Source organism: Stegostoma tigrinum, chromosome 4, assembly GCF_030684315.1.
Source record: "Stegostoma tigrinum isolate sSteTig4 chromosome 4, sSteTig4.hap1, whole genome shotgun sequence".
NCBI classification, from domain to species: domain Eukaryota; kingdom Metazoa; phylum Chordata; class Chondrichthyes; order Orectolobiformes; family Stegostomatidae; genus Stegostoma; species Stegostoma tigrinum.
The window spans coordinates 33,632,421-34,785,853 of NC_081357.1; the positions used below are offsets into that span (position 1 = coordinate 33,632,421).

Here is a 1,153,433-nt window from a genome sequence, read left to right on the forward strand (position 1 = left end):
AAGAGAGTTACAGTAGGAGAGAGATTCCCTGAGGTTGGACCTGAGGGAGGAGGGTAACTTCTTCAGGTTAGGCATCCCTGAAAGAGGCTTCGCAGTGGGGTTAAAACTGTATCAGTGATAATGGGAACAGCAGATGCTGGAGAATCCAAGATAACAAAGTGTGGAGCTGGATAAACACAGCAGGCCAAGCAGCATCTCAGGAGCACAAAAGCTGACGTTTCGTGCCTAGACCCTTCATCAGAGAGGGGGATGGGGAGAGGGAATTGAAATAAATAGGGAGAGAGAGTGAGGCGGACCGAAGATGCAGAGAAAAGAGATAGGTAGAGAGGAGAGTATAGGTGAGGAGGTAGGGAGGGGATAGGTCAGTCCAGGGAAGATGGACAGGTCAAGGAGGTGGGATGAGGTGGTAGGTAGGAAATGGAGGTGCAGCTTGAGGTGGGAGGAAGGGTTGGGTGAGAGGAAGAAAAGGTTAGGGAAGCAGAGACAGGCTGGGCTGGTTTTGGAATGCAGCGGGGGGAGGGGAAGAACTGGGCTGGTTTTGGGATGCAGTGGGGGAAGGGGAGATTTTGAAGCTTGTGAAGTCCACATTGATACCATTGGGCTGCAGGGTTCCCAAGCGGAATATGAGTTGCTGTTCCTGCAACCTTTGGGTGGCATCATTGTGGCACTGCAGAAGGCCCATTTTGACTGCATGTCGTCTGAGGAATGGGACGGGGAGTTAAAATGGTTCGCAACTGGGAGGTGCAGTTGTTTGTTGCAAACCAAGCAGAGGTGTTCTGCAAAGCGGTCCCAAGCCTCTGCTTGGTTTCCCCAATGTAGAGGAAGCCACACCGGGTGCAATGGATATAATATACCACATTGGCAGATGTGCAGGTGAACATCTACTTGACATGGAATGGCATCTTGGGGCCTGGGATGGGGGTGAGGGAGGAAGTGTGGGGGCAAGTGTAGCACTTCCTGTATTTGCAGGGGAAGGTGCCGGGTGTGGTGGGGTGGGAGGTGAGTGTGGAGCGGACAAGGGAGTCGCAGAGAGAGTGGTCTCTCCAGAAGACAGACAAGGGTGGGGATGGAAAAATGCCTTGGGTGGTGGGGTCGGATTGTAGATGGCAGAAGTGTCGGAGGATGATACATTGTATCCAGAGGTTGGTGGGGTGGTATGTGAGAACGAGGGAGATCCTCTGGGGGCGGTTGTGGCGGGGGCGGGGTGTGAGGGATGTGTTGCGGGAAATGCGGGAGACGTGGTCAAGGGCGTTCTCAATCACTGCGGGGGGAAAGTTGCGGTCCTTGAAGAATGTGGACATCTGGGATGTGTGGGAGTGGAATGCCTCATCCTGGGAGCAAATGCGGCGGAGGTGGAGGAATTGGGAATAGGGGATGGAATTTTTGCAGGAGGGTGGGTGGGAGGAGGTGTATTCTCGGTAGCTGCGGGAGTCAGTGGGCTTGAAATGGACATCAGTTTCTAGCTGGTTACCTGAGATGGAGACTGAGAGATCCAGGAAGGTGAGGGATGTGTTGGAGAATTGGTGAAAGCCATCTGCCAACTGTTTCAAATTGATACAACTATGTAGGCTCATTCGTCAGATCAGTACGTTGAAAGATGCAAACAACTGTCCGGTAGTTATATCCACTTTGCTCCATATTCTGATACTAGAATCTCAAGAGAGATCAATTGAAAAACAAATAGAAGTTGTCATTGAAGGTAATTGGCGTTAAGTATTTTGTAGACAAAAGACAATGTTACATTGAGAGCACTGAGATTTTAGCAATCTCAGCTACCAGTTTCCTTGACCTTGTTGCTTTTATTGTTAGGCTATTTCATTTCTAAGTGTATGTGCAAGTAGTACCAAGTTGACTGACTCAATGATAGACACACATTTAATTTCCTAGCTTCAGGTTATTATAATATTCAACATACAGTATCAACTACCTGAGTCCAAATAAGCCCCCGAACAACATCAGAGTAAAAGAGTACAGACAATAGCTACAGTTCTTGCGAGGCTTCGCAATCCACTGGTTTGTATTGTATCGGAGATAATGGGAACTGCAGATGCTGGAGAATCCGAGATAACAACGTGTGGAACTGGATGAACACAGCAGGCCAAGCAGCATCTCAGGAGCACAAAAGCTGGCCTTTTGGACCTAGACCCTTCATCAGAAAACAGGGAGAGAGAGAGAGAGGATCCTGAAATAAAAAGGGAGAGAGGGTGAGGTGAATCGAAGATGGATAGAGGAGAAGATAGGTGGAGAGGAGACAGACAAGTTAAAGGAGCGGGGATGGAGCCAGTAGAGGTGAGTGTAGGTGGGGAGCTAGGGACGGGATAGGTCAGTCCGGGGAGGATGGACAGGTCAAGGGGGCAGGATGAGGTTAGTAGGTAGGAAATGGAGGTGCGGCTTGAGGTGGGAGGAAGGGATAGGTGAGAGGAAGAACAGGTTAGGGAGGCGGGGACGAGCTGGGCTGGTTTTGGATGCAGTATAGTTTCCTTTTAATATACAGACACATTTTATTTAAAACACTCAGTTAATAAAAAAAACAAATCATAAAAGGCCAGCTACCAAGTTCAGCAAATGATAGGGAAGACAAGTGAAACCTTGGTCTGTATTTCAAAGCCATTGGAGTATAAAATTGGGGAGATTTTGATTAAACCATCCAAGGCACCCATCACACTGTAGCTGGAATATTGTGAACAGATTGGGTCCCTTATCTGATATGCTGGCATTGGAGGCAGTCCAGATCATGTTCACCAGGCTATTACCAGGTACAAAGGGACTGTCTTATGAGAAGAAGTTGAGTAGATTGAACCTGTACTTATTAGAATTTCGACGAATGAATAGCAACTTTACTGAAGCATACAAATTTCCTTGGAACCTTGATAGTGTAGCTGTGGAATTGTTATTGCCTCTTATGGGACAGTCTAGAACAAACAAGCATAATTTCAAAATAAGGGTTGTTCATTTAAGACACACGTGGAGAAATTTATTCACTCAGAGGGTAGTGAGTTGGTGGATTTTTTTTTACCACAGAGGGCTGTCGAGGTTGTGTCAGTAAATATATTCATGGCTGAAATATAAAGAAGTTTAATCATTAAAGGGAATCCAAGTTTTTTTTAGAGACAAACCAGGTAAATGGAGTTGACAATTATTAGTTGATGATCTCATTGAATATCGTGAAATTGAGGTGCCAGTATTCGACTGGGGTGGACAAGGTCAGAAGTCACACAACACCAGGTTATAGCCAACAGGTTCATTTGAAATATCAAGCATCTGGAGCATGGTCCCTTCTTCAGGTGGTGAGACAAAAGCACACAGGCTCAGAATTTACAGGCAGAGAGCTCAAGGGCTGAGAGACCAAAAGAACATACAAATGATGTGACTGGAGTGTTGAATGATAAGCCTCTGCAGGTGATCAAAAGTGTCAGACAATGTGAGTAAAGTGTCAACGGCTGAATAGCAAGTGAAGAGATGACCTGCAGTCTGAATAAATGAGGCAGAGAGATAATTAAAAAAAATAAAATTAAGGTGGTGCTGGAGACAAACCAAATGACTGGAATAACATGATAGGTATAAGAATTGCACGCTGAGGGTCTAACCAAAGTAAGTAATCCAAAACTGTACACATTGATTGAGGTAAAGAGGTCATAACAAGTTATCAAGGTAATGGTGTCAAAACAGGACAGTAACGAAGATTTTACAGATACAGAACAGTATGGTGAGCTTACATGTAGCATGACGTGACCCAAGATCATGGTTGAGGCCATCTTCATGGGAATGGAATGTGGCTATCAGTTTCTGCTTGGTGATTCTGTGTTGTGTAATTTGAAGGAGGACACTTATCCGAAGATCGGAGGCTGAATATCCTTGACCACTGAAGTGTTCCCCAACTGGGTAGGAACATTCCTGTCTGGTGATTGTTGAACAGTGTCTCTTCATCCGTTGTCATAGCACCTGCATGATCTCGCCAATATGTCAAGCATTGAATATCAGTGCAGTTACAATAGGCTCATATGTTTATTGTTCATGAATAATTAGGCCAACCACAAGCCTGACACCTGCACAATCACTGCAGGCTCATTCCAATTGTACTGGGAATACGCTGACTACTTAAAAATGAGATGTACTAGATATGAAACATTAACTCGATTTCTCTGTCTCTCTAGACGCTGCCAGACCTGCTGAATATTTCCAGCAGTTTTAAAATTCTTTATTCTAGCATGGTTGGTCATATCACTAATTGCTCAAGATAATGAGGTGATACCTGCTCTATTTGTATTTGCCACTTGTATCACAAAAATGGTTGTTAACATTATATTTAGAAATAATCTGCAATTGAGTGCATCATAAATTATGTAGCATACAATAAATAATAGTAAAAGAAGCATCACCACCATTGCTCAATCATCATTAATAGCATCTATGCTATTAGTGACCATTCTTCCTTTCCAGCTCCATTGACACATTCATATAAATCATTAACTGTGCACTCCCATGATTACTCATTCACTGCTTTCAGCAAGCTATATTTTGTTTAATTTCATTTAAATTTTATTTCTTCTTTCCTCCCCTATAGGTGTGGTGTGATTGCTAAAATATATTTCTATCTTGGACTGAACTGCAAGTGGCTGTCCAGCAACGTCTGGTTTTCTCAATTCTTGAACAGCCAACTTTACAGACAGGACAAAGAAAAATATTATAATAACACTTCCTTTGAAGTCCAGCAACATTGACATTAATGACTGGGAGGTGTACAAATCAATCAGAAAAGCAACAGTTTGTCAATCCAGGTGCATCATGCTTTTCAATCCAAACATCTTGATCTTCATGTAGACTGGTGGAAGGAAAGGGAGGGAAGAAAATCTTGATCTCTAGATTCCACTACCTTGTGGGGGTGTCCTGTATCAAATGTTAAAAGACCTCTAGGTCAGGTATTAGCCTGTTAAGACACATGGAGAGCAATGGCTGAAATACATGATTCAGGAGTAGATGGTATCCTCAAATCAAGGATGATGATTGACAGTAACATTTTCAGATGTTTTGCCTTAATGGTTCTTGCCCATATCCAAGTACCAGCAATCAGTGTCAGCAGTCAAACCTGGGATTTGTGGGGCATGTTACCAGTCACATCACATAAAATCCCAATGATTTCCACTCCCTGGGCCCTCACAACAAATTCTAAACAAGTAACTCCCCTAAATGTCCAATGTAACTCAGAGATGGTTAAGGTTAACTGTAGGGTGACAACTTCCAGTGTGTTAGTGATTGTCAAAATCAGCACAAATGGTGAACCAGCCTGGGCTGTAGGTTTTTGTTATGTGGCGGAATCATGCGCCACGCTAATAAAGTAAAAACGCTCTGCATATTTATTTTAGAAAGAACAATGGGGCACAAAGTTAATACTAAGTGTAAAGCAATTAAACTTAACTCAAGAGGAAAAAAATCCACATTTGATCCAAGGACATGATTCACACATCAAAAAAAAATTAATCCAATTCCATGTTTTATAATTCTTATTACAGGCAAAGTGCATATTAATTAGCTTATCAGATATCGTTCACACAATTGCAACTTCCTGTAAAAGATATTTTGCTCCATATAATGGTGCTTTGATGCAGGTTAATGTGCTTTGTATCTGTTTAAATGGGTCAAATAACAGACAGCACAAATTAGATGTTTCTTTCCAGAAACATTCAACCAAAAGCTCGAATCTCATTGTAATCATGACCTAAGCAGAATATTTCTTGGCACGTTAGTCATGCATTAATCAAAATTAAGCTTAATTGATTTTTGTGTACACTTCTGCACAGAATAAAACTAAAAAAAAGGCTTACTGGTAAATGAAATAGAAACACTTCAGGTCACAATGCATATATTACTTACTAAAAGTCTAAAAGACTAAATCCAATTAAATATGCCCTGGAGCCCAGAAGAGAGAAAGCAGGGATATCAAACTAACAATTTCAACTGTAACAGTTTAAGAGATAACAGCTTTCTCTGGAGTAAGGTTAATTGAAAACAGGAAAGAGAAAGTGCGTTAATTTTTACAAAAAAAATTAGACATACACAAAAACATTGCAAGACCAGAGGAAATTAACATTGAGTAACAGTACTGATAGGAAAATCATTCAGAGTCAAACTCCCATTCGAAAATGAATGGGAAAATAAATTTAACCCTAAATCTTTTAGACTTGGCTCAAAGGTATTCATGAATACTTCATTTATGTTATTCCATGGAAAGGGGAAAGGAAAGAGGTCATTAAAGAAAAGTAAATGATGCATATAGTTATACTCAACAAATCATATCTTACAAAGCATGTTACAAATACTTCCACCATCACTGTATATATCCTGCCCCACCAGCAGGACACAACCATTAGAATGGGGAGTTATTGGTATGCAGTCAGGTGGGAATTTCCCTAGGAGTTGTCAAGAATGGTGGAAGAACCTACAAACTCAAATGGTATCAGTCAAATACACTTAACGAAACCTCCTGCTTATTACCACCTACACCCCAACCCAAGTGATGTATCAATTCTGCTCTATGTTCAGCACTGTATGAAGTAAGCACTGCAGGTAGCAAAGACACAAGAATTCTCCTCTCCATCAGCAAGAGTGGCTCAGGTGCACACTAATACCCAAGTTGGCCAGGTCAAACTGGGCCTAAAGCATTGATGAGGGAACAAACAAGACAGAAAAAAAATCTTGATGTCACTTTTAATAGCCCAAATGACAACCTATAAGCTCATGACTCAGCAGTTCCTTCATTCTGCCATTATTATCAAGCCAGGAGACCAATGATGCTTCAATGAGTTGTGCCAGGAACAGTACTAAGCATATTTAAAACTTCCTTCATTCGATGAATGTGGTTTTTGCTGGATGTATCATCACTAATGGCCTTGGAAAAGATGGTGGTGGGCTCCTTTCTTGAACTTCCGCAGTGTCTGTGGAGTAAATAGGCTCTTAGAGCTGTTAGGGAGGGAATTCAAGGATTTTGACCTAATGACCATGAAGGAATGGCAATATATTTCCACGTTAAGATGGTAAGTGGATTGATGTGGTATCGTAGGTGATGATTTCCATGTATCTGCTGCCCTTGTCCTTCTAAACGTAAGTGGCTGTTGCTTTGAAAGGTGGTGTCGAAAGATCCTTAGTGATTTCCTGCAGTGCATTTTATGAATGACACAAACTTCTGCCACTGTGCATCAGTGCTAGAGGGAGTACATAGTTTTGGGCTGTTCTGTCCTTGCTTGAAAAGCTTCTTGAGTTGCTGTTGGAGATTCCATCACACACCTGACTTATGACTTGCAAATGGTGGATAGGCTTTGGGAAAATCTAGAGGTAAGTTACTCACTGGAGGATTCCTAGACTCCAACCTGCTCTTGTAGCCACAGTATTTGTATGACTGGTCCATTCTGTTCCTGGTCAATAGTAACCTCCAGGATGTTCATAGTGAGGGATTTAATGATGGTAATGCCATTCAATGTCAAGGGACTACCTTTCCAATTTACCTTCAATCTGAATTCATTTGTTCTCAATTGTCCAAACATATGGAAACAATTCTTCCTTGGCTACTTTCTCCTCAAACTGTTCATGATTTTGTATTATTGACTTAATACTACAAAAAATTTAGTAATACAGTGCAACATTATTATGATTATTATTTTTAATAACTCAGAAACCCTGACTGGAAAGGAGCATTGTTCATTGTTGAACACCAAAATCGATCCAATACTCGTGATGTAGCTAGGCTAGTTCAAGCCCAGGACAGATAGTTTTGCAGGCCCATCCTTGGGTCCGTTGTTCTTTCTTATATCTAGATGTGCTCTTATACACACTGAATGCAATTTTTCCCATCACCAAAACACCAATTCTTCTGTTAACTGCCACCAGTAAATCACTTGTATTTCCAACTGAATAATTTACATTCAAAGTTTATTAAGGACTATGCAAACCAGCAAAGATGAAAGAAAGGTAAGCAGAATGGGAATGGGCTAAATCAAAATGGAGTTGGAAGGGGAGATAATGCACTGTATCCTTGATGGGGCCCATCTCTCTCTGAAAGGTTGGTGACACCATATGCTCCCTCTCCAAGGACACCTGTGCATGAATATAGCTGGCACACAACTGTAAAGTTTTTATTTGGGTCTGCTTTGTATCATTTTTAAAATAACCTGTTTAGAGATGTTATTGCACACCTCTGGAGTAGATGGGACTTGAACCCAGGCCTCCCAGCTCAGGTGTGAGGATACTACCACAGCATCATAACAGGTCTGCTTTACTTTTCCCTTTTGTGTATTTTCCTACCCAACTGAGTGACCTTCCTATCACCAAAATCATGGTGACTGTTTTTTTTAAAAAATGACTAACCACCACTAGTAAAAACACCCATGCAGCCAATTCAATATTTACATGCAAATCCCATTAAGGTCAATGGGTCTGCTTTGTCTTAATTTAACCCATTTTTCTAATCAACCTGTTCAGAGATGTTGTTAAACACCTCTGAAGCAGGTGGGACTTGAAACCAGGCCTCTTAGTCTGGGGGCAGGGACACTACTACTGTACTATAAGAAGGGCTCAGGTGGTGAGTGTCAACTGGGCAAGCCATTGCCTCTTACCAAGGTATCACACACCTGATGTCTTCCACAGAGATATTCCCCGAGGGCCTTGTAGGGTCTATCACACTACTGGGTAAATGTCTGTGCACCAATAGAGTGTTAAATAACTTTGAGTTAGACTCATTAATAAACCTGTATTGTTTCTCATTGATTTGAGGGCATAGTTGTTCCAGGCAATGTGCTTACTGGCTCTCACAACTAAAGTGCAAGCAGAGATAGAGGTCTCTTGACGTAAGCAAGCTAGCTTGAGCACACCATATGCAAATGCGTTGCTCCAAATATCACACTTTCCAGTCTAAGATGGTGCTGGAGTTGTGTTTCCTTGCTGAGTTCATCAGCTCTGATGATTTCTCTTTCTCTTTTTTTCTCCCCATCTCTTTCCTTCTGTTTTCCCCTCTGTTTCCTTTTTTTTGAGTTTGGGCGGCATCGGCAGTGGCAAACATCTAGCGTAGACTGTTGAGTAGACCCAGGGTGCAGACTTCGAGCAGTTGCAAGCCAGGCCCGGGCATGAACCTCAAGCAGGCCCAGTGCAGAGCAGAGTGAGTCCCTACTGGTTTTTCTGGAGCAATCAAAGAATCTTGAATTAGCAACTGCTGCATTGGCAGAGGCGACATCGTTGAGGTATGTCCAGCAGCAAAGATGGACCCTGAGCATTAGCAACTTTGAGTTAGTTGGGTGCAGTATAGATGGTGGCAAGATGGTTGTGTAGGGAAGGCGGCACAGGCACCATTAATAGTAATGAGCTGGCTCAGGACAGATGGACTCTCTTCAAGCCACACCTTTTTTATTATATTATGCAAAACAGGGCCATTTTGTGGCAACTAATGAAAGCATTTCACTATATTTTGTTGTATTTTTACTGTAAAATGCACGTGACAATAAAATCAAAATAAAATCTTTCTATTAAAATTTGCAACTACTACCATATGCAGCTATAAGTTATCCAAGCGACTCAATACCCAGTCAACAAAGTATGTTAACATCATGAACAAAAGTGTGTTAATTATAATCATCAATCTCCTTTTCATTGATCTCTGCACATGAAGTACATGGAGATCTGAGAAGGGTACCCACGTACATTGTTGTTGTTGAGGATACCTCTGTGTTCCTAGAATGATGCTCCTTCTCCAAAGAGTCTCATTCCAATGATCAGTGAACACTTGTTGCTGATCCATTTCCATTGTTGAATAAAGGTGAACCTCTGGAACCAGTAGCCATTCTGTACCCTGGAGAGGTGGTGAGACCACAACGTTCGGATCAGATGCCTGCATTGAAGAAACAGCCTCCCTGGTTGTATGTTTATGCATGTGATGGTGATGGTGTAGCTGGTCATCCACATTTATTACCTACAATTGGAATGATAAAGTCCCAAGTTGCCATATGGGCTGACCTTTGTTAAAGGCATTGAATATTTGTAATTTGGCTGGTTTTAAATACTTAGCTCTGGGAAAATTGGTCAGTTTGATCAGAATGAAATTTGGCTTAATGTCATTTCACCTTGATTTTGTCACTTATAGCAATTACTACTATTGGTTTCAATAGCTTTTTCACTGTTTGAAAAGTCGTCTGGATATGGCATAGTTAACACAGTGTGGAGCTGGAGGTGAAGGGTTCTAACCTGAAACATCAACTTTCCTGCTCCTCTGATGCTGCCTGGCCTGTTGTGTTCTTCCAGCTCCAGCATCAGCAGTTCTTACTATCTCTGTGTTGGAGATGGCATGATATTCATCTTGGGATGGGGCTACTTTCTCAGTAGTTTTGTGTCTCCACGCAATTTGCTCAATTTCTCTATGATCACCTGCATGCTTTTTATTGCTACTTAGTTGACTGTGTGTAGTGTGAAGGTGATGAATGATGGTGAATTTTTAAATCATTTATGAAGTACCCGAATCCTTTACTCATGAATTGAAGGCCATTGTTAATCATAATAACACCATATTAACTGACACATACTTTCACACATTCTGCAGTCTCACCAATAGTCATTGACATCACAGATCCTAATTCCCAGTAGTCAGATTAGTTGTTGACAGTGACGGTACAATCAGTTCCTGAAAGTGTGAAGAGGTCAACTCTGTGATATCGTGAGTCACCCTTAGCTTGCCTAGCTTGGTATTCTGCACTGGTTGATGTGGCCCTTGATCTTGTTGTTCATATGTGGCAGGTTAGGCGCTTCTCTTTTCTTCCTCTGGTAAGACACAATTCCTGATGACTTGCATAGATGCACTTCAGCATCCGCCTTCTCATCTCTTTAGGGATAGCAATCTACTTCCTTTGTAAAATGTAAACTTCACAACTTTAATAAATGTTCATGAATCAAAAGGAATCTACAAAAAAAACCAAAAAGCAGCAGTGATAACTTTATGGAATAAAGATGGGAGGGACAAAGATAAGCTGTTACACAGAGATTGAAAGCAATTAGCCATGTCTTGGTGAGATTATATAAACAAAGCTCTGTTGATACCTCCTTGATAAACTGCATGTTTTACTGTCACAAAGGAAAAAGTTTGCCCTAAAAGAAGAAGTTAAAGAGTTGATTGCAGGAAAAGCTGTGTTTGAATCAGGTAGCAAACCCCAAATGTAACAAGGAACAGAAAAAAAACTGTTAATGATAAGGTGGTGAGCTATAGACTTGATGTCACCGGGAATGTAATCAATGTTGGGGATGGAAGAATCTTTTGAATCCTTAATAGTGTCACACCAACAACTTTAAAGAGAGAACACTGTATAAAAGAGTCCAACATCATAAAAAGTCAGTAGCAGAACTTCAAAGAACAAAACTGCAGAAGAACTTCATGCATTTATCTCTTGTTCAGCTTCAGTTTCATCCAACATAATCATTTGCAGTATCACTGGATTACGATAAGAGTTTGCAATGATTTCTTCCATTATGTCTCCTCATACATAGATGAGAAGATAATTCAAAATAGCTCGACATCAGGACAATTATTATCTCATGTTGTCTGTGTTGATAGCATTTCCATTGCTCCAGAAGGCTAAGTGGCCTGCTTATACATTTGTAATTCTCAAAATTTATTAAAAGTGTTGTTAGAAAACTGTTGCTTCAATTGCCAGTAACCATTCTTTGCACTGAGGTTGCAAGTTGCCGGAAAATTTCTTCAATGGTTGGCATAGTGCAGTGTTATCTCTTCAAAGTTTTATTGAGACTCTGTTTGTAAAATAGTTCTAACTGTCCTTTGGTTTGTATTTTCAGCTTTACATGTTCTTTTCATTGTGAGCATTCTGCAAGTCTAGTCTGTTGGAGGTGAATTTCTTAATTATTTCCTTCCTTTCCAGGTCTTACACCTTGACTTTGAGACTGGACTTGAGGGCAGTGGAAACCATTCCCAGCTGATGGTCCCTCACTCTCACTCACTTTAAGATGATATCAGCTAGGAAGACATCATGGATCTGTTTAACAGATATTGGCCAAGTGGCCTAAGATATGCTACAACTCTTATGGCATGTACAGGGCTACTGATTCAAGTTTTCAGTAGCTTATCTTGAACTGGGGTCTCAGCCTTCCTTGCCCTCTTAGAATGGATATTGTTCAAACATATAGCCTCAACTTTACCTTCAAGGCTTTCATTTTTAGGTCTATCTTGAGCTGCTATGCACAGATCTACATTGTCAATCAATTTAGAGAGTGGTTGTGTGGGCTTGCAGTGTGGTCTGCTTATGGGTATTGGACGCTACATATATTAATACACAGGGACCGACTCTGTGCACACTGGTTTAAAATTTTATAACTACTGGCTGTTAAAATGTCAGCCAACAATAATGAGTGCATTTTCCATGGCCAAACCTTTACCAAAGTCTGTATATCACCTAATCACTTCTTCCTCACTTGCAGTATAAATGTTTTATTGGTGAATTAGTATCCTTGAGAGATGTGCTGATAAGTGCAAGACAAAATCAGTTTTTCAGCAATATTTAGAAACCAAACACCAGGAAAATGGAGTACTGGCATTCAAAGCAACAAAAATGTTGTCAGAAGAATGAAAGGTAGAGAATGCATCTCATCAGTTGGGAACCATTGTTAATTCAGAATGGTGCCTGAAGACTTTAAACTTCAGAGGATAGTTCGAACTATTTGAGAGACATAGAGGTATGAGGGACTAGAGATGATCAGAGCAGGATGCAAACTATTAGGAGACCAGATCTTGGCCACTGTAGATCGAACATTTCTAGGGTAAACAATGATAACTGAAGTCAATGGAATCATTCATAATAAAAACAATTCTGTACAAGCTATCATCAACCCAATAACTAAGCTTCCCAAAGATATCTATGATATAACATACTTACATCAGAGAATTTATTCAGGTACCTTTTCAAGGTTAGATAACAATATTATCACTCTAGAAAATCCCACTGTTTGCAGAAACTTTGGAATAGAGATGCAGTAATAGAGAAATATGGTCCGTGGCTATTTTTCTGAAGGAACATTTATAATGGAATTCCATAGAGGCCTGTAACGTGACCCTTACTTTTCCAGATATATTAATGGTCTGGATGTTGGTGTGCAGGAGACAAATTCAAAGTTTGCAGGTAATACAAAACTTGGAAGAATTATAAACTATGAGGACAGTGCAGAGATCTAGAAGGGCATTACCAAGCTGGACGGATATGTGGCAGGTGAGGTTCAATGGAGAGAAGTGAGAGTGATGGTAGGAAAATCATGGAAAGGCAAGATCAAGTTGGGGTACAATCCCAAAGAGGTTGCAGGAGACATGTACTGAGGGGTACATCCACATAGATCATTGAAGGTGGCAGCACAGGTGGAGAGTACATTTAAGGCGGCATGTAGTGTCCTTAGCTTTATTATTACAGGCATAGATCTTCTCATTGTCTTCAGATATATTTACACTGTTTTCTTGACATATTCAGAGACCATTTATTTCAGTAATTTTAGTGGATAACAATTTGTTTTTTTCCAGCACCAGTAAAAATTGAAACATCCATGCTGTACATTGTTCCTGTTTAATAAAAATATAAAATTCTGATTACTGTTCCTAACAATTCATTGCACTGGGATTCCCACGTGCAGGCTGGCTTCATCAATATGCAAGAGTGCAGAAGTAGGATTGACATACAAATAGCAAGCTCTATCAAGCTTTGTGAATGGCTATTCCTGGCAAGCAGTAAAAAAATTGCAAGTGGCAGGCACGAGGCATGGTGGAAGCAATATTCCACAACTTTTGGGTATCTAATCAACTGAGACTGATAGCTTTAGCAACCACAGTGAGTTCAAAATTCATCTTTCTGAAACAAGCACAGGCTTGAGAGAGTTCCATCATTTGCTTTTAAATTTTTGTTTCTGTCCAGTATACATTGTTACAACATTACTCCTTCACATAATTCTACTTCCTAATACTAATTTAAATATTTTGTACATGTGTAGTAATAATAAACTGCTATCTTTTTGAAAATGAAGTATGAGGAAATTTCACACAATTTGCAATCGTCACCATGTAATTGTACATTTTTTTTTCATTCATTATTAATCCTTTCCAGATATCCTCTTTTACAATGAAGCCTTAAATCCCCTGCTTTGTGCAATATTGCTGAACTCATCTTCTTCAGAAAATTCTTGTGATCTTTCCTAACTGATCGGAAATATCATCCAATTTATGCATTATCTAATCCACAGTTGTGCAATGAAGTAGGATTCTCATATCTGTTGTTGACTTGCTAAGTCATTTCAGAGGACAGTTAAAAGTCAGATTGCTGTGGGTCTGGAGTCAACTTTAGGCCAAACCACTTAAGAGTAGCAGAAACAGCACCTCATACTTCGCTTGGGACTCTGCAGCCCAATGGTATCAATGTAGACTTCGTAAGCTTCAAAATCTCCCCTCCCCCGACCACATCCCAAAACCAGCCCAGCTCGTCCCTGCCTCCCTAGCTCATCCTTCCTCCCACCTATTACCCTCCCCGTACCTCAAGCCCCAACACCATCTCCTACCTACAAGCCTCATCATGCCCCCTTGACCTGTCCGTCCTCCCTAGGAGGACCTATCCCCACCTAACTCCACACCTACACTCACCTTTACGGCTCTGCTCTGGCCTGTTTGACCTGTCTGTCTACTCTCCTCCTATCTTCTCTTCTATCCACCTCCCCCGTCTCCCCATTTATTTCAGAATCCCCTTCCCCTCCCCCATTTCTGAAGAAGTGTCTAGACACAAAACATCAGCTTTCCTGCTCCTTTGATGCTGCTTGGCCTGCTGTGTTCATCCAGCTTCACACCTTGTTGTCTCAGCCTCCAGCATCTGCAGTTCCTACTATCTCTGAAACAAGAATAGCAGACTGCCTTTCCTAAAAGGAACGAGATGGCTTTTTTACGATAATGATAGTAGTTTTGTGGCAACATTACTAACTTCAGATCTCAAATCCAGATTTTGAAATATTTTCTAATCAACCTGTTCAGGATTTTATTACATAAGTCTGGAGTAGGTAAGACTTGAATTCAGGTCTCCTTGTTCAAAGGTAGGGACGCTACCACTGTGCAACAAGAGCCCAATTCTTGAGCATTACATGGGTCTCTGGGTTAACAGTCTAGTCAGAATACCACTAGGCCACTACCTTCCAATGTGTAAAGAAATCATTATTTACAATGCTATTGTAAAGAGATGCAATTGAGACAACTAGATTGGTGAGGACAGGGAAAGAAATACATGTAAATTACTGCTTCTCATGGAAGGAATATTTAGGGATTGAGCAGTGAGGAGAAAGCAGCATTAATGGTATATCACATGTAATCTATAAGAAATGGGAGGCAAAACTATAAAGCCTCTATAAGGAGTTCACTTTTCAGGCTCCCTTGCTTATTGAGAGAATGTTAAACTATTTTATTGATTCTTTATTTAAAGCTCCTCCATCAATCAATGGCTGGAGGTCCAGCTGAATCAATTTGGTTCAGTGCAGTTCCATATAACTGAAATAACATACTTTGAAAGTAAGTATTTGTGATTTGATGCAAATGTAAGCTCCGTCCACTATATATGCATTGACTTCATGCTTTCCTGCAAGGTCTTGCTAAAAAGTATTTCATTAAACTAAATTAAGAGCTCTACTACTTATATCCGATTTTAAATCTATTTGAATTGTGCAATCACCTAATACAGGTAAGTTTAATCAATAGATAATAAGCAAGGGTTGGGCCTAATTTACTCTTACATTTTAAATCAGAATGAGTGAAGAGTTATAATGGAGCCACGATGTAAGTTAAAAATATTCAAAGACGGGATCTGTTAGATGAAGATTATTCCTCTTGATCAAAATATCCATAATTATAAATTCCCATAGAAATCACATGGACATTAGCGGCTTGAGAATACCAGGCAATAGGAAGTATATGAGAACAAGAAAATGAAGTATATGAGAGGGCGGCACGGTGGCTCAGTGGTTGGCACTGCAGCCTCACAGCACCAGGGAACCAGGTTTGATTCCCACCTCAGGCGACTGTGTGTGGAGTTTGCGCATTCTCCCTGTGTCTGCGTCGGTTTCCTCCCACAGTCCAAAAGTGTGCAGGTTAGGTGGATTGGCTATGCTAAATTGCTTGTAGTGTTCAGGGTTGTCTGGGTTATAGAGGGATGGGTCTGGGTGGGATGCTTCAAGGGGCAGTGTGGACTTGTTGGGCCAAAGGTCCTGTTTCCACCCTGTAGGAAATCTGATATAATCAAACAAGCAAAACTAACATGAGGAATAATTGTCTACTCACAAAGTTTCAAATGCTTAAAGTGTTGAGCACAACAATTTTTTTTCACCCTGTGACTTAAAGATGATGTACGATTCAGTTAGAGCTCAATTTCAGTCCTGACATCAATTATATGATCTATAAATATAACTGGTATGATTCTGATAGAAAATTGTGATTTAGAGCAGCATGTTGCTGTCAGCTAGAATTCCACTGCGGTGAATTTTCTGTTGGTTGTTCATTTATCCCCGTTTCCACATAAAACTAGAAATGACTTCAAACTACAGCCTTAGTTCGAAGTCTGTGATGGTAGTTCTACTAACCCACAGGCAAGTCAACAAGGCTACTTGGATATAGAAAATCAAGCTACTTATAGACTCAGACGCAGCACTTGAGCACACCATTACACCAAATTGCTATCAATTTGTGATGATAAAAAATAATAAATAACCAAACTACAGTTACAATGTAATAATTCGGAAGCAGTCTAGAATTAAAATAAGCATGTTGGGCAAAATGAAACCCCAAAAGAATAAGCCACTGGTATTCCAAGTAGTAAAAATCAAGTTACAGTCAAAAGTCTTATTTACTATTTGAATCAATACAATGCTTTATTAGACATAAAGCATGAAACTATAGTTGGTAATGATGAAATTGGAAGCTTTGGTCATTTTACCCCTACTCTATTCCTTTGGTCTTGCTGTAAAAAAAATACCTTCAACTTCTTTATGTTTCATATATGACCAAACCTAATTACTTTAACAAAAAACACAAATCTCTGATCCTCAGAAGTAAAAGATAGCGTTCAACTCTGTCCACCTTCATTTATTTTACACCTGATTCAGAAGAATAGTCGCTCACCATTTCACTTTGGTACCATAAATTTTCTGTTGTGTTTGCTCTTGCAAGACTTCGTTCTCATTTCATTGGCTTAGTTTTCCATGTATTGACATTGAAATGTTCTGGATCCTTGACTTGAGTGACCTTCCAGGAAGCCTTTTGTCTTGGAAGTTTTCATTCAGTTCTAACTCAAATCCCAAATCCTTTTATTAAAGAGTGTTCTGAATTTTTTGATTTCTGACCCCAGATTCAAACTGTGCTTGCCATCTCAATCTCTTGATTCTTGCAGCCTGGAACACCAGTGTCTTATTCTTTTCATTTTTCATCTTTCCCAATCTGGTTCTAGTGTATTCTTCCACTGCTTCAGAATTATAATGTTGTGACTGTAGTTTAGCCCTTTATTATTCTGCTTTTTTCCTTGCAAACTGATGCCAGATTTGTTTGTAGCAGTTTGTAGCTTGCTGACCCTGCAAGTGGCTTAATTCTCCATACCTCAATTGCCTTCCTGACCTGCCTGTTGATTCATAGAGAAAACATTACAACATTCCAACTGAGGCTATATACAAAGTCAGTGAGTTTTATGTGGAACCAGCGATAAGTGAACAACCAATCACTCTAAAACAAAATTTGTTGCACAGAATAAACAAGTCTACATGAGGTATGGAAACTTATGGGATCTTATACCTACCTACTGAATATTAGCAAAGCACAATCTCTATCTTCCTTGTCAAGACTGACAACTGTATCTGAAATATTGGAAACAATCATTTGCATTGTTAGTGCTGGTCATTAATGCTTGAGATTGTATAAGCAGCAGCTCCCCAATCTGATCCAAGGTGCAACAAAATCTATCCCCAGTTCAAATGGGCCAATTTTTAAAAAATAATCTATGGCTGACACTGGAGAAGTTTCAGTTTACATGATAATTAGAATGATAGAATGATTACAGTATAGAGAGACCCCATTAGGTCAGCAAAACTGAATGACCCAATTCCACAGTGTATTTTCCCAATTGTCTTGAAAATGTTTTCTCCTCAGATAATCACCCAATTCCATTTTAAGCATCTCAATTGAATCTGCCTGTAGCACACTCCAAGGCAATGTATTACAGACCCTTCCCCTCACTTCATTGAAGATTTTTCCTTGATTTGCTATTGCTTCTTTTGTTAATGGTCTTAAATCTATGTTTTCTAGCCCTCAATCCTTCCACCTGTAGGAACAGCTTCTCTCTTCCTACTCAGCCCAAATGTCTTCTTGTTTTAAATATCTCCATTTACTCTCCTTTTAATCTTCTCTAAAAAGCACATCCCTAACATTTCCAATTTCCCCATGCATGTTCCTTATTCTTCAAATCATTCTCATGAATTTTTTTTCCATAGAGTTCCTTCATGACATGTGGCAGCCAGAATTTGAAACAGTGCTTTAATTTAGGCCTAGCATAGGTTTTTGACATAACAAAACTTATCACCTTCTAGAATTGCTTACCTTACTTTCACAAAAGATTTAGCCCTGAAGGGAGAATTCCAGGTTTCAAGTAGCAAGAGATTCTTCAGGTGCATAAGCAATAAATTTCCTGTGAAATGGTGTAAAGTCTTCATGCCATGGCCACACATCACCAGGATGAAGGTAGAAGATCCACTCAATGCCCCTAAAATTGTTGTTTACAGGATTTCACCAAATAAGATTAATCACAGTAGCTAAGATAACAAAGTGTGGAGCTGGATGAACACAGCAGGCCAAGCAGCATCTCAGGAGCACAAAAGCTGACATTTCAGGCCTAGACCCTTCATCAGAGAGGGGGATGGGGAGAGGGAACTGGAATAAATAGGGAGAGAAGGGGAGGCGGGCCGAAGATGGAGAGAAAAGAAGATAGGTGGAGAGGAGAGTATAGGTGGGGAGTAGGGAGGGGATAGGTCAGTCCAGGGAAGACGGACAGGTCAAGGAGGTGGGATGTGGTTAGTCGGTCGGAAATGGAGGTGTGGCTTGAGGTGGGAGGAAGGGATAGGTGAGAGGAAGAACAGGTTAGGGAGGTGGGGACAGGCTGGGCTGGTTTTGGGATGCAGTGGGGGGAGGGGAAGAGCTGGGCTGGTTTGGGATGCAGTGGGGGAAGGGGAGATTTTGAAGCTTGTGAAGTCCACATTGATACCATTGGGCTGCAGGGTTCCCAAGTGGAATATGAGTTGCTGTTCCTGCAACCTTTGGGTGGCATCATTGTGGCACTGCAGGAGGCCCATGATGGACATGTCGTCTAAGGAATGGGAGGGGGAGTTGAAATGGTTCCCGACTGGGAGGTGCAGTTGTTTATTGCAAACCGAGCGGAGGTGTTCTGCAAAGCGGTCCCCAAGCTTCTGTTTGGTTTCCCCAATTAATCACAGTAGCTGTTGTCTTCAGCTCTGAGGAAGGTTCACCAGATCTGAAACATTAAGTCTGGTTTTTTCTTCATTGATGCTGCCAGACCTGCTGAGCTTTTCCAGTAACTTCTGTTTCTGTTGTTGTTAATCTCAATAGTGTCAGAACCTATCTTAAATATAGGTGTAAATTGAATTGATGCCTCACCTAGCATTAGGTAGTCATCAGCCTACAGTACCTCTCTGCTCATTACGTGTTAAAAAAAATGTGTTTAGCAAAGTGTTCTTTGAATCTAATAACTGGAACAGTGATCAGGGTAGCAGGAGCACAAGACCATAAAATAGGCCATTCGGCCCATCGAGTCTTCTCCGCCATTCAAAAATGGCTGAAAAGCTCCTCAACACCATTCTCCTGCTTCTTCCCAGTAACCCTTGATCCCCTTGATAATCAAGAACCTATCTATCTCATTCTTAAATGCACCCAAAGACCTGGCCTCCACAGCCTTCTGTGGCAGTGAATTCCATAGATTCACCACTGTCTGGCTGAAGAAGTTTCTCCTTACCTCCAGGTCTTCCCTTTACTCTAAGATTGTATCCTCGGGTCCTAGACTATCCTACCGATGAAAGCATCTTCCCAAAATCCATTTTGTCCAGGCCATTCAATATTCTGAAAGTTTCAATTAGATCACCCCTCATCCTTCTAAACTCTAATGTGTATAGACCCAGAGTCCTCAAATGTTCCTCATATGTTAAGCTTTCCATTCCTGGGACAATTCTCATGAACTTCCTCTGAACCCGTTCCAGGGCCAGTACATCCTTCCTGAGATATGGGGCCCAAAACTGTACACAATATTCCAAATGTGGCCTGACCAGAGCCTTATAGAGCCTCAGTAGTACATCCCTACCTTTATATTCAAGTCCTCTCAAAATAAATGTCACCATTGTATTTTCCTTCCTGACTACTGACTCAACCTGTCAGTTTACCTTGAGATAATCTTCGACTACAGCTCTCGTCTCTTTGCACTTCAGATTTCTGAATTTTCTCCCCATTTAGAAATTGTCCATGCTTTTATTCTTCTCACTAAAGTGCATGACCTCGCACTTTCCCACGTTGTACTCCATCTGCTACTTCTTTGCCAACTTTCCTAACTTGTCCAAATCTCTCTGAAGCCTCGCCACCTCCTCAATACTACCTGTCCCTCCACCTATCTTTGTATTGTCTGCAAACTTAGCCAGAATGCTCACAGCTCCTTCATCGAGATCACTAATGTACAAAGTTGTGGTCCCAGTACTGACCATTGAGGTGCATATTTTACAACATTAATCACAATTTCTTTATATTAAGGCTATTAGTTGGATTACCTGCCTTCAGTAATATTGTAGCCTGCGATCTCATTTTGTGGCTGCTCCAACAGTTACTTCCTTTCTTCAAATCATTTCTAATAAACAAGGACAAAAGAAAGGTGGCAATAAAAGCCACTGAGGCCACAATGTTACATTAACAAGCATCAAATAAGTATCTGGCACCATATAAGTCCAATTATCATGCAGGGCTAAGGAAAGTAAAAGTTTTGTTTCCAAAAGAGATTGAAAATTAACTGTCAGATGTGTGGACAAGGGGCAATTTTTTTTTTTCTGATTTCATGAGTAGTTGTCCTGTGCTCAATGGCTAAACAGATTCAGACAAGTGATTGGCACAGCATAGATTGCCAGTTCCTGAAACAGGGTTTATCAACAAGCGTTCAGGGCAGTCTTTATCTGGAAGCTGCATCCTTCGGATTGGAGACAAACAAAATGAGATCGAGGGAAGACCATGGGAAGAGTTCCGTAATAATTCACATAAACAGCAGAATGTTGCTTTCCCAACTTTAATGAGATTGGCACAATCTGTGCCAACTGCTGTGTGTCTTCTGGGATCAGTTGTCATGGTTTGTATCCTAAATATGTCTGGGTAACTCATGATAAATATTTATACAGCTGTTTTTTAACAGACTTCAGAAGCTATCTGAAAGTTCATTAATATTAGGTACCAAGGTATAGACTAGAATATTGATCTTATAACGGGTAGCAAGGGCATGCATTCCTAGATTTTATTCAGGAGAACTTTCGACAGCAGTATGTGTCCAGTCCAACAAGGAAGGATGTACAGTTGGACTTGGTTCTTGAAAATAAGCTTGGCCAAGCAGATGAAGTATTAGCAAAGTAACATTTAGGAGACAGAGATCATCATATCTTAAAATATAGGTTGATGTTTGATGTTGATGTGGTCAATCCAGAGTAAGAAAAATCAGTTGATGTAGAGCCAATTTCAAAGGTGCAAGAATGGAGCTGAGCAGAATAGACTGGTTGGACAATCTGTAACTGAGCAATGGGCTGCCTTCAACAATGAGATAGCCACAGTCAAGGTGTATTCCTCAAGAGGTTATGGTAGGATAAAATAAAGTCCAAAGCTCCCTGGATGACAATGAAGATAGAAATTAAGACACAGGAAAAAAAAGTGTGCTGATGGCAAGTGTCAAGTAGAAATTATAATTGAGAACCAAGTTGAATATAAAATGTTCAGAGATGAGATGCAAATGTGTTCAGGTGAAGCAAAGAGGAATGAGGAGAAAAGACAGACAGACAAATAAAGAGGAATCTTAAAGTCTTGTGAAAACATCAGTGAAATAGAGAATTGTTATGGCTCAGGAAGAGACTGTTTAGCCCCTCTTGCCTATATCAGTGAGTTAAATGGACATGATTACCTGGAACCAATCTCCTGCTTTTTCCCATATCCTTGCACATTATTTCTCTCCAAACAATCACCTAATACCATCTCAGATGCTTCAGTTGAACCTGCCTCCAACACACTTCCAGGCAGTATATTCATTACCCTAACTATTGCTGAGTGAAAAAGCTTTTCCTCACCTTACCCTTGCTTTTTTTTTTACATATCACTTTAGATCTTTGCCCTAGGGTTCTTGTTCACTTCAAGAGAAGGAACAGTTTCTCCCTATCTACCCTAGTAAGACTAATCATGATTTTGAAAAGCTCTAACAAATCTCCTCTTTGTCTTTTCTTCAAGGAGAACAGTGCCAACTTGTTCCAATTTATTTGCATAACTGAATTTCTACATTCCCAGAACCTTCCTGTAAATTACTCCTGTACACTTTCCATGATTCCACATCCTTCCTTTAACGTGAAGCCCACAGCTATACATAATATTTTAGGTGAGACATAACAAATGTCTTATAAGAGTTAAAGTCGCCTCCTTGCTCTTGTACTCTATGCCCCTGTTAATAAAGTTGATGAGAATATATGCTTCATTTGCTGCTCTCTCTAATTGAATGATATGTACACAAAGACACCTAGATCCCCCTGCACCTGCAAACCTTAGACCTGGCCCTCGATTTTATATTGTCTTTCAAATTACACCTGACCAAAGTGCATCACCTCACATTTCTCTGTATTGAAATACATTTGCAACCTATCTACCTGCCTACGTCCTTCTTGAATTCTTCTAAATGTTGTGGTGGTTTTAGGCAGGATCTTTCTAAAGTCAGTTGGGGGAGGCTATTCTCAGGTAAAGGGATGGTTGGGAAATGGAAAGCCTTTAAGAGTGAGATAACGAGATGTCAGAGACAATGTGTTCCGGTTAGTGTGAAGGGCAAGGCTGGCAGGAGTGAGGAATGCTGGATGAGTGGAGAAATTGAAGCCCTGGTCAAAAAAAGGAGGAGGCAAATATCAAGAATAGACAGCTAGATTCAAGTGAATCCCTAGAAGGGCAGTAAGAGTAGGAATATACTTAAGAGGCAAATCAAGAAGATAAAAAGAGGATATGAGATATTTTTGGCAAATAGAGTTGAGAAGAATCCAAAGAAATTCCGTTAGCACATTAAGGACAAAAGAGGGAGAGAATAAGGGCCCTTAAAGATCAATGCGGCCATAAATAGGTGGAACGATAGGAGATGGGTGAGAGTCTTGAAAAGACGAGAAGGTGCAGGAGGTCTTAAGACACATTAAGGTAGATAGATCCCTGGGACCTGATCAGGTGTTTCCCAGACCCTTGTGGAAAAATAACGAAGAGATTGCTGGATGCTTTGCTGAGTTACTTTTATCATTGATAGCTTCAGGTGACCTGCACTCATCCAGGAAAGTGGGGAGTATTCCATCACACTGTCGACTTGTGCTTTGTCGATGGTGGATAGGCTTTGGGGAGCCAGGAGGTAAATTATTTGACACAGTATTCTTAGTGTCTGACCTGCCCTTGTATTTATACAGGTAGCCCAGTTCAGTTTCTAGTCAACAGTAACCCTCCGGGAAATTGATATGTTGGCATTCAGTGATGGGAACACAATTGAATGTCAAGGATGGTGGTAAAATTGTCTGTCATTGGAAATGATCATTGCCTGGCATTTGTGTGGTATAAATATTAGTTAACATTTTTAAGCTCACCTGGATTTTTTCCGGGTCTTGCTTCATTTGGATATGGAATGTTTCTGTATCTGAGGGTTCACGAATGGGACTGAACATTGTGCAGTCATCAGCAAACATTACCGTTTCTAACCTAATGAAGATGTATGGGTCTAGAACACTACTCTGAGGAACTCCTGCAGAGGTGTCCTGGTGCTTAGAAGACTGACCTCCAACAACTGTCTTCCTATTTGCTGGTTAAGACTCCAATCAGCAAAACATTTCCTCCTGATTCCCATTAACTGGAGTTTTGCTAGGGCTCCTTGATGCCACACATGGTCAAGTGTGGCCTTGATCTCAAAGTCTGTCAGTTTAACCCCAACTTTGCAATTCAGCTCTTTTTTCCATGTATGTACCAAGGCTGTAATGAGGTCAGGAGCTGAGTGGCCCTGGGCAAACACAAACTGGGCGTCACTGAACAGGTCATTGCTGAACAGGTGCTGCTTGATGGCACTATTGATGATATATTTGGTCACTTTATTAATGATTGAGAGTGGACTGATGGGGAAATAACTGACGGGGTTGGATTTGACCTGCTTTTAATGTATGAGGCAATTTTCCACAATGTCGGGTAGATGCCAGTGCGGGAGATGTACTGGAAGAGCTTGGCTAGGGGAACGACAAGTTCTAGAGTTCAAGTCTTCAGTTCTTTACCAAAATGTTGTCGTAGCCTTTGCAGTATCCAGTTCCTCCAGCCGTTTTTTGATATGATGTAGACTGAATCCAAATAGAACAACAAAGTGACTCTGTGATTAGCACTGCTGCCTCACAGCACCAGAGAGTCAGGATTGATTCCTCAGGTGACTGACTGTGTCGTGTTTGCACATTCTTCCCCTGTTTGCGTCAATTTCCTCCAGGTGGTCTGGTTTCCTCCCATAGTTCAAAGATGTGCAGGTTAGTTGGATTGGCCATACTAAATTTCCCATAGTGTCCAGGCTTGTTCAGGCGAGGTAGATTAGCCATGGGAAATGCAGGCTTGTCGGGATAGGATAGCGGGATGGATCTGGATGGGATGATCTTTGGAGGGTTGGTATAGACTCAATTGGCTGAATGGTCTGCTCCCACATTGTAGGGTTTCTATGATTCTCTGAATCGGCTGAAGACTGGCAGATGCTGGGGATCACAGGAACTGGCCAAGATGGATCATCCACTCAGCACTTCTGGCTGAAGATTGTTGAAAATGCTTCATCCTTGTGTTTTGCACTGATGTGTTGGGCTTATCCATCTTTGAGAATGGGGATACTTGTGAAGCTTCCTGCTCCTTCAGAGAGTTGTTTAATTGTCCACCACCATTCACAACTGAACTTGCAGGACTGCAAAGCTTAGATCTGATCTTTTGGCTGTGGGATTGCTTAGCTCTGTCTATCACTTGCTGCTTCTGCATTTTGGCATGCAGATAATCCTGTTTTGTCTCTTCCCCTGCTGCTCCTGTCATGCCCGCCTGAACCAGAGTTGATCCCCTAGCTTGTAATAGTTGAGTGGGGGTTAGGCTGGCCATGAGGTTGCAGATTGTGCTGGAGTACAATTCTGATTCTGCTGATGGCCCATTGGCCCTCATGGTTCCCAGTCTTCAACTGCTAAATCTGTTCGAAATCAGTTCCATTTAGCACGATAGTCGTGCTACATAACATGATGTATGGTATTATCAAACTGAAGGCAGGACTTCATCTCCAAAAGGACTGTGCAGTGATCACACTAATTGAAACTGTCATGGACAGATACATGTGCAAGAAGCAGTAAGGTGAGGATGTTTTGGTGGTTTGCCTCTTGTTGGTTTGCTCAATACCTGCCACAGACACTCGGACCCTGACGATGTCCTTTCAGAAATGGATAGAAGCACACTTGTATTGAAATGTAGTAATACTAAATTAGAGAGCCTAATTAACCATGAGAGAGAATCTAAGAGATACCAGGTTAGCATTCCAGTTTGACTCTTTGATAGCAGCCTCATCCATGAATCAGAGAGGCATGGGTTCAAGCACTATTACAGACTGCAGGCTCAGGCACATAACCTTAGCTAATGTTTCAACGCTCCCTTGCTCAACATCACTAAAACTCTGTTAAAGTTTAAGACTGTGCTGAACGTTTTGTTGTTACTTGTGGGAACACAGATTTTGGGCTGTGCTTCGCGATATTTTAAATGACGCACGCTGGTTGAGTTTTGGAACTTGCTGAAATTGTGAAAGGTGCAGCGTATAAAAAGGTCATTTTCTTTAGGAGTGGGACTGGTAGGTGGCAGCAACACTTAAATGTGGAAATGTAATGCAGTTTTTGTTAAAGAACAATAACAGTACATTTACATTACATTGCAAGGGGCGAATTTACACTTTTCTGGCTGCAAAGTCATCCCTGCATATATGAGGTTCTCGTCTCACATAAGTTCTGCAGCAGAGCTATGCCTGTGGGAGGAAAGAGATGTTGGGGAGTGTTGATATTTAAAAAAGCCTTAAGATCAAGCTGGGGTAGCTGGCAGCAAGTTACATTTATGGTGTGACATGTAATTTGGGTGAACCTATTTACCCAAAGAACTATTCTGCCCAGAGTCCTTTCAGTTCTATCCAAAATGCTGATTACAGTCCTACCGTTTTCTTCGTTAGAAAAAGGCTATCACCTGAAATAGGCTTCGGCCATCGGACCTTTTAAAAGTGAATCACAGATGTTAACAGTGCAAGAGAACAAACTTATTTTGAGGCTATTATAGTCTCATGAAGGGAGATAAACTACAATTCATATAATGTTGGTTGCCAGCAATGCCAACTTATTATTGGTAGATTCACTAACATCAATCCTTCATGTTAGTGTCAGTCGAGCTATTGACACCAAGTGAGGAAGGTTGCCATACAACATACAGGCAGAAGATGATCTGTATAAGCAGTAAAAGATTTATTACATAATACTTGATAGATAGATACATTACATGATCAATGATCACCTCTTGTGAGTCAACAGGCTCCAGCTTATGAGTATGTACATGCCACGACTTTATCTACATGTCATTAGCATGAAAGACAAGCACTTCAGCATTAGTTAGGACACACTACACAACACAGAGAACACTGTACAGCACAGATAACACAGCATGGAGCTGGAGGAGCGCAGCAGGCCAGGCAGCATCAGAGGAGCAGGAAAGTTGATGTTTTGGGTCAGGACCTTTCTTCCAAAATGGGGAAGGAGAAAGGGAGCTCTGAAATAAATAGAGAGAGGTGTGGTAGGGCTAAGGAAGGTAGGTGGGATGGTGATAGGTGAGTGTGGGTAGGCAGTGGTGGGGATTGGTCAGTGAGGTGGGAGGAGCAAAGGGTTTGCTCCTCCTAGGAGCATGAACAAGAAATTAGAAGCAGGAACAGACCATTCAGCCCTTCAAACCCTCTCCATCATTCAATATCATTATGGCTGATGCTGTATTTCAATGCCATGCTCCCACATACTCCTTGATGATTTAATATCAGTCCTTTAGTTCCTAATAAGTGAAGCAAATGATGTCAGTTGAGCTTTTGAAATACAAACTGTCTTATATGATAAGAATTGGAGAGAAATCTCTCCATGATTGGAGTCACAAGTAATAGGACACAGAGTATGGACAGGCTCAGGAATCCAACTTCAACATAGGACTAACAATGTTGTACTTAAGTGCAGTGAATATATGAAACAAGGTTAACAAGCTTGAAGTGCTGATTGAACTTGGCAGGTACTATGTTTGGGTATCAGAAATGTGGCCACAAAGGGATCACGTTGGGAACGAACATATCCAAGAGTACATGTCCTATCGAAAGAACAGGCCGATGGGCAAAGCAGGTGGGGTTTCCTTGTTAGTAAGAAATAAAATTAAATCCCTACCAAGAAATGATATAGAGTTGGAAGGCATAGAATCTGTGTGGGTAAAGTTGAGGAATGGAAAAGGACAAAAGGCCCTAATGGGAGTTATGTACAGGCATCCAAGCAGTAATCAGGATGTAAGCTGAAAATAACTTAGGAGACAGAAATGACGTAAGAAAAACATTATTCCAATAATCATGTGGTCTTCAACATGCAAGTGGTCTGGGAAAATCAGGTTGATAGCAGATCCAAAGAAAATGGATTTGTGGAATGTCTACAGAGATACTTTTTTTTGGAGCAGCTTGTGATAGTATCGACACTGGAATCAGCAATTCTGCATTTGATGGAGTACAGTGAAGCAGCCTTGATTAAGGAGCTGAAAATGAATGAACCCCACAGAGGCAGTCACCATTAAATGGTAGAATTCACCCTGCAGTTTGAGAGGAAGAAGCTGCAATCAGATGTAATGGTATTATAATTGAGTAAAAGTAACTGCAAAGACATGAGGGAGGAAATGGACAAAGTTGATTGGAAGGGGAGCCTAGCAGGGAAGATGGTGAAGCAGCAATGGCAGAATTTTCTGGGGCTAATTCAGGAGGCACAGCTGAAAATCATTCCAAAGAAGAAGAAACATACTAAAGGGAGGATGAGGAACCATGGCTGATGAGGGAAATCAGGGACGGGATAAAAGCCAAAATAAAAGCATACAATACGGTGAAGTATAGTGGGAATCCAGAGGATTGGAAAGCTCTTAAAAACCAGCAGAGGACAACTAACAAAGGAATGAAGTCGGGGAGGTGATATGAGTGTAAACTGGCTAGTAGTATAAAGTCAGAAATCACAAGACAACAGGTTATAGTCCAACAGGTTTATTTGAGAACACAAGCTTTCAGAGATGATTGCAAGAGTTGTTTTTTTGCTGTCTAACAGGTAGGAGAGAGGCAAGAGTGAACATTGGACCACTAGAAAATGATGCTGGAGAAGTAGTAATGGTGACAAAGAAATGGCAGGGGAACTGAATAGATACTTTGCAGCAGTCTTTACAATGGAAGACACCAGTAGCGTATCAGAACTTCAAGAAAGCTTAAGGGTGGAGGTGAGTGAGTGAGAAGGTGCTGGGGAAGATGAAAGGTCTGAAGGTAGATAAATTATCAGGAGCAAATGGACAAGACACCAGAGTTGGGAATAGATGGAGCACTCCCCGTCTGTTTCAGAAAAAGCGAACGTTGAAAACTAGAAATTATAGCCAGTTAGCCCGGCCTTGTTGTTAGCAATATTTTAGAGCTCATCATTAAGCATGAGATTGCAGAATACTTGGAAGTGCATGGCAAAATAGGGCTGAGTCAACATGGCTTCGAAAAGAGTAGGCCATGTCTGACAAATCTGTTCAAATTCTTTGAGGAAATAATGAACAAGTTAGACAAAGGAGAGTTCGTGGACATGATCTATTTTGATTTCCATATGGCCTTTGACAAGGTGCTGCACAAGAGACTGCAAAATAAGATAAAAGCCCATGGTGTTAGGGCAAGGTATTGGTCTGTATAGAGGATTAACTGACTGGAAGAAGGCAGAGAGTGGAGATAACAGCGTCCTTTTCAGGATGGCATCCTGTGACTCGTGGATTTTGGCAGGGGTCAGTATTAGGATCACAACTATTCACATTATACATTAACAATATGGACGAATGAACAGAGGGCATTATTGCTACATTTTGAGATGACTCAAAGGTAGGTAGAGGGACAGGTATTGTTGAGGAAGTGGGGAGGTTGCAGAAGAACTTGGACAGGCGAGGAGAGTGGACAAAGAAGTGGCAGTTGGAATACAATGTGGGAAAGGGTGAAGTTATGCACTTTGGTAGGAGGAATAGAGGCATAGAATATTTTCTAAATGGGGAAAGGCGTCAGAATTCTGAAGCACAAAGGAACTTAAGAGTCCTGATTCAGGATTCTCTTAAGGTTAATACGCAGGTTCAGTTGACAGGAATGCAAATGCAATGTTAGAATCCATTTCAAGAGGTTAGAATACAAGAACAGAGATGTACTACTGAGACTATATAAAGCCCTGGACAGACCACAGTTAGAATACTGTGAGCGGTTTTAGGCCCTGTATTTAAGGAAAAATGTCCTGGCATCAGATGGGATCCATTATATGTTTAAGAGAATGACCCCAGGGATGAAGGGCTTATCATATGAGGAGTAGTACAGGACTCTGGATCTGTACTCAATGGAGTTCAGATAGAGGGAGGATCCTATTGAAACCGACAGAACACTGAGAAGCCTGCACTGAATGCACGTTTAAAAGATGTTTCCAAGTAGTAGGAGAGACAAGGACACGAGCACACTGCCTCAGAATGAAGGGATGACACTTTGGGACTGAAACAAGGGGGAATTTCTTTAGCCAAAGGGTGGTGAATCTGTGGAACTCATTTCTACAAAAGGCTGTGAAGGCCAAGTGATTCAGTGTAACTAAAACAGTGACACGTTCTTGACACATAAGAGGATTAGGGGTTACATGCAGCAGGCAGGAAATTGAGGTTGAGAATCAAAGCAGCCATTATCAAATCATCGACAAAACTGGATGGACCAAATGGACTAATTCTGATCCTACATCTTCCGGTCTAAAGTGAATGGGGGCTAAGGTTTCAGAGGACATCAGACAGGAAAGTAGGGAAGTTGTATAACCTTTTGGAGGGACTCCTTCAATAAGTCCATGGCTCCATTAAGAAGGGAAATACCCATCCCCTCCACATTCCCATCACCAGACCCTGCAAACTTCCAGAGTATAAAAATGGAAATCGCTCGAAAAACTCAACAGATCTGGCAGCATCTATGGAGAGAAATCAGAATGTTTCGAGTCCAGTGACCCTTTTTCAGATCTGAGTTGACACAGTTCTGAGGGAGGATCAGTGGACCCAAAATATTAACTCTGATTTCTCTCCATAGATTAGATTCCCTACAGTGTGGAAACAGGCCCTTTGGCCCAACAAGTCCACACTGCCCCTTGAAGCATCCCACCCAGACCCAAACCCCTATAACTCACACACCCCTAAACACTACAGGCAATAGCATGGCCCATCCACCTAGCCTGCACACATTTGGACTGTGGGAGGAAACCAGAGCAAACCCACACGGACATGGGGAGAACGTGCTAACCACTAAGCCACTGTGCCGCCCCATAGATGCTGCAAGACCAGCTGAGCTTTTTCAGCAGTTTCTGTTTATGTTTCTGATTCCTGGCATCTGCAGTTCCTTCAGTTTTTATTTAAACCTTCTGTAATGGCCCATTTACAAAAGCAATTCCTGCTGCTTGCTTGAGGTCATGATGTGAAGAGGCCCTTAAAAGAGAATTAGTTGCTTTCTGATGCCACCACTGTGGACAAGTAGGTTGGGCAGGGAACCTTTAATGAGGTCCTCCCAAACCCACCTTTAGACCACTGGCAGAGGAGCACTAAATTCAGTCGTTACTGTGACTGAAATGAACAGGCTACATTAACGTTCTGTGACTATAAGCTCTGCACTTTACCTTATGGATCCAATAAAGTATACTGTGAAGATTCTCTAGAATTATGCCTGAAGTACATTGAACATAGAACATAGAACATAGAACAATACAGCACAGAACAGGCCCTTCGGCCCTCGATGTTGTGCCAACCTGTGAACGAATCTAAGCCCCTCCCTCTACACTATTCCATCATTATCCGTATGCTTATCCAAGGACTGTTTAAATGCCCCTAATGTGGCTGAGTTAACTGCATTGGCAGGCAGGGCGTTCCACGCCCTTACCACTCTCTGTGTAAAGTACCTGGCTCTGACATCCATCTTAAACCTATCACCCCTCAATTTGTAGCTATGCCCCCTTGTACAAGCTGAAGTCATCATCCTCAGTAAAAGACTCTCACTGTCCACCCTATCTAATCCTCTGATCATCTTGTATGTCTCTATTAAATCCCGTCTTAGCCTACTTCTCTCCAATGAGAACAGACCCAAGTCCCTCAGCCTTTCTTCATAGGCCTGCGCTCCAAACCAGGCAACATCCTGGTAAATCTCCTCTGCACCTTTTCCAATGCTTCCACATCCTTCCTGTAATGGGGTAACCAGAACTGCACGCAATATTCCAAATGAGTCCGCACTAGTGTTTTGTACAGTTGCAGCATGGCATCACGGCTCCGGAACTCAATCCTTCTACCAATGAAACCTAAGACACAGTAAGCCTTGTTATCAGCACTATCAACCTGGTGGCAACTTTCAGGGATCTATGTACATGGACACCAAGATCCCTCTGCATATCTACACTACCAAGAATCTTTCCATTGACCCGGTATTCTGCCTTCCTATTATTCCGCCCAAAATGAATCACCTCATATTTATTCGTATTAAACTCCATTTGCCATTCCGGCCCAATTCTGCAGTTTATCCAAGTCTCCCTGCAACCTGCAACATTCTTCCACACTGTCCACCACTCCACCGACTTTAGTGTCATCTGCAAACTTACTAACCCATCCACCTATGCCTGCGTCCAAGTCATTTATAATATAAATCCCAAGTCATTATAAGTAAAAGGTTAAACTTGTGAAAAAGCTCCAAAAATTGTGCATCTCCATTGGAATTTTAAAGGATATGAAGACCTTATTAACTTTTCCAAAATTAGAATCCCTACAGTGTGATAAAAGGCCATTTGGCCTATTGATTTTGCATGAGCCCTCTGAACAGCATCCCATCGATGCACGTTCTCCGCTCCACCTAGCACCAACCACCCCCCCACCACCCAGACCCCCACCCACTATCTCTGCAACCCTGTATTTATCTTGGCTAATCCATCTAGCCCTCGCATCTCTCAACACTATGGGCAATTTAACACAGTCAATGTACTAACCTTCACATCTTTGGAGCACTGACACAAACCGACACAGATACAAGGAAAAAGAAAACCCTGTCAGGGTGGAATTGATCCTGGCCTCCTGGTGGTGTGAAACAGCAGCGCTAATCACTGAGCTACCATGCTATCCCTGCAGCACAGATTGCTTTGACAAGGAAATAGAGGGAAAGTGATAGCTGGTTGGTAAATAGGTAACATGGGAGCATTAGCTCTGGTTTATTAACAAAACATACTTGAATTTATAAATAGAAGTATGCATTGGAACAACTAAGAGGTAATGGTTAAATTTGCAAAGCCTAGGCAACAATTTAGAACATTGCAGTTTCTGGTATCCTGTTATATAGCAAATATCAAAATCCCAAGAAAGTATAGAGGATGGATTTGATCGAATGTTACCCAGGGGTAGGAATTTCTTGAGATTCAAAGACAATTTCCATTAAATACACACTTAATAGAGGTTTTATAAATAATGTCACAACTGTGATTGGAATAGTGCACGAGAGATCAAGTCCCACTCTCCCATGAGTTGTCACAGTGTGGAAAATGAGGGTAAAACAGCCAGTAATATAAATGAGGACTGTAAGAGTTTCTTTAGATATATAAGAAGCAAAAGAGAGGCAGAAGTGGACACCGAACCACTGGAAAATGACAGTGGAGAGGTAGTAGTAGGGAACAAGGAAATGGCTGAGGAGCTGAATAATTACTTTGCATCAGTCTTCATGGTGGAAGACATGAGTAATCTCCCAAAAATTCAAGAGAGCTGGGGGCAGAGCTGAGTATGATGGCTGTCACCAAGGAAAAGGTGCCAGTAAAATTGAATGACCTAAAGGTGGATAAATCACTTGGACCAGATGGACTACACCCCAGAATTCTAAAGGAGACAGCCGAAGAGATAGTGGAAGCGTTAGTTGTGATCTTTCCGGAATCGCTCGAGTCAGGGAGGGTCCCAGAGGACTGGAAAATCGCTAAAGTGACACCCCTGTCTGAAAAGGCAGTAAGGCAAAAGGTGGAAAATTACAGGCCAATTAGCCTAACCTCAGTCATGGGTAAGATTTTGGAGTCCGTTGTAAAGGATAAGATTTGTGAATATTTGGAAGTATATGGTAAGGTAGGGCAAAGTCAGCATTGTTTCATCAAGGGGAGGTCATGCCTGACAAATCTGTGAGAATTCTTTGGGGAAGTAATGAGCAGGGTAGACCCAGGAGAGCCAACGGATGTTATCTACCTGGACTTCAAGATGGCCTTTGACAAGGTGCCGCACGGGAGGCTGCTGAGTAAGATAAGGGTCCATGTCGTTAGAGGCAAGGTACTAGCATGGATAGAAGATTGGCTGTCTGGCAGAAAGCAGAGAGTGAGGATAAAAGGGTCTTTTTCAGGATAGCAGTGGTGACAAGTGGTGTTCTGCAAGAGTCAGTATTGGGACCATAACTTTTGAATTTGTACATTAACGATCTAAATGAAGGAACTGTGGGCATTCTGGCTAGGTTTGCAGATGATACAACGATTGGGGGAGGGACACGTAGTATTGAGGAGGTGGGAAGGCCGCAGAAGGATTTGAACAGGCTAGGAGAGTTGGCAAAGAAGTGACAGATGGAGTACAACGTGGGAAACTGTGAGGTCATGCACTTTGGTAAGAAAAATAAAAGCATGGACTATTTTCTAAATGGGGAGAAAATTCAGAAATAAGAAGTGCAAAGAGAGTTGGGAGTTCTAGTCCAGGATTTTCTCAAGGTAAACTTACAGGTTGAGTCAGTCATCAGAAAGGCAAACACAATATTGACATTTATTTTGAGATGACTTGAATATAAAAGCAGGGATATACTACTGAGGCTTCATCAGGCTCTGGTCAGGCCACATATGGAGTATTGTGTGCAGTTTTGGGCACAATATCTCAGGAAGGATATACTGGCACTGGAGCGGGTTCAGAGGAGGTTCACGAGAATGGTCCCAATAATGGAAAGCTTAACATATGAGGAACATTTGAGGACTCTGGGATTGTACTCATTTGAGCTTAGAAAGATGAGGGGCGATCTAATTGAAACTTACAGAATACTGAATGTCCTGCACATAGTGGATGTTGGGAAGATGCTTTCATTGGTAGGAGAGACTAGGATCCGAGGGCACAGCCTTAGGGTAAAGGGAAGACCTTTTAGGACGGAGGTAAGGAGAAACTTCTTCAGCCAGACAGTGGTGAATCTATGGAATTCACTGCCACAGAAGACTGAGGATGCCAGGTCATTGGGTACATTTAAGATTGAGATAGATAGGTTCTTGATTATCAAAGGTATGAAGGGTTACAGGGAGAAAGTGGGAGAATGGGGTTGAGGATTATCAGCAATGATTGAATGGTGGAGCAGACTTGATGGGCCAAATGGCCTAATTTCTACTTCGATTTCTATTTCTACTTTCTATTTCTAGTCTTGTGGTGTAACGTAATCTCTATCATGATTAATGTCTGATTGTAACCATTATCTGAGCAAAAACAAATTAACAACAGGTTTCAACAATGATTAAGAAACAAACTATTTATTGTAACAATCTTATATGATGACTTGTAGCAAAAACAAATTATTAATTACTAATGTAAATTTAACCTATACCCCCTTTAAACACACACATGCTTTCACACATGATATGGAATGACGGATGAGCCAGTCTTTTTAGAAATATTGAGACTGGAAAATATAAGCAAACAAGGCACAATGTAGATGGATTAAAGTCCAAGCCATAAAGGATGAAATGAGATGACTTCATGAATCCTTTTTGTTTTTTGGCAATGCTGTCATGTTGTTGTTGATTGCGGTGATTCTCCATTGTGTAACTGACCAATACACTTCGATCTTGGGTACAATAATTAGAAATTTTCTTCGGGCAAAATCTTTTAATGTTATTTATTTTACAATTAACACAGCAGGATCTGGTTTGTTTACAATCTTTTCACAGGCCCCGGTCTCAATTTCTCTCCTTACAGCTCAGTGTCAAACTGTTACTTTAAACTAATCCAAACCATGTTGCTGGGCAGTTGCCTTTTTTTGAATTAAAAACATTTGATGCCAGTACAAAGTCCAGTTCCAGCGAAGGAAAACAATATAATTCCACTTTCCTTCAAAGGTTGATTTTCTGCCACAAAGCAGTCACATCCTCCATGTGTTTCAGTTTATGCTTCCAAATAAAATATCTCTCATCCTTACAATTCTATAAATAAATGGAAGACCTGGTATCCATGTGACATCCTTAACAACACCAATACATTCTAAAGCACGCTTTGCAGGCAATGCAAGAATGTAGAAAATGGCTTTAACGAGTTGAACATAGGAAGGCTATTTCCTTTAGTTGTGAATTAGTGACAAGGGAACATCAATTTAAAATTGTCATAAAGTGACTGAGGAGAAATTATTGGAGAATAATTCTTTTATCTGAGCTTTTGGGAGCATGGAATAATTAAGTCAAGGAAAACAGTTTAAAATTTGATAAATATTTGAATTAGTAGAAGGTACAAGGCCAAGGGCAAGGCAACAGAATTACTTTTGGATTGCTGCTCACAGGAACGTAAGGCACATAGAATGGTGGAAAAGTTATAGATTTGTATGGTTTAAAGAATAATAGGGAGTCATGAAAGAATCTTCAGTGGACAAGGAATAATACGAAAAGGTTCATTCCAAGTCATTTTTAAAATACATTCATAGGGTGTGAGTGTTGCTGACTCAGCAGCATTTTCTACCCATCCCTCATTGCCCAGAGGGCTGTTAAGAGTCAATCACATTGCTGTGGGCCTGGAGTTACATGTAGGCCAGACTAGGTAAAGACAGCAGATTTCTCTATTTAAACGACATTAGTAAACTATATGGATTTTTACAACAATTGACAATGGTTTCATTGTTATCATTTTCATTTTCATTTAATCTGCAATTTGAGAGGGAGAAGGGAGAATCGTAAGTGTCAGAATTGCAGTTAAACAAAGGGAACTATGGAGCTATGAGGGAGGAGCTGTCCAAAGTTCAATGGTTCAATACCCTATCAGGGATGGCAGTGGAACAAAAATGGCAGGTATTTCTGGATATAATGCAGAAGGTGCAGGATCAGTTCATTCCAAAGAGGAAGAAAGATCCTAAGGGGAGGCAGGGGCGGCCGTGGCTGACGAGGGAAGTTAAGGCCTATATAAAGATAAAAAAGAAGTGTAACATCACAAAGATGAGCGGGAAGCCGGAGGACTGGGAAAGTTTTAAAGAGCAACAGAAGGTAACTAAAAAGGCAATACGTGGAGAAAAAATGAGGTACGAAGTCACACTGGCCAAAAATATAAAGGAGGATAGTAAAAGCTTTTTTAGGTATGTGAAAAGAAAAAAGAATGGTTAAGACTAAAATTGGGCCCTTGAAGACAAAAACAGGTGAATTTATTATGGGGAACAAGGAAATGGCAGAAGAGTTGAATAGGTACTTTGGATCTGTTTTCACTAGGGAAGACACAAGCAATCTCCCAGATGCAATAGTGGCTGAAAGACCTAGGGTAATAGATGAACTGAAGGGAATTTATATTAGGCAGGAAATGGTGTTGGTTAGATTGTTAGGTCTGAAGGCTGATAAGTCCCCGGGACCTGATGGTTTGCATCCTAGGGTACTTAAGGAGGTGGCTGTAGAAATCGTGGACGCATTGGTGATTATTTTCCAAGGTTCTATAGATTCAGGATCAGTTCCTGCGGATTGGAGGGTGGCTAATGTTGTCCCACTTTTCAAGAAAGGAGGGAGAGAGAAAACAGGGAATTATAGACCGGTTCGCCTGACGTCAGTGGTGGGAAAGATGCTGGAGTCAATTATAAAAGATGAAATTATGAATCATTTAGATAGCAGTAATAGGATAGGTCAGAGTCAGCATGGATTTATGAAGGGAAATTGTGCTTGACTAATCTTCCGGAATTTTTTGAGGATGTAACTATAAAGATGGACAAGGGAGAGCCAATGGATGTAGTGTACCTGGACTTTCAGAAAGCCTTTGATAAAGTCCCACACAGGAGATTTGTGAGCAAAATTAGGGCACATGGTATTGGGGGCAAAATACGGGCTTGGATTGAAAATTGGCTGGCTGACAGGAAGCAAAGAGTAGTGATAAACGGGTCGCTTTCGGAATGGCAGGCAGTGACCAGTGGCGTTCCACAAGGTTCGGTGCTGGGACCGCAGCTATTTACAATATACACTAATGATATAGATGAAGGCATTAAAAGTAATATTAGCAAATTTGCTGATGACACAAAGCTGGGTGGCAGGGTAAAATGTGAGGAAAGTATTATGAGAATACAGGGTGACTTGGACAGGCTAGGTGAGTGGACGGATGCATGACAGATGCAGTTTAATCTGGATAAATGTGTGGTTATTCACTTTGGTGGCAAGAACAGGAAGGCAGATTACTATCTAAATGGAGTCAAGTTAGGTAAAGGGGAAGTTCAACGAGGTCTGGGTGCTCTTGTACATCAGTCAATGAAAGCAAGCATGCAGGTACAGCAGGCAGTGAAGAAAGCTAATGGCATGCTGGCCTTCATAACAAGAGAAATTGAGAACAGGAGCAAAGAGATCCTTCTGCAGCTGTACAGGGCCCTGGTGAGACCGCACCTGGAGTATTGTGTGCAGTTTTGGTCTCCAAATTTGAGGAAGGACATTCTGGCTATTGAGGGAGTGCAGCGTAGGTTCACGAGGTCAATTCCCAGAATGGCGGGACTATCATATGTTGAAAGATTGGAGCGACTGAGCTTGTATACGCTTGAGTTTAGCAGGATGAGAGGGGATCTGATTGAGACGTATAAGATTATTAAGGGATTGGACAATCTGGAGGCAGGAAGTGTGTTTCCGTTGATGGGGGAGTCCAGAACCAGAGGACACAGTTTAAAAATAAGAGGTAGGCCATTTAGAACAGAATTGAGGAGAAACTTCTTCACCCAGAGAGTGGTGGATATATGGAATGCTCTGCCCCAAAAGGCAGTGGAGGCCAAGTCCCTGGATACTTTCAATAAAGAGATGGATAGAGCTCTTAAAGATAGTGGGATCAAGGGTTATGGGGATAAGGCAGGAACAGGATACTGATTGTGGATGATCAGCCATGATTATAATGAATGGTGGTGCTGGCGCGAAGGGCCGAATGACCTACTCCTGCACCTATTGTCTATTGTTACCATTCAGGCTTTTAACTCCAGATTTTTTAAAAAACAATTAAATTTAAATTTCACCATCTGCCATGATAGGATTCAAACCCATGTCTCCAGAACATTTAGTCTGAGAATCTGGGTTACTAGTCCAGCGACATTACCACAACAAAATGTTCTCTCCTGGATTATTGACACAAGTGTTCCAGTTTTGAGTGAAAAGAGACGTAATAATAATGTAAGAATGAAAAATGTATGCTAGCAGTGACATACTGACAACAAGCAAGCAAATAGCAGTGAAGCAGATGCCTGAATGATTTCACTCTTCTGCTTGACTGTCTAGCATTTTCTCAGCCATTAAAATGAATGGGAAGAATATCAGAGGCAGACAATGAAGTAGCAGAAAAAAGGCCATTGCTCACTGCTGCAGCATAGCTGTGACTGGTCAAATAGTGTCCTTCTGTAAGGATTTCTAGGACTTTTAAGCTGACCTTTGGGGTTCCATTGGCAACTCCTGCAATGTTAGCCTACATATGTAATATTTTAATATTATGACTGAAAGGTGTGAGCAGTTTGCTGAAGAATAATGAGCTCAAGAAAACGTGCAATTTCTTGTTATGCGCAATTTGTCAAGCACTAAAATCAATTCCATTCTGCACAGACAAGTTAGAAAATAAACAGTTATTACAATGATTATTGCTATGTAAGTTCCATTAAATTTTTCACTGTATAAATAAATAAATAAAAGTAAAGCAGTAGATAAAAGTAAAACAAGCATTTCCTGAAGTAGAATATATGGAAATGATAATGGTCATTTCTTTGCAACCAGGTAGAATTGCTGAGATTTTGGCCCTGACTATAAGCTATGAAATGGCTCAGAAGCATGTTAAATTGATCAACGAGAAATGCCTCTCATCTGTTAATCCTGAAATGTTTGTTAACATTAAATTTTGGACAGAACAGTTGTAACATTCCTGAAGATGATAATTTGCCATGGATTATTTATAGCATAATTCAACTGGACACGACAACAAGTAGATATTAATATCATACTTGCTCCAAGGATCCTCTGTTGTGGTGTTTGAACTGTTACACTGAGTAACAAAGGGTGAATCAACTCAACTTCATTCAACTCCCGGTAACAAAGATTTTCTGTTATTTGAGCAAGCAGCCATACCTCACTCGTATTGTATGGCTTTCTTGAGTGAAAGGAAGAGCAATTTTATTACTACACAACTCTCAGAAAAATAATGAACATCTGACATCAAAAACACAAATGAACGGATAGCTATTGTGAAGTTGAAAATTAATAGTTCATTTTTTGTCACTGTTGTAATATCTTCATCACTTGATGAATAATCTTCATATTTTGCCTAGCTGAATGAAAACCACAATATGCTTCATTTGGAATTCTGTGTTCAGTTTTTGGTGACACCCACAACATTGCAAATAAACATGCAATGTGTGCAGAAAAGCTGGAGAGCATTCAGTCTTGGACTGAAAAGTTGTACTTAACATTTATACCACACAAGCAATAAACAATAACCACGCCCCAAAAGGAATCGAGCCACCTACTTTGATAGACAAGAGCAATACCATTACTGAATTCCAAGCACCAACTTGCTGCAGGTAATGATTAGTAACTTAATTTGACCAGACATACAGAAATTGTAGTTAAAAGATTATCTTGACTTGGAAAAATATCACCATTCCTTCAGTGTCTCTAGGCCAAAATCCTGAAATTTGCCCCCAATAGCATTGGGGGAGGGGGGGGTGCGGGTCAACCCACAGCAGGTGGGCTGCAGTTGTTCAAGAAGTCAGGTCACTACCACCTTCTTAGGTGCAATGAGGGACAGGCAATAAATGCTAGCCAACCAATAACACCAACATACCACAGGTGAAGTTAAAAAAAGAGCAGGCCAGAACATATACTTGGGTCCCACTCTGAACAGCCAGCTTTCCTGCTCCCCTGATGCTGCCTGACCAGCTGCATTCCTCCAGCTCCACAATGTGTTGTCTCTGACTCCAGCATCTACAGTTCTTGCTATCTCTGAGATCAGAACCTAAGTGGGTGTTCTGTGGAAAATAGCTTACCTTTCTCCAAACCCTACCTACCAGTGTTCAGGCCCAAGCCAGGAGTGATGGAATATGAACCACTTGCTGAGATGAGTGCAACTCTAAAAATACTCAAGAATATCAAAACAATTGAGGAAAAGCAGCCCTACTGATCAGCTCATTCACTGTCTCCTCATGCAACACCAGTGCTGCAGTGTGTATCATCTCCAAAATACACTGCAGCAAATCACCAAGGCTACATTAATAGCACTTTCCAAACCCATGAACTCTTCCATCTAGAATGTAAAGGAAATGAGCACCATCACAACCTACAAGATCTCCTCCAAGAGCACACCATTGTGACTTCAAAGTATATTCCTCAAAATCCTGGAAAACACTTCCTAACTGCATTTTCACAACAGTGGCTGCAGCAGTTCAATATAGCAGCTCATCAGAATCTTCTCAGGGCAATTAAGGATTACCAGTGAGACCTCCAACCTAGAAACAAAAAAGCCCTTAATTTTAGCCGGGGGTGATGCATAGGTGTTTAGAGGATGCCAGGGCTTAAAAGTGAAGTTGTGAGTTTAGGGTGTGTAATATTTTCTCAAATGGTGCCTTGTGATATTTGATACCTGTAACATTACATGTGATACAAAAACAGAAATTGCTGGAAAGCGTCAGCAGGTCTGGTAGCATCTGTGGAGAGAATGTCGAATGAACTGGGAGGCGGGGTTGCTCTGAGCCAGCATGAGGCAGTGTTGATGGAGAGAGAGGACATGTGTGTATATATGGTGACACATGGCACCAAGTGTAGATCTCAGGACATTGAGGGAACAGCTGTGTGAGGAACATTGAACATCACGGAGATACCCGTGATCCTGGGTGTTTTCAAAACACAAAGGATGAAACTTGAGTTGGAATCCATGTGGGGAGTGTTGGAGGCCATCACTGAGAAATGTGGGGTGTGGCTGTGGAATCAAGTTTTGGTAAAAAACCTTGTCAAGCAGCAGGAGTGACGACAAAATTAATGATGGTGAACAAGAGAGAAGATAGTAGTGGAAATCCTGTTGGAGACAGGAGCATAATTTCTTCAAGGTGGGTGTGCTTGGAAGAGATATAGCAGCAAAGCTCAGCAGAAGCTGAAAGAATAGCAAGTCATTTTTCACTTGGGAACACTACAGCATTCTGGGCTTAATATCGAGTTCAACAATTTTAGGATTTGAGGCAACTCCTCCCATGTCCTTAGCCCAACCTCCACACACCAGGCCTGTCATCACATGAGCTGCTAGCGCACAAAGCCCATTGTTGGCTACTAATAGCACCCATTAGGAGCTATTCATGCTGCACACTGATCTTTGCCTGCTCATTTGTCTGTTCAACATGCTTTTGTCTCTCTTTGAACTCCATCTGTACCTATTGTTTACTCTACACCCTCCACCACCCTATCTTCTGCACAGATACCAACTTTTTCCTAGCTATCATCAGTTCTGAAGAAAATGTTTATGGGGCCTCCCAGTTGGCAAACGGCACCGAAGTGTTCTATCACTGTGATTGTATGAAATGACAGGGCATGCTCAATGGACTGAATAGTCAACTCCTGATCCTATGGATGAATATTCCATCTAATTGGTCACTGTGGAATACTGACAAGGGAGGGGAGGATATGCTTCTGGTGATGTCATCCCACTGGATGTGGCAGAGAATGGTGGTTTGAGATCATTGGGATTTGGATGCTGGTGAAGTGGTAGTTGAGGATTGGGGGATCGGGCCTCAGACTGGAGGAGGTGGGAAATGTGGAAAATGGGTCAAGTACAGCTGAAGGCCCTGTCGTAACAGGCATCCTTAGTTGAGGAGAAAGGTCAACATGTTGGAAGCCCCTCTGCAACAGTTTGGAATCATCAAAACCAAAGCGATTGAAATGAAGAAACAGGGAAAATGGAATAGAGTCATTACAGAAAGCCAGGTGTGAGGATGCACAGTCAAGGTAACTGTAGGGATCTGTGGGTTTGTAATGGATATCAATTGACAACTAATCTCTGATAATAGATTTAGAAATGTCAAGGCAGTGAAGTGATATATCAGAGATGGACCAGATGGAGATGAGGGACAGATAGCAATTTGATGTAAAATTGATAAATGTTACCAATTCCACATGAGAGAGGGCTTTCAGGACCAATGATGTTATTGAAAGAGCTGTGCCGAAAGACCCAACTAGGACAGGAACAGGGAATGTTCCACATACCCCACAAAGAGACAACAATAACTAGGGCCAATGTGGATACCCTTTTTTAAAAAGATTTTGAAGATTTATTAACTCTTCAAGGCAGCTTATTACTGAAAATGATGACTCAAATCACAAATTTCTAAGTGCTTTCAGCAAAAAGTGATTCTGAGCATTGATGATATTGTAATTATGTCATTTCTTGTCACAGTTAAATTGTAAATTTTGGTCAATCTGATTGTTAGAAAATACCGCAAAACTGTAGTGAATAAATAGTCTTTCAAGAAGAGCGTGCAGTGATCTTTCACCAAACCCAGTTGTAGCTGTACTTCAAGAAACAGTATTTCTTTCTCAAAGATTTGGAGAGCGCCGCAAAATGGGCTCTCAGGCAGCAGGTAGGCTGCAGCAAATGGTTGAATTCGGTAGGCTCCTCAGTGAAACAGTAATCCCCCACATTGTTCATCAATGAAGCTCAGGTCAGACAATTATTACCTGAACACTTTGGGTGCAAATTACCCCTGCTGAGATACCTTCTGCTTCTCCTCTTCTCTCTGTTCCGGTGGCTTGTCCTATCAGATTGAAAAAAAGGCATACAATGTGGCAAAGAATCACAGTAAACCAAATGATTGGGAAAGTTATTAATGCCAATTAATGATGGCCAAGTAAAACACGGAAAAATAAACTTTGAGGGTAAATTAACAAGGAAAGTAAAAACAAGGTCAGTAAGTTAACACATCATTTTCTACCACTTCCGCCACCTGCAATCTGACCCCACTAGCAAGGATACATTTCCCTCCCCACCCTTACCTGTCTTCCGGAGGGACCGCCCTCTCCGCAACTCCCTCGTCCGCTCCACACTCCCCACCAGCCCCACCACCCAGGAAATGCTCCACCTGCCCCTACACCTCACCCCCTCACCTCTATCCAAGGCCCCAAGAAAACCATCCACATTAAACAGATGTTCACCTGCACATCTGCTAATGTGGTATACTGTATCCTCTGTTCTCAATGTGGCCTCCTCGACATCGGGGAAACCAAATGGAAGCTTGGAGACTGCATTGTGGAACACCTATGCTCAGTTCATGACAAACAACAACACCTCCCAGTTGCGAACCTTTTCAACTCCCCCTTCCACTCCTTGGACGATATGACCACTCTAGGCCTCCTGCAGTGCCACAACGATGCCACCCAAAGATTGGAGGAAAAGCGCCTCATATTCCGCCTGGGAACCCTGCAGCCCAATGGTCTCAATGTGGACTTTACAAGTTTCAAAATCTCCTCAACTCCAACCTCAACTCAAGCCTAGCCCCTCTTGTCCCCGCCTCTTTGATTGGTCTGTCTTTTCTCCCACCTATCCGCTCCTCCCACCTCACTGAACAACCCCCACCCCCACTTCCTATCTATTAACTTCATCCCTGCCCCTTTGACATGTCCGTCTTACCTCCCATCTACCCACCCCTCCCTCCTCAATGAACAACCCCCATCCTAACTCCCTACCTACACTCACCTTTACTGGCTTCATCCCCACCTCCTTGACCTGACCATCTTCTCTCCACCTATCTGCTCCTCTATCCACCTTCTATCATTTCCTCCCCCATCTGTATATTTATTTCAGAGGCCCCTTCCCCTCCCCTATTTCAGAAGAAGGGCCCAGACCCGAAACAACAGCTTTCCTGCTTCTCCGATCCTGTCTGGCCTGCTGTGTTCATCCAGCTCCATGGCTTGTTATCTCAGACTCCAGCATCAGCAGTTCCTACTATCTCTCAGTAAGTCCCTAGTTGCCCTTGTGGTGGTGAATTGCCTTCTTGAACAGCTGCAGTCCACATGCTGAAGGTTGAACCACTGTACCCTTAAGAAGAGAATTCCAGGACTTTGACCCAGTGACCGTGAAGGAGCAATGATACATTTCCAAGTCAGGATGATGAATGGCTTGGAGGGAAACATGCCGATGGTAATGTTCCCATATATCTGTTGCCCTTATCATCCTGGATGGAAGTGGTCGATAGTCTTGCAACACATTCTGCCTCTAAAATAACAGTTATTGCAGTTTCTATAATTCTTGAATACATTTGTCACCTGTGATATTGCTGTTGAATTCTAAAATATTGCGGAGTAAGTTCTTCAAATTCATACTCTCAGGTATCAAGAAAATGATTGTAGGAGTCAGCACCTTACAAGATTTATAGAAGTATTTATTAAAGAATTCTGTTTTGAGATGACAGCTAATTAAAGGGAAAACATTAATTTTATCAAATCGACTCTATATCAGAAGTGCCTTAATTCCAGAAATTATCTTCTCCTTAGTGGGGTAGAAGGTTCATATACAGTAATCCCTGAATACATTTCCAGAATGCTACTTGTATCCTCTCGAATGAAGACCGATGAAAAATATTTAATTCATATACCATCATTTTATCCTCCATTATTAATTCCCCAAACTTATTTTCTATAGACAAACACTTTATTACCTCTTTTCTCCTGCAACAGATAGCAATAACTCTTCCAACACTGTGCACATTATTGGAGGTGTGCAAAAATGTCTATAGCAAATCTCTCTGGAGTTACTTGTTTAGATGGAGAAGGAAGTCATTCAGACCCCCAGATTCATAATGGATCCCCATGGAGAAAACCTTATATTCCCATGATCTACCTCAACAGTAAATTTACTGTTGAGATGATTGGCTGAGGCATGTGATTTTGGGTTAGCACTAAATGAGATGCTGGGATTACTGACGTAACCATGCAGAAACCCCTACTAGCTGAAGGACAACGGACTTCAAACTGGCATGACAATTGGTTTTGTTATTAGAAAATGTGGCATGTGGAGCATAGGAGCTAAAGCGCATCCCAATGGAAGCCAACTCCCTCAACTGTCTGACTGAGTTTAGGGAGCAAGCTGGAGTGTAGGCAGTTGCAGAGACTAGTGCAGGGCATGTCTTGACAGAGGGGCCCTAGGCCAACCCATAGCAAGACCCCACAACAAATCTGAGCTTCATCCAAATGGTTATGCAGTTCCTCAGAATGTGGTCTGGCAAGCCACTGTAGTTGCTGCTGATGTGTGGACTCAAAACAGCAAAGGAGTTTTACAAGCCCTAACTTGAGGCAAAAAGCTCATAGACATAGGAGTGTTCCCACACTGGAAAGCTCCCCTACATGTTGGTTGGAATAATTCAATTGCTTAGTGACATCCAAACTGGAGTCAAATAACATTAAAGTTTGGTTAAATGGTCACCCAGTTCCAATGGAGGTTGATACTGGAGCAGAAGTATCTGTGGTTGCAGAATTTCGGAAGAGGTGGGCTTTGCTGAGTGTGAACTGTTTTATTTCCCTCTCCAATTCTATTTCAATTTAATCCCCAAACTCCGCTTCATCTTTTTGTTCAAATAGGCATTGACCCCGGGGGTTTTGCTTGCTACCGGTTCTTTGTTCACATGGGTGTTTTTCCTGGTGGTGAACTATCAATAAAGTTATTTACACACCTGGTCATGCTGTGTCTCGCAGCTACACACACGGGTGCTGAGGAAATAAGCACTGCAGCTATATGGCTGTAATGTGGGGTAAATTTTAAAAAACCAGGAGATTAGAATCTCCTCAGAAAAAAATGTATATAATCAGAAGATTTAGAATTTCCTCAGTTTAGCGGACTGGCTCCAAGCTGGCCACAGTCTGTGTAATTGTGCGATGGTGACTTGGTGACAGGATACTGGTCTCTGTGCAGTTATTTCAACATGTGACAATAAATCTAAATCTAATCTAAACCTAGGACTGTCCTCACGTCTGTTCTTAAATAAACATTTACCAATCTCCAATCTTGGGATACCTCTCCCATATCTAGGGCTATTGTAGTTTGTGATGAATTGGAAGATAGAACGATAGGATATTGGTGAGACTGTTAATGTGTATATAATAACGACCAGCAACAAACCTTATTTCTCAATTTGAATCCTGAATGCAAATAGCCTCAACAGATTCAAGGCCAAGATATTAAACTGAAAGCAGAATGGAAAATATACTTGTTATAACTGCTGTGGGTGTAAACCACCATTCAATATTATTATTATAACAACAAAGCATATGATTATATGATATTTTCCCTCAAATTATTCACTGATGGTCTATTATGGACATAATAATGTTTCCCTCTGATTTTTTCACAAATTTCACTCTAAATAAATCAACAAAACTTAGCCTTCAAAGTTGTATAAGTTTGGAATTTTGTCCTGCCTTGTAGTTGTAGCATTGGCAGAGGTACAAGGGATGTATTGTTTGAATGCTGTTCTTCCAGAAAAGTTAGTGTTTAAATGCAGAAAGATACATTGAGGGGAAAAAAACCACTACGGTGCTTCCAAGCTCTAAAATTAACTTACATATCGCCGAACTTGATGCCAGCTCCCACAGCAGCACTGCCAGTATTTTTGCAGCATGCAACTGTAAATTCCCTCTTATCAGTGGGAATCCTATTAAGACCTCCTTTTTCATTTCCAATCTAGCACTGTCTGCAAGAATTCTCTCCAAAGGCTGTGATCCCGAATGCAAAAACAACTCAGCAAGGCCTTATTGAATAGCTATGTCAGACGATGTTATATTAAAAGGTATATGAAACTAGCGCCACATGCTGCTGTACGCATGATGTGCAATTTAAAATCCCAAAAATGAGAACTTCAATTCTTACTGTTAAAAATTTTAATCAAATCCAATGCCGCTCAAAATCCAATTTACTGTTAAATTGATGCATGCTGTTTTGAATATCAACATCCATTCATGTTCTGGGAATTTATTTACAGAAACGTATGACTTTCCAAAACCCTATTTTAGTATTTTAATTGTTATTTACTTCAAAATATATTTTTCATACTAGGTGTGTCACATACATATGGCCTCAGTTGACTTTTTTTATGTGACTAAAGGTTTTGATCTCTAGCCATTTTGCAAAACACATGGAATATGTGTTTATCTGGGACTGAATGGATTTTCACAACTGTAACAGTGCCAGAAGCCATGAAAAATAACAAGGAATAATTAAGATAATAAAGTGTGAAGCTGGATGAACACAGCAGGCCAAGCAGCATCTCAGGAGCACAAAAGCTGACGTTTCGGGCCTAGACCCTTCATCAGAGAGGGGGATGGGGTGAGGGTTCTGGAATAAATAGGGAGAGAGGGGGAGGTGGACTGAAGATGGAGAGAAAAGAAGATAGGTGGAGAGGAGAGTATAGGTGGGGGGGTAGGGAGGGGATAGGTCAGTCCAGGGGAGACGGACAGGTCAAGGACGTGGGATGAGGTTAGTAGGTAGGAAATGGAGGTGCGGCTTGGGGTGGGAGGAAGGGATGGGTGAGAGGAAGAACAGGTTAGGGAGGCAGAGACAGGCTGGGCTGGTTTTGGGATGCAGTGGGGGGAGGGGATGAGCTTGGCTGGTTGTGTGATGCAGTGTGGGGAGGGGACGAACTGGGCTGGTTTTGGGATGTGGTGGGGAAAGGGGAGATTTTGAAGCTGGTGAAGTCCACACTGTTACCATTGGGCTGCAGGGTTCCCAAGCGGAATATGAGTTGCTGTTCCTGCAACCTTCGGGTGGCATCGTTGTGGCACTGCAGGAGGCCCATGATGGACCTGTCATCTAAAGAATGGGAGGAGGGAGTTGAAATGATTCGTGACTGGAAGGTGCAGTTATTTATTGAGAACCGAGCGGAGGTGTTCTGCAAAGCGGTCTCCAAGCCTCCGCTTGGTTTCCCCAATGTAGAGGAAGCCACACCGGGTACAATGGATACAGTAAGATTGGCAGATGTGCAGGTGAACCTCTCCTTAATATGGAAAGTCATCTTGGGGCCTGGGATAGGGGTGAGGGAGGAGGTGTGGGGGCAAGTACAGAACTTCCTGCGGTTGCAGGGGAAGGTGCCGGGTGTGGTGGGGTTGGAGGGCAGTGTGGAGCGAAAAAGGGAGTCACCGAAAGAGTGGTCTCTCCAGAAAGCAGACAAGGGTAGGGATGGAAAAATGTCTTGGATGGTGGGGTCGGATTGTGTCGGAGGATGATGCGTTGTATCCGGAGGTTGGTGGGGTGGTGTGTAATAACGAGGGGGATCCTCTTTGGGCGGTTGTGGTGGGGGCAGGGTGTGAGGAATGTGTTGTGGGAAATGTGGGAGATGCGGTCAAGGGCGTTCTCGACCACTGTGGGGGGAAAGTTGCTGTCCTTGAAGACACCACCCACGCCCTCCACCTCCTCCAAAACTTCCAATTCCCTGGCTCCCAACACCTCATTTTCACCATGGACGTCCAGCCCTATACACATGTATTCTGCATGCAGATGGCCTCAAGTCCCTCTGCTTCTTCTTGTCCCGCAGGCCTGACCAGTCCCCCTCCACCGACACCCTCATCCGCCTAGCCGAACTCGTCCTCACCCTCAACAACTTCTCTTCCGATTCCTCCCACTTCCTACAGACAAAGTGTGTGGCCATGGGCACCTGCATGGGCCCCAGCTATGCCTGCCTCTTTGTAGGTTACGTGGAACAGTCCCTCTTCAGCACCTACACAGGCCCCAAACCCTACCTCTTCCTCCGTTACATTGATGATGGTATCGGCACTGCCTCTTGCTCCGCAGAGGAGCTCGAACAGTTCATCCACTTCACCAACACCTTCCACTCCAACCTCAAATTCACCTGGGCCATCTCCAGCACATCCCTCACCTTCCTGGACCTCTCAGTCTCCATCTCAGGCAACCAGCTTGTAACTGATGTCCATTTCAAGCCCACTGACTCCCACAGCTACCTAGAAAACACCTCCTCTCACCCACCCTCCTGCAAAAATTCCATCCCCTATTCCCAAATCCTCCATCTCCGCCGCATCTGCTCCCAGGATGAGGCATTCCACTCCCGCACATCCCAGATGTCCAAGTTCTTCAAGGACCGCAACATTCCCCCCACAGTGGTCGAGAACGCCCTTGACCACGTCTCCCTCATTTCCCGCAATACATTCCTCACACCCTACCCCCGCCACAACCGCCAAAAGAGGATCCCCCTCGTTCTCACACACCACCCTAACAACCTCCGGATACAACGCATCATCCTCCAACACTTGCGCCATCTACAATCCGATCCCACCACCCAAGACATTTTTCCATCCCCACCCTTGTCTGCTTTCCAGAGAGACCACTCTCTCCATGACTCCCTCCTTCACTCCACACTGCCCTCCAACCCCACCACACCTGGCACCTTCCCCTGCAACCGCTTGCACCCTCACCTCCTCTCTCACCCCCATCCCAGGCCCCAAGATGACTTTCCATATTAAGCAGAGGTTCACCTGCACATCTGCCAATGTGGTATACTGTATCCATTGTACCCGGTGTGGCTTCCTCTACATTGGGGAAACCAAGCGGAGGCTTGGAGACCGCTTTGTAGAACACCTCCGCTCGGTTCGCAATAAACAACTGCACCTCCCAGTCGCGAACTATTTCAACTCCCCCTCCCATTCTTTAGATGACATGTCCATCATGGGCCTTCTGCAGTGCCACAATGATGCCACCCGAAGGTTGCGGGAACAGCAACTCATATTCCACCTGGGAACCCTGCAACCCGATGGTATCAATGTGGACTTCACCAGCTTCAAAATCTCCCCTTCCCCCACCGCATCCCAAAACCAGCCCAGTTCGTCCCCTCCCCCCACTGCATCCCAAAACCAGCACATGCTTGTCTCTGCCTCCCTAACATTTTCTTCCTCTCACCTATCCCTTCCTCCCACCCCAAGCCGCACCTCCATTTCCTACCTACTAACCTCATCCCACCTCCTTGACCTGTCCGTCTTCCCTGGACAGACCTATCCCCTCCCAACCTCCCCACCTATATGCTCCTCTCTACCTATCTTCTTTTCTCTCCATCATCGGTCCGCCTCCCCCTCTCTCCCTATTTATTCCACAACCCTCACCCCTTACCCCTCTATGATGAAGGGTCTAGGCCCGAAACGTCAGCTTTTGTGCTCCTGAGATGCTGCTTGGCCTGCTGTGTTCATCCAGCTCCACACTTTGTTATCTTGGATTCTCCAGCATCTGCAGTTCCCATTATCTCTGAGGGAAAATTAAGACTTCAGTCTGAAACTTTGTTGCGGACATTGACTGACAAGCGAGTTACCCAAGGTGATTTTTAGTTCAGTACATGGACCTTGTACTGATAGCTAAAGAACATGAAGTCACCGAGGCTACAACACTTTCAGAGAGACATCACCTTCACATTTAGTGAGTTTAAAATGTGTTGGTTTTTAACAAAGAAAAACTGCGCAGTAGGAACAAGCCTTTGACCTTCTGTCAAAACACCCTCATCAAAATTTGTGAATTGAAAACCCACAAAAAGACCCCATCAAGTGAAGGCGTCTTAAAATATAACACTGAAATAGAAGATGTCCTTCTTGGGCCTCCTCTAGTGTCACAACGATGCCACCCGGAAACTGAAAGAATAGCGCCTCATATTCTGCCTTGGAAGCCTGCAACCCAATGGTCTCAATGTGGACTTTACTAGCTTCAAAATCTCCCCACCCCCCGGTCTCATCCCAAGACCAACCCTCCCACTCATCCTTGCCTCTTTGGCCTGTCCGTCTTCTTTCCCACATATCCACTCGTCCCACCTCACTGACTAATTCCCATCACTACCTACCTGCTATCACCATCCCACTTACTTTTCCCAGCCAAAACCCCTCCACTCTATTTATATCAGAACCCCTTCACCGTTCCCATTTCTGAAGAAGAGTCCCGACCCAAAAAGTCAGTTTTCTGCTCCACTGATGCTGCCTGGCCTGCTGTGTTCCTTCAGCTCCAAACTATGTTAACACCGAATCTGCATCACTGTCTATAGAAAAAGAGACTTCAACCAGCTGTAACTGATCCAAAGCAAAAAGAAAACAGTACCAATAGTTTATGTGGAAAGTGACTTTGCTCCCAACCATTATTTAGACAATCTGAATTCTTTTTTGGTATTAACTGCCAAGTTTTTTACAGATAATTATTTGTGTCATTTTATAAATTTTCAGGATCCAAGATGGTTTTAGTATCTACAGATTGAGAAAGAGTGCATGCATATTATCATTTTTGGTGCGTATTAAAACCTGAATGTGTGTGCAGGAGATAAAGTGAGGTTAAAGGAGGTTAGGTAGATGGTATTTGCTGAACTACATTTTGTGTCCAGGGATGTGCAGACTAGGGGAATTAGCCGTAGGAAATACAGGTGTAGGGATAGGATAGGGGGCTTGGTCAGCATGGGATGCTCTTTGGAGGGTCAGCGTGAACTTGATGGGCCAATGACCTGTTTCCACACTGAAGGAATTCTATGACTCCAAAACATCTTTCATTAACTGCTTCCATTTGGTCCAAACTATTCATGAAATTTGAGAAACTTATAGGTGATATGCTTTGGATGCCATCAACACAGCGGAAACATTGAATCTGACAAACAGGTGTCTTGCTCACAACAAGCAAACTTCATAACAAGATGCAATTCTTCAGGTACTATGTGAAGTTTTGGTGAAAGGATGGTGTGAAATCATCGAGAATATGCCTGTTGCTAGAAGAGGGTATTTGGGAATACAGAGATGAGGTGACAGCCTAAATGTCTTTGAACACAATCTCTAAAGAAAAGAGAATAGAGATGCTGGAGTGCATCCATGCAAGCCATAAATGAATCAAGTCCAGTCTGAGAGGGCAGGAGAACTGCTGTTTGCAAAACATTGATATAAAACACCACATGAACTAGTGCAGTGTTTGAAATGAACGTATTAGAAAGTACAAACTGGATTTTTTTTTGTTTTGCATGATACTTTTCATTATAAAATATGTTGGCAGAGTCTTACCAGGCTATACAGCTGCTCTCTCATTAGAGAGAGACAAATGGCAGTGGTTTATCAAGAGAGCCATCAAACCTTAGGTGATGGAAGAGAGATTGAGAAGGCAAGTCCTTCATGACAACTTCAGCCATTGCAGGTCTTGAAACCACTTCATAGCTCAAACTAGCTTCTAGCTACCTGAAGTAAGCAGCCCCTTTAACCTTTATGGTAGACTATATGTGCTGAATGACTGGTTTATGTTTGTATAAATACCTTTGCATAGTAACTTGTTATACTCATGTATTTTTTCCCAATATAATTTGGATTTAAGTAAAGATTTTGAGCAGTAATTATTTTACACAACACATATAACAAAAACAGACCACACTTGGGAATTAAGGATAATGAACAGAACCTGTAGCAGCAACTGTAAAATAAAAGTTTGGCTCCTCTAAAACCATTTGCCTCAACTATGGTCTTGTACTATGATTTGCTGAGACTTGGAGCAGGCGTCTGTCCCATTCCCATTCCGAGTAGAAAGTACTTAGCCAATGTACAAAGAACAAAGGACAAAGAAAATTACAGCACAGGAACAGGCCCTTCGGCCCCTCCAAGCCTGCACCGATCCAGATCCTCTATTTAAACCTGTTGTCTATTTTCCAAAGATCTCTATCCCTCTGCTCCCTGCACATGCATGTATTTGTCCAGATACATCTTAAATGACGCTATCGTGCACGCCTCTACCAACTCCGCTGGCAACACGTTCTAGGCACCCACCACCCTCTACGTAAAGAACTTTCCATGCATATCTCTCTTAAACTTTTCACCACTCACCTTGAACTAGTGACCCCTAGTAACTGAGTCCCCCACTCTGGGAAAAAAAACTTCTTGCTGTCCACCCTGTCTGTACGTCAGATGATTTTGTAGACCTCAATCAGTTCCCCCCTCAACCTCCATCTTTCTAATGTAAATATTCCTAATCTACTCAACTTCATAGTTTGCACCCTCCATACCAGGCGACATCCTGGTGAACATAGTGAATATGGAAACAGACCGGATCAGAAATTGGTGTACATTATGATATTGTTACAAATAGTTCATAGATCATAGAACATAGAACAATACCGTGCAGAACAAGCCCTTCAGCCCTCAATGTTACGCCGATCTGTGAACTAATCTAAGCCCATCCCCCTATACTATCCCATATGCTTATCCAAGGACTGTTTAAATGTCCCTAATGTGGCTGAGTTAACTACATTGGCAGGCAGGATGTTCCACGCCCTCACCACTCTCTGAGTAAAGAACCTGCCTCTGACATCTGTCTTACATCTATCACCCCTCAATGTGTAGCTATGCCCCCTTGTACAAACTGACGTTATCATCCTCAGAAAAAGACTCTCACTGTCCAATCTATCTAATCCTCTAATCATCTTGTATGTACAATGTACATCAATTTCTGGACACAAGGTTGTGTACATTGTGTACAAATTCACTTTACTAGCATTAAAGATAATAGCAATCACCAGAAGGGTATCTCTAATTCTCACATGATCTCTATTATTTATCTTTGAAGTTATTGGTAAGCATTATAGTATTGCTTTGAAACCCAATTCAGGTGCCAATTTATGCAGGTCAACTGGAGGGGAAAGCTCAAAATTATTTTCAAGAATATTGAAACCGCAAGGAGCTTTGAACATAAATCTTTCAGTTATGCGAAAACAGATATTGCAAAAAAAAATTCAAACTTTCCAAAATTGCCTAATGCACTTATTCATTATTCTCATCTCACAAAAAGAATTTCACTGTAATTTATACTAAATTGCTTCTTTTATTTATATATATAGACATCAAAATAGATGAATTAAGTTGACATTAATTCATTCCATTTTATATTATTCCTTTCTGACATGATGGCATCTTCCTATGCTTCCCATATTTTTCACCATGTTTTTGTGCATTTATAAATATCCCTTAACCATGTTTTAGCGCTGTTGTTTAGTATAATACGTTTTGTTTCACGATGGATGAAATTGAATCTTGAATATGATTATGGTTACTTTATCATAATGTTATTAAAATTCCATGCCTCCATGATACATTTGATTAATAATATTTTCAAGGGCAATTCTTTTATCAACAATGAAGTTTATTCAGAAATAAAAAATGTCAAGTTGTCTGCAACGACAAGTAAAGCAATTAATTGGGATGTGAATTTTAAGTTCTTTTCAAGGCAGTCGTTATAAATTAAGCCATTCAATTTGCTTTTGAGTATTAACTATAGTTGCAGTGAGTCCACGCCTGGAAGAGGAATCAGAAATTTGAGAGTGATATGCATGATTTTCTAATCATTTGAAAATAATGATTAAGAAATTGTGTGCAGCATGAGTTTGGAATCCCCAAGGAGTGTAAAGTCAGATAATTACCTCTTAGGTGTTTAGCATTTCATTGCAAATTGTGTTCCATTTTGTCTCTTATGTGACACAGAATAGTTGACTTGCAGTGTAAAGCTTGCCATGGTTAAGTTGCCAATCTTTTCAAATCATTTCTAAACTTTTTCAAGCTGATCTAGAGTTTACATCCGCTTAGTCTATCAGATAGCCCGTTTTACCAGCAGACAGTCTTACTCTCTCTCTTTCACACAGAAACATTACATTGTCTGCTGTTTACTATGTAGACTCTCAACAACAGTTGACCTCACTGTCCAAAAGTCTTGCCATTCTCAGTCTCACCGTTCACATTTGTCTGTTTGATTGCCCCAATTTCACCAGCAGATAGTTTGACTGGCAACACGCTCACCAGACTGAATATCAACAGCCTTATTAACAGACAATTCAATGTTTTCAATCAGACTAGTGGCAGCCTTTCAGTCCCCATAATTCAATTGTCCTTATTCCCCAAATGTGTAGAAATGCAGTTCACATCTTCCTAATGTTCAGTCCTTCTGTCCCTGCTCTTAATCTGACCGACTCTGGTTTTCTCAGCATTCAACTTCTCCTGCATACTCCATGATGTTTGCTCATATTTCAGTTGACAAAAGGTTCATTTTTCAACTGAAGTTTCATCCCTCATGTTTGGAATCCTCCCAGGATCACAGATATCTCCGTGATGTTCAAAATTCCATAGACACTTACTCTCGCTGCATCCTGAGATCCACACTCAGTGCCATGTGGTCTCAAGCACACTCTCGACCTTTCTCTCCAATAACATTGCATCACGCTGGCTCAGGGTTACACCACTCTGCAGTTCCACTTCATCCCCAGGCTCATTCATTGTGCTATCAAAATAAACGTTTTCTTTTCCTTTCAGGCATCAAGGCCCACAAGATGTAACAACTCAAAGATACCCATGGCCCTCTGGAACCTTCCTCTCCTCCCCTTCCCTCTGACTCCACCCCCTCCCCCAGCCACACCTTCTGTCAGGTATTCATCATCCCTCCTAACCTTTTGCTCTCCAATGCTGAATGTTCTATACTCAGCAAAGGCCTTAGCTTTATTCCTCTGTGCCCCCAACTTAACGAATTTCGGGCATAACATGACACTGAAATCTTCTTCCACTGACTTCGTCTCTGTGCCCATTTTTTTGGACAAGAGTCCTCTCCCTGTCCCACAGAAAACTTTGCCCAGCTCCAACACTCTCCCTCCACTTGGATTCCTCCCTTTGGCCTTTTTCCTGCTGTAGGTCTGTTCATTGAGATCGTCAACGTGACATTGGTCACCTCAATCTTTCTTCCCCCCTCACCAAATCCAACTATCTCCCTCCAAACTGACTGCACTCCGTGCACTTGGGTCTAACCATAATATTGTCATTAAGCCTGCCGATAAGGGGGTGGTGCTGTGATAGTCATGCATAGTGACCCCTACATTGCAGAAGGCCAGCTCTCAGATACCTCCTCCTAACTTTCGCTGGACCATGACCCCAACATGACACATCAGGCCATTGTATCTACTGTGGTAACTGATCTCATTTCATCTGGTGATCTCCCCCCTCTGCTTCCAAACAGATTGTCCCCCAATCCTGCCCAGCTCGGTTCTACATCCTTCCAAAAATCCACAAACAGGACTGTCTGGGAAGACCCATTGTTTCAGCATGCTGCTGTCCAACAGATCTCACCTCTTCCTACTTTGACTCAGTCTCCTCTCCCCTGGTCCAATCCCTGCCCACGTACATCCATGATCCCTCTGATGCCTTATGCCAGTTTTAAAAATTCCGCTTTGCAGGTTCTAGCCATTTCCTTTTGACCATGGACCTGCAATCCCTTAAGGTCTTAGGGCTCTCCTCTTCTTCCTGGAACAAAGATCTGAGCCATCCCCACACACCACCACTTTCCTTGCTTGGCCAAGCTTGTCCTCAACATCAACAACTTTTCTTTCAACTCCTTTCATTTTCTTCAGGTAAGAAGGATGGCCATGGGCACCTGCATGTGCCCAATTATACCTGTCTCTTCATGGGGTAAGTGGAACATTTCTTGTTCCAATCCTATTTTGGCCCCTAAACCACAACTCTTTCTCTGATATATTGATTATATCATTTGTGCTGCTTCCCTCTCTCATCCGCAATTGGAAAAGTTCATCAATTTTGCTTCCAATTTCTACCCTGGCCTCACTATCACCTGGTCTATCTTTGACTCCTCCTTTCCCTTCCTCCACATCTCTGTTTCCATTTCTGGGATAGACAGGCCACTAATATCCACAATAAAACCACTGACTCCCACAGCTACCTAGACTGTACATCCAAGCATCCTGCTTCTGTAAAAACTCCATCCCTTTCTCTCAGTTACTCTGTCTCCATCGTATATGTTCAGATGACACCAACTCCGACAAAGGAGCCTCCAAAATGTCCACCTTCCTCCTCAACTGAGGATTACTGCTGGGGTGGCACGGTGGCTCAGTGGTTAGCACTGCAGCCTCACAGCGCCAGGGACCCGGGTTTGATTCCAGCCACAGGTTACTGTCTGTGTGGAGTTTGCGCATTCTCTCTGTGTCTGCGTGGGTTTCCTTCGGGTGCTCCGGTTTCCTCCCACAGTCCAAAGATGTGCAGGCTAGGTGGATCAGCCATGCTAAATTGTCCAAAGTGTTCAGGGGTATGTGGATTATAGGGGGATGGGTCTGGCTGGGATGCTTCAAGGGGTGGAGTGGACTTGTTGGGCAGAAGGGCCTGTTTCCACACTGTCGGGAATTAATCTAATCTGCTGTCGACAGCGCCCTCAACCAGGTCCGACCCATCTCCCGCACTTCCACCCCACCCCTTCTCTACCCTCCTGCAACACCAATAGGGTTCCCCTTGTCCTTAACTACCATCCCACCAGCATCCACATCTAGAAGATCATCAGATGCCATTTCCATCACCTCCAGTGAGATGCCACCACCAGATACGTATTCCCCTCTCCTTCCTTGTCTGCCTTCTGCAGGGACCATTCCCTGCGGGACACCCTGTGCCTATTCCTTTGCCCCTACAGCACCTACCACTTCAACTGCTGAAGGTGTAACACCTGCCCATTTACCTCTTCCCTCCCCAGTATCTAAGGGCCTAAACACACCTTCAAGGTGAAGCAAAGCTTCACCTGCACTTCCCAAAATCTAGTCTACTGCATTCGCTGCTCACAGTGTGGTCTCCTCTACACTGGGGAAATGAAGCATGACTACTTCGCAGAACATCTACATTCTACCTGCAAAAAAGACTCTGAGCTCCCAATTGGCTGCCACTATAATGAGCCACCCTGTTCCCTGGCCAACATCTCTTGCTGCTTGCTACAGTGTTCCAGTGAAGCTCAACATAAGCTGGAAGAACAGCACCTCATTTTCCACTTGGGAACTCTGAAGCCCTCTGGTTTCAATATTAAATTCAATAATTTTAGGGCCTAATCTCTCCCATGTCCTAGCCTGTAACCCACACACCAGGCCTTGTTATCACATAGCTTGCCATTACACACTGCCTATTGTTAGCCACTAATAGTTCCCATTAATAGCTATTCATTCTCCTAGCCAGATCATTATCAATTCCTTTGTCTTTACAATTGCTCTTTTCGACCTATCCTGTCATTTACTCCCTACCTCGTCCTCTTTCCTATTTTCTGCATATAAACCAATGTTTTCCCAGCTACCATCAGTTCTGAAAGACGAGTCACTGGACCTGAGACATTAACTTAGATTTTTCTCTTCTCAGATGCTGCTAGACCTGTTAAGCTTTTCCAACAACTTCTGTTTATGTTTTTTTAATACTTGTGTTGCTTTGATGATTGGAAAATATTCATTCTTAACAATGTTTCCTCATTTATGAGTTGGAGATTTTTCCATAGAAACTGAAGCTGAAAATAAACTATTACTAAGTGAACCATTAAGCCAGCAAAATTCAAACAGGCATGATGAATGGCAGCAACCAGGGAGAATGGATAAATTTAGAGTGTAGCTCCAGAGAAAAAGGTTCACGGCAATTTGTCTGAGTTTGGAAACTAAGGATCTGTTAACTCTCACAAAGTCCTTGTCTCTCACCCACCCCTTGAGCTTACAGATCTCCCCTGTAACACCCTCCCTCCACAAGGAGCATAGCATTTTCCAAGCACTAAAATGGGGCCACAGTGGTAAGCAGTATAATATTTTCCTGGAGAGAATATTTGAGTGGATGGTGATCACCTTGTATTAGCCCGCCTACAGAAAATTCAACAATGCCATTATAAATGAGATTATTTACAGATAATGCCCTCACAACTGGAAATTATTACTGAAGGGAGCAAGGAAATAATTTATATTTGTTGCATTTGAAAAAAACCTTGAATTTAAAAAGTATGTTTCAGGACCTTCCGACATCTTAAAGGATTTCACAGTCAATTAAGTGTTTTTGGGAGGTTTATCATTGCTATAACATAGGAAATGCAACAGTCAATTTGCACAGAGAAAGGTCCTATAAAGAACAAACTCAGAGGTACTAGTATCATCACTGAGCCAAAGATGACCACTGAATAGGTAACGTAGTAGAGGTACGAGGAAGTAATTTCTTATAGGCGAGTTTCAGTCTTCAATATATAATAATCATAGAATCATTAAATGTTTGCAGCGTGGTTTGGTGAAATGGACCTTTAAGAAGAATCTGTTCTATTCTGGTTCTCCTGAAGTGGGGTATTGTAAACCGCATACCAAGGTATCTGCTCCATGCTAACCAGAGTAAATAACTTTGCTTCTTTCTTTGAATAGACAAAAGAAGCATGACTGGGTGGAGTTAGGACCACACAGATTTTAATTTTGCTGTCAGTTGTTAAAGTTAAGGTTCTGGAGTTTAAGTTGCTGGATACGGCTTTCTTCTCTCTCTCTCTCTCTCTCTCTCTCTCTCTCTCTCTCTCTCTCTCTCTCTCTCTCTCTCCTCCCCTCCCTCTGCTGCTGTTCCAAAGGCCTGAGTATTCTTTTTACTGCTAGATTCATTTGGTTGGTATTCCTTTTCCTGGTTTGGGGAGACAGCAAGTAAGGGGAATCTATTTTAGAATTTGCCTTTGCTAATGGTGTGTTTATGAGATGCTGGAATACCGGATAAGTAGTAGTTAAATAGTATCTATTTTGTTAACTATTTTGACAGAGTTAAGGTTGTGTCAAATTCTTCTTTTTCATTTTTGTATTTTACTTGTGGTGTAAGAATAGTGTGTTTTTGCTTAAAGTGTGATAGCTTGACCAATTGAATCACATCTGGAATGCAGCACCTTACACTTGTCTTTAAATAAGGTCACAGTTAGGGTCTGGGCTATCTCCTTAATATATTTTGAGGGGGTTGGATCTGGCCCATAACAACAGAAAGTGGCCAGCTAGCCTATTGTGTTTGTGGAGATCAAAAAAAAAGTCACCTAGCTAATCTCACTTTCCAGCATTTGGCCAGTCACCCTGCAGGTTATGACGCTTATGTTGTATATTCAGACACCTTTTAAATGAATTAAGTGTTCTGCTTCTACTACTGTTTCAGGCAGTGAATTCCAGCTATCCAGCACCATCTGGGTGAAAGTGAATTTCCTTCATCTCATTTCTAATGCTTTTACCCATCAGTTTAATTCTGTGCTCCCCAGCCACTGACCTCTTTGATATAGCAAATAGCCCCTTCCCATTCCCTCTATCGTGGCCCCTCACAGTTTTGTAGATCTCAATCAACCTTCCTTTTCGGTCTCCTCTGCTCTATGGAGAACAACCTCTCCCTATCGAATATTTCTTCACAGCTGAATCTTTCTAGTCCTTGCAGTGGCCACATAATTCTCTATATGCTAATACCATTCCATCCTTTCTATAATGAAATGATCAGAACTGTTTAAAGTCTGCAAGTTGTGGGCTAACTAATGATTTTTACAGTTCAGTCATAACCTTGTTGCTCTTATATTCTTTAAAGTTGCTAATAAAAAAACATATTTCATTTGTTTACTAAGCCCCCTTTATGACTTGTCCTGCTAGCTTCAGGGATGTATAGGTATTCACTCCAAGGTCCTTTACTTTCTATTACACATTGTCTGATTATCCTTTTGTCTTGTTTCACCTCCCCAAATTCATTACCTCATATTCTCTGGATTGATTTCCATTTGTCACTTTGCTGGCCACCCGGAGAGTCCATTGATGTCTTAATACAATCTACAGCTATCCTCCTCACTCTTAACCATTTAACCATTTGTTTTAGTTGTCTATAAACTTTTCTTCTTTATTCATTCTTGGGATGACAGTATCACTGGCTAGGCAGCATTTGTTGCCCATCCCTAATTGCCTAGAGGGCAGTTAAGAGTCAAACCACATTGCTGTGAGCCTAGAGTCACATGTAGGCTATTGATCATGATGTCTATGTTTGCGTCCACCTTGTTAATATTTATGATGTGGAGGTGCCAGTGTTGGACTGGGTGGACAAAGTCAGAAGTCACATAACACCAGGTTATAGTCTAACAGGTATATTTGAAATTACAAGCTTTGAGGAGCAGTGCTTCGAAAACTTGTGATTTCAAATAAGCCTGTTGGGCTATAACGTGGTGTCGTGAAACTTTTGACTTTTATGTTAATATTTGCCAGAGTTGACAGGGGATCTTGTACTGGCCCCTGTGGATCCCCACTAAGAACAGACTTGCAGTTGCAAAAACGCTTGCCAACAATTATGCTTTGTTTCCCCCCAGTGAGTCAATTTTGTATCCAGCTCATTACAGCCCCCTCAATCCTATGGGCTATTTTGTTCAGCAAGTTGCCGTGCAGGTCTTGCTAAAATCCACATCAAATGCACTACACACATCAATCCTCCTTGTTACTTGCTCAAAAAATTCAATCAAGTTCACAATCTTCCCTTAGCAAATCCATCCTGACTACCTGGGTTAATCCATGCCCTTCTAAGTCAGAGTTTATCTTGTCTATCAGAATTGATTCCAATAAATTGCCCACTACTGAAGTTAGGTGACCATGCTGTAATTATTCAGTCTGTCTCTCAGTCCTCTTTTCAACAAAGGTACAACATTATCTTCCAGCACTCCAACAGATGTATCCAGTGAAGATTCGAAAATGATGGCTAATCCTTCCATTAATTCCTCCTTGGCTTCTTTTAACTAACAGTTTTATATTTCATTTGTCCCTGCTGATCATTCCACTTTGAATGGTCCTATTAGGGCTTCCTCCAACCCTATGTTTATCACTTCCAATATTTCTCACTTTCTTCTTCCCCAGCTAAAATATCTGTAACGTCTCCATCTTCTATAAAAGTAAACATCTTCTTGGCAATCCACACCATTGACTTAACAGAGGGAATTTAGGAAGATAATAGGCACTCCACCCTATCCCATACAATTATCCCACCACTGTCCCATCCTGCCTCCTGGTCTGTTCCCGGTGGGGGTCATTAAATTCCACCCTGATACAGTTAGGCAACATTTCTCGACTAATTAGTCAAGCTGCCTCAGTTTACTCTGGTGATGCTACATGAGTGTCAAAAAATTACAGGATCGGAAATTCTGAAAAATAATCCCGTCAAATTTGAGAGATTGTATTCACTGCTATATTGTATACAGATCTGCAATTGTTAGAAAAGAGAAAAGGCCTTTGAAATGACTGAGCGGCAAACAGATATTTTTCCATTGCAGATTGACTCATAATTGGCGAGTTTCTCAATCCATTTATAACATTATTCTGAGGAGATGAAAGGGGAATTTAAACAAGTTGGTCCACTGCCAGCCTCAAGCAATGTCCCCTGCTGTCATTTGGAGATTATGCATTGTTTTTAAGCTAATGATATAATTAAAGCTTATTTTGGATCCACTTGGGTGTTAAATCAACATAACATTATGTTTAGACTGCTGGATGTCATTGAAATGCAGCTCCCTTTGAAAGCAGTTCTGAGGACTATTGTTTAGTCCATTCTGCTGGGCTTATACTGTGAAAGGCTTATCTAGGCAGTCAAGAAAATGTACCAATTGATCATAGTGAGGGTACTTTAGATTTTTGACAATAGTGTAAAGCATGTACTACTTCTCCCAGGTCTTCATTAGAAATGAAAACCAGAAGTATTTGACAGGTTCTCGAATTAATATTGCTGCTTTTACACCATCAGCAGGAGTCAAAAAATGTCTCCAATCTTTATTATCATCGTTTAGGCCTTTGAGGGTTATCAACAGACCTTTTCTCAGGTGTGACCCCTTTTGATCTGATTCAGACAGTGGGAAGGAGGGGAAATAAGGCTTGCATCACATGGTTTCACATTTTACCTCGGTCGTATTTTATTTCCCCATTTGTTTCCTGCTTCCCATTTTGATAGGAGTTGTTTATAAAAGTAAGCCTGGTTGATCTGATGGCCAACTGGGGGAGTAGAAAACGTACTGTCAGAGACTGTTGAGAAACTCCTTTGAAGTCACACACTTGCTGTGGCAAGTAAGAATATTGATTTCACAAAATTTATAGTTTATAAAACAGTAATAAATAAGAAAGTGATAATGTGTATTTTAGTTGTTCTGCACTGATAATAACAAATCAGACTTCAATTGTCTGATCTTTCTGATTGATCAGCTTGTATTTGGAAATAGAAATGAAGTGGGAGCCAATGATAAAACTTTATTTTCATTAATGACAGAAAAATAAAATTGTACATCCTGTCAATCTAGAACAAATTCTGGTGCTGCTTAACAGACTGATCACCATCTGAAGGAGAAAGGTAATGCAGTCATTCATCATTTCGATTAGTGCCACCTTCAAATATCTCCAGAATCTCAATTCAGGAAGCTTGTGATATGTAATACATGACATTAACATGTCTTTGAAAGATTTATTCTAAATTAATATCTCGGCCCCAGAATCTTAAGACACTCTAGCTTTGCCTTATTCATTCTGGTCTATTTCCTGCCACTGAATTAATGCTTTGGCATTCGACATCAAATTTTCAAGAAATGCCTAATTCAAATCTTACCAACAGTTGTCTCATTTGACATATGGAGCAATCTGCCATGACAGAACATTTCTAGCAGTTATCAAGAGACTATGTCAGGTTATATTCCAAAGAAGGCCAATAGATTAAGGTTCTTTTTGAGTCTTTCTAAAGCTTAGTGAATTTAGTCTTCCATTCTATCGTTTTCATTGTTCTCCAGTCCCTTAAATTAAACTTGAAATAAATTTCCACTCCTATTGTTAAAGGCTTTCTGACTCTTTCCAAGCACAAATCTGAATCTTTTACAAAATTCAGAGAATTAGTTTGGGCTCATTATCATTCACTGTGTAAGTGGAGCACATACGACTGTAAAATTACTTTTACCGCACAATATCTAATGAAATATAGTATGACACAAAAGCAAAAGAGCATTTTTGAGTGACTATTTGTGGCTTAGTCAAAGTCACAATGTTGTATATTTAAGTCCCATTCAAGCACTTGAACGCTAGTGTCAGGACTGATCTTTGAGTGCAATAATGTGTGAGCACTGCACAATTGAAAGTACCATCTTTTGAATGGGATTTTAAACTGAGGTTCCACCTTGTCTTTCATACAGATACAAATGATCCTCTGTCACATTTTTTAAGAAAAGAGAACCTACCCAATTACGTATTACATTGTTGTTTGTCAAATCTTGGCTATATATGAATTGGCTTCCTTGCCTCTTATATGATAATAGTGACTATATTTGCTTACAAAATAGTTTCTTTGGTTATAGAGCAATTGGAAGCATTAAGTTGTCATGAAAAGAGCTATACAAAGGCAAATCTTTTTTCTGCTTTGATTGCCCTAATACTGCATGGAATAATATCACATGTCTAAAGCATTCTCCTGTGTTTATAGCAGATGGATTAGAAAGCTCTCCGGATAGAACAGGGCATAATTATCAACCAACAACTTTGTAGTATTATTTGACAAATGTAAACAAGTCATGTATCAGCATGCAAAATAGCTAAAAATGGCAAGTAAAGACATAATCAGGATAACTTTAATGGTTGAAGGTCATTAGATTCTAAGTGACATGGGTTTTGATGAAAATTGTGGCAGAAGCCTGGTGAGGTCCATTGCGATACGGGAAACATCTAGAGCAATTTTTTTATGTTTTTGCCAAATTGCAACGCAAGTTTGCCATTAGGCAGAGACAAGTTCCTAATTAAGGAGGTTATTGCTTGTTTGCTGCCTTATTAATGTTAGAACTCACTTCATTCATATTGTGCTTCTTATTTTGTCAACTATGCCAAACAAGCCAAATGTCAGGAAATTTCAATATGTAAGTCAGAGCAGATACCTGGTGCCTTCAGCGCACTCCTGGCCAGGAGACCCAGTGTTGCTTAGGATCAAACAGCATCTCAAGGTAATGATCCACGGACACCAGGAGCATGCACTTGCAGCTGCTTAGGTTGCACAGGCCTGCATTGCAGGCCACAGCGGAAACCAACATTGAAAGGCTGAAGCAAGGACACTTCCTGCATAAGGATGGGCACCGAGCTCATGATTTGGACCAGTTTGCATCTCAGACTGCTCATTTGCTCTCTTAACACTCACTCATTTTGTGCCTACCTACACACTCACAACATCCCTGCCTTGCCATGCCATGCTAGCTGGTGTTTTGATTCTTTAGCCAGACCACAGGCTTTTAGTACTACCTTAGTGACCGACTATTTTGCACAGGCATACACAGACAAGCTGGTTGTCATGCTTGTGAGGAACGATCCGTCAACTGGTGAGGGACATCTTTATGTACAGCGTACTGTCAGGTCAATACCTACAGATTGTGACAAGTGAACTGTACAGCAAACACACTGCCCTGTATTCAACCAAATGGCCATGGCAGAAACTGGCTAGCTGGAGCTTGTCTTCCATCTGATCAAGGGGTTGAGTAGTGCTGCCAGTCCAGGTTTCCCAAGGCTGTTAGTTAGAAGTACAGCTCCCACACCATCCAAAGGCTTAGCCACAGTCAGTCGTGAGCTTGGACATTTTCTCTCAGGGGATTTATCTGACTGCTGACCAGGCAGATGGCGATTGCTAGCTATGTAGGGCTAGAAGGGCAGCTGGGGAATTGTGGAGTAATGCAGCACAGAAAATGCTGTTTAGCCTATCAACACTATGCTGTCCGAGGGACACTAATCCCACTTTCCAGCTTTTCATCCTGAGCCTTGAGTGTTATGACATTTCAAGTGATCACCCATGTATGTTTTAATGTTAGACAACAAAATGTGAGGCTGGATGAACACAGCAGGCCAAGCAGCATCTCAGGAGCACAAAAGCTGATGTTTCGGGCCTAGACCCTTCATCAGACCCTCTGATGAAGGGTCTAGGCCCGAAACGTCAGCTTTTGTGCTCCTGAGATGCTGCTTGGCCTGCTGTGTTCATCCAGCCTCACATTTTGTTGTCTTGGATTCTCCAGCATCTGCAGTTCCCATTATCTCTGATACTATGTTTTAATGTTGTGTAGTTTCCCCCGTCTAATGTCCTTCAAGATAGTACATTCCCGATTCCCACCACCCACTAGGTGAAAATATTTTTCCTCAGATCCCCTCAAAACCTTCTGTCATTCACCTTAAAGTTGTGCCCTTCATTATTGCCTTTTCAACTAAAGAGCACAACAGTTCCTTATCCACCCTGTTTAAAAATCTTATACTCCCCTTGTAATGTTATACATTTCGATCACAACTTCTCTGCTGCAAAGAGAATAACCCAAGCTTATCCAGCCTCTCTTCATAGTCAAAATACTCCATTCCAGGCAAAATTCTGGTGAATCTCTTCTGCGTCTCCTCCAGCGTAATCATATCTTTCCAATTGGATGGTGACCAGAACTGCACGCAAGAATCCAGCTGTGAGCTAACCAAAGTTTCATACAGCTCCAACGTAGCCTCCTTGCTCTTCTAATCAATGCCATGACTGTCTAAGAGAAGTGTCCCATTTGGCTTCAAGGATGTGTGGATAAGTAGCCTTAGACCTCTCTGTTCTTCAGAGCTTCCTTGTGTCCTGCCATTCTCTGAATGTTCCCTTATCATGTTATTTATCCCAAAATACATCACATCACACAATTGTGTAATATCAGCCAGGGCAGTGCACAGATAGCAGTTAGGGTCTGGTCAGTCATGACTCGGGGCTGCTCTTTAAAATCAGTCAGGTATCTATCACAATTATGTTCATGGTACAATTATTACAGGGGGCCTGTAGGGGGAGTGGAGAATCACTGTTAAAATGGGTGCGGAATTCAAATCTGTAGTGCGGGGGATGTACATTGTGATGTGTGGAGGGTATGTAGAACAGCATCAGAAAGCACAATGGGCCACAGAAGGGTTTTTATTGGCAGTGATTATTGCCGAGGGTTCTCCATGGGGTGTGTTGAGGAGCTGGGAAAATATCACTTCTGTATAACGTTGGGATTCAGAGGGCTGAAAGGATATTTGTCGGTGAGTCAATGCGGTCAAGTTATAGAGGTGGGGCAGACCTGGTCGTGGGCTGGGAGGTAGATCCCAAACTCAACTCAGGCAGAATGGGTTCAAACCCCAGACTATTGGTTCTGATCTGATCCATAGTAGCCATCCAGCCAATTGGGACAATTGGCCCTCCAAAGAGTCTGGTTTGCTGTGGAAAAATATATTCTTGCATGAGTATTACAGATCAGAGATATGGACAGTGATGTTGGAGTCCAATTTTCTTTCCATCACATATTGGACCAATAATCCTTGCTGTTCTTAGCATCTGCTATTGGTGTATATTGAAAAGATTGAAAAGTTGATACTCAATTTCTTTGATTATGTTGCAAATGCCATCAGGATTGATCCCAGAGCTTTAGCCTCAGAGGCAGAATTGCCGTTGAGGGCAATTGATGGGTTAGTGGTGTTATCGCGAGACTATTAATCCTGAGACCCAGGTAGTGTTTTTAGGACCTGGGTTTGAATCCTGACATGGCAGACAGTGGAATTAGGTATTTAATGATGATGATGAAACTGCTGCTGATTGTCATGAAAAAGGGCCCATCGTTAGGGAAGGAGACTGCTGTCCTTACCCAGTCTAGTCTTGGTGTGATTCCAGACCCACAAGAATGTGGTTACCTCTCAACTGCCCTCTGGGCAATTAGGGATGTGCAACAAGTGCACATCCCACCCACATCCTGTGAGTGAACGAAATAAAAATGCTCTTCCACACTTACTTTTCAACACCATTGCCAGAAACAAAGTGGAGCAAGTGAATCACCTTTTCAAGGGCAAGTAGAGAATGGCAAAAAATGTTAGCCTAACCAATGACACTCATACCTCATGCAAGAATAAATTAAATAAAATGATTCAAAGAGAGAGGAATGACCAGGAGACAATGACATAATTGATTCATTATGAAAAATTAATAGGAGAAAGATCAAGTCAAGTTGCCATAGTTTTACCAGGCTAAAGGGCTACTCTCTCATTAAAGACAGATGACTGGTGCTGATTTAACCTTAGCGCCACAATTCTACAGACAAGGGGAAAGGTTGAGGAGAAGAGTCCTTCATGGTAAATTCAGTTGGCGTGGGTATTGAACCCATACAGTCAGATTTGCAAACCAACCAGCCACCCATCTGAACTAAACCTAGCCCCAAAGATGCTTGACTGGAAAAGAAGGGAAATTTCAAAAAGCTAACCTGGATAAATTGGAAATAATATCCGGAAAATAAAACAGTAAGAATACAAAGATAATATAAACTTACCATCAGAAAATGATACAACTGCAGAGTGTATTCCCATGAGAAATAAATAAGATTCAGGAAAAGCAAGAATTTCTCAGATGACTAAAGAAATTAAATTTAGAATGAATTGTTCGGAAAAGTGTGGTCCAACTGTAGGGCTAATAAGACAAAGCCAAAATCATGTGGAATGTAGAAAACAGAAAGGGGAAGGGAGAGACTGTGGGGATTTGAGAAAAGACAGGAACTGAACATAAAAGGAAACAGTGATAATAAAATGTGAGGCTGGATGAACACAGCAGGCCAAGCAGCATCTCAGGAGCACAAAAGCTGACCGGTACCGGTTAGGGAGGCAGAGACAGGTTGGACTGGCTCTCTCTCTGATGAAGGGTCTAGGCCCGAAACGTCAGCTTTTGTGCTCCTGAGATGCTGCTTGGCCTGCTGTGTTCATCCAGCCTCACATTTTATTATCTTGGAATTCTCCAGCATCTGCAGTTCCCATTATCTCTGATAAAAGGAAACAGTAATGGATCTTACAGACAAAACAATTAAGAACAATTGAAAGAAGAATTGTAATGAGAGAAATTCTGAGTAAGAAGCAGAATTTCTTGAAGTAAAGACAGACATAGTTGAAAAACAAAAGTGCTGTAAATATTCATTAGATCTGATAGCAGGTCTGACAGCATAGGTGGCAGCTGAGTATTTCCATATTTTTAAATTTCCATAATACTTTGCTCCACGCTGAAAAGAGTAATGTTTAGCACATCTAAGGCAGAGATAAGCTGTTACATTACAGCATGGTAGTCTAAATTTAAAGTTGCAAGAGGTAAAGGCAAGTTTGGCAAATTAAAAGGCAGAAGATTAGCATCAGAGGTTGGCTCAATGGGCCCAATGGGCTCTTCTGCATCAGATTAATTCTGTAATTCTTTGAAATAAACATCTTTTGAGGAAATAGTAAAGTGCATTGAAAAAGGGAATTAAGTGAATGTTGCACAAATGAATGATCAGAGCCCATTTGATTAAGTGCTGCATAAAATTCTCACTCCAAAAATTAAGGTATAATTAAAGTAAAATTAAATAAACTTAAAGAAATAAGCGAGCATAGATTAGATGTTGAGCTGAAGAACCAAGAACAAAAAGGGATAATTAATTGATGTTCTCCCAAATGGAGATGCACATAGGAGTTAGTCTGGGCTTCACTTAATAGCAAAGTTTGCATAGAAGGAATGCAACAAAGGTCAATAATAAAATAACAAGGTGTGGAGCTGGATGAACACAGCAGGCCAGGCAGCATCAGAGGAGCAGGAAAACGATGTTTTGCGCCTGGGCCCTTCTGAAGGGTCCAGGCCCAAAATGTCAGTTTTCCTGATCCTCTGATGCTGCCTGGCCTGCTGTGTTCATCCAGCTCCACACCTTGTTATCTCAGACTCCAGCATTGGCAGTTCCTACTATGTCTGAAAGGTCCATCAGACTTGTTCCTATGGTGGTGAGACTGTCTTACAAAGACAGATTGGGAAAATTTGGCCTGTATTTTCTAGAGGTTTGCGATCTCTCATTCACGTCGTCTTATGCAAACAATAATAGTTTGGTTTCAAGGCAGACAGAAGAAATTATGGTCAAGAACTGTCTTCAGACTTGGACTTCTTTATAACTCTCTTTGCTGCACATTGAGACAATGACTATAGATGATAATCTGAGATCTGCTAAGTATACGCTTACAATTGCAATATTCAAAGATTACTCTCTAATTGCGCTTCTCTCTATCAATCTCACGTACACATCTCTCCCAATCTAATTGATTCTACCCACACTCTGCTATTCATTCCCAGTGGAAGCTAGTTTCATGACATCACCAGAATGTTGTTTCACGGTCCTAACACCCTTAACAACAATCTCATTGAAACATACAAAGTGTAGTGACAGTCACCATAGTCCCAGAGGATTATAGTTTTCTCTTTCATTAGACAGAAATGACTGGACATGAGTTTAACCAAAGGGTCACTACAACTTAGACAAGATGCAATGTCGAGAAGACACAGCCTTTATGATGACCTCAACCAGTATGCGAATTGAACCCAGGCCATTTGCACCATGCTGCATCACAACCCAGCCATCAACTAGAGACAAGGTAGATGCAGGTTAGATGTTGCCCCTGACTAGGGAGTCTAGATTCAGGGGATACAATCTCAAACTAAGAGGAAGAACTTGGGACCAAAGTTTTATTTTTAATTCAGAGGCTGTGAAACTTGGGAATTTAGCTCAGTGATTGAAGAAGTCTAAAGTAGAGGTTGATAGATTTCTACATACCAATTACATAAAGGGGTATAGTGTAGGAAAAAGGCAGCAAGGTAGATGATCAAGTTTGATCTAGAATAAAGTATCAGGCTTGATAGACTGAATGGCTTATTCATGTTTCTAATCCAACATTTTCCCATGAAATGAAGTCAGGAATTGAATGGGCCTGGTGGAACCCAAATGAGTATGACTGTGTGCAAATAACTGATGAGGAAGTGCTGCTTGAAATCACTGTCAATAACATATTTACGTCAGATCATAAGAGTAGGAGTAGAACTAAGCCATTCAGTCCATCAAATCTGTACAACCATTCAATGAGGTCATGGTTGATCTGATAATCCTCAGCATTACTTTTGTCCCTTTTCCCCAGAACCCTTGATTCTTCTACCTACTAAAAATGTGACTATCTCAGCGTTGAATATATTTCAATGATCCAGACTCAACAATCTTCCATGATAAATAATTTCAAAGATTCACAATGTTTTGAGGAAAGAAATTCCTCCTTATCTCTGCCTTAGATGCGCAAATCCTTATTCTGAGATTATGCTGCCCTATCCTGAACTGTCCCATAAGGAGAAACAACCTTTCTGTATCTACCCAGTCAAGTTCTCTAGAAATCATACCACCACATTGATGATGTTTAGGAGTAGGCTGATGGTTTAGCAATTGGCTGGGTTGGAGGTTTCTTGCTTTTTATGAACAGGATATACCTGAGCAATTTTCTACATAGTTGGGTAGGTGCCAGTATTCTGGTTGTACTGGAATAACTTGGGTAGGATTACAGCTAGTTCTGAAGCACTAGTCTTCAGTGCAATTGCAAGACTGATGCCAGGGTCCATGACTTCTTCAATGTCCAGTATTTTCAGCCATTTCTTGATGGTAACTGGACAGTACAGTACAATACTGTGTGCAATATTGGTCTTCTTATTTAAGAAAGGAAGCAAATATGCTGGAAGAAGTTCAAAGGAAGCTCACTAGATTCACTTACGAGGAAATATTGGATAATCCAAGTTTGTATCCATTGAAGCAGTAGGCAATCAAACTGACACAAATGGTATTCTAAGGGGTCTGGAGAATGTGGATGCGGAAAAGATGTTTCCTCTTTATCTAGAACAAGGATTCACAGTTTAGCAATAAAAAATTATCCATTTAAAACAAGAGATCAGGAGATTTTGTTTTCTCACAGAGAGCCATGAGACTTTGGAACTCTTCCTCAAAAAGTGGTGGAAGCAAGTCTTTGAATATTTTAGGGCAGAGGTAAATAAATACCTAATTAGCAAAGTGGCTAAAAGATAACAGCGATAAACAGGATTACACAGTAATTAAATCAGTTATTAACTCATTGAATGGCAGATCAGGCACAAAGGGCTGAATAGCCTACTCCTACTCCTTGTATGCTTGTTTGTTCAAAATCCATGAAAAATTACCAACACCTTCAGAAGGGCAATTGGGTTTTTTTTATGAAGCAAGCCGTTTATTTAGAAATGTATAACAAATTGCTTTGTTTTTGCACCAATTTTTAACTTCGGCTTCAACAGTAACTAAAGTTGTCACTGATCTCTGTGCATTACACGGAAATATTAACTTATCCACATACATAACTGGTACTACAAAGTTTACAACCATTTAAATGCTTTCCAAATATTCAAAATGCACAAAAATCTTTTGGGAAGCAAATACTTAAATCCTTCGAGACTCAATCAATCTTTGTTATCCTGTGTTATTTAAACTGGCAGTATCTTACTATGTAGTTCTGAGCAATTTATCTTACATGTAAATGGCAAGAAAGCCTTTCATGTAAACATAACATTTAACATAACAAAATGTCCAACAACCTAATCAGGCAAAATTTGACAATTCTGGAAGTCCCACCACTGAAACCACCTTCACTACTTTTGGCAGCAGAGGAACATGGCAGGTTGTAGTTGATGAGCATGGAAACAGCTGCATATGCAAAAGCGTATTTGCCTTCAAAGACTTCCAAATTTCCTTCATGGGATATCTAACATGACTTGGGCTTTTAATCTTTTCTTCAAAGGTTTTGAAAGACAGAGTTATATGGGGTGATATTAAAAAAAAACACAAAAATAGTTCTAGGAATAAGTTTGGAAGAGGTATGATAATTCAATAAAAGAGATATGTTTAATTGGGGAGTGTTACTTTAAGTGACAACAGGGGCTAGCAATTGCAAACATTTAAAGAGTGCATAGAAGAAATGCAACAATTGTTCATTCCTGTCTGGCAGAAAAATAAAACTAGAAACGTGACCTGATCATAGCTAACAAGAGAACTTGGTCAAAGTATAAAATCCAAGGATGGGGCCATACAAATTGGCCAGAAACTGCAATATGGATCCAGACCTGGCTAGTATACAAGAAACTAAGAGTAGGAACAAATGGGTCTGTTTCCATGTGGCAGGCAATAACCAGTTGGGTATAGCAGGAATCAGTGCTGGAATTCCAGATACTTACAACGTACATTAATGATTTTGATGAGAAAACTAAAAGTAACATTTCCAAGTTTGCAGACAACACATAGCCAGATGGAACTAAGAAATGTGAAGAGAATGTGAAAATGGCTCAGTGTGGTTTGGACAAATGCTTGGCAGATGCAGTATAATATGCATAAATGTTGGATTACCTATTCTAGTAGCAAAAATAATAAGTCCGTTTGCTATCTTAGTGGGAACAGATCAGGAGTGGAATGAGACCTGGGTGTCCTTGTACACCTGCACTGAAAATAAGCAAAAAAAAAGTTCTGTGGAACTACCAAGCTTTCAAAACATTTGAATCTCTTGCCTTTTAAGTTCACAAAGTCTACCATTTTAAAAAGCCAATGCTTGTGATTTCACTCTTTCTGTTGGCATAAGGAAGAGAGCAATCACTGTAGGAATTGTGCTGCTTGATTGATTCCACATATTACCATTATCACAGTTTCAGTCCACAGTTCGATTGGCATTTCCAAGTGATTATTTTTCTCATGAGTTGCAGAACACCAAACCTATATCAGCACCCAAAAGCCCCTGTGGCTATTGTTCTCTCAGGCTGTTAACGTCCGAAAGGGTTAATCTTGAGGAGTGCCTGAAACACCATCCTCACTGACAATGCCATATTGAATTTTGGACAGAAGAGCATAAGACCTCGAAAGATGTAATATCCAGGTCCTCCTCAAACTCTCTGTAATAATGTCTGTCATATCAATTATTATGTTGTGGAGGTACTGATGTTGGAATGGGGTGGACAAGATTAGAAATCACAAAACAGTACGTTATAGTCCGATAGGTTTCTTTGAAAACACAAGCTTTTGGAGTCTTATAATCACAAACCAAACTGCCATCCTGCTGTTTTGAGCAGGCTAGGGACCAGTAACTTATGTATTTAAAGTCGACTGAATCTGAGATCCAGGAGACTTGATAATGGAACAAAGGTACAAAATTACACTGTTTTGAGTGAACAACAATAAATTTTACATTAGAATATCCGAACAATAATATATGCACAACTTGTTTCTTACACCCACAGATTTAACATGGTAGAAATGGATTAAAGACAGTGATCAAACACACCACTGTATGCATCAAACAGCAAATACCAGTCAAGGGAGTTCCCACAGATTTCTCAGAAATTCCCATTGCCAAGCATTAATGACATATGGTCATCAAATCTCATTAATTTCACAAGGAATCATAACTTTTCACTTCTGCATATCTGGATTGGAATCTCCCTCTAAAGAGCTATTCTATGATGAGTTACCTCAATTATGGTCATGTTTTTGTTGATCACATGCCTTTCCCAACTCAATGCCCTTCTGAATTCCAAAACAGTCCACCAATACTTTTCATGAGCATGACTCCAGCTGTTTACTGACAGTTAGCCTGACTAAACCAGTCCTGTGCCTGGGTTGTTCCACAAGCCACAATCTTGCATGTTCGCATCAAGCAAATAATATTTTTCATTTTTTTTTCCTCTCAGCTACTTTTAAGTACTAATGGTCACTGCTTCTTCCAACAGAGTCAGTGACTTCCAGCTGTCAAAGCTTTCAAGGACTTGGCCTAAGCCCTCAGTCCAATACTTTGTTGGCTTCCAATCCTAAAACTTCATGATGAGATTTGACTGCAACAGGGACACCCAACTGCATTGGCTCCTCACTGGCTTGCCTATACAGAATCTGTTTAATTCAGCTGCAATCCCAGTCAGACAACTGCTAACATCTCTCCGTCTGAATCTTTCTCCTTCTCCTACTCACAATCTGGAACCTTTGAACTCTTCTTCAATGACCCCTGAACTGTCCTGAATGACATATTGAAAACCTTGCAATAAGCTGGGCAGAATTGATCTTTACTAACATTTTTCAAGGCACAATTCAGCAATATGATGGAATGCCTGGATAAGTGCAGCCCCAACAACACTTGAGATGCTTCAAACAATCCCAAATAAAGCAGCTTATTTGGATGGCACCACATTCATAAACATCCATTTCCTCCAGTACCAATACTCAGTAGCAGCATTGTGCAAAATCTAGAAGATGCAGTCCAGAAATTCACTAACGCTCCTTCAATAGCACTTTCCAAACCAATGATCATGACCATCTAGACAAACAAGGGCAGCAGAAAAATGGGAACATCACCATCAAGCTCATGGTGCACAAAGGCACAGCTTCCCCCTTCTCCAGAGGTAGCATTCCTCAGGGATGGTTCCCTCTGTGACACTTTGATTTCGTCACTCCTAACAATTCTTCACTCCCCAGTGATATCTTCCCACGCAGTTATAGGATGTGTGGCACTTGCTCATTCATCTCCTACCTTTACACTGTCAAAAGTTCCAAACATGATCTTTTAGGTAAAACAGTCTTTCACTTGCATTACTTCCAAACTAGTCTACTGTAGTCATTTCTTAAAATATGGTCTCCTTTACATTGCTGAGATGAAACACAGAGTGGCTGACCACTTTGCAGGAAACCTCTGTCCTATCTGTAACTCTGTTGAAGAGTCTTCAGACTCAAAACATGGGCTTCTGTTCCTCTCTTCACAGAGAGCTTCCAACAAGGGTCAAAATCTAGGAACTCCGTCTGTAACAACATAGTGGGTGTGCTTACAGCAAATGGGTTACAATGGTTTAAGAAAGTGGGTCACCTCCGCCTTCTCAAAGTCAATTAGAGATGGAGAATAAATGCTGACCCAGCAGAATGAATAAAACAAATAAAAATCTTGTTCTTTGCAAAAGCTTCTTCAAGTTAGAGCACTAAATGCTTCTCTCTACCATATCAGGCCTCAGAGACTCTGAAGAACCTAGAGTTAAAGTTTCTAGTGGTAGCAAACCTATCACATGGTGAGGTACAGATGTGAACATACAACAACTGCCGTCATGTTCTTCCAGTTGGTGGTGAACCTAACCCTCATTAGCACCTATTCCCACCCCCAAGTGAAAGTTAGAAAGTCCAGGACAATTTCTCCCAAGCTCGATTTCTGGAGTCTGTACTTTCTTGAGCTCTCAGCTTTGGTCCTAAGAGCAAAAATGCAGTTTTCACCTTCTTAATACAGTCAGTTACTCTGAGCAACACCCGATTCAGCACTATTGTAGCAGTTAGAAGATGCATGATTTGTGAGGCACCCTACCCTGCATTACTAATAGCCCCCTTACAATCTGAACAATGAGTAAGGAATGAACGACATCCCAGGAGCTGTCAGAAGACATTTACAATGAAAGCTCTGTGCATGTCTACGAAATGCTGCAGCAGAAAGCAAGATGATCACAGGCCTCAATTTCTATCACTGTAGTTTCTTCCAATCATCTGCTGAAAATTCTTGCAATTTCTGCCAGAGTGCTTTGAAAGGCTGCATTTGAGAAGAAAGAGATGTCCTCTTCTGTAGGACATATGGCTTCATCAAACAAGGCATTCTCCTTTTGGAGCAAAGCAGCATTGTGCAGGGCGCTGTCACATGGTGCTGAAGGTTCCATCTGAGGAACCGATTACATTTACCTATTGGAAATGGTCTCGCTACCAAAAATGTAAGTTGCCTGCAATACCTAACTAGGGATCCTGGAAATAAATTCAGAGAATCAGAAAAGCTGTCACAATTTTTTAAACTTCATCACTTCATCCTTTATGAATTATTCAACAGGGACCCAGAGAGAAAACCAGTCTGAACCAGTTTGAAACCTGTATGAATCTAGGTCATAGGTAATATCTACTGGTGTATGATGGTTTAAATCTAGTTATTTCTTTGGAGATCCTGCTGATTTTTCATTGTTCTTATTTTGTGTTGTGAGCTGAAAAGCATGTTGGGACAGCTTGTGGTGAAAAGAAAAGAACAGACCACCCGAAATCTCAGCTTTTGTGCTCCTGAGATGCTGCTTGGCCTACTGTGTTCATCCAGCTTCACACTTTGTTATCTTGGATTCTCCAGCATCTGCAGTTCCCATTATCTCAGACCAAATCAGCTTCTTTTTCTGAAGCCAGGCCTGAGGTTAGTCACAGGCTGACTCTTGATTAAAAGGGTTCCCACAGATGCAGCAACTATGAGAAGAGCTCTGTGGTTAAACAGATAGCAGAAATTAGCTTTTAATGAGGTTAGTACCTGAGAATTAGTTCCAGCAAGTCTGGAAGAGACCCTAAATTCAAACAAATGGCAGATGTTGAATGGTAATTAGGGCCTAAAGAAAAGATGATATCAGGGTGGTATCCAGAGTTGACGTTGTCTACTTTCAAATTTTTTTCAATGGGAGAGGACTTTAGCTGCTGACAAGACTGCATGAAAATTTGTAGCCTCCCTGTCTAGTCTCCTTCATCAGCCTTTGGAAGACCAGGAAGTAGAAATCTGGGATGGAAATATTAAGACTTATACCTTAGGGAACTGAAACATTGCTAGAAAAAACAACAAAGCCGAGTGAAACAAGGCATTATGAAAACTATTAAGTATTCTGGCCAATTTTATTTGTCCCTTAACTGTGCTTGTTTGTCTCTGTCTGATTTTTACATAAATGGAGGCTGAAAACAAATGTTTTGGATTTAAAGTATTGACATTAATTTGATTACCCTGCTTTTATTCTCTGTTAAAGTCTATGGCGTGTTTAATAAATCACTTGCCTCTTTTGTTTAAGATACAAAATTGGTGTCCAGAATTAATTATTCACAAAATCTGGGATTGGTTATTCATGAGTCTGGTTAGGAAGTATTGAGATAACTAATGAGGATATTCAACTGTTTCAATTTTATTGTGTTGCAAATACAGAACTAGAAAGACTGATTTCACTTGGCTGTATGTCTCCATGTTTTACTGGAAGTGACCGTAATACCGGTCATTCTGTTGATCAGAAATTAGGCACCATTAGCTTTCAGCATAGAATCAGATTAAATCACACTAAACCCCATACTGGCACTTCGTATTATTGTGCATGCTGGCATATAAAATCCATTTCAGCATTATGTTCATTGTCTCATGTGTCTTTTCTTTTATTCTTAGACAACTCCTGTCCCTTCCTCCCCATCCTCACAGTCCTTCATCCCCAACACTCATTCAGAGCTCCCACCCACATACACACGCTCACAGCTCCTGCACCGCCCCAACTCAGTTCTCTCTTCCTTTATGATTGCAGCCTTTGAATCGAATTAGCTTTATTGTCATGGATACTCAAATATGTACAGGGAAAACTTTACAAGTCACCACTTAGAGCACCATCTCAGGTACAAGGTACCGAGGTATAGATTCTTCAGTACAATTTCTTAGGAGATAAAAGAAACAGAATGAAATAAAAAGTCCAGCCTTACAGATCATAGGAATAAATTAGAAAATAGAGAAATAAAAAGTTCTAAACAACAATGCTTTCAACCCAGTCCATGCTGGCATCTAACCTCCGGTCCAAGACAGGTCTGGACTCCAGGTTGTGCTTGACTTCACCTTGAGGCTCTTGAGGCTGAGAGACCGCTTTGGAATCATTTCAAGGCCAGATGACCACAATCAGGCCATGCCAGGCCGAAAGGCTACCACGCTGAACCAGGGGACTGCTGCCACCCTGGGAGGATGCTTCGCCAGGGCCACGCCAAGACCAAGGGTCCAACTCCGCACTGAGGCTGGGAGCTCAGGACATTGTTGAGAAGAAAGAAGAGGGAAGAGAAAAGAAAACACCAAAGAGAAAAAAGAGGAAAACAATGAAATAGATAGAGCAAATGAACTCTGGCTGAAATGTTATATTCCTAACTCAAAATGGAAACACATCTGAGCCACATGTTCAGTATTGTGTTTTTCAAGTTAATACTGAATGAAGAGTTGAGAAATTAAATGCAAATAATATGTTGTTTCCATGTATGGAGAGGAAGCACCACTTTTTTGGGGAGTGCCAGCTAAGAACATAAGAACCAGGAGCAGGAGTAGGCCATCTGGCACTTTGAGCCCATTCATTCAGTAAGATCATGGCTGATCTTTTCGTCACCTCAGCTACACTTACTCACCTTTTTAGATAACCCTTAATTCATTTACTGTTCAAAAAATTGTCTGTATTAGCTTTAAAAACATTCAATGAGAAAGCCACAACTACTTCACTGAGTGTGGACATTCAGCCTTGAGGTGATTCCAGACCAGTCTCTCAGCCTCGAGGTGAAGCCAAGCACAGTCTGGAGACAAGGCCTGTCTTGGACTGGAGGCTAGGTGCCAGCATGCACTGGGTTGGAAGGATTTTGTTCAGGACTTTTTATTTCTCTATTTTCTAATTTATTCGTTTGATCTTTAATGCTGCACTTTTCATTTCTTTATGTTTCTTTTTGCCGCTAAAAAATTGTACTGAAGAATCTACACCTCGGTACCTTGTACCTAAGATGGTGTTGTAAATGGTGGCTTTTAAGAGGTGAATTCCACAGATTCACAGCCCTTTAGGTGAAGACACTCTTCTTCAATTCAGTCCTAATTTTGTTCCTCATAATTTTGGGACAATGCCCTCTTGTTCTAATTCCACCCACCAGTGGAAACATTCTCCTTGTTTCTATCTTATCTATTCCCTTCATAATTTTATATGTTTCTGTAAGATCCCCCTCATTCTTGTAAATTCCAATGAATATAATCCCAGTTTACTCAGCCACTCCTCATAAACCAACCCTCTCAACTCTGGAATCAACCTAGTGAATCTCCTCTGTACACCCACCAGTGCCAGTGCAACCGTTCTCATGTAAGGAGACCAAAACCGCACACAGTTCTGCAAGTGTGGTCTCACCAGCACCCTATACAGCTGCATCATAACCTCCCTGCTTTTAAACTCAATCCCTCTCGCAATGAAGGACAGAATTCCATTTGCGTTCTTAATTACCTATTGTCCCTGCAAACCAACCTTCTGAAATTCACACGCAAGGACACTCAGCTCCCACTGCACAGCAGCATGCTGCAATTTTTTTTACCATTCAAGTCATTGTCCTTTTCTGTTACTCCTACCAAAATTGATGACTTCACATTTATTAACATTGTTCTCCATCCACCAGACCTATATCCCTCTATAAACTTTAGTCAATCTATATCTCACTATAAACTTTCAGAGTCCTCTGCACACTTTACTCTACCAGTCAACTTAGTGCCATCCGAAAACTTTAACACACTACATGTAGACCCCAACTCCAAATCATCAATGTAAATTGTAAACAATTGTGGTCTCAAAACTGATCCCTGAAGCACACCACTAGCCACTGATCACCCACCAGAAAGGCTCTCATTTATCCCAACTCTTTGCTTCCTGTTAGTTAACCAATCTTCTATCCATGCTAATACTTTTCCTATAACATCATACAACAGCCTTTTGAGATACACCTTGTCAAATGCATGTTGGAAATCCAGATACATCACATCTACTGGGTCCCTGTTATCCACTATGCTCATAATATCTTCACAGAATTCCAGTAAATTAGTTAATGACCTGCCCTTGATGAAACCGTGCTGCATCTGCCCAATAGATAATTTATATCTAGGTGACTTGCTATTTCTTCCTTGATGATATATTCAAGCATTTTCCTCACTACAGAAGTTAAGATAACCAGCCTATAATTCCCCATCTTTTGTCTACCTCCATTTTTCAACAGTGGCATCGCACTTGCTGTTTTCCAATCTGCTAGAACCAAGCCAGAGTCCAGCTGATTTTGGGAAACTATCACGAGCACATTTGTTATTTCTCCCAACATCTCTTTTAGTACCCTGGGATGCATTCTATCAGGGCCAGGAGACTTGTCTACTTTTAGCTCCATTAGTTTTCTCAATACTACCTCTTTTGTGATAGTAATCATTTCTAGGCCCTCATCACCTTAGTCTCCTTGTCATCAGTTAATGACATGTTACTCTTGTTCGCCACTGTGAAGACCAACACAAAATACCTGTTCAATGCCTTGGCTATTTCCTCATTTCCCATTATTGAATCCCTCTTCTCATCCTCGAGGCTTCACCTGGCTTCACCTTGAGGCTGAGAGACTGGTCTGGAATCACCTCAAGGCTGAATGTCCACACTCAGTGAAGTAGTTGTGGCTTTCTCATTGAATGTTTACTTTAGCCACTCTTTTTTGTTTAATACATTTGTAGAAACTTTCACTGTCTGTTTTTATATTCTGAACTAATTCGCTCTCATAATCTTTCTTACTTTTCTTTGTAGCTTTCATTTTGGCTTTCTGTTGACCTTCAAAGCTTTTCCAATTTTCTAGTTTCCCACTCATCTTTGCTATTTTGTAAGCCTTATCTTTCAACTTGATAACCCTCCTTATTTCATTAGACATCCACGTCTGATTATTCCTGTTTCTGCAGTTCTTCTTTTTCACTGGCATATATTTTTGCTGAAACCTTTGAAAAATAGCTTTGGAAGCCCTCCACTGCTCCTAGAGTGTTCCACCATAAAGTCTTTGCTTCCAGTCTAGTTTGGCCAACTCCTCCCTCATTCTATTGTAGTCTCCTTTGTATAAGGACAGGACCCTGCTATTGAATTTTATTTTCTCATTTCTATCTGCATTCTAAATTCAACTATACTGTGATGCTCCTTCCAAAAGGATCCCTAACTATGAAATCATTAATTATTCCTGTCTCATTATATAGGACTAGATCTAGGTTAGCTTCTTCCCTTGTCAGTTCCATTACATACTGTCCAAGAAAACTATTATGGATACATTCAATGAACTCTTCCTCAAGGGTGCCTTGACTGACCTGGTTCAACCAATCAAAATGTCGATTAAAATTCCTCCTGATAATTGCCATCAGATTTTTAAAGGCATTTGTTATTTCTTTGTATATTGACCACTCCGATGTAATGTTATTATTTGGTGGCCTACAGACAATGCCTATCAGTGGCATTTTCTTCTTGAATTTCTAATTTCCATCCAAGGGGATCCAACCTTATTCTCCATAAAACCTATATCATGTCTCATTACTGCCCTGATGTCATCCTTATATATCAGAGCTACACCAACCCCCTTACTTTCCTGTCTGTCCTTCCAAATAGACTGATATCCCTGGATATTTAATTCCCAGTGAGAAAAAAAATCATCTTTGTAGAAATCCAGCCTTTACTGTACCTTGGTAAATTGGGAAAAAATGTGGGAGAAGGCTTTGTCAACTTTCCGTTCTGCCCAGTGCAGCATTTTAATTCAGGAACAGTAATTGCAGACGCTGCTGCTGAACAGCTTGCCCTGCCTATGTTAATTTCAAAAGCCAGCACTCAGGAGGGAATTTCATTCTCTCATTTCCCCGCCACCTCTCTCTCTCTCTTTATGTTTTCTCACTTTTCGTCTTTGTTAATTTCTGTGTTAATCTTTCTCCCAGGGGATGTTTAATCTGCTGGGAGGAGAGCTGGCTGAATTCAGGGGATTTAAATCGCTTCACCAAGGTCAATTTCAAAGGCTGTTCATTGTTAGAGTTTGATCACATTGCAATCCTGAGGAGAGGTCTCAGAAACTCCAGCAGACAGGAATCTTTTCCTCTCTGACCCTTCTCCAGATTGTGCCCTGCTCAGCAGAAAGTGACAAGGGTAGAGAAGGAAGTCCTCATGCAGAAGGTGCAGGTCCTGAACTGTGAAATGTACACAGAGGTCACAATCACAATCTTTCACCATTACAAGAGTATAGACCAACTGTAGGTCCTCAACTGCCCACCCCAGGAGCACCCCTTGAGTTGCACACAGTGTAATATATTTGTTACCAATGCATAATCATATGTTTGCTTGTTTCCAATCAGAGTACAGCATCTGGTTAAGAAAGGAATGAAGAACTTTCTTTTTGTGTGTTTTGTTGCAGCATGACCTCCACAGAGGCCCAATGGATCTCATGAGAACAGAATCTTATAGATCATTGCAGATGATTGAGAGCACTGTTCCACCATCCAGTGGAATAAACGGAGAGCCTAGCATCCTTCAAAGCACCCTCCAAACTACCAACAATGCCATTGCAATTCTCACATTGTTCATTTTGGTATCTTTCATAGATTTTTTCATAGACTGTGCAATTTCACAGAATTTCTACAGTGCATAAAAAAGCCATTCAGCCCAACAACCCTGCACCGACCCTCTGAAGAGCACCTTACTCAGACCTAGGCCTCCCACCCAATTCCCATAACCCCACATTTAGCATGGACAATCCACATAACCTGCACATCTTTGGACTGTGGAAGGAAACCAGAGAACCAGGTGGAAGCTCACTCAGACACTGGGCAAACATGCAACTCCACACAGATAGTCACCCAAGGCTGGAATCGAGTCCAGGTTCCTGGTACTTTGAGTCAGTGTGCCGCCCCCTTTTTTTTAACATGTTGCATTTTGTATTTTCTACTTCCATTCTCAATTAAATACCTTCCAAATTTTTAAATGAGTGCAACAATTGATATTGCCCCAACATCCAGCGCAGCACAAACACACATCCTTACAGACTTTTATATCTAGTTTATTAAACCCCAGGAAAACATGGAGCATGCATCTGGGCAGAACCTGCATATAGCACTACAGGCAGTCAGACTTTCTGTGAACAGGCCACCTTCATGATGTGCATTTCTAGTGCACTGCATCCTGACTGACACCCTGACCAGAATGATTGACATGAAGACCAGTGGCACTGATGTCTGCATCACTTTTATCTACCGGCCCCAAAGCCATAGTACGCTGGTCTTTCAATGGTCCAGTATCACTGAGTTTTACCTCTTGGAAAAAAGCCAGTCAACTCTCGGGGGTGTTGGAAGAGTTCTACATCACAGGGATATGACTGTTTTCAGAATAGTGATTGAACCTGTCGTTGGCAAACAATGAATTGTCTCCAAAAATTCCAGGAAATCTTAACATAAATTTGCAACTGGATGAAATAGTGCAAGTTCAGGCGTGTGTTGCAGAAGGTGGCATTTCACCAATTCTGCACAATTCTTCGATGATCATTTCACTGCTTTTCGTAGGATCCCACTGTGTGTAAATTAGCCACTTCATTTGCTGCATAACAGCAGTCACTACATTTCTAAAGCAATCTGTCTGAAATGCTTTGAGACATTCCTCTAAGATGCAATAAAACATTATGGCACTGAATTTTCACAGTATTTTTCCAATCTCCTGTCAGTGGAAGATTTGCTGTATGCCTGATGTGTTATAAAAGCTCACCTATGGATTGGGGAAAATGTGTAAAGCAGTCAATTGTATTGTATATCACATTTATGATGAAATATTGCAATATTGTTTAGCAATGGCTCGACTGTTCCAAATGCAGTAGATTTTTGATCCATTTTAAAAGCAACTTTTCTTAGGCAATGTGAATACTTGAGTAGGAAAATATAAAATAGTTGCTTAATATTGGTATTTGGAATAGTAATTGGCCATTAGTCCATCAAGTCTGATTCACCATTCGATTGCTGGAAGAATCGGCTGATTAAACATAATCTAGACACCTGTAGCCCTTAATATTGATGCTAAAGAAAAATTCTATCAATCATAGTTTTAACCTTTCATTTGACCGAGTCTCAATAGCTTTTTGGGAAAGTTTGAGATTTTCATTACAGTTTAGGTAAAGACATGTTTCTAGACTTCACTCCTTAATTTAAAGTTGTACTTAGAGCAGGAGGAAGCCATTCAGCCCCTGGGCTCTGTTCCACAACTTAATGAGATCACGGCTGATCTGCGGCCTAACTTCATAAATCTGATTTCGGCCCATATCCCTTAATATCTTTGCTAAGCAAAAATTTATCTATCTCAGATTTAAGATTTCCAATTGATCTGGCATCCACTGCCATTTTGGAAGAAATTCCAAACCTCTACCTTCCCTTGCATTTATGTATGTTTCCTCATGTCTCTTCTGAATGGCCTGGCCCTAATTCTCAGGCTATGTACCCTAGTTCTAGAATCTCCAAACCATGGAATCAGTCTAGTCTTGCTGTGGAAACTCCATCAGAGAAAGCTGTTTCTCCCTAGATATTTTCACATCAACCTGTTCAGATATGTTATTACACACTTCTGAATGAGGGAGCACTTGAAACCAGATTCCCCTAGCTACTACTGCACAACAAGAACCCTTTTGTTACTGTTTAACTAATCAATCAAATCTTTCAATCAATTTAAGAACCTCCAACAGATGATCATTAATCTTCTGTTTTTAAGAGAATTCAAGCCTTGTCAATGCAAACTGTCCTTCCAATTTCCTCGTTTTAACTTCAGCATGATTCTGGTGAATCTGTGCTGTCATTCTCTTCAAGGCCAACGTGTCCTTTCTCATGTCTGGTACCCAGAACTGAATACCTGGAGTGTAACCAGACCTAGCTAGTTATCATATAGAGATATTGCATAACTTCCCATGCACATCTTCCCCTGTTCCCTGCCAAGCCCAACCCACCTTTGTCATCAAAACCTCAAATTTAATGTTGTGCATAGGTTTAGAAGCTCAAAGTTATGATTTAAAAGAACAAACAGCTTGAGGACAAAGCTGTCAATATTTTCTAATCAACCTGTTCAGAGATGCTATTATACACTCCTGATGAGGGTGGGACTCTTGGTTCAAAGATAGGGACACACCACTGCATCACAAGGGCTGTTTTCTGACAATTTTGCTAATAGGTATTTATAGGTCATTTTCATCTAAAAAATGTAATAGAGATTTTGTCATTTTCTAAGTTAACCTAGTCTTGGTACTCAGTACAAATCCAGCAGCGCACTTTAATACCCTATGGATAAGCATATGGACGTACATGGAATAGTGTAGGTTAGATGGGCTTGAGATCGGTATGACAGGTCGGCAAAACATCAAGGGCCAAAGGGCCTGTACTGTGCTGTAATGTTCTATGTTCTATGTTCCATGATCAAATCTTCCCCTCCCCAGTGTGGTGAGAATAATGACGAGTAACTTGGAATTAAAAATTGTGGTTCTTGACATAGAAAAATAAATTCCTGATTTTCCTCTCAAGCCTAAAATGACCACTTCAGAATCTAACCTTTGAGTGGTAGGGTCTTGGGTGGTGTTGTAGAGCAGAGGGGTCTTGAGATGCAAATACACAATTCTTTAAAATTTGTATCACATATAGACAGGATAGTTTAAAAGTCTTTTGGCAATCTTGCCTTCATTGCTCAGTTCTTTGAGTATAGGAGTTGGACATTATGTTGAGGTTGTACAGGACATTGGCGAGGCCTCTTCTGGAATATTGTGTCCAGTTCTGGTCGCCCAATTATAGGAAGGATATTATCAAGCCAGGGAGGGTTCAGAAGAGATTTACCTGGATGTTGCTGGCAATGGAAGGTTTGAGTTATAAGGAAAGGCTGAGACATTTTTCCACTGCGGTGTAGGAGGTTGAGAGGTGACCTGATAGATGTCTATAAAATAATGAGAGGTGCAGATAGAGTTGATGATAGTTGTCTTTTCCCCATGGTGCGGAATTTCAAGAGTAGAGGGCATATTGTTAAGGTGAGAGGAGGGAGATTTTAAAAAGTCATGAGGCAATTTTTTTACAAAGGGTGGTTCATATGTGGAATGAACTTCCCGATGAAATGGTTGATCTGGGTACAATTACAACATTTAAAAGACGTTTGGATAAGCACATGAATAGGAAAGGTTTGTAGGGATATGGGTCAGGAGCAGGCAGGTGGGGCTAGTTTAGTTTGGGATTATGTTCAGCTTGGACTGGTTCGACCGAAGTGTATGTTTCTGTGCTGTATGAATCCATGACTCTGTGACTCTATTACTAGCATGTATTCACAACTTATTAAAACCCCAAATCAATTAATACACAGTGATAATGGGAATTGCAGATGCTGGAGAATCCAAGATAATAAAATGTGAAGCTGGATGAACACAGCAGGCCAAGCAGCATCCCAGGAGCACAAAAGCTGACGTTTCGGGCCTAGACCTTTCATCAGAGAGGGGGATGGGGAGAGGGAACTGGAATAAATAGGGAGAGAGGGGGAGGCGGACTGAAGATGGAGAGGAAAGAAGATAGATGGAGAGGAGAGTGTAGGTGGGGAGGTAGGGAGGGGATAGGCCAGTCCAGGGAAGACGGACAGATCAAGGAGGTGGGATGAGGTTAATAGGTAGGAGATGGAGGTGCGGTTTGGGGTGGGAGGAAGGGATGGGTGAGAGGAAGAACAGGTTAGGGAGGCAGAGACAGGTTGGACTGGTTTTGGGATGCAGTGGAGGAGGGGACGAGCTGGGCTGGTTGTGTGATGCAGTGGGGAGAGGGGACGAACTGGGCTGGTTTTGGGATGCGGTGGGGGAAGGGGAGATTTTGAAGCTGGTGAAGTCCACATTGATACCATTGGGCTGCAGGGTTCCCAAGCGGAATATGAGTTGCTGTTCCTGCAACCTTCAGGTGGCATCATTGTGGCACTGCAGGAGACCCATGATGGACATGTCATCTAAAGAATGGGAGGGGGAGTTGAAATGGCACCCGACTCGGAGGTGCAGTTGTTTATTGTGAACCGAGCGGAGGTGTTCTGCAAAGCGGTCCCCAAGCCTCTGCTTGGTTTCCCCAATGTAGAGGAAGCCACACCGGGTACAATGGATACAGTATACCACATTGGCAGATGTGCAGGTGAACCTCTGCTTCCCTTCCCTCCCCTTCCCCCACGGCCAGTTCGTCCCCTCCCCCCACTGCACCACACAACCAGCCCAGCTCTTCCCCTCCCCCCACTGCATCCCAAAACCAGCCCAGCCTGTCTCTGCCTCCCTAACCTGTTCTTCCTCTCACCCATCCCTCCCACCCCAAGCTGAACCTCCATTTCCTACCTACTAACCTCATCCCATCTCCTTGACCTGTCCGTCTTCCCTGGACTGACCTATCCCCTCCCTACCTCCCCACCTATACTCTACTCTCCACCTATCTTCTTTTCTCTCCATCTTCAGTCCGCCTCCCCCTCTCTCCCTATTTATTCCAGAACTCTCACCCCATCCCCCTCTCTGATGAAGGGTCTAGGCCCGAAACGTCAGCTTTTGTGCTCCTGAGATGTTGCTTGGCCTGCTGCGTTCATCCAGCTTCACACTTTATTATCTTCAATTAATATACATGCCACTTTGAAGTCTCCACTCCTCCACCGAGAAACTAAACAGTTCAAATTCCCAACATGTGAATTCGAGCTAGTGCCCGGTGGCTGAAGGTCACCAAATTTTTCTCTCGCATTATGCAACAGCTTCTTCAGAACAGCATCACCTCACGATCCGTGATCACCTCCTTGACCTTTCATCCTGGTAAGTTGACATTTATCAAACTAACTGCCTCACCACAATATCATACCTGGTCTTGGTCCAATTCAGACAAAACTTCAGCCCTTCAATGTTCTTTTTTGGAGCTCAAGAACATCTCAGATTTCTACACTTTTGCCAGGCTGCTCTGCGTATAGGGACACACACAACCTATGCACCAGTACAAGATGTGGTACTTGTGGTACTTTACTGCTTTCTTAGCACTCAGTCACTTTAATGCATACTGGCAGTCAGCTGTACGTTTCACATTGTTTTCTTAGTACATGCTCACTGGCTTCAGATTGACAACTTCTGTGTGGCTCATATTGTGCCAAGGAAAGACAAGCACCTTATGATGGCTTAAAGAACTGAATTGACAATCCATCAGTCAGATAGTGGACCTGTCACACTAAGACACCATGCAAAGTTAATGTATATCCAGCAGCACGCATGAGCAATTTATATGGCAAACAAAGTACACGTACTCCAATCAAACAGTGATGTATGAAGGTCAAAGGAGAGGAGTCTTCAGTTGGGTAATGGAGGACTTGACAGGAGCAGCGGGGTATCACTATGGTCAGTCAGGAGATCATCTGATTACAATCCAGGTAGTTGGCTACAGTCAGTCAGACATTTGATCCTATCAGAATCCAAAGATCCATTGCCTTGCATTCCAGGAAGTGGCCAATGGTCCATGATTAGTCCAATAGATTAAGTGCAAGCAGTTCGGAGATTAGAGTTGAGTCGGTTTCATTAAAGTACAGGCTAGCTGCCTTTTTTTTTCTCAAATCCTTTTTGAGTACCTTGGGCCTGATTTTGAGAGAAGTATGAGTGTTGCCAAAAATGAAGAAGAAAATGGAAGCGATCAAAAAACTAAGAAATGTATTCTGAGCTTAAGTTCTGCTGTCAACTTGTCAAAGAGGAGTTTTATCTTAGCTGAAACGATTGATAAGTTGAGTTGTAAATTTCCACCTGAAATTACACAATAAAAGCATTGGCCTGCTCTGGTGAAGATTCCACTACCCAGACAGCTTTACACTATTTACCAGCCATGCAAATGTTGAATCAACATGGTTAACTGTACCTCCTGTGACAGCCACCATTAAAACTGAAGATAGCAATGATGTATTTGAAATATGAATTCCAGTCCTTTCCATAATTGCATAATGCAATGTTGCTCCATTTCAGCATCCTTACACTAGAAACCTTCCCAATGCAAAGACATATAAGTAGGTCAGTATATTAAGCTGTTACTCTGGGGATTGAGCCAATTTTCCCTGCTGTGAGGCAAAGGGAGGGGTTGACCAGATGGAAGTGGATTCAAGTGTTGTTATCAGTGAGCAGCAGAGGTGGTGAAGTGTCCCCAATGAGTGAGTACAAACTGCAGAGGGCAGAAAGGGTTACTAGTTTTGTGGGATGACTTGGTTGAGAACCATTGAGAGGACACATTATATGCAATAATGAACTGCAGTCAATGTTTGCTAAGACATGTGCAGTCCCATTCATACTGAATAGTGTGAATTAACTCCACAGAAGCTAGTATCCCGTCACCAAATCACATTTATTTACGCATGCATAGTACTGGATACTAGTTCAGATTCCTCAAGCTCTCAGAGCGAACAGAACAAATAAAACTCCTGTTTATATCTGTCAGTCAGGGCTCCTTGAGTGATCCACATTAACAGCCCCAATCAGGGAACTCGTATTCTATGAGGTCCACTTGGCTGAACTATAATCACGACAAGGTGGCCATGTGATTGTAAGGAAACAGACAAAGCATGGTGAGGTATTTACCCTTGCAGAGCACAAAAAATCATTGATTTACCTTCTGCATTGCTGGGTATCCCACTTCACCCACAACACAGCACTGACCTGCATCTATGCCCAGGATGTTTGTGTGGCTGGCATGGCCTCTGGTTGCAGTGGGTTGGAAAAGGGGCTATCTGCATCTCCAATACTCCATTTACCAACATCTCTGCATTCCTGTGTGAAAAGTAGGGAGGGAGATTATTCCTTTCCTCTGATAATGGCCAAGCACAATAGGGTGAGGACCAGTTCCTGGTTTGTGGTACCTGAAGTCATGTGCAGCAGGACATGAAATACATGAAAGCCAGAAGATCCCATTTCTCTGGCCAGAATTTCCAAAGAGAGAGGCTGAAGATTGTGTATCAACACAGGCATAGACAGCCAAATCAAATCAGTCTCCAGATCTCTACATTTGTGACACAGTAAAATTTGAAAAAACCTCAATGGCCCTCAAAATTGACTAATGGTCCCTAACCAGTATCAGAACTGAATAAACAGTATTAGACTTTGTGAATAACCAATACTCGAATCCAAGCTAATAAAATGTGAGGCTGGATGAACACAGCAGGCCAAGCAGCATCTCAGGAGCACAAAAGCTGACGTTTCGGGCCTAGACCCGATGAAGGGTCTAGACCCGAAACGTCAGCTTTTGTGCTCCTGAGATGCCGCTTGGCCTGCTGTGTTCATCCAGCCTCACATTTTATTATCTTGGAATCTCCAGCATCTGCAGTTCCCATTATCTCTGATACTATTTAAACTCGAATCCAAGCTTATTGTTTAAACAGAATAACTAACCATTTATTAATAATATATTAGCCCTAGCAGAGCAAATTTACACCACAAGATAATTAAAACAATGTCTTTGATTTAAACCCATTCTTACTTGATTTTAGCCCCAACTCATGCAAAGACAGATAGCCAAACTAATACAGTTAAAGGATAATAACTGGCCAGTTCACTTAAGCAGTCTGCACAATTGGTAATCTCCCAAGCATCTGAGATTGCATTTTGCCTGGGTTTCAAAGACACCAATGCGTGCAAATAAGTTCCAATAGGCTCCAAAGAATATTCACTTCATACTTACAACTATGATTCTATTTTCCAAAGTTTTATTAAGTTGGTAATGCAAGAACAACCTGTGAGCATTCAAACCTCCATCCTTTTGCAGGCATAGTCCTTCTGATTTTTAACAGTTCAAAACTAATTTGGAGCTTCTTTGTCAGACTAGTTGTCTCCCTATGAGGTCCCAGTCAATATTCAAAATCTGCCCTATATTTCAGCACAATGCTTTTCTCGAACCAGTTCTCTGAAGAAGAATCAACATGCAATTAACTTCCAACCCTGGCCTTATAAACAAATTTCAATTTGTTTGTTAACTTTTGTTCAAAGATGAACAACTGCTCATAGGCGAAATGTCAGCTTCAACTCTCAAGACACAGTTCACTGTTCCAAACCAAAATTGCTTTTCAAAGAATGAAAAGTCAGTGAGGGTAATAAAAATTGCATGAGAAAAGTTACTGTGATACAACGCTTTACCGACAAATGGGAAAGTTTCATCCTTAGATTGAGTCACTATTGTGACCTTATTTGAGTTTTCGTCATGTTTCTTTCTAGCTCTGATATATTAACGGGTGTTTTTAATACTCTTGTAAAAATAAAAAACTTATCAACTTGCATACAAAGTATACATGTGCATGCCAACACAGATTACAGGCAAGCAGGTGACACAAGGTGCAGTTAAATCTGCATTATTGAAATTTCTGTTATAATTTCTCTAAGTGAATCTCCTAGACCATTCCAAGGATATATAACTAAAATGAAATGTATAAATTTATATCAACGATGTGAAGAAGATTTTCTGTGAACATGCAATGATCATATCTGTAAAGTTAGCAATGGTCATGACAACCGTTTAAGTGCAGTCTATGGAAAAAACATAAATGGCTTTTACATGAATGTCATTCAACATGGTATGTGACTCAATAAAGTGTCCACAATTATCCAAGCCTTCAATGAATTAAAGAGATGCTTGAACATGTCAAGAGAAGATCATCTTGAATAAACAATATGAGCACCCAGCATCTTTGGACAGTTGAGCTCAGGCTGTACACAAGCTTTCCAAAGTGAAGGTTTTCTGCAATCATATTACTATTGGCTCAGTGGCACACTTTGAGTCTGAACTCATTCTTAATCAGCAAAATGGATTCTGTCTCAAGCTATTAACACAATTTGTCAAACAATCTAGTTTGGGAAGCTGTCAAAAGTTATATTACCATTTTCTGAACATATAAATCTTCATATCTTCTATGAAAATGATGACAATGCCTATCTTTAAAGCATGTCCAAAGAATTAACTACAACAGTCAATTGATTTTGTTTTAAGTTGTAAAGTAGAATTGTAAGAAGACAAAGAAAATTATGTGAATGTAGTTTCATTAATAAGCATCCTGAATAAACATTGATGATCTTTGAAGCAGTTTCTGCTAAAAGAAAACATCAGAATCGTTACTATTCACTGAACTACTAAAGAAGTGAACTTAAAGCAATTGGCCTAAGAATGCAATATTACAAATCCATACTAATTGGGAGGAATCCAAGACAACAAAATGTGAGGCTGGATGAACACAGCAGGCCAAGCAGCATCTCAGGAGCACAAAAGCTGACGTTTCGGGCCTAGACCCTTCATCAGAGAGGGGGATGGGGTGAGGGTTCTGGAATAAATAGGGAGAGAGGGGGAGGCGGACCGAAGATGGAGAGAAAAGAAGATAGGTGGAGAGAGTATAGGTGGGGAGGTAGGGACGGGATAGGTCAGTCCAGGGAAGACGGACAGGTCAAGGAGGTGGGATGAGGTTAGTAGGTAGATGGGGGTGCAGCTTGGGGTGGGAGGATGGGATGGGTGAGAGGAAGAACAGGTTGGACTGGTTTTGGGATGCAGTGGGTGGAGTGGAAGAGCTGGGCTGGTTGTGTGGTGCAGTGGGGGGAGGGGACGAACTGGTTTAGGGATGCAGTTGGGGAAGGGGAGATTTTGAAACTGGTGAAGCCCACATTGATACCATTAGGCTGCAGGGTTCCCAGGCGGAATATGAGTTGCTGTTCCTGCAACCTTCGGGTGGCATCATTGTGGCAGTGCAGGAGGCCCATGATGGACATGTCATCTAAAGAATGGGAGGGGGAGTGGGAATGGTTTGCGACTGGGAGGTGCAGTAGTTTGTTGCGAACTGAGCGGAGGCGTTCTGCAAAGCGACCGCAACAAACTACTGCACCTCCCAGTCGCAAACCATTCCCACTCCCCCTCCCATTCTTTAGATGACATGTCCATCATGGGCCTCCTGCAGTGCCACAATGATGCCACCCGAAGGTTGCAGGAACAGCAACTCATATTCCGCCTGGGAACCCTGCAGCCTAATGGTATCAATGTGGACTTCACCAGTTTCAAAATCTCCCCTTCCCCAACTGAATCCCTAAACCAGCCCAGTTCGTCCCCTCCCCCCACTGCACCACACAACCAGCCCAGCTCTTCTACTCCACCCACTGCATCCCAAAACCAGTCCAACCTGTTCTTCCTCTCACCCATCCCTTCCTCCCACCCCAAGCCGCACCCCCATCTACCTACTAACCTCATCCCACCTCCTTGACCTGTCTGTCTTCCCTGGACTAACCTATCCCCTCCCTACCTCCCCACCTATACTCTCTCCACCTATCTTCTTTTCTCTCCATCTTCGGTCCACCTCCCCCTCTCTCCCTATTTATTCCAGAACCCTCACCCCATCCCCCTCTCTGATGAAGGGTCTAGGCCCGAAACGTCAGCTTTTGTGCTCCTGAGATGCTGCTTGGCCTGCTGTGTTCATCCAGCCTCACATTTTGTTGTCTTGGATTCTCCAGCATCTGCAGTTCCCATTATCTCTAATTGGGAGGAATGTTTTGTCTTCCTAATTTATATTTTATGAAATTATTGTCATTAAAATAAATATGTTTTCTGTAATAAAGGAGCTTTGCTCTTCTGTTTAAAATTTGCATAATGTTTCCTGGATATGTTCTTACTCCCTTATTAAATATGGATATGATGTTAGCTGCCTCCCATTTCTTTGCATCGTATCCTTTTTCTAATGTATTCTTAAACATGTATAATGATGCCTCTACAATCTGTCCACTAGGTTCTTTAAAACAAAATCCAAGTAGACCTAGGGACTTTGTCACCTTTGGCTTTGATTAATTTAAGGAATATTTCCCCTATTTTTGTTTTAAACATCGTTTTAGAATTTCTAATCACAGTTTTAAACGTCTGCTTTTGATCTATTTCCAGGTAAATACTGAGACCAAGTCTTTTTAAAAATATTTTTGCCAGTTTTTCATCGCTGAATGAGATTTTATTTTTCCATCACACAATTATTTGAATTTCCATTCAGATATTTGTTTCATTTAACTTTTAACACAAACAAGTATTTTCCCATTTTGCTTTATGTTCCCTGGAAGTTTAGTTTCATGATCCTGCTTTGATGTCCTTATTGTTGTTATGACTCCGCTCCTAATTTATTCATAATCTCATACATTCTCATTTCACTCTGTTGACATTTATATCCCTTCCTTTGACCTTGAACTTTAATTTTTTCATGTGTCACCTCAGTGTTAGCTTTACTTTTGATTCTTATGGAATGAGTTGAGTGAGTTGGTAAATGCATGGCAGATGAAGTATAATGTGGATTACTGTGAAGTTTTGGGAGCAAACAGAAGAAAGAATAATATTATCTGAATGCAACAAAACTTAGGTGCTCTTATATACCAGTTGCTGAAAGCAAGCATGTGGGTGCAGCAGGCGGTGAAAAACGTAGATGGCTTGTGGGCTTTCATAGTGAGAGGATTCACAGGAGCAAGGATGCCTTGCTGCAATTGTACAGGGTGCTGTGTTGAGACTGTGTCTGGAGTGCTGTGTGCAATTATCATCTCCTTGCCTGAGAAAAGATGTTCTGACTGTGCTGGGAGTGCAGCGAAGTTTTACCAGACTGATTAGTTGGACGGCCGACTGTTGTGTGAAGGCCGGTTGGCTCAGTTAGGGTTATATTCACTGGAGTTTAGAAGAATGAGAGAGCATATCATAGAAGCCTATAAAATTTTAACAGAACTGCACAGCATAAAGACAGGAAGGAAATTCCCGATGACCAGGGAGTCCGGAACTACTGATCATAGCTTAAAGGTACAGGGTAAGATTGAGATGAGGAGAATTTTTTTCATCTACAACTGGTAAGTCTGTAGAATTCTCTGCCACAGAAAGTGGTTGAGGGCAAAACATTGAATGTTTTCAAGAAAATGATCGATATTAAGGGGTGGCGCGGTGGCACAGTGGTCACAACACCAGGGACCCAGGTTCGATTCCAGCCTCGGGGAAGAGTTTGTGTGGAGTCTGTGTGGAGTTTGCACATTCTCCTTGTGTCTGCATGGGTTTCCCCCCACAGTCCAAAGATGTGCAGCTTAGTTAGATTGGCCATGCTAAATTGCCCATAGTGTTCAGGGAGGTTTAGATTAGGTGGGTTATAGGGAGACGGGTCTGGGTGGGATGCTTTGAGGTTCGGTGTGGGCTTGTTGGGCCAAAGGGCCTGTTTCCACACTGTAGGGAAAAAAATTTGTTCTTAAGGTTAAAGGAGTCAAAGGGTAGAAAGCAGGAACAGGGAAATGAATCTGATAATCAGCTATAATCATATTGAATAACAAAGCAGTGTTGAAGGGCCATAAGGATGATTTCTGTTCCTATTTTCTATGCTTACCATATATTCTCTCTGGATTTTGGTTTGCCCTTTGCAGTTCCATGGCATTTATTGCCAATATTGGTATTGATTTTGCCTTCTCAAATTTTACTCTCAGCCCCTCAGTTTAATCTTTTTACCAAACAATTGGCCTGGTCATTGTCTTCCCATTTCCTTCTCAATTTTTATCCTAAGCCGTGTATAAACACAACCAGAAACACAAACAGAAGTTGCTGGAGGGACTGGACAGAACTGGCAGCATCTGCGGGAAGAGAAACAGAGTTAACACTTCGAGTCCAGTGACTATTCATTGGGGCATCTGCCAGACCTGTTGAGTTTTCCCAGCAAGGTGAGTTTCTACTTCAAATCTCCAGCATCCACAATTTTTTTTAAATTTCCCTGTTATATTGCAGTCATCATTGCCTCAATATTGCTTCACTTATCTGCTCTGGTTCTGCATTGTTAGATTCAGTAACAAATCCTCCTTTGTCAGGTTTCTTAAATCTTGGGTTAGAAAGGCTTCCTGCGCACATTGTCGAAGCTTACCCCCTCCTTATATCTCCTAGCAAATTATTTTTAGGATAGTTGAAACCCCTCGTGATTACTGTTCTTATTTTATTCATCACCCTAATTTTTTTGCACATTTCTTCCTCTACCACCAGTTCACTATCGGGAGGTGTGTACACAATCCTTATTAACATGATTTATTTTTTATTTTTGTCCATGTAGATTCTATTTCTGTCTTACTGATGGCAGCTTCACTTTTTTTTTACTACCATTATATGATACCTCATTAGTTACTCCACATTCCCTTTCTCTTTCTTCAGCTTTTCTAAATATGCTACAACTTGTATTGTTTAACACCCTGTCCTAAATTTTTTTTATCAATGTGTCATGTTTCATGTCTGAGTAATCCTTACTTTCCTTGGCTCTTCAAGATGGATTATTGCCTCCAATTTCCCTGTTTTGTTGCAACTGGTGTGGATTGCTGTAAAGCCACTTTATTAATTTTTGATGCAACTTATCTTGCTTTATTTTTAACCATCTTTTTATTCACCTGTTCTTTAATTCTGTTTACTCCCTAGGCATTTATGTCCTCCCTCTGTTTATTCTGTCTGATGTGCTGCCGTTTTATTTATGTTCAGGCTTGTTTCATTTGTTACGTATCCAATCCACCCCAAGTCTCACTATATTAAAGACTTTGCTAGTGCTCCATTACCCTTGAGGTCCTACTTTTAAATCTAGCACTTAACACTGCTATAACCCCAGCAGGATTTCCAGTTTGTTCCAATGTGGATTATGACAACTGGATTTTTTTTTACCTTCCTTTTCAGATTTCTCTTCAGTCACCTGGTACTATCCACTAAGCAATAAGCAGAATCTGTTTCAATCCTCCTGAGAATCACACAGTCCCCTTACTGAACCTATGTTTCCCTTTGGGTTGTTCTCGATAGACTAATCCAGAAATTTCTCCTTTCTCCCATGTTTTGGAATGTCTCTAAATCTCAGATGCTACTGTCCTGACACAATGCCCTCTCATCATTAGTCTTATTTATTCATGTATTTATTGATTGACAGAATTAAATTATACAGACTACTTGTGGTTAAAGATACTTACTACTTACTTCCCTAAGATCAGAAGAAGTATGCTGCTCATCAACAAATCACTAACCTGCTGTCCTTTGGAAGTCATTTACTCCCCCTGAATTGACACTACTAGAAAGTCTTCCACATTTTGTAATACTCTTTAGGTACCTTAACTCTTTCATCCTTAGTCCTTGTATCATGTTTCTTACAAAACAATAGTGACTACATTTCAAAACTATTTCCTTAGCTGTGAAGTGTTTTGCAATGTTCAGTAATAATGAGAAGCACAAAATAAGTCTAAGTCTTCCTCGTCTTAAATATTTATATACAAATGTGGACTATATTTGAGAAGATTTTTCTGGTGTTTCTGTGCTTATTTATTTTAAGAACAGAAGGGCATATGAATGAGCAGTAACAGCCATTTCGGCCTTCATGCCTCCTCCATCAATCAACAATATCATGGTTGATTTAAGCGTTCTAACTCCACTTTCCTTCCTTTGCCCCATAACCCTTATCTCCATTGTCAATCAAAACCTGTCTAACAATGAACCTCTGCAGAAAAGCCTCCTCGCCCCCATCTTAAAAGGGAGATACCTTATTGTGAAACTGTTCTCAGAGTGCTGGATACCTCCGCTAGGGGAAACAAACCTCAGAAGTCAAATGCTTCTAGGTAGGAAAGAGCCCAGTGAATCCTCTCTGAACTGTATCCAATGCAAATATGTTCTTCCTACAGTAAGGTGATAACATGGTACTTTAGGTGTAATATTGCCAGTGCCCTGTACAGTTGTAGCAAGACTTTGTTCATTTTATACTCTATTTCCCTTGTAAAAAAAAGCTGACATTCCATTTTTATTCTTATTTTCCCTTATAATTATATTAGTGATTTACATACCTTCTTAGTACACTTTTAGTGATTCAGGTTGTAACGAGGTCAGCCACATGGACCTCATAGAATAAGGGTTCCCTGTCTAGGACTGACGTATATAAACAGGAGTGCCAGAGGTTCTGTTCACCCTGATTGCTGGCTCTGAGGAAGCTGGTTCAGTGTCAAGAATTCTCCACGTGTCAATAAAGGGTGACTTGGTGAAGGGATACTGGCCTCTGTGGACGTATTTCATAAGTATCTCTGTCGGGACACCCACATTCCTACGTATTCCTGCATGCTGCAATCCCTCTCTCGCCATTTACATTATATTCTGCTTTTATAATCTTCATGAGAGAGTAGACAATCTCACATTTTTCCACATTATACCACAGCTGTCAAATTGTTGTCCATTTGCTTAACTTTTCCATAAGCCTTTAGAAATTCTTCATATGCTTCTCACAGCTTGCTCCCCACCCCTACACTCTGTATATCATCACTAACATTTTCTATAAAACAATTGGCCCCTTCATCTTCATTTTTAATATAGAACATAAATAGTTGAGGGCCTAGCTCTAATGCCTCAGGCAGTCCACTCATGACATTTATGAGACACTTCATTGAATGTCTTTTGGAAATGGAGACACACTGGGTGGAATTTTCCCAGCCAGTGAACGATATGTGCAATGATGCAATAGTTAGAAAAACATAGCAAAAATGGCAAAATGAGGTTCTCAACATCAAGAACAAAAACTCTGATTTTCCACATTTGAATGTGAAAATGAAATGAGAACCCCACCAGTGAGTGATGAGGGGTCAGTTTGCATATATTAACATCCCTTTATCACATAACCTCATTTAGATGCCATTTTTCCAGGCAAAGGAGAGAAGCTAGACAGCAGCAATTTCCAACTGAAAAGTCAGAGCAGATACTGGGTGGTTGTACCTCACCGATATCATCTCCAGGCATGCACCAGAGGGTACTGTATTATCCTAGCACACTGTGCTCTGAACAGCTGGAGTAGGTAATAAGGGTGTGTGCTGGACAATGAGGATTTGTGAGAGTCACTCATTTCTCAAGGACATTCATCAGAAGGAAAATCATCCATCACATCTTAAAGTGCAGCAGCAGTGATGCAAAAACCCAGACAGGAATTTTATACCAATTGTTTTCACTGGAACTGAGATTGGTGAACTCATTATTTGTTGATTATAAATGTACATATGCTGGAAAGGCATGTTTATTCCCAACTGCTAATTCAGTTTATTGGTTTGCTCTTTCTTTGTTTTTACTGTTATTTAATAAAAGTTAATGTTGCAAACTGATAGAAGACTTGACAGTATGTGATGCTGCCACATTCAATCATGATAATACGGTGTGCTATTATGGATGCGATGGAAAATATAGTTATCCTTCATACAGCGTTATAATATTATGTGACACTAAGGTAGGATACCATCCCTAGCGTCATTCTTGTGGCTACAGTCAATCACACAGTTGATGATGTGAAGTGAATGTTTCATTATAAATGTGACGCTCCATTTACAATTAAGGTCTAAGTGTGAATTGAGCTCCCATGTTCCCTTATAACAATTTATTTCTCCTTTGCCTCCCACTGTGTCTTGGTGCAGTCCAAGGGTCCTCAGCAGCGTGGGAGAGAGATTTCTCTGCAGTGGAACCTGTTGATGTCAGAGTTTTGGTCTAGTGACTGTTAGGGTGTTTGTCAGTACAGGGAATGATGAGGGTCTCCTTGTCAGAAGTAACTCTCCCTCCTTGACTTAAACCTCCACAGCTTTGACTCTTGCAGACAGAATGCATGATTCTGGTACCTCAGGAGTGTTCTCCGAAGAGATTCTGGGGAGACCCCTATTAGGTTCCTCCTCTGGTTTGGTGCTTACTGGCATTACCCAGTCTCCTCGTGAGGAAGAGGCATCTACGATCTGAGGTCAAATTCTCTTATCCTCCCCATTGGCCTTGCCATTGATGTTGCACGTATTACAGCAATGAGAGCAGGTCTGCTGGCACACAGTGACTATTCTGTTGGAAGTGCCTCTCCGTGGCAACTCCAATCTGCTCATGGACAGAGATGGATGCTCAGATATCAGAGTCAGCTCAGAACAGATGGCATTGGTGGATTTTCACAAAGTTTTTAAAGACAATACCATGGAGCTCTTTCCTGCCTGGGACTGGGCAGGTGTCTGGTCTCCAGCTGATTTTCCAGTAGCCTGGGGCACTTCTTCCCTTGGCCAACTTCTGAGTTATGGCATTGATGTATCCACCAGAATGTGCTTATGACGCTAATTTAGCTGATGTAACAACAAAGGTATCATTGTTTAAAATGGTGGAGAATGCAAAGGACAAACTTATCCACACTTCCTCTGAGATGCCTGCATGGACTTCCTCATTGGTGGAGGAAGAGATGTTAGCTGGAGAGGCATCTCTCTTTGTTACATGATTCGGTCCAAAACCAAAAACACAGGAAAATAAAAATATGCCATCTTGATACTAAGTGAGTAAGTGGGAAGCACAGAGGGGGTGGGGTGGTGGGTGGTAAAAACAGTTGAAGAAAGATGCTGTATGTACTAGTGGGAGCAGTAAACCACAGTGGGAGATAGATGCAGTTACAGTAAGTGTGAGATAACAGAGAGAAGATAGTGACACTTACCTTTGTGGACTGCAGAAGACCATTACCCTTCTTGCTAAATTGTTAGGCATTCTTTGGGACTGTGGGCACTGCACTGACTCAGGTGGAAACTTTAGGTCAGGCACTATGGCCTTCTTTGCTGGGGATAGGGTATGGCCCAACGAACCTTTAAGCCCCAGTCAGTGAACTGAGGTGCCAGATTGCTCCTATCAGCCATTTGGGTACAACTGTCCCAAGCTAGAACTGTGATGCCCATTTCCTGACTTACAACATTTAAACTGGCACATAGCTGACATTTAACTATGGTGAGAAACCCAGAAGATCCAAGCAAGCCTTTCCATGGTCAGTGTGAGATTATGTGAGAGAGGTGATTTGCCCCAATTAGAGAGATTAGTCAGTTTTCTCTACCATTTCTGCTTCTCATTCATCCTTCATTCTGAAGCAGTTGAGTGCAATCTTAGTCAGCAGACTTCACAATCATTTGAAACCTCATAAAACTTCAATTTCCATGTTTTAAGGCTAAATCTTGCATTGAGCTTTTGCACAAGAAGTGCATAAATCTTATTTTTGACATTTCAAGATTACTTCAAGGTTTTCATTACAATATGTACACTATTAGTACTGAATGCTGTCTTCCTGCAAAAGTTCAATAGACTTGCCAGAGCCATGTTCTTCAGCTTGCTGAGAAGGAGATCACAAGGTTATATGTAATATCATCCAATAAACTGGAGTTAGTGACAAAGGTTCTCTGCTCCTCCACTAGTTTCTTCTTACCTTGACCTAAGTTATAAATAGCAGAATGCATTCTGGTACACAAGTGTTTGGAATGGTTACCGCCATTGAATCTGAGAATGCTCTCAAGGACAATTAGGGGTGGGTGATAAATGCTGGACTTGTCAGTGACATCCACAGTCTAAAACCAAATAAAATAATTTGCGCATAAATCTCTTGTTTTTCTATGGCTAAAACCTTAATGCAATATACAAGTAAAACTGTAAATAAAAACATACTGACAAAAGGACCATAAACCGAGAAAGGCATTAATAAAGCCAGAGGAATTAACAGCCTTACAATTACTGATTGTCTCTGTGATTTAATGTGTTGCCTAATATGGTATTGAGCAATAGCTTGGAATTACAGGCTTCAGATCTGACGCTGACTGTGTGAATTAAAGTTGCTGCAGTGAAGGCCGCAATAATAAGCAATTAGGCAGGGCAAACCCATAATAGCTATTTCTGAGAGTCCAATGTGATTCTATTGCCAATAATAAATAGCTGCCTGGCACTGGGGTTCTATCATCAGAGATCGTACCACAAGGGTAGCTAGTCATACAGTGGTTCCACATTTCTGCAGTTGCAACAGCACCCATGGAAATGTTAGCCAGTGCTGGGTTTGCAATCAGGCAGGACCAGCCACACTGAACAGACCTCAACATGCAGATAGCTAAGTTGGTCACACTGGAGATACTACAACATATCCAGTGTGAGACTCCACTATCACCCCCTACCCCCAAGTATCAGCCCAGCAGAGAGGCCACTTAAGTGGGAACAAACTGGGCATAAATCAATGTCACAAAACAATCTGGATTTCAATAGTAATTGGCACTTACTGATAATTTCACGAAGAGAGGGCACAGGTATAGATCTTATTCCTGCTTTAATCACTCATGGGACATGACTGGCCTGCATTATTTGCCAACTCCTGGTTACCCTTGAGAAGGTGGTGGTTGGTAACCTTCTTGAACCAATTAAGTCCATGCGCAGTAAGTTGACCCTCAATACCCTCAGAGAGGGAATGCCAGGAGTTTGACCTCATGACAATGAAGGAATGGTGATATATTTCCAAGTCAGGAAGGTGAATGGTTTGAAGGTTGTGGTGTTTCTATGCATCTGCAGCCATTGTCATTCTATGTTGAGCTGGCTATGGGTTTGGAAAGCGTTGTCAAAGGGTTATTGGTGAGTTTCTGCAGTGTATCTTGTAGCTGGTACACACTGTTGCTATTGAAGTGGTAGAGGGAATGGACATTTGTGGATGTAGTACCAAACTAGTGTGGTGCTTTGTCCTGGATGGTGTCAAGCTTTTTGAGTGTTGTTGGAGCTGCACCCATCCAGGCAAGAGGGGAGCATTTAATCATATTCCTGATTCGTGCATTGTGATGATAGACTGTCTGTGGGGAGTCAAGAGATGAGTTAATCGCTGCAGCATTCCTGGTCTTTTACCTGCTCTTGTAGCTATCGTGTTTATGTGGGAGTCCAATTGAATTTCTGGTCAATGGCGACCCCAAGGATGTTGATAGCGAGCATTTCAGTAAGGGTGACACCATTGAATATCGAGGGGGGCTGGTTAAATTGTTTCTTTTTGGAGGTGGTCATAGTCTGGCATTTGTGTGGTGTGAATGTTACTTGTCACTTGTCGGCGTAAGCCTATATATTGTCCAGGTCTTGTGCATTTGAACATGGACTGCTTCATTATCTGTGAAGTCATGAATGGTGCTGAACATTGTACACTCATCAGTAAACATCCCCACATCTGACATTATGATGGCGGCAAGGTAATTTATGAAGCAACTGACAATGGTTGGGCTTAAGACATTACTTTGAAGAAGTTCTGCAGAAGTATCTTGGAGCTGAGATGACTGACCTGCACCAACCTCAACAATCTTCCTATGTGCGAGGTATGATTCCAGCCAGCAAAGATTTTCCCCCCAATACCCATTGATTCTAGTTTTATTAGGGCTCCTTGATGCGACACTTGGTTGAATGCAGCCTTGATGACAAGGGCTGTCACTGTCACGTCACCTTTGGAATGTGTCCATGTTTGAACCAAGGCCATAATGTGGTCTGGAGCTGAGTGCCTTTGGCAGAGCCCAGACTGAGCATGTTATTGCTGAGCTGGTGATGTTTCATAACACTGTTGATGACACCTTCCATCATGATCGAGAGTAGATAGATGGGGCAGTGACTGGCTGGGTTAGATTTGTCCCTTTTTCTTTGTCAGGACATGTCTAAGCAATTTTACACATCATCCAACAGATACCAGTGTTGCAGCTCTACTGGATCAGGTTGGCCGGGTTGGGGGGGGGGGTGGGGGGGGGGGGGTGCGGAGGGGGGCGCAAGTTCTGGAGCACAAGCCTCAGTGCAGTTGTCAGAATGTTATTAGGCCCCATAGACTTTTCATTATCCAGTGCCTTAAACCATTATTTGAAATCATGTGGACTGAATCAAATTGGCTCAAGGCTGGCATTTCTGGTGCTGGGGGCCACTGGAGGAGGCGAAGATGGATCACCCATTCGGCAATTCTGTCTAACAATTACTGTGAATGCTTTACCTTTATCTTTTGCTCTGGTGTGTTGGTTTTTGTTTATCATTGAGGATGAGGATATTTGTGAAGCCTCCTCCTCCAGTGAGTTGTTTAATTGTTCACCACCACGCACAGTAGGATGTGGCAGGGCTACAGATCTTAGATCTGATCCATTGGTTGTGTGATGGCTTAACTCTTCTATCACTTACTGCTTATGCTGTTTGTCATGCAAGTAGCCCTGAGTGGTAGCTTCACCAAGGCAACACCTCATTTTAATGTAAACCTGGTGCTTTCCCTGGCATGCCATCCTGAACTCTGTATTGAATCATTGCGGGAGATAAAATTGCTGTGCTACTATAGACAGTTCTATGCATTTTCAGGAGATTGGATGGAGTGCTTCTTTGCATTTTACCCTGTATGTAGGCTGTGATAGAGAATAAATCATTGCTCACCCCCTTCTGCTTGTGTGTTTGCAAAGCATCTCTGGAGATAAATGCCATGGATTTCATCAAGGTACATTCCAAACAGTTCCATGGTGCAGGATTATATTCTATACAAGCTAGTCACGGGGGCACACGCCGAGATAAATATCAACAGCGGCTACATGACCATAAACACTGAGGAAGGCGCACATTGGTCTATTCAAGACATGTTGGTCTTCCAGTGCAATTAGTTATCCATAACCCAATATCGCAGCTAATGCATTTCAAGATGCAAGGCTATGTGCCAAGAGATTCAAGAAAGCTAATGTGCTGGCTTAATTGGGAAATGCCATTGTCTACAATCTTTCAGTCATGATACATCTAGGGGCCAGAAGCTGAAAAATGTACTTGTCATGTGATGCAGCTGGATGTGCACTGAGATTGTCAGGGCTGCTCAATCTGAAGATGTCCCTGAAGACAACGGATCTGGACATGGGTGCCTAGGCCTATCCCTCACGATGCCTCCCATTTTCACCATTTTTCATGGTGGCATTTCCATCTGAAGTGATGGTGTCCTTCCTGCCTGTTCTCTCCTGTGGCCTGCTTCTTTTCAATACATTCTACAGTCCAAATTGCTGCCAGGTTTTATACATATGCAGATCAGAGGAAGTGGATGTTGTGATGGCAGAGCTTCACCTCCCCAACTCCACTGCAATCTTACCTCTTTCCACTACTGCTGGTGCTTTACTTGAATCAGAGGAGCGGTGAATGTGACTCCAAATGGTACACCCTGGTCTGCTGACCGATGTTTGTGGGGAGAGGTGGTTTCCGCTGTTCAGGTGCCATGTACCCCACAGAGCAATTCATCCCTCCATTCCCTGTAAATGGCCATCCACAGTTGTTCACCTCTATCCCTGGCCTCCTGATCACTGTTCTCCCACCCCAATTATAGTGTTTTTTTGTATAAAAGTTCATTCCTGCGATGTGGGCATTACTGGTTGGTCAGCATACAGTGCCCATCTCTACTTGCCCATGAGAAGGCGGTTATGAGCTGCCTTCTTGAAACGTTGCAGTCCAAATGCTGCGGTTGGGCCCACAGTGCCATTGGGAGGGAATCCCATGATTTTGACTGAGCAACAGTGAAGTAATGTCGATATATCTCCAAGTCAGGATGGTGAGTGGCTTGGAGAGGAACCTGTAGATGGTCGCACTCCCATGTATGGTGTTCCTATCCTTCCAAATGATAGCAGTTGGCAGTTTGGAAGGTGATCTCTGAGGGTCATTGATGAATTTCTGCATTTTACCTTGGGTTTACCCCTCTTACCTGTATCTGCAGCCTCTATCACTGCCCCGGGTTGTGAACTAGTTGCAGTCTCAGAAATGGCCGTTTTTCCTCAAGACCGGCAATTGCGACCCTGAAATTTGAAGAGAGGGACATTTTGAGAGAAGATAAAATGCTGGTGAAACTCAGCAAGTCTGGCAGCATCCGTGGAGAGAAAGCAGAATTGACATTTTGGATCCAGCGGCCTTTCTTCAGAAATGGACCTGAAACATTGACTGTCAGACTAGTTGCATTTCTACAGCAATTTCTGACTTTGTTTCAGATTTCTAGAATTCCCTGTTTTTATTTAATTGAGAAATTATAGCTCAGTTCATCATATTTAACCATCATTGAAGCATACTTATTAAATAGTGATATGAGGATAGAGAGAGAATTGCAAAAACAAAGCACAGAGCATTTGAGGTTTAAAAATCTAGAAAATATCTGTCAGTACCACACCTGTACAAGGGCAGTCAAACAAGAGGTTAAAAAGCATAAAGGCAACATGCTTAAAATTGAAAAAAAAATGCATAAAATAGGAAATATTCTGAATGATGACTTCCTCCAGGTAATCACAGGGGAAGAACTGAAGAACATGCCATCTCCTAGCTGGGCCATGCAGAGTATAATTAATGAGTGAAAGTCTGAAAGGCATACTTAAGATCATAAGAAATAGGTGGAATTGGTTTCCATTCTTGTCTCCATCAGCGCTGTTGAATAAAGACCACCTATTCACAGGGCTTTTACATAGACACCTGTTGTAAGAAAATAGTTCAAATATGAAACACGCTGCTTGAAAATGAAAGAAACGGCTTAGTAGCAGACAGCAATAGAAAAGACAGGAATGTCAAACAGGAATTGTCCTTTTTTTTGAGAAGGAAGTGGATATTGGAACTGCAGAACTATTAAAGAAAAATCCCCAATTCTACTTAATAAATGTAGGAATTAGGAAGCAAGGAAAATATGATGGTCATAGTGGACAATGATGAAGTAGCAGAATGGAAATAGGCTATTGTGACTGTTTATTCGAAACGAGTGATCAAACAGAGGCAAGCTGATTAATTTCAAGACTAAATAAACAGTGCATCAATACTATTGTTAATAGCATCATTGATCCAATACGGTGACAGCCTACTTGACCAATTTGCTTGACATCTTTGAGGAAGTACCCTCTCTTCTGGATGAAGCTAAACTATGTAAATATTGCACCTTTATCCCCACGAGACCAAATTTTAAATGAGGAGCTATCAATTTGATCATAAATTGGTGAATTCTCAGGAGATACCTAATTAGAGTGCGGATAGAATTGGAAGAAATAACTCGAAGATTACAGAATGAGTTTGACAAAGTATTGTAAAAGGTCAGAAAAGGCAGTTGAAATTTAAAGCAAGCGTCTGTAAAAAAAAAAGAAATTGCTGGAAAAGTTCAACAGTCTTGACAGCATCTGTGGAGAGAAATCAGAATTAACATTTCGGGTCCTGTGGCCCATCAAGCTGCTGTAAGGTGTTACTTCAGTTGTGAGGGATAGAATGACAAAGATGGGACTGCTCTCCGTGGAGAGAAAAATGTGGAGAGGAGATTTGATAGAGATTTTCAAATCATGAGTGGGCTTGGATAAAATAGATAGGGAGAAACTATTCTTGCTTGTAAAATAATATAAAAGAATGAGAGGGCATGGATTTAAAATTGTATCCAAAAGAAACAAGGGTGATGTGAAAAAATAACCTTTTCACATAGTGAATACTTAGGGAATGGAATGCACTGCCTGGAAATGTGGCTGAGGCAGATTTATCCGAGGCATAAAAGAGGGCATTTGATGATTATTCAGGTAGAAATGCTGTCCAGGTATATGAGGAAAAGTCAGAAGATTGGCACTGGGGAATAGAACCGGTACAGACATGAAGGGCCAAATGGTCTAGTTCTGTGGTTCTGTTACACCTAGAAAAGAAAAGTGGAAGAGATACATGAGCTAAGAATGGTGTAAAGGTAATTAAGGTTGAAGCAGAAAGAGATATCGGAGTTTTGATAGACTCTGATAGAGCAATCAGTAACTAGAAAAATTAATGATATTGAGCTACAAAGCCAAATCAATAGATTTGTAATTCAAAAAGTTACCAATTAAGCCCTGACTCTTGAATGTTGCATCTAGTTCTGGTCAGCATGATAGGAAAGAAACATTTAAGTGTTGAAGGAACTACACAGAAGATTAATGAGGTTAATCCTCAAAGACAGGATTCTAAGTCGATAAAATACTTGACAGAAATGAATTGTTCATGCTACAAAGAGGATATCAGAAAGGTGGAGATGGGAGTTTGCAAAGCTGCACAGTATACTAAATAGAATGAAAAGAATTGTGGAAAAGTGCTTTTAATTAAGTTATGTGAGCAGAACTGGAGGCATAGTTAAAACATCGGAATGTAGGGGCACGAAAGGACCAGTTTTACCACCAACTCTTCTTGAGAATTGAGACAAAGAGACACTCCAAAGAAATTATACTGAATTGAGAATGTAGTTTTATTTTAAAAAAATCATACTTTTTCAAATGTCCAAAGGGTTTTTTTTAGGGTGGATTTAAACACTATATAAATATAAATTAGAAGTTATGTTTTAACTGTATTTGATTGACTATCTATCATTCATTATTAAGGGAGAGCTGCCCCTTCATCATGACTTCACAAATGGATAGCTTCAGAAAGCTTGGGATTTCAAATAAATCTGTTGGACTATAGCCTGGTATCATGTGAGTTCTGATCTTGTCCACCCCAGTCCAACACCAGCACCTCCACATCATCATTATTAAGGGAATACAGCATTGAATATTTACATTTCTTACTGTAATTGTTAGCAATGTTGGCAGTGATCATGGTATTTATATGAACTAGATTTCATTATTATGAAGTAATCTTGAATTGATTTTTATAATAAATATCCATTAATTATAAAAGAGTTGTAATCTCGCATTTACATCCTCACAAGCTAATGTATGGATAATAAAAAAAATACTCAAATTAAGATTCTACTTGGTAGAATATTGGTAATTCCCTTTAAAAAGGTTGTTTTTTTTCTATGATATACGTTTCAACATATTCCAGATAATTTTGTCAGTTTGGAGGATATTGCACCTAGTTTACAGTTGGTAAAGCTGAACAAGTTCCTTGATGATCTGGAATTTCTCTTACTTGAGGTTTTAAACTGACAATAAGCTTAACTGTGTAGATTTACCTTGCTGGTGCGAAGAATGATGATAGAACCTTTCTTAAAGGTAAATGTTGGATTAACAATTGATAGAAAGTTCACTTAAATATTTTGCTATAAGAATACTTCTATTTAAATATTGGTTTGTCCAATAAATTTTGGCTTTGTGATTTGTATTTGCAGTATATTAGTTAGGACTTGGATAGAAAGTGAGCTAACAAAATGTTTTAGTTTTCAATCAGGTGATTTGTTTTAAAAAAGAAATCAATGAGTTTTGAGTGATGAACTATGTCATCGTTTTCAACTCAACATGCAACTTAAGTTAAATTACTCAATCAGTTATGTGGAAGGTAAATTGATGGTGTGGTTAAAAAAATTCTATGATATACAGAAAGACTAATGACCAAGAGCCAGTTTCAGTGGAAGTCATCCAAGAAGAGGGCAGGTTTTTAGTTTGTCCAAGTTTCAAGACTGTGAGAGTTAGTTTGTATAAGACTGAAAGCTGTGCAATTCTAGTTTGTTGACATTTCTAGGCAGTCAGATGAGACAAGCATAACCAGGCCATCAGAACTGAAAATAGATCTCAAGCTTCTTCAAGTGTCCAAAGAGAAGGACGGAAAAGAGCAATTTGAGTAAGAAGTTAGAGTTAAGATAGAAGGGGCATTTTAGGAGCATTGAGTGAATGTAAAGGATATTATTTTGAACAGGAGATAGTAAGAACTGCCGATACTGGAGTCAGAGATAACACAGTATGGAGCTGGCGGAACACAGCAGGCCAGGCAGCATCAGAGGCCAGCTCTACACTATGTTATCTTGTTTTGTGCCCTCAGTATGACTGCCATTTTCTATCTCTCTAACTTTGAGTGACTTTGCCCCTGTCTCTCCACATCCGGAGTTGATGCCCATAATGATGTCTATGTAACCTCTATACTTGACAATATCAGTACATTTCTGACTTGTTTTGTATCTTCTTTCCATTAATATTAAGATTTCTCTGAATTGTCATGTCCTTATAGCTTTGTTTTTACCTTTTGTGTCACAAGTTTGTGCTCTTTTATTAAAATAACATTTGTAATCTTGTGTAAATATATTTAATGACTGATCACATGGTAACCAAACTGTAAATATTAAAACCTATGATCAATCAAGCCACCTTTCAATCTGAGATCTGACTTGTCTAGTATTACCATCAGCTGGGATCATAACAGATTGTAATTTTACCTTTTCCAAAGACTGTTAATGTTGCAATTGACTGTCTCACCAACTGTGGACTTACCTAACTTTGCATTTTGAGTTTGTCACATAGTCTTCCATATAGTTTAGAATTTATAGTGTCTCGTAGTCTTCTTTGTCACTAACTTATAAAGCTCCTCCCTCCAAACGCTTTGGTAAAGAGACACATGACTAAAGAAAGATCACTTGACCGTTACATACCCAGGATATTATCTGTCTGTAACTTGACAAGAAGGTTCTGTGGGGAATAATGAATTCTTGGTGTGTTCCTTTCCTTTGGGGTGACTTAGGCCAGGTCTTTACATCTACTCAATGCCTTTAGAGTTTAGCTACCTTAACCTTAAGTTGACAGTGAATGGTATGAGAAGTTTGAAAGGGACGAAGATTATAATCCACAATTGAACTCTCACACTGTTGATGAGTTATTTTTAACATCTAGAGACTTCAGCGATGAAACACAGTAAACTTAATTACTACAGTGGAAAATGAAAAACATTCAGGTCAACTAGTTGTGACATAGATATTTCAATTTCAATACTATCATCAAAAAAGACGCGCAAGATCTCACTATGATTAACATAGATACTTCAATAACATGTGGTTATTAACAAAGACATGCAACATCAGGCTATCATTAATACTGACATGCTGATGCATATAGTCTAATGCAATACTGTCATTAAAATAAACACTCCAATAGGCCACTGGTATACACTCAGAAGAAAGATTGTCATTCTAATTCACTCAGCAGTACTTCAATACATAATGAAGTGTAATTCCAATTCTGTCGATAAGAGGGAGAACAAAGTTCTGGTATAGGATTGCAGAATTTATCAGTAAATATTTGTTGCATTCTCAGTTTTGTTGAAACATCTTAGAAAACACCTGTCTTTGAGTTAACTCCAGATATTTGCACTGTCATATAATGAAAATAAATTTTATAGTGCCTTTAACAACATAAAAGATCCCAAGGTGTTTTGGAGGAGCATTGTATTGCAGTGAGCCATGTCGGGTAACCAAAAACTTTGCCAAAGAGACAGGTTTTACAAAATGTCTTAAAGGAAGAAAGTGAGGCACTGTGGCATGGAGAAGGGTTTCCACACAGTGCGACCTAGGTAACTGAGGGCATTACCATAAAGATGAAGCAAGTACTATTGGAAATTGCAAAGGAATCAGAATTAAACAGGCAGTTGTGTGGTTTGAGGAGATTACAAAGCTATGGAGGGGTGAGGACATGGAGAGATTTGAAAGACGAGGATGAAAATTATAAAATCAAAACATTGCTTGAACAGGAACTAATGTAGGTCAGCAAGCACAGGTGATAGAGGAACAGAACTTCCTGTGAATCAAGAAACAGGCAGCTGAGTTTTGGATTTCCTCAAATTTATAGAGTATTAGAACATGGGAGGCCAGTCAGAAATGTACTTATATTGTCGAGTATAGAGGTTACATAGACATTGTTGTGAGTATCAACTCCAGATGAGGTGAGACAGGGGCAAAGTCACCCAATGTTGGAGAGATAGGAAAAGGCGGTCATACTGAGGGCACAAAATAAAGGTAGAGGTTCATTTCAGGATCAAATATGATACAAAGTTTACAAACAGACTGTCTTCACCTCAGGCTGTTGACAGGGAGAGGAATGGAATCAGTAACTAGGGAATGGAGTTTGGTGTAAGGGCTGAAAGTAATGGTTTCAGCCTTTTCAATATTCAATTGGAGGAAATTTCTGCTTATACTGTACTGGATGTCAGGTAGGTAGTTTGATAAACTCCACGGTGCTGGTGGTGAGATAGAGCTGTGTGCTGTCAATGTACATGTGAAAATTAATGGTGGGCCTTCAGAGGATTTCAATAAGGGACAGCATGTAGACGACAAATAGGAGGCTTCCAAATTTTGATCCTTGATGGGTACCGTAGGTAACAATGCAAGAGCTGGAAGAAACCTATTGCAAGTTTATAATGATTTAAGCATGTGGTTCCAAGAAAGATGAGATTAAATTTGGGAGGAAAAACACATTTGAAGTAGTAGAGGAAGTTGAAGAGAGGACAATATTTTTTCAAGGGCAGTGGAGTCAAGGATTGACTTTTTAAAGTGAGGGGTAATGACAACAGATTCCAAGATGAGAGGTGCAATATCGGAAGAGATTATATCTTTGTCCTGGAAGTATAGTCACCAATCCAGTTTTATTTTATGAGCCCAAAAACTGAATCTTCCTAATCCTGCATGTGATGATAGTGCTGGTGGGGCTGAGGGGTGAGAGAAGGTATGTGAATAAGTGCTTGGGAAGGACTGGAATGGGGTCAAGTCAATAATCTGAAGCTTTCCCATCTCCAGGCAATTTTCTTGGGGCAAAGCATTATCTGCATAAGCTCCCAACCTGGCAGAGGTGGCTATCACCACCCAACATAATGAATGGACAATTCATGGGCTGTTGAGGAAGATAATAAGATCTTTCTGGAAATGGATGCATCTGTAGCTAAGGTCCAAGCCTGGCATGTGTCTGGAGATGGCTTACCGGGAGCTGGTCTCAGCTCCCCATGAGGTTCTCCTATATGCACCCGTAACAGAGACCAATAATAGAGACCCACAGTTCTGGGCACCACTCTGCCTGAGGAGACGTTACCCCTCCACAGAGGTGACCTTATATTTATTGTCAGAGTATTTTTGTAAAGCAAATTGAAACCCTTCAGAGAGCTCCTCACTATGGAGGCAGCCTTACAATTCTCTTATAACAATGGCAAAATCCATCTCTGGTAATAAAGCTACATTGGTTCCAAGTCTGCAGATCCTCTGATTGAGGTTGCAGCCTCATCTACCCACCTGTTGCCCTGAAATGGAAAATTGAACCAGAGGTGGCTAGTTGTGAGGCAAACTGTCAATATCTGTGGAGATGTAAACAAAGTTAACAATTCAGAACATTGGCTAGTTTTTGACAAATATGCAGCAAAAATGCAAGGATAATGACAGTACACTACTTACTAACCATTTCAGGCAGGTACTACATTACAGAATGTAGCTTCAGTGCTATAAATGTACCATTTTTAGGAATCCTGGTCCAAACTCTACCATTGGCATTTGGCAAAGAATGATATCAATAGCTGTTCTTAAAGGGATTGTTGCAGATTTGTCTAAAAATAAATTAATGAATCATTTTCAAAATTTCTTTAGTTGAGTTAGAGGAACATGGAAGCTGCAGATCACTCTGTTCACTCTTTTTAGATACCATCCCCAACTTCCTGGGCTGTGTTTAGTGTCCCTTACATTCATTTTTATAATGCTGCAGCTGGTAGATTTTCATCACCTGATCCACTTCTTGAAATGACAATTAGCATGCACAGTTCACAGTGACAGCTCACCAAGTATATTCAAATAAGAGTGTCTGGGCTTCTTAACAATTCCATCAGCAATCCCTACTCTTTTAACATGGAGGTTGACACCCTTCTAATAACTCAAACCAAAACACTCAGATGTTCGTCTCTCCCTATAATCTGTTAACAGAAGTGTGAAAAGTGGTATAATGTACCTCCTACCCCCAAGATGTTATAAAAGAGTGGTTAAATGAAATAAACTCCTGATACTCACTCTATAATCAACAAGTAACTATTTATCTAACTCTAACAGTGAACAAATTAATTGAACTACTAACAAACCAAAAAATTCCCCTGTAACTACCAACTATTCCCTAATAAAACAAGATTCTAATCATATGTTGTGCTAATAAATACCAATCCAATTTATATAAACCAAATTAGAAAAAAATTAAAAATTAATCTCTCAAAATTACAGCCAGGTTATGTCTTTCGAAATGTTCTATGTCTTTTCCATTGATCTTCTGTCAGGCATCTTCTCTCTATGAATTGTCTGGAATATTAGCAAGTAATACCACAGTACCTTTGTTAATTAGATAATGCTTTCTTTAAATGCTGAGAGAGCTGATATCTTATCAGATAGCAATTGGTTCTCTCCCAATTTTCCAAATGCTCTCATCTTTTGTACCCTTGATGACATAACAATTTCTTGCAATAGGATTGGCCCTGAAACTATCAGATTTAAATTTAATTGGGTTTTGACATCTAAGGGCTCGGTTTAACTTAATTGGCTAAATTCAAATTTATTATCTGCTTTGCCTGTTAGCAGTATAGCCTTTTGATACAAATGTTACAATTCAGATGCTCGGTGTACCTGCAAACCCACAAGCTACCCACAGACGTTTTCTTTCTCTCCAAGCTGAGAAAAAGCACATCGACTTTTAAACAGGCCATGCACTGCTTTCCCCTATCATTTTATAAACATCAACATTTTTAAAACACCAAATTCTAATGTCCTGCCTTTCAATCAACAAGTATTCTACCCAACTTCGCAACACTACTTCCCACAAAATGGAATTGAACTCATAAAAATTCACTGCAGCAGGTGAATTCATAAATTAAAATATGGTTGACCCAAGAAGACTAGCATTCTCCAGAACTGCTGACAGCTAAAGAATGAAATGTAAGATATCAAATTAGTGAGGTTAAAGATGAACTAAATTGATGAATTTGACCCAATTTTGATGCACAAAGCATTGAATGGAAATTGTGAAGCATAATATTAACCTGCAGATACTTAAACATTTATTGACGAATTGAGGCTTTAATTAATGTATTTAAAAACTAGCAATAATACTATCACAGAATTATAGCAAGCAATCATTTGTTAACATTGTGGATACCAAATTCTCAGCTCACGTTTCATTCTCCTTCTTCTTGATTCCCTGCTGGAAGACAAATCTTTTTTGGCAATTACTGAACCATCGCAACAATTGCCACAACATTTTACAATGGATACACTGAAGTTATGAAGACTCTTCCATTATTAATATTTCTGACAACTTATATTTAAAAGATTCTGAAAATTTACTTCATTCGAAAAACTGAGGCAAAGAAGTGTCGGGTGGCACAATGGCTAGCACTTCTGTCTCACAGCGCTGGGGACCTGGGTTCAATTCCAACCTCAGGTGGCTGTTTGTGTGGAGCTTGTGCATTCTCACTGTGCCTGTGTGGGTTTCTGCTGGGTGATCTGGTTTCCTCCCTCAGCCCAAGATGTGCAGGTTAGGTGGATTGGCCATGTTAAGTTTCCCATATTGTCTAGGGATGCCTAGGTTAGGTGGATTGGCCATGGGATGTGGAGGGTTACAGGGGAACAAATAGGCAGTTGTGTCTGGGTAGGATGTTCATCAGAGATTTAGTGTGGACTTGTTGTGCTGAATGTTCCATTTCCACACTGGAGGGATTCTGTGAAGAGCTGTCTTTTTAAAAAGTCACTGAAATGATACCTTAGATACATTTTAAGATACTTAATGGAAGTGACATGTCTTCAGCTATTTTTTTAACCAGCTTTCAAGAAGGCATATGTCTGAGTTTATGGCTGTCAGTAATTGTGGCAAGTCAATATTGTTTGGAACAAAAACAGAAATTTCTGGAAAAGCTCAGCATGTCTGACAGCATCTGTGGAGAGAAGTCAGACTTACTCTTTCTAGTAGAGTGACCCTTCCTCAGAACAGATATTGCTTGGAGTTCAGTTGAGGCATAGCCTGCTGAGAGAAGCAATCCAAACTATCCCTTTGGCACCTTTCTGGCAAAAAAAAACCTTTGAGGACACAGTTTGAAATCTGAAAACAAAACAGACATGTCCGTTTTTTGAGACACTCTGGAACTCTTCTCTACATTTCATGAATTTACTGTTTCTGAAAAGATTCCAAAGCCATCCATGGGTGTCTATAATATCTTCAATGTGTGCCAAGATGCCAGTCTGAAAGTCACCTGAAACATTTCATTTTGCTCCTAAGATGCTGCTTGGCCTGCTGTGTTCATCCAGCCCCACACTTTGTTATCTTGGATTCTCCAGCATCTGCAGTTTCCATTATCTCTGAAACATTTCAGTTGTTAGCTTTTAATCTTTCAAGAATTAGCCATTGTTTGGCAAAAATATGTTTTTTTTTAATTTATCCCTGCAGAGAAAGTCATTTAACTTCTTTAAATGGTGTTTGTGTGTGTTTAGCTATTTGGAAGGACATCTATACTTACTGTTATATTTCAAAAGTATAAGTTAGTAAGTCTTGCATTGTTGTTCAATAAGTCTTGTTATAAAATAAATCAATGTGCTTGTTGTTTAGTTGGTAAATAATTTAATACAACTTGTCATATTGATAACTGGATAATATGCCTTCTCATGTATGTTGTGGCCTGTGAAGCACCGAAGCTGCAGAGAGACAATGCACACCACCTGTCTCTGTTGTAACAGCATGGAAGCTGATTCCAAACAAGGGAATCAAATTCTCTATTGTTGCTGTTAATTCAATCAAATAGCCTCCAGTAGGTATGATAACTGGGTTAGCCACAAGCCCTCTGTTTCCCTACACTTCAAAATAATCCTAATCTTTGATATCTTGAGTTCACATATAAAAGTCTTACTAAAGTCCTAAACTGCAGTGTATTTGCATTAAAATGGGAATGATGTGTGTTGGGAAGGGTTATAATAATGCGGAGAAAACACAGCAGTTGGTATAGATCAAACATCAGTGGCTTTTTAAACAGAGTTGTTACATTAGCATGTATATTGAGGCTATAAGGCATAAGACTTTAAGGAATATAAGATGTCCACACCCCTCTGGAATCTCTTGCCCCTCCTCTCCCCTTCCTTCTGACTCCATCACTTCTAACTCTCCCTCCTTTCATGCATTTACTATCTTTCTGACTATCTGCTCTTGGATGCTGAACGGTTTGTCCTCAGCAAAGGCCTTAGTTTTATCCCTTTGTGTTGCCACGGGCAAGAAATGATGTTGAGCTCTTCTTCCACTACCTTAACCTCTTTGGTTAGGGGTCCTTTCCCTGTTCCACAGATCCCTTCAACTGCCTCCAACACTCTCTCTTTACCTGGTCATGTCTCTCTGGTCTTTTTACCTGCTCTTGATCTATTAATTAAGAACTGTCCATATGACTTTGATTGCCTTAATTTCACTTCCCCCAACCCCTCCCACTTATCTATTCAAACTTATATCCCTCTGAACTGACTGCAACTCCGTGTTCTCAGATCCAATCCTGACTTAGTTATGAAGCCTGTCAGAAGGTGCTGTTGTTGTCTGACACACTGACATTTTCATTGTGGAGCCTGAGATCTAGCTCTTGGAAACCTCCCCCTATATCTCCCTGGACCATGACCCTGCCATCAAACATCAGACCACTGTGCCCATGACTGCCACCAACCTCATCTCACCTGGAGATCCCCTCACCCGACAGGCTCCCAGCTCATTGTCTCCCAACCCCATATGGCCTGCTTCTGCCTTCTCTTCATTATCCATTAACAGGACTCTGCTGGCAGACCTGTTGTTTGTGCCTGTTCCTGCACTATGAAATTTATTTCTTCCAACCGTGACTTGATTTTATCGCCCCTTGACCAGTCTCTTCCAACTTACATCAATAATTCTTCTCACACTTCATGTTAGTTTAAGAATTTCCAGTTCTTGGGCTCCAGCTGCCTCGTCTTTACTATGGACATGTCATCCCATTACATGCCCATCCCCCCATCAGGATGGTCTCAGGACCCTCTGCTTCATCCTTAAGAAAAGGTCCAAACTGTCCCCATCTACCACGTTCACCTGGCCAAGCTTGTCCTCACTTTGAACAACTCCTTCTTTAACTCCTCTCACTTCCTTTATTGGTAGCCACATGGGCGTCAGCTTTTCCTGTATCTTTGTGGAATATCTCAAATATTCCTCGTTCCACTCCTACTCAGGTCCTTTCCAACAATTATTTCTCTGGTACATTGATGACACCATTGGTGCAGTCACCTGCCACTTAAACACATCACTGTGGTCGCACACCAACATTTCTGTTGCAGGCTTCCTGTAGTGTTCCACAAAACCTTGGCGCAAGCTCAAAGAAAAATATTTCAGTTACCACTAGGGGACTGTGCAGCCTCTGGGACTCAACATTGATTTCAATGACATTAAATCTCAATTCAATCCTTCTTTGCTTTTTTTACCCACCACCATATGCAGCCCTGTCGCGACATCGGTTGCTTTTACCACAGCCAACACGTTCTCACCCACTCCCAGGCGCTCAATCACATTACATGGTTTGTTTTCAGCAAGGTCTACCCATATTCTGCTACCCTCAGCTATCATTGTCACTTCTCCTCTGCCCTGGCCTGCTATTCATAACCTCTTTTTTTATCTACCCCTTTTACATCTTTCTTTCTCTGGGCTCTGTCTCCACCTAGCTGCTCACTATCAAATCGCCCCCCACCAACTCTTCTTCAGGATAAAAGCCAATTTTTCCTAGCTGCTATCAATTTTGATGAAGAGTTACCAGACTCGAAATATTAATTCTGCTTTCTCACTACAGATACTGCCAGGCCTGCTGAATTTCTGTATATGTTTCAGATCTCCAGCATCCACGGTTCTTTGTTTAATTATTACAAAGAGATTATCTCAGTAGGGTTTTGACAGCAGGAGAGAACTACTAACTTCTCTCAATTGATATTTTTAAGTTGCATCTGGGAACTCTTTCCTTTATATCCGAGTATTTATTTGAATAAGATGAGGAGATATGAAGCATTTGAAGCCCCAGTTATGGATAATTTAGTGGTCTGTACGATTAAAATTTATAAAGCGTTGTCGGAACAGCAGAGACTTACTTTCAAGGAAAGATGTTTGACTTTTTTTGTCTGGGTAGTTGCCCACGTGTTATTTTTACTATGTGGTACACGGCACATAATTTTGGCAGAACATATGAGCATAGAAGGCTCATAAGTTGGCATGGCCATTGTAAAAAGCCATGAGTATGAGGGAGAGGATGAGTAAGTGTGACGAGTGTGGATGAGAAAACCTAAAATGTCACAATACATCAGGGACAAAGAGAATGGAAAAATCCAATTTTATGATAGGGCCTGGGGTTGTAGAGTAATAGACAATGTCCATTTTTTGAAATTGTTAAACTCAATGTTGAGCCCTGAAGTTGTAAGGTACCTGAGCTTGCATGAGCTTCACTGGAGCTGTCACCTTTTTAGCTTCTCCTTTTCCCTGGCTTACTATCAGCAGGTACTTCAGCTACAATGAGTGGGAAGACCAGGCTAGTATCAGATCAGAAAGTTGGCATAGGAGAGTGAATAATAGCTAAGGAGATGTGTTTTCATGATAGTGCAGGAAAAGACGTGAGATCTCGTAGAGAGATACTTACCATGAAACTCAACAAAAATGACACTGAGCCAAAATACCATATGATTTAGCCCAAACTTTACTTCACATATTTTTGTAGCTCTGACATTACGTCTTATGTTAGACAATATAGGTGAATGCCCATCCACGCACATCACGGAAATAAAAGTCAGGCTCCTTCTAAACATTGCTAGGTGATTGATCAGAACTTCTAGTTCTATGCCTGACTGACAATTATATTTGATCTGTACAGAGAAGGAGTAGAAATACATTGGTAATCCATTTAGACTGTTATGTGATTGATGATACATAAACCCAGGCAATCTGACACAACTCCACTATCCAGTTGACCAATGGTATGGTTTTTTTGTCCTGAGTTGGCTATCTGTAACAATTCAAGCTCTTGCCTGATCTGTGAAAGCTTCCCAAGTCAGAATAGTCAACAGGACTGTCACTGAATCGAGACTCATGTACAATATTCTTGTTGAGAACATTTGTAGAATGGCTGTACTTTGATGATAGCTATAAAGGATTCAAAATTTGGCTTTGTTTCTAATTAAAGGCTTAGGTCATGTCATTTCAAACTATATTAGCTCGGTTCACTGTTTTAAATTGCTAATGACTGCACTAATGCAAATAGGTTCTCTGTAATCTGCATAAAATACTTTTTTATCTATTCTGAACATCTTATTAAAAATGCATATATGTAGGAACCTGTTAAAGGAGTAGGTCATGCAGACAAAATGTCTTCAAGGTAATTTGATCTTGTAGGTTATTTAATTGAATTTAAGTAGGACGCCTTTGTCAGTTCAGAGAGTCATTTACTGGCAGACACAAATGCTAATCAAAAACATGAGTTGCTTTTTGATTTGTCCTGAGACAAGCAATGACTGAGATTTCCTATTTGAGGAATAAAGCATGATAAGGTACACTGGAAGCAATACAATATGCCAATGACTAGTGAAATTTATCATTAAGTGACAGTCTTTTACAGTATATGCAAAAACATTCTTTCAAGGATATTTGACACATTATGTACTTTTAACTTTGTTCACATTGTACTTTTAATAGTTTGTCAAATCTTATACATTGGTTTAGTCATAAATATGCTAATGTTTTAACCTAACTAGTGCTTAATATCCAATATCCTGAAAAATATTGGTGATGTTGCATTGAGGTAAGATGTTTTTCAAGAAATTAGCTGTATCATTAGTTCCCAGGTCACTCAACACTCAAAATCAGAATCAGAACAGAAACAATGCAACTCCTCCAAGACAAGCTGTGGATTTTCGCCAGGGAAGAATGGTCAATCTTGTCCTACTAACCTCAGCAGAATCAGTACAGCAGCAAATTTTGTGATTCTCAAAGGTTGACATTACTCAACATAATTTGCAAACCTGTGTGGAAATTACTGGGAAAGATTTCTTCATACAAATTACAAAGCCCTGAAATGCTAGCAGCACCAAACATTATGATGGAAAATGATGAAAATTCTCTACAGGTCTGGCAAAATCTGAGGAGAAATAAAGAGACTGAACATTTCAGGTCATAGAGTCTTGCAGCCGTAGAGACATATAGCATGGAAATAGACCCTTTGGTCCAACTTGTCCATGCTGACCAGATATCCCAAATTAATCTAGTCCCATTTGCCAGTATTGGGCCCATATGCCTCTAAACTCTTCCTTTTCATGTACCCATCCAGATGCCTTTTAAATGGTGTAATTGTACCAGCTTCCAACACTTCCTATGGCAGCTCATTCAATTATAAACCTTTATAATTCAATTATAAACCTCACCCCTCAGCTTCAGACACTCCAGGAAAAATAACTTGTCCAGCCTACTCTGCCTCTCCCTATATCTCAAACCATCCAACCGCAGCAAAACCCTTGTCAATCTTTTCTGTACCCTTTCAAAGTTCACAACATCTTTCTGATAGAAGAGAGCCCAGAATTGAACGTAGTATTCCAAAAGTGGCCTAAACAATTTCCTGTACAACTATAACATGGCTTCCCAACTCCTATACTCAATGCACTAACCAATAAAGGCCAGCATGCCAAATGCCTTCTTCACCAACTTGTCTACCTGTGACTCTTTCAAGGAACCATGAACCCAAACCCCAAAGTCTCTTTGTTCAGCAACACTCCCCAAGACCTTACCATTAAGTATGCAAATTGTGGCCTGATTTGCCTTTCCAAAGTGTAGCATCTCACATTTATCTAAAATAAACTCTGACTGCCACTCCTCAACCCATCTGATCAAGATCCCATTGTACTCTGAGGTATTCTTCTTCACTGTCCACAACACCTCCAATTTTGGTGTTATCTGCAAATTTACCATACCTCCTATGTTCACTTTCAAATTATTTACTTAAATGGCTGAAAGCAGTGGGTCCAATCCTTGTGTGGTATACCATTGGCTACAGGCCTCCAGACTGAAAAGCAACCCCTCGCCATTACCCTCTGTCTTCAAACTTCAAGCCTGTTCTGCATCCAAACAGCTGGATCTCCCTGTACTCCATGTGATCTAACCTCGTTAACTAGTCTATCATATGGAACCTCGTTGAACACCTTACTGAAATCATACAGATCATATCCACCGCTCTGCCTTCATCAAACCTCTTTGTAACTTCATCAAAAAACTCAATCAAGTTAGTGAGGCGTGATTTCTCTTGCACAAGGCCACGCTGACTACCCCAATCAGTCCTTGCCTTTCTGAGTAAATGTAAATCCTGTCCCTCAGGTTTCTCTCCACCATTGACATCAGGCTCAGCAGTCTATAGTTCCCTGTCCTTTCCTTACCACCTTCCTTAAATAGTGGCACCATATTAGTCAACCCTCTGTCTTCCAGCACCTTAATCGGCTGTTGGTGATACAAATATCTCAGCAAGGGGCCCAGCAATCACTTCCCCAGCTTCCCACAAAGTTCTAGGGTACACCTGATCAGGTTCCAGGGATTTATCCACTTTTATGCACTTTCAGATGTCCAGCACCTATTCCTTTTTAACATGGACATTTTTCAAAATGTCACTATTTATTTCCCCCAAGTTCTGTCATTGAAATTTCATTCGAAGAAATGTACTATTAAGAGGATCATACTTGTTCTTGTAACATGTCACTACTTTACAAGGTGCCCTTAGTCCTTGTGCAGGAGTAAATGAACAAATATTCTGTAAATCAAAACAATTTTTCCTGCAAATTAAAGTTGTTGTGAAAAGCTTTCCAAATATGCAGCCTTACTACATTTACATTGTAAATTGACAATCCAGGTTACACCACACATTGAACGCATGAATCAGAGATAATAGGAACTGCAGAGGCTAGAGAATCCAAGATAATAAAGTGTGGAGCTGGGTGAACACAGCAGGCCAAGCAGCATCTTAGGAGCAGGAAAGCTGATGTTTTGGGCCTAGACCCTTCATCAGAAAAGGGTCTAGGCTCAAAACGGCAGCTTTCCTGCTCCTAAGCTGCTTGCTTGGCCTGCTGTGTTCATCCAGCTCTACATCTTGTTATTTTGAACGCATGAATATTGTCTCAACAGTGGGACCATACCTTCCAAATCGGTGCCATCGTCCCAATGATGCCAACTGTATTTCAGTAAATTCTACAGAAGGTTAAATCTGTGTGCTGGTTTGTTAAACAGAGATGGTTCTTCTTTATTAGAGATCCTCTGAATCACAGAAAAGTTTCAACTTGCGTCAGTTCTCAGAAGGGTAAAACAAAACTAAAAAGTTTTGCAAATTAGGAAAACAATATGGAAACAAAAGAAGTTGATTTTTTAACACAATAATTAATTTTTCAGCAGATGCTGTCAGGAATTAAGGTGGAACTGATAAATATGGTGTTATTTGGATGGCACGTTACATAGATATCCTCTTTCTAAACTAGTTTGTTAGGTTAAGTAAGTGTGATCATGATCACTCAGAACAATTTGGTTAGTTAGGGGAGATTTATTGATTGTTCCTGTTCTTTGCAATGATTTTCATTGAAGTAAGTTTAACCAAAATCAGGGAAATTCAGTCCTCCAGGAACTGTAGAATGGAAAAGAAAATTTGACTTATTCAATTATAAAGCATCAACTGTCCCAGGCATATTGTAAGTTTTTAAAATAAATCTCCTCCCTATTTTACCACCATCCTGCAAGCGGAATGTGATTTAATTTTGTTTCTATTTTAAGCAGCGAGGGTATATTCATAAAATAGCTAGTGTGGAAACAGGCCCTTTGGCCAACAAGCCCATACCGACCCTCAGAGCATCCCATCCAGATCCATCCCCTTATAATCCCTGAATTTGCACATCCCGAACACTATGGGCCATTTAGCATGGCCAATCCACCTCAACGGCACATTTTTGGGCTGTGGGAGAAAACCAGAGCACCCGGAGGAAACTCACGCAGACACGGTGAAAACGTGCAAACCCCACACAAACTGCCACCTGAAGCTGGAATCAAACCTGGGCTCATGGCGTGGTGAGGCAGCAGTGCTAACCACTAAGCTAGTGTGCTGCTATCGTTCTTCCATTATAACCTATTGTTGACTCTAACTTTGCAACAAGCATAACAACACTGTGGCAAAGTTAAAGGCCAGCAGTAGAGTTTATTTCACCCACTCTGAGGTGCAGGGGTGGGAAAAGGAGGCCTATGGTAGTAAATGCTTTGCAACACAACTACACAGTAACAAACACACAGGGATGTATGGAATCAGAACAGGTTAAGATACTATTCAACTTCTAGCAACTTAAGCACAAATGAAAATAACCGAAGTGTACCAATTTAACCTTAAAATAGATCCTCATATCGCCTTAGACTCAAAACATTAACTCGATTTCTTTTTCCACAGGTGCTGCCAGATTGGTTAAGTTTCTCCAATGCTCTCTGCTTTATATAAGGATGTTGACATTCAGTAGATGTGGTCTGGAACAATGCTGACGCCTAAACTGTCTAAAAGTTATATTTTCCAAAGGTTCAGTACCATGGGAGTCATGTGGCCAAGACTCCTTTGTGGTGGGATGGTGATGAATTGAGATAAAGGCACATATTGCAGAGAGCCATTTGATTATGGTTCAATTCAGGGACTAAAGGGAAAGCCGTCACCCCATCTTGTTGTAAGATGGGTGTAACCTGTTTATGGGTTTCCCTTAGATAGGATCATTTTTGTGGCAGATTATAACGCAATGGTGTATATTTCTAACATGGAAGTAGCTATTGTTCTGGCACATAGAGTCATAGAGTCATACAGCACAGAAACAGACATTTATGTTGACTTCAGACATTGATTGAGAAGGTTATTGCCAAGTCCTTTTTCATGATCACAGAAGACATCATTGGGGACTGTGTTTTTAAACAGTCACTATATGTGAATGAATCATTGCCTTCTTCTGTTTCTATTCAACTGTAAATTATGAATGGATGGAATTTGGGAATACAAGGTTCAAAAGTCCATTAAATCCCATGTAACAATGTATCTACTTCACTTTCAGAGCAGATGATTGTGGCGGTTCCTATGGCATTGCTGAGGCCTGACCCGTCCTGATGTGCTTGAAAAGCCATCCTTCACCCAGCCAAACACATTTTGAGATCTCGTTGCTCAATCACTATAAGTAAGTGTTCTTCAATGTGACTATTTCACTTGCAGGTAATCTTGAAATTACCCTCCCATTAACTGCATAAGAATATCTTTATGCACAGCATAGTCAAAACTGTAAAAAGTATCTTATCCAACACTCAGTACATGCAATGCCTTTATGTTTATATCTAATGTTTCTGACTGATAAATGTGTGTTATGCCTCTATATTTCTACTCATGTTGAAATTGACAACTAGGGAACCTTCACAATCAGAAAATATCTGCAAAACCACAATAATTAACACAAACCCATCAAAGTCTAATTGTCTTAGTGACTAGCACTACAAATGTAGATTAATTATAATCATCAATTTGCGTTAGGAGTATCATAAAATAAAATGGCTTTAATAATTCATAACTATATTGATATTGAAGCCTACACTGATGGTAAAGTTCGTTTTGAGTTAAGTGATTCCCTATTAAACTAGAAAATTACATCCCTGTATTTCATTAACACTCACATTTTTAGTACAATTGTAAGATCAAAGTATATGCTAAACATGATAGTTGAGCCTGGCCAATGTATTCTGTGAATTGCTGAATGTTTAATTATATTTTCTTCTATTTATATTATTAACCAAGAACAACCACCAGCCAAGGCTAGGAAGAAAAGGCAGGGAGCAGGACTCCATTTTATGTAGTGGAACGGAAAAGGGTATGTAAAATCAATGTGTGGGTAACTGTGATAACTTCCTGTGAGAATTACTTATCATGCTTTGACTTAGCATTTGTATACAACCAACACCTTGGCTAAAGCATGAGGATTGAAAGTAAGGAACACCTCAGTATTATTGTTTGCAATCAAATGTAGAATGTTCTCCTTCCTGGATATGTTGAGAATAATGGCAAATCAATTGACTAAATACTACTGTTGAGATATCAGTGGAGGGAGTGGGCCAGGGTTCATCGTAGGTGTTTGGTCTCCAGTTGTCAGGGGGGCTTACCAAATGTCTGTCCTTGCATCTTGGCGAAGTGGCCACATCAAGTATAGGGATGGGGTTTATTGTACCTGGGAATGGCACTAAGGAAATGGATGCAGTAATAAGGGGCATTGGAAGTAGTAGAGTGTAAACTCATAGTAGATGGGAAAAAGCAAGGAGATTTCAAAATGTCTGTGGGTAGGTGATGAATGGGCGTTCAAACACACCAGGATGATTCGAGCCTCCTGGGGGAGGCTGTAGGATCAGCTAGGGCATATGAGCCTCCAGAATCATTGGCTCTGGAAGTAAGGTGGTATAGAGGGGCTCAACTAAAACACAGGGAAGCTAAAAGGTCTAAGAACATAGAGGAAGCAGTGCAGTAGGTTCAAAATGTGACATTTAATACTCCCCACCTACCTGGATTAGTGTAGCTTCAACAGCAGTCAGTAAGAATCATAGAATCTCTACAGTGTAAATGGAGGCCATTCAGCCCATTGACACTGTGCCTACCCATTGAAGAGCAGACCCCATAACTCTGCATTTACCAGGGCAATTCAGCATGGCAATCCACCTAACCTGTGCATCTTTGGACTGTGGGAGGAAACCAAAACATCTTGTGGTAACTCACACAGACACAGAAGAATATGCAAACTCCACACAGTCACCTAAGGCTGCAATTGAGCCCAGGTCCCTGGCACAATGAGGCAACAGTCCTAACCACTGTGCCACTGTGCCACTGTGCCATTGTACCTGTTGACAGCATCTAAGCCAAAACAGCCCATTTGATTTGCACCACATTTTTAAGCTATCTTTCCCTTCACCACTGACACACGGTAGCAGTGATGTACCATCTACAAGAATTACTGCAGAAATTCAGCAAGGCACCTGAAGCAACACTATCCAAACCCATAACCAAAACCATCCTGAAGATTGGGGGATGCAGGAATATGGCAACACCACCACTTACAAGTTCCCCACTGTGCCAAACACTATCCTGACTTAGAAATATGTTGCTGTTCTTTCATTGTAACTGGATCAAAATCCTGGAATTCCCTCCCTCACAAAGAATAAAGAACAAAGAAAATTACAGCATAGGACGGGCCCTTCGGCCCACCAAGCCCTGCACTGATCCAGATCCTCTATCTAAACATGTCACCGATTTTCCAAGGATCTGAATCCCTCTGCTCCCTGCCCATTCATGTATCTGTCTAGATACATCTTAAATGACGCTATCCTGCCTGCCTCTACCACCTCCGCTGGCAACGTGTTCCAGGCACCCACAACCCTCTGCGTAAAGAACTTTCCATGCATATCTCCCTTAAACTTTCCTCCTCTCACCTTGAAATCGTGACCCCTACTAACTGAGTGCCCCACTCTGGGAAAAAGATTTTTGCTATCCACCCTGTCTATACCCCTCATGATTTTGTAGACCTCAATCAGGTCCCCCCTCAACCTCCGTCTTTCTAATGAAAATAATCCTAATCCACTCAACCTCTCTTCATAGCAAGCACCCTCCATACCAGGCAACATCCTGGTGAACTTCCTCTACACCCTTTCCAAAGCATCCACATCCTTTTGGTAATCTGGTGACCAGAACTGTACGGAGTATTCCAAATGTGGTCGAACCAAAGTCCTATACAACTGAAACATAACCTGCCAACTCTTGTACTCAATACTCCATCCGGTGAATGAAAGCATGCTGTCTGTCTTCTTGACCACTCTATCAACCTGCGTTTCCACCCTCAGGGTACAATGGACCTGAACACCCAGATCTCTCTGTGCATTAGTTTTCCCCAGGGCTTTTCCATTTACCGAATAGTTCACTCCTGAATTGGATCTTCCAAAATGCATCACCTCGCATTTGCCTCTGGATTGAACTCCACCTGCTATTTCTCCGCCCAACTCTCCAATCTATCTCTATTCTGCTGCATTCTCCGACAGTCCCCTTCACTATCTGCTACTCCACCAATCTTAGAGTCATCCGCAAACTGGCTAATCAGACAATCTATACTTTCCTCCAGATCAATTATGTATATCATAAACAACAGTTGTCCCAACATGAATCCCTGTGGAACACCACTGGTCACAGTTCTCCATTTTAAGAAACTCCCTTCCACTACAACTCTCTGTCTCCTGTTGCCCAGTCAGTTCTCTATCCATCTAGCTAGTACACCCTGGCCCCATGCAACTTCACTTTCTCCATCAGCCTACCATGGGGAATCTTATCAAATGCCTTACTGAAGTCCATATTGTGGACAAGGTCAGAAGTCATATGTCACCAGTTTATAGTCCAATGGATTGATTTATGGAAATCACAAGCTTTCAGAGTGCTACTCCTTCATCATGGTATTGTAGGTCTACCTACACCAAATGGGCAGCAGTGTTTTGTGAAGGCAGTTCACCATTACCTTCTCAAGGGCAACCAAGGATGGGCAATAAATGCTGACTCAGCCAGTGAGACCAATATTCCTTGAACGAATAAAACAAATGGCTGGAGCTGCATGGTAACTATCCTTTGAGGACAAAGTTGAGGTTGAGCATCAGTGATTAACCTAGAGTGCCACTGAAAGATCTGGACAGAGTAATGCATCAGAAAGACCAAAAAGCCAGAGACAACCTTACTATCTCCTGTATTCGCAATGACTAAGGACTGGCCAAACACAGAGTAACAGATCGTACAGCAAGGAAAAGGACCTCCAGTCCAACATATCCGCACCAACCAGACATCCCAACCTAACCTAGTCCCATGTGCCAGCATTTGGCCCATGCCCTCTAAATCCTTCCTGTTCATATACCCACCCTGATGTCTTTTAAATATTGTAATTCAACCCACTTTCACCACTTCCTCTGGCAGCTTGTTCCATATGTGCACCACCCTCTGCATAAAAAAGTTACACCTCAGGTCATTTTAAAATCTTTCCCCTCTCAGCTTAACCTATGCCATCCAATTTTTGACTCCCCCACCACAGGAGAAAGACCTTGGTTATTCACCCTATCCATTCCCTTCAAGGTTTTATAAACCACTTTAAGGTCACCCCTCAGCCTCCAATGCTCCAGGGAGAAAAGCCCCAGCCTATTCAGCCTTTCCCCATAACTCGAACCCTGCAGTTGTTTTATAGGCAACATTTCCACTACATTAGCATTGGGTGTCGACAAATATGTTTTTCCTTGTCAATTTTAAAAATAGTTGAGAACAGTCCCTTCGATTATGTTATAGAAGTTAGCATAATATTCTACCAAGCCTTCCCAAGTGCTTCCATATTATCAGATCTTATCAGGTCAGGCACGTAAGCCCATGATGCCCTGACAACATATTGGCACGGACATGAGATTGTTCGACTAACAGAAAGCCAAGAGTAGGATAAACATAAGTTTTTTCCAAGTTGGTAAGACATAATAAGTGGTGTGCCACAGGGACCAGTGCTGAAATCTCCCAACTGTTCACAATTTATAGAAATGACTTAGCTGAAGAAATTTACTGATGACACAAAAAAAGGTCGGAAAGTAGAAAAGTAAATTATGAAAGGGATATAAGGAGGGTACGTGGAGACAAAAATAGGTTAAGTGAGTAAGTGAAGGTGTGGCAAAGATGAGAAATGTGAAATTGACAATTTTGGCAAAATGTATCAAATTAGAAGCATATTATCTGAGTAGTGAGAGATTTCAGAGTTCTAAGACACAGAGGATATGGGTGCCCTTTTATGCAAGTCACAAAAGGATGGCATGCAGGCACAGCAAGTAATTGCACAAGTCAACAAATTGTTAAAATATTTTGAGAAAGGAACTGAATCCAAAAGTAGAAAAGTTAAACTTCAGTTACACAGAACTGGACATTGGTGAGACCACACCTGGTGTTCTGAGCATTGTGTTTGGTTGCCATATTTATGGAAGAATGTATATATGCTGGAGCTAGTTCAGAGAAAATTTACTACACTAATATCTGGCATAGACGGGCTGTCAGGGAAGTAAAGTGTGGACAGGCTAGGCTTGAATCTGCTGAAGTTCAGAAGCATTTGGAAGAATGATTTATTTTAAACATGTAAGATCCTGAACAGTCTTGACTAGGTAAATGGGGAGAAGATGTTTCCTCTTATGGGAGAATCTAGATTTGAGGATCACTGTTTAAAAATCAGGGGTCACTCATTTTAAATACGAACAGGCAAGATCTTTTCTCTCAGAGGGATTTGAGTCTTTGGAATTCTCTCCATGAAAAGCTTGTGGAGTGGCATCCTTGAATATTTTTAAGCCAAAAGTGGATAGATGTTTATATAGCAAGGGGGCAAAAGCTCATCTAGAGTACGCAGAAATGTGGACTTGAAGTTACAGTCAAATCAGACATGTTTGAGGGTTGAATGGAATAGCATATTCCTAATCCTAATTCATATGCCCACATCTGTCTGAGATTTGGTTTATCAATTTCTGTTTAATCAATTTCAGGAATTCTCTTACCTGATGTCCACATATTAGTTCAAAAGGGTTGAGGTAGGTGGCTGGAAAAAGAAACGAAGTGGAGTGTTCACTTGGAGAACCGATTACAGGCACAAAGGATCAAATGGCCTCCTTCTGCATTGTAACAATTCTATGATTCTGTGCTAACATTGAGTTCAAAAGTGTGATAAACATATAAATTCTACAGAGTTCCCTCTTGATCTTTCTTTCAATCTATTATCCGTCTCCAAGCTATCCATTGTTTTACTATGACAAAACCTGATGTTAAGTCAAAAATGTCTGTGACTAGAGATGTTATCTGGATACAGTGTTAATTTGAAAATAGGAATAAAATGCAATTAATTGTAGAAACTATTCAGTCAGATGATGGGAATGATTGCACTCCTTCAAAGGTTAGAATTGTGAATATGTGATGTAACTTCTTGGTCATTTCAGCAGATTTTGGCAATGCATTAAATCATCAATGCACAAATGTAATTAGAAGCAACAGCTATGTATCACCACCAGCCGGTGTACTGGATACATCTTGACTACAGATCATGTAATATTAGCTATGGAGAGTATTTTTGAAAAGGGTGAAGGCCCATGAAATTTTAAATTGAAGATGTAGAAGGGCCAATACAAGTTGTAAGATTAATGAAGATTCTTGAGATACAATGAAGTATGGACAATTTGAAGATAAGGATTTTAAAGTCGATGCATTTGAGCCAAGCCAGCAAGGATTGTGGTTATGTGATAGTTATGGGAGACTTTATACAGGCTGCAGCATTTTGTGTGGGATATGGTGTTCCAGAGGCTTCTGAAATTGAATAAGCAATTGAATAAGCACCAGAGTGGAAGATGGGACATAAGGTTCATCTTAGCTTAACAGCGCGTTCATGTTTGTGAGTTCATTCAAAGTGAATAGTGGAAAGGGAGTTAGAATCAGCACCTGAGGCAAGCGTGAATAAATACCAGTGTTGTTCCACAGTCTGCCTAGGATGGATTGCATGTAATCAAAATGGCCTGCGAAATGAATTGATGGATTCAGGCACTGTTAAATTAGAGAAAATCCACATGGTGTCCTTTATAAATGAATTTACAGTAGAGTGAAACATAGTGTACAGCAGAGATTTTCCGACAGAGAAGCTTGGGGCTTCAAACATTTCTCAAAAAGCAATTGGCTAAAGTTAACCAGCAATGATATAGTTTACCTATCACCTGTAAAAAGAAAAAATAACTGAGACTTCAATTGACCAAGACTTTTTTCTGCTTCATAGTGCATGTGATGTTTTTTTAGAAGTGTATCTAAAGGATTGGTAAATGCATGGGCCAAAATAGATTGGATTAATGCTCCCTCTGAAAGTGAAGAGTAAAATTTTCATTCAGTCTAAAAGAAATGATCGTGCTTCAGTGGAAGTCAAAGTCAAAATGTTTCACGTACATGTAATAAATTCCATGCAGTCAGCCTCAGCAGGAAGAGCTGAATATTTGTCAGTCTATATTGGTGACTAGTTAGAGGTATATTCAAACTACTATAGATTTAATGTTACTTTGACAGAGTTATCTTGTAATTCAATCAATAATATGCAATTGTAACCTTATTGTTTGCATTTCTTTCCACACTTCATCGCAGATTACTGTCTATATAACTAATGAACATAAATCTTGTGTAACTGTTTTCATTACATGGATCATTATCTTTATAAATGTGCAAAAGAATGTTACACCATCTTGCAGAATTACTGGGTGAATTTAGTTCCGTTAAATATTACTTCTTTGGTTGTACTTGCAAAAGATGACACGATGAGAACTCAAGTTTTTGAACTTCGAAGTTAAGAAACAAAAATAAGCTGTTCAGTATACAACATTCTATTTTTATTTCATTTAACTTAATCCTGTTTTGTAGAACAAAACTTTTTTATTTCAGGTAAAATGATGAAAAAAGGGAGTGTTGGTGTTGGGGAATAAACTACATTATTGTCAAGGCCCTTTATATAAGGATCTAAAAGAAGTAATTAGTATACCTTCACAATCATTCATCACCTTTTGTAATGTTGAAATCTACTCTCTTAATTTTCAGTAACTCCAACTGAAGATACTTCAAGCATACAGTATTTTTAATACAGCATTTCCTATTTTAATGAGATGTAAAATAAAACAGAATTTTGGAAACTAGGAGCATGAGAAAGTTCTTCGGCCCTTTGAGCTCATTTCTTCATTCAATATCACCATGCTTGATCCTTTATCTCAATACCATATTACACTTTCTCCCCAGTATTACTGCAATTTCCCACACTCTTGATGTTAAAAATGTACCTATCTCTTTCTTAAATACATTCAGTGACTTGGTTATCCTTCTGTGGTCAAGAATGCCAGAAGTTCACTAACCTTTTCTACATCTCAGTCCGATATATCCCTATGTAAATACCAATGTATCCTAATACTATATCCCCTGGTCTTAGACTGCAACGAGGGAAAGCACCCTGATGCATTCAGTCTGTTGAGCCATGCTAGAATTTCATGTTTCAATCAGATAAAATTTTACTCCACTCTACAGTGGTTGTTATCCCATCACCAATTCACCCTTAATTTACATGTGCATTGTACTTGACACCGGTCCGGCTTCCCGAGAGCCAGCTCTCAGAGTGAACAGAACTTCTGACGCAACAAAGTGTGGAGCTGGATGAACACAGCAGGTCAAGCAGCATCTCAGGAGCACAAAAGCTGACGTTTTGGGCCTAGATCCTTCATCAGAAAAGGGGGATGTGGAGAGGGTGCTGAAATAAATAGGGAGAAAGGGGGAGGCAGACCGAGAATGGATAGAGGAGAATATAGGTGAAGAGGAGAGTATAGGTGGGGAGGTAGGGAGGGGATAGGTCAGTCTGGGGAGAATGGACAGTTCAAGGGGGCGAGATGAGGTTAGTAGGTAGGAAATGGAGGTGCGGCTTGAGGTGGGAGGAGGGGATAGGTGAGAGGAAGAACAGGTTAGGGAGGCGGGGATGAGCTGGGCTGGTTTTGGGATGCAGTGGGGGAAGGGGAGATTTTGAAGCTTGTGAAATCTACGTTGATACCATTGGGCTGCAGGGTCCCCAAGCCGAATATGAGTTGCTGTTCCTGCAACCTTCGAGTGGCATCATTGTGGCACTGCAGGAGGCCCATGATGGACATGTCGTCTGAGGAATGAGACGGGGGTTTAAAATGGTTCGCGACTGGGAAGTGCAGTTGTTTGTTGCGAACCGAGTAGAGGTGTTCTGCAAAGCGGTCCCCAAGCCTCCGCTTGATTTCCGCAATGTAGAGGAAGCCACGATGGGTACAGCGGATGCAGTATACCACATTGGCAGATGTGCAGGTGAAGATCTGCTTAATGTGGAAAATCATCTTGGGAGTTGGGATGGGGTTGAGGGAGGAGGTATGGGGGCAAGTGTAGCACTTCCTGTGGTTGCAGGGGAAAGTGCCAGGTGTGGTGGGGTTAGAGGGGAGTGTGGAGCGGACAAGGGAGTCCCAGAGAGTGTGGTCTCTCTGGAAGGCAGACATGGTTGGGGATGGAAAAGTACCTTTGGTGGTGAGGTCGGATTGTAGATGGCGGAAGTGTCGGAGGATGATGCGTTGGATCCGGAGGTTGGTGGGGTGGTATGTGAGGACAAGTGGGATTCTCTTTTGGTGGTTATTGCGGGGGCAGGATGTGAGGGATGAGTTGCGGGAGACAGGGTTGAGGGCATTCTTGACCACCGTGGCGGGGTAGTTGCGGTCCTTGAAGAACGCGGACATCTGGGATTTACGGGAGTGGAATGCCTCATCCTGGGAGCAGATGCAGCGGAGGCAAAGGAATTGGGAATAGGGGATGGAATTTTTGCAGGAAGGTGGGAGGGAGGAGGTGTATCCCAGGTAGCTGTGGGAGTCGGTGGGTTTGAAATGGACATTGGCTTCTAGCTGGTTGCCTGAGACGGAGACAGAGATCCAGGAAGGTGAGGGATGTGTTGGAGATGGTCCAGATGAACTTGAGGTTGGGGTGGAAGGTATTGGTGAAGTTCATGAACTGTTCAAGTTCCTCTTGGGAGCACGAGGTGGCGCCGATACAGTCATCAATGTAATTGAGGAAGAGGTGGGGTTTGGAGCCAGTGTAGGTGTGGAAGAGGGACTGTTCCACATAACCTACAAAGAGGCAGGCATAGCTTGGGTCTTAGACAACATGCCATAATGATACCACCCAAAGGTTGCAGGAACAGCAACTCATATTCTGCTTGGGAACCCTGCAGCCCAATGGTATCAATGTGGATTTCACAAGCTTCAAAATCTCCCCTTCCCCCACTGCAACCCAAAACCAGCCCAGCTTGTCCCCGCCTCCCTAACCTGTTATCCTCTCACCTATCCCCTCCCTCCACCTCAATCCGCACCTCCATTTCCAACCTAGTAACCTCATCCCACCCCCTTGACCTGTCCGTCCTCCCCGGACTGACGTATCCCTTCCCTACCTCCCCACCTATACTCTCCTCTCCACCTATCTTCTCCTCGATCCATTCTCTGTCCGTCTCCCCCTCTCTCCCTATTTATTTCGAAACCCTCTCCCCATCCTCCTTTTCTGATGAAGGGCCTAGGCTAACGTCAGCTTTTGTACTCCTAAGATGCTGCTTGACCTGCTGTGTTCATCCAGCTCCACATTTTGTTATCTGGGATTCTCCAGCATCTGCAGTTCCCATTATCTCAGAACCTCTGATACTCTTGTTTATGTCTGTCAGCCACAGCTCCCTGATTGACCAGGTTAATAGCCCCACTGACAGAACTCATACTCGATGAGGTTCACCTGGCTGACTTTGTTACAATCAATATAACCCTCACCCCTCAAAGTCCAGGAACATAGGCTTGTTCTTCCTCTTGTAGATTTTCCTGCGGAATTTTTGCACTCGGGTTCTGCTGTGGGCTGACCCAGAGTACCTCTCTTCAGGATATGCCTTTAGTGAGGCTGTGCAACTGCTAAATTCAGTCAGTCTGGGAGGGGTGACCACTTCCATCTCCATACCCTGTAACTCATATGCTCCACTTACTGAATTTTCTAATGACGAAGTCAGTTGTAGTGCCTGTTTGAAGTACACTTGGGCTGCAGCTACTAATTGTTTTTGCATGGTTTTATCATTATTCCCTGTACCAAATGGCCTCTCAGCTTCTCATTAAGAGTTCAACCAAAGTCACATGCTTCTGCCAGTTGTTCTCAAACTGCTGAGTAAAACCGAGTGTCTCAGAATTAGAGGAGTCAAGGTGTCTTTAATCAGCAGTTCCAACCCTATCTATTTTTCATTATTTTTCAAAATATTCCTCAACTACATCAGTCTACTCTTCAAAGGTTTTAGAATCAGGTACCTCACGAAATGTTATGCTCCTAAATAACCAAAAAAACTGTGGGTCCACAAGATGTCAGCAGAATTACTCGTAACATTTGATCTGCCCCAATGATGTCCTTTGCCCATAAAAAAAATGTATTCTTTCCACATACTGAGCCCAGCCTTTCACGGCAGGACCAAAAGAGTCAAGCTTCCCCAATAATTTCATGATACTAGAAACGCTTATCACTGTGAACCAATTTCTTTAGGAGTTCTTTTTACCTCTCATCACACTGAAATAGCTCCACAGAGGCTGGCATCTCATCATCAAGCCACCCCTTATTTAAGCATGCACAGCACTTGACACTTGTCTAGCTTCCTCAGAGCCAGCTCTCAAAGTCAACAGAACCTCTGACACACTTCCTGAATAATTGACACAATTACAAAACCTTAGACTTCATACTCATAATGTTAAACATTTCAAACCAGTGATGCATTGGCCAAAGTTTTCTCATATTTGCTCATAGTAGGCTGATTGTCGAATAAATTCCTAAGTATTAATTCATAGCCTATAAAATGGCCATTAATGTGTGTTATAATTAAATATTGGCCTGTTCTTTTATTATGTTGGGTTATATTGCAGGCTGCTGTCTGCAAACAAATTTGTCCTAGATGCCATTGCTATTATTGAGAAGAATATAGATGGCAATATTTGACACATAGATAAAAATACTTTTATGTGAGATTCAAACATATGGTCTACACAAGCATGTTTACAGGGATCCTTTGTTCTTCTGATATCAAATTGTTCAAAACATTAACAGAAAGGCTTAATTTAGGGAAACACACTATTTAAAATCGACGCAGAATCAGTACAGCAGATTCACCAGGAGACCAGCAAAAGGTTAACTACGGACCTCTCACAACTAGGTAGCTGTGTTGAATTGGTAAAGCTCCTGTTTCTAATCTCCTATGAACATGCACCCCAGGTTATCTTGTCCTCCTAACAAAAGGGGGGAATTTTCTCTCCTTGTGGCCGCTTGAACACAGGGATGCCATGCAGGTAATCCATCTAGGCCTTTCGCAACTATTCACCTGCCCTACTGCTGCTTCGAAGCTCTCCAGCCACTATTAGAATCCTCGGTCTTTTCTATTCATGACTGTTGCTCCTCAAAGCTGTGATTTACCAGTTTTGAACTCGTGCTCCTGCTGCTTGGCTACTGACCTGGTCTCTCTTTTGTCTCCTTGCACAAGGTAACTATCAATGATCCTTCTTTCTTTCTTCATCTTATACTGCCCCTTATATCTTGACCCCTTCCCATCTATGCATCATTCCCGGATTATTCATCCCTATTTGACTCCACTGTACTTTAGTCATTACACGTCACCATTTCATACTCAGCAATTTGTTGAGCCAGCTGCTTGCTTCCACATCATCCATCTTCAGCCTTTAAGCAACTTCAATTGGTGAACTATTTTAGAATGCTCCCATCCCAATATTTGTTCAACAGCACTGTTATGGTCAAATGCATAAAACCACTTAATGATTCTCTGGGTCTCAGGATCCAAGGTGTTCCGGATCTTATCCTTACCGCTAATATTCTTGGACCAATCAAAAGGTTGTCCTTGCCTGCCTGTGAACATGCAGTTTTTTTTCTCCTCAATGTTTCTTTCTCAGATCTCTTGCAAGTCATCTACAATGTCTGGCTTAGAATGCATAAATGCTCAGCAATTCACTCAACATTTCCATCAGAATTTGTGGTGAGCCAAAGGATACAAGCCATGCAAAGAGCTGGATCTGTTCCAAAGTAAAGACTGGGGTAATAGTCCGTGATGGAATTCTATAAGTATAGGCCAACTTTGGAAGGTTCTCAGTTTGCATGTGGTTCCAGTCAGGAACCAAGATGTGCAAACAGTCATACAGTGTACAATTCGAGCGATCACACAGTCGATTACCATCTGGCTGATTGGGATTAGAACAGTTCTTGATAATTACAGGCACTTTGAAAATACTGCGCAATCTTATTTGCAAAGTTGCGCACCGGTCACTGTGGATTTCACATGAGGCACTGAAACAGATGTACCAATCACATGCTCATGCTTGTTGAGGTGTTTCGGTCAAAGTGAGAATGGCCTGCCTAAGTTGTTAAAGATATCAAAAAGAATGTGTAACAATAAAATCTATTGTGAGGAATTCTGGGTCAAGAGATAACCGGGGATCCCATGTTGAGATAATGTCATATCCCACTTTGGTCAAAACACACCTCTCAGTTTAATCAATAGTCACTCGTATTGGTGGTAGTCATATGACAGCCACACTGCTCTCTGGTTAATGCCGTTCCAATTTGATGCTTTATGCCCCACCTGATGGTGAACAGCTGTTTATACGTGTTGTTTGAGGCTGCTGGGAGGAATGAGTTGTTTCACCTCCCTCCTGTTCTCATTGAAACAGCTGATAGAGAACTATCTGACCCTCTTCCATAACGTTGGCAGTTTCTAAGACTGTTTGAATTATATCATTAAATGGCACTGGGTTGGTGGAAATTGGGCTTCATAGGAATGGTGCATTTGTGTGGTGAATCCACGCAACTTCTCATCATCATGTATGAGTGAGCTGGACACCAGGACACCAGGATGCCAAGACGTAAGTTTGGTTTCACCTTCATCCTTTGATGTTAGAATCCTTAGGGCCTGCTCTGTCTCATGTGGCCAAGAAAATCTTCTAAGTAGTCTAATTTCTCAGGCTTTTGTCTTTTAGCAGGATGTAGCTTGCTTCTTGATAGCAATCATGCACAGGTTGTGTTAGTAATATAGACTTTGTAGCTAAGAATATAAGCAGGAATTTGGTCTTGGTTCTTTGAGGTTAAAAGCAGTTCTCACTACCGAAATCCCTATAACATCATTACACTGAGTGAAGCTTAATGTGCTCCTCAGCAAGAACTCTTTCAAAATCAAAGACTTTTCTCCAATAATTAACATTTTACTCATTCATGAATATAAATTCATTTACCACCAGCCCTTAACTATCCATCTACCAACTCAAGTCTCTGACTTTGTAAATTTCAGCAAGTTTTAGAATTTTCTGTATTCTTACAGAATGTGTTCTCCTCAGGGTTGAAAGATTGGTGGGTCTTTTGTTTGAGGAGTGTTGACTTTGATTCTGTTCTTGACCATGTGAGATCTGTAAGACTTATTAAGTTTGAAGATCTCTTATTTCTCGAAAATCTTTACTCAACTAGACAATTTGTTTAGCATGCTTGCCTTCATTGATCAGATCTTTGAGTGTAGGAGTTGGGGCATCATGTTGAGGTAGTACTGTGCATTGGTGAAGCCTCTTGTGGAGTATTGTGTGCAGTTCTAGCCACCCTATTTTAGGAAGGACATTATTGTGTTGGGAAGGGTTCACAAAAGATGTCGAGGAGTGGAGGCCTTGACTTATAAAGACAGGCTCGATAAGCTGGGCCTGTTTTCACTGGACCATGGGAGAGGTGACCTTTTATAGAGATTTATAAAATCATAAGGGGTATAGATACTATAGCATGGCAGATGTCTTTTCCCTAGGCAGGGGATTTCAAGACTAGGTGGCATATTCATAAAGTGAGAGGAGAAAGATTTTAAAAAAGACTCGAGGGGCAACTTTTTTCACAGAGGTGGTTTGTATGTGGAATGAACTTCCATAGGAAATGATGGATGCGGATGCAGTTACAATGTTTGAAGGACATTGAATAAATGCATGTATTAGAAGTACATGGAGAGATATGGGCCAAGTGCAGGCAGGTGGGACTAGTTTAGTTTGGGATTATGGACAGCATGGACTGGTTGGACTGAAGGGTCTGTTTCTGTGCTATATGACTCTATGCCTATGTCATCTTGATGGATACTAGCTTCTTTTTGAGTTCCATAACGAGTCTAGGAAGCCTTATGATAACAAAGTGTGCAGATGGATGAACACAGCAGGCCAAGCAGCATCTCAGGAGCACAAAAGCTGACGTTTCGGGTCTAGACCCTTCATCAGAAGAAGCCTTATGAAATCTTTTGGCAGTGTCTGTTGACAGTTGTTTGTGACAATTAACATTTTCTTGACTTGTGGTTCCAATTTTGTTCCAATGTCGAAACATTTATAAAATGACCGTGTGCTGCACAGCCAGTTCAACATTGATTGTAAGTTGCCACACTTCTTCCACCATTTGGATAATGTTGATGAAGACACTCATACTCAAGAGTGATAATTCTAGATTATTAAGTACATATATATTTTTTACTTTCTGACGCCCCTTGTGTTTCAGAGTTCCTGTAACATATCTTTAATCTTGAAATCTAAGCTGCCTTGGCTATATATTTTCATTGTTGGCTGTAACATCTGTTACTTCAACAATAGTATATGATCTGACAGTATAGTGACACTTGCCCTAGTAATAAGTTTCAAATTGTTATTTATTAGCCAAGTGAGTCAACATTCTGACTTGGAAATGTGTCACCATCCTTCAAAATCACTGGGTCAAAATCCTCAAATACTCTCTCTAACGAAATCATAGTTTTTTAAAAAGTAAATTCACTAGTGCTGGGCCAGTATTTATTGACGATCCATAGTTGAGAAGGTGGTGGTGAGCTGTCTTCTTGAACTGTTACAGACCACTTGCTATTGGTCAACCCACATTGCTGTTGGGGAAGGAATTCCAGGATTTTAGCCCAGCCACTTTGAAGGAAGAGACAATAAAAGTGGTTCTAACATTTTCTCCTCAGGATATTGCATGTCTTGGAGGACAACGTGCAGGTCGTGGTGTTCCCATGAATTTCTTGTCCTTTTCCTTCTAGATGGTCGTGGTTGTGCATTTGGGAAGTGCTTTCTAAGGAACATTAATGGATTTCTAGTAGTTATGTATCTTGTAGATGGTGTATACTGAGCAATTATCTGGAGGGAGTGGATGTGATGCTAATCAAGGAGGCTGCTTTGTCCTGGATGTTGTCAAGCTTCTTGAGTGTTGGAGCTACACCCACTAGGCAAGTGGAGAGTATTGCTTCACACTCCTGACTTTTGCTTTGTAAATGATGGACAGGCTTTGGGAGTCAGGAGCAGTATTATAAATATCACTATTCCTTCATTATCAAAGGGGCAAAATTCTGGAATTCCCTCCCGAAGGATATTCAGGGCCAACTTACAACTCATGGACTGCAGCAGTTCAAGAAGGCAGCTTATGATCACCTTCAGCTGGTAGTAGTAAATACAAGGATTTTTCAAAGAGCAAGTAGAAAGTACAAAAAAACTTCATGTATCGTCATGTCAAACAATTATTATTGCAAGTGTACAAGCTCCAAATGTTCAATGATTAAGTTTCAGAATTGTATGTAAATTTATAGACTCCAACCAACAGCATCCAAAACAAACATGCCCTATTTACTAATTTTAACCTCTGCCTGCATTTCGTATTTGGGGGTTATTGTGCATTTAGTCTTTGAAGTTGCAGATGTTGGAATTTGCTACTACCTATTTTCAATACAGTAGTTATGTTTAAGTTTAATTAATAGGGTTTAATTCAGTGTATTCAAGAGTGAACCAATAATTTTAGCTCTACAAATGCGTAAACAAACAATTTATTTCTTTAAAATTAAAACTTCCTCTAAGACATATACATATGCTCTGACTTTGTTGTATGAATCTGGTTCTAACATATTCCAACAAGTTTAGAGTTGATGAGGAAAAAGTAGAGATTTTGAGATGCACCTAATTAAAGGATCCATGATAATGGGAACTGCAGATGCTGGAGAATCCGAGATAACAAAGTGTGGAGCTGGATGAACACAGCAGGCCAAGCAGTATCTTAGGAGCACATGACTTGTTTTATCAAAGTTTTTAAATTATTTAATGCTTCTGCTGCTAAATGATATACAGATTGTCACATGAAAAGTGAAATTTAAGTTACTGGCAAAATAGTTCAAACTGACTAATCTGCAGTTTAATTATGATAACAACAAAAACATATTATTGTCATACTTTCCATCATTAAAATAATGATAATATCAAAATAATTATCAAAAGTGATAAATGTAAAAATCACTGTCTGCTGAAGAAGAGTTATGATTAGTGAAGATTAGCAAATATGTATTGGTCCTCTCATTCTAATATTAATTATATGAATGAAATACCAGTTACTATTAATATTAGATTTACCAATAATATCCATGTAACTAACACACATTGAATTGAGGAAATTTGAGGAAGGGGGCACAGATAAACAAAGTGGATAGACTATGAAATATCTATTCACATAATAAAGGTAAGACCACCATAGCCCAGAGGACCAAAGGCTGCTCCTTCATTGAAGAGAGACAACATGTGGTGAGTTTAATTGAGTATCACCAGGCAAAGGGCAACATTGAGAAGGCAGGACCTCCATGGTGGCATCAGCCAGTACAGGAATTACATCCACAATGTTGGTGTTACTCTGCATCACGAACCAACTATCCAGCCAATTAAGCTAACCAATAACCTGGCACAATGCAATGTTTTCCTTGGAGCAGAGAAGGCTCAGACGGAGCCTGATAAGAGGTCTATAAGATTGAGGGGCATAGATAGAATGAGTAGAAAGGCACTTTTTCTATCAGCAGAGGGGTCAATAGCTGGGGCGATTAAATTTAAGGTAAGAGGTAGAAGGCAAAAGGAAAGTTGAGGAGAAATATTTTCTCCCAAAAAATGGTGGAATTCTGGAATTCACTGCTTTTAGAGGGTGCTTGAGACAGAAGTGTTTTTACTATTTAAGCAGCATTTGGATATTCACTTGCATAGCCATAGCTTCCAGGGCTATTGGCCAAGACCTGGAAAGTGGAATGAATGTAGTCAGATCTTCATTGAGTGATAGATGTGATAGGCCAAATTCTGTGTTGCAAATGCCCATGAGTTGATGAGATCCAGAATACACTTTATGGGGTCAAATTCACATTCTTTTGTATCATAATCATTCTATGATCCAAAGTCAGTCAGGTTAATCAATAATGATTTGTCTTCAAAAACTGAGACTTTCATTAATTATAAATTTGTATTAGAATTATAATTACAAATTTAGAAGTGGCAATTATATTTTTCCCACATTACTGTCTAAAGCCATTCATGTTATGCTACAATTGTTGGGTTTAGCCCACTTCCTTTTTGTGAAAAGAAGTGTAACATTTGTAATCCTCAATTTTTAAAATGTATTTTGACTATGTTTTTAGTATTTTAAGCTTTTCAAATGGGCGAGGTGGTGATGAATCGGCTCTTCTTCAATCCCACCTTGGCAACATACAATAAATATATTTAATTCCTTTTAACGTGCAGCTAGATCACACAACAATTTTTTAAAACAGATCAAAATGAAGAGACAATTACAAGGTTTCCTTGAAAGAGGAATTTCATTATTTTTTTCAAGGTTAATAAGCCAAGTGACAGGCAGTACTCACAAACACAAATATGGAATTTTTTTTAAAGAATGAAGAGAGTCTAGAAAAAGAAGAAGATAAAGAATGGCAGATTAAAAACAGTCTTAATCTTGAATTGTTATTGTTGAACTTGAGATCATGACTGTTTATCTTGTATCCTTAGCAGTATCACAATGCTTGGAATTCTTAAATTCTTAGTGAGTGGATGCTTCCAAGTTGTTTTATCATCATTGCTGGCTTCCAAAATGTTGAAAAGAAATAGGAAGGGGCACAGTTTTCTAGCTTTTTCTGCCACTGATCCATTTCTCTTTTGCTTTCTCTACTGGCCTGGCTTCATTGTCTTTCCAAAGTCTATAGCTGCAAGCACCTCATTCATATCCGATGTTTGCAACTTCTCAGGTTAATGTAAATTATAATTGGAGCTGTGAGTTTGACAGATGTTTCCATTGGTTAATATAAATTACTTTAGACAAAGAGGTAATTTCAGTTCAGACAATTTTGTTTAAAACAATATGCATCCTTCTTGATCCCAGCCCCTCACTTCCCATGCCCAATTCGTAATACCTAATGCACGATGCCGTCTCCACGGGGCCCATGTCCTCGTTGCTAAACCATGCCCCTGTACCCAAATCCTGTTGCCCCTCATTGGATTTATACTACCCGATGGCCATGGAAACATCTCACATGGCCCCTCATCCCCCAATATCACCATATGCTATTCAAGGCCCATCTGCCTACCTTTACTGAAGAGAATCTCACTCTCTATGCCCATCAGTCATCCCCATAGCCTTCTATAGTGTCTATGCCAATGCCAACTCACTGTCAATTCATACACTGTTAATCTACCCCTTGACCTTTCATCACCAAGTGAACTCATCTAGTGACCAGCACGGGTAGATATCAGGAGGCATGTTAATAGGAAGTGATCTGTCATGATCTGCCAGTGTCATGATTGGGGGGAAAAAACACACACACTCATTTATACAAAATAAGTCAGTACATTGGAATTCCTTCTACTTGTTTATTCTGAAGACAAGCATTTCGTTTAATTGCTTAATCCCATTTGTGAACAAACATTTAAATTCTAAGAGCAGCTGAAACTATCCATTAAAATGTGTACACTCTGAAAATGATCTTTTGGAAAATCAGTAATGTGGCACAAATCCTGTAGTAGCTTACATAAAAGGGATACTTCAATACCTAGCACATGCTTTCGGGCTGTGTGCTGTAGGATTACCAATTGTAGGATCGCAAAGGATACAGGAACTTCACTTCAGCACCAGTGATTGCTGATGGATGCAGCTGCCTCCCAACCAAAAGGACAGTCTGTTTAGCCAGTACACTCATGCAGCCTATCTTTTTCTTCAGACTTTGGCAAAATTTGTCAATCATATTAAAAACAATTCTACCAATTCAACTGGTTTAACAATAATTAATTCACTGGGCAGAGTTTGGTTGTAAATGCCTGGAGGTCAGGCATCAGCCAATGACTGCTCAGGCAGTTTATCACAGTGTTTAAGAAAAAACATACATACGGCAGGCTCTGTATGAACAGTCTTTGTGTCTCAGATTGTGCTGGAACTATTCAGAAATTGACCAGGACCAAAAAGGGAATGCACAACTTGACTGGAGGATAAGTTCCTCACAAACAGTTGGTTACCAAAGTGGTCTGGAAGAGCGTACTAGTCATGGGCAGAGTCAGGAAGCCTCATTGCTACAGCCTTGGTGACGTGGCTCTGCAAGAGACTGGCTACTGAATCCGCAAGCAATACGTCTAAAATTTCAGTTCAGTACCAAGTGCAACAATGAATCTTAGAGGTGTCTGTCACCAGTAACTGATGTTACTGGACCCATTTGTGCATCTGCAAATGACCACTTTGATGGCCATCTTTCCATTTGGGCCAATTACTCTAATTTTTTCAGCTGTACACATTTTGTTTGGATAGTTCCTTAGTGGATTTAACTGTCCCAATCATTAACCTAGTCATCAGCAAAATGGTGAAAGCTTTTGTCAACAGGACAATTGAATGACATTTGTTTAATAATACATTTTTCACCAATGCTCGATTTGGATTCTACCGCAGCCATTCAGTACCTGGCCTCATTACATGGACAACAGGGCTAACCTCCGGAGGTGGTGAGGTGACTGCGACTGCTTTGTAAACCAAGGGAGTATTTTTACAAGTATGGCATCAAAGAGCCCTAGTAAAAGGGAATCAGAGGGAAAATTCTCCACTGGTTTGAGTCATACTGAGCTCCATGAATGGTTGTGGTCATTGGATGTCAACCATTTCAGTCCATGGACATCTCTGCTGGAGTTCCTAGGCCCAACAAAACTCAAAAGTGGTGATGTGCGCTCATGTGTGAACAACATGCAGCATCATTGGGGTGGCACGGTGGCTCAGTGGTTAGCACTGCCGCCCCACAGCACCAGGGACCCGGGTTCAATTCCAGCCTCAAGCAACTGTCTGTGCGGAGTTCGCACATTCTCCAGTGTCTGCGTGGGTTTCCGCTGGGTGCTCCGGTTTCCTCCCACAGTCCAAAGATGTGCAGGCTAGATGGATTGGCCATGTTGAATTGCCTTTAGTGTTCAGGGGTGTGTGGGTTATAGGGGGATGGGTCTAGGTGGGATGTTGTAAGGGGGTGGTGTGGACTTGTTCGGGCAAAGGGCCTGTTTCCACACTGTAGGGAATCTAAATCATTTCTGATGCACTTAATTCTATTGCAGGCTCTGTTCTTACACACCAAGAACTAGACAATATTCTGGTTTGGGCTGATGTGACAAGTGACATCTGTGCCACATAAGTGTCAGACCCTGATCATCTCTAACAGGTGGCAATTGAACTATCTTCCTGAGGCACTAAATGGCATTACTGTTGTCAAATGTTCCACTATCAATATTGTGGGTATTATCATGGCCAGAAACAGAACTAACAGCTGGTCAGAGGTTAGAAATTTTTTGATGAGTAAATCACCTCCTGTCTCCCCTGATTCTATCCACCATTAAAAAGGCAAAAATCAGGAATGTAGCAAATACTCTCCACGTACCACAGCTCGTTTCCATCCAGATAAAGCAGCCTATTCAATTGACACCCATCCAAAACCTTCAACATTCACCTCCTTCACAAATGGCGCACAATGTCAGCAGTATGCACCAATTACAGTGTACACCGTTGTGGTAACTTACCAAAGTTCCAACTAGTACAGCATTTTCCAAACCTACAATCACTACCAGGAAAGGGTAGCAGGTGCATGGAAATACACTACCTGCAAGTTCCCACCCAAGTCACCTACCACCGTGACTTGGAAATATCATTGTTCCTTCACTGTCACTGGGTCAAAATTCTGGAACTCTTTTCTAAGTCGCAGAATATACTGAAGAAGAAAGCTCACCATAACCTTCTTGAGGGCAATTAGGTTTGTCAGGTACCATTATACTCAATTCTTGTTTCATCATTTTTATTGATGTGAATCTATATAATGCCTGTTGTTTCTAATCAGCAATGCACCGTTTTTTAAAAAAAGTTACTAATTCACTATTAATTATATTTGCTGGCTCCTCATTTACCACATTCACTATGCTGGAAGACATCTTCCCTGAATACATCAAGCCTCAACATTTTGCACTTATGTCCTCTAGCTCGTTATGTTGATGGTCTACCTTAGCTAACCAAATTTCAGCCACACTTTCTCATATTCATATCATTGTCAAGATCGGAATCAGTGCTTATCTTTGAGATAGTAGCAACTGCAGATGCTGGAGAATCTGAGATAACATGGTATAGAGCTAGATGAGCACAGCAGGCCAAGCAGCATCAGGGGAGCAGAAAAGCTGACATTCCGGTCTAGACTCTTGTTCAGAAAAAAACAAGTCTTACTCAGAGTTTGACATCACAAATTATGGATTAAAGTTGCTCAGTCAGTTTTCTTGTTGCCGTCTGCATTCTCTGCAACACAACACGTCAGTTTGAAAGTACAGTTTCCAAAACTACTCATATCACAAAATTCCTTCGCAATATCCACAAACCTGACTGCCCTGGTTGACAAAATGTCTCTGTCTGCTCCTGCTCCAATGAACTTATCTCCACCTACCTTGATTCCATTCTTTTCCCCCTTGGTCCAGGAACTCCATACCTATGTCCGTGACACCACCCATGTACTCCATCTCCTCCAGAACTTCCAGTTCCCCAGTCTCCAACACCACCTCTTTACGATGGACATCCGGTCCCTATACACCTACATTCCCCATGCAGATGGCCTAAAGGCCCTCCGCTCCTCCCTGTCCAGCAGGCCTGACCAGTCTCCCTCCACTGACACCCTCCTCTGCTTAGCTGAACTCGTCCTCACCCTCAACAACTTCTCCTTCAACTCCTCCCACTTCCTACAGACAAAGGGGGTGGCCATGGGTACCCACATGGGCCCAAGCTATGCCTGCCTCTTTGTAGGACACGTGGAACAATCCCTCTTCCAAAGCTCCACTGGTCCTATACCCGATATAACTGTGGGGCTGGATGAACACAGCAGGCCAAGCAGCATCTTAGGAGCACAAAACCAGACGCTTCGGGCCTAGACCCTTCATCAGAAAAGGGGCCCTATCCCCTACCTCTTCCTCTGTTACATTGACGACTGTATCGGCACCGCCTCGTGCTCCCACAAGGAGCTTGAACAGTTCATCCACTTTGCTAACACCTTCCACCCAACCTTAAGCTCACCTGGACCACCTCTGGTAGTTCTCTCTCCTTCCTTGTCCTCTCTGTCTCCATCTCCATCTCTGGCATCCACCTGGAAACCGAAATCTATTTCAAACCTACTGACTCCCACAACTAGCTAGAATACACCTCGTATCAGCCACCTTCCTGCAAAAAGGCCACCCCCTATTTCCAATTCCTTTGTCTCCACCACATCTGTTCCCAAGATGAGGCATTCTACTCCTGGACATCCCAGACGTCCTCTCTCTTCAAGGACCGCAACTGTCCTTCCACAGTGGTCAAAAATGCTCTCAATCATGTCTCCCGCATTCCCCACACCTCATCCCTCACACCCCCTGCCTGCGATAATAACCAAAACAGAATCCCCCTCATCCTCACGTACCACCTCACTAACCTCCAGAACCAATGCATCATCCTCCGACATTTCCGCCATCTGCAATCTGACCCCACTACCAAAGACACTTATCCCTCCCCACCCTAATCTGCTTTCCGGAGGGACCACTGTATCCGTGACTTCCTTGTCCGCTCCACACTCCCCTCCAGCCCCATCACCCCCAGCACTTGTCCCTGCAACCGAAGCAAGTGCAACACCCTGTCCCTACATCACCCTCCTCACCACCATCCCAGGTCCTAAGAAGACCTTCCACGTCAAACAGATGTTCACCTGCACATTTGCTAATGTGGTACACTGTATCTACTGTTCCCGTTGTGGCCTCCTCTAAATCGGGGAAACTGAACGGAGACTTGGGGACCGCTTTGCGGAACACCTACACTCAGTTCGCAACAAACAACTACACCTACCAGTCGCGAACCATTTCAACTCCCCCCTCCGACTGTTTGGACAGCATGTCTATCCTGTGGCAATGCAGGATGCCCAATGATGCCACCCGAAAGCTGAAGGAACAGCATCCCATATTTCGCTTGGGAATCCTGCAGCCTTAGGGTATCAATGTGGACTTCACAAGCTCCAAAATCTCCCCTCCCTCTATCGGATCCCATAACAAGCCTAGCTACTCTCCACCTTCCTAATCATTCCTCCCACCCCTATCTCCTGTCCACAAACCTCATCCCGCCTCCTTGACCTGTCCGTCCTCCCTGGACTGACCTATCCCCTCCCTAACTCCCCACCTACATTCACCTTCACTGGCTCCAACTCCGCCTCTTTGACCTGTCTATCTCCTCTCCACCTATCTTCTCATTCTTCCATCTTCTATCCGCCTCCCCCTCTCCCGCTATTTATTTCAGAATCCCCTTCCCCTTCCCATTTCTGAAGAAGGGCCTTGACCCGAAATGTCAGCTTTGCTGCTCCGCTTTTGCTGCTTGGCCTGCAGTGTTCATCCAGCTCTATACCGTGTTAGCTCAGATTCTCCAGCATCAGCATTCCTACTATCTCTGCTCATATCACAAATTGTTTATTATCAAATGTCCTTCATGCTTATGCTTGTCCTTATTATGACTTTCTAACGATAAATTTCACATTGACATTTTTGAAAAGTCAACAATAATTACACTTTATTTTTCCTTTCTGGCTTTGCTGCAATTGTTGAGTGACCCCACTTAGTTTGAATGCAGCCTTTATATATAACTCTGCATTTATCAATATTAGAATCCTAAAGCTATTGTCACTTATGCAGTTAATCAGGCCATGTACCATTGAATAACCCTGATACTTATACTTGCTGTATGAACAGTTGTCAGAAATCCCTTACAAAATTCTAACCATATTACTGAACATTTGCGCTCCAGACTAACCTGTGCACCTAGACAAGCAGTAACTTCAGTTGAGAGAGAAAGAAATAGATTCTGGAAAGTTATCAATGAAGATTCAAAAGGATAGACTTAGGAGGGAGAAATACACCACAAACTGAACTTTAATCACCTGAGAGTTATCTCAAATAGTGAACATGAAAAGAAAATGATCTGGGTAAGGAACAGGCAGGAAAGCTGACTTTTCGTGTCAAGACCCTTCTTCAGAAATGGGGGGGAAGGGGATTCTGAAATAAATAGGGAGCGAGGGGGAGGCGGATAGAAGATGGATGAAGGAAAGGCTGTAGATGTCATTGACATGGACTTGAGTAAGGCTTTTGATAAAGTTCCCTATGGCAGGCTGTTGGAAAAAGTGAAGTCGCAAGGAGTTCAGGGTGTGCTAGCTAAATGGATAAAAATACTGGCTAGGCAACAGGAGACAGAGAGTAGTAGTGGAAGGGGGTTTCTCAAATTGGAGCCCTGTGACCAGTGGTGTTCGACAGGCATCTGTGCTGGGATCACTGTTGTTTGTGTGATGTGTAAATGATTTGGAGGAAGGTAATGGTGGTCTGATTAGCAAGTTTGCAGATGACATGAAGATGGGTGGAGTAGCAGATAGTGAAGGGGACTGTCACAGATTACAGCAGAATATAGATAGACTGGAGAGTTGGGCAGATAAATGGCAGATGGATTTCAATCTGGGCAAATGAGAGGTGATGCATTTTGGAAGATCAAATTCATGAGCAAATTATACAGTAAATGGAAAAGTCCTGGGGAAAATTGATGTTCAGAGAGATCTGGGTGTTCAAGTCCATTGTTCCCTGAAGGTGGAAACGCAGGTTGATAGAGTGGTCAGGAAGGTATACAGCATGCTTTCCTTCATCGGACGGGGTATTGAATACAAGAATTGGCAGGTTGTCTTACAGTTGTATAAGACTTTGTTTTGGCCATATTTAGAGTACTGCGTACAGTTCTGGTCACCACATTACCAAAAGGATGTGGATGCTTTGGAGAGGATGCAGAGGAGGTTCACCAGGATGTTGCCTGGTATGGAGGGCGCTAGCTATGAAGAGAGGTTGAGTAGACGAGGATTATTTTCATTAGAAAGACAGAGGTTGAGGGGGGGGTCCTGATTGAGGTCTATAAAATCATGAGGGGTATAGACAGGGTGGATAGCAAGAAGCTTTTTCCCCAGAGTGGGGGACTCAGTTACTAGGGGTCATGAGTTCAAAGTGAGAGGAGGAAAGTTTATGGGAGATATGTGTGGAAAGTTCTTTACGCAGAGGGTGGTGAATGCCTGGAACGCGTTGCCAGCGGAGGTGGTAGACCCAAACGTGATGGTGTCTTTTAAGATGTATCTGGACAGGTACATGGATGGGCAGGGAGCAAGGGATGCAGACTCTTAGAAAATAGATGACAGGTTTAGACAGAGGGTCTGGATCAGCGCAGGCTTGGTGGGCCAGGGGGCCGAAGGGCCTGTTCCTGTGATGTAATGTTCTTTGTTCTTTTGTTCTTTTCAAAATTACCATGATCTGTGTGTGCTGTACTTATGTGGAATGGGCTGAGGTACTTAAGTTTTGCAACCTTAGCTTGAGCACTGGTTTGCTACAAAGGTCATGGTCAAAGCACCACCTTGTAGCCATCTCTATGTTGAAAGTAAAGGACTTTCTGATTACTAGAAGCCTGTTAACTAGCAAACTAGTCCTAAGGAACCAGGGCAAAAGTAGGACTTTACCACTCTCTGAGCTGCTAGCCAACAGCTGCTGAAAGAAGCCAGGGCAAAAAAATTTCAACTAACCTGCAAAGCCTAGAATCCTGAAACCAAATGCTTAGTTATCGATGCTTCACTATCTATGCTAAACAAACAATCCATACAGACTGATCCCTAAATCTTTTAATATTTTTTGGACTCACATTATTTTTGATGCGTTCATCTGCACTGACTTATTTCATCTTATGTTAAATAACTAATAATCTTTCTTTTCTTGACTAAAGAAGGCTTGGTTAAATTGGTTTCTTTCAAGACAGAAATTCATTTGGTCTTGGATTAGCTGTATTGCAATCAACAAAGCGGGGTGAATCAAGAAGGGCAGCCAGTTCATTGTTCCTCATCCAGAACCTTGACAATTTGGGATATCCCATTTGAAACCATAATAATTTTGGAATCTCCCCAGGGGTCTGCTCATAAGTTACTGCTTGATACCAAGGTGGCAATTAACTGTTAATGGCATCAAGGAGCCTTAGCACATCTGGAGTCCTTGAAAATTAAAGGTGAAACCTTCTACACATTGGAGTCATTTTGAGCACAAAATAAAGTATTACTCCTTTTATTCATTTAGGGAATGTGCACATTGCTATTGCCTGATGTGGTGGAATACTTTTCACTTGTCTACATAAGTGTAGTGCCAATAGCGCTCAAGCTCAACAGTATTTCAGCCAAAGCAGTCCATTTGATCATCACCCATCCACCACCTTCAATCTTTGCTTTCTCCATCACTGACACATTTAGCAGCAATGTGTATCATCTGCAAGGTGCATTGCAGTAACCCACTAAGGATCCTTTGACAGCATCTTCCAAACCACCAGGAAGGACATGGCAGCAGATGCATGGGAAAACCATCAGGTGCAAATTCCCTCCAAGTTGCACACCATTCCAGTTTGGAACTATATCACTGTTCCTTCACTGTCAGAATGACAAAGTCCCAGAACTCCCATCTGAATAACACTGAGCTTCTCCCAGATTTAAGTGTTGTGTAAGAGGTTTAAGCCTTGGAGCCTTATGATAAAGTAATGGACTTGCTTCCTACAAAGTATAAATAGAATAGCATGGGAGAAACTAGCCACACAGATCAAACAGTCTCAATAACCTTTAATCTAGTATATCTCAGATCATATTGTATACAGTGTATATATGCAATAAAGTGTTTATTTATTTCCTCAAGATTTGTGGGGATCTGTGGCTCAGTCACCATTTTATTGTACATTCCTAATTGTCCAGAGGGTAGTTACGAGTTAATCACATTGCTGTGGGTTTGGAATCATACGTAAGACAAACCAGGTAATGATGTCAGGTTAACAAAGTGTGAAGCTGGATGAACACAGCAGGCCAAGCAGCATCTTAGGAGCACAAAAGCTGACGTTTCCGGCCTAGGCTCTTCATCAGAGAGCCCGAAATGTCAGCTTTTGTGCTCCTGAGAAGCTGCTTGGCCTGCTGTGTTTATCCAGCTTCACACTTTGTTATCTCCGATTCTCCAGCATCTGCAGTTTCCATTATCAATGATGTCAGGTTTCCTTCTTGAATGGAAATGATTGAATCAGATGAGTTTTTGCAACAATTAACAGTGGCCATTTGGTCACCATTTGTAGAACACTTTATTTCAAGTTCCAGATCTACAGAAATCTAAGCTTGAAGACATTTCTTGCCTTCTCCTTGACCAATCTTTCTTTAAGTCAAACTCTCAGATATAGCCCTGCAGAGATGGTAGCAGTAATGGGATACATTGTCTAGAAAATCATTGTCATAATGTAGAACTGAACGGAAATCATCTGGGGAAGAGAACAACTCAAAAAATCACTTTTTAAAAAAAATTATTACTGTAACTTTAAGACCAATGTTAAGCTGCCACAGAGCTGACCAGAAAGGCCTTGCAGAAAAGACTGTAAATCAATAAAGTCATTCTCTATGGCCAGCAAGAGGGGAAACAATTTTAACGGAAAAGAGAAAGCAGTAAGAAAGATTAAAGCCAATTAGCAGCCAAGGGGATGAATCTGGGTCATGCACCCTGTGAAAAGAGGCCAATCACTGGACACCCAGAGCAGATTTGATTCCTTTGAAAAATCCAAAAAAAAAGGTAGAATGGGAAGCCGAGCTCGGAATTCAGGCGGTTTCTTGCTGGTTTAGATTATTTATTCAACAGAAAATTTGTCAATAAGCAAGTTAAGGAATTTGTTTAGTTACACACTTGAGGTACATCGATTGATTGAAAAAAAAATCAGAAGAATCATTCTGGGAATGCAAAGTATAAGTATTGAGTGGTTAAAATGACATCATATACTATAAGACTAAAGCTCATGCATTTATCAATGTCATCTCAATCTTCATGTACAGTACATTCTTCAATTAATATAATCAATTGTAATAAATCAGGAAAATGTTAGTCAGAATTAGTCTAGGGTTACCAGACACACATTCTTAAGATGGAATAACAATTTCTGGCACAATTCTAACACTGCAAGATGTTTACATTTTAATAACATCATATCAGGCAGAACTGCCTCTACATCTAAAAAGACAAAGGCAAGCTACTGTGAATGATGCAGTTTAATACCAAAGTAGGCTGATTAAAAGGTCCCCTGGGAATTCTACCCAGTTTAATTTTATTCATGAGTGAGATGTGGTCATTGCTGTCTGTCCAGCATTTGTAGCCTATCCCTAGTTGCCCTTGAGAAAGTGGTGGTGAGCTGCTTTTTTGAATGGCTGCAGTCCACCTGCTGTGGTTTGATCCACAATGCCCTTAAGGGGGGAATTCCAAGATTTTGACCCAGCAACAGTGAAAGAATGGTGAATGGCTTGGAGGGGAACTTGCAGTTGATTGTGTTCATGAAATCAGCTGCCCTTGTCCTTCTAGATGGAAGTGATTGTTGATACGGAAGATGCAGAAAGAGGATCTTTGGTGAATTTCTGCCGGGCATCTTGTAGATAATACACACAGTTGATATCGAGTGTCCGTGGTGAATGAGTGGATGTTATGTCAAAAAAGTGGACTGCATTGTTGTGAATGGAATCAAGCATTGGTTGCTGGAGCTACACCTTTCTAGGCAAGCAGGGAGTATTCCATCGCATTCATGACTTGAACCTTGTAGATGATTGACACAGGGTCTGGGGAGTCAAGAGGTGATTTACTCATTGCAGCCTTCCTAACCTCTGAGCTACTCTTGGAGCCGGTGTTTATATGATAAGTCCAGTTGAGTTCCTGGTCAATGGTAACCCCAAGGATGTTGGTATTGGAGGATTCAGTGATGGTAGCACCATTGACTGTCAAGGGGAAGTGGTTAACTTTTTTTATTGGTGATGGTCAAAGTCTGGCATGTGTGTGGCACAAATGATACTTGCCACTTGACCATAAGACATAGGAGCGGAAGTAAAGCCATCGAGTCCACTCCACCATTTAATCATGGCTGATGGACATTTCAACTTCACTTTCCCGCACTCGCCCCGTAGCTCTTAATTCCTTGCGAAATCAAGAATTTATCAGTCTCTGCCTTGAAGATATTTAACATCCTGGCCTCCACTGCGCTCCATGGCAATGAATTCCACAGGCCTACCACTTTCTGGCTGAAGAAATGTCTCCTCATTTCCGTTCTAAATTGACCCCATCTAATTCTAAGTCTGTGCCCACGGGTCCTAGTTTCCCCGCCTAACGAAAACAACTTCCCAGCGTCCCTTTCTAAGCCATGCATTATCTTGTATGTTTCTATTAGATCTCCCCTCAACCTTCTAAACTCTAATGAATACAATCCCAGGATCCTCAGCCATTCATTGTATGTTAAGCCCACCATTCCAGGGATCATCCATGTGAATCTCCGCTGGACACACTCCAGTGCCAGTATGTCCTTTCTGAGGTGTGGGGCCAAAAATTGGACACGGTATTCTAAATGGGGCCTAACTAGAGCTTTATAAAGTCTCAGAAGCACATCACTGCTTTTATATTCCAACACTCTTGAGATAAACAAAAACATTACATATGCTTTCTTAATTACAGACTCAACCTGCAAGTCAACCTTTAGAGAATCCTGGACCCGCACTCCCAGATCCCTTTGTACTTCGGCTTTATGAATTTACTCACCGTTTAGAAAATAGTCCATGCCTGCATTCTTTTCTCCAAAGTGTAAGATCTCACATTTGCTCACGTTGAATTTCATCAGCCATTTCCTGGACCACTCTCCTAAACTGTCTAAATCTTTCTGCAGCCTCCCCAACTCCTCAGTACTACTTGCCTATCAGCCCAATGCTGGATATTATCCAGATCTTATTGCATTTGTAAGTGGATTTCTTCAGTATCTGAAGAGTCCCGAATAGTGGTAAATGTTGTGCAATCTGACTTTCTGACTTTATTATGGAGGAAAGGCAATCAATGAAGCAGCTGAGATGGTTGGGCAAAGGACATGACCCTTAGGGATTCGAGCAGAGATGTCCTGAAACTGAAATTACTGACCTCCAACAACCACAACAAGCTTCCTGTTTGTGAAGTATGACTCCAACCAGTGGAAAGTTTGTCCTTTGATCCCCATTAATTCCAACTTTGATAAGGCTTCTTAATGCTACTGTTAAATATGGGTTGTCACTCACACCTCATCTCTGAAATTCAGCTCTTTTGTGCACGTTTGAACCAAGAGTGTAATGAAGTCAGGAGCTAAGTGGCCATGGCAGAACCCAAACTGGGTGTCACAGAGCAGGTGCCGCTTGACAGCATTGTTGGCGGCATGTTCCATCACTTTACTGATGATTGAGAGTAGACTGATGGGATGGTAACTGGCTGGGTTGGATTTGGCCTGCTTTCATGTACAGGCCATACTTGGGCAATTTTCCACACCGTTGGATGCTAGAGTTGTAAGTATACTGGAAGGGCTTGGCTTCAGAACAACAAGTTCTGGAACACAAGTCTTCACCACTATTGCTGAATGTTTCAGGGCCCATAGCCTCTACAGTATTTAGTGCCTCCAACATTTTCTTGCTATCACACGTTGCTTGTTCCCCATTGTTGCACATTCCCCATTACAAGTCCCCTCCCATCCACAATGCCCACTCCATGCCTTACCCACTCACATTAGTCCCTCATATCTTCCATGCCAACTCATGCCTCTTAACACCTCCAGTGGCCCTCATTCCGTTCATGCCAATACAAGGCACTTGCATGCATATTTACCAATACACACTCTGTACAGGACCAATGAACTTTTTTGTAATAATATCATGTGAAACTGACTTTACAAAAATCCATAAAGAAAGAACTACGGATGCTGAAGATCTGAAACAAAAACAGAAATTGTTGGCAAAATTCAGCAGGTCTGGCAACACCTTTGGGCTGAAAAAAGGCATTTATGATGAAGAGGTTTCGGACTTGAAACACTACCTGCTTTCTTCCCACAGATTCCATCAGAATTGTTGAGCTTCACCAGCAATTTCTGCTGTGTAAACAGAAATACCCAATTTTCTTTTAAATGCGGCTGTCGCTTCAATCCCATCAAAGAGTCAATCAACTAAATTTAAAATATTATTAAAGAAGTGATAACGACTTGACACATCTTTATTCTGTGCAAATAAACATTGACAAAAGAGATCCCAGAGTAGTAGCTTATTACTAATGGCATAATGCTGTTGAACAAACAAATCTTTCATTAATCTATAGTGATGTCAAAAAAGTTAATCCTTTAATGGGAGTTTGGGTTCTCAGCCAAGCATGCAGAGGCTTTAGGACACATTTTAGGACAAAGCAATTTATAATCTATCCCTATATCTACTTTGGCAGCTCTGTATCAACTTTTGCTTGAAACTGTACCTTAGAATTGCCTCAGGACGCTTTACTGTATTAAAGGTCCTATGTAAGTGCAAGTTGTTGTTACTTAGTTTTCATATTCTTTGACTTTACTGTCAGGTTAGACAACTGTAGATAGACTTCTGTGATATCATTACATGATTTGAATCTAAATTCTGTACAACAATTGAACTGCCCATTTCAAAAACAAAAACCTGGTTATGACCTTGTATTGTATATCTTGGAATGAAGGATTATTTAATTGGAAGAAGTTTTATCAGTTGGGGCTGTATCCACTGGATTTAGAAGACAGAGATGATCTTATTGAAACATATGATCCTGAGGGTAACCGACAAGAGGATGCTGAAAGGATTTTATTCCCTTTGCAGGAGAGGCTCAAACTAGATTTCTCATTTAAAAAATAAGTGGTTTCCCTTTTAGAAAGAAATAGGAAATTCTTTTTCTCAGAGGGGTATTGACCTGTGGAACTCTCTTTCCTACACAGCAGGCCGGGTTATTAAATATTTTTAAAGTAACGTTTTATAGATTCTAGATGAGGAAGTAAAAGAATATGGGAGTAGGTAGGAAAACAGATGAAGCAACAATCACATCACCCGTGATCTTATGAAATGGTAAACAGGCTCAAGGAACAAAGAGGTCAAGCTCCAAATTTGCTCGTATGTTTATGCGTACTATTTAATGTCTGAAGTGTTTTCATTCCATGGAAATACATATTTCAAAACTTATACAAATATTTATAATCACAATCACCATATAGATGAACTGATTTACATTACAAACTAATACAGTATTTGATATGTTTTAAAATAGTATTACAACGATCTCTTCAGTATTATGATTCCACAAACGTTTAACCAACATATCACCTCCCAATTTTTACTGAAGGTGTCAGTTTACACATCCTGACCTGAGTAAGCCTTTGAATTTATGCAAAACAACAGCAAGATAAATTGTCAATGAACATCAATATGAACTTAAAAGAATTCCAAATTTGTTTCCTTTTTTCCTTCAATTTAGACAGTCTATCCATTACCAATCCTTCAATTAGAAGGTCTCTGCAACATTTCATAAGTACTTTTGTCCAACTTCACAGCATAACCCATAGTGCTACAAGGGTAAGTGCTGGGGCTTTAGCTACTTATAATCCATAGCACTGACTTCAAAGACGGGACCAGGTGTAATAAATCCAAGTAAGCTGATGATGTGAATCTTGATTAGAAAATGTGCAAAGGTCATAGTAAGCTTTATAGTCAATTCAGGTTTGTGAACTTGACATTCACTTAATTTCTGTGCCCTAAGTATACTGCTTCGCATGAGCAACACAAGTGTAATCTACAAATGTTAATGCCCTCATTAGATGGAGATAAACTTCAGTCAACTGGTGATGCCAACTCTGCAAGGAAGTGGGAGATGCTAGTATGTGCAGGACTATCAAAGGCAGTCTGCTTCAGCCTTGCATAAAACAGAAGGAAGCAATTGGTCAAACAGCTAGGCAAATGATATTGCATCCTACTTTGCTGCATAATCCCAGTGTCAAAACATCTCTTGGTTTAAAAATAATTTCAACCTCCTTGCATTAAACACATTAACTGCGCATGAACATGCACCAAACTGCTTGGTTTCGGCAATTTAATATTTAAAAATGACTTCCTGGACTGCCCTAGTTTGTTAACAAGCTCCTTAAGGAGCCCAATGGATATTGGACTCTGGGGATGCTGTTCAGGAATACAAATATAAATGGTGTCTCTGTGGGTTTCCTCCCACAGTCCAAAGATGTGCAGGCTAGGTGGATTGGCCATGCTAAATTGCCTGTTGCGTTCAGGGATGTGTAGATTGGGTGGGTTATGGGGGATGGGTTTGGGTGGGATGCCCTGAGTGTCAGTGTGGATTTGTTGGGTCGGAGGGCCTGTCTCCTCACTGTAGGGATTCCATTCTATGAATCACAGAATTATAAAGTTGTTGTAGTGCAGAAGGAGGCCATTTGGCCCATCATGCCAGTGCTGGTTCAATTATATAGTGCCAATTGCCTGCCTTTTCCCCCCACTCCTGAACACCACTTCTACCCAAATTATCAACTAAGTCTTCTTGAGTGCCTCAATTCAACCTGCCTTCACCATATTTCAAGGCTATGCATTCCATATCCTAACTACTTGCCGTGTGGGGGGGGAATAACAAACTTCTACTCACATCATCCCGGCTTCATTTGCACATACCTTTGAAATCTTTCCTTTTTTTGATGTGCAAGAACAGCTTCTCGCTTTTTGCTCTCTCCAGCCCACATTTGAAAATTGATTTGAAGACCTCTCTCAAACCTCCTTCTTCACTCATAGTAGAACAGTACCAATTTCTTCAAACTATCCCCACAGCTGAAATTTCTCATTCCTGGAACCAATCTATTAAATTACATGCCTGCACTCTCTGTCTCCCCTTGCAATTGAAAATTCAGTGTGCATAGAATGCAAAGGCATTGGATAGGATAGGCAGACAGGCAACAAGATTGCAGATGGATAGAGTGTGGGAAAAAAATTAGAGACCATTCACTTTGGTCAGAACAATAAGAAAAAAAGTATCTTTTAAATAGTGGGGTAGGTGTTCTAGAATAATATAAAAACAAAGTATTAAAGAAATTCTATAGGTCCAGTAGTAACTATGGAGAGAGAAACAAAGTTGATATCTTGTATCCAATAAGGCTCTTCAACAGAAAGTTCTGAAGAACACAGCGGATCTAGCAGCACCTATGGGGAGAAATCAGAGTTAACATTTTGAGTCCAACCATGATTCCTTTAAACTCCAGCATCAGGAGATACTTTGCCTTGGTTAGTTCATTATGTATGCTGCTACATGAAACATAGGAAGTTACTATACAAGTACAGCAGCCAATAAGAAACCTTAACATGTTGGGCACACAAGCGTCAGGAAGTCTTGGTTTAATAGTTATTGGTGAGTCTACATTTGGAGTATTATGGGCAAGTTTTGGTTTTAAGTAAGGGAAGATATACTTCCCTCACAGGGATGTAGTGTGGCTTGATTACATTGATTACTGGTATTAAAGAGTTGTCCTCTGGAGAAGTTTAGAAGAATCTACACTTGCTAGAATGTAAGACAGAAATGAACAAACTGAATGAAGCATGTAACATTCTGAGAGAATCCTCTCATAAAAAGTTATTACCCCGAAACATCGGATTTTTCAGATTATGGTACCATGATCAAATATCAGAAGAGCTCTTCTCCTGGTATTTAACATTTTGGGGAGTTAGAAGTGGGAGCAACACCACCACATTAAATCTAGCCCATCAACTCTGTTTTGATCTTCACAGATGCTGCCTGACCTGCTGAATAATTCCAGTATTTCCTTCAAAGAATTTTATGGTATAATTGGGGCAGTACAATGGCACAGTGGGTTAACACTTGTTACCTCACAGTACCAGGGACCTGGGTTCGATTCTACCCTCAGGTGTCTGTGTGTGGAGTTTGCACATTCTCCTTGTGTCTGCATGGGTTTGCTCCAGTTTCCTTCCACAGTCCAAAGATGTGCAGGTTAGGTGGATCGGCCATGCTAAATTGCCCATAATGTTCAAGGATGTATAGATTAGGTGGGTTTACAGGGGGAATAGGTCTGAGCGGGATGCTCTGAGGCTCAGTGTGGACATGTTGGGCCAAAGCCCTGTTTCTACACTGTAGGATTCTATTATAGAGGTACACACTGCATTTCTGAATTATTTTGATTACAAAAGCACTGTTGGACAACATAGAAGACACCAGAAATAAGCACAGCACTCAGCATCTGATGCCAGAAGGAGACAGATTGGGTCTCAATAATTGGGGGTTATCATTGCCTCATGAATGGAACCCAGTGCTTTAAAAATAAAAGCATTTATTGCTTTTAAATATTCATCATTGAGATTTTCCTCTTCAAATCCCTGGAGCTAATGGGCTTCATTAGCGGGAAAGAATGAGGAACTGCATGCGGCGAAAAACATTTTCCTTTTAAAAACCAAAACAGCTGCGGATGCTGTAAATCAGGAACAAAAACAAAGTAACTGAAAAAGGCCAGCAGGTCTGGCAGCATCTGAGAAGGAAAAAAAAAGTTAACGTTTCAGGTCTGGTGACTCTTCCTAATAACTTGAGAACCTGATTCGATCCTTCCATGTTTTTCCCTACCCCACACCCAATCCAGTTATGACATCTGTTGCTTTTAGCAGTCACTCATTCCCAAGTAGTTCACAGCTCATTATCACATTCTATGGGTTGCATTCAGAACAGCTAACCCATTTTCACATTTTTAGCTCTTCGAGTCAGAGGTGAGCAGCATGGAAACAGACTCTTCAGTCCAACTTATCCATGATATCCTAAACTAATCCAGTCCAACTTCATAGAATCGTAGAACTCTTACAGCGGAGAAACAGGCCAATTGGCCCAGCGAGTCCGCACCAATCCTCTGAACAGCATCCTACCCAGACCCATCACTCTTCCCTTTCCCTGTAACCCTACAGTTCCTACGGCTAATCCACCTAATTTACATACCCCTGGACACTGTGGGCAATCAATCTTTGGACTGCGGGAGGAAACAGGAGCACCCAGAGAAAACCCAAGCAGACATGCCCCGCATTGCACAAACTCCACACAAACAGTTGCCTGAGGGTATAATCGAGCCTGGGTCACTGGTGCTGTGAGGCAGCAGTGCTAATCACTGAGCCACCATGCTGCCCCTCTTTTATTCAGCTTTTTCTCTGTCACAGCTTGCTATCCATTATCTCCTTATCTACCCCTTTAATATCTCTTTCTCAAACCCAACCCCATAACTTTGGCTTCAGCGTAAGTACCAGTTTTTCCTTGCCATTAACAGTTCAGATGTAGAATCACTGGACTGGAAATGTTAACACTGCTTTCTGCCCACAGATGCTGCCAGACCTCAAGTTTATCCAACAATTTCTTTTTTCTGTTTCAGGTCTCCATCATCTGCAGTTCTTTATTCTACTTTTGCGAAATAAATAGGTGAGATTCATCTTTCAATGTATGGCTGGATTACCTGCCAGGAAGGTAGTAACAGGGAAAATGCTCAACATTTATTTTTGTATGTGTATGGAATCTCTCTTTACTTGTATTCATAACAAGAAGTTACCACAATTTTACAAGTATCAAAAGATCACAAGCAATGGTTGTGAGGAGCCGGATATCACAAATTGTTTGCATTTACTAGTTCCTTGGCTGTTTTTCCTTAAAGGCTTCAAAAACACTTCTGTAAAGAATGACTTTAAATGAACCAGTGACTCTGCCTAACCCACACTAACCAAGTAAATTGAAACAAAATTTTCTTTTGGTTTTATGCTTGATAGACTGATTTACATTACATCTCTGATAGGATTTACGAGTGGTGTACCACAAGGATCTGTCCTGAGTCCTCTTCTATTTATGATTTTTGTAAGTGCTTTGGATGAAGGAGTGAAGGGGTGGATTAACAAGTTCGCGGATGATATGAAGGTGGGTCACGTTACGGACAGTGTGGAGGGCTGTTCTAGGTTACTAAGGGACATTGATAGGGTGCAGACCTGGGCTGAGAAGTGGCAGATGGAGTTTAACCCTGAAAAGTGTGAGGTGATTCATTTTGGAAGGACAAACTCAAAAGCAGAATAGTGTTAATGGAAGGATTCTTGGCAGTGTGGAGGAGCAGAGGGATCCTGGGGTTCATGTTCATAGTTCCCTGAAAGCTGCCACCCAGGTGGATAATTGTTAAGAAGGCGTATGATGCGTTAGCTTTCATTAATAGAGGGATCGAGTTCAAGTATGGACAGTGTGGAGGGCTGTTCTAGGTTACAAAGGGACATTGATAGGGTGCAGAGCTGGGCTGAGAAGTGGCAGATGGAGTTTAACCCTGAAAAGTGTGAGGTGATTCATTTTGGAAGGACAAACTCAAAAGCAGAATAGTGTTAATGGAAGGATTCTTGGCAATGTGGAGGAGCAGAGGGATCCTGGGGTTCATGTTCATAGTTCCCTGAAAGCTGCCACCCAGGTGGATAATTGTTAAGAAGGCGTATGGTGCGTTAGCTTTCATTAATAGAGGGATCGAGTTCAAGTGTTGTGAAGTTATGTTCCAGCTATACAAAAGCCTGGTTCGGCCACATCTGGAGTATTGTGTCCAGTTCTGGTCACCTCATTACAGGAAAGATGTGGAGGCGTTGGAAAAGGTACAGAAGAGATCTATCAGGATGTTGCCTGGAATGGAGGAAAGGCCTTATAAGGTAAGGTTGAGAGTGCTAGGGCTTTTCTCTTTAGAACAATGAAGGATGAGAGGTGACTTGATAGAGGTGTACAAAATGATTGGAGGTATAGATAGACAGCCAGAAATTTTTTGCTAGGGAGGAGGTAACTATTACGAGGGGGCACAGTTTTAAAATGAATGGAGGTAGATACTGGGGAAACATCAGAGGAAGGTTCTTTACTCAGAGAGTGGTAGGGGTGTGGAACGCATTGCCAGAGAGGGTAGTGGAGTCGGCCTCATTAGGGGCATTTAGGTGGCTACTAGATAGGCATATGGACGACAGTATAAGGTAGGGGTGGAGGTTAGGCAAACCTTAGGATTAGGGTAAAAGCTCAGCACAGCATCGTGGGCTGAAGGGCCTACACTATGCTGCACTGTTCTTTGTTCTAAAACTAGCTAGCTGAATGAAAGCTCTCCCAACCATATGATAGATTTTTAAAAAATAATTTATTGTATGCAGGTATTACTGATAAGACTGACAATTGTTATCCATCTGCATTTGTCTTGACAAAGTGACAGGAATTAAATCCATGTGGAAAACATTCTCCCACAATGTGGTATGGTGGATGTTTGAGGATTGAGGCGAAGCTAAATATGTTAAAGTCAGGATGCTCTGCAATATGGAGGTGATCTGGAGAATATTCTAGTCCTTGTCTTTCTAGTTAATAGTCTAATCTTTGAGGGACATTGCCAAAGAAACTGTGCTTATTTGCTACAATGCACTCTGGAGTACTCTCTAATGTATGTAATGTGAACGATTTCACTTTTTAAATTCCTTGTATGTGAGAGAGGCAACCTGGAGAATCAGAAACCGAACCATACACTACAAGAGTAGGTCACTTGGCTGTTCAAGCCTATTCCGCTTCGTAAGGTCATGGCTGATCTGATTTTAACCTCAACACTTGTTATCTCCGCTAGGTTCTTGATCACCAAGGGGATGTTAGATTATCAAGTCCTGCCTTAATAATACTTAAAGATTCTGTATCCACTGCCTTTTGAATTCCAAAGGCTAAAAATCCCTATGAAAGGAAAAAAAAGTTTTCTCACCTCTTGTCTTAAATGGGAAACTCCTTATGTTTAAACAATGACTTCAAGTTTGCAATCTTCCCAGAAGAGGCAACATCACTGGACATCCACCCAGTAAAGTCCCTTCAGGATCTTGGATGTTTCACTCTGACTCCTCTAAACACCAGAGGACGTAGGTCTAAGCCTGTCTAGCCTTTCCTCATCAGGCAATTTGCACATTCCAAGTATTAATGTAGTGAACATTCTTTGAACTGCTTCCAATTCATGACCTTCCTTCTGTATGGTGACCAGTACTGCACACAGGTCTCCAGATGCAATTACACCAGTGCTGTACAACTAATGCACAGGCTTCCTACTTTTGCATTCAGTTACCCTTGCAAGAAAAGACTGCACTCTTTCAGCCTTCCTGATTACTTGCTGTCCCTGCATCCTCATACACTAGGATATCTAGAATCCTCTGCATCTCAGAACTCTGCAATCTTTCATCATTTAGATAACGTGTTTTATTTTTTATTCTTTCTGCCAAAATGAAAGATTTAAAACTTCTCTACATTGTACTCCATTTGCCAGACAATTGCCTACTCACTTATCCGATCTATATCACTTTATAGGCTTATGTCCTCTTCAAACTCACTTTTCTACCCATCTTTGTGTCATCAGCAAGTTTAACAACCATATCTTTGATTCGTTCATTCAACTCATTTAAATAGTCAAGACCCCAGCACTCACCCATAACACACCCTGCCAGTCTCAAAAAGACCTGAAAGTAACTTGTATTTACTGGAGGCTAGGTGCTGGTGTCGAATGGGTTGGAAAGGCTGTTATTTCGAATTTTTTACTACTTTATTTTCTAATTTATTCCTGTGATCCATAATGCTAGACTTTTTATTTCATTACTTTCATAATTTATTTTTCTAAGAATTTGTTCTTAAGTACCTTTGTACCAAAGATGGCACCATAATGTGGCAACTTGTAAACTTCACTGTACTCATGAGTACATGCAATAATGGAACCAATTCAAATTCAATTCATTTATTCCTATCTCAGCTTCCTGCAAGGCAGCCAATCAACTATCCTACATTATGGTTTCTATTTTCCACAATAACATTTAAAGTGGTACCTTATCAAATGCTTTCCAAAAATCTAAATACAATACACCCGTTGGTTCCCCTTTCTCTACAGCATCCCACGATTTCCTTTGGACAAAACCATGCTGCTCTGCCTGATTACTTGAACATATCTAAGTGTCCTGTTATAATGTAATTAATAAGAACTTCTAAAAATTTACTGACAGATGATAAGCTAACCTGCCTCCAGTTTCCAGCTGTCTGTCTCTTGCCTTTTTGAATAAAGCAGTTACATCAACTATTTTCGAATCTAAAGGAACCTTCCCCAAATCAAATAAGTTTTGCAAAATTAAAACCACTGCATCAACTATCCATATTAAAATAAAATAAAGAACTGCAGATGCTGGGCATCTGCTGCAAGCAGAAACGGAAATGCTGGAGACGCAGCAGATCTGGCAGCTTCCAGTGAAAACAGAGTTAACGCTTCCAGTCCTGTGGTCTTCTGAACTAGATGCATCAATGATTGCGACTCTTTAAAGACCCGAGGATGAAATCGGTTAGGAGGTGGGGACTTGACAACTCGCAGTTGCACCATTTCACTCAAACGGCCTTGCCAGGTAATTGTAACTTTCTGGAGTTCCTCCCTCCCTTACAATTTCCCATTCACAGCTATTTCCGGGATGCTACTTGTAACCTCCCCTGTTGTATACTTTCGTTATCCAATTGATAACCATATCCATCATATCCCGGCTGCTGCTTCTCAGGCCAACTCCAGGAATTATGAAAAAAATCTGCTCACAAATTGTCGGTGTAGGTAAGTGTCTGTGATCACTAATCCCCCACTCCCAAAGAAAACTCAGTTCAAATCGTGGAAAGTATCCGTGCAGAATTAATGGATTACATTTCCCATGAACTGAACCGGTTCAGAACAATCTGGAACACTACTCAACATCACTGCCTTCCGCCGCTGATGCCGTTTTCACTTTCGATGGGTTTCTAATATGGGGTCAGGCGCATGCGCTGACAATGAGCGCCTGGCGCTCCAAACGGTCTGCCTGGAGAATGCGGCTAACGTCACACACGTTTCTCTGAGCCCCGGCCCCTTGCACGCGGCCGCAGCGAAACCCCGCCCCCGCAGCGCATCGGTTCGCGCTTCTGCTCCTCCCCTTCTCCCTCCTTCCACCCCACCCATGCCCAAACGAAATTACACGCAAGCTTACGCAGTAACGGTAGTGGCTGCAAGAGTAGTCGGTCGCGGTGCGTCCAGCTGCGGGGAGTTCATTGCGGTAGGTATTACCTGGCTGTACAATGGGTAAGTGTGGAGGGGGATCGGTGGCGTAGACAAGCGGTGTGGTTTCCCAGCCGAGGGAACTGGAGACGGAGGATGGGAGGTGGGTAGTTGGGGGAGGCATATCAGTCAGAGCAAAGTGTTCAGCGTGTGTGGCCTAAAGAGAAACTGAGGTTGGTTGCCGGCTCGGGGAATAACTACAACTCCCGATGGACATTGCGGTTACTGCACAGAGTGCGCATACCCCCGGCTGAAAGTTGACAGCTGAGGCGGTGCACGGACGTGGCTCTCTAGCAATGAAACTGAGCCCCGTTACATTTTTCACTGTTTTACCCCCACTCCGCGTTGCTATTTGAGGATGTGGGGTAACAAAATAAACTATGAACGCTGTTTTATTTAGAGGTAATTAATTTGTCGCAGGATCTGCTTCATTTTTCATTTTCGGGACCCAGAACTGAGTAAATCCAGACTGAAATTCACCAAATGTTTTTAAGCTTGTTTTGAATGAATTTGATTGAACAAGAGGGTATTTCCTAAATTGTAACGGTTGTAAGTTTCGCTTCTGACTCTTGTTATTTCATTCCTTTAAATAAATTTCAGTGGAATGGAGATTTACGTGGCTTATTTATACAATTGATTTTTGACGCGCTTGGCTGAACTGAAAACTTTGAACTCTGAGCATAAGCTTGTTTAATCACAGGAAATGGCCAGTTTTGCTTAGAGATTTATAGGAGAATGGTGTATGATTAGATGCACTGTCAAACAAAGTTAATGAAAAATGTTGAAAGCGCTCGAAAATGTCAGCAAGTCTGGCAACATCTGTGGAGAAAGAAACCGAATTAATGTTTCCAGTTATAGGGACTTGAAATGTTAACTGTTTATCTCTCTCCAGATGCTGACAAACCTGAGTGTTTCCAGCACTTTCTTTTATTTCACGTTCCATCATCTGAAATATTTTACTTTGATCAAAAATACTTACCAACACTGTCAGTAGTGAGTTCTCTTACTCAACATTAGAAATATGGAAATTGGTTCAGGAGTGGGCCATTTGGCACCTTGAACTTGCTTCTCCATTTATTAATATCATAGCTGGTCTGATCGTGGCCTTAGCTCTACATTTCTGCCGAATGTTAAAGATCTGAAGTGGAGGAATATGCACAAATGTTGGAAGAAGGTGAGGAACCAAATATGTCAGTTGCTGCTGAGGATGACCAGCATGAATGTGAAGGTAATAAAATGTGAGGCTGGATGAACACAGCAGGCCAAGCAGCATCTCAGGAGCACAAAAGCTGACGTTTCGGGCCTAGCTTTTGTGCTCCTGAGATGCTGCTTGGCCTGCTGTGTTCATCCAGCCTCACATTTTATTATCTTGGAATTCTCCAGCATCTGCAGTTCCCATTATCTATGAATGTGAAGGTACCTTCTGCATTGTAATTATTCTATTAATTAATCCTTGGCTCCCTAGAGGACCCAAATTCTATTGAATGCATTTAAGTTTGCATTAAGCGTTTGATCTTTAGCTGTTTTCTGGAGCTTATGCCATTGAAGTAATAAAGTCATACAACATGGAAACAGGCCCTTTGGCCCTACTCCTCCATGACGACCAGGTTTCCTAAACTGAACTAGTCCCATTTGCCTGCTTTTGGCCACTTTCCCTCTAAACCTTTCCTCTCCATGTAACTGTCCAAATGCCTTTTAAATGTTCTACCTGCCTCTACCATACCTAGCTATCTTGTAAAGCTGTAACATGACCCAACTCCTGTACTCAGTGCTGTGACTGCTGAAGACAAGTGTCTCAAATGCTGTCTTAACCACCCTGGCCATGTGGTGATGCCACTTTCAAGGAATTATGTACCTGCACCTCTAGCCGCCTTTGTTCGACAACAATCCCCAAGGCACTACCATTAACTCAACCATTTGTCACTTTCCTTCCCACTGGACCAGCCCAGTGATCACTTTGTGAAGCCTTAAAGCTTTCTTCCTTGGTATCAACTTACAGCCTTCCTTTATTATTCATATGAACACGGGTAAGCGATTCAGCCTGTCAAGACTGCTCTGCTCTTGATAACATTATTCTCAAACCCTTTTCATCATTGATGATAAATGTGTTAACTTCTACTTTAAATATTGCAAAAGACTGAGCTTCCCATCTTTTGGGTATAGAACCCAAAGATTCACAACCCTCTGAGTCAAAAAGAAATACTTGTCATCTTGGTCATAAATTAATTTAGTCACTTTTGGACATGCTAAACACCCTTAATATTTTACTAAGGCAAAGAACCTTGGCTGTTGAAGATCTGAAACAAAAACAAATTACTGGAGGAGCTCATCAGGTCTGTCAGTGTTTGTGGAGAGAAAGCAGGGTTAATGTCTTGAGTCTGATGATCCTTATTTCATCCTGCATTATAGTATAGTCACCATAGTCTTATCAGATCATAGCACTGCTTTCTCATTAGAAAGTGGGATGGTAGTAGTTTAACCTGAGTGCTACAGAGGTTGTAAAGGAAAATTCTTTGTGGCAAACTCAGCTGGTGTGGGAATTGAATCCATGCTGTTGACATCACTGCATAACTAACCAGCTGACTGCCGAACTGAGTTAACTGACCCCCTTCAGTCATTATGTGGTGTCCTTGATATGGTAAAATGCCTTAAGGTGCTTCACAGGAACTTTCAAAGAAAATTTTACACTGACCCACACTAGAGATATTAGATGATGAAACCAGACTGCAGCTGCTGGTGAGAATGCTGGTAGAATGAGTATTTGGATCCTATTACCTGGAAGTGTTATGGCACCTCCTGAAGTTCTTGATCCTTTTGATGCTGTCTCCAGGCTGGAACTATCACATTTTCACAAGTCACCTTGGTCGCTTCCTGAAGCAAAAACAAAATGATGGAGTCATTCAGTGGATCTGGCAGCATAAGTTGTAAAAGAAAGTTTATGTTCGGGTGGTTTTTGCCTTTTCTGACCGGTTAGAAGATCTAGTAATGGAAAGTTGTGCTGTGCCTTGGGAAAAGAGTTGTGGCAAAGTTATTGACTAGCAGGTACTGAGTTCACATTATTCCATCATCAGTATCACAGACTACTGAGAGCAGATCACACAAGAATCTTTGGGAATCTTGTTGATTTTGGCTTTCTCCATTTCTGTGGGCACTAAGGCCATTTGTGACATTGCACCACTAACTTTTAAATTAACTAACTTGGTACAGACTGAGAATAGAACCTTGGACCTAATGTGCTTTGTCAGGTTTAATAATAGACTGTCTTTCTGCTTTAGGCCATTTGGAAAGTGAAAGAGCATTGCTGTAAATGTAAAACAAATTATTTAAAATTTTTAACGTTGTAAATATGTATGGTTTTTACACAGGATAACTGCATGGAAAATAATTTGAAGATAATTTGGAGTAATGGGTAGCCAAGGCTCTGGATGTACACTTTCATTTTGCATGTTACGTTGTTTAGGTGAATATTTCTTTTTATATCGATTAAGCAGCTGCTACTAGTCCCTTCAGGATTGAGTTTGCCATTTGTAGTAGCAAGCACTAACACTGTACTAAAATGCAGGCTGGGGGCATATGCAGCTGAATTAACAACGTTGAAAGTCAAGTCTTTTAAATATAAACAGAGCTACAATGGAACACAGATAATGCATTTCTTTAATAAAATATAAAATGAAAATTTGATGCTTTCTTCTGCAAAACGTCAACTAAAGTACAGAGAATATTTAATTCCATAATAGTAATTCAATTCTGCTCATCATTCACAGACCTAACCAGTAATGGGATTCATACACCATTTTAGAAGTGAATATGATTGGTCATTATTCTAGTTTCCATGTGTCTATCTTTATACTTCCATTATGTGGTGATATGATAGACCCAAGTGAACCTCATTCAAGGTATAATTACCAGAGTTTATATAGTCATTATTGAAAACCTCAATTGAATAATTTCATGTACTTTTCTTTTTGTTTTGCCTGCAGATTTTGCAAATCCCAGTGGCATTTTGATTACTCTTCGTATGGATCAGTGAATCAAGATTAAATGGAACTGCCTCGCCTAACAGGAGCTTTGCGCTCCTTTTCGAATGTCACAAGACAAGATGAATATATTGTGGATCCTTCAGACATGAAGGTGGGTTTTCAGTTAGTTTTTTTTATAATCCAAAGCACTTGTTAAAATCAAACAGAACCAAATGCATTCAAGACCCTGTTTCAGTGTTGAGACTGTATCCCTATGACAACAATATTTTGTGCTGGTATCTGTAACTCTCTGAAGATTTAGCAAGATTTCAATGGTAGATACTAACAGGATAGATTGTGTAACTTCAACTGTATAAAAAAAGTGGACTGGGCCAACACCACATGTACAAACTTAAAATGCATAGGATTTATACTTTTTTTGAGGCTGTTAAATCCCCACTATTATTTCCTAGGACAATGGGCTGGAATAAATGATTTGCTTACTGGCCAGTTCATGACACAACAATTGAAACAGTACAAACCTGAATGGTTTCCAAGTGTTGTTTGAATTGATATAAAATTACAATCCAGAAAATACTGCAGGCTATTTATTACATCGAAACTCTGTGGAATAGTTGGAAGGGAATGTCTATGCCCAGCTTTCCTGCTCATTTCTTGAAAAAGGTGATTTATCCTTGTGTTAAAATTCTGTAGGTACGGGCAATGTTCAGAAATCTTTACCTAGATGTTAGATCTTCATCTGCGAAACTATATGTGACTGCCTTAAAACTATGCTCCCTATTCGTTGACCAAGGGAGGAAATGTCTGTCCTTATCTATGCTTCCCTGATAATTTTGTACTATTTCAATCATGTTCCCTGCCTCTGCTTCAATGAAAATGTCCTGGGCTATCCAATCTCTCTTCATAACTAAAATTGTCCAGCCCAAACAATATCTTGGTAAATCTCCTCTGCATTTATTCCAGTGCAATCACATCTCCCCTATAATGTGGATAACTGCACTTAATATTCTATTTATGGCCCTGACCAATATTTTATACAATTCTAGCATAACCTATCTGTTATTAAACTCTGTCTTGTTTAATAAAATCAGATATCCATTATGCCTTCTTATCCACTTTTTTATGAACATGTCCCACTATAAGCAAATTACCATGTGTAGCTATTTTTTAAGCTCAAGAGGCTTGTCCACAATGAAACATCAATTAAAAGGGGAATCATAAAGGAAAATATTTTCAAAGGAGAGACTGTTCGAAAACATGCTGATTGTCCTAGGTTAACAGGCTGTGTGAATTTTCTCTGAAATCCCACACACACAAAAGCAATTTAAAATCTAGTCTATATTGACTAATGTTAACTTATCTTGGGGTTTAATATAACTAAATAAAAATCCATGACAACAAAATCATAAATCGTTACAGCCAAAAATAAATGCATAACAAGTAAAATGGTGCAATAATAGTGGGCATCATTGAATAAAAGTTATTAGAAGCCCATAAAAAATCCTTAAACATCCAGAAACAGTAAAAGAGTTACTTGCGAAATGCAGCTGGAAAAGATCTTTTAGTTTGTAATTTTCTTTTTAAAACTGTCAACGAGATGTGGTTCATATCAAACAACTTGGCCTGGGCTCCCTTCATAATGCTGAAAAACTTAATGTTTTTATTACCAAACAATTTTAGTTCGACTGGCCTCAAATGCTTGTCTTCTCCTCCCATGCTGTCTTGAGAGAGGGATCTTCGTCTTCAAAGTAGGTTGTAACATCAATCACATCAATCTCACCTGTATACATGAAGACAAGATCAGGCCTCCCCTCATTAGTTCTATTTGTGGGTTCAACCAATACATCCCATCCATGCTGTATGCCTTTCTCTTTCAATAACTTTACTATTTCATTTGTGTTGATGGATCCAAATATTTTTCATAGCCAAACTCCCCAAAATGTGAGGAAGTGTTTCTTTCCCTCACTCATACCTTATGTAAAATATACCCAGGCAGGATCTTGTGTTTAGTCAGAAAAGTATTGGTTCTAAATTACAGCATCTTGAACATTTTTTTGTAGTATCTTGAATTGAAACCAGGTATTTGATTTTGAGTTGTTATGAAAGTAAGTGATTCGATACCCTGAAAGCTGAGATATCCACTTGGCATTTGGCTCTTTAAGAGCTTGTCTATTATTAGGGGGTGTCACAATAAAATCTCCTCTGATAAATTAACAACTTTATTGTTGGTAGTCTCATGAATCATACTACCGGCACTGGCAACAACCTCACATAAAACTGAGACACATTAACTGCTGTATAAAAAGGATATCTTGATTGTGGAATCTTCAAACCTTTTCCTATTACCCAGTTTATTAATGACGATGGGAATCTGAGTTGTTGAAGACCAAGATTGCCATCCCTATTCCTACTATACAATAGTCTTAATGAATATACAGCTCACCATTAACCATTCCTTTGCTCAACTGCTGTTCTTTTTGTCTGGCAGTCCATCTCCACCTATCATTTGCAGCTACGCTCCACTCCTGTCCCGTCTTTGTATTTAGGAAAAGGTTAGCATCTATGTTAATCAGTTCTGAAATAGGACCACTGGAACTGAAATGCTAACACTCCTTTCTCTCCGCACATACTGCCAGTTGTGTTTGAGTTTCTTCAGCTATTTCTGTTTCTTTTTCAGATTTTTAACATCTATAGTTCTTCGCTGTTTTTAATGTGAAGAAAATTGTCCAGCTAAATTAAAACATGCTGAAAGACTTTGATATGAGCAAGATGATAATAGAGTTTAGGGATCATTAAAATTATTAATATTAAAATTTCAGTCTTTTGAGTTGGTTTCAATTTGTTTAGTTTTTATATTTTCTGCCATTTATTGAGGTTGTTCAACCAATTTTCTTCCTAAATCCTGGCCCAAAGGGTCAATATGGACTCCCAGGTATTTTTCAAATTTTGCAAATGCAATAAAACCTAGTTTGCTGATAATAAACTTCTATTTTGCTGCACTGTGGCATTGAAATGTTTTATTTTTGCTAGCCATAAAGAAGGTAGCTATTTTACTGATATTAAAGTTAAGACTTTTTTTACAATAATTAGAAGGTATTTTCGAATTATGCTCAGTGCTGACATTCAAATCATTAACCAAGCCAATCTCATACACGTAATGAGCTTAGTAGTGCTGTCCAATAAAATCAAACAAAGAAACAAAGAAACCTACAGCACAGGAACAGGCCCTTCGGCCCTCCAAGCCTGCACCGATCAAGATCCTCTGTCTAACCTGTCATCTATTTTCTAACGGTCTGTGTCCATTTGCTCCCTGGCCATCCATGTACCTGTCCAAATATATCTTAAAAGATGCTAACGTGTCTGCGTCTACCACCTCCACTGGCAACGAGTTCCAGGCGCCTACCACCCTCTGTGTAAAGAACTTTCCACGCATATCTCCCTTAAACTTTCCTCTTCTCACTTTGAACTCATGACCCCTAGTAATTGAGTCCCCCACTCTGGGAAAAAGCTTTTTGCTATCCACCCTGTCTATACCCCTCATGATTTTGTAGACCTCAATCAGGTCCCCCCTCAATCTCCGTCTTTCTAATGAAAATAATCCTAATCTATTCAACCTCTCTTCATAGCTAGCACCCTCCATACCAGGCAACATTCTGGTGAACCTCCTCTGCACCGTCTCCAAAGCATCCACATCCTTTTGGTAAAGTGGTGACCAGAACTGTACACAGTACTCTAAATGTGGCCAAACCAAAGTCCTAAACAACTGCAACATGACCTGCCAACTCTTGTACTCAATACCCCGCCCAGTGAAGGGAAGCATACCGTATGGCTTCTTGGCCACCCTATTGACCTGCGTTGTCACCTTCAGGGAACAATGGACCTGAACACCCAGATCTCTCTGTTCATCAATTTTCCCTAGGACTTTTCCATTTGCTGTATAGTTCGCCCTTGAATTTGATCTTCCAAAATGCATCACCTCGCATTTGCCCGGATTGAACTCCATCTGCCATTTATCTGCCCAACTCTCCAGTCTATCTATATTCTGCTGTAATTTCTGACAGTCCCCTTCACTATCAGCTACTCCACCAATCTTCGTGTCATCAGCAAACTTGCTGATCAGACCACCTACACCTTCCTCCAGATCATTTACACATATCACAAACAAGATAGCATCCTCCATACCTGTCACAGACAGACAGTCACTGGACTGGTTATATTTTTCCAGCCTCTGAGCAATGACAGCTAGTGGATCACAGTTTTAGTTGTATTGCACCAGCTTCTCAGCTACAAGGGAAAATGCTTTTTGTATGACCATCTGTTGCTGCTCCTGCCTTTGCATTTCTTGCTGAGTGCCTGTAGCCTGCAGCATTTCTCCCTCGCCCATCTGTACAACAGTTGGAGTGAAGACTTCAGCCACCTCCAATCCCACACATTTGAGTATCAGAGCTGGTAGGGTCTCCAGGATTCAGTGTTGATGCTTCCTCAAAGCCCTGGACACTGCTAGTAAAATCCTTGCACAAGCTCATGAGCATTGACGGTGGAGGCTTTTGTTGTACTGTAGTAGTGCCCCTTCCTCTCTGCTAGAAGATTTGGTTTCAAGTCCCACCTTCTGCACAGGTATGTCTGAACATCCCTGGGTGGATTTTGATTGATTGACTTTATTGTCATGTATACCAAAATACAGCGAAAAGCTTTGTTTACGAGGGGTATGGGCAGATCACAGCAAGCAAAGGATGTACAGATCAAAAACTCTTAGAGCCATACAGGTTATATTGCAGGTTAGATTATTTAAGGCTGGAGTCTGTTCAACAGTCTGATAATGACCAGAAAGTAGCTGTTCCTGAACCTGTTTGTTTGTGCTCAGGCTTCTGTATCTTCTGCCTGGTGAAAGAGGCGGTAGGAGATAATTACCAAGGTGCGATGGGTCTTTGATGATGTTGGCCACCTTTCTGTGGCAGTGAGTTGTGTAAATAGAGTCCATGGATGGAGGATTGGCCTCCATGATGGTCTGGGCTGTGCACACAACCTTTTGTAGTTTCTGACAGCCCTGGGCAGATCAGTTGCCATATCTGGCCGTTATGCACCTGGACAGTAGGCTTTCAATGGTGCATGTGTAGAAATTGGTGAGGGACCTTATGGACATGCCATATTTCCTCTGCTGCCTGAGGAAGAAGAGGTGTTGTTGTGCCTGGAATGTGCTGCAAGAGGAGGTTGTAGAAGCAGATACAATCGTAACGTTTAAGAGGCATCTGGACAGATATATGAATAGGCAGGAATTAGAGGGATATGGACTGCATAGAGTTAAAAGGTTTTTAGATGAGAAGGGTGTTATGTGTCAGCGCAGGCTTGGTGAGCTGAATGGCTTGTACCTGTGCTATACTGTTCTTTACTAACAGTGGAAAGGGACACAGAATCACGGGGACGTAAAAATCCTGGACTCCAAAGAGATTGGGAACATAAGGAATATGAATTGGCCAAAGAAACGCTTAAAGTAAAGAAAGAAGGTGGTAGTAATGTTTTGAATGATGATTCGGATTCCAGTAATAGATTCTATTTAACGAAGAATTTATGTTCAGATCCCAGACATAGAGTATAGTGTTAAAAGGTATTGTACTTCATTTGTGAAAGTAGCTAGAGACATGAAGTAGTCAAAAAATGTTGGACCTTAAAATAAAAGCAGAAATTGTTGGAGAAACTGAGCAGGTCTGGCAGCATCTGTGGAGAGAAAGCAGAATTAATGTTTTGAGCTCAGTTTCTATTCTTCAGAGAGCTGATAGTAGCCTGGAAAAGGTGGTATTTATGCTGATGATATGGGGTTGTGGCTGGGGATTGTGGTGGGGGTTGCTGGTTTGAGCAGTAGGTAGAAACAGAGCCCAGAGAGCAAGAAAGAAAGGTAGACAAAAGAGTGGTTGTTAGTAAACCTGGGAAAGGAAAAGACTAGTAATGGGTACAATGAATAAGTGAAAATGGGTTGGAAAGCAGCTCACGTCATGACAGGTCTTGGGGTGTGGTATAGGTGAAGGACAGGGAATAGGTATTCAGGCTCTGAAATGATTGAATTTGATGTTGAGTCCTGAAAGCTGTAGCTTAAGTAGCCAAAACATGTTGGACCTTGATGTTGCAGAGTGTTTTGACAGCTGTCATAAAATCCCTCACCTTTTTTCTTCAGTGTAGTCAACAAAATTTCCATCGCAACATCAATAAGTAATGGTGAGAGTAGATCTTGTGTAACAGCTTTCCTGATTAAAATTGGTTCAGTTTCTCATTGCTTCAATACCAGGTCGTAACATCCTGATATAAAATTTCAACAAAATTATTAAAATTGACAAAAAGGCCAATGCGTCTAAGGCCTTTGTTTATTAGCTTTTGTGCCTTAAGCATTCAAGGTCTTAGCAAGATCAATTTTAAAAATAAGCAGAAATTCATTTCTTTTGACAGTTTGGTCCCTTACATATTGTTAGGGAGAATAGTCCTATTTTCTTGACAGCTTGCTGTACCAACAATTAAATCTTTCTACCACACCCTAAGATTTGGTGGCTTTGGTCAATCCTTTTGCAATGTAATGCGATGTAATATGAAACCAATAGTGATCAGTCTCCCGTTACCAATGAAATTTAAGACTTCAGGATCTTCTGATTTCAGAAGTAGAGTGATCCTGCAGGCCTTAACAGTGTCAGGAATCATGTTGGTCTTCAACCAATGTTTAAAGCACTGGGCTAATATCATGGGGTTAGAATTTCTACAAGTTTTAAGTTCTGCTACCTTAATTTTTGTCAGGACCAGTAGTTGTCATTTTTGAAGGAATCAATGTCTTCACTAACTACTTCTTCTGTGACATCTTCTATAAGTCTGTAAAGTTGACATCCTACTTAGTTAGCAAACTTGACAATGTCTGCTATGTTACATGGTGTAGACTATTTTTCCTAAAATATTTCTTGAACTCCACTTTGCATGGAGAGCATTTAATTTTATCAGGGCCTCCCATAATTGTGTGGGCCAGTCTTTTCCTAGCTTTCTTAATTTCCATGTGTATAATTCAGTAAGCCAATTTCTTTTTAACATACGTTCTGCTGATGTTATTGTTTATGTTTTTTTGATTGATATGTTTATTATTCTTTCTTTTTGCAAAAATCTTACTGAGCAGTCTATGTAATGCGAAACCAATAGTAATCGGTCTCCAGTTAGCAAACTAATTTAAAATGTCAGAATCTTCAAATTTTTGGGGTAGGGTAATCTTGCAGGCCTTAACTACGTTAGGAATTATGTCAATATTAACTAATTTGGCTACCTGTTTTGTTGTAATGCTCTTGTTCACAGTTAGTTTGTGTATGCTATTAATCTTAGTATGCAAGTGATGAATATCTTTATTCATAGCTTCTAGAAGATCTTAAGTATTTTTCTTAACCCTAGTCTCACGTTTCCTGTTGCTTCAATTATGTCCTTGATATTTTACCTATATCCTTATCCAAAATATTTTCTTATTCATCACTCACGTCCTCCGTAATGTCTTCCACATATTTGGCAAGTTTTGGACTGATGTTACAGTATGCAATACTGTAAACTATACTGTACTATATTGCATAATGACATGCAATCACGTGAAAGCTACCCATTCTACGACATTTCCCAAATCTCTCAAATTTTAGTATTATTGTTATTTCTTGGCATGGTCTTTTAAGAGAATCACCCTGTTAAAACTCTCTCAGCAAAATTCGCGCGTTGGCCTTTCTGTGGATAACTAACTATATAATGGGTTTCCAGTTGGCTTTGTATGTTCTCTAAAACACCAACTTGATTTGATCCATGCTCGTGTTAATGACTTTTCATATTTTATTGTTTGATGTATTAACATTTTGGGTGGTCGCCTCTTTTGAATTGCAGAAGTTACTGCTACCAGCATCTAAATATAAGAGCAGTTTTGGTTTCTGTATGGACTCATTGAATATAATAAACATAGGTCTCAAAAATGGTGTTATATTATCTACGTTAATAAGATGGTCATTAGCTAGAGTGTTAAAAGCTCCATTAAAGTTTTGATGTTTCCAAATATCACATTAATTGAGTATGTTAGCTGAAACTCTAAAGTGGGGGACATTGGTGGGTCTGGTTTTATTAGCCCAACCATTTTTCTTTTAAACCTGTTTTGTCTCCGGAGACCTTCCATGCAAATAGTTCTGCTGTACCAGCTAAATTTGGCTAACTAAAGATTCTGCAACAGTGAAATTCTGATTGTTTGGTCACTCAGCCCATCTCACCCTCTTGTTTCCAGTTGGACTTCGGTGGGGTTGGGGGGGATGGCTCCTATGACCCAAATTGTGAAATAGTCTTAGTTACTTCTGCTAAGGGAGTGACGAACATGCACACCAAGGACCTCTGATCTACTGTGCACCCAAGATCATACCTTCATTGTGTATTCCCTTGCCTTTTTTGTCCTGATCAGGTACAAAACCTCACACTTATCCAGACTGAATTCCATTTTTCACAGATCAGTCTGTCTATATCTTACTCTTAGTCGAATGCCATCCTCATCACTATTTACCACCACACCAATTTTTGTTTTGCCTGTACTTGGATACTTTTGCATACACTGGTTTTATTTGGGTACTGGACTTGTAAGGTGAACAAAGGGTGAGTGTTGACTTGCAATTCAACACAATTTTATTCACAAAATACACTAAAGACACAAAAGGGGCCATCTGACCGAATGTTATCCAAAACCCTGCTCTTTCTTGATGATACTTCTGATTCTTAAATTAATTAATCTACCAGCATTAAGTCTTTGCAAACCATGTCTAAACTGCTACTCGCTACTCGACTAGGACCAGGTACCTGTGCAGTTAAATCTGGTCAGGCTGTGTAGTTGGCAGTGAACTTGGTTAGTTACGCATGTGGTTGCCTTCTGTCTTTACACCTGGTTGAAGATTCACTGTTGGGCCAGGTAAAGTCTTTGCTGAGGGAATGGCTGGCAGGTGTACATCCTTATTCCTCTCTTTTGTATCTTTCCTGAATGTTCTCTGGCCCTTAGCCAATTATTCTTTCAGACAAAGATCACAATGTCCAATGTGTCCAGAATACTCAAATACACAAACCAGTCTTGTTTTTCAGGGCAAGTCTAGGCTTGTCGTTTGTCACAAATGCTTCGTCCTTTGTCTGCCTTTGTCGTGACTGGATGTTTGTGCTAGACGTGCCGTGGAAGTCCCATCAGGCCTGGGTGCTCAAAAGCTGCCCATTCTGCTTTCAAGGCTAGCCATTCATGCATTTGGCTATCTGTCCACAGTGCCATATGTGAATTTACCGATCAGTGCTTCTCCATTCGAGTCTAAATCATCTGTTTGTACCACAAATAGCAAGGATTGCAACACGAATCCCATTGGACATGAGCTTCCAGTCACAGTAACACACCTTGACCGTCATCCTCTGCTTTCTACAATTTGATCCTTGAGAAGTTCTACTAACTGTTCTTATACTGAATCTTGGGGATTAAATGAGTGGAATGCCTAATCAGTGCTTGGCAGCGAGTAGCAGTAGCAATATTCTCAAGCTTGGCAGCATCCAGGACAACACATCTGGCTTGATTGGTACTCCATCTAACACCTTCGACATTCAGTCCCTCCATGGCTACATGGTGACAGCTGAGTGTACCATCGACAAGATGCACTGCAGTAACTTAGCAAGGTTCCCTTGAATGCCCCCGTGACCTCCGCTATCCAGAAGGATGTATGGCAGCAGGGTGTATGACAACAACACTGCCAGAAAATTCCCTTCCAAGCCATACACCACCCTAAGTTGGAACTATGTTGCTGTTTCAGCATCATTGGATCAAATTCCTGGGGCCCCCTTTCTGTAGGTGTTCCTACACTACATGGACTGCAGCAGTTTAAGAAGACAGCTCACAACTATCTTCTGAAGGGCTGTTAGGAATGGTAATAAATGTTGGCTTGGTTGGTGATGCCTACCTGGTATGAGCAAATTGAAAAAAAAATTCTAGGTCAGTTCTTTAAAATTCTATTTGTCAAATGCAAATTGCCTTTAGCAAATTAATTGTGACCATTGTCAATGAATACAGCATTTCTCAAATATCCACTAATATTTTGTCTTAGTGTTACCCCTAGTTGGTAGATGAGCCGGGTCATTGTTTCCTGATTTATTCATGTCTCCCATTTTGGTAGAAGTTGTTATATTGGCTCCTTCTCCAGTCAAGTGCCAAATTTTGCATTGTTGACCAGACTTCTGAACTGGTGGGCAGAATCACTTTCTCCTTTCTCACTTAAGCCTTGGTTGCATCCCATCAGGGCTGTTAACTCCTCTGCCATTAGTTCTGAATGTTTTCAATATCCTAATGAATCACAACAAGAGGTTCCTTAGGTTACTTTGTGAAAATGATAGCTGTTCTAATATAATTCATGAGATGCAACCCTTCTGTTCCATTGGCAGATTGGAAATTAAACATTTCTTCTGATTAGCATTTGCCAGTTTTTTACTCTGGCTTTGTATGATTGTTTGGCTCCCAGCAAATTCTGAAGTACCAGGCTCTGAGCGATGGTTTCTAAAAGGCCACATGGAACAGTCAAACACTGAGGCTGCTTCATGTAATGATGCACTGAAATTTGAATATTTTATTTCATTTTCTTCAGAAGGTTAGACATCAGTGCCAACAAGACCCAAAAAAGATATCATATCCTCACACAGAACCACATGAACTAAATGCAATATCTACCACCAGTGCATTCACCACTATTCATGCCGTGACCAATATTGTTCTATAGCAGTGAGTCTTTTGACAGTGTCTGGAACTTTTATCTTTTCTGTGTGTATGAGCATGTGTGTCTCTCACATTCATCACCATTCAGACCTCAGCCCATCCACTCTTGTAGCTCAGTAATGACCCCATTCCACATAGACAGTTATTCATTTCTGCGTTACTGCCACCTGTATCCTCTAGTTCCTCTTTACACCATCCAGAGTTTTGTGGCCCCGTTCACTTGTTTCCCAAAAGTTACCTTCCTTTTATCTCTTCACTGCTTATGGCACAGATGGTGCACTTGCCAAAGTCACAATATCTCCTTTTCTATAATGACATGTATGAAGTGCTTGTTTTGTCAACCATGCTATTATCTTCCAATGCCTCTTTTCATGTGTCTGACCTCATGTCATTGCTGTTATGGAGTTTCATCTTGATGCCATCAGTATCCTAGCATTTTCTCGTTTTGTGTCCCTATTGTTCTGTCCTTGACCTTTTTTTAAAACTTCCCTTGTCTCTCATATACCTCTAAGGTCAGTTCCAAATTAATGCATGGAGTGTGGTTCCCTGTGAGTTGGGCTGTGGGTGACTCCGGAATAAGATTGGAGGCTGCTGGCTACTGTATGGGTTGCACAGAAGGCATTGGCGCTGTGTGGAAGATTTTACAGAAAACAAATAAAACCAAAAACTGTCCCCAATCCAGCACTGCTCAAAATACCTCCCCACCCACTTCACATCCCATCCATCTCAACTCAGGGCCCATTGAATCCACTATTCCAATGTACTGCTCCTCTGCACCTTCCATGCCAACCTATGCCCTTCAATCTTCACACGGCCATTTATAACTCTTATGCCAACTTAGTGTCAGTGCATGAGTTTTTCCAGCAGATTTTGTTTTTATTAATCTCAATACATACCCACCAGCCTTTGTGCTTTCATTTCCCATGCCGACTCACTTAGTACCCACAATTGGCAGGCCCATGCATGGATGAGCAAAAATAATGTTTTGTTTTTAAATTAAGTGTATTATAAACTAAGACATTAATTTATCAAAACACATCTAATACATTTTATGTTCATTATTTCAAAGCCTATGTGACAGCTGTTGGAATTCATTGTCCTTCATCAAAGAGTCTAAAACCACTTGTGTCTGTCAATCAAACTGATTGATAGGCACCCCACATTGTCAATGGTTCCACTTGGTATCAGCAAGGCAGCACTAACCCAGTAATGGAAATCCTCAGGTTCTTGTTAACAGAACTTAAAATAAGTTTTTAATACTCCAGATTTATTTTTGAAGCTTAAAAGCCCTGACTTTGTAATTACCTTGATAATCTTGATGATCCATTTGACAGTTTTGACATCCTAAGTAAGTTTATGCACTTCTTTCAAGCATGCCTACTTCTAAAAATTCCAAAGGTAACTTGATCTTTCTAAAATGGACGCCTTATGAGAGGGCAGCTTGCTGCCCCCAAAGATGTCCTCTGATCAATCCGAAGGAAGGAAACTAACAACATGAGTACATGAACACCAACTGTCTACAAAAAGACACAACCAGTACTCACTCATCTCAATCCATATGGACAAGGAGAACCACCACTTTGACTGGGACAACACCAAGATCCTGGGACAGACTCAGGCAGAGACAAGCCCGAGAATTCCTGGAGGCATCGCACTCCACGAAGCATGCTATTAAAAAACACATTGTGCTCGACCCCATATACATTCCACTATGGAGGAAACCCGCTAGTGAGGCAATCCATCGCAACAGACCCCAGAGTTTAAAAACCCGGCAGGGAAAACACACCGCTTCATCAGGCTGCACTGAGGATGTTACCAAGCATGGTAATGAAACATCTGCGGAACAAGAAACCAGCTCGGCAAGGCAACCAACCGCAACAATATTTGCACTCTTACCAAAAACTGATGCAACTGAAACTAATTAACCCTCCCTTTAATCCTTTGCCAGTTCTAGACACTCTTTCTCCAACTTCATTGATGTCACCTTCCCACTGTTTACCCATCATATAGTTCCAATTTGTCTGAAATTCAGCTGTTTGTACCTTACCCTCCATTGCGTCTTGCTTGTTCATCAGACCAGAACTTGCTAAGCTACGTGACATTTTAGGGTCTTGTGGCACAGTGATAGAGTTCTTGCCTTTGGCCAGGAGTTACAGATTCAAGTGCTATCTGCCCCAGTCGTGTGTCACAACATCCTTGAATTGGTTAGTCATAAATATCTGCAATAATTTCCTGCTTCCCTGCACAAATCCTGCAGTGCTATTTCCTACTTTATCTTGACAGCCTACCCCAGCTCTTGTCCTATCCTACACCCTTTATTTTCCTTTTGAAATTCTTGTTTATCTTGATGAGTACAAGAAAAAAGATTTTGGCAATATATCTCTCTCTCTCTTTTTTTCAGCAATACTCCAATACCAAGCAACTGTAAATTACAATACATAGCAAGAGGCTGAGTAGTTCTTGAAACTGAGTACTGTTCATGACATGGTTTCAGAAATTCATTAAACATTTATCAGGGTGCATCCTTGTTTTCTTAGTAAACATATACAGCTAAGTTTTGAATCAATGATTCTTCCCGTTGAACTGTAAAATGCCTTGCCAGATAGAGTGGCTGGATGTGTTTCTTATTTGATAGAAAGTTAGTGTTTAACATCAGTAGCTTTATTTGTACTTTGTATTTTTCTGAAACAGCTGCATAGCTAATTTTATAACTAAGTTTTTCTTTTTTTTTAACCTTTTTAAGCTCTTATTTGCCTGAAGTATGTTTAAATGTGAAGCTCAATTCTTTTGAAGTCTGTTGTTTTAATTACACTGTACGAAGGCAGAGTACAACACCTACGGCCATTTTTTAAAATATCAGGGATAAAAGCACTGCAGTTAAAATCTGCACTGTTGCATGAACAATACTGTTAAAATCTTGTTTGTGTATAGTGAGTTTGTATAATTGCAGAATTGCTGACTCAAGTTATTACATTTAATTGTATTTTCAAATGAATATGAAATCTTAACTTTACACAAATAATTATTGTACTCTGCAATAGTTTATTTGTTTTGTCATAGTAGGTGTTATTGATTTCGTCTTGTCTGCTGGCTCGGTGGTTAGCACTGCTGCTTCTCAGCGCCAGGGATCAAGGTTTGATTCCACCCTCGGGCACCTGTCCTCCCTTAGTCCAAAGAAGTGCAGGTTAGGTGGATTGGCCATGGGAAATGAAAGGTTATGGGGATAGGGTAGGGAAGGTGGGTCTGGGTGAAATGCCATCTGGAGGATTGGTGCAAGCTCAATGCACTGAATGGTCTACTTTCACACTGTAGGGTTCTATAATAGAAGTTATTTAATTATCTATTATTTAACTTTGTTGTAAACATTCCATTCACAGACCAAGAGATCAAAGATGAAAGAATACTATTGCAAGACAGAGTTAACCTGGAAAGATTTAACCCAGTTTGTTGAGAATGTGGCACAGAATGAACATCAAGTTATTAGTGAAAATCTGAAAATTCTGTTGCAGGCGGCTAGACAGCTTGGTAAGTCATTTTGCAGATTTTGTTTGTTAATAAATGTTAAAGTACAACTTAACTTCAATTCTGAAACATATGTGTTCACCAGTAAAGTTTGAACTGTCAATCTCATCCCTTACACTTAGTTGTCCTGAGAAGTTTTTGGTTTCTTTGTTAACTGTTGCATCTTTCTGGCATGATGCTATTACGTCATGGAATTTTGCTCTTGTGATCTGCTGGAATGAAGGAAATATGCAGGTCTGGATCGTGTTAGATTTTGAGGACGTGATCTTGCTGCTATTTTTTCCACTGAGTGCTGAAGGAGTGCAGATTTAAAGACCTGTGAATGAAATCAAACTTGAAAATGAATAGATTTTACAGACTTTAAATTTTGTTGAATTGATCGGAATTTTCTGCATTTTCAGAGTTGTCCATGCCAAAGGAAACAGGTCCTTTTCAGTATGCATGTTACCCACTTATCAAAGGTAGCAAATTCCATTCCATTCCATGAGTGCTGTGTTTGGAGACGAGCCCTTGGCTCATTACCTGCTGATGATTTTATCCACAACTGTTTTCCTAAGCAGCTTTTGTCTACTTTTGGGTGGAAGGTAAAGAAGCTGATCTGCCTCAGTCACAATGGGAGTTGTTACTATTAACCTGAATTACATGCTAGCTGTCTAGTCAACAAGATTAAGCTGCCCTTTCCTAGTAAATTTCTGGAGACTATTTGATATAGTGACACTATAGAGTAGACTGTTTTTATTCTTAGTTGGTGTCTTGGTTTATGTGCGTACACATTCCTTTTGGGCTTGTTGAATAATAACTTGAAATGATACCCTTGTCAAATTTCTTTCCCCCTCCCCTGGTTCTCATCCTGGGTATTGAAATTGATCATGCTATTGACACTACCCTGGCTACAATCAGTTAATTTAGTGCAGATCAAGGTTTTGTCAAAAACTTCAGGTTTTTTGAAAAAAATCCTTGTAGCTACTGTGCAGGGGAAAGAGTGTTGTTATTAAAAACAATGTCTGAAGCAACAAATTGAAGAATGCATTTGATTTAATTGTAAGTGGTGAGCAAAGCAAATCATGGAACCCCTACTATGTGGAAACAGACCATTTGTTCCGTCAAGTCCACACTGCCCCTCTGAAGACCATCTGACCCCAGATCCACATCCTACCCTGACTTTGTAACCCTGCATTTCCCATTGCTAATCCACCTAACTTACACATCCTTGGACACTGTGGTCAGTTTAGCATGGCCAATCCACCTAATCTGTACATCTTTGGACTGTGGGAGGAAGCTGGAAGAAACCCACACAGCCACTGGGACAACTTTCAAACTCCACAGACTGTAAATTCAAGGCTGGAATTGAACCCCGGCCCTTGGTGCCACAAGGCAACAATTATAACCACTAAGCCACCGTGCTGCCCAATCTTCCATAAATTTCAAATCTTGTATAAATATCTTGAACAGTTAATTGCAGTGGAGCATCTAGAATTATTCTGATAATTTGTCAAATTTTAGATCATCTTTTGAATTTTCTTTTGGCGAATACCTAAATAAAAGTGTTACGTTAAGGGGAACATGTTTGTTTATATCTACAAAATTTTAACCAAATTTGATAGCCCACTTCTGGTTAGTAAGCCACAGGGTATGGATAAATTAGGACACAAATATTTAACATTTGGCTCTTTAAGCTTGGAAGAGACTGATACAGATGTGACGTTTTACAGAGTTACATAGGGTAGTAAAAGTTATGGAGAATATAAATCTGGGAAATTACTTGTGAAAGGGGAATAGAGGGAAATATGCTCAAATAAAAGGAACATTTAGAGCTAATGTAGGATGCTCTTCATAGAGATGAGTCAATAAAGGGACTCCTAAGTACAAGATAACAAAGTGTGAAGCTGGATGAGCACAGCAGGCCAAGCAGCATCTCAGGAGCACAAAAGCTGACGTTTCGGGCCTAGACCCTTCATCAGAGAGGAGGATGGGGAGAGGGTTCTGTAATAAATAGGGAGAGAGGGGGATGCAGACCAAAGATGGAGAGAAAAGAAGATAGGTGGAGAGGAGAGTATAGGTGGGGAGGTAGGGAGGGGATAGGTCAGTCCAGGGAAGATGGACAGGTCAAGGAGGTGGGATGTGGTAGTAGATAGGAAATGGAGGTGCGGCTTGAGGTGGGAGGAAGGGATGGGTGAGAGGAAGAACAGGTTAGGGAAGCAGAGACAGGCTGGGCTGGTTTTGGGATGCAGTTGGGGGAGGGGAAGAGCTGGGCTGGTTTTGGGATGCAGTGGAGGAAGGGGAGATTTTGAAGCTTGTGAAGTCCACATTGATACCATTGGGTTGCAGGGTTCCCAAGCGGAATATGAGTTGCTGTTCTTGCAACCTTCGGTTGGCATCATTGTGGCACTGCAGAAGGCCCATGATGGACATGTCGTCTGAGGAATGGGAGGGGGAGTTAAAATGGTTTGTGACTGGGAGGTGCAGTTGTTTGTTGTGAACCGAGCAGAGGTGTTCTGCAAAGCGATCCCCAAGCCTCCGCTTGGTTTCCCCAATGTAGAGGAAGCCACACCGGGTACAGTGGATACAGTGTACCACATTGGCAGATGTGCAGGTGAACATCTGCTTGATATGGAAGGTCATCTTGGGGCCTGGGATGGGGGTGAGGGAGGAGGTGTGGGGGCAAGTTTAGCACTTCCTGCAGTTGCAGGGGAAGGTGCCGGGTGTGGTGGGGTTGGAGGGGAGTGTGGAGCAGACCAGGCCTGAAATGTCAGCTTTTGTGCTCCTGAGATGCTGCTTGGCCTGCTGTGTTCATCCAGCTTCACACTTTGTTATCGTGGATTCTCCAGCATCTGCAGTTCCCATGATCACTTCTGCTAGGTACAGGGTGCAGGTTGGCTGTTGCATCTGACTACAGTACAACAATGAGGTATTCTTCCAAAAGTTAACAGCATTTTGGATATGGTAAAATGTGGGAAAGGCAATATATAACCAGATGTCATTCTTTGTAATGCATTCAGAAAGATTAACTAGAGTATGTTCAAACTTTAAACAAACCACTATTTTCCAAAATTAGCAGACATCTGGTTTGCTTCAACCCGTTCTGCTTAAAAAGAGAAGCTGCTTTGATTTCAGTAACGCCACAGCTGTATATTGGATACTGACAGATTTATGGAAATCTGATTTAGATGATTCTCTGAATCAATGGCCAGTAATTTGTATTTCCATAAAGGGGGCCAGCTAACTCACTTGGCTGGTTTGCAATGTGCTCTGACACCAATAGCGTGGGTTCATTTGCTATACTAGCTGAGATCAACACAAAGGTCACACTTCACCCCTTGCTTGAGGCATGGTGACCCTCTGGCTAAATTTACCAGAAGTCATCTTTCACTAATGAGAGAGCAGCCCTACGGTCCTCTATGATTATGATTATGGTGAGTTTATTTTCAGGTCCCATGGCTTTGGACCAGTTCTTATGTTGGAATTACTTCAGGGTGCATTGGAGGATCCCACGTTGGCTGTGTTGTTGAATGAATAAATAAGCAGGTTGTTATGATCTTGAGAGCTTTTTAGCATGTTTATAAAGGCATTAAACCACAACTGCATTTCTACAGTAAAGCAAGATGATTTCTGTGTCAATATCCAAACTATGTAAGAGATGCAGCCACTCATTAATAGTTCACATTTTAACATTGGGATATCTGACTTGACATGACATATCATGTACCATTTACTGAAATATTTTGATCTTTTATGCCATAGTTGACAATACTATGGGATCTGGAGTGATATGTTGGATTACTAAAATTCTATTCAAAGTATAACAGTGAATCAGTGTCCAATATTGTATACTGAAACAAGCAATACACTGGATGACAGTCTTCAACTATGACATCCATGCCAATACTAAAATCTTGTTTATAAGGCAGTGATCTTTCCAACTCTTCTACATTGCACTGAAACATGGACAAGACTCGTGAGAAGTAACACCAATGATGTTTGAGATGAATTCTCCACATCATCTGGGTGGACAGATGTACTAATTCCAGCATCCATGAAGCAGCTAATAGCACCAGCATCGAGGTCATAATTATCTGAAACCATCTCTGATAGGCCATTCACATGCTTAGGATGCCTGAGTTCCAATTGCCAAAGCAAATCTCCGTCATCCAGCTCAAGGAAGGCAATTGAAACACTTTATTGGCACTCCTCTTGTTCAAGGACTCCCTGAAGGCTTCCCTCACAAAATACAGCATAGATGCTAACACGTGGGAGATCCTTGATCAGAACAAACTAACTTGGAGGAAGCTCCTGTATAAAGGAACACAATTTCTTCGAGAACACCTATCAATAAGAGGAAGAATGGAAAGGGAGCCGGAGAAAGGCAAGGGCCACTTCAGCCTCCTAGAAACACCTGCCAAATGCATGGTCAGATATGTGGCTCTAGGATTGGTTTCATCAGCCTTGCAAAGACCCAATGAACTGATGACCAGTGACATGAAATTGCCGAGGAGTCAGTGATACCTATAAGTGAGTGATTGTCAACAATGAAATTATGTTTTTAAAAAAAAACTCACGCACAGAAAATTATAGGCATCTCAACATCTTTTGTGATGCTGTTTTTCAGTGATGCAAAAACATTGTTTCCCCTTGAAGCAACGAATTCTCCTTGTATTTTAATTTTCAACTATTGTCTACTATTTAAAATTGGTCCCCATAAATTGTCGTTCAAAATGACATATTGACATTTCAACAAGCACCACAAATTCTCTAGTGTGTGTGGAGAAGAGTAGATAGCTCAAAATAACTGGTTAGTGTAATCATGCTAAGACAGTTCCAAATTTGGATCTTATGTACATAGACATACAAAAACCTGTAACAAAAACAGACATTGCTTGGAAAGCTAAACAGGTCTGGCAGCTTCTGTGGAGACAAATCAGATTAAATGCTTCAGGTTGAGAGACCCTTCCTCAGAACATTGAAAATCTGTATCTTGGTTCGCAGCTTTCATTCCTGTGTGAGGTCTGAGCTCTAGGTGAGAGTTGATTGACTGACAATGTGCTATATTCAAAATGTTGTTTAACATTGAACTCTAACCAGGGCACCCTGTTGTGATCCAAATCATCAATTTACATATTCCACATTTGCGCTGCTTCAATTATTGCAAAGATGGACCAAGCAAACACTTGGCAAGATGATCATAAAATGATTCAATAAGCTGCTCTATTATATACTGGAGTGATCACATTGAATTAGTCAGGATGAAACTCTCAGTTCAAACTGGAAATTGCCTTCCTGCAATGAGACAAAATGTAGAACATGACAAACTTTCCCCACATCAGTGGATCATACTTACCTTATTTTAGGCAAATGACTTCTCATTGTTCTTTCAGTTTTTCTAAACTTGACAAGACTTTTGATTTTCTATATTATAGACCTAACTGTTCTTGTGGGTTTCCTAATGCATAAATCTTTTTTCTGTCCAGACTCTGCACTTGCCCATTGTATCCTTGTTCAAAACCAAATTAAGCAATTTCCAAAATACAAAGTGGTGGCTTTGAAATGTTTTCAATTACTGAGGCAAACAAAATACTTAGACTGCGGAGACACTAGCAAAGCCACTCACAAATATCTTAAATGATTTTATTCATATTCAAAAAAGTAAAACAAAGGACTAATGAAAAATAAATTCTGTCATTGACTTGTTTCTTAAATTTCATGTGGGAAAATGACCAATAAATACGTGACTGGCATTTCGCTCATACTATACAACCTTGACTTCAGCCACTCAGCAGTTAGATGCTCCACGTATTGTCGGCACTTTTCTGTTTGTGTTTTGTGACATGTTTTGTTACAGCGATTAAGCTCGGACCAGAGAATTGAGTGCTATTTGTAGTAGTTCTAAATTGTTTTAAGTTGAAATACCCTTGAAGACACAAGTGGCAGTGTCATATCTTCAAAGTTATTCATTATGGCTTGAGTAGATCTGCTAATTGAAATTATCATCGTGATATTTCACAACATTGTTTAATATAGTTTTCTTTAGTGCCACAAAAACCCAATCCAAAACAAAACTGTTGATGCAGACTTGTCAGTGAATGGTTTAACAAAATTTAAGCTTATTCCTATCCCATGTTTGTTCATAATTTCCTACTGTTGTGCTTCGTCCTGGATAGTGACATTCCACAGAATGAATACAGAATAGTTTTGCCTCTGGTAGCCATGGAGCATCTACTGCTTTGAGGGAAGTGAGACAAATGGTTCACCAGAATGATTGATTTGTGAAAAAAGATTGTCTTATGAAAGATTAAATTGATACAACCTTTTCTGATGTTTAGAAGAATGAGAGGTGACCTAATTGAAGTATATAAGTGACTCCATCGGGTAGATGCTTGGAGAATGGTTTGCCTGGTAGGGAATCTGAGTGGAAATTCTGTTAATGAACAGTTTCAGAGGAGGGTGTCAACTATTTCTGACAGAGGCAAGAAATGTTTTGACTTGAAGCATTGTATGTATTTGTCTTTCTGTTCCTCACAAGGTTGTAGATGCTCAGTAGAAAATATTTTAAGATAATTATAAGTCTTATAGCTGACTAAGTATTATGATCCCAGCTGGAGGTAAAACTGCATAGGTCAGATTCCATAGTGAAAACTGGCCTGACAATATATGGTCAGTTTCTGAACACGCTGACACAAGCCTGTCAATGTACTTCTAACAAAAAACTTTAAGTTCATGACACAAAAGAAAACAAAACTATATTTTTGTGTAACAATATAAAGACACAATATGGAAAGATCTCATCATATACAAAAAAATTCTTTTACCCAGCATAATCCTTCTCAGAAACTTAACCCCAGTGATATATCTCTCCTATCTTTGCTTCTAAAATTTCTTATTGAATTGATGCAGTTGGAAGTGTTTCCTTTTGGCAACTTCTGCACCATTTGCTTGATGTGTTTCTCACTATTTCTGCCTCCCTTGAAAGAGGCACAGCCACCCATACTGACTCTCCAACTGTTCTTACGAAAATCTAAGAAATAAACTCAAGGCTATGACAATTTTAACTTATGGAACATCTGTTACAGATCTTTGCTTCTGAATTGCAAGCTGCTTCTGATCCCTGGCCACCAATTAAGACCATAGGTGTGGGAGCAGAAGTAGGCCATTTGGCCCATTCTATAGGCTAATGACTGTTTTGATAATCCTCAAGCCGTCTCTCCTGTCTTATCTCCAAACCCTTACTGATTAAAAATCTGTCCGTCTCAGCTTTGAATATTGTTAACGACCCAGCCTCGATGGCTTTCTGCCATAAAGAGTTCTACAGGTTGATTGATTGATTGCCATCTGACAGAAGGAATTTCTCCTCCTCTCTGCCCCAACTGGGTTACCCTTTTACATTGCGCTTGTACTGCCTGGCCCCAAACTCTCCCACAACAGGAAATAAACTCTCCACATCTACCTTGTCAGGTATCTTAAAAATCTTTTTGTAAATTTCATTAAAGTATCCTGTCATTCTTCAAACCTCCACTGAGTACGAGCCCAACTTACTCTCATCATTTTCAGATAAAAACCTTCACACTGGAAGCAGCCTGGTGAGACTTCTCTAAGCTTAGACAAGGAGCTCGAAACAGTTGACAGTATTCCAGGTGTAGTCTAAATAGTGCCTGTGTAGTATTGGCATGACCTCCACATTTTTATACTCCGTTCCCTTTTAAGATTAAGGTTAGGTCTATTTGGCTTCTCTATATTGTCTGCTAAACGTGAATGCTAGCTTTTTGTGATTAGATTCCCGACAGTGTGGAAACAGACCCTTCGGCCCAACAAGTCCACACCACCCCTTGGAGCATCCCACCCAGACCCTTCCCCCTATAACCCACACACCCCTGAACACTACAGGCAATTTAGCATGGCTGATCCACCTAGCCTGCACATCTTTGGACTGTGGGAGGAAACCGGAGCACCCGGAGGAAACCCACGCAGACATGGGGAGAATGTGCAAACTCCACACAGTTACCTGAGGCTGGAATTGAACCTGAATCCTTGGCGCTGTGAGGCTGCAGTGCTAACCACTGTGCCACCGTGCTGCCCTAATTCATGCAGGAGGACTGCCCAATCCCCCTCTGCCATAATGTTCTGCAGTCTTTCCTCATTAATATCCTTATTCCCACCTAAGTGCGTGGCCTCAAATTTTTCCAAGTTATATTCTATGTGGCAGTTTTATTTTTGCCTACTTGGTTAACCTGTCCATATGTCTCTAGAGATAATCACCTTCGCTATTTGTTTTCTCACCTAATTTTGTGTTAGTGACATTTATATAATCATGACTTGAAGGACAATATGATAAATAATTGTGGCTCCAGTATGGATCCCTTGAGCACACCAATACACGCAGATTATCATTGCGAAAATACCTCGACTATCTGAATACTATCTTAATTCTATGCTAATGTATTTTCCTCAACACGATGGACTCATCTTATAACAAAGCTTTCAAACACCTTCTGGAAGTCTGACTGTATTACATCTTCAGCTCCCCTTTGTCTGTCCTGCTTGTTGCCACCTCAAAGAGAGGTTTGTCAGGTATGATTTCCTTTTATGAAACCACTTGATTTTATTATGCATTACATCCTTAAAAACAATCTAACATTTTTCAAACAACAAGTGTTAAGCTTACAAGTGGATTACCTGTTTTTTTTTTGTCCCACTGCTTTTTAAAGAAGGATGTTTACATTGACAATTTTCTGATACTCTGATTTCCCCCCCCCCACCCCACCAAATCCAAGGACCCTTAAATTACTACAAGTGCATCTGTTACCTCTGTATATACTTTCTTTAAAATCCTAGGTTGTCACTCATCAGGTCCAGGGGACTTGGCAGTCTTTAGATCCATTAGATTTTCTGATACAATTTCTCTAGTGATTGTTATTCTGTTTCTTCCGGCTTATCTCCACCACTCTACCCATTACGTGCTATTAATTTATTAATATTTTCTCTTTACTTCTCCTATCCCCTTATCTCCTTTTGTTTTGCTTCCTTACTTCACATGAAGCAATCCATTGAGCTTTGCCCTCCCAAGAATTTGTGCTGCTTTCTACCAGTAAACATTGCATGTTGAAATCCATGTGACAGTTTTTGCCCACGGAAATGATAAAAGGTGATTGTGAACAGATCCCTGGAATATTCAATTAGATTAGCCAGTTAATCAGGACAATCAGGGCATTCTAATTCTGGCCTATGGGTAGCAAAAAGCTGGGAAAGAGCAAAAGATTTTTGGGCCGAAAAGTTTGATATGCAGAGATAATGCGAACTGCAGATGCTGGAGAATCCAAGATAGAGTGTGAAGCTGGATGAACACAGCAGGCCAAGCAGCATCTCAGGAGCACAAAAGCTGACGTTTCGGGCCTAGACCCTTCATCAGAGAGGAGGATGGGGAGAGGGTTCTGTAATAAATAGGGAGAGAGGGGGAGGCAGACCAAAGATGGAGAGAAAAGAAGATAGGTGGAGAGGAGAGTATAGGTGGGGAGGTAGGGAGGGGATAGGTCAGTCCAGGGAAGACGGACAGGTCAAGGAGGTGGGATGAGGTTAGTAGGTAGGAAATGGAGGTGCGGCTTGAGGTGGGAGGAAGGGATGGGTGAGAGGAAGAACAGATTAGGGAGGCAGAGACAGGCTGGGCTGGTTTTGGGATGCAGTAGGGGGAGGGGACGGACTGGGCTGGTTTTGGGATGCGGTGGGGGAAGGGGAGATTTTGAAGCTGGTGAAGTCCACATTGATACCATTGGGCTGCAGGGTTCCCAAGCGGAATATGAGTTGCTGTTCCTGCAACCTTCAGGTGGCATCATTGTGGCACTGCAGGAGGCCCATGATGGACCTGCCATCTAAAGAATGGGAGGGGGAGTTGAAATGGTTTGTGACTGGGAGGTGCAGTTGTTTATTGCGAACTGAGCAGAGGTATTCTGCAAAGTGGTCCCCAAGCCTCCGCTTGGTTTCCCCAATGTAGAGGAAGCCACACCGGGTACAGTGTACCACATTGGCAGATGTGCAGGTGAACCTCTGCTTCTCTTCCCCCACCGCATCCCAAAACCAGCCCAGTTTGTCCCCTCCACGCACTGCACCACACAACCAGCCCAATTCTTCCCCTCCCCCCACTGCATCCCAAAAGCAGCCCAGCCTGTGTCTGCCTCCCTAACCTGTTCTTCCTCTCACCCATCCCTTCCTTCCACCCCAAGCCGCACCTCCATTTCCTACCTACTAGCCTCATCCCACCTCCTTGACCTGTCCGTCTTCCCTGGACTGACCTATCCCCTCCCTACCTCCCCACCTATACTCTCCTCTCCACCTATCTTCTTTTCTCTCCATCTTCGGTCCGCCTTCCCCTCTCTCCCTATTTATTCCCAAACCCTCACCCCATCCCCCTCTCTGATGAAGGGTTTAGGACCGAAACGTCAGCCTTTGTGCTCCTGAGATGCTGCTTGGCCTGCTGTGTTCATCCAGCTTCACACTTTATTATCTAAGTTTTATATGCATCATGGTTTTTAAAAAAAATACATTTGAGCATCTTGGTCAATTTTTCTTCAAAGTTTATTAACTGACTTGTTTTCTAATTTTTCTCCTGTCTACTCAATCTTCATTAGTAGGTAACAATTAAATTGTCTTTGAGAACATTTCCTTTGTTTATTTGTGCAGATATTTTGCTAATAAGCAGGTAAGTTGGTAATTCAGAGACCTGTTATTGTTTTCTGCATAGTTATGGTGCCTTTAAAAGGTGTAATGAAATAGCCTGACAACAGATTCAAAGACTTGAATTTCTAAATTAAATATGAAATAGTGTTACCTAATTGTACTGCAGTGATCAGCAAAGGCAGCCAGGTAAAACTTTTAAAATTTAAAGTTTACGGCTCTACAAGTGATTAACATGGCACATTTTCATCCAGCTAAAGTTGTGCTGCTATAGGACAGAAGACCTTTTAAGCTGTTAAACAGATAAATGGTGTGGAGTAATGGGTCAGATATGATTCTGAACCCTATAGCAACCAGAAATCAATGCACTTTGTTTGATGCACTGCCTTGTTTAAAAATTCAAGGTTATTTGTCTTTTATCAAAGATTTATAGTTTCAATTTTTATTTTGTATTTTTTTAGTAGATTCATTTACTATGCATTTCTTTCATTACATCAAGTGTACAAAGTTTAATAAGTGGCTATTTTTAGTCTTTTATAAAATGATTACTTTAGCATATTTCATCTGAGATCATGATATATCAAGGTGACACACATTTTATGTCAGTGTAACTATCAAAGCTACTTTGTCAATATTAGTCCTGAGGTCAAGCAGTAAACATCTATTTCCAGATGTGTAGAACTTGAAGTGCAGTGTTTAAAAAGTCTTTAATTATGTACTTTTATGTAGGATTGAAATTGAAGTATTCACAGACCACGTGTAGACATTAATGTGCTTTGTAAATATTTTTAAACTAATCAGTGAGACAGTTAACTTTCAACATCAGTGATTGTATTTTTAAAATAATTCTCTCATGTTAATTATTTCTTGAAAGATATCTAAGGTGTTATTAATATATGGAAAATTATTGATAATATAATCCTAAAACCCACCTTGATGTAAAGAAATTTAAAAACAACAAAATGCATTTATATAGCACCTTTTAATGAGACAAGGTAAGTAATACTGTTGAACAAGATAGGGCTGTAATACCCATAAAATCCACTATTTTGAAACCTTAGCATTAAAGAACAATGTTAGTACATAGCAGAAAAAGAAGGTATTAATAAAGAATATAAGGCCAGATTTTACAAGGAATGTGCATCTAGCGTAGATGGCCACTCTGGCTATATTTTGCAAAATTAGGGAGTTCTGCAATTTTTTGAAAAGAGAGTCCGCACAGAGCTGTCAAAAGTATTGAGCCATAATTACCTTTGTACAGTTCTTTTATAACACAAACATGTAAGAAAAGGCAGACCAGATGTGCGTGTGCACATGTGCACACCTGCTGTCATACATAAGTGCATAAAGTGTGATGTTAGCATGTTGGGAGGATAGGGTGCTGGGGTCAGATGCCTGATGGGTAGGGGATAGAGTGCCATGATGTGTGATAAGTAATAGATAACTTGGAATGGGTGGAGAAATCTGCTTTAGCAGAAGTAGGGAGGATGGTTGGGTGTCAGGTGTGGGCTTTTGGTTCCATTGGAGGTGAACCAAGTGAGGTAAGGCCCTCAAGAGTTGGATGGTGGGACCTCAGTGAGATGGTGATGGGTCACGTTGGTGGTGTGGGTACATGGTGGCTGGGGTTAGTGGGGAAGCGAAATAAGTGGCTGGATTTGGCTGCTGAATTCATGTCGTACCCAAAAAGGGGTTTGGAGACAAACTGTTGGGTTTTTTCTGCCACGGGGAAAAGTGGAGTTGAGGTGGGTTTGATGGAGGTTTGGGGAAAAAGCATCCTAATGTGGAGTGTGGAGGTGGGGATCTGTAGAGTAGGTATGGGGTCTGTTGAATAGTTACTCAGAAGTTAGTCCACATATTAATTAGAAATGAACTACTTCACTTAATTTATTTGGAGCTCTTCCCAAAGTGCCCACATTAAATGTTTGCCTTAGGAATGTTCCAAGAATAGAGAAATTACTAGTGGAAAGATTAATTTTCCTGAACAATTCCTCATGTTCTGCTAAAATGAGAATTCTGCAACATCTCCACTGGCAACTCCCATCTCTGCTGCCAGTAGAAAATTCAGGCAGTGAGTATGACTATAGATGAGATAGCAGGAACTGCAGATGCTGAGGAATCTGAGATAACAAGGTGTAGAGCTGGATGAACACAGCAGGCCAAGCAGCATCTTAGGAGTAGGAAGGCTGATGTTTCGGGCCCAAACCCTTCAGAAATGGCGGGGCGTGGGGGGGAGGGAGGAACAGGGTGCTAATATAAAAAGGGAGAGAGGGGGAGGCAGATAGAAGATGGATAGAGAAGATAGGTGAAGAGGAAACAGACAGGTCAAAGAGGTGGGGATGGAGCCAGTAGAGGTGAGTGTAGGTGGGGAGGTAGGGAAGAGATTGGTCAGTCCAAGGAGGATGGACAGGACAAGGGGGCGGGATGAGGTTAGTAGGTAGGAGATAGGGGTGGGGCTTGAGGTGGGAGGAAGGACCGGTTAGGGAGGTGGGGACGAGCTGGACTGGTTTTGGGATGTGGTAGGGGGTGGGGAGATTTTGAAGCTAGTGAAGTCCACATTGATACATTGGGCTGCAGGGTTCCCAAGTGAAATATAGATGATTTTTTTTTGAAAGAAGAATTGTTTATCTCAACATGTGTATGGCTCAGTCTTTTACCCTGGATGAATAAGGTCTTTAAACACAGACTGGTTTAAAAGCTCAGAGCCTATGAGATCCAAGGCAATTTGGCAAATTGGATCCAAAATTTGTCTCGTGGTAGAAACCAGGGGTGATGGATGAAGGGTGCTTTCGTGCCTGGAAGCCTTGCCCAGCAACAAGCTATAAGATTTGGTCTTGGTTTTCTTGCTGTTTGTCGTACATATGAATGATCTGGGCATGAATACAGGAGGTGGGGTCAGTAAATTTGCAGATGATCTGAGAATTGGTGGTATGGCATATAGTGAGAAGGAAAGCCTTAGAACCCCACCGGCTCATTTTGACAAGTTGGTTGAATGGGCTAAACAATGGCAAGTAGAACTTGTTCCTGAAAAGTGAGGCGATGTATTTTGGAAGGAATAACAAGACAAGGGAGTAAATGCTAAATCTTACGACCCTAGGAGGCAAATTGAATCAGAGGCTCCTTGGTGTGCGTGACCATAGATTGTTGAAGGCAGCAGAACAGGACCAATAAGTCGGTTATTACACCACACTATAGGAATGATGTGATTGCATTAGAGAGGGTGCAGCTGAGGTTCACCAGGATAATGCGTCAGCTGGAGACAGTGAGCCATGAACCAAAACTAAAATATGCTGGGGCTGATGTGTGTAGAGCAAAGAAGGCTGAGAGGTCGAGCTGATTGCCCCTCATAACACTGTAGAGGTCATAGCCAGAATAGACAGGGACAAATGTTTCCCCTTAGAGGTGTCAGTAGCTAGGGACCAGAGTTTTAAGGTATGCAGTAGGGGATTTAGACACAATTTTGAAGAAAAGGCTGAGAAGAGACTTGATAGAAGTTTTCAAAATCATGAGGGATTTTGGACAGAGTAGATGGACAGAAACTTTCCCACTCAACCGTGAAGCCTGGAAGTCTGTTGACAGGTTCAGTTGAGGGATCAAGAGGGCATTGTTGTTGATTTCTATTCACTGTGCAGGGTTTTGTGGAAAAGGCAGGAATGGCAGTAGACTAATGGTACCTCAGAGCCAGCGCTGTTGCCGTGGGTTAAATGGCCTCTTTCAGCACTTCAAAAAATTTGGGATTCTAACATTTATTGAGCAAGGAAAACATGATGGAATACTCTCCAGTTACCTGGATTGGTGCAGCTGCACCAATGTTCAAGAAGCTTGAAACCATCCAGGACAAAACAGTTTGTTTGATTTGGTACCACATTCACAAGCTTCCATTCCCTCTATCACTGTGTTATCTGCAAGATCTTCTGCAGATATTCACCAAAGATCCTTAGACAGCACCTTTCAAACACATAACCACTTCAGACTGGGTACAGGGGAATACCACCATCTTCAAGTTTTCTTCCAAGCCACCTGCCATCCTGATTTGAAAATATACCGCCGTTCTTTCAGTGTCACTGGAACAAAGTCTTGGAACGGCCTCCCGAAGGGCATTGAGTCTGCCTGCAGTGCATGGACTTCAGCATTTCAGGAAGGCACCTCACCTCCACCACCTCAAGGGCATCTAGGAAACTGTCAATAAATGCTGACCATCTAGTGATGCCCACATCCACATGAGTGAATGAAAAAAGGAAAGATGTGAAATTCTAGTTTGCTGAAATATGCAATTGAATTGTATTGGCTGAAGATTTTAGTGAACCTGCTTGTCCAAATCTTGCATGTTAAATATACCATCATCTAACCCTGCTATTAAATATTCATGGAGTTTATGTTTGAAATTGTGATTTAGTTTTACGTTCTGATATATACGGTTTTATATCAGGTTGTCCATGCTACCACTTAGTTTGTATATAGAATAGATTAGCAATTTACTGTCACTTTAGAATCATAGAATCCCCAGAGCGTAGAAGCAGGCCATTTGGCCCATCGAGTTTACACCGACCCTTTTGAAGAACATCCAAACCAGACCCACCTTATCCCTGTAACTCTGCATTTCCCATTGGCTAATCCGCCTAGCCTGCATATCCCTGGACACGATGGGCAATTAAGCACCTTTGGAATGTGGGAGAAAAGTGGAGCAACTGGCCGAAATCCATTTCAACCTGTGGAGCACGTGCAAAATCCACGTAGACAGTCACCCGAGGGTGGATTCGAACCTGGGTCCCTGGCGCTCTGAGGCAGCAGTGCTAATCACTGAGCCACTGTATTGGCATACTACGTGTGTATAGTCACAAAAAAATACAGTGAAAAGTTTTAAAAGTCACTATACCATGCACCTAAATTAATGACAGAAGTCATAAAAAGAAAAAAAACTAAAAGTTTATAATAGCTTAATTAACAGCTCCTGCATGTGGGGTATGCTGCAAAACCATTGTGCAGGGTTAGGCTGAGACTGTCCACCAAACCAAGACGAAACCTTCATGCTAGGCCACTGCAAAGACCTGGTAGCTGCCTCTGAGTCCAGGATGAGAACTCCGTGCCAAGACGAAATCTTTGTCAGGTCAATGCTGCCATTCCGGGCTACTGGAAGCCACATTGCTGAGCCTGGGCTACGAGAAGACCCCTTCAGCTGAAGTCATTAAAAGAACATAAAGGTACAATTATAAATGGAAACTTTTTTAAAAAAAACTGCATAGAAAGACAGTTTTAAAAAAAATAGTGATGGAGTAGATGAGCTCTAGGATTCCGGGTTGAGGAGCCGACACATTGTGCTGCTGCTCTGCTGTCATCTTGCATGCAGTTTAGCTAACCTGTTGTACTGCATGATGCTCTAAGTGCTGTGATTGCTGAATAGTGCAGAGACAGAATACTTCCATTTTTAAATGTACAAAAAAATGCTAAAACTACTCCGATTTAGGATTTGTCTCATTTCCTTGTGAACCAGATTGGAATTTCTGGGGGTGGTCTTGCATTCATGCCAGTGTAGATGTTCCAATATAAGTAGATCATCTGCTGAGCTGCCCTATCTTATATCTGAACAAGTCGGAATTTTGTTTTTTAAAACTTCAGCTTGAGACAGTGAATGCAGTTGAATCTGATCGAATAAATGTTAATTAATTCATGCTATCAAATCAATGTAATGTTTGAAGACTGAATTCATAAAATGAGCATTGAATAGAGGGAACAAGAAGAAAAGTCTATTTGGGGTGTTTTGCTACTGGGTATGATCTGCAATTAGAAAACCCTTTTTCTAGTAATATGCTATTCCACATTAAATTAAGTTCTGGAAAACTGCAAAACTTAATTACTTATAAGAAAAAATATGATCAAAATTCATAGTGTTACTTGCACTGCAGTGATATAGGTTTAGGAGCTAAGATTGACTTGCTAAAAGAATGGAATCTTGCCATGCTTTTGAATAAAAGGTGATTATCACATTCCCCTTCAAAGAATGGCTATAATTAATGGCACCATAGAGATTTGTGTCCTTACTTCTCTCAGAACTTGATAAATGCCTTTCTTTAGCGATGGCTAAACAAAATAGTGCAACAATCCCATAAGTTAAATCATATTTTTATGCCCCAACTGGCAAGAGTTCCATGGCTAGAATTGGTCCACTGACAGTTCTTTTTGCTTTATTATCTCAACTATATACGTCCATCCTTCATCTGTTTCACTGTCGAGACATCCAGCCAAACTAGATAAAAAAACAAAATAACTGCGGATGCTGCAAATCAGAAACAGAAGTTGCTGGAAGAGTGCAGCAGGTCTGGTAGCATCTGTGAAGAGAAATTAAAATTAACGTTTCAGATCTGGTGACCCTTTTTCAGAAGTGGTAGTTGGGAAAACGTTGGTTTATCTACAGAAGCTGTGGTGGAAGGAGTAAATGATGGGTGGGGATCGAGCCCAAGGGGAGAGAAGAACAGTTGAACAACAAAGCATTGGTTTATGATCTGGCTGGGTATGTGAATGGTCTTACTCCATTTCATTTCCCAGTTCCTTCTGTCTCCCTCGCATGTGTTCCAATGAGGCCAACTTTGACTAGGGAGCCTCCAAAAGTCCACCACCTTCCCCCAGGTGAGGATCTTCCAGCACCATTGTTGACAGGGACCTCAACCAGGTCTGACCCATCTCTTGCACTTCTGCCTTTGCCCCCTGTCTTCCCTTCCACAACAGTGATAGGATCCCTCTTGTCCTTGCCTAACATCCCATCAGCAAGTACATTCAGAAGATCATCAAGTGTCATTTCCACCAGCACATATTCCCCTCCCCTCCCTTCCCTGCCTTCTGGAGGGACCATTGCCTGTGGGACACCCAGGTCTGCTCTTTCTTCACTCCCAACATTCCTCACAGCCCTATGTCACGTTACTCTGCAACCATTGAAGGAGTAATACCTGGCCATGTAGTTCCTTCATTCTGAGTATCAGTTACTCTTTGCGCCCCCCGGCACCCCCCCCCCCCCCCACTACCGCACTTCCTATCCTCTGCATATAAACTGACATTTTCCTAGTTGCCATCAATTCTGACAAAGGGTCACTGGATCTGAAACATTTACTGATTCTTCTTCACCGATGCTGCCAGACCTGCTGAGCTTTTCCAACAACTTCTGTTTCTGTCATTCTATATCTATTCCTATATTTTATATCCTAACCTACATTAAAGTTCCATGTATTAAGCAGATATGTCTTCTCTGACTTTTGTTAATTCCCCTACTTAAAAATGACACCTTACTTTGAATCCCTCGAAGAAATTGCTCTTCTCTACTGCTTTTGATTGCGGTTTACTCTGCATTTCCAATTGCCTTTCACCCCCACTAGCTGTATCTTGTTACTCTGTCAATTTCATGAGTATGTTTTCAATGATATACAATAACTTCTTGGTGGTCTGTTAAGCCTAGATAAGATATGTTGTGTCCAGCTCCTCCTGAAAAAAAACTGAAGCACGAGGAGCTTTAGTCATTCGGGACATTCTAGTCTGCACAATTTGTGCAATGACTGCTAGGTAACAGACCATCACGTTTGCCTAAGCTTAATTATGCCACTTTTCAGGGAATAAGTCAAGGTTGATATTACCGTAGGCCACAAAATGACCCCCACTGCTGTCCATAAATTTCAGCCATTCAGATATTATTGTTTGGCCTAAGTATGATATTGGGCTTTTGCCAGATTGTATGTGATTTATGAACCTGACCTTGGATGTTCCGAAATGTTCATCAGGCATTGTGCATTTTGAGTGAGGAGGTGCAATCTCCTTGAGGAATTTGAAAGAGTTTTATTTGCTTCAGACAGCTAAGTTTGAAATGGGTTATATTGTCTCCCCCAAGACTTTGCAGTCAAAGCACTGATCCAAGATTATCTGAAAAGGTATCTTGTAGACAGTTATGTAGTTCATGGCTAAAAGATCAACTCACGTATGTGAACTTGATGGATAGGATTCTCCAAGTTGAGACACTAGGAAAATAGTGTTGTTTATTAGCTGTTTGGAATGCTATTTCATTTTTTAAAAAAAATTTGACATTGGTCCACATCATATTTGATACGGCCTAACAGTGATGTTATCTGCTGATTAACCAGGGGAACTTGCTAATAGCAATGCAGTAGGTATTCTGGGAAAGATGGATGCTGCTCTCCATGACAAGAACTAATTACTGGAGGGGAAGGTTTTGCTTGTGCTGTTGGGAAGGGCTTAACCTAAAATGGAAGGAGAATGGGAACCCATACAATGAGACAGAAGAGGTGGTACCAAGGGTAAAAATAAAAGACAATATGAAATGAGACAAGGGACAGAGAATTGTGAAAGAATTCAGTGCAAAATAATGCAAACGGGCCTGAGTATTTAAAAAAAGCTAACATTAAAGCCTTGTTTAGTAATATGCAGAGCATTCATAATAAAATGCAGGAATTAATCATGCAAATACATAAAAATGGGTAATGTATAATTAAGATTATGGAGATATGCTTGCCGGGTGATGATAAGCACTGAATATCCAGAGGTTTTCAGTTTTTAGGAAGAATAGACGAAAAAGGAAAAGGAGGTAGGGTAGCATGGCTGGTTTAAAGAGGAAACTAACACACTAATGAGGAAGTATATTGGCTCCGGAGAAGTGGAATGTGTATCGTTAGAGCTTAGAAATACAAAAAGGCAGAAAACAATAGTAAGGATTGTGTATAGACCCCTCACTGTATTGGTATTGTTGGGGAAGGCATTATACAAGAAATTAGAAATGCAAGCTGTATAGATACCGTTATACTTCGGAGTGACATATGGATTGAAAAACCAAATCAGTCTCAATATAGAGGAGGAGGAATTTGTGGCGCGTGTATGGAACGGTTTTCTGCATCAACACATTGAGAAACTAACTAGAGATCAGGTAAATAAAATGAAAACAAAGAATTGGAAACATAAAACAGAAAAAAACAAATTGCCTCCACAGATGCTGCCTGCTATCTTTCTTTAGCAAAGTAGAGTTAATGTTTAGGTCCAGTGATCCTCCTTTGGAACTGACTCGGTCACTGGGCTCAAAACATTTTAACTTTGTTTTCTCTCCACAGATGCTATCATCCTACTGAGTTTTTCAGCATTTTCTGATTTTTGTTAGAGAACAGGTCATTCTAGACCGGGTATTGTAATGAGAAAGGAATAATTGTCAGTCTAGTTGTTTAAGGCTTCTTGGGGAGGAGTGACCAAAATATGACAGAATTATTCATTTAAGATGGAGAGTGATACAGTTGATCCTGAAAGCAGGATCCAGAATCTAAATACTGGGGTCGGCTAGCCGATTGGCTGGCTTGCGATTGCAGAGTGATGCAAACAGCATGGGTTCAATTCTTCTACAGGCTGCAGTTACCACAAAGGAATTTCTTTCTCTCCCCTCACGTGAGGTGTAGTGATCCTCAGGTTAAACCATGGGCAGCTGTCTCAAATGAGAGAGCAGTCCTGGGGCCTGGTAGGAGGATGGCAACTTTACCTTCACCTTGCTGAATCTAAATAATGTAAACTGCGATAGTTGCGGTGTGATCTGGCGGTGATAAATTGGGGAATATTACTTAAAGGGATGTCAGTGGCAATGGAAAACACTTAAAGCACACATGGAGAAACTACAACAATTGTTTATTTCTGTCTGGAAAATAATAATGATGTTGGAAAGTTGGCCTAATCATCAAGGGAAATTAAGGGCAGTATCAAACCCAAGGAATGGTCATGCAAATTAGCCTAAAAGAGCAGAAGATCTACGGATTGGGAGCAGTTTAGATTTCAGCGAAGGAGGACAAAGGGATTGGGGAACACGCAAACTGTGAAAGTTTCAAGTATATGATGAGAAAAAGATTAGTAAAAGAGAATGTAGAACCCTTACAGTCAGAAACAAGAGAAGTTATGGGGATCAAAGAGATGATAGGCCAATTAAGTACACACTTTTTGGTTCTATGTTCAGCGGAGAACACAAACAATGGCCCAAAATGGTGGGGAGCATCAGATCTAGTGGGAGGGAGGCACTAAAGGAAATCCATATAAGGAGAGAAATGGTCTTTAGGAAAGTGATGAGATTAACAGCTGACAAATCCCCAGGGCTGATTAATATCTATTCCAGAGTATTTAATAGTGATCCTGGAAGTAATAGATATGTTGGTGGCCACCTTTCAAGATTCTTTGACTCTGGAAAGGTTCTGTGGAATTATAGACTGATACACCTGATGTAGACTCAAATATTTTTCTTGTATCAATTATAAAATATGATAGCAGAGCACTTTGAAAACAGCAACAGGATTCAATAAACTTGGCATGGGTTTACAGAAGATAAATCATGCTTAGCCAATCTCTTGCAATTCTTCAAAGATGTGATTTGTAGAGTTGTTAAGGGAGAATCAGTGGATGTGGTTTACTTGGACTGACAGAAGGTTTTCAAAGCGACAAAGGTGAAAATTAAAGTCCGTGGCATTAGAGGTAGTGTACTGGCATGGATAGGGAACTCATTGGCAGGTAGATGGAAAGCAGAATAAAAATAATTCGGCCTTTTTACGAGTGACAGGCAGTTTTGGTTGTCGGGTACTGCAGGGATCAGTGCTTGGACCTCATTTATTCACAATATATAAATTATCTAGATGAAGTAACTAAATATAACATCTCCATGTTTGCAGATGACTCAAGGATGGATAGGAGTGAACTCTAAGGAGGGTGCAGAGGTAGAGTCATTGAGTAATTCAGCATGGAAACAGGCCCTTCAACCCAAACTGCTTCATGCTGACCCATGGCACCCACTCAGCTGGTCCCAATTCCTTGCATTTCATCCATAACCCTCTGAAACCCTTCCCATCCATGTCCTAATCCAAATGTTTCTTTACATGTTGCTATTGTACCTGCCTCAACCACTTTCTCTGGTAACCCATTCCATACACGCACGACTCTCTACATGAAGAAGTTGCCCCTCAGGTCCTTCTTAAATCATTCCCTTTCATCTTAAACCTATGCCCTTTTGTTTGGAATTCCCCACTCCTGGGAAAAGACTATCTGCATACATCCTATCAGTGTCCCTCATGATTTTATATACCTCAATTAGGTCACCCCTCATTCTCCTACATTCCAAGGAATAAAGTCCTATCCTGGCCAACCACTCCCCTGTAACTCAGTCCTACTACTACTGGCAACATACTTGTAAGTCTTGTTTGCACACTTTCCACTTTAACTATGTCTTTCCTCTAACAGGATGACCAAAACTATATACAGTACTCCAAGTGTGGATGTTTAGTGTAATTTGGACAGGTTGAAAGAGTGGGCAAATGCATGGCAGGTGATGTCCAGTGTGGATAAATGTGATTGTATCCTCTTTGGTAGCAAAAACAAGAAAGCAGTCTGTTTTCTGAATGGTAATTAGATTGGAAAGGGGGTGGTGCAGTAGGACTGCCCTTATACACCAATTGCTGATAGTAAGGATACGTATGCAGCAGGTGATGAAAATGGCAATGGTGTGTTAGCATTCATAGTGAAAGGATTTGAGGATAGGGGGCGGGGATGTCATAGAAACGTAAAAATTTGGAGCCGAAATAAGCTATTTGGTCTTTTGAACCTGGCCGTCCTCTTAACATGACCATGGTTGACTATCCAACTCAGTATCCTGTCCCTGCTTTCTCCCCCACATCCTTTAATCCCTCTTAAGCTCTAAGAACCATATCCGACGACTTCTAGGAAATACTCATCAACCACTTTCAGTGACACAGAATTTTACAGACTCACCACCGGCTGGGTGAAGAAATTTTGCTTCCTTCTCAGACTTGAATAGCCTACCTCATATCCTTAGACTGTGCCCTTGCTCTGGACTTGCTAGTCGTTGGGAATATTCTTCCTGTCTAGTCCTGTTAGAAATGTGTGGGTTCCTATGAGCACCCCTTCATTCTCCTAAACCCCAGTGAACGTGGCCCCAAATGATCCAGTATATCTTCATATGTCAATCCTGCCATTCCAGAAATCTGTCTGATAAACCTTTATTGTACTTTCCTCCATAGCCAGAACATCCATCCTCGGGGAAAATAACCAAAACTTCACACTAACACCAGCTATAGTCTCAGCATGGCCAGCATACATTTCTAATGCCCATTTTGCCCTCTTCATAGTTTGGAATGGATTTTCTACTTTGTTTGCTCTAATTTACAGATATTTAAGGAGTTCCCACATTGAGAATTGTGGGGAGGTGAATTTTATGTTAAAAATAGTAAATGTGATTTTAAGGAGTACATTCTCAGGGGAATACGTGCCTACATTATAGTAAATTGCAAACGGGAAGTATTGCATTGTAAAGCAGTATTGCAAATGCAAATAAAATCAGTTTAGTAATAGATGAATATGCTGGTGGATTGTCCAGAATGAATGCAACCTTTCCTGTATAAAGGGAATGCCATAGTACTCTTTAACAGAAATTGTGATCTAGAATAACAGACCCAGAATGAGCTGGCGAGGCTGTGTTTAGAATTTAGTTTAAAGAACAGTTTTTTATGCTTAATCGTGCAAAATACTAGGTCAGAGATGATGGGAACTGCAGATGCTGGAGAATCCAAGGAAACAAAGTGTGGCGCTGGATGAACACGGCAGGCCAAGCAGCATCTGAGGAGCACAAAGCTGATGTTTTGGGCCTAGACCCTTCATCAGGCCATCTGTTTTTGTGTTGTTAATTGAGGGATGAATGTTTCCAAGACTGGGGAAGCAGTAAGCTCTTCAAATAATACAATGGGATCTTTTATCTTCACCAGAGAAGGCAAATATCACCTTCATTTAGTATTTCATCTGAAGTGCAACATTGATCAGCAATACCCTGAAGTGAAATTGAGTATATGCTCAAGGATGGGGGGGAATGTAGATTTTCTGTGTTCTCAGTCTACGTGTGTTCACATGACTCAAACCTAATTGCCACCCCACACCCTTGAAAGACCCTCCCAAAAATCAAAGTTTGAGAATCATGGAGTGGATTTTAAAGAGCTTCTGAGTCAACACAACACTGCAAAAATCTGGCCCAATAACTCAAGCTAACATCCCAACTTTGATTTAGGGCTCACAATTGACATAGAACTTGCAAAAGAATTTTCTTTTGCCACTTTTGGGCAGCATTGTCTCTGAATGTAATGTTTTTTTTGAAGCAATTTTACATATCCTCTGAACAATTCCATCGAGGCTTGTCAAAACATGAGCACAAATTCTGTTTGCTTTGTTTGGGTTGTAATTTGTTCAGCTGTGATTCAGTTAGCTTGTGATATAGACTGTAATTTTCAATTCTTTGTAGTTAGTTTTCATGTGCTTACATGATGCTGTCATTTTAGTTATGATTTGGTGCTCGTACTGTAGTTCGCATGTTGTATAACACCCTTCTGGCTGATGGTAGTGTTGTGCCCTTCTCCATTATCTTTGTTCACAAGGTAGTGTTAGAGTGAGAGAAAGTTACTGACTTAAACATTTTCAGATAACGAATTTGAACAAGGAAACGGATATCATGTTGCTTTTAATTAATATCAACAATCATTAAATTTCTGACAAAAAAGCTTTTGCCTGAGGCTGCTGTGGTCAGCTTATAATTTGAAAGTGGTTATTATGTTTGAACTGGAAATGGAGAAGATTTTATGTTGTAGTGCATTTAAAAAAAGGCAAATATTTGTGGTTTTAATGAAATAGAGTTTGTGAAAATGATTTGTTGTAGAAAGTGTATTCATTGCCCTCTGTGCTGAACTGTGCATTATGAAAATTTATTCTAATATTGCAAGATAGACTACAGAGCATTTTGTGCTATTAACAATTTTGAGAGCTTTGTTGATTTGCTGCAACTATTTTATAATGCGAACAAATTCCGTGACAAAAGCAAGTACAGATTTGGAGCTTTAGCTTTAGGAAAAGTGGTTAAACCTGATGTGCTTTTGTTCATAATGTTTATAGAAATGACAGAGGGGGAAAAAAAAATCCTGAGGTCCTGTCCAGGGTGAAGGTGTCACTTTGAAACAGTGTGGCTTGCGAACAAAGATTTTTGTTCTTTTTGCCTCTCTGATCGTTATATAATTATCAGATCATTTGTGTCCCCAAAGAGTCTTCATCTAAGAAAATTGTTTCTCATTATGTTGCTTAACCTTTCCTTGTAATGTTGCAACAATTGGATATGTTGGAACTAGATCCCATGGTTTTGGGAGAGTTCAAGAATTGTGGAAAGTACACGTTTCTTTGGTTCCTTGATGAATATTGGAAAATGCAGCTAAATCCAACGTAAGGTAAAGATTTAAGCTCACGTATGCTAAATGCAAAAATTCAGTTGAGAACATAAATCTTGTCGAGTCACTGTAGGGAAAGTAGCAGTTCCTCTGTTCACAATTTGCTTGAGAATGCAGGGATGTGTTCACCTCATGCTTTATTAATAACAAATGGAACTGCCCTGTAACAAAAAAAACACTTCTGAAATACTCAGTATAATGGCCAAGGCATTCATAAATTGTCACCTACTGTTGACATTCATTCTTTTTCTGTTGGACTTTGAATATAACTAGTCATGATAGGGACATTTGAATGACATTATAATTTTTGTTTTGAGTTTATTTTTGCTAGGAATAAATATGTGATATTGACTACTTATAGTTATAGGCTTCCCCAACCAGTAGCTCTTAGGTACTTTCAAAAGCCAGTTGTCAATGTAGTGGACAATTAAACAACTCATTGGAGGAGAAGGCTCCATAAATATTTCTATCCACAATAATAGGGGAACCAAGACAATCAGTATGAAAGATGAGCCTGAAATATTTGCAACAGTCTTAAGACAGCACTACCCAAATGGATGATCCATTTCAACCTCCTCCAAGGTCTCGAGTATCACATATGCCAATCTTCTTCAGCCAGTTTGATTCACTCTGTGATATTAAGAAATGGTTGAATACTGGCTACTGCAAAGGCTGAGTTCTGACATGTTTTCAGCAATCGTACTGGAAACCAACGCTGCGGAACTCACTACACTCCTAGCTGAGTTGTTCCAGTTTGGGTAAAACTGTAACATTTACCTGAAAATGTGGGAAAAATAACCACCAAGAATGAAAATCGGAGCAAATTGAACCTGAACAATGACCACAAATCAGTCTACTCTCAATCATCAGTAAAGATGTGGAAGTAGTCATCAGCAGTTCAATCAAACAGCACTTGCTTAGTAGTAACCTGCTCACTGACTCTGAATTTGGGTTCGGTAAATCATGCTGTTGACCATGTCACTGTTTCCATTTTATGTGAGTAAAGTTACTGTTTTTTGTTTAATATTGCCTCATTTTCTTGTCCAGACCCTTTCACTGAATTTTTTTTTGTTCACACCTGGAACTTGGATGTCATTGGCTGGGCCAGCATTTATTGCCCTTCTGTAATTGTGCTTCAGAAGGTGGTGGTGAGCTGCCTTCTTGCACTGTTGCAGTCATTATTGTGTTGTAGGTAGCCCTGCAGTGCCATTAATGGAATACAGCATTTTGACCCGATGACAGTGAATGGAGATATAGTTGCAAGTCAGGATGGTGAGTAGTTTGGAAGGGAGTTTGCATGTGGTGTTTTTCCCGTGTACCTGCTGCTTGTGTTTGTAAGGTTCTGTCAAAGAAACATTAATTTTGTGCAGCGCCCTTGTAGATGGTGGATATGCTTTGGGAAATTAAGAGGTTAGTTAGTCACCATAGGATTCCCAGCCTCTGACCTGTTCTTGTAGCCAGTGTACTTATATGGTCAGTCCCGTTCAGTTGCTGGGAACTGGTAACACCTAGGATGTTATTATCGAGGGATTCAGTGATTGTAACACCGTTTAACGTCAAGGGACCATGGTTAGCCTCTTTCTTATCAGGATGCTCATTGCCTGGCATTCTGTACAGTGAATGTTACTTGCCATTTTTCAGCCCAAGCCTGGATATTGTTCTGGTTGTGTTGCATTTAGACATGGATTGCTTCAGTATCTTAGAAGTCAATAATTATGCTAAAAAATGTTGTGTAATCATTGATGAATATCCCCACTTCCGACCTTCTAATGTTGGGAAGGACCCTTTTGAAGCAGCTCAATATAGTTGGACTTAAGAAACTACTGAGGAACTAGGACTGTTGTGCTGCAGTGGTAGTGTCCCTGGCTCTGAGCCAGAGGCTCAGTTTCCAGTCAGACTTGCTCCAGAAGCCGTCAACAACATAACTGTACAGGTTGACTAGAAAATGTCTAACCTGAGGAACTGAAGAATCACATTGTTTAAATGTAGATTTCAATATATATTCAATTTTAAAAAAAATTGGATGCAAATTGTAGCAATGTGGCTGGAATTTGCTCTATCCTAAATTTGAATTATCTAAGATGCATTTTTTGTGCACATTGAAAGAATCTAAAATAATGTTTGCAGATCGTCAAATTCTCTCGCCTTTATGGGTATCAATGGAAAATCTGTTCTATATTGTAACATGCTACTTTATGAAATCATTTCTAATACTTTTTAAAATTCATTAACGGGGTGAGGGTGTCGTTGACCAGGCAGCATTTATTGCCCATCCCTAATTGTGCAGAGAGCATTAAGAATCCGCATATAGGCCGAACCAAGTAAGGATGGCAGTTTCTTTCCCTAAAGGACATTAGTGAACCAGACGAGTTTTTCCTGACATTCAACAATGGGTTCATGGTCATCATTAGGTTCTTAATTCCAGATTTTTTAAAAATTGCATTCATCATCTGCTGTGATGAGATTTGAACCCATGTCTCCAGAATGTTGTCTGGGTCACTGGATTAACAGTTCAGCGATAATACCACTGGGCCATCATCTCCCCATGCATAATTTAATGATTCACATCTGTTAGGACAAATTAGCAATTACTACAGTCTTTGGTCGAGATTCATCACAATTTTTGTTGATTTGTGGTAAAGTTGTAGTGTTGTGAGCAGCTGCAATTTCAACTGTTCAAATAAAAATCTAAATTTTGTTCACAGTTGGCATCGAACATGAACAAGAAACTGTTGAAAGTGCGGCTGTTTTTCTCTTCAAAACATTTCATGATAAGGACCACGTTGGACATGAAGAAACAAAAGCTGTTAAACAAATGTTTGGGCCATTTCCGCCTTCAGCTGCCACTACTGCCTGTAATGCAGTATATAGAATTGCTTCAAATATTAGTGAGGAAGAATTACAGAAATTAATTTGTGCAAATGAATCTGCAAGACAAAATTCTCATGTACACTTTGGTAAAAATATTAACTTTTCATTTGATTCATTTGTTTTGGAGCCTTCAGAAGAGTTGCCCTTGAACTGGCAGACAAAAAACCAAAAGGACTTTAGTCTGGATTACCATAAATATTTAAACAATCATCAAGGAGATTTTAAAAATGGAGCAATTGATAGTTCAGACCTGAAATCTTCAAACAAAGTGGATGGTTCATTTTTAAGGCAAGAGGTTGATAGCTATATTATTAGAACCTTACAAGACTCATCAGATAGACCAATGACTGACGACTTGTGCGGAACATTGTTTGAGATGCTGGCATCGACTAAAAGTGATGATGAACTTCAAAATGAGGTAAGCCAGCCTAGATGTTGCTAGATTGTAAACTGTGCAGTTGCAATCATTAATTTTTTGTTTACTTCTTCCTAAATCATTTTGGTAGAGCTGCTTACTGTTTTTCCTCCAAAAAAAAGTAGCAAACACAGTTATGACAGCTTAACCTCAGAGTTACTGTGAGAAGAGAAAGCCAGGAGAGTGTGGGAATACATCAGTGTATGGTTGTGTTGGTGTAAATATTCTAAAATGTACACTTAGAAATCACAATGTTACAAGTTAATTTTGAATTGCATGATAGCAGTCTATTCATGTTTCAGTCTTTAAGCTTGTCACTGTCATTTAAGGCCAAAAGTGATATTATGGCTCTTGAAGAATACTGCTACTGCTGGATTTTAATATACTTAGGTAGTTCCACATTCTGAGTAGGGTACAGTTTTGTTTTCAGTTTTCTTTTTCAGAATTACTGTTTTTGGACAGTGGACATCCATAAATTAAATTTAAGTTCTATGGAGTTGCTCATTACTTACCAATACATGATACAGTCAGTAAATGTCCTGTAGCGAAAGCAACTAAGTCATTTGTGTGGTCAGAAGGTTACATAATTGAAATACATGTTTTATGAACAAACAATTCTACATTGTAGCACAAATTGTTAATTCTTTCTTTTGACAGAAATGCAATGAACTTTATATTTGCAAAATACTTTTTTGTTTTAGCTGTTTGAACTTCTTGGACCTGAAGGATTTGAGCTAATTGAGAAGGTTCTGCAGCACAGGAGTTCAATAGTAGAAAAAGCTCTGACCCACAGTTCAGATCACAAGCTCCGAAATCTTCAAGGTAAGGACATTTCTTTTTGGCAAGAAAAAACGTGCTGATCCTGAATTTGAACAAATTTCAGAATTGTAAAAAGCTCTTGTCTAGGAGGGGGTGTTAGTGACAATTGCACGGCAGGATAACTGGCATTTATTTAGTGATTTTATAGTTGAAGAAAAAAATCCCGAAATGCTTTATAGAAGCAAAATCAAATTATGGATGCTGAAGATGTTGAACTTCTGTGACAAGGACAGAAGACAATGAATTTGGTTTTGAAGTTATTAGCTATAAACAATGTGATTCATCCAAGACTTCACATCAGCCTAACAGTCTGACAAAAGACAAAGCATAAAAAGGGTTAGGAGAGATAGTGGTATAAAAGTAAATCAGTGCAGATGTCCAATTGTATTTAAGACAGTATATGATGGCAAGGAGCAACATGTAGACAAGAAAGGAGAAAGGATTGGGACAGACGTCTAAGTCTTAGAAATATCTGTATGCAGGTGAGGGTAAGAAATCCATTGCTGGAGATACTCTAATTGAATAGCTAAAAATAGAATTGAACATGGTTTGGAAGAAGGTGATGGATTATTTCCAAGGCTGGAGAAGTGTTGCAGAGAGATAATATTCAAGACATGCAGTCATGCAGTTACATCCAATTTATAATTTTAGTTTGGATATAACAGCAACAATAACTTAGTGTTTTAAAGTGATCCATAATTACAGGAATGATGCATTTGAGAGATACCAATGAGTTTGGAGAGGAAAGGAACAGTGAATTTCCAAGGGCAGTGATTTAGGATATATTTTTAGAAGAATGGTAATAGTTGCCTTGGAAAGAAACTGTATCCAAAGAAGAGAACAATTTTCAACGTCAGAATTTGGTTTATGTGCAATCCAAGAAGAAAAGTTTTTAGATTAACAAGTGATAAAAGCTTCATGATTCTGCCATTCTTGAAAATTCTTGTTTGTAAATTAATGCCACTATGCCCATAAAATGACATAAAATTGATGTTTTGCTAGCTTGTTTTAGAATATCTGTTTTAATTTTGTAACTATCATAATTTAAAAATTTTCCGCTCTGCCATGTAATTTACATTGGTATGCAAAAATTTTTCAAATCTTTTTTAATGGTATTTCCACATACTAAGCAGAGTTCTCATGAATTTTCATTGCATGCTCTCTAAAACATCAATATCCTCCCTGTGAATGTAGCCCAATAATGCATGCTGAATGTTGTAAGTGTAATTTCCCTTAACTGAATATTACAAAAAACAAGTGTTGTATTCGATAATGGAAAAGTTTTTTTTAAAAACCCTCATGTTATAGGAGCGCTGTTGGCAAGTCCAGTATTTGTTGCTTACCCAAAGTTGTCTTTGACAATGTGGTAGTTGTGCTGTCTTCTTGAGCCACCACAACCCATATTGGGAATGCTCACAGGTATTCAGTTGGGAATTCTGGGATTTTAACATAGCGAGAGTGAAGGAACAATGATACAGTTCCATGGCAGGATAGTGTGTGTGGTTTGGAGAGCAACAAGCAAAATGTTGATGTTTCTGTATATCGACTGCCCTTGATTTTCTGAGTAGCAGAGGTTACTGATTTGTTGAAGGAGGCTTCAATGATACATTTGGCTGTCACTGAGTGTTGATGGAGAAAGCAAATGTTTAAGGTGATTGATTCAATGCTGATCAAGTGAGCTGCTTTGCTCTGGATGATGGTACAGCGAAGGTTTACCAGGCTGATTCTGGGGATGGCGGATCTAACGTATGAGGAGAGATTGACTAGATTGTGATTGTTTTTGCTGGAGTTCAGTCGAGTGAGCAGGGATTTCAGAGACTTATGAAATTATAACAGGAGCAGACAGAACTAGGGGTCACAATCTGAAGATTAGGGATAGATGATTTAGGATGGAGATGAGGAGACATTTCTTCACACAGAGTGGTGAGCCTGTGGAATTCATTACCGCAGGAAGTAGTTGATATCAAAACATTAATCCTATTCATCCCAAGTGCTATATCTAGTTGTCTCTTGAATACATTCAAAGGTCATGGAGAGAAAGCAAGATTATGCTATTGAGTTGGATGATCAGCCATGATTATGAAGAATGGTGGAGCAAGATCGAAGGGCCAAATGGCCGCCTCCTTGCTCCTATCTTCTGTTTCTATGTTTGAGTATTAGTGAAGCTGTACTTTTCTATGCAAGTGGAGAGTATTCCTTCACACCCTTGATGTCTGCTGTGTACATGCTGGATAGGCTTTGAGGAGTTAGATGAGTTACTGCAGGATTTCCAACCACTAGCCAAAATTTGTGGGGGTGACCGTCCGAAGTTTTCAGTTATTGTTAGGGAATTTATTGATGGTATTGCTGTTGAATGTCAAGGGAAGGTATTTGGATGCTCTCTTGTTGGTCACTGACATTGTCTGGCAGTTTGGCTTGAATGTTATTCGCCACTTATCAGCTCAAACCTGTGTGTGATCAGGTATTGCTGCTTGTAGGCATAGACTACTTCATTGAACAAGGAGAAGCAAACTTTAGTAATACTTTGTAGCTATGAGTGAAAATCACACTTGTGGCTATTTCCTGGAGGGATGATCGTTGATGAAACAGCTTCAGACAGTTGGGCTTGGGGCACTTTCCTGAAGAACTTTTGCAGTGATGTTTTGGGGCTGGAATGCCTGTCCTGGAACAACCACAACCATCTTACAGCCTGCAAGCTATGACTCCAACCACTTTGGAACCCCCTTCCCTATTTCCATAGGCTTCAGTTATTCTAGATTCCATAGATGGCACGCTTGTTTAAATGCTGTCATGATGTCAATTTATGACCTGCTTTTTGTGGACAGAACATATCTGGATGATCTTTCATGTTATTAGGTACAAATCAATATTGTAGCTTTATTGGAGAAGCCAGCCTAGAGGCATAGCTAGTTCTGGAACATTAAACTCCAGCACTAGCCAAGTCTTGTCAGGGAATGCCTCAGTTATTTCATCATCTACCACCATTCAGCAGCATTGCAGAGCTTTGAACTACCTAGTGGATAGGCTTTATGAAATAAAGAGATGAATTCGCAGCTGAAGAATTCCCAACCTTTTGGCTGGCTGTAGTGGCCGTAATATTTAAAGTACAACTACAATTCTGGTATCAACCCAACAATGTGGAAAATTATCCAGGTATATCCTGTACAAAAAGGCAGGGCAAATCCAAATCGGCTAAATACCGCCCCAACAGTCCTACCCTTGATCATCAGATTAGTGATGGAAGGTGTCATGGACAGTGCAGTCAAGCAGCATTTGCCAAGCAATAATTTGCTCACTGATGCTCAGTTCAGGACCCACAAAGGCCATTTAGTTCCTGACATTGTTACAGCCTTGGTTCATACATGGACATAAGAGCTGAATTCTGGAGGTGAGGTGAGAGTGACAGGCCATGGTATCAAAGCCTGATTTGATCAAGTGCAGTGTCAAGAAACTCTTGTAAAACTAGAATCACTGGCAGTCAGGGGAAAGCTCTCCAATGGTTGCAGTCATTGCTGGGACAGGAAGATGGATTGGTACTGACGGGATTTGATAACTTTTTCCTTTGTTTAGGCCTAGTGGTATTGCCCTCTTGTCACTCTCCTGAGCCTGTACTTGATTGTGCAGAGAATTATGCGAAATGTGCAACCTGGAAACTTAGGCAGGAAATTGACCAGTTCTTAAACTTGGAACTGACTTTCTGCTGCAAACATGCGTCATTGAATGCATTGCCTCAGCACAACTTAATATAAATATGTGTTTTGAAGCCACATTAGCTTCTAATTGTCATTAAGCCTGTCAGAAAAATAATTTCAATAAAATGCATTGCTTCACTGTGTCACTTTTTTATATGCAGCAATTCTACCAGTATATGGAGAAAAATTCCTGACCTGTTACTTCCCTCACTCTGTCTCTCTGTTTTGCTCTGCTCTCTTACCATCGCCTTAAGGCCCTGTCATTTTGACCAAATCTTAGACCTAACATTTTTGCATGTGACTAATTTCTGTTTGATAATGCTTATGTGTTTTGTTTTGTCAAAAATGCTGTCAATGTGCAAGTTTTATTGAGAATAAGTTAAAGCTGATTTAACTCTACCAATGCTTCAAAAAAAAGGCTTGGGAGGAAATACACAACCCATCTATGGCTGTCAAGTCACTGTTCGTTCTGAGCAAGAAAGGCAACTGTTAAAACAGTATCGTAGAGAAGAAAAACGTCAAGCCAAGCGAGAGAAAAAAGATGAGGGGGAAATTTCAGGCGATGGTCTGCAAAACTTTGATCCAAAAGTGTTACGTTTACAAAGGTAAGGTAGATTCAAAATTCTATATTTGCAACTCGTTTGAGATTTGTTTACTGTTAAAATTGTAACGAAAAGGAATTTACTTGAAATTATGCAAAATTTCAGTTGACAAAGGGAATCTAAAACATGAATTTAACTTTTGCATTCAACAATGCCTGAAAATGCAAACGGATCTAGAAAGTGTTTGGAAAACTTGGCAGCTGGGAATGTATTGTTACAGGAAGAGGATGTGTTACTTAGTCTGTAAAGCGTTGAGAATAGGTGAGGTCTGCTCGACGGCTCTGCCAAACACCGCTAGATCTGAACAACCACCTCTTTCCAAGCAACACCAGGCTTGTTAGATTAAGAAACCATTCTCCTGTGAGCTGACTTCCCTTTCCACAGTGAAATGCTAGACAGTTTATCAGTCCCCTCAATCTTGTAGACAGATTAGATTAAATTCCCTACAGGTATGGAAACAGGCTGTTCGGTCCAACAAGTCTACACCGCCCCTTGAGACAGCATCCTAAATTACCTGTTTAGTGGTCCCTTATACCAGCATCCTCTGATTTCAGGACCTGGCCCTTTGTTTCACAACTTTGTTCTGTGTTGTTTCTCGTATCCCTTTGTAGTTCCCAGATTCCCGAGATGCCTCTGCCTTCTGCTGATAAGTTGCAATTCTGGTATGCAAATCACAAGAAAAAATGCTAGGTTTATTATTCAAGTACCAAGGTCCCTGTACCCACTATCATTTTCTTGCAATGTTTGTCTCACATCAAGCAAATTCCATCGTAACAGTTAACTTCAGTTAAAATGGTAAGATTGTGCATTACTTTGAATGTCTATATTAATAGTGTGCAGTGAACAACTGGAACTAAATTAATTATCTTAAAGAGTAGGCCTTTACTTACTAAGGTGCCATCATTGGATGAATATTGTCTGTTTAATTATGGTAACAAGGTGGAGAGCTGGATGAACACAGCAGGCCAAGCAGCATCAGAGGAGCAGGAAAGCTGACATTTCGGGCCTAGACTCTAGGCCCGAAATGTCAGCTTTCCTCTCCTCTGATGCTGCTTGACCTGCTGTGCTCATCCAGCTCTACACCTTGTTATCTCATTCTCCAGCATCTGCAGTTCCTACCATCTCTGTTTGACTATGGTGTCCCTTCTTTATCTTAAGTCACTTATTTTGAGGATGTTCTAGAATCTAATTTCCCCTTTTTAATACAAGTCTTTCCACCTCACTGTCTCGTCAATCAAACAATGTGATGTGATTCCTTTCCCTCGAGTTTTGAGGTTGAAAGCAAAACTGTTCAGAGCTGGCAAACAGTATTTCCCATGCTATTGCTGATGAGTTGAGACTTCCTTTGGCAGAAATCACTGCAGTAGAAAAGGTCAACAAAAACACTTTTTTTTGAGCAAAATACAATTATGGAAAAAAGTCCGCAAGGATTGGTTGATAACTTTATATAAAGCAGCTATGTTTTAACTGGCTCCTTATGAATTGGCACTCTTGATTAAACCGGCTGAAATAATTTACCTCAAATACTGGAAGCTTACTGTGTTATCACAATCTCGGCAATGTCTAATTAGTCAGTTGAGCGGATAACTCAAGGTAAAGGTGAATTATTATTAAGTGATTTATCTTGGAAATCACTCGGTACACTCCTGGTCCCATAGGCACTAGTCAATGAAAAATGTGTTGTATTAATAATTGTGCTTCATCATGGGATCTATGAATGGCTACGGGTAAACCGTTTGAACCATTGGCATACACTCTACTAAATAAACCTTTTAACCCACTTCTAAACTGCCTGTATACACAGATGCAAACAAGACTCAAAAAAAAAGGTGTTATGTGGGAATGCAGTTCACTAGTCCCTATGTACAGAGTTTACAAGCCTCTTACTACAGCTCAACTCTAACTAGACTTCCTCTAGTTCGTGAACAAGCATTCACAATAAGTATCAGATAATTTGCATTATAAATAGTGCTGCAATCCTGCAACTTGCTTTCTAAAAATATGTTCATTTCCCATTTCTGCCCACAATTAAAAATGCAAAAAGAAACACCCTCCACAGAAGATAATAATAAAATGTGAGGCTGGATGAACACAGCAGGCCAAGCAGCATCTCAGGAGCACAAAAGCTGACGTTTCGGGCCTAGACCCTTCATCGGAGAGGGGGATGGGGAGAGGGAACTGGAATAAATAGGGAGAGAGGGGGAGGTGGACCGAAGATGGAGAGAAAAGAAGATAGGTGGAGAGAGTATAGGTGGGGAGGTAGGGAGGGGATAGGTCAGTCCAGGGAAGACGGACAGGTCAAGGAGGTGGGATGAGGTTAGTAGGTAGATGGGGGTGCGGCTTGGGGTGGGAGGAAGGGATGGGTGAGAGGAAGAACTGGTTAGAGAGGCAGAGACAGGTTGGACTGGTTTTGGGATGCAGTGGGTGGGGGGGGAAGAGCTGGGCTGGTTGTGTGGTGCAGTGGGGGGAGGGGATGAACTGGGCTGGTTTAGGGATGCAGTTGGGGAAGGGGAGATTTTGAAACTGGTGAAGTCCACATTGATACCATTAGGCTGCAGGGTTCCCAGGCGGAATATGAGTTGCTGTTCCTGCAACCTTCGGGTGGCATCATTGTGGCAGTGCAGGAGGCCCATGACAGACATGTCATCTAGAGAATGGGAGGGGGAGTGGAAATGGTTTGCAACTGGGAGGTGCAGTTGTTTGTTGCGAACTGAGCGGAGGTGTTCTGCAAAGCGGTCTCCAAGCCTCCGCTTGGTTTCCCCAATGTAGAGGAAGCCACACCGGGTACAGTGGATGCAGTATACCACATTGGCAGATGTGCAGGTGAACCTCTGCTTAATGTGGAATGTCATCTTGGGGCCTGGGATAGGGTTGAGGGAGGAGGTGTGGGGGCAAGTGTAGCATTTCCTGCGGTTGCAGGGGAAGGTGCCGGGTGTGGTGGGGTTGGAGGGCAGTGTGGAGCGAACAAGGGAGTCACAGAGAGAGTGGTCTCTCCGGAAAGCAGACAGGGGTGGGGATGGAAAAATGTCTTGGGTGGTGGGGTCCTCCTGCAGTGCCACAATGATGCCACCCGAAGGTTGCAGGAACAGCAACTCCTATTCCGCCTGGGAACCCTGCAGCCTAATGGTATCAATGGTGCCCCATTCATTATACTGTCATTTGAACTACACTTTACTTCTTAGAGAAGATTTTTCTTTGAGTGCTTCTAAAGAAACTGAAGTTTCATTAAATTTCAAGAAACATATGCAGCTGCAATTTTAAAATTACATTTTCAGTTTTGTGTTTTATAGGGAGCATGCTCTTCAGAATGCACAGACAGCACCAATTCTGACAAGACAGCCTGATTATGAACGCATCCAATATCCACATGTTTATGATTCAAAAATTGAAGTAAAACAGTCCCCAGCTTTTATTGCTGGTGCAAAGGTATGATTTTTGTTTGCTTTCTCCATTCAAGCTGTATTTATTAAATTTCAAGAATAAAGAAAAAGGTCAGAACACAGATGTAGTGATTTGGAACCAAGCTAATGTTTCAGATTGATGAGCTTTCATTAGAAAGAAGGAAAATGTAATAGGTTTTAAGCAAATTAAAAATGGAAGGGTTGAAATATATCTGTGAAGATCATATTTGGGTGCACATTAATTTTAAATTCACAATTTATGCTAAGAATGGCTCTGTGGGAAGTGAAGTTGTTTTCTGCATCTTGGAGTATGAATGTGAAATGTTAACAAGGCAGTTGTACTTGTCATTAGATCTTTGTGAGATTCTCCATGCACATAAAAATGGTTACCAGAAATGTGACCTTAAGAGTTGATTATTGAATAAATAATTGCTAATGAACATGAAGTAGATCTGTTGACCAATTTATGCAATTGTCTGCTGACTGCAAGTAATCTTAATATCTGTACATTTATGAAACCTTAACCTATTCATATGCTAAACTGTGAACTTTAATGTTGTACAGATATTTCTTTCAGAAGATGTTGAGCGAGAGAACAACAAAGTCTATGAACAAGTAGTCATTCCTGCAACACAACCTATGCCAATTGGTATTCAGGAGAAACCAGTTGATATCAAAAACTTGGATGAGGTAAATAAATTAATACTCCAGGTAAATTGATCAGAAAATTGTTCATAATAAGTTATAATCTGCATGTGGCCAGTGCAAAGATGGAATTGATTTTGGAGTTAGTTATAACATAGTTGATGTAACTTTTACATTTCAGTTCGTATTTCACGGTGCCTTATTGATACCGCAGCAGCATTTTTCCTTCAGTTAGCCATTTACTGTGTTTTCTTGATGATGGTTTTATTCTTAGTTATTTTTGTCTGTTGGAGTAGTGAGAGAACTTTAGTTTGTTCCATGGTGGTTGCCAACTTCATTTCAATCAATAAGCTTTTTAACTTGGATGGACATTTTTAAGCCACGTATTCAGATGTGTTACGACAAACCTGTGGAACAGGTTGAAGCCTGGCCTTCTGACTCAGAGGCAGGGATGCTGCTGCTCTGCCATAAGAGCACCTCATGATTTGTTTGTATATAGTAGAAGAAATCACAGTTGACCTGTTGTTTGGGAATGATCTAACACAATTAGATGGCCCATCATAATGACACAAAACCAACCTTAATGTCACATACTTTCCATAAACCTGCTCCTATTCTGTCCACAAACATGTATTTGTGATTTGCTGTATTCTGGATCCTTGAGACAGCCTGGATTAGAAAGGGTGGACAGGCTTGCTGGTGAGCCAGCTCTATTCCTCATTTTTGTAACCCACTGAAAAATGAAATATTTGATTTTTGCCAGGGTTTTCTATGGGGAACTTACAGCTGAGCCATTTAAATCCGTGAAGTGGTCTTTGATTTTTGTCATGACTGGTACATGTACTGAAAGCCATTCACTAGAAAAAGTGTGTGAAATATTTTATATTTTAAAGAGACAATATTTACTTCAGTTCTGATTTGAATAACTTTTTAAGCAGGAATGGCTTGATAATGTACTTCGGAGAACTGAATGCTTCTGATGTCAGCGTCAACAGATATCTAACTAGATTAACTTGTGTATTCTTGCAAGTTTGCATATGCAGTGTTACACAAACTGCTGTCACTACATCATTAAAGCTGGTACTGAGGTACCAAGGTTGATGGGGTTCAAAAGCTACAAAATTTGCTTTTGGCTGAGTTTTTATTTCATTTTTAATGTAGAAATGTTTTTATCAAAACGTTGCAGTTATGTTGTTGAGTATTTCCAGCATTTTATTTTTTGCACTTCTGCTAAGTGTGCAATTGGTCAGGCTGCTTTGCATTTTGAAATTTATTTAAGATTTTGCATCAATTAAATAATTGTGTGATGGGATTTATTCTTTGGATTGTATATGTTTTGCACTTCAGTGGACACGGTTGATAGCTGATTTTATGACTTAACAGAAAAATCGAGAAAACTTCAGTTCTCTTAACATTTTTGTTTTGATGCCCCTTCCGTGATCTGAGTTAATTTTTAATAAGGTTGTAAACTAATATGTTGAGCTTGTATGATAGCTTAGTTCATCTCTACTTTAGATTGTTATGGGAGTCATGGCCACCTGTTTGAATCGGTGAGGGGAGCTTTTTTAAATTTTTCACTAATTGTTGTTCTGTTTCAGTGAATTGGCAAGTTTGTACCCAAGTAAAGATCAGCTAACTCGCTTGACTGGTCAGCCGGTTTGTGATAGTGATCCCAATTGTGTGGGTCCAATTCCTGCACTGACTCAGACTATCATAAAGAACTGTATTTCTCAACTTGGCTCCTCACCTGAGGTATGGCGACTGTCAGGTGTAGCTACTGCCAGTCACCTCTCTGTAATGAGAGGACAGCAATATGGTTCAATAGGACTTTGGCAACATTACCTTTTACTCAAATGCAATTGTACAGAATGCCCACTTCACAAAATACGTTTTGAAGTATTAACCCCAGTGTAGAAGATATGCCCACATGTAACTAATTTATCTCCTTGTATAAAAGACTTGGTCTTTACTGCAATCTCTCAAATTATTTAGGTAATTTTCATCTTTGGCAGAAGTATAAATCTGGCAGTATTAGATGATCCATCTCTTTGCATTCTGCCAGGATTTGTTTTTCCATAGATGCCAAGGGAAAGAGAAATTAGATGAGGTGCACTTGGGTGACCAATCCAGTCTCCAAGTATTTTATGACCTTGTGAAAGTTGTAAGTTAACCTGTCAGGGTGAATAGAACTAATCAAATTTTGAAGTGTAAATACTCCAATGAGAGGTATTTCTTAGTTCCTACAAGCTTTCACTATTGAAGTTCAGCCTTTCACTTTAGGAGAAACCTATACAGGGACTCAGAATTTTTTTTAAAAGGACTTCTTGGTGTTATTTCTTGGTCCTTAAAGCAGACCTTAAAATGTTGGCATGTGAATGTAATTACTTTATTCAAAACTGGCAGGTAGTTATAGGCTAGTTAGTTAAATTTTTGTCACAGGGAAGATAATAGAAGTTGTTATTAGATGATGTGGCAGTGCATGTAGATGAGTTCAAGGTGTTCAGGCAAGAGCATAATTTTGTGACGTGGAAATCATTTTTAAACAGTTGATGTGCAATCAATTTTCATAAGGTATTTCAAAGTGTTACAAAGATTATTGTGGAAAATAAAAGGTCAAGGAGTAATGACTTAGCATGGATAAAAGGTTGGCTAGCCAGCAAGAAACAATAAACCTAAATGCATCATTTTCTGGTAGCCAAGGCATAATGAGTGGTGTTGTCAGGCACTTAAGCTCTGGGATTTCTTTCTTTATATGAAAGTTTTGAGAATGTGTTTTGGTATCAGGTCGCTTGGCAAGTCTCCTGTGAATTACCTTGGAACGTTTTCTATAAATAGACATTTTTGTTTGTATTTAAACATAACAGAAATTCAGTGCTTTAACATGGAATCAAGTTGGATATTGTTGTGTTTCAGGAGGCTTAGTGCGAGTGAGAAAACGAGTTAAGGATATGAATAGGCTTCTGGGATGTCAATATCATTGCCAAGAGCAGCACTTGTTGCCCATCACTACTTGGGAAAAAAACTGGTGGTCAGTGTCTTCTTGAACCACTGTTAGGACTGGAAAGATGCCTGTGTCCAAAGTGTGACATAATTTCTAAGGCATCAAAACTGAAAAGAGTTGGTTGAGTAAGAGATCTTAACGTTAAAATAGGGCTGATACTTTTTTGGGATTGAGTATCCATAAGGGATATTACTGTTATGAAGGTGTAATGAAGAATTGCCAGTTAAGTGGGTTGCTTTGTCCTGAATGGTGTCATGAATGTGGAACTGTATCTATCCAGGCAAGTGAAACTTATTCCACCACTTCTATCACCCCTGACATGACTACACGATGGTTTGAAGAGTCAGTTGTGAATCATTTACCACAAAATGTTAAGAAAGAGGCTTGACAAATTGTTACTTTTGTAGATGCCACAACTGCCCCTGTGCAGCGATGGAGGAGAGAGTAGATTTTTAGCATTCTGAATATAGCTGGCATGACCACAAACTTAACTGGATGAGCCCTATAAGTACTGTGGCCACAAGAGTAGAGTGTGTTTCTGGATGATGCACTGTGAAGCGTATTATCCTATTGATTGGTAGTGCATGATACGTAAATTACTTGTCACTTCTCACTTTCAGCTCTCTACTGACAACTAGTGTAAATTTTTCAAAAAGAGACTTTAGTGCATAAGCTTCTTGCACCAGTATAAAGCCTCTTCATCAGAAAACCCTATCTAGTGTCTCTCCATGCTGACATAAATAAACTGGTAACATAGCAGATCCAAGCTATATTACAAGGGACCTGGATGAGATCTGGCCTTGTGTCATTTCATTGGATACCCACCTGAAGATTGGCGGCCGTTTCAATGGGCGCTTGGAGTTCAAAGTAATCTCCACAAAGCTGCACGGCTAACAGATGTGTACCTGGTTTATCACCCTCAACATGAACATGCCAAATTTTGGATCACATACAAGACAAGTAAGAACAGTGTGTGCTGGTTTATTAGGCCAGCTTTTCATGCTGATGACATGCAAGCTATAATCAACAAAGAACTTGCAAGGGTCAGTGTGGCCATTGCTGTGCCGAACAAAACTAGGCATACTCAGTGATTCCCTCAAGGAGCAACACTAATTCAAAATGGGAAGTGTTGGGGAGAGATGTCAAAGGGCAGTCTGGGTGCATTGATGGAACATTGTAATGGAAGGCAGTGTTCATTGTCGGAAAATGGTGAACTCTGTGTTGAGTCCAGAAAGCTGTAGGGTGTCTAAGACGAAATGAGGTGCTGTTCCTCCAGCTTGGGTTGGACATATCTGATGGGTTAATTAAGGTTTCTATTTGAGGTCCTGTGTCAATGTGAGTGCTTCAATAGTTATTAGCAGATGGTGGTCTTTGAGAAGGACCTTTTTTACCCTGTGGCCATCAGCTGGTTCAGTAAGTGCTAATACAGAAAGTCACTTGAGCTCTGCTGGTCTTGACCAGGGTTTGTTAGTGACTGACTTACATCAAGGAGATCTTGTGACACTCTGGGCCAGAAGTTCCAGATTGAAATCCCACTCCAGCAGCTGATGGCCAAGGACGGTGTGTTCATTAACCGGCCAAACCTATAAATCCTTCTAACATACACCAATGAGTGGGTGGTAAGTGTGGTATAGATTGCTGGTCAGTCATATGATGGAAAGAACACTTGAGCCTCCACCGTCACTATTCAGAGCTCCGGGCTACAATTTGTGTGCATTTAGCCACATCAACCTGGATTTACTTTGTGAACTAAAATGCTGCATCTTATCTTTTATGACCTTTAGTTTTGGTCTCTGCTGGAAACATTTTCTTCACACCTATCATTAGCCCTTTCACTACTTTAAGGATATCCAACAGGTCTGTTCTCCATTTTCTCTTTTCAAGACCTCTACTCATTTGAGTTGCAGGTACAACAAGATTGAATATCAGCATGGGTACAGTGAATGCTAATGTACATTGATCTAACTGTGGTTAAATAGATCTGTTGAAATTTTTGATATGCCATGTGACATAAGTGTGGGGTGATGACGGGAGTGAAGTTGGTCTTTCAAAATTGTGAATTGGACTCCAGTTAGGAGGTACAGCCATTTGGCCACGAAGGACCTGACAGAAGTTTACAAAATAATGAGGCATACATAGAGTTGATGGTGGTTGTCTGTTCCCTAAAATGGGATATTTCAAGACTGGGGCACTTTTTTAAGGTGAGAGGAGAGAGATTTAAAAAAAAGACATAAGAAGCAAATTTTCTACGCAGAGGGTTGTTTGTGTGTGTAATGGACTTGCTGATGAAGTGGTGGATGCAGGCACAATTAAACATTTAAAAGACATTTGGATGGATATATGAATAGGAAAGGTTTGTAGGGATATGGGCCAGGAGCAGGCAGGTGGGACTCGTTTAGTTTTGGCTTATGTTTAGCATGGATTGGTTAGACTGTAGGGTCTGTTTCCTTGCTGTATGACTCCTTGGGAGTATTACATTCTGTATTTAGCAGCACAGTTGATCTTTATTCAGAACTCTTTTACCATGCAGCATGGGAGGTTCTGGAACAGTGTCCACTGACCACTCTGCTCCTCCCAGTCAAGATTTGTGTTACAGTAATTACATGCAACATTGTTATTGTTAGCCATGTCCCCCTGATCTATACATCCAGTTTTGCAAACACACGATCAATGATCGACATCTCTCTGGCCAATCCACCTAATTTGCACATCTTTGGACTGTGGGACGAAACTGGAGCACCCAGCAGGAACCCACGCAGGCACAGGGAGAATGTGCAAACTCCACACAGTCACCCAAGGGTGGAATCGAACCTGGGTCCCTGGTACTGTGAGGCAGCGATGCTATCTGAGCTTTCGTGTTGCCTGATAGAATCCCTAAAGTGTGGAAAGAGGCCAGTTGACCCAACAAGTCTACACTGACCCTCTGAAGAACATCCCACCGAGAACTATCCATCTACCTTATCCCTGTAGCACTGCATTTCCTATGGCTAATGCACCTAACCTCGACATCCCTGAACACTACAAAATAGAAAGGCTGTGCTCATTTGATCTCCCCAATTTGTTAGCCTTGTTACACCTAATGTTATAGTTATAATGTTGTATAACTATATAACTTTACTAACTTTATATTGGAAGATATATCTGGGGTGGCACGGTGGGTCAGTGATTAACACTGCTGCCTCACAATGCCAGGGACCTGGGTTCGATTCCACTGTTGAGTAACAGTCTATGTGGAGTTTGCATATTCTCCCAGTGTCTGCATGGTTTTCCAACCACCTAACCACCTAACTTGCACGTCTTTGGACTTTGGCAGGAAATCAGACCATCTGTCGGAAAACCATGCAGACACTGGGAGAATATGCAAACTCCACATAGACTGTTACTCAACAGTGGAATCGAACCCAGGTCCCTGGCACTGTGAGGCAGCAGTGTTAATCACTGACCCACCGTGCCATCCCAGATATATCTTCAAATATAAAGTTAGTAAAGTTATATAGTTATACAACATTATAACTATAACGTTAGGTGTAACAAGGCTAACAAATTGGGGAGATCAAATGAACACAGCCTTTCTATTTTGTAGCTGCAAGTTGGTTCAAGGCAGAAGTTTGATTCTAGGGTTCTCCTCTCCCACCCCACCTTGCTTCATATACTTTTCACACTAGTTTTCCTACCAGATAGCACATGTTCAAACTCCATTGATAAGGATGAAATTCAGTCACTTTCATAGCATTCTGTGTGCTGAGCTGCGAAGCTACAATTATTTATTTTCCATGTTTTACAGTGTCTTTTGCCCTCTTATAGGCTGTCTGTTTACACCATTTGTTGTTCCATCTTGCCTGCAAATAACGGGGCCCTTTTTACTGTCAAAGGTTGGCTGCTCATGAGTATCCAATTAAACCCCTGCAGGGAAACTTGTAGCTTTCTGTTTTTAATTTCACAATTCTCATATAGGTATGTTTAATATGTAATGACAATTACCCAGAGTCCAGATTATTGTGGGATCATACTTTTCTTTCCGTTCTTGCTAAACTACAAACTTCAGGCTGGTTGTTACTAGACATCTCTTATCTAGGCTTTTCGAGGTTGCTTTCTTATCAGAAACATCTGTGTGCTTATTGCTGTGTGTCTAGAGAAATCTATTTAACTTCCCCAATGTCTAATATACTAAAACTATAACCACCACTACTTGTGTATGAATTTATATATATTAATATATAGTGTGTGTGTGTGTGTGTGTGTGTGCTGTTTATGCAATTTACAACTACCTGGAAATGTTTTGACTAAGTGAGTCAAGTTTCCCCTTCAACTCTGTGTTAAATGGAACTTTTACGTTAGTTTGCTACCAAGGTTTTCATCTGTGCCTCCCTTTATTAGTTAGGGATGCCTCGCTGATGTCCCCTGTCTTCTCTTACTGAGATCTTTCATTACCTTATCCAGTGATCCTGCATGGAGGCTACAGATCTGTTTGTGAACATCTGCTATCAATCCCTTTTGGCTGTCTTGTGTCATTTTTAAAAAGCCCCAGGTGACCATCTTGTCAAATTTAGTAATCGGTCACTACAACAGGCAAATACTGCCTCTTTGGGATTCACAACATTCAGTCCACCCTAGATCACAGTGACTTTTTCTTATAAAGTGTACCACTCTTCACCTTTAATTATGATCTGAGCTCCATGGTGTTCTACTCATTGACTTAAGCATTTGAAGCAGAAATGTCGGCTGCTACTGGGACCATCTGACATTTATACTGCTGGTGCCATGTATAAGCTGGGAATTACCTTTCATTGTGGTGCTGGATTGCTATCACAGAGGACATGACTGGAATTCTGGGTTAGTTCCCCATTTATTCAACAGGAACTGGAAGTGTTGGTAGATAGCATAGTTGAGAGGAGGGAATTACTTTATCCTATAGATAAGTAAAACAAGTCGTACTACAAGAACCAGCCAGCCTCAACTTAGGCAAAATGGAAAATACAGAAGTGCAGAAAGGTTAATTTTTTTGCGCTCTGCCAGGGTAAGTGGCACCATCTTCTCCCTGCTTTTTTACACAACACTACCACCTACTCTAACTCTGCCATTATACATACCCTTTACCAAGACTCGTGGACTACAGCCATCATAATTCATTTTGATTGATTTATTAATGGGATCTGGGCATCTCTGGCAAGACCAACATTTGTTGCTCCTCCCTAATCACCCTTCTACTGAGTGGCTTACTTGGCCATTTCAGAGCACAGTTACGATTCATCCACATTGTGGATCTGGAGTCAAATCAAATAAGGATTTCAGATTTCTATTCCTGAACGACATTATTGAACCACTTAGATGTTCACACCATTGGTGACATGTCAGCATTAGACTAGCTTCTTAATTCTAAATATTAATTGGATTTCACTTTTTTTTGCACACAGGTCCAGTTGAACACTAATCTTCGTTTTTTTTTCTTTTAATTTGACAATATTCTCAACTTCATTGATGCAATGCAGCAGATTGTAGATCATGGAAGAGGCAGAGAATGATACATTGGATGCGGAGGTTGGTGGGATGATCATCAAGCCTCCTTTGACAATACCTTCAAAATGGGTGAACCTGTACTACCTAGAAGGGCAAGGGCAACAGATCTATTGGACACTGCCATATATTATCTTGATTAGAAAGTGAAGTATGTCAGGTCCTTCCCTGTCATTGGATCAAAAACCAAGAACTCCTTTCCACATAGTGCTGTACTATAGGGACTATAGCAGTTCAAGAAGGTGTGCACCATCAGCCTACAAAAGGCAATTGAGGTTAGGTAAGAAATGCTGGTATTGCAAATGATTCTCTCATTCCATGAAAGAAATCGCCAAATCTGCAACTAGTACCATCTAGAGCGAGAAGGGCATTAGTGCATGGGACAATACCACTTGCAAATTGCCCTCCAAGTCATTTACCTTGCTGATTTGGAGAAATATCACTGTTCCTTAACTCTTGTTTGGTTAAAGGCTTGGAACTCCTGCTGCAGCACATCATGGGTTTACCTATACCACATTGTCTGTTGTGGTTCCAAGAGGTGGCTCCCTGCCATCTTTTCTAGGGTAAATAGGGATGGGCGTAAATACTGGTCTTAACAGTGGAGCTCACATTGCTCAAACAAATAATAAAAAACCTTTGAAAACATAACGATAATTTGTATGATTACAAAATCATTTTATGGTCCCATTCCAATCAGTTTCTGGAACTTAGCTTGGTATGTTGCAATTACTGCTTTAGACTACCATATTAATTATTTTTCCACATTTTTGGTCTGAATGTGCTTCATAATACTATTAAGGTTTTGTTAAAGACTGCAAGAATTTGAATGATCCCTATTAAATTGTTTAAAATGTAATACCTTTCACTTTATGTAGTTCAGCAATCTAATCTTATTAAAGGATTTCCCTCCTCTTTCAAGAATGTTTTTACACTACAACCAGCAAGAAATGTGTTCAAGGCAGGAAATAGATTAATCATATCTAATCCCTCTCTGATGAAGGGCCTAGGCCCGAAACGTCAGCTTTTGTGCTCCTGAGATGCTGCTTGGCCTGCTGTGTATATCCAGCTCCACACTTTTTTTAATCATATCTGTAGTCTACTTTTGTTTAAAATATCTCAAAGAGCAACACAGTTAAAATTATCCAATACTGGATGGTTAAGGTGTTTGCTGACTTTGCAGGATTCTTTTCTACCAGAGACAGTAAAGCAGAGGTCATCATCTATTACCATGCTGTTATCAAAACCCAGAAACATTTTTTGCACTTGCTGGCAGTGAAAATAGTTATGCCAATCACTTACCCCAGACGTAATTTGGTTTTTTATGTTTTCTAGTTTTCTTGGATTTGCAGTACAGAAACGAAATACATTAGCTCTGTGTCACAAATTGCACACACATTTATGTATTTCTGAGCTGACGTTTGTATTAATTTTTCACGTTGTTTACTACTTCAAGAATTTGGTACTATATGTACTCTTATTTTCAGTTAACTCTCAATTTGAAGTTATTTAATTTGAATTTTGTCAATGATTTTTGGGCAAATAAAATTTTGTGCTAATTTATTTTAATTGTTACATTTGTATGACTGATTAGTGGACATTTTTTGACTTTGTATCTACATCTATCTTGTAGCTATATGACTTGGTAAAGTCTTGTCAATATGAATAAAGATCAACTGTGTAAGTTATATAGTTGAAGATAATTGTGATACAATTTAACAAGTTTGAGGAATGGCCCTTTTTGATTTTTTTCAGGAGCATGTATTCTTTACATCTTTGAGAAAGTTTAAAATTATGGAATCTGACATGCAAGGCATCCTTTTTGGCTGCCTCATATTTCTGCCTTGAATTAATTGTATGATTTAAATGCTTATTCAGTTGTCATTTTTCAATATCTTGTAGACAGAAGCTGAGTGAATTTGACATATTGTGTTTTGTATTTTACCCATTGTACATCAGCCATATTATTTATGAAATGCAGTGAAACAAGCTGCGCAGGTCAAAAGTATGGTATCAGGATCTCTTGCAATGCATTCCTTCATTGTTAATTTAAGTTCAAGTTGACATCTTTAATGATCCTAACCAAGAATGTATCTTGTTTGACACTTTAATTTTAACTTCAGTACACAGAATGTAATCACCTCCTGTACTAGTTTTGTTTTACATTGTCATTGTCATTGTCATTGTCATTTTAATTTTAACTCAAGGAAATTAGTTGTTTTATGTGAATGCAATTTTACTCCGTTTTAGATACGTGGCATTGTTTTACTGACTTCTGGTGTCAATGCTGCTTAATCTGGTATCTTTAGTTGCTGACTCTTCAATCCAGCTTTTCGCAATTGTATTGTTAAAAGAAGTCTTCTGAAATCCTACTTCATATCTTCAAACGTTTCACTCCTTGAACATATTATTCAGTCTCAAATGACCTTTCCACAGTTTGCTGTTTCAATCTACCCTGTCAGCTTTCTACCTAAAACTTATTACTGATACAATTCTACCTATCATAGAAGTAACTCCAAATTCAAGCATCACAGCACTATGAAAATGCCTGTTGTACATATCTCTCCATGTCCTTCTTGACTACAATGCAGAATTTTGATGTGAATGTGATTGACTACATTAGCCTTTACTTGTTTGTTCTGTACTGTTAGACTATTCTGATTGTAGTTTCATGCATACTCAGCTGAACGTAGCCAGAGCACCACCTGAATCTAACAGGGACCACTAAGCACGTGATTTCATTTAGGAGATTTTGCAACTCATGCTGTCTGTCATAATCCCTGCACTTTATCTGATTTCCACACCATCAGCACCCTTAATTTTAGAGCAAGATCTGGGTCTTTTTTTTCTTTCTTGATTTTCACACCTCTTTAACATCTTTGTTGAAAGAAATATCCATTTTGACATTCTGATTTGTTGTTATTGATCTTTCAATTTTTAAAAATAAAATCTTCTAGAACATAGAACAGTACAGCGCAGAGCAGGCCGTTCGGCCCTCGATGTTGCGCCGACCTGTGAACTAATCTAAACCCCTCCCCCTACACTATCCCATCATTATCCATATGCTTATCTAAGGACTGTTTAAATGTCTCTAATGTGGCTGAGTTAACTACATTGGCAGGCAGGGCATTGCACACCCTTACCACTCTGAGTAAAGAGCCTGCCTCTGACATCTGTCTTAAATCTGTCAGCCCTCAATTTGTAGCTATGCCCCCTTGTGCAAGTTGAAGTCATCCTCCTCGGAAAAAGATGTTCACTGTCCACCCTATCTAATCCTCTGATCATCTTGAATGTCTCTATTAAATCCCCTCTTAGCCTCCTTCTCTCCAATGAGAACAGACCCGAGTCCCTCAGCCTTTCTTCATAGGGCCTGTGCTCCAGACCAGGCAACATCCTGGTAAATCTCCTCTGCACCTTTTTTGCAATGAAATCTTTTTAATGTATCAGGTCTGTGAATTAGATAGATCAGTATTGCAATAAAGGTGCTGATAGGAAAGAAATTTGAGGTATTTGTAAAACACAGATTTAAGGTAGAACTATAATAGCCTTTTGGTAATGAATGATAAATTGTATCCAAAATAACTTGCTGAAATTGCTGTACATAATTCACATTGTAAGTAAACTTTTTATAAATTGGCACCTATGTAACCAGGCGTGTGCTGGTTCTGGATAATCGAGAGGTACACATTAGCAGTAAACCCTGATGAAATGTAATGCAGGGGGTATACACATAAACATTATATTCGTTTCACAGAATAAATACTCTGACATCGCAGTAGATTGCAGTATTTATGGTATGTAATTTTTGCTGGTTTATCAAGAGTGGCTTTTGATTATGGTGCCGGTTAAAACAAAGCTTGCTGTAGTTCATATGTATCTTTAATTGGTCTTATTGCTCCAAACTGTCTAAGGGAGCAACTGCATTTATTTCAGTTTTATACTTGAGTATTTGTCGACAATGTATTCTTCAAAGTATCATGCTAGGAATTATGGAAGTACTTCAGTTTTTGTTGTCTCTTTAGTTATGGTTACTTTATTGAAATTTTGATGATTAACCTTTCAGATCGGACAGCTGGTTTTTAAAGGGATGAAGCAACTGAACCGCATCCAGTCAGTGGTATTTGAGACAGCTTACAACACAAATGAGAATATGCTGATCTGTGCACCTACTGGAGCTGGAAAAACCAACATTGCCATGCTTACTGTTTTGCATGAAATCCGCCAGCATATCCAACAAGGAATGATCAGAAAGGATGAGTTCAAGGTAGGGATTTAATGTACAAAGGTAATTTTGTTTTTATTCTGTAGTATGTTTTGTTTTAAAATATGATTTGTGTTTCTGTAACAGATATGTTTACAAACCTTACCAAATATGTTGAAATGCTAGTATTTGACTGTTTAATATTAATACAATATATGCGTAATAATTTTCATACAACAGTACATTTTCATTTGAACATGATGCAGTTTTCAAGGTAATTGCTAAATAAATATATTGTAAGCAGTTACATTTTGATCTAACAAGGATAATCACTTTTCACATATCACTGTTAAAGATTTCAGTTTAACTGAACTGAAACTATTTGACAATCAAGTATCATTTATTACACTTTCAGGTTCAAACACTTCAATTTGTTAGGCATTTATTAACAGCATTTTATTTCTGTGCAGATTGTATATGTTGCGCCTATGAAGGCCTTAGCTGCTGAGATGACAAATTACTTTAGCAAGCGTCTAGAGCCATTGGGTATTCTGGTGAAGGAGCTTACTGGCGACATGCAGTTAACCAAAGGAGAAATTTTAAGGACACAGGTACGTCTGAAGGCCCATGACATCTTGAGGTTAACTTGATGTAAGATGCTGCTTAAGCTGATTGTTAGATTTGTAATCCAATCCAGTTTGTCCAAGGCTGCTTTTTATTCTTAGAAATTTAGTTTCTCTGTCAATTTCATTGTTTTTTATCCAGTACATTTCCTCTAATAGGTTATAAGCGAAATAATAAAGGCCAATTACATTGTTCATTAACTTTAGATATTTCACTATGCATGTTGAGCCTCAATTTGTTCAAAAACCAAGAGGATCTCTAGTGCTTCAGCCCTGATGCTAGGAGATCCACTCCCAAATCTGGCATCCAACATTTTCACCAAGTGCTGAAAAGGAACATCACAGAATCACCACTGAATCCTTACAGTGTGAAAACAGGCCCTTTGGCCCAACAAGCCCACACTGGCCCTCAGAGTATCCCACCCAGACCCATCCTCCTATAACCCACCTAATCTACACATTCCTGAACGCTGTGGGCAATTTAACATGGCCAATCCACGTAGCTTGCATATCTTTGGACTGTGGGAGAAAACTGGAGCACCCAGAAGAAACCCATGCAGACATGGGAAGAATGTGCAAAATCCATGAAGGACAGTTGCTTGAGAGTGGAATCGAATGCAGGTCCCTAGCACTGTGAGGCAGCAGTGCTAATCACTGAGCCACTGTGCCACCCTAATGTTGTACTGTGTGTTTCATGGAGGCACGTACACATGTTCAAGTTCAGTTGCTTTCAAAGCAAGCTAATTTTCATTTGTGAGATGTCTAAAACATGGCTTTGCAGCCTTTAAACTTGTCAGAAGAAGGTCTGACGCTGTTGGATTTATTTGCAGAGGGATGGAACATTTTTTGGACAGTTCCATGGATATTTTAAGGGAGATGAGGGTGACCTTTGGAAAAGGCAAGGTTTCTTATGAAAGATTGCAAGAGCCATCTTGGATTGTTAAAAGTTGACATGAATGTGCATAAAAAATAGATAAACTCATTGGAATTGTCAGACTGTAAAGGGAATGGCATAGTCGTTGAAGCTGTCAAACATTTAAATGTTTTGGCCACCAACTTTTGAAAAAATCTGTAGGGTAGAAAGAAAAAAAAAATCAGTGATTACTTCTTCTGATTACTTCTATTTGAGGGCTATCATTTTAGATTTGTGTTGCATGACTGATTTCACAATCCATGACTATCATCCTGGAGTTCCTGTTGTTTTTCATTTTGATTGATATCTCTAAGTCATTATAAAGCTTACAAAGTAAGATTATGAACATAAGTGATAATAGGAACTGCAGATGCTGGAGAATCCAAGATAACTAGGTGTAGAGCTAGAATAACACAGCAGGCCAAGCAGCACCTCAGGAGCAGGAAAGCTGACGTTTCGGGCCCAGACCCTTCAATGATTTCTGATGAAGGGTCTAGGCCCGAAACATCAGCTTTCCTGCTCCTAAGATGCTGCTTGGCCTGCTGTATTCATCCAGCTCTACACCTTGTTATGAATATAAATGTTTTTATGAGAGAGTAAAGTTTTTGATTATAAATAGAACACAGTACAGGCCCTTCGACTCATGGTGTTGTCCTGACCTATTATCCTAATCGAAGATCAAACTACCCTGCATACTCTACATTTTACTATCATCTATGTAAATTGTTAAACAGACATTTTGGAAACCCATTTTGTTTCATCTGAACATAGACCGCTGGTGGATTCTTGAGAGTTAAGGGCAAAGGAGGGTGGGTGGGCTGTGGGTTGGCAAGGGGTGGGCTGTGACTTTCTGGCAATGTCACTGGACAAGTCATCTAGAGTTCTGAAGAACAATCATATGATTCAAATGTTAACTTTATTTCTCAGTTCATTTGAGGCTGCCCAACCTGCTGGGTTACAATGCACTTTTTGATTTTATTTCAGACTTCCCACACCCATAGTACTTTCCTTTCATTTTAATATTCCAGAGACCCGAGCTAATGTTCTGAGGAATATGGGTTTGAATCCTAACACGGCAGCTGGTGAAATTTGAATTCAGTAAACATCTGGAATGAAAAACTGGTGTAATGGTAACTTTTGCCATTGTTGTTAAAAACTTACCAGATTCAACCGAATCATTTTAGGGAAGGAGATCCGTCATTCTTACCTGGTCTGGCCTCCATGTGACTCCAGACCAACGGCAATGTGGTTGACTCTGAACTGTCCTGTGAAACAGGCAGGTGAAGCCATCAGTTCAGGGACATCCAGGGACGGACAACAAATTTTGGCCTTACCAATAATGCCCACATTCCATTCAGTAACAGAAAGAAAAGGAATATAGATAGGCAGTTGGAGGCTTTGGTTATCATGTCTAGTATTGCAGAGTGGCAAGAGGGCATAGGTTGCAATGAGGGACCATGGGAGGTGAGTTGAGAAACATGCAAACATATGAATTAAGACCAGAGTTTACTTCTGTATTCAATAAGACCATGGCTGATCTGATTACTTTACATTCCTACCTGTGTCCGATAACCTTTCATTCCTTCGCTTATCAAGAATCTATCCACTTCTGTGTCAATGGTTGAAGACTCCATTCACTATCTTTTATGGAAGAAAATTGCAAAAATTCTCAATTCTTCGAGAACGTAAATTCTCTTCATCGCTGTCTTAAACAGATTACCTCTTACTTTTAAACTCTGACCTCGAGTTCCAGAATCTCCTACAATACAAATAACCTGTGCTAGTTTACCCTGTCACGAGCCTTCAGGATATTGTATGTTCAGTCACTTTGTCTTTTACTCTTCTAAACACCAATAGGTTCAGGCTGACTTTGTCTTATTTCCTCTTAAACTAATCCAATCTCTCTAGTGTTAGGCAAGTCACCCTCTAATGCCCTCATAGCTTTATTGAATAAGTTGACCAATGCTGTACATTGTAATCCAAACGTGGTCTCATATAAGTCCTGTGTAATTAAAGAATAATCTCCATTTTGTGTTAAAATACACTTGCAATAAAGAATTTCATTCTGTTAGCTTTAGTAATTATTGCTCACCTGCCTACTAGCCTCGTGATTCATGAATGAGAAGCCTGAAACCCTTTGCATCTCTGAGCTCTATAATCTCTCCCGTTTTAGATCATTTCCTTTTTGTTTTGTTGTTCTTCCCGATAAACTTGATAATTTCACTTTTATTTTTAACTTTTTTGCCAGATCCTTGGATCCTTGAATACTTAATTAACTATCAGTACCCCTTTGTAGCCACTTTGTCGTCTTCACAACTTACTTTCCTATGTTATCAGCAAATTTAGCTACCATACCTTCATCCCTTTATCCAAATTGTTTGTGAATTGTAAAAGGTTGAAGCTCCAACGCAGATCTCTGACCACATATTGCCAACTTGATAAAGACCTATTTATGTCTGCTTTCTGCTTTCTGTGTATGTATGTAAGAAATTGCTGGCTGTAATGTTTTTCATTGTTTTGATTTCTCAACAACGTTCTCATCTCGTACTATTAGAACATAGAACATAGAACATAGAACAGTACAGCACAGAACAGGCCCTTCAGCCCACAATGTTGTGCCGACCATTGATCCTCATGGATGCACCCTCAAATTTCTGTGACCATATGCATGTCCAGCAGTCTCTTAAATGACCCCAATGACCTTGCTTCCACAACTGCTGCTGGCAACGCATTCCATGTTCTCACAACTCTCTGCGTAAAGAACCTGCCTCTGACATCCCCTCTATACTTTCCACCAACCAGCTTAAAACTATGACCCCTCGTGCTAGCCATTTCTGCCCTGGGAAATAGTCTCTGGCTATCGACTCTATCTATGCCTCTCATTATCTTGTATACCTCAATTAGGTCCCCTCTCCTCCTCCTTTTCTCCAATGAAAAGAGACCGAGCTCAGTCAACCTCTCTTCATAAGATAAGCCCTCCAGTCCAGGCAGCATCCTGGTAAACCTCCTCTGAACCCTCTCCAAAGCATCCACATCTTTCCTATAATAGGGCGCCCAGAACTGGACGCAGTATTCCAAGTGCGGTCTAACCAAAGTTTTATAGAGCTGCAACAAGATCTCACGACTCTTAAACTCAATCCCCCTGTTAATGAAAGCCAAAACACCATTGTTATGAATTGTCTGCCACAACCCATGAACTGATCTAACGTAGGCTTAGATTTGCGAAAGGTAAACACATGGCTTAACACAACTTGTATTCAAGTCATTTCTGTTAAACATTAGCTCCAGAATCTGAGCTGTTAATGAGCCATGGGAATTGTTAAGTATATTAGATATTGCTTTTGAACTTCTACATAAGATCTAATTTTTCATCCATCCGATTAATTACATGTCAGTCAGTATAACTTTGGAAATAGGAAAATGTCACTAAATAGTAATATAGGACAATATTGATAATGAAGTGGATGAAAATTGTGTCAAGGAAAGCTAGCACATTTTGTTCCAGGGACAATTGATTTTTGAAGTGGCAGCGGAGACGGTTGATGAGGGCAGTGCTTTGATATGATGTACTTGGATATCCAAAATGTATTTGATACAATGCCATTTAAGAGTGGTGAGCCAAATTGTAGTTCCTGGAACAAAAGGACTGGTCAGAACACTTTGTGATGGTCAGCCTAGGATGTGAATGACAGGACACGCCAGAATAGTTGGTGTATTTCTTCAGGTCAGAGGATGGCTTGTAGTGGAATTTCTCTGGACTCATTGTTGGGATGTCTTCTGATATATTAATGACCTAGATATTGTTGCACAGGCTACAATTTTGACATTTGTGAATGATGTGAAATTCGGCTATATTGTGAACTGTGAGGGGGAGAAGAGGGGTGCATGAGATGGAGACCTGGCTGCATATGTTTAAAAGTTATTCAAGGTGCCAGGACAGATTGAGTGTGCATTTAGCAAAGATGTATTTTCCTAGACTTCATTAGTTGGGGCATAGAATACAAGAGTAAGGCAGGAACCTGTTTTAAATTTGTTTCAGGCACTTGTTTGACCTTAGTCAGAGTGTTGCCTGTTATGCACAACACTTTAGAATATGTTGAAAGTTTTTGAAAAATGCAGAAAAGGTTCACGAGACTGTTTCCAGTGATGAGGAACTTCAGTTATGAAGATAGACTGGGAATGTCAGGGCTGTTTTCCGAGAAGAGATGGCTGAGTGGAGACCTGGTGGAGGTATTCAAGGTTATGGTGCTCTGATCAGAGTAGAAAGGAGAAACTGTTCCCATTTGTCAACTGAGCTACATCAAGAGGTCACAGATAGGAGAAAAGACTTTCTCGCACATCAGTGGTTCACTTGAGTGTGCTGGAAGCGTTTTTAATTGAGGCATTTAAAAGGCTGCTATTTAAAAAGGAGCAATGTGCAGCTTCACAGGGATAAAGTAGGAAAACATTCTCAAATTCATAGAGTTGGGGTGCGGACATGTTGGATTGAATCTGCACTGTAGTAATTCTATGACTGAAATGTGTGATTATAAAAGCTGAGTTTAAATAATTGTGGTTCAATAAAATGTAAAAGTGTAGCAACTTTCTTGTATTGTATAAATATTATAATTTGTTAAAATGCAGCATAAAATCCATTTTAAATATTTCGGCAAGCTATAACACATCAGTCTGAGCCTCAACGTCTTTTAAAACATAGCTATTTCAGGCAGTAGAGTTGCAATGGTTTCTTTTTATTAAGAAAGAAATTGCCAATTTGAAACGGAAAACATGCCTGAAGTTATGTCAGATCTGCTCAGGATTAGCTATTGGTTTGAAAGATGACAAAATGCACATACAAGATACCACATAAGTAGTCCGGGTATTTTGAAAATTGTGGTAGTAACTCCCATTGTTTCTGCCAACGATTTTTATGATTAATCATGCACCTGCCATTTTCCAGTAAGCTGTCTAACCTATGAGGCATCTGTGCCTCAGGCCTTGGGAAAGATAGATTCTTATTTCAAAGAACAGAACACTTTTTCTGTTGCATTTTTTTTCGGTTGTTTTAGCCTATTTTTGTTCATTTAGTGCATTTTAGTGTTATTGATTAAATTGAAGTTAACTGACAGTTACATTGTGAGTTTGCCTTTTCGAACAGAGTTAAAGACATCAGTACTTCTGTTATATTAGAACATGTCAACATTTTGGGTTGATACAGCTGATGCATTTTTCAGAGCAGAGTATATTTACCCAAGTTTTGTCTCTGGCGTAAATACAATGTTTTCATTAGTTCATGGGATGTGACATCACTGTTATAGCCATCAGTTACTTAGGTGCCTTGAAAGTATAGTGATGAATGCTGTCTAGAAGTGTTGCAGACCTTGGTGTATAGGTACATCAACAGTGATATTTGGGAGTTACAGGTTTTGACCTTGTGATGTTAAAGGAACGATTTTATGATTTCTACTGAGGGTGATGTGTGATTTGGATGTGCAGGTGACTGTTTTCATGCACTGGTTGTCCATGTGCCTATCCGTTCCCCTACCCAACCCCATCCCATACAAGCATGTGATAAGGAGCAGGAAGAGGCCATTTGGCACATGAGTGTGCTATACTGTTTGATAAGATAATGGCTGTTTTGTGTGCTGTACCTTTCTGCCACCCCCTGCGCCCTTTGACTGCCTTGTCAGTCAAGAATATGTTCAACAAAGCCTCAAAGATATTTGATGATCCTATCTCCACTGTTCTATCAGAAAAATCCTTCCACAGCCTAATATGAAAAGTCTGTGTTTCTATCTTAAATGGGAGACTCCTAACATTTGAATTGTATCACCAATTTCTCGCCTCTCCCACAAGAGGAAACATCCATACAACATCCAGTTGTCTTCTGTTATGATCTTCCATATTTCAATATGATTATTCTTGCACAACCTGCTCAATTATTCCTCTTAAGCAAACCACTTCATGCCAGGAATGAAGTCAAGTGAACTTTCTGTATATTGCTTCTAATGCCGGTTCAAAGAACCTCCTAAATCTGAACCTCACTTAAGAAAAGTCGGCATGCCTTTTATTATGAAGCATTCATTTACAATAAACTATTGCCAGATGAGTGAACCCACTCCTGTCCTTGTTGCACCAGCAGATGGTGCTGTGAGAGTTATTTTTAATGTCAAATGATTCGAACCTTGTCAAAATTATTTTCATCATGTTTGGCAAAGTGGCCCAATCTATTGCCCTTTTCTGTGACTCAGCAATATAATCTTTATGTTGCACTCTGATATTATGAATAGAGCTTTAGCAGGACTCTTGAAGTATATTTTGGAATTTTCACTGTCTCCCTTGTTGAATGATTGCTCTAATAGCCTGCTTCCAGTTACTTCACAGCTGTAATAAATACAAAATTATGAGTAGGGTAACAAAAATCACCAGCTTTTGTTCCAGAAGAGACTCGAGTGGAGAGAGAGAGTCACACCTGCATTGAAGGCATATTATGCTTGACATGAAAGAGTAGTTAATGTGCACAGTAACGTTTTTTTTTCTCAAGCTAGCATTGCTATTTTTGATAAAATCAGCAAAGTTTGGCAGAATCTTTTCTCCTTATCACTGGTTTACTTCCCAGCAGAAATATGACTTTTTAAAAGTTTATTATCATTGGGAGATCAAAATTTTAAAAATTGTATAGCTGAATTAAACTTTTTCTCTGGTTGAAATTGTCAATAATTTTCTGCAGACGTCATCTTAAAAATAGGAAATGGTTCGCTTATGAGGGGCAAATCAGAGTTGTGCTGTTGACCCATAACTGGCAGGTGTTGAAATTTACAACTGCTTTGGTATAGTCTGAAAAAGGTTCACAGACCTACAGTGTCTGCTTTCTCTCAGCAGATGCTGCTGGACCTGCCAATTTTGTCTAGCGACTTTTGTTTTTGTTTGGTTTAGTTTTCCAGCATCATAGTTCCTTATTTTATTTTAATGTATAATTCCACCCATTGCCACTTTCATATCAGAACAAAACTAACAAACAAATAAAGGTGGCAAGGTTTTTGATTATTATTGTGATGGTCTCTGTCAACTAAGAGTTTCATGTCGAGCTACAGCAGGTTGTCCAATTCTTTTTAGAGCCTTGTTATCCAGCATTAAAGATATTTTTGATTTGGTTTTTCGGTTATTTTTGACAAGTAAAGGCTGTTTTCTTACTGGAAGTAATCTTTTTCATTAGGTAGTTCGAAAGAAACCAGTGTAATTGTGTTTGAACCAGGTGTTGAAGAAAGTGGGTGGTACCGGAGAAAAATCACTCTGTCCATTTATTAAATGCTATATGTAGGTGTTTGTGTATTAATTTTAGCTCTGAGGAATGGTCACCAGACCTGAAATGTTAACTCTAATTTTTCTTCACAGCTTCTGCCAGCCTGGCTGAGCTTTTCCAGCAAATTCTGTTTTTGTTCTTCAGTACCACTGCTGGATTCTTAAATCCAATGTGACTTTAATCATGAAATTCAGGTTCCTACTAAGTACGAGACCATTCCAAGTGCAACTGTGTTTAGGATAGGGATCCACCACTTTATTAAGGTATCAAAATCAGTGTACCTGACAGTGGACTCAAGCTCCACAATGGATTACCAATCCTTCCTTAGCTGGGTACCATTTCTTCAACTTTCATCTTTCTCTGCACCTAAGTATGTCGTATTAACCCTTTCCAAACCACAGTCCATAGTGTGATCAATAATGATGTTACGTTTTGATTGGCCAAGATGTGAGGTGAGACACATTTCTACTTGGGGTACATGATTAATCTCTGATTTGTTCATAATGTTGATGGATATTGTCACTTCACATTATCTGCTGACTGGTTCCATAGACTGTCAGTTTTCTACAGATCCATCCTCTTCATTATGGCCTGTTATTACCTTTATGACTGTTTGCTGAAATAAGTGGATATTTGATAATATCCTCTTTGCCTATTTATTTAGAATAGTGGAAGATATGCTATATAATTACAGAAAGGCATGCCTGTACTCGGATCATCTTGCCCTGAACGCCAACATGATACTTACCTTGTCCCCACCTGCTGCACCTGCATGTTTATTTTCAAAGTCTGGTGTACAAAAACACGCAGGTCTCATTGCGTCTCACCCTTTTATAATCAACCACCATTCAGAACTGGGGAAGGGTCACCAAACCTGAAACATTAACTCTGATTTTTTTCTTCACAGCTGCTACCAGAGCTGTTGAGTTGCCAGCAACTTCTGTTTTTGTTTTGTGATATCATTGCTGCCTGGCTGCTGGGCAGTGATTCTTGGTGATGTGTAAAAGGCTACACCGTCTTTACTCTTTTGGGACTATAAACTGAAATGGAAGTGGGGCTGTTACAAATGAAATATCAGGAAAGATTTGCAACTTGAGAATCTAGTGCTAGATATTATTTGTGCCAGGTGACAATGAGGAGAATTCAAAACTGAGTGGCAATTCAAGACCCTGAATGGTACTGAGTTCCTGATCACAGCCTTCTCTTTGAGTTGCAGGGCAGCAGCAACAAGCCTGCAAACAGAAAGTATGATACTCTTCTGTGATCTCTGTCACATTTTTATCTCTCTCATTTGCTCCCTTTCCCTCTCACTTAGTCACATGGAATCTCTCTCACACCCCCCATTCGCTCTCGTGCTTTTTCTCTTCCCCATTACTTTGTTATGCACTGTCTCTTCCTCACTTACGTACACGTGCTCTGTCTCTCCCTCTTCTCCCTGTTGCTTATTCACTCTCTTCCCTCTCTCTTGCTCACTGTTTCTCTTACTTTTACCCTTGTTCAAAAAAAGGTTATAAAGGTCATTTTATCACTAATTAAGCTTTCATCTCCACTTCGCTCTTCTCTCCTTCCGCTCCCTCCACTTCAGCTTCAACATAAAAGCCACTTTTTCCTCGTTAATAACAGTTCTGATGAAGAGTCAGACCTGACACCTTAACTCTGCTTTCTTCCCACAAATGCCACCAGACGTGCTGAGTGTCTCCAGTAATTTCTGATGTTGTTATGGAAGAACTCTTGTTCTGAAAGTGGTGCAGAAAAAAACAATAGACTAATTAGCTTGTAATTTTGATTTTGACCCACCTGAAGACACAAGCAGTTTTAGCTGATTAGAGATAATGGGAACTGCAGATACTGGAGAATCCAAGATAACAAAATGTGGAGCTGGATGAACACAGCAGGCCAAGTAGCATCTCAGGAGCACAAAAACTGACCTTTGAGAGTCTAGGCCCGAAACGTCAGCTTTTGTGCTCTTGAGATGCAGTTTTAGCTGATTCTTTTGCTTTACAATGTAGCCGTGTGGCCAGATGCAAAGGTGAATTATAGGGTGAACTAGAAGGTGAAGTCAGAGATGCAAACAAAGAGTCACCAGACAGAGACAAAAAGAGGAGGACTTTGAATTATTGTGAGAAGAAGATAAAATAAATTGCTCTCAGGAAGAGATGGCAAGAACGGCAGATGCTAAAGTCAGAGATAACACAGCATGGAGCTGGAGGAACACAGCAGGCCAGGCAGCATCAGAGGAATAGGAAAGTTGACGTTTCGGGTTGGGAAGAAAGGGTCTGACCTGAAACGCCAACTTTCCTGCTTCTCTGACGCTAAATGGCCTGCTGTGTTCCTTCAGCTCCATGCTGTGTTCCTTCAGCTCCATGCTGTGTTATTGCTTGCTCCCAGGAAGAGGTTTCTTTATCGCATGGCACAAAAGAGGTTAGTAGCTCTTGAAAGCAATATGTGAACTGGCCAAACAAAAAGAGCTCTGAGTCACTCAGATGCTAATAAACTTGATATGTCTTCATAAAAGCAGCCAGATCATGAATAATTCAGTAAATGTTATTTTGGTTTTCTCTTTCCCTGTGGGATCTTAGAAATAATCTAACAAGACAAAATGATTATTATTATTGTGACTGGGGAGGAGGCTAAAATACAATTTAGCATAACTTTGCAAATATTTGTAATGTAGCATAGTTTAATGATGACATGAAATAGATTTGTAAGACAGTAATTTCAATTTATCAATCAATTAGGGCTGATCTGATGCTATACAAAGGAAACTTGTTTCAAACACACAGTTTCAAAATGGATTAATTTAAATGTGATGTTACTTGAATAGCATTTAGTTATGTGTGTACTTTGTCTACTTAGCTTACCCTTCCATTTTTTTTAAAGTCATCTCACCACCTCAATAGATCAATTAATGAAGTTGCTTATTCGTGATACATGCATGCAATTTTGAATTTATAGCTTCTGTTTTAAGTAAACCTAGTGATCTTTTGGAATTCAGAGTTACTGTTCACAGCAGACTATTCACCTCAAAATCTGATGATGAAGTTTAGAAAACCAGATAAGAATGTCAGAAAAATAACATTTAACTGATATGGAGCCTGTGATCTTGTTGATCACTTCAGGGCAACTAAATGTGTCAAAATTTGTTTGTTTTGAGTTTCTGGATGTTATTAGTGTTTGAAATTGTGGCCCTCAATTTAATATCCTCTTCTGTGAGTACAATCCCTTTGTGATTTAGGAAAAATGCTCATAATAACAATTTAATGGGATGCAAATGCCTTGAGTGAAGGAAATATAACAACTGAAATATTAGATGGAATATCAGTAGCACCTTCGTAGCGCATAGTATTTTGATTTTACTAAGAAGGTATTTTGTTCATGACTGCTTATATTTGTATCAAGTCTGTTAGGTTAGTGTAGGTTAGATGGGCTTGAGATCGGTATGACAGGTCGGCACAACATCGAGGGCCGAAGGGCCTGTACTGTGCTGTAATGTAATGTTCTAATGTTCATGTTCTAAAGTCATTGGTTGAACAGGAAGGCTGATGTTTCGGGTCTAGGCCCGAAAAAGCCTCTCTTTTATTTTAAAATACTTTTTTTTCCTATTTATTTTATAAGCCATTTGAAAGATTTGTAAAATATACATTCAGTGATCAAATGTTTTTGAGGGAAACAAAAAGATTCGAAAAATGTATAGTAATTGAATCAATGAACTTTGGTTCAAACCAAACAGAGAATTTGAATCAGTTAAAAAAAGTTATCTATTATGTAATTAAAATCTGTCTTGCGGAATGCTGCATTTTAAAAAAAAATTAACATTTTCCTCATAAGGACTACTTTTCTCCCTCAGCCCGCTCGTAATTGAAATCCTTCATCTTGAACCCAACTGTAATTTGCAGAATCGGGCAATAAATTATCTAATGATGAACAATAAAACCTCATTTGTGGATTGAATATTCTGCCTATTACAATCTCGGTGGTGTGTGGTGAAATGTTTCCATTTAAAGGTGGGATAAATTAAAATGACTTGGGAAGCTCTCAAGCCAACAAGTTGTTTCCACTACCCCAGAGGTAGCTAACTGTGGGTTGTTGTCAGAACTGATTAACAGAATCATGGGTAGTGATTGAAATTGACAATGCTGTGCCAAGATAAAAAGTTCTTTTGATTTCATGATACAGCTGTAATTGTTACCCTATATCAAAATCACTCAAGTTCATACTTTTAAAAGTAATGTGAACTTTTCTATTAGCAATAGATTAGTACCATGCTACAGCATTTAGATTTGTGCTGGGAATTTGGTTCTTAGCCTTCACTAAAATCGCAAGATACAGTGATACCTTCAGAAGCTACAATGGCAATCAAAGGACACAATTTAACAAAAAAAAGACATTTTCTGGCCTGAATTATGTTGCAACAAGTGGGCTGGCCGGCCAGGTATGTGTAAAATTGCTCTGTCCCTTACCCACCTCAGCTGTAACTTTAAAGTTGATGGGCTACTTGTTAGGTGGTCTTCCCATCACTTGACTAATGTGACCACTTAAGGGCCTCCTCCCAATGCCACTGATGTTTTACCAACACTGATGTCTGCCCCTGCTGGTTTCCCTTTTTCGAGTCACCTACTTATTTTGGCTATGGTCGCTCCTTGGCCCATTTAGGCAGAGTCATCCCTAATTTTTCAGTCAGTACAAAGGACCATTGTGTCATGCAATGTTTGCCATTTATATAATTTTTAGGATCATTTTTGAGTTTGCATTTTTTGAATTTAAACTAGTGACATATGAGTTTCCTGTGTGTCTGAATGATCGACGTGTAATCTTACTGTAGCCATGGATATTTCTTCTGTTTGAAAAAAAATCTGAGACACAGTTCTGGAGTTCATTGAGAATTTGTTTAGATTGGGGAGTTTACACTTATTTTAAAAAATGTTATATGTTCAAGAATGTGTATGGTACTGACTGGGCCAGCACTTACTGTCTACCCCTAGTCGGCCTTGAGAAAGTGGTGGTGAGCTGCTTTCTTGAACCGGTACAATCTATATGCTGTAGGTAGACCTCCAGTGCTAGTAGAGAGGGAATTGCAGCATTTGACCCAGTGATACTGAAGGAATGGTAATACATTTCCATGTCAGGATGGTAAGAGCAGCTTGGAGTGGAAGTTATGAGTAGTAATGTTCCAATGTACCTGCTGCCCTTGTCCTTCTGGATGAAAGTGATCCTGGCTTTGGGAAATGCTGTCTAAGGAGCCTGTGTGAATTTCTGCTGTGCATCTTATAAATGACACAAACTGATGCTACAGAATGTCAGTGGTGATGGAAATGAATGTTTGTGGATGTAATACCAATTAAGCAGATTTGGATAGTCACAAGTTTTTTTTGGTGTTATTGGAACTGTATGCGTCCTGGCAAAAGTGAAGTATTATATCACGCTCTTGTGTTGTGCCAGGTAGATGTTGATCAGGTTTTGGGAGTCAGGAAGTCACTTACTTACTACAGAATTCCTAGCTTCTGACTTGCTTTTGTAGCCACTATATTTATGTGGCGAGTCTAGTTCAGTATCTGTTGACTGGGAATCCCCAAAAGTTGGATAGTGGGAGATATAGTGACAGAAGAAAGAACAAAGAAAATTACAGCATAAGAACAGGGCTTTCAGCCTTCCAAGTCTGCACTGACATGCTGCCCATCGCAACTAAAATCCCGTACCCTTCTGGGATCCGTATCCCTCTATTCCCATCCTACTCGTGTATTTCTCAAGATGCCTTTTAAAAAGCCACTATTGTATCAATTATAGACAACATGGTTTTTTGCAGGGAAGGTCATGTCTTACCAACATAATAGAATTCTTTTGAGGACGTGACAAAGTTGATTGAGGGAAAGCCTGTAGATGTTATATACATGGACTTCAGTGAGGCGTTTGATAAGGTTGCCCATGGCAGGCTGATGGAGAAAGTGAAGTCGCATGGGGTCCAGCGTGTGCTAGCTAGGTGGATAAAAAACTGGCTAGGCAACAGGAGACAGAGTAGTAGTGGAAGGGGGTTTCTCAAATTGGAGAGCTGTGACCACTGGTGTTTCACAGGGATCTGTGCTGGGACCACTGTTGGTGATATCCATAAATGATTTGGAGAAAAATATAGGTGGTCTAATTAGCAAGTTTGCAGATGACGCAAAGATTGGTGGAGTAGCAGATAGGGCAGGGGACTGTCAGAGATTACAGCAGAATATAGATAGATTAGAGAGTTGGGCAGATAAGTGGCAGATGGAGTTCAATCCCAGCAAATGTGAGGTGATGCATTTTAGAAGATCTAATTCAAGAGTAAACTATACAGTAAATGGAAAAGTCCTGGGGAAAATTGATGTTCAGAGAGATCTGGGTGTTCTGGTCCATTGTTCCCTGAAGGTGGAAACGCAGGTCGATAGGGTGGTCAAGAAGGCATATGGCATGCTTTCCTTCATCGGATGGGGTATTGAGTGCAAGAGTTGGCAGTTCATGTTACAGTTGTATAAGACTTTGTTTCGGCCACGTTTAGAGTACTGCGTACATTTCTGATCGTCACATTACCAAAAGGATGTGGATGCTTTGGAGAGGGTGCAGGGGAGGTTCATCAGGATGTTGCCTGGTATGGAGGGTGCTGGCTATGAAGAAAGGTTGAGTAGATTAGGATTTTTTCATTAGAAAGACGGAGATTGAGGGGGACCTGATTGAGGTCTACAAAATCATGAGTATAGACAAGGTGGGTAGCATGAAGCTTTTTCTCAGAGTGGGGGACTCAGTTACTAGGGGTCATGAGTTCAAAGTGAGAAGAGGAAAGTTTATGGGAGATATGCTTGGAAAGTTCTATACGCAGAGGGTGGTGGGTGCCTGGAATGCGTTTCCAGCGGAGGCGGTAGATGCAGACACGATGGTGTCTTTTATGATGTATCTGGACAGATACATGGATGGGCACGGAGCAACGGGATACAGTCCCTTAGAAAATAGATGACCGGTTTAGACAGAGGATCTGGATAGGTGCAGGCTTGGAGGGCTGAAGAGCCTGTTCCTGTACTATAATAGTCTTCGTTCTTTGCTGCCCTCCATCTTCTATGTTTGAGCCAGTTTGTTAACCATCTTGCAAGCTTATCTCTGACCCAGTGCGACTTTAGCTTCTGTATCAGTCTGCCATGAGGGACCTTGTCAAAGGGCTTACTGAAGTAAATGATGGTAGTACCATTGAATGTCAAGGGTGATCATTAGATTGTCTCTTGTTTGAGATGCATAGTGCCTGATAATTGTATGTTTTGATGTTAATTTGCCATGTTTCAGCCAAAGCCTGGATGTTGCCCAGATCTTGGTGCAGTTGAACATGGCTTCGGTACCTGAGGAGCCGTGAGTGGTGCTGTGTTTATCTTCATCAAAGCCAGGTGGTCCACCTGATTTTTGTTTTTTTTTAACCGAGACTTTCTCTTGATTATTACAACTGTGGCTTGCCTATTTCAGAGGGCAGTTAAGAGTCACTTCTGTGGATCTGGAGTCATATGTAAGCCAGACCCGATGTGAGGGAGAGAAGGTATTTTTTTTTCCGGTGTTTGAGAATTGTGCTAGGATGCCTTTGCAATTAATATGATTATATTTTTACTGTGTATTTCAAAATCTTTAGGTGCATGGGATTCAGCAAGAACTTCCAAAAGTTGATTGCAAGAGGGTATTCACAGGTAAAGGGATGGCTGGAAAGTGGGAAGCCTTCAAAAATGAGATAATGTGTTCCTGTCAGGGTGAAGGGCAAGGCTGATAGATGGGGGGGAATGCTGGATGAGTGGAGAAATTAAGGTTTTGGTCAAGTAAAAGAGGAAGCATATGTCAAGTATAGACAGCAGGAATTGAGTGAATCCCCAGAAGAGTGTAAAGACAGTGCGAATATAGTTGAGGGAAATCAGGAAGGCAAAAGGGGGACATAAGAGAGCTTTGGCAAATAGGGTTAAGGAGAATTCAACCGGATTGTGCAGGTAACTAGGAAAAAAAAGGGCCCTTTAAGGATCAGCAACGCTGCCTAAGAATGGAACTGCAGAAGATGGGGAAGGTAATAAATGCATCAGTGTTTACTGTGGAGAAGGATGTAGAAGCTAGAGAACTTTGGGAAATAAATAGTGACATCTTGAAAAATGTCTACAATACAGAGGAGGTGGTGCTGGACCTCTTAAAATGCATAAAGGTGGATAAGTCCCTTGGACCTGATCATGTGTACCCTAGAATTCTGAGCGAACTGATTGCTGGCCCTTTGCTGAGAGATTTGCATCATTGATAGCTCCAGCTGTGGTGCCGGAAGACTGAAGGTTGGCAAACATGGTGCCACTATTTAAGAAAGGTGATAAGGAAAAGACAGGGAACTGTAGACTGGTGAGCGTGACACCAGTGGTGGGCAAGTTGTTGGAGGGAGGGACCTTGAGGGACAGGATTTGCATCTATTAGATTAGAGGTAGCCTGTGTGTGTGTGTGTGAGAGGATTGAAGGCAGAGTGGTGGATGTTATCTATATGGACTTCAGGAAGGCGTTCAACAAAATTCCGCATGGTTAGGTCAATGGAATACAGGGAGAACAACAACTTAGATATGGAACTGGCTTGAAGATAGGAGACAGAGGGTGGTGGTAATGGATTGCTTTTCAAACTGGAGGCCTTTGACCAGCGGGCGTGCCTCAAAGCTCGGTGTTGGATCCATTGCCTTTTGCCATGATATAAATGGTTTGGATGTGAACGTAGGAAGTGTGGTTAGTAAGTTTGCCAATGACACCAAAATTGGAGGTGCCGTGGACAGCTAATAAGGTAACCTCAAAGTACAATGTAGCCTTAATCAGATGGGCTGGCGGGCCGAGGAGTGGCAGATGGATTTAATTTAGTTCATTTTGAGGTGTTGCATTTTCGAAAGGCAAATCAGGGCAAGATTTATACACTTAATAGTAAGGTGCTGGGGAGTGTTCCTGAACAAAAAGACCTTGGAGTGCAAGTTTGAAGTTTCTTGAAAGTGGAGTCATAGGTAAACAGGATTGTGAAGAAGGCATTTGGCATTGAGTACAGGATATTGATTTTTACCATTTTTCGAATACGGAATGCAATTGTGGGCTCCCTGTGATAGAAGGATATTGTGAAATTTGGAAGGATACAGAAAAGATTTCCGAGGATGTTACCAGGGTTGGATGGCTTGAGCAATAAGGAGGGGCTGAATAGGCTGGGGCTGTTTTCCCTAATGCATTGGAGGCTGGGGCATGACCTCATAAAGGTTTGTAAAAGTATGAGAAGTATATCTAGGGTGAATAGCCAAGGACTTTTCCCCAGGGTAGCGGAACCCAAAACTAGAGGCCTTAGGTTTAAGGTGAGAGGCGAAAGATGTGAAAGAGACCCAAGGGGCGAAACTTTCATGCAGAGCGTGCTATGTGTATGGAGTGAGCTGTCGGAGGAAGTGGTGGAGGCTGGTACAATTACAACATTTGAAAGCCATCTGGATGGGTATATGAATAGGAAGTGTTTAGAGGGTAGCAAATGGGATAGATTAATTTTATATCTGGTCAGCATGATGAGTTGGACCGATGGGTCTGTTTCCATGCTGTACAACTCTATGACTCTATTTGTTATATGTTACAGAAAACACTTTTGACATTGATTGGATAGAATGTCCACTGTCTGTGATGCTGAAACAAGAGTATTTTTTTGGTAGCATCAAGAAATACAATTATTTCCATCTTATGGAATCCAAGCTTGTTGCATTGAGGTCCACTTTAGTATATAACATCAAACGTTACTATGTTAAATATGGGCCTTAAATGAATGCTTTTGTTAACTTGTACATGTTGTCTATTGTGGATACCAAAAGAACTTGATTTTATGATTGAGAGTACAGTATCAAAAAGATCACACTTGTGCTTTAGAAAACACTGAGGCCTAGAATATTGTGGTCTGAACAGTGGGACAATAACCAACGATCATAAATTTAAAGCTTTTGACAAAGGTTATGGAGGGGTGATTAAAAGAAACATTTTCACACCATCTTCTTGGATTGGAAAATTTGAGCTGAAGAGATTTTCAAAGATATTTGCATTAAAAAGAGGGAGTCAATGGCCTTGTGTTATTATCACTGGACTGTTAATCCAGAGACCCAGAAAAAATCCAGCCTCACCAAATGGTGGAATTTGAATTCAAAAAAATATCTGTAGTTAAGTCTAAGATGAACATGAATCCATTGTTGATTGTCAGAAAAACCCATCTGGTTCACTTAAGTCCTCCCACCTCGATGGCCTACATGTGACTCTAGACCCCTAGCAATGTGGTTGACTCTGAACTGCCCTCTGGGAAATTAGGGATGGGCAAGAAATGCTGCCTGATCAGCAACATCATCCTGTTAATGAATAAAGACTAAAGGAAATAGTTTTGATGGGTACTGCAATGGTCCTTGAGCATGAGGAAGTTACGTGGTTATAGATAACAAAGGTTGATCTGGCATGAGCATGACTATTCTCACACGGCCACTACAAACTGAATCTGTCCTCCTGTGCATGTAACAGTCTATGATAATGCAACAAGCATGAAAGATTTGCTTTGAATTGACCAGAATTGGTAACATGTTTTCATTCAACATTTTTTCCTTCCCTTCAGGTTGCCCTTTTGTTGCATTGTCTCTATGTATTGCCTGTCTCACTCAACTGGCTGTTATTTGCATAGAAAACCAGATGCTGAATACTGTAGACTCTCTTCCCAGCGAGACATTCAGAGCGGAACTGTATTTTTTTGTTCACCTAATTCCCACAAATGTTCACTTGCAATACCATTCAATTCATTTAGAAGGTTGGTGATTGGGAGCAGGACTCCCAGCCTCAACCACTCTAAACTTATTTGATGTCTATTAATACATAGTTCCCCAGACAGAATCTTTTGGAATCCCAGGCTCATTTTTTTTGGCCATTATAATACTTTGGCTGCAATAAATCAGTGTGGCAAGGATCAGGAATTGAAGAAGGGATTGTCTTGCTCTTCATTGTCTGTGACTGTGCTGTGTGCTACATTTTGTCACAATGTCATTTTGAGAACCTGCTGTTAGTTTTAGTACTGTATCGTGGAGAACTTTTTATAGCCTGGTGTCTAATAAATAATTTTGACTTGAGCTGTTGTTAAGACAGCCAGAATCTGATTGGTTGCCTGCTGATTTCAGTGGAATGGAAAAAAGGGAAAGTGTATATTGGGTTGGTGACTAAATGCAGTCCAATTTATTTGCATCTGCGAGGTTCAAATCATCCTCTAGAAATGTACTTCATTGTGCAGTTCTGCAGGCATCAAAGAACACCTGAATAAGAGGCAGTAGTAGGCCAATTAGCCTATCAAGCCTGGTCCGACCTCTATAGCATCATGACTGATCTGATTGCTGCACATTCCTGACTACCCCTGTAATCTTTCACCCCCTAAATACTAGCTAAGTGCCCATTAATGTCATGATTAGCAACCCTCCTGTCTTATGAAAAATTGAAATTCAGTTCTCTGATGGGCAGATGCTTCTCCTGTCACAGTGTGAATGTTTTAGTGCAAACTCAAGGAAGTCAGAAACCTCTCGTAGAGCAGTACTTCAAAAGCTCACTTGATCTTGATTTTTTTTTCGTGTAAATTTAATACATTTTGCATTGGACAGGGTTGATTGCCGTTCATGAGATCTTTTTATGTAGAGGCTTCTATTGCAATTTGAATGCAATTTCAATGTTGATAGAGTACATTTAACAGTGACTTGTACAGCAAACAAGTTACTTTAAATGTAAGATAATAAAGTGTGGAGCTGGATGAACACAGCAGGCCAAGCAGCATCTCAGGAGCATAATGTTTCAGGCCTAGACAGTTCCCATTATCTCTGATACTACTTTAAATGTATGCTGAATTTCAATTTAACTGTATTTGCAGTGACTTTTTTCTCAATTATGAACATTGCGTGCTATTGATCAAGAGTACATGTTGGCCTTGTGTTAAATGGTTTTGAAAAAATTCTTGAACTTAGTACTCTCCTGTTTTGTAGAAATGCATGAGGCAAGCAAATTTGACTTTTTCTTTTTGATCTTGGGATGAGTGTCAATAGCAAGGCCAGTATTTTTTGACCACCCCTAATTGTACTTGGGAAGTTAGTGGTAGCTGTAGACTGGATATATTATTTCAACAAAGGCATGGTAAGCTTTCTTTTTCTTATCTCTTCCTCTGTAAAATACTTTTCAATTTGCATAGCCAGTTTGTGAAGCAACATTGTCCTTGCGAAGGTGGGCTTGTCTTATTTGGTGTTCCTGTTAATTTCTATCCCCAAAAAATCCTAAATCTGGAAAAATGTTTATGATACACAATTCATTGCCATAGAATGCCATTTACCTGATTTTGGAAAATTTGAGCTGACAATAACAATAGTGATAGTTAACCTATACCTCCTCAGCCTTTTGCCTAATATTACATAGAGATTGAAATGTCTTGCATGAGTTTCGTCATTAAACAAGTATGACACTTAATTTTCAAACTGAGGTGCTATCGAGTGGAGTAAAGTGATCAATTGAAGTAAGTAAACATGTGCCTTCCAGCACTGAAGATTGAACATTCATAAAATGCAAGTGTGGTTGTTTTTTCTTTGGCTTCATGTTTGAAAAAAAGATACTATACTGTAATATATCCTACAATTTACAGCTAAAGTAATAAATAACGGCTTAGGTGACTGTTTTACTTGGCTAGTTAACAAAGAAATGTAAGATCAGCGATCCATACTCATTGTGAAATGAGTACCAGAAGAATATTGTTCTTTTAATGATCTGGAGAGTTTGGCACAAGGCAATCAAAGATTGTACACATCACAAACAATGCAAAAGTTGAGAGTTTGACATAAATTGGAACTTAGTGCAAAGCGGAGAGGAGTTGCATTATATTTTATTGCCCTTCAGTACTTGATGCCTCATACAAGCTTGAGGCAGTATTTAAAAATTATATCCAGTGAAAAAGTGCTCGTGCAAGTTCATGTTTAGAGGGGGGGAAAAAACGTTTGCAGAATTATAAATAGATCTAAAAATATCTAGATTACGTTTTAGCAACAGTATGTGGGAAATTGTGGACAGTAAGCTTTACAAGATTTAATATGTCTTACAGAAGAAGCCTCTGAGAATTTTTCTGGTTTGTGATTTATTGAACTGTAATACTCATTGGAGATATTCTGATGCTTGGACTTCTGTTACACCTCAGAGGGAGGTATGTGTTGAAATGGGGCTGGTGTGCTTGATCACAGAAAATGTAAGTAGAACCTAGATAAAATAGAAGACAGGCTTTACTTAGCTTGTATTTTATATCAAGAGAATCATCCTATCAGAGGATGAACATGAGGACCATTTGGAAAGCTGGCACCCTAGGGCAAAAGGCAGTTCAATGAGGGTAGGAGGGAAAGTATAATGTGCTGACTGTACGGTTTCAACGATTGGAGAGTTTGGAAATGCTGTCATCTATTAAGCTCAGGGACATACCAAACTGGCTTGAAAGGATATTGGAGAGGGAGGATCCAGTTGTTGTGGTCCATGTAGGGGCCAACAAAAAGAAAAATGAAGAGAAGACAAGTGAGCCTATTTGTAATGTGTGATGAACTGGAGCTATGCTAAACAGGATCTCCATTATAACTTCTGGATAAATACCTAAACTGTATGCCGATTGTCACAAGGATAAGTATGTTAGAGAGGTAATTACACCTTGAATGAGTGGCATAGTAAAGAGGGACTCCACTTTATGTACCCACAAACACTTATATTGGCACAGAAGGAACTAAACCATTGGAAAAGTTTCCACTGCAGTGAGATTATGGCCAGATTTTCGCAAACGGGACAAATAGTGCAGAAACAGAACATTTTTATGATAGCAGTTAAGTCTGTGGGGGAGGGGTTTGTTTGGAGAGACCTGGTGGAAAAGGCCATATTCATTATAGTTAACAAAGTGTGAAAATAGAGTAGCAGTCAAAATTCGTACTCTATATACTTTGTGTAGAGGAAAAGTTTTTTTAAAAAAAGTGTAAATTGGTTAAAACAAGAGAATGAAATTTAAAAGAGCTGAGAGACAAGTTGTGAAATGTTATGGCCCTGATGAAAGAGGCCTATACACAAACCTATGTTGTAAGGAATACATTGAATTGTGAGTGCAAGTTCAACTTGGTGGGAATGACGTTATAGCTGTAACTAAGATTAGCACAACCAGGGACTAAATATGAGGTTTATAGGAAAGAAGAGTGAATTGATAGGTTTTAATTCCTGAACTGAGTAATCGCAGATGGAAATCCCTTGAGTAATGACAAGATTCAACAACATGCTCTGGACACTTCTTTTGTATTACTAATAAATCAAATGGCTTAAGACTATCTTACGGTTGTTTTGTAGGTCCTCCATGAAAGCTGCTGTGAAATGAGTCTTTAAGTATTCTGATTAGTTGTGTTTAGTGTCAGCAAAATAGTTTTAATGGAAAATGTTCATGTTCACAAGTCAGAAGAAACATATTAACATAGGTCAGAAAAGTTGTGAATTTCTTGACTATGTCCAGTGTAATTTCATGCAAATATATACAAGAACCAACAAGATGGTATGTCATACTAGATTTAGTAAGATTTGGATAAAGGCTTAATAATAAATGAACAGTCATCTAATTGTGATCCTGATAATTTGATTGAATTCTTTGCAGTGTTTGAAGGGGAGAAATAAGAAACAGGAACTAAAAATTAGAATTAGATGTGGCTGACTTTTGACATAATGAATTTTGCAGTTCACATAGAAAGTCTGCAGATACTTGAACCCCACTATTCCTGACATCATCACAAAAGTTAAGTAATCCTACTCTCAAGTCCCCAATTTTTTAAAAAAAGTTTTATTTTTCTCCCCCAATTTATTTGCATAAAAACGCAGGTTAGTAGAATACACTGACTAGGTTTCTGTATTAACAAGAGACTAATATTTATTACAAGTAAATCTGTTCCAACTACAAGCAAACAAAATATAACTTATCAACTTTTAACTTTTCAACCTAAATTCCACTCCTTCATAAACCCTTGCACATGTACTTACAGTTAGACAAACACAAAAACCTAGATGTTATGGGCGGAGAACATAATTCAGTAACAAGTAACAGTGTGTGGAGCTGGAGGAACGCAGCATCAGAGGAGCAGAAATTTTGACTTTTGTAACAATCTGTATCAATGGAGGAGTTTTTTTTTAAAAAAAAGGTTTTATTCACTCACTGGATAGGGGTGTCGCTGGCTAGGCCAGTATTTATTATCCACACCTAATTGCCCAGAGGGCAGTTCTGAATCCACCACATTGCTGTGGGTCTGGAGACACATGTAGGCCAGACCTGGTAAGGATGGCAACGTCCTTCCGTAAATGACATTTGTGAACCAGACGTGTTTTTTTTTCAACAATTGACAATGGATTCACGGTCACCATCGGATCCTTAATTCTAGACTTTTATTGTATTCAAATTCCACCATCTGCCATGGTGGGTTCGAACCCGGGTCCCCAGGATGTTATCTGGGTCTATGGATTAACAGTGCAGTGATAATACCACTAGACCATCACTTCCCCTTCAAAAAAGGTCTTATGATATTTCAGTGCTAGCAGTCTTTGAAACAAATTGAAAATATTACCACAACTGTAAGTCCCTGTATCAGACCAACTACTGCAACTTTCTTATAGGTAGGGGTTTTGAAAGTATTAGTAGAAATTTTAATAGTTTTAAATTCCACTCAGCAGTTGTCGTTCCCATGCATTTTATTACTACTAGTATTAGTAATGCACAAGAATAGAATTATGGTATCTCTCTCCACTACGTAATTCGTGTACTAGCATTATTAATACAAAAAGTAATACTTTGTGCTCCAGTACATATTTGTGCATGCATGTGGTTTGGGTGATTGCAGACGTGTTTATTAAGAGAATATCTCATGAATTTATGAAAAATCCTGGAATATTTCAATACTGAAAGACTTGTTTATAAATTAGTATTATGAATAAGTAATGCAAAAAAAGGTTATGTTATTCAGAGCTAAATGTGTATGCTGTAGGGCCTAATGATTGCAGATGATTAACTTCTAGAATGTAATTTCGTGATTTGATACATTAATGGATACTGTACACAAAATGTAAATGGAAGATTCAAAATGTATTTAATCAGTCTCCAAAACAGATTTCAAACCTGTGGGACATTGATGCATTGATTATCTTAAAATACTACGTTTTTCATACATAAACGTTAATTGTGGGTTGTATGGCTACAATGAAAGCATGTTAAAAAGCAGTCTACCTTTTTAATGCAGATGCGAGATCATTGACATTATTTCATCAGGAATCAGCATGATACTTACCTGACAAAACTGCATGAGTCTATAAATACAATGATTTGTATTAATTTGATATTTAATTAAATGGATTAACCCAAGCAATTAAACAGGAGAATTTTCTATGTGCTACTTACTTACTGCATTTGGATGGATGGATGGATGAATGAAAGAATATTTTTTTGCAGTGTGCAAGCATGGATGGTTCTTTGGTAATTAGTCACAAATGGAGTGGCACAGCGGCTCAGTGTTTAGTACTGCTGCTTCACAGCGCCATGGACCTTTGTTTGATTCCAGCCTCTGATGACTATCTCTGTGGAGTTTGCACATTCTCTCTTTGTCTGCGTGAGTTTCCTCCTGCAGTTCAGAGATGTGCAGGTTAGTGGATTGGCCATGATAAATCGCCCATTGTATCTAGGGGGTTATCCATGTCAGATGAAGGATTACAGGGATAGCATGGAGGAGGCTGGATTTGGGTGCATTGCTCTTCAGAGGGTTGGTGTGACTTGATGAGGTGAATGGCCTGCTTCCGCACTGTAGGGATTCTATTATAAATGAAAAATCTTAGAATATGACAGCACACGTTGATAAACTGGTTAAGAAAACCGATTGAATATCTGTCTTTGTTTTTATACACAAATAAAGATATCAGGCGAAACCTTAATCTGTGCTTAGACTTCAGTTAGAATATTTTATACAATGCTAGGCAACAAACTTTAGGAAGAATATTATAGCCTGGAGACAGTACAAAGAAAATTTCTGTATGATCTATATGAAACAGGAATTTCAATTATGTAATGAATTTGGAGAAGCTAGGAATGTTTTCCTCAGAGTAGTGAAGGTTGAGGGGAGACTTAATAGAGGTATTCAAATTATAAAGAATTTTGATACTGTAAGTAGGGGAAGAAACTATTCTATTGCTCCACCAAGTGACTTGGTAACCAGAGTTCGGGAAGTAAAATAATTTGCAAAATAAGCGAAGGAAAAATTATTTTCTTTCAATATCTGGAATGCAGTATGTACAAGTGGCATGAAATCAGATTTGATTTGAACCTGTAAAAGGCAAATTTATATGTGGAAGTGGAGGACTAATTTGCATGGTTAAAAGTTAAGGAATGGTTAAATCAGACAGCTTTTTCAAAAGGGTCTAGGCCCGAAACATCAGCTTTCCTGCTCCAAAGATGCTGCTTGGCCTGTGGTGTTCATCCAGCTCTACACCTTGTTACCTCAGCTTTTTCAAAAAACTGACACGGGTGTGACAGATTAAGGAAATGGAGAGAGGAACAATAATTGTTATCTCTGTGCATTACTACTTCAGCAGTAATAAAATGCTGAATAAGAAGTGAATAAAAAACTGTTTATTGGTCAGTCATCTGAAGCAGCTCTACTTGATTCAATTTTCAGTGATAACACTGAAGATTATAAGTAAAGGCCAGCACCTTTTGGAAGTTCTGTTGTGTATTTGAAACTTGCTTACTCCCTAAATCGACGGGCTTTAACTGAGACAAATAGCGATGTCATATACCAATACGCCTTTGAGTTAATCATTGTTACTTAAAAATATAGAGTGCAAAGTTTAAAATCTAACCTCCCTTGTAACCCAGTAGAGGTGATGCAGAATACAGAAATATGAATGATTTATATGTTTATTGAAACTCAGAACATAGGCTGTTGAGTTTGCTACAATCTGTATCAACAGTGTATTTCTTCTTGTTCCATTGATCTAGTGTGTTTTTACTCTGAAAAATTGGTTTTGTTTATTGGCTATATGAAAATTATATTTAATAGAAGAGCATACATTTGTAATAGCTTTCTCCATTTCATTCTACTTAACTTATTCTTGAAACATATTATGGAATCACGTGAATAATTTTGTATTCATGATTAGCTCGAAGCATTGCAAGTTAAATTTAATACGTTGTGTCTTGTCTTTTCAAGAAATGCATTCTCATCAGAGTCAAGACAAGGGTTAGTTTGTTAGTTGTCTCCATTGCATGTCAACCTGTTTGGATGAATTTTCAGATTATTTTGTTGTAACACGCCTTGAATACAAGCTGTCAAGTAGAGTGTTGTTGGATATATGGACCAAAAAAACAATTGAGGACAAATGCATTTGACAGGTAGAATGGGAATGTGATCCACAATTGCATTGGTACTCTAGTGAGATTAGTGCAAAATTAATTTAACATAACCAGGCAGCTTTGTTTGTATCATCTTTTCTTTGTGCATAAGTCAACTGTTTTGACTTCTCATTACGTTTCCTTTTTAGAGTTTAGTACTACTTTGGTATCCATGTTTTATTTTGCCCTATTACAACTTGCTATGTATATTCCAATCTGTTTCCACTTCATAGCCACTACAGTTAGCAAGTTGGCTTGCTTCAAAACCTCTGCTCTTTCAGTAAAGTTACTCTTTTAAAATGTAGAATTGAATTTCAAGTACTTTTTGCTCTTTGAGATAACTGAAATTGTGTAAAATCTCAGTCCCTTTTCTGTAGGCTTTGTTTCAAATGCTGATTTCATATCAAGTTAGGCTCACTACTAAACACTAGATCAAATAATAACCCAGGTTTGGATTGTTCATAAGAACAAACAGATAAGGAGCAGAATTTGTAAGCCATTTCCTTTTCAAGCTTGCTCTACATTCATTAAGATTATGACTGCTTTGTTTGTGTTAAAGAACTATAGAATCCCTACAGTGTGAAAATAGGCTATTTGGCCCATTTGAGTCCGCACCGACTGTGTGAAGAGAATCCCACCCAGACTCTACCCTATCTCTCGATTTCCCATAGTCAATTCATCTTGCCTGCACATCCCTGGACACTGTGGGCAATTTAGCATGACCCTTTCACTCAACTTGCACATCTTGGAACTGTGGGAGGAAACCCACCCAGACACAGGGAGACTGTGCAAGCTCCACATAGACAGTCACCCAAGAGTGGAAATAAACCTGGGTCTTTGAAGCTGTAAGTCAGGAGTGCTATGAACTCCCCTTTTCCATCCACCGCATTAACTTTAGATTCCATTGCCTAACGAGAATCTATCTACCTCTACCTTAAAAATATTTTATTTCATCTTCTGAGGCAGAGAGTTCCAAAGTTTAAGAAGCATAGAGAAAAAATTCTCCTGAACTCTCCCTAAAAAGGGTGACTTCTAATATTCAAGTCAAATGTCCTGGCTCTGGACTCACCAACAAGAGTAAATGCCCATTCCACGTCCACTTTGTCAAGACTGTTCAGCTACTAATACACTTCAATCAACTCATCTCTCTCACTTTTATAAATTGTAGTGGAAACCCTTCTATCTCCTCAAATTCTCTGTACAAGGCAATCCATTCATTCCAGGTGTCAATCTAGTAAGCTTTCTTTGAATTGTCAACAGTGAATTTTCATCCTTTCTTAATTGAGGAGAACACAACTACCAAGTTATTTGTGAAAGGATCTCAACCAATGCCCTGTATATCTGAAGAATACCATTTTTATTTGATTGTTGCCTCCTTTTTATGAGAAAAGATAGGATTCCATTAACTGCCGTGTTCTGTACCTGTACACTAGCTTTTTATGACTCATGCACAAGATCACCAAGGGGGAGGGGATGGCCTGGTGGTATTATTGCTGAATGGTTAATTCAGAGACCCAGAAAATGTTCTGGGGACCTGAGTTTGAATCCCACCACAGCAGATGGAATTTGAATTCAATAAATATCTGGAGTTAAGAATCTACTAATGACCATGAATCCATTGTCTGATTGTTGGAAAAACCTATCTGGTTCACGAATGTCCTTCAGGGAAGGAAACTGCCATCCTTACCTGGTCTGACCTACATGTGACCCTAGATCCACAGGAATGTGGTTGACTCTTCACTGCCCTCTGGGCAATTAGGGATGGGCAATAAATGCTGGCCTAGCCAGAGATGCCCACATCCCATGAATGAATAAAGAAAAAGAAAAATTGGTCTCCTTTACTTTGGTAAGACCAGATACATACTAGGTGACTGCTTTGGGGAACACATCTGCTCTTTCCTGTCTATATGAACAGCCACACTTTCTATTTGCTTGTCGTTTCAATAAATCATCTTGCTCCTATTTTAACACTATTTGCTACAACGCTCCAATAAAGTTTCATGCATGCTGAAGATACATTTTCCTCTTAGGCATGTTTATAGACTCTTGGACTCAACCTTAAAGTCAATAATTTCATTCAGTTTCATTTGTTCAATTCAAAAACTTCATTCATTGAATGAAGTTCATTTGACAACCTCTGCTCTCCATTTTGATTATAATTTTCCACCTCCACCAAAGGGGTGTATGTTTTTTTGCTCTCAGTAATGTGGACAAATGTGTTCCTGTTGGTTGAAAATGAAGACAGGAAGTCTCCGATGTAACATGGTTTGTGAAAAAAGACAAGGTGACTTGAGAGACACGTTTGTTCAGAAACACTTGCAATTGGGATCTGGAATTCATTGTAGAAGAGTGTGCTGGAGCCAGAATCATTTATGGCTTTCAAATGAGAATTGGATAATTAACTGAATGGAAAAATGTTGCAGTGTGAGGAAGTAAGACTTTTTTTTTGTATCCATATCAGCGCTCTTTGCAATGAGCTGAATGGCCTCCTTCTATGCTGTAACAGCTGCATGACTCCACATGCAACTGCCATCAAAATGGTAATACGTGAGCTACACTTCTTTTTATTTATTCACAGGATGTGGGCATTGCAGCTGTTGCTCATCCCTAATTGCTCGAGAATACCGAGAGCCGGTGAGGAGCTGCCGTTAAGCACTACAGTTTGGGGACATGGGCTGACAAGTGTCAATAAACCTATTGAGCTGTTTGGAAGAGTTCCAGGATTTTGATGCAGTGATAACAAAATCAGGGTGATACAGTCCCAAATCAGGATGCTTAGAGGCTTGGGAACTTAGTTTATGGTGTTCTAATGATTCTCTGCCCTCATTCTCCTCCAGGTTGTATCAGTGGTCACTTTTGGATAAGAAATTAACTGGGTGTGAAGTGCTTTGAGATATTTGACATCATAAAAGATGCCATGTAAATGGATAATAAAATGTGAGGCTGGATGAACACAGCAGGCCAAGCAGCATCTCAGGAGCACAAAAGCTGACATTTCGGGCCTAGACCCTTCATCAGAGACCCTTCATCTCTGATGTAGGGTCTAGGCCCGAAACGTCAGCTTTTGTGCTCCTGAGATGCTGCTTGGCCTGCTGTGTTCATCCGGCCTCACATTTTATTATCTTGGAATTCTCCAGCATCTGCAGTTCCCATTATCTCTGATGCCATGTAAATGGAGCTGCTTTCTCTTTTCCACCCAAAGCAGGAGCCTGCAAATAAGTATTTTATAGTTTTTAAGAGATAATTAAAAAAGATTGAACGGCATTTCATTAAAAATTAAAGAGCTGCTATTATTAAATAAGTACAGTAGAAAGTTCAAACCTTATAATCCTAGTACACCATTAGCACCCAGTATTCATGTTCTTGCCAATATATATAGGTCCTGGTTTTTCAAATGTGGAGGAGATGTCTTCCAATTATCAACCACAACTTCAGATAATACGTCCATAAAGATAGCATAAAATCTTTTATGCTTTTATGTAACTTGTCAACTGATGAAGGCAAGCATGCTGCATGCCTTCTTGGCCACTTATTCACCTGTGTTGCCACTTTCAGGGATCTCTAGACCTGTATGCTCCGATCTCTCTCTGTCAGTGCTCTGAAGGATTATTCTTAACTGAATTTTCGAAAATTAATACTTAATTTTTAGTTGCAATTTCTTCTTACTACAAGCTTCACTTTTCAAATGATTTTGCAAACCCTAATTCAGCTCTCTGAAACTGGATGCAGTTCATGTTGCAATATGCTGTTTATCATTGCCTTTGATTTTTTTCTATTCCACTGTTTGACTCAGACATTTTTTTAGCTTCCAAGAACCTACTTTTAATTGTTGATTTTGATCTAAATGTATCTTCTAGCATTTTTTTCAAAACAATGTATAAACACTAAATAATTAAGATTTGTGGAATGAATTAGAGTAGAATTGGAAAGAAATGAACATTGAAATTGGAGTTAGTCAGTTGAGACCTCATTAACCTGTTCTTTTTAAGGCTGTTTATTTATTTCAATAACAGATCTATTTTCATGGATCTGGACCTTAATTTGTATTGCCAATTAGTGAATTCATTGATTATTGTCATGCACTATTTAACACCTCGTATTGAGCTCTCAATTTCATGCTGGCAAAAATTATTTTTATAATGAGCAGGCAATTTAAAAGGACAGACGTCTTGCAGCGAAACACTCTCAACTCCCAATATTGATTTCAGATTCCAGTACCAGAGATGCTTCAGTACAGAAGGAGGCCATTCAGTCTGACTCCATTCAGACTCTCTGTAGAAACGTGCAGTCAATTGTATCTCCTGGCTCTATCTCTGCAAGCTTATTTCACTCAAGTGCCCATCCAATTTTCCAATGTCCCCTGCGGGCAGAGATTTCAATGTGATTTAACACTCACTGCACAAAAAATATGTTCATTTACACATTCATATGTACTTATCAAAAATGTTACATATGTGTTCTCTTAATCTTGTGCCATTAGCTAATAAAAACGGATTCTCTTTTCTGTCTTTTCTAAACCGGTCATAATCTTGCAAGAAGTTTCCGTCCAGCCCCTTGTATTTCAGAATTTGTTTGGTTAATGAAGAAAGACATTCTGTTAAGTGTTTGAGAGAATGTTATCTTATCGGAAGAGCTTTCCCTTTGAGCTGTTGTTAAATAAAGGTTCCAAATTCTTGTTTTTGTGTTTCAGGTATACAATAAGAATTTCATGGCATTTACTAAGAATAGGTAGTTTACTGCTGTATTCTGCTTGATATTCATCTTCAGTGAAAAACACATAGGCATATCTTAAAAGAAGTTTCACCACAAAATGCAGTAGGAATGAAAATAATGATTTATGAAACAAAAACAGTTAATACTGAAAATTCTCAGCTTGGCCACCAACGTTTGTGTAGAGAAAGTTTTTTGTGTGCTGAGTGAAAATGATGGCAGAGTCCAAATCTAGAATTCCCAACCTGGAATCCCACATCTGCCATTTTTGTAGCATGGTGAATGAGTGCAGTTTCTAAAATGGACATCTGGATTCCAGGGGGTAGTTACCCATAGAAATTGGCAGCTGCCTGTACTCATTAGATTTTAGTGAAGTAGGTGTTTGAAATTGGAGATTTAGACTTGGCAGGTCTGAAACTTTGGATTTGTTTGGATAGCTAGATTACTCTTTTGGATAGATAAAGTATTCCTTTGAATATGGTTCCTGTGGCATCTTTGAGAGCTGTTAGATGTGCTTGCAGCTTGTTGAAACCAGACAGTCAGGTGCATAGAATTGCAAAATCTCATTGGAGTCAATTGTTGTTTTCAACTGTTTACCTGATGGTTGTGACAACTGACATCCACCCCAAGTGAAGTGTACCAAGGTAAATAAATGCATTCTTTGTTTAACTGAAGTAATACTTTGACTTCGATGCACAATAACATAAGAAATTTGTCAAAAATCAATTTTACTTCAATGTTGGCCTTGCCAGCAATGCTCACATTCCATGAACAAATGAAATTTTTTGATCACATATAATTTTGTGTCTTACTGGCACCCAAAACTTATAAGTAGATTTGTTTTGCATAACTAAATTAGCCTAGATAGAACCCAGATAATTAAAAGAAGAATAAAACCAGTCTGTTCCTGCTGTTGTCACAAGGGAACCCTACACGTATGTGAATTCAACACCGGACTCGGACTAATCTCATTAATCATTGAGCATGCTTAGTTCTTGGAGAGTACTATGAGAATACACTTGTAACAATTGAGCGGGATTATAAGTGGGTCACAAATAAATTATGCAATATTTTGGACATGCTTGACAAAGTGGGAAACTATTTTGCAGACCAATGTCCTATACCATCAATGCTGCTGAAATTAATTTTGCATCCCTTATTAGTTCATAGAGTTCTTACTAAACTTAAAATCCAACCCAAATAGATATTGAAAACAAGACAACTACTTTGATAGAGTGGAATTTCAACAAATACTTGAAGTGCAAAGAACAATGATCAAAAGGCACACAGTATCTATTGTTAAAACTTCAGGACAGTCTTTTCTGAATTGTCACATATTGCTGAGTACCTATGAATGTGTGCTATTAAATCCAATAGTTAGCAAAACATTTTTTGCGCCCTAAGTGTAATGTATTGTTTCAGTAATTATTATGAAAGTGGCCTGAAAGTGCATTTGCACTCATGAAATGCATCACATACTCACTGCTGCTGATCAAATCTATCTTTTTTATTCCAGAGCGTAACATAATTTAAAAAAAATACGTAAATGCCGGTAAACAAATGAGAATGATGACAACATTTATCATGCCAGTCAACATTGTGCATGTTCATATTTCAGACGTAATCCTTAAAAGGTCATAAATTTTGACAAAAGTCATATGTAGAGCAGCCCTATAATTTTGCTCCTGGATCAAAAGCCCAAAGTTGGAACAACTCCTGATTCCACAAACCCAAAAATATGGCTCAGAGTTGGATTTGCATTCTGTCCTAGCAGCATTCTCAGAGCGAGAAAGGAGCTCTCTGAGTATGGAGATAGCGTATAGAAGGTCTTCCTGTGTGCCCTGATATTTTGTTGAAGTCAATTTTTAAAAAAAAGTTACATTAAAACTAGCTCTTACCCCTGAATTCTCACTACCCCATGAATCATTCATGCTGACAAGGTACCCATATCCTCCCACCCCCGCAACTATTCTTGCCCTCTGGTAACCAAGCCCCTTCCATTCATTCCTGTATTCTCAATGCTACCCTCTACTCATTCACCATAGACTGTCATATCCCATAGCTTTTTATAGTCTCTGTGCCAACTTACTACCAACTCATTCCAACCTCTACCCTCACCTATTAGCCTGACCCCATCCTTGCGACTTCACCAAGTATCCATTATGTGCAGACTTCATGGGCCATGAAGACAAAAAAACAGTCATCACTTGATCCATGCAAGTGTCATGTCTGCTGAGTGGATAATGAAATTGTTTGATTAATGACGAACAGCCTTTGATCAGTTCGCTAAGTTGAACATGTAAAGTCAGTTTGGTGACCCTTCCTCAGATCGTTGTGAGGAAGGGTTACTGGACCTGAAATGTTAACTCTGTTTTTTCCTTCACTGATGCTGCTAGACCTGCTTATCTTTTCCAGCAACTTTTGTTCCTGATTTACAGCATCCACAGTTCTTTTGGTTTTTATTAAGTGAAGTCAGTTGCTATTAATAGCTGTGCCCAGACAGTTAGGTTGAAGTATCGGCCTTGGTAGGATTAGTTCAATGAAAACAATGCTAAATTGTGACATTCTAGAATAAAATTTCATTTATTGATGCTGTAGTGTGATGGTGTTGAATCTGAACCTTGAAGTAGATATTGATTTGATTTGATATATTGTCACATGTACCCAAGCGCAGTGAGAAGCTCTGTTTATTTATGAGCAATACAGGCAGATCACTGTATTCATAGAACCTCTACAGCATGGAAACAGGCCCTTTGGCCCAACAAGTCCACACTGACTCTTGCAGCATCCCACCCGACCCATCCCTCTAGAACTCACCTAATCTACACATCCCTGAACACTATTGGCATTTTAGCATGGCCAATCCACCTAACCTACACACCTTTGGACTGTGCGAGGAAACTGGAGGAAATCCACTCAGACACTAGGTGAATGTGCCAACTCAACACAGATAGTTGCCCAAGGATGGAATTCCATGGCGCCGTGAGGCAGCAGTGCTAACCATTGAGCCACCATGCCGCAAGTAAGCAAAGACATACAGATCATAGGGTGAAAAAGAAACCTGCACAAAGGCATATAGGTTACATTGCGCAGGACATGCATTATGCAAGATCAACATCAGCAAGAGCAGCACTGCTTGAAGTTGGGGAGTCCATTCATCAGCCTAATAACGACAGGGAAGAAGTTGTTCTTGAACTTGCTAGTGTGTGTGTTCAAGCTTCTGATTCTTCTGCCTGATGGAAGAGTTTGCAGGAGAGCGTTACTGGGATAGGATATGTCTTTAATGTTGAGAACCTTTCTGTGGCAATGAACCATATAAATGATGTCTGCGGATGGAAAATTGGCTACCATGATGGCTTGGGAAGTGCACACAACTTTCTTTAGTTTCTTATGGTTCTGGGCAGAGCAGTTGTCATACCAGGCCATTATGCTTTCAGTGGTTCATCGGTAAAGGTTGGTGAGGATCCTTGTGGACATGCCAAATTTCCTGAGCCACCTGAAGAAGAAGAGATGTTTTTGTACCTTCTTGACCATCACATCTACAAACGAAGTCCAGGATAGTTTGTCAATTATTGTTACTCTGAGATACTTGATGCTCCCAACCCCCTCAAACACAGTTCCTTTGATCTAGATGAGTGTGTTCTCCTCCTCCTCCTTTCTTTCCTAAGTCAATGATCAGTTCTTTAGTTTTGCTGATATTGAGAGAGAGTTTGTTATCATTGCACCATGTCACCAAGCTCTCTCTTTCCTTTCTGTATTCTGCTTCATTGTTGTTTGATATCTGCCCTACCACGGTGGGTGATCAGCAAACTCGTAGAGGGCAGTTGTTCAGAATTTGGCAACACAGTCATGGGTGTACACTGAGTACAGTAGGGGGCTGAGAATGCATCCTTTAGGGGGTGAGGGGGCTCCAGGGTTGATTGTTACCGTGGAAGGTGTGCAGTTGTCTATCTTCACGAAGAGAAGAGTAATGTTGTTGCACTGAAGAGTAAGTATATTGAGATGAGGTTAATAAGGATTTGGAACAGCAGACCTGGGAACACAGAAGGAGCAACTTCCTCTAATGTGAATCCAAGCGTTTTGAGACTGTTGATTGGAGTTCATGGGTTTTGGTTGGTATAGGATGGAGAAGGATTTGGCTGCATGGTTTGGATTGAGGATCTTGAATGATTCCATGAGGATGATCTTGCATCGAGGAAGATAGGGAAGTCTGTGGTGTTTATGCAAGAATGGGATGAAGCAGGAAAAGGATGGAGAATCTTTTATTACATTCCTGGAGTTGCAGCTTTTCTAGATGTTTTTATAATGCTAGTTTTCCTTGTTTAAAGAAGCAACATGTGATTGCAGAGAGTTAAAGAAGAGATCATTTGTCAAGAGGCAAGTCTTTGGATCCCTCTTTTTGAATCTGCTTTGCAGCTAATCAAAAACAAGTTGGATAAATAGGTATATTTAAGCATAAGAAAAAGAACATAATACAGAAGATGAGAATACAACATCAGTTGACTAATTAGGCAGCTGCTTGATTGTTGGCTTTCGAGATGCTTTGTTTTGTAGTTTATTAAAGACAAATGTACTTTAATCTGCCATCTCTTTGACCCACTGCTTTTTGTCATTTATATAGATGATTTCAATGTGAGCATAGGAGGTCTGGTTAGTTGATTTGCAGATGACACTAAAATCGGAGGTGTCATGGAAAGCAAAGAAGGCCATCTCCGAGGACAAAAGGATCTTGATCAGCCGGGCCAATAGGCCAAACAGAGGCAGATGAACTTTAATTTAGATTAATCTAAGGTGCTGCATTTTGAAAAGGCAAATCAGGATGGGACTTGTACACTGTAAGGTCCTGGAGAGTGTTGCTGAACAAAGAGACCTTGGAGTGCAGGCTCATATTTCCTTGCAAGTGGAGTTGCAGGTAGAAAGGATAGTGAAGAAAGCATTTGGTAACCTTTCTTTATTGGTCAGTATGTTGAGTAAAGGAGTTGGGAGGTCACATTGCGACCGTACAGGAAACTGGTTAGGCTGCCCTTGGAGTATTGCATTCAGTTTTTGTCTCCCTCCAGGAAGGATGTTGTGAAACTAGAAAGGATTCAGAAAAGATTTACAAATATGTTGCCAGGTTTGGAAAGTTTGAGCTATGGGAGAGACCGGAGCCTCAGACTGAGATGTGACCTTTATAGAGGCTTATAAAATCAGGACGTGCATGGATAGGGTAAATAGGCAAGGATGGTGTGTATGTGGAATGAACTGCCAGAGGAAGCGGTGGAGGCTGGTACCATTATAACGTTTAAAAGGCAGGTAGTGGGCATATGAATAAGAAGGATTTAGAGGGATATGGGCCAAATGTTAGCAAATGGGATTAGATTTAACTAGGATATCTGGTTAGCATGGACGAGTTTGACCAAAGGGTCTGTTTCTGTGCTGTATAGCTCTCTGATCGAAGACTTATATGTGATGCTGATAGATGCCTTACTAATGTTCCATGGCGTGGACATTCAACTTTGAGCCGTCAAACAAAGGCAAGAAGCATGTTTCAGTGGTCTCTGGTAATGGCAGGCAATGTGCAAGAGGGCATTCACCATCAGCAAAAACATTAGCTTTCTGCAGTATTCATTTAGTCAGTAAAATGAATGAAAAATGTAAAACATGCTGATTCAAATGCAGCTTGTAAATAGTAAATGTGTTTCTGGCATTTTTCTTCCAAATGCATTTGTGAGATAGTTATTTAAGCATAATCTCCAAGAAACAATTTTTCTTTAATCTTTGGAATATTATCATCTGTTGAAAGTTTTTTAAAATTAATTTTGTAAACCCTAATCTTGTCGAAGAGGGACATTAATCTTCTAATGGGAATGTGCACTCAATCTCCTGCAGGATGATGTAGAGGAAACTGCACTACTCATTGCTTTAAGTGGAAACCAGCGCACTCTTCATTATGAGCCCACACAGATCCAAGTGGCATACAGTGATCATGCAGATTTATTAAACCTGTATTAGCAGATTTTCTGGCTGACTGGATACTGTTGTTATGGCAACAGATCAGTCTTCTATTTTCGCTACCCATGGTTTTCGTGTTGGAAGTTACATTTAAGACCCAGAGCGCAGTCTTTCAGTGAAATAATAAAAGTTCATCAGTTTTTTTTTGTCTTTATTTTGTGTCACTATTTGGGAGATGACCTGGTTGGCACAAGTGTTTGTGTATAAGAAAAGCTCTAGTTCAATGGAAGTTCTTTTTGATGGCACAACAAGTTGTAGCTGTGGGCAGGGATATCATGAGGAGATTCCATAATTGATCCAGTGTGTTCCTGGCAGTAAAGAAAGCTGAATTTTGAAAAAATTCTACTTCTCTCATGAGACCTAATCATTGCTGGCAGGCCTGTATTGATTGTCCATTCCCAGTTGCCCTGGAGAAGGTGGTGGACATCTGCCTTCTTGAATACTGCAATCCATGTAATTGGTTACATCTTGATTTTTGTTTTCATTTTAAATATGTAATTCAGAAAGCTATTCAGAAATTGTTCATGGTATCTAACTTCAGTTCATTTTTAAACTTTATTTATTTGATCCAGAAAGATAATGTCCTTATCTTCTATAAGTGAACAAAAAAATTGTACATTGCATCCAGCCTCCTCACCATAATATTTTCTATTTACCTGCCAGGTAGCTAGGAAGTAATACTTTGCCAATTTAAAAGTTTAGTGGCTTATTTATAATGAGGATATACACAATAATGGCTTGCTCACTTTTAGCATTGGTGTACATTATGTCATTCAAATGAAACAGTAAGTTCTTAATCGTAAGTTATGTATTACAAAGCAGTGCCACTTGGATCACTTAGCATTTCAAGAATAACAGCATAAGATTAGCGCATCTCCTCCATAAATAGTGCACAACTGTTGCATGAAATACAGACTAGTGCTAAATTATACATGGATTTTACTTGCAGTATATTTACTCATTTTAATGATAGCTGAATTCTACTGAGTAGCCCCTATGTGTGCACAATATTATTAGTATTAGTTATACTTTAATAAAAACACTAATTTTAACTTTTGACAAATGTTTTAAAATTCCACAACAGTGCATCTTTATTTTATTCATTTTTGTACTTTATGGAAACAATCGAAAATATATTACTATAAACATTGAGAAGTCGTATTACACACCATCTTAAATGCAACCGAAATGTTTGTCATAACTTCTTGAGTCGTGGACTGTGGATCATTGAATGTCTTTTTCTGTTTTTCAGATGCTTGTGACAACGCCTGAGAAGTGGGATGTTGTAACACGTAAAAGTGTTGGTGATGTTGCCCTGTCTCAGATTGTTAGGTTGTTAATTTTGGATGAGGTTCACCTATTGCATGAAGATAGAGGACCAGTTCTTGAAAGCATAGTGGCACGAACACTACGACAGGTAAATGAAGCTAGTTCTGAGAAATTGAGACTTTGATATGACTGTGCAATGCTTAACACACAGGCTGCACTAAACATTTTCTGAAAAGTGATGATGCTTAAATATTTTTGAAAATTATGAGGAAAAGGCAAAGTGTTTTTCTCTCCACATTTTTGCATGTCCTGTGCAGTTTTTTTTTCGTTTGACATTGTGTCCCTTGCATAGTTTACCTTAAAATTTGGAAGCAAATATGTGATTTGTGTAAGATGTAAAGAATATATTTCATTGAATTTGTTAAGTTAGAAATATATTGCTTTTTTCATGTTATTTAGAATTATACCTGTTGATAGTTAGTAGCTTGCAGCTAATTTAACATAGCTTATGACATCTGTTCAAGACACAAGGAAAACTGAACTTGTGCCCAAATGGTTGGGAAGTTGGTGGAGTGGCCAACTCTGAGCCTGCAGGCCAGCGGGATTCTGGCCTCATTTGAATGTAGTTGTGAACAGATTTGAAGACACAGTTGATACGGTAACGATTATAACAGTTAACGTCATGAATGTATTCAGACCAGATACAAAAGATACTACTCAGCAGATTTTAGTGAGCAGAACAAGGGAATTAGATGATAATGTTACTGGGAGAGTTATCCAGAGGTCCATATAATGTTTTGGGGACACAAGTTTATATCCGATTATAGCAGATGATGATATTTTAATTCTGTAAAATGGCAACCCTGTGACAACAGTCAGTAGTCATAAAAACTCATCTTGGTTACAAATGTCCTTTTAAGAAGGGAAATCTACCACCTTTGCCCTATCTCGTCTATGCTGTTGCTCTGGAATCATATAATGTGTTGGATTTATAACTGTCCTCTGGACAGGTAGGTCAGGTAATAAATGCTAGCTCAGCCAACAATTTCGTACATGCCTTAATAAGTAAAAGGCCAACCTGTTGTCTTGCTTCACACGTTATCTCTTGGACATCGGCACAAGAATAGGAATAGGCCATTGAGCCCATCAGCATGACTTGCCATTCATTATGATCATGACTGCTGGATGTTTCAATATCTTTTTGCCACACAATAGCCCTATAAGCCACTTGCTATTAGAACTCTATCAATCTCAAACATACTTAAAAACTGCGTTTCCACATGCTTCTGTGATATAAAATTCCAAAGGTTCGCAATCCTCTGAGTAAAAACTTCCCATCTCAGACCTAAGTGACATTCCCCTTATATTTAAATTGTGTCCCTGGGATTTCTAGACTCCATAAGTAGGAGAAATATCTTAGCTGCATCTACATTGTCTATATTTTCAAGTATGTTGAAGTTTCAATGAGATCACCTCTCATTCTTCAAAACTGTAGAAAATATAGGGTCAATTTGTGCAATATCTCTTCATAGGACAGTCCAAGATGTTGGGAACAAGTCTGGTGAAGCATTATTGTGCTCTTTCTGTAGCAATTATATATTTTGTGAAGTAAGGAGACTAAAACTGTACACTACTCTACGTGTGGTCTAACCCCCACCCAGACTTCGCAAGTCCTATACTCAAATCCTCTTGCAATAGAAGCTAACGTTCCATTATCATCATCAATAGCTTGCTGCACCTACACTTTGACTTTCAGTGACTTATCAACAAGGACACCTCAGTCCCTTTGTATGTCTACACTTTAAAACCAGTTACCATTAAGAAATGCACTGCACTTCTGTTTCTTTTACCAAATTGGATAACCTCACATTTTTTCCGCATCATATTCCATCAGTCATACTCTTGTTTATTCACTAAGCTTGCCTAAATCATCCTAAAGCTGCTTCATATTTTCTTCATAACTCATGTTTCTACTTAGTTTTGTATCATTTCCAAATTTGGAAAAATTGCATTTGGCCTCAATATTCAATTATTGTTGTATATTGCAAACAGCTGAGGGCCAAGTCTTGATCCTTGCAGAGCCCAACCAGTCACAGCCTGCCAATGGGGGAAAATGACCCATTTATTCTTAGTGTGTTTTTGGTTTGCTAGCAAATAATTAATCTATACCTGCACAATACCCCTTGTCCCTCGTGCTTTCATTTTCCTCTCCATCCTCTGCGGGAGACTATATCAAAGCCTTCTGAAAATCTGTCAATTGGCTCTCCTTTATCAAGCTTGTGAAACATGATATCCCATGCAATTTGCAAATCTATGCTGATTATGCCCAATCAGATCAATTTCAACCAGATGTATTCATCCCATTCTTTTTGATAGTTTCTTGCAATTATTCTGCTACTGATGTAACGCTAGCAGGTTTGCGGATCTTTGATGCTTAAATGGGGTTGTTAGGGGAGGGCTTGATATGGGTTCCCACCTTCCAAGGAAGAAAATAAGGTGGACAGGTGAAGGTGCCTATAGAGGAAATGCTGCATTTCAGGAAAGAGTTAACTAAAGGCATAGCTGCTCAGAGTAGAGCATTTTTAATTTAGAATGCACAGAGGTTAGAGTTAGACCAACACACACAACTCAGCAGATTTTTGTGGCTGGAGGAGTATATGCAGATAGGGACAGGCAAGGACATGGAAAATTGCAAACAATAGTAACAATTTTAAAATCCAGGAAGGTGTGAGTGATAAGGTTACAGTCTCCAATTTGAGACAGTAATTTGTTACTGCCAGTTCAACTAAGTTTAAAATCAGTAAATTTGAACTTGACTGTAAATCCTAGCAGTTTGCCGATGTCGACAACTTTGAATTAGGGAAACTGACATATGTAGAGCTGTGAAATATTTGTTTAGCAAATAAAAGTTGTCCACATTAAGAATGATATTGCTGCATTTGTTTTTAAAAGCTCTCCAAATATCTAATATTTACCGAGCCATGAAGAAATATTTGTAAAGTAACAAAATAAATTCCATACTATTAAACTCCTTCACAAGATTGCTTGTGTTGTTATTAATTTGGACATAGTGACCCAATGTCTATTGTCCTTTTTGTAGTGTCTCATGCTGTAATTATTTCCCTCAGAAGTTCAGGTCATTTACTGGACTTAAACAAATGAACTGGGGCACAGCCACATTGTACAGTTTAAAGTAAAAAGAACACCTAGAAATTCTGCTCAGCTTCTGAGGAAATTCTTTATTTCATCTGGAATAACATAGACTGAAATTAGTTAATTGATTAATTTATAATAAATTTTTATCTGTGTATCAAATTATGTTTAATTTGTGGAACTAGTGTTTTTTTGTAATTTTCTTCTGTTGGATTTTAGGACATAAATTACAATTTAAGGAAGACATCTATAAATAACTCTGAGATCATGTAAGATCTTGCTAAGAAAACATCTTACATGTCTTATTATGACTGAATTCCTGCCAATTTCATCCTATCCTTTCTGTGACCCAAATTATTTATTGGTGCATTTGAAAATATAACTTACAAAACAGAAAACAAAATAATTACTAAGCCAGCCTCCTCTCTTGCATGTTGAAGCCTGCGAACATTATTTTCTCTCCTAACCATGCCGTTTTCCTGGAGCGGTTAAAATTGAAACACCTGCAACAATTTGGAAACAGCGGGAATTTTTAAAAAATTCTAAATGAGTGAAATTTCAGGAATAAAAGCAAGTATAAATGATGGAGAACTGAAGAAAAATTAAAATGCTGGAGAAACTCACCAGCTCTGGCAGTATCTGTGGACAGAGAAACCAGCCAGCGTTTTGAGTCCAAGCTGAATCTTTGCTGACCTCAGTATTTAATATTCAGTATATTTATGGCTTTGCTGAATGTGATTTTTAGTTTATATCAAATTGTGGCTGTTTTATTTGACATCTTCAACCAGTGGGAACTGGGTACAGGTTAATCGCACCATTTGCGTAAGACCCTGATAACTACCAGAGAAAGTGACCAAACTTCTTTTAACTGCAGTGACATGGCTAAGTTTCAACTCTGATTCAGTCAAATGGAAACAGTTTGAGATGTTCTCTTTTGCTGTGATGCACATGAAATTTATCTTTCCATAGAGTCATATAGCACAAAAACTGACCCTTCGGCCCAACTTGTCCATGCCGACCAGGTCTCTGGAACTAGTCCCATTTGCCTGCATTTGGCCTGTATCCCTCTAAATCTTCCCTATCCACGTACCTGTCCAATATCTTTTAAAAGTTCAAACTGTACCTCATTTTCCACTTCATCTGGCAGCACATTCCATATTTGCACCATCCTCTGTGTGAACAGTTTGACCCTCAGGTCCCTTTATAAATCTTTCCCCTCTAATCTTAAACCTATGCCCTCTAGTTTTGAACTCCCCTACTCTACGGAAAAGACCTTGGCTAGTCCACCTCATTGTGCCCCTCATGACCTTATAAACTTCTATAAGGTCACCTCTCAGTCTCCTATGCTCAAAGGGGAAAATGTCCTGACTTATCCAGCCTCTCCAGAAAGAGCAGTTCTGCTAGAATAAGTAGTATTGGAGTATTCTAAAGATTGATAATTTTTTTCATTCAGTTGGCTGTTCAGCTATTTATTTGTATGGGGGGTTGCAACACTTGTCATTCCAGTTAAATTTAGATGGATTTTAGATTACAGTAGCAGCAACAACAACTGACATTTATAGATTGTCAAATAACCCAACTAATATTTATAAAATGCTTTCAACATTATTAATTCACCCAAGTACTCCACAGAGGTAATTATAAAACAAAGCATGACATCAAATCACACGAGGAGGTGGTAGATCAGATGACCAAAAGCTTAGCCAAAGGTCACAAAATGTGAGGCTGGATGAACACAGCAGGCCAAGCAGCATCTCAGGAGCACAAAAGCTGACGTTTCGGGCCTAGACCCTCCTTCAGAGAGCTTGCCAAAGGGACAGGTTTTTGGACTATCTTAAAAGAAGCGAGCGAGATAAAAGGATAGTTGAGGTTCAGGGTGCATATTCAAAAGCGTGAAACCAGGAAAACTGGAAGTGAACAGTGATTAAATTTAGAGACGTATTAGAATTAGAGTGGAGATATTTTGGAGGATTGTAAGGTTAATGGTGATGATAGAGATAGGGATAAGACTGTGTGGAGGGATTTGAAAACAAGGTGTGGGTGCACTGGGAGCTATTCTGAATTAGAAAGACAAAATGATTGGAAGAAGGATTTGCTGAGAGTTCAAACATAGGGCAACAGCGGTCTGAATGATATGAAGTTTAGAGGGTAGAATGAGGGTGACCAGCCAGGAGTGCTTTTTGAGGAGTAGGAAAGTAACAAAAGCATGAATATGAGCTTCAGCTGCAGATGAGCTGAAACATGTAGAAACATTGAAAAAATGTGCAGAAATAGGTCATTTGGTCCTTTGAGCCTGCCCCACCATTCACTTTACTCTGCCTTCACTTTCTCCCATACCGTAAGAATTATACCTAACTCCTCCTAGAAAACATTCAATGTTTTGGCCTAAACCGTTTTCTGTGACAGTGAATTTCACACGCTTCCCACTCTCTGGTGAAGAAATTTCTCCTCCTCTCGATCCTAAAAGGCCTGCAGCTTATCTTTAAGTTGTGACTCTCGTTTCTGGCCTCAATTTTAGGAAATATTCTTGACCTTGAGACGCCTTAGATGGGAGGCATTAATAGGATTGAATAATAGTCAAATGTTGGAAACATTGAAGCCCGTAGGGAGATTTGTAAACATGACTAAATTCAGTGATTTGCTGGAAATATTCTATATTGGATACATTACAAATTTAGAGAATGAATAATGCAAATTGGGCTTGTCCACAAATCCTGATTTTATGTTTTATCAAGTATGTTGCAAAATGAACATCTTGTTTGGTTATAAGTCACTAGGAGAGTGTAAAAGATGAAGGAGATTGTGAAAGGCCGGTCATAGAACGTAGAACATAGAAAAGTACAGCACAGTACAGGCCCTTCGGCCCATGATGTTGTGCCGTGGAATAATCCTAATCCAAAAATAAAGTAACCTAACCTACATTCCCCTCAATTCACTGCTGTCCATGTGCATGTCCAGCAGTCACCTAAATGTCACTAATGACTCTGCTTCCACGACTACCACTGGTAAACTATTCCATGCACTCTCAACTCTCTGGGTGAAGAACGTCTCTGACGTCATCCTCTGTACCTTCCTCCTAACACTTTAAGACTATGACCTCTCGTGGCTGTCAGTCTTGCCCTGGGGAAAAGTCTCTGGCTATCGACTCTCTCCATGCCTCATTACCTTGTACACCTCGATCAGGTCACACCTCTTCCTCCTTCTCTCCAGAGAGAAAAGTCTGAGCTCAGTCAACCTCTCCTCATAAGATAAGCCCTCCAGTCCAGGCAGCATCCTGGTAAACCTCCTTTGCACCCTCTCCAAAGCCTCCACATCTTTCCTCTAATAGGGCGACCAGAACTGGGCACAATATTCCAAGTGTGGTCTCACCAGGGTTTTGTAGAGCTGCAGCAAAACTTCACAGCTCTTAAACTCAATCCCCCTGTTAATGAAAGCCAAAACACCATATGCTTTCTTAACAACCTTATCCACCTGGGTGGCAACTTTGAGGGAGCTATGCACTTGAACACCAAGATCCCGCTGTTCCTCCACACTGTCGAGAATCCTGCCTTTAATCCTATATTCAGCATTTAAGTTCGACCTTCCAAAATGCATCACTTCGCATTTATCCAGGTTGGACTCCATCTGCCATTTCTCAGCCCAGCTCTGCATTCTGTCAATGTCTCGCTGAAGCCTGCAATAGCCCTCGATACTATCAACGGCACCTCTAACCTTTGTGTCAGCAGCAAACATACTAACCCACCCCTCAACCTCCTCTTCCAAGTCATTTATAAAATCTACAAAGAACAGAGGCCCAAGAACAGAGCCCTGCGGGACACCACTCAGCATTGACCTCCAGGCAGAATACTTACCATCTACAACTACTCTCTGCCTCCTGTCAGCCAACGAATTCTGAATCCAGACAGCCAAATCACCCTGTATCCCATACCTCCCTGATTTTATGACCCTGCCATGGAGAACCTTATCAAATGCCTTGCTGAAGTCCACGTACACCACATCCACTGCTTGACCCTCGTCAACCTGTCTCGTGACTTCCTCAAAGAACTCAATAAGATTTGTGAGCATGACCTGCCCCCCTCAAAGCCATGGTCAGGGTGGCAGGAGTGCAAGACAGCTTTGCAAATGATGCAGACGTCGCAAAAGAAACATTGTAAAGAAGAGCAACACAAAGTATTTTGAAATGTACAATTGTATTATTGTTAGTTATGACAGGAGGAATTCTTTGCCTTTGCTGAAGGACCTCTTAAGCTAGTGTAGAATAGCTTAACATGTCTGCTGTGGCAGGAATCTGGAAGTGGATGATTGGATTTGGAGATAACTCACAAATATTTAAGTCATAGGTATGAATATGAAGAATGAAAGCACAAAACAGTGCTACAATAGAAGTATTTCAAGGTGAATGTGTCTTTTTAGCTAAAAAGAGTGGAAGGGAAATAAAAATCATTTGAATTAACAACAAGAATGAATGCCAAAAGAAGTGCGAATACTCAAGAAAATTTGTTTTGTTTTGGGTGTAAATTATTTGTTCAGCAGTCAGTTGTGTAGTAGTTGCAGTATTTTATTTCTACATGACTTATTCAGTCTATGTACATATTTTGTTTTAAAATTTAGTGACTTGCATTTTCTGAGTTGTGGCATTGCTGAGTGCATTGTTGCTTCATGCAACGATTCTCCTAAGCTGCGCTACACTGCATTCCATCCTATCCAATTTGTCCCTGAAATGCATAGCACAGCCTTGTAAAGAGCCTCCCCACACTTCCTGAAACTCTCTTGGAGTGGAGTAAAATCTTGGGGAAGCGCAAGTCACATCCCTCTTAAAGCATTGGCTGTCCTATTCGGTATTGTAAGATGGAAAAACAGCTTCTAAAGAACATTGGGTGAATTGAGTGATTGGTGTTTCAGGTGAGTGAATGGCCATATGGATAGGAGGGGTGGTTGTGTCCTGGTGAAAAGTTGTCAGATGGTAGGCAAAGGGTGCAGTTGAGATGGGTGAGCTGAGGGTGTACTCGGGTCAGTTTGGAAAGTAATTGTGTGGCCAGGTTTGAATAGTTCAGATGTGATGAGGAAAGTTGATGGACGTGAGCCAGTTTTGGGAATGCTGAGGTGTTATAGCATGTTTTAACCTGCCCATTATTTCTGTGCAATAATCAGGGTTAAACCATGCTAAGAATTGGAGATATTTGCATGGAATTCCGAGCAGCGGCATTTGCCCATTGGAATATTAAACGTCCTGAGCAATTCATGTATCTGTCCATACATTAGGTGCCAGGACCTTGTGGAAGTCCTATCCTCAGTCATGTTCAGTCTCCAGTGTTCAAAAGGCTGAGTTCCAGTGTTTTGAATAGTTACAATAGATTGCATGGATAAATTATAATGCATCATAATTGTTTAGATTTTGATTCCCCATAAAATGACACCATAACTGATTATGAAAACATAGGAAGAATGAAGGGCTGATACTAATAGATAGTAGCTTTTGGGAAGGGGCAACCAGAAAGGTGTTTGCCTATCTGCAGGTATGGAAAATGAAGCGCTGAGAAAGGACTCAACCTAAACCAGCATAAGATAGGGGGAAGGCAAGACAACTTAGAACACTTAGAAAAGAGGAGCTTATGTGAATGCAAATGGTAAAATTAGTGAGTCTGAAGCACTGACATAAAGGAACGAAGTGGACCTTCGGGTTACTGAAAACAGTCTAAAACCAGGTGATGTTTGCATATACTTTTGTAAAACAATTTTTTGCAAGATAAAGGTAGGTAGGAAGTAGGTAACATCAATTTTTAGACAGTGACTAGTAACAAAGAGATGTAAGAAATGACTGAATATTTTTGGAAAGAGAAGAGGAGGAAAAGAAGTAATAACAATAGAACCGATTATTAAAGACTGGAATCTGTTATTCATGATGTAGTAACTACATTCTGAGAAAATCATGATTAGGCAGAATCAACGGTCCTATGAAAAAAAAACTAGACACGTTGGAATTTTTTAAAGGATGTAACAGAGTACATAAGAAGTAATAGGCGAAGTATATTTGGGTTTTTTGAGGGTTTTCAATTTGGTGCCAAGCAAGAGATTGTTGCACAGATTGTTTCACTGAAACAAAATGATTTTGAGGGGACTTCACACGGTAGATGCTAAGAAGCTAATGTTCTTGTCCTTGTTAACTTCATTAAAATAAAAATTCCCAAATCAATTAAACACTGTTGGCCTCAACAATCTGGCTTTCTTTAATTAACCTTCATTTCGCAAATGTTATCCACAATTCACCCTTCCAGAAGCTACTTCACCATTAAAGTTCAAGTAATTGGCCTGTACTGCTAGCCTTGGTTTTTGACATCCTTTTGGAAAAACAGTTTTATTTATTCTTGTCTGAGGGCATTTCTGGAAAGGCCAGCATTTGATGCCCATTCCTAATTCCTCTTCACCTGAGTGGTTTATTAGACCATTTCATAGAGTGATTCAAAGTCCACTACATTGCTGTGGATCTGAAATGATATGTCTGATGGACCAGGCAGAAATGGCAGATTTCCTTCCTTAAAGGTCATTGATAAATAAGATGGGTCTTTGTAACAATTACCATGGTCACCAGTTCTGTGACAGCTTTGCATTCCAGGTTTTGAAATTGGATTTAAATTCTACTAGTTGCAATTGTGGTATTTGAACCCATGTTACTAAAGCATTATCTGATGTTCGCAGAATGTTAACTAGTGCCTCTGGATGATGAGTCCAGTGGCATTACCACTCTCCCACTGAATTTGCAACTCTCCTATTCTCAGCCACCACATCCATGGTCTCATGAAGACTCAAAACATTATGGCCAGTACCTCTGCAATTGCCACACACACTTCCTTGAGTATTCTGTCATCAAGTCTTTGTCCCTTATCAACTTGAAGTACAGACAGCCTATCCAATACCTCTTAACAATTTAAAATCTTTCAGTTGTTTGAATTCCCTGCTTTCTCATCACGGACTGCACAACATCTTACTGTTTGGTAAAAGCTGATGCAAAACATTCTTAATACCTCAGCCTTGTCTCCTGTCTTTATTGTCTTTTTTGGTGTCAAATCAGCTTAACTCCCCTTTATATAACTCTTCAAGAGGGTGGCATCCCATTACCAATCATCCTTTATTTACAAATGCATGGCATTTGACAATAGCACTGCCTCTGAGTCAATTGTTCGGAGCTTGATACCCCTGATATTCACCCTTTTATATCAACCAGGTCTCCTTGGTTGGGTCAGATTAACAGCCCCAACCAGGAAACTCTCATTTTGAGGTCCAATTGACTGACTTCATTATAGTCACTATACAGGCCGTGGATGGGATCCAGAGAAGGTTTGGAAGAATGATTTCAGGGATGAAAGGTTTGTGATCTGAGGAGCGATTGAGGACTTGGGGTCTGTATTCGAAGGAGTTTAGAATGATGGGTGGGATCTGATTGAAATTGCTGAATACTGAGATGCCTGAATACAGTGGATGTGGAGATGGTGTTTCCACCGGTAGGAGAGACTAGCGTAAAGAGATAAAAAGATGTGGAGCTGGATGAACACAGCAGGCCAGGCAGCCTCAGAGGAGTCGAAAAGCGAACATTTTAGGTCTGGACCCTTCTTCCTAGAATTTAAGATAGGTTCTTGATTGGCAAAGAGATCAAGGGTTGTGGGAAGCTGCCGGAAAATGGGGTTTAGCAATATATCAGCCATGATTGAACAGTGGACCAGAGTGCCTGAGCTAAATGGTCCAATTATGTTCCTGTTATCTTATTGTCTTTTCATTACCAAGGCCCTGTAAAATTGCAGCAAGACATTGTTCCTTCTAGACTTAAATGTATTTTTTTATTTCCAAACTGTATTTGTGCTTTAAATAATTGCAGTTGGAGACAAGCCTGCCAGAAATTGGAAATTTTTTCATGCCCGACAGATTGTTCTTGTAATTAATAAATACTGTAATGAATCTAACGTATTTTGTTTATGAAATGAATACACACTTAATACAGATGACCAGGATTTGTTGTCTAATTTATAGAAGTGTTGATTAAACTGTGATCATTTTCTACAAGTTGAAAATAGTATTTAGCATTATTTTCCAATTTTGGAAAAATAATGTCTGGTCTGTTTTGAGTAAAAGCTTATGAGGCTTTTTATTTAAGACTAGACATTGGATTCCAAACACAGATTGCTGACATAAGAGAAAGCAACATTGGAAGAATATGCCGATTTGGAAAAGAAAAGACAAAAATATTGTTTACCTCACCTACTTTTTTACTCATGCAATCATGATTCTTCCATATAATCATAATTCAGAGACCCTTATTTCATCCAGTCTGTCCTGCCAGAAAATGTCAACATTGATATTTCGCCTTCAGTGGCTCTCGGAACAATCAGTACGTCATTGGTCATGAGTTTTGATCTCTGTAGCAGTTGTCATTTGTGGTTAAAAGTGTTCAATTATACATATTTCAACATTGACTCCTGTAATAGTAGGATCACAAAGAATGCAAGAGTGTTCAAAAACCATCACAGCTTGTTAGATTAGTGAATTTGATCATTTGCATTCAAAAGTGATCATTAGGCAATAAAAAGTGAGCCTGAGCACACCAGTAAAACTTAACATGTGTTAAGGTGGAAAAAACAAGCAACAAATCTCAGTGCCCTTTCATGTTTTTCTTCCCTCAAGAGCTTACCTCACCCATTTCATTTCACCTGACGTCACTGCTTCCTTCATATCATTTACTTCCCCATCTCCTTGTTGAATGCCTGTTTCTGCCTCTGAATGTGCTGCCCCAGCCACTGGTGTTCTCACTACCTCTGCTGTTGCTGAAATGTGGCCTGATGACCAAGCCTGGAGGGGTGGGAGGGGGAAGAAAGGAAAGCTTTGTCAGAGCAGTAGTGGGGAGGTGGTAAGACAAGAGGAACAGGTGGAGTTCATTCTTCCCCCATGAATTCCCTTCTGTCACTAGCATTCAGGACCAACCATCCGTCAAATAAGCCTGATCCCTCGAGTGGTGGGGAAGGAGTGGGGTCAAGCATGAAGGTTCTGCAGTCTTTAGGGTTGAGGGGGAGATGCTGCAATCCAGGGGTAATAGATGCAGGAAGTGGTCTGGCCAAATAAATTTGCAAAAAAACTTGAGTATAGGAATAATTAAATTTAAAAATGATTGGCATTACGAAAATTTTTTTGTTACCATTTTTGTACTATGGAGTGTTGCAAATATTTTAGTTCAGGCAATACCAAATGTATTCTTGAGTCAAGTACTTAAGCACTTGATAGAGTAAATAGTACTTAAAAAAAAAGCCATGAATGTGCCCCTGGAATGGATTTTCATTAATAGAACATGCATAATTACTAGAAGAAAAATATAAAATAGAGGTTAGAAGGCTGTAGGAGAGGGGTGGGACTCACAACGAAAGTCAGCCAATAATGGGCAGACATACAATAGATCATGAATTAATGCCTCTTTGCCTATGTTATTGGATTACCTGGATTGTGTTTGGAAAATTTACTCAAATTTGTTTAATGTACAGTTCCTCCAGACAATTACAGCCCAATATAGTAATTATAGTGATTTGTGCATAGATCCTGTGTTATGCAATCTTTACACGTCTTGGAAAATCTGATTTTCTTCAAACTCCGTCAAGTTGCAGTTAATTAATAAAAAATGTTTTTCTCCTAGGAAGCTCCTTTATTGCTTTTGATCAAAGTTGAATACACTCTGAGCACTTGTTGCTTGAACTGTGTATGATTTCATTTCATGTCAGTTGATTGCCAGTAATGTCATTTGATGTTAAATGATGACTTGAATGAATGCTTTTGAATGTAGGTGATCTGTTGCATTTTGGTAGGACAGAGCAGTTGAGGACTTTCTTAGTTAGTGGTAGGGACCTGTTGACTGTTGTTGAAGAGAGACCTGGGCTTGCACATACACGGTTCCTTGAAATTGGTGTCACAGGTACATAGGGTGGTGAAGAAGGCATTTGGCACACTTGCCTTCATTGCTCAGAGGGTTGAGTACAGGAGTTGGGATGTCATGTTGCAGTTGTAAAAACCACTGGTAAGGCCAATTCTGAGGCCAGTTCTGAGGAAGTGTCACTTGACCTGAATGTTAGCTGATTTCACCCCATAGATGCTGCCAGACCTGTTGAGCTTTTCCAGCAATTTCTATTTTTGTTACTGCTAAGGCCACGTTTGGAATACGGTGTACAGTTCTCATCCCCCTGCTACAGGAAGGATTTTATTAAACTTGAGAGGGTGAAATAAAGAATTACAAGGGTGTTACGGAGGCTAAGAGTTTGAGTTATAAGAATAGGGTGAAAAGACTGGGACATTTTCCACTGGAGTGTACGAGGCTGAGGTGTGACCTGAGAGAGATTTACAAAATAATGAGGGGCTCATTATTTTACACATCCCTAAGGTGAATGGCCAAGGTCTTTTTTCCCAGGGTAGGGGAGTCCAAAATTAGAGGACATATTTTTAAGCTGAGGGGAAAGATTTAAAGGAGACCTGAAGGGAAACATTTTCAACACAGGGTGATCCATATATGGGGAGGAAGTAGTAGAGGTGTACAATTACAACATGTAAAAATAACATTTGAACAGGTACTTGGATTGGAAAGGTTTAGAGGTATGTGAGCCAAACCCCCGCAGGCAAATGGGACCAGTTCAGTTTAGGAAACCTGTTTGGCATGGACGAGTTGGACCAAAGGGTCTGTTTCTGTGCTGTATGACTCTAAATGAGAACATACAAAAACTGTTCATGCAGAATAATGTCACAATACTCTTGAAGGAATAGTTCAGGCATAAGTTATCTTTTTAAAAAATCTCCATTTGCGAGCCACTCTGCTTGTCTTTTGACGTTTAGTCTTTTTTGATGACTGTCTCTACGTGCTTCAGCGTCCCTCTGTCAACCTGATCCTAACTGTTGACCTCCCTCCCCATCTCTGTCTCACATTCTGTCTGTTTCTCCCTCTGTGTGTATGCACTCACTGTCTCTCTTTCTGCGTCTCTCAACTGCCTGCCCATCTATCCCCATGCCTCTGCCTCTCTCTCCGTCTCTGCCCATCCCTCTACCTCTGACTTTCATCCCCCTGCCCCTGCCCCTCCCGACCCACCTTCCCTTTATCTTTGCTTCCTCTATACATTTACTATTCCAATTGTGTTTAGCAAGACAGTAACCAACGTTTTAGAAATATTCCGAGCTGGTCAATTTTTAGTTGAGAAAGAAACTTAAGAACCAGCAAAAATCCTGGGATACCTGGGATTATATCAACTGATATAGTACAGAAAATTGCTTGCGATTTATTTTTGATTACTTCTAATTTATTGTGAGTTTAATGGAGCATTAAACAGGTAATTTAATGCAATATACATAACTGTAGCCGACAGAATTTAATTTGTTTAGTTAGTACATTATCTCTAAAGGGACATAATGATGTAAATTAGGTATCAGACTTAGAAGTAAATTTTATTCTCCAGTTTATACCTTTTCGTAATACCAGTTAATCAAGACTATTCAGTGAAATGACACATTTTACACTGACCAATTCTGAGTGTTTCGAACAGGAAGGTTCAGACTTCTGTTCCCCAGACCCATATATAATTTGAACTTACACCTTACTTGCCAATAATTTGAATAGATGGAAAAGTTGAATCCCCAGTAATGGGAGACAACTTGCTCATGTTAATAGAGGGTCTGTCTGGAACTAGAGTAAGGACCTGAACAATGTCCAAAAACCACAGGATCAGATGCCAGGCTGAATTCTTGCAATTCATGGAGAGAGGAAAGTATAATGGAAGTTTGGTAGGCACAGAAATCATTAAGAGCACATCAGAGGGTTCATTTGGAAGTAAATCTTTAGGAGAGGGAGTGGAAGTGTGAAAATGCATTTGGCCTGTGTACCGGGATGGTGACTAAAATCCTTCTGTTGGTTAGGCAGAAGAACCAGAAGAATCCAAAACTTATAAACTCTTTTAAAAAAATTTTCATCTATTTGTCAAAGACTCATCAGTTGAATATGCTGTTAAAATCTTCATTATTTATTTGTGGAATGTGGGTGTAGTTGCATGGCCAGCATTTACTGCCACCCCTGGCTGCCCTTGAGAAGTTAGTGGTGAGCTACCTTCTTGAACCACTGCTGTGGGTTGACCCATGATGCACTTGGGAAGGCAGTTCCAAGATCTTGATATAACAACAGTGACAGAATGGCAATATCTTTTCAAGTCAAGATGGTGAGTGGCTTGGAGGGAAATGTGCAGGTGGTGGCCTTCCCATGTATTTGCTGCCCTTGTTCTTCCAGTTAGAAGTGGTTGTGGGTTTGGAAAGTGCTGTCTCAGGATCTTGGTGAATTTCTGCAGTGCCTCTTGCAGATGGTACACACTGCTGATACTGAGTGTCGGTGATGGAGGCACTGTGTGTTTGTGGTTGTGGTGCTAATCACGCGAGCTGTTTTCTCCCAGATGGTGTCAATGTTAATGAGAGTTGTTGGAGCTGCACCCATCCAGGCAAGTGTGGAATGTTCCATCACACTCCTGACTTGAGCCTTGTAAATGGGGAGACAGGAGGAGAGTTACTCACTGCAACATTCCTGGCCTCTGACTTACTCTTGTTGTCATGCAGGCAGCAATGCCAAGGATGATAATAGTGGGGGATTCAGTGATGCTAACACCATTATGTGTCAAGGGATGGTGGTTAGTTTGTCTATTATTGGAGATGGTTATTGTCTGGCATTTCTGTAGCATGAACGTTACTTTCCACTTGTCAGCCCAACCTTGGAGATTGTCCAGATCTTGTTGCCTCTAAACATGGACTACTTCAATATTTGAAGAGTCACAAATGGTGTTGAGCATTGTACAGCATCCCCACTTCTGACCTTATGGTAAAGGGAATGTCACTTATGAAGGACGGAAAGGTGTTTTGGCCCAGACATCTCTACAGGAAATGACCTCGGCCAGAATACCTTTTGCTGCTTCATTAGTGATCATCCCTACAGCATAATGTCAGAAGTTGGGGCACGTGTCGATGTTTACACAATGTTGCAAGATGTCCAGGAGCTGAGAAGCCTGACCTCCAATAACTGCGACCATCTTCCTATGTACCAGGTCTGACTCCAACCAGTGGAGGGTTTGTCCCCTGATACTCATGGATACCAGTTTTGCTAGGGTTTGCTGCTGCCACACTTATTTGAGTTCAGCTTTGATATCAAGAGCTGTCACTCTTACCTGACCTCTCATACAGTCATAGAGACGTAGAGCATGGAAACAGATCCTTCAATCTAATTAATCCATACTGACCAGATATCCTATATCATTCTCGTTTCATTTGCCAGCATTTGGTCCATATCCCACCAAACCCTTCCAATTCACATACCTATCCAGATGCCTTTTTTTAAATGTAATTGTATCAGCTTCCACCACTTCTGGCAGCTTATGCCATACACATGTGAACAACTTGCCTGTTAGGTCCCTTTTTAAATTTTCCCCTCTCACCTTGAACATATGCCCTCTAACTTTTGACTCCCAACCCCAAGGAAAAGACCTTGTCTACTTATTCTATCCATGCCCCTCATGATTTAAAAAACCTCTATAATGTCATCTTTCAGTACTCTCGGGAAATTAGCTCTAGCCTATTCAGTCTCTCCCTGTAGCTTAAACCCTACAACCCTGGCAACATCCTTGTAAATCTTTTTTGAATCCTCTCAAGTTTCACAATGTCTGATAGCAGGGTGACCGGAATTGCACACAGTCTTCCAAAAGTGGGTTTCCGACAACCTGTATAGCTGCAACATGATCTCCCAATTCCTTTACTCAATGCATTGTCCAATAAAGGCAAGCATACCAAATACTTTCTTCACTATCGCACTACCTGTGACTCCACTTTCAAGTAACTATGAACCTGCACTCTAAGGTCTCATTGTTCATCTTCACTCCCCAGGACTTTACCATCAAGTGTTTAAGTCCTGCCCTGATTTGCCTTTCCAAAACGCAACACCTCACGTTTATCTAAATTAAACTCCATCTGCCACTCCTTGGCCCATTGGCGTATCTGATCAATATCCCACTGTATTCAAAGGTAACATTCTTTGCTGTCCACTATATGTCCAAATTTGTAGACTACAAGTCTACTTTAAACAAAAGGCAGTTTCCATTCCAAGGTCTCCTGATTTAACAAAATTCAAGATTCCTTAAATTTGATAGAAGTTTTGAAGCTTTTATAAACACAACATGACTACGTTTCGCTAGAGTCTGTAGCCTTGCAGCTAAAGCCAAACAGTATTTATATCACTTGTTTCTATGAAAAAATGTCACAGATTTCGAATTTTTACAGAGATAATAGGAACTGCAGATGCTGGAGAATCTGAGATAACAAGCTGTGGAGCTGGATGAACACAGCAGGCCAAGCAGCAACTTAGGAGCAGGAAAGCTGACGTTTTGTTTCATCAGAAGGGTCAAGGCCCGAAACATCAGCTTTCCTGCTCCTAAGATGCTGCTTGGCCTGCTGCGTTCATCCAGCTTTACACCTTGTTATCTTAGAATTTTTACAGTGAGACCTGTCACATCTGCATCTAATCTCTATGGGAGTGATTTACTGATACTCCTTCCGATCCTTCTTTCCAAAGCCCTACACATTTTCCTTTCTCAGATAAAAATCAAATTTCTTTAGTGCCTTGATTGAACCTGCCGCAAACACACTCCCAATTTAATTCCAGATCCTAAACTGTCCCAAAGTGCCTATCAGGATCATTAGATATTGGATAACAAGTCAAACGAGGAACATTGGGGTAGATGACCAAAAGCTTCTGAAGATTATTTTGGTTCAGTAGGTCGTGCCTCTGCCTCTGGCAAGACCAGTCCCATTTGATCATTTGTATTGCCACAGGAGATATTCACAATGGCTGTCAACTTATTTGAACTACAATCTGCTCATCTTCCCAAAGCTTCTCTGCCATTTGCCAAATGGAAATATTTCCAAAAGGGGAATAGTGTGCAAAGCCCCAATGGAAACAAACTGTTGAGAAGTGGGTCAAAGAGGTAGGTTTCAAGGGGTGTCTTAAATGGTGAAGAGCAGTAGAATGGCAAAGTGGAATTCCAGAGCTTGGGGCCATGGCAGCTGAGGGCACTGCTACAAGTGGGAGGACTAATTGCATTTCAGGAGGCGAGAATTAGCGTACAAATATCAGAGGACAGCAAGGCTTGAGAAGTTTAGAGATCAGGAGGTGTTGAGGATTTTAAAACGAGGAAGAGAGTTTTGAAATTAAGATCTTGCTTAATGGCAAGCCGATGAGCACAGTGTATTGGATGAACATGACTTTTTGTGCAAGTAGTGATAAGCATAGCAGAATATGGGATGGGAGTCGTCGTGGAAATTAATGCATGTGAGGCCAGTCAAATGTGTTTTGGTATTGTAGAGTTTACGGGTTTCAGCTGCAGAGAAGCTGAGGGGGCAGGAGATTTGGGCAATATTGCAAAGGTGATAAGCTGTTTCAGTAATGGTGCAGACATGTACTCAGGAGATCAAACCTGACTTTGTGGAAGTAAAATCTTCAGCCCAGAATGTTGTGGGAAAAGAAATGGGGCTGATAGAGCTTATGATGGGGACAAAAAATAAAGGATTGGGTATTCCCAGTAGTTTATATTCATCCAAGATTCGCTGTTGGACAAGTAACCTGATGGTTTATGGACGGTGCAGTTATATTTTCTTCTAATCAACCTGTTAAAATATGCTATTACACAACTCTGGAGAACATGGGACCTTGAACTCAGGTCTTCTGATTCTGAGACAGGGCCACTAGCACTTTGCCATAAAATCTTTAATTTTATCTGGCCTCTGGATTAACCATCTCTTGTAATGCTGCTAGGCCATTACCTCCCCCAAGATGGTGGAGTTATTGATAGAGATAATAGTGCTTTGTTAACTTCTAATTTATTTGGTACTTGTTTTGCCACAGTCTATTAGAAGTGACCTACACTAGTCAACCCTTGCCCTAACCTGACAGGCCCCCAACCTGTGTTTCTTTTGTACTCATTGGAAGACAAAATCACTCATGGTGAAGGTATTTTCCTTTGTTTCCTATATTTTTCTTGTGATTAGCAGCACGTAGTACTTTATCAAATCAGGTATGGATGAAGGCCACATCAAATATGGAGCAGCTGTCCTATATCAGGCAACAATTCAACTGTGCCTGCTTCAGCTTGAGTATGTGGGTTTGTGCAGCTTTACATTGTCCCTTGTCTGGTTTTGTCGTCTTGAGTGCTTGACGCAGTGCTATACTGATGGTAGAATGGCAATCTATATATTCTGTACTTGTGAAAAAATAATTTTGGACTAGATCTGGTTTAAAGATATTGGTGGGTTAATACTGTTATCAATGTGAATGACAAGTTTGCAGTGGAGAAAATATACTCCTCAAGTTATGTATTTTCACATTGCAAGACAATTTGCACTGCTCCAACAGTAACCTCAAGAAAACAGCTGCTGCCCCTCAAACCCTGAATTTTAAGAAGTTGTATTTGCGCATTAATGCCTGTCTGCCGTAAAACTACTCCCCACGTTGGCTCAGCGTGTTTGCATTGATTGCACCTATTTCACAGTGTTCATAATAGTACACCCAGTGCACAGGTACCTATGATTACACAAAATTCATGTCAATCATCTTGGGTAGTGGTCACTTAAACCCTGAGACCTTATTATGCGTTTTTTGCTGTTACTACAAATAACTTAGTCTACGTTTATTCAGTTGCAATAAAACTGACTACACCTGTGTAGTTTCAATTGACTGACTGTTAATTACAGGTCTTCTGTACCAAAGGTGAATCAAAGGGATGAATTGAAAACAAGTGCAAAGTAAGACTAAACACATTAAATCAGACAATTAAAGAATCACCAATCTCCTGGCAATCCTGCTCCCCTGTAATGGTGGAGAATGCTGTGTTTCGTATCAAATTGATTATAATCGAGTATGCTGATTTCACTCATGAGAAGTTTTATGCTTAGTTTTGTGCCAGTGGGATGGTGCAGGATTTTGAGGATAATTCAGGGTTTATGTGAAAACTCCCTTAAGATCTTTTGCATGATATTACTGAGAGCAGCATGTAGAAGAGAAATAAGAAAGGTCCAAGAGCATGGCTTGGGGAGCATCAGAGATAATGCTGCTGGATCAGAAAGAGAAACCATAGCAAATGACATACTGGCTACAGTGCTATGTTGAATGCACAATGTAAGTATGAGATGTTGGGACAAAAGTTGGAACAGAGTACTGAGTTAAATGACCAGCCATGATCATATTAAACAGTGGAGCGGACTCGAAGGGCTGAATGGCCTACTCCTGTTCCTTTTTGTGTGTGTTTCTATTTTAGTGTGTTAAGTGTCTTTAAAGTGTTTTAGAATGCAACAAAATCAAGCTTACCGGCAAGAATTAAAACACTGTAATACCTGGCTAACTGTAAAACTGATCCCCTCCCAAACACACTCAGGGTGCTCCTCATTCACTGTCCTCATCAGGAAATTAGTTTTAATCTTGTGAGCTTCTAGTGAAAATATCTGCACCTCTGCAACCATGAATGTTTTCTGCTCCTGGCATCTCCACTACGTGCAAATCAATTTATTCATAGTGCGGATGCATATGAAAACAATTTACTTGAAGATCTCCTCATGCCCACATCTTTACAGCAGACAGTTTAAGTGCAAATAGACTACTGATAATTAACTAATTTAATTATTTACAGTGATGAATAAGATATAATTTAAAAAATGATATGATATTCCATCAGCATCAGTAGTTGAGAGCTTTCAGTCAAGTGAGTTTAGTAATTATAATGAAGCAAAATACGCTGAAGAGGCAAAGCACATTTCAAAACTATAGCCACGTTTTGCAATGCAGGTCCTTTCTTTTAATTGACTGTGACCACAGTCTTTTTGCATTTATTTCTTTTTCGGTTGGCAGCACTGACACTATATTTGAAATTCAGATATTGTAATTGCATGTCTGTGGGCATATGTCAGATTAATGTTATAATTTCTGTTCTTGAAATTTTGTTAAGGGCCTGTAGCAGCATAATTAAGTGATTCAGATTTGGTGTATGAAGAATTGAAAGTTCCAGCAATGATTTATTATGGAAAAATTAGGTATGGTAACATATTAATTAATGTGAAAGGAATCAGTACATAACATACAAAGGTTTGTCATTAAATATTAGTGAATTCTAAAGGATCCCTGCCTGCAACTTTGGAAATGAGAATTCCAAATCTTTTTGCTGGCCAGTAAGTGAAGCAGTACATATACAGCACATTTTTTTTGAAAATGTAGCATGTATGTTCTGCAGAGCAGTAACTTCATTTTAGTTTTAGAGCCCTAGAGGTCCACAGCACAGAAAATGCCCCCAAAACAGCCACCTATTTCCAGCGCAAAAACAAAGTTTCTGGAGAAGGTCAGCAGGGCTGGCAGCATCTGTGAAGGAAGAGAACAGAGTTAACATTTCGGGCCTGGTGACCCTTCTTCAGTTCACCGGACCCAAAATATTAACTCTTTTTTTTCTTCACAGATGCTGCCAGACCTGCTGAGCTTCTCCAGAAACTTTGTTTTTGTTCCTGATTACTTCTAAATACTTAGCTGGTGAGTGGCATTGTGGCACATTGGTTAGCACTGCTGCCTCACAGCACCAGGGACCAGGGTTTGATTCCAGCTTTGTGATTGTCTGTCTGTTGTTGTGGAGTTTGCATGTTTTCCCTGCATCTGTGTAAGTTTCTGCTGGGTTCTCCCATTTTCTCCCTCAAATCAAAGATGTGCAGGCAGGATTAGGCATGATAACTGCATAGTTACGGGGATAGGGTAGGGTGCTGAGTTTGGGTGAGATGTTCTTTGGAGGGATGTTGCAGACTTGATGGGCTGAATGGTCTATTTCCGCATCAAGGATCCTATAATTCTTAAATGCTATGAGGGCTTTTGCGTGTACCACATTTACAGACTGTAAGATCAAGATTCCCACCATCCAATGGATAAAAAAACCTTTTCCTCACACCCCCATACCTCCTGCCGTGTTACCTTCGATCTCCTTCTTAATTGCATCTCACCCCTCTGATACAGAGTTATGTAAAAGTATCTACTCCCAAACGATTCTGGCCAGTTCACACCTGATCTTAGGAAAACCTTTTTCCAGTTTAGAACTTTTGATGTCAGGTCCACTGTTGTCCTTTTGCCATGACAGTCTTGAATCTAATGCAATTATGATTGCTGTCTACAAAGTGCTCCCTACTGACAATTCAACCACTGAGGTCACTTTGTGACCTAAAATTAATTTATTTTTAATTACATTGTCTCATTACCTAAAGGTGAAGAATTTAGAAAGGATTGCCTAATCAATACAAGATTTAACTTCTTTTCCACACATCAGAAATCCAACATTAGTCTGTATTTGGCAAATTGGGAATTGGTAAACATAGTGGAGCACAGGGACGTTAGTGTGCCATGAATTAGGACATGATCAGAAGTTTTCAGGATGGAAAGCTAGTGAGGATATTAGTGGAATAGTTTATTCTTGAGCTAGCAAAACTATGAATGGGTTTTTCAGCGACCACAGATCATGTTACACTGTGGCCTCATGCACAGTCTGCTTGATTTTGTAGATTTGTATTTGTTTTAATACTTGTTGCATACTTTGTTCACCACAAAAGTTCTTCATTTGTTTAAATGAAAGTTTATTTCAGTCTCAGTGATGTATTGAGAAATTTGATCCTTCATGAATTCTGATTCCACAGAGGAACACAAATGAAAGATATTTCTATATCCGCAAAATGAGTGCAGAGCATCTTTTTGGTTCTGATTTATAGCTAATTGAAGCACAATTTGATTTGTTGTGCCTGATGTTATTTATGCATTAGAGGCTTTATGGATGATGCTAAACAGCCCGTCTGAGTAAATCAATTCTTCCAATCACTCGGGCAATGTCGTATAACTTTTTCAACCCTGAAAAGTTTGGGGAGTTAGCAACATTCTTGTATCTAGTTTCCTAGTACTTGCTGCTACATACTTCATAAGATTCATCTCTGAAATTTCTCAAATTTCATTTATAATTGTTTACTTTTGGTGGATGTTGAATAGAACCCATTTATAAAAGTACTTAGAAAACTATGATTCTAGATACATGGTGAAATTTTATAATTTGCACCAAGTACACCAACTGATTTTCCCATTATGCATTGGTTTATATATTGATGGAAGAGTAATATTATTAATTTGCAGAAGGTTACGTAAACTGAATAGTTACACATTTGAGTGCTGACCTGCTCTTTACAGGGAAAGAAACTATGTAAATAATATGAAGTGCACCTAAAAGATGAATATAGCTGTTATCTCAGCCACTGGCATCAGTTAAAATGGTTACAAAAGGATGATGTCCTTTTTTCTTTCTTGCAGGTGGAATCCACACAAAGCATGATCAGAATTCTAGGTTTATCAGCCACCCTGCCCAACTACATCGATGTAGCCACATTTCTTCATGTTAATCCCTATATTGGGCTTTTTTTCTTTGATGGAAGATTTCGACCTGTGCCTCTAAAACAGACTTTCATAGGAATTAAAGCATCAAACAAGGTAAATATCTATGTAACATGGAAGTAAAAATGTAAAGATATTTTGGGCTGCCCCTATTCACACATTTGGATTCAGTGGGTAACCCGTCAGTGGTTTTGGATAAAACAAATCTTATTTAGAATGAATGGAACTTGTAATTGAGGATCATCAGAACTACATTTGCATTTATGTGGCTTCTGTAATGTAAGAAAAAAGAACTTGAAGGCTATTTCAGAAATACCAGGGATAAATAAATGCACAGCCAAAACAAGTGCAGTGATTAGGTTGTATATAAAAGCTTTGTAAAATTGTGTGCAAGGAATTGTTTTCACTGTCAAGATGGCAGGAAAGGTTGGTGAATCAGTGGTCCAGATTTTATAGGCTAACCATGGATCTTTCCACCAGTATGGAAGTTGGCAGGAGCACCATTCTCTTGGCTCTTTGCCTACAATAAGGGTTTCCATTACTTTATGGGGCTGGTCCCATCATCAAGAACTGCAAACAAATGAGAGGGCTGGCGTTATTCACTGTGATGCTACCAGTTGAGCTAGTCGCTGTTAGTATTACATTTGGCCTAACCCAGCTCCATACTGAACACTCAGGAATGAATTTGAGCAAGTGACTTATGAAGCCAGACAGGCCCTGATGAGTGAAGAGGACTTCGTTCACCAGGGCCACAGGATGCCCTTTCTGGTCTTTCTGCGTGGCTAAATAGACATCTGCCAGTGGTTAAAATGCCAATGGTGACGTAAAGAGGCCTTTGAGGAGCTCTCATTCATTTAAGGGCCTTAATTGATCTGACTGAAGGAAGATTCTGTTATCCTCCCAATTGCATGCCACCCTTGACATCCCCTAATTTCCCACCAACCATAATCTGCCCATCCGTGACCCCCTGCTGCAAGTTAAAATCCTGGTGAATGTGTCACATGTTACATTTCATAATAACTTGGTTCTGTTTCTCAAGTGGTTAATATGTATTGACATTTTTGGGCACATTTCTAACTTTGGAAAGTTATTAGATACGAACATACAAAGAAGGAGCAAAACTACATTATTTTCCATTTGCCAGATCTTTCCTGACGCACTTAGCCTAACTATAAAATTTTATCACTTCCTTATGCCTGCTTCACAGTTTACTTTCCTACCTTCTTTGTGTCATTGGCAAATTTGGCATCCATACCTTCTGTACCTTCAAACCTTGATACTAAGTGTAAACAGTTGAGGTCCCAGCACAAATGCCTGTCACACACCACACTGACACCATCTTGCCAACCTGTAAAAGATCCCATTTGTGCCTACTCTTGGCTTCATGTTTGCCAGCTAGTCTTCTATCTATGCCAACATGCAATTGCACACACCATAATCATTTTTTTGCGGTTTTTGAAGTGGCAGTATGCCATGTCATTTGAAAATTAAAATGTATTACACCCACTGGTTACACTCTATTCACAGCACATGCTTCAGTTAAGTAAGTTTCTAATAGATTGTTTCAACATTATTTAAGGGTCTCAATTGATCTAATTGCAGGAAGATTGTGTATTTCCACACAGCCCATAGTTGTGCGGGTTATGTGGATTGGCTATGCTAAATTGCCTATAGTGTCTAGGGTGGGAAATACATGGATAGGGTAGGGGTGGGTCTGGGTGGGATGCTCTTTGGAGGGTCACTGTTGACACGATTGGCCGAATGGCCTGCTTTCATACTGTAGGGATTCTCTGATTCTATGAAAACAAGCCATGAGTTCTGAAGAAGTGTAACACCTGGCAGTTTCTGTCTCCTGTTTCTGTCTCCACAGACGCTGTTAGATCCACTGAGTTTCTCCAGAACTTTTTATTGTTCCATATTGACTCTGACTGATGATCTGGACTATTACCAAGAGCCCTGTTGTAACTCCTTTAATAATAGCTTTTAACATTTTCCATCTGACCAATGTTAAGCTAACTGGCCTGCAGTGTCCTGCTTTCTGTTTCCCTCCCTTCTTGAATGAAAGAGTTGCATTTGTTGTCTTCCAGCGTAAAGTGATCTTCCCTGAATCTGAGAGGTTTTGGAAAATTAAAAGCAATGTGCCAACTGTCTCACCAGCAGCTCATTTGTTGAATGACATTTTAGCTCCCTGTAAATTTAACTTCTACTTCTTCATTCTGAATATCTTAATCTTTTATCGTATCATTTGAATGCCCTTGTTTACATGGTTGGTAAATGTTTTACGGCATAAGGCACATATGTTTGGGGTGGAAAGGGGAGAGAGATTTGAGGCCATCGAGGAAAGAGACAATATTTCCTGAAAAAGATGTCTTCATTTATTCACAGGTAGTTTTTATTATGATTGTCAGACCTCAGATCTTCTGTCCAATCATAATTACATATAGGAAAACTCAGCATGAGGTTAAGGAAAGTCCTCGTAGCTGTCAGAAATCTGTCTGAACTTCACAACAGCCACCTTTCTCATACTCCTTTACCCCTTACTGCTTGGCAGAGAAATTTCTAATCGACAATGGCACCTACGATTTTGAGAATGCAGGATTTGATGTGGTGCAACCGAAGATTGTGGATGGTTTTTGTGGACTTGTTCTTGTTAGTGGTGGTCATTGCTTATTACTTATTTGAATATGATTTGAACCTGACTTTTATTGAATAAAGACTGGATGTATTTTGACCTCTCTTATAAACTGTGATAGACTCATTCATTATGGGAGGAGTTGTGACTAGAACAGAGGTTTTGTAAATAACTAGTAACGTCACTTTTTACCTTGAGATGGAACGATGATAATTGATGAAGCAGTTGAGATGACTGGGTCGTGGACACTATCTTGAGCTCCAGCATTGTTCTGTGGTGATGAGAACAGCAACACTTACCTTTCATAAACATTTGTTATGATTCTAGCCATGAACACAGAAGATCATGTTTGTCTGTTGCCAAGCTAGCCTAGCAATTATGAGGCCAGGGAACAAAATTGACACACTTTTGAGACAGAGCTTGAATGAATAGACTTCCTGGAATGAGTGGGTTATCTTATGAGGATAGGTTAGACATGCCAGGCATGTTTCTGTTAGAGTTTAGAAGTGTGAGGGGTAATTTGATTGATGTAAGATCTTGAAAGGTCTTGACAAGTGGACATAGAAAAGTTTCTTCATGTAGGTGAGCCCAGAACTGGGGGATGCTATTTTAAAATTAGGCAACATCTTTTGGAGAGGAGCTGAGGCGAATTTGTTTTCAGAGGTTTGTGCAACTTTGGAACAGTCTGCCTGAGAAGGTGGTGGAGGGACCATTGAGTTTTTTTAAGCCAGAGTTAAAGGTCAGATTTCAAATTCAAAACACTTGTGGATTGACCACTATTTTGTTGACTAGTGAAGTAACCTCAAGGGACTGGATAGCCTACTTCTGCTCCTGTGTTGTTTATTCGTATGTAGCTTCACTTTTTCTTTTATGTGAAATTGCCTAGAGTTTGCTGATAGCAACACTTGCTGTCTGGAGCCACTTCTGCTTCACAGCTCTCCCAGCTTCAAACTACAGCTGTGTTTTCTAAGAAACATTAAAGATAAAATGAAGCATCTCACCTTGTTAAATCCCACCCATTTTCATAATTATGTAGCCTGCTCTGAGCTATCCTCAACTTGAATTTTAGGTTAAGCTTCCCTTGTTTTCAACTTTTTTGGTGTGGTTACTGTGTCTTAAAGCCTTTCAGAGATCACTGAATGTTTTTAACAAATTTAGCTTTAATTTTCAAAACAAGATCTCTGAATCATTATTACTGCAAACAGTGTAGACACCACATCTCCAGCTCAGCAAGCCCACCTGGTATTTGTAATCCTATCCCCCAGTTGTCAGTATCTTATAGTAGCACAACGCCAACCTTTAATAAGAGTGAAATACTGCAGATGCTCAAGTTCAGAAAAAGGAATAAAGTACTCGAGAAATGCAGCATTTTGTTTTGATTTTTATTATGTCAATCTTTTATGTGTGAAACACTTCCATGTGATACCAACTTTTAATTTCTAAAACTAAAGATTATATTCTAACTAGAATACATGGTCGGTGAATTATATATTTGTAGCATTTGAATTCTGTTTGTATGTCATCCAAATTTATACTCTTGCAATTGGCCAAAATTCCTGATTTCTGATGTTCATTTGATTTTGCTGAATGTTTATTCACTTAGTTCATCTACTTCCTTCTGGATGATATTTAATAAAATAGTTTACACGGGAAAAACTATCTGCAGCTCTTTCTACCAAAAATGCAGACTAAAAAACATAACCTTGCATACCTGTAAGTACATGTGAAACTTCCAAAAGGCTATAAACATGTATTTTTTAAATGAATATATACTTATTTGCATTTCAGTTTGAAAAAAAAATACCAACATGTAACTTTAAAATGTTTGGCAGATGAATGAATATTCATCCTGTGAATAAATCCAGTACTTGGAAGAAAAAGGCTACAATTCATAGATTTTATTAAAAACTGGTAGACATTTTGCTTGTCTTGTCACCAGCACTGAAAACAAAATCTTTCTGTCATAGAGTCATACAGCACAGAAATAGACCCTTGGTGGAATTAATTTACAGAAACATTGTTACTGCAATTTTCTTTAAATCTTCAATCAGAATTGTGAAATAGTCAATTCTTACGGGAAATATGTGAAAATAATCAAAATCAATTTTCACTATGAAACTTGTCTGATTTCTTTGCCAACTCGCATTTTTTTGCTTCACTTTAATTCAGCCATCCATTCATTTTATCTGAGTTTACCAACAATTTATTTTTGAATGCAAATGCAAACAATTGTCTTCAATGAGAATCTGTATTTCAGTCAGCTTTTGCTGCATGTCTTTTGAGAAATTTAAGGCAGAATCCCGTAAAACTAATTTTTTTTGGATAATTATTCTTCTAAGTTTTTTCCCTTTCAAGCTCATTACAGTATTTCTGAAAATATAATGGGTATGTTTGCCAGCTAGGATCTTGGAATACTCGGTATAACCTCTGCCATTGAGGATAGCTCTATTCTGAAATCCTTTCGACTTTTTTTTCTCTTGTTTGTGAGCTGCTAGTTTGTTCAATTTGCACATTCGCATAACTCTGAGGGATGACCTTATGAAGATCTCCTTCTCTATTGTATTGAAATAGCAATGTGCTAATATGTTTAATGTTGTGAATTGGAATCGAACCCTGATCTGATAGTGTTAACCACTGGGGTAGCTTTGCAAAGTGGATGCTGAATATAAATTATAGGGGTAATCAACTCATTTGTTGGGAAACCATCAGGTGGCTTGCCTATTTTACATCACTTCCAACACTGTTGCCCATTGAATTTGTAAGCGTAAAGTCTTGTGGGTGGAAAACGAACACTGTTCTGTGGCTAACTTTGCATCCACTGGTTAAAATTGACTCCAGTTTTTATATCAGTAATTTTATTTTCCAAATGCTACTAAGAATCTCACTCCTACACTGATGACAGGGGTCAGTTGTAACTGTTTCTCCTGTAGGCTATATTAAGGATTAAAATAGTGTTTTGCTTGCAATTTAAAGTGAATTCGAGTTGTCCACTTTGTTCATGATGTTACGCCTGTGCGTGCTTACAAATAATGCATGGAACTTTTGAAATAATTAAGAGATTTAGGTGTGCTTCAAAACACTGTCAATATTTGACAAGGCTGAGAGGATTTCAGAAGCAAGAAAGTCCTGAAGTTGCTATGCAGATAGTGTGATCCAGAAACAGTGCTTTAAAAACAGATTTGGTCTTAACGTTATTCTCGCTCGACATTGTGATAGAGGCTGTGGATGCACTTTCTGCTGTGATTGACCAAATAATTCAATTCCATATGTTTAGGAAGAAAGAGTTCTAGAGAATTGGATAGGGTCAAGTAGCCCAAAGAGAAGTCCCACTCTGCAAGATACTCAAAGGAGGTGTCTGCACGTAGCTTCTGAATTGCGTCACTTGGAGTCAAAGTCATTCTGTAGACCTGCGCCACAGACTTGGGCATAGACTCTGAAGAAAATCCTCAAAAGTAATCCTCAAATTTGGCTGCCTTTGGAAATTTGTCATAGAACTTCCACCGAATGCACAATGCCGTGATCCTCCTCAGTGGATTCTTCACAGGCCTTATAAAAGTGAAAACTGTGGTCAAACAAGAGGAGTCATTGCCAACCTCCTCTTCATCCTTCTCCCCACTTGCAGTACTGCACCACACCTCCAGCAAATTGCCCTCCGCATGCAGATAATTTATTGAAAATATGGGAAACTGTTGTTCCTATATTATTTTCAATCCAGAGCTAAGATTACTCCAGCTTCAATTATGACCTCCGATATTAAGATGACACCTGCGTGCACAACACTCAACCTGGACTTTCATCATTGTTGACTTTTGCAACTCGTATGAGAAAATTTCATGTTAATTAAACACTAAGATTCTCTTTCAAACCCTTTCCAAAGCACAATACCTTCTGCATTGATTATCATCAGTGCCGACGTCCTGAATAATGTGGACTATTTTACGTACAATAGAAACTCCTTTTTGAAACAAGGATTACTTTTGAGATTTCATTCAGGCTCTGGCTAAACAGGCCAAAGCTGCAGTCTGTGGTACTTCGCTACAAAGCCAGGCACAGACATCAAATTCAACATAACTCCCAATCTGCCATTTTATCTTCAATTGACATATCAGGCTCTTGAACCCACAACTAAGGTCATGGCTTACCAGGGAGCATTGATTCTCATTCACCTGTAAGCTTCCGAGAACTCTGCAATCTACAGCAAGCACCTGAAAGCATGAGAGAAGTAACATAAGTTTAACTTTGCAAGATCGGCGAAATCTGGTGGAAAGAAAGGTGACCTAACATTGGCATCCAACTGCCCAGTGTCAATGCATTAATCACTGAAAAACAGCTGTGCGGAGCAGTATCTATCATCGATTTTCCTGATACTGGACTCCCTTTTACTTTCAACTCAGTCATGGCAGGAAACTCTGAGGTACTTCCTCAAAACATCCATGGAAAGATCTCACAATGCTGCTGAATGTTGCGAGTCCCTGGCTTGTGCCAAAATAAAATGAATGTTTATTTGAGAAGATGACAAACACATTGAAGGACTTTGTCAAAAACAGAAATGATGTCATGCATGAAAGCAAGAGCACAAAATGCCCAGCATCTCATTCTGATGCTTCAAATGTTACCTGCCTTTTGTGTTATCAATCTGAAGCTTGTGTATTGTACATATCAACCATCTCAGTGTCATTGAACTGGAATGGAATCAAATCATCATTGATGCCTAGGAGCTGCAGAAGAAATAGAGGATGGAAGAATTTTATTGATGAGGTTGAAGCAAGCAATGATGTGGAATTGGTGGTGAAGGGTCTAGGCCTGAAATGTCAGCTTTTGTGCTCCTGAGATGCTGCTTGGCCTGCTGTGTTCATCCAGCTTCGCACTTGGTTATCTTGGATTCTCCAGCATCTGCAGTTCCCATTATCTCTGTGTATTTATGCTAGTCATTTGCCTCCGGGTTTAATGGATTGTATGGTATGACTGAACTTTGACTGTGAAAAGGTTTGAACCAGTGACAAGAATAGGAGATTTGATTAAAGCCAATGGCTCCAGTCTTTAATTTCAACTACAGCATATTTTACCTTGCCTTAGTCTAGAAATCTGGCGGGCTGTATAATCACAGAAGTAGTGGAAGATTGAGCAAGGCAGTGGAGATATAGAGCAGTTGAAAACTGACTACATGCCTGTGCATGACATTACCAAGAAGTAGCATGTAAATGAAGAAGAATGAAGAATGGTTACCTGAGTTGCTCCAAAAATGTTGACGTTACAGTGTTGTTAAACATTTCTAGAGTTAACTTGGCTGCAATAAGATAGCAGTAATTGAAACTGAGTGTTGACTGCATAAAAGTTCTCAAACCTGAATAAAATAATAATGCATCAGATTGGATTTTACTGTCACCTGTATTAGAGTACAGTGAAAAGTGTACAGTCACTACTAGCCGGAGCCATGTTAGGATACAGCAGTTAGAATTAAAATCAAGGGCCAAAATTTAAGAAACAAAAAGAAAAAATATCCAGACTACCCATGCCACAGCTGCTGTCACTAGTCTTGAGTTAAGCTCACCAACACAGCCTGCACTGGACCTACTAATGCCACTGCCACTGACACTTTGCCATTGCCACTGCTACTATCTCGAGTTCTGCTCCTGATCCCCGCCTGTGCTGGACCCACCAACGTTGAAGTTGTCATGCTGTGGTGCCGTCACTCACCCCGAGTCCATCTCACTGATGTCAACGTCATCTTGGAATAGTTTCGTGAGAACTGGAAGAAATCAGTGATGTGACGTCTTTCAAACAAACCTCAATAACAATTGCTAGAAGTGAGGATTAGAATTGGGTGCTTTTCAACAACTGAAGAAAAGTCAGCTTTACTCTGGTGATTGCAGTTTTGTTTTCCTTGTGGTCAGTATCCATTCATTGTGAATCTTTGGTTTAACAGCTCTAAAACATAACACTGCATAAAAGGAGTTTTGCTTCCAAACCAATGGGGAACAAGTGCATTTCTTCCACATCTGGTATTGAAACATCACTTGGAAGAAAACTAGAAGAACAGGCTTGAATAAGGCATACCAATTGTTATTTTAAAAAGGATGAAGAATTGTTCAAGGATCGGCTGACACCAAAAAGCTGTACAGTGTGCCACTTGTTATGGTGCATAGTGAATAGAGTTCACTGTTATAGTGAATAACGCAGTACCTTCTTTTAGTTGACATTTTTATCAAAAGCATATATTGATATAGCTTAAACACATGCTGCAGACTAACATCAGTTTTCCCATGCTTGCCTTAAATATGTGTGAAGCTTATCTTAATCTTACGTGAACTTTGACTTAAAATCCAGCTTAAAATAATTGTTTTGCAGTCTAACTTTACATGTAACGGTAATCTTCTGATAGCTACAATAAATAGTTATGGTCAAATTTAAAAATTACAGTAAAACATTATTTTGTCACCTGTTTTAATTTCTAATTTTATTGAAATTTATTCCCCAATCAGCTCTGAGTTGCACATTCCTGCTCTTCCTTGATTCACTACATGAAGAGAATGAAATTGATTGGAAGCATATCCAAATGCAGCGCGATTTGGACAGGCCGAATGGGCAAATACATGGCAGATGAAGAATAGTGTGGGTAAATGCGCTACAACAATGTCTCGGACATAATTTGTGACCTTGCTTTAGCTGTTTCAGTGAAGTCACAAAAGTTCTGTCTGGAGAGATCGAAACATGGAGATGCTAGAAAGACAAGTAAAATTTTGGGAAGGAGTACTTTCAAAAGTGTTGCAAACTACTTGAGGATTGAAGGAGAGTCGTAGTGTAAAAGGATAGAGGCATTGAGAAGGAAAGTTGCATGATTTGCTGTTCTGTAAAAAGGAGAGTTGAGCAATGGAAGGAGTGGAAATCCTTCTGCTGATGGTATCTGCTGAGAGAACGGTCAGCAAAGAAAGTTGTTTTTCTGTTCAGTTGCAAAGGTAAAAGTTGGGTCCCATGGAGTGACTGTATCTGAATCTGAAAGAGAATTAGGAGATCTGGAGAGCAGGTTTTAAAAAAAAATGAGGCTAGGGGAAGAGATGCCTGAAAGGAGTATTGACCTGGTAGACAGACAAAAGTGGTGGATGATGGTTTCTGAGGGATGGAATCAACAGAGGCAGCACAGAACCTCAATGTTAACAGGGTTATGACTTCTTTGAATTTTGGAGGAGCGTGTTACAGACTAATAGTTTATGGAAATGGTGTTCAGGAATTGATTCTGGCATCATGCACACCTCTTTGGCTGGTTAAGAGCTAATTTAATCAGCTAATTCTTTACATTATCTTCTCACAACTTAAAAATGAACAAGTTAATAAATTTACTACATGCATTGCTTAAATTTGACAATGAGAGTTTCTAGTTGCCAAGGAACTGGTGACGTCTATTCAGCAGCATCATGGAAATAGAATATGCATATAAATGACAATATATATCTGGTCTTATGGCTGATGGATTCTGGGGGGTGCAAAGTGAGCAGACCTGTTCATTTTCCAACCTTGTTGCCCGCTTTGAAACAGATTTGGAAATAAATTATTTGCTTTTATTCAAGCATAATATTTTCTATTTTGCAGATGCAGCAACTGCATGACATGGAGGAAGTATGTTATGAGAAGGTTTTGGTGCAACTGAAGGAAGGATACCAGGTAAAGAGAATTTATAAAATCAGCATGAGTGTACGTTCTTAAAGTGACCAAAGGACTGGAGCCACATTGTCATATAGTCATAGGATCACTGCATAAATTTTCGTAGAATGGAGCAGAAATCAGCAATATGGATGAAAATGACCAATCGTGTCAGTAAAACATGATAAAATAGATTGTACTACAGCACCATCTTTTCATAAAGAACCGTCTTTATCGTCTTGTATTCAATGGCTGTTTTATTGTAGGTCCATTGTTGGGACTAGAGATTCGCCCCTTCTCTATTTGAGGATGTTTTATTTCTGCCATAAACTTATCTGATGTTTTTTACTGAATAAATCAGATCCCAGAATCAAGACTGGCTTTACAGATAATAAACTGTTTACTTTTGGTTTATTGAGCTGATCGCCTTCAGAAATATAAATATGTAGTGCTGCAGATCCAGTTTTAACATTAAAACTGATAAGTTTATTAAGCAAAAATATTGTGAAGTAGAACAGACAAACTACTTACACATAAGATGCCTTAAAATATTTTGAAACCTGTGGTGAAAATAAAATTCCATGAATCACAAAAATCTTTTATGATAGTAATCAAAAGCACCCTTTGTACAGTACTTATATCAGAGAAAAATCTCTTGAATAACATAATAGCCTTAAGGTAACTGTGACTAAAACTCCTGGTCTAGAAAATCTGATCAACTTCTCCTGGACCACTCATGTATGAGTTTAAACATTTTCAACTCAATTTCTTCACGATTTTCTTTTCCAAATACTTCTGGTGTGCGACTAACACTAAACACTCTAATCTAAGGTAATCTAGTTTTAATACTTTCTGTCCTTCTCAAAAGCAGTCTTTTATCTATCCATCTTCATCCAAGAACTTCTGCAGAACTGCTCCAAAACTGAAAATCGCAATAAAACCATTATCCATGTTGTGTGTTTTGCTTAAACTTAAATTTCCAGAATTTCTAGCAGAAACCTTGATGCCTTGCCATTTGTAAACACTCCAGATGTCGATACAAAAACTCAGTAGTTTTGAAAGTTACTTCTCCAACTATTTTAAAACAAATCACATGGCTACAGAAATTCCTGCATGTATGTCACTAAATCATCAGAAGCAGTAGAAAAAAATCTCATGTGTCACTCATTCACAATTCAAACATCCAAACTTAAAATGAAGGAAAAGTCACAGTGGCTGTAAGTGCTAACATTATTGTACTGAAGTCTACTTAGAATTTTTCTAGTTTGCACTGTTATGTAATGGAAGCTTGGGAGTAAAGACCAGAAATAATCAGTGTTTGTAAAAAGAATGGGGAAAAGAATGTTTCAAAAATAGAAGTTCCCACTAGTTCCTGTTTGTGCACGACTGAAGTTAAAGCTGACCATCATACTGGCTTCAGTACACAGTCAAAGTCTTAGTTCAGCAAATAAAAAATAATGTGTCATTCAGTATGTTAAAAATGTTCGAAAATTTAACATTTGTTTTTTTTTTGTTCATTTCTACACCACTGACTCCATTATGAAGCTTTGCTCTGCACCTTCAGGGGGGCTATTGATATTGTCGTAATGTCAATGGACTAGTAATCCAGGATAGCAGGCTTATGGTCTGGTACCACACTTCCAACCCCACCCATGGCAAATGGTGAAAATAGGTTTTGGTAGGGAAAACTGAAACCATGCCAATTGCCGTAAAAGCCCATGTAAGTCATTGATGTGCTTTAGAGAAGAAAATATGGGCTGTTTATTTGTTCTTACCTACATGTGACTCCAATTCCACAGCAATATGGTTGAATCAAGTGCCCTCTGAAATTGTGGAGCAAGCTACTCAATCCAACAAATTTAAGGATGGGTAGCTAGCAACGCCCAGATCCTATGAATGAATACATACATTAAAAAAAATAGCCCCTCTACTCTTGCAGTGATCCATGGTGAAATTGGGTCAAAACTTCCCAGACTCTCCGGTATGTGCTTGAAGTTGGGTCTGTGGGAAATGTCAGTGATATAAATTTCAAGTCAGCAGGCTGACTTGTTTCTGTGTGTTGGCGATCTTCCTAGAGGCAAATCTTCTATGATGTGGACAATTTGAGTAATTCCAGCATCCGTGGTTCTTTTGGCTTTTATTGAGTAATTACTAGTCCATCCATGGCTTGATTGAAGTTTCTGTGGGGATCATCCTGAAAGTGGACAAACCACAAGCACATGAGAAATTGGAGCAGAAGTAGACCACCTGGTCTCTTGGGCCTACTGCGTAATCAATACACTTATATCTGATCTTGTGCTTCATCTCCACATTTCCACCAGCACTCCACATCCCTTGTTCCTTGAAAGACCAAAAATGAGTCTTGTGTGTATTCTGCTCAACTATACTGCTCAAACATCAAAACAAAATGCACAAAGTACTTAAAACAAAAGCATAATCATATGATAATCACTGTAAGTTTCCATGTTGCTGTGGTACCAAGTTATCTTGTATCTTGATATGTACACAGCGCACAAATTCATCCTGTTAATGAGAAGGTTGTAAGTTTAAGGTATAGGAACATATGTATGTACATAGATCTTCACTCATATGAATGAATTAAGCCTCAAATGGGTAACATCTTAAATTTAAAGAGAATGCTAACCACAGATACATAGAAAAGAAGCAACAATACATTCACATAAAAATAAATGCAAAATACTGTCGATGCTGGAGAAACTCAACAGGTCTGACAGCATCTGCAGTTTGTTCTTTTGACAGAGTGATTAAAGGAATATCTCAAGACAGGCTTACTCAGGAAGTACAATCTGCAACCATGCATGACTGGTGACTTGCACAGTTCCTGGCCTCTGATTTGCTGTTGTAGCAAGCGTATATATAATATAGCTGGTCCAGTTCAGTTTCTCATCAATGGTAACACCGGCATGTTGATAGTATAAGTTTCACCTGACGATAATACCACTAAACATTAGGGGGAAGTGGCTGGATTCTCAATTGATGGAGACAAGGTTATGAGGATACTGTACATGCCAGAAGATCTGAACAACAGATCTCTAATTGTCTTTAATAAAAAAAACCCAGTTGATTTCATATTTTTGGTTTAAAGCTTGATACAGGAAAGGTATTTAATTAGTCCTATTGGTAACTGGAGAGAGCCATTTTATGTTGCGACCTGTGGTTTTGAGACTAGAGCAAGGGAGTACTCCTCCATCCTTGGTCATAGCAATTGTTACTGCCTTGTGCTTGTGTGGTGTGAATATTGTCACTTTTTAGCCAAGCCTGAATGTTGTTCAGGTCTTGCGTCTTGTACGTGCAGAATGCTTCAGCCTTGTATGTTTCAGTCAAATTGCTTCTTACTCTTCTAACCTCCAGCGGATGTAAGCCTCACCTTTCTAGCCTTTCCTCATAAGACAACTCACCCATTCCACATATTTGTTTTGTAAACCTTCTCTAACATCCTATCAGTGCATTTACGTCTTCTTACATTATATGATCAATAGTGTACACAGTACTTTGGATGTTGTCTCACTAGTGCCCTAAAGAAGTGAAGCATAACCTCATTACTTTGGTTTTTGATTCCCTTCACAATAGATTAAACTTTCTATTAGATTTTCTAATTACTTGCTGTACCTGCATACTGACCTTATCTGATTCATGCAGCAGGATAAACAGATTGTTCTGTATCTCAGCTCTGTGGTCTCTTTTTTTTTTGATCATCCTGTCAAATGGATTGTTTTTCTGGATTTTTTTATTTCCCCACACTATATTCTGTTTGCCAGAGCATTTCCCATTCACTTAAATAATGTAATGCTTTTGTAGGCTCCTTTGTAGTCTTTCCACATTTTATTTCCCTATGTATCTTCGAGTCATCTGCAAATTTGGCAGCCAGATTTTTGTCCTTCATCCAAGTCACTTGTATAAACTTGGAACAGTTGAGATCCCAGCACCAATGTGTGGCCTACCACATAACATTTTGTCAACCTGTAAACAATTTGTGCCTACTGTTTGCTTTCTATCAGCTGATCAATCTTCTTTCTCCAACCTGTAACTCTTTACACAATAAGCTTTTATCTTCTATAAAAAACTTCTGAGGTGGCACTTAGTTAACTGCGTTCGTAGAATCCCTACAGCGTGGAAACAGACTATTTGGCCCAGTAAGTCCACACTGCCCCTCCAAAAAGCATCCCACCCAGAGCCATGCCTCTACCCTTTCCCTGTAACCCAGCATTTCCCATGTCTAATCCACCTAATTTGCACACGCTGGAGACTACAGGCAATTTAGTATGGCCAGTCCACCTAGCCTGCATCCCTTTGGACTGTGGGAGGAAACTGGAGCACCTGGATGAAACCCGTGCAGACATGGGGAGAATGTGCAAACTCCACACAGACAGTCGCCCAAGGATGGAATCAAACCTGGGTTCATCGTGCTGGGAGGCAGCAGTGCTAACCACGGAGCCACCGTGCCATCCATCTGCTACTGCTGACATAACAAATAAACTTTGTTAATGGAAATAGCAAAGGATGGTTTTGATCCATTGACTTCTGGGTTATGGGCCCGGCATGCTCCGGCTCCTGCTCCCGCTTTCTGAAACCTAGGTATAGTACATCCACTGGTTCCACTCTATTCACAGTATATTACTTCCTCAAAGAACACCAACAGGCAGGTCAACCATGATCCCTTTCACAAAGCCATGCCTGATTAACTTGAACTAATCTAAGTGCTCTGCTGTAATTTCATTATGCATAGCTTCTAACATTTTCACTGTGATAATAAATTAATATGCCTGCAGTTTCCTGTTTACTGTCTTCCTTTCTTCGTGAATAAGAGAGTTATATTCTCTATCTTCCAAATAAGTTGTGAGTTTTGTAAAATTAAAACTAATGCATCAACTATCTTTCTTGCTACTTCATGTAAGATTCCAGGACAGTGTTCAGCAGTTCCAAAAATGTGCTCAATATTATTTTTCTGGTTGGTTGTAATTTTCCTTCATTCCTCCATCTCTTCCATTTCCTGATTGACCACTGCTTTTGCGTTGTTACTTATATTATATGTAGGAAAAACTGATGCAAAATTCCTGTTCTGCTACAGTGGGCAGACGGAGATGCTATTACTGAGCAATCTTTATTTTTTTATGAAAACAAAATATTGTGAATTTTGAAACAAAAAGAGACTGTGGAGAAACTTGGGAGGTCTGGAAACATGTTGGGGAAAAAAGAAACAATTAATGTTTTGAGTTCTGTATGAGGAGGGGAAAAAAGCCCATATTGATAACAGTAACTGTTTCTCCACAAAGTCTTTGTTTTGAATTTTGTTTAGGAATCCAAGAAACATTTTGTGAGAATCTTCAGTTAAGACGGGAATTTTCAATCTGAGAGGAACATTCATTCAATGTGGGGACACGGAGTTTCCCTCTTCTAGGTGTGCCTGTTGTTGTTGTTGTCATTGTTGTCGTCGTTGTTACTTGCACTTTGTGTTTTCTTAAATAATCAAATCATAGAACTCAGAAGGAGCCCGTTCTACCAAATGTAGCTGTGCCCACTCTGTGTCTGAACCGCGCATGAATACCACAAATTTTCTCATTTCGCACAAGCCCCACTTTGAAGTTGAGGTACAAAACCTTTTTTAAAGTTAGTCCGGGAACCATTTTCACCCCCACCCCCCTTGTAGCCAGTGCATTCCAGCTCATCATTGCTTATTGTGTAGAAACACTTGGTTTTCTTTGCTTTGTGTATTTTAATTCGTTGTCATTTTTAAAAAATATTTTTGTCCCTCTTGCAGCATGAAGTAAACGTTGCTTTTTTGCAGTTATAATGATAAATGGACAATAGTTTTGGACCCCTGGTTCTTTGAAGTATTTCCTTCAGGCATAAAAGTTGAAATGGATTATGTTTCTGATTGCTTTGTTGGAGGTTGCTACATTATTCGTTTAAAAAAAGCTTCAGTATGTTTCCTTTTAAAAATATAGAATGGTAGGTGACAGACGAGTTGTAGACATTTGGGATGACAGATGGCGCTTGTTTTAGTTTCATTTTTTTGTTGATTTTTCAAGTCATACTGTGAAAAGTTTTCAACTCTGTTTGGCTTTTGGGAAATTAAAACGTTGGCTATTCAGTCATTAATTCTGATCCATCTGCTTGAACTAATGAGACAGCACGGTTCAGCCTTCGGTTTGAATTAATAGTTGCATGTGCAACTTCTTCTTCTGTGCATTATCCCTATCCTCTTGAGTTGATTGCTGAGTGTCGATGTAGAATACCTAGGACAAAAATATATGAATGTGACCTACAAAGCCTTAATTTTAAAGTTCTCTTGTGGCACTTGGCTTTAAACAATTGCCAAAATTGAGATGCTAAAGTGCTAAGAATAGCTCCATCGTGTAATGTAAAGAATGCTGACTGGCTTTGATGTTATAGAAGATCTATTTTAATCAGTTGTATTTGGCAGCTACTGTAATATGAAAACCGTTTTGATAATAACATTGAAAGCTGTTTTTGCACATTTTGGGTAGCTTTTGTTAAGAAGTTACCACGTATTTTTGTTGTTCCAAATAAGCTGTTTGTTCTCTAAAAGAGAATTTGCCATCCAATCTACAGTAAAAATATTCCAAAGTAAAGCTGAATAATAAACATACATGATACTTTTAGAAAACAACTTTGAGTTGCTAGCTGCACTTTTTTTTTGTTGCCTCTCACCCTATCTTCTCCTTTATCTGTCTTCTATCCACCTCCCTGTGTCTCCCTATTTATTTCAGAATCCCCATCCCCTCTCCCACTTCTGAAGAAGGATCTTGACCCGAAACGTCAAACTTTCCTGCTCCTCTGATTCCTGCTTGGCCTGCTGTGTTCATCCGGCCTCACACCGTGTTATCTTTTGTTGGAAGGTATATTTAGGAGAATGAAATCACAAAAGCAATTTAAAGAATAGTTGATCGGGCATTGCAGACGTGAGGTTGAAGGTATGGCCGCTGATGACAGAGCAGTTAACGTTCAATGCAAGAGATCAGAATTACCGGACTGTAGTTATCGTGAACAGTGCAGGGCTCAAACTGATTTGAGAAATGAGGACCAGTGAGATTATGGAAGAAATTAAAAGCAATAGAATTTTAGTTTACAAATGGTGATGTGCTTGACTGGGCATTCGTGTAGGACAGTGAGCATAAGGGTCGATGGGTGAAGGAACTTTGGTTCATAGAACATAGAACATAGAACAGTACAGCACAGAACAGGCCCTTCAGCCCACAATGTTGTGCCGACCATTGATCCTCATGTATGCACCCTCAAATTTCTGTGACCATATGCATGTCCAGCAGTCTCTTAAATGACCCCAATGACCTTGCTTCCACAACTGCTGCTGGCAACGCATTCCATGCTCTCACAACTCTCTGCGTAAAGAACCTGCCTCTGACATCCCCTCTATACTTTCCACCAACCAGCTTAAAACTATGACCCCTCGTGCTAGCCATTTCTGCCCTGGGAAATAGTCTCTGGCTATCAACTCTATCTATGCCTCTCATTATCTTGTATACCTCAATTAGGTCCCCTCTCCTCCTCCTTTTCTCCAATGAAAAGAGACCGAGCTCAGTCAACCTCTCTTCATAAGATAAGCCCTCCAGTCCAGGCAGCATCCTGGTAAACCTCCTCTGAACCCTCTCCAAAGCATCCACATCTTTCCTATAATAGGGCGCCCAGAACTGGACGCAGTATTCCAAGTGCGGTCTAACCAAAGTTTTATAGAGCTGCAACAAGATCTCACGACTCTTAAACTCAATCCCCCTGTTAATGAAAGCCAAAACACCATATGCTTTCTTAACAACCCTGTCCACTTGGGTGGCCATTTTAAGGGATCTATGTATCTGCACACCAAGATCCCTCTGTTCTTCCACGCTGCCAAGAATCCTATCCTTAATCCTGTACTCAGCTTTCAAATTCGACCTCCCAAAATGCATCACCTCGCATTTATCCAGGTTGAACTCCATCTGCCACCTCTCAGCCCATCTCTGCATCCTGTCAATGTCGCGCTGCAGCCTACAACAGCCCTCTACACTGTCAACGACACCTCCGATCTTTGTGTCGTCTGCAAACTTGCTGACCCATCCTTCAATTCCCTCGTCCAAGTCATTAATAAAAATTACAAACAGTAGAGGCCCAAGGACAGAGCCCTGTGGAACCCCACTCACCACTGACTTCCAGGCAGAATATTTTCCTTCTACTACCACTCGCTGTCTTCTGTTGGCCAGCCAATTCTGTATCCAAGCAGCTAAGTTCCCCTGTATCCCATTCCTCCTGACCTTCTGAATGAGCCTTCCATGGGGAACCTTATCAAATGCCTTACTGAAGTCCATATACACCACATCCACAGCTCGACCCTCATCAACCTTTCTAGTCACATCCTCAAAAAACTCGATAAGGTTTGTAAGGCATGACCTACCCCTCACAAAGCTGTGTTGACTGTATTTGATCAAGCCATGCTCTTCCAGATGGTCATAAATCTTATCCCTCAGGATCCTTTCTAACACCTTGCAGACGACAGACGTGAGACTTACCGGTCTATAATTGCCGGGGATTTCCCGATTTCCTTTCTTGAAGAGAGGAATTACATTTGCCTCTCTCCCGTCCTCAGGTACGACTCCAGTGGAGAGCGAGGATGCAAAGATCTTCGCAAGTGGCGAAGCAATTGCATTTCTCGCTTCCCAAAGCAGCCGAGGACAAATCTGATCCGGGCCTGGCGACTTGTCAATCTTAATGTTTGACAAAATTTTCAGCACATCAGCTTCCTCTATCTCTATCCATTCCAGCATGCACACCTGCTCTTCAAAGGTTTCATTCACTACAAAGTTGGTTTCTTTCGTAAAGACAGAAGCAAAAAACTCATTTAGGGCTTCCCCTACCTCCTCAGGCTCCACACACAAGTTCCCTATGCTATCCCTGATCGGCCCTACTCTTTCTTTGACCATTCTCTTATTCCTCACATAAGTGTAAAATGCCTTTGTGTTTTCCCGGATTCCTTCTGCCAAGCCTTTCTCGTGCTCCCTCCTGGCTCTCCTCAGACCATTTTTGAGCTCCTTCCTTGCCTGCATGTAATCCTCTCTAGCTGAACTTGACCCTAGCTTCCTCCACCTTATGTAAGCTACCTTCTTCCTTTTCACTAGAAGCTCCACCGCCCTCGTCATCCAAGGTTCCTTAATCTTACCCCTTCTTGCCTGTCTCAGAGGGACATATTTACTCATCACTCCCAACAACTGTTCCTTAAACCATCTCCAATTTAGACATTGACTGCATAGTTTTCAATGATTAGAGTTGACATTAATTTATAAGTGGGTGATGCCAAGCAGGAAAGTATAAGAGTATTGAAACATGACCAAGGCAAGCTGGAATAAGTGGTACTGTCATTGGATGTAAGTGGTCTTAGCCCTTATATGTAATTGGAAGTTTTTTTAAACAAGTTGAATAGAATACCAAAGCTATGCAGTCAGATTTACATTATATCAGTTGCCAGGAAATTAAGTTTGTAGTTTAGAGATTGGAGACTGAGGCAGGCCAGTGACAGTGGCTTCATTCTTGCCAATATTTAGCTAGCTGATATTTCTGCTCATCGAGTGTTAGCTGTGAGACAAGCAGTGAAGCGTTCAAGAGGGGTAGTCAGGTAAAGATGAAGAAGAATAGAGTACAAATTCTCCATTGAAAAATGGCAACATTTGAATGAAACATACTATAATTCATTAACAAAATTTCCAGCAGCATGTTGAGAGGAAGAGTTATGAATTGTAAATCTATGCAAGTTGCTGCCTGGCTTCTATGTAACCAGTATGAATTTCACAAGTGTTAACTGCCTTATTACTTTCATATAGTGGAGATGCTGTTGTTTTAACAGATGATTAAGTCTAGTAATTATCCCTTTAACAATGCGCTAATTGCTAATTGCCCATTGGCCTCTCTTCCCCAGGGAGTTTTAAAAAAATGCTGTGGATTGTTTTGGGACATTGTAATAATGCCAAATTGTAAAACTTACATTTCATAGTATTTTTCCTTTTAGTCTCTTGTTCTCCCTCTCAATTAATCTTTCACTGTCATATTTTTCTGTTTGTGTACTGTGTTCTCCATCTCAGCATTTCATTTATTTCTCAGGTATAAATCTAGTTGGTTATGGATTGTAGTTCATCAAGTTCCAAGATCACCTGTTGCCCAATGCACCATTATCAGTTTAGGCATTTAGCAACCTCGTGAACAAAAATAAAATCTAAACATGAATGTGCAAGACTACTTAAGGAAGCAGGCATCAGCAAAACCCGGTCATTGACTTTCAAAATTTAAAAGGCTCAGTTTTGAAAATTAGAAGTTTTACTTTTCTTCAGATTCTGTTGGATCATTCCATTCTACGGGTTGCATCACAGTGGTGTCATTCAACTCAAGCCTACATGCTTAATTAAAACCCAGCAAGCCAGCAGCATGTGGCTCATTGGGGAATAATGAGTCTATATTCAGTGTGGCTCAGTGACATTGAATAAGTGCGTGATGCAAATTAGCTGTTTTAATGAATTTATTAAAGATGTTGATCTAATTATAATCACAGCTTACTTTCATGACATGATTATCCATTTCACTAATCTTTTGCTTGAGATTTGTAATACTTGTTTGTGATGGAATAGAGTTTTCTCCAAATATGAATTGAAAGGCAAATGTTTTGTTTGCGTTGTTACCTGGAGCTTGTGACATCTTAAATAACAAGCTTTATTGATTGTTGTTTCTTCGATATTTTGCAATTTGAGTGTGGATTCAAAACTAAAAGAATCCTTCACTTTCAAAGGATTTTTGTAAAAAAAGATAAATTATGGATTGAGAGATAATGGGAACTGCAGATGCTGGAGAATTCCAAGATAATAAAATGTGAGGCTGGATGAACACAGCAGGCCAAGCAGCATCTCAGGAGCACAAAAGCTGACGTTTCGGGCCTAGACCCTTCATCTGATGAAGGGTCTAGGCCCGAAACGTCAGCTTTTGTGCTCCTGAGATGCTGCTTGGCCTGCTGTGTTCATCCAGCCTCACATTTTATTAAATTATGGATTGAGTTCCTTACGATGCTACAATTTTGGTCTGCACTTTGTAGTCAGCAGTGAAGTGACATTGCTTTGCTGCTGGCCTTGATGAAAACTGTTCACAAAGACTGTTGATTTATGTGGAATGCTTTTCACCATTCTTAGAGTTGATTTCATTCTGGCTTTTAGTAGTGGTGACCTCTGACTAACAGTATTGATGTCATAAAACGGCTAATCACATATTTGGAAGGTTCTCAGACAAAGCAAACCACTAAGTAAGATGTGTCGATTATTCTTCACTTTTTATAAATTTCAAACAAACCAAAATAAAGAGTGGAAACATGGAATTAGAATACATGCTTAATGTATATTGAATGTTTCAAGAAATTTTATGAATCTGAAAAATCTATGAAACCTTTGTCATAATGGGGAATTCTGACTAGCAACAAATAGAATTAGGACATCAGGTTCAGAGAGATTGTTCAGCAATAACCATTTACCCTGTGAGAAACAAATGGCAGTTTCACTCAAGTAGTGATAGATTTGAAACTGTTAATGTTAAAAGAGATCAGGATGTCCTTGCATATTGAAAGCAAACATGCAGGTACATCGAGGAAGGTGAGAGGCTTTGAGTACAGGACAAGGAAGTCTTAATGTAGCTAATTAGGGCCTTGGTGAGATTAGGGTGTTGTGTGTGGTTTTGGCCTCTTTACCCAAGAAACATACCTTCGAGGGAATGCAGTAAAGGTTCACCAGACTGATTTGGAATTGTCAGGTTCGTTTTTGGACACCCTCATGGACTTGATGCAATAACAATACACTGACCTGTTTAGAAAAACACAAATCCTTTTATTACCAAGCAAGTACAAGCTGTGGAGAATCACTGTACTTAACCTGGTACAGAGTTCAGAATCTCGCAAGTAATTCTCCCCGAGCAGCGGACAGTCCCCCGCTTTTTATACTTTACAAAAGACATGATACATAAAACAGTTTCACATTTTACAATGACATGTTACATGAAACAATTACTACAACAGACAAAGACAGGATACCAAACAATTATTACTTCAAGAACATAAAAGACCAGGATAAAGTATCGATTGCTAGTGAAGTGGCTGCTAATGGCAGGAGGCGATTTCAAGTCGTTATCGGGACAGATTGTGATTTCAAGTTGCCGATGTGTCTGGCTAGAACAAAGTCAGTGCCCTGGCCTCTTTGTCAGCGACAGAAGTTACATGCTTTAGAAGTCTCACACCTTTACAAATGTTCCTCACTTAACCTTATTTGAAACAGTTTAAATTCTAGTTTTATTCAGTCAGGAAGTTTAAGACAGTGTCTGCATACCGATGTTTGGGAAGATAAGGAGTTACAAAAGTTGTACACTGACTTCCTAGCTGGGCAGGAAGCTTCAGGGTAGTGCCTGCATACCTATGTGTCGGCAGATAAAAGACTTTATAAAGTATAGAAATCAAAGGCAGATAAAAGACTTTAATTTATAAACTATAGAAATCAATGGGATGTTATCCCAATAACATCTCAGAATGACAGGTTTGTTGTATGAGGTGAAATGTATACATTTAATGCAGGTACACCCATTAGGGAGGATGAGCCAAGATTTTGGCTAAAGCCGCACAGAACAGCAATATATTACCACATCAAGTTGGTGAGTGGCTTGGAGGAAAACATGCGGGTGGTGGTATTCCCATGTATCTGCTGTCCACGTCCTTCCAGATCCTAGAGGTCATTTGTTCGGAAGGTGACGCCTAAAAATATTGGTTTGAATTTCTATAGTGCATCTGGTACATAATATACACTGCTGCTATCCAGCATTGGTAGCAGCGGGACTGTATAGTTGTATGTGTAATGCCAATCGCAAGGCTTTCTTTGTATTGGGTGGTGGCAATCTTAAATTGTTGCGGTGGCACTCAACCAGACAAGTGGGGTGTATTTCATCATACTCCTGGCTTGAGCCTTGTGAAAAGTGGGCATGTTTTGATGAGCCAGGAGATGAGTTACTCACTGCAAGATTTCTAACTGTTGACCTGCTCTTCGCACCATGCTAAATGACCACTCCAGTTTAGTTTCTCATCAGTGGTAACCCCCAGGATGTTGACAGCGGGGGATTCTGTGAAGTGATGCCATTGAATGTCATTGCCTGGCATTTGTGTGATGTGAATTGTATTTGATACTCCTCACCCCAAGCCTGTGTTTGGGCATGAACTGCCTCATTGTCTGAGGAGTTGCAAATAGTGCTGAACATGATACAATCATCAGTGAACATGTCCACTTCTGAATTTATGATTAAGGGAAGATCATTGATGAATCACCTTAAGGTTGTTGACATTGCCATAATAAACTTCCGCTGAGATGACTGACCTGCAACAACCACAACCATCTTCCTGTATGACAGGTATGACTCCAACAGCCACCCCGAGTTCCCACTGACTTCAGTTTTGCTAGGGGTTCTAGATGCTATTTTTTTCCCATCAAGTACAGCTTTCATATTAGGGCTGTCACTCTGACCTCAACTCTGCAGTTTCGCTCCTCATCATGCTTGGACCAAGACCATGTGAAGCCAAGAGCAGAGTGGTCCTGATGGAACCCAAAATGTGCATAAGTGAGTGGGCCATTGCTAAGCAGATACTGTTTGATCACTTGTTGATGACACCTTCCATCACTTTATTGATGATCAAGAATAGGCTGATCAGGCAGTAATTGGCCAGTTTGGATTTGTTCCCCTTCTGGTGGCAGGACAAAGCTGGGCAGTTTTTCAGAGATAGTAGGAACTGCAGATGCTGGAGAATCTGAGACAACAAGATGTAGAGCTGGATGAATACAGCAGGGCAAGCAGTATCAGAGGAGCAGGAAGACTGACGTTTTGGGCCTAGACCCTTCCTCATGTATATGTACTGAAATAACTTGGTTAGTGGCAGAACATGTACTGGACCACGTCTTCAATACTGTGCTGAATATTGTCAGGGCCCCTAGCCTATGCAGAATCTAGTGCCTTGAACAGTTTCTTAATATCAATTTTCTGTGTAAGTAGCATTTAGACATGGACAAAGGGAGGCTTGAAGAAAGCCAGAGAAAAAGCAAGAGGATGCTGATGGCCCTACTTAACCTATGGTAAAAAGCACCAAACAAATGAGAAGACAGTGAGGTGTTGGTTCAGAGAATTTATTTTTTCTTCCCTTAGCTTCACTTCAGAATTTATGTATAAGAAACTGGAGTGATGCACAAGGTACAGTTAACTTCTGTGGTAAACATTTAATTATCACAATTTGTATGAAAAATATCAAACACCTTCACTGTACTTTTCAAATTATAGTTTAAAGTTTTTCTGTAAAATCATCAAGGATTTCAATTACTTGAAAGCTGGGTTCTAATCGTTTACAGCTTACTGCCTTCATTATAAGCTGTAAGAGCGTATTTTGTGAAAAAATGGTACAAACGCCGAGAGGTATAGAATGGTATTTATTCAACTTCTGTACACTGGGTAAACAGACCAAATATTTTTCTCCAGTTCTGCCCATTTCCAATTTCCTGTTGGCACTAAAGGCACAATGTAGTTACATCAGAGGTTGATTACAATATGGTAATTTGGCAGATTGTAAAAACTGATCACATAAGAGAACGTAGAATACAGAACTGAACAGCACAGGAATGGGCTACTCTGCCCAGGATGTTGTGTCGAGCATGACAACAAATGAAGCTAATCTTTTTTTCCCTGCCATTAGTCCATATCCCTTCAGTCCTTGCATATTCATGAGCTCGTCTAAAAGTCCCTTAAATGCCCCTATAGTATGTGTCTCCACCACCACCCCAGGCAGTACATTCCAGACTCCTACCACTTCCCATGTTTTATAAAAGAACTTGCTCTCACGTCTCCTTTGAACTTCCCCCTTGAACCTTAACTGCATGCCTCCTAGAACATAGAACATTACAGCACAGTACAGGCCCTTTGGCCCTCGATGTTGTGCCGACCTGTCATACCGATCTCAAGCCCATCTAACCTACACTATTCCATGTATGTCCATATGCTTATCCAATGACGACTTAAATGTACCTAAAGTTGGCGAATCTACTACCGTTGCAGGCAAAGTGTTCCATTCCTTTACTATTCTGAGTAAAGAAACCACCTCTGACATCTGTCCTATATCGTTCATCCCTCAATTTAAAACTATGCCCCCTCGTGCTCGCCGTCACCATCCTAGGAAAAAGGCTCTCCCTATCCACCCTATCTAACCCTCTGATTATTTTATATGTTTCAATTAAGTCACCTCTCAAACTTCTTCTCTCTAATGAAAACAGCCTCAAGTCCCTCAGCCTTTCCTTGTAAGACCTTCCCTCTATACCAGGCAACATCCTAGTAAATCTCCTCTGCACCCTTTCCAAACCTTACACATCCTCCTCGGTGACCAGAACTATACACAATACTCCAAGTGCGGCCGCACCAGAGTTTTGTACAGCTTCACCATAACCTCTTGGTTCCGGAACTCGCTCCCTCTATTAATAAAAGCTAAAACACTGTATGCCTTCTTAACAGCCCTGTCAACCTGGGTGGCAACTTTCAAGGATCTGTGTACATGGACACCGAGATTTCTCTGCTCATCTACACTACCAAGAATCTTACCATTAGCCCAGTACTTTGCCTTCCGGTTACTCCTACCAAAGTGCATCACCTCACACTTGTCTGCATTATACTCCATTTGCCACCTCTCAGCCCAGCTCTGCAGCTTATCTATGTCTCTCTGCAACCTACAGCATCCTCCGTCACTATTCACAACTCCACCGACCTTCGTGTCATCTGCAAATTAACTAACCCATCCTTCTACACCCTCATCCAGGTCATTTATAAAAATGACAAACAGCAGTGGACCCAACACCGACCCTTGCGGCACACCACTAGTATTAGACATTCCAACTCTGAGAAAAAGATTCTGACTGTCAACCCCATTTATGCATCTCTCAATTTTATTGATTTCTATCAAGTCTCCCCTCTGCCTGCATTGCTCAAGAGAAAACAACCCAAGTTTTTCTAGTGTCTCCTTTATAATCCAGGCAGCACCCTGGTAAACCTCTTACGCACCCTGTCCAAAGCCTCCAAATCCTTACAGTAACGTGGTGATCAGAATTGAGTGCAATAATCTAAATGTGGCCTGACAAAAGTCAGACAAAGCTGCAACAATGATATCCAGACTCTTGTTCAAAATTCCCCAAACAATAAAGACAAGCATGCCATGTGCCTTCTTTACCACCCTATCTAGTTGCGTGGCTATTTTCAGGAACTATGGAATTGAGCCCCAAGATCCTCTTTACAACAATGCTGTTCAGGGCCCTGCCATTAATTTTATACTTTTCCTTAATATTTGATCTCCCGAAGTGCAGCACCTTTTACTTACCTGGATTAAGCCATTTCTCTGCTATATCTACAACTGATCTATATCCCATGGTATCCTTTGACAACTTTCTAGACTATCCACAACTCCACTAATTTTTATACCATCTGAAAACTTACCCACCCATCTACATTTTCAGCTAAGTCATTTATATATATCATAAATAGCGGAAGTGGCGTGGATTCCTGGGGAACACTGAGTCGCAGACCTCCAGCCTGAATAACACCCTTCCACCACTACCTCTGTGTTCTTTGGGCAAGCCAATTCTGAATCCGTGTGGCCAAATGACCATGTGTCTCATGCATCTTAATCTTCTGGATGAATGAACTGAATGAACTCTCCCCAGCAGGTCTTTAAACAGTTCCCATGTCAAATGTGGATTGCCTGATAATAACTCCTCCCAATTAACACTCTCTAGCTCCTCCCTAATAGTGACATAATTTGCACTCTCCCAATTTAGTACCTTACTGCAAGGCCCTGATTTATCTCTTGTTCGTTGCAATCTTAAAACTTAAGGAGTTGTGATCATTGTTACCAAATTGCTCTTCCACTGAAAGGTTGGTCACCTGGCCAGGCTTATATTATGTTGACAAAATATCTGGTGGTTTTTTGACCTCTTGTGTAAATTGAAAATGAAGAGAATTCATAACTAAAACTGTTACTTCATAAATTGAGTTTTTTTTTTCCTGAAGTTAGTGAAGCTGCTGAAAGCAAAAATTAGGTTGAAAATGGTTCATTTGAAAATGGATAATAAAATGTGAGGCTGGATGAACACAGCAGGCCAAGCAGCATCTCAGGAGCACAAAAGCTGACGTTTCGGGCCTAGACCTTTCATCAGAGAGGGGGATGGGGGGAGGGAACTGGAATAAATAGGGAGAGAGGGGGAGGCGGACCGAAGATGGAGAGTAAAGAAGATAGGTGGAGAGGGTGTAGGTGGGGAGGTAGGGAGGGGATAGGTCAGTCCAGGGAAGACGGACAGGTCAAGGAGGTGGGATGAGGTTAGTAGGTAGCTGGGGGTGCGGCTTGGGGTGGGAGGAAGGGATGGGTGAGAGGAAGAACCGGTTAGGGAGGCAGAGACAGGTTGGACTGGTTTTGGGATGCAGTGGGTGGGGGGGAAGAGCTGGGCTGGTTGTGTGGTGCAGTGGGGGGAGGGGATGAACTGGGCTGGTTGAGGGATGCAGTGGGGGAAGGGGAGATTTTGAAACTGGTGAAGTCCACATTGATACCATATGGCTGCAGGGTTCCCAGGCGGAATATGAGTTGCTGTTCCTGCAACCTTCGGGTGGCATCATTGTGGCAGTGCAGGAGGCCCATGATGGACATGTCATCAAGAGAATGGGAGGGGGAGTGGAAATGGTTTGCGACTGGGAGGTGCAGTTGTATGTTGCGAACTGAGCGGAGGTGTTCTGCAAAGCGGTCCCCAAGCCTCCGCTTGGTTTCCCCAATGTAGAGAAAGCCGCACCGGGTACAGTGGATGCAGTCCCCCTCCCCTCCCATTCTCTTGATGACATGTCCATCATGGGCCTCCTGCACTGCCACAATGATGCCACCCGAAGGTTGCAGGAACAGCAACTCATATTCCGCCTGGGAACCCTGCAGCCATATGGTATCAATGTGGACTTCACCAGTTTCAAAATCTCCCCTTCCCCCACTGCATCCCTCAACCAGCCCAGTTCATCCCCTCCCCCCACTGCACCACACAACCAGCCCAGCTCTTCCCCCCCACCCACTGCATCCCAAAACCAGTCCAACCTGTCTCTGCCTCCCTAACCGGTTCTTCCTCTCACCCATCCCTTCCTCCCACCCCAAGCCGCACCCCCAGCTACCTACTAACCTCATCCCACCTCCTTGACCTGTCCGTCTTCCCTGGACTGACCTATCCCCTCCCTACCTCCCCACCTACACCCTCTCCACCTATCTTCTTTACTCTCCATCTTCGGTCCGCCTCCCCCTCTCTCCCTATTTATTCCAGTTCCCTCCCCCCATCCCCCTCTCTGATGAAGGGTCTAGGCCCGAAACGTCAGCTTTTGTGCTCCTGAGATGCTGCTTGGCCTGCTGTGTTCATCCAGCCTCACATTTTATTATCTTGGAATCTCCAGCATCTGCAGTTCCCATTATCTCATTTGAAAATGGAACTAACTTTATACTTCAACAGAAAATCTTCAAGTGAAGTAGCGTTTCCAAAACATACACTACTTCTAAAATCAACAGAGATAAATGACTTAAAAGATACATAAAACCAAAAATTACTGCCATGTCAGATACTACAGTTATATTTGATTATCTCAGCCATACATTATACAAATAATGTAGGATAGAAAGGAAAAGAAAAAGGAGCAGGAGTAGGCTATTCAGCTCATCAATCCTAATCTGCCATTCAATATGATCGTGGCTAATCATCTAACACAGTACAATATTCCTGCTTTCTCTCCATTCCCTTTGATCCTTACAGCCCTAACAGGTATATCTAACTCATTCTCAAAACATACAGTGGCTTGGCCTGAATCACTTTTCCTAGCAGAGAATTTCACAGCTGCACCACATTCTGGATGGAGAAATTTCTCCTCATCTCATTCCTAAATGGCCTACCCCACGTCCTTAAACTGTGACCTGTGGATCTGGGCTCCACAGTCATCAGGAACATGCTTCCAGCATTTACCCTGTCTAGTCCTATTAAAATTTTATTTCAATTATTTCTTATCTCACTACACAATAGGATGGCCTGTTTTGTAGTTGGTTCCTTAAAGTGTTGATCTTGAAAACCATACCATAATACTCCTTGAACTCCTCCTCCACAGTATAGTTAGTGATTTCATTTGCCCAATCTATGTTCAGATTAAAATTGCTCATAATTGCAGCTGTACCTTTGTACAAAGCTGAAAGCTCAGAAATATTTAATACAGCAAATCTTTTGTATCCGCGAAATCATGAATAGTGAATTTGCCTATTTGCTCCAAAAAAAGGTCACAACTAAAATCAACATCCATGGGCAAAAGTTGTGTGTCTATGATTTTTACCTATTTTTAACTTACTTTTAAATAAAATTTGAGAGTGCAGAATCACTTTGTGAGGATTTTCAGGAAAGGAACCCTTGCAAATCAAAGGAATGACATCAGGAAAAGAATTGAACTTTTTTTTGTTTTATTTTCGTGCATGCTCATGTGACCTGAAAGAAGGTAAGGAAATTTGTTTTGGTTTGGGAACGTTTTAAATGATGTACCAACAGAGAACAATTCAGGTTACCTTACGGAAGGAGTGACAGCACAAACAAAATTTATATTTCCCCAAATGCCTTTAATCTAAATGACAAAACTGTAGAGATCTACTCACTGCTGTGAGGCAGCTTGCTGAAATGAAAAATCTCATTTTGCAAGTCATCTCTCTCATTCCACTAAATATGGCTGATGACAATTATAATTTTCTTACCTAATGCATTTGATCAAGATCTTTCAAAAACAAACGATCCAGAAGAGAACTTTTAATGGTGCTTCTTCAACTAATTTCACATCTTGATAGACCATCTTAACAAGTTCTGATTCATTCAGCCGATGATTGCCTAATCAACTCTAGTCAATAACAGCAAATCCATCAGGAATTAAGTCACTGCAGTTGTATAACTTCTGAGATGTATCGTTGTTTTAACTTAGAGTGCAACTCTATTACCACACTTATATCACTGGAAAGTGGATTTTACTCATGAACACAAAACTGGCAGTATAACCTTGAACTCTTGGCCTGTTTTGTTTTGAACTACAGGTGGGGTGGGAACCAGTGCACAATGTGTGAGCATTTTTGTCAAGGAGGCAAAACCCAAGCATTGAGAAATTTCCTGATTCTGCAATCCAATCTCCACTTTGTAGTCCTTTGCACCTCATCTAGACTGGAACTGGGTTGGAGTGAGGGCTGCTGAATGAGGCAGTCAGAAGGAGTTTTTTTCAGCCAAAGGAAGGTGAATCTGTGGAGATCTTCACTGCAGAATATTGTAGAGGTCAAGTCATTGAGTGTATTTAAGGCAGAGATAGTTCCTGATTAATATGGTGATGAAGGGTTAGGGGAAAAAGACAGGATAAAGGGATTGAGAAACACATCACTCAGGATCAAATGACAGAGAAGACTCAATGGGCCAAAGGACCTAATTTCAATATCTCCTCTGTCTTATCAGCAAATGGCAGTGGTGGGTGGATATCAAGATAGGCATGTCTGAAGGCCTCCTTCAGCTTGCTGTGACTCAGCCCAATTGTATTCATGATTGGCAGGCCCAGTAGGCTTTACCACCCTCCATCTCATGCTGTGTTTTCACCTTGTATGCTGCCCTCTGCTTGCTATTCTCCCCATGCATGGTGGCTACCAATATCCATGATGTACAAAATATTTTTGAGGTGTTTTTTTCAGTGTCCATTGAATAATTTGGATTAGGAAATAAAAATTTTGGAAGGATTTAAGTTTTTTTATTATTGTGGCTGTGTCTGACACTTTAATGAGGTTGCAAGAGGGGCAGTTTTTATTTTCAAAGGAGATTTTGAATGCCTGCTTGTTTGTTTCCTCATTTTCATGAGCATTAATAAAGTATTCCAGCTTTAGAAGAACTTTGGTGGTTGATTAAATCTGATTACTACATAGTTATAAAGCTAATGCAAACACTTCTTAAAAGGTATTTTGGAAGGAGTGCTGAATACAGATTCAATGATAGTTTTCAAAGGGCATTAAACAAATACTTGAATGGGATAAAAAAAAACACGGACAAGTTGAAAGAGTCAAGAAGTTTGTCTTCGCAGAATCCCTACAGTATGGAAGCAGGCACTTTGTCACATTATCAGGCCCTCTGAAGAGCATCCCACCCAGACTCACCCCATACCTATAAAGTTGCCTTTTCCATGGCCAACCCACCTAGCCTACACATCCCTGGGCACTATGGGGAATTTAGCATGGCCAATTCACCTACACGTCTTTGGATTGTGGGAAGAAACTGGAGCACCTAGAGGAAACTCACCTAGGCATGGGAAGATCGTGGAAACAACACACAGACATTTGTCTGAGGCTGGCATTGAACCCAGGTCCCTGGCACTGTGAGACAGCAGTGCTAGCCACTGTGCCACGCCTTACTGGATTTTTTTTTGGGACAATACTTGCTCAGAGCTAATGTGCTGAGAGACCACTTGTGCTTTATTATTATATGATCCAGTGGTAACCATATGGAACTTGAGATCAGCTGAAAGAATTATTTTTACATTAAAGCAGAACTGAAAAGATGCCTGCATGAATTGCCCTTATCTCCTCAGCACTTTGATTAGCAAGTAACATCTGCAATAGATGCAGAAATTAATGAGTAGAAGATCAAAACCAGTTAGGGATAGTGCTATTTCCAAAAAAATACTGAAAATTATGTACGGGCTTACTTTGCATAAGCTTATGTTCCCTTCATTCATTCATTCATTCAAAAGTTGACTTTGTTAAAAAGGTGCAAGAGCACATTTAGTGTTGGCACACAAAGAACAGATAGTGGGGAATGAGTTAATAACGACCCAAGTCTTGATAGAGTCAATTTTAGTTGTAAAACCATGGAATTGATTACAGCATATTCATTCCGTTATGTTTGCAAGAATAACTGAGCTCGCCCCTTTCCCTACCTTCCCCAATAATCCTGAAGCACCCTGTGCTCTTGAAAATCCCTATAATTGCATCCATTTTTAAATTGTTGCTCCATGTTCTCCCCTCCAAAATATATCATTTTATAATACTCTGCACTATTTTCATCTGCCACATGTCTACCCATTCCACCAGTTTGTGTCGTCCTGAAAGCCAGCTCCATTCAACACTCATACTGCTTCCAAGTTGCACATCATCCACAAATTTTAAAGATGTGCCCTGCAAGTCCAAGTCATTGATGTAACTCAACAAAACAATTTACTGTAAACTTTCCTCCAATCTGTAAAATAGCTGTTCACCACTATTCTCTGTTCCCAGTTACTAAGCCAACTTCATAACCACACGCTTGGTGTCCTTATTCTTGCACCCTTTACTTAATAGGAGTGTAACACTTGCAATTTTCTAATTGTCTGGCAGCACATCGAATCAAAGGAGTATTGAAAGATTATGGCTATTAACCTTGGACATTTTAAGTCTTATTTTTCCCAATATTCATGGATTCATTTCACCCTGTTCTTAAAATATTATGTGCAGCCAGCTACTCCTTCCAATACCTAGTTTCTTCATAATTTAAATCTGTTCTGTTCTATTCCAGTAGCCGCCTCTTTCATTAGCACAGTGAAAGCATTTTCTTTCTTGTTAATGTCACAGTGAAATGTACTCTTAGTACCACAGCTATCATCCTAACATTAATCTCTTACATGTAAAGGTTGGCATGTTGGGAAGTGTGAATGTATAAAGGGATCTCAGTGCCCTTGTACACCAGTCAATGAATCAAGATAGGCAGATACAACAAGCAGGTAGGAATGCAAATAGTATATTAGCCTTCATTACAAGATTGGATCAGAAATATACTGATCTAAAACATTCTCTTGAACACAGCTTAGAAACGTTTGGCCCTCCCTGCCTTTTACAAGATTCCTATTCTAATCTTTATTAAAGCTCTCATTTAAACTACTGTGGAGTTGATAGTTCTGTAATTTCCTTGAAAATTTTGTTCCTTTCTATCTTTCCCACTAACTGATGACCTATAGTATAATATGACAGTAACTCTAATGTCACTGGGCTGCAATCAGATAGATACTGTCTTTGACCCATGTAGGAGATTCTTTTTCTACTACAGTCGTATTCCTGATTAATACTTCATCCATCTTCCTTTTCTCCTGTCCTGTTTTCTTTGAACACCTTACAGCCAGAATTATTTAGGATCCAGACCATAAGATATAGGACTAGAAGTCGGCCATTTAGCCCACTGAATTTACTTTGCCATTCAGTGAGATCATGACACATCTGATTATCCTTCATTCTACTTTACTGCCTTTTCCCATTACCTTTAATTCCTGTATTGATTAAAAATGTGTCTCTGTCATTGTTGAATATACTTAATGACACAGCCTTGACAGCTTTCCATGGCAAAGAATTCCACAAGATATCTGTCCTCTGAGAGAAACTCCTTATTTATGTCTTAAATATGGAACACCTTCCTCTGAAATTATGCCTTTTGGCCTGATCGCCTCTTTCCGATTCTTTTATATTAAATGTTCTCAGCTTCAAGTGATCTCTTTAAAGTTATACCCAAACACTTCTGGTATGGAACAACAAATAAACTTCTTTACTCCCAGCTATTCTATATTTGAACCATTGTAAACTATTTTCTTAATTTCTTAGGAGCAACTTCTTTATCTATCTACCTTCAGCTAAGATTTCTTTCAGAACTGTCCCTTATTGAACCTAAAACTGAAAGATTTCTGTCCAATCTATAATTGTTTATTCTTAAATTCAAATTTAAAACCTCCAGATTCTTCATTTTTAAAGCTTCATGTAGTACAGTCTACTTTACTATAGACGCTGATCTATTTTGTCCAAATAATAGAATACTGATCAAAAGAAATCATGAGAAAATTCTGCAGTATTTTAATTATGTTGCACCTTAAGTACTTCTGTTGTGGATAAATTTATGTATTGGAAATAGTGTAAACATAAAACTGATTGCCTCTACTGAAATTTGAGATTGAAGAAACTTTGGTCTTTCAGCTTTGAAGAGAGATACCGATTTGTCCTTTCAGAAGTTTTAAGCAATAAGGAATAGGGAAGACTATAACATGTTTAAGGATATGGCATTTGGTCATTAAGCTCAGTCCAGTAGAAGCAAAATTTGGGTCTCATCTCAGGAAATGCTACCTTGTTCGTTGTGATTAACATATGGAATAGGCTCCCAGATATAAATTTTTAGGTAAAAGCTCTACAATTATTTGCAAACTACATAGACAAATGGCATTTGTCCCCTGTAGTTATCATATGAAAAGAGAATTTAAAAGATATGAAAGCCAAGCTTTTAAAAAGTGTGCATTAAATTTAAAAGGACAAGGATGAAAGGAATAGTTCTTCACTTTCCTGCCAAGACAGTCATCTAGCAGAGGAAATCATCCAATCTTTGAAGAACTGGCCTCACTTCCATCCTATTGATTTTCATTTATTTATTATAATACATGTCATTTTGTTTTCAAACAGATCAGGATTTACGTACTGCTCAATAACCTCTTTTGTAAATACAGAATAGTAAAAAGCAAAGTCAGGAATAGTGTCAAAAAGTTTGCTTAAGCAGGAAGATTAATATCTCCAGTGATCTTAGGTGATGGTGGCACTTGAATGCTGTGATAGTGGGTTATATACCATTTGTTTAATTGGAATAGTGAATTAAATTGCTCAATTTGGCACAGATCATTGAAACCTGGGACCACTTTTTCTTGTGTTTTACTGATCTGCTGAGTCATTGAAGGAACTTGTGAAGATAGACTCTTTTTTACTTTATTGTTACATATATGTATAATTGACTGTGAGAACACTTAACAGGTTATTGATTGAAGTCTCATTATCCGAAGCAGTATTTAAATTAAGTTCAGAGACAGTTAGAGAAGGGTAATGAATGCTGTCTTGCCAGTGCTGTCCATGTACTATGAATGCACAAATGAGAAAAAGACTTGATGGCATGAAATAAATGACATTATACAAAGTTAATAGTTTTAAAACCAAAAGTTGTATATATTCAGTCAGCATGGCGGCTTCTACGGATGCAGAAACAGACTCAGCCTTTCAAATTGATGACTTTGCCAGAGCACATTCTGATTTCTGAAATTTTGTTTCTATTCAAAGTGCAACTTGTCCTTTTAGGTTTTTTTAAAAAAAAGTCTTTACCTTGATTTCACCTTCAGTGTTTAATGTCTGTGTCTAAACACAACACTTTGAGAGAGCAAGCCCTTTGTTTTTGATAAGGTATCCAATGTTATATAATTGTGCAATGCAATGAGATGAATAGTCATTAAGTCGACCCTAAAAGGTGTTTTTTGGGATAATGTGCAAATATCGATTGCATGTGTGTGATTATTCGCAAAATGCATCAGATATTCCACTTAAGAGTGATGTACTCTCTCAATAATTTGTTGAAGCATGAGAGATGAGCAGTCAATATTTCTAGCTGCTGAATGAGTTTGGTAGATAGAAGCTAATGGTAATCTATAAAAAAAATTTAAATGGGGCTGTAATATATTAACTGCTGTGTTGAGTAGGTATCTGATGCATCAAGGTAGACCTCATAAGTTATTGACGAGCAATTTTAAAAATTAAGAGAATATGTATTTGACATTATTATGGCTGTAAAATAAACTGAGCTAAATATTCAAGAGAACTTTCAGTTTGGCTATTGTAATTAATTTACAAGTGCCTAGCAAGGCACTTTATTTTTGCATTAACCAGTTGTTGTTGTTAATGAGTGATGGAGCTCTTGCTAGTGCGCAGAACCTTAAATACACGTAATAGCTATCAGCCATTATGTACTGGAGACTTATTTTCTAAATTTAAATACCACATGGAATGACAGAGAAATTCTGAGTAGTCAAATTGAACTTTTGTAAAATGATAAGTATCCGATGTTTCATTCATTTGGAGTAATAATCCATTTCTGATATTTATTTTGATCAGAAAGTGTTAGTAATAAGTACACTCAATTGGCATTTAACAATAAAAAAATGGAATTTGTCAATTTTCAAAAGTACCGAAATCCTTTTTGTTTTCTTTTTTAAAAAAAGAGATTTTGAAGTTGCCTGTAATTGAAGATTTCAAAAGAAGATTTAAACCAGAGTTTAAAAAGTGACTGTAACAATGTAGTTCATTTTCTGTTACAGAGATAGTAGGAACTGCTGATGCTGGAGAATCTGAGAGAAGATGGTGTGAAATTGGATGAACACAGCAGGCCAAGCAGCATCAGAGGAGCAGGAAAGCTTGATGTTTTGGGTCAGGACCCTTCTTTGAAGAAGGATCCCGCTCCAAAACGTCAAGCTTTCCTGCTCCTCTGCTGCTTGGCCTGCTGTGTTCATCCAGCTTCATACCATGTGAATTCATTTTCTGTCTTGTGTTGTGAAAGGTAACAGTTTATGATAGGATTCCAAATGTATTTTTAAACATCGTGATCATAATTAATGGTTATATGACTGCAATTTCTTTCTTTCAAATGTATGATTCCTGCAAAGAATAACACAGTAGATTATTATCATAGAAACTGCTTCCCTCCCCTCTTACAAAGACCTCTTTCCAAAATTCTCTGCCAATACTTGTAATGAAAACAGCCTTTGTAAATGGGTTACATTGCCGTGCAGCTGGCTGTAGTGTCACCATTTTTTAAAAAATCTGAGCCTTAGCCTGTAATATACAAATTTTAATGCTTTCATAATCTTTACTTATTTGTTCCTGAAATCACATCCCCTGTTGCTATTAAGTGATGAATAATAATGTATAACAGAAACAAAATTATCTAAAAATATGGATATCCGTTAACCCTAAAGAAGGACTAAATGTGTGTCGGTTTTATCTTTTGTATGTTAATAAAAAACCGAACCTTCATGTGTCCTTGGTCATTTGGTGAGCTCCTGATCCACCTTCATCTGAAGACTCTGATGTTAGCTAATTAATATGTTTAATGTCCTATCTTTTACTGGTCATATCCTGCCCAAGGGTTTTGTGAATTGGAAATCATGTTTGACAAATTTGTCGGAGTTCTTTTGAGGACATAACAAGCAGAGTTGATAAAAGGGAACCAATAGATGTCATATTTTTCAATTTCCAGAAGGCATTTGATACGTGCTACGTTAAAAATAACCTTATTATACAAAATAGGAGCTCATCATAGTAGCGGTAAATATTAACAGGGATTGAAGATTGTTAAAACACAAAAGACAGAGCATGAATTAATAGCTCGTTTTCAAGTTGGAAAAATGTAACTGATGGAATGCTGTAAGGATCAGTCTGAGAACTTTAATTATATATCATCTTTATTAATGTCTTCTATTAAAAAAAGTATATTTGAAGACAGGACAGAGAGAAATGTATCCACATTTACTGACAGTACAAAATAGGTGGGAGGGTATGCTGTGGTTTAGACAGAAGGAATCTACAAGGGGACATGCGGGCTCCCTGACTTTTAAAATCATACAGTGATGTCATTTGAAAGATCCAACGTATGAATGGTTCCTGTACTTATGAATTGCTCCTTTTATATTGTCTGGCATTGTGCTCTGACTTGAGTACAAATCTACTTATGAACAGATTCCAACAGGGAACCTGTCTCAACCTGGAGACTGTCCATAGGTAGGTTGAGTGGATGGGCAAAAAACCTGGCAGATAGAGTTTAGTTTTGGGTAGTGTGGGGTCATGCACTTTGGTAGAATCAAAAGGCAGGCAATTATTTAAACATAGAGAGACGCCAAAGAAGTACAACACAGTATTCTTGTGCATGAAGCACAAGAATCAGTCTGCACATGCAGCAAGTAATTAAAATTGTAAATTAAATTTTAGCCTTGAATGATGGTGGGTTGTAGTTTAAGAATGTGAAGAATTCTTGTTACAACTGTGCAGGATGTGGGTAAGGCCTCGCTTGGAATACTGTGTTCATCTTTAGTGCCCAAATTAAAAAATAAATGATATGCTGATATTGGATTCAAAAGTGATTCACTCGTTTGATTCTTGGAATGAAGGGGTTGACTTACCAACAACAGCTAAACAGGTTAGACCTTTATTAATTATAATTTAGAAGAATGAGGGGTGATTTTATTGTAACATACAAACTTTTGTGTTAGTACGTGTGGAGGAGCTGTTTCCATTATTTTTTGGAATCTTGAATGACAGAACATATCACAGAATATACGGATACATACTTAAAAATGAGATGTGAAGGTATTTCTCCTGAAGGGAGGGATGTTTGGAATTCTGTATCCTGTGTATTTGGAATCGAGGTCTCTTGAAGACGATTTAAAAAGGAAGCAGATTGACTTAGGAAACATCAGGTGGGTGAGAGCTGAGAGTTGCTGGCATGGAAGAGGAGTCTGGGTTTGGGGCTGTAAACTGTCAGAACAGTGGGGCAGGCTTGAGTTGCTAAATGGCCACTGCCACTTCCTATTTCTTACATTCTTATGTTCTCCCCATATCCACGTTTACACTGAGAGATCACAACAATTTTTAGGCCTCAAAATGATGCCACACCGGAGGAAAAATGTTTGGAAAGCCTTGCTTTATACCCTGTTTAAAATTTTACCAAGTGCCTAATTTTCTGCTTCAATATCTCCTATTTCCAATATCGTTACCCATAGACACTCATTTGAAGAACATTGGAGCATTTTTTTATGATGGAAGCATTCAATAAAGCATGTTGATTTATTTATTAAAAATAACAACCATGATTTTAAATTACTTTTTTTGTGTTTCTGAACTGTAGCAGTCTTAGAATTCCTGCTTGAAATGGAATATTTTATGTCCCTGCCCTACAGGCTGGAACTTTGAAATGTTGAGAAGAGATCTAATTACTCAACTCAAATTAATAAATAAAGGCGTTTTAAGAGTTGCCCATCAATTTAAACTATTTTCCTGTTACCTTATTGTACATGAATATGTGCTGAACAGGTCCATCCATTCTGCACTCCATAGCCTGAATTTTTGCCCTAGCTTCTTTTTAGTCACCTGGGTTAATTTGGGAAATTTCTTAAGTTGATGTACCATAGATTATAGACTTCAGCCACTCTGATTCAGTCCATGAGATAGCAAGAAACAGTTTGAAAGCTATTAAACCAAGGCCAAAGACCCTAACAACACCCGACTGTGATACTGAAGAATTACTTGTGTCCCTGACTAATTTGTTCCAGTATAGCTACCTGAGAGTGGAAAATTACTGAGGCATATTGATGAAAAGCAGGACATGCCCAATTCAGCCAGTGACTGCCCCATCTATGCTATTAACCATCAACACAGTAATAAAAGGTGTTGTTGAGTGTCTTCGCGTAGCACTTGCTATCAGCTTACTATTATCTATTCAGAATTGCCTTAGTTTGATTTGACAGGACCATTGACTCCAAGCTTCATTTCAAATTTGCACCACACGTGGACAAAATTATGAATTTCAGAGACTGGAGTGACTGCCCTTGATTTGAAGATATTTTTTGACCGACTGAGGTACCAAAGAGTCCAAGTAACATTTAAATCAATGGAAATCAGGGCGAAATATCTTCACTGGCTGGCGTCATACCTAGCGGATAGGAGGTGGTTATGGTTGTGGTTGTTGGAGGCCAGTTATCTGAGCCTTATTTACATCACTGTTGGAGTTCCTTGGGACATTGTCCAAGGACCAACCATTTTCACTTCATTTGGTAATGATGTTCCTTTGATCATAAGGGCAGACATTGAATTGTTCACTGATGAATCCAAATTGGCTTGTTCCACTCCTAACTCCTCAGATCATGAAACAGTCCTTCCTCGTTCAGCAAGACCTGGACAGTGTTCAGGTCGAAATAGTAGTAAGTATCATTATCAAGGTTCAAAAGAATGACAGTCTGCAACATGAGAGAATTTATCCAAATCATCTTGACATTCAACAGCAATCCACATCAATATCCACTAAGTCACTTTTGAACAGAATGTATGTTAGGTGACTAATTCATTGCTGACTGCCCAAAGGCACACATCAAGGGGGTGATGGCAGTGTTCACAGCACATACTATCTACAAAATGTAATGCAACAACTTTCTTAGGGCTTTATGAAAAATTCTTTCAAACCTATAACTTCTAACACCTAACGAAAATAAGGGAGGCATTTGTTGGAGTTGTTGACCTACTGGTATTGTCACTCGGATGTTAATCCACAGACCCAGGCTAATGTTCTGGTGACACAGGTTCAAATCCCACCACGGCAGTAAAAATCTGATGTTAAAAAGCTGACCATGTTAATTTTGTAAAAATCCATCTGGTTCACTAATGTTCTTTGGAAAAGGAATTCTTACCTGGTCCGGCCTACATGTACCCACAGTAGTGTGGTTGACCCTTAACTATCCTCTGAAAGTTAGGGATGGATCGTAAATGTTGGCCCAGCCAGCAACACTGACATTCCATGAATGATTTTACCTAAAAAAAAACCCTCTCCTTCAAATTGCCTTCCAAGTACCATTGTGACTACATTGTCATTGGGTCAGAGTTCTAAAGCACTTTCTTATGGGTATATCTTGCAGGCTGCTGCAATTTAACCATGCAGCTCATTCCCACATACTCAAGGACAATGAACCGTGCCAATGTTACCCACATTGCATGGATGGAAAAAAAAACTCATCATTTTGTTAACAATTAAAATACGAGTAACTAATTACTTTTACTTAAATATTGATTTTTTTTACTGTGGAAAATTGTTCAGTAACCTGGTGTGTAACGAGCTTTCTAAAAATAGCAGCCAGTAGAGTACTGCGACTTCTAATGAATTCATGCTGTTTTAAAGTAAACATTCATATCTTCAGTCATCAAATTTGAAGAAACACAGAATCATTGAAGCAAAAACACATACTGAAAACATCAAAAAGAGATGTTTGTTTCTTGTCTTTGCAGTTTGATTTTCTTCAGAATTTTGGCACTTATTATCATTTGCCCTTCATTGTGTGTTACAGAAATGAGGGCCACAGACTCCTTGTAAAAAAAGGGGCAGAGTAGTAAAGGATTCTAGGAGTGCAAATTCACACACTATTAAAGTAGGATCTTGGATCTGTCACCTTTTATTGGTCTATCCTACACTGTTCTTCATGAAAGTAGTGCCATGCATTGGTGGAAATGCAAGCTATTACGCAATAACAATAGGCTTTTGAGCATCTTAATGAATGGAAATAAATGATAAATCTTATACAATGAGATACAGGATTTGAGAGGAACACAATCATGGAGAAGGATTAATTGGAGTTTTGTACTTTTAGAGGAGTTTAAAGTAATGTTTACATAAGGTTGATACAGTGAAGTTTTTACCATTGATTGGAGTGTGAAAAATTAAAGGCTAAGATTTAAGGTGAATGTCAAAACCACTCACAGCAACTTAAGGGGAAAAAAAATTTGACACGCAAAGAGGTTATGATCTGGAATGAGCTGTCAGGTAGCATATGGAAACCGATTCATTCTTTAGAAAAGAATTTGGATAAGCACTGAAAGGAAAGCTATTTTTATGGCTGTGGGACAATATCAAATTGCTCTTGCAAAGAACCAGCATGTGATCAACCATCTGAATGACCTCCTTTTGTTATAAACATTTGTATGATTCTATGAATTTTGATAAAGAAAGAAATAGAAGGGAACAATGGATGTAATTAGTTGAGAGAAAGAGACAGAGAAAAAGTAACAATTCAATGCAAACGTTTTTGTATCTCAAAGAATTTGTTACATGTCAGACAATTACATATTTCCTTTCAGCGTCCAAATGATTGAAATTGTATTAATAATTATCACATTATTAAGATGCAACTTACATTCTTTATTATGCGCCCTAAATTTCTGCAGCAAATTTAACAATGATTATTATGAAAATCCAGAAACCTCTTAAAGATAACAGGAGGCTAGCAATACAATGCTATTTTGTGAAGTAGTGGAATGAAGTAAATCAACCAATAAGCAGAAGAAATTTTAACTTGTGATGCATCTAGTTCTTCTGAACTCAACATTCATTTTCAAAGATGACAACCTGAAGTGTTGTGCCAAGAAACTAGTGTTTCCATTCCTGTCCAGGATACAATGTTAGAGGAACTAAATCAAAACCATTCCTGTGCATTGTGTACATGTTAAACGAGAGTCAATCTGCGACAATGTAACTTCTATAATTGTGCAATTGAATAAGTGATTTTTGTCCATAATTGCTGGTAACTGGTTATCACTATTGATCTGTTCCACAAAATTACCTTCAATGATGATTAAAGTGTGAAATAGAGTCATTAGTTTAAAGCAGTGCTGGGTTTTTTAAAAACAATTTTACTGCTACTATTGAAAAATCTCTGAAATATTTGAATTATAATCCAAAGGAATTAGTGTTCAAAAGTCTCATCAGGGAATACTTCAGTCCTTCCTAGCCAATAAGACAGAGGGGCAGAAATCGACCTTTTGGGCCATTTGTATCAGCTCCATCATTCACCTGAGATCATGGCTGAGCAGATGATCCTCAATTCTACTTTCCTGCCTTTTTCTCAAACCTTTATTCCCTTACTGATTAAAAATGTCTGTCTCAGCCTTGCTGTTTGTAATACTACACAAACAGTGACAAACATAATTGAAAATCTTAGCATATTAAAAGAAAAGTTGAATCAAATATCAGTCTGCTAAAAAATTGTCAATTTGAATATGAAGTAGATTAGACCAAGTAATGAGTGACTTGGAACTTGAAAGTTTTAGGAGTAACAAGATAATAGACTGAGATACTGAGCTTAGGAGGATGAAGATAACAAGTTATGTTGCTGAGATTCAGGCATGTCCAAAAAAAGGTAATAACCTGCACTTCTGATTTGCATTAGTTCGTGGTATTATGTTATTGCCGTATAATGAATGGCAAATGAAAGTTAAGTCAGATAAGAATGAAGTGCTTCATTTTGTAGAAAAAAAATGCAGAGAAACGTTATGAAGGATGCAGGAGCAGAGAGCAATGGATGTATATCTGTATCAGTCATTGAAGATGACAGGACAAATTTAGTGGCTAATAAAATATACAGCACACTTGTACAAAACATTGGTTTGGTCACAATCAAGTGTTACATCCAGTTCTGGGTACCAAACTTTAAGAAGGATGTGAAGACTTATACAGGTGCAGAAGAGGTAGGGAGAAACTGTTCACATTGCTAAAGATTGGAAACCTGAAAGTATGTATTTAGAGTTATTTGCAAAAGGAAAAAATGGTAACCCGAGGAAAATATTTTTCACACAGTAAATGATTTAAGGATCTGGAACACAAGGCTTCAGCGTGGTGGAGGCAGTTTAAATTGAAGCCTTCGAAAGAGAAGGATTATTATCTGAAAAGGAAGAATGTACTGTGCTCTGGGGAGAAGTTGGGAAATGGCATGATGTGAATTTCTCCTTCAGAGAGCCACTACAGCCAAAATGGGCCAAATGACTTTTACGTAAGCATTCTGTTGTGTATTAGAAAATATGTTTCTTTTCCAAACCTTCTAGAAAATCAAAGAAACAACTGAATCTGAAATTGTGTACTTGTTCATAGCATCCATAGAATCCCTACAGTCATGAAACAGGCCCATCAGCCCAACAAGTACACCAACCCTCAGATCATCCCTCTCAGACGTATTGCCCTATAACCCACATAATCTAAACATCCCTGAGCACTCTGGGTAATTTAGCATGGCCAATCCACCTAGTTTGCACATCTTTGGACTGTGGGAGGAAAACTGGAACATCTGGCGAAACACGGGGAAAATATGCAAACTCCACACAGGCATTCACTCAAGGCTGAAATCAAACCCAGGTCCCTGGTACTGTGAGGCAGCAGTGCTAACCACTGAGTCGCCATCCTGCCCAATATTTTTAATGTTCAGTCATAGAAATATTTATCTGAAAATCTCTAATATTTGCCTTCACTTAACTGTTTCATATATTTGAGTTGTTTCTAATGGTTTACATACAATCTAGTTTTCGAAGAAACTCGGGTGATTCTATATTTGGTAATTTTGACCATCTGCAAAAAGAGCAAATGATTAAAGAAGTGATATGTTCATAATTATGCCTCTCCATACTTTATTTCAACTTTCTCCACTCCTCCATTCAACTTGTGTTAAGATTAATGTAGACTTAAGATTTTGTTTTATCTATGTTGCGTATTCAGAACAGAAGGAACTTTTAGAGTTTCTTTGTGTGTTTGAGGCTGTGGTATTGAGAAGTCTGGAAGTCTTTGTGTTTGCAAGTATTTTATTGAAATTTTACACACTTGAGCTGAAGAGCAACGTGACTAATCATTCAACACATTGAACAAAATACTATTTTTGCTTAGCATCCAGAGCCCAATAATAGACCAAACAACTCAGAAGAAGTCAGCCTGGATGTGACAGAGTGTGAGGCTGGACTACTGACTTAAAGAAACTTGTGTCTTCACTCTCAACTTCAAAGTGATAATGTGGGGAAATAGGAGGAACGACTGATGCTGGCGAATCTGACCGGTGGTGTTCCGCAAGGTGGTCACCCAGTCTGCATTTGGTTTCTCCAATTTGGAATAGGCCACATGGCACACATTGAATACAATACACAAGTTTGGGGGAGGTACAGTGAAATGCTGCTTCACCTGGAAGGACTCTTGAAGCCTTTGGATAGCGAGAAGGATGGAGATAAAGGAGCTGGTGTTGCATTTTTTTGTAGTTACATCAGAAGGTGCTGTGGGAAGTGGGCAGCTGTTGGTGGTTGTGGAATGGACTAGGGTGGCTCAGAGGGAATGATCCCTGTGAAATGCAAATGAGGATTGAGGTGAAGATGTGTTTAGTGGTGTTCTGTTAGAGTTGTTTGAAATGGCAGGGAGTAATACTCTGAATGTGGAGGCTGGTGGGATGAAAAGTGAGGACAAGGGGTACCCGATCACATTGTTCTGATTGTTGGGAAGGGGCAAGGGTGGAAGCGCAGGTGATAGGTTAGATGCACTTGCGAGTCCGGGAAACCACAGTCGTGTGAAAGAAGCAATCCATGGCAGCAGCGCTGTTTCTGAACAGATCATCTGAACAGATGCGACCTAGGCAAAGGAACTGGGAGAGTGGATTGGAGTCCATGCAGGTCGTGGGGTGTGAAGAGCTGTAGTGATGGTATGTGTGGGAGTTAGTCACTTTGTAATGGATGCCAGTGGATAGTTTATTCCCCAAAATGGAGACAGAAGTCAAGGAAAGGAAGAATCAAAAATGGACAATGTGAAAGTTGTAAAGGGGTGGAAATTGGAGGCAAAACAAACAAAGGTTTCAAGGTCCTGGTGGGAGCATGAAGTGGCACCAAAGCATTTGTTGATGTACCAAATAGCGTTGTGGGAGGGGGCCAGTGTAAGGGTAGAACAATGTTTGTTCCACATACCCCATAAAGAGGCAGGCATAACTGGAATCTAGTTCTGGCAGCAAGTGTGGAGCAGAAAACAGTTAACGTCTCGCATCCGGTGACCCTTCCTTAGACACCGGACCCAAGATGTTAACTCTGTTTTCTCCTCCACAGATGCTGCCAGACCTGCTGATCTTTTCCAGCAACTTTGTTCCTGATTTACTACAACTGCAGTTCTTTTGGTTTTTATAACTGGTATCCACATGGGTACCCATAGCCACTCCTTTGACTTGGCAGAAATGAGAAGAATTAGAGGAGAAATTGCTCAATGAGTGAACAACTTCAGCCAGGCAGAGGAGAGTGCTGGTGAACGGGGTTGTTTTGGCCTCTGGTCGAGGAAGCAGTCGAGAGCTCTCAGACTATACTGATTGGGGAATATAGGGATTGGACGTCCACTGTGAGGAGACAGTTAGGGGCGGGGTGCTGGAAATTGTCAATATGGTGGAGAGCATCAGAGGAATGGCGAATGTAGGTGTGCAGGATCTGGACTAGTCGAGAGAGGATGGATTCAAGGCAGGACAAAATGAGCAGAATGGAGCAGGAACAGGCTGATGCGATGGACCTAACAGGGCAGTCTGGTTTGTGAATTTTGGGAAGGAGATAGCAGTGGCCTGCCGAGGTTTGGGAGACAACTAGATTGGAGTCAGTGGGGTGGGGAGATCTCCAGAGGTAATGAGGCCGGTGACAGTCCTGGCAACAATGGCTTGATGTTTATGGTGGGGTCATGTTCTGGGGCCAGTAGGAGGAAATGTCTGAGAGCTGATGTTGAGCCTCTGCAAAGTAAAAATCAATGTGGCTGGTGCACTGTTACTGACCTCATTATCTCTGGAGATCTCCCACCCACCACCACCACCAATCCCCTCAAAAAAAAACTGCCTTCTCAGCTTAACTGAAGCACAACTAAAAGTGATTTGCTAGGCAAGCTTTTTTTTATGCAGAGGGTGGTAGGTGCTTGGAATGGGCTGCCAGGGAGGCGATAGAGCAGATATGATGGCAATGTTTAAAAAGCTTTTAGACAGACACATGAACAGGCAGGGAATAGAGGGACACAGATCACTTGCAGGGGAGGATAGGATTAGTTTAGAATGGCATTATGGTTGGCTTGGTGGCCTAAAAGGCCTATTCCTGTGCTATACTCCTTCTATATTTTACGTTATGCAGGACTATTTCAGAGCTCATTCTTTTGTCTTCAATTTCAGTTTTTGCGTCTAAGTTTTAATTAATAACTATCTCCTTATTCTGAAGAAACCAGCAGTGGTAGCTTGTAAGAAACTAACATCTACCTTGTTTTAACAAAAGCTTACTGTTATTCTTTTTAAAGGTGAGTCATACCAATTAAAAAAGGAGCTAACAAGCCATATTAATTCACGGTTAACTGACTATGCTGCAAACGTGCCTGATAATCATGTCAGTGCTCTTGTTAAGGTCATCAATTTTCTGCTGTTCAGATAGTTTCTACATCACTTGAACATAGAATGAGAAATAATGGCTTTTTAGATTTGACAGTGGACAATTTATTCCTCCAAGTTGAGTCATTAAGATGACTTTTGTATACCTTTAGTTTTGTGTATAAATTCCATCTCGGATTTGAGCTCAAAAAGCAAGGATGATACATTATTGGAAGTCCTGGCTTTTAGATCATATTAGAAGCCTGTCTGCTGTCATTAGTAAGCCTAACTATTCATTGGCATTATTTTGAAGAAGGGCCAGAAGAATTATCCCTTGTGCTGTGGTCAATATTTATTCATCAAATGACAGTCACAAAAATAGACTATTTAGCGATTATCAATTTATTGTTCATGAAAATGTTTTTGAAAGAATTTGCTGCTACGGTCCTCACAACATGATAGTAAATACCCTTCAGAAAGTACCTCATTGTCCACAAAACCAGTTTAAGACATCCGGTGGCCATGAGAAGCATTCTGTTAATCAATGGTTTTATTTTGCAAGTTGGTCTGAACTTGTTTGCTTGCTGTTGGTGACTTGTTACAAGTTTTTTGATTTATTTTAAAGCATCCATTTAACACAGACATTAAATAATTGTTACACAACCATTTCAGCTGTGGTTTAAATGACCATTTAGTTTATCAAACACTGACATGTTTGACCAACCACCTTTGGTCATAAAATCACAAAGTAGGAACAAGAGCAGGTCATTTGGCCCCTGTAAATGGATTATTCACAAAAATATTCTGTTTTCAACCAAAGCAATCAGTAGTACTTGTGCACTGAAATTTTGTTATACTCTCTCTGCCGCCTTATCTCCCTATTAATCTGTCCTGCCACATTCAGGAACATTGGACAAGCTCCCCAAGATCCTGTTGTACCTCTGATCTACCTAGTGTGCTATGATTCATTGAGTAGCCCCTTTGTCTTGTCATCTGTTGTGTATTGTAACCTGCCAGCCCAGCCCAACTGCTGAACTGAACGTCTTCCCACACAGTGAGCTAGGATGAATTGTCTGATTTTTGTTAAAACTCTTTGGAGTTTCTAGCTTGCCTTAGTTGCCTGCTTGCTTGGATGTTTGAAGGAAGTGATGCCATTATTTAATATCTCCCAGGTATTTATTTCTTGGGCATTTCTCTGCTAGTCTACCACATTTCCAGATTCTCTTTAAGGAGTTCTTGAATCTTGATCTTAGACACTGCCTGTGATGTAGACTAAGTTAATGTTGTGAAGACATGACTAACTTTAGGGATTTTATCGTCAGGCATAAATAATCCATGCCCACTTCATCTGAGCTGGGATCTGGTGAGGAGTCTTTCAAGTACAAGCATTTTTGCACTTTGAAGTTCCTCAGTATTTAGCATTTGCCCTCCCGTTTGATGTCGAAGATGTTCTGAATGTGTCTTATGTGGAAGCTGCTAAGTATTTCTGAAGTAGTTTGTCCGTGTCTCTTAAGCATCAAAAGAGGACAGGTGTTGTTTCAAACAAAAAACAAATTTTATTTTAAGTTTGATTCCTTGGTTCCTCGGATCTCCATGGCGAATGGACAAATGTTGAGTCTACTTTGCAATTCTGTTTGCTACCTTGATGTCAATGCGAAACGTTTTCAAGATTGTGCTTCTGACAAAGCTGAAGTTCCCTGCAGTCTTAAACATTGTGCCACTGATGTCACTTCTACATGCAATGTGTCATAGATGTTTAGAACTTTCTTCAACTATGGCAGTGAATGCTGGATTAGTTCATAATTTTAAATATGAGACAGATAAATTTTTGTTTAAGCAAAGGTATTAAGGGATATGCACCAAATGCAGGTCTGTGGAGTTAAGCCACAAATCAGCCATGATCTCATTGAATAATAAAAGTCAGTAGTCATACGACACCAGGTTATAGCCGAGCAACAGGTTTATTTGAAAACATAATCTTGCAGAGTGTAGCCCCTTTGTCAGGTGAAGTGAGGAAGAGGCACACAGACACAGAAGTTGTGGGCAGAGAGATCAAAAGATCATACAAATAGTGTGAGTGGAATGTTGAATAACAAGTCCCTGCAGGTGACCAGAAGTGTCAGACAGTGTGAGTAAAGTGTCAACAGCAAGTGAAGAGATGATATATAATCCAATTTAAATCAGGCAAATAAATAATTACAGTAAATTAAAAATAAGTTGGTGCTGAAGACCAACCAAATGACTGGAATAACATGATAGGTATAAGAGTCACATGCTGAAGGTCTAACCAAAGTAATAAGTAGTCCAAAACTGTGCAAACTGATTAAGGTACAGACATCATAACAATTTATCAAGGTGATGGTATCAAAACAGGACAGTAAGGAAGATTTTACAGATACAGAACAGTGTATTGGGTTCAAATGTAGCACAACATGAACCTAAGATCACGGTTGACTATGGATCATGTAGACTCCGCCATGTTCATCGCACCTTTCAATATGTCATTGATGACGACAAGCATCTCGCCAAGATCATTCCTACGCCTCCACTTCTCACCTTCAAACCTTAAACAGACCATCATTCACAGCAAACTACCCAGTTTTCAGGACAACATCAACCACAACACCACACCACCCTGCCATTGGCAACCTCTGCAAGATTCGTCAGATCATTGACATAGATACTACTACCATCACATGTCGGAGGACTACCCGCACTACATGGTCTATCTCGTACACTACAGGCAAGGATGCCCCGAGGCATGGTATTTTGGCGAGACCATGCAGACACTACAATAACAGATGATTGGACACTGTTCAATAATCGCCAGACAGGAATGTTCCTTCCCAGTTGGGGAACACTTCTTCAGTGGTAAAGGACGTTCAGGCTCCGATCTTCAGGTAAGCACCTTCCAAGGTGGACTTTGAGATACGCAACGATGCAGAATCACCAAACAGGAACTGATTACCAAGTTCCGTATCCATGAAGACGGCCTCAATGGGTTCTTGGGTTCATGTTGCACTACATGTGACCCCATTGCACTGTTCTGTGTCAGTAAAATAGTCCTTACTGTCCTGATTTGATTTCACCACCTTGATAAATTGTTATGACCTCTCTATTTTAATTACTGTGCACAGTTTTGGATTTCTTATTACTTTGGTTAGACCCTCAGCGTGCAACTCTTATACCCATCGTGTCATTGCTGTCATTTGGTTTGTGTCCTGCACCAATTTATTTTTCACTTAAGTAATTATCTCTCTGCCTCATTTAATCAGATTATCTGTCAGTCCTCATTTGTTATTTAGTTGTTGATGCTTCATTCACACCCTCTGACACTTTTTTTGATTACCTGCAGCGACTTTTTATTTGACATTCCACTCACACCGTTTGTATGATCTTTTCATCTCTGTACCCTTGATCTCTCTGCCTATAAATTCTGTGTCTGTGTGTTCTTCTTCCCCACTTCACCTGATGAAGGGGCTCTGAAAGTTTGTGATTTGAAATAAACCTGTTGGACTATAGCCCAGTGTCGCATGATTTCTGACTTAGTCCTCCCCAGTCCAACACCAGGACCTCCACAGCATTGAATGGTTGAATGGACTTGAGGGGCTGAATGGCATACCCCTGTTCTTTTTGATGCTCATAGTAAATAGGTATAGTTAGAATTTGATAGTAGTTGGTGGAGTGTCACTGCTTAAACTAATGGTTTGCACAAAGGTGCTTTTGAAAAACAGTTCATGACCTTTTGAAGACTAGGCTTAATGTGACACAAAGACACACTGATTGGGAAAAATCAATTTCTGTTTCGTCTGTGTTGACTGGTTACTGCCCTTGACAACAATTATTGGCTGATCACATAGAGGAATCGAGTCCATATCAGCTAACCACAACCTTCATTATGTGAGATATAAAATTCACATGCTCACAATCACGGAGTCAGTGGAGACAAAGTCTTGGAAACAAGTAACTTAAGCTTTATTACGACTCTGCAGAATCAGGTGCCCCCCCACCGCTGCCTGAAGCGCACACAGGTCAGGGAGCCTCCCCTTTTTATACATCATTTATCTGGCCAGATCCTCCCCTTTTAGCTCCGTCCAATCTGAGCTCCAAGGTGCACAATCTTCCCATTACTTCCCTTGTCCCACCCTCTTCATACATCGCATGTTATGTTAATTAAGCAGCTTCGTAAGCATGGGCGTAAATGTTAATATGCATTCTCTCATTAGGCATGCGCTTCAACTATGTCTGTGGTACAAAGCTTAACCTTTTTACCCTCTGGGTATCTGCTAGCAGTTTTGAACCAGTTCATTCTGGTTTCTAACCACTTGGCCCTCACTCCCTTTTCTGATCACTCGGCTCAGTACTAGATGTCTTTTTGTTCAGAGCTAAGTAATTCTTTTCACTGCAGTTCAATCATCCTTATCTCTCACAATTAGTTTAGTGAAAAAAGACATATATTTCACACCAAGATAACAAAGTGTGAAGCTGGATGAACACAGCAGGCCAAGCAGGATCTCAGGAGCACAAAAGCTGACGTTTCGGGCCTAGACCCTTCATCAGAGAGGGGAGAGGGGGAAAGGGTTCTGAAATAAATAGGGAGAGATGGGGAGGCCGACCGAAGATGGATAGAGGAGAAGATAGGTGGAGAGGAGAGTATAGGTGGGGAGGGGATAGGTCAGTCCAGGGAGGACGAACAGGTCAAGGAGGCAGGATGAGATTGGTAGGTGGGAAATGGAGGTGCGGCTTGAGGTGGGAGGAGGGGATAGGTGAGAGGAAGAACAGGCTAGGGAGGTGGGGACGAGCTGGGCTGGTTTTGGGATGCAGTTGGGGAGGGGGAGATTTTGAAGCTTGTGAAGTCCACATTGATACCATTGGGCTGCAGGGTTCCCAAGCGGAATATGAGTTGCTGTTCCTGCAACCTTTGGGTGGCATCATTGCGGCACTGCAGGAGGCCCATGATGGACGTGTCACCTGAGGAATGGGAGGGGGAGTTAAAATGGTTTGTGACTGGGAGGCGCAGTTGTTTATTGCGAACCGAGCAGAGGTGTTCTGCAAAGCGGTCCCCAAGCCTCCGCTTGGCTTCCCATTTGAGTAGGAAAAGGTTAATAGCAGGCCTGCAAATCACACAAGACTAAAATCACTAAGTTTGATGTACTTTGAACAGTCAACAAAACTAAAGATGAATACCCATGAATAGAAGCTCACGTTGGTTAGGTAATTTCTTCTGGGTCTTAGGGCCCTTTCCACACTTCTAAGTATCGTATCCATGACTTTAGAAAGGTTGCTCACTAGTGGCACACTGAAAGCCTTCAGTTTTATACTGTTATCCCCCCCAAACTTGTCTTGTCTTGTTTCTTTTGGCTGTTAGCTCATCAGAGAAGTGGTGTCTTTCCACTATAGGCTCACTTCAAGGACACCTTTTAGGAATAATTCATTACTCTTCCTCCAAATAAGGATTTTAGCCTTATTTCATCCTCAAAGCTGATCTGCTCAAGCCAGCCAAAGCTAGTAGCTGGGCCTCAGGTAACTTTAGTTCACAAGTTTGCCTTTTTTAATGTTTGAGCAGCGCCTGGCCAATGTGATATCTTACGAATTTCAGTCATCTTTAGGTTGAAAAGATTCCACCTGTTCTGAACTGCTGTATTGTATGCAAATTCAGATCTCTTGCATCCATTTAGAGTATGAAGCAGGGATCAGGCCTTTTACCCAACAATTTGGTACCTATGATCCCTAGGGCCTTCTTCCTATTTAGTTATCCACGTTCCCCTTGAATGTGTCTCTTCTATTTGCTTCAATTACTTTTTGTGATAATGGATTCTACATTCTAACTGTTCTCTAGGTCAAGTGTATTTTGCTGGTCTAAGAGATCACAACCTTTTTTTGTGAAATGTAGAGCTGGTAATTTTCTGATGGTTGTCGTGTAAAGCAGAGAAAGCAATTCAAGCAATCCATTGTAACAATGCTGAATCTTTGAAAGAGCAACCAGATTTGTTATACATCCTGTGATAATGGGAACTGCAGATGCTGGAGAATCCAAGATAATGAAATGTGAGGCTGGATGAACACAGCAGGCCCAGCAGCATCTCAGGAGCACAAAAGCTGACGTTTCGGGCCTAGGCTCTTCTCCAGAGAGGGGGATGGGGTGAGGGTTCTGGAATAAATAGGGAGAGAGGGGGAGGCAGACCGAAGATGGAGAGAAAAGAAGATAGGTGGAGAGGAGAGTATAGGTAGGGAGGGGATAGGTCAGTCCAGGGAAGACAGACAGGTCAAGGAGGTGGGATGAGGTTAGTAAGTAGGAGATGGAGGTGCGGCTTGAGGTAGGAGGAAGGGATGGGTGAGAGGAAGAACAGGTTAGGGAGGCAGAGACAGGTTGGACTGGTTTTGGGATGCAGTGGGTGGAGCCCAGTTCGTCCCCTCCCCCCACTGCACCCCACAACCAGCCCAGCTCTTCCCCTCCACCCATTGCATCCCAAAACCAGTCCAACCTGTGTCTGCCTCCCTAACCGGTTCTTCCTCTCACCCATCCCTTCCTCCCACCCCAAGCCGCACCCCCATCTACCTACTAACCTCATCCCACCTCCTTGACCTGTCCGTCTTCCCTGGACTGACCTATCCCCTCCCTACCTCCCCACCTATACTCTCCTCTCCACCTATCTTCTTTTCTCTCCATCTTTGGTCCGCCTCCCCCTCTCTCCCTATTTATTCCAGAACCCTCACCCCATCCCTCTCTCTGATGAAGGGTCTAGGCCCGAAACGTCAGCTTTTGTGCTCCTGAGATGCTGCTGGGCCTGCTGTGTTCATCCAGCCTCACAGTTCATTATCTTGTTATACATCCTGCTTTCTTTCACCATAATGTCGTAATTCAGCTTTCTCACCAAGAATTGATATAATTCCTTTTTGAAAGTTACTGTTTCAGGCAGTGCATTTCATATTACAGTTACTTTAGTAATTAAAAAACAATAATTTTCCCATGTTGCCTCTCATTCTTTGTCAATTGGTTGAAATGTTTGTCCTTTCCAACTGTTTGTTCTGCCGGTGGAAACAGTTTCAATATTTAAACTTGTTTTAAGGTAAAATTATGGATAAGGTTTGGTACCTGTAGGGCTGAGAGGAATAGAAGGCATAGCAAAGGAAAACAAAAAAAACAGTAAGATCTGAAAAAAGCAATGCAAAGAGGAACTTGGGAAGCTATCAAGTACAAGATATTTTACAATTAGGCCATACGTAAGTTGTAATCAAAGGAGTGTTGACCCTTCAAAAAGAGCTCAAACTAATTTTGCAAATGAAAATAAGGAACTGGCAGACTTGATGGATAATGATTTTGTCTCAGTGCATCACAGACCTTTTTAGACTTCTACCTATACACGTCTTATGCAGTTGCCTATGTACATTTTAAAAAAAAAACTCGAATTGAATCCCTACCATACCATAAATAGAAATGCATACAAAAGTAGCACCTGCCTTTCCTGAGAGTTCCTGGAAGCTTGAACATTAGCAGTAGAGTAAGTTCTGACTTCTAGGAATGTTCCTGCTGGAAAGCAGAAGCAGCTCCATCATGTTAGTAATTACTCTGATGTTTATGTTTTTTTCCTCGACCACAGCAAAATAGTTTTTGTTAAAATAGAATTAAACTTTTCATAAAAATTAGCTAACCTCTGTTTTAGTGCTAGATTGAACAGTGTTACACAGAAAAAGATAAAGCTTGAAAACAATGTATTTTGTTAACATGATTTGTTATAAATTAAATAATTTAAATAATATCCTCCTGGGCAAATGTGTTTTCATATTCTGAGTGCCAAACTTAAGATTACCATACCAGACTGAAAGATGATTGCTATATTTAGATCTTTTCACATTTGCAATCCTTGTTTGGACAGTTCGAATTAATGTATTGACTATTTACAAAGGAATTTTTCAATATAAAGGAGAGGTAGTCAAGATTCACAAGAATTTATTGAAAAGGAAATGGAATATAAAAGTATGGACCTTTTAACTACAGTCCTGTAGCATGTTGGTGAGGCCGCACCTGATGTACTGTGCAGTTTTGGCATCCTTATTTAAGAAAGTATTACTTAGGAGCACGAGTAGGTCATTCAGCCCTTCTAGCCTCCTTCACCATCCAGTAAGATCACGGCTGATTTGTTTGTTCTGAATTCCATGTTCCCGTCTAACCAGCTAGTATTTGATTTATCTATCCATCAAAACTTTATTGACTTCATCTTAAAAGTATTCAATGAAATAATTCAGCAAAGGTTCATTTGTCTGCTCCCTGAGATTGGTAAGATTATCTTCTGAGGAAATGTGATCAGACTGGGTGTGTATGGAGTTCAGAAGAATGAAAGATGATCTTGTTGAAATATCCTGACGGACCTGGAAAGGTGGATCCTGAAAGGATGTTTCCATTTGTGGAGCAACAAGGAGGAGGGGGCTCAGTTTAAAAGTAACAGCCCCACACCTGAGATGGACATCAGCCTGAATTGCTGGAACATTTCTTTTGTCTAACTGGTGTAATACAGTAACTGCGACAGAACAGCAACTCATTTAGAGTAACCTATTGTGGTAAGCTTTTGGTTAAGGTTCAGCTAAATGCACAATGTTCTGACTTGCTTCTTCCTCAACACAGAGTCTGACCAAGATTTACCAATACAATTTATTTTCAGTTGCAGTATCATGTTAGTTATATCATTATGATGTTGAGTTCAAAGTGATTCTATTCTTTTTCTCTTGGATGTGGCGCATAGTTTCAAATGATTCTCCGCTGTCGCGTTCAGCTTTGCTCATTCAACAATGAAATCAATGTGGATTTTTGCTTTTCCATGTTTATGCTAAAGCACTCTTCATTAGAACATTTCTTTTTAATTATGCTGAAGTCAGCACGGAAATCCAAATTATCTTGGATCTAAGGGAATTTCAGCAGCATTTGTTTCAGTTCAGTTAGCCAGAATAGTTTGATCTTGAGACATTTACACAATGACAACTGAATGAATGACAACCGAACTGATTTTGTTTTAATGCGGTCAGATCATAGTCAATTATTATTTGAGGGTTTTGTCATACAATCAAAGAAGCTCATGATATAACTCAGGAAAACCTGTGAGGCATTGCTAGATGCAAAAATAAATGTTCAGATATTTGTTACAGAAAAGTAGAATGTTAATATACTTCTTTAGCATGGCTCATATTGTTGTTTGACCACTACATTATCGTCTCTTCCTAGGTGATGGTGTTTGTGCATGCAAGAAATTCAACTGTCAGAACAGCCATGCTGCTTCAAGAGATGGCAAAAAACCAGGGTGATATCATCTACTTTGCACCAAGCCAAAGCGCAGACTATGGCTCAGCTGAGAAACAGGTATGTCACTCGAAAGAACCTTCAACTGAAGGAATGTAGACATATATTCTTGCAGACAGCCAAAATTCATCTGGTTGCAATGCTGGAAGCACCCTCGAACACTGATCCCTCCATTAATTTGTGGGGTCAATAAGTAGGCACCTCATTAGGACCAGGTGGACAAGTTGAAGCAAATAACTGCGGATGGTGGAATCTTCACTGAAAATAACAAATGCTGGAGATCATAGTGGATCAGGCAGCATCTACGAAGAGAGAGCAAACTGACATTTTGAGTCTATATGATTCTTCATCAAAGTTTGCTGCCTATCCCACTGTGATTGTCAGCATTTGCTCTTTTCAGACAGGTAGAAGTACTGTTTTGTCTGTCTTTGGCACCTGTTCGTATCATGTCCACAGAAACTTTGGCCTTCACTTGCTCTTACACAAATCACAAACAAACATCTGTATGCAGCAGCGTAGCTAGAGTCCAGATACAGATTTTTGAAGATTGTTAAACCTCCATGCACTTTGCATATCAACTGCCACTCATTGAATCTTAGAGAGAATTAGGAGTACAGAAGTACTAACTTTGTTATTTTGTCAAAAATTTAATCAAGATGGTGAAAGAAGGAAGTGGAGCTGATGTTGGATTTAAAAGGTACACAAAATAGCAAAACCACAACGTGTGTTAACTTAGCTTTTTAAAAATGTGATTTGATTCATATTTATAAAATTTTGGAGTTTCAGAAAAAACATTCAAATAATTGTGAAGTCTTTTTTTGCTTTGCCACTACAGAATAAATTTGTTCTCCTCTCTTCGTTATTCACTTGACGCTAGAGCAGATATTACTAACTGTGAACCTCCAGCTACCATCAATTACGTGTTGTGTTGTGTATTTCAAATTCTAAGTTGGTGAAGTTTGTTCATATTCCAGTGCTGAATTATCTATAACTAATCAAATTGTAGTTTCTTTATGGTTTCTCTACAACTCCCAAAATAGACCCCAAAGCATGATAACAATTGCTGAGCTTGAACTAAGTGAAATGAATAACTCTTAATTCATTTTATGTTGCATTATATCCATTATCCATCTTGAAGCATCTTGGGAAATGGGACAGCATCCTTTGGACGTAGAAAGCATGGCTTAAGTACAAAATGAATAATTTCCATCTATCTTTATTAAAGACAGTACTCCGTCTTAGTAAGTAAAGAGGTAATAGAAAAATTGGGTGGGATAGAAATATGGAAGAGACACTTAAATGTGCCTATTTACATGCGTTTCTGGCTGTATGGCTCGTCTGCAAGGCAGAGTGATACCAACAATACAGGTTCAATTCCGAAACTGGCTGAGGTCACCATGATCCTTCTGCCTTCTTGACCTTGACCACCTTGATTGAGGCATGACAATACTCAGACGACTGGTGATGTGTTTAACCTCTTTCTAGTGAGAGAGTAATCCTATGATCCCCTGGAAATTTGGCAGCTTCATTTTTACTCGTGTTCCATCTCATTTTTAAATGTATGTTTTCATTGGACGTGGGCATCATTGGGGAGGCAACTGTGCTTTGTCCTTGAACTGGGTGGCTTGGAACACTACTTCAGAGAGCAGTTCAGAATCAACCACATTGACAAAATAGGCTGTAAAAGGTAAAAATGACAGATTTCAGACATTGCTTAAAGGACAAAGTGAACCAGATGCATTTTCATAACAATTGATTAATATTTTGTAGTTACTATTACTAATATAGTTTCATATTCTTAAATAAATATAAATTCCACCAACTACTGCAATGTGATTTTAACCCACGTCTCCAAAGTATAATCTTGGACCTTTTGAATTAATAGTCCAATGATATCACCACTGCAGCATCATCTCCCCCTGTACTACATGAAAATGGTGCTCAAAGCAAATTAATTCCTTTTAATTTAGCATTTCAGAAGCTCAAAAATCATTTCAAAGCCTTCAAAAGTTCACTTTGAATGCTTCTGGGCCCAAGTAGAATTACGTCTCGTAACTTTTTTTTCAAGTGTGCTTCTGTTCGTTGTGGCATTTTCTCCCTTTTTCAGAACATTGTGACACACAGCAACCACTGTACACTTGGAGATCACAATTGTCAAACCTTTTGGCATCCATAACCAATATTAAAATTGCATTGACTTCCAGACCATTTTTAGAACGATCTTGCAAACAAAATTAAGGTGATTGATATTTTAATCAACTTATTCATAAATGTTATTACACACCACTGGAACAGGTGAGACTCTAACCTTGGTCTCCTGGCAAAATTAGTGTGGTCCATATGTATGTAGTGCAGCCAAACACAAAGAAATGTATTTCAAAAAACTGCAGATTCTGGAAATCTGAAACAAAATCTTAAATTGCTGCAAAAACACAGCAAGTCAGATAGGATCTGTGGAGAGAAAGAAAAGTGTTAACATTTCAGGTCCACCGATCCTCCTTCAGAACGTATTTCTTTTGGTTAGGTGGGGACCTAAAGGAGTGATGAGAAACTTTTATAGCTTACTCTTAGATGTTTTCCATCAATAATATAATTGAAGCTGCCATTCCGTGGACTCACCAGTGAGCAAATAGATCAAGATTGTATAAGGGGTGCCATTCAGTTGAGCTACTCTCCTTTCAGAGGTATAAAAATCAATATTAGATGCAACATCATTCAAACAACTTGCAGCAGTAATAGTCTACCACAAGAAATTACAATAATGAATGCATTAGTTTTAAATACACTGAATTCTTAATAGATCATAAAGTCAATGATGTTACTCGATGACTATATATTAAGAAATATATACAATTTTATCATTTGTTCCTTTTTTCAGAAGCTGCATCAAGCTATAATTGATTAATTAAAATAAGTTAACTACTGGAAGCTGTTTCAATTGCTTGTAAATAGCAACCACTTAAATTTGAGCCTTTAGCTAGCTAACCAGATGTTTAACTGAAGTATATTTGAAACAATTAAAACTGACACAGTTTTAACTTTGCATTCTAATTCTATCACAAACAATAATGAGAATATATAAAACATTAGCTAAAATGGATAATACTTTTATTACTAGTACTTAGTATTGAATTAAAAAAGAGCCAAACACAATGAACAATTTCTACAACAATAATATGTATTTATATAGCACCTCTAACACAATAAATGTCCAAAAGCATTTGCAGAAGTATTACCAAACAAAAGGAAGAAAAACAGATTGGGAAACAGAATAGCATTAAGCAGGGTAATCCAGAGTTTGGGACTTGCTCAACTGAAGGCACAGCTGCCCCTGATAAAACAATTAGAATTTTGGATGCATAAGAGACCAGTATTAGAGGAGCATAGATTTCTCAGAAGAAAAGAGGCTTTGGAGGAATTTTAAACCAAGGGAAAAATTATAAAACCAGGATGTTACTTGGCTGGGAGTCAGCACAAACAAGAGGAGAATGGAGAGAGATTGAAAAGTGTGATATCAGATGTCATGTCACTGAAAATACACTCCAGAAGGCTGTGGAAGCTCAGACATCGAGTAAGGTCAAGACAAAAATTGATAAACTTCTGGTTACTAACAAACATCAAGAGATATGAAGATAGCATGGGAATTTAGCATTTGGTTGATTTGCCAATCATGATCTAGAATATTGGAGCAGGCAGAAAGGCCTGAACAGTGTGCTTCTGCTTCTGTGTTCCAAGAGTGGGACTTGCTGCAAATTAAGACGTGAGCACCGAGTTTTCAATGCCCTCAAGTTTTTGAAAGATGATATCGGAGATTAGTTGTTGAACAGAGAGACCAAGGGGTACAGTTTCATAGCTCCTTGAGAGTGACACCATAGGTAGGGTAGGGTGAAGAAAGCTTTTGGCGTGCTTGCCTTCTTTAGTCAGTGCAATGAGTATAGGAGTGTTGGGACATGGTGTTGCAACTGCACAAGACGTTGATGAGGCCATTTTTAGAATATTGTGTCTAATTCTGATTGCCCTGTTCTGGGAAGCATGCTGTTAAATTAGAAAGGATACATAAAATATTTGCAAGGATGTTGCCAGGATTGGAGGACTTGAGTTAAAGAGAGGCTGGGACATTTTTCCTTGGAGTGTTGGAGGTTGAGGGATGACCTAATAAAGGTTTAAAATCAGGAGGGGCATAGATAAGATGAATAGCAAAGGTCTTCTTCCAAGGATAATTAATTCCAAAACTAGAGGGTATAGATTTAAGGTGAATGGGGAAGATTCAAAAGGGACCTGAGCGCAATTTTTTAGCATGGAAAGTAGTGTGTATGTGGAATGAGCTGCCAGAGGAAATTGTAGAAAAGGGTATAACTATGACATGAAAAGTCATTTGGACAGATACGTGAATGGAAAAAGCTTAGTGGGATATGGACCAAATGCAGGCAAATGAGACTAGTTCAGTTCAGAATATCTAGTCGATGTGGACTGGTTGGACTAAAGGGTCTGTTTCCATGCCATATGACTGAGTGCACAGGGATAGTCATGTCTGGAGGTAACAGGTATGCATGAGGGCATCAGTGACTGAGCTGGGACAAGAGTTGGGTGGGTGATGCAATGAAGGTAAAAAGCAGACAGCCTCAGTAATGGGAGATAATGGGAACTGCAGATGCTGGAGAATCCAAAATAACAAATCGTGAAGCTGGATGAACACAGCAGGCCAAGCAGCATCTTAGGAGCATAAAAGCTGATGTTTTGGGCTTAGACCCTTCATCAGAGAGCACTGATAAAGGGTCTAGGCCTGAAACGTCAGCTTTTGTGCTCCTAAGATGCTGCTTGGCCTGCTGTGTTCATCCAGCTTCACGATTTGTTATCCTAGCCTCAGTAATGGCATGAACTTGCGCAGAATCTGGTGTGAATCTCAAACTTTTGACAGGATGAGAGATGATGTCAATAGTTCGAGAATTAACTTTGGAATGGAAAACTTGGCTTGAATCTACCCAAGATTTAATTGGAGGAAATTGCTGCTTCTGCGGAACTGGATGTCAGAAAAAGTCTGATAAATTAGTGACAGTGGTGGAGTTGAGAGGTGGTGCTGTTATCGAACCGGGTGTTACCAGAGTACATATGAAAGCTCAGGCTGTGCTTTTGTCTGATGTGACTGAGAAGGAAGACAGAGGAAGGAACCAAAGACTGATTCTCTCCATAGAACCGAGGCAATGTTTTGGGAACAGGAAGGGAGGTCATGACAAGTGCTTCTTTGGTCACAATTAGATAAGAATGGAGCATGATATCAGTCCCATCCAGCTGGGTAGCAGTCAAGGGGTTGGATGATGATGCATTCAACACTATCAAAGGCTGTAGAATTAAATGCTGGCTTTGCTAATCCGTAACATCCTGACAATTTATTAATAGGCAAATGGAACTTCTTTTTGTGAACAATTTCATTCAGTTTGATGAATGTTATGACTGGAAAATAGTTGCTAAGCTCCAAGAGCTCTATGGAGATGTCACTGTAAAGTACTCTGTTATGACTGGATAAAATCTCATGGCCAAAAAGATTTGAGTGAATAGGCTGTAATTGTCATTTTTATTTAAATATTATCTTGGTTTTGTCAATTTGGTTGCTGGCCCTTTTTAGTCTTATGGGATGTAGAATTACTTTTTTTTAAAATAGTCACTTATAGTTTTTATAATCATCTGGTTGACTGAAACAAATCAAAAATTGACTGTGTGGAAGTGTCCTCACCTAATTAGTTGACCTAACCTTTTAATTTAACACCTTCACACATTTGTCGTTATTATTTTACAAAAGTAACATATTTGTATATCATCACTCTTCTGTACTCTATTTTATGTTTCTCGATACTTGTTTGAACAATAACCCAATCATAACGCCTTTTTTTCCTTATCGTGCATTTTAAGCGCAACGGTTTACTTGCTCATTGGCTCAATACCTTGGAAGCATTCATTGTAACAAGCAGTTTAAAAAAGCCTTGTTACTGTTTTGAGAGAAATTAATTGGACTTTCACGATAAATCCAAGACATTTTAAGCTCCTAATTGATATTTTAAAATATATAATGAGTCTGAAGTACATTGATATGGTAAGCCCTTAAATGTCTAATATGGCTGTGTATTATCTCTTACTTTTCCGACTTTTCTCATTAGCTGAGTTCTTGTAATAGTCAAATGTCAAAAGCTACCAGTAAAATATGTAAAACAAAGATATTTCGGTGGAAGAAAGTTTTTTTTTAAAAAAAGCGCTTGGAATTCTTAATACTGATGCAAGTATTTGTACTCCATTTTACTATGACAGTCCCTTAAGATATTTTATTTCACAAATGAGTGCTAAACTTCATGAAACCCAAGAAGGATAAATGTATCCAACAGCATGGAACAGTGATAAGTTACAAAATGTTTTGCTGCACTGTTACAAGTGTCAAGTATATCTTGGAGGGAAATGCAATACTGTCATGCGTATGACTGTTATCTAACTGTTGCCTGCAATGCTAACAACCAGATAACAATTGGCACTGCAATTACAGATGTTTAGGAAAGACGTGGACAATTTATAGAAACCAAAAAAGTTCTGTGGACATATTCATGTTAAAAGGATGATTGAAGGAGGAATGAAGCTAAGGATCTTCAAAGAAGGAAATTTATGCATGGAGGCAAGGGCATGAAGCACTGAATGAAGTCTGTCCTTACCAATAAAGAAGATGGTGCCTGTCAGAATGAAAGAGCAGCGTGTTGGACAGGCTAAAAGCTGGCTGGACGTAAAGTTCTTACATTATGAAGATTAGCATAGATGTATCTGATGCCAGAGAGAGAAGTATGTAAAATGTAGGAATGTGGTAATAATCTTCCATTCCTCTTCAAATACAGGCAGCTCTACTTACAGAATTGCAAGTATTACGACCTTGCCATTCAGGCAAGTGGAGAGTATTCATTTTCACCTCTGAATTATGTCGTGTAGAAGGCAGACAGGCTCTAGGCTCAGTAAGTGAGTTAATCGCTGTGGGATTCCAAACTACTGGCTTCCTTTGTTAGTAACAGTATTTATACAGTTGGTCCAGTTTTGTTTCTGGGCAATGGTAACCCTCAATGTTGATGGTGGGGCCCCAACATTGTTAGTGCTGTTGACCATCAAGGGAAGATTGTTGGATTGTTACACTGAAATTAGTTATTGTCAGCTTTTTGAGATGTGAGTGCATTTGTCACTGACCTGTCCTTGTTTGAATGTTGTTTCCATCTTTCTGCTTATATATACAAGCTGCTTCAGTATCTGAGGAGTTGTAAATGTTACTAAACCATGTACAGCAAATATCCCACTTCACACCTTATTTAGGCGAACAGTTCATTGTTCAAGCAGTTGAACATGTTTTGGTCATAGTACACTGCCCTGAGCAATGTCCTTGAGCTGAAATAATTGACTTCCAACATCTAAAGCCATCTTCCTTTCACTAACCATGACTACATCCAGTAGAGAGCTTAATTCCCCCTAATTTCCATTGACTCCATTTTTCTTGGGTTGCTTGAAGCCGCAGTCAGCAAAATGCTGCTTTGATGCTCAGGGCAGTCAATCTTACCTCACTTCTGCAGCTCAGCTCTTGCAGACGATTTCTACATTTGGACCAAGAATGCAGTGACATTTGGAGTTAGTCTTGCTTGGACTTACTTTAAACTGTGAGGAGAATAGTGACAGTTCTTTAGTAGTTGAATAAGGGGACGTTATAGCCTATTGGTATTATCACTAAGGTGTTAATTCAGAGACCCTGGTAATGTTCTGGGGACTCAGATTCGAATTCTGCCATAAAGATGGTAGAATTTGAATTCAGTAAATATCTGGAATTAGGAAACAAGTGGTGCCAATGAAACCACTGTCAATTGTCGGAAAAAATTATTTGAATCACTCGTGCTCTTTAGGGAAGGAAATTGCTGTCTTTACCTAATCTGGCCCAAATGTGACTCCAGACTCATAATTGCCCACGATTAGGGATGGATAATAAATGCTGGCCTAGCCAGTGATACCTGCGTCCTGTGAATGAATTTTTAAAAAATTTTGTTGGCCGGTGGAATGAATGGACACAGTTGAAGTTGTAGTGTGGCATGAAGTAAAAACTATTTGTAGAAAAAAAACCGGAGAGTTGATGTAAAATTAAGGTTCCAATTCTAAATGGAGTTGAGGAGGAGAGGAACTTAGATATATGTTAACGAATTGCTTAGTGACAGGGCAGGTTGAAAAAGTTGTTTACAAGTCATACAAGTGCTGGGCTTTAAAATGCAATGTAATTATGATGAGCACTTGTCAGACATTGCTTCAGCCTTCAGTGGAATACTGTATCTGTTTTTGGGCCCTATACTTTAGGAAGGGTGTGAAAGCATTAGAGAAGGTACAGAAAAGGTTCATGAGTGATTCCATCAACAAGTAACAATGGTTGAATGATTAGATTGTGGAACCGGGGCATGGTCTCCTTGAGAGGAGAGGATTAAGAGGAGAGTTGATGGAGCTGTTCAAAGTCTTTAGAGGCCTATACAAAGTGTACAGGGAGAATTTGTTCCCATTATATAGAAGCTAATAATCAGACAACTTTAATATAAACTGGGTAACAAAAGAGCCAGTGCTCATATGGGGATTTTTTTAAATGCAGCGAGGAGTTTGAATTGGGAATAGATTGTTGAAATCATCAACTGAATTTCAGGCAGAGAATTGAAAAATTATCAGATGAGAAAGGAACTTACATGGCTACAGGGAAAAGCCAGAAAACCTGGACTGGCTGAGTTGCCCTTGAATGTATTCAGCATGGGCATGACAGGCTGTATTGGTTCCTTCTGTGCTGTAACCACTCTTTGATTTGATGATTACTGTGACGATTTTGAGGTGAATAAAATATTGTATCATCAGTTTCCAAATTGGATGTTACTCCACATCATTGTTTCTTTTTTATCTACATAGTATTATGATTCTATTTTAAGTACGTATCCCTTTGACTTATAAAGTCCTTCAATGACCTCCTTCAAATGAGAATGTTACGTGTGTAACAGGAAGATAGAGTCTTTGTGTTACTGTTACAAACAATTAAAGGCTAAATGATAAGCAATTGTTGGTTAGGTATTGAAGATGGATGGATTTTTTCTAATCCAAGATTAGACCCTCGTCCTTTCACTGATTTCAAGCATTCGAACATTGCTTCCAAAAGTGGCGGGCACACAGGTGCAAAGAGGTCTTAACTAAATAGGGTGCTGGCATGTCCAAGCAACCCCGACCTCTTGATCTCGGTCCCTGCTGTCACTGGGATTGATCATTCAGCATGCCTGACAGGTATACCTTTGCAGCAGCTTGTCACTTTGAGTTGAAGAGGGGTGGTCCTCAATCAAAGGCAATCAGAGTCTGATAAAGGGACTGCATATTCGACAGGAGACTGTCTGTTGAATGCCACCTTCTTCGCTAACTCATGATCCTCCAACCTTTGCCCACAACCCTCAAAATGCCCCTGAAATCTCTTACCTAATTACTTGGTCCTCTGAGATCCTCGGTCTCTGAGATGCTTTTCCAGCAGCATCCACAACTGCCTCCATGACGCTGTTGAATGGAAAAAGCTGCCAGCCTCTGATAAGCCAATAACACTCATGTGATAGTGTTCCCACTCCCAGATTCTTGATGACAAGAAAATACCCACTATTGATGCCCTTCTCTGCAATTTACTGTGTCTATCTTGCAAATTTCAGCGCAGGTTTTTCACTGGCTCTCCAGCTGATTGATGAGACTTCTTTCAATTCAACTAGATTCTGCCCCACAGTTCTATGCATTATTGTTTAAACTCCTATATCTCATTGGCTCCTGCCTCATCATAAATTACTGTACCCTGGATTAGAAAAGCTCCACACCCTGAAACCCAGTTCCTACACATTAAGTCCCCATCTTCCTCATCACCTTTAAGGCCTTCTTCCGAATCCATCATACATTTGATCTCTCTTCCCATTACTTTCTCAAATATCTCCTCCTTATTCTCAACATGCGTTCTTGACTAATTATTTATGTTTCTGTAAAAAGCATATGGATAATGTTTTCTAATTAGAGACATTTTACAAAGGATAGTTATTGTCATTAAAGCACTCTTAAGGAATTGCCCATTTAAGGAATTGCATTAGACAACATTGTGAATTGTGAGCAGCTTCTTAGACAGAGATATTCAGCTGCCTGGCGGGGAAGAAAGAAACATTAATGTCACAATCATTTATACCTGAAAAGTCAATACCTCTTACCATCTTTTTTTTCCATGTATGTTTTTGCAGCATTTTCCACAGAATAAAATCATAAAATTTTAAAAAATCCTTTTTTAAAAAACATCCTTGAACACTGGTTTAATTAATAGTTGAAACGAATAAAAGCTGAAATAGCATACAAAAGTGTTTCAGTGATAATGGGAACTGCAGATGCTGGAGAATCCAAGATAATGAAATGTGAGGCTGGATGAACACAGCAGGCCCAGCAGCATCTCAGGAGCACAAAAGCTGACGTTTCGGGCCTAGACCCTTCATCAGAGAGGGGAATGGGTTGAGGATTCTGGAATAAATAGGGAGAGAGGGGGAGGCGGACTGAAGATGGAGAGAAAAGAAGATAGGTGGAGAGGAGTGTATAGGTGGGGAGGTAGGGAGGGGATAGGCCAGTCCAGGGAAGACGGACAGGTCAAGGAGGTGGGATGAGGTTAGTAGGTAGGAGATGGAGGTGCGGCTTGAGGTGGGAGGAAGGGATGGGTGAGAGGAAGAACAGGTTAGGGAGGCAGAGACAGGTTGGACTGGTTTTGGGACGCAGTGGGTGGACGGGAAGAGCTGGGCTGGTTGTGTGATGCAGTGAGGGGAGGGGACGAACTGGGCTGGTTTTGGGATGCGGTGGGGGTAGGGGAGATCTTGAAGCTGGTGAAGTCCACATTGATAGCATTGGGCTGCAGGGCTCCCAAGCGGAATATAAGTTGCTGTTCCTGCAACCTTCGGGTGGCATCATTGTGGCACTGCAGGAGGCCCATGATGGACGTGTCATCTAAAGAATGGGAGGGGGAGTGGAAATGGTTTGCGACTGGGAGGTGCAGTTGTTTATTGCGAACCGAGCGGAGGTGTTCTGCAAAGCGGTCCCCAAGCCTCCGCTTGGTTTCCCCAATGTAGAGGAAGCCACACCGGGTACACTGGATGCAGTATACCACATTGGCAGATGTGCAGGTGAACCTCTGCTTAATGTGTAAAGTCATCTTGGGGCCTGGGATAGGGGTGAGGGACGACGTGTGGGGGCAATTGTAGCATTTCCTGCGGTTGCAGGGGAAGGTGTCGGGTGTGGTGGGGTTGGAGGGCAGTGTGGAGCAAACAAGAGAGTCACGGAGAGAGCGGTCTCTCCGGAAAGCAGACAAGGGTGGGGATGGGAAAGTGTCTTGGGTGGTGGGGTCGGATTGTAGATGGCGGAAGTGTCGGAGGATAATGCATTGTATCCGGAGGTTGGTGGGGTGGTGTGTGAGAATGAGGGGGATCCTCTTTGGGCGGTTGTGGCGGGGGCGGGATGTGAGGGATGTGTTGCGGGAAATACGGGAGACGCAGTCAAGGGCGTTCTCGACCACTGTGGGGGGAATATTGTGGTCCTTGAAGAACTTGGATATCTGGGATGTGCGGGAGTGGAATGCCTCATTGTGGGAGCAGATGCGGCGGAGGCTTGAGGAATTGGGAATAGGGGATGGAATTTTTGCAGGAGGGTGGGTGGGAGGAGGTGTATTCTAGGTAGCTGTGGGAGTCAGTGGGCTTGAAATGGACATCAGTTACAAGCAGGTTGCCTGAGATGGAGACTGAGAAGTCCAGGAAGGTGAGGGATGTGCTGGAGATGGCCCAGGTGAACTGAAGGTTGGGGTGGAAGGTATTGGTGAAGTGGATGAATTGTTAGAGCTCCTCTGGCGAGCAAGAGGCGGTGCCGATACAGTCATCAATGTAACGGAGGAAGAGGTGAGGTTTGGGGCCTGTGTAGGTGCGGAAGAGGGACTGTTCCACGTAACCTACAAAGAGGCAGGCATAGCTGGGGCCCATGTGGGTGCCCATGGCCACCCCCTTAGTCTGTAGGAAGTGGTGCCATAATGATGCCACCCGAAGGTTGCAGGAACAGCAACTCCTATTCCGCTTGGGAACCCTGCAGCCCAATGATATCAATGTGGACTTCACCAGCTTCAAAATCTCCCCTTCCCCCACCGCATCCCAAAACCAGCCCAGTTCGTCCCCTCCCCCCACTGCACCACACAACCAGCCCAGCTCTTCCCCTCCACCCACTGCATCCCAAAACCAGTCCAACCTGTCTTTGCCTCCCTCACCAGTTCTTCCTCTCACCCATCCCTTCCTCCCACCCCAAGCCGCACCTCCATCTCCTACCTACTTCCCTTATCCCACCTCCTTGACCTGTCCTTCCTCCCTGGACTGACCTATCCCCTCCCTACCTCCCCACCTATACTCTCCTCTCCACCTATCTTCTTTTCTCTCCATCTTCGGTCCACCTCCCCCTCTCTCCCTATTTATTCCAGAACCCTCACCCCATCCCCCTCTCTGATGAAGGGTCTAGGCCCGAAACGTCAGCTTTTGTGCTCCTGAGATGCTGCTGGGCCTGCTGTGTTCATCCAGCCTCACATTTCATTATCCAAAAGTGTTGTTGACTGAACCATTTCATTAACAGCTTGCATAATTTATTTACTGGGCAGAAACCAAGTATCCATCAGAACATGCAGATGTTTTTGTTTAGTGACAAAGATATAATGCCGACAACGATCTGCAAGATTCCTTGGAGTTCTGAAGTCTGACCCCGATGTATCTATTGGATAAATAATTTAAAAAACCCTATTTTATGTCGAGCCTTCCACAACTTCCCAAATTAGTTTTATTTTAATATAGGAAGTAGGCAGTAATTTGCATTGAGTAAGTTCTCACAAACAACAATATGATTATGATTGGAGAATCTAATTTAAAGATTGAGGGATAAATATAGACCAGCACACACGGGATCAAACTTCTGCTCCTCTTCACAGTGGTACTTTAGGATCTTTGACCTCCTGAGAAAGAAGACAGCGTGTCAATTTACTGTCTTGTCAAAGATGGTGTCTGCAGTAGTTCAGCTCCTCCTCAATACTGCACTGGAATGTCAGTTTAGGTTCTATTGCTTACTTCTCTGCAGTGGATTTTGTATCCACAATGTTTTGACTCTCAAATATGCACTACCGACTAAGCCACAGTTAATTCAAGTACATACAGAATATTACCAAATGCACTGAAAAGGAATCATGTTGGAAGTGGAACAATACAGAATTTGATGTTTTGTATTGCAAATATGTATTTTCAGAGTCATATAAAATGTTTCTTGAGGTAATATATTTACTAAGATTAAAGGAAGGTGTATTATATGCTTGTGTTGGGTAAACATAAATTTTAAAAAATATCTGTATATGGAATATGGATATTACTGGCTATAGGAGCATTTATTGCCTTTGAGAAGATGTTGGTGATCACAGCTGCAACTGAATGATTTCCTTACGTTTACTAGATAATTTGTATAAACTCACGTTGGATATATTTCAAATAGCACAAATGATATATTTGTCAAACTCTACATTGCTCAAAGTCACATCAGGAGAATAAATTTCAATAATCAAAATATGATGAGGCTAAGAAGGATTATGATTAACTTCAACATTGTTTTGTTATTTCTTCAAATTTTTGAAGATGGACATTTTTAATTTATGAATGCAAAATGTTCCAAATCCTGGAATTCTAAAAATGGAAGCAGAGATGCCTGAAATGTTCAATAGTTCAGAGAAAGTGAGCTGAAACATTTGGAGAGTAATTTCTGAAACCTTTCCTCAGGATTGGATGACTTGAGGTGGAACTGAATGTAGGTGCGCTAGGTATCACTATCGAAGTGTGTTAGCAAGGCCTATTATGTGAAGTTCTGGTTCAGCACCAGTGTGCCTTGCAAGAATTATAAGGTCTTGCAGGTGATGCAGCGCATTGTAAAGATTATGCGAAGAGTTGGTGAAAGTGAGTGGTTTCAAGGACGCAGGGTCAGTGATGGCAGAAATGGAAGCATTGAAGAGCTGGATTAGCTCAAGTAGGAGTGATTGGAAGAAGTGAAAGAATAAATTGGAAGACACTTGTGTTATGTAATAGAAAGGAATCACTTCAGCCTGAGTGGAAGATTCTGCAAGGCCTTTGTGATACTGGTCTCATTATATCGTGCGGATATTCAGGCAACATTCAGAAGAGAAGAACAACAACTGATTAGTGAGTGAGATGTGAATGCTAAGATGGAATTGTGGAGCGTTGTGAGAGGATAAAATCAGGAACGAGCACACAAGAGATTTGTGAAGATTGTGACTTTGAAGAGACAAGAGAAGAAATTTACAAGGTATGGACATGTGTTGCAGAGAGAGAGAGAGGAAATGTGGTAAGTAGCGGTGGAGATGAGACTGCTAGAAAGAAGAATGAAGTGTATGTACCAATGGAAAGATAGCGGGGTGAAAGACCTCCACGCAGTTTAGTACTGGAAGAAGAATGGGTGACTAAAAATGATGTAAATGATGAATGACCAGCATAGTGATGACCCCAAGTAAAATGGAAAAAGAAGAATGGTTAAAAATATGAAGCAGTATAGATTCACCAGAATTATACTGGAGCTTATAACATGATAAAATGGTGATAATAGGAACTGCAGATGCTGAAAGATCCGAGATAACAAAGTGTAGAGCTGGATGAACACAGCAGGCCAAGCAGCATCTTAGGAGCACAAAAGCTTGCATGGGCTCCCAAGATGCTGCTTGCCCTGCTGTGTTCATCCAGCTCTACAGCTTAACATGATAAAACAGGTTGCTTTAGACTATGCCTGCATTTCCTGGAGTAAGATTAAGGAAGATGTAAGTGAGACTGTGTACTGACCCACTGGAGTAGCATCCTGGAAATCGAATCCCAGTATTCCCAGAGTCGTCACAAAGTTAAAATTTTAAGAAGTGCCTAAAATTCCCTAATTTATTGACCTTCAGACCCTTGTTGATACAAAGCATGAACTAGGTTTCTGAGCTGAAAAAACAATACTACTTCTAATGAGTAATTGGACTCTAGCTACAGACAAAAAATTATAAACCATTGGCATATAGCACAACAAATTAAAACGCTCAACTTATTAACTTCCTCTTCCCCCCACCCCACCCCATCCCACCCCACCCCACCCCACCCCACCTCATCCCACCCCACCCCACCCCACCCCACCTCATCCCACCCCACCTCATCCCACCCCACCTCATCCCACCCCACCTCATCCCACCCCACCTCATCCCACCCCACCTCATCCCATCCCACCCCACCCCATCCCACCCCACCTCATCCCACCCCACCTCATCTCATACATTTGCTCGCTCGCTCGCTCGGTCTCTCTCTCGCTCGCTCGCTCGGTCTCTCTCTCTCTCGCTCGGTCTCTCTCTCTCTCGCTCGGTCTCTCTCTCTCTCGCTCGGTCTCTCTCTCTCTCGCTCGGTCTCTCTCTCTCTCGCTCGGTCTCTCGCTCTCGCTCGCTCGCTCGCTCTCTCTCGCGCTCGCTCTCTCTCTCGCGCACGCTCTCTTTCTCTCTTTTGCTCTCCCTCACACGTTCACTTTCTCCCTCTTCTCGTTCTCTCTCTCTCCCCCCCACCCCTCTCTATCTATTTATAATTTGTTTCCACCTCCTCACTGTTTAGCTACCTGAGAACCAACCACATCGTTAGCAGGCATTGTTGCTGATAACTGGCCATGAGTCCATAAACAAATCAACTTCTTGCCAACAATAGCTACATATGTCCACTCGCATGGCTCCAAATCTTCTTTACAAACTGCTTGTTCAAAAAGTTGTCTATATAATGCATGCAATGTGTGTCAATAGCATGGCACAGCCTTGTGGTATTATCACTGGACCTTTAATCCAGAGATTTAGGTAATTTTCTGGTGGAAATTGAATTCAGTAAACATCAGGAATTAGGAGTTTAAATGACAACCATGATGACAATTGCTAGTTGTTGGGAAAATGCCCTTTAGGGAAGGAAACAGCCATCCTTACTTGGTCTATCTTACATGTAACTCCAGACCCACAGCAATGTGATTGACCTTTACCCATGCAATAAATGTGGGCCTAGCAAGCAACACCCTCATGAGTGAATGAATTTTCACCCATTTTTCAAACATGCAGCCATCCTTTCAAGCAATAGTTTTAAAACAACTCTTTCTCATTTCAGTCCACATTTTTAAAAATCACATAAATAATTTTTTTTAAAAAGCAGTCCTTGCAAGCTTACAATCCTTAAAATTTGAGCTGCACTTCTCCAGCATAATGCCAGGATGTACTTCACACAGAAAATATGAAAATATGGAACTGTCCTGCTCAAACTGCTGTAGAGGACGGGGCAACTGAAATTTCTAACAGGAGTTTGTTCGACCAAAAAAAAAGCCTTCATGTAAGGGGTCAAAGGTGGGCTTTTTTTTCTGCCACCCAATCACCCTGTAGTAGGATCTAAGGTAGGTGAATGGAGTTGGGAAACAAATCACCTGTGAATTAATTAACTCGTAGAACAGATACTGGGGCTGAATGGCCTACTCCTACCATGATGAAACAAAAGAAAGGGAAGTATAATAGGAAAAGCCAAGAGCACATTAGAGCCTGAAGCAGAACACTTCACTGGAGTCATTCTAGAAATGATGGTACAACCAAATAAAAATACAGAGATGACATAAATTACAAAGCAAAAACAGAAAGAGCTACAGATAACTATTTCAGGCTATACCTGCAGAGAAACAGCAGTCAGTGAGTTGGAGGGCTGATTGCTTACTGAGGCATTCTTTGGAGCAGAATGGGAGAGATACAGAAATACACATTTTCCCATTCACTATGCAATTTTAACCACAGGGTCTCCACATTTGATGTTTTTGCAGCTGAATCTGGGAATCCTGACATGTCTTTGGATGTTCAGTAGGATTGGGAAGGTGTGTTGGTGGTTGTATAGAGATATTCTGTTGTGGGAGAGTGTGTTTCAAGTTTTAGCTTCTGAAGGAAACACTCCTGCTCCTCATTTTTGCCCTTGTAAAAAGTTATATTATGGTAGCTCCTCATTTCTTTTCAACCTGTTCTTTTTCTTGAATTTAGGGACATGCATGCCGTATTAGTTACTTATAGAAACCTTGTTAGAATGGAGGAATGCAGCCTCCTTTTTAAAAAAAATCGATACTGGCCAATCGTTTGAGATGACATGTATTCAAGTTGATTTTGTTTTATTGTTCACTTTCCATCTATACCCATGTTCATCCAACTTTGGGGTTAATATTACTCTGGACATTCCAGATCGGAGACTCTCTTTTTAGGACTGTCTGTTTGAGGAAATTTTGTAGACCTATACTGTGTACTCCCTGACTATGACTGTTTTTAGTTCTCCATTGATTTGTCATGGACCTCACATAGAGAGCTGCTGCAGAGAAGTTACTCAATCTGACAGTATAAGGGAAATAAATTAACATCAACACATACAATCATTAAATAGTTTTGTCTTCTTGACAGCGCAGGTTACTTCAGTTCCTTTGCACTGTGGATTTCAATAACAGTTGCTGACCAGTTCCTTTGGCATCACTTCTGCTGAGACATGATACAATCAAATTAACTGTACGAGTTAAGAATAAGCCTAAGAATATTAAAATCTTATTTTTTTTCTATTGGATTGTCTTAATGTACAGTAAAACAGGAAAGGGAATGCTCTTAAATTTAAAAGAAATAGAAGTTGCTGGGGGCAACACCTGTAAAGAAAAATCAGAGTTAACGTTTCTGGTCTGGTGACCCTCCCTCAGAATGAAGGGAGTGCTCTGCGCACTGTTGTTTTCACATGCAGGTTTTTCACGATTGAACATCCACTTGTATTTTTTATTTTTAATGATGTCTAGATAATAACTATAAATGTACATTGCAAAGACATGATTGAACTCATTTGCGAGAGTGAAGTGGTCTACAAAATGAAGTGGTCCATCCAACATGTTAATTTTCAGTGTTATGTTTGCATTGCTTAGTTTTGCAACAAAGGATATAGTCGTGCACAGTTGCACAAGTATATGACAGAAGCAAATAGATTAATTGTACATAGTATTACATTAAGCACAGACCAACAAATGAAAGAGGACGGAACAAAGAATAAGAGATAACAGTGTGGAACTGGAGGAACAAGACAGGCCAGGCAGCATCAGAGGAACGGGAAAGTTGGTGTTTCTGGTCGGGACCCTCCTTCAGAAATCCCGAAACATCAGCTTTCCTGTTCCGCTAATGCTGCCTGGCCTGCCGTGTTCTTCGAGGTTCACACTTTGTTATCTTTGACTCCAGCATCTGCAGTTCTTGCTGTCTCAGAACTAAGAATAGTTTGTTTGCTGTCAGCCTAGTGTTAAGTGAAGGCATTTTTTTTGTTATTATTTGTAACAACTAAGTCTTGTTGATTGCTATTAATTATTGACAGTGCTGCATGATGCACCTGTGGGTACTGAAGTTCAAAGACAGCACCATTGCCATCCTTATTAATCATTTGATTGCCTCAGTCTGCAGGGTACAGTTTAGAATAGTGAATAACTTGCACCACCCAGTGGATTATTAGAGGATAGCTCTTAGAGAGTCGGAGTCATACGGAAACAGAAACCTCGGTCTAACTTATCCATGCCAATCAAATTTTCCAAACTAAACTACACCATTTTGCCAGCATTTGCCCCATATCCCACTAAACCTTTTGTTTCATGTATCTGCTCAAAAGTCCTATCAATGTTGTAACTGTATTGCATCTCTGACTGCCTTTGACACTTCATTCCATATACAAATCACCCTCTGCGTGAAAAAGTTGCCCCTCAGGGCCTTTTTAAATTTTTCTCCTCTCGCCTTAATATGCCCCTAGTTTTGAACTCTCCCACTCTTGGGAAATAGCCTTTGCTGTTCACCTTATCTATGCCCCTCATTGTTTTTTAAACCTCCAGAAGGCCACCCCTCAACCTCCTATGCTCCAGTGGAAAAAGTCCCAGTCTGTCCATCTTCTCCTTGTAACTCAGATCCACTAATCCTGGCAACATCCTTGTAAATCTTTTCTGAACCCTGTCCACTTTAATAATATTCTTCCTATAGCAGGACAACCAGAACTGTACACACTATTCCAAAAGTGGCCGCACCAATGTACTGTACAACTGCAACAATACGTCCCAACTCCTATACTCAATGTTATGAGCAATCAAGGCAAGCATGCTAACTGTCTTCCTAACCACCTTGCGTACCTGTGATGCAACTTTCAAAGAACCATATACCTGAACCCTTAGGTGCCTGTGTTAGACAACACTACCCAGGGCCCTACCATTAACTGTGTAAGTCCTGCCATGCTCGCCTTACCAAAATTCAACACCTCCATTTATCCTAGTTGAACTCCATCTGCCACTCCTTAGCCCAATTGGCAAGCTCTTCCTGAATCTCATGTGATCTCATTTTACTAACCCGTCTACCATGTGGAATTGTGTCAAAGGCTTTACCCAAGCCCATGTAGACAACATCCACTGCTCTGTCCTTATCTATCTTTTTGGTTACATTCTTTTAAAAAAAGTCAATCAAGTTAGTGAGACACCAGATTCCCATGCACAAAGCTATGTTGACTATCCCCATTCAGTCCTTGTCTCTCCAAATACAAGTAGATCTTCTCCCTCAGAATCTCCTCCAACAACCTGCTCATCACAGATGTTAGACTCACCAGTCTATAGTTCCCAGGCTGCTGCTTACAGCCTTTTTTAAGTAAAGGCATAACATTGCCACCTTCCTGTCCTCTGGCACCTTACCCATAGCTGTGGATGATACAAATATCTCTGCTAGGGACCCTAAAATTTGTTCCCTTGGTTCCCACAACATCCTGGGTCATGCTTGATCGGGTCCTGGATATTTAACCACCTTTTGTTTTTTAAGAACTCCGTCAGCTCCTCATGTAATGTGGGCTGTTTTCAATACATCAGTATTTATTTCCCTGCATTCCTTTGCATCCATGTCTTTCTCCACAGTAAATACTGATAGGAAATATTTGTTGCATATCTCTCCCATCTCCTTGTGTTCCACACATAGACGACCTCTGACCTAATTGATCTTTAAACGGCCCTATTCTTTCCCTAATTGCTCTTGTGCTCCGAGTGTACATGTAGCTTCTGCTTGGATTATATTTCACCTCATCTGCCAAGTCTATCTCATATGCCCTTTGCTTTCTCCTGATTTCCCTCGTAAGAATACCACTACACTGTCTTCAAGACATTCTCTTGATCCCAATTATCTGTGCCTGACATGTGTCTCCTCCTTATTCTTCACCAGAGCATCAAGATCTTTATTCATCCATCTTTCCTACTCCTACTCCTTTTTACTCCTCTCTTACAAAAACATACTGCCTCTAAACTCTCGTTATCTTACTTTTGAAAGCTTTTCACATGCCAGTTATCCCTCCTAAAGCCTGTCCTTTTCCATTACTATTTTGTGTTATAAAGCAGAGGTTGAACCCCCACCCCAGGAACTAAAAAACTGAAACACCCAAAGAGGAGCACCTCACCTGATAATCTGTGAAATGAGTATGAAAAGTGGTATGACCTCCTTTTTCGGTGATTTCTAGCAGTTAAATAAAATAAATCCCTGACAGTGATTTTAAAATCAACGTGTAACAATTTATCTAACTCTTAACAGTGAACAAACTAACTAAACTATTAATAAACTGAATAAAATCCCTTCTAACTGCTAACTATTCCCAAATAAAGCAAGATTCTGATGATATGCTGTTCCAACAAATACAAGTGCCACTTATATTTTAAAAAAATTGAATTAGTCTCTCGAACTTACAGCTAGGTTATATGTCTTCTAGAATGTTCTGTGCTTTCTCTGTCAATTCTTCTGGCAGGAATATTAACTAGTTATGCCATTGGTACTATTGTTATTTAAATTGTGCTTTATCTAAGACATACAGGAGGCTTGAGAGCCAGCGATTGTCTCTTGAGAGCTGAGGGCAAATAGCTCTGGCAGATGGCAGCTAGCTATGGGGTCTTTGTCCAACTGCCCCCTTCTTTTATATCCTTGATGACATATCAGTATTTCTTGCAATAAGATTGGTCTAGTGTTGTCAAAACCATCTGGCTTAAATTTAATAGATTTTTAGTATCTATGTACCTGGTTCAAATTACTAAATTAAAAAGCCTGTTGTCATAGTAAAAGCTGCTGCTTGGACTGTTAACTGGACAGCCTTTTGATACAAATGTTTCAATTTAGGTGCTCTCTCTACTTACAAACTTTCGAGCTGCTGCTCACAGTCATTAATTTTAAATCTCTAAGCACAGAAAAATCACATGATTTTTTGAAGGGACCATGGAATTCTTTCCCCCCAGCATTTTACAAACACCAAATTTTAACTTCCTGCCTCCCAATCCTCAAGTGCTGTGCAACTTTGCAACATTTAACGCTAGTAGAATTATGATAGCTGGTTTCCAATTGCTCCCCCGCTGACGCAACTGATAAAATGCTTCTGTATATGCAAAGAAAATAGACATTTCATAAAATTATATCTGTTCTACATCTGGATGGAAAAAAAACACATTAAACTTTAAATGAAAACTAAAAGAACTGCAGATAGTGTAAATCGGCAACAAAATCAGAAGAAGCTGGAAAGGCTTAGCAGGTCTGGCAACATCTGTGAAAAAAGAAAAATCAGAGTTAATGTTTCGGGTCCGGTGACCCTTCCTCAGAACCACAGAATTTAAAATTGTTCAGATGTGGATGTGAGCTTTACTCTTGCAGTGATTAATTGTTCTAAAATAGACTGCATTTATAGCAGCATCATAAATAGTTCCCTATTGTTGTTATAGTAAAGGCAGCCTGATCATGGTTATTTAGAACTGCAGAATGCAATTGTCAGCCTTGGAATCTACCTCAAAGGCTTGAACAAGTGTGATCAGGTAGTTTGATAAAAGATGTCCCATGTCAAAATCTAATAATTCAATTCAAAGCCCCAAACTGATAATGTATTCCAGCTAACAATTACTCAGATGATTATCATTCACAGCTGCTATGAATAGACTTAGAAAGGATCCTGGCATCACTTAATAAGACTTTAACCATTACTTAGAGGAGGCATTTTAATAGTAGTAATTAATTTTAACTTTCTTTGTAATATTGGTTACCAATAATTAAAGCATAAAAAGCATTAAATGACAAATCATAAGCCAAGTCTAAATAGCCTTCAAATATGTGCAAAAGATTTGAACGGACATTGACTTCAGGCTGTTTACAAAACAAAATATCTGATTTTTTTATCCATAGAAGTCCTTTGCTTTAAGTTTGAGCCTTATTGTGAAATTCCTATATTTTTATAATAACTAAGTATGATTTCCATTAACAATTCAACTTGTCAGAACATGGAATATAGAATAGTTCATTATCAAGAAAAATTTCTTACTTGCTATTTCAATTAATATTGGGACTGTTGTCAAGAATTTCATCAAATATTGAACATTGTATGTCCCTTTACTTCTCCCTTTTGATTTTTTTTCTAATTAAATTTAACTACTCCTCAAATGTTGACAACCTGAAGAATGTAGTATAAACTAGAAATATCCTGTGCTCAGAGATAATGGGAACTGCAGATGCTGGAGAATTCCAAGATAACAAAATGTGAGGCTGGATGAACACAGCAGGCCAAGCAGCATCTCAGGAGCACAAAAGCTGACGTTTCGGGCCTAGTTTTTTTTTAGCTTTTGTGCTCCGGAGATGCTGCTTGGCCTGCTGTGTTCATCCAGCCTCACATTTTGATATCCTGTGCTCTCATGGTTTTGACATGATCTGCGCATTGTTCTTCCATTTGTGACTTCTTTTGTGGATCAGTGGGTAAATAAATGTTACAGGGTGGTCCCAATGGATTTAGTTAGACTCAGTCACAGTGCTCTGGTACCATTGATATTCGTAACCTCTTCCTCTCTATAAAGGGAGAGAAATACCTAGTGTCTTTGTACATGATTGCTTCTGAATCACAATTGCTGGAGGTGATGTAAATGTAGATGTTTCATGAGGGCAAAATCTAATTTGATTTTGTGCTGCATAATGTAAACTAGAAACATTCAGCTTTTGGGTGGCTAATATTTCAATGATATTTGAGTAAAAACAAAGTCACATATATGCAACGAAGTGAAAAATAGGCTTGATACAGAAGTTATAATGATTTCCTGAAGACAACAGTTAGATAAATGTTTGAGTTTCAGAATGCTCCCGTTAGTGTGTGGTAATTATAAACCAGGTCAACAAAATGTTTGGTTTTGGCACTTAATGTATGTCCAAAATGTTTTAACTCTGTCAGTCTACATTAATATTTCAAATTCAATTTTCATCCGCCTGCATCCAAGTAGATATTGGAGTTACTGCTAGCCCATCATTGAAACAAATTAGCAGCTGTCACTGCTAAATTAAGACAAAATTTAAGCGCAATTTGTTTGAATTTGACAAAAGAGTTACATCATGCAAGTTTTGGATGCTATCATTTCATGTTCAAAGCAAATTTAGGAATAGTTTAGTGTAAAATATGTCTCAACAGTGTGATAGGAATAGTTGTTGACTTTAAGGTTTAAAACTCATAATTGAAATGTAGGTGATTTTCTTCTGTATTCAGTCTAATATGCTATTCATGGAATGGATTGGTACTGATGTTGAGTAAGGAGAAAATGAAAACCTGTTTCATCTGCATAGGATGCCAACCTTCAACTTGATGAGCAGAAAATATTTATCTTTAAAGTGCTGGTTATCTCCAGCATTACGTGACTATATTTTGACAATGGACTTTCAGACCTTGGCCAAAAAGAAAAATCTTGTGAAAACAGTAAAAGAATGAGTTGGAATCAGCTGACCTATTCCTCATCACTTAGCAAATTGAAGATTAAATTTGAAGCAATTAACATTTCCTTGTTTGTTCATCTGTTAAATCCTCCACTAAATATTAGAACTAATGGAATGTTTATGAAAGCAAAAATGCTGCGGATACATAACAGCAAAGTTATGCTTTGCAGAACACCACTAAACCTGCAAAACATCAGTCCATGCTTCCAGTTGCTTGCAATTTTAATTCTCTACACCTTGCATTCATGCACATTCCTGCCCCTGGCCTGCTGCCATGTTTCATCAAAACTCATGCCCAACTCAAGGGAAAGCAGCTCATCTTTCATTTAGGCACTTTCCAGCTCTCCAGTCTCAAAATTGAGTTTGGTGATTTCAGACCATGAACTCTGACCTCATTCTGATTCTGAGTCTGCCTTTCATACTCATCTTGAGAAATGCACTGTTTCTTTGATAGAATCATTATAACTCTTTTGCTCCTTCCTTGGTCATGCCATAATCCCGTTGTTATCAAGCAACAGTTGCAAAGGAATAATTTGCGTACTGCCTCAGAGTTTCAGCTCTGCTGGGGTCATCTGACTCCTGCCCACAATACAGCCTTGGTCTAAACATTGATTGGCTGGAGTCAAACCTAGCGCATAGGGTTGTGGTTATTAGAGGGTAATCATTTCACCCAGAACACCTCTGCAGGGGCCCCTCAGGGTAGTGTCCTAGGCCCAATTATCTTCAATTGTTTCATCAATGACCTTGCTTCCACCAAAAGATTGTAAGTAGGAATGATGCCTGATGATTGCACAGTGTTCAGCACTGTTCGCAACTCTGCTGAAGGTGAAGTGGCTGTGTTCATGTGCAGGAATACCTGACCAACATCCAGGTAGAGCCACTAAATGGCAAGTAGCAGTCACAGCACACAAATGCCAGGCAATAATCACCTCCAACAACAGAGAATCTAACTGTCACCTCTTGATTTTCAATGGCTGCCCACAATCTGATGGTACAAGCTAGGAATATGATGATATTTTCCACTCGCATTGGTGAGTGCAACTCCAAAAGCAATCGTGAAGCTAGAAACCATCTAGGATGAGGCAGCCTACTGGATTGGTAGCCCATCTACCACTTTCAACAGCCATTCCCTTCACCATGACTGCACAGTGTGAGTAGTCTGTACTGTCCATAAGATGTACTGCAGTTACTCATCATGGCTCTTCTGACGCTATCACCTTGGATTGGCTAGGAATAAGATGGGCTACCAATCCAGTAGGCTGCCTCGTCCTAGATGGTTTCTAGCTTCACGATTGCCTTTGGAGTTGCACTAGGAATTGGAAGTGGTAGACCTGAGGAATCATTAGTAGATTTTGTTCTTGAGAGAAAGGGAGGTGCTCACCTGAGCTGGCGTGTCAGCCATTCACAACAGATTGAGATAGAGACAACTGAGTTTGGCTGTTCATGTGGCCAGAATACCTCACACTTGGTTGCCGAAGCAAATCTCCAATGGAGAACTTGAGCCTGGGGTGAACTCTACCGATGATCAAATGAAGCATGACATCCTGAATGCTCCACTTCAGAGTTTTAATGTTAACTTAAACTCCTGAGAGAATCTCAACCAGGATCGCTGCATTTGATACAACCAAATAAGAGTCAGATAAAAACAAAACAAAAATACTTATTTACAAGGAAACTGCATATGACATGCAGAGAAAATGCAATGAGAGGCAAGCACAAATGAGTGACTATAGAACCGACAATTGCCTGTGGTATCCTGCCCTATTTTCAGCAGATCATGCACAGATTGGCTTTAGCAGTCACCTGTGTAGCCAAGGAACCCAACCAAGGATAATTATTTTTACCTCAAAAGCTGAGCAAGTAATTTAAACAAAAATGAATCTGTACATTCTGCATGGTAGTAGGGCTAATTTTGGCTCTCTATAATTAGGAGCTGGCATGGACTGATCAGACAAATGGTGTCCATTTATAATTCTCTGCTTCAATGTACATGCATCATCCTGAATGACAAAGGTGACAGATAGATGGGAGTACTACCACCTGCAAGTTCCTTACCAAAACAATCATCATCCAAATGTGGAACTGCATCGCGGTTCCTTCAGTGTCACTGGGCCAAAATCCTGAGTCTGTTGTCTTATTGGCATTGTGGATGCACCTACAGTGGTTTAAGAAGACACTTCACCACCACCACCTCCTCAGTGACAGCTTGGGATAGACAATGAATGTGGGCATTGCTGGTTGGCCCAGCATTTCCTAAATAACGCAAAAAATGTAAAATGGGTGTGTTGCAACATATCAGAATTAGGACTCTGTGACAAGCCTCGTGTTTTGTAACAATATCTGTGGTATAGTGGTCGTGTGCCTGCCTGTGAACCAGGAGACGCAGGTTCAAATCCTAAAATGTCAAAAACGTGCGATGGCATTACTGAACAAGTTGATTAGAAAATATCTGCTTCACACTCCCACCTTTGGGGACTCTAGTTGCACAATGATAGTGTCCCTACTTCTCAGCCTGGAGGCCAAATTCAAGTCCCACCTGCTCCAAAAGTAAGCCTGAACAGGTTAATGAAAAGTACCATGCTCCAGGAAACTTTATCTTCAGAGATTTCCACAAGAAGTATTCACACACAATTCCTCACGTACATTTTAAACCATGATTTCCTGTTAAAGTGCCATGCAGAAAGGAGACTCAAGAACATGGCTATCTTAAATATTACAGGCATGCTTTTGCTGATTGTTAAGATGGTAGAGTGATTGCCTTAGTATACTGTGCCTTATTCAGTCTCTTCATTATCTGGATTGAGCTTTGTATCTATGCAGAGTTCTCACAATCTGAATAAACTGCAAATGGGCTAAGGGAATAAGTCATTGAGAAGTGCTCTTGTGCAACTCAGGATATATTACCCTGTGTGAGAACATGTTGCTTGCCAGACCTGATGGCGTTTTGGTGTGCCATAGAATGATTGAGGCAAAGAAAGAGCAAAATATGTTATTGACAAAAGGTTTGATTTTTAACAAAAAATCATTTCATGCTGTTTATCTCAAGAATGTGAAATATTATTGGAATATAAAAGCAGTGATGTGCTTCTGAGACCTTATAAAGCTCTAGTTAGGCCCCATTTAAAGTACTGTGTCCAATTTTGGGCCCCACACCTCAGAAAGGACATACTGGCGCTGGAGTGTGTCCAGCGGAGATTCACACGGATGATCTCTGGAATGGTAGGTTTAACGTATGATGAATGGCTGAGGATCCTGGGATTGTATTCATTAGAGTTTAGAAGGTTGAGGGGAGATCTAATAGAAACTTACAAGATAATGTATGGCTTAGAAAGGATGGACGCTGGTAAGTTGTTTCCGTTAGGCAGGAGACTATGACCCGTGGGCACAGCCTTAGAATTAGAGGGGATAAATTTAAAACAGAAATGAGACAACATTCCTTCAGCCAGAGAGTGGGGGGGTGCTGTGAAATTCATTGCCACGGAGCACAATGGAGGCCGGGACATTAAATATCTTCAAGGCAGAGATTGATAAATTCTTGATCTCACAAAGAATCAAGGGCTGGGTGGGGGGGGGGGGGGTGGTGAGTGCAGGGAAGTGGAGTTGAAATGCCCATCAGCCATGATTAAATGATGGAGTGGACATGATGGGCCGAATGGCCTTACTTCCACTCCTATGTCTTATGGTCTTATGGCCATGAAAAGACCTGTTCAAAGAATTAGATTGGTAAACATGTTATTCCAGTACTTTGGCCTATCCTATCGCAGCAACTATTGTTGAAATCAAAGAAGAGCAAGTTATTTTGTTTGTTTCATGGTACTACAGTGCTTTTAAGAGAAACTAAACATTCTCATTTAGAAGCCAGTGTTTTCTGTTTGTTACAATAGATGTATTTTCACAAAAGCCAATTCCAAAAATAAAGGTGCTATAATTGTATCCCTGCATTTCCAATTGATTTGTTACATAAAAGGTTAAACAAAATAAAGGTTATTGAACTCCGAGCAAAATAACATCAGTTCAGTTCTATTTGATTGGATATAGCCCTTTTCATCATTAAGATCCAAAAGAAACAGGTGTTGCATACTTGCTGTCCAAAAACTGCTATTAATGGAAACAATTTGTTTTTTTTATTGCTTCGGAATTTCACATCCAAGTATTCTTTATTATTTTGATAGTACTGCAGTGGGTGAAAATTGACTTTGTTTTGAATTGTTTCAGTGAAGTATGGAAAAGTCCAAAGATATGATGCTTGATGAACTTATTTTCATTTTTGAGTAAAGCCTTATTTGACTGTCAGTATCTTTGTAAGTTGCAGTTTTGATAGAAGTATGAACATATTCTTTATTCCTAAAACTACCATGTGTAAAAGTAACCTTATTAATGTTTTAAAGTAGCACTGGGTCCTAATACATTTCGTTGTGCAGATTTCAGTGCATGCCTTTCAAATCACAAAAGTTCCTTATGACCTACTGTATTTGAATTTTGGACCTGGATTTGTGGTTAGTGGTGAATTAATGGTGCTCATTGTTGGTTATATTTGCCCACATTCTGTAGAGTTTTGCACTAAAATTTGCAGTTCATAAAGAACGAACACACTGACATGTATTTGGGATCTGTGTGAACTGGGCATGCAGTAAATTGTCCTGTGAACAGTTTGGTTTAAACATTGTTAGTGAGACAAGCAGTGTACAAGATTTGACTCCTTGGTGCCACTTTATGGTACTATGAGTATTATTTTGCCTTGAAAACCTTTGAATGATTGTTCACAGGTGAGGTGCTGGAGCACTGGAGGGTGGCTAATGTGCCTGAATTAAAGGCTGTAAAGAAAAGCCTATGAATTATAAAGCCTGGTGTGTCTGACATCAATGATGGGTAAGTTGTTGATGGGGTGTAGGGTTTGACACACAGGATTTAAGTGTCTTTGAAGAGACAAGGATTGATCGAGGTAGTCAGCACGGATTTGTGTGTGGGGAATCATGTCTCACAAACTTGATTGAATTTTTTGAGAATGTGACCAAAAGGGTAGATGAGGTCAGGATGGTAGACATTGTTTACATGGATTTTTAACTGCAAGGGTTGATGCTGGGCCCACTGCTTGTTGTCATTTTATATGAACAATTTGCATGAGAATTTGGGAGGTGTGGTTAGTAAGTTTGCAGATGATACCAAACTTGGTGCAGTTGACAGTGAAGAAGGTTATTTAAAATTACAAAGGGATCTTGATCACTTGGGCCATTGGGCTGAGGAGTGTCAGGTGGAGTTCAATTCAGATAAATGTGAGGTGTTGCATTTTGGCAAGACAAACAAGGCAGGGCTTATACAGTTAATGATAGGGGCCCTGGATAGTGTTGTCGACCAGAGACCTTGGGATTCAGGTACATAGTTCTTTGAAAGTTGTGTCAAAGGTAGATAGGGTCTTTAAGAAGGTGATTTGCAAGCTTGTCTTCATTGCTCAGACCATTGAGTAGAGGAGTTGGGGCGTCATGTGGGATTGTACAGCATGTTGGTGAGGCCATTTTTGGAGTACTGTGTACGGTTTTGGTCACCCTATTACAGGAAGAATGTCATTAAATTGGATGGAGTTCAGAATTATAAGGAGAGGATGGAGTGTGAAAGATTGAGAGTTAACCTCTAAAGAGTTTTTTAAAAATTATGAGGGTCATAGATAATAGCAAAGGTTTTTTTTGCCTTAAGGTAAGGGAGTTTGAAACTACAGGGCATATTTTTAAGAAGAGAAGAGAAAGATTTACAAGGGACAAAGTTTTCACACAGGGTAGTTTGTATATGGAATGAACTGTCAGATGAAATGGTAGATGCAGGTTCAGGTACAACATTTAAAAGACATTTTGACAGTTCTAGGAATTGGAAAGGTTTAGAGGTATATGGGGCAAATGCAGGCATCTGGGGCTAGTTTAATTTGGAAAACTTGATTGACATGGATGAGTTGGACCAAAGGGCCTGTTTTCATACCTGTTTCCGCTCTTCGCCCCAGTTCCTTTGATCTCTTTAGCCACAAGTGCTATATCCAACTCCCTGATATCATTGCAAGGTTTTGGCCTCAACTGCTTCTTGTGGTAGCAGATTCCCTGGGTTCACAGAGAGAGTTTCACAGCACAACACAAACCCTTCAGTCCAACTCGTCCAGGCTGACCAGATATCCTAAATTAATCTCATCCAATTTTCCAACATTTAGTCATATCTCTCTTAACCCTTCCCATTCACATACCCATCCAGATACAATTGCAACATTTAAAAGGTACCATCCTCACCCGCTTCCTCTGGCATCTCATTCCAAACACACACCACCCTCTGCATGAAAAGATTACCCATTAGGTCCATTCCAAATCTTTCCCCTCTCACCTTAAACCACTGCCCTCCAGTCTTGGACTTCCCCACTCTAGGAAAAAAGACTTTAGCTATTCACCCTATCCACGCCCCTCATGGTTTTATAAACTTCTAGAAGGTCACCCCTCAGTCACTGACATTCCAGGGCAACTAGCCCCAGTCTATTCAGCCTCTCTCTAGCTCAAACCTTCCAACCACAGCAACATCTTTGGAAATTTTTTGCTGAATCCTTTCGAGTTTAGCAACATCTTTTCCTATAGCAGGGAATCCAGAACTGAATGCAGTTTTTCAAAACCGGCCGAAGCAGTGTCCTGTCCAGTCACAACATGACATCCCAACTCCTACACTTGAATGCATTGACCAATAAAGGCAAGTGTTCCAAATGCTGCCTTCACCACCCTGTCTATCTCCACCTTCAGGGAGCTATGAACCTGCACCCTAGGGTCTCTTTGTTCAGCGACACTCCCCAGACCCCTACCGTTAAGTATATAAGTCCTGCTCTGACTTGCCTTACCAAAATGCAATGCCGCAAATCTATGTAAACTTAAGTGCATCTGCCACACTTCAGCCAATCAGCCCAACTAATCAAGGTCCCATTGTACTCCGACATAACCTTCACTGTCCACTATGCCACCGATTTTTGACGTTATCTACAAACTTACTAACCTTGCCTCCTATATTCATGTCCAAATCATTTATATAAATGGCGAGAAGCTGTGGACCTAGCACTGATCCTCCCGGCACACAGCTGGCCACAGGCCTCCTGTCTGAAAAAGAACCCTCCACCACTACTGTCTTCTACCTTCAAGCGAATTTTGTACCCAAATGCCTAATTGTCCTGCTTCCCTTCTGATCTAACCTTGCTTAATCAGTCTATCATACGGAACTTGTCTCGAACGCTCTGCTGACATCTATATGGACAACGTCCACCACTCAACTTTCATCAGTCTTTGTTGTCATTTTTTCAAAAAACATAATCAAGTTAGTGAGACACGATTTCTCGCATATAAAGCCATGTTGACTATCTCTAATCAATCCTTGATTTTCCAATATGTGCAAATCCTGTTCCTCAGAATCCCTTCCAACAATTTGCCCACCACTTATATTAGGCTCACTGGTCGATAGTTCCCTGGCTTTTCCTTACCACATTTCTTAAATAGTGGCACCATATTAGCCACTGTCCAGTCTTCTGGCACCACATCAGTGGCTATTGATGATACAAATACCTCAGCAAGGGGCCTAGCAATCACTTCCTTAGCTTCCCACAAAGTTCTGGGATGTGCCTGATCAGGTGCCAGGGATTTATCCACCTTTATGCGTTTTAAGACCTGTAACACCTTTATCCTCTATAATATGGACACTTCTCAAAATATCACTATTTATTTCTCCAAGTTCCCTAGCTGAGTATCCTCCACAGTAAGTACTGATGTGAAATACACATTTATCATCTGATCCATCTCTTGCAGTTCCATACATAGGCGGCCTTGGCCCATGTCCTTAGATTTTGACCCTCTTATTCTGCACTCAGTGGTCATTGGGAACATCCGTCTTACATTTATCTGTCTAGGCCTGTTAGAATTTGACAACTTTTCAGGCAACCCCCCTGTCATTCTTGTGAAACCCAGCAAATATAATTGTAAGTGATTCAACCTCTCTGTGTCTCAGTCCTGCGAACCCAGGAATTGGTCTGGTAAACCTTTGTTGCACTTCCTCTGTAGCCAGAACATCCTTCCTCAGATGAGGAGACCTAAGTATTCCACACAGTATTCCAAGTGTAGTCTCACCAAGTCCCTGTACAGTTGCAGCAAGGCATCCCTACTTCTGTACTCATTCCCTTTCTATGAAGGTCAGAATACCAATTACCTCCTTCACTACCTGCATGTGCATGCATACTTTCAGCGAGTGGTGTAAAAGGACACCCACATCTCATTGCATCACAGCCTTTCCCAATCTATCACTTTTCAGATAATAATCTGCCTTCCTGTGTTAGCTATCAAAGTGGATAACCTCACATCGAGCCAAATTGTATTTCATCTGCGAAACATTTGCCCACTCACTCAAACTGTCTAAACCAATCTGAAGCTTCTCTGCATTTTTCTCACAGTTCACTATCCTACCAAGCTCTATATTGTCTATAAACTTGGAGATATTACATTTAGCTCCCTCATCTAAATCATTAATACATCTTGTAAATAGCTGGGGTCCAAACAATGATGCCTGCACAACCACTACCTCACCCCCGCAAGTCACTGGCTACCACTTAGAAAAAAATACCAGTTTATTCTTTCTTTTTGTTTCCTGTCTGCTAGCCAATCCATCCATTCTCTAACATGACCATATGCCACCCCAATCCCATGAGCTTTAACTGTAAATGTTCATGTGGAATCGGATCAAATGTCTTTTGAAAGTCCAAGTGGATCACATCAACTTGTTGACTGCTTATCAAGTTTAATAGGTGCACCTTTAAAAAATTCCAGTTGATTTGCCAAGTGTCTTTTGTAAATCCATACCGACTCTATCCAAGAGACAGTAGGAACTGCAGATGCTGGAGAATCTGAGATAACAAGGTGTAGAGCTGGATGAACACAGCCGGCCAAGCAGCATCAGAGGAGCAGGAAGGCTGATGTTTCGGGCCGAGACCCTTCTTCAGAAATGACTCTATCCAATCTGTTTTCACACAGCTCTGGTAGTAAATCTTTTATAATGGACTCTAGCATTTTCCTTACTATCAATATCAAGTTGGTATCAATTAATATATTGTTCTCTGTTTTCTCACAATATCCCCTTTTAAATTGTGTAGTTAGATTAGTTACTCTTCAGTCCGTAAGAACTTCTCCAGAATCTTGAAAGATGACCACCAAAGCAACCACTATTTCTAGAGTCATTTACTGAAGTACTCTGGGATGTAGATTATCAGGCCCTGGAGAATTTTTGCACTTTAATCCCATCAATTTCTCCAACATCATTTCCTCCAGTTTTTCCTTCTCGCTAAACCATATTTCCCCACTTTTTGGGATAGTATTTGCATCCTTTTTTGTGAAGACAGAACTAAATACTATTTTTAATTGGTCTGCCAGCTCTTTGTTCCCCATTATAACTTCACCTGGTTCAGAAAGTAAGGCAACTACATTTGTGTTCTCTAATCTGTTTTCCCTTCTCATATTGGATGTGTGGAGTTGAGTCTGTGGTCAGGTAAGCACTGACCTAAGTGAAGGACAGAGTAGAACTGAGGAGTTGAATGCTTTACTCCTGTTCCTTATTCATGTGTTTGTATGCCCTCTGCTGTCAAGGTTCTCAGATTAGCAACTCCTCTGTAAATGTCTCAACTACTTTATATCTTCCTTCCTTGTTTAAAATTATTTCTAACCAAGCTTTGATGTTGTCACCTTTCTTTAATTTACACCTATTTTTTCTCAGTGGTATGCCACAGAACTCATTTTCCATTATTAAGTGCAAGTTGTTGGAAGCTTGCTCCGTAGCACCTCCTCACATGTTTGAACTGTAATTCATTTTGCCCCACTAAGAATCTCAAACTGATTCAATAAGCAGTCGAAAATTGGCTGCTCTGTGTTACATTATTTACTAATTCATCTGTTTATGTGCCCTCAGCATTTTACATTTTGATTTTTATATTACAGCCTTCATGCAGTGCCTGAACTGTAAAAGACTAATTTGTAGCAGGAGGACGTGTGTGTGGTACTTGAACCTTGGCTAAGTAAAATCAGCTGGGAAATCCTGAGTGTATTAAATGAACTTCTATTCCTTACAACAAAGGCCACATATATTTGAGAGCCTACTTGTTAACCTCCATCCACAATTGGTTTGGATGCTGCTGCAGCTTTGTAAAATAGTGAGAGTAGCCACTTCTTGGCTCGCTTTTTCTGCTCCAAGCCAGCTCTGTTTGTATTGTCAGTATGGTCCATTATTTTGGAGAAGTTGAATAAATTTGTTCCACGATTTCTCCCTTCCATAAATCCGTGTTGCGCCTCTATGCTATACCCATCTAGTATTTCCCTGGTTGTTCTTTTTCATAACACTTTACCATAAATATCCAGAGGCACACTGAGCTGTAGATAGCAGAGATAGTCCTATTGCCCTTCTTTAATTTGTGCTAGGTTGGGTAATAGCGAGTTTTGAGAAGATTTGTAGCTCAGGTTGAGATTCTGGATGTGAGTTTGCTCGCTGAGCTGGAAGGTTAGTTTTCAGATGTTTCGTCACCATTCTAGGTAACATCATCAGTGAGCCTCCGATGAAGAGCTGGTGTTATGTCCTGCTTTCTATTTAGCTGGTTAGGTTTCCTTGGGTTGGTGATGTCATTTCCTGTTCTTTTTCTCAGGGGATGGTAGATTGGCTCCAAGTCAATGTGTTTGTTGATGGAATTCCGGTTGGAATGCCATGCTTCTAGGAATTCTCGTGCATGTCTCTGTTTGGCTTGTCCTAGGATGGATGTGTTGTCCCAATCAAAGTGGTGTCCTTCCTCATCTGTATGTAAGGATACGAGTGATAGTGGGTCATGTCGTTTTGTGGCTAGTTGATGTTCATGTATCCTGGTGGCTAGCTTCCTGCCAGTTTGTCCAATGTAGTGTTTGTCACAGTTCTTTTAAGGTATTTTGTAGATGACGTTTGCTTTGCTTGTTGTCTGTATAGGGTCTTTTAAGTTCATTAGCTGCTGTTTTAGTGTGTTGGTGGGTTTGTGGGCTACCCTGATGCCAAAGGGTCCGAGTAGTCTGGCAGTCATTTCGGAAATGTCTTTGATGTAGGGGAGAGTGGTTATGGTGACACAAGAACTGTGACAAACACTACATTGGACAAACTGGCAGGAAACTAGCCACCAGGATACATGAACATCAACTAGCCACAAAACGACATGACCCACTATCACTCGTATCCTTACATACAGATAAGGAAGGACACCACTTTGATTGGGACAACACATCCATCCCAGGACAAGCCAAACAGAGACATGCACGAGAATTCCTAGAAGCATGGCATTCCAACCGGAATTCCATCAACAAACACATTGACTTGGAGCCAATCTACCATCCTCTGAGAAAAAGAACAGGAAATGACATCACCAACCCAAGGAAACCTAACCAGATAAATAGAAAGCGGGACATAACACCAGCGCTTCGTCGGAGGCTCACTGATGATGTTACCTAGAATGGTGTCTGAAAATTAACCTTCCAGCTCAGCGGGCAAACTCTCATCCAGGTTGGGTAATTTCCAGTCCTCTACATTGGTACTCCTCCATCTAATACTTTCAGAAAGAGATGGATGATTTTGCTAGCCTCACAAGAAGCCCATTTGTTTTACTGTAGCATTTCCCTCTTTCCTCAGCAATTCAATGTTGTTAAGGTCAACTCTGAGTACTTTTTTTAAAACAGTGAAATCTTTATGGAAAAATAACTAATGTGGACTAAGTTGTAAACCTTTTAAATTGGTGGGCTAACAGTGCAAATTAGATTTAAATAATTAACTATTGCTTGTTTGATACAAGTAACATGTTGTTGCCTTGGAGTATATTTGCTATGCTTATCATTTTAAGTACATTTTGAGTCCAATTCCTCCTCAAATGTCAATACTTAGAATCAGCCTGTTCAACTGTGTTACGACACATCGCTGGAGCAGGTGGGACTTGAACTCAGGCCTTTCTTCTCAGTTATGTAGTTATTGAAATTTTGTCATGTATTAATTCTCAATTATGATTACTTAAGTTTAGACTAATTATGAACATGTAAAAATTCTAAAGTAATCAAAATTGGTTAATGAGTTATATTACTGAAATTCAATCAGATGATATTCATGCATGTCTGGTAAGCATAGCAGTTAAAACAAACAAGGGAAGGTATGTGATAGGAATATTCCAGAGAGGTAACTGAAACTAATAATTGAGAGCATTCTCCATTGTTATCTGCTACAAATGTGTAAAATATAAGTTTTACTTGACTGTGGTAAGACATATCACTTATTCACATTCTCAGATCTGTATAGATCATTAAAATCTTAGTTACTGCTATTCCTTTGTGGTTTTATGCTGAGCAACAACACATCTTTCCTGGGTGCCAGCTTTGTCTTTTTCTGACTTAGTTTTAAGGTCCAGAGCTAACAGACAGCAGTAAGTTTTTTTTTATTTCAATAACATTCTAGTCTTGATGTGCAAATTCTTTCTAGCTTTTATCTTGTGAATTCATTTCTTTGAATGTTGGATCAATGAAAAATTTAAAAACACCGTCTCCCTGAAGGCCACTAAACAGGAAAATATGAAATGTCATCGGAAGTTGATGCTGAACTCAGCATCTGGCACTGATGCACTCTTAGAGCAGAAGAGTTGAAGACATGAATTATATAGCAGCAGCAATGGCAATTGATATATTCAAACTTGAAGTGTACTGGAGGATAATTCTTATTTGTTTCCTTAGCACAGGCAGAAATCTGACCATCTTTGAAATATCACATGGTGAGCTGCATGATGTACAAAAACCTGTCACAGCATGAAAGACTCATAACTTCACAAGAACCTAAATACATTTAACAAGCAATCTGTCTGTCTGATGAATGCACTGCAGTATCGTACAGATTTTCTTAGTGATGAATAAATAACACACCTGATGCCCAACTTATAACTCATGATTTTCCAGCTTTTTTTAAATTCCTTTCCTCTTCTCATTCCTTTCAATCTGTTAGCCATTTGAAACATCTAAAATCAAGAAGAAGCACAAATAGAACATAGAAAACAGAATGGAGAAGCAAAATAGGATGTGAAAGCCCTAGCAAAGGTGAGAAAGATTGTCAGATAACTTCAAAGAAAATAGTGAATGTTTTCTTAAAATAAGTCAAGGAATAATTTTGCACTATCTCTAAACTATCTGATTGCTTACCTGGCATCCAGTACTGAATGAGCTGAACTGAAGTGTTCCCCAGCTAAATTTTGTTGAGACTGAAGCCATCGTTTTCTCCATTTCCTAGCTCCCAAATGCCACCTTCTTCCTAGCTACATTCAAGGATTCAGTCGGAACGTTGCAAATGTGGTGCAGTTTTCAACTAGGAAATAAGCATCTCAGAAGGAAGGGGGAAGAGGAGGAGAGCATTAGTCATTGGGGTCTCCATAGTTAGGGGGACAGATAGGTTCTGTGAGAGAGACTCACGGTTGGTGCGTTGCCTCCCAGGTGCCAGGGTGCGTGATGTCTCTGATCGTGTTTTTGGGATCCTTAATGGAGAGGGGGAGCAGCCCCAAGTCATGGTCCACATTGGCACCGATGACATAGGTAGGAAGAGAGAGGGAGATTTAAGGCAGAAATTCAGGGAGCTAGGATGGAAGCTGAGAGCTAGGACGAACAGAGTTGTTGTCTCTGGTTTGTTGCCCGTGCCACGTGCTAGTGAGGCGAGGAATAGGGAGAGAGAGGAGTTGAACACGTGGCTACAGGGCTGGTGTAGGAGGGAGGGTTTTGGATTCTTGGATAATTGGGGCTCTTTCTGGGGTAGGTGGGACCTCTACAAGCAAGATGGTCTTCACCTGAACCAGAGGGGTACCGATATCCTGGGGGGGAAATTTGCTAAGGCTATTTGGGTGGGTTTAAACTAATTCAGCAGGGGTATGGGCACCAAAATTGTAGTTCGACTATCGAAAAGGTTGAGAGTAGGGTGGTCCAAAATTAAAGTTTCAGGGAAGCAAGATGGCACCGGCAAGCAAGAAGTTGAATTGAAATGTGTCTACTTCAATGCCAGGAGCATCCGGAATAAGGTGGGTGAACTTGCAGCATGGGTTAGTACCTGGGACTTCGATGTTGTGGCCATTTCGGAGACATGGATAGAGCAGGGACAGGAATGGTTGTTGCAGGCTCCGGGATTTAGATGTTTCAGTAAGATCAGAGAAGATGGTAAAAGGGGCGGAGGTGTGGCATTGTTGGTCAAGGACAGTATTACCGTTGCAGAAAGGATGTTTGGGGACTCGTCAACTGAGGTAGTATGGGCTGAGGTTAGAAACAGGAAAGGAGAGGTCACCCTGTTGGGAGTTTTCTATAGGCCTCCAAATAGTTCCAGAGATATAGAAGAAAGGATAGCAAAGATGATTCTCAATAGGAGTGAGAGAGACAGGGTAGTTGTCATGGGGCCTTCAACTTTCCAAATATTGACTGGGAACACAATAGTTTGAGTACTATAGATGGGTCAGTTTTTGTCCAGTATGTGCAGGAGGGCTTCCTGATACAGTATGTACATAGGCCAACAAGGGGCGAAGCCACATTAGATTTGGTACTGATTTGGGTAATGAGCCTGGCCTGGTGTTAGATTTCGAAGTAGGTGAGCACTTTGGTATTAGCGATCACAATTCTGTTATGTTTACTTTAGTGATGGAAAGGGATAGGTGTATACCACTGGGCAAGAGTTATAGCTGGGGGAAAGGCAATTACGATGAGATTAGGCAAGATTTAGGGAGCATAGAATGGGGAAGGAAACTGCAGGGGATGGGCACATTAGAAATGTGGAGCTTATTCAAGGAAAAGCTCCTGTGTGTCCTAGATAAATATGTACCTGTCAGGCAGGGAGGAAGCTGTAGAGTGCGGGAGCCGTGGTTTACGAAGGAGGTGGAATCTCTGGTCTAGAGGAAGAAGGCGGCTTATGTTAGGATGAGATGTGAAGGCTCAGTTAGGGCACTTGAAGGCTACGAGGTAGCCAGGAAAGACCTAAAGAGAGAGCTCAGAAGAGCCAGGAGGAGACATGAGAAGTTGTTGGCGGATAGGATCTGGGTAAACCCTAAGGCTTTATAGGTATTTAAGGAATAAAAGAATGACGAAAGTAAGATTAGGCCCAATCAAGGATAGTAGTGGTAAGTTGTGTGTGGAGTCAGATGAGATAGGGGAAGCGCTAAATGAACACTTTTCAACAGTATTCACTCTAGAAAACGACAACGTTGTTGAGGAGAATACGGAGATACAGGCTACTAGACTAGGTGGGATTGAGGTTCGCAAGGAAGAGGTATTAGAAATCCTTCAGAGGGTGTAGATAGATAAGTCCCCTGGGCCGGATGGGATTTATCCTCGGATCCTCTGGGAAGCCAGGGAGGAGATTGCCGAGCCTTTGGCATTGATCTTTAACTCGTCATTGTCTACAGGAATAGTGCCAGATGACTGGAGGATAGCAAATGTGGTTCCCCTGTTCAAGAAGGGGAGTAGAGACAAGCCTGGTAATTATAGACCAGTGAGCCTTACCTCAGTTGTTGGTAAAGTGCTGGAAAAGGTTATAAGGGATAGGATTTATAATCATCTAGAAAAGAATAAATTGATTAGGGATAGTCAGCACGGTTTGGTGAAGGGAAGGTCATGCCTCACAAACCTTAGAGTTCTTTGAGAAGGTGACCAAACAGGTAGATGAGAGTAAACCGGTTGATGTGGTGTATATGGATTTCAGCAAGGCGTCCAATAAGGTTCCCCATAATAGGCTATTGTACAAAATGCGGAGGAATGGGATTGTGGGAGATATAGCAGTTTGGATTGGAAATTGGCTTGCTGGAAGAAGACAGAGGGTGGTAGTTGATGGGAAATGTTCATCCTGGAGACCAGTTACTAGTGGTGTACCGCAAGGGTCGGTGTTGGGTCCGCTGCTGTTTGTCATTTTTATAAATGACCTGGGTGAGGGTGTAGAAGGATGGGTTAGTAAATTTGTAGACGACAATAAGGTCGGTGGAGTTGTGGATAGTGACGAAGGATGCTGTAAGTTGCAGAGAGACATAGCTAAGCTGCAGAGCTGGGCTGAGAGGTGGTAAATGGAGTTTAATGCAGACAAGTGTGAGGTGATGCACTTTGGTAGGAGTAACCGGAAGGCAAAGTACAGGGCTAATGTAAGATTTTTAGCAGTGTAGATGAGCAGAGAGATCTCGGTGTCCACGTACACAGATCCTTGAAAGTTGCCACCCAGGTTGACAGGGCTGTTAAGAAGGCATACAGTGTTTTAGCTTTTATTAATCGAGGGATCGAGTTCCGGAACCAAGAGGTTATGGTGAAGCTGTACAAAACTCTGGTGCGGCTGCACTTGGAGTATTGTGTACAGTTCTGGTCACCGCATTATAAGAAGGATGTGGAGGCTTTGGAAAGGGTGCAGAGGAGATTTACTAGGATGTTGCCTGTATGGAGGGAAGGTCTTACAAGGAAAGGTTGAGGGACTTGAGGCTGTTTACATTAGAGAGAAGAAGGTTGAGAGGTGACTTAATTGAAACATATAAAATAATCAGAGGGTTAGAAAGGGTGGATAGAGAGAGCCTTTTTCCTAGGATGGTGACGGCGAGCATGAGGGGGCAAAGCTTTCAATTGAGGAGTGAAAGATATCGGGCAGATGTCGGAGGTGGTTTCTTTACTCAGGGAGTATTAAGGGAGTAGTAGATTCGCCAACTTTAGGTACCTTTTAAGTTGTCATTCGATAAGCATATGGACATACATGGAATAGTGTAGGTTAGATGGGCTTGAGATCGGTATGACAGGTCGGCACGACATCGAGGGCCGAAGGGCCTGTACTGTGCTGTAATATTCTAAGTAATCAGCTATCCTTCAGTCTCTTGTCATTGAGATTGGCAATGTTCCAAAGATGGAAAATGGCAGAGTTCCCTTCTTCAGCTGCTGAAGTTATTATTCACACCTTGTTGTTAGCTTTACAATTAACTCTTCCAACATAATCCTGAACAGCTTCCCATCTTTCAAAAGTTTTAAATTCCACTGCTCACACCATACCTTGTTGGGTATCGGCACCCCTGTGCTTGCTGACCTTGTTGATTCCTGATTCTGCGATACCTCTGTTTTAAAGTTTGTAAGTAAGGGTAAAAAAGTTAAAGCTGTCTCTGTGGTCTATCTCTATAATTTGGTATAACCATTCAACTCTCTAAAATACCTATATTGCTCCAAATCTAGCCTCTTAATTATCTCTAGTCTAATTGTTCCCACACTGGCAGCTACGCATTCAACCGTTGTCGCCCTAAGTCCCAGAATACTCTCCCTAACACTTCTCCACTTTTTTTTAAACTTCTTTTACATATTCCTTGAAGCCTACTTCTTTGATCAAACTTTTACCTATCTTCCCCACTCTTCCTTCACTGTTAGATTTCCTTGTTCCTGTGTAGAGGACATTTACGTCATTAAAGGTGAATGTAGACAGCTGTGGAAATACAGAAGGTTTATGGTGTTAAAGAAAGGCAGTAGCAGATTAGCTCTGAGGAAAGAAATTGAGTAAAGGATGAAAATATAAGAGTTTACAAAATATGTCCATTTGAATTTGTATCAGAGTTTTGGGAGCCACAGATTATGACACATAGAATAATGAGATATGGTATCAAAAGTGAATATTAACAGAATTCAAGAATACATCATAATATTACTGAATAAGTGATTCAAGAGACAAAATAGGAGCTTATCCCGGTGCTTCTCATTTTATCTTGCAAATGTGATTTTCACTCAGGATTGTAGAATTTGAATACCCTTTCTGAAAGAATGAATAGTGTTGAAGAAGAGTGGACAAGTATTTGAAAAGAAAGTAGGGTGTGTAGGGAAAAAGGAAATGAACTGTACTAAGTGAATAACTTCAGAAACCCAGGAATAATGAGTCAAATAGCCCGTCTTCTTTTCGGTAATGTTTCTGTGGGAGAATCTGACAGCAGTCTGAACTAATTAGGCCTTGGCAGGATGTGTGGCACCATCAGATGAGAAATCTGGCAAGGTCCCATTCAACTTTGAGATCCTTTCACCTTATCTTTCATCTGATCACAAGCAGCTAAAAAAACTAGCCATCAACAAAATTTGACAAGAAAAGAAGAGCAGATTCAACTTGCATCTTGCTCTCAATGATGTCCATTGTGCCTGCCACCAAACTGCAGCCTATGGCATGATCAGTGGGCACCAGGTGCTCGACATCCCTCCACCATGTGCATTAGCATCTAGCATCTAGCATCTTCTAATCTCTCATGACCATCTGGCACTTCTCTTATGTACTGGAAGTACTCTGAGTTCTTTACTCAGAGTGATAAGGGTGTGGAACACCCTGTCTGCCAATGTAGTTAACTCGGCCACATTAGGGGCATTTAAACAGTCCTTGGATAAGCATATGGATGATGATGGAATAGTGTAGGGGGAGGGGCTTAGATTAGTTCATTGGTCGGCACAACATCGAGGGCCGAAGGGCCTGTTCTGCGCTGTATTGTTCTATGTTCTATGCATTTTGGAGGCAGATACTTGTTTTGCAGTCCGCACCAGCAACTTATGATGGCCATTGAGATCTGCTACCGCTTCTCCCTCTGTACTTGGATGAGCTTCTGATTGCTGACACCACAGGATCTCCTCCTGCCCGGTCTCTGGCAGTTAGATTTAAGTTTATTTATTTATCACATGTACTAAATATAGGAATGCATAAGTATAGTGAAATGTCCACAGAGTTGCCATTCACTGGAGCCCAGTTGGTTAGAAAAACCAGCATTAAAAGAAATGGTAAACAAGAAAAATATGTCCAGATTCCCAAGTCCCATCTCCACAATGGTGCAGGCTCCACTCCAGTCGCTAGGGCACCCAGGAGGCCACCACTGCCATATGAAAGACCAGCTCTTGCCGCCACATTACCGACCCACTCTCGTCGTCGCCACGTAACCAACCTGCCCCCGCAGTTGCCGCGTTACCAACCTGTTCTCACCGTCACCATCGCATTACCGGCCTGCTTTAGTCGTCACCATCGCATTACTGGCCCGCTCTTGCCATCACTGCGTTACCGGCCCATTACCATGTTACCAGCCTGCTCTCGCTGCCACTGCTGCATTACCGGCCTGTTCTTTCTGCCACCGCCACGTTACTGGGCTGCTGTCACCACCACTGCCACATTACCGGGCTGCTCTTGCCACCTCAGTCACTGCCTCACCAGCCTGCTCCCACCATTGCTCCAGCCCACACTGATTCACTGTTACTGTACGACACGGCCCGAGCGTTCAGCTTCCGCCATGTGGTTCCCAGTCTCAACTTGATTCTTTAGGTAGGTAGTTAAAAGGGCAGGGCTTGGGTGTTGGTGGGAGATAGAATTACTGCAGAGAGGAGAGAGGAGAAGAAGAGTAAAGAAAGGAAAAGGAAAGGCAACTGGCGAGCAGAGTGGAGCTTCAAATGGAGCAACTTATCCTGCTGCCATTCTCTGAGTGCCAGTGGCCTGGGGCATTTCTCTGTCAGCCAGATGCGGAGATGTGGCAAGGAGATACTGATCCGGTTGTGTACCCACATTCTTAATCCTATGGTTCCTCATGCATCGTCGGTACTTGGGCTGATGGAGTTGCAGGAGGCAGAGGTTGAGGCATCCATTTTTAGAGAAGCTGAATTTTTCTCTGTGGTGGACATGGGAGGCCGGTGGAGCCTATAAGGGAAAGGAGAGAGAGGACGGCCAGTGATTGGTCACATTGTGCCATGATAAAGAATGATTAATGTGAGGATTGCAGTGGACTGAAGAGTGGCATTTACTTGCCTGGTGGGTCATGGATGTTCTGGTGCCCCGGCTGGTGCATTTCCGGTCATCTCCTGTGTGGGCAGGATTCTAGCCTCATAAGAAATGAGGGCACAAACGTGGAGCACCCCTGCTCCTTGACAGGCTCCCTCTCTGCCCTCTTTCGGGCTCACTTCTCCTGTATTGAGCAAAAGTGAAGGGAGTTGTGATGAGTAAGATTACAGTGGATTTCGTCGGTTTATGTGGGGAATAGGTGGTGAGATGCACCAAAGGACTGGAGGCATCACAGAAGCATGCAGGGTTCATGGTGTTGGAATTTGGAGTTGAGTTTAATGAGATTAGAGGAAGAAATCTTAATTGGACTTCACGTCAAAAATCCCTCAAAATAACTTGTCACAAGGTGGCACAGTGGTTAGCGCTGCTGCCTCTCAGTGCCGGGAACCCAGGTTTGAGTCCACCCTCAAGTGACTGTGTGGAATTTGATGTTCTCCCTGTGTCTGTGTGGGTTTCCTCCGACTGCACCAGTCCAGAGATGTGCACGCTAGGTGGATTGGCCGTGCTAGATTGCACATAGTGTTCAGGGATGTGTACATTAGGTGGTTTGTAGGGGGATGGGTCTGAGTGAGATGCTGTAAGGGTCCGTGTGGACTTGTTGGGTCGAATGGCCTATTTCTGTACTGTAGAGATTCCATGAGCTAGGAATTTTCCAAAAACAAGAAAATTCAGCCCAGATTCTAATTCCCAAGTATTAAATGGAGCAAGAAAGTCAAACATCTTTGTTATGGTTATGTAAAGGTCGTAGAGAGATAACAAATTTAAAGGTGTTGAACAATGCATTTTGTGGGCTTGTATGACAGGGTTTTAAAATCGTAAAGATTTTTAGTCATTATTTTATGCTTGAAGGTCAGATGTTTCTGTGCAGTAATGGTTTATGTGTCTGTTAAAAGGTCAGTCAATATTCTATCTGTTTTGTACTTTGTTGCCCTGCCTGACACGTGGAACCATAATACAAATCCCACTACTTGCAGTGGTTGTACAGTAACCTACCTAATTGGCATTTACCACAATAAATTACTGCTAAATATTTAAACGCGTTGCTTCTATGGCTTAAAATATCACAGGTGGTTTTAAGAAATAATTTGCCACTAAGCTAGGAAGCAATAATGAGGGCTTAAAAATATTGATTGTGTCTTGCATTTGTGGAATAAATCCAATCATAATAGAGAAGAGATTGTGGATGTTTTGAAATTTATCAAAGAGAATTAAGGTTGGAAAAGCTAGAACAATCAATCCAGTATTGGCACTCAAGGCTGAGCACAAATTCAAAGCTCAAACCATATTACAGTATGGCGAGAGTGCTGTGCTGTCAGAAATGCATAACCTTTAGATAATGTCATTAAACCTGCTGTCTCAGGTCAATGTAAAGTATCCTATGGCACAACTTGGAGGAGATAAGGCATGTTTTTCTGATCTCATCTCCAATATTTGTCAACCAACATGACTGAATAGACACACAATCTGATCGTTGTCACATTACTGTTTTGTGGAATTTTGCTGTGTGCAGCCCCTCAGGATTAAGGATGATTTTCTCCCACCTATGTGTTTTAGATTGTGAGGTGACGAAATAGTCCAATGAAAACCTTGCCATTTGCTGAAATGAGTTGGTGGAGTGCTCAGGTTTTCATCTGCTCCATTTGCGCTTTCTACCTTAATACACTTAAAATAGTTGGTACCTTCTCAGGTGCTGCTTCTCCACGTTGTCCAAGCTTGAGCTAGAGATTTCTATGGGTCAGTGGGAGTATTGCATTTTCTTAGCGAGACTTGGAGGTGTTCTTAACATATTTCTTCTGCCGTTTTGGTTACCACTTGCCATTTTGAAGCTCAGAGCTAGAGAGCATGTTTCGGAATTGTCAGGTATGCAGATGGTGTGGCCTGCCCAAAGCAGTTGCTGTATTATAATTGGTGTCTTGATGCCTAAAATGTTGACCAGACAGTGGTCACTGATACTGGAGTGCCTAGCCTGCCATTGCATTTTCAGGACATTGTCGAAGCATTGCTGGTAATATTCCTCAAAGGGTTTGAGGTGATTTAAGCAGATACAGCCAGTAATTAGGAAAGCCACTAGAATTTTATCATTTAGGGGAGTGAGGGGAATGGCATAACCAAGTAAAGAGGTTATGCTTCAGTTACAGAGGGGAGAACACTGATAAGATCTTATCCACAGTACTGTATACTGTATTGGTCATCTTATGTAATGAATCCAAATTAGTTGGAAGGAGATCGGAGAACATTTACTTGAGTAATACCTGAAATTAAGGGGTCTTGGTTGCTTTATCAGGAAAGGTTCCGCAGCCCAGGCTCATATCCGACAGAGTTTAGGGTAAGTTACCTTTCAACCTTAGAGTAAGTGGTGACTTGATTGAAACGTATGAGACGCTGTGCTGCCTTAACAGAGGATGTTTTCTTTTATGGGTGAATCTGGAACTATGTGTCTCTGTTTAGATTTAAGGATCTCCCATTTAAAACAAGATGACTGGATTTTTTTTCTCGAGATCATGAGACTTTAGAATACTATTCTTGAAATGGTGGTAGAGGTAAAATGCCTTAAATATTTTCCTGAGAAGAGGGTGAAAGATTAGCATGGGTAGGTGCGACTGCAGATTTGAGGTTATAATCAGAACAGTCATGATTTTATACAATGGTGAAGTTGGCATGAGAGGCTCAATGGCATTCTCCTGCTCCTAAATTGCATGCAACATGTTGAAGGGTGCACGGTAATGTAATTGTTTGTTTTACAATTTAAAAGACCGTGGCTTCAAGAGATATGCAGGATGAAAACAGACCATTTGATCCAACACATCCATGCTGACCAGATATCATAGAATCCCTACAGAGTGGAAACAGGCTCTTCAGCCCAACAAGTCCTCACCGGCCCTCAGAGCATCCCGCCCAAACCCATCCTCCTATAATCCACCTAATCTACACATGCTAAATAAATCTAGCCTCATTTGCCAGCATTTGGCTCATATTCCTGTAAACCCCTCCCATTCATATACGTATCCAGATGCCTTTTAAATATTGTCAGCAAATCAGCCCCCACCACTCCTTCTGGCAGCTCATTTCATACTTGCACCACCTGCTGCATGAAAATGTTGCTCCTTAGATATCTCTTAAATATTTCCCCTCTCACCTTAAACCTATGCCTGTACTTTTGGAGTTTCCCCATCCCAGGAAAAAGACCTTGTCTATTTACCCTAGCCATGCCCCTCGTGATTTTATAAACCTCTATTAGGTTAGCCCTCAGCCTCCGATGCTCCTAGGAAAAATAGCCACAGTCTTTTCAGCCGCTCCCCACAGCTCAATCCCTCCAACGCTGGCAACATCCTTCTAAATCTTTACTAAACCCTTTCAAGTTTCACAACATCCTTCCTATAGCAGGGAGACAAGAGTTGCATGCAGTATTCCAATAGTGGCCTAACCAACATCCTGTACAGGAGCAACATGACCTCCCAACTCCTATACCCAATTCACTGACCAATAAATACAAACATTCCAAATGTCATCTTCACTATCCTATCTACCTGAGGCTCCACTTTCAAGGAGCTATGAATCTGCACTCCAAGGTTTCTTTATTCAGTGACGCTCCCCAGGACCTTACCATCCAAGTATGTAAGTCCTGCCCTGATTTGCCTTTCCAAAATACAACATCCCACTTTTATCTTAATTAAACTCCATCTGTCAGCCCTCGACCCATTACCTCAACAGGTCCAGTTCCCATTGTACTCTGAGGTAACCTTCTTTGCCATCCATTACACCTCCAATTTTGGTGTCATCTGCAAACTGACTAACCATACCTTGTATGTTCACATCCAAAGTATTTATATAAATAACAAAAAGCAATGGACCAGGCACTGATCCTTGTGACAGACCGCTGGTCACAGTCCTCTAGTTTGGAAAGCAACCCTCCACCACCACCCTCTGTCTTCTATCTTTGAGGCAGTTCTATAGCCAAATAACTAATTCTCCCTGTATTCTGTGTGATCTAACATTGCTAATCATTCTACCATAAGGATCCTTGTCAAGCACCTTACTGAAATCCATGTAGATCATGTCTTCTGCTCTACCCTCAATCCTCTTTGTTACTTCTTCAAAAACTCAATCAAGTTCATGAGACATGATTTCTCATGCGCAAAGCCAAGTTGACTAACCCTAATCTGTATTTGCCTTTTCAAATACATGTAAGTCCTGTCCCTCAGGATTTCCTCCAACAACTTGCCCACAAACGATATCAGGCTCACTGCTCTGTCATTCCCTGGCTTTACTTTACAGCCTTTTTAAAATAGCGGCACCACATTACCCAGCCTCCAGGCTTCTTGCACCTCACCAATGGCTATCAATGATACAGATATCTTAGCAAGAGGCCCAGCAATCATTTCCCTAGCTTCCCACAGAGTTCGAGGGTACAGCTGATCAGGCTGTGAAGATTTAGCCACCTTCAGGCATTTTAAGATGTCCAGCACCACCACCTCTGTAATATGGACATTTTTCAAGATGTCGCTATTTATTTCCCCATGTTTTCTATCTTCCATATCCTTCCCCACAATAAACACTGATGCAAAATACTCATTTAATATACTTGTTTACTTCTCCAATCTAATGCCATTTGACATATTTTGTTGTTGTTTTCAGTTTGTAGGTGAAAACATCTGTAATATTTCACGCTATCTTGCATAGATGTCATTATGTGGCCATTTTTTTCTTTCATAATTTATTTCCTAAAACTTTTATTTTTGTAGAAATGATTTGGATGTGAATATAGGAGTTTTGGTTAGTACCTTTGTAGCTGGCACAAAAATAAGTGGTGCAATGCACAGTGAGGAAGATTATCTCAGAATATGTAACATTGATCAAATGGACCTCTGGACAGAGGAGTGGCAGATGGAGTTTAATTTATATAAATGTGAGGTTTTGCATTTTCTTCAAGTGTGACGACGCTGTCGTTTTAAGAGGTTATTTTATTGCAGTTTTGTTTTTAAGAGAGATTGAATATGAGGTGATAAGCTGATGAGTTAAGACCACTTGAGTAAGCAGTTTGGGAGGCTTTGTGTGCTTTTTAAACAGCCTCAATGGGGGTGGCCATCTCTGACAGATTAGGACTTGTGGGTTTTGGTTTCTCAGTGGTATCAGAAGCTCTTGGGGTCTCAACAGAGTTGGAAGTTTGTGAATGTCTCCTAACTGCTACTTTTTTGTTTTTTCTCTAGATGTTTTTTCCTCCTGGATCGGAGGACTACATGTGAGAATCTGTCTGAGTTTCCCTTTTTAGCAAGGGGTGTGTTTATGGGATGTTCCTATAAAGGAACAGTTAATTAATAATATTACTATATCTATTATTCTGTTAAGTTTTCCAATTGAGTTGTTATTCTAAATTCCTTTCTTTAGTTGTATTTTAACTACTGTGTTTATTTGAATTGTGTTTTACCTAATGTCAGATAGTTTTACCAGTCACATTGCGACTGGAACAGACACTTGACATTTGCTTTTAAATTTAAGAAAAGGATCAGAGCTAGGCCATCTTCTCAAAGTACTTTGAGGAGGTGTGGTCTGGTCCATCACAGTAAGGCACACCAGGGCAGTGTTTAGACAATTAATGGTAGGGCCTTGGGGCGTTTTGTTGGAGAAAGAGGCCTCCGGGTGCATGTGCATAGTTCCTTGAAAGTGGAGTTGCAGATAGAGAGAGTGGTGAAGATGCCTCCTGCACTGCCACAATGATGCCACCCGAAGGTTGCAGGAACAGCAACTCATATTCCGCCTGGGAACCCTGCAGCCATATGGTATCAATGTGGACTTCATCAGTTTCAAAATCTCCCCTTCCCCTACTGCATCCCTAAACCAGCCCAGTTCGTCCCCTCCCCCCACTGCACCACACAACCAGCCCAGCTCTTGCCCCCCACCCACTGCATCCCAAAACCAGTCCAACCTGTCTCTGCCTCCCTAACCGGTTCTTCCTTTCACCCATCCCTTCCTCCCACCCCAAGCCGCACCCCCATCTACCTACTAACCTCATCCCACCTCGTTGACCTGTCCGTCTTCCCTGGACTGACCTATCCCCTCCCTACCTCCCCACCTATACTCTCTCCACCTATCTTCTTTACTCTCCATCTTCGGTCCGCCTCCCCCTCTCTCCCTATTTATTCCAGTTCCCTCTCCCCATCCCCCTCTCTGATGAAGGGTCTAGGCCCGAAACGTCAGCTTTTGTGCTCCTGAGATGCTGCTTGGCCTGCTGTGTTCATCCAGCCTCACATTTTATTATCTTGGAATTCTCCAGCATCTGCAGTTCCCATTATATCTGTGGTGAAGATGGTGTTTAGCACACTTGCTTTCTTGGTCAGAACATTGAGCATAGTAGTTGGGATATCATCTGGTGACTGTACAGGATGTTGGTGAGACCACTTTTAGAATACTGTGTACAATTCTGATTGTCCTTCTATAAGAAGGATACTATTAAATTTGAGAGGGCTTAGAAAAGATTTACAAGGATGTTGCTAGAACTGGAGGGTTTGAGTTATAGCTAAAGGCTGAATAGGCTTTTTTTCCCTGGAATGTTGGAGTTTGAGTTGTGACCTTTTATAGATGTTTATAAAATCATGAGGGACATGGGTTAGGTGGTTAGTGAAGGTCTTTTCCCGAGGGTGAGTGTGTCCAAAATTGGAGTGTGTCTGTATATATGGAACCAGATCAAGTGGTGGAGGCTGGTATAGTTATGCACCATTTAAAGGCATCTGGTTGGGTAGATGAATAGGAATGGTCTAGAGGGAAATGGTTCAAAAGCTGGCAAATGGGACTGGGTCAGATTGGGATGTCTCAGCATGGACGAGTTGGACCAACGGATCTGTTTTCATGCTGTACGAATAGAAAGGCAGCTTATCATCTAAATGAAGGGAAACTTCAGAGTGCTTAGATGGAGAGAGGCCTGGATGTCCTCATGCATGAATTGTGGGGAGAAAAAGACTAGTCTGCAGGTACAGCAGGTAGTAAGGCAGGGAAATGGAATTTCAGCAAAACCATAGAATATAAACAGAGGGAGCTGTTGCCGCAATGGTATAAGGCAGTGGAGGGACTGTACCTGGAGTATTGCTTACAATTTTCGTCCCCTTACTTGAGGATGCATGTGATTACATTGCAGGCAGTTCAAAGGAGGTTCATTAAATTGATTCCAGAGATGAGGGGTTTAGCTCATGAAGAGCGATTGAGCAGTTTAGGCCTGTACTCTCTTGAGGTTATAAGAATGTGAGGAGATCTTAAGGTATACAAGATGCTAAAGGGAATTGACAAAGTCAATGTAGAAAGGATGTTGCCCCATGTGGGATAATCCATATTGAGAGGCCATAATTTTGGGATAAAGGGGAGCAAAATTAAAACAGACATGAGAAATTACTTCTCTCAAAGGGTGGTGAATCTGTTGAATTCTCCACCCTGGAGTATGGTGGATACTGGGACACTGATTAAATTTAAGGAGGAGCTGATTTGTTAATTGGTAACGGCTTAAAGGGTGATGGTGATGAGGCAGGAATGTGGATTTGAGGTCAATATGAGGTCAGCCATGATCGTACCAAATGGCAGAGCATGCTTGAGGGCTGAATTGCTTACTCCTGCTCCTAGTTCTTATGGTAAGTAAAACATGTCTTAGGTATAATGCATGAAGTTAACAATTAAGTAGCAACAGTTTTCCATGTTGTTTAGGTCATGTCAATAAACCTTCTGGATTGTCTATTAACAATATTTTTGTGTGAAGTTAATTTGCAGGCAGAACCAATATTCAAGTTAGGTTGTAATCACTCTGAAAATGAGATACAAAAGATGTTTTGGGAGAGAAGATCACCCAGCTTTTCCAGGATCAAGACATCTACCACTCTGAGATCAAATAAACTAAAATAAGCTTTCATCAACATTTGGCTTGTGTTATTTTGAAAGTTTCTCCCTTGACATTTAAAAAACCGACAGTGTTTGATATAATGTGAGAGAAGGCTGATGTATCTGCTCCCTGATAGATTGTAATGCAGTTCTGAAGCCAGTTTTTGTTTAAGTGCAACAGCAGGTTTGTGTCTTTTTGTTGGTAGTTTTTTTGTTGCCCCCTAGTTAGTAGCACAAGTTTATGTGCATTTTCTATTAGGAGAGCAAATAAGATTAAGATCTCTTCAAATTAAAGGTTGTGCCTGTAAATTCATGCCTCACCACTTATTGCATCATACCACTCAGGATTAAATCAATAGATCTCTTTTGAAATATAAATGATACATTGTGCTTAAATTGGAGCCAAAGCAAATGCATCTCACCTTAAACTACTTTGTTTCTCAATTAAATGTGAGGGAAGATTTAATTCCACTAGACAGCTATTGTGGCAGCTTTCATTCATGCAGACTGAATGAAAGAGCATCTCAATTTAGCACTTGAGAAAGTTGTAGTAATTTCGATATTAATTCAAATTCATTTTATAGCCTCTTCTTCCTGCTGAAATAATAGCACACTAATAACCAACTTCAGGCAATCAGCCAGGCTCATATTGTGTCTGGAGTACACTGGCTAAGAGTATTGTACTTTCATTCACGGAATCCCATTCTCTGCAACCTGAAAAAAATGTTCAAAGCTTGCATTGCTTATTTAATTATTCTGAGGTTTAGGAACCCTGTTGTTTTCTCCATGGCAACTCCTCCATCAGACGACATCAACTTCTCAATGAATTCACATCTGTTGTGATTGTTTGAAATGTGGCACTATTGTGTTTGTCCTGCTCAATGAAAGATGAAAATTTTGGCAACGCATCTCTTTCTAAGCCATATTGAATTTATGTTAGATGCTTGTTAGTTTCTTCAAGTTTTCTACTCCTCTCACATTTAAACCTTTAACTTTGAGAATTGAATGTTATATTCTAAATGATATGGATCTTGAATTGGATTTTCACAGCATATATAAAGTGTTCATGCAGAGTCGCTTTTTTTTGTTTCTTTCCACAAGCATATTTGATTCTAAGTCAAATGTTGATAATTGTGAAGAGGGTTTTTTTTTGAGTAAAAAATACCAAGTATTCAAAGTGGGAAAATCTTCCAAGAATGTAAAATCTTCCTGTCACTGGATCATCAAAGACAGAATTACAACTGAGATACACACAGGGATTCTGTGGAAATCCTATGGAAGTCTCAACTTCTGATGGGAAATTCCCCTGTTCTCTAGATCTCTTGGTAAACATGTTTTGACTCTAAGCTCGAGCCTGAGACTTTGGCGTAGTACTTCATTGGGTTGGAAATGTTGGTGCAAGCCAGGAAATGTTGGGTGGTTTGACCCATATGCTCCAGTGCACAGCAGCTGCCATCACATTGCTACTCTGCTCTTTGTTCAAACAGGACTGAGCTGCACGTTTCTGGCCAGGGCTTCTAATCCTAAATTCTTCAAAAACAAAGTGTGTGTATTAAATTGAATTCTGCCTCCTTGTGCTGGATTGTTGAGGGAAGCCAAGTCACAGACCCAATTTTCATTGCACCAAATTCTAGCAGGGGCATTGTTGCAGCTTTTCCATCTTTTGATGGCAACATTCAGGAACGTTGGATGACAGAAGATATTGAAAGTTTAGTCAAAAAGAAAAGGAAGCATATGCAAGGTTTAGGAAACAGAGGTCGGACCAAGGTCCTTCAGGAATATAAAGGAAGCAGAAAGGAACTTAAACAAGGAATTAGGAGGGCTAAAAGGGGCCTTGAAATCTCCTTGGCAAGTAGGATGAGGAAGAAATAAAAGCAGAAATTGCTGGAAAAGCTCTGCAGGTCTGACAACATTGTTGGAGAAAAAAAATCAGTTTTTGTTTCTGATTTACAGCATTTGCAGCTCTTTCAGCTTTTATTCATTATGGCGATGTCTTGACCAATCAGAATTGATTTGCCTGGTTTGACAGAATGTTGGCATTCACTGGCCCATGGCACATTTCCTATGCTACAGACTCTCTCAGCCAGCGTCCACTTGCCAGAATTCTCTTCTCATACAATGTAATTTATTGTTCCCTTTGAGATTTAGTATTCTTGCATTTTTATCCTGATGAGTGGCAGATGTAAACTTTGAACAGTGTGTCTATATTTTAACTAAGCTCTTGACTGGCAAGTGAGTAAAATAATTTACCCAGATGTTGAGTCACTGTTGTGTAAATTACAGGAAATTTTTTTAGTTTCTTTGCAAAATGTACAGCACTCTATTTGAAATATGCATAGCTCATCATCATACATCACAGAATGATTACAAAAGATTTGGAGGCAATTCTGACCATTGTATCTCTGCCAGCTCTAACTACAGGACCATAAGAACTGGGAATAGGAGTAGGCTAGTTAGCACCTTGAATCTGATCTGCTATTCGGTAGGATCATGGTTAATCTAACTTCCTCAGATCCAATCTCCTACCTTTTCTCTGTAACCCCTGATTCCTTATAATCTTAGTATTAAATATACAAAAGTCTCTACCTGCTCAGCTCTCTGTAGCAGGTAGTTCCAAAGACTGTCACCCCTCAGAAGAGCAAGAGTCATTGGATCCAAAATGTTAACTCTAATTTCTCCCCACAGATAGTGCCTGACCTGCTGTCACTGTTTTCGTTTCTGATTTTCAGCATTCACGTTTCTTTTGGTTTTCATTTATGATTAGGACCAAGAGGGTAGTTAAGGAAGGGGCAGATCCACTCAAGGACAAAGGAAGAAATTTACACATGGAGCCAGAGGATTGGGGTGAGGCGCTTAATAAGTACTTTGTATCCATTTTCAGCAGGACAAGAACATGAAATATGGTAAGGTTAGGGAGGGGAGCATTGTTATTCTCTGGCATTTTGATGTCAAGCAGGAGGTGGTCTTGCGTGTCTTGAAAAATATTAAGATAGATAAGTCCTCGGGGCCTGATCCAATCCCAGGGTACTGAGAGAGGCAAGGGAGGAGATTGTTGGAGCTTTTACAGAAACCTTATTGCCCTTTTTAGCCACAGGCATAGTCCCAGAAGACTGAAGGATAAACAATGTTCTTCCTTTGTTTAAGAAGGGCAACAGCAACAATCCAGGACATTGTAGGCTAGTGAGGCTTACTCAGTGCTAGGAAAATGATTGGAAACACTATTTATTTGCATTTAGGGAAAAAAAAGTAGTTTTCAGCATAGTCAGCATGGCTTGATGCTGAGGAAGTCTTGTCTCTCAAATTTGATTGTTTTTTGAGGAAGTAATGAAGATGATTTAGGGCATTGGATGCTGACCACACAGACTTTACTAAAGCATTTGATAAGTTCCTCGTGATAGGCTGGCCCAGAAGATTAAGTCACATGAGATTGTGGTGATTTGGATGCAAAATTGGCTTTGTCATCAAAGACAAAGGGTAGTTGTGGAGGCGTATTTCACACCCTGGAAGTTGGTGACCAGTGATGTTCCATGAGGATCAATGCTGAGACCTCTTGTTGTTTGTAATGATTTGGATAAATGATTTAGGTTGTTTGATTAGTAAGCTTGTGGACTCGTAAATCAGTCGAGTTGTGGGTAGTGAGGAAGATTACCAAAGAATACAGCGTGATATAAATCAGTCGGAAAGTTGTGTGGAAAAATGGCAGATGGTGTTCACTCCGGACAAGTGTGAGGTGATGTATTTTGGGAGATTAAATGTAAGAAGAACGTACACAGTAACTGGCAAGACTCTTCGGACAATCAATATGATTTGATAAAGTCCCATGTGGCGGAATGGTACAAAAACTGAAATCACTTGGGATTCTGGCTGGGCTGGCTAGATGGATACAAAACTGGTTTGGTCATAGAAATCAGAGGGTAGCGGTGGCAGGGTGTTTTTCAGAATGGACACCGGTGACTAGTGGTGTTCCACAGGGATTGGTCTTGGGTCCTTTGTTGTTTGTAGTTTATATAAATGATCTGGAGGACAATGTGCATGGCATGATTAGTAAATTTGCAGATGACACAAACATTGGAGTTGCTGATGATTGTGGAAGGATACACCAGGATATAGATTGGCAACTTGGCTACAGAAATGGCAGATGGAGTTTAATCCAGACAGATACGAAGTGAGAGATAATGGGAACTGCAGATGCTGGAGATTCCAAGATAATAAAATGTGAGGCTGGATGAACACAGCAGGCCAAGCAGCATCTCAGGAGCACTTGGAGGGTCAAATTTAGGTGTGAATTGTACTGTTAATGGCTGAATCCTTAGGAACATTAACATATAGACAGATCTGGGCTTGCAGGTCCATAATTCCCTAAAAGTGACAATACAGGTGGCCAAAGTGATTAAGAAGGCATATGGCATGCTTGCCTTCATTGGCCAGGGCATGGAGTACACGAGTTGGCAAAACATGTTGTACAGAATAGTACAGCACAGTACAGACCCTTCGGCCCATGATGTTGTGCCGAACTTTTACCCTAAACCTAAGGTCTATCTAACCTTCACTGCTACCTTATCCTATCATCCGTATGCCTATGTAATAGCCACTTAAATGCCCCAAATGAGGCTGACACCACTACCCTCTCCGGAAATGCATTCCACACCCCTACCACTCTCTGAATAAAGAACCTACCTCTGACTTCTCCCCGACATCTACCTCCTTTCACTTTAAAACTATGTCTCCTCGTAAAAGCTATCTCCACCCTCGGAAACAGTTTCTGGCTGTCTACTGTATCTATACCTCTGATCATTTTTGTACATCCTGTCAAGTCACCCCTCATCGTTCGTCGTTCTAAAGAGAAAAGCTGCAGTGCTCTCAACCTTTCCTCGTAAGACCTTCCCTCCATTCCAGGCAACATCCTGGTAAAACTCCTCTGCACCTTTTCTAACGCTTCCACGTCTTTCCTGTAATGTGGTAACCAGAACTGGACGCAATACTCCAGATGTGGCCGAACCAGGCTTTTGTATAGCTGGAGCATAACTTCACGGCTCTTGAACTTAATTCCTCTATTAATGAAAGCTAACACACCATATGCCTCCTTAACAATTCTATCCACCTGGGTGGCAGCTCTCAGGGAACTGTGAACATGAATCCCAAGACCCTTCTCCTCCTCCACACTGCCAAGAATCTTTCTGTTAACCCTGTATTCTGCTTTCAAGTTTATCCTTGCAAAATGAATCACCTCACACTTTTCAGGGCTAACCTCTATCTGCCACTTCTCAGCCCACCTCTGCATCCTATCAATGTCCTTTTGTAACCGAGAAAAGCCCTCCACAGTATCCACAATGTGAACCACCTTTGTATCATTGCAGCTATATAAAACCCTTGTTAGGCTGCATTTGGAGTATTGTATGCAGTTTTGCTCACCACATTACCAGAAAGATGTGAAAGCTTTGGAGACAGTTTACCAGGATGTTGCCTGGCCTCAAGGGCATTGGCTATGAGGAAAAGTTTAAAAAAAATTAGGCTTGTTTTCACTGGAAATACGGCAGCTGAGACCAGATCTGTTAGAGGTCTATAAAATTGAGAGGCATAGATAAGGTGGATAGTCAGAGTTTTTCCCAGGGTTGAAATTTCAGTTACAATGGGGCACAGGTTCAAGTTGATAGGGGGAAAGCTCAAGGGAGATGTGTGAGGAAAGTTTTCATGCAGAGGGTGGTAGGAGCCTGGAATGCACTGGCAGAGGAGGTGGTGAAGCAGGCATGTTGGCAACATTTAAGACGCGTCTAGATGGTTACATGAACAGGGAGAGAATAGAATGATACGGACCGAATAAGGGCCGAAGGTTTGATTTTGTTTATTCAGGGCATGATGATCAGCACAGACTTGGAGGGCTGAAGGTCCTGATCCTGCACCGTAATTGTACTTTGTTCTTTTTGTTTGTTCAGTGTATGGAAGGTTCATGGGTTACATGTTCAAAGCTCCCTGAAAGGGAAAACACAAGTGCATAAAGTGGTAAAAGAGTTATATGACATGTTGAACTTTGTCAGTCGGGGCACTGAGTGTAAAAGTTAGCAATTCATAATGCAGCTGTATTAAACTTTAATTCGGCCCCTTTTGGAGTATTATATGCATATCAGGATGCCACACTAGAAGGATGTGGAGACTCTGGAGAGAGTGCAGGACAAGTTTACAAGGATGTTGCTTGGATTGGAGTGTATTAGCTATAAGGAGAGATTAGACAAACTTGGATTGTTATAGCTAGAGTGTTGAAAGCTATGATGTGACCTGATGAACATATATAGAATTATGAGAGACATGGATAGCATGGAGAGTTGGAGTCTTTTTCTTTTCTCCCCCAGGGTAGAAATGTTAAATACTAAAATGCATAGGTTGAGAGGGGGAAAATGTAAAGGAGATGCATGAGACAGGTTTATTTACACAGAGGATGGTAGGTGCCTGAACGCACTTCCAGGGGAGGTGGTTGAAGCAGATGCGACAGCAACATTTAAGAAGCATTTAGACAGACACATGAACGGGCAGGAAACACAGGAATATGGATCAAGTGCAGGCAGATGGGATTAGTTTAGAATGGCATCATTGTCAATGAGGAATGTTGGGCCAAAGGGCCTGTTCCTGTGCTGTACTGTTCATTGTCGAAATTAACTCTTTGGATTTGTGAATGTGTTGGTGAGTAAATGAGTGAATAATTGTATATCGGTGTGTAAGAATGTTGGTTGAGTGATGTGGATGAAGTGAGTGTGTAAAGTGACAGTTAGGTCAGGGTAGCGTTTTCAGGCCATAGAACAGTCAAGGTGGCAGGGAGTCACGTATTCGGGGCCCAGAGTCAGTTGGTGAGAGGGTACTTGGCTGATGTGAATAAGTGAGTGAGTGGATATTGCGGATGTGGTTACAAAAGTTCCAAAGCAGATTTGATAATCCGGCCCTATGACTTGAGCTTCACCCTTTTTAGAAAATAGTATCTTTGTTAGTCGTGTCGTGATTTGTGACTTTGTGAGCATCTATCCAAACCTACAGTTGCAGCTTCCGAAAACTAAATTATATCCTTAAATTTAAAATCTACCTTCAAAAGTCTTTTGCTTATATTTTACATAAAAGTTGTTCTTAAAAGTGTTATGTTTATGTTATAAGGAAATTCTGTTCATGCAATCTTTCATTAATTGTTACGTATGCAAAATAGCAGCATAGATCTACATGAGAAAAACATGCTTTAATCTTAAATTACAGGGAACTGGGATTTGTACAGGCACTGGACGATGTGTTGATGCCTGCAAAATTGTTTATTTATTCTTCCATGGTTAAATGACTATAAATAACATTTTACAGTGCAAAAGTTAAAGGAAACTGAAAAATTCAACCTTTTGTATAGAGACTGAAAACATGCCATAGGTTTACAGAATGTAAGCCTGTCATTTCTGAATGATGATGATAACAGTACTGAAGTCCAAATCCAGTCTACTAAAAATAATTTTGATGAGCATTTCAGCATTGCTGGTAGCTGTCCTGTCAGTATTTGTAGCATTATTTTGTGTGTTTGTTTAGGTAATGATGCAAAACTGATGTCTTCTCTCTAATGCATCATTGCTATTTCTGCCTGTGGCCATCGTTATATGTGGTCATTAAACAAATTTGATCTGTGTGCATTTGTGAGAATTGATAGAGGTTTTCTTCCTATATTAGATTTAGAATGTTTTCATTTGTTTTATCTGTTTTCAGCAAGTGTTCATGTGCCATTTTTGCATTAGGGAAATTTTAAATGCTTCAATTCTACGTAGTAAAATAAATCCAGTCTCTCAAATATAAACAGTGATAAACAATGGTAAGCAGACACTGAGAAAATGTGGATTTTACTTTTGTAAATGAATTATTGACTATATCAGCATACGGTAACTCTTCCAAATTATGACACACTGAAGAATTTTTAATTCATGCAAGATAAATATCAGCAATATGAATCTGAGGCTTATTTTTAAATTTGTTAATATATGGCTTCATTTTCTAAGCCCAAATCCTATTTTCCTTTTTGAAAGAAAATCATATTTATGTCCTTATTGAGATGACATTACACACAGTAACTCAACTGTAATGCAGATTATTAATTTTCTGTCATACAGCACCATGTGATGAGCTTAAATGATATTTCTTTAACAGCCTCGTTGTTGTAACATGAGATGTTTGTGTTCTTTTTCTTCTCAGTTTGCTATTTCACGTGATGGGGAAAATTATTCTTTCTGACTTTGTTCACACAGACAAGTTTGTATAGGACTCCATGATTCTACACTTAACATCGCATTTGGGAGGGAAATACTTTTTGGGGTTTGATTTGACTTCCCTCCCCACCTTGGTCAAATAAAGTTTAGGTAAGGAACAAGATGTTTGCAACTTTTAATGGATTAGAGCACTTACATGTGGTATGGTGCAGAAAGGAACAGGATTTCCTTTTACATCATACTGTGAAAACTTATTTCACTCACTTCTGTGTAACAGAAGGTTTGATCATACTAGTCCTACAAATCACTTATTAAGCTATTGCTTTTAAAGGTGATGTAATGTTAAACCCAGATAGCAATTCTTAAAAAGCTTACAACAGGGATTCATACCACCTTCCCAACTCCCCCCAGTCAAACTCATAAAGGTAGAGGGTGAGTCTCAGTGCCTTGATTGCCATTCTAGAAAGTGCGGTGAAAAAAAGAGAGAGTGGCCAGCATTGAGGAGTTTGAGGCCAGTTGGGAAGAGTGGGAGAGAGCTGGAAGCTAGCAGGAAAGACTCTCTTTTTCAAGCCAGAGTCATAAGTGTCATACAGCACAGAAACAGATCCTTCGGTTCAACCAGTCCATGCTGAATGTAATCCCGAACTAAACTAGACCCACCTGCCTGCTTCTGGCCCATATCCCTCCACACCCTTTCTATACATGTACTTATCTAAGCATATATTAAATGTTCCAACTGTGTCCACACACACCACTTCCTCAGGAAATTCATTACATGCATGAACTTCTCTGTCTGCGAAAAAAGTTGCCCGTCTTGTACTTTTAAAATCTCTATCCTCTCACCCTAGAAATATGCCCCTTCACCTTTTAATCCCTTGTCTGAGGGAAAAGACACTTATCATTACCCCTATTGATCGGCCTCATGATTTTATAAACCTCTATAAGGTCACCTGTCAACCTCCTCTGCTCCAGTGAAGAAGTCCCAGCCCATTCAGCCTTTTCCTTCTAACTTAAACCTCCATGCCCAGCAACGTCCTAGTAAATCTCTTCTGAACCCTATCCACCTGAATAAAAATCTCCTTATAACAGAGTGACAAGAAGTGGAGAGAGTATTCCAGAAGAGGCCTCACCACTGTCCTGTCCAACCTCAGCATGACTTCCCACCTTCCATACCCAAAGGACTGAGCAATGAAGGCAAACATAATTTTTTTTAACCACCCTGTCCATTAGTGACACAAACTTCAAAGAATTATGTATCTGAGCCCCTAGATCCCTCTGTTCTACAACACTACGCAAGGTCCTACCATTAATTGTATAAGCCCTGCCCCAGTTTGTTGTACCATTTTAGCAATACCTCGCTTTTATCCAAATTGAAGTCCATCTGCCATTTTTCAGCCCATTGACCCATTAGCAGGCACTCCAGTTAATATCCAGAAGTTACTTGGAGTGATTCTAACAAGGTCAGTCAGGTAAAACTCATTTTACGAGTTCCCTGATTGGACCAGGTTAACGGCCCAATCATGGAGTCCTAGCTGACAGGTATAAACAGAAATGTTTGAGGTTCTGTTCATTTTGAGAGCTGGCTTTGAGGCAGCTGGACCAGTGTCCAGTACTATGCACATGTAAATAAAGGGTGACTTAGCAACAGGATACCGGCCTTTGTGGAGTAATTTCATTACTAGTGGTAAATTGTTGGATTTACCTGAGGCATTCATCACTCTGTGTCATTGGAGTAATTTCTAAGAGCCATTAGGTTACTGAGAGGTAATTTTGAAGGATTATTGGAAATAATTTATAGGACATCATGGGTGTAATATCATTAGAACGAGTCTGTTTCATGATATCAGGTTCAGTCAGGATCGCCAGCTCTCGGACATATTCCGGGAGATATCACATGATCTACGTTCAATTGCTTCTTCCCCAAACTCCAGCCCTTTGTCATCAAGCATACGTATCCACCTTCTCAAGGCTTTCCAAGGTGCCCCAGTATTGACTTTTTAAAAATTTGCCCATCTAACTCCAGATGAAGGCTCTTTGTAGATTTTCACTAATGTTGTTAGTTTTTAACATGTCCATTCTGCTGGGTTGACATGGGCATAGACATGTACTCTCCAACTGTATACGAGTCTCGGATCGAAACGTTTTTTTGTATATGGCATAAAGGGGAAGGCAACAAGCCATTAGAGTATCTTGGTGATAGAGATTTGGAGAAACATGCAGGGCTGGCCTTATGTGGAGGGTATTGGAAAGCACATACAAGTTTGTTATCTTCCTATCTCTCTCCATCATTTGCTTAAACAGGCGACTATGTCTTTCAGATTTCAGCCTAGCTTTTGGGACTGACTTACACTTTTGAGTCAGGTGCTTGCTTTTTTTTTCCCCAAAAACTATGTGAAAAATTGTTTTACCTACATTTGTGCAGAAACCTGGAGCTATCTTTGTCAAAATTCATTATTCCCCATAGAAAGTAAGAATCCGTGATTTAAACGGAGAAACAGAAGCTTCATCTGATTTCATCAACTGCCTTGAACTCATTGAGTGATAATCTTTCATTCACTCAACTTGATAAGGCACAAAAGTGAAGTGTACGTATCGGAGGGATGATGAATTTTGAAGTACACTGCTGCCTACATTTAAGTTATGTTGTAAAATAATAGGCATGCCACTACAGACAGCAGGAAAAAAAATGTTTCTTCAGTTTATTTCAATTAGCAGTTGTTTCATAAATCTGTTGCAATATCTGTTGTCTGCAGTCATGTGTCAAGTAGCTGCATTTTTAAAGTACTGCAAAGTTGAAATCATTTGGAATGTCACATCCTGTGTATGCCTCTTTCTTTTTGGGAAGCCAAAAATTATGTTGACACAGTATAACTTAAACTTATGTCTTAGACATTGGTGAGTCTTAGCTTTGAACGTTTATCATGATGTAAACATTTTATTATTACTTAGGTTATTAAAAATTTATGCTTTATTTTTTGAAAAACCTACTGTGCAGGATACAACTACTGTTGGAAAGAATAAGATAAGTAATATAAAATGGGAACTGATGATTAGTGAATGCTGAACTTAGTTTTTACAACTTGAAATATAATGAGGATAGAATGTAGGAGGTGAGTACCACCATAGCTATAAGGACTTGAGAGAAAGAAAGTCAGAGTCAGAAAGAGTGTCATCTAAATTTCACAATGATGATGTAGAACGGAACAGCATTGGAACATAGAAGTAAAAGAGAAAGGTTCTTTGGAGCTTTGACCATTTAAAATTGATTAACTCAGGAAGGGCAAGAAAGATTGTAACAAGTTATCAGACTATCGTTAAGATTTTGTGCATTTTCCCACACATTTCCCAAGAAACTTAGGCAGGCTTTTCAGTCCCATCAGAAATGGGAATGTTTTTCAAGCCTTGGAGTTATGCATTGTTGAGTGGGAACCATGTGCTTAACACAAAAAAATCTGTTAATTTATAAATTGTGTCTGACAATGAACAGAATGTACCACTGTTTATCAAGCTAACTAGAGTTGATATTTGCCTATATTTCGCATTCAAAATAAAGGTAATGAAAAGATTTCCTGTTTATTATCCATGATCCAGAGGATACAACAATGAATGGAGAAAAAGACAAAAGGGTCCCGACCCAAAATGTCAACTTGCTTGCTCCGCTGATGCTGCCTGGCCTGCTGTGTTCCTCAAGCTCCACACTGCATTATCTTTGACACCAGCATTGGCTGGTTCTTAGTATCTCTGAGTGATTTTGTTTTGTAGTTTATAGCAAATGATTTGGTTCTAGAATGCAATGCTTGAGGCTGTGGTAAAGCCCAATTCATTGGGACTTGAAAATGGGATTGCATAATTAACTGAAGAAAAATTTCCAGGGAAATGGAAGGGTGGGAAGATACGGGAGTGGGACTTGCTGACTTGCTCTTGTTATTAGAAGTTTTGAAGGGAGCCTGAACGAGAGCAGGTAGAAGGGAACTAGTGTTGTATTTGGGGTACCAGAAGGCATTTGACAAGGTATCACACAAAAGGTTAAATTATAAGATGAGAACCCATGGTGTTAGAATTGGTCAATGGGCAGGAAACAGCATTTGGGGATAATGAGTTCATTTTTTTAAGCTTGCAACCCGTAACCAACGGGATTCCATGGGGATCAGTGCTGGGCCTGCACCTGTTCCTATCATATATCCATGAATTGGAAGGAGGAAATGAATGTAAGGTAGCCAAATGTGCAGACAACACAAAAATGGGTGGACAAGCAGCTTACAGAGAAATTTTGATAGGCTAAGTGAGTGGGCAAAAATTTAAAAGACAGACTATATTGTGAGAAAATGTGAAGATGTCCATCTTGGAAGGGAGAACAAAAGAGTATTATGTAAAGGAGAAGAACCTATAGAAAGTTGCAACACTGCATGAAACCTGGAAAGTTAGCACACAGATGCAGCAGATAATCAGGAATTTTATTGAAATGTTGGCTGTTATTCCAAAAAGGTTGGTGTATAAAAAAAATGCAGGGAAGCCTTAGTACAACTGAATGAGGTATGAGTAAGACCAAGTGGAATACTGTGAGCAGTTTTGATTCCCTTCTTTAAAGAAAGATATCATTTCATTGGCGGCGGTTCAGAGAGGGTTCACCAGGATGTCCGTGATGTGGAGGGATTGTCTTATGAGCAAAGGTTAAACTAGTAGGGACTCTGCTCATTGGAGTCTAGGAGAATGGGAAGTGATCTAATTCTTAAAGGGCTTGACAGGGTAATGCCAAAAAGGTGTTTCCCTTCATCAGAAAGTCTAGAACCAGATGGCACAGCCTCTGAATAAAGGGGTACCTGTTTAAGATTTCCTTCACAAGGGATAAGATTATTTGGAACTCCTTGCCTCAGAGCAGGGGAGGCAGAAACCTTTGCATATTTAACACTAAGATAGGAAGGGAATGAGGAGTTACCGAGATCAGGTAGGAAATTGGATGTGAGAAATGTCGGATTAACCATGATCCGATTGATTGGCAGAGCAGGTTTGAGGGGCCGAATGGTCTACTCCTGTTCTTATTTCTAATGGCCTTTTGGTTACAGCTGGCAGATATGCAATGGTCATATTTGCCGCCAAATCTTTTGTAGCAAATCTCTGATATATGGCGCTGGGCTATGCATATTTGAAATAGTGCCGTATGTTTTTCAAAGAAACTGAACAAATTTCCTCTGATTTATGCAATAGTGATTCAAAAGCTAAGTAAAATATTTTTGTTTACTTGCTAGTCATGAACTTATTTGTTTAAAATAGAGCCATGCTTTTGAAAGTTTACATCTAACACTAACCAAGATAAAATTGCAAGAATACCAAATCTAAAGGGAGCAATGAATGACATTGTATGAGAAGAGAATGCTGATAAATGGACTGCAGTTGGGAAAGGTATTAGCATAGGAAATGTGCTAATGACCAATGAATGCCAAGATTTTGTCTCAATTTAAATCAGCCAAGTCAACTGTGGTCAAGACGTTGCATAATGAAACCACCCAAGGAAAGACGTCCACTAAGCTTTTGTTTGAGGAACATTGCATGGACATGTTCTTTCTTGTTTGCAAAAGATTATTAATATGTGAATAAATGTGGCTTCTAGCAAGTGTTAAGTGAGCCAGCCTGGCAGCATGGCTGATATTCTTACATCGATTGTTAGTGTAATTCTTGGCGCAGTCAGATTATTTAGCAAATGTTGACCAATCACAGAATTTCAATTAACGTTGGATACTTTGGTCTGAGGTTTGCAAGCATGGGATGATTTGAATATTTTCATCACTCTGCTTGTTACAAGCAACTGAAGGAGCATGCTATTCCCTAGAATTTCCACATCATAGCAATATGTGACCTACATGCCTGACATCACAACAGCGCTGAAATTTTCATGTATTACTCGTTTAAGTCTTTTACATCTTTTTGGCTTGATGGCAGAATTCCATTAGTGGGAAATATCACTCATGTTATGACGGCATAATAGTGGCATGAAATGGTCAACTTCACCTGTTGCTCAAACCTTTAAGGCTTCCTACCTTTCCATGATAATCTGAAGGATCCTTTGCACCCTGAAAAGTAGTGCCTCAGGCACATTCTTTTATTTCTTCTTTTTTCTGCGGATATATTCTATATTTTGGTTTACTTTTCTGTGTTTTAACTTGGTGCCAGAGGGTGGTGACACTATACAACAACTTCACTGTATTTTGTAACAAAATTCATATGACAATAAATAAATAAAATTCATAATTTTGCAAAATATGCAGCAAACATTGATTTGATCGGAGTTGCCATTGTCCTGCAGGATATCTTTATTGTGCCTTATTCCAGCATCAAGCCTGCTCATTCTTATTTCTAAGTTATTGATAATATCAGTCTTACAGCATGTGGAATTGTAGGAACCCCAGCACATGTATTTCCCAATGAAGGTGGGCTTACGGTAGACAATTGCAGATAACCCATTGATAGATTTGACAACTAGCATATTGAGGAACAGGAGCTCTGTTTCACAAGTAAACGTGGAGCCCATTGAAGTGCATAATGAAAATTTTACATGTGGTAGCAGATTCAAATAAAGCAAATGTATCGACTATGTATCTATACAAGGAGTGATTTCCATCAAAGACCCATTTCTCACGGAACCGAACAACAATGTTAGCGAATATGATGCCTCCTCGTGGCAGTACCATCTATTTGCGCGCACACATGGGGCTATTAAAACTGTACTCAACCACATGAGTTGTCACTTTTATAAGTTCAGTAAGAATGAATTCAGCCAGTGGAATATTGTCTGGATTCCCATGATATAATGTTGCAATGCAAATTCCTATGGCATCTTTAAGCAGCATAGTTAGTGAATAGGCTAACAATGTCAAACCAGCACAATGGATACAGTGTTGCTATTGATGTGCAAAAACTCATTCAGGACTGTTTGTCGCAACTTGCTGAATCATTTGAAAAATTAATGTTGTGCAGAAATAACCATCGACATGATATGTCTTAATGAGGCATTACTTTTATGTGTCTTTGGCAGTTCCTATATATGTGGATGCAATAAATCATAATGACAAATGCTATCATATATGTCACCATTATTCCTGTATGAGTCCAACAAATGTTGTTGCAACTTTTTGAGCAGGAATTATAAGTTGGGCTCACCATGCGACTTCCTCACACATGCTTAGCAACTGTATACATTTATGCAGAAGGCCCCACAAACCAATGGACTGATCTATTTCATTTTGTTGTGTATAGAATTTGACAACTTTGTTGTCTTGTTAGTATAAATTCTGCATCCAATCGTAGTCAGTAACCAAAAAGATTGGTTTTCTAACAACGTTTATATTGACTGTGATACATGGGTTTGTCACCAGATTTGATGTAGTCTTGCCCATAATTCATTCTGACAAAGAAAAAAAATGCAAACTGCTATCTGTCATGGCTTAGGAGAGAGGCCATTGTTTACAGAGGAAAATGCAAACGATTTTTCTTTTCTTGCTTGCTCTGGATGTCTGCAACATTTAAAAACGTAAAATGTGACCATGATTTTGGAAATGCATATTGTAGAGAAATCACAAATGGGAAATTACTCACTATCTTCGACTATCCTCTACCTAAAGAACCCAGAGCTAAGATGCAGTTTATGTACATTTGAAACTGCTCCTGAATGTAGTTAAACAAATGTTAATTGATTAATCTGCATTTTTGACGGAGAGATTTTATTGCCAATTTGTACTTTGCAGGATTTTGGTTGTAGTGGCTAACTCAAATTACAGTTAAGGGTTTGGTTACATTACTGCTCAGATTCAACATTGATCTGTCATGAAATGTTTCTAAAGTTACATCAAAAATAGATTCTCTTAAAACTTAAATCCTGCTATATATTTGAAAAATTGAAGATAAAATTACAGAACTTCTGTTGTTATGTACGTTGAGCACCGTCTAGCTGCTGCTGTTCCTGTGTTGAGAGAATATTCCAATATAGAAAATTAAGCTTCTGCTGAGCCAAAGTGATTGAAGACTTTTTCTGCCCTCTTTTGATATTTGTCTATTATAGATCTGGTTTCAAAATTGTAAGGATATTAGTATGTTGTAAAATTTGCTGAATTTGACAAAAGCTTATGCGAAAAAGCCTTTTACCCTCCAAAGAATATATGTGGAATAGGTGTGAGTGCTTTTGAAACATTTTGAGCCCTTTCTAATACAGGTGTTCTATTTATGTGATTTCCTGTGATACTTCATTTTCTTAACCAATTCTTCCAACTGCTGCCCTCTTTTAAAGAACAAACAAAGAACAAAGAAAATTACATCACAGGAACAGGCCCTTTGGCCCTCCAAGCCTGCGCCGATTGAGATCCTCTGTCTAACCTGTCATCTATTTTCTAAGGGTCTGTTTCCCTTTGCTCCCTGCCCATCCATGTACCTGTCCAGAAACATCTTAAAAGACACTATCGTGTCTGCGTCTACCACCTCCATTGGCAACGCGTTCCAGGCACTCACCACCCTCTACGTAAAGAACTTTCCACGCATATCTCCCCTAAACTTTCCTCCTCTCACTTTGAACTCATGACCCCTAGTAATTGAGTCCCCCACTCTGGGAAAAACCTTGTCTGTACCTCTCATGATTGTGTAGACCTTAATCTCCATCTTTCTCATGAAAATAACACTTATCTACTTAACCTGTCTTCATAGCTAGCACCCTCCATACCAGGCAACATCCTGGTGAACCTCCTCTGCACCCTCTCCAAAGCATTCACGTCCTTTTGGTAACGTGGCGACCAGAACTGTACGCAGTACTCTAAATGTGGCCAAACCAAAGTCTAATACAACTGTAACATGGCCTGCCAACTCTTGTACTCAATACCCCATCCAATGGAGGAAAGCATCTGTATGCCTTCTTGATCACTCTATTGACCTGTGTTGCCATCTTCAGGGAACAATGGACCTGAGCACCCAGTTCTCTCTGAACATCAATTTTCCCCAGGACTTTTCCATTTACTGTGTAGGTTGCTGTTGAATTAGATCTTCTAAAATGCATCACCTCGCATTGACCTGCATTGAACTCCATCTGCCATTTATCTGCCCACCTCTCCAATCTATCTATATTCTGCTGTAACCTCTGACAGTCCCCTGCCCTATCTGTTACTCCACCAATCTTTGTTTCATCTGCAGACTTGCTAATCAGAACACCTATACCTTCCTCCAAATCATTTACGTATATCGCAAACAATGGTGGTCCCAGCACAGAACCCTGTGGAACACCACTGGTTACAAGTCTCCAATTTGAGAAACTCCCTTCCACTACTGCTCTCTGTCTCCTGTTGCCTAGCCAGTGTTTTTATCCATCTAGCTAGCACACCCTGGACCCCATGCAACTTCACTTTCTCCATCAGCCTGCCATGGGGAACCTTATCAAACGCCTTACTGAAGCCAGTTTATAATTCCTTTCCATCTGGCAACTTTGAAGTCAAGAGAATTCATGATACAATAGTGTTATGTGATTCTTCACACCCACAAGCACGCCAGAAGAAGGCACTTCAAACTGTGTTGTAGCCTTGGTTTTTGTGCTGATGCCCTGGAATCAGACTTGAAGCTGGAGCCTTGTGACTCGGTTAAGAGCTTTAAAAATTGAGTTGCAGCTGACACTGAGTAGCTATTGCATCTGCAGTCTCATTGGATTGACCTTTTGAATTGTATGATCAGCCCAATTTATGGTGAGCTTGCAATGGACAGTTATTTTTTTCAATAAAGGGAAGCTTGGATGATGGGATAGAAAGCCATACGTCCAAACTTTGTCATTGGGGCAAAGATGTTTAGTATTTTAACGCATGAAGATGGAAGCCTAAAATAATCTACTTTGGACCTAGAAAGAACACAGTAAGGTATTTGGGTACTTTGTAAATGGGGAAAAGCTAAAAATAGTGTTTGGTTCATGTAGATAATCATTAAAATGTCATGAACGAGTACGGAAAAATGATCAAAAGGGGCAATGCCTTGCTAAGCTCTTTATCTGAACTGGAAGATAAGTCATGTTTCAGAAAACAAACAAGTTTTGATTCGGCAAGAACTGGCACAATTATATGATCCAGTTTTGGCATCACATTGTGAAGAGATTATATTGACCTTGTGAGTCTGACATAGAATGACAAAGGGACCCAAAGGGTTAAATGAAGAGGAGCAATTGCACAGACTAGGCTTGTACTCCTGAATTCAGGAAATTAAGTACTGGGTTAAATACTTTTCAAGTAGTATTCAAAACTGATAGAATAGATAGAGATAAACTTGTTTTTTGGATTGCAAGTCTAGAATAAAAGAGCAAAATCTAAACATTGGAGCCTGAGTTAGACTTTGTAAGAGTTTCTTTCTAACCCCTTAATGGGATATCTAGTTCAGTAATTATTGCCGATCCCTAACTGCCCTTGAGAAGATTGAGCTATGTCCAGAAACTGCTGCTGTACTGAGGTTGTACATAAACTAATAAGTAATGTCACCAAAGCCCTTGAGGATCATATGGCTGCTCTCTCATTAGAATAGTATCATATAGTTTCACAGAGTGCTTACAGTGTGGAAGCAGTCCATTTAGCCCATTGCGTCCATACCAACCCTGCAAAGGGCATCCCACTCAGCCACACACCCAGTACATTGAGTAGAATAGAAATTTCTGATCTCTTGTACTTTTTCAAGGAAATTACAGTGATAAGTTTTAAAAGTCACCCCACCATGGCAGCGACATCAATGACAGAAGTGATACAAATAATTTTAAAAATTGTAACAATTGAGACAAAGTTCATCACAGTTGAATTAATGACTGTTGACCTCAGGGAATGCCGATCAAAGAATAAATGGAATGCCCTGAAGACACAGCAAGGACTGGACCGCCATGCCTTGCAACATGAATACTAGGCCAGAAGCCTCTGCCAAAGACCGCCTCGCCTGGACAGGACCACCTGCCGGGATGCTGGAATACCTGGACACAGTGACAAGACCTCTGTGCCAGAACAAGACCACCACACAGGGAGACGACTACGTTGGGCCTAGATCGCTTATCTCCTCCTTTTTAAGTGCCCAGGCCTAGCTGCGGACCTCGACCTTGGGCTGAGCCCAATACTTATTCCTTGTTCACCAGGAGATCCCAGGCTGGGTGGAGCCATATGCTTTTAGTCATGGTGTTGCTGCCAGAAACCACTGCCTTCACCCACCATTCTCCAGGCTCAAAAGAATTGAAAATGGAGAAAAAAAGAAAAAGAGCAAAAGTAAAATGAAGTTTAAAAAAAATGAAAGAAAGCCAACAGGAGCAAACAAGCCCCAAGCTTAGTCCCTCTACTCTGTCGCCATCTTGAAAAGAGGAGAGATGACTAGTGGTGAGATTACCAGAAGATCACAACTGCGCAGTTGGGGGACAAGTTTGAGAAGGTAGGACCTTTTGGTGTAATTTATCAGTGCAGGATAGTGCTGTTGAAAAGGGTTTCCAGGATTTTGACGCAGTGAAATTTAAAGACCTTTCTGTACAGAAAGTGTGAAAGTTTGGAACTTGTTCCTGGTAATGGCAGTTGATACTACACTAATTGTTGAATTCATGTGTGAGATTGGTAACTTGTTATCCAAAGACGTGACTAAGTATCAGGCAAAAGCAGCAACATGGAGTTAGGTCACCGATTAGTCATGATATCATTGAGTGGTGGATTGAGTTTGGGGAGTAAAACGGCATGATTCTGTTTTAACCCTATCAAATGTTTGTACCTGCCTGTACAATATTTTACCTTTTTTTTCCAGAGTTGAATGAGCTGCCAGAGGAAGTTGTGGAGATTGGTATCGTTAACAGCATTTAAAAGACATCTTGATGGGAACATGAATAGGAAGGGCTTAGAGGGATATAGACCAAATCCTGGCAAACAGGACAAGATTAATTTAGAATGTCTGGTTGGCTAAAGGGTCTGTTTCCGGAACGTAGAATTCTGACTATCTGACTATAGTCAAGCCATTTTTTGGCTAATCTGTGAAAATGGATTGTTGGCAATGATAACTTAAAAGAACAGTGTGGAATGACAATTCTTTTACTTTCATACTTGAAGTAATGCATCAAGATAAATGAAGGTTCTCATACTTGTTGGTCTTCTGTGCTGAATTTCATTATTAAGTTAATAAAATACAGCCCATCATTATCATCTTAGGAATTACATTATATATTATTTTACGGATGCTGAGTTGTCAACACTACTAATTTGGTAACAAATAGATTCCATCATGTTGATCATTTCTTTTGCAGAAAAAGCGAGTAGGTTAAGCTGTATCTACATGTGATTTTCTTTTGAGATATTGTGATTTACTGAAGTAGTGCTGGAAGGTGCCCCTTTTCAGACCAGTCTAAACAACAATATGCAGTCTGATGTCTTCTTATGAGCTCTGCCAGCGCTTAGAATATTATTCAGGTCAAGTCTCATTTGGTTTCGCTTTATTCACTGTTGATGCATGAGTGTTCTTGTTCTATCAAATGAGTTCCAGAAAGATTGAAAGTGATTTGTATTCCTTAGATACTTCACTGTTTCATCTGAAGTATGAAAGCATAAATAAGGTTAGAGAAATAAAGTTTGCCACCACTGCGTAGTGATCATACCTAAGAAGTTAATGGGAAGGTCTGTTACAAAATCAGAAATTGAAGAAGTGTTGCAGCTTGGTCAAGAAAATATTTTTCTTCGGTTCTGATGAAGGCCAAGCTTCGATATGACCTAGTGCTATTATATTTCTTTTTGTTGGCCAATCTATGCTTAATTGCTTATTAGGAAGTGCCTAAATTCCTAAATGTTCAGGTAATATGAAACCTTTGCCTGATTTATGCAGAAGGTGACACTGTGATTCCCTATACCTGGCCTTAAATAATAATATATCCATCCCCTAGCCTAGTTTACTCTGAAAAGTGTTTATCTTTACAATGATAGACTATTTTCTAAGCTTAAGTGGGACTAGTACAATTCGTCAACTAATCTTTGTGGATTAATTCCTCTCGGACCATATATTAGATTAGATTAGATTCCCTACAATGTGGAAACGGGCCCTTCGGCCCAACAAGTCCACACCACGCCTTGGAGCATCCCACCCAGACCCAACCCCGTCCCCCAATAAGCCACACATGTCTGAACACTACGGGCAATTTAACATTGCCAATCTACCTAGCCTGCACATCTTTGGACTGAGAGGAAACCAGAGCACCTGAAGGAAACCCATGTAGACACGGGGAAAAGGTGCAAACTCCACACAGACAGTTACGCAAGGCTGGAATCGAACCCAGGTCCCTGGCGCTGTGAGGCTGCAGTGCTAACCACTGAGCCACCACCTTGAAAAGATGTTTGCTCAGCTTAACTTGGAAATACAATGGATGCACAAGAGGAGAAATAAAGACAGTTTGGTTTTGGAGAGGATTTCAAAGAAGAAATTTTAGAAGCTAATGTGATAGCAAGAACTGCAGATGCTGGAGTTAGACAATGCACTGTGGAGCTGGAGGAACACAGCAGATCAAGCAGCATCAGATGAGCAGGAAAGATGATGTTTCAGGTTGGGGCCCTTCTTCAAAAATTCTCAAATGCTCAGGTTTCTGAATTTCAAGTTGAAATTCAGAAACCTGACCATTTGAGAATTTGTGAAGCGCCCTGACCCGAAACATCAACTTTCTTGCTCTTCTGATGTTGGCTGGCCAGTCATGTTCCTCCAGCTCCACATTGTATTGTCTTAGAAGCTAATGTGTTGTGTTTTCTACTACATTAAATTCCAGGCATAAAACACTATCTAATATCTATATATGGAATCTCCAAATGACTCTAGTTGAAATCGCCTTTTAAATGGTCATATTGAGCAGGTAGAAGAATACTCTGTCCCCCTATATTTGTTTCATTCACTCATTCACTCATTTCACAACAAATACTTAGAATAGTAAAATCAGATATTGGGACTGCATACCCTATTGTACCACTGTTCATGACCAGTCGAAACAAAGACAATTATTTTCTCTCCCTTCTATTGTGACTGACTTAACAATGTAAAAGACTTCTAATTTTGAGTTTATTCTAGTCAGTCAATATCTTGGAGGCTTTACACATTTTAAAAAAGAAATTTTATATTAAATCTTGCCTCTGGGATCCGCTTCTCAATTTTTAATCCTGTTGATGTGTGGGGCTGGAAACTAATTTTAAACACTGTATATTTTTGAAGATTAGTTGAATGCCAGGTTAACATTGTTATGCTGGGTACGCAATTTTAAGAAATTATTTCCATTGCAAATTTAAGTGGCCAACAAAGGCCTAAATGTACATTTCAGCTATGAGAAAATATGGGTTTGTTTCGGGAAAACAATATTTATCAAATTAAGCAGAACTTTTCCCTGTCCTCAAGCATACTGAATAATTGTGTCCCGTGGAAATCTCTGCCACCTGTCTCTGTAATAATTACAACAATGAATTCTCACCTTAATTACTTCCATCTGTTTTATTCCTCTTAAAAATGTTACATCAGTTGTAGCATCACTATTCATATTGTTAATTGTCTATTTGACAGATCACGTGTCTCCTTCCTGGAAGCAGTCTATTGGGTCTGATTGATCTGGTGTGGGAGATACTGTTGTCTTGGACAAAATGTTGTTTATCAAATCATAGTAATCATGTACATATGACATTGATGTGATAGACATTGCTTCGGAGACAATAAAGGAAGACAAAGTGATAGGTCTTCCTTCATTGAGATTCTAAGCCATTCTCCCACTAAGACTGCATGACATTATTGTAGTAGGTGGTACTGAAGGAATTCTTAAGCATTAATCCTTGCAGCTCCTTCGACACTTCTATAGCAGCAACTATGTCACAACCTCATTTGTTTAACAAGTTGGCAAAGTCTTTTAAGATTCATTCGCAGATGGCGCTTTTCATTCTTAAGTTGCCCATTACACAAAATACTTCAAATGCATATTCACATTTAAATGTGCCTTGCAGCCTATTAATCAAGCAGGGAGATTGTGATCACCTTGTGAAATGTCACTGTTTCGACATTCTGCAATGTCCCAATAGCACTCGATGTACATACACCATTCAAATTGCGATAATTGAAGAAAGTGGCTCACCCGTACCTTCTCAACAGCACTTAGACAATGTCAATAATTGTTGGTGCTATCTTAAGGTGAACGGGCTACAAATCTAGGAATGTTTTGTCAACATTGTATAAAGCATTGTAAGGCAACATTTGGGTACTGTCTGCAGTTTCGGTCTCCCAAGATTCACTGGAGTGATAAATGGGATGCGTGGTTATCTATTAGACAGGCTAGGCTTGCACCCATTGGAGCTTAGAAGAATGAGAAGTGATCTTATCGAAACAAATAAGATCCTGAGGTGTGGTAAAAGCAAAATATTGCAGATGCTGGAAATCTGAATTAAAATTAAAAAGTGCGAGAAAAGTTCAGCATGCCTGGCAGCGTACAAAGAGAGAGAATCAGAGTTAAGATTTCGAGGGCAGTATGACTTTTCACTGGAATTTTGCGGTTCCAAAGAGGAGTTTTGCTGGACTCAAAATTTTAACTCTGTTTAATTCATTACAAAAGACTTGATTTAAAAGTAAAGAAGCTCCCAATTACAACAAAGATTAGAAGAATCTTTTCCTCTTTGGGCTGAGACTCATTGGCACTCTCTTCAGAAAGTGCTGAACATTCAGAAATATTTTTAACATAATAGATTATTAACTGTGAAGGGAATAGGTGGTAATGCGGAGCTTAAGCTACAATCATATCAACCATATGTCTAATGAATGGCGAAGCATTGTAAATAAGCTGTTGTAACTTATGCCTGCTCCTGATTGGTATGTTAATATGTTTTGCCAGCAATGCTTACATTTATTTTTTTCTTATACGTCCTGTAACTTCATTAATTTTACTTCATATTAATTTCAAACAACTAGTTATGACTTCCTATCAATGGGTCTTTTTTCAACCATCCTTTTCTGTGTGGTCTACAGAAATTTCCTAGTAAAATCAGTAACATGAGTTTAAACTATAGATTTAGCAGATATGTTCTTTCAATGTATGAGAATTCTGAGATCTCACAGATTAAATAAAATCACTGGAGTACAACAAAAATATTTGCCCATTATACGACCACTTACACACACCATATTTCATGCCCTTGATACTTGTGCTCATTAAATTGTGCTATGTCAGAGCCTGTGATCCTTTTCACTTTGGTCATATTGTTTCAAGATTGAACATTCACATGTCATGCATGATCTGGACCAAATGCAAATAAAAGATTGTACCCTAAGATGTGTTTTTAAATAACGTTCATCTTAAAAGATAAATTGCCGAGGATTTGCATCATCGGTGTTTTAGATACTGCTGGCCATCAATTTTAAGTGCAACATAGGAAGCGCTGTATTTTAATCAAACTTTTTATCTCCTTCTAGTTATCTGTTGGTAATATCCTACTGTGTGCTAATTGGCTTTCATACTTCCAAAATTACAACAATGATTCTTTGGCTGTAAAATGTTTCAGCACACATTGAGGGAACAAGACTCATGTCACTTTTTTTAGTGTTGGCCTTTTGATTTTTTTATGAATTTTTTTCACATTCATGAGACATTTCTGCACGAGACATTGATATCACTGGCATTATTATGGGCAAAATCATTCACAAGAGGAGTATAATATATTTCATAAAATATATTATGTGGTCTGGTAAATGTGTTTTAAAATGTATCCAATAGAGCTATGAATCTTTGTTTTTGATTGAATTTTTAGCTGGCATGGGAACTGAATTTAATGGTAATTAAATGGTGGTATTTCATATGAAAAGGCAGCATGACCCATTTCTCTTCTCAAAATGCAAAGAGATTCCATGTGAAAAGGCTCCAAAAGACAGTCTTAATGCATTTCATATTCAGGTATATAAGGGCAAGATAATTGAAAAGCTGAGACTTGTTGGCATAGAACGCTCAAGTAATTTGATACTATTATGCTGGTTCTTTGGAAAACTGTTGTTAATAATTGGAAATCTGCTATCTGTACTGAATTGCGATGAACTTTATATCCAGCCCTTTTTGGAATTATTATTTTATATTAAAAATAATATGTAACCTGCTTTAACAGTTTTGGTAGTATAATACCATCGTGTCTTTCAGCAGCCTTAACAGAGGTTGCCGAAGGTAAATTTGATGAATTTGCATTCCAAGCATAGGTTTTTCATTACCAAGAGGACCCATGATGAATTTAACTAGTCACTACCCTCTCACTTGCCACGTTAACCTCTCACTCAATTAACCTTCCACTCCTGCCACCCTGCCCCTTCACACCTTAAACAATTACCTACTCTCAGTCACTGGCTAAGTGACTTTGGACTATTAAATATTTGACTTACTGGAATATGGCAGCTAGTGCCATGAAAAAGGGGACATGCCCTGGCCCCCAACACTGATCCTGCAATGAGTGGGTTCCTAGCCAGTGTACTACAAAGGCAGAATCCAATACTGACACTGACAGATAATAGACAACCTTACTACTGTGATCATCAGTTAGAAGATCCAGACCAATGGGTCAGTTACACTAAATAATAATGATTGCTTCCAGTTGGATTCAAGATCCTGTTAAGTGATAAAGTCACAACAGTGTTGCAAGTAATTTATGCAGATTTGTCCTCTGAAGCGTTAAGTGCGAAGCAGTGGTATTCTGTGAAAGAGTCATAAGCTCAGAAGGAGACCATTTGGCCAGCTGGGAATTTTTCTCATGCTAAACTTCAAGAAGGCCATTCTACATGTTTGTCCTCCTTTGTAATTCAGGAATGATATTTCTGAACAGTGTCATCGAACTTAAATTAGAAACTTTTGCTTCCTACAGTTTTTCCTTTGTTCTACTTGTTACTCGAAGGCAAATTTAGGGAGGGGTCACGATTATCCCAGTACTTGGAGAAAGTTGTATATTGCAAGATTCCTGGGAAGAATAATATTTGATGAACATTTTAATTATCTTTCATTGGAATTCGACTTTACACTCTTCTTCGATTCGACCCTCAGGCGACTGTGCAAACTCCACACAGACGTTCTCCCCGTGTCTGTGTGGGTTTCCTCCAGGTGCTTCGGTTTCCTCCCACAGTCCAAAGATGTGCAGGTTAGGATTGGCCATGCTAAATTGCCCATAGTGTCCAGGGCTGTGTAGATTAGGTAGGTGAGAGGCAGATGAGTCTGGGTGGGATGTTCTGGGGGTCGGTGTGGACTTGTTGGGCCGAAAGGCCTGTTTCCACACTGTAGGGATTCTATGAAAAAAAAATCACCTTCTATTCTTCAGAACTCGAGAGAAAACAGGCCCAGTTTACCAAATCTTTCTTCATAGAACAATCCTGCCATTCTTGGACCAGGTCTGTGAACCTTTATTACACTTTCAGTGGTACTAATGTGTTTCCTGAAGGAAACACTAACATTCTATTTGCCTTCATAAATATTTGCTGCACTTGTATGTCAGCCTTCAGTGACTTAACAGCTTTCTAATTCCAAAATATATTTTCCAATCTTTTTTCATTTAAGAAACACGGTGCATATCTGTTTCTCCTACCAAAACGGATACCCTCACATTTTGCCACGTTAAGTTCCATTTGTCAGGCTCTTTCACTATGCCTATCCAAATCCCGCTGAAACTATTTTTAATGTTTTCTTCACAACACACTTTCATGCTTAATTTTATATAATCTGCAATTTTGGAAATATTACATTGCATTCACAACCAAATCATTGTCATGTATTGTGAACAGTTGGGCCCCCAGGCGCTGATCCTTGCGGTATCCAACTAACCGTGACCTGCCAATGTGAGAATGATTCATTTGTATCCATTCTGTTTTCTGTTTCTTAATCCATCCTCATCCTTGTCAGTACATTATCTACCTCCTATCCTATATGCTTTAATTTTTCTGGCTAATTTTCATGTGCATGACTTTATCAAAATCCAAATATATTAGATTCATCCTCTTTATCAATTTTATGAGTAGAATTCTCAAAAAACTCTTCCAAGTTTGTCAAGCATGTTTTCTCATTTGCAATTCAATTTTGGCTGTGCCCAACTGGATCATTTTTATGCAAGTGACTCTCTACCATGCCATTTATATTAGATTGTAGCAGTTTTCCTAATACTGTGTAAGGCAAACAGACCTGTAGTTCTGTTTTTTCCCTCGCTCCTTAATTGTTGGGGTGACATTTGCAAACTTCCAATCTGCAGGAATTAGTCCGAAATCACCAATGCATTGACTACCTGTAATCATCTCTTCTAACACTCTGGCGTGTAGACTATCTGTCCTGGTGAATTGGCGACTTTCAGCCTTCTTGCTAATAGTTTCCTTCAACTCCTCATTCTTCCTGGTTAGTTAAATTTCTAAATCTTGGAGATTTCTGGTATCTTCCTCAGTGAAAGCAGATGCCAAGTAATCATTTTGCTTTTCTGCCTTTTCTCTATTCTCCATTATAAATCCCGCTGACTGTGTTTATAATATATCCACATTCATTTCAGCCAAATATTTCCTTTTCATATGTCTTTGGAAGCTTTTGCTTTGAGTTTTTGTTTTGCTTTGACACATTGTATTCATATTCAGTTCTTTTTTTCCTTATCAGTTTCTTTGTTCTCCTTCGCTGTGTTCTGCAAACTTCTGAAATCTCTGACTCGTTACTGTTTCTGACCACATTTTATAAGCCTTTATTATAATCTTAAACATCCTTTGTCAGCTATAACCGAATTACTTGTTGTTTTTGAATGTTAAAAGAATCTATAGTTGCTGTGCATCAAGCATTACATGAATTGTCTTTGTACAATCATGCCTTTTAACATATTTTCTCAATCAATTTCAATTTGTCACTTTGTCCCTCATGCCTCCATTGTTTCCTTTTTTCAAATTTAGTACCCTTGCTTCAGAGTCAACTACTTCATTTTTAAACATTAATGCAAAATTCTGTCATATTGTAGTCACTCATCCTTAAAGTTCTTTTACAGCAAGATTGTTAATAGATCTTTATAATTGCATAATACTAGATCCAAAATAGTGTCTCTTGTCAGCTTCTCAACATTCTGCTTTAGAAAATAATCCCTGACATATTCAAACTCGTTCTCCAAGCTTTAATGCTCAGTTGGTTTACCCAATCTATATGCAGATTGAAGCAACCCATTGTTACTGTGCTACCCACACTACATGCTTCTCTCATTACCTGATTTTTACCATTCCTATTACTGTCATTATTATTTTGTGGCCTAAAAAGTAAATTCAACTACGCCTATTGTCCTTGCTGTTTTTTATCTTTACCCAACTGATTCCTCTTCCTTATGATCTGAAGTCTACCCTTGCTAATTACTGATCTCATCTCACATTATCAACCCAACTCTACCTCCTTTTCCTTCTTGCCTGTGCTGCTTAATTATCAAATATCTTTGACTATTTAGTTCTTTGTCCTAGTTACCATGCAGTTGTATATCTGCATTGGGAATTGTTCACAATCTTTTTTATCTTTTTGTGTCTTTAGATCAGGTACCTTGTTGTGAATGCAGGTTGGGTCCCGTTAACTTTTTTTTTGACTTCATTCCGTATCAAAGCACACTTGATGTGCAGCTTTGTTCTCCTATCTTCCAGTCTCGCTTTTTATTACAGCAGCTTTTATTACTTCCTTTCCCTAATTTTACTTCCTTCTAGTGTGAATCACACCTCTGTCCTATATCACTTGATACACTAGGTTAAACTCACCACAACAGCAAGCACCCCGTGACTTATATATGTCCCAGACATGTTAATTGTCCAGCTTGTACTGTCCCATCTATCCCAGATGTATCCCAATGCTTCAGAAATCTAATTCCCTCATCCCCACTCTCATTGTCCAGTCAGATATTCAATGAATTGATCCTCCAGTTTTTATGTTGACCAGCATGTGGCAGTGAGAATATTCTTGAGATTATTGCCCTTGAGCTCCTAGTTTTTTATTTCATTGCTACCTCCCTGAAATGTACCTTCAGGACTTCACTTCTCTTCCTATTTAAATTATTAATATCAATGTGGACAATGACTCCTGGCTGATTCTCCTTCCCTTGAAGAATTTCTGTGCGATTAATCAAATGCTTAAAAATAACATTATGTGAGAGATGAAAAATATTGAGTAGCTTAATGTGACCTCCAGATGTAAAATGTCAAAATAAATAGGCCTATCTCTGAACTGCTTTTCTGCAGTGCTAGCAGCACTATATCTTCTCTCAAACCTCAGGATAGTACTTGAAACTTAAAAAGGCAAAATCCATTTTTTACAGTGATAGAAGAGTGGAGTAAAACAAGCAGTATCTTTAAAATAATGCACAAAATACATATTGCATTTTCAATTAAATAATCCAGCAATGAAAGTAAACATTGCACAAATAAATAAAAACTATACAATTGTGGTGATTACAATAAAATATTGTAAATGCACCACAAGGTAGTGCCTTTCAGCTCTCATAACTGATTATTTTATGTAGTCTCTCTCTAAGCATGTAGGCATAGCATGTCACAATTCTCAAGTTGATTGTCATCTGCCCACCATACTAATATGATGGTTCCTGCTGTAGGTAGTCTCTTTTCTTTCTAAAAAAAATCACAAAAATTTAAGCATAGTACCAAGCTTTACCACCCTTTGAAAAGAAGCCCTTTCCTTTCCCAGGCAGCAAAATAATTTATCTCAGACATCAAAATTTCCTAGTTTTATGTGTGTTTATGTATATTTTATAGAATCATGGGATCATATAGCACAGAAGTTATCATTCTGTCACTGAGTCTGGAGAAGGTCTTCCAAAGAGTAATTCAGGTATATCTATTCCCCAGCTTTTCCTTATTTGCACATTTTACTTTCAAATATTTATTCAGTTCCTTTCAAAAGATGCCATTGACTTGGTTTCCAAGCCTCTACCCAGCAGTGCATTCCAAATCTTAACTTGTTAAGTAAAACAGTTTTTCTTCATGTCATGTTTGTTCTTAGGCAATTAATGTAAACCTGTACCCTCTGCTTATCAAATCTTAATCTATCAACAAAGAACAAAGAAAATTACAGCACAGGAACAGGCCCTTCGGCCCTCCAAGCCTGCGCCGATCAAGATCCTCTGTCTAACCTGTCATCTATCTTCTAATGGTCTGTGTCCATTTGCTCCCTGCCCATCCATGTACCTGTCCAAATATATCTTAAAAGACGCTAACGTGTCTGCATCTACCACTTCCGCTGGCAACGTGTTCCAGGCACCCACCAGCCTCCATTCTGAGGAAGGGCCACTGGACCCAAAATATTAACTCTGGTTTTTGTCCACAAACCTGCTGAGTTTTTCCAGCCACTTCTGTTTTTGTTCCTGGTTTACAACACCACAGTTCTTCCAGTTTTTGTTTGGTATCAGCTGTCATTACTCTAAGGCAAACAATTCCAGCCCCTCCAGTTTACCTGCAGAATTGCAAACCAGTCTAGTCAATTTATTTGATCCTAGGTCCCGAGATTCCTAGGTTCTTTCTGTCCTTCATAAAAAAAGGTGTTGTCCTTTTGGATCAGAGCTAATGTTTTATTTAGGTTAAACATAACTTCTTGACTTTTGTACTCTGTACTTCTGTTTGTGAAACTCGGATCATATATATATTTAATTAATATTTTTTCTAAAACATGAAAGATATGTGCATAAAGGCTCAGATATATAAGGGGAGGGCGAACAGCCAGAAATCGTGTTACATGTTGGCACTAATGATATAGCCAGAAATAGGATTGAGGATATAAAAAGTAATTTCAGGGAGTTAGGATGGAAGCTACAGAGCAGGATAAACAGAGTAGTGTTCTCTGGTTTACTACCAGTGCCACGAGATAGCGAGGCAAGGAACAGGGAGCGGGCGCAGCTTAACACGTGGCTACGCAGCTGGTGTAGGAGGGAGGGCTTCAGATATGTAGATAATTGGGATGCCTTCTGGGGAAGGTGGGACCTGTACAAGAAGGACGGGTTGCATCTGAACTGGAAGGGGACCAATGTCCTGGGTGGAAGGTTTGCTCGAGTAGTTCGAGAGGGTTTAAACTAGTATGGCAGTGGGGTGGGAACCTGAGCTGTATACCGGAGGTGAGAGTTGATGCAGGTGAGGCAGTAGCAAGAGGTAGACCAGCTAGTGGGAAGGATTTTCCTGGGAAGGAACCAAGGGATCAGTTAAAGTGTGTTTGCTTTAATGCAAGGAGTATCAGGAATAAAAGTGATGGACTTAGAGCATGGATCAGTACCTGGTGCTATGATGTTGTGGCCATAACAGAGACATGGGTTTCTCATGGGCAGGAATGGTTGCTGGATGTTCCAGGGTTTAGAGCATTTAAAAAGAATAGGGAGGGGGGAAAAAGAGGAGGGGGTGTAGCACTACTAATCAGAGAGGGTATCACAGCTACAGAAGCTTCCATTGTCGAGGAAGATCTGCCTACTGAGTCAGTGTGGGTGGAAATTAGGAACAGCAAGGGAGTTGTCACCTCGTTAGGGGTTTACTACAGGCCCCCCAATAGCAGCAGGGAGATTGAAGAAAGCATAGGTCGACAGATTTTGGAAAAGTGTGGACACAGTAGGGTTGTTGTAATGGGTGACTTTAACTTTCCTAATATTGATTGGAACCTCCTTCGAGCAGAAGATTTGAATGGAGCTGTTTTTGTAAGGTGTGTTCAGGAGGGTTTCCTAACGCAGTACGTTGACAGGCCGACAAGGGGAGAGGCCGTTCTAGACTTGGTGCTCGGAAATGAGCCGGGGCAGGTATCAGATCTTGTGGTGGGAGAGCATTTTGGTGATAGTGACCATAACTGCCTCACATTCTACATAGCTATGGAGAAGGAGAGGATTAGGCAAAATGGGAGGATATTTAATTGGGCAAGTGGAAACTATGACGCGATTAGACATGAGTTAGGAAGGATGGACTGGGAGCAATTGTTCCATGGTAAGGGAACTATAGACATGTGGAGACTGTTTAAGGAACAGTTGTTGCGAGTGATGAGTAAATATGTCCCTCTGAGACAGGCAAGAAGGGGTAAGATAAAGGAACCTTGGATGACGAGAGCGGTGGAGCTTCTTGTGAAAAGGAAGAAGGTAGCTTAAATAAGGTGGAGGAAGCTAGGGTCAAGTTCAGCTAGAGAGTATTACATGCAGGCAAGGAAGGAGCTCAAAAATGGTCTGAGGAGAGCCAGGAGGGGGCACGAGAAAGGCTTGGCAGAACGAATCAGGGAAAACACAAAGGCATTTTACACTTATGTGAGGAATAAGAGAATGGTCAAAGAAAGAGTAGGGCCGATCAGGGATAGCATAGGGAACTTGTGTGTGGAGTCTGAGGAGGTAGGGGAAGCACTAAATGAGTTTTTTGCTTCTGTCTTTACGAAAGAAACAAAGTTTGTAGTGAATGAAACCTTTGAAGAGCAGGTGTGCATGCTGGAATGGATAGAGATAGAGGAAGCTGATGTGATAAAAATTTTGTCAAACATTAAAATTGACAAGTCGCCAGGCCCGGACCAGATTTTTCCTCGGCTGCTTTGGGAAGCGAGAAATGCAATTGCTTCGCCACTTGCGAAGATCTTTGCATCCTCGCTCTCCACTGGAGTCGTACCTGAGGACTGGAGAGAGGCAAATGTAATTCCTCTCTTCAAGAAAGGAAATAGGGAAATCCCCGGCAATTACAGACCAGTAAGTCTCACATCTGTCGTCTGCAAAGTGTTAGAAAGGATTCTGAGGGATAGGATTTATGACCATCTGGAAGAGCGTGGCTTGATCAAATACAGTCAACACGGCTTTGTGAGGGGTAGGTCATGCCTCACAAACCTTATGGAGTTTTTTGAGGATGTGACTAGAAAAGTTGATGAGGGTCGAGCTGTGGATGTGGTGTATATGGACTTCAGTAAGGCATTTGATAAGGTTCCCCATGGTAGGCTCATTCAGAAGGTCAGGAGGAATGGGATACAGGGGAACTTAGCTGCCTGGATACAGAATTGGCTGGCCAACAGAAGACAGCGAGTGGTAGTAGAAGGAAAATATTCTGCCTGGAAGTCAGTGGTGAGTGGTGTTCCACAGGGCTCTGTCCTTGGGCCTCTACTGTTTGTAATTTTTATTAATGACTTGGATGAGGGGATTGAAGGATGGGTCAGCAAGTTTGCAGACGACACAAAGGTCAGAGGGGTCGTTGACAGTACAGAGGGCTGTTGTAGGCTGCAGCGGGACATTGACAGGATGCAGAGATGGGCTGAGAGGTGGCAGATGGAGTTCAACCTAGATAAATGCGAGGTGATGCATTTTGGAAGGTCAAATTTGGAAGCTGAGTACAGGATTAAGGATAGGATTCTTGGCAGTGTGGAGGAACAGAGGGATCTTGGTGTGCAGATACATAGCTCCGTTCAAATGGCCACCCAATTGAACAGGGTTGTTAAGAAAGCATATGGTGTTTTGGCTTTCATTAACAGGGGGATTGAGTTTAAGAGTCGCGAGATCTTGTTGCAGCTCTATAAAACTTTGGTTAGACCGCACTTGGAATACTGCGTCCAGTTCTGGTTGCCCTATTATAGGAAAGATGTGGATGCTTTGGAGAGGGTTCAGAGGAGGTTTACCAGGATGCTGCCTGGACTGGAGGGCTTATCTTATGAAGAGAGGTTGACTGAGCTCGGTCTCTTTTCATTGGAGAAAAGGAGGAGGAGAGGGGACCTAATTGAGGTATACAAGATAATGAGAGGCATAGATAGAGTTGATAGCCAGAGACTATTTCCCAGGGCAGAAACGGCTAGCACGAGGGGTCATAGTTTTAAGCTGGTTGGAGGAAAGTATAGAGGGGATGTCAGAGGCGGGTTCTTTACACAGAGAGTTGTGAGAGCATGGAATGCGTTGCCAGCAGCAGTTGTGGAAGCAAGGTCATTGGGGTCATTTAAGAGACTGCTGGACATGCATATGGTCACAGAAATTTGAGGGTGCATACATGAGGATCAATGGTCGGCACAACATCGTGGGCTGAAGGGCCTGTTCTGTGCTGTACTGTTCTATGTTCTATGTTCTATATTTCATGTCCTTATACAGTTGAAAATTTTAGTATTGAGCCTGCAGTATTATTCCTAGTTCTACCTATCATAATGCCTCACGCTTTGCAATGTTGAATATCATCTGTCATATGTACACCTATTCCCTCAGGTTTTGTATAGCCTCTTGAAGCCCATTATTCACTTTACACTTACAAAATCACAGAATCGTTACAGCACAGAAGGATACCATTTGACTTGTTATGTCTGCACCGGCTGTTCATAAGAGTAATAGTGCCGTACTTTTGTCTTTTCTGTATGGCGCTGCATATTCTGCCCTTTCACGCAACAATCTAAGTTCCTCTTGAATACATCAATTGAAACTCACTCCACCACTCACACAAGCATTTGGTTGTCTAGACCACTCCACATAACATTGTGTATGTCTTGTTCAGCAAAGAAAAATTTCTGCTCTGTTTTCAGTAATTGTACCCAAAACATTGTTTATGTTGTAGGAGTGATCCGATACAGCCTGAATTTAACACCACCGTTTCAGCTTTTTGGTTAATTCATTGGACATGTGAATTTATTCTATATGCTTTATTCAACTATGTGGACTGGATGGCCTCCTTCCTTACAGTGAATGACTCTATGGCATTTCAGGAGCAGGGTAACCAGAAAATGTTTGTTATTTTGTTAACTTATTTCTATAGTGTTTTTATTCTTTCCCGTTTGATGCTGGAGGAGAATACATGAATTCAACCATGTGTAAATATGGAAGTAACTGTGGGCAAAAGAAAATGAAAAATACGAGAGAAATATAGTAAATTCTAAGTAATGAATTCAAGTCTTTATAGTATATGGGTGCATTGTTTTCATTCATTTTCATTAATATATACAATGCAGAATTTAGTTTTAATCATTAAAATGCCACATACTAGAATTAAGAAAAACAACTCCAAACTGTTAGCTAGACATTTTTTGTGAAGGGAGTTTAATTTTTAAAGTTCATCAGGTCTGGCAGAGGGAGAAACAGCCAATGTTTCAAATTCAGTGCAGGAATAGCCACACATTTGGTTCAGAGTTGATTGTTTCTCTCCCTGCAGGCACAATGGGCTTGCTGGCTTTCTTAAACACTCTGCCATGAGCACCCACAGTACTTTACATCAACTGTAAAAACTAAAAGCAGTCACACTGTCAAAGATGACAGATCTTTAACAATTGGAAGAAGATTATTAGTTAAGTAACCGAGATTATAATAAATCTGTTCATCCAGAAAGGGTTTTTAAATCTTGTTTCACTACTGTTAGCAATCACACCATTGATTTTCAAAATGTGCTTTTAGACATTCCATACAAAATGATCAATCCATTATGCAGGGAGTGCAATTGCTGCCTTAATGGGTGAATGAGTGTTTGCAGTATAAAAACTTAGAAGCAGCTGTTCCATTCCAATTTGTAGCAATACTTCACTAGGTATGCACAGAGATTTCATGAAAATATTGCAAATGTTTAGTCAATGAAGACATTACTTTGCCTATTAAACATGGCAATGAGAAAAGCTAACTTCCCACTGCATTTCTAAATATGCCGAATGTGTTTTTAAAGGGCATAATTGATACTTACTGTCAAGTTAACTATTGTGTAAATTGCGCTTCACGTGTACATGAAGAAAGTAAATGCATAAAAGCAATGTAGTAGTAATCAGTGATAATGGGAACTGCAGATGCTGGAGTATCCAAGAAGGGTCTCGGCCCGAAACGTCAGCTTTTGTGCTCCTGGGATGCTGCTTGGCCTGCTGTGTTCATCCAGCTTCACACTTTGTTATCTAGTAGTAATCAGTACCTTTTTTTCTGTTTTTAGAGAAGAAATCATTTTTTGTTTAATTCTTCATTTTACATATTTTGGTGATTAAATAATGTATTGCAATTTGCATCACTTGGATTTTGCATGTAAAGTCCATGTTTACTCTTAACTATATAGCTCCATGTTCATAATCAACTGGAAATCTAAATAAAAAGTCTGTCATGTTTCCACATGGAATTCCTCAGAAAACATTACAGCAATAGTGTGCTCCATGTATTTTATCCTGCTGTGCTGTTGGAAGACTGTCTTTCAGTTGAGGTGTTAAATCTATCCTCACGGGTCGATGTAAAAGATCTCATCGCACTATTTCGTAAAGGAACAGCATAGTTAATTGTTCCCAGTGTTTTGGCCATTGTTCATCCCCCAATCAATACCACGAAAACAAATGATCTGGTCATTTTCACATTACTGTTGAAGGGACCTTGCTATGCCTAGATTGGCTGCTGCATCCAGTTAATTATTCGAGGGGCTTGTCATATATTGTCCAACTGAAAATTGGCGTCTTGTGATTTGAATAGAGTGCTGCCATGAATCCTCCTTTCTACTGATTAAAATAGCATTTCACTAAGTTAGTCAGTTCCTGATGTGGTCGATCCTCTTTCTTCAATATTTTTAATCAACATCTGCAGTCACACCTTTGGAGCAGGAATAATTTTCCTGGGATGTGGGCATCACTGGTTTAGCCAGTACTTATTGCGCATTCCTAATTGCCCAAAGGGCAGTTCACAGTCAACACATTGCTTTGAGTCTGGAGTCACATGTAAGCCAGACCGGGTAAGGATAGCAAATGCCTTTCCTGAACGGTCTTTAGGGAATATTGAATTCAGATTTCACCATTTCCCATGGTGGAATTTGAATCTCTGTTTTCAAAATATTCACCTGAGGTTTTGGATTATTAGCCTTGTGACCGTACCACCACACCAGTACCTCCCCAGAACTATGCCACAGTACTCTCCAGTCCTCGTTTCTAAATATTTTCTAGTCAACATGTTCTGAGATGTTATTGCACACTTCTGGAGCAGGTGGGACTTGAACCCAGGCCTCCTGGCTCAGTTTTAGAGTTATCACTGTGCCACAAGTGCCCTAATTAGCAATGCCTGTAGTAATTAAGACTCAATAGTGTCTAATGAAAAGTGGCATTAGCCTTAACAACAAGATATAGTTTATTCCGTGATAGCAATTGAAACAATTTGCATTGATTAGATAGGCATAATTACAGAAACAGTTAAAAGCCAAAGAAGATGCATCTACCTCCTTTAGGATCTTGTGTTTCTTTTCCATTCAAAGCCTATGTGACTTCCCCAAGTGGGCGGTTTCAAATCTTTCAGACCATAACTTTATACAACAGAACTGAAATTCAAAACTTACTTCTTTGACTGTAAAGTGCTTTGAGATGTCAAGTGTTCATGCAAAGCGCTTGCATATATGTATAGTGCTTTCCATGACCATATATCTCACTGTTTTCTTTTTCTTGTTCTAGAAGTGGCTCCTGCTTGTACCTGTAATTCAGTAGTTCATATTGTGATCTGTTTTGAGACATTTAAGTACAAAAAGAGACATTGCTGTTTCAAGAAAAGTTTTTTTATCTGCATGTAAAGATCCTTTGCAGATATTTTTACAGCTAGTGTTGAAATTTGAACTGCTGGTATTGGCGTTATATAAACATCTGATAATCTAGTACTGAGAAGGGTCACTGGACTCAGCATAAACTCTGCTTTCTTTCTGTAGATGCTGAAAGACCTACTGAGTTCCTGCAGTACTTTGTTTTTGTTTGCTTCAGATCTCCATCATCCATGGTTCTTTGTTTTATTTATTTGATAATCTTTGATAAGCAATATAAAATATTTAATTTCTTTTCACTAAATTTCAAGAAAGTTGAAAGCGAAATGTTTGGTTCCTTAAAAGGTGTCTTTTTTGAACAGGATTGTTTATTGCATTGTTTTACCGAACATCTGTAGCTCAGGTTGTGGTTGGAGTTATTGATTAGTTCACTGAGCTGACTAGTTTTCACACAAATGTTTTGTCTCCCTTCTAGATGATATCACCAGTGCTGTGTAGCCTCTGTTGAAATGCTGTTGTTCTGTCCTGCTCTGAATTTATGTGGTTTGATCTGTCATGGTGGGCAGTCTTGTTTCTGGTTTTGTACCATAGTTGTATGCAGATGGGGTCTATTTCAACATGTTTGTTAGTTGAAAACAAGGCTTTCAGAAATTCTCGTGCTTGTCTTTGTCTTGCTTGTCCTAGGACTGTAACTTTGTCCCAGTCAAATCGATGTCCTCCTATGTCAGAGTTTATTGAAATGAGGGAGAGTTGGTCATGCCATTCTGCTGCAAGTTGGTGTTCATGTATCCTGGTAGCGAGTTTCCTGTCCATCTGTCCTAAGTAGTGTTTCTTGCAGTTGTTGCATCGTAATTTATATATCACATTTGTCTTGCTCATTGTGGGTGTGGGGTCTCTCGTCTTTGAGAGTAACTGACAAAGTGTTCCTGTTTGGTTTGTGTGCTGTCCTTATTGCAAGAGGTCGTAGGAGTCTTGTAGTCAGTTCTGATGTGTTTTTAACATATGGTAGGGTGCCCAGCATGTTGTGGTGTACCGTGTTTTCTTGGTGTTGCTTGTTCGCTAGGCATCGGCGGATGATGCTGTTAGGATAATCACTGTTTGCAAAGGCTCTGTAGAGGTGTTACTCTTCATTTTTGCACAGCTCTAGGGTGTTGCAGCAAGTTATTGTTTGTTTAAAGGGAGTCTTGACACAGCTCCGTTTGTGGATGCAGGGGTGTTTACTGCTGTAATTCAGGATTTAGTTTGTGTTTGTAGACTTTCTGTAAACCCTTTTAAGGAATTCCCCATTGTTCATTTGTTCCACCAGTACATCTAAAAATGGGAGTTCATTGTTCTTTTTTCCCCTGGTGTACTTGATTCCAGTAAATATGCTGTTAATAAGATAGTGTGTTTCATCTAACTTAGCTTGTTTAATACCCACCTATCTACCCCATAGTTTCAGCTGAATCTGGGGTAGGGCTGTGCATTCCAGTCTTTGCATAAAAGCTTCCACTATGAGCCCCAAGATGGGTGAACCCATGGAAACCATGCGTGCTCCATTAATATGTTCATATACCTGGCCGTTGAAGACCAAGTGTGTGATAAGGCATGGGTCTAGAAATTTTGGCATGTTGTCCTTGCTGATGGTTTCATTGGAGATTTGTGTTTTTGGATTGACCAGTAATGTGGACAAACAAACAACACCAAGAAAATACTGTACGCCCCAATACACTGGCCACCCAACCCTATATTAGAAACACAACAGAACTGACTTCAAGACTCGTGGGACCTCTTAGAATAAGGATAACACACTAATCAACAGCCACACTTCACCCGTTACTCTCAAAGATGAGAGACCCCATACTCAAAATGAGCAGGACAAATGTGATGTATAAATTACAATGCAGCAAGAAACACTACATAGGACAGACGGTCAGGAAACTCGCTACCAGGATATATGAGCATGGACTTATAGCAAAACGGCACGACCAGCACACTCTCGTTTCAATACACTCCTACACAGAAGGACATCAATTTGATTGGGACAAAGCCATAGTACTACGACAAGCAAGACAAAGACAAGCACGAGAATTCCTGGAGGCCTGGTTTTCGACCACGGATGTAATTAACAAACATGTTGAAATAGACACCATCTGCATACCACAACAATACAAAACCGTAAACAAGACTGTCCACCATGACAGGCCGGGCCGTATAAATCCAGAGTGAGACAGAACAGTAGTGCATCAACAGACACTACACAGCACTAATGATGTTACCTAGAAGGGAGATAAAACATTTGCATGAAAACCTGTCAGCTCAGCAAACCAACCAACCACTCTATTGTTTATTCTGCTCCCCATCAGCCACTCATCAAATTGTGCTGCATGACACAAAGCAACTAGTACAAGATTATGATATAATCTCAGTACTCTAGCGATTTTTAGAAGCTATTGATGATTAAAATGTTGTCATGGAATTTGTCACGGAGATGCATTTTTATACAGTAATTGCAGATAGTTGGATAATTGCTAAAACTATGCCTTTATCACTTAATTTAGTTATCAGAGCACTTTCATGCAGGTTTTGTATGTCAATTAAATGTCTTTTGCTACAGTGAATATGCAGCCAGAATTCAAGGGAGAATAGCAAAGAGATGTAAACATTACTGGAAATGTGACTAGTATGTTTCAATCAAAAGAAAAATTAATATACTGAAGGGGAGTATATATAAATGCAGTGATACATTTAAATTTCTGGAAAAATGAAATGGGTCAATCAGCACCAATAGGCTAGAACCTTATACTTTATTTAAGCTACATTATTATTTGTATTTTTCATCATTTGCAGATTTTTTTCTTTAGATATACAATCACATGCAGTAAGAATTGTGTTGTGACATATTACAAGTTAGTGTTATGGACAGTTCTCAGGACAGTGAATATGGAGCTCCTTGTGAATGCAGGTTCAATTATGAGAAGGCATTGCAGCTTTTGATTTCATTCATCTCAACTCCCAGGGAAACAGGAACAGAACTAAAACAATCTCTGATTGTTTTGAATCTGACATTTTCCACTAATATCTGTCATAATGATCTTCTGTGACTGTTATTAAAAGTTGCATTAACAGTACCAGAAATTATTGTATTGTGCTGCAGGCACATGATATTTTCTAGCTCTGTAATGTTGGCATTGTCAGCTAGAAGGCTAAAGGCAGCTGATGTATGGTAGCAGTACCGTACATGAGTTCCCCTTCAAACTACACACCATCCTGATTGGAACTATGCTGTTGTTCCTTCACTGTCACTACATCAAGATCTTGGAACTCCCTTCCTTATGGAATTGTTAGTGCACTTGCACAGGATGGCCTACTACAGTTCAATAACTCAATCAATAGCTCATTTTGAGTATGGGGTCTCTCATCTTTGAGAGTAACTGGTGAAGTGTGGCTGTTGATTCGTGTGTTATCCTTATTCCAAGAGGTCTAAGGAGTCTTATAGTCAGTTCTGTTGTGTTTCTCTCATAGGATTGGGTGGCCAGTGTGTTGGGGTGTACAATATTTTCTTGGTGTTTTGTTTGTTTGTCCACATTACTGGTCAATCCAAAAACACACACATCTCCAAGGAAACCATCAGCAAGGACAACATGCCAAACTTTCTACCCCAACTTGTTAAGGGAAATTGCCAGTTGTGCCCATATCCCGCTCAATTTTAAAGAAACCGTCTGGAAGAAGAATTTTTTTCCCTATCTCTTAAATTTGGACACTCCTTATTTGTAAGCAGTTAACTGGTTCCTGACATCTACTCTACCAGCTCTCAAGAGTCCTATATGTTTCGATAATATCACCTCTCATTTTTTTCTTGGCTTCAGACAACATAGATCCACACTGTGCAACCTTCCATCTAAAGGCAGTCCCTTTATCTGAGGAACCAGCCTATTTAATTTACTCTAAACAGATCCCAATGAATACACATCTCTCCTTAAGGAGAACAAACGCTACAAAAAATCTTTGTGTGATCTCAGCAATGCACCATGTAGCAAGACATTGCTACTTATTTACTTCATCCCTTTATAATATACCTCTTGAAATGATGAAAATAAAAGCAAAGTATTGTAGCGCCAAGAATCTGAAGAAAAGCAAAGCACTTGAGATAATTGGCAGGTCTGACAGTGTGTGCAAAGACAGAGTTAATGCTCCAAGTTGACTGTGATTCTTTGTGAAATATTTAACAGCCTGTTGTTTTATAGACTAAAGTTGATAAATTACTGAATCAGTTGCTCTTTGTCATCTTGTCAGATTCAGAAATCCCGGAACAAGCAGCTACGTGAGTTGTTCCCAGATGGATTTGGCATCCATCATGCTGGAATGTTACGTCAAGATCGGACTTTGGTTGAAAACTGTTTTTCACGTGGACACATAAAAGTATTGGTGTGCACAGCTACACTAGCCTGGGGTGTCAATCTTCCTGCGCATGCTGTCATCATCAAGGTAAAGTAATTGAGAACCAATTTCTATTTGGCTTCATTAAAACATTGTCATTAACAAATCTAATACAAGTTTCTAATTTTGAATTCTCAAATTAAATGGTTTATTTCTATTATTCACCATAGAATTCTTGCCAATGATCAGCAAGATAGGTGAGGCTACACAGGTTTGGGTAGTGCCAGGCAGGATGTTCTGCTGAGAGTGCAAGTGAGTAGGCAGGCATTCACCGGATCCTCAGCGTTTTCAAACTCTCTGGTGAACGTGTGTTTTGTCTCTTGATTAGATCATCTAGCAGGTCCATTGTGCAAAATGTGGTATCATCTACCCGGGTGTGTTTCCACAATTTGTTTTTGCTGAACATTCCATGCTGGCCTCTCTCAGCTGGCTTTTTTCTTCTTTATTCATTAACGGGATGAGGGTGTTTCTGGCTAGGCAGCATTCATTGTCCATCCCTAATTGCCCAGAGGGCAGCTCAGAGTCAACCACATGGCTGCTGGTCTGGAATCACATGTAGGCCAGACCAGATAAGAATGGCAGTTTCCTTCCCTAAAGGACATTAGTGAGCCAGGTCGATTTTTCCGACAGTTGACAACTGGTTCATGGTCATCATTAGATTGTTAATTCCAGATACTTCATTGAATTCAATTTCCACCATCTGCTGTGGCAGGATTCAAATTCAGGTCCTCGGAATATTGTCTGGGTTTCTGGATTAACAGTCCAGTGATAATACCACGAGGTCATTACCTCACCCTATCTGAAAATATGAGCTTTGTCATTGAGCTGATAGGTCTCTCCTTGCTCCTCCTCATTCTGGGTTTCTTGCTGACCCCTGTTTGAAATAGCCATGGAAGAAGCAGTTGGTGATTGTGACTTCTATGACCATCTTCCATACCTTTATCACTAACCTGTGTATGTCTATCCACAAAGGTTGTAGAGATCCTCTAGGAGTTTACAGTGCAGCATGAAAACATGAGAAAGATGTTTATCTGCATTGGCAATATGACAAGCTGTCTTGAACTTTTCCAAAGGCAATAGGCTAGGCAGAAAACAATCGCTGAGGTTTTTCAGAGCTAGTGGGGAGGTGGTGGCCTAGTAATATTATCATTAGACTATTAATCTAGAAACTCAACTTGTGTTCTATGGACCCAGACATGGCTCCCAACATGGCAGGAATTTGAGTTCAGTAAAAAAAAATCATAGAATTAAGTATTGACTGATTACCATCAGACCATTGTCAATTTTCAGAAAAACCCATTTGGTTCACTAATGTCGTTCAGGGAAGGAAACCTGCCATCCTCACCTGGCCTGGCCCACATGAGACTCCAGACCAATTGCAATGTGGTTGGTCTCAGCTGTCCTCTGCCACTTAGTTGTAACAATTGCTATGAAGTCTGGACAAAGAAATAAAACTGGGCAGGCCACCAGGCATCGACTTGGGCAGCAGAAACATCAAAAGCAAACACAGCCTTGTGGACCCTGCTATGTTCTCCTTAGTAACATCTGGTGGCTGGTGACAAATTACAAGAACTGTCTAACAGACTCACTGAGCAACAGCCTGACATAGCCATGTTTATGGAATCATACATTACGGACAATGTCCTAGACACCACTATCGTTATCCTTGAAAATGTCGTGTGCTACTGACACAACAAACCCAGAGTAATTCATACTCCTCCATGTTGAACAACACAAGAAGGAGGGACTGAAGATGACAAGGATACAATGTGTGTTCTGGTTGGGGGATTTCAATTTCCACCACCATGAGTGGCTGCATTACTATGATTGTATTTTTCATATTGATTCTGCCACTGTAATATTGACATTGAGCATATTTATAGGCAAAACATGTTACACTGTGGCCACTGGTGATCTCAGCTCCAGTTAAAGCAAATTTGTGGGCAGAACCCCTGAAATTAAAGTTATCACAATTTACTGTAATAAATTTTAGCCATGTTTTGAGAAAACTGAAATAATTGAGGCTGTTTTGCTTGAAAGGAAATTGCATTCAATTCTGGTTTTGTAATCAATTCCATTCAATGATTGACATGACAAAGTCTATCCACTTCCATCCATAACAACAATCACCTTTCCCAACCTGCTACTGTGGCATTCATCATGTGTGGCTTACCCGCAGAGCCGGCTATTCATGGCAAGATCATAGGACAGGATCATATTGCAGTTTGTGACATCACTCAGCCGCTGGTCTTGCTGCAGCTTGGCCTCATAATTCCTACCTTTTATCCTCCCACTATGACGAGTTAATTTCTTACAATAAACCCGAGTTAAAGCACCTCTGCCTGCATTTCTGCACAAATATCCACCCTGAAGCAAATTTCAAATTTTAGTCTGTCGACAGTTCACTTTGGCCTTCATTGCATTCTGCTGAGGCCCCATATTAACTATGTTCCTTACTCTGGCCTACAAACGCGTAACATTTAGTTCATCCAAAAACTCTTGCGAGTTGTCAATCCCAAATCAAGCGATATTGAGCTATTATTCCTGTTTTTATAGACCTACATTCACTCCAAGGTTTCAATTTAAAATTGTCATCCTGTATTTAATTCTGTTAATAGTTCTATAGCTATTGCTGTAGCTTCATCCAGCTGTTCATGCTTCTCAGTACATACCGCCACACACAATGCTTTCTTGAACGTTTCTTGCATCTCCTTTCCTACCACTACCATCACTACCACTTACGGTCGAACTTTTATACTTCACATTTACAACTTTTCTCTCTTAAACCTGCTATCTTTCTGCTCTCCTGACTTCTTTAAGACCACATTTTTAACCAAACTTTTGAGCATCCTTACTTTGTAGCTTTTTCTTTGGCTTGGCAATTCATTTTGTCTAATTACATCTCTGAAGTACCTGGGGATGTGTTGTTGTAAGTGTTTTTTTAATAAAGCTTTAATGGGAAATTGTAGAGCGTACAGGTATCCTAAAGCCAGGGGGTATTTTATAGTACCAATGTGCGTCACCAGTAGACTAACACAGCTTTGATTATAATTACACTTTACTGCATAGCATAATGTGACACTGATAAAAGCCATATAGAGCACAAAGTTAGAAAATTTGGGTGGTGGATATCATTTGTGAATGCTCCCCACTTCCAATATTAGTTCAGACTTTTTTTTAAGATCTTTAAGGAGCTCTTGAATGATGTTTTATTGAATGATTTTTTAGAATGTTTACTGTGTTGACTTTTTTTAATTCTTCAAATGCATTTCCATCATTAGAATCAAAACGAGCTTTTTTTAAAAAAACACAGAGAAAGGACGAGTATTCAGCACAGAAACAAAATTACTGTTTCACCTATTCGGTGGCTGAACCAGCAAGCTCCATATAGTTTGAAAACGCAATAATCAGTGAGCATTCTTATGTTGTGCAAAAATTATGTGAATTATCAGCTTTTAAAAAAGTGTTACCACCAATTATTTTCTTGAATTGTGATTAATTTCAAGCATTGTTTTTCTTTATGTTCTGCTTTATTGAAGTGGCAGTTGGAAAATATTGAGAATGCTGATAAATGATTGAGTGAGTCTAACTCAAAGATATATTGATAGTGCCGTGAATCGGGATGAACGCACAAGTTGAAATGATCATTGAGACATTCCTGGTTGACATGATAAAATCTAATCATTGTAATTCATGTGTATCCATCATTACGAACCCAGTTGATTTTATTACATGACAGTCAGATCCCAGACTGAAACCCAGCCATGTTTCATTTTGGTTTCAACTAAGTGGTCTCTTACTGAGATGTAAGCACACAAGGTTGCATATTTTGTTTAAACAATAAACAGAAGTTTACTAACCAAAAGAAATGAAGATATAGTGGAATGAACAATGCAATATACTTATAATTCAAATCACAAATTTTTAAACAAACAGTAAAGTTATAGTCCCACTAACCCCAAAGTACTCCTCAATAAATTCAAAACAAGCATCCCTTGTACAATATCCAGAAGCACTCTCTTTACAGTACTCATGCTAACACTTTGACAGACATAAAGTAACTGTGAATTAACTTCTAAACTGAAAATGTTGTTGCCTTTTTCCTGGAGCTATCATATATCTGAACTTAAATGTAACTGCTTGAAATAGCCTTAATAATTCGGGTTTGGGACTACCACCTGACTCGACTGTAACCTCAGCAACACTGTTCTTTGCAACTATCTACGTCTAATGACATCACAGAACTGCTCAAAACAAAGTAAGATAATTGAACAAATCTCTGCCTCTGAGCAATTCTGTTTCCCTTTTGCTTTAAAAAATCAAAATCTAGAAATTTCTACCAAACCTTAGAGTGACTTGGTTTGGGTAAATTGTAAAATGGCTTGCATCCTAAGGAAAACACATCCATTAGTGCTGCCAAAGTAGCTCTGTCAGATTGTTGTACAAAGAAATCACCATAGTTTTGCCAATACTTATAAGTTAATTATTAACCACACAAACCCAAACTTTCAAATGAACAATGCGAAAAACGCGCAGATTACACAATAAACATCACACCACTAACCTCCATAAAATCCTAGCCAATTGCCATAAGCACCTCCTTTGCAATGTAAATTATCAAACAAATCAGAAACAAGCAGAACTCAAAAATCAAAGGATATTATAAGCCATAAAACAATACTGTTTGTCATACTTAGTTTTTCCAAGAAGTACTAATGGAAAACTAAATTATTTTACAGAAATGAAAAAGTATCAATTGTAGATATTTATCGTGCTATTTGTGTGTTTTTTTTTCCCCACAGGGTACTCAAATATATGATGCAAAGAGGGGGTCCTTTGTTGACTTGGGGATTTTAGATGTGATGCAGATTTTTGGCAGAGCTGGACGACCACAGTTTGACAGATTTGGTGAAGGCACAATCATCACTGCTCATGATAAACTGAGTCATTACTTAACTTTGCTGACTCAGCAAAATCCAATTGAAAGTCAGTTCCTTGCTCGTTTGGCAGACAATCTAAATGCAGAGGTAAGAGCCCTGACTCTTGGCCAGTTCTTCGTCTTTTGAGAAGTGTACTTTTTTTTTTCAGATTCTGATTCATAATCATGTTTTTAGTTCCAAGGTACTAGGTTCAAGTGTACTCTTTCTTAGTGAATATAAGTTACATCGATGCCATCTGTCAACTGAAGTAATTCCCTTTTTCGTCAAATTGTTTATCATTATTCTACACACCCCTTTATTATTCATTTAGCTTAACAATTGTGCTTTCACATTTATGAATGGACAGCTACACAACTTTTGTGTAGTTGTTTTGAAGGATCCTTATGACTAATTCAAATGACAAGAATTTTCAGACACCCAAAAATGAGACCGTATCATGTCATTCAACATCAGTGATGCTATGATTGTCAGAAGGAGGCCAAATGGAATATCCACTCTACATTTCTGTCTCAATGTTTCAGTCTTGTCTGATGTGCATACCATACCCCAACTGGGCCCTGGAATCTCTTCATTCCACCAGTTGTTTAATTTTCCACCATATTCATGACTAAATGTGTCATGATTGCAGAGCTTTGATCTAATCCATTTGTTGTGGAATTGGTTAGCTCTGGCCAGAGCATACTGCTTCATCTGTAGAACATGTTTGCAATCCTATGTTTTCACTCCACAAGTTTGGTAAACTAATTTTAATATAAGACTGATGCTCCATTCATGCTTTCATGGGTTTGTCCCTTGGCTTGATGGTAACTGTAGGGAAATGTCTGGCTGAGAGCTTATAGATTATGATACTGGTGTTCACAGTGTTATTTAACATGTTGATAATAGCACAGAACATGATGGAGAGTAACCTCAGTGTGAAGACTGGGATTTATCTCCACAACGAGCATGCAGTGGTCATTCGTACTTCTGTCATTGACGAATGCAAATGTGATAAGTAGATTGGAGAGGCTAGTTGGAGGAATTTTCTTCTCCTCATTTTGATTCTTTCACTTCTTGGTACAAGCTCAGTCTGGTAGGCATGTACTTCAGCATTTAGCTACTTAGCTCAGTAAGCAGCAATGATCCAGTCTTGGTCTTGGTGATGGATATTGAAGTTCCCCAACAAGAAGACATTTTGTGTCTTTGCCGCATTAAGTTCTTTTCAACGTGGAGAAGTACTGATTCATCACCTGAGGGAGTATGACCTTGTCTATTTATGATCTGATGCCATGAGATTTTGTAGCATCTAGAGTCAGTGCTGCCAGCTTTCTGAGCAACTCAATCCTGACCAAATATCACTGTGCAACCATTTCTGTTGGATCTGACTTTGCTGTTAGGACAAGATGACTATTTTAACCAAGCAGACTTGGCAGGGTTGGCTTGACGGGGCGGTCTGTTTGTTTTTGATGCCCCAGCGGATGCCTGATGGTATGTCCAGTTTTATTCTTCAGTTTCTGAGCAGCCTGCTGGGTCAATCAGACAGCCGTTAATTGCCCACTACATTACTGTGCACCTGGGTTCACATGTAGACCACTCAGGACTACTATTCCAGAATCCCCAGTTTGAATCACGATACACACACTCCCGAAAGTATTGGTAGTAGATAATGGGACTTCATTTACCTGAAGGAATTTGAACATTTCCTAAAGTTAAATGAAATTCAGTACATAAGGACGGCTGTATACCAATCATCCAATGGTCCAAACGTTGAAGGCAGGCTGAAAGAAGCAGCCCTCAGCGTCACTTGATACCAAACTATCCCAGTTCCTGTTTGATTATAAGACTACCCTGTACGTGACAACAGGGATAACTCCAACAGAGTTACTGATGGGGAGAAGACTCTGCACCTAGACCTGGGGTGAGGGTGAATTGGGAGCAAGAACGCCAATGCCAGCCACATGCTTCCTCCAAGCAAGAGAAACAGTTTAATTCAGGGGATATAATTTGATGCCAGAACCATAGAAATGGACCTGTACGGGTACAAGGGGAGGTTGATGCAAGGTCAAGTACCGTGACTTAAAGTTCGGGGAGGTGATGCAGTCCTGAACAAACATGTGTATCACCTGAAAGCTGTTACCAAGCAACAGCAAAACATACTTGGCCCCTTACATACTACAGTCAGAAATGGTAGGTTCTCCCCATCCATGCAGTGTCAAGTAGAACTCAGACTCTAAGATGGATGTAGCCTCGATACCATTCCTGCCAGAAGAAGAGGAGGAACCTCTCCCATGACTCAAGGGACTGGCTATGGTCAGGTACACGCCACCCATGTCAGAGTCTGAGTTAGGGGAATCAGACCTGGGGTGAAAATATTGTAAGAAAAACTACAAGTGAAAGGCCAAGCCTTCATTCTTGGACTTAGGGTCGAGGGGTGGATTGATTGTAACTAGGTTGACCGCAACGACCTTGATTGGGGTTGTTAACCTGGGACAATCAGGAAGCCCTGGCTGACCAATACAACCAGGAGATGAAAATAAAAGAAAGAAAATAATATATAACCAGGAGGTTTAATTCTCCTCCGCTCAGGGACTGACTCTGAGCTTGCTAGCCACAGCTTGTGTACTGTGCACATGTAAACAAAGGGTCTGTTGGTGACAGGTTACCAGCCTCTGTCCAGATAGTTGTGGTGGTATTAGGCCAGGGCAAATGTATTCTTCTTTTGTGGGCAGTTTTCCACATTGCCGGATTGAGGCCAGTGTTGTTGCTGTAATACTGTCAGAGCACTTGGCCTTTGCAATATCCAGTATCTTCAGCCATTTCTTGACAGCACATGGAGTGAATCAGATTGTTGATTTGGGAACCTCCAAAGGAGGCCACTTTGGATCACCTGCTTGGTACATCTGGCTGAAGCAAAGGTTTTAGTCTTATCTTTTACACTGATTTATTGGGATCCCCTAAAACTGAGCATCAAGCTGCTTATGGAGCCTGTGTCTCCTGTAGGTTGCCTAGTTATCCATAATCTTTCATGACTGGATATGGCAAGATTACAGAGTTTAGATTGGTTGGTTGTAAGATTACCTAGCCTTGACTTGCATGTGACTTCTGTTTGGTATGCAAATAGTCCTGTGCTTCAGCTTCATCAGGTTGGCATCTTATTATTTATGTCAGCCTGATACAACTCACAGTATGTCCTTAAGCACTCTTTGTTGTACCATGGTTGATCCTTTGGGTTAATAGTAATGGTAGATTTGGAAATATGCCAGGCCGTGAGTTTGCAGGTTTTGATTTAAGTAGAGTTCTGATCCAAATGGTAGATCACAGCACATCAAGAATGCTCAGCTTTGAGTTGCTAGGTCTGTGTGAAATCTGTCCCATTTAGCTGAATGGTAGTGCCACACAACACAATAAAGAGTATCCTTAATGTAAAGATGGGACTTCATCTCCACAAGGCCTGTGCACCAACAATGAGTGAACGTGATCACTTCTATTAATATATCAAACAAAAACAAAGCATCATAACTGTCTTCCTTTGGCATTGAATGGCACAACTATTACTTAAAGCTCTAGTTAGGCCCCATTTATAATACTGTGTCCAATTTTGGGCCCTGCACCTCAGGAAGGACATACTGGCGCTGGAACGTGTCCAGTGGAGATTCACATGGATGATCCCTGGAATGGTAGGCCTAACATATGATGAACTGCTGAGGATCCTGGGATTGTATTCATTAGAGTTGAGAAGTTTGAGGGGAGATATAATAGAAACTTACAAGATAATGTATGGTTTAGAAAGCGTGGACACTGGGAAATTGTTTCCATTAGGCGGGGAGACTAGGACCTGTGGACACAGCCTTAGAATTAGAGGGGGTCAATTTAGAATGGAAATGAGGAGACATTTCTTCAGCCAGAGAGTGGTGGGCCTGTGGAATTCATTGCCACGAAGCGCAGTGGAGGCCGGGATGTTAAATATCTTCAAGGTAGAGATTGATAAATTCTTGATCTCACAAGGAATTAAGGGCTACGGGGGGAGTGTGGGTAATTGGAGTTGAAATGCCCATCAGCTATGATTATATGGCGGAGTGGACTGGATGGGCTGAATGGCCTTACTTCCACTCCTATGCCTTTATGGTCTTATGGTCTTACTGATTCTTCCACCATCAGTACGTGAATGTTACTATTGACTAGAAACTGAACTGGACCAGCTATATAAATACTGCAGCTACAAAATCTGATTAAGACCTAGGAATTCTGCAGCAAGCATTACAACTTCCATAGTAATAGGCTCAATCACCCTTTCAGGCAATGAGTTCGACCCTCTGACTGAAAAGATTTCTTAGCATTCTGCCTTTTCCTGTGCCCTGTGGCTTTTGACTCCTCTACCTCCTATCCATCCTATCTATGCCCCTGAAATTTTTATATACCTCTCTCAGGTCTCATGTCAATGTTTGCTGCTGTAAGGAAACCCCACGGCCATTCTGACTAATTTTTCCTCTTGTCTCAGACACTGTGCCCAGGCAGCATACTGGAAAATATTTTGTGCAACTTCTCTACTGCAATCTTATCCTTCCTTTAATGCAGTCACCAGAAACTGCACACAGTATTGCAACTGTGGCCAAACCAGCATATTATACGTGTCCAGCATAAGCTCCCCACTCTTGTATTCTGTGCCTCAGTTAATAAAGCAAGTATCCCATTTGCATTTTTCACCATTTTATCTACCTATCCTGATACCTTTACTGATCTATGGAATAGCACACCCAAGGTCCTTCTGATCGACAGTAGTTTCCAAGGTCCTATTGTCTATAGTCAAATACCTTGCCTTGTGAGACCTCCCCATGTGCATTACCCCTCACTTTAATTTCATTTGCCACTGCTCTGTCCATCTGGTTAGTCTATTGATATCGTCCTTCAGGCCATCCTTCTCACTATTTACCACCCTAACCAATTTTTGTGTCTTCTGCTAACTTCTTGATCACACCTCCTACAATTAAGGCATTAATGGACACCACAAGCAACAATGGCCCCAGCATAGAGTTGTGCAGAATCCTACTGGAAATAGACTTCCAGTCAGAGAAATACTCGTGCACCTTCACCCTCATTTTCCTACCTTTTAAACCATTTTGAATCCAACATGCCACTTTGCATTGGATCTCACTGGGCCATATTTTCTTGACCAGTCTACCTTGAGGTACCGTATCAAAAGCCTTGCTGAAGTCCATGCTGACCACATCAACAACACTCCTATTTACCTCCTCAAAAATGTGTTCAAATTTCTCAAACATAACCTTCCTTTAACAAAACCATACTGACTTTCCCTGCTTTATCTTTGCCTCTCCAAGTGCAGGTATTTTCTTTTTCTCTAAATATTTTCTAACAGTTTCCCCACTGAAGTCATTGATAAGTTTCAGGGACAAACTCATAATTATTGTTTTAGACTTTTAACCACTGCTTCAAAAGCACCACTGCTTTTCTTTCAGACTGGTGTACACATTCATAACATTAAAGTCCAAGCACCTTTTAGCTACTTCAACTTCACAGATATCTTTTCAAGTGGGGTAAAATATCTTTCAACTCCATACTGTAAATTTAGGTACTATTTTGTTAAATCAGATCCCTCAGTGGAATCTGAATCATCCTGTAAACTATTAGGTTGCATTTTTTTTCCTTATTCTAAGCACTTCTATAATCAAGTAATATCTTCCCAAGTTTTGTATCTTCAGGTTAAAACTTTTTAAATTCCATTTTCTTTCTCCCTCATTTCAATATCACTTTGTTCTTTGTCTCTTGCCAGTTTAAGCTTGTTTTTTTCTATTTATTTTTCAATTTCTCCTTTTCTTTCCCTCTCTTTACATTCCATTTCTGTCATTTGTTTGCTCCTCTTCATGGTTTTTTTTTAAATTTTAAACTAATCCATAGCTAATTCTAGTGCTGACAAGTCAAATTCAAGTTAACCTCTGTTAAAACCAAAATCTCTGTAAGCTTCTTACCCTTATAGAGGCAATGGCTCAGTGGTATTATCGCTGGACTGTTAATCCAGAGACCCAGGTAATGTTTGAGGACCCTAGGTTTGAATCCTGCCACAGCAGCTAGTGGAATTTGAATTCAATCAAGAAAAAAAAATCTGGAATTAAGAATCTAATGATGACTGTGAATCCATTGTCGATTGCCAGAAAAACCCATTTGGTTCACTAATGTCCTTTAGGGAGAGAAACTGCTATCCTTACCTGATCTAGCCTATATATTATTCCAGACCTCATGGCAATGTCGTTGATGCTTAACTGCCCTCTGGGCAATTAGGGATGAGCAATAAATGCTGGTCTAGCCAGTGATGCCCTCATCCCACGATGAATGAATAAAAATGAAAAAGACATCCTGCTTTAGTTGCCAAGCCTAACATATGCACTGATTCTCTGTTTAGCTTTAATGAATGATTTCATTGTTACACTTTCTACTGCAGGAAACATCATCTTGAAATTCCAACCCATGTAATATATATCACAGCAATATTCCTGTGTCTTTGCCCAGTGCCTCCATATACTTGTTTTTAAAGATTCACAGATCCGTTTTGACTTCAAGGATTTTTAATCCTGTAAGGAATGCATACTTTATGATCTGAGCTTATCGTAGTACTGGACAAGTGCGATTCCATTGTGAAACCTAGCTTATTAGACTTTTTTTTAAACCAGGAGCTTAGTCACTGAACATATTCAGGAGAAGCTGCCAAAATACTTCTCGCAAAAGAACATAAACAAAGGAGAAATGTGAACCATAGTACTCCTGTAAGAAAAAACTAGAAAGATCTGATTGCAAAAATACAGAAATATTCATCCTTTTTATTGCAGGATATCCTTGCGAGACATTTAAATATCCATGAATTATCATGTAATCTCCACATCACAGTTAACCCAGCTATCATTGGTTTTCTTTTGACAAATTTCTATATTTTCACTAGATGCTGTTTTCTTCAGTTAATCTCTCTTGTTGAGACTCATAAAACAAACTCCTAACTCAGTTGACTTTTACTTAATAGAGGTGCCCTCAACTCGAGCCTTCAACACCCATGTAAGATGTCCTACTCCCCGACACATCCAGAGGCTTCTGCTTCTAAATTGCTCTCACTGACCTCTAAGCACCTCAGGACTTTTCTGGTAGCTTTTTCTCCTTGGAGGCTGATGATAACATCACATTTTCTGTTACGGGCCTCTTTTTTTCCCTGAATGAACCTGCTTCTGGCTTCTCTCTGGTAGACATTCATAACATAGGCTTTCTTTCTTTGTTATTGTTTTGTAAGCCTTCTCACATCCTTTGGGTTCAGATGTATCTTTTATTTCTTAATCACCTCAATCTGTGTAACAGTACTGTCATTTAATTCTATGTTGGTTATTCACCTTGTTGGTTTCCAAATCTTTTAATTTTCCATTTTGGCACTGTTTTCTGGCTGTAGTATCATTGGACCAATTATTCAGACTGACACTAATGCCCTGAGGACCTAGGTTTGAATCTCAGCATAAGTGCAATTTAAATTTGTTCAAAAATGTCTGGAATTGAAAATTAGTTTCAGTAATGGTGACCATGAAACAGTCATTATGTTTCATAAGGGCTCAAGTGTTTCACAGTTTCTTTCAGGAAAGGAAATCTGCCCTTGTTCAGGCTGACCTACATGTGATTCCAGATCCATAGTCAAGTGAGAGTAAATGCCCTCTAGTTCAAGAAGCTACCCATTTCAACGGTGATAAAGTATAGACGACAAATTCTGATCTTCTCCCGTATCCCATGGAAGAATTAGAAAAAAATCCTTAAGCTATGAATCTATGACCTCACGTTCCAACAAAGTTTCATGTTGTTCTAAATTATTAACTCTGTTCCCTCATTGTTTCCAACCTTTTGTTTTCACTTTACAATTTATACCTGTGTGTAGTTGAGTTAAACATGTAGCATTTAAACCAACTGCAGATGTTTCTGCCCTTGATAATTGGTTTACAGGGAACATTGTCTTACAGGGACAGATAATTACATTGTCTGCTGCTTTAGAATTCCTTCATTGTTAGGATCAGTCTATCAGAAGGTTACATTAAGGGAAACCCCATTTCACTGCTTTGATACCTGCAGGGTTTCTGTGTCTTTTTAAGAATATATTTCTTCATAGAAATTGAATTGAGAGGTTTAGCAGCATGGTGCGTTCTATTAATATCATCAAAGACAAGCAAGCTGGGTCACTGTCAGAGCACGTACCCATCTACCATTCAGCAGTCAAAAGGGAGAATGTGTTTTCATGTTAAGCAAAATGAAGAAAACAGTTATTGGACACGGAGTGAACTTGGGCAGTTCCAGCCACAATTGAAACCAGAATCAGTTGTCAGGCAATGGAACAAATCTAAGTAAAAGAAAATAGCTTTTGTTCCTCCAAGAGGGAATTTGAGTTCAGGAAATGATAACTATATATACGAGCTGCCGGTGAAATAACTCCATAGAGGCTGTTATGCCATCACCAAATCATCCTTCATTTACACCTGGAGAATCCTTGACACTGATCCAGCTTCCTCATAGCTGGCTCCTAGAGTGAACGGAACTTCTGACACTCCTGCTTATATTTGTCAGCCAGGGCTCCCTGATTGGGGCTGGTAATCTGGTCCAATCAGGAAACTCACAATCTGTGAGGCCCACCTGGCTGACCTCATTACAGTCACTATAGCTAGAACCAGTACAGTTATAATAATAGCTCAGCGGTTAAATGAAAGTGACTAAAGAGTCCCCTGTCCTGGATCCTTGAAACTTCTAAGTTGTCTTCAAATATCATCAATATTGGCTTGGGAGGCATTGGCAGCAGTAGGAGCTGAATGCACAGACCTCGAGCTGTTTCAAGCCAGACCCAGGTTGAGAACCTCAGGCAGACTTAGGCCAACCTTGAGCAGGCCCAGTATGAGGGTGATTAAGTACCTACTTGCTCTTCTAGAGCAAGCACAGCACCTGGAATTGGCAGCTGTTACAGCAGCAAAGGCAACATCATTGAGATAGGCCCGGGGCAAAATATGACACCTGAGGATCAGCTACTTCATTGGTTGGGCCTGGCGCCGGCGAAAACAATGCAGTGGCAGAAAGGCTTCACGGCAACACAGAAGAGAGGAAAGCAACTTTAACTTTGTTAGATCCAGCACAGAAGGCGATGAGGTAGTGGCAGAGGAATATCGGCCAATTGCAAAGACAGCCCCTGAGGATCGGCAGTGAAGTGATTGCAGAGGGATAACTGCGCAGGCATCGTTGACTCAGGACTGATGGTCTGTCCTCAAGCTATATCCTTTTTCTTCCCTTACTCTTAATTTATTCAGAAAACACTTTTGTGGTGACAAATGAAAGTTTTTCACTATATTTTATTGTTTTTTTTACTGTGACAATAAAATGAAAATTAGAGTCATTTTGTTTTTAAATAGGTGTCCAGAACATACAGGCTGAGAAATTGGTGATAGTTATGGTTGTATCCTACTAACTTATTAAAAATGCAAGGAAAATGTAATTTATATCAAGCCATTCATCTCATGATGCCCCTAAAAACTTACCATTTAAAATGGTTGTGCTTGTTGGAAATCAGTCATCTCATTTCCAAGACTCCAATCCTGAAGTTCCTCAGGAACTCTGGATAAAGTCTGAGGTGTGACCATCTTTAGCCTAATTGTCAACAACGTTCTGAAGTGTGATTATTCATTAGTTAATCATCAATGTTCAGCACCTTTCACAATTCCTCAGCTATTGAAGCAATCAGCCTCCATATTCAGCATGACCTGGATAACTTTATGCTTGGGCAAATAAGTGACAAGTAACATTCCTTGCATATATACCAGGCAATGTTCATCTCTAATCTAACCATCTCCTCTTCACATTCAGTGACATTTCCATTGCTGAACCCTGCACTGTCAATAACCAGAGGGTTGCCATTGACCAGAAACCAAACTGGGCCAGCTATGTTCATACAAGGGGAGAGGCTGGGATTTATGCTCAACATACCTCCTGATTCCGCAAAACCTGTTCAGTGTTTACAAGGCACAAGTCAAGACCACACTGGAAAACCACTTACCTGGATGTATGCCTCCAAAAATGCTCAAGAAACTTATCACCATCCAGAACATTGCACCCCATCCTCTACCTTAAACATTTAGTCGCCACCACCAATTCAAAATGGCGACAGTGTGTAACACCAAGTTGCACCACAGCATCTCACCAAGACTCCTCCTCAGCCTGCAACTTCTCCAACCTTGGAAAGACAAGCCAAAAAAGTGCCAAGCTGGGCTGGTTAGTAAGCCTGTCCCAGTTCTCAGTCACTTAATCATAGTTATTTTAGAAATTTCCAGGCTCTCTCACCCTTCCCTTTCACAGCCCTACAGCAAACCCACATGGTCACTTCTTGTCCAAGCCAATTGATTGCCCCAATTGATAGTACCCCATAATACCCAATATCCCCTTTGCCACCTCTGTGGACGCTCATTCAGTATCTACCATGAGCAGAGCTCAGGATTCATGTCTAAATGAGAAAAATAAGCCCTTAACAGAATAATGCAGCTATCACTGCTGCCAATCTAAGTGAAAGGTCTCCCATTCATAAGCCATTGAAGACTTTTAAATATCAAGCCAATTAGTTTGTTTCGTATAAAATCAAACTTGCATTCAATTGCCACGTGAAAGATGTCAACCAAACAATTGAGAAACCCCACTAATATAATTGTAACTTTGAAACACACAATTGCATTCACAATGGCGTAGGAAATCCCATGGGGAAATATCAACAAACAGTTCCATTGAAAGTGCACCGTACCACAGGATGCTCCATTTTATTTTCTAGCCTCTCCCTATCAATCAAAACCGACCAGCAGAAGTTTGCTTTCTGTGACTGACAGCTGCAGCTGGTATTTCTAAAGTTTAAAGAGCAGGGAATTTATGAAACCTCCTATCATGTCAGTTATACAGACCTTATCTACCCTTCAAGAGTGTTTAAATCTACGGTATCAATTTATAACTAAAGTCAAGGCCCTTGAATAAGCCAAATAATTGTGGATTTGCTTCCTGTGTGAATTATGCCTCACCAGTTTCCCTACTGACAAAAGTTAGATCTGTGGAGATGATGATTGGATTTCAACTTTGAGGTTGTTGTCTGTTGCCCTCTGTGGACCAGTGCCAGTGACATGCGGATTATAGTCCATACTGTTACTGCAGTCTACTTCTTTACTTATCACGCAGTCAGTTTAACATTACAGCAAAAAGTTTGAGTAGTTTCAAGCAAAGCCAACTTAGACGCACTACTGAGACTTGGATATTACCTGCAGTGGTGAGAGATAGCTGACCAGTCTTCAGCCAGTCGGCTGGGTCTCTCCTTCTCTAACTCCAAGCTAAGGATCCTGCTTTGGCAATAATTGTTCCTAGGTTACACTGTTGATGTCATAGAGCCGTACAGCATGGAAACAGTCCCCATTCCCATAATCTGAAACTTAAACCAGTCCCACCTGCCTGCTCCCAGCCCATTTCCCTCAAACTTTTTTTTATTCATGTAGTTTTCAAATGCCTTTTGAAAGTTATAATTTTACCCACATCCACCACTTCCTCAGGAAGCTCATTCCGCATATGAACCACACTCTTATGTTTAAAAAAAATCTCCAACATGTTTTTTTTTAAACCTCCCTCTTCTCACCTTAAAAAAATAATGCCCTGTAGCCTTGAAACCCCCATCCCAGGGAACATAAATCTGCCATCAACTTTGTCTGTTCCCCTCATAATTTTAAAAACCTCTGTAAGTTCACCTCTCAACCTCCTATGCTCCAGTGAAATAGTCTACACCTGACACAAATTTCAAAGAATCATGTTCCTGAACCCCTACATCCCTCTGTTCAAAGTATTACCCAAGGGCCTACCATTAACTGTCTAAGTTCTGCCCTGTGCGTCTTACAAAATGCAACATCTTGCATTTATCCAAATTGAACACCATCTGCCATTTTTCAGCCCATTGATCCCTTGATCTAGATCTTTTGTAACCTTAGAAAACCCTCACAGTCTACTACACCATCAATATAGATGTCGTCCTCAAACTTACTAACTGTGCCAGATATATTCTCATTGGAACCATTTTGTATAAATGACAAACAAAAGATACCCAGAAGCAACCCCTGTGGAATACTGCTGGTGACAGGCCTCCAGTCCTAAAAAACAGCCTTTTACCACAATCTCTGCCTCCTGCATTAAGCCGTTAATGTATCTGATCAGCAAGCTCACCCTGAATCCCCTGTGACCTAACTTTCCTACTTAGTCTACTGTGTGGCATCTTGTCAAAGGTTTTATTAAAGTCCAAATAAACAACAATTACTTCTCTGCCCCCATCAATCTTTTTGTAATTGCCTTTAAAACTTTATCAAGTTTGTGAGACTCAATTTTCCTTGCACAAAATCATGCTGACTATTCCTAATCAATTTTTGCCTTCTAAATGTTTATAAATCCTATAGTTTAGAATCACCTCCAGCATCTCACCCACAACCAACTTCAAACTCACAAGCCTATAGTTCCCCAGTTTCTTCGGACAACCCTTCTTAAACAAGGATACGACATTAGTCATCAAACACCCTACCCATAGTTATTGATGTATATATTTCTGCAAGAGGCCCTGCAAATTCTTCCCTTACTTCACACAATGTTCTGGGATACTTTAGATCAGGCTCTGGAGATTTATCCATCTTTATATTCTTTAAGACGCCCAGACCCACCTCTTCTGTATTGTGAACTGTTTTTGAAACATCAGTGTTAATTGCCCTGCATTCTCAAGCCTCCATTTCTTTCTCCACAGTAAAAACTGATGTGAAATATTCATTTAGTATCTCTCCTATCTTCCAGGGGTTCAAGACAAAAATGAGTTGTCTTAAAAACGCTAATGCACTAACGCCAGAGAGAAGAAATCAATTCTCAACTCTGTCTTAAATGTACAATGCCTTTTTCTGAGATTATATTCTCAATACTGAATTTATTTTATTGCTTTCATTTGTTCACAGTATATGTTATTCAGTGTGGCTTCTAATGAAGTGTTTCTTCATTTCTTCTTGAGTCCTTGGCTTGCTAACTTCTTAGGAGTGACCTGATAATTATTGAAACTGATTGTAATAGTTGGTATGTAATTTAAGGCAAGATTCTTATTACAACAGATGACCTCTGTAAGTGTTGATATCTCTGAAGACCTATTGATGCATGATGCCCAAATTAGAGAGAGGGTTTCAGTAATGTCGAGCCTAATAATTGCCGACCAGGAAATCACAAATTCAGCAGGTGTTCTGAACTGGATTTACAAGTCTCAACCAGGGAAGTTTTGAAATAGTTGGTAAACCATCTTGTTTATCTTGTGCTGTGAAAGATGCTGTTTTGCTAAGTTTTTAGTTTGACACAGAAATTGTAAAATATAGTCCTGGGAATCTTAAGCCCCAAAAGTGATGGTCTACAAATAGCAGTGAAAACCACTAGGTGGCACCAAAGCTGTATTAAACAGTCAGAGTTGTTGCTTGCTTTGTCAGCCGGAGTATATTTAATATTCCGTTGGTTCTTCGGTTTTGAAAGGTATCATAACAGTAACAGTTACTGCATGAAACGGTTAACTCATTGGTAAAGCAATTTTCCAGCAAGAGGACCTCAATTTTTGATTGAAGTACGAGCATTATCTTTTTATCGCAAAGAAAAATACGTGTTCTTGACGCAATTAAACTCCGGTGTTGTGGTGATCATAAAATTGTTACCAGAGGACAGGGTGTTATATATCCAAATTACCTGATTTTAATTGCACTATTCAATTTGAGAGTTCAAATGGCACTTTATGCAGTCAAAGATAAGTCTTAAATGATTTTTTTTAAAGGCTTCACGCAGCACGTAAGAGCATTAGCCACGTGTGCATATAATCTTAAACCCATTACATGATAGAAGCTTTTATGTTCTCTTTGAAAAGCAAGTGAAAGTGTGTTACTGAGAGGTCCTGCAATTGTTCAAATCATAATGCTGTGTCCTCATTATTATTGAAAAATTCGAAAGCAGTAAGTGCAATATTTCTCCATTTCTTCTTGGTATGGGCAGCACTGGCATTCTCTTCTGTGTTACTCATTCGCACTCTCCCAGGGAAGCAGGTAACCTTTCTTCCTAGCCACTTCAATCCTTGTAGTGATCCTACTTTCTCAACAGTGTCACTTGAAGGTATGTTTGAAGCAGGTTCAATTGAGCTTCCATGAGAGCATTGGAATGATTTTTCCTATTTAAATAATGTGCAGGATCATGGGGGTAAAAAGACAGGAGTTTGGCACTAAATCAAATTGCACAGATAGCCATTGCAGATACGTGAGCTAGGTTACTTCTTCCATACCATAATAATTCTGTGACTCTGATGTTGAATTGAAACATTGGCTATATATGTCCCAGTTGCAATAATATTAAATTCAGAAGGTAATTTAGAAGCAGTAGTAGACTCACAATATTGCTACTGTTGTTCTTTGGGGGCTGCATACAAGAAAGGTGCTGCCAAAACAACCTTGGCAAATTGCTGCAGTTTATCCTATAGATAGTACATATCGCACATCAACAGGACAACACAAAGGAAATCATATGGCAGGACACAGTTGCTGTATTCCAGACCATGTCATCCTGCTTGAATGAAATTACAGTTTCAGCTGCCCAGGTGAAAGTGAACTTCATAGTACACTCTGGTGTGAACTTTGTAACTGATGGAAAAGGTGTTACTAATAGAAGCAGTGCCGCATTGATGAGCACTCAGCCTGGTCTGAATAACTTATGTTGTTGTTGTATTCAGTGGTGACCCGCAAAATACTAATGTTTGGAGACTTGATGGCAGTGGTGAAGGTCTGGGTTTTCTCTTGTTGAGGTTGGTCATTTGTTCACAGTGTTACCTTAGTTGTCAATCCAGGTCTGGATGTCGTCTGTACTGTAAAGTGTCATGTGCACTCTTAAATTGTCCTGGAAGCCAACATTGCTGCCCCACCACCAACCACCAAACCAGCTCACTTTATGATGAGGGGAAGATGATTAATCTGTCAAATAAAGGTGGCTACCTGAGGTCAACTCTCTGAAGAAATCTTGCAACGATGCCTATCACAGGCACAGTTGCCGTCTTTTGGATCAGGTTCGACTGAAGCCACTAGTTCAAAATGTGTGCATTTTGATAATCTTAGATCAATTAACATTTAGCTCCAGCACAAAATTGGTCTTTATATAATAGAGATAATGGGAACTGCACTTGCTGGAGAATCCGAGACAACAAAGTGAGGAGCTGGATGAACACAGCAGGCCAAGCAGCATCTTAGAGCACAAAAGCTGATGTTTCGGGCCTAGACCCTTCATTACAAAAGGGGGAGAGGGAGAGAGTTCTGAAATAAATAGGGAGAGAGGGGGAAGCGGATCAAAGATGGATAGAGGAGAAGATAGGTGGAGAGGTTCATGTAACACTACAGTCAGCAATAAAAATGTTGTAATATGCTCACTTTATATTTCATGTGATAGCCTGAAAGAAAATCTGCATTTATGTTTTTAAAAAAGGTATATTTTGAAATTAGTGTGTTGAAAAGAATTTTCAAAAATAGGGGAGACAAATATGTGACACTAATATCAGGAAAAAATGACCCAGTGACACATTTGGTCATAACACACATTGAATATGTCTTTTAATGAAAAACATAAAAGAACATGTTGCCAAATGCTTTTCTTTTTGGGAATATTGACAAGGAATAGGAATAAACCATTCAGCTCCTTGAGTCTGATTGACCACACGGTTAGATTATGTCTGAGAACCAACCTGAAACTTGCGTTTTGTTAAATCAATGTGGTTTTAATTGTTCTATGATCAAGTCGTGTTCTATGATTCTATGGTGAAACACTTGATATAAATTAGTGTCCATTCTATTACAACATTAGCTTTCTAATGTGACACACAGAAGTGGGTGTGTGATTCTAAAATGAGACAAGGAAGGCCCACTTTGCTCGGCTCCAATTCTGAAAATGCATAGGCAGTGAGCAGTTCCTCCCCAGAAATCCTAAAATCACCCCAGACAATTTACTGAGAGAAACAGCTAATCAATGAACCGTTGTGTTCCACCACACACCACACCCCCCCCTCCCCCTGCCCCCGTAAGTATTATACAAAGATTAGGTAAGGACCTGCTCCTCCAATTATAAGCTGGTTCAATCATATGCTTGCTGTTGATAGTTTCACTATCTGTAGGCCAAGAGCTGGCCCAGGTATGGGGATGGGCAAGGTTGGGAACTGAGGTCTGAGAGCAGAAGGACAAGAGCAGAGCGAGGGATAGCTATGAAGACCTTTGAATGGGGACCCAATGGAGGGCTGGAATAGGGGAAAGAATGAGGCTGCAAAAAGAATATTTGAGGGATGAGGTGACTGCGGGAGGGGTTCCTATAAGAAAAAAAGGCTGCAAACAGATTGTAGGGGACCAGACTACAAGAATGCTTTGGACGGAGAAAAGGCTTCAAAAGGGTTAAGGGGAAAATGAAGTAAAGGTGTGAAGTAAAACAGAGATGGTGAGAATTGAAATGTAGCTTAAGCCTGGGTTTTGACTTGAGATTTTAGCTGTATTTACAGAATAAGCATATACATCTGTGCATTACATCATGCATGTATGCCTTAGTTGCAATGTAGGTATTTCTGTAATTGTTGAAAATTATAAGCTATTCACCCAAAATACTTCTAAACAGCAAACTTCGATATTTGAGACAAGGTCACCATTTTACATTCAGATTTGTTTGAGTTACTGTTCAAAACAAATGTTGGCGTCTAGTTGTTAAGAATTACTGGGGTAATTAAATATGTGTTTGGGCTTGATATCTTCTGAACAAAGTAGCATTTTATGACATGGAAAATTGGGAATAAATTTGGTTTTATGTTACCGTGTAAAACTTTATAGAGCTGCAATCCTGTGCCAAAATATATTCTACTCACAAGAGATGTAAGGAAAAATAAATCACACTTCTTTAAGTTCTAAAGCAATAGCAAGTAATGTTGAAAAGTCTTGGTTCGAAAAAAAAGTTGATATCTTTTGAACAACTTCTAATACTCATTTCATCCTTTCAAAAAATTCGCAGTATATGGTATACTGTGAAGTATGCATCGAGTTCAGTTCCAGAATACATATCTGCTATTTATTTTAGCAGTTTCAATGATACTGTGACGAGCAAGACAAAGATAAAAAGTGAAAACTGTACCCTTTTGCATCTCACAAATTAGAATGCCTCAAGCATTGTGACACTTACTTTGTGGGCAGCAAACAGGGCACAGTTTTGGCAACTAAATTCTTATGGTCCAGGGTTTCAGCCCAAAACATTGATTTCCCTGCTCTTCAGATTCTGTCTGACCTGCTGTTTTTCCAGCTTAACATTTATTGGCACTTACGGCCTAGGGCTATGTACCAATAAGGGTGGAAATTTTTTGTTTGACCTCCATGAGATAGCAAAGTCAAATAAGCATTATGTTTCTGTGCCTATATGGATCCCCTCAGAAATTGACAGTAATGCTTGAAGATATAGCTAGCTGCATGTCAGATGGATCAGTGCTGAGACCTCAACTATTTGCAGTCTAGTTCCAGGCGTTGCTAAGTAGCAATATTTTGTTCTGCCCAATGGAATTGGGAGAGGGATGCTTATTCAAAGGCTTCTAATAAGTCACTCAGGATAATTCAGAAGAGGAAAAATAGTCCTGAGGAGTTGAGGAAGTGAGATGGTCACTGGTTCTGTTAAGATAAGCTGTGAGAAGCTTAGAAGAAACTATGAGCTTTAATGCTTTTGTGCACCTGAGAAGGTGGGGTTGAAACTCTCACAAACAGTATTCTTTCGAGTCCTGAATATGTCAGTGAGCTGTATATTAATTCTTAGTCTTTTCCTGTGATGCAACAGCACAGAACAATCTAACTGTTCTTGACTCCTACTGAATACCCCTACTCAGAACCTGTATAGTTCAGCTTCCTTCCCAGCTGTACTGCAACACTCCTGACATGGAGTCTAAATCTTTTGGTCTGTCTTTCTTGAATAGACAAGTTTTGCACCGGAGTGAAGTTTGGCTTTTGGTGTGATTGGACAGTAAGCAAGACAGAGTTTGGGATTTTTGGGCCAGAGATTTTGAGGTTGACTTATACATGTGATGCATGAAGAATGAAGGATATTTCGATAGAAGCAGGGAGTGAATTTTTATACAAGTTTAACCATTGCTCGAACATATAGAGCAAGAAACCGAATGGGCTTTACAAGGAGTGGATATTTCCCCTCAGATGGAAGTCTGTAACCTGGGGATACAGTTTGAGAATAAGGGATCTCTTATTTATTATGGTGAGAACTTTTGTCTTACAACAACCTTGGAAAAACTGATGGGCGGGGCTTTGCTCTGGCATTACTGCCTAATTCCCAGCACCCCGAATTCTTGTTGCTGCATTTTAAAGGTGTTGATTGTCAGCCCGCATTCTACACTCTCTCAGCCTCGTCAACTCCATTTAAAAAGTCAACATCTCTTAGTGTCTCTCAGTTTGCATGGAATATGACCAACTTCTCCATACTGTGTGGTTTATGGCCCCTTGGTGAGATCACTAGCCATAGCTTGGATGCAGGAAAAGCACTTCAAACTTAAATTCAAAAGTTCTTACCCATACCTCCATGCCCTTTCATACTAACTGCCTGTGGCTCCTATACTATCCATGCCAATTCATGCCTGTTTCAGGGCAATTTACATACCTACTGGGCAATAAAGAAGCAATATGTATGCTTGGCTGTGAACCTTCGTCAGTGAAATCATTAATTCAAGTGTTTTTGGGCGACAAAAGTGATTTGTTGACTTTGATTAACTGCCATATTTAAGTGGCCATAGTAAATTGTTCTTTAAGTCATCCTTCTTTCAATGCATCTATTTATTTGGACAAAAGTAAGATGACCAAAGTCTCTGAACACTTTGTTATTCATAAACTAAATATCTGATACTTTTAATTAAGGGTGCAGAAGCAACAGGTTTTTTTTCCCCTAAAGTAAGATAGTTCCATGGGTGTTTTGTTACTTGCAGCAGTTTTTCACTCGTAGTTATTATGTAGCTCAGAGCATAATGAGTGAATAGGAAGAGGCATCAGTTGTCGTGCAGAATCAAAGAAGCCATGGAGATGGTTGAAAATGTGGCATGAATTGATACGGAATGTATATGAGGCCACGGGAAGGGTATGAGGGGTATGCCAGAAGGACTAGAGGCCCTAAAGTCTATGAATATAACTGGGACCCATGTCCCAGAAAGCTAAAAGTTGGCCTTCTAAGCAGATCCCCTTGGAGCTTGCCCATCCTTGCAGCTGCCAAGCACTTTACTTCCAGGGTTATTGGGCTTTACTCCATTATTTATTAATTCATGGGATGTGGGTTTTGCTGGCTGGATCAGCATTTGTTGCCAATCCTTAGTTACCTTTCAGTATACAGGGCACATTTTACCCAGACAAGTATGGTATATCGAGTTATTTCCCAACTTGAGCTTTTTGCCTTGGTCTCCAAAATCTCATTCAAAGTTTCAGTTAAGGTGTATTGAATAGCAAAACAGTGTACCATGTATGTAACCAACGCTTAAAAACAATCCCCAGGCTGGGTGAACTCGTCAAAGCAAGGCTCCAGGAAACTCACTGCATGAGCAAATACAACAGATTATATGGTTTGTCTGGGCCTCAGTGCAGGATATGGGTTGCAAAATGATAATACCTACTTATGACTATTATCCAACATTCAAAGGATGCTGACTTCCTGGATCTAGGAATATGTGATTGCAAACTTTGCTGCTTTGTTATTTTAATTAACTTGTTTGGACATGTTTTGACCCACCTCTGGGCTGATGGAGCTTGGCCCACACTCTCAGGTATGGACAGTACCACTGTGCTCTACAAGGGCCCTCTCATTATTGCAGGATAAGTTGAAGCAAAGTAGCCAATGTTACATGATTGAACAGTAACTTTTGTGAAGGGTAGGTCGTGCCTCACAAACCTTATTGAGTTCTTTGAGAAGGTGACCAAACAGGTAGATGAGAGTAAACCGGTTGATGTGGTGTATATGGATTTCAGCAAGGCATTCGATAAGGTTCCCCACAGTAGGCTATTGTACAAAATGCGGAGGAATGGGATTGTGGGAGATACAGCAGTTTGGATCGGAAATTGGCTTGCTGAAAGAAGACAGAGGGTGGCAGTTGATGGGAAATGTTCATCCTGGAGACCAGTTACTAGTGGTGTACCGCAAGGGTCGGTGTTGGGTCCACTGCTGTTTGTCATTTTTATAAATGACCTGGCTGAGGGTGTAGAAGGATGGGTTAGTAAATTTGCAGACGACACTAAGGTCGGTGGAGTTGTGGATAGTGACGAAGGAGGCTGTAGGTTGCAGAGAGACATAGATAAACTGCAGAGCTGGGCTGAGAGGTGGCAAGTGGAGTTTAATGCAGACAAGTGTGAGGTGATGCACTTTGGTAGGAGTAACCGGAAGGCAAAGTACTAGGCTAATGGTAAGATTCTTGGTAGTGTAGATGAGCAGAAAGATCTCGGTGCCCATGTACACAGATCCTTGAAAGTTGCCACCCAGGTTGACAGGGCTGTTAAGAACGCATACAGTGTTTCAGCTTTTATTAATAGAGGGATCGAGTTCTGGAACCAAGAGGTTATGGTGAAGCTGTACAAAACTCTGGTGCGGCCGCACTTGGAGTATTGTGTACAGTTCTGGTCACCGCATTATAAGAAGGATGTGGAAGGGTGCAGAGGAGAATTACTAGGATGTTGCCTGGTATGGAGGGAAGGTCTTATGAGGAAAGGCTGAGGGACTTGAGGCTGTTTTCGTTACAGAGAAAAAGGTTGAGAGGTGACTTAATTGAGACATATAAAATAATCAGAGGGTTAGATAGGGTGGATAGGAAGAGCCTTTTTCCTAGGATGGTGACGGTGAGCACGAGGGGCCATAGCTTTAAATTGAGGAGTGAAAGATATAGGACAGATGTCAGAGGTAGTTTCTTTACTCAGAGCGTAGTAAGGGAATGGAACGTTTTACCTGCAACGGTAGTAGATTCGCCAACTTTAGGTACATTTTAAGTCATCATTGGACAAGCATATGGACGTACATGGAATAGTGTAGGTTAGATGGGCTTGAGATCGGTATGACAGGTCGGCACAACTTCGAGGGCCAAAGGGCCTGTACTGTGCTGTTATGTTCTATGTTCTATAACTATTCATTACTTGTTGAGAAGACCAGAGAGCCACATGATATGGTGACTTCAAAATGGAGATAATTTTTAGCTGTCAGAATTGCACATGTTCCAAAGTTGAGCATGTAGTGGAATTTAGTGGAAAAGGTCAGATTTTAGTAGAAGGCCAAATATTGGCGTGCAGTATTTAAACCACAATACAGAGCTTCCTGGATTCAAAATATCTGAAAGCAATTAATGTTTTTGAAATGTTTGTTACGCAAGTAAATTGCTATCAAATATGCACATTAAAAAGTCATAAAATCTTTCCTGTATATTTCTGAAAACTTTTTTTTTCAATGGTCATTCATTTTGCTGTCGTGATTTGTTTTTCTAGATTGCTTTGGGAACGGTAACAAATGTTGAAGAAGCAGTGAAATGGCTGAGCTACACGTACCTTTATGTGCGGGCACGAAACAACCCAATAGCCTATGGGATCAATCACAAAACTTACCAGGTAGAATATAGATAAAGGTAGTGCATATTTGTGTTTTCTGCTCATTCATTTGTTACAAGTTGTCTATATTATTACTTTAAACATCAGAAAATTTGTATAAGTTTGTTAAGGAAACATTTTTGTCATTATAAACCCATGTAAGTACCTGAGTATACTGTCATTGTGACTGAACCCAGTGCATTTATTCTGATTGCACAGTAGTGACAATATTAGAAATACTGCAAATTAGCACTCACTGATTCACTGCTCAGTGCCTCATCAAAACAGCTGTCACGCTTTCGTTGACATGAAACCCCATTCTGTTTCATTGTAATGGAAAGAGTGATTAATCCTCAAGTGGATACAAGAAAGAAAGAAAGGAAAACACTCTCCTGTTGGGTTTAATTGCAAAGATAGAAGTACAATGGTAAAGTTTTTATTTATTCTCTGCGAAATACCTTTTTTTAATCTGACTCTACCCTGTTGTCCTAATTATGCCCCCTTATATCCTTTATTCAGAAGGACCCTGCGCTGGAAAAATACAGGCGAGATCTAGTCATAGACGCTGGTCGAAATCTAGACAAAGCCAAGATGGTTCGTTTTGAAGAGAGAACTGGTTATTTTTCTATAACAGATCTTGGTAGAACTGCCAGCCATTACTATATTCAATATAGTACTATTGAGGTATGGTTTTAACAATTTTGAAATCCAGTCGTGAAGAATTGTTCTGAAGAATACCTTGCACTGAGTTTAGTTTAAAAAATCCTTTTTCTTTTCTCCATTAGCTGTCAGTGAAATGCAGGATAAAATATACAAATGCTTTTGGTCATTAATTAGTGCAGATTCTTGGAATTATTCTGACTTATTACATTTTTTTCAAAAAACTGTCTGGTTTTACATCAGCGTTGAAGGAGTTTGATTAATTCATTCATTAATTGAGATGTTGGCACGTGCATCATGACAGCCCAATTAACAAACCTATTAACAAGCCATAATTGCCACTTTTAAATCAGATTTCTTCATTTTTTTTGAGGGGAGTTGAGATTTAATCCACCAATGCTGATTGGCTCTATTTAGCATTTAACAATTAGGTGAAGGTTAGGTTATGTCACAGATATCTCTTAGTTCAGTCATTGCCACACTGTTTATTAGAACAAATTTCTTGGAAGATCATACTTGGCTCCAAACCTCATAGTCAGACTGTTGCGTTCTGGTGACTTTATCGTAAATTTTCTCAGAAAGTTGATGAGAATGTGTAGTGAGCATTGGAGATAAATCAGAATCGCTGCTATCAATATCTAATGTTAATGTTGTGAGGCCAGACACAGAATTAAAAAGATTATTTTTCCATAAAAGTAAGATGTTTAAAAAAAATCTCTTGTACCTGAGTTGATTAATTCATGTTTTTTTTAATGTCTCATGGGATATAGGCATTTCTGGTTGGGTCCACACTTACTGCCTGTACCTAGTTTCCATTGAGTTGGTGGTGAGCTGCCACCTTGAACTGGTGCATTCAATCTGCTTTAGGCAGACCCATAATTCCATTAAGGAGGAAATTTCAGGATTTTGACACATGTCACTGAAGGAACAGTGATATATTTCCAAGTTAGCATACTGATGGCTTGATGAGGGAGATGACTTGAAAAGTGCTGTCTGAAGATCTTTGGTGAATTTCTGCAGTGCGCCTTGTAGATCGTACACACTGCTGTGAATGAATGTCTACTGTGGTTGTAATGCCAATCAAGTGGGCTTCTTGAGTGTTGTTGGAACTGCATTTAGCCAGGCATGTTGGGAGTATGCCATCACGTCCTGATAACTTGTAGATGGCGGACAGGGTTTGGGGAGTCAGACAGTGAGTTATTTTCTGCAGTATTCCTAGCCTCTCGGCTGATCTTTTAGCCACAGTATTTATATGTCTAGTCCAGTTCAGTTTCTGGTCAATGGTAATGCCCAGGATGTTGTTAGTGCAGGATTCAGTGACAATGACATCATTTAATATCAAGTGACGATGGTTACACTAGTTGAGGGCAAGACGGGACTGAAGTTGTATAGGCCTGTTTGAGGGGAATGCAGAGCTTTGCAAAGTTTCTGACACTGGAGAAAGTGAGAGAAGTAGGAAGTGCAAACCTGTAGAGACATTAACATTAGATATTAATAGCAAGGATGAGAGGTTTCATTAGAATTAGGGTGTTTTACCAACACATTTCATTTGTGCCAGCACCAGCAAGGCTACCTGAACGGTATAGGATGACTGGAATTCAGCATTCAGCAATCATTCCCTTACTGAGATACTTTATAATTGAAGTCACATGAAATTTTCCACATGTCGTAACACCAACAGAAATGAAAACATCTCACTACTGTCTTTAGCTTAAAGCTATAGAAGTTTATTGCAATAATTGGAAAAATGCAGAGACAAAAAAAGTGGCAGCGTGAAAATTAATGATAATATTGCAAAGTACAGAACATTGCCCTAAATTTGAAAATATTGTTTCCAGAATTTTTCCACACTGTATGATAATCTGCAGTACTTACTGCTACGATGTTTACGCATGGGGACAATGTTTTAATTAACATTCACAACAAATCCTGTTGACTTTTAACACCACCTGAAATAAAGCTGAAAGAATGGTCAACATCCTCCAGAATATATTCCAAAGAGTCTTTGAACCTAGAGCTGTAGGTCAAATCCGACATATACCAAATGAAATGTCATTTGAAGAAGCTCTGGGTCTTTCTGAACAATTGACATGCGGCTAGCAAGTCAGTGCTCTGGAGATGTTTGTTAACTTTGGCCTGAAAATCTTTTGGATCTTCCACCTGACTTGATTCCCTTAAGTGGTTGTCACAGTCACAGACTATCTAGTTCCATTTTAGCACAGGGTGGTTAAAAAGTGCATACTTTGCTTTTCACTGGCATAAACTAGTAGACTAAAAAACTTTGTTTTTTTATGTAATTATGTGGTGACATCTTGCAGCTACAGCTTTAATATTTGACCTTTGTAACCACTTCATTTCTGTCCATACTTTCTTTTGCTGACTACATTTATAAATGCTGTAGAGGTGCCGGTGTTGGATTCAGATGGACAAGGTCAGAAATCACTCGACAGCAGTGTATGGTCCAACGGGTTTATTTGAAGAAAGAGAGTTTCGGAGTCTCATTCTTTCTTCAGATGTAAAGAGAAGCGAGACTTGCAAAGTTTATGTCTTCAAATAAACCTGTTGGACTATAATCTGGTGTTGTGTGATTCTTGACCACATTTATAAAATCACCCCATCATGTTAAAAAAAATGCCGCGATGTATATTGACAAATCCTTATTTTTCATTTCCAGACGTTTAATGAGTTGTTCAATGCTCACAAGACTGAAGCAGACATTTTTGCTCTTGTATCTAAGGCTGAAGAATTTGAACAGATCAAGGTAAAATGATTTGTGAATCAAAATTCTAGGCACTTCACCCTGAATCGCTGAATAACTGATGAAGGCTGACAGAAGCTAGTTTATAGTCATTCTTGAATCAAGTTTATTGTCACATGTACTCACATCAGTCCTATGAAAGGTTTACAAGTTGCCTCTTACAAGTTGCCATCTTAGGTACAAAGCAGAAAAATTAAGAAAGCAAAGTTTAAAAAGTTAAATATTACAGCCCTTCTTACTAAAAAGTAGAAAAACAATGAAACACAGTTAACAGTTCAGTTCCACAGTCCATAAATGCCTGGTTGTGCTCCCCACAATGGCTTGATCTCCCCCGCTTTGGGCGCAGCCTCACTCCCACTGTACCCGGGCTACCTGCTCTCAGTGCCTCGCAGCCTGTTCCTGCTTCTGCTGCCACCTCGAGCTGCCTGCTCCCGCTCTTGCCGTTGGCTGCCCCAGGCTGCTTGCTCGCTCTCTCTCTCGCTGCCGGCCTCCTCAGGTTGCACGTTCCTGTTCTCATTGCTGCTCAGGATGATTGCCGTTGATGATGGGAACTTTTTTTGCTGCCACTTTGGCTCGACTTTCCTGCAACGGCTCAGTCTCCTGTGTGCTGCACAAACTCACAGCTTACACAAGGTAAATAAATTAAACAAAGGAAAAAAAGGTAGTGAAAGAAGAAAAATGAAAGTGGACAAAGCAGATGAGCCATGAGCGGGAGCCTGCACTTTCTATTGCTACTCTCTGTCATCTTGGAAATGTATGTATGTTTAGATGATTTGTAGGGAAATACTTTGTGCTTTAACAGTTAGGACTTTAAAAGAGTTAATAGATTGGGCACTTATGAGGTTGAAGCTCAAGATTTGCAAATTTAAAACCTCATTCAATGATAAATGAAAAAGCATCTGTTCTTACCAGGCTTAAGTATGTTGGGGACCGTTCTGGTATGAGTAAAGTCAAATGTTACAGCAGACCCCGATTTAATATAATTTAAATTTTGATAATTGTATAACCCATAAGTGATTTAGCAGGTAGAATTCAGAGATTTAATGTTTTTACAGTACATTTTTCAAAATAATTTTGAAAAGCACATAATAGTGTTAAATCTGAGAAACAAAGTACGTGTCGATTTCTGTTCTGTTGTTACCACAGAGCATTCACACAGTAAGTACGTTATCAGGTGTAAATGAAAAGACCTTTTACTTAAGCCAACATTATGCCTTAACTCCAGCCTGAGAAAAGTACTCTCATAGTTTGGATACTTACATTTATCAGTTCAACCACCCTCATAACTTTGAGTCATAGATAAGTTACTGCCAATTGAGTCCCACTGTCAAGAACCCTATGTCATCTCTTTTGGGAAGGTGTACCATAATAAATACCACTTTGGCACTTAACAGGCTGTGGCAGACCGTTCCTGGGACCAAGAACCCTAGGCGCAGAGGTCTCTTCCCCAGTGAGCTATTGGTAAATCAGAGGCTGATAATTATTCTTTGCCACCAGTGCACCACCCAGAAGCCCAGGATCAGCAAAAGACCCAGGCCACAAGTGGGGGTAGGATGAAAGGGCAGGGGATTTCTTGCAGCTATAACCTCCCACCCCACTTCCTGAAATAGCGTTCCTCAATCAGAAACAATGCCTGACATTAGATCGCTGAATGAGAGGGTTTGTTTGCCACGCTTCCTGTATGGTGACTGCCCTGCCCACTTCTGATTGAATACCAACAGCCATGGGATAAGATTAGATTAGATTCCCCACAATGTGGAAGCAGGCGCTTCGGCCCAACAAGTCCACACTGCCCCTTGAAGCATCCCACCCAGACCCATCCCCCTATAATCCATACACCCCTGAACACTATGAGCAATTTAGCATGGCCAGTCCCCCTAGCCTGCACGTCTTTTGGACTGTGGGAGGAAACCCACGCAGACACGGGGAGAATGTGCAAACTCCACACAGACACTCGCTGAGGCTGGGATTGAACACAGGTCTCTGGTGCTGTGAGGCTGCAGTGCTTACCACTGAGCCACCGTGCTGCCCCAAAGGTCCTTAAGTTTGCATTAATTGCCAACTTAAGGATTGCTTTTAGTATTGATATGAAAAAGTCATTCAGAAGGCTATCTGCCCTTAATTAAGAGCAGAGAGAGGAGTCTTTCAGTTTAATCTTCTGCACTTTGTTTTATCCATATCTCAACTGTAACTCTGGTTTACTTCTTCGAACTTCACAGCTTTTGCACATAGTAAAGCTTTAAAAAATTTTCAAATTTCTTAGTTGGTCAGAACATAGAATGGAATCCTTTGTGTCAGGCAGCAGTGAGCCCAGAGGCAGGGAGGGAATTTAAATAGGCTGCAAAGAGCCAGCCATCTGCCTTTGTTTCTGACCCCCATTTCCCAGCCCCCTTCCTCCAAGACCTCACCCCCCGGAAAAATGACACTTCCCTTTCTGTGGGTGACATTCCATCCAGGGAAGCAGGTGTTAGACCAGCAACAGCCTTGGCACTGATGGTTCTGGAGTTGCCAGCCTGATCACTCATAGCAGATGGGGCTGCCTTGTCCCAGGTACTAATCCTAATCGAAAGCTAACCAGCAACCAATTACCTGCTTGCTAGAAGATCCAACAGGCTTTCACATCTTGTCAGGCCACAAGATTTGCTCCTCCACCCTCTTCTGCCTTTGGACTGAAAGAACATGATACTGCGCGTAATGTCTATTGTAACTACTCTGATGCTTTAATATGTTGCCAACTTTTCTTTACTGAATTAGTACAATGAATATAACAAGTTTGATACATGTTATGAGTGGCACACTAAAGTTTTCCTCTAAATACAAAGCCAGAACAGTGTCTTACTATGATATCATGTGTCTCAGAATGCATAAGCTCAACTACCATGCACCCTGACCATAAAATAGTTTTACTGTGCAATAATTTGAAGGAACATAACTGCACAAATACTTCACTAGTGGTTTGAGGACTGTTGTAAATTTGTGTTCGTTATTTTGTTTAAATATGCAGTCTTGACAAATATTTTCTTTCATATAGGTCATCCTTGAATACGTGCATATTTTAATTTCAAGATTTTCTTTTCTGAAGTAAGCGTATGCAGGGAGGAAGAGAATCAATTGTTCATGTCAAGGAATTATACTGAGAAATAAAAAATTATTTTAGTTCTTCACATAAAGGAACTTTGGTCTGTCACTTCCTTTGCTTGACACACAATATATGACAGATAAATTGAATTGGAAAGGTTGAGACTAAAAGATCTTCTAATTTGAGAAGCAATGTAGTAGGTACTGTGTTCTGGTTTGGAGAAAATGTGATTTAATTTACTGTCATCTTTTAAGAGTAAACACCCAAATTATAGACCCCAACTATTTACAATTTATATTGGGGGACATCGTGGGCTCAGTGGTTCGTACTGCTGCATCATAGCACCAGGGATCTGGGTTTGATTCCATCCCTGGATGCCTGTCTGTGTGGAGTTTGCACATTCTCTCCAAGCCTGCTAGGTTTCTTCTGGGTAGTCTGTTTTCCTTGCAGAGTCCAGATATATGCAGGTTAGGTGGATTAGCCATGTTAAATTGCCTAGTGCCCAGGGATGTGCAGGATGGGTGGTTTAGCCCCAGAGAAATGCAGGGTTACAGGGACAAGGTAAGGGAGAGAGGGGCGTGGTGTGTGAAGTAGGGGAGCGGATCTGGATGGGTTGCTTTCCAAAGGGTCAGTGCAGAATCGGTGGGCTGAACAGCCTATTTTCGCACTGTAGGGATTCTATGATTCTATTAATGGCTTGGATGCAGGGATAGAAGGTAGTGTTGCCAAATTTGTAGACAACACTAAAATAAGTGAGAAAATAAACTACATTGAAAAAAAGTAAAGCAAAGATTACACGTAGTTATGGATAGTTTGTGACTGGGCCAAAATTTGGCTGATGGAGTTTAATATGGACGAATGTGAAGTTACCCATGTTGGTTGGAAGATTAGAAATGTAATTTCTTATATAAATTGAGGTAAACTTTAGAGTGTTTCAATGCAGAGGGACCTGGGTTTCTGTGTGTAAATCACAGAAAACAGGTATACAAGCACAGTGCATCATCAAGAAGGCAAATGGAATTTTGGCATTTGTGATGTGTACTGTACAAAAGTAGGGAAGTGTGGCTGCAACTGTATAAAAGATTAGTGAGACAGCATCTGGAGTATTCCATACATTTTTGTTTCCCCTTGCTGAAGGGATGCAATTGCATTGGAGGCAGTGCAGAGGAGGTTCACGAGAGTGATTCTGGAGATGAGGCGTTTATCGTATAAAGAGATATTGAGCAGTTTATGCCTATACTGTCCAGAGTTTAGAAGGATGTGTGGAGAACTGATTGAGTTACGTAAGATGTTAAAGGTGATTGACAAGGTACAAGTAGAATGGATGTTTCCCCAAATAGGGTAATATAGAAAAGAACATCAGTTCGAAGACAAACCCTTACTTGACCCCAGTTTGCAAATGTATTAGGTCTGAGGTAGGTCTGTTGATGAGGATCATTGTTTGCATGCCATCATGCAGCAGGTAGAGGGAGGTGATTAATTTTTGGGGGCAACCAGATTTGAGGACGATGCAAAATAGCCCGACCTGGTTGATTAAATGAAAGGTCAAAGAAAGCCATGTCTATAATAGGAGAATCTAGAGAGCAATAATCCAAATGCATTATTCAGTTCCTCAGTAAAGATTACTTTCCCAAAGCCTGAGAGTGAGCAGGATATTTCTTAATCATTTTCTGGATTTGTCTTTTACTATGCATCTTACTGTATGAGAAAGGGTGATTTCACTTCAAAAAAGACTTTGTTGACTATAAAGCAATTTGTGACATCTGATAGTTTTAAGAACAATAAATGTTTTCAGGATAACAAAATGCCGTTAAATCAAACAAGCTCTATCACATTTTTACAGCTCAATTCCACTTGACAAACTTCAGCGTACCTTCATTCTTCCTGCAGATGTAGTTCAAATTGTATTTTGAATCATTTTTTGCTTAGCAGGTAACAACTCAACAGATTTATTTGCTTTCGTTCAACAATTCCTCCTGGCATGCTTATTGTTAATATTTGTACCCTTGTATTTGAATATTTCGTCATAGTGAACAATTGTCTCTATTTCAAAGAAAGCTAATTTAACTTGCTTGCCCTTTTGTCATGACCTCAACTCCAGATATCGTGTATTATCTTTTCTAAAAACATCTACTTCTGAGGAAAATATGATTCCTGTTCTCATTTGGTCCTAAATCCAATAAGTATGATATGGCCTATTTTAACACTTTATTAGCAACAATGCAATGTCTCACAACTAGAGTGATATTGTTTCTCTCATGTAGCCTTGTAACTTATTTGCCATTTATTTAAATATCATCAAGTGACCACTTTTTTTAATGATTCCCTGAATTTACACACAGCTAACACAAGAACAGAGTCACAAGTCACGCAACATAAGGTTATAGTCCAATAGGTTTTTTGAAATTTCATGCTTTCACAGCGCTGCTCCTTCGTCAGGTGACTTTGTCCACCCCAGCCCAACACCAGCACCTCCAGCAATAGATTAGTGGCTATCAATCACTTCCACCTGAAGAACCATTGAAAAACACAGTGCCTGCAATGAAATCTCTTGGGAGCTGCTAAATGAACTTCTAGAATTTACAAACCAAATATTTTGAAAATTGCTTGTGCCTCTGGTTTGGTACATAATTTATATATGAAGAAATTAAATAGATGTAGTGAACTTGTATATCAGTAGAAAATCATTGGTAACTTTGAATTATCGCCTTTTAAAATCCTTTTAACTATAATTGCTGGTTTAATACATTGTGGCACATAGTGTCCAATGGTGACATGGTGGGAAGGCTACCCATAGGCCCTACTGTCATGGAAAATAATCGGCTGGAGGGTTGTGGAGTTCCTTTGCCGTTGCACCCCCCCCCCCCCCCCCCCCGCCTTGAATAAATGCCTACACAGCAGTAAAACAGCCGCAAGGGAGGACATCTAATTCTGAAAGCAGAAATTCTCCCTGGTCTCTGTCTTAAATGGGAGATTCCATGATCTGAAACTATGCTCCCCAGTTCTAGCTTCCTCTACAAGGGGAAAACATTCTCTCAGCATACACCTTGTCAAGAATCTTGTGCATTTCAATAAGATCACCTCTTATTCTTCAGAACTCTAACAATAAGAAGTTCGAGCTGCTCGACCTGTCCTCATTATTCAACACTGCTTGAGTAGGATGATTTCCTCCATAAAACAGGCTCATTGGGGTCTTTTCCAGGGCAGGAGAGGTCTGTATGAGAAGTATGGGTTGAAACCTAAACTGAATGAGCACCAATCTCCTTGCAGGGACGTTTGTTTGTGCCACTCAGCTTTAAATGAATGTTGTGGGGGTGGGACCCAGAGCAGTAGGTCAGTGATTGAGGAGAAGGTAGCTGTTAAGCTAAGGAAGTTTAATAGAAAGAACAGGCAGGGCCAGATTAACGAACACGGCTGGAGTGGTGGCCTGGACAGTATTTATTTTAATGCAAGAAGCATAAAAGGTAAGCAGAGAGCTTACAGCTTGGATTAATACTTGGAACTATGATGTTGTAGCCATTGCAGAAACTTGGTTGAGAGAAAGGTGGGACTGGAGCTCAACATTCCAATGTTCACATCTTTCAGTCAAGAATGCAAGGGGTGCTATAGGGTTGGGGGAGTTGAATTACTGATTAAGGAGAATGTCACAGCTGTATGGAGAGAGAACATCTTGGAGGGCTCATCCAACGAGGCTGTACAGGTAAAACTCAAGAATAAAAAAGGTATAATCAAAATGATAGTTTTATATTATATGCCACCCAATTGCCAGTGGGAGAGAGGACAAATAAGAAAGTGGGTAATAGAAAAGTTGTGATAGTGGGTCATTTCAACTGAAATCAGACAACGCCCATGAGTAATATAAAGGAAGCAGGAAAGCACTTAAACAAGGAAGTAGGAGGGCTAAATGGAACATGAAATATCCATAAACTATTGTTTGTATATTAGAAGCAAGAGGGTAGCTAGAAAATGTGAAGGTCCACTTAAGGACAAAGGAGGGAGTTTATGTGTGGAAGCTGACAAACTCAGATTGTTTTTGCTGGAGCATCAGAGACTGAGAGGCAACCTGATAGAAGTATATAAAATTATGAGAGGTATAGATAGAGTGGATAAATATAGTCTTTTTCCCAGGCTGGAAATGTGAAATACTCGGAGGCATAGATTTAAGGTGAGGGAAGGGAACTTTGGGGGAGATGTGCAAGGTAGATATTTTACACACATGCCTGGAAGAGGCTCCCGAAGAGCTGGTAAAAGCAGATATAATAGCAACATTTAAGAGGTATTTAGACAATCGCCATGAACTGGGAGGGAATAGAGGATACAGACCATGTGAAGAAAGATGTGATTAGTTAAGAATGCATCATGATTGGCACAGACATGGACAGTTGGGATGAAGAGCATGTTCCTGTGCAGTACTGTTCTATATTCATCCCAATAGCATGACTACTGTACCTATCTGAACTACTTCCAAACTAAGCATACTGTTTTTTAACTAAGGAAACCAAAGCTGTACAGAATACTCCAAGTGCGGTTTCATCAACAGTTATAACAAAGCTTTCCTACTTTTATGCTTTAGATCCCTAACAAAAAAAGGTCAACATTCATTTCCCTTCCAAATTACTTCCATAATAACTTCTTGTGAATTCAAGTTTGAGGACATTCAGAATTACTCAACTGCTTACATTTCACAGTCTGTTTCCAACTGAATAATATTTAGCTTTTCTTCCCTTCTTTCTACCACAGTGGATAACATCCACGTTTTCCACTTTATACTGTAACTGTCAGATTTTTTGCCTATTCATTTAACTGATCTACATCCTGGATGTGAGTTTGCTTGCTGAGCTGGAAGGTTAGTTTTCAGACGTTTCGTCACCATTCTAGGTAACATCATCAGTGAGCCTCCGACGAAGCGCTGGTGTTATGTCCCGTAGGCTCATAGAACATAGAACATAGAACATAGAACAGTACAGCACAGAACAGGCCCTTCAGCCCACAATGTTGTGCCGACCATTGATCCTCATGTATGCACCCTCAAATTTCTGTGACCATATACATGTCCAGCAGTCTCTTAAATGACCCCAATGACCTTGCTTCCACAACTGCTGCTGGCAACGCATTCCATGCTCCCACAACTCTCTGCGTAAAGAACCTGCCTCTGACATCCCCTCTATACTTTCCTCCAAACAGCTTAAAACTATGACCCCTCATGCTAGCCATTTCTGCCCTGGGAAATAGTCTCTGGCTATCAACTCTATCTATGCCTCTCATTATCTTGTATACCTCAATTAGGTCCCCTCTCCTCCTCCTTTTCTCCAATGAAAAGAGACCGAGCTCAGTCAACCTCTCTTCATAAGATAAGCCCTCCAGTCCAGGCAGCATCCTGGTAAACCTCCTCTGAACCCTCTCCAAAGCATCCACATCTTTCCTATAATAGGGCGCCCAGAACTGGATGCAGTATTCCAAGTGCGGTCTAACCAAAGTTTTATAGAGCTGCAACAAGATCTCACGACTCTTAAACTCAATCCCCCTGTTAATGAAAGCCAAAACACCATATGCTTTCTTAACAACCCTGTCCACTTGGGTGGCCATTTTAAGGGATCTATGTATCTGCACACCAAGATCCCTCTGTTCCTCCACGCTGCCAAGAATCCTATCCTTAATCCTGTACTCAGCTTTCAAATTCGACCTTCCAAAATGCATCACCTCGCATTTATCCAGGTTGAACTCCATCTGCCACCTCTCAGCCCATCTCTGCATCCTGTCAATGTCCCGCTGCAGCCTACAACAGCCCTCTACACTGTCAACGACACCTCCGACCTTTGTGTCGTCTGCAAACTTGCTGACCCATCCTTCAATTCCCTCGTCCAAGTCATTAATAAAAATTACAAACAGTAGAGGCCCAAGGACAGAGCCCTGTGGAACTCCACTCACCACTGACTTCCAGGCAGAATATTTTCCTTCTACTACCACTCGCTGTCTTCTGTTGGCCAGCCAATTCTGTATCCAAGCAGCTAAGTTCCCCTGTATCCCATTCCTCCTGACCTTCTGAATGAGCCTACCATGGGGAACCTTATCAAATGCCTTACTGAAGTCCATATACACCACATCCACAGCTCGACCCTCATCAACCTTTCTAGTCACATCCTCAAAAAACTCGATAAGGTTTGTAAGGCATGACCTACCCCTCACAAAGCCGTGTTGACTGTATTTGATCAAGCCATGCTCTTCCAGATGGTCATAAATCTTATCCCTCAGAATCCTTTCTAACACCTTGCAGACGACAGACGTGAGACTTACCGGTCTATAATTGCCGGGGATTTCCCTATTTCCTTTCTTGAAGAGAGGAATTACATTTGCCTCTCTCCAGTCCTCAGGTACGACTCCAGTGGAGAGCGAGGATGCAAAGATCTTCGCAAGTGGCGAAGCAATTGCATTTCTCGCTTCCCAAAGCAGCCGAGGACAAATCTGATCCGGGCCTGGCTCACTGATGATGTTACCTAGAATGGTGACGAAACGTCTGAAAACTAACCTTGCAGCTCAGCGAGCAAACTCACATCCAGAACCTCAACCTGAGCTACAAATGATCTACATCCCTTTGCAGACTTTTGTGATCATTTCATAACTAACTTTCCCATCTATTTTATATTGTAGCCAAATTTGCAGACAGTACAAATCGGTCCCTATGACTAAATCTTTGATATCAATTGTAAATAGTTGAAGCCCCGACATCTTCCCTGTGGCACACTACCTGAAAATACTGCATTTACTTCATCTCTCTATTTCCTGCTCAATCAATCCTCTGTTCGTGCTAATATAATCCACGAAAATCATTAGTTTTTGTCTTGTGTAGTCATCTTATGCAACAATACCAAATGCCTTTTGAAAATTTAAATATACCTGTTGGTCCTCCTTTATCCATTCGGTGTTACATTTTCAAAAAGGCCTAAAAAAATTTGCCAAACTGACTTTCCTTTTCACAAAACTGTTTCGTCCCCTTGATCATGTAATAGTTCTTTCTTTAAAATCGCCTGCTATGCCTCCTTAGTAATGGATTCCAGCATTTTTCCAATTACAGATATAAGATCAATTTCTATTGTCATCCTTTCTTAAATAGGAATATTGCATTTACAGTTTTCAAAACTGCCACAAACATCATAACCAATACTTCCATTATTTTTGCAACCACTTCTTTAAACAGACTAGGATACAGGCCATCACGTCTGGAAAACCAGCTACCTTTACTCTCATTCGTTTTCCTCAAGTCTTTTTCACCAATGACAGCTCCTCTATCCCTTTTACCAACTTATTTTCCAATATTCTTGGCTGCTTTTAGTATCTTCTGACATGATGACACTTAAAATATTTGTTCCAAATCTCTCTGCCATTTCCTGTTTCCTATTATAAATTCCCAAGCCACATCCTCTAAGGGACCAACATTTTCTTCAGCTTTTAACTCTTCCTTATTTGCAAAAGATCTTAGTAACCACGTTTTTTTTTGCGAAATTACTCTTGTATTCCATTTTCTCTCCTTTTCCCACCAAATCCTGTGTCCGTAATAGACAAATGCAATTAGTTCTCATGGCAGAATCACTTTTAAATGTTTTATTTGCCCGTATCACCTGCAGCACCAGTAAATTACACCAAATTTTGATTCACAATATAGGAGCAAATTACTGCAGATGCTGGAATCTGTACTGAAGGCAAAAAATGCTGGAAATCACAGCAGACCAGACAGCATCCATGTAGAGAAAGCAAGCAAATGTTTCAAATCTAGATGACTCTTCATCAGAGCTGATGTGAAGTATGGAGGGGGCAATGTTTATGCAATAGTGTTGGGGGTGAAGTGCTGGGGGAGAAAGGACACTGAGAATGCAATCTGAATGGAATCTGATGAAGAGTCATTTAGACTCTGTTAGTTTGTCGTCTCTCCACGGATGCTGCCTGACCTGTTGTGATTTCAAGCTTCGATTCACCACTTGTTTCCAGACTGCTGATGGTAAAATCAATAAAATCAATTTTAGTGAATCGCCAAAACATTAGAATACACGTCAGTGAAATATTTCATCAAATGACAATGTTTTGACTCCACTTTTAATTCTGTTGCCACATTTGTTACAGTTTAAACTATACAAAGGTGATATTTTTAACATCTTGAATTTCGTAAAATAACATTTTAAGCTCATTTTCCTATGTGTGTATACAGTCCTTTATTTTTATGTATTTACTACATATCCAAAAGTACTTTTTAATAGAATGATCTTTTATTATGAAAGCTTTGGTAGGGAATTGTATTAAAATCTGTAAACCCTTTTTCATTTTTACTTAGAGTAAGAGTCATACAGCCAGAAACAGACCCTTCAGTCCGTCGTGTCGGTGCCCACCAGTCATCTCAATCTGACCTAGTCCCATTTGCCAGCGTTTGGCCCATATCCCTTGAAATCCCTCCTATTCATATGCCCATGTAAATGACTTTTAAATGTTTTAATTGTACCAGGCTTCATACACCACTCTGCATAATAAAGTTAACCCTTCAGGTCTTTTTTTAAATCTTTCCCTTCTCACCTTAACCCTGTGCCTTCTAGTTTTGAACATCCCCACTGTAAGGAAAAGACCTTGGCTATTCACCCTATCCATGCCCCCCCATGATTTTATAAACATCTGTAAGGTCACCCCTCAACCTGTGACACTCCAGGGATAAAATTCCCCAGTCTATTCAGCCTATCCCTTACAGCTCAAACCCTCGAGTCCTGGCAACTTCTTTATAAATCTTGTCTGCACTCTCTCAAGTTTAACAACATGCTTCCGATAGAAAGTCAACCAGAATTGTACATAGCATTCTAAAAGTGTCCTTAACCATGGCCTGTATAACTGCAACATGATGTCCCAACTCATAAATTCAATGTTCTGATCAGTGAAGACAAGTTCTTTGAAGTGTCTTCAGAAATACCCAAGAGCGTTAGATTTTTTACCCATCTTTCAGTGGATAGAAATGTTTGCTAATACATCCAAATGTATCATTTTTTGCCTATGAACACCTTTTCTTATCGACAGTTTTTTAAAGTGTTAGGGATGTTCAAATAATATATTGTATAAATACTGAGTGTATGACCTTGCACATTTCTCATTTTATTGTTTAAGCAATGTGGTTGACTCTCAACTGCCCTCTGGACAATTAGAGATAGGCGATCAATGCTGCCTAGCCAGAGACACCCGTATCCTGTAGATGAATAAAAAATAAAGGAGCTGAATTCTGCTTTTTCTTTTCTTCTTATAATAATTTTCTCTCTCTTGATCATTGTACTTTAATTCGAAACTCTGTAATTTGCCCATAAATCATCAATAATGCAACTTCAGCAAATATTCTGCAAAAATCTAAATGCGTAACAGTTGGATTATCTAGTTGCATGAGGTGAAGGACGGTTTTTTTTGCTGTAAATGTTTGATGGGATTCATATATCCGTTATTTTTACGGAGGTCTGAGTTTTATGAGGTCTGCTTGGTATAAATCATTTAGCATTTAATGTAGTGTGTTTCTTTGTATTGATATAGGTAAGGGAGGAAGAAGTGGAGGAACTCCTTCAGCTGCTGGATGATTACTGTCAGTTACCTGTCGCAGGTGGAGCAGAGAATACCTATGGAAAAGTGAATATTCTTCTCCAAACCTACATTGGCCATGGAGAGTTGGATAGCTTTTCACTCATTTCTGACACTGCTTACGTTGCACAGGTAAGGACTTCTATCTCTCTCATTTGGCAGATGTGGCCTGAATAAACACGTTGCATTGCTGCCTGATCACATTCTTGGTAGGAGTTAAGATCTTTGTGCTTTATTCCCATTTTGCAACATCACACGACACTAACCACGTGAAGTTCAATTGTAACATTAACTGGTGAAAATGGATTCTAGTTAAACTAAGTTCCTAAATTTACACGTTCATGTAGTTACATGAACTTTGAGTCAGATTTAAGTTAAGTAAATTGACTTGGAAATGATTGTCTCTGTCTTAATTATTGCAGATTGGTACTTCAAAGGAAACCACACAGAAACTGTAAATTCAAATATTTCCAGAGCAGGTTACTTCTATAAAAATTGACATTTGAATGAATATTTTTATTGAGTTCAACTGTATCTCCACAAAAAATGTGTTTTGCAAAATAACTTCAGGCTGAATTTTACCAAAAGTCAGCTGTATCAATTTCAGAGAATTTGATGAACAATTTCTGCCTGAGCTTTCAGGAATTATTTCACAGTTCTCTCCTCCTCCCTTCATCATGTATGCACCATACCTCTACAGCATAGCCATGCTATTTTGCCCTCTCCAGCAGCGGAAGTATTTGTCACTACCGGGACTATCTGGAATTTCTATCATTGCCACATTGTTTTGAACCCAACAGTATTTCAGGCCAATTGCTGCTGAAGTCATAGATTAATCGTAAATAGCTCTTCACAATGCATGTTGTGGGAGAGAAAGAAAGATAAAAGGTTCCGAGGACACAGTAATACCTCATTGGAAATAGAAGCTTGGATTTGTAAATGTATTGCCACTTTATGAATCAAGTTGCACAAGCTGCTTGGAGTTTGTACCATACTATGTTTGAATGTTGCTAAGGGGTACTATTCTTTCCCTAATACCCAGCATAGCAAAACACCTCGTTATTGTTTTGGACTGATCACGGCCCACTCCCCCGACCAACCTGGAAGAACATCCCTGAATGACAAATGTCCATTCTCCTGAATGATCTCTGTGCAATTCTTGACTGATGTAGCCCATAACCGACAGATCTTCCCTATGGTAGGGGAGCCTGAAATTTGAGGGCATAGGTACGAGGTAAGAGGAGAGAGTCACAAAAGGATCCAGAGTGGTAATTTTTCCACACATAGCATGGTGAGTGTCTGGAATGGGCTCCCAGAGGTAGTGGTGGGAGCAAGTATAATTTTGTCATTTAAGAAACATTGTGGCAGGTACATGGATGGGATAGGTATGGAGGGATATGGACTAAACTCAGGCAAATGGGACTCGCTTAAATTGTGAAAACTGGGTGGCATGAGCAAGTTGGGCCAAAGGGCCTTTTCAATGCTACAGAACTTTATGACTGTTGATCCCTCGCCTATTTGTAGGACTGAACGTGGCCTATTCACCAGATGATAATGATACCTGACTAGTCTCGTCCAAGTCCTCAAACAATGCATTTGACTTACTGTTCAGGTACTTCCTGACTGACAATCCCCTTTGACTTGACTCAGAAATGTTCCCATCTGATTTTCACATGTTTGTTTGAAGCACGTACAATGTGTTTTCACATGGTGCAGGTGTAATATTAATGTAGCATGATGCTGTACAATTATGCATCTGTCTCCTCAATTCTTCACTGCTGGCAAACATGACAAGCTGCCTGGCCTTACGTCTGTAGAAAGAGGCATGGCTCGAATGAAGTACAGTGAGCCTGTAAATTTTAAATAATGTGCAAGGCGAGCCAGGGAGTAAATGCAAAGTGATTGCAAAGAAAGTAAACGAAGGGCCCTGATATACACCCAGCTCTAACTCTGCATAGAAATTGTAGTTGTGTGCTCAGATGATTTTTAACATCCATTTGTTTAACTTCTTTTAGTCAGGCTGTAATCAGCATATCCTTTATATAAAAACTAAATCACAGAATCTTCCTGTAACCCTGCTGTAACAATTTTCTTCCTTCAAAAAACATCAATGTACAATTATGGCACTATAATAAACATGTCTAGCTTCTGATTAGATCTCTGGAACCTCTTCCCTTTACAGCTAGAAAAATACTTGTAAGTTGACCTATTTCTTGCTTCATTCCTAATACTGCCAAGTGATCTTCGCCATTTGCCTCTATCACAGAAAAAGAATGAGAGAAAACCAGCATTTGATATTAAATCTGAAATACATCAATTTCAACAAATTATCATGATTCCGTTCGGTTAGATTTTCTGCACAAATGTTGCAGTGGCTTGAGCAAGATGTTACTTTCGAAGCAGGTTAACACTGCAGCAGCTTCAATACTGGAGAAAATGGAATTGGCTAAAACAGGAGTTCTTAATTTTTTTATTTACTTAAAGGACATGGGCATCACTGCTTGTCCCTCTCAAGTTGCCCTTGTGGGTCTACCAGAGCCTGTTACCTGCTCTGGTAGTAAGCTGCCTTCCTGAACTGCTGCAGTCCACCTGCACCTAGGTAGACCCACAATGCCCTTCGGGAAGGAATTCGAGGATTTTGACCCAGCATCCGTGAAGGAACAGCGATATATTTCCAAGTCAGGATGATGAGTGTCTTTTAGGGGAACTTGCAGCTGCTGCTGTTCCCAGGTACCTGCTGCCCTTGTCCTTCTCGATGGAAGTGGATTTGTAACGTACTTTCTAAGGATCTTTAGTGAATTTCTGTAGTGCATCTTGTAGATGGTACACACTGCTGCTACTGAACGGTTGTCATGGAGGCTGTAGATGCTTTATGAAGTAGTGCCAATCAAGCGGGCTGCTTTGGCTGGATGATGCCAAGCATCTTATGTGTTGCTGGAGCTGTAGACATTCAGACAAGTACAAGTATTCCATCACATTCCTGATTTATGCCTTAAAGAAGATGGATAGGGTTTGGGGAGTCAAGTGATGAGTTGTCATCACAGTATTCCTAGCCTGTGACCTGCTCTGGTGGCCAATGTATTTATATGGTGAGTCCAGGTGAGTTTTAGGTCAATGGTAACCTTCAGGATGTTGATAGCGGGGGATTCACTGATGTTACGTCATTGAATGTCAAAGGTCAGTGGTTAAATTATCTCTTATTGAAAATGGTCATTGCCTCACGTTTGTGTGACACAGATGTCACTTGCCAGTTTTCAGCCCAAGCCTGGGTATTGTCTAGATCTTGTTACATTTGAACATGCACTGCTTCAGTATCTGAGGAGTCTTAAATAGTGATGAACATTTTGCAATCATTGGTGAACATCCCAATGTTCTGATGTTAGAATGGAGGAAAGGTCATCAGTGAAGCAGCTGAAGATGCTTAGGCCTAGGACAGTATGTTGAGGAGCTCCTGCAGAGGTGTGTCCTAGCACTGAGATAACTGACTTCCAACAACCACAACTTTTTCCCTTTGTGCTAGGTTTGACTCCAGCCAGTGGAAAGTTTATCCTGTGTAACCTATTGGTTCCAGTATTACTCAAAATACATTGAAAGGAATGGTAATTTTGATTATCCTGTCAAGGAAACAGGTTAAAAAATAGTTTAGGTTAAGGCTTAAACACTGGACAGTTTTGTGTGTCTTATTTTGGAAGGTACACCAAACTATGGGGTTGTTGCAGAGGAGACCACTAATGAGACCAGTAGTAAGGTGGTACCAAATGCTCTTTTCATCTGGGAATTTGGGAAAGATTATTGAACCAAAGGGTGCAAATTTGAAAAATCACTTAAGGGAACAAATGGAGCAGTTGGCATCTCTTGGTTTTGACATGTCGTGAGAGAAATTGAATCTACAATGGGTTTCAATAGAAAAATAATGGCAAGTATTAGAGAAGAGAAGGAGACTATAACTCAATTTACATTTATATTTACTCTCGTGGAAGGAGAGTATCACTGGGTAGGCTGGCATTTATTGCCCATCCCCAAATCTCCAGAGACCATTTATGAGCTCTGGAATCATATAGACACGATTGGACAGAAAATACAGATCCAAAAGCAAACAACCAGAAAGACTAGAGGTTACAAAAATAATAAAATGACAAAACTTGTAGAAATATGTATGAGTGTAGAATTGAGGTTAAAATGAAATAAGCCATGATTTTGTTGAATGCTGGAGAAGACTGGAACAGCCAAGTGCCTTAATTTTGCCCCCGATTGTATGTACCAGACTCTGTGATATTGACACACTTACTTCCCCAAAATTGAAGACTTGTTTTTAATGACAATCAAAAATGGTTACAAGGATGCCATTAAACTGGCTTGTTTTAAAAATTTAACTCCAGATTCTTTCATAGCATTCAAATTTCACCACCTTTTTAGCCCAGGATTCTGGATTATTAGTCAAGTGACAAAAGTACTATGCCTCCCATAATACCTCTCCTGCGAGGTTGCACAAACCTGATGGTGTAATTTTCTGTGCTGGAACAATGAAGCTGAAGTGAGGGAATGTTTTTTGAATAAGTTCTTTACTGTGTAAGTTAAGAACATTCAAATAAGATGAAATAAATGTGAAATTGTAGAAGTAATTTTCTTTTCGCAAGATTACATATCAAATATCCCTGAATGTTCATCTTAAAATTGCAACCTTTTTGGAAGCTATAAAAATCAGAAGTAATTGAACCCAGCCTTGAACATCTGGATAACTACCTAGAAAAGAATAACTTTTATATGGATCACAAGAACTATGCACAATAATATATCAAGTTCATGTCTAAAAACTTATGTTTGTATTCTGAGCAAATTGCTACTATGGTAATTAGTGGAGCTCTCAAGCTGACAATTGGCACATAGTAACCACATCGGATACCTTCCATAACTTCTGCATTGGATGCTTTTTAATTTTGATTTTACTTTAATTAAGCATAGCACAACTTTGTTTTCTTTTCTCTGTGGGAACCTCATCAAGCCATAGCTACTTTATTACCTCCTCAGCTTTATAGTGTTGTTTAGTTTCTTGCTAGTGAGTACTGCATTTTATCATGTACGTGAAGAAAGTTGAGCTACTCGACATTTTTCTGGTCTTCAAATGACTAATATATGAGAACAACATGAGCTACCCCAACTTACAGTGTCAGAATACATTTTATTGTTTCCTATCATATATGAGAGTTAGTTTGACTAACATTATTGATAATGAGACAAATAATGTTAACTAATGTAAGGTGATTTCTTCAGAACTTTGTGAGCTTTATGCAGAGATTCCAATTTGTAGACTAATGTGAACACTCAAGTTGCAGGACTACCTCTTGTTTCTCAGCCAGTTGTTATGCCAGTGTTCCTGACTGTTAAAACAATCATTTATTTCCCCAAAAAGTGAAGAGTACTCAAGGTGAACATTGAGCAAGTCTGTTGGCCCAGCAAATAATTATTTCACTTCACAAAAGAACTCAGGGTGGCTTAGTGGTTAGCACTGCTGCATCACAGCAGCAAGGATTTGGGTTCAACTTTAGCCTCAGACAACAGTCTGTGTGGAGTTTGCACATTCTCCCAGTGTCTGCGTGGTTTCCTCTGCGTGCTCTGATTTCCTCTCATAGTCCAAAGATGTGCATGTTAGGTGGATTGACTATGCTTATTTGCCACAGTGTTCAGGGAGATGTGGGTTGGTTGGATTAGCCATGGGAAATACAGGGGTTACAGGCATAGGGTGGATCTAGATGGAATGTTCTTCAGAGGGTTGGTGTGGACTCAATGGGCTAAATGGCCTGTTTCCATAGCGCAGGGATTCTAGGATTTGCGTAAAACTGCAAAATGATACATGTATATGATCCATTCAAGAAATTTGAATTTCATGTCATGACAACCTTAGAATAAGACCATAAGACTTAGGAGCAGAAGTTAGGTCTTTCAGCCCATTGAGTCTGCTCCGCCATTCATGACTAATAAGTTTCTCCACCTCATTTTCCCACTTTTTCCCTGAAATCCTTGATCTCCCTTGACAATCAAGAACCTAGCTATCTCAGTCTTAAATATACTCAATGGCCTGGCCTCCACAGCCTTCTGTGATAGTGAATTCCACAGATTCACCACTCTATGACTGAAGAAGTCTCTCCTGATCTCTGTTCTAAAAGGCCTTCCCTTTACTATAAGGCTATGCCCTCGGATCCTAGTCTCTCCTACCAATGGAAACCTCTTCCCAACATCCACTCTGTCCAGGCCATTCGATATTCTGTAAGTTTCAATTAGATCCCCCCTCATCTTTCTAAACTCCATCAAGCATAGACCCAGAGTCATCTAACGTACCTCATATGTTAAGCTTTCCATTCATGGGACCATTCTCGTGAACAGCCTCTGAACCCATTCGAGGGCCAGTACGTCTTTCCTGAGATATGGGGCCCAAAACTGATTAGATTAGATTAGATTCCCTACAGTGTGGAAACAGGCCCTTCGGCCCAACAAGTCCACACCGCCCCACCCAGACCCATCCCCCTATAGCTCACACGCCCCTGAACACTACGGGCAATTTAGCATGGCCAATCCACCTAGCCTGCACATCTTTGGACTCTGGGAGGAAACCGGAGCACCCGGAGGAAACCACACAGACACGGGGGAATGTGCAAACTCCACCCGAGGCTGGAATCGAACCCGGGTCTCTGGCGCTGTGAGGCTCTAGTGCTAACCACTGAGCCACTGTGCTGCCCTCCAACTGCACGCAATACTCAAAATGTGGCCTGGCCAGAGACTTATAGAGCCTCAGAAGTACATCCCTGCTTTTATATTCAAGTGCTCTCAAAATAAATACTGAAGTTGCATTTGCCTTACTGATTCAACCTGCAAGTTTACGTTGAGATAATCCTGGACTAGAACTCCCAAGTCTCTTTGTACTTCAGACTTCTGGATTTTCTCCCCATTTAGACAATAGTCCATATCTCTATTCATCTTAACAAAGGGCATGTCCTCACACTTTCCCACTTTGTACTCCATCTGCCACTTCTTTGCCCATTCTCCTAGCCTGTCCAAATACTCCTGCAGCCTCTGCACATACTCATTATTACCTGTCCCTCCACCTATCTTTATATCAAACTCAAACTTAGCCAGAATGCCCTCAGTTCCTTCACTTAGATCTTTAATGTATAAAGTGAAAAATTGTTGTCCTGACACTGACCATTGTGGAACACCACTTGTCATCAGTTGCCATCCTGAGAAAGACTCTCTTAACCCCACTCTCTGCTTTCTGCCACACAGCCAATCTTCTATCCGTGCTAGTATCTTTCCTCTTAACACCAGGGATCCTTATCTTATTCAGCAGCCTTCTGTGTGCACCTTGTCAAAGGCCTTCAGGAAGTCCAGGCAGATAACATCCATTGGCTCTCCTTGGTCTAACCTGCTCATTTATTCCCTAAAGAATTCTAACAGACTTGTCAGGCATAATGTCCCCTTGATGAAGCCATGCTGACTTTGATCTATTTTACAATGCATTTTCAAGTATTCAGAAATTTCATCCAAATCATTGGACTGTAAAATCTTACCAGTGACCAAGGTTAGGCTAATCGGCCTATAATTTCAGTCTTTTGCCTTACTCCCTTTTGAAACAGGGGTGTCACGTTAGCGATTTTCCAGTCCTGTGGGACCCTCCCTGACTCAAGTATTTCCTGAAAGATCACTACTAACACCTCCACTGTCTCTTCAGCTGTCTCTTTAAGAAGTCTTGGGTATAGTCCATCTGGTCCAGGCAATTTATCCACCTTCAGGCCATTCACTTTTTCTAGCACCTTCTCCTTGGTGATAGACACCACACTTAGCTCTACTCCCTGACTGAATCGAATTTAAAATGCATCCAATGCAGAAGTTATATGAAGATATCTGATGTAGTTAGTATCTGCCAATTGTGGGCATGAGAGCTCCACTAATTACGGTAGTAGCAATTTGCTCAGAATATAGACATAATAGGGTTTTAGACATGAACTTGATATATTATTGTGCACACACCCTAGTGGAGGCAAGCTCACATCAGGCTACACCTATATTCCAACCTCAACTAGCAAAGCATTTTGGTGAACCTGTAAATTGCAGGTACAAGTAATGCAGCTCACCTTAAACCACATTCCAACCACTGACAAACTGAAAGAATTTTGCTTTGTCAGATGAACCAGGTTTTATGTGCGATGATGTACAAGGAAAGTCCTGTCTTCCTCCTTAGTGTATATTAAATATTCTAGGATAATTGAGGACTGAACCAGACTGTTTGTTTGTTTTTAAATGTGATGCCATTTATGATCCCACAACGAGTGTATGATTACATTTGTACCATTAGAAACGCTGCCGACTGCTATTTCCATATTTTGCCTCAGTTTATCTGCTGCTGAAACACTATTCATTCCCTAATTAGCTTCCAGCTTTTCATGTTCAACCCAATGCAAACTTGAATTTCTCTAAAAATCTTCTTCATTTACTAACTTCTTCACAATTGCCTGTACTGCTCGCTGAATAGAGGATACACAAGTTTGAAACACTGTGGTTAGATGAAATTTAAAATATGGTTCTTCGAATACAACGCACTACACCAGCAGAGTTGCTGACCAGTAAAGAGCATTGAGATTCATAGATTTTTCTGAATCTCTGAACACATTTGGAGTTTTATTAAATGCTGCTGAAATAATTATCAGGACTAGCATCATAAAGTTTTATTTATAATAACCTATGCCAATCTATGATGAAATAATTTGCTATGAAATGTTGTTGAAACTTAAAGTTGATAGACAAGGTAATTGGTTATGTTTGCAGTCAGAGTTTTTGCAGATAAAGTTAATTTATCAATTCCAATCATTTAATTCAATTTTTTTTCCCTTGATTCATTTGCAGAATGCAGCCCGTATTGTACGAGCACTTTTCGAAATTGCCCTGAGAAGGCGATGGCCTGCAATGACATACCGATTATTGAATTTGTGCAAGATAATTGACAGGAGATTGTGGGGATGGTGCAATCCACTGCGCCAATTCTCGGTTTTGCCAGGTCATGTGCTTGCAAAATTGGAGGAAAAGAAACTCACCATAGATAAGATGAAGGACATGCGCAAGGATGAAATAGGTAAGATTATCTTAAAAGTCCTCTAATGCCTGAAACCATTGGTAAACATTTAATGAATGCAGAATTTAATGACACCTGTACATGGATTTGGAGGGCGCATGGGACGTTTGATTGGGCAGGAGGGTGCAGTTTGGGTACTCCACCATATCCCTGCATCAACCTGATTAAGTCACTGTTATTAGAATGCTAACTGCATAGCAGTTGAAGATAACGCAACAAACAAATATTAGAAATTCATTGGGTTGATTAGAAAATACTTAAAGTGGTTAACAGATGAAAAAAAACACCATGGGCAGTTTGGTGATAGAGTTCAGTTGTGTGTAAGAACACTTCTGGATATAAAGAAAGATTAAATATTGAAACTCCACAATTGAAGGGCTCTTCTGGCACAGTGATAGTGCCCTTATGTATGGGTTCAAGTCCCGTTTTGTTTAGGTGATCTAGTTAATCTGATCAGGTAGTTTGGGGCTCTTGTGACACAGTGGTAATGTCCCTACCAGAAAATCAGGTCGAAGTCCTACCAGCCTTGGAAGTGTTGGCACAGGATGTCTGGCCAAGTTGATTTATATAAATAAATAAGAGCCAGCTCAAAGGATAAGAAGAACATATTTAAACGGAGAAGCAAACTGTGTGTGAAGAAATAAAGAAGCTGTTCTGTAGTATTTTGGTCTCTGTATGTGCTTCCAAATAATGTAAAAAATTGAAACTTTTGAAGAGGTCTATGTTTAACAATAATACTTTCTTTTTCTGTCACATGATGCTGCATCACTGACAGTGGTGTTTTTATAAGTGCCTTGCTTACTTGCAGGTTGTGAAATTTGCGTATAACAAACTGGTATATTTACAGCAATTGGTAAGAATATGGTTACAAAAATGTTAAATGGTTTTGCTAAAGCACAATTTATTTGGTGTCAGCTGAATTACAAGGTGAAAATGCAACCTTTAAACAGGTCAAATTGAATATAAAGGAGATCTCTTTTTACACTTGTGAATGCCAAGTATAGATAGCCTGCTTACCAACATACACGTACACAGTACTTGACACTTTGATACTCAATGCCCTTTGTTGTTTTTCAACACATCCCTATTTATACATTGGATGTATTTCTGTATGTAAAGGTTTTGATTGCTTGCAGAATTAGAAGTTGTTTTTAATTGCAATTAGTTGAATGCAATTTAGTTAGCCAGACTGCTATGCCATTTTGAGTTAACTGAACTCATTATAGCATGTAAGTCTAGCATCTAAAACAAAACTTATAACATCAAGTACAGTTCTTTGCAAAATTTCAGTTTAGTTGTAAGTTGGAAGTAATTGTACCTTATTGATTTGAGAAATGAATAAGATACATGAAATTCTCAATTTTGTTATTGGAGTTAGATTTTAATACATATTACAAATTAGCCTAACATGGCTAACCACTTAAGAAAAACTGTTGAAATTTAAACTTTATTTCATCATTTTTCTACTTAATATTAAGAAGAACCGAAACATTTAACTTTTACTTTGTTTCTTTATTTTTCTATTTTGTACCTGGTACCTTTGTACCTAAGATGGCACTGGGCATAGTGACCTTATACAATTCTCACTATACTCAACTACTCCCATAACTGTGCGCACATGACAATACCGTCCACTTCTAATGTGTAAACACATTGTACGGCAATGCAAATGGATTATTCTTTGACAATCCTATTGACCGGTGTGTGACATAAACGGCGAAAAGAAAGTAAAAGGACACAAATTTTCTATATGTGCAGAGATGTTAGCTAGAAGCTTGGAGTTTTTGCAGCATGGGGAGAGGTCATTAGCCTGTGATGTCTCTGCTGGCTCTTTGAAGGATCTTTCCAACTTAATGCCACACCACATTTTTTTCCTCATATCATTGAAAATTGTTCAGTTTTGAGTACAATTTAAATTATCTTCAGAAATTTCCTGTGAACATTGTCCATCATCATTTCAGGTCAGGGGAAAATGGTGCTGTAACAGTTATGTCATAATCTACAAATTCTGGTCATTCGGGTATCGAAATTCTCACTCCATGCTCCATCAAAACTACTTCCCAAATACCTCTGTCAGTCATTTCACTAAACTTCTCAGTTCCTCTAATCTCTCCACATATACATAAAAAATAATAACACAAGTGCCAAATCCCTAACAATGTTCTGCAAGCCTCTTCTGTACCTTCTCTAAGACGATGACATTCTTCCTAATTGTGTTATGCACAATTATACATAATTCGATATAGCCATGTTTTGTTACCTTTTAATCATTTATTTGTGGGGTGTGGCTGCCTCTTCATTAGGCCATCATTTATTGCCCATCCCTAGTTACCTAAGGATCCAACACGCTGCGGTGGATTTGGATCAAATGTAGGCCACAACATTTTAAGGACAGCATTTCCCCCATTAAATGACATTAATGACCCAGATGGGTTTTATGACAATTGACAGTGGTTACATTGTTGCCATTAGATTAGCTTTTAACTCCAGATTTTTTTTTGTTGAGTTCACATTTCGTTGTTTGCCATGGTGACATTCCAAGCCACCTCTCCAGAACATTGTCTTTGGATTCTGGATTATGAGTCTAATAACATTACCACTATGCCAGTTAACAAAGTGTGGAGCTGGATGAACACAGCAGGCCAAGCAGCATCTTAGGAGCACAAAAATTGACGTTTCAGGCCAAGACCCTTCATCAGAACAAGGTTTTTTTCTGATGGCTTTTTCTGATGAAGGGCGTAGGCCCGAAGCGTCAGCTTTTGTGTTCCTAAGATGCTGCTTGGCCTACTGTGTTCATCCAATTCCACACTTTGTTATCTCAGATTCTCCAGCATCTGCAGTTCCCATTGCCTCTGACCACTATGCCAATGCCTCCTCAATTATCCCGATTTTCATTTTCAAGGTAATCTTAGTTAATGAAGGTGTTCACAGCCAGAAAACACAGATTTTTGACAGGTGTTCCTACCACCCAAGCATATGATGGTTACCAGAGGGAGGAAAAGGGTAAATAAGGTAAATTACACATATTTTTAAATTTAGAGTAAAATTAAATTTAAAATTAGGTTAAGATATTTTTTAAATGGTATTTGAACTATGAGTGAGAAAGTATGAAATATATTTTGTATTCTATTATAAACACTATTATGATAGTGTTTGTTTTAGAGCCACAGTGAGAACTTGAAAAAGCCTTAAACCTGTTAGCGGTCTAGGGATTATGTGAGCATGTGTCTAATACGATTGAGAAGTACATGGAAACTTCAATACAATGAGGTTTTAGTAGATGCCAGATGCTTTTAGCTTCATGTCTGAGTTTATTTTTGCAGTGGTATGTGTCTATTTGCCTGAGTTTTTACAAGCAGTAGTTTGTTTATTTTTAATGGAAGTATATTGAGGCTGGATTTATTTGTCTCCAACCTTCCAGCTAAGCAAATATTTTGGTACAAGAATTTGTATGAAAATTTCAGAATAAAGTTTTCTTGAGAAGGAAAGTAGTGTTTTACCCTTTGAAGGAAACATGTAAAAAATTGAATATGTATCCACAGGTGGCAGAATTACTATTTTTAAATATCACCAGGGATAAGCCACATTTGAAAAGCAGAATGTTAAATAATATTAGAAGGCAGACCATAGGGAAATGTAATTTATATTGGCATATTTCAAAGAAAGTTACTTCCATTTCTGTATTTGGTTGTGGGCACTTGCCGATTGTTTGTTAAATCATATGCATTTGTTCATCCAAATTTTATTCTATCGTCTAGGCCACATGCTACATCATGTGAACATTGGGTTAAAGGTGAAGCAATGCGTTCATGAAATTCCTTCCATAGCTCTGGAAGCGAGCATCCAACCTATCACGCGCACTGTCCTTCGGGTCCGACTAACCGTTACTCCTGATTTCAAATGGCATGATCAGGTAAATATAAAAGCCATGATGATAGCAAAACATGCAAAGATTTCATTACTAATTACTACAACTCACTTTTAGTGACCTGCAGTATTGCATATACTTAAAATAAAAGTTTATTTTTGAGCGGGATTGGTAAAAGAAAGATTGTAAAAAAAAAAGCTATGTACTATGAATTTTGAGCCCTATGTTTTAATGTACTGTTAAGGCATAAAGTAGAAGCTCTTGCTTTGAAGTGCTTTTAATCATATTTTCTAACTTTTGAAGCGCTAATTTAGATGATGGCTTCCTTTTGAATGAACTGGGTAAGTTTTTGCAAGCTTTTGTGCTTTTGTAAGTTAATCACTTTGATTAAACTCACAGCTAGAGGGAGCTGAGGCATTCAGTCTGTGAGGGAAAAAAAAACTTTGTTCTTGATGACAACAGTTTGTATTTAATACATGCAAAAAGATGATAAATCCAAATAACTTGGAAATGGGCATCGACACAATCAAAATGGAGAATTGAGAAGGCTGGACAAAGATATAATTGAATAATAGGTGTCACAGCTTGCCAACTTGCAAAATATACAGTTTTTATTATTATTCTGTTTCCTGTTCTGAAACCAATCCTGTATCCAAGTTAGTATAACTCCCAACTCCACGAGCCTTTATCTTGAAATAAGCATTGTATGTGGCACTTTGTCAATTGTCTTTTGAAAATCCACATATATACATCCTTTGGGTATGTTTTACCTACACAACAAATTACATTCTCGAAATTTCTAATAAATTTGTCAAGCATAATTTCTCTTTCATAAAGCCATTTTGACTGTACCTGATTGTGCTATGATCTTTCAGTGTATTTCCAAAGTTTTCTTAAAATACCTTCAAGCATTTATTTAACAGATAAATTTGGACTAACGTACCCTAGTTCCTTGTTCCTCCTTTCTTAAAGATACATCGAAATTTAAATAATTACAAGTATGTTTGGTTTATCCTTTCTTTGAAATGTAATAGCCTACAATGTATATATGCCTTTTTGAATAACTTCTGGCAGAAAAACCAAGAAACATTTAAAGTTTGAACACAATAAAATGTGTGCTTAATTTTGGTAAGCACAAGGGTCATTTCCCTTGAACTCAAACAACAGTTAAAAATGAAGCAGTGTGTAAACATTAACTTGGTGATAGACCTTATTACACCCTGTTGATCAGTTATAGGGGTGCTGTTTACACCTTGATAGAAACTAATGCAATATAACCTGAACTAGTTTGTTTTTCCTCTTACCTTAATTTTGATACACACAAGCAATTTAAACACACCTGAGACTTCAGAAATGTTACAGTAAGTTAAGCGTTACATTCAGTTTTAACAGTGCTGTCTGTGCACCATATACATGACTTTTAACTATATGCGAAATAGTATTATGATGCACAGAATTCCACTGGGTATTCAAAGTGCTCCCTTTGAAGAGTATCCCAACTGTTTTATATTTTCAGGATCTGTTGTTTGCTGCTTTTTCACTGTTTGAGGAGATATCCGAAGTACTTGATAGAAATAAGCTATTAAAATGTTATGAAGTGCTTCACATGACAAATGACACTTTATTTTCTAGAATAGAAGCATTCTCCATGTGGCCATGTGCATTTTTAAAAACTAATTATAAAAAAAACAAGTGTCCATTTCCTTCAACATTTTAGAACTTTGACAATTAAAATAGCAATTAAAGATCATCTGGAATATGTGATTTTTGTAAAATGAGGCATAAATCAGAAACAAGACTTTCACACGACTATTCTAATTTTCTCATGCAGGCTTGCTATTAAGGAAAGTTTAAATAAACAACACGTCCTTGCTTAATTCATCTTTAATTTCACTGTATTCCACAAAAGATCATTGTTAGACTGTTAGAGCACTTCTAACAGATAAATACTTGTAATGTTTATTGGTAGATTTGAATTGTATTTATGTGCCCAAGTCCAGTCCCATATTTAGGAGTTCAGTAACTTTTAATGCATGCAGCCATATTTTGGTTTATGTTCTTATGAAATTGACAGTGTAACAAGACATGATCTTTGGATCATGTGATAGTGAAGTAGCTCAACTTGCTCCATTTAGATTTTGTGAAGGGTGCACTGTATATCAACGTGATCTATATCAAAAAAACTAACTAAGCAGTTCATTAGACCTTCACAGAATCAAACCTGGGTTTCATAGAATCCCTACAGTGTGGAAACAGGCCCTTCGGCCCAACGAGTCCACACCAACCCTCAGAGCATCCCACCCAGACCCATCCCCCTTTAACCCACCTAATCTGCACATCCCTGAACACTATGGGCAATTTAGCATGGCCAATCCGCCTAGCCTGCACATCTTTGGACTGTGGAAGGAAACCAGAGCACCCGGAGAAAACCCACGCAGACACAGGGAGAATGTGCAAACTCCGCACAGTCCCCCGCAGGTGGAATCAACGTCATGGGGATTAATAAATAGCTTAATATTGGAGAAGTCAGAACCCTTTAATTAATAGTAAAAGTTAACTGGGGGGAAACCAGAATTTATGCTAGAAGCTCACTTGTGAGCTATCTCAAAGTCAGTCACAAGAAGACCAATGAAGTTGAGTTCTGCCCATAGATCATCATTTTCCGCAGATGTGAGTCTGAGACCAGACTGTTTCTTAGAACTGTAGAATTCTACTGAAAGGTGGAGAACTTAGAGCTGGATGCTGCTCTTGACCTGGTTGCTGACTTAAATTGAGATCATTACTTTGTCCCTCTATGGAGGGATGGCTCACTTTTCGTTGCTGGTATCTCCTGAAATCATAAAGAACTGCAGAGAAAAAGAAGAGTGATTTTACTTTTCCCTGCAGTTCTATATAATTTACTGACTTTAGGTTTGTTTTGATGCCTCCAGTGTAAATAATTACTAGATGAAGATGGGGATGGTATTGCCACTTCTCATTTATTTGGATTAAAAATAATTAAACATTTAAACTTCACCAATGAAAGAAGAATCTGCGTATTGTGCATATGTTGAAAGAAGCAGATGCAACTGTGCTGATGAATTAAGGTTTGATGTTAAAACAGGTCATCAAAACTTAAATTTAAAGGGAAGAGTTTGGGGGGGAAAGGTACAATTTGCAAGTTAGAAATTACTGCATGTAAAAATAAGGTCCCTTACTGATAATACCTCTCCAATGTGTCTGTAATTGCAATTAATAGCTTCAAAAATTCACAATTAACATCATTTCAAGTGCTTACTTTTGAGTCATCAACTGCTCATCACTTTGATACATTCAATAACGACGTAAGTTAGAAAAGGCTCTGCATAATGCTTGTGTTGAAGGCTGATACCACATAACTTTTGAGGATAAGAAGGCACAGGATTTGCCATGTACTGGAGTTTTTGTTTCTTTGATGTTGCTTCCCAGCCATGCTCCTCCCGTGAGGTCATTCCTGCCTGCAAGGTTTGTTTCTGCATTATATGTCGCAGTGTAAATAAAGGAAGCCCAGGGAGTGCTAAAATAATATAAATATAACAAAAGTCAATTGGAATGGTGCATTGTTGCAGAAATCTCATGTCCCAGCTAGAAATAAACTGGGGAAAAATATATAAATTGTATTTTTGAGATGAGTGTATTGTGGTAGAACCTAGCAAACCTGAATTTTCCAAGTGGCTAAGTGTGAATTTTGAGGAGATTCTTATGGAGCACTTTCTCTGACCTCTCTAGCGAGTTATCTCATACAGTTCTCCCCGCCACCCTCATTCGGTATGCGCCATGTTGCCAGTTCACACTATCTTTGGTTCACCAGTAGCAAAGTGTTCGCCTCTGCTAAGACCTTCTGAGATTCCTGGTGCTGGTGTCATATTTACAGCCCAGCTGTGAAAGATATTAAATACTGTGAGCAGGACGAACTCCGAGTGACTTGGAAAAGCAGCCCTGACTGATGAATGACAAGACTCCTCGACTGTCTTACCGTGAATTTCTGGAGTTGTTGCACTGGTCCTGCATGACTGATCATCATCCACTCTTGGACTATAACGGTGTTGAACCCCTGGACCTAAATGCCCAAGTAGCTGACAAACCAAGCCCACAGACAGATATCACACAATGCCCTTGAACTAACTGACAGGATCCCTAACTGACAGCAATCCCTTTGACTTGACTGAGGACTTTTTCCCTCAGACATTGAAATATGGCCATTTAGTTGGAGCACATTTAGCTTGTTTGCCATTTAAGCTGCAGGCACGGCACTGTCATTGCACGGGGCCATGCAGCAACAAGTTCACATCCTTGATCATTCATCATTGGCAAACGTGACTTGCTGCCTGGCGTTGTATCTGTGGTAAAAGTCAGGGCAAGACAGATTATGCATTTAAACTGAACATGAAGCAGCCAAGCTAAGAGGTGAGACCCCTGCTCTGATGCACAAGATGGGATCCAGTTCCTGCATGCACTCTCTCCTGACTACAGAATTGTAATGTAAGGTATTGGTGAGTTCCAAGTGCAATGTTGAAGTAGTGACCTATTATAAGTGATGTGCCAAAACGATGTGGTGAGGCTGGTACATTTCCACTGTCATTGTCTGTGAACAAAAGGTACAGGTGGTTGCTGCCCACGAAGTGTGCCATGAGATGTTGGGAAATGCTGTCACAAGTGGATGACTGGAGAAACTGCTGGAGAGCTGGCACGTTGAAATTGTCATGTTAGGAATTGTCACGATCTAGTTTCACTTCACTACCTGAGTCAAGATTAGCTAATAATGAGATGTTAATGTACTGTTCTGACTAATTGGGGTATCATGCTGGAAATCATACCGTTATTCCAAGTCGTCACAAAAGTTAATTTTTATTTTTATTTTTAAAAAGATCACAAAGTTCCCTAAATTACCTGACTTCCAGACCTAGGTTGATAGAAACGTAAGCCAGACTTTTGTCTGGAACTAGAATCACTACTTATTACAAATATTAAACCAACTGCAGGTAAATAATCGTAAAGCCTCTGCATGTAGTACTACAAATAAAAACACTAATCCCGTTATAAATTCCCTTTTCCTTTCACTCTCTCACCCACTCACGCATACACAAGCTGACAGGATAAATAAACTTCTCTCTCCACAGATGCTGTCAGACCTCCTGAGTTTCTCCAAACTTTTCTACCTTTATTTCAGGTCTGAAGCACCCAAAATATTTTATTTTTATTTATCTTTCCCTGACACTGACTTCATTTCCCTCAAACTGCTTTAAATTGTGCTGCAGTCCTGAATTTAATTGATTGATTGTCTTTATTCCGTCAGACTCATGGATCTGTTGGTGAACCTTGGTGGATTTGGGTGGAAGATCCTGTGAATGACCACATATATCACTCCGAATACTTCCTCCTCCAAAAGAAGCAGGTAAGATGTAACCTAATACAGTCAAGCTATTTCCCCACACCCACCAAGTTTGTGTCTGGTGGCTACCATAGTGACGTAGAATTGATGTATTGCTACAATGCATTTCTTGCAGGAAATGTGTTTTTATTTACCAAATTGGGAAGACGAGTGAAAGTTGTTCAATTTAACCACACACAACACTGCTAAGGGTATGCCATGATTTAACAACAAATATAAGCCTGTAAAGTCAATTCTATATTCTATATGCGTGTTATCTACAATCTCCCACTGCTCCATACAGCAATACTTAATTCTGTTGATCAGCCCTTTAGGACATTCCTGTAAACAGGTGAAGTTGCTTCAGTAATCTTACTGATATATGCCTTGTTGCTCAGCCTCGAGTCAATCAGTCCTTTGCTGATTGGCTTGAATGAGAGAATTGGATTCCATTATTAGGGTAACACTCCTACTATTCATGGTTGATCCTAACAGTTTTGATAGGAGTCTTCTTAAGTAAGAATCCTGCTAACATAGTAAATAAAAAGGTAATCTGAAGGCACAACTTATAATATAGAGGAAAACGACACTTAAATTCACACCTGGCAATTTTTCCTGGATACTTTGATGATCAAGAGTCTTTGAGGTCATCAAAACAAGATGTTGAATTGCAATTCCCATGTTGATAGAAAAGTTAAACCGTAACCTGGGAAAGCTCGATGATCATAAATAGTTCATTAAGAATCTCTGTGCAGTATCATGGCTGATCTTTCCTAAACGTGTTATGTAAGTACAAGTGGTTGTTAACATAAGTCCTAGTAGCAACCAGCTGAATAGTAAAATAAACGATCACTGAATATTGTGAGTATAATTTTAAGCCATGCTTATTGTTCACTCCCCACTTATTGCTCTGTTTGATGCATCTGCACTCATTCCTTTGATCTCCTTCATACTGCCCCTGCCTTAGAATACACCTCAGCATGGCTCTAGCTGTCTGACCTACTTATTGGTTGTAAAGATTAGAACAGTTCCGTGGAAGGGTGCATGAATGCAGTTGTTCAGAGCACAGTCCGTTCTTGCTCCATGATTCCCATATCATCACTACCTTTTTTTTCAACCATGGGATGAGGGTGTCACTGGCTCGGCCATTCCTAATTGTCCAGAGGAGAATTAAGAGTCAACCACATTGCTGTGGGCCTGGATGGCATTTTCCTTCCCTAAAGGGCACTAGTGAACTTGATGGGTTTTTTCAACAGTCCACAATAGATTTATGGTCATCATTAGGCTCTTTATTCCAGATATTTATTGAATTCAAATTCCACCAACTGCCATGTCAGGATTCAAACCCGTGTCCCCAGAACATTACCTGGGTATATGGATTAACAGTCCAGAGATAATGCCATGAGGCCATTGACTCTTGGGACCTTGGGATCTGTGTTTTGCCCACCCTGTTGAAGGTCAACTCGGTGTACATCAGTGAAACTCTGCAAGCACCTTTCAACTGAGGAGCTTAGAACAATCATGGCATTGACTGAGCTTCTATTGTAGCACTTTATTTTTCTTTGGAAGTGGCAATAGTTGTAGCAAAAGCTACAGTCTCAAAAATCAGACACTGTTTGAGACCATGGCCCAGAAGGTGGAATTGACCAACCTGACGATGAAACCAACAATCGTGAAGGAAGTGAGCATTTTCAGCCCTCAAGCATCTAAACTTTCAGGCAAGCTTTCCATTGCACCAATGTTTGGATTGTCACACTCGTAATCCTTCCCCAGAATCCTAGCCTTGTGAGGTCCTTACCTAACTACATTGTAGCAGAAATCCTCTGTGCCCTGGCTTTCAATGAGGTAGCATCTGTAGTCTCACACCTGATATGGCCTTAGTACCTGTTGTGCTCCACTGTAATGATCCTTCTTCAAGCCTAATTTCTGAGTTACATGTGGTCTTGTCTCTCACTTGCAGCCCCTGGCTATTGACACAATACCTTGTCCCTTATTCCTCCTCCTTTTCCTCTGAGGGTGATGTGCCATTTACTGTTCCAATATTGTGGGAGGTTTGGATGGTGATAGGCTGGGTTCTGCTCCTGGGAGTTAGTTCCAGTGAAAAAGCTAGATGGAGTTTGATGTATTGCATTCAGCCATTGTTGGATGACGTATGTTTTTTGACCGTATGGAACTTGAGTGAGAATTGGATTGAGAGATTTGTGATTAGAAATAGTTGTTAATCTGTAAGAATACTGGAGCACCAGAGACTAGACAGGATGTTCCCTGCTCTGCTTCTGGCCATTGTGATACCTCTCTCAACTTTGGCCAGCACCGTCTTTCAGCTTGTGGTGTGTGTATAATGCCTCATGTGGTTGAAGAGCGTTGAGGATAAGAATGTCTATGAAGAATACAGAATAGTGATGGGAATTTTGGATGTCAGTGTACGGCTAGATGGTAGATGAGGTTGCGATGATAATTCTGTTATTGAGTGGCGTATTTGTGAGGCTACTCATGTCAAATAATTAAATTTCTGGTGACACTGAATCCATGTAGTCAGGGCTGATATATGCCACACCTCAGGAGATCTTCCGCATCTAAAGCCAACAGTACCATGGAGCAACCTCCTTCAATTCTGTAATCGTTCAGCCCATCTCTCTCCAATAGCAAATCAGCGAGTGCTATTTACCCAGCTTTTGCCCCAAAGCCCTGAAAGTTAATTTTCTTCAAATAAATGTCTAATTCCCTTTTGAAAATCATGACTGAATCCATCTCCACCGCACACTGAGGCAGTGCATTCTTGATCCTAACCATTTACTATGTTCAGGTCCTCGTTCCCCATGTAATCCTTTTTTCTTTGCTATTCACCTTGAATCAGGTTGGTCTGGTCATTGACCATTCTGCCAATTACTTAAATACACAGGTACCTTTTTAACTGCCTCTGCAGCTTCCTTCACATAGTGCAAGTATAGGACATCACTCCCCTTCTGGACTTCCTCCACAGGACCTCTACAGCTGAGAACCTCAATCTTGGTTTCGGCGCCATCAGGAAAATGTGCTGTTGTATACCAGCCAGAACATTTCACACCTTCATTGAAAGTCGATATAACACTTCATTAGAATTGCTCCCAATGCGCACTAAATACTGGGATGTATGTTTGAGTGTCTTCCAAAACCATTTGAATCATGGTAATCATCAGTTAACTTCAAAATGGTGGGCTACATAAATAGGCATATCTTAAGATGACAACATCTATTTTGCCCTTGCTTTCACCCTTTACCCAAAATAGCCAGAGTATCCATGTGCTGGGTCTTTCCTTCAAAGCTAGTTGGGTAACTTGGACCAAAGTGCAGTTAACAGAATGTCTGTACTCTAGATGAGAATCTATATGCACTGTACATGTGCATGATGTACTTGTTTTGTTTTGCCTTGAAAGTTTGCTTTATAGGCAATTGCAAATTAAAAGGCATTTTGGGAGTGGAAAAAGTACTTCACCTTCTGTTTTCTTTTGAATTGATTGTAGGTATTGTCCAAAGAGCCGCAGCTGCTTGTGTTTACCATTCCTATTTTTGAGCCATTGCCCTCTCAATACTACATCCGGGCTGTGTCTGATCGGTGGCTGGGAGCTGAAGCAGTGTGCATAATAAACTTTCAGCACTTGATTTTGCCAGAGAGACATCCACCTCACACCGGTAATGTAGCTATGACATGCCTATTAATGAATTATTGGTAGACTGCCGATAGTGCTCACCACTCTAGGTCGCTCAAATGGCTTAATCAATGCGAATCTGGTCCCAGATTCAATTCAGTATTATATTGTTAGTACAGTGCAATGCAGTTCTGTCAGCTGGTCACATCCAGGTAGATGATCAGTACCATCACAAGTGGTCTCAGCAAGCATCATTCAGAGATCCAAAAATCAGCCACATTTCAAACTCCAATCACTTTCTGTTGACTTTAACTGGAAATACAAATGCAGAGACATTTGGTGAGATTGCTCTCAGGTTCACGTGAACAGTGACCATAATCAATGCCATACCAAGTGAGAGCAATGTCACACCTGAGTCAAAGGGTTGTGATTTCTGCCTTATTCCAGTCCACCTCTCTTGGATCGATACATTGCAATTTAAATCTTGTCTTTTATACCCTTAGATGGGTTTTAATCTTTTGACATTATTTGCTTGGTTGTATCTTGGCAGGTTATGTGTGTATGTTCATAGATATTACATGTTTGGGCTTTTTGTCCTTTGTAGAATTGCTTGATCTGCAGCCATTGCCCATCAATGCTCTGGGAAATCGAGAGTATGAAGCACTGTACAAGTTCACCCACTTCAACCCAATCCAGACTCAGATATTTCACACCCTCTATCATTCTGACAGCAATGTACTACTTGGAGCTCCCACTGGGTCTGGAAAGACAGTCGCGGCTGAACTGGCGATATTTCGTGTTTTCAACAAATACCCAACCTCTAAGGTAACTTTGGGTTTAATTTTGTCTCTGTAGCATATTTGGTTGCTATTTAAGTTCAGCCTTTTCTAAATCCTTATAAAACTGTATCATAAAAGCCTTGTCTCCCAAAATATACACATACATCCTCTTTGAAACTTAGGCTCTGAATATTTATTACCTATCCTAACTTGTTATTTATTTGATCATTTGACTCCTGAAGCTTCATTTTGTAACCGTTGTTGAATCTTTGTATGATTTTTAGGCTGTTTATATTGCTCCTCTGAAGGCACTTGTCCGTGAGCGAATTGAAGATTGGAAAGTTAGGATTACAGAGAAGCTGGGTAAAAAGTAAGCTCCAAACTAAATGAAGATTTTTTTTCATCAAATAAGATGTTCACTGGTGAAACAAGTGAACTGCACGTTGTTGCTGTTGATTTGAGTGGAATTAAATCAAGCAAGCGTAAATGTAGGCATGTATGTGCAGGAGTTCACCTCGCTGTAGTCTTGAAGTATAATGCCAGCTAAATACCAACCTCCAAATGTCCCAAGCTTGAGAAACTTTGTCAAAGTTGAAGAAAGCATCACGCTTACAAGATTGAGAGAACTGTAATTTAATTGACAAAAGAAAGATATTCATAGTTAATGTTTCGGGTCCGGTGACCCTCAGAATCCTTCTGAGGAAGGGTCACCAGACCCGAAATGTCAAGTCTGTTTTCTCTTCCACAAATGCTACCAGACCCGCTGAGCTTTTCCAGCAACTTTGTTTTTGTTCCCGATTTACAGCATCCGCAGTTCTTTTGGTTTTTAAAACATAAGGTTGAGAGTAGGGTGGTCCGAAATAAAGTTTCAGGGAAGCAAGATGGCACCGGCAAGCAAGAAGTTGGATTGAAGTGTGTCTACTTCAATGCCAGGAGCGTCCGGAATAAGGTGGGTGAACTTGCAGCATGGGTTAGTACCTGGGACTTCGATGTTGTGGCCATTTCAGAGACATGGATAGAGCAGGGACAGGAATGGTTGTTGCAGGCTCCGGGATTTAGATGTTTCAGTAAGAACAGAGAAGATGGTAAAAGGGGCGGAGGTGTGGCATTGTTGGTCAAGGACAGTATTACAGTTGCAGTAAGGATGTTTGGGGACTCGTCAGCTGAGGTAGTATGGGCTGAGGTTAGAAACCGGAAAGGAGAGGTCACCCTGTTGGGAGTTTTCCATAGGCCTCCAAATAGTTCCAGAGATGAAGAGGAAAGGATAGCAAAGATGATTCTCGATAAGAGTGAGAGACAGGGTAGTTGTCATGGGGGACTTCAACTTTCCAAATATTGACTGGGAACACTATAGTTCGAGTACTATAGATGGGTCAGTTTTTGTCCAGTATGTGCAGGAGGGCTTCCTGATACAGTATGTAGATAGGCCAACAAGGGGCAAAGCCACAGTAGATTTGGTACTGGGTAATGAGCCTGGCCAAGTGTTAGATTTGGAAGTAGGTGAACACTTTGGTAATAGCGATCACAATTCTGTTATGTTTACTTTAGTGATGGAAAGGGATAGGTGTATACCACTGGGCAAGAGTTATAGCTGGGGGAAAGGCAATTACGATGAGATTAGGCAAGATTTAGGGAGCATAGAATGGGGAAGGAAACTGCAGGGGATGGGCACATTAGAAATGTGGAGCTTATTCAAGGAAAAGCTCCTGTGTGTCCTAGATAAATATGTACCTGTCAGGCAGGGAGGAAGCTGTAGAGTGCGGGAGCCGTGGTTTATGAAGGAGGTGGAATCTCTGGTCAAGAGGAAGAAGAAGGCTTATGTTAGGATGAGATGTGAAGGCTCAGTTAGGGCACTTGAAGGCTACGAGGTAGCCAGGAAAGACCGAAAGAGAGACCTCAGAAGAGCCAGGAGGAGACATGAGAAGTTGTTGGCGGATAGGATCAGGGTAAACCCTAAGGCTTTCTATAGGTATTTAAGGAATAAAAGAATGATGAAAGTAAGATTAGGCCCAATCAAGGATAGTAGTGGCAAGTTGTGTGTGGAGGCAGATGAGATAGGGGAAGCACTGAGTGAATATTTTTCAACAGTATTCACTCTAGAAAACGACAATGTTGTTGAGGAGAATACTGCGATACAGGCTACTAGACTAGGTGGGATTAAGGTTCACACGGAAGAGGTATTAGAAATCCTTAGGAAGGTGAAGATAGATAAGTCCCCTGGGCTGGATGGGATTTATCCTTGGATCCTCTGGGAAGCCAGGGAGGAGATTGCCGAGCCTTTGGCATTGATCTTTAACTCGTCATTGTCTACAAGAATAGTGCCAGATGACTGGAGGCTGGCAAATGTGGTTCCCCTGTTCAAGAAGGGGAGTAGAGACAAGCCTGGTAATTATAGACCAGTGAGCCTTACCTCAGTTGTTGGTAAAGTGTTGGAAAGGGTTATAAGGGATAGGATTTATAACCATCTAGAAAAGAATAAATTGATTAGGGATAGTCAGCACGGTTTTGTGAAGGGAAGGTCGTGCCTCACAAAACCTTATTGAGTTCTTTGAGAAGGTGACCAAACAGGTAGATGAGAGTAAACCGGTTGATGTGGTGTATATGGATTTCAGCAAGGCATTCAATAAGGTTCCCCACAATAGGCTATTGTACAAAATGCGGAGGAATGGGATTGTGGGAGATATAGCAGTTTGGATCGGAAATTGGCTCACTGAAAGAAGACAGAGGGTGGTAGTTGATGGGAAATGTTCATCCTGGAGACCAGTTACTAGTGGTGTACCGCAAGGGTCGGTGTTGGGTCCGCTGCTGTTTGTCATTTTTATAAATAACCTGGATGAGTGTGTAGAAGGATGGGTTAGTAAATTTGCAGACGACACTAAGGTCGGTGGAGTTGTGGATAGTGACGAAGGATGCTGTAGGTTGCAGAGAGAGATAGATAAGCTACAGAGCTGGGCTGAGAGGTGGCAAATGGAGTTTAATGCAGACAAGTGTGAGGTGATGCGCTTTGGTAGGAGTAACCAGAAAGCAAAGTACAGGGCTCATGGTAAGATTCTTAGCAGTGTAGATGAGCAGAGAGATCTCGGGTGTCCATGTACACAGATCCTTGAAAATTGCCACCCAGGTTGACAGGGCTGTTAAGAACGCATACAGTGTTTTAGCTTTTATTAATAGAGGGATCGAGTTCTGGAACCAAGAGGTTATGGTGAAGCTGTACAAAACTCTGGTGCGGCCGCACTTGGAGTATTGTGTACAGTTCTGGTCACTGCATTATAAGAAGGATGTGGAGGCTTTGGAAAGGGTGCAGAGGAGATTTACTAGGATGTTGCCTGGTATGGAGGGAAGGTCTTACAAGGAAAGGCTGAGGGACTTGAGGCTGTTTTCATTAGAGAGAAGAAGGTTGAGAGGTGACTTAATTGAAACATATAAAATAATCAGAGGGTTAGATACGGTGGATAGGGGGAGGGCCTTTTTCCTAGGATGGTGACGGCGAGCACGAGGGGGCACAGCTTTAAATTGAGGAGTGAAAGATATAGGACAGATGTCAGAGGTAGTTTCTTTACTCAGAGAGTAGTAAGGGAATGGAATGCTTTACCTGCAACGGTAGTAGATTCGCCAACTTTAGGTACATTTAAGTTGTCATTGGACAAGCATATGGACGTACATGGAATAGTGTAGGTTAGATGGGCTTGAGATCGGTATGACAGGTCGGCACAACATCGAGGGCCGAAGGGCCTGTACTGTGCTGTAATGTTCTATGTTCTATATATTCATAGTTGCTGAGAAGATAGTAGGAACTGCAGATGCTCGAGAATCTGAGATAACAAGGTGTACAGCTGGATGAACACAGCAGGCCAAGCAGCATCAGAGGAGCTGGAAAGCTGACATTTTTGGCCTAGACCCTTCTTCATATTTGCTGAACCTTTTAACTTACTAATGACAAGTCATGATATAAATTAATTATATATGAATTGTATTTAATTTTTAGCAGGTGGTAGCATTAATTCGGGGTTTAGTTGTGCTCATATGGATAGAACAAGACTAGAATTCAGGTTAGACACGGAGCTGCAAGCCTGGAATGTGTATCTCCGTAAATAGATGCCTTTAACTGTGTAATAATTGGCTCCAGAATCACCAGAATTCTTGTGGCACAGAAGGAGGCCATTTGCTCATCACACTTTCACTGGTACTGAAAGCCAGTCTCCCCCACGTGCCTGCATACCATTTCTAAATAATTCACCAATGCCCCCAAATGCCTTAATTGAAGCTGCCTCCACCACATTTCCAGGCAGTGCGCTCTGTATCCTGAGTATTCACTGTGTGAAAAAGATTTTTTTTCTCACATTATCCTTGCTTCTTTTGCTCATCAGTTTAAATCCATGCCCTCTTGTTCTTTTATGTTTCACAAACAGGAAGAGCTTCTCCCTGACTGCTCTGTCCAGCCCACTCATCATTCTATCAGATCTCTTCTCAATATCTACTCTCCGAGGAGAACAGCCCCAACTTCTTGCATCTATCCTCGTAACTGAAGCTTCTCATTTTTTAGAAGCATTCTTGTAAATCACTTCTGCACTGTGACCAATGTGTCCATATCTGTCCTATAACGTGGCACCCATTACTATGCACAATATCCTAGCTGAGATCTAACAAATGTCACGTACAATTTCAATATCGTTACCTCACTCTTGTACCATACATCTCGATTAATAAACCAAGAACACACTATGCTTTATTAACTGCTTTCTTCACCTGCCCTGCCACCTTTAATGACCTGTGTGCATTAACACAGGCCCCTCCGCTACTGCTTTCCCCTTTAGAATTGTCCTCACTATTTAATTCTGTCTCTCAATGTGCTAAAGTGCATCACCTTACACTTTTCTGTATTGAGCATCATTTGCCACCTATCCACACACTCGACTAACTTCTCAATGTTTGTTTAAATTTCCACTCTGTCCTCCTCACAGTTTACAGTTTTACCAAGTTTAGTGCCATGTGCAAAATTTGAAATGGTTCCCTGCATGCCAAGATCCAGATCATTAAGATATTCTCTTTGCTCGTGCCAGCTGTATCCCTAAGTATTTTGCAAACTTTAGTATTCTCTTCTACCAATCTTTCTTAGTTGCCTCACCCATCCAACTTCATCCAAAGCTATCCCAATAGATTTAGCAAATGCCTCGCAAGGAACTCTGCTGTCCTCCCCGTAGCCACTCCCAGTGTCTCAGGAATCCGAAGCCCTCCTTCCTGCATCATCTTTCCAGCCATGCATTTACCCTGCTTATCTTCTTATTTCTGTTCCCCAGTTCTACCCTTCTCAACCTGGCAGGTTAGCAGAGGATGCTTATAAGTGTAGGTTAGAAACTCTGAAAAAACTTCCAGATTAAAAAAAAAGTAAGATCCTAATCCCTGCTATGAAACATGGCAAAAAGCAAGTGAAAATTGTAAAGAGGTAGTAGGAATTGCCAATGCGGGAGAATCTGACATAACATGGCGTGAAGCTGAATGAACGCAGCAGGCCAAGCAGCATCAGAGGAGCAGAAAAACTTGAAAAGGGAGCCGAGGACTAGCTGGGCTGGTTTTGGCATATGGTCGGGGGAGGGGAGATTTTGAAGCTTGTGAAAAGTCCACTTTAATACCCTTCGGCTGTTGGGTTCCCAAGCGAAATATGAGATGCTGTTGCTGCATCTTTCGGGTGGCATCATTGTGGCAATGCAGGAGGCCCAGGACGGACATGTCGTCTGAGGAGTGGTGGGGGGTGAGTTGAAATGGTTCGCAACTGGCAGTTGTAGTTGTTGCGAAGTCCCCGCCTCCCTAACCATTGCTCCCACCCGGAGCGCCACCCCCATCCCCTACCCACTAACCTCATCCCGCACCCCCTGACCTGTCCATCCTCCCTGGACTGACCTATCTCCTCCCCAACACCCCACCTACATTCTCCTTCACTGGCTGTAACCCCACCTCTTTGTCCTGTCTGTCTCCTCTCACCCTATCTTCGCCTTTATCCATCTTCTATCCGCCTCACCTGTCTCCGTATATGTTTCAGAATCCCCTTCCCCTTCCCCTCCCCCATTTCTGAAGAAGGGTCCCGACCCAAAACTTCAAGCTTTCCTGCTCCTCTGATGCTGCTTGGCCTGCTGTGTTCATCCAGCTTCACACGGTGTTACCTCTGAAAATTGTAAAAGTTAGTTTCATAGAAACATAGAAATATAAAAAATAGATGCTGAAGTAATCCATTCAGCCCTTCGAGCTTGCACCACTACTTAATATGATCATGGCCAATCATGCAATCTCAGCATCCTATTCCCGCCCTCTTTCCATACCCCTTGATCCCTTTAGCCACAAGGACCACATCCAGCTCCCTCTTGAATATATCTAATGAACTGGCCCCAATAACTTCCTGTGGGAGAGCATTTCGCAACTTTGAGTGAAGAAATTCTTCCTCATCTTAGTCCTGAATGTCTTATCCCTTATTCTTAAACTGTGACTCCTAGTTCTAGACTTACCCAACATTAGGAACATTCTTCCTGCATCTAACCTGTTCAGTCCCATTAGGATTTTGTATTTCCCTCTGAGATTCTCCCTCATTCTTCTAAATTCCAGTGAATACAAGCCCAGTCAATTCAGTCTTTCCTCCTATAGCAGTGCTGCCATCCCGGACATCAATCTGGTGAACCTTCACTGGTCTCCCTCAATGGCAAGAATGTCCTTCCTCAGACTAGGAGACCAAAACTTGCATGCAATACTTAAAGTGTGGCCTCACCAAGGCCCTCTATAACTGCAGCAAGACAACCTTACTCTGGTACTCAAATCCTCTTGCAATAAAGGAGAGCATGCCATTAGGTTTCCTCACTGCCTGCTGCACCTGCATGGCAACCTTTAGTGACTATTCCACCATGACACCCTGGTCTCGTTGCACCTCACCTTTTCCTAAACTGCTGCTATTCAGATAATAATCTGCCTTCCTGTTTTTGTGACCAAAGCGGATAACCTAACATTAATCTCATTATATTGCATTTGCCGAAGTATTTCATGTCTGATGTTCTTAGAATATGAAGCAGGTTATAAGTGAAAGGATTAAGCGAATATGTGGGTACGCGTTTCTGAAAAGAAAACAAGGTATAGCTATGACATCGCTTGCCGCAAGAAGTAAAATCAGAAATGAAGTATTTTGCGACAGAGATGCTTCTCATATAGCGAGTGAAGAAGATTTGAACCTTCCCTTAGAGATCTTGGATAAAATCTGCAAGAACGGTGAAATTAATTGTGAGGACATCTGACCTCGAAACACAGTTTCAAAGTAAGGGAGCTCTCATTTAAGGCAGAGATAAGAAGGTATTTCTTCTGTCGGTGGTTAGTGTCTGAAACTTTTCTTCCTCTCAGTCCTAAATGGCCTACCATACCTTGAGACCGCACCCCTTAGTTCTCTGGCCAAGGAAAACTTCCATTTTGCATCTAGTCTATCAGGTTCTGTTAGAACTTTATATGTATGTTGTAATCAGCTAAATGTTGAAGCAGGCTTATTGAGCTGAATACTCTTGTTTCTATGTTCCTATCATAAACTTGAGAGATCATGCGAAAGATAGATTCAATTTCATTTGGGATCTTTAAGTCAGCATTTAAATTGCTGGACTGTGTTAAGGTGTCTCAAATTGACAGACAACTGATTCTAAAGTACTAAAGTGTGAAGCTGGATGAACACAGCAGGCCAAGCAGCATCTCAGGAGCACAAAAGCTGACGTTTCGGGCCTAGACCCTTCATCAGAGAGGGGGATGGGGTGAGGGTTCTGGAATAAATAGGGAGAGGGGGAGGCGGACCGAAGATGGAGAGAAAAGAAGATAGGTGGGGAGGGGATAGGTCAGTCCAGGGAAGACTGACAGGTCAAGGAGGTGGGATGAGGTTAGTAGGTGGGAGATGGAGGTGCGGCTTGGGGTGGGAGGAAGGGATGGGTGAGAGGAAGAACAGGTTAGGGAGGCAGAGACAGGCTGGACTGGTTTTGGGATGCAGTGGGCGGAGGGGAAGAGCTGGGCTGATTGTCTGGTGCAGTTGGGGGAGGGGACGAACTCGGCTGGTTTTGGGATGCGGTGGGGGAAGGGGAGATTTTGACTGTAGTCCATTGGGGAAGATCCGGTTCCGTAGGCAGGTGCTGAGGAAGGTGATGTGGCTGTGGTACCCGGTTTGCTTCAGGACATGGTCGAGTAGTTTTGCTTCAGGACATGGTCATGCCTAACCTGAAGAAGTTACCCTCCTCCCTCAGGACCAACCTCAGGGAATCACTCTCCCACTGCAACTCTCTTGTAATCTCTTCAGCCTTGAAACTACTCGACTACAGTCCATTGGACTACAGTCAAAATCTCCCCTTCCCCCACCGCATCCCAAAACCAGCCCAGTTCATCCCCTCCCCCCACTGCACCACACAACCAGCCCAGATCTTCCCCCTCCACCCACTGCATCCCAAAACCAGTCCAGCCTGTCTCTGCCTCCCTAACATGTTCTTCCTCTCACCTATCCCTTCCTCCAAGCCGCACCTCCATCTCCTACCTACTAACTTCATCCCACCTCCTTGACCTGTCCATCTTCCCTGGACTGACCTATCCCGCCCTACCTCCCCACCTATACTCTCCTCTCCACCTATCTTCTTTTCTCTCCATCTTCGGTCCGCCTCCCCCTCTCTCCCTATTTATTCCAGAACCCTCACCCCACCCCCCTCTCTGAAGGGTCTAGGCCCGAAACTTCAGCTTTTATGCTCCTGAGATGCTGCTTGGCCTGCTGTGTTCATCTAGCTTCACACTTTATTATCTTGGATTCTCCAGCATCTGCAGTTCCCATTATTACTGATTCTAAAGTAATGTTCCATTTTGGGGACAGAGACCTTCTTGGATCAGAATTCTGCTGTCTCAAAGTAAGAAATTCCAGGGGAAATTCATTTTGTTCACTCTTCATGGAACAGATGAGCATTCTGCATTGGTGTAAAGGATAGACTCAATGATTGCCATATGTCTAAATTGTCTAGAGTGTGTAAGTGTATTGAGTGTAAAAGTCGAAGTCAAGAGGATTCAAGACAGGCAAAATGAAGCTGGAAGCATCTTCAGTTGATCTATCTATTACAGCAGAAGTCACAGTAAGGTGCAAATGAATCCAGGGATTCTTAAGAATCTGTTAATGGATGCTTCAGATATATTTGGAGTATCGTGCAATGAAAAAGCTAAAAGAAAGCGAGTAGTCCTCGAAATAACATACATTGCGAAGAATACTAAGAGGATGAATGGCCTAATTCTGCTTCTATATCTTTATAGTTTTAGGAAGGTAATTAAGAATTTCAACAAATTCCCAAGGAATAGTATGGTTTATTTCTGTGATGAATATGTTTGTTTCAGACTCGTTTAGCTGTGAAATACTAGGTAATGCTTGCAGTTCTTCAGTATGTGGATAGGTTCATGAAAACGCTAACTTGCTTCATTCAGTAGTGAGGATTAATGTAAAGTGAATCACACTAAGAGATAACACAATATGTAGCTGGAGGAACACGGCAGGCTAGGCAGCGTCAGAGGAGCAGAAAAGTTGATGTTTTGGATCGGGATCTGCAGTTCTTGCTATCTCTGAATGAATCACATTAGTCGGTTTAGATGGTGCTAGAGGATCTGCAGACTGCGCAGTTTCATTCAACCAAACCTGATATTTCTCACCAGTGTTAGCAAATATAATGGCATTAGGTGATCGTAATCGGACAAAAAAAATTACAAGTTGTCCTGATTTTGCTCACCCTACTTGTCAAAATTTAAAACCCTGCTAAAAAATCACAAGTGTGGTTAAGGAAGAATATACGAGGCAAATTGAGGACATTGCTAAGAAGTTTGATAACTTTTTAAAAGGGTACCCTACATTCTATTGTAGGTTTTCCAGTTAGCGTGATAAACTAAAAACAGATCCCGCATTGCTATATTAATTTTGAAAGAGGAAAATTATCAGGAATCCTTTTGATGCACGTTGGTGGTTTACCATTGATTGGTACGGTGGAGTTTGAGAAGTATTAATATTAGAATACCTGTAAAATTTAAAACTGAGAGCCCACACTGCGATTTGTTTAGTACCAAGCTGGATCATTCTGGAAAACTTAAAACAGTGATCCAATTTAGAGTGTTTTATTGTCATCCTAGATAATTATCCTAGCTGAGAAAGATGATGTTATAATGAAAGAAGAAATGGGATAATTGCAAAGCAAAATTGTTCAATTAAAGTTGATTTGGCACTGTTTCGACAAGTAGCTAGTCTGTGTTCAAATAGAGTATAATGATGTAAACCCTGAAGTTGAGGATGTTTTAAGGGCAAATAAAGTTTGAATAAAGCTAAATTGGGAGAATGGCAGACTTACATTAGATAGGAACATAAGAACAAGAGTATTCCGTTCAGACCCTGAAGTCAGTTCTGCCATTCAGTGAGATCATGGCTAATCTGTGGCCTAACAAATTATAAAGGAACATGAAGTCAGCCACATTTAGTAATCATTCCATGCTTACTATTCTGATGCAGTTGCTTTCAAAATCATTTTAACGGGTGAGAATATAAAATGTTTTTAGTTGGAAATGCCTAGAGAATAAAAGGATTTGATAAAAACTAAACACCCTCTGCTGAAACATTAAGTTGTACAGAGGCAATTAATGTGTACTTGTTAATTTTTAAGCAAAATTTTGTTATTGGGTGTACTGAAAGTAGTTAATATTAACTAATTTATTGTTGTATAGTGCTTTTTTGATTTGGGAGAATGTGCAGTCTATGAAAACAGTTGAAAAATTTTATGGATCAATCTAGCCAATGTGAATGAAGAAACATTTCTAGAATGAAATGGGCAGTCTAGCAACTGCTTATTGTTTCACTACAAAAAGTATAGATAGAAATTAGTAGAAGCCCTGGAGAAGGGGCATCTCACAATCTCACACTTTCTTTGTACAGAAAACGGACGTCTGCTGCATCCCAAAACCAGCTCAGTTCCTCCTCCCCGCTCACTGCATCACAAAACCAGCCCAGCTCGACCCCTCCCCCCACTGCATCCCAAAACCAGCCCAGCATGCCTCTGCTTCCCTAACCTGTTCTTCCTCTCACCCATCCCTTCCTCCTACCTCAAGCCGCACCTCCATTTCCTGCCTACCACCTCATCCCACTTCTCCTTGACCTGTCCGTCTTCCCTGGACTGACCTATTGCCTCCCTACCTCCTCACCTATACTCTCCTCTCTACCTATCTTCTTTTCTCTCCATCTTCGGTCCGCCTCCCCCTCTCTCCCTATTTATCCCAGTTCCCTCTCCCCATCCCCCTTGCTGATGAAGGGTCTAGGCCCGAAACTTCAGCTTTTGTGCTCCTGAAATGCTGCTTGGCCTGCTGTGTTCATCCAGCTTCACACTTTGTTATCTTGTCTTCTGATTGAGTTTGTTTCTGTATTATATATTGAGCCTAATTTTTATTTACGGAAAGAGAACAGAATCTATTTGTTATATATCGAGTGGTTTCATTGGTGGGCATTAAGTAGGGATTCACTTGGAATCCTAGAAAACAGTAAATAGGAATGGGTTAGGAAGTGCATGTTTGAACTGTGTATCTCTGTGAATAATTGCTTACAAAATTATATGGAGATGATCGCCTCCATTTCTTCCTTTACCACTTGCGTTTCTCAGAAATAATAGCATTTATCTGTCTTTAGTGTTGTAGAACTGACAGGGGATGTGACTCCAGACATGAAAGCAATTGCAAAAGCTGACCTCATTGTCACAACCCCTGAGAAATGGGATGGCATCAGTAGAAGTTGGCAAAATAGAAGCTATGTCCAGAAAGTGTCAATCATCATCATAGATGAGATCCACTTATTAGGTAAGCATTGCAAGATATTAGTTGTGCTATTTAACTTAATTTTGTACATTCTTTTCCTCCCTTCCCTCTCAATTTTAACCCTGCCCTTTTTTATCCAAAAAGCAGGGATGGCAAGTTTTTGCTGTTTGGCAGATTTGTTTCAAATAAACATTCTAAACTTGAGGGCTCGTTCAAAATATGGGATTTCTTTTTAAAAAGCGTGAAAATGCAACTCTGCTGTCAAACCAGTAAAAGTTGACTACAGTTTTATAATTGGACAAAAGGAATGAGAGAGAGAGAGGGAGAGAGATGGAAGGAGAGAGGTAGAACTGCTCCCCCAATCAGAGATTCTGTCTTTGCCATGCTATCATCATTAATTCCTTCAATCACAGGTTCCTTTCCTGCCTGCTGTTGTTGATGTTTTGGACACTGGATCAATGATTGGAAGAGCAGCAAAGCTGGTAGGGAAGATCTGGCACTATGGAGGAGAACATTGGCTCCTTTTGATCAAATTCTTATCGATCATCACTTTATATCTTCCATTTACTCCAAAGGCAAGAAACTGAGTTCATACAGGGTGGACACGAGAAGAAGCCCAAAATCCAGAGTGGGGTTGGGGTAGAATTCTGTATCTGCGTGAGGGCTAGGATTGAGGTCTGCATCAGAATGGATGGCTGTGAGAGGGCTCTGTACTGTGTGGGATGAGAATTTGGATATGTGCTAGAAAGAGGTTTGGAGTCAGGTTCTGTACTGGGCTAGGAAGGAAGTCTTCTAGAGTTGGGTGGAAGTCTACACTGAGCTAGAACAGAACTATCTACTAGAGTGACGGCTGTAGTCCCAGCCTGTACCAGGCCAGGGTGGGAATCTGTACTGGACTATAAATTATGGTCAATAGAAGAGTGTGTGGCCGTTGGGTTCTCTTCCTGAGTGTGGATCAGTAGGGGTTAGTACAGGGGTGAGTTGAGTTGGAGTGTGTGCCAGAGTCTGGGCTGGGGTTGATGTGCATCCCAAGAACTTGGAGCTGGGTGCCTGTCTCAGAGTGGGAGTGGGTTTCTATCCCACAGCAAACATGATGGACTGTATTAAGATCCAGTGACTCTCTAACAGCCAGTCTGTTGTTCTGAAAGCTCAAAGCTTTCTGTGTTCGAGTGGAAACCCAGTGGGGGGATTTTTATAGCAACATCAGGGGACCTATCCCTCAGTTTAACAGGGTCCCGTTCACTGCAAATGAGGAATACTATATTGTTGGGGAACATTGCTACACTCACTCCCATAGCGTAGCATCAAACTAAGATTTGAGTGTGTTGGTTTTGGACTGTATCCCAGTTCCAGTCAATCAGAAACAAACGTCAATTCAACAAACGCACTTGAACCTGGGAACTAACTAACTTATGAAACAAATGGATGTATGGCTGGGCCATTGAGATATTGACCGCTGGGATTAATTAAATCAATCTGTAATGGTGGGTAGGCAATGCCAAATGAGAAGAGAAAATGATTAACATGCAGACATTCGTTTGGTGTTTTACTAGTTTATATGAACTTCATCTTATGCCTGTCTGATTCCTGTTTCATTGCATCAAACCATTGGAATTTGAGATTGTGATCTTAGTTTATTGCTGTAAATTGGAAATTGTCTTTAGAATCCAAATTTGAAAAGGACTGTCAAGGGACTAAGAAAGAATATTGTCCCATCTTGTCATTAACCGCTTTGAATAACTGGGACAAAACCACCTCATTCTGACCAGTGATGAATAGAGACTTTTACATGGCAGCCTTAGGCCATGGGTTTTGACACCTTTTACCCTGTTACTGAAGCTTCCCTGCCTATAATGTATGAAATACATCAAGATCGTATTCTTTTTGTGTGGACTTCGCCCTCACAAACACAAGTACTATCAGCTTGAAAAGCTGAAATCCTAAGGTCACATTGGTGATTTTATACAAGTACATTGATCTGCAGTCTTGATGGTAATAAAAGATAGATAAAGGGAAAACTCATGCTTCAACCTACTTGAAACTTGTTCATTTCATCCATTTGATGTGGCACAAAAAATAGTAGCTTTAATTTTCTGGATTTCAGTGACTTTGCTTTTCTTTACATTCTAACCAATCATTTGACTGGCTACTGTACAGATTTATGTGTTTTCATTAAGTTTGATGCTCTGCCTAACTACTGCAGTTGACCACAGACAATGGGTCCTCCATTTGAAATTTTTCTTTATAGCACAAAGACACCTATTCTGAGTATTCTGAAATAGCCCCTTAAATGTCTGTCACTGTCACTTATTGATCCATTTCTTAGCCTAGAATACCAGTTCACTCAACTTTCATGTCCACATAGTTACAATTATTCAGTTGAAAGTATTAGTTTTAGGCCCATTCCTCCTCCTTTCAATGTAAATTGCAATGTAAAAGTTTTGGTCACACTTACAAAGGACAGACTCTTAGGTCATTAATTAATTTTGTCACATTGCACAATGTTGACTCAAACATATCATTTTCTCTCGCTGATTCCACAACATGCTGCTCTAAGCAATTAACTCAAAAGCATTCTATGAACTTCCTATACCCTGTGGAATTCACTGCCATAGGAAGTGGTTGAGGCCAAACATTGAATGTTTTCAAGAAGGAATTAGGTATAGTTCTAAGGGCTAAATCGATGAAAGGCTATGGAATAGAATCAGGAACACAGTACTAAGTTGGATCAGCAGCAAGGATCATTTTGAATGGCAGACGAAGTGGCCTAATGCTGTTCCTCCCTTCTGTGTTTCTATGTTTCATCCAGGCTACGACTGGCAGTCTAATTTTTTTTCCAGCATATGTGTAGATTAAAGTTGCTATGATTATTGCTGTCTATGTATTACAAGCACCCAAATTGTTTCTTGTATACTTTCTCCAACATTGTGGTTGCTATTATGGGGCCTGCAGACCACACACAATCATTTTCCCTACTTTGCCTGACTTTTTCCAATATTATTCCTATCCTCAGCTATTCCTCATCTCCCCCCAAAACTGATTCTGCATTCTGATCTCCTGAACTAAGGTCGTCTCTAACTACTGTAAAATATCATCCTTAATTAACAGTCCTCCCTCCTCTATTTTTACTTACTTTTCTGTTCTTCTTCAATGTTATACACCCCTTGACCTACAGGAAGCAATGTAGGGTCAAAAGGTGCAGAGCCTGTGTCGGTAGAGTTCAGGAACTGTAAACAGAAAAAGAGTTACATACAGGCAGTAGTAAGGATGTGAGGAAGAAAATAAATCAGAAGATAGAAAAGGCATGTAAGAAAGGCACTATTATAATCATCATGGGGGGACTTCAGTATGCAGGTGGACCAGGAAAATCAGTTTAGTAACGGATCTCAAGAAAAGAAATTTGTGGAGCGTCTACAGGATGGGTTTTTTTGGAACAGCTTGTGTACAGCCCGTGAGGAAACAGGCAATTCTGAATTTGGTGATTAGGAAGCTTAAGGTCAAGAAATCCTGCGAGTATTGACTATATGGTAGATTTTCTCTTAAATTCCACCCTGTAATTTGAGAGAGAGAAGCTGGAATCAGATTAAACCACATTACAATTGAGTAAAGGTAACTACAAAGACACAAGGGAGCAGTTGGCCAGAGTTCATTGGAAGGGGAGCCTAGCAGAGAAGACAGACAGGCATTGGCAGGAGTTTGTGGGAGTAGTTGGGGAGGCACTGCAGAAATACATCCCAAAGAAGAAGAAACATACTAAGAGGAGGTTGAGGTAACAATGGCTGACAAATGAAGTCTACAAAAACAAAAGAGAAAACATTACAATGTCACGAGGATTTGTAGGAAGTGTTTAATAATCAGTGGAGGATAACTGAAAAAACAACAAAATAAGAGAAGGTGAAATGTGAAGTTAAGCTAGCTGGTAATTTAAAAGATATCAAGAATTTTTTCTTACCTTTGAGTATCTAAAAGAGAGAGGTGAGAGTAGATGTTAGACTGCTGGAAAATAAAACTGGAGAAGTAGTAATGAGCATAGAAGAGGAACTGAATAAGTTCTTTGTGTCAGACTTCACATTGGAAGATACCAGTACTATACCAGAACTTCGAGATTTGAGATGTTCATAGACTCATCAAATTCCGACAGTGCAGATAGAGGCTAATCGACCCAACAAGTCTGCACCAGTCCTCTAAAGAGCATCTCACCCAGTCCCCATAATTCCATATTTACCACAGTTAACTCATCTAGCCTGCACGTCCCTGGAGTCCACTAAACCTGAACATTTTGGGACTATGGAAGGAAACCGGAGCACCTGGTGGAAGCCCACACACACATGGGGAGAACGTGGTACTCCACACAGAACGCTGCCCAAAGCTGGATTTGAACCTTGGTTTCTGGTGCTGTGAGACAGCAGGACTAACCACTGTGCCACTATGCTGGGGAAGCTGAAAGGTTTGAACGTGGATAAATCACCAGACCAGGTAAACGGTGACTCAGGGTTCTGTAGGAAATTTTTTTTTAAAATCTATTCAAACTGTAAAGATAAAATGCTTGTCCTATGTGGATTGTATGTCTGAGTTAAAAGAATTCAAGGAAAATATAATAGAAACATTGAATGCTTTGTTGGAAAGTGGCGTAGTATACACCTAGCCATAGCCCATGTCATTCACATCCCAGTAAGATTCCATTCAAAGTTGATTTAAATGATTATTAAGATAACTAACACCCAGCAATTTTTTTGAAGACAGCCAGAATATATAGATTAACATTGGTGAAAGTAATGTTGATTAAATTATTACACATTTCACATCATTGTGGAATGATGTGGTCCTGCCACCCTTAATGAGTTTTACTTAATGATTTAATTTACTGTTCTCTTATTAACATTGCTATTTATATATTTTCTTAAGGTTAATACCAATTTGTGAAATATTTGAAACCTTAAGAATATAATAGGCTTCAACTAGTTACCAGAACTCATTAAACAACTAGCTCATTCCTCTGTAGCAGAACCAGAAACCATTCCAAGCTCTCAAGTTTGTGCTCCGCTTCGTCAACTGCATCTTTGCCTCTGGCTCCACATTATGATAGATTATAAATACAGCCCCGTGATTATTTCAACACAGTTTCTACCCCTGCTGTATTGTTCTGTTAACGATATGCTTCACATTAACTGAGGAACCAGAACTTGCCATTGCTTCTGTTGAAAGCGTGGGATTTTTTTTATCTGAGTTTTAAAATTACTGTCACTTATAAAATTGATTAATGTTTAAAAATGATGCAACAGCATAAAATCTGTTTATTTGCAGGGGATGAAAGAGGCCCTGTGCTGGAAGTAATTGTGTCCAGAACTAATTTCATCTCCTCTCACACAGATAGCCCTGTGAGGATAGTGGGGCTATCGACCGCACTGGCAAATGCCAAAGACCTGGCTGACTGGTTAGGAATCCGACAGGTAAGGATATTAGAGAAAAAAAAACATTAGACTGTGGGGAGCAGTTACAGATCATGGGCTAATGCCAAATGAATTATATGTGTCCGTGCACTTTGGGAGCCCATATCATTTAATGGTACATTGCCGAATACTTTCTATGATTTGCAAGCTACGACTGACAGTGATGGAAGAATGTGCCTGTCGTCTATATCATTGATGGCGTATTTCACTGAACAATAAAGATGCATCTTTTGACTGAGGACATGTATCTTGAACAGAGCTTGTATAACTCACTTCATATTTAACACTAAGCAGCCTTCTGTCATTTTAAAGCTTTTGCAGCCTTGATTTTATTACTTCAAAGAAAACTGATGGAATGAATGCTAAGGATTTTTGGCCCTTGTGCTAATAGTGTACTGCATTCAGTAGCAAGCAGGCATAGTTTATACAATAAATGCTTTTCAATTTAAAAATATAGTTATCGTACTGACATATTCTTGACATACAACCAGACAAATGTTCTGGGGAATGGCATCAAATCCTGTTGTAGCAGGTGATGAAATCTGAATTCAATAAAATATGGAATTAAAAATGTTAACCTAATGGTAATCATGTAACCATTATCAAAGAATATAAAAGCCCATCCAGTTCATTAATGGCCTTCAGGAAGCAAAGTCTGATAGCTTTGCTTGGTCTGGCCTTTGTGATTTGGACCCACAGCAACATGGTTGATTCCCAACTACCCTCTGAAGTGACCTGGCAAGTCAGATGGTTGTATCAAGCTAGTGCAAAGTCTAAAGAAGGGAATGAAACTGGAAGGTCAATCCAACATGGACCAAATCCAACAATGTGGAATTCAACTGTGTCAACCATGCAAAGTCCTACTCACCAATATATAAGTGCTTGTGTCAAAATTGGGACAACTGTCCTATAGACATAATCATACTCTTAGAATCATATCTTACAATGTAAGGCCAAAGATGGGCAAGGAAACTTCCTGGTAATTACCTTGTACTGCACCACCCCCTCCCAGTTGATGAATTAGTACTGATTCATGTTGAACAGCACTTGGAGACAGTATTGAGGGTGGCAAGGATGCAGAATGTAGTCCGGATGGGGGTCTTCAATGTTCATATCTAGAATGTCTCAGCAGCACCCCTACTGACAAATTGGTCAAGTTCTAAAGGACATAGCTACTGATCTGAGCCTGCTGTTGATGGTGAGGGAGCCAACAGAGGGGAAAAACAAATCTGACCTCATCATGACCAATCTACCTGCTGCAGATGCATCTGTCCATTGACCACCACAAAGTCTTTGTAGAGATAAAGCCCCACCATCACAGTTGAGATTACCCTCTATTGTGTTCTGTGGCACTATCACCGTGCTAAATTGGACAGACTTTGTACAGACCCATCAACTCAAGACTGGTCGTCCATGAGTTGCTTTGTGGTCCAACAGCTGCAGCCATTTGACCCAACATCGCTCCCAGCCAAATATTACTTTCAAGCCAAAATATGAACATGAGGTCAGTGATGACAGCAGTAGGGTATGCCAGGAGCAGAACTAGGCATAAAAATAAGGAGTCAACATGGTGAAGCTATGAAATAGAAGTACTTGTGTGCCAAGCGGCAAGTGATAGAGCGAAGTGATTCCACTATCAATAGATAGGAACTGAGCTGTGCACTTCTGCCATGTGTAGTTGTGAATGGTGTGGACAGCTCACTGGAGGAGGAGGCAATTCCACAAACATTCCCATCTTCATTAATGGGGGAGCCCAGCACATAATTGCAAAGGTAATACTGAAACATTTGCAACAAGCTGCAACCAGGCATGCCAAGTAATGCCACGGATGCCAGCCTTCACCCAATTCAGTTTATTCTACGTGATTATCAAAAAAAACACAACTTTAGTTACTGCAAAGGCTACGGGCCCTGACGACGTTCCAGCAGCAGTATTGAAGACGTCTGTTTCAAAGTTTGTCATGTTCCTGGCTAATCTGTTGCAGTACAGCTACAGCACTGCATCTACCTGACAATGTGGAAAGTTGCATGGGTATATCCAGTACACAGAACAAATTCAACCCGGCCATTTAGAATCCTATTAGCCTAGTCTCAATCATCAGTAAGGAAATGGAAAGACCCATCGAAAATTTTGCTGTCAACCTGATGAACCTGTTGAATGCCAAACAGTATTAACAGGGAACAATAGCCGGAAAAATAAAACAAAGAACTGTAGATGGTGAAGATCTGAACCAAACTAAATTGCTTTAGAAACACAGTATTTGTAGAAGCAGAACAAAATAATTCTTGAGCCCTGTGACGCTCTTCACTTATGAAGAACGGTCACAGGGTTCAAAAGATTAGTACTGTAGTTAGCTCTGTAGTCCTGCCATATCTACTGGTGAATGTGGGCAGCTCCACAAATATGCCTTGTCTCTATAATGGGGATGTCCTGCGCTCTTCGGGCAAAATACAAGGCTGAAGTGTTTGTATCCATCATCGCTAGAATTGCCAAGTGGATGATTCATCTGACTCTTTCTGAGGTTCCAATTCAACCAATTTGATTCACTTCATCTGATAGCAAGAGATGACTGATGACACTGGATGCAACAACTGCAGTGGATCCTTGCATTATTCTACCAATAGCATTGAATGTCTGTCTTCCAGAAATCACTGTGACCTAGTCAAGTTGCTTCTGTATAGCTACAATAATGGAATCTACCCGACGTTTGCAAAACTGTCCGCTAAAGCAGGGTAAATCAAAGTCAGCCAATTAAGCCCTATTAGTCTATTTTTGATCATCATTAAAGTCAGCAATGCTGTCAGTGCTGAAGTGACAACTGTGCTATCAAAGGGCATTTAAAGGAATAATCTGGTCACTGATGGTCAGTTTGGGTTTCACAAGAGTCACTCAGGTCCTGACCTAATTACAGCTCTGGTCTAACCATGGACAAAAGGGCTAAACTCTTGGGGTGATATGAAGTTGACTTCTTGATGTCAAAGCAGCATTCGACTGAGTGTGGTATAGGAGCCCGAGAGAAAACTGGAGTCAATGGGAATTAGTTTAAAACTTCCACTGGTTGGCATTTGGGAGAAGGACTAGAGAGGTGATGAGGAAAGATATTTTCACCCAGAGGGAGGTGGGTGCCTTGAATCCACTACTTGGAAACCCTCATTTCATTTAGGTGAAACCGGAAGTGCTGAAATTGGTGAGGCGATGAACCAGGTGTTGTCAAGTGGGATTAGAATGTGTGGCAGATTTATTCAGCTGGTACAGACATGACGATTGACTGACATCTTCCTGTGCTGTAACTTATCCTGTGTGTTAGCCCATAGATAATTGTTGTCGTTGTTGCTCAGTCGTAGAATTTCTCTTTAGAAATTCCACATGGTAGTGTTTTAGACCCAACCATCATCATCAAATACCTTCTCTCCTTCATAAATTGAGAAGTAGGGCTGATCAGTGACATGTAATATTCATACCATAAAAGTTCACGGCAGTGACTATCTCCAAAGGAGAAAATCAAACTGTTGCTGCTTGACATTTAGTGACGTTACCATCATACAGTCCCCTAATATCAACATATTAGGGTTTACTATTGACCAGAAACTGAACTGAACTGGCAGAATAAGTATTGGGCAACAGCAGGTCAGAGGCTGATATCCTGAGTATTACCCCTCCTCTGCCTCCAAAGCTTGTCCACCATTCATAAGGCACAGGACAGAAATGTGATGTAACATACTCCATTTGTCTGGAATAGTTCAGCTCCAACCACATTTGAGAAGCTTGACTGCAGCCAGGACAAAGCAGCCCACTTGGTTGAAACTCCATCATCACATTCATCCCCTTAACCATCTTTGCTCTTTATTCACGCCATGGCCGCAAACATTCACTCCTTCTCTACCAACACACAATTGCAGTAGTCTGTATTATCTACAAGTAACTCTCCAAGGATCCTCCAATGGCAATTTCCAAACCTAATAATTCTGCCTAAATAAAAACCGAAGGAACTGCAGGTGCTGAAAATCAAGAACAAAAACAGAAGTTGCTGGAAAAGCTCAGCAGTTGTGGCAGCAAAATCAAAGTTAACATTTCGGGTCCAGTGACCCTTCCTCAGAACCAGACCCAAGCCCTTCCTCAGAACTGGACCCAAAACATTAACTGATTTTTTTTCTTAACAGATGCTGCCAGACCTACTGAGCTTTTCCAGCAACTTCTGTTTTTCTTCCCTATTTACAGCATCTGCAGTTCTTTCAATTTTTATCAAGCTGTATTCCATCCTGACTTGAAACTGAATCAGTGCATGAACAACCTGAAACTCCGTCCCTGACAGCATTGTGTGAAACCTCAATACCCTAGGACTGCAACAATTCGGGAAGGCAGTTTACCAACACCTTCACCAGGGCAGTTGAGGATGGGCAATAAATGCCGGCCTAAACAGCAGTGGCCACATTGTATGAATGAGTAATAAAAAGCTCTCTGCCCTAGTCTAACACCTACATCTGCCAAAATCCTCCAATTTCTCAGCACTTCTAAATTTAATCTCTTCCCCCTTTCACTTTTCAGAAATTCCAACTTCTGTAAAACTGTTTACTGTATCATGCCCTGCTTGTCCGTCATGCTTGATCCCAATGATTTAGATCAGCTGCCTCTTTTCCCTAATGCATCAAACTTAAAATACTCACTCATCCGTCATTTCATTCCACTGTACTGTTATCACCTCCTACAAGTCTCATTCTAGCCAATACTTCCTTTATTGTTTCATGGAATTTGTGGTGACGTAAGAGCTACCTGCTATAAAAGTGCAATGCTGTGGATGCTGGAACTCTGAAATAAAGCAGAAAGTGCTGGAGAAAGTCAACAAACCTGGCAACATCTGTGTCAAGAGGAACAGGTAATATTTCAGAATTGTAGAAGAGACTGTTTGCTCTGTTTCTGTCTCCACAGAACATCTCCAGGCCTGCTGAGTTTCTCATGCACTCTTCTGTTTTATTTTGTTTTACATTATATGAGAATTTCTTCTTACCTGGCCGCAATTCCAAGGATGTAAATAAATGGTCAACACCTGAGCAGAGCCTACTGGTTATCCTGCTTGGGGCTAGAGTGTGTAATGAGGTCAGCTAGGTGGACTTCATAGAATATGAATTCCCTGATTGGCGGGGCTGTTAATCTGGTCCAATCAGGGAGTCCTTGCTGACAGATATAAACAGGAGTGTCAGAGGTACTGCTCACTGAGAGCTGGCTTTGAGGAAGCTGGATCAGTGTCAAGGAATGTAAATGAAGGGTGACTTGGTGACAGGATGCTAGCCAATGGAGTTAATTCAGAGCGGTTGTATCATTTAGCTGAAAAGAGGTAGGCGAGGATATCATCTTTCAGCTTGGTGTGACATGATGGAATGGAAAAGTACATGTTGGGAGAGAGCTAGTTCGTTTTTCCTTTTATTTCCTTTGTAATTTCCTTCCTATGTTTGAAACAGAAGTGAAGGGTGTGTCTCTTTTCCCCCCCCCCCGGCCGTGGCCTTTGGAAATGCAGTTGCAGTTGCACAAACTGCAAGGCTGTGTACCAAAAACTGGAAATGAAATTGTGCTGGATAATTGTATTTTTTTTGGCCAGCACAAATGTGGACACCTCCTTTTGTATCATAAAATTTCTCAATGGCTGGAGGCATGCCATTCCCAACTTGATAATCAGAACTATAAGTGACTTAAACTTTTCTCCTACCCCTACCCCCCCCCCCCTCCCATTTCCCACTACATTTCCGTTACCATAATTCTGGAGAACACAAAGATTATCCGTGGTTTCTCAACATTATACGTCAGTTAAGTGTTTTGCATTGCAGTGGGTTCACTTCATTCATGTGTGCACTATCATTGTTTGTTGAGGCAAGCTTTGACAGAGAAGTCAATCAACTTATAGCCTCATAGTTGACATGTATAATAGTAGCAGGGGAGCATAGATATTGCTAAATGAGAAGAAAAACAAAGAACTGCAGATGCCGGAAATCATGGATGCTGAAGAAGCGCCACTGGACCTGTAACATTAACTCTGCTTTCTCTCCACAGATACTGCCAACCTGCTAAATTTTCCCAACAATTTCTGATTTTGGTTTGACTTATGGATATTGCCTTTATTATGGAATTAAATAGTGTTTCATTAATTAAGTGCTATAAGGCTTTCATGTGCCACTGACCTATCTTGAAGTTAGGACATAATAAAAACAATTTTAGCGAACAGATCCTCATGGCATACAAATTTATGCCAGTGTGAAGCTCAGCATACCACAACATGCCTCTGACTTGATCGCTGTTTTTCAGTCCACTGTCAGGAAGTGGGAATTTCACATCATGCTTAATTATATCACCTTGCACGTCACATTTCCCAAACTTACAGATGCCATAAAATCTCCATTAATGTTCTCTTGCCTAATCCAAAGACATTAAGGACAAATATGGCACTTAAAACACTGCCTCATTTTAAATCAAGTAACTCAGCAATGAGGATGGATCCTGTTGATCTCACATGAGTTTGTTTATTTTAGTATGTTTTATCCTTGTAAATACACTTCAAAGGAGAGCCAGTCTGTTTATTGTTTATAACTCTGCGTACCTTAGGCTGAATGTTTAAGATCAAAGTTATGCTTTAAATCATTTTGAAATAATATGGATTAACATTATACTTCTTTTCCTGTTTAATTTAGAATGGATTGTTTAACTTCAGACCATCTGTTCGTCCAGTTCCTCTTGAAGTGCATATTCATGGCTTCCCAGGCCAGCATTACTGCCCACGCATGGCCAGTATGAACAAGCCAACATTCCAAGGTGATGTTAGGATTTTAAAAATAGGAAAACAACCTTTAAAACATTGAATCTTACTTTTTTTGCCCCTTATGTTCTCGAAACTTTCCTTTGCTATGGGATACTATGTGAGACAGTGGCATAGTTTCTGGATGTGAGTTTGCTCGCTGAGCTGGAAGGTTAGTTTTCAGACGTTTTGTCACCCTTCTAGGTAACATCATCAGTGAGCCTCCGACGAAGCCCTGGTGTTATGTCCCGCTTTCTATTTATCTGTTTAGGTTTCCTTGGGTTGGTGATGTCATTTCCTGCATTGGTGATGTCATCTCGTGTTCTTTTTCTGAGAGGATGGTAGATTGATTTGGAGCCAGTGTGTTTGTTGATGGAGTTCTGGTTGGAATGCCATGCCTCTAGGAATTCTCGTGCGTGTCTCAGTTTGGCTTGTCCTAGGATGGATGTGTTGTCCTTCCTCATCTGTATGTAAGGATACTAGTGATAGTGGGTCATGTCATTTTGTGGCTAGTTGATGTTCATGTATCCTGGTGGCTAGTTTTCTGCCTGTTTGCCCAATGTAGTGTTTGTCACAGTTCTTGCAAGGTATTTTGCAGATGACGTTCGTTTTGCTTGTTGTCTGTATAGGGTCTTTTAAGTTCATTAGCTGCTGTTTTAGTGTGTTGGTGGGTTTGTGGGCTACCCTGATGCCAAGAGGTCCGAGTAGTCTGGCAGTCATTTCGGAAATGTCTTTGATGTAGGGGAGAGTGGTTATGGTTTCTGGGCCTGTTTTGTCTGTTTGTTTGGGTTTGTCGCTGAGAAATCGGCGGACTGTGTTCATTGGGTACCCGTTCTTTTTGAATACGCTGTACAGGCGATTTTCTTCTGCTCTGCGTAGTTCTTCTGTGTTGCAGTGTGTGGTGGCTCGTTGAAATAATGTTCTAATGCAGCTTAGTTTGTGGATGTTGGGATGGTTGCTCCTGTAGTTCAGTATTTGGTCCGTATGTGTTGGTTTTTTTTCAGCGTCTACGGGAAACCAACACATACGGACCAAATACTGAACTACAGGAGCAACCATCCCAACATCCACAAACTAAGCTGCATTAGAACATTATTTCAACGAGCCACCACACACTGCAGCACAGAGGAACTACGAAGAGCAGAAGAAAATGACCTATACAGCGTATTCAAAAAGAACGGGTACCCAATGAACACAGTCCGCCGATTTCTCAGCGACAAACCCAAACAAACAGACAAAACGGGCCCAGAAACCATAACCACTCTCCCCTACATCAAAGACATTTCCGAAATGACTGCCAGACTACTCGGACCTCTTGGCATCAGGGTAGCCCACAAACCCACCAACACACTAAAACAGCAGCTAATGAACTTAAAAGACCCTATACAGACAACAAGCAAAATGAACGTCATCTACAAAATACCTTGAAAGAACTGTGACAAACACTACATTGGACAAACTGGCAGAAAGCTAGCCACCAGGCTACATGAACATCAACTAGCCACAAAACGACATGACCCACTATCACTGGTATCCTTACATACAGATGAAGAAGGACACCACTTTGATTGGGACAACACATCCATCCTGGGACAAGCCAAACAGAGTCACGCACGAGAATTCCTAGAAGCATGGCATTCCAACCGGAACTCCATCAACAAACACATTGGCTCCAAATCAATTTACCATCCTCTGAGAAAAAGAACAGGAAATGACATCACCAACCCAAGGAAACCTAGACAGATAAATAGAAAGCGGGACATAACACCAGCGCTTCATTGGAGGCTCACTGATGATGTTACCTAGAATGGTGACAAAATGTCTGAAAACTAACCTTCCAGCTCAGCGAGCAAACTCACATCCAGAAACTCAACCTCAGCTACAAATCTTCTCAAAACTCGCTAACAGTGGTATAGTAGTAATCTCACTGGACTACCAAACCAGAACCACAGGCTAATGTTCTGGACGTGGTGAAATTTGCATCCAGTGGAATAAAAAGATGGCTAATGTGAAGATGCAACCAGTGTCAATTGTGAAAAAATTCTGTTTTAGTAATCACCTTTGGCACAGGAAATCTGCCATCATTACCCATTCTGGCCTACATGTAACTCCAGACCCTTGATAATGTGGTTAATTCCTAACTGACCTCATGGCAATTACAGATGGACAATAAATGCTGGCCTTGTCAGCAACATTTACATTCCTTTGAATTAATATTTTAAAAGAATTAGTTGGCAGTCTGACCTGGTGAGTGCGGTGTCACACTGTTCTCTATTTCACTGGATGTGAATTCATTAAGTTCTGATATGTTCTTATATGTACTTCATAGATCAGGTGCAATAAGTTACGAAAGATGACATTTATTTAAATTCAATCTTTTCATTTAACAAGATAATGACATTTGTTAACAGACTTCCTACGCATGAACAAATTTACCTTTTATAAGATGAAAAATATGGGAGCAAAGCACCTGTAAACCTGCAGGATTTCAGTGTAATTGTTTCAACCATCAAAAAGTACATTAATATCATCCAGTAATAATCACTCTGCATCTGTAGCTAATAACATTTCATAATCGTTATTTTTCAAGTGCAGTAGAAACAATGAAAATAAGTTAGTTTGAACTTCAAGTTATGAAGGAATGCAGTGTATTGTAATTGTTTTGGCACTCAATGTGTCCTTCTAGGTGTGTATTTTAATTTAAAGTAATCTAAAATAGTGATTGACAAATGGCCATCATAAAATCGTAGAGTCATACAGGGTGGAAACAGACCCTTTGGTCCCACTCGTCCACGCTGGCCACGTTCCAAAACTAAACTAGTCCCACCTGCCTGCATTTAGCCCACATCCCTCCAAACCTTTTCTATTCAAGTTCTTATCCAAATGTCTTTGAAATGTTGTAACTGTACCTGCATGCACCAATTCCTCTGGCAATTCATTCCACGCACTAACCACTCTGTAAAAATGTTGGCCCTCCTGTCTTCTTTAATTCTTTAATCTCTCACTCTAAAAATACAACCCCTCATTTTGAACTCCCTGACCTTGGGGAAGATACCTTTGCTATTCATCTTATCAATGCCCCCTCATGATTTTATAAACTTCTATAAGCCTCTCAACCTCCTACCCTCTCGTAAAAGAAATTCCCAGCCTATTTTCACAACTCAAACCCTCCATTCCTGACAACATCATAGTAAATCTTTTCTAAACCCTTGCCAATTTAATAATCTCCTTCATATAGCATGGCAACTAGACTGCACACAGTACTCCAGAAGAGGCCTCACCATCGTCATGTGTCACCTCAACATGATGTCCCAACTCCTATACTCTGTGGTCTGTGCAACGAAGGCAAGTGTGCTAAATGCTTTCTTAACCATACTGTATACATAACGAAAGGACAGACTGACGAGCAGAGGGGGTGGGGTGGCCCTGTTGGTGAGGAATGATATTCAGTCCCTTGCGAGGGGCGATATAGAATCAGGAGATGTAGAGTCAGTATGGATACAGCTGAGGAATTCTAAGGGTAGAAAGACCATAATGGGAGTTATCTACAGGCCCCCAAACAATAGTCTGGATGTAGGGTGTAAGTCGAGTCAGGAGTTGAAATTGGCCTGTTGCAAAGGTCTTACTACAGTTGTAATGGGGGATTTCAACATGCAGATAGACTGGGAGAATCAGGATGGTACTAGACCCCAAGAAAGGGAGTTTGTGGAGTGCCTCCGAGATGGATTCTTGGAACAGCTGGTACTGGAGCCTACCAGGGAGAATCCAATTCCGGATCTGGTGTTGTGCAACGAACCGGATTTGATCAGGGACCTTGAAGTAAAGAAGTCATTAGGAGGTAGTGACCATAATATGATAAGTTTTAATCTGCAATTTGAGAGGGAGAAGGGAGAATCGGAAGTGTCAGTATTGCAGTTGAACAAAGGGAACTATGGAGCTATGAGGGAGGAGCTGGCCAAAGTTCAATGGTTCAATACCCTATCAGGGATGGCAGTAGAACAACGATGGCAGGTATTTCTGGATATAATGCAGAAGGTGCAGGATCAGTTCATTCCAAAGAAGAAGAAAGATCCTAAGGGGAGGCAGGGGCAGCCATGGCTGACGAGGGAAGTTAAGGACTGTATAAAGATAAAAAAGAAGTGTAACATAGCAAAGATGAGCGGGAAGGCGGAGGACTGGGAAAGTTTTAAAGATCAACAGAGAATAACTAAAAAGGCAATACGTGGAGAAAAAATGAGGTACGAAGGCAAACTGGCCAAAAATATAAAGGAGGATAGTAAAAGCTTTTTTAGGTATGTGAAAAGAAAAAACATGGTTGAGACTAAAATTGGGCCCTTGAAGACAGAAACGGGGGAATTTATTATGGGGAACAAGGAAATGGCGGAAAAGTTGAACAGGTACTTTGGATCTGTCTTCACTAGGGAAGACACAAGCAATCTCCCAGATGTTATAGTGGCTGAAGGACCTAGGGTAATGGATGAACTGAAGGGAATTTATATTAGGCAGGAAATGGTGTTGGATAGACTGTTAGGTCTGAAGGCTGATAAGTCCCTGGGACCTGATGGTCTGCATCCCAGAGTACTTAGGGAGGTGGCTGTAGAACTCGTGGATGCATTGGTAATTATTTTCCAATGTTCTATAGATTCAGGATCAGTTCCTGTGGATTGGAGGATGGCTAATGCTGTCCCACTTTTCAAGAAAGGAGGGAGAGAGAAAACAGGGAGTTGTAGACCGGTTAGCCTGACGTCAGTGGTGGGGAAGATGCTGGAGTCAATTATAAAAGATGAAATTATGAATCATTTGGATAGCAGTAACAGGATAGGTCAGAGTCAGCATGGATGTACAAAGGGGAAATTGTGCTTGACTAACCTGGAATTTTTTGAGGATGTAACTATGAAGATGGACAAGGGAGAGCCAGTGGATGTGGTATACATGGACTTTCAGAAAGCTTTTGATAAAGTCCCACATAGGAGATTAGTGAGCAAAATTAGGGCACGTGGTATTGGGGGCAAAATACTGGCTTGGATTGAAAACTGGCTGGCTGACAGGAAGCAAAGAGTAGTGATAAACGGGTCCCTTTCGGAATGGCAGGCAGTGACCAGTGGGGTTCCATGAGGTTCGGTGCTGGGAGCGCAGCTATTTACAATATACATTAATGATGTAGATGAAGGCATTAAAAGTAATATTAGAAAATTTGCTGATGACACAAAGCTGGGTGGCAGGGTAAAATGTGAGGAAAATGTTATGAGAATACAGGGTGACTTGGACAGGCTAGGTGAGTGGATGGATGCATGGCACATGCAGTTTAATCTGGATAAATGTGTGGTTATCCACTTTGGTGGCAAGAACAGGAGGGCAGATTACTGTCTAAATGGAATCAATTTAGGTAAAGGGGAAGTTCAACAAGATCTAGGTGTTCTTGTACATCAGTCAATGAAAGCAAGCATGCAGGTACAGCAGGCAGTGAAGAAAGCTAATGGCATGCTGGCCTTCATAACAAGAGGAATTGAGTACAAGAGCAAAGAATTCCTTCTGCAGCTGTACAGGGCCCTGGTGAGACCGCTCCTGGAGTATTGTGTGCAGTTTTGGTCTCCAAATTTGAGGAAGGACATTCTGGCTACTGAGGGAGTGCAGCGTAGGTTCACGAGGTCAATTCCCGGAATGTGGGGACTATCATATGTTGAAAGATTGGAGCGACTGGGCTTGTATACACTTGAGTTTAGAAGGATGAGAGGGGATCTGATTGAGACGTATAAGATAATTAAAGGAGTGGACACTCTGGAGGCAAGGAGCATGTTTCCATTGATGGGTGAGTCCAGAACCAGAGGACGCAGTTTAAAAATAAGGAGTAGGCCATTTTGAACGGTGTTGAGGAGAAACTTCTGCACCCAGAGAGTGGTGGATATATGGAATGCTCTACCCCAAAAGGCAGTGGAGGCCAAGTCTCTGGATACTTTCAAGAAAGAGATGGATAGCGCTCTTAAAGATTGTGGAATCAAGGGTTATGGGGATAAGGCAGGAACAGGATACTGATTGTGGATGATCAGCCATGAACATAATGAATGGTGGTGCTGGCTCAAAGGGCCGAATGGCCTACTCCTGCACCTATTGTCTATTGACACAAATTTCAGAGAATTATGTCCTTGAACCCCTGGGTCTCTCTGTTTTACAACATTACCCAGGACCCTAGCGTTAATTGTATAAGTCCTGCCCTTGTTCTCTTTGACCACCCTCATTCTTTGTTTTACCAAAATGCAATACTTTGTATTTATCCAAATTAATCTCCATCTGCCATTCCTCAGCCCATTGACCTGACTGATCATGATCTCTCTATGATCTGGAATAACTTTCTTTGCCATCCACAATACCATCAATTTTAATGTCATCTGCAAACATATTAACCATGCCTCCTATATTCTCATCCAAATTATCTAATTATCTAGTACCTATCCCTATGGAATACAATTGGTCACAGGCCTCTAGTCCAAAAAACAACCCTCCACCACCACCCTCTCTTCTACTGTAAAGCCAATTTTGTGTCCAAGATAATAAAATGTGAAGCTGGATGAACACAGCAGGCCAAACAGCATCTCAGGAGCACAAAAGCTGACGTTTCGGGCCTAGATCCTTATATCCAGTTGGCAAGCTCACCCTAAGTCCCATGTGATCTAATTTTACTGATTAGTCTACCATGTGAAACCTTATCAAAGAATTCACTAAAGTCGAAGTAAACAACATCTACTGGCCTACCCTCATGAATCTTTCTCATTACTTCCTCAAAAATCTCAGCCAAATTTGTGAGACACAATTTCCCTTGCAAAGAACCATGCTGACTATCCCTAATCATTCCTTGCCTCTCCAAATACATGTAAATCATATCTTTCATAATCACCCCAACAACTTACCCGGGTCTGTAGTTTGGCAGTGAGAATTACCCCATACCTGATGTTGAATAAAATAAATAGTCCAATTTAAACATTAAGATCAACATGTAACACTTGCCGAATAGCATAATTCAAGCTACATTTTCTAATAGAAAACAGCAATTTTGCTAATTGTGTTTGTCTCCAACTCGTACATCAAGTTGTCGCTAATAACATCACCAAAAGCTAACAGCAATGATAAGAGTCTTAGCCAAATGTAAACAAGGCATACCATTTTCAAGACCTATTGCTTTATATTAAAAAAAACTATCTAGATAGAATGCGTTTTGCTTCATAAAGAAACACAATATTAGACTGAAAAGAATAGAGGTTTTAATACAGAAATGTGAAATTATGCCCATCTTATTTTGCTAACTAGTGCTCACTGATTCAGTTGAAAATACATTCTGTATTGATTAGGTAATAGCTGAAAAAATAAATTCTAAAATGTAACTACTGTGTTATCAGGTTGACAGTTGCAGATCAATTTGGGTCAAGCTAATTACAGCTGTATGGCTGAGCTAATTAGCTGTGTGACATAAATGTGTGTATTGATTGTAAGTCGGAGGCCAAGCATGTCAGCTAAGATTAATTACAACCTGACTGTCACAAAGTACTAAACATTAAGGAACAATAAATCTGTCCTAGCCTATTCAGCCACACCTGTTCCTAAATCAGCAGTAAGCCATTAGATGTCAAGCATTTACAAATTGTTAAGATAGTTTATTTTTTTTAAACAGCTATTCGAAGCCATTCCCCATCCAAGCCTGTGCTGATCTTTGTGTCATCCAGACGTCAGACTCGCCTCACAGCTTTGGATTTGATAGCCTTTCTGGCAGCAGAAGATGACCCTAAACAGTGGTTACACATGGACGAGCGAGAGGTACAGTGCTCAACCTGAAAAGTGTACTGTTTTACTTAATTTACCTTTTAGAAAAAAATCATAAAAATATGATATCAATGTTTTCAGGTGATCAGAGTGGCCGCACAGGTTTTATCTTCAATTTTACCTTTTGTCACATCATCACTGTGTATGCTGTGTTGGGAGAGACACTTTTTATTAATTCAGTGCACGTGTGCTTCACTTTGTTTCCCATTCCTCAGTGCCCTTCAGAAGATGCCAGTGAGCTGTCTCCTTGTCACATTTCGTTTAGCATAGGTAAACACATAATGTGGTTCAGGAGAGAATTCCAAGATTTTGACCCAACCAGCATTGTAGTTCCAAGTTAGGATGATGTGTAACTTGGAAGTGATTCTGATCCAATGAACATACTGCCCTAGGGTTTGAATAGTTGCTGTTGAATGGTGAATTGAGTGCTTCATGTGGATGGTACATGATGTACTGTGGTACACAATGCATCAATGTATGGATGGAGTGAATGTTGAATTTGTTAGATGGAGTGCCAGTCAAGTAAGAATCCTGGATGGTGTTGAGCTTTGAGTGTTCTTGGAGCTGCTGTCCTCTTGGTAAGTGCAATGTATTCCATCATGATCTTTACTTGTGCCTTGTAGGTGTTTAAAAAGTTTTGAGCAGTTGGAAGTGAGTTACTTGTCAATGAATTGCCAAATCCTGACCTCTGATGCAAAAGTATTTATTTGGCTAGTCCAGTTCAGTTTCTGGAGAATTGTAACCCTCTCCCCATAATGTCAATCGTGTGGAATTCGGCGATAGGTAATCTCATTGAATGTTGAAGAACAATGATTTCATTCTCTCTTGTTGGAGATGGTCATTGCCTGATACTTGTGTGCCATGCATGTTACTTGCTACTTACCAGCTGAAGCCTGAATATTGTACAGATTTTGCTGTTTTCACAGACTGCCCCGGTAAGTAAGGTCATTGATAAAGCCACATGATGTGCAGTCATCCCTACTCCTAACCTTAGGATGGAGGTGCTGAAGATGGTTGCACCAATGGCACCACCTAAGAAACTGCAGCAGAGTTGTGCTGTGGCTGAAATGATTGACTTTCAACAACTACAATCATCTTTTATTGTGCTCGGTATGACTAACCAATGTTTAGTTTCCTTTCAATTCCCATTGACTCCAATTTCACACGTGCTCCTTGATGCTACATTTAATCAAATGCTGTGGCTTTAAGAGATCATTTTGTCCTTTTTTATTTGAACAGGGGTTTCAAGCAGTCTGTGATAGATAAACAACTTGAAAAGCGTTTGGGTGCTTTTTTAAAAGTTAGAACAGTAGAATCAACCTGAATCGGTGTGGACAAGCACCCAAACAACCAATGGTTTTAGGTTTAGCTTTCAACAGTTGTTGCTAAGGCCTCAGCAACATTGTAGGTAGTGAATGTCTCCTGACTGCTACACTGTCTGAGTTTTTCTGCCTGAGCTGCTGGAGTCGAATGTGAGACTATCTGTTTTCTGTATTTGCATTTTCCGAAGGATGTGTTCATTGGATGTTAAAATGTTGGAACGGTTACTGTTTAGTAATAAAATAATTTATTATTCTGTTAAGTTTGCCAGTAGAGTTGTTACTCCAAGTTCCCCTTTCTTTTGTTGTTTGAATAAATTGTGTTTTGTCTAACATTGAGTGATTTGACCAATTGAATTACATTTGGAACACAATATCTCACATTTAATTTGAAAATAAGAAGAAGTTAGGGCCTAGGCTACCTTCTTAATGAATTTTGAGGGGTTCTGGTCTGGTCCATGATGCCAAGTTCACTTGCCCTCACTTCCCTTTGTAAGTTCAACTCTTTTGGCCACTTTGCCACTCATTTTCAGTCCATTAAGCCCAGTGAACAGATTATTGCTGAGCAGGTGCCACTTGTTAGCATTGTTGATCACACTTTGATGTTTGAGAGCAGACTGATGATGCGAAAATTGGCCAGTTTGGAACAGTCCTGTTTTTTGTGAACAGTAGATACTTAGGCAACTTTCCATATTGCCAGTTTATACCAGTCTTGTAACTGTACTGAAAGAGTTGTGCTCCTAAGATGCTTCTTGGCCTGCTGCGTTCATCCAGCTCCACACTTTGTTATCTCGGATTCTCCAGCATCTGCAGTTCCCATTATCTCTGGAACAGTTTGGCCAGTAACTTAGCTGGTTCTGGAATACACGTCTTCAGTTGTACTGCCATTATATTTGTCAAGGCTCTCAACCTTTAGGGTATCAAGTGTTGTCAGCAATTTCTTGATATCGTATACAGTGAATCAATTTGGCTGAAGGCTGGTACCTCTGACTTTGCGGACCTCAGGAGGAGGAAGAGATGAATCATCCACTTGTCATTTCTGGTTCAAGATGGCAAATATTTAAGACTTGTTTATTCCAAGCTGATATACTTCACTCCCCCATCACTGAGAATGGAGATATTTGTAGAGCCTCTTTCTTCAATGAGTAATTTAATTGCCCATTATTGTTTGATGGTGGTGTGGTGGGGAAAGAGGATGGTAGTGGAGTGACAATTAGCGCAGTTCACCAGGTGGCTAGTTTGCAGTAGTGTGATACTAGTAGTGTGGATTCAATTTCCTGACCTGCTGAGGTTACTATTAAGGACTCTCCTCCAGTTCTCCTCTCGCCTGGGATATGGCAACTCTCAAGTTAAACCACCAGCAGTTGCCTCTCTGAGGGAGCAGCCCTATGGACTGGTAGGACTATGGCGACTTTAGCTTTTTCCCTTTACCACCATTGCTCACAAATGAGTGTGACATGACTGCAAAGCTTAGATCTGATTCTTTAGTTGTGTGATTGTTTTGAATATTTAATGCTACTTCTGCTGCTTTAACATTCATATTGTCCCAATAAAAATTCCTCACTTTCAGATGCAGCTCTTGGCATTTTACACTACAGTCTTCACTGGACCCAGTTGGGTCCCCTGGGTTAGTGACAATGGTTGTGTTGGAGACGTACCAGGCCATAAAGTTATAGATTGTTGTTGAATAAAGTTTTGGTTCTGCTGATTGCCCACAGCACATTGTGGATACCCAGTTTGGAGTTGCTCTGTGTATTGCACAACTGCCTTAATTAAAAACAAAATGCTTTTTTTTCCTTCTGCCATTTTGTAATGGACACAAGCATGCTTCAAATGAGATTGCTGCAGACGATCGCTCAGCAACCCAGCAAATTTTCTGTTTATAACATTAAGGAAAGAAAAGTCTAGAGACCTGTTTTACCAGCACTGCATCTTTTTTACAGTACCTAAAATTTCCACGGCTTCACCAGGATGTAAAGTTCAACCTAGAATTCCAGCAGGTGCATGTCAAACAAGCTAGTGCAATTTCATGAGGATGGGGTGCTCCCTTCAATTGATTGATCCACTAGCCTGTGCATTGAATTCCAGTTGTCACCTGTCATTTGTCTGCCGACTTAACCCAACCATTTCCTGCAATCTCCAGCATTCTTCCCCACTTTCAGCCATCAGGCCAAATTCCATCTCATCAAACCCCAACATTTAAATCTAAGTCATTGATATATGTACGCTCATTGTTTGTGAAACATGGATTGGCTACCTGTGGAGGAAACCAGTATTGTTCCTTGGCCATAATCCTTCATTATATGTCAGCTGAAGGTTAGTTGGAATCCCACTCACTTCTAAATTATTGGAACAGGGATAGGCCATTCAGTCCATCAAGTCTGCCCCACTATTCAATATCATCATGGCTGTTTTGAACACTTTAATGCCTTTTACCTGTCCCATCATCATTACCCTGTATGCCATTGATAATCACAAATCTATCAACCTCTATCTTAAACATACTCAAATAGTAGACTTGCACAATCCTCTATGATACTAAATTCTTAAGGTCTACAACCCTCAAAGAAATTTTCTTTGTCCCAAACTTTTTATTTTTAAATTGTGTCCCTTGTTCATCCGTCCCCACCCAGCCGAAATATCTTGCCTGCACCTAACCTTTAAGTATTTTATAAGTTTCAATGCGATCACCCTCATTCTTCAAAACACTAGAGAATACGGGCCCAGTTTACCCACTCTGTCTTTATGGGATAGTCCCACTATGAACCTTTTGTTGCACTGGCTCCTTGGAGATAATGCCTTCCTTAATATAAGGCCACCACAACTGTGCATATTACTCCGGGTGGTCTAACCAGGTTCTTGTACATCTTCACAACTCCTGTACTCATATTCTCAGTTTAGGGCCATTGTAGGGGTTGATCATAAAATTCAAGGTTGATGCTCTGGTGTAGTACTGAGGGAGTGCTACACTTTTGGAAATACCGTCTTTCAGAGGATACATTAAACCAAGACTTTACCTGCGTGTTCAGATGGGTGTAAAACGTTCCGTTTTACAGTTTTGAAGAGAAGGGCAGTTATCTCCATGTCATGACCAATATTTATCATAGAATGGTTTCAACACAGGAGGTTGTTCTGCCCATCATTTACCCTGTTACAGTCCTCCATCATTTCCGTGTAGTTCTGCAGATTTGCCCATTTCAAGTAATACTCAAATTGCCTCTTGATGCCTACATTGAACCTGTCTCAGCATCCCATATCTTTACTACTGGCTGCATGAAATGTTTTTCCATGTGTCATCATTACTACTTAGCATGTTACCTTAGCCTATTCCCTTCTGTTCTTCATCTTTGAACAAAAGGAACATGTCTTCTCTATTACTCTGTCAGACTCCTCTATATTTTAAATAGCTCTAGCAAATCTCCTCTTCACGTTATTTTCAGCAAGGAAAACGGCTTGCTCATTTATGTAACTAGTTCCAGGAATGAGGCTCAATCTCGTGAATCTTTTTTGCACCCTGTATAACAGTTTTGCATTCTTCCTAACATGTAATACTCAGAACTGGATGAAATACACTAGTTGAGGCCAAACAATGTTTTGGTACAAGTTGACAAAACTTCCTACCTTTTGCACTCTCTGTCTCTATTGATGAAGCCTACGTGCTGTGTGCTTTTTTTTCCCACATACTCAATGTCTTGCCACCTTCTGTGATTTACACACAAATAAGCCCAGGTTTCACTGCTCCTACCATTCCTTCAAAATTGTATCCTCTACCCCTTGAGTAAATTCCTGAACACATCTCCAGTTCAAATTTCATCTGCCACTTGTTCGCTCATTCCACCAACCTGTTTGCATCCTACTGTATTTTCCCTACAGTTCACATAACTTCAACATTTGTATTGTTCAATACTCAGGCAGTTGAACGGTCTAATCCTGTTCCTACATTCCTTTGTTCAAAGACCTGAGGTGAATACACAGATAGGAGTCAGGGGAATAAAAGGCTGTGGACCAACTTGCTTACCAGTTCTCTCCTCCAGCCAATTTTTTCCAGAGACATATTGGGTCTGATACCAGCAAGCCATGGATTCTTGTGGGGTTGCTGATTAAGGTTATTGATTAACTAATTAGCTGCGACTTCCACACTATAAACCAATTCTGCATCAAGCAGGCTTTGTAGGGAGCCTAGCAGCAAAGAGAAGATGGCTTCTGAGCCAAAGGTTGGAGTTCTGCGGAAACAAAAGTTTTAAGATGACAAGGTTGTTGTCCATTCATGTCTCAGTCTTGCTATTACATAAGGATTTCCTGAAGACCAATATCTCTAATAATGAAGAGACTAACTTTGTGGCAGCTGATGCATTTCTTCACGATGGCTCTCGTTCCTTGGGTCTCAGCAGCAGTCTGCCTCAAGAGAAAGTTAGAATCAGCCAGCTTTGTTTGCAATAGACCACACTGTGTACACCTTGTTGACTGGGACACGATGTTATCCCTAACTGGGTGGTAAACTCTTGCCACAAAATTAAGCTAGTGGGCACTTCAGCAAGGAATAGCATCAGAACTCAGACATAAGCAACCTCCCCTCCTGAATACCTTCAAAGTTGGGACAATTCAACCCAAAATACTGAAAACTTGAAGAAACGGAGGGCTGTAATGATGGTTGGGTGAAAAGTCAACTGGCCTTCTCTATCTCGTGACTGAACTGACAATAAATAATAGTATTAATATTGCGCAACGTAAAAAGTTCTGGTCACTTTTTATAACAACAGAGGTCATGCTGCCGGTTATGATCATTTGATTAGAATACAACAGATATTTCCCAAACATATGTCTGCAACTCAAAAATAGCCTACAAACATGCACTAATAAATGGCTTTAATGCAAAGAACATTAGTTTCCATATGGATATTGACTTAATTAATGAAATAAACTGTTGTAACATGCAATTATATTTAGTATTCTCATTTTGAGCAATTAAATGAGTATATTTTTATTACTATTTCATGGAACATGATCTTGTTAGCAGGCATGATGTGAAGATGCCAGTGTTGGATTGGGGTGAACAAAGTCAGAAGTCACATGATATCAGGTTACAGTCCCACAAGTTTATTTGAAATTACAAGCATTTGGAAGCATTGCTCCTTTGTCAGGCAAAACTTGTGATTCCAAATAAAATTGTTAGACTATAAGCTGGTGCCAAGTGACTTCTGACTTCATTGGCACAACAGCATTTGTTGCCCTTCCCAAGTTGCCATTAAGAATTGGTAATGAGCTGCCTTCTTGAACCGCTGCAAGTATAGGCACGCCCATAGTGCTTTTTGGGAGTGAGGCCCAGGATTTTGACCCAGCAACACTGAAGGGCATTAGTTACAAGTTGCCAGCCTGAAAATGTTGCCCTTATCCCAACTCTGCCTTTTATTAGTGAGCCAGTCTTCTGCCCATGCCAATTTGCCCCCTTAATTTAATAAGTAGCCTAATGTGCAGTACCTTATCAAATGCCTTTTGGAAATCCAAATATATTGCATCCATTGCTTCCTTTTATCTATCCCCGTGCCACTTCCTCAAATAACTCTAATTTCCCCTTCATGAAACCAAGTTCACTTAGCTTGATTTTATTCTGTTTCTAAATGCTGTGCTACTACATCCTTTATAATAGGTTCTAACCTGTTCCCATTAATTAATATTAAGCTAACTGACATATAGTTGCCTGATTTTTTTTTTTGTCTCCTCAACTCATCTCACTAGTTCAGCTCCCTTGTGCATGTTGAACCAAAGCTGTAATAGCATCAGGAGGCAAAACTCAAACTGAGTGTTAGTGAACAGGTTATTGTTACGCACATGCTGCTTGATAGCACTGTTGATGACTATTCTATAATATCTGATGACTGAGAGTAGACTGATCGGACAGTAATTGGCTGGTTTGGATTTGTTCTGATTTTTTTCCATACAGGACATACCTGGGCAATTTTCCACAGTGTCACCTAGATGCCAGTGTTTGTTTTCTGTATAGGTATGTCACAGTCCTGCTAGGCTTTGATGCAGTAAAGGTAGGTACAAGTCAGGATATGTGCAACTTGGAGGGGAACATGCAGGTGCTGGTGTTCTCAAGTGTCTACTGACTTTCAGCTACAATTAGATATGTACAGCTCAGAAACAGGCCCTTCGGTCGAACTCATCTGCACCAACCAGACATCCCAATCTGACTTCGACCCATTTGCCAGCATTTGGCTCACATCCCTCTGAACCCTTCCTATTCATGTACCCATTCAGATGGCTTTTACATGCTGTAATTGTACCCGCTTCCTCTACTTCCCCTGGCAGCTCATTCCATACATGCACAACCCTCTGCATGAAAAAGTTACCCCTCAGGTCCTTTTCTAGTCTTTCCCTTCCCAGCAACACTCCCCAGGGCCCTACGTTAAGTGTATAAGTCCTGCTTTGATTTGCCTCACCAAAATGCAACGCTTCACATTTATCTAAATTAAACTCAATCTCACACTCCTTGTCCCATTAACCCATCTGTTCAATATTCCACTGTACACTGAGGTAAACTTCTTCACTGTCCACTGCACCACCTATTGTGGTGTAATCTGCAAACTTACTAACCATACCTCCTATATTCACATCCAAATCATTTCTATAAATGACAAAAAGCAGTGGACCCAGCACCAATCCTTGTGTCATACCACTAGTCACAGGCTTCCAGTCTGAAAATCAACCCTCTGTCACCACTCTCTGTCTCCTGCTTTGATGCTAATTTTGTATCCAATTTGTTAGCTCACCCTGGATCCGATATGATTTAACCCTGCTCACCATGTCTACCATGCAGAACCTTGTCAGATGCTTTGTTGAAGTCCATATAGACAGGGCTTGCCTTCATCAGTTGTGAAAGACACTTGATAGTTACTGTACTTGCAGAATATACACAGTTCTGCCAATATGTGCAAGTGCTGGATGACATCAAGCCCCTGAGTCTTGTTGAAACTGCACTCAAAGTATTCCATCACACTCCTGACTTGCATCTTTAAGATGATGTAGAAAGACATATACATAAAACAAAGAACAATACAGCGCAGAACAGGCCCTTCAGCCCTCGATGTTGCGCCAACCTGTGAACTAATCTAAGCCCCTCCCGCTACACTATCCCATCATCATCCACATGCTCATCCCCCTAATGTGGCTGAGTTAACTACATTGGCAGGCAGGATGTTCCACCCCCTTACCACTCTCTGAGTAAAGAACCTGCCTCTGACATCTGTCTTAAATCTATCACCCCTCAATTTGTAGCTGTACCCCCTTGTACAAGCTGAAGTCAGCATCCTCGGAAAAAGACTCTCACTGTCCACCCTATCTAATCCTCTAATCATCTTGTATGCCTCTATTAAATCCCCTCTTAGCTTCCTTCTCTCCAATGAGAACAGACCCAAGTCTCTCACCCTTTTTCATAGGGCCTGCGTTCCAGACCAGGCAACATCCTGGTAAAGCTCCACTGCACCTTTCCCAATGCTTCCACATCCTTCCTGTAATGGGGCAACCCACAAGTCAGGAAGTAAGTTACTCAACACAGAATTTACACCGTCTAACCTGCTCTTCAAGCCACATTGTTTATAAGCTTGTCCAGTTGAGTTTCTAGTTAATAGTAATTCCCAGGATGTTGATGATGAGAGATACTGTCAATTTAATATATAGAATATCAAGGAAGACTTTCGAATCTTCTGTTACTGCAGATGATCTTTCTTGGAGATTTTGGCAGGTATCATTCACAAGACAGTTGTCAGTCTAAGCCTGAATATTGCACAGGTCTTGCTACATGCAGTATGAACCTTTTCAGTATCCAAGGAATTTTAGAAGTATAGCGAGGGAGGGGCGAGAGTCGGACAAGGAAGGAGAAAGGGGGAAGAAATGAGACAGGCAACGAGAGAGGGAAGAGAGGAGGTGGGAGAGAGATGTGGAAGGAGAGATGGGAGAGAGAGACGGGGGATAAGAAAAACAAGAGGGGGAGGAAGGGGAAGATATGAGAGGAAGGGGGGGTAGCCAAAGAGACTAATTGGAAGGAGAGAGACAGGGAGGAGAGGAAGACAGACATGTGTAAGGGAGTAGAAAGGAAAGGAGAGGGGAGGGGCAGAAGAAGGGGATGGAATGGCGAGGAGGGGGGAAGAAGAAAGATGGAAGAAAGAGTGTAAGAGCGAGAACAGAGAAAACTGGAGGGGAAAAAATAAGAGTTCAAAGGCTCCAAATTTTACAATTAATTGGGAATATTGTGGATAACTTTCAAAATCTGAAACCTACCCATCTAAATGCATGCTGATTTCATTCATGCAGTGTTATGAGCACCACATAATTATTGGTGCAGTTGTTAGATGATACATCCTGTATAAAGTGCAGATCACCAAAGTAATTGCGTATATCTTTCGGTCTGTAGCACTGACATCAGGACTTTGTTAAAAGACCTTTATAACAATGGGATATTGCAATAGGCCTGTTAAAATATAAAATCTGGACCCACTGTGAATTCATGCAGCAGCCCCTCAGGACTTGTTCGAAAATCAGAGCAAAAAGAAACACTAAAGCGGGTAACAATGAGTGGTGGTCAAGGCTATTCTGGTTGTGATCAATCAAGAAACCCTGTAGCACACACCAGATGGCTGTTTATTCCATGAAAACAATAAGGAAATAAGTTCACAGATGCTGTAATGGTTAGCTATAACACTTTTTAAAATGTTTGGTTTAATGGTTGACATGTAACGTTTGTTAATAAGAAATAATGGCTTTAAAATATTTATAAATGCTTTACATATGCTGCAATTATCTATTACTGAATGTTAATACTGTACTTAATCGTTGTGTGACACATTGCAATGGAGTTATCCAGATATATTTGTAAGATATTACTGCTATTATTACATTGCATAAGCAGGATTAAAATCTGTATTCCATACTTAATAAAACATTTTTTTTGGAAAGGTATTTAAATTATCAGCAGCAGTGTTGTCCTGGATAATTTTTCCATGATTGACCTGATCAGAAGTAGATTAGCAAACTCCAGTTTTGACCTTGAGTTTAAAACTTAACCCAATCCCCAAGATAGCTACAAATTTTCTTTGAGGCATTAGGAAACCTAACAAGCAATTTTTGGCTTCAATTCATGAGCACATTTTACACAACATATTGGTGAAAAGCAAAGAGTAATCTATTGATGCTTTTCCCACTCTTTTCTCTATTGTTTTTCTGATAAACTTAATTTGGGCCATGGGTTGTCAAAGTATGAGTAGAAGTCAACCATTCAGCCCCTTAAGCGTCTTCTGCCTTGCAATAATGTTGTGGCTGAATTGTTTGTGTTTCAAAATCCACATTCCCACCAATTCCCAGTAACGCCTAACAAGAATCTAACCATCTCTGTCTTTAAAATATTCAATGCTTTCACCTCCCTCACCTACTGCTGCAGTGCATTCCAAAATCTCTTAGTCCTCTCATAGAAAAATATTCTCCTTATCTTTGTCCTGAAAAGGTGACCACTAATTTTAAAACCATGCACCCTCATTCTGGACTGCTCAAGAGGAAATATCTTTTCTGTATCCGCCTTGTCAGGAGCATTCAGGATCTTCTACATTTATTCACCTTATCAATTTAAAAATGTGGTGGAATGGGGTGGAAAATGTGTTGTTGCTCCATGGCTTCCGGTATTGTTCAGCATGCTGTATACTTCTGTCTGAAATCTTCCTCCTGAACAAGTGCACTAAGCTGGTGTCTTTCGGGTCCTGCTATGGGCTGTTGCAGAACTGATGTAATGCTGTGTAAATAGCCATGTGGCAAAAATTTCCTTTCTGAAGCAGAGGAGCGAACATAATTAGATTTCTACTGTTTAATGGTCAAAGACATGCACACATTTACTGTGGATGATTTAGCTAAGGACAGTCTTGTCATATTGAATTTCAGTGATTGTTGTGTTATCACATCCTGCTACTTTAGCTGCATTGAGTTAAAGGTTTCTTGTCTTCAAATACACGTCTCGATCATTACAAAGCTGTTTTGAAATTCACAACTATAACGCTGGGGAGAAAACACGGTTGCCAATCTCCATGAAACAAGCTCATGTTTATTTACAAACATTTAATTATTACCTCCTACAAACTGGTAGATTAACCAGTGCTGACTCTAACAGCAGTTATTTTCCTCTCTCTAAATATGTACAGATGGAAATCATCACAGAAATTCTTATTCAGTAATTCACATTGAACTGGTTTGAGGATTTGTCATCAGTTATTCCTTGTAACTAGGTAAACCATTGAAGATCTGTTAGGAGATAAGATATTGCAGCAAATTTACTATCTAGCTGGCTGTTTAAGACACTTGTTAGATCTCAGCTAGATTACTGTACACAGTTTTAGGCACCACATTATAGTAAGGATGTGAATGCATTGGAGAGAGTGCAGAAGCAATTTAAAAGAATGGTTTCAGTGATGAGAAAATTCAGTTATGAGTACAGATTAAGGTAGTTGGAACTGTTCTCCTTGGAAGGAAGGAGACCAAGAGGAGACCTTATCAAGCTTTTCAAATGTGAGTGTGCTCACTAGAGTAGGGAAGGAGAAGCCATTTCCACTTATAAGAGGAAGAACAAGAGGGCATAGATTCATAGTGATTTAAAAAATAAGCAAGGGTGACATTAGAGAGAACATTTTCAGTCAGTGAGTAGTTAGCAGATGAAATGCACTGCCTAGAAATTTGTGAGGGACATGTTCAGTTGAGTTATTCAAGAGGGCAATGAATGATTATTTGCATGAATATCATGTGCAAGGGTATGGGGAAAAAGCAGGAGATTGGTAGTGAGCAATGCTCATTTGAAGAGCTGGTGCAGGCAAAGTGGGCCAAATGGCCTCTTCCTACAAGATAAAACTAATGTGATTATATGAAAAGTGCATAAATGCTTCCTGGAGAACTGTTGGCAGAGTATAATTAAAATATTTATTCACCCCACTCATACTGACAGGCTGTATTGCTCTGACCCTTGGAAGATTCCAAGGTTAAGTTGGCTCATTTGACAGCATTCTCACCAGACAGTCAGAAAGTCAGAGTTCAAGCCCACTCCGGAACATTTAGCCTGACAGTTCAATGTAATATTTATGCACTAGTAGTGAGCACATATAGATTTGGCACTTCTTGCTTACATTGACAACTTTGCAGATGCAATTTAATGCAGAGAAGTATAAGACAATTCTTAACAGCATTGAAATATTTGAAGCAACGGAAAGATACAAAACTATGAAAAGAGAACAGTGAAGTGGGTTTAGTTTTTGCTTACTTCAGCAAAAAGCCTTTGCTAAACTGAAGGTTTAAATGTCATTGGTGCTATTAAATTGTAAAGTTCAATTACAGATCTATAAACGTTCGGCAAGCTATATGGGGAGGCAGCTGCCGAACTGCATGCCAACCAAAATTTCTCACTAAATAGCAGACCAAAGAATGAAAGGTTTATGATTAAGAAAGGTGACAGACTAAGGCACTTACAAATAAGAGTCTGCATAAAACAATAATAGTAAGTAGACAAATGCGTTGGCTAACTAGGTTAACATAATGCTGATTAAGTTATTTAGAAATGTGATTAACTAACAAAAATAAGTAGAGGAAATAGATAACCAAAAAGTTCAATACAGCACAATTGCTGTGTGTGTCTGGAATCATAAAGTTAACATCTCTTGAACAGGCCAATGTTAGCAAACTTGGAGCAATGTTCTGGATTGATGCACTGATCTTTCGGAATGAAAAATTTCCCTCAATTAGAAACTCTACTTTTAGCTTTCCTGGGAGAATCAGTTGATCTCAAAAGGAATCAAGGGCTACAGGGAGAGTGCAGGGAAGTGGTGTTGAAATGCCCATCAGCCATGATTTAAATGGCGGAGTGGACTTGATGGGCCAAATGGCCTTATTTCCACTCCTATGTCTTATGTCTTATGGAGTAGATACCACAGTGGGACATGATACTGACAAAGTGGTCAATGCTGCTTATTTCACGTTGTTCTGAGGGCATTAATAGTTGCCATACAGTGTGAAACTGACTTAAAGTATAGTTCAGACCGGCTGAGAATGTTAGATCCCCTCTTTCTGAAGAACATTGTGTTTTAGAACAATTCAGCAGCTTGTGTAAGTATTTTTCTTGTGTTATCCCCTAACTGATTTATTATACACAATTTCACAATTTTCTGTTGTGGGATTTTGAACTTAACACCGACTTGCTCATCTTGTACCACGATCAGTGGTCTAATGGATTGTGTGGTTAATTTGTATTTTCCTGCAGAAAAATGGCCGTGGAGTACTGTTATTTACTCTTGGTGTTGCCTTTTGCTTCACAGGGGTCTGAAAAGCAGCTACTTAAGGAACTTTTCTCAATGATTTAATTGCTTCTTTAAGTCTCACGGTTGCGTATTAAATGAAAAAAAAGTTGTTAGTTTAAAGTATTTGCAAGAAAATGAAATGCACAAGTTGAAGTTTTGGTCAGTTATTGATGAAGTATTCTTAAAACCACTCATCAGATGTAAATACATGTGAACTGGTAACTCATGCATACACATCACTTACTCATACAGTACAACCCAATATGAATGCCTTAACTTTTGCAATAAAGCAAATATGAAACTTGAAATGTTAAAAATTTCCATATTGTAATACAAATATGCAAACTTTTATAGTAACATGAATGTTTTGGTGTCAATGTTCATAATTCTAGAATTCATACATGTCAATTCATAGTATTATTGGGTATTTGCTACTCGAAGGGATAAGCAGTTTTTTTAATATTCTGAACAGATAATGTTCTGTTGTGTGTGAATTGCCATATATTTTGAATATACACAACTTTCAATTTTCTGTAAAGCCAAACCATTTTCATTACCGGTTTGACATCTTTTTGGTAAGAAGCCAAATTAGCATTATTTCCAGACATCTGCTTCCTCATCTCAAATGCTTTGAAATCAGAATCCAATTAATTAATGTGATGTAAGCGTCAGCACACCAAGCATACACTGGACAGTTAAATATGGAGGGAATAAAACATTAGGCGTCAGCCTTTTAAAAAAAACATGGACAAAAAAACTGAGCGAAGCTGGAAATTTTTGATGAAATCAGATCATTATAACCTGTCTGAACATGACCCCCTAATCTTGCTGCTCAACACCCTCCCCACACACCACCTGATGATCCAGCCGACCAACCCAGCCAGCCCTTGTCTTTGGGACCTAAATTTTACATGAAAGCTGGAATGCTGTCAAGTCCTCAACAGGATGCATCCATATGTTGCAGCATAGCATCTGATTTACTAAGTATATCCTTGAGAAATAATCAAGTAACCATGTGTCAACTATAATAACTGAATATAAATAACGATAATGGTCCAACAAGTCTCAATTAATTTTATACATAGATTGATAATAAATTGTGTCTGTCAGGCAAAATAATTCATTCATTTTGGAAAGTTGCCAAAATATGATGCTTCAGTACTTCTAATACTTAAGCTATCACAAATAAATGATAAATTAGGCAACGTAGGATAGCTGGATCTTAAATCGGATGTAACATACTTCAGAGCTAATGATATACAGGAAATGTGGTGCATTTTTATTCATTTCTGGATGTGACCATCACTGCAACCAGTCAATTGTTGCCATGCTTCAATTCATGTGGTGTAGGTGACCATAATATGTTGAAGGGGGGAGTTCCAGAGTGTAGACCTAATGCTGTCTGACTTGAAGTGAAACCAGGAATTGAAGATGATCCTATCCACTTAGTCCATTTGAACTTTTCGCTAGTAGACATCAGAGCTTTTGAAGGTGAAGGGGAGGCGATGGTGTGGTAGTATTGTCACTGGACTGCTAATCCAGAGACACAGGTAATACTCTGAGGATTAGGGTTTGAACCCCATAGCAGATGGGGAAGTTGGAATTTTTTTAAAAAACGGAATTAGAAGTCTAATTGTGATTTATGAAGCTACTTCTGAATGTTGTGAAACCCCATTTGTACCATCAGTGGAGGAAATTTGTCATGCTTACCTAATCACCTACACCCCGTTGCACTTTCCAAACCCCGGACAACTGCCATCTAGAAGGACAGCGTGGGAACACCACCACCTGCAAGCTCCTGCCATTGCCACTCAGCTATCCTGATTTGGAAATATATCAGTATCCTTCAGTGTTGCGGGTCAGAATTCTGGAACTCCCTCCTTCACGTCATTGTGGTTCAACGCACACCAAATAATCTGCAGCAGTTCAAGAAGGCAACTCAACACCACAGTCTCGAGGGCAATTAGGGATGGGCAATAAATGCCAGCCAAACCTGTGACACATCCATGAATGAATTAAAAAACAAATCTGGCTTCCCTATGACTCCAGACCCACAACGCTGCAGTTGACTCTAAATTGACCTCTGAAAGGGTGTAGCAAACCACTCAACTGTGGAATGATCTGATGATCCATTTGGCAGTTACCAAATGTAGCTCAAAACGACACACCAGCTAGCTTGATAGTCATCAGGAATTCCTCTATTAAACCTGCTTCCAACATGTTTCCAGGTCGTGTGGAAAGAATTTCTCGCACCACCCCGGCTTCGTTTAAACATTGCTTTGGATATATGACCCCCTCATTCTTGTTTCTTTTACAACTGGAAACACCTTCTCCCTACCAACTCAACAGCCTATTCATGAATTTGAAAGTTGCAGCCAGATCTTATCTCAGCCGCCTTATCTCAGGAAGAACAGTTCCAACCCCTTCAATCTATCCTCATTACCAAAGTCTCTCATTCATGGGGCCATTCAAAATTGTTTCTGTACTGTCTTCAGTACATTCACGTTTTTCCTGTAGCACCCACAACTCTGCGCAATACTCCAACTGAGCTCTAACAAGTGTCCTGTATGAGTTCAGCATCACCACCTGCTGGATATCTCATTAAGGAAATCTTATTACAATGCATTTAGAAAATTTAATGTGGTTTGGAAGGTGGAAGTGGAGATGTTGGTGATATTGCCACTGGACTGCTAATCCATAGACACAGGTGGTACTCTGAGGATTTGGTTTGAATCCCACAGCAGATGGGGGAGTTCATTTTTTTTAATGATCAAAGTCCACATGTTTTTTTTTCAAATGGAAAGTCATGTTTGAACAAATTTGTTAAAGAATTTTGATGATATAGCTAGTAGGTAACATGAAACCAGAAAATGTAGTGTGTTTGGATTTCAAAAATGCATTCAACAGGATGTTAACACAAAAGGTGAAGGGCTTACATATTTGGTGGTGGTGTATATTAGCAAAGATTCATTAATGTACAATAGGGATGAACAGGACATTTTCAAATTGGCAGGCAGTGACTACTGGAGTGCCACAAAGATCAGTGTTGAATTCTTCGTAAGTCCCAGTTTATCAACGACTCAGATTTAAAGGTGACTTGTATAAAGACGTCTCATTCGATGATAATACGATGCAACCTAGTGATAGATGCACAATAAAACTACAGAGAGACATAGACAGGTTCGGTGAGTGAGGAAGAAGGTGGTAGACTGATTCTTGTGAGGAAATGTGAGGTTATTCACCTTGGAAGTGAGAATATTTTTAATAGGTGTTAAGTTGGTAAATCACAGAATTCTTGCAGTGTAGAAGGTGGCCATTTGGACCCTCGTCGGTGCACCAACTCTATTATTTAGTCTGCACTGTTATTTACTGCCAGGTTTCCTGCCTTTTCCGTGCATCATTAGCATTCAAAAGCCATCCAGTACCCTGTTGAATTCTGCGATTAAACCCCCCGCCCGCCCGCCCGCAATTTCCCGGCTGTGTGTAAAAGATTTTTTCTCATCACCCTGGCTGCATTTGTACATTAATTTATGTCTGTGCCCCCTCATTCTTGTTTCACAAATGGAAACATCTTTACTCTATCTACTCTGCAGCCTGTTCATGGTTTTGAAAGTCTCAATTAGATCTCAGCCTTTTCTCTCCAGGGAGAACATTCCCAACCTCCTCAGTCTATCCTCATTACTGAAGTGTCTCATTCCTGGAGCCATTCTTGTAAAATGCTTTCACACCCTCTCCAGTGCATTCATGTTTTTCCTGTGGCATCCATAACTATACACAATACTCCGGCTGAGTTCTAATAAGTGTCTTGTACAAGTTCAACATCACCACCTGCTCAATGCTTGTATTAATAAAGCTGAGAAAACAGTATGCTTTATTTACAACTCCCCACCTGTCCTTCCACCTTTATCTATACACATATAGACCCAGCTCCCTTTGCTTCTGGGCCCCCTTCGTAATATAAGGGATACAATTCTATTGTTTTTCAGCATTCTTCTAATCAAAGTATGTTCATGTTCGAAGGAGCTTAGATGTGTGCAAGGAACAAAAGTGAGCGTGTATACGACAACAATTAAGAAGGCAGATGGCATGCTTGACCTTTATTGCAGATGGGTTAGAGTAATAATAAAAGAAGTCTTGATAACCTAGAACAATCTAGGATATGTGCAATTTTGGTCTCCATATTTAATGGAAGTTATACTTGGGTTTAGAGGGGATACAGTGAAGGTTCACAAGATTGGTTCCTGCAATAAGAGCATTGTCTTATGATAAGAAACTTGCATTTTCTACATTAGAAGAATGAAAGCTCATTATCACTTGAAACATGCAGGGTTCTAAAGGAATTTAGTGGGTGGATGCCAAAGTTATTTCCTGTGGTTAAAGAATCTAGAATAAAGGAGCATTGTCTTAGGATAAGAAGGCAATTATTTAGGATAGAGATGGGGAGAAATTCCTTCATCCAAAGGTTTCTGAATCTTTAGAATTCTCACCTGTAGAGATTTGTGGATGCCTTGTTGTTGAATATGTTCAAAACTGAGACAGATTTTTGGTCTGTGCGCTAGGAATGACTCCAACCATGGAGAGATTTCTCATTATTTCCATCGGCTATAGTTTTGCGTGAGGTGTCCTTGTTAGGAGACTGCAATCAATCTTGAGGACTCCTGGATCAACTTCCTCCTCATTATATATCACAGTGCCCTCATTGTGGTTCTGTCCTGATGATGAGACGAAATAGTGGTGGTGTTATTTGGGACATGGTTGTTAAGTTAGGTTTGGTGAGTGTGACTGTTGCTTAACTAATTTGTGTCACAGCTCTCCGACATTTGGCACTAGCTAGCAAGCATTAATGATAAATGCTTACCTGAGATGATAGGCTGTTTTCCAGCTCCGAGGTCAATGCCAGATGGGTTGTCAGTTTAATTTCTTTATCTTCACTTTGTATCAGTTTGATACTACAAATGGCTTACAAAGCCATTTCAAAGGACAGTGGGTGCTATGGATCTGGAGTCACATGTAGACAAGATGTAGTAAGAATAGTAGAATTCTTTTCCTTTAGGACATTAGTGAACCAGATGGATTTTTTTTTAATGACAATCAACGATATTTCATCATTCAACTTTTGATTCCAAATTTTAAAACTTTACATTCCACCCTCTTCTATGGTGGAATTGGAATCAGGGTCTCCGCAACATTTCCTGGATGCCTGGATATTAATCCAGTGACAAGACCACTACACAACCCCTTCTGTCAACTTGCAGATTGGAGGTGTTTCCATACATCAGCATTTTAACAGCACAGCAGATGGATGTAAGCAATGACAGTGTGAAGCTGGTGAAGATGGTGGCCCATCTGATGATGGCACTTGAGAAGCAGGTTGGGGTGAATTATTGCTTTGGAGATGAGGAGGTGCTTGAGTTTTGTGGATTTTAAATACATGTTCAGTGCATGCTCTGATTTTCTTCTAATAAAAACTGAGTGAAATTGTATACTTGGTAAAATTCTTATGCAAATCTTTTGTGATGCATTTGGTAAATTTTGTGAGTAGAAATTATGCCTACCTAAAGTGGAGTATTATTTATAAATATAAATTTAATAATAATTTCACTTCTCTTCGCACTACCTTTGGAGACCAGGTTTGGGGAACTGTCTCCAGTGGGGCAGCTGCATTATTAAGATGATGAGAGTGGAATTGAACTTTTCCAAAAATATTACTCGTTTACCAGTTGAGGCCCTACTTTGTGAATAAGTATTTAATCTTGGAAACTCTATGTTTACGCGTATGTGTATATAGTATACCTGCAGTCAGTCACTGATTCAGATTGCTTGGTGCCGATCATATATTTAAACAATGCAGAGATTGGTTGGCTCGCCGAGCTGGCTTGTTGTTTTGCAGACGTTTCGTTACCACGCTTGGTAACATCCTCAGTGCAGCATCCGATGAAGTGTCGATGTATTTTCCTGCCTGGTTTTTACACTCTCTGGGCTCCGTTGAGATGGATTGCCTCACTTATGGTTTTCCTTCGTAGTGGAATGTATATGGTGTCGAATTCAATGTTTTTATTAATAGAATGCTGCGTGGAGTGCCATGCTTCCAGGAATTCTCGTGCTTATCTCTGCCTAGCCTATCCCAGGATCTTGGTGTCGTCCCAGTCGAAGCCGTGGTTCCCCTTATCCATGTGGATTGAGATGAGTGAGTATTATTCATGTCTTTTTATAGCCAGTTGGTGTTCATGTACTCTTGTTGTTAGTTTCCTTCCTATTTGTCTGATTGTAATGTTTCTCACAGTCTCTGCAGGGGATCTTGTAGATGACATTGGTCCTATCCATTGTCGGAGAGTGGGTCTTTAGTTTGGGTGAGCAGTTGTCATAGGGTTAATGTGGGATTGTGTGCCACTCTGCCCAGCAGTCGTAGGAGACTTGTGGTGAGTTCCAACTTGTTCCTGATGCAGGGCAGTGTGATGAGAGTGTCGGGGTGCATGGAATCTTTCTGATACTGTTCATGAAGGCATCAGAAGGATTCCATGCATCCTGACACCCTCATCATACTGCCCTGCATCAGGAACAAGTTGGAACTCGCCACAAGTCTCCTACGACCGCTGGGCATCAGAGTGGCACACAAGCCCACCTTAACCCTATGACAACTGCTCACCCAAACTAAAGAACCACTCCCCGCCATGGACAGGACCAATGTTATCTGCAAGATCCCCTGCAGAGACTGTGAGAAACACCGCATCGAACAAACAGGAAGGAAACTAGCAACAAGAGGACATGAACACCAACTGGCTACAAAAAGACATGACCAATACTCACTCATCTCAATCCATATGGATAAGGGGAACCACAACTTCGACTGGGACAACACCAAGATCCTGGGACAGGCTAGGCAGAGACAAGCACGAGAATTCCTGGAAGCATGGCACTCCACAAAGCATGCTATTAATAAACACATTGAACTCGACACCATATACATTCCACTATGGAGGAAACCTGTAAGTGAGACAATCCATCTCAACAGAGCCCAGAGTTTAAAAACCAGGCGGGAGAACACACCGACACTTCATTGGAGGCTGCACTGAGGATGTTACCAAGCATGGTGACAAAACGTCTGCAAAATAACAAACCAGCTCAGTGAGCTAACCAACCTCGACACCCACAACCCGAGCTACAGAAAATCTTAGATATTTAAACAGTGAAAACCACCACCAGCACCGTTACCAAATTCCCACCCCTCTTCCCCCAACTCCAATTTCAAAAAGCATCAAAGGGGTTGTGAAGCCCTCTGAAACTTCAAGAGATCATGAAAAATGGTTGAAAGTGCAAATCCTTTGTTAATTAGTATAGAATGCTTTTCAGCTTCATGCACTGCTCTCACTTTTTGAATACGTATTCTTCTAATTTTAATTCATCGCAGTTGATATTCAGTCGTCATCATCTTGATGTTCATCATAATATCTCAGTGATTAATTTGTTTATGGAACTGAACAGAAGTTGTGCAGTAATTGATGATTAATGTATTCTACAGTTTTATGCTCCGAATTTCTCATGCCCAAACCACCGCTGACAATATCGTAATTGTTCACGTACCTCTTGTATTTAAATACAAACTGTATATCTCTCCATAAAGCTTTTTTTAATCAAAATGGTGTTATTTGTGCAAGTACTTTAGCAGGACAGAATTTGGTCTTGGTAATAGTGTAGGCACTGGTTAGTTACATTTCATAGGACTGGAAACATATGTTGCAGTGAATTATGCAAACACATGACAATCTCTAAGCAGCAGCCTGGGTTTCCTGCTGTTAACAGCTCTGCAGGTTTTTAGGCAACTACCAGCCCCCTACCAGAGGCCTTCACTTTTCCAATTTACATTACATAGTCATCTTGGCTTTATAGACAGGATTCGAGGGCCACATGCTTGCCCCAATCAATGAATCGTACCCAATTATGTCTACGAAGAAAGAAGAGGATCATCTGTGTTTAAAATGTAGCGTTCGTCTGCTTTTTCTTTCTGATCCGCGCTTTTTTTTAACCAGTTCTTTAAAGCAACATTACAAAGAATATTTCAAGATTTTATTTGAACCTACTCTGTGATAACATAGCAGAATAAGTTCCTGTAGTTGAAGAAAAATCATTTGATTGTACAATTAACATTTAATTCATTTTAAATCATTTCACATCTTTGATCCAAATTGGACAAAACTATTTATTAAATAATGGAAATGACAGTACCTGGAACCGTAAATTTACATTGCAGTCTTTCAAGTCTGATATATTTGTCATTGTTTTAATCCATACTGTTTACAGCTATTTATTTAGCCAAAGTACGTTTACCGTATTGTTTCAGTTTCCAGAGAGCTGTTGAATGCCATCTTGATTTCAGTACTGCACGTTTGTCCTCTTGATGAGAACAGCTGTTTGAAGTTAGATACCATAGGCCTATATTGTCATGTCAACAGCCAGAAGATTTTTACGAGGATGCCAGTTGTACATGGCTACCTTATTTGCAACATATTATAAGCTGTTTGTATTCTCATTTTAATGGAGAGGAATGTTTGTTTTCACCATATTTGTTTTGTAATTTGATATTTATTTGAATGAAAAGGGTATGTTGTGACCTTATTCAAATATAATGTTTGCCATGCTGACGACAAGCATGAGTGTAAGGGCGATCTCTGTACTTCGGTGATAATTCTAGAAAAGATTTAATGAAACTAGATTGGTTTGCAGTTTGTATACTTGTGCAATCATAGACTGGCTGATTGTTAGTGTGTGTGCATGGCTATGAGGGTTGTAGCTAGTGTAATCTTAAGATTGTCACTAATGCACTTGTGCTGAAGTGGTACATAAACACCATCATGGATTGGTTGGGATGAATGGTCTATATATGTGCCAAATGTCTTCCACAAATGCCATTATAATTAGTGCATTTGGGAAGTCTTGGACAGCATGTAGTTTCTAGAAGTTTTATGGCAAGATTATTTTTCAAGTGAAATTTTCCTTTTCTCCTGTTTGCGTATTTACAGATGAGTGACATAATTGAGATGGTGAGAGATTCCAATCTAAAACTGACCTTAGCCTTTGGTATTGGTTTACATCATGCTGGACTCCATGAACGTGACCGGAAACACGTGGAAGAACTGTTTGTGAACTGCAAAATCCAGGTGACTGCTTTCTGTTTCTTTTTCCACATCCCCAAAACAAGTGTTTTAAAAATGCTTCATTTGAATCTTCCTTTTTGTTTATAATTGTTGAATATATCTGAATCTGTTTGTGCTCACTACTGTTGTAGATTCTTATTGCTACAAGCACTTTAGCCTGGGGAGTGAACTTCCCTGCTCATCTGGTCATTGTTAAAGGTACTGAGTTCTATGATGGAAAAACAAGACGTTACGTGGACTTTGCAATCACAGGTAAGCAGCATATTGTGTTTATCTCCCTTTTTTACCTTCCAGTGTAATGTTTTGGCATCACTGAATCTGGTTTGTGATCCCCAATACAAATCACGGTTTAATTCAAAGAACTAATTCAGTGGGCCCAAAAAGATTTTTCCTTTCAGGTGCACCAACACTACTTGTGTGTCACATCCCTCAAACCCCTCTCTCTGGAAACTCTTAATCCATTTCCTACTCACAACCTTTTGAATGTGAAAATTTGTCATCTCAGTCCTAATTACTGGGCCTTATTCAGAGACTGTGTCCCAGTATTCTGGATTCCTCAGGCAGGCAGGCAAGTAACAAAAGAAGCAAACTTGTACTCGCCAAGGTCTTCCAAACAGCAGACAAACAAATGAGAATTTTGAAATTAAGTTGCTGTTTCAATGGGAGGTGGTGTAATTCCCGGAGCACATGGGAACAATATAACAAATGGTGGGTTAAATCATTTGTGATGGTTTTCAATTATGGATAAATGTTAGATAGGACGCAGGAAATTTTCTTAGTCATCTCATTATAACCTTGAGACTCCTTGCATCCATTTGAGCTCAAAGACAGAACCTCGATTTAACATCTTATTTAAAGGCAGCATTTCTAACATTGCAACATTCCTGTGCAACATTTTTGTCAACTTTGGTTAAGTGCTAAAATCATGGAATTGTGTCTTTAACCCATAGTTCTCTGGTTCAATCAAGTAATTAGTGTAAATAGTAACTGATGGAGTGCCACAGAGATCAGTACTGGGGCCCTAAATTATTTATAATCTATATTAATGACTTGGATGAGAAAAGTGAATGTACAATAGTGAAGTTTGCATATGGCTCAAAAATAGATGCGAAAGTAAGTGGTGAGGATGACAGAAAGGGTCTGCAGAGAGATATAACACAGTGTGGAGCTGGAGGTACGCAGCAGGCCAGGCAGCATCAATGGAGCAGGAAAGATGGCATGTCGGGTCGGGACCCTTCTTCAGAAATGCCCCATCTCTGAAGAAGGACCCTGACCGGAAACATCAGCTTTGCCGTTCCTCTGATGCTGCCTGGCGTGCTATGTACCTCCAGCTCCACACTGTGTTATATCTGACTCTAGCATTGGCAGTTCTTACTGTCTCTGAAGAGAGATATAGGCAGGTTAAGTGACTGGGCACAAACTTGTCATATGGAATATGATATAGGAAAATGTGAGGTTATGCACTTTAACAGTAAGAATGGAGAAACTTCACATTATTTAAATGGAGAAACGACTGCAGGAAACTACAGAATAGGAGAGATTTAGGAGACCTCATCCATGAATCACAGAAATATCCACATTCATCAGGTAATATTGAAACAACTGCAATGTTGGCCTTCATTTCAAAGGGAATGGAGTATAAAACTTGAGATAACAAGGTGTAGAGCTGGATGAACATAGCAGATCAGGCATCATCAGAGGAGCAGGAAAGCTGAAGTTTCGGGTCTGGACTCTTCTTCAGAAATGGGGGAGGGGAAGGGGACTCTGAAATAAATAGAGAAGTGGGGGGAGGCGGATGGAAGCTGGATAATGGAGCAGATAGATGGAGAGGAGCCTCCTTCACCTGCCCATCTGAAGTATATTCAAGGCTGGGATAGACAGATTTGTAATCCATAAGGGAATCAAGAGTTGTAGGATAAAGGCAGGTTGACAATTTTTAGATCAACCATGATCTCATTGCATGGTGGAACATGCTCAATGGTGTTGAGTTCTGCTTCTGCGTCTTATGGTGCGGTGTGCTACCTTAATCCTGGGAATAAGTACTGAAATAATTCTAAAAGACAATTGAATTCTACGAAAGTAGTACATTAGGAACATTTATAGATGGATGAATGGACAAGGTAACATTCCTTCGCCTGTAATTATCTTACATTCTGGTGCCACGTTGTAGCAAAGATAGGATTTGGTTTTGAATTATGGACAAAGTATAATATGAAATTTCTCACTTGCTTCATTCCAGATGTGCTTCAGATGATGGGGCGTGCAGGCAGACCTCAGTTTGATGACCAAGGCAAAGCTGTGATATTAGTTCACGATTTGAAGAAAGACTTCTATAAAAAGTTTCTGTATGAACCCTTCCCTGTTGAATCAAGGTGAGCTATAGTTACAGAATTATTTTCTTCTGGTGTTCGCATTTGGACAATTAGCACTTTTATTTACTGTTGTTTTCCATATAGTTTGTCTATCTGCTGATCTTACACCTTGCAGTTCTGCGAAACATGGCATTTTCCAGTGTCCATCCCAAAGTCTGTGTGAACAGTTAAATGAAAACATATATGAAAGCTCCTCCAAGACCTGAGAAATATGTTTCAAATCCAGAGCATACTTGCATGTTGTTGCCTGCACTAACTACTGCCTCTGTCCCCTCTGAGGTATATTTAACAATTCACAAGTGCTTCAGTTTTAGCAACAAAATTAGGCAAAATTCAGTTCACTAAGACCAGCCACCACTCGCTAAGGAAATTTCGGCCAGCATTTTTTTTAAACCAAATCCCAAGGTAAAATGATAGAGTGCGCCTACTACCTTTTTCCTAGCACTTCTAAATTAAGTTAACTAGTCTAAGTAGTCACCAGAGTTGCATTTATGTAGGAAAAATACAAAAATCTTACTGGTTGTAATAGAGCCATGGATAGTTCTCTAACCACTCACTGTACATAAGGCAAAACTTAATTTAAAATGTGAGGCTGGATGAACACAGCAGGCCAAGCAGCATCTCAGGAGCACAAAAGCTGACGTTTCGGGCCTAGACCCTTCATCAGAGAGGGGGATGGGGAGAGGGAACTGGAATAAATAGGGAGAGAGGGGGAGGCGGACCGAAGATGGAGAGTAAAGAAGATAGGTGGAGAGAGTATAGGTGGGGAGGTAGGGAGGGGATAGGTCAGTCCAGGGAAGACTGACAGGTCAAGGAGGTGGGATGAGGTTGGTAGGTAGATGGGGGTGCGGCTTGGGGTGGGAGGAAGGGATGGGTGAGAGGAAGAACCGGTTAGGGAGGCAGAGACAGGTTGGACTGGTTTTGGGATACAGTGGGTGGGGGGGAAGAGCTGGGCTGGTTGTGTGGTGCAGTGGGGGGAGGGGACGAACTGGGCTGGTTTAGGGATGCAGTAGGGGAAGGGGAGATTTTGAAACTGGTGAAGACCTCCCAGTCGCAAACCATTTCCACTCCCCCTCCCATTCTCTAGATGACATGTCCATCATGGGCCTCCTGCACTGCCACAATGATGCCACCCGAAGGTTGCAGGAACAGCAACTCATATTCCGTCTGGGAACCCTGCAGTCATATGGTATCAATGTGGACTTCACCAGTTTCAAAATCTCCCCTTCCCCTACTGCTTCCCTAAACCAGCCCAGTTCGTCCCCTCCCCCCACTGCACCACACAACCAGCCCAGCTCTTCCCCCCCCACCCACTGCATCCCAAAACCAGTCCAACCTGCCTCTGCCTCCCTAACCGGTTCTTCCTCTCACCCATCCCTTCCTCCCACTCCAAGCCGCACCCCCATCTACCTACCAACCTCATCCCACCTCCTTGACCTGTCCGTCTTCCCTGGACTGACCTATCCCCTCCCTACCTCCCCACCTATACTCTCTCCACCTATCTTCTTTACTCTCCATCTTCAGTCCGCCTCCCCCTCTCTCCCTATTTATTCCAGTTCCCTCTCCCCATCCCCCTCTCTGATGAAGGGTCTAGGCCCGAAACGTCAGCTTTTGTGCTCCTGAGATGCTGCTTGGCTTGCTGTGTTCATCCAGCCTCACATTTTATTATCTTGGAATTCTCCAGCATCTGCAGTTCCCATTATCTCTGATACTTAATTTAAAATGCAATGTTAATAATCAGTCTTGGAATTGAGTCAGTTTAGTTACCATTTTTAGATTAGATTAGATTCCCTACAGTGTGGAAACAGGCCCTTCGGCCCAACAAGTCCACACCGCCCCTTGAAGCATCCCACCCAGACCCACCCACCTATAACCCACACACCCCTGAACACTATGGGCAATTTAGCATGGGCAATCCACCTAACCTGCACATCTTTGGACTGTGGGAGGAAACCGGAGCACCCGGAGGAAACCCTCGCAGACACGGGGAGAATGTGCAAACTCCACACAGACAGGAATCGAACCTGGGTTCCTGGCGCTGTGACGCTGCAGTGCTAACCACTGAGCCACCGTGCCACCTCATTTCAGATTCCACAATTCACAAATCTGTAAGCACATTTTCAGAGTTTATAGAAAAACACACGTAATAAACAGACTGTCCTGTCTAATGGTAAATGCAACTCTGAAGGAGAATGCAGCCCAAAATGGCTAGATAAGTTGGAGTACACCACTCTACTCATGTACAGTGAAAGAAGTGTTAAAAGGTAATGGGATAACTGACAGTATAGTTCTCAGAGAATGGTTATTTTTGAATGGATATAATTGTTGCAACCAGTTACTAGTTTAGGAAAAAAAATCAAGGCCACTTGTTTTTATCAATAATATTTGAACAGACAGTTGTAAATACAATACCTACAAGGATTACGATATGTGAAATTTCATTTTTTAAGGCTTTTACTATAACAAGCAAAGATGAACATTAATTAAACATTACTTAATTTACAACTAATACACAAAACTGCAGGAAAGGTAATCCACCTACCCCTAACTTCTTAACACTGCACATTTATACATTTTTTCACATTCTCCACAGACATGTAGTCTTCAATTTAAAGCCCAGCTCCTCTTGATATTAACAGGATCCCTTCTCTATACTTTACCAGTCTTGATCTTCCAAAGGGGCTGCCTTGTCTCTAACTTTTTCAAAATCTTTATTTATCTGAACATGAGTTCCATCCAACAATACTACTTTTAGATGGTTAAGCTGTCCTTTTCATCATCACCTACTGTGATTCTACTCCACCTTCCCCATCTCAATACACCCAATGTTAAAGTTTTAGTGTCTCTGATTCTCAGAACCTGAGTCTACTACAGTGAAGCTTATTGCTTTTTCCATTATGTCCAGGTGTTAAAGCTAACACATGACTTTAAATAAGTTTTGACCTGTGCAATTGACCCATGACAATGCAATAAAGTAACATCCAATACAAACTTCAGATGATCCCACCTCTTTGTCCTCACCACGACCATCACCATCAACTCCGAGGCATTCTGTTTTACCTTAAAAGAGACGTAAAAGCATGTAAAATACAGCAATTTCATAAAGTCTGGCATTCAAAGCTGATGCATTACTAATATGCATTCTGTACATTGCAGTTTATTGGAAGTACTTTCTGATCACATGAATGCTGAAATTTCTGCTGGAACTATTTCATCCAAGCAGGATGCCATGGATTACATTACCTGGACCTACTTTTTTCGGCGTCTTATCATGAATCCCAGGTCAGTAATGATGCTTTACTGCTTCAGATTTAGTTTGGTTCTGGCAAATTCTAATTCATATGTCTCAGTTGTATGGTTTTAAAATTTGAACTAAGCACCCGCGTCATTTTCCACAACATTTTTACCAAATTGATGAATTTTAAATTTAACTCTTGAACACCGCTCTGATGTGATTTCCTTTGAGGAATGTGCAGTGAGTCAGCATTGTTGTGAAGCAGAAATGAGAGGAGCGCACAGTGGATCAGCATTATTGTGAAGCCAACTGAAGAGGAGACAGGAAGTGCTTGTACTTCTGAATCGGCACGAGAAAACAGCATCTTCAGAAAGAGCATCTGAGAGAAGGAACAGCACCTTCATTAAAAAGCAGGAGAAGGAGCAGAGTCAGCAGCTTCGCAAACAATGTGGAATACTAGGCCACATACATAATAAAGAGGAGATCGAACCTATGTGAGAAGGGCAGTGACAATGGTAGCTTAAAAATGGCAGAGATCTTCTTCAAAGATATTGGGAACTGCAGATCCTGGAGAATCCAAGACAACAAAATGTGAGGCTGGATGAACACAGCAGGCCAAGCAGCATCTCAGGAGCACAAAAGCTGACGTTTCGGGCCTAGACCCTTCATCAGAGAGGGGGATGGGGTGAGGGAACTGGAATAAATAGGGGGAGAGGGGGAGGCGGACCAAAGATGGAGAGAAAAGAAGATAGGTGGGGAGGTAGGGAGGGGATAGGTCAGTCCAGGGAAGACGGACAGGTCAAGGAGGTGGGATGAGGTTAGTAGGTAGATGGGGGTGCGGCTTGGGGTGGGAGGAAGGGATGGGTGAGAGGAAGAACAGGTTAGGGAGGCGGAGACAGGTTGGACTGGTTTTGGGATGCAGTGGGTGGAGGGGAAGAGCTGGGCTGATTGTGTGGTGCAGTGGGGGGAGGGGACGAACTGGGCTGGTTTAGGGATGCAGTTGGGGAAGGGGAGATTTTGAAACTGGTGAAGTCCACATTGATACCGTTAGGCTGCAGGGTTCCCAGGCGGAATATGAGTTGCTGTTCCTGCAACCTTCGGGTGGCATCATTGTGGCACTGCAGGAGGCCCATGATGGACATGTCATCTAAAGAATGGGAGGGGGAGTGGAAATGGTTTGCGACTGGGAGGTGCAGTAGTTTGTTGCGAACTGAGCGGAGGTGTTCTGCAAAGCGGTCTCCAAGCCTCCGCTTGGTTTCCCCAATGTAGAGGAAGCCACACCGGGTACAGTGGATGCAGTATACCACATTGGCAGATGTGCAGGTGAACCTCTGCTTAATGTGGAATGTCATCTTGGGGCCTGGGATAGGGGTGAGGGGGGAGGTGTGGGGGCAAGTGTAGCATTTCCTGCGGTTGCAGCGGAAGGTGCTGGGTGTGGTGGGGTTGGAGGGCAGTGGAGCGAACAAGGGAGTCACGGTGAGAGTGGTCTCTCCGGAAAGCCGACAGGGGTGGGGATGGAAAAATGTCTTGGGTGGTGGCGTCGGATTGTAGATGGCGGAAGTGTCGGAGGATGATGCATTGTATCCGGAGGTTGGTGGGGTGGTGTGTGAGAATGAGGGGGATCCTCTTAGGGCGGTTGTGGCGGGGGCGGGGTGTGAGGGGCGTGTTGCGGGAAATACGGGAGACGCGGTCGAGGGCGTTCTCGATCACTGTGGAGCCCCACCACACCCGGCACCTTCCCCTGCAACCGCAGGAAATGCTACACTTGACCCCACACCTCCCCCCTCACCCCTATCCCAGGCCCCATGATGACATTCCACATTAAGCAGAGGTTCACCTGCACATCTGCCAATGTGGTATACTGCATCCAGTGTACCCGGTGTGGCTTCCTCTACATTGGGGAAACCAAGCGGAGGCTTGGAGACCGCTTTGCAGAACACCTCCGCTCAGTTCGCAACAAACTATTGCACCTCCCAGTCGCAAACCATTTCCACTCCCCCTCCCATTCTTTAGATGACGTGTCCATCATGGGCCTCCTGCAGTGCCACAATGATGCCACCCAAAGGTTGCAGGAACAGCAACTCATATTCCGCCTGGGAACCCTGCAGCCTAATGGTATCAATGTGGACTTCACCAGTTTCAAAATCTCCCCTTCCCCAACTGCATCCCTAAACCAGCCCAGTTCGTCCCCTCCCCCCACTGCACCACACAACCAGCCCAGCTCTTCCCCTCCACCCACTGTATCCCAAAACCAGTCCAACCTGTCTCCGCCTCCCTAACCTGTTCTTCCTCTCACCCATCCCTTCCTCCCACCCCAAGCCGCACCCCCCTCTACCTACTAACCTCATCCCACCTCCTTGACCTGTCCGTCTTCCCTGAACTGACCTATCCCCTCCCCACCTATACTCTCTCCACCTATCTTCTTTTCTCTCCATCTTCGGTCCGCCTCCCCCTCTCCCCCTATTTATTCCAGTTCCCTCACCCCATCCCCCTCTCTGATGAAGGGTCTAGGCCCGAAACGTCAGCTTTTGTGCTCCTGAGATGCTGCTTGGCCTGCTGTGTTCATCCAGCCTCACATTTTGTTGTCTGAGATCTTCTTCAACTTATTTCTTGCTGTAAGAGGCAGTATGGGACAGCACAGGAAAACAGCTGGGAGATTGGTGGATATTTCTCCCATGTCTTTCGATTGACAAATCAGTTTAAATCAGGAGGTGCCAATATTCAGGACGTTTCTTGTGTGCTGACAAGGAATTTTTTGAGGGAGGGGAAAGAGCCAGTTGTTGTGGTCCACATAGTTACCCACTAAATATGTGCAATAAAGTACAGTAGAAATTAGAATCAAAGTAATAATGGTAAAAAAGTTCCAAGTTTTCATGCTTTTTTAATGCATTCAGCATTTATAATAAGATAAAACTGGTCTTACAAATAGAAATAGATGAATGTTACTTGATAGATATTGCAGAGGGATGGTTCCAGAGTGGCCAAATACATCTATCATATTTCAATTTTCAGGAGGCATTTAATAAAGTGCCACACTTGACAGAGTAAATTTTGAGAAGTTAGTGCAGACATCTCGAACTAGAGAGCAGTTACAGAATAAGCAATAGTGCCTGCAGATAATATATAGGGAAGTGCAACTAGACTGACACCTCCAGTAAAAGAGGATACAGGTGATGTGGAACCACAAGATGCTAGAAGAACTCAGCAGGTCAGGCAGAATCTATGGAATGATGGAGAAATGGAGTTAATTCAGGTCAGTGGTACATGTATAGGCAGAGAGTCATGTCTGAACATTACTGTCTCAGGAGGTTCACCAATGTTCGTCAGATGAAACCAGTCCACTGCAAGTAACAACCTGATACCTACTGGATCTGATGGCCATACTTCGTCAGTAGTTGTCATGGACACCATTGCCATCAACATTTTTGCCTCCAACTTTCTCCAAGATGCAGCATACATTTACGCCAGATCTCCCAGTCAGCAATGTGTAAATATATACAGAAGTGGCTGACAGGTTGCTCGCTGCGATGTAAATTTTGTCAATAATATCAGTCAACATCTGCTTGGCTTTTTAGCTGTGGTTAGTATGCCACATAGTCATAGAGCATAGAAACAAATACTTCAGCCCAATTCATTCACACTAATCAGATATTCCAATCTGACTTAGTCCCATTTGCCAGCATTTGGTCCATATCCTTCTAAACCAGTGGAACAAATTTAAAAGCATTGAGTAAATGCACAAAGCATTTGAAACAAAATTAATCAGTTAATGGCACAAACAGAAACAAAAGGGTACGATTTGGTAGTGATTACTGAGACATGGATACAGGGAGACCAGGTCTGGGAATTGAATATCCCGGGGTACTCGGCATTTCGGAAAGATAGACTGAAAGGGAAAGGAGGTGGTGTAACTTTGCTGGTAAAGAAAGGGATCAGTGCTATAATGAGAAATGACATAAGCACAGGAGATCAAGGTATGGAATCAGTCTGTATAAAAATAGAAACTACCAAAGAGAAGAAGCACTTGGTGGTAGTAGTAGCTCCACAGTGGGGCACAGTATAAACCAGGAACTATTGGAGGCTTGCAACAAAGGTGCAGCAATAATCATGGGTGAGTTTAACATGCATGTAGATTGGATTAATCAAATTGGCGAGGGTAGCCTGGAAGAAGAGTCAATTGCATGTCTTAAAGATTTTTTCTTGGAACAAAATGTTGTGGACCCAAACAAGGAACGGGCTACTCCGGATTTGGTATTGTATAATAAAGAGAGATTGATTGATGACATCTTGGTTAAGGATCCTTTAGGGAGTAGTGACCATAATGTCATAAAATTCAAAATTCAGTTTGAGGGTAAGAAAGTAGAGTCCCACAGTAGTGTTCTGGAATTAAACAAAGGGAGTTACATCGGCATGAGGACAGATTTGGCCCAAGTAGATTGGACAGGAAGGCTAAAAGCTAAGTCAGTGGAAGAGTAGTGGCAGTTGTTTAAGAAGCAACTCAATTCCTTGAAATTAAAATATATGCTACTGAGGAAGAAAGATGATAATGAGGCTAAAAATCCATCCGTGGCTAAATAAATAGGTCAAGAATGATATAAAGTCAAAAACTAAGGCATACCATATTGTGAAGGCCAGTGGCAGGATGGAAGATTGGGAAACTTCCAAACATAAACAAAAAATACTAAAAAATATAATAAAAAGAGCTAAGATAAACTATGAAAGAAAACTAGCACAAAATATCAAAAAGGAGGTGGCACAGTGGCTCAGTGGTTAGCCCTGCTGCCTCACAGCGTCAGGGACTGTGGTTCAATACCAGCCTCAGGCGACTGTCTGTGTGGAGTTTGCACATTCTCCCTGTGTCTGGGTGGGTTTCTTTCGGATGCCCTGGTTTCATCCCACAGTACAAAGATGTGCAGATTAGGTCATTCAAAGTGATTATCAGTTCCTGATTAGCACTGGCACTGTGGAAGTGAAATGTGCTGAAAGGGTGTTTTACTGGTTGTAGGCACTGTGTTTGGCAGCAATCAGTGAAGTTTGCAATATTGCCGTTTAATGTGTCATCCAGTGCAAGAAAAGCCAAAGCCTGTATGCCACAATGTCGTCGTCTTTGGCTCTATGTCACTTGTGCTTTCTAATTACTCTTCAATGATTCCCAGTTGTTGCTGGTTTAGGCGGATGCTTTCATAAGGCACAAAGCAACACCAGGCGCTAACACCCACAGGAAAAGCAGTCTTGCTCATCACTGGTGTAAAATCTTAGGTTTTTGCTTCATCTGTCATTCTGATTACAGGTGATCTCAACTGTGAGAGATCCAGCCACCCAAATATACAAGCTAACCAGAATACCAGGTATTTTGAGCGGGGGAAAGGCGTAATATACTTCTACGTATGATTTGCAGTTACATAATTAATGAATTCCAGATGGGAGATACTAGGAAAATGTTAGCTGCTATAAGCACAATTCTCCTCATTATTTTAAAGGAAATTCCAACAGCTAAGTTTTCCCCGTAAACAAAACCTTTGCATAATTTTAAAAACAATTTCAGTGAAATCAAGACAATCCTTGAACATAAGAAAAGGAGAATTACTGAATATTAGCTGCTTTTACCCAATGTTTCCTAAAAGCTTTAGGTGAAAAAAATCTCAGGTTTAAAATGAACCTATAATCTAACATCACTTTGGGGAAGAGAGTTGGAAACTTCATTTGCTAGAAGTGTTTTCTAATTACCCTCCTTAAATTCATTTATGAACTGGTCTCCAGTCGATCAGCTTATCCTGATCAAAACTTAGATTTTGCACAAGAACACTTGCCTTGATTTGCAAATACACCAATGGCATGAATTTATATTTGTTGATATCCTTTGCTTGGTTATCAGAAAACATTGATGTGTTTCATTTGCTATCATTCTGCGTGTTATAATTCATGGGTTTACACTTAAGATAATTCTATTTGAATTTCTGTTGGGATTTTTTTTGTTTTGGTGCTTTTAGCATTAACATTTTGTTTAATATTAAAATTTAAGAAATGAGGTTCATGACATGGTATATTTAGTACATCACTCTCATTATCCGTACGTTAGCAATTTATCAATTTGCATCTCCCTTTTTTGTTCTATCTTCCGCCGTACCATTTTGAGACATGTCTTGGCCATGTCACTCCGTTCCTCTGCTCTAAACCATATTGCAGGTAAAACCACTGACCACTCAGTTTTCCTTCTTAGCCCCTTATCCTTCAGTTCTGTCATCCTCATCTTCACTTACCTCATAAAACTAATCTTTGACCCTCTATCTTTACAAACTCAGACCTACTACTTCTCCAAAATGCTTGAGTGTCACTTTCTGTCACAAATCACTCCGATTTGACTTCTGTTCCCTTCAAATATCAAATCAGGCTCTTACCAATGTCTCAAAATCACATCCTACTTGATTAGAGCAGAAGTAAATTATCCTTTCTCTTAAACTTTAACAGTTTTCAACTCCTGAGAAAGCGTAGCTCGAAGTCTACTCCAATTGCTATAATGACTGTTCAGCTAGGTTTCACTTCACTTATCAGTTTTGTTCTTTCCTCCTGTGGTAGTTGGACAATCTCCAAAAATCTGACTTTGGCTCTTGCCTTTTATTATATAGATGTTAACACTCAGCAGCATCATCTGAAATAATAGCATCACTTTGCTTAGGCACACTAACTTTAGCCAGCTGTACCTCTCTGCCTCTTGGCATCAGTGCTCTGGGCAGAATCCTATAGGATTGTGAACAGCGTGACCTGTGGTGAGATTTGTAGCAGAATTGTATGAGAATCCTGCTGAGCTGTTTCTCAACATCCGGACCAACTTGCTGAATCCTTTTTGCATCTGCTGGCTAGCAAGGCAAGTTTTTCATTATACAGCATCAAGTTGCCAGTTGAGGTGGATTATTGCTTGCTAAACACTTCGTTACTAGCACAACTCACCTTATTAATATTCAGCTTCCAATCTTACCAAACACTCCAAGCAAAGTTCTTGTCAGAAGTCTCAACATTGAGGAGCAGGCCTACATCAGTTTGCTGCCTTGTCCTAAGACCCTCCATGTCAGACACAGGGTACCAGTATCTCAGGGTAGCTGCATGGACCCTGGCCACATCCTCCCCTGTTACGGATATTGGCATCCAACATCTGCCAGCCTCCAAGAACCCTCAGCTCAGGCCCACTTTTCTGCACTTCAGTGCTGCACTCTGGGCTACACGAGCACTATCTTTGTAATATTGCTACAAGGACACTGTGTGCTCAGGGATATGCACCTAGTTCATGGACTGGACTGCATCTTCAGGCTGTAGCCTTGTAGTCATAGTGCTTACTCACTCTGAGTCTGGCAACCCTGCCTTGCATTTCCTTGCCTGGTCTTTTTGCTTCATTCCTGTTCAGCCAGACATACCAGTCTCTTGTACTGCAGTTTGCTGTGCCATTTGGCACAGTCATAAACCAGAATGTTTGTCAAGTTGTAGTATTCCTCAGTGAAGCCTCATATTTTGTATCTGTGTGGATAGCATAGAGGACAACATACTCATGAATATTTGAAAACAATGAGCAAAAAGGAGGGAGAAACTTAAAGCAAACATGATCACTAACAATAAAGTTCTAAGAAAACTAATGCAACAAAGCTTTGTGGACTAGATACCTGCATCCTAGGGTCTTAGAGGAAGTGGCTGCAAAGGTAAAGGATGTATCTTCCAAAATTCTCTAAATTGTGGAATGAGAAACCAAACATAATACCTCTGTTCAAGAAAGGATGCAGACAGAAAGCTGGAAATCTTAGCTAATTTGTCTAATCCCTCTGTTAGTGGGAAAATGCTGGAGCCTATTGTTAAAAGGCTAGCAGCAAAGCATGTGGAAAATCAACGTGCAATCAGACAGAGTCAACACAGTTTATATAAAAAAATGGTATTTGAAAAATTTACAAATTATTTGAGAATGCTTCAAACAGAATAGATAAAAGAAGCTTTAAATGTGGTACATTGAATTTGAAAAGGCCATAGGATAAAGTAGCACTTAAAAGGTGTCTGCCTAAGCAATGAGCTTATGGTATAGAGGGTGATATATTAACTAACAAAGGGCAGAAGCTTTGAGGTATATGTGCCATTTTCAGGTTAACATTCTGCAATGAGTGAAGTGTCACAGTGATCAATGCTGGAGCTTCAGCAATTTGCCTTCAATGTTAATAATTTGGGTGAAAGGACCAAATTTATTGCAGGTAAATAGCAAAGTTGTGAGGAGGACACAGAGTCTGCGTGAAGGGATGTTGATAGGTTAATTAAGTAGGCAAAATATCGTCCGTTGATCTACAGTGTTAGAAAATGTGAAGGTTATCCACTTTGGCAAGAAGAATAAAAAAAGCAGTATATTATTTAGACAGAGAGAGCATATGGAATGCTGCAGCGCATAGGGATCTGGCTCTCGTACATACACTACAAGCTATCATTCAGCTACAGCAAGTAATTCAGAAGTCAGATAGAATTTTGGTCTTTTATATTCCATTATTGTCTCCATAGAGTCAGTCCATTATTGTAGCTTTTGAAAATAACCTGAATAATAAGTTTGCAAATTGTATTTGACAAGGTATTTTGGACGTGGTGCACATCTTCACTGGTAATTAGTACACTTATATCATAAAAAGCCTTGAAGAGCTTTAAAATGAATTTAGGATCGAAATGAAATGATATTTACAACATATGGACTATTGATTCATATTATATTTAAAAAGCCCAAACTTACACTTACACACCTGGTGCAGATGTGTTTTTCTGATGAAGGGTCTAGGCCCGAAACGTCAGCCTTCCTGCTCCTGTGATGCTGCTTGGCGTGCTGTGTTCATCCAGTTCTACACCTTGTTATCCCAGATGTGTTAAACCTGTCTTTAACAATGTGCAGCAGATTTAAGATAAATTATGTGCTAATTCTAACGAGACTGCCTGATTATTGATCCCCCCCACTCCGTTGTACAAACAGACCCCACTAATTAAGGCAGTTCTGACTATTGATATTCCACAGACTTGCAAAATGTAAAAACTGTAAAATGCTAATTAATTAGAAAATTAGTGGACAATAAGATTTCCTTCACTTTCTTATTCCCTTGCATCTATTTCCTCTTTCAGCAAAAACATTTTTCTTTGAACTTTGGTCCCTACTGCCCTGCAGTCAAGTTTGTGAACACATACATTTCCCTTATTCTACCCAGTCAGTTCTTCTTTACTCCTGCTGTCCGAAGATCTTGGCTGCTGGTGTAGCACCACATAACTCTGCATCTCAAAAGTAGTCCCAAGCACAGTAAACTGCAGACCAGTCAGCAACGGTGACCTTAAAAGCTCATCACAACCTCAGGCAGGTCAAGGCTACTCTATTCCAGCCGATGAAGAACTATGTCCATTTTGAGGCGGATCGGCCAGTAGATCCCAAAAGTGAATTTGGCTTTGCTGTAGCCTATCTATTCTCTCGGGTCCAGGAGTCATCAAATGAATGCACATAGCCATCAATGAACTGAAAACCCTCCTCAACAAAGAACGGAAGTAGGAAGTAGAAATCTGTAGATCAGTTAGCTTAGTGCCTGTTGCTGGGAATTTGGTGGAATCCATTATTAAGTAAGTAATAATGGGACATTTACAATGTTAAAAAGCATCCATCCGTGCCATACAAAGGATTAATACACAAGGTAAATTCACTCAGATTTAGGGGTAATATATTAGCTTGGATAGAGACTTGGTTAATCAACAGAAAGCAGAGAGTTTAGATAAATTGATTTTTGTCTGGTATGTTTCCACAAGGTTCTACCTTTGGGCCTCAAAATTTTACAATTTATATTGATGACTTGGATGCGGTGATAGAAAGTACTATAGCCAGATTTGCAGATGACCCTAAAATAAGTGGAAACTAAGTTGTAATGAAGAAATACATTTATAAATAGATATGGATAGGTTAGATGAATGGGCCAAATTATGGTAGATAGTATCTGTAAGAATGAGGTTATCCATTTTGGCTGGAAGAATAAAAAGGAAACTTATTATCCAAATGGAAAGAAACTTCAAAAATCCTTCATTGCAGAGGGATCTGGGTGATCTCATGCACGAATTGCAGAAAACTAGTCTGCAGACAAAGCATGTAAGAAGGAGAGCACATAGAATTTTGACATTTATTGCTGAAGAAATGAAGTACCAAAGTAGAGAAGTGTTGTAGCAACTGTACAAGGCATTAGTGAGACTGCATCTTGAGTATTGCTAACAGTTTTTGTACCCTTCCTTGAGCAAAGATGTATTTTGTATGAGAGGTGGTTCAGAGACTGTTTGCTAGATCAATTCCAGAGATAAACAGTTTGTCTTATGGGGAGAGATTGAGCAGCTTAGTCTTTTACTTACTGATGTTTAGCAGAATGAGAAGAGATCTAATTGAGGTATGATAACACCAGGTTATAATCCAACAGGTTTCTAAAACAGATGAGGAGGAATTACTTCTCTGAAAGATCTGTAGAATTCACTGGCTCCAGACCACAGTGGATGTCAGAATACAGAATAAATTTAAGGAGAAGATAGACAGATTTTTAAATCATAATAGGATTCTCGGGAATGGGCAGGAAATTGGTAGTGAGGCCAGGATGAGATCAGCCATCAATATAAAATGGTGAAGGAGGCTGCATAGGCGGAACTGCATACTCCTGATCTTAGATCTTACGTTCCTATAACAAACCAGCCAGTCAGATTCCCAGATTCCACCTCATGAATGTGCAGGTGATCCGTGCCTACAATATAGGACCATAGGACATAGGAACAGGAATAGACCATTCAACCCTTCAAACCTGACCCGCCTTTAATAAGATTGCAGCCAATCTGGTTGTGGTCTCAGGAAGTGAATCTCTCGGGTCTTCACCCAATTCTCAGCTAGCTGATATGATTCCTTTGTCCTGTGAGATCCCTGGCTCCTGATGCTCATACTGAATCACAGATGCAGATAGCCACGACAAACAAAGCTAGCTATTAATGTGTGACAAAATGAAACATATCTTTGTCATCTTGCAAATACACTTTTGTTGCCTTGAACGATCAAGTAGTATTCTGATGTCAGTGGTGGGGAACCTGTTGGAGAAGATACTGAGAGACAGGATTTATTCACGTTTGGAAGCGAATAGACTTGTTAGTGATAGACAGCATGGGTTGTGGGGAAGAAGGTCATATCTTACAGACATGATTGAGTTTTTTGAGGAAGTGTCAAGAATGATTGATTGAGGAAAGAGCAGTGGACGTTGTCTGCATCCTTTGTCCATACCTTCCCGCTTAGCTGACCAGCTGCATTCTTCTTTGTTCTTTTTGTTTTGTTTCTTCATTTCTCTTTTGTATTAAAATTGTTTTCTGCAGCTGCAGTGGAGGAAGGCAGCTGTGAGGGCCTGCTGCAGTGCTGGCAACATGGTTCATCTGGATGTGAGTTCCTCATGACCATGTTGGCCATGGCTTTCTCGAATGCTTCATTGTTGGTGATTCAGTTGACCTGGTTCACTCCTGGCGGCGGTGTGGTGGTGTAACGGCGGCGGTGTGGTGCTGTAACAGTGGCGGCATTGGGCAGCCACTGAAGTCACGACTGCTTTGGCGTCAACAATTTGTTGGGTCTGGACTATTCCACCTGGCTATGGCAGCGGAGCAGCAACGTTTTTGGTGTAGTTTTCAGCAGTGACAGCTTGGTGGGTCCCCCGGTCTGGAAGTCTTGTTTGGCGGCCTCAGGCAGCTTCAGTGGCACTTCCGACAGCCACTTCAGAAACCCAGGAGCTGTGGAGGAAACAAAAGATGAACTTTGTCTTAACTTTGCTTCAATTATTTCTTTTCATGATTTCTGTAATTAAAATGGTGCTGTATTATGGTGGCTTATGCACATCTTTTCATAAATGCAAGTGACAATAAATTGCTCTACTATGCTATACAACACATTTGATAAGGTACCTCATGGCAGGCTAGCACAAAAGGTAGACTTTCGTGGGATCTAGGGTGTGCTGGCTAGATGGATACACAACTGGCTTGGTCATAGATGACAGGGAGTAAAGGTGGAAGGATGCTCTTCAGAATAGAGATCAATAACTGGTAGTATTCTGCAGGGATCAGTGCTTGGGACCTTTATCGTTTTATAATGTATATAAATGATTTGAAGAAAAATGTATGTGGTCTGATTCATATGTTTGTGGACGACACCAAAATTCGCAGAGTTATGAATAGTGAGGAGGATTAACAAAGGATATAGTGGGATATAGATAGATTATAGATTTGGACAGAGAAATTGGCAGATGGAGTTTAATCCGGACGAATGTGAGGTGATGCATTTTGAAGATCAGATTCAGGTGTCAATTATACAATAAATGACAGAACTCTTATGGGCTTTGACATACAGAGGGATCTGGGCACACAGGCCCACAGATCCCTGAAAGTGGCAACATAGGTGCATAAAATGGTCATATAGCACACTTGTCTTCATCAGCCAGGGCATTGGATATAAAACTTGGTGAATTATTTTACAGCTGTATAAAACTTTAATTAAGCCGCGTTTGGAATATGGCATGCAGTTCTAGTCGCCACACTACCAGAAGGACATGGATGCTTTGGAGAGGGTGCAGAGAAGGTTTACCAGGATGCTGCTTGGCCTGGAGGATTTTATGTGTATGGAGAGGTTGGATAAACTCAGATTTTTTTTTCACTGGAAAGAAGATGCCCAAGGGGCAATCTGATAGAGGTCTACCAAATTGAGAAACATAGATAAGGTGGATGGTCTGAGGCTTTTTCCCTGGTTCCCTCAAACTTTCAAGATTGGGGAACTTGGGCACCCTGTCTGGAGACTTGCCCATGCTCCCCCCGTGAAATGTCTTCAACAACCAGCAAGCCGAGCTAGGCTGCTTTGGATGCCACAAATTGGGGCAGAATTCACCCTGACCCCCTTTGAAAATTGCTTTTCATCATTAAAACTTTTCTATATGTGGTCAGGAAGTGGAAATTATCTGGCCATCAGTGGTCGACCTGAGATTGAAAATCAAGTTCTGGCCTTTTTTGACTTAGCACTATATTAGGCCAGAGATAACAAGGTGTAGAGCTGGATGAACACAGCAGGCCCAGCAGCATTTAGAGGAGCAGGAAGGCTTATGTTTTGGGCCTAATCCAGGCCCAAAACGTCAGCCTTCCTGCTCCTCTGATGCTGCTGGGCCTGCTGTGTTCATCCAGCTCTACACCTTGTTATCTCAGATTCTCCAGCATCTGCAGTTCCTACTATCTCTGAAACTATATTCGGCCATTATATTTATAATTACCTGCTCTGTTGAGCAATGAAAAGCCTTAATTTTTTTTATAACGGTTCTCCATGCTTTACCCCTTATCTGTGGCTGTCCTATAGCCTTACTGTAATTCAGATTAATTTTGTATTCAATTGCTGTCAAGAAACATACTTTCTGTAGCTATGTATATTTCCATGATGGCCTATCCTACTCCATATTTTGTTTTCCACGGTCGCTTAGCTGACATCTAGAACTCAATGTCAGGAATAAGGACAGAAGTTGCTTGAACTTGCAGAACTGAGGAACAGTCACTGTACCCGAAATGTTAACTCTGTTTATTTCACAGAAGCTGCCAGACCTGCTGAGCTTTTCCAGCAACTTATGTTTTTGTTCCGATTTACAGCATCCGCAGTTCTTTCGGGTTTTTGTTCAGTGTCAGGAATCATGAGTGTGAACGAGTCAGTTTCCTACTTTGCTGCAGGAACTTCAAGCTGGACATGCTATCCCCTTTTCTTCCGCCTCTCCCAGGCATTACTGTTGAGTTTCTCTCATTGCATCGACATAGCCTGTCTTTTGAATGTTTATACTTTTGTAACACTGGGAGACACCAAGGCTGTAGTTTCTTTTCAAAATGTGATTTTCATAATTCAGTTGTCGTCATGCTTCCAAACATAATTATTCTTCAAATGATATGTATTGTGATCTTAAAATTTATTACAAATCTATCTATTTCATCTAAAATAATAATGTCATCTCTGCACCACTGTTTTGATGGTTTTATAGGAATGTTTGAAATTTTGATTATACATGTTTATGATACCCGAGGGAATTGTTCTGTGTTTCTCAGAAGGCTACTAATGGAAGTTAGCCAGTCTACCCCATGTGCTAGCAGCTATTAGTATAAAACTGCCTCTGATTTTGACTCCTCTCATGGGACAAGTAATTGTTGTGTTCAAACAGGGCTATAATTCTTATCCTGCTGATTCTCTCAGTACACCCCGAGCTATTAGAATCATTTAACATCTCAGCACCTGTTAACAGCAGTGTAAATATTCAACCCTGCTTGCATGCAGGTTATGAGCCGTTCACTGAGGAACCCTGTGAGGCTAGCCTTTTAAATTGAAGCTTTTGACAACTCAATTACTTTTGTTACTAGGGTGTATAATAAAATGCGTATTTAAAGGGAATGATAAGACAAGTCAATTAGCTTGTTGCTGGGGTGTACAATGAAACAGCTGTCCAAAGGGACCGGACAGATTACTGCTGACTGAAAAACAACAGGTAAATGATCTTCACAGGCTGAGGCTGCAGATAATTTCCTATTAGTGGGTCCCTAGTTCCACGCTTTCCTAAAACAAGTGTGAAGCTCATTTCTTTAAACAAAAGAAACATGTAACTGAAAAATATTTCTATGTCACTCAGTAAGTGATAATTAACCACTTAACAGAATTGTTTTAAAAATTGATTTACTTCTTCCTGGCAGCTTCTACTTCTCTCCAGCCTTCTCTCACCTTCATCCTCCCTGACTCTTCTCTTCCTGCACATGTCCCTTTCTATTCCTGACAATAAACTGCCAATAGATATAATCTCTTTTAAACTCGCATTGCAGTTTCTCTCTAACTACAGTTCTTCACACGATTTTGAAGCACTTTGCAGCAGTCTTTATCAAGGATTTCCACTCTCTGACAATGTGTCACCCAGTGACAAAATTAAAGCAGGAATAGGCCATTTGCTCATTTGCACCTGATCCACCATTCAGTTTGACCATGGCTGATCGTAACTTGATACACGGTTCCTGCTTTCTCCTGTACCCTTTGATTCCTTAGCCCGAAGAGCTATATGTAACTCCTCCTTGAAAACGTTGAATGTTTTGACCTCAGACAAAGTAGGAATTGTCGATGCTGGAGAATCTGAGATAACAAGATATAGAGTTGGATGAACACAACAAGCCGAGGAGCAGAAAAGCTGGCATTTTGTCCTAGACCCTCCTTCAGAAAATCTTTTTATGAAGAAGGGTCTAGGCCCGAAACGTCAGCTTTCCTGCTGTTCTGATGCTGCTTGACCTGCTGTGTTCATTCAGCTCTACACCTTGTTATCTCAATGTTTTGACCTCAACCATTTTGCGAGACTTTCACACTCATTGGGGTTTGACCTCTTAGCTTAGCATCTATCTTCTCAAATACAGTGGCAGAAGCTGTCTCATAATTTTACTGCATTGTCAGTATATGTATGGACCACCACATTTGGATTCTCTTCTCTTCTAACTCCTATGTCTTCTTTTCTCTCCCCACCACCCCCCCCAACCCCCCAACCTTCATTTGAGCAAAAGTAAGCAAAATACTCACCAACCAATTGTTTACCCTTTTCTTTGCAACATTACCTTCCATTGGTCTCTGAATGTTCTTAGTGTTGGGGGGTTGAAAGAGACAAATGCCCTCTGGCTCATGCCCCTCTCGTGTATCTCTTCAACCTATCCTTTGTTGGAAGCTGACTAAAGGCGGAGCACCTTCTTGCCTGCTGACCCAACTCCCTCCCTCACCAAACTCCTAGATTTCCACTCTGCTCCACTGCACTTTCTTAGGAAGCAATGTAAAGCTTCTGTGTACCAACCTAACATTTTGAGGAATTTTAACATTAAGATTTAACTTTTAAGGCTTACATTTTGTAAGGGAACCATTGTATTTCAAGATAATGGTTTTCTTTCTAATCAATTAATCTCTAGCACAGTATAAGATTACATTCAGAATTAAGGATATATTCAATCCTTTTTTAGCCGAAAAGCAAGGTTTTGCAATTATATCTTAAAACAAAGGAGAGAGGTTTGCAGTACTGAGTGGAAGGGGAAGCAGGGGCAGGACCAAAAGGTTTAAGCTCAGAGTAGTCACTCGGGAGGGCTTAAACTAGCTTTGGGGCAGGGGTGGGGCTGGGGGTGGGGATGGCAAAGCAAAGCCAAAGTAAATTGACTGAAGGGGAGCTAGAGAAAAGGGCCAGTTAGACTCCGAGGAAGAGCAGGCAAGGTGTGGGTGCTGATCAAATTGGATCTGGTGGACTGAAGTGCGTCTGTTTCAATGCAAGAAGTGTAACTGGTAAGGCAGATAAATTTGGAGCTTGGATTAGTACTTGGAACTATGATGTTGTTGCTATTACAGAGACTTGGTTAAGGGACAGACAGGATTGGCAGCTTAATGTTCCAGGATACAAATGTTTTAGGCAGAATAGGGAGGGATATAAATGGGGCGGGGGAGTTTCTCTACTTGTTAAGGAGAATATCGCAGCTGTACTGCGGGAGCACACCTCAGAAGGCTCATGCATTGAGACAAAATGAGTAGAGCTCAGGAACAGGAAGGGTGCAGTCTCAATGTTTGGGGTTTACTACAGGCCTCCCAACAGCCTGCAGGAGATAGAAGAACAGATATGCAGGCAATTTTTGGCAAGATGTAAAAGTAACAGGGTAGTTGTCGTGGGTGATTTTAATTTCCCATATATTGACTGGGACTCAGCCAGTGCTTGGGGCAGAGTTTGTAAGGAGCATCCAGGAGGACTTCTTGAAATAGTATGTAGATAGCCCATTTAGGAAACAACAGGAACGACTGGACTGGTCGACATCTTAGTAGGGGAGCAGTTCGGTAACAGTGATCACGATTCAGTAAGCCTTAGGGTACTGATGGCTCAGGTGAAGGTGCTAATTTGGCAGAATACTAATCACAACAGTATTAGGCAGGAACTGAAGAATGTAGATTAGAAGCACATGTTTGAGGGCAAATCAATATGTATAGGCAGGCTTTCAAGTGTAAGTTGCTGGGAGTTCAGGACTAGAACATTCCTGTAAGGATGTAGGATGAGTATGGCAAGTTTGGGGAACCTTGGATAATGAGTGATATTGTAAGCCTAACCAAAAAGAACAAGGAAGCATTTGTCAAGGGTTGGAGGCTGGGAACACATGAAGCTAAGGTAGAATACAAGGGCAGTCGAAAGAAGCTTAAGCAAGGAGTCAGGAGAGCTAAAAGGGTTCATGACAAGATATTAGCCAACAGGATTAAGGAGAGTCCCAAGGCTTTTTTGTACATTTATAAAGAGCAAGAGGGTAGCCAGGGAGAGGGTCGGCCCACTCAAGGACAGTGAAAGGAATTTATGTATGGAGCCAGAGGAAATTGATGAGGTATTAAATGAGTTCTTTGCATCAGTATTCACCATACAGAAGGGCTTGGTAGATGATGAGGCTGGGGAAGGGTGTGCAGTTAGTTTGGGTCATGTTGAGATCAAACGGGAGGAGGTATTGGGGGTCTTGAAAAACATTAAGGTAGACAAGTCCCCAGGGCCTGATGGGATATACCCCAGAATACTGAGGGAGGCAAGGGAGGAAATTGCTGGGGCCTTGAGAGAAATCTTTGTATCCTCACTGGTTACAGGGAAGGCCCAAGAGGATTGGAGAATAGCCAATGTTCCTTTGTTTAAGAAGGGTGACAGGGATAATCCAGCTAATTAGAGGCTGGTGAGCCTTATGTCAGTGGTAGGGAAATTATTGGAGAGGATCCTTCAAGACAGGATTTATTACTACTTGGAAATCAGTGGGCGTATCAGCGAGAGTCAACATGGTTTTGTGAAAGGGAGGTTGTATGTCACTAACTTGATTGAGTTTTTTGAGGAAGTGATAAAGATGATCAATGAGGTTAGGACAGTAGATGTTGTCATGTTGTTCAGGAAGGCCTTTAACAACGCCCCTCATGGCAGAATGATACAGAAGGTAAAGTTACATGGGGTCAGAGTTGAGCTTGCAAGATGGATAAAAAACAGGCTAGATCATAGATGACAGATTAACAGTGGAAGGGTATGTTTCTGAATGCAGGGCTTTGACTAGTGGCGTTCCTCACGGATCAATGTGGGACCTTTGCTAGTTGTAATATATATATAAATGATTTGGAGGAAAATGTAACTGGTTTGATTAGTAAGTTTGTAGATGATACAAAGATTGGTCAAATTGTGGATAGCAATGAGGACCATCAGAGGATACAGTAGGATATAGATCGGTTGGTGACTTGGCAGAGAAATGCCAGATGGAGTTTAATCCAGAAAAATGCAAGGTAATACATTTCGGAAGGTCTAATCCAGATAGAAAATATACAGTAAATGGTAGAATCGGTAAAAGTACTGTAGGCAGAGGGATCTGGGTGTACAGGTGTACAGGTACACAGGTCACCGAAAGTGGCAACACAGGTGGAGAAGGTAGTCAACAAGGCATTGGGCTGCTTTTATTCATCGGCCGGGGCATTGAACTTAAAAATTGGCCGGTAATGTTGCTGCTTTATAGAACCTTAGTTAGGCCGCATTTGGAATATTATGTTCAATTCTGGTCACCACACTGCCAGAAGGATGTGGAGGCTTTGGAGAGGGTACGGAAAAGATTTACCAGGATGTAAGGAGGAAGAGCGATTAGCAATGGGGAGAGGTTGGAGAAACTTTAGTTGTTGTCACTGGAACGACAGAAGTTGAGGGGTGACCTGATAGAGGTCTACAAGATTATGAAGGGTACGGACTGAATGGACAGCCAGAAGCTTTTTCCTGTGATGGAAGAGTAAGTTACTAGGGGTCACAGGCTTAAGATGCCAAGGGAAAGATTTAAAGGTGATATACGAAGCAAATGTTTTACACCGAGGGCGTTGGGTGACTGAAACAGGCTGCCAGGGGAGGTGGAGGAAGCAGATACAATAGTGACTTTTAAAGCCTTCACAAATACATGAGTAGGATGGGGATAGAGGATTATGGTCCCCAGAAGGATAGGAGGCTTGTGTTGAACAGCCTGTCGGTGCAGGCTTGGAGGGCCAAAGAGCCTGCTCCTGTGCTGTAATTCTCTTTGTTGTTTGTTTTCCTGTTCTCTGAAACAAAGAGTACTAGCAATGTTACTGTTTAAAGTACAAAAGCATATTTTTGCATTGACTACAGTATCTAGGTAAGCTTGATTTTCATAAGTCGGTGGTGAAACATTCAGATATAATTTCTGAAATTATAAGCTTAGAAATTAAATCAGTGAAATCTTTGATATTTTAGTCTAAGGATTCAATGAAAATAGGAGTGGAAAATGTTCAATGCAAAGACGAAGAAGTGATATGACCGGAAATTTTGCCTTCGTTTTTAAACCATACTAACTGTGATCCAGATATCAGATGTTCTGTCAGCAGCAACAATATTGTTCTTGGCCAGATTAAACAGACCAAATCAATAGCAAGGATGTTTGGACCCTTCACAGATGTCTGTCCAGACTTGTCACTATTCTATGGAAAACTATCATGGTGAAAGAAGTTTTTAAACGATCATAATATCCAAAAATGCACAGGGACCATTTAAAAACTAAGAATGAATCACGTCCAGCTTGAACCACTGATGTTACAATCGTTAATGAAGGTGGTTTAGGAGTAGATGATTGATACACAAGAATTAACTGTTACCACACCATAGAACATTTCAGATGCTTTGCCTGTACACATGAATAATTAAAAAGCTACCTATCCGTATACTGCTTCTGGTCCTACTTCTGTTGTGAACTCCTAACATTGTGATTGCAGACAGTGTTAAAACCGAACCTGACACATTACTGTATATTGTTCCCATTATTGGCCACAGCACATCCAATGTCAGCCTTTTTGACATATTGATAGTGATTAATGTTATTTGTTTTCTTTAACCTATAATTCTGATGTTGATATAAACTATCTCTATTATGTACTACAAGAGAACTCTTCCAATTCTGGCAACTTGCAAATCCCCAATTTTTATTGGTATTTGGGGAGAGAGTTGACTAGTCTGAGTCATCGGAGTGTGCATTGGGCTGTAGAATGTCAGTTGCCTGATGTGTTTAAAATGGAATAGCATATCTTGCAGAAATAATGTGCATCGTGAGACTTCTTCAGCTAGCAAACTCATTAGTTGAGGTATTTGCCGGGTAGCAGATTTCAGATATAATCTACTGCCAGTTTTCTGACATTTCCTTAATAATACAGCCAGCAAATCAAGTACAACAATCAAATCTGAAGAAATGAGGGAGCTGTCCTCTTTTACCATAAAATTGATACTTTAGCACTTGATGTTTGTAAGTGCAAGAGATGGTGTTTCCCTTTATGGCAGTATAATTCTACTTCAAAATGTAGGTATATGACTGGCTGTTATTCTACAGACATAGGAAATAGTTGCTGTGCTATCCTAAGACATGTAATTGTTTTAGCCCTTTAACCAATGGACAAAGTGATTCAGTAAGCACACACCAAGTTGGTTAAAATTTGATTAGTATTTGATTCACATTCGAAGTCTGTCAAAGTGGATGTAAACAGCAGCCTGTATTGAACATGGTGGAACATAAACCAAGATAATAAAATGTGAGGCTGGATGAACACAGCAGGCCAAGCAGCATCTCAGGAGCACAAAAGCTGATGTTTCGGGCCTAGACCCTTCATCCCGAAACGTCAGCTTTTGTGCTCCTGAGATGCTGCTTGGCCTGCTGTGTTCATCCAGCCTCACATTTTATTATCTTGGATTCTCCAGCATCTGCAGTTCCCATTATCTCTGGAACATAAACCAACCTTTTGACTTGTAATGTTTTCTTTTTCTATCTTTTCCTTATAGCTATTACAACTTAGATGATATTAACCATGACACCATGAATAAATATCTCTCCAACCTCGTGGAGAAGTCTCTTGCGGATCTGGAATATTCCTATTGCATTTCAGTAGAGGAGGTAAAGCTGTCTTTATAAGCCTATTCATGCTTAATGCTGATATTTGTCTGCATTTTATTGTTTAAAGATCCAACTGGAGGTGTGCGTGAGTGTTTCCTGCCAGCCATTTTGGTTAAAGCCAAGCAAAAACCATCCTTTACATTTCTCCCCAACTCCATCAAATCTGAAACAAGGATTTAGTGTTTTGCCTACACAAATAAGGGAACATTAGAACATTAACCTCCACTTTCACTTCCAAAGTAAACCATTCAGCCCATCAAGCCTGCTCCATCATTCACTGAGATCATTGCTGATCTGTTAATCCTCAACTAAATTTTCCTCCTTTTCCACATGACCCTTGAAACCCTAACTGGTTTGAAGTGTCTTTCTGAGCCCATAGTACATTTAATGACTCAGCCTTGACGCATCAATGTGGTAAAAATGTCCACAAATGTACTACCATCTGGGAAAAGAAATTCCACCCCTACTCTGAGATTATGCCCTTTGATCCAAGATTCTCTTGGAAGAGGAAAAATCCCACTAAGGATCTTATTTGCTTCAATACGGCCTTTTCTTGTTGTTTAATACTCCAAAGCATATAGCCCAACCTACACAACCTCTGCTCGTGAGAAGATCCCTCCTTGCCCAGAATCAAGTGAGCAAATCAACTCTGGATTGCCTCCAATGCCAGTGTATCTTTCCTTCGGCATTGCTTAGTTCAGCCGGCTGGAAACCTAGTTTGCAATGCAGAATGACATCAACAGCATGGGTTCAGTTCTCACACCAACCAAGGTCACGTTAAAGGTTACCTCCACAATGCCCCCCACCTGAAATGTGGTGACACTCGGATTTAATCACCACAGTCATCTTTCTCTGTCTCTAGTGAGATTGCAGCCCTTTGGTCCTCTAGGACTATGACGATTTTATCTTTTCATCTTTTTGTCTTAACTGAGGGGTCCGTAGTATTCTAGGTGCAGTCTGGCTAGCGCTTTGTTAGTTTTAGCAAGACTTCCACATTTTTGTACTCCATTCCCTTTGAAATAAAGTCCGTTTGCTGAACTTGCATCCACAAGAGCCTCCAAATCTCTAGTGACTGCAGCTTTCTGCACTCTCTCTCAATTTGAGTAATGTTCACTCCTCTATCATTACTGACAAATTCATTTTCTCACATTAAATTCTGTCTGAAATAACAAGAATTGCAGATGCTGGAGTCAGAGACAACACAGCGTGGAGCTGGAGGAATACAGCAGGCCAGGCAGCATCTGAGGATCAGGAAAGTTGACATTTTGGGTTGAGACCTTTCTTCAGAAATCATTTCTGAAGAATGGTGCCAACCCAAAACATCAATTTTTCTGCTCCTCTAATGCTGCCAGTCCTGCTGTGTTCCTCCAGCTCCACACTGTTGTTTCTTAAATTCTGTCTTCCAGGTTTTTACCCTTAGTCTTTGAGGTTTCTCCCCTCCAAGATTGGTTCCCCTTAAGACTGTTATTGTTATTGTCATGATCAACCAACAGGTAATAACTGTCACAGACTTCAGTTGGGGAAACCACTCTGCCAATCAGTCCAATAAAGAAATTACCAAACTTAGGTGAAGCTGGAAGGTGTCAGAATGCTCCTCCCAGCCACGTTTTTTTCATGGATCACTGGGAACCCGGCCTCCCTCACATCACTGGTTAACTTCCTCAAGGGAGCAGATAAATACTTGCAGGAGAAAAACATTTGCACATCTCGAGCAAAGGGCAAGTTAATGTGACTACTTCAAGCCAGCACAAACACAGCAGCCCCCATCTGGGCTTCAAAATCATGGCGAGACAAAAGTCAATAACCTCATGAAAACCAAGGCATGAAATTACATGTTCTGATGCATACTGCAATATTTCAGTTTTAACATTGTGTCAGCCTTTTGAGTCCCTTTGTTTTTATGTTCTCTAGTTGACTCTCCCAATTTCTCTATTACTGAGGTTTTAGCAGCCTCCCTTCCTTCAGTGAGGACTGGTTAACAGTACTCATTTAGGTCCTTACCCATGTTCCATGCTTTCTATCTGGTCCCCAGTCAGTTCCACCCCATCCTTTGACCAGCCCTTTTATCAGCCTGGTCAGACATGTTACTACTCACCTTCTGGTCCAGAGGTAGTGAAACTATCACTGCACCAGTTGAGCCCATTTATAAAATCCAAATATCTATTCTCATACATTGACTTTGCTTTGATTGTTTACGTTTTTTGTTCTCTTTTATGCTTCTTGCAGTCAGCATGGTTCTGTACTATGAGCCTGACATTTGTCGTAATTGTCTTTCTTTTTAAATAGCTGCTACTTGTATAAATATTAGATGCCTAGTAGTAAGTTTGAATGTTCAGCTACCACTATTCTTGAGTGACAACTGTGACTCAGTGGCAGGATCTTGCTGTTGAGCCAGAAAGTCGCAGGTTTGACTGGTTTAGTTTGGGATTACATTCTACATGGACTGGTTGGTCCAAAGGGTCTGTGTCCATGCTGTATGACTCTGATTATGATATGAGCACAATATCCAACATGACACTGCACTACAGCATTGAAAGAATGTTGCACTGTCAGAGATGCAATCTTTCATGTGAGGCTTTAAACTAAGGCCCGTTCCCTTAAATGAACAAGAAAGATCTGCTGAAGTTATTTCAAGGATTTGCAGGGAACATTTTACCAATGCATTGGCCAATATTTAACCCTGCCCAACATCATAAAGAAATATGTTGTCTAATTATTATCACATTGCTACTTGTGAGATCTATCTGTACGTAGAACCTGAGGGTACCATGAAACTCCTGCCTTCTCAACCTCACCCCTCGCCTGAGACGCAGTGACCTTCAGGTTAAACATACCGCTAGTTATCTCTCTGTCTCTAATGAGAGAGCAGCCGTATGGCCCTTAGCCCTCTAGCTATTTTATGTTTACTACATGCAGATTGGCTTTACTGCATGCCAGTAAGGCACCCCATGATTTGGGACGGCCTGATTTCACAAATTTCCCTGTGTACAAAAGTATTTCATTTTCTTTTTTGGAACTCAGACTTTTTGTCCTGCTTGTACGTGTAAATCATCCAGCTAGCAGTTCCAGTTGTGCACAGAGATTAGTACCTAACAAAAGATAGGAAAAGCCCTTCTGATTTTAAAATCAAACCTTTTTGGGAAGGTCCACCTTTTTCTCGTTAAGCGAAATATGCCAATATGTGTTGATATTTCCGCAGCAAATATCTTATTTTTTTTTTGCATCAGCATGGTTTAAAAACAAATAATAAATCATTTGCATCAGTGAGATGCTGCTGGGCCTGCTGTGTTCATCCAGCCTCACATTTTATTATCTTATAATAAATCATTTGCAGATCTTTTCCTGTATTTAAGAATTTATTCAGACAGCACCAAATGTATAATTTCAGCTAAAGGTAATGCAACCTGACCTAGCTAACCTATCAAGAACCTGCTTACAATCAGAGGCTTCTATAATGAGCATGTCGTCTCTTGCAGGTTACTGCTCATGCAGGGAACACTGAAATTTGCCTCAAATATCAAGAAGTTTTTTGACATTTAATTCTAGATTCATTTTTTAACTATGCACATTTTTGTCTCATAGGATAATCGCAGCCTCCAGTCGCTGGACTTAGGCCGTATAGCCTCTTATTACTATTTGAAACACCAAACTATGAGAATGTTCAAAAGCCAGATGAAAGCAGATTGTTGTGTGGAAGACTTGCTTTCTGTTCTAACGGTGAGTACATGTTGCTGCACTGTATTTGCTGGAATCTCAAATCCATCTTGCTCAAATGTAGGAGCTGTTCATGCAATATGTGCTGAGAGATTTTGACATTTTAACCTGAAAATGTATGCATTGTATTGCGGTTGTGGTGTAATGAATATGTTAAAATGGAAGGATCTTGTATACATTATTAAGGGCTGTGAACAAACTGGGGGCTGTTGTGGTCACCATTTTGTGCCATTTGTCAGAATGTCTCTACATTGTCATTTATGCTACTTATGATTGAAGGTTTTAAAGAACAAATTTGCACTTACGATTTTTATTTTGGATCCAGCTTTATGGTAACACTAGCTTTTTGATTCCTAAGGTTGTGGAGTCGAATCCATTCAGAACTTATTCTAGGCTGACACTCCACTTCAGTGCTATGAGTGCTGCATTGCATGGCCAGCAATACTGGCAAGAATTTTTGCACCTCTTGGTCTTAGCAAAAATGAGAATGGAGACTGCAAAAAACCCAACCACCGTTTGGCCAATAGACAGCAGGTGGTGATTGGATTGAGTCAGCACAGAATGCACGCAATTCACAGAGGCAGCAGCATATGCAAAACTGCAACTACTTGCAGTCAGATTGATTTTTGTGAGGAGGGACTGGGAAGTATAATTTGTGGAGTTATACCTGGTAGTGGAAGGTCTAATCTTTGCAAAGTTGCTTGGATTGGTAAGGATACCAATTTGGACACACGCAGGGACCCATTTAAAACCGCTGAAATGCAGTGGCAACAAATAGATTACAAATGTCTGGCTTAATCAGAAGGGAGTAGGAGGGTCGGATAAGTGCAATTGGCATTCTTCTCCCCTGCCTAATTCAGGTATACAGATGGCAGGAAGAAAATGGTGTGAAAATGAAGCTTTGCACATTTTAAAAGAGACGAGACAACATGGGCAGGCACCATTGCACATAGATGTCGTAGACGGAAGGGAATTCAAACAACCAGAGACAAGAGAGATAATGGGAACTGCAGATGCTGGAGAATCCAAGATAACAAAGTGTGGAGCTGGATGAACACAGCAGGCCCAGCAGCATCTCAGGAGCATGAGAGGGAGTATACCAGGTCACAAAGTAAAGGTACCGCTCCGTGTACCAAGTGGAAGGGTTAGGGTTTTTTCCCTGAACTGTTGCAGGTTGAAGGGGAACCTTTTATAGAGGTTTATAAAATCATGAGGGGAATAGTTAAGGCGAGTACCTAAGGGCTTTTCCCAAGGGTAGGGGAGTCCAGAACTGGAGGACATTGGCTGAAGGTGAGGGGAGAAAGATTTAAAAAGGACCCGATGGGAACGTTTTCACACAGAGCATGGTACGTTATTAGAATGAGCTTCCAGAGTAAATGGTAGAGGTGGGTACAATTACAACATTCATAAGTCATTTCTACAAGTGATGGCTAGGAAAGGCTTAGAGAGATATGGGCCAATGCAGTCAAATGGGACTAGGTCTGTTCAGGAAATTTGTTCAGCATGGATATGTTGGGCCAAAAGACCTGTATCCATGCTCTGATTCTATGACTCTACAAGGAGTTTGGTGGCAACTAGTTAGGGGGAGATATACCAACCTCTAAAGTCATGACAAAACCAGTGCTGAAGGCAGCTGAGGCTTAGCTAAGATTATGGCCACTAACTTGTAACTAACAAGAAGATCTCAGACCACAGGGTCTGCCCATTCTTATGTCCTGCCAGTAGTTGTAAAGGTTACCATGCCTTTACATGTTTATATATCAGGGTCTTTCTGGGGCTCAGAAGGAGACCTATCCAGAATGTCATAGTCAGCCACACACAGTCAAATCAGGGTAGAACAAACAAAGAAGAAAATAGGAACAGGCCCTTTGGCCCTCCAAGCCTGTGCTGACACATTTTGCCCCTCCATACTAAAACAGTCTTTGCTTACGGGATCCATATCCCTCTTGACCCTTCCTATTCATGTATTCGTCCAGCTACTACTTAAGTGCTGCTCTTGTGTCTGCATCCACCACCTCCTTTAGCAGTGCATTCCAGGCACTCACCACCCTTTCTGTTGAAAATATGCTTCACACATCTCTCTCAAACTCCCCACCCTGCTGCTCCTTGAACCTGTGTCCCTTAGTAATTGCCCCTTCCATTGTGGGGAAAAAGCCTCATACTCTCCCCTCTATCTAAGCCAGTCATAATTGCTCCTCAATCTTCTGCACTCCAGTGAAAAGAAACCCAGACTATCTAACCATCCTTCGTAACTAAAATCTCCCATGCCGGGCAACATCCTGGTAAATCTTTTTTGTACCCTCTCCAAAGCATCTACATCCTTCTGGTGGTGTGGTGACCAGAACTGTATGCTGTATTCCAAATGTAGCCGAGTTAAAGTTCTATAAAGCATAACTTGCTTATTGTTATACTCAATGCCCTTTTCGATGAAGGCAAGCATTCCACAGGCCTTTTTTACTACCTTATTAAGTGCACTGCCACCTTCAGTGATCTGTAGTAGTGAAGGTAGTAACTGATACTCTGTTTGTGAGGGGAAGCATATTCAGTTCCCTGTTGATTTGGAAAACACATATCAGCTTCACTCAGATGCACAGGATTTTTGTTTGCCCCTAATATTGCCATAAAAGCTCCAAATCAGCAACTAGGCACCTTCACGAAGGGAATGTCCTTTTATTCACTCAATGTCCAGGTAGTTGGTGACATTAGCCAAGTTTTTCTTCAAGTCTTCACAAAGGTCCTAGTTAGCCGCCATGACTCCTCCCAACTACCTGAGATTTTTTATCCATTTGCAAATCTGTGTTGAACCTCTGGGAGAAAAAGGGATAACTCCTTTGCAGAAGTTGGGAAATGACGCCTCATGGGCGGGTGCAAACTGAGCATAAATGGATAAAAGCTGGGTGTTGACAGGGAGTAATATAGAACAGGCTGTTGGCAATCTTAAAATGCACATTAGGTGCCTTGAACTTCTTGTGGAGAACCGCAGTATTCCCCTGCAGTGTGCAGAATGGTAGTGATGTGCTACGGCCTCCTCAACATTGTGCAGTAAAGCAACTCACATCTGGATGAGGAAAATGCCATGCCCAGAGATCCAACATCTGAGGAGCAGAAAGGTAAGAAGAAGGTTGTTATTTCTATTCTGAAGAATATGGTACAAAGAAAGAGGAAGGCAGCAATGACAGAGCAGCTGAGAAGCATGCACACATTGTCAGGGTTAATTATGTGCAGAAGGGGTTCTCCCAGCAGTACCTAATACCAAAACAGATTCCAACTAAGATCATCAGATCTAATCTTGCCATTAGCCATTGCCTGGTGAGCAACTTACTTGAAAACCACAGTTACTCAGGGAAATGCTCACCTTAGTAAGAAAAACAACACCAGCGAGTTTGACTCTGTAGTGATTGTAACAAGGTGAGTCAGGTGGACTTCATAGAATGAGTTCTCTAATTGGTACTATTAATCTGGCCCAATCAGGAAGCCCTGGCTGAAATATATAAACAGGAGCATCAGAGGTTCTGCTCACTCTGAGAGGTGGCTCTGAGGAGGCTGAAGCAGTGTCAAGGACTTTTCACATGTAAATAAAGGGTGAATTGGTGACAGAATGCCATCCTCTGCAGAGTTATTTCTATGGTGACACGTTGGCACAGGAAGAGTTCCTCTCGACCTAAGTGGAGTTAGAAAACTCATACGCTGGAATCCAGGAGAATGCATACCCTGGAAGGTCCACCCACATCTGTTTGGAACAGTTAAATTACTTACCAATCAAAATAAACGTCTGGTTGAATGGTCACCCAGTTCTAATGGATGTTAGTACAGGCATGGCTGTTTCAGTGATCACGAAACTAGGCTTTAACAAAATTTGTTCTGGACTCCAACCCTCAAGTTTGAACAAGACCTCAACTAGACTGAGAACTTTGCTGGGGAATCTTTATAGATGAGTCAGCATGAGAAGAGCAGATGTAGAAATCTTGCAGATACCTATAGGAAAAGTAGAGTAGTAGTGGTTGGAAATTTTAGTTTTCCCCTGTATTGACTAGGCCCCACCCAGAGTGTAAATGTTTCACTGAACTTGAAACTTTAACTCTGCTTTCTCTCCACAGATGTTGCCAGATCTGCTGAGTTTCTCCAGCAATTTATGTTTTCATTTGATACAAATCTGCAGCATCAACAACTCCATAGTATATTACTGACAGGCAATCACATACTTTCAATGATGTCAAGCAGGAAGCTTGGTCAATTTTCCCTTCCCAAAACTGAAAATACTAAAGTCATTTATAGAATCCATCACTCGGGCCAAGCTCTCTAAGGCTGACTGAAGCCTTAATCCATCCTGGCTGGTTTAACTGTAGGTTTGAACATATTTGCTATGTTATTGAGATAGCTGTAGGTTCATAGTATTTACTCTTCCCTTTGCTGAAAAGAACAAAAATCTCATTTGCAAAATGTTATATATAGAAACAGAGACAAATTACTTCCTTCTCCACCATAATGGTTCAATTCTATACTGTTTTGCGGTGAAAAATTGTATATTTTCATTTAATTTACAGTCCATTAAAAACAGAAGGTTTTAGATTTTCTGAGTGGGCTAGAATGCAGCCAGAAATAAAATAGAGTGAGATGTTCACCCAGCTAACATCTGAGTGTTGACCTGGCTGTTTATTTCAGGGTCAAACTCATTGAAATATTGTCAGCAAGCTTCAGACATTAGAAATGGCTCGGGTTGGCAGATTAGCCTCAGGGGGACAAAAGGATCTGCAAGATTTAGCAGCCGGCAGAACTTATAGAGCCAAGCATCAAATCACCAGGCTATCTGTTTTATCTATGCCCAAGAAAACTCATTAGCAAATAAAAACTATGGCTGTGTGCCTCAAATTTCTCTGGCCGCAGTTTTGAAAGTGATGTCACAGGAGTTCAGGCAGAGAAGAGGCTCCTATTTGGAATGAATCTAGGCAGACTGCTAAAGAAATCTGTGCAGGTGTGGAAACATGATTAGGGCACTGACATGGGTCATGCTTCAGCAGAGAATTTATATGGGAATAGATATTTCCGTTTTCCCCCTCCTCCTCCGAAGTGACACCACTCTCGTGCCACTCAAATATCTTTTCATATTATACTTCAGGTTGATGTTAAATTGGTGTTTTGCAATCACTGAATAGATATTAGTATCCTGACGTTATCAAATTATGCATTCAGTAGAGAATTTTTGTTGTTTATTGGAATAGAAGGAAGTATTTGGAGATTTAGGAGAGGGTCAGTGGCTTACAGTTTGGCCTTTCTCAATTTTACTTTTTGGTTGTGGTAGTGATCAAACATTCTTGTATGAGCTTATGGAAAATACTGTTTTTACCTTTTCTTATTGAGATGCTTTCTGAAATTAACCCTACCGCACTAGTCTTACCTGTCGCAGTTGATCTGAGACAGGTTGAACCTTGTCACAAAGCCCAATGGCTGGTAACAATTAAATGTCTTGCATCCTGGGATGTTGATAGAATTGTTTTTTTTGGGTTGGTAATCAAAGGAGTCTTTTACAGTACAGTGTGTGTGAATAAACAGCTAAAATTCCCAGTTATCAGCGAGACAGCATTATACCATTTACTCCGTCTTCAACAATTCAGCAGCCAGGCTTCAGCCAGAATGGGCAGATGGATCCCTGACTGCTTGCTAATCCACAGCTGGAATTTTAACTTCCTCTGCCTTATCCATGGTGTTGGAGAGGCGGAGTACCTCTACTGGACACGGAGGGCAAGAAAGAAAGTGAAATCATTATTCGTAAGTATCCCAATGGGAACATTGCCAGGAGAGATTAATTTTTTCAGATGCTTATAAAACAAGCTCAGGTGGAGTCTCTAATCCTTGGGGCATGGAGGCAGATCAAGGAAGATACAACACAGCTAGTTCATTTTCTGCTTGTAAGCAAAACAAGCGACTGTTCAAAGTCTCAATACATGATTGCAAATTTAAGGAGATCTTTTCCTCAAGGGAGTTTTTCATCTTGTGCGTGTGATTTCCCAGACTTTTAATAAATGAAGTGACACTGTTGAAATTTTATTCATAACCCAATGAAGACCTTCTCTGTTAAATTGGTAATATAAAGCTCAAAGTGGCACACATATTTTGCTTAACAGATCTGTGCTTATCTGATAGTCTTCTGACAACCAGGATTTTTTTTCCTTAAAAGCCCAATGACATTTCAATATTGCAAAGTGAAAGAAACTGCTGTTTGAAATGTTGGGAATGTTTCATATTTTTCTAAGTTATGAATTTTTAACATGAAGTAAGATGTACTGTAAAACAAATAGAACAGAAAATGCTGGTGAAACTCAGTCGGTCTGGCAACATCTGCGGAGTGAAAAATATTGTTCATATTTCACGTTCAACATGAGGTCCTCAAGACTGAAGGAGAACTAGCCCATTCTGAAAGAGCCAAATCAAATTTGAAACATTTCTTTCTCCACAGATGCTGCTGCCAGTCCTGCTGTGTTTTTCCAGCAATTTTTTAAATTTCAGATTTCTAACATTCATCGTACATTGCTTTTAATATAGTATGCAACATAGAAACAATGGCCCAGAATTTTCTCGAGCAGGGCATTTCATGATATGAATCGTTTGTTAGACTTCTTTCTTCATCCTTTAACTAGAAAAATATTTGCATCTCAAATTTATGCAGTTGACAAGATTAACAAAGTATTTGGGAGTTTTTGAATAAGATATCCAACTTTTTATTTCTTTAACTGGTGAGATTGAAAGGTAGGGAAAAAGATAGGAAGGACAGAGGAAAACTATGGGATCTCAAGTTGAGATAGATACAAACAAACAACAAAAAATGGTCAAGGAGAAGTAGACTAAGGGCAGGAAACAAAGAACAAAAAGAAAGCAATGTTGATTTTAAATTTTAAAAACCTCCAGGAATAATTCACTGCCGAAAGAAGTGAGATTGTGCAGTTTCATTGGTATTCTTTAGAAAATGGATGACATTTCAGAAATTAGAATATTGCCATGAAAAAATCTTTGTCATAATGTAGCAGCTTTAACTTGCTGTACTGTACTGAGTTTGATTTGTCTTCTAGCACAGATGCAGCACATTTCTGAAGCTTGTAGTGAAATTCATACTAAGTTCACATTTTCACAAAGCTGCCAATATAAATAAATAAAAACCAAAGAACTGTGGATGAACAAAATGAGAATCAAAAGCAGAAGTTGCTGGTAAAAATCAGCATGTCTGGCAGTATCTATGTGACAAAGCAGAGTTAATGTTTTGGGCCCAGTTTTCCAGCAATTTCATTAATGTAAATTGTCCAGCATTTGAGGTTTTTTTTATGCAACCCATATCTTGTTGCCACAATTTTTTGGTTACTTATGAATTAATTTTAACATTTTTCCAGTAAATTCTGGTTCACTGATAGGTACTGGTAAAATCAGGCATGTTCACTCTTAAGGTGAATTTCTTTGCATCTATTAAATGTGGTTACATCAGACTTCATTTGAAAATTTCAGTAAAATTGAATAAGTAATTTGCCACAAATGTAGCCCTTCCGGCTTGCCACAGTCATGACTATGAGATTTTAGTAAAAATGTAGTCAGGAACCTAAAACAATGTATTTACTTCAGAATTTCATTCAAGGTTTGCGAGAGAAAAGCTCAGCTCCAAACAAAGCCACTGCTGCAGGAGAAGCTGGACTAATGATAGGGTCTCACTGTGCATTAAGTTATAAGAATTGCTTGAATACACACAGAACCAATAACTTTTCACAGTATTCTGCCACTGAGGTGAGCACTGTAGAAGCACGCCATTTGTACAAGTATCTCCTCAATTTCACAGCCATGCACACCTTTGCAGGACGATCATAGGAGGTTCTACTCTGAACAGAGTTGCATCAAGAAAAAATTTAAAACTGAGAAGTAGAAAAACCTTGAAATCCCAGATTCCTAAGGCAGATGATTCCCAAAATAAGCTATGAATTGAACATTATCCTTGATCTTCAAAGTAATAGTTTAATACCATTTAACCTATGTTTGTGTACACTATATTAAAACTGAGAGAGTGCACTTTGATTCAGAAACCCAACAGTTGAATGTGGCTCTTCCATCAAAACATAGGACTGAACATAACAGCTGTAGACCATTCAACCCCTCAAGCCTATTCCACAATCTAACCCAGATTGATGTTGTATTATAACTCAATTAATTTTTTAATCCTTAATACTCCTGTCTCGCAACAATTGTGATGTGGATAAGTAATTTTTTTTTAGCAAGTCAAAACACAGCAACTTCCTTCTGTACTCTAAATCTCTCTATGGTTTTTCCTTAAATTAGGATCTAACTGCAGAACGTTTCAAAGTAAGATCAAACATACAACATTAGTTTTTGATTTTATTTTAAATTCACAGTATTACGTATAATTATTGTTGAGGCCTAGGCATTCTAATAAACAGCTAAAATGGTTTTTGTCTTTAAGAAAGCTACTTCACTATATTTTAAAAACTGCAGTTATCTTAAAAAAAATGCAGTGAAATCACTATACCTCACCATTGCCATCTTTGTGTTGGCAAACTATTTCACATATTAATATTTCCAGAAGATGCTGAAATGAGATGTTTACCATCACCAGTCTTCCCTAGGTTACCCTGGAATGGGATGGTGTCTCAAAACTTTGGACAAATGTCTGTTGTGCTACAAAGCAGCAAATCTGAGTAGTTTTCTCCACTAACAGGATGCCGCCATCAAGTGAAAAAGGCAGTTTGTCTTCCACACAAATGTGATATTTGAATTTCCATATTGATGTGGTATCAAGTAGGTAGAACGTATGCCCCAATGACTGGCAGAGCATATCAAATAGCACATGTTGATGACCATTCACAGCCTATGCTCAACCAGCTTGTGCTAGTGAGCCTCAGAAAAGTATATCCAACATTAGATGCGATTCCACTTTGGAAATCACTTCCTAAGTAGTCCAGACTGTGCTAAGAGTTACACCAGCAACCATTTGAAGATCATCAACCTGGCATGCAGTGTGATGTGTTTGCGCCTGTTAGATAGTACACAAGTGAGTATTCAAGACCCTTTTTTTAATAAAGGAAAAAGGAATTTGAATACACATTTCCACCTTTTTCAAAAGCCAGTGTTCACAGAGACAACCAAATACTTTGCCACCACCATGGCAATGCCCTGACAAATCAAAATCTGACTGTCTTGTCTGAGAATTAAGATTGACAGTTCACAGCTCTTGCTGCATCTCCATGCCACTAATGAACCAACCAATCAGTACCCTTTCTGATTCTGTATAAAATGAAGCTTCTTTCACTATAGTCAGTTTTTTTGTGTGTCCTTGTTCTGGTGAGTACAAGACGAAAAAGTTCATTTTTTTGAAAACAGATTTTTGAACTATCAAGGAGTTGAAGGCTATGAGAAACTGGTATGTTAAAAGGAGTTGCGGCCTTGGGCCAGATCAACCATGATCTAGCAGAATGGTGAGGTAGACTTGAAGATCTGAAAGGCCTGTATCTTCTGTTTCTTCTCACAAATTTTCAAATTTTAAACCACCCCCTTCTCCCAGGTTAGCAGTGCTGCCTCAAAGCGCTGGCAGCCCACATTTGATTCCATCCTCGGGCGACTGTCTGTGTGGAGTTTTCACATTCTCCCCACATCTGTGTGGGTTTTTTACAGGTGCTCCAGTTTCCTACGCAATCCAAAAATGTGCAGGCTGGGTGGATTGGCTGTGCTAAATTGCCCGTAATGTCTAGGCATGTGTAGGCTACATAGATTTGCAATGGGAAATGCAGGGTCACAGGGATAGGCTTGAGGGGGTTGGATCTGTGTGGAATGCTGTTCAAAAGGTCTGTGTTGGCCCAGTGGCCTGTTTCCACACAGTTGGGATTCTATGGTAAGTACTGCAGTATGGGAAGATTATGGTAATACGCTCATCCATGAGTGAATTTGGGCCTTTAGATATCAACTAATGGTGATATAAGGGCCTCTTCTGACAAGTGTGATTTATATCTGTGGAATTGGAGTCCCACACCTAATGTCCAGGCCAGCCAGTAAAATCAAGTGGCAGAGCCAGGAAATGTGTCAATTAGAAATTTCCTCCGAGTATCGTCTCCCCTGCCCTGTCCACCTAGATCTCACCCACAGCTAGACCCTCATTTCACCAGTAGAAGGTTGCCATCACCATAACTGACCTAGAAAATGGCTCAGAAGTGAATAAGATGCCAATAACCAGCACACCAGCCAGCATGGGGGCATTTTGAGCCCACCAGAGGGCATCCAATATCCAGCTCAACATTTCAGGCAGCTGCATCTTCTCAGGATCTTGGTCATTTCCTACTGCGAAACCATTGACCTGAAGCATCAGTTCTGTTTCAGCCTCTACAGATACTGCCTGACTTGCTGAGTATCTGTAACATTTTCTATTTTTGTACCACACTGCACCATTTTCCCATGATGGACTAGATAAATGATCCCACCTGCTAAAAGATGCTTTGTGAATAGAAAAGACATAATTAGAAATACTCTGACACATAACCTGTCATTATTTGTAGTATCCTTGAACAAAAGTCTGAAGAATAAGCCTGTGTATGTTTATATATAGATTCAAACATCTAGTCGCTCCAAAAGATTATGTATTCTTCAGTAGTTTGATTGTTTGATAAGCTAAGTTGTTAAAAACAAATTTACCGTATATTCTGTCATTTTTAAAACAAAAGCAAATGTTATCCATAATGTGTTTTTTTTAAAGATTTTAATTAATGTTTACTGCAATCTTTGCTTTTGTGAACTTAAAGATTGCATCAAATTTTACATATCTTTGGCTGTGTGTTTATTCAAATCACTTGTTCCCACCATCACCTTTCTGTGCTGACCTCTAGCTGCTCTTTGCATAGTGGCCCAGCTCATTCAAACTCATGACCCCGGTCATCTGTAAAGCTATCAGCAATTTGCACTTTATACCTCAAACTGCAAAGTCAATGTGCAACTTGAAACTCTCTCGGGATTTAATATAGGCACTGAACTGTTTGACTCTGACCCTTGTCCCATGTTTCTCACTAGCTCTCTACAATTGATCTAAGGTGTAAGAATAATTACCACCCTTAATGTAGAAATATAACTATTAATATTTTCTTGGTTCCTTTTACAATAAGATCCTTGATAGTTGTAAATGTGTGGAATCCAGCAAACTACAGGATGTTCTTATTTAGAATTCAGCTTGTAACATTGACAGCCTTTGGTTTCATGCTTTTCAGAATAGAAAAAGCTTGAATAAAGTGAGTTGCTGCTTCCAGTAGCTCTCAGACATTTTGTATTGCATAGCATCTATTCATTTCAAGTATCTAAACGCTATTGCTGGAGCCACCTTAAGCTGACAATCTGACATACTGAGCTAATGCAGTCTGTCAATATACATTCTTCAACAGTCAGTTTCTAGCATCACTTCTCCAAGTGAAAGTAATTGACTTTTTTTAAGATAAGAAATATTGAAACCCTTAATAAATGTACGAGTTTTTAAGAAAGTAAGTTGGGTAGCTAGCCCATCACCTTACCGCCCACATCCAAGATCACTCCATGATGGAAAGGGGAGGGTCAAACACCAAAATTAGTAGACCAAATGATATATGAATAAATATTTAAAATACGTTTAGGCTTTTTAAGAGATTCAGTTGCTGGACATGCGAAAATATGGCTGACATGGACAAGGCATTTTTAAAAGCAGACATGAAGAAAGGAAAGGAGTGGTTGCTTTCAGAGTGCCTGTGGGCATCAAAAGCACAATCCCACCTCTGAAATAACCTCACCCACCCTCTGAGCCACCTGTCTGACTGAATTTGCCACCCATCCAATCCTATCCCTGACTCTAGGTTCCATTCTCACCCTAAAACTCAGCTTCTCGGGGCTGCCATGATCCTCCATGAGTCTCTTCATTCAGTTACCCCATTACCCATCTGAGAGTTTTCAGGGTGGCCAGAAGCTCCCGAGGGCAAGATATGCTCCTGATTGAGTATAAACTACCAGAGTTAGTGCAGCTTCTTTCTAGCCTGTTGGCTTGTTCCCAACTTTCCTTCCAGTGGATCAGTGACCCAGTAGAACACCCACCTCTGACACCAAGTCCCTTTGACGTTGAATTCACAGCCTCGAGTTGCTGACCTACATTGACACATGGGAAAGCCACATCTTGGTGTTGAAATTCTCATCCTTTTTTCCAAACCGGCCAAAGAGCGGACTCATTTTCCTCCCTACTAACAATCCATAATCCCACAACCATAAGCAGTGTGGCATCAAGTAGGCCTAGCAAAACTGGAATCATTTGGTATCAAGGGGGAAACTCTCTGGTGGTTAGAGTCATACCTGACACAGGGGAAGATGGTCGTAGTTGTTTGAGGTCAGTCATCTCAGCTCCAGGACATCTGTGCAGGAGTTTCTCACGCTAGTGTCCTAGGCCCAACGAACTTCAACTGCTTCATCAATGGCCTTCCCTCCATCATGAGGTCAGAAGTGAGGATGTTCGCCGATGAGTGCACAGTGTTCTGCATCATTTGTACTCCTCAGACACTGAAGCAGCCTGTGTTCAAATGCAACAAGATCTGGACAATGTACAAGCTTGGGCTGACAAGTGACGAATAACATTTGTGCCACGCAAATGCTGTGACCGTCACCAATAACAGAAAATCTAACCACTGGCCTTTGATATTCAACGGTATTAGCATCACTGAATGCCCCCACTATCAACATCCTGAGAGTTATCATTGATCAGAAACTCAACTGAACTTGCCACATAAACACAGTTGCTATAAGAACAGGTCAGAGGCTACGAATACTATGGCAAGTAACTCACCTCCTGACTCCCTAGAGCCTGTCCACCATCTACAAGGTACAAATCAGGAGTGTGATGCAATGCTCCACACTTGCCTGGATGGGTGAAGCTCCATCAACAATCAAGAAGCTTGACACCATCCATGACAAAACAGCTCGCTTGATTGACACTGCATCCACTCCCTCCACCACCAATGCTCAGCAGCAGCAGTGTGTACTATCTACAAGATGCACTGCAGAAATTCAGTACAGGTCCTCAGACAGCAGGTGGACTGTAGCAGTTCAAGAAGGCAGCTCACCACCACCGTCTCAAGGGCAACTAGGGTCAGGCAGTAAACGCTGAACAGCCAGCAATGCCCATATCCCACAAAATGAAGTCTAAAAAAGTAACTGTAATAATCTAATCTGACCTCGAGTGCTTCACTGATTTTAATGACTTTATGTCAATTTCCTTCTTTAAGACATTCCTAAAATCTAAGGATGGAATTCTTATAGAGGCTTGAATAATGTGAAATACAGCAACAAATCTGGCTGAATCACACACGAAATCCAACGAGGCTCTTCTTGGCATTGAGACCAACTCGTTGAAATATTTAGCTAAATTCTCAATATTGACCAAGATTCTCACTAGACAGCAGAGAGTTGTTTATTGAGGAGGATTATCAAAGTACAGCTTTATATCTTGTGAGCAATCTAGATGTCAACAATTCTCGACAGGGATGTGAGGGCGGGTATCTTGTTTGACTCTAATTTGCTGCTTACACCAAAGGCATTCCATGTTGGACACCATACGCCAACATCTCTGGGAAATCTCCATGGGCAGCAGACATTTCATGTCCATGGACAATGACAACTGACATGTGCCAGTCTGTAAGAACCCTCATGCTATTTTACTGGTTCACTTTCAGTGTGCTCCTGTAGTTCAGTGCTACATATCAGGGCAAACCAATGACTTCCTTTGTGCTGATGCAGCAAAGATTCTTTGCACCCATGAACACCTGCCCAGCTCATGGATGAAGTGACATCTCCAGCTTGTTTGCATTTTTTAAAATTCATTCACGGAATGAGGGCGTCGTTGGCTAGGCAGCATTTATTTCCCATTCCTAATTGCTGAGAGGGCAGTTAAAAGTCAACCACATTGCTGTCAGTCTAGAGTGACATGTAGGCCATATGATGAAAGGATGGCAGTTTCCTTCCCTAAAGGACTTTAGTAAACCGGATGGGTTTTTTCTTACAATCGACAATGGATTCATGGTCACCATTAGATTCTTAATTCCAGATATTTATTGAATTCAAATTCCACTTCTGCCATGGCAGGATTCAAACCTGGGTCCCCAGAACGTTATCTGGGTCTCTGGATTAACAGTGCAGCGATAACACCATGAGGCCATCGCCTCCCCTCCGCTTGATCCCTCGCTAACCTTGAGCCTGCTCACAATGTACTTGTCTTGCTTCATTCTGCCTTGCCTTGCCTTTTTGAGCTTTGTCACCCCAGCTCGAGATACAGGCTTACGATATTGGTACAATGTCTTTCTGTTTAGCTTAGAGATAAACTTGTCATGGTTGTTACAGTCTCAGTCAAGTCAAGCCTTTAGTCAGTGGGGCCCAGTACAGTAAGTTAAGGGAAGCTTCTGATTCTCGTGCAGGGTTTGAGTGCAATCAGTCAGCCACTTGGAGACTCTTTCCTCATAACAGCTGAGGAGCTGAATGTCAGACAGCCCACCATCTGACGAAGAGAGAGGCAGTAATTAAGGGAGATGAATGTGGGTGGTACAGCTTTTTCTGTTGATGCAATTAGATTAAAAGTGGGAAGATGTCCCAAGTGACTGGGCAGCACAAGAACATGCAGAGTTAGTGGTGTGGGAGTTTTGATGGGTGAAGGTGAAAGTAGTATGATTTTGCTTGCAGTTGTGAGTGTGATAAAGCATGAGCCTTTGTGGGCAATAGTTGCTGGAGCAGCAGCAGTGAGAGTTAGAGGCGTGGAGATATGATAGATATGGCAGGTAGACTATTATCAGAATGACAATAGATTGGGAAAGAGGGTGGTGCTTTGAGATCTGGGTGCACACTGGTCATTGAAAGTAAGCATGCAGGCGCAGCTGGCTATGTTGTCTGTTGGCCTTCATAGCAAGAGGATTTGACGTCAGGAGCTGCAACTGTATAGGACATGGGCAATACCCATATCTGGACTATTGTGTGCGGTTCTGGTCATTTTATTTGAGGAAAGATGTTCTGATTATTGGGAGAGTGCAAAGAACATTTCCCAGACTGATTCTCGCGATATGGGATTGACATGCAGGGCATGACTGAATTAGTTAGGACTATATTCAGTCTGTTTTAGACATATGGGGATGCATCTTATAGGAAAAAGATTAGATAAGGTAGCTATAGATGGGCTCAATGATCAGGGAGTCCAGAATGAGAGGTCAGAATCTACGGATATGGGGTAAGCCTTTTAGGACTAAGACGTAAAGGAATTTCTTCACTGAGTGGTAATCCTATGAAATTCTCTGCCCAAGGAATCTGTTGAGGCAAAAACATTTTGAAGACTTTCAAAAAAGATGCAGCTATAGTTCTTAGTCCTAAAAGGATGAAAGGATATGGGGCAAAACAGGGACAGGATACTGAGTTGGACGAACAGCCATGATCATATTGAATAGTAAAACAGGCCCAAAGGGCCAAATGGCCTACTCCTGCTCAAATATTCTTTATACACTCTGGGCCTTCCTCTTGACAGCTGAGACTGCAATGACTGGGGCGACGTCAAGCCAGACTGGCAGGATCTAGTGTAGTGGCCTCCTCTGGATTTCCTGAGGAAGGAGGACATGCCTCCTCAGTACATTCACCAGGACGTCAAGGTCCTTGTTCACAAAACAGGTTACCAGTTTCCCATTGTCTGCCGTGTCAGGACAAATGTCAAGAACCATGCTGTGTGATTCTGACTTGTTCGGGTGCACAATGGCCATTCAAAAATGGTCTAATGCCACAGATGCCGGTCCATTCCTAGATGTCCCAGAAGTGGCAAGTTGTTAAGGCTATGGCATATGGTAGAATAGGGACTGGACTCAGACACAAGGCGCTCCATGGGATCGGGATAGTCTGTCAAGTTTAATAAGATGTTGCAGGGAAACTGCTAGGCTCACATTGAGAGAAACACCATGAGACTTGATGAAATTGGCACCAAGCCAAAACAAATGTAAGATTCAGCTCTATCTCAGAATCTTTTGGTCATTAGACGTCATACTGTGTCTCACTCACTGGCCTGGTCTCATGTTTAGCTCTATAATTCTAATGTGAAGAGGCTTGGAATGTTTTATGACCTTAAAGTTGTTCTGTAAGTATGTACTAACCTAACCTACCTAATTAACACCACTGGTAATGTACCTTCTGTTGACAAATGCTCTCAATGAATCTTGAGGCCAGGCAGAGATTATTGTTGAAAACTTCCCCAGATTCTTGCCTGTTCTTGGTGTGACCTGGGTTACTTCAAGGCCAGAAAATGTATTAGCTAGTGGCTTTTATTACAACCTTTTTTTTTAAAGCATAGCTTTTTATTGCAATGGCTAGCATTTCTTGTCCACCATTAGGTGTCCTTGAGAAAATTCTTGTTGCCTGCATTATTGAATTGCTGCATGTCATCATGTGCATCCATGTTGTTCTTAATGGAGTTCCAGAATTTTGACCCAGCAACAGTGAAGACTGGCAATAAAGTTCCGAGTCAGAATAGTGTGTCAGTTGGTGTTGTTCCCATGCATCTGCTGCCCCTGCCCTTCGAGATGGTAGAGGTTATGTGTTGGAAGTGATGAGCTTGGTGAGATTCTGCTGTGCATCCTCTATATGGTACACACTTCTACCCCTGTGCTGGAGGGAGTCTGTACTTAAGCTGGTGGTTTCAGTTGCTGGTGAAGCGAGCTGCTTTGTTCTGAATGATGCCAACACTGTTTAATTGTTACTGGAGCTGCACTCATCCAGGTAAATGAAGAGTGTTCCATCATACTGCTGAGTCATGCCATGCCACTTGCTTTGAGTATTCAAGATTTGCAGGATATGACATCCAAATTGCAACATTGACTGTGACAGGCACTTTCTCGAATTTTCTCATCTGAAAATCTTGCATTTGTGCATATTTCCCATCATGCAATATGTTTGAGTTGTTTGTTTGCACTTGGGGCTTCCAAACTCCAAGACTGTTCTCTAGAGTCCTGACAATCTTGCAACTGCTGTCTTCCAGGATATTTGTTTATATTTCTTCACAGAGAGAATTTGAGGATTGAGTTCTATTTCTGTAATGTGAATTCACTTTGCTGTAAAACACATTGTTTTTTAAAGGTTCCACAAGCTTCAGACTCTAAAGAGGTAGTTTGCAGCTAGGTAGGCTAGTTTGTGCAATGCCACAGCAATGAACATCAGTTGTATCGTCCTCGGCACATTAGACAGGATAACAACATTCATTTTAAATAACAGGGCTGGTATTCTTGAAATCCACATTCGAAGAAAGTAGAGGTAACTTTTTAATTGTTCATCATGTTGCTGAACAAATGACAAGGGAGGAAGTTCGTGTAACAATGGTCTTGCTAGTTGGGAAGACAAGGAGCAAAGGTGCATATAGTTAGGAGTTTTCAAATATGAGGCAGCAAGTTGTACAGTAGCAAGATGAATGGAACAGAGGAATAAGAGTGTGGGAATGCTATCATTGCCTTTGGAGGGTTAAAACTAATCTAAAAGTCATGAACTAGAATGGTCATTCTGCCAAACCTTGTCTTTTCTCATTTTCTAACTCTCCCAACTTCATAATCAGCTGGATTATCTATAACTTTACAGATTTTCCAGACATTTATCAAGTTTGCATGAAGAAAGTCCTTCCAATATCTGATAAAGATTTATTTTTACTACTTTACGTTTATGACGTCTGTACACACTATCTTTGTTTGTTTTAAAGTAATATTGAGGACTTACCTTATCTAAACTATTTGACACTTTAAAATCTTCACCAGCACCCTTGTTAACAATGCAAGAAATTGAACATCTTTAAAAAGACTTTCCTGTTAATGTGGATGATTTGGTAGAGATGATGTATAAATTATGAACAATAATGCAACCTTTGCTTCTAACCAGTGTACACACTGAAATATGAGGAAATAACGTTGTCCTATTTTGTCACCTCTGTATGTTACACATTAAACAAGACTGCCGTAAAGTCTTGTGTCCATTAACCACAAACCCATTGCTCATCTCTTACCAGGCAAACAGTTTAAAGATTAAATCCTATTCACTTTCAAATAGGTACTTATTGAAGTGGTAAGGTACTCAACTTACACCCCTGCAGCATTTGGCTAACTACTTCATTGCCTCTAGCATATAACTTTAAACATTGAAGAGTTGCTCTACAAAACCAATATTCACTCTTGCACTTTAGTCATGTTCCCTAAGAAAGTTTATATGGAGTGGTGGGACACAGGAAAAGATTTGTTCTTGTGGACCTTAAATTTATCATTTCAGTACTGGAGTCAACAACTAAAAATGGGAAGTTTGCCAAATCCTGCTCATTTCAATGAGAGCCACATAGAAGTGTGTGATTTCCATCTCAGAAATGATGACTTCCAAAAGGGATGCAATTCCATTCTTTGTAATCTCTGCGAGGAAATATCACAGAAGATTTTTAAGATTTGGCACTAAATAATCATCAGGGCAGGGTGGAAATTCAGAGGAGGAAAATCTTCGTACCAGAGTTTGCCTGATTTTCCTTCCATTTAAATTAGTGAGTGTAAATTCAGACAATATCTCTTCCAAGTGTGCAATCGTCCCTAGCAAAGAGATTATATAATAGTAAAATCGAAATGCAAAGATGTATCTGATAATTTGGAAAAAGAATTTTACATGAATGTTTCTCCTGACCCCACCTTCAAAACCATAATATTTGAAATTTCTTGCAATTTTTCACTGAATAATACTGTCGCCAAGTGTTTCAACATTTTACTGATTGAAATGCCCATATTTTTAACGACTGGTATTATTTGTGCATTATGACGGCCATGGGTGAAACAGTTGCTAACATGTTAAAGTAGCACCCTTAATTTGAAACCTCATACCAAAGGAACTTAATCAGACAAAAATCAATACGAGAACAAAAGAGATATTGCAAAAGGATACTACAATCTTAATTATCAAGGTGGATTTTAAGGAGAATGTTAAATGAAAAAAGGGAAATAATAAAGATGAAAGCATGTCATTCCAGTGTTGAAAATCTGTCCACCAATGTTATACTAAACATACAAATAATGCTACATTTAACATCAGAAAGAATCTTCCTTTATCTGAGCAAAAGGGACAGGATCTTTAAATTTCCTTGTAATAGCTATCATCCTCCACCAACATACATTTTGCAATAAAAAATGATAAAATCAGAGACAGTTCATTGAGCTTATTCAGTTATACAGATCCTTATTTGGAGCATTTCCACCTAATTCTTACCTTTGCGACCAGCTCAGTTGTATTGGTCTACTCTGTTAAACCTCACATTATCTGTTCGTTTTTAAGTGTTGTTATTGAATAGACATTCACTGCACTCTGATATGCTTCACAATTCACAGTTTTATTACCTGGAATATGTTAAGTGACTTGAAATAAGCAAAAAAAATCACTTAATTTCTGGACTTGTAAAAATTTCTAACTCATCTTGTCTATTATAGATGGTTTTAAATGTGTTGTAGCTGAAATACTCGAAGCTTGTATTTCAAACTGGGCTTCTTGTGGGACAACATACGACAATACATATTCTGTACAAATTTTCTCAGTTGCATATCCAGAGAATATATACATTTTATATATAGATATGCAGAAAATAAAAGTGATAAATGCTTTGTCTAAAACTAAAACTAGTGACTGAAATTGTTCCATGAGTCAAAAACTGGGCAGCTTTGACATGGTGATATTTCTCCAAATCTAATACAGAATTATTTGCGCTATTACATGAACTGTTTGCTCCCTTATGTAATTAATTCACTTTCTTGAAGCTTTCACTGTTGATGTAACAAAGAAACCAAGAGAAAAGAAATATTCTGTTTGCTTAAAACGCATACAATCAAAGAAATAAGTACTTTTGAGATCGTATACCCGGTATTATTCATATTTTGTTTGTATTTATAACCAGTACCAGAAAATTACTTGGATGAATGATCAGGAGTTCAAAATCATAAGCTACGGTAGTATTCTTCTTCTGTCCCCAGCTAATCTAAAAATGACCTGCTGACTAGCTCCAAGGGTGCCTTGGTATAAGTCATTTGCTACACAGATTGAGATTTTTATTCGAGAAGTATGGAAGAAAATGGAAGTCACTGCAGGAATAGGAGGCCTTCTCCTTTCAGCATGAAGCATGGTTTCCTTATTCACTCCACTCTGTTGCAGACTCAAAGAACAGTAGCTGGGTTACAGCTAGTGTTCATCACACGATGTCAATCACTGTCTCTTAACATTTGTGAGAGTAGATGTCTTTATTCAAAGACAGCTGGGCAAACCAGGGATACAGAGTAGTAGTAAGCAATTTGCTTAGACTGCAGAAAACAAACAAGGGCAAGACATTGAAACCAGCCCTTCACATAAGGATATAATGGGTTATAGTGACCTTTTGCTACTCCATTGAATTCCATTCTCTGTTACACAAAAAGCTTTAGTCCCTGTTGTCAATTTACTTTAATTAGTGGCATAATGCAGATAAGAAAATGAACTTCGCTTATGTTCCAACTATAACTGTGTGCCAGCACTTAAGTATTACTTATTAAAATAACTAGGAAACAAGTGAATCTATCCTTTCTGAAAAGGCAAAAGGAATACATCCCTAACAATAGCATAACCAAGAAATGGCATTATCTCGAGACTGATGAGATTTGAGAGTCAAAGACGTCTTGGTAAATAGAAGACAGTGCACTTTGAAGAACCTTAAAAAGAGAAACAGGTCCCATAGAAAGAGATCAGAGGATAAATAAACAAGTAAATGGCTTAAAGTAAATAACTACATTCCAAGGATAGAATGACTAAACATTTCAAAAGCTGTAGAAAACCACACCGATCGAACACTTTTTACATATTCTGAATTTTAAGTAAAATTTCATCTTATGGTTTTCTATAAGTTCAAGCAGAATACTCTGAGAAATGAATAAAATAGTCTTTTGATATAAATGATCTTAAGTTTCTTTCATTTTTTCTCCCGATTCTCGCCTCTTCTTTACAGCTCTGATGCTTGCTGTGACACAAAACATTAAGTCCTTCAGAGCTGACCCAAGTACCCAGTGTGGGTCCGTGAGCATTGGCATCATAAGCTCACCTAAATCTGTCCCACCTAAAATGGGAGAAAACCAGAATTGATGTTTGAAGCCAAAGTTAGTTCCCCTCACTCCACCTTCCTAAAGTATCCCATCCCTGCCTGGCCATGCCATCGGGGCCCCCGGATGCTGCAACATCCTGGACTTAGCTGGACCTGTAGGCTCCAGCACTTAGATTGAATGGCTGCTTTTATTCCAGAAGTTACCACCACTCCTCATGGTGCAGCTGGGACTGCAGAGGAGCCCACTGAGATGGGATGTTATTTTCCCCCTGTTACTCTTGAATCTAAGGTAACTGAAGCCAATTGTAGCACCCTCGCTTCTTGGCCTAATGAATTAAATAGCCTTGCCTAGACCAGTAATCCATTTTGGTAACTTTTTAGTTCTTTATTTCTTTGGAAATTACTTTGCCCACGAGGGAACTCCGCTTATTACTTTTAAGAAAAACGCAACTCTTTCAGCACCTTATTTCGGTATGAGGTATTTAAATATAGCATTATCCTTTCTTAAAAATGCATGAATCAGTACAGCGCTCTGTTTTATGACAGATGGAACATATATTAGGAGGAAGAGTAAGTCATTTGGTCCCAAGGACCTGTTCTGCATTTTGAGAAGATCATGATTGATCCAGTGGTGGCTTCAACTCCACCCTCCTATGTATTCCTGTTGAGTCCATGTTTGTCAAGAACTTTCCTACCGCTGTTTGCAAATATTCAGTGACTCTGTCTCCACCGTTCTCTGAAAAAGTTGAACTTGATTCATTTTATTTCATGTAAAATGGTGAATTTGATCCTACTTTGCATACTTAACTGTTAAACAATTGAAATAATATAATTGACCAATAATATCTTGGATCTGTCCTGAATGCTGAGTGTGAAATATAATCGATGTACATCAGCAATAGTACCAAAAGAATAGCCTCCCTAATATCAGGCGTCATGGTCAGCTTCTCCATCTACAGTTAAATGCTGTTGAGAAGACTTCCCCAAAACAAAGAAGTATTTACCATCATAACATAGTGTGGAGCTGGATGAAGGGTCTAGGCCCGAAACGTCAGCTTTTGTGCTCCTGAGATGCTGCTTGGCCCGCTGTGTTCATTCAGCTCCACACTTTGTTATCTTGGATTCTCCAGCATCTGCAGTTCCCATTATCAGTATTTACCATCACTTTGTTCATTTTCATTTCTTTCTTTGTAGCATGCAAATTGCTGAATTTGTTCCAGTAGTTAACTTTGAGAGTTTCAGAAGCACTTTTGAGTTTGCATTCCCTCCTTGCATTTAATTTTAGAAAGCTGTTCCCAAAAGAAAGTAATTAGAACTATTTGGGACCAATTTTGGTTGTTAAAATTTTGAAGCTATTGCTTCGTTGCTCTTTTCAGAATTTGATTGAAACATCTGTATTTTTAATGCACCTTAAAAAAACACAGGTAAAGCAAGTAAACAATAACTATTTGTAAGTACATGTTAGCAGCATTATTAGTGTCATAAAAAATAGTAAGAACAGGTCAGAGTTTTGATTAAAAGTACCAGTGAATAAAAATGTATACATTTTAACAGCAACCACAAGACCATTAAAAGTCTGTTTTTCTGCTTAGATAATTGAAGTGAATGTGTAAATGCATTTAAAAGTGACCAGTAAATTCAAACAGTGTGACAGTCATGCAATAATTTGGCTAATGAGAATACTTTCTGGCTCTTTATTGTGAGTCAGCAGCTCTGATTAAAGAATATGTGCTGAACGTGTATATGCTATGAGAAACAATATCGATATCAAATTTCAAGTTTTGGATAGATGTGGAGTTGATTAGAATACCAAATCAAAATTAAAACGTAAAATTTCTTCAGCTTTCTCAGTTTGCTTCCTTTATTAATCCAGTCTGTTTTTATTCCTGTTTGTTCATTTGATATCTATATTGTTAATCATTGCAATTGAATCTTCCAAATCTAATTTCAGTTTTTTTTTCATTCATCTCAGGATGCTGCAGAATATGCAGACCTTCCAGTACGCCACAATGAAGACCAACTGAATAGTGATCTGGCTAAGCATCTTCCCATTGAAGTAAATCCACATTCGCTTGACAGTGCACACACCAAAGCCCACCTGCTGCTCCAAGCACATTTTTGCCGAGCTGCCTTGCCATGCCCTGATTATGCTACAGATACCAAATCTGTACTGGACCAGGCCATTCGAATCTGTCAGGTAGGAAAAACTAAATATTGCCAAACTATTCAAGATGTCATTCCTACCAAAAGAGAAATTGCAAGCTCAAGCCATTTCAGATCTTTTATAAATGTGTAAGGGATTGTTTTGGCTCATTAAGTTTGAAGATGGTGTGTTATTTTACACTTTGCATTTTGCCGTGCAGTGCAGATACGTTTGATCAGTTTGTCTTGTTTGCTTTTGTGACCAACACAGGTTTATTTTGTCAGGGTCGCATACAAAAGCAAGAATGCTAAATTTAGTTTACTGTCTGATTACTTGGTTTTAGGTTAGAACACAAAGTTAATGCATCTGGATGTTAGAAATGATGAAAGCACAATTAGTCAACCAGGTGGCTGATTTGTTAGAGTTTCTAGAAGAATGTCAAAGGAGAATGCAGCTCTTTTCTTTCCATGTGTTGTTATTATTAAAGTTAGATAAGTGGAGCAAACAACAATCAGACACTGATTAAGAGTGTCTGCACACAGTTTTGCAATGCTGCCTTTACATCTTTAACAAGTTCCATGTTTAAGGTGATGCCAAAGCAGTATGCTTTTTAAGTTATAGATTCTCCAACGTTTTTCTCACCTGACAGAGCTGTGTAATTTAGATTTGTAAAACAATATACTGGCGCAAGTAAGAAGGAGCAAGTCGCTTTCTTTTATTGATGTATTGAATTTACATTGTGAACTTATACTTTGATTTTAGTGGTAGTGCAACCACAGCTCCAACAGCAACTTGTGCTTGTGATGATTATTAATCCAAGGCAAATGAGATAAGATTATGAGGCAATAAACAATATCCAAGCACATGTTTTGAAAACAACTTAATGCCATGCGCTGCCTTTAACTTTGAAAAATGTCTCGAGGCACTTCACAAAAGCATAATAAGAAAACAAAATTAACTTTCCAAACATAGATTGGGACTGCATAACGTTAAGGGCTTGGATGGAGATGAATTTGTTAAGTGCGCTCAAGAAAATTTTTTGCAAGTGGTGGAGTATGTTACAATAACATTTGAAGGGCATCTGGATGTGTATGCAAATAGGAAGGGTTTAAAAAGATATGGGCTAAATGCTGGCAAATGGGACTAGATTAATTTAGGATATCTGGCTGGCATGGATGAGCTGGACTAAAGGATCTGTTTCTGTGTTGTATATCTCTATGAGCAAAGAAATCAGGACAGTAGATTTAAATGCTTGGCTAAAGAGGTCTAGTTTACAGAGAGTTGAAAAGAATAGAAGAAAATGGAGGAGAGGAAGGGTTTTGAGAAAGAATTCTGGCCTGTGGAGTCTGCTGCTTGTGTGACAACATTTGACACAGAAGAACAAAGGACATTGCTGAAGCCAGAAAATTTAAAAATCTGACACAGGAGATTTCTCTTTGAATTCCAATTCAGAGCAATCCCTAACCAGAAGCCAAATTGTTTGTCAGCATTAGCAATGTTCTTCTTGACCAAAATAACCCTACCTAGCAAATTATAAAACTTTTAAGCCTATCGCAGATATTTTGCCAGATCTGATTAGAGACAACCCAATGTAGATTTTGAACAGGTAAAATAAAGAATGCAAAACCATGTTACAGACCTTTTAATCAAGAATCCAAATGTAATTTAATGTTGTAACAGATTATGAGGTTGTAAATATTTCTAAATTGAGTTTTGTCCCAAATAACATGGTTGCAGATGCTATTTTGAGAGTTCAAAGACCAACAAATGATATTGACACCTTTAAAGCCAAGTGAAAATATTCAGTTTTAGTAGACTGTAAAATGGCAGTGTCAATGTATTGAAGTTTGGTTTGTTCTGAAATAACAATTGTTTTTACCGATGTACCATGTTGATGAAGTGGTTATGATATTGAATTTGCTATATTTTGAATACAGTTACAATCAAAACTTTAGCATAGTAAAACTTGATTTTGTGATGCTGTTTGATTTAGAAAACAGAACTGTCAGGAAAATTTGTAATTTCTTTTAAGATCTGTGTAATCTGTCATTGTTTTTAATGATGTTGGAAATGGGATTTTTAGAGTTAGGCCAGGAATGAATTGTTATTTTCTAAGACATAAGATATATTGCCAGGAAGGAAGTTGAGAAAAAAATTGTGTGACTGCTAGACACAAAGGAAAGCTACAAGTAGAAGAACTAGGTTGTGAAGATTATCAATGGACAGATGCAGACACAAAAAGAAGCAGGCATAGAGAAAGCAAAACACTGAACCCTTGTGAGTAAAGAAAGAAAATCACTGTCAAAAAGAGGTCACTTTTCTGTTTGTCAGTAAAGAAAACGGAATCACTTGAAAGTACTGTTCAAGATAAATAAAAAGGCCTGAGACCTGAAAGATATTTATCTCAGATGCGAAAGCACTGAGTACTTTTCCAAAAGCGAACTGGGGAATAGCAGTTGGTCAGTTGAAGAGGAGCTCTGGAAATCTAACACCGTTAGGACTATCATGACCCGAGAGGTAGAGGGTTCATAGAGTGTGCATTGCCCTTAACTTGAAGGTGAAAGTTGTTGGGTAGACCTTCAACCTACCCTGCGTGAAGAGTGCAGCATGTTGTGTAACAGTGTAACTACAGACTGCCACACGTTTGTCCGGGGGATGCACTTACTTCTGACTGCATAAGATGTACTTTTGTTGCATAATTTTAAATCTAGCTTTTCATTTGAGGTATAATATGCCTGTGAAAATGTTTAATTTATTTTCATTTTGAGTTTTGTTAAAATAAGTCACAATAAGTGAATATTTTTCATCTTCTTAAATTGGGGAGTGATTTGATAAATTTTGATTTACAGATTCCCCCCGTGGAAATTGTAAATATTCACAAAGCGTTAGGATTACAGGAGCAGAAGTTATGGGGATATTTTAATACTGAAGAGAACCAATCTCTTGAGAAATTTTAAAGCAAGGATTACATTTGTATTTTGAGGGACTGGGCTACTGAGGCCAGAATGATGAACAGGCGAGGTGATGAATGTTAACAGGGGTTTGGATGAAGACATTGTGGGAGGATGGACTGGTGCAGCACAATAAAGGCATTCAAGAGGCTTTCTGTCGTTGGTGGACTGACACACAGATGGGAACAGTCAATGTTACAGATGTGGTAGTGGGTGATCTTTGTGATTGTGATGGACATTGATATAGAGCTCAAAAAATATAACTTAATTTACATACATTTAATCACCCATGACATTGTCTCAAGCCAAGACCAACTTCAGCTCCGAGGTGATATTCAGTTAGAGTGTTTTGAAGAATTAGGTAAAGAAGTGCTGTATGACTCAATTGCTATTTTGAAGACAATGGTTTTACGTTTCCATTGAATAATTAAGAATAAACAATTTCAGGAAGAATATAACTTATTTTGAACTGTAATTACACCTTCCTCCCAGTGGTGGCAATGCAATGCTTCCATTTGATAAGATGTGATTATAACCTGAGAAGGTTACTTCATTTTAAATTTAGATCATTAGAATTTATTGTGGAAAGTGTTGAGAAAAAGTAAAGTCTATAAATATACATTGCTAAAAATAGACATTAAATCAAAGTTTCTTGCTTTGCATTCATCAGGATTAAAATGTAGTGAAACCAAAGTTAGAAAGGGAGCAACAGTTTAAACACCATGAGAAGAGGGTGCAGATTGTTTAGACTGTGATTGGCATAGAAAAGTAGCAGGAACTACTGACTATCAATCTTCGTTAACTGATTAAATTCAAACCAGGCAAGTCCACTTTGCCTGGTCAAGACTTGCCATGGGAATGGAGCAGGGATTGCCTGTCAGATTTAAAAGGGAATTTGTGACATAGTACATGAAACCAGATAATAAAAGCAATGTCACAATTCAGTAATATCCACACATGAAGAATGAATGAATGATGAGCATAAAAGAATGGATTTGAAATATAAATTGCAGTTGCTAGATTTACTACATACAGTGCAAACATGACTTATTCATGTATTTTGTGTTAGAGTAATCCCAAAAATATAAATGAAGAAGCTAATTTAATGAAATATTACGTTGTAGTATTCAGAAGACTTGCCACATTACACTTTCTTTTTTTGAAAAAAAGCATTAAATGATCTCAAAGTAAAATACTTAGGAAACAGGAGATCTGAGATGCTACAAAAAACAATGGATTTGTTTTATTCCTTTTGGGAATGTGCATGTCTCTAGTAAGGCAGGCATGCGCTTTCTATTGCATATTGTCTTTGAGAAGGAGGTCATGAACTATCTTCTTGAACAAGTGCACCCAGTCTGGTGCAGGTAGCTGATAAGACGGGAATTCAAGATTTTGATCCAATGACAGTAAAGTAACGTGATGGAGTTCGAAGTCAGGCTGATGTGTGATTTGCAGGTGGTAGTGTTCCCGTGTATCTACTGCCCTTCTCAATGGTAAGGGTCACATGTTTGATAGGTACTGCCAAAAGAGCCTTGCTGAGTTGTTGCAGTGCACCTAGGGGAGGCGAGGGCCTTGTGGTATTGTCATTGGACTGTTAATCCAGAGACAGAGATAATATTCTGGGCACCCAGGATCAAATCCCAACACGGCAGATGGTGGAATTTGAATTGAGTAAATATCTAGTATTAAGAGTCTAATGATGACCATGAATCCATTGTCAGAAACCCCATCTGGTTCACTGACATCCTTCAGGGAAGGAAACTGCCACCCTTAACTGGCCTGGCCTACATGTGACTCCAATCCCACAGCAATGTGCTTGATGCTGCTGTCTGGACAATAAATGCTGCCTAGCCAGCAACACTCTCATTCCGTGAACGAATAAAGGAAAAAATCTAAATGGTCAGGCAACATCTGTGAAGAAATAAAATTAATATTCCAGGTCAATGATCTTTCATTAGAAAAATAATTTATCTGGGATTCACCATGTTGCCAATTCTAAGTACTCTTTGCTATAGCCAATTTCCTAAGGGCTTTTGTGGCCGAGTGATAGTGCCCATAACACTGAGACCAGAGGTCTAGGTTTAAGTCCAATCTGATCCAGACAGGTGTAGTAACATCTCTGAACGGATTGCTTGGAAAATATTGATATCAATTTGCTATGCTGTCTGAACCACACTTGGACTTTCCAATATCTCAAAACTAAAAGTGGATTTAAATTATACTCAGTATCAGGAGAATACTGGATTCAATACAAAGTCACTACACAATATTGGAACCCCAAGAAAATGAATAATTCTGAGGAATTTCCCAAGGATGTTGTAGATATGTGGTCTAACTCAAACTCGTTTTCTCTCAATTCATCAAATCTAAGACGGTTTAGTCTTTAAAATGCAGACTGTGCATTATAACTGGTTGTAAAGTCCACATAGCTCGAACTGAGAGCATGATCCAATGCCTCAAACTACTGCCTTTTATGGCACAGTTTTATGCCACTGAGCTGTTTAATCACAGAGACTGTAGATTGGAGTGTGACTTTAGAACTGATAGTAAGAAACATCTCGTGCTTTAATTTTTAAAAAAAGCTAGTCATTAATGTTAAATGAAAATAATTTCTATGCTGGTCAAAGATGCCGTCAATGAATTTAACCATTCCAATTAGCTGAACCCTGAAGTTTGGTCATTGCTCGCAGCCTTGCCATCTTATGTAATGTCAAAACAGCTAGAGTCGGATTGCTGTGTCCCTTATCTGAATCAGTCTGCTTTGATAACGTGATTTTGACTCCTCACGTACTACTTATTGATGAAAATATAGAAGTATAATAAACCAAAAGTGGAGCAAAAGCAAAAACCAAACATAGAATTTATTTCAAATACGAAAAGTGGGAATCAGTTTAGCTTATGTTCCCCTTAACAACAACAAAAAGGTTATAGACACTACAAATACAGAAATTGTATTAATTTGGGAGATTCTAAACTAATTGAATAATTTCAGTATCTAAGAACCTAAATCTATAAAGCATCATCCCTTTCTATAAGACCTCCAAATCTTCTTGAGGCATTAAAAGCTAATGGAAATTATGCATCATTTTCCCTTTTAATCTATTACACTCAATGCTGAACTGCATTATGGTAGAAATTGGCATCTTAGGAACTAAGGAAGAGGTCTATTTTGGAATCAGAGGAAAGGCTAGAGATGTAGAATAGTTAGCATAATTTACAGCCAGCTGCAGTGACATGGAAACCAAGTACCTCATAAAAGATGTGTGTGCAGGGCTTTCGAAACTGCTGTCCAGGGAATCGCCTTGTTTATCATCACACAGAAAAGCTGAAGTGCAAGCTTACGTATCTGCTACTAATTGTCCATGCATGTCCAATGCTTATAAATGTCTCTTTTCTGTCAAACTGTGAAAATCAAGCTACTGTTGATTCATGTGGCCTTTAACTCACTTCCCAGCACCCTTTATTCCAACAAAATCCTTTGACGTTCCTAACTGTTCACCTTCATTTATCCAACACTCCTACTTCAAATATTTGCACACGTGCATAATATTTATTGTGTTTCTTACATTTCTTATTCTTAGAAACTGTACAAGTTGCCATTGTAAAAATACTGATTCAAGTCACACATTTTGAAGTTAGCATCTTGGAAACTTAGAAAGGAATTTATTTTGGAAAGGGAGAAAAGATAAAGCTTTAGAATACAGGACATAATTTACAGCCAGAAATTACTTACTTGAGGATTTGCCAGAAGAACTCAATGCAGTGGAACAATAGGGATTTCAGCAAAGAAAAATTTGCAGAAACTAGGTACTCTATGAAAGGAAGGAGGGACATATATCCTGTAACCTCAGTTTACAAATATGGTGAGCCACAGCACAAAAAACAAGCAAAAAATTATATTGTCCAGATGTATATACTACAAGACAAGCCACCCTCCTCTCACCTAATCCTTAGCTCTGCCAGTCTAGAGAGAGAGAGAGCTCTAATGCTGTCTCCTGGCCATACACCCATCAAGAAGAACACCTTAAGCATCTAGATCCTTTCATGTTATATCTTTGTTTGGCCAACACAAAGCATTTGATTAACAGTAAAACACCCACACATAATACAAAATTGAAACTTTTGGAAGTACTCAGTATACCGAGTAACATTTGGAGAAAGAGAGAGATGCAGTGTTGAACGTTTTAGACAAATGATCCATTTATCAGATCTGCACATATTTAAAAATGTAACAGTTTTCCCACAAGGCAGTGATAGAGGGAATGAACAGAAAGTACAAAAGGAAAGTTTGTGATAGGGTCAAGGACAAAACTGAAATGACAAAATAGATGATGATAAACAAAAGATGAAGGGATAAGAAAGGTTCAGTGGGTATAAATGGGAAAGCAGAATCAATGCTAACAACTGATATCATGGGCAGTTGAAACTGTGGCAGGTAGTTTAGTGATGGTGAGGGCAATAATGTTATTCACAGGCCTAGTCTCATAGATATGACCTTAGGACTCAGAAGTGATGTTGCTGAGCCTTTGTGACATACTTGAAATTTCCCATACAGGATACATTTTGTGCCATTGCTACTTTGTGTTTTCGATAAGTGGTGTTTAATATGAACACGTACTGATTCATCAGCTTTAGGAGGGCTCAGGTTATAACACCATTAAAAATAGGAGCAAGAAAGGGCCAGTGACCCCTTGAGCCTGTTCTTTCATTCAGTTAGATCATGGCTGATCCAGTTGTAGCCTTAAAACCATTTAACTGATTGTCTTCCAGAGACATTCACTCCTATGTTAATCAGTGTCTTCCCAAATCAACGCTTGATGCTGGAGCATAATTCTAAAACACAGCCTTAAATATATTCAATGACTCAGCCTCCATTGCTGCACAGAAAGGAGAATTCCAAAGTCTAACAACATTTGAAGAGAAACTCCTCCTCATCACTGTCTTAATTGGGAGTGCCTTATTTTGAAACTATCTTGCCTAGTTCTAGATTCCCCCACAAGAGGCAACACCCTCTTAGCACCTAACCTGTCAAGTCTCCCCCAAATCTTGTCAGTTTTAATTAGGTCATCTCATTCTTTTAAACTCCAATGTGAATAGCCCTGTCCTGCTCATTCCTGTTTCGTAAGTCAAACCTTCATCCTAGGAATCAGCCTGGTGAGCTTAGTCTGAATCGTTTCCAATGCAACTATATCTGTCCTTAAGCAAGTAGACCAAATTTGTACTCCAAGTACGATCTCACTAATAGCCTCAACAATTTGTAGCAAGAATTGCCAACTCTTATACTTCATCATAAAGGCTAACGTTCCGTTTGCCTCCCTAAATTTTGAATGCCAACTTTCTTGATTCATATACAAGGACACCCAGAAAGCCCTGATTTTCTATTCTTCCTACCAAAGTGGACATCCTGTCAAATTCCCACTATCCTCTTAATACCTAAAGATACCATTCATAAGTATGAAGATGCAACTTTTCCACCACTATCATCGATCCTCTTTGTTATTTCATCAGAGAATTCTATCTGGTTAGACAGATATGATTTGCCTTTTAAAAATTCCATGCTGGCTGTACCTTATTAACCTGTACTATTTGAAATGAGAATTAATTTGTACTTCACACTGATCTTTAATCGCTTTCTTGTTACTGAATTTAGAGTGACTGGAGCTATTTGGTTTATCCCTCCCTTTTTAAATTGGGAATTTAACCCTTACGAACTTGTTTGTCTTTTTAGCATTGCTGAATGCTCAAATCATTTCAAACCTATTTATCACAAACCATGCAGAGGTGAAGTTGATGAACAGATATCCTCTTGGGCTGCAATGATTTATGTTGTCCCCTCTTCTTTAAAACAAATGGAAAAATGTTACCATGCCAACCGAAAACAATATTTATTATGTACCAGGAATAGTGTTATTTTCTTTCCCAATAAACCAAGAGGCTGACTGAGTGGCAGTAGGTTCAAAACTGAGATGAGGAAAAACTACTTCTCTCGGAGGGTAGTGAATCTGTGGAACTGACTGCCCCAAAGCGCAGTGGAGGCAGAATCAATCAACTGATTCAAGAAAGAAATAGAAAAGTTTCTGATGAAAAGCAAAATAAAAGGCTATGGGGAACAGGCAGAAAAATGGAGTTGAGACCAAGATCAGATCAGCCATCATCATGTTAAATGGCAGAGCAGGCTCAAAGGGCACTCCTAATTCTTATGCTCCTACGTTCTAAGATTAACATAGGCTGCATTAATAATGCATTTTTTGTCCATGGGTAGGAAACCTGTCCCAGTAGTTCTTTAAATCTCCAAGCATTGTTTTTGCTTTACAAAATGAAATAACAAATACGTAATACCAACACTAAGCTGGAGCTGCTATTGGATTTATTCTACAGGAATATAATGAATTGTGCTGGGTTTTTACACTGGTTTGGATTAACTATGCACTGGATCTGTAAAAGTACTTTCAGGCTGATATATTTTAGCCAAGCCACAAAACAGCATTGTGATTTACTTATTTTTAATGGAATTAACTATTGTAAATTGTTGTTAAGAGTTGTCAAGAGTACATCATGTCCCTTCTTCAGAAGAATGGAGTGGTCAACAGGGTCTCTTTAGGATTAAGTTGGCTTAAAGATGACGCATGGCATTCAAAATACAGAAAACATCCACCTTCTGGCAGCGTTGATGACCTATTACCTGAGCCTGGCAATTCTGCACTGTTCTTAGGCACTGTTGTGTGCCTGTGTCATGATTATGTCTAATTTTTGTGCATTCACTCACGTATGGTCTTGCTTTTATTCACAAAAAGGGCATTTTCCATCAGTGTAGTGTTACATCATGTATTTTAGAAATGTTCACAGCCTTTCAAATATGCTCTGCAGTTGAACTAAATTGCCATTGTTATGGTAGCAAATGTGGCAATCATTATCAATCTGTGCAAGGAATTCCAATAAACAGCTTTAAGAAACCTCTTAATCTATTTTTGTAGTGTCAGTGAAAGGAAGACTGTCGTCAGAATTTAGAAAGAAGCCCCTGCTGCTGCTTAAATAGTATTATGAAATCTATGTTTTCCATCTGATCTGCCTAAACAAGTAGACAGTACTTCATTCAAAAAAACACCTCTGGTAATGCAGCACTCCGATATCTGACAGGCAATCTGTGCTCCATTCCCATGGCAAGTCTTGACCAGGCAAAGTGGACTTGCCTGGTTTGAATTTAATCAGTTAACTAAAGTTAATAGTCAGTTGTTTCTGCTACTTTTCTATGCCAATCATAGTCTAAACAATCCACACCCTCTTCTCATGGTGTTTAAACTATTGCTCCCTTTCTAACAAGCTTTAAAGATGCATTAAATAGGGAGAGGGATGAGATTGGAGGTAAACAATAGCATATAGGATAGATCCCAAAGAGAGAGAAGAGCAATTGGATCAATAAAGGAATTGGTAACAATCTGGCTAGGACAGTGAATAATTGTGAATTGGATCTGTTAGTGATTAACAGTAGGTAGTGTATAATGGCAGGTTATGTGGTAACAAGGCCTGGTGTGTGGGTTAGGGGGCTAAGACATAGAGTTTAGGCCCTAAAATTATTGAACTTGATATTGAGTCCAGAGCACTGTAGGGTCCCCAAGTGGAAATGAGGTGTTGCTCTTCCAGCTTGCATTGAGCTTCACTGGAACACTGCAGCAAGCCAGAGACATATGTTGGCCAGGGAACAGGATGGCTTGTTAAACTGGTAGGCACTGGTAGCTCAGGGTTTTTTATGCGAGCACAACATAGATGTTCTGTGAAGCTGTCACCCAGTCTACGCTTTGTTTCCCTAATGTAAAGGAAACCACACTGTGAGCAGCAAATGCAGTAGACTAGATTCTGGGAAGTATAGGTGGAGTGTTGTTTCACCTGGAAAGTTGTTTGGGCCCTTGAATAATGAGGAGGTAGGAGGTAAATGGGCAGATGTTGCACCTTCGCTAGTTGGAGGGGAAGGTGCCATGGGACTGTAGGGGTGTTGGGGGTGAAGGAAGTGTGGACCAGGGTATTGCGGAGGGAACAGCCTCTGCAGAAGGCAGACAAGGAACGGGAGAGGAATATGTGTCTAGTGGTGGCATTTCACTGAAATTAGCTGAAATGGTGCCTGATGATCTTCTGCATGTGAATACTGGTGGGATGGTAGGTAAGGACAAGGGGAACCCTACTGCTGTTGCAGGAGGGAAGAGAGGGGGGTGGGGGCAGAAGTGCAGGAGATGGATCAGACCCAGTAGAGGGCCCTGTCGACAACCGTGCTGGGGAATCCTCGGTTGAGGATGAAGGTGGACATTTTGGAAGCTGTCTTGTTGAAGTTGACCTCATCTGAACATGTGCGACAGAAATGGAGAACCGAGAGAATGGGATGGAGCCTTTACAGAAAGCACAGAGCGAGGATGTATAATCTAGGTAGCTGTGGGAGTTAGTGGGTTTTAGAGTGGATATTAGTGGTGTCTATCCCCAGGACTGGAAACAGATGTCGAGGAAGGGAAGAGAGGAGTCAGAAATAGACCAGGTGAAAGTGAGGGCTGGATGGAAATTGGAGGTGAAATTGATTAACTTTTCCAATTCCAGACAAGAGAGGAAAACTGCACCGATGATATCATCAATATATCGGAGAAAGCGTTGTGGGTGGGGGCCAGAATAGGACGGGAACAAGGAATGTTCCACATACCTAATGAAGACACGGGCATAACTGGGACCCATATGGGTACCCCTGGCCACCCCTCTGACCTGAAGAAAATGAGAGGAGTTAAAAGAGAAATTGTTGAGAGTGAGGACAAGCTCAGCCCGCGGAGGAGGGTGGTGGTATTTGGGAATGGTTGAGGTCTCTTTGTTCAAGGAAGAAGTGGAGAGCCCTCAGACCCTGCTGGTGGGAAGTAGACATGTAAAGGGATTGCAGGTCCATGGTAAAGAGGAGGAGGCTGGAACCTGCAAACTGGAAGTTTTGGAACAGGCATAAGGTATCAGAGGAATCATGGATGTATGTGGGCAGGGATTGGGCCAGGGGAGAGAAGACTAAGTCAAAGTTGGAAGAGGTGAGCTCTGTGGGGCAGGAGCAGGCTGAAACAATGGTTTTGCTCAGACAGTCCTGTTTTATGGGAAGCGAGCTATGCGAGGCTGAGGAGCTATCAGCTTGGAGGCAGTGGGGGGAATGTCACCAGATGAAATTAGATCAGTTACTGTAGTTGATCAACTGGCCTGATGGGCCATGGTTCGGGTAAGACAGGGGAAGTATCTAAGAGCTGTTGCTCAGCCTCTACAACGTAGTGTGCCAAGCTCCAACAGCTCCGTCCTTATCGGCAGCCTTAATAACAAAGTTAGATTTAATTATTTTCTTAATTTGTTTCTGTCAACATATGTGTAATAGATCATTCCTGCTGCAGAATTTTTGTGTTCTACATATAATCGAGTTCATGTTGAGAATATTTTTACTTTAAAAAGAGATGTTGATTTGCGTGCAATCATATACAGTCAATATCTTACTTGTTACACGCAGTCAAAAGTGATATGCTGTTTGATACAACCCACAAGTCTTTGGAACATACAACCTACTCGCTTACCCTCAAGAGACAATAGGTACAGGAGTAGGCCATTTGGCCCTCTGAGCCAGCACCACCATTCATTATGTTCATGGCTGAAAACCCACAATCAGTGTCCTGTTCCTGCCTTATCCCCATAACCCTTGACTCCACTATCTTTAAGAGCTCTATCCATCTCTTTCTTGAAACTATCCAGAGAGTTGGCCTCCACTGCCTTCTGGGGCAAAGCATTCCATATATCCACCACTCTCTGGGTGCAGAAGTTTTTCCTCAACTCTGTTCTAAATGGCCTACCCCTTATTTTTAAACTGTGTGCTCTGGTTCTGGACTCACCCATCATCGGAAACATACTTCCTGCCTCCAGAGTGTACAAACCCTTAATAATCTTATACGTCTCAATCAGATTCCCCTCTCATCCTTCTAAAGTCAGGTGTATACAAGCCCAGTCGCTCCAATCTTTCAACATATGATAACCCTGCCAAACACTGAAATTCATAAACCACATTTCATTTTTGTGTGAATGACAAACATTTTTTTTGGCTTGATGACAACATCCTAAATGCTACTTCTGTTGCTACTACATTGTAACAAGATGAAATAGCAAGCTTCACCTGGTGATCAAATGTTTGAGATACCTTGAGGTTAACTGGGCACTTTTCAATTTTGCAACTGAACGGCTGAAGGCTTGAGCTGGTACTAACCCTCCAGGCCACTTTTTTTTAAGGTGACCTTTCAACTTGCTATTTGAGTCTGGCAGATTAGAGATGAACCCGTGTCGTACCACTGTGCAGTTTGTAATGTAACGCCAATATTTTGTGTGTTACCTTTTTTTTTCCCCACTTTCTTACCAAATCAATTTCTTAATACAATAGCCTCACTAGTTAGGTTAGTTTCTGGGTTTAAGCAATAATTTTTGTTCATGCTTTCAGCAGACTGCTTAATGAAGACATCATTTTGTTGAACACAGTCCTTTTAAATCCAGACCTGGGAAGCAGGTTTGATTTCTCAATGGTTACAAAGAATTATCAGCATCATCATGAGCTTTTCATAATAAAAAAACTGAATGCAGATCTGTTTACTGTGAGAATCCAGAATAACAGCTGTTAAGATCAGGAAAAGGAACAGTGGAATCTCTCACAGTGTCTAAAATGCTCTGTGAGCCTTGTGACAGTTTAATGACAATACAATGCTTACGAACAATCCATCTTCAGCACATGACAAACCTTTTCCCATTTCAGTCTGGGAGGAAATGAGTAATGCGTAATCCATTTGTGTGATCAATTTGCTCAAGCAGCTACTGTGAAATGTTAATCACAACTTTAATTTGTACAGCATTAGCATTTTGATTAACTTGTAGGTTTGCTGGCATACTTAAAGCGCTTTTAAGTCATAGTTACGGCAAGGAAATGACTTTTTGATTAATTAAGTTTGTTAGACAGCAGCTGAGCTTCCTGATTGGTAACCTTTCAGGATGTAGGTTCATAAAGTAACAACAGACAATTGCACAAGTTACAACAACCAAAGGCTTTTTAATCATTTATTAATTACCACATATCCTCTAACAACACTGTTATACGAGTACACTGGTGCATTTTTTTTTTGTAAAAGAGCAAATGTCACCAGGGCCCTTTTTAAAAGTCAAATAATTACAAAAAAATCATTAACCTGAGGAAATATGACAGGGAGCAAACTATTCAACCTATTCAGGATGCTTCTGCATGAGACCTGCTCAGTTTCAGGCCACTCACTGATGAGTTGAGTGTTGGTAATATTTTGCTTTTGCACAAATCCAGACAAAAGTATTCACACTTCTTGTCTTCGTAGAATACTCGTACATGTGTCATACATCAAAGCGGACCATCTGTAAAATTTAACTTGTTTTTATTTTCAAACTTTTACTTGTGGCAGTAATGATAATACAATTAATGACAGTACAATACAATCCATCTTCAAACCTCAATTCCCAAAGGTGCCTGTAGCTTTGTGGGAGAAAACTGGGGAGGAAGAAATAAATGTGCAATTAGAAACCAAATTACTGTGACTTCATTGTTGGCTAGGCAGGACATTTAATCTGTAGTGCATTGCTTGCATATGATAGACAGCAGAGCTGTTTAGTGAGGTTATTCAGCCTTGCAGTACAGCAGAGTGCTTTTGTGATGATACTGCCTCCTCAGACAGAGTCCAATTTCAAAACTCCTTCCACGCTGAATTCTTTCAATAAAGCAAACAAGATCATTGAATTCAATTGCAGGTGGCAGTTCATAACTACTGGGGAGTCATAATTTCATTAGCTATTCAAATTACTACTACTTTTTGTCTTTTATCTTGTTCAAAAAAAGCGCTTGTCCTTGATCAAGATCATAACTGAAAACTAACTTGTTGCTGTCATCCTTCAAAACTCTTAGAACTGCTTACGAGATAATTCTGAATTGTTTTTGACTGTTCTCTGTTGTACATAAACATCAGAATTTGTGCCTCGTGTTTTACAGGAAAATTTAGCATGAAAATGACTGCCAAAATTTTTCTAGCAGAGTTGCACATAAAAGTGAAAATACATCCTTCCTTCTCTGTCACTGTTTATTGATGAGTAAAAATATTCGCTCAAAATGCTTTTTAAAAACTTGAGGCCTTTTTCTCCCCTCAGTAACTGAATGTTTTAATGTTTGAAATGAAGGTTAAAAAGTTGAAAGCAATAAATGGATAAATATGAGGTTATCCACTGTGGCAGCAAAAACCGGAAGGTAGATTATTATCTGAATGGTGATAAATTGGGAAGGGGGGTTGGTGCAACGTGACCTTGGTGTCCTTGTACACCAGAATCACAGAAATGTTACATTGTCGAAGGAGGCCATTCTGCCTATCGTGCCTTTGCGACTTCTATTCCCTGGTGCTAATCTGCTGCCTTTGTCCCATAACCTTGCAAACTATTTCTATTCAACTAATCATGCTGTGCACTCTTGAATGCCTCAAGTGGATCTGCGTCCACCATATTTTCATGTAGTGAATTCCATGCCTTAACTAATAACTAATGCGCTGCGTAAAAAAAGTTTCTCTTCATATCAGCCTTGCTTCATTTGCACATCACTTTACATCTAGCCCACTCATTCTTTTTTTTATGAGAGGAATCAGCTTCTCCCTATCTATTCTGCCCAGCCACCTCAAAATTTTGAAAACCTCTATCAACTCTCCTCTCAGCATTCTAATCTCCAGGGAGAATAATCCCCACTATTTCATTTGATCCTCATCACAGACTAACCAGTCACTGAGAGTAAGCATGCTGGTACAACGGGCAGTGAAGAAGGTAAATGGTATGTTTTGAGGAGCAGGAATATCTTGCAGCAATTGTGCGGGGCCTTGGTGAGACCACACCTGGAGTACTGTGTGTAGTTTTGGTCTCCATATCTGTGGAACAGTGTTCTAGCTATGGAGAGAGTGCACCAAGGTTTTACCAGACTGACTCTCGGGACAACAGGACTGACGTATGAAGAGACATTGGATTGGTTAAAGCGATATTCGCTGGAGTTTGGAAGAATGAAGTCGAATTTCATAGAAACCTATAAAATTCTCACAAGATGAAACAGAGTAAAATCTACTGTTTGTAATTTTTATTAATGACTTGGATGAGGGGATTGAAGGATGGGTCAGCAAGTTTGCAGACGACCCAGAGGTCGGAGGTGTCGTTGACAGTATAGAGGGCTGTTGTAGGCTGCAGCGGGACATTGACAGGATGCAGAGATGGGCTGAGAGGTGGCAGATGGAGTTCAACCTGGATAAATGCGAGGTGATGCAGTTTGGAAGATCGAATTTGAAAGCTGAGTACAGGATTAAGGAGAGGATTCTTGGCATTGTGGAGGAACAGAGGGATCTTGGTGTGCAGATAAATAGATCCCTTAAAATGGCCACCCAAGTGGACAGGGTTGTTAAAAGAAAGCATATGCTGTTTTGGCTTTCATTAACAGGGGGATTGAGTTTAAGAGTCGTGAGATCTGGTTGCAGCTCCATAAAACTTTGGTTAGACCGCACTTGGAATACTGCGTCCAGTTCTGGTCGCCCTATTAGAGGAAAGACGTGGATGCTTTGGAGAGGGTTCAGAGGAGGTTTACCAGGATGCTGCCTGGACTGGAGGGCTTATCTTATGAAGAGAGGTTGACTGAGCTCGGTCTCTTTTCATTGGAGAAAAGGAAAGGAGAGGAGAGGGGACCTAATTGAGGTATACAAGATAATGAGAGGCATAGATAGAGTTGATAGCCAGAAACTATTTCCCAGGGCAGAAATGGCTAGCACGAGGGGTCATAGTTTTAAGCTGGTTGGTGGAAAGTATAGAGGGGATGTCAGAGGCGGGTTCTTTACACAGAGAGTTGTGAGAGCATGGAATGCGTTGCCAGCAACAGTTGTGGAAGCAAGGTCATTGGGGTCATTTAAGAGACTGCTGGACATGCATATGGTCACAGAAATTTGAGGGTGCATACATGAGGATCAATGGTCAGCACAACATTGTGGGCTGAAGGGCCTGTTCTGTGTTGTACTGTTCTATGTTCTAGTATAACAAAGGGTGTAGCTGGATGAACACAGCAGGCCAAGCAGCAATTCAGGAGCACAAAAGCTGACGTTTCGGGCCTAGACCCCTCTTCAGAGAGGGGGAAGGGGAAGAGTGTTCTGAAATAAATAGGGAGAGAGGGAGAGGCGGACCAAAGATGGATAGAGGAGAAGATAGGTGGGGAGGGGATAGGTCAGTCTGGGGAGGACGGACAGGTCAAGGAGGTGGGATGAGGTTGGTAGGTGGGAAATGGAGGTGCGGCTTGGGGTGGGAGGAAGGGATGGGTGAGGGGAAGAACAGGTTAGGGAGGCGTGGACAAGCTGGGTTGGTTTTGGGATGCAGTGGGGGGAGAGGACGAACTGGGCTGGTTTTGGGATGTGGTGGGGGAGGGGGAGATTTTGAAGCTTGTGAAGTCCACATTGATACCATTGGGCTGCAGGGTTCCCAAGCAGAATATGAGTTGCTGTTCCTGCAACCTATGGGTGGCATCATTGTGGCACTGCAGGAGGCCCATGATGGACATGTCGTCTAAAGAATGGGAGGGGGAGTTAAAACGGTTCGCGACTGGGAGGTGCAGTTGTTTATTGCGAACCGAGCGTAGGTGTTCTGCAAAGCGCCCCCCAAGCCTCCGCTTGGTTTCCCCAATGTTAGGGAAGCCACATCGGGTACAGTGGATGCAGTATACTACATTGGCAGATGTGTAGGTGAACACCTGCTTAATATGGAAAGTCATCTTGGTGCCTGGGATGGGGGTGAGGGAGGAGGTATGGGGGCAAGTGTAGCACTTCCTGTGGTTGCAGGGGAAGGTGCCAGGTGTGGTGGGGTTGGAGGGGAGTGTGGAGCGGACAAGGGAGTCACGGAGAGAGTGGTCTCTCCAGAAAGCAGAAAAGGGTGGAGATGGAAAAATGTCGAGGGTGGTGGGGTCGGATTGTAGATGGCGGAAGTGTCTGAGGATGATGCATTGTGTCCGGAGGTTGGTTGGGTGGTATGTGAGGATGAGGGGGATTCTCTTAGGGCTGTTATTGCGTGGGTGGGGTGTGAGGGATGTGTTGCGGGAAATGTGGGAGACATGGTCAAGGGTGTTCTCGACCACTGCGGGGGGAAGTTGCAGTCCTTGAAGAAGGCGGACTTCTGGGATGAGCCGGAGTGGAATGCCTCATCCTGGGAGCAGATGCGGCAGAGGTGAAGGAATTGGGAATAGGGGATGGAATTTTTGCAGGGGGGTTGGTGGGAGGAGGTGTATTCTAGGTAGCTGTGGGAGTCGGTGGGCGTGAAGTGGACATCAGTTTCTAGCTGGTTGCCTGAGATGGAGACAGAGGTCCAGGAAGGTGAGGGAGGTGTTGGAGATGACCCAGGTGAACTTGAGGTTGGGGTGGAAGGTGTTGGTGAAGTGGATGAACTGCTTGAGCTCCTCTGGGGAGCAAGAGTCGCCGCCGATACAGTCATCAATGTAACGGAGGAAAAGGTGGGGATTGGGGCCAGTGTAGGTGCGGAAGAGGGACTGTTCCACGTAACCTACAAAGAGGCAGGCATAGCTTGGGCCTATGTCGGTACCCATGGCCACCCCCTTTGTCTATAGGAAGTGGGAAGAATCGAAAGAGTAAAATCTAGTACCAGGAGTCACAGTTGAAGGTCATTTAGGATTGAGATGAGGAGAAATGTCTTCACAAAGAGTGATCAGCCTGTGGAATTTTCTGCCAAAGAAATCAGTTAAGGCCAAAACAGTGAATGTTTTCGAGAAGAGATTTAAACAACTCTGGGCTAAAGGGATCAAAGGGTATTAGGGAAAGATGGGACAGGGTACTAATCAGCCATGATTGTGGCCTACTCTTCCTATGTTTCCATATAATATCTCACATTTCTCCATTGAGTTTTCATCAAAATCCTAAGCCCATCAGAACTTGGATTTTGTGTTTTTTTTCAACTTTTCCAACGGAAATGCAGTTTGGTCATACACGTGCCTTCCAGCCTGTTCTGCCATTGTTAAATTATAGCTCGTCATCTACTTCACCTGGCTAACTCATGAAGGAGTACAAGAATTTAAGACACTCCTGTACACCCACCACACCTGGCATCTTCCCCTGCAACCGCAGCAAGTGCTGGGCATATAATCACACCTTTTACAGACTCATAGCTTTCAGCAGCTGAGCTGCAAGCAGGAGTAGAGTCCTGTAAGCAAAATACTGTCACTCAGCCAGGGAAGTGGGCCTCTCCCTGCTTGGTGCTAGGTTGACCTACCTGCTGGTGGTGGCGCTGGATCAGTGGCCAATGCAGTGGGAGGCCCAGCTCAGGTAACATTCTCTGCAGAGCTGGGAGAACCTAGAAGGACTGAAACGAGGCAGCCATCAAGCTGAAGCTGCAGCTATCTAAACTGTGAGCTGCTGACCATGAGCTTCAAGGATTATCTCAGCTCTATTTTCTGCTGCTGTGGGGGCTACAGAGCTGAAACATCCTCAAGGGCTGGATTTCCTGTCCCTGAAGAGAACACATCCCACTCTGCACCAAGTAAAGCCGCCCCAAGTGTATTATTGCTGCAGGGCAGCCAGTTTTCACATCACTTAGGTACTGACTCAGTGATTCGGCACAAGATCTTTTCGAGAGGACTTACTCTCATTTCCGTGCCCCCCCAAAATATCTCCTTCAATAATGCATCCAATTTTTTGTTGCAAACTATTATTGAATCTCCACACCAGTGCATTTCAAATTCCTGCTGCTCCTTACACAAACATATTTTTCCCATGTTCCTGCCAGTTCTTTTGCATTAAATTACCTTAAATCTATACCTTCTGGTTGCTGACAGATTTTTTTAATGAAGCTGGAAATAAATTCTCCTAATTTATTCTGTAAAAATTCTTCATGGTATCCACTCTCAATTATTCTCTTCACCTTCCTTGCTGTAAGTATAGCAGGTACAGCTTTTGTAGTCTGCCCCACAATTGTAATCCCTCATCCCTGCAGCTATTCTGGAAATCTGTTATGTACCCTCTCCAAACCTTGAAGCCCTTCCGAAATGGTGATGTTCAGAATTAACATACTATTCCAGCTGGGGCAAAGTTAGGGTTTCACGTAGATTTACCATAACTTTGTGATTTTTGTACTCTCTGTCAACAATCTAAGATTTCATATGCTGAATTAACTGCATTATTAACCTCTCCCACCACCTTAAAGAATTCCTGCACAAACTGTGATAGCTTTCCCCACCCAACAACCCCAGTCTCTGTTCTTAAATCTGACTTATAATTGCTCAGTTTAGCTTATCATGTCTCTCACCATTTTTCCTACAGCATCTGTCAATATATCACCAGTTTTGTATTGAATTTAATTTGTCATATTTTTGGCCATTTCATCAGTTTGTCTATGCTGTCTTTACTGCACTTTCAAATTTCCCATCGTCTGATTTCAAAATTGTACTATTATACTTTCATCCATTAATTAATTTTAAGAAAAGAACAAAGAAAAGCACAGAAGTAAATAGTGGTAAACCACATAAGGATAGAAAGAGAATTGCAAATTTTTGTATTCCCATGAAATGTATAATTTTATGATTGCCTTTAGAACATTTTGTGGCAGGGATGTAAAATCATATGTAAAACGTAAGAGTTACCGTGTATAAGAATTTATTTAAGCGTTTGGGAAATTGCTGTAAATCCACTGGCAGAATAAGCCAAATGAAATCCAGACATCTCCAGCCACATTATATTGTGGAACTGCTTCCATTTGAATTGCTTCAGCAGTATAAATGGGGCGTTAAGTTACCAGTGACATAGCACACAGGCAGTAGGCATGGAATGACTTGTGTGTCTTGTTGGGTGTCATGTCAGTATCTTTAAGGGGAAAAAAATAATTTAATTGAAATGTCACTTGCACGTGTAAACAGTACCTCTGTTTAAAAAGGATTTTGGTGGCTTGTTTGCCTTAAGTAAATGCAGCTCTCATGCATCTCCTTCAGGTTGTGATTACATATACGGTCTAATATAAACTTCTGTACATTGAATGAGCCCTTGTATGTCTTTTGAATGAGCTGCTGTGTATAAACATTGCCAATTTTTCTGGGTGTACTAGGCAGAGAAAAAGATTGCTTCTTATCTAATCGCTGACCCTTTACACCTATAAGCTGGGACTTGCAAATAAACAGGATGATGCAGAATAAAAGGCTTATAGGGGACAGCTGAGTATTTCATTAAAATTTAAAATAGGTACTCTTCTAGCAGACAGGTCCTTTAACAAAAGCTCCAAGATCTGATTAAATACCTTGGGCGACTGAATTGTTAATACGCACAGCAATGAGTGGAGCTTGCAGTGTCTCAGATGTGTTCTTTCACATGCCACTGATCTGAGCATGCCAACAACCAGCTGCTATTTCGAAGAAACACATTAATTCCCCAATTGCCAAGCTTCTGAACTAGCCAAAGTGTGGCACGAAGTTATGTAGAAGCAAAATTCTGCAGGGGAGCATGCAGTATATTGCAGAATTTTTGTTTGAATGGCCAGAAAAATGTTTAGCTAGAAGATAGAGGGGCTGAGGAGGTATAGGGAATTAAGTGTGGACTAAGTCACCATATTTTTTATGTTGCATTATCTAGATATTATCAGTCTTGTTCTTATTAATATTGAAACAAACAAAATAAAGACATATAATTTCCCTTTCTGTGAATGCCATGAAGTTTGAACTGGAGCATGGGTTTTACCACCAAGGATGGTAGCCCATCCCCTGACAATTATTGGCATGGAGTTTAAATGTAGACTGTCACCACCCCTGAGGAAGTTCTTCATACTCTCCAATCAGTCAGAAAGCTGAATGTGTTACTTTCTTCATTTTCTTCACCACCACCCCCACTACTCCCTCTTCATTTCCTCAAAATACAAAAATTCTCATTCACAACTGTCAAGTAACTGCTATATAAATTTGTTTTACAGTAATCAATTCATAAGTTTCTACCTCCATTCTTGACTGCTGGTGACAAGTATGAAGTAAGACCATAAGGCAGAGGAGCAGAAGTTATGCCATTCGACCCATTGAGTCTGCTTCGCCATTCAATCATGGCTGATAAGTTTCTGAATCCCATTCTCCTGCTTTCTCCCCATAAGCCTTGATCCCCTTGATAATGAAGAACCTATCTATCTCAGTCTTAAATGTACTCAATGACCTGGCCTCCACAGTCTTCTGTGGCAGTAAATTCCATAAATTCACCACGCTTTGGTTGAAGAATTTTCTCCTTATTTCCATTCTAAAAGTCTAGTGCATCTTCAAAATTTTTGTTCTTGCAGGGTAATCAATTACCTTATTTCATATACATTTCAAATATAACATGCATGTGATAGAGATAACATTCCCTGTTTATCATTGGAACCAAAAGTATCAGCATTTGTATTCTTTGCTGCCACCTCAGAACAGGGTAAGCTGTTCTATCAATTGTGAGCTCAGTTTGTGGGTTGGGCTTTGTTTTGATGGTAACCCCTAAGTGGCTGATTTTCAACATGATATATTGAATCATGTGAGGTGTAACTATGATTTAGTATCACTGAGCTTTACAGTGTGGGCTCGGCATCTTTCCAATGTTTGTCTTTTCTCCAATTTAAGTAGCAGGATTGATCTTTCTGTTAAATGGACATATTAGATAACCACATGAGAACACCACTGCATTTCTACATGGGTCAATCAGACAGTGAAAGATAGAACTGCAACCTAATCTAAGCACACTTCATAAAATTTTGTTTAGAGATGTATATTGCATGCAGCACCATCCGAAACCCAGCAACCATCCATTCCTATGTGTACAGTGCAAGTGAATCCCAAGTTAAATGCTGACCACTTGTAATTAATTTCATTTGAATTAATTGTTTAATTATCACAGAAGGATACATTAATTGGGTTAGATGAAGAGGGTGGACGGAGGCTTAGATGGACCAAAAATGTCTGCAAACCTAGTTTACTAAGGGGTTGTAGCACAGTGGTAGTGCCTCTACCACTAGGAGATCTAGCTTCATGTTCCACCTGTAATAGAGGTGTGTCTGTGCCTGAACGACTTGATTTTTAAACATACATTTTTCAGATAGAAAGAGAAATGTCAACTATGTCATGACCATATGACCCTACTATTTAAGGGGTGGTGTGTGTAATTTCCCAGGTGGGAAACACAGAACTAGGAGATCCTGACAAATTTAGCAGCAGGACATCATCGAAATGCTTTGTTTCTGGTTCTTGGCTGCGATGTGAAAGGACTTTCATCATCAAGTCTCAGCCGAGGAGAGGAGAAGAGGTCACAAAGGCTACGGCAGGAAGGGAATTCAGAAGGAGGTTTGTCAGCTTGAAAAGTCAGGGCTGGGGAGATGAGTGAATGTGAGATGGTTGGCAAAATCAGATCGCGGTGTTGAGATGGGGGCAGTCAGTCAAAGGAAGAGCAAAAGGTTCACTTGGGTGTCATAGGAAACACTCCTAACTCACAAGCATTGCTAGATCTCATTGAGTCTATTGTTTGTGCCTTTGCAGTATTAAAAATAAAACTGCTAGAATTTGAAGTACGTAACTTTGTGCAAATATTTAAATAACATCTTGACAGAACAGCCTAGTCAGCAACCCCAGATTTGTTTTCACTCGAAGGGACAAGAGTGCATTCCCAGTTAGTAGCCATAAGTGATTCTTGTAGGTCACACTTTCCAACAGTCGTTTGGTACAGGGTCCTTCCTGATTGATCAAAAAGCATTAAACTTCTGCAAAATCTGAGAAGAGAAAACTTTAAACTTATTTATAATATTTTAGATCCTTCCATATCTGGTATTTTCCAATCTGATGTTTAAATCAGGCTGTTTCACCCTAAGTTTATTTTACACAGGCACGTTATGGGACTGGAGAAGCTTGCTATTTTGTTTTGTCTTTCATAAAGCCAGTTAGTTAAACTCTAATTTACCTCATCTTGCACAGTTCTGTAGTAAACAACTAATTAACCTCCGACTCAAAACTCTTTTTGCTGAATAACAAAACATTTTGTGGTAGCTGACTAATATTTTGCGTATTCATTACAAACCCTCCTTTGCTTATGAACGTGCCATCAGATTTATGATGTGAAATCTGCTGGTAATAGAAAGATCGGTGTTTATACTGCAGAATCCGTTACACAGAGTTCGGCTGTACCAGAATGTTGAATTTAGTTTTGCAGTACGTTATGCTAACATTGTCCTACTGTATTTCAATGGCTTGAAATTTTTAAGTCCTGTAGGTATTCATCTGTTTTTCTCCTAAAAGATGTAATGTGCACTGCCTCATCTAATCTCCATCATAAAGCATTTCATGTTTCTAGAACCCTGTGTACAAAGACACTTTGTGGATGAATGATCTCAACATTTTCTTTATGAACTTGAACTTGGTGAGCTCTCAGATCAATACCAGAAACAAGCACAAAATAATGAGAAAACCAGCCATGAAGAAAGAAAGTTGCTTAAGGAGTTGAAATAAGTATCCCATTTAAGTTGAACATTTTGGCTGTCTTTCTGATTCACGCAAAGCACTCTTTAAAAGACAATGCTCTTTATTCCAGCCTGCTCTTTCGAAGAGCATAGTAATACCACACATGTTCCTACTAATGGACAGTCAGTTGAACAAACTAAATGTGTTTAAATGTTATTCAATGTTCAGTGAACCCACCATTCAATTTCAAAGATGTACAAGAACAAAGAACAATACAACACAGGAACAAGCCCTTCAGCCCTCCAAGCCACCACATTTTGCTATCCCATACTAAAACTGTCTTTACTTACAGGATCCGAAATCCTCTATTCCCTTCCTATTTGTCCAGGTGTTCATGAATGATGCTATTGGGTCTTCCTCCACCGCCTCCCCTGGCAGTGCGTTCCAAGCACTCACCATCAGTTGAATGAAAAACTTGCCTCAGACATCTGTCTTAAACTACCCCTTTCCTACACCTTGGTAGCCTGTGTCCCCTAGTAATTAACCCCTTCACCCTGGGAAAACGCCTCTTTCTTACCACTCAATTTATGCCATTCATAATCTTATGAACTCCTGTCAGGCTGCTCCTAAACCCCTTGCATTCCAGTGAAAAGAAATCCAGTCTATCCAAATTTCGTCATAGCTAAAATCCCTCATACCAGGCAACAATCTGGTAAACCTTTTCTGTACCTGCTCCAAAGCATCTAAATCCTTCTGGTAGTGTAGTGACTTGAACTGTACACAGTATTCCAAGCGTGGCCCTGCTGAAGTTCTATAAAGCTGCAGCATAACTTGCCTATCGTTATACTCAATGCCCCTTGCAATAAAGTCGAGCGTGCCATAGGCCTTTTTAATTACCTTATTTACCTGCACTGCCACCTTCAGTGTTCTCTGCACACCCACATCCCTCTGCATATCAATACTGCTTAGGGTTCTGTTATTCAATGTATAATTTCCACCTGTACTTGACCTTCCAAAATGCATCACCTCACATTTTTCTGGATTAAACAACTCTGCTGCTTTTCTGACCATGTATCCAACTGATCTATATTCTGCCGTATCCTCAGACAATCCTCCTCTCTATCCACAATACCACCAATCTTTGTATCATCTGCAAGCTTACTAATTAGACTCGCCACATTTTCCTACAAATCATTTATGTAGACCACAAACAGCAGAGTTCCCAGCACTGATTCCTGTGAAACACCATTAGTTACAACCCTCCATTCTGAAAAGCACCCTTCCACCATTACCCTCTGCCTTCTATGACTAAGCCAGTTTGTATATATCTTGCCAGCTGTCCCCAATACCACGAGTTCACCTTTTGTACCAGTCTGCCGTGAAGGACCTTGTCAAAGGCTTTACTGAAGTCCATGTAGCCAACCTCAACCACTTTTCCCTCATCAATCATCTTCATCAAAAAAGTCAATCAAGTTAGTGAGGCACGACCTCCCCCACACAAAACCATGCTGTCTGTCGTTAATAAGTCCATTCGCTTCTAGGTGTGTATAGATCTTGTCCCTGAGAAACCCCCCACCAATGTGAGGCTCTCAGGCTGTAATTTCCTGGATTACCCCTGCTACCTTTCCGAACAATGGGACAACATTGGCTATTCTCCAGTCTTCTGCAACTTCACGTGTGGTCGAAGAGGATGCAAAGATATCTGTTAATGCTGCACAATTTGTTCTCTTGCCTCCCTCAGTATTCTGGGATAGATCGGATCATACTTTAAATTTCCACCAGGTGGATAAGTCCTGAGGACTTATCAATCTTAATAGTTTTTATGACGCACAACACCACTTCCTTTTTTATAGCAACTTGGCTTAGAAATTCAACACCCTCTTCCCTGAGATCAACCTCCAGCAGTTCCTTCTCTTTCATAAATACCAACACAAAGTGTTCATTTAGGACGTCACCTCCAAACAATTGCATATTAAAGCCATGCATTCTTTATAATATTACTATTCTTATAAAATAGCTAATTCTCTTACAGAAAAAGTAGACAAAGAATTCTAGAGAAACGCAGCAGGTCTGGCAGTATCTGAGGAGAGACAAACAGTTAACATTTTGAGTCTGGTTTGACTCTTCAGAACATCTTGCAGCTTGCATATTGCAAGGTGTGCCAGTGGTGAGTCATTAGCAATATATTGAACAGCTTGTGTGTACTATGTGCTATCATACACTTTGTGTAACAGCTTCCATTAATTATATATTAATTGTAGTTAATTATACAATGATGGAGGGCATTAATTGGGATTTCAGTTGAGCATATAAAGAGAGACTGAAACTGGTGTGTATGGAGGGTAGAAGGTGCATACAGTTAACATATAGCCCAGTAGATAAAAACAGAAAAAGTAAAAAGGTTACCTTCAGTTCAGTTCCTCAACATGTAACTTTCTGGTTTATAGCATTTTCTAATTCTTTTATCACATTTCATCACAGCTAAGTATTTTCAAAAAGCTTGATAGGCTATATAAGTTGTTGCTTGTTTATGAGAACTGCCACACTGCATTTGCCTTTCATCATGAAACTTCACTTCCCAGAAGCTAAAGCTCATAAAGGCTTCCTGTCAACTACTTGTAAGAATACTGTGTTGTTGCAATGGAATATTTGGTCTCAGGAATGACTTTGAGGGATGAGATTAGTTTAACTTAGCTTTGCTTTTAAGCCTTAAAAGCATTAAAAAGCATTAAACTGCAAGGAACAAAGTGTGGAGCTGGATGAACACAGCAGGCCAAGCAGCATCTCAGGAGCACAAAAGCTGATGTTTCGAGGGGTCTAGGCCCAAAACGTCAGCTTTTGTGCTCCTGAGATGCTGCTTGGCCTGCTGTGTTCATCCAGCTACACACTTTGTTATCTTGGATTCTCTGGCATCTGCAGTTCCCATTATCACTTAAACTGCAAGTTTCCTGACGATACAATACAACATGCATTTCATTCAGGTAAATATACTGATTCCATGATGACTTTTTCTCTAATAACTTTAAATAATCTAAGATAATTATCTTGTCTTGATTTATTTGTGTGACTCTTGAAGTGGATTGGCCAAACGCTCAGGATCACCAAGAAAAGATGATGACGGTTGTCATGGTCAATTTTTTTTTATGTGCACTTCTTTCATCAGCAAACAAAATATATTGTTACTTAATCATTTAATATTATTTCTCACAGGTTAAAAGCTGAAAGTAATAGCGAGACAATTCAAAAATGGGCAAAAAGAGCATAGCATGACACAAAATGTTCTAATCAGTTCTCCAGTTGGGTTGTGAGTAATCTTCCTAATCATTAAATGCCCTGACTCCTCCTCGTCACAATATTTTGGACATAAGAAATAATGCTGCTGGAATACTTGGCATAAGCCTTCAGAGCAAACTAAATTAGAAAGGAACTGACTGATCGATTGCTCCACATTCTTGCCTGATGCCCAAAAATTGTCCTGGTGGAAATTTAAGGTATGAGTTGATCTTTGAGTTGGCTTGGATTGGATTAAGAGAGGTTCAGGCACTTGGAGGAAAAGGGTTGGGTGGACAAGGGCTCTTGGCAGAGGTAGAAGCACCAACACCCATAATAGCTTGAGTCAATGCGTTAGATGCATGCATGAGAGTTGATATCATTGGTATAATTCAGCAACAACCAAGAGGCTAATAATTGAAACACCAATCAGTATTCCTCCAAGTTGAACAACACTTGGAGAAAGCACTGAGGGTAGCAAGGGACCAAAACATTCTCAGGGTAGGGGATTTCAATGTCGACCACCATGACCAACTTGGCAGCAACGCTATTGATTGAGTTAGTCAGGCCTTAAAAGACATAGCTGCTGGACTGGGCCTGTGGCAGGTGATGAGGGAACCAACAAGAAGGAAATACATACTTGATCTCATCCTTCCCAATCGGCCAGCTGCAGATGCATCTGTCCATGACTATATTGACAAGAGTGACCACCACAAAACCAGAGAATCCCTAGTGTGGAAGCAGACTGTTCAGCCCATCATGTCCACATTGATTTTTTAAACAGGACTCCACTGCATCCACGCAGTCCTGCATTTCCAATGGATAATCCACCTAACCTACACATCTTTGGACTGTGGGAGGAAACCAGAGCACCCAGTGAACACCCATTCAGATGCAGTCCTTGTAGAAACAAATTTTCATCTTCACATTGAGAATTCTCTCCATCGTGTTGTGTGGCACTATTACTGAGCTATATACATTGGTCTTTGAGCAAATCTAGCAACTCGAGACTGGGCATTCATGAGGCACTGTGGGCCATCAACAGCAGCATAATTGAATTTCAGCACAATCTGCAACCTCAAGTCTCAACATATTCCTCACTCTCTACCATTACCATCAAGCCAAGGGATCAATCCTGATTCAATGGAAAGTGCAGGAGTGCATGCTAGAAGCAACACCAGGCACACCTAAAAATAAGGGATCAACCTGATGTAATGACCAAACAGAACTACTTGCATTTCTAACAACATAACTAGTCAGCGATTTTAAAAAAAGTTAAGCAATCCCCTAACCAATGGATCACAAGCAATCACAAATAATGGTGAACAATTAGACAACTCACTGGAAGAGGAGTTTCCACAAATATCCCCATCCTCAATGATGAAAGAGACCAACACATTAGTGCAGAAGATCAGGCTGAAGCATTTGCAGTAACTTCAGCCAGAAGTGCTGAGTGGATGATCCATCTTGGCCTCCTCCATGGCTCCCAGCAATAGACACCAGTCAATTTAGTTCCGTTTATGTAATATCAAGAAATGGTTGGAGGCACTAGATGGTGCAATTGCTATGGGCCTTGACAGTATTCTGGCAAGGATACTAAAGGCTTGTGTTGTACCCCTATCTAAGCTCTTCCAGAACAGTTACAACACTGGCATCTACCTGACAATGTAGAAAATTGCCCAGTTGTGTTCTGTACATAAAAAGCAAGACAAATCCCACCTGGCCAATTATTGCCCCAACAGTCTACTCTCAATTATCAATAAAATAATGGAAGGTGTTATAAATAGTGTTGTCGAGCAAACCTGCTCAGCAGTAACCTGCTTAGTAATGCGCAGTTTGGGTTCGGCTCGGGTCACTGTTCAGTTCTGAAGAAAGATCACTGGACCCGAAGCATTACCCTGCCTTCTGTTCACAGATGCTATCAGATCTGCTGAGTTTCTCTAGCAATTTCTGTTTGTGTTTCTGATTTCCAGAATCCGCACTTTTACTGTTTTGTTTCCTTTCAGAAATGGAGATGTTTGCCAATGATGGCACAATCTTCAGCACCGTTTGTAACCCTTCAGATACTGAACCAAACTATGATCAAATGCTGTGCTGAGTTCTGAGATCTGAGGAAGGGTCAGTGGACTGAAAATGATAACTGTTTTTTTTCCTTCACAGATGCTGCCAATCCTGCTGAGCTTTTCCAGCAACATTGTTTATGTTCAAATGCAACAAGATATGGACAGTATCCAAGCTTGGGCTAAGAAGTGGCAAGTAACATCTGTGCCACACAAATATCAGGCAATGACACATGTCCAATGAAAGTCGATTTAACCATCACACCTTTACATTGAGATGTGTTACTGTCACTAATCCCCCACTATCAACAAATTTGGGGTTACCATTAACCAAAAGCTCAATCAGATTGACCACATAAATGTAGTGGCTACAAGAGCAGGTCAGAGGCTTGGAATACTGTGGCAAATAACTCATCTACTGACTCCTCAAAGCCTGTCCATCATCTACAAGGTCAGTAGCATGATGGAATACTCCCCAATTGCCTGGATGGGTGCAATTCAAACAACACTTCGAAAATTTGACACCACTTAGGAGAAAGCAGCCTGCTTGGTTAATACCACATCTACAGTCATTCATCTTCACCACCACCAACACCAGTCGCAGTGACGTCTACTATCTACAAAATGCACCTCAGAAATTCACCAAAAATCCTTAGACAGCATCTCCCAAACCCACAAACACTTCAATCTAGAAGGACAAGGGTAGTAGATAAATGGGAGTAGCACCACCTTTAAGTTCCCCTCCAACCCACTCACCATCCTGACTTGGAATGTATATCACCATTCCTTCACTGTCACTGGGTCAAAATCCTGGAATTCCCTTCCTAACGACACTGGGTCAACCCACAGCTTGTGGACTGCAGCAGTTCAAGCTCACCACCACCTCCGCAAGGGCAACTAGGGATGGGCAATAAATGATGTCCAGCCAAAAACACCTACATCCCACGAATTAATTGAAAAAAAGGATATATTAAATGAGCCCAAAGACCAATCACTGTACAGGTGGGAATGGAAGGTTTGAGTTATAAATATGGGCCGGGACATTTTGTACAGGAATGTTGAAGGTTTAAAGAGGTTTATAAAATCATAAGTAGAATAGATCAGATAAATAGCAAAGGTCTTTTTCCTAAGGTGGGAGAGTTCAAAACTATGAGGCTTATTTTTAAGGTGAGAGGAGAAAGATTTAAAAAGGACATGAGGGGCAATGTATTTTTTTAAAACAGAGCTAGGTTGATATGTAGAAAGAACTGCTAGAAGAAATAGTGGATGCAGATACAGTTACAACATTTAAAAGACAGTTAGCTAAGTACATGAATAGGAAAGATTTGGAGGAATGTGGGCCAAATGCAGGCAAGTAGGACTAGTTTAGCTTAGAAGTATGGTTGGCGTGGACTAGTTGGTCCGAGGGTCTGTTTCCATGCTGCATGCCTGTACTGAAGCTTGCAATTGATTTTTAAGTTGGGTTTCCGAATAATTCAGCATTAATGGAAATCATGGAATCAGAAAGTTACACATTGGCATGTTATCATTCTACGCAAATCCGACAATGTGCTAAATATTGTATTTTTACTCAATTGATTTCTTTCTGTCTTCTGTATTCCTTTTATTTAGGCAATGTTGGATGTAGCAGCAAACAATGGCTGGCTCGCTACAGCACTGAACATAATCAATCTGATTCAAATGGTAATTCAAGGCAGATGGGTTCACGACTCCTCTTTGCTTACCCTGCCGAACGTTGAGCAACAGCACCTCTACCTATTCAGGTATTCACTTACAGATTTTTATTGTGGCTTTTTACTCTTTTACTATCGGAACAAGTCTTATCGTCAAAAAATTTATTTTTTATTCAACACACGATTACATTAAGAATGTGCTGTAGTTAATTGATATGCGAAGAAGCAATTAACTGCTTGCCATTTCCTTGTACGCAAGGGTCCTAGCTACAAGAGCAGAAGCAGCACATTCAAGGAAACATATGCTAGAAAAATATTAAAGCAACAAGGTTAACATAACTATATCTTTTAATTCATTTTTGAGTTAGAATAGCGTAAGAAAAATGTAATATTGCACAAACAAATGAAATACTGATAACTTAAAGGGATTCTTGGAATATAATTTGCTTTGCCTAAACTCTTAAATGAATACCTTTTGTGGTGATGACTAATGATGAAAACTTTTTTAACAAATCCTATTAGAAATTGTCTGGAGATCAAGCTTTGAAGAGATTAACTGTGATTTGTTCCAAATACTTACACCTCCCACAGCCATATGTGCATTTCTTGCCGTGACTGTATAAAACTGATGCATTTGCAGGCAAGGTAAATAGATTGTCTGTTTTGCTGTGCAAAAATTGTAGGCTGCAAGAAAGTTCTTTTGAAGAGATTTTAACACTGATGTCGCTTATTGGTATGTTAAGCTATTAATATGTTGACAAAGGTTCCATGTTATTGCTTAATTCTATTCTTCAATGAACTTGCTTTAATGTTATTTATGATGTAGTTATATAATAATCCCATAAGTATTCCAAAGAGGTAAAGACAGACTAACTGAGTGAGCAAAACTGTGGCAGATGGAGTTCAATGTGAGGGAAGAATAAGAGCATCTGCTTTCAATCCACAAAAGATATCAGAATATTTTCCTAATGGTGAGAGACAAGGAGCTGTTGGGGAAACAAAAGAATTTACATGTCCATGTACACAAATCACTGAAAGCTAGTACAAGGGTGCGATAAATAATTGAAAAGGCTGTTGGAATGTTGGCTTTTATCTCAAGGGAATCAGAATTCAACATTGGGGAAGTGATACTTCACTAAGCTAGAAGCTTGGCAGACCCCACCTAGCATACTGAGTTCAGACTTGGGAATGAATAACATCCCAACTAAGACATATTGGTGAGAGATAATGGAAACTGCAGATGCTGGGAATCCAAGACAATAAAGTGTGAAGCTGTATGAACACAGCAGGCCAAGCAGCATCTCAGGAGCACAAAAGCTGACGTTTCAGGCCTAGACCCTTCATCGGAGAGGGAACTGGAACAAATAGGGAGAGAGGGCGAGGCAGACCGACGATGGAGAGAAAAGAAGACAGATGGAGAGGAGAGTGTAGGTGGGGAGATAGGGAGGGGATAGGTCAGTCCAGGGAAGATGGACAGGTCAAGGAGGTGGGATGAGGCTAGTAGGTAGGAAATGGAGGTGCGGCTTGAGGTGGGAGGAAGGGATGTGTGAGAGGAAGAACAGGTGAGGGAGGCAGAGACAGGCTGGGCTGGTTTAGTGGGGGAAGGGGATGAGCTGGGCTGGTTGTGTGATGCAGTGGGGAGAGGGGACGAACTGGGCTGGTTTTGGGATGCGGTGGGGGAAGGGGAGATTTTGAAGCTGGTGAATCCCACATTGACACCATTGGGCTGCAGGGTTCCCAAGCGTAATATGAGTTGCTTTTCCTGCAACCTTCGGGTGGCATCACTGTGGCACTGCAGGAGGCCCATGGCGGGGCATGTCATCTAAAGAATGGGAGGGGGAGTTAAAATGGTTCGTGACTGGGAGGTGCAGTTTTCACCTTGGATATGGTAGAACATGAATTCACCAAAATTATGTCAAGGCTGACAGGGTTAAATTATGAGATCAGGTAGAACGTACTTTTCTTTTATTCTTTTAAGGTTATAACCTTGTTAAATGATCTGAAAGGTATTGTTAAACTGACGAAAAAAAGGTCGGTAGGAAAGATAAAGTAGTGTTCTGTTGGAGAACCCAGAACAAGACCATACTATATTAAAGATAAAACTAAGCAATTTAGGAGTTAAATGAGGACACAAAGTCTAATGGAAATATCAGACTCCCCCAACTCCCAAAGGCCATGCCTGCTGACATTTTTATTCAATGAGGTATAAAGGGGCTTAAAATAAAAGTAGGTAAATGGAGTTGAAGTACTGATCAGCCATGATATAATTGAATGATGATCCAAACTTGAGGGGTTGAATGGCCTGTTCCTGTTCTTATGTCGAGTATAAACGTTCATTCTCTTTAAAGGACATTAACATGTTGGAAAACTTGCAATAATTCTCTTCAGTTATAAAATATAATATTGTGAATATGAATGCTTTTTACATCCTGAACGTACATTTCTTTTTCAGATGTCCAGCTTGGTACTTCACACATTGAATACGTGCTCTTGTTGTGTCATGTGCTCTTTTGTTATTTATATTTGTGGTGTATCAATGTAACATGACCAGGCAGATGACCATCACATCAACCTTGGCAAAAAACTGTTCTGAAGCAGGTTTTAGAAGTGATTTGTTAGTCACCAGAGTAAATTGTTTGATCATTCGCTTTCTTTTAGCATCACATCTTTAAGTCAGGGCTGGTATCACTACTTAGACTGACTTGTCAATTTCCCCTTTACAGTAAGCTGTATTAGAAATGCGTTGCTCTAAAGTGAAGACCTGCCTGCCCAATTCTTTAAAAAAGGAAGAACAAGATCTAGTCATTCAGCTTTCATGTTTATTTTATTATGTAGACTCCTTTGCTGTTCATAGTGTTGCAAAGTGAATAATTAACTTTTCCCTTTCCTTTGTTAATGAAATATCATGCATGGCGAATAGTAAAGGAATGAGTTCATTTAAATTGTAATAAAAATGACAGTTATAAAATGTATATGTGTCCATTATGACAAATATTAGTATTAAAGGGAACAGATTGGACTGAGAAAATATTTTGGCCAAATGGGGATACTAGGACCAGGGAAATAGCCAGGCATTTCAGTAAAGAAATTATGAAACCTTCTTATTGATAAATGTCATTAGGAATTTGGAACTTTCCTGCAAACAGCAATAGATGTTAAGGCCTCAATTATTCACAATAATCATTCATGACTTGGATAATGGCATAACAAGTCAAATATCCAAACTTGCTGAAGGCATAAAATTGGGTAACATTTTAGATAGCGTTAACAACATAAAATTACAACTGGATATTGATAGATTAGGTGAATGGGCAAAGCGATGGCAAATGGATTTTAGTATAAGCAAGTGTGAGGTTATCCATTTTGGACTGAAAAAGAATACATTAGGGTATTTTTTTTTGAAGGCGCAAGGTTAAAGACAGTGGATGCCCAATGAGATTGGAGGGCACAAGGGCATAGCTGTTTAAAATGCCAAAAACAAATGCAGAAAATAGCCAAGAAAGCTAGTGGAATGCTGGCCTTCATATTAAAAGGGCTGCAGTATAGGGAAGCAGATATTATGCTGCAGTTATACAAAATCCTAGTTAGACCCCACTTAGAGTAATGTGAACAGATCTGGGCACCACACCTTAAAAAGGATGTTTTGCCACTGGTCGGAGCTTACTGCAGATTTACAAAGTTGATACCTGGACTCCAAGGTTAGATTTTGAGACTTCTCTAGAATTTAGAATGTTAAGAGGTGATCTAATCAAAGTCTTCAGGATAATAACAGGGATAGATAAAGGTAAATTATTTCCACCAGTTGAAGATTCTAGAACCGGAGGACATGGTCTAAGAATTAGGGCCAGACCATTCAGGACAAATGTTAGAAAGCAGTTCTACATGCAGAAATTTACCAAAATGTTGCCAGGTATGGAAGGTTTGAGTTGTAAGGAAAGGTTAGATCGGCTGGGACTTTTTCACTGGAGCATAGGAGGTTAAGAGGTGACTGATGGAAGTTTATAAAATAATGAGAGGTACAGGTGGACTTGATTGTTGTTGCCTTTTCCCTAAGATGCAGAATTTCAAGCCTGGGGGGACACATTTGAGAGGAGAGAGATTTTAAGAAGTCATAACAGGCACATTTTTTTTGAAGGTGGTTTGCGTGTAGAATGAACTTCCTGATGGAATGGTGGATGCGGGTACAATTATAACATTTAAAAGACATTTAGATAGATACATGAATAGGGAAGATTTGGAGAGATATGGGTCAGAAGCAGGCAGGTGGGACTTGTTTAATTTGGGAATATGTTCGGCATGCACTTGTTGGATCAAAGGATCTGTTTCCATGCTGTGTGACTCTATGACTCTAAGAGTAGTGAAGAAAGTTCCACAAATAGCAATCAATGTTAATTCTATTGTTAAATTTAAACCTGAGATGGACAGATTTTTAGCAAGCAAGGTGTAAAGGAATATGGGCACAAGGTGGGCAAACAGAATTAGACCACAATCAGCCATGATCTTGCTAAATGGCAGAGCAGGCTTGAGGGGCTGAATGGCCTACTCCTTTTCCTGTGTCAGTTATCAATTTTTAAATCTGCAAATGTTAGATCTTTTATTAACCAAGTGTGACAACACTGTAGCCTTAAGAGGTGTATTTTGTCCTTTTTTATGAAGAAAGGTTGAAACATAAGCGACAAGCCAATAACGTAAACAGCTTGTGAGGCTTTTTTTAAAAAGTTGGAGCAATAGAAGCAACATGAATGGATGGAATCAAGCTCCTACAGAACCTGAAATTTTAGTTTTAACTTTTTCAGCAGTTGTTGCTGAGGCCTTGAAGCTGGATGTGGAAGCTCTTATTCTTCTCTCTGATAAACTAAAAGCTAGGGTTCTCTTCCTGCTACCAGAATTGTATGTAAGACAATATATTTCATTGAATTTGCCTTTGTCAAGGGTGTGTTTATGGGATGTTTCTGTACTGGAACAGTTAATTAGTGAGTTATATTTATGTTGTTTTGTTTAGCATTTCAACAGAGTTTACAGTTAAGCCAATTCTTTTCTTTTTATTTTGTCTGTATTTTAACTGTCATATAAAATTAAAGTGTATTTTGCTTAAAGTCAAAGAGTTTGACCATTAAATTGCATTTGGAATGCAACACCTTACACTTATTTTTAAAATAAGAAAAAGTTAGGACCTAGGCTATATTCTTAATATGTTTTGAGGGGATTTGATCTGCTCCAAAACACAGGTTTGCCACATATCTCTTAATAACCTGTCTGGGTTACTGATACCCACTGGGGAAATCTCCATCATCTGCCTACATATACTGCAAATCCACTGTAATATGTCTGAATGCTAACTGCCCTTTGAACTGGCCTAGCAACCCACTTGGTTCAGTTCTGATGAAAATTCCTGACCCAAAACTTAACTTTCCTGCTCCACTGATGCTGCCTGACTTGCTGTGTTCCCCCAATTCTCGTTGTGTTGACTCTGACTCCAGCATCTGTAGTTGTTGCTGTCTCTGTCGCAAGGATAATCAGGCACAGGCAAAAGTTGGCAGACTTGCTGGAGACACTGACATCTCATCAATAAAAAAGAAAAAGAAAATGGTGGTTGGTAAGTAGGTCACAGATCAGCAGTGATTACATTGAATAGTAAGACAAGACAACAACCAAATGTCTTCAGTCCATTTCAATGTATCTGGCTTAGATAATCAGGTAAGAAAAGATTGACATCACTGACTTTGTCTACAGCAACACAAGACTCAAACTAAATAAAACTAACCCCTGTGACATGGTGTACCTGTGCTAACATTTGAACCTTTTTAAAGGCTACCAAACCGATTTACCAAAGGTTTACAATTTACATGTGTCTTGATACAGGCATTTTTTATATTTTAATTGGAAACCTTCCCTTGGTAATCATTTTGCCTCATTTGTTTCAGACAATCTAAAAAAATGTATCCACCTTGGAAGGAGTGCAGTGCTGATTTAGCAGGATTTTAGCTGGTTCCAGGGGTGAGGTCACAAGGAGAAATTGCATAAACTAATGTATAAAACTTAAGTATAAAAGAGTTGGTGATAATTTATTTGAGAATTTTACAATGTTTGATTAAATATAACGAAACCTCTTCTAGGATTCCAGGACAATAGGACATAACTTGAAAATCAAATTCAAGCCTTTCAGGCAAGAAGCTAGTCAACACTTCATCATTGAAAGAGTGGCAGATGTGTAGATCTGTGTCCCGTAATAACTTTAAGCCTTGGGATAAATATTTGCAAATCAAAGCTGGAAAGAAATATGAAACCAGGTTGGCCAGATAATTTTAGGATACTGATTTGCTATGTTCTTATTAAAGAGTAATACTAGTTCAAGGTACTGAATGAGCCTGCTGCCATCCCAGTGCTCCAGTCAATTGTACTTGCTTTTTACATTTTTAACAAATTTTCACCTGGCTCAGAAAAGTTTTTTGTGAACCAGAAGCCCCAAGTTATGTGTGTGATTTTAATCTTAAGTATGTATATACCAATTTCTGTTTTTAGGAAGTGGAATGCAGGCAGAAGGAAAAGCAGTCCTAAAAGTTATAAAGGTCCAATTGAATGTCTTCCTGAATTAATAGCTGAATGTGAATGGAGAGAGGACATACTTCATTCCATTGTCGCTGATGAACTCCAGGCTGCACAGATTTCCCAGGTAAATTGCACTTTCAATCACCTCTTCTTCTTGGTTTATACACTTCCTTATTTCCCTTACTTCACAAACATTGTCACCAGTTTTTAAGGTCCATTGACAAATGTGACCATCCGTCATAGCTGTTTTGAACTGTAAAAATGCTTTAGGTATGGTTTCATTTTATAGGCTGTGTGAATCATCCTTCTTGGAGTTTGTTTAAGGAAAATGGCTTTGTTGCTGTTTTTAGCCAAGCAAAATCTATTTTTTGACAGTTTTGTTTTCCCAATTCCCAGAGGATCAGCAGATGAAAGAATGCAGAAAATGAGATTAAAGGTGGTTTTCATCCATTTAAAAAGAAAAGTAAAGCTGCACTGTTCTCTCGCAGCATTATACCTTGACATTATCTTGAGAAATACATCCCACTTCATTTTCCTGTATCAACTCTGAATGAAGTTGGGGGTATTCATGTGCTTTGGAAGCTGACTTGAGGTCACTGAGGTTTTTTGAACTTGTGTCAAAATGAAAGGAAATTCCAGGTTATCTGCCCAAACTGGGTTCAGACCTTGAGCCGGAGATAAAAGGATAATGGAAATTGCTACATAGGCCAGTCCTACCAAACACAACATCTATAAAATAAATGGAGTGAATTTCATGCCCTATGCTTTAATGGGTTTAGTGGCAGGCTGGCATTTACTTGCACCAACTAGGAAATTGTCTTGCCCCACCCCTGTTATGCCCATGACAGGAATGCCTCCTGTCCCTGTGCCGGTTTTAGATTGCAGCCATTGGAGACAATGGGCTCACCTGCAGGGCACCATGACAAGCTAACCCATGCAAGGTTAATTGAGAGTTCCCAGGGAGAATACCATGTTCAGAGATGGTCAGTACCTGATCTTGAGAACAAACATTGAGAAGGGACAGGCCTAATGAAAGCCCTGTCCTTGTTGCCACTCTCCTCCCCACTGCCTCTTGGCATACTCATCTGTGGCCTCAAATCCAGCAATGACGGTAGGCCTTTGATTGACCAGCAGTTCTTAACACACAGGAGTTAACCCCTGGAATCTTGCATCCTGGAACAGGCCCAATGCTGTCCATTTATATATTAGAGTAGCACTTAATACAGTAGGCCTTTCCTAAACTGGACTTGTCATTAGCCCTTCAGCCTATGTGTGAGTATCCTGTTGCCTCCATTAAATATCATCCATGGTTTTGGTAAAGACCACTATAATGAAGAAAAACACCACAGGCATTTCAATACTAGCTATTTAATTACTATGATATGCCTGCAATATTTAATTGCAGACTTCATCAAGGTACATAGTATCATGTTTGATATCATTACATGTGTGATCAGGAACAGAGCATCCACGTATGGTTCTTTGTTGATTCTTTGGACGTGTGAGTCATCAGTATGAGTAAGGTGAAGAGAAAAATTCAGTCGGATAAGATTTAAAGCCAATAATTACAAGTGAAATATGTGGCTTAGGGAAGAAAAGGAGAAATAGCTAGAAAGGGCAAGACTTTTTCAGTTGAATAAACACATCTCAGGAATTCTACTATTAACAAAAGGCAAACTTATTTTTCAAAATGCTATACTGTGTTGAATGTATATTTTGGATAAAGCATTCATATTTTTTGAACATGTTAATTACAAGGACCATATGAAATTTGAATGTGCATAGTGTCAATCACAGACTTTGGTACTGCACATAATTACAGGAGTTGTAGAAATTTTGATAAATAATCTTTTAGGATATTACAGATTTCCAGATGATGAAATGTTTAAAGAATAGTTTCATCAGCTAAATTAACTAATGTTCAAAAACATGGTTATTACCCAGACAAGCAGCACTTAAGAGCTTGAAGGCACTCTGGCTGGCCTACTGCCACATGGCAGGCAAGGCAAGGATCATTCTGTTGTGAAAAAATATGTGCCAGCAATAAATAACTAGTAATATGCATTGCACAGATAATGTCCCCAAGCACAATTATATTTTGTACAATAAGCAGAATCGGGGGAGAAAAACAAATTTTGCTCAAAAGGTGAGATTGTGGTCATTTCAAAAGAAAAGACCAACATTTTGAAAAACATGTTATTGTAGTCCATCCATTGTGAAAATTATTTGGATCTCCAATTTGCCACTGCCAGTTTGGCATAGCAATCACAACTAAAATACATTTTAAAAAATTATTCTGGAAATTAGTGGGTTTAAAGCATCAATTTAAGTGCTAATTGCAGTCGTAATGAGAAAAGGCAGTCATCACTGTGAGATTTGCATCTGTTCTGCCATCAGTATGCTCTGAACGGCTGGCGACAGGCAGAAGATTTGGCAGCTAATTAAATAATTGCATGCGGGGAGGTGTTCTCATCTGATTCAAATGATGAAGATTAATCCTCGGATAAATATGTTTTGCCCGTATTGAAATGTTTTAGCCTCGACTGCAATAACCTAGATTTTATTTTTAATCAAAAGGCAGCTACAATCTGAGAGCTTTGTGGTATATTTAAGCAATAAATTATCTTTTGTAGCTGCATTAGGACAATAACGCTTACGCAGGCTAGTAAACAGTGAGGTGTTATCTTGACTGTCCTCCACACTAATAGCACCAGTTGTGCCTCAATATTACAGGCAGCTAAGAGTCTTCCGAAAAGACACATGTTTTGGCAGTTCATTCAAAGGATTTTTTTTATATAAAGCTTCTGTACATGTAGCCTGATCTCCCTGGTTACCTTTGACAATGATGATGTCACCTGGATTTCTTTTATCTCCAATGTTTTTCAGGAAAAACGGTATTGTCTGGATGATTTTAATTTTTTGGTCACTTAGTTTATTGATGTGTTTTAGTATTGAAATGTTCATTATCAAATTTTTTGTAACATGTGGCAACAAACACTGCCATCTTCTGTACTGAAAGAATGAGCCAGCAGGGTGGTTAAAGCAAATAATCATCATCCTCACTAAGAGGTGGTGCAGGAGTAACTGCTTTCCTCTGCACGGAGGAGAATGTTAAGGTAGCTGCCTGTACTATCCATAGGAGGCAAGAACTTTTAGCTTATGTGGGGAGAAAAAAGAAAACAGAATAAATGTTCAAATTATCACAACACATTTCACTGCACAAGTGTATGAAAATATCAACAATTTTATCAGAATACTGAATCATCTCTGTGAGATAAGTTTAATGCCTTGAAGATCATCTTCAAGAAAGAAACATGTTACCAAAGAGGGTGTTTTAATGAAGTAGGAATTATTTTTCTAATACTTTACCATTTCAAAATAAAAAGCTAAAAGCAAGAACATCCTGGTATCATGTATCTCAAGTGCACTGTGGTAAACACTAATTCTTAGGTTTTTGTTCCAAAATTTAAAAACTGCAAATTGTCTGCTAGTTTTCTCACAATTTTGATGTAGGCTAAATGGAAACAAAACTGCTATTATATCTTTCTAATGTAAAATAATATAAAAAAAAGCTAATGAATGAATTCTGAAAGAGCCACTGACAGTATCTCTAGCAATGATCTAAAAGGATTAGAATAACATATCAAACGTTTGAGCAAAGAAGTATCGCGGAAGGTGGAAAAGTAAGATAAAAGTGCTTGGAAAGGGGGAGGATGGAATTCCAAATCTGGAGGACAAGCAACTTTAGAGCCTTATGATACAGCAAAATAGGAAACTAATGCACAACGAGATGAAGGAAGGATTGGAAAGCTAGAGACGAGAGAGAATTATAGAGCTGGAGGAGGTGACAAAGACAGTGGGACAAGGCCATACAGGAATTTTAAAACATGGATGAGAATCTTAAGTTTGAGATATTGAAGCCCTATATACGACGAAAGGCAGAGATGTGATTGCCAAATGGAAAAGGATGTCAGTAGCAGACATCTAGTTGAGTTGAAGTACACGAGTAGAAGACAACAAGATGCTGCCAAGAAAGAATTGAAATTTTCAAATCTGGTTTGGCAAAAGCATAAGGGTTTCAGCAGCAAATGGATCTGATATATTTAGGGAGGTGGAAATTTATTACAGAGGTGATAGTCAGGAATTTTTGTGACGGAGAGAATATAGACTCAAAGAATAGATCTAACAGTCCCAATGGCAAGTCCACTGCCATGGACGCATTTAATACGGAAATTGTAGGATGGGGACTCTACTGCCTACTGCCTCTAACTAATTATATCTTTGATGGGAAGATTTTTGGATGTACTTGCTACTCTGCCACTAATAGAAGGCCATAAGTGTCCACTCCAAATCCTTGTTCTCCTGCCCTTGTATTCAACCAGCAGTGAATAGAGGAATTGCCATGCAAGGAGCCCAGCAAAGCAAAGCTGTTTTCAGTTACCTTGCAGGCTTCTGGGTTGGGAGAATGCCTTCTTGTAAGGCACTATGCCTGATGAAGGAATTGAACGTCAACGAGTTGGGGGGTGGGGGATGACTGAGAGCTGACCTCTACCCTTTCTGTTGATCATAGTCCTCTGGTGGGTGCATTTCCAGCTGCTGCCGTCACTCAGTGGTACTGAGACAACAGACAGCTGCCAGTCTCTCAACAGGTAACAGCCGTCCTAGATTCTCAATCGACTCGAGTACCTGATAAGCACTTAATTTCAAGGGGCCTTCCTGATCAGACGTGATGTGGTTCTCCCATCAATTCTGCAGCTGGTGAATGAGACCCCTATCCCAAATTCACCCCATACTCAACATGACATCGGATGGAATGCTGCAGTTTAAAACAAACAGTTCAGTATCAGATAGTGGCTGTGGGTGGCACCATGTGATACACTCAGTGACAAATGTAGATAATCCTGGGAGCAATAACCTGAGTATTCAAGAAAGTCATCGTGAATAATTATGTCTCAGAAAAACAGGTTAAGCTCATAGACATATTTGAGATACTCAGAGATGTCCAAGCCTCACTGTCACCATAGGTGGGAAAGCTGTTCTGTGTCTCCACTGACATAACCAAAGGACAGCATTTGTTGAATAGAGGGTCAAGGATGAATCTTTATGCTGTTCACAAGGTCATGATGATGGGTTGGAAAGAAAAATCAACATGCGGGATACTGTAATTACGGTCAAATAGATAAGAATGAAGCTAAGCCCAGGTGGTTGCACTATGTTGGACAGAGGAGGAGAGGCATAGAAGGATAATCACATGGCCAAACCCTATGAAAGCTATATAGAGGTCACAAGAGACAAGGAAGGCTCATCTGTTCTGGCCACAGAGAATGTTATTGTCAACCATTGTAAAACAATGACAGGCATTCCAGATTGGAGGAATGCAAACAGGGAATTATAGGAAAAAAATCAAGGCTGTAGATGACAGAAACATGTTTGATTCATTGCAGAAGAAAGGGACAGATGAAGCAGAAATTAGTAAAAGCAGAGGAGTCAAAGTGGGTTCCTTGCAGAGCAAGTGACGATGACAGCAATTTTGAAACAAAGAATGTTTATACATGAGAAGAGAACAAATTGCATTATTACCTTGAATTGGAAGTGAAATTAGTTTCTTCGGAAGTTAGACAGATCAGGAGTAAATGGTGCATTGGTCATGGAAGAAAATGCAAAGAAATTGGATAAATGGGTGATTTCATTAATTTTGTATTCTATTTGCTAATATGCAAATTTAGGTTACGGTGGCCAATCTTTGCTTTTACAACATGTAATTTAGTTTGGAACATGCGTAAATACTGAAATGGAATTTTTTCTGTCAACAAAGATTACTGTAATTGCCAAAGATTGTGTAATTATTCCAATTTCTGTCACCTTCTTAGGCTTGGAATTTCCTGTCTAATCTACCCATCATTGAGGTTAATCTGCGAATCAAGGGTTGGTGGGAAAATGCTCCAAATGGGGAAAATGAGAAAGCTCTGCCGAATGTTGGAACTGGAATCCGAGATGAGAAGAACTGGACACAGGTCCATGCAGATCAGGAATACGTACTCCAGATCAATCTTCGCAGGATTAGCCTGGTGCGCAGCAAGGTATGAATCTTTGCTTAATGAGAGATAAAGTCATGGGGAAACATAAAACTCATGAACAATCCCATGCCATTACTTAATCCTCTTCCAGTCTTCAATGAGTTTATGGGTAATCTGTGCTATAACTTCATTTGTCTGTCTTAACTTTATATCCCTTAAAACCTTTGTCTAGAATTTACGATAATTTCCTGCTTTTCTTTAAAGTGACACCAAGGACAGGAACCTCCCTCAAAAGGAATTCCTGCTCCTCACACTATATTCAGTCTATCAAATAGCTGGTGATCTGAGCCAAGATTTTGAGGAGATTCCCAGCGAACATTAGACATCTCACTGTGGGAAAGAAGAATTAAGACAAGCTGACAGCTCTTTTTGGCAGGCAGCCATCTTTAATGGTGACGGTCACATCTACTACAATGGCCACTGTCCTGGAGCGGCCACTGTCCTGAAGCAGCCACTGGTCCAACTGACTGCTGAACTGGGATCATTCTTCCCTCTGTCTTGCCCGTTCCACTCCCACATACCACCACCCCACCCCGCCCCCGCCAACCAGCCCACCACCACACACCACCTGATTTCAGATTGCTGTCAACATGGCCAATCCCAATGAAGCCACAAGATCAGAAGAAGAAAAAACAAACAACAAAAGAACTACAGGTGCTGTAAATCTGAAATAAAAATAGAAATTGCTGGAGAAGCTCAGGTCTGGCAACTTGTGTGGAGAGAAATCAAGTTAATGTATAGTGTCCAGTGACCCTTCGTCAGAACAGTTCCAATGAAGGATCACTGAACCCAAAACATTGATTCTGCTTTCTGTCCACAGATGCTGCCAGACCTTCAAGAGCAGAAGAAAGATTGCATTCAGCATTTATCTTTAATTAGGATACTTGTCATGATAGACATAGTTGGACTCAGTTCTTGGCATTGATCCCTTTTTTTTCTGAGCCATGGCTAGAGGAACCATGTTGTGCAAATCTAACTGGATATGGATGTTTCTGGGTAGCTTTGAATCCAGAGCAAACATTTTCATCTACAATCACTGAAGCACAATGTTGTTTACCTTTAGAAACAATGGAAAATTCTTCAGACATATGGTTTTGTGGTTCCAGGGATAAATATTTTAAGCAATGCAGTGGTCTTGAGAAATTTAATTATTACAGGAGTATGCAGTTAATTTAGAAAAGATGAATATTGGAACATTGAAAACAGGAGCTGGAGTAGGCCATTTGGCCCTTAAAGCCTGCTCCACTATTCAGTACAATCGTGGCTGATCATCCAGTTCGATATCTGTTCCTACTTTCTCCCCATACCTTTCGATCTCTTTAACCCTAAGAACTATATCTAACTCCTTGAAAACAGCCAATGTTTTGCCCTCAACCACTTTCTGTTGCAGAGAATTCCAAAGGTTCACTTTCTGGGTGAAGAAATTTCTCCCAATCTCAATTCTAAATAGCCAACTGCTGTATCCTTAAACTGCGGCCCATGGCTTTGGATTCCCCAGCCATCAAGAACATCCATCCTGCAAATTTGAATCCTCCAGTGGTGACTTACCTAATGGATTCTGTGATATGGAAAACAAAACAAGGCAAGCTTTTCAAGAAGAAAGGGAAAATACCAGAAGTGATGGACCATGTCAGAACAGATAATATGGAATAGGAGACATCATACTATGTAAAATGACTCCTAGGAATTAGGAAGTATCTCAGAAATTAGACACTCTAAGATAATCTCAGAATTCCTGCCAGCATCTCACATTAGAATAATGAAGACTTAGTGGCCAAATCAGGCCACTATGTAGGTTGGAGGTAGACATGCACTAAAAATAGTGTTGTTGAACTGTGCACTGGTTCTTTGGCTTCATCGTGTTCCTGGGCCTTATTCCCAAAGCAGGATGAAGGAACGACAAGTCACTGCAGTAGTAAGGAGTGACAGTATCTTACCCAGCAGTTGTCTGAGGTAGAGAAAGCTAAACAGACTGTGTGTTTGTTTTAAATATATGCTACTCATTTCAAAGCCACTAGTTGAAACAGCAGACTGGGCTTTTTAAGGGAAATTCAAGGAGGTCAATTTTCCAATTGGCCTCAAAGCCCTGATAGGGACAAGTTTCATTTGGATGGGGGCAGCGTCCTCTTCACAGATAGTGGGAAGCAATACTGTAGTCTGGCTAAAGCCTCCCAGTCTCACCCACCCACCATCCTCAACACCCACCCCACACCCCCACCCAGCACACATCCTGTCGCTGCCTTCAAGTTAGAAGACTTCTGACAGGCTGTCCAGCTTTGATACTACATCCAGCTTTCTTAATTGGATAGCGAGCCCAACATCTAGTCATGAATTGGCTGTTTTCCAAACACTGCTGATTCTCTCGTGCATTTTGGCTCAATGGTTGAGTTTCCAATGTTGGAAATCCTGCCCTTTACCAATTCTGAACAAAAGTGATCTGTACCATTGGGTAGTGTGGTTAACCAGACTACGTTAATTTGGCAGAATGGCAAAAGCGAGAGAAATAAGTGTGGGAGAGCAAGAAAAAATAGTGTATGTATTTTAAAAATTAACATACAGGAATCTAGGATCATGGATTTAAGACAGAAACTCATGCCTTAATACCAACAGCAGAAAATTTAGTGTTGACTGGATCAGGATCAACAGTTTATTTTTCCAGATTTTGAGACTTCTACTGTGGTTCCTTTTTCTTCCCTTTATAATTTCTTCAAAAATTTAACTGGATAACAACAAGCTGCTTTTCATTGTCAGTGCTGCTAGTTTAAAAGTTATTTTTTTTTCTTACCCTAACTTTTAATTTATTATTTTTCTTTTATGTTTACAAACCATTGCATCAATGTATCATTCATTCAAACAGATTATTGCAGAACTTTTTGTGTAGCAGAATCACAATAACATAAAATATATTTGTGAGCAAGATTTGTCAATTTATTAATGATGGTATTTTTTAAAAATAAAGATACAGAACCTGTTTTTGCACAGAAGGAAGGATTTCACTTTAAAATCAGAAGGATTGTCATGGAACTTTTTTGCTGGAAGCTGATACATTATAAAAGTGTGGCAGAGCTTTCTAAAATAATACCCTAAACACTTTACTTAATTGTAACTGATAGTCTGGCAATAGAAATTAATCAATGTTCAGTCAGGCACTTGAACATTACAACTTTTTTGTTTATTTCGTAAGAAAACTATGACAGTTACGAGTTATCAGAGTAATCATGCACTAAAGACAAGCATACTTACATTTGGTCCAGCTATATTCAAATTTGACTTCCAATTTTCTAAGGTTCATTTTACTTATTATCCTCTGAGATGAACAGGCAGATTTATCTTGCTGCAATACATCCTTTCCAGCTGCTAGATATGGTCACACATTGCTTTACTACTACTGTGTTACATTAAACCATTATAAACCTGTGAAGCAACAACTTAGTATTGCAGAAATTGTTGAATTTGGCAACTTGTTAACTTTTGCTTCGTTTCCTAGTAATAGCTAACTGACCTTTTAACCAGTGAGGTCAGCTTCTCAGTACTTTTGCCTCTGGGTCAGGAGGCTGCAGGCTCAAGCTAATAATCTAAACATACACTTGCATTACTGAAGGAGTGCTTTGTTGCTGAAAGAGATCGTTAATCTTCCATTGCTAACGCTACAACATAAAATTAAATGGCTATTTAGCTTACTGATGCAAAATGGCTGCCACTTTTCTTAGCGATACACGTGAACCTTAAAGGTTAAAACTTTAAACCTTCAGTGGTGTCATTTAGTGGAGTGAATTTTCCTCCAGTCTTAGCCTTTTTCCTGCAATGAAATTACGAAAAATTTGACACATCAGTTATTTATCTCTCCTCTACTTGTAGAACATTTCCGGTACAGAATGACCACCGTGTTTTTCTCGATTCATGTGCTTAGTCAAAGCTATCTGTTGTGTTTCAATGTGATAGAAAATAAAACTGTACAAAATAAATGCAAGCATTATTTACAAATTCACTTACATGAACAAAAATGCCTACTCTGATTTGTTTTATATTGTTCATCAGGGAAAGTACGACAGCAAAGCCATCACACCACGCTTCCCAAAGGCCAAGGATGAGGGCTGGTTCGTCATCCTCGGTGAAGTAGACAAGAAGGAGTTAATGGCTTTAAAACGGGTGGGATACATTCGAAATCAAAGCATAATCTCTCTCGCATTCTATACTCCTGAGACCACTGGAAGGTAAGTTCCTATCACTTCTTAACTTATTTGACACCTTTAATTTTGTAAAACATTAATTAATATCTAAATATTTAATATCTAATTGACGCTTTACGAGGAGAAAAATGCTACTAAGCTAAAGGAGGCGATAGTACTAAGTATAAACAAAAGCTTAGATGCAGAGCTCGGTCTGGTGGATTTTAATGGACAGAGAGAAGTGGGAAGCTGGAGATTTTAAGGCACCTTCTTAGATCATTAGGGTCCACATACCTGAAGACGCAAGCACAAGTGGTGGTATAAAGATAGAGTGGGTGTTGGGATACATAAGAGGCCAGATTCTGAAGAACTGCAAGTTTGGAGGAAATGATAAGGTTGCAGAAGTTTAAAGATAGACAGTTCCGAGGTAGCGTAGGGATTTAAATTTAAGTTTGAGCAGTTACAAGTTAACATAACTCATAAGAACAGGACTTATGGATGACCGGAATGTGATATGGTAAAGGATGCTGAGTTTTGGATGATCTTACCATTGATTATAACATTCTCAGCAATCTGCAATGGTATGTTTTATTCAAATTCCATTATTTGATCGTCAAGAAAATAATGATGTGACAGAGTCAGTCACCATAACATTGACTGCTGCAGGGACTATGAATAAGAATTAATTCAAGCTTGACCATCCTCAAGCATAAATAGCACTACCATGCTCAATGGTTCATGCCCATTTCAAGGTCACTGTAACTATTAGTCTGAGCAAATAGGCAAACTGTTATGCCAGAGAGCAATTTTAAATAAAGTAAAATATTAACCATTTAAAAAAGGTACAAAATGCAATTCACTGTAATTTGTTTTTTCCAAAAGCAGAAAGGCTGCATTTTCTTCCCCAGTCTGACTGTCACAGCAGTTTTTACTTACTTAAAGTTCTTGTAACAAATAAATGTTCACTTAAGAAAATAACTCCAGACTCTCTTCAGATTTTTTTATTTTAAATTGACTGTGGTTTGCTAAAATTGCCTCACAGCAGCCATTTGGAGATGTGAGCATGTATCCTTGGGTAATCCTTCCTTCAGTGTTCCCTGAGGCCACTTGTGAGGAATTGCGCGAATGAATCTGTATCCATTTTGAAATGCTGTATATTAGAGATTTTAGCAGTCCTGAGTACATGTAAATGAGTGCTTTGTCACTACATATGTACTTTTATATATGGGATTATCCACAGTTTCCTATTACAATGCCCTAGAACAAAAGGAGAGTTGTATCTTCTTTTACATCTCGTCCAAATTTAAAATATTTCAGTCATAATAATTAAACCGCGTAATGCCCAATATCTTTTAAAACCATCCCAGAAGCCTGCAACATACCCTAAATCTTTCTCTTTTTCAATATTTTTGGTCACTGATAAATAGTAGTGATTATTATTGGATTAGTAAATTGAAAACATTTAGGTTCATATCCAATCACGAAAATGTGATAATTTTGAAGAAGCACAGAAAGGTTACTTGCTCCTTCAGCTCATTGTATCCATGTTGACCCAATGAAGGAGCAAATCTTCTATTGTCGCTTTGGAGTTCAATTTAAGCAGTCTTTACAGAAACTAGGATAAATAAAAGTCACCATAAAGCTGTCAAAATGTTATAAAAGTCCAACTATTTCACTTTTGGCATGGAAAGTAGTCTGCTTACAGCCCTGGTCTATATGCAATTCCAATTCCATGTCAATATAGTTGACTGTAAACTGCCATCTCATATGGCTTATGAAAGCACTCAGTTGTAAAAACTGCTTGCAGTTCAAAAGGACCACCTTCTTAAGGACTTCTCGTGATGGATAATAAATTCCAGCCTTGCCAGAAACTCCGTCATTCTGAGAATTAATTAAACCAAGGTTCTCTCTTAACCAGTGCAATGATTTCTTCCTCCCCAACCCATCCAGTCACCTTGATAAAAATTCAAGGAAGTTAATTTTTTTAATTGGTTGCCTTAGTGGGATTTGAATCCATGACCCAGGTGTTAACCTGGACCTCATTATTTCTAGTGCTGTGACATTATCACTACATTACTGTTCTCCTATTGCTTTCCTAACACTTGTCACAACAATTTAAACTAATAATACAATTAATTCTCCAACCAGTGAAAATTGTGGTTATTTATTCAAACTCTCAGTAATACTTAATGATTTTAAGACCATAAGACATAGGAGCGGAAGTAAAGCCATTCAGCCCATCGAGTCCACTCCGCCATTTAATCATGGCTGATGGGCATTTCAACTCCACTTCCCTGTGCTCTCCCCATAGCCCTTGATTCCTTGTGAGATCAAAAATGATTTAAAAACATTTCTAAAACCTCCTTCTGGCATTCTCTAATTTAGTAGAAATGGAGTGCTGATCACAAATTTTTCCTCTTAACTATAGCCTATTCTTCATATGGTGATTTACCATCTACCCTGATGCAGCATTAATGCATTACCTGTAAAATGGTACCCAAAGTTGCAGACAATGTGCTTACGAGCTAATGAACACTTTGAATGAACTCATCATTATTTTTTTATTCCTGTTTGCTTCAGCCAAGTCCTTAAGGCTCCATATGGTGTTCCGCATTTCCATTGTAATCCTAAGGGAAAAATTCAATCATGCCCGAGTCTGGAAGTAAATCAGTATCTTTGTAAAATTGCCATTCAATTAAGATTAACTCTACAATTGTGGAATGTGAAGTATCTTGCACTCAAACATAGTTTTTTTTCAAAGGAATTCTTGATAATTGAATGAAAAGGCTCAGAAATAATCTCAAAACCAAATTACTAACAAGCTTATGTAGTTCAAAATATTTCACAAAAGTTGTCATTGTAAGAAGACATAAATATGTTTAATTACCATTTAAGACATCTGTAGCATGCAACATCGTTGATATATTGTGATTGGTTTAAAAATTGTTGTATTCTAAATACATTGTTCTTGTTTAAATATTTTGTACATCAGTATTTGTGATATGAGTCAAGGTAATGTTTTTAAAAAGTGCTTTTTTTTAACATTTTAAGGTATATCTACACTCTGTATCTGATGAATGATAGCTACTTGGGGATGGACCAGCAGTATGACTTTTATTTGGATGTGATACCAGCAAGCATTGTTGCTCAGACCAACACCGAGGTCTCTGATGCCATTGAATGACCTGACAGTGGCATAACATGACAGACTTAGCATTGAACAACCCAGGAGCAATGATCTTACAATACAGACTGTGCGTGTGTGTAAGGCGCACTGAAATTGCTTGATATTTGCCTTAGTCAATGCAACTTCTAACCTCAGACTTGAAGGAAATTACAAATAGCAGCTGAGGTGACCTCTAGCATGATTCATCTGTACAGCTTGGTGGCCTTATGTAAATTTGCATTTTAGATTAAAGCTACAACCTGGATAATTTGGAATTCTTTTTATATGGTCCGCAGGTGAAGATCTATAAGTTATCTATTAAGAATCATAACTTCCTTCAATATTACTTTATGCAGGATTCACATTTGCTGTGAAAAAGTAATTAGGTACTTTTATTTTTTAGTAAATCTTACTTTTAATCATTCACTCACTTAATACAAACTTGTTTCGACTGCTGATGTACAGTCAATGTGATTACTTAGGTGACAAAGAAATTAACCTACTTGTTTCTTTATAATTAACAGAGCAGGGACTTTTTATTTAGTTCCTGTAATTTGTACTGGTATATTTAAAACCTTGTTCTGTATAGTGTAAATTATTTTGAATGTAGCTCTCAACTTGTGAGTAATATCAGCAGGGCAAAATGGATGCCTTCATGAATCGCAATCAGTACAATTTTTTGTTATGAATTTAAAGTATATTTTTTAAAAAAAAGTCTCTATCTGTATGATGGGAAAGTAAATAAGGTAATTTAAAGGCAAGTTGTGATTGAAAATTCATTCCCGTATTGACTTGGTGCAGAGGGTATTCATTTCCATGGTAACATGGAGGCTAAACTTGACACATTCATAACCATAGGGTCAGGTTATACCTAGTAACCTTTCTCTGCAGTGAGTGCTGCAACACTTCATTTGTCAATATCAATTTAGTTGTATCTGTGAAAATTAAGTTGTGCCAAAAATGCTTACATAACACAAGAAAGATTTAATAGTTGCTAAAAAAGGAGGAAATATCCTTTAAATCTGAGTTTGCTTATGTTGGTTGCAAATGTACAATAATCATTAAATTTTGTTGCAATATCCACCTTGTTATTTTTGTTATATTCATTTTTAACATTGTTATTTTTGTAGCAATTTTCATTTTTGTTTTGTTCTAAATTATTCATTACACATTTCATCGCCAACGAAGATAGCTGTTGTTTCCTGGTTTGAATTTACCAATAATTTAACAACTCAATCATCTAACCATTCAAACAAACTATTCTGCATTAGATTTATTCTGTATGTTTTATACTTTTTTAAAAAATGTAGTTATTTACCCAGTATCTGACATTGATGAACTTAATTGAGATGAAGTATGGTAAAGCATACAAGTCAGAATTCTTTCTACTATATTCTACAGTGTCGCAATGGTAAATCTAAAAGATTGGCTTGTTTTAATTTGGATAGTTGCTGATTGAATTACTTATACTAACGTTAAAAGATGTGCCAAATATTTCTTTTTCTTGAAATATCAATTGTCAGTTAAGTGAAGAGCAAAATTGCTGCTTCTGGCAACACGACTAAGCACAAAGACAAGCTGGGGAAAGTCTTGTTGTATGTTTCTTTTTGATTCCATTTTCAAAGCAGTGCTCAGTTCATTTACAGAAACAATCTCTGCTGCTTTGATTGAGCTCAAGGTAAGTGAAACTGACTGATAAAAATTTTAATTCTTCAGCAAACTAAAATCAAAATGTAAAATGTAATGTAAAATCAGTTGTGATCAAAGGGGTTAAGTTTACATGAATACTGTTTTTCCAAAAGATTGATAAGTCCCCAGGGCCAGACCATATTTATCCTAGGTTGCTCCGGTAAGCAAGAAAGGAGGTTGCTAAGCCGCTGGCGAAGATCTTTGCTTCCTCTCTCTCCACAGGAGTCATACCGGAAGATTGGAGGGAGGCAAATGTTGTTCCTCTTTTCAAGAAAGGGAATATGGAAATTACAGACCAGTCAGTCTTACGTCTGTAGTCAGCAAGGTTTTGGAAAGAATTCTGAGGGATAGGATTGATGACTATTTGGAAAAGCATCGCGTGATTAAAGGGAGTCAGCATGGTTTTGTGAGGAGCAGGTCATGCCTCATAAATCTTAGAGTTCTTTGAGGAGGTCACGAGACAGGTTGACGAGGGTCGAGCAGTGGATGTGGTGTACATGGACTTTGATAAGCAGGCTCATTCATAAAGTCAGGAGGTATGGGATACAGGTGATTTGGCTGTTTGGATTCAGAATTGGTTGGCTGACAGGAGGCAGAGAGTGGTTGTAGATGGTAAGTATTCTGCCTGGAGGTCAGTGCTGAGTGGTGCCCCGCAGGGCTCTGTTCTTGGGCCTCTGCTCTTTGTAGCTTTTATAAATGACTTGGATGAGGAGGTTGAGGGGTGGGTTAGTATGTTTGCTGATGACACAAAGGTTGGACGTGTCGTTGATAGTATCGAGGGCTATTGCAGGCTTCAGCGAGACATTGACAGTATGCAGAGCTGGGCTGAGAAATGGCAGATGGAGTTCAACCTGGATAAATGCGAAGTGATGCATTTTGGAAGGTCAAACTTAAATGCTGAATATAGGATTAAAGGCAAGATTCTCGGCAGTGTGGAGGATCTGCGGGATCTTGGTGTTCATGTGCATAGCTCCCTCAAAGTTGCCACCCAAGTGGATAAGGTTGTTAAGAAAGCATATGGTGTTTTGGCTTTCATTAACAGGGGGATTGAGTTTAAGAGCCGTGAAGTTTTGCTGCAGCTCTACAAAACCCTGGTGAGACCACACTTGGAATATTGTGTCCAGTTCTGGTCGCCCTATTATAGGAAAGATGTGGAGGCTTTGGAGAGGGTACAAAGGAGGTTTACCAGGATGCTGCCTGGACTGGAGGGCTTGTCTTACGAGGAGAGGTTGACTGAGCTCAGACTTTTCTCTCTGGAGAGAAGGAGGAAGAGAGGTGACCTGATCGAGGTGTACAAGGTAATGAGAGGCATTGATAGAGTCGATAGCCAGAGACTTCCCCACGGCAGAATTGACTGCCACGAGGGGTCATAGTTTTAAGATGTTAGGAGGAAGGTATAGAGGAGACATCAGAGGGAGGTTCTTCACCCAGAGAGTTGTGAGCGCATGGAATAACTTACCAGTGGTAGTCGTGGAAGCAGAGTCATGAGTGACATTTACGCGACTGCTGGACATACACATGGACAGCAGTGAATTGAGGGGAATGTAGGTTCGGTTATTTTATTTTTGGATTAGGATTAATCCATGGCACAACATGGTGGGCCGAAAGGCCTGTACTGTGCAGTACTTTTTATGTTATATGTTCTAAAACATGCATTGTCACATCACTTACCCGACAGGCACAATCAGACCACATGGATACTCTCTCTGCTGCATACTTCAAACAAGGTGACACTAATTCTATAATTATAGCTGTTTGTCATTTTGTAGTATTGTATTCTTCCAATGCTAATGAAAGCACATCCTTGTGAGTGTGTGTGTGTGTGTAGGGAGGCTGGGCGGGCCTGATGGTGCTTGCAGAGCATAACTTTCAAAAAAGATATATTCAATGTGATTTAAGAAAGATATATTCATCATGATCTCAATTCAATATTCACTGGTTTCAGTGTGTTCAGTGATTTAGTTGACTGCTTATTATCGGCCTGATAAACCCTTTTCTGTAAAATGCAGCTTCTCTCCCCCCTCCACTCCATACCAGTTGCATAAAAGGAAATCTTACTGAGTATGTACAGCTTGCTCTGTGGGAATTATTTGACTGAGTTTCAGTGGTGTAATGAAATGTTGACTCTGGAAGGTTTCATTTAAAACTTGAGTGAAAGTCTTGCTGTGGCATAAATTCCTCCATCACTGGTATAATCCAAATCAAGAAACATACTGAAAATATTCTCTTTCTCCATTTTAGAAATGATAATATGTATATTATACATATACCTAATCTTCCCCTAATGTTTGCATGTTTTTAATTCCTTCGTGGGATATAAACATGAATGTGTACAGCCCATCCCTAGATACCCTTGAAATGGTGATGGGGAGACACCATCTTGAACTGCTGCAGTCCATGTGAGATCGTAACCCCGGAGCGCTGATGGATAAGGAGTGAAGGATCTTCACCCAACAACAGTGAAGAAGCGGCAATCAACTGACAAGTCAGGATGGTGTATGACTTGAAGTAGATCGTACAGATGGTGGTGCTCCTATGAGTATCGGCTGCCATTGTCCTTCAAGATGCGAAAGGTCACAGGGTTGGAAGGTGCTGTTCAAAATTTTGCTGGTGGAGGGAATGAATGTTTAAGATTGTGGATGAGATGCTAAGCAAGGAGGCTGCCACGTTGTACATCACGAATGTTGTGACAGTGCACATTTCCAGGCATGTGGCGCTCTATCACACTACTGACTCAGGTCATGTAGATGTGAATGAGTTTTGGGAAGTTTGGGTGTGAATTACAGATGGTAGAATGTCCAGCCTCTGACTTGCTGTTGTAGCCATGATATTTACATTCATTTTTGGTCAGATCCAGAAGATAATGGTGGAGAGCTGTTATTAACTAACTTCAGAAACCCTTATGATTTTGCATGTAATGCCACATTTTTAAATAAACAACCATCTTTTAAATGCATAAAAGACAAATCAAGCTGAGTCAAAGAGTACAAAGAGAGTACAGCATGGAAACAGACCCTTCCTTCCAACTCGTGCATGCCGACCAGATATCTTAGATAAATCTAGTCCCAGTTGCTCTCATTTGACCAACATCCCTCTGAACCCTTCCTATTCGTATACCCGTCCAGATATCTTTTAAATCTTGTAATTGTACCAGACTTCCCCACTTCCTCTGGCAGCTCATTCCATTCATGCACCATCCTCTGCATGAAAAAGTTTCTCCTTAAGTCACTTTTATATATTTCACCTGTCACCTTAAACCTCATACCCCCAATGGGTGTGTTCTTTTTAGTGGAGAGGGAGGGGAAATAAAATAGGGTGGGTGCCCAGCCCACCCTCCCATAATATCGGGTTGTGTCAGTGCCAAAAGTGGCAGACAGCCTACCATATGTAAATAAATATTTAAGAGCCAATTGACCTTGTTAAAAGTTCAATGGACCTCATTGTTACCCTATCCACACAGTGATATGGGGCAGGCAGGCCGACGAGGGCAGTTATCCAATTAAATGGTGGGAAGAATACGGTGGTATTTTTAGGGGTTATATCCCATCAGGAGCAGCCCCTGTCCAGAAGACATTATCTCCAATTCCTTCCCACACTCAATGTTTCAAACCCATTTCGCCATCTGCCTCAATTATCCCTCACTTAGAGCCTCTTCTGTGCTGTATGACTCTATGCCTGTATATTATATATTCCATTTTCACGTAATTGCCTTTTGTGTTTTTTAACACCTTAATGTTTTTACTTCAGCATCTTGAGCTGTGTCCAATATAACATAATAACTTTATTTCAATGCATACTTGGATTTTTCAGCATGGACAGAACTTCCCAGCACAATCTGTGGATGATTCAGTATTGAGCTTCTTTAAGTTTAAGGATTTGAGATGTTCTAATGACTTTCTAATAACAGAGATTGAAATTAAACTATATGATTCAAAAAATGAGTAATCTCGTTCATTACCCATTGTGATTTTCTCTTCTGAACTGATCAAAAAAAGTATCGGTGCCGCCTCTTGCTCCCCAGAGGAGCTCGAACAGTTCATCCACTTCACCAACACCTTCCATCCCAACCTCAAGTTCACCTGGGCCATCTCCAACACATCCCTCACCTTCCTGGACCTCTCAGTATCCATCTCAGGCAACCAGCTTGTAACTGATGTCCATTTCAAGCCCACTAACTCCCACAGCTACCTAGAATACACCTCCTCCCACCCACCCTCCTGCAAAAATTCCATCCCCTATTCCCAATTCCTCCGCCACATCTGCCCCCAGGATGAGGCATTCCACTCCCGCACATCCCAGATGTCCAAGTTCTTCAAGGACCGCAACTTTCCCCTCGCAGTGGTCGAGAACGCCCTTGACCGCATTTCCCGCAACACATCCCTCACACGCCGCCCCCGCCACAACCACCCAAAGAGGATCCCCCTCGTCCTGTCACACCACCCCACCAACCTCCGGATACAACGCATCATCCTCTGACAGTTCCGCCATCTACAATCCGACCCCACCACCCAAGACATTTTTCCGTCCCCACCCTTGTCTGCTTTCTGGAGAGACCACTCTCTCCATGACTCCCTTGTTCACTCCACACTGCCCTCCAACCCCACCACACCTGGCACCTTCCCCTGCAACCACAGGAAGTGCTACACTTGCCCCCACACCACCTCCCTCACCCCCATCCCAGGCCCCAAGATGACTTTCCATATTAAGCAGAGGTTCACCTGCACATCTGCCAATGTGGTATACTGTATCCATTGTACCCAGTGTGGCTACCTCTACATTGGGGAAACCAAGCGGAGGCTTGGGGACCGCTTTGCAGAACACCTCCGCTCAGTTTGCAATAAACAACTGCACCTCCCAGTCGTGAACCATTTCAACTCCCTCCTCCCATTCTTTAGATGACAGGTCCATCATGGGCCTCCTGCAGTGCCACAATGATGCCACCCGAAGGTTGCAGGAACAGCAACTCATATTCCACTTGGGAACCCTGCAGCCCAATGGTATCAGTGTGGACTTCACCAGCTTCAAAATCTCCCCTTCCCCCACCGCATCCCAAAACCAGCCCAGTTTGTCCCCTCCCCCCACTGCATCCCAAAACAAGCCCAGCCTGTCTCTGCCTCCCTAACCTGTTCTTCCTCTCACCCATCCCTTCCTCATACCCCAAGCCGCACCTCCATTTCCTACCTACTAACCTCATCCCACCTCCTTGACCTGTCCGTCTTCCCTGGACTGACCTATCCCCTCCCTACCTCCCCACCTATACTCTCCTCTCCACCTATCTTCTCTCCATCTTCGGTCCGCCTCCCCCTTTCTCCCTATTTGTTCCAGAACCCTCTCCCCATCCCCCTCTCTGATGAAGAGTCTAGGCCCGAAACATCAGCTTTTGAGCTCCTGAGATGCTGCTTGGCCTGCTGTGTTCATCCAGCTTCACACTTTATTAGCTATGATTGAAGTGTATTTATTGATGTTAAAAAAGTAAACATTATTTATCACTGAACTATTCATTTCTATAAAATATCTCTCATCTGAACCATCAGTATTAATGTATTGATATATTTATTTATTTTGTTTGTGTTGTATTTATTTTGAAAACTGTAAATAATGGATATTTCAGGCAATGTTTGTTTATGGAAATGCGTGAGAGAGTAGTTTAGAAAACGTGTTTCTGACAAACTGACAGTTTTTTATTATTATGCAATCAATATTCAATAATAGTATTCAAGTGATGTTGGCATCACTGTCTGCCCATATGGTAGTTAAGAGTCCATAAGACCATAAGACATAGGCGTGGAAGTAAGGCCATTTGGCCCATCCAGTCCACTCCGCCATTTAAATCATGGCTGATGGGCATTTCAACACCACTTCCCTGCACTCTCCCCGTAGCCCTTGATTCCTTTTGAGATCAAGAATCTGTCGATCTCTGCCTTGAAGGCATCCAACGTCCCAGCTTCCACTGCACTCTGCGGCAATGAATTCCATAAGCCCACCACTCTCTAGCTGAAGAAATGTCATCTCATTTCCGTTTTAAATTTACCCCCTCTAATTTTAAGTCAGCCACATTGCTGAGAGTCTGGAGTCACATGTAGGCCATACCAGGCCATGGCAGCCAATTTCCTTTCCTACAAGACATTAATAAACCAGATAATCAGCAATAATTTAATGATCATCATTATTATAAATTACAACCTTTTTATTAAATTCAAATTGCATTATCTGTCATGGCGGGATTCAAACCCAGGCCTCCAGAACATAAACTAAAACAAAGAACTGCAGGTGCTGGAAATATGAAACAAAACCAGAAATTGCTGGCAAAACTCAGCTGGTCTGGCAGCATCTGTGGAGAGAAAATAGTGTTAACTTTTCAAGCCCAGTGACAAAAGTCCAGAGTTCTGAAGAAGAGTCACTGGACTCAAAACTTAATTTTGTATTTTGTCGAGATGTTGACGTTCTCCAGTCATTTGTGTTTTTAATTTATTTGAGTCTCTGAGTAATTATCAAATGGTAATGACCAGTAGTCTTTCCCATCCCCAATTTTGCTTCTATACTCCTTATAATAGAGAAAGTGCCATAGAAGAATAACTGAGTACTGAAAAGGAATGTGTCCCAGTATTGGCAGCTTCTGCCCTTGAATACTTCAGATTGCTTTCACTTGGCATACTGCAGTAAACATTCTGTTACACAGAGGTAACCAGGTGTAGAGCTAGATGAACACAGCAGGCCAAGCAGCATCAGAGGAGCAGGAAGGCTGCCATTTCGGGCGTAGACTTGCTTTCCAGGAACCTCTCCTGAGTGCTCACATGCCCCTACAGCTTGATTATGCCTTACCTCAGAAAGACTATTAGCGTTGAGAGACCAAGATCACTATCTTCATTTCTTCTCAAGTCCAAGGACCTGTCATGATCACAAAATGCATACACAAAGCCTCTGTTCACAAAGTCAACTTTCCTTCTGGCCTACACTTGGGACTACCTTGAAGAATTGTGAAACTTAAGACCTCTATCCCAGGCCCCTTTCTCATTACGTCAGTATCTTGGATGCATTCCAATTTACTAAACTGTGTCTTGAAAATGAATTTAGCATTATATACGTTTTATTTTTTAAAAAACTATCCAGACTCACCATGAACTGTGCTGTGGAAAATCTCAATAAATAATTTCACTTCCGTTAGCTCTAGCAAAAAATGCCTATTTTCTTTTGATAAATTTGATACACTTATGCACAAAATTGAGCCTTCAGACTTCATTATGCACATCAATGAGTTATGAATAAACTGTAGGATTGGCCTTCCTCTTCTGTTTTCAGTGCTGTATAACGGAATAGCTAACAACATAGTAGACAACGGAATGTAGATGATTTAGCAATCCTGATTTATGTAAAACTTAGATTTGAAGTATTGAATAATCACATTCCAGTGAGAAACTCAACACAGGCAGTAGTACAAATTACATTTGAAATTGAAATGAAAGTTAAGGTATTACTCCTGGATTCTTCACCCAGAAGAGAAAAGGATAATACTATTAATCCCATGAGCACACAGAAAAGCCCCAGATTTACAGGTGTTAAAATATAAACTCATTGTTACTACTTAGTCAAACTTTCTCTTGTATTAAATATCTCACACTGGAGAAATCTGTCTTCCTGATTCTGACACTGTGCTTTTGCTCTCCATCTGATCAGGTGACTTGACATAAAAAGCCTATTACCATTTCTAGCAATGAAGTAATCTCATTTCTAAAACATGCCTACTTTGAAGGTTGATTAATGTATGTGGATAATAAATAGGAGAGCACAAGTGGTGGTAAATTTGTGTAATACCTCAGACATGCACTTTTACAAATGAAAATTCCAGATAGATATGTACTTAAACAGACCAATGAAAACTAGAGAAGCTAATTCAGGATATTGCAAGTGAATTTATGAAAAGAGGCTTGAAACAGATGATTGAGCTCATTTATGCTTTCGACTTGGTCATTAGGTCATAGAGTATGTGCCCACTTTATCTGCTACCAGTGCAATAGTCCCATCTGTCCAAAATAAAGTTCTTTCTAAATGTAAAACATCAATTCATTGCACTGGATATTCTGCATAACTGTCTCTGAATATTTAAGAAACTTATTTGAAGAAATTAAATCATAATTGTATATTCACCTTTTTCTCCAAGCCTTGTATTTGTTTCCCCTGGGAGAGTTTATATTAGACATCTGTCTGAATTTCAGCTTATGTACACTCTTAAATCTTTTCTCCATTGGAACCTTGTTAATATCCATACTCCTTTTTAATAGCACAGTTGCCCAGTAATATTTGTCAACTGAATTGCCCTTCTCTGTATTTCCTACAGGCTCAGGGTGTTCTTCCAGCCTTTGTGGGAGTAGTTTCTTATGCAGTTCTGATCAGAGCTCCTTCAGAAATGCAGATCCATTCTTCCATTATGACAGGTTCCTCATACAATAGAACAGTTGTAGGCAGGAAGGCCACACCCCAAACTGCTGCAGAATCACAGGCAAAAGCTTTGACAGATGCTGTGAAAAGGTCGGTATATAAGGCAAGTAGGAGATAAGGATGCCAAGTTGGTAGGGAGGATACAAGTGGAGACAGTGCCAGATAAATAGGATACAAGATGGTAAGGAGGTTAGGTATATGGTGCAATTTTTAGTGTTGGGAGGAGGGTTGGGAGAGTGTGGTATGGTCAGGTCCTGTGGCAGAGCAGCTGTATCTGGTCTGGAGCGGGGATTCAGATCCGGCAAGAAGGGAAGTTTGTGTCAGATCCAGAGGTAAGCTATGGGGTACAGGTCTCTGGCACAGAGTCTGTCCCTGTTGCTCAGAAGGGAAGGGGGGAGAGGAGGAGAGCATTAGTCATTGGGGACTCCATAGTTAGGGGGACATAGGAGATTCTGTGGGAACGAAAGAGACTCACGGTTGGTGTGTTGCCTCCCAGGTGCCAGGGTCCATGACGTCTTGGATCATGTTTTCGGAATGCTTAAGGGAGAGGGGGAGCAGACCCAAGTTGTGGTCCACGTGGGGACCAATGACATAGGTAGGAAGAGGGATGGGGATGTAAGGCAGAAATTCAAGGAGCTAGGGTGGAAGCTTAGAGCTAGAACAAACAGTTGTTATCTCTGATTTGTTACCTGTGCCACATGCTAACGAGGCGAAGAATAGAGAGAGAGAGAGAGGTTGAACACGTGGCTAGAGGGATGGTGCAGGAGGGAGGGATTCAGTTACCTGGATAATTGGGGCTCATTCTGGGGTAGGTGGGACCTCTACAAATGGGATGGTTTGCACCTGAATCAGAGGGGTACCAATATATGCTAAAGCTCTTTGGGAGGGTTTAAACATATTCAGGGGGATGGGAACCTGAATTGTAGCTCCAGTGTACAGGAGGTTGAGAGTAGTGCGGTCATGAATAAGGTTTCAAGGTCGCAGGAGTGTACCGGCAGGCAGGAAGCTGGTTTGAAGTGTGTCTACTTCAACGCCAGGAGCGTCCGGAATGAGTTGGGTGAACTTGCAGCATGGGTTGGTACCTGGGACTTCGATGTGGCCATTTCGGAGACATGGATAGAGCAGGGACAGGAATGGTTGTTGCAGGCTCTGGGGTTTAAATGCTTCGGTAAAAGAGGGGGAGATATGGCATTGTTAGTCAAGGACAGCATCACGGTGGCAGAAAGGATGTTTGATGAGGATTCATCTACTGAGGTAGTATGGGCTGAGGCTAGAAATAGGAAGGGAGAGGTCACCCTGTTGGGAGTTTTCCATAGGCCTCCGACAAGCTCTAGAGATGTAGAGGAAAGGATTGCAAAGATGATTCTGGATAGGAGCAAAAGTAACAGGGTAGTTGTGGGGGACTTTAGTTTTCCAAATATTGACTGGAAATGCTATAGTTCGAGTACTTTAGATGAGTCAGTTTTTGTCCAATGTGCGCAGGAGGGTTTCGTGGCACAGTACATAGATAGGCCAACAAGAGGCGACGCCACTTCGGATTTGGTACTGAGTAATGAACCAGGCCAGGTGTTAGATTTGGATGTAGGTGAGCACTTTGGTGGTAGTGACCACAATTCAGTTACATTTACTTTAGTGATGGAAAGGCTTAGGTGTATTGCCCACAGGGCAAGAATTATATCTGGGGGAAAGGCAATTATGAGGCAATTAGGCAAGACTTAGGATGCATAAGATGGGGAAGGAAAGTGCAGGGGCTGGGCACAATTGAAATGTGGAGGTTGTTCAAGGAATAGCTACTGTATGTCCTTGATAAGTATATACCTGCCAGACAGGGAGGAAGTGGTTGAGCGAGGCAACCATGGTTTACTAAAGAAGTTGAATCTCTTGTCAAAACAAAGAAGGAGGCTTATGTAAAGATGCGGTGTGAAGGCTCAGGGTGCTAGAGAGTTAAAAGTTAGCTGGGAAGGACCTAAAGAGAGAGCTAAGAAGAGCCAGGAGGGGACATGAGAAGTCTTTGGCAGGTAGGATCAAGGAAAACCCTAAAACTTTCTGTAGGTATTGTCAGGAACAAAAGAATGAGTAGAGTAAGATTAGGGCCAGTCAAGGACAGTAGTGGGAAATTGTGCTTTGATTTTTCATCAGTATTCACAAAGGAAAAAGACAATGTAGTCAATGAGAATACTGAGGTTAGACTAGATGGGATTGACATTCATTAGGAGGACGTGTTAGCAATTCTGGAAAGTGTCAAAATAGATGAGTCCCCGAGCCAGATGGGATTTATCCTAGGATTCTCTGGGAAGCTGGGAGGAGTTTGCAGAGCCTTTGCCTTTAATGTTTATGTCGTCATTGTCTGCAGGAATAGTGCCAAAGACTGGAAGATAGCAAATGTTCAAGAAGGGGAGTAGAGACAACCCAGGTAATTATAGACGGTGAGCCTTACTTTGGTTGTGGGTAAAGTGTTGGAAAGGATTATAAGAGATAGGATTTATAATCATCTGGAGAGGAATAATTTGATTAGGGATAGCCAACACAGTTTTGTGAAGGGTAGGTCATGCCTCACAAACTTATTGAGTTCTTTGAGAAGGTGACCAAACAGGTGGATGAGGGTAAAGCGGTTGATGTAGTGTATATGCATTTCAGTAAAGCATTTGAAAAGGCTCCCCACAGGAGGCTATTGCAGAAAATACAAAGGCATGGGATTGAGGGTGATTTAGCAGTTTGGATCAGAAATTGGCTAGCTGTAAGAAGACAGAGTGGTGATTGATGGGAAATGTTCACCCTGGAGTTCAGTTACGAGTGGTGTACTGCAAGAATCTGTTTTGGGGTCACTGCTGTTTGTCATTTTCATAAATGACCTGGATGAGGGCATAGAAGAATGGGTTAGTAAATTTGCTGATGACACTAAAGTCAGTGGAGTTGTGAACAGTGTGGAATGATGTTGCAGGTTACAGAGGGACATAGATAAGCTGCAGAGCTGGGCTGAGAGGTGGCAAATGGAGTTTAATGCAGATAAGTATGAGCTGATTCACTTTGGAAGGAGTAACAGGAATGCAGAGTACTGAACTAATGTTAAGATTCTTGGTAGTGTGGATGAGCAGAGAGATCTCGGTGTCCATGTACACAGATCCCTGAAAGTTGCCACCCAGGTTGATACGGTTGTTAAAAAGGCATACAGTGTGTTAGGTTTTATTAGTATGTGGATTAGGTTTCGGTGCCATGAGGTCATGTTGCAGCTGTACAAAACTCTGGTGCGGCCACACTTGGAGTATTGTTCTGGTCACCGCATTTATGGGAAGGATGTGGAAGCATTGGAAAGGGTAGCGAGTTTTGAGAAGATTTGTAGCTCAGGTTGAGGTTCTGGATGTGAGTTTGCTCGCTGAGCTGGAAGGTTAGTTTTCAGACATTTCATCACCATTCTAGGTAACATCATCAGTGAGCCTCCAACGAAGCGCTGGTGTTATGTCCCGCTTTCTATTTATATGTTTAGGTTTCCTTGGGTTGGTGATGTCATTTCCTGCATTGGAAAGGGTGAAGAGGAGATTTACCAGTATGTCAGATAACAAGGTGTAAAGCTAGATGAACACAGCAGGCCAAGCAGCACCATAGGAGCAGGAAAGCTGACATTTTGGGCCAAGACCTTTGTTCGGAAATGGGGGAGGAGAAGGGGGTTCTGAAATAAAGGCAGTGGATCGAAGATGGGTAGAGGAGAAGATAGGTGGAGAGGAGACAAACTGGTCAACGAGGTCGGGATGGAAGCAACAAAGGTGAGTGTAGGTGGGGAGGTAGGGAGGAGATGGATCAGTCCGGGGAAGACGAATGGGTCAAAGGGACAGGATGAGGCTAGTAGGTAGGAAATGGGGGTGGGGCTTGAGGTGGAAGGAAGGGATAGGTGGGAGGAAGGAAAGGTTAGGGAGGCGGGGACGAGCTGGGCTGGTTTTGGGATGCGGTAGGGGGAGGGGAGATTTTGAAGCTTGAGTTTCACATTGATACCATTGGGCTGCAGGGTTCCCAAGCAGAAAGTTGCCTGGTATGATGTGTGATGTATGAGGTGAGGGACACCATTAGCGTCCCACCCAAATATGTCTGTAGGAAGTGCACCCAACTCTTGCTCCTCCAAGACTGCGTTAGGGAACTGGAGCGGGAGCTGGATGAACTTCGGATCATTCGGGAGACAGAGTCAGTGATAGACAAGAGTTACAGGGAAGTAGTTACTCCTAAGCATGAAGAAAGCTGGGTAACTTTTAGAAGGGGCAAAAAGCAATCAGTGCAGGGATCCCCTGTGGTTTTTCCCCTGAAAAACAAGTATACCATTTTGGATACTGTTGGGGGGACAACTTATCAGAAGCATGCGGTAGGGTCCAGGTCTCTGGCACAGAGTCTGTCCCTCTTCCATAGAGGGAAGGGGGAATAGGAAGAGAGTGATAGTCACTGGGGACTCAATAGTTAGAGGGACTGATAGAAAGTTTGCCGGGAATGAAAGAGACTCGCGGTTGGTGTGTTGCCTCCCAGGTGCCAGGGTCTGTGATGTCTCTGGTCATGTCTTTGGGTTCCTGAAGGGAGAGAGTGACCAGCCTCAAATCATGGTCCACATAGGCACCAATGACATAGGTAGAAAGAGGGATGGGGATGCCAGGAAGGATTTCAGGGAGCTAGGGTGGAAGCTGAGAGCTAGAACAAACAGAGTGGTCATCTCTGGTTTGTTACCCGTGCCATGTGATAGTGAGGCAAAGAACAGGGAGAGTTTTCAGCTGAATATGTGGCTGCAGGGATGGTGCAGGAGGGAGGGCTTCAGGTACATGGACAATTGGGGCTCATTCTGAGGAAGGTGGGACCTCTACAAACAGGACAGTCTCCACTTGAACCAGAGGGACACTAACATCCTGGGTGGGAAATTTGCTAGTGCTATTCGGGTGGATTAAAACTAGCTCAGAAGGGGTATGGGAAACTGAGGTGCAGTTCTAGTACACAGGAGGATGAGCGTAGGGAGGACATGGACAGGACCTCACTGTCACAGGAATGTGCTGGCAGACAGCAAGCTGGGTTGAAGTGTATCTACTCCAATGCCAGGAGTATCTGGAATAAGGTAGGTGAGCTTGCAGCTTGGATAGGTACCTGGGACTTCAATGTTGTGGCCTTTTCGGAGACATGGATAGAGCAGGATCAGGAATGGATGTTGCAGGTTCCAGGGTTTAAATCTTTCGTTAAGGCCAGGGGAGGTGTAGCTTTGTTAGTCAAGGACAGCATTACGGTGGCTGAAAGAACTTCTGATGAGGACTTGTCTACTGAGGTGCTATGGGCTGAGGTCAGAAACAGGAGAGGAGAGGTAACACTGCTGGGAGTTTTTATAGGCCCCCCGCAAAGTTCCAGGGATGTGGATGAGAGGATCGCAAAACTATTCTGGGCAGGAGTGAAAAGAACAGGGTGGTCATTATGGGAGACTTTAACTTCCCTAACATTGACTAGAAATGCGATAGCTCTAGTACGTTGGATGGATCAGTTTTTGCCCAATGTGTGCAGGAGGGTTTCCCGACTCAGTATGTCGAAGGGCCGACAAGAGGGGAGGCCACACTGGATCTGGTACTTGGTAATGAACCAGGCCAGGTGTTTGATTTAGTGGTAGGTGAGCATTTTGGAGACAGTGACCATAATTCGGTTGTGTTTACTTTAGCAATGGAAAAGGATAGGAACATGCCTTGGGGCAAGAGTTATAGATGAGGGAAGGGCAATTATAATGCGATTAAGCAAGACTTAGGAGGCATAGAATGGGTTAGCAAAATGCAGGGGATGGGGACAAATGAAATGTGGAGCTGGTTTAAGGAACAGATATTGCGTGTCCTTGATAGGTATGTCCCTATCAGGCAGGGAGGAAGCAATAAGGTAAGAGAACCGTGGTTTACTAAAGAAATTGTATCTCTTGTTAAGCGGAAGAGGGAGGCTTATGTGACGATGAGAAGAGATGGTTCAGATGAGGCGATGGAGAGTTACAGATTAGCTAGGAAGGATTTAAAGAGAGGGTTAAGAGGAGCAAGGAGGGGACATGAGCAGACATTGGCAGGTAGAATAAAGGAAAACCCTAAAGCTTTCTATAGGTATGTGAGGAATAAGAGGATGATGAGGGTAGGAATAGGGCCAGTCAAAGACAGAAGTTGGAAGTTGTGTGTGGACCCTGTGGAGATCGGAGAGGTGCTAAATGATTATTTCTCATCTGTTTTCACTGAGGAACAGGAGAATACTGTAGAGGAGATGACTGAGTTACGAGCTACTAGAATTGAAAGCATTAAGGTTAGTAAGGAGGAGGTGTTATCAATTCTAGACGGTGTGAAGGTAGATAAATCCCCTGGGCCAGATGGGATTTTTCTGAGGATTGTGTGGGAAGTAGGGAGGAGGTGGCAGAGCCTTTGGCCTTGATCTTTGAGTCGTCATTGTCTACTGGTTTAGTACCAGAGGACTGGAGGATTGCAAATGTTATGCCCTAGTTCAAGAAGGGCAGTAGTGATGACCCAGGCAATTAAAGACCTGTGAGCCTTACGTCTGTTCTAGGAAAAGTTTTGGAATGGATTATAAGAGTTAGGATTTATAATCATCTAGCAAGCAACAATTTGATTGGAGATAGTCAGCATGGATTCGTCAAGGGTAGGTCGTGTCTCACAAACCTCATTGAGTTTTTTGAGAAGGTGACCAAGCATATGGATGAGGGTAGGGCAGTTGACGTGGTGTAGATGGACTTCAGTAAAGCCTTTGATAAGGTTCCACATGACAGGCTTTTGGAGAAAATACAGAGGCAGGGGATTGAGGGAGATTTAGCAGTTTGGATTAGAAACTGGCTTTCTGTAAGAAGGCAACGAGTGGTGGTTGATGGAAAATATTCAGCCTGGAGTCTGGTTACTAGTGGTGTGCCTCAAGGATCTGTTTTGGGACCACTGCTGTTTGTCGTTTTTATAAATGACTTTGACACAGGCATTGGTGGATGGGTTAGTAAGTTTGCAGATGACACTAAAGTCGGCGGAGTGGTGAACAGTGTGGAAGAATGCTGCAGGTTGCAGGGAAATTTGGATAAACTGCAGAATTGGGCCGAAAGGTGGCAAATGGTGTTTAATACGGATAAATGTGAGGTGATTCACTTTGGGAGGAATAATAGGAAGGCAGAATACTGGGTCAATGGAAAGATTCTTGGTAGTGTGGATGTGCAGAGGGATCTTGGTGTCCATGTACATAGATCCCTGAAAGTTGCTACCCAGGTTGATAGTGCTGTTAAGAAGGCATACGGTGTGTTAGGTTTTATCGGTAGAGGATTGAGTTCCGGAGCCGTGACGCCATGCTGCAAATGTACAAAACGCTAATGTGGCCTCATTTGGAATATTGCATGCAGATCTGGTCGCCCCATTACAGGAAGGATGTGGAAGCATTGCAAAAGGTGCAGAGGAGATTTAGCAGGATGTTGCCTGGTCTGGAGCGCAGGCCCTTTAAAGAAAGGCTGAGGGACTTGGGTCTGTTCTCATTGGAGAGAAGGAGGCTAAGAGGGGATTTAATAGAGATATTCAAGATGATCAGAGGATTAGATAGGATGGACAGTGAGAGTCTTTTTCCAAAGTTGCTGACCTCAGCTTTGTACAAGGGGGCATAGCTACAAATTGAGGGGTGATAGATTGAAGACAGACGTCAGAGGCAGGTTCTTTACTCAGCGAGTGAGAAGGGCGTGGAACACCCTGCCTGCCAATGTAATTAACTCAGCCACATTAGGGGCATTTAAACAGTCCTTGGAAAAGCATGTGGATGATGATGGGATAGTATAGGGGGAGGGGCTTAGATTAGTTCACAGGTCAGCGCAACATCGAGAGCCAAAGGGCCTGTTCTGCGCTGTATTGTTCTATGTTCTATGGAAGGAAGGTCTTATGAGGAAAGGCTGAAGGACATGAGGCTGTTTTTGTCAGAGAGAAGAAGGTTAAGAGGTGACTTAATAGAGATATGCAAGATGATCAAAGGATTAGATAGGTGGACAGTGAGAGCCTCTTTTTCTCGGATGATGATGGTTAGCACGAGGGGACATAGCTTTTAATTGAGGGGTGTAAGACGTAGGACAGATGTCAGAGTTAGGTTCTTTACTCAGTGAGTCATGAGCGTGGAATGACCCACCTGCAACAGTAGTAGACTCACCAACTTTAAGGGCATTTAAATGGTCATTGAATAAACATATAGATGATAATGGAATAGTGTAGGTTACTTGGGTTTCAGATTGGTTTCACAGGTCAGCCTAACATCAAGGGCCAAAGGGCCTGTACTGTGCTGTAATGTTCCATGTTCTATGTTCTAACCCTCCAAATTACTTTGAGTGTTCCGGGCATAGGAGAACTGTCCAGCAGAGTCTTCCATTTCATGGACAGTCCCTTCAAAATCTGCTGCAATGGGATTCCTGTACAACTCCTATCTATGCTTCAGAAATCATTATCTAGCCATTTGAGAATCTGGGCCAAAACCTCATGAATTTGTCAAGTAATATGTATCAAATGTGAGCAGCTGATTTGAGTGGTTATCTACTTCATCAATAATGTTTAGTTGTAGCATTCCCATGTCTGAGTCCAAGAGCATAATCTTTACTGCAGTTGGTTGAGGGGCATGTCTGTGATTCAGATCCAAGTAGTGGACCAGATGGTTTTTACCTCAGACAATCGGCAACAGTTTTGTGGTCATTGTTTCACTCTTTTTCCAGATTTTTGTTGAATTCAAATTCCACCATCAGCCACTGTGGGATTCAAACCCAGATGCCCACAACAGGACCTCTCTGTCTCCATCTCTGGCATCCACCTGGAAACTGATATCCATTTTAAGCCTACCGACTCCCACAATTACCTAGAATATTCCTCCTGTCACGCAGCTTCCTGGTAAAAAGGCAATCCCCTATTCCCAATGCCTTCGCCTCCACCACATCTGCTCCCGAGATGGGGCATTCCACTCCCAAACATCCCAGATGTCGTCTTTTTCAAGAACCGTGACATCCCCCCCAACAGTGATCGACAATGCCCTTGACCGTGTGTCCCACATTTCCCACAACTCATCCCTCACACCCCCTATCTGCAATAATAACCAAAACAGAAACCCCCTCGTCCTCACGTACCACCCCACCAACTTCCAAATCCAACACATCATCCTCCGACATTTCCGCCATCTGCAATCCGACCCCACCACCAAAGACATTTTTCCCTCCACACCCTAATGTGCTTTCTGGAGAGACCACCCTCTCCGTGACTGCCTTGACGGCCCCACACTCCCCTCCGGCCCCACACTCCCCTCCAGCCGCACCACCCCCCGGCACTTTTCTCTGCAACCGAAGCAAGTGCTGCACCTGCCCCTATAACTCCCCCCTCACCCCCATCCCAGCCCCTAAGAAGACTTTTGACATCAAAGAGATGTTCACCTGCACATCTGTTAATGTGATATACTGTATTCGCTGTTCCCGTTGTGGCTTCCTCGACATCAGGGAAACCAAGCGGAGGCTTGGGGACTGCTTTACACAACACCTACGCTCAATTTGCAACAAACAACTACACCTCCCAGTCACGAACCATTTCAACTACCCCCCGCCCCCCGACTCCTTGGACAACATGTCATCCTGGGCCTCCTGCAGTGCCACAATGATGCCACCCGAAAGATGCAGGAACAGTATCTCATATTTCGCTTGGGAACCCTGCAGCCCAAAGGTATCAATGTGGACTTCACCAGCTTCAAAATCTCCCCTCCCCCCAACCACATCCCAAAACCAGCCCAGCTCGTCCCCGCCTCCCTAACCATTCCTCCCACCTCAAGCCCCACCCCATCTCCTGCCCACTAACCTCATCTTGCCTCCTTGACCTGTCCATCCTCCCTAGACTGACCTATCCCCTCCCTAACTCCGTCACCTTCATTGGCTCTAACCCTGCCTCTTTGACATGTCTGTCTCCTCTCACCCTATCTTCTCCTTTATCCATCTTCTATCTGCCATCCCCGGTCTCCCTATTTATTTCAGAATCTCTTTCCCCTCCGCCATTTCTGAAGATGTGTCTTGACTGAAACCTCAAACTTTCCTGCTCCTCTGATGCTGCTTGGCCAGCTGTGTTCATCCAGCTTCATACCATGTTATGCCCACAACATCACCGGGGCCTCAGTATTAATAGTCCAGTGATAATATCACTAGGCCATCGCCTCCTCCAAGCTACTCACCTTAAATTTTTCAGTTAGCCTCAGATGGAGTGTTCTTCCCTTAGTACCCCTGTCTTTGCTGAATATTCTGAAATATTTCCATACATATCTGCCACTGCATCTCTACTGACCTGTTCCTTAGCCTGATTTCTCAGGTATTAGCTAGCTTTGTTTTCGCACCCTCATAATTTCTGTATTTAAGTTTAGAACAGTAGCCGTAGATTCACCGTTCTCTCCCTCCAACTGAATGTGAAATTCAAACACATTTATAATCAGTGATACTGAGTGGCAACTTTGCTTCGAGATCATTGATTAATCCTGTTTTATTGCACGTTAACAGAGCTAGGAGAGATAGCAGTGTATTGGTAATCTCAAGGGATTCATAATCCAGACCCCCAGGTCAATGTTTTAGTGATTGTGGTGTTGAATCCCACCAAGAAACCATTGCTAATGGTGCTTTGGTCAAAGAAGTCTCTGGACCCATACCAATGTAGTTTATAAAAACCAAAAGAACTGTAAATCAGAAACAAAAACAGAAATTGCTGGAAAAACACAGCAGGTCTCGCAGCACCTGCAAAGAGAAATTAGAATTAACATTTTAAGTCCCGCGACCCTTCCTCATGTTGGACAGTTGCGAGGAAAATGTCAGTTTTTATGCAGAAAATAGATTGGAAGAGGGGTTAAGGAGTAAACAATAGGTACAGATATGAGCCCAAAGACGGAGAAGAACAGTTGGACAGACAAAAGAGTGGTTAGCTGTTAATGGAGACTGTTAGTGGCTAACAATGGGTTTTGTCTAATAGCAGACTGTGGGATAACAAGGCCTGGTATGTGAGGGTGGGGGCCAGGACATAGGAAAGTTCAAGCTCCAATGTTATTGATATTGAGTGCAGAAGGCTGCTGAGTCCTCGAGTGGAAAATGAGGTGTTGTTCTTCCAGCTTACGCTGAGCTTCACTGAAGCACTGCAGCTAGCCTGAGACAGGGATTTTGGGCAGAGAACAGGGTAGTATTTTGAAGTCGGAGACAACTGGGAGCTCAGGGTTATTTTTGCAGCCAGAATGTAGATGAACTGCAAAGTCGTCAACCAGTCAACACTTTGTTTCCCCAGTGTAGAGGAGATCACATTGTTAGCAGTAGACTAGATTATGTGAAGTGCATAACGTTAAACTCTTCATCTGTTGTCTTCACCTCAATGCCTATTTCTTTGGACAACAGTCCTCTCCCTGAGCCACAGACCCCTTCACCCACCTCCAACACTCTTCCTCCAGCTGGACCCCTTCCCTCTGGCCTTCTACCTGCACTTGACCTGTTCATTGAGAACTGTCAATGTGATATCGGTTGGTCATCTCAATTTCTTTTCCACCCCCATCCATTCCAACATGCCTCCTCCCGAACTGACTGTACCCCTTGCACTCAGATCCAACCCTGACATTGTTATTAGGCCTGCCAATAAGGATGGTGCTGTTGTCGGTGGCGTACTGACCTCTACATTGCAGGGGCTGAGCACCAGCTCTTAGATGCCTCCTCTTATGTACCCTTGTAACATGACACCACATGGAACCTCAGGCCACTGTATCAGCTATAGTCACTAACCTCATTTCATTTGGTCATCCCCACCACCCCACCCCATCACTGCCCCCACTGCCTCCCAGCTAATAGTATCCCAACCCAGCACACCTCACTGCTACCTGCTTCCAAAAATCCACAAACAGGACTGCTCATTGTTTCTGACTGCTCCTGCCCCAAACAACTCATTTCTTTCTACCTTAACTCAGTCTTTTCTCCCCGGTCCAGTCTCTGCCCACGTATGCCTGTGATTCCTCTGACACTTTACACCAGTTTTGGAATTTCCAATTTGCAGAGTCCAACTGCCTCCTCTTAACCATGGACATGCAGTCCCTCTACATATACATCACCCACCAGGTTGGACCCAAGGCTCTCTGCTTCTTCCTGGAGCAAAGGCCTGAACTGTCCCCAAACACTGCCACTCTCCTCTGCCTGGCTGAATGAGTACCCACCCTAAGCAACTTCTCTTTTACCTCCTGTCATTTTCCTCAGGTCAGAGGGGTGGCCATGGGTACCCAAATGGGCCCTCGTTCTGCCTGTCCCTTTGTGGGGATGTGAAATGTTGCTTGTTCCAGCCCCCACCCACAACTCTTTCTCTGATATATTGGTGCTGCTTCCCTCTCTCATCCAGAAGTGGAAAGGCTAATCAAATTATTTTCAATTTCCTCCCTTTCCTCACTTTCACCTGGTCCATCTTTGACCCCTCCCTTCCCTTCTTCAACATCTCTGTTTCTATTTCTGGGGTAGACTGGCCACCATTATCCACTATAAACCCACCAACTCCCACAGTTACCTGGACTGTACATCATTGTGTTCGGCTTCCTGGAAAGACTGTATTCCATTCTCCCTGTTCCTCAGTCTCTCGCATTTGTTCTGATGATGCCAACTTCAACAAGGAAGCCCTCTGAAATGTCCACCTTCTTCCTCAACCCAGGATTCCTCAGCACTGTTGATGGGGCCCTCAACCAGAACTGACCCATCTCCCAAACTTTGGACCTCACCCTCCCTGCCTTCTCTCAAGCAACAGCTATAGGGGTCCCCTTGTCCTTACCTACCATCCCACCAGCATCCACTTTCAGAAGGTCATTAGCCAACATTTCTGCCACCGCTAGCAAAATGTCATGTCAAGAACCATGTTCCCCTTGTCTGCCTTCTACAGGGACCGTTTCATCCAGAATATCCTGGTCCACCCTTCCTTCACTCACAACACCCCTGCCACAGCCTCATGACACCTTCCCCTGCAATCACCAAAGGTGCAACACTTGCCCATTTACTTCCTTTCTCCTCCGTATCCAAAGGCTCAAACATACCATCTAGATAATGCTTTACCTGCACTTCACGCAAACTACTCTACTGCATTCACTGCTTAACAACGTAGTCTCTTCTACATTGTGGAAACAGAGCATAGACTGGGTGACTGCTTTGCAGAACACCAACATTCTGCCTGCAAAAATGACTCTGCACTCCCAATTGCCTGCCACTTCCACACACCACCCTGTTCTCTGCCCAACATCCCTGTCTCAGGCTTGCTGCAGTGCTTCAGTGAAGCTCAGCGTAAGCTGGAAGAACAACATCTCATTTTCTGCTTGATGACCCTGCAGCCTTCTAGACTCAATACCGAGATCAGTAACTTAGGGCTTGAACTCTCCTACCTCCTAGCCCCCACGTCAAAATACCAGGCTTTGTTATCACACAGTCTGCTATTAGACACAACCCATTGTTAGCCACTAACAGTCTCCATTATCAGCTCTTCACCTTCCTAGCCAGAACATTATCCATTCCTTTATCCAATTGTTCTTCTCCATCTTTGGTTCTATCCCCGTGTATCGTTTATTCCTTACCCCCTTGCTCCACCCGTTCTTCTACGTTAAAAGGTACCATCAGTTCTGAGGAAGCATCACTGTACCTAAAACATTAATTCTGATTTCTCTTCGCAGATGCTGACAGACCTGCTGAGCTTTCGGAGCAATTTCTGGTTTTGTTTCCAATGTCATGTATTTGTGGCTGCCTTCCGGGAAATTGAGGATAGGCACTAAATGCTTGCTTAGCCAGTGACACCCACATTCCATGAATAAAAAGAAAATCTAGAGTATCCTGCTGTCTGGTTGGCTCTAAATTTCTTTTCTGAAAACTGTCTTCATGCAGACTACCTTCGCCAATCTGATTAATCCAACCTGTATGCAAAAATACATTAACCAGGAAAGGTAATTATCTCCAGTTTTAAGTGAGTTTTAACAGTCCAATCAAGAAATTCCCAAGATGTTAGTAACTTGCCAGGTTCAACCATGTGAATGCAGAAAGGGGACCATAAGACCTTAAGACATAGGAGTGGAAGTAAGGCCATTCAGCCCATCAAGTCCACTTCGCCATTTAAATCATGGCTGATGGGCATTTCAACACCACTTCCCTACACTCTCCCCGTAGCCCTTGATTTCTTTTGAGATCAAGAATTTGTCGATCTCTGCCTTGAAGGCATCCAACATCCCGGCCTCCACTGAACTCTGCGGCAATGAATTCCACAAGCCCCCCACCCTCTGGCTGAAGAAATGTCGTCTCATTTCAGTTTTAAATTTACCCCCTCTAAATTTAAGACTGTGCCCACGGGTCCTAGTCTCCCAGCCTAATGGAAACAACTTCCCAGCGTCCACCCCTTCTAAGCCATACATTATCTTGTAAGTTTCTACTAGATCTCCCCTCAAACTTCTAACCTCCAATGAGTACAATCCCAGGATCCTTAGCCGTTCATCATACGTTAAACCTACCATTCCAGGGATCATCCGTGTGAATCTCCGCTGGACATGCTCCAGGGCTAGTATGTCCTTCCTGAGGTGTGGGGCCCAAAATTGGACAGAGTATTCTAAATGGGGCCTAACTAGAGCCTTATAAAGCCTCAGAAGCACTTCGCTGCTTTTATATTCCAACCCTCTTGAGATAAACGACAACATTACATTTGCTTTCTTAATTACGGACTCTACCTGCAAGTTAACCTTTAAGAGAATCCTGGACCAACACTCCCAGATCCCTTTGCACTTCTGATTTGCAAATTTTCTCACCGTTCAGAAAATAGTCCATGCCTGTATTCTTTTTTCCAAAGTGCAAAACCTCACATTTACTCACATTGAATTTCATCAGCCATTTCCAGGACCACTCTCCTAAACTGTCTAAATCTTTCTGCAGCTTCCCCACCTCCTCAGTACTACCTGCCTGTCCACCTATCTTCGGATCATCGGCAAACTTCGCCAGAATGCCCCCAGTCTCTTCATCCAGATCATTAATATATAAGGTGAACAGCTGTGGCCCCAACACTGAACCCTGCGGGACACCGCTCGTCACTGGTTGCCATTCCGAAAAAGAGCCTTTTATCCCAACTCTCTGCCTTCTGTCAGACAGCCAATCCTCAGTCCAAGCCAGTAGCTCACCTCCAACACCATGGGCCCTCACCTTGCTCAGCAGCCTCCTGTGAGGCACTGTATCAAAGACCTTTTGGAAGTCTAGACAGATAATATCTACTGGGTTTCCCTGCTCTAACATACTCGTTACCTTTTCAAAGAATTCTAACAGGTTTGTCAGGCACGACCTCCCCTTACTAAAACCATGCTGACTTGTTTTAATCCGATCCTGCACTTCCAGGAATTTAGAAATCTCATCCTTGACAATGGATTCTAGAATTTTACCAACTACTGATGTTAGGCTAATCGGCCTATAATTTTCCATCTTTTGCCTTGATCATTTCTTAAACAAGAGAGTTACAACAGCAATTTTCCAATCATCTGAGACTTTCCCTGAAATCAGTGACTTTTGAAAGATCACGACCAAAGCCTCCATTATTTCCTCAGCCACCTCCCTCAGAACTCTAGGATGTAGCCCATCAGGGCCAGGAGATTTATCAATTTTTAGACCCTTTAGCTTTTCTAGCACTTTCTCTTTTGTAATGCCTACCATACTCAACTCTGCCCCCGGCTCTCCCTAATTGTTGGCATACTACTCACGTCTTCCACTGTGAAAACATTCGCAAAGTACTTATTAAGTTGTTCAGCTATTGCCTTATCTCCCATCACCAGCCTTCCAGCATCAATTTGGAGCGGCCCAATGTCTACTTTTGCCTCACGTTTGTTTCTTATGTATTGAAAGAAGCTTTTACTATCATTTCTAATATTACTAGCTAGCCTACCTTCATATATGATCCCCTCCTTCCTTATTGCTCTCTTTGTTATCCTCTGTCTGTTTTTGTAGCCTTCCCAATCTTCTGATTGCCCAGTGCTCTTGGCCACTTTATAGGCTGTCTCTTTTTCTTTGATATATTTCCTGACTTCCTTTGTCAGCCATGGCTGTATAATCCCACCCCGGATAATCTTTCTTTTCTTTGGGATGAATCTCTGTACTGTGTCCTCAATTACACCCAGAAACTCCTGCCATTTGGTCTACTGTCTTCCCCGCTAGGCTCTGCTTCCAGTCGATTTTCGTCAATTCCTCTCTCATGCCCCTATAATTACCTTTATTTAACTGTAACACCATTACATCCAATTTTGCCTTCTCTCTTTCAAACTGCAGACTGAACTCTACCATATTATGATGCTGCCTCCTAAGTGTTCCCTTACTTTAAGGTCTTTTATAAAGTCTGGCTCATTACATAGCACTAAATCCAGAATAGCCTGCTCCCTTGTGGGCTCCATCACAAGCTGTTCCAAAAAACACTCCATGAATTCTCTTTCTTTGGATCCACCAGCAACATTATTCACCCAATCCACCTGCATATTGAAGTCCCCCATGATCACTGTGACCTTACCTTTCTGACATGCCCTATTTATTTCTCGGTGCGTCTTGCGCCCCGGTCCTGATCACTGTTAGGAGGTCTGTACATAACTCCCATTAAAGTTTTTTTGCCTTTGTGGTTCCTCAACTCCACCCACACAGACTCCACATCTTCTGACCCTATGTCCTTTAGTGCCGTAGATTTAATTCCATTCTTAACTAACAAGGCAACCCCACCCACTCTGCCCACCTCCCTGTCTTTTCGATATGTTGTGAATCTTTGGATGTTTAACTGCCAGTCCTGAGCTCCCTGCAACCATGTCTCTGTGATGCCTACCACATCATAATCATTCAAGAGGATTTGTGCTGTTAATTCATCTACTTTGTTGCGAATACTACGAGCATTTAGATAAAGTGTCTTAATGATAGCTTTCTTATCATAATTAGAGAGGTTGGAAATCCCAAGATGTCTTAAGTTATCCTTACTTTTTGCTGTATTCCTAGCCTGCCTTGAGCTTAAATCCACCTGTACACATGCTATCCTGTTGCTTATCTTCCCATTTAACTCCATACTCCCTGTCTCTTTCACTTCCCCTTCCCCCCGACTCACTAGTTTAAAGTCCTACTGACCACCCTATTTTTCCTTTTCACTAGAACGCTGGTTCCAGATCGGTTCAGGTGGAGACCGTCCCAACGATACAGATCCTCCCGGTTCCAAAGCCTGACGCCAATGCCCCTTGAAATGGAATCCCTCTTTCCCACACCAATCCCTTAGCCAAGTGTTTACTTCCCTAACTTTCTTTTCCCTCTGCCAATTGGCACGTGGAAACCTTTGAACATTGAAACTGAACCCAGCCGTAGCAAGGTGAGTAGCCGGTACTCAGAACAATTATTCTAAGAACTTACTCCAGTACTAGTTGACGGGATGATTTACAACTTCCTAGAAGTCAGTTTGTCTATCTTGGACTTAACTCACTTTGATCTGCACATACATGCTACTAGCTACCTTTGTGGCATGGGGTCACATTATGCTATTCTACCACTAACAGAAAGCAGGAGATACTACAATGGTAGAAATACCAGCAGCAGCATCAGGTTCCTTCTCCTTGACCAGATGTCATTCTATAGGGTACAGACTATGAACCCATAATCCAGATCCTAGGCTGAGACCTATAAAAGGAGTCTATGCTAGAGAATCAGCTGTCTTGATGTATTTGTTCACCAGGCTCTCATAAGGTTCAGGCTTTTGTATCAGGTCATTGATATCTGCATCCTCCCTGAACAAGACCTCCTTCACAGTAGGCCAGGTGGATGTCAATTTCCAGCAGCAATTGATCTGTCAATTGTGGAAAAAACTTCCAGCACCCATTTGCTCCATTCGATGCTTCACGAGAGTTCTGCTTGTCTTCTATAAGGAGAGAAAGCTAAAGTTGTGGGTTAGAAATGGATCATTTGAACAGAATGAAGGATGTGCCGGGCGATTGAGGCATGAGTATGATATGCTGGAATTTTTTTTTTGTTGGGGTAATGGAGAACTGACTCCAAAATATCAGGGTAGGGTAATAAATATCCCTGAATACAAGGTGTTTGAGAAGAATATGAAAAGGAAGGAAGGAGCCCGGTAGCAATATTAATTCAGAGGATCATTAAGTGCTTGAGACACAGGAAGGATATTCGAGAAAGAATAACACAGTCAAAGGCCATTTACACTTTGAGGTGAAATATCAGGCCTACATTTCTTTTTGCCTCCTCCAGACATTTCCCTTAATGGCTCAGCAATCCACATTCATATTTAAAGTAGGTGGTTTGTGCAAATGTTGTTTTTCTTTTCATTCATGAGCAAACAGGAAAAACAACAAACACATTTTCTGAGACAGATTATTGTGAGATCAGGTCACTCCAGAAGTTTGTTAGATAATGGAATTTCACTGCAAATGTTATTGCTGTCAGTCATGATGCAGGGACAGAAGTTAAATAATGCAGAGCCTTTGGCACGGTGACTATAAAGAGCCAAGGATCAACAGTATTGTGGATCAACGAGGAGTGATGGAAGGGGATGAAGAGGAATAACTAAGAAATAGCTGGAATATACTTATCCCAAAGTGACGATGGCCTTTGACCTTTCATTTACCAACTGCTTTCTTATAGACCTGTCTCTCTTGGTGTAAGAATATTATTTATGTTTGACCTCCACCAGAATGTTGAGGAGTGTCAAGCAGGATAAAGTTGCAACCTATTTATCGTAAACAAGTTGCATTCAATAAATTTGCATTGAGCCTCTGAAACCAACATGCAAATGACTAAATGTTCATCCATTCATTAATATCTTCATCCAAAGTGTTTTTTTGCCATTTCTGTGAAATCAATTATGAATTTGAGATTTCAACAGTCTACTAATTGTGTATCCTGTCAAGCAGACTGTCATCGTTACATATCGACTCTTTTTCCCGCTTACCGTCCCCAACCCACCCCTCCGCATTATCTCTCCTCCATTCAGTTGGAGTCAGCAGGATGCAGACCAATCCCAGAAACCTTTGCAATCCCTCAACTCATTGAAAATCCCTCCAGATATGAAATGAGCACATCAAACTCCATTACACCAATGAAACATGGAGGAAAGCTTGGGTAAAAAACACTACCAGACAAACAAATACATTATGGTTCACCCAATAACTCAAAAATGAGGCCTCAAACTCACCCAGATCATATGGATGACTTTCACTAGAATACAGACTTGACATGATCAATGAAACTACCTGATGCCCATGTTGCAACTCATTCCCTTTCCAAGCTGCAACTGTGAACTAATCAAGTCATGGAGCACATCATAGCATCTTGATCTTTATTCAAATTTGTGGGTGACATCTTAAAGTATTAGCAATTTCTCCTCCTAATGCCAAACAAAATGAAAAGCGCCACCTCCTCCTATGCTGTACAGAAAACCTTGTGCAGGGAATTTCCTTCAAGACAATTCAGCTCTGTTTTTTTGTAACTTCAGCAAAAACATACAACAGAAGCTCTCTAATGAAGGGTCTAGGCCCGAAACATCAGCTTTTGTGCTCCTGAGATGCTGCTTGGCCTGCTGTGTTCATCCAGCTACACACGTTATCTTGGATTCTCCAGCATCTGCAGTTCCCATTATCTCTATTATCTAATTTGACTTCAGTTTATGTGAATTGATAAACAAAGAGATAAATATTTGCTAATCCAGTATCATAACAATTGCTCTGCCTTAACTAATCTCAGCTCTTTTACCAATCCCCTTAAATAAGTATGTTTTTAGACTTAAGCAGTTTTTTTTCTCTATCAAAGCCACTCAAAATTTTGATCATCTCTGAGGTCTCTCCATGTAACTCAAGAGTCGCAGCCCTGGTACCATTCTAGAAAATCTCCTGTGCACACTCTCTAAAACATCATAGACCGTCCATGCATATGGCCCCAGAATTGGACACAATTCACCAACAAAGAGAGAACCAGTAATTTACAGAAGGTTAAAATAATCTACAATTTTGTTTGGGCCACTGCTTAGAGAGCCAAAGTATGTTTATGAATTCCAGCAGCCTTCTCAACTTCATCTATCAAGCAACCTCTTTAAAACAGTTGCATTTGTTTGTGTTGCCTTAACAACATTTGTTTTTATAGAACACTTAATATAATAAACCATAAAAATTAGCTTCTCAGAAGTATTGTCAAATAGAGATTGACGTTGAACCACATGCTAGGACAGATGACAAAAATCTTGGCCAATACCCTTGACACTCAGAGGCAATGGCATCCTGGTATTGTCACCGGCCTCTTAATCCAGAAACCAGGGTGATGTTATGGGACCTGGGTTTGAATCCAGCCATGGCAGATGGTGGGATTGGAATTCAATACAAATCTGGAATTAAGAGTCCACTGATGAGCAGGAATCCATTGCCACTTGTTGGAAAAACCCATCTAGATCACTAATACCCTTTAGGGACGGAAACTGTCATCCTTGTGGTCAGAGATAATGGGAACTGCAGATGCTGGAGAATCCAAGATAACAAAGTGTGAAGCTGGATGAACACAGCTGTCATCCTTACCTGGTCTGGCCTACATGTGATTCCAGAACCATGGCAGTGTGCTTGACTCTTAACTACCAACTGGCCAATTCAGGGTAGGCAATATATGTTGGCCTAGCCAGTGATGCCCTTGTCTTAAATGAATGTTTTCAAAAGCATTAAAGACCACTTTAAACAATATGCAGAAATGCATAAATGTTGGCAGAGTGAATTCCAAAGTAAGACCTTGGCATCTGAAGGCACAGCTACCAATGATTCAGTAAAATAATTGACCTAATATCAGAATTGGAGGAGCACAGAGCTCTCCAATGATGTATATTACTTTGTATTAGATTTTATCTTCCACTTTTTCTATATATTTCGGCAGGCTTTCTGAGAATCCTTCTGATATCTATCTATTGTTCTCATTTTTTTGCCACATTTGAGTTTTGCACCAACTGATTTGAACTTATTCCTTGTGCACCAGTTGTTATATACATATGTCACAAAAAGCAGTGGTTCCAATGTTGACTCTTGGAGCAGGCTATTGTATACTTCTCTCGTATCAACGAAGCAAATGCCCTTTCGCCAAATGGTTCTCACCAACCTTGTACTTTTTTTCAAAAAGAAGTCTGGCCCAACATGATAACAACTGAACTCTACTTCTATTCAAAGTGTAAGTTCACATTTGCCTGTATTTTAGTATTCTATTAACCATGAATGAATTTTAAAGCACTTTAAAAACAGCAATGATTTTACTGATAATTATTTTTATTGTCAAACTATTAATTTTAATATATATAATGGTTCAGTCATTATTGGGAAGCCTGTGGTTGGATTTCATCATCAGAAATATCAACTTTGGGGTCCTACCTGGGCAACATTCGCAACCCATCAATGGGCTGCATCCTATTGCTTGAGGAAGTCTGTCCGAGCCAACTTCACACATAATGTCATTGTTCATTAAATCAATTTTCTTTAAAGGTCTGTTATGTGATTTTTAAAAAATAATAAGATTCATTGTATATGGCAACAATTGCACAATGACCTTGAATTCCAGACCAATCTGATTCAAAGTGTGAAAGCTATAGATCATAAAGAAAGTTGTATGCTTTCTGGTTCTTGTATACATGGTGACGCTAAAGTATTAATTGTTCATTTGCTTATCTAGATTTCTTCTTGCATAAAATGATAAATTGTGTGTTTAGTTTATGGATGCATTGGATATGTGAATAAAGTATCTGGAATAATCTCAAACTGTAACACCATGTTTGAAAGGAAATTTGTTCATAATGAGAAACAATACGTTAAACAAGATTCTGCTGCTGTCCATGACAGACTTTCAGAATATCTGTTGACTGTGTGATAGAAATTCTGAGTGGCCATACTAAAAGGTGCACTTCATCAGCCTATTGAAGAAAAATTGAGCTCAAGAGATTTAGAATAAAGAGACGAAACAGAGCATAATCATTCATGTATGCAAATAATCTGTTGGCTCCTGCATGCTTTTCACATTGAAGTATTGTGTGTTTCCAAAATGCTGTGTTGTAATAGCTAATGAATTTTGTTTTGTATCTCAAAATATTTTTTTCTCTTGCAGAACTGTTGCTCCTAATCATCAATTCTCCCATTTCTTGTGGTACCTCATCAGTAGCAGCCTGAAATGCAATTGCATCTCCATTATTCCTGGCTTATTTCCAGAAAATGCTTTGCTTATCAATGCTAAAAACGCTCTGTGCTTGTTGAAATATTTGTTATTTTATTAGATTTCTGCTTGCTTATGTGTATGTTCTTTTGCACTCTTATTTTACAAAGAGTTGGATTTCATTTAAGTTGCTGTTTTGACTTTGGCAATTCATGTTGATGTTGGATTACTACATGTTACTTTTGTTCAGTTATTTTATATCCAGCTGTCCTTTGTTCTTTTATGTCGCTGTTTTAGTATTTGAGTTTCCTCACCACTACTCAACGCATCTTTATCTGTGTATATAACCTATCTCAGCTATTGCAACCTTTGATGCAATGAACATCCAGATAAATGTACCAACTCTTAGGAAATATTACAAGCTAAAACGAAAATAATTATCACAAATATCTCATCAGCTGTGATGTTGTGCATGGTTTAGTGCATTATTGTTCTAACCTGGTGATGAGGAGGTCATAGCATCCCTCCAGTGTGGAAGCAGGCAATTTGGCCCAATAAGTCCACACTGACCCTCCAAGGAGCACCCACACACCTACTCAGTATGGGCTGTGGGAGGAAACCAGAGCACCCAGACACGGAGAGAATGTGCACACTCCACACAGGCAATCAGCCAAGGCTGGAATCAAACCCAGCTCCCTGGCACTGTGAGGCAGCAGTGCTAACCACTGAGCCACTGTGCTGCCCTCTTCATTCTGGGTGTTGTAATGTTGGGTAGTTCCACAGATATGAAATGTCAGGAAATGAATAGCTTACTTTATTCATAACAGTGGTGAACAAACAGCAAACCCATTTTTTGGATGGGACTACCCTCCAGGAGGGGGTGAATGATTCCATGCCATTGTTTCATTGAAGAGCTGAAGAGCTGAAGTGCTTTATGACAACCAATGGTCATTAAGGAACTATTATAAATACACAATTCTTTCTAACGAGTTAAGTGGCTATTTTTGCCCACAACTAATTTCCAATTAGAAAACTGTAATTAGATGAAACTTTGGTTTCAATCACAAACTGACATTTACCTTCGAATGAAAAATGACTTTTTAAACGAAATTATTTAAAACGTTAACTGCTAGTCAAAATCAATATCACAGTTTCATTCTTGAGAGTTTGATCTACTGTCTAGCATTGTATTAAACTAGGGGGAGGGGGAGGGGCAGGAAGCAACCACCAATAAAATATTAGCTTTTTGTTCATTTTATCAATAACTTTTCCTCTCTTGTCAAGGAGCAGAGTGTAGTCAGGCAGGCCTCTCCTGGTTAACTAAGTGTGGAGCTGGAGGAACACAGCAGACCAGGCAGCATCTTAGGAGTAGGAAAGTTGATGTTTCAGATTTCTGAAGAAGGGGCATGACCCAAAACGTCAGCTTTCCTGCTCCCCTGATGCTGCCTGGCCTGCTGTGTTCCTTTAGCTCCACACTTTGTTATCTCTGACTCCAGCAACTGCAGTTCGTGCTATATCAGCAATTTATAATCCTCTCCTGGTGCTGTTGAGTGCGACATGAGATAAGGATATTGACATTGATAGACAATGCATTGATCATCTGTTTGCTGCATCTGTGAACAACAAATTGGCTGATACTCAAGTTTTCCTTGCAAAACTTGGAAGCAGCTTTCATGTTTTGACAGTGATTGACAGTGAACTCATGATAGTGTTTTTTTTAGGGTATTGCATTGGCCTGCAAAAGTCTTTCTGTAAAATGTGAGCCTACAGGAGTCTTTTTCCAGCATGAAGTGGGAGTGCTGAAAGCAATGCTCATTCTTACAGTGCAATGGTAGAAAAAGGATTGAAGAATTAAATTTCTAACAGTCTTTTTGGTTTGCTTACCTTTAAAACCCATTTGTATTACAAGTGAAGGGTGAGAATTTGGCAATATGACATGGTCAAGAGCTAAATGAACTGTTCTTTCTTGTGAGAGGTTTATAACTAGCCATCCCAGCAAATTCATGTCAGGGAGGCAGCAGAATGACAAAAGGAATTAGAAATTTCAGGAGATTTACCATGAGACACTCTAATTTACAAATTTAAGGATTTAATGCTTATGTTAGGTAGGCATGGTAGTTTCACAAATAATTATTCTAATAAAGCAGCAACCACATGCTAAGTAGCTTTAACAGAAATTGTTCCCTGGACAGAAACAGAAATTGCTAGAGAAACTTGACAGATATGTTATCATCTGTGCAGAGAAAACAAGAGTTAAAAGTTGAGTTCTATAAAGAAGAGTTACTAGACTGGAAATATTAACTTTGAACTAGAACCTTGGGGAAGGGAAGGGTGGCTGATGAAAGATGGAGGGTCTTTTTTGAAAGAATATCGGGGTGTTCGTGTATTTATTTTGTCTTATGTTTCTTTCTGCACACCAGAAGAAAGCAAAGGGAAACTAACTCATGAATTCTTCCCCCTTGTCATATTTACCACTCTAATTGAAAACGGGAGGAACTTAGGAGCTGCTGAACTGGAAAGTACCAGCCTGAAAAATATGAACAAAATAGAGTCAGCTCTTTACTAGCATTTGAGAAATAGTTGGACGGAAGGTATTAATTTTCCAGACCGACCAAAGTGAATACGGTCTTTTCTCCACATGTACTTTTATTTTCTATTTTTGAAGGCACGCTCAGTCACACCCGATTTGTATAGGATTAAAATTCAAAACGAAATTCTTGCGCAGTGAATGCAAGATATTTTACCTCTGGTGGGCAATCAGATCAGAAATTTGTAGAAAGCACAAACAGTGGAAAGAACGTGAGCTTCTAAACTCTCAATTCACGGGATGCCAGTTGCATTATTATCAAGACAAAGACATCTTCAAACAGACAAAAATGACGTACCAAGAAAGCGTGTTCCACCAAACCTCTCGGATCTAAAGATCGTCGCCTTTGCATACGAGTAAGCGTTTCATCTCCCATCTGTGAAGTAAACCTGAACAAAAATATAAATCAATCATATGACAATTAAGAAGTGGGGTGGGTGTGGGGAACTATGGAAACCCTCCTTCGTGATTTTCCTGATTAAGTCAGCTTCAAGCCACTGCAATAAATCAGGCAAGGAAACATGATTGTCCCACCCAACTTCTCTAACTCGCCACCCATCCTGTTACTTTCCAAGGGGTAGAGAGTGCTTGCGCTGACATGTGCTTTGAGAATCTACTTCGGAAGTCTCCAATTCTCCCCTAGAAAATGACTCCTCTTCAGGTATAAACAACTTTTTGAAAGAAAAATGTCGTATTATACTTTAAATTCGTCCACGTAAACCAATAAGCTGAGTGGAATCTATCCATAGCAGGGAAAAAAAATCTTTCCAAGGAATTAGCAAGCGTACAAATTCCAAAACCATTGACAACTCGAAAAGGTAGTCAACGCCGTTCCAGTTCGATGATGTGCGCTAGTCAGTCAAATAAAACCCTTCAATCATATTTCCAAGAAATCTAGGCTTCTCCAATATAGGGGAAATTTGCAGGCTGAATGCCTCAGAGCTAAATACGCTATAAATAGATGTAATTTCGGTTGCCTTCCTTTCGTCCTTCTCCAGCATCTTTTGTTTGTTGCCAAATGTTGCGCGGGGAGTTCTATAATCAGATTTTGCACACTTCAACCTTCACAAAGAGTTAGAATTTTGGACGATATAATTAGCGTGGCATTGATGATGTTTAGTGCTGTTTCACTTTGTGCAAAACCTTCACAACTGAATTCCGAGGGAGGGGTTTTATAAGTGGGCCGCAGCCACTTTTTCTGAAGAAGGGACCCGACCTGAAACGTCAACTTTCCTGCTCCCCCGCGGCTGCCTGGCCTGCTGTGTCTCTCCAGCTCCACACTGTGTTATCCCTGACTCCAGCATCGGCAGTACTTACTCTAAACTCTTTGTTTGAATTGCTGCTTTCTGGTTGTGAGGAATCTCCATTCTCCTCTGTGAATGCTGGTGGACAACTTGTGCAGGCTTCACACCGACCCGTGAGTTGCGGATTCCCAGATATAATCCTTTTGTTTCACTTTAAAAGCGCCGACGGATTTGAAAATCCAACTCGCAGCTGATCTCTACATTGTGTGAATCAATATAAATCACATTCTTGTTCAAAATCTTGAGGCAAATCATAATTTTCATTTACAAACGCAAAAGCTTGGTTTGGATCCTTGCAGTAAAACCTCAAAGAGACGTTATTTTTGTTTTATATTATTAATGTCTTTGTATTAAAATGCATCTTTGGATGTTGCAAACTATGCTGGACAAGCGGGTAACACGCATTGTAGGCCTATATCTCCTGGTGTCGTTTTTTTTCCGCCGCTGTATTAACTCTCTCTAACTTCCCTGCTCTGCACGAGCTGTTCTAAACACCATATCTTGTTCCACTCGGGGTATTATTTAAACAGGCCCAATACGTTTAATTAGAATTTCCATGGTGCAGTTTACTAGCAGAATATTCAACTGTTACCAGTGTTTGACCGTCACATTCTTGCGAGGGTTGCAGAAAGTGAGAGGTTGCACGCAGATTATGGGAAGCAAAATCAGCTTGGTGTGCAGTTTAGAGCACCAAGACAATATTATCACGAAGGAACTTGTAAACCGATTGGATCCACGCTTGCCACAGGTATTCCAATATGAGCGGGGACGTGGTGCTTGCGGGCACTTGGCCCAATTCCGTCCTCGCTCTATTATGTCAAAAATCAGCAAAATAGTTTCCAATATGTAGTTTTTTGACCAATTCATATTTACATCTTTAAAACAAGACCTGGCAGGTGATCGGGTCCCTGCAAATAACATAAGGGAAAACATCAGAATATTGGTGAGTTGCTGAAAAGGTGTTTGCTTCATCGTGGCAAGTTCATGGCTTTGACTTGTGGTTACTATTTCACAGAATTATTACGGAGTAGAAGGAACCGTTCTGCCCATCGTTTCTGCACCGGCTCGCTGAACAGTTGACTTAATACAACTCATTTACCTTTCTCCCCCATACCATGGCGTGCTGTTTCTGTGTAAGTAATCAGCCAATGGTGTTTTGGATGCCTCGATTGAACCTACTCCACCCCACTTCCGGGCAGCACAGTCCACGCTGGAACTACTGATCGTATTTTACTTCTACCTCGCATTTGCTTCTCTTCCATAACTCCATAAGAGTGTGGCCTTAGGGTCTCCATCTTTTTACCACTGGCAACAATTTCTCCCAGTCAACCCCATCGGAATCTCTCATGATTTTGAGAATCCCTGTCAAATCTCCTCTCAGCATCCTCCAATCCGAGAAAAATAGTCTCAATTTTTCTAATCTTTCCTCTTAGCTGAATTTCCCTTTTCTCTTAATTAAAGTTTCCATCCTTGGAACCGTTCCCACTACTGTCTTCTGCACTCTCTCGTTGGTGTTCAGAGCGCTATATAATTGTCTAAGTAAGGCTTAACTGGCGTCTCAAATAAGTTCACCATAAACTCTCGGTTCATGTACTCTATATTCCCATAAATGAAGCCTAGAATTCTATGTATTTCATTAATAGCTCTCAGTACCTGTCTTACCACCTTTAATAACAACATAGATATATAACGCGGGTCGTTCTGCTTCTGCGCACATTGTGAACAGTGTCCTTTATATTACCTCTCCATATTCTTTGTACTAAACAACTCTCTGCATCAAACTTCAGCTGCCACCTCTCCACCCAGTTCAACAATTTGAAAATTTCATTTTGACCTTAATGTTTGCAATTTATCCATGTTTTCTGCCATCCACAGACCTTCCAATTGTCTCGTGGTAATTTATATATGAATCAGAAAAAGCAACAGTCCCAATTCCAATCCCTGGGGAACTTCATCATAACCCTGTCTTCACCCAAAAGTGCCAATTAACCGTTACTTTCCATTTCCTGTTATTTCACCAATTTTGTCTCCGTGTTGTTAGGTCTCTTTTACTCTATGACTTGTAAATTTCCTCACTAATCTGACATTTCAACCCAACTACCTGAAACAATAAATTGAGTATTTTATTTGGTGGTTAAGCCACAAAGCTAAATTAAATGGTATTTATTTTGGGTTGGAATACATACTGAAAGTATAATTTATTATCCGAAATGTTATATTTTAAATAAGTTGGCAAAGATCGTGGAAGACAATATCCCGGAGAAAATGTAGGTATCTTATTTTAAATATTAATCAAATCAATCTAAATGAGATTGCCCCACCCCCCAAAAAAAACACCCATGGTTCTAAACTGGAGTACAAGGCAGCATAATGCTTTGGGTTATCTTTTGTACTGACTGGAATGAATGAATGACTGAATGATTTATTTATTGCCACATATATCTTGAAGATACAGTGAAAAGTATTTGGTCACAATCTGGTGCATTTTGAAGTGCAATAAGGATAAAAAGAAATGATTTCAGTAAGACTTCATCTTCTGTTCAAATTGGGGGTCTCAAGCACGGATTCGGGGCTTCTGCAACGTGCTTTGGACCTCAAGGGGTCCCGCCCTGGGAACCGCAACGAAGACCCCGCAACAAAAACAAAAGTTGCTGGAAAAGCTCAGCAGATCTGGCAGCTTCTGTGAAGAAAAAAAAACAGAGTTAACGTTTCGGGTCTGGATTTGGTTCTGGGGAAGGGTCACCGGAACCGAAACTTTAACTGATCTTTTTTCTTCACAGACGCTGCCAGACCTGCTCAGCGTTTCCAGCGACTCTGTCCTTTCAGTCCTGGTTTAGAGCATCTGCAGTTCTTTCGGTTTGTAACGAAGGCCCCGGGTCTGCTGCCACCACAGCCAGGAGGCTCGCTCCAAGCCGCCGTAGCCGCAGCCACCCGAAGATGAAGAAAAAGGGAAGGAGAAAAGTGAAGAGGTCTGCACATTCTCCCCGTGTCTGCGCGGGTTCCCTCCCGGCCCTCCGGTTCCGTCTCACAGTCCAAAGATGTGCAGATTGGGTGGGTTGGCCATGGGGGATGCAAGACTGACAGAGATGGGGTGGATCTGGGTGAGAGGCTCTTCAGAGGGTCGGTGTGGACTCGGTGGGCCGAATGGCCTGCTGTAGGGATTCTATGAAAAGAAGAATAAAAGACGCAGAGAAAACAATGCCGTCAGCCTGGAGCATGCCGGAACCATCTTGAAAAGGGTCAGCTCCACGTTCAGCTACAAGCGGGCCCTCCCTTTCAAGGTGAATTCTGATTTAAAACCCTAGTTTGGATTCCCGCATCATCAGCGTTGTGACCAATGTTTAAAAGATCAGAGCAACATAATTAACAGTCATTTGAGGTGTGCGGTGATCACGGTAATTGCAGACTCGAACCCTCAGCGCTGGGCAGAACGCACTTCAGAATGGCAATGACCTCCCACATACAGGACACATGCAGCACAACAGGTTACATCTCACACCGCAGCCGAGGCCAGAGTGAACTGCAAAAACAAAATGCTGCTCATTTCGTCCGGTAATTCCTGTAATATCCAATGCCAGCACCTTCCGACTTAAAGACATTCCAATCTGTTCAGAGCCAAAATAGACCAGTGAGCAGCAATTTCCAATTGGACCATGAAAACTCCAGCGGACGAAGTAAAAGACGATTCTCTGCAATGTTTCGCCTCTGATTTGAACAGATTCGAATTTCCCCAGAGGAAGATTTCAAACTCCGGCCCGACAGTGCTAACATTCCTATCCAGATCCATTTCAGGTTCCCCCACTTTAGCATTCTGTAACAAACTGAAAGTGTGTAGAAGAATGCACTTGATCATCAATGAGAATTGATTACGTTTGTTGAGAGAAAAATTGCCTACATCAAATATTTACCATAGAGTTGCAGATGGATTGCCTGACTGAAAGATTGAAATGATGTGGTGCTTATGCATGTCGAGCCTTCAGTCGAGTACCAAGGTCTAGCACTTAGACCTCTTGTTAATACCCTCACGGAGCCGGATCCCCGCCACCCTGTCTCTGCCAGGCTTCAGCTACGGTCTGAGCGCAGGAATAAGAAACATGGGTCGGATCTACTGATCTGGGATGAATCGTTTTACTCTTCCACAAATCCATGACTAACCACCTCCACTACAAACCCCCCTCCCCAACCTGTGATATTTAAAAGGATGTCCAATGCCCATAACAGAAGGGGCAGTCGAATTTAAATCGCATCTTGAAAACAATGCTCGCTGCTACTCTTTCGCCCCTGACTTAATGCAAATGTAATGCTTCGTGTTTGGGGACAACTGTTCCTTCGGGAAAGATATGTGGAGTTTTTTTTTAAACAGAGGTACGGGAAAAGAGCGGGGCACTGGGTTTCATTAGGGAGCTGTCTCCACCGAAGACACTCTCACGATGGGCCGAAGGAGTGGCTTATGGGCTGCATCACTACGATTCCGTGAGATTTGGTTCAATGCTCAGCTGAGGACGATATTCATGGTCTATTCATTCAATTTAACACGTAGCTCTTGCGGTACAGTGGTAATATCCCTACCTTTGAGTCAGGTGGCCCGGGATCAAGTCCCACCTGCTCCAGGGGTATATAAAAGCATTTCTGAATAGATTGATTAGGAAGTATTTATAAGAGATAGCGTTAAGAAGGGGGGAGGGGCACAATTCCAAGGGAATATCCCGCTGCAATGTTCCCATTGCCTTTGTCACTTTAGTGTCGCTGGAATGAAATACGCGTTTGAATGAAAAACACTTGCACAGAAACAGCTGACATCCTTGAAAAAATTTGGGAAATGTCAACTGAATACAGCAGAAGGGGTAAAATGCAAAGGTCTGAAACGATAGCCCCCACTGAGGTCAATAGTTGTGGCAATCACCTGTCCACATGCTTCCTGCTGACAGCTAGCGATAAGTGTAAAGAGGAATGCTAGCCGCAGTTTATCGAACAAATTCGGCCTCAGTAGCGTTGCTCAGTAGCGTGATGGCTGACCACCTCAAGTCTTCAGAGGAAGCTGCGGCGGAGGCTAGAGCTTCTTAGGCCAGCACCAAAGGGCAGAAGCCACTTTTCGTTTTCTATATTGTGATCATATAGTCCTATTTACAACACCGCTCTGCAATTCCGTCCTGTTCCCTGGCGATGTCACTCCACCGGTGTGGCGGAGGGGTCATTGCACTATTGCAAGTTTAGGTCAGCTCCTTCAATTATTAATTTATTTTTAGACATGCAGTTAAAAGTGTTGCCGCTGCGTACAAATGTAATCTTTTGAACATCTGTAGATTAATACAAAGTTTGACTGTTGATGGAAAATGTAAGTGAATTAATTTTGAATGATCCAATCAGTTATTTATATTTTTTCGTCCTCCACTTCCCCGTGTTTCCTTACTCAATGGAAGGGTTCCAGAGCGGTTCTTTTTTCCCCATTAATTCTTAATCTTCCTGGACTAGGCAGATTCTGAGCGTGAACAAGCATTCGGGCCTCCAATAAAGCCTTGCTCTGTTCACACATGAACAAACCTACACATCCCTTTACTCTAACGCGCTTCTCTTTGAACGCCTATGAAACATTTATTCAGCTTTCGGTTTCGATGTACATTTAATGACGCGGTTCGTTGATAAGAGCAAATTACTGCAGATGCGGGAATCTGTACTGAAAACAAAAAATGCCGGAAATCACAGCGGGTCAGGCGGCTTCCAAGGAGAGAGAGCAAGCACACATTTCAAGTCTAGATGACTCTTTATCAGAGTTCGTTGATACCTGGACTGATAATGTACAGAATAACTATATGGTGGAGATTCTGGTTGCGTGTACCGCAAGCCTGTGGGCCACAACAGTCCCACTATCTGGTAACTTTCCCAACTAGTTCATGCAGAACTGCCTCCTTCTATTGTTGTACATAAGCATTTCTCGCTCACACTTTCTACTGCAGGGCGAGGCCTCTTCTCCCTTATGGACAATGACCAATGATATTGCAGGCGTTAGGCCGTCCGCGAACCTGAACAGGATCGTTTTGTTGGCCATCGTCACCCCGGTGCGGTCGGTAACACTGACTTAGAAAGTACTTCTTAATGAGCTCATTGGGTAGCAGTCAGGAGTTGGTGCCAAGCTGACAATTGTTTCTTTTGTCCATGGTGTCAATGCCTCGACAACTGCGCGGCTGACATCGGGACAAATACAACATGTACCCTTCCCACTGTACCAGGCTCTATGCCACTTCAGCTGGTGTACACGGACTGGGGGCAGTGGCGGTGCCTCGCTCAGAAACCTTGTCCAGAGACAGTGATCCACTGGCGACATCCAGAGTAATTCCAGTTGACGTAGCACAGACCAGAGTTGGAATAGGAAATGTGAGTGATAAAAGTAGCAAACGAGACATTTACCCATTGGATCGTTAGGCATCTCTTTTTTTTCTTATTGATTTAGAACGTGTATGCGTATCGATTGACAAAAATGGAGTAATGTCAAAATAAAGAACTACGGATGCTAGAAATCTCTAGAGAAACTCAGCAGGTCTGGCAGCATCTATGGAGAGAAAGCAATCTCAACATTCAGAGTCCACTGTCCCCTTTTCAGCTCTGAGTTTCTTCGGTAATTTCGGTTTTTGTTTCAGTAATAAAGGAAGGCCGCTTAGCATGGGTATCGATGCGCAGGACATGCTTAAACGTTAAAATTGATACATATTAATAATACATTCATTGAAAAATGATAACCAACTGAAAAAAGAATCAGAAAGTACTTCATAACTATTGCGCTTAATTAATACACCGCCAGGATTCGCAGCAGTGTTTGTACTGCAGTTAATCTGTCAGTCAAAAAGACCAAATAAATAATGATTTACTGCAAGCATATTTTGCCGCATTAAAGCTTCAGACTAACGGTTAATTATTGTCCAAGGTTAAACTGGATTGTAAGACTTTGTGCAAGAAATTCTACCAAGTAAATCCAAATCACTTGGGTCAAACAATTCTGCGGGATCTGTGTGAGAGCACTCTGCGCCTAGAAATGCAAAACGCGTTCTATACAAAGGCGAGTTTGTACTTCATATGGAAAATCTCCATCAGCGAACTCTCCGTCCAAACCACACTTTAGCTTGTAATGCGGGGAAGAATGTCTTCTCCCAAGTGAAAGGAATTGAGAGTGGATTTAAAAAAAAAACAAAATGTGCTTAAAATGCATCAATCCCGATTTTTCCTGCTGTGCAATCTAAACTGTAAAGTTCAATGTAATCGTGATGCAACATGGTGAATATTACAGAGATAAAACTAATCTTACACAACTGTTATTGTAGGGTTAAATTGTTCCTCGGTTTGCTTATGTTCAGATTAACGAAGACAACGTTTGAACGCATTGAAGAGTTTGAGCCTGTGATGGTGCATTGGAGGCTGATGCATTGGGCTGCCTGAGAATACAGCAGTATGCAATTTACTCTTCAACTGTACGGATCTGTTTCAATTCCTTGCCCCGTAATAGCTTGCTCCTCCTACAAAAGACGGTAACGATAAACGTTTTAACAAGTGTTTAACTCGAACTCTTTGGAATCATCCTGAGAGTCAGAAAGTGAAAAGGCAGGGTTAACATTTATAAAACGGTCCTCGTTTGCTGTAGAAGAGTGATAATGGGAACTGCAGATGCTGTAGAATCCAAGATAACAAAGTGTGGAGCTGGATGAACACAGCAGGACAAGGAGCATCTCAGGAGCGCAACTCTCTGATGAAGGGTCTCGGCCCGAAACGTCAGCTTTTGTGCTCCTGAGATGCTGCTTGGCCTGCTGTGTTCATCCAGCTTCACACTTTGTTATCCTCGTTTGCTGTATTCCGATTCGGGTGCATTTTAGTCTCGCAATTGTGACTAATTAATAGACATGTTTAGTATTTGGATGAGGTTGCAGAAATTAAACTAAAGCATGACAAGGTCCAGCAAGAACAGAGCACCGTGTCAACGTCATCGTGACCTGTTAAAAGTAATGACAAAAACTCAGTTTTCCCATTTTAAGTAAGTGGCACCATTTCATGGCACGGAATACTTTGGACACCCCAAATCGGCATGTTGTGGAAGGCTAGGAAGCAAGTCTTCCAGTGGGAGTTGGTGTGCAATGGCAGCGCAGCCAGTCGAGGCCTCGCGGTAACCGAGTGTAAAGTCAATGCCTGGGCCCAGTCACACTGATCGTTATCCCTTCATGGCCAGCTCCATGTTAGCTCCGCATTCCACTTCAGCAGGTTTCTGCTTAATTCATACAAGATCAAGGTTCACTTGGACGAGAAACCTGTTGGTTTCTGCATAAGGCATTAGCTTGTTTTAAGAAATCCACCCACAAATTAGCAGCTCATTGTAACCTTGTAATCCCTGGGTGGTGACTAAATGTCTTTTGCCTCCCTGGTCGCTCAGCTGCAACGCTTGACTGGCTGCGGGATGAATTGGATTCACAGGGCGTTTGACATTTACGAGCAAAATTGACATTTTGTTTTGAATGTCCTCACCGCTTATAAAACATTTTCTTTACAGCAGCCGGCAGCTACTCTTGTAAGTGGGAGGTGCATTACTAAAGCGCCGGCTGGAGAATTCCGTCAACAAAGAATGGCGAAACTCTCGCTTTAAGGGCCGCGCATGAAATATTTGAAAGACTCGGCGGAAAACACTAGATCGACTGCTCGGCCGAACCTATGGGAATCCCCATTTCATACCCATTCGATCGTCCGGCCAATTTCATCCATTAAATCGTTTTTTTAAAAAGAAGAAATCAAAGATTTAGGAAAGCAAGTGGTGTTCATATAGTTTATTTTGCATTTTACGACAAATGCCAATGCAGACCGGTGGATAATATATGTAAACTGCTTCCGGCTACATCATTGCTCCCCGCTCCCGAAATCCAAGGTTTAACAGAGACCTTCCTCTGCCATTAACCTTAACGCTGTACTCGGTGCGAAGTACAAAAGCATTGTGGAAAACTACAGAACGCATGTCACTTGCATTTTTAAAATTTCACAGTTGGCTCTCAACAGACTTTTTGGTGTTGAAAAACGAGTGAAAAGATTCGATTCCCAACCATTCGCCGTCATCACTTGTAAGAATGATCTGCTCACGCCTGTGAAATAATATTGCGGCAGTGATTCACAAAGTTGCAGGATCTTTCTTGTCGGGGCGTGTGCCATTTTAATAGAGTGAGCTTTGAGAATATCACATCCACTATTATAGTCCGCCTGCCTATTCACACATTCTTTCTCAACTGCCTTTGGTGATTATTAGTAATAGAGTCATTGATACAGATTCGGAATTCTTCAATTGGGAGTTAATTCATTAAAGTATGCATTGAACAAGGGAAGTAAAACTACGACGGGCTCATGCGCGATGGATCTTCTATAAAGGATCTAAATGGGGGATTAAAGAGTAGCAAAGTTTACAAATAAACCTGCAAGGCTTATTTACTCATTCAAAAAAAACAGGCAAGTTTCGCTATTACACTGATGTATTTGCAAGCAAGATCGTAGTAATTTCAACTAACATTGGCTTCTAAGTACGTTTCTGCGTGTGTGTCAGTACAATAAATAATGTCATATAATTGTTACCGTGTCTCTCACGTAGTCAATTTCATACTGCAAGTTAATATCAATGTTAACCTGGGTAAGGATGCCACTTCGTTGTGGGGAATATGCAATGTTTTGTGCATGCAGATACTTCTGTAAATCTTGGAGACGATAAGGACTGCGGATGCTGGAAGCCAGAGTGTGTAGTTGTGAGGGTCTGACCTGCTGTGCTTTTCCAGTCTCACACCGACAGGCTTCTGCAAATCTTGCCGCTTGGAACAATAACGAGAGGAAAAACATTATACTTAACTCGGCAAGAGATCCAACTAATATCATAATTAACGATTAGTGCTACGACGAACAGTGATGCTATTAAAAGGAGTTAAGAAAATAGCTTTATAAAGGGTTCAAAAGCAAATTCAATTACTCGCTTGTTACACTCATTAAGAGTTCGTGGGAAGAACATTGTATTTCAATTAAATATGGATGTCAATTCAAACTAAAATCAGTTGTAGAAAGTACTGGGATATTGAACGTTGTTGCTGCGGCTGCTGTACAGATTCATCTTTAAAAATAGTTGTTTTACACATTACATTATTACACACTTCATTGTCTAATTGTGAAGCGTTATTAAAAACCACTAAGGCATAATTAAAATTCACTAGATGAGGTCACATTAAGGACATATTTAGTATCACCTTTAAGCTACATTGTGCCAGGAACATTTGTCTATTTCCAACTTTCCAATAAAAAGAAAATCTATGAAATTAAGGCATAGGCGAATGTGAAATACAGAGTAAAGGATTAACAGCTCTATGTGTGCCAAGACTGTCGGGCACAAAACGTCTTCTTTGCATCTGTTTGTGGAGCTTATTTTCACATTCACTCAAGCATTGAATCCATGTTTAAAAATACGTGCAACAAAGCTTGAAGCACCTTCTCTCTACAATCTAATTGACTGATAACTGATGCTAGGCTGCATTATTCCCTGTCTGGTTTGAAAAGTTTAAAGTTCAGAGTGATGCGAGTTAATTACACTGAACGCAGTGAACAGCTATACTTTGTGTCCATCTTTGTATGATTTCCTGACAGAATGTACTATAAATAGTTATCAAACTGATTAGAATGATGAGCTAATTATTTTACTAACTTAATAATGTAAGAGGTCCTTTGCCATCGTACTGTAAAAGTTATAACTCGTACCCAGATTACAATTGTGACAATTTTTAATTATGGTTTTTTTTAATGTAACACCTTGACTTTAGGATGTTTAACAATTATACACTTACACGTATGCAAAGTAGGAGACTCAATATAATACATTTTATAGCAGTACAGCATAAAGACATCGGCAACGAGTTTTATTTAACTGTGTCACCCCGCTCTTCGTTAACCGAAGTTGTGGCTCATTTATACTCTTCCGTAAATGTAGAGCACAATGCAATGATGTTCAACTTCTTAGTAACACGATTTGCTTTCCATATTTCACCATTTATTGCTTCATGTAAAGGTAAGTTTAGTTCTGAGGTCACAGTACAACTCCAATTTTTAAAGTTGTAATATTTATTACATTTCCATTGCTGTGTATGCACTTTATGATTTTGCGGCACAACCGCTTTGAAATAGACATGTGATTTCCTCCCTCTATGCATTGCGATTATTAAATATGTTTAATATTTCCTGTCTTCGACAATGCCGATATTCAATGAACTCCAAATGTTTGTATGATGATGATCACATTTAAAGTACTTTGCCATATTATGCGTGCATGCAACGTGAACTCTGCATTTCTCTGTCATCCTGCACCGTTCCGACTCGTTTTAAGCGTTTACCAATCTTGGCTGCACCCGAATAACAGCTATCGGTTTCCTTCCTTACCGCCTCCTTTGACAAGTTTGGCAGGGGAGGGATGGGGAAAGAGGTCAGAGGTCATCCTCTCCCCCTCACCTCCTCGCCTCGCGCAGGCGGCAGCGACGGGGCGCGTGACCCGTCCGCGGGCGGACCAGCCAATCGGAGTCGGGCTGAAGGCGGTTGATTGACAGGTTGGGCGGGACGGCGGCGGGAAGCGCCTGTGGGGCCGGGCTGGGAAAAGACTGAAGCAGCGGCGGCGGCGGCGAGGCGCGCTGCATACACTGCTCGCCAGGCAGCCAAAGTTCAGCGCCGGGAGGAATCTGCACCTCACACCCGGCGGGCAGCGGTCGTGTCAGCAGCTGTAGGGGCGGTGGCGGCCCGCCACACAGACAGAGGAGGAGGAGTAGGAGGAAGAAGCGGGGAGGGAGGTTGGGAGCTAGGAGAGAACGACCTAAAACTCGACCAGCTGAGGATATTTCGTTACCCCTTGGCTAATTTCTGAGTATTTCCTGAAGATTGCACCAAATTTCCTTCACCCCCATTCCACTTCCATCCCATATAAAATGTAACTTGGCTTTTAATAAGACACCTAAGGTGAGCAACATAAGGCCAAAATAATACTGTCATAATAAGTGATTTGTGGGGAAAGAAACTCAAGTATATAGTAAATAACATTCCATTTAATGCAAAATATACAGAATAGTACAAGTAAAATTACGGCTAATTTGGAGATTCCAATCATGAAATCAAACCAGCCAAAAGCACAAGATGTTAGTTAGTATTAACATTTCGTCCATTCGATACTTGTAAGTGAGTTGCCAATCCAATAGTAATGCTGTCGTTAACAATCTGTTGCAGTTTCAGCACACGGTACAGCACAGTGAACATTTCGTTTTCTGCTGTCGTTCTGAATTGAAACATAGTGCTTGGTTTTTATTCCCCTTCTAATGCTTGTCTCTTTCTGCCTTCCTCTAGACACATGCCATTTGCTGGTATGAAAGCTTGAAGCACTGGCGATTGCATCTGCCGTGAGAAAGGGAACTTTGGGACTGAAACTTGGTTGGATTATGGCTCGCTCCCTACGAAAACAGTTCCCCTCCAGGTACAAAATCACAGCAGAGAGCCCTTGGCACGGTGCACCCACAGACGCGGTAATGCCAAGCCGCCTGCGAGAGTTCTGATCTGCTTTGGAGTGCTGTCAAAATCTCACACTTATACGCAGAAAAGAAACCACGGCTTCCTCTTGGCATTGATTTTAATAAGAGTTTTTGGCTTCTCGTGAATATATCGACGTTTACGTTTTCCTCCTTAATATTGCCATATTTAGTTCAGTTGAAAACGGGGGAGTTACTCCCCAACCTTCAAAAACAGTTAATTTCGACATATATGCTGGTTTTCACACGTGGTGTTAAAACCACAACCGTTTATTTTCTTGGGGGAATGAACCTATGGCAGCCACGCTGTAAGAAGAGGGAACAGAAAACGAAATGAAGGAAAAGTCTAAAAATGCTGCCCGGACTAGACGGGAGAAGGAAAACAGCGAGTTTTACGAACTGGCCAAATTACTACCGCTGCCATCTGCAATAACCTCCCAGCTCGACAAAGCCTCTATCATAAGACTGACAACCAGCTATTTAAAAATGAGAGTGGTTTTCCCTGAAGGTAGGTAACACTATTCAATTTCTCAAAATTGTTGTCGGCCCGATTACCACGCTGTAGTACGGAGGAATGATGGTCTCAGTTAAACCTGCACAGAACACACGCGGTTGTGAGAGAAACTGCCACCGACTTCAACTTTAAAACTAAGCACCGTGGGTGCAATGCATACCATGTGCAGAAATGTCATTTGGGCAATAACCGGCCTTCAAAGTTCTGAAATTATGATTGGCATTGTTTTCATGTGATCGAATATAAGTATCAAATCTTTGCTATCATATAGCAGTGCAGCATTGAGGGAAATCATAGATACGTTTAGTCTGGCAAATACATCAATTTCCTTTGAGGTCATGTTTAGTTTTATTTGCAATCATGCCTTTCTATTTTAAATATTCCATATTTAATAGAGACCAAATATAGCATTAATCGGATTCACAGACTTATAACAAGTAAATATTATAATCATTCGATGTTTAATGGGAATTACTCATGTATATTTACTATTCACGGTCCCAATATGTCGGACTTATTTTTCTTTTGTTAACGAGCTTAGAGGAACGTTTTGCAAATCGCGTGTAGGTGCCTCACTGAAAGTATCTATTTATTTTATAAAAGTTTATGACGGTAGTTGAAGTCCGATCAGTACAAAATGAGGAATGCGAACATGTTGCTATTAAAAAATAACAAAGCAACAGTTTACCCGGTACTCGGCAGAAAAAATCACTTCACTGACAACGTATGAGAAATATTGGCTGCGTGGTTTAAACTCAGCGACAAGGGAATGACTGATGCAGCACACTTGAAAGAAAAACATTAGCATTCTATAACAACATATTTAGAGGAAGAAAGCGATATTTCTGACGGGAGTATACAACGACGAGACTTAAGTTCTTGCTGTAGTGAAGGTGCATTCACACGATACTCTTCTTGGCAGGAATGAATCAAGTGAAATGTGAAGCTAACGCCACACTAACTCGTATTTATAAGTTTCCTGCGCGTGTGATTTATGCACTAATGTTGTGGCTCAGACGACGTGTCTCCACATCGTTACTGTTGACTTTTCTGAGCGTCTTCTTTGCAGCTCACATTTGGGATAATCCAGTAAATCGTGAGATTTGAAAGTGTTGACATTGAGAGCTTAACTCAATTAAAATTTTGGTTTCCGTTTTGCGCATGTTATGTCCAAAAGTGTCGACCAGTTGTCTATTGGCATTGATTGCTTTCTTGTTTGCACGCATTTCTTCCGGCAGTAACCACAAAACGTTGTCTAATCATTTGGTTTATTTATATCCTGTATACTCTACATCAAAAAACCTAAAATGTCCGCGAATCTCCCTCTCCCCCCGCCCCCCCAACTCCGTGGTGATTTGCCATCCCCAATGGGCTACTCTTCAGCGTGCTTTCAGGAGAGTCTTGTCTATTATGTTTGTGCATATCTGACGCGGTGTTTGATCAAACGAAGCATATGGCCCTCTTCGCAAGGTGATTGCTAATCTATAGGGTTTCAGAGAGAGAGGGGAACAGATCTGCTCATCAGCAACTCGCTCGAAAAAAACGTTTCAAAACCCCCAGGGAAACCGGGACAAAGTGCACCCCAGCAACAGCGGTTTGACACATACAGCACGCACACAAATTCATCTCGTCCATCCCTTTTTGCCACGTACCGCACACAATCTGGGGTCACAAAAGGATAAGAATTATCTCCCCATACTTCAAACGTAACCAGTTTAAGATAGCGAGAGCATAGGCTGAGTGTCGTGGTCATTATTTTTCTCCAATAGTGTATCCCCTCAAAAGTAAATTCTGGCAATACCCTCCCTAGAGCCCCGTTTTAATTATGCTCCTGTAAATCCAATTTAAGAAACAAACTAAGTCATTTCGTGGAACATTCCGAATGGGAGTTCTCTGAGACCTAGAATTGTCACTATAACGAGATGAGATATAACAAGGTGTGTTTCCCACCAACTCAGCTTAAAATCGTACACGGACCTGCGCTACAAACCCCCCTCTCCACCTAGCCCTCCTCCTGCCGCCCCGCTTTCCAACTGATATTTAAAAGCTCGCTGCCACTGTTATTAATAGTGCCTATAACGCCAATAATCCATCAGCATGTTGTGCATACATAATCCAAAATCCGATCAATAATTCCGGATGAGGTTGTTTCCTTGTGTTGTCTCAAGGTAAATCGTTTATATTTGAATGGATCTGTAAGCATGAATTCGTATTTAAGCCCGAGTGAACCCGCCTCTTGAAATGGTCAAAGTGCCAAGAACCGCGAGAGTTTTGCAACTGAAACTCTGGTTGCCAGCCTGATAAAGTGCCAGCCATTCTGAAAAGCGGTGGCGCGGGCTGTCATCATGTTCGATTATCCCCTTTTAATGCATCGTCGCACCTTTGTGCAACGGGCGCGTCAGGTATTAGAGAAACGGCAGAAGATGAACAATTTCCTTCCGACTCGCTGAAGAAGACGAGTAACCAAAGAGAGAGACTCTGGGACAGTTGTCTCCAGTGCCAATATTAGGCCGCTGTGGTTGGTTTGCTTTCTCGATCCCCTACGCACCTCGGATACAGTTTCATTCTGAAGGCTGCTGTTAAAACTCGTGCTCAGAGAACATTGCTTTCACTAGGAGAGAGAAGGAATGTGTTTCAAATCCACATCTTTTGCATGCACCATTTTAAAACACTTGCAACTATTTTCTGCACAAATTCGCTTCTAAATTGTGACCAGTGAAGTGCAGTGTTGAGAAATTAGTTGTTAGAAATCAAGTGTAATGACTTAAGCCAAGGTAAATCCTTGACAACCGCGGATAAGAGCATGTTTGTATGAAATATTTAAAGAAATTGGTGGTTTTGTTGCTTCGCATAAAGCTATGTCCACGTCGATTAAAGTGACGGGAGCGTTCTCTCTGCTCAATGTTTACTGTCACCGGCGCTTTGAATTAATACCTCTTTGAGTCCGGCAGTCAGGCCGTTTGTGCTGAAGCTGGGAATCCCAAGGGAGCAGGAGATTATGCTTAAGACCAATTTTCGATTTGCATCAAATTTACTCAGCGTTAAAGGGAATGTTGCCTGTGAAGAATGACGGTCTATACACCAAAATGGCTGTAACATTGTAGCTTAATATGTCAATTTGATCCCGACAGCGCTGGAAATCACTGATCTCGCGCACAAAACAAACAGACAATAAACCCGGAGCAATCCCGCTTCATAACAGGCTGTCAGTGGTTTTTGAAAGACGAAGAACGCTCTAAAATAACGCTGCCATTTTCTCTTCGTCTCGCCATGGCCTGCAAGTTTTTACGTGTGGATCTTAGACCAACACTTGTAGCTCTGCAGAGCATTTCTCACTTTAGCAGCCGAACGACTCAGTCACAGCCTCTGTGACAGCGACGCTCCCTCGTTCGCAGCCATTTAAAATTCGAAAAATGCAAAATATTTTCGTGTTTTCCAATTACTAAGGGGGAATGACAAGCTGTACGCCAACTGAAAATCAGGGAAACATTAGATTTGCAAATGTGTGTGTATGTGTATTGGGAGGAAGAGGGGGTCACGGACCTTGCTGGGAGACCGATCTCCAAACGCCCCCCTCCGGACCCCCACCACTTCACGAAGTCAAGTGTTACCCTATTAGTTGTAGTTAATGAGAAACCCCGCAACCTCTCACCTCAGACAGTACCCTGTTTTAGATTTTAATCCTTCGCTTTTGCCGACCCCCGTAGGGTCACTGATCGCTTTGAGATTTCGCAGAGCTCGGACGTGTATCAGTCCCCAAGCTAATTGCTGACAGTAGGTCCCACAGCTATGGTCACCTCTGAGCTAGGAACACAGTGAGGCCACTGGGCTGAACTCGCCGTGCCACCTTTCCTTGAGGGTTTAGAGTGGAACATAATCCGAGGCTGAGGCTGTTTTGATTTTCTGGGGATAGGTGTCAATTTTTTTTGTTTTGCAAAGCGACCGGTTATTACAACCTGCGTTACAACGGACCTCCATTTGGCAAAATTGTACACGACAATTTCGGAGAAATACGCCACGTAAATTCTTAGCGACTTTAAAAACAATAAACACTGTGCCAAACTTCCTGGCGTTTGTTAATGCCTCAAATGAGGAAGCCAGCTGTAAACATCGCCTTGGCGATTGCTGGATAGAACCTAGATCCGGGAATAACCAGAGTCTGCCGAATCCATTGAGAATAGCTCTTCAGAAAGTAGGAGTTTCGGCTTTTTTTTAAAGGGAGAAAAAGAAACGTGAAGAGTGAGGGTGAGAGGGAGCAGGTTCTCTCCCCAGGATTCCCCCCCCCCCCCCTCATTGCTGTATACATATCAGATTCCATTGCAAATCTCAAACCTTCCCGAAGCCTCTGGCAGCTGGGCCGAGAAGCTCAGAATCCATGAGCCTTGGGCCTCACTCGGTCAAAGACTGGACACTTCGGCTTCAGATGCCATCACACACTGGCTCGCACACACCGATAAGTCCCACAGACGCACACACAGGTAGAACAAACTCAGGACAAGCTGGTGCAAATACACAAATCCATTAGCCGGGTTCGTGATTTACATCCATCAGGACAAACGCGCTTCATAAATACAGTTAGAACAATTCGGCCCGAGAATCCCTGCTCCCTACATGGGCCCAGACACACAGATTGTATAAAAACGGTAGCCTCAGCTGAGATATCGCATTCCCAAAGCTCAAATTATGCCGCATCCGATTCTATGCACATTTACAAAATACAATTTTTCGTTCTTTATTTTTAAAAGAAAATTGCAAAGAGCGGTTTTATTTTTCTTGTCGGTAACTGTTACGTTCTTAACCTGTGACAGTTGATGTAATTGAATTATGTGTGTCTGGAGGAAGGAGCGGAGTGCTACATATTGGTGTGCATCTCAGTATATGTAGTTTTAAGTAGAAGTTTTATTGCCCGGTCCGTGAACTGCCTCCCGTTCTTCATGGCCCTTGCGGGCGGATGTTTGTGTGCAAGTTAATGTCGGACTTGCCCGCATTGAGGGTTGAGGTGTGTCGCAAGGATCCATCGAGCGGGCGGGCTGATAAGCTTGGCCCACCTGCGCCAGGTTTACCCTGTTGGAATGTCGCTGTGCTCCTGCAGCCTGACAACCAGTGGCAAACTGGCTGCTATCAGAAAGAAGAACAACGACAAGCGGGGGACCGAAGTCTTCCGTGAGCTGGTGTAGCCAAGTCCTAAATACAGCTTCTCCGCGGAAGAAATCTACGACGTTGAAGCATTCTCTTGTATTGTTCACAAGAGCTATGCAAATTTAATTTGTTACAATTATTTGCCCTGATTCCAGGTATAGGCCGAGGGAGTGTATTTGATACCTGCTAATCTCTTTTTAATTACCTGGTTTTTCTCCAATAAAGGTGGAGGAACTAACTGTAATCCAAAACACTCAATTCTTATACAAGATAATACTTCGAATTACCCTGACAAGAGAGCAGCATGCGGGGATATCCATCTCGGAAGATTATAGAATGAGGGCGATCCAGAGGCAAAATGATGTTGAGTTAACGGCGTAGTCAGGATCAGTCGTCACAATCGCGTTAAATCATGTTAGATCTTTAACGGCTTTCATGCGCAGTGTGCATCGCGACACGGTTAAAAGTAACGATGGTGAATTTTATTTTATTGCCAAGCAATCCAACGACGGGGACTTTGTATAAGGAGCAAGGAGAAAATGAAATTACTTTAGGAACTGTGGTGTTAACAGGTCTCCTAGGTCCAATATTAATCTCCCCCACGTTCACTGGAAACAAAGTACAATATAGGAGACACTTTAACAAATACTCAATTACCACACAATTATTTAAGGTTATTACTTGTCCCGTCCAAATTCTGAAAATCAACTTCTTAAAATGTCACCGAATAGATTCCTGTTCCTTTAATAAGCCCGAATAATGTATATTATTACTTAGGGGTCTGTAGATGCTAAATTCTTTTTAACTCCCGCTTCAAATAAGATTTGCAAAGCCATAGATGTGGAATTAGAGATTCAGCCTGGAAAACTTGGATCGGTTGCTCTACTTTTTTAGTTTGATAGCGGAAAGCTCAGCTGGAGAGTGAAACGAGCTGCAGGCTGATTAGAAACCATTGTGTGACGCGCCAAGAACTTCCTTAAATGGCACCCCTGGGATTCGCTCCATTTTACTGGATCAACTTCGCTTCATTTGGTTACTAATTGGTTTCTTGTTTTATGAATCGAAATCTCATTTTCAGGAAATTACCAAACACAAGCGTCCAGTCCATTGTGATAATCCAGGTCAGGGTGCATTTCAATGGAAGTAGTCCTCTCATATTGCTTCGGTGCCGCCGTCGAGGTGTTTCTCAGAAACTTTTCTCTCAATCCCCTCCACCACCTCCCATAACCGAGACCCTTCCCCCGGGTCTGTGTGTCCGCTTTGAGGTTTCACTTGACCTCAGAGTCATGTTAGCCACCAGCTCCCTGCAGCTTAATGTCACCTTTACCTATACAATAACTTTGCAACGTTCTTTTTTCTTTATTAAATCAAGTCTTTTAGCGCGGAAAGGCTAATTTGGAGGAGGTCGAGGAATTATATAAGGAGCTTATCCATCTTTGCATGCCTGATAGCCTCTTGGAGCTGGGAAAATCCTTCGCCTCCCAAAAGCTGCAGCTATATGTACTAAAGCACAAAAGCACCTTGTTTCATTTCAGGCCTCTTAAATTCGCAAGACTTGCGTCCATCACCCTCTCCCCCCCCCCCACCTCAAGTCCTGATTCCATTCTAACGCTAGAAAATAAAGCTCTCTCTCTCTCTGTGTCTCTGTCTCTCGATGCTAATGGACGTGCCGCTTCTCGGCGGTAGGTCAAGTGCAAAAATCACATCTTTTTTAGTCTCTAGACTAACTCCTCACTAGAGGTTCGCTGGACGTCCATCTGTTTAGGGAATGATTTACATTGGATTATTTGTCCCGAACAATTCCTAGGCGCCGTCGTCTCAGTGTTCTGGGACACTGGAACTTACTGGGCGGTTGTCAAGAAGAAAAGTAGTCAGAGTCTACAAACGACAAGCGACCTCCCACTGTCATCGAAAAGCCAGCCACACTCTTTAAAGTTGATCTCTAAACGAGATCTCAGGTTGACTCGCCTTACTCCAAATAAAGGGGTGGGACGGGTTGAATAACACTCCCTTTTCACTCATGCTTTGTAATGAAGCACATTTAAGAGCGGCGCTTTAAAAATATAGCGTTCAAATTGATGTTTGAATCGAAACCTTTAAACATTTCGCATTCGTAACAGTCTATTTTACTCTGCAAAATAACTTCTGCGCGCTTGGATCACGTTGTGAGAGTGCCCAACCATAGCAAAATGATAAAACGCCCCCGCCATTTACCTAAGTAGCGCACCGTTTGTAAAACATATACTTTCGTAGACTCTGGGCAGGAGGGGGGTGGCGGTGGTGTAGGATGGTGTCGAAGTCTTGACTTTCTCGACACATTGGGCGTTGATTTAAAATATTTCAGTGTTTCCAGGGACGCACATGTCCCTAAATGTAGTTGTTTACGACTGTTGCTCACTGACCTATCTCGGACACAGGGCACGGAGGGATTCAGACACAAGAAGAGAACGACCCCGTCTTGGATTTCTCACATTTTCGTGCAAGTTGTTTGCTGAGCCGCCCCTGTAAACTGTCCCAACTCATCACGCTCTAAACCGAAACCCAGCCAGGATCAACGTTGTGTAACTCTCTAGGCAGAGTGATGCACCAGGAACGGGTACCGTGTGGTCCCTCAGGAGTGGGTGTTATCGGTGTGCTTTCGTAGACAGAAGTCTGCAATGCAGGCTCTGTGCGGGGCTAGCAACAATAAAAGTATTTACTGGAATCTCCTGTTCAATTTGCACTGCACCAGGCTGGGCGGAGAAAGGTAGAATCCTGTCTTGCGACCGCCGAATATAACTTGGAGAGTTGTATTTCGTTTGTTCACGATGTGCGTTCACACCGCGTCGCTTCGCAAGATTTCCCCACCAAAACTATGACCCTGCCGAAGATCCCGAAAGATGGGGACTCATGGGGGCAGTGCCAGCCGTTTCCGAGGCGGGATTGGGGACTGAACCCCTTCGATGCTTTATTTTCACCTGAAAGGCCAACACATTCGGAAGGGAAATTGTATTTACAACGGCAGGCGAAACAAACACACCGAGTGCCCCCACCTCCTTCCCGCCTGGTTTTAGTTGACGACAAAGCGCTGAGGGTTGTCGGTCGGTGGGGAGTGGGTGCATGGGGAGAGGGTAAGCGGAGTCGCCTTGTGAACAAAGCAATGTGGTCGGGGGACAGGGTTACCGAGGGAATGGCCCCAAATCTGCAGAACTTCGCGTCTTCAGCAAAGAGAACGGGGTTCGGGATTTGGCGTGGCGGGGGGAGGAGGAGGTCTGGTGATGCTGATGCAGGAGTTTGGTTTTTTTCATGAAAATGATTAAATAATCCCTGGCGAATACTGTGTGCGCACACCTAACCTTCGCGTGTGAGGATTAATCCCACAGAACGAGGTTTCGGATCACCAAATGAATTGAATGAACAGAATAAATGAAACCATAATGCGCACAGAATGAGGAACTAAACGGCGCATTCTTTAATTCCGAGTTCAGATGGACATTTCAAAACCGCTTTCGATTGCTGCCTGCTTACGGTCTATCAGTTTGAATTTTATCGACCGATTGAATTCTGACTAAAATGTATGCAAGGCGGTTAAAAAATAGCTCCACTTTGTTCATACACTTGTACCGTAGCGTGTTTACAAAAAAAACAGGGACGAGCTTTTTTTAAAAAATAGGACGTTAATATCGATTCATTTCCCCGTTCTTCACAGGTTAACTCGATGGAGGAGACGCCCTGGTATTGTCCCCGCTCAATATTTTAGTTCAGGTTAAAGAATCTCGACGATTTCTCTCTCCTTCTGCTCTGTTGTAATACAGAAACCCAGCATCCAGAAATCCCGAGCAGGGCTGTTTTGAGGGCAAACGACACCTGTTCTGACACTGGACACTTTCTGTCTGCAATTGCTCGCACCATCTATTGCTGTGTGGAGCTAATTCAATAGGCGCTGTAGCACCGTCCAATTTAATGTGGGTGTCTGGTAAAGATATGAGTCTGTAATAGGCAAGCCCCCTCCCAATCCATCAGGGACCTCCCCCCCCCATCCAACCTCTGCTCCCCAGTGGTTAGTTCTGCCGCAATGTGTGGCCGACTGTTTGTCACAGTAAAACGCCAGAGATCAGTGAGAGAAAAAAAAGGCGCGCCAGTTAAGAAATGCCGAGCTCTGTTTGAATGTTTTCCTTCGATAAATGAGAGTAATGTATTTGTGAGTCCTGATTCTGATGGTGAATGAAGATTCACGCACTGCTTTCCCGTGTGTCGCAGCGAGTGGGGGCTTCTTTACATTCGACCTCGATAACCCTCGTCAAACACGAATGAAATATAATAAAAGGGATCGCTGTCAATATAAAAACAGCAAATATTTATTCAAATATCACTGAGCTCTAGACATGCACTTAGGATGTCCACTAATCCCAATTTTATACAGTTACGTTAAATATTAAACACAATTACGGCTTGCCAATTATTATTTGGAAAACTGACGCCACATTACGCTGAGCCCATGCACATGGTTACACTGGTTTTGCCGTATCTTTGTTTAAGCATCTAATCATTTCCCCACATTCGTGTAATCCCAACGAACTGATTATTCGGAAATGTACAATAAAACATTACAGCTCAGAGACTCTGCCTCAGGCTCCTCCCCGCCACCTCACACCCCAACAACAACACAAAAAAGTGTTTTCCCAACGACCCTGAAATAAAGCGGCAAAAATTATTCAGAGACAAATCTCGCCCGTGATCCGCTCCGGCGTATTTCAATGTGCAACTGCTAGGAGCTGCCGGCCTTGTCAACTTTAAGCCGTGCGTGGTGCAGTTTCTTACTGTTCTCCGTTTCCCCCTGCAGGTCTGGGAGAAGCCTGGGGCCAGACCAGTCGCACTGGCCACTTGGATAACGTCAGCCGAGAATTGGGGTCCCACCTGTTGCAGGTAAACGAAAACATTGTCCCTTGCAGAAAGCGTCATGTGTATGACAGGCAGTATTTGTATGAGTGTGTGTGTGTCATCTATTTCCAGGACTGCAAACGTCTGTGGCACCCAGATGGGGACTCTACTAAATAAGTTAACTTTAACACCGAGCAGTCAGATATCAGTGTAGGCCAAGGCCGCACGTTAGCGCCACGTCCCAGACCCCTGCTCTCGGATGATGATCAATTTTGAATTGTCAATTCCATGTTAGAAGGCGATCCACGCCAACGCCACCCCCCACCCCACCCCCAAAGTTTCCGAGCGGCCCAGGTTCCAGCCAGCGCCCAGAAAGAAAGTCCTTTCTGCCTCTTTAACATTAAAAAAGCAAATCTCAACGGGAGAAGGAACTACCGCCATCGTAATTTGTTGCTACTGGAATATGTTTAGTGCAAATTTGGCTTTAAACGAATATTTTTGATGCAAGTTAGGGGTTTGATTCGCTGTGACCCGCTAATGTGCAGAATATTGAACAGTGCATTCAAAAGCTACTGTCAAACGACCACCAGTTTCCACTTAATAATTGTAGTAAATAACTTAATTTTTAAAAAAAATACGAACAATAACTTGTTAATGCTTTTTTCCCATAAGGTAAATGACAATGATCTTTTCCCTAAGGTGGGGGAATTCAAAACTCAGGGGCATATTTTTAAGGTGAAAGGAGAAACATTTAAAAAAGGACCAGGGGCAACTTTTTTTACACAGAGAGTGGTTCGTGTGTGGAATGAACTGCCAGAGGAAGTGGTGGATCGCAGGTACAGTTACAATGTTTAAAAGACATTTGGACAAGTACATGAATAAGAAAGGTTTGGAAGGATATGGGCCAACCGCAGGCAGGTGGGACCAGTTCAGTTTGGGAACGTAGTCGGCATGGACTGGTTGGACCGAAGGGTCTGTTTCCATGCTGTGTGACTGACTCCAAGGAAGTGCAAACACAGTTACACACACAGGCGAAAGTTGCTGTGGTCTTACCAGATCAAAGGGCGGCTCTTTCATTAGAGAGACGGAGAGAAAAGAAGACTGGTGGTGAATTTAACCCGAGGGTCACCACACATTAGACGACGGGAAAGGTGGAGAATGTTAACCTCAGCTGGGAATTGATCCCACGCTGTTGCGATGCCTGTGATATCGCAAGGATGGCTGTGGCCCTTTCCAATTCGGAGCCGGAAAAGCCAATGATTTGCAGAATAAAACAGTTGTCTCCGTTACTTGTATCCGAATAACGCGTGGAGTTTTAAAGAGATACACACAACATTCAGTTATAGTGAAAAGAAACAAAGCCGGATGCACGTATAAGCTGCCACCACATGCATTCGATTCATAGTGTAAAATATACAACATTTCTGACGTGGATGAGAAATATTTGACATACAGTGTGAACAAGAGAAAACCAAACGCTCTGTTAGAAGACAAGTGCTGTATATTTTATAACTGGATTGTTCCCCCGCGTTCTGTTTTGAGGTTAAATATCTGGCTAAAGTTCAAGCAATCTTTCTGAACGTTTCACCAACAAGCCAGAGTGCGTTCAGTTTCGCGGTTCGGTAAATCACTTCTTTCATGTGCCCCGTAACTAATTACAAGATGGGGGCGCGGCGCGTTGCCACCGCAAAGTACCGATTGCCGCTGTCTCGGGAATCCACAGGCAAAGAAAGGGCAGAATATGTCTCGCGGAAATCAAACTGAACGGAATATTGTTTAGAATGGAGCCAACACGCTCAGCCAGTGATGCATTTGTGTGGTTGTTTCTGGACCTGCAGACCCTGGACGGCTTTATTTTCGTGTTGGCCCCGGATGGGAAAATTATGTACATCTCGGAGACGGCGTCAGTTCATTTGGGACTGTCACAGGTAGGTCAGGACATCTCTCCCTCCATTTCTCTTCGATGGCTTGAATATGTACGTGCAAATGTGAAGCCACCTGGCTTCACCTAATAATATCGACAAACTCGCTCACATTAAGCAGCTTTTTTTTTCCAGAAAAGATTCGTTTAGATATTTAACATATGTGGCGGAAGATCTCTATTTAAATTCAATCGCCGGCCCCTATTTACACCGGAATCATGATGAATTTCTCAGATGATCACTTCTGCTGTGAACTCACATCATTCAGAATCATTCGTAGAGATTGTTGGTTTTCAATTGATGCAGCGAGGACTGACCCACATCGATGTCAGGCCCTGCTGGCGCAATATCCAATCTCGCTGCTTCTTTGCTTTCGTTCAACATCAGATTCATTTGAAAAAATACAATGGCAGACAAGACTAACAAAGCTCACAAAAATATGCTCAGGATAAAGCAAACTGTGAAACAAACATATTCCACTGTAACATTTTGGTTGCCTTTCTCGTTGCCTTCATTAAAGCTGAGCAAATCAAATGTAAGATTGCCACATCAGATTTTGTGTGAGGTAGTGTGCGTTAATAAAACCAGAAGACCATAAGGCCATAATCTGTAGGATTATCGACAGGATCCACTGTTTAGTAGTTCTGTGTTTGAATTGTGTTCTAAATTTGTTATATATTTAAAATCCAATACAAAAATGCAAAAAATGCTCAGTTCTACATATTCATTCTTAAAAAAAATTACAGTCATGTGTTCCCAAGTAATACATCTACAGTATGTTACATCAAGACAATTATATGCCTATCCGTTATCTAAAATATAAATTCCAATTCAAGCCTTTTCAGATCCAGTGCTATTTTGTAATTGCAAAACAATGCATTAATTGCAAAACAGATGAAACTTTGACCAGGATAGAATACACAGAGGCTAACAAAATATTTGCAGATCATAAATGAATGGTCAGTCATTTAACACTTCAGGATTCACTTACTGCACTAATGACATTGGTGTAGTAACAAAATAACAGTTTTTTAGATTTCGTGAAGCTTAAATGAGTAACCAACATCAAACCAATTCTTCTAACTGTATAATTGGACAAATAAGTATCTTGTTTTGCTGAACAATTACAATTCTTATTTACAACTAGAGTCATTTTTGAAAACAGACTGACATGACATTTAGAAGACTGAAGCTGTGGCCTCATCAATTGTGCCCACCGCATTGTTTCCATAATGTTGCTGACAATCATTAATAAGATGACAATGTTATAATAATGTGGCAAATGAGTAGTAAATTGTTTGTGAATACTCAGGGCTAATATCATAGAGTTCAGCAATGGGGATGCCCATAAGCCTGGAAGGATCAATATCAATATGTATGGAAAACACTTTTAACATGTTGATTTGAAAAAAAACTTTCTTGGAATGTGGGCATCACTGCCCATTATTTATTGCCCATTGCCAGTCACCCCTGAGAAAGTTGTAAGATCCACTTTCTTGTATCTTGATTACAAATCATGGACTTTAAAATCACTAGCAGTTTTTGTCTGCAATATTTGAAATATGTAAATTTATGTGAGATCTGAGGAGAATGTACAAATGCACAATCAGACCTAGCTTTTCCGATGTTTTTGTTTTGATTTAAATTTTTGAAGTTTCCCTACTTCCTCTTTTGGCTGTTACAAAAACTTGGCAAAAAATATCAAGGCATAAAGAATCTGTAAAAGGCCATAGCTAATTAATATTCATGGATGCAAACAAGCTTAAAAAGAGTGCAAAATAAGTACATTTGAAGTGATTTCTTTAGATTGCTTAAATTTATTGGATGCAGTATAGAAGTGTATGATTTCCATTTGGAAATGTACAATTGAATACACGTATGATACATCTATTTTATTACGAAACCATTTTCAAGGACTGTTTAAAAGTGTTCATAATGTTAACAGGTGGAGCTGACTGGAAACAGTATTTATGAGTACATCCACCCTGCTGATCATGATGAAATGACTGCAGTTCTAACAGCTCACCAGCCCTACCACTCTCATTTTGTTCAAGGTACACTGAATCTATTCTCATACATTCATACTTGTGCTCATGTTTTTCATTTCTGGAGGCTTATCCCCCTATAACCCCTCAACTCTTCTCCATGCAATTCCCACCAGTCTGCTACCACAATACTATTGTAAACTCTTATGGTGTATTTTAACAGAATATGAAATTGAACGGTCCTTCTTTGTGAGGATGAAATGTGTCTTGGCAAAGAGGAATGCTGGTTTAACCTGTGGTGGTTACAAGGTGAGTTCTGCTCATTTCATATGTGGTCACATTAGAACTGTGTTTCTTTTCTTTTACTTGTTTTATTTACTTGTAAGCAATTAAAAAGAAGACATATTCAACATTACATTTGAGAATAATGTTTTATTTTGTGCCCAATATCATAATGGTGACACATATGTAGAGAAATGTTTATAGTATTTGTTTGTTTGAAACCAAAGGGCTAACAAAATAGAAAACTATATTCACATATTTGGGAAGTAGACCGTAGAAAAATAATTGTAGCGATGTGGTCTCATTTTATTTGGGGAAATTTGTTCTTAATTGTGTGTAGGATATGGGTGATGCTAGAAGCCACTTTTACCACCCATTACAACTTGCCCCAGGGCAATGTAGTGTAGGGCTCAAGCAATATGCAGGCCAGACCAAGTATGGTTGGCAGGTTCCTTTCCTTGATAGATACAAATTAACTAACTGGGATTTCAATGACAATGCAACAGTTTTCAAGGTAATGTTTTTCAGTGCATTTATTGAAGAAGTTATCATGGTGGGATTTGTATTCACAATTTCCACAAATTCATATCAGCAAACCCCATGCATTCAGTAATTTCAGGATGCATATTGAAGGATTTCACATGCATTGTTATTTTCTACTGTCAAATCTTTAAAAAAAATGCTTTGTTCCTTCCTAAGAAAATAGAGCTCCATTGCAATTGAGTCCAGCACTCTCATCCACTATGCAATATTTCTGGTGGTTTTTCCAGATAGTAGTTAAGTTGACAGATATTGGTGTTACATTGGGAACAAAAATGACTCAACTTGTGTTTTCTTAATGGAAGCATATCTCATTGCCGCTCAGAGCTGCATTAACTTGGAGCTCATGGGGAACCTTAAAGAGTATCTGCCCTGGTTGGAAATAAATGATGGCATACATTAACTGGGTGTGAAAGAATTGGAAGAGGATTAATGAAGGGAGCAAAAATATACCACAAAATTCTTTCTGCTGTACTTTTTGAGGATGTTAGCATCCATGAAAATTGAAAGACAGTCAACTATCGAAGCAGCTGCTTTGTCTCACGTAGTATTAATCGGCCATCATGAAATACTTGCAACCAAAAAAGCAGAGATGAGACTTAACATTCCCCACACTGCACCTCATAAACTGCAGTCATTCGTTTACCAAACAATCAACAAAGAACTCAAGTTTGGGATGATATGACTTTTATGATTTTGTCAATGAATCACACTAGAAAAGTCCATTGCATGTGTCTCTTGCAGGTCATCCACTGCAGTGGCTATCTAAAGATTCGTCAGTACAGCCTAGACATGTCTCCTTTTGATGGTTGTTACCAGAATGTTGGATTGGTGGCAGTTGGCCATTCATTGCCCCCAAGTGCTGTGACAGAAATCAAACTGCACAGCAATATGTTCATGTTTCGAGCTAGTCTTGACATGAAACTGATATTTCTTGACTCCAGGTAAGAGCATGATATTACCAAGCAATCTTTTCATTTCAATGAAGGTAAACAATTAATTTTCATGCAGATTTATATGTTGCAAGATCAAATTTGTTTGTTTTACTTCAGTGATTGGGTGATACAGTGTATAGCTCTCTATTAGTTAAGTAAAATCGTCTACAGTGAAGTAGGTGCATAACAATTTGAAAATTAGCCTTTGATCTGAATGCTTGTGAATTGCAAGGTATACACGTCTGACAATAGCTGGCATTAGTGCAGATCACCAAAGAATCTTAGCAGCCTCAAACTCCATTCAGAAGAAAATATGCTGCTTGGCATCAGCTGATATTTATATTGGGTAGATTGATTAGTTAGGTCTCTCAGTAGTTTGAATTAGAAATGACTTTGTGTGGTATATCAATATCTGTTGCTGAGTAGATCGACAGTGCATCCAATCATTAAAAGTTAAATTGCAAAGGTTAATGCTCAAACTGAGGCATTCAAAGTGGAAGACACTTTATCTTCATTACTCTACTTTCCTTTACAGTTTACCTTTCATCATTGTTGGAATTAATTTTGTCAAGTAGCATGATAAAGTATACAAAGTGATAGCATTTAGCATTAGTTTTATAGTTTCATGGGATGTGAGCATCACTGCAAGTGGCATTTGTTGCCCATCCTTAATTACGCTTGAGAATATGATGGTGAGGTGCCTTCCTAAATTACTGCAGTGCATCTTGATTTAGCTTGTGGAACTATGTCTACTTATACATGACTTCTGTTTACCTCATACAGGGTAGCTGAACTGACAGGCTATGAACCTCAGGATTTAATAGAAAAAACTCTTTATCATCATGTCCATGGATGTGATACATTTCACTTGCGCTGTGCTCATCACTTGTGTAAGTATTTTTGCATGTATGAAAAGATTAATTCATTACTGATTTATAGGTGAACAATACAAGGATTGCCTTGTTTCCTCATAGCTGTGACACTTCAATCCACTTCTCTTTCTTTTAAAAAGCAATTGGATATCTACAGTTGGAGTAATTTTGCATATTACAAAGGCAAAATTATGTTCTGTTAATGTGCTGACAATGTTGACTGCCAAAATTGGTTAGTCCTTCGGGAAGCAAAAAGCAAATCCACCTCAGGGCAGAATAAACACATTGGGCCTGAGTTGTCTGGCCAAAATGCCAAAGTACTTTGCTTCATTAATAAAAATATGATCTTGATTGTTCAAAAGCATAACTTGGAAGAGTTATAAATCTGTTACAGGCCATGCTTTCAATCTACAGAGCAAAGTTTTAGCGCCAGAACAGGAGGTGCATTGTGTTCTGGCATTGCAAGCTTCTTATTTTTATAAAGAGTGAATAAGGAGTAATTATCAGGGTAAAATAGTGATTATTTTTCTTTTTTGTACACAGTGCTTGTCAAAGGACAGGTAACAACAAAATATTACCGCTTCCTTGCAAAGCACGGAGGTTGGGTGTGGGTTCAGAGCTATGCAACAATAGTCCACAATAGCAGGTCATCTAGGCCCCACTGCATCGTTAGTGTCAACTACGTTCTCACGTAAGTAACCATTTACCTCCTCGTTATTTACTTAAACACAGGTGCCCTGGCAATGACGCAAACACAGTGTCACCAGAAGAAAATGTACTTTAAAAAGGACTTTAGTGGAATGATCATATTTACATCATATGCAGTGTTAAATTCATTGCCCAGGCAAATAAAAAATGGTACAATATATATTGGGCCAGCTGGGGTTATAAATGACCTTATGGGTAGGAAAAAATTAAGCATATTTATTACTTATTGTATTGCTTTTCACCATTATGTAGACATTTGGAGACACATTGAAATTATTGCAGTTTAGCCTATTATTTTGAAACAATTCTCAGACAACCAAGGTAATACTTTGTTTTATAAAGACAGCCCAAAATATATTCTTCCGCTGATAAAGTGCTCCTAGTATGCGTTGACGTGCTCCTTTAAGGCTATGAAGCCTAAATGCTGTCAATAAGGACAGTGAATTTCAGGCAGGCTTCTTTAACATACATCTGAGGTCAGTTAAATAGTGGCTGTAACCCATGGATGGGCAGTGGAAAAAGATAGCTGGCTTTCCTTTAAATTCTTTTTGTAAAGATTCTTTACTTAAGTATCAAAGTGACATTTTTGAAGTGTGATGAACTCAAACTATGTGGATGACATGCACTGTGAAGTTCGTGAGGAACTGTTTTTGCTGAGTTTTTGTCTCTGCATCATCTGTCATTAGCAGTACTGACAGGGAGTGTGCTCTGTTATTGGTGTGAATTATATTTGTGATGTAATCACTGTAGTTGTGCTGAACAGTATGGGAAATCTTCTTCAAGTGTATCACAGTATCTATAATAAAGCCTCACAGCACCAGGGACCCGGGTTCAATTCAAGGCTTGGTGACTTGTGTGGAGTCTGCACGTTCTCCCTGTGTCTGCATGACTTTTCCCAGGTGCACTGATTTCCTCCCATAGTCCAAATGATGTGTGGGTTAGGTGGATTAGCCATACTAAATGTGCAGGGATGTGCAAGTTAGGTGGATGAGCCATGGTAAATGTGGGATTCGAGGGATAGGGTGGAATGCCTTTCGGATGGTCAATGCAGATGTGATGAGCCACCTGGCCTCTATCTGCACTGTAATGATTCTATGGTTGTGTCTGTAACACTAGAAATCTTTAATTATTGATTATTTTGAAAAATGATGTGCTGAAATCATAGTAGCGTGTCACAACAAATGAGTGCAGACAATTGATTATGAGGTCACGTACACTTGCAAAGCCTAACTCAACATTAACTAAGTATCAGTTTTTTTGAAAAAAAAATTAAATCAACATGTTCAGAGAAGTATTATACACCTCCAGAGTAGGTGAGACTTGAACCCAGATTCTCCTGGCCCAGGAGGTAGGGATACAACCACTGTGTCACAAGAGAGGCCTTCAACAGATCCAACTGTCTTATACCTTTCATTGCTAATGGCACTCTATGGTACATGGTCTGGCCTTACAACATAGACCAGAGAGAAAAAGTAACAAACTGAGAACATCAGTATTCTTCAGCCTGACTTATATTGTAAGCGTGCATTCATCCAACAAGCTAGTGCCAAAGTTAAGGATACTTGCATTCCACTTGCAACTTTAATCAGAATTGGACATTTCTGGCATGGTCAGCTCAGTGTAGAATATAACATAATATTTTGGTTACTATAGGGCATACTTGAATACTTTCAACACTCCGTGCAGGAGGGATCACCAACAAAATAGAAATGTGACCCTTTCTTCTAAATTTAATTTACAGAATGAGTTTCTTAGCATTTCTATGAAAAATGTTGGCCTGGGATTTTTACTTGTGCAAGGATGGTTCAGATTCTTCTCTTGTTTCCCTTTTTTGACTCTCATTTGGAGTTCTTAATCTTCACTGCCTACCAAGTACTATGTCAAATTTCTTTCTGACACATCATCACTACTTTTCCTTCAGCATTTGCACTGATTTCAACCTCCATCTTAACCCATTATGCTCTCCTCTCTGTTCACTATCTTCCTATTCTCACTTCTCTTTGCCTCCATATAAACTCCCCAGTCCAGTTTCATGGCTCTCTCTTTACAGTTGCTATCTCAAGTAGCCTCTCTACCCCTGTGGTATAAATTACGGACAAGACCAACTTTGACAATTTCCCCAACCCAACCCAACTTCTTTGTTACCAACTATTGGAGAAAATTGCCCTCAAGTCAGTTCCAACTTCCCAATAGCCTAGTCTTTTGATGTTCAGTCAGCATAGCATTTCTGCTGCTCCGCCACACTGTCCTTGGTGCCCTTCTGTTTAAAACCAATACTGTCCCTCATTTTGGTCATTTCCTCAGGCACAGCCCCAATCAGTACTCCTTAAGGTCCAACAGATGTAGACTTGGTCGTTTATTGTGAACAATTGAGTTAGCTATTCAATATCAGATCTGGCTGGACCATATGCTGGGTCCTACATTACACTTAGAAAATTGTCACTATTCCAAGATCATCTTCTGAAGAAAGGCCACTAGACCTGAAACATTAACTCTAGTTTTCAAACCTTTCTCAACACCTACATAAACTTGCAGTCATCCAAATATCTGCTGTTTTATTCAAACTTGCATCAAATCTGTTCCCCTAGCACCCTCTGTTTACTTAAAATTAGCAATGCTGGACATTTCAAGCCAGAAATACTGGAAAGAGATCTGTATATACATCAATATAAGCATGTAAATTACAACTTATCAATAAAATCAGTGCATCAATATCATTAAGATACTTCTTGAAGTATAATTGTTTACTTACTGTCTGAGATAGTCTGTAATATCTGGATGTAAAAAGCTTCCTTGTTTTCAAGTCTTTCTGTGGATTCTACCTTCTCTTTTGCTGTAACCTCCTTCAGTCGTATATCCCTGCTACATCTCTGTACTCCCCCAGCTCTGGCTTTATGCACATCCCTCATTTTAATCACTTTAACATTGATGTCTGTGCCTTCAGCAGTCTTGGTTGTAAGCTTGAAATCCCTACTTGAACCTTTCTTCTTCCCTATGTCACTTTTCTATTTTGAAATGTTACTTAAATTCTACACCTATTTGATATCTGCCCAAATGTCTCTTATGTCCCAGGTATCAAAAATGTCCTGAATATTCCTGAGAAGTGCCTCAGCACATTCTATACAGTTAAAGATGCAACATCAGTGCAAATTATGATTGTTATTGAAGTGGCTAATTTTAAGATATTTACATGTTTGAAAGTTATTCTCTTTTTGGCCTGTCAGATGCTGGAGTAAAACATATTTTCCAATATTGTTCGTGTAACAATTATTGTACATTTGTAGAGCTTCAGATCAAATGAGAATCCATGTTTTTGGGCTGCTGGTAAGTTTCACATTACTTTAAGATTGCACCAACTTTCTCAAGCTGCAGTTTACTGAGTACTACCTCAGTCAGGCAATGAATACTTACATTTCAAAAGGTGTCTTGATAAAGATGATGCACTGATTTTATTGACAGTCATATTCTACACATTTATGTGCAGATCTCTTTCCTGCATTTCTAGCTTACCTTTGAAAAGAAAGAAAAGTAATCTTGCAATCATACCAAATAGGTCAGCCAAGTCTTTTTCCATTACTGAAGGTTACCACAGTTCCCTACATTAAAGTAGTGACTATACTGTAAAAAAAATTATTGACCATGAAATGTATTAGGATTTGCTGAGTTGTGAAAGGCTCTTTCTTCCCATTCAGTTACTCAAATAAATGCTAATAATTTTTCCAAACACATTTTGACTTTTGCAAACTTAAGTTGGATAGCCATTGATCAGTAAATGCTTTGCTGAACCTTCAGTAAATTGCTTTCACCAATGGATTCTAAGCCTAATGATTTAGAGTTATACCATTTTACCTTTTCTTTCCAACAATTCTCTGGTCTCATTTCATAATTTTCATATCTATGGAGGATTGAAAGATCGTAGCCAAAAATTCTGCCATTTCCTTTTTGACTTCTATCAATAGGACATGGTGCACAATTGGCACACCATCAACTGGCCTGGCTTGCTACAATTATCCTTAGAAATATTGCATATCATTCTCACATCCTCACATCTATCTGCACTCATAAAGAAAAAGAATACATATTAACTCTGCCCTACATCACATTCACCAATTAGGCTGATTCCTTCACTCTTGATTAATTCTAGGTTCTCTTTGATGAATCATTTACCTTTCACACTTATAAATATCATTGTAAATTGTTTTTATTTTATTTGCAAACCATTCTTATACTCCCTCTTATCCCTTTTAATCTTGCTTCTCTCTTTGTCATAACATTTTGTGTTCATCAGTGCTTTCTATGATATCCATAATGATTAATGCTTCTAACTTCCAATCATGTTTTGAATGTTGACTTTTTCCTTTTTGTTGTTTAATTTTCTTACATCCTTCATCCAAGTAGTATTAAAAATCATTTAATCAATTCTCTTTCTTTTAATACTCAAAAAATGTTTTCTCCACCTTTTAATTTCAGTCCACAAATGTTGTGGCAACTTGCTGTTAGTGTGATGCCACTTGTTGCAAGATGAATTTTTTCAATCTGGTTGCTTCATCAAGCATACAACCAGCTTTCAGAGCATTGAACTAAACTCATTCACAGCAGGCCACAAATTAAAGACACAGTAGTAAAGCAACTATAACAATTGCTGACTATTTGCACATTTCCATTAGCAATCCAGACAAATGCCAGTAATAAACAGTGACATAGAGCTAATTTGATATTGTAACTATAGATATTTTGTGGAAAGACTTTCAGTGAATGTTTGTCAGTGCCACTAATTGCATGTTGATATTGTTGTTTTTGATATGTAAATCAGTGTTGCTTTATACATTATTGGGATGTCCAGGCAGGGAGCCTCTGTGTTGCTGTGCATGCAGACTTTAGCAATTTGGAAGAAACAATAACAACTGATAGATGCTATCAAGATGAGAGTTAACATGTCTGTAAAATACTGAAAGGCTGAGATGAGGTGGCTGGAAAGTAAGTAGACTCATGTGGAACCTAAATTCCAGCAAGATGAGTTGAGTTTAACAGTCTGTTCTATTCTACTTTGTGTAATTCTCTGTAATCATAGAGATATCTGGTGGAGAGGAAGATGGGGGAAAAATTCATGAAGAAAATGAAACTAATAGTGGAATCCAACAGCTAAAAAAAGACAAGTAATCACCCCAATATCCTTTTACTGTGCAGCATAGTTAACGCAATATTTCTAGAGAATTATGCATGCTTTGTGAAAGAGCTCCTGGATAAAAAAGTTGAATAGAAAAACACTCACTTGACCACTAACCTATACTGTACACTTAATGAAGACAAATTTAGAAAGGACCAGGTTCCTGGATATGTTCCTGCAATATATACAGAAATAATTGCAGAGAATCTCTACAAGAATTCTGTGTATTAATCGCCATAACTTGGGCACAGAAACCTTGTTAGGTTTGCCAAAGTTATGGCAACTAATGTAGATTTCTATTTACATATTTGACAGACTCTTTGCATAGCAATGATGAAGTTTCAGATTTTACTGTTGTTGATTTTAGCAGGCAAATACATAAAGTGCTTGCAGGATATTACACTGTCAACATTGACACAAGATATGATATAATACAGCAATAATAAAAATGTATAAATCAGGGCCTTTGGGAATAATGTATTATTACGAGTGCAATAAGTCCTCAAAGTTCTGTTTGTGATCCTGAAACACAGGACTTTACATGAATGACTTGAAGTGAAACATTGGATGTTAAAGCTGTTGTTAGGTTTTGTACACTCTTTGTGCGAAAACAGAGTATTGTGTGGAATTTTGTAGGGGGCTGAACAGTGTGAACTGTGGTGAAAACGTGGCAGAATTGCATGAGGAGTCTAGTGAGTCCTATCTCGACATTGGCAGCAACTTAACACATGAATTCTAACTAAGTTGCAGGTATTGAGGCAAGATTGTCGCTAGGAAGCATTGAGTTATGAATTCATGGAAATTATTGCTTGTTGATAAACTTAATAATTGCACAGCTCGCCTTAATAAACTGCAACTTTCTATACTACTACCAGCTGCAAGTAAGAAAGACAGTTGGAAGTCAGAGTGGGTTCTTGGCTTCTGGAGCTTGCCACTAGTACCAACGAACCTTCATGTTGGATACTGGGTACCAACACCTCAGGGAACACAGCTTCGTCACCACCTCATTCCCATGAACATCAGTATCTGACATGTCAACCTGTAAAAACCTTCAGAGCAATCCATTTACTGAATGCTTCTGAACTTCAATGCTGTATCTGAGGCTACAATGGCAACTGTTATGATACAGCTGCATCAAGGACAGTGTACTCTCGGGGCATGTGCCCAGCTGATAGACTGGACAAGGCTGCTTGCTGTCTTAGTGCTTGCTCAATTTGAGTCTACCCGGATAATCACTGCATCCCTGCCTTGCCTGTGTATGCCTTCCCCTACCATCAGAGATACTGGGCTGACTGATGCTGGAAGTCTGAAATAAAAACAGGAAACGCTGGGGAAATTCAGCAGGTTTTGCAGCATCTGTGGAAAGAGAAACAGAGTTAACCTGGTACGCTATTGTGGTTGTCAGCAGACCTTGGCCAAGTCAGAGAGATAGTCTTAGTCTTTGTTCAGCGGATCCAGGCATAGTATGTCAAGGATAGTCTCTGGTACCAGTCCATTGGCTTGGAAACAGCCAGTCAGCCACATGGTGTGGACTGAATCAGGAACATTTCACAAAGGATGAGGAACTGAATGTTGGATAGCATATCACCTATCTTGACTTGTTGGAATTAGAGAGAGGCAAGTACTAAGGGAGATGAAAATAGGTGGCATAGCTGTTCATTTTAGTACAGCAGAAAGGTGTGCTGTCTGAGTGACTAGGTTCAGAGGACATACTATGGTCAGGTTTGGATGTTGGTAACACGGCATGAGGGAAGATCTGATAGGCAATACTGTGAGAGTTGAGGACTGAGAGCATGAGCTTTGATGGGAGGTAAGTGCAGAAGCAGAGATAGAGTGAGTGTGAGGTATCAGAGAGACGTTGGTGGCACTGACCATGGTGATATGGGGAATGTCATTAACTTCCTTCCTGCGTTGCAGTGCATTCTTCAAAACAGCTGAGGCTGTACTGACCCAAGTGGGAACCTGAAACCATAGCATGGTCTGGTGTTGTGGCCTTCTCTCCTGGTCCTGAGGGAAGACAATGTCCTGCTTGTGCGCCACCCCTTCCATCGGGAGGTCTAGGTACCTGCCCACAAAGTGAGGCACTCGTTGTTAGTCATATAATGGGCAAATGTCATGAAATGTGCAGGGCAGCTCTGGATTGAAAGTGCTTGACCAGCAACACAGCAGGCATTCAAAGATTGCACTAGCATTTGTGTTGTCTGTCAATTCTGAGATATCTCATCAGTGGCAAGTTGTTCCAGGAAACGTGTATGGTTGAATAGAGCTAGTGTCAGATGAGAGAGATACCATTGGGGTGTGTAAGGTAGTTAATGAGTTTAGTAAGATCTGTAATGTTGATCCTCCCAGAATCCCAACAAAATTGACATAGTCAAAAAATTGTAAATTTAACCTATTAAAACATCATATCTTCTACAGTCCTATCATATCCAGTCTATAAGACCATAAAATAAAGTAGCAGAATTGAGCCATTAGACCCATCGAGTCTGTTCTGCTGATTGATCATGGCTGATATATTTCTTAAATCCATTCTCCTGCCTTAAGCCCCCGTAGCCCTGACGCCCTAACTAAACAAGAACCAATATATCACTGTCTTAAATACACTCAATAACTTGGCTTCGATAGCCTTCTGTAGCAATGAGTTTCACATGGTAATGTGTTGGAAAAGATCATCAATGGTACTATCAAGCGGCACTCACTTAGCAATAGTGTGTTCACTAATGCTCAGTTTGGGTTGCCCAGGACCACTTGGCCCTTGACCTCAAGGTTGTTTCGTACATGGGCAGAAGGGCTGAATTCCAGAAGTAGGTGAGAGTGACTGCCCTTGGCACCAAGGCCAAATTTAACTGATTGTGGCATCAAAGAGTTTGAGTAGAACTGGAGCAATGGGTATCGGGGGAAAACATTTCCCTGGTTGGAGTCTTCACTGCCACAAAGAAAGATGGTTGTGGCTGTTGGAGCTCAGTCAACTCAGTTCCGGGAGATAATGGGAACTGCAGATGCTGGAGAATCCAAGATGACAAAGTGTGAAGCTGGATGAACACAGCAGGCCAAGCAGCATCTCAGGAGTACAAAAGCTGATGTTTCGGGCCTAGACCCTTCATCCAGCTTCACATTTTGTCATCTCAGTTCCAGGAGATCTCTGCAGGATTTTCTAAGGGTAGTGTCCTAGGCACAACCGTCTTCAGCTGCTTCAGCAATGATTTTCCTTCCATTAAAGGTCAGAAATAGGGATGTACACTGATTATTACACCAATGTTCAGCACCAGTCACAACTCATCAGATACTGAATCAGTCCATGCCCAAATGAAACAATCCTGGACAATATCCAGGATTTGGCCATCAAATGGCAAGCAACATTCATAACACACAAGTGTCAGGCAATTGCTATTTCAATGTATCACATCCTGGAGGTTGCCATTGACTGGAAATGGAACTCGATTCACCATGTAAATATAATGACTGTAGGAGCAGGTCAGGGGCACTTACTTGGATGCATGCAGCTCCAACAACACTTAAGAAGCTTGACACTATCCAGGACGAAGTGGCCTTGCTTGATTAGCTTACCTCCCTCAACAGTCATGGCAGTGTGTACCATCAACAAGATATACAGGAGAAGTTTACAAAGGCTTCTTAGTAAGCACCTTACAAACCTATAACCACTACCTTTTGAAGGACAAAGTAATCCAATCCCTCAAAACTACTCACCATCCCGAATTGGAAATATATCACTGTTCCTTCACTGTTGCTGGATCAAAAACTTGAACTACCCTCCCTAAGGGTATTATAGATCTACCTGCAGTGTATGGACTGCAGCAGCTCAAGAAGGCAGCTGACCACTATCTTTTCAAGGATAATTTGGGATGGATAATAAATATTAACCCAGCCAGAGACACCGTTATCCCATGATTGAAACTAACATTTAAATATTTACACCACAAAATTCCTACAGTGGTAAAAGAGCTATTTTTAAATATAAAATAAGTTTAAAAGTATGACAGAAAAATGTAACTTACTGTTAAAGGTGTCTTGGTCACTGATGTTCCTGCTCCCTGTAAAATCTGCCCTTGATCTTCCTGATCACTTCAAACCCTTACCTTTCCTCCAGCTTTCAATTTGTGGCCTCTTCTCACTCGCCACCTTCTGAACTGCATCCTATCCCTTCCTTCCTAACCACTGAATTTTGTCTTCTCCCTACCGTCTGACCTCCACATTGTGACCTTCCTCCAATTCCAAATCAACCTCCTTCCACTAACATTCCCATTCAAGGTCAAGATCCAGATTCAGATCAAAGTTAGAGCTCCAACTTTGTAGAAATGTGGAACTAGATGGCTCAGAAATGTTGTGGCATTTATAATCCATATTTTTTATAAGTGCTTCCCTCGCCAATTCCCTCACTTGAACTTTTGCTGTGAGTGTGAACTTGGGAGAAGAACATTGAAGCCAGGAGCAAATTTAAAATCACTTAATATAAACCTGGATCATGAAGTTGCCAGAATTGGAAGGTTTGATCCATAGGGAGAGGTTGAATAGGCTGGGGCTTTTTTCCCTGAGCATCAGAAGGTGAGGGGTGACCTTATAGGCCTTTGTAAAATCATGAGGGGCATGGATAGGGTGAGTAATCAAGGTTTTTTCCCCAGGGTAGGAGAGTCCAAAACTAGACGACATAGGATTAAAGTGAGAGGGCAGATTTAAAAAGGACCTGAGGGGCAACTTTTTCACTCAGATGGTGGTGTGTATATGGAACGAGTTGCAAGAGGAAGTGGTCGAGTTGGATACAAGTACAACATTTATAAGGAATCTGAATGGGTACATGAATAGGAAGGTGATATGAGTCAAATGCTGGCAAATGGGGCTAAATCAGTTTAAGATATTCGGTCGGCATGGACAAGTTGGATCGAAGGGTCTTTTTCCATCTTGTATAGCTCTATGACTCTATAAGTCCCCCAGCTCTTCTGAACATTGAGACTTGCACTTCCATGACATTAAGAGCTCTAGCTTTAGATTCAATACAGATCTTGGACAGGAACTGCAGATCAGAAGGAAGTGGCACCTAGATGGGACAGGGAGGGGGAATGTACAGTAAACTTAGGTGGAAGCTTTGGTATAATGGTAATGCCACTACGCTAGCAATACAGCTCCTGTGGCTAATGTTCTGGGTTCAAGAACTGCCATGGCTTATGGTGACATTTGGATTTGATTTCAAATCTTTGAGTTAAAAAAAGTGACATGGTTAAATAGAGGAACAAAAAAGGTCCACTAGTACACCTTAGGTTGGTATGGTGGATCAGTGGCTGGCACTGCTGCCTCACAGTGCCAGGGTCCTAGGTTCAATTCCAGCCTTGGATGACTGTTTGCATGGAGTTTGCACATTCTCCCTGTGTCTGTGTGGGTTTCCTCCCACAGTCCAAACATGTGCAAGTCGGGTGGATTGGCTATGCTAAATTGCCCGTAGTGCCTAGGGTGGGTCTAGGTGGGATGCTCTTTGGACGGCTGGTATGGACTCAATGGGCCAAATAGCCTGCTGTAGGGATTCTGTGAAATTTGCTCACCTTCCCTTGTCTGGGATACTTGTAACAAATATTAGCCTTGACAGAGATGACACCTGGGCATAAGGAGGTGATACGGTAAACCTTATTTTAAGTAATAAATATTTAACAGAATGGTAAAAATTATCTGCTTTCCTGAGCAATTTATTTTTCAAGTTTATTCTTTCTTCTGTAATGTTTGGTTTGCAATCTTTAATTTATTTTTCAACTCCTTAAAATATGTTTGCTTGTGGAAAATTACAGTCTTTTTGTTTGAAAATCTGTGCAATGTTTTTAAATTATTTATCAATCCTTCAAAATCTGAATGTGAAACAGGCCAGAATTGGAAAAGCACAGGTATTTCAGAGGTTTTGTGGAGTTGAATGAAATGACAGAGGTGGAGCAGGGCAAGGCTCTGAGGAGATTCAGAAACAAGGATGAGAATTGGAGTGAAATATTGCTGGAATGGTTGGTAGCATAGACCAACGGGCACAGTGATGATGGCTGAATGAGATTTCCTGAGAGCCTGATGTATGTCCAGTAGAGTTTTTTTAGGATCTTAAGTCTTAGAAGGTTCAAGTTGGAAGACCATCCCTACCGCACTCTGAGATCTCCGTACCTCTGACTCTGGTCTCTTGCACTACACTTCCTCAATTTCAGTTGCTCCATTATTGGTGGCTCGGTGTTTCAGTACCAAGGCCTGAAGTCTGGAATTTAATCCTCTCCACCTCTCTCACGTGATCCCCTCTCTTTTAAAATGTAACCCCTCTGGCCAAATTTCTGGTCTTTTGTCCTTATAATGTCTTGTAACTCGGATCAAGCTTTTTTTTTGCTAATGTGGAATATTTTGGATATTTTGCAATCTTAGAAATGGCCTATTAGGTCATTGTTGGCATTATTGAATGCCATTGGTTATTGGTAATTTTGTGATTTACTTTCTGAATTATTGATTTGTCTTATGTTTATATTCAATACATGATTTTTAGGTGTCTATGGGGTGGATGAAGTATCTTGGGAATTCTTTTTATGCTCAAATGTGGCTAGCTATGAAATTATCTAAAGTGCACAAAAGACCTGGCACATTGATGCCAATTGCAAGTAATCTTAGAAGCTTCGCATGTGGTTCAAAATTATACCCCAACAGCATTGGTCTAATTCCCAATCCGGCTGAGATGAACTTGACACTGGCCTTTTTCCCCTGTAATGGCAAACTGCCACTGACCGAGAAACTGCCAATGAAATGTCCCGAGGTGAGGCATCAGCCGACAATGAGTTGTGGACCTTTCTTCAGGCAGAGATTATGTGAATGAATAAATGAATGTGGACAACATTGCTGCTGCCATTTATGACAGAATCAACAAATGTTGTTTCTGAGGCTAGCCAGGGGTATCACGGAGTCTTAATGGTAATTCCCTGTCAACTATGTGACGTTAAAAGTTTGTTGCTGATACTTTTTGCTGCTATTACTGGGGATAATGTTAGGACTGGTTAACATTAGTTTCTTCTTTCGTAGATATTATTTAGCCAATCTATTCGGAGATGTTATTACACACCTCTAGAGTAGGTGAGATTTCAACTCAGGCCTTTTGGCTCAGAGGCAGGGACATTATCACAAGAACTCAAACGTCCCCATTCTCTTTTGTAGATAACAACGTGTGAAGCTGGATGAACACAGCAGGCCAAGCAGCATCTCAGGAGCACAAAAAGCAGCTTTTGTGCTCCTGAGATGCTGCTTGGCCTGCTGTGTTCATCCAGCTTCACACTTTGTTATCTTGGATTCTCCAGCATCTGCAGTTCCCATTATCACTGATACCATTCTCTTTTGTGTCCGTTTTTCTATCATTGAAGCTGACTTGTCACCTGCTTCACACAACTTATGATTCAAGTAACGGACCTTTATCCCTACCCATCTTTTAGTTTTTCCTATTACTCTGGGCAGTTTGGTTTGCCAACGTCAAATTGGGTAAGAACATTGTGTCAGAAATTTTTGCCTCAATTTTCACTTGGCCAAACACTTTTTGCTTGCAGCTGCAGTTAAATGTTTGCGGTGCCGTGGGTTTTGGGGGCGGCGGCTATTGTATTACATGACAGTAGGCACCCAATGTGGAAAACTCATTGGATGCAAAGATGTGAGGTCAGCAATGTGTCCAAGGTACCAAGTACCTGTCAAGTGGGTGCTGAGGATGAAATGACCTGACAGCTCGTGGACAAGCTCAGGATCCTGTTCAGCCAAATCCAGGATTGTATGATCCTGTTGAAGGGGGAAGGTTGATTGTGCATTTAAACTAAAACAAATTAGTTCATACACCATCTGTCCTTCATTTCATGTTTGTACTCATTATTATTACCGTGCACCCACCTCCCTCTCCATGTTCTCCCATGGAAGTTAGTGCCTCAGCATTTTAGGTCTGTCATTTCACTGACAACGTGATCGTTCGAACAAACGGTATAAGTGATCGGGATAACAAAGTGTGAGGCTGGATGAACACAGCAGGCCAAGCAGCATCTCAGGAGCACAAAAGATCGGATCTTGTTTAATTTGGAGCTGTCTTCCATTTGGATGGAGGCAGCTGTGGTGTGTTTTTCATTGCACTATTGGCTCAATTTTATTGAGCTCAACCCAGAAAGATGAAAGTTGCCGTCGGGAATGGGAACGGGAGTAGAATGGTAATACCAGTCTAATGAGTAATGCGGTCTATTCTGCAAAAAAACATAGCTATTGAGTAACAAAGGCACAGATTTCAGCACATTGAAAACAACGGAAACATTGGATGGAATGTTAAATGAGTCTGATCCACGTGGTAGAATCAGACAACAAGTGCGATAAGGCTGTCTCGATGTCGAGATCATCTTTTGTTCCAATTTCTATGCTTTCCGCAAGCGGCGTGGTGAGATTCTTACTGGGCAGAATTGATAGATATTAATGCTTGTTAAACGGCTTATTAATGCCGCAACTCACCCCATTAATATCCAGCCTGCAATTTTACGAACTTGCCAAACAAGCTGGACGTCAAAAGAAAACGGAAAGGAAACCAGAGTGAGCGCTTGTTTTGAATGACATCCATGTTTAAAACCGGGCAGCCTCCATTCTCTGATGAAGGGTCTCGGCCCGAAACGTCAGCTTTTGTGCTCCTGAGATGCTGCTTGTCCTGCTGTGTTCATCCAGCTCCACACTTTGTTATCTTGGATTCTCCAGCATCTGCAGTTCCCATTATCTCTGATACAGTTTCAGCCTCCATCGTCACCGGCCACATTAACCCACATTCACAGACACTGGCTTTTAACAAGTGCCATCCTCTAACAGCCCTCATGATACATCCCTAATTCGCTTGTAGGCCAATTTTGCGCAGATCGCTGCACTACAGTCTGCACTACTAGCCATCATTGCAATGATGCTGCAAAGTCACTGTACACTCAAGGACACACAGCCATGCTGCATCTTTAGCCTTTTCGTCAAAGAAACCACTCCATCTAAGCCCACCTGGACGCTCACAGCATCCATACCTTGTTTTGCCTTGCCTTGCCTCGTTGTACTTTGCCTCCCTCAGCCAGATATACTATGCTGAGATTACTGCTCCAGTTCTGAGGAAAGGTCACTGGACCCGAAACATTAACTCTGATGTCTCTCCACAGATCTGCTGAGCTTTTACAGCAATTTCTGCTTTTAGCTCTGGTTTAGAGCATCCGCAGTTCTTCTGTTTTTTGTTGATATCACGCCTCGCTTGCCTTGCGGTTTAACGCAAATTCAAAGTCAGAAAGCTTTATCATAGTTGTCAGCAGGCCTCTGGCAAGTCAAGGAGAGGGTGGGGGGCGCGTAGCCGTTGCTCGGAGTGTTTTGGCGCAGTTAGTCAATGGCGGTCTCCAATATCAGTCCAGCCCCTGCTTGGGGCAGCTAACGTAAAGCTGCTCTCCTCATAACGGGTGAAGAGTTAAATATCAAGCAGCACACCACTTGTCTTAACTCTTTCTGCCCCACTGGAGGCTGTTTTCCTCCTGAAATGAGAAAGGGGGATGTACTAAGGGAGATGAAAGGTGGCACCTATTACTGCTAATGCAGTTGGCGAAGTGCTCTGAGCCAGTTAGAAGGCAACACAGAGCATTCGGGGTTGGTGGTATCAGGAGTTGAAGAAGGATTGGAGTAAATGGGAAGATGTTGCAGGCAATTGTGCGAGTAGTAGAACGTGAGCGTTGGTGGGAGGTGGGTTCAGTAGCAGAGATGGAACGAGTGTGAGGCATTGGAGAGAAGAAGTGGAGAAGGAGTTTGACATCCTTCCTGCCGTGCTGGGCATTTCTCTCGACTGCTGAGACCTGGGTGCCAATCTCAGACTAGACTGGCACGATCTGATGTCATGGCCTCCACTGCTGGCCCTGTAAAGTAGAACCTCCAGCTCTCTAATTACAAAGCGGGACGCTAGTTTCTTCCTGTCTGCCATATCTGCGGGAAATTTCACGAACCATGCACAGAACGTGCGAGACTGCTTGATCGATGCACAGTGAGCTTTTAAAGCAGTTGCGAATGCAAGGGATGGTAATAGATTTTGGGGTATCCATTGAATGGTGACTTGTTCTGCGTGGTGCAAGGTCAGATGGGATAGAAATTGGACTCGAGACACATCTTGGGGCATGGCGGGTAATTAATAAATCAAGTTTGATTAGACAGCGAAAGAACTCACTAAAACTTGTGGTGCAAGCCCTCTAAAAATCTGACAGCAGCTCGGACTTCAGCTCTTTAAAACCTATATTAAAACCACTTGGTGCAATGTTCCTGTGAAGAAATTTAAATAAAATAAATTTTATGACAGAGATTCCTCCATTGAGTTAGTTTCCTTTCATAAAATATCCGGCAGAGATGTACCTGGGAATCTGAGCACAAACGTAAAACATCCTCCTCACACAACCTGCATTTCCATTGATTTGGAAATTAATTTCCGTTGATTCTGCCTATAAATGTTGGTACCATTTTTGTGTCAAGGCTGTAAGTTGAAAGATGTACCAAAATCTTAAAAAAAATTACTTGATCTTGGCGTACTAAAGATTTAACATAACAAAGACTTAGAAACTAGGAACAGTTGGCCATTCAACCCTTCAAGCATGATTTGCCATTTATGTGATAATTTCTGAGGGATAAATCTCATCATAGTATTCATCGCCTAGCCCTTTCATAGTATGTGTTACAACGAAATGGAATGTGGTGTGATTGCTTTTCTTTATACTTTTTATTGAGGACAAGTGATGCACTGAACATCTTGCACCACAGAAATCCATTCTCAAGTAATTCAGAGAATTTACATAGTTAGCACATTCATTAGATTTAGCGAAGGTAAATCTTAAAGATCATGTCACTTTCTCCGTTTTAAGGCATAAAGTTTACTTTTAATCATTGAGTTTCTGAAGGCTAGAATCCTTCTTTTGCATGGCATAATTAATGTTGTCTGAAGGCCTAATCAAGCTGCACTCTCTCCAGAGGAACCATTGACTCTGTACCTAAGAGCATGTATGAATTATTTATTAAACCTTTAATTTTTTTTGATAGATTCACAGTTTTGTATAACTGACAGACCCATTTGATAATACAGCACAAAAGCAAAATATATGCATTCTGGAAGTCTGGAATAAACACAAAATGCTGTAACACAGTAAGGCATACAAAGCTATGAGCCAAGTGCTAGACTAGATTAGAATTGATTTTGGCCAGCACAGACTCCATGGGCCGTGGAGTCTTTTTCTGTGCTGTACACCCCAATGGCTCTATGAACTTAGCCTGCAGAATTATTCTGGCCTTTTGGTGGTGAACCTGGAGTTTGGGAGAAGGGATTGGTTCTGGAAAGGTAGAAGGAGCTAATGAATCTGGCCTCATTGAAGCAGGTTGGGTAACTATTGGAGTGGAGGCTTAACACTGCATAGAGGGAGTTCAATCAACCAAAGGCTGCAATTGACTGATACAATAGAAGAATGTCTCCTTCAACTGAACCATCTGCTGGTCTGTATCCTGACTAACTAAATACTGATCTTTAGACCAACAAAGGCATCCTGTAATCTATGTCAGGCCCAACGATGTTCTGCTGGTGCACAAAACTTCTGTCCAGAAATGCAAATGATTGAAGTTTACCCTCCTGATGCTATTGCTTTTGCCATCTTCCAGATCAGTTGGATTGTTACGTATGTTAGTGACCATCATATGTCTATAATTCTTCTGTGTTGTTTCTGAAAACAGTAGTTGTGGTAGTATTGTCTTGTGATTAACCTTCTGCTTGAAACCAATTATCCTTTCAATGAAACTGGGAGAGGTTGTACAATTTTGTGACTCTGCCAACAGTGGTGGTTTCCTACAACCCATCCATTCATACCAAAGCATTCAGGCAACTGAATGACATGGTCAAACCAAATCATTCAATTTATTTTCATTAAATGTTGTGGCTTGGAGTTCCTGCTCAATCATGATGGCAAATGTTTGGAATAACCATAATGGAACTTGGAGTGCAGCTCAAAGTTTTCAATGATCTTTTGCTCTAATTTTCAAACTGCTATTAAATTGGCCACACCCTCGTTTTAATTACAGTTGAGTGTTTCCACTCACTACTTGTTTGCAACCCTTTAAGAAGGCATTAGAAATGAAGCTAGTTAGTCTAGTGCAAGGGCACTTGAGGTGTATTTTAAAAGCGTTTAAAAATGATCTTTAGTTCAATTTATAAGAAACTGACTCGTGCATCCCAATATAACTATAAAACATCCTACATGCAGCTACCTCCTGCCTTGTATTAAAATCGCCTTCTTCCAATCCAGAACATTTATTTCTGGTTCATCTTTGTATTTTTCCATGACTATGTTAAATCTTACTGAGTTGATCTTTGAAATGCGGTCCCATTGACACTTATGCCTGTTGCCTGGCTTTGTTGCCCAACATTAGGTCCAACCCCTCCCCCTGTCTTGGAGTTTCTACGCACTGATTTAAAAAGCTTTGCTAGATACATTTTAAGAATTCTGTCCCCTCTAAGCCTTTCATAATGTGTCTGTTCCAGTAAATATATATCAATTCATCTTGTGGACTACAACAATTCATGAAGGTAACCCATAGTGCTCTGTTATTTTTATTAATTCACAGAATGTGGGCATCACTGACCTTTGTATATTGCCCATCTCTAATTGCCAGAAGGCAGCTTAGAGTCAACCATATTGCTTTGAGTCTGGAGTCACATGTAGGTCAGACTGGGTAATTAGGACAAGGGCAATTAAGCCAAAAAATGCTGGATTAGCCAGGAATCCTTAGACTCCGTGAAATAAAACAAAACCAATGGCATTCACACGGCAACTTCACTCAGAATCACAACATTAATATGATGCATTTGGTATGTGGTCGCCGCAGAGTCAGCTTCCTGATTTTATTTCTGATTTACAGCATCTTTGTTTCTTTTCCTTCTATTTAATTAATAATAGAGTCATAGAGTCATACAACATGGAAATAGACACTTTGGTCCAACCAGCCCATACCGAACATAATCCCAAACTAAACTAGTCCCATCTGCCTGCTTTTGGCCCGTATCCCTCTTAACCTTTCCTATTCATGTACTTATCTAAATGTCTTTTAAACTTTGTAATTGTACTCGCATCTACCACTTCCTCTGGAAGTTCATTCCAGACATGAGCCACCCTCTGTGTAAAAAAAATTGCCCTCATGTATTTTTAAAATCTTTCTCCCCTCACCTTAAAAACATGCTCCCTAGTCTTGAAATTCTCCTATCCTAGGGAAAAGGCAACTACAGGTACTTCTTCAATAACACATTAGTTGCATTCTTGTGTGACCTCGCACTACAGAAAATCACATTACAAGGAAATTGCTATAGAAAATTGCTGTACCCATACAGTAGAAATTTTGTGTAACCAAACAGCGTCCACTATTTATCAACTGCATTACAGCCAATTTATGTTAATGAAACATGCATTATAGCAGAACTAGCTGTACCATTAGCTCTATCTTTACCCCTCATTAATTTATAACTTTTATAAGGTCACCTCACAGCCTCCTATGCTCCAGTGAGAAAAGTTCCAGACTACCCAGCCTTTCTTTGTAACTCAAAACTTCCATAACCAGCAACATCTGGTAAATCGCTTCTGAACCCTCTCCAGCTTAATAATATCCTTCCAATAACTGGGCAACCAGAGCTGGACACATATTCCAGAAAAGGCCTCACCAATGTCCTGTACAATATCAGCGTGACTTCCCAACTCCTACACTGAATGGACTGAGCAATGAAGGCAGGTGTGCCAAATGCCTTTTTAACCACCCTGTCAATAATGTGACACATACTTCAAAGAATTATGTACCTGCACCCCTGGGTCCCTCTGTTCTACAACACTACCCTAGGCTAAACCAAAAAGTTATCTAAGCCCTACCCTTGTTTATTGTACCAAAATGCAATACCTCACATTTATCCAGATTGAAATCCCTCTGCCGTTTTTCAGCCCATTGATCCATATGATCAAGATTCCTTTGTAATCTTAGAAAACCTTGTTCACTGTACTGTATCACCAATTTTAGTGTCCTTTTCAAACTTACTAACCATGTCTTCTATATTCTATTCCAAGTCATTTGTATAAATGACAAACAAGAGAGGACCCAGAACTGATACCTGTGCAACATTGCCGGTGATAAGCCTCTAGTCCAAACAACAACCCTCCACCATCACTCTCCGTCTCCTGCCATTAAGCCAATTATGTATCTAACTGGCAAGCTCTCCCTAAATCCCATGTGATCTAAGTTTACTAATTAGGCCACCGTGTGGAATCTGTCAAAAGCTTTACTGAAGTCCAAGCAAACAACTTCTCTGCTCTGCCCTCATCAATTTTTTTGGTGACTTCCTCAAAAAACTCTAGTTTATGAGACGCAATTTTCCTCATACAAAACAGTGCTGACTATCCCTATTCAATTTTTGTCTCCCCAAATGTCCATAAACCCTTTTTTTATGATCACATCCAACAATTTACCCACAACTGAAATCAGATCACACCGTGCACATGTCACAATGTAGCTGATATGCAGGGTTTGGTATTTTTCTGAGTTGGAAACTGTGGCTGAAATGAAGCACATTCCATTCTTAGAACGAACATCTCTCATCTTGACACAACATGTTTATTGAAGAAAGCATAATTAAATTTCTTTATTGTTTGACCAGATTTGCACACACTTGTTGCCAGAAAAGGTGGTTAAGGTTCAAACCTTTCCTGGCAGTGGTGTTGCATTACTAAGAACATTATATCTTACCACATTTACAAGTCAGGTTTGGTATTCGAGCCCATTCATAAGACAATCAATCAAGAGTTAACAATCGGAGAGTTGAAAATGCATGTTAAGTCAATTACTGGTGTAGCAGTAATTTAGCAGATGAAGAGAAAATATACCCAAATAATATGTAAGCCGTAGAAATGGAATGTCCAAGAAAAACAAATGAACTACACAGAAGCTGCAAGTGTATTAGGTGGCTAATTATTAACCGCTCACAGTATTCTGAATAACTCAAACCACAAGCCATTGAGTTTAGCAAATCCCATTGGCCGAGGTGCTTTTGTAAAATGCTTGTCTATTTTTTGATAATAGACTGATAATGTTTTGATAATAGCTTCTTGGGAATGATCACATGTAAGCAAAGTATCTTAACCTGTTGCCTCCCTTATGGCACAGGGACCAGACCTGAATTGGCAGATTGTTAGAGTTATGTTCCTCACTTGAGCTGAAGTTTTGGCATTTTCTAAATATTGGTGTACTTCTCGCATCAGAATTGTGCAACAGTTCTTGTGGCAGAATTGGCTCTGTTAGTATATAAAAAAAGTCTTGTATTTACACAGCACCATGAATGATCTCAGGATGTTCCAAGATGCTTTACAGACAGTGGTGAACTGTTAAAAAACATAATCAATACTGTAATATAGGAAACAGAGTAAATTACTCATCAGTTCAATCAATAATCTGAGTGACATTTGGTTGAATCTTCCTAGGATTAGCAATCACAGTTGGATTGCAACTCCTGTCCTACTTTTTATGTTAAGGAAGAATGCCACATTTCAGTCAAGAAATGCTGATCTTGCAATAGTACTCTTGCAGAACTATGTAGCATGCTTTAAATCCAACTGTGTCCTCATAGTGCAAAATAGTTAGGAAAAGGCAAATTCTGTCCTCTTCTTCACAGCAGTAGTTGTCTTATTCTCTGATTTAAATGTCCAGAAACATTTATTGCCACTTTGCCCCTTGTGGAAAGCTAAATATTTAAGATAAGGCTATGGTATGGGTGCCATGTAGGAACAACACCAAATAAAAACCAAAAGAACTGCGGATGCTGTAAATCAGGAACAAAAACAAAGTTGTTGTAAAAGCTCAGCAGGTCTGGCATCATCTGTGGAAGAGAAAACAGAGTTAATGTTTTGGGTTCGGTGACCCTTCCTCAGAACTGGGTTTTGAGCTTTCCTAAACTGGAGTTCTGAGGAAAGGTCACCGGACCCGAAACATTAAGTCTGTTTTCTCCTCTGCAGATGCTGCCAGACCTGCTGAACTTTTACAGCAACTTTGTTTTTGTTGTTGATGATGTTTTGTAGGAAGAATACCAGTTGGTTAGGGTGCTAGATGGATCTGGTGCTGGTTAAGTAGAGTATCAGGTGGGTAGGGAGCCAGATGAGTATGTGCCAAGTGGGAAAAGAGACAGGGGCATAAGGTGGGAAAAGTGCCAGGTAAATGATTAAGTGTTTGGGTAGATCATGTGGTCAGCGGGCTATGGATCCAGCACAGACAGTGCAATGTTATGCATTCTGGCAAGATGGAGGGACACATTGGGTTCCAGGGAGAGGGCCTTATGGAGTCATTGAAGCATGCAGCACAGAAACACTCCCGTTGGTCCAATTTATCCATGCAACCATGTTTCCTAAACTGCTTGAGTTCCATTTGCCTGCATTTGGCCCATAGCCTCGTAAACCTTTGCTATCCTTGCACCTCAGTAAGTGTCTTCTAAATGTTGTAATTGTGCCTGCCTCTACCACTTCCTCTGGCAGCTTATTCTACATAAGTACCACCCTCTGTGGGAAGAAATTGCCCTTCAGGTCCCTTTTAAATCTTCCTCTTCTTATCTTAAAAATATGCCCAGTAGTTTTGAATTTCCCCACCCTGGAGAAAAGGCCTTGACTATTCATCTTATCTGTTTCCTCATGATTTTATAAAGTCACCCGTCAACTTCTTATGCTCCAGGGAAACAATTTCCAGCCTATCCAGTCTCGCCTTATAACTCAAACCATCCAGCCTTGTTGGATGGCTGATGGGATGGGTGTGGGTTGGGCATGGGGGTGTTTGGGGGAGGGAATTGTCAATACCCATGGAGGAGGGGTGTTGAGTCTGGTGGCAGGGTTGGGGGGTGTTGATGGAAGAGTGCTTTCACATCCTGGTGGGGAGATGTGGTGTCAGCTCCCATAAGGAAGGAGGTATTGTGTCTTGGGTTGAGGATGTGCTGTCGGATCTTGTGGGAGGGTGGTGCTGAGTCCTGGTGCTTAATGGCATTGTTGAAAGCAGATCAGTGTTTCAGTTCCCAGTGGAAGAGGGGTTTGTCTGCCCCAGGGTGAGGGATTAGTGTTGAGTCCCAGGAAGAGAAGAGGGTGACAGGATCTAGGGTGTGAGGAGGCTGTCGGGTCCTGGAGGGAGAGTGAGTTGTTGTGTGACAGGAGAGAAGGAATTGTCAGGTCCAGAGCTGGTATTGCACTTTCAGGTCCTGAGTGGATTATCAGGCTAGAGTCTGCAGGATGGGTGCCTAGTGAGGGTGCACGTGGTCAGGAGAGGTGTCAGTTTAACAGCTACCCAGGAATTAAACAACGATGACTAGGTCCAGTTTTTCCTTAGCACCCATTAACTTAACTGTGAGCAAAACTGTTCAAACTTCATGATTTAAATGAATACTTTTAGAGAGTTCCAGGTTTAGGGGAATTGCCCATCAGACTCTTTGATCTGAATCTTTGAGTCTGTTACACAGGAAATTCCACAGGTGCCTGACACACATCTGAACTTCAGAAAAACTAGGTGGCTGTAAGAAAACATGACCCAATATGTGTTTCTCTGGTGACCAAAGACAATGCTGTCAGTGATGCATTGGAGTTCAATTACTGCAATAATTACTGCAATACTGCAATGCTATATTTTCTAGCTAATTTGACGAATAGCATTGTAACTCATTTTTGACAGCATAATATTTTTATGACTTCTTTTGCAATAGTTATGAATAAGTTACCACATAAAGTGCCGGGTGGAAACAGAAGGAGTAAGACATTCCAACATCACTTTAATTTTGAACTTGTTCTAAATTTGAAATAGGAGTCTTGTAGCCCTGCACCTCAAACACGTCATTGCTTATAACTTGACTATATTTGCATTCTTTTCCTATTCTTCCAAGTTTAAATGAGAAAAGTGGAATTTTAGTCTGTTTTTGTCTGAGAGAAACTGAACGAGATGAGAGTGAAAATTATACAGTTGTGTTTGTTATGACAGTTCTTGCCTTGTTGCATCTTTAGCCCTTCTGCTTTTGCAACATACTGAGCCAGCTGCTTGACACAGTCATTTATGTGAATATCACAGTCCATATGATGTTCAGTGAAACTTATCACGGTTGACCTAACAGTTTTAGTACTTGTCCTTGTGTGACCAAAAGGACTAAAAATGTTTTTTTCCTGGGCCCTGCAGAGAAAGTCTGGACCTCAAAATGAGATAGCAGGAACTGCAGATGCTGGAGTCAGAGACAACACAGTGTGGAGCCGAAGGAACACATCAGGCCAGGCAGCATCAGAGGAGCAGGAAAGTTGATGTTTCAGGTCAGGACTCTTCTTCAGAAATCTGAATTCTGAAGAAGCGTACTGACTGGAAATGCCAACTTTCCTGCTCCTCTGTCTTCCTCCAGCTCCACACTGTATTGTCCTAGATCTCAATAAGCTGCTTTGGGCGTTGCCGTCCCACACTCAGGAGCCTTTAGGATTTTGGCTTCTAGAGAGAGAAAAGAAATACTACCAGCTTCCTAACCAGAAATTAAAATTCCCCTTAAACTGTACAAAACAGTCAGTGCTGATACTTTGCAAGGGAAACTAGTTGGGTGAATTTATATAGGGTGAATATCATTGGGTTCACCCAAATGACCTTTCTAAGTTCAACATATATTCTGTTTACATGTGTAAATAGGCTTTCTGTCAATCTTCCTCTGACTGGGAGAATCTCTGTATTGGTGCAAGTGTTATTATGATGCCTAAATTTGATGCAGAATTCTAAAATATCAGACTTCTGCCTCACTTTAGGGAAGATTGAATGAGTTAGTAGGCAGAGGGATGAAGAAATGCATCATCTGCCTCCATTTCCATTTTGAATGAAATTAAACTGAGGCACAGTTTGCCCTGTCAGATGGATGAAAGGGAACTAATTGCATTCTTGTAGAAAAGCAAGGGAGTTATCCTCAGATTCCTAACAAATATTTATCCTTTATTCGACATCTTAGATCAAAAGGTGACCTAGTCATTATCATCGCTCTCTGCAAATTGGCTGCCACATTGTTAGATGATAGTAAAGACGGCACTACAAAAGTGCTTAATTAGCTGTAAAACACATTGAGAGGTCTGGTGGCTGGTAATATAAATTCTCATCTCTTCCTATTTCTTTTTTTCTATGTTGTAAAACAGTTTGGTGTTCATAAATCATAACTTAAAAACAAAGTATGATAAAATACTCCGTAGAGGCAATGGCCTAGTGGTATCATCACTGGACTATTAATCCGTAGACCAAGGTAATGTCCTGGGTACAAAAACAGAAATTGTTGGAAAAGGTCAGCAGGTTTGGCAGCATCTGTGGGCAGGAAGGATGACTGGACTTGAAATGTTAATTCTGATTTCTGTCCACAGAAGCTACTAGACCTGCTGAGCTTTTCCAGCAATTTTTGTTTTTGTTTCTGATTTCCAGCATCCTCAGTTCTTTTGGTTTTTCTTTAATGTACTGAGCACTTGTGTTCAAATCCTGTTTTGGCAGTTGGTGGAATTTGAATTCAATAAATATCTGGAATTAAGAGTTGAATGATGATCATGAAACCTTTGTTGATTGTCGGGAAAAGAAAAGCTTATCTTTAGCGAAGGAAACTGCCAACTTTACCTGGTCTGGCCGACATGTGACTCATGGCTCACATCAATGTAGTTGACTCTTAACTGTCCTCTGGGCAATTTGGATGGGCAATAAATGCTGACCTAGCCAGTGATGCCAACATCCTGTGACTTAAAAAGTTTTAAAAAAATACACCATTTGAAGATAAAACTGCAACTGAATGTGCAGTAACATTAAAGAAAAACTAAAAGAACTGAGGATGCTGGAAATCAGAAACAAAAACAAAAATTGTTGGAAAAGCTCAGCAGGTCTGGTAGCTTCTGTTGACAGAAATCAGAATTAACATTTCAATTTATGTGCATACCTCAGTGTGGCTCTTCACAGACTTCTAACTCAGCTTTGCTTGATGACTAGACTCCTTTTGCTCTCCATATATTAGGAAAGATCAGCTGGAATATGGTTTTCATAAAGATATTCACAATAACTCCTTTTCACTGAATGATATGATAATGATAGCATGGAGTGCTATAAACCGTAAATGAATGATAATACTGACATTGGCTTCCTCAATTCATGGTTACTGGTGAGACAGTTTTTCTGGATCATCGACCCTTCGGCTAGTTAAACTGTGGCTAATCTGCTTTGAGGCTTTGTAACTGTGGCTGATGCACACGTCTGGGAGTGAAAGGATTAAAGTTTCCCTCCTATATATTGCTCCCAAGCTAGTCTGGTTGAATGGTATCAAAGATAAGCTAGTTTAGCGAGAAATGCTGTGCAAGTACAATTTTGTGCAAATGCAGAAACTAAATAGGTAACTGGTAAATCTTTGTATCAAGATGCATTTAATCATTCACTCCACCTAAAAAACTGTCAATGATATTTTGTAATGGATAAAAGACACACGTGGATAATTGATAGATGCTTCATATTTGCACAGGATCTTGTACTTTCTTTTATACAATTTTCCACAGGACATGGGCTTTGCTGAGTAGGCCATTCTAACACTTTGATACTTAGGTGTAGATTCTGTATTCTACAGAATGGAAGTGAATTGTGAGAAAATTTAACTGATTAGAATTCTGTTTTGTTGCCTTGGGTTTCTCAGGGACCTGGCAATTGAGGTTACCGAAGTGAAGTTCCTCAGAAAGAAATCAGATAAATAACCAGTCAACAATGGGGTCAGAAGTTAAAGGGTGCAGGTATAGCTGGTGGAGACAGAAGTACCTTCCAAATTTCAAATGGGTCCTACATTTATGTAGTGTTGGGGTGGAGTGAGAGATGGAATTTGCTGAAATGGCTGCATATTTGATCAGGAAAATAGAGAATGCATGAATATTTACCCAGAGAGTTGTCAAAGTGTGCGACTTGTTTTCTGATGGAGCAGCAGAGGTGAACACTGTAAACGCATTTAAAGGAAAGCAGATTAAACATGTAATGGAGGAAAGAATAAAACAATGCGCAGATATGATTTGATGATGTAGTGCTGGTGTTGGACTGGGGTGGACAAGGTCAGACGACATCAGATTATAGTTCAGCTAGTTTATTTGAAAACATAAGCTTTCGGGGCGTTGGCCGTTCATCAGGTGAAGCGTTAATTTGATGAAGTGGAGTAGGAGGAGACTTATAGATCAGTTGAGTGAAATAACTTGCTTTCATTTTGTGAACTCGATATGACTCTATAGTTTTGCTTGTGTAGTTGTACACCAGCAGAAAACATACATGCAGAGCTATCCCTCTGGATATTCAAAGTGAGATGGACTTCATGATGTGGAATACTGGAAGTGGTCTTTAAAGGAGCAGGCTTGTTGATTGGGATGGTCTTGTTCCAATTTTCCTTAATGGTATTCTTTTGAGATTAATGTTAGTGCCAAGTGATAGGGAGGTGATCAAAAATTGTGAACTGGCTACGGTTTCAAAAACCATGAATTTGTTGGGGTTCCAAGAGGCTACTGAGTATGATGTAACAATGACTTAATAGAATGTTAGAAGAGGTGTTTATCTGAATGCATGTCCAACTGTGATATTTATGAGACTGAATCTAAGAGGATCTATGGTTTGACTGCTTCTAGGGATGCTGAATACAAGGGGTTGCAACTGTCGCTTGATCAAGTAACAGCAACAAAACCATCCTTTCCATACGCAAACTCAACCCCAACCATCACGGACTCCAGGAAGACAAGCAAGTCCCGTCTTAGCCGAACAAAATCTAAACCAAGAACATCACCTTATCCTCAGGTGAATGATGTCCAAGTGCTATTATTTTTGAGTGGGTTAGCAAAAGCCTTAGGGAAAGTGGTGGCTCATTATCACTGTCAGTGCTTCATGACAGGATACTAAAACCCATGTTTGCCTGTATTGAGAACATCACCTAATTTTGAGCGTAAAACAGTTGAAATAGGATTTTAAGTTTTAAGTCTTCATGTTAATTTCATTCTATCCTACTATTTAAGATTAGTAATGTCCCCACAGCAATTGCTTCCAGATGTGATAATGATTGTTATTTAGTTCAATGTCGTTAATACTAAAATACGTTGAGGCTGAAACTTCGTGAAGGATGGGCACTCATCCTTAGTAATGTGCAAGGATGTGCCTGCCCAGAAAGTACATTGCTAACCGCACAGTGGGTCAGGGAGAGAAAGCAGTGCTGCTAAGGATACATCTAAGGCTTTCACTCATCAAAAAACAACAAGTTGTAGGACAGCTTATTATTTGTGGGGTGGGGGTTACCACACTCTTACCTCAGAAAGCCTATAACGTGCCAAAGTCACCCTCTTTTTCTGAGGATTTCAAGTTTAAAAAAAAATCTATCGATTCCAAATATCCCAGGCATTGATTAAATCAAAGCATCAAATATTTGAAAGAGTTGTGTTCTTCTTTAAAAATGAATTATGGCTTAAAACTGCAAAAGCATAATATCATATAAGAACCATTCCCCACAGCATTGTAGTGTACTGGGTGCAAACATCTTGTATAATTGGCTGTAGAAGTTTACACAGTGCAGAGTGCAAAGTGCCCCATTGTATAGGTCCCCTGTGCCACTGGCATTGGGCATCTCCACTCAGACATAGCATACATATCATTTAACATTCCCAATTTATATGTAAATTAGGGACAAGCCACACGATACACCAGTCATGATTCCAGAAATTCCAGATGTCAGTGCCTGCTTACAGAGGACACCACAGATGTCTTTGAGGAGACTCATCGTCTGTCCTGCTGTTTGTTCTCTATTCTAAGGGATGTCACCCATTGTCACAAGTTCTCTTGTCAAACAGTGCAATGAGGCACTTTTTATACGCACAATGAAAAAAGCATGTTTCTCGATAGCCAGCAGCTCATGTCTGTGTGACATTGTCTGTGAAATGGTTAAATTAGCTGACCTTGCTTAATAGGGATAGCTCACATTGGAACTCTACTGGGTTACAAGGCTAGTAACTGATGAATGACAGCCAGAACTACTGCATTATCATGTACATAATGTGACATAATCATTTGGAATAACATAAAATTCTCTTTCATTTTTGGCAGAAACACTGATGATGGAAAATGTGTTGAGTCCAATAAAATTTATACATTGTGCAGTGAACTATCTAAATCAATTTTCGTAAAAAAATTGACAATAGAGCTACTCATGAGCCTTTGGGCTGAACAGTTTTTTCTCTGTGATCAGCAGTTTAAAGATTGTTTCATCTTGAAGTGTGAGAGCCACAGAACATTGCCAGTGTACCGTAGAACCTCCAAAATTGTGAAGCTGATTCAAAAAATAATGTAACCAGTCATCCTTGTGCTTTTAAGCTTGTGTTTATTCTTCCATGGTATGTGGATACTGGTGGCAGGACCATCATTTGTTGCCCATCTCCAGTTGTGATTGAACTGAATAGCTTGCTATACTATTGAAGTGGGCAATTAGGAGTCAATCACATTGCTATGGGTCTGAAGTCAGGCATAGGCCAGAACAGGTAAAGATGCCAGATTTCATTCCCTGAAGGATATTAGTGAATGATAGAGATTTTTATGATAATTGATGGTAGTTTCAGGGACACTGTTACTGAGATTTTTAAATCCAGATTTACTGATTCAAACTAAATTCTTACAGCTACCATAGTGGGATTTGAACTGATATCACCATAGTTTTAAGCCAGGCTTCTGGTGTACACAAACACTACTATTTCCCCCAAACTATGCTGTGCACAGTGCTTTGTGCTAGTATGAGTGAGCGTATGACTCTAGGATGCTCTTTTGTATGCTTTTGCAAATGTGCCAGCAGAAAATTAACGATTTCTTTAAGCAATTATGAACTGGCATTATTGCCTACAGTTGTAACAGTGTGTTCACATAGAACATGACATTCACCCAAATTTGTTGATTAAGTACAAATAAGGTTGTGATTAAAAACAGAAATTTCTGTAATTGCAAGGTAGATTAAGCAGAAACTGTGGAGAAAGAAGCAATTTAACATTTCAGGTCAAAGACCTCTCATCTGCAGTCAGTCTTTTCAGTTTGGATTTTCAATATTTGCAGTAATTTCCTTCTGTAAATTGTGACTTCAGTCTTTAGGCAAAACCATAACTTCAAAAAACTGTAATATGGTTACAACAGAGAATGAAACTATTTGGCCCTGCTGTGTCTACACTGGCTTTCTGCAGAACCAATTTAGTTAGTCCCACTCCCCTGACTTTCTCCATAGCCCTGCATTTTTTTTCTCAGACAGATAATTATCCAATTACCCTCTCAAGCATTGCATTCCATATCTTACCTGCTTATTTGTTAAAATTCTTTTTTCTCATGTCAGCTTTGTTTCTTTTGTCATTCACCTTATGTTGGCATCCTCTACTTCTCAATCTTTCCATCTGTGAGCATTTTCTCCCTAGCTTTTCTTTCTCTTCCCTTCTGTTGTCTTCGCTTCCCTTCCCTTCCCTTCTCTTCTCTTCTTTTCTCTTCTCTTTTGTTCTCTTTCCTCTTCTGTTTTCCTCTGTTCTCTTCTGTTCTCTTCTCTACTCTTCTCTAAAGAGAACAGCCCCAGCTTCTTCAGTCTAACTGAAGCTCTTCATATTGGAACCATTCAGTGTAAATCATTTTGTAAAGCCGTGTTCATGGGATTTGTTGGGGTGGCAGCCATCAGATGTGACCCACCTGTAAATGTCCAAAAAAGAGTTAATCACATTGCTGTGGGCTTGGAATCACTTGTCATTCAGACCCAATAAGCATGGAAGACTTCTTTCCTAAAGGACATTAGTAGGCCAGATGGGTTTGCACAATGATGAACAATAGTTACACCGTCTACGCTAGATTAGTTTTCAATTCAAGATTCTTACTGAATTCAAATTTCATTATTTGATATTGGGATTATGAGTACCAACACCCTCAGTGTTTTCCTTTTAGATTAAACCATGCCTTTTGTAACCATAACTTCACATTTGACTACAGGATGATCTTCCAATCTAACATCCATGACTTTGCTAAGATTGCCTGTTTCCATCTCTGGCATCAACTGACTTTGCACCTGTCTTGGCTCATCTACAGCTGAAATAATCATTCATTGTTTCCTCACCTCAAGAGTTGACTGGTCCAATGCATTGCTGGCCAACCGCCCACATTCTAACCTTTCTAAGTTTGAGGTCATCCAAAACTCTGCTGTCATGTCTTAACTTATTCTCCTGGTTAGTGCCTACAGTTACAATCTGGTGCAAATGTTGTGTGTGTGCTTTCCTAGTGAGATACCTTGACCAAGTCAAATAGTGCAGAGAACCATCAAGGGTTAGAAAGACAGGCGGGAAAGTGACATTTATCGTAATGTAATGGTTAGGTGGCACCATGACTGGAATGTAATCCTCCCAGGGGAGGCAGGGTGAGATACAGGTGCGTAGGGGGACCATATGTTGATGCCAAAAGGGGTGTAGTGGAGGCCTTATCACCTTCCCAACTCACCCGCTTTGCCCCCACACTTCTAGATTGAGTCCAGGGAGTTTAAATTTAAAGTCACACTTCCTGCCCAGAAGTCATTTGAGAATCTTAATAGCCTTATCCTATCACTGCAGCATTCAATAGGGGCTGGATTTGGGACAACACTCACTGGGCAGCCTGCCAGTTAAACCCTAGTGGGCATTCCTGTGTTGTGATAGTAGGGAGCTCCTACTTCCTGGGCAGCCTGTGCAGCAGGGGCTCCCCATGCCTGAAGACTCCTGCCTGCCATTTCAGCTGAAGGCCAGCTTGAAACCCCCCCCCCCCCCACCCCCACTATGACAATTAGAGAGCTTCGAGATATTGGGCATGAGGATGAAACAAAATATTTGAGCTGATTTTGATGTTTGAAAATGCAGGAAGAAGTAAGATTGTAAAGGACGGTGTAATCAGAGCAGAGCAGGAGTAAGAACTATTGAAGACATTATTTTGTTATTATTTAAGATTACTTTAAATGAAACTCAGATAAGATTTCAGATCCTTGCAATAATTTTATCCTTTCTCTCATCCTCCCCTCTCCTCCAGTATTCTGGATTTCACAAAGAAAGATCTGAATCGGACCATGAGAGCCAATGGGGAGGAAGTCCACTCACAGACAATGCTTCCCCACAACTGCTGGATCATACAGAAGGGTCACAGCCACATTCACAGCATGACATTATATCCTGCGCCTACGGACAGTTTTCTGACAGAAATTCTTTGTGCTATGGCTTTTCCCTTGAGCACTCCAGATCGGTGGAGGAAAGGCAGTCCCACTTCCACACATCGCCGTGCGAGGGTGGAAGGTGCGAGGCAGGCAGATACTTTCTTGGGGGCTCGCAATCTGGAAGAGAGAATTGGTGGAACTCCTCCCGTATGACACTTGCTCTGACTAAGTCATCTCCAGAGAGCAGGGAGGGATATGAAAACAGCATGCCACACATAGCTACTATTCCCAGTATTCATGGTAAGATCATTTTAAGGAAGAATCACCAGAAATTGGAAAATTTGCAATGTAGGAAGCAATCATTTCAATGGAAGTCTGAATTAAATTTGACAAGGAAAAGAGATAGGAAAAGTAAAAGAAAGGAAAAGAAATCCTATGAGTTGTTCAATGAGCAATACTTTTTTTTGTAACGAAATAATCTGAGTGCTAGTGTGTGGGGCTAAATTGACTTTAAATTAACAGTGACGAGCCTGAAGTTCACTCTGCTTAAGTGATTGGGTTTTGAGTAAGTTAAAATTTGGACCTTTCACAATGCAATACTCTCTGGAAATTAAGAGGAAAAACTGGCTGATGTAAGGACCACAATCATCAATCTGAGCTTCCTCCCAAATAATGCAACACGCATCTCTGCATTGAAAAGAAAGATAATTGCCTAACAGAGTTAGTCTGCTCTTGTTTGAAATGCAAGATGAAAATCTAACTTTCATACTTGGGCAGAAATCCAGTGGAAAATACTAACATCCAATTGTATAACTTGCTGAAATTTGGTTCAATTGAAATGGTGTTTTGGCCAACATTTCCTGCTCAACCAGTATGGTAAAAACAAAATAAACTAAATTAGCATTAATAAGCCACAATCATGAGTTTACCAGATAACAAAGTGTGGAGCTGGATGAACATAGCAGGCCAAGCGGCATCTTAGGAGCACTAGCTGATGCTTTGGGCCCAGACCCTTTTCTGATGAAGGGTTTAGGCCCGAAAGGTCAGCTTTTGTGCTCCTAAGATGCTGCTTGGCCTGCTGTGTTCATCCAGCTCCACACTTTGTTATCTCGGATTCTCCAGCATCTGCAGTTTCCGTTATCTCTATTCATGAGTTTACCACACAAGATTAGTTCTTATCAGACTTACATATGCATTCATTGAGGATTAGATACTAAACAGGGAACTGTGAATAGGTACAACGATCATTTCTAGGTTACATTCTATAGGGACTGGGTATCAAAATGTGCAACTCTTTGCTCTCAATTTATTTACGATTGCCATGATCCAATTGGAAAAAATGTACTGATACTCGAGCCTCACAACTCTTGATCTTTGAACTCTTGATCAGGATCTTCAGAAAAGTTACAGACTTAATCAAGTTACTCAAAATTCATAATTTTTTTGCTTGATGAACTCAAGTTAACAGGAAACACCAAACAGGTTTCTGCATTTAACAATAAAACTATTATTTATTACAAAGAAATCAGTTCCATCCACAGGCAAACAAACTATGAATTGTCAATTATAATTCTCTAACCTAAGCACTACCTCTTCTTAAAGCCCTATACACATGTGCAGATTTGCATAAATAAATACAAATCGTATTTGTTATGAGTGGAGAAAATAAATACTTTGGGAATACAGTTCAATAGTACCTACCCACCAGACTCAGTGAGGTGTCCTTTTGTTTCTTCTGATCTCTTATCTTCTTTGCACCAAGTCCCTCAAATTCTTTACTCAAGACACATTATTCAGTCTCTCAGTCACTGGTTAGAGGCAGCAGCTTATAGGTAAATGGTGAGTGAGAAAAGCCAGCCATCGTCTTACACTTTGTTAGCTCTGTGCAAGGAGAGAGAAGATGTTGTCTTTTTAGAGTTTGGAGGTTTTCTGCCATAGTATTGTCTGCCTGTCCGGAACCATTCAGAGAGCTGTTGTCATACTGAGCACTTCTGACCGCATAACTTGGCCCTCTGATTGAAAAACCAATCAATAAACTCCTCTGGTGAAAAAAGGTTGCCCTAAATACACACTCACAGTGCCAAATAAGACCAGCAATCTTCTCTCAGTACCCTTCCATGTAAATATAACTCACAGTAACTTGTTACAACACTGTAACATCTCTTTACACAGTGTCCTTAGTTTAAAGCATTATCCTTTTCACATATTAGTTCACAATCCAAAAATAACGAAAAATAAAAATCTTGCGGTTTTTACACAATTCACTTCAATGAATTACAGGTGTTGATCTATTATGTCCGAGATAGCTGAAAATACAAATCTAGGTGAGAAAGTAAGCAGTGAGAAGAATGCAAAGATATGGATTAGGTGGATCAGTAGGGGAAAAAAAATCAGATTGAATTTACTATGAGCAAGTGTGAAATTATCCACTTTTGGCAGGAATGATAGAAAAGCAGCATTTTTCAGAAACATTGTAAGAACCTGAGATATGTTGGGATTCAGAAGGACTTGGGTGTTCTTGTGCACAAAATAAAGTTGGAAGTCACACAACATAAGGTTATAGTCCAACAGCTTGATTTGAAATCACAAGCTTTATGAGCGCTGCTTCTTGGCCAGGTGAGGATCAGGGCTCCAAAAGTTTGAGATTTCAAATAAGCCTGTTGGACATTAACATGGTATCGTGTGACTTCTGATTCTGTCCACCCCAGTCCAACACTGACAGTTCCATATCATAGCTGCCGCAAAATAAACAGAATTAGCACATAGGCCCAGCAAGAAGTTAGGCAAGCAAATGGCATGCTCATCTCTAATACATGGAGATTGGAGCATGAGTGTGTCAAAGTCTTACCATAATTATGTTCAGCCCTGGTGAGACCACACCTGGCTGTTGTGTCCAGTCTTAATCTCCTTACCTAAGGAAGGATAAATTTACCTTAGAAGGTTGAGTTGAATCATTCATCGAATTGGACAAGGATTGTCTTATGATGAGGTTATGAGTAACCTATCCATACATGCCATAGTATTTAAAAGTATGAGAAATGATCTATTTCAAGATATAAAATGAATAAAGCAATTGACAGGCATGTGCCCAGAGTATGTTTGTGCTCAGAGTAGTACAAGGATCACAGTCTCAGAATAAGGCAGCAGCCAGTTAATATGGAGATTAGGAGAAATTTCTTCATTCAAACAATTGTGAATCTTCAAAATTCTCTGAGACACCATAGATACTCAGCTATTGAGTGTGTTCCAAATGGAAATTATAAGAGATGGGGAGAGTGCAGAAAGGTGGAGTCAAGGCTGACAACCAGCTGTGTTCTTATTGAAAGGTTCTGAGGGGCCAAATGGTGTGTTGGCTTTCATAACTGAGTACAAGAGCAGTGATGTCTTGCTGCAATTGTACAGAGCCTTGTTGAGAGTTGTGTGCAATTTTGGTTCCCTTATCTGAGAAAGGATGTGTATTGGACGGAGCGCAACAAACATTTACCGACTGATTCCTGGAATGGCAAGACTGGTCATATGAAAAAAGATTAGATCAGTTAGGAATATGTTCACTGGAGTTTAGAAGAACGAGGGGAGATTTCATAGAAACATAAAATTGCAACAAAACTAGACAAGGTGGCTGCAGGAAGGATGTTTACAATAACTTGGGAATCCAGAACCAGATCTCACAGTCTAAGCTTATGGGTTGGCAATTTAGGACTGGAATAAGATAAAATTTCTTACCCAGTGAGTGTTGAGCCTACAAAATTCTTTGCCACAAAATGTGGTTGAGGACAAAATATTGAATGTTTTTGCGAAAGAGGTAGATGTAATTCTTAGGGCTAGAGGGATCAAAGGGTAAGGGGAGAAAGCAAGAACTAGAGTTGGATGACCAACAATGAACATATTGAACAGAAAGCAGACTCAAAGGGCTGAATGGATTGCTCTGCTCCTATTTTCTATGAATGGCCTACTCCTGTCCTCTTGTGCTTCAGTTCAGGACATTAGTGAGACTGAGCTGCTGCATTTGCCTACAAACATAAGTGACCTAGAAATGATTAGAAATTGTGTTGAGATCTCCTGAGAATTGGTGAATTTATATGATTGCAATCTTTTTCTTAAGTAGTTCAAATCTTCTCTTTCCAATATTTTTAAACAATGGTAATATCTTCCTATTGTGATTAAATTTAAAACAGAAAATAAATGGAGTGGATCTTTGTTTACAGACCGTTCTAAAGAAAATGGAGAACGCTAATCTTTCTTGTGTTGCTTTTGGAACCAGTACAAGAAAGCAAGTCCAACTTTGCTAAGAAAACCAGATCTGCACAGCTTTTAGAAGCTGGCACAATATTTGGCTGACTTTCACACCAGCTGTATGTGACTTATTCTCATATTGATTCATTTGACGCTATCCAACACAACGAACACTTTCTGGTTCATTTCTACTTAATTAGTAATAAGGCTGGATCTCTTCCAGATCTGTGTTGCTGTGGCTGGAGGATATTTTCAAGACATTAGCAATGAAATGTTTATGTAAACATCAAGCTGAGTTGCACAATTCTTGATTAACATCTTTCCTGTCATTTATTTGAGTTGATATTTTTCATCAAAGTGGTGACCATGTCTGATATTGGAATAAACATTAGTCCACTGTTTACCTGTAGCAATATCACAATAGGTTTTTCTTTTATTTCATGTGATTTTTCTGTAAATAGTGAACAGAGGAAGTCTATAAAAATGCACTCTGCAGTGCCACTGTGCAATGTGACCAGAGATATACTTAACCTGTTTGATTATAAGCCAAGTACCCAAATCTATGTTCAATCTTAAATTTTGTGTTTACTTGGCATTAGGATCAAATGTCACTATATCTCTGTTAGTGCTTTTTGCAGAAGCTTTTCCAGGTTTACATTTGTTAAATGCTGAAAGATTTCTTTTATTTGCATTAGCTGCATTGTTGAAGCTGTCTGAGATATCTGTGAATTCAATGACACACTACTGGCAAATAAGATGAGAGCTTGGAAAGAAAAGTTAGATAATGTTCCATCTAACTGTAGAAAATTATAACGCATGGATAGGTCCTCTGTTATGCGTTAAGATCTTGCATCTAGTTTGTCAATCAGATGACCTTCAAGACTTTTTATTTTATTTGCTCATGAAATGTGGGAACTACTTGCAAGGCCAACATTTTTGCCCATCCCTAACTGATGTTGACCTTATTTAACTCTTGAATTTGGTGTGGTCTAGTGCTGTTAGGATGCGACTTCCATGATTTTGATCCAGCAATATTGAAGAAACAGTGATCTAGCTTTAAGTCAGGATACCTGTGACTTGGAGAGGAATTGGCAGTCATAGCATTTCCAGGTGCCCGTTGCCTTTGTTTTTTGAGATGGTAGAGGTTGAAAGTTTGGAAATGCTGTAAAGAAGTCTTGGTGAGTTGCTGAGGTGCATCTTTTAGATGATGCACAATAGAGCTGTGATGCCTTGGTGATGGAGGCAGTGCCTTTCAAGCAAGTTGATTTGCTTTGGATGGTGTCAAAATTCTTGAACATTTTTGAAGCTGCATTTGTTTAGCAAATGAGAGTGTTCCATCATATTCTTGACTTCTGCTTTGAAGATGATGGACGGGCCTTGCTGCATTTAACTGAATGTGGTGTCAAGGAGTGCTGTCAAAATTAGAATCAGTGGGAATCTGGGAAAAATCTTCTGTCTGGAATTATATCTGGCACAAAAAAAGATGGTTGTGGTTGATGGAGATTACTCATCTCAGTTCCAGGATATCTCAGCAGGGGTTCCCCAGGGTAGTGTCCAAAACCACGATAAAGAAGTGGAGATGTTTGCCGATTATTACACCCTAGTCATTACCATTCACGACTCCTTAGATATAGAAGCAGTCCATGTTTAAATGCATTAAGTTCTAGACAATATCCAGACTTGGGCTGAAAATGGCAAGTAACATTTATTGTGGGCAATGTCTATCTCCAACAAGAGAGAATTTAACCATTGTCCCTTGAAATTCAGAGTGGTAAGGGCATGGAACGCCCTGCCTGCCAATGTAGTTAACTTAGCCACATTAGGGGCATTTAAACAGTCCTTGGATAAGCATATGGATGATGATGGGATAGTGTAGGGGGGTGGCCTTAGGTTAGGTCACAGGTCAGCGCAACATCAAGGGCTGAAGGGCCTGTTCTGCGCTGTATTGTTCTATGTTCTATGTTCAACAGCATTACCATTGCTGAAAATACCAACTCTAAATATTGAGGGGTTTACTGTTTGCCAGACTGTATTGATCTAACCCTATAAGCACATTGGTTACAAGAACAGCTGGTGGCTAGGGATTGTACGGTGAGTAATTCATTTCCAGACTTCAAAAGCCTCTCTACTATCTACAAGGCACTAGTCAGGAGAGTGGATGAGTGCAGTTCTAACAACTCTCAAGAAGCTTTACACCATCCAGGACAAAACAGCCACTTGATTGGCACCACATCCACTAACATTTGCTCCATTCACCACTGGAGTTCAGTAGCAGCAGTGGGTACCATTTACAAGATGCACTGCAGAAATTCACCAAGGCTCCTTAGATAGGACGAGGCCTCTTCAAAACCCACAACCACTTCTATGTAGAAAGACAAAGCCAGCAACTGCAAGGTAACACCACCACTCGCAAGTTCCATACTAAGCCTCCACCATCCTTACTCAGAACCGTATCGCTGCTGATTCTTTGTCACCCTGTCAAAATTCTGGAACTCGCTTCCTTGAGGAATCCTGATCGTACCTATATCAAATGAACTACGGTGGGTCAACAAGGAAGATCGCCATTATCTTCTTAATAAACTCGAGGTTCTCAGGTCCTAGAAGAAAGAATGTACAGGGCTGTAAAGGAGTTCAAACTAATAATGTGTTGGAGTGGAATTGCTGGAAATGACAGAAACCTAATATTTGATTTGATTTATTACAGTCATGTGAAACTAGGTACAGTGAAAAGTGTTATCTTATGTGCTTTGCAGGCAGATGGTACTGTACAAGTGCATCATGGAAATACAACACTGTGCAGGGTACAGTGTTCCAGCTGCCAAGAAGGTGCGGAGAGAGATCAACATTAACATTAAAGAGATCCATTGAAAAGTCTGATAACATTGGGGAAGAAGCTTTTCTTGAATTTGTTCATACATTTATTCAAACTTTTATATCTTCTGTCTTATGGAAGAGGGTGGAAGAAAGTATAATTGGATTAAGAGGGGTCGTTGATTATGTTGATCGCTTTCCCGAGGCAGCGGGAAGTATAGATTAAGTCAGTGAATGGGAGGCCAGTTTCTGTGATGGACTAGGCTGTGTTGCAACTCTGTTGTTTCTTTCAGTTTCAGGAAGATTAATTGCCATACCATGCTGTGATGCATCCAGATAGGATGCTTTCAATGGTACACCTATAAAAGTGTGTAAGTCTTTATGGACATGCCAATTTTTTTTTGCCTTCAAAGGAAGTAGAGGCATTGGTGTGCTTTCTTGACCATAATGTCAACATGGGCAGACCAGGACAGATTGTTAGTGATTGTCACTTGCAGGAAATTGACACTATCAACCAGCTCCTTTGTTTTGCTGACATTGATGGGGTGCTAGTTGTGTTTACACCACACCACTGAACCCTCAATCCCTTTCCTGTTTTCTATCTTGTCAGATCTGAGAAATGACCTATAATGGTGTGTGCCACGAGCAAACATGTAAATGGATTTGGGGCAGAATTTAGCCACAGTCTTGAGTGTATAAAGTGTACAGTAGGGGGCTGAATATACACCCATGTGGGACACCAGTGTTAAGGACTATTGAGGAGGAGGTGTGGTCTCCTATCCTTACTGATTGCAGTCTAGAGTTGGTATTTTCAGCAATGGTAGGATGTTTAGGAAGTTGAAAATCCAGTTACAGAGGAGGGAGCAGAGACTTAGGTTCTGGAGTTTGGAGATGAATTTGTTTGGAATTATGGTGTTCAAGGCAGGGTTGTAGTCAATCAGTTGGAAACTGATTATAGGTATCTTGTTGTCGAGATATCCCAGTAATGAGGGCCCAGGAGATAGCATCTGCTAAAACAAGGTGTAGAGCTGGACGAACACAGCAGGCCAAGCAGCATCAGAGGAGCAAGAAAGCTGATGTTTTGGGTCTAGACCCTTCTTCAGAAATGGGGGAGGTAAAGGGGGTTCTGAAATAAATAGGGAGAGAGGTGGAAGCGGGTAGAAGATGAATAGAGGAGAAGATAGGTGGAGAGGAGATAGACTGGTCAGAGAGTGGGGGTGGAGCCAGTAAAGGTGAGTGCAAGTGGGGAGTTGTGGAGGAGATAGGTCAGTCCAGGGAGGATGGGCAGGTCAAGGAGGCGGGGTGAGGCTAGTAGTTAGGAGATGGGAGTGGGGCTTGAGGTGGGAGGAGGGGATTGGTGGGAAGAAGGACAGGTTAGGGAGGTGGAGATGAGTTGGGCTGGTTTTGGGATGTGGTGGGGGGAGGAGTGATTTTGAAGCTTGTGAAGTCCACATTGATACTATTGGGCTGCAGGGTTCCCAAGCGGAATATGAGTTGCTGTTCCTGCAACCTTCGGGTGGCATAGTTGTGGCACAGCAGGAGGCCCAGGATGGACGTGTCATCTGAGGAATGGGAGGGGGAGTTGAAATGGTTCACGACTGGGAGGTGCAGTTGTTTAGTGCGAACCAAGTGTAGGTGTTCTGCAAAGTAGTCTGACAGCCTCCGCTTGGTTTCCCCGATGTAGAGGAGGCCACAATAGGAACAGCAGATGCAGTGTACCACATTAGCAGATGTACAGGTGAACATCTGCTTGATGTGGAAAGTCTTCTTGGGGCCTGGGATGGGGGTGAGGGGGGAGGTATAGGGGCAGGTGTAGCACTTCTTGCGGTTGCAGGGAAAAGTGCCAGGTGTGGTGGGGCGGAGGGGAGTGTGGAGCGACAAGAGAGTCATGGAGAGAGTGGTCCCTCTGGAAAACAGATAAGATTGGGGAGGGAAAAATGCCTTTGGTGGTGGAATTGAATTGCAGATGTTGGAAGTGTTGGAGGATGATGCGTTGGATCTGGAGGTTGGTGGGGTGATACGTGAGGGCGAGGGGTATTCTGTTTTTGTTGTTATTGTGGGGACGGGGTGTGAGGGATGAGTTGTGGGAAATGCGGGAGACACGGTCAGGGGCATTCTCGACCACTGAAGGGGGGAAGTTGCGGTCCTTGAAAAATGAGGACATCTGAGATGTATGGGAGTGGAATGCCTCATCCTGGGAGCAGATGCAGCGCAGGCGAAGGAATTGGGAATAGGGGATGGCATTTCTGCAGGAAGGTGGGTGGGAGGAAATGTATTCTAGGTAGCTGTGGGAGTTGGTGGGCTTGAAATGGATATCGGTTTCTAGGTGGTTGCCAGAGATGGAGACAGAGATTTCCAAGCGTCTGCTGTGGACCTGTTGCACCAGTAAGCGAACAGCAAGGGATCAAGCCAATTTGGGAGGCTGGAGCTGATGTGGTCCATGGCCAATCTCTTGAAGTACTTCATAATTATTGATGTCAGAGCTAACCGGTTATAGTCATTGAGGCACGATGCATGATTTTTCTTCGGTACTAGGGTGATGGTGATCTCCTTGAAGTAGATGGGGACTTCAGATTGTGGTAAGGGGAGGTTAAAGATGTCTGTGAATACTTCCACCAGCTGGTCTGCACAAGATCTGAGTGCATCGCTGGGGACTCCATCTGGGCTGGTTGCTTTCCATGGGTTCACTTTTAAGGTTGAGCTAATGCCTGCAGCGGTGACCAAGGGTACAGTTGCATCAGAGGCTGTTGGGACAGATGACATTGTTTCACTGGTCTTCTGTTCAAAGAATGAGAGGAAGAATGTCAAATTAAAGGAAGAAATAAGGACAAAATGAATGGTGAGAAGTTAGATTAAGCCATAGAGCATACAATTAAAACATACTCAATGCAAAGAAAGAGGAATGATGAAAAAAAACAGTTTTTACAGCAATATGTGTGCTATTCAAAAGAAAATAGGTGAATGTGAGACAGTTATTTGTAATTACCTGCGATGTAATAGCAATAACAGAGATATGACAATGCAGAGAAAGAAATGGCAACAAATTATTTCAGATAAAGCTCATTTGGGAAAAAATTAAGAAAGGAGCAATGTTGGAATAACTGTAATAGTTAGAGATAAAATTATAGTGTTAGAAAAAATATTGTATTTCGCAAAAACATAGACACAGAATTCATATAGATTGAATTAAAAGACAATAAGGGAACCATCCCACATGACATTTAATAAGAACTAGCAAATAATGGAATGAAATCAGAAAAAGAAATATGCAGGCAAATTATTGAGTAGCAGGCAATAAAAGTCATGGGAGATGCTAACTAGTCCCAAACAAACACCTATTTAAGGTGATTGACAAAAGAATCAGACTTGACACGAGAAAAATCCTTTTTTACACAGCAAGTGATTAGAATCTGGAATGCACAGCCTGAGAGTGTGCTCGAGGCAGATTCAATCATGGTTTTCAAAATGGAGTTGGATAATTATCTGAAGAAAAAAGATTTTCAGGGCTTTGGGGTAAGGCTGGAGAATAGGACTGAAACTCACTGTCTTGCTCTTGCAGAACCCACCTGGGTAGTATTAGTCCCCTTCTGTGCTGTAACCCTTCTCTACTTCTTTTCAACTGGCTAGAAGAAATAACAATACGAGAAAGGAAAATGCAAAGGACGTGGAAGGAATGTTTTAAAAAATTAAAAATGGAAGAAAAATTACAAAACCAAATTATTAGGAAATAAGAAAATTAAGCAGAAGTGTTCTAAAAACACACAAGTAATAAAAGGGATGCTAAAATAGAGAAAGGACTGCTAAACATTAAACAAGATAGGCGCAGGCACAATGAAAGAAAAATAGCAGTGTATTGAATTACCACTTTGTTTTTTACTAAGCAAAGTAAAGAAGTAGACAGTTCACTTGGGAATGAGCTTAGAAATAATATTAATACAGTTGGGTTAGAAAAAGGAGAAAATAATTCGCAAACTAGTAAAGCTGAAAGAGGATAACTTCCTAGATCAGGATGTGCACACACATATTGAAGGAAACTAAGGGGGAGATAGGAGATATAGGTTTTTGCATGTCACAGAAAGGCAGAATTCCTATCTCCCCACTAATTTCCTTGCATATGTGTTGGTCCATCTTGATCTAGGAAATTATCCTCTTTCAGCTTTACTAGTATGTTAATTATTTTCTCCTTTTTCTATCCCAACTGGATTAACATTATTTTTAAGCTAATTTCCTAGAAAATTGTGTATTTCATTAGCTTATTTAGTGTCTGCTACCCTTGACTTTCTCGAGTATAGTTCTGTGGGTTTGGAAGCTGCTGTCAAAGGATCTTTGGAGAATTTCTGCATTTTCTAGATGGAATGCACTGCTGCTGCTGAGCATTGGGGGTGGTTTTGTTGCTCAGTGGTTAGCACTGCTGCCTCACAGCATTAGGGACCCAGGTTTGCTCCCAGTCTTGGGTGACTATCTATGTGGTGTTTGCACACTCTACCCGTGTCTGTGCAGGTTACCTCTGTGTGCTCTGGTTTGCTTCCTCAGTGCAAAGATGTGCAGATTAGGTGGATTGACCATACTAACTTGCTCGTAGTGTCAAGCATGTGCAGATTAGTTGGATTGACCATGCTAAATTGCACATAGTGTACAGGTTAGCTGGATTAGCCATGGGAAATGCAGGGTTACAGCAACAGGGTGGAGCTGGGTGTGATGTCCTTCAGGGTGTCAGTGTGGACTTGATGGGCTGAAAGGCCTGATTCTGCACTGTAGGGATTTTATGGTGGTGGAGGGAGTAAGTATTTGAGGATGTTGTACCAATTAAGTGGCTAATTGTACGTTGGAGGATTCCAAACTTCTTGAGAGTTTTTAGAGCTATACTCAACCAGGGAGGATTCTGCACTCTCCTGACTAGTTGGTGGACTGATTTTGGGGAGTCAGGAGGTGAGTTACTCACCACAGCATTCTTAGTGTCCAATTTGGTCTTGTAGCCACAGTATTTATATGGATAATGCAGTTCAATTTCTGCTCAAGGGTAACCTGAGTATGTTGATAAATGAGCATTTAGCAATATCAATATCAAGGGGCAATGGTTAGATTGTCTCTTGTTGGATGTGGTCATTGTCTGGCATTTGTGTGCCACTCATGTAACTTGCCACACGTCAGTCCGAGCCTGGATATTTTCAAGATCTTATTGTATTTGGAGATAGGCTCCTTCAGTATCTGAGGATTCATGAATGGTGCTGAACATTGTGCAATCATCAGTGAATTTTCCCACTTCTGACCTTACAATGGAGAGACAGTCATTAATGAAACAGCTGAAGATTCTAAGGCTTCGGTACCTACCTTGACGAACTTCTGTATAGATGTCTGGCAGCTGAGGTAACTGGCCTTCAGTTGCCAGAACCATCTTATATGCTAGGTAAACCTGAAATTTAATTCTGTCCCCAAATGCTGTCGGACCTGCTGAGCATTCCCAGCATTTTATTTTTATTTCACATCTCCAGCAGCATTTGCAATATTTTACTTTTGGGGAATAGTTATTCAATTTACGGAAAACTTGAAAATACTGCTGTGCAAGGATCGGTACTGGGACAAATGCATTACCGCTGTGGTCAAATCCCAACTTTATTGACAGGTCTGCCTGTGGCATTAATTGGAAAGGTGAATTTTACAGGTTATACTTTGAATTCTGCTGTGAAATTATTCTGTGTGAGTAGTAGCTTAGCAATGCTTAATGCATTTAGATAAAATTCCTTGATGCTCCTTTTAGAAAGCTATTAACCTGTTGAAATTAATTGGAAGGTTGGTTGTCAGTGTACAGGGTAACAAATTGTAACCAAGGCACTTGAGATAATGGGAACTGCAGATGCTGGAGATTCCAAGATAATAAAATGTGAGGCTGGATGAACACAGCAGGCCAAGCAGCATCTCAGGAGCACAAAAGCTGACGTTTCGGGCCTAGACCCTTCATCAGAGAGGCACTTGTTCTCTTATGCACCCAAAATAATTAAACAGCATGTTGTCTTTACACTTGAAAAGATCTCAGAATATATATTTTAAAATATGTGCTCAAGCCAAATGTAATTTTTCAATTAGTCTCAAGCAGTTTGCTTTTGCAGTGATGAAACTTAGAATTTACAGCACAATTGGGACTATAATGCATTTTGCATAGAGTCCCTCTCTTTGCATTCAGCAGTCAGATGGCAATGCACCCAATTATGCCATTATATTATCAGTTTCTTTGTTTTCATGTGCCATAGTTTGAAACCTTGAGCTATGGGGGAATCACAAAGTAAATTGAATTCATCAGACACTGAACTATTTCCCTGATGAATAATACATAGACCAGTGAATGGTTTGAATTCGTGTGTCACAACACAATTGCAGTGTATTTCCATGAATATGATAATAATCAACATAATTTAAGTGATGTGTAATGCATCATTTTTTTGTAACAAAATACAAACTAATTTATCAGAGCTGCTGTGATTGTTTGAAAGCAGCCCTCAAGAGAAACTAATCATTTTAGTTTCCAGTTTAGAATTAGACATAAAAACAGCAATGTTTACCAAACAAATTTTTATTATTATGTTCCTATTGCTATTATGAATGCAAAAATTGTCTCAACTTACAGAGTGGAAGAGATAACCCAAGTATTGTGAATTGGTACAAGTTACTAGCTTGTGATAATCATATCTTGGATTTTCATGAAGTTGTTGGATGTACTTTAGTAGCCTGGCAAATAGCACGGAAAGTTTAGTGGTGTGATAATTGTTGAGATTGGCAACCAGCATTCTTGCCCCAAGAGCAAATAACTGAAATGGGAGAGTTTCATTCCTTTAGATGGTGAATTATTTCAGGAGACTTTTAAAAATGTCAAATTTAAAATGGTCTTTCTTTCTTCCTTGTTTTTCTGTCTCATCTCTCAATCGTTCTCTGTTTAGATTGATTTTATCCATGCCTGATTTGATTTTAAATCCACACATGCTAATTCATCCTGCTCTTCAGCCCTTCCTCTCTTTTCCTGAACCCTAACAATACTTAAGGAGATACGCCAATTCAAAATCATAATATGGAAAATGCTAGCATATCTGAAATACAAATTTAAAAACAAGAAATACGCAGCAGGTCAGGCAGCATCCATGAAGGGGAAAATATCATCTCTAATCTGCAGAGTAATTTCAGAATTTTCTTTCTTCATGAAAGAGATCCAGCGTTGGTCATTTGTCAAAGTCCTTGCTGTGCCATTGCCAGCTTATACTGCCAACAACATTGTGGGCAAAGTATTTTTGAGCTCAAGGATGTAGGAAGACACACATGCCAAGTGAGTCCCTGCTTTAGCCAATTCTGAGCTACAGACTTCCTCAAGTGATATTTGGGCAGCTGACTGGCTCAGTGAAAGAAATTCCAGTTTCTTTGCTTGTTAGTTTATTTCCTTTAAGTAATAACTGCACATAGTGATTAAATTCATTTAGGCAATACAGCCGAATTCTGCTGTACGCGATATTACTGGACAGGTGTTTAATATGATATTTTAGCATTTTTTTTTTCTTTCTACTGTTGTAGAATTCGGTGTCTCAGTTAAAAGCTTGCAAAGGAAAGCCACGTGTTCCAGTAATGCTCGGTTCACAATAAAGAACTGCACCTCCCAATCGCGAACCATTTCCACTCCGCCTCCCATTCTCTAAATGACATGTCCATCATGGGCCTCCTGCAGTGCCACAATGATGCCACCCGAAAGTTGCAGGAACAGCAACTCATATTCCGCTTGGGAACCCTGCAGCCCAATGGTATCAATGTGGATTTCACAAGCTTCAAAATCTCCCCTCCCCCCACTGCATCCTAAAACCAGCCCAGCTTGTCCCCTCCCCCCACTGCATCCCAAAACCAGCCCAGCTCATCCCCGCCTCCGTAACCTGTTCTTCCTCTCACCTATCCCCTCCTCCCACCTCATGCCGCACCTCCATTTCCTACCTACTAACCTCATCCCACCCCCTTGACCTGTCTGTCCTCCCTGGACTGACTTATCCCCTCCCTACCTCCCCACCTATGCTCTCCTCTCCACCTATCTTCTCCTTTGTCCATCTTTGGTCCCCCTCCCCCTCTCTCCCTATTTATTCCAAACCCTCTCCCCATCCCCCATTTCTGATGAAGGGTCAAGGCCCGAAACGTCAGCTTTTGTGCTCCTGAGATGCTGCTTGGCCTGCTGTGTTCATCCAGCTTCACACTTTGTTATCTTGGATTCTCCAGCACCTGCAGTTTCCATCATCTCTGATCATAACGTTAAACAATTATCAGTTATTATTTCCACCGATGGTTTCTGGGCTTACACTGGGAAAATTATTTATTTTGCTGTTTTTGTCCTTCAATGCAGGAAGAGGACATTGGGATGAAGACAGTGCTGTCAGTTCACCAGACCCTTGTTCTGCCAGTGAATCGGGGGACAGGTATCACAATGAGAGGTACCAGAGTAGTCCACACGAGCCGAGCAAAATCGAAACTCTGATTAGAGCAACACAGCAAATGATCAAAGAAGAGGAAAGCAGGCTGCAACTGAGAAAAACTACATCGGATCAGATGCAGCCGATGAACGGTGTAGCCAAGCTTCATGCTGCATGTTTCAATGTGAACTACCAACAGCAACAAATGACCAGTGTTGTGTGTCGTGCTCCACCAATGTCTAACACCGCTCGCTGTGATCACCTCCAACAAAGAGATGGGAAGATCGTTAGCCCTCATGAGAATGAATACAATGGCAGCCCCATTTCACTCTCAAGAATAAGTAGCCCTAATTCAGATCGAGTTTCAAAGACAAATGTAGCCTTAAATAAAGACTACCTAACTTCAGACATGTCTCCTCATCAAACAGGGGGGAACTGTTCATCATCGCCAAACTATTATTCCGCCCATCCCCGACAGTACTTTGATAAACATGCATATGCACTGACTGGCTATGCTTTTGAGCACTTGTATGATAGTGAAGCCATTAAAAACTATTCTCTGGGCTGCAATGGCACTCACATTGACGTGACCTCTCACTTCCGCATGCAACAGGATCCAACTCATGCACATAAGGGCACCACGGTTATTATCACCAATGGAAGCTGATGTTTTACTATAGTAGAAGTTAGGGTGAAAGACAACAAGCAGGAAGAGTGCAGCAACTTGGATTTAAAGGAAACATTGAGGCTGCACTTGTATTCCCAGTGCCAGCTTGCACATAGGCACTGAACCGGGTTTACCACTCTGCTCTGTTTGACAGTTGGTCTAGTGTATGCACTATACGTTGATACACAGAGTATTTAAGGTTAATCAATAAGACCAGGTGGGGCAGGAAAGCTTTCCTCTTTTCTATTTGTAGCAAAATCATAAGTATGTGTTCTTTTGCAAGATGTTTACAATTCGCTACACCTAAGACACAAAGTTTTTCCCTTCCTTTTCCTAGCCCACCCCAGGGTATAAACTGCATTAAATGGTTAGCCAGTTACTTCAGAGTTAAATATAAACCAGGCTATAGGATCTATTTTGGTTTGTATTTTAATATGTATAATGAAAATGTTTCTAGAGCATTCTGGCAGTAGTGTTAAGACAGGGGTGAACAGTTTAACCGTTTACATTGCACCCATTTAAATGGAGTAATTCCTGACTTTTAAAACAAAGTGTTGGTTTGATAAACTGGTAGAATGGGAATTACATTTAGCTGACCAGCCTAAAGGTAATATCACAATTGATAGCTGGCTGGTTGGCAACACCTGGTATCCATAAGTTAATTCACATGAGTCGCTAACGTAGCTGAACATCGAAGGCTAAGTTATGTTGTATCAGCCACATGTTGCTTAAGAGGACACGGTTAACATGGAAAGGAAAAGATTTATGAAAGCTTTCAAGTATCAAAGAGCAGTTTGAATGTTGGCATCAAAGCCTATGTGTGTAGTAGTGAAGACTAATGGGCACTTGAGTTTAACATCCATCGGCTCAGTTCACTTTTCAGGCGTACCAAAATGCTTATTGTGGAACAGGAAACCTCTTGTTTGCAATTAGAGAAATAAATGCAGTGAACCAACAAAACAAATCAAATTAAATCAAAGTTGCTTGGCACACAGCAGGGCTTTTGTTTTTACAAGGTATTTAACACATTTTACAAGGCAGTTCTTTTGCTGAATAGTTCACACAGAAAGGATGGCAGATCGAGCAATTTAACAGAGGAAGGCTGCAGACCAACATTTATGGATATATTATACAAAAATTAGATATTTATTTCTGTTGGTTGTACTCAAAATATTGAAACACCTGTACAGATTAGGCCTATTTTTGTTCCCTTTGCAAATGCCCTTCCTTAAGAATACAAGTCTAATTTTCAAGGGTCTTGAGGTACAGTGGCAGTGTCTATCTCTTCGCCAGGTTGCCCAGGTTTAGGTCCCACCAGCCTCAGATGTACACCATAGCATTTCTGAACAGGTTAATTCAAAAGCCCAATTCTACACTTCTGAAATTGTCATTTTTAAAATAAAATTTCTATACTGTTAAGAAAAAAAGTGTTTGGTCATAAATCTAATCTTCTACCAAGTTTTCCAATCTAGACCCAGCTATGTGCAGGAATTCCAGTTTGTCAGAGTGTTAAAATCACTTACCTTGTATTTGAGCAATCTTATAATGAATTTGCAAAGCCCTTTCAATCAGGACAGATGGCCTGAACTGACAAGCCCACCCAGTCTGATTGACAAGCCTGCCTATTGGTTGGTAAGAGGACCTATTAGAATGTGGTTTTCTACTTTCAAAACTGCTTGTTCAGTTTGACATAGCAGCTAGTAAGAATGTGTTGAAAAGAAAAGTCAAACGGACTTAAAAATTGGCAAAAGCAGGCCAGAATGCTACAGAACTGTATCCTGTTTCTATGGAAATCAATTTTCAAACTAGAAAGTCATTTCTACTTAAAAGCCAGAGGGGTTATTTGGGGATTTTTAGTTAGTTTAGCAACTTTCCTCAGAAGTTCTTTCTCTGTACATGACAGAAATTATAGTGAGTTCCTATTATGAAGACAGTTGGATCATCTCCAATATTCCTTTAAACAATCAAGAATACAATTGAGAACATGGCATTTTCAGTTCAATAAGATCCTATTGAATATCTTCATTTTTGTTCTTTTAGGTTCCAATGATCAGCTACCTCCATGTTTTGGCAGGTGTCCTGCCTTAAAATTGTACAGTTCCTGGCTTGTTTCATTATTGTTTTAATAGATGAAACTGTAAATAATTGAGTGCATGACTTGAGATTACAGTTATGGTCAAAGCCCAGAAAACTTGACTTATTGACTTGCCAATAATAACAAAACAAAACTGGAACTCTGAACTGTAACTGGAACGAGATGTATGTGATTAAATTATTGTCCTATTGAGAGTTAATTTTCCTCTGCAATTAATTTCTTTCTAACTTCATAAGCTAAACAAAGACTTACCTTATCAGCCCTATACTTCAGCAGGTCACAAAATATTACATCAAAAATGACAAGAAATCACATGACAAGGAAACTGGACCATACAACAGCCCTTAAAGCACCATTTGATATTTTGAACAATACAGAGTTTCTGGTTATTCAGGAGGCTGGATACTTATATATGAATAGATGAGGGTCTGCCTTGCTTTCTCTGCCTTGGTGTCCCAATTTAATAAAACACTCTAGTGATATTCTGTTGGAAATGTTACTGTTCTGATAAAATTCTGCCTGCACCCACCACTTAACAATGTACAGTTGATGGTAGCCTTGTAGTACATGTTGATGTGAATACAATTTGTAAAATGGTGCCAAGTTCTTTTTGTGTATTCATATAGAAGACTATGATTTGTATAGTTAATCCCTAAGATCCTGTAAAGTGTTTCCTGTTAGATTTATTTATATTGTAAATAGTTCCAACATTTGAAGTACATGTGCATAAAATGTATTTATTATGTGAAGAAATAATGTTTTGGGTTTTGAAATATAGTTACAATTAAACTGTTTTTTTTGTTTCTATTTTGTTTCTACACTGGACAATGTGAGCATCGTGGTCGTAGAGTGATGCGGGTGGCCAGAATTTAGCAATGTAGAGACCTTACAGTTTTCTGTGAAGGGCTAAAAGTTATTAACTTTCTTCAGACAGTAAATTTTGTGCTCATCAATATAAAGGATGCTAGTAGTAGAAAACTGAGACTTTCATAACTTGTTTTGAAACACTCACAAGTGAAAGCAAAATACTGCAGGTGCTGGAGATCTGATATGGAAACAAAGAGCTGGGGAAACTCAAGATCTTGCAGCTCCAACAAAGTCATTGGACTCAAAACATTAACTCTGTTTCCCTCGGCCCACAATGGTGCTGGACCTGCTGATCTTCTCCAGTACTTGCTGCATTTTTTATTTTGAAATGCCCACATGGGTTACCCCATAGACTAATTGTCTTTTTACTAAGTTCCAAGTACTTTGGAACAACATTATTGCACATTCCACTTCACCAAGCAGCATGTTGCAGGATCATTGCCAAATTAGCATCAAGTTCTCAAAACTTTTGTGTTGTGGTTTATGTGCTTAAGTAACATAGTAAGGAATGCTTGGAACTTGCATTGCTCAGTGATCGTTCATCTTTGTGAGTGTTTGATCAAACGCAGTTCAGATCAATGGGATGACATTATCCTCCTTTATGCTTTTTCTTTCATTCATCAGATTTAGGCATCACTGACCAGCATTTTATTACCCATCCCTAATTTCCCAGAGAGCAGGTAAGAGTCAACCACATTGCTGGAACTATGGAGTCACATGTAGGCCAGACCAAGTAACAGTGGAGTGGAGTGAATCTGATGGGTTTTCTGGCAAGCAATAACATTTGCATGGGTCATCATTAGATATTTACTCCCACACTTTTATTGAATTCGTAACTTTACCATCTGCCATGGAAAAATTCAAACCCAGGTCTCCAGAATATTACCTGGAGCTGTGGATGAATATTACTAGGCGATCACTTGTCCTCTACTGTGTATATGGGTAGTCCATGAAATAAGTTTGACCAGACTCAATCCAATTCCAAAGATGTTTGCCCCAAAGCACACAACTGTTTGAGTTTGGTGTCAATTGTAAATCACTCTTGGGGAAACACAGTCCCACAGTCCAAAGATGTGCAGGCTAGGTGGATCACCCATGCTAAATTGCCCCTAGTGCTCAGGAGTGTGTGGGTTATAGCGGGTGGGTCTGGGTGGGATGCTTCAAGGGGTGGTGTGGACTTGTTGGTCCGAAGGGCCTGTTTCCACACTGTAGGGAATCTAATCTAAGAAAAACCACAAAGTAGCTGGAAAGGAAATAGAAGTATGTCAAAGTGGTACAGTATGCTGTGTTTTCCTGATGTCGGCACTGTGTAAAGAGAGTTTTACTTTGCATCTGGCTAACCAGTGTGTACTTATTGCATGAAATAGGAACTGTTTCATTTCACAGGAATATCATCCAATGCCTTGTTAAGCACAAAGCGAGGGTAAAGTTGGTCTGTAGTGATCACAACAGTGAATTGACCCCAAGCTTGACACCCTGAAAAGAAAGTTGGACAGCCAGCTGCAGCTTCAATACTGATTGTTTTGTATTATTAGCAAGGTTACTTTCACCATCAAAAAGACAAAGATATAAAGTTTCATTGGGATTTTTATTTAACGGCAACTCAAACTGGCAGGAGGTTATAATTTTCATTTAAAACAAAGGACAACATTTTCATCAGTCTTCTTGGTATTTATTGAGGTGGCTGAGCACACTGGTGTGGAATGGAGCATTTTTGCATTTTCCACTTGTATTGAACAATGGCAATATGTCATGTGAGGTACAACACAGACTTGTTTCCTATAGTAATTTATACTTTTGCTGCTTGGGCTATAATTTAGGAAAGACGATGAAATGTCCATTTTACATCCCATCTGATTTTCATCTCTTTGAATTCAGTGGAGATGAGGACACTGTGTGATTCTCGGTGTGGATAGAACTAAAAATTGTGCCAGAACCATGGATTTTCAACAAAAGGATTTTTTTTAACAATATCAATGGCTAACAGAGTTCTGAATACATGATGTGCAAGCTGTTTTTTGAATATCTGATATCAGTCAGCTGATGAAACAATTGGACATACCTTTGACAGGTAATAGCTTAAGCCATGTTTTACAATATAAATTCACCAACTGCATGTATAATATGCCTGTAACTCACAGCAAGCAAATGATGCAGGTCTGTTCTCACATCCCTGCAGGCAATCATAAAGCATTAATGCTGCACTAATATCTCTCTTGTATGCTCCCCACCCCTTCGCCCACCCAAGCTTCGTGGCCGTCAAGTTGATTCCTTAGAGGCAGTGGGCATCTATCCCTGGTTTAATATTCTGCCTGGTTTTACTCTCCATCAAGTGGAATCTAGCACCCATTCTCAATGTTTTCCCATCCAGTGAGCTATGTTATAATTATGCTTGCAATGGAAGTTAATGTCAGTGACCGGGGAATCACACCCATCTATTGGAGAGCATGGGAACATGTCACAAACTTTTGGTAAGGCCTGCCACATGACGTGCCAGTCAGGCACTTAACTGGGGAGCAGTGGCCTCTTCTGGCATCAAGGAGCAAATTTCCTGTCTGTTGAAATCTGCCAAACCGAAGCCTGCAGCTCTTTATTGCTCAGGAGGGAGCAACTTGTGAGGGAATGGCTTCTGGCAAAATTGGGAGAGCTGTCTCACAGTGTAGTCAAGCAACAGTCTAATATAGTCATATTCACAGAACTGTTACTTACTGACAATGGCTCAAGCCCTGGATATGTCCTGTCCCACCGGCAGGACACAGTAAGCAGTGTTGGTGGCACAGTGGTACAGAGCTAGGAGGGAGTTGCCTGGGAATCCTCAACATTGAATCTGGGCCTCATGAAGTCTCATTGCTTCTGGTTAAACAGGGGCAAGGATACCTCCTTGCCGATTATCACATGCCATCCTCTTTCGGCCGATGAATCAGTACTCCTCCATGTTGAACAACACTTGAAGGAAGCACTGAGGATGCTAAGGGTGCAGAATGTACTCTGGGTGGGAGATTTTAACGTCCACCACCATGAGTGGCTTGGAAACAGCACTACTAATCGAGCTGGTTGGGTCCTAATGCCAAACCGAAGCCTGCAGCTCTTTATTGCTCAGGAGGGAGCAACTTGTGAGGGAATGGCTTCTGGCAAAATTGGGAGAGCTGTCTCACAGTGTAGTCAAGCAATAGTCTAATATAGTCATATTCACGGAACTGTTACTTACTGACAATGGCTCAAGCCCTGGATATGTCCTGTCCCACCGGCAGGACACAGTAAGCAGTGTTGGTGGCACAGTGGTACAGAGCTAGGAGGGAGTTGCCTGGGAATCCTCAACATTGAATCTGGGCCTCATGAAGTCTCATTGCTTCTGGTTAAACAGGGGCAAGGATACCTCCTGCCGATTATCACATGCCATCCTCTTTCGGCCGATGAATCAGTACTCCTCCATGTTGAACAACACTTGAAGGAAGCACTGAGGATGCTAAGGGTGCAGAATGTACTCTGGGTGGGAGATTTTAATGTCCACCACCATGAGTGGCTTGGAAACAGCACTACTAATCGAGCTGGTTGGGTCCTAAGGGATACAGCTGCAAGACTGGGTCAACGGTAGGTGATGAAGGAACCAACAAAAGGGAAGTATATGATTAGTCTCATCCTTACCAATCTGCCAGTGCAGATGGATCTGTCCTTGACAGTATTGGTAAGACTAACCAGCCCACAGTCCTTTAGGAGGCGAAGTCTCATCTTTATATCGAGAATAACCGCTCCATTGTATTATATGGCACTATCACCATGTTAAATGGTATAGGCTTTGAACAGGTCTAGCAATTCAAAACTGGGCACCCATGTGACACTGTGGGCCATCAACAGCAGTAGAATTATACTCCAACATAATCTGCAACCTCATGGCCTGGCATATCCCTTACTTACCTGTTATCATCAAGCCAGGGATTAACCCTGGTTCAATGGTGAGAGCAGGAGGACATGTCAGGGTCTCTGCCAGGCACACTTGAAGATGAGGTGTCTACCTGGTGAAGCTACCAAACAGGACTACTTGCACACCAAACAGCATAAGCAACAAGTGATCGATAGATTAAGCAATCACACAACTAATGGATCAGATCTAAGCTCTGCAGTATTACCACATCCAGTTGTGAATGGTGATGGACAATCGAACAACTCGCTGGAGGCTCAACAAATATTCCCTCCCCAATGAGGGAAGAGATCTGCATAATAGTACAAAAGGTCAGGCTGAAGAATTCACAGCAATTTTCAGTCAGAAATGCTTAGTGGATGATCTATTTTGGCCTCCTCCAATGGTCCCCAACATCCCAGATACCAGTTTTCAGCCAATTTGATTCAGTCCTTGTGATATTAAGAAACAGTGAGGCACTGGATACTGAAAAGAATATGGGCCTTAACAACATTGAAGTAATAGTATTGAAAATGTGCGCTCCTGATTTCCTGGCAACCCAAGCCAAGCAGGTGCAGTATAGCTACAACACCCAACAATGTGGAAAATTGCCCAGGTATGCCCTGTCCATAAAAAGCAGGACTGAGTCTACCCACCAATTATACTCTATCAGCATCTTCTCAATCTTCTGTAAAGCAATGAAAGGTTATATCAATAATGGTATCGAACAGGACCTGCTCAGCAATAACCTGCTCAGTGATGCCCAGTTTGTTTACCACCAGGACACTCACCTCCTGAAATCATTACAGCCTCTGCTCAAACATGGGCAAAACAGCTGAATTCTAGAGGTGAAGCAATACAGACAAGATTAAGAGATTTTAAGATTAAGGCTGCATTTGACAGAGTGTGGCAAAGAGCCATAGCAAAACTGGAATCACTGAGAATCAGGGGCAAACTCTGTGCTGGTTGAAATCATGCTTGGCACATGGGAGATAGTAGGAACCGCAGATGCTAGAGAATCTGAGATAACAAGGTATAGAGCTGGATGAAGGAAAGCTGACGTTTCGGGCCTTCTCGCCAGCCATTTGCACCTACTTTACATCTGTTTGAGGTTGTATCTTATCTGGTCTATCATCCTACACAAATCCTTTCAGTATAGTCTTGTTCCTGTCAATCAGGTGATTGAAGGTTTGAGCATGGGCTACCATCACCACCACCATACCTGGTTGTCCTGCTGTCGGAATGCATCCTAAGCCAGCCTGATCCTCCTTGGGCTTCCTCAGCTTGGGTTATGAGGTCTTTCACAATTTCCTTGAAATTTTCCACATTCTCATTTATCCCTTTGGCCAATCCAGGAAATATTCACTGCTGGGGTCTTCATTTCTCTCTCTTTTGAAGTTTGCCCGCTATTTTACTTCGGGAAGTCTCATCTCTCAATTCTATCTTAATTGCTGAAGTTCCCAACAAATCCTTTTCATTAATAACTTTTTAGAAATTCTATATTCCTTACAAACCTTTTTACAGAATATTGGAAAGGATGTTAACTTCCATAAAGTGCAGAAGATCAGCTCTAATGTAAAGGCTACATCTAGTGCTATAATTCTTTGACAAAGCTGTTTGGGAGTAGCCTTTCTCTCACTCGACCTTACAAGGTCAAACAAAAACAGTATCTCTCAGTCTTGCAGCTGCAATTACAACTTCTTCTATTTACATCGAAGTTGGTTTAAAACAAAAATTTAGTTCCTGGATGGGCCTTTTTTTTTCTTGAAACATTTTTCATACAAGTTCTCTTTATTAAGTAAAATAACATACATATTCAAATTCCATTGATAAGGATGAAATTCAATCACTTTTACACCTTAAATAAGCCATTAAAATAAGCTTATTCGGAATCTTAAATTTTTACAAGGCATGATCTAACTTTCTCACTCATGCTTTTTTCTCTGTCTTTGAATGTGATGATCTGCTCAAATTGCCTACACTTGTGTGATTTCTCTCAGCTAACTCATTCTAAACTTCATCATCTGTAACCTCTGAATGCGACAGATTCAGATTTATGCTGCTTAATTTGGATTGTCAGAATGTTAGTCTTGATATAACTTCTTGTTATGATATGTTCAAGTGTACCCAGGCTTAATTGAAAAGCCTGATGCTCAATATATTTAATGTTTTCATAGTAGATCTCCGCTTCTGAAACACATGGTTAACAGATGGCTTGGTGGGTTAAGGATGATTCATCCATCTCCATGTTGCAACTTTGGATGTCTGCAGACAAGTTCAGAAATTCAAAGCTGTTGGAAAATATTTCTGTCTTTGCAGTTATCTGAAAGACAAAACAATATCCATCTAGAGGTAGTAGGAACTGCCGATGCTGGAGTCTGAGGTAACAAGGTGTAGAGCTGGACGAACACAGCAGGCCAAGCAGCATTAGATGAGCAGGAAAGCTATCCCACTTCATGCAGAGAGTGTTAACTCATCCAACTATCTCTGCGGATTAAAATATATAATTCTTCAAGCTGTGCAGATAGTTCACTGTTCATCTAAAGGGGTGGGATGAAGACTCTTGGGTGTAATTATGTCATCACATCCCTCTCCTCTACAGTCTGAAAGAAAGATAATAGCTATGTGTTGTATTTCTTTTCTGAACAAAGGAAAAGCATACTTGCTTGGATTTAGACATAGTAGGAACTGCAGATGCTGGAGAATCTGAGACAACAAGGTGTAGAGCTGGATGAACACAGCAGGCCAAGCAGCATCAGAGGAGCAGGAAAGCTGAAGCATCAGATCTGGACCCTTCTTTAGAACATCTTTCTCGGATTTTACTCTTTTTTCCCAACTGTTTGCTATTGGTTTTCTCATTTTAGAGCGTATGGGTGGATAATATTATTAAAATGATTTGAGTTTTCAAAATTTCGATTTTCCCTATTTATAGAGCACCATTTCACACCAATGATCATATAAGATGGGCAAATCTTATTATCCAGAATTAAAGACTCACCCAGATGTTAAAATAATATTTAGAAGTTCACTCTGGCCAGAAAATGAAATTCCAAACATGATAATTCGATCATAAAGGGTCTGAAATTAACCAGTTACCCAGGATTCTTTCGTCAAACTAAATACAGCACACACACTACGGCGTTTTACGGAAAGAAGAAAGAAATTTTCTTATTTCATTGGTTTTTATTTCTTCAGTTATGGAATCATAGAATTTCTACAGCATGGAAGCAGGCCATTTGGCCCATTGAGTTTATACTGACCCTCTGACCCACCCATCCAGACCCACCCTCCTATCCTATCACTGTAATCCTGCATTTCCCTTGGCTATTCCACCAAGACTATCCCTGGACATTATGGGCAATTTAGCATGGCCATTCCAATTAATATGCATTTCTTTGCATTGTGAGATGAAACTGAAGCACCCAGAGGAAATCCACCCAGATAGTGGAGAATGTATAAGCTCCATGCAGGCAGTCGGAATATAGTGGAATCGAATCTGGGTCCCTGGTGCTGTGAGACACATATAAACCAGACCACAAAGTTTTAATGTTTAGCTAGGGCACTTGAATTCACATCCAAACAGCAAAGACTTATGACCTCGATTGAACACAAAAAGCTAATCTCTCTCCTACAACTTTCTTGTAATCTTAGCTTTTAACTTTATGTTTGTTTTTTAATTGTAGAGAGAGTGAAATGTACAAACAGTTTCACATCCAAAGATCTACATTCCAGAACCAACAGATATGGTACACAGTCATCATGATATAGGAAGTGCCTCTGTACCACTCAGCTGTGACAAATATCCACTGCCTGAAGAATTTCCCTTTTAATTATTTAGGCTTGGTACAAAGGCTAATCATTCTGGCCCAGCCGACATTACTTTGGACATCTTTTGTTTCTCTATTGATTGATTTACACACTATATTATCTCTATGTGAGCTCAAAGTACCAATACTAAGGTCTTCTCTACCTTTCTTCTCTTCTTCCCAAGGTTCCAATTACTTTGAATCATTTGGCTAATTAGTTTCTTACATTTTTCTACGAGCAATTGTGGAAGAGATCCCTCCAGTTTCCTAAATAGTTCCTTTTCCTCCATGGCCATCCCTTGTTGTGTGCTCTCTTTGTAGGAACAGTGAGTAGGCAGTTGTGTCCTTATTTTATTTCACTGTCAATCACAACAGCATGTCTGTTTCAGTCGAATCCTATCTGTGAGGGACAACTCTCAGTGATCTGTGACTTATGACTTGTCATTGTCGTGCTTAGTTAACTTTAACTGTCCAAGAAGTCTCCCACCTCCACGGTGGCCTGTGATATTGCATTGTAGTTGCAACACTTAACTAACCCACTATCCACTGCCATTTGGTATTGAGTGGGCCTCTTTGTAGAAGGTTCGGTTAAGGGAAGACTGAACGAGCCAATATTATAGGTTACTGTGATACAGAGTACTCACTTAATCTTGTCCGTCGCTTGCCGTGGTCCATGCCAGCCATATCTTGCCAAATTGTTAGGGCAGAATGACTTAATGAATTACTCAACACCCAAGTCCATTTCCAGTATCAATGAGTTTACTGTTGTTACACCAATAGGAAGAAAACCTCTGACAGTTCAGAAGCTTCTTTACTGATCAAAGGAAAGACATACATTTTTATACATCAGTTTCTAACCCACCTTTGCATTTACAAACCAATTACTAACCAATCGTGTTACTGATTGTTTATATACATGTCCAGTCAGGTGAATTGCATGTGTACGTGATCAGTTGATGAATAGTCATAGGTCTTACCATGATCTCATGATGTTTACCAGACACTCTTATCATGTAGCCTTGGTCTTTCCCATACTGCTGACTTCTGCCATCCTTCCTGCTAACATGCTGGGGGCTTTTCGCTACTGTCCAAAGCTGTCTGTTCATAAGAATTCAAATTTTTAATGTCTGTTCCATTTAAATCTCCATTATTTATATATGTATGTGGGTGTATGTGATTACAATCACCTAAAGGGTCTTAATTAAGGTAAATCGAGCTTTCACCCTTCTATCCCAATATTAATTAGCAAGCTTAGAATTAGCTCGCTAGAGGGGCTTTGATCACTGCCTCTCATGAATGTGTCTTAACAAAACTGTCTCTGTGAAGCCGTGGTTACAGTTTTTGCTTCTTAACTGCATGATTCTTCTAAGATGCTTGATATCTTACCTGGTGACTGTGTGTACGTTCTGACTGTGTAAATGATTGCCTTAACTAACAATTTTCTTTGGCTATTTTTTGGCCAAATAAAAAACAAGGTGGCCAGTTTATATTAAGTAAGATCCATGGGCCACCCCAAGACTCAAAAAGCGGAGCGAAAATAGGAGCGTTAGTAATGAGGGAAATGTTTATGTCCGGTGAGGAATGAAACACGGCAGTTATAAACTTTCAAAATGACAGTAGCCTCATTATTAAATTTATTTCTAAGAATTTTTATTTTGTTTTTTCCATAACTTCAGAGATACTCCCATAGATGAACTAAATGAAAACACAACACATGGATGAATTAAACAAAAATGGAACATATGTGGAGGCAAGAAAGATCTCTACTGAAAAAGACAAGGAGAGGTAGTAGTTATTAGCTGAACACCGGTCTTTTAATCTAGACACCAACGCTAATGCTTTGGGGACATGGGTTTAAAAGATTAAATTTAAATTCAATGAATAAATCTAGAATTAAAAATCTCATCTAACTATGACCATGAAACCATTGTTAGCTGTTGTTAAAAACCCATTTTTACAAAAGGAAATCAGGTGTCCTTATGTAGGATCTTGACTCTGTCTCAGAAGCCTGCTTGATTCTCAACGTTCTCTGAAATGGTCTAGCAAACCACCCCGTTGTTACAAACTGCTAAAAAGTCTCAAAAGTTTGAAACTGGATGGGTAGTCAGGCATTGATCTAGACACAGGGATATAAATGGCAAATTCAGGCTGTTGACGTTGCAAAATCCTCCTCAATGATGTCTAAAGGGTACTGCTATATTTTGGAGAGCTGTCTTTCACCAGTTAAACAACAGACTGACATTGTCATATTCACACTATGCCCTCAATGACACCATGACTGTCTGTAAATATGTCCTGTCTCTCAGCAGGACAGATCCAGCAGAGATGCTGACACAGTGATATCCAGTTAGAAGAGAGTTTCCCTAGGAATCCATTGGCATTGACTTAGACACCATGAAGCCTTGAGGCAATACGTCAAACAGAGGCAAAGAGATCTTCTGCTGATTACAACATATGATTTGTCCTTGGCTGATGAATCAGTACTCTTCCACGTTGAAGACATGAAGGTAACAAGATTGGTGAGGGTCTCCACAAATGGCACAAAGATAGGTAGGAAACTATGTTGCAAAGAAGATATAAGCAGCTTGCAGAATGAGATAGATAGGTGGGGAGAATGGGCATCCTAATTTGGAACTATATCATTCAGCCTTCAATGTTGCTCAGACAAAGATCTGGAACTCCTTTCCTAGCAGTATTATGGGTGCAACAACCTACATGGACTTCCCCAGTTCAAGAAGGTAATTCACCACTACTCAACAGCAATTGGACATTGCCAATAAATGCTAGCTGAGCTTGAGCACCCATCCCTTGATGAATAGAAAAAGAAAAAAATTGCCAATGATTGCCAATCACATCATGAAAATCTCTGGTCAATGTGAAGCAGTTATCAATAAAACAAACTATGTACTGGAATTGAGTTGAATGATGAATTGGAATAATTTGACATTCTACAAATCAGTCGTAAAACTATCTCAAAAATAAAGATGCATTGAAGATCAGGACGATTTAAATTAATTATCTTAAATTATGAAGAAAGTCTCAAAGCACTACATTTAGTTTCAACGGCAAAATCAATGCATTGTTTTAATAGCATCTTTAATGTTATGTAACATCTCCTGGTTCTTCAAATGCATGTTATAAAGCAGACATTAAACCACATAAAGAAATATTTGAGCAGATGGCCAGAAGCTTGGTTGAATTGATAAGCCTTACAGAGCCCCTTAAAGGAACGTGAGTTGGATAGAAAGGGGGACTTAGCAATCTTATGTCCCAGGTACATGAAAGCATAACCCTTAAAAATGAAATAGTTATAATCAACGATGCTCAAAAGACCAGATTTAGAGGAGCCAAGATAAATTGGAGAGCTTAGAGGTGGAGGAAGAGTTTACAGAAATAAAGAGCTTAGATGGCATGGAGGGATTTGAAAATGAGGATGAGAATTTTGAATTTGAGGCTTTTTCTGAATGGGAGCCACAAAGAGTTTGCATAGAGAGGATGCTTGATTCATGGAAGAACAAAGCTGCAGGTGGGCAAAGGTATGATTGCATTTGAATAGTGTTGTCTAGACATAAAAAAAGCATGAGGGGTGAGCGCTTGGAGGGTGTTTGTTCACAAAGATTAAAGCATAAACTTTTGTAGGACACTCCTTATCCCATATCATAATGATGGCAGAGGATCAATAGCAGTTCTGAAAAAATAATCTAAAAAGCCATTCTCATTTATAACATTTTATATATTTATATAATTTCTAAGAAATTATTGCAATCTTCTGCCAAAAGGAAACCCCCAAAATTTTTAGAGACAGATTCAGAGAAGAGTACCAAAACAGTATATGTGTAATATTGCAATACATTTATTAATTAGACTATCAACAAGTCTTATCGAAAAACAAAAACCCTGACAATATTCCAAGTAGCATTCAGAGCTTCTCTGAAAAGTTCACCATCATTAAAAAACTTCATTAAGTTTTCACTTTCAGACTCCATTGAAAGACGGCAACATTTCCTATGAGCATTCATTTCCATGTGGGCATCATGAAGAAAGGCTTCACAGGCAGGATTGACTTTCACTATTACAAAATACACATTTATAATCTAAAATGTATTCATTAATCTCTTTGTGTACAATATGTTATCAGATAAAAAAAAGTTAGCACCAGGGATCCTGTCTCAGGATAAAGGGCTACGATGAGGAGAAATTTCTTCAGAGGGCTGTGAATCTTTGCTATTCTCTATCCCAGGGATCTTTGGATGCTCAGTCAATGAGTTTATTGCTTGTTTTACAGGTCAGGAGATTTTCTGGTTAATAAGCAATTTCATAGGGATAGGCCAGGCAAATAGAGTTGAGGTCAATGATCAGCCATGTACCATATATTATTAACTTGGATGATGGAAGTGAACATATGATCCAAAGTTTGAGGATAACACATAAATAAGTGGGAGGGCAAGTGGATGAAATAAGAATGAACAAAGAATTTGCAGAGGGATCTGAACCAAGTAAAGGGGCAAAAGCTTGGCAGATGGAATATAATGTGGCAAACTGTGAGGTTATGCATAGAATAGAGAATAGAAAAGCTGAATATTATTTAAACTGGGAAGGACTGCTCACTCTGCAACTCCCTCGCCTGGTCCACATTCCCCACTAACCCCCAGTAACCGCAGGAAGTGCTACACCTGCCCCTAGACCTACCGCCTCACCTCCATCCAAGGTCCAAAGCAAACCTTTCTTCTCAGACAGGTGTTCACCAGTACATCTGCCAACTTGGTCTACTGTATCCACTGCTCCTGATGTGGCCTCATCTGTATTCGTGAGACTAAGCATAGACTCGGAGTCCATTTTGTAGAGCATCTACCCACTATATATGACAAACGACAACATCTTCCGGTCGCAAAACATTTTAACTCCCCCTCCCAGGGTGACATGTCCATCCTGGGCCTCTTCTAGTGTCACAATGGCACCATATGCCAACTGGAGGAGCAGCACCTCATATTCACCTCAGGAGCTTACAGCCCGATGGCCTAAACATGGATTTCACCAGTTTTAAAATCTTCCACCCCTGGCCTCATCCCATATCCAACCCTTTCTGTCATCCCTGCCTTCTTGACCTCACACAACCTGCCCATCTTCTCTCCCGACTATCTGCCCCACCCATCCCGCTGAACCATCCCCACCATTGCCTACCTGCATTCACCTATCACTATCCCACCCACCTTCTCCAGCTCCACCCCTTCTCTCTGTATTTATTTCCCAGGTCCGTTCCCTCTCCCCATTTCTAAAGAAGGGCCCCGACTCGAAATGTCAACTTTCCTGCTGCTCGGCTGCTATCTGGTCTGCTGTGTTCCTTCAATTCCATACTGTGTTGTCTCTGACTCCAGCAGCTGCAGTTCCTGCTATCTCTGAGCAATATTATCTATTTCCATCTTTATACCCTATGTTTACACTTAGTTATATTGAACCTTTACGTTTGTAGTTTAGCAAATAACTTTATTACTTTTTAGTTAATAACTTTATGATTTTTACTTATGCAACTTTCAGCAATAGTTGGTTAATAAACATTTAATTTGTTTAATGCATAAATCTGTGCTGTCACTTTCAGCTGAAACACTTGATAACTAAAGGAGACTGCATGGAGCTTAGTTCAGGAATTACTTTGAGGAAACACACAGTATCTGGTTGTCATTTTTACAACAATCAAGTAAAATTTCTTTTTAGCTCTTGTGCCTATTGCCATTTCTTTTCACCTGACAAAGCCAAACATTCTCATCTGACTCATGGATGTCCCTGGCTTGCGAATGAACAAAATGGAAGAAGTTTGTTTCAGAAGGCAACGAACAGATCAAGGCTTTGCTGGAAACATTCAAAATTAAAGCTGAGGGATTGGAGAGCATCAATAAAACTCCAAACACCACATCTACAATCACCACTTGCCACGCAGGTCATGTATTTGGATTTATCAGCTACCTCAGAACCCATCAAAGAACAATGGAAACTGCAATCTCAAGGCGCTTAATAAAGGAGATATTTTGAGCTTCATCTCTATGCTTCTTTTCAACTAACTTCCCTATATTTGTTTCACTGAAGTCTGATGTACTCCGTCCTGTCTCTCTCACACACTGAAAAGAAAGAGAACAAATGGATCCATAGACCGCAGCTGAACTTGGAGGTTAAGAAGCCAAATGCTGAGCACATTTCCAATAGTGGATAATGCAGTACCATGGTAATACACCAGTTCTGGCCAACACATGTTACTTCTGTTTGGGATGTAATGATTTACAAGTATTTGTGTTACATAGAGGATGTGAATGGTCTAGGTTGGTGGGGGACTGGGTGAGGTGCAGGAGGAAAGGAGGCAGGTATTCTAGGTAATGATTACAATGTGGCGTTTTGAAGCAGTGCAGTTTGAACGGCCAGCCTGTGGGTCTATTAGATCTGATAAATAAAAGCCATATACTTCAATTAATTATCAAGGAAGCTAGCTCTTTCAAAGTAATATTTTAAAAATCTTACATGTGCACAAATTACAGCACAGCATTTCTTTAGAATTTCCTTTCTCTGAAATATTATGACTTCAGCATTCATTGCATCTACCACTGGCAAGAAAACACTGGTTGATTGAAATGATTATCAGTCTCAGAAAGGGTCCTGGAAGCCAGCTGATACTAATAAAACTGTCTTTAAGCTGACAAACTATTCTTCCTGCGATCAATCTTTTCAACTCTTTGTGGCTATGTTTTATTGCAGTCCACAACTTGAGGTGAACATACTTGAAGAATAATCTTGCTGATCATTGCAAGTTAGTCCAATATCCCAAAAGCACACAGCATATTGGGATGATACTGAACCAAATGTGTGTTTTATGTGAGGTTCTAGTGTGAAGCAAAGTTGAACGGTGTGATTTTCTGCTCTCATTGATGGCAAGAAAAATAGTGGGCGTGACGTCTTTATCAGATTAGAATCCGAAAGTCAGATTCTTGCTGTCACTTTAAGCTTTAGCTATTACGTTCTCACTCATCAGAAGGTGGATGAATCAAATGTCAAAAAAAATACCATCTTGGTCTTTGACTTCTAGTCTGTGTGAAAACTTTGGTTTGGCTGCCTCTAGCAAAATATTGTCAACATTCATTCTCTTCACTTCCACTGTAACCTCTACGACTGCAGCAGACACATCAAAATGGTTCACTTGAAAGATTAAAAGCATAATCAACTCTAAAGAAAAAAGTATATCATTATTAAAACACTGCTGCCATGTTAGATGATTTGACAGAATGTAGAAACAGCAAAGGATGATTTAAAATAAAAGGAAAAGTTAAATATGCAAGTAAGTTTGCCAGAAATTCAAAAATAAATATTAAGACTTTCATAAAAATAATACAAAAATAGTTAATAATATGAACATGGTCTTGTAAAGAGTGATTCCGGAAAATTAGTAATGGAAAATAAAGAAATGCAGGATGAATTGAACAGCTAAATTGCTTCAGTCTTCACATAATGGAAGCAGCTCTAAATCAGGAAACAGAGAGGAAGGAGGAATTCATGGACATTACAAATAAAAGAGAAGCAGTACTGAGTAAATTGTTTTTGTTGTGGGCTGACAAATCCTCAGGTTCTCATGGACTATATCCTAGGGACTAAAGAGAAGTGACCAGTGAGATACAGTCAGTGCTGTGATAATGCATGTTTGAGCAATGTGTATTGGCTATAATGTGACTGAAGTATAGTGGAACGCTATTTCTAAAATGCAAACTTGTGTTAGTATAATGCGATTGCATCAATTCTAACCTCTCTCATTTAACCAGGGTGCAATAGCAGCTTTTAAAGCTTATTATTTAAAGCACACATTTATGAGGCTGATTGTAGCGTCTGAGGGGGTAATGACAGTATACTTCAATTTTGGAAGAGCTTTCACATCAAGAATGCAACTGACTTTATTGTGGAGGCTTGGGGTAATGCCAGTAAGGACTACTTGCCTGCAGTTTGGTTGAAGCTTCTCCCAATTTTTTTCAAAAATGTAAAACCTTTGATCTGTCAGAGGAGCTCTCAAAAATCAACGGACATTGTGTTACCTTGCAAAGCAAGTTGGATTTGAAGAAGTGGGGAGTGAAGATGTTGAAGAGCTGCTTGAATCCAGTTATGAAGATCTCTCTACAGCTGATCTACAATAACTTGTCACTGAGAGGGAAGTGGAAGCTGGATTTGAAGAACCAAGATCAAAAAACAAAGAAAATTACAGTACAGGAACAGGACCTTTGGCCCTCCAAGCCTGCAACGATCGAGATCCTCTGTCTAAACCTGTCTTCTATTTTCTAAGGTTCTGTATCCCTTTGCTTCCTGCCCATCCATGTACCTGTCCAGGTATATCTTAAAAGACGCTAACATGTCTGCGCCTACCACCTCCGCTGGCAACGCATTCCAGGCACCCACCACCCTCTGCGTAAAGAACTTACCACGCATATCTCCCATAAACTTTCCTCCTCTCACTTTGAACTCATGAACCCTAGTAATTGAGTCCCCCACTCTGAGAAAAAGCTTCTTGCTATCCACCCTGTCTATGTCCCTCATGATTTTGTAGAAGGTGAAGGTCGGAATGCAGCGTCATGAAACTTTCCGCTTCTGTTTTTGATTCTGTCCTGAGGGAAATTGGGAAGAAGTTGCAAATATTACTGGACAAGAATTACAATGCAGAACACAACAGGATTGCAACTTGTGGAATAAGATCTTATTTGGCTCCTTATGAACAGCTTCTTCATGAAAGAAGAAAAAGGGCAGAGCAGCAAAAATAGATGTCTTTTTAAAAGTCAGCCCACAAGAAACTGTCAGAAAGCAGTGAACAACAGCCATCCACTTCTGGATTAATTATTTTTCCCTCTAACCCTGCAACCACAACTGTGCCTGAAGGTAATGATGATGATGAAGATGATGATGAAGATGATCCGCAGCATATGCATTAACAACAAAGCAACCTCAAAATGACCTCCCCCATCAAGTCATCTTTACATTTTTCAAAGATAAAGTGTTAAACTTATTTTGATTTCATTAATAGATATAAATTAAGCATTTATTCAAGCTATGCTATCCTTTGTGTAAGGTTTTTGAGTGATTTTTGAGCAAATTGAGTGATTTTTTCGACGGTCTGCCCCTAACCCTGTTTTTCCCATAGACCCCATTATATCTATAGCACAATTTTCTGTAACGTGGTGTCATGCAGGAATGAAACTTTTGTGTTAAAGCAGAATTCCCTGTAGTTGATAAATTGGTTTCAATTTTCCAAAATTCCATTGATTTGGTTAAGATAGTATTAGGTTTGTAGATAGCAATTGTAACACCTTTATTTAAAAATGGGAGGAATGCAGAAAGCAGTAAACTACAGGCTAATTAGCTTACTATTATTATAGGGAAAATTGTCGAATCAATTATTAAAGCAGCTGTAGCAGACCACTTAGAAAATTCCAAGGTAATCAAGAGAATGAATGGGGTTTAAGAAAAGGAAATCATAGGTAGCCAATCTATTGAGGTTTTTCAGGAAGCAATGTTTGCTATGGGTAAAGGGGAACTGATTTGATACAATGCACTTAGGTTTCCAAAATGCATTTGATGAAGTGCTACAACAAAGCTTATTGCTGAAAATAAAAGATTATAGTCTTGGGAGTAACATATTGACTTTGATGGAAGATTGGCTGGCTAACAGGAATCAGAGAGCAGGCATAAGTGGGCCTTTTTGTGGCTGGCAAAATGTAATGAGTCACATGCTACAGGAGTTGGTGCTGGGACTACAATCGTTTAAACTTTGCATAAATAACTTGGATGAATGGATGGAAAATACTAGCAAATTAGCAGATGACACAAACATAGGTAGGAAAGCAAATTATGATGAGGATGGATGAAAGTCACAAAAAGATATAAATAGATAAAGTGAGTGTGGCAAAATCAGGTAAATGGAGTGAAATGTGGGAAAATATGGAACTGTCCATTTAGGCAGGAAGCATTCAAAAAAAAGGAACAATCTTATCCAATGGTGATGTAGCTATTGCCAAACTCACATCATTAGCTTTTCCAGAAACAAACGGAAACAGAAATTGCTGGAGAAACTCAGCAGATTTGGCTGTATCTATGGAGAGGAAACTGACTTGGTGTCTCAAGTCCAGGGATGCTTCTTGCTTCTGACCCTGTTTCAATTTGTTTTAGATCTTCAGCATCCACAATTTTTTATTTTATGGATTTTCAGCATGGCTTTAAGAACCTCACTAATGGGACAGACATTTTCCTTTGGAGCATGTATATACTTGATAGATTCTGACATTGCTCCCTTCAAATGTCTGGGTAGGACCCACCGATTGATTATGCCAATCCTGGTTCTTTCCCTTGACCTATCATTATCATCAATGTCACAAAGAGTAATCAGGAGCACTTTGACTCCAATCACAGCAAATAGTTGTGTGTTTCTCTGACTAACAAGGTGATCTCTTGTCATTCGTTTCACTGATGATGAAAGAGATACGAAGACCGGTTAATTCGAGAACAGTGTGCCCTTCAACTGTGGAAGACATTCCACAACTTTCACTTCTAAGAATCTTCCCTGGTCCTCATGACATAATAAGGCCATACAGAAGGTAGGACAGTACAAGTGAATACATATGTTCAAATTATAGACTATCTACTATGTTTAAACAGCCATAATATGTTGCGCCAAGACTTTTTTTTCCTTCACTCTGACTCCATCTAGCTGTTGGCCTGACATCTACAGCTGGATTGGAAGAAGTCTGATAACTAGGATGCCATAGTGACTTTGACAATTTGGTAGGTGCTCTCTGGGGGCTCTGGCCTAGAATGTTCTGGCTATCTGAGAACCTCCTGCACAGGGCAACAAGGTTGCTGGTAGATGGAAGATAGAGGGGAAGGCTGCATCTGCAGTATCCTGAAATGAAGTAACTGGGGTACATATCTTAATCCCTGAGAAAAAGGGGCACCATTTGTGAGGTCAGTGTATCTGATTCCTCTTCCTGCCTTGTCATTCATGCTAAATGCAATGGATTGGATGATGGAGGGCGGATCCAAGTACAGATCCTGCAGAGTGTTCAGCTGGTTTCTAGGTGAATCTTATTTTTCAACATTACTACAGAAGGGAGAATGTAATAGTCTCCTCCTCCACCTTTCAGTCCAGTCTACTGAGGTCCTCCAGCACTGATGTTCCAATACTTTTGTTGAAGCATTTATGTACCTGTTAGAGAGGATTGTCTATGTGAAGAACTGTAAATGCAGAATTTTTATGAATTTGTTTCTATTTTTAAATAGAGCCTGCAATGGAGCACTTAGAGTTTAATTTTATCTCAGAATGGATGCCCATGATGGATACTGGGTTGGCAATGGTAGGTTTCAGGGAAAAGGATATTGGTCTGAGACATTTTTTGGCATGAGCTGGCATTAAGTTAGCAGCACAGCTATAAAGGGTCATGGTACTGGGCTTGGGGGGGATCAGTTGGCATGAGGGTGTCAGCAGTCTTGAGATTGGGTACACGGCGTGAGGTGTTACGAAGGGGAGGCGCATTGGTAGGCATTTTTTGTTAATTCGTTCATGGGCATAGGTAGCACTGACTGGTCAGCTTTAATTGCCCATATCTAGTTTCCCTTGAGAAGGTGTTGGTAGGTTGTCTTGAACTTCTCTAATCCATGTGCTGTAGGTAGAGCCACATGTCTGTTGTTCCTCTGGCCAATGCCAAATGGTCCATCTGGTTTCATTTCTCAGAAATCACAATGTTGAGTATGGAGGTATGGATTGGCATGGAAGGCATGAGAGACTTGGATGGATGAGGATGACCTCATTCTTCTAACCTCCAATGTGTATCGGCACACAGTTCAACTTTTTCTCAGAGACAACGCTTCCGTTGCATGAGTCAGCCAAGTGAATCTCCTTGAAAATGCTTCCAACGAAAGCTGCCTTAAGTAGGAGATCAAAAGTACACACAGTACTCCTGTAGGAAATTCAAATACACTACTCTATCACTTTCCCTTTCATTCACACCGCTCGTTAAATGCTCAAGGAGTTGCAGTGAAATTATCAAATCTTCCTTTCACAAAACCATATTGTTTCTGTATGATTGAATTATCCATTTTCTAACTTTTATTTCCTTGAGAATGGGTTTTAGCATTTCCCAATTATACCTTTAAGAATAATGGACATAATTTTCTGCTTGCAGTCTCCTTCCTCTCTCGAACAGAACATTTACAGTTTTCCAATTCACTGGGATACTTTCAGGAGCTGGAGAATTTTGGAACATTGTGTCCAATATCCCTAAAGTTACTTCTTTTAAGATTCTGTGCTGTTCCTCATCAGGTCCAAAGACTTATCAATCCTTAGACACAAAGGTTTTCCTAGCAGTTTTTTTTTGTGATTATTATTATTTTAAGTTTTCTTTCTGATTTCTTCCTCTTCACTTCTATTGATTCAGGGATGCTTTCTGTGTCCTCTACTGTGAAAATTGCTGCAGGATACTGGTTCTTTGCCATTTCCTTGTTTCCCATTATTCTCCTGTCTCATTCTCTAAGGTCCCAATGTTTTTCTTGGCTATGAAGTTCCTTCTTATATACTTTTAGAAATATAATTTTTATTTCTTACTAGTTTTCCCTCATACTCTTTGCCATCATTTTTTTAAATCAATGTTTGACAGTTTCTAAAATATTCCTAATCTTCTGGGAAAATCATAACCTTAGTAGCATTGTAATCCCTTTCTTTTCATTTGAGATGCTTCCTAACTTTCTTAGTCAAACACAGGTGGTGTGTGATTCATTGTATGATTCCTTCTCAATTTAATACATCTTATTGAATATAGTGAAGTGTCTACTTAAATGCTTGCCATCTAGCATCTTACCTTACAACCTATTTTCCTATTGAACTTTTGTCATCACTGCTTTCATACCCTTTATTAAACATATTAGCCAAGAATGTGAACCCGGTCAGAAGGGAGCCTTTTTCGATGGTCTCATTGGGACATGGACCAGTCTTTTTCCAGCCTGTGGCTCCATCTTTGGGGGATGGAGCCACTGGTTCCAAAGTTGCCTTTGGACTGTCAGAGGGAGTCTACTTCCATAAAGCTTACAGTTCTCACAGGCACCATGGAAGCGTCCCTCTAGACCATAAGATCATAAGACATAGGAGCAGAAATTAGGCCATTCAGCTCATTGATCTGCTCTGCCATTCAATTAAGGCTGATAGGTTCTCAACCCTATTCTCTCATTTACCCCCATAACCGTTGACCCCCTCGACAAACAAGAACCTATCAATCTCCATCTTAAATATACTCAATAACCTGGCCTTCACTGCCTTCTGTGGCAGTAAAATCTATAGATTCACTACTCTCTGGCTGAAGAAATTTCTGCTTATCTCCGTTCTCCTACTGCTAAGAAATTGTCATTGAATCAGTAAAATTGCCCCTAATTGGCATCTTAATAATTTAAATTTACTGCCAGTCTCCATGTCGCTGGCAGCTGATCTGCTTTTCTGCCCACTTCTGGGTTCCTTGCTGATCAGCGTCCTGAAAAGCATAGCTTGCCAGACTGAGGAGTTGTTAAGGTCAAGAGACTGATAAATACTTCCAGGCAAGAAGCAAATAATATTGAAAGGAATGGAAATCTGCTCTGGATCATTGAGTTCTGAGTGTCTGACACTTCTCAGAATTAATTGTATGTTTCTAGTTTATGTTAGCTATGCTTCAAATTAGCAGTATTACTCACATAACATGCATGGTACCCCTTAGTAGATTCCTTGAGACAACTAGCGATGTTACATTTTTTTGACAGTAGTGAGGGTGGTTAGGAAGTGTAAAAGCTATCCTGTTAGGAAATAGCGACATCTTCATTCGGCAATGAAACAAAAGGGCAACTGGCTGATGTGTGTAGGGTACATAAGGCATCTGGTCTTATCGAGATATGAATAAAATCAAAATGTAATGAACATTTGACAAAGATGAAACCCGTGTACGGGCAGTAGGATTTTCCTCATCACTCATTTGTAACAACACTACAATTCTGGTTCTGTCATGCAACTATGTCATCCATGAATTAATTGCATAATGGGCAGACTTGAAGTGCTGAATGGCTTGGATGACTTTATCGCAACATAAATACATTCCTGGGCCTAATTTCTTTCTCCACCCCATTCTTATTTTTAAGCGGCAACTTTAGTAAAGTTTCCATTCATATCTTCTTAATGTATGTTTTCAATGATAGATTTTGCTGCACTGACCTCACACAAGAACATAAATAATTCCTAGACAATAGGCTGGGCTGGAATTTCAAGCAAAGTATGACATCCAGCACTATAATACGAATCAACATGGCAAATGCATACACCTCATGCCAACTGGTTGAGGTTATGGAGCAGCCACAGACACACAATGAAGAAGGTAATACTGGTATGCAATTGTAAATCAGTCAAGGCTGAAAGAGAAATGCAAAATCATACATTCTAGGTTTCCCAAACGCTGGTGCCTGATTACAATTTGAACATTTTCAAAACTCAAACAGCAAATTTAGTCGGATTGAAAATGAAATGTGCTGAGTATGTAAAAATCCTTGAGTTGAAGCATCATGTAGCAGAAACAGAAAGGATGCGACCTTCCTAAAGGAAGCTAAGAGCATCATTTAAATAATATCTGAACAACTAACTGGGACTTATAAACAAGTTAAGTCTGAATTCTATCAGTAGGCTCAATACATTGACACTAGACCTACTTCTTAGACAAATGATCGTGATTTTAAACTCTAATTGAGAGAGTTGAGCATGTAATCATGGCCATCACTTCAGTGTAAGTCTGAAAAACTGCCTTGCTGCTTCAAGTTCCGTCCTTCAGATGAGATATTAAACTGAGTCCATTGTAGAGATCAGGTTTAATGAATACATAGATGAGCCCCTGAAGTAAGCTTTGATGTTATTGCGACATTAGTAACCAAGTATTAGCATTCTGTTCAGAGGCTGGTGTGATATTTGTGCGGAGAATAAACCTGTCACCAGTCCTCTTTCTTTGATTGTAGCTTCAGTTTCTTTAGCAATGGCATCCAATCTGATAAGATAGTGACACTCACTAATTAGTGAGGTATCCATTGTTGGAGACAGGCTCCGTGTCCTTTCCCTAGGAATGCACTAGGTATCTTTTCTAATTTAGTAGCACCATTACAGTGATGTCTTTGTATTAATAGGTATTCAACATTTTGTGAACTGAGTCCTCCATTCTGTACATTCTCTGGAAGTGGCCTATGATGTTGAAAATGTGGCATTTTCTCATTATAGCTGGGCACTGCTTGTGCCTGTGAAACATTTTATTCCAGTGCACTGACAGTGATTGTTAGACCAGAATTTTGAAAATGTTGGGAAAATATGGTGGGAATGAAAATACCAGATTTTGTTTTCCCCTTGTGATATAATTGGTGAATGCTAGATCTTGCTAACGAGTGATGTTTACCTTATTTCCTGCATTTAAACCAGGCCTTTAACTAATCATCCCATTCCCACACAACCCCCAATTTATCCCTGCTTCCCCGAGAACTTATGTGGTACTCCAAATCCCTGTGTGAAAATCAGAGTGGTTACCTCTGCTTGCTTCTTCTGACCTTTTTCCAATGCTCTGACCACAATCATTTCCCTACTTGCTCCATGGATGCACACTTTGTCCACATAACTGGGCATCCAAACTACCAACCCCATATCATCATTGTAACTGCTTGTGACTAGCCCAATTCGGTTCTTCAGGATTTAGGACACATGTGCCTTTCATGCTTCTGCCAGCTCCCAGGTTACTTTGAGCATAGGTATATATTTGCATCTTATGCATCTCAAGATCCTTCTTATGATTCTCCGTTAACTTTCTTATGGCTCACTCACTTTGTGCTGACTTGATACTACCAGCTCTCTGGCTTGCATTTCTTTTGAATCAACTCTTCAGTGCTAACTAACAGTCTATTAGACCCTAGAGCTTGTATTAGCTTTTAACACAGAAGGTAGCCAGCATGTCATGATTCAGAGTATTAAACAGTCAAGACGGTGGATGAAGGAGAAAGTTTCCTGCTATTAACTTCTCAATATGTAATGCACATTCTTCTCCACAACTTTTTAAATAAAGCTTTGTGCCTGTGATCTTAATAAATATTCCGGCCAAAATTACATTTAAACTACTGATCTTGTCACCAAGCTTCAAAGCTTGGGATCTATCTCCTTTCTTTGGATAACACAGGGGCAGGAATGGTTGTTGGTTGTTCCAGGGTATAGATATTTCAAAAGCAATAGGGAGGGAGGTAAAAGAGGCAGGGGTGTGGCATTGCTAATCAGGGATGGTATCACAGCTGCAGAGAGGGAGATCATGGAGGATAGTTTCTCTACTAAGCCAGTACGGATGGAAGTCAGAAACAGGAAAGGAGCAGTCACTCTGTGGGGAGTTATCAATAGACCCCCCATTAGCAACAGAGACACCTAGGAGCAGATTGGGAGACAAATTTTGGAAAGGTGCAGAAGTAATAGTGTTGTTGTCATGGGCGACTTCAACTTTCCAAATATAGACTGGAACCTCCGAAGTGCAAATAGTTTGGATGGAGCAGATTTTGTCAGGTGTGTCCAGGAAGGATTTCTAACTCAGTATGTAAACAGGCAGATGAGAGGGGGGACCATTTTGGATTTGGTACTTGACAACGAACCAGGTCAGGTGTCAGATCTCTCAGTGGGAGAACATTTCAGTGATAGTGATCACAACTCCCTGACTTTTACTATAGTCATGGAGAGGGATAGGAGCAGATGGTATGGGAAAGTATTTAATTGGGGGAGGGGGATTTATGATGCTATTAGGCAAGAACTACGGAGCACCAACTGGGATCAGATGCTCTCAGGGAAATGCATGACAGAAATGTGGAGGTTGTTGAGGGAGCAGTTGCAATAGGTACTGAATGGATTTGTCCCAATGAGGCAAGGAAAGGACGGTAAGATGATGGAATCTTGGATGACAAGACATGTGGAACATTGAGTCTAGAGGAATAAGGAAGCTTACTTAAGGTTGAGGAAGCAAGGATCAGACAGGATTCTAGGGGTCATCAAGGTGGCCACGAAGGAACTGAAGAATAGGCTTAGGAGAGCTAGAAGGGGATATGAGAAAATCTTGGCGTGTAGGATGAAGGAAAACCCCAAGGCATTCTGTACTTATGTGAGGAACAAGACGATGGCCAGAGTGAGGGTAGGGCCAATCAGGGGTAGTGGAGACAACTTGTGTGCAGAGTCAGAGGAGGTAGGGGATGTCTTTACTGAATACTTTGCTTCAGCATTCACCTTGACATTTGTGAGAAGAGCATGAAACAGGCAGGTATGCGCGAACCAGCTGATGTTAGGAAGGAGGATGTGCTAGAAGTTGTGAAAAACTTGAGGATAGATAAGTCCCCTGGGCTAGATGGAATATACCCAAGGTTTCTACGAGAAGCGATTAAAGAAGTTGCTGCCCTTTGGCCATGTTCTTTGCAACCTCACTGTCCACTGGAGCAGTACCAGATGATTGGAGGGTGGCAAATGTCATTCTTTTGTTCAAGAAAGAGAAGAGGGATAATCCTGGAAATTAAAGACCAGACAGCCTTACTTCTGTGATGGGCAAATTACTGGAGAGGATTCTGAGAAATAGTATTTATGATTATTTAGAAAAGTTTGATTAGAATTAGTCAGCATGGCTTTGTGAGGGGAAGGTCATGCCTCATAAGCCTTACTGAATTCTTTGAGGATGTGGAAAAACACATAGATGAGGGTAGAGCAGTGGATGTGGTGTATAGGGATTTTAGCAAGATATTCAATAAAGTTCCACGTAGTAGGGTCATTCAGAAAGTAAGGACGCATGGGGTTCCGGGAAAGTTTGCTGTCTGGATACAAAACTGGATGTCCAATGGAAAACAGAGGGTGGCAGTAGATGGAAAGTATTCAGCCTGGAGTTTGGTGACCAGTGGTGTTCCGCTGGGATCTGTTCTGGGACTTCTGCTCTTTGTGATCTTTATAAATGACTTGGATGAGGAAGTGGAAGAGGGGGTCAGTAATTTTGCTGATGACACAAAGGTTGGTGGAGCTGTGGATAGTGTGGAGGGCTGTTGTAGGTTGCAACGGGGCATTGACAGGATGCAGGGCTGGCCAAAGAAATGGCAAATGAAATTCAAACCAGAAAAGTGTGAAGTGATTCATTTTGAAAGGTGAAATTTGAATGCAGAATACAGGGTTAACAGCAGGATTCTTGGTTGTTTGGAGGAACAGAGGGATTTTGGACTGCACATTCATAGACCCCTCAAAGTTGTTGCCCAAATTGATAGGGTAGTAAAGAAGGCGTATGGTGAATTGACTCTCATTGGCAGGGGAATTGAGTTTAAAAGCCATGAGGTTATGCTGCAGCTCTTTCAAACTCTGGTGATACCACACTTGGAACATTGTGTTCAGTTCTGGTCATCTCACTATAGGAAGGATGTGGAAGCTTTAGAGATAGTGCAGAGGAGATTTACCAGGATGCTGCCTGGACTGGAGGGCAGGTCTTATGAGTAAAGGTTGAGGGAAGCTAGGCTTTTTTCATTGAAACGAAGAAGGATGAGAGGTAACTTGGTAGAGATATAGAAGATGATGAGAGGCATAGATAGAGCGGACAGTCAGAGACTTTTTCCCAGGGTGGAAATGACTAATATGAGGGAGCGCAATTTTCAAGTGATTGGAGGATGGCATAGGGGAGATGTCAGTGGTAGTTTCTTCACACAGAGTGTGGTGTACATGTGGAATGCGCTGTCGGCAATGGTAGTGGAGTCAGATACTTTAGAGACTTCTAAGTGACTCTTGGGGAGGCACACGGAGGATAGTAAAATGTTTTGTATGGAGGGTAGATTGATCTTCGTAGGATAATAGGCTGGCACAACACTGTCGGCCGAAGGGCAAGTACTGTCCTTTGTTCTATGTTCTATGTTTCGGACTCTGTCTTCTTTATCATTTCAATTGACGTTTTGTTGCATTAAATTTGCTTTGCAACAATCTTGATGTTGCAGTCTTGGTATAAATTAAAATCTACGGCTTTTGAACTTGCTGGCGTAGCCATACCTTGTCACTCAGGCTGTTACCCTCCTTGTGAATGATAAGCGCCACTTCTCTAATTTCTGTATTTCCAGCATGCTCCATTGCACTCATAACTTAAAGTATTTCCCCTGGCCTGACAGATTTAAGTTCTGAAATGGTTTCTTCCAAACTGAATCTCCAATTAGGGCTGCCCCTACAGATCCTACATTCCTGAGGACTTTGTAACTGCCAAATGTGCTTTTTTAAAGTTCTTACTAACTCACATTGCTCCCCCCTTGCTCCTTTTGTCAATTCTGAAATGAAGGCTTTGGCCAGAGTGCTGTTTATGCTTTATTGTTTCTTCTATGAGCTCTGTTGACCGTTTGTTTGTTCAAGCTCTTTGAGTTGCCCACTGCCTGTGTATATAGTTTTTAAATCAGTAAAATCCTTAAAGTTACAAATTCATTAAGTACTCTGCAAGTTTCTTCTCCTATGTACAAAGGTATTTTTCACAGTTGTACCGTGTAATATTAATTTACCACGCCCCTTCTGATTACCATGTGATATTTGTGGGTAATAAGGTGCTGTTGCTAGTCCTCGTTCATTGAGTGAAAGAGTCTAATTGGTTCAACAATAGAGGATCAACCATTACTAACTTTTAACAAAATGGGGCTCTTGTCTCAACAAGATGTACTTTATTGCATGATAGCAATTAAGTATACTTCACATTAGCTCATTATTTATTATGAATAAAACTTTGAGGAGACCTGTAGATGTCGGTCACATTCAATGAGATCCTTTTCTGTTTTATCTGCACCCAAGCCTGTATGACATCACCAGATTGGATAGAGCTTAATTATGTCTCAAACATTAACCCTTACAGAACCATTATCTTATATAGTAATTGTAATGCAACAGCCGGAATAGCACAGAGATGATTGATCTGTGGCTTTACGACCTTATGCACTTTATTAATAAACATTGTTTAACAGCAATCTCGAAGACCCAAAGGACCCAGATCAGAACACTTTGCAACATCTGTGTCGAAGTAAACATAAAAGAATCCATGATACGCTTTAAAGATTGAGTGAGTTCTGTAAATGTGCTACCCAATATGTACCCCGCAACATCACTATGCCAAATATCAGATCTTGTATTTTGTTGCTGTCTACTGTGTGTAAATTGACTGCTGCTTCCTCATAAGCTGTAATTACCCTACAAAAAGTATTTTATTCCTAAAAGTGTTTTTGAGATGCTCCAAAGCTGAGAAAGGTAGTAAGTACCTTCATTTCCTTTTTTGGACAATTTTCAAAGTGGTAATCAACAGAAACAATAATCAGAGAGCTATTGACACATTTGACACTTATTGTCCTAGTTTTTCCTGATCAGCGGTGAACCACCCCACCAATGAACAACAAACAATACAATTTTTATTTGTGTTTTTATGTCCCTGATCTTGTAGGAATTTTCAGCCTCTTTAAGGACTTTTTTTGAGTGGGCTGCAGTCATTGTGAACTCTTATTAATGAAGCATGTGCTTTTTTATGCGTCAGTCATAGTAAGTTGCCCAGAGGTTTAAATGTTTGCTGCAACTTACCAGGATTTTACCAAGATAACAAAGTGTGGGGCTGGATGAACATAGCAGGCCAAGCAGCATCTCAGGAGCACAGGATTTTACCAACACCATTTTTGTACAGATTTGACTTGCAGAAGAGTAGAGAATTTTCATTATTTCTGATAGGTAGGCCTGTGAAAATGTTGTTGCAAAGAGAGAGTAGTTGGAGGGATGGTGTTGGAGTTTGATTATTTGTAAAATTCAGTGTTGTTAGGTCTCAAGGAAGTCTGCTCACAAACAATGGCAGGAGATGGTCTGTGAATAGCAATTCCATTAGTTTTCCTCCTCCTCTATACATCTGGTCAGTCAGAGAAATGTTACCACTATGTCAGGCGAGCCAAACTAAGAGAATTGCCCACACATTTTAGCACTTCATATAAAAAGTCTGTTTGCATTGATGACCCCGTCACGTTGTTAGCTTGTTTTATTATCTGACTAATCCTGAGCTTTTCAAAGACCTTAGGTATTGGTTTTGTAATTAAATGTGAAAGCTCCCATAATAATATTAACCAAAACTCATTAAACTATTTTAAAATTTGGATAAGGACTATGTTAAACGTAAAATATATTACCTACATTTATTATGATGAGCATCCAACATTCCAATTATGTGAGCTTCAAAAAAAATTCTTAATCAACTTTTCGGGAAGATCGTGTCAATTTTCAGTATGTGTATTCATTGGGAAGTTTAATGATAACAATAAAATTAATGAACATGATGGCAGCAAATTTGGCATATGTGGTATGCTAGCTTTCACTCAGCAGTTCAACAATTACTCTCTATTTCGGCTGCTGATTCATTTCTATAGAACACAACACTTTTCAAACACATTTTCTTCCTGTCTAATTCGATTGGCTTGAAATCCATTTATAACGCAGCCTGGAAAGAATTCAGGATGTTTTTCTGGTAACATTTCAATTTCTTCAACCTTCACTTGTTCTACTACTCTTGGTGATACCAAGATTCTTGAACATGCAAGGTTATTTTCCTGAACTGCCTATTCCTTCTGTCAAGATTTGCTTCATTTGTCCCAGTGCAGCTTATCCACTTATTAGGTCACCCTTTGATCTAATGCTGTCTGATGAAATTGGTTTGTAACCTCCATTTAATATTTTCTTCTTCATCGCCCCTGCTACCAAAGGCAAATTTTATCATTAGTCAGCATCGGTGACTTCTCCAGAGTCTTCCATGGCTCTATTGGTTTAACTCCTTGGTTTGAAGGGTAAGGAAATACCTCCCCTTTTGAGATAAAGTACTTAAAACCTCCAGTGGTCTGATTTTCTTTGTTACTATATCAAAAAAAACATGCTTGTCTTGAGCCATCTGCCCCTTTTTAATGCATCCTAAGGAAACACTCTGTTTGTACTACAGCCATGTTTAATACCTACATCTCTTCCTGATGCACCCTTCTCTAAAGACTCTTTAGATATTCCTCCTATTACTAATTCTCAGCAATTGCTTTCGTGTGTCCAGTTTTATTACAACGTAACCATATTAATTTATTAATATCACTCTTTTGTTCCTTTATTACTTTATCTCTACGAAGAGAGAGTGGATAGACTGGGATTGTTTACTTTGGAGCAAAGGAGGCTGAGGGGCATGTGACTGGCATCTATAAAAGTATGAGGGGCACAGACAGGAGGTGTAGTGGAGGACTTCAAGGCAGAGATCGACAAATTCTTGATCTCACAAGGAATCAAGGGCTACGGGGAGAATGCAGGGAAGTGGAGTTGAAATGCCCATCAGCCATGATTTAAATGGTGGAGTGGACTTGATGGGCCGAATGGCCTTACTTCCACTCCTATGTCTTATGGTCTTAAGAAACTTTTCCTTTAATGGAGGGATCAATACTAGAGGCATTGATTTAAGGTAACGGGCAGACAGTATAGAGGGTTATGAGGAAAAATGTTTTCATCCAGAGTATGGTGGGAATTTGAAACTCATTGCCTGTAACTATCGCAAGACAGGAGCCCTTCTAACATTTCAGATGCACTTAGATGTGCATGTGTGATGCCACGGTGCTCAAGGCTATGGGTCAAGTGCTGGAATATGTTAGATGATTGTTTTTAACCAGTGCAGACTTGATGGGCTGAAAGAAAACTGAAAGAACTGTAGTTGCTGTAGATCAGGAACAAAAGCTGCTTCTAGAAAAATTCAGCAGATCTGGCAGCATCTGTAAAGAAAAAATCAGAGTTAATATTTCGGGTCCGGTGACCCTATTTGTGTTGATGGGGCAAAAGTCCTTTCTCGGAGCTGAAACCATCTATGACTCTACTTTGGTGTCCTTTTACCAGTTCCCTAACACTGGTGTCCCTTCCATCTATCACTGTATCACATTTTCTTAAATTATCCTATTTCCATCTTCCTAATTTATTCCAGAACCCTCTCCCCATCCCCCTTTTCTGATGAAGGGTCTAGGCCCGAAACATCAGTTTTTGTGCTCCTGAGATGCTGCTTGGCCTGCTGTGTTCATCCAGCTTCACGCTTTGTTATCCTTTCCACTTCTATCTGCTTTTTTTTTATCCTCCTTCGTTTAAATCATTGTCTGTTCTTCTTATTCCTTACTTTCCTCCTTTCTCTCTTTTTCCCTTCCCTCAATTTCCATTTTCGTTCGTTTTCCTTCAAACACAGGTGTCTTCATTTCTCTTTCTCTCTGTTAAGCCCAGTTGTTAAAATTCCTAACTGAGCCTTAGCTAATTCCAGCTGTGACGCCGTAATTTTCGGTTTCCTTTCTTCCATTTCAAAATGTTGAAGTATCTTATCCTTATCGGATCTTACTTTTACTTCTTTCTTGAATTTATCTGCTAACTCTTTCAGTTTAGCTTTTGTCAAAGATATCAAATATTGCACTGTTATATGTTCCACTTCTAGAAAACTCTTAGCAAGATTCAAAATTGTCTTCTCATGTAATAAATTTCATTGCACAAAGCTATTTTATGTTCAGAACCACAATATATCAATTACTTTACCAATAATGACACAGATCCCTCTTAAATGTGAGTTCAAAATCCTGGCAGGAACCCATAGTTGTTTTGGTTCCAGCTGATGTTAGAGCTGCACAAGTCAGGTTCCAGACTGAAATCTGGCTTGATAGATCACATTTTGTTCCTTTCTGTTTTAACAAGGTGGTCTTTCAGTGAAATACAAACATGTAATACTGCAGGTTCATTCTTAACAATAAGACAGATGTTTGTTATGCAAAAGATGCTTCAATTCCTGATCCTGAAAATCTAATCACCTCTTCCTTGAACAGCCAAGCAATTTTAGCATAGGCTTTCTCATCTCCAAATAAACTCTTCGGGCTTAAAACTAATACTTCTGGTCTGGATCTTCAAACTAATTTTCTAATGCAGAGGTTACCAATTTCTTAAAAAGTTTGAAATTACCTCCCTCTCTTGGAAATATTCATTTTCCAGGTACAGCTTCAGCCAAAATTTACTCAAAATCTTTCACTCAAAAGGCCTTCTTCAAGTTGTAGGTGATCTGTCTAAGATAAAAACAAAATTCCATTCCAGAATGTTTTAACTCGGAAGCCTAATGCTCAAATATTTACTTTGTTTATTCATTAAAATAACTTCCTGAATTTAAACAAAACCTCACTACACACTAGACACTCTATGTCACTGCTTTTGAAATGTAATCACCACGCCACAGAAATACTTCCAAGTTATTCATGATAACCCTTCAGACAAACAGACCAAAGCTGACATGCCTCTAATTCAAATCCAAACTCTAAAGTAAAGAATGTTAAAATATTGATAAGTTATACATTTCATATCACAGTTTCATACCATAAACATGTTGCAACATTGTTGGTACTGAGATGGCTGTTTGAGTCTTTCATTGCTAACAAAACTGAAGAAAGTCCAAGGGGAAATGCAAGCAAAGAGTCAGCAACAGAACCATCCACATTATGTCAGGGGATATATAGTTACTGGGCAGAAATTGAAGAATGTACAACTAAATTGAATCAGATTTCAACACAGGGCAGTCAACCACTATTTATGATAAATTCAAGTCTGGCATTAGGTGTTAAGCTGATTAAGAAGGTTAATAAACAAAAGGTCCAACCATACCAACTTCCATCTATATTTTAAGTGAACTCATTTTAAAACAGACCTAAAAGTGAAATGAGAACAATATTGAAGATGTGGTGCATAAGACTTCACAAAATACATCCGATGGAAGAGACAATAAAAATATTAGTAAGCTCTGAAGGGTTAAATGATCATTTCTCTCTGACCCGTTAATTCCCCAGCTTGCTGTTGAGGCGTACAAGTTGACTCACCTTTCCAAAAGCTGAATAAAGCTCATATCTTTGCTGTTTACTTTAGTTCTAAATTGACATTTACATTGATACAAATGGTTCAGTAAACTACTGAGTATTTCCTACCAAAGACCACCACTGAACACATCTTCTGAAGGTATGTCATTTTGTGGTCTTGACTTTTTAACTCTTTTCAGTTTTAAGAAATTGGTTGAAATCATGCCTACAATTCAAGTTTAAAGGAAATTTTGATGGCTTAATGGGTTAGACACGAGCATTTCAGCTCTTAGGCTCAATCCAGCTTGGACTGATAACCTGTTCTAAACTGTCAAATATGAAAATAATCTCTGCCTCGAGCTCACTGTCAGCCAGATTTCTCTTGAGTTCTGTCGGTCTTCAAGAATTAAGGGTGCAGTATTGAAGGCAAAATTATTCCTTCATAAATCTGATGTTCCTCACACGTATAAGACCACCATCGTTCACTTTTCATTGTTATGTATTGTTATCCATGAAAGCACAATATCTTCTACCACCATTGCTTTTGGCTACTTTTGTTACGCTCCACACTATGTCACCTTTATGTTGTGGATAGGTTCCAAAGAACCCAGTGAAGCCTGAATGCTGGAAAAAAAGATGACCTAACAAAGAACAATTCAATGTTCCATTGCCAGATTAACAATTCACATATTTGTATAAAAATATAAGAAAGTTTTAATGTTGTTCTGCTCTACACATAATCACAACTTTTAGGAACAGCAATTACCCTTGCTAATTGTTACAACATTAGAATGAATGGATAATTCAAACTTTAGGGCAAGGCAAAATCCTTTAATGACAATTACAAGTACACCTGTTATAGTAAAAACATATTATACATTCATATTGTGTTTTCTATCATTGAATTATATAGCACGTATGCCATGAAAATTGATCATGACTTAAGCCAGTCTTTTTGCTTTTTTCCACCAAATTCATTTTCTTTCTACCTTACATGCTACCTTTTTTTTGTGAATTCTCTATACCCACCATAAGGATATTCATGCTCTTGCAATTACAGTACTGCCTCATTATCTGTGATAGGATAACTGGCACGCTGTCCTACCAATTCAAGAACCTCCTCTTCCATGGATTCATCCCACAATGCTGTGATCTCCATCATGGGTAGTGCAAGGAGACATGTCCTGGCAGAGTGGGGAGAAAATCCCATGCTGTTGGCCCCAAGCCACATTAACCCTTCCACTCTCTAAGCTGCGGCAACATCCATGTTGTAAACTGCAGCTCTATAAAAAGTTGGTGGAGCTTCAATACTTTTTCTATCACAGGATTGCCAGGAATCTCTCTCACACTTACTGCCTGGGATTGGTGCATGTTGGAAGGATATACAAGTTCAACCTGCTTAGTCATATTACAAACATATGTTCCTTGGTCATGAAGTGCTGAAATGGGATTTTAGAACATAGAACATTGAACATAGAACATTACAGCACAGTACAGACCCTTCGGCCCTTGATGTTGTGCTGACCTGTCATACCGATCTGAAGCCCATCTAACCTACACTATTCCATGTATGTCCATTTGCTTATCCAATGATGATTTAAATGTACCTAAAATTGGCGAATCTACTACTGTTGCAGGCAAAACGTTCCATTCCCTTACTACTCTCTGAGTAAAGAAACTACCTCTGACATCTGTCCTATATCTTTCACTCCTCAATTTAAAGCTATGGCCCCTCGTGCTCACTGTCACCATTCTAGGAAAAAGGCTCTCCCTATCCACCCTATCTAACCCTCTGATTATTTTATATGTCTCAATTAAGTCACCTCTCAACCTTCTTCTCTCTAGTGAAAACAGCCTCAAGTCCCTCAGCTTTTCCTCGTAAGAACTTCCCTCCATACCAGGCAACATCCTAGTAAATCTCCTCTGCACCCTTTCCAAAGCTTCCACATCCTTCTTATAATGCAGTGACCAGAACTGTACGCAATACTCCAAGTGCGGCCGCACCAGAGTTTTGTACAGCTTCAGCATGACCTCTTGGTCCTGGAACTTGATCCCTCTATTAATAAAAGCTTCAGCATAACTTCTTGGTTCCGGAACTCGATCCCTCTTTAGTCGTGGAAGCGGAGTCATTAGTGACAGTTAAGCGACTGCTGGACATGCACATGGACAGCAGTGAATTGAGGGGAATGTAGGTTAGGTTATTTTATTTTTGGATTAGGATTATTCCACGGCACAACATCATGGACGAAAGGGCCTGTACTGTGCTGTAGTTTTCTATGCTCTATGCTCTATGCTATGCTCTATTAATAAAAGCTAAAACACTGTATGCCTTCTTAACAGTCCTGTCATGTCACGTCACGTTTCAGGCTCAGACATCTACCACCAGATGCCCGTGCTTCTCCAGTCTCCTGTTATGTATCTATCAATCTATATTATTCACATCAATTACTCTTTGTGGTCATGATCTTCACATTCTAAGCAATTTCTAAGTAAATATATTTCTCCTGACTGTCTTATTGGATTTATTAGTGGCTATAATATTTGTGGCCCACTAATTCAGGTCTTACCCACAAATGGAAACATTTTTTCAACATCTTCTTAATACCTTCAGCATTAATATAGCCTTATGAGGTACAGACGACTGTTGCAATAACCAATACTAATCCATTATCCTCATGCTGCTCTTACTTAAGCACTAGTTTTTAAGTGTTACACCTCATGTGCTCTGGAAGTAGCACACTTGTTCTATTTTTTCGAAGTTCAGGCTGTTTGTGTATACAAGTTGTTTCCAGAATTAAGACAGGTGACACCACATGGTTTGTACTCACAGATCTTAGGTTTTCAAAAGCTTTCCCTCAAAGCATACACATGGTGGTTGAATTCCTCAAATGAAGTAAAAGTTGCATCTGGCTTTGGAAATGTCATTTGCCTTCATGCTTGACACAATGCAGCTTTGGGGAGTTACTTCTTGCCAAATTTTTTTTCCACATCTGTTACAACTAAACTGGTTTATATCTCCAAACATCTTGCTTCAACGTACTGATATTATGTGAGTGTAGATAATTGAGAGTTATCAAATAGTCTTTTCTTGAGCAAATGTTTTGAAACAAGTTTGTAGCAGGCACTTGCCAAATATTTTCTTCCATGTGTTAATAGTCAATTCTGTAGCTTCATGTCCTTCAGAAAGCATGAGGGTTTCTGCTTTGAACAAATAAATCAGAACTGAAGTCCCTAACGTACTGAATCCTTGATAAGAAATGCATTTACCCCAGTTTTTTATGTTGGAACGATTAACAGGTTGATGTTCAAATTGGCCATATTACAAATGCATCTTCCTTGATCATCAACTTTTGGGGTAGAATCTGATTCTGGATCTTCTGACTTAGAGGCAAGGATGCTATTCATTACACACCACTTTGATATGGGAGGCAGCTTTTCATACATTGCACATTTTCCTTTGGAAAAACGTGTGCACTATAGACCAGTTTCTCTCCTTCTGTTTCTTAAAATCAATCAAAATGAATTCACTTTTGTCACTGAAGATTTAAAAAAAATTGTTCAGTTTTTAAGCTCTATTTGCTACAATGCTAGCTACTGAGTTACTCTTTTGTTTGGTTCCTCCTTGTTATTTTTATGCTGAAGTCAGCTTGCTTGTACCAGATAATTCATTGATATAATTCAACATAATAACCTCTATTTGCCATATATTTTGATTCAGGTTCTTTAAATCAACTTGATAATATATTCACTGCGTGCAATTATTAAATATGATGCATTTCTTTCAGAGCTAAAAATTTGTAGCTTAATACATCATAATCTCTTGCTAAATCATTATTGTTCTCTAAATTCTACCGGCTTCATTTGTAACAGAATTGCATATGTAAGATTTATACCCGCATTAGTCTAATAGCCTGGGAGGTATTAAAAGCTACTTCAAATGTGAGTTATAGTGCACCTATTTAGGCTGTAGAAAGGGTGGTAAATGGCAGCTTTGTTTATTCTAATCAGGCCCTCTCCTTAATTGGTGTTTAATCATTGTGCACAATAAAAGCGGTGTTTAATTCAATTTGCAAAATTATAAATATATCCTCATTATATCAACAGGAAAATGACAACAGCTAATACAACTGCCCTGTTATGAAGGATAACTAACGAGTGCTGCTGTGCCAGACAGGAGATTTGAAGGTTGCACTTTTTTAAAACTTCAGTATTTATTTCCATTTCAGTTAGTAATGTCTTAACAAATCAGACCTCTTTGACAATTAATTGTTTTATTTTTATTTGGATAGGTAATGAAGTTATGATTTATGAAATCTCTTAGTGTATATTATTTTCTTTACCCGTTAACGAGAGCTTGTACAAGCAGTTGCCTTTCAATCAAAACATAGTTATGCAGAGAATTGGATGTAGTGTACCTTGGAGTAAATAATTTATCCACTATCACTATGTTGCACTGGTTGTTGCATACAAATAGCTACTTACATTCACATAGCATTTTGAATGTAGTTAAATATTCTTTAGCCTTTCCAAACAAACTGTGATACCAAGTCATATAGGAAACATGAGGTCAGGTGACAAAAAGGTTTTTTTTTCCTCTCTGTTTATTATTTCATGGGATCTGGGTAACACTTACAGACCAGCATTTGTTGCCCGTTCCTAATTGCCCTGGAACTGAACAGACATCCCGCTTTGGGTACTGTTGAAGGAGGTAGTCTGTCAGAGGAAAACAGAAGTGGCAATCAGATCTTGGACACTAAGAATGAATCTTATGTTAAATGGGGTTTGTCAAGATTTAAAAGAATAATTGTTATAAGGGAGTCTCCTGTCAGGGTACAGACAGGAGATTCTGCAGCTATGAGTGTGAATATAGGATAGAAAGTTATCTTACTGCTGCAGGACTTAAGGACATGTCAAAATGATTCAAGCATACTGTCAAAAGGGAGAGCGAGAAACTGAAAGTTGTAGTACACATTGGCAGGAACAACATAGTTAGGGTTAAAGTTTGAGAGTGAAAATACAAAAAGTTAGATAGGAGGTTAAAAAGTAGAATCTCAAAGGTTCTAATCTCCTGGTGTCATGTCCTAATGAGATTAAGAATTAAACAGAATGTACAAATAATTCAATGGCTGAAGAGATGGTGCAATGTGAAAAGATTCAGATTTTTGGATGATGGGGATTTCTTATGGGGCAGAAAAGACCTGTTCAAAAGGAGTGGGGTTTGCCTGAGCTGGAACAGGGCCAATATCCTGGTTGGGAGATTTGCTAGTTCTATTTTGGGAGCCGTTAAACTAATAGAAGGCGGGTGGGGGGGTGTTCCTAAGTAGCAGTAAAAGTAGAAAGACAGGTGACGATGGTTCTGATTCAGAAAAGAGCAAGTTATTTAGAAAATGCAGAATAGAGTAAGTCAGAGAACGAGATAAATCTGAGGAATTAAACTGCATTTATTTCAATTCAATGGGTCCTTTTAGTAAGGCTGAAGGACTCAAGGCATTTATTGGAACATGGGAATGGACTGACGGACGCACACAATTGGCAATTCAGTGTTCTCAGTTTTAGATGCAATCGGAAGGATAGAAAGGGAGGTGAGAGACAAGGAGGAGTGATGTTTTTGATTAAGAATTAAGGCAATTAGAAAGGATATTTCTGAGGGATTGTCTAGTGAACCTATATGGATAGAAATTTGAAATAAGAATGGGATGATTGCTCAGTAGTCAGAGGGAAATTTAGGAGCAAATATGTAGAAGAGTTCTCAGAATAACAGGGCTGTAATACAAGGAGATTTTAATTTTATGAGCACTGACAGGGGCTAACATAGTGTTAAAGGCTTGGATAGTAAGGAATTTGTTAAAGCTTTCAAGAAATTTTGTTTTCAGTAATATGTAAATGTTCCTTCCAGAAAAAGAGCAAAACCTGACCTTCTCTTGAAAAATAAGACATGGCAATTGACTGAAGTGTTAGTAGGAGAACACATTGGGACTAGTGATCATAATTCTATTATGGAATAGGATAATACTTCCATAAAAGATGAAAGAGGAAGGCAAGTTTTAATGCTTTGAGAAAAGAACTTTCAAAAGTTGATTAGAGTAGACTGTTCGCAGATGAAGGGAACAACGGACAAGTGGGACATGTTCTAAAATGTGATGACAAGTGTTCAGAGGCATTATGTTCCTGTTAGAGTATAGGGTAAGGCTAATAAGAGTAGGGCACAATGGATAAAAAAAGATATTCAGGTCAAGAACTGAGATCAAGAAAAAAAAGAGTCGTATATTAGATATAAACAACTGGCATCAAATGAATCTCTTGAAGACTATGAAAAATATAAAGGTAAACATAAGAGGGAAATCAGAACGACAACTGGGGGATATGAGATAGCCTTGATGGAGAAGGTCATGGATAAGCTAAAGAGATTTTACAAATACATTAAGAGCAAAAGAACAAACAGGGAGATAATAGGCCCTCTTAAAGATCAATAAGCTCATCTATGTGTTGAATCATAGATGTTAGGAGAAATACTGAATGAATATTTTGCGTCAGTTTTTTTCTGTGGAGAAAGAAATGGAGGCTAGAGAGCATGACAAAATAAATATTAATGTTTGAAAAATTTTCACATTACGAAAGAGGAACTTCTGGAGGTCTTAGAAAAGACAAAGGTGGGTACATCTCTGGGACCTGATTAAATGTATCCCAGAATGTTGTGGGAAGTTAGTGGAAAAATTATGGGGCCCCTAAGAGATATATTTGTAATGTCTATAACCATGGGTGAGCTACCAGAGGACAGGAGGGTGGCTAATGTGCTTCTTTTTAAGAAAGGCTATACAGAGAAGCATGGGTACTGTAGATCTGTGAGTCTGATATCAGTGGTTAATCAGTTGCTAGTGGTGATCCTGAGAGATGGGATTTACATGCATTTGGAGAGGCAAGGAAAGATTAGGGATAATCAGTATGGTTTTTTGAGGGAAATAGTGTCTCACAAATTTGTTTAACTCTTTTGAGGAAGTAACCAAAAAGATTGAGGGCTAAGCGGAAGGTTTTGTTTACATGGACTTTAGTAAAACCTTTGACAAGTTTCCGCATGGTAGACTGATTAGTAAAAAGTTAGATCACATGAGATTTAGTGTGAGCTTGCCAACTGGATACAAAATTGTATCGGAGTCAACCCATTTGGTGTGGGTCCAGAATTACATATAGGACAGAAGGTTTCCTTCCCTAAGGAATATCAAGGAAACAGATGGAGTTTTACAACAATCAATGGTAGTTTCAACGTCACCTTTATGGTGGTTAACTTAAAATCCAGCTTATGAACCAGCTTCTATAGTTTGAAACTGCGTGAACTCACACTAGCTTGCGTCCTCTGCATTACTATTGCTGATGATACAGCTACTTTGCCACTATCTCCCATTATAGAAATCAATTTGATGGTTTGGCTTAATGGAGGAGAAAGAAATAAAAGGGTTGGGAATTCCAGAGCAAGGGCTGAACAGCTGAAGGCAGGGTGACTTATGGCAAACTAATGAAAATCATGAATGTAGAATAAGCCAAAATTGGCCCTGTACAAAAGTCTGAAAGTGTTGTATGGCAGAGCTTTGGTGGTGATCACCACTAGCAACTGATTAACCACTGATGATTTTGACAACAAGGTTGGGAATTTTTAAACCGCTGTATTACCAGACTAGGTGCTACTATATGTGAGGAAGCATATTAGGGCTGGATAATGACAGATTAGAGCAAGTTAGGAGGTGATCTGATGAGTTTTGGATTAGTTTCAGTTTGCTGAGATGGAGAGTAGGAAGCCAGTCAGGTGAACATTGGAATAGTTGAGCCTTAATGGCTAAGCAGCCTAGGTTAGGGTTTTGGCACCAGATGAGCTGAAGGTGGAACTGTGGTTGGAGCACTATTGCAGAAGCAGAAAAAAGTGGCCCTGGTGATAGATATACCAGGTTATGTGGTCAGGAGCTCAGTTCCAAATCAAAAAGGATACCAATTTTATGATCAACCTGATTCAACCTCAGACAGAGACCCAGGAAATGGGATGGAAATTGTTGGTTTGGAGCAGCACTCATGACTGAATATGAAGCAAGAAGCATCTACATCTGGTGTAATTTAAAGGAATCATTAACAGTTTGGGTAAAGAGCATGGTCAATATGGGAGAGGCTTGGCTTGAATGAGACAGACTAAACAAGTTTATCCAGGAATTTGGCTCAAAGTGTGAATTCAGTGCTGAGTTGTAAAGAAAAGTCTAAAGTAAGGTTTACTACTAGACTTAAAATCTTCAATGGCGGTTAAGTGGGAGAAGATAAAAAGTGTTTTTATAGGCTGACATACAGTAAGACCAGTGGCAGAATGGGATCACAAACCACAACAAGGCCTGATGGTGGGGAAAGCAGCTGATTTATGGATAGATTGTTTGCATTATTTGAGTCTTTAATGTAAATGTAAAGTCTTTGTGTTCAGGCCTCCAATCTTATCTTGTTCTGAAATATATCTTGTTCAGTACAAGATTGACACTAGGGTAAAAAGTATTATGAAACATACAAAGAGCAGGGCTTCTTTAAGTGTAAGAGTAGGGGTAATAGAAGGATATATTAAATAAGATATGATAGTGATGCAAGATGGGTGACATATTGCTGCTGCAGCATGTGGGCACTGCTGGGCACCAAGAAAATCCACAGTAAACACATTTGTAGTATATGTTTGCAGCTTAAGAAACATTGGAGTCAAGTTGAGGAGGTGGAATCAAACTGCAGACATTGTTTCACATCAAGGAGGTTCAAGTTATTAGGACAAATTGTTCAAAAATGTGGCTGCACCCCTGAGGTTAGTTAATACAAGTTTGGCCTGTGATCAGCAATAGGAGGGAATGACTGATGGCGAGGGAGATAGGAAAACCCAGGAAGTAGTGTTTGAGGAGACTCATTATTTGCAATTGTCTAACAGTTATTAGGTTCTTGTAAGTTCTGAGGTCAAGAGTGGGGTATGCAGGGAAAATGAGTGAGTTAACCATTGCCAGTTAACTGGAGAGAGAAAATAGGAAAATAAACACGGTCGGGGATGGTATATTTAGATGGTGAGATACTGTTCTCTGCAGCTATGAATATGAATCTGTTGCCTGTTGATGCCATGGTTAAGGACATTTTCAGGTGGCTGTAAAGGAACTTGGAATACAAGAGGAAAGATTTAGTTGTCATTTATGCTGATACCAATGATATTGATATAACTAGAAAGGTGGTTCTACTGAAAGAATTTAAGCACTTAGGAGTTAAAATGTAAACAAGAATATCCGAGGTAATAATCTCAGGATTTCTACTTGAGCCACAGACAAGCTGTCTTATGGCAAATAAAGTCAAGGGTAGTAGTAAGCATTCATTTTGAGAGGGAGGAACTTGGGTCAGAAATAACTGTGCTAAAACTAAATAAGAATAGTTACAAAGGAATGAGGTCAGAGGTGATTGGAGTGCACTGTGAAAGCAATTTGGCAGAAAAGGTGTTTGAAAGTTGTTTTCAATGACTCAAAAGAAAGATATCTCCTGCTGAGAAAGAAAGATACTTAATTGATAAATAATGGTTGGTTTGTCTATCAAGTTGAAAAAAAACACATTTAATGTGATAAAGAGTAGTGGTAAGTCAGAAGATTGGGAAAGTGTTTTTTTTAAAAAAACACATGGCCAAAAAAAGGAGGGAGAAAATAAATTTTGATGATTAAAATAACAAATAATTTAAGAATGAACAGTAAGAGCTTCTTTTAATATATAAAAATGATGAGAGAGGTCAAAGTAAACATAGGCCCCTACAGAATGACGCTGGGGAAATATAATGAGAACCAGGAAATGGCAGAGGAGTTGGATAACTTCTTTGTACCAATCTTCACGATAGATGACAATAATAGCATTCCAAACATACTAAATTAGGGGTTAAAGGAAGTGAGGAAATAAATCCAAAACTACCGATGGAAAAAAAGCATTTAGGGAATCTAATGAGGTTAAGGACTGATAAGGCCTCTGGACCTGATGTGTTGCATGCTAGGATATCAATGAAAGTAGCTGCAGAGAAGATGAATGCACTGTTAATAATCAACCAGGAAGAAAAGCCCCAAAGGATTGAAAAATTGTCGATATAGTACGCCCTTTCAACATGGAGAGAGACAAAAAGTGTATGTCATGGGCCAGAGAGCTTAAAATCTGTCATTGGAAAATGCTAGAGTCTGTTACAAAGAATATAATGACAGAGCATTTAAAAATGAACAATCCAGACAAACAGTCATCACAGCTTGATGAAAGAGAAATTTTGTTGACAACATTTTTAGAATTCTTTGAGGAGGTAACAAGCAGAACAGATAAAGGGTTACCAGTTGGTGTATATATTTGAATGTCTAAATGTTGTTCACTCGGCTACTTAATAAGATAAGAACCCATGTTGTTGGGGATAACATATGAGTACTGTTGGACGATTGGCTAACTAATAGAAGGTAAAGAGTTGAGATATGAAAGGAATTTCCAGATGGCAGCCTGTAACTAGTAGATTGTTACAGAGCTCAGTGCTGTGTCACAACTATTTACACTATGTGTTAGTGAGTTGGATAGGGGAAGTGGAATGTGTAATTACCAAGGTTACAGTTACGACAAAAATCGATAGGTAGTAAGTGGTGATGATGACAGAATCTCTAGTCGGATATGGAAAGGCTATGTGAGTTGGGAAAAGAAACTTGGCAGATGGAATATAATGTGGGAAAATGAGAGGGTATACGCTTTGGCAGGAAGAATATTATTTGAATGGAGAAAGAATGTAGTAAGTTACAGCACAAAGGGATTTGTAGGTTTTTGTGCATAAATCACAGAAAATTGGCATGCAACCTTCATGGGAAATTGGAAAGACAAATAGAATGTTGTCCTTTCTTTAAAGGGAAATGTATAAAAATCAGGAAGTCTTGCTAAATTTAGTTCGAACATATCTAGAATACTGTGAACAGTTTTGTTTCCCTTACGTAAGAAAAGATACTAGCATTAGAGGCAGTTCAGAGAAGGCTCATGTATTGATCCTGAACATGGCATGATTTTGTAAAATCCAAGATTTTTTGGTGGCAGAGAGGTTGTTTCCCTTTGTGGAAGACTCTAGGACTAGAAGGTGTAATCTTAGAATTAACGGGTCACCTATTTAAGACAGAGATGAGAAGGATTTTCTTTTCTCAGTGGATATTGAATCTGTGGGATTCTTCCTTATATAACTTTATTAAGACTGGATGGTTAAGTGTACTCAAGGCTGCGAAAGACAGATTTTGAACCAGTAAGGAAATCAAGGGTCATGGGGATAAGTAAAAAAGTGAAGTTGAAGATGATCAGATCAGCCATGATTTCTTGGAATAGTGGAACAGACTCAATGGGCCAATTGACCTACTCCTAGACATGATCGTTACTATCATTATCATCAACATGAATGAGGTAGTGTTGGGCAAGCTAATAGATCTGCAGGTAGACAAGTCTCCTGGCCTTGATGGAATGCATCCCAGGGTACTAAAATAGATTGTGGGAGAAATAGCAAATGCACTTGGTAATTTTTCAAAATCCACTGGACTCTGGGGCAGCTCCAGCAAGTTGGAACACAGTAAATGCGACAAACTGTTTAAAAAAGGATGTAAACAAAAGGTGGGAAATTAACTTAACTTCTGTAGTAGTAGGAAAAATGCTTGAATCTATCATCAAGGAAAAATAGCAAGACATCTGGGTAGAAATTGTCTCATTGGGCAGATATAGCATTGTCCATAAAAGGCAGGTCATGCTTAACTAACTTACCGGAATTCAATGAAAACAGGACAGCAGGGAGCCAGTAGATGTGCTATATCTGTATTTTCAAAAGGCATTTGACAAGGTGCCACACAAAGGCTGCTGCATATGATAAGGATGTATGGTGTCATGTATGTATTAGAATGGATAAAGTGTTGGCTAACTAAAAGAGTGGGAATAAATGAGTGTTTTTCAGGTTGGAGATCAGTGACTGGTGTTGTCCCTCAGGAATCAGAGTTGGGATCACAGTTATTTACAATTTACATTGAGGATTTGGATTTGAGGACCACGTGTAGTATGTTAAAGTTTGGGGAATGACACTAAGGTGAGTGGTAGAGCAAAGTGTACAGAAGATTCTGTAAGTTTGCAGAGGGATATAGATTGTTTAAGTGAGTGGACAAAGGTCTGGCAGATGGAGTACAATATTGATAAACGTGACATCATCCATTTCAGTAGGAATATTAAAAAGGACAATTACTTGAATGGCAAAAATTTGCAGAGGCACCTGGCTGTCCTTGTGCATGAATTGCAGAAGATTGGATTGCAGATACAACAGATAATTAAGAAGGCAAATGGAATTTTGTTCATCATTGCTAGAGGGCTTGAGTTTAAAAGAAGGGAGTTTATATTGCAGCTGCACAGGGTGCTGGTAAGGCCGCATCTGGAATATTGTGTACTTTCCTTGAGAAAGGACGTACTGGCACTAGAGGGGGGGGCAGAGGAGATTCACCAGGTTGATTTCAGAGTCGAGAGTGTTGACTTATGAAAAGGGACTGAGTAGACTGGGATTATATTCATTGGAATTTAGAAGAATGATGGGGGATCTTATAGAAACATATAAAATTATGAAGAGAATAGATAAGATAGAAGCAGGGAGGATGTTTCCACTGGCGGGTGAAACTAGAATAAGAGGACATAGCCTCAAAATTAGGAGGAGCAGATTTAGGGCTGAATTGGGGAGCAACTTCTTCACCCAAAGGATTGTGAATCTATGAAATTCCCTATCCAATGAAGTATTTGATCCTTCCTAATTGAATGTTTTTAAAGCTAAGATAGATAATTTTCTGTACAGTAAAGAATTAAGGGTTATGGTGGAGAGAGCTGGTAAGTGGAACTGAAGCCATGTAAAGGTCATCCATGATCTAACTGAATGGTGGATCAGGTTCGAAGGGCCAGATGCCTACTCCTGCTCCTTGTTCTTATGTATTTGTGTTCAGCTCCTGTATCTTATGGTCTTAATGTAGCTCAGTTAAATTTCAACTGGCTACTATTGTCATTTTGCACATTTCATACTTTGCATTGCCACTACAAATTTAACATATTTAAAAGGTGTACTGTTTCGGAGCTGAAGAAATTTCTGCTCATTTTAAGGTTTCTGCTCAGCCTGGTTGCTCCATGACATGGGGGCACATATGATCATTTTGTTTGACATAACAGCAAGATTCTGAGAGGCTGCTGTAAGTTGAAGACGAAGAAGAATAGATATTTTCACATCTATGCAGGGTTTGACGAACAAAATTTGAGAAACCTGTGCTTCTCTAAGGATGTCCGGACTGAAATCTGCCAAATGTACAGTCAGAACTATAAGCACAGAGCACTGTTAATGGCTGTGAACGTGGCTGTGGCTGTATACTTTTAGGCATCTGCCTCTTTCCTGATTTGTTCTGGAGATATTACAAAGACCTTGTACTTGCCATCACTGTTATAGATGGATTTCATTGAAGGTCTCTATTCAAAGAGATGTATCTTAATTTCATTTCCTCTTGCTTGAAATAAGGAGATGGAGTGAATGTAAGGGTTTCCAGAATTTGTAGGCTTCCCCATGATGTAGGCTGTCATTAATTGCATACACATTGCTTTACGGACGCCGCAAATCAGCTGTATCAGAACCAAAATTGATTCTATTCTCTCAGTGTTCCAAGTGGTGCATCATGAAGATCAATGTTTGACAGGCTAGAACATTGAACAGAATGTCAAAAAACAGTAAGAATGATTAAAATGTCAATAAGTAAGGAAAAAAAACAGAGTATGAGTGAAAGCTTACCAAAAGAAATGCAGAAACATAGATAGGAAGAGTTTCTAAATGTAGTTACAAAGGAACAGAGTAAGTAAAATAAGCATTGGTCCACTGGACAAGCTGTTTAAAGAATTAATAATGAAAAATAAGGAAATGGTAGATTAAATGAACTGATATCTTCATGTCTCTCTTCACTGTAGTGGATACATATAGCATCCCAAAAATCATTGCAAATCAGGAGATGAAAAGGCAGGAGGAAACTAAAGCAATTAGCGTCATCAGGAAAAGATTACTTAGATAAGAGGTGGATTTGATTTAATTTTACAAGAGTCCATAAAGGTCCCATCAGATTGGAAATTAGTGAATGAGGCTATCCTATTGTAGAGAAGGAGACAGAAAGCAGGAAACTGAATGCCAATTAGCTTAACAGTTGGGTCTTGTCAGAGAATATGGAGAACCTGACGTGTATCTGTATGTTTGCTCCCGATAGGCGTGCACAGTTAGAACAATTCACTGCTCTGAAAACCAGACCTAGGGGAAAGGGGCCCAGATGTTGGGAATTTTATTCAGGGTAATTAGGGTTCCCTGAGAGTGGGGTTGGGTGTCATTACGGCGAATAGGGAAACTGCTGAGTGCAGACATGGCCAGTGTAAAGGGACTTTGCTGGTGCTCTGACACTGTATCGAAGACTTAAAAAAATCCCCAACAAACATAAAACATGCGGTAGAGTGGCTCAGTGGTTAGCACTACTGCCTCACAGTGGCAGGGACCCAGATTCAATTCTCACCTCAGGTAACTATTTGTGTGGAGTTTGTACATTCTCCCCATGTCTGTGTGAGGTTTCTCCAGGTTTCCTTTCACAGTCCAAAGATGTGCAGGTTAGGTGAATTTGCTCTGGGAAATGCAGTGTTGTGAAAGTAGGCTGGAGTAAGCGTTGGGTGGATCTGGACAGGATGCTCGTCGGAAGGCTGGTGTGGAATGAATGAGCTGAATGGCCTACTTCCACACTGAAGGGATTCTACGATTCTATAAACAGTTAATTAGCCCTCACTCTGCATGTCCATACATTCCCCATTCATAAACCCAGTTCCTCCATATATTGCATGTACTTATACACATCTAACAACACAAGAACTTCAACAGTTTAAGAAAGTTGCTCAATACCACCATCTCAAGGGAATTTAAAATAAACAGGAAACTCTGGCCCAGCCAGTGATGGCCACATAATATGAAAAAGAGAAAAATATGCCCTTCTATCGACCCCATGGTCATGAATGACTCTTATTCCAATTTAGCGTCATCTTATGCTATCACTGTTTCACAAATTCACAGCAACAGAGGCAGGCAATATGTCTATGTTGCTCTGACCTGCTCCCACTCATCACCATTTTCACTTTCAGCCACCGTGCCAACTCACCCATATCCATTGTATGCAGATCAAAGCATATTTTCTGAGTTCAAATCAAAGTAAGTCCTAAATATCTATTGCAGACCATTTTTCCCCAAAATAATCACTTCTACTCATTAAAACTTTTTCAATAATTTTGCATTCTGATAAATAACAAAATCTCTTTTAGGAACAAGCAATCCATTTTAGTGAATGATAGATGCCTTATTAAAAACAACCATTCAAGTTGATTGTTCTACTTCAAAGGTTCTTTAAACATTTGGTGCTGTCAATCAGACTGAGGAATGACAGATGCCCTGCTGAGATAATTGGAGGTGGTGAAATCATTCGGGCTGTACTAACATGGTAATGGTACCCCTCAGGCCTCTATTAAGGGAGAAAGTTAAGTGGCAAGCAATTTTTTTTATCAGTTTAGACATTTTCAAAAGATATTAAAATCAGAAATTTTAACTACCTTCACAGCTTGACCATTCACTTAGACAGTGGTATTTCACGCTTTTGATGGTTTCAATGAGCTTGGCAGGTCATGGTTTATATACACATGTATGTCTACTCAGAAAAATCCAAAGACACCTTACCTTTATAAATGGACACATAACATATCTCAAAAATAAGACTGAAAAGGATACTTCATCTCTCCAACAGGAGACCTTACTCTCCAAAGAGCTTGGCAAAGATCTGCTCCTACCAAGTATAATGTTCACACACATATGTCATTGTCATCAGACATGAGGCTGCTTCTGGTTTATATTAGCAGTTGCCTTCATGAAATATGCATGAAAAAAACATAACTGGAGTCCATTTCTATCCCTGGAAAATGGTAAGTGCCATGATTGGTGATAGAACATCCACATTTTGCTTCCTCTGCTATTTTTGCAATGAAAGATTGGTTTTCAAATGTTTCAAAAATCAAGACCATGATGTTTCACTGTCCGAAGGATCTGCAGGCAGATGAACGAATTCTGGAAAGCTTTCCTAAAACAGCATGGATTAATACTTGCCTAATGTTTGAATGTGCGTGTGTATATTTGCATTTTTCAAAGATGCGGAGAAGGTACCTAGTTTGATTGCATCTTGCCTGAAAATTAGGACATAATTTTATCGGCTTAGAGTAGGTGACAGGTGCTGGTCCAGAATGATTACAAGTAGAGCAGAAAGCCTTAACTCAGTTAGTTACTCACCTGTAAGTCACAAAGTAGTGCATTGAATTCCCTTTCCAGAACTAGAAAACAAAAATCAATGTGAGACTCCATGGTAGGACAGAGGGAATCTGTCATTGTTGGAGGTGTTGTCTTTTAGATAAAATGAGAACCCTTGTCTTGTCCAGAAGAACAGGGGAATTATCCTCACTGTCCTTACTAATAAGCATCTCTCAATCAACATCACATAAACATGTGATGTTTAAACTGTCATAATCACTTTTGTTGGATCTTGCTGTGTGAAAATTGGGCACCAAGTTTCCTATGTTCCAATACAGACTGTAATTCAACGGTACTTATTTGGCTGTAAAGCGCTTCAGAATGTCCTATAGTTGTGAAATTTGCTTTCTAAATGCAAATCCTATTCTTTGCAGTTCCTCCAAATATGTAAGAATATTTTGGCAGAGGGGTAAGGGTGGCTGCATTTTATTTCCACTATCCTCAACTGAATTTGTAAGCCAAACAGAGAAAAAAAATCAATTCTGTAAACTGTCAGATTCTAGTGGTTAAATAAACTGAATGTTGATTTGATGGTTTTTCCCAATTTGTGGTAATTCATGCCTTTGGAGCAAAAGAAAATCGCAGCACATCTTTACTTTACTACTTGGGTCTCTAATCCAGATTTCTTGAAGAACAGTGAGATCAGTAATATAAATTCTTGAAGTAATGAGCACTTCAATAAAAAGAAGGCACTTATTTATAGGGCAGCAACTGCTCAATCAGTAAAGTTATCAAAATTCTGACTCCTTTTCCAGGGTATAGACTTTTCTCATTTTATTTTTGATCTTCATTTATTGCTGTCTTTCTCTTCAGCTAAGTTGAACTGGAAATATTGACACTTTTATTGATTCATGGATAAGTGTGGCTGGTGCCTGATTCAATGTTGCATGTTTCACTGTATTGTTTGATTGATCAATGGGCTGCCACAGTTTTTTTCTAAAATTTGTATCCAAGTAGGAATTAAAAAAATTTCAGAGCAGATTGCCTCATCTTCAACTTTAGTGTTCTGCTGTTTTCAATTAAATGCTCACAATACATTGTATGCATTCATTTTACTGCCTTAGATTGCAAATAAAATAGAAATGTGGTATCAAAGAATCATATAATCATAGTACTGGAGAAGGGGACTAGCTGGATAGATCTTTTGAGAGCAACTACAGACACGATGAGTTGAATGGCCTCCTTCTGTACTATAAAATTCTATGATTCTATAATAGTTACAACACCGAAGGAGGCCATTTAGCCCATTCGATCTGCACTGGCTCTCTATATGAAAAATTTACCTAGGCCCACTCTGTCACCCTTTCCCCTTGGCACTGAAAATTATTTCTCTTCAGATAATTATCCAATTCCCTTTTAAAAATGATGATTGAATTTGCCTCCTCCACACTTTTTGGTATTTCCTTTAGATCCTGGTCACGTGCTATGTTAAAAAAAAATTGCCTTTGACAACACATTGTGGAGCTGGAGGAACATAACAGGTCAGGCAGCATCAGAGGAACAGGAAAGTCGACGTTTCAGGTCTGAAGAAGGATCCCAAACCGAAAGGTTGACTTTCCTGCTTTCTAATGCTGCCTGACCTGCTGTGTTCCTCCAACTCCACAGTGTATTGTGTCTGACTCCAGCTTCTGCAGTTCTTGCTATCTTCTTTTTTTGCCTTTGATTTATTTCCATTAACCTTACATGTGTTTCCTTTCAACCCTTTCACGAATGGAAACAATTCTCCCGATCTATGAAGTCCACACCCCTCCTGATTGTGAGCACCTCTAACAAATCTCCACCCATTCTTCTATCCTCTAAGGAAACAGTTCACAGCTTCCTCTTTCCATTCACACAATTGGATTCCCTCATAACTGGAACAATTCCTGTAAATCATTTCACACTTTCTCTAAGGCAATGAAATTTTGCTAAGTTGCATTGCCCAGGCACAGTTTCCAAGTTGATATTCACCATTGTATTATAGACCTCCAGAATAACTTGCTTCCCACTTTGTTCTATGTTTAAAGTTCAGGTCCCATGTGCCCTTGTAAATCACTTTTTAAACCTTTTTAAACCTGGCATCTTTAGTGATGTATGCACATACATCAACAGGACTCTTTCTTCTGGCATCGACTTTAACAATTGTATTCTTAAATTTATATTGCCTGTCCTTTCTGCCAGAATCTATCACTTCACATTTCAATGCACTAAATTTCATCTACCAGTGTCTGCCCATTCTATCTCTTTGCCTTTGTCCTCTTGAAGTCTATTATTAACTTCCTCATAGTTTGGAGGTCTAACTTTCCATGCTTTTCATCATATTCAAATTTTGAAATTGTTCCCTTTATCAAATCTTAAGCCATTGAGCTATCACAAAAAAACAGTGGCCCTAATAATTGGTCCCCAGAAAATCCCATTGTATGATGCCATCCATTGAAAGATTATGGATAGTGGTTTACAATTCCCCCCTTTGCTTCAGTCAGCATCATTCAATGCTTCCAATCTGGACCTGGTCAATCAGTAACTTCAACTAAAACCACCCTTTCTATTTTCTCTTGTTCATTAATTTTAATCTTTCTAAGTGGTCTCATCTATGTTTTCTTTTGCTATGATTCTGTCAGCATCTTCCTGTTAAAGAGAGACACAAAGCACTTACTAAGTACCTCAGCTATGCTCTCTACCTCCAAGTGTTGATCCACCTTCTTGATTGCTAATTGACACCACACATTCAATACCACCCTTCTGCTATGCATATGACCGTAGGAGATCCTTAGATTCCCCTTCGGGTTGACTGTTAATCTCTTCTCATACTCACTTTGCATCACTTATTACCTTGTTCATTTCCTCTCTGAACTGTCGTTATTTGGCCTGGTTTGCACTTACACTATCAACCTGGCACATCTTATACACATCCCTGTTCTGTTTCATCTTACTTGTACACCTGCCCATGTGTGCCAACAACTACATCTGTTCCCGTTGTGAATAAATTACTTCAGATCCTTAACCTATTAATTTTAGATGTACTATCTCTGGTTCAATTGATTTTCTGTTATTTCCGGTTGTTTACTTATTTTCAAGTTGGTACAACTTGTGTGAAAGCATCCTTTAATAACAACAACAGCTTGCTCTTTGCGATTATTACCCTTTAAGGCTAAAACGATTTGTAATATACCTAAAATGTATCAAAATGAAAAGGCATTGTTTAAACTTCGTATACGATTGTTAAAAATTAAATAATAAATGTCTTTGGTGTTTCAAAAGCGCATTCAAAAATAAATAGGTCAGTCATTTTTAAAACAGCAAAGGCCTTCCATGTAACTATTTAATCATTCATTGAGTAACATTGATTTACAATTTCAATCTTCATGATTAAATTTAGGTGAGAATGCACATTCATTTAATATCATTCTTACTGTTTAATGATCATTGAACACTCAATCTGGTAGGATTGTGGAGATAGATTTAATCACAACTTACAAAAGAAAATTACATCTCCAACTTTGACGGAGAAGAAATGCAAGTCTTTGTGGAAAGAATCGAGCTAATTGGTAACTCTTTCAAGGGCTAATTAGTAGCTTTTTCAAAGTGCAGGCACAGGCGTGATGGGCCAAATAAACCCCTTCTGTGTTATATAATTCTACGTGAATGCAAGTTCATAAAGAGAAAAAGTGCTAATGTTGGATGCTGCAGAATGCTATATTTGTTAGGTAATAAATGTACTGCAAAGAGTTTAAATTCCATAGAATTAGATCAATGTGTTCCATAAAAACCATACAGTGTGGAAACAGGCATTTGGCTCAACAAATCCACATCGATTCTTCAAAGAGCATCCCACCCAGATCCATCCCCCTACCTTTTCCCTGAAACCCTACATTTCCCATGGCTAATCTACCCAACTTGCACATCTTTGTATTGTGGAAGGCAACTGGAGCACCTGGAAGAAACCCGCGCAGACATGGGAAGAATGAGCAAACTCTACACAGAGTCACCATTGGTGGACTTGAAACCAGATCCCTGGTGCTGTGAGGCAGCAATGCTGACCAATGAGCCACTGTAAATTATTCGAGTACAGAAAATGAATCCTGCTTGAAGAATGCAAAGGGAAAAATGTAAACTTTTTTAAAATTGTGGAATCTTGAGACTCTAAAAAAAATGATCTTTCACTAAAATTTAGACTTCTGGAGCAGAACTGAAAATCTGTAATTTTCTAGAGTGACAATACTTTATGTCCCTTTTACTTTTAAAAGTCTATTTATCTTTGAACTTTTCGATCTGTAAATCATTTAGTGAAAAGATTAGTACTTTGTCTCCATTTTGTAGTAACTTCCATAGCCCAACAGCACAGCAGCCTTCTAGCATAATCATTTTAGTAGTCTATTATTAGCCCAAGTTCCCATGTCATACTAATCTTCAGTTACTGAACTACAATTTTCCTTCCTTTGTATCAGTGAAGCATGAAAGGGCCTTACCAGTACAGTTTGTGTCTGTAATTCAGACTGAAAACAGCTGTAATATCTCATTTATATGGATGATAATTGAGAGAAGTATCAGACGGTTTGCATAGTGGCCTCCGTGTTATAAGTATTGCAGGCCCCTTATGCCTTGAAAGAAAATGTTTTTAAAAGCCATGCCATCTTATGATTGATGTGGAGAGTTAAAGCACTGGAGCCTGTGCTTGAAACCAGCCCAAATGAAAGAATTGAAGGTCAACTTGATCTCATAAAGATCAAGTGAACTGAGTTTGGACGGTCTCATGTTATTGTGGACTGGCTCAAGTACAGCTCCAAGCACCTGTAGCTCAGAGGCAAACTGGCAGTCTCACTCAAATCGTAAGGGTGCCTGAATGAGTAAATCAAAATGTCAGCTGTGAGGCACTTTACCCATTTGGAGGTTAAGCCATGTCATGTAAGCAATAAAGTGGGGTTGCTTTACTGTGCAGCTGCACCTTCATCAAATATTTGGGAATTATACAACTCAGAAAGTAAACCATAACAGCTTGCAAAAATCTCCATCTTTATTCATAGTATTCAGCTGAATAAATGCATATCATATATTGTTTTCTTGAACTTTCTCCAAAATACTAACTGCAAAAGCTACCATCACTGCAAACCCATACAATACTTGGATAAAATTTTAGAACAGATGGACAAAACAGGAAGGCTTGCTACAGAACTGCCGGAATCACACTCCTCTTGCATTCCTTGCCTAGGAACTAATTCACCAAGGCACCATGCAAAATCTCACAGATTAAAGTCAGATATGTAGTCTGAAAACAGACGTATGCAAGAGCTGGAGATCATCAACAGACACAGAGTTCTTTACTGTACGGCTTGTAAACTTATGGCACATTGCATCTCTCAATACTCCACTACCATCAAATTGAGAGGCAGACTCAAGCTGAAAGATGAGTATGGATTAGTATGTCTGCAAAGGCACCAGGCCTAGAGGAACCAGTTAAATGAAACCACTACACAGGTGAGTTGTGACGTAAGTGAAAAAAGAAGTGTGCCATAGACAATATTAGGGAATTCTAAGCCATTGGATCAGAGCACACGTCTACTGGACTCCTATATTCAGTCAGAAAATGGCCATAAAGGCAAGTCTATAAAAATAGGAGGCTTGGCAATGATTCCTGAGAGCAATCTTTCAGGACCATATCACACAAGTCAAAGCACCAGGGTGGATTGCTTACAAGCATCTGCAGCCAGATATGCTAACTGTATGATCCTGTATGGCCTTGTCCAGTTTTCCCCATCTGTGTTGCTCGCGTCCAACTAATTTGATTCAGTCCATTTGATAATAAGAAGTAGCCTAGGGTCTGGATTCAGGAAAAGTTGGCACAATGGACAAGTGTAAAAGAAGAAATGGTTTTGAAATATTGATTAAGGAATCAATTACTGTAATAAAGAGAGATGAGGATCTTAGAAGGTTTGTCATTGGTGGTCATGAGTAGAGCACAAAATCAATAAGGGGGCAATCACATTGTTAAAAGTGTATTATAGGCTGTCAAATAGTTGGAGATAGAGAGAGATAGAAGGGCAAAAATATAGACAAATTTCAGAGAAATATAGAAATAACAGAAGAATAATTGTCAGAGATATCAACTTCCCCAGCATTAATTGGGATGGACAAAATGTAAAAGTCTTAGAGCTTTGTAAGTCAGCATTCCCTCCCTAATAGCATTGTGCGTCCACCACCTTCTCAAGGGCAACGAGGGATGGGCAAGAAATGCTGGCCAGCCAGTGACGTCTACATTCCACGAATGAATAAAACAAAGTAGACATTTTTTTATTTCAAAACATACTTTATTCAGAAAAGGAATCATCATACACATACACAGTCACAAACACAGTTTGGTTCTATACAGTAGCATATCAAGGAAACAAACAAACATTGGCGGTTGTCTCTATCCAAACAAACCAAAGGCATTTCTTACTTGAACCAGATTATATATGCATGCATTTAGGCTGAACTGACCCCCTTTGTACTTTGAGAGAAAGACTTTAGATGGTGATCTTTCCCCACTACACTTTGGTAGCAGCTGCCTCAGCCTTTAGTGTCTCTCTCCCCTTGGAATGTGCCAGTCTGCAACACTTGGTCAAGGTCAACTCCTTGTTCTGGAAGACCAGCAAGTTTCAGGGCAACTACAGAATGTCTTTTACCAATTTTATGGTCCTCCAGGCACAGTTGATATTTGTCTCGTTGAACAGACCATATAGCACAGAGTCCTGCATTAAGGAACTGCTCAGGATGAAGCTTGACAGACCTCATTGCATCTTTCTTCAGACATCCTTTGCAAAAGCACATTTCAGAGGGAGATATGTGGCAGCCTCAACTCCCACCCCCTGCAGTCTCTTCGAAGGCGGTGGGTGGTGGACCGGACCAATCAGGTGTCTAAGAACAAGAAATCCTACCAGAAAGTCAACTGTGCTAGTCTTAGTTATAGGGAACAAAACCAGGCGAGTGTTATTATCTCTGAGTGTTAGAAGTGTCAGTGGGACTATATTTTAGTGACAGTGACCAGAACTCAATAAGATTAATGTTAATCCTAGGAAAGTACCAAAGCTGGACTAGAAATAAAGGCTTTGGTGTGGGGGGAGTGGTGGAGTGTCAAAGCTGATTTTGATATGTTAAGACAGGAGCAGGCTAAACTGGGCAGACAGTAGATAGTTGTATGAATAGTTACATCGGAGTAATGTGAGTTCTTCAAGAGGAAATAGTGAAAGTACAGGACCAATGTGTTCCTATAAAGTTCAAGCATGGGACTGACAAGTCTAGAGAACCCTGACTATCAAGCAAAGTACAAGATGAGATAAGAAGGAAAGAAAAGCTATGTCTCACCTGAGAGCTTAAAACACCAGAATCCCTTCATGTACATAGGCTGAGTAAAAAAAAGTGGAGGTTGGCCCCTCCCTCTGAACACTAAAACTGAAACACCCATAGAGTTCATCTTATAAACTGTAAAAGGTGTCTAAAATGTGGCGTAACCTGCCTTTCAACAACTTCTAATGGTTAAATAAAATAAATCCACGATACTCACTTTAAAATCAACATGTAACAATTAATTTATCTAATTCTAACTGTGAACAAATTAACTAAACTATTAACAAACCAAGTAATTATCTTCTAACTATTAGCTATTCTTGAATAAAACAAGATTCTAATAGTATGCTGTTCCAATAAGTATAAGTGCCACTTGCAAATAAACATAGAATTTAGTCTCTTGAAATTACTGCCAGGTTACATGTCTTTAGGAATGCTGTGTGCCTTTTCTGTTGATACTTCTGTCAGGAATGCTCACTAGTTTTGCCGTTGGTGTTTTATTTGTACCTCATTATTTAGATGGTGCTTTCTCCAAGACCTAGAGGAGTCTGCGAGAGCCAACGATTCTGTTTTGAAGCTGAGGGCTGTTAACTTTGGCGGATAGCAGCTAGCTCTAAGGTTTTGTCCAACTGCTCCCTTCTTTGATACCCTCGATGACATATCAATATTTCTGACAATAGGATCGGTCCTATGTTGTCAAAACCATTAGGTTTAAATTTAATTGGGTTTTGGTATTTAAGTCCCTGATTCACATTGATTAGCTAAATTAAAAACTTATTGTCTTGGTAAAATCTGCTGCTTGACCTGAAAACTACAAGACATTTTCGTATAAATGTTTCAATTTGGGTCCTCTCTGTCTCCTTGCAAACTTACAAGCTACAGTTCACAGGCATCCATATTAAGTCTCTAAGCATAGAAAAAACTCATCATCTTGTAAAGAGACCATACAATGCTTACCCCTAGCATTTTACAAACATGAAGTTCTAACATCCTGCCCCCCAATCCACAAGTACTATGCACAACTTTGGAACACAAGGAATTAGAGAATCAAAGATGAGGCATGAAAAATGTTGACAGGTAAAATCAAATAGAATTCAAAAGCAGTTTATAAATTTATCAAGGGTAAGAGAATAGCCACAGTGCCCATTAGGGATGAAAGTGGAAAACTGGGTTTGGATCTTAAATATGTAGGCAAGGTTTTGAAATAGTACTTAACATCTGCATTCAGTATACAGAAGGATGGAATAGGAATAGAAGTCAGGTAGGAGTAGGTTGAAAGAGGGAAAGTAGTAATGGTCGCATTGATCGTAAAATTTCCAGATGAGATGTATCACAAACTGTTGTGGGGTGGGATATTCAAATCCTCTGTGAACGCATGGAAGATGCTAAAGGACTGCAGGGCAAGTTGTCACAGAATCATGGAGATGCACAGCATGGAAATGTACCTTTCAGTACAACTCATGCATGCTGACCAGATATCCTAAATAAATCTAGGCCCATTTGTCAGCAATTGGGCCATATCTCTCTAAAACCTTCTTATTCATATGCACATCCAGATGCCTTTTAAATGTTATAATTGTACCGATCTCCACCACTTCCTCTGTGAGCTCATTCCATACATGCACCACCCTCTGCGTGAAAAATTTGACCTTGTCTCTTCACCCTATCCATACCCATCATGATTTTATAAATGTCTATAAGGTCACTCATCAGCCTCTCCCTATAGCTCAAACCCTCCAACCCTGGAAACATCCTTGTAAAAAATTTATGAGCCCTTTCAAGATTCACAACATCGTTCCGATAGTAGGAAGACCAGAATTGCATGCAGTATTCCAATAGTGCCTTAACCATTGACTTGTTCAGCTTCAACATAACCTCCCAACCCCTTATCTCAATGCATTGACCAAGAAAGGCGAGAATACTAAACATTTTCTATCCTATGAACCTGTACTCCAAGGTATCTTTGTTCAGGACCCTACCATGAAGTGTATAAATCCTGCCTTGACTTGTATTTGAAAATGCAGCAACTTACATTTATCGAAATTAAACTCCATCTGCCACTCCTTGGCCCATTGGCCCATTTGATGCTGTTGCACTCTGATGTAACCTTCTTCAGTGTCCACTCCACCTCTAATTTTGGTGTCATCTACAAACTTACTAACCATACCCCCTATGCTCACACCCAAATCATTTATATAAATTATGTTCAACTGTTACAGAAGGAGGGTGTTGGTGATGATCCAGGGAACTACAGGCCTGCGAGTCTGACAGCAGCGGTAGGAAACTTTTTGGAAAGGATACAAAGGATAGAATTAATCTCCGCTTGGAGAGGCAAGGATTTCTTAAAGATAGTCAGCATAAATTTGTCATGGGGAGATCATGCCTGACAGGTTTGATTGAGGATTTTGAGAAGTTGACAAGGTGAAGATGACTAAAACAATTAGGTGTGGATGTCATCTACAAGGACTTCAAATTGTTCTTTAATGAAGAGATTGTTACATGAGACTGGTCAGGAAGGTAAGAACCCATAAGATCCAGGACAATTTGACAAAATGCATCCAAATCTAGCTTCACGGCAGGAAATGGAGAGTGATGGTTGAAGTTGATTTCTGTGTCAGCCTGTGTACAGTAGCATTTTGTAGGGTTCAGTGCCAGAGTCCCAGCTATTTGTTTTAGGGATTAATGATCTGGACACAAATTAATGATACACAGATATAAGTTTGCAGATGACAGGAAAATTGGAGATATGGTAAGTTACAAGGAAAGCCTTAGACTACAGGAAAATATTGTGGGCCTGTTCAGTCCGGCAGAACATTGGCAAATGGAACATAACCCTGAAAAGTGCGAGGTGATCAATGCGGGAGAGTTAATAAGGCAGGGGAGCATGTGATAAATAGTAAGTTCTGTGGACGTTTGGAGGTTCAGAAGGCCTTTGACATGTATGAGTATATATCCTTGAAGGCAGCAAACTCTGGGTCGAGTTGGCAAGGAAGACAAATGAAATACATGCCTTTATTAGGTGGCACATTGAATACAAGAGCAGGGAGGTTATGCTGGAACTTTGTAAGACATTAGTTAGGCCACAGCTGGAGTACTATGTGTGGTTTGGCTCATCACACAATAGGAAGGAGAGCATGCAGAGGACATTTACCAAGACCTTGCCTGTGCTGGAGTATTTCTAGCTAACAAGAAAAATCAGAGAAACCGAGATTGTTTTCCTTAGAGCAGAGAAGGCTGATCAGGGAGTAGATTGAGGTCTACAAAATTATAAAGGACACAGAAAGTATGCATCAGAAGAAACTCTTCCACTTAACAAAGGGGTCAGTAACTGGAGATCATAGATTTAATGTAAGAGAATATACGGAAGAGGGTGATGAAAAGCTAGAACTCATTGGCTGAAATGATGGCAGAGGCAGGAACCATCAGAACATTGAAAGAGTATTTAGATGAATCCATATGTCTATAATATGCATGGCTATAAGCCAAGTGCTGAAAAATGGGACTGGGGTCGATGCACATTTGCCGATCTGTATGGAAACAATGCTTTGACAGGCCCTTCTCTGTGCTGTTCAAGTCTATCACCCATTCCCGGTGCACTGTTGAAATCTTGCCCAGCTGAACTACTCCACCACACCAGGCTAGTTGTTTCACTGCAACTCATATCGTACATGTAATAAAGGTGGGAACAGCTTTGGGAGGGGCCTGCGCATACGAGTATAGGGAGGTAAAAAACCCTGGGAGTAGAATAAAAATGTTAATGTTTTTATGAATGGAAACTAAGCTGGCGTAAGAGCAGGATGTGAAATCAATTTTGGGTAATGGCAAGAAATAAGGCCCACTAATAATATAACACCATAGGGCAGATCATATGGGAAAATCAAATGAGGCATATAATTAAGGTGCCACAATATTTATGGGTGATTTTAATCTACATGCACATCAGATAAATTAAATTGGTAAACACAGCCCAGGAAATGAGTTCACAGAGCTAATGAGTTCATAGTGTATTTGAAAAAAGCAACTTCTTTGAGCAAAATATTCTTGATTCAACCAGAAGACAGGCAATTCTTCACCTTGTAATGTTGAATGAGACTGGGTTAAACATTAACTTAATTGTCAAAGAGATTGGAGGCAACTGGAATCATAACGTGACAGAAATTCTTGAAGGGAAAAAGTACGGGTCTTAGACTAGTGTTTAAAACCGAAATAAAGAAAACAATAAGGGTTGAATGCAGAGATAATGGGAACTGCAGATGCTGGAGAATTCCAAGATAATAAAATGTGAGGCTGGATGAACACAGCAGGCCAAGCAGCATCTCAGGAGCACAAAAGCTGACGTTTCGGGCCTAGACCCTTCATCAGAGAGGAGAACTAGCTAAAGTGAACTGAGAAACGAGGTTAAAAGATAGGATAGTAGAGATAGTGGTGGACTTTTAAGGAAATATTTAATAACTATCAGTGAAAATTTATTCAGTGAAAAAGAAAAAGAAAATTGAGAAGAATGCATTATGCAGAGCTGAATTAATACTCCAAGGATTGTATTAAATTGGAAGAAATGTTGAAACACCAGCTAAGAGTGTTAGGTGATGAGATTGGTGAGATTTTCAGAACTAGCAGAGAATGATTAAACTAAAGGGAGAATTTAGAGTATGAGAGAAAGCACAAGTTCCTATAAGTATCTAAATAGGAAAGAAGCCCATGGTCGCCCTCCAGAGAATGGGTAACGGAAAGCAAGCAAATGGAGAAGTTTTGAACAGATGCCTGACTTCACTGTCGAACATTTAAAAAGATGTTTGAAGATTAAGAGATAAAAGCATGGGAGTATCTTTTAAAAAAATCATCATGGGAGTAAGGTGTGGGGAAAACTGCTAGATCTAAATGCTGACAAATCTCAAAGAACAGATAGCCTGTATCCTATAGTTTTAAAAGGAGTGGCTACAGAAGTAGTAGAGGCATTGATTAAATTCTGGAAGGATCCAGAAGGTTGGAAATTTGCCAATGTAACAAATTTATTCAAGAAAGGAAGAGCGTGAGTTTCCTCCGGGTACTCTGGTTTCCTCCCATTGTCCAAAGATGTGCATGTTAGGTGGATTGGCCATGTTAAATTGCCCATAGTTTTCAGGGAGGCAGAGGGTTTATATTAGGTGTGTCATGGGGGATGGATCTGGGTGGGATGCTCTGAGGTTCGGTGTGGACTTGTTGGGCTGAAGGCCCTGTTTCCACACTGTAGGAATTCTATGATTCTACGATTCTAAGACAGAAAGCAGGAAATTAAGGGTCAGTTAACGTAACATCTACCATAAAGAAAATGATTAGAATCCATTATTAGGCAGAGGATAGAAGAATCCTTCTACAATCATAATGGGACCAGGCAGAGTCACCAGAGTTTGTGAAAAGGAAATTATTTTTAACTGTTTCATTAGAAATTTTTGAGGAAGTAGCAAAGAAGAGGATCCCGTAGATGTGGTATACTTGGTTTTGCAAAAGGCCTTAAATAGGGTGTTACATGAAAAGTTCCTTATCAAGAAAAGAGACCACAACATAATAGGTGCTACCTTTTTATATGGTTAATTAACAGAAAGCAGTGAATAGAGAAAAGTGCAGAGATAATGGGAACTGCAGATGCTGGAGAATCTGAGATAACAAAGTGTGGAGCTGAATGAACATAGCAGGCCAAGCAGCATCTTAGGAGCAGAAACGCTGACGTTTCGGGCCTAGGCCTGGGTCTAGGCCCGAAGCGTCAGCCTTTGTGCTCCTAAGATGCTGCTTGTCCTGCTGTGTTCATCCAGCTCCACGCTTTGTTATCCATAACAGAGAAAAGTGCATCTGTTTTGTGTGGTTAAGCTGTAACTGGTAGCATGTCACAAGGACTAGTGATGTCTAAATTATATGAATGATTTGGATAGAGGAACTGAATATATAGTAATTAAGTTTGAAGATGACATGAAGATAGCTGGGAAAGTAAGTTGTCACATAGAGGTCGAAAGTCTGAAAAAAATATAGAAAGGATAAGTGAATTGGCAAAGGTTTGGCAGATGGAGTATTATTTGAGAAACTAGAAACTTGTGCAGTTTGATAGGAAGAATAGAAAAGCAATTGACATTTTAAATGGAAAGAGATTTCAGAATTCTGAGGGATCAGATTGTTTGAGTACATGAATCATAAACAGCTTCTACACAGAGCAAGAGCTCAATTGTCTGAATGGCTGGTTTTCACTGCAGGGTGATGTCAACAGCATGGGTTTCAATTCCTGTACCAGCTGAGGTTACCTTGTAGGATTCTCCTTCTTGACTTCTCCCCTCACTTGAGGTGAGGTGACCCTCAGGTTAAAACTGCCACCAGTCATCTCTTTCTAATGAAAATGCAGCCCTAATGTCTAGTAACACTATAGTGACTTTACCTTTTTCTTAGATCAAGTAATTAGGAAGGGTAGAAGAATGTCTGTCTTCATTACGAGGTATATAAGGAATATAACAGTTACAGTGCTCACTACTGTTGCACAGGCCCTTACTGAAACCTCAGCTAGGGTGCTGTGTGTAGTTCCGGTCTTCTTTTTGAAAAAGGACATAATTGTGTTAGCAGTTCAGAGAATGTTCACGACTTATTCTCAGGATGAAGAACTTATTTAATGAAGAATCTTTGAAGAGATTGAGCCTGCACCCATTGGAGTATAGAAGATTGAAAGGTCAGCCAACTGAAACTTTGAAAATCCTAAATGGTATTGACAGGGTAGATATTGAAAAAATGAGACTAGAACTGGGCGACATAGTTTAAGTATAAGAGGTCCCCCTTTTCAAATTGCAACACAGGGAACTTCTTTTTCTCTCCAAGTTTTGTTTGTGAAATTTTCTTCCCCAGAATGGAATGGAGGCGAAGTCATTGTTTTGATAAGATTAGATGTTTACAGACAAGGGAATTAATGGTTATGGGGATAGATACTGCAGTAGAATTTAGATGATACTAGATTAGACAGGATCTCACTGAATGGTGAAACAGGTTTGAAGGACTGAATGGCCTAATCATGCTCCTAAGTCCTATGTTCACATGTTCCCAGGAAAATGGTAGAACTGCTGTTTGCACCTTCACTGTGCTGTTCTAATTTTACTAATTCATTTTTAAGTGACCACACTTGAAGGCCCATTGGTCATGGAAAGACTGAGAAAAGAAGTATTCTGGGCCCTCCGCTGCTGACGGCTCCAAATGAGGCTGTTGAAAATTTAAGTCCCAGACTTAAGTCCTTGTCATGGATCATAGCCAACCAGCTTATTTCAAACTTCAGATAGAACCTTTACAGCTAAATGATCACAGTTACTTATAATTTGAATAACTTTTAAGTGTGTTCAATTAGGCAAATTTACTTAAATATCCCTTAGTTGACATGGGTGCATAATGACTGCCTTTTAACTTGAAGTTTGGGGAAATCTGAAATGAACATTTTCACAAACTCCGATGTTACATAGGGAAAGTCACATGCTTTGAGTTTCAGTTTGCTTTTCACAGAGGAAACATAGCTCCATCACAACACTGAATGAAAGTTGACATTGTGCCATTCAGACTGCTTTAAACAGGACATATTCCACAATATAGTGTGATTTGGCATCTATTCAGACACTAAGACCAGGGAGAAGAGATTTTTGGCAGCCCGGAAGGCTCCCCACCATGTTATAGCAAAGTCCTTATTAAATAAAACTAACCACAGAAGTTTTGTAAACCCAATGTTTCTTATCCGTGGTAAACCTTAGAGGCTGGGGAGGTAGATATTGACGATAAGTCTGGATTTTCAACTTTGTGAGCCTAATGCTAAACATGTGCAGGAGTGCTGAACTGCATTTAATTGACGAGTTTGAAGTGGAGATGAAAACATGAAGAGGTGATGCATCTGTTGGGCATTCTGACACAAGGGTCACTTCATTGTGATAGGTATCTAAATTAGCAAGTTTATCAGATAGAATCAGAAGGATTTTAACAACCTGCACTACAGAGTTCAGTCTGGGGAGTTAAAGTCCCACTTAGATAGAATTTGCACTAAATTTGTTATTCAACTCCACTGTTGCGATCCTGTTTTAATTCACTGGCACCTTCACCCAATTAAGCATCAGTCCAAATGTTTTCAACAAGAACGGTTGTTTTACATACCTCAATAGATTTCATTTGTGTTTTGTAAAATAAAATCTCGCTTTTCAATTCCTCTTTGACAAGTGCTGCCATTTGTGCCACAAGCTGTCTGCCATAAAGCCTATTTTTCTCAATATATCCTTTCTTCAGCCTACACTCTGTAAACAAAGTGAAGATTTTGTATGGTAAACCTTAGTGGACTAACCCACCAGTAGCGTTGACGTATTGATGCACTGCCTTACGGTGAAATTTAGCTGTGTGTATCACATTCTGGTCCAGCTTAGTGTGTTTTATTTTAAACATAGACAGATGGTTCAAGTCTGAAGCTCCGATTTCACAGATCTGGTGTTTGCTCACTGGAGACTCATTTTGTGGAAATGTATTTATTACAATTTCCTACAAAGAATGCTGCTTTTCTATCGATTTCTAAAGAAAGGCATTTAAAACATTAACAGATGTGTTATCGTTGCTGAAAAATTCAAGCTCGAACCCATTTGCTGTTGTTATAAATGTTGCTGTAATGTTGGATGTCTTGGATTATTTCGGAGTTATTCATTCTTGCTTTTATAGTTTGCCTGTGAACTATTTTAATGAGTTATTTTGACAGGTTTTGGTCTTGGGAATGTTGTGAACATCGTAGTACATAAACTAACACATTTGTAAGAAATTCCTACATCTGGCACTGACCATATATTTCAAGCTGGTTAATGTCTCTGTACCAGTAAACATCAGGTGCAAGTTTTGAGCCCATTGTGTTGCTGAAGGCAGTATCATAGAAGCAATCTCCCTCCCGGCCTGTGCAGCCGCCAGTTGCTTCCAGTAAGGCTTGCGAAGGCTGTCAGCCAGGTGCCCAGTGTGTGTGTCCAAAAGGAATGAAATGAATGATATCATGAGAATGCACAGCTTTACTGACTGATTTGAATCCCATTTTCCAACTTTGAACCACACAGGCCCACTAAATGAAGTTGGCCATCATTCAACAAAATTGAAAAAGAGAACTTGATACAAAACAAAGTTGCTGGAAAAGCTCAGCAGGTGTGGCAACATCTGTGAAGAGAAATCAGAGTTAACTTTTCTGGCCTGGTGACCCTTCCTCAAACCCAAAACATTCTGATTCCTCTTCACAGATGCTGCCAGGCCTGCTGACTGTTCCCAGCAGCTTCTTTGTTTGCTTCTAATTAACAGCATCAGCAGTTCTTACGGTTTTTAACAGAATTTGACAGTCCACCAACCTGGGCAGAACCCAGGCAAGCCAAGAATTTCCTATATATGGAGGTATGTGCGCGCGCGTGTGTGTGTGTGTGTGTGTGTGTGTGTGTGTGTGTGTGTGTGTGTGTGTGTGTGTGTGTGTGTGTGTGTGTGAGAGAGAAAAAGAGAGAGAGACAGCCAGGGTGACCTTCCGTCCCTCACCACAACTGAGATCCTTAAGTGGTCGATTACTGACTTCAATTTTAAGCCCTGTGGGAGGAGATCAGAGATAGGTGAAAGGTGTGTTAGGTCATCCTACTTGGAACTCAGGTGGCAAAAGTAGAAGGTAAGCTACCCTTACTGGTCCCTTTCCACATTGGGCACTGTCATTAAGGCGGTTAGGTTCTCCCACTTCACTCTTCTTACCCCCACCAATTATGTGCCTCCCCTTCCGTGTGTCACAAAACTAACAAGTTTAACACCAGAATGGCTCTGAGACTCATAATCCATGTCTGCATGTTGTTGCACCAGTTCAATTTGAACTGCTGGAACTACAGAGTGGTTGGTCAGTGTAGTGTTTTGAAAATTGTGTTGTACATTTGTCCATTTAAGATTACTTCACACATGTACCAGCAGGAGTCCAGAAGGAGAATAAAAGAATCCATATTGTAATAGCATCTGCAACAGTTCTGTGTCTTACTTCGTCCTACTGTTTCTTGCCAAGAACATCACAGATGGAACAAAATGAAGGAAATATTGCTTTGAAGAATGAACTTCTTAGAAAATGCTTGTTTATGTCTAGCTGATGGATTTTAAGTTGAAGATTTAGAGAATACATTGAGTTCACAACCTGCTGTTAGACACACAGAATTCCAGCTCATGTTTAGCAACAGGAAGGTCCGCACATTATCTGCACACAATGATCTTGCCAAAATAACCATCCAAAAAAGTAACCTTGGATCATTATGAGGTAGTTTCTTTTTCTTTGAAAGAAACGTGATCCTGTATCCTTGAACACATGTCACTGTTGATCAACAGTCTGTTGTAGCTTATCTTGCTACATTTTCATGCTTGTTCGGAATTATCAGTATTCCAGCACCTATAAAAATGGCTGTGACATCTTGAAAGCACAATGGCATGTTTTGCAATCACAGATGACAAAAGCAAAAAGACCTGACTTGTGGGCATAAACAATTTGAAAATATTTGTGAGACAATTACACTTGTGCAAAACAATTATGACAGCAAAAACAAACTGCACTAGCAATGCACTTAATGCCCCAAAATATGTAAAATAAAAAATGTACTAAGGAAGAATCCAGAGAGACAACTGAACAAAGTTGCATTTAATAGAGTCATCTAGCAACATAGCGTACCTTTTGTGATGTTGAACACATCGACCATACAATACAATGAGAAAGGTACTTGGCAATGACAAACATTGTAGACATTCATATGTACAGTCATCAATATCATTCTGTGTGGAGTTTATACATTCTCCCCAAGTGTGAATCGGTTTCTGCCAGGTGCTCCAGTTTTCTCCCAAAGACCTGTAGGTTAGGTGGATTAGCTACACTAAAATAAATATTCCAGAGATTTACAGAGTAAGTTGATTAGCAATGGTAAATGCAGCATTACGAGATAGAGTTGGAGTTTGGGTCTGTGTGGGATGCTCTTTGGATGGTGCAGATTCGATGGGCCAAATGGCCTGTTTCTACAGTGAAGGGATTCTATGATCCTAATATCATATGGAAAGTGAATGCTGCTGGCACTTTTGGTAAATTTGCCCTCAAGGTGGGTGACCGTCAAATTGGCTTGAAGAAGATTCAATGCATTTTACATAACTCCCCATTTGTGTTGGACATTTTCAGATAAGAGACTCAATGTTTGAGTCAATTCAGCAGCTGAAGCATTTCAGCACATTATTTAGTCTGCACTTCAAAGAACACTGAACATCATTGATGACATTCTTGGCTATGGTCACACTGAAAGACATGCCGACATCGTCTTAAGTATGTAATTTGATCTTGAAAAAATACAAGTACTTGTTCAGTGAAAACAGTATCTAATTCTTTGGTCATGTGTTTGTTGGTGAATAAATATCTTCAGGTGCATGGAAAATTGAATCTATTTCAAATGCTATGGATCCTACTATGGATCAGTGCAGGAATTCTGGAATCTGCTAGGATCAATCAAGCAGTAGTCCCTTCATTCCTGACCTCGCTACATTATGTTTCTTCTTCTCCATCCTTCTTTCTTCTTGAAGCAAGTCTTCCTTAATCCTAAGGAACCATCTAACACCAAAAAACCCCCACTGAAAATGGTGGAAAACTGCAGAAGGTATGCCACTCTGGTTTGACGGGTTTCTGAGATAGTTGATAAGCCGAATATGAGATTTATACACTCTGCCACTCTGCTTGAAAGGCTGGATTGCTGGGTTGTGTGGGCTGCCATGACATTAACTCTGCATGCTCCCGACAAAGTTTCTCAATGTGTTTGTTACCTTCATGAATGATTCTTCAAGCTAGGGTCTCCTATGAATTGGCCCCTATGCACTACTCCTTTAAGGACATCCTTAAGGTATTTCCATTGTCCTTCTGGGATGCTTTGGATACGCACAAGCTTCAAGTAGAGTGGGGCTAGCAAGAACCACAGATACTGGAGTCAGAGATAACACAGGAAGAACACAGCAGACCAGGCAGCATCAGAGTAGGAAGACTGACTTTTCTGGTTGGGATCCTTTTTCAGAAATTTCGGTATTTCAGAATGATTTATGAAGAACCGTCCTTACCTGTCATGATACTCATTTCCATCCTGGGAGAAAGTCTCTGGGCATCCACTCTATCTATGCCTTGCATCATCTTGTACACTTCTACCAAGTCACCTCTCATCCTTCTTCACTCCAATGATAAAAACCCTACCTCCCTCAACCATTCCTCATAAGATCTGCCCTTCAGTCCAGGCAGTATCCTAGTAAATCTCCTCTGCATCCTCTTCCATACCTTTTCTATAACTCGGTAACCAGAACTGAACACAATATTCCAAGAATGGTATAACCAGTGTTTTATAGAGCTGCAGTATAACCTCGCAGGTCACAAACTCAATTCTCCTGCCAATGAAAGCCAACACACCATACACCTTCTTAACAACATTATCAACATGGGTAGCAACTTTGAGGGATCTATGGATGTAGACTCCAAGATCCCTCTGTTCCTCCACACTGCCAAGAATCCTGCCATTAATCCTGTATTCTGCATTCAAATTTGACCTTCCAAAATGTATCACTTCAAACTTTTCCAGATTCAATTTCCTCTGCCACTTCTTTGCCCAACTCTGCATTCTGCCAATGTCCCATTGCAACCGACAATAGTCCTCCACACTATCCATAACTCCAACAACGTCTGTGTCATCAGCAAACTTACTAGCCTACCCTTCCACTTCCTCATCCAAGCCATTGATAAAAATCACGAAGAGCAGAGGTCCCAGAAAAGATCCCTGAGGAACACCACTGGTCGCCAAGCTCCAAGCTGAGTACTTCCATCTACTGTCATCCTCTATCTTTTATTGGGCATCCAATTCTGTATCCAGACAGCCAAATTTCCCTGAATCCCATGCCTCCTTGCTTTCTGAATGAGCCAACCATGTGGAACCTTATCAAATGCCTTGCTAAAATCCATATACACCACATCCACTACTCAACTTTCATCAGTGTGTTTTGACACATCCTAAAAGAATTCAGTAAGGCTTCTAAGGTGTGTTTGGCCCCTCACAAAGCCATGCTGACTATTTCTAATCAAACTCTGCTTGTCCAGATAATCATAAATACTACCTCTCAGAAACTTCTCCAAAAATTTAGCCACCACAAAAGCAAGACTGACTGGTCTGTAATTTCCAGGTTTATCCCTATTCCCTTTTTTGAATGAGGGAATGACATTTGCCACCCTCCAATCATCTGCTACTACTCTAGTGGACAGTGAGGACACAAAGATCATCGCCAAAGATGTGGCAAATTCTTTGCTCGCTTCCTGTAGTAACCTTGGGTATATCCCATCTGGCCCCAGGGACTTATCTATCCACATGTTTCTCAAAGTTTCCAGCACATAACCTTCTCAACGTCATATCAGCCTGTTTCACACTGTTCTCACAAATGTCAAGGTCCCTCTCACTGATAAAGTCTGAAGCAAAGTCAAGGATACAGGAGGGGTTCAAGTGTGAGGTTTTTTCCCTTTATTCATTCATGGATGAGGGTGTTGCTGGCTAGGTAGCAGTATTGCACATCCTGAATTACCCAGAAGGCAGTTAAGAGTCAACCATGTTGCTGTGGGTCTGGAGTCACATGTCAGCCAGACCAGTAAGGATGGCAGTTTCCTTTCCTAAAGGACATCAGTGAACCAGATGCATTTTTCCAACTATCAACAATGGATTCACGGTCATCATTAGATTCTTAATTCCAGACATTTATTGGGTTCATATTCTACCATCTGCCATGGCAGGATTCAAACCCAGGTCCCCAGAACTTTATCTGGGTATCTGGATTAGCTGTCCAATGATAATACCACTAGGCCATCACCATCACCTCCCCTGTTATGTAATTGGTAGGAGAAGCATTGATAGGCAATATTAAAAAAGAGGTACAATTCTTCAGGAGCAGGAGAACTTTGAGGTATATGTGCACAGATCATTGAAGTTGACAGGACAGGAGGACAAATTAGTTGATAAAGCATACAGTGTTCTCAGCTTTATTAATAGGAGCATTGTGCGCAATAGAAAGGAAGTGATCTTGAACTAAGACATTTGTTAGACCTCACCTGGAATATTGTGTACAGTTCTGGGCATTACATCAAAAATGTGACTGCATCGAAGGGAATGCAGAAACAATTAACAAAAATGGTTCCAGGATTGAGTAAGTTAGGTTATGAGGATAGATTGAAGTATTTAGGACTGTTCTTTTTTGAAGGGAAGAAGGCTGAGGAGTTCTGATAGAGTTTCTAAAAATCAGTGGGCTGGATAGAGTGGAAAGGCAAGAAACACTCCTGCTTGTAAATGGAGCAAGAACAAGATGGCATGGACTTAAAGTGATTTACAAAAGAAAGAAGGGTGATATGATAAAATATAAACTTTCTCCCACAGCGAGTAGATAGAGTTTGGAATGTACTGCTTGGAAGTGCGGTGGGGACAGATTCAATCGGGGCATTCAATGACTATTTGGATAAAGAACATGTAGAAGGGTATGGGGAAAAAGCAGGCACATGGCACTAGATAATCTTACTCGGTAGAAGAGCTAGCACGAGCATGATGGGTCATATGTTCTCCCTTTTCACCATAACAGTTCTGTGATGGTGTGATCATCGACCACTAGTACATATGACAAACCACACAATTCAATAGGGCATGAGACTCTCAAACTACAAGACTATGACTTCCATGTTAAATATCAGCCCAGCAAAACTCAACCCAGTATACCATATTTAGAACAATCATTGCTGATAATCAGTCATACCAGTCATGAAGAAAAGGGTGCTGAGCAACATCTTAGGCGTGTAAGCCTGAATACAGTGGAAGTGTAACTAAAACTAACCGGCATCAAAGTAGCAACAAATGAAGATGAGATTTTGAGATGAACCAAAAAATGGTTTGACAAATCAATAAAAGATATGAATAAAAAAGATCCACAATTTGAATTGCTCACACAATACAAAGTCTTCCCCAACATTAGAAATAACTCAGTGTTACAACCGCTTCTAATTTTATGTCACCACCACATTTTGGTCTGCAAGTATTGAGCATACGCCTGGTCAGTATACCATGTGTAGATCAGTATGGAATTAGCAAAATCCAGTAAGTTCTTTGGGAAATGATATGGCTATCAGAGTTTGCTGTGTAAAGCAAGGCAACAATCACAATTTCATGATCCTGAGAAGTGCCCACATGACATGGACAAGGAAACCTCCTGCTGATTACTACATACCATCCACTCTCAGCTGATAAATCGGTACTCCTCCATGTTGAACAACACTTGGAGGAAGCACTGAGGGTGACAAGAGCATAAAAAAGACTCTGGGTGGGAGCTTTCAATGTCCACCAGCAGGAGTGGCTTGGCAGCAGCACTACTGATCGAGCTGGTGAAGTCCTAAAGGGCATAGCTGGTAGACCAGATCTGCGGCAATTGATGAAGGAACCAAATAAGAGGAGAAAACATATTTGACCTCATTCTTACCAATCTGACAGCTGCAGGTTCATCTGTCCATGACAGTATTGGTAAGGGTGACCACTGCACAGTCATTGTGGAGATGAAGTCATGCTTTCACATTGAGAATAACCTTCATCGTGTTGTGTGACACTATCACTGTGCTAAATGGGACAGACTTCAAACTAAACTTGCAACTCAAGACTGAGTATCCATGAAGCACTGTAGGCCAGCAACAGCTGCGGAATTATACTCCAGCACAACCTACAACTTCAGGCCTGGCGTATTCCCTACCCAACCATTACCATCAAGCTAGGGATCAACCATGCTTTGATGGAGAGTGCAGCGAGTATGTCAGAAGCAGCACCAGGCATACCTGAAAATGAAGTGCTAACCTGTTGAAGGTACCAAACAGGAGTAGTTGCATACTAAACAGCAAGTGATGGACAGAGCTAAGCGATCCCACGACCAACAGATCAGATCGAAACTCTGCAGCCCTGCTACATTCAGTGGCGAATGATGGTGGATAACTAAACAAAACACTGGAGGAGGAAACACCACACATATCCCTATTTACAATGATGTAGGAGTCCAAAACATAGCGAAAATGATAAGGCTGAAGCATTTGCATCAATCTTCAGCTGGAAGTATCAAGTGGATGATCGACCTCCACCTCCTCCAGTGGTTCCAACCATAACAGCTGCCTGCCCTTGGCCAACTCAATTCACTTCACATTACAATAAGAAACAATTGGAGGTACCGGATACTGCAAAAGATACGGGCCCTGCCAACATTCCGGCAATAGGACTAAAGGTTTGTGCACCAGAACTTTCGGAGAGGAAAGGAATGCCTCCTGTTGTTTATTGGAATTTCAAATATGTGCTTTCAGAGTCTGGGTCTTCCTGCTATGAGTGAGCAGTCAAAAACTGATCTCTCAGGCAATTTCTCCCAAAGAGAGTCGATCAAGACACAAACACGTGTTTCAATTGTTCTCTTTTTGCTGTCTATGTCAGGATAAAAGCTTTTTCTTCCTCTGCAGATTACTGGAATGTAGTTGACCCAGGTGTATTTGATGATGACACCAACAGCTAATAAATGAAAGTACCTTCTGACTGGCAGCTGTTAAGTGTCTGAAATGAAATATATTTGACTGCACCTGGACTGAGAATAAGTCAAAAGGAAAGGCAAAAGCCTGTAATTTTGTGACAAATTGGCAATCTAACTCAAGGAGTTTGCAAGAGACAATGTAACAAGTTGAAAAATCCAGACAGTTGTCTGAAGAATTCACCATGGTGCATGGCGATGGAATAGTCCTGGAGCAAAATTTGCAGTAGGTTTACTCAATGTTTACCATGTACTTCACCTGCCTTCTGTAACAGTTCCAAACAACTGCCCAAAGCCTGTGCATGGACTTTGTGTTTTTTCTCCGAACAGTGGGAATGCAGTAGGGGAAACGTTTGCCCATCTCTCAGACAGACACAGCCCTGGGTCAGGTTTAATCAGGGCTACAGAAGGAAGAAGAAATAGTTGATAAATTTGAAGGGACTAAAGAACTGAGTCGTAGAGCAGTTGAAAATCCAGCCAACTACCTTCTTTCTTGGGTGTGTTCCTGAAGCACACGTTTTACATCTGTTAAGGAAAAAAAAAGTTTTACAAAAATGACCGTATTTTTGAAGTTACCTAGGTAAATTAAGACAAATGAAAGCAATCCCTGTATCTGAAAATAGATCTCTTCTGTTTGTATATGGGTTTGAAAACAGATTGAAGAGAAAATGCAGAATTAATTTTGTAATTTGAAGTTTTAAAGTTTGTCTCAGTATAAAGCTTGTTAATATGTACAATTCCTTTTGCAAGAGTGAACGAGAATTGCAGAAACCTAAATATTCAGGATATTGTCAATCAATATGGGTGTTCCTTTGAAACAACTAAAATACATATTGGTGATATCAATGGACAAATCTATACGGGGCAATTTCTGTCAACTATTTTAGTGGAATTATTAACTATTTTAAATGAATAAGCTTAATATTTTTCCTAAAATAATATCCAGGGTCCTCTGAGGTGAATATGTTAAGTATTTTCCATTAATATTATGGATGTTAGCCAAATTTCCTCACTGTTTGTAGTAAAGTGCCCCATCAGTAGCACCTCTGGCATTTTCTGTTTTAAGTGACATTCCCTATCCATCCAAATAATGGATGAATGCATTATATTGAAGGAATGTTATGGAAAATACATCATGAGTTGTACTTCCTGTCATCCGTGACCTGGCAATGCTGGGTTCAGAGGATGCCTGCACGTACTTTGCATCTAGTGTCACTTAGGGAGGCAGAAGGGTAGTGAGGGATGGATTGAAATGGCCAGTTTCCCTGAACTTCAAGGTTTCTGGCATTTTTTTTTCAAAGTGCCTCTTCTAAAATGAAAAAAAACATTGTTGAAACAGCACCGAAAATCAAAACCAGGACCAGCAATCAAGTGACCTAGTGTTTCTGTCATTTCCAGGCTCCTTATTCCTCACCCCAACATAAGCCCCCACCAAATCATCCTCTCTCTCCTCAAACCATCACCATTCCTCCCCAGTGTGCTCCCCTTTAAACTTTCACTTCACTTTCTCCCACCCTTTTAAGATTCAGCAAGTAGTCACAACAATATTCCAGTCAAATGAAACTACCCATTATTGGCATACTCTACTGATTTTAGTGACTGCATTGATTAACATGCCCTATGGATTGCACAGTACACAATGACATTAAATTTGTAAGCAAAACACTGGAGACATTGGTAATGTCAAATAAAGTTAAAATACTTAGCAGGCTCACAATATCAGTGTCATGAGACAGTGTTACCATTTCAGGCTGATAAACTGTCATCGCAACAGTAAAATTTATACTGGGGGGATTTGGTTCAACACTTGCAACCCAGATCGTAAGGAAACCTTTCTAATGTTGTTTAATTATTTTGAGTAGCTGTTCTGTCTAGAAAATAAAATGACAGCTAACAGCTGACATTGTTTCCGTATTGGACAATTAGATTAGAATTAAATCCACCTCCACAATTTTCAAGCTATCTCTTGAAAGTGCATTTCATTGATTCAAACACAGGTAAAAAAAGCAAGGATTTCAAATATCCACAAATAGCCTTGCATTACAAATCCTTGGGGCAAATTTCCCCCTATGGTGAACTTCCGTTTGTACAGTGTGGGTAACAATACCCGACATGTACAATCCAGGCTTCAGAATTCAATGTAGCCCCATCACTGCAGCTTTGTGTAAAGTAGCAATGAAGCAGGTTTTTAATGAACTGTTTCAATGTTCATTTTCTTCTAACATAAAAACTAGAGAAACAAGTTAATGGGTCCAATTCCTGTCTGGATTTGAGTTTCATGAAGATAAATATTTCCTTCATTCCTAAACAAAGTTCTATTAGGATCAACTACTGTGAACAGACAGAGACAGAGAAAGCCATTCTCGTGGCTTTACAGATTTATTCCTTGGGGACAGATACTCATTGAATTCATTGAAGACACCCTTGTGCTGGCTGTGACAAGAAATTGATGTAAATCCACAATTCTGCTAGAATGTCTTTCTCCCCCAGAATCCCACTGAAATCAATTCGCTTTCCCCAACCCAAAAGACAAACCCCGTTAGGATCAACTTATAGCCCATCTTGATCTTGCAGTCATCTGACTCTCACTACTTATCCAGGTCGACCCAGAGACTGACAAGCCCTTTCCAGATTCTGGTAATTGTTCTGTCTGTGGATGAATATTGGGCAGCGGTCTACTGATCCAGAACATTGTTGTGTATAGATCATCAGGAATTCCTGACTCCCAAGAGTAAGCCCAGGAATTAGCATTGACCTATACTGTAGAGTGAAAGAAATTATACTTTTACCCTGCATATAGTGAGCATGTGTAAAACAGCCAGGTCATAAAGATGTAAGATCACATGGAACAGGAGCCTGGATCGGTGAATCTCCAAGTAAGACATCTTCTGTTATCATCCTCTTTATGTAGTTAGAATTCAATAAAGCCTGTTGCTGTCCATTCACAAAAAATGTAGATCTCGCATTACTAAAGCTTACCAATATCCTGTCTGGATAAATAGTTTGTCTTTCATATCATCAGTAGGACAGTACAAGTTCTTCATGGATGACCAAATGTTGAAAGAGGACTGGATAGCATCACTGATGTATTGATGAACACAAAAGTTCTTCTGCACATGGGCTGGAATCAGCAAGATTAATGAATTGTTGAAGTATCTTTGGTCAGTGTGTGAAGAAAAACTGGTTGTTGGTTTCAAAGAACTCTTACCTGTGCCTGTCATTAAAGTTACTGCATATGATAATCATGAAAGGTAATTGATAGGTCCCTGGACTGTTATCACTTATTTTACATATTACCAAAGTCAAGTAACATTCACACCAGACAAATGTCAGGCAATGACTACCTCAATAAGAGACAATCTAGCCACCTCTCCTTGACATTCAATGGCGTTACCATCATTGAATTCCCCATGACCGTTATCCTATGGGTTACCATTGATAAGGAATTCAGCTGGACCCACTATACAAACACAGTGGCTGCAGGAGCTGGTCAAAGACGAGGGATACTGAAGCAAATAACTCACCTCTTGACTCTCCAAAGCCTGTATGTCATCTACAAGGAACAAGTCAGGAGTGTGATAGAATATTCCCCAATTGTTTGGATGGGAGCAGCTCCAACAACATACGAGAATCTTGACACCATCCAGGGCAATGCAGCCTGTTTAATTGGCACTATATCTGCAAACATCCCTTCCCTCCACCATTGATGGGCAGTAGCAACAGTGTGTACTATCTACAAGATGGACCACAGAAATTCATCAAAGATCTTTAGGCAGCACCTTCCAAAACCAAGATCGCTTCCATCCAGAAGGACAAGAGCAACAGATACATGGGAATGTTCAAGTTTCCATAAATGACACTCACCATTCTGATTTCAAAATACATCACCATTCCTTCATCGTCGCTGGGTCAAAATCTTGGAATATCCTCCCTTACGCCATTGTGGGTCAACTCACTGCACACAGAGTGCAGTGGTTCAAAAAGCTAGCTCACCAGCACCTTCTCAAGTGCAACTAAGGATTGGTCATAAATGCTGGCCGTCCAGTGATGCCCATATCCCCTGAGTGAATAAAAAATAATTAACCCCTTTTTGGGTTGACTTCACTGAAAAGAGCCGATTTCCACATCCAAAAGTCATCAGCTGCTGAAGCCCTCATTCAATGTTTCTAGACTCACCAGCCTCAACATCCTCCGCTTTGTAAACTTGAGGCCATGCAAATATTGTTGCCCACGTCATTACTCACATCAAGTCCCTTCAACCCCATGCTCGCTAACCTGTGTTGGCTCCCGCTTAAACAATGTCTTGATATTACAAGTCTAATCTTTGTATTTAAGTTGGGGTTTTGGCCCTCCCCATCCATTTAAGTTCCCCTAGGTAAAAAAAAGTACTCATGAAGGATCATTCATCGAATTCTGGCAGATTGAGCATTCCAATTTTAAGTGGTGGCGGCTATGTCTTCAGCCAAAGTTGATGATAAAGTTTGTCAACTTCCTGTCTCTGTGTTGGGCAGCGGTGGGGCAGAAGGTAGGGGAATCTCCTTATCATTCCAGTGGTGTGATTTCTTGTACTTCTGCAACCGTTCTACATAATATTTTCTTTCTTTCCTCCTTTAACATACTCTTCAAAACCTCCTTCTTTGACAAAGATTTTTGCCATTAGGTTTTGCTTTAAGCCCCTGCAAAACACCATCAGATGTCATTTTACATTCATAGTGCTATATAAAGCAAATAAATTTGTGGTTGTTAATATCATGTTGTTTAAAGAAAAATAATGAATTTCGTACTGATAGATTCCCATCAGGAAACATTTGATTAACCCTTGCGCTTAATTATTCTAATAATTTTAGCTGAAATTATTAAGACTATAGAATTTTACGTTCATCAGAAGATTATTACTATACATCAGTTTGGTATAGGTCATCTTTCACTTAATATGTTATATCATTGATTGCTTTCTTGCCTTTAACAAATGTCTAGCTAATGATAGAGACTATCACCACTATCTCCCTGAGTAGTGCATTTTCTGTATCATTTTCCATTCTACTCACTCCAAAACAGTTTCTCCGACTGATATCAAATAACTTTCAGATATGGTCCCAAGGAAGCAGTGATGGATAATGTGTCGAAGCACTGATGCGCTGTGTGATGCCACTGAATATCTTTTGCCATTGAGGCTATTAAGTTGATGTGATAAAGTTGTTTTCCTTTAAGACTTACTGATATTGTATTTTTAAAATTTTATTTGTTTGAAAATACACTTGTTTTAAAAATTGTTCAATTGAAAGAAAAAATAGACATTAATTGACAATGGACGTTGTTAGTAAATATTTTAAAATCAACTTGAAACTAAAATGGCTTTTAGTGAATTTTCAACATTTTGCCTTTGTCTGATTATTTGCCTCCTGTTTATCTATCGTTTGCTTAATGTTCCATCTATGACTACCTGATGGATCGCAGGATTTGCAGGATTCGTGTTAAGAAATAGTTGTACTTGGAAGGGTTCACCTCCTAACTAATTAAATAGTAATTGGTCTTTTCCAGACATCTTAGTTTGAAGCAGCATAACATTCTTACTGCTTTTTTGGAGGATGTATTTGACTGATTTCCTCAAGTCATTAGCCTTCAATAGATCTCTTAGGAAAAAACTCTTTCTCACAGGAATATGAACTTCTTTTCAGGCACCATCATGCTCAGTAGCCATAGTGTGTACTAGCGAGTTTTGAGAAGATTTGTAGCTCAGGTTGAGGTTCTGGATGTGAGTTTGCTCGCTGAGCTGGAAGGTTCGTTTTCTGACGTTTTGTCACCATTCTAGGTAGCATCATCTGTGAGCCTCCGGCATTCCAACCGGAACTCCATCAACAAACACATTGATTTGGAGCCTATCTACCATCCTCTGAGAAAAAGAACAGGAAATGACATCACAAATGCAGGAAATGACATCACCAACCCAAGGAAACCTAAACAGATAAATAGAAAGCGGGACATAACACCAGCGCTTCATCGGAGGCTCACTGATGATGTTACCTAGAATGGTGACGAAATGTCTGAAAACCAACCTTCCAGCTCAGCGAGCAAACTCACATCCAGTGTGTACTAGCTACAAGATGAACTGCAGAAATTCACCAAAGATCCTCAGACAACGCCTTCCAAAAGCAAGACCACATCCATCCAGAAGGACAAGGGTAGCCAACACGGGAACATCATCACCTGCAAGTTCTCTTCCAAGCCACTCACCATCTTGGCTTGGAAATATATTGCCTGGATTTGTTTTCCCAAATGTCATTGTGGGTCAATCTAAAGCAGGTGGATTACAGTGGTTCAAGAAGGCAGCTCACTACCAACTCCTCAAGGGTAATGATGGATGAGCAATAAATACTGGCCCAGCCAAAGATATCAATGTCCCATGAATGTATAAAAAAAATCACTATGTTGATGCTCATCAAGAATGAGAACTTGTCAGCCACAGCTCCATCAGTTTGCTCAGTATCACTTCCCTGGTGACTGTAGCTCCACCAACTTCCTTCTCCTTTCCATCTCCTGCTTTACAGCAGTTACTGGATGGAAGAGAGCACCAGTCAGCAGTCTCCATCCATTCCAGCTGCAGTTGTTAAGCTCACACATATAAAGATAGTATTACACTAAGGAAGACTTAATCATTTTAAGGACAGCTTGGTGGAGTTGGGGGTTTCATTACACCCCACACATGTAAATTTATCTACACCTTCATTGTCTCAGTCTTTGCTATATTCTCATTTTTCCTATATGTTGTCTGAAGTGAAAGCTGTGTGGTATCTTCTCACAAGGAAATACTGTCCTTCCCTCAGACACCTTTCAATGTCTCACTGCATCAGCGATGTCTTTGCCTGTACTCCTTCTCATAAACCAGGGAATCATGGGCGTAGCATTTGGGCAATGCATTCAAAACTGTCAAAAACATGCCTAGGCACTCCAACATTCTGCTGTCTGTTCAATAGCAGGATATCAGTCCTGGGCCTATCATGTACAGGCCCCACAGAGGTAATACATGGAAATCATGCACGAAGGTGATTATCAACTACAGGGATGCAGGGACCAAAAGTCTTCTCCATGGTTGGGGTCTGTACAGCCAGGCTAGGGATTCCCAGCATATGAGATGGGTAAAGCACACTGCAGTGGGTAACTCTGCCTATTCCTTGATGTTGCTTGTGTAGCTCAGTCTGCATGGAAGTACGTGGCTATGAGGTTTTCATGTACTTATCAGGCTATTTGGGCCCTAGATCTATTGTCTTACTATCTATGGGAGTAGCCCTGGGCCTTCTCAGTGTCCTCAGAATCAGCTTTCTCCTCAGAGAAGACTTGTCACTCCTCCATCTTGTCCTACACAAGACATCCTCCTCTTTACCAAGTCAGCTGATGGTGGACATAGCTTCCTGAAATAATCCATTAGCATGGAAATCAAGGGTTGCTGTGACCTTCAGGACAACTTGGATGGGATTCCTTGCTTGTGCGTGAATTCTCAGGTGCCTGCCCAGCAGCTGGCAGATATAGGAGACAACATCCCTGGACTTTATGAGGACACAGGTGATTTGTCGCAGGCAGATAGCTGTATAAAGCCCTGTAGACTCTGTTTGAGGCCAATACTCTCAGTCTTTGTTGGTCCTCTTGCTGCATTGTGTCTCTGCAGGCCAGTCCACAGCTGCTGCCAGCTCCTGCTGCTGTTGCTTTTGGACCAGTCAATTCCTCTGGTTTCTTCTGAGAAGTAAGAGGACCAGAACAATCAATGGCAGTGTTGATCTGTGCATCTTTGATGTTACCTCCAGATCTGGCAGAGACAATGAAGTCATACAGACGCCATGCCCAATCATGCTTCAGAGTGTCCATTACTCCGTGTGATTCCCCAACTTTCTACTCCCTGTTGTGTAATGTCATGACTCTGAAAAGGTTAGTGTTTATGTTACATTGGATTCACCCATTGTACTGATGGCACAAACAGACTGGTGGTGGAGACAAGATTTACTCTAGCTTTCAGGGAGAGTGGATATAATTGTACAAGCCTCCTAAGTGTCTAGTAAGTATACTTGACCAAAAGTAGTTGTGCTTGTTGTTAACATGCATGAGCTTTCCGGTTAGTTTCAGACAGTCCTTCTTCTGTAGAATCTTGACAGGAATCTATCATCTACTACTCATCATTAGGTAGGCTCAAGACAAAGAAAATCCAAATGAGGATTGGTATCAGCGAACAACTAGTGGTAGCAAAGTACATAAGATATCATCAGTGTTCATCGAGGAAAATATCACATTCACCAGCTATCATACATTCAAGGGAAGCTGTATCTTGTGCTAGGAATCATTTTAGCACTGTGGTGGCAAGACAACAAGGGAACCAAACATGGAATTTCAGGGATGATGGAAATGGGTTTAAAAGGTGGCTTCTAAGTACTTCAGGGATGAAAGAAAGGCTTGATATGTCAATGTCCACGTGCAGCAGGACATAGACAAACTTCAGGTCTGGATTGATATGTAGCATTGAACATTCATGCCACACAAATGACTATGTCAAACAAGAGAGAATCTAACCAGGTAATCAGGGACGCCATTGGGAATGCAGGCCCTTATGTCAAGGCAGATGGTGTATAAGAGCAAGGAAGTCATACTACAACCATACAAGGTGCTGATGGGATCATGTATGGAGTACTATAAGTAGTTTTGGTCCCCTTTTTACCAAGGGAATCAAGGATTATTCGGGTAAAACAGGATTGTGGAGTTGAGGAGCAGCCATGATCTCATTAAATGGCAGAGCAGATTCAACAGGCTAAGTGGCCTACTTCTGCACCTAAGTCTTATGATATTGTGATCAGCTTTTACCAATATTACATGGGGCTCTGTCCTAGTATGGAATATAGATGCAGAACATTTGCCATGTTGGACCCTTAGAAGCCCATTTATTCTCCATAAATGGTTGAAACATCAATGAGTTCTTGTCTTTTTCCCCCTGCCTGCTACATTCTTATAGTGATAGGACTTCAGGCTGCTTTAGTCAGTCCCAGCTTGACATAAGATAAATTGCTCTGGACTCACGGATCACTGCAATCACTGTGCAAATGTAAGGTTAAGTTTTCTATAAGAATAGCACTAAATGAGATCCTGCTATGGTGAATGGTGTCGAGGTGGTTTGTTGTGTAATTAGGATCTGCCATTTCTACAATAAACACTCCAAAAAACTGAACTCACTTTCTGGCATTCTTCCTGTCTTGTTAATTAATCTCTTTCTTCTTTTTCTATTTCAAGCGTGGGGAGCTACCTCTTGTTTTGCTTGGTTGCCATTCTCTACTTGATGACAGATAACCTGCCTTGCAATTAAAAGATGTGGCTCCAGGCAATCCTTGCCTTCTATCAAACCTAATACACTCAGACTATCAAAGGATGTCACTACATCAGCAAATAATTCTTCACTATGCTTAATTTGTTTACTCGTTGCTGAATTTACAATAGGTTCCTGTTGTATTTGAGACCTACCCAAAACGTCATACACAGCAATTGAATGGAATCTAGTTTGAAGTTGTGTTTACTGTTCAGGTGTTTGAAAGTAACTCTAATTTACTGGTTCTTAGTTGATTAATATTGTCATGGGGTTGACAGGGAGGCTTACAACCATGCAAGAAGTAGGAACATTTTGAGCATTTGACAGGAGGGAAAAAATTGAATCATTTGCTTAAGTGATATTCCAGATGTTTCAAGACCTGCATGGGAAAGGCAAGATATGCCACAGAATAAGGCAGACTTGAGCATTTAAGTAGCAAAGCAGAACCGCAGGAATCTGATTTTAGAACTTTCCAATCTCTCCGAATCTCTGAATCTTCCGTTCCATTACACAAATACAGCAAACAGTGAAACTCGGGAAATGCTTTAATTATTTGCTGCAAATATGAAAACTTCATACAAATTAGAACACATGATTCTTAAAAGGATTCACTAACTAGATTTGAACACACTAATTACTAATGTTTAAAATGAAACAAATAACACAATTATTGGATAAAATTAAATTTCGGTGTAATTAAGGAAATATAATCTGCTCATTTTAAAGCTCTGCAAAACAATTGTTTTATAGGCTCATAGAGCCACTGAGAGGTACAGCACAGAAACAATCCGTTCAGCCCAACTCGTCCATGCTGACCAGATATCCTAAATTAATCTTGTCCCATTTGCCAGCATTTGGCACATATCTCTTTGAACTCTTCCCATTCATTTGCCCGTCCAGATGTTTTGTAGCATAATTATCTTATGATGGTGTGAATAATATCATTGGGATCATGCTAAAACTAAGGTATAACTCATCATCTCCCCCTGCACCGGCTCAAGGAAGGGAAAGCCTGTGTTAAAAATTGGAACGAAATCAGGCCACTTACTTGTTACTGCATTCACCAGAGAAACCAAATAACCCATTTGAGAAGTGTGCTGATAATTATTCTTCGGTCATCTGGTCTTATGCCCTCAACTATGTATCTGGGTTGAAGATAGATTGGTTGAGGAGAAGGCGGGGTCAAAAAGCGTCTTCAGACTTGTGCTTCCTTAGAACTCTGTTTATTGGAAATAAATAATAGTTCCTATTACATGTGATTATCTGACATGCATTAGGCTTTAAACCTATTGTATTATCATTTACAGACAATTCTCTGCATGTGCTTTTCTCTATCAATCCCTTGTACACTTCCAACTAACTCAGCCCACACTATATTATTTATCTGTGGACCGTCTGGGTGACATCCAGGGTTCTGAAGCCCTAATAAAATTCATCACACAAGCTATTCTTTTTCAACATGAACAGAATATTTCTTTTTAGAATTTGTACTGTAAATTTTTCCCCATTGCAAATTTTTAAGTTGATACATTTGTATTGATAGGTAGGTCAGGAAAGTCCTTGACAACATATGAAAAAATTAAACTGGGAAGCTTTCTTTTTTCTTTTAAGGCCAGCTTCCATTAGATCAGAGATTTCATCAAAATAAAACAAAGAACTACAAATGCTTGAGATTTGAAACAAAAATACAGAAATTGCTGGTGAAACTCAGCAGGTCAGGCTATATCTGTGGGGAGAAAGCAAAGTTAATTATTTGAGTCCGGGGACTTTTTGTCAGAACTGATAGCAAGGAGGAAAAATTGGTATTTATGTTGAAGACATGCGTGAGAGGTTGGGGGGAAAACTGAACGGATAGGTGGAGATGGAACTCAGAAAGAGAAAGTGATATGAATGAGGTAGGCAGATGAGGAAATTATTGATGGTAGGCCAGGACTCAAGCAAAACTGAATAAGTGATTACGAGTGCAGAAAGTCAGAAAGAATGGGTTGGCTATGCTGAAAGTAGCCAATGTCATGTGATAATAGGACAAAGATTGTGTGAGATTTAATCTTTCTGCTAACCTAAAGGGTCTTTCATTGATGAATGGAGAAGTAGAGGTATTTATTTACAGTTGTTGTTTCTCAGGTAAAGAAATCTATTCCCTCATAGAATTTACTTGTTCATCAATATTGTCTTTCAAGGTCTGAATTGTCTTTCAAGGTCTGAATATACTTAGAGTCACAGAGTCACAAACTCGTACAGCAAGGACACAGACCCTTTGGTCTTACCAGCCAAAGCCGAACATAATCCCAAACTAAACTAGTCCCATCTGCCTGCCCCGGCCCATTGCTTTCCAAATGTTTCCAATTTGTGTACTTATCCAAATGTCTTTTAAATGTTGTAATACTACCCACATCCACCACTTCCTCAGGAAATTCATTCTACATACAAACCACCCTCTGTGGAATAAAATTGGCCCCATTGTCTTTTTTAAATCTCTCTCCTTTCACCTTAAAAATGTGCTCCCTAATCTTGAATCCTCCATCTTAAGGAAAAGACAACTACCTTCAACCCTATCTGTATCCATCATTATTTTATAAAATTTCAAAAGGTTACCTATAGGAACATATATGAACAGGACAAGGCCATTCAGCCCATTGAGCCTGCCCTGCCATTCAATATGGTCATGGCTGATTCAACACTTCAATGCATTTCACTACCCGATCCCGTAACCTTAGACACCATTGGTAAGTAGAAATCTAACGCTGTCTGTCTTAAACATATTCAAAAACTCAACTGCCATATACCTTTGAGAATTCCAAAAGATTACAATCCTCTGAGTGAGAAAAAAAAACTCCTCCTCTCAGACCTAAATGGCATTCCCGTTAATTTGAAGAGGTAGTAGGAACTGCAGATGCTGGAGAATCTGAGATAACAAGGTGTAGAGCTGGATGAATACGGCAGGCCAAGCAGCATCAGAGGAGCAGGAAGGCCGATGTTTTGGGCCTAGACCCTTCTTCAGAAATCAGTTTCTTGCTTGGCCTGCTGTGTTCATCCAGCTCTATACCTTGTTATCCCCATTAATTTGAAACTGTGTTTCCTGGTTTTGCACTTCTCAACCTGGGAAAACATTTACCTGCATCTATTCTGTATATCCCATCAAGCTTCAATATTTGTAGGTTTGGCTTGAAGATGATTTGATTTGACTCTTGGTTTGTTCTTTGGACTGAGGCTGTAGAATGTAATTTGTTTCTCACTATCAGTTGTCTGCGTCACACCTGATCTAATGTTTTTCCCAATGCTGTAGAGAAGTGTGCTAACCCGTTCATTTGATTTGGTGTCCAATCCTAAGCCTGAAGTTGTTTGAAATCTTAGGAATTGTGCTTTCCAAAGTTGTAAATATAACAAATGGACGTGCCGGCTTGATCTTTTCTGGTAGAATAATTGGTGCTAGTGAAATTTGTTGCTCGCACGTTCTTAAAATGATCATTATTATTTTCTTGGTCTAGAAAATCATTGCTAGAATTTTGATCTGTTTATACCAAATTCATTTTGTTGCCTTGTTGTATTCTTAGCTGATTAAAGTTAAGTATTTTTTGTTGTAAAGATTGTTGTTGTAGAACTAAAACTGAAAACTGTGAAATTTTCTGCTGATGTAAGTACTGATTTCAATGTAAAGTTATGTTTTCTTTTACAAATATTGGTGTCTTCACAGAAATGAATGATGATATTCCTTTATTATTGTCACATCTACCAAGGTACAGTAAAATGTTTTGTCTTGCATGTCCGACATGCAGATCATATCATACAAAGTGTACTAAGGCAACAGAATGAAGGTTAGGATGCAATATTAACAGCTACAGAGAAGGCACATAAAGAGTGAGGACATCATTAAATTTAAAATTTGAGAGGTCTATTCATGTGTCTGATAAAGGGCTGGGGGAGGAGTTGTTTTTGAATTTGTTGCACATTTATTTAAGCATTTGTATCTTCTGTCGGTTGGAAAAGATTATAACCAGGGTGGATTATGATTATGGCCCTTGATTATGTTGAGATAACAAGAACTGCATGCAGATGCTGGAGTAAGAGACAACACAGCATGGAGCTGAAAGAACACAGTGGGTCAGGCAAATCAGAGGAGAAGGGAAATTGACGCTTCGGGTCGGGACCCTTTTTCAGAAATGATTATGTTGGTTGCTTTCTTGAGGCAGATAGAAATAAATTTACAGTCATTCAGATCAAGAATAGGTGAGAAATAAGCCTACAGTCATAAATTTGGAGCCGAAGCTGGATACCGGAGCACAGTATAACATGCCACTCAGACAACAGCAGAATATCTTTCCTGGAATTTGCAATCCTGAAAATCATTACCAGTAGAAAAAAAGTACTGAAACAAAGGAACATCATGCTAATGGTACAGGGGAATTGAGGTAGCAGCTAAGAATAGCCCAAATCAGAGAGCTGTCCAAAGGAAAAGATATTAGCCGTATGTTCTACTTTACTGTAACAAAGGTCCTGGGGTTGTACAGTTGAGAAGATCTGGAGCCGATCTCAGTAAATGGTGAAAATGGCAGAAGTATCACTGGGGATTGAAAGTTATACACCCACTGAAAAGTGCTCTCCAGTTAGAAACAAGAATGATCCTGTCCAAATGTATCCAGAGTATTTCAATTTGAGTTAGATGCTTTGAGGATTTTTTTTATCTCACCACCATTGATCCAGAGAAGAAATTGAAAGATTCATCTCCCTTGCAAACTACCTATAGACCATAAGGGTGCTTTCTCATTAAAGAAAGATGCCAGGTGGCCGTTTAACCCGAAGATCATCACACCTCAGGCAAGAGGAAGTGTCGAGAAAGAGAGTCCCTTTGTTGGTGACTGCAGCCGGTGCACCATTGGCATCACTTTGCATCATTAACCAGTTGTCCAGCTAAATGAGCTACCTAGGCATCTTCAAAAAATAACTCCTAGAAATGGAAGAAAGGAAAGTGTTCATTGGAGTCACAGAACCTCCAATCTGGATAAATTGTCTTGTTGTTCTGATGTTGATCAAACCATAAAGAGGAATTATTGTCCTATGCCAAACATGGGAAGAAATAATGCCAGCATAAGCAAGACCAACAGCTTTTAAGAAGATTGATAATTAAAATGTTACCGGGAGAGCAGGCTTGATGAGGAATCTTTGCTGTTGACAACACTGAGCATAATCTTTTGATGATACAAATTCCTGCAGCTACCTTTTGAACTTAAAGCAAATGGTATATATTCTAGAGCGAGTAGATGTTCCATATATGAATGATAAATAATGATATATTTAGTAGGCTTCTGCTGTGTAATAATATCCACATCCATGAGGTTTCAGAAAGGCCATAGAGAGAACCAGGAAAGCTGGGATCAAGCTAAACTCAGGCAAATGTATTGTGGAAATGCCAGTATGCCAAAAGATAACAATATTAAGCAAAAAGAAGAGATGGTAGCCACTGAAAGCACCACCCAGACAACGGCAGGCTGTGGGAACTGATTGTTCATGTAAAGCCTAGAATCTTCTTTCTCGTGAACAGTTGTTCAGGGTTGGGGGTGACTTGCTTCCACTCTGGGGTCAGAGAATGGGTTCTGCAGTGGCTGAATAGTCCAATCCTGGAGCTGCAGTCTCTACCACAGCTGGGGGTGGTACTGTTTGAGGAGGCTGGTGGATGAGATGTTCTGGATTCTTTCTGCTCTTTCTGCTGCTGTGTTTGGCCTTAACATGTTTTGCATGGTGTTGTTCAAAGTCATCGCCGTCTCCACAGATGATTCTTTTCCAATTTGTACATTCTAGGGAAAATGACTCCCACACATTGATAGATAAGGAAGGTTTTCAGGGTGTCCTGGTAACATTTCCATCACTTGCCGTTGTGAAACTCAGAATAGAGCTTTTGCTTAGGAAGTCTTGGGTTGGGAATGCTAACAATGCAGTCTACCCATCTCAGCTGGGATATGGCTGAAGACCAGGCAGGTGGGACTTGTTTAGTTTGGGATTATGGTCGGCATGGACTAGTTGCACTGAAAGGTCTGTTTCTGTGCTGCATGATCTATGACTCTTTGATTACTAGCTAGGCATAATAACCTAGAGAGATCCGAATAATACTTTGATGTCAACTTCTGTAACTGAATTGAAGGGTGTGATTATTTTGAACTTCTGTGAACCAGAAAATGTAATACCAATATGCTTTAGAAATGAGGCTCAGACTTTGGAGAGGTGGGTGAGGGGAGATTCATGGAATGGCATCAAGGATGAGGGTCTTCAATTTTAAGGATAGAGAAGAGAAACTGTGCTTGTACTTACAACAGAGAAGATGAAGAGAAGATTTGGTAGAGGTGTTAAAAGTCCAAGGAAAGTTTGGATAGACTAAAATAAGGAGAAACATTACAGTGGAAGGAGGTCAGTTAAAGGTTTAGGACTGAAGATAATCGATATAGAAACCAAAGATGTAATACAGAAGAACCTTTTTACATCTCAAGGGGATCTTAAAGGGATCTCCTGAAAGTTTGTTGCAAGCAAATTCAACTGTAACAATAAAAAAAATCGGTAAATATTCAAAAGGAAAGATTTAGAGAGCTATTAAAAGGAAGAGTGGGGTGAAAATAATTGGATAGTTTTATGACAGAGTTATCACTGGCATGATGATCTGTCAAAAGACAACATTTGTACTCCACCACTGTATTTTTTTTTGGAACCCAATGCCACCTTATTATGAATCTCAGAAACAATCTTGAATTCTTGAAGTAAAGAAAATAACTGTCTGTTTGCAAATTGTGTATGAACAGACATTACAGTAGACTTGTCCATGTTTATTTATAAGGCAACAAAATCACACATTGTGCAACAGATTTGACACGACAGGAAAGGGTTTTGCCATAATCAGTCTAGACCGATCTGACCCATTTAATCATAACATTATTGATTAATCCCAGTGTTCCATTCAAATTTCTGGGCTGTATATAACATCCAAATTGAATAAGAATTGCTTCATTATTCAATGAATAAGTAGAGTCAAATATAATGATTCTTGAAGATGATGCTCATGAATAAAACTTTGCTGTGTTATTACTGTTAATAATATGTGTTGTGATTTCTACGTATTAAAAATAAAAATAAATATGGGCTATGGGAAAAAAATAAGGTAATGGAGCTGAATGGATGAGTCTTTCAGACAGCTGGCACAGATAGTATGGGCCATTGGCCTCCTGTGCTGTGCTTTCAGCGATTGTGAACCACTACAGTGAGGGTAAGATCATTTGGGAGTGTTCAACCTACTTGACAAATGCCTTGATTCTAGACTTACTAATATTGAAGTGGAGAGGCATTGTGAATAATGTGAATGTAAATGTACAAGCATAAAGAAAATTTAATTTTAATCGGCTCTCATGCATATTTGCTATATGAGAATTAGTGAACAGAACAAGGAGGAATGGTATTGATTTGCTGATAGCTTTCAGTAAGTTCTACAGAGTAAAGAACATCAATGTCACTCAATGCCAGGAAGTTAGAGCACTGTGTGTTTAAAATTGACAAACTACTATCTAAACTGAACTGTTTCAACTCCTTTTATGGATTAAAATTCATTGTATTCACTACCTAGCCTTGGCAGTTGGCCTATATCCAACATTTTCAGTATTATCATAGAAATCAATTTAAAATTTAGGTGAACTTTGATGTAAAAGCACAGAAATATATGAAATGTATTAACAGCAAACTCAAGATCAATCTTCAAAGTACAAAATAATGATAACATTCAGAGAAACTCTCTAGTTTCTCCACAAATGGGCATGAAATACAGCGCTGTATGATTATAACAAGGTCAGCCAGATTGACTTCATAGAATATGAGTTCCCTGATTGGCACTGGTAATGTGGTCCAATCAGGGCGTCCTGGCTGACAGGTATAAACAGAAGTGTTGGATGTTCTGTTCACTTGGAGAGCTGACTCTAAGGAAGCTGGATCAGTGTCAAGGACTTGCCACGTATAAATAAAAGGTGTCTTGGTGATGGGATATACTGGACTCTATGGAGTTAAACGCAGGAACAAAAACATAGTTGCTGGAGAATCTCAGCCTGTCTGGCAACATCTGTAAAGAAAAAAAAAGTGTTAACGTTTTGGGTCTGCTGATCCTTCCTCTATGGAGTTATTTCAGTGGTGTGAGAGTGAACCACGATCCTGACAAAACCCATTCACATCAGTAGTCTTTGAGTTGGGGTAAGCATTTCTGGTATCATGCTGTTATTCGAGATGTTTGACTTGTTCAACCCTACCATTGAAGACTGGGCCTAGTATGTGGAAAGGATGCACTATATTTTCTGGGAAAATGACATTGGGGTAGATGAAAAGCAATGAGTAATTCTCCTGACAGCTTGTGGACTTGTAGCTTTTTTGGTTATTAGAGGCCTAACTTTCCATGAGGTACCAGATAGTAAAATCTTTCAAGAGTTGATGGATTTAGCGAAGGAATATTATAACACCAAGCCTCCTCTAATTCAGAGACATTATCGCTTTTACTTGGCTATTCGAGAACCAGGGGAAAACATGTTAGGACTTTGACTTGGTTAGGATGATTAGTAGAGGTGTGTGACTTTGGTTTATCCCTTAATGAGATGCTGAGAGTCTGATTGGTATGTAAGATCAATGATATAGCTATACAAAAGCAGCTACTAGCTGAAATGGGCTTCAAACATGTAATGCGGTGATAATGGGAACTGCAGATGCTGGAGAATCCAAGATAATGAAATGTGAGGCTGGATGAACACAGCAGGCCCAGCAGCATCTCAGGAGATGCTGCTGGGCTGCTGTGTTCATCCAGCCTCACATTTCAAACATGTAATGCAACTGGCTTTACTATTGGAAAATATGGCAAGTGGAGCATATGAGTTGCAGAGTATTCCAATGGGAATGGACACCCTCACCAGTCTGACTGATCTTAGGGAACACCACTTGAGAGTAAGTAATTGCCTAGTCACACTCAGGACATATCCAGAACAGATGGACTTGGGGACAGCATGCACCAAAACCCTAAATCAGAGCTAAACCTCAGTCAAATTGTTAAAATTTTCTTCAGTATCTGGGCTAGCAAACCATTGTTTGTTGCTGGAATGCAGACTTGAGACAGCAAAGGAATCCTAAATTGAGAAAGAGAACCCATAGGCTGGTGTGCAGGGGAGTGCACACCCTGGAAGGTCCACCTGTATCTGATTTGTAACAGCTAAATTGCTTAGCAATGTACGAATCAGAACCAGTCAGAATAAAAGTCTGGTTAATGGCCTTCCAGTTCTCATGGAGATCAATACTGGTGTGGTCTTTTCAGTGATCGCAGAGTCAACCTTTAACAAAATTTGCTCTGGACACCAACCCTTAGGTTTGCACTAGACCTTGGCTAGACTAAAAAGCTATACTGAAGAACTTCTACACATTATGGGCATATCTTCAGTTCTGGTCTCTTATGAGAAGTAGTTGGCTCAGTAACAAGTAATGCAGTAAAAGGTGTGGGCCCAAACTTGATGGTGCAACATTGGCTAAGAGAGATTCACCTAGATTGGCTCAACATTTTTTGATTAGAAAATAGCTACCTGAGTGAAGTCCAAATTAAATACCCAAAGTCTTTCAGGGAAGTTTAAGGACCATTAAAAGAGTCTACCTTGCATGATCACCAGGAAGCAATTCCATGATTCTGCAAGGCCTGCCCAGTGCCATTTGCCTTACAAAGGCAAAATCAGAAGGCTGGAAAGTGAAGGAATCATCAAACCAGTCCAGTTTGTGGAATTCATAGAATCCCTAAAGTGGTGAAACAGGCCCTTTGGCCCAACAAGCCCACACTGACCCTCACAGCATCCCACCCAGCCCCATCACATAACAAGCAAAGTCATCTACATATCCCTGAACACTACAGGCAATTTAGCTTTGGCCAATCCACCTAACCTGGACTGTGGGAAGAAACCAGAGCACCGAGCAGAAACCCATGCAGACACAGAGAGAATGTGCAAACTCCACACAAACAGTTGCCCAAGGGGGAATTAAACCCAAGTCCCTGGTGCTGTGAGGCAGCAGTGTTAACCACTGATCCACCATAAGCAACATCACTCCATTTTAAAGCCCAGCAGATCAGTTTGCTTTTGTGGGGACTTTAAATAAACAGTAAACAGCTTTTTATCTGTGAGGGTAACTTGAGAAGCTATTTGTCTGTACCACCTCCTGAAAGAGTTACCCAACCAGTCCCATTCTCCAGCCCTATCTCTGTAACCTTCTAAATTCATCACTTTCAAAATATATTCAGCTCTCATTTGAAATGTCCTTTGGATCCACCTCCGCCACACTTCCGCACAGCACATTCCTAATCTCTGAATAAAGAGGTTTCTCCCATCTGATTCCTAGGTCTTGCGCTGACAACCTTGAAATTGGCTCCTAGTTACAGACTTAACAACTAATGGGAACAGAATATCCTTCGTTGTCTTGTCAAAGTTGTTCATAATTTTGAACATAATAAGAAGGTCACCTCTTAATCTTCTCTGCTCCAAGGATAATAAGCCCAATTTCTCCAATCTTTCCTTGTATTTAAAATCTCTCATTCTCGGTATCATTCTAGTAAATCTCCTTTGCAATCTCTACAGGGCTTTAACATCTTGCCTTAAATAAGGTGCCCAGAACCGAAAACAATTCTCCAGTGTGGTCTGAACAATGATTTGGAGTGGTATAGCCACGCATCCTTGTTTTTATTCTCCCTGCCCCTATTTATAAACCCAAGGACCCGACAAGCCTGTTTCAACTTGTCAATTCACCTTCAGAGGAGAGTGCACTTAAACCCTGAGGCCCATTTGCTCCTTTACTCCCCTTGAAGTTATAGCACTGAACTTGTATTGTCTCTTAATGCTTCTTCGAACAAAATGCATTATTACATATTTCTCTGTATTGAAATTCATCTGCCTGGCGCCTTCCCGTTTGGTCAACTTGATAATGTGGGGTCACTCAGTGTCATCCTCACAATGCACCATTCTCTCCAAATCACAATCATCTGCAATTTTTCAGATTTTGTCTTTAACACTCATCTGTAAATTGTTGTCTTTAAATCAGAAAAAACAAGGTCCCAACTCAAGATAACAAAGTGTGAAGCTGGATGAACACAGAAGACCAAGCAGCATCTCAGTAGCACAAAAGCTGCCGTTTCAGGCCTAGACCCTTCATCAGAGAGGGGGATGGGGAGAGGGTTCTGGAATAAATAGGGAGAGAGGGGGAGGCAAACCGAAGATGGAGAGAAAAGAAGATAGAGGTCCCAACTCTTGTCCCTGGGGAACATCACTTTCAACTTGATTCCGATCTGAAAAATGCCCATCTTATATTTACCGTCTGTTTCCTATCTTTTAGCCAATTTCTAATCCATGCTGCCAAGGACTGATCAATCCCAAACATTTCAAATTTGTCCAGTGCCATTTTCCTTACAGAGGCAAAAATCAAAAGGCTGGAAAGTGAAGGAATCATCAAACCAGTCCAGTTTGTGGAATTCATAGAATCCCTACAGTGGCGAAAGAGTCCAACAAGTGGTGTGGCCCGACAAGCCCACTCTGGCCCTCACAGTAACCCACCCAGCCTCACCACCTTATAACCCATCTCATCTACATATCCCTGAACACTACAGGCAATTTAGCATGGCCAATCCACATAACCTGCACATCTTTTGACCATGGAAGGAAACCAGAGCACCAAGAGGAAAACCATGCAGACACGGGGAGAACGTGCAAACTGCACACAGACAGTCGCCCAAGGGTGGAATCAAACCCGGGTCCCTGGTTTGGTAAGGCAGCAATGTTAACCATTGATCCACCATGAGCAACATCATTCCATTTTGAAGCCCAGCAGGTCAGTTTGCTTTTGCGAGGACTGTAAATAAATAGTAAACAGCTTTTTGCAGCTGGATAAAACACCCAATTCCTTGTATGGTTGTTACAAGGTTAGGATCAGAGACATATAATGTTCAGTCAGGTAGGATGGTCCTGAACAAGCACTTGGGCCATATAAAAGTTGTAAATTTGCAAGTGTTGCAAGAATAAAACATTCCCTACTCTGCAGAGCAGTTGGAAAAGCCATTGGAACCTGTGGGTTCTCCCTCTCCCTTAAGTATTGAAGACATATCTGAATCTGAAATGAATACAGCGGATCTCACTGCATCAACACCTTTGCTGCTGGAAAAGAGAGTCTCTCCTACTCTAGGTGCAAAAGCTGAGCTCCTGTGCACTATACACCACCCATATCTGATGTAGATCAGAGGAATCTGACCAACTGCTAAAATAACCCAGGAGGTACAACAAGGAAAAGAACTGGCCTATGTCTTTAGACCCAGAAAGGGAGGGATGTAGTGATTATAATGAGGTCAGTCAAGTGGACCTCATGGAATGTGACTTTTCCTGGTTGGGGCTATTGATATAGTCCAGTTGGAGACCCCTGGCTGACTGAAATAATCAGGAGTGTCAGAGGTTCTGTTCACTCTGAGATTGGCTCTGAGGGAGCTGGATTAGTGTCAAAGACTCTGCACTTGACTTGTTGACAGGATATTGGCCTCTGTGGAGTTATTTCAAGTGTTGCTTCCAGAGAAGCAAATCAACTTGGAAATTCCAGTCCAATCTCTGAGTATGTACACATTTCAATTTGTAATCTTTTAAAGAAACGGCCGTTGTACTTTGTTCCAGTCGTACAGCCTTTCAATAATAGTAATACTGCAAAATAGCATGAGCTAGCTCCTGCAAAAATTGGTAACTGATTTTCTGTTAGTTTGAGTAGCAACTTTATGCTGAAGAAAGTAAATGAAGATCATTTGAAAGCTATGGATTGAAAACAGAGTTTACCTCCTGTTTGTGCAATGAGCAATCCTGCAGTTGGTGCTTATTGGAATTTATATGTAAGCCCATAGAATGCAAAAAACCTGCTGTCTGTTTCACCTTCAGACCCTGGAAGTTTTCTTTTCGCCCTCATTACTATGGTAGGTGCACACTTTTGGCACATGACACACATGGGCTTCTACTACATAGGATACTTAGGAATCCGGATTAGTGCCAAAAGAACATTGGCATTAGCCAATATCAGATCCTTCTTTTATCATCTTGTCCAAAATTGTTTTGGTTACCATTTGAAGACATCTGCTGAAATGGTCCACCATTATCTTGCAAACTTCCACATACCTTATCCTCTGAACTAAAGCTTGAAATATTTCCAACTTCCATTTTATACAACCTAGGTACCACATTAGATACATAAGCTAAAATCAAGCCACTTGGCCTAATACCTGCTCTGATGTTAATGCCCTACTTGTCTCCCTTTCATCTCTTCTTCTGTAATTCTACCATGTTAACCAACTGGACCTTTATTTAGAGATAATGGGAACTGCAGATGCTGGAGAATCCAAGATAACAAAGTGTGCAGCTGGATGAACACAGCAGGCCAAGCAGCATCTCAGGAGCACAAAAGCTAACGTTTTGGGCCTAGGCCCTTATTCAGAGAGCTGTAGGGTCTAGGCCCGAAATGTCAGCTTTTGTGCTCCTGAGATGCTGCTTGTCCTGCTGTGTTCATCCAGCTACACACTTTGTTATCTTGGACCACTACTTATCCTCAGTTTGCCCATCATCCCTGAAGTGCAGCACATCATTCAGTCCAACCACATCCTCTGCAAGTTAGTTCCATGTTCTTTCCAATCTTGAGCTGGAGAAATTTCTCCCGAATCCCCTGTTGGATTTCTTCATAATAATCTTACAGCGATTCCATCTAGTTACTCTCTTTCATGGAAGAGAAAATTTATTATTCCCTGTGTTCCCCCTATAAAAAATTTAATTGTTTTAATGGTTTCTTTCTGATCACCTCTCATCTTTCTTTCTCATCTGGTAAGAGACCCCAGACTGTCAATCCTTTCCTGATATGTTTACCCACAAGTTTCTGGCATCTTCCTTGCAAACCTTCACTGTACTCTTTCTGTGCTGCTATACCCTGGCTATAATGTGACACCTGAACTGTGCTCTGTTTTCTAAATATGGTTGAGTCAAGGTCCAATACAAGTTCACCAATAACTTGCCTACTTTCCAATTCTATCTCGCTAGAAAAATCCTGCTGCTTGGTTAGAGTTTTTATGGCATTGCTAATCTGTGGCATAACGTTTAACGATAATAGATTCATGGGATCATAGAATTTTTACAGTGCAAGTGGAGGCCATTTGGCCCATTCTGTCCACACTGGATCTCTGAATGAACATTATGACTCAGTGCTGCTCTTCTACTTTTTCCTCATAACCACGAGTACTTTTCTTTTGTAAACCATCATTTAGTTTCCTCTTGAATGCTCAATTGCAGCTGCCTCTGCCAATGCTCCAGGTAGGTTCCAGACCTTTCCAGATAGGGGAGGCAACAGCCTAGTAACATTATCTTTCAGCTGTTAATCCAGAGATCCAGGTAATGTTCTCCAGACTTGGGTTCAATTCCCACCATGGCAGATTTTGAATTTCATAAAAATATAAATTTAAAATCTAAAGAAGATCATGAAATGATTGTCAATGCCATTTCGGGAGGTAAACTACCATCCTTGCCTGGACTACACATGACTCCAGACTCACAGCAATATGGTTATCTCTTAACTGCCCTCTGGATAGTTAAGGATGGGCAGGCAGTAACTGCTGACCTAGCCAGCAATGCTCTCATCCTGGGAATGATTAACGAAATCTCTAACTGCTTGTTTTTTTCTCACATCACATTTGCTTCCTTCACCTTGCATCAATGTCCTTTCATTCTTGATCCTTTTACGAACCAGTTTCTCCCCACTTACTCTATTTAGCCCCTTCATAATTTGATAAACCTTTGTCAAATCTGCTTTTTGCCTTCTGTTCATGAAGGAGAAAAGTTTCAACTAAATAACAGTCGCCACAATTATAACTGAAGCCTGCAACTGTTGTCATTAATCTCTTTTGCACTTTTTGCAATCTATTCAAATCCTTCCCAAAGCACAGTGCCTAGAATGATACACAATACTCCAGCTAAGAACTAAATTGTGTCTTATACAAGTTGAGCATAACCACCTTCCTCCTGTACTCTACCCTGTTGTAATGTCTAGGATACTATATCTTTTATTGATTGTTCATTCTACCTTCACGCATACACACAGGTATTTCTGTTTCATCACACTCTTTACTATAATTTCTACAATCCATAGTATCCCTATGGTGTGGAAACAGGCTCTTCAACCCAACAGGTCCACACCAATCCTCTGAAAAGCATCTCAACCAAACTCACCCTGATCCTCTCCCTGTAACCCTTCATTTTCCATTGCTTATGCACCTAATTTACACATCCCTGAACACTATGGGTAATTTAGCATGGCCAATTCACCTAACCTGCACTGTCTTTGGATTGTGGGAGGAAACCGGAGCACCCAACGGAAACCCACGCAAACACAGGGAGAATGTGCAAACTCCACATGCGCTGTCGCCCGAGGGTGGAATCAAACCCAGGCCCCTCACGCTGTGAGGCAGCAGTGCTAACAACTGAGCCACTGTGCCACCCGTGATCTTTCTACCAAAATGAATTGCCTCACATTTCTCAGATATGGACTTAATTTGCCATCTTTCCACTCACTCATCAACATGTCACTGTACTTTCTTACTTACAGGATTCTCTTCTTATTGGTTCCAGATTTAGTGCCATCTGCCATCTTTCAAATCATCTCCCCTGTATCAAAATCCAGAGTATGAACATAAATCAGGAAGAGCTAAGATCCCAATAGCGACCCATGTGGAACTCCAACATAAACCTTCTTCCAAGGCTGAAAGATAACCACTGCCACTGTATCGAACACCTTTTGGAAGTCCATGGATACCACATTCACAGAATTACCCTTATCCACTCTCTCTTTTGCCTCTTCAACAACTCCAGTGAGATTGTTAAACACTATGTTTTTTTTAAATAAAATCTCTGCTGGCTCTTCCTAACTGACTCACATTTTTCCATGTAACCATTAATTCTATTCCAAATAATTGTTTCAATGTTTCAACCACTGTAGTTAAATTCACTGGCCTGCAATTGTTGGTCTTTAATCTTTACAGCCTATTATGAACAAAATTTTCTACTCTCACTTTCCTCATCTACATAATATGTCTCATCCAATCGTCGTGCCTTACTCACTTTAAGCACCAACAACATAGCTGGTACATTTTTCTTGGGCAGAATTTTCTTCCTTGGTAAATTCAGATGGTAAATATTTAGTTACCACCTTAGCTGTAACTCCTTCTTCATGTGTAAATCTTTTTGGTCACTAGTTGGTTCATTTCTTCATACTACAACTTCTGTGCAGCTCATGTGTGTTTTGAACCATAGACTTTTATGGTACAAAAGGAGGCTATTTGTCTGTACCACCTCCTGAAAGAGTTACCCAGCCAGTCCCATTCTCCAGCCCTATCTCTGTAACCTTCTCAATTCATCACTTTCAATATATATTCAGCTCTCATTTGAAATGTCCTTTGGGTCCACCTCTGCCACTCTTCCGCACAGCACATTCCTAACCTCTGAATAAAGAAGTTTCTCCCATCTCATTCCCAGGTCTCGTGCTGACAACCTGAAATTGGCTCCTAGCTACAGACTTAACAACTAATGGGAACAGAATATCCTTCGTTGTCTTGTCAAAGTTGTTCATAAATTTGAATCTTCTCTGGTTTTTAATCTTCATGGCTCCGAGGATAATAAGACCAATTTCTCCAATCTTTCCTTGTATTTAAAATCTCTCATTCTCGGCATCGTTCTAGTAAATCTCCTTTGCAATCTCTCCAGGGCTTTAACATCTTGCCTTAAATAAGGTGCCCAGAACTGAAAACAATTCTCCAGTGTGGTCTGAACAATGATTTGGAGTGGTATAGCCACGATTCCTTGTTTTTATTCTCCCTGCCCCTATTTATAAACCCAAGGACCCGATAAGCCTGTTTCAACTTGTCAGTCCACCTTCAGAGGAGAGTGCACTTAAACCCTGAGGCCCACCTGCTCCTTTACTTCCCTCAAAGTTATAGCACTGAACTTGTATTGTCTCTTAATGCTTCTTTGAAAAAAATGCATTATTATATATTTCTCTGTATTGAAATTCATCTGCCTGGTGTCTGCCCATTTGGCCAACTTGTCAATGCGGGGTCGTTCGGTGTCTATTCTCCCCAAATCATAATCATCTGCAAATTTTGAGATTTTGTCTTCAGCACTCATCTGTAAATTGTTGACTTTAAATCACCCCCACTCTGCTTTATGAAGGCCCAAATTTCTACCTCTTACAACATTATCCTCGTCCAATGCCTGTGGTGCCTCATTAAGGTACACTATTCAATTTGTTACAAATGACCTGCTCTTGACAAAGTCATGTGGTCCAGGATTAATTTATTTTTCACCAGTTTTATATTTATCTTATCCTGAATTTTGTCCTGTATCCATTTCCCAAAAATTGATGTCAAGCTGACAGGTCTGTAGCTTCCAGGGTTATCCTTACCTCTGAAACGACAGCATCACATGTGAAATCCTCTAATCCCATTTTGGAGATTTTCTTCCTCATACTAATCTCTGAATCCTTTTCATCCTGGAAGCTCTGAGCTTTTTTGTCCTACTTTTTCTTTGACAGTAGCCCCATCTTCAGCTACAGCTTCTTCTGCCCATCTTTGGTCCCGGTTTATTTAGCTCAGCCCTATTAACGTCAGCCCCCTCCCAGTTAATTTGTGGATTGGTAATCTATGATTTCTTTGTGCCTCTACCCAACCTAGATTTAGACCTTCCAAGTAATAACTCACCTATCCTTTCTTCTTACTAAAATGTACTATATCCCACACACATGTGTTAAACATCATTTCCAAATGACTTGTCATTCTGCACGTTTAATGATGCCCTCCAGGAATTTGTGGTAGACCTCTACAGTATAAATTATTATCCTAATTAATTGCCATCCGCAATTTTAGAAAGAGTGTATTTGATTCCAGATCATTTAATGTAAATTGTGAATGGCACCGAGCATCGTGGAACCTTCTGTAACTTTGAACAAATAGCTTTTATTCTCATGCTTTGCTTTCAGTCAGTGATGTGGTTGAGGTGGGGTAATGGATGAGATGGATTAATTGATATGTGGGTGAGTAGTGTCTAATGAATAGGTGGGCATTTGAGTAGTTGAGTAGCAGCGTCAGGTATTTGCTGAGTCTCAGGATGGTTTGGATCAGGTTAGGAAGATAGTCAGCCGGTCAGAAGGTCAGTCATATCATTGATGCATATAGCTAGGTGATCAGTGAACTAATCAGGTGGATGGATAAGAAATCAGGTTGAGAGGGTAGTCGGGTGTCAGGAGCATGATTTGGAGGGTGAATTGTGTAGTAATCTAGGATTTGGTTTAGTTTATTTGACATTCCTTGGATAATTATCCAGCTAAATGTCATGACAATGTCTGAAATGCCCAACTCTAATTCAGAGTCAGGCCGTCAAGACTTCTGTCAGGTCCTGACTTGTATCCGTCGTATGTCTGATTCCAGGCAATCTGAAAAGCAAAGATTTTACCCGTGGAAAGTTTTTAAAAAGCCTACAGTTAAAAACAGTTTAATGATGAGGTAAAATATTTAGTAGGAAATGCCTTAGACAGTATAAGCACAGCAATCGAGACATATCACTAGTACTGAAAAATATTTCATACGCAAAACTACCTTTACAGATATTTATCTGTTTAAATTTCCTGGTCTTAAAACATCCACGCCTTGCTGCCAGCTGTATATATGCAAGACTGAAGATGATTCAGCTGGAAGTCTTTATAAAGAAACAACTTTGTCTGACTTCTTGTTCTGCATCATTGGAGATTAAGTATGACCTAGTGAACTTCTGGCAGCGTTGTGTTGACATAATTTTCTTCAGCTGGCATTCGTGCAGGTTTTTACCATCAGGTGTATTGTTTAAGACTTGGGTTCCTTAAACAGTAATAAAAAAGTAATCGAGCCATGACATGTTTTAGTTATTCATTGTTGTTTTATGAGAAAAAGAGAGTTGCACCATCAAATTCATTGACTGTTCATTGGGCCGCGCTAAGTGCTATCACCTCAGGGCCATTAGGCTCTAGATTCAAGACATTGGCATCCACAATCTGGGAACATTGAGGTCAGATCTCTTGGTAATGTGACTCTAAACTGAATTAAATTCTCCTCATGCTGGTGGATAATAAAACTCACTGAGCTACTCATCACAAAATTCAAGTCAGCCATAATAATTTGTCTGTTTTCCACAAAACCTGAAAGCATCCAAGTTGCTAAAGGGCTCTTGCATGTCTCTCTTATTGAGTTGCATAAGTTTGCCAGGTTTAAATGATTACCTCAGCAACTCTCCACCAATTTTAAAGGAGTTTCCGCTTCGTTCTCCCTCTATGGGTTACTTGGCCCTGAGTCAGGCAGCTACAAAGACAATCTCACACCTGCAGAATTCCTCATAAGGGAGTTGTTGGGATGAATTGATGCTTTGTTCCAAACAACACGATATCCCATTGCTAATACAGAACATCATGGGGGAATTGAGATAAGATCAAAACTTGCTTTACAAACTAATTCAAACTGGGGCCATTGGTGCAAATGCATTTAGTGAAACCTTGAATGATTTGGATTTGACTTGCCCAATCTATGAAAAGTAACTGAGCATTTTTCAGTTGCTCTGATGTGTTCATATTCTATTCTCACATGGTTTGTCTCAAATGCCAGGTCATTCACTAAAGTAAGAATAATAAACCCATAAGTAGGAGCAGGAGGCACCCCCAAGCCTCCTCTGCTACTCAGTAGAATCAGGGTTGGCCCAACATTCCTCACATCCACATTCCTGCACTTTCCCTGTAACCCTTGATTCCCCAGCTGATCAAGAACTTCTGTCTCAGCCTTAAATATACATAGGACTCCAGCCCCACATCTCCCTGTGGCAAGGAGTATGAAAGACTCTCACTCCTCTGAGATTCCTCCTCAATCTAATCTAAACAAAGGGAATTAAACTGTTGATACCAGATGTGGCCTCACCAGCACCTTTTACAGTTGCAATAAGGCTTCCCTACTCTTAAACTCCAACCCGAGTGAAATAAGGGCCAACCCTTCATTAGCCTTCCTGATTACCTGCTGCACCTGTGCGTTAGTTTTGTGTTTCATGCACAACTATCCATTCTGCAAAAAAGAAAAGAGAGAGAGATTGAGACAGGCTGTTTGGAAGTTTAGGCATTTGGTTTGTTCGTAAGGTCAGCATTGTAATTTAAGTAACCACTTAGTGCAGCTAGTTGATGTAATGCAGGCTTTGGTGAATACTGGGCTTCAGTAAGGCAATCAAGGTAAGATTCCCTCATCTTTCTTTGTGTAAATGCAGTTAGGGCAGTGGTATACTCCTCCTGTCTGATGTCGGAGATCAGGGATCTCCTCCTGTCGGGTGTGGGAGATCAGAGAGCAGTCTAGTGTCCCTGATAACAATGGCTGCAGGAAGTATGGTTGATGCAGCTCCTCACAAACCATGTTGTTCAACTGAAGCAGCACTTGGACACACTGAGGAACATATGGGGGCAGTAAATGTGATAGACACTAGTTACAGTGAGGTGGTCACACCATAGTTTCAGTCAGGTAGATGGGTGAATAGCAGGTGAAGTAGGCTATTAGTGCAGATGTCTCCTGTGGCTATTTCCCTCTCTAACAGATAAACCGTTTTGGATACTGTAGGGAGTGATAGTCCCTCGGGGCAGTATAACATTAGTGCCAGGTCTGTGGCACCATAACTGGCTATGCCGTAAAGCAGGATCAGGCAAAGCCCAAGTGAGCGATAGTGGTAGGAAACTCGCTAGTTTGGGGCACAGACAGGTGTTTTTGTGGCTGTGTCCAAGACTGCAGGGTGGTGTGTTGCCTCCCTAGTGCCAGGGTCGAGGCTGTCTCCTAATCAGGAGGGTGAGCAGCCAGAGATCATTGTGCACATTGATACCAACAACATAGGGAGAAAAAGGGATGAGGTCCTGTAGAGTGAGTACAGGGAGTTAGGAAAGAAGCTGAAAAGCAGAACCAAGGATAAAAATCTCTGGGGTACTACTACTAGCAAGTGCTGGTGAGGCAAGGAATAGAAAGATAGGCCATATGAATGCGTGGCTAAGGAGCTGGTGCAGGGGGCAGGGTTTCAGTTTCTCGGATTATTGAGATCTCTTCTGAGGAAGGGATGACCTGTACAAATGGGACAGGTTGCACCTAAACTGGAAAAAGCCAATATCCTCGCAGGGTGGGTTGCTAGTGCTGATCAGGACAGTTTAAACTAGAGGGGTTGGGGACCGGGAACCAGAGCAGCAGGTCAGCAAGTGGAGAGATTGAGGTGAAAATACATATTACAACCCGTAAGTCAGAGAAAAAAGGACAGGCAGAGGCAGGTTTATGAATACAATGGTCCTAATGTGTGTTTATTTCAATGCAAGGAGTATGAAAGGTAAGACAGATGAGCTTAGAGCCTGGATCAGTTAATGAGACTGTGATGTTGTGGCCATTCCAGAGACCTGGTTGAGTGAGGGGCAGGATTGGCTGCTCAATGCTTCAGGGTTTCGTTGTTTTGGATGACATGAAGAGGGAGGTGAAAGAGGTGGAGGAGATGTGTTAGTAATCAGGGAGAATGTTACATCTGCAGTCAGAGAGGACATACTGGAGAGCTCATCAACTGGGGCAATATGGGTAGAGCTCAAAAACAAGATGGGTGCAATCACTCTGATAGTAATGTTGTCTAGGCCCCCAACAGCTATTGCGACATTGAGGAAAAAATGTGGGCAGATTATGGAAAGATACAATTTAAAAAAAGTTACCACAATGGGTGACTTCAACTTCCCCAGCATTGACTGGGAGCCCCTTACAGCAAGAGGTTCAGATGGAACAGATTTTAAGTGCATCCAAGATGCTGTTCTTGAAATAGTACACAGATAATCCAGCTGGAGGAGGGGGCCATATCGGACCTTGTACTGGCTAATTAACCTGGCCAGGTGACTAACCTTTCAGTGGGAAAGTATTTTGGAAACAGTGATCCCAAGTCTAAGTTTTAAAATAGCTATGAATAAAGATAAGTCCAGACCTTGTGGTAAGGTACAAAACTGGGGGAAGGCAAATTATGTCAGTGTTAGGCAGGAGCTAGGGAGTGTTAATTGGGAGAGCTGTTATCAGGCAAGTCCACATTTGACAGATGGGAACTGTTTAAAGTTGTGCTGATGAAAGTTCAGGACCAGCAAGTTCCAGTTGAAGGACAAGGATGGCAAAGTAAGGGACCCTTGGACAACAAGGGAGGTTATGAATTCAGTCAAAAAGAAAAAGAAGTATCTGTAAGATTTAGGAAGCTAAAATCAGACAGGGGCTGTGAGGAATATAAAGAAAACAGGAAAGAATTCATGTAGGGAATTAGGAAAGCAAAAAGGGGCCCTGAAATGACCTTGGCAAGTAGGGTAAATGAGAATCTCAAGGCATTCTATACATATTAAAAAAAACAAGAGGATAACTAGGGAGAAGGTAGGACCACTCAAGGATGGGGGAGGGTGTTGGGGGCTGAGGGCAGGAGGAGATCTTTTGTTTCAAGGCAGGATATTTAGATGAAGTTCTAAATGAGTACTTTGTATCAGTATTCACCCAGGAGAAGGATATGGAGGATATTGAGACTTGTGTGGAGCATGCTAATATGCTTGGGCATTTTGAGATCAAGAAAGAAGTGGTTTTGGGAGTCTTGAAGAGCATTAAGTTTGATAAGTCCCCAGGGCCTGATGGTATCTACCCCAGGTTTGTGAGAGAGGCAAGAAAGGAGATTGCTGGGGCCTTGACCAAGATCTTTATATCCTTGCTAGCCACCAGAGAGGTCCTGGAGGACAGGTAAGTAGCTATCATTGTTCCTCTACTTGGGAAGGGAAATAGAGGTAATCAAGGAAACTATGAACTGGCGGGTTGTACATTGGTGGTTGGGAAGCTATTGAACACAATTGTTAGATTAAGATTTTAGCACATTTGGAAAGAATGGCCTAATTAGGGGTGGTTAGCATGGTTTTGTGCAGGGCAGGTCATGTCTTACTAACTTGATTGAATTTTTCAGGGAGGTGATCAAGGTAATCAATGAGGATAGAGCAGTGGATGTTGTCTACATGGATTTTAGTAAGGTTTTTGACAAAGTCCCTCATGGTGGACTCATCCAGAAGATTAAGATGCATGGGATTGTTGGTGACTTGGCTGCTTGGATTCAGAATTGGCATGCCCATGGGAGGTAGAGGGTAGTGTTAGAAAGGTGTTCCTACTGGCTGGAGGTCCATAACAAGTAATGTTCCACAGGTACACTTGTACACATAAGTTCCACAGGCAGTACTGGGACCCCAGCTGTTTGTGATATATATTACACATACGTACATATATATATGTAGTTTACAGACAAAACAAAGATTGGTGGGGTTGTGGATAGTATAGAAGGTTGTCAAAGGATACAGCAGAATGTAGATTAGTTACAGGTATGGGTGGAGAATTGGCAGATGGAGTTTATTCTGGGGAAGTGTGAGGTGCTGCACTTTGAGAGATTGAATGTTAAGGAAAAGTGTACAGTTAATGGCAGGACCCTCATCGCATTGAGGTACAGATTGATCTTGTGATTCAAGTCCAAGTTCCTTGAAAATGGTCACGCAACTAGATGGGGTAGTGAAGAAGGCATTTGGAATGCTTGCCTTTATTGGCTGGGGAATTGACTACAAGTGTCAGGGTGTAATATTTATCAGGCTTTGGTTAGGCCACATTGAGAGTACAGCATTCAATTCTGGTTGCCATATTACAGGAAGGATGTGGGAGGAACGGGTGCAGAAGAGGTTTACCAGGATGCTACATGGATTTGAGGGTATAAACGAAAAGGAGAAGCTAGAAAAACCCAAGTTCTTTTCTCTAGAATGGTGGATGCAATGGGGAGATTTGACAAAAGTCTATAAAATTATGAAATGCATAGATAGGGTTGACGGTCGAATCTTCTTTCCAGAGTTGAAATGTCTACAACTAAGGGACATGCATTTAAGGTGAGAAGGGGAAAGTTCAAAGGAGATGTGAAGGGCACGTTTTTTACACAGAGAATGATAGGAATCTGCAATGCGCTGTCAGGATGGTGGTAGAGGCAGATATGATAAAGGTGTTTAAGGGACATGAGCATGCAAGGAATGGAAGGATATGGACCAAGGGCAGGCAGAAGAGATTAGTTTAATTTCGTGGTCTGAAATGTCCGTTCCTGTGCTGTGCAGTTTTATGTTCTATCCCCAAGTCCCTCTGTGTTGCAGCTTTTTGCAATTTCTCTCCATTTAAATAATATTATGTTCTTTTGTTCTCCCTTCCAAAATGAACAACTTTCTATTTCCTGACATTATACTCCATTTCCTAACCTTTTGTCCACTTACTAATTGCCTGTTGACATCTCGGTAAGTTTTTCAATATCTTCTATAATGATGAAATATGTATCCTTCTCCTGCCAGCCTGGATTGCACCCACTGCATCCTTGAGGGAAAATTGGATTTGTAACTCTTTTCTTATTGATTCATTGGACGTTTGCGCTGCTGGTTTGGCCAGCATTTATTTCTTATGCTTATTTGACAGTGGTGATGAGCTGCCTTCTTGAATTGATCCAGTCCATTTAATTCAGTTGGATCCACAATACATTTAGGGATGGAGTTGCAGGATTTTGACCCAGCAATGCAAGGAAAAGCAACATAATTCCAGGTCAGGATGGTGAACAGTTTGGAGGGGAACTTGCCGGTTGTGGTGTTCCTATATATCTATTACATTTGTCATTGTAAATGCTGGTTGTAAGTTAGGAAGATGCAATCTTAGGAGCCTTGGTTAATTTCTGCAGTGTATCCCACATTGTCGCTGCTGAGCATTGGAGGTGGAAGCTATGAGGGTTCGTGGATGTGGTGTGAACCAAGTGAGTTGTTTCGTTCTGGATAGTGACCAGCTGCTAATAAGTTGTTGGAGTTGCACCCATCCTGGCAGGTGGAGACTATTTCATGATACTTCTGACTTGTGCCTATTGGATGGTGGACAGGCTGGGAGAAATCAGGAGCTGACCTGCTCTTGTAGCCACAGTACTTATATGGGTAGAGATAATGGGAACTGCAGATGCTGGAGAATTCCAAGATAATAAAATGTGAGGCTGGATGAACACAGCAGGCCCAGCAGCATCTCAGGAGCACAAAAGCTGACATTTCGGGCCTAGACCCTTCAACAGAGAGGGGGATGGGGAGAGGGGACTGGAATAAATAGGGGGAGAGGGGGAGGCGGACCGAAGATGGAGAGTAAAGAAGATAGGTGGAGAGAGTATAGGTGGGGAGGTAGGGAGGGGATAGGTCAGTCCAGGGAAGACGGACAGGTCAAGGAGGTGGGATGAGGTTATTAGGTAGATGGGGGTGCGGCTTGGGGTGGGAGGAAGGGATGGGTGAGAGGAAGAACAGGTTAGGGAGGCAGAGACAGGTTGGACTGGTTTTGGGATGCAGTGGGTGGGGGGGAAGAGCTGGGCTGGTTGTGTGGTGCAGTGGGGGGAGGGGACGAACTGGGCTGGTTTAGGGATGCAGTCGGGGAAGGGGAGATTTTGAAACTGGTGAAGTCCACATTGATACCATTAGGCTGCAGGGTTCCCAGGCGGAATATGAGTTGCTGTTTCTGCAACCTTCGGGTGGCATCATTGTGGCACTGCAGGAGGCCCATGATGGACATGTCATCTAAAGAATGGGAGGGGGAGTGGAAATGGTTTGTGACTGGGAGGTGCAGTTGTTTGTTGCGAACTGAGCGGAGGTGTTCTGCAAAGCGGTCTCCAAGCCTCCGCTTAGTTTCCCCAATGTAGAGGAAGCCACACCGGGTACAGTGGATGCAGTATACCACATTGGCAGATGTGCAGGTGAACCTCTGCTTAATGTGGAATGTCATCTTGGGGCCTGGGATAGGGGTGAGGGAGGAGGTGTGGGGGCAGGTGTAGCATTTCCTGCGGTTGCAGGGGAAGGTGCCGGGTGTGGTGGGGTTGGAGGGCAGTGTGGAGCGAACAAGGGAGTGACGGAGAGAGTGGTCTCTCCGGAAAGCAGACAGGGGTGGGGATGGAAAAATGTCTTGGGTGGTGGGGTCGGATTGTAAGTGGCGGAAGTGTCGGAGGATTATGCGTTGTATCCGGAGGTTGGTAGGGTGGTGTGTGAGAACGAGGGGGATCCTCTTGGGGCGGTTGTGGCGGGGGCGGGGTGTGAGGGATGTGTTGCGGGAAATACGGGAGATGCGGTCAAGGGCGTTCTCGATCACTGTGGGGGGGAAAGTTGAGGTCCTTGAAGAACTTGGACATCTGGGATGTGCGGGAGTGGAATGTCTTATCGTGGGAGCAGATGCGGCGGAGGCGGAGGTATTGGGAATAGGGGATGGAATTTTTGCAGGAGGGTGGGTGGGAGGAGGTGTATTCTAGGTAGCTGTGGGAGTCGGTGGGTTGGAAATGGACATCAGTTACAAGCTGGTTGCCTGAGATGGAGACTGAGAGGTCCAGGAAGGTGAGGGATGTGCTGGAGATGGCCCAGGTGAACTGAAGGTTGGTGTGGAAGGTGTTGGGGAAGTGGATGAACTGTTCGAGCTCCTCTGGGGAGCAAGAGGCGGCGCCGATACAGTCATCAATGTACCGGACGAAGAGGTGGGGTTTGGGGCCTGTGTAGGTGCGGAAGAAGGACTGTTCCACGTAACCTACAAAGAGGCAGGCATAGCTGGGGCCCATGCGGGTGCCCATGGCCACCCTCTTAGTCTGTAGGAAGTGGGAGGAGTCAAGAGAGAAGTTGTTGAGGGTGAGGACGAGTTCAGCTAGGCGGATGAGGGTATATGGCTAGTCCAGTTTAGTTTCCGGTCGATTGAAATACAGAAAACCCCTCATCATCCTAAACCCTGTTGCCACTAGTAAAATTTGTACTCTATCACCTTATCACCTTATCCACCACCACTGCGCTCACCAACCCTCATTGCTTCTTGTTATTTTATTCTTTCATGAAACATTTGATGCTCCTCTCCAATTGACCTTGAAATGGGAATCTTTCAGAAGGCACTTAAGAATCAACCACATTGCTATTTGTAGGCCAGGCATATGTAGACCAGACCAGGTAAGGGTGGGAAATTGTGTTGCCAAAAAGACATTAATGGACTAAAGGGGCTATTAACAAAAACAAATTATAGTTTCATGGTCTATGTCATTGAGACTTGTTGACCAAACCGAAGTTTTACCAGCTTCTTATGTGGGATTTAAAATCTTAGCCTTAAGATATTTACTTTGGCCTTTGGATTGATCGAATAATGACATTCCCACTGTGCTATCAATTTTATGCTCAAGTCTCTCAATTGCTTTGTTCCTTCCTATCTCAGTAGTCTCCTTCAGTCCCTGGAAATATCTATGATTTCTGGCCTCTTGAGCAACCCTGATTTTAATTGTTCCATATTTAGTGGCTGTATCCTCAATCCTCAAAGTCCTAACCCCTTTAAAAAACTATCTCTAAAATTCTATAGTTAATCTTAAAGAATGCTAGCATTTAGACCAAGATTTTGGTCATTTTTCATCGTACTTCCCTTTACATCTTAATGTCACATTTTTGGTTATAATTTTCTTGAGAAGCAGCTAGGGATGTTTTAAACAACATCTAAGACACTACAGAACTAAAATTCTTGCTCTGTTCACTTATATTTTGGAACTTGTGGTACATTACTCTTCCCTTGGCATTGTGCCAGCTGCATCTCAGTAAGTTGTGGGTTGAAGTCCCACTCCAGAGTTGAGCACAAGAATCTAGACTGACACTCTACCACAGAATTGAGGGCCTGTCATTGTTGGATGTGACATTTTTGCTCTTTAGGTAGATCTGAGAGATTGAATTGCATTATTTTGAAAGACAGGAGAGTCATTTCTACTGTCCTGGTCAATATTTATTCCTCATTCAACAACAGTAAAATGGGTTCCTGGCCATTCAACATCGTTTTTTGTCGGATCTTGGTCTGTTCAAATTGACTATCATGTTTCTTACATTATAACAGTGAGTATACCTCAAAAATATTTCATTTCCTTTCAAAGACTTGAAAGCCAATCTAAAAAATGTAATTCATACCTCTTACACAAACAAAAATTGTGCCTAAAATATTGTAAAGATTTAACGCATTGAAATCCTTCTGGGCTAAGATTGTTAAACTAGCTGTTGCTGAAAATAATAAAACTTTCCACTCTCTTCCACCTTGTCCCCACTGCCCATCTCAGGAAATAATTTATTGATGTTGGACTTTGTAACAATACAGGGATGAAAGCCAATTGCCAACATGGTTATCTTCCATGCCTTGAAGGTAAAATGGGTGGTGATGGTTACTTTTAACTTTTTAGTATGTTTGGCGGATTGTGTGCTCTGATTGGTTTAGCCGGAATTGTTTTTTTATCATATTTTGTTAAAGGATGTGATTAAAATTCGGAAGATCTCCCATAGCGCTGATGAAATTGTTAACTGAACAAAAACTGTATTCAGTCATTCCTTTGGCAAAAATTAAGATGATGTTGGCATCTTGCTTTGAACCTGTAGCTACTTTGGAATTGAAATATTGCATGCAATGGTTGAGCTCCTAGCATCACCGTAACTGATCTTGTTAAATTCCTATTGGGGCTGAAATAATGACTGGAATTCTGGGTTTTCTATTGTACTTTGTCTTGGCTTGATGCAATGAACTTCTCCTCTGATTTCCCAAATTAGTTTCCAAAGTATTTAAATAAATCTCTGACTAGAAATTTCCACATTACTGTAATTACATTGCTGGAAGATGGGGAGAAAGGTTTCAATAGTTGTGATTGTATTATAATGCATGGAACATAATATTTCACAACAGTCCTGTCATTATTAAACAACTAAAGACCAACAATCTGTAAACTTAGCTGGTTCTGGGGATTGACACAGGTGTAAATTTTGGGGGGTGGTGGGTTTATTCTGTTAGTTTTATACTTTTCTTACATAGAAGACAGACTGGATCGGGTAGGTCTATATTCACTGGTGTTTAAAAGAATGAACCTTCAGAATCTTACGCCACAGAAACGGTTGAGGCAAAATCATTGAATATCTTCAAGAAAGAATTAATAGTTTTTAGGGCCAAAGGGGCCTCATAGAAAGCTATGAAATTCTAACAGCACAAGACAGGGTAAACACAGGAAAGATGTTCCTGGTGACAGGGGCATCCGGAACCAGGGGTCACAATCTAAGGATATGGGTTGGGCCATTGAGGACTGAGATAAGAAGATATTTCTGGAGCCTCTAGAATTCTCTGCCACAGGAATGGTTGAGGCAAAATCATTGAATATTTTCAAGAAAGAATTAGATACAGCTTTTAGGGCTAAAGGGATCAAAAGGTAAGCGGAGAAAGCGGGAACAAAGCCCTGAGTTGGATGATCAGGCATGGTCATGCTGAATATCGGGACAGGCTCAAAGGGCCAGATGGCCTTTTTCCATCCTATTCTCTGTTTCCATGTTTCTATTCTGCTTGCTGACACTTCGAAAAGTTCGACTGAGAACAGAATTGGTGTGAAATATGTCTTCTCAAAATGGGCGGGCATATATGTAATTAGATGAAAATTACATGATTGCGTGTTATGTACAAGGATAAATTTGTGCTCTGAGATATTCTTTGATTCTGCAAAACCGTATGCAAACCTAGCTGCAAAGCAAATGCTATTGCGTTAGTTGCTTGAAAAGCTCAGCAGGCCTGGCAACATCTGTGAGGGAGAAAAACAGAGTTAACGTTTCGGGTCTGGCGATCCTTCCTCAGCAGACCCGAAACATTTAACTGCTTTTCCTTCAGAGATGCTACCAGATCTGTTGAGCTTTTCCGGCAAGTTTGTTTTTGCTCCTGATTTACAGCATCCACAGTTCTTTTGGCTTCTATTGCATTAGTTGCTCATTATATATCTTTTCTGGTATACAGTTCTGTTAGGGGAACAAAGCTAATGCAAAAAGAACTGTTAAAACATTAAAAACTAGTTGTAGGCTAATAGGCACTGCCAGTTCAAAGTAACAGCTAGACTTGGGATTTTTCTCTTTATTCATATGAAACTACCAAATATATAAAGGACTCTAACACATCATTCGTTGTATATGGCTGCTATTCTGATGCAGTGAATGCATTATACATCTGTTATCATGCTCAAACATTTATTCAAAGTTACTGAACTGAAGCTGTCGCTTTGCTGGAAAGCAAGTTTATGGAATGTAAAGCAAATTTCTGTCACATTTTCAGTAACATTGGGATGGAGTACCAGATGCAACTTCAAGGATTCCCTGGCCTCCATCTTTCTTTTTATTTGACCCTTAAAAGGCAGCATTATTAAAATGACCCTGTGCATTGCTCTAAATAGACACTGCAGTGCTCCAGGATAACTTGTCTTTTGTTCACTTACATCACTAATATATCACAAGTCATTTTTTTTTTGTAATATTGCATCCTTTTCTCTTCAAAGGCAGCTTTAGATCACAGGTTTGCCTCAGTTCCGTTCTTTCATCTGATTGCTTCAAAATTTTACATCTTATTGTTACAACACTGTTACAGATCCTAACCTGGAAACACTTATACCTATTTGCAGGAATATTTCATTGAACCTTGCTGTTCTTCCTCTGATCTGATATCTGTAAGAGTTACTACTACTCCTTCTAACTTGAGCTTCATTGTACAACAACTCATCGAAATCCACACCTCTATTTTGTTGTTCTGTTAATGTACCAGTCTTTTTATTCATTCATAAGATTGGGCGTCATTGGCAAGTCCAGCTTTTATTGCCCATTCATGAATAACCTTCAGAGGATACTGATGAATGGCCTTCTTAAACCATTACAATCCAGGCTGTGCAGGGTTACCCACAGGGAAGTTATGAAGGCAGTTCCAGTATTTTAAACATGCAGCAATGATATAATTGAATTACAGAGAAGACAAAGGACAATGGTATGTGACTGTGAGGGGAACTTGAACATAATGGTGCACCCAATGCACCTGTTGCCCTTGTTCTTCTAAATAACCAATGCCACGGGTTTGGGAGGTGCTGACAACGAAGCCATGGTTGGTAATGCGTCTTGTAAATTGTACACAGTGCTGCTGCTGTGTGCCCATGTGGTGGGAAATAATGTTTAAAATGCTTTCTGGGGTGACAATCAGATTGGTTATTTTAAATTGCATTGTTTAAACATTGCATTTAATTGGAATTGTACTCATCCAGACAGGCAGATGGCTATCCACTACATGATTGACTTGGAGCTTATAGATGATAGACAGCTTTGGGGAGTTCTGCATGTGATTTATTGGATGTCAATTATTTTAATTCTAGGACATCGGTTGAAGGGGTTTTTCAGGATTATGGTCTGAGTCCCAACTATTTAAAGCGGCTTCACCAACGGTATTACTCATTGATGATTTTACAATCTTCAGCACCATTCTGACTCATCAGATATCTTACACAATGTATTTCCACATGCAGCAAGACCTGGACAATTTTAAGCATGGGCTGATAAATGGCAGGTAATGTTCACAATGTACATTGAATTCCCACCATCAATCTCCTGGGGGTTACCATTGACTAGAAATCTAACTGGACCAGACATATTATATTGTGACGACAAGAGTAAGACAGAGCTAGGAATTCTGTGGCAGGTAACTCATCTTATAACTCTCCTAAGCCTGTCCACCATAGAAGCATACTTATTACCCAAACTTAGGTCGACCACTCTTGAAGAACAATATGTGGCCCTGATCACCATATTACAAAAAGGTTATAGATCAGGTCTTAGTGTAGCTGCAGCATTGATTGACATGGGTGATACTAGAAGTGTGTAGGCACAAATATCTTGTTCTCTTGATGTCTTCCCCTTTGAAAAATATTAGGCAGAGTGGTGAGTTAATATAGGCCTTTAAAATTGAGGAAGGTTTAAATGGCTTGGACATTGCTCTCTCTGTGGGGAAGAGCATAACTAGAATCCATCCGATAAGAAAATCACCAAGAAATTGCTAAAGGATTTCAGAACAAATCTCCTTACCTGAAGTAACTATCTGTGGTAAGAGTGTGGATTTTGAAACAAATAGCATAGATGCATATAAGTGAAAATTTGAATTGAATAGATAGTAATAATAGGTTTTGATGAGACAATAAGAGGGAAGGCATTAATGAATTATAAACATGGATAGGCATGTATGGGTAGGCCAATTTGAAAATTCAGGTAATTAGGAAGATTTATCAAATATTATTTACTCGCCTACATGAGTGAAACTTCAAAAATGCTCAAAACCTTCAACATCAACCAGGAAAAAGCAAACTACATGTCTGGCACAGTCAGCGATCACTATTCCATTTGACACAAAATGCTGACAACTTTGTGGGTCAACAGTTGTAAGTGAACAGACAGAGTAGTGGTAATGCTATCGACACAGGTTTTGCAGCTTAAGTTTCGGCAGGATGACAAAACCAAAACTTTTCCTTTATGTGCCCTGGCTTTCTGTAATAAAAGCACTTGGGGCAATTTCTGACCCGTTCTCCATCTGGACTTCTCCTTTTAATGGTTAGGGGCAGTTCTGATTTCTCTGAATTCCCTTTTCTCTTCAGCTTGTCTCGCGGGTATTTACCTCATCCTTATCTCTTTCTGGTCCGTGACAGTTCCTGGATCCCTAGCTTCCTGAGGTTTATGAGTCTGTGTGTTAACTCATTGTCACCAGCAGCATTGCAGTCTGTCTGGGCCTTGTTACTCTCTGTTCTTCTACTTGCACCTGGATTGGAAAGGGGGTTTAGGTTTTGAATTCCTTATGGAGAAATACACCATGAAATTTGTCATGGGTGGCCTCCATTTTAAGTGCTCATACCCAATGGTCACCTGGAAGTTGCTTAAGTCTCTAGTTCAAGTTATGTCTAAATCAGGCCATTGCTCGATAGTACAGGATATTTACCAGTATACTAACTAGCACACATTTAAAACCACGCCTCTGCTGCCTATTAGTCAGTAGCACTTTCTTTAGGTAAGAGGGAGCAAACAGCATGAGCTTTTCCTGTTTGCCTGCTGTGAAATAGCAGTGGATAACAATGGGCTAGCAATTTTAACTACTGCATTAACCTTACAAAAGACATTCATTGCTCCTTCATCAAAGTCAGAATTAAATAGGCAAACTTGGATTGTTCAGCCCTTACGTCTGCAGTCGATGTGGTTCCCTCACCAGAGCTTTCCTCTTCTGTTAGTTTCAGCTGTCTCAATTTATTTCTGTTTTATTTATGATTGCCTAGAACTAATTTTTTCTCTTTTCCCTCCTCCCTCTTCTTTTCCTTTTTAGAATTTCAGTCCTAATCTTATTTAGTCCAATTTTAATTGAGTTTCACTGTCCTCCATTTCCACCTTTAGATATTTTGCCACTCATTGTGCAATCTCCAATTATCTGGCTTTTCAGTGAAACTCAACTTCAAGTGCCTAGCCACCCATTTTAGGTTTTTCCAGGGGGAAGAGATTTTTAGATTTTTATAAGTTATATATCCTTCTGTGTGAAAGCATCAATATGGCATTTGCAATCTTGGAACTAAAGAAAGCCTCTTTTTGTAGTTTCTTTTCATTTTCAAATAAAACAGCTTTTAAAGGGACAACTTGTTTCATCTTTTCCAACTTTAGTATACTATTTGGCACACATGAGCAAGCCCAGATTTGTTAAAGGTGATTCACCTTTTCTTTTTAAGCCCCTCTTGGTAGGTTGCAACAAATATTATTATTTATTTTTAACTCATTAATTAAAAATATAAACTAGATCAAATTGAAAGCACCAATTATGAGGTTTTATTGAATGATAGACAATTCAATTTTATTAAAGCCCTGATAAAAAATATAAAACCAACATCAAACAAACACTCAAACACAGATAATAAGTTCAAAAAGCAGAGTGTCAGCTCGTTAAAGGAAGAATGAAGGTTATGAAGTTTAAAAGTCCTTGAGTCTTTGAGTGTATGCTTTTTAATCTGAGACCACAATGATTTAATCATTCCTTCTCCTCATCAGTGGTGATATTTTTAACACCTTTGAGGTCTCACTTAAATGATTGTTGATCCGTGAACAATAACAACCATAAAATTGCAGTAGGTGCTCAGTTTTGTGATATTCTGCTGCAGTGGAATGTTTTATCTCTGAATGCCTAAATGACTGCGCTTTATGCTGATGAACCAACTTGTCAGGACCTGGGATGAGATTAGCAAGTCTCATTTTTCATAGCAACCTTGTCTGGGTCCTAACATCTGCCTGTTTGCATGTCCTGAGCCTGCATAGATGACAAGCAGGATTACAGGCAATCTTCCTGGCAGCAGCTAGTTAAGGGCAGTATGCTGGCTGTCTATCTGGCTGAATTGGAAGGCTGTCTTGATTGTATCTTCAGAATTCACAATGATAAAGGTGAGCACTGCTGAGGCAGCAAGGTGAATGCGACCCACCATTTGACCATGGGGCCTCTGGATATGATGGCCATAGCTGTTGGTCTTCTGACAGGACAGAGCGCCTCTTTGTCACCAACATATCCCAGGAAAATGGACAGAAGTTATTCCTTTGCCCATTAGCATCACAGAAGTGGTAGAAGTAATGGAAGTGGTGGAAGTTAGGAGCAGATAAGGTGTGCTTTGGAACTTTAAGTGCAGGCATAAATGTGTGTTAGAAGTGCATAAACTCAGTTCTGTCAAGCTGAATGGAATTATCAACAAACTTGTCAAAATCAACCTTCTCCAGAGCATTTAGGATGGGCAATAAATGCTGGCCTGGCACCACTTTATCCACAACCAATGGCTTTCCCCGTGGCAGGCAGAGGTTCTCCATGCAGCAAGAAACCAAAAGGTAGACAAGGTGTAGATGATTAGAGATAAAATAACCAGAGCTCAAACTAACTGAACCTCATTGTCCAGGGGTGTCTAGATACTTCATCATTTTCATCTCCCCCCACATTTCCCTTCCAATTTTCAGTCTGAGTTAAAAATCAACCCTAAATAGTTGGTTCCTAATTGAGGTTGCATCCTTTCTGTACCCAATCTGGAATTTTGATGGGAAATTTCTCCAAAGGTCATATATTCCAGTGTCTTTTCTCCTAACTAATTAGTCTTTGATTTCCTACAGTTTTCCATTTGATGCATTAACCAATCAAGTTTCATTATTTAAGAGATAGTAGGAACTGCAGATGCTGGAGAATCTGAGATAACACATTGTGAAGCTGGATGAACACAGCAGGCCAAGCAGCATCAGAGGAGCAGGAAAGCTGACGTTTCGGGCCTAGACCCTTCTTTAGAAATCTTCATTATTTTAATTTTACTTTTTCATGAATACATAATATGCCTTATTTTATTCACTAACTCCTATTTTTTAAATTAAAACAAGTTACTTTACTGTCTCCCTGAGATCATAATCCAATTTGGATATGGGTATAAGTTTATAAAAAGGAGCAGCCATTGTTGGGTTATAAGCCAATTTCAAAGGCTGGTTTATTCAAGTGCAATGATTAACAAGCCAAATCAAGGCATGACAATGGGAATTAAAAGAAATCCCTAATTCCAAGTTAAGGAGGATACAGCAGAGGATAACAGATGACATTAAAATACAATATCTTAACTGAATTCAGAGCAAACTGATGACAGCTTGAATCTTGAGTGAAAAGTCCAAGCAATTTCATTAGAACCTTTGAGGGTTTATTTACTTGGACAACCATTTTGGATTCAGTACATTTTAAATCAACTTTTTGAACTTCTTTAATTAATCTAACCTTTACAATCCGGTATTTTGGTGGTTATGTTTCAATCTCAGGTTTTCAGTGAAAAAGATAATGTTGCTCACAAAGTTTTGTAGACACTGCAGGCTATAGTTGCTTTATTTGCTTTTCCTTCATCCGTAGGGGGCTAAAGGGTCCAAAGTATATGAGCAATTTTAATTTTACACAACTGGGCGAAAGCAGGAAGGTGGTTATACTAACCTGAGTTGTCTGCCTCCCCTGGATCCACTGGGAACAGAATATTAGAATCTTATCCTGCTTTACTGTGCAGTGAACAAGAACATCTACCCAAATTCAATGGGTGTTCCTTCTATTCTCAAATGATTGTAAACTTTGCTTTCCAAACTGCGCTTCAATCGAATTTATTTTGCTTCTTGAATTCTCAAAAAAGTAACTATAATTGTAGACAATGTTGAAGTAAAATACCATACAAAAATATAAAATAAAAACATTGTGAAAAATGAGAACTAAATTATGTCTGCAAGCTCTTATCGAAATATGCCAACTACCTAAGCTTGTTAGACTTCATCTTGACTCAGTCTATTCAACAGCAATTATTTTCTAGGTCAGTCAGTATAGTTGATAGAAATATTATTATTGAAGATATGTTGTTTAACATGAAAGCATTCCAGCAAAACCATACTTAATATTACAGCATGACACTGGAAAGCAATACAGGAAAATGGAATTGCCAAACAAAACCTGAATCAAGGTGTGTTTAGTTCAACTTCTACTATCCTGGTAAATGCATATTACAAGATATGGAGACGTTGCAAAATCCTTGCAATTAATATTGCTTACAACACTCACTTGGCTTACAACAAATTTAGGCACAAGCCTAGCGGTGAAAAATGTTACAATGAAAAAATCTAAAATCTTTTTATCCTATAGTACTGTTGCTGGATGTTCTGTCTCAAAATATTTACACAATCCAGCCCAAAATACAATGTAAATTTTATTTTAATTCACTAGAACTATCTGTCTTTACTTTTTATAGAGGTTTTGTTCCATCGATATACCACGATGTCACTGAAATTGTTGTTTCACAGATTTGTTTTAAACTCAACTGCCTTTCATGTTTTATTATGTTGGCAAGGTTCTACAGCTTATTATATTCTACATTACCGATTGCCTTTTAGAATCCTGAAAGTGATAATTGCTTAATCTTTCAATCATCACTTTTCTATGGGGAATACAGCTATTCTATAAATTTTCTCCTAATCAAGTCTCAGTCTTTCTTCTTTTATCCTGTTTTACCAGAAATATAAAAACAAAAAGTAAGACTTTTGAAAATGTTCGAAAGTGAAGAGCTGACAAGGTGAACATTGGACCCAGACAACGTGAGCCTGGGGAATTGATCATGGGAAATAAAGAAATAACAGGCAAATTGAAGAGGTATCTTCAATGTCGAGGGTAAAAGTAACATCCAAGAAGCAGATATCAGTCAGGAAATGTTAGGGAGTGGGGAGTTCAGCAAAAGTATAGGAACCTGAGAAGTGATAATAAGTAGATTATCAGGCATGCCACATGCCTGTATCACATAGACTTCACTCTGGGATCTTAAAACATTAATGCTTTGGTTTTAATTTTCCAAAACAGCCTTGATTCATGGAAAGTTCCATTAGACTCTATTCAAAAAGGGAGGCAGAAAGCAGAAAGTTATAGGCCTGTTAGCTCAATATCTGTCAAAGGAAATATGTTAGAAGCTATTAATAAAAAAGTTAATGAGAGTACTTCATAAGTTCAAGATAACCACAGTTAACATTTTATGAATAAAAATCATGTTTGACCAAATATTTAGAGTTCTGAGAGGAAGTGATATGTGCTGTAGATAAAGGGAAATCAATGCAGATGTGCTGTACTTGAGTTTGCAGAAGGCATTTCATAAAATGCCACATCAAAGGTTATTGTGGTAAATTACAGGTAATGGCATATGGTGATGGGGGTTAGCATATTTGTATGGGCGGAAGATTGGTTGGCTAACGGGAAATGGAGAGTAGCCATATGTGTGTCTTTTTCAGTTTGATAGAATTTAATGAGTGTTAAAGCACAGTGATCAGTGGGAGCACAACTTGAACTGACTTGAACAAAGGGATTAAATGGTGTGAGTGTGCAGCTCTCTGAGATGCAGAAGGATCTGGATGTCAGATATGAATCGCAAAGTGTTTGTATGCAAGTACAGCAGGTAATTAGGAAAGCTGATAGAATGTTATAATTTATCATGGGGGTGAATTGAATACAATAGTAGAAAGGTTATGCTTCAGTTATGTAAGGCACTGGTGAGACCACATCTAAAATACTGTACACAGTATTAGTCACCCTATTTAAAGAAAGATGTAAGTATATTAGAAGCAGTTCAGTGAAAGCTTACCAGAATAATACTTAGTAGGTAAGTTGCCTTATGAGCAAGTGTGGATGTATCTTTTATCCACTGACGTTATAAAGAGAAAGTGGTGATATGCTGAAATGTGTCAGACCTTGAGGTTCCTCGACAGGGTAGATGTGGAGGTAATGTTCCCTCTAATATGAGAATCCAGAACTGGAGGGTGGTGGGGGTGGGGGCGAGTGGGGTGGGTTTGGGGAGTCTTGTTGCAAATAAGGTGTTGCCTATTTAAATCAGAGATAAGGTGTATTTTTTCTCATAGAATGCCATGAGTCTTAGAAACCCTCTTCCTTAAAATGCAAGAGAGACACTGTCCTTGAATATTTCTAAGGTAGAGGGGAATTACAATTCTTGTTAAGTAAAAGGGTAACATCGAAACATAGAAAATAGGAGGAGGCGGAGTGCCTTCAGGCTCTTGAGCCTCCTTCACCATACGTAATGATCATGACTGATCAACCAACTCATTAGCCCAATCCAGCTTTCTCCTCATAACCTTTGTTCTCATTGACCCCAAATGCTATATCTAGCTGCCTCTTGGATACACTCAATGCTCTGGCATCTACCACAGGCTCACCAATCTTTGGGAGAAGAAATGTCTCCTCAACTCTGTCCTAAATGGTCGACCCTGAATCATCAGACTGTGAACCCTGGTTCTGGACATTCCCACCATCGGGATCTTCCTCCCTGGATCTAATCTGTCTAGTCCTGTTAGAATTTTATAAGTCTCTATGAGATTCCCCCTCATTCATCAGACTCCAGTGAAAACAATCCAAACCTTGTTATTCTCTTCTCATTAGCCAGTCCTGCCATTCCTGAAATTAGGTTGATAAACCTATTGAAGGAAAAGTATAGAAATGCTCATCGTACATGCTTAGCACCAGTAATTGTTACTTTTACACATTATGCACAACTCGGAGCTATACATTTATACATCAATTTGTGACTAGGTTAACACTTTCATCATACCCAAACAAAACACACCAAACAAATCCTTACAATAAAGTGGTGATACATGCAATGAAGCTTACATGATGGACATAGTTAAACATTTATTAATCAGCCAGAAAGAAAGTCATTCATTTTCCCATTGTTACTCAGTATGTATTTGGCTTGCATTTAGTTATCAGTTTTCAGGACCCTCTGTTCATCAGGGCTAAGTATTTGGCACCAGTCTATTTAGGAAGTAATACACATTGAATAATTAACAGTCAGCCACAGTTAACTCTCAGTTGTTTCACATGTGATTAGCATATCAACTCAATTCCTCATACTTAGAAGGCTTGGGAGATTGATGAGGAGCATTAATTCTGATAGCTTTGATTGCATCCACCGCAAAACTTACTTCAGCCTAACATTTCACTCTCTGCAGGCTGGTGACCCTCAGTTCAAGGGAGGCCACACACTGCTCTTCATTTTTTCTCTACATTTGAGTTTACCTATTCTATCCCCTTTCACTATTTCTTGCTGATCCTGATTTATGGTGGGCAGTCAGCAGGAGAGCTCACCTGTACAAACAGTGCATGCTGAGTTGTTTATTGTACTAACAAGGCGACATGCAGAGCACTTGTATTGTACGTTTGCAAAGGAGCTGCTGAAAAGGTTTATAGATCAGCCTGGGAAGATCCCCAACTAAGATCTGGACCAGGATGGCTGGTGTTTTTTTTAAATCTGGGAAACAATATTTAAACCTAATACTCTTTTCAAGTTGAGCACATAACTTTGTTGATATGGCTGAGAGCCCCTGATTTCACTCCAACATACCATTCCCCACCCAGCATAATGGAGGTGAGTTAAGCTCAGCAACTCGAACCCATTCCCAGCTGCCACAACTTATGATAGTGATTGAAGCTCTGGACACGGTTCCCTCTAACAGGCTCTTATTTAACACCAAAATTGATAGTTCAGTTATATCATCAGCAATGTCACTAACTCATCACATTGCCCATTGCCTGCTAGAACAGGCACAGGTAAATTTTACAGTTGTACTCGTTATTAAATAGCTTGCTGACCAGGAGGAGCAGGAGTTCCTCCTGATGTACATTAAGGTACCTTTATGCGATGCAGGAATGCTTATATTATCCCTCACAACAGGCAAAACTAGGATGTACTAACATTTTATTGAAAGATTTAATAGATGTTTATTACAGCTCACTAATGTATGTGATACTTCATTCACAGATGTATCCATTAATCTATTTGGTTGTAAAGAGAAGCTAGCTTTGGCTAGCTCAATTTAAGATGCATCTGAAACCTTTATACTCTCTCATCACATATTATAATACAGTGATGATATCATGAGCATCACTCTAAAAATATATACTGTGAATATTACTGTATGATATAACACACCATCCCCCTTTTTCCCAAATGTAGAAGTTCTAAACAGATAGACATAGTTCGATGTTGGTACTTGTTGCCCATTCAATTAACTTAGGAACAGAGTATGCAAGATCAATAATTCAAACTTCAATTAAATATTCTGAAGGTATGAGAACACATCCTGCTGTGGTGATTGTCTAATAATTTGGAAATACACATAGTTAGCTGTTGCACTTTTTTGACAATTTGACTTTCTTGTTGTCACTCAATGTCATAGCACAACCATCATCAAGAATTTTCATCCTGACTCTCATAATGCATGATTTGTGGGCTGTACATCAGTGTGAGCTGTTTTCCCTTCCTTCATGATGTGGTACCATAATCAGTAATGATTTTGTATGGTCTGAGCTGCTTGCATATTCTAGAAACCTTTGCTAGTAACCAAAAATTTGCATTTATCTTTCTAACTTGTACTCTCTGCGCAGTGTGCAGTTGGGATAGTTTTGTATCTGTTCATTTGTTCTATATCTTTTCCACTCTCCACTGTCTTTGAAGAATGTTTTGTGTCCCAGAAAGGTTAGACAATTGGTTGTTGGCAAAGGTATTTGCATATGAACATCAACTAGCCACAAAACGACATGACTAACTATCACTTGTATCCTTACATACAGATGAGGAAGGACACCACTTTGATTGGGACAACACATCCATCCTAGGACAAGCCAAACAGATACATGCATGAGAATTCCTAGAAGCATGGCATTCCAACCGGAACTCCATCAATGAACACATTGACTTGGAGCCAATCTACCATCCCCTGAGAAAAACAAGGAAATGATACCACCAACGCAGAAAATGACATCACCAATCCAAGGAAACCTAACCGGATAAATAGAAAGCGGGACATAACACCAGCGCTTCATCAGAGGTTCACTGATGATGTTACCTAGAATGGTGACGAAACGTCTGAAAACTAACCTTCCAGCTCAGCGAGCAAACTCACATCCATATTTGCACATGCATAAGATAGACAATAAAATGGAAGAGCAGAATTAGGCCAACTGAGTCAGTTCCATCATTTTAATGAGATTTTTCTGTCTTTTCCCAAACCCTTGATTTCCTTACTGATTAAAAATCTGCATATCTCAGCCTTGAATATATTTAACAGTCCAGCCTTTACAAACCTCTGTGTTAAAGAATTCCACAGATTCACCACTCTCTGAGAGATGAAATTCTTCCTCATTTCTGCCTTAAATGGGGGATCCCTCAACAGAGATTATGTTCGCTGGCCCTGGATTCTTCCACAAGGGAAAACAACCTATCCTCATCTCTGCCATCAGGTCTCCTGAGAACCTTATATGTTTGATAATGTCTCCTCTATTTTTCTAAACTCCAGTGAGTACAGGCCCAACCTAATCAATCTTTCCTCTTTAGATAGTCATTTCTTACCCCGGGTAGACCTAGTGAATCTTCACTGAACTGCTTCCAATGCCAGTCTTTCTCTCCTTGGATAAGGAGACCAAACCTGTTCATAGTATTCTAGCTGTGGACTGACTCATACCATGCATAGTTGCCGTTATCTTTGTGATATGCATGTTCACTTTGTCCATCCAAGTCACTAATGTGTAATTTAAGTAATTGAGTACCCCAGCTCTGATTCTTGCGGCACTCTACCAGTTACAGATTGCCATCCTGAAGAAGCCTCCTTGTCGCAATGTTCTGTCTTCTATTGATTAGCTAATTCTCCTTCTAAACTAATACACTACCTTTAACACCATGGATTCTCATCTTATTACGCAGACTAACATGAGATACCTTATCAAATGCCAATAAGTGACAATATATCCATCACAATTCTCCGAAATCTCCATAATATTGCATCCATAGAGAATTATATATAAAAATTCAAGATTTATTTTCAAGTTACACAAGAAGTTGTCCATATTCAGTAAATGGTAGGCATATTTTATTTATTAACCACTTGTTGCTACACAGTAACTTTCAAAGCTAATTTATAATCCCCGTAATGCCTTGATCCTCCCTTTTACTCTTCCAATTGGGAACCACTATCAATGTGGAGAGTCATAGGTCAATAACATCTTGGATTATGTATCATTTTTAAATTATAATGTGTTAGCTTATCTATGAATGCGTCAGCAATTCCGCATTTTCACATTCATGAAACCATTCTCATAATCCAATGTCAAATACATAGACTGTCATTTTCACAGGTTGATGGCAAAACAGTTACATTGCATAACCTTTACTTTCATGATTGAAAATGTCATCTAAGCTCAAATTGGATTATGTAGAGACAAAATTTCAGCCAGGGAAACTCTTTTAGCCACCTATCCAAAAGTTTGCCATGATGCATTTCTCAGAATCTGTATTACATTTGTTGGCGGGTACATGTTCAGTGTTCCTGTCTAATTGTCCATTCTCCTTCCATAAATTATGCTGGTAATCTCTTTCATATACTTACTTTGGGTCTGCTCCAGCCAAAAATCAAACCCCTCTTCAATTTTCTATTTTCTCTAATCGATCTTAACTTGAACATTAATATATTAGTAAACATCAAATTCTTGCAAAAAAATTACCTGTTTAAAGTTCTTTTTGAGCAGATTTGTAACTCGGGTTGTGAATGAAGTTGTAGGCATGCTTGCCAAGCCGATGAGTTTGGTTACAAGTGTTTCGTCACCCTCCTAGGTAAAATCATCAGTGCATCTTCTGGTGAAGCATTGGTGTTCTGTCTCACTTATTATTTATATGCCTCAGTTTGCTGGGGTGGTTGGCATCACTACTGGTTCCTTGTCTCAGTGGTTTGTATATCAGGTCCAGTTCAATGTGTTTGTTGATGGAGTTCTAGTTGGAATGTCAGGCCTCCAGGAATTCCCTGGCATTTCTCTGTTTGGCTTGGACTATTACAGATGTGTTGTCCCAGTTGAACTCATGCCCTTCTTTGCCCGTGCGTATTGAGAGCAATGAGAATTGGTCATGTCCCTTGGTGGCTAGTTGGTGTTCATGTATCCTTATTGTCAGTTTACTTCCGATTTGGCCTCTGTAGTGTTTCTCACAGCCCTTGCCTGGTATATTGTATATTGAGTTAGTTTTATTCGTTGTGGGTATGGGATCCCTTATGTTCATCAGTAGTTGTTGCAAGATGGTTTTTGATTTGTGGGCTATTCTGCTGTCTTGGAGTCTGAATAGTTTTGTGGTCATCTCTGATGTTTGGTAGGGTGACTAATGTGTCTGGTGCACTGGCAATGTTACCTAGCAGGGTGATGAAACGTCTGCAATCAAACACACAGGCTCAGTGAGCAAGTCTACAAATTCAAGATTATCTATTTACTGAACAATAGTGAAGGATTTGCTCAATTGCAATGTTTAATTTTCTTCAATCTTTTAATAATAAATTTAAAACAAGAAATGATTGAAAATTAAAGAAATACTTCAGTCTAGTCCACACGAGCTTCCTAACCCCACTTGGCATCGTCAACATTTCAAAATAACAGTTTCAGCAATCTCTATAATGGTGCACTTGATCTCCCTTGCTTCAGATTAAGACACACCAATGAAAATGTGCCATGCAGGAAATGGGGGCAAGAATTCTGGGTTCTGCGTCCAACCACGTCTTTTTATCTGCTTGCCTGATGTTTGACAGCCCTGTGTTGGGACAGAGCATTCATGCAATTTTCTCTTTTGACTCACTTTTTTGTCTGATAAATATTGATAGGATTCTGTTAATTCCCTGAAACATTTATCCTGTTCCAATATTTGACTAATTATCTAGAAATCTGTCCTTATAATGTTTACATATTGTGACAGAGTCCTGCACCGTTAGGCACAGATGCATCCCACCCGAAAGAAAATGATTTCGCATTTGTTAATTCTGCTACAAGTCAATGCTGCTTAAAGTCCGAACTGAATTCTTAATTGCAATGTTAATAGCCTATGAAAGGTGGATTGGTATTGGTATAGTTGTTAACATCCATGAGAAAATAAACTGCAATGTTCAGAAACTTAACGTGCTTGAATATTGTGTTGTAAAGTACATCATGAACTAAACACAAATCTTTCTAAATGTTCACACAGTGAGCAAAAAAAACCAAAATGAGATCCACGAAATATTAATTTTAGTTTCATCTCCCAATCCTAATTTCATTCACTTGCAGCTTGGAAGTGATTCTGAATTTTTTTTCTGGGATAACATGCAAATCTTCCAGAAACTTTCTCCTGAAGTCCCAATTTCACTGCCGCCAGTCCTCAACCAATATAAGTCACTCCATGTGATGTGCGCCTTACAACAATCCACCAATAGTTTTGAAGATTTGAATTCCAGAACTAGTTGTGCCCCTAGCTGAACTATTCTGGTACAATCATAACACTGGAATTTACTTGGTAATGTGGAAAATTGCCTCGGTATATATTATTCAATAAAAGCAGGATAAATCCAACTCAGTCAATTACCATCCATTTGTCTATATCATCAGTAAAGTGATGGAAGGTCATTGAGTCTGAGTGGAACCTGTGGAGTACTGAAAACCGATTCCATCCTGGGTTTAAAATCAATCAGCATTGGGTTGCAGAAAGCACAATATCTATTGTGAACAGCAGTTCAACAGGTACAGCTATGTCACTGTCACATTATCCCACTGTACCCTGTTCCTATTGTTGATCTCCCTACCACTATGTACATTGTCTGTGGCCACTGATTCTCATTAATTCCATTATTGTAACGGAGTTCGGAGTGTAATGCAAGATATATAATTTAGATATATACTAGATAGGATTTGGAAAATAGGCTTTCCTTGAAGACAAATGAAAATGTCTAATTTCCATGAATGTCTTCCTTAAAATTGTATCAAAGTCAGAGCCTTTTTTAAATGATGTCCTTATCTACCAAAGCTCAGAAAGCAAGTGATTGTAGGGCCCTGTATGCATTATTTCAAAATTATTTACGCCATGGTGGTTTACCATCAGTGAATATAAACTTTGAAGACCATCAGAATCATTTTCAGCTCAGATTAATCAAGGATGGATTTCAGCTTAGAAAACCCAGCTTTCAGAGCGATTTGGAGGAAGCCTGACTGGAATCAAAAGCAAATTTAGTTTTTGCCCTTAAAGGAATCCAGCACAGTTTAGGAAAAACAAAGCCACCTTAGTTGAAAAATTTAGCTAGTGCAATCACCGTAACTGGAGAGGTTGCTTGAAAATTTGCAGGTTATAAGAAACTGATAAAGCCGAAGCTCTCAATATAAGAAATTTTACAGTTCACAGGAAGGAAACTGGTGAGAATAACTTAAACAGAACTTAAAGACTTGCTGCCGAGGGATAATATCTCTGGACGTGTATCTCTGTAAATTGATGGTGTTGGGAATTAGGCTGAAACTTTGTTTTGCTGTGTGTTTTGAAGTATTTTGACACCTAAAGAGGTTTTTTTTTTCGATCTGTTATACAATAAACTTCCGTCATTAAAGAAATTTTGAAACACCATGTGATTATGTCTTATTGACTGATAACCACATTGAGTAAAGTAAAAAACAACTCTATGAAGCCGGGTTTCATTCTAACATTTGCATTGTCCAAAAGTTCCATCAGCTGGGATCAGAACAAATTGGGGCTTTTGACCAGGATTTTATTTATTGAATTTAAGAGGGATATTTTTAGTTGAGTGAAATATGTAAGATCAGAGAGGTCTTGACAATTTAGATGTAGAAAGGATACTTCTACTGGTGGGAGAATCCAGGATACTAATTTAAGGGATAATGGGAACTGCAGATGCTGGAGATTCCAAGATAACAAAATGTGAGGCTGGATGAACACAGCAGGCCAAGCAGCATCTCAGGAGCACAAAAGCTGACGTTTCGGGCCTAGACCCTTCATCAGAGAGCAATGAAGGGTCTAGGCCCGAAACGTCAGCTTTTGTGCTCCTGAGATGCTGCTTGGCCTGCTGTGTTCATCCAGCCTCACATTTTGTTATCTACTAATTTAAGGGATCTGCTGTTTAAAAATCATGGATAACAGAGTTAAAAAAAGAAATGAGTTTTTTTTCTCTGAGAGGGTCATCAGTTTTTGTAACAGTCTTCCTGACAAAAAGCAATGAAAGCAGAGTTCTTAAATTTTTTAAGGCAAATGTAGGCAGATTCTTATTCAGCACAGAGGTGAGAGATTACTAAGAGTAGTTCAGAACGCAGATTTGAGATGTGATATGTGTCTGAGTCTCTTTCAAGAGAAAACAGGGGTTTCTGAACAAATATAAGAATGCTGAAGGTCATTGATTTGATTCTAAGAATGGTTTTGGATCTTGCTCGGAAATTTAGAACAATCCACAGTTACGTCTTCTACTTTCAAGGAGTAGAAGATATAACAGTGGATTGTTCTAAATTTTGACTGAGGCTAAACTGAGTGGGAAGATAAACTGTAATTAGAAGCAGAGCTACATGAGGAGGTGATGTATAAATTGAATACCCAAAATTTTAGAATTAGAATTACAGCATAGAGTTGAAGAAAAATTGAGAAAGAGAAATTAAAAGACTTAAATTGAAAGAGAATAAAAAGAGAAGACAAATTGAAAGGGAAGATAAGGGAAGGAAAGGAGAAGACCAAATAAAAAAGCTTGACTTGGTAAAGAGGATGAAGAGAAACAAAAAACAAGAAAACTCCAAGGAATTCGAGAAACTAGATGCCATAAGTTGGCCCAGAGAAAAGATTATAATAAAGAAGAAACTTCGAGGCAGTGGCTTGGATGGTGGTTCTTAATCCAACCAAATGTTTGACTTATCTCAAATTCTACTTTCAATACTTAAATGTACTAAGGGTAGAGTCAAAGGAGACTCATTTGAAAACTTGGCTGAGCAGACAAAAGCAGCTAAAAATGTTTGGACCTTAATGTTACAAAATTATTTGACAGGTTCTAAAATGATTGTGCACACAAATTTGTTGGAAGAACAATCTGCAGATTTTGAAATGTTGAAAATGGAACACTCTAAATACATAAGCTCATCCTTGAAGCTTTGCAGGTAAATTTTCAACATTTCAAAATCTGCAGATTGTTCTTCCAACAAATTTGTGTGCACAATCATTTTAGAACCTGTCAAATAATTTTGTAACATTAAGGTCCAAACATTTTTAGCTGCTTTTGTCTGCTCAGCCAAGTTTTCAAATGAGTCTCCTTTGACTCTACCCTTAGTACATTTAAGTATTGAAAGTAGAATTTGAGATAAGTCAAACATTTGGTTGGATTAAGAACCACCATCCAAGCCACTGCCTCGAAGTTTCTTCTTTATTATAATCTTTTCTCTGGGCCAACTTATGGCATCTAGTTTCTCGAATTCCTTGGAGTTTTCTTGTTTTTTGTTTCTCTTCATCCTCTTTACCAAGTCAAGCTTTTTTATTTGGTCTTCTCCTTTCCTTCCCTTATCTTCCCTTTCAATTTGTCTTCTCTTTTTATTCTCTTTCAATTTAAGTCTTTTAATTTCTCTTTCTCAATTTTTCTTCAACTCTATGCTGTAATTCTAATTCTAAAATTTTGGGTATTCAATTTATATATCTTCTCCTCATGCAACTCTGTTTCTAATTACAGTCTAATTAAGAATGTTGTGGTTTTCATTAGTGAAGTTAGATAGAAACAAAAATATAAAGGAAATCAGAATTATGGAAGCATTCAGAAAGAGACCATTTCTGCAAATCCATAAACTTAATCAGATAATGGTCAAGTAACAAAGATCTGAGAAGCAGCAGTTATGGCAGATACCATTGAAAATTACATAGTTACATGTGGGGAGATGGTTGGAGTAAAAGAAAATCAACAAATGGAAGGAGCACTCATTTCAGGGAACAGTCCAAAGATGAAAAAATAATAATGAAGAAAGTAGGCTTTATTTGCAACAAGACTGAACGTAACAAAGTCAATTGCTGGAAGTTAAATGGGAGACTGATTGAAGGGTACAAATATCCAAGGAGCTTCATAATAGTGGTAGTACAAAGAAATGTTTCCTTATAATCTATTAAGAAGGGAGAACTGGCTGAAAACAATTAAGATAATTCTTCTTCAAACTTTGATAAAGGGAATCAAAGTACTGGAGGTTTTGAATATTTAATTCAAGAAGAGAAGTATTTCCTTATGCTTCATATCAAAATGCTGAACCAACAAAGATGTAGATTGTCACTGATTCTGGCTGCAGGTAGCATTTGCCTACCTAATGAAGGTGAGAACAGTAATTGAAGATTTACATGGAGGTTACAAAAGAGTCCTATTGTACACAATTAGTTTCAATGTGATTTATTCAATACGAAAGTTGTAGTTGGATCAGAGAAACAAATCTGTGTGAAAGGAATTAGTTTCATCTTTGGAAAAGACGTGGTTGTTTCAAAAATATTGGCCCCACCAAGACTGGTTGAACAATCAATCGTGTTAAAGGAAACTGAAATTCTACAGGAAGAACATTTTGGTTCATTTCATGACTTCGTTTTCACTAGATCCTAAGTGCCGTAGAATTAGACAGGAAGAAAATTAAATGAGAAAAATGACTTCAAAATTCAATTCTCAGATATAATTCTCAAAAGTGTTAATGAAAAAATGTAGGTAAGGAGAATAAGATTATTTTAGCTGATCTTAATCAATAGAAATGTAACAAGTGGGTTCTGACATAGCAGATTAATAACAAAAAGATTGAATCAGAACCAATACTTGAGTATTATTACTTAAAAGACATAATCCTCATGAGAAAATAGAAATAAAGTCAAATCTTATCCAATGAGGAATGTGAAGAAGTCTAATACATGGTAGTCCCATCTGAATATCTTAATAAAATTTAACATGTGACTTAAAAATTCAAGTCTCATGTCATCTGAGTATCAGGAAAACAGAGATAAAATACCGAAAAAATTTTGTTGGCCAGGATTACTCAAAGATGCAGTCAAACTTTGTCAGGCATGCCAGACATATCAGGTAGTTAGAAGCCCCAGCCATAAATTAAAACTGCACTTTTAATCCTGATATCACCTTTTCAAAAAAATCTCCGAAGCAGGCTCTCAATAGATTGTGAGATGACAAAGTGTGAAGCTGGATGAACACAGCAGGCCAAGCAGCATCTCAGGAGCACAAAAGCTGATGTTTCGGGCCTAGACCCTTCATCAGAGAGGTGGGGGGGGAGAGGGTTCTGGAATAAATAGGGAGAGAGGGGGAGGCGGACCGAAGATGGAGAGAAAAGAAGATAGGGGGAGAGGAGAGTATAGGTGGGGAGGTAGGGAGGGGATAGGTCAGTCCAGGGAAGACGGACAGGTCAAGGAGGCGGGATGAGGTTAGTAGGTAGGAAATGGAGGTGCGGCTTGAGGTGGGAGGAAGGGATGGGTGAGAGGAAGAACAGGTTAGGGAGGCGGGGACAAGCTGGGCTGGTTTTGGGATGCAGTGGGGGGAGGGGACAAGCTGGGCTGGTTTTGGGATGCAGTGGGGAAGGCTACATTTCCGCGCCACATTCCCCTCCAACCCGACCACACCCGGCACCTTCCGCTGCAACCGCAGGAAGTGCTAAACTTGCCCCCACACCTCCTCCCTCACCCCTATCCCAGGCCCCAAGATGACTTTCCATATTAAGCAGATGTTCACCTCCACATCTGCCAATGTGGTATACTGTATCCACTGTACCCTGGTGTGGCTTCCTCGACATTGAGGAAACCAAGCAGAGGCTTGGGGACCACTTTGTAGAACACCTCTGCTCAGTTCGCAATAAACAACAGCACCTCCCAGTCGCGAACCATTTTAACTCCCCCTCCCATTCCTTAGATGACATGTCCATCATGGGCCTCGTGCAGTGCCACAATGATGCCACCCAAAGGTTGCAGGAACAGCAACTCATATTCCGCTTGGGAACCCTGCAGCCCAATGGTATCAATGTGGACTTCACAAGCTTCAAAATCTCCCCTTCCACCATTGCATCCCAAAACCAGCCCAGTTCATCCCCTCCCCCCACTGCATCACAAAACCAGCCCAGCTCATCCCCTCCCCCCACTGAATCCCAAAACCAGCCCAGCTTGTCCCCGCCTCCCTAACCTGTTCTTCCTCCCACCTCAAGCTGCACCTCCATTTCCTACCTACTAACCTCATCCCGCCTTCTTGACCTGTCCGTCTTCCCTGGACTGACCTATCCCCTCCCTACCTACCCACCTATACTCTCCTCTCCACCTATCTTCTTTTCTTTCCATCTTTGGTCCGCCTCCCCCTCTCTCCCTATTTATTCCAGAACCCTCTCCCCATCCCCCTCTCTGATGAAGGATCTAGGCCTGAAACATCAGCTTTTGTGCTCCTGAGATGCTGCTTGGCCTGCTGTGTTCATTCAGCTCCACACTTTGTTATCTTGGATTCTCCAGCACCTGTAGCTCCCATTATCTCTGATCTCAATAGACTGTGTCTGACTGCTAACCTAAACCATGAATGGGAATCAGTACCTTTCAACAATTATGAATGCTGCAGTAAGATGGCCTTATAGAAGTTTATAAAATTCAGGAGCGTAGAATAGATGAACAGTGAAGATCTTTTCCCTTGGGTAGGGAAGTTCAAAACCAGGAAACATATTTTTAAGGTGAGAGGAGAAAGATTTAAAAGGGACCTGAGGGGGAATACAGAAGAATGAACTGGCAGGGGAAGCGGGAGATGCAGGTACAGTAAAAAATTTAAAAGTTATTTGGATAGGTTCATGAACAGGAAAAGTTTAGAGGGATATGGGTCAAACATAAATGAATGGAACTAGTTTAGTTTGGGAAAAATGGTCAGCGTGGAAGAGTTGGACCGAAGGCCCTGTTTCCATGCTGTGTGCCTCTTTGACTCTATTTCCTGAAGTAGTACCTTTTAAGAAATATTACTGCAAAAATACCAGGAGAAAAGTTAATTCCATTTTGTTTTACAAGGTATGAACTACTTGAGGAAAAATGATAAGATCAAGGTTAAAGTTTTATGTCACAAGAATTCAAAATAATGATGACTAGTGTGGGAATAAAGCAATTTACATCTTCCACTTATAACTTATAATGTCAAGGTGCATTAGAAAATGGCAAAATGCTAAGACTATGATTACAAGATAACGAAGCGTGGAGCTGGATGGACACAGCAGGCCAAGCAGCATCTCAGGAGCGCAAAAGCTGACATTTCGGGCCTAGACCCTTCATCAGATTACAGTTTATTGTCATGAATGTGATAATGATTTTTACTGTTTGCCACTAAGCATGCTCCTAATGAATCTTTTTCAGTCCTTTTGAACTGATTTATTGACATGAGTTGACGGGACCATTTAAACTGATCAAAAAAAATGATAAACCAGTGTTAACACAGTGTGTAGCTGAAGGAATACTTCAGGTCAGGCAGCATCAGAGCAACAGGAAAGTCAACATTTTGGGTCGGGGCCCTTCATCAGAATTGATAAGCCAGAAGCTCATAGATTATGTTTCCAGTCTACGTTTCAAGTTTCAGGGAAAAACTAACCGAAGCATGTGAGTTGTTCAAAAAGCATTTTAAAAGACCTCAACAAACAATGGAAATTAAAGCAGATAAAGGGCCAAAGTTTGAAATTTTGTTGCTAGAGACAAGATATTATTGTTCTTACCTGTTCCTGGGGAACCATTAAAAGTGTGGTTCACTGGAACTTATCAAACTAAAAAAAAACTGACTGACGCAAATTATACACTGAGTATGCCAGATTAGAAAACAACAAAAAATCAATGAGTGTTATGTCAATGCAATATGACAGGAAGGAATGCAGTCCGCAAGAAAAGTGTATTTACAGCAGTGAAATTAACATGGAATGAAATGAAGATATCAGAATAATTAGAGAACGAGTCAGAAATTCAAAACCCAAAAGTTGATCTTGCAACAATCAGATTGAATAAAATGCAGGATTTCATTGAACAAACTTTATTATGTATGATTTGTCACTAAAATTCACTTGCTAAAAGATGATTGGAAAATTCTATTGATGGGTAGAGCTTGGAAAGTACTTAATCAATGCAAAGTCATGTAGAATGAATTAATATGGACCATATCCTTTGATTTTATTCAAAGAAATTTTGAAACAGGAATCTATGATTATTTTAGTGGCGCTTAATAGTCCAGCAGTACAATTTGAATATCATTCATGTGCCTGTAAAAGATAACGTTGTAGCAGACACATTGTCAAGAGCTCCTATGAAAGGGACTGGTTAGATTTATGTAAAATATAGTTACCATGAAACTTATTCTGTGTTTACTGTAAAAGTATTATTACCATTAGTGTTACATAGGAATAAGGGTACATAGAGCTGTATGATAAGATATATAACCTCTTAAGCATACATTTCAATTCTTTTTATGGTGATATATGATGAGAGATAAATACTTTCTATTTTTTGATATGATTTTTGGAAGGTAAATTTTACCCTAGAGACAAATGAATGTGGTTCTTATCTATTGAGGCTTTTAAAACTAAAATCAAGGTCAAATCCTTATGATCTTAATCCTCAGAAAACAAGTGGTTACAGACCCTTGAGGTGTGTTAATAGAAGACCATTTATACCATGATGGTGAAGAGAAATCAGACTTAACATTGCAGGTCGGGTGACCCTTCCTCAGAACACAGGCCCTTCACAGATGCTGCCTGACCTGCAGAGCTTTTCCTGCAACTTCTGTTTTGGTCTGAGGTTAAAAGCTGTTTTGCAGTACGTCTCATGAATCTTCTAAACTGTCTTCCCTACCTAGCCAGCTTTATCTTGTTTTCATCTTTTATTTAGTAAACTTTTGTTGTTAATGAACAGATTTCTGTGGCCTTATGTAACTGTGTCTTGATGACTGACCATCGTATCAGCTAAATTAAACAAAACACATTGGGGAAACCAAGCGGAGGCTTGGGGACCGCTTTGCAGAAACACCTCCGCTCGGTTCGCAATCAACAACTGCACTTCCCAGTCGCGAACCATTTCAACTCCCCCTCCCATTCTTCAGATGACATGCCCATCATGGGCCTCCTGCAGTGCCACAATGATGCCACCCGAAGGTTGCAGGAACAGCAACTCATATTCTGCTTGGGAACCCTGCAGCCCAATGGTATCAATGTGGACTTCATCAGCTTCAAAATCTCCCCTTCCCCCACTGCATCCCACAACCAGCCCAGTTTGCCCCCTCCCCCCACTGCATCCCAAAACCAGCCCAGCCTGTCTCTGCCTCCCTAACCTGTTCTTCTTCTCACCCATCCCTTCCTCCCATCTCAAGCCGTACCTCCATTTCCTACCTACTAACCTCATCACACCTCCTTGACCTGCCCGTCTTCCCTGGACTGACCTATCCCCTCCCTACCTCCCCACCTATACTCTCCTCTCCACCTATCTTCTTTTCTTTCCATCTTTGGACCGCCTCCCCCTCTCTCCCTATTTATTCCAGAACCCTCTCCCCGTCCCCCTCTCTGATGAAGGGTCTAGGCCTGAAACATCAGCTTTTGTGCTCCTGAGATGCTGCTTGGCCTGCTGTGTTCATCCAGCTCCACACTTTGTTACCTTGGATTCTCCAGCATCTGCGGTTCCCATTATCTCTTAAACAATATCAAGCCTGGTTTTACTCTGGGCTCCACATTGTCCAGTGGAACCATCCGGTGATAAACACAACTGTGGATGAACTTTTTTCTTTCTTGTTCTACTTCTCTAATGGGTGCAGAAAAAGTTTTGAATTAATAAAGAAAGGTGATATTTCCAATAATATATAAATCTACAAAATTCAATGTCAGAAATAGTTCCAACAAGTTCTTTAATTGACAAGAAAAATATTTGTTGATTGCAAACAAAACTTCCTCAAGGAAAGATATAATGATTATCAACAAATTGCTTAAACTGTGCAAAATTATACAACCATCCTTCTTAAAAATAATACATCCAAACCTCAAAGTCTGGGAAAAATGTAAAAACTCTACTGAGTGTTATCTTAAAAAGCACTTTGGCCAAGTAACAGTTACATTTAGGAAACAGACTATCTCAAGCATCACTCTGTAGCTGGACCCAATTTGCAAATATGCTGCTGATGCCAAAATGTCTGTCTGGGTACGTTCTGATTGGAAGAATTCACTATTCTGGAGAAAGTGTCCTAGATTTCAAATTCTCCGTCAAGAATTCTCCGCTTTCAGTGAAGACATCTTCTGGTGGCTTTTCAACTCTGAACTTTTGAGAGACATTTCAAAGGCAAAGAGAGGGAGAAAAGATGTACTCCTGATGATTTGATTTGATTTGATTTACTGTCAGGTGTATCGAAGTGCAGTGAAGAGCTTTGTTTGCAAGCAGTACAGGCACTCCATAGTAAGCAAGGACTTGCAGATCATATGGTGAAAAAAAAACACTTGGACAACAAATGAACATTGTTAGTAACTTTTACAGATCTATAATTTGAGGTTAAATGTGTAGAACAGTTACAAGAAATGTTAGATTTAGATCTGTTAGAGGGAACTTGTCAGGAGCCATCTGGTGTCGGTGCCACCTTGAATCCCAACAAAACAGATTATCTCAGCTTCTGTGTTCAAATTTATTCTTTTCCCCCAAAGACTGGTTCATGTGATCACTCTCTGAAAATGTTGTAAACTATCTGCTTCCAATCAAAGAGTTTATTCCTTGCAAATACAACAGTGTTCCTCTTGTAGCCAATATATTTTGCTTTACAAAGTATTCTTTACAAAATGTTGAAAATCAATGATATTATAAAGTAAGCTTTGCATAACACATCGAAATAAAACCACCTTGAAAATTTCAGGCAAAGATGGAGATTAAGCTGGAAGGCCTGATGTTATATATGCCTGAGGAGTGCTGTTGGCTTGTTTCCTTAAGCTTCTGATGTTAAAGTGGGGTTGGAGGGCTCCTGATACTACATTAAACAGAAAATACACTTGCCAGGTTTTCTTGCTTTACTAATTACTGTTCAGAACTTTGATGCATTCAAATGTGATTGACACAGCAAAGCTTATTAATGTAGTATTCCCGTTATATTCAGAAGGTCTGCATTTTGTATTAATTTAACAAAAATAAACAGGATGATATTACCATGTGACTGACAATATGTGATATTTCAGCTCCAGAACTTTCCAGCAATTCTTAAAATGTGAGTAATAGGATTCCAGTGTGGCTTTCTCACTGACAGGAGGCTCACTAGTTGATATAACAGTTCAGTGGTTCTCAAACATTTTAGCTTGGAAGACTCTGCCACAAATGAATTCTCAATTACAGAGCCCTTATATATTTTATAATGATATACATTAAACATAATATAGATACTCAGAGTGTGAAGAACATTTTAATAATGTTAAACAAAATACCAAAAGAACTGTGGATGCTGGAATGTTCTGAAGAAGGGTGGCTGGACACAAAATATTAACTCTGTTTTCAGTCGACAGATACTGCCAGATCTACAGAGCTTACCCAGAAATTTATATTTTTGATTTTAAGAATGTTTTTAAGGAAATAGGTTTTTACTATAAGATGGTGATGAGATAGGTGTACCTGCTTTTCACTGCTCTGTTAATCAGGAGCACAGAGAAAGCATCAGACAAGATGTGCAGTTAAGGAGCACTGAGGGAACAGTAAGAGCAGGAGCAATGGGATGGGAAGGGGGTAGTGGGTAGTGAATAGGCAGCAGAGCACAGAGAGAGCACTGGAGGACCTGGAGGAGAGCTGTAGCAGGACTGGGATTTGTGGCAACGGAAAACATTGCAACTATTGCATATTCATTACCTTTGATCACGACATCTTTCTCCAACTGCATTCCAGACTCTTGGAAGGTTTCTGGAAACCTGTTGGATCCATAGCGGGCCTCTGTTGTAAATTAATGTGTGTGTACAGGCCAGGTGATCGATTTCTGTTGGTCCTGCTTGCAAGAAAGTCGTTGCCTAAGACACGAGAAGTCTGATCTCCTAATTTACTTTGAATCATTCCAGGGACTCTTAACATTCAAAAGTCTATGTTCTGTGGTCTAATACATAAACAATCAGACCTGCCAAAATGATTATTTTATTTAAAATATGAGGGACATCACTTTGGAAAATACAACAAGTAACAAATATATTCTTTTAAAATGGACTCCTGATTTTTCAACAAATGTATGATATACAGGGCTATGCACAAAGTGCTGGAAAGTGGAATTACCATAGGTGGGTGAGTGCAGGGCTAAAGCGCCTCTTCTGTGCTGTATGACTCATTGATATTGCCACGAACATATCATGATTCTATAGCACAAGTTGTTGCTCTGCTGTTACTGATTAAAGTAGGAGACAGTGGCACGATGGTAACATCATGAAGTAATCTCAAAATCCCCACTAATGTTCTGTGGACAAGAGTTCAAACCCCCTCATTTCTGGTAGTGAAATTTGATTTTTTTAAAAAAATCATTTATGGGATGGGGGCATCACTGTCTAGTCCAATACTAATTGCCCAAAGGGCAGCTCAAAGTCAATTATATTGTTGTGGATCTGGAGTCACATGTAGGCCAAACCAGGTAAGGACAATAGTTTCTTTTCCAAAAATACATTGACTAGCCACATGGGCTTTTCTGACAATCAATAGTGGGCTCGTGGTCCTCATTTGACTCTTGATTCCTGATTTTTATTCAAATTCCATAAATAACCAGACTGAATTTGAACCCAGGTCACCAGAACATTACCTGGATCTCTGGATTAATACCCTATCCATAATATTACTAAACCATTAGCTCCCCTACTTTGATAAATAGAAATATGGACTTTAAAGCTAGCCAAAAGGTAACCAACACCAATCTATCTGGATTACTAATGTACTTTAGGGGAGGAAACCTTTTACCCTTACTTGGCCTGGCCTGTGTATGATTCCTGACCAGGAACGATATGGTTCATTTTCAATAGTCTCCTGGAATGGATTGAGCAAGACGTGCAATTGAAGGGGTATTTAGATTGGGTGACAAGTGCTGTCCTACTTGCATTTCCCACATCATGTGAAGAAAGAAAGGTTATTGTCTTGAAGAAACCAAAAGAAAAATGGGGCTGAATCTCCAGCATCTGCAGTCCCCATTATCTCTGGGGCTGAATCTGATGTTTTGGTTAAGTGTTGGCTTTGTCAGGATTTTTGGAGGGTTTCTTGCTGCAAGGACTGTTGAGGTCTCTCACTACATCTTACTAAAGTCAAATCTTTATTGACATCTCTTGGACCAAGGGTGCCCCACATGCCTGATTCCGGCTGCATCAAGCCATACATTGTTCCTGGAAAAACTAATTCATTATAAGCCAAAAGATCAGTATCTATCACTCTGGCACTAACTCTAAAAGACCACTGTGCTACCAGACAAGCATTGGCAATCTGGCATTTCCCCTCACTGGGACAGAAACCACAAAGCCACATTGGTCAGAGCGCATAGCTGGCATCGCCGGCACTCCCTCTGACATACAACCTCATTCTCTCACTCCATTTTCTGTTTAACCATTAGGTTAACTTTCCTTAGGTCCATCCCAGTTAAACACTTTCTCTTCATCATTGATGATGCTGCTTGGCCCGCTGTGTTCATCCAATTTTATATATAGACAAGCAATGGGACAGTTCAGCCGTGACATCTTGCTTAAAGCAAGCAAAAGCGAATACAAACAAAATGAATAGAGACTGCAGGTCACCTCCATTATGCAAACCAAGGGCTAGGATGATGACTATTTTATTGCGCTTTACTGTACTTAGCTCTCATCTATCAATACGAAAGTAGGTGGAAAGGTAGGTTGTGAGAGGGATACAAACAGTTTATAGAGATATATTGATAGGCAAAGTAAGGAGGCAAAAAGTTGGCAAATGGAGTATAATTTGGGAAAATGTGAAGTTATTCATTTTGAAATGGAGAACAAAAGAACAACTTAATATTTAAAAGCAGAAAAACTACAGAGCTGTAAAACAAAGAAAAAACTTGGAGGTACTTGTGCATGAAAACAGGAAGTTAGCATATAGGTGCAGCAGATAATTGGGAAGGCTAATGGAATGTTGGCTTTTATTTCAAAAGGGTTGCAGTGTAAGAGTAGGGAAGTCTTACTGCAACTTGACAAGGTACTGGTGAGACCATGTGTTGTGAGCAGTTGTGATCCCCTTCCTTTAGAAAAGTTATCATTTCATTAGAGGAAGTTCAGGGAAGATTCATTTGGATGATTCCTGGAGGGAAGGGATTTCTTATGAGGAAATGCTAACTAGGCTGGAACTCTACTTGCTGGAGTTGAGAAGAATGAGGGGTGATCTCATTGAAACATAAAGTTCTTAAGGGGTTTAACAAGAGGATTTTTTCCCCTCATGGGAAAGTTTGGGACCAGAGGGCATAGTCTCGGAATATAGATGTACCGAGTTAAGACTAAGATGAGGAAGAATTTCTTCTCGAAGAGGATTATGAATCTTCTGAACTCATTGCCATGCAGAGTTGTGGAGGTAGAGTGCTTGTGTATATTTAAGGCTGAGATAGATTCTGGATGTAAGTTTGCTTGCTGAGCTGGAAGGTTCGTTTTCAGACGTTTCGTCACCATTCTAGGTAACATCTTCAGTGAGCCTCCGGTGAAGTGCTGGTGTTATGTCCCGCTTTTCATTTGCCTGTTTAGGTTTCCTTGGGTTGGTGATGTCATTTCCTGTGTTGGTGATATCATTTCCTGTTTTTTTTCTCAGAGGGTGGTAGATTGATTTGGAGCCAATGTGTTTGTTGATGGAGTTCCGGTTGGAATGCCATGCTTCTAGGAATTCTTGTGCGTGACTCTGTTTGGCTTGTCCTAGGATGGATGTGTTGTCCCAATCAAAGTGGTGTCCTTCCTCATCTGTATGTAAGGATACGAGTAATAGTGGGTCATGTTGTTTTTGTGGCTAGTTGATGTTCATGTATCCTGATGGCTAGCTTTCTGCCTGTTTGCCCAATGTAGTGTTTGTCACAGTTCTTGCAAGGTATTTTATCAATGACATTCGTTTTGCTTGTTGTCTGTGTAGGGTCTTTTAAGTTCATTAGCTGCTGTTTTAGTGTGTTGGTGGGTTTGTGGGCTACCCTGATGCCAAGAGGTCCGAGTAGTCTGGCAGTCATTTCGGAAATGTCTTTGATGTAGGGGAGAGTGGTTATGGTTTCTGGGCCCGTTTTGTCTGTCTGTTTGGGTTTGTTGCTGAGGAATCGGCAGACTGTGTTCATAGGGTACCCGTTCTTTTTGAATACGCTGTATAGGTGATTTTCCTCTGCTCTGCGTAGTTCCTCTGTGTTGCAGTGTGTGGTGGCTCATTGGAATAATGTTCTAATGCAGCTTCGTTTGTGGGTGTTGGGATGGTTGCTCCTGTAGTTCAGAGTTTGGTCCGTACGTGTTGTTTTCCTGTAGACGCTGGTTTGAAGTTCCCCATTGACTGTTCGCTCTACTGTGACATCTGGGAATGGCAGTTTGTTGTTGTTTTCCTCCTCTTTTGTAAATGTTATGCAAGTAAAGGGTATTGTTGATGGTCTTGAAAAGAGGAGGAAAACAACAACAAACTGCCATTCCTAGAAGTCACAGTTGGTCTTCCTGGAACTGATTATCAGTCAGGTTCTGCCTGGATTGTAGTGCCCAAATATCTGAGCTCTTTCATAGTCAATGAAAGCTTTCTCCTCACTAGTGTCCTCGTTCTCCTTCTTGGAAGACTGTCCTGGTTCCTTCGCATTTATCACATCACCAATTTTCCTGTTCCAATTGTGAAAAGCACAGCTGAATCACAGAACTGTTACACTGCTGAAGATGGCCATTCAGCCCATTCTGTCTATACTAGCTCTATCACTGAGTGCCAACCTCTCGCCTTTTCCCCGTATCCCTGCACACCATTTCAATCTAAACAATCATCTAATGTCCACTTGAACAAGTTTCCACCACATTTCCATGTAGTGCATTCCACATCCTAACTATTCACTACATGAAAATGTTTTATCTCACTACCCTTACATTGCGTGCACGTGACTTTAAATTTACATCTTCTTGTGTTCTTTTACAAGTAGAAACAGTTTCTCCCTATCTACTCTATCCAAACGTCACATGATTTGGAAAACCACTATCAAATTTTCCTTCATCCTTCTTCTCTCCAAAGAGAACAGTTCCTACTTCTTCAAATTATCCCCATTGCTGAAGTTTCTTATATCTGAAACGATTCTTGTAATTGAATCTGTACTGTTTCCTCTGCAGTTGCAATTTCTTGTAAAACAGCACCACAACTGTACATAATATTCCAGCTGAGGTTTAACAAGTGACCTGTACAAATTTTACAACACCTCCAGAGTTCCTGTACTCTGTGCCCCTATTAATAAAGTTGAGAACACTATTATGCTTAATTAACTGCTCTGTCCACCCATCCTGATCTATGCACATATGCACCCAGGTCCCTCTGCTCCTGTGCTTTTGGAGTTTTACCCTCTATTGTGGATTTTCTTGCAATGTTCTTCCAATCAAAGTGCATTACCTCACAGTGCTCTGCATCAAACTTCATTACCACATATCTGACTATTCTACTGCACCAGGATGAAGAGGCACATCTAGACTGGTTCAAGCAGAAGCACTGTACCTTCAGCAGCCCTATCATCTGCTCCACCATGGCCCTGGTTGAAACATGATCAGTCATATCTGAACTGTGAATCAGTTAGGGAGTTACACCATGCTAGTGAGCTATGGCCACAGTGGATAGCCCTTGTCCCCAAATAACAAGCTTTGTCAGGCTCTCAGACCCTCAAACGTTGCAAGATCACAGCTTTTCCGGGATCTAGGGATTGTGTCAGCTGCTCGGACAGCTGTTACCAGGAAATGGTAACAGTAGATCAATTGAACATTAATCAAATGGAACGCCTTCCTTGTGATGAATTCTGCAGTTTTGTGATACCACTCTCTCAGTGCCACGTGTATACAATCAATGGCACCCTGTGCCTGGGGGATGTCAGCTCTGTTCCTATGTTCTGCTGTCCCGGCTGCAGCACTGATCTCCTCATGGGGGAATGGCGATGACCAACAGCATCTTACACAGATGCTGTTGGTCTCTGTCCTGATGCTTTTGAGGGTGAATGACAGAGTGATGCCACAAAGGTCACTGTTACTCCCGGAAGGAGGCAGTTGCATGGAAGTCACTTTCACAGCCTCTGGGAGAAGATAAGTACCCACTCCTCCAGCCCACTGCAGTATCCAGCACAGTTACATCCTCAGCTTCCCAATGCATACACAGCTTACATTGACACTGGATCTTGGTTTTCCCCAGGAAATGGAGGTAGAGATGTTACATCAAGGGGAGAGGGGCCCTGCGGTATGACCTCTTCCTGAGCTGGGTGTTGGTCAGATTCTCCAGCAGCCTGCTGCTGCTCCTGGTCTTCTGTTGAACTTAGTCCTTCTGTACCTGCCTTCAACATCATCATGAGGCAGCCCCAGAGTCCAACATCCCACCAGAAGCTGGGCATAGGACACTTGCTGGCAGTGTACTATGTAGTGAATATAAGAAGCAGAGCAGGTTCTGAAGTCTCAGAACAGTCAGTGATTGTTCAGGGCTGCACACATTATGAGACATACTGCATGCCAATATCAAGGGCCACTTCACTACCGTTCATTCAGTTTCAGACTCAGCGTGTGCAGTAACTCGAAGAAGCTGTGCCAGCTGAGTAACCAACACATTATGTCGAGAAAGGATGGCCTGCAGTGCTCTGATCCACTCCTCATCCCAGGCCCATATTGATCATTCAACTTTTCATTGCATTCAGCACAGGCCATGATTAAACTTACATGCCAGATGATGTCTCTGTATCCTCGGAAACTGCACAAGGAATGGAGTTTGCCAGCATTGGCATCTTCTTGTTGTTGCTATTAACTTCAACTTATTGGGGGAGGTGATGGCCTCATGGTATTATCAGTGGACTGTTAATCCAGAGACCCAGATAAAGTTCTGGGGATCTGGGTTTGAATCCTGCCGCAGCAGATGGTGGAATTTGAATTCAACAGCTATCTGGAATTAAGAATCTAACAAGGATCATGAATCGATTGTCAGGAAAAGCCCATCTGATTAACTAATGCCCTTTAAGGGAGGAAACTGCCTTCTTTACCTAGTCTGGCCTACATGTGACTCCTGAAACACAGCAATGTGGTTGACTCTTAACTGGGCTCTTGGCAATTAGGGATGGGCAATGAATTCTGCCTAGACTGTGATGCCCCTCATTCTATGAATAAATAAAGTGAAAAAATAACATCCTTGCAATGCCCAAGTTTAATTTGTAATCATCATTGGCACGGTGCAATGTTTCTTTGGCCAGCATTTGAGCCCTAAGTATGTTCACTCCACCTGCATTGTAAGTGGATCATGAAACATTTGTAAATTACATGTAGCTGCAGTTTGGAAATGCTTGTTTCATGTATTTGACCCTTGACTGGAATGAACACTAGCTTCCATGCACTTTCCAACGAGGTCTTTTGGTTGAATAAATACGCTGTGTGTTTACTGAGCAGGTAGCTTGCACATCTTGTAGGTGTTATATTGACATCTCAGTGTGCTGTACATCAAGACACTTTTCCTCACCCCAACCCCACACACCCTCTCTAACAGGCCACGTCTGACAAACAGCCTGCTTGTGGGCTTTGCAAAAGAGTACATCAAGGTAGCAGCTCTAGTAGCCTTTAAGCTCTGGCTGAAGTGCCAATATGCCAACAAGCAAGGCAAGGCCTGTGTGCTGTGAGCAGGCAGGTAGGGGCTCTGTGAGCAGTGCTATTCCAGCAGATACAGTCTGATTCAATCCATGAGTCATGTGTGTGCCCGTGCAAGCTAAGAGTCATTGCAGCAGTCTTTTATGATAGTTGCGCCCTGCAATGCAAGTCTATGCATGCTTAGCAAGTGCATTGGAAAGGTGTCATTTAGATTGTGAAGCATTTGTAGATATTGGATGCCAATGTCTGTGGATGAGGCATGTGTGTGGTTGGCGCCCATGGACCATGTCCTGAGATGCTGATACATTGTGAGCAACTTGCAGACTCTTTCCTGCCAGTGATGAGCTGAAGTCACCAGGTATCCACTCTGATTTCCAAACAGTAAATTCTTGGTGTTGGGTTTCCTCACCATGGGTGGTAGGATAGGAAGCTGCATATTAAAGAGTTGAGATGTGCTGTTAATAAGGTCATATATGAGTAATCATCACACTTAATAAGCAAAGTGCCACTGCCAAGCATGAATCTCGCTTCAACACCCAGTTAAAAAGATGCAGTGAGATGCTATAATGTTGAGATAGAACTCCCAAGACTTCTTGTTTGTTACTGTAACATTTTCTGCCATTGTTTGGCCCTATACAAGATTCTGCTGAAGGCTTCTGATTTCATTCAGTTAGCGGGCAACTAGGAACAACTATTAAGATTCATCCATTAATGGATTTGTTTTCACATTGATTCCTGATTCTTTGAGGACTCTTGCACTGAAGAACAAAAATAGTGAGGAAAGCAAAGGCCAGCTGATGTGATAGTTTGGTCTGCAAAGGAAATGGTTGCTATTTTCATTCAAAAATTTAATTTCTCATGGAAGTACCATACATTGTTAGAAATGTAATTTTTTGTTATTTTCATTTTCTGTATGTCTGATTCTGAAATTAACATTAGAAAAGCTGTGATGCTGAATGATGTTGTTGTAAAATTTGCTTTAGTGGTTATAGAATCATCAAAAGTTCAGGATATGAGGGAGCCCATCCTGACTGTAAATTGCTAAGTTTCCCACTGAAACTATTTCCCCAATGTTTTGCTGCACCTCTTAATAAGTTCTAATTTAACGATAAATGGTCATTATGTTTTCTGACTGATTTATCTGCAATATTCAAATAAAGCCTTGGTAAAGCATTTCCTTTTCTCTTTTCCTTTTTATACATCGATTACAAGTACCTATTAAGTGCATGATTCTTGTCCTCTGGGAGTAAGCAAAATAAGATAAAAGGAAATAACCTCCAGAAAGTGTAGAGAAATGAAAAAAAAATGCACAAAGTGTCTTGTTTCTGCTGTAAATCTCAATAAACCTGGTTAACCAGACCTTACATCATGGAAGGTGGCTCCAGTATTGATGGATTTTCCTAAGTTAATTCCTAGCAGATTCAATGCAGGATTCACTGAAGGGCCCATATCATTTGAATAAATGTAAACAAAGCACAAGGGCAGGAGTTGAAATAATGTGAACAGGACAAAATAATAAATTCTATTGTTTAATAAGAGCTTGTGCAACATTAAACTGCAAAACTTTGAATGCGTTCTTGATGAGAATTGGATGAACATACAAATATGCTGACAAGGAGCAAAAGTAGGCTACTCGGCCTTTTGCATCTGCAATGCCACTTAATAAGATCATAGCTGATCTGATTTTAACCTCAATTCTGAATTCCTGCATAGCCTCAATAACCTTTTGTCCCTTTGGTAATTGATACAAAGGGGCTTATGGAACATAATTCTTAAAGACGATACTATTGAATTATCTTGATTTCAATGTAACCAACATCCATTATGATATATTCATCAATCCAGTTTTTCAAATAGTTGATCATTCTTTTCACTGCTGCCATGTTGAATCAATTTTAGCATCATTAACACAACATTAACAGTAGTGATAACAGATGAAGTTATAAGTCATGCTTTCGTGAATTATTTGCAATTTTTTTTCCATTATGCATACAATCAAATTTATTAAGGCTTAAATATATACCTTGCATATAATAAATGATCAGCAGTTCTGAGGAAAGTCGCTGGACCTGAAATGTTCACTGTGAGTTCTGTCCCCACATGCTGCCAGACCTGCTGAGCTTTTCCAGTAATTTCTGCTTTCATTTCTGATTTCCAGCATTTGCAGTTCTTTTGGTTTTTATGCAATAAATGATGTCAGTTGTTAACCTTAAAGACGATATCTCAAAAGGTGATAGTTATACTTATTTTTGCCTAGATGTCCACTTCATATGCTATAGTGATTAATGTATTCCTAATGAGTTTTCCCTCAAATTTAATGGCGTTATCAGAAACCACTGAATGAGTTGGGGGGGAATGGTTAATCCATCATGTCTTCAGGAGTGGAAAGCCAGTTTTTGTAAGTTCTCCAATCTGCCACCATTTGCTCATCCCAATTTGCAAATTAAAGATTTATTTTCTCTCTTCGATAGTTCAATTTTGCACTCATAGGCTTAGTTTTTTGTGGAAGGAACATGAGTAAGATTAATGCATTTCTATCAGTTGAAAACAATGGCCTGGATGTTAACACACCCCAAATTATCTGGGTGGGTATCAGAGTCACAAATCTTACCATATCCCACATCATTGAGACCCGCATATCATTCCACCCGGTGTCAAGTGGCTTAGCTACAGGCAATTCAGCAAGTTAACATATTCTATTGCAACTTACATTTGGTTAGGTTGTTACATTTACTGCAGGCAAAGTTGTTGTTAAAAACAAATCTTTGCATTTTGTGATGAATGAATGAATATCAGGGATGGTAGCAATAAAGAATAATGTAATGCTTGCCAAGAGAGAAAGCTGAAGAAAATGTTGGTTGGATTTATTTTTCCATCAGGCGTGGCTACAGGCTAGGCCTCAGGAATGGCTAGAGAACTGACTCTGCACCTGGCCAACTGGGCTTCAGGACAAATACTATAAGGCCTCAATCCTATTCAATTGGTTGTTGTCAATATCAGTTCTATCTTAAGGTAGCTCATGAGGAAGACACGTGAGATTTTGACCCACTACATCAGCCCAGTTGCTCCAGTTACGTGTGAAACTTATCCACAGAGGCTGGTATCCATCACTCAGTTGCCCTTTATTGACGCATAATTTGTCCTTGACTGTAGGGCTCTTTCTTACACAGTCATACACTCAGACTGTCAGTGTCCCTGGCATTTTTTTATGTCAGCAAGGTCTCCTTGATTGAACTAAGTTAAGAGCCTTAGTTAGGGAACTCATAATCTAGGAGATCCAGCTGGCTGACCTCATTACAATTGCTACAAAGTGCTTAAAGTGTAAGAGACCTTGATCAGCAGGGTGGTGACCAGCAATGTGCAGTGATTGCGGGAAGAGTAGTTAGCTATTTTGAACGATCAGAAAATAAGATAAAGGCAGGCGTGAGATAACCATCGTCAGATAATTTTAATGAAGTTGTGGAGGAGAGATCACCCCTTCAAGTTCACATGTATCCTTTTGCTGGTGGTGTGAATATAGAAATGTAAGGATAGTTGCTCTAAAGGCCATGTTTTTCGAAATGAGAGGCTTTCATTGGGCAGTCCAGTGTCATAAAGGAGCCTTCAAAGGGCTATATCATCCTTTTATTTGCTTATGCAAAGTGTTGATGTTAACATAGAATATAGAACATTACAGCACAGTACAGGCCCTTCAGCCCTCAATGTTGTGCCGACCTGTCATTCCGATCTCAAGCCCATCTAACCTACACTATTCCATGTATGTCCATATGCTTATCCAATGACAACTTAAATGTACCTAAAGTTGGCGAATCTACTATCGTTGCAGGCAAAGCGTTTCATTCCCTCACTACTCTCTGAGTAAAGAAACTACCTCTGATATCTGTCCTATATCTTTCACCCCTCAATTTAAAGCTATGTCCCCTCGTGCTTGCCGCCACCATTCTAGGAAAAAGGCTCTCCCTATCCACCCTATCTAACCCTCTGATTATTTTATATGTTTCAATTAAGTCACCTCTCAACCTTCTTCTCTCTAACGAAAACAGCCTCAAGTCCCTCAGCCTTTCCTTGTAAGGCCTTCCCTCCATACCAGGCAACATCCTAGTAAATCTCCTCTGCACCCTTTCCAAAGCTTCCACATCCTTCTTATAATGCGGTGACCAGAACTGTACACAATACTCCAAGTGCGGCCGCACCAGAGTTTTGTACAGCTTCACCATAACCTCTTGGTTCCAGAACTCGATCCCTCTGTTAATAAAAGCTAAAACACTGTATGCCTTCTTAACAGCCCTGTCAACCTGGGTGGCAACTTTCAAGGATCTGTGTACATGGACACCGAGATCTCTCTGCTCATCTACACTGCTAAGAATCTTACCATTAGCCCTGTACTTTGCCTTCTGGTTACTCCTACCAAAGTGCATCACCTCACACTTGTCTGTATTAAACTCCATTTGCCATCTCTCAGCCCAGCTCTGCAGCTTATCTGTGTCTCTCTGCAACCTACAGCATCCCTCGTCACTATCCACAACTCCACCGACCCTAGTGTCGTCTGCAAATTTACTAACCCATCCTTCTACGCCCTCATCCAGGTCATTTATAAAAATGACAAACAGCAGTGGACCCAACACCGACCCTTGCGGTACACCATTAGTTACTAGTCTCCAGGATGAACATTTCCCATCAACTACCACCCTCTGTCTTCTTTCAGCAAGCCAATTTCCGATACAAACTGCTATATCTCCAACAATTCCATTTCTCTGAATTTTGTACAATAGCCTATTGTGGGGAACCTTATTGAACGCCTTGCTGAAATCCATATACACCACATCAACCGGTTTACTCTCATCTACCTGTTTGGTCACCTTCTCAAAGAACTCAATAAGGTTTGTGAGGCACGACCTTCCCTTCACAAAACCGTGCTGACTATTCCTAATCAATTTATTCTTTTCTAGATGATTATAAATCCTATCCCTTATAACCCTTTCCAACACTTTACCAACAATTGAGGTAAGGCTCACTGGAATTATAGACCAGTGAGCCTTACCTCAGTTGTTTGTTCTTTTCTCTTGCCTATGTCAACAACTCGGGAGGGGGGGTGTTATGGGGATGAGGGTCCATGGGCACATTTCCAGTACGTAATGAAAGTACAATTCCTGCCTGCCCAATTGATGCCTAGGCATTCATTTAACAGCTGATAAATGGGCATGCATCTGAGAATTTCCAAAATAAAGTCCTTCCATGCATAATCAGCTTTCAACCTCAAAATGATTTGACAATACTTATCACTGAAATATCTGGAGGTCACAGTCACAGAGACATTTATTGTTATTTCAAACAATAATTTATGCATTGTTGTAACGTGACCAGACTGTTCATTAGTCTTTGCTCTTTCCTGGACATCCTGATAAAAGAAGCTCTATTGAACTTTAAATAATTATGCTGGTTAAACATTTATAATAATTGAACAAAATGTTACAATGCATTGCAACACAATTAATAGAAGTGAGCCAAAGGAAGCACTACAGTAAACATGGGAACTGTGACACGTATCAAAATCTGACAATGCAAAGGTGTGCGGTCATCAATTTTACTTATTGTGCACAGATGATGTGTATTTCACTATAATAAAAGAGACTCTTGCTCTAAAATACACACCGAGTGGACTGTAACAATGATCATGAAAAGTTCGTTTTGAGAGAGAATGAGCAGTATATTTCACTTTGTTAGTAAGGGATTATTACTGCTCGAATTAACTGCTGGTTTAATGGAAAAACTAGTTCTATTATTTTGAACTGGACATAATTTGTATTAAAGTAGCAGTGAAATAGGTTTTTAAAAGGCTTAAATGTTGATACCACAATATTAGCATCTGCATTAATACTAAGTATAACAGTATCAGATATTTTGCATATTACATTTTGAGAAGTATTTTTGCACAACTCCAAATTATTCCTCAGTCTGCCATCGTGACAGTCAAACTCATGTCCCCAGGATTTACTAGGTTCATTGCCCAGCCATAGTACCACTATGTCATCACCACCCCCATTCCCTTCTTGCTTATCTCTGACCTTTTCCTGATCCCCTTACACACTACCTCAATGCAAATCAATCTATATAATTTGGATGTTGACACGGCAAAATAGTGCATGATGTCAAAATTTGCCTATGCTACTGATAGGGTGAGGGCAAAGAAGTGGAAACAGTTTTGACAGTGTTGCGTTAATGAGCAGCCTCCTTCTATGCTGTGAACTTTGATGGCTTTATGTTCACATTAGCTGAACAAAACAGACGTAGATGCCAAACACCAGAAGTAGAGGGCAAAAAAAAATTGCCTCTTGAGTTTACAAATGAAATTTACACGGTAAAGCCTTGCCAACAGAAATGGGCATCAGAGTGCACTCCTCTTATTCCTGGATATTACAAGAACTCGAGAGCAAATTTTCATCAAATCAGCTACCTGTGTATTCTCATCACAAACATTTTGGGTTGCTCTAAATCGCATTTATGTGATTTATGTCATAGCCTTGCAGAGATGGTGCTAGTTCTAATCCAAAATGTGAATTTATAGATTTTTCAGCATTTTAGAGCTTACGGAAATTCCAACACATGGTCATTGCAGACACCCCCAGGAATCTCCAGCATCTTGTGCATGTGTGGAGTCAACTACTTGACTTTGTTTTTCTGTTGTTCCTTTATTCTGAGCATTTTTTCCTCAATTTTATCATTTATCCCCAAAATCTGCAATGCTGGGTTTTTTACTTCTCTATTTTTCGAAGAACCTTTACTGAAGAAGCTGTACCAAGGAACTTTTGTACCTAAGATGGCACTGTAAATGGTGATTTGTATACTTTTCACTGTACTTGTTTGAGTACATGTGACAATAAAGCTAATTCTAAATTCTATTAAAAATCAACCTGTTCAGACATATTATTATACAATTCTGCAGTAGCTGGGACTTGAAACCAGGCCTCCTGATTCAGAGGTAGGGACATCATACTATCAGAGCCCATCACTTGACTTTGTAACTCAGTCCATAAGTTTAATCAATCAAGCACAATGACATAGATCAGTAAACATGCTAGGATAACCAAATGCTGTTTAATTGCCCTTAAACAAAGCACAGTCCTCCAGTTTTCTGGAACACTGAGACTTTGAAGTCAAATTTTAACCAAACAAAAACAAGAATAGGAAACAAGAACTAGCTGAAATGAAAGTATTGGATAAATAAAAATCAGAAATAACAGGTTCTAAATATTCACTAGCATGCCCTGCATATATTCATATGGTATTTAATAGAGTATTTGAATATTCTCAGGAAAACAGATCAAAGGCCTTTAGATTGCAAACCATATAAATGAATGCACTACTGAAGACAGAGCTGGCTGATGTCACATGTCTCTTCCTCAATAAATATTCAGTGTACTCAGTAATGTTTGTACATTTATACTTTGTCGACATTTCATTCTTTGCTTGACTTCCTCTGAGGTTTCTGCTCATCAGCAATGACAAATTAGACCATGACTGTGCACTCCATTTTCTAAAGGATCATAATATAATTTAAATATGACCATCATAATTAAAAATAGGACTTTTATGAATTGGAGATAATGGTGTCATGGCTATCACACCAACTTCATAAATTAAAGTTCTGATGCTACCATATACCAGCTAGCAGCATGGTGGCTCAGTGGTTAGCACTGCTACCTCACAATGCCAGGGACTTGGGTTCAATTCTATTCTTGTGTGGAGTCTGCACATTTGCCACATGCCTATGTGGGTTTCCTCCCACAGTCTAAAGATGTGCATGCTCGGTAGATTGGCCATGGGAAATGCAAGTTTACAGAGATAGGGGGAGGATGTGGGTCTGAGTGGGATCCTCTTTGGAGGGTCAATGTGGACTTATTGAGCCTAATAGCCTGCTTCCACACTATACAGATTCAATGATAAACAAACACTCGAATTATTTGGAATGTTGCTTATTACTTTCCTTTTACATCTCGGAATTAGAAGTGTTGCAACAGTTCAAAACCAAGTCCAGTTTTTATACATCTCCATTCTTGAAGAGGAGATGTAATAGAATTCACAAAATAAAGAATTAATCAATCTAATTACAATGCTACCCATCAGTGAAAAAAAGAAGTTATCCTACCTTGCTTTCAGAGTATTTAGCTGCAGTGAGCAAACTTTAACTCTGCCTATGGTGTGCTATCATCACTGACTCTGAAGTGTGAGTGGACATTTAGTGTTCCCAGCAGGAAACTACACCAAGATGGGTCAAAGCAAAGGTTACAAGTTTATTGGTCTGCTTCTTCCTACAGTCGTCCATTCATGTGTGGTTCTTCAGCAGGAATAAAAGATGGCTGAGTTTGTCCGGTAAATGGCACAGTTGCTTCAGGACATGGAGAAGGAAACCATGCTGGACAGATAAACAGTCTTGCCGTTTCTTGCAGCTCCATTAAAACAAGATCATTAACTATTTTTGAGGGGTTTCAGGGTGGGAATGAGGTTGTAGTTACATTTCTTTTAAAACTTACTTCATGATATTCTTGATTTTCTTTGTATTCCCCCCTCAATGTTCAGCATCTGCTTGCACTGGTTAACTGTGCAGTTTTCAGCTATGCATTCCTGAACAGAGTAACCTTGATTTAATGCAACCTAGCACATTTGGAGCTTTAGTTGGCACCCCGCCTGCTAAGGGTAGGAGAGACCTCGTATTGGTCTCCAGGTGACATGAAAGGCCTCCCCCTGTCAATAGGGAGGTAGAACCTGTTGATGTTTTGATTCTATGATAAGCATAATGGCCATCTACTTTTGCCCAGAATACGCATTATCATTAAATAGTGGCTCAGGAATTAAATGTTGGCCATTGAGCATTCTCACTGCAACAGGAAGCCTCTCAGGATGCTTCCTCTTAACCAGGCACTCTGTATCCAGTGGCAGAAGAGGTGTGGGTTAACCAACCAAAGTCAATGCCCTTACATTACCCCCATATCCTTGTACTTCCCCCAGAGACCCCAAGCCATAACCTCCAAACGATATTCACTCAGCTTTGGCCTCAGATCCCACCATAATTCCAGGTCTCTGTTGAGTGTATTGCTGCCTAGAGCCACCACTCCTGTTGGCATCAGGAGCTTCCAGCATCATGATTGGTCAGTATTTGTCTGAGGGCAGGACATCCATCTTCAGGATCCTGATTGGCGTCACCTCCTGCAGTTAGTCACCTCTGCGCCTGATAAACACTTTTGATTCCACAGTGACTCCCAAACGAATGTGATGGGGAGGGGGGTGTATTGAGATCCCTATCAGCCCGACAAAACCCTAGACAGTTTTTGATACTGTGAGCATTTCCCAAAAAGGCACCTCACTTTCTCCAAAATTTATTCTGACCTCTCCAGAAAACTCTGATAAAGTCAATAACATTTGTCTCAAATGCCTAAACTCTACATCTTGTGTTTCAGAAACCTGGACAATGAAAACTATTTTTGGAGAGAGCTGCACTCTTACATGTGCTGCTGATTCATGAACTCAAAATAGTGTGAAATACGTTCCAGAACTATTACTCTTTTCCTGCCATCAAAAATGGTGGGTGCCAGATATGTGGCCGGACATCCAAAGTGGGGTTCAATCCTATCATTATGGTTCAGGTGAAAAGCCTTTCTAAAGTGAAGATTTGGTTCAAAGTTCTATTTTTCAAGACCAATACTTTCGCTGTCATATGATACATCTTGTCAGGTTTAAATGCATTGAATCAAAATCCTAATGGCAACATGCCACACTTAAAGATGATACAAGTATAAGTTCATATAAATTACTTCAACAGAACCCCTCAACATAGCCCTTGGTTCTAACATTAAAATTGTCATAGTCCAAGGGACCAAAGGGCTGCTCTCTCATGAGAAAGACATGAAGGCTGTTAGTTCTATAATCTGCATGAATAATTTATAAGTGGACCTCATAGAATATGGGTTTCCTGATTGGGGCTATTAATCTGGTCCAATTATGAGGTTCTGGCTAACAGATAGAAACAGGAGTGTCAGGGGTTCTGCTCACTCCGAGAGCTAGCTCTGAGGAAGCTCGAGCTGTGTCAAGTACAATGCATGTGGAAATCAAGGGTGATGTGGTTACTTGGTGACAGGATACTGGCCTCTGTGGAGTTATTTCACACAGATCTCAGAATTGTGTGCCCTGGTAAGGAGTTTTCTTGTTTTCAAATTGTTTTACCTTCTTGCTGAGGTACGTGTAGAGTGTCTGGCTCCACTTGGGGTCCAAAGAAGAATGATTCAATGCTTAAAGTACCACACTTCTAATTCTGACCTTGTAAGATAAATATGTCAGTTTTTAACCATAATTAACTCCATGCTTGGTGGAATTGTGTTTACTTCAGGATTCAGTGTTGATTTTCTTATTAAATACCACACCTCTCCTCCATTATTGAGAGTTAAAATCATTAGGTCCTGAAATTAGTTTGGAGTGAGGTTGGTGTAGTGGCAATACCAATCCTGAGCCCCAGCTTAATGCTATGAGGACATGGGCTTGACCCCACATGATGCTGGTGCAAATAAGAAATCTGCAATTGAAAGTTAGTCTCTGTAATGGCATCTTTCATTGAGTGTTATTAAAAATTCTTTTGGGAAGGAAATCTACCTTCCTCACTGAACATGGCCTACGTGTGATTGCAAACCCACAGCAATGTGGTTGACTCTTAATTGCTGTCTGAAATGGCCAAACAACAATTCAGGTTGAGGGCAGTTAGAGATGGACAATGAAACACTGCCACATTCCCTAAAAGATTTTTTTTTTAAAAGCAATGTTCTGATATCTGTATTATAAACTAGATGTTTGCAACAATCCACTTGCCAATTTGTCATAGTTAGCTTCTGTTACCTAATTTGGTTAGTACAAAATGCTGTGGCTGTTAAAATTAAACAAATGCATCAGATTGCATGAATTACTCTTGGGATAAGTATTGTCTTTATTATATCGGGCTCTAGTTCTCAAAACTTCTGAAATATTGTTCAACGTACACTATTTTTCTACTGCTTTGGTCCTGTTCCTTTGGTGCATCCATTCTAATTGATGGCTGTATTTTGCTGCCTGAAAGAACAATGACCAGAATGGTCACATTCAAACTGTGCCTAATTGGCCTTTCAGAACAATAGCAAAATGTAATGTAATGCAAAGCAGGCAGTTAGAAATAAAAAATCAGAACAAACTCATTTCTTTAACAGCAACATCAGGCTATCTAAGTATGACGAGTGCAATATGGCACAAACACTTGCCAGGCCTATTTAAATTGATGGGATGTGTCTCTACTAATTAGCTTACTTCATGTTTATTGCCCTGTAGAAGCAAGTGTTTATCACTGAATTATGCTCATGTAGTAAAACTCTAACTTGACACCAATATCATTGAATTGAATGTGCAATCCAGGAGAACTACATTATAACTTAAATCGAATTATTGAGTAAATTACTATCACTCAGAAAATATGGAATGTTTAACTGGGCTGTTATGAACGTAACTCATTAATATGTGACTCATGCTGCTTTGTTTATCTCAGATTGTTTATTCTGAGAAAGTGTATACATTCTGAAATTGACTTTATATGTAAGCATCCTCCTTTCAGTCCTGAGGGCTGATTGAAACATAGCCCAAACCAATGGTATGAATGAATTTGGCTTTACCTTTGGGTCGAATTTCAAACTGGAAGGAACATGTGCCCAAACTGGGAGTCTCATGACTGTGCTGAAATTGTCCCTCTTGATTTATTAGTAATGATTGGAAACTCTATTTGCATCTCCCCACAAGTCATTTCAGTCATTTGAAGATTATGGCTGTCGTACTTCTTATCTAGCTGTTGGTGACACTGAGATATACCACAGGATTGGTTGTTTGTGGTTTGAGGTAGGATCAGTGCACTGAAGTCAGATGAACACTCTTGTTTCCCCAACTCTATAACCACTTATTTCCTGATTAAAAATGTTTTGAAAACGCCACATTTGTAAAGCTTCAACATCTTTTAAAGAACTCCAGGCCATTCCACCCAATTTGGTTGAGACCAAATCAAACAATATTTCTCTTTGAATGTTTGCAGTGGGCAGGGAGCTGATCATAACCAACAGGTCCCTGTAATATAAACCTCAGAACACCAGGTACAATATTAAATTGATTTTGCAATCAGATAACTTTTAATAAATAATCCCGATTTTCCTAAATGTTAAAACAGAAACCAATGATGATCATTGAATTTTCAATCTGATACATCTGTGTGTGCTGAAAGCTAAATACTCAGGACTCTGGTCTATAAAGGCAAAAAGAACTTGTCCATACATGGTCTTTTTTTATTATTGAGAAAAGGGTCTTACTAACTGCCAAGCCCTGCTTTGTTCTCCGTCGTAACAACTTGACCAATCAGCGTCAACATGCCTGCTCTCAGATTTCCCCTAGTTCACTAAAATTGACTGTCAATAGTTCCTGCTGTATCCTGAACCATGATCCAACCAATCAGTACCCCCTCCTTGATCTGCATAAATGGACATTCCTTTTCCAAGTTTGGTTTCTTGCAAGTCAAAAAGGAAGCATACAAGACGTAGAGCTTCTACTTTGTGTCTCTTTAAAAATGTTTAAGTTCTGTATGATCATAGAGTCGCAGAGTTATACAACACGGAAGCAAATCCTTTGACCCAACTCGTCCATGATGACCAGATGCCCTTGACTGATCTAGACCCATTAGCCAGTATTTGGCCCATATCCCTCTAAACCTTTCCTATTAGTGTGCCAATCCAGATGATTTTTAAATGCTGTAAGTGTACACTCCTGTCCCACTTCCACTGGTGGCCGGAACCATTCATGACCACACTCTCCATTGTCCTTCAGGATCCCTTTAAATCGTGCCCCGCTCACTTTAAGTCTATATCCTCTAGTTTTTGACTCCCCTACATGGGGAATAGATCTGAGCTATTCACCATACCCATGCCTCTTGATTTTATAAGCTTTTAAAAGATCATCCCTCAGCCTCCAACACTTCAGGGAAAATAGCCACAGCCTATTCAGCTTCTTCCTATAGCACAAACCCTCCAGTCTCGGTAAAAACCTTATAAATCTATTCTGAATGCTTTCAAGTTCCATAACATCCTCCTCATAGCAGGGATGCCAGAGCAGAATGTGGGTATTCCAAAAGAGGCCTAACCAATGTCCTGTACAGCTCCACATGACATACCAACTCCTACACTGAAAGGCACTGACTAATAAAAGCAAGCATGCTAAATGCTTTCTTCACTAACCTGTCTACATATGACTCCAGTTTCATGGAACTATGCATCTGTAATCCAAGGTCCCCTTGTTCGGTAACACTCCTCAGAGCCCTAACATTGACTGTATAAAACCAGCCCTGATTTGCCTTACCAAAATGTAATACCTTGCATTTATTTAAACTAAACTCCATCTGTCACTCTTCGGCCCATTGGCCCATCTGATCAAGATCCTGTTGTACTGAGATAACATTCTTCACTGTCCACTATACCACCATTTCTGGTGTTATCTGCAAATTTACTAACCATACCCTCTATATTCACATCCAAATCATTTGAAAAGCAGCCGACCCAGCACCAATCATTGTGGCACACCATTGGTCACAGGTCTCCAGTCTGTAAAGCAACCCTCTTCCACCACTGTCTGTCTCCTACCTTCATGCCAATTTTGTATCCAATAGCAACAATTCATAATGAAACTACTTTAAAATCTGAGTCACAGAAATATTCAGTGACAGTGAAAAAATAACTTGCTAGGATGGCATATGTCACGCTGTGAACACTTGATCGTCATTAATTGACGTTTTGTTTCTTAATTGGTTTAATAATATTAGAGGAGGAAGACAAGGAACAGTTTAATGCTTAATGGGATGGCCGTGGTATGTTTTTTGTTTTGAAACTGTTGTTTAAAGCCACCATGACACAAACACAGATTTTGTCCTGATTCAACAGTTCAGCTGCTTTTGTTGAGGAAGAAATGTAAAAAGTAATATGCCTTACACATTTCTTAAGAGGCAAAGCTTTTAAATGCCTAATTCCAATTTGAGCTTAAGAACTTTAAAACTAACAAGTAGTTTATTAGTAAAATTATGCGCAAAATTACTTGCATGAGTAACTTTTCTTTTTGTATTATTAGGTCAGGTGCTACAATATAAACTGTACATGAAGCCGTTTTCAGGCCCCATTCTATTCACGGTAGCAGCAGCCACACTATTTCAGATCGAATTTTACTTGAGCCGGCCGATCAGGAATGTTTCATGCTTCCAGAGGTCAGAGGTGATTAACAGTGCGGACCACCAGGAGATGAATGCAGTGAGACCCACCAGGAGGTGAAAACAATGGGTTGTCTTTGAGACTGGAAGTCTGTGACCAGTGGGGTTCTGCAGGGATCATTGCTGGTTCTACTGTTTGTCATTTATATAAATGATTTGGATGAGAGTGTAGGAAGTATGGTCTTAAGTTTGTAGATGACACCAAAATCGGTGATGTGGTAGGCATTGAGGAAGATCGCCTAGGGGTACAATGATCTTGATCAATTGGACCAATAGCCTGAAGAGTGGCAGATGGAGTTTAATATTGATAAATATAAGGTGTTGCATTTTGTAAGGCAAACCAGGGAAAAGCTAATACAGTTAATGCTAGGGCCTTAGGGAGAGATGTAGAACAGAGAGAACTAGGGGTTTAGGCACACAGTTCTTTGAAAATTCATAAGTAGACAGTGGTAAAGAAGGCATTTGTCATGCTTGCCTTCATTGCTAAAGCTGTTCAGTGTAAGAGTTAGGATGCCATTTTGTGGTTGTACAGGACATTGGTGAGGCCACTTTTAGAGTACTGTATACAGTTCTGGTCGCCCTGTTGTAGAAAGGACATGGTTAAATTGAAGAGGGCGCAGAAAAGATTTAAAAAGATTTTGCCAGATGTTTGATGGTTTTAGTCATAATGAGAGATTGGATAAGCTGGGACTTCTTTCACTGGAACATAGGAAGTTGAGGGGTCACCTACACCGATACATAAAATCATGAAGGGCATAAATAAGATAAATAACAACTTTTTTTTTCTTAGGATCGGGGAGTTCAAAAGTACAAGGTATAATTTTGAAGGTGACAGAAGAAAGATTTGAAAGGGAACTGAGAGGCAACTTTTCCGCACAGAGGCTGGTTCATTGTATGGAATAAACTGCTGGAAGATATGTTAGATTCAGGTACAGTTGCAACATTTAGAACATATTTGGACAGGTACATGAATAGGAAAGGTTTAGAGGGATATGGGCCAAATGCAGGCAAGTGGGATTAGAAATTTGGTCGGCATGGATGGGTCAGCCTAAAGGGCCTGTTTCTGTGCTGGATGACTCTGATTCTGTCAGCCCTGATGAAATGAATGGTGAAGCTGGCTCTACAGGCTGAATGGCCTACTGCTGCTCCTACTTTCTATGTTTCTATGCTTCTTTCAATAAAGTGTGGCCTATTTCTTGAGCAGCCAGTGGTGGTCTTGCTGTCTTGAGCATGATTATGTTTTAAGGAAAGGCAGGAGCAGTAGCGATTCAGAAAGGCGCCATGCTTGGCAGGTGGTGTTTGGTGTTATATCAGTCCCAGCACTGTTGAGGATATCAGCATCCTGGAGATCCTCACATAATGCAAACTTTCAGGCATAGGAATGAAATGGCCTTGCCATCTTTTGCCAGTAAATATGAAAATTTGACCTCCAGCTGATACAATTGCCTTATCCTGAGGGGAAATAATTGGTAAGATCTTGACTACCCTCATTGGCTTTTCGGCATGGAGAAACAGGACAGCAATTGTGGCCCCAGTCTGTCCCTGAGAAAAGTTGATAGGGTTGGAACATTTTTCTCACGCTGGCCCATCACATTTTCACAATCAAAGTTGATTGCCCTCCCCTTCACCCCAGCCATTTCCATTCTTAAACCTGCCTTCGAGGATCTGTTGAAACTTTTCCCATCATGTCACCTCTCCTACCCCATCCCAACCCCATAACAATCTCTGCATTTAGCATAATTCCCTGTGAAAGAAACAGGTTTGTATTTTTGTGCACATGTTCACATCTGTGGATATGTCTGCATGTTAGTTTATATGTATCTGTAATCAGCTGGGCTAGTTGTGGTAAATTTTAACAGGACTTTATGACAATTCAACTTAAAACTGAAAACACTTTTAAGGTTGCACTTACGATACAATGGAGAACTTTGCTCAATGAGATCACAACATACAGAACTGCTTTGCAACCAACAACATACATTTAAAAGCAGACCCTTTGTTTTAGAAAAGATGTAATGGAAGAAGACATTCTGTCTGCAATCAAGTTGTCCCTTTGTCATTTCGAATTGGCAAACTCCAGCCTTCATCTTTTGTCACAGAAAAATTTCAGATGGAAGTTTATTCTGATGAAAGGTCACAAACCATAAATGTTAGCTCTGTTTCTTTCTGCGCTAATGCTGCCAGACCAGCTGAGTACTTAGAGTTTTCCATTTTAATTTCAGATATCCAACATCTGCAGTGTTTTCATTTTTTAAATCATATGAAGGAACAGATTCTGAATTTATTTACATATGCAAACAGGCATCCTGCTTTCTTCAGGCTTTACATTGTATATTCGAGAATTCACATACATACAAGCCATAAGCACACATACGCGCAATTTACAAAGTGGGAGAATAGTTGGGGGTGGGGGGTGAGTGTGGGGGTGGGTTGAGAGTGAGACTGAGTGAGAGAGAAAGAGAGAGACAGAACCCACTTAGGAGGTCCTTCAGCATCTCTTCAGCTTCTGTTCTATGGCCTGGAGAAAAGCAGTCTACTGAACACAAGAGGAGGTGAGAGATAATGGGAACTGCAGATGCTGGAGAATTCCAAGATAATAAAATGTGAGGCTGGATGAACACAGCAGGCCAAGCAGCATCTCAGGAGCACAAAAGCTGACGTTTCGGGCCCAGACCCTTCATCAGAGAGGGGGATGGGGAGAGGGAACTGGAATAAATAGGGAGAGAGGGGGAGGCGGACCGAAGATGGAGAGTAAAGAAGATAGGTGGAGAGAGTGTAGGTGGGGAGGTAGGGAGGGGATAGGTCAGTCCAGGGAAGACGGACAGGTCAAGGAGGTGGGATGAGGTTAGTAGGTAGCTGGGGGTGCGGCTTGGGGTGGGAGGAAGGGATGGGTGAGAGGAAGAACCGGTTAGGGAGGCAGAGACAGGTTGGACTGGTTTTGGGATGCAGTGGGTGGGGGGGAAGAGCTGGGCTGGTTGTGTGGTGCAGTGGGGGGAGGGGACGAACTGGGCTGGTTTAGGGATGCAGTAGGAGAAGGGGAGATTTTGAAACTGGTGAAGTCCACATTGATACCATATGGTTGCAGGGTTCCCAGGCGGAATATGAGTTGCTGTTCCTGCAACTTCGGGTGGCATCATTGTGGCACTGCAGGAGGCCCATGATGGACATGTCCTCTAGAGAATGGGAGGGGGAGTGGAAATGGTTGGCGACTGGGAGGTGCAGTTGTTTGTTGCGGACTGAGCGGAGGTGTTCTGCAAAGCGGTCTCCAAGCCTCCGCTTGGTTTCCCCAATGTAGAGGAAGCCGCACCGGGTACAGTGGATGCTGTATACCACATTGGCAGATGTGCAGGTGAACCTCTGCTTAATGTGGAATGTCATCTTGGGGCCTGGGATGGGGGTGAGGGAGGAGGTGTGGGGACAAGTGTAGCATTTCCTGCGGTTGCAGGGGAAGGTGCCGGGTGTGGTGGGGTTGGAGGGCAGTGTGGAGCGAACAAGGGAGTCACGGAGAGAGTGGTCTCTCCGGAAAGCTGACAGGGGAGGGGATGGAAAAATGTCTTGGGTGGTGGTGTCGGATTGTAAATGGCGGAAGTGTCGGAGGATAATGCGTTGTATCCGGAGGTTGGTAGGGTGGTGTGTGAGAACGAGGGGGATCCTCTTGGGGCGGTTGTGGCGGGGGCGGGGTGTGAGGGATGTGTTGCGGGAAATACGGGAGACGCGGTCAAGGGCGTTCTCGATCACTGTGGGGGGAAAGTTGCGGTCCTTGAAGAACTTGGACATCTGGGATGTGCGGGAGTGGAATGTCTTATCGTGGGAGCAGATGCGGCGGAGGCGGAGGAATTGGGAATAGGGGATGGAATTTTTGCAGGAGGATGGGTGGGAGGAGGTGTATTCCAGGTAGCTGTGGGAGTCGGTGGGCTTGAAATGGACATCAGTTACAAGCTGGTTGCCTGAGATGGAGACTGAGAGGTCCAGGAAGGTGAGGGATGTGCTGGAGATGGCCCAGGTGAACTGAAGGTTGGGGTGGAAGGTGTTGGTGAAGTGGATGAACTGTTCAAGCTCCTCTGGGGAGCAAGAGGCGGCGCCGATACAGTCATCAATGTACCGGAGGAAGAGGTGGGGTTTGGGGCCTGTGTAGGTGCGGAAGAGGGACTGTTCCACGTAACCTACAAAGAGGCAGGCATAGCTGGGGCCCATGTGGGTGCCCATGGCCACCCCCTTAGTCTGTAGGAAGTGGGAGGAGTCAAAAGAGAAGTTGTTGAGTGTGAGGACGAGTTCAGCTAGGCGGATGAGAGTGTCGGTGGAGGGGGACTGGTCGGGCCTGCGGGACAGGAAGAAGCAGAGGGCCTTGAGGCCATCTCCATGCGGAATGCAGGTGTACAGGGACTGGATGTCCATAGTGAATATGAGGTGTTGGGGGCCAGGGAATTGGAAGTCCTGGAGGAGGTGGAGGGCGTGGGTGGTGTCACGGACGTAGGTGGGGAGTTCCTGGACCAAAGGGGAGAAAATGGAGTCCAGATAGGTGTAGATGAGTTCGGTGGGGCAGGAGCAGGCTGAGACGATGGGTCGACCAGGGCAGGCAGGTTTGTGGATTTTGGGAAGAAGATAGAAACGGGCCGTGCGGGGTTGGGGAACAATGAGGTTGGAGGCTGTGGGTGGGAGGTCCCCTGTGGTGATGAGGTCGTGAATGGTGTTGGAGATGATGGTTTGGTGCTCGGGTGTGGGGTCATGATCGAGGAGGCGGTAGGAGGTGGTGTCGGAGAGTTGGCGTCTGGCCTCGGCGATGTAGAGGTCAGTGCGCCATACTACCACTGCGCCACCCTTGTCTGCGGGTTTGATGGTGAGGTTGGGGTTGGAGCGGAGGGAGCGGAGGGCTGCCCGTTCTGCGGGCGAGAGGTTGGAGTGGGTGAGAGGGGTGGAGAGGTTGAGGCGGCTAATGTCTCGACGGCAGTTGGAGATGAAGAGGTCGAGGGAGGGTAGGAGGCCTGGGGGTGGTGTCCAGGAGGAGGACTTGTGTTGGAAGCGGGTGAAGGTGTTGGTGGAAGGAGGGTTGGGTTCCCGGTTGAAGAAGTAGGCATGGAGGCGAAGACGGCGGAAAAACTGCTCATGTCCAACCGTGACTGGTATTCGTTGATGTGTGGTTGTAGGGGGACAAAGGTGAGCCCCTTGCTAAGGACTGACCGTTCGTCCTCAGTCAGTGGGAGGTCTGGGGGGATGGTGAAGATGCGGCAGGGCTCAGTATATGCAAGAGGAGGTGAGTTGGCCCATCACATGATCACCTCTCTCTGACTGACCAGTTACACTCAAATAGTCATAGCAAGGTAATTCCAGGTGCATGGCTCAGATATTATTAGATAATGGGTGGAAAATGTTCTTTCTCAGCCAAAATCTATTATCCAAAATGATAATGTTTAATGCTCATTCTCCACCCATTCATGTACATACAATTGTATAAATATTTTGGGAATGAGCCAGAAAATGGTTCATTTATATTACATTGATTAAGTTTTTTTTGAGGAAACTACCAAAACGATTGCGGGCAGAGCAGTAGACATTGTTTGCTTGGACTTTAGAAAATCCTTAAAGGTTATACATGACCAATTAATTAGTAAAGTTAAGTCACATGGGATTCAGGCTGAGCTTGCTAATTGGATAAACAGCAAGAGACAGAGTGATGGTGGAGGGTTGCTTTCTGAACTGGAGTCCTGTCACCAGCAGTGTTCCATAGGCATCGGTTCTAGCCCCTCTTTTGTTTGTCATTTATATAAATGATTTGGATGAGAATATTAGAAGGCATGTTCTATAAGTTTGTGGACAACACCAAAATTGGTGGTATAGGATACGATGAAGAAGGTTTTCTAAGATTATAAAGGGATCTTGATTAAATGAATCAATGGGCTGAAAAGTGGCAGATGGAATTCAATCCGAATAAATGTGAGGGATTGCATTTTGGTACAAAAAACGAAGGTAGGCCTTATACAATTAACGGTTGGGCCTTGAAAAGTGTTGTCAAGCAGAGGGACCTTCTGGGGCAGATACGTAATTCTTTGAAGTTTGTGTCATTTATAGACAGGATTGTTAAAAAGGCAATTGGCACACTTGGCCTTACTGATTACTGCTTTGAGTATAGGAGTTGACAGGTCATGTTGATGTTGTACAGGACACTGGTGAGGTCTCTTCAGGAGTATTATGTCCAGTTCTGGTGCTCCAGTAATAGGAAGGATATTATTAAACTGGAGAGGGTTCAGAAGAGATTTAGCAGGATGTTGCCAGGCATGGAAGGTTTGGAAGAGTTATAAAGAAAGACTGGATAGGCTGGGACATTTTCCACTGGAGTGCTAGAGGCTGAGAGGAAACTTTAAATATGTTTATAAAATAAGGGGTATAGATAGAGTTAATAGTCTTTGTCTCTTTCCTAGGATGTGGGATTTCAAAACTGGGGTGACATTTAAGGTGGGAAGAGAGATTCGAAAAACACACGTGGGGCAAATCTTTTACACAGAGGGTGGTTCGTGAGTGGAATGATCTTCCTGAGGAAGTGGTGGATGTGGGTACACTTACAACATTAAAATGACATTTGAATCAGTACGTAAATAGGAAAGATTGGAGGCATATGGGCTAGGAGCAGGGAGATGCTCCTAGTTTGGTTTAGTTTAGTTTGGGATTCTGTTCAGCGGGGACTGTTTGGACTGAAGGGCCTGTTTCTCTGCTGTATGGCTCTATGAATCTATCAAGGTGATCCACAGTACTCACTGATGTAAATTCCCTACTTTGAGCAAACAGGTTATAGGTTCTGCATCTGTCTCATGGACTCACTAGTGAAGTTCATTGTTGACTAACTAATAATTTGTTATATATTGTAGAATTAAACAAAATTGATTAAATGTATGTGATTCAGTGTATATGCAACCGAGCAGTAATTGGTTGGAACAAATTGATTTCAAAACCATTCAATTTAGCTTAAAGATATGTTTAAGTATGATGCTTAAGCACTACAGCTTAATCTGTTGATAACTGCGACATCATTTGATTTAGTAAAGCCAAACATGCAACGGTTACAATTTTGTTGCTCTGTTCTCAGTACGTAACAAGTTAATGTTTAGCCAACATGTTATGTAACATCTTAAAGCAACCACGAGAGTTAAATTCAGTGTGATACTGAACTTTGCGCAGAAAGGGGGATATGGTACTGTGAGGACAGAATGCAGTAAATTAGGAGAAAGAGTAAATTACAGTTATTCAGAATATTTAACTGTATAAACAGATGTTATAGGTACAAAAAGAACATGAAGTATCAGGTAGAGATGACCCTCAGTATGATGCAAGAAGACCAAGTGAGAGAGAACAGATCAAAAGATGAACTGGAGGAAAGTGAAAATATCTGCACAGGGGAAAATAAAAGCAAAGTCTACAAACTGGTGGATAAAGAACCAGAAAAGTTCAAAGGGGAAAGTAACTGCTAAAATTTCAATTGGTTTCAGTGCAGCAGTGGAAATATTTTGGGTGTTTCCCTATGTATTACAATTAAACTCCATCAATCTATTTAAATAACAATGACTTATTCTGTTACTAATTTACGAAGGTGCCTTTGCATTACTAATAATGGACAAAGTCTTGTGACTTCATATGGTGTTGATCCAGATTATTTTTTACCTCTGATGCTCCTTAGTTATGTAAGAAAGAGCCTCAAGGACCATGAATAGAGCTCGTACTTCCATTTCTTTGCTGATTAAATAACAACATCAAGACCTGTTGCAATCACCAGTGAGAACAACCCTTTCCAAATGTCCAGGTGCACAAAATTTCAACAAAAAAGAAAACAGCAAACTAAGGATTAAAAACAAAGGCCAGATCCAGGGGCCTTGGGGGCTGCATGTGGCCCACAGGTGAGAGTTATAAATGGGTTAGCTATTAATCATATATTTACTAGTGAAGGGAAATGCAGTTAATGTAATTAACCCCAGCAGGGAGAAAGAAAGAGACCAGGCTGGAGGAGCTGTGTTGAAATTTTCTCTAAATGTATCCCAAAAAATGTTATTTTTGTTCAAAAATTAGAGATTTTGAACTGAAAGGAATGTTATTCCACTTCAGACTTTCCTTCTAAGATGAAGGATACATGGAAAAAACAACTTCCATGCAATAACATATCAACAGTGGTTGCCTGAAGACAAATTCTCAGCTCTTGTCAGAACCTATAGGTCAACACTGGTCCAACAAGAAGACTCTGAATACTGCCAGAACAACTCATGAACTATACACGATTGTTGGCTGTCCTTCTATTTGAGTTTGACATCCACTCAGGGCTGTGAGTTTGTCAAGATCTTTATGTGACTGAACAGCTTGCCCCACAGATTTTTGAGTAATAGCATCCAGAGTTCAGGAATGGCTTCCTTATCTTTGTTCCTCCACTGCCACTTTGCATCATTGTTAAGACATTTAGCTTCAAAGCACAACTGACCTTGATGGACATGTGGCCATGAGGAGAGGAAGGAAATTGAAAACCCTGTGGAAAGGCTGCCTCATTCTTCAATACTGCTTCACCATGTACAATGCACAAGTTAAAAGCACAACCCACTTGCCTGAATGGGTAAATCCACAAAATTCTAACAATTTAACACCAACTCAGGAAAATGTTCCCCAGTTGATTGGCAGCCTACTACCTATTCAAAAAAGCCTTCTCTGCACTACTGGCAAATGATAACATTCTCTGTTGCTATCTACAGCATTGCAACAACTCAACAAAGACTATTCAGCAGCAACACATCCCATAGTAATAATAAGTCCAAGCAAAACAATAGTCAATGGATATCAGGGGAAAAGCTATCTGCTAGTTTGAATCATACCAGCACGAAGGAAGATGTTTGGGAACTTGGAGGTCAACACACTTACCCTCAGCATGTACATGCAGAAGATCCTTTAGGCAGTGTCCTAGGTCTAACCATCTCTATCGATTCATTAGTGATCTTCCTTCAATTATAAGGTCAGAATTAGGGATGTTTGTTGATGGTCAGGGCGCACAATGTCCTCTGTTCTAGATGATGTATTTTGTACAAGAAGAAAGCTTGCAAGGATGTGAAAAAGCCACCATAACAAATAAGAAAATCTAACCTGAAGTAAAATTGATATAAAATAAAATAAGACATTCATATTTCAACGAGTCAATGAGTAATGTAGATTTCTTTTTTAAGTTGAATCTGGGACTTCTATAAATCTAAGATAAGTCTTCGATTAGAACAATATGTCTTGGGTTTTAATTAACAAACACAATCTCTATAACTTTGTATAAGGCATTTAGAAGTTGTGCATTCAAATAAAATCAGTAATGTAGAAGCACCACAGTTAAATATAACACTGGAAAATACCTGAAGTTCATTGACTGGCCCCACTGCTCTGTTACGTTTAATTATTTACTTGTCTCACTGGAGTTGGTCCAAAGGTGTGGTACTCCTTAAATATGCAAATAAGGAACAGAAAATTAATGTTCATATTCTGAAAATCCAGCTGGCACAAAGAAAACATTGTCATTTGTTAATGGATAATGTTTAAAGAAGTTTAAAAATTCAAATATTTGCAATTTTTTTTATTCCACCCTTCCCCACCCCCTCCAATGCCATCTTGCCCAACTAGCATTAATTAAAACAGTCATGGTGAAACAAGCCATAAAAATGCAAAGAAGTTAAAAAGAATGTGCACTGGCAAAGGACAAGTTGATTAGAATTTCAAAAATGCAAAGTTCCTTTTTATTCTTTGGGTGCTTACCGAACTTTGAAAGGCATATTGCATTCATTTAACATAACACTTTAAACTCAGCCAAGGTCAATTAATGCAAGGGATGTCATTCAGCACTTCCCATTCCCCACACCCTCCACTAGGCTGCTTCTAAACATGTTTCCTCATGTTCAGTACAAATGCAGCTTCTAGGCAAGCAAATAAATAGTAGCTATCAAGAAACTAATTCCACCTCCACATGAACATTGACATGCCAGAAACAATGAAACTTACAACTCCCCATTGCTCCCCAGGTATTATTCTGTCTTTAAATACGCTCGAGTACAATGAGATCACTAGCTTGATGCAAATGATCTTTCCAGCTTATACCTACTGCTTTGTGTTGTCAACCTTCCAGGGTTAGCTTGGTTCTCTTGGAATTGCAGTACCTTAAGAACTACTCAATAGGTAATGAAGATCCTTTTTGCCCTCCTATTGGCCCAGGAAAGCAATGGGCCATGGATATGTCAGGAACCTGTGGTGTGGAGTTGCAAAGGGAGTTGGACATCATGTAATGAAAACATCAGGATTAAATTCAGTTTGGATAGGCCACCTGTTGGATGGTACAGAAATCTAAATTTGAGGAAGATAAGGGTATCTTTAAATGCCTTTGTTTTGTTCTGTAAAAGACAAAACAGAATTTGGCTTCTCCTACCAATTCAGTTCATTGAATCTTTAATTTATGGTGTAAACCAAACTGTTTTCTAATCTTAATGCAAATATCTCCATATTTGTCATAGATTACTCAGATCAAAGTTTGATACAAATGCAAATTTAGAAAAAAGAGCAATCTTGCTCTTTCAAAATGAAATTCAGGCTGCGTGCACCCATGTCCACATCAGTGCATAATCTTCCTCTTGAATCTCATTCGAATACAGGTAGTTGTCCTTAGACACATTAGTTGCGTTCTTGTGTGACCTCATGCCACAGAAAATTGCGTTATAGTAAAATTACTGTGGAAAATGTCTACCTGTACAGCAGAATGTTCAGCATCCACTATTCATCAATTACATTACAGCAAATTCATGTTAACAAAACATGTGTTGTAACAGAACTACCTCTAAATTGTGCTTGGTCTAAGTGGCAGCAGATTGCAGATAACAGGTGCTTTTGTTGCCTTTAATACAGGGTCAATGTTAAAAGGGAAGTACAGTAAGAACAAAAAAGTTAGTCTTTTCCACACATCGATGGAAGGTATATACCAACATTTCAAGATTAGTTAAGTGTATGGTCATCCACTCTTCCCAATTATTGCAATCTACTTTTCTTTGCATATGTGATTCTGCTGCTGTACCAATTAAGCTTTATATAAAGCTATTTTAAAAGGAATATTATTATTTGACACCAAGCCACAAAGAGCTATTAGGACATGTGGCTGAAAGATTATAAAAGGTTTCAAGGAGCATCTTAAGTTAAAGGACCAGTAAAGGAGAAAGATTTAAGGAAAATAATTCCAGAGATCAGGGCCTAAGCATTTGAAGGCGCAGTCACCAATCATGGAAAGATGAAATCAGGAATGTGCATACAGTGACTGGAACAAGGGCCAGGTGTATCTCATTGACTGTGAGATCCTCAATTAGGGTCGTTGATCTGGGTCAATCAGGGATCCCTGGCTGACAAATATAAACAAGAGTCTCAAAGGGACTGCTTTGAGCAGGTTAGTCAGAGCTCATGCACAATGCATGTGTAAATAAAAGGTGACTGGCCTCTTTGGAGTTATTTCAGTGCAAGAGACCACAATTTGAGCAGTGCATCAAGAGGTTGGAAAAAATTACAGAGATGAAAAAGAGCAATACCATAAAAAGACTGAAATCAAGATGACCATTTTGATGTCAAGGTCCTGCCAGTCTTGGATGTTGGCAATGTCCTGAATGACAGCCCTGGGAGATGTAAGTAATAGAAGAACAATGTTGACAAATCACAGGCATGCATGAGCAAACATAGTTCAAAACATCAAAGTCCTATATTCTGAGGTATTATCCATGAAATATTCCAAGAAGAGAAAGAGACCAGGACTAAAATATATACTGAAAAATTAACTGTAAGAAGACACTTCCTTTGATCAGTGGTCAGTCCATCAAGGTGTATTTAAAAAAGCTATTCTAGAAGGAAGTTCCAACTTTAATCCTCGGTCACTATATCATATTTTATTACTGGACTGTTAATCCAGAAACAAATGTTCTGGGGACCAAAGTTTGAATCCCACAATGGAAGATGGAGGCATTTGAGTTTGAGAACTAAAGAAGTCTGGAATTAATACTCTAATGACCATAAATCCATTGTTGATTGCCAGGAAGAACCCATCTGGTTCACTAATGTCCGTTTTAGGGAAGGAAACCATCACCTGCATCTGGTCTGACCAACATGTGACTCCAGACCCACAGCAATGTGGTTGACTCTTAACTGTCCTCTGACCAAGTAGGGAAGGATTCTGAATGCTGGCCTAGATAGTGGAGCTTTCATCCCGAGAATGAACTGAAAAAAAAAAACCTGATATGAGGAGAGAGGGGGAGGTGGACTGAAGATGGAGAGAAAAGAAGATAGGTGGAGAGGAGAGTATAGGTGAGGAGGTAGGGAGGAGATAGGTCGGTCCAGGGAAGACGGACAGGTCAAGGAGATGGGATGAGGTGGTAGGTGGGAAATGGAGGTGTGGCTTGAGGTGGGAGGAAGGAATGGGTGAGAGGAAGAACAGGTTAGGGAAGCGGAGACAGGCTGGGCTGGTTTTGGGATGCAGTGGGGGCAGCGGAAGAACTGGGCTGGTTTTGGGATGCAGTGGTGGAAGGGGAGATTTTGAAGCTTGTGAAGTCCACATTGATACCATTGGGCTGCAGGGTTCCCGAGCGGAATATGAGTTGCTGTTCTTGCAACCTTTGGGTGGCATCATTATGGCACTGCATGAGGCCCAGGATGGGCATGTCGTCTGACGAATGGGAGGGGGAGTTAAAATGGTTCATGACTGGGAGGTGCAGTTGTTTGTTGCAAACCGAGCGGAGGTGTTCTGCAAAGCGGTCCCCAAGCCTCCGCTTGGTTTCCCCAATGTAGAGGAAGCCACACCGGGTACAATGGATACAATATACCACATTGGCAGATGTGCAGGTGAACATCTGCTTGACATGGAAGGTCATCTTGGGGCCTGGGATGGGGGTGAGGGAGGAGGTGTGGGGGCAAGTGTAGCACTTCCTGCGGTTGCAGGGGAAGGTGTCGGGTGTGGTGGGGTTCGAGGGGAGTGTGGAGCGGACAAGGGAGCTGCGGAGAGAGTGGTCTCTCCAGAAGACAGACAAGGTTGGGGATGGAAAAATGTCTTGGGTGGTGGGGTCAGATTGTAGATGGCGGAAGTGTCGGAGGATGATGCGTTGTATCCGGAGGTTGGTGAGGTGGTATGTGAGAAAGAGGGGGATCCTCTGGGGGCGGTTGTGGCGGGGGCAGGGTGTGAGTGATGTGTTGCAGGAAAGGAAGTGGGAGGAATCGACAGAGAAGTTGTTGAGGGTGAAGCGTGGAGGCGAAGGTGGCAGACAAACTGCTCGATGTCCAAACGTGACTGGTATTCGTTGATGTGTGGGTGGAGGGGGACAGGGTGGAGGGATTCCTCCCACTTCCTACAGACAAAGGGGGTGGCCATGGGTACCCGCATGGGCCCCAGCTATGCCTGCCTCTTTGTAGGTTACGTGGAACAGTCCTTCTTCCTCACCTACACTGGCCCCAAACCCCACCTCTTCCTCTGTTACATTGATGACTGTATCGGCGCCACCTCTTGCTCCCCAGAGGAGCTTGAACAGTTCATCCACTTCACTAACACCTTCCACCCCAACCTCACGTTAACCTGGCCATCTCTAACACATCCCTCACCTTCCTGGGCCTCTGTGTCTCCATCTCAGGTAACCAGCTAGAAACTGATGTCCATTTCAAGCCCACTGACTCCCACAGCTACCTAGAATACACTTCCTCCCACCGACCTGCCTGCAAAAATTCCATCTCCTATTCCCAACTCCTTTGCCTCCGCCGCATCTGCTCCCAGGATGAGGCATTCCACTCCCTCACATCCCAGTTGTCCACGTTCTTCAAGGACCGCAACTTTCCCCCCCGCAGTGGTCGAGATCGCCCTTGACCGTGTCTCCCGCATTTCCCGCAACACATCCCTCACACCCTGCCCCCACCACAACCGCCCCCAGAGGATCCCCCTCGTTCTCTCATACCACCCCACCAACCTCCGGATACAATGCATCATCCTCCGACACTTCCACCATCTACAATCCAACCCCACCACCCAAGCTATTTTTCCATCCCCACCCTTGTCTGTCTTCTGGAGAGACCACTCTCTCCGCAGCTCCCTTGTCCGCTCCACACAGCCCTCGAACCCCACCACACCTGACACCTTCCCCTGCAACCGCAGGAAGTGCTACACTTGCCCCCACACCTCCTCCCTCACCCGCCCCATCCCAGGCCCCAAGATGACCTTCCATATCAAGCAGATGTTCACCTGCACATCTGCCAATGTGGTATATTGTATCCATTGTACCCGGTGTGGCTTCCTCTACATTGGGGAAACAAGCGGAGGCTTGGGGACCGCTTTGCAGAACACCTCCGCTCGGTTTGCAACAAACAACTGCGCCTCCCAGTTGCGAACCATTTTAACTCCCCCTCCCATTCCTCAGACGACATGTCCATCATGGGCCTCCTGCAGTGCCACAATGATGCCACCCGAAGGTTGCAAGAACAGCAACTTATATTCCGCTTGGGAACCCTGCAGCCCAATGGTATCAATGTGGACTTCACAAGCTTCAAATTCTCCCCTTCCACCACTGCATCCAAAAACCAGCCCAGCTCGTCCCCACCTCCCTAACCTGTTCTTCCTCTCACCCATCCCTTCCTCCCACCTCAAGCTGCACCTCCATTTCCTACCTACTAACCTCATCCCGCCTCCTTGACCTGTCCCCTCCCTACCTCCCCACCTATACTCTCCTCTCTACCTCTCTTCTTTTCTTTGCATCTTCGGTCCGCCTCCCCCCCTCTCTCTATTTATTCCAGAACCCTCTCCCCATCCCGGTCTCTGAAGGGTCTAGGCCCGAAACGTCAGCTTTTGTGCTCCTGAGATGCTGCTTGGCCTGCTGTGTTCATCCAGCTTCACACTTTGTTATCTTGGATTCTCCAACATTTGCAGTTCCCATTATCACTCAACCTGATGATATAATGATAATTTTGGAATCACACCTGACAGCCAATATCACAGACACCATGATCACCATCCTTGGGCATGTCCTGCCCTACTGGCAGGACAGAGCCACAACAGGTGGTGGCACAGTGCTACACCGTTGGGAGGGAGTTACATGGAAGTGTTCAATTTTGATTCCAGCTACATTATGAATCATGGTATAGGACAAAGTAGGAGCAAGGAAATTTCTTGCTGATTACTTATATATAATTTTAGACCATTGCCTCATGAATCAATTCTCCTCTCTGTTGAACACTGACTGGAGTGACCTACATGTGACACCAGCCCCACAGCAATGTGATTGATTTTCAACTGCTGTCTGAAACAACCTAGCAAGCCACTCAATTGTATCAATCACGACATAGTTTTACACTCAATCATACCTTACAGACAACGTCCCAGACACCACCATTACCAAGCCTGGATATGTCCTGTCCCACCAGCAGGACAGGCCCAGCAGAGGTGGCAGCACAGTGGGACACAGTTTGAAAGAAATTGCTCTGGGAGGCTTCAATACTAACCCTGAATCCCATGAAGTCTCATGGTTTCAGAATTAACATGAACAAGGAAATTGCTTGCTGATTAGCACATACAATCCTCCTGCGGCTGCTGAATTTGCACTCCTTCATGCTAAACAACACCTTTGGAGGAAGCACTGAGAATGGCAAGGGCACAAAATATGCTAGGTAGGGGACTTCGACATGACTCGGCAGCAGCACTACTGATAGAGCTGGTCGGGTCCTAAAGTGCGTAGATGCTGGACTGGGTCCGCAGCAGGTGGTGTCGGAACCAACAAGAGGGAAAAACATACTTGGCCTCACCCTTACCAATCTGCCAATTACAGATGTAGCAGTCCATGACAAATCAATAAGCGTGACCACCACATCGTCTGTGTGGGGTCAAAGTCCTGCCTTCACATTGGGAATTCCCTCCACTGTGTTGTCTGGCAGTATCGCTATGCTAAATGGGACAGAATACAAACAGATCTAGTAACTCAAGACTGGCATCCATGAGGTGGTATGGGCCATCAACAGCAGCAGAATTGTAGTCCAATACAACCTGCAACCTCATGGCTCAGCATATCCCCCACTCAATCATTTATCATCAAGCCAGGGGATCAACCTTGGCTCAATGTAGAGTGCAGGAGGGTAGGCCAGGTATACATAAAAATGAGGTGTCAACTTGGTGAGGCTACCAGACAGGACTGAAGGAATATCAGAAGTGAGGCAATCCATCTCAACGGACCCCAGACTTTAAAAACCAGGTGGGGAAAACACATGGCAAACAGCATAAGCAGCAAACGATAAGAGAGCTAATTGATCCCATAACCAATGGATCACATCTAAGCACTGCAGTCCTGCCACATCCAGTCATGAATGGTAGTGGACAATTAAGCAACTCATGGGAGAACGAGACTCCACATATACTCAACTATGGAAGAGCCCAGCAAATCAATGCAAAAGATAAGGCTGAAGCATGGGCAGCAATCATCAGCCAGAAGTGCCAAATGGATAATCCATCTCAGCTTCATCCAGTGGTTCCCAGCATTACGGATGCCAGTCCCCTGCCAAATCAATTCACTCCATGTGATATCAAAAGCCAGTTGGAGGCACTGGATGCAGCAAAGGCTATTGGGCCTGACAATATTCTGGCAACAATACTGAAGTCTTGTGCTCCATGACTTGCCGCTCTTGAGGTTGGTTGGCTCGCCGAGCTGGTTTGCTGTTTTGCAGACATTTCATTACCATGCTTGGTAACATCTTCAGTGCAGCCTCCGATGAAGCGTCGGTGTGTTTTCCCCACCTGGTTTTTAAAGTCTGGGGTCTGTTGAGATGGATTGCCTCACTTCCGATATTCCTTCATAGTGGAATGTATATGGGGTCATGTTCAATGTGTTTATTAATAGCATGCTTCATGGAGTGCGATGCCTCCAGGAGTTCTCGGGCTTGTCTCTGCCTAGCCTGTCCCAGGATCTTGGTGTTGTCCCAGTCGAAGTCGTGGTTCTCCTTATCCATGTGGATTGAGTTGAGTGAGTACTGGTTGTGTCTTTTTGTAGCCAGTTGGTGTTCATGTCCTCTTGTTGCTAGTTTCCTTCCTGTTTGTTCAATGTAGTGTTTCTCGCAGTCTCTGCAGGGGATCTTGTAGGTGACATTGGTCCCGTCCATGGCGGGGAGTGGGTCTTTAGTTTGGGTGAGCAGTTGTCCTAGTTTGATGTGGGTTGCCGTGTGTTTGTGTGCTACTCTGATGCCCAGCTTGCCGCTCTCCTAGCCAAGCTTTTCCAGTATGGTTACAACACTGGCATCTACCCAACAATGTGGAAAATTGTCTGGGTATGTCTTGTACATTATAAAGCAGGACAAATCCAACCCATTTACCACCCCATCAGTCTACTCTTAATCATCAGTAAAGTGATGGAAGGTGTCCATCAGCAATGCAATTAAGCAGCTACTACTCAGTAATAACCTGCACAGTGATGCTCAGTTTGGGTTCCTCCAGGTATACTGAGCTCCTGACCTCATTATGGACTTGGTTTAAACATGGACAAAAGAACCTAATACCAGAGGATGAAGTGAAAATGGCAGCCTCTGATATCAAGGCCGCATTTGACCACGTGTAGCTTGAGAAGCCCTAATAAAACTTCAGTTAATGGGTATCGGGGGCAAACTGTCTGCTGGTTGAAGTCAAATGTGTCACATAGGAAGATGATTGTGATTGTTGGAGGTCAGTCATCTCAGCTCAAGGACATCTCTGCAGGAGTTCCTGAGGATAGTGTCGTAGACCCAACCATCTTCAGCTGCTTCATCAGTAACCTTCCGTCCATCATATGTTCTGAAGTGGGAATGTTTGCCAATGTTCATACAATGAAGAATGAATGATTTTTTTTAAAGAATGATGCATATTTTTATTGTCACATGTATTTTGCAGTGAGAAAAAACAACAAAATGCAATGTTCAGCACCATTCACTGCTCCTCAGATACTGAAGCAGTTCATGTTGAAATGGAACAAAATCTGGACAATATCCAGGCTTGGGCTGACAAATGGCTAGTAATGTTCATGCCACACAAATGCCACAATATGACCATCATCAGTAAGAGATGACCTAACCAGCATGCTTTGACATTCTATAATGTTACCATCACTGAATTCCACACTATAGATATCCTGGACGTTATCTTTGGCCAGAAACTCACTTGAGTCGCTACATAAATACAGTGGCTGCAAGACCAGGTCAGAGACCAGGAATATTGCAGCGAGTAACTCACTTCCTGATTTCCCCAAAGCCTGTCCACCATCTACAAGGCACAAGTCAGGTGTGCAATGGAACACTCCCCAGTAAGCTGGATGATTCAACTCCAGCAACACTCAAGAAGCTTGGCCCCCATCAGGACAAAGCAGCTCACTTGACTGGCACAGCATCTATTCCCTCCACCACTGACACTCAGTAGCAGCAGTGTGTACTATCTACAAGATTCCCTGCAGAAATTCAAAGATCCTCAGACAGCACCTTCCAAACCCAAGACCATTTCCATCTGGAAGGAAAAGGGCAGTAGATATGTGGGAACACCACCACCTGCAAGTGACCCTCCAAACCACTCATCATCCTGACCTGAAAATATTTCAATATTCCTTCATTGCTGCTTGGTCAAAATCCTGGAATTCCCTCGCTATTGGCATTGTGGGTCAATCCACAACAAGTAGACTGCAACAGTTCAATAAGGCAACTCAGCTCACCTTCTCAAGAGCAACTAGGGATGGGCAATGAATGCCTGCCAGCTAGTGATGCCCACATCCCACAAATGAATAAAAACTTGCTGCACTCCTTGTCAAGATGTTCCTGTACAACTAAACACTACATCGGCAAAGTGGAAAGTTGCCCATGTCCAGTCCACAACATGCAGGACAAATCTACCTTGGTTAGTTAATGCTCGAACAGTCTACTTCCCATCGGCATAGTGGAAGAAATTATCAATGATTCTACAAAGTGGCATTTATAAAATGGAATAATCAGCTCACTGACGTTCGGTCCAGGCCCAAGTAGGGCTACTCTGCTCCTGACCTGATAACAGCCTTGGTCCAAAGGAACAAGAACAAGAGGACATAGATTTAAAGTGGTCTGCTGAAGTTGCCATGGTGAAGTGAGAAAAAACATTTTCATTCTGCAAGTAGTCGGTGTACGGAATGCACTGCTTGAACATATGGTAGAGGCATTCAAGAGGACATTGGATGGTTATTTGGATAAAAGGAGAGTTGCACTATTTAATAAAACACATTTAATGAGCTGATGCAGGTACATTGAGCTTGACGGTCTGCATCTGCGCTGTGATGCCCTGTGATTCTGTGAAGTATGGACAAAATAATTGAAATCCAGGAGTGAGATAAGAGTGATTCTCTTTGACATCAAGACAGTATTTCTCCAAGTATGTTTTCAATAAGATCCAGCATAGCTGAAGTCAATGGGAATCCAAGGGAAATGTCTCCACCAGTTAGTCAGACCTATCATGTAAGAAGATGGTTGGGGTGGTTGCACATCAATTATCTAATCCAAAGACATCACTGGAAGAATTTGCCAGGATAGTATGCTAAAAGCAACTATCATCAATGACCCTCCTTTCAGCATAAGGTCAGAAGTGATGATCTTCACTGATGATTGCACAATATTCAGCAATATTTGTTACCCAGAGATACTGAAGCAGTCTCTGTCCAAATGTAGCAAGCGCTATGCAACAACCTCTGGAGAATAAGAGTTGAGCAATAAATGCTGGCTTAGCCAATAATGCCTATGCCCCACAAACAAATAAGAATGGCAAAAACAGAATGCTGCTCCTTCTCAGCTGCTGGATCAAAATCGTGGAATGCCTTTTCTAACAGCTTTGTAGATACCACATTTCATGTACAGCAGTGTTTTATGAAGGTCACTAACTTGTAACTTTTCCAGAGCATTTAGAAATAGACAATGATTAATGGCCTCGACCACAACACCCCTGATACCATGAAAAATAGTAAAAAATGTTGTTTAGGACATACTATTCCTCACTATCAAAATGACTCTTGGGAGTAAAGGTGATATAATCCAAAATCAGGATGCTGTGTGGCTTCAAAAGGAACTTTCTTGTTGTGAGGTTTTCCTACATCTTCTGATTTTGTTATCGAAAATGGAAGATACTAGAAGTTTTGAAAATGCTTCCAAAGAAGTATTGATGAATTGCTGATGCATAAGTTGCAAATATCTGATGGTATCACTGTGCATCAGTGGCGGAAGGAATGAATGTTTAATTTGGTGGATGAGCTGCTTTGTTCTGGATGATGTAGATGATGTTGAGTTGCCTGTATATTACTGGCGTAGCACTGATGGACAAGATTTTATTCATCCGTGGGATGTGGGCATTGCTGGCTGGCCAGCATTTCTTGCGCATCTCTAGTTGCCCTTAAGGTGGTGGTGAGTTGCCTTTTTGAACCACTGCAGTCTTCCTGCTGTGGGTTAACCCACAATGCTATTAGGGAGGGAATTCCAGGATTTTGACCTGGGACAGTGAAGGAACGGCGATATATTTCCAAGTCAGGGTGGTGAGTGATTTGTAGAGGAACTTGGAGGTAATGGTGTTCCCATATATCTGCTGTCCTTGTCCTTCTAGATTGAAGTGTTTTTGCATTTGGAAGGTGCTGTCTGAAGATCTCTGGTGAATTTCTGCAGTGCATACTGCTGCTACTGAATGTCGGTGGTGGAGGGAGTAGATGCTTGTGGACGTGGTGCCAATCAAGTGAGCTGCTTTGTCCTGGGTGGTGTCAAGCTTCTTGATGTGTTGGGGCTGCACTCATCCAGGCAAGTGGGGAGTATTCCATCACACTCTTGGCTTGTGCCTCAGAGATGATGGACAGGCTTTGGGGAGTCAGGAGATGAGTTACTCAACACAATATTCCCAGCTTCTGGCCTACTCTTGTAACCACTCTGTTAATGTGATAAGTCCAGTTGAGTTTCTGGTCAATGGTAAACCCCAGGATGTTGTTAGCAGGGGATTCAATGATGGTAACACCATTGAATGTCAAGGCATGGAGGTTAGATTGTCTCTTATTGGTGATGGTCATAGCCTGGCATTTGTGTGGCATGAATGTCACTTACCACTTGTCAGCCCAAGCCTGGATATTGTCCACATCTTGTTGTATTTGAACATGGACTGCTTCAGTATCTGAGGACTCTCAAATGGTGCTCAGCATTGGCGAACATTCCCACTTCTGACCTTATGATGGAGGGAGGATCGTTGAAGCAGCTGAAGACGGTTGGGCCTAAGGCATTACCCTGAGGAACTCTTGCTGGGGCTGGGATGATTGACCTCCCACAACCACGACCATCTTCCTATGTGTCAGGTATGGCTCCAACTACCAGAGTGTTTGTCCCCTGATACCCATTGATTCCAGTTTTGCCAGGGCTCCTTGATGCCACACTCAGTTGAATGTAGCCTTGATAGCAAGGGCTGTCACTCTCACCTCACCTCTGGAATTCAGCTCTTTTGTCCAAATTTGAACCAAGGCTGTAATGAGATCAGGAGCTCAGTGGCCCTGGTGGAACCCAAACTGGGCATCGTTGAGCAGGTTAATGCTGAATAGGTGCTGCTTGATAACACTGTTGATATCACTATCCATCACTTTACTGACAATTTAGTGGAGACTGATAGGGCAGTAATTGGCTGGGTTGGATTTGTCCTGCTTTTTGTGTACAGGACATACTTGGGCAATTTTCCACATTGCTGGGTAGATACCAGGTTGGTAACTGTCCGGGAACAAGTTGACTAGTGAAGTGGCAAGCTCAGGAGCATAAGTCTTCAGTACTATTGCTAGAATGTTGTCAGGGCCGGTAGCCTTTGCAGTATCCAGTGTCTCCAACCGTTTCTCGATATCACAAGGAGTGAATTGAATTGGCTGAAGACTGGTATCTATTATGCTGGGAATCACTGGATGAGGCTGAGATGGATCATCTACTTGACACTTCTGGCTGAAGATTGCTGTGGAAGCTTCAGCATTATCTTTTACACTGATGTGCTGGGCTCTTCATTATTGATGATAGGAATATTTGTGGATTCTTCTCCCCCAGTGAACTATGTAATTATCCACCATCATTCACAACTGTGATGTGGCAGGACTGCAGAGCTTAGATCTGCGGTCTCAGGAGGTGGGTTAGCCTCTACAGAAGCTCTTGTCTCTGGACTGGTCTTATAGTCACAGTATTTTTATGGTTAGTCCAAATCATTTGCTCCATCCCAGCACTCTGCTTCTCAAACATAACATTTTGGAAGTCGATGCCCATTCAAAAACAATTTTGAATTAGTTTCCAAAACTACAGACTTATTTTTAAAGCTTTAAGTAACGTAGTATAGATAATTTTTGGAAATACTTTACTGGGATAATTGTCTTAAAGACAACCTGGAATCTCAGAAACACAAATGGCTCCCTTCCCAATTTTAATTCCTTTTGTGATGTTATGTTTGAGCATTTGATATTGCTGGAATGTCAAATAGAGTGGTTCAACTCAAAATACAACATATTGTGCTTATCCTGGGAGGATTTAGAAATCATAGAATCCCTACAGTGTGGAAGCAGGTCATTTGGCCCATTAAGTCCACACTGACCCTCCAAAGACCATCCCAACCAGATCCACACCCCCTCCCCTAAAACCCTGCATTTTCACGGGTAATCCTAGCTTACACATCCCTGGGTACTATGGGCAATTCAGCATTGCCAATCCACCTAACCTGCACATCTTTGGGATAGCAAGAACTGAAGATGCAGGATTCCAATAACAGTGCGAAGCTGGAGGAACACAACAGGCCAAGCAGCATCACTGGAGCAGGAAGAAGTTGACATGTCGGGTCAGGACGCTTCTTCAGACTGCAAGAGAAAACTGGAGCTCCTAGAGGAAACCCACACTGACATGGGGAGAATGTGCAAACTACACACAAACAGTCGCCAGAGGGTGAAATCGATCCCTGGTACTGTGATGGAGCAGCTGAGCCACCGTGCCACCCCATTTTACCTAGGCCATTACACTCAATAATTATGGCAATAAACAAATGAACAAGTATAAACCCAGCACCAGTGAAGAGAGAAACAGAGATAATGTTTTGAGTGAGATACGACTCTCCTTGTTTTGAAGTCAAGTCTTTTGAATTCAAAATGTTAGCATCTGTGGTGAGAGAAACAGAGTTATCAGACCTGCTGAGTTTCTCTAGCATTTTCTATTTGTATTGCAAATTTCCCACATTAGACGAAATTTGCTTTTATAAGAGGCGTTCTGAAATCACTGCTTGATTCTTTTTCTTTCACCCTGCATCTGGTTACAATCTAGGGCAGTACGAAAGCATGCAATTGCAATAACACAACGAGGACAAAACATCAGCAATGCTCAACTTCACCCATCACTCTTCAAGGTACAAGTGATACATGTAGTTATTCTGCTAGAATACAGGTTATGGAATTAGGTTTCATTCAGGTCAATTTTAAGAATTACACTGGTATGAAAAAGTCAAAGACCAATCATTTTCTGAAATGGGAAACAAATTTAAGAAAATGCATTAGGTAAGCACATCCAGGCGAAGAGCATTGCGCAAAAAAAGAATAATTTTAAGGACGGCGCAGTTTACACAGCACAGAATGAAGCAATTCAGCCCCTTGTATATTTTTTTGGCTCTTTGTTATAAAGTAACCCAAAACTTTTCCTTCAGCTCTGTTCTCTGCCCACAGCCAAACATTTTCCTTTTGTGCCAGATTATTTTACATGTTTTACTTATAAGATTCAATGACATCTCTTTCAACCAATTGTAGTGCAAAAGCCTTTGATGCTTAACAGTGCTCAGGATAAGAAAATATCCTTCAGGCCTTTCTCTTCCTACTTTTCACAGCATTTTCAAACAGTTACTTTGCATCTGTCTTCACAGAAGAAGATACAGACAATCTCCCAGAAATACTAGACCCTAGGATTTGTGCAACTGAAGAAATAAAAGAAAATAGTATTAATGGGGTAGTACTGGAAAAATCCTCCTTTATCCATCTTCTATCCACCTCCCCTTCTCTCCCTATTTATTTCTGAATCCCCTTCCCTCCCCCATTTCTGAAGAAGGGTCTCAACCCAAAACGTCAGCTTTCCTGCTCCTCTGATGCTGCTTGGCCTGCTGAGTTCATCCAGTTCATCGACCACTTCATCTCCAACTGCCGTTGAGACATTAACCGCCTAAACCTCTCCACCCCCTCACCCACTCCAACCTCTTCCACCGCAGAACATGCAGCCCTCCGCTCCAATCTCAACCTCACCATCAAACCCGCAGACAAGGGTGGCACAGTTGTAGTATGGTGCACTGACCTCTACCTCGCCGAAGCCAAAAGACAACTCTCTGACACCTCCTCCTACCGCCCCCTTGATCATGACCCCACCACCGAGCACCAAACCATCATCTCCAATACCATCCATGACCTCATCACCTGAGGTGACCTCCCACCTATAGTCTCAAACCTTATTGTTCCCCAACCCCGCACTGCCCGCTTCTATCTCCTTCTCAAAATCCACAAACCTGCTTGCCCTGGTCAACGCCTTATCTCCACCTGCTCCTGTCTCACCGCAGTCATCTCCACCTATCTGGACTCCATTTTCTCCCCCTTGGTCCCCACCTACGTCCGTGACACCACCCATGTCCTCCACCTCCTCCAGAACTTCCAATTCCCTGGCCCCCAACATCACATTTTCACCATGGATGTCCAGTTCCTATACACCTGCATTCCTCATGCAGATGGCCTCAAGGCCCTCTGCTTCTTCCTGTCCAGCAGGCCCAACCAGTCACCCTCCACCGACACCCTCATCCACCTAGCCGAACTCGTCTGCACCCTCAATAACTTCTCTTTCAATTCCTCCCACTTCCTACAGACAAAGGGGGTGGCCATGGGTACCCGCATGGGCCCAAGCTATGCCTGCCTCTTTGTAGGTTACGTGGAACAGTCCCTCTTCTGCACCTACACTGGCCCCAAACCCCACGTCTTCCTCCGTTACATTGATGACTGTATCGGCGCCGCTTCTTCCTGCCAAGAGGAGCTCGAACAGCTCATCCATTTCACCAACACCTTCCGCCCCAACCTCCAGTTCACCTGGGCCATCTCCAACACATCCCTCACCTTCCTGGACCTCTGTGTCTCCATCTCAGGCAACCTGGAAACTGATGTCCATTTCAAGCCCACTGACTCCCACAGCTACATAGAATACACCTCCTCCCACCGAACTTCTTGCAAACATTCCATCTCCTATTCCCAACTCCTTTGCCTCCGCCGTATCTGCTCCCAGGATGAGGCATTCCACTCCCGCACATCCCAGATGTCCACATTCTTCAAGGACCGCAAATTTCCCCCGCAGTGGTCGAGAACGCCCTTGACTGTGTCTCCCGCATTTCCCGCAACACATCCCTCACACCCGGCCCCTGCAATAACCGCCCTAAGAGAATCCCCCTGGTCCTCACATACCACCCACCAACCTCCGGATACAACGCATCATCCTCTGACACTTCCACCATCTACAATCTGACCCAACCACCCAAGACATTTTTCCATCCCCACCCTTGTCTCCCTTCCAGAGAGACCACACTCTTTGGGACCCCCTTGTCCGCTTCGCACTCCCCTCTAACCCCACCACACCTGGCACATTCCCCTGCAATCACAGGAAGTGCTACACTTGCCCCCACACCTCCTCCCTCACCCTCCTCCCAGGCCCCAAGATGACTTTCCATATCAAGCAGATGTTCACCTGCACATCTGCCAATGTGGTATACTGTATCCACTGTACCCATTGTGGCTTCCTCTACATTGGGGAAACCAAGCGGAGGCTTGGGGACCTCTTTGCAGAACACCTCCACTCGGTTCGCAATAAACAACTGCACCTCCCAGTCGCGATCCATTTTAACTCCCCCTCCCATTCCTTAGACAACATGACCATCCTGGGCCTCCTGCAGTGCCACAATGATGCCACCCAAAGGTTGCAGGAACAGCAACTCATATTCCGCTTGGGAACCCTGCAGCCCAATGGTATCAATGTGGACTTCACAAGCTTCAAAATCTCCCCTCCCCCTACTGCATCCCAAAACCAGCCTAGCTTGTCCCCACCTCCCTAACCTGATCTTCCTTTCACCTATCCCCTCCTCCCACCTCAAGCAGCACCTCCATTTCCCACCTACTAACCTCATCCTGCCTCCTTGATCTGTCCATCCTACCTGGTTGACCTATCCCCTCCCCACCTCCCCACCTATACTCTCCTTTCCACCTACCTTCTCCCCATCTATCTTCGGTCCGCCTCCCCCTCTCTCCCTATTTATTTCAGAACCCTCTCCCCATCCCCATTTTCTGATGAAGGGCCCAGGCCCGAAACATCAGCTTTTGTGCTCCTGAGATGCTGCTTGGCCTGTTGTGTTCAACGAGCTTCACACTTTGTTATCTCTCATCCCGCTCTACACCTTGTTACCTCTTATACTTGAAAACGTAGCTGAATTGAGGATTGATAAAATGTCTAGACTAGATGAACTTCACTTCACAGTGTTGAAGTTAGTAACAGTGGATGCAACTTTATTGGAGACGGTTCTAAAGCTGTTTGTTAGATTGATACCTGAAATGAGTGGTCGATTTTGTGGATAGGTTAGACAGATCACGCTTGTTTCCACTGGATTTTAGATGAATGGTAGATGACTTATTTGGAGCGTATAAGATCCTGAAATAACTTGGCGAGGTGGAGGTGGATCTTGTGGGTCTGTCCAGAACAAGAGAGCACAGTTTTAATATTATAGGGTCACTTTTTCCAGGACAGAGATGAGGAGATTTTTTTTTTCTGTGAGAGTTGTTCAGTTTGGGAATTCTTTGTCTCAAAAAGTAGGAAGTTGTGTCACTGAATATTTTAAAGACAGAGGTGGCTAGATACTTGTTAGGCAAGGGGAATAAAGGGTTATCAAGGAACAAGGCTGGCACTCAAGTATTTTGTAATTTATTTATATTTAATGTTACTAAAAGACAAATTTGTCAAAGCTTTTTTGTCTTGCACTCATCAGGACAATTTCTTATAATCTACTGGAGAGGGAAATAAATATTTATACAGTATGTGAAGAGGGTACGAATTGATTGGTAAGTAGACAATTGTTGGTAGATGTCACAATGGAGCATACACAAGTTAGATGGTGAATGACAGTTAACTACAAAGGTTTGTTTAGATTTTAAACCAAGCATGTTGGTCAAGGAATTCCCATTAAAAATGGACCAAAGAATGACTGCCACCTATTTAAGTTGAAACAAATGCATATTTGTGCATGTTCTGTTTGTCTGCAAAGAACAGGGCCCTGTATATTAATTTGTGTGGTGTTCAGTACGTGTGAGTACGCCAAATGGAATGCCCAACTGTTGATCTTAAATTGGTTAAATGAAATGGTGCAAATATTGCAAATGGATTAAAATGTGAGCAATGCATGAAATTTTGACAGGACGTGTGTAAAACAGTACATGATTTAAATGATGGACATTGCAGCACGCTGATGCACAGAGAGATCTGGATGCCGTGGTGCATACATAGCAAAAGGTTAGTGTGGAGGTTAGGCACATAATTAGGAAAGCTAATAGAATGTGATTGTGAGGAGAATCAAACAGAAAAGTAGGGAGGAAATAACTCACTTATACAGAGCACTGATGAGAGCACATTGGAGTCCTGCGTTCAGTATTGGTCTCCTTATTTAAGGAAAGATATAAAGACATTGTGTAGGATCTCATGGCTCAATGGTAGTGTCCCTACATCTGGAACAGATGTTCTGGGTTCTAGTCCCAGTTGCCTCAGAGATGAGTTGTAACATTTCCAAACAAATTGGTTATAACAACTTTGAATGGTTTGGAAATAGTTCAGGAAACATTTATTATTTTAATGTCTGAAATAGGCATCTTAGGCATAAAGGTGCCTAGGTACAGAGTCTTAGGGACAAAGTGGAAAAATAAAAAAAAAGTCAAAAAAGATAAACACTATTTTACTTCTCACTAAAGAAATAGAAAAACAAAGAAATGCTGTTAACAGCTCAACACCATAGTCCATTAGTGCCTGGCCCTGCTGGGCCCACACTCCTCCCAAGGTCTTGACTTCCCCTGCTCTGGGTTCAAAATTGTCCCCACTGCCATCCCAGGCTGCCCAATCCCGCTGTTGCCACCACACACCACCCCCCCGCCCCCTCACACCCCAGGCTGCCTGCTTTCGCTCTTGCTGCCAGCCGCCCTGAGCTGTCTGCTCCTGCAGTCCCACTAGAGTCTGCCTCTGGTACCATTTCAAGCCACCAGCTGCTTCCACGCTCTGGGCCTTGAAGAAGCTGCAATGCTGCCAACTGCAGGAGTTCTACCATAGCACACCAGCGGCCTCATGACTGACCGCCAAAGACCCCAGCTCCTGCCATTGCCCCTACAATGGAGCAGTCTCCAGATGGCAGGGAGAGAAAAGAAAATCTAAGAAACTATTAAAAAAGACAAATAAGCGAGAAAAGAAGAAGGAACAATAGTCACAGTGGTAAATTCCAGGTCAGGAGCCCTCCTCTGCCACCATCTTGGCGCATCTTTGGAGCTGGCTTTTTGAATATTTTAAGGCGGAGGTACATTGATTCTTGGTGAGCAAGTGGGAGAAAGGTTATCATGGGCAAGTAGAAATGCAGAGTAATGATCAGCCATGATCTTATTAAATGGATGAGCAACACTGAGGTGCCGAGAGGATCGTTCTACTCCTAATTTGTTGGTCTGTATGTTTTCTTAAGAAAAGCAGGGCCTTAACACTCAACTCTGGTCTTCTAGCCCAGAAACAACCATTCACCACTTCTCTTTTTCCTGTAACTCAGCCAATTTCTTATCACCGCTCCGCTGTGCCCTTTATTCTATAGATATTAATTGTGTTGAAAAGGCAATAAAGTAGGACTCTATCAAACACATTTTGGAATTACATGTACACCACAGCAATTGCAATACACTCATCACATTCTCAGATACCTCAAAAAAAATCTTAAGCGCACCAGTTAAAGTTGATTTTGTCCTGAATTATCATTTCTAAAAGTTTTCCACCATCAGCGTTAAATTGACAGGCCAGTTGTTCCTGGATTTAGCTTCACACCACTTATTTTAATAGAAATGAACAGTTACAATTCCCCAGTCCTCTAGTGTCACCCTTGTATCTAAGGCAAATTGGATAATTACGCCAATGCTTCTGTAATTTTCACTCGAATTCCTTCAGTATCCTCAGATGCATTATATCTAACGCTTGTGGCTTACCACCTTTTGTACAGCAGTCCAATTTAATACCCCTTCTTTCTAAAACTTAGCACATTTTCGCAACTATTTCCATTTTAGCACCAATTGAGCTATAAGTTGGATGCAAAGTATTAAATTAGCACCATAGCTAGGAGCCTGCCTCCATAGACAAATTTACTTCTATGCTCATATTTGGCATCACTCTTTTTTTTTAAGCATGTTCACTATTTACATACCTACAGAAGATTTTGGGATTCCCTGTCATGTTATCTTCCTGTCTCTTTTCATACTCCCTCCTGGCTTCACTTATGTGTTTGATAACTTCCTGTGGGAACCTTTTTTTATTCACTGATTCTCAATTGTTCTAGCCACCTGACATCTACCATTTGCAAACATTTTCTGCTTTATTTTGTTCCTGTCTATAACTCCTTCAACACCAAGGGATATGTGGATTTCTTTGTCCGATCTTCCCTCCACGTAGGAACATAGCTCAGCTATAGCTGAACTATCAAATTATCTCCTCTTCAAAGGCAGTTAACTATTACATTACCGTATTGCCGAGTAACTTTTAATTCCAGTCTGTGTCGAATCCATTCTCACCCCTATTGTGTATGTGGGTTTCTTTAAACCTGAAGTGATATAGCATAGATGATGCTAGACACCTTTCTAGACCAACTAGAAGAGTCTTGTTGAGAAAAAAATAGGAAGTTTACTGTAACTAATTACTGATTGCTTAGATATGATCAACATGTTATAGAGACTGTTAGGAGAACACCAGCTCCTGCTTTACAGATAACGAAGTGTGGAACTGGGTGAACACAGCAGGCCATGCAGCATCTTAGGAGCACAAAAGCTGATTTTTCAGGCCTAGATCCTTCATCAGAAAAGCTTTTTCAGGAGTCTCAGGGAGAAACTCTTCTGAAGTGTCTCGATGTTCTGGATATAGATATGGGCAAGATTGGGGCCAAATTGGGAAGGATTGAATGTGGACTGTAGTCCATTGGGGATGATCTGGTTCCATAGGCAGGTGCTGAGGAAGGTGATGTGGCAGTAGTACCTGGTTTGCTTCAGGACATGGTCGAGCAGTTTCAAGGGTGAAGAGATTACAAGTGAGTTGCGGTGGGAGAGAGATCCACTGAGGTTTGTCCAGAGGAAGGAGGGTAACTTCTTCAGGTTAGGCATCCCTGGAAGAGGCTTCGCAATGAGGTTAAAATTGTATCAGAGATAATGGGAACTGCAGATGCTGGAGAATCCGAGATAACAAAGTGTGGAGCTGGATGAACACAGCAGGCCAAGCAGCATCTTAGGAGCAAAAAAGCTGACATTTCAGGCCTAGACCCTTCATCAGCTCCTACTTTGTTCTCCCAAAGTCTTTGTAACATAATCATGGTGAACAGTGCTTGCTGTAATCACATATTAACTTTTTCAGACCCATAGATGTTGGTTAGCCTCCCCTCAGTTGGATTGTTCTACAATGATCACAGTCAGCTCAATGTTCCCTGATGAGAATTTGATCCACTTGCCTTATCCCATGTCTCAGATCTAGATCAGCAATATATCCTTCTTCATTGGACCGTTAAGGTACCTGGAAAAAATCCTTCTGAATGCATTCTAGCAACTGTTGTCCCTCTTTTGTCTTTATTATTTTTCTATCCTCCTTACAGGCCAACTGTTTTGCATCTTAAGCCTGCAAACTGCCAGTGACAGTATTTGCAGTGGGATTTTGGTGAGATCATGGGTATTCAACCAATGAATACAGAAATGGGCACATTCAGGGTCTAGGCCCGAAACATCAGCGTTTGTGCTTCTAAGATGCTGCTTGGTCTGCTGTGTTCATCCAGCTCCACACTTTGTTATCTCACATTCACTCAAGGAGTGTGTTGTGGCCTGTGCACCCAAATCTCAGCATATTTCATGCAGGAACTCTGTCCTCTTTTTAAAAAAAACTGCTTGTGAGACCCTTAAATAATTGTAGAGATATATTGTCTGTTGATATATCAATTAAGAAGCTTGGCCCTGAACGAGCAAGCTTTGAAGTCATTGATATAGAAGATGCAGATGGATGAATTCCTGGGATCTCAGCTTTCATAGTTTTCAGCTCCACTATATTGAACTGACGGACTAGATTTGATTGAGTTTTAGTTTCAAATGACAATGTGTTAAACCATGTTTTATTTCCTAAACAATTATAGAATAATTCTGAACACTAGATTTAGCACTCAAGCATGAAATTAAGTGCAGACACCAAAACTATTATTGTATTATTATTTTAAGATGAACATGCTTGGCAGCTGTGCGACATGAATCATTGAAAAGAATGAACTTCAGTCAGATGCAGACATGAGACATGAATGCCATAAATTAGTAGCACTGATGCAGTAAGATTCTGCAAAAGTAATGAATTATAAACTATTGGGGCAGTTAAAGTGTAACATTGTATGCAGTGACATTTTCTACTTGGCCCAGCTGCCTCTCATCTGTCAATGGCAAATGAAAGAGACGGAAAAAGAAAGAACAGGAATTCATCAGCCACGTTCCCTCTGCCACCTTACAAGGTCTCAGGAATGCTCGTCTCTCTTCATGTGACACATGAACTAGGGAAGGGTCAGATGCTGAATGTGCCCAGCTGACTCGTAACCTGCATCATGAGCAAGATGAATGATGGGGCATAACTAGATTTGACTGGGATGGACCTTGAAGTGCTTTTTTCTCCCCTCTGCAAAACACAAAACAGTCATAGTTTGATTTTCTGATTTTGAAGATTGAAGAGTCTGATTGTTTTTCATAACATAGAATCCCTACAGTGTGGAAACAGGCCCTTTGGTCCAACAAGTCACCACCGAACCTCCAGAGCATCCCACCCAGACCCATCCCCCTTGAACATTACAGGAAATTTAACATGGCCAATCCATCTTCGGACTGTGGGAGGAAACCAGAGCACCTGGAAGAAACCCACACAGACACAGGGAGAACATGCAAACTCCACACAGACAGTCACCCAAGGCTGGAATTGAACATGGCTCCCTGTGGCTGTGAGGCAGCAGTGCTAACCACTGTCCCACCATGCTGCCCGAAATGGAAGAAGCAATAAGGGCTCATCTGGGATCATTCCCTCAAATGTTATTATAATTCAGTTCTCTAGTACAAAAGCTAAACAGTGAGGCCCTTCTCTTTAGGTCTTTGGTTTCCTTGTTCTCTTATAAGCAGATCCATGATCATGAGTATCATACTCAAGGCACAGGAGGCACAGTGGTTCAATGGTTAGCACTGCTACTTCATAGCACCAGAGACCTGGGTTTGATTCCAGCCTCAGGTGACTGTCTGTGTGGAGCTTGCGTGTTCTGTCTGTGTCTGTGCAGGTTTCCTCCTGGTGCTCCACTTTGGTCCCACCACCCAAAGATGTGTGCGTTAGGTGGATTGGTTCTGCTAATTTTCCCATAGATTCTAGGGTGGGAAATGCAGAGGGACGATATTGGATGAGATGATCTTTGGAGGGTCAGTGTAGATTTGAATGGCCTGCTTCCACACTGTAAGAATTCTATGATTCTAGCACATCTTCACTTTATCCAGGGCCAATTTTCCTAAAGTCTGACTGTTAGTCAGTCAGGCAGACTCATCAACAGAGCTCAAGTTGCAGATGTGTCCCTTTGGTATTGTCTCCTACCCAAAGTTGGGGAAGAGAAGTTAGCTTTCCCTGAGAGGTTTGCAGCAAGAGGAGAAGGATGAAGTGAGAGGGCAATCAGCACTCTTTTGAGACCGAGCAGTCTACAGTTGGTTCATCTGACAGGAAGGAAGGAAAAGGAACCTTCATTTCCTATCCCACTGCAGTCCCACACCTTATTTTCCATTTGTTCGAGGCCATTACAGAGGTCACTTGGCCATGAAGCCAAAACAAAAGGCAACAGAAAAATGCATGTCAAGCTGATTCTATTAATCAAATGATCCAATATTGAATATAAAATTCCATTAGTCACCTTTATGCATTCCCTTAATGCCTGGTCTCAATGAATATATTGCTTGTCCTCCTAGTATTGCTCAGTGGTTGCAGAAGGCCTGGTGCAAGCCTGCTGACTTTCACTCATGGATACTGGATGACTTTGCAGGATGTTGCCACACAACACTGGTCCTAAAATTTCTACATTAGGCTGATCTGGCAAGATGACAGACAACAGCAAACCTGCCAGCGTAACATCAGTGGCGGGAGGGCAAATGCTTTCATCTTGAGAGAGTACTGCAGGTTGGTGCTCCTTGCAGCCTCTGCCAATTGTCTAAGATTAGAGCCCCCACAATCCTGACAATGCATTGGGAGATGGATTACTAAACAGCAGAGGCTTCCTTCTAACCCCCCCACCTTGTCCTTTGGTATCTGCAAATATTATGACAGTGAACTGAACTTGTGTGACTTCTGTCTGTGCTGCCACAGCAACATCCAGGTGGTGGGCAGGTGGTACAATGCAGGCTGGGATGTCAGCCATCAGACTCTGCATTATGGTTGCTCCACCAATGTGCTTATAGACTTGGCCTCTATTTCCACACTGGAAAAAAATAGGCTCCAGGCTTTGAGCAAGGCCCTGTGTCAATCTGGTGCTTGCTTCCTTCATTCTCCTTGACGACAGGAGTTCTAGGGGTGATAGCAATGGAGAGGATGCTGAGGAGATTTACCAGGATGCTACACTGGAGAGGTTTAATTGTGAAGAGAGATTGGATGGACTGGGGTTATCTCCCTTGGAACCAAAGACACTGAGGGGCATAGATTGGATAGACAGGAAGGAACTTTGCCCCTTAAGCAGAGAGATCAGTGGTAAGGGGCCGGAGGGTTAGAAGGGATGTGATGAAAAATGTTTTCACCCAGTGGTCAGTGGGAATCTGTAACTTACTGCCAGGTAAAGGTGGTGGAGGCAGAAATGGTCAGAACATTACAGAAATGTTTGCAATGCCAAAGCTTCCGGTAAGATGGCGGCAGAGTAGGGCGCTCCAGCTGGAGCTTATCCGCTCTGCCCGTGCTTTTCTTCTTTTCTCTTCTTTTACCCCTCCCTCTCCTCTCCCTATTTCAGACACCAGATCCCAACCTCTGACTCCCAGCTCTGAAGTACGATCGGGGGACTCGCCAGCAGCTGGAGCAGGGACACCAGCGACCAATGGCCCGGTGCAGGAGCGGAAACAGCGGCCCAGGTTGGAATACAGTGGCAGCCAGTGGTCAGGCAACGTGGAGACCCCCTGCATTGTTCTGCTGCAAAGAGCCTTTGGACAGCGGCTCTGATGTTTGTCTTTTTGGCTTTGCTTCTTGTTTTTTCTGACCTACAGTCATACTACAATATGAAAAGCTGCAATGTAATTTTTTTTCTTCATGTCTCTATTCTGTAACTAAGGATTGCACTGAGGTACATTTCGGAAGAAGGGTTCCGATCTGAAACATCAACTTTCCTGCTTCTTTGCTGCTGCCTGGTCTGCCATGTTCCTCCAGCTCCAGACTGTATTATGTCCAACCCCAGCATTTGCAGTTCTTGCTATCTCACCAGGTATAGAGTTGCGGTAAGGGGAGAGGAGGTACTGGGCTAACTAAGGTGTATTCTGTCCAAACATTGTAAATCCGTGTAGATTATAGAATGAGAGGCAAGTGTGGTATGATAGGAGAATTAGGTCAGATCATATTGTCACCTTCAACGGTTTCAACCAGGTTTTAGGCAATTGCTTCTTGAAATTGTTCTTCGCTATTCCTCAATCAGGGTGTCTGTTCCCTGTCTGTCAGGGGCTGCTGCCTCCTGCAAATACAAAGGCTTTTTTAGTGGACATGGTGCAAGGTGTTTGGGTGATCTGGCCATCATTGCTGAAAACCTGGCAGTATACACAAGCTACAAAATGTGGGTATGTGGTGTGCAGCTGAACACAGTATATGAAGGTGAGCTGAAACTAGCAATGGGAAATCTGACAGGATTGGTGAGTGAGGCCAAATCATTTCGAACTGAGATGAAGACAAATATTTTCATGCAAATGGTTGTGAACTATTAGAAATCTCTACTCCAGAGTTTGGTGGATGCTGCATTACTGAATATCTTCGAGGCTGAGACTGACAGATCTTTGGTCTCTAGAAAATTGAGGACATAGCGAGTTGTCAAGGAAGGTGAGTTGAGGATGATGGTCAACCGTGGTCATGTAGAATGGCAAAGCAGGTTTCACCAGTCATGATGTGTATTCCTTACTCTATTTTAGATACTTCTAGGAGTCCTGATCAAAAGAGACTGTTGCAAGGTGTGTAAAGGAGGTGTGGTGAGTTGGGCAGCGTCTGAGGTTAATGGCTGATTTTTAACTGTTTGTCATTCGAAGGTATTCACTGTCCTTGCTCTTGTTGGATGATTAGACTTCTTCCTCCCAGGTTATAAGAGGTAGAATATTAACATTCACTAGGATGACTTTCAGCTCCAAATGTTCATCTACAAGGCATCCTGGTTCTGGTGGATAGGGAGAATCCCTCTTCCCATCCGTGACCCGTACTAAGGTCTTCAGTGCTGTGCCAGTGAACTTCAAAGTATACTCTGTCCTGTTGTACATTATTCTGTGTCCTTCCAGCTCAGCGATCCTTTCCTAGTCCTTTTCAGTACCTGTTTCAGTCCAAACGCACCTCCTCTTTAAGAGGTGCAGGCTGACTTCACATAGTACAAATCTCACAGTACTTGCTTTCTCACAAATGTAGTGCCTGGATACGTGCTGTAATCATGCTTCGATTAACTTGCCAACTGCATCAGAAAGAATAGATACAAGTTAATTGCTCATTTCAATCCTTTGGGCCTGAACAAATGTTGAGGCAGTAATGTTTTAAAGGAAACAACATTATACTCTTAAAACACAGTAGCCTGAACTCAAGCTGTAGCCACACCATTGTAACATCTTTGAAGATAATGATTTCCCCAATGAACAAGGATGGTTCACATTCAATTTTCCTCTTGCAGCCAGCTTGTGAGCAATATCCTAGGGAGAAACCTAGGGAAAACAAAGCTTTATCACCTAAGATAGGGAGAAGTCATTAGAAAATCAGTCTTGATGCTTCTCATAAAACAACTATCCCTCCCTCGACATCACATTTGTAGAGATCAGGACGGAGGGGTATATCAGAGGCATGTGATGTATCAAAGGAGAAGAAAAAGACTGTCCTGCAATTTTTAAAAAGCAGACCTAATTAGAATTTTCTTATGCAGTTTGGACAGGCAGATATCGCCTCTGGTTTTCTTAAACGCGCTGCAGAAAGCTCAGCTGATGAAGAAATTTACCCGATGGGTAAAAGAAAACAAGTAAAGAATTGTGAAGTTCAGAGCTACATTCCTGACGATGTACATATGAAGGTTATTGTAAATATTTTGATAAATATTTAAATATATTAAGAGTTTTCATTGAACTACAATTTGTGCTGCAGCATATGTTCTTCATTTACCCAAGCAGCTGTGAATTTGATTGCACTAAAAGGAAATAGCAGTGTGACCCTCAATGTGCCAGCTTCATCACGGAAGAGATATTATGGCCATTAATAGCTGCGAGGACATTATTACTGATCCAATTCCAAAGTGACAACTAATGATAAGACCTATGGGACTAGAAATTATCATCAGGCCAAATAATGCTAATTCACTTTCTCAAGCGTGGTGCTGTGTTTGGAATTTTTTATGTTTAATTGAGTGCAGTGCTCTTTTAAACAATGTGCAAACTTGGTCCAAGCCAGCACAATATATGTTTAAGAAAATCAATGACCTTTCCTCCTCCCGAAGAGGTCGTTTCTTTTTATTTTTGCTGGGGCAGCAACTTCACAAACACTAGAGGCCTTTTTTTTCACCCTTTCTTTAAAAATCACATTTACAACCTGACATTTCCTCTCATTTAGCTCTTTTCTAGGTCAAGAGATTAAAGTTTTTCAATAGTTTTCTTCGATCTTCTGATCATCCTTCACTGCAAAGCTTCCAGAGTTTGGTATTTTCCTGGTAATCTGATTATCAAAATTGACTACAATGTCCGAACCAGCATACTTAAGGACACAAATTGCATGAATTTTTGTACTATAGTTTAGCATTCTGTTTACTTCATAAGTTGATTCCTCACTACCCCTAGGCTCAGTAAAAAGTAAATACTAGCTCCCAGGTATTTTATAATATCAATATATTTATCTATTGATTTACGTCTTCCATTGTCCAGTTTGTTTGTGAGCATGGGCCATCTGTGATTCCTCAATTATATCATTGTATAGGAACTGCTTAATGAATAAAATGACCAAATTCTCTCTACTTTGCATTCTAGTTTTCTGGTGGCCAAATGTATCAGAAATAACAGAATTGTTGACTAATTGTAGCAATCTATCTAGCAACATACCCACACAAGGCAAGGCAAACCCCTGTGATGGGGAGTTTTGGGAACCATTTGTCGAAAGTAACTTGATCCTTATAAGCAGACTATACTTAATCATATGACTGGTCTCAAATACTGCCTGACCCACACCAGGTTACTATCATCTACAAAGTTGACCAACATACACTGATACCCCTTCTAGTTTCCAATTCCTCCAGTACCAGTGCACTCTGGCTGCAGTACATACAACATTGACTCTCTGAGGAACAGTTCTTTTTTCTGTGGCATCTACCACCATAGGTAGTCACGTCAAAAGTGCACTCTTTCCACCAAGATTCCCCTTAAGTCAAATTACAATTCTGATTTCTTTGTCGCTGAGTTGAAAACTTGTAATACACGCATACCACCCGACAACCAAAGAGTAAACATCCCATTAGAATCAGAACCATTTTCCAGGGAGTTGCTCTGATCCCTGAAATCCTATAAATAGGCTGGTTTGGGAAAAGTGTGTAATTTCTAAATACACTATGTATAGCCCTGGTTATGATGAAAAGACAGGGTTTCAATTTCCTACTTGCTATTTTATATATATTTTTGTAAATAAAGAAACATTAGTTTGTTTTTCTAAGTATCATTTTATTTGGTGTAACATAGAGAATAGAGATATAAGAATGAGTTATCTAGTTTTAAATTTTTAATTGTAGGTTTTAGATATTCTTAAGTTCTTCCACACATAGTTATTTCCACATAACTGGTGTCCCCATCACTAGTTCAGTGCAAAGTGCAGGAGAACATGCCAGGAGCAGTACCATACATACCCATAAAGTGAGGGCACCAGACTGCTTACATATTAAATAGCAGGAACACCATGTAATATACAGAGCTAGGTGACCTCACAACTAATAGGCCTATTAATACCTCTACAGTTCTGCTGTACCAAGTAATGAATGCTGATGGACAATCAATAACTAAGAGAAAGAGAAGTCTCCATAAACATTTCCATCCTCAATCTGTGCAAAAAAAAACGAGGCTTAGCATTTACAACTGTTTCAGCAAGTTGTGATGAGTAGATGGTCCACCTGGTTCTCCAACTGCGGTCCCTAGCATCACAGATGTTGGTATTCATCCATTCGGATTCACCTTTACCGGTAACAAGAAATGGCTGAAGACAGTGGATACTACAAAAGCTGTGAGCCCTGACAACAAGATAATAAAATGTGAGGCTGGATGAACACAGCAGGCCCAGCAGCATCTCAGGAGCACAAAAGCTGACGTTTCGGGCCTAGACCCTTCATCAGAGAGGAGAACTGACAACATTCTGGCGGTGGTGCTGAAGACTTTCAGAATTATCCACACCCCTAGCCTAGCTGTTTCAGTACAGCTACAACAATCATATCTACCCAACAATGCAGAAACTTGCCTTGTAAATGAAAAGCAGAACAAAAGCAAACTGACAATTATGATCCATCATCTTACTCTCAGTCAGGGTGATGAAAGATATCATTGACAATGCTATCAAGCAGTAATTACACAAATAACTTGCTCACTATTTCTCAGTTCCTATTTCAGGAATGGGGCTAATCAGCTGTAGACCACACTGCAAGTATTTTGATTGAACCACGGATGACACATCAAACAATTGTACAATCAGTAGGATTATTATATATACATACATGGCTAAAAGTAATAAAGAAGTAAAGTGAGAATGACTGGCAGAAGGCAGAGAGTGGGGATAAAGAGGTATTTTTAGCATGATAGCCAGGGAGTAACGGAGTTGTGCAGGGATCAATGTTAGGACCATAACTATTCACACTATTCATTAGTGATCTGAACAAAGGAACTAAGGACATTGTTGCTAAGTTTGCAGATGACATAAAGATTGGTGGAATGCCAAAGAGTGTTGAGGAAGTAGGAATACTTTAGAAAGACTTGGATAAGCTAGGAGAATTAAATAAGAAGTGGCAGTCGGAAAACAATGTAGGAAAGTGAAATTATTCCCTTTGAAGATTAGAGGCATAAACTGCTTTCTAAACGGGGAAAGGCTTTGGAAGTCTGAAGTACAGAGGAACTTGGAAGTCCAAGTTCAGGATTCTCTTAAGGTTAACATACATGACGGCAAGAATGCAAGAGCAGAGGCGCACAGCTAAGGCTGTGTAAGGTTCTGATCAGACTGCACTTGGAATATTGCAAGAAGTTTTAGGCCCCATATTTACGGAAGGACGTGCTGGCCTTGAAAGGTGTCCAGAGGTGGTTTACAGGCATGAAGGACTTGTCATGTGAGGAGCGATTGAAGGTTCTGAGTCTGTACCCAGAGTTTAGAAGGACGAGGGGAGATCACATGGAAACTTAACGAAGACTGAGAGGCCTGGATAAAGTGGATGTGGAGAAGATGTTTCCACTAGGAGAAGAGACTAGAGTCATAGAATTCCTAAAGTGTGGAAGCAGGCCATTTGACCCACAGAGTCCACACCGACCCTCCGAAGGGTATCCAGCCAAGACCCACCCCCTTACCCCATCCCTGTAATCCTGCATTTCCCATGGCTAATCCACCTAAACCATACACCTATGGACTGTGGGAGTAAACCAAAGCACTTGAAGGAAACCCACGCAGACACAGTGAGAACATGCAAACTCCACACAGGCAGTTGTCTGAGGCTGGAATCAAACCCGTGTCTCTGGCAGTGTGAGGCAGCAGTACGAACCACTGAGCCACTGTGCCACCCAAACACAACAGCACAGCCTCAGAGAGAAGGGCTGACATTTTAAACCTGAGGTGAGGAGTAATTTCTTCAGCCAGAGGGTAGTTATTCAGTGGAACTTATTGCCACAAAATGTGTGGAGGCCAAGCCCTTGAGTATATTTAAGACAGAGACAGATAGGTTCTTAATTGGGATGAGGATCAAAAATTACAGGGACAAGGCAGGAGAATGGGTTTGAGAAACCTAACAGCCATAATCAAATGGTGAGGCAGTCTTGTTGGGCCAAATTCTGTTTCAACATCTTGTGCTTTTATGGTCTAATCATTACCAATCTTGTTTACCTACTTACTTGTGTCCACTTCTTCACTGCATTTTATGCTTGGAGGAAAATAATCCCAAATTCACCTTGCTGTTACTTTGTATCTACTGTTTCACCATAATATGTTTTTAATATCACTCATCTTTGTAGTTCCAGACTCAGTTTTATAGACCCATAGAGAACAGTAAAGGATGTGATTGACGTTGCTTTTCTCTCTAACATCCATTACAAGCTAACGTGGTAGGAGTTTTAAAATTAGACACAGTTAAATGGGAATTAGCCTTCTTAATGGTGAAAATTAGGTTCATTTTAAAAGAGCAAGAGATCATAACATTTAAAGGCTACTACGTGTAAACAAAAATCAAGGATGTAGGACGGAAGCAGTAATCCGATCGAGGGATTCAAGTAACAGTATAAACAGAGAAAGTGAAGATCTGGTAGTGTATTTGTCACCTGAACCCTGAAGCAGAACTAATTTCTCATACTCCAACCAGTCTGTAATTTCTATTATATAGGGGGATAGCTTCACATCGTACATAATTAAATTTGTTTCAAATGTCGTAAAACACTGGTTGTATCATAACTTGCGGATACTTAGAGCTATTATCCTCCTGTCAACAGGAAATGCGCAATTTGGAGCTGTGGTATATTTACTCAGCATGCTAACAAAACCAAATAAGACAGACATGGCTAACTGTTCAGGGGCACAAAGAGGTAGAAGATCAGGTATTGACCTGCACAATTGTCTGCAATTAATCTTACCCCACTAGACATTAATGGAACGGAGTCGTATTAAGCGCAACATGTCTCAGAGTTAATACACATCTCCTGCAAAATGATGTGCAGTGAATAGCATCCTACACAAAGTGGAAACTTGCACTCTTGTGAAGCCATGTACTTGCTCCAGCTATTTCTCACTGGTCAGAAGGAATGAAATGTAGCCAGCTCTCTTCAGAGACCCACAGTGACCTCAGTCATGATAGAGTGAAGATGGGAATGCAGTAAACATCTCCAGCACCAGTTTAAAGCACCACAGTGCATGAATATTCAAAGGCATTGTGATTTTCATGGCTATCAGAGATAATGGGAACTGCAGATGCTGGAGATTCCAAGATAATAAAATGTGAGGCTGGATGAACACAGCAGGCCAAGCAGCATCTCAGCTTTTGTGCTCCTGAGATGCTGCTTGGCCTGCTGTGTTCATCCAGCCTCACATTTTATTATCGTGATTTTCATGGCAACAGGTAGTGCACTCCTTCTCTGCTCTGAAGTGGCAAAGGCAGTGCAGCGGGTGGCAATTTCAATGAAGACACCCGAACAGAAATGCAGATATCACTGTTCCTGCTAAGGTTCAGGACGTCCCTGAGTACCCAGGTCAGCGATGGCCTCCTTCTAAGAAATATTCTTATCCTCTATGCCACGTCTTTCAGCAGGTTGTCCAGCTTTGCAAGACGTTTTCTCATTCTCCCAGTCATGCTGCATTCCAGGGGAATGCCTGTTATTGCCCTCATGTCTGGGAACAACTGGATGCAGAAACCTTGAAGTCAAGACAAAGTTTTTCAGCACCTGTAACAATACAAAGCACCACACACTTTCACAAATTCATAATGTGGAGGTGTTGGTGTTGGACTGGGTTGGACAAGGTCAGAAATCATACAACACCAGGTTACAGTCCAACAGGTTTATTTAAAAACACAAGCTTTCAGAGCTTCAATCCTTCTACAGCTGTTTGTGAGAGAGGTGGTATCAGAGACAGAATTTATAAGTAAAAGATCAAAGGGTCACACAAATAATGAGGATGTGTTAAACCAACCTAAGATGCTGTTAAATCTTTAATCAGATGGAAGTTTTTAATTGATTAATATGTCTACGTAAATCTCTGAATTTCTTTAAAGTCAGTGGCCTGAGAGAACTAAAGGTTTTATCAGTGTGAAGAAGAAGTGACATTTTAGGTCAGACAGTGCGTGTTAGGTATGAAGCCTTGTTGAGCATTTGTTTGTGTTTTGGTTTGGACTCAGACTGGTTTTATTTCTAAAGCAGGAACTTGTAAAACACCACATTAACTGACTGTCTATAAATTGTGTGCTTTTTGAATAAAATGGAATGTATCTGCAAATGCAAATTTACCCCGGAGATTTACATGTGTGAGCACGTCTGTGTGTGTGCACCTGTGTGTGAGACAGTATGGTGACATGAACCCAAGATCCTGGTTGAAGCCATCCTCATGGGTAACGAACTTGGCTATCAGCCTCTGCTCGGTGACTCTGTGTTGTATCCCCAAGTCCGTCTTGGAGAATTTTTACCCAAAGATCCAAGACCGAATGTCCTGACCGCCGACGTTTTCCTCTCAACTAACACCCCCCCACTACACACACAAACACACACACACACACACACACACACACACACACACACACACACACAGTCTCTCTCACACGTGTGCACTCTCTCAACCCCACATGCAAACGCACTCTTATTCTCTCCCTCCCGCTCTCCCTCTCTCTAACGTAGGCACACACACTCACCCTCTCTCTCTCTCTCATACACACGCACACACACATGTAAATTTATCGGGTGAATTTGTATTTGCAGATACTTTCTATTTTGTTCAAGAAGCACACAATTTATAGACAGTCAGTCAATGTGGCATTTTATAAATTCCCACTTTAAAAATAAAACTAGTCTGACTCCAAACCAAAACACAAACAGATTCTAAACAAGGCCTCACACCTAACATGCATTGCCTGACTTAAAATTTCACCTCTTCTTTACACCGATAAAACCTTTAGTTCTCTCAGGGCACTGACTTGAAGGAAATTCGGAGATTTACATAGACGTATTACTGAAATAAAAAACTTCCATCTGATTAAAGATTTAACAGCATTTTAGGTTGGTTCAACACATCCTCATCAGTTGTGTGACCCTTTGATCGTTTACTTATAAATTCTGTGCCTGATACCATGTCTCTCATTAATACCTGAAAAAGGAGAGAGGCTCCAAAAGCTTATGTTTTCAAATAAACATATTGGACTATAACTTGGAGTTGTGTGATTTCTGACCTTTCACAAATTCAGTAGCTGCGATTACATTTGACCGACACTAATCCTGTAAATAGTTGATGGTCCCATTAAACAGCACAGGATGTGGTGGAGTCCTTCCTTCTGTTGCACGTGTTAAGTTGTGCAAGGATAAAAGTGAGGATTGGGCTCCAAAATGGCAATGCGGCAATACTTGCTGGAATTGAATCAGTATTATACTCATTATTGAATAATCTCACAACATTCTCTATTTGTAATTTGTTACAGATACAAACAGGAATTGTGAGAGAAACTCAAGTTATGCAGCATTTGTGAAGAGGAAGCAAAGCTAACGTTTCGAGTCCAGTGACCTTTCTTCAGAACTGATAGGATCTCGGAAAGACTGATGTTTATGTTGACAGGGGGTGGGGTGGGAAAAGGAGTAAACAATAGGTGGAGGTGGAGGTGGAGCCCAGAAAGAAAGAAAGTTAGGCATATAAAGGATGGCTATTGGTAAATCAAGGACAGAAATAAAGCTGATAACAGGGACAATGAGTTGGCTGTGCTGAAAGCAGTCCATGTCATGACAAGGCCTAAAGTTTGGGGTTAGGTAAAGGACGTGGAAGGTAGCTTTCAGACTGTAAAATTATCACATTTGATTTTCAGACCAGAAGGCTGCTAGGTTGCCAAACAGAAGTTGAGATGCTGTTCTTCCAGTTTGCATTGAATCTTGCTGTATGCTTTTAGCCATAAGGACACTGCATGGACAAAAATGTCCTCACCAATATAGAGTTCTCAGTGTTAATATGAGGGATGCTCCTTTGGAGATTTAAGGAAATTTATAGCTCCCAAAAAATGGATACAATAGATCCGAATTTTCTACCCTTAATATTAACAGACTTGCAAAACATAAAGTCAGTTTTATAAAAATAAATGGACTTGTACCTTTAATTAAGATAGCTCCATTTAATGTGGAGAAGATAAAGTTCTTATTACAGGAGTAATCTCATGTTGACGGTGTCAACTTCTTAAGAAGCATCTGAATGTGCATTTAAAAGGCCAGGACACAATAGGCTAGGGACCAAGTGCGGGCAAATGGGATTAGTGTGGTTTGAGATAACAAAGTGTGGAACTGGAGGAATACAGCAGGCCACGCAGCATCAGAGGAGCAGGAAATCTGATTTTTCAGGTTGGGTCTCTGATGCTGCCTGGCCTGCTGTGTTCCTCCAGCTCCACACCTTGTTATCTGAGACTCCAGCATTGGCAGTTCTTATTGTCAGTTCAAAGGACATGGAGGTTTTATTTTGTTATATTTTTGAGCAATCAATGAGAAAATTGTTCTTTGAGGGGGAAATGGTCTCCTTTTCCTTCTCTCTAAAAATGTTAAAGTTATATAGTATATGTTAAATAGACAGAAACATTTTAGAAGTTGCATCATCATAAATTGCCTCGGTGTGAGCTTTAAATATTTTAATGTAAAGCAACGAGAATTTTAAAGGTACAGATCTTCAGTTTGAAAATTGGTAGCTTGAGTCAGGAAATTTCCACCCAATTTTCATTCTGGGGAGATAGTTTGTGATGGAGTCTGCCACCATCAATGTTTATCATTGCGTGATCGATGCATATGTGTTTTTAAGAAGTTGTAAAAATATTTGAAGATATGGAATAGTTTGAACATTTCAGGGTTTACCGTTCTATCAAGGAATGAAATCTACAGCTTAATCTGAGCTGTCAGCCACTTGCTATTTACAGAAAGTGGCTTTGGACAAAAAGCACAAGAAAAGCTTTTAATGAATTAAGAATTGAGGTTTATGGCCCATAATTACTAGAAAATCTGATTGTGAAAAATAGTATAGAACTACATGTTAATGGTGCTTAGAACTATGTTTTGGTCTTAATTTTCTGTTTAACAAAACCAAAGTAGTCAGGAAGAAAGACACTTTAGAAGTTGCATGTTCCCCCATTTCTCAGTAGAAGTTTCGGACAACATGGTAAAGTTTCCAGATACAAGTATTTCTGACTATCATGTAAAATCTGAAAAATGGGACTGTGCACACTTTCCAATGATTCAAATATGAGTTGATTTCAATCAAAGGCTTTCGCAATGTTATTCAGCAATTCAATTTTGTCAATAGGAAACTGGTGGACCATGAGAAGTGATCAAATTCTATTCTTTGTTTTCAGGCATTGGCACACGGAAAAGCTAGTCCCATTTCTTGTAAATAAAAAATGATCTCTGTGAAGATTGCTGCCTCTTTATATATGTGAGTATGTCCACCCTGGGATTTAAGGGTTACAGTTTCAACTTCAGATTGTATCTTAGATGAAGAGCAGAGTATTCCACTTGTTTTAGAGTCACAGAGTCATACAGCTCAGAAACAGGCCCTTTGGCCCACCATATCTGTGTCAATGAACATCAACTATACTAGTCCCATTTACTTGAACTTGGTGCATAGTCTACTATATCCTGCCATTTTAAAGACACTTCCTGATGCATCCTAAATGTATTGAGAATAGCTGTCTCTATCACCCTCTCAGGCAGCATGTTCCATACTTCTAACACGCTCTGGTTCAAAACATTTTTCCTCAGATCTCCACTAAATCACTTGTTCCTCATCTTAAACTTATGCCCTCTGGTTTGAAAGGCATCCGTCACAGGAAAAGGTTCCCATAATCTACTCTATGTATACCCGTCATATAATTTTATATACCTCAATTAGATATCCCCTCAGCCTGCTCTGCTCCAAGAAAAACAAACCCAGCCTATCCAGTGTCTCCTTAAAATTGAGACTTTTCATCCTAAGCAACATCTTATAATCTCTACAGTGTGGGTACAGGCCCTTTGGCCTGACAAATCCACACCGACCCTCAGAGCATCCCACCCAGACCCATCCTCCTATGACCCACCTAATCCACACATCCCTGAACACTATGGGCAATTTAGCATGGCCAATCCACCTACCCTGCATATCTCTGGACTGTGGGAAGAAACCCACTCAGACAAAGGGAGAATGTGCAAAGTTCACACAGACAGTCACCCGAGGGTGGAATTCAGCCAGGGTTCCTGGTGCTGTGAGGCAGCAGTACTAACCACAGAGCCACCAGGCTGCCCAAAGTTAATGTTTTGGGTCCAGTAACTCTTGCTTTGGATTGTGGGAACAAATCCACGCACACACAGGGAGAATGTACAAACTCCACACAGACAGCTGCACTCTGCACTCTCTCTAGTGCAATCGAGTCCTTCTGATGGTGTGGCTCTCAGAACTGCACACAGTATTCCATCTGTGGCCAAACTGATGTTTTCTGAAATTGTGACAAAATTTCCTTGTTCTTACACTCTACACCCAGCTAATGAAGGCAAACACCCAATACGCCTTCTTCACCACCCGGTCTACCTGTGCTGTCACCTTCAGGGGTATATGGACTTGTACACCCAGGTCCCACTGTTCTTCAATGTTTCCTAGGGACCTACCATTCATTGTGTATGTCCTTTCCTTATTGGACCTTGTAAAACACATTATCTCATACTTATTAGGACTAAATTCTATCCGGCTCTGCTGTGCACAACTTACCGGCTGATCAATTTTGGACTGTAGCCCCCCCCTTATCAACAGCACCACCATTTTTTGTGACATCTGTAAACTTGCTAATTATACCTTCTACATTCAATTTCAAATCATTAATGTACATAACAAACAGCAAGAGTCCCAGCACCAAACCTATGGTACACCATAGGCCACAGGCTTTCAATAACAAAAACAACCCTCCACCATCACCCTTTGCCTCGTATTTGTAGTGTAATTTTGAACCTAATTTGCCTTGAATCCCAAGGTCTCTTACCTTGTGGACCAGCCTTTCATATGGGACCTTGGCAGAGGCTGTACTGAAGAATATGTTGACCAAATAAATTGCACTATCCTCAACAATACATGTAGTTATCCTTTCAAAAATCTCAACTGAATTAATCAAACAGGATCTTCTTCTAAAAACATCCATGTCAACTATGCCTGATCAATCACTGCCTTTCCAAGTTTTGACTCATCCTATTTTTCAGAATTTTTTCCAGTAATTTCCGCGCCCCTGACATCACACTAACTGGTCAATAATTACCTGCTGGACTTCTTGAGCAAAGGAGCTACAATAGTTATCCTTCAGTTATCTGGCACGTTTCCTTTAGCCAGCAAAGTATTAAATATATCCGGCAGGGCCCCAGCAATCTCCTCCCTCGCTTCCCATAATGGCCGGGGATACTTCTCATCAGGCCCTCGGGATTTATCCATCTGTATGACCCCTAAAATATCTAATACCTCCTCCTTATTAATCTTAAATTGTTCCAGCTGCTCACAGTCTGCGTTTGCCAGATGCTGTCTAATGATATTGAAATTGACCTTTTCCAGATTTAGACACTTAACTTCTCCACTATCTTTATCCCTTTCCATAATGACTTTGAAATTTACAGAGTTATGATCACTATCCCCAAAATGCTCACCTACTGAAACTTCAAATACTTGACTGGCTTAATTTCCTAGGATTAGTTCCAGTACTGTCCCATCTCTAGTAACCCTATGTACACACTGGCACACAAAAAAGCTCTACTAGATGCACTTTAAAAATTCCACCTGTCTAATCCTTTTAATAATACATTGGCTAATAATAGATGGATTTTTTTGAATTCACTAAATAGACCAGGTGAAAGTCTTTATTATTCTGGATACTCATTTAAAAATGAAAAACATCACCATTTCAGTGAATGAATCAACACATTTATACCCATGCTGCAACGGGGCCTTGGTTATCAAGCTATTCCTCCTGATACAATCTGAACATAGATAGCCGTGTGACAGGGAGCGCTAGGCCAGACTGATAATAAACATAGGAGCAGAAGCGGGCCATTCAGTTCATCGAATCTGCATCACCACTCAATGAAATCATGACTCACTTAATAATACTTCACTCTACTTTTCTGCCTTTTCTTCATAACCATAGACTATTTTACTGATTAAAAATCTGTCTATTTCAACCGTGAATGTACATCATGACAAGACCTCAACAGCCCTCTGTGCTAAGCAATTCCATAGACTCACTACCCTGAGAGAATAAATCTTCCTCATCTCTGTCTTAAATGGCTAACCTTTTATTCTGAGATTATACCCTCTAGTCCTAAACTCTCACACAAGGGGAAAGAACATTTCCTCATTTTTCCTGACCAGTCCCTTGAGAAACTTGTATGTTTCAATAAGGTCTCCTGTCATTCTTTTAAACTCCCATGAGTACAGTCTCAACCTACTCAACCTCTAGTCAGAAGAAAGTCCCTCAGTGATGAGGATCAACATTCCAGCAGTACTACCAAAAACCTGTGCTCCAGAACTTGCTGCTCCCTTGCCAAGCTGTTCCCGAACAGTTACAACACAGGCATTTACACGACAACCTGGAAAATTGCTCAGGTATGCCCTGTACATAAAAAAAAAAATCTAAAAAGTCCAACCCAGCCAATCACTACTCTGTCAGTCTACTCTTGATCATCAGTAAAATGACAGACGGTGTTCAGTAATGCCCAGTTTGGACTCTACCAGGAACACACAGCCCCTGAGCTCATTATGGCCTTAGTTCAAACATTGGACAAAAGAGCTGAATTCCAGAAGTCAGGTGAGAGTGACAGCCTGAGACACCAAGGAGCCCTAACAAAACTGGTGTCAATGGGAGTCAGGGGGCAAACACCCTACTGGTTGGAGTCATACCTGGCACATAGGAAGATGGTTGTGGTTGTTGGATCTCCAGGACAACACTCCAGGAATTCCTCAGGATAGTGTCTTAGACTCAATCGTCTTCAGCTACTTCATCAATGACCTTCCCTCATAAGTAAAGTCAGAAATAGGGACAATGTGCAATCATTGGCACATGTTCAGCACCATTTGCGACTCTTCAGATATTGAAGCAGTCCATTTTCAAATGCAACAAGATCTGGACAATATCCAGGCTCAGGCTGACAAGTGGCAAGTAACATAAGTGCGACAAAAATGTCAGGTATTAACCATCTCCAATAAGAGACATTCCAACCACCATCTCTTTGCATTCAATGGCAGAAGATACATGGGAACACCACTGCCTTCAAGCCAGTCACCATACTGACTTGGAAATATATTGCCATTCCTTCATTGTTGCCCAGTCAATATCCTGGAGTTTCCTCCCTAAAGATATTATGGGTCAGCCCACAGCAGTTGAACTGTGACTGTTCAAGAAGGCAGCTCATCACCACCTTCTCAAGGGCAACTAGGGATGGGCAATAGATGCTGGTCCAGCCAGCAATGCACACATCCCACAACTGAATAAAAAATATCAATCTAGTTAACTTTCTCTGCACTGTCCTAATTCGAGATTATCTTTCCATAAATAAGGATATCAAAACTGTTTAAACTATTCTAGATATGATCTGACTTGTGTGTTGTATAGTTTTAGTCAGATGTTCCTATTTTTATACCCCATTCCCTTTGAAATAATAGGAATAGAATATAAAAGCTATTTAGCTCATCGTCTATGGCAGGAGATGCATTGGCTGTTCCCCTTTTAACTTAAACCTTGATTTCATCATATTAAATGTTCTTATGGTCAGTCTGGCCTGGCAGTCACTTGCCCAAAGGCCTTCTTTTGTTAGGAGTGTGTCAGGAGCTACAGACTTGCTTATCAATGCTGGTCAAACTGATACCGAGCATCTTTATTTGCTACATTGGCACCGTGCTGATTATGCCAATTGGTCCCAGTTATGAATGAGTTGAGATCTTGAAGTGTAACAGATGCATTCCAATGTATTCACCTTACAGGTGCTCCCTACTGTTCTGTTGTGGAAAGCCTATCAGTACATTCCACTGGAAAAATGGAGTTCGGTAAAATTGTTCAACGTTTTCTACAAATTAAATAATTATCAGATCAGTGCAATCAACTGCATTCCAAACCAAGGAAAAGGTAAATGCATTTATCATGTTAATAAAATGTGAGGCTGGATGAACACAGCAGGCCAAGCAGCATCTCAGGAGCACAAAAGCTGACGTTTCGGGCCTAGACCCTTCATCAGAGAGGGGGATGGGGGGAGGGAACTGGAATAAATAGGGAGAGAGGGGGAGGCGGACCGAAGATGGAGAGTAAAGAAGATAGGTGGAGAGAGTGTAGGTGGGGAGGTAGGGAGGGGATAGGTCAGTCCAGGGAAGACGGACAGGTCAAGGAGGTGGGATGAGGTTAGTAGGTAGCTGGGGGTGCGGCTTGGGGTGGGAGGAAGGGATGGGTGAGAGGAAGAACCGGTTAGGGAGGCAGAGACAGGTTGGACTGGTTTTGGGATGCAGTGGGTGGGGGGGAAGAGCTGGGCTGGTTGTGTGGTGCAGTGGGGGGAGGGGATGAACTGGGCTGGTTTAGGGATGCAGTGGGGGAAGGGGAGATTTTGAAACTGGTGAAGTCCACATTGATACCATATGGCTGCAGGGTTCCCAGGCGGAATATGAGTTGCTGTTCCTGCAACCTTCGGGTGGCATCATTGTGGCAGTGCAGGAGGCCCATGATGGACATATGGTATCAATGTGGACTTCACCAGTTTCAAAATCTCCCCTTCCCCCACTGCAAACCCTGCAGCCATATGGTATCAATGTGGACTTCACCAGTTTCAAAATCTCCCCTTCCCCCACTGCATCCCTAAACCAGCCCAGTTCATCCCCTCCCCCCACTGCACCACACAACCAGCCCAGCTCTTCCCCCCCACCCACTGCATCCCAAAACCAGTCCAACCTGTCTCTGCCTCCCTAACCGGTTCTTCCTCTCACCCATCCCTTCCTCCCACCCCAAGCCGCACCCCCAGCTACCTACTAACCTCATCCCACCTCCTTGACCTGTCCGTCTTCCCTGGACTGACCTATCCCCTCCCTACCTCCCCACCTACACTCTCTCCACCTATCTTCTTTACTCTCCATCTTCGGTCCGCCTCCCCCTCTCTCCCTATTTATTCCAGTTCCCTCCCCCCATCCCCCTCTCTGATGAAGGGTCTAGGCCCGAAACGTCAGCTTTTGTGCTCCTGAGATGCTGCTTGGCCTGCTGTGTTCATCCAGCCTCACATTTTATTATCTTGGAATCTCCAGCATCTGCAGTTCCCATTATCTCTGCATTTATCATGTAGTCTGTTCAGAAGGTCATTCAAACGTCAATAGTTTCCTCCCAATAATGTACATGATGCTAGCTTAATGTGACAACAATGCGAATGTGCAAGATTGTAAACATTTCAGTCCATTTGTCCTTTTCCTTTTCTGTGTGGTCCTGTATTTTTCATTGTACTTATTAACAAAAGCAATTTGCTATAAAATCCATTCATTTTGATCTGCATATATTGTGTCCTGCATATATTGGCAAGTCATTGCCAAACATGAGCAACATTTTGGTTTAAAAAGTGTGATCTTTATAATTTGCTGACTGGATTGGTGTTATTTTCCATTTTAAACTGGCCGATTTTATGCATTTTGAGTCAAGTTGTTGAGACTTGTTGTGACGTAATTCCAACTCAGGTATAACTTGAATCCAAACCTTCTGATCAAGAAGCAAGGACATTACCACCATGAATTAGCTGATTGTCAGCTGAAGTACAGATTCATACTATCCACACGCAAGTTGAATGGCTTATCTTCCTCTCGTAGAGCCCGCCTAACAGATGCCAGTCAAATGGAAACCAGGTAAGATCTATATTGAGTGCAGCTCCTTTACCTACCTGACATTCCATCAAATTGGATGAAGATAAAAACTACTCAAAGTTTTGTAAATCCAACGGTGTTCTGGAATGACGCAATGGTTAAGAATTCTGCCATGGAGATATAACAGGGTGAAATCAAGGTTTGAATTGAAAAAGGACTGCAGCAGGCATGGGTTTGCACATTATTGTTAAAAAGAATCACCAGCTGTTTGACTTTGACTTTCTTTCAAACAATATCCTTATTCTCACCAAGAACTGAGATATACTTTTTTAAAATATCTTCCTAAACAAAATAGCATGTCTTTAAGTGACCCTGTACACCTATCATGCCGTTCTTCGGTTATTTTTCTTCACTACTCTTTTTAAAACACATGTCAGACTGGAAGGAAAACAGAAACAGGAGCTTGGTCGAGAGAAATTGTATTCCCCCCTCCCCCCTCCCCAGCACGTTGGCTGAATGTAGCTTTATAAGTACAAACCCCCAGATAACTAGGATTTAAGGGGCGACTTATAAACTTTTCACTACTCATTCGAGTATCAGTGGCAACAAGGCTAATTCTAATTCTAACTCCAGATAAAATACTCTCCTGAGGCTTGTCAAATTTTTTAACGTGTTCAGCAGCGTTTGGAAGTCCGTGGGGAAAGGCTCAGACTCGAAATTCCGCTTTGACCGATAAGAAAGCAACGCAGATCTTCAGGATAACACTTATCCGCAGCCCCCAAAAAATGTTACTAATGCCCTCGTGGTACATGTGAGCCATAACATGCCAGGCTCAGCAAAGACCATTCGCTGTTTTAACATGGTCCTCTCTCAGCGGCAAACATCAAAATAACAATTGGGAAATTTTAGGATTGAGATGCAGTATTGTGTAGAATGTGCGCGCACCAAAATAAAACAATCGCAACTCAACGTTACTTTCTTTTTTGGTGCACGCAGCAAACGACCCAAAGGCCTTTTACAAATTACAGAAACATCTCGGTGAAAATTGCTGCTCTCATTATTTTGGCACGTGCCTGCCCAGGCTTCCCGTTGACTGAATGAAACAGCGGGTTCCTGCCGACACACAACGCCGTGTTGCCGAGTGAAGGGAACAGCAGCTGTATAAACTGTAGTGTCTCACGATACGGCTCGCTCAGTGATGTGCCTCATTTCCACGAGAAAGGGGGTAGCGAAGGAGGAACTGAAACAGAAGTTGCTGGAAAATGCTCAGCACGTCTGGCAGCATCTGTGAAGGAAAAAAATAACATATCCGAAACGTCAGCTTTTGTGCTCCTAAGATGCTGCTTGGCCTGCTGTGTTCATTCAGCCTCACACTTTGTTATCTCTCAGAGTTAACCTTTTGGGTCCGGGGACCATTCCTCAGAACGGCAGTGAACGAGGAGTTCAGTTAGTGAGGGACCCCAAAAAATGTACTTATCCCAGTTTACACTTTTGATGAGGAGCTCTCAAACGCGAAATGTTGCTCCTTAGCGATCATTCTGCTGAGGGATAACATAAGTTCCTTCCCACTCTCATAACGGCTTTAAAGGCTTTTTTTATGAACTTGAAATGTTGAATTTCGTGAGTGGTACTTAAAGTAGCCTTGTCTACGACTCGCTGTACTTTCAGCTCTGACCTGCCATTATTGCCTGTGTAAATGATGGAGAACAAAAGCAGGAGAGCTTTTTTTTTAGAAATATTGAGTAGGTCAGGCAGCAGCTTTGCTAAGTGAAAAGCTCGCATCCCCAAACAAAACTCAAAGCAGCTCCAAGTCAGAAAGGAACAAAGTGCAGGATTTTACTAAGAAAATCTGCTAAAAGATTCCTCGACTTGCATAATCAACGTCTTTCTCTCTACCGTGTTGTCTTACTGAGTGATAATGGGAACTGCAGATGCTGGAGAATCCAAGATAATAAAGTGTGAAGCTGGATGAACACAGCAGGCCAAGCAGCATCTCAGGAGCACATCTCTGATGAAGGGTCTAGGCCCGACACGTCACCTTTTGTGCTCCTGAGATGCTGCTTGGCCTGCTGTGTTCATCCAGCTTCACACCTTATTGCTTTACTGAGTACTTCGTGACTTTTTAGAATGAATTTTGATTTTCAGCATCTGTAATCTTGTGTACTTCTCCATCCCCAACTTTAGTTTTAAACTTCTCCCATTCCCACAGCTTGCCTCTCACCATTTCTGTGGGCTGGGAGCCATATTGGCAGGTTGAAATGTAAACCTCGACAGAAAATTCAAACTTCTCTGCTTTTGATCGTGCATTTCTGTGGGCTGCCAGGTAAGCCAGTCTGTACACTCTGTGGCCAGCCTCCTGTGGTGTTTGGGAAGCTTTTGAGAGGTTTTAAAAGCTGTTGTTGTCGACTCCCACGTCCCCTCATGGCCCAAATGCAGCCTCCATCCCCTGTTTCCTGGTATCCCCTATGTACAGGAGCAACAAGTCTTTGAGACGCATTTGAAACTGGCAAGCTGCTTTCGAGCTCGTAACCGGAACGATTCTCTTTGAAGTAAATGTTAAATCAAGGAACCATTTGGAACAGTATCAATGTCGAACTTTCATCCACTTGCATTTCTTAATCTTTTGGAAATAAACACGAGAAAGCACAGAAAATAATGTTTTTAAGACCACAATAAATATCAACCCAAAGTTTGCACTTCTTTGCAAACTATGTCAAGTGTCTTTCTGCTGAGCTGAGTGCATTATTAATTCCTAGACTCAGCCAAGCATTCATCAAAAAGGCTTTTATTTAAAAAAAACGGAAGTTTGTTTATTTAATCTAACGATGTGGAGATGCTCGGGTTAGACCAGGGCAGGCAAGGTCAGAGGTCACAATAGCAGGTTATGGTCCAACAAGTTTATTTGAAATCACAAATTTTTGGAGTGCACCTCCTTCGTTACCTGAAAGCTTGTGATTTCAAATTAAACCTGTTAGATTAAAACACAGAAACATAGATGATGGGAGCAGGAGGAGGCCTTTCTGTTCTTCGAGCCTGCTCCACCATTCTTCATGATCCATGACCAATCATCCAACTCAATAACATAATCCTGCTTTCTCCCCATAACCTTTAATCCCATTTGTTATTACTAGCCACCTCTTGAATACTTTCAATGTTTTGGCATCAATTACTTCCCGAGATAATGAATTTCACAGGCTTACCCCTCTTTGGATAAAGAAATGTCTCCTCATCTCTGTCCTAAATTGTCTACCCCAAATCCTCATACTGTGACCCCTGGCTCTGGATAAATCCACCATCAGGAACATCCTCCCTGCATCTACCCTATCCAGTCCTGATGGAATTTTATGAGTCTCTATGAGCTCCCTGGTGTGATGTGACTTCTGACTTCATCTGATGTAAGACTGTCCTGAATGGATGTGGGTTAGGCATTCTAACTACTATGAAGAGCATTTGGCTGATGTACTGGCAAGCTTTCTAACCAGGCCAGCACATCTTCCATTATCATGTGTTCCTGTTAAGAGTCTGTGTGTAGAAGCAGCAGACCAGAACTTTACCTGCCCCTGTCTCAGAGATGAAAATTCTGTGGGACAAGGGTGACAGGTTCACAATCATGAAGTTAGAAAACAGCTTGACTTGCATTTCCCAAAACAGAGGGAAAGGTTGGTTTAATGTTTCAGGTCTTGTAATCCTTCATTTGAACTCCTGACTTCCCAAAGCTTATCCATCATTTGCAAGTCAGAGTGGGTCACCATAGTTCCTCAGCCAGGACCTTCTAAACTTGTGACCTTTACCAGATGAATGGAATACCATCACTTGGAATTTCCCCTCCAAGCCACTCACCATCCTGACTTAGAACAACATTGCCATTCATTTATCATGATGGGGTCAAAATTTTGGAACTTTTCAGCATGGGATTCAGAGCCAAGTACAGCAGAGGTTCAAGAAGGCAACTCATAACCACCTCCTCCAAGGCAATTAGGAATAGGTAGTATTGTTTGCCAAATTAGCAATGCCCACATCCCCTGAACATATAGTCAAGAGGTGATCCTGACAGTGTGCCATTGCCAACAGTAGCACTGCCTCACTCCAGGAAGAGGAATGCACCATCAGCCATGTGTTATATCATAGACAGATGTGCTGACAGAGTGAGATGAAGGTTCTATTGACCAGTTAGGCCCAAAGGCCTATTCCTGCATTGCAAAATTCCATGTAATACTTTGCAAGATAGCAAAATTATCCTGGAATATAAAACCAAAGGAACTGCAGATGTTGGAAATCTGAAACAAAAACAGGAATTGCTGGAAAATCTCAGCCAGTCTAGCGGCAGTGGAAAGAAATTGGAGTTAACATTTTGGGTCTAGTCACCCTTCTTCCGAACTGATGGCAGCTAGGAACAGGACGGATTTTATACAGATGATGGGGTGGGGAGAGTAATTGATAGGTCGACAAAGAGCCCAAAGAGACAAAAACAGTTGGACAGGCAAAGAAGTGATTAAAGGTCAGTCCAGGGTAATGAATAGCTGCTAATACGGACTGTTATTGGCTGACAATGGGGTAGTATGTGGGAGCAGTTTGTGTATTGACAAGGCCTGGTCTGTGGGGTGGGGAAATCTGTATTGAGCCCAGAAGGCTATAGTATCCCCAAGCAGAAAATGAGGTGTTGTTCTACCAGATAACACGGTGTGAAGCTGGATGAACACAGCAGGCCAAGCAGCATTAGAGGAGCAGGAAAGTTGACATTTCAGGTCGAGACCCTTCTTCAGAAATGTTGTTCTACCAGCTTGTGTTGAACTTTGCTGGAGCACTGCAGCAAGTCTGAGGCAGAGATGTTGGCCAGGGAAGAAGGTGATGTATTGAAGTGGCAAGCAACTAGAAGCGCAGTCTTTTTTGTGGCCGGAGCATCAGTGTTCTGCAATGTGTCCACCCAGTCTGCACTTCGTTTTTCCAATGTAAAGGAGACCACTTTGAGGGCAGTGAACACAGTAAACTCCATTGAGTGAAGTAGGGGTAAAGCGCTGCTTCATGTGGGGAGGTGTGTTGGTGAAGAGGGAGGAGGTGAATGGTAAGATGCTACATCTTCTGAAAGCCTTATCTCCACCTATTGCTTCTTCCCCACACCTTCTGTATAAAATTCAACACTAAAATAGGCAGTATCATAAACAGTAAGGAAGGTTATCAGAAATTGTAGCAGGATGTTGATCAGCTGGGGAAGTGGGCTGAAAATAGGTATGAGAATAGCAATTGAAGTTTAATGTAGACAAGTGTAGGGTTTTGCATTTTGGAAGTCAAATCAAGATAGGAGTTTCATGGTGAATGGTAGAGCCTTAAGGAGTGCAGTGGAACAGAGGGATCTTGGAGTTCAGGTGCATGGTTCTCTGAAAGTGAAGCCACAGCTAGACACTAAGCTTTTGGCACACTGGCCTTCATCAGTTAGGGCATTGAGTATAGAAGTTGGAAAGTTGTGTTGCAGTCGTATGGGACGTTGTTGAGGCCACACTTGGAGCACTATGTTCAGTTTTAGTCACCTTACTATAGGAAGAATGTTATTAAACTAGAAAGGATGCAGAATAAATTACAAGGATGTTGCCAGGACTAAAAGGGACTGAGTTATTGGAGCATTTGGACAAGCTACGACTTCTTTCTTTTGAGTGTAGGAGACTAAAGGGGGGCATCTTAGAGAAGTTTGTAAGATCATGAGAGGCCTGGATAGGATGAACGCACTTGGCCTTTTTCCAGAGGTTTGGGAAATTGATGAGTAGAAGGTATCAGTTCAGGGTAAGAATACATGGGAATCTGAGGGGTGATTTTATTTTACACAGAGACACATATGGAATGAGCTGGCAGTAGAAGTGGTTGAGGCGGATGCGGGCCAAATGCAGGGAAATGGAGTCCGCATGGACCAGTATGTGCTGAAGAGCCTATCTCCGTGACTTGCCCTAACCACCAGACCGGACAGAAATTCGACTTCTCGCCCACGGATGCTGTCAGACCTGCTGAGATTTTCCAACAATTTTTATTTTTGTCTCCTGGAGCATATATTTTTTTAACCTGCTGCTGAAGAGGGGCAGGAGAACTGGGTACAGACATTCGCAGCTGGCATTCTGTCCACTCAGAGACCAGGGCACCGCTGGCAAAAGCTTTGCTGACAACCTCGAAAGTGACGGTGCTAATTCTATACTCGTCGTGGCATTAATCATGTCTTTCCTGCGGATATGTTGATGGCATGAACGCACGATCCTCTGCTGTTGCCAAATCCACCCCGGGGTATAAGTTTCACTGGAAGTCGCTCAGCCGTTCGAGCACAAGGGTTCAGTGACTTCATCAGTTACAGCAGGTCGTTCACAGTCCATCGGTATCTCTAGCAGAATTAACAGCATTAATTTTATTCTCATTATTCAATTGATAATAGACTGGGGGCTTCGTAACTGAACCCAGCAGAAGCAGAACAGACATTATCCTCTCTTTAGAGAGGCAGGGTAATGGCATGGTGTCTCGGGTATCTGATCGCAGTTCATATTTCTGTCGGATCGGGTTTTGATTTTATCATAACCATTCGCAATCCCACTCCAAGGCTTGCTCGGTGCTCGAATTTTATACTGGCACTGGGAGTCTGCTATCATTGATTAGGGATTACTTTTAATAAATAGCACTTGTAATTCAGCAGACCCGCTAAGATCGCTACATTCCCGTTCATGATGGCTCTTCAGACTTCACAATTAAGTTGTCCAGCAGGCATGCACCCTGCTGCAGCTGTTCTGTTAATCTCATTTTATACCACAAATGAGCATAGGCACCGTGTTTGACATGGGGTTTTAACACCAAAGAAGGCGATTCTTTGACTTCAAATGAGCCTAATTGGTTATGCAATCAGGCGTTCACTTAAACCGCGGAACTCATCCACAGATCTCTACCACTGCAGTCTCCAGTTTGTTGCCACATGGAGGGTCAGGGATGAGGTGGGGGGAACGAAGGCAGGGACTCTGAGCACAACACGGGCAACCTCAAAGCCGCAGACAAAAGGCAATTGAGATTTGCACAGAATCAGCTTTTGGGTGTTTTGTGGTGGGGGTGGAAACGATGATTGTTAATAGCGCTATAACGAGGTCTAATTGTGATCAATCTGTCAGAGGCGGGATGAAGACGGCTCGTTTAAAGTGTCATCAGGTGTTTAGTGAGATGAAGTTCATTGTCTGTGGTGTTTTTTCAGCCAATCAATTCCAGTAAGCACTTGGTGTCTACCACCCAACACAGCCAGGTGCTTTTCTTTTCAAGCAGGTTCCTTTTCCTCTCTTAATAGAACCTTACTTTCTGATTGATTTGGGACATCGCAAACAAAGCCGGTGTTCAGCCAGTTACTGGTGTGTGAAATTGGGAAATTCAGCATAAAAGGATTACATTTTGGTGTGAGAGATAAACCGTGCCACACAAGCAGCAGACATGATCAGCACGTGTAATTTATGCAGCCGAGCCATTAGGTATTCTGTCTTTTACATCCCGCGTACATTTTAACCCTTACCGAATAAACAAGAACTCCACATGATAAGAATAAAATTTGAAAAGTGGCTGCCTCTTTTTAAAGGCTTTCGTTCGTGCCTAATTTATTTCTTCAGATTTGATTTTTGCAGATGCTAATATCCAATGCGTTTTATAAAAGTGTACGGTCGCTGTGAAGTTTGTAAATTGTAATGTGATTTATTTTCAGTGATTTCGTGATCTGTCATAGCAATGTCAATTCTACAAATTTTATAAGTATGTCACATCCAAGAATTTTAAATTAATGTTTTAAGGTTCTAAAGCAAGCCAAATAACCAACAATCTATTCACATTGCTGGTGAGGTTGATAAGTCTTCAAGTAATTAATACAGCCAAAATGCTTACCTATTCAAGGAAACACTATTGACTATTTAGCACTAGTGCCTCCAAAGCAATCTGAAGCATATGTGCTACAAATAAATGTTGATATGTTAATCACCTTCTAGGCTGATGTTAGTTCATAGGTATCAACAAGAGACAGTTGACTGGTGCAGTGGTGGTGTTGCTATCTCTTGGCTGGGGGGTGGGGGTTAGATTCAAGTCCCACTTGTTCCAGAGATGTATAATAACATCTCTTGGACAGGCTGATTGCTAACATTATGCTTTCTAAAGGAGGACTGACTTTGGGGTGAAGGCCCTGTATCCCAGTAATGCTTGAAAAAACATGAAATGGGTCCCTTTTGATTTTTTTTATACATCTCTGACAACTGTCTAAATCAGGCATTCCCTCGTCAACCCCATTATGTACGTAAGTAAAGGCCTAATAGGAATATCAAAACAGGAGTAGGTGACACAGCTCCTGGGCTTTCCACTGTTGGGTGCGATCATGGCTGATTTTTTTTTTGCTTAATTCTATTCACTTGCCTTGACTCTGTATCATTTCCCTAACCAGCAAAAATCAAGCAATCTTCAAATTAAAATTATTTATTGTTAGCACCTTATGCTTTGTAAAGTTTTACACATCTTTTGCCCATTACTGCTGACTGAAATAACTTCCTTTGTCCTTGATTCCCTTCTCAATGGAAAAGGCGTCCTCAAACTTAAGTCTTTCTCAAGTTCTTATAACCTTAGATCAACTCACCTCTTAAACTTTTCTGTTCTAAGGAATGCAAGCAGAATTGATGTAATCTGTCTTCATAACATAAGCCTGGGAGATATGATAGCATTCTGATGAATCTGCGGCTTATTTCCTTTCAAGGCTTGTGTAGCCTTTCTAAGCCTTACTTAGTCAATCACAATTGATTGTGTGGCCAGAATGCCTAGCACTTGCTAACCAAGGTGCATCTTCTATGGCGAGCCTGAGCTCAGGCTGTGCCCTCATGCTCGTCAAAGGAGACACAACAAGAACACTCAGGCTTTCCTTGGGGGATTTGATATCAATGCTGTGTCAATGATCGCTGCTTCTTATTCAATGAAATTTTAGAAAAAAAGTTTGCGGCCTCTTTTGAAAGCATACACATATCAGAAGCTGAGATCAAATGCAAACTGGGGAAGCTGAGTCAGCAACTCATCTGAAACTCATTTGCGTGCAGTTTAGTGCTGGGGACAGATTACATACCTACCCAACCGAATGCTACCAAACCCCAATTGATAGACAGTTATCTTTGCCTCGAAGGATGAACATCAGCATCTTTTCAAAGTTGTGGTGCCAAGAGCCAAAGAACAAATGATGACTATGTTGCCAAATTGGGTGTTGTGGCAAAACTTTCATCAGGCCTGCATCACCTGTTTTTTTTGGTTTGTTTGTCTTCTCATTTATTATTCTACATGATTGGTGTTCTACACATGAGCCTGTGCTTTTCATTTCTCAATTAAAATAAAAGATTATAGAATCACATACAAATGAGGAGCAGAAGAAGGTCAATTGGCCCATCATATCAGTGCTAGTGTTTTGGCAGAGTAATCCAATGAAGCCCATTCTCCCAATGTATTCTTATTACCCTGCAATTTTTCCTTTTAACATTGATCCCAACCAGAGGAAAACAATTACTTGTATAAACATATGTTTCTACATGAGGCAGTCACATTCAAATATTCATGGCTGCGGCAGTTTAAGCATCAGCTATGAAGAAGAGCTATGGGCTATGGACTTACAGCCATGATCAAATGTGTTCTGTGATTGGTCAGCAAGAGGCCAGTTCAAGAGGAATAAATGAGCCAATGCTATAGTTTTTTTTCATGAATCCTTTTCAACAACTTCGTTGGGTGCTTTGAAAAGCTTAAGGTAGACAAAAAAAGAATACAGGCATGGACTATTTTCTAAACGGTGAGAAAATTCGTAAAGCAGAAGTACAAAGGGATCTGGGAGTGTTGGTCCAGGATTCTCTAAAAGTTAACTTGCAGGTTGAGTCCATGATTAAGAAAGCGAATGTAATGTCATTTATCTCAAGAGGGTTGGAATATAAAAGCAGTGATGTGCTTCTGAGACTTTATAAAGCTCTAGTTAGGCCCCATTTAGAGTACTGTGTCCAATTTTGAGCCCCACACCTCAGGAAGGACATATTGGCCCTGGAGCGTGTCCAGCGGAGATTCACACGGATGATCCCTGGAATGTAGGTTCAACGTATGATGAACGGCTAAGGATCTTGGGATTGTATTCATTAGAGTTTAGAAGGTTGAGGGGAGATCTAATAGAAACTTACAAGATAATGTATGGCTTAGAAAGGGTGGACGCTGGGAAGTTGTTTCTGTTAGGCAGGGAGACTACGACCCGTGGGCACAGCCTTAGAACTAGAGGGGGTAAATTTTAAAACTGAAATGAGGAGACATTTCTTCAGCCAGAGAGTGGTGGGCTTGCGGAATTTATTGCCATGGAGTGCAGTGGAGGTCAGGACATTAGATCCCTTCAAGGCAGAGATCGATAAATTCTTGATCTCACAAGGAATCAAGGGCTACGGGGAGAGTGCAGGGAAGTGGAGTTGAAATGCCCATCAGCCATGATTTAATTGGCGGACCGGACTCGATGGGCCGAATGGCCTTACTTCCACTCCTAAGTCTTATGGTCTTAAATCCCCGGGCCCTGATGGGGGATCTATAGCCAGAATACTGAGGAACGAAATTGCTGGGAACTTGCAAAATCTTTGTATCCTCTTTAGTCACAAGAAAAATCCCAGAGGCCTGGAGAATAGGCAGTGTTGTTCCTCTGTTTAAGAAGGGCAACAGGGATAATCTGAGAAATTACAGGCTGGTGAGCCTTGTATCAGTAGTAGGGAAGTTATTGGAGAAGATTCTTTCGGACAGGATTTACTCACATTTGTAAAAACACTGAATTATTTGTGATAAGCAGTGTGGGTTTTTGCATGGGAGGTCATGTTTCACATGATTGAGACTTTTGAGGAAGTAACAAAGATTGATTTGGGCAGGGGCAGTGGATGTTGTCTGCTTGGACTTTGGTTAGGCTTTTGACAAGATCCCTCTTGACAGGCTGATACAGAAGGTGAAGTGACATGGGATCTGCAGAGAGCAGGTAAGATGGATACACAACTAGCTTAGTTGCAGAAGACAGGGTGGCAGTGGAAAGAGATAGTGGGAACTGCAGATGTTGGAGAATCCAAGATAACAAAATGTGAAGCTGGATGAAGACAGCAGGCCAAGCAGCATCTCAGGAGCACAAAAGCTGACGTTTCGGGCCTAGACACTTCATCAGAGAGGGGGATGGGGAGAAGGTTCTGAAATAAATAGGGAGGGGGGGAGGCGGACCGAAGATGGAGAGAAAAGAAGATAGGTGGAGAGGAGAGTATAGGTGGGGAGGCAGGGAGGAGATAGGTCAGTCCAGGGAAGATGGACAGGTCAAGAAGGCGGGATGAGGTTAGTAGGTAGGAAATGGAGGTGTGGCTTGAGATGGGAGGATGGGATAGGTGAGAGGAAGAGCAGGTTAGGGAGACGGGGACAAGCTGGGCTGGTTTTGGGATGCAGTGGGGGGAGGGGTCGAGCTGGGCTGGTTTTGCGATGCGGTGGGGGAAGGGGAGATTTTGAGGCTTGTGAAGTCCACATTGATACCATTGGGCTGCAGGGTTCCCAAGCGGAATATGAGTTGCTGTTCCTGCAACCTATGGGTGGCATCATTGTGGCACTGCAGGAGGCCCATGATGGACATGTCTCTAAGGAATGGGAGGGGCAGTTAAAATGGTTCGCGACTGGGAGGTGCAGTTGTTTATTGTGAACCGAGCGGAGTTGTTCTGCAAAGCGCTCCCCAAGCCTCCGCTTGGTTTCCCCAATGTAGAGGAAGCCACACCGGGTACAGTGGATACAGTATACCACATTGGCAGATGTGCAGGTGAACATCTGCTTAATACGGAAAGTCAGCATGGGGCCTGGGATGGGGGTGAGGGAGGAGGTGTGGGGGCAACTGTAGCACTTCCTGCGGTTTCAGGGGAAGGTGCTGGGTGTGGTGGGGTTGGAGGGGAGCGTGGAGCGAACAAGGGAGTCGCGGAGAGAGTGGTCTCTCCGGAAGGCAGACAAGGATGAGGATGGAAAAATGTCTTGGGTGGTGGGGTCAGATTGTAGATGGCGAACGTGTCGGAGGATGATGCGTTGTATCTGGAGGTTATGTGAAGACGAGAGGGATTCTCTTAGGGCAGTTGTTGCGGGGGCATGGTGTGAGGGATGTGTTGCGGGAAATGCGGGAGACACAGTCAAGGGCGTTCTTGACCTCTGTGGGGGCGGGGGGGAGTTGCAGTCCTCGAAGAACGTGGACATCTGGGATGTGTGGGAGTGGAATGCCTCATCCTGAGAGCAGATGTGGCAGAGACGAAGGATGTGGGAATAGGGGATAGAATTTTTGCAGGAGTGTGGGTGGGAGGAGGTGTATTCTAGGTAGTTGTGGGAGTCAGTGGGCTGTCCCGGTGTGGCTTCCTCTACATTGGGGAAGCCAAGCGGAGGCCTGGGGACCACTTTGCAGAACACCTCCGCTCAGTTCACTATAAACAACTGCACCTCCCAGTCGCGAACCATTTTAACTCCTCCTCCCATTCCTTAGACGACATGTCCATCATGGGCCTCCTGCAGAGCCACAATGATGCCACCCGAAGGTTGCAGGAACAGCAACTCATATTCTGCTTGGGAACCCTGCAGCCCAATGGTATCAATGTGGAATTCACAAGTTTCAAAATCTCCCCTTCCCCCAGTGCATCCCAAAACCAGCCCAGCTCATTCCCACCTTCCTAACCTGTTCTTCCTCTCACCTATCCCCTCCTCCCACTTCAAGCTGCACCTCCATTTCCCACCTACTAACATCATCCCGCCTCCTTGACCTGTCCGTCCTCCCCGGACTGGCCTATCACCTCGCCACCTATACTCTCCTCTCCACCTATCTTCTCCTCTATCCATCTTCGCTCTGCCTCCCCCTCGCTCCCTATTCATTTCAGAACCCTCTTCCCATCCCTCTCTCTGATAAAACGTCAAGGCCCGAAACGTCAGCTTTCGTGCTCCTGAGATGCTGCTTGGCCTGCTGTGTTCATCCAGCTCCACACTTCGTTATCTTGGCAGTGGAAAGGTATTTTTCTTGATCTGAGACCAAAAATGATTTGGAGGAGATATGTAGGTGGTCTGAATAGTAAATTTGCAGTTGACACAAAAATTTAGGGAGTTACAGATAGTGAGGAGAATTACCAGGATGCAGCAGGAAATAAATAGTCTAAAAACCTGGAGGGAGAAATGGTAGGTGGAATTTAATCTGAACAAATGAAAGGTGATGCACTTTGGAAGATCTAATGCAGGAGGCAAGTATACAGTGAATGGCAGAAGCCTTAAAGGCACTAACATACAGAGGGATCTGTCTATACAGGTCTGCCGCTCCCTGAAAATGACAATACAAGTGGATAAGATGGTCAAGAAGACATATGGTATGCTTGCCTTTGTCAGTTGAGACATCGAGTATAAAATTGGCATGTCATGTTGCAGTCATATAAAACTGCAGTTAGGGCACACTTGGAATATTGTGTACAGTTCTAGTTATCACATTACCAGAAGGAAATGGAGGATTTGTGGAGGGTACAGAAAATATTTACCAGGATGTCGCCGGGTGTGGAAGTTATTAGCTATGAAGAGAGATTGGATAAACTTGGTTTGTTTTCACTTGAATGGCAGAGACTGAAGGACAACCTGATATAATTTTGTAAATTTCTGAGACAAATGAATAGAACAGATAGTTGGAGTGATTTCCCAGGGTAGAAATGTTAATTATAAGAGGACATAAATTTCAGGTAAAAGGGATAAAGTTTAAAGGGGATATGAGGGAAAATTTTCAACCTAGATGGTGGTAAGTGCCAGAAATGTGATGTCAGAGGTGGTGGTAGAAGCAGATACAATAACAATGTTTAAGAGGCATCTTAGTAGATAGATGAATAGGCAGAGAATAGAGGGATATGGACAGCAGCAATGCAAAAGTTTAGAAAGGTGTGATTTGTTGACATAGACTTGGTGGGCTGAAGGGCCTGTTCCAGTGCTGTGTTGTTCTTGTTCAATCAATCTGACAATACTAAGGGAGATTTGACCGCACAAAGCTCTAGTTTGGATACGGGAATTCTGTTGGTATAGATCTTTGGAGTAAGTACTAATTAGGTTGCCTCTCAATAGACCTGGTGGGCCACTCTGCCATCACCACCTCCCTGTAAAATAGGAGACAGTTCAGGGCATGACAGTAGTTGGTGGGGAGGTCATGCAGTGAATTTAATGAGCTTCCATGCTTGCAGATTTGTCAGTGGGGGAGCATAAAATTAGTTGGATTCCAAACTTGCAGCCTTCTGATTTAATAACAAAAGTGTGATCACTGAATTAAATTTACCTGTTCAGGGAATCAAAGGATTCACTCAATCACAAGTGAAAGGTAATCAATTTATTGCAGCTATCTGAACTCCAAGCTCAAACCACACCGAAAATTGCAATCTACCTACTGCCCATTTAAAAAAAAGAATTGAGTCCTTTTGGTTGCTGGTGTCACTTGGTTCAGATCCCAGCGTTTGGCTCTCTTTGTGTTGTTTACACATGAACAATGTGTGAAATAAAGGTTTATTGTGACATTATTATTGTAGATTTGTTGTGAATAATTTGTGGCCATTTCTTAGGTAGTATGGTGAAAATGTAATAGAAGTAGCATATCACCAGGATCTCGTTACAAGGCAGTAACACAGTTTGGCTCTATCAGCCAAACATGGGTAGTTTGTCAGCATTGTTTGAAATTCCAAGTTGTGCACACTATATAGTTTTTTAGGGTGGGTCTGGTAAGTTGATCAACTGAAATCTATTTGTTGGTCTTAACCACAGCCGCAATAATATCCTAGGAGTCAATGGCACTACAAGAAAATCTTCAACATGAGTCACACGATTTGAACAATATTGCACTTACACAACATTGACGCTATGTCTGCATTTCAGCTCAATGTAGGAGGATAGCATACTGTACATATTTATTTCGAGAGGAAAACATTGCTTGTGGAGGAACAAATGATTTGGAATACAAAGATGCAATCTTTTAATAATGGAAACAGGTCTTTGTTATCTGGGGACCTGGCCTCAACCTAAATATTTCAGAAAGTGTAATGGCAGTGTTTGATTGAAGTGATCAGGGAGAGCTTCTGATCTTTGTAAAGTGCCCCACCTGACTCTTAGAACTCCTGTCCCTGAGTGGGACTCGGCATGGCTATCTGTCAGCAGAGTTTATTCTGTTATGCTGCTTGAGTGACCACATGGTGTTCACTGGAAGTGTCATGAAATTATGGCCTCTGCAAGTGTTCATTCATCTCATTACCATTTGTGGATGTTCCTAGGACAAAATGATACTTCTGTTTGCTATATCATAATGTTTTTAGTACTTTACTATTGAAAGAATTTTTTTTTCTCTCTGAAAAGTTGTCTTCATTAAATGAGAACCATAGCAACAAGCTCAATTATTTAACTCAATTATTTAAGGTTTTAGCAAAGATTTGTAGCTCAGGTTGTGGGCGAGGTTGTTGACTAGCTCGCTGAACTGGCTTGTTTTTGTTCAGACGTTTTGTCTCTTACAAGGATCAAAGACCCTACAACATGCAGAACCAATGTAGTTTACAAAATACCATGCAGTGACTGCCACAAGCATTACATCAGGGAGACAGGAAGGAAACTAGCCATCAGAATACACAAACATCAGCTAGCAGCAAAGCGACACAACAAACTTGCCTTAATATCAGTACACTTGGGCAATAAAGGCCATCAGTTTAACTGGGACAATGTAACCATATGGCCCAAGCCAAAAATGGACACGAATGGGAATTCCTAGAGGCATGGTTCTCAACCCATAATGCAATCAACAAACATATAGAATTGGACCCCACATACATAACCATACAGGAAAAAAACTGGAAATGACCCTACTTGCCATAACAGAGCAGACAGTATAAATTCCAACATTGCTTCATCAGAGGCCTCACTGGTGATATTACCTAGCATGATGGTGAAACATCTGAATGAAAACAAGCCACCTCGACGAGCAAGTCAGCAACCTCAAGCTCAATTGTTCTTTAGTAATTTGTAAGTTTAGGGGTGGAGTTTCCACTCTTGGATACCGTAGACAATTAAGTCCTGGTGGGATGGGCTTCTTTTGAGCTATGCTGGGACCACTATTTTGGCACATTGAATAGATAGGGCTTTAAACCTTTTTGGTATGGATATGGTTTGGGAGAGGGACACACAGAGTTACAAATGGATAGGATAAGGCAACATCGCAGGGCAGCTATTTAGTTACCCTTGCCCAGACTGGGACTGGAAGGGACAAAGTGTACAAGCCAACAAAAAAGCAGCAAATGGGGTTAGAGGGAAGAAATATGGTAAAAAGAGAAAATTAACGTCTCTTTAAATGCATGTATTATTCAGAAAAAAAGACAAATTTTTGGCACAAATATTATGCCAACAGCTATATTCTAGCTGCTAAAGAGATATAAGATCAAATCTGGAAATTAAACAGTCAGGGGTGTGTAAAATTTCAGAAGAACATGCAGGTAGGGAAGGGTGGTGGGTTAACATTGTTAGCATGAGATGGAATAAGTATGATAGCAAGAAAAGATCTTGGATCGAATGATGTAGAGTTCATAATGCTGGAGGTAAGAAATAACAAGGGAAAGAAGACACTGGTAGGAATAAGTCAATAGATCTCTTAACAGTAACTTTTAAAGTTTGTCAGAGAATAAATCATAATCAAATTTATGGTTTAATGGTATTATCACTAGATTATTAATCCAGGGACCCAGGTAATGTTTTGGGACCAAGCTTCTAATCCCACTATGGCAGATGGTGACACTTGAATTCAGGTTTTGTTTTGAGTGTAATGGTAATCATGGAACCATTGTCTACCATTCTTTACTAATATTATTTAGAGTAGGTAACTGCTGTTCTTGCCTGGTCTGGTCTACGTGTGACTCTGAACCCACAGCAAGGTGGTTGACTCTTAACTATGGCTAATAAATGCTGACCTAGCCAGCAATATCCACAACCTATTAAAAAATGAATAAAACGGGCAAGTTAAAAAATGGCAGTACAGTAATATGGGTCAATCATCATGTAGATTGAGGAAATAAAATTGGCAACAAGGAAGAATTCAATTAATATTCTTGGGGCAGTTTCATAGAACAGCATGCAACAAATTCAGCGATTTGGAGACAGCAAGGACGGCAGATGCTGGAAGCTAGAGTCAATAAATGTGAAGCTGGAAAAGCACAGCAGGTCAGACAGCATCCGAAGACCAGTCAACATTTTGGGCCCAAACCCTTCATCAGTAGAAGGCTTTCAGCCTAAAATGTCGATTTCCTTGCTCTTTGAATGCTGTCTGACCTGCTGTGCTTTTCTAGCTCATGTAATGAATTCAACCAGAGATCAGGCCATTTTGGATCTGGCAATGTGTAATGAGGCAGGTTTCACTAACAATCTCAGAGTAGAAGATTCCCTAAGAATCAGTAACCATAGCATGGTAGAAATTAGTATTCAGATTGAGAGTGAGAAATTTGGTTGGGGAAATAGCTATGCTAAACATAAATAAAGGTAGTTACAAAAGAATGAGGGTAGAGTTGGCTGGAAAGGACTGGAAAAGTGGTTTAGCCACAAAAGTGATTGATGAACGGATGTTTAAGAAAATAGTTCATGATATGCAGTCAAGATTTGTCCTATTGAGGAATAATGATTCTAGGAAGGAGATAACCTGACCGCAGTTAACCAGGGAAGTTAAGGATAGCTCAAATTGTAAACAAAACACACATAATGTGGCAAAGATCAATGTTAAATCACTGGATTGGGAAAGTTGTGAAATCTCAAAAATTGCCTAAAATGAAAAAAAAGGAAAATAAACTGAGGCATACTAGCAAATAATTTAGAAACGGACATCAAAAACTTCTTTATATGTGTACAAACGAAGGGAGAGACCTCACATCGGCCATTAGATATTAAGGGTAAGGAAGCCATATTTGGCAGTTGTTAATGGGAAATGGCAATGGAGTTAAGTAAATACTTTCTATCAGTCTTCACAGTAGAGGACATAAATATCAATCCAAAAATGCTAAATTAAACAAATTAATTCCAGAGAATTGGAAAAGAACCAATACAACACCCTTCTTCAAGGAGTGAGGAAACAAGGAAAAATGTAGCTATCGGCCAGTTAGCTTAACATCTGTTGTTGGGGAAAATATTAGAGTGTATCATAAAGGGTGTAATAGTGGAGCAATTAGAAATTTTAAATATCATCAAGCAAATTTAACGTGGCTTCATAATGGAGAAATCATCCCTTATAAATTTATTAGAATTTTTTTAAGGACAGTACAAGCAGGAAACAAAGGAGAAACAGATGCAATATGTTTGAATTTCAAAAGACATTCAATAACGGACTGCATGTAAGACTACTTAATAGCGAGCCCATGGTTTTGGGGACAGTATATTAGCATGCATAGAGGATTGGCATAGTGTTGCGATTAAGGAGGAATTTTCACAACAGCAACCTTTAACTAGCAGCGTCCCAGAAGGATCAGTGCTGGGGCCACAATTATTTACTGTGTATATCCAGGTTTGCCATGAGACAGGCATTATTGGGAAGACAAGAAGTGGAAATGACACAAGAGTCTGGTGAAGGATATAGGCAGGTTAAATGTGTGGACAGAAACTGGGCAGTTGAAAATATTGTGGAAAAAATTCAAATTAGGCACTTTTGCAGGGAGAATAGATGTGCTGAATGTCATTTAAATTGAGAAAGAATGTAGAAAACCATAGCACAGAGGGATTTGGAGGTTAGGGATGGGGGGAGATCTTTTACATAAATCACAAAAAGCCAGCATCCAAGATGCTGCTTGGCCTGCTGTGTTCATCCAGCTTCATACTTTATTATCTAGCATCCAAGATCAGTGAGTGATAGGAAAGATAAATGGAATATTGACCATTATTTCAAAGTGAATGGACCAAAAAAGTAGGAAATCTTGCTAAAACTATACAAGGCACTGGTTGAGCCACATCTAGAATACTGTGAGCAGTCCTGATTCCCTTATTTAAAGAATTATTTGCAGGCATTGGAGGCAGGCCAGAGAAGTTTTACTGACTTAATCCTGCGTAAGAGGTGAATTTCTTATGATGATACCGTGAATAGGTTTGCATGTGGAGTTTAGAGAAATGAGGAGACCTATTGGAACGTAAAAGATTCTTGAGGGGCTCAACTGCATGGATCTTGGAAGCTTTTTCCCCGTTGTGGGGGAATCTAGAACCAGAGGGCAAAATCTCAGCAGGTAGTGAATCTGGGAAATTCTTTACCGTGTAGGACTGTTGATGCAGAGTTGTTAAGAAAATTCAAGGTTGAGATAGGCAGATTTTTAATAAGTACACGGGGATCAAATGTTATAAGGAAAAGGCAGGAAAGTGGAGATTATCAGATCAGCAGTGATCTAATTGACTACTGGAATATATTTTGTGGACTGAATGGCTGACTTCTGCTCCTATGTTTTATGAATTTATGACAATCTTGATACAGATCACAACCATCTGTCGAACTCTTTGGCTGGTTATGGGTGCTTACCCAATTCTTTAGGTGGCCTTCCTGCCACCATTTTGCCCATTCCTGATCAGGGGTTTTGGAAACCCATCAACTGAAAAATATACCCTTTAATTTTTCTAAAGTTTCCATTTAAATCAAAGAATCCCTACAGTATCGAAGCAGACCATTCGGCCCATCAAGTCCACACTGACCCTCAGAAGAGCATCTCATCCAGACTCAGTCCCCACTTCCTATCCCTGTAACCCTGCACTTACCATGGCTAATCCACCAAACCTACACATCCCTGGACCCTCTGGGCAATTTAGCATGGCCAATTCATCTAACCTGCACATCTTCGGACTGTGGGAGGAAATAGAGCTGGAGGAAACCTACACAGCCAAGTGCAGAATGTGCAAACTTCATGTAGACACTCACCCGAGGGTGCAATTGAACCCAGATCCCTGGTGTTGTGAGGCAGCAGTGCTAACCACTGAGCTACCACACCACCTCATTGTTGACCACAAAATCTGCCAGTAGTACAATCGTCAAAATTTCAAAAATACAATCTAAATAAGATCCCTTTAATACAAAAATTTGCTATAGTTGACAGTGATAATTTGGTGCAATTTGATTAGCGCAACTATATACTGTATTACAGTAATAAGCACTTTTAGATGCAATGTCAGAGTAATGCAATTTTAAAGTACAGTAAATGAATTTCTAAAAAATTAGGGTTATATTAGGAAGTAATAGTCTGATTCTTTATAAACTTTAAAAGATGTTTATTAATGGGTAGTTTCCTTGCAACTAAAACAGCCAGTCTAATCTTTAAAGCTTCCCTGAAGGCTTGCATATGAGTGCAATTAGTATAAAATCCCAATGCTGATTTAATCATTCAAGGGAACAGTCAGTTTTGTGATTGGGACTGGTTACTAGCTCAATGTATTTCAAACCATGGCAGTAAATTTCAAAACCTACTTTGCCATGAGTATAATTTGCTCTTAAAATTCTGTGATTTACACTGGTGCACCAGTAGTGGGTGAATCACGCTGAAAATACAAGCATTCCATGCAAGAAATTTAATGTTTTTTTTAAAAAATGACATGAGAGATTGTAATAGAGCAATCTCAGATACTTTGTACATGCTTAATGCTAATCACAAGCCTTCCATGTGCTGTGCAAGAAATCTTGCCCTTTCTGAATGTATGAAATGCTTGACGGCGATTAAGTGTAGCTTTATTTGCGCAGTGGGGAGAGTGTAGCTAATGGCAAAGTAATGAGTGATTGATGTCAGACAGCATAAAGGAAATTGGATTGACACAGACCTCCACTGCATTAACTTGAATTGTATATTTCATTTCTTTGATATGTAAAATTCTAATGAGACTTAGGCTGGGAAACAAAGGATGGTTATATCATGTCCCTTGATGACTTTATAAATAAATGTATCCATCAGTCTAAGCCCACACAAATTTTATAAATCAGTTCCACACATTTACAAAGACTAAAATAAAAAAAACTTCATAACTGTAAATATAATTTTCTTTGCTCAAAACCCATCTTTGGATGGCATAAATAATCAGATGACAATTAGAAGCCAGCAATTGGGGTCCTGATAAATTGATGAATTAATGCCTACCACTGATCTGTGTACAAGTAATACTTCATCCCAAAATAACTGGGTTACTCTTCTTCATTTGTAAAGGCTGCATTAGGATTGGATTAATCTCTCAAAGCAGTGTGAGACAGTCTGAGGCAGATGATGGTAGTTAATCTATATATACATGTGTCTCAGTGTGATTGAATTTGGAGGAATTGTTGAACTGATATCACCAGCAAGAAATGCAAGAACTTCTTGCAATATTAAACTGAAGAAATTGAAATGTCACCACAGTTTGCAGTACCTATGACCATATGGTTCAGCATATCCAAGCTCACCATGTGTTCAGTCCAATGTTTGCTGCTATAGGCCTCAGAGCTCACAATTTTTTTATATCTTCATTTCATGGCTGACAGGCTATAAGCCAATTTGCAGAACCAGAATTCCTCACCTAATGATTTATCCTTTACAGCTGTTCTGGCATCTCAGGCCTGGCAGCTGCTTTTCAGATGTGGCCTTTGAATGTATAAAAAAGAAAGTATCCCCCACTCCCTGCTCAATTCTGTCATGAACCTGCGCAAAGTGAAAAACAAACTTGACAGAAAAGTAATCTGAATTCAGCCTGAAGCTTTTCATTGATCCTTGTATTCAGCACTAAGCAAAATGTTTGGTTTATGCCGTAAGCCAATTAGGTGAGAGAGAGCCTATTTGGTGCTTGCTATTGACTGGGCCTCTGCAGAAAGTGCTCATTGTCAGAGTGCTCAATAAAAGATCAATAAAAGCTGTGTGATTGGATTAGCTAGTTAATCAATGCTTTGAACTAATATTAACAAGTGTATTGCCAGGCAGCCTAAAATGAGAGGCTGCTTGCTTTTCTTTTCTAATTGAACTAGAAAGGACAGGGGCCTAGTTAGCGATCTCTGAATTATAAAATTATTCAAAACATCTGAAAATACTCAAATGGTCCATTTTTTTAGATATGAATCAGGACAAGTCAAATGGGTTTATGTATGAATGCCTGCTCCTAAAATGATTTTAAGTGAGCTAGATGATAGTGGTGCCATTTTTATTTTATAATTTTTTTATTCTGTGTCAGAGCATTCAAACAGCCTAGGCTAAAGTCATGACTGGCATTCACTGAGTATGTGTAACATTTTTCCTGTTTTGATCTTTCTGCAGTTTAAACCGCTCAGCTGTGAGGAGCCGCTTTTCATTGTTTCTTATCAATGTTTTTTTTCAGCTTTCTGACACTTTTATCCTTAGTCACTTCTATGAATCTGTCTGACTTTCTTCTTTTCCTCATCCATATGCTGATCCTGGGAGACACCTGAGGCGCAGAGTCACATACATACTGACATCACCCAGTCCTCCCCCTCCATCACCTCACTTGATCTTACCATTTCCTCAGTGTTATTTATAGATGAGCCAATATTACCTGAAGCAGACCAGCAACAACAATGTCTATTCACATAGCACCTCTAACATAATAACAGATTACAGGCTGCTTTTCACAGTAGGGTTATAAGGTATAATTAGATATCAAGATACACAAGGAATACTCAGACAGACGGTCAAGGAGATTGGCTTTGAGGAACATCATTAAAAGAAGAAAGAGGTGGAGAGTTGACGCGCTTTAGGGATGGAATTCTGTATGTTAACGCTGAGGCTGTTGAAGGCATACGCATTGATATTGAAGGAGTTAAAATCAGAAATCAAGTAGCCAGATCTAGAAAAGCATAGAAAGCCCAGATTTTTGTGATGTTAGAGGAGTTTACAGGGATAGAAGAGGGATGATGCTGTGAAAGGCTTCGAAGTGTGTAAAAGAAATTTTAAACCGAGGTGTTATTTCACATTGAGCCAATATAGGTCAGTGAACGTAGGGGTGATATGTGAGTAGAACTTAGAAAGGACACAGACAGCAGATTTTTTGATGATGTTAAAATTACTGAGGATAAAATGTAGGAGATCTGCCAAGAATGTTTTGGGGAATTGTCACATCTACGGGGAACAAAGGAATGAGTGACACGAGCAGATGAGCTAAGACAATGTTATGGAAGTGGGATTATGTGGTCACAGTGACATTGCTCATCTTGGGTCAAATATAACACTAAAATTGAAAATTGTCTGATACAGTCTCACACAGTTACTGTTGAGAAGAATGGAGTAAATTACTAGATGGTGAAGTTTAGAACACGGACCAAAGACAATACATTCAGTCATCTTGATATTTCATTAGAGGAAGTTGTTGTTTATCCAGTACTGATAAGCAGTTATTCAATTTTAGCAACAGTGGAACAGTCAAGAGATGTATTGGTGAGGAAGAACTCATGCACATTTAAGAGCAAATAGCATTTTAAATAGGAGTAGACTGGATAGAATTAAAGGTAAAAGGTGGGAAGTTTAGACATGCGAGGGGCACGTGTTTTAACAGAGGGTGGTAGGTGGCTGGAATGCACAGCCAGAGGAAGTGGCAGCAACAGATACTGTAGTGATATTTAAAAGACATCTTGACAGATACATGAATAAGCAAGGAATAGAGGGATTTGGACCGTGGTGAGACGAAACGTTTTTCAGTTTAGGAAGGAATCTCATGTCATCACAGGCTTGATGGGCTGAAGAGCCTGTTCCTGTGCTAATCCAGTCAACACTGCTTAGCAAGTTCTTGTTCCTCAGTATATTTTTCTGCCTGCTGCCCATCTCCCTTGATTTCCTGAGTAACTAAAAATCTATCTTAGCCTGAAATATTCAATGATATAGATCTACAAACCTCTCGAGTGGGTGCTCCAAAGATTGAAAACCCTATGAAGAAATTTCTCTGATCCATCCTAAATAATCAACTACTCACCCTGATTCTGTATCTCTATGTGCTAAATCCCCCAACGAGGGGACGCAGCCTCCCAGAGACAAACAACCCTGTCAAGCCCTCAGAATCTTCTATGTGTCATGTTTCAACAAAACTACCTCTCAGTAGTGCAGGCTCCAATTATTCAACCCCTCATAATAGGATAACATTCATCCCAGACATCAAAGAGTAGAAGTTGGATCATGTGGACAAGGAGAATATTAACAAGCCAATATCTGTATAAAATGTTTTGGGATTCTCCTTAATTCAACTTACCAAGGACATTTCATGGCCCCTTTTAGTCCTCTTAATTCCTTGTATTAGTTCTTTTTTGCTGATTTCAGTTCCCTCAAACCACATATGCTTCCTTTTTCTTTTTGACTAAACTTTCAATATATCTTGTCAACCAGGGTTCCTGAATCTTGCCATGCTTATCGTTCATCTTCACTGGAATATGCTGATCCTGATCAACTGGGTCTGAAAAGATTCCCACATGCCAGATTTGGATTTATCTCCATTAGCTACCCCTAATCTAATTGCTCCAGTTTCTGCCTAATCCTGTTGTAATTAGCCTTCCCTTAATTTAGCATTTTGACTCAATAACTAGACTCACCTTTGTCCATAACTATCTTAAAATTGAGGGAATTATGATCACTGTTCTCAAAATTCTCCCCCACTGAATCTTTGACAACCTGGCTAGGTTCATTTCCTAAAGCAAGGTTTAATATAGCTAAGTTAAATAGAAAATTAAAAACAAAAGAATGTAGCCCCTTCTCTAATTGAATTATTCACATATTGTTTCCAGAAACTCTCCTGGATGCACCTAACAAATTTTGCTCCCAAAGCTCCTGGCACTAAGTGATCCCCAGTCAATATTGGGAAAGTTAAAGTCACTCACAACAACCCAGATATTTTTATATCTTTCCATGATCTGCTCATGTATCTATTCTTCTATCTCCCACTGGCTATAGGGAGGCTGATTATATAATCCTATCATAGTGATTACAACTTCCTTATTCCTGAGGTCTAGCCATGTGGTGTCCTTGGATGACCCTTCCAAAACATTCACCTTAATTAGCAATCAACTCCCCCACCCCTTTTACATCCTTGCCTATCATACCTGATATCTGTAAACTTTGAAATGTTGAGCTCCTGTCCTGCCCTTCTCTCAACCAAGTTCCTGATTTGGCCACAACATCACAGTTTCATGTACAAATTCAGACTCTAAGCTCATCTGTATTATCTGTTACACTTATGCATTAAAAAATACCTTCAGATCATTAGTTCTGCCATGTTCATTAACCTGGCCCTACCTATTATCCCTATTAGACTTGGCTTAACTTCTGCCTTCTCCTCAATCATTCCACACGCTGACCTACTGCTCCAGCCATATTAGTTTAAACTCTCCTGAGTGGTCCGAGCAAACCTTCTTGCAAGAATATTGATGCCCCTCTAGTTTAGGTGCACCAAGTCTTTCTTGTAAAGGCCTCCCCTACCCTGAAAGAGATCGTCATGATCCAGGTTTCTGAAACCCTTCCTCCTACACTAGGTTTTTAGCCACACTCAACTGTATTACCTTCCTATTTCCAGCCTCAACAGCACATGACACTATCCCCAAACTGCAACCATTGGTGTCCTGCTTTTCATCTATCTACCTAACTTCTTAAATTCCCTTTGCTGAGCCTCATCTTTCTTCTTGCCTATTTTATTAGTATCAATATAGACCATGACCTTTGACTGCTCACTCTCCTTATCTGCCTGTAAATCCATACGTCCATATGTACAGTTCATGCTTTGTCAACCCAATCTTCATACTCTTGAATATGATTCTGTTCACAGTGATCTGTATTTTGCCTCCAGCAGGTAACTTTACTTGATGCATTAAGCGTTTGTTGTCCCATTTAACATAAGAAACCATGGTATTGAAAAATCCAACAAACATTTATTTACTGCTTACTGACAGATGAAGGACTGATGAGGGATAGCCAGCATTAGGTTGGTGCAAGAGAAATCAGGTCTCACAAACCTGATTGAGTTTTTCGAGGAAGTAACCAAAACAATTGAGGGTAATGCCGGAGCTGTTGTTTATGTGGGCTTTAGTAAAACCTTTGACAAGGTTCTGCATGGTAGACTGATTAGTAAAGTTAGATCATATGAATTTCAGACAGACCTTGCCAATTGGATACAAAATTTGGCTTGATGGTAGGAGTCAGAGGGCGATGGTGGAGGCTTGGTTTTTGGACTGGAGGCCTGTGACCAGCAGTGTTCCACAGGGATTGGTATTGGGTCCACTTTTGTTTGTCATTTATATGAAAGATTTGGATGAAAAATGAGGAGATGGTTTTGTAAGCTTGCAGGTTGAGGAGTGACCTTATAGAGTTTATAAAACCATGAGGGACATAGATAAGGTAAATAGCAAGATTTTTTTCCCCAGTGTGGGGGAGCTCAAAATTGGGGGACATATTTTTAAGGTGAGAGGCGAAAATTTTAAAAAGGACGTGAGAAGTAATGTTTTCACACAGAGAGTGGGCTGTTTTTGGAATGAACTGCCAGAGGAAGGGATGGTGCAGGTACAGTTAGAATGTTTAAAAGACATTGGGACACGTTTGTGAATAGGAAGGGTTTGGAGGGATATGGGCCAAAAGCAGGAAAGTGGGACTAGTTTAGTTTGGGAATATGGTCGGCATGGAATAGTTGGATCGAAGGGTCTGGTTCCATGCTGCATGACTCTATGACTACTCGGGCACATTACTGTCTGGTATGGCATTAAACTACCCAGTTACAAAAAGTAGTGCCATCAATGTTATGCTTAAAGTGACCAAAGTTAAGATGGAGTCCATGACATTTATATCCTCAGGTTGCCTGCTAAGATACCACGAGATATCATGAGCATGCCTGTTAAAGCTGGATTGATAGTGAGATATGAAGCAACAAGCAGTTCATGGAATTCTCTGCCATTCCTTTAAAGATGCAGTAACACTCTTCCAAATCCAGAACTCACTATAATATGTCTAACAACACCCAGTAATACCTCCAACTACTTGACAATAATAGAAGTTGTTCAAATGTATCTTAGCAGCAAGTTAGCTGCCTGGCCCTTTGAGTAGCATTGGCACAGAATCTACTTTGCTTGATAGCTTGTTTATTGTGGGGTGACACACAGTTCATTAATTGGACCTGTGTCTGAATGATAGAATCATGCACTACAAATGAGACCCTTCAGCCTGTCAGATTCTTGCCTCAACCACCCTCAAATGTCACACAGTTTGTTGGGCTGTGTCAGGATAACACCAATTCACAATCCAGTGTGTGCAGGAGACATTCTCACAGATGTTCATTTCAGAGTGCATATTATGCAAGCTATGCCATAAGCTGCTGTCAGGGCAGCATCTACATCCAGGAGGAGACGCACCTTCTGTAGTGCTGTCTTCAGTAGGAGATGATGCTACCTTAACAGTGTTACTGGATGAGAAATTCATAGGACCAGGCTTCTGCTGTGAGGACATGGGCTCAAACCTCAGCATAGTAATGGATTGGATTTAAATTCATTGGACAGAATGATTGTGACATTATTATCAATTATAAAAATAAAGCCTTTGGTTCACTCATGCCCTATAAGGATAGAAATCTGTCATCCTCACCTGGTCTGGTTCCAGATATACAGCAATGTGGTGGACTCTCACTGTCCCCTGAATTGGTCTATCAAGCCACTTTGATAAAAGACAATTTGGGTAAGGTCAAAAATGTTGGCCTTGTCAATAAGATTCATATACCATAAAAGAATAAAAACAAAATTGGCACTTTCTGTGTAGTGGAAGCATGATATCAATGGATGTTGCAGTTGCGATCTCAGATATACTTCAGTAAAAAAAAGTTACACTGTAGCATGGATTTGGTATCATTGGTATTCTCTATCTCCAATAAAATTGTTGACTTTGGTACCCAAGTTATCCATTTGAGACCACAAGACTCCACAGGTAGTAGATCCAAGTTTTAAAGGTGGTTCAACATAATGATCTAGTCAAGGAAAGAGGGACTGTGATACCAGCTAAGCCCTTAATGTTACTGACAGCGAGCTGTTACTTGTTGCTGACATGAGCAAGGTGAAAATGAAGTCCAACCTGTCTTTGGGCGATTTGTCAGTCATTTTTCAAATGAAGCACTCTTACTTTGTAAGTTCACGTGAAAGCTGTGTGAACATTGTACTGCTGCAAAACCCCAATTACTTCACATCAAAAGAATGGGTGAAACATTCTGGTACCTTGAATCACTGATAGGGCTTAACACCCAGTTAATACTGATTGGACAGTTATGAATGATTAGCCCTGATTTCTTCTTGTCCATTCAAATGAATGTTTGCAAAACAGACAGCATTGTTCATGTAATTTTTCAATATTCTCTTTCTATGTGAGGAAAGTGGCACAGAACATTAGAAAATATGCCCCATAATGTTTAGCATATCTGCTACATTAAGTATGCTACTGAAACATGATGATGCTCCATACTTTTAAGCCAACTTTCTTCTTCAATTGTTTGCCTTCAGAAATATCGAAACCCAAGCTCTACAACTTCACTGATGGATAAGACAAGGATGCAAATCCTGAAACTATCAGCCAGAGCAGGGCTTGAAACCTATACTTTTGGTACCACATTGGGAGATATAGTGATTTGGTGGCATAGTGATTGCCAATAAGCTGTTAATTCAGGATTCCAGAGGAATTTTTAGGGTGCATGGATTCAAATCCCATCATAACATTGGGGAAGTAATTGGGGAAGCAATGGCCTAGTGTTATTATCGCTGGACTGTTAATCCAGAGACCCAGATACCATTCTGCGGACGCAGGTTCAAATCCTGCCATGGCAGATGGTGGAATTTGAATTCAACAAAAATATCTTGAATTAACAGTTGAATGATAACCATGAAACCATTGTCAATTGTCAGGAAAATCCCATCTGGTTCACTAATATCCTTTAGGGAAGGAAACCGCTAACTTCATCATGAGCAAATGTAATAAAGTGGTATAACCTGCCATAAATAGTATCGAAAACAGCCTTATACATTTATGATTGGACAATTCAGAGATCTCTCGCAGAGCCCCAGTGGCTTGTTGGAAGGAGCTGGCTGTATCAACTTCAGTACAGCTATCGCTGTGATAGGATGACCACCCATTCCTCCTTATTCCCGCTTCAGCAATTGGTGTTGTTCTGCAAGTGCCCTGGAACATCCTCAGTTTGCGCCAACACTGTGTCTTACTCATCCAGGGGAAATGGCGTCAAGGGTGGTAGGCACTGGCTCTCCTGTAGTTCCTGTGAACTACAATGTCTTCATGTGCAGGTTTGTTCAGCATCCACTGGAGCATGTGTTCCTACTCCACTTCTCTGCCCGGCAACAATAGTGACAATGTCCCTCCAATGGCTGATTCTATAATAAGGAATTAAGAGGTCGTGAAAGGTCATGCTGGGTTCTGAGCGTCCCAGGCTCAGTTTGGTCATCAGGTTTTCCCGAATTCCCACATCTCTTTCTACCTTTTAACTCCTCAACAGCCCACATTTTAAAGCTTCATTGAGACAATGTAGCCCACATGTATTGACCCAGCACCTCAAACAATGGCTCCAACTCTTCTCCTACCTAAGCTCCGTCATTTCAGTTTTATCCTGCCCAGCAATGTGATACAAACCCTCCCCATTGAAGCCACAGTGGTGATGACCACCTTTAAACAACCCAAAAGCATGAAAAGGCTTTTCAAAAAGACGAGAAGGGGATCCTGTGAGTATCTGTGAGCAACACCTTCACTCCTTCTAGTGTTTGACTATTTACATTGTACTGTATTTCAATCCATCCTTCATAGGCCAACGCAACAAAAAGTAGAAATCTGCTTTCAGTGCCAATTCTAGCTCATTAATCAAAATCAACCCCAGTCAGACCTTATTTTGGGACTCAAATATCCAACTTCATCTGCCCCTAGTGCCTAAACTTGTTTGATTTTGGGCAGCTCACCTCAGGAAAGATGCCTTTTGGCCTTGGAGTTGGAGAAGGCAGAGTCTCCAGAATGATACTGACTTGGAGACTTAAGAGATGAGGGCAGGTTGCATAAACCCAGCTTGCATTTCCTTGAAAGCATGAGAAATTATCTAATCAAGGCTTTGTTTTTAAATCACAAAACAATTTGGTTGTGATTGTTTCAAGATGGTGGCAGTAGAGTGACAGCATTCAGGCTGCTGAGTCCAGGGCTCATCCACTTCCATCTGCTTTTCTTTACCGCTTTGTTCTTCTGGCTTTTGCTTTTATTTTAAAAAGTCTTTTCCCTTATCTTTTTGTCTCGGTTGCAGCTGCATTGATAAATGTGCCCCACATCGAATGATGAACAAAGATGGTGTCAAGGGCCCATGGGAAAGTGAGGCCCAATAAATAATGAAGGTAAAGGTGGCTGGCGCCGGCAGCAACAGCAACACCAGAATGAAGCAGATGCAGCTCCGTGTGGCCTCCTGGTGAGAGAGAGGCAGATCCCAGGCTTAATACCCTCATTCAGACTTGCAGGCTGAGCTGAGGCTCCAGGTCTAGGCTCAGACGCCTGACAATCGAGGCAGTGATGGCGGTAAGTTTGGGCCTAGGGCAGGACCCTGTGGTACCAGCTCTGGCTGCATTGGTGGGGTCAGCCCAGTGTGAACTCATGGCGATGGCAGTGTTGGTTGAGGCAAAGATTGGCGATTCTTTGTTCCAGCAGCGGTGGCGTGGTGAAGCCTGGTTGATTCAGTGTTGTCGGTTTAGCAGCAGGGACTCGAGTATTGGGATGGAAGGGCCTGGATCCAGGCCCGTTGCTGCTCAGAACCAAAAGCTATTCAGAAGGCCGCTTACCTTATTGAGATACAACTATAAGATGAGCCTTTATTATTTTTGTGTCATGGTTTAGTTTATGTGTTTTAAGATGCTACCAGAGAGTGGTGACATTGTGTTTGTAATCAACACGCATGACAATAAATCTAATCAAATCAAATCCAGAACAAGTAAGGTTTCTTGTGAAATTAGAAGTAGGCCATTCAAGAGTGAAATTGTGGGGTGTATTTATTTCACACTGAGTAACGGGAATCTGAAATTCTTTCTCTCAAAAGGCCATGGATGCTAGGTCAATTTAAAACTGAGATTAACATATGAGAAGGTTTACATCAAATAAAGGCCACCCACCGACAGTTTTACGGAATAATGTGCAGCCATAAAACTTGAGCCCAAAAGCAACAGTAAAAATTCCAGAAAATCATTTAGTATAATCAGTTCTCGAGTCACTATAACTCATTGCTTCTGATATTATCTCTGACACGACATAAACACCACAATTGTTTTAAAAAAACAGCAGAGGTCATTTCAACCTTCACAAGCTAGGCAGGAATGTGATGGATAGGATCACCCACCTATGTGGACTCTAACCATTTGACTATATGAACAGGAAAGCAATTCCTGAAATATTCATGTCTTGTGAAAATGAAGGTTTGATTTCAATGAGTGCTGGTATCGAGCCATATGGAGGTGAGGCAAACACCAAAGGCGTTGAGTGGGGCCTGGATAATTTGAATTTCTGAACCTCTCTTGGAACAGCAGCCAACATGAAATACTAGGACTCCAACAACTACAACAATTCGTATTTATATAGTACCTTTTCATGTACAGAAACATCCCAAGGCCCTTAACTGGGTTAATGTTGCCAAACCACAGAAGGAGATTTGTCAAAGACTTAACATTTACTGTAGATGTAGTGAAGAGAATTCCAGGGGCTTTTTAAAAAAATGTGTTCATGGAATGTAGCATCATTGTGAGGCCAGCATTTATTGCCTACCATTAATTGCTCAGAAGGCAGCTAAGTGTCAACCACTTTACTGTGGATTGGGAGTCACATGTAAGCCAGTACAGGTAAGGATGGTAGATTTCCCTCCCAAAAGAAGTTTAGTTGAGTTTTGATAATTTAGTGTAGCTGTATAGTCACTTTTGGGCTAGCTTTTTATTCCAGATTTTCATTGAAAATAAATTTCACCAGATACCATTTGAAACTATGACCCCAGAGCATTAACCCGGGTTTCTGGATTACCAGTCCACGGTGCTACTGGCTTCCCCTAGGCTTGAGGCCTAGACAGTTGAAAACACAGCCACCAATAGTGAGAAATTATGGTGGGCCATTAATGAGACAGGATTAGGTGTGTGCAGATACCCTAGAGTTTGAGAAGATTACAGAAAAGTGAAAGGACGAGGCCATAGAAGAGTTTTGAAAACAAAAATGAAAATTTTGACATGGCTGTAATTTTACATATCAGTCCAAATGCAAAAACCTTGTCTCATTGCTACCAAGTAAGGACAACAGGCTCTCCAGTCCTATTGTACTTTAGGCGTCCTTGGCAATGGATTCCTCTTGCCCCACCCTGAATGTGAGGGATGCTAGTGAGATGATGTGGGAACAAAACTGCAGGCCACAGAATGGGAGGAAGAGTGTGAAATTGGATATTAAAAATGGCTTAACCACTGAGAATGGCAAATTGTGGTATTTTTCAGACTGTAGGATTGCTGACAGCTAATTTCCCAAGGGTCAGTGCTGGGACCACTGTTGTTTTTGTCATACGTAAGTGACTTGAATTTTGGATTACGGAATAACATTTCAAAATTTACTGACATTACCAAAATCAGAGAATTGTCAGATACTGTAGAAGATGAGAGTCGCCTGCAATAGAGAGAGATTAGCAAATGGATTAGGTTAGCAAATGGCAGGGGAAATTTTATAGAGAGATATGACATATTTTAACAGAAGGAATAGGGAGAGGCAATATAGTCTTAATGAAAATGTCGAAAAGTCACAGAGTAATGCAGCATGGAAACAGGCCCTTTGGCCCAAACTAGTCCATGCTGACCATGGTGCCCACTCAGCTAGTTCCAATCACACGCATTTGGTCTGTATCACCCCAAACCTTTCCCATCCATGTTTTTAAATGTTATTATTGTACTTGCCTCAACCACTTTCTCTGGCAGCCCATTCCATATTCAGACCACTCTCAGGTCCTTCTTAAACCTTACTCCTCTCACCTTAAACTTATGCCCCCTAGTTTTCAATTCCCCATTCTTGGGAAAAAGATGATATGCATTCATCCTATCTCTGCCCCTCATGATTTTACACACCTCAATAAGGCCACTCCTCATTCTTCTACATTCTGAGGAATAAAGTCCTATCCAACCTCTCACTAGAACCAAGCCCACAAGTCCTAGCAACTCCTCATAAATCTTCGCACACTTTCCAGATTAACTATGTCTTTTGCATTAAACGGTGACCAAAATTGTGCATGACTCTCCAAGTGCGACCTCACCAATGACTTATACAACTGTAACACAACGTCCCAACCCCTATACTCAGTACTTTGACTGATGAAGGCTAGCGCGCTAAATGCCTTCTTTACCATCATGCCCACTTGTGACACTCCTTTAAAGTGTGAGCAGGGCCAGAGGGACGTAGGGGTGCATGTGCAAAGAACAGTGAAAGCGACAGGACATATTGAAAAAATGACTAACAAAGCGTGTAAGATTTTACTTTTCATGAATTAAGTACAATAACAAGGAGCTTTAGATGACCCTTCATAAGGCTCTGGTTAGGCCCCAATTGAGGATAGCTCAGTTCTGTTCTGTTCTCTTAAGAAAACTTAAGGACATGAGCATCCTTAAGATGGTGCAAAGAACATTTAGCAGAATAAGTACGGATTTTTGTTAGGGGATTATAGGATTATAGCAGCATAGGAACAGGAGTAGACCATTCAGCCCTTTGAGCCTGTTCTACCATTCAATGAGATCATGGCTGGTCTGTTGCTTAACTGCATGTATCTACCTCTAGCCCATATCACTTAATAATTTCTGCTAAAGAAAAAGATGATCTATATCAGATCTAAAATTAGCAACTGATTCTGAATCCAATGCCATTTGTGTAAGAGAGTTCCAAACCATCTACCACCACTTGTGTGTAGAAGTGCTTCCTAATATCTCTCCTGATTAGTCTGGCCCTTATTCCCGTACCATGCCCGCAGTTCAAGAATCCTCAAACAGCGGAAATAGTTTCTCTTTACTTAGCCTTTCCCTCTTAATATCATGAAAACTTTGATCAAATCATGCCTTAACTTTCTACATTTTGGAGAAAACAGGCATAATTTGCGTAGTCTCGCCTCATAACCCCTGAAGTCATATGACTATAGTTATAAGGTTAGCTTGGAAAAACTGATGCTGTTCTCCTTGGGGTAAAGGAAATTGACAGGAAATTTGATGAAGGTGTAGAGGATTATGTCAGGCTTAGATAAGGTAGACACTGAGTCACTGTTCCCATGAACAAATAATACAAAGACTGGGAGGGACAGATTGAAGGCCTGGGCAAGAGACACAGGATGTGAGGAAGATCTTATTGTCTGCACCTATATGATCTATATTCGCATCTTATACATTAAGAGTTGTCACCCATGAGTAGGGTGTAAGCAGAAACAGTTGGTGAATTCAAAAGAAAATTGCATGGGCACTTAAAGGAAATAATCTTCCAAGGCTATGAGGACTGAGTTTTGGGAGGGGGATTAATTGAATATTCTGAGGAAAATTGGCATAGACTCAATGGGCTATTGGACTCCTTATGCGATGTAAATACCTCCATGATTTTATGACTCTAGCATGTGTTAGCAAGTGGATAGCTCTGAGAAATCTTCCTCTGTTACCCACTTACAGAAAGTGGACTGGTGCAATGTAGATGACGACAGTAAAATTACAAACAGCAGTCCCCATTTCTGGAGCAAATACCAAAGCACCTGGGTACACACACACTGGTCCAAAACTCACTCAGTGTTAAAATAAGGACCAAATTTCTGCTTATTTCATCTTTGGGCCTTACATTATGTGTAATATGCAGCTGTGGTACAGTACGCTGAAGGTCTCACTTTGATTGAATTCATGGGCTCACTCTGGAATCTTGTGCCTTTGTCTCTCAGGCTGTTTGTATTGCTGCACAGACATGCCTGGTCCACAAGCTGCAGGTGTATCCAGACCCGAGCTCCTTCATGCCAGACATGGCTGAATTAAATCATATTGAAACAGGTTGGAAATAATCAGAATGATTGGGATCGCTAAAAATTTATTTTTAATGACAATGCCATTCTGTATTTATCTAAACCATTAGGGAAAATACAGTGTTATAAGATTGACTTCAAAACATAAGGACATAAGAAATAGAAGGAGGAGTCGACAATATGACCTGTCAAGTCTATTTCACCATTCAATATGATCATGGCTGATTTTTCAGTCTAAACTCTACCTTCCCAGTTGCTCCCCATATTCCTTGATTTTCAATGACAAACATCCGCAACCTTTAGATACAAGGACAAAAGGAGGGCACAAAGGTCACACAGGTGGACTAAGTGAATGGGCAAAGTGTGGCAAATGGAGTATAATGTTGAAAGATGCAAATTTGTTTATTTTTGACAGCAAAAATGAAAAAGAAGCAGCGTAGCTAAATGATGACTGCATGCAGTGCTCTGAGGTGCAGAGGGGCCTGGGTTCCTGGAGCGCTAACCTCAAAATGTGGTCTGCAGAAACTGCAATTAATTTGGAAAGCTCATAGAATTAATTTTCTTTTATTCTTGAAAATAGGAAGCTATGGAGGTTATATTTCAATTATGAGGCTATTGATGATTTGATCTGGAGTAGTATGTAGTATATTGACCTACTTAAGGAACAATGCGCACCTTTCAGAAGCATTTCAAAGAAGGGTTACCCAACCAATACCAGAAATGGGTGGGTTGTGTTATGAGGAAAGTTTGGATATCTGCTGAAGTTTGTAAGAAAATGAAAGAACTTAATTTAAACACTTAAGATCCAGATAGGGCTTGACAGGGTGGATGTGGAAAAGCTGTTTTCCCTGGCAGGAGAATTTTGAACTAAGAGTTGCTGATTTAAGAAAAAGATGAGGTAAATTATTTTTCTCTGATGGCCATGAGTCTTTGGAATTCCTTTCCTCCAAAGGCAGTTGAAATAGAGCCTTTCAATACTATTAAAGCAATAATAGAGGTTCTTGGTAAGCAAGGCATGAGGGGCTGAATGGCCTACTCTTCTGACTAACAGTATGCTAACTGCTGAGGCTAACCATTTCAAATTGTTTACAGGTCTGTCAGTGATGAATTTTCTCCTCAATTCCATCCTAAGGATCAATCCATTACCCTGAGACAGTGCTCCACATTTTTGATATCTCCCAGTACAAACAACTTCTCAGTGATCATCCTGTCATAGAACCATAGAAAAATAAATGCAGGTGTAGGCCATTTGGTGCTCCAAGTCTGCATCATCATCGCTATGATCATGCAATCTTAGTATCCCACTCTCGCTTTCTCTTTATACCCCTTGATCCCTTTAGCTGGAAGGACCACGCCCAGCTTTCTTTTGAATGTGTCTAACAAACTGGATCCAACAGCTTTCTGTGGTAGAGAATTTCGCAGGTTCACGAGTCTGAGTCAGAAATTCTTTCTCATCTCAGTCCTGAATGGCTTACCCCTTATTCTTACACTGTGACCTCGGTTCAGGAATTCCCCAACATTGGGAATATTCCTCCTGCATCTAGCCTGTCCAGCACCATTAGAATTTTATGTACTCCAATGAAATTCCCCCCACCTCCCCATTCTTCTAAATTCCAAAGAGTACAAGCCCAATCGATCCAATCTTTCTTCATATATCACTCCTGCCATCCTGTGAATCAGTCTGGTGAACCTTCGTTAGACACCCTCAATAGCTGTCGAGCACCTTCAAAAGATTGTATCTTTCAATGAGATCATCCCTTATTCTTTTAAAACTATAGAGAATAAAGGCCCAATTTGCACAGCCTCTCATCAGAGGAAAATCCACTCAAACAGATGTAGGTGCGTATGGATGATTAAACTATTCATTGGAGTGGATTTTGGTTTTGGGTGATAGTGAATCAGCAGCCCTGGATTCAATTCCCTTGATATCTATTTTGAATAAAAAGATCTGACATAAAAAATCAGGAGAGATACAAAAATGGGTCATCAATTTGCTGCCGACAATATTACTCAATCAAACAGTCAAAATCTGCTCCATTGAATGGACTTTTATGAAAACGTTTGGTTAATTTCATTAGTATTTGTTTATTTGCTGCAACCATACATGCAATTTAAAAGCAACCATAGAATATTCCTTTAGAAAATAAGACCAGTTCAGGGAGACCACACATCCCTCACTGATTTCAAGTACTGTCACTGACAGATTAATATATTTCCATAGCTTTCATCGTGAAAACAAGTTGCCAATTTGGGATGCCTCTGAAACTTAATTTTTAAATTATTGCCTACACTGACTGCTTTGATAAACAATGTCAGGGCGCATATGTAATTACCACTCCTCCAAAGTTTCCTATGCCCTTAATCCATCCTGTATCTTGACACTGCGCCGTGGTTAATAAATTGCTAATACATTTTGCACTAACTTTTCAATTCACTTGAAATCAAAATTCCCAGCCCTGGCAGTTACTGGAGAGGTGGAATTGATGCAGTGAGCTGTGCAGCTGAGGTCGAGTGGTTGCTAGGGAACATTCTTGGCCTCATGTTGCCCTGGGTCCTATTATATTCAGTGGGTACTGAGCCCACTTTTATAGTGCAAATAAAAACACAGTACAATGCAATAGAGATCTAAGCACAGCTGCACAGTTAACTTTCTGTATGAGAGTCTTTGTTTGATCACATGTATATCAACTAAGAATTGAAAACACTCAGTTTACTTTTTCCCTTTCAATATTAATACAAGCCAATTGTAAATTCTTAGGCTTTGTTAGAATGAATTAGTAACTTCACAGGGATGCATTGAATGCAAGTTTGATCACACCCAGAAAGCTCAATGTTGTCTTGGGCTGCTTTTCTGAGGAACCCAGGTTAAACCAAGGCACCCTTCTGACCTCACTATTAGAGTTGGCAGTTCCAGCATAAAGACAGGGAGATCTGCAGCTGAGAAAATAACTACTGTTCTTGAAACACAATTCTTCAAAGCCCTGGGCTGTCATTTGAATCTGGAGTGACAGAAAACATCTTCAAAATCACTGTATTGTGCGATACTGTTCATCTTTCCCAATGTATTTCTCTCACTCCATCTGTTTTATCAGTTACTTTCTCACTCTCTAATTCTGCAGTCCACTGTGTCTTTGGGATCATATTCCATCATTTCTTGCACACTATATATCTCATACATTTCTCTCTATCCCTTTATGTCTTCAATTCTTTATATTTCTCCCACATCTATTTACCAGTGGATCTTTTCAAGTTTATTTTAAATGACAGACAACTAGAGGGCACCCAAATGTCCCAGGATGAAAGGCTGAATTGGGAACATTTGGATAACGTTTAATGAAAAAATGGGTGCTTAAGGCTCATGTTCTGTCAGAGTTACTGGCTTGCTCGTAGGAGTATCATAAAGATCTGGGAACAATTAGAGCACCTTTGGAGGCAGTTAGGGGAGTGGCAGGGATATGAAGCCTGGAAGGAAGTGCTTAAGTGATTAGTGCTTATGATCACTTGGATGAAGCTGAGGTTTGTGTAGCTTTGCAGATGGAAACATGACTGAACGCATAAGGAAATGGTTGGGTCAGCTCAGATACTTTTATGAAGTTGGGTCTGCATTCAGGGGCTAAGATTATTAAGGTGATACCAGCACATGGAAAGTTAAGAAAAAAACACTCAAGTAAAAGCCTCTTAAAACATGAGTTAGTAAATAGTTCAATTAGTGCTGTTCTGTACTCTGGCTCTCTGGATATCTCTGGTCATCCACCAGGATTCTATAGACTCTGGAACAGTCCCTGCAGATTGGAGGATGACTCAAGTCACTCCAATATTCAAAAAGGGAGGTAGAGAGAAAACAGGGAATTATAGACCGGTGAGTCTAACATCAGTAATGGGGAATATTCCCAAATCCATTGTCAAGGATTTTATAGCAGAGCATTTAGAAATCAGTGGCAGGATTAGACAGAGTCAGCATAAATTTATGAAGGGGAAATCATGCTTGAAAAATCTGTTGGAATTCTGTGAAGATGTAACTAGTAGAGCTGACAAGGGGGAGCCAGTTGACATAGTATATTTGGACTTTCAGAAAACATCTGACAAAGACCCACTTACAAGATTAATGTGCAAGATTAAAACACATGGGATTGGGATCAGTGTATTGTGATGGATAGAAAACCATCAGGATCAGGGCTGACCCCAACTATTCACAATATACATTAATGATTTGGTTCACAGAATAAAATGCAACATCTGCAAGTTTGCAGATGATACCAAGTTGTGTGGTAGGATGAACTCTGAGGATGATGCAGAGATTCTTCAGCATGATCTGGACAGTTTGGGTGAGTGGGCAAATCAATGGCAGAAGCAGTATAATTTGGATAAATATGAGATTATTCACTTTGGAAGCAAAAACAAGAAGGCAAATTACTAACTGAATGGTTGTAAATTGGGGGAGGGGAGTGTGCAGCAGGACCTGGGTGTCCTTGTGTACAAGTCGCTGAAGGTAAGGATGCAGGTACAGCAGGTGGTAAAGATGATAAATGGTATGTTGGCCTTCATTGTGAGAGGTTTTGAGTTCAGGAGCAGGGATGTGTTGTTACAAGAAGGTTGAGAGGTAACTTAATTGAAACATATAAAATAATCAGAGGGTTAGATAGGCTGGATAGGGAGAGCCTTTTTCCTAGGATGGTGACGGCGAACACGAGGGGGCATAGCTTTAAATTGAGGGGTGAAAGATATAGGACAGATGTCAGAGGTAGTTTCTTTACTCAGAGAGTAGTAAGGGAATGGAATGCTTTGCCTGCAACAGTAGTAGATTCGCCAACTTTAGGGACATTTTAAGTCGTCATTGGATAAGCATATGGACGTACATGGAACAGTGTAGGTTAGATGGGCTTGAGATCGGTATGACAGTTCGGTACAACATCGAGGGCCGAAGGGCCTGTACTGTGCTGTAATGTTCTATGTAATCTATGTAATTATACAGGGCCTTGATGAGGCCACACCAAGAATATTGTGTGCAGTTTTGGTCTCCTTTTCTGAGGAAAGATACTCTTGCTCTCGAGGGAGTACAGCAAAGGTTTACCAGGCTGGGGATGGCGGGACTGATGTATAAGGAGAGATTGACCAGGTTAAGATTGTTTCCGTTGAAGTTCAGATGAATGAGGGGGATCTCATAGAGACAGATAAAATTCTAACAGAATTAGACAAGGTAGATGCAGGGAGGATGTTCCTGATGGTGAGTGTGTCCAGAATGAAGGGTCAGAGTAGGAGGATTTGGCATGGTTGCTTTAGGACAGAGATGAGGAGATATTTCTTGAGCCAAAATCTGGTGAGCCTGTGGAATTCATTACCACAGGAAGTAGCTGATTCCAAAACATTGAATTCATTCAAGAGGCGGCTAGATATAGCATTAAGGGCAAATGGGATTAAAGGCCATGAGGAGAAAGCAGGAGTTGTTATTAAGTTGCTCGATCAGCAATGATCATGAAGAATGGCGGAGCAGGCTTGAAGGATCGAATGGCCTCCTCCTGCTCTTATCTTCTATGTTTCTATGTTTTTATCTTGTTGTCAACATGATCCCAACAGTTTGTCTTGACATTTTTAGTGCACGATTCTGTGTAACAGCCCTTTTATCTTAATTCCACTAGTTAGCTGAGTTCAGAGCCTGTGTCACATTAGAAAGTTATAATAATTCACTACAGAACAAATTATATTAACCTTAATCTCCATTATTAAAATGAATATTCCCAGATGAATTTTCCCACATGACCACTGGTTTTGCTAAGTGGTTTTTGCCCCTTCTGCCAGTGTGCGGTACTGTGTACAGGTTGTTTGAGGAATTGCTGCCACCAATCCTCATATGTCTTTGCTTTGTCTTTGGTCTATTTAGTGATTAGTAAGTCAAAGATGCACATCTGTCATGCAAATTTACTGATGACCTGTACAGGATGCAATCAAAACTTGAATGATCGATAAGTATCTCGGATGGGAAGAGGGTTGGAGCACAGCAGGCACTCTCTTTTAATTTAATGTGTTGGTGCCAGCTGACACAAGTTGGTGCATATGCTAAAGCTGAATGATGGAGACATGGTCCTCATTATCAAGCACTGTATACCTGTACGGAGAAGTATGCACAGCCACGATCTGCGGGATATGTCACCACTTACTCCACTCAAAACAAAGAATCTCTTTCATTCCCTATGCTCTCAATTTGTCATTTCCACCAAGAGCCTTGGTACTGATGTGATGTTGATCTCTGTGGCTGCCTTCCTAAGAAGGTGAAGGCAGATCCAGGAGGAGCAGGACTGACAGCAAGCACAGGAGCAGCAGGAGGTTGTCCCAAAGAGCCAAGGAGCATCCAGATCAAGAAGTATACTGCAGGACACCATCAGGATGCATGAGGTCTGCGGGAAGCTCAGTTTTTCAGCCCCAACTCCATTTCCTGAGGATATGTGAGGTACAGCATTCGCACAGGCTCCCTATATCCTGGGATACCGTTACAGAATTGCTGGATACTGGAGCAGGATCTGAGAACTGCAGGAGTGGCAGGCCATTCTCTCCCAGTGGCCGTAATGGTGATGGCATGGCAGAATTTCTATGCTACTGGCTCCTTTCAGGGAGCTATGGTGATATCTGAGTGACCTCTCAGTCATTCACCCATAAAAACATCAGGACAAAGACAGACAGCATCTGTGCAAGATCACAACGGTTCATCACCGTGACCCCATGATCAGATCAGTGCTGCAGCCCAGGACACTAGAACTTGGGAACAGAGTTGACATCCCCCAGGCACAAGGTGACATAGACTGTGCACAAATGGCTCTGAGAGGATGGTATCACAATGTTGTGGAATTCATTAACAGGAAGGGGCTCCATTCGATCAATTTCCAGGTGACCTGTAATCACTATTGGCACTGCCTGCTTGCTATCCTGGCAACACTCGTGTACTGGATGCATTTGAGTGTCTAGGTGCCTTATAAGGCTAGTTACTGAGGAAAAAGGGCTATTTACTAATGATCATTGTGCAAACCCTTATCTGATGTGGAGCAAAGAAACAATGCTGTCCACACTAAAACGTGGGCTGTAGTAGAGCAGGTGATATGCTGTTAAGGATATTACTTTGACTGGAGTTGAGGAAAGCCCTGAATGGTCCAGACATGATCACCTTGGCGTGCAGGCAATGAGATATTGTATTGCATCCTGAGTGAGTATGGTATAAGAACAGACTTCCAAGGAAGAAAAACATATTGGGCTGGAAGAAGCTGCCTCAAGATGTGGGCTTCCAAAGGGCATTTGGGGGCTCAGCAGAGGTGATGTAGCGAGGGCATTTAGATGGGATGTCACTATAGATAGGTAAACAATGTGGCCTGATGGCTAAACAGCGACATGGGTGAGAGACCAAGTTATATGCATGAGGGGGTGCCAGACATTTCGTTATGTTGTCAATAGCATGGACTTTTGCTTGTTGTATTTTTACACGACTGATGAGGGGCAACACTGAATTGCCAGCATTTATCTGGGAACACAGTGACCTTTTAGAGGCATGAAGAATGGCAGCATTTTGGCAGAAATCAATGAGTAGTGAATTATTCCAGGAACAGTACATGGTGAGATACAGAAAGAATCAGATAGGGGACCATAGCAGGTGGTAGGTAGTTAATGAGGCCTGTTTTGTAAGATAGAGCAAGAAATTTTCACTGAGGCTTAAGGTGACAATCCTTCCAAAAATATTGAATGCAATTTGCACTTGTCCAAAAATACTTAAAATTCAGCTCTTTGTTTCCCTCCACAGATCATGTGTGACATCAACAGAATGGTAGAACCAATAGAATATGAATATTAACTCCTTCAGAACTATTTATTTACACAACATCTTCCTGGAAGATTTTCCCCCCGTTAACCATTATACAATTGTATTTCTAACTATGTTTCATTTGCCAGGACTCCAACTCTGTCTCACCAAATCTTTGATTTCACAAATTAAGACAGCATGGGTATTTTACAATTTTTCCAGAATTTGTTCTCTTTGGACATGGCAGATTAGCAGGGTTTTTGTTTGAGGGTTGTTGAGATTTTAATTCTGATCTTGACATTGGTTGTTCTATGAACCATTCTTAACACGACATTTCTCATTGGCTTAGCCCTATCAAGCATGATTGGGCGATTGTTTTGAGATGAGACAAAAACAGAAATTGCTAGAGAAACTCAGCAGGTCTGGCACTCTCCATGTACAGAAAGCAGATTAATGTCTCAAACCCAATGACCCTTCTTTCGAACCCTGAAGTGAGATATCGTTCCTGACTTTTCTCTATACAACTCCCTCAGCTTTGGGGGCAGTATGGGATGGAAATTAATCCGCTGTTTCTTGGTGTTATGGTTGTAACAAGGTCAGTCAAGTGGACCTCATAGGATTTGAGTTCCCTGAATGGTCCAGATTAACAACCCCAATCAGGAAGCCCTGGCTGACAGATATAAACAGGAGTGTCAGAGGTTCTGTTCACTCTAAGAGTTCACTTTGAAGAAGCTGGATCAATGTCAAGGACGCTCCACATGTAAGTAAATGGTGACTTGATGACAGGCTACCAGCCTCTGTGGACTTATTTCACTTGGATGATTGTACCATTTCTCTTGCTATACTCTATCCATAGCCATAGTCTTTGGATCACCTACCTTGCTCAGTTCTGTCTATTGTAATGAGCAGCTCTGCACAAAAGACTGTGTACTTTTCACAAGCCTCATTGTAATCCTGTTAATTCAAATATGGAGGCTACCTCTTTGGTGGAATAGTATGCTGAGGATTTGGCTTTCTACTAATTGGTAATTGTGATAGTGATAAGCCATAATGAATTAGGATAGACTGGTAGTTTAATAAGACTGTTGAGAAATCTGCATTTTTCTCCATTTTCTTCGTTTCTAATTGCCTGGGCAGCATGGTTGGTTTCCTCATTTAAATGTGGGTAGCACAACAAGCTGATTTTATATGTTCAAAGCCAGCATGAAGTGGAAATTGGCTAAAAGGCTTATTTGCAATTCATGGTCCAATGCCTGACAAAACCACATCAGAGATCTCATTTTGAATACACGTGATAATAAATTATTCATTTTTTTAAAAATCAATTATTTCATGAAAGGCTCTGACAATTGCCTTTGTGGTAATGGTCTATAATTTCTTCATCTCCACTGACTGAGAAAAATAGTCAAAGCAAAAAGGTAAAACAGCCCATCAAGCAAAAATAGGTCTGTTACCACACGTTCTCCTTGGATACTGGGCAAAGTAATGGGGATCAGTGGCTGTCACTTCTTAGCCCTATGAATAGCATGAGTCCTACAGTTAGCTGTGAATTCCTCAATCTCCTTTTGAAATCCCTGGCCCTCACACTGCTGACTGAGCACTGCTCTATACTTGGTAACTGCAAGTGTTCCTGTGATTTGTGTCTAGACTATCTAACACAGCAAAGCCAGAATGATCTGCATTTCACCAAACTCAAACAAGTCAGGTATAATTGTTGATACTGTTGATTCTCAATCTGGGTTTTATAGATGAATACACTTGGGCCTGCAGTCTGGCCAATCTTCAGCACAACACAAACAAATGGAATTGCATCCTTGCATTTGGTCGAGGCTGTTTGAATTATTGGCCAATGTTTCACAATCACCTCCATACTCCATTCAGTTTCACCAACAAAATCCATGCCATTCATTATAAAGCTCTCAACTGCCAATCTGATATAGTGTCTTCGGCAGATGTTTTGTCTCATAGACAAACCTCATGCGGTAGAGTTGGAACACACATGTATATGTAAATATTCCTGTCAACTCTTCTCATCTAACAAGAGATCAATGACTTATGGCTTGTGTCCACGAGCACTTTCAGGCCAAGGATATAGCCTGCAAACTTTTTTACATATCCCTATGACTAAGAGAACCTCTTTCTCTATAACTGCATCACATGTCTCCATGTGTGATAATGTTCTGGGGGCATAATGTATTGGTTTCTGTCATGTATTTAACTCTTGAAAGAGAAGGGCTCTTAAGCCTGCAGCCTATAACATGGTATTTGGAAAGGAAGGGATAGTTTGGAGGCAGGATATCATCAACATATCTTGATCTTTAGAATACATCCTCATGATAGCAATCGCAGCACTATCCTTGTGTCTTCTTGGGTAGGTGCCTCACGTGTTCAATGATTGTAAGACAAAACTTTTATCAGTTTTATCATAACCTAGAAATCTTTGCAATCAAGTCATGTGAGGCTCCTTAACAGTCTTGTTTTTTTTTTCTGTATATCCGATCTTATACTATCTTTGACAATATGAACCAAGAAGCAAAAAGATTCCTTGGAAAATTCACAGTTTTCATTGAGAGTAAACCTTTCATTCTGTAAGAGCTTTAACACTGTACAGGTACTTCAATCTATTCCTTGACAGTCTTCCAATTATCAATATGTCACCCATGTGACATAATTGCATATTCTAAACCTTGTAATGTATAGGACATGGTATATTGGAAGATTTCTGAAGTTGAAAAGAACATTAATAATTGCCTGTTTGAACAATATGGGCCAAGATATGGAGTAAATAGTTTTGATTCTCCATTTCATGGACCTGCCAGAACCTCCTACTGCCATCAAAATTGTTTGTACTCTCATTCATTGTAGTCACAAGATTGTTATCACCATGTATTGCTTTTTTGAACTGCTTTAGGACAATCCATGTTCTAATTGTTCCATTCCATTTCAGTACGGTTGGTTTGGTTGTCAGGGAAATGACTCCCAATCTGGTTATTTCCTCAAGTTGTTTATGATCTTGATTCACTACAGAATGTGGAAACTTCCTGGGTATGTCAAGACATAATGGCTTATCATCTTTCCTGAATATGATGTTGTGTTCAGTTTTGAGTTTGCCTAATCCTTTGAACATATTAGGGCATTCTGTCTCAAAGGAATTTTTATAACTGTGATGCTGCAGCCCTTCAAGTTTTCAAGAAGCGTTTAGAGCAACACAGGACTTCCTATCCATGAAGGAGGATTCTTGATTTTGGACAATGTATGTCTTCATTACTACTTGGCACTAGAATGCAATCTGTAGCATCACTTCAATTTTGGGGATATTCCTCCTCCCCCATGAAGCCCCACGTCTGTAGGATTTGACCATCGTTCTTTTAGCTGTGGAATTGAATTTGAAAAAGCAATGATACTTGTTCCTATATCAAGCACAAAATTAACAGGATGTCCATTAGCATAAACACAATGTTAAACATAAATATATGTGCAATTTGGATCATTATTACTCAGTGCTTCTCACGAACATCAGACTGAAGTATCAACTTTGGAGTCCTTGTGTTGTTTTTTTGTTGTTTCCCCAGCTATCCTGTTTCTGTCTCATGGTAATCACATTTCAATTTCTGGCTGACTGTCCACCTGTGCATTCTGAAAGCAGCAATGCTATTAGAGTGGTAAACTCACCTGCTTGCAATTTTTCTTATCCTTCAGCATTTTCTGGATTTTATTTTCTCATGGCGGGGGTCATTGCACCGTGGCAACCATGTGATAATTTCCCAAATAACCACTGCTGCAACTTTGTGATATTTGTCACCTTTACCCAATATGTAGATATCAATAAATCAAATCAAAAAAATGTGGGACTGGGTAAAATTTGTTTGAGGTAATTTGTTGCCATCAATCCTCCTTTGTCTCGGACCTATCTATTGATCAGTTGCAGAAGATGCTAAACTGTAGAGTATCTACTAAGAAGTTCTGTTGTGAGATAACAATTTGGTTTGTTGCTTGATAACAATAAATGCAACTATATTTGGTCCAATTGGCGGAGATATATCTGCTCCCTCCCAAAGCTAGAATAAAAATTCTTGTCTCCACCCACAGACTATGTGTGTGTGACATTACTAGAATGGTTAACGTGATCACTAACATGTCAGAGCCGTTACCTTTTATAACAGATATACTTGCATTTTAAGGTAACGCCATGAGGGTTCATTAGATTGGGCCTGAGGATGAGATAGTTGTCCAACCACAATTGGAATTCTGTGAACAGCTTTGGGCCCGTTTTCTATAGATATATATCCTGGTGTTGGAAGCCACCTGAGGAAAAATTGTACAAGCTGTACTTGTTTCCACTTGAGTTAGAAAACTAAGTGGCGATTCACTTGAAATTTATAAGAATCTGAATGATTTTCACAAGCGAGATGTGGAAAGGATGTGTTGTGAGTGGGTCTGCAAGAACAGGATAGAGATCAAGGGAAAGTTTTACTCTCCAGAAGGTTTGTGATTTTGGAACACACTGTTTCAGAAGGTGATGGAGGCAGGACTATATAATGTTCTGAAGGTGGAGGTTATAGATTCTTGGTCAACAAGAGAATCAAAGCTAATTGGGGATAGGTGAAACTTGGAACAGAAACAGATCAGATTTTAATGAATGGCGAAGCAGGTCTGATGAGCTGAGTGACCGTTTTCTGCTACTAATTCATATGTTTGTTTGTTTGCTCATGTCAAGAGCAGAAGTGTGCTAATGGTCAGCTCTAATTATTCACACTGCACTCCATATTTCATTGCCCTATTCCCAGCTTGTGACAGAGTGGGCATACATGCCTGAAGCAGGTATTTCATGTCTCTTGAAACTAAAAACAGATCCAGCAAACAATTAGGAGGGCAAATAGAATAATGGCCTTCACCACAAGGGGATATGAGTATGGGGTTTAAATATACCTTGTTGGATTTATGTACAGCCTTGGGGATTGCACCTGGAGTAATGAATCCAGTTATTATCTCTTTTATCCAGGCAGAGATATACTTGCCGTGGAGATTGTGTAGTGGATATTCCATGCTAATCCCTGTGATAGCAGAAATGTCTTATAAGGAGAAAGTGAGGAAACTGATTCTGGATTCTATAGTTGCAAAGAGTGAAAGGCGATCACCTTGAACCTCCCAAAATTCTCTTAGGACATTGTTATTGGAGCAATATTGTTAAACTGGAGCAGATTCAGAAAAGATTTACCAGATGTTGCTGACAATGGAGGGTTTGCTACATTAAAAAGAGACAGGAAAAACTGAGATATTTTTCACTGAGGCACAGGAGATGGAGGGGTGATGTTTTTGAGGTTTGTAAAATCACAAGGGGCATACATAAGGTGAATGACACGGGTTTCCCCTCGGGTGGGGAAGCTCAAAACTAGCGGACATATTATTAATGTGAGAAAATAAAGTTTTTTAAAAGGACATGAGGAGCAACATTTCACACAGAGAGTGGTTCATGTGTGGAATGAACTGCCGTAGAAGATGATGGACGCTGATACAGCTACAATGTTTAAAAGACATTTGGATAAGTTCATGATGAGGAAAGGTTTGGACAGACATGAGCCAAGAGCAGGCAAGTAGGACTAGTTTTTTTCTGCTGAAGGGTCTAGGCCCAAAATGGCAGCTTTTGTGCTCCTAAGATGCTGCTAGGCCTGCTGTGTTCATCCAGATCCACACTTTGTTATCTTGGATTCTTCAGCATCTGCAGTTCCCATTATCTCTGGGACTAGTTTAGTTTGGGAACATGGTTGGCAAAGATTGGTTGGATGAAGAGTCTGTTTCCATGCTGTATGATTCTATGAAATGAGAGAGTAGATGTGGATAAGATGTTTTCCTTGGCTAGTGAATCTAAAACTAGGAGGCAAAATCTCAGGATAAGGGGTAGGCCATTTAAGACTAAGGTCAGGAGGCAATCATTCACTCATAGGGTGGTGAACCTTTAGAACTTTCCAATCCAGAGGGCTCAGTCATTGAGCAGGCAGAGATCATTGGATTTCTGGGGAGAAATGGTAAAAAGGAAATGGTGATCTTGTGGGAAAATGGCACCGAGGTGAATGATCATTCATGACCTGGACTGGTAGAACAGGTACAACAAGCTCAAGAGTTTCATTTAGTCTCTGTGCCCCTACGTCTCTTAGCAGCATAATCTTCTGACCAAACAGACACTGAGATTTGCCTGGAAAAAGAATTGGCAGCGTGTACTGGCACAGACAATGAGGCATCACTCACAATATGCGCATTCAGTGAATGAAATCCCTATGTGTTGTTGATCCATAGGGCAGTGTCAGATCAGTTCTATACTGCCAACAAGTGGTATCAATGACAACCAGCACTTTGGGGAATCTCACCATTCAATAAAAATTGACTGCTGTATCTTCGAATTGAGGAAGGTAATGGAATCTGAGGTAAGCCTAAACAGGGCATCATACCATTTCCACTGAGCGTTCATAATAGACTCAAATCCGTCTATATACTTACTATATCTGACTCACTGACCAACAAAACTGGCCAATCAACATAAGAACAAACATCGTCTCAAATAGATAACCCAATGCGCAAACGTATTTCCAATTTTCATGAACTTTTCTCCTACAGCAGTCAAAGCTTTTGAGCCTCAACCATACAAAACTAGAATGACTAAAGGGTACAAAGAAGACATCACATTGCATAAAGATCTAACAACAACAAATTACAATTATATAACACTTCTAACTTGGTAAAACACCCCAAAGTACTTTGCAGGAACATTCTCCAACAAATTTGACATAGATCCATGTAAAATGATATTAGAAACGAGGAATGAAAGCTTGGCCAAATAGAGTTTTAAAGGGCATGTTTAAAGATTGTTTCTGTTATTTTACTTTGTTCATTTAGGGAATAAGTACATTTCTGGCAGGCTCAGAATTTATTGCCTGTCACTAACTGTCCGTTCCTGGTTACTTTGAAAATGTGGTAGTGAGCTGCCTTCTTGAATCACTGCTCGGGAAACCTACAATGCTATTAATGAAGGATTTCCAGGATCTTGGCCCAGCTGAAGGCACAGTGATTAATTTCTGAGGCTGCATGGTGATTTCAGAGGCATGGAGGGAAACTTGCAAGTGGTGGTGTTGGTATGCATTTAATGCTATTGTTTTTCGAGATAGTAGTAGTTGTAGGCTTTATCTAAAGAACTTAAGTGAATTTCCTCGGTGCTCTTTGTAGATGGGACCCCCTGCTGCTACTGAGCAGAGTGAATTGCATGTTTGAGGGTGTGGTGCAAATCATGTGGGCTGCTTTGTGCTGGATGATGTCAAGCTTCTTGAGTATCACTCAAGCTGTACTTATCCAGGCAAATGTGGAATATTCAACACACTCCTGACAACAAAATTATAGAATACCTGTAGCACAGAGGGAAGCCATCAGGCCCATTGCACCAGCATTGGCTGTCCTAATGAGCATCATGGCTCCCGCCTTTTCCCGGTATACTTCCACTTTTTTTCAGTTTAAATATCTTGAATGCCTCAGTTGAATATGCCACCATCATATCCAGACATAGTACTCCAGACCTGAATCACTCATATGAAATGTATTTTCTCACTCATGTTTGTTTCATTTGCAAATCACTTTAAATCTGAGCCAGAGATAGTAGGAACTGCAGATGCTGTAGAATCTGAGATAACAAGGTGTAGAGTTGGATGAACACAGCAGGCCAAGCAGCATCAGAGGAGCAGGAAAGCTGATGTTTTGGGTCTAGACCCTTCTTCAGAAAAATTTTCTTCAGAAGGGCCTAGGCCCGAAACGTCAGCTTTCCTGCTCCTCTATTGCTGCTTGGCCTGCTGTGTTCATCCAGCTCTACACCTTGTTATCTTTAATCTGAGCCATCTCCTTCTTGATCTTTTCACAAGTGGGAACAGTTTCTCCCATCTACTTTATCTAACCTCCTCATGGTTTAGAAAATTTACATCAGATCTCATCTTAACCTTTCTCTTTCTAAGGAGAATAGCCCAACCTCTTCAGCCTATCGTCATTATTAAAGCTTCTTATTGCTTTACCATTCTTTTAAATCTCTTCAGCATTTTCTCCCCTGGGTTCACACCTTTGCAATAATGTGACACCCACAACTATGCACAATACTCCAAATGAGTTCTAACAAGTGTCTTAGGAAATTCAACGTTACATTCCCATTCTTATACTATATGCCCCTATTAATAAAGCTGAAGATACTGTGTGCTTAATTAACTGCTCTCTCTACTTGCCCTGTCACTTTCAATAAAATCCGAAAGAACTGTGGATGCTGTAAATCAGGAACAAAAATAGAAGTTGCTGGAAAACTCAGTAGGTCTGGCAGCAGCTGTGAAAAAAAATCAGAGTTAACATTTCAGGTCCGGTGACCCTTCTCCGTGCAAGGATCACCAGACCGGAAACGTTAACTCTGATCTTTTTCTTCACAAATGCTGCCATTTTCAATAATCACACATATACACCCAGATCTTTCTGCTTCTGCAATCCCCTCAGAATTGTATCCCTTATTTTACATTGTCTGACCATATTCTTCCTACCGAAATGCATCACCTCACATTCCTCTGCATAGAACTTAATCTGCAGCCTACCTATACAAGCTACCAAATTGTCGGTGTCCTTCTAAAGTTCTATGTTGTCCTCCTCGAAGTAAACAATTCTTCTATGGCTTAGATCAACTGCAAACTGTAAAATTGTTCCCTCCATCCCAAGATCTATATTATTAATATTTATCAGGGAAAGAAAGGTTCTCAATACCAACTCCTGAAGAACACCAGTTTACATTTTCCTTCAGGCTGAAAAATACCGATTGACTATTTCTGTCTGTTTCCTTTCAGTCAAATAATCTTTTGTCCACATTCCTACTTATTGTTTTTGTTCCACAGGCTATAATTTTCCACAAGTCTGTTGTTTGGCATTGTATCAAACACCTTCTGGAAATCCTTGTGCACTACATTACTTGTGTTATTTTCATTGACCCGTTCAGTTACCTTTTCAAAAAAAAACACCACAGCAAGTAATTTGAACACAATTCTCTTTTAAAAGCATACATTGGCTCTTACTAATCAACCCACCTTTATCAACGTAACTACAAACTTCATTCTGAATAATTTTTTCCCAAAGCTTCCCCAGCACCGAAATGTCATGTAGATGGTGAACATGCTTTGGGGTGTTAGGAAATGAGTACTCAGTGCAAGATTGCTAACTTCTGACCTGCTTCAGAATAGTAGGACATTTTGCCAGTGAATGTGAAGGGGTGATCATTAGAAAAGATGGCCATTTACTTGTAACTGTGAGGCATTATTGCTCATTGGTTATTGCTGCTTGCCAACCTTTTTCTGGATGTTGCCCAAGACTTGTTTCATTTGGACATGGACTGCTTCAGTATGTGAGGAGTCATAAATGGTGCAGAACATTGTTCAGTCATCAGTCAATAATCCTACACTGATCTTATGATGGAGGCAAGCTCATTAATGAAGCAGCGGAGGGTAATTGGACCTGGGTCTCTGCCTTGAGGAACTCCAACTGAGATGTCCTGGAGCTGAGATGACTGACCTCCAACAAGTATAACCATCTTTTGTGCGTAGCATGAGTCCAACTGGGCAGAACTTTTCCTCTGATTCCCATTGAGTACGGTTTTGCTAGATCTCTTTGATGTGACTTTTGGTTAAATACAGCCTCGATGTCAAGGGTAGTCACTCTCACCTCATCTCTGGAATTCTGCTTTTTTGTTGATGTTTGAACCAAGGTGATGATGCCAAGAGATGAGTGGGCATGGAGCCCAAACTGAATGCCGACAAGTTATTGCTAAGCAAGTGCTGCTTGATAGCACTGTTCATGAACATTTCCATCATTTTAATCATAGACTGATGGAGTGGTTCTTGATCACGGTAGATTTGTCACACTTTTTGTGTACGGGACACACCTGGACAATTCAGAACAATACAGTTCTGAGGAAGACTTACCGGGCCAGAACCATTAACTCTGTTTTTTTCTTCACAGATACTACCAGACCGATGAGCTTTTCCAGCAACTTTGTCTTTGTTCCTGATTCACAGCATCCACAGTTCTTTCGGTTTTGCACCTGGACAATTTTCTACATTGTTGACTGAGGTACCAGTGCTGTAACTGCAATGAAAGAGTTTGGCTAGGGATATAGTATGTTCTGGAGCACAGGTCTTTAGTACTGTTGCAGGGATATTGTCAGGCTCCATAGCCTTTGCAGTATCCAGTGTTTTTGGTTCTTGATTTAATTTGGAGTGAATCAAATTAGCTGAAATCTGGTATCTGTGACGCTCGGGGCTACTGAAGAAGACCAAGATGGATCATCTACTTGGCTGAAGATTACTGCAAATGTTTCAGCCTTATCATGTACATTGATATATTGGAGTCCCACATCATTGAAAATAGGGATATTTGGGGAGCCTCCTGCTCCGGTGGGTTGTTTAATTGTCCAGCATCATTCACAACTGAATGTGGCAGGATTGCACATCTTATATCTTAACTGTTGGTTATGGAATCCCTTGACTTTATCTGTTGCTTAGGCTGTTTGGTATGCAAGTAGTCCTGTTTGTAGCTTCACTATGTCTCCTAATTTTTCAGGTATGCTTGGTACTGCTCCTGGCATGCTTTCTGCACTCTTTCTTGAATCAGGTCTGATCTTCCAGCTTGATGGTATTGGTTGTGTGGGGGAATGCCGAGCTAAGTTGAATACAGTGATAATGGGAACTGCAGATGCTGGAGAATCCAAGATCACAAAGTGTGAAGCTGGATGAAAACAGCAGGCCAAGCAGCATCTCAGGAGCACAAAAGCTGACGTTTCGGGCCTAGACCCTTCATCAGAAAGGGGGATGGGAAGACGGAACTGGAATAAATAGGGAGAGAGGGGGAGGCGGACCGAAGATGGAGAGAAAAGAAGATAGGTGGAGAGGAGAGTATAGGTGGGGAGGTAAGGAGGGGATAGGTCAGTCCAGGGAAGACGGACAGGTCAAGGAGGCGGGATGAGGTGGTAGGTAGGAAATGAGGTGTGGCTTGAGGTGGGAGGAAGTGATGGGTGAGAGGAAGAACAGGTTAGGGAAGCAGAGACAGGTTGGGCTGGTTTTGGGATGCAGTGGGGGGAGGGGACGAGCTGGGCTGGTTTTGTGATGCAGTGAGGGCAGGGGAAGAACTGGGCTGGTTTTGGGTTGCGGTGGGGGAAGGAGAGATTTTGAAGCTTGTGAAGTCCACATTGATACCATTGGGGTGCAGGGTTCCCAAGCGGAATATGAGTTGCTGTTCCTGCAGCCTTCGGGTGGCATCATTGTGGCACTGCACGAGGCCCATGATGGACATGTCGTCTGAGGAATGGGAGGGGGAGTTGAAATGGTTTGCGGCTGGGAGGTGCAGTTGTTTGTTGCGAACCGAGCAGAGGTGTTCTGCAAAGCGGCCCCCAAGCCTCCGCTTGGTTTCCCCAATGTAGAGGAAGCCATGCCGGGTACATTGGGGAAACCAAGCGCAGGCTTGGGGACCGCTTTGCAGAACACCTCCGCTTGGTTCGCAACAAACAACTGCACCTCCCAGCCGCGAACCATTTCAACTCCCCCTCCCATTCCTCGGACGACATGTCCATCATGGGCCTCCTGCAGTGCCACAATGATGCCACCTGAAGGTTGCAGGAACAGCAACTCATATTCCGCTTGGGAACCCTGCAGCCCAATGGTATCAATGTGGACTTCACCAGCTTCAAAATCTCCCCTTCCCCCACTGCATCACAAAACCAGCCCAGCTCGACCCCTCCCCCTACTGCATCCCAAAACCAGCCCAGCCTGTCTCTGCTTCCCTAACCTGTTCTTCCTCTCACCCATCCCTTCCTCCCACCTCAAGCCGCACCTCCATTTCCTACCTACCACCTCAACCCGCCTCCTTGACCTGTCCATCTTCCCTGGACTGACCTATCCCCTCCCTGCCTCCCCACCTATACTCTCCTCTCCACCTATCTTCTTTACTCTCCATCTTCGGTCCGCCTCCCCCTCTCTCCCTATTTATTCCCGTTCCCTCTCCCCATCCCCCTCTCTGACGAAGAGTGTAGGCCCGAAACGTCAGCTTTTGTGCTCCTGAGATGCTGCTTGGCCTGCTGTGTTCATCCAGCTCCATACTTTGTTATCTTACAGTTGAATACAATTCTGTTGTTGATTTTTCGTAGCAACTCATGATGACAACTCTTGAACTACTGGATCTGTTTGAAATCATTTAGCATGGTGGTACCACCACATAACACAATGGAAGGTATCCTCAATGTGAAGATGGAACATTGTCTTCACAGCGATTGTGTGGAGGTTACTCTTACTATAATTATTATGGACAGATGCATCTTCAGCAGGCAAATAGATAATGTTGCCTGCTGAATAATAATAATAGATAAAAGAAGATTTTCCTTCATTAGCAGCCACAGACTCATTCTAGATGTTATATCCTTTTGGACCAGCTCAGTCAATGGTGGTGCTGCTGAGCCATTCTTGGTGCTGGACATTGAAGACTGTTTGCAGTGTCCTTTCTACCCTTGAACTTCCTCTAAGTGGTGTTAAAATTGGATTACTGTTCCATCAGTTGAGAGGTGTTTGGTACATGGTAATCAGAAAGAGGTTTCCTTGCCCATGTTTGATCTGATGCCATGAGGCTTCATGGGATATGGAGTCAATGTTAAGGACTCTCAGAGCAACTCCTTCCTGACAGTACTTCTCAACACTGGCAGGACAGGACATACTCAGGGACAGTGATGTCGTTATCTGGGTCATAGTCATACTTGCGGATTCATATCTGTTGACTCTGTGAGGCTATTGCTTGACTCATTCGTGAGACAGTTCTCCCAATATTGAACCCAAATGTTAGAATGGACAACATTGCAGGATTGACAGAACTGAATTGGCCATTGTCACTTCTGATGCCCAGGTGGTCCGTATGGTTTCATTCATTTTTTGAGATGTTTTAGCAAATGAACATAACTGAGTGGCTTGCCAGACCATTTCAGAAGGCAGTTAAGAATCAACCGCATTGCTGTGGTTCTGGAGGTACATGTAGGTCAAACTAGATAAAGGTGGAAAATTTCCTGCTGTTAAGGACATTAGTGAATCAGATCAGATTTTATGTTAATCAACAACAGTCACTTTTGATTTTATTTAATTCAAATCCCATTTTATGGCAGGTTTCAATCCCACCCCAATCTCCAGAGCATTACTTATATCTCTAGATTACAGAGTGGGGCAGAAATGCTTATTATTGTCCTTTAGAAAAGTAAACCTCTTCCCTACCACCCCAACACCAGTTAACCTCAGCACTGGAATTCCATCTGTAGTCTTCTCTCCTTGTCTAACCTCTTTCCTACTTGCTGTTACCTCTGAAAAGATCTCCTTCAAGTAAAGCTTTGACCACGCATCGTGGCAGCTCTTTTAATCTCATTCGAAGCACATTTTGGATGGCTTCACTCTGCTAAAGGTGCTATGTAAATGCAAGTATTTGTTGTTACCTTGTCTGGGCTACATGTAACTCCAGTCCCACCCCAACGAGAGTGACTGACTCTTGAATGTCTTCACCAGCGTGGAAGCTCAAAAAGAAGATCGATCAACGCCTTCCCAGGGCAACCAAAAGTTAGGTGATAAATTCTGGCCGTGTCAGTGAAGCCCACATCCTTTCTGCGAAGTTTTAAAAACAGGTCACTGGTGAGGCCCACTCTTTGACTTCCCTTGCCTGTTGTCCAGCGCAACTCCGAAACCAGGCACAGATCAATCTGGATAAGTACAGCATTTCAGTCCAGTATACTGGCTGGGACAGGGTCAGGCTAGGAGTAATCAACCTCATTGTATAATTGAAAAGAAATCAAAAGACAGTGCCGAAAATAATTCCTTTTCACTGTGGCTCCAACTGCAGACACAGTCAGTAAGGTTTCTGGTGAGATTCGATAAATGCAGACTCAGTACTCATGTGCAGACTTTATTTTTCTTTGAGAGGTAGGATCACAGTCGAACTCAGACCAGTCTGAATTAAGCCAGAAAGAAGGATTTGTGAATAAACAAAAAAATGCATCAATTCAGGTCACTTCGGGTTTGCACTTCAGTTTTTGCCCTGATCCCTAGTTACAAATTCTACTCACGTTGCTGTTTCTTCAAAATGTATATTTTTTTAAAGAAAAGGAAAATATGTTCCAGGAAAGCCAAATAACTGCTTTACTTATTGATGTACAGGAGTTCAAATTTAAAACCAAGCTGCTGGGATCATGAAAGAAGCTGCAGTCAGCTACAGATCTGTAGTGGATTTTTTTGTAAATGGACCATGCAGACTGACAAGAAAGGAATGCTTCAGTACCCATAATTCTCTAAATTGTATTCCTTGCACAGTAATATTTTGTAATTCCATTCTATTACCCTATTGTTGACATCAATGCATAAAAAGATCAAATTATGGTTATCGATGTTCTTTGAATTAAACTCATGTTTCCGTGTAAAAAGCCATCTGCTGATTTCAAAAACATAGCGTGTAATACAGAATCATGATCATGGTCATCACTCAGCTGGGATTAGATTGCATTTCTGTCCATTCATGAGATTTAACAGGCTTGAGATGGGACCCGAATGCAAAGTGTGCACAGATTAGCTCCCCTCCCTTTTGGCCATTTCTTCACAGCCCCTGTAAGGAAACTGAGGCTTTGTGTCACCATGGAGATAAACCTCAAGGTCAAAGGGCCATCTGGAAGGTCAGGTAAAAACAATGGGACATCTGAGAGGCCATCTGGATGAATGACCCAACATAATTAGTTATTAATCCCACTCTGGGGAACAATGGAATCAGACGTGAACGCATTTGGACTCTGATCGTGATCTCAGTGTGATCTCATGGGGAATGGGAAGAAAGCTCCTCTTGGCAACTAAGCAGATTACCCTGGCATGTGTTAACTATAGAAAGGAGTGGGCAGAAGAGGCCAATGGGGTACACATTGAGCACATGAGCCTGTGTTTTCTTTTTAGTCTCTACGGGTCTCCGTACAGCCATTTGGTTCTGAGATTAGCTATGGGCAGCAGTTTCCACAGCTTGCAATGAAAAGACAGCAGGAATCCCAGGATTCTTTGCTCACAACTGTTTAGGCAACAGATGGGAGGATAGTTGACAGCCAATGAATATAGCCAGTTTGGTTTACAGGTGTCAATATTTACCCTACAGAGTTAGTCAGAAAGCCTTTAGGGAATGGGAGAGACCAGTTCATCACAATAAAACAATAGTTATCAGACAGTTCTCTGAGCAAGGCAAAGCAGATAGAACTGTAAGCTAGCTAAGCCTGTGGAGGGACTACCCGTCAGCATCTGCCTGTCCGACTTTTAAATCCCTGCTATCTCTTGTTTTGAATGCAGGCTGAGTTTTTGATCAACAGCTTTTGAAAGCAGTGTCAGCTTATGATCAAGCCTCTAGCAGTTAAACAGCTGAGGATTTTTCAGACTCATTTCCTGTAGATTACAACATTCACTGTAGTGAGAAAGGCCTAGGCAGGGTGCATCAAAGAAAACAAACTCAATGCGTTCAAAAATACAAACTACATGATAATGCCACATCCCGGCTTCTTGGACTTACTTCCTTAACCACTTGACTACTCAAATACTCTGGCAATCTATCAGTTCATAGAAAGACACATGAAAAATGAGGCTATTCAACCCATCCTGTCAGTGTTACCTCTTTTTAAGAGAAAGTTTAAGTACTCCCATCTCCCAACAGACCTACAATTCTACCCCCTTTTTGCATTTATCAAGTTCTCTATTGAAAATTATTATTCTATCTGTTTTTACCACCCTTGCAGACAATGTACTCTAGATCATAACTTGCTCTGTGATATAAAGTGTTTTTTAATTTTTAATGAATAACATGTAGGTTTTTGTCTCAGTGTATATGAAGAGTTTCATGATTGATTTGCCAGTATTTCAGCATCCTTTTTTTAAGAACAAGTTCAGAGAGTGAACTCCTGGAGTGCTAATGAGCATTTGTTTACATTGGATGTGTTTAGAACTGGAAAGAGTAAACATTAAAAAGCATTAGCTTACTTTCAGTGAGAAAGATTTTTTTTGCTTTGGAAATCTCCCATAACTTGAAGTTCTTTTGTTTTGAATTCACAGAAGTCCTGGTTGTAGTTAAGAAGAAAGAAGATAATTCAGAAAAGTTAGGAAATATATTACCTCAGTGCGAGTTTGAAAATTCCAGACCACGGCTGTTTGGTTAGAAACCTGAAGAAATTATTTGAAACTGAGAAAATCTAAGCTCAGTTGTGAGTATTTCAAGGAAGAAGCTAATAAACTCTCAAGACTTGAAATTGCAAGCAACTGGTAAGTCAAAATTATAAGTGTGATAGAGAAAGAAGTACACTGTGGTGTTAAAAATACTTTACAAGGATGCTGTTAGGATAGATAAAATAGTGAATTCTTAATGTGCATTTCAGAATCTTTCAAATTGGATGATATATAAATAGCTTTGATAATTCCCTATTATCTTCTTTTCTTTTGCATCATGAACTTTTATTTTATTGTCAAAACTGGATCTGTGGCATTGTGTGTTTACTTTTTAGTGAAAGATCAACTTATTAGATTTTTTTTGAAAACATGATCCATCAAGTCAGATTTCATTCTGGAATCTGACTTGTCCCGTAGTAACATTAGCTGGGATCATGGATGTGAGTTTGCTCACTGAGCTGGAAGGTTAGTTTTCAGACGTTTCGTCACCATTCTAGGTAACATCATCAGTGAGCCTCCGACGAAGCGCTGGTGTTATGTCCCGCTTTCTATTTATCTGGTTAGGTTTCCTTGGGTTGGTGATGTCATTTCCGGCATTGATGATGTAATTTCCATTCTTTTTCTCAGGGGGTGGTAGATTGGCTGCAAATCAATGTGTTTGTTGATGGAGTTCCGGTTGGAATGCCATGTTTCTAGGAATTCTTGTGTGTGTCTCTGTTTACTACGTTGGACAAACTGGCAGAAAGCTAGCCACCAGAATACATGAACATCAACTAGCCACAAAACGACATGACCCACTATCACTCGTATTCTTACATACAGATGAGGAAGGACACCACTTTGATTGGGACAACACATCCATCCTAGGACAAGCTAAACAGAGACACGAACGAGAATTCCTAGAAGCATGGCATTCCAACCGGAACTCCATCAACAAACACATTGATTTGGAGCCAATCTACCATTCCCTGAGATAAAGAACAGGAAATGAAATCACCAATGCAGGAAATGACATCACCAACCCAAGGAAACCTAGCCAGATAAATAGAAAGCGTGACATAACACCAGCGCTTCGTCGGAAGCTCACTGATGATGTTACCTAGAATGGTGACGAAACGTCTGAAAACTAACCTTCCAGCTCAGCGAGCAAACTCACATCCAGAACCTCAACCTGAGCTACAAATCTTCTCAAAACTCACTAGCTGGGATCATAACAGTTATGGGTTTTACCATGCTTTGTATTAATTGGATTTAAGAGTGATCTATGTCCTTTTTAAAGTAATAGGCACACAGTAAAATGGATCTGGACACAAGATCATTATGTCTAGGTGAATTTTTTTGTGTGGAATTTGAGTTGATTATAGAACAGCTTAAAGTAAAGAAGATGGAAGAGGTACAAGATTTAGAAAACAGACAGAAAAATACCAATGTAATGTCGCAAAACAGTTATAATCAAAATTTAAGTGAAAAAAATTGCATGCTGCCTTTGTTATGTGACGGGACATATGAATACCATAAAATGGGAGTTGGAATAAGAAAAATGTCAAAGGAATTTTCAGAAAAGGGGCATCAGAAAAGGAAATAGGCAAGGTTGGTTCTGTTGTAACTCGTGTTTCTTCAACATAAATTGGCTTTAACGTAATTAAAGAATTTAGACCGCTTTTGTAGAATGCAAACTTTCCTTACCTATATTGACTACAACATGATTTTTGCCTCATTAGTTTAAATGGCGTGGCTATTGCACAATTTTATAACACAAGATCACATGAGCGTAGAACTATCAGGCTATATCAGAGCCAACTGTATTGAAACTGTAGTAGTAGTAGTACAAAGAGAACACATTCTCTTAGATTGTGCTAAGAAGTGAGAGGGCAGTCATGCGAATTGTTTACCGAACATTGACAAAGGAATTTAGACCACGGGAAGTTCTAAGTGGTCTATCTCAAAAATCAGATGTATTCTCTTATGTTTTTAATCAAGGAGATGAACCAATAAAGATATTAAGACACATGGATCAATCAGTCGCTGATGTTGGCTAATGATAATATTTGTATCCTAGAGGGATTAATGAAGCAGAAAATGTTAATTGAAAGCATGCAAGATAAAAAACCTGTCTTCTGGTACAGACTTGAATTAAGAGGGGCTTAGTAAATTGAGACATTGTGGTGGGAATAGGGAGGAAGAAGATCCTGTGGAAGGAATTGATTTTACTGTGTGAAATAACTTGGCAAATTCAAGAATATTAGCTTTACCAAGGTGGAGGAACAACCAGTGGTGATAAGATAAACTTAAATGCTTCAGCGTAAATATCCTGGATTGCTTTCGGACAGTGTTATGACTAGATCTGAGGCCCATAGAATTATAGAAAGAAAAAGGCTCTTTCACATAGGGAGACGAATTATAAACTCAGTTATCTGAGACAATATTTGAAGAATTAACTAAAAGGGTAGAGGTAAAGAGATTGAGACTGATATGTTTAGTCCACCTTCTCCAGTGGAAATCCAAAAACAGATGTGAAATTTGTGACAACCTCTACCATGCCTGCACCAAGGTTGTTTGGTGACATCTCTGAACAGGGTTTTTGTCTTAAAAATGAAGCAAACTCAGTCCCTTCCTGCTCTTCTTTACATTCCCACCCCCTCACTTTTCATGGCTCACATTGCCCATAAGCGGCTAAGTGTGTAAACTTCTATCTACCTGCACCAGCGGTTACTGGTGGTGGGTTCTACTGAAAAACAAAAAAAAAGAAGCAGTTTGTTGGGCTTTTAGTTGCAATTCAGCCCCCCACACTTGATCTTTGGACATTTAGTGCAGAGGGGTTTGGGTGTGTCAGAGGAGCTCTTCATCGGTTTGCTCCTGGATCTGGCCAAGTTGGCCATTAATAGGTCCAGACAGCAAGCTCTGGAAGGGGTCATATCTGTTGATTGTCTGCCCTCTTCCACGGTTATGTTAGAGCCTGGACATCATTGAAGAGGAAGCATATGGTGTCCACAAATATTTTCAATGCCTTCAGAGAGAGAGGTGGGCACTACAGGGTGGGGGTGGGGGACACAGTGCTTTAATTGTACTTTCAACAATTTTAATTTAGCCCCTTCCCAATTTTCCTACCTCTCCCTCAATTTTGATGGCTTGCATTGCCTTTAACAGATGTTGCATGGCTACATGGGTGAGCTACTGGAGGTGGTTAACAGTTTAAAACAAGGTATAAAAATCATGTTGATTTGATGATTTACGTTGTGTGTAATTAAGAAAAGAAACAGATTCAGGGATGCATTTGCAGGGCTGTCTATCCCAGGCTGGGACTAGTCTATGAACACCATAACTAGTGGCTCTATTTTGGTGTTCAACAGTGGATACAAGAACTGTCCGAGACTGGAAATCCTGTAGAAGTAACTCACCTCCTGACTCCCTAAAGCCTGTCCATCTTCTGCACTTGCCTGAAGGTGTGCAGCTCCAACCATGCTTAAGGTGCTTGACCATCTAAGACAAAGGCAAAAAGTAGCAATGAGTTATTCACAGGGCACAGGAAAATTACATGCCTGTGATCAATTATTTGTTTGAATTTCCCATTGTCTGGCAACTGCACAAGCACAACTGTTTGAAGACATGACGAATGCTATTTTCAATAGATTCAGTATCTCATATCAGGTATTGTCTGGTAATGAAATGCAGTTTACTGGCAAATGGTTTAAAGACACATGCTAAGTGGAGAGTGACCATATTACATCATCATTTCACCAATCACACTCAAATGGCTAGCAAACGTATGATCTGTCAAAGCAATTATCATTAGCTGTTGAATCATGAAAGATTTTCATGTTGCTGCATTTTTGTACGCAACACCAACGGAGAAGGGATTACCATCCAGCACAACTTATACTTGGAAAATAAGAATGGCCAGCCTTACCAAGCAACCAATTATCTAATCATTCTGAGACATGGGATATTCCTCTTTAAAGACAGAGAAGAATAAAAGAAATAGAAAACCAGTGAACAGGTAAAGAGCTACCAAAGCTGTACATTGGGCTGAGAGTGCAAGTTACAAATCCTCATCCAAATATTTGGATACCAGCAAAAGTTTCTAAAATATACACAGTCATTACTAATCATGATGCTACATTGCGAAGGAACAAAAGCCAATTCAGCCTAATAAATGACATATCGATCATGCTGAAACAGTATGAGAAATAACTCTGGCAATGATGGCTGTGCAGTGATTTTGATGAACAAAAATTAGTAGCAAGATTACCAAATGGGGAGGCAATGGCTTAGTGGTATTATTGCTGGGCTGCTAATCCAGAGACCCAGATAATGTTTTGGGACCTGGGTTTGAATCCCACCACGGCAGATGGTGGAATTTGAATTCAATAAAGTATCTGCAATTAAGAATCTAATGTTGACCGTGAATCCATTGTTGATTTTTGGGGAAAATCCAATCTGGTTCACTAATGCCTTTTCGGGACGGAAACTGCCATCCCTACCTGGTCTGACCTACATGTGAGTCCAGAGCCACAGCAATGTGGTTGATTCTTAACTCCCCACTGGTCAATTAAGGGTGGGCAATAAATTCTGCCTGGCCAGTAGTGCCCTGATCTTGTTAATAAATAAAGAAAGTTGTCAAACAAGTGTAACAGTGAATAATCTGTACCTGTTGAGATGGCTATACAATCACTGAATTAAGACCAATTGCCAAAATTCTGAAGCATTATATTGAAAACTTTGTTGTTAATTTGTAAACTTTTTCATTTCATTAATTATTGAAACAGGACAAACAATGTATTTCTGGTTGGGATACAATTTGTCTTTGAGAAAGTGCAGATTTTGTATTATTTTTCAAAGACAGTGTATCTTTAAAAGACATGCTCATGATGTCATAACCTCAGCAAGTGACTAAGGATATAAAGGTCTCAAATACCATTTTACTTTAAATCACTTAAAGCTCTACATGTTCTTCTGCTATAACTGAATAACCTAACACTAGCCCAGACATTGATACATCCATGATTATAATAATTGTGTATAATATAAAAGGATTAAAATCTGTAATAAGCATCAGTTGGATCTTTCAATGCAAAGTTATCCATTTCTAGTTTCTTGGGTTAGCAGAAATAAGATAAAGATTGCTGCATTGGTTTAACATACCCTATATATGCAAAGATAAAACAGGAGGAAATATAGAGGAGTCCAGCTCTGCCCTTATCTGCTTTGATTCATATCTACAGATACCCCCAAGGAGCACGGGAGAGAATCATTGATTTTAGTCCTGTAGGGATGTATTTTGTGTAAATATGATAATAGCTTAACTGAATAATATCCTCTCTTGCATAACCAGGGAAATCCAAACAAGGTTCTCTATCTTGTGATTCCTGGTACAAGTGTGTTTATTATGTCTGTCCATGTGTTTCTACCTGTATCTGTGTGTTTGTCTGCCCATCTGTGTGTGTGTGTGTGTGTGTGTGTGTGTGTGTGTATGTCTGTGGTATTGGATTCAGGACGCTTTGAGATTGATTGTGATGGCTATCCTAGTCAAATATTATGCTCTGTCTCAGTTAATGCATGACAAATGTTAAAACTCTGGAGAACAGAAGGAGCACATTTAATTCTGCCTCAGCGGAGGGTTAATGCTAACTGATAGATGTTTAGGTTAATCCATGAATGAACAAAAAACGTAAAACCATGAGTATAGAGTGGGGGAGTGAAACAGGTATGAGGGGCCGAATGGCTGCCTCTGTGTGGTATAATTCTATGATTCTTTAAGAAGACAGAGGAGAGGCGATGGCCTAGTGGCATTATTACTGGACCAGAGACCCAGATAACGTTCTGGAGATCCAGAGTCCAATCCCGCCACAATAGATGGTGGAATTTGAATTCAATAAATATTGGAATTAAGAATCTCATAATGACAGTGAATCCATTTCTGGTTATCGGAAAAATCCATCTGGTTCACTAATGCCCTTTAGGGAAAGAAACTGCCCTCCTAACCTGCTCTGGCCTACACGTGAGTCTCGACCCAGAGCAATGTGGTTGATTCTTGGCAATAAATGCTGCCTAGCCAGTGATACCCTCAGCCCATGAATGAATAAAGGAGCAGGGAAATAAAGTGGACAAAATGCAATATGACTGAGTTTAGTGCTTGGTCTGGCCTGTAGCTTCTGTCAGCAGTAGTCAGGATATGTTCTGTAAGTTCTTGTATTTCCTTGTGATGGCATTAATTATATAACATTTTAAAATCCACCTGCTAATCAATCCATTTTGGAATTTCCTGCACAGAATGAAGTAATTGGTTGATTTTGAGTGAATAAATTTACAACACATTTGAGTAAATTTGTAAAAAGTTAGAAATGGTTAATTTTGCAAGTGTAGAGGGGAGGGAGAAGTGGGGCAGCATGCACCTTTATTGCAGTTGTAAATAATAGAACAGGAAGTAAGCATCTGTGGGAGAGAAATCCACAATCATTATGCACACAAAATCCGAATAGAAAACCTTGTTCACGCTCAACTTTATGCTGGATTAAACTTGGCTCCAGTCACAATGTTAATGTATGGCTTAATTCCCTTCTGGACAAAAGGACCCAATAATTGGCATGTTGAAGCAATTAATTGTAATGTGAATTCAATTGGCTTTCAATGTTGAAATTGGTGAACTCTGTTTGAGGGTGATTGTGAGGATCCTAGGGCAATACAACGTTAGATTATGGAGGTGAAAAACAAGTATGGTTTTACTTATTCTTAACATTTTTGTTTCGTAATTGTAAGAGCAGACATCTCAGTGCAAGGCTGTACTCCTAGGAAAACCGTACATTAAATGTTAATTAGAGTGACTACAATCACTTAATAATAATTTCCCAATTATCATCCTTAACATCTATTACAATCAGTACCATCACAGGAAAATTATATTACACATCATCTCATAAACTGTGGCACTCAATTACAGCCTTTGTCCCTCAAATCTGAGTTATTGCTTTTCATGATTTATAATTTTGCTATAAAATTTGCAAACTTTTTTCCAATATGAAAACAAAGTTCTGGAAGAGCTCAGCAGATCTGGCACTATTCAAGAATAGAGAAACAGAATTGATATTTTGAGTCCAGCATGAGTTGTTTTGTCAAAGTACATAACCTGTCATTGTCTCAATTTATATTGTACCTGCCAGGTTTTTGCCCATGCACTGAACCTGTGTACGTCCCTCTGAAATCTAATCCCTACAGGATGAATTCGGAATCGAGAGACAACACAGCGTGAGCTGGAGGAACACAGCAGGACAGGCAGCGTCAGAGGTGCAGGGAAGCTGATGTTTTGTGTTGGGACCCTTCTTCAGAATTTCTGAGAAAGGATTCCGACCCAAAACATCAACTTTCCTGCTCCTCTGATGCTTCCTGGCCTGCTGTGTTCCTCCAGCCCCACACTGTGAAGTCTCTGGCTCCAGCACCTGAAGTTCTTGCTATCTTTGACAGTTTTCTGAATCTATGAATTTTTGGAAGATTACCTCTTCAACTATTTCTTTTAAAATCTTCAGTGCAACCCATCAGGTCCAGGGACATATCAGCCCTTAGCGCCATTACTTTCTCCATCAGTTTTTCTCCAGTGATCATCACTGTGTTTATTTCCATTTCTCCCTGCCCCAACCCCAGATTATTTGTTGTTTTTGGAATACTATTAATGTCCTTTCCAGTGAAGCCTGATGCAAAGTACTTATTCAAGATTTTTGCCATTTTCCAATTCCCATTTTTCTCCCCCAGCCTCTTTCTGTCAGGAGCCTGTGTCAGTTTGGCATCTTTCTTCCTTTTCATATGTTTGAAGAAGGTCTTACTTTTGGTTTATATTGCTTGCCAGTTTGCCATCATAGTTTATCTTCCTGTTTTTGTTGGTCATTTTTTTGTTGGCTTTTGAAACTTTTCTAGTTGTCTAGTTTGCCACTGATCTTAGTCACATTATATATTTTTTTGTTTCACTTCGAATCTATCCTTAACTTCCTTGGTTCATCATGGTTAGGTAATCTCCTTCCCAGAATCTTTCTTTTTCACTGGGGTATATCTTTACTGTAAGCCATGAATCTTTTTCTTAAATGTCTGCCATTGTTCCTCAATCACTTTTCATGCTAAGAGATAGAAGGAATCTGAGGAAGGGTCGCCGGACCTGAAACGTTAACTCTTTTTTCTCCTCCACAGATGCTGCAAGACCTGCTGAGCTTTTCCAGCAACTTTGTTTTTTGTTCCTGATTTACAGCATCTGCAGTTCTTTTGGTTCTCAGATAGAAAATTATTATGCGGTAACAATGATGTTTGTATACGAAGGGCCCATGCACAGCTTGACAAAGCCATAAGTGGAGGTGGCCATTCTGGGGGGGAGCAATGTTGGATATATTTTACCTGCCCTTGTCTCAGACTTGTACATCAGAGCCAGTCCATTTTTGGTCTCCAGACAAAGTGGAAAATGGGTCAGATGATCGCTGTGGTACATGGTTTCATTATATATGGTACAATGCTCCACAACCTGTAATTTCCTCACAAATCTCTTACTCCTTCCCTCTTCATCCTTTACACGTTCCCCAACTCTGGAAAGAGGCAGCGATGGAGAAGAGGCACGCATTGAAAGGCGGCAGTGAGAGGGAAACACCAAGGGGCTCATGAAAAGGCAGAGAGCTGAAGGGGCTGAATGAGACTTTAAAAGGAGTGAGGGAATGGGGATTCAATAGAGGAAAGCAGTGGGAAGAAGGAGAGGATAACGATGATGAAAATAGAGTAAAGCAATGGGGAAAACGAGGGGGAAACAATGAACAGGAAGAGTAAGTGGGAACCAGTGAGTGGGAGGGAGCTAAATGGTGTGTGAGTGTGTAGCAGGAATTGGTACATAGGAAGTAAGTAGAAATGACAGTGAGGCACTTAGAGCAGTAAGTTGGTAAAACTAATCAGCTCAGAGAGGATTTTTGGCTATTTAGTTTCAATACAGAAGGTAGAAGATCAAACCTGGCCAGGGAGTTCTTTGGAATCCATTAAATTCTTAAGATAAAGAACCACAGAAGATATATGATTCACCACTGCGACAGTGGAACAGGCCACAGGCCTTACCAAATCTGTGGATAAACAAACAGGGACAAACAGTGGGTAGCCATTAAAACCAAATGCAATAATGGTGAGACCGTGCCCCATTACCCAAAAATACCTCAGGGCTCAGCTGTCATGTTTCAAGTAGGTGATTTTTATTGGATACAAGCATGCAAGGAGAAGTTCTACACTCATTAATGATCCAGCTCTATCTTCTCTTTCATTTTCTGTTATCCCTTCCATCATACTTTCTGGACTGTTTCTTGTGTTTATCTATAGCAAATTTAATGAATGACCACTTTGGGCCCCAATTCAATTCTTCTGATTTTCCAGTATGATGGCCATGTTTGCATTCAGGTAAGCGAAACAGAAATTGCTGGAAAATCTCAACAGGCCTAACAGCTTACACGGAGAGAAATCAGAGTTAATGTTTTCAGGTCAAATGACTCTTCATCAGAACCTTCTTCCTTTCTGAAGAAGGGTCTCGCGAACCAAAACATTAACTCTGCTTTCTCTCCACAGATGCTGCTAGACCTGCTGAGATTTTCCAGCAATTTCTGTTTTTGTTACAGACTTCCAGCATCTGCAGTTCTTTCCTTTTTTTTAACATTCAGGTACCCTTTAGTTTTCACTATGTGTCAGATCCAATCACACTTAGTGTGTCAAGTGCCTTTTAATCATTACTTTCTTCAGTATGTAGAACATTACTTCTCCATAGAACATTGCTTCTCCATTCAGGTTGTTAGATGCTTGCATGTAACTAACTTCCCGGAGAGTCTGCCCAAAGATTTCCCTGCTGAACTAGGATAAAGATCTTCTGGTGAAATTTAGCTTTAACTACTGCAATTTCCTTTTGTAGTTCAACTGCCCCTACGAGGTGCTTAATTATCTTTTCATGTTGCATATGACTTCCCTTGAGGTAATGTATATCTCCACCCCCTGCAGGCAATCTTACAATCAAGCCTCCAAATACGTACTCACTATCTATGTTTATGTTTCACTTTTCATTTTATTCCAAAATCATAAAATCACAAAATCAAACATACAAGAAGCATGCATTTAAAAAAAATCAGCTTATTGCACACATGGACTGAAAATAGTAGCATGTGCTTTTAAAGGAAGCAAATCAAGGAACGTTGTTCTGAGAAATTTTAAGTACATTAAGGCTCTCAATAGATTGAAAACATATCAAGACTTCTAACAGGGAGTTTCCATAAAACACACATACACATGCACACACACACATATGCGCACACACACACATATGCACACACACGCGCACACACAGTGAATTCTGGTTTTGGGAATGTTTAAGGACTGACTGACACAGCCCGAAGTATGAATTAATTGTGATTATGTTACTTGATCCTTCCTACCTTTCTTATGTCAACAGGAATTTAATCATCAGCTCCTCAGCTCTCTATTTAAAGGCAAAAACCTTTAAGGAAGAACTGTGGATGAAATAAATCAGAAACAAAATCAGAAGTTGCTGGAAAAGCTCAGCAGGTCTGGCACCATCTGTGAAGAGAAATCAGAGTTAACGTTTCAGGTCCAGTGATCCTTCTTCAGAACTTCAATTCATCAAACTACTTTTCACCTTACTACTGCATCTATTTCCTATGTTTATGGCCTTTCTTTGGCTCTGCAGTGATTCTGTTCTCTGAACAGAAGAGTTCAGATCTAATCCATGGAGATTTTGGCCTTACTGCAAGTGTTTTGATCTTCTCTGGTGACTCTCAGCTCTGCGTTATTAGCTTTCTCAGCACAGTTCTCTTCCTGGGTCCTCTCAGATCACAATGTTAGGCTAGCATGTACTTTGATCATTAGGCACTTGAGGCTCACTGAATTTCCCAGTCATGACTGTGAAGTAGAGCTTATTTAACTGGGAAAATAAAGGAATTCACCCTGGATAGATCTCCTCACTGCTGCCGTCCCAACACATTGTATCTGATCTTCAATATCATATCTAAGTGTGAGCATTCACCCTTATACCCTCTTGTTCATCTTCATTAGATACAAGTACACAAGGGGAATTTCTAACCTTGTAAATGATCATATGGTCTCTATCAGCTTGAACAGCCAATTTATGCAATTACAAAGATTCATCTTTAATTAGACTTTACCACGATACCACCAGAATCCACCCCTCGCTCCAACCACCACCACCACGCAGGCCCTATCTCGTATTTCCTTAATCATATCTTCATCTGACTCTCTGCCACCTGCCTCCTCCAAACATTGTTCTCGCTTACTCTTGATGGTCTTTCATATGCCTATCCCTCTTGATGAGATCTTTCACGTGACTCTGTCTCACAGACAAGCTTCTCTCGAGCTTCAGCAGCTTGGGTTTATTGCCAAACATTCCATCATTCCCGTTCATCAGTATCCCTTTATCGTAGCCAATAGGATAGGAATGTAAAAATTACAGGTCTGGCATGTCAACCACCTTTATTGGCTGTTTTTTTTATGGGTAAGTGATTTTTGTTTGATATTTTTATTTATTGTATCTTTTCTTTCCGAACACATTAGGAATGTAAATGTTGGCGTGTTCGTGGAGCTGGAAGATTTGATGGCAGACATTTCACCCCATTACTAGGTGATATCCTCAGTACTGTGAAGCCTCCTGTGAAGTGCTGTTGTCTTGTGCTGGTTTGAATTTATATGGTGCGATTTTTGGAGCTTCTGGTAGGTGCTGGTTCCAGCTGTGCGTCGTAATGGTTGGTATATCGGGTCTAATTTTGTTCAATAAACATATTGAACTAGGCCCTAGAAATGAGAACACACACCTGATGACTTTTGTTCTGCAGCAACTTTGCAAAATATGCGAGGGAAAGAGGAGATTGTAAAAATTTGATTTAGAAAGAACGTGCTGTGTCATTCATTGCAATGTGCGTGAGGCTGACTTTTAACTGGAACATATTTATTTTATTATTCCCTGTTCTTCCATTGCTTGGACCATGCACCATTTCTAACTGATAAGATGATAAGATCTCTCACTTTAGATTCTTCTATTATTTAGCTGTGACTAGGTAAGTGATGGAAACATGAATGACCTGTATTTTTCCTCCTTCCACAAAGTCTGATGACTTCACTAACTGACATGGCTAAGTTTGGGAATTCAGTGGGCACACACGTTCTACAAGCTGAGCTGTATTGCTGATGGATCATTATTAAATTCTCCTGACCTAACACAATTTCCTAAGAAGAATGCAAATAGGCTTCATGCATCAATATATTGAAATGCGCAAGATCAATTCTGTTCACCCAGTGGTCAATTGGACTTCACTGCACAGAGCAACTTTACAGTCAATTGCATCAAATTGCCATTATCTCAATAGAGAGATAAAGCTTGTGTATAATAATGAATGTGCATTAATTAAACGGTACTACAACTGTATCAAAATTGTGCCAGCCTAACCCATTAATGAGAGGTCTTGAAATACTCATTTTAAAAAAAATCTTAGTTTTAATAATAAACAGTTGTTTTGAGATAACTTATTTGAAAGACCATCTCAAATGTTCACTTGATGTCCTTTCTTTGGAACTAGAAACAACCTATTCAACACTCCAATGCAGAAATAGAAGATGGAATCATAATGTCTGTAAATTCCACATAATTGAAGAAAAGGTGACACCCTGTCCATTGTAATGCCAGGACTTGCAGGTAATTGCAACAATTTCCAATGTTGGAAATATAGGAGCAGAGATAGGTCTTTCAGCCCCTCAATTCTGCAGCAATGAGTGAGTCCAGATAGTTACGGGGCCTCCCCACTGCCAGGGTTCAGAATATCTGCTCAGAGTGGAAAGGACCTTGCATTAGGAAGAAATGCACCTGGTCATCATGGCCATGTGGGCACGAACAACATAGGCAGGTCAAATATGGAGATTCTAAACAGTCACTGTGAGGAGCTGGATGCCAAATCGAGTGGCAGAACCTCAAAGATAACCATTGTATTCTTTTCAATACCTGATCCACACGAAAATTAGCACAGGAAGAATCAGACTGAAGTGATGATTGCTGGTATGGGAGAAAGATTGGTATAGCAGAAATAGGCTCCAGTGCTTGGGGTACTGGCATCAGTGCTGAGCAAATGTGATATGTATTCTTGGGACAGTCTATACTGGGACTGGTGTACAAGTGAGCTGCACAAGTAGGGAAGTAGAAAGAGTTTAAACTAAACAGCGGGAACAAGGGACCAAATGTGGGAAGATGTGGTAAATCCAAGAGTGTGGGCAAGGCAAAGAGGGAGATATGATTGCAGGAAATGGTAAACAGATAATAACAGGCAAAGATAATACAAATCTAAGAGTGAAACAACAGATAAAATGAGATAATACAAAGAAAGGATAAAACTAAAGAATCTAAATCAGATAAACTGAGAATATAAATAGAAATACATAAATATGATGTAGTAAGCGCCACAGAGATATGGCTGCAGTGTGAAATCTGAATATTGGAGAGTGAATGACAATTCGGAAGCATAGGAGCCAGGAAAAAGGAAGAGGGATGACTATTATATAATTATGATATTGGCACAATAGAGAGGATTATCTATACTTGGAAAACTAGAAGGCAGAGATGTTTTGGACAGAAAAAGCATAAGGGATGCTCTGAGGATCATTTCAAACATTCACTAGACAGAAGAACAAAGAAGCGTGGGGTAGCCAAACAATGCAAGGGATACACAACAAATGGGAGGATATTGAGAGGAAAAGTGGAAGTGAGAGACCTTGCAGTGCACACTCACATGTCCCTGAATGTCCGGGAATGATAGATAAATAAGTGATCAGTGTTGAATTAATTTGGGTTGCTCTTAGGATCAATTTCCAATCCACACGAAATAAAGGTGTGGTATCAGAGGATTGCCGGCCTGTGAATACTCTACCATTATTCAAAAAGGATCAAATAAATATAAACTTATCAATCTGGTCTAAGTGGTGGGAAAAGTACTGCAATCAATAACAAGCTTTAGAATTAACTTTTATTCAGAAAAGCAAGGATTAATCAGTGATAGTTAGAACACTTTTATTATGGGAAGATCAGGTCTTACTAAGTGAAAAAGTTTATGGAAGATTGATAATGGTCATGAATTTTAGTGAAGATTTTGACAAGTTTCCACATGGTAGGCTGGTCAAACAAAACGCACCCTATGGACACCCAGGGACATATGTTAAGTTGAATACAAAATTGGCTCAGTGAAAGACAAAAAAAGGTAGTATTCAAAGGATGCGCTTGGGAATGGAAAGCGGTTTCCACTGGTGTTCCACAAGGCTTAATATTCAGTCCCTTGCTGTTGTGGTTTATATTAATGATTTGTACTTGATTAGTAGGAGGCAGGATTGGGGAATTTGTAGATGAACACAGAAATGTGTGGACAGTTGATAGTGCAGAGATTACTGACAACTGCAGAGTGATTCCAATTGTTTGGTTGAGTAGGCAGAAAAGTAACAAATGGAATTCAGCCTGGAGAAGTGGAACATTATGAATTTAGGGAAGGCAACAAAGCAAAGAAAAGCACAAAAAAAATTGGAAGATATTAAGAGACATTAGCGTATATGTCTATGGATCTAAGAGTTAACAGATCGGGTGGATAAGGCGGTAAAGAAGGCCGATTGGATGTTTTCGTTCTTTGGGTTAGATATAGAATACAAGAACAGCGAATAATGCTGGAACAATATAAGATGCTGGTTAGACCCCAACTGGAGATTTGTGTACAAACTAGTCGTCACTTTACTGGAAGGATAAAACTGATCTCAGAAAATTACTGAGAGGTTTTATTGTCAGGACTTGGAAACTGCAGGTGTGAGAAGAACAATGGATAGGGTGACCGGTGCCTTAATACAATTAACAATGTGCACAAAACAATATATTGGATAGATTGAACAAGAAAGACCCAATTCCCCGAACAGTGAGGTCAATTACTGGGGTGCATGTTTAAGGTGATTGGTAGAAGGATGAGAGAGAATATGAAGAAATTGTTTCAACCAGAGGGCGCTGGCTGCCTGGAATCCACTGTCCAATTCGATGGCTGAGGTGGGAACCTCATTTAATTAATGAAGGATGTAAATCCTTAAGAGATCTGAGTGTTCAGGTCCATTGTACCCTGAAGGTGGCAACACAGGTTGATAGAGTGGTCAAGAAGGCATACGGCTTGCTTTAATTCATCGGTCAGAGTATTGAGTACAAAAGTTGGCAGGTCATGTTACAGTTGTATAAGACTTTGGTTTGACCACATTCAGAATATCGGGTACAGTTCTGATTGCCACATTACCAAAAGGATGTGGATACTTTGGAGACGGTGCAGAGGAGGTTCACCAGGATGTTGCCTGGTATAGAGGGTGCGAGCTATGAAGAGAGGTTGAGTAGATTAGGATTATTTACATTAGAAAGATGGAGGTTGAGGGGGGACCTGAATGAGGTCTACAAAATCATGAGGGGTATGGACAAGATGGATAGCAAGAAGCTTTTTCCCAGAGTTGGGAACTGAATTACTAGGGGTCACGATTTCAAGGTGAGAGGTCAAAAGATAAAGGGAGATATGTGTGGAAAGTTCTTTATGCAGAGCGTGGTGGGTGCCTGGAATGTGTTGCCAGCGGAGGCGGTAGAGGTGGTCACAATAGCATCATTTAAGATGTATCTAGACAGATACATGAATGGGCAGGGAGCAGAGGGATACAGACCCTTGAAAAATAGGCGACAGGTTTAGATAGAGGATCTGGATCAGTACAGGCTTGGAGGACCAAAGGGCCTGTTCCTGAGCTGTAAATTGCTTTGTTCTTTGTTTTAAATGCATTAGAAGCTGTTCAGATAAGATTTACCAGAGTAATACCTGGACTGGGTAGGTTGTCTTTTGTGGAAAGATTGGACAGACTGGGTTTGCATACCCTGGAGTTTAGTAGAGTACGAGATGACTTGATTGAAAAACATCCTAAAGTGTCCTGACATGGTAGACGTGGAGAGGATGTTACCTCTTATGGAAGAACCTAAAATGACGGCTGACTGCCTAAAAATAAAGAGCCAACAATTTAAAACAGGGATGAGGTGTTTTTCTTTCCTCTCAGAAGGATGAGAATCTTCAGAACTCTTATTCACAAAATGCGATGGAAGCAGAGCCCCTGAATATTTTTAAGGCAGCAGGAAATAGAATCTTCTTAAGCAAGGAGGTGAATGGTAATTGTGGGGGGCGCAGGCAGGGATGCGGACTTAAGGTTATAATCAGATCAATAATGATCTTATTAAATACTAGAGTAGGTTCAACAGGCAGAATGGCCTACTCCTGGTCTTTGGTTATATGCTGTATGTTCGTACATTTGGGCCTGCTCTGCCTTTCTACATCCTGGTAGATCTTGTCCTGTCATATCATTTTCTCATAACATAGCTGTATTCCTTCATTGTCATTAATACCTAGTAATCTACCAGTTTCTGAACATATTAAGTGTCTGAACTTTCACAGTCCACTGCGGTGGAGAATTCTAAAGTTTCACCAGACTCAGTGTGGAGAATTTCCTCCTTATCTTGGGGCTAAATAGTTCACCTTTATTCTGAGGCCATACCCATAGTTCTAAAGTAACCTCTTCTCCCAACTGTTCCCCACCAAACAGAAATAATTTTCCTGCATCTACCTTGTCTAGTCGCTTAAGAACATTCTAAGATTCAATTAGATCAACTCCCATTCTTCTAATTTCTAAAGAATACAGGCTTAGTCTCCTCAAACAGTCCCACCATCTGAGGAATTAATCTGATGAGCCTTCACTGCTCTCCCACTGTTGGAAAGCATATCTTTCCTTTGACAAAGGAAACCGAATTTCATGAATGCTCCAGATATAGTCACACTAAGTCCATATGCAGTTAAAACAAAACACCTTGCTCGTGTATTCAAATCCTCTAAAGATAAAGGTCAACGTACCATTTGACTGCTCAATTGGTTGATGCAACTACATGTTAGCATTTAGTGACTTTTAGTGTACGAGGATCCCAACATCCCTTTGGGCAAAAAAATGTAGAATTAAAAACCTGGCAGTCTGATATCAATAACAGATAAATTACTATAATCTATTAAAGGATATGATAAGTGAACACAAAAAATAATTACCAGATTGAGCAATGTCAGCATGAAATTGGGGAAGGGAAATCATTTTCAACAAACCTGTTAAACTTTCCTTTTGTTGCTAGCAGAGTAGATAATATGAAAGATGTGGAAGTGGTGTGTTTAGATTTTCTGAAGGCATTCAGTAATGCCCACACAAAAGATTAGGAAACAAATTAGAGCGTAAAGATAGGGGGCAATTTACTCATGGAGACAGATGATTGGTTAATGGAAAGAAAACAAATTAGGAATTAAATAGTTCATTCTCGGGTTAACAAGACCAATCAGATAGGCTTGCAGAATTCTGATAGGGGTTTCTCCTGAGTTAGAGTGGGAGTCCCAATGACATGCAATTACATGGGTGTAGGACAGCCAGTACAGCAGCAGCGGCTCTTTGGGTGACAGACAGAGAAGCAATGCTAATCTCAAAATCTCAGCTTTGAGAGCTGCTCCCAGCAGGCTACTAGCAAGTGGGGAAAGCATGGAATTTCACAATGATAGAGAGAACAATTAGAAGTCATGTCTGATTTTGTTTACCCCACGTGTAAAATATGATGTACCCAGGCCTTGCTGGGGCAGGTCTGAACATTGTGAGTTTATTTGAGTTGCTAGACTACACTTTTGGAGAAATAAGCTACCTCTTTTCAGATAGTCTTGGGACACCTTTAGGAGAAGTAAGTCATCTTCAAGAGATTTAGGGTGGCCTTTCAAATTGCTTAAAGCAGACATGAATGGGAATACAAAATGCATAAACTCATTAACTGCTAAGCCCATTGGAACTGATAGTATACCTGTCAAAAGAAACTAGCAAAAGTGTCAAAGCATTTAAAGCTCCTGCTGTTTAAATTTTGAAAGTATTTTCTAGTTTGTTAAAATGTTAAAATCATTGCTTGCTACCTTTCACTCTCTATTAACATAAGCCTGAGGTTTACCATACTCTGTTAGAGCTACAGATTAATTTCACAACTGTCCGTTATCACAATGGTATACTTACCATTTCACAGTTTGATTGATATCTCCAAAGGTCATAGAAACGTTGAAGTAGGACAATGAAATCAATTTTGAATAAAGTTTTAAAAGAGATTATGTGTGTGAGCATAAAGGAGTTTGTGAGTAAGAATGCTTTAGGAAACAAAATCTGCATTAGACGCTGTTGAAAATTGCATTACTTTACCTTAGAATAGGTTTTGAAATTTGCCAATGATGGATGTTGGTTGATTCAGAATGGCAGGTGAAAAGTGAAATGGTGGTAGATGGAGGTATATATACCTCAGAACATGTTATTCAACTTAGCTTTGTGTCATCAAATTATATTTGGTCCCACAACCAAATCATTGACATAGGTTACAAACAATTTGCATTGATGCATTGATCCAAATGGTACCTACAAAGTCCCAAAGAACCAGGTAAGGAAGGGGAAGTGAGTACTGCAGCAGTAGGAAAAGGGGAGGGACGAGTGTGCTGGTGGCAGCCCAGCGAGAGGGAGAACATCCCCATGGGCCTCCCTCAATGGAGGGGACACCCGCTAGGGAAAAGATCCCAATGACAGAGGTGTCCCGCTTCACTTTCAACCAAAGCCTGACCATGGTGAACTTATGGGCTGTCCCCGCTGCTGAACTCCTCCTGCTAGCTTGAAAATTGAGGCTGGGCAGAAAACATCCAACAGATGCTTATATAAGGGCATCAATTTGGGCAAGGCTGGGTGGGCCAGCCTAGACTTCTCCCATCGCAAATGAAAAACAAAATTACAGAGAATGGGGCAGAGTTTGGAGCATAAACTTTTGCCCCATGTGTCTTATTGACACAATTAATGAAACAGAAAATCTCTCCCTCATACCTTAGTAATAAAGAATTAATTGAGTGACTACAATTTAAAGAATAATTTTTATTGCAAAAACATACTTTTTTCTTTAAGAAAAATCTTTATATACATACACTGTTACTAAAGCCGTTTGGTTCTGTACAGTCTTTGCATAAGAAGAACAAACAAACATTGGGGTTTGACTTTCTCGATATTTGTTACAAACCCAAGGCATTTCTCATTCATGTAAGATACTCTGCACATGTATTTGAAGCACCAAGAGAGCCTGATAACTGAATGGATGCTCACTGCACTTTGGCTGAATGATTTTAGAGAGTGGTCTTTCCCCATGTATCTTGGTGGAAGCTGCCCCAATCTTTAGTATGTTCCTCAGTCCAGTGTCCTGGACCTTGGAATGTGCAAGTCTGCAACACTCTGTTGAGGTCAACTTTTTGCACTGAAAACCAACAAGTTTCGGGCAGACCAAAGACCATCTTTCACTGAGCTGATGGTCTTGCAAGCAAAGTTTATGTTTTTCTCACTATGCATGCTGGGAAACAGGCATGCGTCATGGAGCTGCTCGGGATGAACCTCAAAATAAACCGCTACGTCTGACTCCAGAATTCCTTTACACAAGTGCATTCCAGAAGGAGATACCTGATGATCTCCGACCCCACCCACGCAGTCTGTTCGAGGGCAATGTGCAGTGATAGAGAGAGTCAGAGTGTACGTGAAGGATCTCACAGGTATTGCCCTTCTCACCGCCAAGGAAATATTTCACAACAATAGCAATAATTTATATGCACAAGTAAGGAAAAGAAATAAATATTTGCATTAAGTCACCTCTTTTAAGGACCACTGGACTTTGAGTCAAGCATTTTTTAATGAAGAGACACTTTTGAAATGCCAATTTTCTCTCAGCAAACTCATACATACAGCATTGTACTAAAAAAAATCATTTTTTTATCATGATGATTCATGGATAAATATTTCCAGCAGTACGATGCCTGCTTTACCAATGAAACTTTTATGTTCACATGGGAGGAGATGTGTTGCCAAATTTTAACATCTAATTGAAAGACAGCACGCCCAGCAATTCATCAGTCTCATTGTACTACAACAGAGTGTTAGCTTTGACTATTGCAGTCAAGTCCTTGAGTGAGATTTGACTCTGGACCATCATGAGTTAAGACTGCTATCAATAAAACCAAACTGGAATGTAATTTTGCACCTACCAACAACATAGAACATCACAGATGCTTTATAAAACAAAATGTGGCATTGATGAGAAAAAAGACAGAGAGAAAAAGATATGAAGAGATTATAAAGCTGTTCATGTTTAAGGCAAGAAGTAATTGTGAAATGACTTGAACCTTGTTTGAAACATGCTATATTCTTTATTAGGAGTAAGTTAAAATCTGCAACTTTCTACGAGAATAGATATTTGAGGTGAAAACTTTGATACATTTAAAGGCAGGTTGGATATTCATAACAATATTTAAGGACAGTTTTCTACAAATATATAAGGGCAAAAGAACAACTAGGGAGAGATAGAGCCCCCTAAAAATCAATGAGGTTGTCTATATGTGCAACCACAGGAGATGGGTGAGATCCTAAATGAATATTTTACCTCAGTCTTTGCTATGGAGAAAAGCATGGAAGCTAGGGATCTTGTGGAAATGACGAGTGATGTCTTGAAAAGAGTCCACATTACAGAAGAGAAGGTGCTGGAGGTCTTAAAAAGCATAAAAGTAGATCAATCACCAGGACCTGATTGAGTGTATCCCAGGACATTGTTGGAAGCTAGGGATGGAATTGCAAAGCCCCTAGCAGAGGTATTTGTATCATCAGTAGCCATAGGCAAGGCATCGGAAGCCTGGATGGTAGATAATGTTGTTCCATTATTTAAGAAAGACTGTAAGAGAAAGCCAGGGAACTAAAGACGGGTGAACCTGACATCAGTGGTGGATAAGTTGTTGGAGGGGATTCTACGTGTATTTGGAGAGACAAGGAGTGATTAGGGATAGTCGTGTATGGGAAATCGAGTCACACAAACTTGATTGAGTTTTTTGAAGAGGTGACCAAGAAGATAGATGAAGGCACAGCAGTACATGTTGTTTATGTGGACTTTAGCAGGGCCTTCAACAAGGTTGTTGACTTGCTGAGCTGGCATGCTTTCATTCAACTGTTTCATCGGAGAAGATATTGAGGGATAGGATCAATTTACATTTGGAAAAAAATGGGCTTATTAGTGATTGGCAGCATGGTTTTGTGTAGGGAAAGTCATGTCTTACCAACTTTTACCAATTCTTTGAGGAAGTGACACAGTTGATAGACAAGGGAAGGGCTATAGATGTCATATACATGGACTTCAGTAAGGCGTTTGATCACGTTCCCCATGGTAGGCTGATGGAGAAAGTGAAGTTGCATGGGGTCCAGGGTGTACTAGCTAGATGGATAGAGAACTGGCTGGGCAACAGGAGACAGAGAATTGTAGTGGAATGGAATTTCTCAAAATGGAGAACTGTGACCAGTGGTGTTCCACAGGGATCCGTGTTGGGACCACTGTTGTTTGTGATATACGTAAATGATCTGGAGGAATGTATAGATGGCCGGATTAGCAAGTTTGCAGATGACACCAGGATTGGTGGAATAGCAGATAGTGAAGGGGACTGTTGGAGAATGCAGCAGAATAGAGAGTTGGGTTGAGAAATGGCAGGTGGAGTTTAATCCAGGCAAATGTGAGGTGATGCATTTTGGAAGATCCAATTCAAGGATGAACTATGTGATAAATGGAAAAGCCCTGGGGAAGTTTGATGCACAGAGAGATCTAGGTGTTCAGGTCCATTGTACCCTGAAGGTGACAACGCAGGTGGATAGAGTTGTCAAGCAGCATGCTTTCATTCATCAGATGGGGTATTGAGTACAGGAGTTGTAGGTCATATTACAGTTGTATAGGACTTTTGTTTGACCACATTTGGAATACTGCACACAGTTCTGGTCACCATATTACCAAAAGGGTGTCGATGCTTCGGACAGGGTGCAGAGGAGGTTCACCAGGATGTTGCCTGGTATGGAGGGCGCAAGCTATGAAGAGAGGCTGAATGGATTAGGATTATTTACATTAGAAAAACGGAGATTGAGGGGGGGCCTAATTGAATTCTACAAAATCATGACAGGTATAGACAGGGTGGATCAGAAGAAGCTTTTTCCCAGAGTGGGGTCTCAGTTACTAGGGGTCATGATTTCAAGGTGAGAGGGGAAAAGTTTAAGGGAGATATGCGGTGGAAAGTTCTTTATGCAGAGGGTGGTGGGCGCCTGGAACGCGTTGCCAGCGGATGTGGTAGAGGCGGGCACAATAGTGTCATTGAAGATGTATCTAGACAGATACATGAATGGGCAAGGAGCAGAGGGATACATACCCTTGGAAAATGGGCGACAGTTTGGACAGAGGATCTGGACCGGCGCAGGCTTGGAGGGCCGAAGGGCCTGTTCCTGTGCTGTAATTTTGTTTGTTCTTTGTTCATCACTATGCTAGTTACCATCATCAGTGAGGCCTCTGATGAAGCGATGTTGTTCTATCCAGCTTGGAATTTATACTGTCCAGTCTGTTATGTTGAGTAATGTCATTTCTGGTTTTGTTCTGTATGTTCTGTACCTATACAAAATCTTCGCTACAAACAGATATCCCTCTAACTTCATCAGCAGGTGCCTACTAAACAGACAGCACCAAGAGGACAAATTAAGCCCTAACACACTGGCCATGCTCCCCTACATCGAGAATAAATCGGAGCTGACAAGGAGACTCCTAAGACCACTAGGAGTCATGGCTGCCCACAAGCCCCACAGCTACTCTGTGACAAACACTCACAAGGATTTAAGACCATATTCCCACAACATGCAGAACCAACGTAATTTAAAAAAAACCATGCAACAACTGCCACAAGCATTATATCGGACAGACAGGAATGAAACTAGCCATCTGAATACACAAACGTCAGCTAGCAGCAAAACAACATGACAAGCTTTCCTTAATATCAGTGCACTCGGACAATGAAGGCCATCAGTGTAACTGGGACAATGTAACCATAGTAACCCAAACCAAACATGGATATGCATGAGACTTCCTAGAGGCATGATTCTCAAACTATAACACAATCAATAAACAAAAAGAATTGGATTCCATATCCAAACCCATACGGAATAAAACCGGAAATGACATGACTCACCATGACAGACCGGACAGTATAAATTCCAAGCGGAGTAGAATAACACTGCAGAGGCCTCACTGATGATGTTACCCTAGCATGGTGATGAAATGTCTGAACAAAAACAAGCCAGCTCAGTGAGCAAGTCAACAACCTCACCTGCAATCCAAGCTACAAACCTTTACCAAAACTTTAAAGTCCCTCAACAAGGTACTGCACGGTTACTAAGGTTAGATCACATGGGATTCAGGGAAAGCTAGCCATTTGGATGCAAAATTGACTTAACGAAAGAGGTAGAGGGTAGTGGTTGACGGTTGTTGTTCGGACTGGAAATTTGTGCCAAGCAGTATGGCACGAGGATTAATGATAGGTCAACTGTTTTTAGTCATTTATATAAATGATTTGGATGAGAATTGACGGACATGGTTAGTAAGTTTTGTGTATGACACCAAAATTGTTGGCATAGTAAACAGTGAAGAAGGTTATCTCAGAGGACAATGAGATCTTGATCAAGTGAATCAATGGGGTGAGGAATGGCAGATAGAATTTAATTTGATATGTGTGAATTGTTGCATTTTGGTAAGACAAACCAGGGCAGGGCTTATACAGTTGATGTTAGGGTCGTGAGGAGTGTTGTTGAACGAGAGACCTGGGGAGTTCAAGTACATGGTTCTTTGAAGGTGACATCCCAGTTAGACAGGGTGGCAAAGAAGGCATCGAAACATTGAGTAGAGGAGTTGGGATGTCATGTTTTGGCTGTACAAGACATTGATAAGGCCATTTAGAGTACTGCATACAATTCTGGTCGCCCTGCTGTAGGAAGGATGCTATTAAACTAGAAAAGGTGCAACAAAGATTTGCAAGGACGTTACTGAGACTAGAGGGTTTGAGGTTGGAGAAGCTGGGACATTTTTTCCTGGAGCTTTGAAGGCTGAGAGGTGACATAATAGATGGTTTATCAAATCATGAGGGGCATACGGGATCTGAATAGCCAAAGTCTTTTATCTAGGCTAGGGATCCAAAACTGGAGGGCATAGGTTTAAGCTGAGAGGGGCAAGATTTAAAAAGGAACTGAAGGGCAACTTTTCCATACAGAGTAATGTGTGGTACAAACTGTCAGAGGAAGTGATAGAGGCAAGTACAATTACAATGTTTAAACAACAGTTGGACAGGTATGTGGGTAGGAAAGGTTTACAGGGATATGGGCCATATGCAGGCAAGAAGACTAGTTCAGGTTAGGAAATCTGGTCAGCATTAACGAGTTGGACCAAAGGGTCTGTTTCCATGTTGTTTGACTCAAAGACTCTAATTTGACTGAGAAATGTTAAACTGGGAAAAGCAGAATACAATACAATACAACATAATTCATTTTCAGTGACATGTGTGCCCCATTGTAGGAGTACAGTGAAAAACTTTTACAATGTCTGCCTTCTTGTGGCGGCACCACAGGTACAGTTCTGGGATACAGCAGAGGAAGAGAAGTAGTTGCTTAATTACAGATTTGAAAATAAGTCAAAAATAGGAAAATATTAAGGTGTTAACATTACAGTGTTCTAAGGTAAGTTCTAAAGTAAGGATTGTCTCCTCACAATGGTATCCACCCCGGACTTGCTGCTCTGGGATTGATTCCCATGTGCTCCTGCAGGGCTTCTACCCCACGCTGCTTCAGGGCTCACTGCTCGCAGTGTTCTGGGGCTCATGGGGTATAAGCAGACATGAGATCAGGTAACCGAGCCATTGAAATAGGGGTAAAATTCAAAACACCCCAAAAATTGCAGGGATCATAAAACTGCAAATCACAAAAGACAAATTACATTGCATGTATCGTATCTGATAAGGCTGGTGAGCTACAGCCACAAATTACCACATGGAATGATGAGGTGGTTGTATGAATGGAGACATAGCTCAAGCAGAGCTAGGCATGCAATCTTATTGTTTCAGCTTACCCATTTTCAGTGTTCTCTTTTGCAGCAAATACACATTTGAGAGATGGACTGATGATGTCATGACCATATCACAGCATGTGACCTTATAGTACAAAACTCTTAAGTGTCGGGCTCTTGTGGTGCAATGATAGTGTCCCAACCTCTGGAGAAGGAGGCCATGGTTAATGCCCTACCTGTGCAGGCATTTGTCACACCATGCCCAAACTGGTTGACTCAAAATACTCATAAAGCTCTCGCTTACCAGCTTAGTCTGCTTCATCATCTTGCAGAGTAACATTTGGAGGGAAGCATGCTACAGTACTTCCAAATTTCCTAACTTGAGACCAGACACATAAGTATCCCTGAATGTAACATTCATACATAAACAACAGGAGCTGAAATAGAAGTGAATTGAATTGCTGAGTATGGCATGACCCATATTTGTATGTGGTATCTATGATTCTATGACTCTATGACAGTGTGATAGTTGTGTATCTTACTGTGTCACTTCATGGTGATAACATTATGATGCAGTAAGCATCATTAATATACAAGGAATTGTGGATGCGCATTACACCATTGTTTAAGGCTGATTTCAATGGATGTATCCAATGTTTCTAGAGCTAAAATCATTTTGTTTAATTTGAGGAGCGGAGTGGAGGATTGGGAAATGAACTGTTATTTTGCTGGGAATCCTTTCTATACCGTAGCAACAACGAGAGAGATGGAGATATATACGGGCAAGTTTTTTGGCAAATTTTGAAGAAAGGAGTAGTAATATTAGAAGAACTGAATTACCCTAATATAGATTTGATGAAACATAGCGCCACGCAGAGACAAAGAAAAACATTTCTGAAATGTATTCAGAGAATGTTTTCAAACAATGTCTATCTCCTGGATAAACTTATAGAAGCAGTGTTGGAACAGGTTCTGGGAAATTAAGTGGAGCAAGCAAGTGTATTTCAACGGGAGATCACTTAGCTAATAGTGATGACAACATAATTCAGTTTTTGAAGTGTATGGAAAAGGAATTAAAATGTTCCACTGAGAAAGAGATCATTTCAGTGATTTAAGAAAGGACTGAGCATAGAATAAAGCAATAAGGAAACAATGGAGGACATTTAGGCCAGAAATAAGAGAAATACAAAACAGACATTCCTTTGAAGGAAAAAAGATAGAGAATCCAAAAGTAACATGCGCTGGCTAAAACAAAAAAAAGCCTTATGATAAATTTTAGGAGCAAGATTCAGTTAGTAGGCAGGCAGATCATTAATAGTAGAAATGGGAATTGAAGCAGTAGGAACCTGAAGCCAAGAGAGAGAAATGAGCACTTAATTTGAAACCTGTAACATAAATATACATTGAAAACATGTCCATGTAAATAGCTGGGAGAAAAAAATTGAACCTATTAAGAAACCAAAGTGAAATCTTCATTCAGCAGCATAAGACAAAAGTATTGAGTGACTATTTTGTCTTCAAAAAGGAAGCAGTAATGTGAAGCTTACATTGAAGGAGACAATGGAAGGCATGAACAAGATAGTAACAGATAGGGATTTGTGTTAGTGTCCTCCGTACTGTCTCTAGAACAGTTATGTCCTACCTGTAATTGATGACCAGATCTGCACTCAAATCTCCAAGTGCCCCCATATACTTCCAGCATTACATCCCTGCTTTTGTATCCAATATGTCATCTAATGAAGATAAGCACTCCTTATATCTTCTTCAGTTTATCAACCAGTACTGCTACCATTGGGGACCGTGGACATATGCTCCAAAATTGAGGGTTTGATTAGCTCAACTGGCTGAATGGCTAGTTTGTGATGAGTATGGTACCAACAGCATGGGTTCAATTCCTGTGCCAGTTTAAGTGACTGTGAAGAGCTCTGCTGCTCCAATTCTCTCCCTACCTGAGACATAGTGACTCTCAGGTTAAACAACCACAAATCATCCTCTTTAATGAGAGAACTGTCCTACAGTCCAGCAGGGCAATGATGAGTATAATTTACTCCAAAATCTCTCACTTCCTCTACCCCTCTATTACCCTGTCATTTACTGTGTAGCCCCTTGCTCTGTATCCCCTCACCAAATGCATAGTCTCACATTCTTTTTTAAATTCACTTGTGAGACGTGGATATTGCTGGCAGGCAGCATTTATTGCCTTTCTCTAGTTGCCCTTGAGAAGGTGCAGGTGTGCTGCCTTCTTGAACACTGTATGCAAACCCACAATGCCTTTTGGGAGGGAATTCCAGGATTTTGAACAAGGTGACAATGAAGGAACAGTGATATATTTCCAAATCAGGATGGTGAGTGGTTGGGGGGGAACCTGCAGGTAGTGGTGTTCCCATGATACTGCTGCCCTCGTCCTTGTAGATGGAAGTGGTTGTGGGTGTGGAAGGTGCTGACTAAGGATCTTTGATGAATTTCTGCAGTGCATCTTGTAGATAGTACGCACTGCTGCTACTGGGCATCAGTGGTGGAGGAAGTGGATATTTGTGGATCTGATGTCAGTCAAATGGGCTGCTTTTTCCTGGATGGTGTCAAGCTTCTTGAGTGTTGTTGAAGATGCACCCAACCGGGCAAGTGGGGAGTACTATTTACCATATCTTGAGGATATATATGACAAGATATCATTCACTCATTCATTCATTCATTCATTCATTCACACTCCTAACTTGTACCTTGGAGCTAGTGGACAGGGTTTGAGGAGCCAGGAGTTGAATTACTCACCACAGTATTCCTAACCTCTGGTCTTTTCTTGTAGCCACTGTGTTTATATGGCAAGTGCAGTTGCATTTCTGGTTGAGTTGAGCCCCTAGAATGTTGTTAGTGGGGTCTCACAGCTAATAAGACCAATGAATACCGAAGGAAGGTGGTTGGATTGTCTCTAACTGGAGATGGTCATAGTGCGGCATTTGCTTGGTACAAATGTTTTACTTGCCATTTGTCAGCCCAAGTCTAAATATTGTCCAGATCGTGTTGCATTTCAGCATAAACTGCTTCAGTATCTGAGGAGCCGTGGACGGATGCTGAAGATTGTACACACCATGGCAAACATCCCCACTTTTGACCTTATGATGAAGGGAGGCCAAATTGCAGATTGAATTGAATTTGCCAGCTTTCTGCTCACTCAACCATCAACATCATCCCACAGCCAACAGCCATCCTCTTCACAATCAACTACATGGCAAATCTTTCTGTCACTCCTCCATTTAAGTCCAATTTTTTTATATGTGCCACAAACAAAAAAAAAGTAAAACTGAGCTCTGAAACACCACTAGGAGCCATTTTCCTTTGCAAAAAATATCCATTGACCAATATCCTTTTTTCTTGTCACTGTGCCAGTTTTGGATCCACTCAATACATTTCTCTATATTTTTCTACCGTATGTCTGTAGAACTTTGCCAAATGCCTTATTGGAATCCATCAGCTTTCACAATAACAACACTCCATCCACCTTGTTGCTTTCTCAAAAAATGTAGTTACATTAGTAACCTTCCCTTTACAAAGCCCAGCTGACAATTCCTGATTAATCCATATCTTTTTCAGTAGCTGTCAATCCTATCTTTTTGTAATAATTCCAGCAATTGGCCCATTATTGTGGTTAGATCAAGCAGCCTACAATTAGTGACCTATTCTTCACTTCCTTTAACATAGAACATAGAACATTACAGCACAGTACAGGCCCTTCGGCCCTCGATGTTGTGCCGAACTGTCATACCGATCTCAAGCCCATCTAACCTACACTATTCCATGTACGTCCATATGCTTGTCCAATGACGACTTAAATGTACTTAAAGTTGGCAAATCTACTACCGTTGCAGGCAAAGCGTTCCATATCCTTACTACTCTCTGAGTAAAAAAACTACTTCTGACATCTGTCCTATATCTTTCACCCCTCAATTTAAAGCTATGCCTCCTCGTGCCCGCTGTCACCATCCTAGGAAAAAGGCTCTCCCTATCCACCCTATCTAATCCTCTAATTATCTTATATATCTCAATTAAGTCACCTCTCAACCTTCTTCTCTCGAACGAAAACAGCCTCAAGTCCCTCAGCCTTCCCTCCATACCAGGCAACATCCTAGTAAATCTCCTCTGCACCCTTTCCAAAGCTTCCACATCCTTCTTATAATGCGGTGACCAGAACTGTACACAATACTCCAAGTGCGGCCGCACCAGAGTTTTGTACATCTGCAGCATAACCTCATGGTTCTGGAAATCGACCCCTCTATTAATAAAAGCTAAAACACTGTATGCCTTTTTAACAACCCTGTCAACCTGGGTGGCAACTTTCAAGGATCTGTGTACATGGACACCGAGATCTCTCTGCTCATCTACACTACCAAGAATCTTACCATTAGCCCTGTACTTTGCATTCCGGTTACTCCTACCAAAGTGCCTCACCTCACACTTGTCTGCATTAAATTCCATTTGCCACCTCTCAGCCCAGCTCTGCAGCTTATCTATGTCTCTCTGTAACCTACAACATCCTTCATCACTATCCACAACTCCACCAACCTTAGTGTCGTCTGCAAATTTACTAACTCATCCTTCTACGCCCTCATCCAGTTCGTTTATAAAAATGACGAACAGCAGTGGGCCCAACACCGACCCTTGCGGTACACCACTAGTAACTGGCCCAACACTGACCCTTACGGTACACCACTAGTAACTGGGTAACTTTTAAAAGTAACTTTTGTTGAATAACAGTGCAATGTTTGCAGGCCTCCGTCCTCTTGTAGGTCATTTTCATCTAGTGAGGATTGGAAAATGATCCTCAGAGCATCATTACATTTTCCCTGGCTTCCGTTAACAGCCTAAGATTCAAATCAACCAGCCTTGATGATTTATCCATCTTCAAGGAGGCCAGTACCTGCAATTCCTCTCTTCTCACTTTGTTTATTTTGTCTAATATTTCACACTCCTCCTATTTGGCTACAAATCAAGCCTCCCAGCCTCTCCTTGTAAGATGGTCTGCACATCAATAGCTGATGAACTACAGCAGTTCAACAAGTTAGGTCACCTCCACCTTCTCCACAGTACCATGAATGGGCAATAAATACTGGCCCAGCCAGCAATACCCACCAATCCCATCAATGAATAAAAGAAATGTGCACTTTTCAAAGTCAAACCATACCTAGGAAACAATGTTTCCACATGACCCTACCCAAAATGCATCACTTGTTATTTCTCTGCATTGAATATTATCTGCCATGATTCTGTCCATTTCAACATCTGTCTGTCCTCCTGAAACCTGTAACTATTTCCACCACTAACCACTATATTGCCAAATTTTAAGTTTTTTGTTTAATCTGTAAGTTAATGTTGCTCACTAGAACTCAGCCTAGGTCAATAAAAATTGCAAGGTGTAATAGAACTAAATCTCTGGGGGGGAGAGATAATGGGAACTGCAGATGCTGGAGATTCCAAGATAATAAAATGTGAGGCTGGATGAACACAGCAGGCCAAGCAGCATCTCAGGAGCACAAAAGCTGACGTTTCGGGCCTAGACCCTTCATCAGAGAGGGGGATGGGGGGAGGGAACTGGAATAAATAGGGAGAGAGGGGGAGGCGGACCGAAGATGGAGAGTAAAGAAGATAGGTGGAGAGGGTGTAGGTGGGGAGGTAGGGAGGGGATAGGTCAGTCCAGGGAAGACGGACAGGTCAAGGAGGTGGGATGAGGTTAGTAGGTAGCTGGGGGTGCGGCTTGGGGTGGGAGGAAGGGATGGGTGAGAGGAAGAACCGGTTAGGGAGGCAGAGACAGGTTGGACTGGTTTTGGGATGCAGTGGGTGTGGGGGAAGAGCTGGGCTGGTTGTGTGGTGCAGTGGGGGGAGGGGATGAACTGGGCTGGTTTAGGGATCTTATGTTCGGCATGGACTGGTTGGACGGAAGAGTCTATTTCTGTGCTGTATGTCTCTATGACTCTGTGGTCATTGGCTGTCATTTATCTTGCATGAATGTCACTTGCCACTGAGCCGAAGCCAGATGCTATCCAAGGCTTGTTATATTTTGGCATGGACTGCTTCAGTGCTTCAGGAACTGTTAATGGTACTGAACGTTGTGTATTCATTGATGGTCATTCCTCTTCTGACTTGATAATCCTGAGAAAGTCATTGATGAAGCAGCTGAAGATGCTGGGCCTCGGACACTACCCTGAGGAATTCCTGCAGAGATGTCCTGGAGATAGGATGACTTGACCTCCAATATCCACGACCAAGGATGATTCCACCTACTGGAGAGTGTTCTCCCTGATTTCCATTGATTCTAACTTTGCTAGTGCTCTATGATGCCATACTTGATCAATTGCAGCTTTAATATCAAGGGCAATCACTTCATCGTACCTCTGAAAGTCTACTTTTGTCCATTTTTGAACCAAGGCTTTAATGAGATGAGGAGCTGAGTGGCCCTGGCGGAACCCAAACTGGGCGTCACTGAGCAGGTTATTTCTGAGCAGGTGCTGCTTGATAACACTTTTGATGACACCTGCCAACAATTTCCTGATGATCAAGAGTAGGATGATAGGGCAGTAATTGGCCAGGTTAGATGTTTCTGGCTATTTATGTACAGAGCAATATTTGGGCAATTTTCCACAATGTTGGATGGATGCCAGTTTTGTGGCTGTACTGAGAGAACTTTCTAGGCTGTGGCAAGCTCAAGATGACAAGTCTTCAGGATTACTGCTGGAAAATTGTCAGTGCTTATCGTCTTTGCTGCATCCCATGCCTCTAACTGTTTCTTGATGTCATGTGGAGTGAATCAAATTGGCTGGACTGGTATCTGTATTGCTGGGGATCACTGGAGGAAGAAAACATTGGAGTTCACATGCACAAATCCTTAAAAGAAGTGCAGCAATATGAGGAAAGCATATGAGTTATTTGGTTTTATAAATAGGGAATAGAATAGAAAAGCAAAGAAATAATGCTAGAACTTTATAAATCATATATTAAGATCATCTGGAGCATTGTGGACAATATTGGCAGCACACTTCAGGAAAGTAACTAATGGCTTTAGAAAAGGGGCAAAGGAGATTTAAAAGGATATTTCCAGGGATAATGGGCATCAGTTATGAGAGGAAGTGGCTTTTCTTTGAACGAAAGTTGTTAAAACATAAGAACATAATGAATAGAAGCAGAAGTCAGCCATTTCTACCTTTCAAGCCAAATGCAACATTCACCATTAAAAAGTGACGCAGTGGAGTTTTTAAAGATGGTCAGAGATTTACACAGTGACAGAATTTTCCCACCCTTGTTCTAAATCCCCTCGTACTCATAAGTGAGAGAAAGCTATCAACTTCAATGTCAGAAGTTCCAGCTCACTGAGCATTCGCTGTCTTTGGGCAGAATAAGCTCAATGGGCTGAGTGGCCTATAAGCTCTAATGTTTTGAGGGAAGAGAGTTCCAGATTTTTGTTCTGCTTTGTGTGTAGCTACAGATCGTGCCACTTTCCTGTAGTCAAATCAACTTTTTTTTATAAAAAGGCTGCCATCCCCACCCCCAGCCTCAAACAAAATGGTCACCGAGTGGCACAAAATCGATTATCAAACATATGTGAAACATACACTTCTTTTATTTTCCTCAATGTAATTGAAGAAAGCTCATAATACAATGGTAAATCTTTACAGCTCGTAAAAAGACTTGTGTGTTTTGTTGTGGCTGTTATTGAAATTAGCTGCAATCACACGTAAGAAAATAACGAAGGCACCTTGGAACAATACTCTGATTGTGCAGGGCTGTATGAAATTAAGTGCTTTCAGCTGTGACTATAGTGTTAGCCTGTTTACTCTGCATGTTCACACTTCGCTGTAGGTATATCTGGGAACCCCTGCTGTAATGCTGCTTCTCCTTCACATGTCTATTTCCCTGATAGATCAGACATTTACAAAAAGGTCAGCCTAAATTTCACACTTTCACAAGCAAATAAAAGGCTTGTAGACACGATGTTATCAAAAGTTGGGAAATTTCCAGAATTCCCTGCCTCAATTAGCTACTTCTATTCCCAGAGAGCTGAAAAGCAGTTTAACACTTAAACCGCTAAGTGCTTGCAGCTTACTCCAAATTGCTTTGTGGGATCAAGATCGATAGCAAAGCCAATTATCTAATTTATACAAGAGAATTCATCTTTTTTTTGAGCACATAAAAATACAAGAATTATAGACATTTAACATGTATAATAGAGCAAAAGGCCTAAACAATCAAGCAAGGGCTAAGCAAATAAATTGAGAGGATGATGCTTTCGCTACCAGTTAAAACTAAAATCGAAAAATCTCAATTTGCTTTGAGCAAATTTTACTGAACAAATATTTTAATAACAAATGTTGCAAACTTAAAACAAAATCCTAGGGTGTATATCATTAGCATCAACTGCACACCATTAAAGAACCTGCTGCAAAGCATTTCTGTGAAAAGATATTCAGATTATTAGCAGAACTATTGACTCAGTTATTGTTCATGGTAAGGAGATACATATTCACTCTAACAGAAATTCAAATGTGAACCTTCACACAACTTAATTTAAATACCAAAGCTATAACCTCAATCCACATGAAGTGGAGGCAAAGGCTTTGCGTTAAAATGTAAATTTGCGACTCTCAAGAAAATAACACTCTTTAGAGGGTCTGTGGTATGATCACATTCCACTGTATTTTCCCTCTCAGTTTGTATTATTACCTACTTGGGCTGGAGGAGGGCAAATAATGCATTTTTTCAGCTCTTCGGATTTCATGATCAAGTTCAGAATCATACAAATATCTTTGCGTATTATTAGATTAGTAAGCTGAGTATATTTAATAAAGCATTGCAAGAATTGTTTTTAGCGCTGAGGTTTTGGCCCAGATTTTCACGACTGAGACAGGAGGTTTGCCAGTTCTCTGAATCTCCTGTATTAACAGGAATCCTAAATGATGTAACTGGGTAGCAGAGTAAGTTGTGGGATGGAGTCAGAAGCTGCTGTTCACTGATATAGCTAGGGGGGCATTTAAGTGTAGAGCTGGACTGGTTAAAAAGGCCCATCTCAGGTCAAAACAAATTTGCTTCAGTTGTTTTAGAAGCTTTCTCACACTTATCATTTGAAGGCTTGGCTTCCCCAGTTCTTCTATACCTGCCTTACCAACTTAAAATAGACTTAAAGCTCTCACCTACCCCCATGTCCTTCATACCCTCTGTATCAACTCTTATCAACTTATGACCTCCCATCGGCACTCATAACCTCCATGTCAAATTAATGTCAGCTCAATCACAGCTCATTGCCTTATTCATATCCTCATGCCACACCTTAGCTAAGCAGCCAGTATCCACCATGAACAATTCTCAGGAGTCACTTGGATATGAAAAACAGTTTCTAATTTGTAATACAATCCTCACACATCCACGCTTGATTGTGAAAATAAATCTCTTATAGAGTCATAAAGTCATACAGCTTAGAAACAGATCCTTGAGTCCGACCAGACCATGCTGTCCCTAATCCCAAACTAACCAAATCCCATCTGCCTGCTCCTGGCCCATATCCTTCCAAACCTTTCCTAGTCATGTACTTATCAAAATGTCTTTATTCATGAAAACTTTTCAAAGTTTTGCTCACGTTGTTAATTGTTTCTAAAAATAAATCAAATTCCTTTCTATTCAGACACAACTTCAATGGTAGCAAATCCTTCAAAAGACTCTTCAAGTTGTTAGTAAAAGGAGAGTCCTTTGTGGTAACCGCAGCCAGTGTGGAAATCGGACCTATGCCGTTGGAACCATTCTGCAATGCAAACCAGCCATCCAGCTATGTGAGCTAACTGACCATGAAGCTCTCAGCTTCTCAAATGCTTCCCTCAACTGAGGCATGGTGAATCTTTAGTTAAACCACGTCCAATCATCTGTCTGATGAGAGAGCAGCACTGTGGTCCTCTGGGCCTGTGAAACTTAGATACTAACCCAGGGGATAGCTCAATTAAAAACTGGTGGCAGATGTCAAAAGGGATATTTCAAAATACTCAGAATAGATATATTCTGACTAGAAAGAAAAATTCCAATGGGAGGACCCACCATCCATGGTTAATCAAATGAGGTAAGGAAAGCATCAACATTAAGGAGAAAGCACATGATCACACAAAGTGAGTGGCAGATCAGACGATTGAACAGAACATATATAAAGGTAAAGAATAGCTAAAAGGTTATTCAAGAGAAGAAAACTAGAGTACTAGAGCTAACTAGCAATGTAAAAATAGATAGCAAGCTTTTCTACCAGTATTAAAATAGAAAAGAAAGAGGGGCAGCAGAGGTGTAGTTGTAATGTCATTGGGCTGGTAATCCAGAATCCTAAGCCATTGTTCTGGGAAGAGGGTCAAATCCCATCATTGAAGATGATGAAATTTGAACTCAATTTTAAAAAAATCTAGAATTAAATGAAAAAAAAAGCTGGCCTAATGGTGTAACCATTGTCAAATATCATGAAAACTGAAGAAGGGTCTAGGCCCGAATGTCAGCTTTCCTGCTCCTCTGATGCTGGGTTCATCCAGCCCTACACCTTGTTACACCATGAAAACCTGTTTGGCTTACTAAATGCCTTTTTGGTGTGGAAGTATGCTATTCTTACATGAGACTTTAAACCCACAGCAATATGGTTGATGCTTAACAATTCTTTGGGCAATTGGGGATGGACAATAAATGCTAGTCCAGCCAGTGATGTTCGCCTCCAATGAATGAATAAAATAAAAAGTGAAGTGAGTGCTGACCTTCTAAAGGCTGAAAGTGGGAAGTTACTGGTATTAATAGGGAAATGGCAGGTGAAATCATCAAACAGTTTGCTTCTATTTTCACTATAGACAGTACAAACACAAAATCCAACAATAGCTGTAATCTAGAAGGTGGAAGGTAGAAAGGAACTTGGTGAAATTTCAATTAATAGAGCAACAGTGGATCCATGGCTGAAAAGTCTTTGGGTCATGCTGGACATCATCCTAGAGTTTTAGATTTAGGTGTTGATGTTGTGAGCTAATTTTTGCAAGATCAACAAAGTGGGCATAGGATGAGGGAGGCTGCAGAGATCCATCCTCTTGAACTTACATCTCACCCCTCGGCTTCACTTCTTGTGTGGGACATCACACTCACAACTCCCAACAAAATTGACTCGAGAGGAAGGTCCACTATTGCTTTTCAAACGGCCTGATTACTGGAAGATAAGGCAGGCCTTATTCTGAGGAGTTAGCGTGGGGATCCAGCCAATTTTGTAGCCAGTCTGCAAGATGTCTGTCTAAAACAGAAGATTCTTCCCCTTATTGCTGGTGGTGTAGACAGTACTGTTAACACAGCTTAAATTACCTTCACGACCCCCATCTTTGTCTAGTGAGATTCTGCTAACAGTGCTCCATCTTCCAGTGTCAATAAAATTGCTAACATTCCTGCTAGTGTTTAAATTTGAATACACTGGATTATACTGACTTTTGTAACACGCAAAATATGTTGATTCCAAAATTCACAACGAATAAAGATATGATGAAATACACATATTGAAGGTTACTACTCCATCTCCAGTATAAATATAAAAGAAACGTAAGTTTTAAATATCTTAAATTAACTAGAGTTACCTTGATAGATCTAAGGAGATCAAAAGAACAAATAGCCAATGTTAAATATTTGAGCCACCATCTTTTGTTATTCATCTGAGGAAAGCATACCCAATTACATGAGGTGTTTTGAAATGAAGAATATTTTCTTTCTCGTTATGGCAATTCCTAGATAGAAAATGATGCCATTATTTTTGCAGGAAATGTTGGAAATGTCAAAGAGTCTGGAGCTGAATCATTTGGTATAGTTAGATACTGGTCAGCTTACACTTTTGTCACTGCTAGTAGAGTGCTATATTTTTGTTACTGAAAACTGGGTCTCTTAATGGGTATACAGCATGGAGAGGATGACTGCCAAACATAATGAGACTGCAGTACCTGCGATGGACATTTAATTATCTACTGTTTCACCTCTGGCTGAGTGTGATCGGGGCTTTTCTTGTCTCTTAAATGATTCTACAGTGGTCTAATTTGAAAAACTGCATTTACATATTAATGCTATATAGAGTCAAGGATTATGCTACATGTGGGTTTGAATGGTACTGCATTTGGACTTAGATAACATTACATGTAGACATGCACCACTACTACATATAGAAAGCTCAGTGCATCTCCACGTGAGATCTGATTCCATCTGTCTCTCCTAATTATGTGATGTTATATCACGATCATGTAGAAAATAAGATCTATGAGCAGGAGTCAGTAATTCAGCCTCTTGAGCTTGCCCTACCATTTGATATGGTCATGGCTGACCTCATTTCAGCTTTAACTCCACCTTCCTGCCCACTCTCCATTACCCTTCAACCTCATTAGAAATCTGTCTGTCTCCCTCATTATTAAATTTACTCAAAGTCCCAGCATCCATCACATGCTGAGTCATGAATTTCACAGATTCACAACCCTTTGCGAGGTTATTTTTTCTTCAACTCTGTTTTAAATCTGTTACTCCCTGCCCTAAAAATATGACTTCTAAATTGTCCCTCATCTATTCTACATCCACTTTGTCATTTCTGTTAGCATCTTATACACCTCAATTCAATCTCCTCTCATCTTTCTAAACACTAGAGGTTGTAGTTTAAACTCATGCCACTGACTCATGTCATTGCTCCGTATCTGCACCTTAATACATCTCCACTTTCCACAAGCTCTCAGAAATTACAAAGACAGTCTTTGTGGTGGTTTGACAATGTTCTCTGATCTTTCTTATGTTTGCTTTTAATGTTGCTTTCTTCACTGTGAATTGCATTGGTCTATGCAGAGCTTCCAGTTGTTTATTTGTGTTCATCAAGTTCACAGCACAAACTTCTCATTCTTACTCTTTCTTCAAAGATATTAAGATTCTTTGATTCCTCCCCAGAACATCTCATGATGCTTCCACCAAATGTGATCTTGGTTATTCTGTTTTCTCAACATTAATTCTCTCTTGCTGTTGAACTCAGATCCAAATTTCTTCTCCAGGATAAAATATTGTTAATTCTCTTATTCAAGGTCAACAACTGAAGTTTTTATCTGTTTCTTTCTCTGGACTTCTTCCCATTGTTTCAATTGATCATGAACTTTGATAATAATATGTGGTTTTAGATTCTTGGACAAGGATAGAAGATGCAATTGCAATTGTCCCCCGACGAGTAATTCTGCTGGTGGTAATCCCTTCTGCATTCACAGTTCTTTCCCCGTTAGTGACTGCTGTTATAGTCCCATCTGCATTCACAGTTCTGAGGAAAGGTCACCGGACCCGATACATTAAAGCTGATTTCTCTCCACAGATGCTGTCAGATCTGCAGAGTTTCTTCAGTGATTTCCACTTCATGGCAACTTGGAAGCAAGGCCAGAGCAGCGTGGGAATAAGACCTGACCCCACGGTGATCCAACATTGAGGAGGTCCGATCAAGCTGGTTACAAGACCCCCAGAATGCTCAAGGCCACAACTGGTGCCCAGGACCCCATAGGGAGCACACACTTCCCTCTCAGAGTAGCAGACTTCCCTCACTGATGCACGGAAAGGAGTCTGAGCAGCCAGTTATCCAGGAAATGTGGGAGGTGCACTGGACTTCAGGTGAGACTGAAACTTTGGGATATCAAGACCCCACTCCCAACACATTCCAGGCAACTGCCTAAGCCATTGAGAACAACATGGATGAACTTAAAGTTAGACTCATCTTCCAAAAGGGATTGAGAGACTGCTGTGGGCTCTGTTTTACAGATGCCTGGCTCACTCCTGCTACACTGGACTGTGCCTTACAACCTTAGGATTTCTCAGTTCACTGAATGTATTGCTCAGCATCTTGGCAAGGCAAGGGGTGGGATCTGCGTCCTAATCAACACCTTTTGTTGCTCAGACAGGACAAGCCTGATGTGTTACTGCTCCCCAGACCTAAAATATCTTACAGTAAAATGCTGTCCCTAGCCCCTGCTATCCCCTTCACCTCAGCTATCCTGACAGTGGTCTCCATGCCACCCCATGAGGAATTGAAGAGTGCATTTGATGAAATATGCAACATTAGAAACAGTCTTGAGACAAAATGCTCCAATGCCTTGTTCATTGTAGCCAGTGATTTCAACCAGGCCAGCCTTAAGAATGCGTTACCAAAATGCCATCAGCACATCTCCTTGTCCCCTCAGAGGTCCAAACATCCTTGACTATTACTATACAACCTTTTAAAATGCCTACCACCCTACACCCTGTCTGTATTTTGGAAAATCAGATCACAACACTGTGCTCCTCCTGAGGTTTGGATTGAAATTGGAGCATGAGGACCCAGTACAGAAAGTAGTGCAGTGTTGGTCTGAGGCAACAGAAGGTCTTCTACAGGACTTCTTAGTGTCAGTGAACTGGACCATATTCAAAAACTCAGTGGCCAAACTAAACAAGTATGCCACCACTTGGTAAGTGTGTAGAAGACTGCATTCCAAAGAAGTTGATCTGAATGTTCCCCAACCAGAACCCATGGATGAACCAGGAGATCCACTGCTGACTGAAATCCAGGTCTGATGCATACAAGCCGCGCAACATTGACCTATACAGGAAATCCAGGTACAACCTTCATAAGGCCATCAGAGAAGCCTCAAGGCAATACCAAACCAAGCTTAAAATCCAGACCAGCCACACAGACAGCTAGGTTTGTGGCAAGGCTCACAAGACATAGCAGGCTACAAAGCAAAGTCTAACAGAATCATGGGCAACAGTATACCCCTACCCAAAGATCTCAATGTAATATACACTAGCTTTGAACAGAAGATCAGTGAAACAATGTCATCTATCCCAACAGCCTCAGATCCACCTATACCCATAATTACCGCCACAGATTTCAGATTGGTCTTCTTGAGAATGAACCCCTGGAAAGCAACTGGCCTGGATGGAATCATCAGCTGTGCACTCAGATCCTTAGTGGGCCAGCTGATGGGAGTTTTCACAGATATCTTTACCCTCTCCTTACTATGAACTGAAGCCCCCACCTGCTTCAAGACGACAACCATTATCCCAGTGCCAAAGAAAAATTATGCACCTTGCCTCAAGTGCTACCACCAGGTGGCTCTGACCGCCATAATCATGTTCTGAGGAAGGTTCTCTAGATGCAAAACATTAACTCTGATTTCTGTGTGCCTAGGTACATTTGGACCTCAGATGGCACTGCAGTGAATCTTTCACTGTACTCACATGCGTGAGTACATGTGGCAGTAAAAGCTAATTCTAATTCCAATTTTTCAGAGATGCTGAGATTTTCCAGCAATTTCTCTTTTTGCACTACAATTATGAAGTGCTTTGAGACGTTAGTCATGACTCACATCAACTCCAGCCTACCAAATTGCCTTGATCCTTTGCAATTTGTCAACGGTGCAACAAGTCAACAGCAGATACCATCTCCCTGGCCCTACACTCATCCTTGGAACATTTGGATAACAAGGACACCTGTATCAGCCTTCCACAGCTCTGCCTTCAACATAATTTCAAACAAACTCGCCTCTAAACTCCAAGACCTATTTTTTGCTCTGTTCTGCGTAACTGATCCTTGACTTCCTAAGCCATAGACAGGAATCAGTAAGAATAGCAACAACATCTCTTCCACCACAATCCTCAACACCAGCACCCCACAGGGCTGTGTGCTCAGCCCCCAAATGTACTCCTTATACACTCACTACTGTGTGGCTGAATTCTACCCCAACTCCATTTATATGTTTGCTGACAACATCACCGTTGTAGGTCAAATGTCAAACAATGATGAGATAGAATACAGGAAAGAGCTTGAGTGCTTAGAAGTATGGTGAGAAGACAGCGATCTCTCCATCAACATCAGCAAAACGAAGGAGCTGGTCATTGACTTCAGGAAGTGGATTAGAGGTCATGCTCCTGTCTGCATCAATGGAGCTGAGGTGGAGATGATGAGTGTTGAGTTCATGCAAATGGGATCCACCAGTCATCTGTTCTGGTCCACCCACAATGACGTGACAGTCAAGCAAGCATAATAACATCTCTACTTCTTCAGGAGGCTAAGGAGGTTTGGCACGTCCATAAGGACCTTTCCTAATTGTTTTTATAGATGCACCATAGAAAGTATCTTATCTGGATGCATCACAGTGTGGTAAGGCAACTGTTCTTTCCAAGACTGTAAGAAGCTACAGAGTCCATCACACAAACCAGCTTTCCATCCATTGACTCCATCTATACTTCCTGCGGCCTCAAAAAGCAACCAACATAATCAAAGACCGCTCCCTCCCTGGTTATACTCTCCTACACCGTCTTCCATTGGGCAGAAGATTTAAAAGTTTGAGTACACATATGAACAGATTCAAGAATAGCTTCTTCCCTGCAGCTATCAGAATTTTGAATGGACCTCTCAAATGCTAATTCTGATCTGTCTCTCTGCACCTTTCATGTGGCTGTAACACTGTATTCTGCACTCTGTTCTGCTACCCTGACACACTTTGTGTGATACAATCTGCCTGTATAATATGTAAAACAACAATCATCACTGTACCTTAGTACATGTAACAACATCAAATCAATTAATGACATACTAGAAGATATTGCCTGGGTCATTGATCTTCATAGAATAGAATCCTTACAGTGTGGAAACAGGTCCTTTGGTCCAACAAGTCCACACCAAACCTCAGAGCATCCCACCCAGACCCATCCCCCTTTAACCCACCTAATCTACACCTCTCTGAACACTACAAGCAATTTAGCATGGCCAATCCACCTACATGCGCATCTTTGGACTGTGGGAGGAAACCAGAGCATCCAGAGGAAACCCATACAGACATGGGGGAATGTGCAGACTCCACACAGATAGTTGCCAAAGGCTGGAATTGAACCAGGGTCCCTGGGCATTGTGAGGCAGCAGTGCTAACCACCATGCCGCCCATTCTAAGATGTCTAACATTTGTGATGCTGATTCTCCTACTTCTTGGATCTGATTGCATTTTAAACTTAGCTGTTGCTTACTTTCATTACTTGCAAGTTTTAGAATGACAGTATTTCATTAAAATTATTTTTAGCACAACTGTGGCATTCAGCACTCCCTACTGGGGAATCATTTCTCTTTTGTGCCTTGTTCCAGATACATCTGAAGCATTTGAAAATGGCAGCTTGCTTGCCTTGAGCATTTTTGCTAGGCTTTTGCTTTGGTGTGCTTTCTGGCTTTGGGCCTAGCTTCTGCAACATATACCTTGGCTTTTTTCCATGGACTCTTGGCCTCACCTCATACTATTCCTTAATTTAGTTTACAGACTTCAGGTTGGCTTGCAAACTGCGCCGCCTTGATAACTGTTGAGTCCTCTTTGAGCTGTAAAAAATCTGACTCATCCTCATTGCCGATGATATATTTGTTTATCAATTCAGCCCTTAAACCACCATATGCACAATGCTGCTGATTTATTGAGCTTCTTGATGAAGCAATCAATAAATTCCCTGGTCTTTACCTCTGTTTGTTAAAACTAACCCATTCGATGATTAGATATTTCTTGCACACTGAAATATGCATCAAAGGTTTTCTGGATTATACTAGAAGAAAATGAAGTCTTGCGCATTCCTTTTCTGGCCAACATGTTATCCTTGGTGGTTCCAATCACATAGAGCCATATGCTGCCCTGTTTATACTAGTGTTTTCTGGGCAACCCTGAAGCTGTTCAATACCAGGCAAAGCATTTTCTCTGGTTGTCCCACATGTGTGCCTGCTATGATCTTCTGCTCCTGAGAATAGTTCTGTTTATAGTGGAGATGTTTCCATTCTCTTTCCGGCTACTCTGTTGCTGTTTTGAACTGTCATCCTTCTCCCGGGTTATTGCAAATCACCTTGGCCCATTTATTACCCTAAATAAATACCAAGTTGTACAAGGGATTCAAGATTTTTGGAAGTAGTCAGCAAAGTGGACTTGAGGCCAAAATCAGTTGAGACATGATGATCTCAAATGGCAGAATGACTCAAAGGGCCAAAAAGCTTACTTTTGCTCCTTGGTTCTATATTTGCCTTTCTGCACATGAGAAGTAAAATAACCCTGCCAGATATAAGAAAAAGGATGAAAAGGTAATTTTATTCTTGAGTGCATGGGAATGCAGCAAAGTTTTCCTGTGCAGTGTAAGGTGTGTGATGCATTCATGCGTACATTTTCCCATTTAAGTTACTTGTTCAAAACAGCTCTCAGCATGGGAAAAAATATACACTAAACTGCACTGATTTATATTTGCATTCTGTAAGAGTTGCAACCAATGGTAGGTTACGTGACAGCCTCCAATCTTTGGCATCAACTTTCACTGAATAGAAAGCAAACATAAAATAACATCAGAATGATGGAAGAAATATGCTTGCATTGATGCTATGAAAAATATTTACAAAATCCAGACAATTTCCCTGAAGATCATGTAAGAAATTCTAAAGTCCCAGTTAACATAGGACATGTGTTTACTTATCTTTAATGGAAGCCTGAACTACAATTTGGCTATAACAATTAAATATACCACACACTGTCTACTGGCGCACTCACTTATGTGCTGATGTTCACAACATGCACATGTAAAAAAGTCAGATCACACAAGGCAAGGTCTTCCAATTTTTAAATTTCTTTTTAATTAAGGCAATATCATTTTCAACATATTTTAAGGGGGACCAGTTTAACCAGACCTTCTTGAGTTTAAGGAAGAGTTGAGTTTATTAGCTACCAAAATGTGACAGAAAATAATAAAAGGTAATGCAGATACACATGGATTAAAATGAGAGGTGAGTCCAAAGAGGTAAAAGTGGAAATGGAATCTATAAATCAGTCTTTGGCTTGTCCACAGTGAATTGATTGTGAAACATTGTGGCTATTAAATTGGGTAATTTTGGTAATGCTTTTGAGCAATCCTTTGGAGGGTCTTAGTTCTGAAGCTTGTTAAAAAAAAAGTTTATCCAGTTTCCTTACTCAGTGGCTTTGTTGACTTGCTTTCAGAAATCAGAGAGATTTTATTTCTTTTCACTTGAACACATGGATGTGTGGTAAAAGTTGTCAGTTATGCCCCTTCACAGTACACTTTAGCACAGTGAAATACACCAGCATGCCAGCTCTCTAGAGCACTAACACAACCGCAGACCAAGGGTTGCATTTGGATTTTAACCTCCTTTGCGCTGTGTTCCTGGAAAGCTAACATATAAGCATACACTTCACCCAGAACTGCTCTTCTATCAATTCAATATGTCTGCAGTCTGGGACACAATACACAGGCGATCACAGTTTATTTTTTCTGAATGATGTATTTCCGCTTGGGGTATTGTTGCCTATGGAACTTGTATTGCTATTCAGGTGCAACATTCTGTTATTCTTTTCAGGACTCAGTACAATCCACACAGGAATTTTAGGCAGTCACTGAATTTGCATTTCAGCCATCTTTTCGCTTAAATATCTTTCTTTTTAAACAAAGCACATGTTGGAAAAAGTCTTGTGATACCTGAATAATGTAGCCAATGATGAGAGATGCAGCAGAATTGTGCAAACAGTGATGCCTATCTCAGCTGCCTCTTTTAACTAAGTTCTGCTTATCGCAGGAGTTTCTTATTTGGAGTATTATGTACAGTTCTAGTTTCCATACTATAGGAGAGATGTGGAGATTTTGGAGAGGGTGCATAAAGAGATTTACCATGATGTTGCCTGGATTGAAGTGTATTAGCTACAAGGAGAAGTTGGACAAACTTGGATTGTTTTCACTAGAGCGTTGGAGACTGAGGAACAAACTGATAGAAATGTATAAAAACACGAGAGATATAGATAGTCAGAGTCTTTTTCCCAGGGTAGAAATGTCAAACACCAGGAGCTATAGGTTTAAGTTGAGAGGGTAAGAGTTTAAAGGAGATTTGTGAAGCAAGTTTTATACACAGAGGGTGGTAGGTGCTGGAACGCACTCTCAGGGGAAGTGGTAGGATCAGATCAGATAGCAACATTTAAGAGGCATTTAGAAACACATGAACAGGCAGGGAATAGTGGAGACAGCAAGAATTGCAGATACTGGAGTCAGAGTCAATTCAGTGTGGAGCTGGAGGAACACAGCAGGTCAGGCAGCATGAGAGGAGCAGGAGAGTCAATATTACGGGTCGGGACCCTTCATCAGGATTCAGGCAACATTTCAGGTTGGCCCGAAATGTCAACGCTGCTGCTCCTCTGAAGCTGCCTGACTTGCTGTGTTCCTCCAGATCCACACTGTGTTGACAGGGAATAGAGGGATACAGACCATGTACGGGCAGATGGGATTAGTTTAGAATGGTGAAATGGTCACTGCTGACATGAGGGCCAATGGGTCTGTTCCTGTGTTATACTGTTCTATGTTCCAAGCACTGGTCCGGTCAGTTCTTTAAAAGGGGATTATTGCTTGTCAAGCATCTTATTAACTACATATTTTGGCTAATTAAAATGTAGATTTCTATCATTTTGCTCACTGTTGCAAATTGGATGCAAAGAATTCTAGTCATGGAGTATAGTGCAGGTACCTGGTAACTTCTATTCATTGCCTGCTCCAAAGTACTTCCATTTTGGACATCAAGTACCAACGTCTCAGGACACACTCAATAAATCCAAGCCACATGAATACCACATCCATGAATATTAGCTTCCAGCCTCTAAGAACTCTTGTGGCACATTTCCAATCCATGTAAAGTAAAATTCTGCTCTGCAATGCTGCAAAGTGTGCACAACAGCAATTATCATTGTAATGCTGCTCCAAGGACTCTGCATCTGGGGACAGGCACACAGCTCATGGATTGGATCAGCCAACATCTCTGGGCTGTTTGCTTGTTCCTTTAGTGCTTACTCACTTTCAGCCTACCTGGAAGCTCACGGAATTCATGCCTTGCGTTGCCCTCCCTTGCCTTTTACCTTAGACATTGTCAGTCAGTCTCTCAGGGTAGTCAGAGTCAGAATGCTCTCCTCATAAGGGGTGAGAAGCTGATGCCAGGATGCTAGAATGAAAGAGAGGCAGGCAATACAGGAGGCGAAAGTGGGTGGCACAGATACAACATATGGCACAGGTGAATAGGTGTCCTAAGTGAGTGAGTAGGCAGCTTAGAGGGCATGCATGGTCAGTGATGTTCAGGCATTGGTGTCGGTGAATGTGAGTGAGGAAAATGTTGCAGACCATAGGACAATGGTGGGCCATAAACCTTGTTGGGAGATGTATTCAGTAACAGAGTGAGTGTGAGTGAAGGTGATGGCACTTCTGCCAGAAGAGTAAAGAAAGCCATTGACATTTTTCTTACAATGTTGTGAATTCGTACAGACAGCTGAGACTGCACTGACTCATAGACCAACCCTGCACTAGACTAGCCTGGTTCAGTGTTGTGGCCTCCAATACAGGTCATGGGGAAGAGGATGTGTCTAGCAGGATGACCACAAAACTGCCATTAATTGTAAAAACCTAACTGGTTTACAAAAGTTCTGCTTTCCTTACCTTGTAAGCCCTAACTGTGAGTCCACGCCCAGAGTAATGCAGTTGATTCCAAACTAATTTCTGAAATGGTTAGCAAGCCAATTAGTTCAAGGTCAATTTGGGATGGAAAACAAATGGTGGACCTGCCTTTTGCATGCATACCCCATGAAAAGATTGAAAAAAAAGGGGGACAATGATAGCGGAGATGGCTAATTGACAAGCAATGGAGAGCTGCAGTGAACTGTTGTCTTTCAGACTGAAGTAACATTAGAGGTTCCTCTGAAGTTTGTACTAAAGGCATCGCTTTCCTTGATCAAAATTAATAATCTAGGTTTGGAATGCAGGGAGAAATTTGTAATAACAATGGAAATATTGTGAGCTTGAGAAGGATAGTGATATAGAAATGTGAAGTGATGCATTCTGGTTGGAAGTACGAGGAGACAGCATAAAAACTGAAACAATTATGAAAGAGGGTGCAAGAGCTAAGGGACCATGAGGTATATAGAACATAGAACAGTATAGCGCAGTACAGGCCCTTCTGCCCAAGACGTTGTGGCAACCTTTTATCCAATGCGAAGATCAATCTACCCTGCATACCCTACATTTTATTATCGTCATGTGTGCGGAATCATCGAAGATGGTAGGACAAATTGAGAAAGTGGTTAATAAGACGTACAGGGTCCTGTACATTATAAACAGATGCATGCTGTACAAAAACAATTTTATGAATATTTACAAAACACTGGTTCGTCCTCAACTTGAGTATTGCATCCAATTCTGAACACCTCAATTTAGGAAGGATGGGAAGATAGGCGAAAGACTTCCAAAATGATTTATGTGAAGCATTCCAGGGATAAAGGACCTCATGTGGGTGGACAGATAGAAGAAGCCAATGTTGTTTTCCTTCAAGAAGGGAAGGTTGAGAGGAGATTTGATAGAGGTGTTCAGAATGATGAAGGGTCTGGACTAAGCAGTGTTATGGAGTCACTCTTCCCACTGAAAGAAGTGTGGATATGCTGAGGGCACTGATTAAGGTGTAGGGCAAGACATCATACAGTGAAATGAGAAAGGAAAAGTTATGCACAGCAAGTGATTAGAATCTGGAATGCACTGCCCGAAAATGTGGTGGAGGAAGATTCATTGATGGCGTTCAGAAGGGATAATTATCTGAAGGATAAAAAGGCAGGGCTGTGGGAAAAGGGCAGTAGAGTGGGATTAGCTAAATTACGCTTTCTGGGAACCAACATGGACACAATTGGCCTTCCAAACTGTAACCAACCTATGATTCTATGATTCCAAGCAATACGATAACTGCATGAAATAGTCAAAATAAAAATATTTGCATTGGTTGAAACCTTTAAAAGGCTACTGTTCTGTAATGTAATACAATGTGATTTATGCAAAGTTATAACAACAAAATAAATTAAGTTGTTAACTCTGAGACTTCTCTGTTCACGTTGTTTCACTGAACTACTTTACATGTTTTTATCAAATCTACAATATCCCTACATGCAGACAGACAGTTAGAAAGCTTTCCAGACACTGCAGCTGAAAGTACAGCATTTTAATAACCTGTTCTTTAATGGTCAACAACTTATGTTGTAATATTGCTTTCCTGCATTTTTAGAGGTGTATTCCAGCACAAAACTCTGTGATAATTTTATCTTGGAGTTTCCCTTACAGAAACAGACTTTCCTCTTAAATTCACTGCCTTTATTTTCAGCTTAAAAATGAACCCTTAACCAAAAGTGACACGTAGCTGACCTTCTGATTGGGCCAATTTATATCGATTCACTTGCCTAGGTACTAAACGTGATATTTCAAGTGAATCTATGTCCCCAAGCATCACTGTTCTTCCCAACCTTCCACACTGTGATCAATGAGAGTTTCCAGGCAGCAAGAGTCAATCAAAAATTGACCAAGTTTTACCTGCAAAGGAGTGAGAATTTCTATCACAGTTACCATTGACTCATAGAGTCATCGACATATACAGCATGAAAACAGACCTTTTGGCCCAATTCGTCCATGCTGACCAGACATCCTATTTATATCTATCCCATTTGCCAGCATTTGGCCCATATCCCTATAAACCATTCCTATTCATCCAGATGCTTTTTAAATGTTGAAATCATACCAGCCTCCTCTGGCAGCTCGTTCCAAACACACACCACCCAACTGCGTAAAAAAGTTGCCCCTTAGGTCCCTTTTATATCTTTATGAAAAGCAATGTGTAAAATCCATTATTGTCTGCCCATACACAACAGACAAGGTAAAGTATAATACATTGTGACCCATCTGAGATCACAGGTGAAGCTAAATGTCCATCAAACTTTTATTTTTAATACAAAAAAAACTCCATGCTGTGCATCAACCATTTCAGAAACAGCTTTCCAAGTCTTTTGCTACTTAGACTTCTCTCAACAAAATGATTAGGGGCAAGTTAAACATTGTATATATAACAGTATTTTCATAAGGGCCTCTCCATGAATAGATCAGGTGGGAATGTTTCCTTCAAAGCTATCATTTTAGTTGACATGCAAGAACATTTTAAAAATTACAGAAAAGCAGATTTACGCAAGCATTGCCTGATCTTGATCATGTCAATTTGCAGAGCTTTTGAAGTACGTTTAACTATTCTCTCCAATCACTGCAATATCATTGCAAATAAATCATAACTACAATGGGATTCTGAGGAGCCAATTCTAATTTTCTGCACGGTGGAAACCATAGATTAACTGTTTGGTAAACAAGCTGCCTGATCAAAGGGTTGGATGAATGGGACATATAGCCGGTATTTAATCAGCAGCAATATGCTGCCCAGGCTAAATGGGAAAAGTAAGCCCTCACCAACAAGTTTTAATGATTCTAAAATTTACATTATAATGTTTGCCAGTTCTGGTCTTAAGTCAAATGATACTTTATCAAACATTAAACTTCATTTGCCTTTGCATTTGCATATATTGTAGACAATATATTCATTTTTAAAACTTTTGATACAATCCTCAATCATTTTTGAATTCTGTGTGTCCAAGGACAAACCCCTGTAGTAAGTTTATCTGTTCAACCAATGTACTGTGGATAACCAAGAAAATAGTATAAATTCCTTCACATCGTTATGGACGGGGCAGAGATGGTAGGATAGTTCCTGTTTTTTTCTACCTCTTGATTAACTACAATAAGACATGCTTTAGAGAAATGTTTTAACCCCTTGAGTGCTGTGACTTTCAAGAACATCCTAAGGGGAGGTGATGGACTAGTGGTATTATCACTGGACTATTAATCCAGAGATCCAGCTAATGTTCTGGGGACCCGGATTTGAATCCTGCCATGGCAGATGGTGGAATTTGAAATCAATTTAAAAAACCTGGAATTAAGAATCTAATGATGACCATGAATCCATTGTCGATTGTCAGGGGAAAAACCCAACTGGTTCACTAATGTCCTTTAGGGAAGGAAACTGCCATCATTACCTGGTCTGGCCTACATGTGACTCCAGGCCCACAGCAATATGGTTGACACTTAACTGCCCTCTGGGCAAATAGGGATGGGCATTAACTGCTGGTCTAACCAATAACACCCTCATTCCGTGAATGAATAAATTTAAATAAAGGTGGTGTGTAGCTTTACACTGAATATGGCAGTGCCTTTGATTGTAATATATGCTTAGATGCCAAGATCTACAATAAGTATCTGTTGAATTTTCCACTACTACATGAATCACATCTGGTACTTATGTTATGGGAGCTAATGTAAGTGTCATCTCAAGGTTCGAATGCCCTGCTAAAGGAAATAAAGCCCATGACTACATCTATGACTGATTACCAGAGCAGAGCATAGCATTGGTAACCTCAGTATCTGTTTATGAAGAAACAATCATCCAATGCTCATATATCATGTCAATGTGAATGTGAAAATATCTATGTTATTATATTGGTAATTTATAAAAATATATATATATATATATTTTAATGACGATATAAAGACCTCCAATCAGATTTTGCAAATAGTTCATCCTGGATTCACTCTTTGTGTGATATATTGTCAGACATGTGATCACCATTATATATCTGGGGGATATCCTTGTGCTTCACCATTTCAGATGTTTTATGGCTTTGGTCGGTTACTTGTATTTACAGTATTTGGACATTTTCACAGAACACTTCTGAATTAATTTTTCTTCATTTTTATCAGTTAAGTGGCTTACTTTCTCCTCACAACAACGAATCTCCTTTTAGAACAGAATGTTCCTGCAATTTCATCAGTGGATCTTGAGTTGCACACCGGTAAACACTGCAGATTACCTGTGAATTGAACAATTTTCTTTGCAATATAAATAGTCATTTATGAGTAGAGTTCAAAGTGATCATTAAATTCAAACTCATTTAAATCTATGCTTCCTTTACCTTAACTTGTATCAAGAACTGTTTGCTCAAAGACCAAACATGGCTCCTGATCTCTAAATTCTGAAATTTTCTGCATAAACTACCCTATCTGAATTCAGGAATTCATTTTAAAATCTTTTCCATTTATCTACCTCTTAATCCTCCTTTAAAACACTGCTTGAATCCTATTCCTTTAATCATGCTTTCTGTCCGTAAATCACCGGACTAAGAGGCGCCACATATTGTCCCTGAAAATAGCTGTTAATGTTTTTTTTCAATTCTCCAATTTGGTTTTCCTGATAAGAGTCCAACAGCTCACTGTGGAGCAGTCTAAAAGTAAGAAAATCATTGGCAATGCTTTAAACAGGCAAGCAATCTGGAATGTTCATTCGCCAGTCTCCCCACAGCTAACATTTTCTTTGTTATTTTTTAACTGTTTCACATTACTTTCCTAAAAGAAAAAAAAAGGAAGGAAGGAAGGACAGAAAGAAAGAAAGAAGGGAAGGAAGGATTGGCAGAAAGAAAGAAGGGAAGGCCAGAGAGAAAGAAAGGAAGGAAGGGAGGTCAGAAAGAAAGGTAAGAAAGAAAGAAAGAAAGAAGGAAAGAAAGAAAGAAAGAAAGAAAGGTAAGAAAGAAAGAAAGAAAGAAGGAAAGAAAGAAAGAAGGAAAGAAAGAAAGAAAGAAAGAAAGGAAAGAACGAAAGAAGGTAAGAAAGAAAGAAAAAAGTAGGAAGAAAGGAAGAAAGAAAGGAAGGAAGGTCAGAAAGAGGGGAATGAAGGACAGAAAGAAAGAAAGAAGGGAAGGAAGGAAGGAATGACAGAAAGAAAGAAGGAAAGAAACAAACAAAGAAAGAAAGAAAGGAAGGAAGGTCAGAAAGGAAGGAATGAAAAAAAAGAAAGAAAGAATGAGAATAAAAAAGGAAGGAAGAAAGAAAGAAAGACAGAAGGAAAAATTTGATGCTCTATTTACAGTAAAATTTGTTGGAACTTTGCATACCTCTAAGTCTCCCACACTGAAATGAGATAAATGATCAGTCAGTCTGTTTAAGTGGAGCTGCTTGGCTAAATACATGAAAAAAATGTATTTATTTCTCCTTCAAGTGCTGTAGTACGCTGAAATATTTTACATCAGTTACAATCCTCATCTAGAAGATGGTACTACTAATAATATAGTTTGTCCTTCATATTAGGCAATGTTGGCTGATATGAGTCTATGTTAGGTGTTATCCAAAAAGTTAGGTTGAGCTCACAACCCTCAAATGAAAACTACCACTGAGTCAGGTTTATTAGAGTAGTAAAAGAAGTCAAGCTCAAACATGTTCTGCAAGAACACAAAAAATAGGAGCAGGAACAGACCATATAGTTCATTGAGCCTGCTCCACCATACAAGACCATTATGACTAACCTCATTCTTCAACTCCATTTTCCTGACCATTAATGAAGCCTTGATTCAGAGATAAGATTACAATAATTTTTGTAAGAAGTTTTGAATATTTAGAACTCACTTCCTGAAGCAGAACCTTTGAAGATTATTGAGGCAGAAGCAGACAGATTCTTGGTGAGGAAGATGGTGAAAGATTACCAGAGAATGGGCATTTGTGGTTCTACTTGCATGAAATGGCTTACTCCTGGTGATTGCTCAAATGTCCACAACCCTTTCAATGCATATCTTTCTCTCCATATTGGCCTAAATGATTGTTCTCTCATTCTGAAACTAAAATAACAGCCATTGTGTCACAGAAAGAAGACTATATTTTACATTCAAATAAAGACATTGTACTTAATTGCATTGATTAGATTGTGCATGAAACTATAACAGGATGATGTTGAAATGATTTGAATGTTTGAACTTTGGATACATATTCATCTGGAAGCAGGAGATCAATCTTTAACAAAAGATATTGATAAAGCTGCAACGGCGTGTTGCAGTTCACTTAGAGTCCAGGTTCCTATGGCAACATTCATTTGGCATGTTGTAACCTGGACGTATGGATAGAATAGTGACAACATTTTTTCTCCCCTTCACTTGGTCGATCAGGAATTTCTGCAATTCTTAACACACGCTATTGTGACATGTTGGAAATTATTTGCTGTCTGATACTCAAACTGTTTGGCCATATTTTGAATGTGCCTTCCTTGGCCATCAGTTTCTGCAGTGGGACACGTTCCAGAGTTGGTGCCTCAGTGGCAGAGAAACTAGCTGATGTTTACAGAGCCTCTATGGATTGCAAGCATGTAGGGGGTAACTTTTTCTGCATCAGTAGCATGCCAAGAATGTTTAAAAGTAATATTTTTAAAAATTATGATCACAATGCACTGTCTCAAACTGTAGTAAAAGTGGATTAATCTGTAACTCCCAAATGTGAATTCGATATGTATTCAAAAAGGAAACAAAATACAGAGTTAGAGGGGTAATGCAGGGGAAAGGGACTGATTGGATAGCTTTTTCACAGAGCTGGTATGCGCCTGAATGAAAAATCTTTCCGACTACGGAATTCTGATTCCATGATTTTTTTGATAAATATAAACTCAAAAACAATCAGTAGATACTGGAGAAACTCAATAGATTGAGCAGGATCTATGGAGAGAGGAATAGAGTTAATATTTTGAGTGTAAAGCTGGATGAACATAGCAGGCCAAGCAGCAACTCAGGAGCACAAAAGCTGATGTTTCGGGCCTAGACCCTTCATCAGAGAGTGGGATGGGGAGAGAGAACTGGAATAAATAGAGAGAGAGGGGGAGGCGGACCAAAGATAGAGAGAAAAGAAGATAGGTGGAGAGGAGAATATAGGTGGGGAGGTAGGGAGGGGATAGGTCAGTCCAGGGAAGACAGACAGGTCAAGGAGGCGGGATGAGGTAGTAGGTAGGAAATGGAGGTGCGGCTTGAGGTGGGAGGAAGGGATGGGTGAGAGGAAGAACAGGTTAGGAAGGCGGAGACACGCTGGGCTGGTTTTGGGATGCAGTGGCGGCAGGGGACGAGCTGGGCTGGTTTTGTGATGCAGTGGGGGGAAGGAATGAACTGGGCTGGTTTTGGGATGCAGTGGGAGAAGGGGAGATTTTGAAGCTTGTGACGTCCACATTGATACCATTGGGGTGCAGGCTGCCCAAGCGGAATATGAGTTGCTGTTCCTGCAACCCTCGGGTGGCATCATTGTGGCACTGCAGGAGGCCCATGATGGACACATCGTCTGAGGAATGGGAGGGGGAGTTAAAATGGTTTGCGACTGGGAGGTGCAGTTGTTTATTGCGAGCCGAGCCGTGGTGTTCTGCAAAGCGGTCCCCAAGCCTCCGCTTGGCTTCCCCAATGTAGAGGAAGCCACACCGGGTACAATGGATACAGTATACCACATTGACAATGTGCAGGTGAACATCTGTTTAATATGGAAAGTCATCTCGGGGCCTGGGATGGGGGTGAGGGAGGAGGTGTGGGGGCAAATGTAGCACTTGCTGCGGTTGCAGGGGAAGGTGCCAGGTGTGGTGGGGTTGGAGGAGAGTGTGGAGCAGACAAGGGAGCCGCGGAGAGAGTGGTCTGTCCAGAAGGCAGACAAGGGTGGGGGGGAAAAATGTCTTGGGTGGTGGGGTTGGACTGTAGATGGCGGAAGTGTCGGAGGATGATGCGTTGTATCCGGAGGTTGGTGGGGTGGTGTGTGAGAATGAGGGGGATCCTCTTGGGGCTGTTGTGGTGGGGGCGGGGTGTGAGGGATGTGTTGTGGGAAATGCGGGAGACGTGGCCAAGGGCGTTCTCGGCCACTGCGGGGGGAAAGTTGCGGTCCTTGAAGAACGTGGACATCTGGGATGTGTGGGAGTGGAATGCATCTTGCTCCCCAGAGGAGCTTGAACAGTCCATTCACTTCACCAACACCTTCCACCCCAACCTCAAGTTCACCTGGGCCATCTCCAACACATCCCTCACCTTCCTGGACCTCTCTCAGTCTCCATCTCAGGTAACCAGCTAGAAACTGATGTCCATTTCAAGCCCACTGACTCCCACAGCTACCTAGAATACACCTCCTTCCACCCACCCTCCTGCAAAAATTCCATCCCCTATTCCCAATTCCGCCGCCTCCGCCACGTCTGCTCCCAGGATGAGGCATTCCACTCCCGCACATCCCAGATGTCCACGTTCTTCAAGGACCGCAACTTTACCCCCGCAGTGGTCGAGAACACCCTTGACTGCGTCTCCCGCATTTCCCGCAACACATCCCTCATACCCCGTCCCCGCCACAACCGCCCCAAGAGGATCCCCCTCGTTCTCACACACCACCCCACCAACCTCTTGATACAATGCATCATCCTCCGACACTCCGACACACAATGTGGTATACTGCATCCATTGTACCCAGTGTGGCTTCCTGTACATTGGGGAAACCAAGCGGAGGCTTGGGGGCCGCTTTGCAGAACACCTCCGCTCGGCTCGCAATAAACAACTGCACCTCCCAGTCGCAAACCATTTTAACTCCCCCTCCCATTCCTCAGACGACATGTCCATCATGGGCCTCCTGCAGTGCCACAATGATGCCACCCGAAGGTTGCAGGAACAGCAACTCATATTCGGCTTGGGAACCCTGCAGCCCAATGGTATCAATGTGGACTTCACCAGCTTCAAAATCTCCCCTTCCACCACTGCATCCCAAAACCAGCCCAGTTTGTCCCCTTCCCCCCACTGCATCCCAAAACCAGCGCAGCCTGTCTCTGCCTCCCTAACCTGTTCTTCCTCTCACCCACCCCTCCCCCCACCTCAAGCCGCACCTCCATCTCCTACCTACTAATCTCATCCCGCCTCCTGGACCTGTCCGTCTTCCCTGGACTGACCTATCCCCTCCCTACCTCCCCACCTATAGTCTCCTCTCTACCTATCTTCTTTTCTTTCCATCTTTGGTCCGCCTCCCCCTCTCTCCCTATTTATTCCAGTTCCCTCTCCCCATCCCCCTCTCTGATGAAGGGTCTAGGCCCGAAACGTCAGCTTTTGTGCTTCTAAGATGCTGCTTGGCCTGCTATGTTCATCCAGCTCCACACTTTGTTATCTTGGATTCTCCAGCATCTGCGGTTCCCATTATCACTAATGTTTTGAGTGTGATGTGACTCTTCTTCAGAACACTATTCTTGTTTCAGACCCACCACCAGACCTGCTGAGTTTCTCCAGCTCTCTCTGTGTTTGTTTCAGATTTTCAGCGTCTCCAATCATATCAACACCTCACACAGCCACATTTCCGAATTTTAAATTTCTACCGACAGAAATGAGCACTTAAAGTCATTGAGTCATACAGCATGGAAACAGACCTTTTAGTCTAACCAGTCCATGCCAAAAATAATCCCAAACCAGACTAGTCCCATCTGCCTGCTCCTGGCCAATATCCCTCAAAACCTTTCCTATTCATGTACATATCCAAATGCTTTTTAAATGTTGTAATTGTGCCTGTATTTACCACTTCCTCAGGAAGTTCATTCTACACTCTGTGTAAAAAATTCACTTCTTGTGACTTTTTTAAATATCTCTTCTATCACCTTAAAAATGTGCCCTCAGTCTTGAAATCCCCCATCCTAGGGAAAAGACAACCACCACTAACTCTATCTATGCCTCTCATCGTCTAAAAAACTTCGATCAGATCATTTGCAAACTCCTATTCTCTAGTTATAAGGTCTATCCAGCCTTTCTTTATAGCTCAAGCCTTCCATGCCTGGCAACATCCAGGTAAATGCATTTAACCCCTCTCCAGCTTAATAATATCCTTCCTATAACAGTATTCCAGAAGAGGCAATAGAGATAGTAGGAACTGCAGATGCTGGAGAATCCAAGATAACAAGGTTTAGAGCTGGATGAACACAGCAGGCCAAACAGCATCATAGGAGCATCATCAGAAGGGTCTAGGCCCGAAACGTCAGCCTTCCTGTTCCTATGATGCTGCTTGGCCTGCTGTGTTCATCCAGCTCTACACCGTGTTATGTTCCAGAAGAGGCCTTGTCTATGTCCTGTATAACCTCAACGTAACTTTCCAAATCCTATTCTCAAGAGACTGAGCAACGAAGGCAAGTAGATATGAGTCTAATTAGCAAACGTCACCCTGAATCCCGCATGACCTAACTTTACTAAGTGCTTTACCATGCAGAATCTTGCCAAAGGCTTTACTAAATTCCAAATAAACAATGTTTACAGCTCTGCCATCATTAATCTTTTTGGTAACTTCCTCAAAAAATTCAATCAAGTTTGTGAGACACGATTGTTCTTGCACAAAACCATGCTAACCATCCCTAGTCAATTTTTGCCTCTCTAAATGTCCATAAATCCTATCTTTTATAATCACTTCCAACAATTTACCCAGAACTGAAGTCAGACTCACAGGTCTGTAGTTCCTGATTTCTCCTTACATCCTTCCTTAAACAAAAGTACAACATCAACCCAAGCTCCAGTCATCAGTCACCTCACCCATAGTTATAGATAATGCAAATATTTCTGCAAGGTGTCTCATAATTTACTCCCTTACTTCCTACAACACTCTAGGATACATTAGATCAGGTCCCTGGAGATTTATCTATGTTTGCAGTCTCTAGGACCTCCTGAACTTGCTCTTCTGTAATATGAACTGTTTTTAAAACATCAAAGTTTATTTCTCTGAATTCTTTAGACTTCAGTTCTTTCTCCACAGTAAAAACTGACATGAAATATTAATTTAATACCTCGCTATCTCCTGGGGTTCAACATAAAGACAACCTCCATGATATTTAAGAGGCCCTACCCTCTCTCTTGTTACTCTCTTGCTTTTAATGTATTTGTAGACCCTCTTTGGATGATCCTTATCTTCCAATGCTATCTCATCTCCCCTCTTTGCCTTCCTGATTTCTCTCTTAAGAATGCCACTATATTCTTAGCGTTAAGAGATTAAATTGAATCAAGTTGTCTATATCTTAAATAAGATTCTCTCATTGTTAACTAGAACCTCAATATCTTTATCCATCCATTGTTCCTTAATCTTACCAGCCTTACCCTTCACTCTAACATGAACTAATTGCTTCTGAATTCTCATCATTACACCTATCAGACATCCTTTTACCCACGAACAGTCCACTCCAATCAACTTTTGAAAGTTCCTGTCTCATACCATTAAAATTTTCCTTACTTCAATTAAAAGATTTATCTTTTATGGAAGGGTTATCCTTTTCCATAACCATTTTGAAACAAGCAGAATTATGATTGCTGGACCAAAATTTTCACTAACTTTACTTCAATCACCTATTCTGCCTTATTTCCCAAAACAAGCTCTCGTTTTGCTCCTCCTCAAGTAGGAACATTCACATATCACTAAAGAAAATTTTCTTGAACACAATTGACAAATTCTTCACCATCCAAACCTTTAACACTATGGTAGCCCCTGTCAATGTTTGGAAAGTTAAAGTGTCCCATTATTACAACTTTATTACGCTTGCTCATATCTGAGATCTCCCTACATATTTGTTTCTCAATTTCCTCTTACTATAGGGGGCCCTCTAGTAGAATCCCATCAAAGTTATCTTTCTTTTCTTATTTCTAATTTCTACCCATATATTGTCACTGGGCGATTTTTTAGAAATATCTTTCCTAGTTACAGCAGTAATGTATTCCTTAATCAAAAATGCCACACAACCCCCACCTTTCTTGCCTCCTTTTCTGTCCTTCCTATAGCAAATAAAACTTGGAACATTGAGCTGCCAGTCTTGTCCATCTCTCAGCCAGGTTTCTGTAATAGTTGTGATGTCCCAATCCCATGTGCTTAAATGTGCCCTTTTTGTTCTTCAGAGTTACTACATACTCTGACTCTCTCTTGCCTTTCTTTTCTGATTGATGTGCTCTCCTCATATTCAGATCCTTCCCCACCAATCCCACCACTGCTACTTAGATTTCCTCCACTCCCCTTCCTATCAGTATAAAGTCTCCCTTGGTGGAATGAGCAAATCTCCCTATTAAGATATTGGTCCCTTGCCAGTTTAGGTTCAACCCATCCTTAATTGTCCAAAAAACTGAATCCCTGAACAATACGCCAACTTTTCAGTCATTGATTTATTTCCTTTAGTTCCTTCCCTCGTTTGAGTTTGGGATTGGTAGTAAACCAAAAATGACCGCTTTGAAGGTTCTATTTATTAATCTTTTACATAACCTGTTAAATTCATGCTGGTAGGAAAGATTAAAGAGGGAGAATGTGTACAATAATTTCTGGCTTCTTAATCTCATCTTTAATATTATGCTTGAAACGTTTAGAGACATCCTCAATTCTAGCATCAGAATAACACAAACCATCCTAAATTTACGCTCACTGCCACAGAATTTCCTTGACTGTGGCCCTGACAGGATAGTCCCCTATAACAATAATTCTATTAAATCTTGTCAAACGCTGAATAACAGAAGATTCATTCCAAGTGTCCAATAACTGTCTGGCCCTTTCATTTTCCTCAGAGAGACTATCCCCTTCTATAATTGCAAAGACCGCATATTTATTTGATAGAGGAATAGCCAATAGAGACTTTTAAACTACCTTCTTACCTTTGCCAACAGTCACCCAACTCTCTGACTGATCCTGCTGTGTAATAACTTTTCTAAATCTACTAGTCATTTCATTCTGTACCTCATGCATGCCCTTAATTACATTAAACCTAAAAAAGTTTCAATAGCACCTTATATATAAAATATCAAACCTTTAATTCCGTACAGAAATTGAAGTTAAAATGAAATAAATTTAAAATATGTATACCAAACATATATAACTTAAATAAAATCAACTACTTCACTGCTTAACTGGATAAAAACAAAATCCTCTTCAATAAATTCCTTGAAGAAAAGAAAAATCTTCTCCAGAACTGATCAGGTGTAGGAGTTGCTGAAACAAAAACACAACTCTTTGTTTTAACAAAAAACTTCAGTTTTTCCAAAAAAAAATTCTTGGCACTGTAAACAAAAATCCTCTAAAAAGCATTTCAATGCGAAAAATCCCTCTAAAACACATATGGACTTTTTTTAACTTCTGAATTTAGAATTAGAAAACCTCAGCCATTCACTGTCGACCCTTAAAAGCTCATTTAAAAAAATGTATAAAAAACAGTTATGACTTCTTTTTTCTTGTTTTTTAACAATGTTAATGAAGCAAATGAATAAAAATCTTATATTAGTAAAATATAATGACTGTAATAACTGTTAAAAAGAAACTATAGTAAATCTTTAACTATGCCTGCAGTCCCAGGACCAGTTGCAAGACCCACTCTGCACCTCCTACTGATGGAGATCATTTTTGTATTCACCACTCAGTGGATTATGTGCCCACTTTAGAGCTCTATAGTTCTTCAGCAGGCAACCAGTTATTCTGTCATCCCACCAGCCAAATGAGGACTAAGAAAATTGCATCAATTATGTTTTGTGGTTAATCCTGGCTTGCACAGAAATGGAGAGTTTTAGCAAACTATCTCTGGTGCATCCATCACTGGAAACAAGTGCTGGCAATGGTTCATCTTCAGAACTGTGCTTTCCTCCTTTGGACAAACACAAAATACTGATCATATCATTTATTATAGTTTCACACCAAAGTTGGAATCACCACAAACCGAATTGGGGCTCAATCCCAACACTTCATTAAGAATTCCGACGTATTCAATGATACTCAAAGCACAAGCCTGTGTTCTCTAAAGGGGCCCCTTTAGTTAATCCAAAATAATTATACTGCACTTCAATTGTGAGAATCAATTCTACAAAATTTTCTGACTGTAAATTACAGATGTATAAGTGGGAACTATGCCTAATACTTTCTGGAGTTGAATAGTCACATTTGTATTATATCACTAATGATTTTAACTTCCTGGCATGCCACTTGATGGTGCTTGAGGACAATGCAACCTTGTAAAATTAAACCAATTTTAGGCATAGAGGTGCTGAATTACAAGGGTGCAGTGGTTCCCACTCTCCTGGCATCAGGGAGTGCACAGCCCACCTACTGGAAGAATGGCTGACCCACAGTCATTTAATGGTAGGGTGGACGTAGGATTTCAACTCAGACCCATAGACAATCACAACACAAAAAGAGGCCATTCAGTTTGTTGTGTCCATGACAGTCAACAAAGACTACACTCAACCCATTTGCCAACTTTGGTCCATAACCCTGGAAGTTATGGCAATGTAATTGATTATCTAAACAGTATTTTGTACAATTACAGCAGAACCAACTTTCTTTTAATATTCTATGCCCCTGTACAAAATGCCTTCTTAACTATCTTTCTGGGATCTGTGGCTATGCCCACCAAGGTCCCTTTGGTCATTGCATTTTCCGTAGTTTCACCATTCATTGTCCCGTACCTTGTTATCCCTCCCCAAATACTTTTCCACTTTTCCAGGATGAATTACACTTGCCACTGCTCTGCCCAGCTGACCTGTTGATCTCCTCCTGCAGTTTATGACTATCCTCCTCACTATTTAATACCCTACCAATTTTTGCAACGTATATGAACTTGTTCATCATTCCCCTACAAATGAGCACATTACCAGGCATATAAGGCTCATCAGTGGCCAACAGTTGCTTACATAAGAGTCTTAATTGCCCCTCAGCAAACAATTTGCCTGTTGCTGCCCTTGCCTCTGGTAATGTGGAGGTGGCGGCAGGGACGGGTAGGTAGGCAGCTGACTGCCTACTGGACTTAGTGATTCACTGCCAGCAGCAGTTGTGGAAGCAAGGTCATTGGGGTCATTTAAGAGACTGCTGGACATGCATATGGTCACAGAAATTTGAGGGTGCATACATGAGGATCAATGGTCGGCACAACATTGTGGGCTGAAGGGCCTGTTCTGTGCTGTACTGTTCTATGTTCTATGTTCTATATGCATCTGTTGCGGAGTGGGACTGGGGGCTTAAATTCAGTCCTAAGAACCCAACATAAACCAGCACAAGGCTATAAAGGGGTTGTCATTATATATACATTTCTGGTATACATTGAAATGTTACTCCCAAATAAAATTGAGCTTGAAATTCAACTCCAAATTTTATGCATTTTTCTGCATTTCATTTAAGTTCGATTCTATTCCTGGGAGAATCACAATAGTGAAGCTGCATCCCACAATTCATTAACAATACTGTTTCATATGGTCAAATAACATTTTTTGGGGATTCACTGGGAAACTGGAAAATCTTTTCCTAATCTCGAGAATCAATGAATTTAAGGAAAATGTAGGCTTGCCAATATGCAGTAAAAGATATTGTGAGTGGATAAGCAAGCAGCAATGCAGTACTTCCACTGCAACTGAAAACTGAATCATTTCTGTGGTCTCCCATTTTTTCACAAGTACAGGCCAGTGAGATGATCTAGGGATCAAATCCATTGTGGGTAAAAGTTTAAGATGCATTTCAGATCTCTTGATCATAAATTATGTAAGTGTAGTGGATGTCTGGATTTTTAAATGTATAAATATACACATAAGTATTCTGCGTGACTGATACTATGGTGTGGCAAATTTACTAAATGAAATTGGATAATAATGTCCACAATTTAGGAAATATATGGGTTATACTTTCCAGCACGGTGTGTGATTATTTTTAAAGTTTTAAAATAAAACCTTTGATTTGAAGCAGGAAACTGGCTAATGCAAACGATTCCTTAGTCATGAACAACATTTCTCACAAAATATGTTATGAATTAAGAGCAATTTATTTTTAGGTAAGGCTAACCTTTACATAATGATTTTTTTCCAAAATCAAGAATAAATGGTTGTCAAGCATTCCTTTTTTCCCCTCTCTCAGCATATTCCATTCATGATTGTCAACTTTTAAATTTTCTTTTCTGAAAGTACTAAAATTAGATTGATAAATTGGTTTCCTATTTCATCAGGGTGAAACTTCCTAATGACAAGTCCAGCAGATGAATGTATTTCAAGTTGCATTACTCTGACCATCTTGTTACTTGCATTACATTATCAACTCTTAAAATCACAAAGAAACATCATCAAATCATGTTGAGCACTTGTTTTCCACCATTACTTGCAATAGCTTCTACCCTAAAGTATTTAACAGGAAGAAAGCTTGATAGTGGCAGGTAAAATTGCAAAGAGTTTTCTGCTACAACTAATTGATTGACAGCAGAGATCTCTGTTCATTTTCAGCCACACTTCTTTAAGATGTGATGTCAGACTGGTATCAGTACAAAAGAGTATGCAAAAATGTTTTCCTGTGGAGTACTGGGGAGAAGAAGAAATTGGAATGCATTATTTGTCCCTGATTCCCCATAGACACTGAAAGACCTGCATGATTCATCTATATAATTCCTCAAATTTGATTGAACTCTAAGGGGAATATGGGTGCAGCGACAGAGATGCTTGTAAAGTGCAAATATTGGCATCAACCACCTGGGCTGAATGGCTAGAAGTGTATTGTACATTTTATGCAATTTTATAAAGCTTTTCTTTTTGCAGTTCAGAGCTTATATTTTGTGTTTATCCTGATTTATATCTTGTGATGCGTCCTCCTTGTGATCAAAGAATGTGTTGTAATTGTATCAAAACAGCACTTTGTTGCAGGCACAAATTTTGAACAGATGAAGTTCTCCTAAAGTTGCCTAGCTGTTTACTAAAATTGCGACTGAAACTTAACTGTGTTCCAAATGTAGGTTTTGACCTATTTCCACATACAGATTGTTCAATTAATTTAGAACTCACAACTTTTCTAAGTGGGTTAGGTACTTAATGAATAAATACACAGATGCAGAAGTGAGAAAGCAAGAATCTAATTTGCATTACTTTTTATTGGGGAGAAAAACAGTATACCAATTGTTCCATTTAATGAAATAATCTGATTTCTGCTGTATATTAGGCCACCTACAGGCACTGACTGAAAGGAACCCAACATTTTCATTACTGCCTGCACTTGATGATTTCTGAAACACAAATTAAAGGAATTAGAGATAAAATCAATACAAATCAGGCACAACCTGAGCCAACGGGAAAGGAGGATTAGAGGCCTGAAATGACAGCATTTATTTCCTTTGACTTATGTGTTACTGATACTTTCTAAGGGATTAGGAAAAATAACAGTTTGTTCTGCTTGACAGTTTTTTTTCTGATTGTTATGCACTGTGTGTGCCTGCCTTATTATTTTTTGTTAGTTATTTATGAACAGAATATAATATAAACTATATATTTATGCATCAATAGATTTGCTGTCAGAATGTTCTGACTAGACTTGCAAAATTTAATTTCCTGTCATGACAGAAAATACTGGTCAACTGATTATTGCAAAGGTCTGATATCCAATGTAAATTTACAGAGAGTCCTTGACTGCTGCAAGCTGACAAAGTCAAAGTAAGCCTCCACCTTATGGCATTCCAGGCGACAGGAAAGGGTGCATATATCTAGAATACATCCACAAAGGAATGAAGAGCACAGAATTTAAGTTACTGAGAAAATGCTCATGCAGATTTTGCAAGATGTGCTGTGTTACACACGAATGATTTCATTTCAAAGTCAGAGTGGGAATGTCTTACAAAAAGGAAGAGGGGATAAAATATACTTGCATTCAAATTAACTACAGATTTTTACAAGAAAAATCTTTGATTACTAGCATCTGATGCCAGAAAAATATTTCATCAGTCAAGGCTGTCAGCAAATACATTGTTGTGCTGACATAGAAATTGAAAGTAAAAATGCATTAATCCTTGTATTGTTCAGAAATTTATTAGGGGAATCTTTGGCACACAACATCCATATTTTATGAGTCAGAATTCAAGAGGCAATTTTCCCTCTTGTAAATGCTGATTATGTAGAGTAGTTTGAGAAAGTATAATTCTAACCGTCTCATCTTAGTGACACATGCAACATAAGACACCATGCAGCCTTCATCTCTAATCTGCATGACAATTACAACTTGGGCAAGTTGTACTTGAACTCCATTTGTCCACCTTATCTCCCTATTGCTTGATATATCACCTCCAAAAATATATCCACCATGGTCTTGAAAGCTTCGATTGCTCCACAGCCACGTGGAGTGGGGAGAACACAAGGCTTATACTACACAGTAAATGAAACAGTGCTCCTGAATAGACTCCTTCAACTTTTAAGATTTTGTCCATTTGACTTTGATCCCTCAGAGGAAGTAGATGTTCCATATCAGCCATATCAAACCATTTGACATTCTACACACCTCAATCACTAAATCTTCCATCTTCAAAGGAGTAGAAGCCAAATGTGTATACAACCTGTCTTCATAATTTAATCGTCTTAACCCCAAGAGACAGATTGTTTTCATTGCACCACATCACCACGCCCTCTGCCTCCTTTTCATATTTTGACTCATCGCTGTTAGATATTTGACCCATTGTGGTAGTGATAGTGTCTGATGAACTATACAAATAAAGTATTACTTCCACTATTTTGTAATCTAAGCATATTAAAAGACAATGGTATTTTTGGTGGCGCTTTGGACCTATCCACCACATTTAAAGAATTTGTGGATTTGGCCTCCCAAACTTGTTGCTTCAGTGTAGTTTCTCACCATAAAATTTTCTGATTCATTTTTCTTAGCCTGAAGTAGATGACCTTATTCTCTTGTACACTGAATTCCATTTGCCATAATTTAATTCACTTACTTCATCCCTTTATGTCCGTACGTACTCTCTATCTTAACATCATGTTTTCTGCAAAGTTGAATCTATAACTGAGTCAATCAATGTGTGTACTTTTGATCTCCATTCTCTGTTTCATTGTCGACTGTTTTTTATTTCAGTCAATTCTAAAGGTTTTCTCCAATTGTGTGTGCTATTACTTTTGTCCATAAATGAGTTTTCAAAGCTGAAAGAAATATTGAAAGCATTTGAAACTGATTAATTTTCTTGATTAGGGAATTGCCATAACATTAGCATCTAAATTTAGGAATATGTGATTAAAGACAGCTTTTTCATGCTCATTTGTATCAGTCAGGTTCTGCAGTCATAGAAGGAGCTCAAACATGTTTCTGGCTTGCAGCCTACAAATTTCTTAACCTTCCAGTGGCAGACATAGATAATGCGTGATGATGCAATACATTTAATCAAGCAAAATCAAGCAATCGTCTATGTTACTTTAAAGATTTGCCAGTTTATGATGTGCTAATTGGGCATAATAAGCTTATAATATGCTGGGCAGAATGCACATAGTCACGACAAGATGGAAGTGTTCCATTTGCTGTACTGGCATGAGCAAAAAACACGTGTCCAGTGTCACAGGAGCAGGAAAGCTGATGTTTCAGGTCTGGACCCTTCTTCAGACCAAAACGTCAGCTTTCCTGCTCCTCTGATGCTGTTTGGCCTCTGTGTTCATCCAGCTCCACACCTTGTTATCTCAGACTCCAGCATTGGCAGTTCCTACTATCTCCATGTGTCCATTGTCCATGCCTAATGCAGGCAGAATACCTTTTGCTTACGTAAATACGAAGCCTAATGTTGGATAAGAAACAAAAGAACTGCGGATTCTGTAAATCGGGAGCAAAAACCGAAGTTGCGGAAAAGCTCAACAGATCTGGCAGCATCTGTTAGATAACATTTTGGGCCTGGTGATTTTTATTTTCTTCACAAACGTTGCCAGACCTGCTGAGCTTTTCCAGCAACTTCTGCTTTTGTTACCCTAATGTTAGTATGAGCCTTAGATCAGGTTTGCATGACAACAAAGTGCAAGTTTTTAAAGGAGATAGGTAGGAATGTCGAATTGAAGCCTCAATCAGATATGCCATGAACTTACCAAATATTACCTGCAGGTGCAAAGGGCCAAAAGAATAACTCCTGCTCCTACTTTGTATGCTTGCATGCACCACTGCAAGATTGTATGAAAAGATACTTATCCAAATGAGGAACTGGGTGTTGAAGGAGTCTTCCTACTGGGTGTACATAAAATAATTCTGAACCACTGGCAATCACATTTGCCATCCTTCTGAACTCCCCTCCGCCCCTCATTGCCAATGCCCCCGTTCTAATGTCATGATCACCCTCCCCTCCCTGTCATTTCAGCTCAATTGCTTTCCCTTCCACTTTAACAAGTTAGCTGAGGGCCACTGCTGGTTGCAGAGCAGCCCAAAACTTTGATACTTTTCACCCGTCTCATCAAAATTGGATGTTCTTTACAGCTGCTTATTCAGGCCTGCATGAATTAATTTTTACACGGTTCTATCAACAATTTTGCAATTGAGCAAAAAGATGTCCAATCAGTCATGTTGCACTTGCAGAACTCTTGCTGCTGGGAGGTGCTTTAATATGAGTTACCTGGTAAAATAACATCTAACTCATGTATTGGGTGTAAAAAGGCCTATTTATTTTCAAAGGTGTTCTCCCATAGGTGTGTGCGTCACTGTCAAGGCCTGTATTTGCCACCTATTATTTTTTGGTCTTAAACTAAATGGCTTGCTAGGCCATTTCAGAGGCCAGTTATCAGGAAGAATGAGAACCTGAGGGGGTGACTATTCCAGGCAGTGAAGACCTACAGGTCAAAGCCTCCCTGCACATGGATGATGTCGCGCTTTTCTGCTCAGATCTGCAGTGAGCAGACTCATGAGCACCTGCGACCAGTTCGAATTGGCCTCGGATGCCAAAGTAAATCGAGGCAAAAGCAAGGCCATGCTCTTTGGGAACTGGGTGAACCAATCCTTTATCCCCTTCACCATCTGGAAAGACTACCTGAAGGTGCAGGGTATTTGGTTCGGAGGGGCAGGGGTGTGCACCAAAACTTGGGAGGAGTGCATCACCAAGGTGAGGCAGAAACTAGACAGATGGGTGCACCAGTCCCTCAGCATAATGGGTAAAAACCTGGTCATCAGGAGTGAGTTACTCTCAGTGTTGTTGTACATGGTGCAGGTCCGGCCTATTGCCGAAGCTGCATCGTGCAGTCACCTGGGCCATCTTTCACTTCATTTGGAGGTTGAAGACGGACTGAGTTCGAAGGGACATTATTTATAAAGAACATAAGGAGGGAAAATCATACACAACATTACCCTCACCCCGATGGCCACCTTCATGTGCAGCTGCACCAAGCTGTGCGTAGACCCTCAGTACGCAAACACCAAGTGTCACTACATACTCATGTTCTACTCATCACCACTGTTGAGAAGGATAGGCCTGGCCTCGTTGCCACAGAATGGTCCAAGTAGTTGGATCATTCCGCATCACTTGTCGTTCATACAGAAATTTGTGAAGGAAAACAACTTTGACCACAAGTCCTTCAGGCAGTGGACAGCATGGATCATCCTTGAGACCCTTCAGGGAAAGGAGAGGGTGGATCTTCTCAAATGGTCCCCTGCACAGAAAGCACATTTGGTAGAATGCCTCATCTCTGGCCTTTCCAACAAGCAATAGGACATCACTTGGCTGGTGTTGAGAAGGGCTCTGCCTGTGAGATCCTTCATGCATGCCCATACTCTCTGCACCACTGCACACTGCTCTCAAAATGGCCACCATGGGGATGAGACTGGAACATATCTCCTTCTGGATTGTACTGATGCAAAGGAGGTCTGGAGACAACTGCAGTGGTTTTTGTCAATGTTTGTCCCGAGCAGTTCCATGACATGGGATTCTGTGCTCTACGGTCAGTTCCTGGAATGCGCAGCATGACAAACATCAACTGTGCCTGGAGGACCATCAACACGGTGAAAGAAGTTGTCTTGTCTGCTGAAAACTCACTTGTCCTTCCAGTTGAAAGAGTTGACCCCAACCGAGTGCTGCAGACTGGCACATTTCAAGGTCCAGGACTAGGTGCTGAGGAACACACTAAAACTTGGGGCAGCTGCTGCTGAAGCACAATGGGGAAAGACCACTGTGTAAGGTCTTTCTGCCAAAGCATAAAGGGGGTCCATCCAGTAATTGGATGCCAAACTCCAATGCTTGCTTTCTTCTCTGTTAGTAAAGACAGTATAGATCTGAATAGCTTCATTAACTGTGTATATACATAAAGATTTCCTTCTACGAATAAAATATATTTTTGAAAGGAAAAAATTATAGATGCCTGTTAAGAGTCAACCACATTATTGTGGATGTGCAATCACATTTAAGGACATGTAGGATGGCAGGTTCCTTTTCTAAAGTACAATAGTGAAGCAAGTGGGTTCCTATGACAACAATCACCATACTTGAAACTTGCTTTCAATTCCAGATTTTATCAAAATTCCACAAAATGCCATGATCAGATTTGAACCCTAAGCATTTGCCTGGGCCTCATGCCACCTAGTCCAGCAACAATACCACTACACCACACTTCAACATCAACCCAATTTTAAGAGGAAAGTAGATTTGGATGAAGTGCAAAGTTCCAGGAATGTAAGAACTTTGTTCACAACTAAAACAGAAATTGCTGGAGGAACTCAGCAGGCCTGACAGCATCTGTGGAGGGAAACATAGTTAATGTTTTGAGTCCAGTGACCCTTCTTCAGAATTGAAAGCTGTTAGGAAAAGACGGTATATGTGCTGAAAATGTATTTGGAAGCGGAAAAGGAGTGAGTGGATCAGGCGGAGATGGATCCCAGAGAGAGGATGACATTTAGGCAATCAAAGGGATGGACTCTTGCTCAGTCGGAGCACATGTTGGCACTACTTCATCGGAAAAAACATGGGCAGTGTACATAAAAATATCTGACTGCTGCTTTCAGTAGCAATATTACTGACCGTGACCATTGATTCCTAAAACTACTTCCAGCATGTGATCATATTAGGACAGGAGAAGCATTTGAAAACACGCCTTGTCAAACTGCGCTTTTAGCTTCAGAGATTGCATGAGTTGTGAAATGAGATCTGGAGAAAACATGATCAGATACAAGGATGTTTCCACCATTAGCACCAAGAATAAAATAATTTAGTGAATAAATATAATTGATGTACACTTGAGAGATTTGCAATTGTGTCTTGTGTTATTTTAAGCAATGTATGAGTTAAAAATAGGCCAATCCATTTCAGTAAGTAGGCCTCATAATTTAGACTGTAATAAAAGCAAACAATGCCTTACTGTGTAGGTGGCAGAGTAACTGTAATCAATAATAGTCAGTGGACAGAAAAAAAAATCACACTGAAGCCAACATGTTTAAATGTTGTATGATGTTTATAATTCATCAGCAGAAGCTGCACCCATTCGTATCGCTACCCTGTGCTAGCTAAAGAACAACAACCGTTAATACTTCAACTTGGAGTGAAGAAACTCCATTATTGTCTCTCTACACACAATGCAAATTTGACTGTGCAAAATTTGGAATTTTACTAATAGCTGTTTTTCACAGTTCAAAATACCTTAGTACAAAAACAAGTCAGACATCAGAAAAGATATCTGCCCATAATGCTTTAAAATTCGAGTGAACTGTGAAGTATTTCTTAATCTCTGCAATTAATTAGCTATTTTGAAGAAATACAAAGATGTCAGTCGCGCTGAAACTATTGATTCATAATTGTTTCACCACGCACACCTGGAATAGCAGAATCTCTTGCAAACAGCAGTATTCTAAAATTCATTTGATTGATGCGTTTAAGCCAGTGCTGAAGAAAGACAATGTAGCCAGCTCCAAAAGGGTTTAGGTTGTGTTAGTCTTGTCCTATAGGGCAGATCCCCAGGGTTTCTTGGCTGACCTGCCCTCTGAAGGCTGAGTCAAAGAAATTCCTTATGGAAACCATGAACTAACAAGACTGATGATAGCTTCCATGCTGATTATTACCCTGTGACAGCTTTCAGGCAGGGATTTGGAAAGGAGTAAAAAAAAAACTACCATTTCTCTCCTTGAAGTTTTATATAATATATTGCAGTGTAACATTTCTGGTCATTAATCTTTGGAAATATTTCAGCAGTGCCGGAGGACACATACTTTTATTGGATTGCAATCTTCTTTGACATAGCTTGCATGCTAATTTTCACTGCTACTGTGAGGTGATAGCAACTGGCCTTGAATAGAAGCCAGGTTAAATTTATAAGCATCACAACCACTGAAAAATCTCGATAAATGCAGCATATATTTGGCAATCATGGTAATGAAATATTTGATGCAGTGTGATAATCTGCTTCTTCATAGCATCTGTGATTTGATTGCTTAGGCTTTTGATGGGGCATGAATGTTGTTTACAAAGGGTAGATGGATAAATTAGCCAGAAGATGTATAATAGCATCCTGCATTAGCATGAGCAATGATATATTTTTGTAGTAATGTTTATCAAATAAATTTAAGCAGGGTGCTGTGTGCACGATAGAAAGAATTTACAAACAGAATTTTAGAGGCACTGATTCACTTCTAATGGTGACAGCACGAAGAGAGTATCTTTGGAATGTACAACTTCATGACAAAACTTTTCTTGGTGTTTACAATGCAGCCTTGCAGGATGGCATTGGGTTGGGTTGGCAACGCTTTATAAGTGGCACTCAAAAGCAGATGAAAGGTCAGCAGAGCGGTGGGCGTTTTTGCTGACAACAGGTGCAGAGCAAAAAACAACCTTAAAAGATAGACCAAGCAATCCTTTTCTTGCTGGACCTATCAAAAGTAAACGAGAAAACCTCCATGACAGCTTTATTTAGTCAATTTTGTACATGAACATGCCTAATATAAATGGGTGGAGGTTGTACAATTCACTCATTTGGACCTGAAAACAGCAGTCAGGGTCCAGGATTCACCTCTAGTCAGAGATAATGGGAACTGCAGATGCTGGAGAATCCAAGATAACAAAGTGTGGAGCTGGATGAACACAGCAGGTCAAGCAGCATCTCAGGAGCACAAAAGCTATGCTCCCGAGATGCTGCTTGACCTACTGTGTTCATCCAGCTTCACCTTAGACAGACCACTTTGCACACTTAGGTAGCCACCCAAGAGGTCATGCTGCCCATTCTCATTCAAAGGCACCCAGTTCAGGGGTGGGCGTTGTTGTTGACAGCCAAGCCCTGCCTTTTGCTGCTGACATGCCTTCCCTTGCAACCCCACCCTGGCATCTCTCTTGCCATCGCTTACCTTTGGCACCATAGGTAAATCAGTGACAGTCCTTGGACAGATGTCTTACCAACAGCGGGCACTGCAGTCCAGTGAAGATGCCAAACAGTAAAGAGCTGCTGGTCTCCAATTGGCTGACAGGTCTCTATGGGCAAGATTTCCATCGCTGGGGTCCTTGATCCCTAGGAAGACTCACTACTATCTAGTTAAGTGGGTGATTGCCATTTAATTCAACAGGCTTTCTCAGAAAGATGCAACACAGGACGCTTGCTGGCTCTCTGGTCACTGGGTGAAACCCCAATTGTGTCCTTCAAATGCTGCCCAAAAAGCTGACAGCTGAAAAATTGCTGCCCCTTCTATTGATATATCCCAACATGTGATTGAAGTGTATTTGTGGATTGGCCTCAAGAATAGGCACCAATGCTTAGTAACATCCTGCATTCCATGAATGAGCTGAAATATTATAACTTAATGGGAGATGAAATTAAATTGTGATGTAACTAGCAGTTAGAACGAATCTTCCAGTGGATTCTGTGCAAAAATAATAGATCCAGAGCTGATTAAAGCATGAGGCACAGCAGACTACTTTAATCAGCTGTCAGTGCCCTAGTCCAGCATTAAACAAAATCATGGAGTACTCAGTCTAACAAGACAAATAGATGTAGCAACAGAAGAAGTGACACCAGATTGTTTTCTCATCTACCACTCAGTGTATTGCTTTTGTTTGTTGTTTCACCAATATCTGCTGAATTACTAGCCACCGCCTTCCAAAATGAAATCTGCACAAATTGTCTGCAAATCCCTTATTGTTTTTCTCCATCCTCTCAGATCTTTGCATTCACTGAAAATGAATTGGGAATGCTTTTGATCAATAAGTACTGATGACACAAACGGAAACCAATTTAAAATACATTTGTGAAAGCAAAAAAAGAAACTGGAAAATTCGATACTGCAAATGGAATAATCACACTTTTGTGATGGTACATTTTGGACACATATTCATCAAATTCCATCCAATTTAAAACAAATATCTTTGCTAAACAAATTTACGTGTATTCATAGTTCACCAACTGACATCAACTTATAATCAGAAGCAGGACTTTGGATGTGAGGTTTAATATGCACTGTAATTTGCTGGAAATGCTCTATTTAAAGATTTTCAACACTTTTAGCAAAGAACATTGGAACCAAAGATGGACCTCATTATCATTAATGAAGAAATTCGTCTGCAGGGGAGATCGCTCTGTTTACTTTGGTTAACTTCCACTTTCACTACCATTTTCAAAGTAGAGTTGGCAAATGCCCAAAGATTTCTTGGAGTTTCCACAAATCAAAGATTAATTCACAGACACTGCTGTGAGCAGCTGAAGGCAATGATTATACAGGCATCAGACAAATCATGTGATTTTTTTCAATTTCTAGTATTACTTTGCTTTTAGTTATAAATGTATTGGAGATGGCTGTTCAACTGAGCAGGGCGGTTGCAAGCAATTTCCAAGGACAAGCCCAAACAGATTCAGCAACCCCATTGTTAAAGTGCTCAGAGTGGCTGTCCTTTTCATGAAGCATTCATTGCAAACTTTGCTGGCCCGTTTGTCCTGCTTTCATTTTACTGTCAAACTTTCCAATTGACAATAACAAACATAAATGTACACATAAATAAACATGGCTATAAACCCACAAACAGTACGTATGAGTACACACAAAGAATACCCGTGCACACATCAACCTCATTCTTCTGTCACTGTTTCTGTGTGGTTTCCTTTTCTAATGCTTCTCACATTTCCCTGCTAAAAGTGTGAGTGCTGCATTTTAAAAAGTCCAAAGTGGCCATTATTCACAGGTGAGTCTAGATTATGACTGACCTCTAGCAATTCAATCATGCAAGAGAATAGTAAAACTTAGTCCATCACTGCTTTCATCCAAAACCCATTCAAGTGTACTTCCAAGAGGAAGTTTTCGGACAGTAATCATGATCATAACAGTGGACTGTTTTTTTGCCTCTTTCACCAAAAGGATGTAGAGGCCAGATGTGGTGTTGCCACAGCTCACTCATCATGACAGAGATAATGGGAGCTGCAGATGCTGGAGATTCCAAGATAATAAAATGTGAGGCTGGACGAACACAGCAGGCCAAGCAGCATCTCAGGAGCACAAAAGCTGACGTTTCGGGCCTAGACCCTTCATCAGAGAGGGGGATGGGGGGAGGGAACTGGAATAAATAGGGAGAGAGGGGGAGGCGGACCGAAGATGGAGAGTAAAGAAGATAGGTGGAGAGAGTGTAGGTGGGGAGGTAGGGAGGGGATAGGTCAGTCCAGGGAAGACGGACAGGTCAAGGAGGTGGGATGAGGTTAGTAGGTAGCGGGGGGTGCGGCTTGGGGTGGGAGGAAGGGATGGGTGAGAGGAAGAACCGGTTAGGGAGGCAGAGACAGGTTGGACTGGTTTTGGGATGCAGTGGGTGGGGGGGAAGAGCTGGGCTGGTTGTGTGGTGCAGTGGGGGGAGGGGACGAACTGGGCTGGTTGAGGGATGCAGTAGGGGAAGGGGAGATTTTGAAACTGGTGAAGTCCACATTGATACCATATGGCTGTAGCATTGTCCCCACACCTCCTCCCTCACCCCCATCCCAGGCCCCAAGATGACATTCCACATCAAGCAGAGGTTCACCTGCACATCTGCCAATGTGGTATACTGCATCCACTGTACCCGGTACGGCTTCCTCTACATTGGGGAAACCAAGCGGAGGCTTGGGGACCGCTTTGCAGAACACCTCCGCTCAGTTCGCAAAAAACAACTGCACCTCCCAGTCGCAAACCATTTCCACTCCCCCTCCCATTCTCTTGATGACATGTCCATCATGGGCCTCCTGCACTGCCACAATGATGCCACCCGAAGGTTGCAGGAACAGCAACTCATATTCCGCCTGGGAACCCTGCAGCCATATAGTATCAATGTGGACTTCACCAGTTTCAAAATCTCCCCTTCCCCTACTGCATCCCTCAACCAGCCCAGTTCGTCCCCTCCCCCCACTGCACCACACAACCAGCCCAGCTCTTCCCCCCCACCCACTGCATCCCAAAACCAGTCCAACCTGTCTCTGCCTCCCTAACCGGTTCTTCCTCTCACCCATCCCTTCCTCCCACCCCAAGCCGCACCCCCCGCTACCTACTAACCTCATCCCACCTCCTTGACCTGTCCGTCTTCCCTGGACTGACCTATCCCCTCCCTACCTCCCCACCTACACTCTCTCCACCTATCTTCTTTACTCTCCATCTTCGGTCCACCTCCCCCTCTCTCCCTATTTATTCCAGTTCCCTCCCCCCATCCCCCTCTCTGATGAAGGGTCTAGGCCCGAAACGTCAGCTTTTGTGCTCCTGAGATGCTGCTTGGCCTGCTGTGTTCGTCCAGCCTCACATTTTATTATCTCTACTCATCATGACTGTTCTTTTCAAATTGCTTTCTTTTTCTTTACTATTCTTCATACATCTTTATCTCATGTTCCTCAGCTTTGTCACGAGAGAGGAAGCGAGCCGTTAGTAAAGCTTAAAGCATGCTTGGTTTTATTAATATGAGCACAAAGTACGAGAGCAAGGAGGTAGAATTTGGGCTTTTTAGACATCAGCTGAAGTATTGTGCATAGTTGTGGGTGACACGTTGTCTGAAACATGTGAATGTATTGGAGAGCGTGCAGAAGCTATTTACAAGAATGGTTCCAGGAATGAGAAACTTCAGCTTTAATGACAGATTGAAGAAGTTAGGACTGCTCTCCTTGGAGAGAAAAGGCTGAAAGAGATTTGATTGAGGTTTGCAAAATCATAAGTGGGCTGGATAAAGTAGGTAGGGAGAAGTGTTCCCACTTGTAAAAGAAAAAAAGCAAGAGAGCATAGATTTAAAATAATGCGCAAATGAAGCAAGAGTGATGTGAATAGAACATTTTCACACAGCAAGTAGTCAGGGTATGGTATGCAAAGCCTAGAAAAGTGGCAGAGACAGATTCAATTGAGGCATTCAACTGGGCATTGGATGAGTATTGGAGAAAAATCTTATGTAGGTGTATGGGGATGAAGGCATGAGATTGGCACCAGGGTATTACAACTGATGCAGGCAAGATGGGTGAAATGGCCTTGTTCTGCATTGTAAGAATTTTGTGATTCTGTGGTTGTCCATGCTTCTGAGACTGATATGAGATAATGTGAGACTGTAATAACATGTGCCCATCATCCCATCATTCTGTGTCTCTGGAAAAGCATGAGAATTTGAAAGCGCTGACAACAGCTCTAAGACATCGGCCAGTGTAATGGGTGTATCTCTGCAGTTGCTGCAATTTTAAACATTAAGTACTCCTTCTGATTCGAGAACTCTGTACGTTAGGAATCAGATGGGATTTTGTAAGGCACAGTGAGTTTGGCAGGCTAATACCTAAAACATTAGATTCTTCCAACGGCATTTCGGTAAAATCAATCCAAATGCTTACAAACACAGAGTCTGGAAGAATTTTAAATATTTGAGGTGCATATGTACAGTTTAATCCAAAACTAACTCAAAAGGAAACAATTTAATGCAGGAAGATGATTTATAATTTGAACATTTTTCAGATCAGGCAGAAGTAAGTCATAAATTCAAAATAAAGGAGATTTGTGTAACATAAACATTAAAAAGTAAGTACTGTTATTCTAATTAACGTCAAGGAAGGAAGAGCAATCTTGTTTTTGAAATCTCACTGCTCCACCTGTTCAACTTGATCAGAGACAACATTGTGATGTTTGAGCAGGAGTAGCGGGGTAACCTCGCTATCTTTGTCTCTAGTCCCATCTGAAAACAATATAACCTGAAATTTGTTCAGCCCTACTGATTGAGCTTTCACTTCTCTGCAGGGCGGAAGGTCAAAAGGTTCACCTCTGCTGTTAGTTCACAGAGAAATGCGATCACATAGCAGATGATGAATATTTCACCCAATTGTAACCATGGAAATAGAGAGCATAGTGGGCAATCAATCACAATTTTTAAAATATATCTGTAATACTTAGATAAGCAAAGGGAATACATAGACAATTTCATAACAGTTTTACTTAACAAGCAGGAAGGTTTATTTCTGGCCCTGCTGCTATTGTAGTGAGATCAGAGTGGCATGTTTTCTGGTTTCCCACATGTTAGTCCATGTAATATATACCACAGAGATTGTATTGAATCAGATATCTCAAAGTTTATTAACAACTATGTACTCCATTGTGACTTTTTAGACTTACATATGCTGCCTGTGATAATAAATTATGATTGTATCATAAACATAGTTGACAGACTGACTGAAGTTAACTAACTGACTGAATGTACAGTGAGAGACCTCTTAAAGCAAAGTGTCACATGTTATGATGTCATCTAGCTATCTTAAAGGTATAGTGCCTTCCTGAGATTGCTGCAATAATATAACTCAGAGTATAATGCTGAACTCTCACCAATTTCCCACTGCACCAAACTCTGTTTGGCACTTCAGGACATTCTCACTGGAGGGTAGGGGTGCAGCTAACTTGGCAAGTGGTGACAGAGAGGCCAATGTGATGTATGACAAGAAAATAAGAACAATTCTTGATTGAGTGCTTTTAGAGCCAGGAATAAATACCAAAGGATGACACACCTTAAGAATATTGTCAACAATATCAGTTTTTGATAAAGTCACCATGTCTTACTAACCTATGGGACTGCTGTCTTAATGGAGACAAGCAGCTGATTGTTTGTTTAACCTGAGGGTCACCACACCTTAGGTGAGGTGAGAGGTTGAGAAGGAGCGCCCTTCATGGTAACATCAGCCCGTACAGGAATTAAACCCATGCTGTTGGTTTCATTCTGTATCTCAAGCCAGCTATTTGGCCAACTGAGCTAACCAACCAGTGACCACATGCCATGCAAAGCCTGCGTGCCACAGACCACTACTTGTCAATCTATTCCATATTTACTGCTAGCCCTTACCAAGTATTTACATACCATTATAGCTTTTCATATCTACATTCCACAAACCCAATTTCCTGACTGAGGCATAGTATTTCCTGACATAGCCAACCAAGCAAGTTCCTGAATGATGTTAGCTGTTCTCTGTATCCCCACTATCTTCGATAGCTCAAGGTCTGTTCAACACAAAAGAACTTGTCTGCTGGCCAAAAACCCGCAAAAGATTGCACAAACCTAAAATTGGCATGAATTTCCTTGGCATGGGCCATTATCTGGTTATAGAAACAATTCAGCCAGTGAGAATACAACCTGCATATTTGTTTCAATAGCACTAACGTTCTTGTCTGTACTATGTCACAGAGGTAAATGAAGTTTGCTGTTGTCCATTTAACTTCCAAAGGATATTTCACTGCATGTGGTTGTTCATAGAGGATGGAAATGGTGCAGTGCCCTCTGCTGGCAATCTGGGGCCTGCATTAAAGGGCAAGTTACTTTATGTGTCCTTAAACAAACAGATTTAAGTATCATGGATGAACAGGTAACAATAATCAACACTCCGAACTAAAAGTGTAAGCTTGATTGGCATATTTAAAGACAAACCAAAACAGGAAGCAAAGTGAAACAGCAAAAGGGCAAATGAATTGCAAGAAAGAGGAAGGAAAGTAGGAAGTAACATATTAAAAACGTTTACATTTTTAAGCAATTCCAATGACAGTCATCAGCTGAAGATATGAGATTTCACATCGGTCATAGTTTTCAATGCCAGAGAAGTTGTTAGGCAGCAATGAAAAGGTATCACATGGTTAATAAATGTCCTTAGACTGAATTGGATAAGCCCTAACACTTAGTGATGCATTTAGCCTGTTTATAAATACGGGAACTTCATGTTGTTTAATGCATGTGAGTAAGGTGCCTATACCATAAATTCATTCTGCAACAGGTATTATGGAAATATCATTACCTTATTCTGGAATAAACCAATAATCTCTAAATGATCATTTGCTGTTATTCAAGTTAACAATATAAGTAGTAAACTTATTTTTACTGCTTTTGTAAAATTGAATTGGTGTTAGGAAGTATACACTAGAAATGGACTCTGTCGTGAATGAAAGTTACAGCAGCTTAAGATTTTTCTGTCAGTTGAATATGCACATGGTACAGGTTAAGGATGATTTCTTCCCCATTGTAAGTATCTTTTGCTACAAGCATGAAGAGACACATCCTGCAGACATGTTATCCTATTGGTGTTACATCAAGCGTCTCAGGCTATCTCTATGGTATAAAGAATTCTTTTATATTCAGGGCAACTCAACTATGCATTTGTCTGTTCCATACTATGGCATTATTATGCTTCAACTCCAGAAGAGGCAGACTTATAATGATAGACATTGTTCTTCTAATACAGAGATAATGAGTGCAACATGCTAAGGATGTTTGGGCAAGTGTTTTCTTCAGATAGGGTCTGATCAGCCTCAACCACCTGTGTTTCCTCTCATACTGACAAGTAAGGGTTTTTAAGAGAATCCTGCAGTGCACAGCAGGAATCAGCAATACAACCTGGAAAATAACATTCGTGGTGATATACTGTCCAAGCATAGACAAGCAGAGAAAAAAGAAGCAAGGAAAGAGACCAGCAAAGTAATAAAAGCTGCCTGGAATCTGGATTAGACACTATGAAAACATTGTAACAAACTCCCTTACTTCCGCCTACCTCCCTGCTTTCCTGTTTGCATCAGAGTAAGATGTTGAAGCAAGTACATCCTCAAACTCAGTCCAGTTGCTCCAATAATCAGATTTACTACTTAGGTACACTCTTTATGCAGATTGGAGTGTGTGTCCAGAAGCCTTGTTTATCCAACACAATTTGTCACAGGCAAATGTGCTTTGCTCATTAAGAAACAACTGTACGAGAGATTTCAGTATAATCCATTCTTTCGCATGGTGCCAACAGCTTAAAGCCCCAATTATATGGATTCAGTCCAAATTAAAGGCTCATTCTAATTAACTCACATTGTGCAAACATCATGGAGCTCCTTATTCAAATCAAACCCAAATTAAAGCATCCCTCTGTAAGCACATTTAAAATCATTCCTGTTTCATTTTTGGTCATGTAAATAAGGACAACAAAATGAAACTGGTTTACAGATTCCACAGTTATTTGTACTTCACTTCAGTAATGTCAAAGCATGCTGCACACCCAGACATATTTAATTTTAGACACTGTGGACAAGTGTTAATTTTTCATCGAAATTTTGGTAAGCCAATACGTACAAGAAATAGCTGCATGAACTATTAACAGACTTACATGAATACCTGTGTTGAGCAGCATTTGATTAATTATGTTATCAATTACATCATTTGACAGCTTGATTGAAATAATACACTCAAACTAGATATGTTGTATGCTCCACTAATGCTGTATCTAAGAATCCAGGGCAAGTAAAATCTTCAAATGTTGTCCAAAACAAATCTAAGAATGAATTCAGAAATGAGTTTTTTTTTTAAACTGAAGCAAAGTAATATTTAGAAAGCCCAATTTAAGGTCTCTTTTGTTATAAGTTCAGACTTGGTCTTACGATCTCTTTTCTATGGTGGAGGATGTACTGGCTATGGAAGGAGTGCAATCAAGGTTTACCAGACTGATTCCCAGGGTGGCAGAACTGACATATGAAGAGAGTCTTGGTCAGTTAGGACTATATTCATTGGAACTTAAAAGAACAAGTGGGATCTCAAAGAATGGAGAAAGCCCAGAGAGCAGCGAGCCTATGGAATTGTCTCCCACAGAAAGCGATTGACTCCAACTGCATGTTTGCAAGGAGTTAATTATAGTTTTTAGGGCTAAAAGGAACAGAAGTACAAGAAGAAAACATTTTTTAGGCACTGATTTGGCTGGTCAGTTATGATCATATTGGACAGTGGATCTGGCTCGAAGGGTGAATGGCCTACTCCTGCTCCTCCTTTTCTATGACGCAGGAAAAACATTGGAAAATAGAAAGATGCGGATTGCTGGAAGAAAACAGCACATTGGTCGGTATTTGCAAAATAAATGAAGCCTAAGCTTAGCATTTAAAAAACAACAACCATTCTTCACAAGGCTGCTATTGACTGTCTTCTATTGGAAGTGATCTGACTCTTCAATTTTTAGATTCATTAAACATCTGCATTTTAAACTTAATTTATTGTCATTTTTCATTTCAGATTTCCTTTTATTTTAGCTCAGTAGCATAATATTTTGGTGCAATGATATCGACTCTGTGCAGAGATTACATTGGTGGAATACTGATGAATATGAAGGAGTATAAATAGTTGAATTTGATAAAAGACAGTTAGGAAACATCAGTTTGTAACAGACACAGTACCAAAAATACAAGTCAATGTCTATTTAAAAAGCAAAATGAAAAGCATGTCGAAAAAACTTGACAGCTTTGTTTAATTTTAAAGTCTGAGCTGTTAGTTTTTTTTAGTTAAAAAAAACACCAATCCTCTAATCTCAGCAAACAGACAGCAATTTCTTTCCAATTCCTTCTGAAAAGGCTACAAAAGAGGCTGAAAGGAAATGGCTGACATGAATAGATCTGTTTGAGTACAGGCGATCTCCCAGCCATATTATGACTTCATGTTAGCTAGCCACATTTTACCATCTAACTGATGCACATTCATTGCTGACAATAGCGTAAAGAATGCTAGTTGAACTTAAAACTGTTGGGGGCCATGATTGTGACCACTCGTCATAGATTAAGTGGATTTAATGCACAAACAATGCAGCTGAGACTGAAAGATAAAGTGATAACAGACACTGACTGTTATAAAGCAGCTTTTAAAAATGTTTTTACTTTCATGTACAAGTATTTCCTTCAGTAAATCCCTGCTGAAACAGACACATTTTTTGTATTTTTTTTCCATCCAGTATCATGCACTCTTGATATTGCGATGCAGCATGCTCAAAAGATAAATCAAATTAGTTTTGAAGCTTGGATTTTTATTCAATAATATTATCCACATGAAATTTTAGTGCTTGTTTTGTTTTGTTTTTATTATCAGATTTGCAACAATGTAGTTTTGTCTAAAAAATCTAATATTTCCAACCTCTTCTACGAAGAAGTTAAATTTGCTTCGGAAAGAAAAATTGACAAATTATTTTGGAGGCGGGTATAAGTTTCAGTAAATGTTCTTTGCCATTTTAAAGGTAAATTGTTCATTGAGAAATCAATATTTGGAGGACCAGCACATTAGTTACAACCTGACTAATATCTCACAGGTCCTTTTGTATCAAACTAGGACAGGAGCTGGTCTGAAGTCAAAAACTACTCAAACAAGTAAATATAGGAACTAAAGCCATGAATTTTAAAGGGTTAAAATTCTTTCTGTTTGCAGGGAAAAAGGTTTGAACTTGTGCTGTGATATATTATTTAAACCTACTGTTTTGAGAACATTACCCAAGGCAGTTTGAATGTAGGAAATTAGTCCCAGTCCACATATCTGAATAAATTTTACAGATGAGAAACTGTAGAACAACAGAAAGCGATTCAATGATACATATCATTGAGTAATACAGTCACAATATATATCCCAAATAATAATTTTGCTTACCAATTAACCTCTACTCTACCATGAATTTGCTAAATCAAAGTAAGAACATTTCCAAATTTGTTACGATACCAGCATTAGCACTGAGTGAGTGGACCTCAATGATTATTAACCAAGTTGAGTTTATACTCCATCTTGTGACAGCAGTGAGCAATGTCAGCTGGTGTAATATTCATTGGACAGTGTGGTGTACATATACAGTTTGTACTTGCAAAGGCTCATCATAAGTAATGGAACAAAATGAAAATCCATGCTTGAAGATGCAATTGTTGAAGAGTTGGCTTTTGTTATAAAGCTCCAACTGAAATTTGTTGCATTTTATGTCAAATGAATTAACTGGTAAATTTAAATAGTTGATTGCCTGGCAGCGGAAAAGGCTCCTCACCAGGAAATTCTGTTGGCTCAAATCATTCAATGTAGGTTAGAATCCCAGACAATAAGTTGCCCTCTTCCCTTCCCAGGAGTTTTTCCAGCAGCATTCTCGATAACAGAGCCAATCTAGAGAACCATGCAGACAACAGCAGAGTGGATTGTCACACAAACCACGCCCTCCTTTTATAAGAGATAATGGGGACTGCAGATGCTGGAGATTCCAAGATAATAAAATGTGAGGCTGGATGAACACAGCAGGCCAAGCAGCATCTCAGGAGCACAAAAGCTGACGTTTCGGGCCTAGACCCTTCATTGCCCATAGTGTTCAGGGGTGTGTGGGTTATAGGGGGATGGGTTGGGGTCGGATGCTTCAAGGGGTGGTGTGGCTTATTGAGCCGAAGGGCCTGTTTCCACACTGTAGGGAATCTAAAAAAAAATACAGCAGGACCTGCCATATCCCATGTCACAAAGCCACTTTGACAGCTACTGAGAGAAGGTAGCTTAGTGAAGGAGGTAGGATTCCAGATGGATGAGATGGGCAGGAGTCAGGTGGGTGGGGGTAGGGAGCCTGATGTAAATGGGTTATAGGTGCCATTTGGATGAGCGTTGAAGGTAAATGGACTAGAAGGCAGGCAAGTGTCAGGGGAGGGCACTTGTGTGCACAGAGGAGTTAAGAAGTTTGTGTGTAGGGGGAGGGCTTTGTCAGTACGGTATCCCTTAGGTGGGGTCAAGTGTCTGTGGGAAAGGATTGGTGGTGTACTCAGGTATCTGCGGGTGAGGGTACATGGAGGAAGGGTGGAAATTGGTCAGTTGTCTGTGGGGAATGATGTGGCCGGGTGTCCACAGAGGTAGCCATGATTGGAGAGTCTGTTTTATAGTTAGCCAGGAGTTGAAACAGGTTTTAATTAGCTACCTTTTCATGGATAACTACTAAAATTAGTAAGTTGCGCCCCTCCAAAGATTCCAGTTGTAACTCAGTTGTCAGAGGGTTCCAGATGCAATGTAGTTTCCCATCGGAAACTTCATTGTCCCAGGCAATTACCTGGGATTAGTTTGGTTGCAATATGATGCGCTGGTCTTCCAAATATATGTTTCTGGGTGGGCTGAATAATTTATTTTTAAAAGCAGTACTCAGTCATATTGCAAGATAATGTCCTTAAACTTATACCTAGGCAATAGTCAGTGTGCCATGACTTCAAAGCTCTCCCACTGTGTACCTTTCAGGATATACGAGGGGACCAAATACCCACAGACTGGAAGATCTGGGCTTTATAGGATATCCAACTAATTCAACTGGATATTTCAAATGATTCTTGTTAGCTTGTGAAAGGGGACAGAAAGGAGAAGGTTGGGGCACATGGAAGAAGTTCAGCTTCCAGCAGCGCAAATGCAATAGAAATGTTTTTCTTCATTACTTGTTTCATAGTAACAAAATGAGTTAATAAGATTAGTACATGTAATTCATACCATTCAGATGTCATTCTAATACGAAACGAAAACAGAAAACTCCGGAAATACTCAGCAATCTGAACAGCATCTGTGAGAATTGAAAGAAAAACAAGTTAACCTGTCCATTAGGATTTTGGTCTGGAATGTTTGCATCAGGTACGCAGCAGCCTGCACTCCTGACTTTACTGTGGAGGTGCTGGTGTGGACTGGGGTGGACAAAGTCTGAAGTCACATGACACCAGGTTATAGTGCAACAGGTTTATTTGAAATTACAAGTTTTCGCAATGCTGCCCCTTCATCAGGTGAAGTCCTTTACCTGACATTAGAAATAGTAATATATTTCCATGTCAGGAAGGAGTGTGTTCTAATGTATCCTTGTTTTTCTAACTATGAAAGGTTGCAAGTTTGAAAGGTATTTTCAGAGGGGGTTTGCATGTTGCTGCAATATATTTCATAGATGATACATACTGCTGCCATAGTGTGCTGGTGGTGGAGAGGATGAAGTATTCAGGGTGGCAGATTGTTTTACTCCATAGTTATCAAGCTTTTAATGTACTGTCTGAGCTACACTCCAACCCAGACAAGTGGGCAGTATTCTACTACACTCCTGGCTTGTGCCTTATAGATGGTCCACAGACTTTGGATAGTCAGAAGAATACTCAGCTCAGAATTACATGCCTCTGGCCTGCTCTTGTAGCATAGTTTGTACATGGCTAAGTTTCTACTTGATAGTAACCCCTAAGGATGTTGATTCGGCAGTGATATGCCTTTGAACACCAAGGAGTGACGGTTAGATTCTCACTTATTGGTAACAATTATTGTCTGGCACTGATGTAGTATGAATGTTACTTGACACTTATCAGCCTAAGGGCATGGCTAGGACTGGATCTCCATCCACTACCTCTCCAATGGGCGTGGAGTTGATGCTGGCTTGAGCAGGTGTTCATCTTGATATTGAACACGTCTTGCTGCTTATGGACATGAGTTACTTCGGTATCTGAGGAGGGGTGAATGATGCTGAACATTGTGCAATCATCAGTCAACAGCACCATTTCTGACTTAATGGTGGATGGAAGGTCACTGATGAAGCAGCTGAAGATGTTTGCGACCAGGGCACTGCCCTGAGGAACTCCTGCACAGATGTCCTGGAGCTGAAATGACTTGATATCCAACAACCACAATTATCTTCCGATATGCCAGGTTTGACACTAACCAGCAGAGAGATTTCTCTTCATTCCCATTAACACCAGTTTTGCTAGGGCTCCTCGATGGCAACACTGACTCAAATGCAACCTCAATGTCAAGGCAGTCACTCTACCATTACCTCTGGAATTTCAATCTCTCAACCATGTTTGAACAAAGGCTGCACCAAGGTCAGGCACTGAGAGCTTCTAATGGATCGAAAGTGGGTGTCAGCGAGCAGGTTATTGCTGAGTAAGTGACTTTTGACAATACTGTGGAAGATAACATTCGTCCCTTTGTTGATGATCAGGAATAGACTGATGAATCATTAATTGACTAGATTAATTAGGTCCTGTTTCTTGTTTTGAATAGAACATACATGGACAATTTTCCATATCATTGGGTAGTTACCAGCCTTGACCTGTACTAGCAAAGGCCATGGCTAGGACTGGATCTCCATCCACTGCCTCTCCAATGGGCGTGGAGTTGATGCTAGCTCGAGCAGGTGTTCATCTTGAAGCAGAAGTGAGCACAAGCTAGAATAGTGAATAATGTTACAATATGCTTCCATTTAAGTAGCAATGATTATGAGGTGGGTGTTGACAGCGTGTTCCTCAACTGTGCAAGTTTAAGAAAAGGCACAATGGGAATATTAGCACCAAAGAGTGTTGCATCCTGATTGGCACCATGATTTGCTGATTCCGCATATTTCTGATGGATGCTCACCACGTGCAAACCAAATGGTCCTTATGCAGCAAACACCAGGAGTGTGCAAAAATGTTGGAGAAAAGATGTACTCATTGCGGTGAAAATGTGGGCACAGTGGTGGTAAAGTTCATTGCCATTATAGAAATACAGGTTCACGTTGTAGTCTTCTCAACAAATTATCATTTTCTTATGCAAATAACATGTTAATATAGACCTAGTTCTTCACTCTGGCCATTGGAATTGAGTTATAGTGTGCAAGCTCCATTGGAGAGACATTAGCAAGAGAACTGGCAAAATGCTCTAACTTTTATAAGCTAACTACACATTCATTGAGCTAATATCTCCCACATGGAAACTTTTTAAATAGTGCACTAATGCACTGCAAAGTTAGTGACATCAATTAGCATACTGTTATTCATCCAGGGAAGAGTGAACAGCAGGTTATTGTTTATTGTCTAAATGCTGCAATATGGTTACAAATTACAATCATCTACTATTCTCCATTATTAAAACTAATTTCATTACAGTTTTAAGTAGATTGAATGTAATGGAAACTTGTTTAGTGATGCCAGAATTTAAAATAGCAGACTGCAAAAAAAAAGACCCTCTGATACAGTCTTCAAATCATGATCCTTCCCTGATAGGGTTGTGGGGTCAGGGTGAGAACAATTGAATTTTGGCCACATACAGTCAGGTGACCATGTCATTGCATACTGAAATTTGCTGCGGAATATTAAGCAGGATGCAGTGAAACTGTGCAGCCAACCAGGATTAGCCTTTTTGTGAATGAATAGCTATCTTACAGTGCAATTCACATCAGGCAGAATATTGCAGTTTAGTAATCACAGAAGTGAAATTTCTCCACCGATATATTTATCAGTGAGGAAGTCACTGTCAAGAAAGTAAGATAACAAAGTGTGAAGCTGGATGAACACAGCAGGCCAAGCAGCATCTCAGGAGCACAAAAGCTGATGTTTCGGGCCTAGACCCTTCATCATCCTCTGATGAAGGGTCTAGGCCCGAAACGTCAGCTTTTGTGCTCCTGAGATGCTGCTTGGCCTGCTGTGTTCATCCAGCTTCACACTTTGTTATCTTGGATTCTCCAGCATCTGCAGTTCCCATTATCACTCATCAAGAAAGTAAGCATTTTTTCACTTTTTGCACTCTAACATAAACGATAAAATTGCCACAGTCCTACCAGATTATATGACTGCTGTCTTATTAAAGAGAGATGACTGATGGCATCACAACCTGAGGGTGACGACTCCTCAGGCAGGGGACAGGTTGAGAGGAGAGTCCTTCATAGTAACCTCAACTGGTGTAGGAACTGAACCCATGCCATTAGAATCACTCTACATTGGAAGCGAGTTTCCTGGCTAACAGAGCTAATGGACCCTATTCCCTCATTATCAAGTAATTCAAGGTTTTGAGTAAGAAATAGTAAATTTAATAGTATAATGAATTTGATTATTCACTAAGTAAAAACTGGGTCTAAAAATTGTATTGTCAGGTTAACCCACATCCATTTGTGATGATGTGGTACCATGCAAGTTCTTGCTAATTTAAATAATAGTGGCATACAACAAGGACAGCACCCTGAAACTGCTGGATCTGTGCCTCAAAACCCACTTCGCCTTCTATGACCATTTATTCAAACAAATCAACAGAACACCAATGGGATCCCCAATATTAGGATTGATTGCAGAGGCAGTAATGCAAAGGTTAGAACAGACCATGCTCCCCGTTATACAGCCCAAGCACTGGGTCCGTTATGTAGATGACACATTCGTGATTTCGAATGCACAAGACCTGAAGAAACACATCCACACATAAACAACATCCTCAGAGGGATAAAATTCATGCAAGAAGAAGAGAACAATAACTGATTACCCTTCCCAGACATAATGATAGAATTTAAGAACAACGGGGAACTCCAGACTAGCGTGTACAGAAAGACCACATATATGAACCTGACAAGGTACAGCAACAACACCAATACTCATAAATGGAGCAGCATCAGGATATTATTCAAACGGGCCACAAAATACTGTAGCAACCCAGAATTGCACACAGCACAACAGGAGCACTTGTATGGAGTTTTAAAAAGGAATGGACACCCGAAAGCACAATCCACCATTAACTTCACAACAGATCACAATAAGAAGACACACCTCGGCCAGTCACACTAATCACCCTACCGTACATCAGAGGTATGTCAGAGATGACCACTAGGCTACTCAGACCCCTAGGTATCAGAGTAGCCCACAAACCGACAACCATCTTGTGACAGCCACTGATGAACATAAAGAATCCCTGACCCACAACCGATAAAACTAGTGTAATATACAAAATAACTTGCAAAGACTGTGAGAAACATTAAATAGACCAAACTGGAAGAAAACAGACAATAAGGATACATGAACACCAGCTAGCCACCAAGAGACACAACCAGCTCTCACTGCTATCAATACACACGGACAAAGAAGGACACAAATTTGACAGGGACGACATGTCCGTAATGGCACAAGCCATACAGAGACATGCCAGGGAATTCCTGGAGGCCAGTCATTCCAACCGAAACTCCAGCAACAAATACTTTGAACTGGACCCTATTTACAAACCACTGCGAAACAGAACTGGAAGTAACACCAACCGCCCAGCAAACCAAGGCATATAAATAACAAACGGGACAGAATACCAACACCAACGCTTCACTGGATGTGCACTGATGATGTTACTTAGCAGGGTTACAAAGTGTTTGCAGTCAAACCCATTGGCTCGGTGAGTACGTCCACAACCTCATTCACAACCCTAGCAACAAATGTTCTCAGGTTTGATCCCCTCACTATTACTTGACCAAATACCAGTACAGGTGCCTGAAATGCAAAAGGAGCAAGAGACTGAAAATGAAGTAACATCACTTAATCTCACAGTCATAGTTACCATCTCCAACACTGGCACTTTGTATAGTTTAGCATGTATATAGAAGTGGGATCGTACATGGACGAGACACTGGGTGTAGCTGGTCTGCAGTCAGTGCAGGAGTTTAGAATAGCAATGGTACCAGATCCCTAGAGAACATGGTCACTCATGAGTTCTATTGAAAATAAGGGCTTCAATGGGGCATCCAAAATAAAGGCTGACAAGCAGGCAAACAGAAAATTTTGGTACATTTGGCAGACCTGGCTGAAAGCCTGATATCGATATCAAAGAGCACAGAGTCCATCTCCAACTTGGCTCATGTTAGGTGATGACTTCCACTTCAAAATTATTGTTAACTGAATGCCCTGATGGTCAGTTACAGTAAAGCCCAGGTACACAATTGTTGTAGAATAGGGATCTGGTTCAGTGAAATTGTCGTAGAGTGTGGCAACCATGGGCAGCCCACATGGAAAGGTGAAGTGCTGGTTCCCTCCTACCTGTCCCCAGTTGTACTTTTCCTTTTCCTCCCTTTACTCTTCCTCCTTCTTCCTCCTCAGGTCCTTCCAGTGTCTCCATGATGGTCAGGTTGCAGGCGATTCAGCAGACCATGACAAATGTAGGTACAAATTCCAGAAAATACAAGAGGTCTCCGATCACGACCACCTCCCCTCACCCAGTCCAATAGTCCAAGCAGCTGAATTATTGCTTCAGTAATCTAAGTGGCATATTTCACGGGCAGTAATGCAATCTGTTCACCTGTGGTTGTGCTGCAACATTTAACCATAAGTTAAGCATTAAGCAGATGGCCCTTATTGTGCAGCAGCTTTGGTGGTTCAAGAATTGAGAGACTGGAGCAGAAAGTCATAGTCTATTAGTGCTGTTATTGATCTGATGCTGCATGGCCACAGGCTCAGCTGTGTAGGTTTAACAGCAATGTTAGGTGGAGCAGCAATGGCAAAAATAGCAGTGTTAGCTTCAAATCAATGTTACACTCTGCATTTTTCCTTTATAGCCTTCTAATGCCTGTGTGAATGTTCTAACCAAGATGATGTAAGTCTGTGTCCAAGGCACAGTCAGTATTTTGCCACCCACATAACATGTAGCACCAAATCTTTGCAGCCACCATGTCAAGAGCTCATGGGTAAATTTCTACGCATGATACAAACATACCTGCAAATGCAAAAGAAATTATATCATAAATTTCACCAAAGATGTCTAGATGATGATGGTCCATTATCCTTCAATAGAAAACAAGAGTTATAGAACATGAGATGGCATTTCTATGGAAGCTTTTAGATCTTTAAGATGTCCTAAAGCTCTTTCCGGGTAATTAAATACTTTCAAAGTCTGGTCACCATTTTAGTATAGAAATCAGAGAAGCGAATTTGCAAGACCTCACAATGACCAGATAATCAATTTTTCATGTAGATTAAGGGGTAAATACTGCCTATGACTACAGCGATAACTCCCCTGTTATAGAAAAATGAGTCATTGATCTCTTACATCCATCTCAGCGGGGAAATAGTTCTCAGCTTAATGTCTCATCTAAAAGACAGGTCCTCTGATAGTGCAGCACTTCCTCATTATTGCATTGGAGTTACAGATGGGATTTGGCACTGATGCCAAAAGCTACAACCTTCTGACTCAGAGCGAGAGAGCTATTCACTGAGGTATGGCTGAAGTGTTCTCAGAAAGTAATGGTAGTAGATTCACCAACTTTAGGTACATTTAAGTCGTTATTGGATAAGCATATGGACGTACATGGAATAGTGTAGGTTAGATGGACTTGAGATCAGTATGACAGGTCAGCACAACATCGAGCGCCGAAGGGCCTGTACTGTGTTGTAATGTTCTACGTAAGTAAGAATGTCCTCAGTGGATCTTCAAATTGCCTGCCACAACTTTGCTGTCTGATCAGGAGAAACCCATTTATGCATCTTCCCAGGGCTTTTGCTGAATTTCAAGTGACACATTGGACAGTGGTAGAAATGTCCAAGTGGAGCAATAGATTCTGGATTATTGATCCCAAAATTCTGTAGGGACTTTCATTAGTTTCCTTAGTGTTGGACAATGGGAGAACTTCCGCAGAACTTAAGGGACAGTGATTCTGTGAACATGCAACTCAGCAGCAGGCCATCAGAAAGGTAATTGTGGAAGTGAGATGGCATGAAAATTCTTATTCAAGATCTTTCACACATTGAAGAGGTCTGTCAACAGATATAACAGGCTGCAGGACAATCTTGTCTGTCAGCTGAGCATGAAAATATGTAGATATAGAGGCTGTCTGTCCTTTCACCACACAAGTGAGCTATAGTTTATCACATATCTCAATACTAGATGCATGCACAAATTTTGGTTCAAGGAATGTGCGAACCTAGAGTTTGAGTGCCTGCTCCTCATTAAAATGAGTGGAAGTAAAATGATTGTAAGGGCATGCCTGCATTCATTGTTTGCAAATCTAGTCTGTAAAACATCTTTGCTGACAGTGTTGAGGATGAAAATTTACCCCAAGGCCTACAGGAAAAGCATAATCTAAGTACTTTGAAATGTGAAACAGAAGTTCTGGAAAGTAGATCAGGCAAAATTACCTTTAAAAGTGG

General features: G+C 40.6%; 2 protein-coding genes across 4 annotated transcripts; both read left to right on the forward strand.

Moving 5' to 3' along the window:
• The first annotated feature begins 167,424 nt into the window (after positions 1–167,424).
• ascc3 (activating signal cointegrator 1 complex subunit 3) lies at positions 167,425–674,960 on the forward strand. The gene is made up of 43 exons (XM_059645261.1): positions 167,425–167,490; positions 170,858–170,952; positions 171,473–171,623; positions 185,612–185,759; positions 213,397–213,980; positions 214,679–214,799; positions 218,907–219,093; positions 222,381–222,516; positions 223,056–223,181; positions 235,712–235,912; positions 236,320–236,460; positions 275,066–275,230; positions 298,637–298,813; positions 308,937–309,008; positions 355,072–355,206; positions 448,666–448,857; positions 453,612–453,836; positions 475,316–475,435; positions 475,934–476,098; positions 478,749–478,835; positions 491,458–491,634; positions 500,398–500,623; positions 504,382–504,536; positions 509,806–509,904; positions 513,384–513,552; positions 514,114–514,334; positions 514,573–514,658; positions 525,975–526,141; positions 531,404–531,549; positions 538,227–538,347; positions 545,994–546,136; positions 568,799–568,936; positions 569,065–569,185; positions 571,173–571,305; positions 574,462–574,587; positions 595,417–595,528; positions 599,111–599,245; positions 622,336–622,560; positions 653,889–654,040; positions 660,473–660,623; positions 666,370–666,579; positions 670,615–670,790; positions 673,797–674,960. Exons 3-43 carry the CDS (start codon positions 171,534–171,536, stop codon positions 673,927–673,929), a joined length of 6,594 nt encoding a protein of 2,197 aa, XP_059501244.1. The 5' UTR covers positions 167,425–167,490; positions 170,858–170,952; positions 171,473–171,533; the 3' UTR covers positions 673,930–674,960.
• A 40,902-nt stretch (positions 674,961–715,862) lies between these two features.
• Positions 715,863–790,784, forward strand: sim1a (SIM bHLH transcription factor 1a). 3 transcript variants are annotated; one of them, XM_048531980.2, is made up of 12 exons: positions 715,863–715,957; positions 722,459–723,145; positions 733,113–733,195; positions 734,989–735,078; positions 737,018–737,126; positions 737,281–737,366; positions 738,624–738,823; positions 739,598–739,704; positions 740,230–740,377; positions 767,254–767,419; positions 771,671–772,091; positions 787,198–790,784. In XM_048531980.2, the coding sequence occupies exons 2-12, from the start codon at positions 722,971–722,973 to the stop codon at positions 787,929–787,931; spliced, it is 2,319 nt and encodes a 772-aa protein (XP_048387937.1). In that variant the 5' UTR covers positions 715,863–715,957; positions 722,459–722,970; the 3' UTR covers positions 787,932–790,784. The 3 variants fall into 3 exon arrangements, with proteins under 3 accessions (XP_048387937.1, XP_048387936.1, XP_048387934.1); XM_048531979.2 differs by lacking the exon at positions 715,863–715,957 and adding an exon at positions 718,818–719,172; XM_048531977.2 differs by lacking the exon at positions 715,863–715,957 and adding an exon at positions 721,712–722,077.
• Positions 790,785–1,153,433: the final 362,649 nt, after the last annotated feature.

What these genes read in the sequence shown, in the direction of transcription:
- ascc3 (XM_059645261.1), top strand. Translation starts at nt 171,534, where the DNA reads ATGGAACTGCCTCGCCTAACAGGAGCTTTGCGCTCCTTTTCGAATGTC. An exon ending in ACTGGTTAGGAATCCGACAG is followed by an intron (nt 531,550 to 538,226) that starts GTAAGGATATTA and finishes TGTTTAATTTAG; the next exon opens with AATGGATTGTTTAACTTCAG. An exon ending in CGTGGACTTTGCAATCACAG is followed by an intron (nt 569,186 to 571,172) that starts GTAAGCAGCATA and finishes GCTTCATTCCAG; the next exon opens with ATGTGCTTCAGATGATGGGG.
- sim1a (XM_048531980.2), top strand. Translation starts at nt 722,971, where the DNA reads ATGAAGGAAAAGTCTAAAAATGCTGCCCGGACTAGACGGGAGAAGGAA. An exon ending in TAACCTGTGGTGGTTACAAG is followed by an intron (nt 737,367 to 738,623) that starts GTGAGTTCTGCT and finishes TGTCTCTTGCAG; the next exon opens with GTCATCCACTGCAGTGGCTA. An exon ending in TACTATTCCCAGTATTCATG is followed by an intron (nt 772,092 to 787,197) that starts GTAAGATCATTT and finishes CCTTCAATGCAG; the next exon opens with GAAGAGGACATTGGGATGAA.